Below are 1,003,921 nucleotides of genomic sequence, written 5' to 3' on the forward strand. Positions count from 1 at the left end.
GGCGTTCCAGGACTGTCTGCTTCGAAAACGGCCGGTCGTCAAGACGCGCCAGCACGGTCGCGAGTGACTGCCTGTGTGCGCTTTATCGGGGACAATGACAAAGAACGTGCTCGATAGTTTCCTCGTCACCGCAGGGGTGACACGCAGCACCATCCTCCCATCCGATGGGGAAGGCAAACGACTTAGTAAATGTGACGCCAAGTGACAATCGGTAAAGTACCGTTGTCTCGGGTTGGGATAGTCCAGGTGGAGGATGAATTTGCAGATAGAGGTCCAGTCGATGTAGACATGTGTGCTGGAAACTGGGTGTGTTCCACGACGATTGTAAGGCATCCTATGCAAGCCCTCGAATGCGCTGCTGCAGCTGTTCTTGGCAGCGGGATTGGTTCCTGCACACCGTCTTCATGAGCAGGTCAAGCAGCTTCATCGGCCTTTTCATTACGCATTATGCCACAGTAGCTAGGGAACCACTGAAATGTGACGTTGTGTCTTTGCTCGACGAGGCGATGAAGGAAATCTTGGATTTGTAGCACTGGTTGTTCGTAGGGTCCACGGCGTAAGGCGGAAAGCAAGCGCAGTCTAGAGCTGCCTTAGAATGGCTGAAAATGCTACAATTTTGAAAATTAAAAAAAATAAATTATGGGGTTTTACGTGCCAAAACCACTTTCTGATTATGAGGCACGCCGTAGTGGAGGACTCCGGAAATTTTGACCACCTGGGGTTCTTTAACGTGCACTTAAATCTAAGTACACGGGTGTTTTCGCATTTCGCCCCCATCGAAATGCGGCCGCTGTGGCCGGGATTCGATCCCGCGACCTCGTGCTCAGCAGCCTAATACCATAGCCACTGAGCAACCACGGCGGGTTACACTTTTGAGGTGGTTCCTCTCGATTTTTTCGTCATGCGCTACGAAGAGCAGCAAGCTACACGGCTGTCGATGTAGTCTGATGCGATGTGATCTGAGACCAATGAGCACAAGGTTGAAGAGTGTTGGGCTCAGCACACCGCTCGATGGTACTCCACAGTGCGTATAATGTTGAGAAGTTGGGCCGTCAACAATAGAGTTGACCACCGAGGCCAACCATTTCCAGAGCCTATAATAAATCCTCATGCAGTATGTTGTCATATATGCTCCTTTGATATCGACAAACATGACGACAGATAATGGCTTCACGCCTTTTGATGTTTAACGTACGTAACGAAATCGCTGACGTTGTCAATGGAGCACCGGTGACGTCGAAATCCAGCCATGGCGTCTCGGTATACTTCATAGCGTTCAAGGTACCATCCGAGTCTGGCGAGGATCATTCGTTCCATTACCTTCACAATGCAACTAGCGAGCGCGATCGGGCGGTATGAAGTAACTGAATGAAGTTATCGATGGACTAACTCCACTCACTCGAGAGGATAATTTCTCAAGTCATGATCTAGAATTTGCGAAAATTTCGCAGTAAAATTTGGTGCTCAGCAGAGGAGTCTCTGATTGAAGAAGTTTGATGAGAGATATTTTTTTTTCAAAGGGACACAACGTTCGTGGTTAGGAATATAGTTGAACATACACACCCTAGCAAAATTTTTTTCCCTATCCAAAAAGCAGCAAATTACATTACGCAGCCACATTCTGAAAGATTAATAATTAGCTGTATTCGTCTAGGAACCTGTATATTCACCTGCACATTCCAATTGCACATTGTTTTCGCTATCTTTACTTTGCACTTGAAAACTTGAATGACTCAGACACCTGCACTATGCAACTGTTGGACAATGGAAACAATGGATACCAGGGCCACTGCTCTTGGTCGCAGAAAAGAGAGAAAGGAAGAGAAAGAGAGATCGGATCTTCGGGCAGCGTTAGGAGGGAACTCTCCTCTGCACCCCTGACGGCATGTTTTAAAGCCATTAACACTGTTTTCCCGCTAATTATATTGTAACCTGCGTTTGACTGCGAGTGAGTGCGTTCGATGCCATAACTTATTCAAGGAAATCTGCCGATATTCGAAAAAGACTGCCATAAATTTCCTTGATTGACTCTCGGCGAAACGCGGGGACCGGAGAGAATGGGTATGTCACATCAGGCTCACTTAACGAAATGTTCTTAGTCAATTCACCTGTCACCGTCTAACAGCTTTTAAATATAACAGCGAGGCTTAGTGGCCAAAATGTTTTAACGACATAGCGCCGCTGACGCTAGCCAAGGTACGTTCTAGTCTGCAAGCTCTCCCCTTTCAAGGGCAGAGTACCTACAAAAATGCAATTTTCGCTCCATGCGGAAAGCTTTATGGGTGCTTACCAAAGGCACTCAGGAGAGAGTGGCTCTCATTAAAAGCATTTGATTAGATATAATTAGACACGTCATCAGAGCAGCAGGTTCGTTTCTTTATTTCGCGTAGCGCCAAGTAATACGAGGCTGCCGCGCCGTACATCCCAACTATTTGAACGACTGATCATCTTTAATGTCTGAAAGCAACATAACTGTTATATAAACAACTATATGACTTTAATAATTAAACAGGCGATAAAGCGGACTATGTTTTTTTACAAACAAAACGTTTGCGTCCACAACGTGCTAGACTAGAACAGCACGGTGCGCACACACTAGCGCCGCTGCAGTGAATGCCGAGTCCACGCAAAAGACGAAGCGTACCCTACCACAAATATCGAAATGATTCGATCAGACGACGAGAAAAGCTTTGACCTGTCGAACATGCGCAGATCGGGAAGTATTTCAGTGGACTGATTGCGTTTCTAAGTGCATCGCAAAGTATGCTCGCGTCCACAAGTTCAAGCTTGAGCATAATTAAATGTTCTACTAGTGAATGCTGATAGACTGCCTTGTGTGATGCAATATTCAGACTGCTAGTCTCGTTTTCAAGTTCAAATTTATTTCCTCGACACAAGAATTTATTCACCTGTGTTGCCACGCTGCATTCGGCGCGTACTTACATGTAGGAATGGAGGCAAGTTTCATGCGGATACTGCAACAGCTACTTACGAAATGTATTTCCCACGAGGCGTCGTTCATAGTCTTTATGTCGGTCACTTCTTAACTTCACATGGCTAAGTACATTTCCGTGAAATGTCTTTGTTTCATGGCGCGGCTAAAGCATCTGACAATCATGTTAGTGTGTAGACAAGTTAGGACACGCGATATGTAGTGAAAATCCTGCCCTGGTGACTCAGGTGTGTGGCGTTCTGTCGCTGAGCACGACCGCATTCTTTTTCGAACGAAAAAATCTCCGAAGAAAAAAAAAAAGATTGTGTGCCATGTTTTGAGAGCCCAGTATAAGTGCCCATGCTGGTCGAAGGCAATGCGGAGTATTGCAGCGTGTCTGCTGGGCCTTGCGTGGCTTTCGCTCGTAAAATACCATCAAGCCAACATTATCGAGCTGAAGGCACGATTAATGGTTAGGGTTCAGGCGTTGGCATTTTGTCGATAATTTCACATCGCTGTCACGCAATTCAGAACATCTCCACGCCAAGGAACCCACCAGTAGAGTATTTTCCAGATTTCCCTAGATAAAGTTTTTTTGTTAATTATCCGTAATAATCGAAATATTGTCTATTGGTACTTTTCTACAGATATGAACCTGCGGTCAATGCCAGCACAGTGACTGCCAATTGCGTGACTTAAATTAATTTTCCATAGCGCTTTAAACCCCACGTTCAGGCTGTGAGAGCGTTTAAGTCGAAATCGCATGACAATGTGAAACAGATAAGCTTAAAAGATGGACTGATTCAAAGGTTCAACGTTCCAAAGAAGCACTGTCCAGCGTTTCTTTTGCACGTGGAACCCACGAGAGAACCAATCTGAAATTTAGACTACTCTTACATTGAGAGAATCCCAGGTGGTCAAAACTAATACGGACACCTCCACCAAGACGTCTCTGACAGCCCCGGAGCTACGAAAGTCGTCGTAGTGGAAAGTTCCGTCTTAATTTTGACAACATGGAATTCTATGAGTCCAAATAATGCAAGCGTCCTTTTTTTGCATTTTGATCCCATGAAAAGTCCGCCACAGCAACTGAGAGTCGATCCCGCGACCTCCTGCTCGACAGCAAAACTTCATAGTGACTGAGCGACAACCAGTGAAGAAAGCTACGTCTTTACCAAATATATACAACATACTCGCTGTCGGATATTGTAATGCACTGCGGAATGTCGATGTTTCTACGCTGTGCGTATATTATACGCATATCTCCAAGTATAGTGCTTATGGTATCTTCGACTGGTCGCCTGTATGCCCCGAAGCAGAGTCGAGTAGATCGGGCGTTTGCCGAGCTCAAAGGTAGAAGACAAGCGCGCAAGCCGAATGGGCGACTCGCTCTCGGAGGATGAAATTGCCGATGCGAAACCACGTGACTACTGCCAACGTCCGTTGATTCGCCTATCCAAAGCTCCCGGCGCTGCCAGAAAAACCGGCGGATGTGCCGGCGGGACGAGCGTTCGTCGAGACGCCAGCATGCAGTGGCCTAGGTTGCCAAGGTTACGGTGGGCCGTCGCCAACAGCAGCGACGCGGCGCTGCGATAACGTTTCAATCTCGATGACTGCTCCGACGACAGGGCTCGGAGCACCTCAGAGCGCTCCAAGATGGAGGAGAGCAATCAAGAAGAACCAGCCGAACGCAGGGCGCGCACCCTCTTTCAACCAGCCGAAGACAACGCCGCTCGCGAGAGCGCTCCAGAGCGCTCAGAAACGACCAGCCGAAGATAGCATTACTGATTGCTGTCGGTTGTTACACGCCGTTTTTTGGTGAGAGCGACATGGGTGGCTTCCTGCGTGGTTGCCTGGTTTAATTTGCTCGTTCGATGCTGTGCTTTTTTTTTTGCTGCGCTTCCTTCCTTCACTCATGATTTGCAACACTTTTATAGGGCGCGGTCTGGTTAATCAGAGATATTCGTTGGGGATATATACACAACCCAAATTGCCCTTTGTAACCCCATTACATACTTCTAGGCGTCTTCATATTCATCTCGGCCTCACGCGAATATTTGGTATAACCAAAGTTTTTACTTCCTCAGCGTTTCCACAAGTCATTGCAATCTTCCTGACAGGTTTGTCTCCATCACTAACCGTGAAACATTCCGCGAGAATTTGTGCACTCACATATAATAAAGTTGTGTGTTAAGTATTGTATAGAATTTTTACAATCATTAACAATGTTCATTTGTTCCTGTTTATGCTTCAATGTTGTTGTACTTCCTCTCTCATCACTCAATGTTCCTGTTGGAACCTTTGGTGTCTAAATAAGTAAATAAATATCATGCGCTTCACAAAAATATCCAACAAGATGAACGGTGCGAGCTAAAATCCTTATTTCGCAAATATATATAGTAGCTTACGCTCGCAATCACCAGCACACCATTTAAAACCATCTGTGTGTCTCCCCCCCCCTTCCCCCCCAAAATGAGTGCGTTTAAAACGCGTTGTGTTACATAAGAAAATTACAAAACTGTCGCGTTGCCCAGTCCCGAGAAACGTCCGCAGGCGTTCTTGGCGGTATATTTTTTTTACCGATAATTTCGTACGCATTTACAACAATCGCAGAAATCCCTTCAGTATAATACAACCTCCAGCTCACAGCGTTCGATGGTGTCGCTTTCACAATATATTTTGCCCTCCGAGTCGGTATGGACGAGGAGGAGGAGTAGATTTTAATGAAGAGAAAGGAGGAGAGGTTGGCATGGAGAGCGTGCCTCTAGCCTGCTACTCCTCACTAGGGAAAGGGGAAGTGGGAAATACAGGGAAAGGTAGGTGGGGGTGATTATGTTATGGTACAACGAGATATTATATACACGTTGTCCAATATGCGGATGCGCACTGTAGACGCAATACACGTAAGAGTAATCTTGGCCACTCACTAAGCAATCTTGCGCAAAAATTTATTGCGCAAACACATTTCGCACTGACTGCACATTTCACAGGTTCTAGAGGCGATCGTCTAAACTAGTCTCACTTACAACGTTCAAAAGTGATCTTATGGCACGTTGGGCACAGTCAACACTCCTCCACGTGCCCAAAAGCTTTTCTTCTGAAAAGAGGCGGGAGTCCAAGCAGTCAACAGTAAATTTGAGTTTTCTTCGTTCGGCCGCATATTGAGGGCACACGCAAAGTACGTGAGCTATTGTCTCGGGAGTGTGACAGACGCTACAGTCAGGCTCCCGTGCTTACCCAATCTTGTGAAGGTATCGGTGGTATGAACGAGAGCGCGGCTTGCACTCACTGCGGTGGCGAGGAGACTACAGAACACGTACTTTCGCCACTGTCTTCGAGACAGCGCACACCGGCTGTCGCTAGCGGACGTGTTGGCACGCCTTGAAGGCAGCCCTCCTTCAGAACAGTCAGTCTTGGAATGCCGACATGAACTGTCGTCGCACCGTAAGTCGGTCAAGGCTTTGTTGGCCTTTTTACGCGGCAGTGACCTGTTAGAAAGACTGTAATGAGCCCGTTGTTTTTTCACGCCTTTCTCTTCGTTCTCTTCTTTCCGCCTTTACTTCCCCTTTTCCTTCCCCTAGTGCAGGATAGCAAACCGGAGGCTTTAACTCTGGTTAACCTACCTACTGTTCTCTCATTTGTTTCTCTCTCTCTTTCTCTCTCTTTGTCCAAACGGCGTGAGCAGCACAAATGGTGCTTGTAATAGAAGCAGCGTTAGAAATGTATTGCAAGCTGCGAAAACTTTTCCGCTTATCAATTAAAGCAGGATCGGTGCGTGCTGCGCTTCGTTCATTGTTTCTCAAACATTTTGAAGCAGTGGCTTATCATGTTCTGAGTCGGTTCATCGGTTCGGTCACTATATGATTGTTTATTTCTGCCTAATCCCTCGCATGTGTGCTGAGTTGCGGTATATATGTTTCTGCTGCGTACAAGGCTTAGAGCGTAGATGTCCTGTAGTTGTAGCTTGTAGCGAAGACGTGTCATCGCTAATCAGTCGCTTACTCTGTGGAAGGTCACGAAAGGTTCAGCTTTGTACATTTGTGAGCTGCCGGTGTAGTCGCCCTCACCCATGCTTCGGCGCATTGATTCAAGAGCGCGCCCATTCACTTATTGTTAATACGCTAGCAATAATGTGGGCGTAAGTTTGCGTCTGAGTTGCGTAAGATACGTGTGGATAACTTGCGAGAAAATTACCATAACAGGAGGTGGCGCCACTTCTTTTCTCACTGTATAACGTGCGGTACTTACCGACGTTCAGAAGTCGAAGTCCTTTTCTGGGAGCTTAGCGATACAACGTGGGGCCGGATGAGTGAATTTTTTATTCTATAGTAAAGAAATCTTGCAACACAGACTAGCAACACAGGCAGTCCTCATGTGGCGACGATTCATTAACTTGGTCGTAGAGATTCATTTCAAGTTTTAATAATACGCCAGTCATCATTTTCGTAGCCAACTACAGCACACACCTTCGCTCTACTCTGCCACATTTTGCAGCATGCACAGAGCGCATTGCGTTAGCGAAAAGCCATTTGCATTCCCGCCAGTTTTTCTTGCGCAGACGCAGGGCAGAAGTGGTAATGGCTTTGCATTCGTGCGCTTTCTCTGAGGCAACGTGTGGTGCGCCGCCGAAAGCGCCATGTCGTTCTTCTAGAGCAAACTGCTCCGCGAAAAGGATCTATAGAGCGAAGACGTATACTCAAGTCATGATAACGCCGTCGTCGCGGCATCTTGTGTTGCGTAGAAGACAAACGCAATGGAGAGACACTGACTTTCCGTATTCCGGAGTTTTCCATATCATGATGCGATGCCTTAATTTTTTAAAGAGTAGTTGTTGGCCCGTAACCAACAGCTACTCTTATATAGGCTATACTCATGAATAATATAATGGTCACAACATAATAAAGAAACACGCAGAAGCCTCGCTGACATCGATTAAGGGCGGAGCTCTGGCCATAGATGAAACAGGATACAACATAATGTGCCCCAAAAATGAGGTCGTTATCGGAGTATGTCTTGACTTCACGCGTGATTTGACGGGATCGCGTGCCAACGTTCTATCTGATTCATAGTACACACACACGCACGCTCGTACACGCACGCTCGGACGCCACTCGTTGACGTCATGCTCCTCCACTGACTGAATCGGTGATTGGGCCAGTGCTTTAAATCCGACCCTATTGGGTACCCAGGCAATTGGCAGCGCACATGCTCTGGGCCATGGAATAGGTGTCACGTCAGCTTGCTTCTCCGGCTTGCTGGAAGCACGGCACACTGCGTGGTGTCTCGCATAGGAACCGGATCAAGTTATATTGTGCTGAACGAAGGGACGACGGTTAATGTCCGGCAAAAGGTTAGACCTACACGAAACGAAGAGTGCAGTATGTGTACGTTAGTTTGTAGGAAACGGAAAAGATACCACCAGGCAACTCTCGGAAAGGCCTCGAAGAAGTCAACGCATAGAGCGATGCGAACAGGGAATTTCCAAGGGCAGAAAGAAGGAATGAGTTAAGTTAACTCAAAAAGTGGCATAAAGCGTTCCGTTATGTTTGAGTATACGTGCACTACAAATGTCGCTCTTTTCGGTAGCATCGCTCTTGTACTTTCTGTCGCAGGCAATGCGGAATATGTTTTCGCAATTTTCGCAAGGTGGAGAAGTCAAACCTTACACCATGATGTATACATTGAGGTGCATCATTTTAACAGCAAATCACAAACGGGCACTACGAATGAACAGCCAAGCGCGGAAGACAGGAGCCAGGGTAAGGCAAATAAAGCTTGTGGTTCTCTTAGAATTGAAGGGGAAATAGTCCCTTTAGTGCAATCCGCTGAAAGTTTCAGCAACCTCGAAAGGAACAGATAACATGGATGCCTAACAAACCCAAAGATGACCCCACAGAATGTTGCAATGTAGAGCTATAGAATGCATAAAAGGCTTACTGTGTCTGGAACCAAAACCTAGTTCCCCATTGCGCTCCATTGGATGTCCGGACTATCCAGGTAACGACAAAACGGCAGGCACCATTTGGGGCATATGGACGTTTGCGTAGATCGAAGGCTTGGAAGGGGCGCAAGCGACCGCGATCGCTCATGAGGAACGAAGTGCCATTTCTCCACTTCCGAAAGTGCAGGTGGTGCTGAGGTAGTAAGCAAACGCATGCCCACTTGGCCACAAGCAGAGAAACAAACAAAATATGGCCGATACGCAAGGCGAACTTTAATATGTCCAAGCGACGGGCTTTTCTTGTGGAATCATCTCTATTCTTCGTTGCTACTGTTCAGTCGCGGCTGAACAGTAGACATGCATCGCGGGGAAAAGAGCATCGCGTAGAGAAGAAACAACCAGTTGTTTTGGCTGAAAACGGTGGGTATAAAGCGAAATCCCATTGTGTTTGAAGCCGATTACCATCCGTTCACCTCACGCCTGAATTCTCTAGCGCCGAGAGTAGCACCCCTGCCTATTTTCTCTCCAATGTTGGGCTGGGTGTCAGTGGTGCAATCAGAAAGACTGATATGTATAATAAATGTTTAATAAAATAAATAACGGGGCTTAGTGGTCCTACCTGATGTTTGCTAAGACTAAAGCAAAATAAAAATTTTTATGATTCCCTGTCCACATTAAAACCAATCGGTATGGCAAAGGCTTAGGGATCGACACGCAGGTTCAGTTCTATGCCACGATAAACATCAATTTAGTTACCGATGACCGTGATTTCCTGGGCTTCCCTCGCATTCGCCACACTACCTTGCCCTCCCCACTCCCCCTTCTTTAAGACGATCGCGGGTAGGCCAAGCTTGTAGTTCATAATTGCCTTTCAGTGACGTTGCAGTCGGCTTCAATTGTAACAAAGAGGCTATATAACTGTATAATTGATGGACGTTGGGCTAGCTGGTGTTCCATTCAAAAGGGGAAACAGCGCGTAAGACGAGGACTAAGAAGATCGACACGCATGTGTTGTCGATCTTTCTAAGTCCTCATCATACGCGCTGTTTTCCCCTTCCATATAGGTGGGATAGTCGCACGCCTTCTTAACTTCTTTAAAAAGAAAGACTAATATTTACTGCTTTTTGTCAAATTGTATACGCGCACTGTAAACCGTAAGAGAAAAATATGTTCTAAAAAAATTGTTGGAAGTGTATAAGTACGTGAGAAGTACAGTTCGCGTTCTGTGGTGTTTTCCTTCTTGCAAAAGCAGTCATTCATTCTGAACATGGCTTCCGTGTGGGGGCCTTAAAGTCAAGCTTGTACGAAGTTGTTAATTTGGTCGGCATCTACTCTGTATTTTTTTTTCTTTTCTTTTTTCACGATTATTCCCCGACCATGCGAGGTCGTCACACTTTCGACTTCAACGAGAAGACACTTTAGTTGCCTGTTACTGCGCATGTGTGTGCGTGTGTGTACTGTGCATGAATTAAATATCTCATCTGACTCCCTTGTCATCTCTAGTAGTATGCTAAGCATATAGCATGGCCAACACCTGTCAGCGTCCCCCTCCCCCCCCCCCCCCCCAAAAAAAAAACGCCTCGTTCTATCTTCTTCTTCTCAGTACATTTCCTTCCGATGCAACAATTCGTGTGTTACGTGTTGCCACGACAGCACTTTCCTGTCATTTCTTTTTATTTACAAATACTGCATGCAACACTGCTGTACAAGCAGAGGAGGATGAGGATGAGGATGAGGATGAGTAGGAGGAGGAGGAGGAGGAGGAAAAGGAAATGAAGAGAGAAGGGAGGGATCTTAAGCAGAAATGCGGATGGTTGGCTACCTTACTCTGGGGGACGGAAAAAAAGGGAATTGAAAATAAGATAGAGAGAGGGAGGGAGAAGAAAGCCGCGGTGAGCTCGTGCACGCACGTGGAGGGCCTGAGCGAATCAAAGACGTTGACACAGGCCAGTCGCCCTCAAGAAAGACAAAAGCGCCTTCATAGTTTAGTGGGCCGACGAGCGATGGGGACGGTCTTCAAGTAGCACCGGCCAAGCAAAAGAGTATTACAAAAGATGAGTTCGCAAAGAACGCTCAAAGGCGTTAACATTAGTACATTCAACAACACAAGCAGGCAGGCGGTTGCATTGTTCGATTGCGTCGGGGAAAAATGAATTTTGGGACTGTTTAATTAAGGCATAATATGGCCTTATCAGTTTTGTGTGGTTTAATCTTCATGATCATTGTGGTGGAGAAAGTATCATTCAGGTGGAAATCCTGTTTTGTTGTGGTAAACAAAGTACAAGAATTTCAACCTGGTGATCTGCCTAAGTGGAGCGGCTCCAACTTATGCTGCCTTAGCATATCAGTAACAGATAACGTTTTCAATAATCAGATGAGATGAATCTGGCAGCATGACGGTGTATGCGCTTCACCTGTTCGATATTTTTGACATCGTACGTATTCCACATAACAGACGAATACTGTAGGACTGGTCGAACCAGAATGCGATAGACTTCAAGTTTTACGCTTGGCGGAGACCCTTTTAATTTCGTGCGTACGTCGCATAATTTTTTATTACTTTCTAGCATATGTCGTTAATATGCATATCCCATTTAAGATTGGTAGTAAATGTTAGACCTAGGTATTTAATGGATGTAGCAGGATTTATGCAATCATCGTCAATTTTGTAAACGTATTGCAATGGATGTTGTTTAGTTGTAATTGTCATTGATGCGGGTTTCTACAAATTAATTCTCATCGCCCTATGTTCGCACCAGTCCACGAGTTTACATCAATTAGTATTCAGTAGTTGCTGGCGGGAATAATTCTTAATGACCAAGTAAATAACGCAGTCACAGGCAAACAACTTCACAGTGATACCTTCATCTACATGTTGAGCAATATCTTTGATATATATGAGAAACAATAGGGTTCCGAAGACTGACCCTTGCGGTACACCGGACAAAACCTGTAAGCACTCAGACCCAATGCCATCACATTCTACAAATTGTCTGCGATTCCGTAGATATGCTTGCAACGAAATGACAAGATTGCCTGGCATCCCAATGTCGTTTAGTTTTCCAATAAGCAAGCTGTGGCGTTCACAATCAGATGCCTTAGATAAATCCAGGAAAACTGTGTCTATTTTTCGCGATTATCAATGTCCAGAGAAAAGTAATGAATTACTGATAGCAGCTGTGTTGTAGTCTATACATTCTTGCGGAAACCATGTTAAAATTTAACAAGGAAGTTGGTGGATTCAAGATGGTTGGATACATTGTGGGCTAATACGTGCTCAAGCAAGTTGCAACAAGGGAATATAAGCAAGACAGGTCGGTAATTTCTAGCATTAAACTTTTCACTTGACTTAGAGACAAGCAACTACCCAATTACTCGGCAGGCAACTTTGGTCAAGTGGCATCGAAAATGATATGAAGGTAGTAAAATATTATTCCAGCGTACCGATGAAGGAAAGCGTTAGAAATACCGTCGACGCCACTCCACTTTTTTTTTGTTCTGATATTAACTATGCCGTTGCGGCTCGAAACCAAACTCTGCATGCTAGGAGGACAAGGAAATGCGATAACATTGGGGTGATATGCCGTGGTAGAAGCCATTGTAGATGCCCTTTGACAAGCAATATTGAGTTCATTGGCAATATCTTCGAGATTTGAATTAAGATTACTATTAGTACGTAGTTGATCGACAGTCTGCTTACTACCAGACAAAATGCGCCAAAACTTGCCAGATGTGTCTCGTAAAAGAAACAAGGTTTTTTTGTTTACTGCGCATTTTATTGTGCAACTATTCGTCGAACGCTCACTTCCGAGTCATCAGTAACAGACGGCATGGGCAGTGCTACCGCAACCTCGTACAGTAGGTGAGAACTGGAGTTAGTCCGCGCACCTGTCACAAACAGTTCCCGGGGCATGCAGGGCAGCGTAGTTGTGCCGTTACGAAGGCGAGTTGGGAGAGGGAGAGATCTCGCACAGAAGAGACGAAGGGAAACGGCCGTTCGCGAACATCAGCTCGAAATGATCACTAGTCGTTTATATATACACTCGCACGCTCTTCCTCGCGCTGCTGGTTCACTCGGAGAACGCGCAGCAAGCCGTTAGAGGTCGACTTCCCAAATTTAATCCTTCGATCTGGTTCCACGCTTCGCGAGTCGACGTTCCCATGTCGTTGCGAGAGGCGCGCAATGTTTACACAAGCCTCGCATCGTAGGATGCAGAGAAATGTTGCGGGGAGAACGCCTCCGGAACAGGCCACCTTCTCCTGCCACTAGCTGCACAGTACCGCGAGGTGCATGACGTATACTATTGCACTCAGTATGAACTATACGAAGCGAGAGCGCGAGGCAATGCGGTCTCGCGTTGTAGCTCATACTGAGCGCCACAGTACTTCACTTCGGTTGGCCCTTGCAGTGATGCCACGTGAGAGAAGGAATGCAGTGTCTGTGGCGAGACCGCAACGAAAAGAAATTGCAGGGGAAGTAAACTCAGCACATCGGAAGAGACCTGTCGATCTCTTATGGCAGGGCGTGTTATTCGTCCCTGTCATTTTTGCGCTATGTTTTCACCTCTTAGCTATGAACCAACTTGCCCAAATCAAAGTCCTGCTCGAATGGCCATGGACATGCACGGGAGTTCCACGTGTATTTTGGTCATGCATTTATGTCCTTGGAAGATTTAATAACTCGAAAGAAGATTTACCTTATGATCTCATTTCTTTATGACTTTGCTTGTTGCTGGGTGCATGGTGGCGCGATTTCTTGTCATGCGAGAGAAGAAAGGAGAAACATTATTCAGTCCTTTAGCGAGGCCACACCTGTATCCCAACTATCAATGGCGGATGAGGGATGTTTGTTCTAATCCCCCAGTGAGGCAGTGTTTAAAGGATGTAAATGCGTCTCAATGTTTCATTTACCATAACTGGTACATTATATGCTGCGTTTATTTAGATACGATGATAAAATCTGCCATATCGTCTGTTTCACATCAGGAAAGCCAAAATTTGTAATGGCAATACTGTGCAAATAATAATGTCTGTTTTTAGGCAATTGAATGTTAGAGGGGGTGGACGTGAGCAAACATTGCCTAATTACATATTAGTCAGGTAATGAACCAGTATATGATAATTAACGTTAGAGATAATTACTTTTCTGGCCTTCGTAGCAATTGCTGAATTCAAGCCGATCAGTTTCAGAAGCATGTTATCATCGGCCACTTCTATAGGCATGTTCATAATCTAAATGTGCCTCTTCGTGAAACTAACAGTCATAACATCGCATGAAAAGTTGCATAAAGTGGACCCGCATAATTCTGCACAGGCAATAAACCACGAGACTACTTAACCTGCTGTCAAGAACATTCTTTCAGAAACAATGACGACGTCCTAATCAGCTTCCAAGCCTGCGACTGGTTATGTCGAAAAAGTGGAGAAAGTCATAATGATCGAAAGGACGGGAGATCAGCCGAAATATATCTGTCCCGAACCTTCATCTCTGCTTAAAACCAAGAGCAAGAGGATAAAAGATGACCCTGCATGCAAACTTTCCGCAGTGGCGGCCGACACTTTTTAAGCTCTTCGGAGTTCTCTAGAAGGAACGTCTGTTACTGTCAGTGGATTTAGGTGAGTGAGACATTCACATAGCAAGAATAACGGGCCTCCAAAGAAATAATAAAACAATGATAACCGAGCGCGTGTCATTGATTTTTTGAACTTTTTAATACATTTGTTACACCCTTTGGGATAGAAACATAAGAGGCTTGGAAGATCTGGTCTTTCTGGTCTTTCACTGTTTTCCACGGAGGACTGCGTGGGTTGCTTTTGCAGTATGACGCTAGAAGGATTCGCGTATCACGTAATCGAATAAGGGGTCTGCCCACGACGCTTTTTATCTTCATACTCGCAGCCGGCACACTTTCTCTGAGTCATTCACTTCGGCGTTGCAGCCTGCACGAGAGATAAGAAGAAGAAGAATGCTACAGTGTAGCATTTTTCTTGCCATCTTGCCGATTGCATAAAAATAAATATCTGCCTACAAAATTTCTTTTAGAGCGACGTACTGGAAATGAATACAAAACGCTCTAGACTTTCTCACGCGAAGCTTCTTGGAATGAGCCTATGTACAAGCTTATGGTCCCACCGTCGCTGCAAGAGTTTGAAAGGCAACAAATCCAAGTTTGGAAAGCTTCTAATGTGATTCGAATTCTATAGGAACGACACAGACTTTGAGGTATGTGTGACTATTGTTCGTATTTAGCCTCTTCGACGACAATTTGGGTTTTTTGAATATGGGCAACTTGGCATGTGCTAATTGGAATTTACCCGAAAAGACAACTTGGGGCCATTGGGTATGTGCAATTGGCCATGTGACACAAGGCATCTGCAAATTTTAGGACAATCCTCAAGAATCAGTAAACGCCACTGTGTAGGGAGCCGGATAGACTAGCACAACAAGAGGCAAGAAGTGGCAAGAAAAAATTAGAAATCAGTGATAAAGAAGCGACAAAAATCGACGCAGAAAGCAGCCGAGCGGGAAGAAAGAAGCGAACATTTTTGGACCAGAGCATTCACCGTCCGATTCAAGGCCTATCCCACAGAGTGGGTTGCGCCATTTCGCTAAGGAACAAGAACAAGAACAAGAACAAGAACAAGACGAGAGCACGCATTGTACGAGACGTATAGTGTCACAGAGAAGCAAAAAAAGAACAAAAATGTCGGCAATAGAAAATTGAAAAAGTCGGTTACACAGAAGTGAAGAATTTGGCAATGCGGCGTCTCGCTACATTGCTTGAATGCTAATCGCATTACCGTCCACATTCATCGTGGGATGGTTTGTGTCGGAATTTTTTTCGCAAGTTGAAACCGCCTTCTATTCCACTCCCAACTCTGACGTAATGCCCTTATATAGGCACAGGATCTTGTGAAATCCTGTGAACTCTGACATTGTTCGTGAAGACATTTCACTCTTTGACAATATGAGTCGTAGTCGCGCCTTGTGTCGCCTTCCAACCTTGCGAAACGTAGCTTCTACGGCCTACGTTATGAATATTGCAGCGTTCGTGTTGAGCTTTGAGGAATTTGAACTGCAATGGAATCAGCGCTTGAAGTTGCTGCACGAATACGAATAATTCTACGGAGAATTCATGCACAAACCCGTTTGCCATTTCTTTTGCTTGAATCTAAAAACACTCTAAAAACTGTTGCACCCTTTGGGGTGTACGTATATTTGCCACACAACGATAATCGTCATCTGTCTTGTCCGCATGCCCTTTCTTTAACACGGCGAGCCCGGTACTTTCCAGCAACGAACGGCATGCGCGTTATCAGCATGATATAGCATTCCCGACAGGAAAGTAACGAGCGCAGCGTTTTCAAGAAAGGAAATGCGGGCAAGACAGGTGACGATTATTGTTGTGTGGCACATATACACTCCAAAGGGTGTAAGCTTTTCTTAGAGTGTGTAATTATTTTCGCGGTTCATGAACAACACATGCTTAGGCTAACGACAGTAGGTGCAGAGATTGTGCCCTATGAAGGACAGAAAGAAAGCGAGTGAATGCAAAGAGAGAATAGGCAGGGAGATCAAGCAGACAGACGTCCCGTTTACTACCCTGCACCGATGTTGAGGGAAAGGGATAATTAAAAGGGAAAGGAGGGAATTAAAGAGTGAACAATACGTGCACACAGGACACACAGGAAGGCCATAAAGGGTCGCTGACCCGCATTGGTGGAGCAGTGACTGCGGCCTTGCGCTGCTAAGCCCGAAGTCGCGAGATCGAATCCCGGCCACTGCGGCCGCATTTCGATGGGGGCGAAATGCAATGACGCCCGTGTACCATGCGATGGGTGCACGTTAAATAACCCGGTGTGGTCAGAATTAATCCGGATTCCATATCGACGGCCTGCCTCATAATCATGATTTTGGCACGCGATACCTCAAAATTTATTTAATTTACGGGCCGCCGACGCCGATCTACTTCGGGAACTGGAGTAGAGCTCCCGAATAGCATCTTGCGCCTCGACGAATGTGGTCGCTGTTCAATATCTTTTGGTCTCAGATACGTTCGCCAGTCCAGCCGGTTTACCGTGCTCCTAAAAGCACAACACAAGGCTGTAGCTCTACTATAGGCGCGTGCCTGATTCCTACCCGGAAGCCTTCGTGCACCGATAGCCACGTGACAGATTCAGAGGCAACTGGTACGACCAGGTTGCCATTTCAAATGACAAAGTGCGTAATTTGCGTTGGCGAACAGAGCCACTTATTGGATGTCTCTGCTAGCCCATTCCGCAGCATTTGATTGCACCTCTGTCACACGTTTATGACCCGCAAAACTCGTTCTGAAGGTGTTGCGCCTGCGCACAGCGCAGGTATTTGGGATAACTCCACTGGCTCATACACGGCCTGGTTCATTTCACGTGCCTATTTGTGCACTTAGACAGACTGAGTATACGCAAAGTGTACATTACATCTCAGAGTAACTTACCCTCCTCTTTCCTGCCTCGGTGTCCTTCAGAATACAAAGGATATGTATTGCGATGGCAACAGAATTCAAAGAGATAGAGAGGGATAAACGTGATAAGGTGGCTAACCAGAAACAAGACGTGCAAGGTATAATATGTGCATCGGAACACTGATTGCAGCATAGCGAGCCCAACCATGCACGGCTGGCGCTAAGCAGGCCAAATTGCGCACTGATATAACAGGTGTGACTCTTGTATGCAACCTGTACAGTGTGCCGCACCTATAGTGTGAATATTTGACTGCGTGTGTGCCTACTTGTGTGCCTACTTGTGTGCGTGTCTATGTCATATGTTCGGTAGCTACACATGTCTGGGTGTTGCAAAGAATAATTCAACGGGGTCATTCATAAGCCATTCAATAAATGTATCTATATAAAGCGGTGTTATATTATACTACGTAAAATATCTTGTGTTTGGTTTAACAATTTATACTATCGCGTGAGATGTCTTTCTCCTTTCTTTTGTTCACACAAACAATGTTCTATTTCACGTCCGCAATAATTCGTGCATGGAAAATTTGTAGATTTTTTTGGTGTCTGCTTGAATTAACACGACAACAGCTATGTGTTGCCGGCTCATACAGTATAGAAGCGGTGAATGTGCTTTTAAAACCATATGTGCAGGTTTCGTCGCTGCCTCCTCCTTCAGCCAATTCAAATATTTGGCTGAAACTTAAAACCTGCTATATCTAATCTGTGAGCCATATTTCCAGGAAAGAATTGTAGGCAGCTTTTCTGCCAGGCGTCGTGCTATACTTGGGCAACATGAACCCTGATCCTGCAGTAGCATAGGAATTCCTCTGCCGAATTAATTTCATTGGATGTAACTTTTGGAATTACCTACCCACAAAAAGGTAGCATAAAAAAACGAAACTAAAGCCACTCCGGCCACTCAGATCAGGCCTTAAAGGTATGACTGTGGTGCCGAGGCCGAAAAAACTGAAAATAGCAAACGCTCATAAATCTCGTTTGCCACGAAGCATCGTTGAATTGGTGTGCTTCGACAAAGATCACGTAAGAAAGCATATTAGAGCCCATCCTGATATAGTGGGACAGCGCAGTGCTATTTATGTCTCTTAATAATCCTTAATACTCTAACATCTCTGTGTCCATCTTGGTCCGATGTCTTGAGCTTGAATTGACCAACTTCATTCGATGCCTTTTTTTGCACTGCATTCAGCCTTATCTCCATTCATCTCAAGACGCACATTCGTACAAGCGATGGCCCATGCGAGGGAATGTCGAAAAACACCATTAAATCATCGCCAGGGATGCCGGCAAAAACAAAGGAAGTGCGCTGGGGGAAAAAGAGAAGCCTGCCGAGCAAATGACACGTGGGCAGGCGATCTGATAACAATCTCCCGGAAGCGCAGCGGTGGTCTGGCGTTTCGAGGAGAGGCAACAGGGCGTAGCTCCTCGACTTATCGTTAATCATAGCTCCGCCGCAAGCGGCACTCCCTGCTTTACCTTTTGCATTGTTTTCTGGAGGTGCCCGCTACATTTCTTTCTTTTTTTTATCTTTGTTTCTGACGTTATCTTCAAGCGCTGCATTTAATGTTCGCCTTCATCCTCCTTCCCTCAGTGGCCACGCTTGCTATTTAGCTGCCCTAACGTCTGAACCATGCCGGCCTTAAGTCACTCTGGCAGAAATGAATGGACCCTGCCCTGCGTCTGCTGAAGAGGCTGCCCCGCGAAGTACATATTTGGATGTCTTACTTCGCGTATACCTTTAGCTACCGGCTAGGCCTGCCCTGCTGCGGGCGACAGAAGATTAGCGTGATCGAAGCGATCGTGACCTTTGATAGTGAAGACGGTGGTAATTTCCCCACTATGGCACGTACTCCAAACGTCGGATTGGCTCCTGTTGTGAGTACGTGCTGTAGTCATGGTTTTACTAATAGCTTTCGGCCCACACTTATCGGTTGTTACTATCCTAGCGACCACTGATGCTCGTAAAGACGAACAGTTGTGCATGTTAGTTTGTGGTATAAAAGCAAGGGTGCCTGCCCATTCACAGCGAACAAAGATATGCAGACAGAGGTAAGAAAACAGGCGCACAGCCAAGAGATGCATGCGTAATACCTCGCATTGAAAGTCAACGCGAATGCACGAAAAAAAATGGTATTGGAACGAAACAGCCGTGGTAAGCTGATCGCAATATATACGATAGCCAGCTGATTTCCTTGACATGCATCTGTCAGATCTTCTGTCTATGGGATTAGCGAGGCCCCAAAGGCTTTTTTTTTTTTTTCAAACTTGGGATTGGTTCTGCGGTTAGGGGAGAAGGAAGTGCTGAGTATGCGCTTACCTAAGCATGCAAGCAGGAATCCAGAAGAATTATGCAGCGGATTTCTGAACATTTGACGACCATGTACCGTGGATGTAGTCGTCATCAATGAATAGTTCAAAAGGAATAAAAACAGTCAACGCAGCTCTTACCGGAAGAAACAGGGAGAAGCCATCGCGTGTACATTGGGCAGTTAGGTCATCTGAAAGAGAAATCAGAACGTGTCCGTTCATACCGTGCGGAAGTAATCAAAAATAATACTTACAACAATTAGCAGAAACTATATTGTAACTCAAGTTTAATTATAGATGCGATAATGAATAATAACCAATGAAGTAATAATGAGCTAATAAAGAATGAAAGACGACAAGGTACGTAGGTTTCTAAGTTCGGAATAGAAGATTAACTCGAGATAGACTTCTCTAAGAGAACGCCACCCTTCGTCTGTTTGTCAGTTTAAGTCATGCTCTTTATGTGCGCCTTGTATGTTATCATACAACACGGTTTCTTACCGACTGTTGTTACTTTGTAGCATGCGCTAATATAAGTTTCATTCTTGGCTTTTCTTATTAACTTGCTCCTGTGCGATTAGCGGGATTTAGTTTTTTCTAGGATAACACGCCACTTTCTTCAAGTTCGAAATACTGCATTTGTTTCACTGCAGCGGGAATAGAGGTACGCGTTAGTACTTAAGTATGAGCAGCAAAATGGGCAAAAAGAATTAACAATACAATCGCTCAGCTGTGCTTACAACGTGAACAGCGCACCGTTCTTATCGAACTTGGGCAGACGCCGTCGCAACAGAAAATTCCCAGCAGCCCGTTGAGACGGGTTCTTTTGTCTGACGATGCACTCGGTGTAGCGCCTCATTTGAACAAAGCGCGGGCAAGATGAAAAGTTCATGAAAAAAATACCAGGCGCGAGCCTTTTTTTGTTCTGCCCACTCTCCCTCTTAGATTTGTGCAATTTAATTTCTCGAAAAGAAAGGTATCTGCCCCGTACAGGCAGGCGTTCAAGTTCTCGCAATCTTAATGTCTTGAGTTTGATTACAAATGAGAAAAATAATATCGTTGACGGTAATAACGCAAGCAAGCTCTTTGTAATACAGGCGCTGTCTTGCAGTTACTTCCGGTTTTTAATTACGGTCGAGTAATTTCTCTGCAATAGAAAGCTGACAATGTTGCGCAGTACATAAGAGGAGCCGCACCTTTAGCTTCTGTTATTTCCCAATGAATCTCACCATGTGGTGTCGAGCACACGCTCGTGCTGCTATGGCTGGGACGCATTAACTGTGAAGCGGAGGCTGCCGGAGTGACCAAATAGATTAGGGTATTACGTCGCATGGGCTGAAAACCATGTCGCGTGATCTGGACGACTATACCAGCCCCGGTGGCTCTTTAACCATAGCATTTTGCGGTTGAGAAGGAGGCCACGGGTGCGATTCCTGGCCGCAGCGGCCACATTTGGACAAAGGGGAATGCAACGACATTCTTGCAATTATATTTATGTACTCGGTAAATAACTCCAGCTCATCGTAACTAACCGGACGCTGTAAGAATACAGCGTCTCTCAAAGCCGTGGTGCTGGTGTTTGAAGTGAAACCCTTCGTTTCTTTTCAGCTTACGTCATTCATCTCGTCTGGCGTTTACACTGTGCGCGCATCCTTTTACTAACTGATTTCTGTGGCCTTGGCTTCTTCCGGACGTAATCTGATATGTCTTACTGTTTTACTTTTTTATTGTTTGCACTCTTTCTCGTGTTTCGGTTTTGTCTGCGCACACACACGAGGGAAACGAGCACCCGGGAAAGCTTCCCAAGCAAACGATTGCACATATTATAGGCGATGCCAATTAACGTCGCTCCTTGATTATTTACATAGCGTTGTTCGTGCCTGTGCACCTCCATGCCCACAGGGCAGAGTAGTTTCACATTAGAGAAGGTTTATGAATATACCGTGGCAATAACAGGATATTGATTGCTGCTGGTGTGCGTGTGTGTGTGCTTGCTAGACCCATCCATGTCTCGCTTCCGTGCGCTTGTAAATTTCGATAGATCATTCGCTAAATTGTTCGCAACCTACGGGAGTGCGTCTTCTACCGCCTTCTGGTGTAAATATATCCTATTTGTGGATATTTCGGCATCACCCTCTCTATTACTAAGCGGTTGTAAGTAGGTAGATGTCGGGGCTTAATAGAAGCACCAGCTACGTCCTCTGCTCCAACGCGTGTTAAAAGTAGAAGCAAACATTCAACTGAGAATTTAGCAAGGGCGACATGCAAACATCACAAAATAAATAAATTATAATCGAACAGTTCGCAAACTATCCCGCTCGCAAATCGAGTCCCGACACAGCTGCCGCAGCAGAACTCAAGTTCAGTACAACCCACTGCCTTAGTGCTTGCACAACTGTTGCGTTCCACAGATCGAGAGTCATCTCGACGCGGGAATAGGGTTCGTAACACTTTGCGTCGTGGCGGGAACGTGAATTTTCAATTGCCGCGTGAACGGCAGAGTGTGAAAAGTCGGTGGGCTCGGCGGGGACCCTGAAATCGAATGAAAGGACTCGCGTCTTTGGCCTCGCAACGGGGCTTCTCCGTCAAGGCAGCCGCATTCACTCAACGAAGCGTGCAAGTGCCAGGTAGGGAAGTGGGGAGGTGGGAAAGACTCTGCTTTGAATTTCAGATGTTCTACAGAGCCAGCACGGCCTCCTCGATGCTCACATATGACGCGCCTTTTACCTGTGCCAACGGAGCGAGTTTCACGTGCGCTGCTCCACACTGGAGGGGAAGGCAGTCAGATCACATGAAAATAGTGCGTGAGCAGTATTTCAGGGACGTTCAGTTTGATTGTTGACAAAAGTAAAAAAAGAAAAGAGACGGACAGCCCCCGTAAGGGAACAAGCCCATATAAACTCAAGAGCATGAAACAATGGCCACTTTGTCGTGAACAGTGTAGCGCAGCCAGAACGCTCAAGACGACTGAAATAAGCAGACTCATATGGTATCATTTAAGTCCAGGAGCATTCCGCTGAAACTATGCTTTAACGTGTGCTTTAAAGGTGGTCGAATGTATACTATGTTTATTAGTATACGCATCGAATACGAATAGTATAAGTATCCACTATTGAATGGAATACGAAATAGTCAAACGCAGGTGCATATGCTTAAAACAGGAATATTTAGTTCGGTATAGTTAGGTCACGCCTGTACTTGATAGTGCAAGAAATACAGATAAGTATCATGGATAAATGAGCAGTTTTAATCGCAAGATCAAATCTACCTGTACTTTAAAATACTGCGGGGATATGGACAACTGCAGAGCGTGATTGCGAATGAGCGTTCCAAGAAATAATGACTGATGTACGACTACCTTGCCGAAAAACACAAAGTAAATCATCGCTGGAAAAGATCAAAAATTGTGTAAAAAAAAAAGCTGCTGAAGGAATTGAGCGCCATAAGCACACGTAGGAATACCCGTTGCAAAGAAAACATTTCAGGTTCTAGAGTAAATTATAAAACTACCAAATAACTTGACTATAATAAAGGTAAGTGACCGACAACAAGCAAAATATCACAGGTTGTCACATCGGGCCCCACCACGAAACCGAAAACACAGGCTGCATTACCACTTTTGTTTCTGCATTGCATCGAGGACGTTTGCCATTTTTACAACCTTAAAAAAATTATGATATTTGGTTTAGCAGAGAGACAAGGCTCTAACACTTGGCTCTTTCGACATATATGTGGTTTGCTTTGAAAAGCAGAAAAGGCCGAATAGTTCAGTTTCAAACACGAATACGAAAACTTAGCATGCAGTATTCTATTCACATTTGAAACTTCTAGTATTCGTCCTCCATTAGCTTTTTTTTTTTGCTGCGCATTTTGACAGAGAGCTAAATATTGCATGCGTTTAATAAAACCCGTCTTAGTGACTTAGTTGTTATGACGTGCTGTTGATGAAGTAGACGTAACTGGCATAATTCTACGTGTATGTTGCAGCGGTATGTTTTGCGTGTGCGTGTGCGTGTGCGTGCGTGTGTGCGTGCGCGTAAAAGCAAGTGATGTGGAATGGTAATAAATTAATTGCCTCTGCGCTAATCCCAGCTTTCTATCTCCTGCCTCCACCACAACCACCGCCACCACCTAAAGGAGGCTTACAGCGGCCCAAAAAATTTTCATGAATGATTTCGCCAGATCTTTGAGAAAACCAACTCGCTTCCGCTCCATCTGCGAGGTCGTGGTGTGCACTTCCCGAAAGGGATCCTTCATATGTGAAGAGAACTCTCGCAATACTGAACCATACACCAAAAAGTTGTCGGGGTTCTCGATACATGTGAAGCTTTGCCGCGCGCTTTCAACAAGGCGTGATGCGAGTTTCGCTTGTTGCAATATATGCAGTCGCATGCCCATGTGCGCGCAAGCATATAATGCTACGCACACCCCGCTTTGACGAAAGTGTCGAGTCATGCATAAAGCACGTACAGCGAAACGCACCACTTGCTGCGTATGTCTGCTCGCGTTTCTTTTTCGATGTATTGCGCAAGAAAAGTGGAGTCTCCCACTGCGAATTTTGAGTCCACCTTCCCTTATTTTTACATTTCTTCGGTTGATTCTTTTTAACTTTTTATCACCGGCTTACTTATTTTCACGATGAAAAAACATTAAATGTTTGTGGCACACGGTTGTTTGCACTGACATCTAAATTGGGACCTATATTTTGTGCTATAGCTTCCTTTTTTGAACATTCAAGTGAAAGTTTGAGAATGATGTTGTTTGAGATGATTCATAAATATTTTTGCTTGAGAGGTGATAGACGCATGTTCTGTGGAACGCTTCTCAAATGGTCGAGATGTGTAAAAATGCAGATAAACCTACAGAAACTGAAATTTTGGCGAGTTTGTAAGAACTCATACTTGATTTAAATGTAACAACGTTTTATAACTTTCTTAAATTTCTTGGGGCGTTTGGAGCACGCTTTCAGAATGATCTACTTTGCTTTTGATTACTGTGTCGACTGATAAATCGGCATGTTTTCCCTAGAATAAACACTTAGCTTCAAGTAGCACTCGTCCTGTCTGGCTTTTCTTCGTGCGTCCACGTTTTTTACGCTTTAAGTCAACTATGAAATTGCAGTTGTGCATAATTTAGGTTTTTGGCTGAGATGTGCTGTATTATGTGGACGCTTTTAGCGTGGTCAGTCTACTACAGTGAGTTGGTAGTTTAACGGGAGAGAGGTGGCAATAGGTCCCTTTACGGTTCTTGCATGGGGAGGTGCGATCCAGCTCGTCAATCTTTTGGTATAGTTCGTAATCACGACAATTTAGCTTTTACAAACGCCTTCGTGTCATTGCAATGAGAAAATTATTATAAGACGCTGACATTCCGTAATATGCACGTATCTGAGAGTACACATACGTATACCCCTATGAGCTTTCGGTTATACCTGTTAACCAGTTTGGCACCTACACTACAGTATACAAATTAGCGGGTAGTATAGGGAGACTTACGGCATTAGATTCTGATGCGGATCAACAAGGTGCCTAGTGACTTGCTTCCGTAAACGTCGCAATGTTTAGTTTGTTCCTCGCTGGAGTTCCAGTTTCACATTTCAGTTGAAGTTGTCAATCTGGGTCGACCAGAGTGTACTCAGCATCCGTCGCACAACCTGCGTCACGGGCACCGCGTAACTTAGCAAAACGTTCCACTAAACACGTGTCTGCATGTGAGAGTCTGCGTGTCTGCATGTGAGACTCTGCACTATCACTGGCGATCACTTACTACCGAATAAATAAATTCAAACGTGGTTCGACGCAAGATGAAGCCCGTCCTGTGCATCCAGTGAAGATCAGCACGCCAGAAATGGTATCGAACATTTATTGAAGGTCATGGAAGACCGACAAGTGAAGGTACGCGAGATAGCTGGAATTGTAGGCATCTCAGCAATGAGAGTCACAATGTTCTTCATGGGAAATTTCAGATGAAGAAGGTCTGTGCCCGTTGGGTGCCGCGACTGCTGATGGCCGACCGAAGGCGCATGAGGGCAGACATCTCGAAGCAGTGTTTACCGGTGCTTGATCGCAGTCCGCGGGACTTCTGGCATCTATTTGTGACGGTTGACTAGACGTGGATACGTCATTACACTGCACAGCGAAAACAGCAGTCAAAGCAACGGACTTGGACTGCTGAAGCTGCTCCAAAAACGGCAAAGACTGTTTGTTCAGCCGGAAAGGGGATGGCGACTGTCTTTTAGGATGACGAGGAATAATCTTCCTAGACTAGTTACAAAAAATGGCAAAACGATAACAGGAGCATATTATGCAACACTCCCAGATCAACTGAAAAAAGAATTGCGCACAAAACAACCTGGGTTAGCACGGAAAAAAACTCCTCTTTCACCAAGACAATGCTCCGCCCCACAGATTGTGCTGCAGTGACCAAATTGCACGAGTTAGGCTCCGAGGTTGTGCCTCATCCACTTTATTCGTCCTGCGACTTTTTCCTCTTTCCATACCTGAAGGATTGGCTGGGTGGAAAGAAATTTTCTACAGATGAAGAGGTTATCTCAGTGGTAAACGACTACTTCAAAGGCCTCAAGCCATCCATTTTTTCTGAGGGGATAAAAAAAAATTGTAGCACCGCTAGAAGAAGTGTGTGGAGCCAGAAGGGAACTATGTTGAAAAGTAAAATATTGTTTTCTGCAAACATCCGTTTCTTTAATTACTTTTTACCACACTTATCAAACGACCATCTTATTTCAACATTTTCTCCCTTTATTTTCTTCATGATACATATGCCGATTTGCTCTTTTAGTGTTTTTCTACTTTGTTGACAATTTTTCGCAGCGTCTTCTATATTCATTGCTTTTTTGTTTCTTACTTTTGCTAGCTATGCCTTTCGGATAGCGGGTCATTTCTGTTGCCCAACTTCACTTAGTTCAAGTTTAGTAAAGAAACGAAGTAGTACAATAATGACAGAGTGATCGCGTTGGCTGTATGCTTCAAAGCTGCTTGTTGCTTGTTTAGGAGACGTAAGAGGTCATCACGAAATTTTCATGATTATTCTGGATAACTGCGGTTCCTTGACACGTGTATCAGACTATCCCTGTCCGGGCATTCTGACAAAACAGTAAACCCACTACATCGCAAAACAAATGTAAGCCCCTGCGTGTGAGTGGTGGATGGACCGCTTTTGCTTGTTGCCATTGCAGGGTTCGAGGTATCCCAGCGCTCAGAATGGCCAGATAAAGTTGACAAGTACGCCATTTCCTTGTTGAGCATGTTTATTGCTGCACTGTTTCGGGCGAATATAGAGCTCGTTGTAACGTTCCAAATACAATGCGCGCGTTACGACTCCGATGTGTGGGCTTGGTCGAACGAAGTTGTGAATAATTTTCCCCCGAAACAATCGCCATTTGAATGTTCACATCCAACTGGGCACATACGCCTCGGTCTGCAAGGTTCATTTTGACAGAAACGCTAATTAGGCTAAGTGAGATAAGCATGCGCTATGGGCGAAGGAACTGCTTCCCAGGAGGTGCGCTTGAACAGTTTCAACAATCCTGGCTTCTAGCGCCTTTTCGGTTGTGATGCATACTTTTGTTACGACGAAAACGGCGGCTCGGCTTCAGACGCCCAATCGCTGGCTGGATCGATCCGTTCACGCTCGATGCTGCTGAGCGTCTTCTTCACGCCGGCGGAAAAACACGTGCTTCATTTCATCTCTGCGAAAAGTGGGCGAAAATAGAAACGCGATCAATGCTCAACACGAGCTCCACCGCATTTTCTATTTGACGTCCGGGCCAGCCGTCCAATGAGTGAACAGGATGGTTCTTCTATTAAAGTTCCATCACAAACATCATGGCCAGAGCGCGGGACTCCTTTGACTCTAACATATGGCGAGGGACTATTTGATGAACGCCCACGACTAGCTTGCCGGTCTCTGACTCTCTTGGGGCTATTGTGTGATCGCGCATTGAATAAGCAGTGTACAGTTTCTACGACTGGCGGCAAAGAACAGTCGTGAGTTGTTACTAATTAAAAAGAACGGCGGAATAGCAACGTAATATATGAGCGCGACTCATTTCAGGGACGACAGCTTGACCAATACACTATAGGCGAGAAAAGGGATCAGATATTCCGAATACCAGCTTAATTCGTTTTATTGTAGGTTTAGCTAAATGCTCTAACCTGTGTTCTAGCTATATCCTGCCGCTCCATTGCGCCGTTGTCTTTATCGCACCGTAGCTCTCACTCTCACTGTATAGAGGAGAAGAAGAAGAGGAAACTTCGACGCCCACCGCCACTGGCGATCACACTGACGTCACTGCGGCAATGTGCAGTTGAGAGGTGGACGCGCTTACGATTAAGATTGCCGTCTCTGGCTGGTTTCGCAATTCCCTCCACATTCCATGCCACAACATTATATTTTCCTTTTATTCCTACTTTTTACTCACACTTCATAAACTGCTACTTCGTTTATGCTTACCAGGAGCGCGTATATTTTTGAAGTCTTATGTATACAACCTCGCGGCAGGTCTTTCTCGAAATAAGCATGGTATTCTTGCTTATCTAGGCTTTCGTAAGTTTCATTGTCATTCATCTTCAGACTGGTCATTTCTAACATCATTTTCTTTAACCCCCGTACCTATGCGTTTCTGCCTCTCGCTCTCTCTAACTTCGTCAAAGCTTACACAGCAGGGTTCAACTTCAAAAGTTCTTCCTTCGGAAAAACTTGTTTGCATTTGACTTGCCGCCTTCGCTATTAATGCGTTCAACGTTACCATTTGCTGTAAGCTTCTCTTACGAACAATCTTAGCGTGAGAACATTTTTATGAATACGGGCCCGTTTCTTTCACTTCTTGTTTATGCTTTTTTTTCTAGCTACTTCGGTTTCTAAGCTGTTTCAGTGTGCGCTTATTGTGTGTAGAGAGCTAAATTAATGCCATATGACCTGTCTAAAAGATAATGGCATTTCCCTAAAAGATTCTACGGCATCGCAATTTGTATTGACGAGACCGTTCATCATCCCATTTGTATATACTCATACAGAACGGGAATCTCGTAATTAAAGCCGCGCTTAAGGTAACTAAGAAAGGGCAAAGGGAAAATTAGAAAAAGAGAAAAAGATTTAATTATATGATGGGATTTTACGTGCCAAAACTATTTTTCATTATGAGGTGCGCCGTAGTGGAGGACTCCGGAAATTTCGTCCACCTGAGGTTCTTTAACGTGCACCTAAATCTAAGTACCCGGGTGTTTTCGCATTGCGCTCCCATTGAAATGCTGCCGCCGAGGCAGAACACACAAAAAATAAAGAAAACATAGAGAGAGAGAGAGAGAGAGAGAGAGAGAGAGAGAGAGAGGGGCAAGGTGCGCAGTTTAAATATCCGCTGATTCTATTAGAATTATCTGACGATATTGAAATTGTTGGCAATTTTTGTCGCCGGCTTTTCCCCAACACTTGATCGCGTAATGAATATACAGAAATGACACGAAGAAATGATTAACTAAGAACATCCGCGCACACATGTTCACAATGAAATGTTGTGGGGTTGACAAGACGTTTGGTTAGGTGAGTGCGCATAGATGTTCAGGTTAAGAAAACAAGTAACTGAAGAGATAAGGGATATGCAAAGTCAAAACTCTGCATTTGCTGCGATGTGAAAGACGAATGTTCTAGGAAATAGGCCGAGAAGAGGCTCTTATGGGCCCAAGGACATGACAACATTTGTCGTGTGGAACACACATAAAATTCAAAGAACGCAAGCGAGCTGTTTATGGAATGGAAGGAACGTTATAGAGCGAATTCGAGGCTATGAAGACAAGCATACATATGTTATCTGAGCAACCTCACTGAATATAATCTTCCCCTATTTTTTTCCTTTCTTACTTTTTCTGTATTTTCTTCGAGTTGCTTCATTTGCTTGCGTGCCGTCTGAACATTGCGTGATTATGAGGCCTACGAAAATGTACTCACGATGAGCGTGTTTTTATTATGATGGTAATTTCGCCTTCGCGCAGATGCGCTATTGCTCAAAAGTTGTAGAAAAAATGTTGTAGGTGCACACTGTACTTGTCTTTAGCGGGGGCGGGGGGGGGGGGCGGAGTGAAAGTGGGCAAATGTTTAAACACAAAAAAATGTTGACAAATAAAATACAATAGGGATTTCAGCGAACACGAATAAGTACGCCTAATAAAGGTTTCCTAGTTCAGACCACTGCAGTGCATGAATCTGGCGACATTCTGGAAGTGTTCTGCGTGAGCATCAGCGTCTTCCCGAAGCGACTCCAGCACGCCTACTGTCACGGGTCACATTCTTCTCGAAGTAGTAAAGGCAAGGCGCAGAAGACCAGGACTCAAGAAGAAGAACACAAACGATAGGACAGGCGCCGGTCCTGTCGTTTGTGTTCTTCTTCCTGAGTCCTGGTCTTCGAGCGCCTTGCCTTTACTACTTCAAGCATGAACCAACTAGCCGAAGCAAGAGTTTTACTTGAGCATATTCTTCTCGTTAGCTTCCCGTTTCCTTCGAAGGCAAAGCTACGACTGTAGGGCATGTAAGTTCCAACAGACGTAAAAAGTGTTTACAGCTGTGACATTCGTTGTTTTCTCGAGCTTCTTGCCGCCTTGAAGGAACGGTGTGGTCTTCGTGTGAGCCACGCTTGCTCAGATCACGCCTCAAACCACCGGCCGGCTATCCACAACTCGTGTACTGTCGCGTAATCACCACCGTAAAAAGGTGTTGGCCAAAGCCCGCCGCCAGCTTCTGGGCGGTAAACTATATGCCGGCGCAATTTCATTTCCAGATGGTGCATGACCCGCTGGTGCCGGAACAAGCCACGGTAATTGCGCCGCTGTCTATGTATCGCCGGTGCCGTTAAACCGCACAGTCTGACGCGTCCAGAAACCGGAAACGACACTGTTAGAGACATACACGGCGAAACAATCTGTCTTGCACCTTGAGCCTAAATTACCTCATCTCGTTATTGCTCCATTTTAGCTACACACTTTGCGGTTTCCTTCCACGTCACGTCGTGAGGTAATTCAATATTCCCAGCTTTACTACATCAATCGAAGTATATTTATCGAGTGTTATGGCGGCACTTGTCAAATATCATTAAGGAAATAAGGCATCCGAGAGAAATTAACAAATTTGTCGATAGAAGTTTGTGGAGGTGGTGGAAATCAATATTGTCGTTATTTGTTATCAATATTTAGCGAATTAACATTTGAATGATTTAATTGAAGGTCCGGCACTGTCGGTCAGAAGTGAGAAAGGGCTTCAGGAAGTAAAATCGAAGTCAGAAAATGCGGTAAACATGGCTAAAGTTTTTTAGTATGCACTAGGAATGGACCGTAAAATTAGGCATACACTGCATTTGTGCAGATGCAAGAGTTTATTAAGAGCAGCAAGGATAAAAAGAAAGAAGAAACGAGCAAAAGAAGCAACTGTATGCGCTATATTTGTACAGCCAGAGTGCGGACAGAGAGGCACTTCGTTAGTGTTCAGTATACAGGGTTCTTTTTTCTTTCTTTTTAGGTCTTTTTGTTACAGTGAAGACGTAATGGCTAGTTTCCAGCGAATCGATATCCGTAGACTGCAAACCGTGAGCCGACTCCGAAGATGGTGCAATACCGGGCCGACGTGCGGCGGAGGCGAAGTAGGCTTCAAGCACTCCACCGCCTTGCAAAAATAAGCGTAATATGTTGGCTCCAAATAGAAACCGTATCAGATATTAGGCTGACAAGAACCAACACTATACTTTGACCCGCGTCGGCCATGTCTACGTTCGCACCGCCCTCTCTTTGTCGGCGTTCCAAACGCTTGCGTATCTGCTTTCCTTTCCTTCCGCTCTCCTGTGGTGGCAGTCCCATCGTCCACGCCTATGTATATAAACACCTATGTTAAAAGTTCTGTGTCGTATGCTAAAAAGCTTCACTGGTCATCTACCTTCACAGAGTGGAATGGCTCGCGATATTTTGTTGTTTTAGTTTTTTAGGGACAATAAAGATTTCTTGGTGAAAGAGCTGTGGCCGTGAAACACCTGCCATCTTCGCATACGAGCTCTACGGCAACGCGGAAATAATTTACCGCTGCTTAGGCTACGCTGAACGTACTAACGAACAAAAAATTTTGTTAATTTGTAAATTAGTATGTTAAGTATCAGTAGGTGGCGTGATTGGCCTAAACGTTCAGTTTAAACCTTCTTCGCGTTTGTCGTCACGGCGCATTTGGCTCTATGATATATAGGCTGCCTTTGATGCGTGCTATGTGCTCTCTCTCCCTCTCCCCCTTCCCCATCTTTAATCTCCCCCATCCCTCTCCCATGTGTAGGGTAGCAAACCGGTTAAGCCAAACTGGTTAACCTCCCTACCTTTCCTTCTCCACTTTTTCCTTCCTTCCTTCCTTCCCGTGGCGCTCGCTGTGGATATTACTTGCATCTACCATTGAAATTCAATGATAAATATCTCGAATTATGTGCATTTATCAAGTTCTTTAAAAAATGAGGGTGTATTAAAATGTGACTGTATTGGTCATTTTAAGAACTGCATCTGAAGCACTAATAAAAAGATTCTGTTTATAGCAAAAGGATTAGACGAAAGATATCCCCTCTGTCACAAATTTCGGTCACAAATATGAAATTAACATATTTTTGTCAAGGTGCAGGAGGCTCTTTTGAAAGGAAGTAAAGGGGATAGAATGAATGTTTGTGAGTTTTATGATGAGTCATCATAATCAGAGTATTTAAATATACATATATTGTGCAGTCAGTCATGCTGCATTTCTTATAAATTGTGTTTAAGCTCCTACTCGAAATACATGCACAAGATAGTTATTGGCTGCAAGCATTGCCAAAAAGAAAAAAAATCTGTTGCAATTGCTAACCAACGCCCCACGTCAAGCGGCCCGTCAAAAATGGCGTAGTGTCTTCCCCAAAGAAGTCGCCTGTAGCGATATATATATATATATATATATATATATATATATATATATATATATATATATATATATATATATATATATATATATATATATATGTATATATATATATATATATATATATATATATATATATATATATATATATATATATATATATGCGAGAAGGAACGGCGTTAACCAAGGGGCCCAATTTTTAGTAATCAAATCATAAGCGGCCAACAAGCTATGGCACCACGGACAACACAGAGGAAATTACTTGTATACTTACTGATTGAATTAAAGAACTTATAAAAAATGGAAATGAAAATGGATGAAGAAACTACTTGCCGCATGTGGGGAAGGATCCCACGTCTTCGCATTACGTGTGCGATGCTCTACCAATTGAGCTACCACGGCGCCAATTTGCCATCCGCTTTCTTGGGTACTTATGTTTTACAACTCGAACTGACCCTTGGAGTGTTAGCCAGCGCCACCACTCACAAACCTTGGCGGCGGGTGTGGAACATCCTTTCTGCCGCAGGCGTCACGAGTACGTGATCTTTTTGGGTGAAGGCAACTGGTCAATAAGCCCACATATGCTATGTTAGAGCATCAATGTTGCCGGATTCGAGACCCTCGTTATGTAATAAACGAGAAGAAAGGGAGTTAATCGAGGGGCCCGATTTTTATTAATCATATCATGAGAAGTGAAAAATTATTTGGCACCAAGGAAAGTATAGAGGGAATTGCTTGTAGTTAATGACTGAATGATAGATATGATAAATAATGGTAATGAAAGTAGATCAATAGACAACTTTCCACAGGTGGGGAACGACACCACGTCTTCGCATTACGCGTGCGATGCTCTACCAATTGAGATACCGCGGCGCCGTTTTTGCGTCCACTTTCAGGGGGTATTTATGTGTTTCTACTAGAACTAACACTGGAAGTGTTAGCCAGTGCCACTATATACTCACAAACCTTAGCGGTGGATGTGAAACATACTTTACATACTTTCTGCCGCAGTCGTCATGAGTGAGTACGTGATCCTTATCGACGCCTGCGGTAGAGAGGACATCTGTGTGTGTGTGTGTGTATATATATATATATATATATATATATATATATATATATATATATATATATATATATATATATATATATATATATATATATATATATATATATATATATATATATATATATATATATATATATATATATACACACACAGATGTTACTACTTACACCGGCGCTCATTTGCGTTCATATTTTTTCTACTCCCACTTGTCGACATCAGCTCAAGCTCACATTCGCGCCCATTCGCCCGCTCCCCGGCACTCACTCACCTACAAACTAACGACCACTCAAACTCACCGGCCATTCGTACGTTAAACGGCAGTCAGGCTAGTTCATATTAACGTATACTTGCACTCATCGGCATTTATTCAACTTACACCCATGTTGCACCTCACATATTTCGACACTCCTTACACTCGTTCTCATGTCTGTGAAGTGATTGCGCAGTGAGCAACAGTTAGCGTTGCACTCGTGAGCGAGTACGCCCACCTATGACGCCGAGCTCTCCTTGCAGCCAAACTGACACAGGACGTAGACATGTATGCGCGAACGCAAAGCCGCTGATGGCTCAGTTTTGAGACCCTTGTATTGAGCATCCTTCTGGCAGGCCATCGCCGAATCAATGATGTCAGCTGCGATCACCATGGCCATGTGTGCACTCCCGAAAAAGAAGCCCCCTCAATCTCGTCCAATGGGTCGTCGACCATGCGCGCACGCGGAGGAGGCGATCCGTCCCCATCGTCACCGTGGACGAAGGAAAAAACGGGATGCCCCCTTTTTCTCACGTAGTTCATACCACCCTCCCAACGTAATCGAAACAAGGCTGCTGTGTGCCCCACAACTGCGCTCTTTTTCGCGAGCGCTGTCGCTGGCGGAAGAGCCGAAAAGAGAACAAAAGGCGTCAACATCGCACGAACGATACAAAGGGCTTCGCGCGTACTACCATTGCAGTTACTACTCAGCTTACTACTCAGCTACCATTGCAGCTACTCTCGCACTTGAACCATAAGTGGTTGCGCTGGCAATTCTAGAAGGATAAATCCAGTGTTGCAGTTACGCTCCTTATAACTTCCTCCCACGCCGGTCTTGCTACACGACGTGGAATGCGGCATTTGCTATCTGTATTACTTTCTCATTTACTTATTATTATTATTATTATTATTATTATTATTATTATTATTATTATTATTATTATTATTATTATTATTATTATTATTATTATTATTATTATTATTATTATTATTATTATTATTATTATTATTATTATTGATTTATTTGTCTGCTGTGTAGTATAGAGAAAGGATGTAGCCGTCGTACTCTCTATGTTATAGTCTCGCCACAGTAGCCAGTGTAGAATAGAACGGTATTAAAGTATGGTAGCGGTTTCGAGTACTTAGTTCACAAGACCCAGAATCAAATGTAGTTATTCGCAATCAGTGCAAATTACGCGCCTCTTAAGAGTTTCTATATACGCTTCCATAAACATAGGCTGCTGAAATGAAACCAGAATATGTAACTTCCCTTGTGCTTTCCCATTCCCCCATCACAATTAGCACGCACGAAGTTTGCATAATGCAGTAGCCGGATTGCTCCCGACCCGTTTTCATTAGATTGAAGTTAGTGCTAAGCTTGACCTTTGTAATCAGCCATTTTCTTAATGAAGAGCACTTATTCTATTCTTCGACGCTTTTCTTCGATGACTCGTGCCGATGTTATTGGCATTGGAAGCAAAAAGAGCCGCTTTCAAAGATGCAAATAGGCTGTAATTGGAAGTCTAGTAGACACGTTCTCATTAAAGACGCAGTGTTATTCTTGTTACCGACTGCCTTCTTAATCTTAAATTACTTCTTAATGAGGCCTTTTGAGCATTTCGGTCCTTTTTGTGTTCGCTCCGATAAAATAGCTTGTCGTGCAGAGACACGTCACAGCCTGCTCTCCAGAATCTGATGCACTCAAAATTAAAGCGTTAATAAGAACAAGAAACCAACTACGATATATTCGCGAATGCGAACAAGGGTAATGTAAGGCAAGCCATCGCGTTAGAGCACTTTGCCTAAGTCGACGAATCTGATAAGCAAAGTATTCATGCTTAAACTTTGCAATAACCAATCTTTACAACCTGCGATTCCTGTAACCGCGTCTATCTATAGGCGGGAACTGTTCGGCGACTTTCACATTTCCCAGAAGTGAGACTGCTCAAGCGAATCTTCATCCAGATGTCGATGGGCAAACCCTGCGTAACTGTTAAAAGACAATTTTCAAACGATATTCCGGCATATCGCGCATAAAATCCAACCATTGCGCGTGCAGATGCCCTAATTTTCCATACGAGGCATTTGTTTGGAGTGTCACTTCAGGCCGTTACTCGGAGGTTATTATATTAATAATAATTATTATGTAAACATATACAGACGTTCCAAGCAGATAGAAAAGCGAGCTAGCGATCGCCTCCTAAAAGGCACACCACGCCCACCTGTTTGAACAGGGAGAAAAACATGAGAAAAACATGAGAAAAACATGAGAAAGAAGATGATAAAACAAGGAAAGAAAAGTGGGGAAATAATACACCACAACACATCACACAGACACATGCAGAGTATACGAGCATTAGAGGAAGAGAGAGCCAAGTCCCGTGGTTGACAAGAACTCGTGCACAGATTTGTGAGCCTTATATCGAGTTGAAGCACGACCTTTTGGAAGCAAGATATTGATACAAGGCAGGAACCATCTTTAAAGTACTCGCGCAGGTTCGTGCGCCCTCCAAGAGGACAACGGCGTATTGTTGAAAAAGACGAAGACATAATGGCACGTGCATTCGCCTCACGCACTCGCATCGTATGCGACCGTTGTCAGGCCCCCCAGCTCGGTGGAATAATAAAGTTTTCAATCAATCAATCGGGGAATACAAGAAGAAGAAGAAGAAGAAGAAGAAGAAGAAGAAGAAGAAGAAGAAGAGCTAGAGCGACGCTCGAGAGAGAAAGAGAAGGCATTCCTATCCCCTGTTCGGAACGCGGCAGTCATCTCTTTATTTACTCCCCGGGCACAGGTTAGCCCAGAATAAATTGTTGTGTCTAGACTCCTTGAACTCTTCGTTACAACATCATTAAGCGCGGTTGTATAAAGATTAAGTTGTTGAAATTCGGAAGTTCACCGCACGACTATCGAAAGCAAAGCTACCAAATTAGGCAGCCTTATTATCTGGGAATTATACAAGTTGTGCCCGTATTGAAAGTCGTGTTTTTTTTTTTTGTTTTTGCAATGTATCTCCTAAGTGAACACACGAAGCTGCAGCGTCCATGTGTGCGTGTCTTCCTGGCCGCTGATAAACACGTTACTTACATCAGCTTCGACGGACGTTATTGAATTACGGTCTGGACACGCCGGTGGGTCATTAGTCGCCTTTTATCCACGAGGCCATCGCCGTATGTCCGAGACTCACTCTCTCTGTTGGACGCCGCCGATGGAGGACGCGGCCTTCTGTGCGGTTTACCTCATTTCATCGATATCGGTTGCCGCCCCACACGCAATCGCGGCTACAATGAGCCGGAAAACTGGTACCATCGCTGTTATGCAACGTATCTTCGTCGACCCGGAGTAAATTGCCCTTGGTTTTAATTGTCTTTGTTGTGTTCTCGTTTCTCTGTTCTTGTTCGCTGTACATACCTACGTTGAGGCGAAAGCTTAGGTATACTCACCTTAACATGTACGATGGACTCGGAAATAACTTGAGAAGCATCGCAACCGGTCTCCCAATAGCAAAGCCAGCATAGCGACATGTGGCGTAAGGCACGGGGCCACAGTAAGTAAATCTTTTTTCTCTGTGGCTTCGAATATTGTGCATCGTTTTATCAAGCGACCGGCTGATATTGTTCTGAATACCATATTGAAGCAAGAAGCAGCGTTATAATGCCTATTAACTCACATAACTAACAAATACAACACTTTAAGAACTTTCGCAACTACAGCTACCCAGCGAAGAGCGCGAGCGTATTCGCGCTTGAAAAAGAAAACAATATAAACTAAACACCGACACCCGGCCAGCAAACAGGGATTTCAAATTTACGCGGGAAACGGAGCATTTAGAAGTAAAAGTAGCGCGCTCATGCAACGTGCCAAGTTACAGCATCTGCTTGCATGTTTTGTACCACATATGAAACATTTGAAACACCTTCTCTACTAACTGAAGACGGGAGAAACCGCTGATTAAGAATTTGGGCTATGTCATGTTTCAGGACTCCACCCTTGTCGTGACCTCCGAAAGAAAGGGTTGTGAACGAAAAAATTGAGGGAGTTGTTTTCAATATTGGTGCGTGCGAAGGTTGTTTACGCTATCCGAGGTGTCACTGGCACTGCGCGTGCAATGTGTAACGTATAACGAACATTGGTATTATTTCGTACTTCAACAACTGCGTTTGGCGCAAGGTCCCAATGAAGAATTAAACCAGTGAACTAGGCGCATACGCAGATACAAGAAATGCACAGGACGATGCTGGTATTGCACTGGCCTTCGTCGCATCGCCCTGTGCACTTGTCCGTGTGTATGCGTCTAGTTCGCTGGTTAAATTAATTATTCCCAAGGTACGAAGTCGCCCAGCAGTTAGCTTTACTGCATGTTCCGGATGCGCCACACTGTTCTCTTGCGTGCACGAGTAGATGCAGCTGCATCAATGAAATATGACATTAAATTATCCGCTCACTGAACGAATGTACTGGTGAACAAGTCTTATATTTTGGTGTCTAGTAGGTTAGACTATGTATTACTTTGTCTAAGTAGCATATAAAGGCAGACAGCTATTGACACGCTATTATAGGACTAATTTTTACAATATTGCCGCGATAGAGGCGACCAGGACACGCAAGCTGTAGGCAACACGAAAAAAAAAATAATGATGTAGGTGTTCGGTCCCTACTCCGGTGTCATGTTTTACGGTGTCGCCCTGAACCTTCTGCGTTGTTCGTGCTTCCTGCGTTCGTGAACCATTCTATCTGGCACCGCTTCACCGCAACACTTATTGTGTTGTCAAAGTGTGTCGGTTATCGAGTGAGTTCATTTATTGAGGCATAGAGCTCCTTTATGAGCGACTCCAACAGGCGCTGTACTATTCTCATCGCAGTTTTGCGGGTTTTCAGCCCGCCGTTGACGCACCAACTGCATGCAGTAATATGCTGTCGAAAGAAGAGCCCTCTCACGCTCAGAATAACTCCCCCCTCTCTCTCACCCTCCCGTTCCATATCCTCCATTCGTGCATCCGTAATCCTGTTTCCGTCTGCTGCGTTTGTCATCGTTGTATAGTCAAGTTACCAAAGTTAGCAAGAAGCGGCATTTCGAGCAGAAATCCTGCGGCACAGCAAATCCCGCTGCAGCTCCGTTAATGTCCGCCTCCCGCGCGCTTGGTGAATAATCGGCGTACTCGTGTCAAACTCCTTTTTCAAATTTTTGCCATTTCTAATCCCGGGGAGAGGCCGCAAGCAACTCCGCACTGCTCGCTCTGCACAATATTAGCCAGACTGTGTACTAGAAATGCAGAGGCAGCAAGTAGGATACGGTGTGCCGACGTTATTGGTGTATGCACGGAAAACAAAAATTCCCAAAGCTTGAAAAGTGTGCGATCGTTCCGACACAGGCTTCGGAGTATGCATTCGGTGCGTGTGCAGTAAATGCCACACTTGAAGTGATACCGTTATATGATTGCTCACGGCTGTCCCTATAGCTCTATTCCTGTGATTGGTTTGTCAATTTGTTTGATAACTGAACCTTGCTCGAAGAACACTGATGTGCTGGGGCGTTTCATGCTCCTTCTTCACCCTTTATTTATCTCAATTCTCATTTGTTGTTTTTTAAGGGCACTCGAGGTGCATTTCTACCGTCGCCGTCATCGTGTTGTTCAAAAAAAATTAAATTATGGGGTATTACGTGCCAAAACCGCTTTCCCATTATGAGGCACGCCGTAGTGGAGGACTCCGGAAATTTCGACCACCTGGGGTTCCTTAACGTGCACCTAAATCTAAATACACGGGTGTTTTCGCATTTCGCCTCCATCGAAATGCAGCCGCCGTGGCTGGGATTCGATCCCACGACCTCGTGCTCAGCAGCCCAACACCATAGGCCACTGAGCAACCACGGCGGGTTTCGTGTTGTTCCGGATAAACTCCAAGGGCGATGACATGTTCGCCGCGCGCCATATGCTGTGTGTGCCAGTGAAAGCGTGCAAGGTCACGTGAGCAGACAACGGCGGCTAAATCCCACACGCGCAAGGAAGGAAAGTGGGGAAGAAGTGCGCCGTCTTCCGCCGCGTGCAAGGCACCGGGGGGAGGGGAAGGGCGGGGGAGTTCTATGCCAGCGCCTGCAGCGTATGACGCGGTCGCGCACGGAGCCTGTCCTTAAAGCGATCTGCAATGGGGACAGAGTGCGCGCAGTGGTGATAGCTTCGTGTGCGCTGTGCTTTCGCCGCTTAGTTCGCGTCGAAGCCAGAGGCAGCGCGAAGGACAATTAATCCGCTGCTTCCGCGCTTCCTCCCTGCAGCGCTTTGACAGCGGTTTCCGTGTTCATCGTGTGAGGTGTGTTCATGTTTGCTTGTGCGTGTGTAACACCATGCTTGTTAATTCAGTTAGTAACGAAATGTTTACAAGTTTATACGGCCAATAAAACTACAATCCTTATTTCAAATAGCTGTCTATTGATTTCATATCGTAATCGATGCTTCGCCCTTCGATCGAAACTGCGACGTTTTTGCTCTACTGTTCAAGCAGGTGGGCATGGTGTCCCATTGTGGGGACACTCGGTATCACGCTCGTTGTGGTGTTTCAGTATGCTTACATCGACATTAATAACGATGCCTTACGTTTCTCGAACTTTTGCTTATTCTATCTTGCAGCTAGTACGCGCAAGAAAGTTGCTTTGGGGTTCTTTATACGTAAAATTCATTGGACATTTGAAGTGAGTAATAGACTTGTTAGGCGCTACACCACGTATGTGTGCACAGCTCTATTTTCATTTTAGTCTGTGTCATATAGGCCCTCCTTCCGTCACCTTAATTTTTCCCCTTTAGCCATACGTAGGACATCCTACCGTTCATTACTCATTGCGCTGGCTACTCTTTCCATCCTTCACTTTCTCTCCACCTCTCTCCTCTCTCACCAACAGCTCTTGCAAGTTTTCTGTTTGTCGATGGCATTGTTGTACGCGCTACTCCCAGCTGCTTTCTGGCACTCTTCTCAGCGCCTTCCGCCATAGTAAATGTTTGTATTCTTGCCCTTTGATTCCGCCACTGCCCACTTTCTTCTCAGCCGAGAAAGCGTCAGCCATTAGGGGCAGTGCACCGCGGAGCTTGTTTTCCCGCCGTTCCCGAGGACAAACACTAAGGCGGGAATAGCCAACGTGGCCATCCGAGAGCACTCTGCTCTTGTGGTTCCCCATTATGGCGTCTCGCAGCTTAGGCAGCCCTAGCGGGATCAAAGAAGGGAGCAGACACTTCGTGGGTTATTCAGCACATGCGTTCGCGCGCATAAACGTATTAGCTGCAGGCTCCTGTATGCTTCAGCGAAGAAGTTCCGTGCAGCTTGGTGAAGAGCTCGTTGAAGCGAGGTACCTTGGCGCGTCTGCGTAGGCTAGGGCAATTCCGCTAGACGTGCCGAACACAACGCATGGCGTCACTATGTTGGGCATCAAAGTTCTTCTCGCGGGGTATTTCGGAACCAAAGTGTACCTAAAATAATCGAAAGCCACACTTTTTAACATTGTGATGAACAAAAATGGGCACAGCTAGTCTATTCATTGATGTAGCTTTATGCTCGAAAGTAATAGCATTAGCTAGCAGAGGCGTGGTAATAGAGGGTTCAGAAATAATTTGGACTACCTCGTATATTTTTTAAAGTGCACTCAAACCTCGCAAGTTCATACATTCCGTGCCTATCGCATTGCGGCCGTTGCGACCGGAAGTCGAACCCGTGACCTTATGCACATCCAAAAATCACCACAACAATTAGGCTGCCGGGCCGAGTACAGGTGTATTGTGCCACGTTTCCGAGAAAGCAAGAGACTCGTCGAAATGATACGTTTTTCTGAGTTTGGTTTCAGTTTTCTACAATTTGAAAAAAGTAGCTTATCTCACACAAAATAAATATGTGGCGCCCCTTCTTGGTTATAACGAGATATGATTACAATTAAGTCTCACGCTTTTCCGGTATCCTACTAACGGCATTCGACAACACCATCTCTTGCCATCTGTTGGGATATCGTCAAAACGGTCGCGCTGCAGAGCATGAGTCGCGGGATTAAATCCCGGCAACGGCGGCCGCGTTTCTATGCGGGCGAAATTGAAAAACAGCTGTGTGCGTAGATTTCGATTAAAGAACCGCGGCTTGTCGAAATTAATCGGGAGTGCCCCATTACGGCGTGCCTCATCGTCAGATCGTGGTTTTTGCAAGACCCCCATTCACAATCAAAACGGTTAAGCGCAAGTCTTATGGACTTTTTGTCCTTGTTGCCATCATACTATTTGTCACTCGTGTGGGTTAGTATTGAAGGGAAGTCACGTAACGTGGCTGAGCCTTCGTAAAATGAAAAGAAGACATACTTCGTGATAATGAGCAGCGCATTGCCTCCCCAGTCACGCATCAGTGTCGACTACTGGCTGGCGGAGGGGTTCAAAGGAGTTGCAAGCCAATAAAGCCACATTTGTTTCCTTGCGTTCACATGTAGTTAAAGGCATCGCCTTCGTTCGTTGACTATAGCCGACCTTTTTACTTTTCTAAATAAATCTGCATGTCAAGAAAGGCGCCAGGAGCAATGTGATCAGAACACTCCGATTGTGGAGGAAACTAAGAGCCCCAAATAGTACTCGAGGAACAGTTGGCAAATGTTGAGACTCAACTCGTAAAGGAAATGTCAGCGACACTGCACGTGACGCACTGGTCTCAAAAAAATGCACCGATAATGGTGAGGTAGTGCAGACGAAGGCATTCCCTCGAGAGACTGAGAAGAACCTTTATAATGTTAGTCCGACTCGTCTGTGGTGCACGGAAAGAATAGACTACCTTATCGCAGAGAGCGCCAGTAAAGAGACGACCGTCAGCGCCTCGCCTCGTTGCAACGCGCACATGGAACTTGGGCGAGTTCTCTGCTTCACTTGCTTTTGATCGCACGAGCCTGCTGTCGCGATCACTTGTCTCTTGTGGGACTAACGGCCGGACGTCTCTCAGTTTGCTTGCTTTTCCTGTGCATTACTTTCGCCTCCGGCGACGCCTACATTCTGTTTCAATTTTTTTAGATCGCGCACATACTTTTTTGCTTCGTATCGGCTCTCCTTCGCTTCTGCTGTTTAGACAGTGTACAGGAGGTGTAGTTTAGAAGAACTTGTTGTTGGGCGAGTGGGTAGATATAAGCGAACATTGTTTAACTGCGCGAACAAACGAACCACAAAGACAGCAAGGGACATGGACGGGCGCAGATCCATGTCCCTTGCTGTCTTTGTGGTTCGTTTGTTCGCGCAGTTACACAATGTTCGCTACAGGAGGTGACTGCTCTTCGCTGGGCGCGTTATTAGACGTGTGAGGGGCCGTTGAGGCGGGAAGCTGGCCGCTTAATTCTCGTCACATGGAGACATAAATATCTGGTTGCTTCATTATGCTGAGCGCATGGTTCCCCTATACAAACAGTGAGCCCTCGTGTAGCCAGTTTGCTCGCGGAATTGCCGCTCTACGAGCCCCTAAAACCGGGTGATCTCAATTAGAAATATCAACAATTTCTTTCTAGGTGGGTTACAGTGTAACATCTTCGTCTCCCCTTGAACCCTCTTCTCCCTCTAAGTTTCTTTTTTTTTCATTTCGGGAAATGGAGGTAAAAGTAGCGTCATAAAATTATCGATGTACCACGTGTAATGCACCACGCATGCTAAACACATGTACGACGTGTGTTAGCATGCTGCATGAATAATTTGCCTGCTCCCAGTTGACTGAGTGCAACCTTTCTAATGCGCAGCAGTTAGCGCTCGTACCGTACGCTAGGAAATAGCGTTGATAATTAGGTGGGCCACCAAACAAATTTCGCTTGTCCTGACTGCCGCAATATCAGCACAAGCAATATCCTCTTTCTTCTAACGTTTTCATTCTTGTGTTTCATCTTTCATCCTCTTACATCTTCGCAAGGAGGCCAACCGAACGTGTATCACGTTAGGCTCCCTGTCTTTTGTTGTCTTATCTCTATGTACAAACAGGAGAAGCCGAGGTAATCTAGTGGCCTTCACTTCCGCGCCTGTATCTCTCCATACTTCCCGAAACCATAGCTCGCCATCATTTAAACACAATACGACAACGCTACGTTTTTACCTGTTCTTTTGACTTTCGCCTTACCACAGCGTCTTATATTTCTTGCTTTCTTTTTCCAACTCCGTAACCCTTTCAACTTTCGCCGGTCTCATCTGTATTTTATCATTCAACAAAGAGGTCGAGTGTCAACCACTGAGGATGAGGCCCTTCTACGCTTACTTCCTGTCTTGCCGAAGGAAGGAGAAGCGAAGCTCTCCAGTTACAGTGTGGCCCAGGAAACGAATCTTCGTAACCCCTCTCTTAAACCACCGTTGTGCAGCTGAAGCGGAGGCACCAGTGTCAGAAGCTAGAGGCTCGGGAAACAGAGAACCATTTTTAAAAAGACGCTTGAGGTAGACATTTGAGAAAGATTTACGACGGTAATTCAAGTGTATCTGGCTCCAAAGACCCTCGGCTTCAGCAATGCGTTGCCGAAGTTATAACCCCTTTGTCTTACTTAACGTTCCTCAGTGTCGCCGTTATAGATATTTGTCGCCATGCCTCTTTCTTTTAGTGACGCTTCAAGTTTTTTTTTTTTGTCACCACAGTTCTTTTTTGCCTACCTAAGGGAAGTATTTAACCAATGACCTCAAGAGATTGGTGTTCCTAACTTTTTGCAATAAATGAAGCAGCGCATGAAGAATAAAATCAAAATGCAAGAAGTAAATTTTTCTCTCCACTTTTCATCTCGTTTGCATAGAATAAATATCGCAGAAACGTTGGATTGCTTCTCGCTGCTTTCTCCTTATCTAAAAAGGCTCATTACAGGCCCTCTCGCCTACGAAAGTGCCATACGCGATCTTCACGAATGTCACGTTTTCTTTTCGTCTTTATTTTTATACCGAACCCGTCAGACTTTCCGGTCGGTCATGATGATACTCTCAGTTGCCGGAGCGGCGTAACGACGTTGCGAAACGCTCGTGAATGTTCTCTTTCTTCTTTTATTCTTCGAGGGGAGTGGCTTTCCTTTTTTTTTTACCGCGGGTGCGTTTTTCTGCCTGCTACCATCTCCTTGTTTCTGTCAGTTACCACGTCCGAAAAGTAAATAATAAATTGTTGTCCAACTGCGCATGTGCGTCTTCACACACGTACGCAGATGCAACTGTTTCCTTATTTAACCCTAGTCATCGATGTTATCGCAAATGAATGCAACGTGAAATGTGCGTCCTATTTAAGCGCACCCTTTGATTTTTTTCTCGTAGAACGAACGAACGAATGAAAACAGAAACAAGCGAGCAAAAAAAAAAACGCCACATCCCGTGCATGCTGTTTTTTTTATTTTGTCGCCTGGGGACCATCATCATCGTCTGCACTTTAAATAAAGCTTATTTATCTCTCTCTCTCTCTCTCTCTCTCTCTCTGTCGCGCATTTTCTATGTTGCCAAAAAAAAAAAGACTCGTTGAATACACCACGCCAAAGCGGACAAGAAATGCGAACACTCTCTTAGCGTCAATACCAGTAGCGCGAGGGTGCGCGCGCCGACGGACAGTTTGTAGTTATTCCTTCCAGTATGCAACGAACCAGTCAGTTGTTGGTTCAGCGCCTGTCCTGTGCGTGTCCTGTGTTGCCGTTGTTTGTGCAGCTTTTACCACGAAGATCAATCGACTCGCGTAGTTTTGCACTATCTTAGCCATCGCGTCCTTCTACGCGCCGCCCAGCGCGTCCCGTACGTTGAGCTGTGATTTATGGGGCCACTATGCACGCCACAAGCTTCTAAGAAGCCCGCGAAATCGTTTAAAACTGGCGTTTCCCCACCATAACTCTGTTAGTTTCATTTCACGGTTCGACGAACAGAAGACGCATTCCGGTAGCGCGCACCCCACAGCACTCCTTTGAAAACCGTTCAATGCCTTAGCACATATTTTTACTCGGCAAGGAGCTGCCTGTAATGCATTTACTCGAGTACACACCCTGAGTGCGAGCTATGTGGACACAGTGATCTATAGCGCACCCAGGCAGAAGTGGCGGTCGTGGTTTGCGCCAGACCTCCCCTCCGAGTGCCTAGCCCGAGATGCTGCCTTGAGGGCAAAGTGCGGCATCTTTGTGTAACGACGTTCTACGCGTGGCGAGTACTGATTGTAAAGAATGTTTCTCAAATGTATTACTACATTAGACATCGCTTCCGAGCAGGCATTCCTTTCCCGGAGCATTTCATTTTCTTTTTCACAAATAGAGGAAGAGAAAGCAAGAAATAAAAAATAACCATAAAAGAAAACTTGGAGGACGCTTAAGCTTCACCTTTAAGAGTGGAACGCGATGGCGTTATCGGGCCCCGTTGACGCCGACACCGACACCAGATATTCTGCGACACGGGGGCCCGATAGCAAACAATAGTGGGCCGATCTCGGAGGCAGTGCAGGGCAGAGCATTCGCTCATACCCCCGTAAGGCAGAGGCTACAAGCAGTGACTCGTCAGTGGCTCGTGCCCCCGTGAGCAAGGAAAAATCGGTTGGTGTTTGAATTTCTGCGTCACAAAATTATGGTTTCTCGTTTGTTCAAATTATTTTCTCGTATATTCAGATTAGAATATGACGCTGCCACGTATGTAGCTTATGTGAAAGGCGGATTTTACGAACTTTCTAACGCATTGCACTTCAAAAATTGAATTATTTCAGTAAGAACTATGCGCCACGCGGAGAGCCGGCGTGGTTGTGGTCCGGTATGATGTTTTGACGGACGACGCCGCCGACACCGGATTTTCTGCGACTTGACGCCCATAAAACTATCGCCAAAGACAAAAAGTGGACAAAAACAACGGACCATTAAGACAATTACAGTTGCCGAGGGTATGCCTCATTACGTTCTGTTTGTAGCGGAAAAGTAAGTTCCCTCCTGAAAAAAAAAAAGAGCAGTAGAGAGATTGTGATTGCGCAGTTACCTGGTTCTACTGTGCTGTATATACGTGTTTTCTCTTCAATAAACTGCTACCTGCGATTTACCGCTCGTGTAGTCAGTTTCTTCGGCTTATTGCGTGTCGTTCGCGCTCCCCTACTTCAGCATTGAACAGTAAAAAAAATAAAAGTCGAAGCATCGATTGCGATAGCGAGTTATTGGATAGTCATAATAATTAAGGATAGTAGTTTTATCGGCGGTTCAATCTTGTAAGTACTTCCGTACCAACTAAATTATCAAACAAGGTGTCAGCGCGCGAAGGTAAACATGCACACATCACACTCCATGACCGTCAACACTCGCTGTCCAAACGCTGGCGTGAGGAAGCGTGGCAGCGGCAGCGAGCGACGTGACCTTGGTGCTGTCTGTCACTTCAACGCAAACTGAGCGGCGAGAACAAAGCACTCGCAAAGCTACGAGCCGTTGGCCCATGTAGACTCTGCCCCCAAAGCAGATTGCTTTCAAGATACAGCCTGCGCGATCGCGCGCGGCCGCGCCATACGCAGTTGCTGCCGAAGTGCAAGGCCCCCCCTGCTCCTGGCGCGCGACGGAAGACGGCGCGCTTCGTCCCCTTTTCCTCCCTTGCGCGCGCGAGATTGAACCGCGATGGTTGGCTGAGCCTCGCACCCTTTCACTCGCACATACAGCGTACGGCGCGCGGAAACGGTGTTATCGCCCTTTGACTTTATATCGAACATCACGGCGGCGACGACGACGACGACGACGGCAAAAGTGCGCATGGAGTGTTCATACAACTGCTATCGCAACAACGAGTAAGGCGACATGCACCGATCAGGTTTACGTAAAGCGATGCCTGGATAATCGAGAAGAGGCTGCCTTAGGTACAGCCGGACACGTTTAATCGACAAAGAATTAAAGGATGTCAGCTATAAACAACTTGGTGCGTAATTTTCAGTAATTCCTCTGGTATAGTCAGATGCCTTGAAAACAGCTAGCGCGTAAAAGGCTAGAGTATATGGTCCAAAATAGAAAGTACTGAAAGGGTGCTTCAATAAAAAAATCTGATGGAGACGTTAATATTTTCTATTTACCGTGTTTCCTACTTTTATCATATTTATTTCCTACTTATCACGTTGTTAAGGCCTGCTTTTAACAGTTTATAAAAGAAACCCTATACAACCAAGGCCATGACTACTTTTATAGCTGTTTTAGTTATAGCTATATTTTAAAGCTATATAAGATTTTGGCAGACATTCTGCGCGCTAGCACTTGTTCTCAGTCAACCGCGTATTTAGCTAAAGTGTACAAATGACCGAAGCTGTCTATGACTAGGGTTCCGTAAAATTTTAATGCGTGCGAGAAAAACTATCATCATCAGCGATTGCTCATTCCTCCCTAAGCAAGCGAAAAATCCAATGACTCATAGCCTCGTAAGGCCGAGGCTACAAGCGCTCAGCAAAGTGAAGCGAACAGTGCTTACATTCTCTCTAATCACGCACACAACATCGAGAACAGCATGTCGCAAACTGTGACAATGAATGGCTCAAACAGCCGTAAGCAAGCAAAACAAGCAATGGTTCATAGCTTCGTAAGGTTAAAGTCTACTCATAATCGCAAAGCCTTTAGCTCAATTGAAAATGACAGGGATGTGACTGAGACACAAGACGTTGACAGGGACGCGACTGCACACAGGTTAAAGCCGTTTGAGAACAGCACATGGACTCAGGAGCAGGAGTCGTTGCTATATGGGCAAAGGGCCCTGTCCATTTGTCCTCTTGATTCGTAAGAGGACAATGCCAGCGTCTGTGGGGATAGATGTCTGTGCCGTACAAAAGAGAGGCGCAATTATGATATCCACTTTGCATTTATCTTCAGGCAAACCTAAGTGTGATATCGAGAAGTTCATGACCCCCCATTTTTCACGGCTTAGCCGTGATGGCACCCTGTGATACCCCTGTGTTAATCGTTAGAGACTTCATTGTGGATATTCCAAAGCCAAATAAAAAAATGGTCCTCTCAGTTTGTGCTAGAAAAGTTTGGTTTGAAGTGCCACACCGAGCTGAGTCGCTCAACTACTCAACAACGTTCGTGTATAGATTTAACTTTCACATAGATTCTGGCTAAGGTTGTATCCAAACCAATCAGTGTATATCACCGTGATCAGAAGGATACCGTAGCTGCCATTACCAAATGATGAAAATAAATATATTTATGCTTGTCTAACCCTGTGTGATGGGCTACAGCTTCGCTGGTCATACACCTTCAGAGGTGGATGACCACCTTCAGAATGGCTCCTCAATTCTTTCACTAGAATTACTTCAGAGCACATGTTTTAAAGAAGCAGCCTTGAAGGCTCAGAGTTAATAGACCTTATGCCTCGCGGTAGCGTTAAATATAAACAAGAAAGCCGAGAACAGAATTCCCTTCCATATGGTCAAACACTGAAAAAAGAAAGTGTCAACCAAGTGACAATACCAAACGAGATAAGGTAGGCGTTACTGTGCTTGAAATACGGCACGAATAAGATGTGAAATAAGGGAATAAAGAGTATTAAAACACAGAAAGGGACAGAACAGAGAGATACAATCAATATTTAATCAATTATTCATTCGAACCATGTAACCATGTATACGCTCAGCTTGTCTTCTCTAGCGTCGACATTTGATTGAGCTATTCTTGTTGTAGAAAAGCAATCCTTACCGAAAGTTATGTGTAAACATTATTTTTACAGGAGTTCTAAACACACGAACATCGAAGTACGTCCTCTGTGTCACACAGAAATATCTATAATTCCACTTGTGTATAACCGGTATGAAAAAAAAAACGCACATATTTTACGCACCGTTTTGTTTCAACAGAATCGTAACGAAAGAAAACGTAGGCTCCACAACACAGCTAAAGTGTTTCGTAAGGTAACGTGTGCTAGACAGCGAATGAAACATCTGTCCTTGTGCTCAAATAAGCTTTCACATCCACAACGCTGTGTTAATAAATCTACTCTTCCCCGCCTCTCAATCACGTCGTTTTCATTTATTTGTTATCGAATTAGCTATAGTTTACCAATCATCATGTTGGGTTCCTTATGATGCCTGTACTTTGCAACTTAATGTATTGGCGTTGCATAAGTTCCAAATGCAGTGCACTTGGACTGTCGCGTGTGATATTCTGGTTAGTGCATCAGTTCTGCACTAATGTCGACTGCCTAGCCCCGCTCACAAACACCTGTGCTTAAGCAGGCCGGTTATTGAAATGTATGCGATAACGAAAAACGTCTATACGCATTTGTATTCAAGCCTGTCACCCCTGAGTTACTTCTAAATTACTGTTACGTGCTCTTCAATTACACTTCAACTAATTACATCGTGGTTGGCTCACGTACCTTCGTTTCGACACCAGCCGAGAATTCCAGCTATAGTAAACGGCGTCCAGCTCCCCGTCTTTTCGAGACAGGAATGTCCGCGAAAGTGAAGATAACTATACCAAACCATAAGGTTTTAACGCTAACCAGGCCATTGTATGGCCGATACGGGGACGCTAGGCATACGCACGCAATGTATACCGACACGTAAGCGAAGAGAAGTTGCGGAGCGAACGCGTGTGAGCGTAAAGCTGCTCCGAGAGGCGGAACGGGCGCGCTCTCTGCCCGATGGGGCCCCTGGGATTTGAAGGAAACGGAAGGATAGGGTTCTGAAGCAGGCATCGTTTCCCAAATCAGTCCCAGGTGAGAACACGCGGCGCAGGAGCAGGGGTCCCGGCGCTCTTGCTGCTGTCATTTAGCTTCCCCGGTGCACGTAATGCCAACCCGCTCGTACGCATCCGTTTTCTATAGTTCTCCTTTTATAGTGCTTTCTTTTTTTTTTCGTATTCATAAGAAAAGTTTTTCAGCAGGCTGGTCCCGTGAATGGGAGCCATCCATGAAGCGGCGTTCATCGTCGTGGCTGGTGCGTGCACCCGGGTTTCGTCACGAAGCACTCGCGCCGTTTTACGTGAAGACTTCCCCGCCTCAATCCACTTCGCAATCATCACTTTCGTTTTCTTATTTTTTTTTCGATTTGCTTGTGACTTGCTGGTATGCCATTGCAGTTTTTGGGGAAGTCGGGATCATTACTCTGATGTTGAGGGATGAAGAGAGAGATGCGTGGCGAAGCACGCGAGCAAGAGGTGGACATTGAACTGTCTGCTATGTGTGCGAGCGTGCGGGGTTGCGCATGCGTATGTATGCGTGTAACCTTCTTATTAGATGTGAAAGAATAAAAGTAAGGCCGCTGAAGGGCTGCTTCTTGCCAAGTCTCAGTTAAGAGATCACAATGAAATGAGATTAAAAAATTAGAAAGCGCTATCGGAACAATTAAGCTTAGTTATCGCGAACAAAGACGTTAAAGCGTGCAAGAGCAACACAAGTGTATGATATGTTTGTTTTTAGCTCAATAAAAAAAGGTTAACATGAATCTGACTCTCTATTGTACGCAAGTGTTTATGCCATTAGACTACAGAATCAGCAGCCATCGTCGGATGTTTTGGTGCGGCTCTTGCGAGAAAGAGAGGTAGTACACTCTTGCGAAGGAGGTTGTTTTAGGGAAATTGAAGGTAGCAAAGTGGAGGGTGCAAAGTACTTGCTGAAAAGAAAAGTTGAGACTGCATGATGAAAGATAGTTGGGAGCAAAATAATTCTATATAATATTGTTTTATTGTAACGTTCCAAAAGCCTAAACCGGCCGATGAGTCTGCATTTGGCGAATAGACTTGCACCATCGCGGAATATGTTTAGCAAATCTGTTTCGTACGTTGCTTAACCTGTTCATATCCGATTTCTATCCACGTGGAAATCCGTTTTTGTCTTTTTCATTATTAAGCCGAAAACGATTACGTATAAAGGTTGGTGTCACAAAGCTATGGGTGGTGGGAGTCTATATATCAAGCATTTAACCCTTTTTACGGCTGTTTCTTGAGAAAATATGTATTGTGTGGGCAATATACCGCCGGCATCATTGCCAACAACAAAAGATGAAAGTGTTGTAAACTTCAAGTGCCTTCATATAACGCGGCAGTCTAAGATGAAAAGAGCAGGTAACGAAACATCGTGTGAAGTTACGCATGTATCCGAAAAGAGAAAGAAAAATTTGTCCGCCCGACTTGCGGCACAACGCTACAAAGGCTACTCAGACGGGTTTCTCAGAAAGAAAGCTCCGCAAAAATCCGCCCTGGCCTGAAAAAAATTCTTGACCAGTACATTTTTTTTAGCGGCGAAGCTTTCATTCTGATAAACCCATGTGACTCCTGGATCACATGCCGAGATTAATCGCTCCCTTGTACCGGGGTGGCGCTTTAAGATCTATTGCAGGGATTCCATTTCTCGCTGTCTTTTACAAGTCGGGTGGGTAACAATTTTTGCCTTTCGTGGACTTTTCCTGTACCTTGCGGGCTTCCGCAGAACTGATTTGCTGCATATGTGCCTATTAGTGCTAACAAAATCGTTTTTCATTTGAACAAACTGGAGAAATGGGCTCTTTGTCTGCGCAAATGAAGTTTCTGCTGTGCGCATACACTCATCAGATGAAGCAACAATATTTCAACATTCGTAAGAGATCGATTGACCGTAAGAAATGACTATAAAAAGTTCTGTGCGAGCAAGATTACGTTAAGTCTTCGGAAGGTAATGAAAGTGCGGACAGAACACACGAACAAAATCGATGCAAACGAGTCAATGCCTGTTCTTTTGAAGTGTGTTTACTACAGGAGAATAGAGGACAAGCAGAGGTTGTCCTGTATTCTCTTGCAGAAATGAGGCAGAACTGCTCTTTTTCGTTATATTTGTTTTCTGTTTACCTCTTCTTCTAGGAGTATCTACAAGCTGCAACAGCTTCCTACCCTTTTGCAGCAACTTTCTTACCTCACTTGTGGTATTCACTCTCACAGTTCCAGTGCTAAAGATCTTCAGTATGCCTTCACCTGCTCTCTGTAGGCAGACAAATACTATATAGGTATGCAGTGTGGTTTTGCATGGGAACAAACAGGTCACTATCCAGTGTGCAGAAGTCCGAACTTTCGCACACTCAGAATCATCAAGGCGACAATTACTTGTTTCAGTCACAGGCCGCAATTAGTCATGTGCGTCCTTCATGAACTTTGTTTACGACTAAACACACCAGACCACCTAATAAGCCGTTTCATTTACGGAAACTTACTGAACAAATTGCCAAAGTAAAAATGTGACTTCTACGATAATCTTCGACTTCGAAATGTATAAAAATACATTTGCTTCTATCATGTTTATGAACAGCTACGCTGAACAAAGAGCAAGCTGAACAAACCTACCAAAGCAAGTGGTAGTTTCCTACGACAAAGGCATGCTTCCGTTCACCGAATTTTTATGAAGCATTCTTCTATGGTGCATTATGTCATCAAAAGATGACAGCATCAAAGCTCTTTATCGTAAATATTCTTCAATTGTGTACGGACTCTGGCTGCGTTGAGAAAAATAAATGCGTGCTTAATGTACTTCGAACCACAAATACCTTTGTTCCGTATGTGTTCTGTTAAGAGCAAAATTTTTATCATATCTAGAGCTCAGCAATCGCAATAAATATACGCTCACAAGGACCCCCTACTCCACGTAGAAATGTGCGCTTCCTTGACCTCAGTGCTCTCTACAGTAAAAACGGCCAAATCACAAACGCGTGCTCGTTTCCTGACAAATTGACGAACAACACTGCGATGGTCTTGACACGTAAAAGGACTTTTGTACAGTGCAAGGATATCAACCTTAAGTCATTACCTTCTTTCATTACAATTTGCACTGGTACAGCAATACATCTTTCTGGATCCTTTGTCTTCACTGGTAACTTCAACGTGCATCACCAGCTATGAACCACCAAGATTGACGGCAGCATAACGTATCGACGGAGCACTTGCTTTGACTTGACTGATTTCCAAGCACTTTGCTGTGTGCACAGACAGTGTTCCCTCTATCACGCTTTCTTTCTTTCTGTTCCCCCTCTCCCTTTCCCCAGTGTAGGGTAGCAAACTGGGCGCTCGTCTGGTTGACCTCCCTGCCTTTCCTCTCTTTGCTGTCTCTATCTCTCTGGAAAATACAGCGGGGCGATCATCCATGATGCTCTGTTGACGTGAGGTTTCTTACTTCAGCCTGCCTCTAAGCCTTTAGCAGCAGAACACGTTAGCGACTGAGCCAACGTGTTGAGTTCGTGAGGAGTTTCGAGCAGCTTGCTCGCTATATTTCGTCCCTCAGCTGTACAAGCTTAGCTCTCGCGCAAGTGTATCATATATGGCGCTTGCGGATTCTCGCATGCGCGTTTGCAACACCTTATATTTCCCGAAGGATCAGTTATAGCCCGCAAAGAAACTTCACGTCTCCTCATCGAATTCTTAAGAGAGACTGGTTTGATGGACATATGGTGAAACCCTTCAGCGGTATTGTGCGAGACGCTCGGGCGGAGCAATTGCCGGCCTTGTTCGCCAGTCTAAACCCGCCTGTTGCTACAATTCACCACCACCACCACCACGGATTCTCACACGGCGAGCGCAAACGGCGTCAGACGCGGCTTGTTGACGGCGTCGCGGTTCCTGGATCAGACGCTGAGATTACACGCTCCATTTTGCCGCTCTCGCGGTGGCGTTTAAAGATCCATTGCAGGGGGTTATTCCGTAAGTCTGCACATATGTAGACTGTACACTTCAAGGTGCATCATCATCATCAGCCTACTTCATGTCCACTGCAGGACGAAAGGCCACTCCCTGTCATCTCTAATTGCCTCTGCCCTGCGCCAACCGATTCCAACTTGCGTCTGCAAATTTCCTAATTTCATTACCCCAACTAGCTTTCTGTCATCCTGGACTGCACTTCCCTTCCCTTGGTACCAAATCTGTAACACTGATGGTCCACCGGTTATCTACCCTACTCATTACATAGCCTGCCCAGTTCCATTTCTTTCTCTTAATGCCAATTAGAATATCGGCTATCCCTCCTTGTTCTCTGATCCACACCACCCTCTTGTTGTCTCTCATCGTTAAGCCATAATTCTTCGTTCCATCGCTGGCTGGATAAAGCTCAATACCACCGGTATGGCAGAGAGAGAGAAGTGGTCCTTGTGGGGAAAGGAGCAAAGGGTCGCACTATCTTCTGCAAGCCTCTTCTCCTTTTCCCAGAAGAACCACTTCTCTGCCAGCCATCACCTACGGCTTTCAAGCTCTATCTATTGAACGCGTGCTGAAATGGGCAGTCCACTTAGTGGACACTTGCAGAATAGCTCCCTTAGTGCAAAGGAAATCAGCTTTTACGATACCATGCGTGAGAAGGTGGCCACTTCGTCCAGGTACATAAGGGTCTTGCTTCTGCCGTGTACACGGCACAGGTAAAAAAAAAGACTAACTGCAAAACAGCTGTACCCTCGAGCTGTATTCGGGTCTTAGGATGTTGTACAATTGGTCGCAAGCTGAGACAGGTCCCTGAACAAAGGATTAGACGGGGTACTTTCTACCTCAACATCTTCTGAGCAATTCATGCAGAACAGTAAGCGTGTAAGAATGGCGCTCACGTGGCTCGATATGCGCGTCGAAGCGACTTGGCCTCCTTGCAGGGTGCGAGGTAGCCCTCCCCACAACACCTACGCCATGAAAACGCAGCCACTGGAGCCGTTGGCGTGAACGAAACTACATTTGTTGCAATAATTACAAAACGGATTAAACTGCGCGCATGAAGGAATCGGTAACAACACTCGGCAAACGCCCGCTCTAGCTGAAATCACCACCGCGTGCTCGCCGATCATCCTGAGACCCGGCGGCGCGCGTGTCTCACGCATGCGCACTTGTCCCAATGGCCAGGAGCAGTCTCCCCTCTTATCTTTCTTGGCGATAGCTTATGAAGCCTATGCTTGCTTGGTGATTCACGGAACGTCATGCTAGCCGTCTGCAACGTTGTCATCGCACTATCGTCACGTGGTGGCGGCTGTTACTTCCTCATTACAATTAACAACCGGTTGCGTGTAGGCTATCCCAACAGCGTAAAATGCAATGACTCAACATAAAAGCCACAGCCAGCGGCTATCAAACAAGTCCTTGCCCGTGTTCACTAATTTCTCTTTCCCAAGTCTACCATCTTCCACGACTGGCCATCATCGCAGGCATTATCTACCGGTCTCGCCGATGGCATCATGAGTGGTGGGCGCACAAGCGTCAGCCAGTGAGGGAATCCTGTGGATCACGTGTTTGTGAATACCACTGCTAGGAAAAATTGACAGCATTCCTATGTCATAAATGTGCAAGACTCATATCCATTCAGAATCATCTTGAGGACCACTGTGCCCTAAAACTCAGCTACCATCCTTTCTTTTCTTCATCTTTAATTTCTGCAAGATGCCCTTTAGAGGATATGTTCTACACGTGCTGCTTGTATGACCTTCAAATTGGCAAATAGAAATTTTCAGCTTGACTGCTTGCTTGCTTTTTTCTACCACGGCTACCACCGCGCTGACACACTACGGGGAATTGCCCAAGAAGTGGGTGGTTAAAGGGAGGAGTAGGCGTGCATTTTAAAACAGAGAGCAAAGCAGTGTAAGATGGGAATTCTAAAGATAATACTGAAGTATACTAATGCTACATAGGCAGTTTTTCAGAAGAGGGTATGACCTACAAAATCCCATCAAATTTCGTGGTACTAAAATGCTTTCGAATACGATCAACATTATTGTGAAAGTACAATCTGGCGCACTATGGAGCAGCAGGCGTTCCCTCTCACCCACATTATTCCGTCGAGGCGTGTTTGTGACGTGGCACCGCAGTCAATGAACTCCATCGAGGCGCCCTTGTGACGTGGCATACGTCGCAGCCGATGTGAATTTACCTGCCGTTTCGCTGCTACAGACGACAGACGCCTGTTTTCTTGCTCAACGGGCCCTTCGAAGCTTTCGCATAAAAAAAATAAGAATAAAAGAAAACGCACGGACTCTTTTAGAGCACCTAGGACTGGCATCGGCTGGGACCAAGGTCCGATAATTCTGTATTCAGCAATGGTACCTTTGTCAGCCTTGTCGAGCCTGGTGATTAGTGCTGTCCTTTGTGCACTGAAACGGGGATAATCACGCAGGATGCGCGAAATTCTCTCTTTGCAACCACAAGCATCATGTTCTCCATTTCTGGTGATGCCGATGAGAAAAAAAATAGGCATCGTTATTTATTTATTTATTTATTTATTTATTTATTTATTTATTTATTTATTTATTTATTTATTTATTTATTTATTTGTACATACTGCAGCCCCGTAGAAGGGCTCTTGCAAGAACCGGTTAATGCAGTAGTAAAAGAAATAAAACGAGTTAGCCACACAACTATTTCAATATGAAGATCTTTAATATAATATTTCAACAGATAAGGCACTGTAGAAATGCATGATCATCACCAAAATAAACAATACCATGAAATGATAGATTAGTGAAAGAATGACACAGACAAAGAAAACTAAGGAGATTCAAAACAATTTTCTAAAACAGCAAATCGAAATACATTTATAAGAAGTGAACGAATGACGCCAGGTAAAAAATTCTTCAGTTCGACAGCGCGAGAAAATAAAATGTGCTTAAAAGTAACTGCACGAGCATAAAAAGGGACGAGATTAAGTTCAAGAGAGCTACGCGCAGAAGATGGCTTGACGAAAGAAGAGAAGGCTATGTTCGGCGAGCGATAAGGGCATATTTATTACATCGTGGAAACATATTAAGGATACCGTGTCTCAACGTTCGGAAAGCAATGTAACGTTTTGCTCAGGGAGTGCGCAGGAGCTGAAAATACTGACGAAAAATGGAGTGGACGACTTGCTTCTGGACTTTCTTTCTCAGTCTGATATTTTAGTCAGTCTATGAGGCTATCACACATCAGTGGCATAATCGAGAATGATCGGAACAAGAGTATTATACATCAAGGGGTTGTTGCCTTTGGAGCCTTCTGCGAAGTGCGACGCAAGCATAAAAGTTGCCTTGAGGCCATAGAACACGTCGAAACCGATGTCTGTCCGTTATGAGAGCTTATGAGTAAGTGTCACGCGAAGATGTTCAGATTGAAAAAACCCAGTCTAAAGATTATCCATTGAAAGGATGTGTCACAATTGCTGGCACCTCCTTTATTTTTTATTGGACAAAACCACTATTTCTTGAAATTATTGTTCGTTTGCAAATCTTGCGGAAGGCGCAAAAGGAGGCTAAAGAATCGTTCACTTAACGGAGAGTTACCTCCCGTCGTGGTAAGCCACGCTGAATAAAGAGCTTATGATGGGGATGCAGGGAACTAAGGCGCTGGTTTGCAATGTCTGCAAGAATTCTATTGGGTAAATGTAGGCTGGAGTGCAAGCGCGTGGAGCTTTACCTATGCATAGCAACACAATCAACACGGTCACCAGCAGATTGAACGGCTGCATCTGCTTAGTCATTTCCAACGACACCACAGATACTTCGCAACCATTCAGGGACGATGTCATGTCCCCTCTCAACTGTCCGGAGTCCGTGCAAGTTTGCCGCGGACATAAGGGAAATTTACACATGCACAATTACCCATGCAAGTGCACCGGTCGCCGCGGTAGCTTAAATTATAGCACCGCGCTTGTGTAATACGGAAGGTGTGGGTTCGGCGTTCTTTTTTTCAGAAATTTTTCTTTTCATTCACTTTCGTTTCGCTTTACCGTATCAATTCTACATTTCAATCAAACACAACGATTACCTTCCACTGATTTCATTGTCTATGACTTCGTGTGGTTGTGACTAAGAAGGAAAGAAAAAAAAAGGAAAGAAAAGTAAAAGTACGAATGGGTGCAAATGTGTATCTTGTCAGATAATCAGTAGAGCATTGAAGAGACAGCGCTTCTGAACCCACGCGATGTCTCGTCCATACTAGCTAGGCTGCACGCAGTCAGCCACATTTGCGTCAGCAGCCACAGAACAACGCAATGGGGAGCAGCAACAAAGCCATGCCACGTCTGATGATCGCTTCCACAAGGCTGCGTCCTGCTCTCACCGCGAGGCCCTGCCACTTCCGGCCCGGTGAGAGCGCCTCGGAACGAATCGCGCTCCGAATGCAGTAGCAGTTCGAGAAGGCGCGCGCATGTTCCAAATTTGTTAGCTTGTAACACGGGGCAGAAATACAAAAGGCCTATAGTGCGTCGCTTGTTTTGGATGTGGGGATTCAGTACAATGGAATTAATTGTGGCGTCTTTTAACTGTGCTCTTTGAGTCACATGGTCTGCGCTAACAAAGGTCGTTGATGCTTCCAGGGAAGCATCATGCATTTAACAAAAATCTAAACTACAGGAAAGATATATCTTATTTTGTTGCTTGTAATAGACAGTGGCTACACATGGAGGTGGGGGAGGAAGGGAGGGGCAAGGGGACAAGGAATAGAACTACATGTACTCACAATGCATTCGTGTACTCACATGTACTCATCTACTCAGAATTCCCAAGGTTAGTTCTAGTAGTAACACATAAATGTCCAAGAAAGTGAATAGGGAGACCGCGCTGCGGTAGCTTAATTGGTTAGAGCATCGCACGCCTTATGCGAAGACGTGGGATCGTTACCCACCTGCGGCAAGTTGTTTTTTTCATACACCTTCATTGCCATTAATTTATCATTTATTGAATTCAATTATTAGGTGTAAGTAATTTCCCCTATGTTTTTCTTAGTGTCCTTGTTCACTTCTCATGATATGATTAATAAAGATCGGGCCCCTCGGTTAACCCCCTTTCTTCACGTACTCACAATGGCACGTCGATGAATGAATAATGAACAGTCTTTATAAAAACGCTCACTTTCCGGTCAGCGCTCCATGTTTCATCTGTCGGAATCGCTTTCATAAATTTCCTTATGAAAGCAGTTGCAAGCGAAGTCATTCAAAGCTGAACCTAATTAAATTGTATATACGGGCCATGCTACTCTTGCAAGACCAGAGCATTTGAAAGCGGATAAAATTGGCAAGTTTCCCTTTATATTTATATTAGTCGCATATGACTTTCGTCGATTATATTTTTTCAGTTTGTTTAGGAAAGTCAGACTATGACAGACATTAATTGCTGAAACATGGCCCGTAACCTCCATGGGTAATTGTACTCTCTGATCCCTGGGGTTTTACCGAGGATGGCGTATGGTAACTCATAACGGGGTGATATTGAATGTAGAGAATATACGGAACTTGAGTTTATTCATTAATAAATACCTGAAGTAGTAGACCCACTTGGGGTAACTTCAAACGCTGCTGTCACTTTTCTTGTCTGCGTCTAAATCACTATGCTTTTTGTACTCAACATAAAAGCAACTACTGGTTTACCATAAGAATCCAGTTAAGATGAAGGCTTATGAAGCAGGCTACCGAAACTCATCTGAACGTACTCCTTGTGTTCGACTTATCTTATCCGATCTAAGGGAACAGAAATATACGCGGTGTGCGGTTAGGCCAAATCATCTGACATATTACACGTAAGTTAGCAAAATTTTGGAGAATATATACATTCACCTTATTATAAGCGAAGTGTATTTCCCCAAGCTTCCTACTTGGCTTTGCAGACATGCATACAGTCATTACAAGAACACGTGCAAGTTATGCTCAGCTATAAAAGCAAAGTAAGCAGCACAGCTCTTGTATTTGTACATAATTTCTTTTTCATACATCTCCCGTCCTCTGCAAGGTACGCGCATGAACAGGTTATCATTTTTATGTGCCCTCTAAACATTCTTTGTTTATAATATACACATTGGTGTAGCAGGTTCCACATACCATTCGTAGATTTCGTCCTGTTATACTGTATTACTTCAAGCGTGTCGGTCATGCAGAGTTATAGCAATAATGCAGACAGCTCCAGTCTTAGCTTCGTCGAAATTCATTTCACCTCCCATTTGAACAGCATGGCACGCAAATAAGAAATATCGAACTAATTTGTAGTGTTCCTTAAAAACATCATGACTGCACCACGTAAGAAAAGCAGGCTAGAGTCCATGAAACTTACCCGCCGTGGTTGCTCAGTGGCTATGGTGTTGGGCTGCTGAGCACGAGGTCGCGGGATCGAATCCCGGCCACGGCGGCCGCATTTCGATGGGGGCGAAATGCGAAAACACCCGTGTGCTTAGATTTAGGTGCACGTTAAAGAACCCCAGGTGGTCAAAATTTCCAGAGTCCTCCACTACGGCGTGCCTCATAATCAGAAAGTGGTTTTGGCACGTAAAACCCCAAATATTATTATCCATGAAACTTTCCTGGTCATCATCACATCTGTTGCATCTACCTGCAAGTTATTCTTTCTTTCTTTTTTTGCTTGAACTAACCATTTGCTCGCTTCTTTGCCAGAAGCTCAGCTCACGCATTTTACTTGCGCTCTTTTATTTGGCGAAAATAACGTTGACAGCTCCTGAAAATGGTCTTTAATGTGCTCACCGCCGTTGGTCAGCGGCGACCAAATTAATGCGACCCGCAATGGTCAGCAAGCTTTCGCGACGGTCATGAAATACATGTGGTTAACCCTCCTGTAATCACAGGAGCCACGCTCAGTGTGGTGTTAAGAGGGCACGCAGAAGTTGGCATACCTTCATTTTAGTCAAAGGTCTCCATAAACCATCCGGGAAGTGCGCAGTGAACTACTGCCCTGACGAAGACCAGCCGCCTTGCAGAAACGTTAACTCCAGCGGAATTCTTTGTTTCGCCAATGTTAACCACGCTGTGCTATTGGCGCCGTGCCATAAAACTATAACATAGAAAGTAGGTGAGGCGACCAAGATAAAAATAAAAGGATCACACAGCGTTGGGTTACAGCAGTACCGTAATACGTAAATTATACAAAAAAGTGCACCACACTACGACTGTTTCAATATAGGATATCAATGATTTCTCAGGCGATTATACAAAACCACGGTACATTCATGGTATATGGTACGGTAAAACTTTATTGAAGTCCTGCATGTCGTGAGTCATGGCCCGTCGTATTCCACCACGCACTTCCTGGAACGCCCAAATCAGAAGTCGACATGTGAAAGGAAGAAATCAATGTCTAAAGCAAAGGCAGCTTGGAAATGCTGGACGGATGACAACTCTTAATACTGACGCACCACACGTGCACGTGCAGAGCATTAGAGCTCTACGGACAGCGTGTCTGAAACCCGCACCTGCATTATTATTATTATTATTATTATTATTATTATTATTATTATTATTATTATTATTATTATTATTATTATTATTATTATTATTATTATTATTATTATTATTATTATTATTATTATTATTATTATTTTAAACATATATACACATGGCAGAAGAGGAAGAGCGAGGAACAGGCTGGCAACGGCCACTAGAAGGGGCACAACGCCTGCCTACTCTTCAGAAAGGAGCAGACAGAAGCATAGAAATAATGGCTTAGGTATCGGCAACCACACATAATTAGAATTGCTTTCGCGTTGTTCTCGCTCAGACTGAACGATTTTGTCAAAGCAAACCCGCATATATCTGTATACTGAAAGCCTCGCAAAAAGGAAACGTCGTGTCCATATGTACCTGAAAATTTTAATGGAATGCTCAACTGTGGTGTTATATATCTCTGACATTGCGAATTCAAAGTGCTCTTTCAAAGCGGTCGACAGACATACAAAGAAATAGCTCTCGCTGTTGACACACTGGCGCGCACATAGCTCCAGTTTACCATAGGCCTAGAGCATGTCAAACATTTGTCTCGCACAAACAGTGACGGGCGGGGCAAGCGACTTTACAAGTGTAAGAGTCGGGCGCCCAAGCAGCAGGTAAAGATCAGTCACGCCCGCAGAAAGCAGGCCAACCAGATGTACCTGGCAGTAGAGTTAAAAAAAACGGTATGTGTAGCTCGAAAACATAGTAAACTTGTCGCCCCAGTACCTTCGTGTAGTGTTAGCAGAGGCTGGCAGGGCTAATTATATTGCAGAGATCTTATCTTGCCTCTGCATTCAGATGAGAGAACCGAAATGAGATGGAGACCGCTGTGCGTACTAACCGTGTTCAAAGCTTTCATTTCAGGAATTGAATTGGTTCGTGTAGACAAACGGATCAAGGAGGTGGTCGGTCATTTTAGCAAATACTGCGAAAGCAGGGTGAAGTTTATTTGAGGGTCCACATTAGGCACTGTACTTTTCGCGACCGACTAAACATAGAACTCGCGAGTTCCTTCATATATCGTGTGAGCTGCTGAATATGATTAGCATTACCATTCCTTTATTTTCCTATGACATAGTCTGTAATATGAAACCTAGGCTACGCTAGCTCGGAACCCACGTAGGATTTGGGAATAATTCAATGCATGGTTGTTTCGAGGTTGTCCTCTTCTGCTACGTTGTATGCGACCTCTCTTCCATCACGCCCCTTGCACGACACTTGAACGTCCTTGGGTGCCCAGCCGGGGAATTCACTAATGAGGTGCTACCGTACACTTTTATCTTGACTACTTTTGATGCAAAAGCATCACATGACCCATTGAGCTAAAAATCCGGCCTTTCAAGCAGCAAAATGGTACCTGAATTCCCATTGGCTGCGACACCACGTCACGTGCCCACCTCGACTTAGCAGAGCGGGCGAAAGGGAACGCCTGCTGCTGCGCTGGTGCGCCAGGTATTGGGTGAGGTGAGAGGGCATCGCCGCCACGCCATATGGAAACATACGTTAGTATGTTACCCTATATGCTAGTAAAGCGATAAATCTTGTAAAGCGATAAAGAACAGCTGTGAAGGTTTTGTTGCCTGCTTGAATTACGTAATAGTGTGTGCGTCTCGTACGTTTCTTTACCTTCAGAAAGAAAAGGAGAAAGCAAATAAACTACAGCGAAATTGACTGAATGAATAATTTCTCAATACATGAATATGCATTACATTAAATATTGTTTAATGAAAGCGACAGCCCGAAGTACACCAAGGCAGAAGACCGGCAGCACTCCCCGGTCGCGGCAGGCTATGCTGCAAACAACGTGCAGAGTTTTTTCTCAGCGCGCCAAGGACAAGCCCTCACTGTGAGCCATAAATGTCCTCTGATCCCTTCGCTCCTCGACATCCTTTACCACCCTCTACCATCGCCTATCACGGGCGACCTCTACGCCATTAGTGGCATAACGTCACTGCAAACCGCTTCAGAATGATGGCCAGCAACAATTTAATACGTAAACCTCCTCTTCGATGCCCCGCCAACTGCTCATAGCTTTCTTTTTCATGCAATACCTTAAGTTCTGCTAGCGCCATTTGTTGCAGCTCAAAGAGCATTCCTTGTGATTAACATGACACGATGCGTGTACCTCTATTTGGGATACGTTATACCAGAACGAGTCCTCTGCATAATACACGTTCACGAGTGTGACGCGGGCTACCATATCACAAACGATTTTCGTCGCGTTACGTTTTTCTTGTCGTTAGAAAAGACGACACTTGTATGTCGACTTCATTGCCCTTAGTCTGTATTTGCAAGTGGCATACCTCGGGCAAACTGACGTTTTCGATACTCTCAAAGCATCCTGGACAGTTTTCACAACGCTGAAAATACATCGGGAGCATAACACTATGGTGGCAAAGCAAACTTCACAGTCGTAAATCTGATAATAACACAATAAGTCTTTATCGCAGTTCACAGCCAAGGCATAAAGCACACGCAACCGCAACAACTATGCTGCCCACTTTTGCCGCCGCGCGTGTCGCAATATGGAGGCATACTTTCATGCAATTATTATATAGACGGTTCGGTAAATGGAGTCCGCAGTGGACAGTGTTATCGCGCGTAGCTGTAAGGCATCAATCGAGTAGCACGACCTGCTGCATTTCTTTAGACAAAAAAATAATGCACCTACATACGCGATTCCATGCGTTACGAACACACCAAACAAATCGTGCCACAGCCCCAACTGATGTGCAGAAGGAAGGCGTTTCGAACTTGTTTACGAGCTTTCACAGGGCCCTGAACAATGTGCACTTGGTATAAAACACCGTTCCATACTGTAAAGACGTAAAAACATTTTTGTTAAAATTTATTTCTTTTAAATATTGTGCAGAGTCTCTCTGAAAAATGTTAAGATTTTGACCAGTGGATATTGCTATCTCGTGCTGTAATATATAAGTGTCCTTGTATCCTGCTAGCGAAAAACCAAACATTTTTCTGTTCAAGAGATCAAGTCAGAACAACCTAAGAACCAGAATATCCTCAAGGAACGGGATGGAGAGAGAGATTAAAGCATCTCTTAATTAAAAGTTGAAAAGGGCACATGGCTAAAGAGGGATATGCAACTATAGGGATGAAACAGCAGCTGGATTGAACCTATAGCGTGAGAAACGTCCCGACTTCAGGATGGACGGCTAGCCACGATGTTCCATTGCTCCGGTGGAAGCCATTGAAACGGCGACGCGAGCTTTACGTCGGCACTTCAAGATGGCACCAGCGCATGGCGGATATTTCAACCGGCAGGCAGTTATTGCCCTTCAATTCAAAAGCAACAAAGCATACTTTTCGCATCGACTACCACACGTTTCCGCCTCCTTGCACTCGGGGATGGGGCTGCTCGGGGCCGCTGTGAACTCCGAAGAGCGTGCCGTGACCCAGGTGGCGGGAAACGTTGCGGTCATAGCGCGTCTAGGCCAGGCTACTGCGCCGTACGAAATAGGAAGCCGGATAGAGAAAGATCGAATGGGTGGAGCGGGCGAGAAGCGGTGGCTAGATTACGAAAACGTGTCTCCGTTTTATGGCCGCCGTTTCAGCCAGCGCACTCCGGCCGGTCGACGTGTGCCATCAAACCTGTGGAGCGCGTCGGGAAACGTACACGAAGGCGCATGTCTGGGCGCTGATAAGAATCTTTATTTCTTTTTCGGCTGTCCAATTGTTGTTTCTCTTCACTGATGGCTTCCGTGGAGGTGCGTCATTCACGCGGCGGACACGCTCGCTCCTTCTTACCCCATGACTGAGCACCTGGCCGTTTCGTAAACAAACCAGTGCGTCGTATTCAACTTAGCACTTTCTTTTTTTGAAAAAGCTTCTAAGCTTCGCGTTTCTGTACGTAACGGAGTATTACGCATTCGCGATGCGAAATTTTGTGCCGTCCTCATTGCAAGGTACTATTTTGGAGTTTCCCTGCTAAATTATTAGTAATATGAAAAGTAGGCAACGTGAGGTAAAATTGGAAACAAACATCGAGGAACAACATCATATATACACACACACACACACACACACACACACACACACACACACACATATATATATATATATATATATATATATATATATATATATATATATATATATATGATGGTATAGACTTTTACCATCATCCTTTCTTTCCACGGAGCTAATGTAGCGCGAAGGCACAATTACGAAGAAGAGACACATATACACGTTACAGCTCTTTGTAATTGTACCTTCAGGCTATGTTTTATCGACAAGCAAGCACGAACTACCGCAACAAGTCCTACAGAATATTCATTTCTACGTTCATGGCTTCGCTCCCGTTGCTCACCATACTGGAAGTAATTTCTTCACTTCAGCATTTGATTGGAAAGACGTTTGGAAAGCCCCAGTGGATACTATTTCAGTGCCATTTTAGAAAATCACACCCGGTATTTTTTGTTTCTGTTCTCGTAGTGTTCTCCAAGCAGTCAATGTCAAGTTATCTGACTTTAATGACTGCACAGGAAACGCTAAATTGCTTTGAAGTTGAAGATGATACATAAACGGACGCGTATTTCGGAAAGATGGGGCTGCGGTTAGCATAAAAATCAGACGTTTTGCGAGAAAGCAGTTGCTAAACGGAAGCAATCCGAAAAAGATTGAAGCTCTCCCTATATCTTAAGGCCTATGTCTCGAATAAACAGTAAACACAATCCAATATCATCATATGAGATCCCGTATAAGAACCTGCACATCCCCGCACTGAACAATACGGCCATGTAGGATTATGGTATACGAGGTATATGTGGCATTTCAATTAACGATGATGGTGCTTTACAGAGCTTATTAAATTATCGAATGACTATGAACTTGTGTTTTTTTTAGGCAAGTGTCAATATTACATACGATTCAGGTTTACTCTGAGATCAAGCATAAACGTTTTATTCCTTACTAATACGCGTCATAACACCTTATTTAATATCACACGCGACATGTGACACATATACCACACTCGTGGCTTCAGAAAACTTGGGTGGACGAAAGAAGGTTGTGTTGCAGGCAAACGCCGCGCTTCTTTCCGTTTTGCGGCTTTATAAGTACGTGACAACGTTATCTAGGTGGTCTTACCCGGCTACGACAAAGTGAAGGATTTCTCTGGCATACCGGACGTTGTCGCACTAATAGCATCTCCGCCACGAGCGGGGTCTTCTTCGCGTGAAACGTGCGAACGTTGAATCACCACAACAGGCAATATAGCGTCGTGATTTCAGCACCGAGCCAGCACTGCTGAAAGGAACCCCGCGAGAAAAATTAGAATACGTGGTGCTCCATCTCCTCTACGTAATGCAGGATGCCACATGCGCAGTAGGCAATACAAACGCATACAAACAAGCTCTCTCGACCTGACATTTGTCGCGCGCTGCTCTATACACGCGTGCATACACCGCAACGTTTCGGTTATTGTGCCAGGCCGCCAAGCTGCGCGAAGCATGCAAATTAGGTGATGATGAAGAGGGATTGCTCGGCACGTAGGTTCGCACTAGTGCGTTGTTCTCGTTTTATTCCGTTGAGTCTCGAGCTACGAGAACAGAAACAAAAATGCTGGGCTAACGAGTTTGCATAAATTGCATTAGAAGAGGTTTGTGTAAGGCGGTATAGCTTGCACCTTTGGTAGAAAACTTGCAGTTTCAGTTCGCAGGTTAAAATAACATGGCATTCCACGGAGTCGCATGGCAGCGCTTCAACTTAAGATTTTACCTAGCTGAACTACAAAACAGTAGTGGATATTACACGTCATTAACTTACCGTATCGACTCTTGTAAGGGCTGTACTCACGTAGGTGCCGCACCCCCAACATGTCAGGGAAAATTTCAAAAAAATATATTTACGACGGAGAAGCAATCGCGTTCGTTGCCCCAATGGCGTGCGCACGCATTGGCAGATTTTCCCTTGCTGCGCACTTCCGCATGCCCCTGCTAGTTGGCTAGAGGTGCACGTTGACCTATGGTGCAATGGTATATTCGGGAATCCGGGATGTGCAGTTGTCGGCGGCACCATTTAGATCAAAAGGTTCGGTCCCTTGTACGTACCGCACCTCATCAAAATTGTAAAGAAGAGTGCTGCCCTTACACGAGTCTATATGGTACATGTCGTACAAAACACAATGAGTTCATGACCTTGATTAAATAGCGCAGTGTCATACGAAAACCACGATACGCTGTCAGCGTACACGGTGCTCAAGTGCTCACAAATCTGCTTAGTTCAGTGCCAGTTTCTTTTCTACGCGTGAGTACTGACGTATTTTTTTAGATTAGTGTACATTGCTTGTTTGTGCGTCTATAGGCTCGCGTTCTGCTCTCAGCTAACTCATTTATATCGCTTGTTGACACTGTTTACTAGCAAGAGAAAAATATTCAACTGTGTCTGTGCGTGTCTGTGCGTGTGTGGGTCCACAATCTATGAGCAGTCAACTTTGGTTTCCAGTTTTGTGTGGTGGGCTGTGGCATCGAGGCCACCTCGGATTCTGGAGGCAAACATCCTGAGGTTCCAAGGATACCTCATTGTTTGCGTTGCTTTCTGCCTTTTCTAACTGTGTCGAGTGTTTATGTTCGAGAACACACGCTAGACTCTTCTTTCTCCGACGTAATCAAATAAAGGGAGGAGTTATGAGGCTGTTCAATCTTCATGATGGTCAGTGTGCGCCTCTCGGTGGCTCTTATGCACTCTGTCTTTCCTCAAATTTATCTGGGAAGAAAAATGAAACGACACACTTATAAGAACAAAGAGGGGAAACACGGAAATCTTCACAGATATGGCAACACACACTTTAGAAATCGTGAAGGCTATGATTGTCCGAATGCGCTTCCTTTAAGCAAATGGTAAGCAAGGACAACCCAATAAAAATATTATAACGAAGCAAAACGTCCCTCAAGAGGTGTTAAGGCTTTGCATTCCACTCGAGCAAGAAAGATGAATTTTTTTTTTAGAGAAAAGGCAGAGCGCATGAGTCGACTGCGTGTCAGAAATTGAAACCATCTGACAGAAGGCATAGGTGCATGACTGACAACCCATGATAGAGATAGCGAAAGAGAGAAAGCACGGAGAAGATGGGCAGGGAGGCCAACCAGACAAGACCCTGGTTTGTTATCCTACCGGGAAGGTAAAGGAAATTGGGCACAAAAGGAAAATAAGAGGAGAGAGTGAACATTGCGCGGACGCGGGAGCATGTACAGGAGGATTATATAAAGGAGCCACCCAGGCCGGTGAACCTCAAGAAGGTGGTGGTGGTGGTGGTGGTAGTGGTGGTGGTGTTGCAGCAGGAGCGGTTAGCTTGGCGTATACGTAGCCGGCACTTATTCCACATGAGCCTTCTGTGAGTTGAGATCAGGGTTGTGCCACCAGGTATCGAAGAGCCCAGTGTCTCGCATGAAGGCAATCAGCAGTCGTTGCCCTCTCTTCCTTATTGTTGCGGGCTCGACCCGCCATGGTCTTTTTCGGACGTTATCCGCACCGTCAGTATACCGCACCTACCGGCGAAACGCACCCTTTCAACTGCCGAAGCAAAAGTTCTTGTGCTGGGATACATTAGCACTGCGTTTCAAAGCCTGTGTACAAAGATGGGTCGGTGTGCACACAAAGAGATAGCTGCGCAGCGGCATTCTGGATACCCTCTCTCAATGTCCCATAGTCCGGCCACCTGGATTGCATAGTTTTGTCTTCAACAGTACAAAGCGCCGCAATTACCGTGGCGTTGCGACAATTACGCGCCTATACCGCACGGGACGTTGTGGTGCTGACGTACTCAAGGTCATCGTTACAATTATTACACCGTGGCCTACCCCCAGAGATGTCTACAAGGCAATCTCTGGCACTGATTAAAGATCTAATGCAAGGGATTTAACATAACATTTTAATGGATCCCATCCCATGTAGGAATTGAAGGAAACGGTAAATCTGACGTTCTTTCACTTCGAGAACTCACTAGTGCAGGAATAGCTTTTTGCGCCAGCAACGGATGTGGCCACGGTTCAAGTATATTTGACTCACAAAATAGTCTCGAGTTCAGTCGGTTTAAAGTTCTCCACATTGGAATTCTCAAGCAAAGTTTAAAGGCTTGTGACACGCAAAAAAAAGCACCAAGGACAAGATCACTGGAGCTGCCGGGCATTAGAGGAAACAAGACCGGATGTAATTGTCTTGCTACGTTCACGTTAACCACGTTTCGCTAAAAATAAAGCTTGTCAGTTCCTTGTCTGGCATACTTTACTTCTTGTAGGCCACTTTGCCTTGTGTAGATTTGAAGTTTCGGATATGTTCAGATTATGTACTGCTCGAGGGAAAGTAGTCAGTGAGTCTGTTTCATTTAGTCAACTGTGGTCGTTAGGAACGTTTCAGCGGTTTGGCTGCAAAAAGTATATCAACGTGACTCGACGCCAAAGCTGTCTGTAGACAATTTACAGACTTCACGCAGAAACGTCGATGGACTTTTATGGAACGCTTAAACGAAATTCTGGGACTTATAATCTCAAGATTGAAATAATACATTTGAGATCATTGATTACATTTCCGAGATGTACGGTCATTATCACAACGGCTTAATCGCAAAGCGTCAGTCACATGTAATTTAACTTCGCAACATACATTTTGGTATACGTTAACTTAGTTTACATTCACTCCTTTGCCCTAGTTACTATCTCCTATTTTTCGCTAGGGCGGTTTGCACTGCCGTCAGTGCAACTTACGCTTGCATACAAAATAATCTTCTTTATATGCACGTAAATAACCACAAAATGAAAAAAAAAGATTAGCAGCCCTTCCACTCTGTGAAACACACCACAGCAGTGAAACTGCGGCGTGCCTTACCTCAGTCGACGCATCCATGTACGTATAGGTAAAGTGTACTAGAATATTGGGTAGTGGGCTGACTGAGCTCCATCCGCTGTCGCAGTTTACGTCTCGCCTGCTAGATGGCGCCACCACTGTATTCAATGTAAGCGGCCGCGCTTTGGCCGTGCGAAAGGTACGTGGTCGCCGCTGTAGAAACGGTCTAATTTCTTGAATGCTCGTTTCTCATATAAATAAAGAGCTTGGACAGTATGCTTGTTTGTCAGTAGTACTTCGTCTTTCTTTTCATGAGGGAAAAGTTTCTTTAATCACCATTTTTGTAACGCTGGCTTTGCTGAGCTTGCACTCGTATCGAAAACTCGCGTCTTGCGCCGAGTAAAAGGCTGTGGGGTTCCTCTCCATTGACAGCAAGTTTGGGTATATTTACTCAATAATAGCGTGACATAACAAATGAATCACTTACATTCTTGTCAAAGACAGCAGTTTTACTGCTGTCTTTGATTAGAACGTAAGTGATTTCGTGTAGCGTGTAGCGTAAGTGATTTCGTGATTTTCGTGTAGCGTAGACCATTAGGTTTCACTTTTGAAGCTGCGAAGCACTGTCGAACAGCTTCCTGCTGTCTGGGGGGCAGTTTTGAGATCTGTGCTTCTAATGCTTCTGCTTGAATGGCAGCATTTTTCCCTCTCATTTTAGCAAGTTCATTTTTCACATCTCCTAGGCGAACAACTAGCCTCTTGTTTCTTCTCGCTGCAGCTCGCAGTTTAAGCACAACAGATCGGCCGCTCTTTTTATCAGTTCTTTTGATCCTCGCTCGTCTGATCTGCAGTGCTCGTTTCAAGTAGCGGCAAGACACACACTGCGTACCTGCAAGAAAAGTGCATTGAATTGAGTTCCCACGGAGCCAAAAAATCAATGAACGCAACATAAAATGAGTTGCAAATTAGGCAAAATGGACAGCATAATTACCTCTTTCAGCGACCTGACCCAGGCAATTGCTGCTGAAGTACATTTGCTCGAGGGTCACTACGTGGGATTTAGGGTCCTTCGTAAAATACCTTTCTTCATAATCTTCAAGTCGCATTACTCCAGTGCAAACACTCATGGAATCAGTTGCTCTCAGCACATCTTCTGCTTCCCCGCTTGTTTGCAATGTGCTTTCTTTTAGCAGAATTCCTCTCACAAACACTTTGTAGTAACTGTGCGTCTGTGACTGAAAGAACATTACCACTTTTTCTGAGCACACCTCATTTCTTGATGTCAACACAGACGTGCAGTACACGACACCGTCGTGTCCAGGAAACCTGTGCTTGGTCCACTGCTCCGACGGTACCTGAAGACTGTCAAATAACAGCATGGGTTCCTGCTGACCCAGTGGGCATGAAAATTCTGCATCGGCGTCCGGCTCCACGCCTGCTTCCGTCGAGGAGGCTGCGCCTTGCTCAGCAATCGTTGCAGCGCTTGTGTAGGACACCGTCGTGTCACTGTTCGAGCACGGTCTACGCTTCGCCGGAGACGCGCAACTCTCTGACTTCCTTTTACGAGCAGGCCTCTCTTTCACAGCTTTTTTCGTCAAATACGCGGGTAGGTTTGGAAGAATGGTTGGCACAGCATCACTGCTAAGCAGTGGCTTACCACGTGGGATCCGCACTTCCTTGCCACCAATGATGTGTACATAGTCGCGAATTACGTAGCGCGGCTCAAAATGTAGTTCGCACACGGCACTTGTGTCTTCGAGAGGCTTGTCCGCTCGATGGAGGTTTTTTTCCCACAGTCTTCGAAGTGCTTCATCCTTGGGCACGCTGAATAACGACGGCTTTGGGGCACCTTTTACATGTACATAGCCCGTTTTACAGCCGGGCGCAAAACAGTGGTTCAAACGGCGTGGTGCCATTTCACACGCAATAGCGACGCACGCTATACTTCCCTACGATGATTTCTTAGAAACATTAGAATTGGTAATGTAAACTTCGGAAGACATGAAAGAAAGCACAGCGGAGGCAGCGGCGCGCAAAGCCAGGAAGGCAGCGGCGGAGGCAGCGGAGGTTTACATTGACGACGACGACAGCGCCTCCGCGCGGGTCCCCGGGAAAACATAAAAATGTTCACATTTCCGGCGACGCGGGAGCGCACGCCGCCACCGGAGAGTCAGCTCACTACCCAACGGTCTAGTACACTTTAGTATAGGTAGGATTCTTCTTCTGCTCCTTCTTCTTCTTCTTCTTCTTCTTATTATTATTATTATTATTATTATTATTATTATTATTATTATTATTATTATTATTATTATTATTATTATTATTATTATTGAAGGACACGGACAACGAATATATAGTTTGACTGTGGAGTGATTTCTTCTTATTCTTCTATAAAACAGTGACGTGTGCAAGTACTGCCGCATGGCAGACACGAATTCCACAATCTATACAACTTCACTGTTAACTACGTAATCACGAAAAGCAGGTCGTACTAGGCGCAATGTCAGAGTCTTCTTAGCAGCTAATTGTCACATAGTTTGCTTCGGGATAGCTTTAATAAGATAAGTCTTACAGCCGTTTTCTTCAACCATACTTCCTCCGTAGACAACCATGTATTTACAGCAGACGGGAATTCCGGAATGTTTACAACTTCACTGTGAGCTAACTAATTGCGGCAAGTAAATGAAACTCGGCGTAACGATAGCGTCATCTTAGTGGCCAATTTCAGACTAATATTATTCAAGACACCTGCTTTAGATTGAGAGCTGCAGAGCATTCGCGAGAAACTGGATACGAAAATTTTTTCTTGTAGACGCGACGCGTAGACGAAAGCACATCGACCACCGCCGGAGGGTAGCTATAACAGCTTCGCTGTAAAACTTGAGGCAGAGAGACGATCGAAAAATATACTGCACAACTGCAGCAGCTTCGCAACTAGATTGTTGTTCACCTTGGTCTCAAAACAGTGCACTAGTTGTTCGTCAGACATGTTTTGAAAGTGTTTTGAAAGAGAATGCATATCTTATGCATTCGCTCGTGTTCTCTATTAGCGGGCTCGAGATCACGCTCCTCTTGAACGCCAATGTATGCCCATACACGAGTTCGCGCCGTGCAAGAACAGTGCGTGTCCGTAAGCGTTCTGAGAACGTTCTCTTCTTGCTCCGTTTCAGACAAATGATGCTCCCTACGAATAGGTTAGGTAAAGGATAATATCTTCGCGCACACCGACGCGCGAAGTGTTTGTTTAGCAAATTGGATAAAAGGGAATGTTCTGCGAGTAGATGCAGTATCGCCGCACGTGAAGAACGGCATCAGCATCGTCAAAACTGAAACCCGGAACTTAAGTTAAAGTGAGCTAGCTATGGCGTAAAAGTGCTTCCTAAGTGCGCAGATCTGGGCAAAGTACGCGAAGATTGTGGCACCGAGCGCACAAGCTCGCTGTCTGCATAGTTCCACGAATTAGGAATTAACCTGCGGCACTGGCAAACGGAGCACAAACGGCGGAACGGTTGCTTTCCTACATCTGCGTTGTTATAACCACGCCGGCGCATTCGCCGGTGGCTACGTCCGCGTACTTCAACCCCGCCGCAGTCTCATTTTCCCAACAAACACAGTCTACCTCCTTGCCTTTGCCTCCAGGCAGAGCCGTGCACAGGTGCTACAAGCCTTTGCTGCGAGGAACCATTCGGGGAATATGATTTCGGTCATCCACGCGGTGTGATTGTGGTTTGGCGTGGTAGTTAGTGCCTGGGCATGGATTTGGAAGAAGACTGCAGTAACACGCGCAACGGCTATATAGCGCACGTGCATTGCATAGCGCGTAATTTGATTATGAGCGCCACGTAAGGTTAGCAGAATGCATAGGCCCTTTTCTAAGCGCCGCCAAGGAGGTCATAAGCCAATTTTTTTTTTCAGTTATTCTTATCTAGAACGTGCTCGAACATTGGATTGCTGGCTGGCTGCACACGATCTCCGCAGACCACGGCGCACTGGGAAGTTATCTGGTGGCACGTTTGCTCTGCGGAGCGTTTGCATCTATTCTTGAATACGGCCAGGGGCAAGAACAAAAGCTGGGAACTGACACAGAGTGTTACTTTGCCCACGCACGCTCAACTGCGCTCTGAGCATATTGAAGAGAAAAACCGAAATCTAGCAAGGAGTTTGCATGGCTTAGTTTAATGTCGGGCTTGTGCTAGGCGAGTGAAAGAGCGACGCAGGCGCGGAGATACAGTACCGTGCTTTCTGTTGTGTTCAGGGGCGTAGCCAGGGGGGGGGGCTTATGGGGCTTCAGCCCCCCCCGAAATTTTTTTGTGCTGTCCATGCGCCGCCGACCAAAGCGACCCCCGGCACAGGAAATCACTCTGGATTTTGTCAAGGGTGTCTTTCTGACGCTCGAAAAGACATTTAACCGCGGAGATTGCGAACTCGGGCTGGATTTCGTGGCAACGCCCATACACCGGGACTCACATAACGCCAAGCAGTCCCATCCGAGCACAAAGTTTCAAGGGCGCTTTGATGGTGAGCGGGCTCGCCGCGGCATCTCACTGAGGCCACGGAATCTATGGAGCGCATAGATATTAATTGCGAAACTTTATGGGTATAAATCTCATAAGCTTTTGATGTGAAAGGTGCATTGACATTTCCAAAGTTGTGCTTAAGATTTTCAGTTGCGGAACTTTGTGGGTTTAATGTTGTTATAAACATTTGACGTCAAAGTTCCATTGACTTTTCTAAAGTATTACGTCGGAACATACAACGAGACAAACCAAATCAACACACTAACAGACGAGTTGACAAAGCACACAGCGAGGTCCAATGAGACGAAGCATTGGGGTGGTTCATTTGTGCCGTCATGTAACATAAAAAAATATCAACATTTTTTAACCTACGCCAAAACATCCATGTCAAGACACTAAGGCCAGCCAGAGTAACTACGTTCTTATTTACTTTTTCTACTTTGACTTTTATTCGCGAGGACACATTGAGCCTCTTCATTTTTTTTTGTTCTCGCTACCCTACCCGCGGGCTGCCAGAACCAGCCAGAGCGCATACGTTTTCCTCGTATGGCCTCTACCACCGCGCGGTGAACTTCCGTGCGCGTTCGGTTTGCTCTGGCCGAGTGGATTTTCACCTGACAGAGTTTTGGACGCTTTCTGGCTAGCAGACGAGAAAAAAGAACAATGGTCGCTCGCCGCCATCACTGTGGGGACTCGAAGGATTGCACCTCGTTCCTTAAGCGGAACCTTTCCGGAAAGTCTTGTTTCGCCGGTGTACGATACTGAGCAGTATGCGTATGGTTCTGAGTGGACCAAGCGTCTCATGTTTTCTTCGGTATTCCTTCCGTAGCCCCATTAGGTGCCAGAAGTTGGCATTCAATTCTGGCCAACATACTTTCCTATGCGTTATTTTTTTTTTTCATTTCGGTGCCTCCGCCCCACCCATGTGATCGGGTATCACAATGAGGATGATGATTTCTTGTTTGCAATTGTGATCGGGGACGAACCTTGGTGCCACTACTACGAGCCTGAAACACGGCGGCAAAGCTTACAGTGGAAACATTCGAATTTACCATGCACAAAGAACGCAAATGCCATCATTTCCGCTGTGAAGGTGTTGTTGACTTTTTTTTTCGATCGTCAGGGTGCATTACTGATAGAATTTGCTAAATTTTGAGAGGCTATCAATTGTTTTCGATATTGTGAAACGCGAGAACGGCAGCGTGTCGCAATCAAGAACGAACAACGTGGAAAATTGACGAATGGGGTCATCTTGTTCCACGACAATGCCTGTCCCCACGTCGCTTATGTGGTTAATACAAAACTGGCAAAGTTCAAGTAGGAAACGCTGCAACATCCGCCATACAGCTCAGACGTGTCACCTTGCGACTTCTACATTTTGGGGCAGCCGAAAAAACAGCTCAAGGGAACCAGATACAGACTTTTTTAAGCAGCAACCCAAGGAGTTTTACAAGACGGGAATCACGTGACTCGTTAGTCAATGGGACAAATGTCTCAATTCTCATGAAGACTCCTTTACTTTAATTAAGTACCCCGTTGTTGGCTCACATTCATTTGACTTGCTCTCGTATATCTTGCAGAACTCCTGCTTTTTATACGTGCTCTCTGTCGCGACTATAACTTCGGTGCAATTACTCACGATACACGACAGGGGACAGCTACTCCTGCGTAATACATTGGAACAAACGACAGCGTCATTGAGATTTTTCACTGGCCATTGCATATATACAAGAATGTAAGCACGGTTCTTGAATGACAAAGTTTCTTTAACATATTTGTCCTCAACTTGTTCAGTTCATTGCCTTTTAATTTTTCATATCAGCGGAATGCACTGCTTTCCTGGTTTCGAACTGATATAGTTCTAAAGTTCGTGTGACATTTTCTTTACCTAATAAATAGACAAAAATATGGAAGCATTGATATCAGTTATATTGGGCAAAATTTTTGGCACATACGAGTATATTCTTTTATGAAAAAATACATATTTTATTGTTTTGACAGTGCGTAGCGTTCAAGAATTCGTTTGCAGCATCTTTGGCAATGACAATGCAGTTATTATTCATGTATTTGATCCCTGGACAAATTGTTTAAGAGGAAGCTTTAGCTCAGGCCCAATCCGACGCGGCGTATTCAAATACTTGTAAAACGCAGAAACGCTTTTCTGAGATAATCCCGCTTATCGCTTTTATTGAAATTGGTTGCATTTGAGAGAGAAAGTTAAATCCTAGTGTCTGTTGGAAACAGAACTTCGATTTAGAACCTGAATTTTGTTTAAAATATTTTGAAAAATTCGAAAGTTTGAAAAAATAGAAGCACGACGTTTACAAACTAATAGTTATGCATGAAGAACAGACATTGTGGTTCTGTAAACGGCATCTATTATAACAGTCAAAGCGGACAAGTTTGCTACGTCAATTTGTATCTTACGTGGATTGGTTACGTTGTGTACAAGGGTTCTGCAAAAGCCGTATTTCCACAAAACAAAATTTTTTTTTAGATTCATGTGTAACATATCTATTTTGTCCGCTGTAGATGTACTATTAGATGCAATTCACAGAATTGTGATATCATTTTGCATTGTTGAGTCACGGAGTTTTAAACTTGATAGTTTCGTTTTCTGAAAATGTTCGATTTTGGCCAATTTTTATTAAGTAAGTGACCACCTAAATGAAAAATTCGAAACCAGCAGTCACTAGAATTAAACTTTGTCTTTTAAATGCAAGAAACCTCCTCAAATTTGGTGAAGTGGTTGCAGGGAAAAATGGATTCCCCTTCTACATGTATTTAAATAGGAGCACCCGAGCTAAAGCTTCCTCTTAAGGAGGACGCCGAGCTGCAATGTGCCCCCCCCCCTCCCCCGCGAACAAGATTTCCGGCTACGCCACTGGCCCAGTGTATATATATATATATATATATATATATATATATATATATATATATATATATATATATATATATATATATATATATATATATATATATATATATATATATATATATATATACACGGGGCCAGTGGCGTAGCCCCCCCCGAACAAAATTTCTGGCTACGCCACTGGTTGTGTTGGAGCACGCTTGATACCGCTGACAAATATAATGTTGCGGCGTCACGTATTCGGAAGGTTGGAATCACAACGCTATTTAGACAGCCAGGCAACAATAGTCTATACCATAAAACAGCTGGAAAAAACGAAAGTTAGTAGAGATGTGAAGTTACGTTTAGTTAAATTACGCTATAACCAGATTTAGATGCCCACTCCTTCCTGGCGAGAAGTAGACTAAAAGATAATACAATCAAAGCTACACTACAGAAAACAAAAACTTCAAACGAGAAACAAAAGGTCAGACCGTGGTTGAGCATCACATCAAATGTTCTGCCACATTTTGGCGTGGGATGCGAAGAGTACTACGGCGTCTCTTTGTTTTGCTTTAACGTAACAAAAAGACACATAATTTAGAAGATTTCTATTAAGGTTTATTTATTACTCTGACTATTCAGCTGCTCAGGGCCGTTCGGTAGGTCGTGACTGTTGTTCGGACACAAGTCCGTAGAGACGCGCCCGCTAGTTGACATGCATGCAGGGGCGTAGCAACGGAGGGGCGGGGGGGGGGGGGGGGGGTTGGACTAGGTCTCTGGGTGCAAGGGGCCAGAGGGGGGGGGGGGGGGGTGTAGTCTGACCCCGGGTGCCAGACGACCTAGCTACGGCACTGCATGTATGTGCGGAGAACACAGGTAAACACACGCTTGTGATATCTGTTCTTAGACATTGCAGACACTGCAGATAATCGTTAGTTGATTAGTTATGAGGGATAAAAGTTAACTTCCAAAGGGAACGTATGTATTATGAAAGCCGCCGAGTTTGTCTGGTCTGCTATTTTATAATTTTGATCTTATGGCTTTATTAAATGTGCGTCTAAATCAAATAAAGTACATACGTGCTGCCGTCGTTTGTACGTGACCCCCGCGCCGCATAACGAAACCTGTGACTCTGAGCTGAGCGATAGAATGCTGTAACCATACAGCAATCGCTGCGGACGCTTACAAATACACATAGATCGTAGTGCGCCATCGCGACTACGCTGTCCCTTAATCACGCCACAATCATTATCCCAGGCAGAAGAAATACTTCTACTCGGTGACGAATTGTGTGAGCAAACTTGAGTAGGAACGACAGTGAGTAGCATTTAACATGAATATGAGGTGAGGTAATGGTTGCGAATTTGGGTGCACTTGAGCATGAAGCTGACTGAATGTCAGCCAGCCTGAGTGGATGTGATGAGTATGCGTGAAAGTGACGGTGAGTATCGGTGGAAATGGCTTATAAACGCTAGTGAGTGTTGGCGGCACATCAATAGGCGCTAGTATAGAATGTGAATAACGGCGAGTGTGAGTGCCTATGAGTGGGAGCGGAAGTATGCTTAAATGGGGCTTAACTGGAGAAACTGGAAGCAGCACGCCTACCTACCCCCTTAATTATATGCAAAAAGTAAATTTAGATTTAAAAAGAAATCATACATAGCCTGCAGAAAAATTGGGGAGCTACAGTATCATTGAGCATCCACTTATTCTGTCGATATTTGCGAATAGACTGTTCTGTTGATGCATTTTACTGCGACAACTGGGCGCCAATCGAACCTAGCTTCATTGCGTGCGCCCGTCAGTCCGCCCTTTCCATTACACCATCGTCGTTAGTGTGACGTCAGGCCACCTTTTCACGCTTAGCGTCATCTTCACCCTATGGCGAAATCACCGCTAGGGATTGGCTGCATTCCCTTGTTGTAATTTGAAGCTGTAAGCCGGACGCGCTTACAACTGGGTTATCGCGCAGGTTTGATGCTTAGCAAGTTTTGTATTTGTATCTGCGCCACGTAGACTGTGAGAGTAGTGTCGCCTGTCCACGTATTTGGGAGGATACATAGGCAATCCTGCTGCAGACGAAAAGGACGTTCTGCACTTGGGAAAGAGGTTGGTCTTCAGAGGATATCCATGCCCACTCTGAGAGTCTTTCTATCATAGCAAATACGTTTGCACTGAATCACTTACAACTACTGAATTTTCTTTCTGACATTTTTAAAAGTTTTCTTTTTGTGTATTTCTTACCCTTTTCGGACGTCTGGATTCTTAGCCTCTTGAGGGTTAACGAAACCTTTTGGTTAATCTACAGGTTTCTGCCCCACATGTTAATACCAGTAGAATGCAACGATTGTACACTTTTCTTTTCTAGCGTAGCAGTAAGGTGCAAGTGATCACTTGGTAGTGCATGCCGTTTGCCGTCCAACCGATTTATATCCTTTCCGTAAGTTTTATTCGCATGATGGGAGTGCCTTGTGACTAACTGGCCTAGATAAACGTACTCTTGTGGGATTTCTAGAGCCTAACTGCTTTTCACGTACTCTTGTTCTCTTGCCAGGTTATTGAAAATTGATATACCGTGTGTCTCAGTCAATGTTAGTTAAGGTGTTCAATGCAAAAAAAAGAATTAAGAAAAATAAGGGGGATTAAAAAATTACCGACGATTACGTTACTTCCTAATGCGAAATTTGAGCGCAGCAAATAAGCTGTTTCACGTTTTCGATAGATTGAGGCAAAGAAATCGAGCAACACATGTATGCGCTATCACAGAATTTTTTTTTATTTTTCGCACGTATTCCTTTAACAAAGACTCCACTAACAGTTCTTGACAGTCATGAAGGAAGCTTTGTGGTCGGAGAAATAGACTGATATATGTTCGACTTGGTACACCAATGCTTGATTCTCAAAGACGAGATCTATACAAGTGCCTCGCGAGGTTGTCACAGCCGTGGGACGCGTTACGAGCGAGAGGAACGGGATGTTCTCCCGCATAAGTGTTAGGAAATTGCTGTTTGTCTTTATGTCAACATTAAAGTCCCCCACTACTAACATCGCTGTGGATCGATGGACGGTTAATGCGAGTTGCAGGAAGTGCACGACGTCTTTCGTGAGTGCGGTAGCGGACTCACGAAAGCGGTATCAGTCGGTCGCTGCTAGCGCTGGGGGGATGAAAGGGGGGCGGAGCTGGTTACGAGGCCGACGATAACGCCGACGACGACGCGAAACCCAGGAACGGACGCCAAAGAGCCATTTGTGTAGCCAGCCCTCCTCCACAGTCTCTCCTCCTCCCTTCCATCATCCTCCCTCGCCCGGAGAGCCGACAGCGCGCATGCGCGGCGGCGGAGCAGATTCGTCGGCGAGCTGGTTACGAGGCCGTCGACAACGCCGACGACGACGCCGACGACGACGCGAAACCCAGGAACGGACGCCAAAGAGCCATTTGTGTAGCCAGCCCTCCTCCACAGTCTCTCCTCCTCCCTTCCATCATCCTCCCTCGCCCGGAGAGCCGACAGCGCGCATGCGCGGCGGCGGAGCAGCAGATTCGTCGGCGAGCTGGTTACGAGGCCGACGACAACGCCGACGACGACGACGACAACGCCGACGACGACGACGACGCGAAACCCAGGAACGGACGCCAAAGAGCTGCGCTCTAAAACGTTGTGCCAGATACGAGTTTAAGAGCTACGGTATTTGGTTGCAAGACGTCGCATAATGAAACACCGTATAGGCCTTAAAATCCTATCTTGCAACGTATTTTTTAAGCATTCTTTTGTTTAACAACTTGGTAACGTTAGCTGGAACACCCTATATACGAAGCTATTGCCTGGAAACGTCCGGTCGCAATGAATGTCATTAGCCCATGGGCTATCAGAAGAATCCAACAAACACTGACACCAAGGACAACATAGGGAAAATTACTTGTGCTTAATAAATGAAATAAAGAAACGATAAATTAGTGGAAATGAAAGAGGATGAAGAAACAACTTGCCGCAGGTGGGGAACGATCCCCCAACCTTCGCAGCTCGGGATCGTTCTCCACCTGCGACAAGTTTCTTTTTCATCCTCTTTCATCTGCATTAATTTATCGTTTCTTTATTTCACTTATTAGGCACAAGTTTTTTCACCTATGTTGGCTTGGGTGTCAGTGTTTGTTGGCTTCTTATGATATGACTAATGAAAATCGGGCCCCTCAGTTAACTCTCTTTCTTCTTGTTTAAGCCATGGGGGACGTATCTGAATTCACATAGCTAGAAATAGGTTACAGATTCTAATAAGTCCTGGCCCTCCAGTGCGCCCGCGACTGGGCCGGCAGGCTAGATATGTCACTTCCATCGTGGGTTTAGCCGGGTGTGCATTTTATCATGTTTTGCTGGACCCTACAAAAGTTCACTCACTCACTCACTCACTCACTCACTCACTCACTCACTCACTCACTCACTCACTCACTCACTCACTCACTCACTCACTCACTCACTCACTCACTCACTCACACTCACTCACTCACTCACTCACTCACTCACTCACTCACTCACTCACTCACTCACTCAGAGTCGCTATGAGGGGCGAATGATTTTTAGAAAGGAAATGGAAAGACGAACTGGTCAGCAGTCGATGTAAGAGAGGATTAGATTATTGGTAGAAGAAAAGCAGGGAAAACACTTATGGAACCGGGAGTCATTGCATATGTAAGTAATGGTACAGTGACAGAGGGTTTAAATACGAAAGATAGAGATATATGATAGGTAAAATGCTAGATAGCGATGGATGTAGTAAAACCTGATCAAATCAAACTGGCTAGGGGACGATTTGTCCCCGCTCCGTTTCAGAGTGGATGCCAATAATAATAATAATAATAATAATAATAATAATAATAATAATAATAATAATAATAATAATAATAATAATAATAATAATCGTCAAGTATAATCTGTGGCAGGTTCCTCGATTGCGTCAAGAAGTAGTATCAAACATAGCCGCGCCCATTTCTGTCTGGATTTCATTTCCCTCCTGCATTGCACATTCCTCGGCTGCCCCCTTATTGCCCTGTATCAGCTTATTGCGCTTGCCCACTTTGACACGGACGACCGGGTCAAAATAATGAGGAAGGAACGTAGGGGACCAGAAGCAAGGCGGCTTCGAAGAGTCACTTTGATTGCTCCCTTTCTCTCTTCCTCTGCCTATCTCGCAATCTACTCACGAAGCGCACTGACCGCGCTAATGTCACGATGCCTGGCAGCCAGACTCGCCGTATGTCTTCGGTTCCTTAGACCTACGGGAGTGCGTGCCACTTCCTAGGTAACCAGACAAGCTTGGCGAGGCGATGGTAGTCACCTGCAGTGAAATCCACTCTTACAGAAGAACTCGTTAGAACGCTTTGCAAGAATGTCAAAGTAGAGACATTTGTCTAATTTCTGAGGCTCATGAGCGCTGCTGCCACTGCTTAAGCGGCTTATGTGTAAACAAAAAGAAAAGCAATAAACGAAAAAAAAACCATCGGCAGTGATGTCCCTCACGAAGCTACTTTATTTTTAAATTTGTTTAAAGGAGACCCGAAGAAAGTGCAAGAGCTGCGCTTTGTCACTCATACAGCGCCATTATGTGGTCTATTAGTTGCGAGAGTGACAGAAAGTCGGCTTCTAGACATTGTTCTCTGCACGTCAGTTTACGAGTCCTTTAGTGACCTGTGTGTTCGTATATCTTGTAGTGGTCTATTAGATATGCAGAATGGGTGTCAAAGTGAAGGAAACAAACACGAGGAAAATAATCAAGCTTTGGGGGTTTTATGTGCCATAAACACGATATCCTAATGAGACACGCCGTAAATATAATCATGGATTATATCTGACAAGTTGGGGTACATTAACATTCACCTGAATGCAAATACTCTAGTGTTCCAGGATCGACCCCATAACCTCGAGCTCGGCAGTGAAACGCAACAGTTACAGATCTGTTATAGCGGGTAAAGTAAACCACGCCAGAGAATTAGGTGGTCTGGTGAGATTAGGAAATTCACAGACGTATTGGCATTGCTGGCTCACGAAAGGGAAGATGATTAGAGATCGCTAACAAAGGCCTTGTCCCTGTAGTACTGTTAAATTCGGCTGACGGTGATGAGCGGCCTATGTCGTTGCTCTTCCCCCATTGTCATTGGTAATACACCAGCTTGCCCCTAAAAAGAAAAAAAAACTTTTCTGATGAAGTTATCATTGTCACAGAAGGTAAACCATGGTAGTCAATTAATTCTGAATTAAGCACGGATGCAATGCTTGGCGATATTTTCCTCTTGTCATTCACTCCTAAGTAATACCAGAAACCTCTCTAGAGGGTCTCGTACTTGATTTCGCCACATGGGTGATCATAGGCACGCTCCGATATGTTATCTAGCCCATGGCCGTTTCAAAATCAAGGAGGGGGGCCGACAGATGGAGCAAAACACTGCGGTATAAAGGTTGCCAACAGGGATAAGGTGCCTCGAATAGGCTAACCTACGTTTCGATAGGTGGACCTATTTTCGTTCGTATTCCACATCCTGCAAGAGGGCTGCGCTCATTCACACTTATGCTCCGCAGGGAAAAAAAATAAAAAAGGAAGGAAAAGGCTAGTTTTGTTTGGCAGTCGGCAGAAACGTTAGGTAAATGAATGCTTCAATACCGCTCTTTACGACAAAAAACAAAAAAAATTAAATGGCGGCCGTTCTCAACTCCACTCGCCCAGCCTCTGATGCAGCATGCTTTCTCAAGCGCACACTGTCGAGACACTCCTGTGGAATTTCGTTCACTGTACCTCGCGGTGGAACTCTGTACGCCTTCTCTAGGACTCGCACAGGCAGGCACGTCGTCATCGCACTCAGTAAACTGCAGTACGCTATCTCGCAAATCCTTTTGATTTCGAACATAAAACTCCCTGAGAAAGTGTGTTTTTGGACGCAATCTCCCATGGGCCGAAACCCTCCACGAGAAATCCTACTTTCAGGTATACGCGTCGGTACCGTCGTCACATTAGCGGTGTTATTATGCGCGTGGCCTCGATATGGCCAGTCCATCGTTGTTAGTATTACGGCTCATATTACCTTCTGAAGCCACTGAGAGCCACGCTGTCATCGAAGTGACAAACTTTTTCTGGCTAGATTGTACATTGTGTTCAGGAAAATTGCGAACGCGTTTCTCGGACTTCCAAACACTTGAAGGATGTTCGCGGCCTGGCTGTAGTCAAGCTTCCGAGTGTTCGCTTCCGAATTGCACAAGCCCTTGTCAGGGAAAAAGAATAAGCCTACAATAATAGGGATATCCCAAGGTACGAATTCATTGTAACCCCAATTCTGAAGCGCCGTTAGGCGGCTGATGTAATTTACATGCTCTTAAATTTGATAATGCTTAGCAGTCTCCAATCCTTGGCTTACAGATGCCATTTTCACCAGCCTTTTTGCCGGTAGCCGCCAGTAATGAGGGAATTTTCCTTTCCTTCGCAAAATGAGTTAGAAGGCGGGTATTAGACAGATTGTACTTTAAAAAAATGAAAAGCTTTAAAAAATCTTTATGGGCAATCTATAGCGACAGCTTGCGTTTATGACCCGGTGGTAAATCAATATCACTCAGTGTTCACTCAGCCTTGTCCTTCAATTTGTCCGATATTCGTGCTTGATATTAAATTACGCAGTATCTGCTTTTGTACGAAAATTGAACGAAAATTATATATTGGCAATCTTGGCGTGTGATTAGCATTGTCTGTTGTTTCATGTGTGCGCTTTATTTAAAGCGCGCTTTTAAATTGATTGCGAGTGCTTGCGCAGTCACATTGTTCGGTGGCTCTGGTTTGAGGAGAGCACCGAATGACTAACGAGGCCATTAAGCCTGTTATTGTACTCATCTATCATTATTTTTGCCTGTTATGTTCCACTGTACCTTGCGGCACAACAAGCGAACACATTAGTGGAATAGGGTCATGCTCAGAAATACAAGCAATACTTTCAGAGATTTTCGACTAATAATAAATTACTTTGTGCATATTATACATCACTTAATAGCATTTATATGTTATTCGGAAAGAAATACAAACTGCAAACGATTAATATCCGCGTTTTACCCCGGTGTTGAGCAGGTGGCTAGAAAACATAGTTTCAGGCTAAACACTAAATTTTACTGCGAAGCGTTTATAGCGTCTTGTTCACACTTTGGTGTCCGTGTCTAACCGCTATCTTCTCGCTGCAAGCGACCTCCCCCATTACCATCGTCAATGTCATCAACTTCATCGATGCTATCATCATCAGTATCATACTCATAATCATAATCGCAGTCATCGTCGTCATCACAATGGCATGGTTGTTCAATTCTGGTCACACTTATCCAGTGTGAGCAGGCATGATTACTTTGTGCATTTTTAGTAACACAACCTAGAAAGCGTACCCAGTGGCCCCATGGGCACCATACCCTGTGGCCCATGTGCCGTAACTGCAGGGGCACATATCTAGTGGCTGCAGTTGCCCATACCGATGGGCAACTGGAAGCACCAAATGGCCCCAGTGGCAATTACACGCTGACTGCACTATCTTCAAACAAGTTAGAAACAAATGCGGAATAGTGGTGGCAAATTGCCAAGGAAAACATTGTCTTCAATAGTGAGTGCGCCGACGTACAGATCCCACTGAAGATTTACGTTACTCGACGCTATCACTGCCGAAATTCACTTCATGGCTAATCCCCCCCTCCTACCCTGTTGACACGTGCCACTAACACTCAGGACAACAACCACAGTAACAACAAATGTGCTGCACGTCTCTCATCCTACTGTCGTGCTGGGGCGCGCTTTTACAACGTCGAGCAGGTTGTCTTGCGATTCAACACGTTTCGATGCAGATTAAATCGTCCGCTTGATCTGAGAGGTCCGCCACGGTGGCTGAGGGACGTGTTCGTCACGGAGACCTGCCGCGCGTCTCTTGTCGTAATGTACCATTTTCTTTCTTTCTAGGCGCATGAGAGTTTCGCGTACACCGTACACACGGCGTGAGGTACGCATACATTTTTTTTTAAACAAATCTCACAAACTTTTGAGGTAATGAAAGATTAAAAATAAATACCACATATACCACTTATTTTTTATAGCCTTATCTCTAGTAATTTAGACTCTCATAGCAGACGCCTGCTAGAGTTTCATACTAAACTCGATTGAAAAAGCTTATGATATTTCTTCCGCGCAATAAGGAAATTAGATACGACACCAAGAAGTATGAGTGATAAAATGGCTTGTAATTTCGAGGCAGCATTGAGTTCACGTTTCCTAGGTGGAATAAGTTCTGCGAGTCCCTTTCCGAGGTGCCTTCTTTCAGGTGTGTATTTTATTTTCACAACAGGAATTATATCCCAAATGCCATTATCTTTTCTGGTTGAAAGCTGTCCTGCGTGCTCGAAAGGAAAAATGTCGCCGTGTTTCTTACCTTTTCCATTACATTTTGGCGACGTTTATGCGCTTGTTGAATATGTATGGCTTCAGCTCATACAAAAACGAAACTTCTTAACCAAAACATTGAGCATGACAGTTATTAACGGCACTAGATATTTCATTCTAAGTGCCAAATCACACCGCACCGTAATTGTGCGAACGCCGCTCGAGTGTGATACCGACCTTACGTGCCAGAAGTTTTTTTCAAAAATAAATCTGCAACTGCGACGCATCTGGCATGCAGCTTCATAAGAAATGTGAATGCCAAGACAAACTGTATTATCAAGGACACAAGGCCATAAACGATGCACGTGAAATAGAGGCTGCTTCGATGACGAAGATATAATGAGAATAAAACTGTGAAACATTGCAACAAGGGAGTGCATGTGCACAACGCAGAACCCCATGTGCTGCCCATAGAAATCGACCGAGGCATCATAATCTAGGTGTACACACAGTGAAAGAAACACAGATTAGATTGCAGACAGTAGAGGGGTACGAGTAGCCGCAGAGACAAACGGTTTGCAAATCCAACACGTATTTCTTCCACATCCGGTTCCCTCCACATTGAATATATATACCGGACTGCGTGGCTCGCCCACTGCGCATGTAGCACTTACGTCGGTGTGCCAGCGCCTACAGTTCTGGCGCTCGCTTTACGCGAAAACGAAGAATTTTGACAGATGGCGTGCGTTGAGATTAATCGGGATGTACTTGCGCCGATGGATAGGGCGCACAAGCTGAGAAACGGGTAACGTCGCCATTGTCTTCGTATTGCGTTTAATTTTGGGCCTTCTCCATCAAGCAACACTGAGGGCTGCTCCATAATATCTCTGCTACGCATGCATACGGCTCTCTGTGAAGGTCTTCTGCGGTACAGCCTTCCTGCACTTCAAGGCACTTCCCAAACCAAAAAAGCTCTCACATGTGGGCAAGCGAAGGTCTTGAGAGTGTGCCTCGGCCGTACCGAAAGTGCATGAACCCTTGCAGAAAGCAGACACCTATAGCTTCCAGTGCTAGTGCAGCAGGAGCTTCTTCGAGTATGCATGTGCTTTGCCGCCAGAGTGCCGAGTCATCCGCTTGTCTCAGACAGTTGTTCTGTGCTGTGGAGCTTTCTCCCGCTGAATTATCGAAGCCCTTCTATGCCGACAGAACCACGGTAGAAAATTACTTCATAGTCCATTGTCACTTCCGTGCCTGGGTTCAAGAGCAAGAGAAATACTCCTGGTCCAGTGCGGTCATATTTTAGTCCAGAGCACCTTAAAACCGGCTACAGGGCTCACCGTCATATTTACACTCTTGGCCCTTACCCCAACATCACCTGCCATTGGTGTCTGGATTCCGTCTGGGAGTGTTACCATCTCTGCCACTCTCAGTCACCGCACTTAAGCTACAGTCACTGAACTAGCTGCACTGCGGGCAGCTTTTATTTACCTCATAGAACAGACAGCTGAGTCGTGGGTCATCTTCACCAAATCAAGAGTGGCCCTGCAGTCCCTGAAGTCGCCGCGCTTGCAAGAACAACTCGTAATGGACATCAGACGCCTATGTAATAAGGCCTGCTAACTGCATCATAGCGTTGTGCTGCAGTCGTTACCAGCCCACTGTAGAACACAAGGAAACGTCCAGGCTGACCATGCTGCCGAAGCTGGAGACGACACTTTGCGAGAAATGGTCTAGATAATTTTCTTGAGAAAAGACGCGGCAGCACTAGTATCTGCACACGCTTGGCGTCTCCAGCGATCCCTCTGCACAGATGCCAGCTAGCATTACGGATCCCTATACAAGATAGATCCACCGTGCAACTTTTACAAGCCGCGAGGCCTCAACAGACAAGACCAAGCATACCTTCACCACATAGGACTCAACGTGGCCTACACAAACTACTTCAGGTGTAACATTCCACTCACGCACTCGCCAATGTGCTCTGAATGGAAAATCCCTGAAGACCTGCGACATGTTCTGTGCGACTGCTACCGCTACGCGTCAGACATTCTCTGAAGGCGTCACTGCACGTTGAACAGGACGCGAGCTTGGCACTACAGTACATTTCCCGCCCAAAGCAAAGCACCACCTGTGCGGTACGCGCCAAGAAGGCACTGCTGGCGTTCTTGGAGGCCACGAGCCTTAAGAAAACTTTGTAAATATATCTATAGTGTTTCTATGGTATAAAGGTTATAAACAGCGAAAAGGTGCCTCAGAAAGACTGGCCAACGTTTCGATAGGAGGACCTATCTCGCTCAAGTTTTTGTTGTATATTCAACAGTGCTTGTTCAGGCTTGAAGAGAGATTTAGCTTAGGCTCAAAAGCAATACTTTTACCTAGAATACCAAACTTGGTCTGGTGAAGTTGCATGTACTCCAGTTCCTTAACTAAATACGCAGTGGTAAGCAAGATAAGAAGGACGCTGCTTGCTTCAGGACGCGCAAGAGATGAATTGAATGCGGTGACTTTGCACTGGCTCTTCGATCATGCGCCCCGATTTTATACCCGCCCTCTTTCAGAGTGTGGCAAGCGTTTTCAGTGACCTGCTTCTCGAACATGAAAAGCAAATAATGAAAACAAGGCAGAGCGCTCGTTTACGCAGCGTTGACGAAGGATCGCTTGCTTCTATTCATCCGCGTTGAGTCTTACTGGTATCTTGCTTTCTAAACGTTCTCATTCTGTCAGCATCCGTGAGAAAAGAAGCGATACACTGCGCTTTACGGTAAAAATGGGCTGAGAACTTTTTACCAGCTGGAAACTTTGATTCGAAGACGACAAAAGTGTTCAAAAATGAGTTCAACTCATAAACGCATGAAAGGGTTGCTACTTAAAAAAAGGGTAATATTCTCACTCGATATTCATTGCTTCAAATTGTCAACTGAAGCTGCGCGTGGTGGGCGTCAGCTGTACACGTGCAACACGGTCTCGCAATCACCATTAAGCGTTGTTAGTAACATCAGACATGTGACCAGCCGCAGCGCTGCATCGGTAGCTCATTATGCGCAGATTCACCATTTCAGTAAGCAATAAAGTTTGCCAATTACCAACAGTAACCGGTGTTGTCGCAACGAAACGAATGGTCATGAGCAAGCGAGTGAGTGAGTGAGTGAGTGAGTGAGTGAGTGAGTGAGTGAGTGAGTGAGTGAGTGAGTGAGTGAGTGAGTGAGTGAGTGAGTGAGTGAGTGAGTGAGTGAGTGAGTGAGTGAGTGAGTGAGTGAGTGAGTGAGTGAGTGAGTGAGTGAGTGAGTGAGTGAGAGTGAGTGAGTGAGTGAGTGAGTGAGTGAGTGAGTGAGTGAGTGAGTGAGTGAGTGAGTGAGTGAGTGAGTGAGTGAGTGAGTGAGTGAGTGAGTGAGTGAGTGAGTGAGTGAGTGAGTGAGTGAGTGAGTGAGTGAGTGAGTGAGTGAGTGAGTGAGTGAGTGAGTGAGTGAGTGAGTGAGTGAGTGAGTGAGTGAGTGAGTGAGTGAGTGAGTGAGTGAGTGAGTGAGTGAGTGAGTGAGTGAGTGAGTGAGTGAGTATGCAGCGTACTGATGCGGCATAATGAATGATTCTATTTCATAGGTGTTTATTTTTCGTCTAGCCATTCGTATGATAACGTACGATAACGTATGATAACATTCGTATAACATTCGTATGATAACGTACGGACAGCTTCTAACGAAGCTGTCCGTACGTTATCATACGGACAGCTTCGTACGTTATCATACGGACAGCTAACGTACGGACAGCTTCTAGCGAAGCTGTCCGTACGTTATCAGAGGGGTATATTTAATGAGGAATGAAACCGAGAAAATGGAATCGCCACACTATGCCAGGTGAGTGAGTGAGTGGTCTACTTATGTGGCGTTCCACAAGGATTCTGTTCCGATGTTCTCCGTTAAAGCGTAAGCTGGTATGGGCTTATTTTACTAGCCGTCTGCGTTGGCGATGGTGTGCACCACCACCATCGCAGCTGGCGCCAGGAATAAGGAAAAAAGCAATGCCGGCTCTCCCGTAATCGAGAGTAGATGTAATCATGAAAATGACCGCCGGCAAAGCCGATTGGTTGGACATGATACTATTCACAATCTTAAAATGGGTGTAGTGCATGTTCGCACCAAACCACATCCCACCGTACCGCACCACACCATACTGTGGCACAGGTCCATATGGATGCAATACTTTCCTGTCACAGACAAAAGCCCACTGCAAGTCTCGCCTCGGTCAAACAGCCATCCGCGGTACGCCGGACTCTACCGGCTTGGAAGCTGCCGGACGCTACCAGCGCTTCCGTCGTGCTGGACGTAAGGAGCCTACATACAAGCGCTGTTTGCATGTAGGCTTCCTATCCGGACGCGCCACGTATCTCACGGACCGCTGGCGTTGAAAAGAGTACAGGCAACTCTCAGCTCGACAAGGAGGGAGGGAAATAGATAAGGAGAAGGCAGGGAGGTTAACCAGAATAACGTCCGGTTGGCTACCCTACACCGGGGGAATGGGAAAGGGGAAAACAAAGACCACAGGAAGAGAGAGGAGGGAAGGAAAGAAGGAAATTGCGGCGAGTTCGCTGACGCGTGTGGTCCTGCAGAAATTGCATTAAAAGTCACAGATGGTCGCACAAACCCGTCGTCCTTAAGAAACACAAAAGCGCCTTCACCGCTTTATGGGCCGACGGGCGATGGGGGCGGTGTTCCAGCAGCACCTGCACAGAAAGCGGCTGATTGTCCAGTTTTTGAAAAGCTTTGGCAAGTTCTTGTCTCTCAGGGGTGTATCGTGGACAGTGGCACAGCAGGTGGTCGATGTTTTCTTCGGTGCCACAGACCTCGCATGCTCCACTATCAGTCACTCCAATTAATGTAGAGTATGCCTTTGTGAAGGCCACTCCTAACCAAAGGCGACAGATGACAAGATGACACACAAGTGTATATACTGCCTTGCATCTGCCTCCTGAATGTCGCCATTGGAATTGACAAATGACAAACCAGAAGTTACAGCTTGAGTGATATTGGGAACAAACATTTATAAGAACTCGGACGCGATATTTTTTGCAACTTTAGGGTGATACCGGGCGTCGCTGAGGACATTGCTTCGTATAATAAACGTTTCTTTCTCTCTCTCTCTCTTGTTTGGCAAATAACTAGCGTATGTAAAGCGATCTTGACAGGTTAGCTGGATGATCTCGTATTGTTCTCTCAACTTCCCGCGTGTTCTCGCTTGAGTGCCCGGATAACGGCTCTGTCTTTTGGCTCAAGGTCACTTGAAGGTCGCCTACAACAGTAGTTAAAAGCATTTCATGCTTAATATATCCATTTACCCCCGGGATCAAACCCGGGGATGCAGCGGGGGCGTTAGCTACTCTACCACTGAGCCACGCCTGCGGCTTTATACAGCGAAGCTGTATATGTGCTAGGATCTGACGGATCCCGTCTGCGCGTGTACCAACAAATTTTTATACGTGGACCGGTCCCGAAGGTAGTGCAGTACCAGGGCGGAGGTGAAGCAGGCGATAAGCACTTCCCATACGTGGGACGATCGCGAAGATAGTGCAATACCAGGCAGGCCTGCGGCGGCGGTCCAGTTTGTCATTAAGGGGCCCACACACATAGCTTCGCTGGTCATCCTTCTTCCCAGACTGGAAGGGCATTGAGTTTTACAGCGAAGCTGTTTACCTCTACCGAATGGCGATACTTTCGTGGCGGCCCACAGAAAACTCGGCTCCATACACTGCACCGTGCAATCGTTTCCTTCCAAGAGAGGATACGTACTGCTGGCAAAGCCTCTCGGCTTTGCCAGAGTATTTTATCACATTCAAGAAGTATGCTAGTCTTAAGTAATACCCTTTGTACAGTAATTTCAAGAAACGGGGAAGAAAGCCGACCGGACGCTGCGGACGCCGAACTAAAACTGTCTAATGTCTTGTAATGGCACCGAGAGGCTCCATACACTGCATGTTACTTACGAATAGAAATTGTAAATTTTACAAAGAACAAAGAAGGAACAATGTATGCACGCGTGCTCATTTCATTCGTTAGACTAGAATAGGTTAAGTGGAAAGTAACACCTTCGCTGGCAGTCCACCTTCACAGAGGCGATTGGCCCATAACATTTTTTCCCGTAATACATGGGAGCAGAGTCTTCAGCAAAACCAGAAAGACATAGTGCTACAGATATTTAAGGTGACTGAAAACACAATGCTAGCTTGTAGCGGAAAGGCTCCCCGTACACGCGTCCTAGCACGCCAGGAAATAGACGATGTGAGATACGCGTCGGGTAGCGTCGACACGTGCGCACTTTGCATTGCAGTTGCATAATATTATTCCAGGTGGCATGCCATGTAGCAGTTTCACAGGTAGCGGTACAAGGTAGAAAGAGACGTCTCGAGGAAGAAGAAGAGTAAGGAGATGCATAGAAAATCCTAAAATGAATAACATGTATGGCACACCTGAACAAATCAAGCAGGCTAGGTGACAGTTTGTCACCGCCCCGTTTCGAAGGGGATGCCAATAATAATAATAATAATAATAATAATAATAATAATAATAATAATAATAATAATAATAATAATAATAATAATAATAATAATAATAATAATAATAATAATAATAATAATAAGCGTCATATCGTGCCACTTGTCACAACTTGACATGCACGCCGCATAGCGGTCATATGTGCAACTATTGCACTGCACTTGCCTTGTATTCCATCAAGTGTTCCCACACGTAGCAGTTGCATGTAGCAGTAGCATGTTGCATGTAGCTGGACCTGGCGAACTCAAGCAGACTAGGTAATTATTTGTCAACGCCTCGGTTCAAAGGGGAAGCAAATAAATCCTCATCCTCATTATCAACAAGAATGGTGCAGAATTAGGCTTGCTTCCCTGGTAGAACTCTGAACAAACACCGAGATCAAATTTAGTAAAAAATGGAGATAACGTCTGCCAAATGAGCACATGAAGTTTAATGTTTGCGGTTCAATTACACCACGTGTAAAACATTTCTTTAGCAAGTGCTCAAGAGCATTATATGCGGGCAAGTTTTCAGACAAACGAATCAAGTGTGTCGTTTAATTGCAGACAAAAGTTCTTGGTGCAGTTGCTCAAAATAAATTACTTAGCTGGAAATGAAGACGACTACCCTCACGCTCCCAAGTTCATCTGGCGACTAGGGGGCTGGCATAGATTCCTGCAGGTAAAAAAAAAAAAAGGCGAGGACATACGATAAAGTGGCCTGCCATGCATCTTGACATTACGCGGTCGGTGCGCTTTCTGCGCAGAGTGCGAAAGTTGGAGGGAGAGAAAGAAAGAAAAGGCGCAAGGAAAGTCACTATGCGAAGCCACCTTGCCTCTGGCTGCCATGTTTCCTCCTCATTATTTCGACCTGGTCATCCGTGTCGACAAGGGTAAACGCAGTAACCTTATGCGGGTCAATGCTATAGGGAGCCGACGAATGTGCGAGATGAAAGAGGAAGAAAATGCCGATGGGAATGGCCAACTTTGGCCCTCCTTGAGAGAACTGCGCGACCTGCCACAAGTGTACCTTTCTGGAAAAAGCTGGAGCCCTCTTAACGGTGCTGGTAGGAGACTTGGCAACGAGGATTCGAATGTAATCTCTTAGGACAAAGGAAATAGCGGCACTCTATTTGCTGCCGTACCTGCATTCCTTCATGAGAGTCTGCTTTCTTTCTACTTCTCACTCCGTCAGTATACAGTGGAAAAATCGTATTTCTTTGTTCTAGCTATACACCCTGTCTTTTTCACTTCATTTTACCTCTCTTCCTGTAGTCAAGGTGTTACTTTGGAGGATTGACCATCATCATAATCAGCCTACAATTATGTCTACTGCTGAACAAAGTTCTCTCCCAGCGATCACTAATTACTCCTGCCTTGCGCTAACTCATTCCAACTAGCCCCTGCAAATTTCCTAATCTTATCACCCCACAATGCTTTGCCTTTCTCGGATGCGCTTCCCTTCCCTTGGTATCCATTTTGTAACGCTAATGGTCCGCCGATTATCTGTCCTACGCCTTACGTGGCCTGCTCTGCTCTATTTTTCTCTTAATGTCAAATAGGATAGTGGACATTCCCATTTGTTCCCCGATCCACGCCGCTCTCTCTTAACGTTACGCCTAGTGATTATTCGTTCCAATACTCTTTTTGCGGAACTTAACTTGTTCTTGTACTTTTTTGTTAACTTCAATATTTCTGCCCCATATGGTAGCAGCGATAGAATGCAATGATTGGAAATTTCTGCTTCAGCGACAGTAAAAAGCTCCCGGTCATAATTTGGTAATGCTTTTCTTATGCATTCAAGCCTATTTCTACTCTTCTCTAAATTTCTTTCTCGTGAGTAGGGTACCCTGTAAGTAATTGACCTAGAAAAACGCAGTCTTACCCAAAATCTAGAGTCTGAGGGGTGATCATGAATTGTTGTTGCCTGGCCAGCCTATTGAACGTTCCCTTTGCCTTCATATTATTCTTGAACCCTGCTATTACACAGTCTCGGTCGAGGTCCTGAATCAATTGTTGCTGTTCATCCCCAGTGTTGATGATCAGGACAATGTCATCTGCAAACCGAAACGTTCCTGATGTATTCGCCTTTGATGCTCACTCCTAAACCTTCCCAGACTAATAGCTTAAATACTTCTTGTAAGCGTGCTGTGAATCACACTGCACAGGTTAAACAGCATCAAATATTCAGACAATAAACGATCGTACGCAGTGCGGTTAAGGGTGCTGGGTAGCAACGTGCCCAATAATAGCGGGAGCAGGCACAGCCTGCACGTTTACCTGTGTTTCCAGCACGTCAATGTCAGCGTGCAAACGCCCCTACTAGCATCTCCTAACGACAGCAAGATCGATATCCGTCAGCCCAGAACAGTCTACTGACAAATGTGTCTGAATAGCAACTCCGAAGAAGACAAAGTAATGCTCAATAGCCTGGCAAGAACAAGTTTAGAACAATAGCATAGAACAAGTATTCGTGATTGGCAGTCAGCCTCCGGATTGTACACAGGGGTCCCTGATTATGCGAATAAAATTTACAGATAAATAAAAATGTCTTGGGGCACGAAGGGTAGGCATTACCAAATTATGACCGGCAACTATGACGGTGCTTCAAAAAGAAAATTGCGTAGTCATTACATTCTACCAGTACTAATGTACGGGGCAAAAACTTGGAGATTAACAAAGAAACTTTAGACGAAATTAGAAACCGCGCAACAAGGGATGGAACGAAAACTGTTAGGCGTAACGTGAAGAGGAAATGATAGTGGCGATGTTGGGTTGTTCGTTGATCATATTGAAATGAGCGAGTTGTAGCGCGTACCGGGAACAATGTACTCGTTTAATGCCCATCTCACTGTCACACACGAGCCGCGGTAGCTCAATTGGTAGAACATCGCATGCAAAATGCGAAGGTTGTGGGTTCGGTTCCCACCTGCGGCAAGTTGTTCATCCCGTTATACTTAGAGGCACGGGAGATGCTTATTATTTTTTTCCTTATTATTGTCATTATCTTTATTTATCTATATAATATTTTTATTCTTCCTTTATATTTGCCCCACTCTAACGTATGTCACACACGAGCAGCGCTAATAGCAAAGACAGTCTTTACTTTTAACACTAAGCCATCTGATACTTCAGGCGCACCGCGATACAGATCACGTGGAATCATTAGGTTCTAACGAAGAAAAACTAAGCGCAGCTCCCTAACATGACCCGCTGTGTGTCCTCGCTTTTCATTTCAGAAAATCCCTACCCGACTGTCAAGTTAAAACTGCGATGGCTGCCGTCCTGCTACGTGACGCGGGGACGGTTTGCACTTGATACCAGCACTAGGTGGATCCAAGACTAAAAAAGCACAGTCTTTTAGCTAATTTCGTATTCACGTGTGCATATTTCAGTGTTCTTGCAGTATGTAAAGGAGGTACGTGCACTGAAAGTAAAACTTTGTGTCCGTTTTAAGGTTCCTTTAATTTCCTCGGTCTACATTAAAATTTGATACAAACGCTCCACGGAGGCGAAAATTCTATCAAGTGAGCTATCTCTGATATTCTGTCAGGGGAGGTTGTCTAAAGCATGCGCGTGTTAAAGCGTTCATGCATGTTGGAAAGAAAAGGAGAAAGTGTATCACTTTGGAAAAGAAATACCTTTTCTTCCCTTTTAAATCCTTAAATCCTTTTGGAAAAGAAAGCTTTGCTATAGTGTTTATGTCTTGTTACGCTTCACGCAACACGCTAAGTAATTACTCGTAGTAATTTATAATTACTCACACCGTGCAGCGGGTCTGCAACTCTTGCTCAACAAGAACGTGCCATTCCTATGCGCTTGTGCCAAATCGGGCCTGATACAGCACGACACCAACTCTCGCTTACTCGATGTTCACGAGCAAAGTCGTATTCTCCGAATAGTCTCTCGAAACAAGATTTTGCAGCAGTGCACATTCAGATAACTGAGTAAGGGCAGGGAGGTTAAGGATGTGAGAGAGTGAGGAAGGTGTCGTTTACCTTTCTGCTCAAGGATGGCCTTGTCCGGGTGAAAAACAACGCAGAGGTGGGGGAAGCAACTGCTGCCTCTTTCTCATTTTCCCGGCGCTACAGGTTTACCCCTTAATCGTGGAATTACCAAGAGAATGCGAATGACCGATACCCGGGAGTGTTACACACTTTGGCAAAAACTGGACGCTCAGTAAGCGCTCTTACGCACAACTAGCTCACTTTCCGATATATGTGAGGTTCCAATTGTTGTGCTGGTGCTTTCGTTTTTCACGTTTAGCGATGCGGGAATCTACTCGACCAACATTCGTTTTTATCAACTTCGTTAAACAAACACTCCGAGCACCTGTGTAAGCAGTTATTATTGTTAACCTAGCCTATTTCCAGAGATCCGCACTTATCTGAAACAGCGCAGGAAGAGAACGTCCTCAATACGCTTTGAAAAAATATTTTTACACGGCGCGAACTGTTGTACGGGTTCGCATTTCCGTGCACGATGATGGTGGTCTCGCTCGAGTACACTAACTGAGAACTCTAGCGAGTGCTTAAACGTGGCATACTTTTACCGCGGCTATGCGTAGAACTTTAAAAAAACATTTCTGACAAGCGGGTGTTCTGCCGTGCCGACGCCAAGATGAAGCGATGAACAAGTTTGTGAAGTTGCCATAATGGATAACTTTTATTCGTCTCTTCTCTAAATCAAGTTTTCTTTATCTTTTTGTAGTTATATATGAGTCTATAATTAAAATTACTTGGTAAAGTAGCATCAGTTGCACTAAGTGCAGTGTTACTCGCCAGGCAAAGACGAAGAAAAACAAAAATAAAGCTGAGAGAAAGAAATAAACTTAAACTTAAAAACTGCCTACCATAATGATTATTGTCCACGTAAAATACATGCAAAGGGGGCTGTGGCAGCAAAGTTGCGATAGTGGTCATCAGAAATATCGCCGTTGCCTAGGACTTCCGCGGAGCGCCTCAACAGCAGGAACCATTATATTGGCTCGAGACCATCCGATCACGACTTACATTAGCATCGACACGCTTAGGGCCCATGTTCGTCATGTTTCACGCATACAATCAAGCTCTTTTGCCTGCCTGCCAGAAAGACGACCGCAGGCGTCCTTCACCAACGAGGTCAGCATCCATCGTGCCTGTCTACCATCGGGCATCACACCCTCAGCACGTTCAACCTCAGCTTTGTGGTGTTTAGAACAACCTCAAGTGCGTCTCACGGTACCAGGAATGAGAAAGAAGACCGACCTGCCTACCTTGGCCCTGAAGCAAGCAGCACTGGATTGTTTGAACACTTTCTACTTTGACCGAGTCCACATATATACGGATGGCTCTTCCACTGAGACCAGCTCCACCGGCGCAGTGGTTATACCATCACGATCAATTAGCATCCAATACAAGATTTCTCACATGACAACATCGACCGGATCGGAGCTTGTTGCCCTCCGAGGTGCCGTTGATTACATTAGCAACCAACCCGCTAATCGGTGGGCGATATGCTGCGATGTCTTTTGTCATCTCTTCGTCGCGGGTCGTGTGAACAACTAGTGTCGGAGATACGAGAAATGCACCATTGTATGATAGCGAAAGGACACGACGTCGTGTTTCAGTGGCTGCCCGGCCATTGCGGTATCTCCGGCAACGACCTCGCTGACGAAGCTGCTAGGAAAGCCCACGAAGGAGCAACCCTTGTTTCTGTGCCTTTATCGCGGACCGACGCAGCCCAACACCTAAGCAAGGTAGCACACCGTATGACATTAGAGAAGTGGCATACACCTGAATTCACCCAAGAACGATTGCATTCCCTCGACCCCTCTATGCAACTGCGGCTGTTACCAGGACTTCAGCGAAATGAGACAATAATGCTGTGCCACTTACGCTTGGGCGTCGCATTCACCAATGCGTATACGTTTTTGATTGGAATGACTGATAGCGCCGACTGTAATGCCTGCGGTGCCGAGGAAACTATAGAACATCTACTATGCTACTGCCCATCTTTTCAAAACGAAAGACATGACCTCTGCACAGCTCTCAATCAGCTAGACAGAACACCGTTCACCTTGAAGAAGATCTTGGGACCATGGCCTCGCATATCGCAGCTACGAAAGGCCACAAAAGCTCTGCTGCGATATTTGAAGGCTACTGGACTGAGTCAGCGTCTGTGACCCGGACTGAGTGACCGAACGATATCCCCAGTGGACTTTCTCTTCTTCTTTTAATCTTTCAGTCCCCTTTTCCCTTTCCCCAGTGTAGGGTAGCCAACCGGGCTCAGTCCTGGTTAACCTCCCTACCTTTCCTTTATCATTTGCTCTCTCTCTCTTTATTTTTATATTATTCGTCACCTGATATTGTTTGATCAATCTCCGAAAAAGCTATAGCCGTTCTTGCGCGGGCTGCCTATAATAGTGTACGGGCAGTTTTTCGGTCTTACATGTTTTATTCGAATAGTGTTGATATACTTCCTCAAGTAACAGCACATACTTCTCTACAGACCAATATTAGGCGAAGCAAACATTCCTGCTGATTAATTTAACTCTAGCAATATATATATTCTCGAAAGTCGAAGTCTGTAGAAGTGAATGTGGCCTATATGGTGAGAAAACAGTCAGTAACTTAGCTGACACGATTTACATTTAGCAAAAGGTAGTTAAAGGTAACGTAGGCTAGACTATTACGTCGAGTCGGACTTTCTGTGTTTCACTGCAGATGTCAAAATCAAATTATGGAATTTCACGTGCCAAAACCACATTCTGATTATGAGGCACTCCACAGTGAAGGACTTCGGAATATTGTGAACCACCGGGGGCTCTTTAACGTGCATTTAAATCTAAGTACGCAGGCGTTTTCGCATTTCGCCCCCATCGAAATGCGGCCACCGTGGCCAGGATTTCGCCCCCTGACCTCCTGCTCAGCAGCCCAACACCGCACTGTAGCTGTAATTATCTGGTCATGTTCGCATGTTCTTTGCATGTGACAAGCCTTGAAACCTTACCGGAGAATTAAAGCCCGTCACTCACCTCACTTTTGTGAGATTTCTGACAATTCCTGACTCAAAATAGGCTGGTCCGTTGAGCCTTTCCGCCAACAGTTTTCACGTAATCTAATCCTCATAAACGCAAAGGCCTCTTTAGCAAGATTGTCTTACAATATATTCTTTCTTATAGTGCTAAAATTTATTACAGTCGCTTACAATATTTTTCAATTTTTATTGTGTTCTTACTCAACATTCGTGTAAAAAAGTAAAGTGTCTTTGGCCACTGACGGCGCTCAGGCTTTCATAAGCTTGAGTTGCCATATCTGCGATACTTTTTATCTGCCTCCTCTCCGTGTGTTCTGTATAATCAAATAAATCTTTTTATTTTTACTCCTACAGCAAATTGACAAAACCAGAGCGCGTGAAAGCTACCGAAAGGCACGCGCTGACCAATATGAAGATTGAAAACACCATAACCTCTCCCTTTATTTGATTACGTGGCAGGCGGAGCGTCCTAGCGTAGATCCTCAAACATAAGCCCTCGAGGCAGAGAAAGAAAAGCGGTGGAAGCTACGCAAACAATGAAGAATCACTGGGACCGGAGGACGTTTGCTTCCAGAATCCGGGGTGGCCTCGATACCGCAGCCCACGGCAGAAAACAAGCAACAAAATGCCACGGTTCAGAGAATGGATGGGCACACACGTAAAACGCACAACATGGAAAATAAAGAAACTATGGAACATGGCTTCTACGTCGTATTGTGTTTCCTAGCTTGTAGGTTGTGGGTGATTCAATGTTCCTCTCTTGCTGGAAGATAGTAACAGCGGCGTAAATGTGTCAGCAGCGACAAAAACGGCCATCGTGAATCCACAAATATGCGATGGACAGATATAGCGACAAACACGTAAGTACTTCTGCAGAAATATAAACAGCACACAACTGAACTCAGTAGTCCTGTGAGCAATTGGTTTTATTCTATACTTTCATAGGGTATTAAGGTTTCAGCGAGAACCTACGATATACAGTTTTAATTACGGGTGTGGACACCGCATCATGTTTTGTATGAGGTGCGAGTTAAAGACGTGTGGTATCCACTACTATAGTGTGCGGTTAAGCCGAGGGATATATAATTTGGGGCACCTGCCTGTGTGCTTGCGTGCAACCGAGACTGCAGGCTTTCGACCCCAGGTGCCAGTTACCTTCATGCGCTAACGGCAATTCTGGAGCGCAATCAATGCAACCCAACCAGAGTAAACGTTTGTTTCTCTCCGCATGTCCAGGTGCTCGATTCAATAAAGAAAATACACTACCAGACTAGCGCGAAACTCTGTGCAATGCGATTCCTCCCGAATATCAACTAATATACATGTTTCACGCTGTTTGTTCGCCTGCATGAAGAGGTCCGCTCGCACAATAACTCGTACGTCAGATCGTGTGCGCGCCTGTACGAAAGCGCACGACAACTGCCAGGGATGGGTATACTTTTTTTTACTTCTTTGTTTGTGTGTACAGTGCTTCGGGGATCGGACATTGCGTTGTAGAGATGGAGGACGGACCGGGCCCCACCTAATCTAATTTCCGGGTCGCTTTCGACAACGCTGGCTCCGAGCTGGAATCACATCACAGGATTGCCTGTTGTCGCGGCTCGACGTTCGCGCATTTCGCACGACCAGAGCCCCGCTCCGGCAGTGGATGTTATCACTGCGACAAGGTCCGGTGGCCTGGAGAAATACGTCCTCGTGTCGGAGCTGCAGGAGCGTGTTAATAACATCGCAGTGCTACAAATATCGCCTGGATAACGTTCATATTACGTGGTTATGAGAACGCGTACCTTTGGGCACTGCAGCCACGTAATCACCTTTCACGCGTTTTTTAAGCCACAGATTGTTGGGCGGGTCACGACACATATGTGACAGAAAATACCATATCTCACGCATATGAGTAAGCAGTAAAGCTTGTATGCCTGGATACACATAAAATCGGAACAGTAGGCACTCAGTACTTTAAGAAACGAGTTGATGGAGTTATAAGTCAACTGTATTTTTGATAATTTAAAGGGTGCTGTAATATAGCCTATTATTACTTAAGAAACCCCGTGTGACTCATGCCATAGTTCTATTTGATCGTTTACATGCGAATATAGAGGTTTCGATAAATGATCTTTTATTATTTAAGGAAAATGAGACATCCACCCATCCATAGCAATTGCTACAAAGGAAACCAATACGGGTTCTTTGAAAGAAATGCCTCGCAGTTGAAGAAAAATTCGTCCTGGTCCGGGACTCGAGCACGGGACCACCGTGTTTTCCGGGGCAGCGGCTCTAACATTTGAGCTAACCATACGGCTAGCAGATGGCAGGACGAAGTCGAATCTGTCAACAACTTGACACAAAGGCCAGAGTTTGACGTAATAGTCCTGCGAAAACCCGCAAGGTGGAGAGAAGTAATTAAGGAAAAATGAGACATCCACCCGTTCGTAGCACTTGATACAAATGGGTATTGCATTGCAGAAAATAGGAACAGCTACTACTTATTTGGGATTGCTTCAGTTTTGTAACTGTTTTCTCATGAGTCATCTTATTGGGGTGCTGAATTACCTGCGCTTTGTTTACGCAACACGCCTACATTTATGTAGCGTCATAAATTTCTCACTGATTCCCCTTGTTCCATGCGCAGCCTGTTCGGTCGCATCGCTTGTCATTGTCTTACTATTTTACTCAAATGACAATCGGAACTCCTTGGATAAATGTACAAGAAGCATCAAAGGTAAGAGAACAATGAGAACAGTTATGAGCGTAGAAAAGAAAGATTATGCTTGACATATCATTCAAATTCTGTTTTAGAAACTCCCCATCGTAGACACATCATCGTTGCCGTCGCTTCACAATGTGCCTCACTGGCTATAAAGAAACAGTGCCTTCCCTGGTTAAATGCCACCAAACAAAGCTGGCAACAAAGCCATTTTGGCATTTCATCGCTTGAAAGGGAAAATTGCCATCCGCCCGAATGTAGCTGGAAGCTTCAAAGGAAACCCATGGAGGTTTCTCAAGAATAAAGCTTCGCGGTTGAGGAAAAAAATCTTTCTGGTCCAGAATTGGAACCCGGGACCAACGCTCTAACGCTCTACCATCTGTGCTAACGAGAAGTTGACCCCAGGTCCGAATTGCGAACTTAAACATTTTTGTTTATCACTTACGAAGCTATGTGCTTTCCTTTTGGAGGGGGGGAGGGTGGACCCGTACGGCTTTCCTTTGTAGCTTCGTGCTACATTCGGCTAGATGACAATTTACTCTTTCATGATTCTTTATCCACGTTGCGGGATTCCCCAGAACTGATTTGCTATTTCTTGTCTTATCTTTCAAAAAATTTGCCCTATTGTCCAGCTACACCGCGGCCAGCCAGATTCCTACGCTGGCTGACACATATATCTCTATCTTTCCATTCTTATTTTTCTGTGTCTATACTCAGTCCTCCTTTATTTTCATCATAAACCTCTTCGTCGGCGCAACGGCAATGTTACTTTGCCGCAACACTTTCTTTTATTTAGAGAAAGCATCGTAATTTTGTGCAGGGCATGGATTATTGGAGCGACGCACCGTAAACGGCATCTCTCATTTGTTATAGCCCAGTAGGCATGAGGCCAGAATACTTACTGTAACTCAAGTATAAAATTTTGGCATATGAATGCGGACCTCGTCGCATAAGGAAAAACGTTTGTTGCGTAATTAGCGAAGATGACTCGTAAACTATGTCTCAGTACAAGCGCAGTGTCTGCTCAAACTGCTGAAATGTCTCTGGTAGCGGTGTTGGTGGCTTCTCGTGTACAGCTACAGGGCATGAGGGCGGTGGGAGAAGAGACGCGCATTCTCCCCTAGCGCTCCCACACAGCATCTAAACTTTCAGACGTGTGAAAGCTCTCGCGCGATAGCTCGCGACGGCGAGCCTCGTTACGACACGACGTTACGCAGGCGCGTCTTAAACTGAGCCAAGTTCTTTCGCATTGTCGACCATTTCCTATTCCCAATACCAGACTTCCGCACGTTACAGGAAAAAAAAATCAGTCAAATTTTATTAAGCACCCATGGCAATACACCGGAGGTTTTGAGCAGACTTGTGCGTAACTAGTTACATGTAATTAGTTACTTCTAATCGGTTACTCTTTCTGGTAATTTGGTAATTTAACTATTACTTTGTTTACTCGGTAACGCTTGCTGTAATCCAGTCACTTTTTTTTCAGCAACCGATTACATGTGACCAGTTTCATTATTGGTGAGACGAGTTGTAACAGGTGAAGCAGCTTTGGGATCCTGAATTTGGCGAGAAGTAGAGAAGAAAGCCTGAAGCCGATTACACTTACAACCAATTCATTCAAAAGTGTCATTGATTACAGTTACCAATTACTGTCCCACAAAGTAACTGAGGAATTCCTCATCAGTTACCAATTACTCCTAGGATATTTACCTGCTAACTTTTTTAGCATCACATAGATATATAAAAACAAAGCGCCCTCGTTTGGCACTTTCAGGGCTTTCTCGGCAGTACTTTTACGTTGGTTATGTGCCATAAGAACTGCTTTTAAAGAATGTCATCGGTAATTGTTCCTAATTTTTGTTGTCAAGACATCAGCTCGACATTTAAAGCTCGCTCGAGGAGGAAAGCGAGATGCTAAGAGAGGGAAGCTCGTCAATTTGGCTGATGTGCGCGATGAGGGGTAGGAGGGTGGCACCGGGTTTGCCGTGTCTGAACAAGCGCATTCGCGAAGCTGCTGCAAGGCAGGGCTTCAGGCGTTCTTTACTTCTCGCCAAATTCAAGTTCTCAAAGCTGCTTCGCCTGTTACAACTCGTCTCATCAATAATGAAACTCGTTACGCGTAATCGGTTGCTGAAATAAAGCGACTGAATTACAGTGAGCTTTACCGAGTAAACAACGTAATAGTTAAATTACCAAATTAACAGAAAGATTAATTAATTACATGCAGCTTGTTAGACGTACAAGTCTGCTCAAAGCCACCGGTGTACGACCATGGGTGCTTAATAAAATTTGACTAATTGATGCTTTTTACTCTTGTAAATGCTGCCTTAGAACTCATAGGTTTGTGAGAATGGCAATTGCATTGAAGGTATGTGTCATCTGACATTTAATTTAAGCGTTCGGCGGGCTAGCAACGCGACCCCCCCCCCCAACTTGATCACGCGTGAACACGCACCCGTTGTATCGGTGGCGAAAACCAGATCGCCAGCCACTAACCGCCCACAGCCGGGCGAAAAATCAACGGGCGAAAGATCAAAGAAAGCTGTTCACTTCAGAGGAGCGCCCACAGGTTCACCAAAAATATGTGACGACAACAGTTCGCGAATATCAGCCGTCCAAAATTAAATATAATACAGCGAACAAGCGGAAGCTTACTCTCGAGTGAGCGTGTCGGTAAAGGGGCTTGTGTGCGCCACAACAACAACAACAACAACAACAACAACACAGCAAAAAAGAGAGCACGTTAGACAGCGTTTGCCGCGTGAATGACATACTCTCTCGGAAGCCATAAAACAAAAGAAACCGCAATTGGACAGCCGAAAAAAAGAAATGCACGTTCTTAAGAGCGCCCAGACATGCGCCTTCGTGTACGGCTCTCGACGCGCTCTACAGGTTTGTTGGCGCGCGTCGACTGGTCGGAGTGCGCGGGGTGAAACGGCGCCCGCGTAAAAGGGAGACACGTTTTCGTAATCTAGCCGCCACTTCTCGCCGCTCCATCCGTTCGATCTTTTTCCATCCGGCTTCCTACTTCGTACCGCGCAGTAGCTTGGCCCTGGACGCGTATGTATATATAACCGCAACGTTTTCCGGCCACCTGTATAAAGGCACGCTCTTCAGCGCCCAGAGCGACACGGAAACCTCCGCAGTGCAAGGTGGCAGCAACGTGAGATTTCGATGTGAGAAGTATACTTTGTTGCTGCCGAAAGTAGAGAGAGAGAGAATGAAGAGGAAAGGCAGGGAGGTTAACCAGATATGAGTCTCCGGTTTGCTACCCTACACTGGGGATGGGGGATAGGGGTTAGAAAGATGACAGAGAGGAAAACGCTAAAAAAAAGGAACGCGCACACATGGAGACACACACACAAAAGGCGTTCCAGTTAAAGTCGTTCACACAGGCCGGTAGATCGCAAGAAGCGCAAAAGTGCTTGCACGGCCTTCTTCTGTGACGGTAGGTCCTTTCGATGTTGCAGAATTCTTTTTTCGGACAGCGGTTGGTCGTCCAGTTGGTCAAGTTCGTGGCTAAGGAATGCCCTCTGTGGACTGTACTGCGGGCAGGCGCACAAAATATGGCCAATTAAGTAAAGGCGCTCACTGCTTGCGCCTTGGAAAAAATCGGTCCTTTGCTTGTGAAATTGTGAAGCGTCGATGTGACGCGGCCGTGGTTATTTCTACGGCTTCCGCGGGGGTTGTGGAATGCCCTGACTTGCGTTCCGCTCCGCAATCGGCGCTTTTTCTCTCAATAGCTTCCCTTGAGATGATGTTCTTTCACTAAAGTTAGTATGATGCTCTCTAACTTTCTGACCTCTCAAACATTTAATTATAAGATCCTATTCAAATCTCTCTCTTTAACTTCCGGATGATGTTTCGAAGGTTTTTCTGACCAAAATACACGTCATTTATTGAAAAAAAAAGAAATCTGTCACTGACAAAGTGTTAGTTTTTTAAGGCAGCCGTATTCAAAGACACGTGAACATTTCTACACGGTATAACAAATATCCAGGGGTGAAATTTGTCGGTATCTTAAGAGAAACTGTCTACAATATTAAATGAAATAACATTCAGAAAACGACAGGTTTTTTCTTACAGTTATGATTATACCGCAAACGCATAAGCTGCGAATAAATAACATAGTGTACAACTGGCAAAAAAACCCCAAGAAACAAACAAAATGAGGAGAAGACTTGCATGCGCACCCGTGTTACGTAAACGAAGTTCATGTTCGCTAAGGAATAAAAACACCATTACACCTGTAGCACACGAATGTGATTGTTCTAGTTCATATCAAGCATGTATTGTACATAGAATTTGTAGATCACTTCAAATCAAAATTTGTAGCTCTCTCTCAGCAAGAAAATCTCGTAGGGCTGGGATGCAAACTAAGCGTCACAACAACGACGTCTGAACTCGTCATCGTTGTCGACCAGAATGAGCAAACACAAAGAGAACGCGCTTCGAATACCTTGAACCAGGTCATGTGTGCCTACTGCAATGGGCGGAGGACCGGTTCTCGTACATACACCATGAAAAGTGACACGTCTGTGATATCAAGAACAGCGAATTTGTTTACGGCCGCAATGAATGGCTGAGAGGCAAACGTAAGTTCTCGCACTAAAAGAAAGCTTTTTGCAGTCTGGTGAATGTCGAAGAGGAAGTCCACGCAGGCACACGTGGCTGGCTATCGCTTTTAGTCAGTTTGCTGCGGTGGTTGATCGCTAACAGCACGGTGGCCATCTGCAGTCGATACAGTGACAGGTCGAGGTGGTAGGAGCAAGGAAATTACAGAAGATCTTTAACTGGCAACGAAGAGCCGCCGATGGCCCGATGAGAAAAACCTGTGTACCTCTATTTTAGGTTCGTTCTGGCCATCAGAATTGGCTGCCTGCTTCCTGTTGTGTAGGTGGTGGCTTGACGTCTGCCACGTGCGTCCCTTCTTTTTACCGTGCCATAAAGACCCTGCTTGTTTTTTTGTTTTGTTTTTTAAATCTTTGTAACCTGATGTGCAGGACACACAACTGATTAAGAAAACTGGTACAATCAAATACAGCTGGGAAAGGTAAATTTGCGCCTGAATGGATTCTCCGTCATGTCACAGAATGCGCACAGCATGCAAACATGGCATCGCTCACACGGGGCAATATGTGTCATAGGGCTAGGCAATTAGGCTAGAAAAGATTGGAGAGAACTTATTAGCGAATGCGATGTCAGGGCATCCAGGCAAGTTCAGGGGTTGTGGAAGTGATCGGAGAGAGCTAGCTTAAGATGTAGGAGCAAGCAACGAAACATTGGATTAATTGCAAATATCATGTGTGTACTCAACTAGCGACTTGTATCATAAAATCATGCTAATGCAAATCCTGCTAAACACTTTGTACCATAATTGAAAGAACGCGCTAGTTTGGTAGTCGATGACAAGCTAAGAACAAAGTTATATGCGCGCTGTCCGAATTAAATGCAATTTGCATAGACGTGCCAGCCAGTGAGGCTTTCTAATTTGTGACCAAGTGATTTTGCTCATTTAGAGCGGTTATGTTCTACGCACGACTATGTGATATGTGTCGCAAACTTCATAGAGGATCATCATATGACTACTGAGCCAAAAGTAAAATTTTAGCTCGAAACATCGAGCTTTTCGTGGGCGGAGCTAGTTTCGTGGGCGAAGCTCGTTTGCAATTATTAGGTTGGCATCGACCGTATGTTTAGGCGAGCGTGAAAGATGCACACGTCATTGAGAAATCTGAAAGGCGTTTCTCATTGACGTGAATTTCATTTACTTCTGTTGCAGCCAATGATTATCCAGTGAAATAAGCATCGTAACACCCGTAAACACAGAAGCCTCAATTTAATTTCCATTCTCGCATTTCAAACGACAGCCCGGATTTGTGTCTTACATTGTCATTCAGCTTGGAAGCACTCTTCAAAAAGGGTACAATATTGTATAGGTATTCTCACTACAAGTTAGGAAGTTATGCTAAACATTTACTTTCATTTTTTGTTGTTGTTTAAAGGATTACTGAATACTCCAGAATGCAGTTGTTACTCAAAATATTTACGAATATTGCTGATTTCGCAAGTGGTGTGGGCGGTCAACTGTCCACGGGCAGATATGCGTTCCCTATACGTCGCTTTATGTGTGTGCTTATATACGGTGTGTTTTAGTTCCATGCTCAACGAAAAGTATTCGCGCGCCGGAGTACAAACAACCGACTCTATCTAGTTGTACTATAAACACGGGTGCCTGTACACTAGTTGAAAAGGACAGAGTTTCAGTATGCAATGGCGCAGATTTATAAAGCATTCCATTAAAAGTTCAGTTAGATACACAAAGCATGTTCCGTGCCGGTCTGATTGCGAGTACACAGAGACATGCGGGTTTGCTTTGCTAAAAAGGTACTGTAAGAGAGAAACTCTGCGAGAACAATTCCAGTTGGGCGTGGTTTCTGCGTTGTTGGTGTATAGCTGCGGATTTCTCGGACGCGATTTGCATAGCTGTTGTACTGGGCTCGTGTAACACGTCCAGAAGAATAATCGTCCATCGAATATACTTAATAAGTAATCTATGCCTTGCAACTGTAGCACAGAGTCTGTTGTCCCGAGAAAAACATGCGATCTTTTGAAGATGATTGTCTGAGATTAAACTGAGACCCCGTATTTAAGCAGCCGTCATGTGCTGCCTCTATTTATTCATGTTCCCGTGTGTTATTTATTTATTTATTTATTTATTTATTTATTTATTTATTTATTTATTTATTTATTTATTTATTTATTTATTTATTTATTTATTTATTTATTTACTTACTTATTTCACAATACTGCCGGCTTACATTTGGAAGCCCAGACAGGAGTGGTACAAACATAACGTGATTTCAAACTTTTTCCTCAAGCGGATAGAAAAGATATAAATAAGAAGACAGTTTAATCGGCAAGGCAAACATATGCAAATACAAAAAAGAAATACGATGATGCCGTCACATTACTAACAATAGGAAAGACGTAATAAAAGAGACATCAGAATATGTAACAAGCAAAAGATACAATGAATGCATGACATTACAAGCACGTCTGTACTGCAGATAAGAAGGAATCTGGAGTGGCTGAGTTGACCACGCTTTGCGGAAGGGCGTTCCATTCGCGAATTGTCTTGGGCAGGAAGGAAGAAAGATATGCGTTTGTTCTAGCACGCGGCAATAATATTGTTTGATTGTGCTTACCTCTGGTCAGTCGCGATTTATTAAATTGCATGCAGTTGTCAAATCTCATTTTAGTGTGGTTGTTAACTATGCTATACATTGTTTGTAGACGGTGCATTTTGCGACGAATTTCTAGTGTCTGGAGCCCAGATTGCAATCTTAAAGAGGTGACTGAAATGCGCCAATCATAAGCATTGTAGATCAATCTAAGAGCTTTTTTTTCTACTCTTTCGATAATGTCTATACCAGCCTTTGTGTGAGGGTCCCAGACTATATCGGCATACTCGAGTATTGGCCTAATAACTGTCTTATATGCAGTTAATTTGGCAGCACTAGTTCAGTTCTTTAAACGGTGCTTTAATAATCATAACTTCTTTGTTGCTGCTGCGGAAACATGCCGAACATGAGCGGTATAGCTCATCTTGGAATCAATCGTAATTCCAAGATATAAAAAAACAACATATACTTGTTTAATGTCCGTATTATTTATCATGTAGGTGCAAATTAGCTGATTTTTTTTACGTGTAATAACCATGTGCGCGCAATTCGAGATGTTTAGAGTCATATGCCACTGGATACACCAGTCGCGTATTGCTATTAGATAGTCAGTTAAGCTAGATTGGTCATCCACAGATTGAATGCTCAAATAAACAATACAGTCGTCCGCAAAAAAGCGGCACCACACGGAAAATTTGCAAGCCAGGTCATTTAGGTAGATAAGAAAAAGAAGTGGCCCTAAAACCGAGCCCTGTGGAACGCCCGAAAGTACAGAGGCGAGCGATGAATTCGAAGCACCTATGCTGACAAATTGTTTTCGATGCTTCAAGTACGAATCAAGCCAACGCAAAATTTGTTCGCTGCGTATGATGCTGCTTAGCTGTATCATCATTTTTTTTTGTGTGTGAAAACCGATCGAAGGCTTTCTCGAAATCTGAAAAAAAAAGAATGTCTACCTGCCCACCTTGCTCCAAGGTTGCCAGTACTTCGTCGGTCATATGAAGTAACTGCGTAGTGGTTGAAAAGCCACGCCTGAATCCGTGCTGACTCTCAATAAAAAAGTCATTATTTTCTAAAAAGGAACTTAAGTGCTTAGAAATAAAGTGTTCCATTACCTTAGAAGAGGTGCAGAGTAGGGAGATAGGTCTGTAATTTTCTACATTAAGCTTGTCTCTCTTTTTGTGGACTGGGACTACTTTGGCGACTTTCCGGTCGTTTGGCAGATCTCCTTCGTTTAAACTTACGTCAAATATTATGAACAGGTATTTCGCGGACCATTCAGCAAACCGATTAAGAAAAGCGTTAGGTATGTCGTCTGGACCTGCAGATTTTTTTAAATCTAAGTTTAGGAGTGATGAAAATATGCCTTCCTCAGATATGACAAGATCTGGAAGCTTGAGACTAACGCCGTGAGCATAATCTTTCTGGGTGGGTTCACGTAAAAATACTGGCGAAAACAAAACGTGCTAAAAGCTTCCGCGATGCTCTGAGTGTCGGTAACTTCGACATCATTCAATTTTACCTGGTCTACAAGGCTGTTCCGCTTCGATACATGCATCCAAAACTTCCTTGGGTTGTTTTTTAGAAAGTTGTGCACTCTGACATTAAAGAAATGGTATTTACTTAATTCGGATCTCATATTTGCTCGGAGTGACGCCAGAATAAAGTGGCTTGACCTATGTAACCATATTCTGCGCGCATTTCCTTTTTGCGCATGCCGAGTACCGTTGGTTACATTACTTGTGGGATGGTCAATAAAGACGGAGTCTGATGTCGTGAAATCTTGATTTCTGAAAACATTCACTGAAACTTGCCTTCCATTCTATATGCTCCCCAGTAATTGAAATGCATGCTTGCCTCTGTTTCTACCAAGCTTAGATAACTTGACTCCGCCCATCGTTTGAGAATTACTTTAAAATCGCCTCCAATTTCTTACCTACACCTTCGGTCATGACAAAAAGCAATGCCCATTGTGACCACGAGGTACTAAAAAAAAAGTTCGGAGAGTGCCCCATCTGGACTGCAGAACGGGTTTTGGAGTTGCTGCGTTGCTTCAAGGAACGACAAAAAGACACCGCTTTGATACGGAAGACGACATGGAACCGGGCTTAGTTACCACATCGAGGGAGATATTTAAGTTGGTGTCAAAACATAGCTTGATTCATGTTGCCCAGCCTTGGTAGAAACGATGGTACGCGTGCATTTTATTTACTGCGGAGCATACAGAAAGAGAAAAAAATTGCCGATCAGTACTTCTGAGAAATTTGACAGCATGGGCCTCAGCCTTTGTTGAGCAAACCACATATCTTATGTATAGTCTATACAGCATAAAGGGTCAGTCACCGTCAAGATGTAATTAACAATGTTTCTAAGCAAACTTTACCAACACTACGTTGAACGTGTCTTCTCCGCGCATGAGACGAGGCTCTGCCTTTTAGATTTCATGGCCATGGCAGAACTTTAATCTTCTTGGTGAGGGCACATATATGGACAAATAACTAGTAAGGAGCACACTAACTAGCAAGACATTTTGAAAGTGGGCCAGAAAACGTGGTAGGTAGAAAAAAGAACACGTGGTAGCGTATTCCGCTTGCTTATGCAACAAGTGCTAGATGTCACGGCACAAGAATACACCACCGAGATTCATGTTCTTTAAAAACCGGCTGCACAGTAGAATACAAAGAAAATGTTCAAATGAATTTCGCTAGCCAGCGTGACAAGTACGCGTCTTCCTAGTATTCTTACAAGCCACTCTAATACATTGAACAGTTCAGTACATAATCCGACCCGCTGTGGTTGCTCAGTGGCTATGGTGTTGGGATGCTGAGCACGAGGTCGCGCGATCGAATCCTGGCCACGGCGGCTTCATTTCGATGGCGCGAAATGCGAAAACACCCGTGTACTTAAATTTAGGTGCACGTTAAAGAACCCCAGTTGGTCGAAATTTCCGGAGTCCCCCACTACGGCGTGCCTCACAATTGTGTTTTCGCATGCGAAAGGCCAGAATTTATTTCACACTATGGACAGCATAAAAACAGTGCTTTTTCTGCGCAACTCGCGAATGGAATCATAGTTACTTCAGCAGTAGGGGTGAGACAGACTTTTTAATCACGTGTCTTGGCGAAGCTTCATTTTAGGCTGGCTTAGTGCCTCACAGGGGGCTTTCCTCGTGAGCCGCATTTTACAATGCCACCTGCCTAACCAGATAAATTGGATGAATAATTTGATCAATTGAAGTCATAGCATTGGATTGACACTGACAAAACAGATGACAGGACGTGCTCTGTAAACTGAATTTCGAGTAATCGTAAACCTATGCTTTTTGAATGCGCTCCGCAAATCATGCCCCCACCGGATGCCTGCAAATTATGTCCGCCTGGGCCAATAATTCATCTGTAGTAATGTAATTCGAGTAACATATGTAGGCCTATAAAAATTTGTTTGAAGTAAAAAAAAGAAAACATTTCATAGCCTGGAACCAAAAAGACGACATGAGAGTATTGAGCTATCCTAAGTTGTTCTTCTGTCGGCCTTTCTTACTGGATAAACAGGCGTGCTCCACAATCCAACGTCCAAGCTACTGGATTAGGCTTGTTCGCAGCTCATCGTAACAGAATATAACTGTTTTAGCAAAAGCGATGGACATAAAATAGGCCAACAGTGAGCGAGCATTTGCCATTTTGCCATTCGCATTTGCCATTTGCCATTTTCGGCCGGCTTACGCTGTTAGTTTCTTAGCCCCAACCGGATGACATGATAGATCTGATTGACCACTTGACATCCTGCCTAAAGCCTATGTGCCAACAAGGTTCAATTGGATATGAATGATGTGGGGCCTGTTCTTGTTGTTTAGCACTTAAACTTTATATGATAGCTTCACTTTTTAACGGAAACATTAAAATGTCACTTTAGAAAGTACTCCTTAATTGTATATTATAACGAAAAAAATTCTAAAAGTTTTTTTAGATTTCCAGTGATCTCGCTTTGCTGAGAGTGCGTCTCCTTAATGTGATAATTCGTTATGCTCAGTAATAAATGACTTCCATAACGACTGCCTTTCATAACGAAATCTATGAAAGGGGTCTACATGAAACACGAAGCGTCAAGCGTAAATTAAGTGAATTCTAAACTACACACATTACTCATCCTACGACGTTCTGTTGTGAGTAGTTGTACGTTTGCTTCCCATCTCTAGTTTGTTACTGTATCTTACTTGCAAAAAAGGGGACAATACATCATGCGTAAAAAAAATTCTCTCTGCTCTATTCGAAACATGATTGGCCCTTTGTATCCATTGAATTCGTGGCTTAAAGCGCGAAACTAAAAGACGCGACGATTGCTTCCACAGTGCTTGATGCACCATTCAAAACAAACCGCACACTACGGGCCCATTATGTCCGTCCCTGTGCGCTAGGCAAATTCACTGCAAACAAGCCCTCTTGAACCACGAGTGCATTCAGAGCGTAATTGATGTCGAGTAGGGCTCACCGGAACCGGAAGTGCTAGGGTTTCGCCGTGCGAAGCCGACCGCCGTTATAGAAGCAATAATCAGGCACTGCGTGGCTTTCTTGCTTAATCCCATCGCATTGTTCTGTAGCAGTCTACGCGAATGCTACTGCTGCGTGCGGTCTAGCACTAGAACTCACATTTGATCTGCACAGCGGAGCTTTGTACAAGTTTGTGAACGATTCATGGCTGCATATATTTATATAATATGGGCTTTTTTTATGGTGCCTTAAGGCAGTCGTACTTAGGTCAAAGGCAAGAAAGAAGAAACCAAGGTGACACGCCAGCTGTCTAACGGTTAAAACCATTACCTGGTCCTAGTGGACGGCCTTGAACTGTAGGTGACTAGCCTCACCGTCAGGCAAGCGTAAATTGAGCATCCTTATGAGGCCTTGACCTCACTCAATGATTAAGTTACGATTAGACTAATTCAGACTATTACTTGTTTAATTACGATAGTTCATGAGCATGCACACAGAGAACCTTAGGTTGGAAAATCCCTCAAAACAATGTAATCCCAGAATTTGGGCGTTATCATGTTAATTTTCAACATATATTCAGCACGTTCTTTGTAGCGCAAAAACGCAAAAATGGGAAAAAAACGGAGAGGACGGAGAGGAAAGGAAAGATGACTGCTACACTCACAACTGTTTATTCCAGAAGAGGTTATCCTATATATATATATATATATATATATATATATATATATATATATATATATATATATATATATATATATATATATATATATGAATACATGGCGATAGCTTTCAAATGGAATTACAAGCTGTCAATTGCAGAGAGTACCAGTTCAGTAGAAATTCTATTTGGTCGTGCATGGCTTGTAGGACAATGATCCTGTGATAAACTGCATTTCCAAATAAACAATGCGCTCTTTATGTCGGTCCTTCATACATGACTTTTTTTATCTGTGCAGTCCTACCAGGAAAACATGCCCATCATAAACACGTCTTGATTGGGAGCAATCAAATATCGAATATATGCAGATTCAAATCCGTCTTTTTCAGAACTTCTTGGTACCGCGTCACAAAATATTATTGCATTTTTACAACTGATAAAATGATAATCTGTCATTTTCAGTACTTCACAAAGACAATTAACATATAACTCAAAAAGGAATTTGCTTACGCTTCCTGGTTTTAACAGGTAGTCTTTCTATGGTAATTTGTGGAGAAAGTCGCCTTGTGCATGGAGAAGAGGCACTTCACAAATCCCGGGAGCAGAGGAAACGGAGCGATTAAAGGGACTTATGGAACGACTCGCAAGAATTAGGCCTCACGCTTGTCACAGACCCCGCCACTCCAACCAGAGTAGGCACGGCGCTAAACAGGGACACAACCCCATACCTAACTTTTACCAAGAATATTGAAAAGGCGACGTGGCACAACACACTGGAAGATTTGGGTAGTGACCACCGCATATTGGAGTTACACGTCAGAGAAGGGCCGAATAGACCCAAGGAACGACAGATCAAATTAGTAGACTGGGAACTATTTCGTAGGACGCGAGAGAAGACACATCAACGATCAATCGCAGACATAGAACAATGGACTAAGGAGCTCAGTGATGACGTCAAAGCTGCCACAAAAATAGCACCACCTGAATCTAACTTGGATAAATGCGACAGCAGACTTCTCTACATGTTGGAAGCTAAGCAGTCGCTTCAGAATAGACTTAGCGGTCAGAAGCATAACAGAAAGTTAAGAAAGCGCATAGCACTCCTCAACAAAAAAATAGAAGAACATGCTAAGCAATTGACCAAACAACAATGGGACGAGATATGTAATTCCATGGACGGACAATTAAGCACCGGCAAAACCTGGCACATGCTCAAGTTCCTGCTTGACCATGACAATAACAAGAAAAATCACATGCAAGCCATTAATAAGTTGATACACGCATATGAGGGTACAGAAGAGGAATTTCTCAATGAATTACAGCAGAAATACTTAAAACAGGCACCCCCTTGCATCTATCCTAGCTACAACGGGAATACAAACGCAAAATTAGACGAGGAACTCACGGAGGCAGAAATCCGCGCGGCCCTACAAAAGTTAAATACCAAATCCGCCCCTGGCCCGGACGGCATAACCAACAAGACTCTCAGGAACCTGGATGATGAATCGATAGCCAAACTAACAGAATACATAAATGAGTGTTGGGTAAAGGGAGAAGTGCCAGCTCAATGGAAGAAAGCGACGATAACGCTTATTCCAAAACCTGGTAGGAAGCTTGAGATAGACAACCTCAGACCAATCTCCCTAACATCCTGCGTCGGAAAATTAATGGAACATGTAATTTTAAACAGAGTAGACAACTTCTTAGAGGATAATAACATATACCCAGATACAATGATAGGATTTCGCAAAAATCTTTCGACACAAGATGCGATGCTCCAACTTAAGCATCAGATAATCGATTATAACACGCGCTCGACAAGGGCCATCTTGGGCCTTGATCTTAAAAAAGCTTTCGATAATGCCAACCACGCAACCATATTGGAAAACATCGAACGACTAGGACTAGGGCAACGGACGTATAACTACATCAAGAGCTTCCTATCAGATAGGAAAGCAGTCATCTCCGTCGGAGGGCTCAAGTCGCCCGAGATCGACATAGGGGGGGGGAGGCCGGCACGCCGCAAGGCGCTGTCATCTCGCCGATGCTGTTTAATCTCGTCTTGATGGGACTCCCAGAAAAATTAAATCACATAGAGTCCCTGAATCACACAATCTACGCGGACGATATTACTATCTGGACCTGTGATGGCAGTGACGGATCAATAGAACAACGACTCCAGACAGCAATTAACACAGTAGAGGAACACCTCAAAGGAACAGGCCTCACATGCTCTGCAGAGAAATCTGAACTTCTATTGTACCGCCCCACACTTAGAGGCAGGCCTCCCAAGGGATACGACAGAAACAAGGCTCATGAGGAAATCAAGCTACACACCAAGAACGGGCGGAATATCCCAATAGTCAACCAGCTCAAAGTGCTGGGCCTGGTAATCGAGAACAAAGGCACAAATAGGGAAACCGTAAAGAAGTTAGACACAAAGGTAACAAACACCATGAGATTAATCAAACGAATTACTAACAAGCACCAAGGTATGAAGGAAGAAAGTATCATACGGCTGATACAATCATTCGTAATCAGTCAGATCACATACATAGCAGCCTTCCACAATTGGTTTGCAGCTGAAAAGCGTAAAATTAACAACATGATAAAAAAGCATACAAACTAGCGCTAGGGGTTCCCATCAGTACGAGCACGGATCTCTTGCTAAAGTTAGGACTCCACAACACACTGGACGAACTCATAGAAGCACAACAAACATCTCAAGCAGAGCGACTAACCAAAACCAAAACGGGACGGCATATACTAAGCAAACTAGGAATGAATTATCACAATCTATACGGGGAGAAGAGGACGATAACGAGAGAAATTCGTGACAAACTCCTAGTACCAAATATACCCAAGAACATGCATCCAGGTTACAACGATGGCAGACGCAAGAGTAGAGCAGAGAAAATTATCCGAAGCTTTGGGTCAGACGACAGAGCAATCTTCGTAGACGCGGCTGAATACCCAGACAGAAATAGCTATGTAGCAGTAATCGTAGATCACACCCAAAAACCCCTTACAAGCGTATCAGTTAATACCAAACATTCCGAGACCGCAGAGGAAGTAGCCATTGCACTAGCATTGGTCTCCACGAATGCTCAGTACATCATTAGCGATTCTCAAGCGGCCATTACAAATTATGCAAAAGGTAGGATCTCTCCTGAGGCATGGCACATCATCAGAGTCAATGAAGCAAAGTTCTCCAATGCAGAGAAGAACGGCAGGCAATTGATCTGGTTCCCAGCGCATACGACTCCAGACATTCCCGCAGTCAACCTCAACGAGGTAGCACACCGCGAAGCTCGAGGTCTAACTCGCCGAGCTGAGCAAAGAGTGACTTCCATCGGTCAGGAGAACGCGGAGGATGAAATCTGGAGAGAAAAAGATATATTAACAAGATTTAGTGATATTACCAAATTCTATCAAAATCGGAGGCGGGTATTACCACCGCCTCACACTAAACTGAACAGAGCTGAGTCCGTTACTTGGAGGCGACTACAAACAGAAACTTATACGAGTCCCGTGCAACTAAAAACTTTCTACCCCGATATATACGAGAGCGATATGTGCAAGCTATGCAAGTCTGGTAGAGCCACCCTTCAACACATGTTGTGGGGATGTGAAATATACCAAAATAAAATGGCAGTCTCCCCAGATAATCTACGGGCGCGGTGGTCGGCCGTGCTGCTCAGCTCAGAACTCCAAGACCAACTTTGGGCCGTCCAGCGAGCCAAGGAAGCCGCACGGGAGCAGCAGCTCCCAGTGGCCATCTAGGCGGCCCCAGGCCCGGGCCTCCCAATCGCCGGATTCCAAATAAAGTTCTCTCACTCACTCACTCAAAAGAAAATGCACTTCGAAATATGCTACATAGTAAACCTCACAAAAGAGTATGTTCGTAACATCAAAATTAAAACATTAGATGGGGCATGACAATGGTTCGCAACTGCTTCCTGCCTATAAAGACGTACTATATAGTGCAGGCTCATCACTATTCCAGGACACATATTCAATGTCTACCCAGGATAGTTGCTACTTTTGTACAATTCTCTGACGGTTACCTGTAACGCTTACCTGTTTAAACTGGGTTGGGCAGAACAACGACTTGTAACCTTCTCCTGGAAACAAAGATGTACTGGCGATGGTTCACTGTGTCAAGACCTATAATCAGAGTTGCCACAGAGCATTTGCAAATTCTTTGCCATCCACTGCCCTCGAACGTATGAGACGAGATAAGCTTTATACACTTGTGTGTGTGCTGGCGAACTCACCTACGGGGCAGAAACCTGGAGGCTTACGAAAAGGGTTCTACTCAAATTGAGGACGACGCAACGAGCTATGGAAAGAAGAATGAAAGGTGTAACGTTAAGGGATAAGAAAAGAGCAGATTGGGTGAGGGAACAAACGCGAGTTAATGACATCTTAGTTGAAATCAAGAAAAAGAAATGGGCATGGGCAGGGCACGTAATGAGGAGGGAAGATAACCGATGGTCATTAAGGGTTACGGACTGGATTCCAAGGGAAGGGAAGCGTAGCAGAGAGCGGCAGAAAGTTAGGTGGCCGGATGAGATTAAGAAGTTTGCAGGCACGGCATGGCCACAATTAGTACATGACCGGGGTTGTTGGAGAAATATGGGAGAGGCCTTTGCCCTGCAGTGGGCGTAACCAGGCTGATGATGATGATGATGATGATGATGATGATGATAATAATAATAATAATAATGATGATGATGACGACGACGACGACGACGACCACGACGACGACGACGACGACGACGATGATGATGATGATGATGATGATGATGATGATGATGATGGCGGACTTGGCTTAGTGCATCTATATGTGAGACAGTTTTTAATTTCTTACTTTGACGGGACAGTTAACATAGTAATTCGTGAATTTAACCAAGTAAGATAATTCATGCAATACTTAGTCAATCTGCAGACGAGCATTAGGTCCCCCGGCTTCCCATAATGACTTTTCGTAATTGTATATGTTGGTGGGTGCACTTGACACGCACCCAGCTTTTTCAGAAAAAGAAATCCATGTTCATGCCACGGTGTCGACTTGTTTCTTCGTTCGATTCATTCCTTAAAGCACGCAGCTTGTCTGCATTTTCATCTGTGATCCGCATAACGAAGAGCATGCAAATGCAGCCATATTAATGTGTGAATTCTAAGAACGGATAGTATTCGAATATGGCATAGCCCGCATGTAATCCTAAAACAATCTGAATGCAAGATATCAGGAGACTTTCATTAGGACTGTAATATCGCTTCGAAGTGAATTATGCGCACACCAAGCACGAATTATGAATGAAAAAACAGCTTACAAAACAAACCGCCAAGTTGAACGTCACACTAATGAATTTTGGAGATCGTACCTATGGCATTTGTAATCCAATTGTTTGAGCAGAACATTGCAAGACTGCAAAAAGAAAAGGGCAGGCAATAAATTTCAGGGTATTGTGTGCTGAAAATATTCTAAATCAATATCATCCTCCACCCTTAGTTCTTAAATATGCTGCTATTTATTACATAGGATCAAGTATTCACAAAACCTTCGCTCATTGCATGGCACTTGGGCGTTCGCCAATCAATATAGCGATCGGCACGGTAACGAGATAAATGTTACGGCAGCGCCCAGTTATAGAATGCACTTACAAAAAAAGAAATATTTGTGAGTGCGGTTGCGAAACTGTTTCGCATATCCTCGCTGTAACTTATATGGTGTAATAGTTGCTACATTACACACCTATATTATTATCGCTCAGCCAGGTGAGTGTCATTTCTACACGACTTTTCGGTATTGCTTTCGTTTCGATCTACTCCCAGCCTAACCGGAAGAACTTGTGCTGGAACTACAAATTGCGCCTATTTTTCTCCCGAGGCGGTTTAAACCAACCGCGCTCACTCTGCCCAGCGAGTGCCATTGTAATGGATCCTTAATCGCCACGGGCTGAGCGGCCCATGGGAGCGATTAATCTCAATCTACGGTCCGGAAACAGCGACGCGTCGACAGGTCACGTCTGTCTTGGCTTACTCTCTCCGTACGAGAGGCAAAACGCACATAATACGAAACTGTTTCGCGAGTGTTCAGCGTGTGCCACAGATGGATGAACTGTGGCGAGCGGGCCGTCTGTTGCTCCTCACGGGCTTGTCGCAATGTATATCTCTGTGTCTATGGAGTTATGTTGCAAAACAGGTACAAGTAATGGCCACGCCGGTGAAACTTAGTGATTCATACATGCATCTTTTCAGCCCAAGCCAACATGGCTGACTGACGTGTGGCGAATCGATTTTAACCCATGGAATCCGTGTAAGATGCTCCCGAATCCAACTAGACGAGCCTCTTTGCATTTCGTTTTCATTTATATGCGAAAAGACTCGTCTACTCAGATCAATCAAGCAATCAACGGAACTTCAGTTTCAAGAACGCAAAAAAATATTTACATAAATATTTGGACCGATAGCCTAATACGAGTAAGAGCCGACACAGTGCCGTAAGTGCATATGGCATCAGAGGAAAGCACCCTCTCTACGTTGCTAACAAATCCTTGATGAAACTCGGCAGATCTTTCGAAATATTTTTGTTAATCCTTCCTACTGAGTTACGCTGGTTTGTTGCGGTAAAGTGGAACAAATTGCCGAAGGAGCAACGTACCAAATTCCTGGGCGTGAATTTGCAAGAGCCACAGCGTGAGACGTGGATGCAGCGATGTCACAATGACGAAAGCGACGTACGAAGCTTGCTCAAGGACGAAGGGTAACAAAAGGCCTACGCATGGTGAAGTGCGACACATAGCATGTCTAAATACATTAAAGGCTTCGACATCTCTTGGGAAACAGTGGCACATATACCTTTAGGAGTATTCGGCAAGAATAGGCACAGTCGTCCCAAAACAGGGTAGTCCAGGTATTATACACTTAAGGAAATCAAAGGAGCACGTTCCACATCCTGCACTATTCCATTAAAAGATATGTATGCTATTGAGAAACCTAAATGATCCCGAACGATATGGCCCCGTTTAGTGTTGTCATTAATTGTTTCATTACACTGAGTGGTACGACGCTCACTGGCACTACCTTGTTGGTCAAAAGAAGCGTACATGAACCAGACTCAGGGTAGCCTAAAAAAGCTTGGCTTTAAAGTTCTCTACCGGTGTTGGCAAGGCTAGGATCTACTGAGAAGCTTTGCTGTTCAGAAGCATGATTACAAGAATGATGCGCACACGCACACACGCACCTACCCACCTACCTACCCCCCCATCACCCCACACACACACGCGCGCGCGCGCGTGGGCTGTGCGCGTGTTTATGTGTTTAGTGCCTGCGCTGACAAGGTATCGCACTATGTAGCAAGCGCAAAAATGAAAAGGCCACTTATGGTGTAAGCCCAGTCATTCTAATTGTTCCTTTCTCTGTACTTTCTTTCGGTTAAATGTCACGCAGTGTTTATATTACCCGCTGCTTTCTCTTCCCCGTAGGTTTTCCTAAGTGTCCAACGCTAACATAACATTAATGTTTCTAACAGGGCTCAGGACTGAAACACTATTGAACTGCACGTAGAAAAGAAGAAAAAAAATCCTCAGAACGGCAAGGTGGGTAAAGTTGGACACATCCAGGAACAAATTGGTGATCGCTTCAAGACATAAGCGGGGGCATGGGCCAATTGAAACGATGGACGTAGCCTCGTGGCTGGCTCCCACTCACAGGATTAGTCTCACTCCACTCACAGGATCACAGGAGTCCCACTCAGCGAGGAACCTAAATAAATGCAACAAGAGCAGCGCCGGCTCCACCCCAGCATCGCGTAATTTCACCTGGGACTGATTCAGTTAACGATGCCTTCTTCAAAGCACTATCCTTTCGTTTTCACCAAATCCCAGGAGCCCCATCGTGGATACAGCTCGTTCCGCCCCTCGGAGCAGCGTTATGGTCGCACCCCTGCCCTACTCTGGAAATTGTGTATGCTTATGCGTTGTTAGCACCTTTCGTACATACCTTGCCATGCCGTATTTCGTGTAGAATGTTCTTGCTCGGATCTAGACCCTATAGTTTGATATAGTTACCATCTCTTTCGTGTGTATTCCTGGCTTTAAAAAACGAGAAACTGAAAGCTGGTGCGTGACCGGAGGTGTGTGTATGCCAACCTAGACGCAACTACTTGGAATGTCTGCGTCAAATGAATAGATTGGTTGAAGCATTTCTTTTATTGCTTCTCCTCACAATGCGGTGTAGAAGTAACACAGGGGAAGTTATGCCTGAAAGAACTTCGCTGACCAATTTGAAAGGGCTGGAAACGAATTGGGGCCGTACCTACAAAGAACATCTCGCGCTAGAATTGTTCTAAAGAGGAGTTGTCAGCCAATCGCGATGTCGGACATATCACTAGCGAATGCGGTGAGCCAATGGCAAGCAGCACCAACGAACGAAAAGTTTTGTGAATTCGGCCCTCGATCTCGAGCGGAACTCGGTTGAATCAGCACCCCCGGTTATTTTATCGCTCTTCCTTTACCCAGCCAGCACACAAACCTTATCCACTTGCCACAGTTCACATGTATTGTACCACTGTAAAAAGATACGGCTTTAATGTGTGCGACAAAAATAATTGCTTTTCCGGTTACCACAGTACTGCATTGTTCACGTGAAACGTCTTGAATTTCAGTCAGCGTAGGCGGTTCGCTTGCTGAAACGGCATCTAACATAAGATGTATGCAATAAAATATAATGAAAACATGCAATACTAATATCGCTTATGTCATTACAACCGTGTAACCCACGCATCTTACTTTTACATTGTTGTATAGAAAAAAGAAGCCATTACCCGATAACGAATGTGTAGTATGCAGAGATTGAGCCGTTGACCTGCCACCCATGATGCAATTACAGCTATATTTAGCCTTTTGCTCGGTGGTCAGAGAGGTTCAGCTCGGCAGTTGGTTTGTCTATCCGAGCGGGAAATGTGGCATCTGGGGGGGAGGGGAGGAAAGAGAAAAGAAGAAGGCAGGGAGGTTAACCAGAATAACGTCCGGTTGGCTACCCTACACCGGGGGAATGGGAAAGGGGAAAGCAAAGATCACAGGGAGAGAGAGGAGGGAAGGAAAGAAGGAAATTGCGGCAAGTTCGCTGACGCGTGTGGTTTTACAGAAATTGTCTAAATAGTCACAGGTGGTCGCACAAACCCGTCGTCCTTAAGAAACACAAAAGTCCCTTCACCGCTTTATGGGCCGACGGGCGATGGGGGCGGTGTTCCAGCAGCACCTGCACAGAAAGCGGCCGATTGTCCAGTTTTTGGAAAGCTTTGGCAAGCTCTTGTCTCTCTAGGGCATATCTTGGAAAGTGGCACAGCAGGTGGTCGATGTTTTCTTCGGTGCCACAGACCTCGCATGCTGCACTGTCAGTCACTCCAATTAATGTAGAGTATGCCTTTGTGAAGGCCACTCCTAACCAAAGGCGACAGAGAAGCGTAGCTTCACGTCGAGGAAGTCCGTGTGGAGGTCGGAGCTGCAGGGAGGGGTTTAGTCGATGTAGTCGAGTCAGTCGTAAGTTTTGCGAGTTCCACTCGGTCACTGTGAGGCTAGGGGCCAGGTGTCGAAGCTGCCTTGCAGCGTCAGTCCTCGAAAGCGGAATCGGAACGATGTGCTCTTCTTGATGAGCTGTGCGAGCAGCGTTATCGGCGGAATCATTGCCACTGATTCCACAGTGGCCAGGTACCCACTGAAAAACGACTTCATGGCCTTTCTGTTCGACATCATGGTGAAGTTTCACGACTTCGTATGTCAATTGGTCATGACATCCGTGTCGGAGAACCGACTGCATGCACTGTAATGCCGGTTTTGAATCACAAAACACAGCCCATTTTTTGGGTCTTTCCGAATCAATGAATTCCAGTGCTCGACGCAGGGCCGTTAGTTCTGCCGCCGTTGAGGTCGTGACATGCGATGTCTTGAACCGCAGTGTCATTCCTCGCGTTGGTATAACCACGGCACCACCTGAACTGCACGACGTAGTCGATCCGTCGGTATAGATGTTCACGTGGTTGCTGTACTTTTCATGGAGAAGAAGTAAGCTCAGCTGTTTTAGAGCAGGGGCCGGTAGATCAGCCTTCTTCTGTAGTCCTGGAATCATTATCTCAACTGGTGGACGGCTCAAACACCACGGAGGAAACGCTGGCTTGGCCGCAGGTGCGTACCCTGAGGCAAACGACGCCCGATGTGCACTGACAATAGCGCTAAATGTCGAGCAGGGCCTTGCAGCAGTGATGCTCGCCAAGTGGTGGGAAGGGGTCCTAGCATAATGCCTGAGATGCATACGCATTGTCTCAATGGCAATGTGCGTCGTGATCGGGTAATCCTGCGCTAGGGCAATGGCATCTGGAATGCTCACTATACCATAGAGGTATAATTCATCAAAGACAAACCTGAACACATTAGGAGTTATAAGCCTTATAATCGTGCAATTTCTCGCTCGGTTGTAGCACCCCCTCGTTCGACACGTAGGGCCCAGAAATGGCCTGAAGAGCCTCGGGCAGCAAGCCAGAGGGATGCCAATCCACGCCCGCCACCTTCAACCATGACGTGTTCACTAAGAATCGGGAGCGGGCACAGTTGCAAGGTTAGACTATAGTAGCCGTCCTAGCTATATCATAACTTAAACATGTAAGCTTTATAATGCTTGAAATAATGTGACTTCTGCAGTTCATTAGATAGTTTGTGTTCCCTACTACCCACACACTCAGCAGCACGCACAAGACGTTTCATGTACCCCCCTGCGGTTGCGTCCCCGAAACCTTCTACCCGATTTTGCAGTGCTGATGGGTTAAGTGAAGTCGCAACAATTCTTCCCGCAGGTCTTGAGATTCCTACCAAGTAAACGTGCTTATGTCACTGTCCGAGATTTCAATTCTCGGAAAAAGCGTAGGCACAAATTAAAAACCTAAAGGAAAAACGCTTAGACCTGTAACATGTGTTCTTAAGTAATTATTACGGGTGAACGAAAATTCAAAATTTATGTATACAAATACAACAGCCCTTGTCAGTCGATTTGAACGCAAAATCATCACAGCGTGGCATCCTGGGCATGGTGCCATCCCAGGAAACAATGCCGCGGACTTACACGCCTAACGGCCTACCAGTCAAACAGCCCCCCCCCCCCCCTTCTCCCACCTTTCCCTGTACTGCTGACTCCAGACTAAATAGCTTAGCCTGCAAAAATCACCTCTGTCTTCAGACACGTGCCATATTCCTCCGTGCTCTGTGGCCGTCCCTCCCGGGCTGACTAGGATATCTGAGGTGATGCCATGTAGGCTTCGCTTGGGTGTCGCCATAGCAGTTCAGGTCGCGAGAAAGTGGAAGAGAAACGGCAGTACCAGTGAACGCGTCAAGTCAACAGCTTCGCCCTCTGCCTTTGAGATGATGAGCCCGTGGACACATCTCACATACTGGACTTGCCCAGCTATAATGAATTCTATGCGTCATCGTGCCGCTCTAGCCAAAGTCCACCCGCAAGACGAAGACCGCCTACAGACATGGTCCAATGGAACTTCATATAACACGCTACTATCTGACATGTGGAAGGCCAGTTTGGGCTCCCTGCTTTTGGAAGGCGCGCGTGGTGGTATTCTTACCCTATCCCCTCGCAGGCCGTGAGGCCATCCACACCATAACGACGTTTTTTACAACTACTGCTGCTATGCGATCGGGGAATTCAGTGTTCGAAATTGTTCCAATATTAGTTCCTCCTCGAATTTTAGAGACTACGAACAACGCTTGGGACTCTGAGAAGTGAGAGCGAAGGCAACAATGATATCTCCGAGTGATTTTGCTGCAGGAAGGCCACGTTTATTGCACAGAGACTTCGGTATCTGGGCGAGTGTACAGGGCGGATAACTTCTCCAGAGTAATTTGCTCTCATTCAATAAGAACGAATTCCGGCCTTTTAGGAAACCTTCATACGAATTATTTCTCTCAATTCAGGCAGAGCAGTCGATTATTTGGCCAGTTTCACCACGTTTTCATTTCAGTTAAGCAATCTGATATGCTTTAGTATCAGGCACTTCTCGTTGAACGAACAGAACAACGTAAGGGCATCCCGTGAAAGACTGTTTTCTTGTTTCATTACCGCCAACGTCACGATCACCCAAATAGCTGAACGAAGTTGTTTAGGAATTACAGGAAACATAGTTGCGCCGACGCCCAGTAACGAACGGCATTAAATGGGTATAAAAACTAAGAAGCTTTCATTGTTTTAATTTTTTTTAAACAGACGGACTTCACACCAACAGTACATTTCATATTTCGCTTGGTTTAGAAATCAGAACATACTGAATAATCATTTTCCTTAATAATTTACAGTAGTCACAAGCTCTAATAATTAGACATTAAAAGATTATTTGGAATGCTTAGCAAATCACGCCGTTGAATGCGTCCAAACGTTAATGCGTGTAATGTCTGCCAACAAACACGAAACACCCATAAAAGGAGAACTCAAGCAGGTTACATAGCTGCTTTGTTTTAAGTGGTGAAATTATTACTTTCAAGTCACAGTATATTGAGAAAGCAAGTGCTAAAGGTAAAAAAATGAAGGTGAGAAATGGAAGTGTCAACATCCAGAATAATTCCTTGAAGCAACCCTTAATTTCTTTTTAACTTACTTGACCCTTATATTTTTTATGTTGTGAAATTTTACAGCATTTTATGGTTTACTTAGTAGCATCTCCAGATAACTTAGAAAGTTGTAATACGTGCCCAGCCACGTTTTAATGCTGTTATCTATTATATTTTACATCGTTCGCAAGCGTTCCTCCGTGCCGTTGACTGCTTTCTCTAGGTTATAGGACAGTCTAGGCCTATCGAAGAAGAAAACGCGTCCACAACTTTGTTTTTCGTTATTTTTAAGAAGCACTTAATGCACTGCGACAAATAAATGCTAATCGGTAGAGTTCTCTAAAGTAATCTTTCTGTGTTTTGCTTTGCTATCTTTCGGACAAAACACGCTAGCTTGGAAGCCATGCCCGCTAGGAATACGTGCGCGATCTATTCTCCACAGTGCATAGGGCTCGGCACACGTACAGCGTCGTTAACCCTAGTTTCTGGATCTGACCCTCAAGGCAGCGTCTCGGGCTAGGCAGTTGGGAGGGAAGTCTTGCGCAAACCATGACCATAGAGCCACGACCATCAGCTCTTCATGGGTGCGCTATAGATCACTGTGTCCACACAGCTCGCCCTTGGGCATGTACTTAAGTAAATGGATTACAGGCAGCTCCTAGCCGAGCAAAAGTGTGTCCTAAGGCATCGAGCAGTTTTCAAAGGAGTGCTCTGGGGTCTGCGCTATCGAAATGCATCTGCTGGTCATCGGACCGTGAAATGAAACTAACAGAGTTATGGTGGAGGAAGTCCAGTTTTAAACGATTTTGTTGGCTCCTTCGGAGATCGTGGCACGTAAAGTGGTTCCATAAATCACAGCGCGACGTAGGGGCTTCGCAGTGCAACGGGGTGTAGAAGGGCGTGATTGAAAATGATATATATATATATATATATATATATATATATATATATATATATATATATATATATATATATGTGTGTGTGTGTGTGTGTGTGTGTGTGTGTGTGTGTGTGTGTGTGTGTGTGTGTGTGTGTGTGTGTGTGTGTGTGTTGTTGTTGTTGTTGTTATTAATGCCACGTTGCTATGCACGAGCTGCACGCTGTATTTAGCACCAGTTTTTCTGGGCGTATACGCAAAGAAGAGTAAATTCAGCCTTTTCCTAGTTTCCATGTTTCCCTGTTGCTTGCTTGCTCGTTTGTTTACTTGGTTTACGTAGGATTAGAGTTTGTACATGTAAAATTCATACCTTTTTGGCCGTTATTTTTGCGCGGCTATCAAGCATTACGAGTGTATTAATGGTGAGGCGTAAATAAGGAAGTGGTTGTATCTGTGCAAGGGCATGCTCGCGTACATGCATGCTGGATATTCATTTCATCATTTACATTGGGACGCATTACCTAGAAGAAATAAGGGGACAGTAGTACGAAGAAGAACGCATTCGCGGAAAAAGGCCATGGAATTTAAAAAAAAAGAAAACAATTACGAGCGTCCAATGGCATCGTCGCTCCTCTTCACGCATAAATAATGTCGTCATTACAGATCGAAGAGCCTGATGCGTTGAAAGAGATGAAAAGTGGAGGAAAGAAAGCTTACAGTTTAATTATTGGCCTTATCGTACAGCTACTGTATTATTTCATGCACAATTTGGGAAAAAGCGATTCATTCACCTCATTCGTCAGGTACACTCGCTATATATAGTTCTGATGAGAGAAAAGCATGACGAGTTCAAAACATGAAGACATTGCCTCACGGAAGTGAGAATGAGATGTAAAATTGAAACTGACGAATACTAAAACCGTTGAAAGGAGTGCAGTTTCAGAAACATACCGTGGACGCAGATAGACTTGAACCACCGTCTTAAGTCTTTCTTGAATGTCCGCCTCAAATAAATTATTCGCAGTCGTTCTTTCATTCCCAACGCTCGAATTTCTCCGTCGCTATACTTTAAACGAGTGGCTAAGAAGCTTTGTCTCCGCGGCCAATTGTAACTGGATCGCTTTTCGTCTCCGTCACAAGAAAGAAGCAGAAAGAAAATGTAGGAAGAGATCATGCTTCCGCGGTGGACACTGAATGTCTTTTGTTAGAATACAGAATGCAGAGGAGCGCGCCAAAAGTTGAAATGGTTGCAGAGTAGGAGAAACTGCGAGATGTATAAAATTCTGGGACAATGCCGATGTCAAGAAGACAGGGGGTGGTTACATTGTGTTGGCGAGAAATGGTGTCAGAAAGTAGAGATAGGCGGGGAGGTGGCACAGTCACTACGTCACATCCAAAGTACTAGTTTACAGTTGAGTTATTCTGCTGACGCCACATTAGTATATGCAATGCAGTCGAATAAAAAGAGGACCATAAGTTCTTCAATAAATGCACGGAGTGTTTAGCGTCTGCGTCTTTACCAATGGTTTTTCAAGCGAAGTTTGCATTGCCTCCCTCGTGTCCGCGTCGGTGTTGGTGTTGTCGTATGAAAAAAAAAACCAAGCCGTGCAAAAATATCAACTGCTTGCAGTGGCTGCGCATTCGAACCACCAATCTCCGGGTTGCGAGAACACCACGCCAACCGATTCAGCCACTGTCGTTTTTTTTTTCATATTGCATGGAATTATGAGTAGTATCAAACCAATATTGTTACATTACATTTAAACATACATGACAAACAAATGCAGAGATGCTACAGCATTATGAATATTCATTGGACTTCAGCCACTGTCGGTACATCATGCACGTCCTCTAAAGTAGGGTTTTATATGCATGAAGAACTAGACGTAGCGGAAGGCACGAGCCAATCACAGGTGTCACGTCCTTACGGAGCAGGGAAAGGGTGTGATCGGAAAGGGTGCGATCCCAAGCTTCGCTTGCATGGGCCTAGCTTAATCAACATCACATAAACAGCGGAGTGGGTACAAAAGAAAACGACGTTGACGATACAGCACGGAGTCGTCTACATCACATTTAACACTCGTGTGCGCGCTGTGTGTAATGTTGGACACGAAACAGCCTTCGTTATTTTTTATCTGGACTAAACCCGCATTAGACTACAGAAACGTGCAGCAGAAAACTCCAATGGCCACAGCTTCGCCACAAACAGCCGATTTCACTCTGACGAATGCGTTCGGCGCGCGGAACCAATCAAGGACCCACATATCGCCGGGTGTTTGAACAGCTCTACAGACACTCGGGTAGGGCTAAATAGGAAATAAGGATTTAAGCTATCCCGCCCTCAAACGCGTGATCCTCTGGTCATCGGCAGAACTCTCTTTGAAGTGCAGCCTCTGATGGCTGCCATGAATTATTGGCGTTCTGGGGCGCTGCCACGGTGACCCGTTCCAAGCAGAGCTTTAATAGCTAACGCCAAGTATACTAAGCTTCCTGCACCCTGCAGGGAACTTAGTATAGACAAATCAATCAATCAATCAATCAATCAATCAATCAATCAATCAATCAATCAATCAATCTTGTTTAATTAATGTATAGAAAAAAACTAATTTATTAAGTTATATGAGGAGACCCCATGAGCACAAGGTTGGATGGACACCTTCTGTCAGGAAGTCATTAAAAATAATAAATGGGGAGTACACCAGTACGTAATAAAATTTGTTTCGGAGACGAAGCTGCTAATGAGCGGAGGTGGGCGGCCACCCTATTCCCTTATTGATTACGCATGTAACATACCTTCCTGTCTTGTATCTGGAGGCATCCGTGTACCTTATTTCTCCCTCCTTGGTGTCTTCGTTTAGCATTTTCGGAAGCGTGGTGACACTCGTTTTTATTCTCTCTTTGTAGTATACTGGAGGCATGTTTTTTTTAAGTAAAATAAATAAAATTCAGGAGTTTACAGAGTAGTTTGCATGACCATCAATAATTCGAATAGTGCGAAAGTATAGTTAAAGATAAGAGAAGCAGTCTTCATATTCGACGGCAAATTGGGGTTAAATGAAATTGTTCACTGAAATTATTAACTGAGGTGGTGAAATGTGTTCGTCCATTCAAACGAGAAATACTGTGGAGGCATGCGTTTCTCCTTGATTCCCAAAAGGTGCTTTTGAGAAGCGATCAAGAATTCCAGTTGTAGAAATGTGAGACGCTTTGCAGCGGAGCTGTCTATGGCTTCTCTCGGGAAAAACCGTGGTGGCGAACAGAAAACGCCTCATGGTAAAGCAAACCTTCTCGCGAATGACCTGTAGCTCTCAATCTAATGCATGTATCTTGGAAAAAATTTCTACTGAAATTGGCCGCTAAGACAACTCTACCAGTACGCCTAATTTCATTTACTTGTCATAATTAGTTAACAATGAAATTGTAAACGTTACAGAATGCCTATCTGCTGTCAAGACATGGGCATCTACGGAGGAAAGGTGGTTACAGAAAACGGCTGTAATTCTTATTTTATTGAAACTATCTCGAAGCAAACTATACGACTAGTAGCCGCTCAAACGACTCTAACATCACGGCGCGTTCCATTCACTTTTCACAATTATGTAGTACACGGTGAAGTTCTAATATTGTGGAATTCCCGTCTGCTGTAAATACATGGGCTCCTACGGAAGGCAAACAGACAGCCCCACACTTGTCCACTAAAGTAAGACTCTAGTCCTTGCAAGTTTCATTCAGTCAATTAACTATGAAGTATGCTCAATCGAAGCTCACAAACAAACGTGTTAACCCGCCGTAATTGCTCAGTGGCTATGGTGTTGGGCTGCTGAGCACGAGGTCGCGGGATCGAATCCCGGCCACGGCGGCCGCATTTCGATGGGGGCGAAATGCGAAAACATCCGTGTGCTTAGATTTAGGTGCACGTTAAAAAACCCCAGGTGGTCAAAATTTCCGGAGTCCTCCACTACGGCGTGCCTCATAATCAGAAAGTGGTTTTGGCACGTAAAACCCCAAATATTATTATTTTAACAAACGTGTTTTTTTTGCGTGCACTCCTTTGGACAGCGTCCCGGTCAACACACATCGTCGCTCGCATTGAGGATCGGTTTAACGGCCACCTGCGTCTAAACGGCGCTCCATCGCAGGTGCGTCGACAACGCCCGCGTCTTTAGAGCGTCGTTGTAAAAGCCCTTCCGCAATAACACTGTGTATGTATGACGTAGTGCGTGACGTAGTGCGCAACGTAGTGCGCACCTGATATTTCTTTGTATTACGCATAAATGACATATGCATAATTATAAGTTAGATACCAACAAAACTTTATACCAACATAATTTATACCACCTAAGCAGCTTCGCTGGTAAACAACCTTCACAGGGTGGAATGGCTCCTCAATTTTTTTCTACAAAGTTTATGAAACAAGTATAACCATTCTCTCCGTTTTGGAAGAATAACAACTAGATGCAGCGCTGGGAATTTCCTTGCATCAGTTTCGGCGGTTTGTCAAAGGCAAACGGGGAGCGCTGCTCGGGGAGCGAGGAAGCTTCAAGTAAAATCGAAGTGGTTAGGGTTAGCCCGGCCAGAGGAGTTCAATACCTAAATGCTGAACGTTTCCTTCTGCGTACGATGCGTTTAAGTTTTCTTAGGGCGTCCAAAATATTCACAACTTCCTGCGTTAGGTTGTCTCTATACCCTCTCAGTATACCGAGAATATTGATGTTTCTGCTGCTAAACTCTTAAGAAAACAATTGCGTGTTCGAAACTCGTTTAGGCGGGAGCCAACAACCGTTTGGTTTGTTGATATTGATGTTGATACCGTTTTAAAAAGAAATCCGTCTGGTCTCCGAGTTTTCCTATATGTAGAGCCCGACTGAGCACGTCTTCTTTGTGCGTTTGTGCCCATCAGAGTATACGAGCTCTTCATTGGAACCTGAAGGACTATCGAATATGGTATCGTACGAAAGAGAGCCTCGTAAGCGAGAATTGATAATAGTGCCTGTAACATCCTCAGAAACAATGACATCGGCTGTCATGCCTCAGATAAAAGACCGCACTTGTGTACCTCCGGGAGCCTCACTGTTTAGATAAAGTCAAGAACCACTGTACGTGAGGAATGTAAAGCATTCCCAGACGTCCCTCCGTGAACGTGAATGTGTAATATAAAGAAGTACGAATACGAATACGAATACGAATACGAATACGAATTGAAGTGACCAGTGAAAGCAAGGTCGGAAAATGGTGTCGATACTTCAGAAACAGCCGCACAAATGCGTACGAAGAACGGAGTGGCAGGCCCAGCATCCAGACCAATGAAACTGTCTAAGAACTGAACCGAGAGTTGCTCTCAGATCGTCGACTGAGAGTTAGTGGTCTGGCTGATCGATTTCCTCTTGTTTGGCGCAATGCAATTTACACGACTGTAACTGAAGAGCTCGGTTATCACAAAGTGTGCGCAAGGTGGGCACCAAAGAGGCTTACCGACCATCTCAAACGGCAACGAACGTCAAGTGGGCGAGCGTTTTTGGACCACTACCGACAAGGCACAGATGCGTAGTTTTCGTACATTGTTACAAGCGACAATACTTGTACCTACTACGCCAGTGCAGAAACAAAGCACAAGTCTCTGCACTGGTGCCACGCCTCTATGCCGAAACTGAAAACAATTCAAGCAATCTCCTTACCCGAGTGGGGGAATGATGGGTGTACGGTTTTCTGGGACGAAAAGAACGTTGTTCTTATTGAGTTCGTGGAAGTGAGGACCAAAGTTACGGCTGACGTGCACTGCGAAACGTTCACCAAACTGAGACGTGCTATCAAAAATGGACGGCGCCCGAAACTCGTCTGGAATCGCCACCCTCCATGACAACGCGCGCGCTCACATCGCTGCCCGAACGAAGCAGAAGATTAAAGCTTCTGGTATGGAACTTTTTGCTCACCCACAACTATACAGTCCCAACCATGCACAAAGTGACTATTTCCTCTTCTTTCACTTGAAACTGTGGCTTGGGGGACAATGGCTTGCAGACGAGAAACTCAAGACCGCCGTTGTCAAGTGGTTCAATTCCCAGGCGCAGGCGGCGAACTTCTATGCAGAGCGACTAAAGAAACTGGTGCACCGGTACGAAAAGCGCGTAAAAGTTCGGGGCGATTATGTAGAAAATTCAAGTAGGTTCATGCTAAACGAAATGCGCCAATAAACACTTCCACTACCCACTATATATATATATATATATATATATATATATATATATATATATATATATATATATATATATATATATATATATATATATATATACATATATGTATATATATATATAGGACGAAACGGTCCTTACTTTTTGAATAACCCTTGTATATTGGATACGAACGCGATGCCCAAAATTTCTATACACGAAAATGAACTCAATTTTCGATATATGTCTAGGGTCATATGGACGAGTCTATTATCGATATAGGATGAATGAGATATAGTACTCGCAAAGCGTGTGAACCAATATTTTCTACACTTGATGCCGCCAAATGCACCAGAGACGTGGAAGAACGCCAACCTATATTATATCATATGAAGAAGTCAAAGAATGAAGATTTAATGGCGAATTAGTTTGCCTTCAATATTGTACACATATTCATCAAAATAATGTCCAATAAAATCAGGGCAACGCTTGTCTTTATTCAACCGAGAGAAATGGTTAGCTTTAGGAATATATATTGAAGAGTCATATATCCAACAATGGTGCATTCAACAGATATTTCATCAGAGCCATGCCATCAATGAGGCAATCGAGAAATCTGCGGAGTATCATCAACCGGTCTACATGGCTTACACAGATTACGAAAAGGTGCTCAATTCATTGTAGATACGACCAGACACGGATGTATTGCATAGTTAAAGATTATTGGGAAGCGTACGTAAATATATTGGCAAATACCTATAAAAATTCAACAGCTAGGAAATAGGCAAATAAGCCCGTGAAGAAATGGGCAAGGCAGGAATACTCAGTCTCCGTAACGCTATTCACCGCCTGCTAAGACATGATCGAGCTATTAGAATGGGGATGATTAGGTGTTCGGACCAAAAAAGAACATCTCAGAAACTTGCAGCTTACAGATGACATTGTCCTGTTCGTGAACGCTGGATACGACTTACAGCAAATGATTCAGGAGTTCAGCCAACAAAGTGTAACCGTAGTTTTGAAGAATAATATGCAGAATTCTAAGGAAATGCGGCTACATAACGGGGTGAATTATTCAAGCTTTTCTAAAAGCTTATTTTTTTTTGCACAGTCCTTCTTTTTGTGCCTGTACAGAGAGAAAGTAACTGGTTTGACTTAAATGTTCCATAGGACATAGCAAGACACAGCACTCATGATGGACAATCAGCCTCTACAATATGCGCAAGAGTGCGTTCATCTTTAGGAGTATTAGCCAGAGCTGAAACAGATCATGAGAAGAAAATTGCCAAAATAATAAAAATGCGTTTGTGCGCATGCGACTGGCACTGCCTAGTCGTGACTGACAGCTTACAGCATTTATTTAATTGGAGTGACTGACAGTGGAGCATGCGAGGTCTGTGGCACGGAAGAAAACATCGACCACCTGCTGTGCCACTGTCCACGATACACCCCTGAGAGACAAGAACTTGCCAAAGCTTTTCAAAAACTGGACAATCGGCCGCTTTCTGTGCAGGTGTTGCTAGAACACCGCCCCCATCGCCCGTCGGCCCATAAAGCGGTGAAGGCACTTTTGTGCTTCTTAAGGACGACGGGCTTGTGCGACCATTCGTGACTATTAATGCAATTTCTGTAAGGCCACACACGTCAGTGAACTCACTGCAATTTCCTTCTTTCCTTCCCACCTCTCTCTCCCTGTTATCTTTGTTTTCCCCCTTTCCCGTTCCCCCGGTGTAGGGTAGCCAACCGGACGTGATTCTGGTTAACCTCTCTGCTTTCTTCTTATCTCTTTCCCCCCCATAGCATTTATTGAAAATAACAGAAGTGCCATCAATGCATTCCAACTCTACTGAGATGCGAGTTCGAAACTTTGAGGTTGAGAATGAAGCTTGTGAAGGAGTAAGGCACCGTACGACGACCGATGAAATGAAACGTAGTAGGCCTAAAATTTAAAAGACCGGATAACAGCAGTGTGGAGTAGAGAGCGAACATGGGCAGCCGATATCGTTGTTGAGGTTAAGAAATGGAGTTAAGCAGGCCATGTAATCCCTAGAGAAGATAACCGGTGACCCTTCAAAGCAGCAGAATGGGCTATAATCGCCTGGTCACCGACGGCAGATAACTAGGCAGCGGCATGAAATTAGGAGCGCTGCGACCCTTGGGCGGTGTCATCTAGCTGGCGCAGGAAAGGGGTAATTATAGATAGCGAGGAGAGGATTTAGTCTTCAAGTGCACATAAAATAGGATGTTGCTAATCGTGATGATGACGACGAATACCTCGTGCGACGCTCAAAAAAGCCTGGGCCACTTGTGGATGGCACATTGAAACATTTCAATCGGGCAAATGCTACTGTAAAAGTGGTTCGGTGGGACATACGTCTGCTCATCGACTCTGTTATTAGAAATAACTTCGCCTCACAAACCAGTGGCGACATGCCTTGACTGCTGGAGCAAGTATCAATGCCTTACAAGAGGCTTTAAGGTCGTGCGGATTTGGCGGAAGTTGGCAGTGCTAGCTTGGCATTGCGGCGACAAGCCCGCACTCGCCTATTCACCAACTGAGGTAGGTAGTCTCTGAATCCATCTTCGAGGACAGGTTTGTCAAAGCGTATTAGCACGATGAAGATTAAATAAAACATGAAACAACAAGGAACCTTCTTTTCCTTCTGGATAAACTCTAAATAAACCAAAACCTAACTTCGAAAATTCAGCCCATAACCGATGTTCCTCTAAAATGTCTCCCGAAAATGTAAAAAGGCAGTATAGGACTCACTTTCCAAATAGAATACCTCCGGTGGTCTGCTGAGCCCTATACAGCTCCTGATGCTCCTGCCAGGATGATGCCACTCTGGAGTCCCTTAATATGTGGAGCCTCCCTTTCCTCACCCTAACTCCACTTTTTTCTTCTTTTTTGGGAATACTTTTTTAACCTTTTTAGGATTTTTTTTTCTTACGGAAGAAACACCTTTGAATGCAGTTAAAAATACTTGTATGTGAGGCGAGAACATCCAAATGTACTACAACTGCATTTCCTCCTCCAGCCGATATTTCGACTAGCTTAAAGATAACTTAAATGGGCATTTAGCACAAAACGGTGCCTTTATGTTCGCATGATCTTGTGCTGAGCAAACTGAGACTTGGCAGATGAGCCGTCTCGCATCTTATGGCAGTCTGTAAAGCATTCGATATAACCAAGACTGTGACTTCAATTTATGCACCTGAACAAATGCAGCGGCGCGATTTTCTTGGAGTGTTTAGCCTCGTTGGAAGCACCATGCGCAAAGAGGTATTTTCGAGTGAGAGATAGCGACATGCTGACAAGTTTTTGCTGAAGGACCATGCATGACGCCTAAATAAAGATGTCTCTCGTCGAGGCGTCCTGTTTGAATGTGAGTTCAGATTCGGTATGTCACGATTTCGTGACAGCAGGCTAGAAGAAGTTAAGGCCGGATTCACCCTGAAGAGCAGAGAAAGAAAATGTAAAGCCAGCAGATTACAGAGACTACACAGAAAACTGTCCGGTTGTCTACTCTATAAAAGGTATAGGTAGTGGAAGGAGGTAGTGGAATAATGAGATACCGAGAGGAAGAGAATGTTCCGGGAACACACACGAGCACAAATAAAAGGTGACGTGACAAAAAGCGGCAGCATGCGCCCGCTTATTTTAAATGAAAAGAAAAAAAAGAAAAGAAGAACGTGCGAGACTTCTTTTGTCGTTTTTATTTTTCGAAACGCGCCCTGTCTGCGATTGTGACAAGTGCATCGGTCACCTTTTGTGTGAAGTCATCAAAATACGGAGCTTGCGCACATTTACCATAGTTGGATCTGAAACAGGAAGCCAAACCGAAGTAGTAAATGTAAATTAAATTTTTATGTTCCACTATCCACCACACATTTCCTTCGCCTTTTTTCGTTCATTTGTTTGCGCTCTGCGCACAGTTCTCCGTTCGTCGACGTTTTCCTGCATTAATCTGCTTCCCCCTGTATTCTTATGAAATAAACCGATTGTTAGAAGAACTTCATCGTTCAAGTTCGTGTCCAAGCTGCGCGCCTACTGTATATCTCTGCAGCGCTGTAACTCAATATTGAAGTGAAACAATAGCCATTTTCATGTATTAGCAGTGCTGAACAGTCGGCCTTTCTCTACTTATCAGATCCTGCCTTAGATAACTAAATCGCAGAATCACCAGAGTTACATTCAAGGAGATGCGGAACCACTGTTTATACTCGATTTCCATTAAAAGCGTATGCCTTTTTCGTAGCACCATTTTGAAGGTTAAAGAAGATGAACCTATGGTGCAAGAAAAGCAATGTATATTCGAACTTCATTTAAAAGGAAAGGTGTGATTTGTATTTGGACGCACTCACTGCCAGCTTATAACAAAATATTTATTGTTTTTTTTATAAACTTACAGTGTTACCACACCAATTGCGCGCATGTGGTTGTGCCATGTCAATCGAAGGTGCATGAGGAAGCCTGAAAAAGTATTGTCATATTGTCTCGCTGTAGTGACGGTGACAAGAACAGTATCGAAATTGTAAATCACGAAACTAACTTTTTATTGGGCGAAGTTGTGCCCACGAAGGCAAGTGACACTCCAAACACAACAACAGCAGCGAGCACAGTCGGCAGTCGTCGAAATCTAATCTGCGGATCAGACGCATCAGTTATCAATGCATGGCTCAATGAACATTCCAGTGTAATCGCAGGTGCTCGTGTAAGTTCCAGAATGTGGACCAGTGTTCTTGCAATGCACATAATTTGATTACACGAGCCTCAGCAACAACATAGACAACAGGAAAAAGAAACATCGCTAATATTCGAGAAACTACCCATACAGAAAGGGCGCATCTTGCGCTGAGCGATGACATTCAGCATATCTTAGCCAGTGAAACGCGATCCCCGGATGAAGTGGGACACAAAGGCCACAGCGAGTACTTAGTAGTAACTACTTTGCAAGTAATTAAGATGCCGGTATTGAGATTGAGGTTGATTCCAGGAAGAATCTAGTCCTTCGAGTAGCAGGAGTGACAGTTTGCTGTCCACGAAGCACTCTGCGTGTTCTGGTAGCTGTACCGCAATGGCGATCATTACTCACAATGCAGTAACATTTTTGGCACAGTAGGCATAGTCTGGGCATGCGTCCACTTGTATCGATCTATGAAAGGAGGGAAGGACAGATATTTTCTTTTTTTTTTGCTTTCAATATGCAGACAGCATTGACCTATAGTAAATCGCAAATACGTGGTCGTACTTCATGTCATACTTAGAACAATACCCTGTGCGCTCACTAATGTAGTACGCAGTTCCTTAGATCGCCCCTGTGTATTGAAGTCGTTTCCTGAATAGCTTTAACCCTACAAAATGCACGAATCGTTCGGCGCGGTATGCGGCACGAGTGAGGCTGAAGCAAGACGACATTAGTGAAAGCTTGCCCACGATGAGGTCTCATCTTCAGTCGATTAGCACCAAGTGTTGCTTGGCTAAATTGAGGTTGGCGTCAGAAACATGAAGCAGAATAGGAGACAGCACTCAATGCCAATTACTGTGCTGAATCCCGATTTGACGCCACTTGGCCGGATGCTAGCGCTCGCCAAGCTATTCCCGATCTCGTCGTCCGGCGACTACGGCTGGGATCCTCCCAGTTCCAATATACATCGCACTGTATGAAGGCAACAGACTACCAGTACTAGCAGATGGCAACTGCGCTCCCTTTGGTGAGATTGATGTGTGAGGCGGTCAACGGTCGCTACCACAAAGTGATCCCCAATCGCATTAGGTAGGCATCGCGTGCGGTGTGTCCGGGCTCGCTCTTTTATTAGCACTGGTTCTTTAATCCAGGTCCAATCGTGTGCTGAAAAAAATATTTAAAGAATCACACGCGCCACCTATGCACCTAAGCCAGTAAATAAAACTCAGCGAACTAGGCAAGAATGGTTATAAGCCATCTTATCTGAGCACTAGACAAAGCTTTGGAAACAATTGTTTAGTGTAAAAAAAAAATAAACGAACAAACAAAAAGCTATGCTCACACAGGACAGGCGGTCAAAAATTATTATAAATATCTGGTATCAAAACAGATATCTACATAGACAGAAATGAAAGGAGAATAAGGGCGAGTCTGGCAGCTACCCCAGGAAGTGGCACAACGCCTGCCTATATTGCACGATAGGGAAGAGATATAAACAAAAAAAACAAAGGTAGGAAGAAGGGAAGTGCTATAGAAGGATGTCATTACAGATCAGAATGACTCAAGTACAAGAACGACGAGAGATAAGATATAAATTATGCAACCTGAAAAGAATCACCGCATGTTGGTCTGATTCATGAATTAAATAAACATGCACTTAAATATTTAAAAACCTTCCAAGGTCTCGCCATTCACCGAGCAGCGACGTAAGTGCCATAAAAAAAGAAAAAAGAGAGAGAAGGAAAACGTGGCAAACAGGAATCTAAGCCGATTTGCAGTAGGGATGAAAAGAGGACGCGAAGAGCGTTAGAGCGTCGGGACGCACAACCTTTGGGATGCAAGCATTTATTAAGCCGTCGTGCGCGGCCGACCAAGAAGACGATAATCTCACAGAAGCGACATCTACCAGAGCAACGGGAAGCATATACAAGGCAATCTCCACACTTACTTTTCACTGCGAACGCGCAGGCACCCGGACACAACCAACTCCTATTCCAGTATTTTAAAACGTTGCTCCACTCAACACTCCATCTCAACTCAAGAAATTAAGTGACAGCCTCGCCCCTCGGCAGATGTGCTCACTTCGCTTCAGTGACGCACCCCTGGAAGAAACGTAGCATCTTCTTTGGTCAAGGAGTGGGGCTGGGCAAAACTCGGTTAGGTTAGGTTAGATTAGGTTAGGTTACGTTAGATTAGAAAGAGGTCAGTAAAGTAAGGAAGAGGTAACAAGAAAGTAAGGAAAAGGTCAAGAAAGTTTGCAAACATGTGCAAGGCAAATGAAACTGTAAAATGACAAACAGGAGTCATCAAAAAAAAAGGGGGAGAGAAGGAGAGACAGTTAATTGCATGTAAAGAAGGGAAACAAAGAAAACGGACCATGGAAATTTACAAGAATGAGAAGAAAGAAATTAGAAGGGAAAATCTGTCCGATAACACGAAGCGTAGTGTCTTGCTGTTTGAAGCTTGAGCCGTTTGCCTAAGGACAAAAACATTCTGGTGCAAATACTCGGAAATTGATGAGGAATGTGTATGCTGCAGCGAAAGTTCGGAGACAACTCAGCACATCCTAGCGGAATGCGAAGAGATTCCCCCAGTGAGAACCGTAGGCAACGTACACCTTCCAGAAGCACTTGGGTTTAAACTGGACGGAAGCGTCAGCCGGTCAGCAGTCGAGATAAGCTAGAGACTTTCCACTATTAGTGGGGAAAAAACAGGAAGGAGATTGATACGACCGGATCTCTTACAATCATGGCTAGCGGTACAAGGTATATTTTGAAGGAAAAAAAAATTGTGACATGTATGCAAAATGCTAGATAATGACATGTATAACATACCTGATTAAACCAAGCAGGTTAGGTGACTATTTTTACCGCCATTTTCAAAGGGGATGCCACTAAATTGTCATCATCATGGAGTGGAGGAAGCGCTTCGAGTCAATGATCGTTTAAGAATACCGGGGTCACTTTGAGTGTTGTATCTCCAGCGTGACAAAGGCGGCAAGCATTGGCCACGGATACGAGGTGGAAACTAACATTTGTAACATGCTGGGAGAGGTACTGCTCGAGTAGGTAGCGAACAGTGACAGAAACAGTGACAAACAGTGACGAAACAGTGACAGACTTTAGAGCACAACAATGCAACCTGCATAATGAAGCAAGCAGAGCTTTCGTTGCTCCTTATACTGAGCATTCATCCGCCGTTAAAAACATTAACAGGACCTCCCGCGTTTAATTCGTGGGCAGCGCAGCGTGCTCGCTTTTATGTTAAAGTGTCTAGAATGTGCAACCGAAGCTGCACAGACCGGAAGCCCCGAAAAAGAAACGCAAGGGAGCAATCTAAAACACTTAGCATTGCAGGAAGTCAAGGTAATCCACACGTGAAAGAAATAAGACAAGCAAGGCTTGGCCTCATTAGTCCCTCGAGGGATCCTTTGCGAAAACAGACCCACGCAATCACAGGCAAGTCAAGCGGAGGCGCCCGCGCTCCTGTTTGTCCAAGTTCTGCGTGTGCATTGCGAAGCTGGGCACAAAAGGTCGTGTCTTAGCTAGGATTCTCTGCGATGAGCTGCTTTCTCTTTTTCATTGCTAGAATGCCCCGCGTACCGCGACGAGAGACAATTTTTTTAGCACCAAATGGACATGATTTGCCACGAACCGTTAACGTTACCGAGCATCTTAGGTACAATGCCCAGCCCTTCAAAACAGCGACGGGTTTTGGATTTATTGTTCAAATACCTGACAGAAATTGGTCAAATAGGAAAGCTTTAAGAATTGCACACTTCCTATACAAAAGCCTAAATTTAGCCGCCATGTCGCCTGTAAGTATTAGTACGAGGTCCACTCGGACATTTCATATTTACTTTTATCCTTTTTTTCTCCCCCTCTTTTCTGGAATCTTTTAATCCCATTCCCCATCCCTATACAGAGTAGCATGCCAGCAGTTATATACGCGCCGGCAAAATTCTCTGTTTTTCTAATAAAGAGCTCTCTCTCTCTCTCTCTCTCTCTCTCTCTCTCTCTATTTTCCATGCACTGTATAGCCGACTCAGTCGAATATCTCAGCCTTTTTCGTGCCGGCCTCCGTCCACACTTCCACGCCACTTTCCGAAACCACTGATTTACGTGATCTAATGTTGATATTCCCTGTATACGAGTAGTCTCAAGGTTCAGTAACTGTTCGTTGACTGTTGGTTAGTTGAGCTTGTTTTTAATGCGATTAGCATTTTTTATGGCAACTTCGCCGAGTTTCCGGTATGCACGTTACCTTTTTCACGGGCCCACTGGTCCAAGTTGTCTACAATATAGGGCCACTAGGTACGTGTTGGCTGCTGTCTGGCGTAGCATACAAATTGTGTCACGTGATGTGGTGTCTAAACAGACAACTACGGCTTTGACTGTGCATATGTGCCCCTTCTTAGCAAACCCCCGGAATGAATGCGCCATTGTGGCACAAGAAGCACAGTTGCTGTTTTTTTTTTTGAAAAAGATAAACAGGAAAATTATCGTATATGGCGTAACATATTTACTGTTTTGTTTTCCGTTAGCTTTGTTTTCTGGTGGTTTCATCAAATTATACTGTTTATTGTTTTTCTGCTATTCTACAGAAAAATGAGAGTAACCTTTACTCCCCTCGTACGTGCAGTTTTCATATAGTAGAAAATAGTCAAATACTGGGCATGTGGTTGTACAGATGAACACACTACGTAGAACATAATATCTATGCAGCCATCATTACCACGCCTTTCAGAGTTCTTACATTGCTTTGAGACGTTAAACAGCATCGATTACTGCCACTTCATCATGCACTACCCCAGTTATCGCCATTTTTCTTGACCTTTATATTGACTTTTGACAAGTGTCTTTCAATTGTCTTCGGTACACGTCGTTCATAACATAGCCCTCGATAATCAGGCAAGATCTGCGACGCTGAACAATGTGACGTTAAACGCTAAGCTCGGCACGCTTAACGAAGTTCCAATATCCCGAAGAGACTCGCCTGAATACGTCATTTCGCCAAGCTCTTCATCAAGCTGCACAGAACTTCTCGACACACGCACACAGGCGCCTACCGCTAATACGCTTATGCGCGAGAACGCATGTGCTGAATAAGCCGACACAAAGTGTCTGCTCTCTCCTTTGATCACTAGCCTTCTAAGCTGCTAGACAGGCTAATGGGGCACCTTGTGAGCTGAGTGCTCTGGAATGGCCACCTTGGCTAGACTCGCGCCTCGGTGTTTGTTTTCGGGAACGGTGGCAAAACAAGCTCCAAGTTGCACTGCCTCTAGCGGCTGAACCTTTCTGCGCTGGACGAGAGTGGGCGATAGGAGAACGTCCAGCCAAGAATAAAGACGTTGTCTGCGCGGAAGACGCAGTGAACCTAAAGCTGCACGGGGGGATGCATATAAACCTGCAAAAGAAGGCCTGGTAGTGGCACGCATGCAACAGCGACGATGATGAACAGGAAGCCTGCTCGTATATCTCAGGTGACGTATAGGGGAGAGAGAGAGAGAGTGAGAGACCGGTTTGTCAGTGTGTAGGCCAGCTGGCGTATATAGACCGGTTCTACTGGCGCAAAGGGGACAAAGGTAATAAAGTTGGCAGATGAGGATGATGTGATGTGATAACTTTATTTGGAATCCGGCGATCGGGAGGCCCGGGCCTGGGGCCACCTAGATGGCCACTGGGAGCTGCTGCTCCCGTGCGGCTTCCTTGGCTCGCTGGACGGCCCAAAGTTGGTCTTGGAGTTCTGAGCTGAGCAGCACGGCCGACCACCGCGCCCGTAGATTTTCTGGGGAGACTGCCATTTTATTTTGGTATATTTCACATCCCCACAACATGTGTTGAAGGGTGGCTCTAACAGACTTGCATAGCTTGCACATATCGCTCTCGTATATATCGGGGTAGAAAGTTTTTAGTTGCACGGGACTCGTATAAGTTTCTGTTTGTAGTCGCCTCCAAGTAACGGACTCAGCTCTGTTCAGTTTAGTGTGAGGCGGTGGTAATACTCGCCTCCGATTTTGATAGAATTTGGTAATATCACTAAATCTTGTTAATATATCTTTTTCTCTCCAGATTTCCTCCTCCGCGTTCTCCTGACCGATGGAAGTCACTCTTTGCTCAGCTCGGCGAGTAAGACCTCGAGCTTCGCGGTGTGCTACCTCGTTGAGGTTGACTGCGGGAATGTCTGGAGTCGTATGCGCTGGGAACCAGAGCAATTGCCTGCCGTTCTTCTCTGCATCGGAGAACTTTGCTTCATTGACTCTCATGATGTGCCATGCCTCAGGAGAGATCCTACCTTTTGCATAATTTCTAATGGCCGCTTGAGAATCGCTTATGATGTACTGAGCATTCGTGGAGACCAATGCTAGTGCAATGGCTACCTCCTCTGCGGTCTCGGAATGTTTGGTATTAACTGATACGCTTGTAAGGGGTTTTTGGGTGTGATCTACGATTACTGCTACATAGCTATTTCTGTCTGGGTATTCAGCCGCGTCTACGAAGATTGCTCTGTCGTCTGACCCAAAGCTTCGGATAATTTTCTCTGCTCTACTCTTGCGTCTGCCGTCGTTGTAACCTGGATGCATGTTCTTGGGTATATTTGGTACCAGGAGTTTGTCACGAATTTCTCTCGTTATCGTCCTCTTTTCCCCGTATAGATTGTGATAATTCATTCCTAGTTTGCTTAGTATATGCCGTCCCGTTTTGGTTTTGGTTAGTCTCTCTGCTTGAGATGTTTGTTGTGCTTCTATGAGTTCGTCCAGTGTGTTGTGGAGTCCTAACTTTAGCAAGAGATCCGTGCTCGTACTGATGGGAATCCCTAGAGCTAGTTTGTATGCTTTTTTTATCATGTTGTTAATTTTACGCTTTTCAGCTGCAAACCAATTGTGGAAGGCTGCTATGTATGTGATCTGACTGATTACGAATGATTGTATAAGCCGTATGATACTTTCTTCCTTCATACCTTGGTGCTTGTTAGTAATTCTTTTGATTAATCTCATGGTGTTTGTTACCTTTGTGTCTAACTTCTTTACGGTTTCCTTATTTGTGCCTTTGTTCTCGATTACCAGACCCAGCACTTTGAGCTGGTTGACTATTGGGATATTCCGCCCGTTCTTGGTGTGTAGCTTGATTTCCTCATGAGCCTTGTTTCTGTCGTATCCTTTGGGAGGCCTGCCTCTAAGTGTGGGGCGGTACAATAGAAGTTCAGATTTCTCTGCAGAGCATGTGAGGCCTGTTCCTATGAGGTGTTCCTCTACTGTGTTAATTGCAGTCACTACACGAAATAAAATAAATAGCAAATGAACTGCGCACAAACGCGATCTAGCTCATACAAATTTTATCTCTGAGTCCACATGCCCAAAAAATTTAGCATGCGAAAAGCTCCAAAGCAAATTAGTTATGCACACATTGACAAAGTAACGGAAATGTCAGAAAAGCACAAGACCAATATGCAGACGAACAAACCAACAAAGCAGGCATCACTGATCACTTTCTTTTGTTCCGATTAAGCTCAAAGGAATGAACAATTCTGAGCCTGCACAGAAACAATTGCTTATTTCTCTAACTTTGAAACGATGCGGCATGTTCTCCGGACATGCTGCAATGATATGGTTCACTCGAAAAGCCCACACCGAAATTGTCACGTCTGTATTGCGCGTACATCGTCGCGCACCTAGAGCTAACTCTGCGAACGCCCGATGAGCTTGCGGCTCTGTGCTCCACCAAGATTAGTCATGCGACAAAGCCACGCAAAAGTGTCGCGCAAGGCTTACCCGAGCTCGCTTATTATTCACCGAGTGCTCTGGATAGAGACAGTAATGATGCCGCCATGGGAATAGCAACGCTACAAGTATAGATACTCTTGCGTTGCGTTTTGCTAACGTCCTTCAATGCAACTATACAACAGTCAGTGACATGCGCAACTGAAAGACGGTTAAGCAAGCGGGGAAATGAGTATAAATGAATGAAGAAAGGAGGTGTTCCGAAAACGGGAGGAGGAGGGAGAATAGTTTTTTGGCGACATCTCCATGCAAACAGTAAGTGAATCAGTGTTGCGCTCGAATGCTGTCAAGGCCCAGCCAATCTGATTTCATTTCCGGCTTCGGGAAGTTAGCAGTGGAAGCCAGCACAACTCGAATTAGCAATGATTAAAGCAAAACAAACGATAACCGTTTAATAACGATAAATGAGCGAAGTTAAATATAACGCTCGATTGTTTATGGTCGTGTGTGTGCCTGGGCCCTTCTTTGGGCGCAGATGTTTGCGATGTGTGTTTGCCGTGCTTGTGTGTGAAACTGTGTCACTGTTGATATAATAAAATAGAATGCCGAGTCTCTCGATCAACTCAACTTCCCGATTCAGCACTTCTGCTTTCATTTCCAGTTCTTTGCGAGTGCAGGTACTTGGCACAGTAGCAGTTTTTTTCTATGTCGCAAACGTTGATTTTGCACACGCGTTTCATTGCGGTCTGTCAGGGAAAGCACACGTATTTTTCAGGACATTTATATTTGCGAAGCTGCTTTTTATTTTGCTACTGCACGCTCAAACTTACTATCTCTCATAATGAGCAAAGGGTGCTTCCTAGTGCCAGGTGAGTCAATAAAAATAAAAATAAAAGAAGATAGGCGAAAGAAAACATGATGCAAAATCATCTTGGATGTAGAGCAGCCGTCACGGTGCACTCTCATATAAGGCTTTAGTGATTATTTGGTGTACTGTAGTGACGAAGTTAGCTAGATTACTCAGCCTGACTTAATATGTGCCTTTAACAACAACAACGACGACGACGACGACGACGACGACGACAACAACAACAAACCATTCCTCCCTTTACTGCGGTAGTGGTGCAATGCCAGAGGGGTAGGCTCATAAGAAATACTATGCCTATTTGAAAGACACAATTTCAAATGCGATGGTTATCTCAAAGCTAGTCCTAGAATATTGTGTGGTAACTTAATGTTTCACACTTTACTGGCAGGAATGGATTCATTCATGGCCTTATAAAAATTGTTCCATCACTTCTGAACTGCTGGCAATAAAGCATTTCTATACTGAACGTATATAGGGTGTTCCACGCAACTTAAGCTTTACAAATATGCAAATGTCATGTAGCTGGACAGAAACAAGATAATGTTCTTTGCCGTCGCTTGTAGATACTCATATTACTTTTTCGATTCCGCCTACTTACATAATTAGTCTTAATCAGCGCTGTAGTCTGTGTCCTTCTCTTCGTCCTGCTGCTTAGCGCTGTTTACTGCTTGTAGTCTTGATTAATTAATCAACTGCTCAAGTGTTATCATTACATGAAAAGTGTCAGTAAGAAAATTGTAGAGCAACATTAAAAACTCCAGATACACCTTTCTGTTGCTCAATACGTGCTACATAAAAGTGTTTTTCCAGACATGAAAGAAACCCGCGAATACACGCAAAATGCTTCGAGCGGCCGGTCGCGCTGCAGTATCGCGTGTATTGGTCGGCTTTTCTCATGCTTGAAAAAACACCTTTATGTACAACGCATTGAGCCACAGAAAGCTGTATCGGGAGTTTCTCATGTTGCTCTACAGTTTTCTCACTGAGACTTTTCATCTAATTACAATATTTGAGAAGTTCAGTTATCAATTAAGACTAATTGTGCAATTACGCAGAATTGAAGAAATAATCTGAGTGTCTGCAAGCGACGGCAAACAACATTGCCTTGGTTCTGTCCAACTACATGGCATTCGCATATTTTTAAAGAGAGAGAGAGATACATAAGTTATAAAGGAAAGGCAGGGAGGTTAACCAGGCTGAGCCCGGTAGGCTACCCTGCACTGGGGAAGCGGGAAATGGGATCGAAAGAGGAGAAGGAAGAAGGAATGTCACAGTTTCCACTTTTACGCACACAAGCGTAAACCCCTGAGCCAGTCACATACGGTCATACAGGCTGGTAGATTTCAAGAAACGCACCAGCGCCTTTGTGGCCTTGCGCATAGCAGATGCACGAGGCGAAGGGCCCAAGATCTTCTCCTCTGTGAAAGGACGGTCCTCTAAGTGCTCCAAAGCTGTACGAAGGGCACTCCTCTCGTCTTTGCGTGTAGGGCAGTCCCACAGGATATGTTTGGTCGTTTCTTCGACACCACATCTGCTGCAATTGGGACTGTCCGCCATTACGTTTAGGAATGAGTAGGCGTTTGTGAAATAAACTCCTGCTAGCAAGCGGCGCAGTAGCGTTTCTTCCCACGGTTATAACAAGGTAAAAGTTGCAATGTCATATGCTGGTCCATGGCATATAAGCGCTGGTTGGTGAACTCCGGTGTGTTACATTTTGCTACAGTAATAGTATGGGCAAGACTGCTGAGCTGCCGCGCTGCATCCGTTTTCGACAATGATATCGAGGTGCTTTCAAATACATCATGTGCCTCGTGGGCAGCTTTGTCGGCACTTTCATTGACATGAATGTTACAGTGCCCGCGTAGCAACTGAAATACAATGTCATGGGCTCCGTCCACCGCTTGATGGTAGCGTAATCATACCTCTGCTACCAATTGTTTACATGGGCTGTGGCACAGAGATGATAATTAAAAGTATTTGCGGGGCTGCCTTTGAATTACAGAATATAGCCCAGTGATTTGGTGGTTATTGCTGCACATGTGGCACTGCGCTACGAAGGGCGGAAAGTTCGGATCCCGTCGATATTGTGACGTGGCTGATCTTTTCTTGCAGGTTGACGTTGACGGAATGACTACCGCAACAGTAGAGCTGGTTAGAGTCGAAGAGTGATATGTATAAACGTGAATTCGATTGAAGTATGAACCATGCAGTAGATGTAGAGCGGCTTTATTCAGGGCACAAGTTGGCAAGCCGGACTTATTTCCAACTCCTCGAGTAACAAGCCTGGCTGCCGAAGACACCACCTAGACGAGGTGATCTTGCTGCAGGTGTGAAATCGGACGCAAGAGAGGATCGGTACGAGGGTACAACGCCCAAAAAAGTTGCACTTGGTCTACTTTCCCAGAGAGAAGCAAAGCGGTCGGTCTGGAGTCGGGAAAGGTGCCGAATATGATTGCTAAGGGTGCCTGTACTGATATATGTACTGATGGGATGCTCCTTGGTGATGGCAATTGTTGCGGCTGTTCAAGCGCATTGCGGTAGACCCAGACAAGTTTTAAGTGCTTGAGCTTGCATGCTCTCGAGCACTCTGAGATTTGTCCTCCGGGTACCTGACAGCACCACAGCACTGTAATGCAAGAAACCCATGAAGAACGCGTTGTACAGTTGAAGCATAGAATGCACCAACGGCCCACATGCGTTTCCAGCTAAAGTTTGGCTTAAGTTAAGTGGGAAACCTGGTATCTTGACCACGCACACAGTTACGTATGTCGGCTGAAGTGTGGAGCAGAGCAATATAGTTAGCTTGGATAGGGCGTAAGGGTAACAGTTGAATTTAGTAATCTTCCCAACAACTGTGAGAAAGTTACGTATTGCCCGCTCAGGGCACTTACACATTGGATGGCACCAATTATCTACGCGTGGATTAGCACCAAGAATAATAAGAAAGTTCAACTGGGCAACCTCTTCTCCCACCCTAATTTATTCTCTGTATTTTTCTGTGTCTCTCTTTCCAGAAGGCCAATACATGTCCGGAGTCCTGCGGTACTCTAAACACGAGTTTTCCTGAAGGATAAAACGTAGAACGGAGAGTATGGAGGACTTAGTCATCCCGCAGGAAAACTCTTTCAAGGAAGGGCTTCAGTTGTTCTTCAAGTTTCTAATATATACTGATATGTCAAGTGAACAGTGATGTTTAGCCGTACTTGTTAATAGCCACCAATCCTTTGGTGTAATAAAACTGGATGCACTTGTTGGGGCAGAGGCATCATACCTTTACTGCAGTCTGATGGCCTGGCTAATCAATTTTACCAGGGCTTGGGGTAAGTGAGATGCTTCCGCCGTATGTAGTTCGATGGCATACGGCAGTAACCCCTAAACAAACAAACAAAAAAGACACGAGACGCTTGGGAAAGCAAATGCCGGCACGACTTTGTAAGCCTCCTCCAGCTCCTTCTCTTCCTTTGAGCAATGGTTTGCCACCTCTCCAGTAACTATATGCATATCCAAATAGTCTTTCGAGTGCTCTTAAGCGCTCTCAAAAGGCCGATCTTGTTCATACGATCGAAAAGAAGAATTCCGGCCCCATTTGGAAGGTACCCTCCGGTAGCCGGACTTCAGATCAGAGCTTGAAAAGGCGCTCCCGCTATCGTCGTTGGGGCAGCAGAGAAATATGAGTGGTTTCGGGTCACGTGACCCCACTCATTACCGTGGTTACACTGGCAAAGAGGGACTCTTGTACCATTCACGGTGACGACGATTATCATTAGAGCGTAGTCTTGTATACTATAATTGTCATCCACGAACGCCATCTTGTTTGACATCAATACGCAGCCGCGTAATTGGAAGTTCCCCACAGTTTTCGCTTGCTTTCCTCTCACTGCTCTGAAAAAAAGCCGGCTGTTCGGTTGGGGCACGCTATCTACTGCCTTTGGCGAGAATGCCTCCGGAATAGGTCTGCTTTGATCCGGATGACCACTGAGGCCACCCGAAGATGTCACGAGTAATATGCTCCGAGTGACCAGCAAAAGGCACCCTTTCGTCCGAAGGCGAAGCTTCTATTGCGATAGCAAATTAGTAGAGATGCAGCTATACAAAGTAAGGATAGTAGTTTTATCGTCCGTATAAACTTGTAACCATTCGCTTACTAACTAAATTAACAAGCATGATGTCAGTGCGCACAAGCAAACATGAACACATGACGCTCGATAACCGCGGACACTCGCTGTCAAAACGCTGGCGTAAGGAAGCGCGGCAGCAGCAGCGAGCGAAGTGAGCTTCGTGCTGTCGCTTCAACGCAAACTGAGCGGAGAGAACGCAGCACGCGCAAAGGCGTCATGAGCCGTCGGCACAGCTAGACTCTGCCCCCAAGGCAGATCGCTTTCAAGGTACAGCTCGCGCGACCGCGCAATACCCTGTTGCTGCCAGAGAGCAACGCCGTCCCTCCCCCCCCCCTTTCCAACCCTTACCTCCGGTGCCTCGCGCGCGAAGGAAGACGGTGCGCTTCCTCTCCGCTTTCCTCCCTTGTGTACGCGCGAGACTGAGCCGCGATTGTCGGCTCCTCTCGCACATTTTCACTTTCACATACAGTATACGGTGCGCTGCGGCGTTCTTATCACCATTGGACATTATACGGAACGGCGACAGCGATGACGACAAAAATGCACCGGGAGTGTCGCTATACTAATTGTTATCGCAATAAAAAAAATATAAGTAATGGCTTGCTGGAAGTTCTCATGTTCCTCGTGTGCACTGCCGTAACTTCTTAATGCCTGGTTATTCGTGTTAGCTTCAAGTCCCTATTTCATTATCGGCATTAGTCTTTAGAAGCACTGAGTTCCTGGACTTCTTGGTGAGAACGCGTTCGCACTCAACGCAAGGTAGCGGCGGATGCGGAAGCCCGTAAATTGTTTAGGCTCTTCATTATACGGGTTGATTGGCATTATGACTATGCGCCTAGCTTGTGGCGTTCGGCATGATATCAGCCGTATGCATGAAGGAACGGCCCGCAATATACACAGTCATAAATAAGATATGCTTTGTTTTGCCACGACTGTCCGAGTGCTCGCATTGTGATGTCGAAGGTGGCCGCAATACTAATCAAATAATTTCTTTGCACTCGCCCTACAAATGAACCGCCGCATCGAGCTACAGGGATTTCTCACTAACTCGTTAACACTGCGTCTGCTCGAAAGGACTGCGGACAATGCACAAGGAAGTGTCACGCACACTTCTCAGATTCCTGTGAGACATAGGACTGCTTGACAGCCGGTGACGTATCTGGTGCGAAAAGAGACGTTCCGGCAGAGCAATTGCCGGACACATCTGCCAAGTTAAACCTGCCTAAAGCAGAATTACCACCGCCAGCAACACCCACAGTTTACGTTAATGCACATTAAACCTAGGTAAAGCAAATAAGCAAATGAGAACACCACGAGCGCAGCTATAATCAACGGCAATTAACTCCGAGTGCGCGGAGATTCTTTGTATAACAGCGATGGTATCAGTTTTCTGGGTCATTTAGTTCGTAGCGCATGTGCGGAGGTCCCCGATATCGAAGAAATTAGGTTGACCGAACAAAAGACCGCGTCCTCCACCAGCGTCGACGTCCAAAAAAGAGAGGGTCTCGTCCGCACGGCGATGACTTCACGGATAAAAGGCGGCTAATGACCTAACGGCGTGGCCCAACCGTAATTCAATACCGGCCGATATACGAAGCGGATGTAAGTAACGTGTTTATCCCCGGGCATCCGCAGGAAGGCACACACACACACAGGCCGCAGCTTCGTGTTCCCATTTAGGCGTTGCACGACTTTAACCAGTTGTGCGGTGCACGTCCGAGCGAAGGTGTTTACGTAGCAGTGACAGCGAACGCCTGTTATGAGAAAGTGGCACAGCCTAGCACAATGTTTACGCATTAAAATCTAGCCCTCGCGACAGCGCGTGTGGAATATATACAGCCTGTCCCAACTCTGAAGCGCAGAGTATTAAAGAAACGCCTATCATATTACAAGACCAATGTCAAATGCATAATGTTAACAGTTCACAGGTATTTCAACTCGAATGTGAACATAGCAATGTCATTTGTTTCCTTGCCCAAAATGCCCAATCTTCTTTTAAGCATCGGGGCACGATATCCGGGACATGGCGGTATGCATCGTTTGCGAGATGTTGGCCTCTCGGCGGACTGGAGGTGCGTTTCAGTGTACTCGCCGGCGGAGCCAATTCATGTCGCCGTGTGCGGGTCATTAGGACGCGTTTCGAGCGACCTTTGATGCCTAGATTGAATGTTGCGAAAACAAAACTCATGTTTTGCTGGCGAGATTGGTCGCCAGAGACTAAGTGTCCCACTATGGTGTTTGGCTTTGAATCTCCCTTATTTACATTGCTGAGTGAACTGGTCAGGTCCTTGTTATTGTTATTTCTTTCATTTCGAGTGCATCAGATCTTGCGCAGAAGCTGGGACGCCCTCATGCAGAAAATCTTGCAACGCGAGAAAAAACAATAGAGCATTTATGTAACACCCGCTGAAATGAGGGCCTTTAAAGAAATAAACTGAACTAGACTGAACAAACAGGGCCAGATGCGGAGCAGACATGATTAAGGACAAATTTTCAACATCAACAACGCTTTTTTCATAACAACGTATTTTCTCGCATAATTTATTAAAAAAACAATTCCTTCTGATTTTCATGGGCCCACACCTTTAGCACGCGTCCTTGACAAGAAGCAAACAAACAATAAGTGCTGTCTAGTTTCCGACGAAAGCACTCAACTATTTTTTACTAGCAAAAATGAGTAATTAGCTACATCACTGTAAAAATGGCATCAATTTTTGAAATCTATGCAAACAACGTGAGTCAATATTCTCAAGAGGAAACAAAATAAGAGGATGTGTGCATTAGACTTCTTTCTTCCAGTGTCATTGCTGCAACTTTTCGTGATGCTAATGTATGCAAACACGTTTGAGAGGGATGTAATCGGCATTGGTTGCTGTTACCAACCGGCAGCGTGTATTCACACACAAAAAAAGAGTTCTTACGTTAAAACTGTTCGCCAGAGTAGATGTCAGCCAATCTTTGTGTCTGACATATCATTAGTGAAGGCACCTACGAACGAGAAGCTTTATGAATTCTGTTCCTGATTGAGAAGCTGTCTAGAAACCATTAAAAGAATACTACATTTGAGCTGCCAGGCGAGGTAGTTATAACGAGTGTCCTTTATTACGATACCCTACATCCATCTCAAATGGTTAGTACAGCCCCCGAGCACGAAAGTAACACGAGTATGGTAGCTCGCACCAATGCGCCGCGTATCGCTCTTGCGACGTCGGTGTCTTTGCATTCACTGAGAGCTCTTCCGCCAGCCAGAACGCTCGGGCACAAGAGCGAAGCTGCGGGGATGCGTACCACGAGCGCTTCGGTTACGTCGAGGAAGGCACAAACTATGGGAACGGAGGGAAACCCCGTCTTTCCTTTGTCCGCGAAGACAATGGGGCCGGATCGCCTTTTCCCCATGCGCGCTTGGTCGACGGCCCATTGGAGGAGACGTAAGCGGCTATTTTCAGAAGAAGTACACGGGCAACGGAGGCAGCAGCTGCCGACACTGAGGCGGTTAAGGCCTCGAAGAAGGGTTCGGGGGATGGGAGCCTCTAAAACGCACTCATCAGCGTTGCATTCACGCGTTCACGTCGACGTCGCGGCAGTTTGGCTGCGAAATGGAGCTCGATATCAGTTCGTTACAGCGTGTTTATAAAGGAAAGCACGCGAGCGGAAAGGGCGCGCTGAAGGACGTGCCGGTTCTTTGTTGGGCACTCGCTTTAGCTTTCGTACTAAACACGACATGCAATGCGACTATTCCAGTTCGCTGCCTGTACCACATCCCTTCTTTATATATTCTTGTTAGGATCCACACGTTTTAATCAGTGCGATGCATCCAATAGTCGATCGCCTCTCACACACTGCAACGGTATTGGGAAAGCGGAATGACGATATCAAAGAGACGGTTAACTGTCTGATAGGCGCAAGCGTTGTGGTCACTGGCCACAACAAATAAAGACAGAAAAAGAAAACTGAAAAAATGTTGAAGGAACGTCGTTTCCTGGAGTTACGCGTTGTTTCATAACTACAGTATGTAACTGTAGTACAGCCATCATGTTCACATTATTGAGAATTTCGGGACACATCATCTTTTCATCTTAGAGAGAATTGTGAACACAATAAAAAGAACTGGGGAGGCGCTTAAGCTTAGCCTTTAAGAGTAGAACGCGATAACATTAAAGGGCCCCTGACTGCTTCTCATGCTGTCGTTTTTCACCACATCCTCAAACATACAAATGCATCTAGTCGTTTAAGTTGAATGAACCATCACACACATTTACTTTAGGCTCATTACCTCAATCCTAGTTAACATGCTCACAATTACCATGTACGCGTCAGTACGTTTCTCAAAGACACTTTACCGTAAGAACACAACCTGCTTATTGATACATCACACATACACACACATTTATTTGTCGACGTACAATGAACTACCTCAACACTCGTATTCACTTCAGTCTAATTAGGCTGTTATTAATTACCGTACTTTTAATTACCATGCACGGAACGGTGCATTTCTCTAAGACACTTTACTAAGTCAAAGACCACAAAACATTCACAGCGACACCTTCTAACACGTTTGGACCAACGAGCCTTCATGGTCGTCTCGCATTCCGAAGGTCCTGGGCTCAATTTACATCTAAACTCCAATTTTGTTTGCAGCTCAATTACTTTCCTTTGGTTACAGAAACCTTTCTGAGAAATTTGGCGTCAGTGCGAACATTCGTTAACCTGTTTATGAATATTATTAATTGTTTACTTCTATCGGGAATTTACGCTCACGTCCAACTTACGGCCAGTGAAGAGTCAAGGCACGAACAACACCCACGACGCCGGATACTTCGCGTAACGGACACTTAAAGCTATTGCTTTAAAACACACATCGCCATTTCCCTACCCAGTAAGTGTACTTCTTAAAAATTAAAAAGAATAGTGTACTGCACATGGCCGCCGAAATTTCGCTCTCTGTGAATGATGCACCCGTGTATCTGGCGCCTCATCGTCAATATATCGCCTGGGATAATGTAATCATTCTGTTATGTTAACTCTAAGTTTTGTTACGCTAACTTTAAAAGCTGTCTCATTCGTTCCAGCGGCTCTGTGTCTAAGCTATCACCAAGCTCTAGTAGTCGTGAGGTGTGCACGATAAAAAGGAATAAAACCGAGGGAAATGATTCCTCGCATTACAGAAGTTCCATTCTTATTGCGCGCTAACTACCGCATACGACCGTTTCTGCGAAGACCTTCATTCTCTACCCGAGGAGGCTATTTGTCCCATCCTCTTTTGAGTGCGCTCTCCTCTACATACCGTGAATACGACTAAAGAGAAACAAGACAAAGTTAAACTAGGTCACGAACAGACGCAGACATGCGTACAACGAATTAGAGTTAATATATACAGCACGAGAAAACGAAGTGATTTAGACTAAGGTTGACACAAATTCTTTTGCAGTGGATGCTCACAGTGGCGTTTCCGCCTCTGGGATGTGTCTGACTATGCGGTTTAATGGTTCGCACCGTACACCGTCAACAGCGCCTTGCAGCGTTTTCCGACACCAGCCTGCGCGCCTTCCGAGAATGAAAGTGGGACTCCACAGTTTATAACCCAGAAATGGGTCAGCACCTTTTACGGTGGTGTTTACGCGACAGCACAAAGTTACGGACGTCCAGCCGATGGTCTGAGGCACGGTCTCTGCAAGCAAGGCTAGTCCGCAGACACAACGATTCTTTTAGGACGACCACGCGCTGGAAAACGAGTTCAGCGGCCGTAAACCCGTTCTGTCCGTCTGGATCTACATGTGCTTCTACTCGCTTCGCTTCTCTATGAAAAAAAAAAAGTGCGGGCTCATAAGTACACGACCCACAATAATAGACGCGCAGGGATCGGCTCCTGAAGATGGTGTGTTCACGCATGGTCTCAGAATGTTAGAATAACCCATACGCAATGATCTCAATATCTCTCCCACTCTCTCCTACACTCGGAAATAGGGAGAGGTAGGGAGAGAGACGTCCTCGAAAGTTTTCTTTTACTGAAATTGAAAGAAAGGGACGTGTTCACCCTAAAATTGCGATGACTACTCTGTCATCAGAGAACAATAGCAACCGTAACCGAAAAATATGGTGCACTAAAACATGAAGAAACAGCGGCTTAGGGTAAAGAAATGTACAGCATGCATGCTTATACACACATGAACATACAGAAATAAAAGACGAGAACATGTTGACAGCGCACTAAGTTCCTATATATATATATATATATATATATATATATATATATATATATATATATATATATATATATATATATATATATATATATATATATATATATATATATATATATATATATATGTATATATATATGTGTGTGTGTGTGTGTGTATTGCAAGGCTGGCTGCGATTCAGTCTGCGAAACAGACGAGGAATAAACACTGACCACATATAGGGCGCACAAAGATAACGCAGCCAACAGTGAGCTTCAGCATAGAATACAAGGAAAACAAACAAACAAACAAACGAATATGACACGCCTAAAATGCTACAAGTGTACATAAATACAAAATAATGAAATTGGGTTGGAGTTACATAGTTGTTACTATTCGGTGCGGCATCTAGCACTCGCTATGCACTCCTGTGTTCTCTAAGACACATTCGAGCGCGCTCAATGATTTACGCCGCGGTGTCTTCGATGGTGAAGGGTCTAGCAACTTTGCGAGTGAGGACAGTCGGTGAGGATTAATTGTTCTTGTTCCATAGCTGCCGTCATTGGAGAGAGAGAGAGAGAGAGAGAGAGGGGGGGGGTATTTATTACGATGGAAAAGCTGAGAAGTCGGCTTGGATCAATGTTGTGACCTGCTACTCGGTTTTGGGGGAAGGGGAAAGCGTGTAGAAAGAACGAATAGAGAAGTCGTTGATTATGAGGATGAAGATGGTGGTGAAAACCTTGCACGCTCCAGGACCCTTCCAGGTCTCCTGTACAGTCCGGTCTCATACAAAAATTTGTTGAGAGCCTTCAGATTACCAGGCTGATGACGATGATCAGGTGAAGGTCCCGATAGAACATTTTTAGTTAATGATCCATTGACAAATTTGACAAGATGTCTGTCAGCGATTTTCTCAGTACATCAAATCGCGGGCAGATACACAAGGGGTGTTTTGTCGTCTCGGGAATACTGCAGGTAGCGTGTTTAGGGCACCCGGGGAACAGATCGCGAACATCCTCATCTAGTCTGGCCGTGGTTGTACGTCATAGTAGCTTGAGTCTCACGCCTCAAATGACAAGGGACCATTTTAAATGTAAGTGACATACCCTTTGACTAAACGGCTCCACAGTGTCGTATACCTTTCAGACATTTGAAGGATTGCTGCAGTTACACTTTCGTATTTCCGAAATCGTTATAGTGATTTTTCAGGGTTAGGGTGATTCGTTCTTTATAGGGTGAAAAAGTAGAACAGGATGATAGTATGACTATAGATTCCGTAAGTTTATTTTCTTGTAGTTAAAATTCCAGTAAACAACCGCTGTTTACATTTTGTGGCAAAATGTTGTTGTACGAACTCGCCCAACTTTCCATTCTATTGCCGACGAACTCTTTAAGCAAGCCAAAACAGCCCAGAAATACAATAATAATATGGCTGGCAAACGAAGAGTTGCTTTGTCAACGAATAGCGAAGATGAGGCTTTCAACGGTTTCGCTCAGCGATTGATTGGTTACCGTCACTTAACGTGGCAGGGAATAATAAATAAAGGTAAAAAGTGACTATAGGAGATGCGGCAAAGGGGACCTCCAGACTTATTTGCTACCCAATGCTCAGTATTGCCGCATTTTCGCGTTCTGCTTCATTTTAAAAAAATAATTATGGGGTTTTACGCGCCAAAACCACTTTCTGATTATGAGGCACGCTGTAGTGGAAGACTCCGGAAATTTCAACCACCTGGGCTTCTTTAACTTGCACCTAAATCTAAGTACACGGGTGTTTTCGCATTTTGCCCCCATCGAAATGCGGCCGCCGTGGCCGGGATTCGATCCCGCGACCTCGTGCTCAGCAGCCCAACACCACAGCCACTGAGCAACCACGGCGGGTGCTCTGCTTCATTTAAATGTGTGTTCTGCAGCGTGGGTACGAACCTACGACCTAGTATTCTACAGTGTTCATCACAGCCACAGAAACACCATAGCAGGCTTTACTTTATAATGTTTACAACGTTTTTACCTGTCTCAGAACTTTCAGAACTTTGAAACGCGCAAAGCGTACCATTAAGACAGGCATGCTGTATGGAAAACGAGGGTCTGTACTCACAAGAAATATTATAGGGGCTAGAATTCTTCGTGAGAGAGCACACAAGCCAATTGTGATACCGGACATATATTTAGCGCAAATGGACGGCCAATAGCAAGCAACACTTATGAACAAAAATCTTTCTGGATCCTTTACACCTTCTTAACGAAATAATTTGGCCCATATTCACCAAATTTATTGCGCCAGAACTGTTCGTAAGAAAAGAAAAAAAATTAAGCCAATCCTGATGCAGGACATATCATTAGCGAAGACGGGTGATAAATGACAAACAGCGCTTACGAACGAAACGAACGACACCCCTCCCTTAGATCAGTCTACATTTCCAAGGCTTTCAGTGTTCTTTAACTCGGAATTGTTCCCACGAGTCTATCCACTGCTTCACTTTGTTTGTTGTGGTCGCCCTGAAAGTTAGCTAGCGTCCATGTTCTATTTTTAGCTATCTGAGCGCCTTCCTCTGCCGTATTGAGCGCAACACTGGAAACCGGGTCCAAATGTGACCATCAAGAAACCTCGTGCCATCTTTTTAGAACATCTGAAATTCAAAACAGAGGCTTCCTCGCCTTCCCACTTCCCTGAACGACGCTCGATCGCTTCGTTGGCTGAATGATGCTGCCTTGTGGAAAAGCTCCACTGCGAGGCCAAAGATGCGAGCACCCTCTCATTTGATTTTTGGATCCCCGTCGTGCCCGCTGACTTTACGCGCACTGCAATTCGCGCACCAATTGAAAATTCGCGCTCCCGGCGTGCTGCGAATGTTACGAGCACCTTTCTTGCCTCTAACGCAATAGACATGCAGACAGAAGGGCAGTGGGTTCAACTAGACCAATGTTCTGGTACGACAGATGTGACACAACTCGTCTTTGTGACCGTCAGACTTGGTTTTGGTTTGGTGCCCATTCATATGGCTTAGCCTACTACACGGGATTGGCTGTGAATCGAGCGGCAGCAGGTAAGAAGAAGAAATCCTAAATGGAATTCGGTAAATTAAGAAGGAGATAGTAAATGAAGACTAATCGCTGTTATCAACTCTAAAGCAATGTTATAGGATAGCGGTTATCGATATTTCTTTGTTTCTATAGTGAGAAAGAAAGATTGCTGGAATTATCATGACTTCATGACTGAATTATCTCGTTGTTTCGCTTACAAAATTAAATATGGCCCCACGTACGTTCCTATTGCGCTACCTTAGGGTCGACACCCCAAGAGATAGTATAAGAGGAAGCATAATGCCAATTCCAAGTTGGTGAAGGCGACAATCTTTACGCGCTGAACCTACGACATTTTGTAAATAAATCTTCCATACTTTTTGGGTAATTGCAATAATAACTTTGAGGGAAAGGAGCCAAACCAGACCTTTGGGAATAAGAATTAGGCATTGCTATTTGGTAGCGCATTCTCGTAAAACAAACATCAAATTTGCTAGTTAAACACCATCTGCTGTGCCACGAGAATCTATGATGCTGAAATTGGCGTTATTTTATACACATGATTTGGCATATTCCTCACGAACAGGAAATTTTTTTGAAATCTTGGAGCGGTGATCTATGCCGAGCGTCGTAGAATTCTCAGCACCGTGACCTTGAGTGTTCGTGAACTGTTCGCGTATGATCTCTTCCGTCACTTCATCTTGAATGGCACTGGCGCTTTATTCTTCACTAAATATTCCGCTTAGTGCAGCAAGCATTCTTAGCTTGCTTTCCCTACTCCTGGCGTGCTGCTGATGTCTACTATATAGCACATGAAATATCACCCGTAGAACAAAAAGGGAAAAATGATGCAATGAAAATAACTGCACGCCCTACTAACAAAGCACAGAACGCACGAACTTCTACCTTACAGGGCCGGTATTTTGTAGCGATGCCTTTTCCGATTCTATGCTTTTTCGGCCTTTTCGCGCTTGACCAGTGGTCAGAGCGACGGTCAGCCGACATTATCAACGGGATCAGGCGGCCGTGTGTGGTGGACGATAAGAATAGCATAGAATAAGGCATAAGGCATCGCTACAAAATAGCGGCCCAGGATAAAATATTAAAGTTTCATGCTTAAAAATCATGTATCTGCGCCACCTATGGAATCGCGCGAGAGTTCATTCCAAGTTAGACATCCTGAATCCGAATTATACAGTGCCAGCGGGTTAAAATTGACTGCAGTTGCGAGGCCTCGCTTAGTGAAGCATTTCTTGTGGTTTCCGAAAGTGTAAACGTTGTGGCCTGTGGTGGCATTGCGACTCATTTATTTATTTATTTATTTATTTATTTATTTATTTATTTATTTATTTATTTATTTATTTATTTATTTATTTATTTATTTATTTATTTATTTATTTATTTATTTATTTATTTATTTCAATACTCTCAAAGCCCGCAGAGGATTACAAGTAGGAGTGGGATAACATGGCATGGCGTGTATGTGATAATGCCGTCAGCATTGTTAGCCTACTCAACCTTTAGAGATTTAAAGGTGCCTTCAGTTATATGGCGTGTCCCAGCATTGCTTGAACACTAATCCAACTGTCATCGAAAATTGAAAGCTAAAAGATGCAACAAAGACAGAAATGTACCTGTGCGTCTGCCTCCTTGAACGAACAAAATGTCAGAATATTATTTGTGGATCGTTCTTATTCCCTCATCTCTTCAAGTAAAAACCTTTTAAATATTCTTTGTTCCTGCTGCAGCTCATACATGTCAGAAATTAAACTAATAGAGTAAGTAAAAAAAAAAAGAAGGGAGAAAATATAACTTTTTGTATTCGGTTTCTGCCTTTTTACATCTTCGGTTTCTATGAGATTTCTCGTTTTATTTTTGTGCGCTCCAGCTGCTTTTTCACCACTCATTCGAATGTGCAATCAACGTAATGTTTGAGCAAGGCTACATATATAGCCACTAGCTTCGCGTATCCAGAGGGGCTAGCATTAGTAAAGAAAATAGTTGTGGCCGGCCCCTTAATTACCATGCAAAAACGTTTTGCGAGACATTCAGAGCGTCAAGCACACATCAATCGAACGGCGCAGTGACAGCCTTACGGCAGCCAACTTCTCTTAGTGCCACGAGGGCCGTGAACGTAATAATGCAAGTTCGCACAAAACAGAAAAAGAAAGGGAACAAATGCAGTAGTCCCCTCACCGGGCTTTTCAAAGCAAGTGTGCAGGCAATATGCTGATATAGCCACTATGTATTCATAAACGTTTTCTAAAATTCAAGCTACACTATGCTGCGCAGGCACGGCGCTGCACGGATGCAAACAACGCCGAGTAAATATTTCATGAGCGAGGTAGACGTTTGCGTGTCATACCGCATGTGCGATATTTTGCTTTCGAGACTTTCCAAGCCTGTCGATTATTGCGCGCACGCGCGCACAGAGAAGACACAAACAAAAAAAAACTATTATAGCACTAAAAATAGAATCACTAAGTATATGTCAGCAAGGCTAAACTACAGACAATCGTTCGTCATATTGTGCGCATATGGTGTAAACGAAGAAAGAAAAGAGCAACGACATGAACAAGAAAAGGAATGATATAAGCTCCAAAGGCTATGATAGACGCTGTACTGTGAACCATCTGTTCAGTCTTGACCATCCCTACTCGTATTTACGTGTGTTTTCACGTGCACCTAAATATGAGTAGGCAAGCCGACTTTGTATTTCGCCCCCATTGAAATCCACCCACGGCGGATGTGAATCGCACCCGCGACCTTTTGCCCAACCGCACAACGCCATGGAGCCACCGAGGCTCGGTGACCAATGCAGCTCGTGAAGCACCGTTTCCTGCCAGTGCAACATAAAACGCCAAGTTATTTAGTCACCGCGGCAGTCCCTCCTCTTCTTGAATAATGCGGCGCAGGCAATCAGCGTGAGCGCGCACTTTATACGACACGGCGAGTTTCACTGGCCAAAAAAAAAAAAAATTTTTTTTATTGAATAAATGCGCGGCTTCTTTTATGTGCTGCGTAAAATCGGCAGATTTCGAGCTCACGGAAATTATAGTCGGCGGCACATAAAAGTGGAAGTAACTGCAGAAGAGCGCGCGTGTTAATAAGGACAGGCGCAGGAGAAAAAAAATAATGAATAACTTGGTTTATTGCCGCCAGCGATGATATAGCGTTCTAATTTGTAATCCGACTCAAGATAAGATCGCGAGAATTCGAAGGCTGCGTGCGTGTGGCAGCTAGGTATCTTTTGATGAAATTAAATTGCAGGAACCTAAGAGAGAGACGGCAGAACAAGAAGGTTCATACTTGTAATTTTTTTTTTTTACTTGCGCTCCTCACCTTGCGCATGCTTTGTTCAAATGAGGCGCTACACCGAGTTTATCGTCAGACAAAGAAAGCCGCCTCGACGGGCTGCGACTAATTTTCTGTTGCGACGACGTCTGCCTAAGCTTGATAAGATGGAGGAACTGTTCTCGCTGTAAGAGCAGCAGAAAGATTTTGCTGTTCAATCGTTTTTCTTTTGTTTCTTTTTTATCAATTTATATGTTCTCTCACCAAGCACAACATGCACAACTCCACTGCAATACAACATATGCATCACTTTGAAATTTAAGGCCATCTCTCGAAGCGAGAATGTTCTAATGGCATGGGAGATAAAATTAAACAGAGGCGAAAACAAAACTATTTAACAGAGGCTACAGATTCATGACAGTAGTTAACAATGTGCGTTGAGCGATATCACACAGAGCGCAAATACCGTGTTCCTATTGCTCACAAGAAACATAATGGCTTCTCTGCCTGAAGTCCATATACAGTTAATTTTTCTTTAGTAAAGTAACATATGTATGAACGCCGTCTTCCTAAGCTCCAGTCGGCACAATTGATGGCAATTACCGTATGTCGTATCATGCCCTCGCTGACGCATGCGATCGACTGTTTCCTTGAAGCGTCGCTTTCTGATAAACTAGCATACAGCTGCGTTTTCGTTTCCCTTTGTTTGTGGTCGTACAAGCTTCATTGCTTTTTATCCCCACTGAACTGCGAATCGATGTCAAGTACGCTTGGTACATCATCGTCGAACCTTCAGAAACACACTGAAAAGTATTCGGCACTCCTGCTTGGGTACCGAAGTACACGCATAAAAGCACTCCCTTCTCCCGATTCTTTCAGCCCCGAACTTCTCCCGAGTTTGGAACATCTGTGGTGGTCTCACCGACTGAATAAAGATAAAATTGCCGAAACACATGGACACAGTATTCAGCTGTCTGTCTTAGAATGATATCAGTTTACGCCGACAATTTTTTTTCTAGGTCTCATTGTTTAACACCCAAACCACGGTGAACAATCGCACCTAGTTGCGATTCTTGTACGTAGAACGCAAATAGCTAGAAGGGTAGACGAGTAAAAGAGACAAGGCTGTCCTCTCTGCTTTTGTTGTTATGAACTGTAGCCACCTCGTGTTTCGCAGTGCAACGCAAGTAGCCGCTAAGCCACCATGGTGGATAACAAACAAGTGAGTGCAGAAAGTTTTGAGTATATAAACTCAGACTCAGACTATAGACGATCACTTCAGTCAGGCTTATCTTCGATTCGCGCGTAGCAGTACAGGCCGATTTAGCAGCTACGTATATGCACCGAGTAAGACATTAATGCGCGCATTCACGGGCAGCCTCTCCAGCAGGCGCATGGTTCGTTCTTTTCTGCCAGAGCCATTTAAGCCAGGCATGGGTCAGATGCTAGGGCCGTTCAAGAACAAGCATGACCGCAGTGAGAAAGAGGAAGAGTATACCAATAAACACAACTTCTAAAGCGCCCACGCCCACTCCCACGACAGAAATAGAAATCCAAATACGTATGACCGGTGCGTAGAAACCGGTGAGATGGTGAAATGGAGAGCGCAGCGCGCAGTGTAGCTATAATAAATGACAAGTCGTGGAGCTACGCCCTGGCGCGCCTTCTAAAATCGCCATGCTAACCCTGTGCTTCAGTGAGATCGTTATCACATCGCCTGCCCACGCGGCATGTGTTCGCCAGGATTCTCCTTATCTCCGTCTGCTTCATCTCTGTTTGAAGGCTTCGCTGGCGACGATTAACAGTTTTATTTTGTATTTTATTTTCGTCAAATCCTTTCGCTGCCATCACTTGTCCGAATGCGTGTTATCGGATAAAAGGAGTTACGACTACATTCAAGTAAATTGAACCATGGCACGATGTCGCTCGTATAAGGCGCAAAAGTACGTGCTACCAGCACGGATGACTGAGAAAATTTTACGGCGTTTCTTTCAGCGTATTTTATTGTGCTTGGTGGTCTGATTAGGCGAAAAGAAGGACATTATAGGGCCTCAACGATTTTTTTTAGCCCCACCCGTATACAAAATGACAGACACTGAAGCTTGAGAAATCATGGGTGAGGTTAAGTAATAAACTTTGTTTGAAACATAAGTATTATGAGGTGAACGCAAATGAAAGTAGACGAAAAGACAACTTGCCGCAGATGGGGACAAAACCCTTAATTACGAATTACGTGACATTTTTTTCTCAGTTATCTTTCTGTTCGTAAATAGCCCTTGTGGGGTCTGATCTGGGGTTCTCCTCCGTGCTCTTGGGACAAAGGAACGACAACACAGTAGTGCAAACAATCACAAGGGCATTTATTGCACCTTTCATACATCAATGCCTGCTAGCCGAGCTGCTATCCACAAAACATGCCGATGGGCGCACGACAAATCTAGAAGTCCGACTTACCGCGACCGCAGAGTGAGCGAATATGTTCGCCCCATGCTGTATCCCAACGCCTGGTCGTTCGCGTGTATAGTCACGCGAATCGTGGCGCGTTCGAAGGCGGCCACGCGAGACGGTCTCGCCGAAGCATCGGTCAGCGCGCGGCACGGCACGTCCGTCCCGCTTGCTTCCCGAACCCAAAGAGAGAGCGCCTTGTCTCTCCCGCACCCAAGTAACCGCGCAGCGGCGCGACGGTCGCGCCATCTCTCGCTCCACGCTTGTACCACTCCAACGCCGCAGCCCACGCGGCGACGCCGCACGGAGAAGGGGCTATGCGGGAAAACAAGCTATCAGGGGAGGCGCGAGGGTCGCGCATCCCCACACCCTCTGTTGATAATGCTGTACTTGTCTTAGCATGTGCGTACCGGCTCTTTGGTTCAAAATGTGTCCGCATTTCCGCATGTGTCCGCAAATGTGTCCGAGTTCAGTGATTTCCTGTGTATACTTAGGCACCTACTCTATACGCTGTATAGCAGTTTTTGCGTTCTATGATGACTTTACAAGCAGAAAAGCCGGTGAGGGATAGGAGCCCGCATTACAAAATAATGGTGCTCGATATATTCTTTTGTGAAATGTACTGTTATTTTTTCCATGTATAGGAAGTTATACATAGCCACACTTGCATATGTTTTTGTTGTTCTTCTTTATTGATATGTTAAATTGAATGAACCAAGTAACGGCCCGAGAGAGCTAATATAAAGAAGGCGGTGGAGGAAGATGACAATGGCTGCTAGAAGTGTAAAATGCATATAATAAATAAAAAAAGACAAAGCACTCAATGCGTAATGCACAGGATGTGTGTTCGGTCTCCCTTTGTGGCAAGTTATATTGATTTCCACATTCTTTTGTGTTGATATAATTAGTTCGACGTTTCATACAAACATCACAATTAACTTCTGTGCTTTCTGTGGGTTCATTGTCACTCTCTACATGTAATTGTGGCTGGGGGAGATGAAGAAGAAGTGGCTCTTGTGTGGAACCCCGTTTTCTACTGCTCTCATTTTGCGAGTATTTTTGTGTGTTTTCGGGAGGCGCCGCTTCCGAGACCTTCGGCGATGGAAGCGGAGTCAGCTAGACGTCCAGAGGAGACCGATGTCACAGCGTCGAGCGCTCCGAGGAAGCGCAATCACCTGATGAGCGACACAGGCAGCGAGGACACCTTGCTGTACTACTCTGCTTCAGAAGAAGATCTGTCGGATGACGGCGACTACCTGACCGTTGTGAGGCAAAAAGGAAAAAGGAGAATCGTCACTGCCTCCTCGTCTTCAACAAGGACGACGGCGGCAGCAAAGGCCCATGACACGGCTCATACCATCCTCTTCCTACCCGAGACGCCCACCGACAACCTGAATCGGCTGAACAGGCAAGCCACATCTGTAACACTAGAGGCTCTTGTTCCAAATGAGATCACGGATATGAGAGTTAACACCCGCAAGAACATTCTCGCAGTTGACGTCAAGAACAGAGCAGCATTGGATATCTTGAGTACAGTGAAAACGCTGGGCAAGATAAGTGTTCGCACGATAATACCACAGGACAGCAATACTATATCAGGTGTGATTTATGATGTCGATGAGTCAATCGACGACAACGATCTGCCTATTTTGGTCAAACCCGCCACAGCAGATGTATCTATTATTGAAATCCGTCGCCTAGGAATTTCACGCTGTGTGAGGATAACTTTCAAGGGAGGTATCTTGCCGTCCCACGTGAAAGTTGGATTTTTTCGTCATCCAGTGCGACCGTTTATTCCAAAACCGCTCCAGTGCCGTAATTGTTTGAAGATCGGGCATGTCAGCGGCATATGCAAAAATTCGACCGTGTGCGCAAGATGTTCTGAGCAGCACAGCGCTGATGCTTGCCGTGCGACTCACTTCAAGTGTGCCAATTGCTCTGGTCCTCATGAAGCATCCTCGAAAGACTGCCCGAGACACAAGACAGAGCGGAAAGTCCTACAACAAATGGTGAGAGACAACTCAACTCACAGAGAGACCGCCGCCAAAGTACGACGGCGTCGTGTCCGCCGTCACCGCAGACGATCCTCGTCTACTAGAAATACTGACACCGTCGCAAGACAGACGCTACTTCCTGATGCTAGTGCTCCCAAGGCGCTCACCCACACTAACAACACGGTGTCTGGAGACGCAGCGAATACCTCTACTGCAAACGACTGGCCTGCACTTCCGACATTAAGTCCTCCAGCCCAACGAAGGTCGACGGTGGACTACCGACGCACCGATGAGGGCACAGATCACGTGCGAGGTCAAGACAAACAAGTAGTCGCCATAATAAGATCTCTAATGAAAGTCATTCGCGTGTTGATGAATGACATGCAGACGCCATCGGCTCGAGGTGCACTACAAGTGCTGGACGGCCTGGATCCGGTTCTTGCGAGCCTCGAGTAGCAAGCACAATGGCTCTACCCCGTCAGCCGTTCTTCAGACAAGTCAAGGAAGCATCTATTATGCAATGGAATGCCCGTGGCCTGAAATCCCGCGTTTATTTTCGCCATTACGTTTTCACCAATCGATTCCCCATTGTTGTCGTCTGTGAACCGAAGCTGCAGAAACCCGTCCGGATCTCAGGCTATGAATCTCATGTGTCATCGACTTGTAATGACATTAGCAAAGTGATCGTCTACACATGGTGTGAACTGACTTACGTTGTCCATCCAGTGCGGCCACATGACAGTAATCAGTATGTGTGTTTGACTGTGAAAAAACAAAAACTTGCGTTCACTTTAGTGGGCGCTTACCTTTCTCCATCAAGTCATTTCGACAGGCAGAGACTGAGTGACATTATAGATGCGACACCTGGTCCATGGATTGTTGTTGGGGACTTCAACGCGCATCATTCACTTTGGGGAAGCAACAAGATAAATTCCAAAGGAAGAAACCAAAGGAAGTGACCACATTCCTACCTACCTGAAGATAAAAGGACTCACCAAATCCGTTCCATCAAATTTTAAACAAACAATAGATTGACCCGTGTTTAAATCCCGTATGGAAGACGCATGCCACAACGGCATTTCGTCGACACTAGAATTTGAGATCGTCAAGGCTATGCAGGATGCTATGCGTTCATTTCGGCCATTAGAGAAATACACAGATTTTGATTCGGAAATACAGAGCCTCCGTGCGATCCGCCGGCGAGCGGAGCGACGGTACAGACGGACCAAATCGTTCTACGACCTTAGAGAGGCCAGACGCATTCAAAAGAAAATTCAGCGTCGCCTTGCTGTACTGCAAAATCAACGCTGGAAATCGTTTTGTGAGTCTCTCGACCCGCGTAAACCTCTGTCGGTTTTCTGGAGAACAATTCGTGGACTTCGAACTGCTCCTCAACAGCGTCGTCCATTTAAGTCTCTAGCCCTACACCAAGGACGCCGAGAAGTCGAGGTAGCCGAAGATTACTGCGCAAGAATCGCGGGTCCGGCGCTCCCGTATTCACCTTGCGCATCTATTCCCATTGTGCCCCCTTGCTCCAGAGACCCTCGTATGGACGCTCCTTTCTCCATTGAAGAACTGGAGGCCGCACTTGCTGGGTGCAGGCAATCTTCGTCACCAGGACACGATGGCATCACATACTCTGCGCTTGCGAACCTTGGTCAAGAGGCCAGAGATGCCCTTCTTGGCCTGTACAACGCATCATGGCGTGACGGCCTGGTCCCTACAACGTGGAAATCCAGTCGGCTTGTTCCACTCCTCAAGGCTGGCAAATCCCCGTTGGAATTGTCATCTTACCGTCCAATAGCACTGGCCAGCTGTGTCGGCAAGGTAATGGAGAGAATGATCCTTACACGGTTAGAATGGTACCTGGAATTTTACAACGTCTATCCAGAGGTAATGGCTGGTTTTCGACGCGGCCGCTCGTCAATAGATAGCGTTATCGACCTTGTGACATACGTGCAACACCAGAAACATCTGAAACGAATCACTGCGGCCCTATTCCTTGATGTTAAAGGTGCGTACGACAATGTAGACCATCATGCAATTCTGACCGCCTTAGAAGCTGTAGGGATTGGTGGACACACCTTTCGCTGGATAGGCAACTACTTGAATGGCAGATCTTTCTTTATTTTGACTGAAGACGGACCAACGCAGCCTAGCTATACCAGTCGTGGTGTACCGCAAGGCGGAGTACTCAGCCCTACCCTTTTCAACCTGGTGCTCGTTGGTCTCGCTGATTCATTACCGCAAACCGTTCAGCTCTCCGTTTATGCAGACGACATTTGCATATGGGCCTCAGGCGTGACACGTGTACAAGTCCGCGCACGACTTCAGAAAGCCTCAACAGCTGTGTCAACATATCTAAGAAGACAAGGCCTGGAGCTTTCCGCTGAGAAATGTGCACTCGTTTCTTTTACTCGGAAAGCGATGGCCCCGTATGCATTGCGGATTAATGACCAAATTATACGATATAGACGAACGCACCGATTTCTTGGCGTCATCATTGATAGAGACTTGTCTTGGAGCCCTCACATCTCGTACATGACAAAGCGTTTGGCCGCCATTGTGGACCTTCTTGCGTTTCTCGGCGGTAAGTCATGGGGCGCAACAGTACCGTCAATGTTGCAACTATATAAAGCACTGTTCTTGGGCTTCCTGCGGTACAGCTTACCTGTACTCGGATATACTTGCACTACGAATATCCGCAAGCTCCAAAGCGTGCAAGCCCAAGCACTCAGGACTTGTCTCGGTCTCCCCAAAACTACGTCATCGATTGCGACAGTGGCCATAGCCAGAGACGCTCCTTTGACCGTTTACATGGATACAGATGTCCTGAGAGCACACATCCGACACCTGACTCGGATTCCCTCCCACCATCTTGCTTGCTTGCCAACAAAGAGGCCACTTTCAACTTTTGTCAAAACTATTGTAAGACATCAGTCCTACTTGCCATCGGAATTTACGCCCGCTACACGATTATCAGATCCATTGTGGTGTCTGCACCGGCCGCAAGTGGAACTGACAATTCCAGGAATCAGAAAGAAAGCTGGAGCGCCACTGCAAGCTTTGAAACAAGCAACCTTGGAGAACATTCACAACGTGCACAGATTCCGGCAACATGTGTACACAGATGGTTCAGTAAAACTGAACAGCTCTGCTGCTGCAGTCGTCATCCCTGCAACATCTGAGGAAATCAAAGTAAGAACTTCATGTGCGACCACGTCGACGGGTGCAGAACTCGCGGCGCTTCGTGCTGCACTTGTTTTCATTAAGCAGAAGCCACCGCAACAATGGACAGTCTTTAGTGACTCCAAGGCAGCCCTTCAGTGCGTACGAAGCCCAATGCGCCACGGACCCAGTGAACAACTGGCCTCAGAAATTCGGCACATATATCATCAAAGCCATGAAAAGGGACATAACATAATCTTTCAGTGGCTTCCAGGACATTGTAACATCAGCGGGAATGACCACGCCGACGAAGCCGCCCGATCTGCGCATGAAAGTGGTCAACGAGTCTTCATTCCGCTTTCGCGAATAGACGCCGCGGCTGGGCTGCGATTGATGTCCCGTGACTGTACTTTGCCCCTGTGGGACTCAAATGTTTTCGCCATGTGTCGGTTCCGTTCGTTGTCTCCGGACATACGGATGCACCTCCCGCCTGGGTTACCACGACGTGAACAGACCATGCTCTACCGTCTGTGGCTAGGCGTTGCCTTTACTAACTCATATGCTTTCCTCATTGGAATGGCCAACAGCCCCACGTGTGACACATGCAACATCGACGAGACGCTCTCACATATTATCTGTGTCTGCCCGCGTTATAGTGCTCAGAGACAAGTGATGTGCAGAGTACTGGGCCGCTATTTTGTAGCGATGCCTTATGCCTTATTCTATGCTATTCTTATCATCCGCCACACACGGCCCCCTGATCGCGTTGATAATGTGGGCCGACCGTCGCTCTGACCAGTGGCCAAGCGCGAAAAGCCTGAAAAGGCATAGAATCGGAAAAGACATCGCTACAAAATACCGGCCCTGGACCAGTTGGACAATCGTCCACTATCAGAACTCAAAGCTTTAGGTCAATGCTCCGAAAAAACATCCGCGTTAAAGGCCTTACTCGCGTTATTAAGGTTCCTGCGGTCTACGGGGCTTCACGACAGACTCTAAGAATGCCGCCCCCTACCGCTCTTTACTGTACGCGCTTTGTTCGTGCTTGTCTCTCTTTCTTTCTATCATCCTCTTCCGCTCTGTTTCTCTTTTTATCCCCTTTAACCCTTCCCCTTGCGCAGGGTAGCCAACCGGAACTACCTCTGGTTAACCTCCCTGCCTTTCTCTGCATTATCTTATCTCTCTCTCTCTAATTGTGGCTGACTTAAATACTATTCGTGTTTTTCAGCGGAGATTCTTGGAGCACACTTATTGAACGCTGCCTGATGAAATACACATGCATCTGTCATTTCAAGTATCTCTCCCAGCTTCGTAACCACCGTTACACCTTTCAGGGCTCCAACACAGTCGTACTTGTTATATTAAGTTTGGTTGCAAGGTTCATTTGTATTCTGTTTCAAAAGTAACGTCGAACAAAGTAGAATTTATAAGATCAAAATGCCTATAACCGTGGGGTCAAAGTTAATGCTATACATGCATACAGCGCAACACTTGGCGAAGCCGTTACGTGTATATGCTTTCTGAATATTCTCAGATGAAAGCTACTTTTTGATATAACTAAAACAACAACAAAAAAGCGTCAAAACCTGGGCATATTGTGTCGTGGTAGTACTAGTTCGTCAGCTTAGAAAAACAAATTTTACCGAGGTCTGCTTCCCAAAAGCTTCCCAAGGTCTGCGTAGCGAGTAAGAGCACGCTGTGAGTTGCATTAGTAGGAAAGACAATGTGCGTACTTGTAAATGGTGATCGATAATGTAAGTGCCCGCACTCTTGCTGACGCTAAAAATTTGTGACGTGTTAGCTTTGCACATATTTACTTAATTGTGATTTGTTGTTGAGAATGAAAAGCCTTGCTAAACTACTTTTCACATTCTTAAGCTATAGCTTGTTTTCAAATGACTCCCTAGAGTTTCAATACCCGCATGAGGCATCAGTGAAAGCATCAGTGAAAGTGAAGCTGGACATTCGCAGTTTTGCCTGTCACCTTAGTAACTAAACTGCACTCTGATGACTTCACAAGAAAGTTTAAAACAGGTACACTCGCGCACTTGCACGCAACGTTCATACATATTTATTCTGCACTGATTTTCTGACTTTCTCGAAAAAAAAATTAAAAAAAAGAACTCGCAGGTGTATCCACGTGCCACAATCATATCAACCACAACGTCTTGCAGGTAAAGTTGAAGAGGCAGGCGTTTATGCTTGTACGACACGATTACTCGTTCCTAATCCAAACTCAAACGCACTTCTCATGTCCGCTCAAGTATAGCTCCACGGCGTGTGCAGAAGTATGCGTGAGCAATTCATACGAGACACGTTTTAGAAGCGCCGGCTCCGTTTCCTCGGTGGCACCGTCTGGATTTACCTCGTCTAATTTGTGCGCTGCCTCTATTGAAACCAACTCTGAGCCCGCAGTACGGCGTGTGCGTCCGAGAGTGGTCGAGAGCTGATCTTTGTAGCAAGGAACTGGAACGAAGGCTTCCAGCGGGTACGCAGTGCTACTGCGACTCGCATTGGTTAACAGCCAACGACGAGGCACAGAAAGTAGTTGGGTCATGGACAAGGGCGTGCCTAATGTACATATACATATAGGCCGTGCCGCAGTTAATTCCAATTCGTGTTTCTCCACGACCGAGGAAAGGGCAAGAAAAAATGCTCCGGACTGCCTCAATCCGTCACAAAAGGATGTGGAGCCATCACACGTATACTATCCCGACACTCGTACGCGAGTACATACAGTTCTACGAAGCCACACACAAAGCCAAATATGTACCAAAACGTGATTCGTAGTACAGGACAAACACAAGCTTCGCACTCATTGCATGATCAGCGGCCACGTTGGCTCCCCAGTCGGTTGAAGTCGTGGAATGCATCGCTGAAATAAGTGTGCACGTGCCCATTTGTTAAATTGTGCACCTGGGTTCTGTCTGCACCACTATCAATTTCCTTTGTATGAGAAAAGATGCCCAGACACCATATGCAGATCGCAGATTACTCTCTTAGGCAACCTACAATTTGCGTCTGCTCGCCCGTTATGTATTCGCAATAAACCTAACCTTTCGTGAGTGGAGCAATGCCAATTGCTTGCTTCGTGCGAAAGCGTGACGCCTTCGCAACGAATTCCACCGGTGATAAACGTCTGACGGAGGCAGTCAAACACTATGTAATGGGCGAACAGAGACATCCCAAAAGTGGCTCTGTTATTCAGCGTAATTACGCTCTTCGTCAAACGGAATGACGACCCAATCATTGGCGTTGCCTGCGAGGCCGGGCCGTTGTTATTGAACGTTATTATTGGCTTCCGCGTCGCATCAGGGAGGGGTTGGGCTGGCGGGGCTCATAAGCCTGTTTCTGAGAATAAAATGTTTGCACCATGGTCGCATCCGTCGCTGGCGCGAAATGCTATTGTCACGCTACTGATGTTTTCTCATGTGGGCTACCCTATGTTACACCTTGTAAGTTCTGATGCGTGCACGCATGTGCATAATCCTCATGCGTGAATGCAGTACTCGCTATGAACTATGAAGTAGCAATCAAGTAAAGTAAACAAGAAACCGCGACGTATTGTGCATGATGTCTGTGGAGAGAGAACCAAATTGGCGCACCGACGTCAAACCCTCATCTGGTTCCATTTTCTCGCTCCCTCGACCTAAAGACGTGTATTTTGCGGACCAGTGATTACAGGTCTTGTGCCCTAATGATGCCAGTATAGTTAAGAAAATTCGCAGAACTTCGCAAGATCATCTGCTTGATTGTAAACGTTCGGGAAAAATGCGGTTGAAAGTTGCGAAATAATTTTGCAATGTCGTATTAAATAACTTTGAACCACAGCGGCCACGGTGGGACAAGGCTATTCATAGACTGATTTCAAGCGGCCATTTGAAGAAGACAGTCTAGAGCGCTTTGTGCTCATGCCTCAACAACAATATCCTTTTCCAGTTTGTCATTCCTGAAGAAATTTTAAACGGAATAATTTTCTTCAGTGATATAGTTGTTTCAACATAAAATAGGATTTTTTCTTTTCTTTTATCGGCCATGCAGGCTCCCACACTGGAATCAACGAGTAGAGTGGGACAGCGCTTTCACAATCTATGGAGAGAAAAGGCTCCATAGGCAGAGTACTTATTCGATTACGCGATAGGCGAATCCTGCTCGTCACATTACACAAGCACACCACGCACTCCTTCGTGAACAATAGTGAGATAAAAGAAAAATAATCACGGATAAATAATGATGGCTATGCGCAGCTCACATTTAACACGTCGTTCCAAGTCATAAGCCCCGCCCGCCTACCAACCCTCATACTTCTCATCCTGTTCGACCTGAAACGATTAGGACGAGAGCGTGAAACTGTAACGAGGAGAACAACAAAAAATAGCAGATGGGCGTGGCATATTGAGACTGATGATTTTTCTTCGTTCTAGAGGGCCGCCAGAAGCGCATAACGCTGTATTCCTGAATGCAAGTACATCACCTGTAAAGAAAAAGAGGAAACACGAAAAATCGTTGCCAAATTTTCCGGTTCATACGGCTTCACAGATTAATCATAAATGATTTGCGCAATGGCGGCTTGTGGAATGTACCACGTAGTGTAACCGCGTTCAGTACTGTAACTTCGGAACTTAATCACGATCATGTTGGCTCACGAAAGAGCCAGCGATAGAGAGAGAGAGAGAAAGCGCTTTATTAAAATACAACTAATTCTTCCAGCGTATATGTAAGCGTCTACATGCTACTCTGCATAGCGTACGGGATCGCGGACAGAAATTTCCTAGCCGGAAGAGGGTGCGAAATAAAGTAAGTAAGAAATTTGATCGTGGTATGTGCAGGTGAGACAGAGATAATGATGCTAGAGTTTTTCAATTAGGCCGACGTCTTCAACGAATGTAAAAAGAAATTTCGAAGCAAGCCACTGCTTTGTATATAGGAGAAAGCGTAGACATAGTACTCTTCTTAAATCTAGTGGTTCTTGGTAAACAGAGCCCATTCTACCGAAGTAACAAGACCTCTCATTTCTGTAACTTGGAAGCTTCCAACAAATTGTGTTCCGCCGTTTCTAACACACCACAGCATCCACAATACGCGTGGGGGGTCAGTCGAAAGCCGTACAGGTAGCTATTAGCGAATGCGGCGTTCAGACCAAATCAATTACACATAGTCCCAAAGTTACGGGGAAGCTGATGTGGCAGTCTTCATTTTAGGACGGCTTTATTGAGTGGAGTAAAGAATATTGAAGCAATATACTCCACAGGCGATTCCTTTCAGTAGTACAATATAATGACACCCTAACCCCTCTTTCCGTCTGTAGTGAAGCGAACTGCCCCCACGTATATTGTTAAGCTCTCTGTTTCCATGGTGAAAACGAGCGCAGAATGAACATGAGCGCACAGAAGAAACGCATGGATGAACGCTGACTCGCTGAACGCTGATGTATGCAAATGTTATCAGAAACCCACGATTAAAAAAAGAAATAAGTTCATTTTGCGCCACTTTTCCCCATTAAAGCAAACCAACTGACCTAACTGCCAACCTTGTATTTGCTTTCACACACGCATGTCCATATTTCAACCCGGCACTGGGGGAAGGGGGGGAAGGGTTGAAAAGAATAAAGAAAGCAAGAACAGTAATGTGTAGCGCCCCTTAGGAGGTGGCACATCGCGGCTGTAAGATCGATACTTTAGGTCCAGCAAACAGCAGCAATGCGCAGTGTCACCTTCTGAGCTTACGGCGCATGTGGCCTCGATTCAAGGACCTTTATCACTGCGATTGATCTCGAGTTCCGATGATCTAACCCCGTACGCTGTAGAAGACAAGTGGCCATCAGAGGAGTGCTTGGGATTGCTGAGCTAGTGATTCGACGGGTGGTCTATGACGTTCATGAAAGCACTACTCCTGCCCTCGTTTCGTTTCTTTCTTCTTTCCCTTCTTTCTAGCCTCCAATTTTACTTCATTCTTATTTCTTGAGAAAATAGAAAAGGCGTGTGACATAGCAAGACAACTGCATTTAAGTATGTTTATATGGTATACTCAAAACACAGTAAACTCAACGACCATATATACTGAATCACGTATTTAGAATATTTCCGCATGTGATCTGTCACTCAACTGTTCGTGAAAACTACTTTCCGTTGAGAAAATGACACAAATTTTTAACACCCGATTCTTTTATCATGCATGGTTTACACATAGAGACACTATAGGAGATAAATCCTGCCCTGTTCTAAATCAATCAATCAATCAATCAATCAAATGTATATTTCAATGAAACAGTACTGATACATAGAAGAATATGCAGAAGGTCCCAACGTCATATAGCGCAGGCGGGAGAAAGAACTAGTAAAAATTCCGCGTGGGCATTCACAAACTCATATACACTTACAGACCGCTTAATGCAACTTGGCATTCCCAATACTCTGGAAGAGATTTCAGAGGCCAAGGAGCGTTCATAGCTAACTCGCCTTACTACAACTATGGCAGGGAGACGCATCTTTCAGGAACTCGGATATCACCCCGATAGAGTAGCGGGGGCGTTCTATGACATTCCTCCGTCTATTCGTGAGAGAATTACGGTCGCGCCCATACCTAGGGACATACCCCCCGATTATAATCGCGGTAGAAGGTGGGCAAGGGCGGGCACCCTCCTTAGGCTAGTACCGAGTGATAAGTGACAGGTTAGTTTTGTGGATTCCACCTCTTGTAAGGGACGTCGGGCGTCCACAATCGTCACTGTCGATGGTCGTCAAGGAATCACCAATGCTGCTTCGATTCGAACCAGGGGCTCGGAAATTTGGGAACTAAGGGCTATTACGCTAGCCCTGCTGGATAGCTCACGGGATGTTATCTATAGCGATTCAAGGTCTGCAGTTAGAGCATTTGAAAAAGACACCTTTGCTAAACAGGCCCTCGGACTTCTATGGGGCAAGGAAATTATGCACCATGGATTCCCGCACATCAAGGTCAGATAGAGGATGCTCCTCCCGACCTCAGCGAACCGGCTCACGGGGCTGCGCGCGATCTTGTCCACCGAGCTACCCCCGACCAATCGGAAGCCGACTCCCCAGAGAACAGGGACACGCCCTCCACCTAAAACTAGATTACTAAACACTACTTTCTCAGCCACAGAACCTACTTCGTTCCACATCCGCGGCTCAATAGAGCTCAAGCCCTAACGCTCCGTATACTACAAACGAATACATATCCCAATCCGTCGCTCTTACATAAAATCTATCCGGATACTCACACCGACGGTACTTGCCGCGATGGTGGAGGAACGGGCACGTTAGAACACATGCTCTGGCCATGTGCCCGATCACGCTCTATTATCGATAACAGCTCGGCCAGATGGGAGGTGGTTCTCCGCAGCCCTCTTCTGGCTGACCAACTCTCGGCTGTCCAGCAAGCCCACGACGCGGCAGCGAGGCTTGGCCTTCCGGTTCCCACGTGGGAACGGTCCGCTTCGTGATGACTCACGATCTGCAGGACCTCGATAGTGTTTCACCATACCATACCATACTACATCATTCACAAACAGCCGTTTTCCATCCCCTCTTCCGTGCAACGTTTCTCTCTCTTCCGTTTATCTTCGTAACCACCCACCTACGCTGCGGTGCCGGTTCGGGCCTGTTTGCGACAGGTGCTCGTAGTAACCCTAATTCTCACGAGTGTTACAAAAGGCTGCGAGCGTTTCCTTGCCCACGCATGAGGACGATCTTGTGCTGAGGTCTGTGCGAATCGGTGTAGCGATCAACCGGGGGAAGAGCGAGCCAAAAACACGCCTACGCAAGAAGTACAGACAAAGACAGGACGTCTGTAATAGTTCAAATCCAACCATACTTGTAAACGTTACAAACAAAAAAAAGAAGTAACAGATTACAGTTGTTATTAGTTCACTCAAAATTGTAATGAGTACAATGACCGATTACTGCCCCAGGAAACAACCTAAATAATGGGGAAGAAGTAATCGATACTTTTTACGCTGCTCTCCTCTCAAACTTTACTAAGATTGCAAAAATCCAGTGAATCAAACGAGTCGGCCTGACTATTCTAGTGACTTCGCTGCAGCTCGTACGGCGTCTTTACATTCGTTAACAATGGCTTTTCAAATTCTTTGTCAGTCATCTTCCTTCGTTTTCTTGTCAAGACATCTGCCATGACACTTAAAGCGCGCTTGATGCGCGCGCTGGACGGAATAAGGGCGGTGTTGTAAGGTGCGACCAAATTACGCCTAACATTGTGATTACTCAGTGCCACGATGCTCGCGCCTGAGTCCTCCATGAAGCAGAGCTCTTCACTGTTGCCGCTGAAAGAGGAAGACGCTCCAGATAGGGCCAGCAAAAAAACTTAAAATTTGCAAATAGGCGATTCATTGGCATCAACGTCCGAAGCGAAGTGGCCATCGCTATCGAGCCATAAAAACGCCGTTTCAATTGTTTGGAAAACGTCTGATGGGATGGGCATCTTACGGGCGGCCTCCACGCTTTAGTCTGTTAGTCTTAAATGAATAACTGTAACGCAAGCCAGCCGACATTCACGTTCCTTGAAAAAGTGGCCAAATGACAAGCGTAAATTAAAATAAAATTCAATGTTATTAAGCCATTAAAAATGCTGTTCATGTGTTACAATCGGAAAAATAACTGTTTTGTCTTTTGTTTCCCATGTTTTCTTTTCATTATTTTTGATCATATTGATGCGTTGTACCATTTTACATAAGAACTGTTCTACGATTTACGAACGCCATTGACATATTTTACCAGTAGCTGTACATATCTATATTTGCCTACTCCCCACTTGGACTCATTGTGGTTCGCAGAAATAAATAAATAAATAAATAAATAAATAAATAAATAAATAAATAAATAAATAAATGTCACGTATCAAACTGAAAGAAAGATATGGGTTCAATTAATAGACTTCACTAAGCCAAGAAGAATTGAGCAGTAGCTCCTTCTGCCCATGGAGGTAACTAAAGAAATCTTGCAGAACAGAGCTAAAAAGTTATTATAACAGAAAAGCTCGAAGATCAAAGTTCTATGCGAGATGCGCAAATCTGCAAGCCCGCCATAGTAAGGTGATCGACCCTAATAATAACATGATGAAAAACAAAAACAAAAAAGCAACCTAACCTATTACGCGGACAGAGACGGAGTAGACGCACAGTAGCGTTGAACTCACAATTAAAGTTTTGTTGAAGACTTCGCAAAATATAGATTTTCAAATGATCAGAGAAAAAAAAACGATAACAAGCAAACTTAAGGCGAACAGTACACGTCCTACGTTGATATGGCTAAGCTACGTCCTGAGTGTGTATTGCGTAGCGTATACCTATTCTATGCTGTTTCTTCTTCGTTTTGTATTATTGTATTTTCCATTGCTTCAGTTACTTTTGTTTTGAATTATACCGTATATATCTACAATTTGTTGTTATCCCACGCTTTATGCAATGCGGTATCTGTAAATTTGTGTTTGCACGCGGGATTGGGTGCTCCAGAAAGGTATGTCTGCAGACTGTGTTCTCGTACTCTGTTTATTATTGATATATTTTGCTTATATCTGAGTGCTTTACGAACTGTTTATGCAAGGGTGCTGGGACATCTGTCAGGTTTTTTTGCTTTCACTTCAAGCCCTCTATTGATTTTAAAAGGAAATATTAAAACAAAGTGAAATTAAATGGTAGCGAGAAAGCCTTTAGAAGATATAGGCGCTTTCATTCAAGCTGAAATAGACAACAGGGTACCTCTACATGCTACACAGATAAGGAAGGAAGGAAGGAAAAAGTGGAGAAGGAAGGCAGGGAGGTTAACCAGTTTCGCTTAACCGGTTTGCTACCCTACACATGGGAGCGGGATGGGGGAGATGAAAGATGGGAGGAGAGAGAGAGAGAGAGCACATAACACAGCGAACACATCGTCAGTTACAGTCCGTCACTCTTGCGCAGTACGCGATATCACTGTCACAGCCGCTTGTCCAAGCCCGTATCCTTCATAAACCGAAGTAGTCCCTTCGTCGCCTTCAGCTGCGATGTCTTCTGTCGGCGATGTGTGAAAATGGTTGCAACTGACAATGGTCTATTGTCCAGGTGCGCTAGAACAGATGCCATGGACTGTCTCTGAACATTATATTCAGGACAGTCGCACAGAATGTGTTCCAGCGTCTCCTCGCAAAGACAGGCATTGCAGAGAGCGTTATCGGCCATTCCAATGCGAAACGAGTAGGATTTCGTGAAGGCCACCCCTAGCCATAAGCGATAAAGCAGGGTGGCCTCACTTCGGCGGAGTCCAGTTGGCATACAGAGACGCATCAATGAGGGCAGGTCGTGTTGATGATTGCTGCGGTTGGTCGGGCTGCTTGGTGTGCACCATAGAGAGAGCGTGATCTCCCGTGCAAGCACTTGAAGTCTGCTGGCTGCGTCGGACCGCGAATGTGGTATGGCCTCTTCCTGTGTGTCTTCAAGAGCTGTCCGAGCGGCTTTATCAGCGTCTTCATTTCCTATGACGCCGCAGTGACTTGGCAGCCACTGAAACGTCACGTGATGCCCTTTCTCATGTGATGTATGAAGCAGGCATCGAATATCGAGCACGAGCTGTTCGAATGGCCCGCGACGCAGAGCTGATAGCACAGATTGGAGGGCTGCCTTTGAGTCACTGAAAATTGACCATTGTCGAGGTGGTTCCCGATTGACGAAACTAAGAGCAGCGTGAAGAGCAGCTAGTTCCGCAGATGTAGATGTCGTTGGGTGGTCAGTTCTAAAGCTGATGGTAATACCTCTTGCTGGGACGACCACAGCACCGGACGAACACTGGATGTTTGTGGAACCATCTGTATAAATATGTGCACTCTCCGCGTACCTCTCGTGCAGAAGAAGCAGAGACAGTTGTTTGAGCACAGGCGACGACAGCTCAGACTTTTTCCCGATTCCTGGTACGCTGAGATGGACTGTGGGGCTGACAAGGCACCAAGGGGGTATCGGTGGCTTAGATGGAGCGGTGAAGCCCGAGGGAAGTTTGTCGTTGTACTTGACGATAGTTTTCGAGAATGATGCTTGGTGCCTCTCTGAAGGTAGTGTTGCAAGGTGGTGATAGGGGGCACGTGCAAAATGTCTGATATGCGTTCTCAGGGCTTCCACCGTGATGTGAGTTTGCATTGGATGGTCCCGAGCAATCGCAATAGTTGCCTCAGTTGACGTGCATCTGGGCAAACCAAGACAAACTCTGAGTGCTTGAGCTTGTGCTGCCTGCAGAACACGAATATTTGTCTTGCAGGTGTTGGTCAGTACAGGTAGACTGTATCTTAAGAAACCGAGAAAGAGAGCTCTGTAGAGTCTCAGCATTGCGTCTACTGACATCCCCCACGTCTTTCCTGTCAAGTATTTAAACAACTGAGAGGTTGCTGTCAGGCGCCGTTTCATGTAGGCCACGTGTGGGCTCCAACTGAGGTCTCGGTCGATAATTACGCCAAGAAATCTGTGGGTTCTGACATAGGATATGGTCCGCCCATTGATTGAGATGACATAAGGCGTCATTGGTTTGCGACTAAATGCTACTAGGGCGCATTTTTCTGGCGATATGCTCAGACCTTGTTCACACAAGTAGCTCGATGTCAAAGTAGCCGCTCTTTGAAGCCGTGCACGTACCTGAGGACGTGTGACTGCCGAAGTCCAGACACAAATGTCATCTGCGTATATTGAAATTTTGGTGGTAGTTGGCAAGTGTTCAGCAAGCCCAATAAGAGCGAGGTTGAATAGCGTCGGGCTAAGAGCACCGCCTTGAGGAACGCCCCTGCTGGTATAGCGTCGCGTAGTTGGGCCATCGTCGGTTAACACATAGAATGATCTTGCAGAAAGGTAACTTGCGATCCACAAAAATACTCGACCACCTAGGCCAACCGTCACAAGAGCGTCGAGAATTGCCTCATGTAATACGTTATCGTATGCCCCTTTCACATCTAAGAATAAAGCTGCAGATAAACGTTTACGGGACCTTTCGTGCTGGACATATGATACGAGATCAACTACATTGTCGATGGAAGAGCGGTCACGTCGGAAACCAGCCATGGAATTCGGATAAATCTTGTAGTATTCAAGGTACCATTCCAGGCGGCCAAGGATCATCCGTTCCATAATCTTTCCTACACAGCTGGCCAACGCTATGGGGCGGTAAGAGGCGAGCTCTAGCGGGGATTTGCCCTGCTTCAAGATTGGCACCAGGCGGCTCACTTTCCATTCGTCAGGAACATTTCCCTCCTGCCATGAGGTGTTGTAGAGACTCAATAGTGCTATCCGTGCGGATTCTCCGAGATAGCAGAAGGCTCGGTATGATATACCATCTGGGCCCGGAGATGATGAGCGCCTGCAGAGAGCTAGTGCTGCCTCGAGCTCCTCCATTGAGAAAGGAAGGTCCATGCGGCAATCACGGGAACGGGGGACGTCATCTCGGGCTGGAGGGTCTGGACGTGTCGCTTGGTCTGCCATCCGCGCACAAAAGTCTTCTGCGACATCGACGTCTTGCCGCCCTTGGAAAAGCGCGAGCGCCTTGAAGGGAAAACGCTGTTCCGGAAGGCAACGCAGACCTTGCACCGTTTTCCAAATATGAGATAGTGGCTGGCGGGGGTCGAGTGTCTTGCAAAACGTTGCCCAACGTTCTGACGCTAATCTATCCATTCGACGCTGAATCTTCTTTTGTATCCTCCTGGCTGCCCTAAGGTCATGGATTGATTTTGTACGCCGATATCGACGTTCCGCCCGGCGACGAAGTGCGCGAAGTCGCTCTAATTCTATGTCGAAGTCATTCCGCGTGTGAGAGATCGTCAGCATGCGAGTGGTGTTTCGCATCGTATTTTTAATTGTTTGTTCTAACCCAGAGGGTAGGCCCTCGCTGCAGGCATCTTCCATATCAGATTTGAACTTGGCCCATTGAATCGTCCGAATGGTATTCCGTGGGCCAGATCTAGACGACAACCCTTTGATGTTCAGATAGGTGGGAATGTGATCACTCCCATGTGTCTCAATATCTGGAAACCACTTCACACATCTGGCGAGAGAGTCGGAAACGAAAGCAAGGTCGAGGCAGCTGCCGTATGACACGCCTCGAAGAAAGGTCGGGCTACCATCGTTCAAGAGAGTAAGGCCATAGTTGTATGCGATGTTTGATAATCTTCGTCCTTTTGCATTTGTCTTTGTACTCCCCCATGCTGGATGGTGTGCATTGAAATCTCCAATGATGATCCATGGGGTGGGGCAAACACTCAAGATATCCGCTAATCTTCTAGTGTCGAAATTGCTGGAAGGCGATATATACACGCCTATGAGAGTAAACAAGAGTTTGTTCTTTTTAACTGTGATGCAAATGTACTGATTGTCGTCGTGGGGCGCAATTGGTTGCAAAACATAGGTGAGTTCACGACGAACAAAAACGATGATTTTGCTGCATGCACTATTTGTTGAGGACATGAAACATTCGTACCCTGACAGTCGGATTGGTTTCGACAAGTTGGGCTCACAAATGACAATGAGTGGAAACACATTGGTGTACACATACTGACGGAAATCTGAAATTCGTGATTTTAGCCCTCGGGCGTTCCACTGCATGACGGACGCTGCCTTGACTTCTTTTCGGAAGGATGGGGTATGGGTAGCCATCTTTCTAGTTGAGGGATTCAAGCACTGGGCTTAAGGCGTCCAGCACTTTGAGTGCGCTTCGAGCAGACGGTGTCCCCATCTCAACTAAAATCGTTCGAATAGCCTCCATGAGGGAACGTAGCACCGAGATGACTTGACCATCTGGTTTAGGCGAATCATCAATGGCCGGAGAAGGCTCCGGTGGGGCCGTGACCTTCTGAGGTTCCCTAGCAAGGGAGCGGCTCGGTAGCGCAGGCCATTCCTCTAAAGAAAGAGTCTTATCAGATTCTCTCGTGGAAGTGGTAGGCCCTTTCGCGGCGCGAGTAAGTGGTACCGTAGTGGAGCGGGTACTATCGATTCGCGCATGCGCCTTCTTTGAAGACGTACGATGGTGTCGACGTCGACGCCGACGCCGAACTACTTCGGCTGCCTCCCTGTGGGCCGAATTGTCTCTGGCCATTTGCTTAAGAACCGCGCGCTCCCTCTTGATGCGGGGACAGTCCTTCGACGAGGCTACGTGAGGGCCGCCACAGTTGGCGCACTTCAGAACTGTGGCACCACAGGTCTCTTCTGCATGAGGTTCAGCGCAACGGGGACACAGTAGCGAGTTGGGACACACGCCCTTGACGTGTCCCAGCCTGAAGCACTGATGGCATTGAAGCGGCTTCTGGATGAATGGTCGAACCGGATGTCGAAAATGTCCGACTTTAACGTGGGATGGTATGCAATCCCCCTTGAAAATTACTTTTACGCAGCGCGTATTCCCAAGACGGCGCACTTGCGTAATGATCGTGCCCTCGTTTGCCGGCTTGATGAGGCTAGGTAAATCATCATTGGGAATGGCAGTGTCAATGTCGTAAATTACACCAGCTATCGATGTGTCGTCGATCGGGATGAAGGGGCGCATTTTGATTCCGCCTAGCTCCGTGATTTCTTGAAGTGTTCCAAGCGCACTCGCGTTGTACACGTCTATGGCGAGTATATTCTTGCGTGGGTTTATTCTGATGTCTTTAATTTGATTCGGCACCGCACGTTCCAGAAAAATGGATAGGGCTTGCCTGTTCAGCAACCGTAGGTTGCTTGACGGTTCTTCCGGCATAAAGATGATGACGTGTGGCCAGCGCGCAGGCCTTGACTTCATAGTCGTAGTGCTCGCAGGAGTTGACGGCGCTGTGTTGGCGGTCTTTCTCTTCGCCCTCTTACTCCGAACGGGTATGAAGCCGTCGTCGGATGAGTCGTCTTCCGACATAGAGTACAGCTCGGTGTCCTCGGTGTCGCTGGTGGAGCCAACTCTCGCTTCATTGCGGTTGACAGCCGTGATGACTTCTGGCCAGGTGGGCCTCTGGCATTCTCCGCGTCCACGGCCGCAAGACGGGGAGGGGAGGCACCTCGAGAGGCGAAGATTTCACCAAAAAATCAGAGAGCACGGAAACAAGCGTTCCGACAAGAAGACACTTCGTCGTCTTCCTCCTACACAGATAAGAAGTATGAAGCGGAGTGATGGTGATTGTGCCAAATAAGAACAACGTCACTGCACTTTATAACCTGCCAATGGCTCAGCAAAAGGGTCTTAAATTTGTGGGTCCTTAAATTTATCGGTCCCTTACATTAGTTTTTCTATTGTTTCTTGTTTTCTTTCTGTATTAGAGAAACGCTATACAGGTTTCGCACGATCACGTACTGTGAGCGATCAGGCTCGACTCAGCAGTATCCATTAAAAAGAGATACGATTCCGCATTGCTCGGATAGCTCCTCGCTCGACCATCTTCAAGTTGTGCTCACGCATTTTCTCTTTTGTTTCAATGTCCTAGTACTCGTTGCTCTGTGACCGTGCGACCATGTGTATAGCCACAACCGCGGCACCACCTGCAGTTTGGGAAATCGAGGAATGGCACTTGGTTCCTCATGAGTGATCATGGCCGTTCACGTCCCACCGAGTCACCGATCCAAGCGGACGCACGTGAGTCCCAAATTGCACCATTTTGTCGTTACCTCGGTAGCTTGTGGTACCAGTGGAACGCAATAGGTAACCCATGCAGCACTGTTTTCCACATAGATGAACCACCGCTGGCTTCCGCGACTCTGCTTTCCGGCGTTTCTAGAGGTGCACTGTCCCTTTTCTGCACTTCTGTGCGGCCTGCTGCCTGGGCGCATACTTAATGTTGCGCGCCACTTTGGTAAAAGAAAGTATGCTTTCTTTCACAATTCCGATAGAGCGGCAAGGCTTAGATAAACCGAGGTATCTTGACTCCCGTTTCATGTGACTCCTTCATCTTTCTTAATTCGCTCTCGTACTCCTTGGTTAAAGTTATTCGCCGTCTTTATGCATTAAAGTAAGATTTACGTTTTTAACAAAGTAAATATTTCTTTAATCTGCACTCTCGCTGCGAAAAGAAAATTGTACATGAACCATGTTTCTGGAAACCCTTGCAGCACGTGCACATTCGAACGAGTTGTAACTCCTTCCGTTACTCTGTGTGATACGTCGGTTCATTCCGTCTTGTCATACTTGGTATTTTATTCTTTGCATCCATGTGTGTGTGTTGACTCGCTCATAGATGTTTGGAGACGTAAAAAGTGTTCTCCTTGCCGTTATCCGCATAATAAACGACTCACAACACTCGGCACTCTGTAGGTACCGCTACAGCCTTCTATAAACAATAGACGTACGTCATCGCTCCTTCAACACAGTGTTATCGAGCTTTGATGCCCACTACAGGATAAAGCACTGATTCAGTTGGCAGATGAAAGGTACGCGACTAAGCAGCAGCTAACCACTCCGCTAGCGGCTCGTCTGCGACATTCTTGTGTGTGACGCGATTCAGCAGCATTAGGCCACATCCCGCGTGTTCGCAGGAATTGTCCGTCGCCGTGTGATTCACGCTTTAATATCATCTTCAGACGACGTGTCACGGAGCTGCCATGAAATGGTCTCTGGCCAAAAGTGAGAGCCTTATTCTCTGTCCACCATTTTCTGGGATATCATGCTTAGTGCGCCATCGCAGGATGAGCAAAGAGACACGATGTCCTTCACTGCAGTGAAACCTCGCGCTTTGACATTTTGTTATATGAATTCAAAGAATAAACAAATAAATAAATAAATAAATAAATCGTGCCAGGTACAATGGGCCAACATTGCATGACTTTCCACATGCAATGTTGGTCTGCTGCTGCAATGAAAATTATTTCCTTCTGACTAGAGAAAAAGCAAAGAAATTAGTTGATGCGTGAGCTTCTGTACTCGTAACAATAAACTCAGTTTGCTGCCGAAATCAAATTTTCCCGTCCTACTTTTTCAAGCAAAATCTGCGCTGCTGCGCAAGGCATCGACCGTAGTTATATGGCACGAAATGCTTTCAACTAGAAGTTCTCGTCTGACTCACTTTCAAGCCACATAACACCGCTCACCTGGAGGAAAAAAATGGTATTCTTGTTGACACTGTGTCTTTAGCGAAGCTGAGAGCTTGCAGTGCAATTCCTACGTTGGCTACCCTCAATCGCAGTATTTCGTTTTCGTATATTTTAAAAGCTCTCTGTTATTCTTAAAAGCTGCTGAACGCTGAGGCGTAAATAGACTAAGAGCATTTCGCTAAATGAACCCACTGCGGCTTTCCCATTCTCACAGATCCTAGGCGAACTTCCACTGAGGTCACTTATGGCAGCCTTTACCAGCATTAGGGGACATTCTTGAATAAATTATACACGCGTGTCGGGCATCGAACGCACTAACTCACACTCAAACACAGGTTATATTAGAATTTGCGGGAGGACAGCGATAATGGTCTCAAAACTGCCGTCAAGGGGGCAGGAGAATGTTCCCTCCCGGTGTTTACCGAAGAGCTGGACTCTCTTTCAGAAAACTTGCGGCGACTAAGAGTATAGGTTTGCGGAACTCCGTTGTTTGCATAGATGTCTGAGTCATTGAAGTGCCTAAGCGAAGAGGATAGAAAGAAATAGTAATGTGCAGAAAGTAAATCTACGTTGTTCCTACACCAATACAGTTGAATAATCATCTCGCAAAGTAAAGCTGCTGAAATGAAAATTATTTCCTTCTGACTAGAGAAAAAAACAAAGAAATTAGTTGATGCGTTCGAGCTTCTGTACTCGTAACAATAAACTCAGTTTGCTGCCGAAATCAAATTTTCCCGTCCTACTTTTTCAAGCAAAATCTACGCTGCTGCGCACACCAACTTTATTGCGGGATTATCACACACATGTAAATGTAACGTGACAAATAAACCTCTCAAGATGGTTTAGGTCCACTTCAGTTGTCGTTATGACGCACGCAATACGTTTCTGTGACTTTGAAAATTTTGGATTATACAAGGTGCGCGCCCGTTTCAAAAGAATAGATTTTTCGTGGCAGCAAAATTTATTTACGTAACTTAAATCTGTAGGCTGGTTACTTGTAAATAACGCCAAATGCCGGTGCTACCGCGAAATCAGGTAAACGTGAACAAATTCGATTGAAGTAGAAGGCGTTGTTTTAATTTCGCTTTCGCCATTAAGCGTTATATTAGCCTGATTTCGGCTTTGAAGCTCAGTTTGGCTTACACCGTTGGCGATCTGTTAAGTCAGGGTTCGTGTGAAATCATTCTTTCGAGTTATTACTCGTAAGCACTACTTTAACTTATGCAGTGTGTTTCACGTACCTTTCAGTGCGTTTCGTTGCATTGTAGAGGGGATTAAGAAACGACCGATCCAAGTTATTACAACTTTTGCGTAATTGATCGAAGTTATTTAACTAATGAAGCAGAAAAAAAGAAAGAACACTCCAAAGAGAGCCACATGACGAGAAACCATATGTCGTTGGTTTCATTCAGCTCTGGTTAACAACTTCTTTTTTTTAAAATCCTTGGTTCAGGTTACGTGAAACACCCTGTATATTTCTGGTCACGTTTCTATTATCCACCGAAAGTGCCAGCGACCGGATACCAGACAGCAGACGAAGTTGAGTGCACTTAAAGCGAAAATAATGAAGGCATGCTCTTGTTCGACAGATCTGTGCCGCGCAGTATAACCAAAGCGGGCATGCGAAAGTTAGTCGCGTAAGGTAACACTTTTATTAGTGTCGTATAGGTTAGGCTGGCGCTTAAGCTGGTGACATGCCCATTCAGTTGTTGCTTTGTCCATTGTCTTCTTCAGGTGTCAACGTGCGCTTTGAATGCCTTTGTTTGCTCACGCCGAAGCCGAGAAGTGTCCACGAGTCCCGCAATGGTAGGCATAACAAACGACGTTCTGCGACGCTTTGCGACTGAGCACATCAAAAAATGGGACGAATTTGGCTATCGACGTGTACTTCGAAGCTGGATCTCGGCTCTGCCAATCGATGGGCATGAACAGAGACAAACTTCTGCTCGCCGATGGAAATCTAAAAAACGGCAACAATCCTTGTCGTGTCCTTCCTCAGTCCGCGTTTTCTTTGCGCTGTTTCTTTGGAAACCGAGAAGTCTGCAGACAATATCATGCAGGAGCTATCAGAAAGAAGGGCTGTCGTCACGCGAAGCAGCCAAATCGCGCGTGAAATCGAAACGCATCCGATAACGGCACAGCTGATCGGGAGCGCTCTGTTTTTGAGGCACTCCCCGTCGTTTTAACAACCCAGGCTGCGTGTGTGCGTGGTGAATGAGTGTTTTTTTTTTCTTCGTAGCATTCTCTGAGATAGTCCCTTCTTCACGCTGCAAAGGATTGAATTCTCAATCGCTTCCTTGCGATAGAGGAAGGACATCGCGGAGCTAACGGACATGCGGGGTAGAGAAACTATCGACACGAACAAAAGTCGCAGCCTTTTCTCGTGGGATCAATAGCCTAGTGTGCACAGCTGGGTGAAGTCTATACAGTAAATAGAAATGCTTAGCTGCAGCTGCGTGGCTACGACGTCGATGGCGTCAAGCGTGGAGACCCAGCGAACGCTAATCGAGGTCTTACAATGTGGTCACGTAAAGGATTGAAATAGTAGTGATTTCATGATGTGTTTGGCGTAAGTAGAACGAAGTTTTAAGTGCTACTATTATCTATGTACTTTTTTTATTCCCAAGAGTGCTTATGTGCCATTAGGAAGACATTATTGTTACATTCTTTTCGGTGCAAACAAGGTGAAGAAAATGATGATTGATGCGCCTGGATTGAGAGAATGACGAGATCACGGTGGCACGGTGGTTAAATTCGGTACACAAATAGAAGGAGAGATATCCATTTCATGAACAAACGCTCAAGGATATATTGGACTATGATAGTAGCGGGCACACATGAAGTCGTGACATTTAACGAGTAAATAACGGTTCGCCGGTCATTACAACTGTCACGCATCAGTTCAATAACCATCTTTGCAATCAGCGTTCATCCTTATTGTGTGCGCCCTTTGTCTATACATTATGTTGCACTGTAAGAATGCATGAACAGCCTTAACCACCAAGCAATCACCCAAAACCCTCTAAAAAAGATAACGCAGCGAGAATGTTCCAGTAGTGACTGTTCTGCAATATTTTGCAATAGCGTTGCAAAAACTGTTATGTGTTGTTATATAGTCATGCCAATGTCATTTCCAGAGAAAATATTTTGATAATTCACTTCGTCAAGGACATCAACCGGAAAGAACTTGACTCATCTTGTAATCAATGATTCATCATTCTTTATTGGTCTATTTCGCATCATCTGTCTATCCATTTCATTTCAACGCGAGATCTGTTAAGGCTTCTTTCTGGTGCACGCTATGCTTTCGGTACAAGCTATGTCAAAAAAATGGTAGTTTTCGAAATAATGACGTTGCAAGATGAAAATACATAATAAATATTAAAGAAAACAGGCCATCTTGGATATCAGCCATGCCATGTAGAGGTTGTCTGCAAGAGATATTCGAAACATCGCATTTTACGACGGAATACCCAAGGATCACTTTGTGAGTTGGGCGACACATTCTTCTTGGTTATTTTTTTTTTCGCCACCAGAAGCAGCTCCATTAAGCCGGCAGGTTGCGTAGAAGCGCACGCGTTATACACGCATTAGTTACCACCAAGAAAATTTTTCGATTTGTGAGATGTTTTGATCGCTGTTGTTTTGATCGGAAGCAAAACAAATGCATTTGCCCTCAATGCTATGAGCTAATGTACAGCTAAATTTCGCTTTCTAGAACTTTACAGAACCTAATCGAAGCATGGCACGGGAAATGGCATTATCTAGGCAATTTGGCAAATTGTGAGTGCTCAGTTACACGGCGTTTTCCTTAGCAGTCTAGAGAGTGGAGACAACAGAGGCATTTAACTCTTACTCAAGCTTCCCACGAAACACCACTTTCCGTTATTGAAGTACATCGGCTCATACATGATGAGACCCCGGAGTGAGGGTTATGACTGCCGTAACGTCCCATAAACGAATAATAAGGTGTTCTCTCTGATTAATACAAAATAAACAATCGCCCTACTCCTTTCGACGTATTCGTGATTACGCGAGGAGCGTTCGCGACTCAGACTTCTCCGCAATAGCGCAATTTGCATTCAGAAGCACGTTTTGATGGCTCATAGTACAAAAATTCTGCGTCCTCAGTGGTTGGTGGAAAAATGTACATGAGCTGAGACTAACATTAAACAGAGAGCAGGAGGGGCAAGTACAACTGAAAACAGCAACTCTATAGTTATTGTTAACCTCTGTACCAATCTCTATTATAACCTTGTCATTCACTGACTATCACTATCAATCATTCTTCATTCTTTAATCTGTCTTTAATCTGTATTCATATGACGTGATCATGCTTCGGAGGACACTCCGGCGGTCAGGTCTGCCGACACAAACTATCTCGTAAATCGGGTTGCATTAGGTAAACGGGGACACCAAGCAATAACGTCAAACTTCCGAGACTCGCGCCGGAACAAGCATTACTTCCCGCGCCATAACTGAACCCGGCAAAGCCGCAACCAGCCTGGAAGGTAACTAACGGAGCAAATAAACAAAAAATGGCTGTGCCTTAGCTAAGGTTAAGCCCAGAATGCGAAGCATACTAGCCTTTATTTTATTTGTTGAACCACTGTTTAGCCTGGTGAACTGCTGTTGCTTGGCTATATTTGGTTCGGCTAGACGAAGAATCAACTCATGCAGGCGAGCGCACGAGCTGAGACCCGGCTATGTAGCTACGCGGCCGCAAGCGAGCGCACGAGTTGAGCCTCCGCTTTTGCAGCCGTTATGACGTCATATGGTAGCTACGCGGCCGCGCGCGGCGCAGCAAGGAAGAGCGTGGTTGTGTGGCTAGTATGCTTCGCATAAAAGGATGCGTTGCCTCGGCGGACACGCGTTCTGCAGCAAAGCGGGGCGGGCGTGCCCGTCTGCACTGCGCCCAGAAGCGCGGACAATGCCTCGGGACGTGGGTGTAAATTATTCGATGCACGCCCCGTTCGCGCGCTCCCACTTCTTCGTACTGTTCTGTTTAAAGTGAAATTCACGCATCCTGCAGCCGCGTTTGATTGGATTCGAAACGCATGCGCACTCACAGTCGTTTCATTATTGAGACTGAGCCGCCCATTTTCTATCTTTTCAGATACTGCGGCACTCCTTTAGCGCATTGCTTGCCGGGCTTAGGCTGTATACCACCATTCAAAGAAATGCGTTGCCGCTAAACTAGCGGGTATACTCTGTTTCAATTTGGATGTGTTGCGTCGTTCTATGTAGATTCAATTATTATTATTATTATTATTATTATATGAAATTAGTAGCGGCAGTAAAGCGATCCACGCGAAGCACACTGCGTGCATTCAGATTTATGTTATGGCCGAGCGTGTCCATACAAAACTTTTACTATACTTTCGCGCACGTTATTTACGGTCGCAACCGCGGCCCTGTTTTTGTGCGTGCTTTCACCCTCTGTTATCAGTTAGAAGAACTCGAGTTAAGCAGGTGCGAACAGAACGGCTCTTTGCCATAGAAACGGAAACACAGTCAAGTGTGGTAAAGCTTCACGTGATGCGGCGAATCAAAAATGTTTCATGCGTACAAGATTGGTTGGAATTACGAAGGACATTGCCGTGTCTTTATATCGATGGAAGCAACAGTGCTCATTCGTATATCCATATAGAACAGTAGTTAATCATAATGGTGACGATCATTATGATAAGTTAGAACTCGCCCTGTGCACATGTCCTTGTTTCAAAGACAATGTGAGCGTGTGCAATTTGGCGGTCTGCAGAATGTGAGAAAGTAAGCCTAATTTTTACTGTGAAAAATTTGTTCGGCTTGCCTTTTTTTCTTCTTATTGCTGACTCGCTCTATCTAAAATCTTCTGTCTGATAAATGTCCGTCACTGGTGTCGGAAATATGAGGTGCTGTTACTCGCGCACGTGACTTTCCTTACCGTAATAAACACCATAAAGAGAGAGAGAGAGAGAGAGAAAGAAAATAAATCGGAGGCAATGGTTCGACAAAGAGACCTGACAATGGGCCCCGACGAAGACAATCGTTCCTGTGGAAATGTTCGCTACAGCAGGCGGTGTCCTCTTGCTGGACCCCTGTGGATCATTTCAATATAGTGACTCGCCTCACTTGTTCGAAAGTGTCGCATCTTGTCGTCGCTGGAAATGAGGCTAGAGCAAACGAAACATTCTCGAGCGTAGCACAATTCACTGTTCTAAAAAAAAACATTTCGGGGTTGGCATAGAGTGATTCGAACCTGAAATTTCGCGTCATTTTCATTAATTTCATTTGGTTACAATAAAGACCCCCTCACAGCTGGAGTGGACGTGGGGGAGGAGTGCTACATAAGAATTGGGCATTCGTAAGCACATATAGGAAATACAAGGTATTCATACAAGAATTGTGCCTAAAAGAAACAGCAATCACGTGAAGCCGTACTGTGATCTTTTAGGGGAAACGCTGTCTAATCGTTGAAGAGAGTTCGGCGGTTCCCACGTTCATGTGGGATTCGGAGTGAAGCAAAGCTTTAATGTTTGGACAAATAGTAAGGCAAATGTTAGCTCGCCAACTTTGCACAAACTAGCTCAGCAACGTGTTTGATTGCTCCGCTTGTCTGTTCGGCCACGTGCCCAGTGGCACATACGCTTTCTACCGTCATTAAATTAGCCTAATTTAGCGCGCTACGAAACCAGGAAACTCATTGCCTCCAAAAATGCTTGTAGTTTATTCATGTTGGAATGTTAATGTGTTAATATGTCCGCCTGTTGCATAATAAAGCGCCGATGTGTTGATTTAGTTAGTCCAAGAACATGAGACACGAACATAATCCCACATTAATACCTTCCTAAGCGAGTTGAACGAAACACATACGAGCTTAAAGAGAGTTTCATGTTCCATAATGAAACCTCGAAATACGTCGGTCATTGGCCACTTCATGCTGCTCTCAAAGTCCATGCAACTGAACACTGTCTAGCTACAGAGCACAAAGAATGCATTTGTACACTGTATAAGAGAAAGGCAATTTGTTTTTTTACATTTAACTGAACATACGGGAAGACGACGCCCTCGCATTTGACTCTTCCCATCGGCAGAGGTAATACAAGAAGTATGCCGAGTGATGCGCGGAGATCAATGGTAAAGTCACTTTGACGGGAAGCGAGCTTACTTGCAAAGGATAGGGAAAGAAATGTTAGCTGTTCCGCCCCACAGAGGAAAGCGCTTGCCGGAACAAAAACAACATATCTTCTGTTCAACAAAGCGCACAAGTCCTGCCTTAGGTGCTCCTTCGGCGGCAGTATAGGTGTGCAAGTTTAAACAGGGAGGAATGGTTAAGAAGCTTTCCTCGGGAAAAGAAAATAATTACAAATTCCGACGCTTGCCCTGCAGCCATTGGAGCAGTGAGGCGCAGCACGCTCCTACGACATACTGCTCGCCTTTGAATACACCAAGCCCGTCAACGATAACGCGCTAAGATATTCGTGAGCTAGGGCAGCTCACTGCACCCGCCCAGGGAAATGGTTTCGAAGGTGCAGTTAGATCCTTCCATGCTTCTCTGGTTAGCGTCAGAAATACTGCTTCTTAGCTCTTGCCGGAAAGCGGGAGGAAATATTCTTCGCCCCGCTTGAGCTCCGTTTCCTTCTCTCTTACCGATAAACATACGTAAAAGAAAGAGAATCCGCGGAAGAGGGGCAGGTGAAAAGTACGCTCTAGATGCATGTCTTTATTACCTGACGAAAATTTGAAAATCTACAGCGAAGCAACTGTTTGCACAGTAAGCAGTTTCTAAAGATCGGAAGCTGGAAATGAAGTGAGCTTTCATTTTATACTTCCGGTGCAACCCTCCTTGACGAAATGAAAGAGCAAAGAGTTATTGAAAGGAAAAGCTCAGAGGGTAGGCTCTAAGAGGATATTTCTCGCGATCTACCTCACGTTTTCTTGTGTTTGCGCTCGCTCCATCGCCTTCATCTCATCCGTTTGACTTGACGTAGTTATTACACTGATACTCCAGGCTCAGCTAATGGGATGGGTACGGACAGGGTAAATGTGGTGAAAAAAGTGGGAGGGTGGGGGTTGTGATGAATTTTACAATGAGCACCAGCTGTCCTTCAAGCTCGCCATAGGTGATGCAGTTGCGCACAGTTGTATGACACGATTTCATGCTATATGATGTCGCAATACAGTAAGTTGGTGAACGAACCGATGAGGTACGTCAGCGCCTTTTGCACATGTCAAGTACACAACATACTACGCAGAGTGATTAGGCACATGAGAGCTTCCTAATGATGTTAGTTCAAGTGCAGGATCCTTACCTGGTTTCTTCTGTTAAATCCGCAAAGGCCTCTTTAGAATTTTTCCAAAGGGTCCACGTGCATAACCCTTTGCCTTTTGCTTTCATTCGTTTAGCAAATATCTCATAAATGCATTCCCGTAGTGTGGCACCTTTTTTCACGGCGTCTTGACGGCGACAACAGTAACTACAGCAACGGCGATGGTACCAACAGCAACAACTACAATAATACGAGAAAGTAGAACTTGCAGTTATCGCAGTTATCGCGGGTAAGCTTCAATTGCACCCTTGATTTTGATCTAATCTGTTTGTAGTGTGACGTCTCAACACCACCAAAGGTGTTAATTGAACGTTTGCCGCGAGTCAAATCACCACTCATCCCTCGGCACTTGTCCAGCCGTCAAGACAGCATGTAAAGCGGCTGATGCAGGGTTTCGCGAAAGAATCTCAGCCCGTGCTTCACCTGGCAGACTGAGCAAAGCACTGGGGGGAAACGACGAATGAACCAGGTGTCGTCGGATGACTTCTTTCCACAGATTTCAAGCCAGTTTCTTCCAGGAGGAGTTACTGCGGGTTTTGGTGAGCATGGGCGTGGTATCGCAACGGAGTCGACGATGGTGATTTACTGCTGGACAGTCTTCAGATTCCCTAGTCGACTCGCCTTGCTAGAGAATACAACGGGATTAAGAGCAGATGCTTTTTGACAGTGAGGACAAAGGATCCGGATGTGAAATGAGACGTTGAACTTGCTCGTGTAGGGAGTGGGCTTCTGTACTGGAGCCGTGTAACTAAACTAAATAAACAATTTTCCTACATTTTCTACAACCTGACGTAGTAGTCGATGGGCTTGGCGGATTCCATACCCCACGTGCCCCCCTAGCCGCAACAGTAGCGACAACGCTAGTGTAGCATCGACGTTATATTTGTAGGTTTTACAGCCTAGCTGTTAGCCTCTCGGCGGTCGGCATTTTTCGTGTCCATCCATGAACAAAAATTATCATCCCCAGCAACGGCGCATGCCCCCCTAGGCAATGAAAAATGCCATCGTGCATCCCCCTCGTAATGTAGAGGCTATCAAGCACTCAGCAAATTTCACATCACTGAGAAAAGTGATGCGAACAGTGCACACATTCGTTGAAACCACGCATGCAACGTACAGAACAGCATGCGAATCATGAATAAAGCAATGCATACCTTCTGAGCAGTTTCAGTAGTGGTTTTGCACCAGGTTCGCTCGACATCCGCTTTCGGAAGGCCGATAGGATGAGTCATATTTCTTTATTTTTTAGAGGCTCCCTCACCAGGTTCGGGCTCTGCAAAGAAAGAAGCGCGGCCTTACACCACGTGGTGGCGATCGTGTTTGCGAAGTATGACAAAGCAGCGTGGTGCAAGAATTGTTAAATTTCAAATAGAAGGACGCGCGCCCTTCTTATCGAGGGAGCCGCGCCTTGAGGGAAAGTGTCGATGCGACACACGCAAACGGCTCTACCCAAGATGAACTCTTACCATCGTTCGCCGTGGCCACGTGGCTACGGTTATTCATGGAATTCGGAACGGATACAGCGCAGGGGAAAACAAAGAAGAAAAGAAATAGAGGCCGGGCTCGCCACGTCAACGTAATTGGATCCTTCGGCTGCGATATGGGACTAGGCAGGGAAGCAACGCCCCTTGCAGACGCTAGTCGAGACAAGAAGAGAAGGTAGTTCTATTCACAGTGATGCTCGCCTCCTGGTGGCATGGTAAGAGGACAGTCCAGTTTGTCTCCTCCAATACGGAACCGATTGGAAAAACAATTTCCGTAAAATTCTCGCTAGACGGCGCCTTACAATTTACAGTGAGTATTCATAATTTGCATTTGAGTCTAGGCAGGGGCCCTTTAAAGCAAGTAACTTTCCTTGGCGTAATTCGTTGCCCATATTCGTGGTACGTGGCGACCGGATTATTAAAACAAAGGCGCCGATGCAAACTGCAAGTACGCTGTCGTTGTGCGTCGCCGAACGCAAACTGTCATCGATTGTTGAGACCCACGTGCTGTCTGTCTATACAAGTGCTAGAGATGTGCTGGCTAACGGCTCTGTTCTTTAAAGAATAACGCAATGAAACAACAAATACTGCGTAAACTTCCTCACTACAACAATTATATATCGTCGAGCGCACCATTCCTTGAATAAAGTGAAGAGCTTCTTCCAAGCTTTCGGCTATAAGCTCACGTGAACAATCAACGCCAGTGGTTTCTTTCCACGGGTTTTTAAGATGATGCTTTAGCTCGGGCCCAACTCTAATGCCACCTATTCAAATGCATGTGACCCACAGAAACGATTTTCTGAAATAGTAACTGGGCCGATTTTAATAAAATTTGTTGTACTTCAGAAAAAAATGTTATATGCCAGCGACTGTTGGAAGCGGTATATCTGGAAGCGGAATATTGGTTGATGACGTAAAATGAGTAAAAAAAAACTTTCAACAATGGGTAACTTTGAAGAAGAAATGTACTAAATTAAAAAAAAAGTGTAGCCATACGCCAAAATAGACGTCGCATTTCTGTGAACGGTATCCGTTAGACCATACAAAGCGGAAAAATTTGATATGTCAACCTATACCTTACATGAATTTATGACATTGTTTACAGGGGTTTCGCACACCTTCTCCTCACACATTAGTGGCTTATTTGAGACCCATCAATAATGTTTAATTTTTTTTCCTCTTTAGAGGTACTATTAGATGCAAATCACCGAATCGCGATTTCGAGTTAGGGTTGTAAACTTCACAGTTCCGTTTTCTGAAAATGCGCGTGTTTTTCCAATCTTCCCTCAAGAATTGACGATGTAAATAAAAATTCTAAAATAACTGGGAACGTGATTTAAACATTTTGTTTTATATGCAACAAACCACATCAAATTTGGCACAGTGGTTACCGAGAAAAACGTTTTCTCCTTTCCCATGAATTTAGATGCGATTAGAGCTGCCGAGCTAAAGCCTCCTCTTAATCATCTTGATGGAAATGTACGCAGTTTTGCGCAATGTTCCGTAATGAATAGCACACTGATTGCACCACCAAGGTTGAACAACAATTTTAATGTCAACCGCCAACAAACAGCGCGAGCGATGAGCTGCCTTCAAAAAAATTAAATTATAGGGTTTTACATGCCAAAACCACTTTCTGATTATGAGGCACGCCGTAGTGGAGGATCCCGGAAATTTCGACCACCTGGGGATCTTTAACATGCACCTAAATCGAAATACACGGCTGTTTTCGCATTTCGCCCCCATCGAAATGCGGCCGCCATGGCCGGGATTCGATCTCGCGACCTCCGTGCTCAGCAGCCCAACACCATAGCCACTGAGCAACCACGGCGGGTGAGCTGCCTTCAAGGACGCCTACCTGCGGCAACAGATAGTGACTGTTGGTTTCCGCCTGCAGACATCCGGTGCATACATCCGCGGTTTTGGTGTTCTTTTGACCACGTTACTTTAACATTTTCAACCGCACCGACGAACGCAGTCGTAACCGATCAGCGCAAAGCACTTCAAGCTAAATGGGAGTTCGTGTCCAAGCAAAATGCTACAAGCCCGTGACTGTTCTTTTTTTTTTTTCAGCTGAGCTTCATGTCGTTGTCGTTCTCACTGACACGTAAAGAGATTATACAGGCATTCTCATCGTGCTTTCTTTTTGTGTCCTCTGGTGTTTTCGTTCATGCACGTTCGCCCTCGCTGTTTCTCTTTTGATTTCGTCTCACAGGCTCAGACAACCTGAAACTGGAATTGTACGGGAGTTTAAACCCAACGCTCGGTTGTATTAGGAACAGTTAGGACGCCTGGGACGCCACGTCTGCGAAACCTGCTTCGAGTTATATAAAGCAGGCAGGGCAAAAATGTTTGATTGCCCGCAGTCATTTGTTTCAGCAGCCAAAAAATACAATGTGTCCGTGTTTTTATTTTCCCTTTTACTCTTGAAACGAGTTCAATGCGTTGAGCGATTGCATAATGCCATCGTCCTTCTCTCTCTGCGGCTCGCTATGATGCCGTCTTTATCTTATTTCCTTTCCCATATTGATTTTTAAAAAATGAAATCCAAACAACGTGGGTGGAAACGCACGTTAATGCTAACTTCGTTTTCTCGGTCACTATAAAACGTGCTTTGACTATCCATGTAATAGCTTAGCACATATATAGCTGAAGTATGGTTAACAGTTTAAAATTGAAGAAAAGGTGATCTTGCGTAGAGAATTGTGGGTGATTCGTAGGCTTCGGTAAGAGACAGTCTGACGGAATGCCGCCAGTTTGCTTAACTTCTGCTCCAAAATTTTTCTGAGAAGCTGTATGATGTTTCGCACAAAGTTTTGTCTTTGAATACCAGAGTTCGAACTGCATTTGAAAAGTTGCTAGGTTGCTTTCCAACGCAGAGTGTAGAAATTGAAGATTACGAAGCTCTGCGAATCACGCTACATTATATATATATATATATATATATATATATATATATATATATATATATATATATATATATATATATATATATATATATATATATATATATATATATATATATATATACACAGTGAAAGCTCGTTAATTCGAACTTCAATAATTCGAATTTACGGATAATTCGAACTGTACGATTTGGTCCGGCCAAGCTCCACAGAAGTCTCTGTATAAAAAAGTCCGTTAATTCGAACGCGAGAAGGTTCCCTCACGGATAATTCGAACTACGCTCACCTGGCACACGGCCAGAGAAAAGCGCCTACTGCCTACACACAAGGCTGTATTGCCTCCGAAACGGAGAGAACGGCGAGAGAAGGCAAAATCGGAAAAAAATCTAACCGACGCGGGGTCAGCCAGAAGGCAGTGGCGGCTGCCGCCTCTCCGTTCTACGTAACCTCCAAGACTTCTTGCCCGTTGTAAATCTCGGAGGCTTTGCAAATCTTGTACAGCTGCTAATGTTGTGCGGAGATGGCACGGCAAGCGCCAAAACACAGCGAATCAAGTACGTCGCAGCTGCGCTTGCAATCAAGAGCCAACGAATCAGGGCCTTCGCCACCTTCACATGTTCGGCGTCTTTGTCTCGGCAGTCTTCACCGGTTGTGCACCTCTGTTTTCAGCTTAGGAGGTATCGGCCGTCGCGAATCATTGTGATAGTGTTAAGCCTCGGCTAACGTTCGTTTCGGTGGACATCGGCGGTGTGGCACAGTCGGACCCAGAGCTTCGACTTGAAGATGGCGTGTGCCGGCGGCACACGCCATCACTTTCTGACACGCCAAATTTCTGACATGCCCTACTGCTTCCAAATCGCAGTGTACTGTTGCTCTCCTTCACTTTCGTTAGTTCGAACTTTCGTTAATTCGAACTGAAGCGGCTTCCCCTTGCGGTTCGAATTAACGAGCTTTTACTGTATAGTAGTATATAGTAGTATCCTAGTAGAACCCTGGGAGTGTTAGCCAGCGCCACCACACACAGACCTTGGCGGCAGACGTGGAACGTCTTTTTTGCCGCAGGCGAAAGACTACTAGGACACATAAACACCCAAGAAAAGTGGATGGGAAAACGGCGCCGCGGTAGCTCAATTGGTAGAGCATCGCACGCGAAATGCGAAGGTTGTGGGTTCGGTTCCCACCTGCGGCAAGTTGTTTTTTCATCCACTTTAATTTCCATTACTTTATCGTTTCTTTATTTCATTTATTAAGCACAAGTAACTTCCGCTATGTTGTCCTTGGTGTCAGTGTTTGTTGGCTTCTTATGATATGACTAATAAAAATCGGGCCCCTCGGTTAACCCCCTTTCTTCTCGTTATATATATATATATATATATATATATATATATATATATATATATACAATTGTTTGCCTTTTACTGCGCTTTTTCGCATTAACATTGCTGAGAGGTGAACCTTTAATTTACACATACTGCCGTCAAACTGCGACGTCGCAGGAATGGGTACAGTAACAAGTACATACATACATACATATGAGAGATGATATAAAACTCATGTAAGTTGGCTACCATCATAAACGTACTGCGTACACATCACACATATAAAAGGTAAAGATACCGGAAGATTGCGATTCGGAAAGCATCATAGAAAAAACGAAACTTGCAGGTTGCATAACCACGTAGTTATGTTACGAACGCATCCTTTGAAAGCTGCCTCAAAGTGTGTTATACAGTTCTATTGTTGCTGGAAAAAAAGGAAAATTTACAACAGTTCAAATGCGATTTAAAAGGATCAATGTTCAGCGTCGCATATGATTGCAACCGCGCATCTGAAAATTTGCGCCGAAGCTAGTGGCGTCTCCTGATCTCGACACGTTCTGTAACTGTCCGCATTCCGAACAGATGGCGCAACGACCCCGGCTATGACGGATATCCAATTTTCCATCTTTGCAAGCGCTGTTTTGCTCTTCAAGGACGATGCGATTATTCCACAAGTTGCGGTCATCTTGCGTGCGTCCTCCCATGCTTCCCTGCATTACGTATTGTTGTTCACTTCCCCCTTTTCACAATGTATAAATACTTGTGTAATGGAGCCGCATTATAGCCAACCAGTTTAGAGCGGGAGAAGTGTTTGCATTAGCGGCAGTTCCACTACGAAGCAGCCCCGTTCAATAACATTCCTAGGACACAGTAAATTGCTTCAAGTTTCTGGCATTACACCTACGAATGGTTAAACGAGCCCGAACTAGAACAGAAAACCGCAAAGTCCAATTGTCTGTCCAACTGTCGAAAACAGCAACACCTTCAATTGGAAGATAACAGTTTGCGAAGGTAGGAAATTCGGATATTTGCCAGAACTGGCATAAAATCTTACGTTCCAACAATCGCCCGCACGTATGGTGTTGGTCCAAGAAAACGTGTTTTTCTGGTAAACCGGGCAGCTCAAGCTGCTAGTGTTCATTATAACAAATAGCTCGTTAGCTCGTTCCGGGTTCGTGGTTTGCTGCAACACACTCATCCTAATTCGACTGATACCGACACTGCCGCATACCACGCCAGGAGTTACAAGGACGAGGTTATATTTTAGCTCCTTCCCTTCACTCAACATAGAACAAAGAACTATGTATAATCTAGTTTTAATCAGTGCAGTGTTTCTTTCTTTTTTCTTGTCGGTAAGCGAAGAATGTTTTTTTTATTTATTTAGGAACAAATACCATGCCCATTTATCACACCTGGAAGAAGCTGCCTTTCTTATGTTCGGATCACTCGCGTCGCAAAGAATGGCAACAAAATTGCAGTGGAATGCTATGTGCATTAATAGTAGAGTGAAATGCTTCCCTAACGACGCCGGAACCAGCATTCACTTGTTCTTTGTTCAGTTTAGTTGCTCTCGTATGATGAGTTAGGTTCCACAGCGACGCTGTTCACGCAGACATCATTATCATCATCATATATCTCTCTCTCTAACACTGAAGGGCTGCCTTAAGGTACCGGTATTCCATTTATAATTTGCAGTATCATAATCAGGCGACGTTTTCTGAATCTTGCTTCGGTATACCGCCACACTGAAAACCTAGAAACGTGTCTGTGAAGAAAAAGAAGAGCTTTAAGGCACTGCAGTTGTTATGAAGAACTGCACGAGACTAGATATAACCCTTCAATTAAACGTACGGGACCTGTAAAAAGAAGAGCTGAATGCAAAGTCACACGGACTATGCGGAAAGAAACAATTAGAGAAGAGAAAAGGCATGGCCTCGGATGGCAGCGCCTTTTCAACTTCGCGCGCTGAGCTTAGGAGAAGTTGTCAGTGAAGACTAAATAACTGGCACGGACAACGTCGCTCCAGTGATAGGGGAGCTGGACTATTGTGTTGTTTCTTATTACGGCACCTCAATAAACTGTTAATTTCCTTTTCCAGAAGAATTGAATTGAATTCTGGGGTTTTACGTGCCAAAACCACGACTTGATTATGAGGCACACCGTAGTGGGGGGACTCCAGATTAAGTTGGACCATCAGGGGATCTTCAACATGACCCCAATGCACGGGACAGGAACCTTACCCAGAAGAAGGTAACCAGATGTTGTGTACTGAGTTTATCTAACGTTGCTTAATCACCGACTCGTAGAAAACCTGTTCGAATAAACATACGCGCACGCCACCCAGCTTTCGCACTTGGTCTTGTTGGTTTTATTTTAACCATAATTATTTTCTACAATAACTATGTTCCCGATTTTGTAGCCGTATACGTCTGTCCGGCTTCATGGCTAAATGTTTACATATGATCAGTGTGCTACATGATCCTAACGTCGGCAATTTACTATCAAGTATTCGTAAAGTAAAAATAAATGCGCCCGCTTTAAGAGACGCTTCGCTTTTTTTTTAATTCGCCGTAACATGAGCCGTAAGGGCTGTTTTCTTGTCTGCATTCATACCACCATTCTTCTACAGAGAGACCACGGCAGCAAGCCAAGACGCGCTCTTGGCGGTGAACCACCGTAACTTTCGGCCTAACGTATCCTTGCGGGAGAAACAGCTGGACAAGCTGCGGGAGCTTTCTGGCAGGCTTTCACTCCGCTGACTGTGTTTCTGCTTAAGTGCTGACTTGAGCATAAGCAATCCAGTAAGCTAGCAGATCTGTAGTTTTTCACTTATTACTTTTTTTTCGCAAGTCCAGTAAGCTTTCGAAAGTCCGAAGACTCCCTGGGGTTATCATACATGTTTTATGTGGCAATACATTTTTTTCCCTTTTCTGTGTGATTGTACGTTGAAGTCTTACGCCACGGTGTGTGCTCTTGTTTGTTCTACAAAGAGAAAATAAAGAAAGCAAACGCACTGACTCTGACCGCCGTTAATGGGGCGTTCTGCAGTTTGTGAGAGTGGGGAGCTTTGAAGCGCGAAAAAAACTAGCTAAACCCCACAAAGCCGTAAAAGAGGGCGTGAAATTTGGCCGCACAAAGGCATAGAAGCAGCAGCCACTGGCTTTGGCCGCGTCGCCAACCACGCGCGAACTTCAGAAGTCATTCGAAAATCCCGCTCTCCGGAGTTGTTTTTGTAGTCATCGTCGTCGTCATTGTTGTTGTTTTTGTCGTTGTCGTCGTCGTCGTAGTTGTTATCGTTGTTGTTGTTGTAGTCGTCGTCGTCGTCGTCGAAGGCGAGGAACAGCGGCATTTGCCGGGCCAATATGCGTAGCGTGTACCAGCGAAGTTTCGAGTATAATCACCGTCATAGCGATGAAACCGGCCGCCGAAGAACAAATGCGATCGATTTGCGAAGCATTTGTCTGTGCATCCCTCGCTTCTCTTGCTCCTTTTCAGCTGCGTTGCGTATTTTCTGCCTTGAAATTTTAGGAAGCATTCACTGTTCTTCTTCTTTTATTCTTCGTGTGGTTATGCTGTGCTTACAGAAGTGCATGGAGTTTAACTTTCGAGTTCCACGCCTCTTGGTTCGTGTTATTTACCCTAGCCGGGATGTCTTTTGATGCAGGTCCTTAGGTGCAAGCCTGAGATGCATGATACATTACAGTTCCCACTTAGATTCGCTGTGAAACGAGAGAAGAAAAAAAAAGCAGAAAATTTATATATGAATAAACGAATGTTATCGTTTTATTTTATTTCACATTATTTATATTGTATTTGTAATTACAAGATGATATTTTTAATGGAGGACAGAAACCTCTCCGGCTTGCCTCAGTTTCTAGAATGATGTTTTGATTAGGCAACCTGAAGCGGAATAAGAATACACTGTCTAGGTGTAGGTTAACATGAATACTTCAAAAATGCTTTATTTATGCATGCATTTAGCAGCGAACATTGCTGCAGGCGACGAAACCAGCCATTGGTGCCGCTGACCAAACGATGGAATTTTTTTTAATTTGTGTTTATTAAACTGAATAGCTAATTGGAGGGAACAGAGGGCACTCGATTTTGTATTTACTAAATTTGGGATTTAAAACAATCAAATAAAATTGAAGTGAAGACAAAACTAGTTGCTGCTGGGACTGGTACCGCATCCCCCTTCCCAGCTGTTTGTCCACTCTAACTGCTACGGCATGTATATCTATATGAGGTGCAATAACAAGCGTCGTCTTCAGAAGTGAGTCAGGTAAAAACATTCAAGAAAAATATCCTACTTTTTAAAACTACGGTGAGAGCAGAATTACCGGTACGTCATTGCAAACAGCCCTTTTAATAAAGCACACAATGCAAAGTGAGGAATTGATTTTTTTTTTTTTTTGGCCACTGTGTAGTCTCCGTGTTTCCAGTAACGTTCTGACACCAGAACAGTAAGCCAAAAGAAAAAGCTCTCATACACCCTCCCTCCCTTTCTTTCCCTCCTCCTGTATATTGTCCCTTGAGCAGAGAGGCGGGTGGGGTGAGGCGGAAGAAGTGAGCCCCTAACCGTAGATACAAATTCTGCGCAACCACATGAAAACTTGCCAGGGCCAAAAGACACGGTTAAGGAAGTCGCCTGTGCCAGACAGACCACCCCTATAACCCACCCCCTTCTCTGCTTTGTCTAGCAAGACAAATTTCTTTCTCGCTATAGCATTGTTCGAGTAGGCTTATTGGACTATGGGCGCCGCACGTGCGTAATTTACATCACAATGGAGGGCCCGCGGTGCCGTAGACACCCCACGCTAAAGTGCCTGTCGCCTCATAAGCAACGCTTCAATTAAGAATCTAGAAAACATCTTAGAGCAAAGAAATATGATGGGCGCCGGTCTTAATTGCTTGGTATTGTTCTTAGGAGAATGCAATGAAACGAATTTTAGTTCTGTTCGCTTCACAACACACACACACACAGAAAGAGAGAGAGAGAGAGTGTGTGTGTCTCTAAACAACTGATATATAGTCAGATTCTTCGCTGTCAGAGCGCAGTTGGCTTCCCGTTTAGGTGCTCTGTTCAGTAATCTGGATTCGTCATTTTTTGTTACGTGGGCCACCAGCGGAGGTAGCCTGGGCAGCCGTCAGGCGAAGTACGACTTGGTTTAATTTGTGCTTCGCTTTTTAATTGAATCATGCTGTGTACAGGGCACACTTCTGAAATTAGGCACCACAATGTACGTAACCAACTTCTTTACTTTCACTTCCTTTAATTTAATTTCTTTCTCTTTAAATGTATTTTGCAGTTAGATCTCATAAGTATACTTGCGGCTGCCCATGTCTTCTGTAACATGGTCGAAAGTTGTAATCATGTCGTAACAGTGAGAAAAGTTGCTGGGAGATGAGAAAACTTTATTAAATTTCGGTTCTGCGGTGCACGAGCCAACATGCCATGGTCGTGCAGCCGAGAGATTTGACATTAAATCTGTCTTGTTTACACGCGACATAAAATAATTCTGCGCATGTCATTTTACTCTTTCAATGAAAAAGACTTGTCTGAAACTCAAACGAAAAGTGACCATAATATCCAATGGAATTTACATCAACAGTGAGCATTTGTAGGGTTTCTACCGAGCCAACTCGATGTTTCTTATACTACACTATTCAATTTCTCTTCTTTGTCACCCGTCTCGCAGATACGCTTCAGTGAATGGATACTTCCTGTAGACGAAGGAAAAAAAATGAAGCTGTTGTCGTTTTTCTTGTAATTCATTTGTGCGTGAAGAACAGCGAACTTAACGCCAACGCATTCGTAGTAACGATAAGAGATCCTTGCGCTCAATACACCTTTTCCATTGCTTATCGTCCTACCTCCACGCGCTAGTATACATTAAGCTATACCAACGATGAGCATAAACAAACACAAATACAAAAAGAAATGACAAAGTATATAGATATGAATATTTTGCGCGTACCAAATGGCTGCTTTCACCAAATCAGTTGCACTGAAGTTCGCAATACTTGTGGACTTTGCGCGCTAAACACAGCGGAACTAACTGCGTCGCATGACCTTTAGTTCCCTTATAGAGACGAGGCAGTTCTGCAACATTGATAGTAGCACACAATAAACGCTTACAAAAGTGGGCATCTACAGCAGAGCAAAAACGAAAATTAAGAAGGCCACGAAACGTACTTCTTCTGTTAAATATCTCCAATCGCCGGTGACACTCGATATCTTTGAGACAAGTATGAGCCTGTAATTTGTGCCAGACAGCCTACGTATGCACGACGCGGAAATGATAATTTCGCATAGATTAAGCACTGCACTCAGTCAAACGCTACGCTGTGCATTTGTCACGCACCATAACCTTAGTATGATGGATTAGAACTATGCTACTAGTTTCCCTTATATTTTCTTACTTAGTTTAATTCTACCTATTATATGCAGGAAACGCTTCAGCACTTGCTTTCGAAGTGCCCCAACTTTTATCAGTTGTCGATGTGTACTGCTGAGCAAATTCCAGCAGTTTAAACTTTCTTAAGGAGCGCACGGCCATTTTTATTTCCTGCAGGTCATGATTCAACTCAAGATCGAGGCACGAAGTCTGCTCGGATTATATTCAAGTACCACAGAACTTGAGTCTCGTCTGTTGTCCTACTCCCTGTGCCATGCGACTATTTCACTTTTTACAGTGAAGCTGTATATGGCTAGTTGCCAGCGGATCGATGGCTGTAGACTAAAAACCGCGGACCGATCCCGAAGGTAGTGCAACACCGGGCCGACCCGCGATCTATATCATGGCTCCAAATACTCTTTTCTTCCTCTTGTTTCTCTCCTGTTCAATCGGGTGGGCGCAGTGTCCATTTCAGGAGACAATTCCTAATCTGCATCTATTTCCATCTGTGCACGTTTGATGTTTATATGTTTGCACTATATTATTGTATTAAAATTATTAGTAATGTATTTATTATGTTATACCTGCATCAAACGCTCTTTGTGTGAAGCGATGTAAATATTTTTATTATCCTAGTTCCTTCACTGTGATTATTGCTGCGACTGCTTTTTTTTTTTCCACTTTCGGTGGCCCCCAGCATTTCAGAAGAAAATGACATAAAATACGTCGAAAAATTGAGCGAGTTCAAGATTTTCTCGTAAAAGATCCTTGTCGATGTATCGCAAGGTTGTAGGTGGCGCTGCAATCCACCGATTTAGTTAACCCAAATGAATACGGTCGAGTAGTACAAGGTTGAGGAGCTTGAGGAAAAGGCACAAGTTGCAGTAACGGATAAGAAGTTGGACGTTAGTGTAGCTCCTTAAGTGAACATGGCTACTACAGCCATGTTCCCACTACAGCCCACTACAGCCCCAATTGAGGACGCAGACCTAATGAAACGCGTAGAGCAACACGTTGAACGCGCGGTCAAGGCGGCCATGGACGCCATCCTTCCTGCGATTTTTGAACGCTTCCAGCAGTTAGAGAACCGCATGACGGCACTCGAACAGAACCACAACACGCTAGCCGCACAGGTCGCACAAATCGCACAATACATCCCAAAATTAGCGCCCGTCCAGCCGGAGCAGACTCTCCCTCACCCCGCGGTCGTTCCTCAGGTGGCACCCGTCAGCGCAGCGGCGGTCCTCCGCCCATCCCGCCTGGACCTGGCCGTCCACACACTCCCCAACATTCAACATGGCTGTAACAACCAATAGCACCTATCACGTTTGGCAGTGGAACTGCCGCGGATTCAAAAAGAAGAAGGCCAACCTTCACCAGCATGTTAATAACACGGCACAGCAAGAATCATACAAACCTGATATCATAGCGCTACAAGAAGTCAACATGGAAGCCGGCCTCTCCTCTTACCGGGCTTTCCATTGCCGTAACAACTCCAAGAAAGTCACTACGCTCGTTCGCCGAGAACAGGTGACGGCGATCCACGACATCGAAACTTCTCCCCCCTCAGGCATCCCGCACGTTTTCGTGGAGATCATCCCAACGCGCACGTCAGATCCCAGCCTATTCATCCTCAACGTATACGTCGCCCCGCATGCAGACCCGAAGCTCGATGCGATTTTTCGCTCGGCCCTCAAAGTCAGCCGCGACTGCCCCCTGCTCATCGTTGGGGACTTCAACGCCGGTCATACTCTGTGGGGATACCTGGGCGACACCCGCAAGGGTAGACATCTAGCAGAAGCCGCGCAAGAGCTGGGCCTCACGCTAATCAACGATACTACCACCCGCACCAGAATCGGCAGCCGAGGTCAGGTAGACACTAACCCTGACCTGACGTTCGTCGTCCACTCGCAAGACTACGCATGGACGAACACCGGCGAAACTCTGGGAAGCGACCACTGCATCCTTCACACGGAAATCTATGCACGCGGCAAGCGTCGGCGGAAGCATCGCTTCTCGGTTACTAACTGGGACAAATTCCGCGAGTCCAGAAGAACGCGAGCCAATGAGGGGTCCATCGCCAATATCTCATCCTGGACGAGCCAACTACTGGCCGACGTGGAAGAGCATACGGAACATCTTGACCCGGAGGACGCCCCGGAAACCACCAACGTCGACAGCAGGCTGCTCCACATGTGGCAGGCAAGATCGAGCATGCTCCAGCGTTGGCAACAGCAGGGGAAAGATAACCAAGCCCTAAAAGAAAGAATCACTAGACTCGACGCAGAGATCTCCGATCACGCGACCGAGGTCACCCGGCAGCAATGGTACCAAATATGTGATCGCATGAGGGGACGCCTCAGCTCAGCCCGGACGTGGCACCTCCTACGCCACCTCCTGGATCCGGACACCACCAGGGTCGAAGGCAGAAGAAACATGGCCAAGTTAATCCACAGGCATGCTCAGGACCCGGGGACGTTCCTGGCAGCGATGCGAGACAAGTACATCGGCCCGCAACTCAAGACACCGTTACCTGCGGCCTACCAGGGCCGGCCGAACGCGCACATAGACGAAGACATTACGTTCGCTGAGGTGTCGGCAGCCGCCTACAAGCTGCGGACGAACTCGGCGCCGGGTGCGGACCGCGTTACCAACAAGATGCTACGCAACCTGGACGAGGCCGCAATGGAGAAGCTCACAGAGTTCATGAACGAATGCTGGAGGACGGGCGCCATCCCGGAAGAGTGGAAGACGTCAACGATCGTCTTTATACCAAAACCAGGCAAACCACTCAATGCGGACAACCTCAGGCCGATTTCACTGACATCATGCGTCGGCAAACTGATGGAGCACGTGGTCCTAGACCGTCTCAATGAACACGTAGAAGATGGGGACGAGTTACCCCACTCTATGTTTGGTTTCAGGCCACACCTGTCCTCCCAAGATGTGCTCCTTCAGGTAAAAAGGCAGGTGATGCAACCCGAAAGTCCGGCGGACGCTCGCCGATTCCGGTGCCTCCTGGGCCTCGACCTGAAGAAGGCCTTCGACAATGTCGCCCACGCAGCGGTGCTCGAGGGCCTGACCCAACTGGGTGTCGGAAACCGAGCGTACCAATACGTCCGAGACTTTCTCACCGACCGGAAGTGCCGGATCAAAGTCGGCGAACATGAAACTGAATTTATAGAGCTGGGGAGCCGAGGCACGCCGCAGGGATCAGTCATCTCCCCTTTTCTCTTTAACGCGGCGATGCGCGGGCTCCCGGAACAGCTGTGCTCTATCCCTGGGCTTCATCACAGCCTTTACGCTGACGACGTGACGTTATGGGCAGCGGCGGATGATCCACAAGCTCTTCAAGAGATCATGCAACGCGGCATCGACGTCGTACAAGCTTATGCGGAGTCAAGGGGCCTGGCGTGCTCACCGGAAAAATCCGAATACCTCCTGATCAAGCCCAGCAGGAGTAGCTGTCCCAGGGGATTACCACGGAGAAGGCGCTTCCTTGAGCTTAAAGTCGGAGAACTTATCATCCCGGAGCGCCCCAGTATCAAAATATTGGGGCTAGACTTTCAGAACACGCTGCGCTGCGGGCTCATGTTAAAGAAACTCCAGAGGGCGACCAACTACACACTACAGCTCATTCGCCGGGTGGCTAATCGGCACCACGGCATGGGCGAGGGCGATCTGCTTCGACTTGTGCAGGCATACATAACCAGCAGAACCATGTACTCGACACCATATGTCAAACTCACAGTCACAGATTTAGCCAAATTAAACACCATGATCCGACGAAGCACAAAGGCAGCCTTGGGCCTTCCGGACCACGCGGCCCCCGCAAGGCTAGAGGCCTTAGGCATGCATAACACGATCGAGGAGCTCTTGGACGCTCACCACACAGCCCAAGTCCGTCGTCTCTCGCTAACCCCGGCTGGCCGCACAGTCCTCCGGAAGCTCAGTGTCGAGGCTATCCCCGAAATTACAGAGTACGTTACGATTCCGCGAAAGGTGAGGGGGCATATTTATGCCCCACCTCTACCCCGCAACATGGACCCCGAGTTCCATCAGGGCCGTCGGCAGGCCCGTAGTGAAGCCATTTGGCGACGCTATGGCTCGCAAGATGGAGTGGTCTACACAGACGCAGCCAGACACCCTCGCGGCGACCTCATGACTGCGGTGGTAGCTGATCACAACGGAGGACTGCTGGAACATACAACAATCACGGCTGGCCGAGTGGTGGAAGCGGAGGAAACCGCGATTGCCATGGCCATGCATGCGGACGCAAATACCGTCATCAGCGACAGCAAGCAGGCCATCGGCAATTTCGTCCGTGGTAGAATTTGCAAACAGGCGTACCATGTCCTCACACGACGTCCCCTAAGCGGCTTGAAAACCCTCGTGTGGACCCCCGCTCACGCGGCTGTGCCCGGCAACGCGTCGGCTCACAGTTTGGCTCGAGATCTCGCGCGCCGAGCCTCGTCCGCGGATGCGGACGGCGTGAATGAGGAAGAGACACACGAGGAATTCTGCGAGACTTATTATGAAATAGCCCATCGGTATCGCTTGAGGCGTCGCGCGCTCCCACCACCAGCCAAGCAACTCGACAAAACGCAAGCGGTCGCGTTTCGGCGTCTTCAGACAAATACATACCCACACCCAAAATACATAAACAAAATCACAGGGGGCAGGGAAAGCGACAAATGTAGGCTCTGTTCAGAAACAGGAACACTCACACACATAATGTGGGAATGCACCTCGCTCCCGTTCTCTCATCCCCCCGTCAGCAGCGAGACTGACTGGACAGCCTGGCTCAGTTCCGGGGACGTCGACCGACAATTGGAACTGGTGGACTGGGCGGAAAAGGCCAAGCAGGCCCAGGGCCTTACTTGAGCCCTAACGCTCAGCCACGTCCCTCTTTACCCTTCCCCCTTTCAATAAAGTTTATCACCACCACCACCATGGCTATGAATTAAAATGGAAAGGCAACCATTACTATATAGCCCAATGAAGACCTAATTACTTGTACTAAGCTTGTTGTTTGATTGAACAAAGCACGATTGGTGCTCGGTTAGAGCCAGTTGCAATTTTTCTGCTACTTTGAACTTGATTTCGGTCGAGTGTTCCGTAAACACTTGAATGCTGCACGGAAGAGCTCTTGCGAAAGCGATATTGAAACAGTTCTATTTTAGACATGTAAGGTCTCTTCATAAGTAGCTTACCTGGAAGAAGTGTTGCCGCAAGCTGAGTAGATTGTCTATTTTCATTTAGAGGCTGCTCCTATGAACAACTACCACGCTAGCGTGCAGCAGGAACCATTGTAATGGACCTTTGATCAGTGCTAGGAGAGCAGCGCTAGGAAGTGGTTAATCGCAATTTGCGGTCCAGAACGAGGGACATGAAAGCTGACGACTTCTCTCGGAACGTTTGCTTTATATGTACGCGAGAAGCTGTAACAACGCTTTCCGAGCGTGGTCGAGCGTCTACGGATGTCCTTTAGAACGTACAATTCACCCACTTTACCAAACACATTAACTAGCTACCAACCACTGTAGTTAATACTGAAGATGCTGACTGCTGATATTGCGTGCCGTGATGCTATGTTGAATCAATAAGGCTACGCTTGACACGTCTGTACGAATACTTGGTCCTTTGAAAGCAATTTGTGGGTCGATGCTGCACGCATTGCGCGGTTGGCTGTTCCAACCTTCCGTCTTATGACATGACCGCGACAGTATAACGTTTACATGAACGCAACAGTATAACGTATCACATTTGTTAAAGCATCACGATAATGCTAGGCGACAACGTTTACATGCATGCGACTCATTCGCCTTCATCGCATAAAAGCTAGAAGCTGCATTCCGCCAGTGAGGGTGGAGGAAGGGGGGAGCAGAGAACACGGTGGCAGTTATCTTATTTTTCTTCTCGCCCTCTATGCGATACGCCACCGTTTGCATGCACCGCGTGAGATGACTTGCTCCCCTCTCGAACTACCTTTTCCTGTCGCTTTACTTCGATTCTCCTTCCTAGCGCGCTACTGCCGTTTGCATAGATGCGATGTGCAATAGAAATTGGATGCGACGGCGCCACTAGTGCTCGTGCAACGTCACTTTAGACAAAACCCAACTTTTGTTAAAGTTGGGAACGTAGAAGTTGAGAATGTAAAACTTGGAAAAGCGATACGTACACTTGCCAAATCCAGGGACGTTCCCGCGATTCCGAGCTCGCAGACGACGGTTACCCGTCTTGGTGCCGCCAGAAACTATATAGATGACTGAACTCGACCATAACGACAGATAATGACCACCATAGCCATAATTCAAGTGGTTAGCTGGGCTATCACGTCAGTGCAGCTGTGGCGTAGATAATGGCCCGTTTTGGCCCGAGATGCGTCAAACGAGTGGTTTTCAGTTAGTGTGGCCGCGGCATTAGCAGAATGCAGGGACCTCTTATGTCCATTGGACATTGGAATTGCCCTGGTGACAACACGAGGCAGCGCCAGCGGTGCTCTCCCGTCGGTTACCGGAATTGAAGTGATATATCACAAACAAAAAAGCGCTGCTGACGTAATACTTTTCAAAGCCTAGTGGGCTTGTCAGTGCGGTCTCTTTTGTAGTGTTTATATTGACGCTTTTCTGAACTTGTTCTAAATGACACCACAGCGATGCAGGGAAATTACGTCATGGTCACATTAGAATTCGACATTGAAGGCCGATTACCGGCCCCAACAAACTAGTAAAAAGCAAGTTTTCGTAGTAAAACAACAGAGCTCTTTCTTTCTGGTTGTTTCTTTGTCGTGCGTCATAACTTTATAAATGTTGTAGTCAGACTTTCCAGCAGGTGGTAACCGTTACTAAAAAAAATAACGGGCGTGCAAAGCCTTGAGCTGCAGCACCCTATTAATTCATCATCCAATCAATCAAAATTAGGCACGAGTGATAGCTGAACTTCCAGCTTTTTATTAGCGCCAAGTAACAACAGAGAATGACTAACTTCACCCGCAGCATTCGTAATCATTCTTGTGTCACAGCTTGTAAATGTTACATACAGAACAGATGTGAGTGCGGAGAAGCGCCAGCCAGCAAAATCAGCGTGTTATTATTTCGCCTGTATCATGGCACACGCAGCATACAGCAGTGGCTATGCCAGCACAAGAAGAAAAATGAAAACATGCTGAAACGAATCCTCAGACACATCCATGTAGACAAAAAAGCATTGTAACTCAACTAATATATACACTAGCTGTTGTCTGGACATACGCAGTCAAGACTAAAAACAAAGTGAAGGACATGGTATTGTTCTGACTAACTAGCGTTCCACAAATAGCATACAGATGGTGCACGAAATGCAATTAGCAAAACACGAATGTGGAAGTGAAACTACCTTTTGGCGTTTGTTTATACCTGAATAACAACTGCGTTTACTGTTTCAAACTTTTCAAAGTGTTGAACTAGTGACATACAGGTGGTAAAAACCCAGAGCAATCACCAAAGCGACAGAAGGTGCGCAAAAAGATTTGAGCGCACGTTAAGTAATCCCAGGAAGCCGATAGCATCACAAAGCCTTCTATTGCGGTATCTCTAATTCTTCCGCGACGTCAAACATAACCAGTCAGTCAATAGAGCAAATAAATCATATCTGCGCAAAATAAATCAGATGACAGTAAGAAGCACAACTCTGCAGGAACACAGAACAGACAATAACATGTGAAACACCAGATTTTGCACCAAGAACTGTGGCTCAATATCGGAATTTATGCTGTCGAGTGAAATGTGCTTACCTGTCGCTTTGGGGAAACGAAAGAACCTAGCGGTACTCCTTTGCCGCCCCGAGTTTAGACACCACAGACCAGCGCCAGGAATGTGATGGCCCGACTTCGGTATCCTGTCTGATGCAACGTTTCATACGTCTTCCGTTTTTCCAAAGGCCTTGTAAACCTTCTCGGCTTCACATTTTCGCATCTTCATGATTTGTACCGAGTAGGGCCACGCCAGCCTACGGCACACGTATCACGAAACTGGCGATCGAGGGTGGCAAGCCGACGGGAGAAGATAAGCGATAAGCGCTACATGAAGACCGGCAACCTGTATCAGCGACCTTCTTCGCCGCCAGTTCGGCCACGCAAAAGAAGAAAAAGACCGGTATGGGTATGGGTATGGGGTATGGGGTGTATTACGTTCAATACACTAATGGTATCTTCGACTGGTCGCCTGTATGCCCCGAAGCAGAGTCGAGTAGATCGGGCGTTTCCCGAGCTCAAAGGTAGAGGACAAGCGCGCAAGCCGAACGTGTGACTCGCTCTCGAAGGATGAAATTGCCGATGCGAAACCACGTGACTACTGCCAACGTCCGTTGATTCGCCTATCCAAAGCTCCCGGCGCTGCCAGAAAAACCGGCGGACGTGCCGGCGGGACGAGCGTTCGTCGAGACGCCAGCATGCAGTGGCCTAGGTTGCCAAGGTTACGGTGGGCCATCGCCAACAGCAGCGACGCGGCGCTGCGATAACGTTTCAATCTCGATGACTGCTCCGACGACAGGGATCGGAGCGCCTCAGAGCGCTCCAAGATGGAGGAGAGCAATCAAGAAGAACCAGCCGAACGCAGGGCGCGCTCCCTCTTTCAACCAGCCGAAGACAACGCCGCTCGCGAGGGCGCTCCAGAGCGCTCAGAAACGACCAGCCGAAGATAGCATAAAAGTTACAAACAGGCAGGTGTATTATACCCCTTCTAAAATCCTATACTGACCCCGTGAACTGCAGGCAGCGAACTAGCTACGGACGCCGAAACTGGATCTCCTTTCCCTAAACTTACCTTTAGCTTCTTTTCTCGCAGTTCTTTGAGTATTTGGTTCGTCACTATCACTACAATCTGGTAATGTGTGAATTATATATATCGGCGTTATGCACCTTTCATACATGTGTTTCCTTCCTCGTCGCATAAAAAGACATAGAAATCATGCATAGAAAGGCAGGGAGGTTAACCAGAGGTAGCTCCGGTAGGCTACCCTGCGTTGCATAACGAAATAAAAAATGCTTATCGGCAACGTACAACTGCTGTATTTGGCAGCTGAAAGGCGTCTATATGTTGACGTAGAGCATTAATGACTTGAACATAACAGTTTCACGTGCGGGGAATCGCTATTGAACGGGGAATGGTTCAGAGAAGCAAGGCTCGAAAGACGGGCAGCTTTTATGGGTTTCAGGCGCTAGTGTGCACAATAGTGCATGCCGCGATAATGCATCAAATGTAAACGCACTGATAGGAATTAGGATGCCTGAAATGTGTCGCAAGAATTTTAAAGTCCTCCTGATTTGAAATGCGCTTCAAGACTGAGTATGTGCCAGGTTTTTTAAGTGAAACTACTTATAAGCTAGACGTCTGGGAACTTGCTCACAGTAGAAGCCTATGCTGTCATGCAGCTGATTTATTACTTACGTTGCTCTTCGCATTGTTGAGAAGAAGACGAAGTGCCTTTCAGGCAGAACGCCGAGTCTTCCAGCTCTACTTATTTTGTGGATTTTTTAGACTTTGCCAGTGAACTGCTATTTCCTCCTTACCTGCGATGGAGATGGAGTCTCACGCGCGTCCGCCGGAGTCGGCAGTGCCCGCGGCGGCTGCCTCCAGGAAGCGCAACGGCACCGAGAGCGACACTGACAGCGACGACACCATGCAGTACTATGTCAGCGGTGAAGATTCTAGTGACGAAGCCTTCGAGCTGGTGCGGAGCCGTAAAGCAAAACGAAGGTTTCTCAGCGCATCCTCGAATTCGAGTGAGTCCACCGTGAGATCTTCGCGGAATACCGAGGAGCTCACCATCCTGTTCACGCCAGTTCTCGCTACAGACAACCTGAGACGCCTCAACAGGCAAGCCGTGTCTTCACATCTAGAGGCACTGGTTCCGAATGAAATCAAAGACATCAGAGTGAATACCCGTAAGAACGTCCTAGCGATTGACGTAGAACACGCGGCTGGGTTGGATTCTTTGCGCAATGTCACGGAACTTGACGGGATGAAAGTCCGCCCTCATATTCCGCTGGGCAAACAAATCAGTAGTGGCGTAATTTACGATGTTGATGAGACCATCGTCGACTCCGATCTGTCAATCTTAATCAAGCCAGCTACGGAAAACACCATCATCACAAACGCGTTTCGTCTCGGCACGTCGCGGTGTGTCAAAATCATATTTAAAGGCGAATCCCTACCTTCGCATGTAAAAGTGGGTCATTTCCGACACGCAGTTCGCCCCTTCATACCAAAACCACTGCAGTGCTGGAAGTGCATGAAGTTTGGGCATGTGAGTAGCGTGTGCAAGAACACTACCGTCTGTTCTCGCTGCACTGGGCCCCACACCACCAACACGTGCGAAGCCAGTGTGCTGAAGTGCACAAACTGCAGCGGCCCTCACGATGCCTCCTCGAAGGAATGCCCTTTTATTCGCAAGGAAATGGCAATATTGAAGAAAATGGTTAGAGACCACTCGTCTCACCGCGAAGCAGCTATATCTATTAGGCGGCGACAATCGCGTCGCCGACGTCGATCACGAACCTCCAAAGCCTCTGCAGAGCGCCAGCCACTTGCACTGCCACCCACTCTTCCACCCAGGCCCAACGCAGTCGGATCAAAGGACAAAGATGCAACCACCAGCCCTGCTGCTGACGCGTGGCCTGCACTCCCGAGGCTACATGCTGCTACTGAGCGAAATCAAACTTCTACGGCAAGGGACACTTCGACTGTTCCTGATAAACTGACGGACCAAGATCAACAAATTGTTGGCATGATCAGCTCTCTGGTGAGTGCTATTCGTGTTCTTCTGGACAAGATACAGACACCAACAGCTCGAAGTGCGTTGCAAGTGCTGGATGCCATCAATCCGGTGCTAGCGAGCCTTCAGAAGTCCAGTGCTTGAGAACTTCTACAGCAGAACCATGGCTCATCGACAGCAACAGCGATCGTTCCGGGATGATGTCAGAAGTGCCTCCATATTCCAATGGAATGCGAGAGGCCTAAGGTCACGTATTTCGGATTTTCGACAGTTCGTGTTTGACTACCACTTTCCTATACTGGTGATCTGTGAACCGAACTTATCCGCTTCCATAAGACTATCAGGATATGAACCTTTTGTTTCAACAACGTGTGTCCGTAGTAGTAAGGTTCTGGTTTACATTCGCAAGGACCTAACGTATTTTTCGCAACCCGTAGCGCCACACGACGGTAACCAATACGTCTGTGTTAGTGTGAAAAAGAAGAGACTGTCTTTTACTATTATTGGCGTCTACCTATCCCCAACAAGTCAGTTTGACAGCAAAAGACTAGAAGATATTATGGCTACTACTCCCGGTCCTTGGATAATAACTGGGGACTTCAACGCTCACCACCATATATGGGGAAGCTCCAGGATAAATTCGAGGGGCAGGTCACTAATATCCTTTGCATCAGGCCACAACCTGTGTCTTCTAAATGACGGAAGTCCGACATTTCTGCGACGAACAACGTACAGTAGCTGCCTTGACTTGACTTTGGTGTCACGTTGCCTGACTTCGAGCGTGCAGTGGTTCACAGATATTGAAACCCATGGAAGTGATCACATTCCGACCTATGTGAGAATCAATGGTCTAGACGCCACATTACCGGACGTATCTCGCCAAATCGATTGGTCAATCTTTCAAGATCGAGTAGAAGACATCTGCAAGAAACATATCGCACGCAGATTAGAAGATATAATTGCAGACGCAATGCAAGATTGCACGCGTTGCTTCACACATTCGAAAAAGCGTACAGAGAATGACATTGAATTGGAAAGGCTTCGTACAATACGTCGCCGTGCTGAAAGGAGGTACAGGCGCACAAAGTCAATTCTTGACCTCAGAGAAGCTCGGCGAATGCAAAAGAAGATAAGACGCCGAATTGATACGCTATCGGATCAAAGATGGAAATGCTTTTGCGAGTCACTAGACCCCCGCAAGCCATTGTCCCGTGTGTGGTGTACCTTACGGGGTCTTTGCTCAAGACCCCAGCAACGACACCCTTTTAACGACATTGCTCTCTATCAAAACCGCCGTGAGATAGACGTTGCAGAGGAATTTTGCGCGCAAATCACCGGCGGCACAGTTTTAGTCCCTGCGATGGCTTTAAGCGACATCCCCGGTCCACGAGATACCAGTATGGAGGCTCCCTTCTCTATGGAAGAGTTAGAAGCTGCTATGGCGCTCTGTAGGTGTTCGTCTTCACCAGGGCCCGATGGCATAACATATACTGCTTTGCGCCACCTAGGCCGAGAAGCACGAAGAGAACTCCTCAGCCTTTTTAATAGTTCATGGCAAGATGGTGTCGTCCCACAGGAGTGGAAACGCAGCCGCCTGGTACCGCTACTAAAAGCAGGAAAGTCGCCGCTCGAACTGGCATCGTATCGGCCTATAGCACTTGCTAGCTGCGTCGGGAAACTCATGGAACGCATGATCCTCATGCGTCTCGAATGGTACCTAGAACACCACAAGATTTACCCTGATTCTATGGCGGGATTTCGACGAGGCCGTTCATCGATTGACAGTGTCATCGATTTAGTGTCATCTGTAGAACGGCAAAAATCATGGAAACGATTATCAGTAGCGCTCTTTCTGGACGTGAAAGGCGCTTACGACGTTTCCCATCAACCCATTCTAGACGCACTTTTGACAATTGAACTAGGAGGGCGAGTATATCGATGGATCAGAAACTACTTGACACAAAGGTCCTTGTTCATACGTACGGAAGATGGTCCAACTACCGACCACTACATATGCCGAGGAGTTCCCCAAGGTGGCGTTCTAAGCCCTATTCTTTTCAACCTCGCGCTTCTTGGGCTGGCCGAATCCCAACCGGAAACAGTGAGTGTCTCAATCTATGCCGACGACATCTGCATCTGGTCATCAGCGGTCACTCGTCTGCAGGTTCGCGCAAGGCTGCAGAAAGCAGCAACACAGGCATCTCACTATCTTCACACACAAGGCCTTACCATCTCAACAGAAAAATGTGCGTTAGTCGCTTTTACACGAAAACCAATGTCTCGTTATCCAGTATGCATCAATGGCCAGCCTATCTCCTACAAGAGAAATCATCGGTTTTTGGGTGTCATTGTGGACCGGGACCTCTCTTGGAGCCCTCACGTTGCCCATTTGAAGAAGAAGCTCACCTCTATTGTTCATGTCTTCAAGTTTATCGCCGGGAAAACATGGGGATCGTCAGTGGGCTCCATGCTACAGTTATATAGAGCACTTTTTATCGGATTGCTACGTTACAGTTCTCCCGTGCTTGCTAAAACATGCAAGTCAAATCTTCGAGAACTACAGAGCGTGCAAGCACAGGCACTACGTGTTTGCCTAGGACTTCCGCGGAGCGCCTCAACAGCAGGAACCATTATAATGGCTCGAGACCATCCGATCACGACTTACATTAGCGTCGACACGCTTAGGGCCCATGTTCGTCATGTTTCACGCATACAATCAAGCTCTCTTGCCTGCCTGCCAGAACGACGACCGCAGGCGTCCTTCTCCAACGAGGTCAGCATCCATCGTGCCTGTCTACCATCGGGCTTCACACCCTCAGCACGTTCAACCTCAGCTTTGTGGTGTTTAGAACAACCTCAAGTGCGTCTCACGGTACCAGGAATAAGAAAGAAGACCGACCTGCCTACCTTGGCCCTGAAGCAAGCAGCTCTGGATTGTTTGAACACTTTCTACTTTGACCGAGTCCACATATATACGGATGGCTCTTCCACTCAGACCAGCTCCACCGGCGCAGTGGTTATACCATCACGATCAATTAGCATCCAATACAAGATTTCTCACATGACAACATCGACCGGATCGGAGCTTGTTGCCCTCCGAGGTGCCGTTGATTACATTAACAACGAACCCGCTAATCGGTGGGCAATATTCTGCGATTCGAAGGCGGCCTTACAATGTCTTCTGTCATCTCTTCGTCGCGGGTCGTGTGAACAACTAGTGTCGGAGATACGAGAAATGCACCATTGTATGATAGCGAAAGGACATGACGTCGTGTTTCGGTGGCTGCCCGGCCATTGCGGTCTCTCCGGCAACGACCTCGCTGACGAAGCGGCTAGGAAAGCCCACGAAGGAGCAACCCTTGTTTCTGTACCTTTATCGCGGACCGACGCAGCCCAACACCTAAGCAAGGTAGCACACCGTATGACATTAGAGAAGTGGCACACACCTGAATTCACCCAAGAACGATTGCATTCCCTCGACCCCTCTATGCAACTGCGGCTGTTACCAGGACTTCAGCGAAATGAGGCAACAATGCTGTGCCGCTTACGCTTGGGCGTCGCATTCACCAATACGTATATGTTTTTGATTGGAATGACTGATAGCGCTGACTGTAATGCCTGCGGTGCCGAGGAAACTATAGAACATCTACTGTGCTACTGCCCATCTTTTCAAAACGAAAGACATGACCTGTGCACAGCTCTCAATCAGCTAGACAGAACACCGTTCACCTTGAAGAAGATCTTGGGACCATGGCCTCGCATATCGCAGCTACAAAAGGTCACAAAAGCTCTGCTGCGATATTTGAAGGCTACTGGACTGAGTCAGCGTCTGTGACCCGGACTGAGTGACCGAACGATATCCCCAGTGGACTTTCTCTTCTTCTTTTAATCTTACAGTCCCCTTTTCCCTTCCCCCAGTGTAGGGTAGCCAACCCGGCTCAGTCCTGGTTAACCTCCCTACCTTTCCTTTATCATTTGCTCTCTCTCTTCGCATTGTTTTATGCCCAGCAAATATTTAGTGTGGCTGGACGGGTGCTTTGACTGTATTCCATTTCTAAGTATATTCTGCGTAAAGCACCAGGACTTATTAACGCCGCGGCGGCTGGAATCACTGCAAGCTTGACGAGGAAGTTTAGAAATCGGAAGAGAAACAGTTCTAAGGTAAGATAAAAAAATTGATGATGATGACTTGAAAGCAGCGCGTGTGGTTCCAGTTATTCTCTGTCCGAAATTATTTGATGTAACTAAATTGGTTACTGGAGTAATTATCGGCACTGAACACCGCATGCGCCGAAATTTCGAGATAGATTTATTTAGTGAAACAAGACGTGCGTTGCGGGAGGATCGATTCAATGAACGAGAAACGTTTCCAAGTAATGCTGTACCTGAACGTGAAAGCTAAGGCTTGAAACAACAAAGTTAGCTCCGAAGAAGGATCTAAATCGTCCCTCACTGTCGAACTCTGAAGTTCAAACACACGCATATAGCCACGAGACATCTCTGATGAAAACAGCATGGAACAACGCACTAAACACAGGGCTAACGTCCTCTGAAGCTCCGGTCACTCTTCAGCGCCTTGCGTTTAGCGGAAAGAGCCCGATGGTTACACCAAGGTTTCGGAGTCAGTAGATTCTCTACACGTTACTGAACTGCGGACCCGTTCCGTGTGGTGTGGAAGATAGCGATCCCTTACGCCCGCCTCAGCGACGAATGAACCGAAAAACCCACGCCTTCCGCGTCGTCAGTTTCAATGCACGAAAAACGCGCGCGCATGCAGGGGGCAAACTATCCCCGCAGCTTTACAGCGGTCTACGCAGCCCGTCGCTTGGTTCCATCGGCAGCAACACAGCGGAGGCTTTTACGGCAAGGGTTCGTAGCGCTTCGCCAGTTTACCGAAGCGTTTTCTACGACAAGACTGGGCGCATAAAACTCATTACTTGTTTGTTTGTCACTCTTGCCTTGAAATTTACATTGCCTTAGCTTCTGCGGGAGCGTTATGCGTACTGTGATGTAAAAAGGTGACGTTGATTTAAATGCAAGGAGGCAGCCGGTATCGACTGTTCCGGCTTCAGGTAGTCCGATAAAAGCAAAGAGCCTTTTGAAGTTATGGCTGCTATGCGAGGGAGCTGCGCAGCGCCTTTATTTATGGGTATTCCCGTTTCCCAGACCAACGTAGCTTTTCCTCTTCGAAGCGTCTTGCCGGGGAACTCATGCCACACTTCTCAAAGTTCCACTTTCGCGTCACGCGCTATGCTACCATAAAGAGCCGCATTAAGATGTATCCGGCTATTGCTGCTGATCTTGCATGATTTGATTGCATGACTTCGAGCCGTCACCTGAGGCCACCACATCAAGACCTGCCGGACTATTCTTTACTAAAGTTTCTTCTTCTTCTTCTTCTCTTGCATGATTTTAAAGCAGCAGCGTTCTGCATTTGCTCTCTCTCTCTCTCTCTCTCTCTATATATATATATATATATATATATATATATATATATATATATATATATATGCGTGTGTGTGTGTGTGTGTGTGTGTGTGTGTGTGTGTGTGTGTGTGTGTGTGTGTGTGTGTGTGTGTGTGTGTGTGTGTGTGTGTGTGTGTGCGCGCGCGCGCGCGCGCGATGGTAGACACTCGGAAAGAAGAAAAAGTCGCAGTATCGCCCGAAAGGCGAGGCATCGATTGCGATCGAAAATTAGCAGACAGCTACACGAAGTAAGGATAGTTGCTTTAACGGTCGTATCAACTAATGAACTTTCGCTTACCAACTCAATAAGAAGCATGTTTCATGCGCGCACAGGCTAACGAAAACACTTATCCCACTCGATGAGACAGCGCGCTGCCTCGCCGGTTTCCTCCCTCGCACGGGCGAGATTGATACGCCATCGTCGGTTCAGGCTCGCACGCTTTCGCTCGCACATACAGCATACGGCGCGCGGCGATACAGCATACAGCATCATGGTGACATACAGCATACGGCACATCATGGTGACACGGACGCCGACGGCGACGGCAGGATATCGCCTGGAGTGTCGATATAATTGCTATTGCAACAGAATGAACACCAACGAGAGTACATTTGTGGGGGTTCAGAACTGAGGTTTTACGCAGCCTAGTACATCTTAGCCCAATATTTACGCAATAACCTGAACAGGAAAACAAAGCATCCCAGAAAGGCCTGTCAGTGATTGCTTTTTTTTTTTTTTTATGGCTGTGTCAATGAACCTAGAGATCGTCGAAAATGACTGAATTGCAGGGAGAACTCGTGCTTTCCGGAAGCAAATTTCCTTTTATTTTCGCTTTAAGGGACTGTTTTTTTATCGATTAGTGATCGTTCCATCAAAACTGACCAGGCTGACTAACAGGAGTTGGTGGCGCCGCTGTGTCTCCTGTTCGCTTTAAGATTGTAACTTCGCAGCCACACCATGTCAGCGTGGTTCGTTCGCGTGGTCCACCTTTAATAATTTTGTCTACGTAATGAACATTTGGTTCGGCCGCACGGGAACATGGCCCGGGGGAATGTCGCAACAGTGAACCGGCTGCTCGCAGCCGTGGTTTAGCGACATTGAAGTTTTGACGTGATGAACATGGCATCTAGGTTTCATCCTTGGCCACGATGACTTGTTTCTATATATCCGAGTGGGAGAGTGCGAAAATCGCAGTGTGCTGAAGTGTCCGCGCACTTTATGGGCCGCAATGTGATAAGTTACACCTCGAATTTGACACCAGAACGTGCACGTACAACGGAATCGTATCGAATCCGTCGACACGCCACCGTATTGAGAACAAAAAGGGGGTCTTCGCATTTAGCAAATTAAACTCAACAACTTGAAGGACATTTAGACGATAACTTAAGATGGGCGCGCAATATTGAATGCTTTGAACGCATACCTTCGAATACTCCAGTTCTCAGTTCGTGATAGATGGAAAGAAAGAAAGAAAGAAAGGAAGAAAGAAAGAAAGAAAGAAAGAAAGAAGGAAAGAAAGGGTGAGAAGAGCGACATATCACTTGCATGCAAACAGTGAAATTCAAATTTCTGGAGGTCACGCTGCACGGCAATGCAAACAACGTTGAAAAGGGACGGTTGTGAAGCGGTCGTATACAATTTTCGCGAGAAGTGAGTGATAAACGCTTCAAACGCAAAAATGCCGTCCGCGCTTCGGGGGCGTGTGCGTTGTACTGTGGAAGTGAAGGTTCTCGAAAGACGGCTCGGACGGCGAAACACTGAAACGCGTGCGTGCGCGCACGGATCTGCACATAATGGGGGAAACGGTGCAGAATTTCACGCCTTGTTTCATGCATCTTGGTGGTTCTGTGTCGGCAGCCGAGCGCCCCAAGTTCGCGGGCGTCCTTTTCGAAATCAATGCGACATTGCCTCTCATCACAGACGAATGAGCATACTTGGAAGACACGCACCCTCAGAGCGCTCCGGGAGCGGACGTCCGGCTGTTTTCGCAAACATATCGGAAACTCAATCGGCTGAATCCACAAGAAAGAGGTTTGATGGGGAGCAGAGCATTCTTGTGTTGCCGTGCTTTTTGCCGCCCGGTGCGCCGCCCGGTGTGTGTGTGTTCGTGTGCGTGTGTGTGTGTTTGTGTTTGTGTGTGTTTGTGTGCGTGTTTGTGTGCGTGCGTGTGTGTGTGTGTGCGTGCGTGTGTGTGTGTGTGTGAGTGTGTGTGTGTGTGTGTGTGTGTGTGTGTGTGTGTGTGTGTGTGTGTGTGTGTGTGTGTGTGTGTTTGTGTGTGTTTATATTTAGGTACACGTTAAAGAACCCCAGCTGGTCGAAATTTCCGGAGTCTTCCACTACGGCGTGCCTCATAATCAGAAAGTGGTTTTGGCACGTAACACCCCATAATTTTATTTGAATTAACTTAGATATATATATATATATATATATATATATATATATATATATATATATATATATATATATATATATATATATATATATATATATATGTATATATATATATACATATATATATATATCTTTCACTACGAGGTGCAGGCGCATTGTGCAATGCAATGTCGCCAATGTCGCCAAATCGCTCCACTCACAGCCTTACCACCGTAAGTTCAAACAGTCGCACGAATGTCTTTGCCTCTCTTTGGAAAATGAAGTCTAGAGTGGGCTAGGATTTTCCGCAGACAATGCGCACTCTGTTTCATTTGTTCCGTGCAGGAGAGCAAAGGCTACGTAACCCGCGAGCGCAGATACTTACTCAGCGAGATGTAATGCCACAGTACGGAACCCGTTGGACGACTACATGGCCTTGAAGAATGGTCTTGTCGGCAAGTGTTTACACGGATGCTCCTCGGCAATTCACAGGGCGGTTTACTGCGTGGTTTTAGTTCGCTGAGAGACATAATTGCCGGAAAAAAGCGCATACACAAAGGAAATAAATGCACAGGAATGACAACACGGGCGCCTGTATGTGTTTACGCGTGTGTACCAGTCTGGCCGTGTTTCATTTACCTTTATTTGTTTGCTTTTTTGTGGCAGTAATGTCACTCAGCATGATGCAACTATGTCAAGAACAAGTTCTATTTTGCATTGTTTAATAACGTATTCATAAAGAATCTGTGATACTAAAATTAGACTTCGTTACTTGTTCAAAGAAAATGTGCGTGGGAAAATAAGACTATTGCAACGATGCCGTACGGACCATAAACTACATTTAGAAAGCACAAACAATTAACCGATTTGACAGTGACTCAATTCATACGTGTCGTTGGCACAGCCACAGCACCGCGGAGGACCCTCTCCGTAGTAGTGCTTCATCTTTCGGGAAAATGGCGTCCGCGGACTTGCTTGTGCGGTATAGCTCCAAGGTTCTCTTTTAAGCGAAAGGAATGAATATGTTGGCGTTGAACATGCTTAGAGCAGTGCGCAAGAAGCGAGTAAACATGCACGAATGTTATCTAATTAGGAAAATGACTGCACTTATTCTTGTCGTCGAGGGTATTGTGAACACATGGCCTCCGACATTTAAGCGCGCCAGCGTGCGCCAATCTCAGAGCTCATACTGTGCAAGCGGCTGTTACAAGGCCGATCAAGAGATGGCGCTAGCATTCCGTGCGACACGTTAGCCGAGTGTACCTAATGAATCCTCCGCTTCCGGCATTTGTACAACCCTCCTTCTCATCTGTCTCTCGACATAGCTTGAAGATGCGCGCGTTTTTGGCGTCGCAGCGATTATGGAACGAATTTTGTACCGCTGCTGTCACTACAGCTGATCTTGCCACGCAGTTGCGGTCTTAGTAGATGCCGCCGTCTACTGCGCTGCAGCTCTCGCCGCTAGCAGACGACAGGGCTTAAAGGGGCCCTGAACCGTTTTTTATCTAAATGGAGAAAGGCGCTTGAAGTGAAAGTAGGCTATTTCAGAAATAGCCTAACCCAAAAAGTACTTCAGTGCGTTCAGCACAAGTGGAATTATTGGCAATCAAACACGGCCTTCGCTGTGCTCCTGTTCCTTCTTCAATGCCTTGCATTGTCAAGGCTACGGCGCAGGGGGCGTGCCCACAACGCTCCGCCTTCTAAACGTCACCGTGGTGCGCAGTTCAAATTTCTTTTTAGATGCTAACGTAGACACCACGACTTCCGCCTTTGGTGCCTACGACGCGCCAAACATAAGCAAGACGCGGTTGTCCTCAGCGAGCCGCAGTGCGCTTAGCCAGTGCAATAGAGGCGACCCCCCGCGGTGGCCGCGGTATCTACGCCATGTAGCTGACCGCAGCTTGATGTCAGCTAACGGCCAATAGCAGCCGTCTAATGGCATGACGCAATAGTGCGTCCGATGATGAAATAAAGCGTCCAGAAGGGAGTGAGGACAGGGCCTTCTGTTGAAAAGAGAGCGTTTATAAGAAAGGTGACTTCGCGATCCGCTTGCGAGCTCCACGCACCACGTACGACAGCAAAGCTTGGCTGAGACGTTCGCAGCAGCATATGCTACACACGGACTATGTTATTTCACCAAGCCCGAGGGGCAGTTAGGGGCCCCTTGAAGATGTGTTCGGTCCTCCGATTGGTACAAGATGCAAGTAGCATCTACCGTGCTGCACGGGCTGACTGAAGCAGATGAGTTTAGGGACTTTTGCGTTTGAAATTAAAGATGCTCCAAAGAGACACACTAAGGCAGTTTGTAGAGACCGGAGAAGTATTCTTTCAAAAATCCATTTTCCTTCCTTTGACGGCATATATGCTGATTACTAGTGCAGCATATAGAGCCAAAGCTTATTTCTGTGGCTAATCAGTTGTGCGGAATATCTACTGGAAGCTTGGTGAAAGGAAAAATTTATCCAACCAGCAGTATATTCGGCGTAGTATTTTCGAGTTGTGCGGAATTTCTACTGGAAGCTTGGTGAAAGGAAAAATTTATCCAACCAGCAGTATATTCGGTGTAGTATTTTCGCGTGTGTATATTTCTTTAGCTTGAAGTTTCCTTTTTTTGTTTTTCTTCAAACGTTGCACTTTCCGAAGCCCTGCTGCTGGTAGATCAGTTCAACGTAATGATCTGCAAAGGTTTTATCTTATTAAGGCCATGGGGAAGCACGTAATAAGCAAGAGACCGGACACGTTCTGTCTTTGGTTCCTTTTGAAGATAACACAGTCCTTCTGGTACAGATAAACGAATAACGATGTGCACGGGCTGATGCCGTGAAAATATTGTCGTCTCGGCGAGCTGGCGTGGAAACATCGCGGTGGCGTCGCCACCCGTCCTGAGATTTTATGTCCTTTCTAGACAGCTAGATCTCCTAGGCGACAAGAGTGGTGATTTTGCTACTGCAAAAGTGCATTTTACTAATACAGCTTAACTAATTGTTCGCATAAGCGCGTCTTCAAAAATATGCTTAGGCAAAAATGAACAATAGTTAATCAGATTCTGAAGCGGTGAGTGACTTCCGAAACCTGGTATTCACAAAGTGGAATGAACGATAATGTATGTCACCATTCGCATCTTACGATTGTACTCATATTCCTCATGAGCAGAACTGCTTTCAAGTCAAAAATTGTGAATATAGCTTCCGTAGGACAGGTTGGATTTGTTACTGGAATGGAAGTGTAAGATAGCAGGTGGACAGAAGAAAGGAACAAGAGTTTTCATAGTGAACAATTACATCTTTTCTCTTCGCACTGCTTTTGTTCGAGTGAAATACTAGACTGCGTGCGTTGTGAAGCAGAAGAAGTGAGTCGAAGGGTTGCATTAAATGTATCCTGAAATGACGTCTGCGTAAGCCCGATAAGAACGAGGCGTTATTTTTAATGTTGATAACGGCAGCAAATCCAGCTCAATAGATGTTCTTTTCTTTTTCTTCTTTTCCTTTATGAGGTTTAGCGCACACGCATAGTGAATGGCAAATGAAAGAAAGCACACATCATGCATACAGACGCCTGGATTTAAATCAAATAACGGAAAAACTTTTTTATTCTCCCGAGGAGAAAATAAAGAAAGCTATAAGGTGAAAAGAAAGCGTAGAAGGCAGAAGGGCTAAAGAGCAATCTGGCTCATGAGTGCGTTGGTTCATTAACACTGTCGGAAAGTTTAATTTTCGTTTAATATCCACTGCAGGTTAATCTCGGGGGTGACAACAGTCCCGAGATATTATTTCGCAAAGTGTGGGGCGAATACGTGGGCGTCACCGTTACTGTTGTGCTTCAACAAATAAGGAGTATTTTGTTTAAAAAGTAAGTGGAACACAGCAATTTCCGGCGAGTTTGATGGCACATATCTCCAACTTGGTGTCATTACGTAAATTCATTCTAAGTGGACACGTCTTGCAAGCTCACCGGATACAATTCGTTAATTGCAATATGTGCCATATAGTACTTAATTAGTTATTCTAATTATTTGAATATGTGTGTCGATTTTGTCGTGCAACTAATGTCTGCCTCTAGATAATCCAGCCGAAGGACCAGAATTATGTTAGCTCCAGCGGGCGACTTTTAAAAGTTTCGGAAAGCTTAAAAGTGATCAACCGATGTGATATAAAAACCGAAATAATCTATCAATTGCTTCTGTGAATTTCTCTTCTATGAATGATACCTTTACACTATGCAAATATCATCCAAATGAGAAATAAGTCTGCCTGTTACTTATAAATTAGATACTTGTGTGGTGCATTTATGGCGGTGATATTCAACTTATCTTATCTTTTATTTTATTTTAACCTTTCAGTACCTTTGTATCTTCACTCCCTAGCGAACTGAGGTAATTTTTCCAGAGGTAATTTTTCAACTTGTTTCCTTCCGTTCATACGCGTTGCATGTTCCTATAGCTAATATTATTGCGTTTCTTTATGCAGGTAAGAAGTGCTAAGAGCGCAAGCCGCATTCATCATGTTTTGCTCACTCGCTCCTTTTTTGCCTCCCGGTTAGCAATAAACGCTATCGTATCCTCAACTGAGCGCTACGCACCACGGCAGCAAAGAGGAAGTTCTCCCAACGAGCCCTTGCGATACATGGAGCAAACACCAAGAACGAAATGATCGCTTTCTACCACACCAGGGCCGCAGGATGTGCATTGCGATGGTGGTTTGCATTCGTTGAACGTTTACCTCCCGGGCCTGAGAAGATTAGCGTCGGATGCACGTGCCTGCTCGTGCATGCACAGGGCTCAGGCCGTTACTTTCAGGCACTTACAGACGGGATCCTACCTCACCCCAAGAGTACTTAGTTGGATACACCCCAACTTCCCGCAGTCGTACTCCAAGTGAGCTCAGGTATGCTGCTCCTTCGACCGCATGCTCTGGCTGTGGCCGTACAACGCGGGCTCCGACTTTCAATACAAGTCCAAGTGGGACACCTTGCCGAAGAGCTCGGAATTCACGCACCAACTAAGGCCGACCAGAAGGCCCGCGACGTCGCGGAGAGTCATCACCTCCCTGTCCCGTCGTGGGCGGAGACACCAACTTGATTGGGGAGACTTCGGCTCTCCCCAATCAAGTTTTGCAGGACACTCTAATAAAGTTCTCGTCACTATCACTTTCCAGTCATTGATGTCCCATGTTCAGTTTCAGACACGTACGTTCATAGAGAAACAAGTGCTTCGACGCTGTTGCTTTCTTTCCGACACGAACACAGGCATCCGTACATGCCCGAATTTTGCACAATAAGAAAATCTGAAAGCCGAATGCAAATAAACCTGAACATCATGCCGAAGGTCGGATGCATTAACCTATGTGATCGCAGTTCGAGCAAAATAAATAAATTGGAGAGGGAGTGCCAGTACGGAGGAAACTTTCTACAGCGTAAACGGCTGGGCTGTGAGTGTTACTCCCTGCCAGGGCGGTAGACTTCAAATGTTAAAGTTACTGAAGTGTTGAGTTGATGCTCTTTATATTAGCTAAATTTGAGGAGCTGCTGATGTCAGGTAGGTGATGCCACTGTACGACAGTTCAACCTCGCAGCTTTGGAAAGCTACTGCTTTACTAGGAGGCCACTTTTGCGGGCAGAAAACCTCGTCAGCACGTCTGCGAGAACATTCGGAGGCGGATAGAAACGGGCATATATCAAGCGCACATTCATTTCTTGATGCTTAAAATTGGAGCGTCCACAAAATGAACAGTCTTCTCGAAGCTACATGTGAGGTGTTTCACTCACCGTGGTGTGGCACTGACACGACAATGTAAATTGTCCCGCGTTACCGACATCAGTGGACTGACAGCAGAGCACCGAGGAGCTCAACCCCAGTGACGGCCCTGTGTTCACCGTTTATTGCAACCAGTTTCAATCTGTGGCACATGCACTCCAGTGCAAGGCGCATAGAGAAACAGATTACGAATTCGAAGGCAAGCCAAGTTTCTTAACGCCGTTCGTAGCGCAGGACTAAATTTGGAAAACCGACCGCGAACCAGTCTCCTTTACAGTTGTGAGCGCGGCTCCATCGCAGGAGAGGCCATATACTGATCGCTGTAGGCACCCGTGGAAACGGCGAGTAATGTTTCTAAATGTGCCCTCGCAAAAAAAACCGTTATTAAACTCTCTCCGCGTCTTTCGTAACATTTACCCTACGTCCTTCACTGGCTGTCATAACCACCGAGAGGATTTTCCCAATTCTCACGACGTGTGGCACGCCATAGTAGCAACGGCATCGTTGATGATCGCTGGCGAAATGCATGAAACATGAAGCAGGGCATTTGGAAACGTACATCGAACAAACAAGTTGATAATTACACACCAATGAACGTCGTGGGTTGTCATTGCGATGTGCAGCCGTCATCACGTGATTCTTCGCGCAGAATATCTTCGGTACGATTTTCCTTTTGTTGTCTTGAACGCCAGGAACTCAATCATTGCATTATGCATACGTATAAACATTATGAGCGGATTATATAATCTTGAACGTATATCTCAGCATGCAGACGACCTGCTGTGTACGTTTCAGTGGCATGCGTTTTTTACAAATACTTTTTAGGTATATTAAGTTAGAATTTTCTTTTTCTTCGCCTAACCCTTTTACGTAAAGAAAACGACCTTCCGAGTTCCGCTCTGATACGCACCTAAGAGCACGAACACCAATGGATAATACGTACGCACTAGTTTAACTAAAATAAGCCATTTCTGTATGTATGTATGTATGTATGTATGTATGTATGTATGTATGTATGTATGTATGTATGTATGTATGTATGTATGTATGTATGTATGTATGTATGTATGTGTGTATGTATGTATGTATGTATGTATGTATGTATGTATGTATGTATGTATGTATGTATGTATGTATGTATCATAAACATAAGTAACCTTCAGGCACAATAACATTACCAAGCTTTGCCGCCGAAACAACTAGCATTAGGCGAAGGAAAGCTTGTTTGCAATTCCCAGTAACTAAAGGCAACTTAAGACAACTGAGAAAATGTCAAAACCCCTCGTACCAATGGAGCCTGCGAGACTACAGCTAAGTTTTCCTAAAGAACGCTTTTATACAGTGTTTTATTTAACTTGAGCCTAACATTAAAATAAATGCAAATTCCACGAAGCTGCACCAAATCAAGGTAACGTTGTTTGCCATCGCTTCGAGATACCCAGATTATTTTTTAAATTCTTCCTTGTTTAATAATTAGCCTTAATTATTTAATCAATTGCTCAGTTATTATAACGAGATTAAATGTGTCAATAAGGAAATTGTAGAGCACCGTGAAGAACTCCCTATACAGCTTTCTCTTGCTCAAGCATTTTATCATTTACATTTTTCATTTGACTGTAATATTTGAGACGTTGACTAAATAATTAGGACTAATTATATAATCAGGCGGTATTCAAAAAATGATCTAAATACCTGCAAGGGACGACAAGAACGTTACCTTGGTTCTTTCCAGCTACGTGGCATTTGAGTATATGTATATTTTTGCTCAAGGTACGTGAAACGCCCTGTATAATTGCAGATCAAATGCGTGATGCCATCATACCGAGAAAAGACATATTAAAATCACCATTTTCTTCTGAAACATTGTAGGCTCAGCGTAACCATGCAGAGTCAGACTGATGAACATCCCCACAAGTTTTCATCTAATGAAGTACTTGTCTGAAACAACTTTTTATGCAAAGTGTAGCAGAAGGTTTTGTGATGTATTGTGCAAAAGTAACAAAAATTGAAAGTACTGAAAATGTACTGAAAGCCACGACAAAAAAAAGAAAAAAAGAAAGCCCCCCCCCCCCCTCATGCTCAGATAATATGTCCCGAAAAACGTGCATGTAAAGGTATACGGTCAGTATGCTTTTACATACTGACCGGCAGTGCCAAATGTAAATTCAGAGGTCGACCTTTTCTTGCGAGTGCCTGTTAGGACTAATAAAAGATTATTCTTTTTCTTTGAAGTTAAGTCTCCAAACATCGGCAACGTTAACCAGTGTTCCTAATTAGGCATGTACAATTCGTATTCGTGAAATCCGACACGTGCACAATCACTAATTTATAAGAGCATTTGATTCATCTCAACGGTACTCGCAGTTTCTTCTTAGCAACGGCTAGATTCAGCACTACATCTTTTAGGAATAAAAGCTCTTCTTTTACGGCAACAATCCTTACAAAGCTTTTGATTGCGTTTGTACTTATGTTTAAACAGAAAAAAAGGGTCAACCGAATGTCGACGTTAAAAAAAAAACAAAGCCGACGTACATGGTGGTTCAAATGATTAGATGACTAAATGTTGATTATACGCCGCCACTACTTCTCTTTCTTCATTTTTCACGCTCATTATGCACTCATTTCGTATCTTATTCATATTACGATTAGCTTGCAATAGCGTTGACCTTGTCTTTTTTATCATCGACACTTGGCTGATCCTTCTCTTTTTTTTACAAACAGGTGAGGCTTGTCGATCCTGGAATTAACGCAGTCTGTGGTGGAATGTCTGATTTTCTACTATATGGGCGTCAAGTACGTCTCCAACTTTAACTTTAACAACTTTGCGACTAATATCGCTTCTTGTGGGCACCTCCAAATCCACAGTTTACACGCCATCACCTCGCGCGAGCCCTGCTTAGTCCAAGAGAACTCGCTCCATTTCCCAAAAGTGCGCCATACGGCTGCTTTACCTCAACCTATCTATCTATGGAGGTGTACCCTTTGCAGGGATATAGTACAATGTGGGTTATTTCTGACAATGATGGTTAAAAAAGAATTGTTGGGTTTTACGTACCCAAACCACGAAAAAATTATAAGTCCGTCGGAGTAGGGCACTCCTCAATAAATTTCACCTGCTGGAGACGTTTAACGTGCACCCAATGCGCGGTGCAAGGGAGTTTTTACATTTCGGCTCCATAGAAGTGCTACCGCCGGGGCCGGCATTTATTGCAGCATCCTTGGGCTTACCTGCGCCACGCCAATGTTACTACGCCACCACGGCTCGTCAGAAACATAGCGCTAATTACGGCCGTATCGTTTTTCAAACAGCATGAGACTAATCGTCGCTTCTTGTGGACCCCACCGAAACAGCTTTCTACACGTCATTGCCTCAGACGAGCCCTGCTTAGTCAAAGCGTACTCGCTTCATTTCCAAACATGTGCCGTAAGCTAGCTTTGCCTCGAGCGGACTCTATATACGGCAGTGCACTCTTTACAGGGATGTAGTGAAATGTGATTAGTTTTTGACTATGCTGGCGCCAGTTACTTCCAAGAGATTTTTTACCTACGGTTAGACCTTAGAGTTAGTATAATAACCATAGAGAAAAATCTGGGCGAAAGAAGTGGCAACCGTGAAAGCGCCGTCATGTTGCTACGACTCACTTTTGTAAAACTAAATATATTCAAGATGTTATAAAAAAAAGCATTCATACGCAGCACGTAGGTATATGGACGAAGTGTAGAGTTCATTCGGTATATTCTTCACGAAGAAGAAATGGCTATTTATGAACTTCTGACATAAAATTTACGGTGCATAAAAATATGTTTGCAGGCACCTGAACTAGGTGGCGCAACCATACTGAGGGAGGCTGGGAATCGCGTTGATTGCGTCTCTCGCTTGTACCGTATCTTGCTCAATCTACACCTGCGCGCTTGCACAGAGTAGCAGCATGGCGGCACCCTTGCGGTTGCCGATTACCAGACATTGTTGCTATGGGAAGCTTTTCCTCAAGAGTTGGTTGCGATAACTCTATGTGTAAGACTAATTATCGCTTATCGTGGGCACCGCCGAAAGCGCCTTTCTCGCACATTTACCTCGCGTCAGGCTCTGCTTTGTTTAAGCGAACTGATTTAATTTTCCAAGCGTGTACCATACGGCGTCTATGCATCAACATGTCTGTACATATGGGGGTGCACCCTTACAGCATATAATGCAATGTAATTTTCGATTATATTGGCGCTACTTATGTCTGTGCAATTACTTTATCTCAGACTAATTATGGCTTCTAATGGGCACCACTGAAGCCGCTTCGCAGGCACCATTGCCTCGCGCGAGCCCTGTTTAGGCGATTTCACTGTGGAGTGGACTTTGCCTCAACATGGCGCATGTATGAGACAGTGAACTTTTTACAGGTGTGAAATCAAGAGTCCGACGAAAACTCGTCTGGTCCGTATTGCGCGTAGTCGAGAGAGCCGAAAGTCAAAGTATGGGAGCCCAAACATCTTGGTTTCTTTTCTGTGAACGTTTTTGGTCGTCGTCCGTTTCACCCCAGACCATTAGTATATATATATATATATATATATATATATATATATATATATATATATATATATATATATATATATATATATATATATATATATATATATATATATATATATATATATATATATATATATGGATACACGCATGCACGCACGCCTACGCAGACCAAAACAAACAAACGCGCACGCACACACGCAGGTACGCAGGCTCGCACGCACACACGCATCCACACACACACAGCCACGCGTGTATACACACACAACACCACATATGTCTAAAAGCACTAAGGCTAGGCGCCTCTTCTGCTGCCATTATGATCACGTGAAACTATTATGTTAAGCTTACATCATACCTTTGAGCTAATAACACTAAGTGTGCGCCAATCCTACCCATCAGTCATGCGAGCTTGAGTCTCAAAATCTGAGCGCGTGATTCTTCAAGCTTAAATATTCGTTGATAATTCCATGAGCATGGGGATATGCCGGATATTTACACTCTGAGTTAGGCGGGGATTGTTTAAATTCAGGTACGTCCGACAAGCTGAAAGTGGTCGAGCACGTAGGTTTCAGTTAGCCAGCGTGCGTTTGACTAACAGGATCTAAATCCTGTTAGGACGACCCCAAATGAGCGTGAGTGATTGATTTTGCTGAATCGCAATTTGAGTGATCTGTAAACCAAACTCTTTCCAGTTGGTGAGCGTGAATGAGTCCTGCTTAGTTTTCCAACTATGGATTTAAAGGAATGATAAAGAATGCTTGGTGGTAAAAAACACAGTCATCTACAGCTAGTTTCCCTACATCCCTTGCGCTGATTTTCGGACTTTGCTCTCCATCAAAAAGTTTATCAGTCGATCCCTAATCAACGGATGAGTTAGTGTGTCAGTGCATTCGCTGAATCACTGCGGCAATTCATCAAGTTGGCGTACAAAGTTATCGCTGTACAAATTGAAGTTTTCCCACTATAAAAAGAGGGAAAACAAAAACAAAATGTAAAATAATGAACTGGCTTAATCTGAAAAAGATGGAATGATGTTGCCATTTTAGCATGAATTTAGAGAAGTGCAAATTACCTGCATGAGAGATCACTATATCTAGATAGCTGATTACGAATATTCACAAAATCCCTTTAATATTTTTTTCAGGGCAAACAATACCGCGAAATTTAAGTCAAGCAGATGTGGCAGTGATATCTGCTCAGCGAAAATCTTACACATTGATAAACTTTCAACAAATGCGCCTTTAAAATGTGCTATAAAATTGAATGATGTTTTATGTGCCCGAAAGTGTCCCTGTAAAAGCCCTGGAGGTGTTTAACGCCACGTGACGTGTTTAGCATACGAATGAGGAGTGATATTGGGAAAATTGACCTTTCTTTTAGGTCTCAATTAAGTGTACATAAACCTTATACGAATTTGCTGCTGCTTCGCAAGTGCAACGTGTCTTCTAGAATGGTCAATAATGTGAATTTAGGCGGAGAATTTAGGCTGCGAATCAGGCGGCAAACTTCCCACGTCACCAAGTTTGCGACGTGCCGGCAAGGTTTAGTCGCAGAGTTGATGTATTTACCGGTACGGGTGTAATTAGTGTAAGTGTAGTCGAAAATTAACCGCATTGCACCATAGACTGCACTATCTCTTGGATTGGCCCACTTGATTTCTCGGCTAAAAAAAAGAACCGTCAGTCACAGTCGACGTGAAAGACAACGACGTCGACATGCATGTGCCTGAATATTTAAAAAAAAGTGAATGAGTCAACTAGACGTGACTAAAGTGAATAAGTGTAAGAAAAAAAGGCAAGTTCTGACAATAGAATAAAAAAAAGTTATGAAAATAATGCAAAAATATCTTGCAATTAGGAAATAATGCACCTTCTTTAGTGTCCCTATTTCTATACATGAAAAGGCATATATACGTAATCTTCCGCAGTATTTACTCATGCGCTTTCTCCCGTGACACTGGCATGTGTGCTATTTGAAAATGGGGTAATGTTCATCGCGTTCGTGAAATTATCTACTCACCGCCTTCCTGCGTGAACAGCAAACTCATCAGTTGATTAGGGATCGACTGATAAACCTTTTGATAGATAGTAACGTCCGAAAATAAGCACATGGGATGTAGGAAACCTAGCTGTAGATGACTGTATTTTGACCACCAAGCATTCTTTACCATTCCTTTTAATCCATAGTTGGCAAACTAAACAGGAATCATTCACGCTCACCAACAGGAAACATTTTCATTTACAGATCGCTCGTATTGTGATTCAGCAAAATCAATCACTCACGCTCACTTGTAGTCGTACTAACAGGATTTAAATCCTGTTAGTCAAACGCATGCAGGCTAACTGAAAGCGATGTGCTCGCCCACTTTTAGCTGGTCTGGCGTACCTAAATTTAGACAATCACCACCTGTCTCAGAGTGATGAAATCACGCATATCCCGATGCTCATAAAATTATCAACGAATATTCAAGCTTCAAGAATCACGCACTCGGATTTCGAGACCCAAGTTCGCATCACTGATGGGTAGGATTGGTGCACACTTAGTGTTATTAGCTCAAAGTTATGATGTTAGCTTAACATAATAGTTTCACGTGAGCATAATGGCAGCAGAACAGGCGACTAGCCTTAGCGGTTGTAGATATATGTGGTGTTGTGTGTGTGTGTGTACACGTGTGGCTGTGCGTGTCTGCGTGCGTACCTGCGTACCTGCGTGTGTGCGTGCGGGTTTGTTTGTTTGTTTGTTTGTTTGTTTGTTTGTTTGTTTGTTTGTTTGTTTGTTTGTTTGTTTGTTTGTTTGCTTGCTTGCTTGCTTGCTTGTTTCTTTCTTTCTTTCTTTCTTTCTTTCTTTCTTTCTTTGAGCCTGCGTAGGCGTGTGTGTGCATGCGCTTATCCCTATATATACCCTTGTGACGGTCTGGGGTAAAACGGACGCCGACCAATAACATTAAAAGAAAAGAAACCAAGACGTTTCGGCTCCCATGCTATGACTTTCGGCTCTCTCGGCTATGAGCAATCCGGACCAGATGAGGTTTCGTCGGACTCTTGATTTTGCTCCTGTAGAGGGTTCACTGTCTTATACATACGCCATGGTCAGGCAAAGTCCACTCTACTGTGAAATGGCCTAAACAGGGCTCGCGCGAGGCAATGGCGCCTGCGAAGCGGCTTCAGTGGTGCGCATTAGTAGCCATAATTAGTCTGAGATAAAGTAATTGCACAGTCATAAGTAACGCCAATAAAATCAAATATTACATTGCATTGTACGCTGCAAGGGTACACCGCCATATGTACAGACATATCGATGCATAGCCGCCGTATGGTACACGCTTGGGAAATTAAATCAGTTCGCTTAAACAAAGCAGAGCCTCACGCGAGCCAAATGTGTGAGAAAGGCGCTTTCGGCGGGGCCCACGATAAGCGATAATTAGTCTTACATATAGAGTTATCGTAACTAACTCTTGAGGAAAACCTTCCTACAGCACCAATCCCAGGTAATCGGCAAGCGCAAGAGTGCCGCCTTGCTGCTACTCTGTGCAAGCGCGCAGGCGCAAATTTGGCAAGATACGGTTCAGGCAAGAGGCTCAATCAACGTGATTCCCAGCCTCCCTCAGTATGGTTGCGCCATCTAGTTCATGCACCATAAATTTTACATCAGAAGTTGATAAATAGCCATTTCATCTTCCTGAAGAATATACCGAATGAACTCTACACTTTGTCCATATACCTAAGTGCTGCGTATGAATGCGTATGTTTTGTAACATTTTGAATATATTTAGCTTCACAAAAGTGAGTCGTTGCAACATGGCGGCGCCTTTACAGTTGCCGCTTCTTTCGCCCAGATTTCCCTCTGTGGTTGTTATACTAACTCTAAGGTCTAACAGTAGGTAAAACAAATCTCATGGAAGTACCTAGCGCCAGCAAGGTCAAAAACTAATCACATTTCACTACACCCCTGTAAAGGGTGCACTGCCGTATATAGAGTCAGCTTGAGGCAAAGCTAGCTTACGGCACACGTTTGGAAATGAAGCGAGTACGCTTTGACTAAGCAGGGCTCGTCTAAGGCAATGATGTGTAGAAAGCTGTTTCGGTGGGGTCCACAAGAAGCGATGATTAGTCTCATGCTGTTTGAAAAACGGTACGGCCGTAATTAGCCCTACGTTTCTGACGAGCCGTGGTGGCGTAGTAACTTTGGCGTTGCGCGCGTAAGCCCAAGGATGCTGCAATAAATGCCGGCCCCGGCGACCGCACTTCTGTGGAGCCGAAATATAAAAACGCCCGTGCAACGTACGTGCATTGAGTGCACGTTAAACGTCTCCAGCTGGTCAAATTTATTCTGGAGTGCCCTACTCCGGCGTGCCTTATAATAGTTTCGTGTTTTGGGTGCGTGAAACCCAACAATTATTCTTTAACCATTATTGTAAGAAATAAGTGACATTGCACTATATCCCTGTAAAGTGTGCACCGCCATAGATAGATAGGTTTAGGCCATCGGACGCACCAGGCCAACTTGCACGTACTCAAATTTCTGGCATTTTTACTGATGTTTGCACACTCCTGCTATGCATTGCACGCTCAGTATTTGGGGGGTACCTCCAAACCGAGCTCAACAACAAGTGAAAATCCTTGTAGGGAGTCGGACGGGTGAATGAGGGGGGCGAGGGGGGGGGGGAGGTGTTGGGCTGAGGGCATGAAAATATGAGTGGTGAAGAGGGGCAGAGGCACTGAATGGCTCAGAGGAGAGGTGGTAACGCAGGCCGATTTGTTGGCGCAATAGATGGCAAACATCAGGCCGCGGCGGCAGTGTAGACCACGGAAGTAGGTTAAAGCAACTAGGAGAGAGCATGACGTCAGACAGCTACCCTCAGCAAGTCAACCTGCTTTGACCCCGCTCCTCTATTCCTTTAGAGCATATCTGCGTTTTGGCTCGTGCGAAGTAGACCCTCCAAAAGTTCTTGTAGCTTTCAAGACATCGCTTGGTTTGTGAGAACTGTTAGTTACGATCGTATCGAGTACGTAACCTTAGCTTAATCTTAGCTTACTCTTAGCTTAGCTTACTCTTAGCTTTACTCTTTCTCACAGACTGCGCTCGCTGGTCCGCTTGAAATTGTCGCTTGCCTCTCACGTGTGGAGGTCCTGTTTATCCTGAAGCTTTCCTTCTAATAAAACTGCGCCGTGAAATTTTCACATGACGCTCACTCCTAATCCTATTTCTCTATTTCTTCCTACATGGTGAAGTCAGCATGAGTGCCGGAGGTGGCGTAATGGACCGTCGCTCTGTCGGCTGCTGCAGCAAAGTGGTCCCCAATGTCTTAGAGCATCGAGTACGCGTGATCCTTACGTTAGGCCGAGCTGGCATTGTCAACGGTTGAGTTTTCCAATCACTATATTGCCCTGAAGCTGGTTAATTCTTTCTTTTCCTGAGTGTATCGTTTGCCCTTACGCGTGACCGGAAAATGTGCAACGTATAGGCATCTTGCTTCTTGCTCTAAATCATTGCTACAGGCGGTTATTCGCTAACTTTCATGCGGAACACTCTGGGAATATCTGTTCTCCTCGCTAAATCCATCAAAATTAATTTTGTTCGTCTGAAGATATTCAAGAAACAAACCAAAGCTCTAGGTATCGGCCGATTAAACCGCTGTTGATTGTACTCACTCATACTGAGTCACCAACAAGTCTACGTTAACCCAAGTGAATGCGTGTGGGCATTATTGCATTAATGTGACTTCAATTTTTTTTTCAAACAGGCGTGAGCCTAAGTGAATCAAGGTGGCAGAAATCGGACCTAAGTGTGAATAAATCGGAGCTTAAATGAGCCTGAGAAAGATCAATGATGATCTAACAAGCAATGTTCCCGGAGCCAACGTTTAGATAAACATCGTAGGGTAACTTGTTTCCTTGGCAGGGTCTTTATATTCACTGCATCTTACACCTAGCGGAGAAGAAAAATAAGGGTGTGCGTAAAATAGAAAAAGGGGAAACTGAAATGTACAAATGGCTTGTGAGAAAAAGAAATGATTAAAACAACACAAGCAGTTATTACTAATAAATGTTTTTGTAAAGATGTGTACAATTTCCTTCCAACTTGATTTCTTCGTTAATTTGGTTATTATATATATAAGGTCTATCTGCTTCTTTTCCCTCGCAACGTTCGACAAGACGTGTAGATCTAATGATAGCTCTCATTTGTTATTTGAGCTTTTGCGACTTAATTGGCAGCAGCGACGACGCATCTACTACAACGCTGAACGCCTGTCTGCATTTTTGCCGCAGATTCCCCTGTCCAGAAGCTGCAAATTGTGCCCCCCACCAGTTCGTTCTGCAAGCGTGTCCGGGGCGTGACGTGGCGTGACGTGACGGACATACGGCAGCGATTTTCCTGGTAAAGCACGACTGTGAGCTGAGCCAATCAACTGCGGCATCGGCGGCGACGTCACAGCGCCAAAGCTTCATAAACGAGTGCTTCGCGGGAGTTCGATTCACTTGGCAGCAGCGACGACGCATCTACTACAACGCTGAACGCCTGTCTGCATTTTTGCCGCAGATTCCCCTGTCCAGAAGCTGCAAGTTGTGCCCCCCACCAGTTCGTTCTGCAAGCGTGTCCGGGGCGTGACGTGGCGTGACGTGACGGACATACGGCAGCGATTTTCCTGGTAAAGCACGACTGTGAGCTGAGCCAATCAACTGCGGCATCGGCGGCGACGTCACAGCGCCAAAGCTTCATAAACGAGTGCTTCGCGGGAGTTCGATTCACTTGGCAGCAGCGACGACGCATCTACTACAACGCTGAACGCCTGTCTGCATTTTTGCCGCAGGTTGGTGTTTTAAGATACTATTGTACACTATTGCATACAATTTACCGTCGCTGCTGCCGGGTTTTATTGCTTTGTTTTATTTGCTTTTCTTTGCTTTGTTCTTTGCTTTGTGGAGTGCATATTTTGTATTGATAAAGTATGGCTAAGGAAATAGCTAAACTAAAAGAGGAAATGAAAGCTGAACTCGCTCAACTGAAACAGGAACTTAGGGATCAACTAAAGCAGTATCGTGAGGCATTGGAAAGGGACATGCGCAATGAGATTCGAGAAATGAAAATAGAGCACAAAAATCGAATTCAGAGCATTGAGTTTGGTCACGCCTCAGTTGAAGAACTGAAGACAAGACTGAATGCTGAAGAAACTGCAAGACGAAAACTAGAAAATGAAAACATAGTGCTTCAAGAAAGATGCAACGCCCTCGAACGCAGGGCCCGAGAACTTGAAAAACGCTTTGTGCACTCGGAGCAGTACTCGAGAAACAAAAATCTCGAAATACAAGGCGTCGTCAAAAAAGATAATGAGAATGTGCTGGACACCGTTCAGATGATCGGGAAAGTTATCAAAGAAGAAATTGTCGAGACTGACATTGAAATATGTCACCGTGTACCCACCCAACACCCAGAAAAATCAAATATCATTGTGCAGTTTAAATCCAGGACCAAGCGCGATGCTGTACTTAACAAGGCAAAGAGGGCACGTCTTTCTAACAAGGATATTGGAAATGATAACACTCACAAAATTTACGTGAACGAGCACCTATGCCCTACCCTAAAGCAACTACTCGGAAACGCTATAGGTAGAAAACGCGACCATGGATGGAAGTCCGTCTGGTCATATAATGGCAGGATATTCGCGAGGCAGTCTGACGACACACCCATTGTAAGAATACAGCATCACGAAGACCTTTCGATGATATGCTAAATGTTGTGTTACATCTTGTACTTTCTGTTCAAAATGGAATATTTTGAATTTGCACTACCACAAAACGTTCATCTACAAGATACCAAGCTTATCTCTGTTTTGCATTTCAATTCCCGTTCCGCTATTCACAAAAGTGACAGTATCTCTTGTCTTCTCGACCAATTTTCTTTCCGGTTCGACGTCATCATGATTTCTGAAACTTGGTTTCAAAATAGCTACGATGTCGTCGGCCTGGATGGATATACTTGTTTTTACTTAAACCGTCAGAATAGGCGAGGGGGTGGCGTTGCCCTTTATACTAAAAATAATTACCATTACGAACTGATACCAGAGTTTACATTCATAAGTCTTGACTGCGAGATGTTAACTGTCAAGGACAGGAAAAGGGTCTTATCAGTAATATACCGCCCTCCGAGCGGAAGTATTGAGAATTTCATTGATTGTTTTGGTAAGCTACTGGAGTTCTGTTCATTTAATAATGTTCATTTCGTCTGTGGAGGCGACTTCAACATAAATATTTTAGATAAAAATAAGCATGTGCAGGATTTAAACAATCTACTACTATCATTCGGCTTTACCAATCTGATCACTACACCAACGAGGGTTACTCAATCTACCTCATCTGCCCTTGACCTTCTTATTACAAATATAGAAACCTCAGTCTGCACCACGGGTACACTTTCTAATGATATTAGTGATCACTGCCCAGTCTTTATAGTGTACACATTAGATAACAATATCAAACAAAACACTGAATTAATTACCTACCAACACATTTCTAACGAAGCACTGGATTTATTCAGTCTAGCTGTAGGTACGCAAAACTGGGATTCCGTGTTAAAAGAAAAAAATGTTAACAAAGCGTATAACAAGTTTCTTGAACTATTTGTGCGCATCTACACTGCGCATTTCCCCTTCAAGCAAGTTAGGAAATCAAAAACGATACGAAAACCGTGGATTATGAATGAGCACATCAAAATGATAAAAAAGAAGAACCGCCTTTATCATGCGTTCTTACACTCCAGATCAGAAATTAAACTTAAGGAATTCAAAACCGAAAGAAATAAACTGAATAAAATACTAAGGCAGGCAAAAATAGATTACTATCAACGTCTGTTTTTTGAAATCGACAAGAAACGTCCGGATGCGGTTTGGAAAATAATAAACAACGTTTTAGGTCGTAAAACCAAAAGTAGTGTACCCAAGTCGATAAGCTACGCAAATTGCGAATTGATCGGTAAAGCACTGGCAGACCATTTCAATACCCATTTTGTAAATGCAAGCGTTACGCACAACCATGACTCCCAAGTCATACATTCGCTAGATAAATGTGTTTCAGCAACTATATTTATGGAGCCAACTGACGAACATGAGGTGTTTACAACAATAAAAAATCCTAATAACAGCAATGCATTGGATATTGACAATTTACAAATTAAGCCAATAAAATATGTCTTACATCACTTGCCATTTATCCGCACGTTGGTCCATATATTCAATCTAGCTATAGAATCGGCGACTTTCGCAGACGGCATGAAACGAGCTAAAGTATCTGTGCTATACAAACATGGCGATATAAATAATGTTTCTAATTATAGACCAATATCTGTCCTTCCCATTTTTTCCAAAGTGCTAGAAAAAATTATTGCTACGCGCCTAACAAAGTTTCTAGACAGATATAATGTAATAACAGACTCACAATTTGGTTTTAGAAAAGGTAGATCTACGGAAGCCGCCCTTTTATCCTTGAAAGAAAGTATTGTGCAAAGCATAGACAACGGAGAATTCGCCCTTGGGCTCTTCATCGATTTTAGCAAGGCATTTGATTCCATCAGTCATGACATTCTTAAATATAAACTATCAATATGTGGAGTACGCGGACATCCACTCGCTTTAATGGAATCATATCTCAGAAATAGAACTCAGTGTGTATGTATTAACAACGTCCTATCTTCTTTCTTGACACTTAAAAATGGAGTGCCGCAAGGGAGTGTTTTGGGCCCTCTATTATTTAACTTATATATCAATGACTTAGTAAATATAGATCCTACAGTTGATTTCTTTATATATGCGGATGATAGCACTATACTCTTCTGTGGAAAAGACGCAAACGAACTAATTATCAGATGTAATGCATTGCTAATGAAATTATCTGATTGGTCACATTCAAATGTGATCAGAATTAATCCCACTAAAACGAAAGCTATTCTTTTCAGAGCCAGAAACAAACCTTTTCAGTTGGAACATTCAATCACTTATTTAGGCAAACACATAGCACTAGTTAATGAACATAAAATACTTGGAGTAATATTTTCATGTCATTTGAGTTGGGATGCCCATTTTAATAACCTTAGAAACAAGTTTTCTGCAGTCGCCGGTGTACTATCTCGCTGTAGAGCTTACATGCCGACAAAAGCCAAGCTACAAATTTATCATGCATTGTTCACCTCGCAATTTAATTACTGCAGTTTAGTATGGGCAACGACAACGCGAACTAACATAAATAAAATAGTTACATTACAAAAGACACTTTTCCGACACATTGCTAATATTGAAGCCCGATCAACAACAAAAACATTATCGCAAACATACCAAATCATATGGGTAGATCGATACTACGAATATCGTCTTTTACAAATATTTTATTTTGCAAGAAAAGAATGGAGAGATTTTCTTACATCATTAGCGACCTTGCAGCACCATGACATACCTGTGCATTTAAGAAATCCTGAACCTTGGCTTGTACCGCGCTTTCGCACCGAGTATAAGTTGCAATCTATTAAACACAATTTGCCGAAAATGCTAAATAATCATGTTCACGCTAATAAATTCTCTCGTAAAGAGTTGAAGATGTATTTCGTTAACCTATAACACATATATTCATGTATAACGATGCATATAAATGTCTATGCTTTTTCTTGTTTGCCTATTTGTTTACTTGTATAAAAAAAAGGCATCTTTTTTTACATATCCATTCATAAGCATGTAACTCAGTTTTTTCAATTTTATGTTTAGTTTATGTTTAGTAAACTTCTGCTTACGTTTTTTGTACTAAAAAGTTATTGTTATCGCGTTGCCATGTATAACGCCTCCTGGGTCCAGTCAAGCTGCTGACGGCAGCTTTTAGCCCGCGAGGACGTTTCTAGTCTGTACTAGAAGAAGAATAAACTTGAACTTGAACTTGAACTTGAATTGCACAGGCTTAATACCCCCCACTGGATTTCTTTTCAATGCTTACTTTCTCTCAAATTTCTTTCTTCATTATCCAGCTTTCTAGAGCCTATCTCTGTTTACCCTCCGTCTTTTGAGAAAGCAAGGTCCGCCAGAATGACCATGTCTAAGCATACTTGAAGATCCTTTCCGTTTTCCTCACCCCTACATTTTGGAATAAGCGGCAGTAGAACCCCTTTCCCTCATTCCGTCACCAATACAAACCAAGACCCTGGCCCTTTTTGAACACTTTGACTTCCCTCGTTTATTTTACACGCAAGGTTTTTCTCCTTAGTCATCGAGTTACGGCCCTCACGACGGCAACACTCCTTACGCCGATGCGTTCGCTGCAGCGACAACTCTTGCCTGTCCGCGTTCGATCACTTCAAACTTCAATTCTCCTGTGATCCTCTCTTGTTTGAGTAAGATCAATTAAGTCTGAATAATGTGATCGCAAGTTTTATTGAGCCCGGGGAAACGTGCAATATTGAATTCGCATGTTTCCAAATAAATTTCAGTGCCACTGTACAAAAGCGGGCTCAGTGGGAACAAGCTAACAAATCACTTGTCCTTGAAGTACATAAAATGTGTGGGTTACCAAGTTAAGCAGTAAATTGTGGGAGCCTATATTTACGAAATAGGTTCTATATGGGCGTGCTTTCTTAGGCATGTTTCATGGGCCTAATTCATTCGTCTTGCGACGTAATTCTGGATCACGCACACATGCGTACTTCTTGCTATGATGTTTAAACTACTTAGTATTCCTTGCTGCAAAGAGAACAACGTTCTTTTCATCGAAGAATAACAATAACAAAATAACACTAACAAATGACTTCATTACGAAATTCTTGGGCTATAACACATTCCTGCACAACGTTTCTTAGTCGCCTAAACACCCCACTGCCTCATTTATCTCCGCAAGAGGCTCAATAAGCGCTGGAAGCTGCTTGAGATACCAGTGAAACCAGTGTTGACTTTATTATGAAATTTGAGCAAAATATTGCTTATCGTCTGTTTTTCATAGATGTTCGCGTATCTTCATGTAGCGAATCACGTAGCGAATCACGTAGCGATTCCTTTCCACATTTTCTTTTTTGTTTGTTTGTTTGCTTTTTTATTAAGTGAAGCAATCCTCGCCGTTTGACCCCGCTTTTCGGGGAATGGCTGCGGGCTGCTCTCTTACGCGATTGGTCGCCCCCCCCCCCCCCCTATTAGTGCAAACTATTGCCGGATATAGCGCGAAGTAAGGCGGACCGTGTCGGTCGATGTCTTCATAAGGGCTGACGAAACCTCCAAACAAATTTGCTTAATGCTGCAGTCGTCATTTTTTTCATTTCGTCGTCGTCGTCATTTCTTCCTTGCCATGCTGCTTGACCCGTTGCATCGTCGTCACTGCGTCATCGTCACGCTTTCGTCATTACGTCTTGGTTATCGTTACGTCACCGTCACGCCGCCCTAGTCAGTCTGTCGCCTTCATTTCATCGTCGTCAATCTTTCGATGCCATTTCATCGTCGTCGTTCGTTCGTAGTCTCTCCGGCGTCCCTTCGTCTGAAATCAATCTTCGTTATTCGATCAACGCCTTTGTCGTCATTCTGTCGTCATTACCCCACCGTCATCACGTTTCGTCGTTTTACTCACGCCGTCGACATCGTTCTGTCTCGTCGGGCTGGCATTGCCATTGCATCGCCGTCGTACGGTCGTCGTCCAGCCGTCATGGCCAAGCCAGCGTTGTCGTGCCATTGTTTCATCGCCATCATTCCGTCGTCCTCATTCCTTTGTTGTAATGACGTCGTCATCGCACAGTCCTCCTCGTCATTCTGTAATCCTAGTTTCGTCGTCTTTCCAGCGTCGTCATCCCGTTGCAGTCGTACCGCGTTGTCATCGCGCTGTCCTCGTGATCGTTCCGTAGTCGTAATGTCATCGTCATTCGTTAGTCTTCATTCCACTGAAACGTGATTCCTTCGTCAGCATGCGTGGGTCTCGCATGTTGGAACGTCACACGTTCGCGTTAAGTAGCGCACTTGCCAGGGAAAATCTGTCCGACTTGATTGTGTGCTGTGTACTTACATATAGTCGCTAAAGAACACCAGCGTTGCTGGTAAACACCAGCGAAATTAAGTTTCGCCTAAACGGATTCCCGCACCGCATCGGATCCGTATATTTTTTTTTCTTCACATGCTTCCTTTCTCTTTTGTTTAGCAGTTTAGTCTGCGCGTAGCTAATTAGCATGTTAATTATCTGCTAATTAACCCCTGCTAATGAATCAATTACGTGTTCTTGAAGTGTAAACGGCCCTTTATTAATGCCAATATTTTCACGCATTTTCCTTTGCACAAGTACCCCAACTTTATTATAAGCGCTAAGGTATGAGTAGTAACATCCATGCATATTGAGACTTCCACCAGAATAATGAAGAGCCCGTATGAGCTACCCTCTTCCACGATGCGGACGAACAATGCCAGTTGGTGTTCTGGAGCTGTCAGCCAGGCACACTAAAATAATACCAAACAGGCGGTGCTGACCGCAGTGACAGCCCGTACCACATGCTGATCCTCCATGCAGCCCTTTGCACTAATTGGAGAAACGGAAAGAAAAGGAGCAGGAATGAGAGTATAATAGTGCATGAGAATTTGTCATTTTAAGTAAAACACTTTTCGATCAAGTACAAGCACCAAATATTAATAACGTTACGTTCATGATTTCACCATACTGGGTTTCAGAACCGTAGATTCTTCGGGAATTAGCATAGTTCATGTTAAATACACTGACAAAAATTTAGATAGAGGCGCTACTCAGGGCAACCTATGCTTCGCTTTATAAGGCCTATTGCTCCCTGTTCTCGTGCAACAGCAGTGAGTAAATATTTGGGGTTAAGGGCGGACTTGTTAAGGCCTAAAAGGGTTCAGTGCGACACCTTTCACTGAATAGATTCGATTACTTCCAGCGAAAAAAAAATTTGATAAACCTGATAAGTAAGGAGACATTTTGAAACAATGCTCACTTTCCCCATTTCCCCTCGGCACATATTTTATTCTCTTTCCTTTTTTTTCATTTATGCCGGTGCCGTGCCGAAAGCAACTGCCTACTTTTTGCTCCTTTCCTTCTACTTTGCGTTGCCCACACATAGTAATTCTTTGAGGTTGGCATCTGACAAAGCTTCCCGAGAGCGGCAGATTACATGACGGGCAGGACGCGTTATAACCGCCACGGCTCTGTTTGCTGGAAAATTGGCGGGGTGTGCATATGTGTGTAGTCACTCGTTCCGAAGTAATCGTTATAAAACATCTCCCTATTTTCATGAACAAGCTCCCGAAGGCTTGCGCCTATGACGAATAACTACGACGAATTGTATTGTCTAATAATAATAAAATTCATTGATTGATTGATTGAAAGAGAAAGAAACTCCAAATCGGCAGGACAGAGATTTCGCGCTGCCTGTATCATGCAGTAAAATAGTATTTGGGCCGCGTGGTCTGGGCGGCGGTGTTTACAGATCCAGAACGTTTTCGTACCCTCTTCAAAAGTGTTGCAATTCCCTTTAAAGTTGCAAACCATTACGGCGAAAAAATTGGGTCTGCTCGCCCGTCTGTGTCAGCATACCTTCGATTGTTTCATCGACGAAAGAGTAACTATTTGCAACTGTAACTGTTCATTTTTATGGCAGTCCATTGATGGCGATAATAGTTGCTTGTATATATTTCGAGCTTTCTTTAATGAGACTTAAAGGGGCCACGCCCACTCGTTTCATATCTATCAGGCCAACGTCCTGCGCTGTTTGTTCCATTCGTTCCCAACAGATAATTGCATTTGTTTTAGGTTTTTGTCTAGATGCTTCGACGGCGAAGTACATTTTTTTTTCCATCAGCGTTATTAGCTGAACGTAGGAAATGTGTACATTAGAATTGAACCGATAGCCTCATGGCTATCGGTTCATTTCTATGGTTTATTTCAACAACATCGATATGTTAAGGGCAACAGGGCGCTGTTTCCGAAGTACAACCTCAATTTTTCGACGCTTAAGGCTTGACAAGAGCTGCTGCACTATGCACATGGCCTTCGAGATTCGACAGCGCGAGCTACTAGTCACGCGCGCAGCCCGAACTCGAAGGCCATAGATTACGAATGTATGTTTGTAGTATAGATGGCGCCACAAACTAAAGAGTAGCGATGTGCCACCTGGTCGCTGTATGAGCTCATAACAGGTATAAATCATTGAATTAGATTGACATTTAGTGTACGCTAGGTTTACTTCTACCTTGCGAACTCTCACATCTAGGTGGCGTCGTAATTGTTAGCGTTTTGCGTTAGCGTTCCGTTCGGTTTCGCTGTTCTAAAAGACTAGCTTTTTGTGCGCTCTGAAACGTAGGATAGCACTAACGTTGCGTCGCTCGCTAACATTAACGCAAGTATTTTACGCTATACCTAAACTATTAGTAAAGTTTTAAATTTGGGAGACGCAAGCATTAGGGCCCCGTTGCTTGCGTCCGCCTAATCTAAAGCTCTCTAATATGGACGAAACGGTATAACAGGAATTCTTACGTTAGCGGTACACGCGTGCTTAGCTCCTGCGTCAGGCTGCTTCGGAAGTCCGCTTCTGGAAGGGAGAGAGACATTTCTTATGATATAAAAGCTGGGAAGACTGCCTGAATCAAAGATTTGACCTCTGTATATAGTCGCCAAAATGGGAGTAAAAAGACACATAGGAAGGTGTTGATGACGAGGAAGAAAATTGTTGTTAATGAATCTTAAAAACGAGGGCTCTTTAATGTGTCAAATCTTCACCATTTTCTTCTGACCGTTACAAACATTAGTGCCGCAAGCGCTCGGCATGTTCCTACATATAAGTGTTCAAAGAAGCAATAATGTTTAGCTTTATAATTGTCCAGCGCTGCCCCACCGCCACCTGAGCGCCGAGCCCATGCTCCCTTAAGGGCTGCAGAAAATAGCGCCTTTTCCCCTTCACAATTAATCTCGCACCCCTCGTTGCTAATTTCGTGCGAAGCTCCAATAACCTTGTGAAAATTGTAACTATGCTTGACGGGGACAGTGGCACTACTGGTACAACGACAGCGAGATCAGGCCCATGAAGGCACGATAACCGCGATGATGGCGGCATGGAAAGCGTGACAATGAAGACGACTACCGGGCCACCGCGACGATGACGCGGTGACACCGACGGCGGTATGGGGACGACTATGGCACAATAACGACACGATGACATTGATGGCAATAACGGTGGAAACAGCGCAGTGGCGGCCGCGGCATGGCGAAGACACTTCGTTGCCTAACGAGCAATAACAGCAGAAAGCAGTCTATATACGCGAGGAACACTGAATATGATAACTGCGCGTACTGCATGGCGCAGCAGCCGTGCTGCGTTACATACAAGCTGAGTGCCGGCAGAACACTTCGTCAATAGGCTGCCGCCATTTTACTGGCACATTCGCCAGCATTGGGAACAAAGAATTTTACGCTGTCACTAATTAATCACAATAAGTACATGCGTAACGCCACATTCACAGGACGCGCTGGATCGCTGATTCATTCCGCAGACGAGCGTGACATGGCTGTGCTGCAACAAACCGTGCCACCAGCAGTTTGTCTGAGGCGTCCTTGTGTGCGGCTTGATTCGGCGGCCGTGCGGAACTTCATGCCGCATCGCTGGCATTGTGGCCGTCGTCGTATGGATCGGGTTACTAGTTTTCCTTACTTTCGGAGGACCTGGACTCTAGTACATTTTGAGCCAAGCTTTATACCTACTGCGAGTCTGGTTCAGCGCAATAATGTTTTCCCGTGCACGAAATCATGCAGACCCTTGACGATAAAGATGCAATTATAGCTGTGTGATTTTTGTGTTTCTCACACCCTTTTATGCACGTAAGCCTGTTAAGTGGCTCTCAAACCACCTCTCATAATTGAAAAGAAAATATCGCGCTACTGTCCAGGCCTTTCCGGTTTTCACACGTCGTGACGCCAACGCGGTGCAGACATGTCGGCGTCGGGCATGCCAAAAGGGGTAGCTGCCCATGCCGTCGTTTGACTCATCTACGTCAACGGCGTTGTCTTTAGGGAGGAACATGTTCTCATTGAGAACGAAGAGCACTGGGTTTATTTACAATATCTACATGAACAGTGGAGAGTGTTACGTTTCATCAGTCTAGCATGACCGAATTGAAGCCCACTGAGGAGCCGAAAAAGTCCGCTTAGGCTTAAACTCCCACTGTCCTCCCTAGATCCCTATGCCAGGAAAATCTGCCGCCCCACCTTAGTCAAATCTCAGCGTACAAAGTGGTCGAAGGACCCGAGTTTACGGCGAGGGTTCGCACAATCACTCCCGCACCTTTGTTCACTGAACACACAGAAAGAAGGGGAGCTTCGTAGATAGGGGGTTGCCACACTTGACTCAAACTGGCGCGTCAATGATCCAGCAGTTACCTGGAGCGCCCGTCAAACGACCGCTGCGGTTACCGGAGTCCGCGAGGAAACGCCGTAGAATACCCTTTTCCAGGAGCCTTGTGATGGCGACAATGAACCAGCAAACACTCGATCCGCCAAACGGGTCTCGCCTTGCTGTCGCCGAAGGTCTGTCCGAAAGGCACGTATTGTTAGCTTCACGAAACGAGTCGTCGCTGTGATGCAGGAAAGGCTAGAAGGTCACTATCCCCGCTGACCGGCCGTACCAGAGGTCACTCACGTGGCATCATTAGGTCAAAAGTTGACCATTGGTCCGTATACGAGAAACATAATATCTGATTCGTCTGCAAGCATGCCTATGCCATGCAGTTGCACGGCTGCTCATCCTTGTCGTTCTAGTCGCCCATCATGCGCAATAAGTTGAATTCACTTCGTGTGGCGTACTTTGCGCTACACGTGCGTCGGCGGCGCTATAGCGTGTGGCCAGAAAATTTGGAGGACGCTTAAAATTGGAACGCTATAGCATTCAAAGATCCTCGAGTGCTTCGCATGCTTCCCGGCAACTACAGCGTGTGCAACCGTATTGTTCACCGGGAAACGCTGGCGCCGAACGCTATGCATGAAGGCGGGCTGTCTGGTGGAAATGCGGCCTCTCGCGTGGGCCGCGATGCGGCGGAGGCGAACGCCATCTGGAGGTTTTGCAAGGAACCGGGCGAGCCGCTCCGTGGCCTCGAAGATCCGGAGCAAGCAAATTGCAAACGCCGTGGCCGATCTATGTATGGTTAAAACGCTGGAAATGAGTTTGAGTTTACGCGTAACATAATTACGTTTTCTCGTACAGTCAAATTACAATCCGATGCTTTCATGTCTGTAGATTGTACGTTACACGCACTTTACGATTTTCCTGTACGTTTTGCCTTGAGAATTATTCAGTTAGTTCAGCAACTTCTTTGCACAGCTACAAAAGGCCACAAAAGCTCTGCTGCGATATTTGAAGGCTACTGGACTGAGTCAGCGTCTGTGATCCGGACTGAGTGACCGAACGATATCCCCAGTGGACTTTCTCTTCTTCCTTTAATCTTTCCGTCCCCTTTTCCCTTTCCCCAGTGTAGGGTAGCCAACCGGGCTCAGTCCTGGTTAACCTCCCTACCTTTCCTTTATCATTTGCTCTCTCTCTTGCACTACATGGATGGTCGGCGTGGTTGGGTATACAAGGTTGGGTTTGCAAATGCAGCGATTTTTCCCGAAACAATGGTCGACGCTGGACGCCGGCGCCACTATTGTGAAAAGCAATGGATTTAGAGCCAACAACACGATGACACAAAGGACATGAAAGCAAGAAGAGCGTCGAAGTGAGTGCTCGTCCTGTCTCAATGTCATTCCCTTCCTGCGATGGTTTTTCTGGCGCTAAATTTATTACTGTTCGACAATCACCCTTTAGACCAACAGCAAGGGTCACTAAAGTTCTTGTGAATGAGTTTTTAAACTTACAATATTAGCAGTAGACTATTTATGTCTCGCTTTACAAATGCGCTGCAAGAACGTTCTGCCATTTTTCTGCCATTTCATTTTTTTTTATCAGTGTGCTGAAACGCTCCCTCTACATAATGGATACCATTGTGAACGAAAGTGCCTTTTTACCTTATCGAAGTACAGGTTTAAGAAGCATGACCACAGTGGAGGTTAACACAGAGCCTTTCCGCAGAGTAGTTTGCTCTAGAAAAACGAGATGGCGCTTTCGGTGGTTCGCCGCACGTTGCCTCAAGCGACAGTGCACGAACACGAAACGGTTACTGCTTCCACCCTGCTAGTGTGCGATCAGCAGTCAGAAATGCAACTGGGTGTTTGCTAACAGCACATTGTACTCCTTTCATGTTACAAACCAATGAACGCTAACGGGAAGACGTGTGCAGTAGTTGGCTGCAAAAATAGTCTGGCGTATTAAGGAATGATGGAATTACACGGAATGAACCTGTGTGACCAAACCCACGGACCGCTGCTATAGAAGTACTGCATCGCAAAGGGCTTGCATTGCCGACTCTTCGCGATGCACTGCTTTACTCGACTATAACAAACTTAACTCATCCACCAGCATTGTAACGCTAACTTCCAAGCAAAACTCTTCAACCCGGAGTGCCGGCAAGAGTAAGTACCACTTGCTACGCAGTTTCTTGCATGTTATCTAGTCACAGCCACCTAAACTTATATTTAAATTTACGTCAACTCTATCGATCACGTACAAATAATAAGTATACGAGTGCAACCTTGAATCAGTCCTCCGAAGCGTGGGTAATGGGCTGCACTGACAGCGCACGAATGTTCGAATCTGAACGTTTTGTGACGGTGCACAGAGTAAGCTAGGGACTAGCGATAACACGTCTTTACTGCAAGCTATTACAAAGTACAGAACGTCTATGCTCCAAGCCTTGTGCGCATCAAGAACAAATCTGTCGCAATTGAGCAAACTAGCCATTGATTAGGCAGTAAATAAACAATCGGATAGTGACTGCAACGAGTAACGTTACTGACTCAGATACATGGCAAGCCGCTGTTTGAAAATAAATGGTAAATAAAAAACCAAAGAGCGAAATACACTGATCCTGGTTCAACTCAGAAGCAGAATGTTTAGACAACTTGGAATACATTTATAGCCTCTCTTTTACTAAACCACTTGCACAAGTCGTAATGAGCTCCGAAACTGATTACGTGTTCTCTGAAGCTATCTCCCAGGCCTGGTGTCAAAAAAAACTGCCGTACGTTTCTTTGACATAAAGCCATCTGCAATACGCTAATTTCAAAACAGCTGTTCAGCGTAATTGCTTTCAAAAGAACCAGAAATTGGCACTTACTTGATAATCTTGACGAAATCGGTCACCAAAAGTATGAAGAGTATAGCGGCCTTCATGTTGACAGTTCTTATAGAAATGCAAGTTTAAAACACACCTATGGATCGGAAAAATGGTTTTACGATTGGTTTTTCTAACGTAATAAGAGTCACTATATAATGTGTCCGTCTTTATGTTGTTTTGCTCTACAGGCCTGCTTGGTTTCTTTTTCCTATGAAAAGAAATGCAAGGTAGTGAGCGCTCAGTCTCTTTGTGTTACCACACAATACGAATAAAACACAACAAATTCCTGTTTTAATGTTGACGTCATCGTAACATCTGTTGTCAGACGACAGCAGTTCAAATGAGAGACCAAGCACTTCGCTGGAGGTCCTTTTTTCGAATCGAGCTTATCGTTACAAAGCGAATGCCTGTCAATTATAAAAGTGTAGGGCAACATGAAAAATTGCTGATACAGCTTTGTTTTGCTCAATACGCGCTACATAAAAGTGTTTTTTCGAGCGTGAAAGAAGCCCGCGAATACGCGCAAAGTGCCTTGAGCGACCAGTAGTGCGGCAATAACCGTTTGCGTTGAATGGGAAGGGTGAGGAGCAAGGCGAAAGTTGATATATTCAGAGGACTTAGACAATGGCGCCTCCTTACGTGGCTGTTTTTTATGATGTACAATGCTAAGGATGGAAGGGGCGCTAGAAGGAATCAATATCGGGTTCAATCTCTCATACAGACAGGCGGGCACGATAGTAGAGTAGTAACTTCCAGGTTTGCTTTATACGGAAGACATTGTATAGCTTGCTGACAGGCAAAGAGATATGCAACGTCTGGCTAATGTCTGTCGACAGGGAGGTTAAATTTTAGGATGGAAACTTAGAGTTAACGAAAGCGGTTTTATCGGTGCCCTTGAGTACTTTTCGTCTATCGTGAAACTTTCCCGAAAGCTTCCTATAGGAACAGAAGATGGCACCAGAGGCACTGGCGTAAGTAGAAGGTGAGGAATCTACCGCACCAGATGGTCGGGCTGTGCGATCATGCAACACTTTCACGAAGAAGAAAGGTGCCTCCCCCACATTTATTCCAGCGTGTTTGTGAGTGAACACGCAAGGGTATAACGTTTGCCAAAATAATGTAATCTGCGATGCGTTTGTGTTTCGTTTGACTGTTTCTATTTGCACTTTGTCTAGTTAGTTAGTTGGATAAGTGAGTTATATCTAACTAGCTCAAAGCGTTAGTCATTATTTGATTAGTTGGAATGTACTTATGTTTGCTCATTTATTACAGTTAGGTACGTTATTAAAACATTTCTTGTTATTTTAGTGATTCGTTGAAAATTAGCCATTAGATTTTGTTGGTAGTTAGTTTAGTTAACTTTAGTAATTATTTCGTACAGTTAGTAATAAGGTTGCGAATTTCGTAATTAGTGTAGTAATCAGTTGGTTAACTTTGTTAGTTTGAAACGCAGGTCCTTTTACGCGCAATGACATAAAAGTGCGACGTGAACTTGCTCTGTAGTCGGCTTCTAACGATGGAGTAGTCCAAATGTACAATTAGGAATTGGGTAAGCATCAAATGCTCACGCATTTGAAAAGGAACTTTCCAGTAATGCCTCAGAAAGTTCGATGTTGATCATTTATTATCTCTAAAAAAATAGGATATGTAAGACATTCAGCAAAAAGTAGGCCTTGGCGTAAGCCACCGCCCCGCTTCAAAGGAGACGCTCATAGCATCAATTTATCATTCCATCTATCGGTTGTATGGCTAGATGCGTAATCACATGATCTCTTCAGTTTTTTTTTTTTTCACTAGACTTCAGGCAGGCGCCTGCAGAAATCCAGCGAGTTGTACGCATGGTGCTGTGCTCGCGCTCCAGAATTCAGTCCTGCGAAAGGACCGTACCCTTCAGACACTAATTATCGTCCGTAGCAATTCACTACTACTTCTGTAATGTTGTGATTCCTTAACACATTGTGCTCTTTGATGAGAAGTGAAATATGTCCGCCTTGTTGGGCGCTTCCCATGATTGTCGCATGCAGTTCGAAGCGCTTAGTCTGCGCTGCACATCATAACTTGACTTGCCCAACTTTTCTTTTATGTAATGTTTTATATGCTTCTTTTTTTCGTCGTGGGCAAAGCTTTTATTTCGCGTATTCTTTTGTTTTGTCTTGTTAAAGCCTTAATTTTATCTACCATTTAATAGCATGGTGTTTATTGTCAAGAACAACGATGCTGTGCATGATAACCGTTTGAGCACAGCCTGGTGCACGGTGTCTGTCTAGTGGCAATCCACCTCTGCAATGCAGAGCACGGTAAAAGACACGAGTACCTAAAACGCCACGTTTTTCTAAAAGAAACCGGTGAGAAAGCGCTCTCTTGTACCGAGCACCGGTGCCGTGACGAGGCGGATGGTGGCTGCTTGAGTCAGGCCTTATACGAAGAGCACTAAGTGAAGTCTTTGTTCACTATTCTCAGGCTAACTGGGAGTGGCCCCGACACCGTATACGCCTATCTGGTGGAAATATAGGCAATGCGTTACGTTTGATCTTCGCGTAAGGATAGTTATGTAAACGTGCATGAATTGTGCCGTTAGACACGCCCGTTATAAGCATGACTTTTTCATGGAAAAAACGAAATGTAACACGCACTTTAAATTTGCATTCAGCGGAGTCCATATCGTTAGTCACATACGCAGGCAGCGTTTTAAAATGTGTGGTTTTATTTAAGGCATCTGAAATTCTCAGTGCATGATGTCCAAAAGTACAGCTTCACTAGAAATTGGGAAGTGATTCCGCCAGGCCAGGTCAAGTCTGCTCTTTCCTTTGTTTTTTCTTTGTTTGTTTGTTTCTTTCTCTCTAGTTCTTTCTTTCCTTCTCTCTTTCTTTCCTTCTTTCTTTCTTTCTTTCTTTGTTTTACAAATGTCGTATCGTATTACCTGGCTTCAAGCCGGATCGCTTTCGCTTTCGAACTCTTTTTAGAGATGCCTTCAACGGAAACTTATGGAGGGCGTCACGTCAGTTTCCCGGCCCCGCATGACAACTTTCAATGTGGGTGCCAGCATAGTGCACTACGTTTTGCTGTAATAGATTACAGTGTCCGAAATCATAGCATGATCCGAGTGATCTATCCCGCGAATTCCAGTAGCGCCTTCAGAGTAATAACTGGAATTGGCCGCAAGAGGAGTAAGAAGCGTGACAGAAGGAGTCAGGTAAACACCTACGATTGTTGGGAATACATAAGCAAATCACTGAAAGTTCTTGTCCATTGCCTTGTGGGCACTCATTCCTTAACTGTCTTAAGCGAGAGTGTTTTTTCTATTCAGCGATATTTATGTTTCTCTAGGCAAGCAGCAACATTTTTTTTTTTTATCACTCAGCACTGTGAGCTACCATGCGATGAAGAGTTACATTATGCTCGGGTTCATTTCGATGGTTATTCAAATAGGTCAGCTTCCGCTAAGCTGCCTGTGGACTTCGTCTGAATGCAATAATGTTAAACAGATGCCTAAATTCTGCTACGGCAAAAGGCTGTTACTAGAACAACTAATATATGTACAGATATGGTGCTTGCGTAAATACGAAGTATTAGTCTATATAAATACCATAAAATGACGCTCGCGCTACTGTGTAGCCTTCTTTTTTTTTTCTTCTTGCGTACTAGCCAGTGTCGTCCCACCCCACTGCGCTCGTGTCCCACGAAAGCTTAGAGTATGACCTCCTGCATGTGAACTTTCTCAAGCTCTAGACGACAGCGCATATACCATGCACTTCGCGCACCTGCTAACTTCTTTTCTTCGATGTATACGCGCGTCGCAAATGGAACGTTCCCGCCCCGTGTTCGTGGTCGAGGCTTGCCTCGTCGCGCTAGAGCACAACTGCTCAAGCTAAGGGTTGGTTGCGTGAACGTGCACGATCGTTTATACAGACAAGGGCATGCGGAAAGTCCATTGTGTACGTCTTGTGGCTGCTACGAGACACTCCAGCACCTTATATTTGAGTGTCCCGCTTTCGGTGCGCAGCGCATGTCACTAGTGAGAAACTATCATCTCCTTGGCCTGCGGTGTGCGACACTCGAGGAATGTTTATACCCCAGTGGCTGTGCATCTACACGTGATCAGGCCAATCGTGCCCTACTAACCTTTATAGAACTAACTAACTTAGGTTCACGTTTGTAGCATGAACATTGAACACTCTGTAGTAGCGTGACCTTCAGTGACCGGCCCTACTGTATGTGATCAGTACTGTACCCTGATGCTTCTTCCTTCGAAGATGGGAGGTGGCGGGTTCAAACACCTTATAGTGTATATCGTGAACCGACTAACGGTGAAACGGTGATTACGTGCAGCATTACTTGGCGTCTCATCGTGGAGAACACAATTAGCCGCATAGCGAACTAGCCATGGATGTGGTTGATAATTGTGGAGGCTGTTCGACGCGGCGTCACTTTAATTCCGGCTGCAGAGTTCTACTTTAGTCTTTAGATTTGTCCTGTTGCAGTGGCCTGTTGCTCTCCTTTCCTCTTTCCTTTTTCCTCCCCTCCTTCCTATCTTCTATTTCTGTGTTGCTGTCACCTCCCTTCAGAAGAGTAGGCAGGCGTTGTGCACCTTACGGTGGCAGTTGCCAACCTGCTCCTCGCTTTCCCTTTCCTAATACCTGTGTATATGTGTATATGTGTTCAAAACAAATAATAATAATGTAAATTAAACATTTGCGGCCTTCCCCCTCATGCTCACTCGCGTGCTACTTTCGAGGCGGCTGTCGTACGTGCCGCAGATCTTATTGGCCACGTCGCTCACTACGTGGACCATGCGCATGTCGAGCACGTCGTCGACGTCGATCTCGAGCACGTCGCGCTTTTTTCAGAAGCTCGGCATATCGCGCACTTCGCGAAGCTTCCGCGTATCGCGTGTTTCGCCGATCTCGGACGTTTCGCTCATCTAACGGATTTTGCGGACGCCGCAAGACGTCGCCGCCACCAACGTCATCTTGCGGACGTTGACGGTGCTGTCGTGGCTGTGGAGGTGGCAGCGGATCCCGCGCTAGCGGTACAACTCCACTTGGTACCGGGGAGCCATCTAGCAGACAGACCATGTCGGTACGGTTCCTGGCGTACCGGCGACACCTACATTTGGTGCCGCACGATTGTCCCTCAAGTCTTCCGAAGCACTGCGGGAAGAAAAGAAAGCAATTAAGGAACCCGTCAAGATGTGAAGCAGTGCGCGAAGCAAGTCAGCAGACTACTTAATTCGAGAGGAGTAATTCAAGGAAGCTGGCCAAGATTGCGCCAACACTTTAACCAGCACGGATCTTGTGTCGGTACACGATATTGTCAGGCGTCGTAACGGTAATTTATTCAATGAATTTTCTCATTGCGGTCCAAACCGTCACTCCTACCGGTGGCTTAACAAAGTGCGCATTTATTTCGTTAGTAACACAGCCGAAATATATGTACAGTATATTAGCAAACTGCGTACACAGGTATGCATCCATGGCTCTTTTTGCTAGGCCGCAAGATCGGTCGCGCTCGAATTTTCCACCAGAGGCATTTATACCTGGCCTTCTTATTTACTTGTCATTTTGTGCACCATGAAGGGGCCCAATTCGGGCTCCCGAGAACGAACTACTAGAAAACCTCTTCCGGGAAATTCAGCTGCCAAAATCATGTGTACATTGTCAGGGTATCGGTTACTGCCTTCATTCAGTCTAAAGAATTGGTTTAATATTCCCAGAAGAAAAGTTACGCAGATCCCACGCTCTGTGGGAATCGATGTAAGCGGAGCCTTCTCCGCTGTTCGCGTTCACTGACGATATTTGGTGGTAATGTTGACGGCCCTGTGAAAACCGCGATGTGACGCTAACTTTTACCTTGCATGCACCACTTTTGCCCACGTTGTGCACATAACGCCCAGCGAGGCACGTTTTGCTCGAGGCGCTATATTGTGCGCCATTGTTCGTAGCCTGCGAGAGAATCAGCACTGTTCATTCCCTGACACGGGCGCATCACATTGTGACTGAAGTGTTTGATTCGCTGGACAGGCGCTTGCGTGTTGTCGACTTGGCGCTGCGGTGATGCTTTAGCGCGGCTTTGCATTTGCACGCCCGGTCTCAGTTGTCCACATGTACGAACTAGCACGGTGCTTGTTTTTTTCAAAAATAGCAGAAACGTGCCATATCGTACCTTGAATTACAATTTTTTACAGCTTGTCCGCAACTGTAGCCTTCTTTAGTAGTAGCGTTTCTTTTATTGAAGGCACCCCAAGCGAAGCATGCTTTCCAAGGGCAACTGTCCTTTCTCTCGCGATCATCCCATGTATGCAAGCTGCCACGAGCGAAGAGTGGCTATTATTCAGCCGATACCATACTGCCTTACCTTCTACAGCACGTCAGTGGAAAAGCAAGCGCTGCAGCTTCTGCGATGCTTGTACGGGGGCTAACGCGTAATTAAAACAGTCCAGAGGGCATTGTGTCGATTGCGAGGGAGTTCCAGAGGGCATTTTGACATTGACCAGAGAGCTCCCAAGGGCACTGTGACGATGTTCACGAAGTTCGCGCTGGAAATGCTCACAGAAGCCTCTACCGCATCACCATGGCTCCGATTCTGGTCGCGGTAATATAAGGAAAGTTTTTAAATTACGGGGTTTTACGTGCCAAAACCACTTTCTGATTATGAGGCACGCCGTAGGGGAGGGATCCGGAAATTTAAACCACCTGGGGTTCTTTAACGTGCACCTGAATCTCAGTATAAGGAAAGTTTTCTGGCAGCATAAACCATTTCGTACATTTAGTATTATATATAATATGCAGTAAAAGGAAACGTGGAGAGGAAAAGAACATAATTGTACGCACGAGAACGAAGAAAAGCGCTGGAAATAAATTTGGGCATTATTTTATTCGGCTCCATAATTTTTTCCCAGATAAGCATCCGACCTAACTCTACCATGGCGTGGCCAGATAAAGTAATATGGCAGTGTTGGTGGACTCGCTGAACTAGATAATAAACTAAGCAGTTCTGTGTCAAAGTGGTGCACCTGACCATTTTTATGGGCATTTTCTCGATTCATTTTAGCGATGATTTTAATATTTAGAAATTGATGTCAATACAGAAATTTCAATGCAGTGTGGCATAACGTAACAATCTTACATTATCGCTAAAATTTGTCTTTTCTTATTTTCTTGCAGAGTAATTGTTATGTTCAATAGTGCTGTACCCCACATCTGATATTGTAGCATGTCACATTTCCGACAAATCTAGCAGCCACGATACCCCTTGTCACATATGCCCCATTGAAACACAAACTCCTTTACTGTTCTCATCAAATGTAAAATTACAGTCACGGAAAAACCCATGTCACGCAAGCTTACGTCGTAGGTACAGGCGCCGGTATCCCATGTGGAATCCTCTGTAGGAACGCCGCTTCTGTAATTTCGAGTGATTAAAAAACCGTTAGCCATCCGATACGTTAACCGAGTAAAACGCAACAAAAAAATTTGTCTACATGAACGTTGCATGAAGCTGTGAAACAATGTTAAGAGCAAGCTGTCGGAAGCAACAAAGGACCCAAACTAGGAAACCTCAGAGCATGAATGGATCGAGCGCATAAGATTAGGTTTACATGGTTGAATTATCTAAATTAAGTAGTAAGCGTAAATAACTCTTAAGTCGGAAAGGCTCAGGAAGCATTCGCTCATGGAATACTAATAAAAAGCAGCAAGAAGGAGGCTAAATACTAACAGGGGCATGGTGAAGCAATCACGCAAGGACTGGGCAATATCATCGATAATTTCCCAATAATATAGCCTTCAAAAAGAGCCAAGTCTGATCTCTTCATCCCACGAGATTATAGTTGCACATCAAAGTCGCATCGCATTTCGTGAGTCACTTGTGCACTTTATATTCACTTCGCAACTCACAAAAATGACTACAGGGTTCTTTCCACAGGGTTATTCCCTGGGTTGTTTCCAGGGTTATCTATAGAGTACAATTTTCACGGGATGTTCAATCCGAAGTATTACGTCAAAAGTAAGCACCCCAAATAAGTACCCCGTCACAAAGCGATACGTATCCGGCATCAGCTTGCATGAAACAGCAGCATCCGAACGCCAGAGACTACACAGCAGAGACCCCGTCGTCCAGAGAATGGATACGGTAAAGTTATCGTAGCAACACTTGCCCATTGCGTCAACAACAGCAGATCAACCGGTTAAGTTTTAAGTGGGTGTTTCAAGTGGATCCGGCATGCCATTGTCTTCTGTCAGCATCGTCTCATGACCTTGACAGTGTGATGTCATCGGTCAGAACGAGAAACATATTGTGGACTTACTCCTGCTGTTTTGCCATACCAATGCACAGAACAATTCCAAAACGTTTTCGCCATGCTTCTTCATCCAGCGTAACCTTCGAACCTCTTCCTAAGCAATTTTTTTCGCACGCTTTACAAAAAGTAAATGTGCACTGGAGCATGAGCTATTGTGCTGTCGGGGATAATGCTGCTGTCGAGGACAATGCTGTAAAGTGGTCGCCAGCTATTCTGAGAAAATACCTTCTAGCTACTTTCGTACTGTCGTGACGGCATATCGATTTTTGTGAGGCAGCTTTGGAGGTCTGGTCTGCTCGGAAACAGTGACTTTGCTGCAGGAGATACTACTTCTAGAGGTAAAATGCGCAATAATTTTAGAATTTGCACATTTACTTCTTGCGAACATTCTCCTACCATTCCCAGGAAAAACAAAGAGTGACAAGAGGAATTGTAAGCTGAATTGTAGTATACCTGAAAAAAAAAAGGGCGGAATAACCGACTTTTGATACAGTTACGGCGACGATATCCAAGTGCGAAATCTAGGTAAGTTGGCAGCTTTTATTTTTTTCCCGAAGGACGAATCACTGATTGTGGTAGCAAGATGTAGCGTTGCGCCCGAACTACGCGTACGCTCTCCTAACTACACGTGGGCGCGGCATGTAGGCATGACACCACATACGAAGGTTGGGGGATCGTTCCCCACCCGCGGCAAGTTGTTTTTACATCCACTTTCATTTCCATTCATTTGTCGTTCTTTATTCCATTTATTAAGCACAAGTCATTACCTCTATGTTGTCCTTGGTGTCAGTGTTTGTTGGCTTCTCATGAAGTTGGATGTGGTTATACTAACCGGCGGTCAAAGTGGTGCCGGGCAAAGCCGGCCGCACCACGTAGCACAGCCAGACCGTAGCGTATACGAGTGCGAGCACGCACTTAAGCCGCTTCGAGCACAAAGCGAACGCTGCGAATACGCACTACAATCGCAATAGCAAGTCGTTATAGTATGGACAAACCTCGCGCAAATTACAACTTCCGTCAACCCTCTGAAGCTTGGTCTGCAAAAATTATTTTGTCTCGAATCGACAATATGTCGTAATCAGGAACAGTTGTCGTACAAACACGCTCTATGCATGCCATTCCATGTTATTCTTTCCTGAAGCGTGTTAAAAATAAATTACGGCGAAGTAACCTTTAAAATATTAAATCGTATCTTGAGTGTGTGCTTTTTTGTTTTTGTTTTTCTGCATAGGACGAAACTACCACGAACTTCACCTACCTTTTATCGAACCTTGAGTGAGGGAACGAGAAGGACCGAGAACCAAGGGGCCCGATTTTTTATTAATCCTATCATGAGAAGCCAACAAACAGCGACACCAAGGAATTATTGAATTGAATAGAATTTATTGATAGGAACGACAGAGAGGTCGACCTGAGCTAGTGCGCTCTAGTCTGCTACTCTGCACTGGGAAAACATAGGGGAAATATAGGGGAAATATACTTTTACGTACTAATTGAATTAAAGAAATGATAAATTATGGTAATGAAAGGGGATAAAAAAACAACTTGCCGCAGGTGGGGAACGACCCCACGTCTTCGCATTACGCGTGCAAACTCACTCACTCACCTGAGTGAGTGAGTGAGAGAACTTTATTTGGGAGGCAGAAATATATTTCGCGCGGAATCTTCGGCTAAGCAAACAGTAATATAACCGCGACAGACGGAAAAAAAAATATCGGGAACGCACCATTAACAAGTACCAATGTAAGGTATCTCGAGCGCGCTTGTGTGTAACGTTCAGGTTAAATGCGGCCTCGGTAACGGTCTTTAAAGAAAACCAAGCGGCACAAGTTTGTACTCACTCGCCAATAATACTGAAATCCACCGCCCAGGAAAGGCAGAATATTGCAACCTTCATCTTGGCTTAAGGTCCGAGGAATATAAGTTCACACTATACTTGGCTGGAAGGAATATTCAATTGTTAGATTTCACGGCTTTGTTCACATCTGGGGAGCGTCGTTGAATCCTCCGACACCACTGCTTGGATGTTCTTTTTTAAGCTGAAGTAGAAGAATGAAGAACAAAATGATCCTGCGCAGGCGGAATACAATCCAAACAAAGTAAATAAATCATCTTGAATCTGACATACATTTTATTGTGCATTGTGAAGAACTACACCGATGCAGCGATAGCTTGGATGTCCTTTTACGCCGTGTTCGATATCGCACTTTTTACTGCGTCTTTGTGAATTTCTGGTTGTTTCGAGGTATCTTGCAATACACAGTGACTATGAACCGAAGCGAGGTTCACATTACCTCGCTGATCGTCTGCTCGCCTATTCCGCCTACACCCAGTCCCTCGAGGGGCTAACTGATAATCGTCGCAACCTATATAACTACTAAATAAACGCAGACATGTTACCAAAACGCCGCAATGTTCGAAAAAAGCAGCGAGCATGACCGCCTACCATTTCCTACGACTACAGTCGGCGTCAAAAGCCTGCAGGATGAGGGTGAATCCTGCAATCCTGCAGGTTAGTGAATCCCTAACAATTCTAATCGCTATCAATGCCTCGCCTTTCGGGCGAAACTGCGACTGTGTTCGTCCTTGTTGTTGAAATCGCGAGTCGTAAGAATGTTCATTCAGTGTTGCGTTAATTGACCGCGTACACGCCGTAAGCTAGCCGTCTCCTCTACACATTTTCATGGTTAGGGGTTACATTGCTGCATGTAAAAAACTACAGTTCCTTCTCTGCAAGAAATCTTGCGTGTAAAATAACCATTCTTTTGGATCTTCATATGAGCACAACAAATAAATGCAACCGTGCAAATGTTGCCGGATCAATTTGCTGTCTTAACAACCGTGAAGGCACTGAAAACTACACGCTATAAAGATTTTGTTTGGCGCGCTTGTGCTGTTCACGCAGGGAAGGCCCACACACCAGCTTCGTCCTAGAGCCTCTATATTTAAATTCACTTGAATCGGTGACTACAGACTTGATACGAAACCTGATAGTGGCTTCATGGATGACATTTGTGATTGTTTATCGTCAGAGTGTTGAACTTGCTTTCACCTTTGCACATCCCTCTTGCTATGTCATCATCATCCCTCATCACACCTTTATGTCCCCGCTCCCGCTCCCCCTGTGCAGAGTAGCAGGCTACAGCGCCTTAGCTCAGGCCCAATTAAATTATCTCTCTCTCCTCTCTCGCTGAAAACTAAAAATAGTCGGGACCCCCCTTAGTCCGTCCTTATCTGAACACCCCCCGGCCTATAATACTATTATCCTTACTTCGTATAGGTGTCTAATAATTTGCTATTAAAATCGATGCTTCGCCTTGCGAATGAAACTACGATTTTTTTTCTCTTTTCATTTTTTGTTTTTTTTATGCGAAGCATATTACGAGAGCTCAACCCAGCTCCTCAGGCGCGGCGGTGTCGCCTTGAAATCACGTGACACCGTGACGTCACGACAGAGGAGAAGTGGCTTTCGCTCAACTCTTGCAAGATGGGCTGGGTGGGAATCGAACCAGGGTCTCCGAAGTGTGAGACGGAGACGCTACCACTGAGCCACGAGTACGATGCTTCAAAGCGGTACAAAAGCGCCTCTAGTGAATGCGGTGTTGACTTAGAAACGAGCTGTTTCTAAGGCTCAGGCGTGCGTCGCTTGCTCAGGCGCACATTTCGTTGCCGCGCCGAACGCTGCGTTGCTCGACGCTCACCGCGTCCAATGCGGGGCGTCCAAGGCGAAGCAGAGTAACGCATGAGTTGTTTCTTCGTCTAGCCGAACCAAATATAGCCAAGCAACAGCAGTTCACCAAGCTAAACAGTGGTTCAACAACTAAAATAAAGGCTAGTATGCTTCGCATCCTGGGCTTAACCTTACCTAAGCCACAGCCATTTTTTTTTACTTGAAGAGGCTCTGAACGATGCTAGACAGGAACACATCTACCGCAACGTGTGTCTGGAAGTAAGCAAGAAATCCTTCGCATTAAAGAACTATACTTGCTGCGATGTCGCTGGAAGATACACGGAATAGTTCGAGGCAAAAGGTTTCGGTAGCTGGGATCCTAACTAAAAGAAATACCGATGTGGGAGAAGGCGGGGTGCGACTTGCGGGCGCTGGTCGTGGCAGTGGGAGAGGGCCTCTGCTACAGAGAGGGCAGCTCGGTTTCTTACCAGCGTGGCCTCCTCAATATTTCCTTCGCTTTATCTCGGCTACTACTGCACCTGCCGTAAAAATTCTTGCGGTAAAAGGCACCGAGACGGCGCTCTACAGCTCAGAGTGCATAACAAGAAGTTTCGACGAGGCCTCGTGTGAGGATCTTTAGTAAGACTGCAAAGGTGGGGGGCTCCTTGGTCTTTCTCATCGACATTCCCAAGAAACAGCGCTGGCTACAGAGCCCAAAGAACGTCCAAATTTGACTTCGCAATGTCGAAGCTTTTTTTTTTTTTAGAATGACCCTGCTCAACACTTCTCTTGTTGCCCGTCCCTTCGTGGTCCTGCAACCAGCGCTGTTTTATGAGAATGCCTTTTTTTAAGTCATCTGGTGGCGCACAAAAACTTTGAATTCCTTGTAAGTGGTCTACTGGCTATATTAAAGGCAAATGGGTGCCATAGTTCATCTGTTATTTGCACGGAGAACTTTTTCTTACCAACGCAACGTGAACCCCCTTGAGTGTCCTCTTAAAGTGACACTAATGAGAAGCATCTAATCAGTGTATACGAGTGAAATGTCATTCAAAACACTCTTTTCGTGAATTTCCCGGTGGCAGGTTGATTATTAGAAGGGAAAAATGAAGGCCGAAGTTCCATTTTCCATGTTCGTTTGTGCGCGGAACGCTTGGGAGCAGTGCAATCACGACGCGCAAGCGGGAGAGTCACGTGGTATATATATATATATATATATATATATATATATATATATATATATATATATATATATATATATATATATATATATATATATATATATATATATATATATATATATATATATTTCGCACGCATCCGCAGTAGCTGAAAGACACTGATATATAATAGAAAGTTAGAAACTGTCTAATCGGACGTTTTGCAAACCACTCTACAACTTTATAATTGGAATCTTTTTCCTAGCTTTGTTGCTTCAGAAGGTGCTTAATAAATTTTGACTAATTACCTAAATAATCGAAATAAAAATACTGCGTGACACACTGCATACAAAAGTGAGCAACATGCATTTGGTCGCATCGTTTTTAGTCCATGAGCATATCTTTAAACTCTGGCCAAAGTTAGCCATACCACTTTGTATAAGTTAATGTTATAAGTTCACAAGCAAAAATTTATGAAAACAAGTCATGAAGAACAGTAGGTGAAATGAATTCATGTAAACAGGAAATACCAAGCACGTTTTTATTTAGAAAAACAGATAGAAAAACGTGAGTTCCGACTTTATTTCACTATGTACAATGGAAATATATGAAGAGTGAAGAGCTCAAATACTGCTGTATGTTATTTATCAAAATGATTCAAAAGGAACACATTGAAAACAGTATATTTTAAATAAAAGCCAGAACGCGAGCACAATGTTGTGTAACATACCACTTTTAGAAGATGCTACTTCTGCGAGGTAGTAATGATGAAGCGTATTTCTCATGGTGTCATCATGACTCTATAGATGTGACAAACACCCACACTTGGCCGACAAGAAGAGTGAACTTAGCCACTAGTTTAAGACAACATCAACTCAACAGTCTTCTTTACTTTGCCTTCATTACACAGCTGCAGAAAAAAATTACACATATTATCGCGATCGCAATCTATAAAGTGTGGGCACGTGACCATATTATCCCTGACGCAACGAAACTCCGTTTGTTCTTTGCGGCTTACAAATTTCTTGTCTTTATTTGGCTACAAAGCAAAGCATCCGACTTGAGCGCGTGCAAGGTGGTATAGGCTTACTTGCCTCCGGTATTACATAGGTGCGAGAAGTTAGGCAGTGAAAAGTTTTTAAAGTGCCAGCACGTGCTTAACTCGGAGTTGGACTGTTAACGTCTACACGGTCAGATACCAGAGTTAATAAAACGGTCAGCATAATTCTAAGCCGCCAGAACAGCTTAAGAAAGAAAAGGCCTTGAATGCTTCTCAAAGCCAGTAAGCACCAGCGTCAGTCATGTGCACTGGGCAACTCTCGACAACATCGACAGCCCTGGAGGTGTATATCGCATATGTCTTTTTGCATATCGTGGTAAGCATCTGGGTGTTCACGCCCTTCTTATTCTTCGAGAACCGAATCTTTCACAAGGCTAGAACATAACGAAAGTCCGGTGAAAAATGCAGGTAACCTCTACGCTGTAGCTTTCTTTTTTTTTCTTTTCCTAGCTTGAGTGGGTGAGATTTCGGTGAATAGCATGTGCAATATTGCACAGAGAACCAGGAGCATTCGTTCTGCTTTCTCGAACCAAACACAAAATCTATCAGTAATTGCTTCGGTGTCCGTGAATAAATTTAGCTCGCTGGGAGTAAACAAACAGCAAGCCTCGTAACTGACACCCATGCGTTCCATCAATTAGAGTGGGCAACAGGCGACTAATTGTTACTGCAGAGAAGCAGCTGTAATTATTCGATGTGATCGGTTAAGTTTACGCAATGCACTATCAGCATTGTAGGGCGACGAAAGGTAAGCAAGCTAGCGCTCACATAGCAACAATAAAGGAGGTCGCGAAACAAAAGCAAAACACAGTCGCCATTGTAAGCATCATATATACATATACTAGAAAGACACGTAAGGAAAAGTTGCGTGGGTGAAAGAAAGATGGCATTCATTGCACTCATGAGCATGAGGCAGATGATTATGTCCGGAATGTTTCATTCATCAAACACACATTCAAAATTTCTACATGCTGCGTGCTTTGTTTTTTCGGAATTGTGACTAGCCTTCTAGAGCCAACATGAGCGAAAGAGCAACTGAGGTGATACTTTACATACTGTCTCACTTCAAGAATTCTTTATCATGCATTCACAATGATTGCAAAAAAAAAAGGTTTCATTTGTGAAACAAGCGTTGCAATTTCATTTTCCTTAGTACTTTTAAAAGGTAGCGGCACACTAAATGAACGTGAAATGGCTGTTTCCAACCTTATGGCAATGTGGCATCTTTTCGCAATGTAAAAGCCATAAAGTATCGTGAAAAAAATATTTAAATTTCTAGTTACTCTAAAGTACTAATTTTGACGTTTGTAGCAGCTTGAAACACTGAAGCAATAATAATATGCCACCGACAACAGTTAACAAGCGGTATGCATGACGCCCGATTTCCGAACGTTAGCGTCTCCCAACAAACGCCTTCCTAGTGGCATGCATTTGTGTACGAATAGGGGGGGGGGGGGGGGGGGGGCTGACAGGGCAGTATTTTGCTAGAAATCCAACTTGCTGGAAACATATCAAACAAATTCATTGTCGGTTCGCACCACACTGACACCAGGCCATAGTGCTTTACCAAACGCGTCTCACTTGCCAACATGCAAAGCATTGTCACAATGGTGCTTGAGCGTCACACGGGAACACAAATGACACAAAATGAATATCAGCACGATGCGATAAACTGCGCCAGTCCCAGGCCATGCGCTGCAGATTTCAGGAGTCCCTCATCTCGAAGCACATGGTCCATCCGTCTAGAAGTGCTCACGACGAGGTAATTTCACGGCTCTGGTCAAGCGACCTAATTTCTTGCCAATGGCCCACAGTTGTCGCTGCCAGGCGAGAGTGAGGGGTCAGGTCCCGGTCCTCACATCCACGCTTCAGCGTTTCCTCCTGCCCTGATAGCGTGTGCGAACACTAGAACAACAGCTCGATGGCTGCAGTCCTGATATCTTGAATTTACGAATCACAGCATCGCTGTCACTTGATCCTGCGCTAGTATGTGACGTCAACCAACGTCAAAGAAACAGAGGAGGCTGTTTACTCACTGGTGAAACTCACAGATGGGTGTCCACTTCTCATTTGTTCGTGTGCTTTCTGGCCACTTTAGCGATCACTCTAAGTAACATATGAGACAAGCATCTCACGCAGCTTTGGCACAACAATCGTATCTGTGAAATACACTCTCAAGTGCACGTCGTCGAGTCTCTCTCTTCCTTTTCGATATGAAGAAGCAGCAAAAACAGTTCTTTTCGGTGGCGGCGTGTTAAGTAGTGATACAGCCCTGTATAGCACGAAAAGAAATATACTGGAATGTTTCCGTGCGTGGTGGACACTCATGGTCTGAGAGTTCAATGTTTCTTTCGTGTCAAAAACAGTCACAGGAGTTGATAGGTCATGATGGGCTCAAAATGTACAGCCACACGATGATATCTACACACAGCATCATTCGCACTGATGGTGCAGGTACAGTCCGTGCAACAAAGTGACTTCGCGCCATGGAAAGAGACCAGCGGTTCCGAGACACACATCCTCCACGCTACAGTGAACTGCGTTTTGCATCTTTCCAGCACACCACAGTTCCCCCGAAAATCGGACGACTTGCTCTCTGAACGACTTGCGATGTGTCTAAGCTTTCGAACTTAGGTACCAGCTGCTGTGGTGTAGGCACACAAATGGCACTTGATCGATCCAAGCAGCGACGTGCGTTCCATCATCCGCACGTATTTGAGCATCGGCAGTCTGGAGAGATCGTGAACGGTGGCGAGCCCTGCAATCAGTTCTCGCGGCTTCGTTGGCAGTGGCGCTGTCACCAGCAGCGCATTGGCTCTCTTAGGAACTGATATGCATCCTTGCGGCAAAGCGCAGAGGCCGCAGTGCCATTCTGCCTAGGATGTGCCATCATCTGGCCGATCCTCCGTTGAGGGCCCAGCGCCGTCGTTAGCACCGGGTTTCGGACAGTTGTAGTACGTCACGTTCAGGCTGACTCTCCTGTTTCGCTTTTTCTTCTCGAGGCTTACGATCACGTTTGAGACGTCCGTCACGAGCTGTGCGAACGAAGGCCGTCGCTTGGAGTCGTCCTGCCAGCACTGCAACATGATCTCGTACCTAAGAAAGATAATTGAGTCGGTTATAGAACAACGTGAGTGACAAGCGCCGATTGTACAAATTCTTTGTTAACACAGTTTCTAGGACATTGTTCTTCACTCTGACTTACAGTTCATCAGGGCAGTAGCTCGGCTGTTGCATCCGCCGTCCTTGCTTCAGGAAATTGACGATATCCCAGTTGTCCACTTCTGGATACGGCGTCACACCACGTGTCATGAGCTCCCACAAGAGCACACCATACGACCACTGCGTCAGAAAAAAGATTGGATACGGTCACTGTTCTGTGCGCGTCGCGAATGCACGGCCAGACTTTTCTTTCAAGAGGGAAGCGGGCCTCCCTTACTTTTATGGCTTTCTCTTTCACTGGCCCCCCGCGGACTCCAAGCTGTGCGCGAGAGAAAGGACCCCGCTCCCTCCGTTCGGTTCCTGAAAGAAACCCAGTGACGACGCTTCGGGGTGGTCGGCTGTTGTTTCCCGTGCCCGGGGGCGTCGACGGGGATGGAGACCACAGTTGGAAAAGCGCGGGACGGGCAGACTCGCCCCACCAGCCCTAGAGACCGGACCACTTTTTTACGGGGCTAAAACTGAACGTTTTGTGTATTTTTAACTTGCTTTTTTGACCTTCTCAGTGTAATTAAAGTTTGTTTTAAATGTTCAACTGCGTTCGACCCGTTATCTAGCTGGACAGCGGACGCTTTGATCCCGTCAAGTGCGATCCGCGAGGCCAGCATAGTAAAAAAGTGAAGTCGACTGCCATCGGCCGCCAAATCAACATCCGCTGCAGTGGAATACGTCGCACGGCAAGACCTCCGGTTTGACCATGACATCCGCCTACTGCAAGGACACGGCATCGCCTACAAGTTGAGCAGCTGACGGCACACAGGGCAACGACAAGGTGGGCTCGTTTCAAATTTCATCGCGCAGCTTATCAGGCTTCACGGCATACGTCCGCTTTGAGTGAGATACGTCGTGAAGCACGCACGCAAAAATGGATCAGGACAAGCTGACGCCTGAAACGTCTCAAATTATGACAGCTGAGCATGAAGCTTCCACGGCAAATATTCGACCACAAAGAGCAACTACGTTTTCCATGAAAGCTACAGAAACGTATGAAACGAGCCGCGAAGAGCACTGCCGGAGAATAGACGCTGCCTGGAAGAACGTGGAGACAGCTATTTTCAAAGTGTCATGTGCGAAAGAGGAAGACGTTAACAACGCCGCAACGCAGCTTCGCGCAAGCTATGAGTGCTACGAGCACGTCGCCGCCAGATACGCTACCTTCCTCGCCAAAACAAGCAGATCTGAAGCCCAGCAGGAATTAGAACTTCAAAAAGCAATCGACGCAGATCGTTATGTGACTGTAAGCGACAAATTACGTGAGGCTACAGAACGAGAACGCGACCGCTTACAAGAGGTAACGTCGCAGCACTCTCTATCGGCCCACTCAAGCGTTTCTTCGAGGTCACGACGATCGGGCTCGTCAACAATCAGCCTAGCCGCCGTACAAGCACGCGCACAAGCTGAAGCCGTCCGGGCCAGAGCAGAGTTTGGTCGCAGAGAGGCCGCGATGCGTATTGAGAAGGCAAGGATTGAGGCTGAATTGGATATTTTGCAGCATGAAAAAGAAGCGGCAGCTGCAAACGCACAGGCGAATGCGCTCGAGGCAGCCGTGGAGCAGGATGGCGGGGAGCGCATGCGCACGCTCCCTCCTGTGGACCGAACGCTGCAGACTAGGAGTTATATCGATGAGCAGCAAGCCCTACGCAACTCTGCGCTCGTGTTTACTGAGGTGGCTGCCACCAACTCTAGCGACGACGTAAACAATGTTCACACGTCGCCGAGGGCCAACACAGCTGCGAATAATTCGATGTGTCTGCGAGCTGATGAACGTCCACCTGACTACCATGCTGCCCCTAACAACCCAAGTTTTAAGCATGCTGGAGCGACGAGTCGTCCTATGGACTTACGAGTTGAACCGCAGCCGCTTGTGCACGCCCCGGCACACAACAGTTCAAGCTCAGAGCTAGCCGATGTCCTCAAATTCCTGTGCCGCAAGGACCTTGTTTCAAGCGGTCTTATCAAGTTTGATGATCGACCTGAGAACTTTCGCGCTTGGAAATCATCGTTTAAAGGTGTCGTCAGAGATCTAGGTCTTTCGGCCCAGGAAGAGCTGGACCTTCTCATCAAATGGCTCGGCCCTGAATCGTCAAATCAGGCTCGGAGATTGAAATCGGTGCACGTGGATGACTTTTCAACGGGCTTGAACGTTGTGTGGAAACGGCTCGACGACGTCTTCGGGCGCCCTGAGGCAATTGAGGATGCACTACTGAAGCGGCTGGAAGACTTCCCGAAGATAGCTTACCGGGAAAATACCAGACTCCAGGAACTTGGCGACCTCCTGCTAGAACTCGAGGCTGCGAAAACTGACCCGTATCTCGCCGGTCTTGGCTATTTGGATACCGCAAGAGGGGTCAACAAAATTGTTTCGAAGTTGCCATCTGGACTTCAAGAAAATTGGATGTCGGCGGGGTCGAAATACAAGAAAGATCACCACACTGCATTTCCACCCTTTTCTTTCTTTAGCAAATTTGTTAGAGATCAGGCCAGCATGAGGAACGACCCGAGTTTCATCTTGCATCCACAAAATGCCTCGTCTGAATTCAATCAAAGGAAGGAAGACAATGGTGCCAAGACCACGCGGCAAAGATCATCTGTGTCAGCGAGGAAAATAGAAGTGGATCCTGTTTTTGCCAAGATTAGTCAAGATGCCACTGCTAACGAACAGCAACCGGAATCGAGGACTTGAAAAGGTGGTGTCCATATCACAAGAAACCTCACCCTTTGGAAAGGTGTCGCGCCTTCCGTGAGAAAACCTTGGAAGAGCGGCAATCTTTCATAAAGAAGCAAGGGATCTGCCTACGATGCTGCTCATCCAAGAACCACATGCAGTGGCAATGTCAGGCCGTTGTGAGATGCCTCATATGCGACAGCGCCGACCACGCCACAGCGCTTCACCCAGCACCGCCAACCTCAGCGCCGTCAAGAGCTAGTGGGTCTGATGACAGTACGACAGATGACTCAGAAAGAAGAGTCACATCTAGGCGTACCGAAGTGGCAAACGCTGGCAGCAGCACAAAGTCGTGTGCTAAAATCTGCCTCGTAGAGGTGACCCATGAGACTCAGCCTGAGAAAACAGTCAGAGCGTACGCGATTCTTGACGACCAGAGTAATCGCTCGTTGGTTAGGCCAGAACTCCTCAACGATTTCGGAGTGAAGGGGACGCCTACGCAATACACGCTCCGCACTTGCTCCGGCAGTACTGAAGTGGTTGGAAGAGTCGCTCATGGTTTTTTCGTGCAGAGCATGTCAGGCGAAGTCAAGTTTCCTCTTCCACCTCTCCTCGAGTGCAAGGCAATTCCAGAAAACAGAGACGAAATTCCGACACCTGACGCTGCAAGGCACTACCCACACTTGAAGTCAGTAGCAAATCACATTCCGCCTCTTGAGGAGGCTGGAATACTGCTCCTCCTTGGCCGGGACATTCTAAGAGCTCACAAGGTTCGTCAGACAATCAACGGACCCCACGACGCGCCGTATGCTCAGAAGCTCGACCTCGGATGGGTCATTGTCGGCGATGTTTGCGTTGGTCGAACGCGGAAAACGGACAGCGTCAACGTGTTCAAGACCCATGTGCTGGACAGTGGGCGACCATCCCTTTTTGAGCCATGCCCAAGACATTTCTTTGTTAGGGAGGCGCCAATTCACTACTCTGCGGATAAGGTCTCAAAAGATTTACGATTGGCAGCAACATTGGATGACAACCTGGCCCCGAATCTTTTCGAGACAACAGAACTTGACAACCAGCGTGCTCTCTCCATGGAAGACAAGACATTCCTCAAGATAATGAGTAGTGAATTCGCCCAAGACAAATTAAATAATTGGGTCGCCCCTCTCCCCTTTCGCACACCGAGAAGTCGGCTTCCGAACAACAGAGAACAAGCTCTGTCTCGTCTGCTCTCGCTACGGCGTACCCTGCGAAAAAATCCTGAAACAAGGGAACGTTTCGTCAACTTCATGAACGAGCTCTTCATCAAGGGTCATGCGGAGGAAGCTCCACCACTTCACGTGGACGAAGAATGTTGGTATCTGCCCATATTCGGCGTTCACCACCCCCAGAAGCCTGATCAAATCCGAGTCGTGTTTGACTCCAGCGCTCAGTATGAAGGGGTATCTCTGAACAACGTTCTCCTGACCGGCCCCGACCTGACGAATAACCTTGTGGGGATTTTGATACGCTTCCGGCAAGAACCAGTTGCGGTTACAGCAGACGTCCAGCAAATGTTCTACAGTTTCATGGTTCGCGAGGACCATCAGAACTACCTGAGGTTCCTCTGGTTTAAGGGCAACGATATCTCCAGAGAAATCATAGAGTGCCGAATGAAGGTTCACGTTTTCGGCAACAGCCCATCGCCAGCTGTTTCAACGTATGGCCTTCGACGGACTGCCCAACAAGCTGCCCCACGATTTGGTGAAGATGCCAGGAAGTTCGTTGAAAGAGATTTCTACGTCGATGATGGGCTTAAGTCTCTTCCGAGCGAAGAAGATGCCATTAGTCTGCTGCAAAGAACGCAGAAAATGCTTGCAACAGCTAACATAAGGCTGCACAAGATAGCTTCGAATAGGCAGAATGTGCTGAATGCATTTCCTCGAGAGGACCACGCCCAGGGACTGAAGAACCTCGACTTCGGCACAGACGCGTCGCTTACGCAAAGAAGTCTCGGTCTACTGTGGGACATACGCGACGACAGCTTCGTCTTCAGGGCTCCTCGTCAGGACAGGCCAGATACGCGGCGAGGAGTGCTGTCGACCGTCAACAGCCTTTACGATCCACTAGGGTTTGTGGCTCCAATAACGGTTCAAGGCAAGTACCTTCTCCGTGACCTCGTGACGAAGGGTTATGACTGGGACACACCGCCTTCGGACGAGAAAAAGCAGAGATGGGACGAGTGGAAGAACTCTCTCCAGACACTACAGCACCTTCACGTGCGAAGAACGTATGCGCCAGTCTCGACGCTTGAAGCCGAAAGCAGGGACATTCATGTATTTTCAGACGCGTCCACAAGGGCCGTCGCAGCTGTGGCATACCTACGCGTGACTGACAAGCAAGGAAACAGACACGTCGGATTTGTGATGGGAAAGGCCAAGCTTGCTCCACAACCAGAACACACCATCCCAAGGCTTGAGTTGTGTGCAGCAGTGCTTGCTGTAGAGATGACCGATTCTATACTACGAGAATTGGACTTCCAGCCGAACTCGGTCACGTTCTACACGGATAGCAAAGTGGTCTTGGGTTACATATACAACGAAACAAGAAGGTTCTACGTGTATGTGGCCAACAGGGTGCAGCGGATACGTAGCAGCACGCAACCTGAACAATGGAAATACGTTCACACAGACGAAAATCCAGCAGACCACGCCACTAGAGCGATTCCAGCAGCACAGCTTAAAAGCACGAACTGGTTGTCCGGACCTGATTTTCTCTCACGACGAGAAGAGGAAGCACGGTCGTCGAGCTTCATCCTCTTAAATCCTGATGAAGACAAAGAAATACGCCCTGAAGTCTGCACTCTGGCGACGGAGGTGAACAGACGACAGCGACTCGGAGCTGAACGCTTTCATAGACTCTCGAACTGGAAATCTCTCACTCGTGCTGTAGCAAGTCTGATCCAGGTTGCCCATCGCGCAAAGAACGCATCACAAGGAGAGGTAGCTCCCGTTGAGGCGCTCTCCAAAGCCAGGCTCGTCATCATTCGCGCAGTACAGCAGGACGCATTTTATGAAGAGATATGTTGTATCCAGAGAGGAGAGCAGGTTCACAAGACAAGCTCGCTTCGAAGGCTTGACCCATTCTTAGACGCCAACGGCTTGATCCGCGTCGGCGGCCGCTTGAACAGAAGCGACCTTCCAGACGATGAGAAACACCCTCTCTTATTGCCGGGTCGGCACCATGTGGCGAAGCTTCTCGTGCGCCACCACCATGAATGCGTGCAACACCAGGGCCGACACTTCACAGAAGGAGCCGTACGAGCTGCTGGATATTGGATCGTCGGAGGTAAAAGGTGCATCTCATCCGTGCTGCAAGCATGCATTTCATGCAAGAAGCTGCGAGGGCGCTTTCACGACCAGAAGATGGCTGACCTTCCGGCAGACCGAATCAGCACAGATCCTCCTTTCACGAATGTTGGAATCGATGTTTTCGGTCCCTGGATGATTGTCTCTCGCCGAACGAGAGGTGGTGTTGCAAACAGCAAGCGCTGGGCAGTCATGTTCACTTGCTTAAGCATTCGCGCAGTGCACATTGAGCTGATCGAATCAATGGATACGTCGAGTTTCATTAATGCCTTCCGAAGGTACCTAGCAGTGCGAGGGCCCGTCAAGCTAATACGCTCTGACTGCGGGACCAATTTTATCGGAGCTTGCAGAGAACTTGGAATCAGCGCAGAGGGCATTCATCGCTCACAAATAGGCAAGTTCCTCAGCGGAAACGGCTGCAAATGGATATTCAATCCACCGCACGCGTCCCATATGGGCGGTGCGTGGGAGCGGATGATAGGCATTGCACGTCGCATTCTTGACTCAATGCTCATGCAGTCACGTCATCAACGACTCACGCATGACATTCTTGCAACCTTTTTGGCAGAAGTTGCGGCCATCATTAATGCTAGGCCCATAACTCCTACTTCGTCTGACCCCGAAGACTCCACAATCCTAACTCCGGCGACACTCTTAACCCAAAAACACGGAAGCGCATCTGTAACAACTGGGCAGTTAGATACAAGCAACCTCTACAAACGGCATTGGCGTCTCGTGCAAAACCTGGCTGACGAGTTCTGGAAGCGCTGGCGCACAACGTATGTCACTACTTTGCAACAACGCCGAAAATGGCAAGCAGCAAAACCCGACCTCAAAGAAGGCGACGTCGTTCTACTCAGGGATAAAGAAGCAACCCGCAACGACTGGCCCGTCGGAGTGATTACACGAAGCCTGCCCAGCGCAGATGGAAGGGTGCGCAAGGTCGAGCTGAAAACAGCCAAAGACGGGGTTGTGAAAACATTCTTCCGGCCAACTACAGAAGTTGTGCGTTTGCTGTGACCATGATATAGTGGTGGCGTCTTAACAACGGAAGACACCAGACGGGGAGTGTTCTGTGCGCGTCGCGAATGCACGGCCAGACTTTTCTTTCAAGAGGGAAGCGGGCCTCCCTTACTTTTATGGCTTTCTCTTTCACTGGCCCCCCGCGGACTCCAAGCTGTGCGCGAGAGAAAGGACCCCGCTCCCTCCGTTCGGTTCCTGAAAGAAACCCAGTGACGACGCTTCGGGGTGGTCGGCTGTTGTTTCCCGTGCCCGGGGGCGTCGACGGGGATGGAGACCACAGTTGGAAAAGCGCGGGACGGGCAGACTCGCCCCACCAGCCCTAGAGACCGGACCACTTTTTTACGGGGCTAAAACTGAACGTTTTGTGTATTTTTAACTTGCTTTTTTGACCTTCTCAGTGTAATTAAAGTTTGTTTTAAATGTTCAACTGCGTTCGACCCGTTATCTAGCTGGACAGCGGACGCTTTGATCCCGTCAAGTGCGATCCGCGAGGCCAGCATAGTCACCTTTAATGTGCCACGACTTAAAGGCGCCTCAATCATCATTAAGTACTGGTGGCTATTGCCCGGTACCATATCCAGCCGCGGGTAACCTTACCACATCCGTCTTGTGGTTGTAGATGCCCTTCTCCAAGCTTTCTGGTGCCATCCATTTCACGGGAAGCTTCGTCTTCTTGTTGTCACCACTGTAGTAGTCCTTCTCGTAGACGTCGCGTGATAGGCCAAAGTCGGCCACACGCACAATGAAATCCTCGCTAAGCCTGAAACGATGACTTACGTTTAGACCTTCGCTTAAAGGTCTCTCAGAGACAAGTGCAAACAAATTAGTACATGGCCACTTACATGCAGTTGCGAGCCGCCAGGTCTCTGTGCACGAACTTTGTATCAGCCAAATACTTCATGCCTTCAGCCACGTGGATACCAAACGTGATCAAGTCTTTCACAGTTGGGTTCTAGAAGAGCAATAAAAATTCACGTAGGTAAGTTAGCAGATGTAGCGAATTAATCAAGGAGTGTTCTGCAGTCTTTAACTACGAACATTGCATAATGATACGGAAGTCTCCATTTGGAATCGTGCAGTGCTTTAATAATTTGTATTCAAAACAGATGCCGTCTGATTGGTCACGCCAAAGCAGCATTAAACACCATGGATCACTTAAGGCTATGTTTTCTAGTTTGCACAATGACAACGTAGGCTGACCAGTGACGACAGGCAAAGTCACTATGTTTGATATCCTTACGTTTCTCTCGTCTCGAATGTAGGATAGCAGATCGCCGTACTTCATGTACGGTATGATGACCATCAAGCCGCCTGACTCATCAATGCTCAATCCAATGAGCGGCAGCACGTTCATGTGGTGGAAGTCCTTCATGATGAGTGCCTCCTCGAGGAAAGCCTGGCCGTCAGCCTCGACCCCGCGTGAATCTGCTGTGTCGAAGGGACAAAATGAATGAATAAATTATCCCGCCGACGGTACAACAAAATGAGAGTATATGTGTAGCGCAAACATGGAAACTGCTAGCAGTCACTTATAGGAAGTGCTTAAGGATCCCTTAAATTTGCAGCAACTTCTCTGAGCAGGTATATCTCAAGCGCCGCTGACATAGTTGGCGGCACTGTGTCTCGCTGTTTTACATCAAATATCCGTTCATTCTGCTTTACAATACAGTGTAAATGTTCGCCTACTTTTAGAACTTTCAACTTATAAAACACAAAGACATTCAAGATTCATTCAGTTATATTATCGCTTGTGCTTGTTTCTACGTTTTGTTTTCGCCGAGTGATCACTGTCATCAAGTCATCGCTGGGTGCAAGACATGCCTTCTCTACAGAATGAGCGACAACAATGCGTCCGTTATTTATAGATAAGTTGCCCTGCCTTCTAGAGTAGTGGCTAGTACTCGCGTGGCATTCTAGAATGTACATGTACAAGAACGTTCGCAACACACGTTTACCAATAGTTAAGGTTATATCTCGCAGACTAAGCAGTACCTGTGGTTCTTCACCGTCCCTACAACGTGATAACATATTGAACTAAAGTGCGCGTGTTCCTTTAACTGCGCGACATGCACTAGGCTACAATGTTGCAAACACTGGTACTAACATTCAGCGCGCTTGAGTTGCCTGACTAATACGACACCCTTGGTTCGGGTGCGGATATTCGCCCACATGCACAGCTCGCCTACTAAAGGCACCAAAATATTGCAGAGTGGTTCTGCGATGCGTAGATCTAAAGTTTACTGAATGTGAATAAAAAAAATTAAGGTTTCCGCAAAAACAGAGATACAAACGTACTCAAAAGTTACGTATGCAGTACAATAATTCCATGTGCCTGCTGTGTTATTCGTACACAATAGTGCGCGTGATTGGCGCGCATTTCTCGTGATTTTCGTAACGATAACGAAAAAGGAAACGTGCACAAAAACTTATGTAGTTACTGTATTAGACTTGGAAACGCTCCTGAGGCTAATTGTTATTTAAATTGCCCTAAGTGAGAGATTGGAGTACTCACTGTTGTGAAGAGTTTTGACGGCGACCTGCTGAACCTCACCCTTGCCTTCCAGCTCCAAGGTACCCCGGTAGACACAACCAAAGTGACCTGTCGGTTGAAACGGGCGATAGATGAGCAGCTCCACGTAATGCATTTCTTAAGACTAACAATGTGAACTTTTAGACTGGTATTACACATGGTCCCGAAAGTCAAACTAACATTAGGTTTATTAAAAATGCTATGCTAGATAAGCAAATGCTGCTTCCGCATATGCGCTGTGCGATTTGCCGGACACAACTTTCGCAAACAAGTAGAGTCAGGTTGAAACGGGCGATAGATGAGCAGCTCCACGTAATACATTTCTTAAGGCTAACAATATGAACTTTTACACTGGTATTACACAGGGTCCCGAAAGTCAAACACTCATTAGCTGTATTAAAAATGCTATGCTAGATACGCAAATGCTGCTTGCGCAGGTGCGCTGTGCGATTTGACGGATACAACTTTCGCAAACAAGTAGAGTCAGCAAGTGCATAACCAAAATCCTGATAAGATCAAGCCCCTTGTCCCATGTACAGTAAATCAAGTTTCACACACACGGGCTTTCTTATTCATCTTTAACTCACACCACTACACCCCTCAAAAGTGCAGTTTCGTATGGAGGACCGTTTTTATTAAGGGCACAGGTGACAGCACTAAGCCTTTTCCCACAACATATATCTGTGGGTGCAATTACAAAGTGAGGCCCTTCCCGCAATAATAAAACGAACTTTACCAAAAAGGTTATTACACCTGCCAACTTGAGGTAGACGGCGCCTTTATTTTCTCGGTTACTAATCAACGCTTTACTGAGGTGATTATGCAGATAGAGTTCCGACTGAGCTATTTGCCGGCGCTAGCTAATGTCGTGCTCCAAGGTTAGCGTTAAGTGGTTAAGTGGTTAGCGTAGCATACCTTGGCCAATGACCGGGCCCAAAATGAGGTGTTCTCTCTTGAAGAGCAGCTTTTCTGATTCGAGCATAAGTTTCGTCTCCTCGTCGATCTGGAAGGTGGAGCTTATGAGGGCCTGTCGAGCGTCGGCTTCACTGCCTTGCACGTAGCCTGTGGAAGCGGGAATGAAACAACAACGCCACTCTTACTCGGGAAGGTCGCCGTACGTGGAAAGCAAAGGCAGTTCACCGCGTAGCCCAAAAGAAACAAAATCCAAAGAGACAGGGTGCGTCATGCAGGCGAGTGCTGGAGAGAGTAGTGAGTCAGCTAAATTTCGCTCGTTTGTGAAGCGTAGCTACCTGCATACAAAGTACGCCATAATCGTTTTGTGGTCAAAAAGCTGCAGCTTCTTTCGAGACCCGCTGACTCAAGCACATGAAGGCCGGTCATCGCTACAACTTGATCATTTTGGTTAATGTGGTATGCCCTCTTTCTGTAATTCGATTCGATGTTTCTTTTCCATAGTCTACAAATTCTTATTTGTGCAAGTTTGTTTGTTGGCACCAATGCCTATTGGTGTGAAATTTACGCTGTTTTGTTTCCTGTGGTTATCGCCTTAGCTTTTGTCAGAAAAATAGCATTCTTGCGGACCTTAGATTTAAATTCCGACTAGAATACTGAGGACACCGTGGTTAATATGATATATAAGTACCTTACTACGCAGCCAGAGAAACTGAAGAATGGCAGCTGCATTGACAAGTTCTCCACATATCGTTGCCCCCTGCCCAAATAATGCAGTATCAGCTGTACACGGTACTGTTTACTAATGTCCGGCTGATAATATCGTTAATTTCAAGCAAGCTTTAAAAATTATCGTCGTCTTATCACACACTGACATACTATAAACAATTATATGTCATTTGGCATACTTTCTACTAAACTTCATTAGTTAATTCCAGTAATAAAAATCTTATCGAAGGTAGGTCATAGAACTCATTCTAAAACCTAGCAGCGCATGAGATGCAGCTGCCGCCGCTAAATGTACTTTGATGCATCTGTAAAGAAAGGGAGAAAGCACGGTTAGTAGGTTAGTTCCACGCATCCATGTACCACTCACGAAACTCAAAAACCTCGCATTTTGATGCCCCTTGTTAGCATTTACGTAAAGTTAATGCGATGTCTTCAACCGTTCCTTCAGACTTCCATGTTCCCTTGAGAATATCTGCTCGCTTGAACCGCTAGGACTTTCGCACATGAACCAAGAACGAAGGCAAGATTCCAATTTAAGTTCTCCTCGTCACGATGTCCAACCCTTATGCCTCCCTGAGGCCTAAAGCGCTAAACGAAACAATTTAAAGCATTTGGCCACAGCCACGGACCTCCTCGGTCATCACCTCTTCAACTGTCGCGCCTGCCACCGTCAAGTTACGTCAAGTTACAGGACCCTCGCGTCACTAAGCAACATAAATCAATCTACCAAAAACGACACACATATCTTGATTAATTGGAATATGTGGTAAAAAAACCAGCTCCTCCTCAGTGCGCGAGGTATGTGTGAAAGTACCAGCGGTTTAGGTTGCAACAGCTTTAACAAAGTTTAAGATAACTCCCCCCAGGCTGTTATCGATCAAGAATTTCTGCAATCTGTAGCAATAGCGGCATCATTTCCACCTAAATAGGCGGCATCGCCCCTGCATTCCAGCCCGCGTCCGTGTTAGCCATGCGCTCAGCTCCAGGACATGTCATGAAACCAGAAAGCCACGAGGGAAAAAAGAAAGGCGTATCGCCCGTGGGATGTGCTGGCGTTTTACCACCTCTTACCCTGAATTTGTGGCAGACTCGTAGGGGCGCCGTCGCCTGAAAATACGCACAAAAAAAAATGTCTGCTCGACCTGCTGAACAAGCCAATTGCACGGCGTGATGCAGCACAGCCGTGATGTCACTTATGCAGCTCTAATATAACAGGTCATGTCAAACAGTTGAATTTCGCTTGAACGAAACATTCAGAAGCCGCTACAGCTTTGGCCACTGCCATTCATTTGTCTATTTTGTCTTACCTTCTAGCAATGTCCATTTGTCTTCTTGTACAGAAGCTAAATTAACAAAAAAATGTAGTTCCGTTGTTTGACGTATCACATACACAACAAAAAAATGTAGTTCTGTTGTTTGACGTATCACATACACGACCTGATCGAAATTGGACCGATGCGGCCTGAATCGAACCCGCGACCTCGAAGTTTGCAGTGCAACGCCATAGCCACTAAACTACCGCGATAGGTGGTTAAATGTTTACAGTTTGTCATTTTTTTGTGAAAATAGCGCTAGAATTGGAGAGACGTCAGACCTTTGAGATATCGAAGGTTGAAACTACGCATTTGAGCGGCTCTGCCGATTGCTACGTTTACGTTCACCATCAGGTGCGGCCCGTGCTGATTTCGCAGTAAATTTGCTGCCATGAACGGCAGAGTGGGTTTTCCTTGTCACAGCACAACGTGTATTTGTGAGTTTCTTCATCTGTTTTACAATCGAAACCGTGTTAGGTGCCTTAGCTATTTTCTTTTTTCGGTGGCGTTCAGAAAAAGCGCTGCATGCCATCAGCTTCATTATCGGCCTATTTATGCAAGCTGTAGAATCGAGGTCTCAAGCGATCTCCAATCACCCTTTCGTCGCGTCAGCCGACTCCATTCTATAGACCTTCAATGTTTCTAGTTACACCGTATCCTCCACCGTCCTCGATTGCACTGGGTGGTTTTGTGGTTATCCTTGTTTGGTGACACTCGGTAAGGCTAGGCAGGCCTGTAATCTTCAGGCGCTTATCAAGGTTTACTTTCACATGGACTCAGCGTGACAAACATACCGTTACAGCTTCTTCGTTGAGCGGCATATCTCTTTTTTTTTTTCATTTCGCTTCCTAGCCACCCTTTCATTTCCCGCTACACCACTTTCTTAGATGAACAATCCTAAAGTGCTCACACATTCCGCAATGTCAACGATGTACTTCTTCAGCCCCAAAATAATCAGAGCTTTCACTTTCTAGCTCTTGTTGTACATCACCTCCTAATGCTGATTTCTTGCTTGTACGAAGACCACTTATGCTGAGCTGGAGCAAAGACGAGGAAATAAAGTAGGTCATCGTATCCGTGAATAAAATGCGTCTACTAAAGATTCTTTTCTAATAGAAGTCTTCACTAAACTATAGGTAGAATCCAAGTCTCTAGCTGGGTTCACAAGTAAGTTGCGCGCTCTCACACATCAGCTTTATATGTAGCATCAGCATAAATGTTCAAACGCGAACAATTCCGAAACTACTCCTATGCGTTGTTCCGTTTCCAGGCTCACATGCATTTATAACAGTGGCTTAACTCAGAACCCAAAGCGTACACGCTTGGGACAACTCCATGTTTAGAAACCGGCTACGCAGCGGTTACGCGACGCGGTTGCATGGAATTTTCGCGTGACAGGCATTCTCACCAGTTATGCTCTCGTTTGAACTTAGGTTGATCTAACTCTTGCCGACCTAACCGCTCCTCTCCTCGCTCGCCCCAAGCCCATTCTCCCACGTCCCTGACTTCTCCTTGATAACACTTTCGCTTCCACGTAACTGCACGTAATTTTCCACACGCGTCGCTATGCCATCGATGAAAAACGAAGTACTCTAGTAGGTGTGTGTATACTCACTGTTCGCTCCGACTCCTCTCGCGCCGTTCTCAACGTGGCGGTTGTCGAAGTCGACGAAGTAGCCCGGCTGCTGCGCCTTCTTGGCGTCGCGTCGCCGGTAGAAGAACACCCCCACACCGACGAGCACGAGTAGAAACACCACGACGACCACACCCGCGATGACGCCCGAGTTGACGCCGGACTGCTCTGACACCAGCTTGACGGCGCCCACCGGATAGCTCCGACCCGCGTACACGACCTGTCCACGGAGAATCAATCCCGACGCTTCAACTTGTTGTGTGCCCCCCCAGGCACTCCATTGCTTACATGAAAATAAACACGTACTGGCGGAAGAATCACGCAGCATAAACACCAAGTTCAATACATTTTTGGTCTTTTCGTTCGTATTGAAAATCACCGAAACAACATTCGCCGACTGAAAATTAGGTAAATGAGGTGGAAACCAAGATCGATACTTGCGAGAGTTTCCGCGTATTCGTGGTAAAGAGTATAGCACGAAAATACAAGGACGGCCGAAGACCGGACACCACAAGCATTGATTCACAACCGAAGCTTACCGTGCCTATTCTCAATAAATATCCCAACGCTATTTGTCGAAATAAAAAAGAAAGAAAAGAAAGTGAAGAGCAGCCACACAGGTGAACACTGAAAAATACGACATGCAGGCCGCTTTTGGCCTCACGTATTTTATCCTAATGAATTTTGCTGCAGAAAAACAATCAATGGTTATCCCTCGTCTTCCAGGACGGAATTGTAATTCGCCTAAACAAGTACGGGGGAGGGGAAGTATCTTCTATGTTTATTCAATCGAAAATCTTTGTCTTGTAGTCGTCCTGTTGGCTTCGTTTTGCTTATTTGCGTCATGCTGCGCTACTTAAGCGTACATTAAATATCCATCGCTAACAAACCGGTGAATTCCGTGCTAGCAGACGAAGGGGTTAAAGGACGAACAGCTTAAATTTTTCAACAATCCACTTTTGTTTTTAGAGCGTAACTTTTATGCTCTCGTTCCGGCGTCGGCGTAACCGAGCGAATGAGCACAGCGAAGGTTGAAGGAGCGAATGCGGAGCGCAGCGGGGGATGAAAGGCGCGAGGAGGAAAGCGGTGGAGGAGGGTGCAGCGGGACCATGAGGCAGAAAGCGGAGGGGTAGGGTATGGGGAAAGCAAAAGTAGAAAAGCGCAGTGCGGCGACGGTGGCTACGAGATGGCGCCAGAGTAGCGCGCGTCGTTAGGGAGGTCTGTCTGCGGCGGCTGCTGTGAATCGCGCCCACGCTTCACCCACGCGCTGTCCCTGGCGATCTACAGATTAGCGAGGCAGTCCAGCGACACTTGGCTCCGTTTGCAACGTGCCGCGCGAGACAGATTGTCCGCGCCAGCCAATATATCACGCAATGAAACCACGTATAGAACTGCAATGAAATTTCGCATTAGGGAGTATGGTAATCGGCGGCGAATTTTTTAGGCTTCCACTACTTTGCTTTCATCTTTAGCTTTCACTATTTCCACTATTTGAGCTTTCGACTTCTTAAGCTCATAACAATTTCAATACAGCTTGTTATGAGCATAAGAAAACTCAGCAGATTTTTTGCTGAATGTAAGAGCTACAAAAACAGAAAGCTTCTTATGCTCGCTAGTGGACAGGATGGCACTGACATCGCACCAAGGTGAAGTATAGGACTTCGTTTTTCGTTACTGTAAAACACATAAAAAATGTAAATCTGCAGCCCCGCAAACAGAAGCTCTGTTAACATGTACAATTCATATACTATAACATTAGTACTCTACACAAGGAATAAAGGCGAGGGCTTCATGAGTGTGACATCATTTAAGTTAAGATATATATTATTAATACTGTTTGGTTGCTTAAACAAGCAACTACGTCACCTTCGTGTTAAACTTTTGCAAATAATAAGCAGCCACGAGTTCTTTTAGCACATGCGCGAATAAGTGAACTAACCTCTTTCATAATCAGCATGGCTTCAAGCTATCCCAATGTCACCATCATTGGCAGCAGCTGTCTATTTATCTTCGTTTCAGGACGCAGGCCTCTCACAGTGATCTCTAGTTACCTGGACTGCCTCGTTTTAGCAGTTACAATCAGCGCCGTCACTTACCACTCGAAACTCGTGCTTTTTGTCAGCAACATAACACAAAACGCGTCAGCGACTTTTTGACGTAAAAATATTACCTGTGTAATGACATGCGCTATTTTCAAGCTTAATCAAGCATACTTGCGTACTTACATCGAGGGAGTGAGGCATGTTCTCGTCGAGTGTATCAGGCCTTAGTATGCACACGATGACACCGGAGCTGACTGTCGTGACATTACACGCATTGTCGACGCCATCGACTCGGACAGACACCTGATCGTTATCCATGAGAACTTCGAAGTGGTTTCCCTGAAAAGAATCAAGACAGTGTCAGACACAGATGCTGATTTAATTAACAGAGCAAGAAAAGACGACAAGGCAGTTCCTAACTTCGTTTCGAGCTCTCCAACGTGAAGAACTGTTTACACCAAGGAACTTCTTCGGCATATTCTACTCCATCTGTAGTCCTACATGTTTAGGATCAATAAATTCCAACCACATTAAGGAAAGACGTCCAAACCTTGTTAATGCAAACAGGAACATACTGTTATTTCATATAAAAAAGACAAACTGCAACGTCGCCAATGTATGCTAGTTGTGTTTCATAGGTGAACAGCTGAAACACGTTGTTCGTAAAAAAAGCTGGTACGAAGAACAGAGATGGCAAAAAATAAATTAGATACGCCTACAACTCGCAACGGCGCATAGCTAGAATGACACGGGAGATAAAGCGGTATGAATAAGCACTACCTACGCACGTGAGGGCGGGCACCACAACTACATAACTGATCCCTAAAACACGTGTGCTCTGAAAGAAATGTGTCATGAAGCAACGAAATGAAACAAATGTGTCATGAAGTAACGGAATGCCACCATGCTTCCATTTCCGTCATCTCTTTGTGTGTGTAGGTGCACTTGTGTGTCAACGGTTTTTTAGCATCTGGTGTAGGTAAATAGTTTATTAGTAGTTTATTAGTAGCCGATCTTCCCTCGCTGCAATCTCTTCCAAAAAAAAAAAAACTCCGTTGCTCTGAACGGAGACATATAGCTGGCATACTCACTGTGATCTGGACAGTGGGCTTGTCGGGGTTGATGCCGAATCCTTCTTCGGGAAAGCGGTCGAAACGTGGCGACGGCCTGTAGACGAAGTTGAAGTGCCCCTCCGATGCGTCTGTTCGATTGGGCAGGTGCAGACCGTCCATCTCGAATTTCACCTGCACCAGAATTGGAAGCAGGTGCGCCTCCAGCTGCCTGGCGCTGATCACGGTGGACTCCTTGAGCGACGCCACGGGACAAAACATCCTCGTGCCACTGCTCACTGCACGACAGACCTGTGCGAAACGATCGATGCTCATAAGAACGCACTTGTGATTTCCGTGATACTCGAAATATTTCAGAAAGAAGCACATCACCTTTCGTGCCTAGGTGGTTCACTGTCAAGGACTGACTCTTATTGCGCGAAGCGGCAAAGAAACGACACAAAGAGAGGGAACGTGAAGAAAACTTGCACTCAAGCTTTCTTCCGGTTCTTTCTCGACGTGTTATATGTCACCCGTCTCGAGCAATAAGTATGTCAGTCCTTAATTATAAAAGAAGCTTAAAGCAGCTTAAAGAGCGCGATCACAATACCGCGACACGAGGCTTTGAGCTGGTGTTGTAAGCTGTAGGGCAAATAACAGCGTTCAGTGACATTTATTCTTTATTTTCTTTTCACTTTCCTTCCTTTTAAACTGCAAATTAAGACACTTTTTTATTTTAATTCGAATCGATCTTTGGCTCGTTTCAGGCACTTTACGGCGAGCGGACGGGTTCCTGTCTCGCCTCGATTCAGAACTGTTTAATAAAAAAAAAAAAGAAATACATATGTCCAATGGCGGGTTCGACCCTCAGGCTACTAGCAGAGAAATAGCAACTACATTTTTTGTGATGGCTTGGCACGTGAGTCATGCTGCATTGCACCCGTGAAACCACGCACGCGCGCCTTAGTTTTCATTAACTTAACGACGAACCAATGAAACTGGCGAATTATTCAACTTTATCATTTTCTTTCACTTGAGTGACGTTGCATAGCAACAAGTTACTCATCAAAGCGAGAGCGGGTCAGTTTCTCCTATTCTTTGTCCAGCTTCGTCCAGCACCATCGGCAATGGCATGAAGACAGACGTGTGTGTGTGTGTGTGTGTGTGTGTGTGTGTGTGTGTGTGTGTGTGTGTGTGTGTGTGTGTGTGTGTGTGTGTGTGTGTGTGTGTGTGTGTGTGTGTGTGTGTGCGCGTGTGCGTGTGCGTGTGCGTGTGTGTGTGTGTGTGTGTGTGTGTGTGTGTGTGTGTGTGTGTGTCGTTCACTTTTTTGGTTGAACATAAAGTTCACTCAGTTTTCCTTTTGTTCTGTTTTTTTTTCTCGTCGTTGCTTTTACTTTCACAGAAAGCATTTATTCCTAATTACATTTTGAGGACAAACGGTACTGAAGTATGCAAGACAAGCTCGGCAGCTCCCCACAAGTGTGCTGGCCTCCGGGACAGCCTTAAATATTTACGATTTGAAAATATGAATCGCATCTCAATCTGTACAAGCTTTCAATCGCATCAATAAACGGAAACTGAAACTGAAAGTGCTTGCCTCGTGTTCAACCGTATTCCCAAGACTGCATGCACTTCTTTCTATCTGCTCTCTATCGTCTGATGCGTTCTCACTGTGATCTGGCACACACAAAGTGAACTTACTCAATCTGACGAGAACGCTTAGAAATGAAGTTAAAGATAGGACAAATCGTTACTCCTGCGTAAGGGAGCTACAAGCGATCCTTCTTTTTTGCATTGTTTAGGACGTCCGTTTCATAGAATCTGCATCTCACCTTTCTTATGTACTCCTGCCTCTTGTGGTCGAGAGAAGTCACCCGCGTCACCATCGTGGGCACGGCGACACTATCCAGGTGAGCACCCCTCACCACAACAGTAGAGTTCCCACTGCAAAGATCACGTCACGCATCACTCGTCTATGAGTATTCACATAAAATCTGTAATATCTTCAAAAAATGACGTCAAACGCACTCTTTCTTTTCTCAACTCTGCGTAAAGGCAGGCGAAATGCACACACAAGACAGTAGTCACCGCGCACAGATTTCGCTGTACTCACTTGAACGTGGCCGTCTTGGGCGAGATGTCATTGATCTCGGGATCTGGCCTGTAGGTGAACACCGAACTGAGGTTGTCCGCCGGAACGAAGGGAACTTCGACATCGTCGATGGCCAGAGTGACTTGCATATCTTTGTGCACATTTTCCGGAGACACAGCGCTCGTTGTGCATTGCAGCAGCGTTCTTTCGATCCTGCGTCGAAACAACGGCAAATTTGTCTATGGCATGCCGGCAAGCTCGTGCTCTGTTTCCCAACACCAGTGCTGCATTGGAGCGCAAGTTACAGCTGGGACGATTGATGTTTTATTTTTATTTTGGGGGGGGGGGCGAAATTGGCAAATTTGGCAACTATATATGGCGTCGCCGGCTCCTCCGCAAACGATAAATTGCCGGATGACCAAAACATGATAGCGTGCGGTGAAATGGAAAAAAAAAAAAGCGTTCCGGCAATAAGCACATTCCGCATAAACAATCAATATTTTCTGCACTTTCTGCAACTAAGCGCAAGTCATGCAGTCAGCCACGTCAATCAAGCGATACAAGGTGTCGAATCGGACGATCACGAGCGCGACCATGCGAATGCACGCGTCTCGGCGCTGTGCGTCCTTCCAGCGTCATGGCACAGTTCCCTCCGTCTCTAAAGCAAACTTTATCGCCGGAATATGCCCGGTAGCTCGCACTGTCTGCGATATTTTAAGACAGAACATTAATTCGTGATAAGTATGGCTAAGGGTTTAGGGGCGCTCGAATAGCGAAGTTTTTAAATCGAATCAAATACGAATATTCGAGAAAAACGACTTCCGAACAGTCATTCCAATATTGACTATTTTCTCGTTTCTAAACAAAGTGAAATATAAAGTGTGTGTGGTGTCGACGTGGAACAAAAGAAAGAACAAAAAGAAATAGAAAGCTTATTTACGTCATTTCAAACATGTATTGCCATTAACAACTTGACGCCAGTTCAACTTAGAAGCTTACAAGCGAGAAAAACTGATTTCAGTTGTCTCTTGTGCCATGACAATACTAGTGGTGAAGCACGGTATACAGCACGTCTAATGCTGTGTTCGTTGAAGGAGATAAGTGTGATACTATAGCGCCGAAGAATGTTTTAGATTGATCCACACATGGTGAGACTGACCAGGTAACAACGTGCTTTGGCTAAATCGAGAAACCGAATTCGTAGGCTGCCGAAGCGAGGGATTCACAAACTCGCTTTCGCTAAGGTTATCAACAACGTTCAAGCAAAGCAGTGTCGCTGGAGCCAATGTTTTTGATCGCCCCCTTCTCGATACGACGGCTACTCATGTCGAAAGGTTTCACTTCAATGGCACTGTTTGTTTGATCACTATTCCAAGCCTCCATCTTGATGTTTCCGTCACGTTTCGATCACTTTTACGGAGCAGGACTTATAATTCCGGTACGTTCGCTCGGAAAGCAGTGCTGCTGCACAAGCTGCGCGAGTTTCCTGCAGCAGAATAGTTGGAAGCCAATTGGCAGCGGTCATAATCACTCAAGACTCCAAAAAAGTGTGATTCCATGTATTCCAACAGAAAAGAAGAATGTTCGACAATTTCAAACAGTGATATCTCCAATCGAATACTAATCAAACAGCAAGGAGTATCCAATTTGTATTCAAATTTTCAAATATTCTTGCAGTTTTTTTCTTTCAAAGGGAAATAAGAAGTCGATTTAGGGAAGAGATAATAATTGCTCTGGGCGCATTAAAAAGTTGTTTCCACTCCATGAACGGCTCCAGCAAGCGCACTTAACTCTCCCCTCCCCTCCACCATTGTTTTAACTGGCAATAAATGAACTTTAGGAATTTATATGCTGTAAACCACTGCATGTCTTATTTTTTTTCTTTTTGTCGGCAGTCTTGGTGGTTGGCGCTAAGCAAATGCACTCAAGAAGTCGGTAAAGTTTTCAATAAAGCAAATCATAGTATGCTTATTTCCCCCACTAGCAGCGTTTGCCAACACTGCTACAAGCACGCGATGAGGCAAAACCTATATTCGGGTGCTTCGAACTTGAATAAGCACAACAAGCACCTGGCTTGTTGTTCGGTGGCATACTCACAGTACACTCGAACAAAAATAACACAGCTGAAAGCTTTGCAGTCTGATTATCGCATAAGCTCAGAAAGCCTAACCCAGGCCGCCGCGCGCATAGGAAGTTTCACAGAGATTGTTTTGTCTTCTGAATCATTCATCTTTTTTTTTTCTGTATGCAAAATGCAACACTAAGCTGCAAGAGTTCCGCTTGCACAATCATGTAGGTTAGCATTTCTCAATCAACTAGCCAGCTTCTAATCCCTACCTGTTTATCTTGCACGGGTTCTCGCCAATCATCACGGACTGCTGCGATCCGATGTTGAGGTTGGCTCCGTACACGGTTATGTTGGTTCCTCCGGCAACTGGCCCATAAGTTGGTAGCAAGCCTGTGAACGTTGCCACCTGGAAAGAGAAGGACAACTTAGCGCTGTGACAGTAGCTGCCACGGCAGCTTAGTGGCTACGGAGTCTCGCTACCGAGCTCAAGGTCACCGGTTCGATACCTGTCGCGGTGTCCGCATTTCCACGAGGTCGAAGTGCGAAAACGGTAGTGCGCTTAAATTTAGGTACACGTTAAAAAAAAAAAAAACACGCTGTCAAACTTAACGAAGAGTCCCCCCACTGCCAACTGCGTGCCTCACAGCCAGACCGTCGTTCGGGCACGTAAAACCCGAAAATTTAATTACCTGTGACAGTTCCTGTTCCAAGGTTCACGTACCACGTGACGCCTGCGGTTAAAAGGAGTGCTAGCCAAGGGGGCTCTAGCACTGCCAAGGCGAGATCGCGCACGCATACACGAATACCCCAGAAAGTGGATGGGAGGCTAGCCGCCGCCGGCGTAGCTCAATTGGTAGAGCATAGCACGCGCGTAATGCGGAGGATGTGGGTTCGGATCCCAGCGGCAGCGAGTTGTCCTTTCGGCCAGTTTCATTTTTCCCTTTACCTTCTTATTTCTACATTTCAATTGAGACGCAACGGTTCATTTCCCCACGTACTTTCCACGGCTTCATTTCCTGTTGGCTTTATATGGTTGCGACTGAAAAAAGAATCGAGTCTTCCCAGTTTCCCCTTCCTCTGTTTCAATAACGAACCCAAAAATACAAGCAGCGTCTCATTTATTGTTCGGTGTGCCCAGCCCACTTCTGTTCCCGAAACTGCTGTAACCATCATTCTCCTTTCTAATCATTTTGAGCGTAAATGTACTTCGGCTAAACAGAACTAGCCTTCAAGTATTCATAGCTGCACTCTACATCCAAGCCGCTCCAATATCTAGCCAAGTATCATTGCAACAGCAACAGGAGCATGTAGTAGTGCCTAACGTTCACATGTCGAGTGTGCCTGGTGGTATGATTGCGCCTGACATTAATTACAAAACTCTGTAACGTTTGTTAACTCTTCCTATCTGTTAAAATGGTTTGTTTGTTTGTCCGCCGGTGTTTTTTCCCGTGCTATTGCAAAGGTCCTTGTATATATGCCGAGCATCATAAAGAATAAGCCTTGCACTAACGGGTATAACTGTGAAAGCAGACGTTCTCAAGCTACAAATAGTAATAATAATAAAAAGAAGAAGTGTGCGTTTTATAGCGAGTCACCAGGCGATTTTTTTCGCAAAAGTAAGCAACTCACCTCATATTCGAAGCCGTTATCAATCGTGCGCTGGTCCTGGACGTCGTACTTCTTCGTGTCATCCCAATGCGAGTCATTTACGGATATCATAATATCCACTTTGGAGCCATACTGCCCTGGTGGAGTTTTGCACTGCACACTGCAAAAGTTAGGCAGGTGAATCGGTTAGCATGCAACGTTGATTTTGCAAGTGGGCAGTTAAACTTCTCGCGTTGAAATCCGAGTTCACAGAATATGATTATTGAGGAGAGTGAGTTAAATCAACTATGATGTACACAGCTTATTATCGCGGGAATGCTTAAAGGCATCCGCTCAATAAAGATAGATTATATTATGTAAACTAAATAAATTATATATATAGAGAGAGAGAGCTTTAGCGAGTTTTCTTTGCGAGTTTAGATTAGAATACAGAGGCGCTGGTGGCGTCATCTTGAGGCGCATGCTTTAATCAGAGAAAACGCAGCAATTCGCGTCCCAGATATTATTGCATTGACCAACCATACTTTACTTCCCTGCTGGTGTAAAACCTCGGCAACGACACAAAATAACACGTTACCTTTTTTTTTTTTCAATTTCCTGCCACTAGAACACCTATATAACCCAAAAATGTTTCTAACGCGTTGTGGTGCACAAAGCGCCTCAAAGTGTCGCTACCGGAGTCGTTGCTGCCATCCCCGTCTCCAGTAGCCCGACGTTCCGTGGAAAGTAATAGGTATAGTTTCAGCTTCTCCGTATACGTGTTACCGCTTATGGAATAGACGCATTCGGCGCTCTTTGGTCATCCCTGGCCCATGCGCCAATAAAACACATATATCAACACCAACACAGGCCGGGTTACCGATGCCGCACACCACAACAGCAATGCCGGTCGTGAGATATTCTGACGCTTTGTCCAATCGCAATGCGTCAGAAATGTTGTTTCTTTTTTGTTACGCGGGCGTTCTCGTCGATAAGAAAAAGGACTCGTGTTCACGATTACACCGCTGCCGCTTTTTTACACCAGTAGATAGGTATAACAACAATAACAATAACTGTAATAATAACTCCGAGTCCTCTGTGGTTAAGCTTTGCGCCACGAGATGACGCCACCAACGCAGCCGCTTCACTAGAAATGTTTAAGTTGTCTGTGAACGTGTCAGCGTTTGCGGAATACCGGGTTACCGAAACATTAGTAGCGGCATCTTGAGATGCGGAGTTTAACAAGAGAGCACGTAAACATAGCGTAAAGATGGGGGGGGGGGGGGGGGGGGTCGTTGGTAGTGACATAATCGTTAATGTGCAGTCCTTCAGTGATATTGATTTATACGAGAACACTCCCACGACATCCGAATTTTTCAGAAGCATTGTAGTCGGAACAACAATGTCGAAAAAAAGATAAAAACGTACACACGGAAGAAGACCACATGATGACGGTGGAACTACCAGGCTATATATGTATATATATATATATATATATATATATATATATATATATATATATATATATATATATATATATATATATATATATATGTGTGTGTGTGTGTGTGTGTGTGTGTGTGTGTGTGTGTGTGTGTGTGTGTGTGTGTAGCCTCGTCCCGGCCCCTTCTTCCTTCGCACCTTCAGGCACTTTAGTTGGACATAGCGTCACATGGTTTCGCTACCAGCGTTATTACTGTGGTCCATGATTCTGGTAACCATAAATAGTAGGAGGTTACGGGGTAGCTCGCACTCCCTATTCCCTAGTGCGGTTCTGCTTCGAGAAATGTGCCGTTGCGCTGGCTCCTAGACAGTTAATCGAAGTGCAGCCATCAAGCGAGTGTACTTACAGCGTGAAATTCCAGTGGACAAGGTCGCACGCGTGGTTGCCCACGGTGATCTCGATGCTGCTCGAAGGCTTGTGCTGGGGGTCACCGAAGTTGTCGCCCTGGAACGTGAGCAGGGTGCCGCCTGTCGTGGGACCCTTGGTTGGAGAGACCTGCAACCAATGCCGCAGGTGCTATTACAGCTGCGTTGGTACATTTTCTTCCGCCTTTCTTTGTTCAGCGCAACTGCGCAGCGTTCGGTATAGCGAACTTCTAAACAGATTAGATGTATGAATTCACTTATCCGTATCCTTTAATCACTTGACAGTTTAACGTTGTGTAGAAGCCATCGACTCGCTGTGCTTGTTGCAAATATTTCCCATTCATAATAAATCAATCGATCGTATGAAGTTATTTCTGTGGTTTTCTTTTTCTTTTTTGGCTTACTATCCATCGGTATGAAATTTCGGTGAGCAAGCAAAAGGTCGCTACTACGCTAGGGGCTAGGTCACAGTTAACATATATGATGCCTTGCGCTCATATATCATATATCATCATCATCAGCAGCAGCAGCAGCAGCAGCCTGGTTACGCCCACTGCAGGGCAAAGGCCTCTCCCATACTTCTCCAACAACCCCGGTCATGTACTAATTGTGGCCATGTTGTCCCTGCAAACTTCTTAATGTCACCCACCCACCTAACCTTCTACCGCCCCCTGCTACGCTTCCCTTCACTTGGAATCCAGTCCGTAACCCTTAATGACCATCGGTTATCTTCCCTCCTCATTAAATGCCCTGCCCGTGCCCATTTCCTTTTCTTGATTTCAACTAAGATGTCATTAACCCGCGTTTGTTCCCTCACCCAATCTGCTCTTTTCTTATCCCTTAACGTTACACCCATCATTCTTCTTTCCATAGCTCGTTGCGTCGTCCTCAATTTAAGCAGAACCCTTTTCGTAAGCCTGGTTAACGCAGACTAGTAAAAAGCAAGATGAGAAAGAAAGAAAGAAAGAAAGAAAGAAAGAAAGAAAGAAAGAAAGAAAGAAAGAAAGAAAGAAAGAATGAAAGAAAGAAAGAAAGAAAGAAAGAAAGAAAGAAAGAGAAGAAAGAAAGAAAGAAAGAAAGAAAAGAAAGAAAGAAAGAAAGGAAAGAAAGAAAGAAAGAGAAGCAATGATCACTAAAGTGAAAACCGAATAATAAGTTAACCGAATAAGTTAAACGATCAGTCGACCAGCCCTATAGTATGCAGCTCGTTAGTGCTATCAGTCCCGTGACGACGGTGTCACGCAGCCACCTAAACTTTCTTTTTTTAACACTGGCGACTGCTGACCCGGAACTGTGCAGCGCGGACAGGCCCGGAAGCGGGGATCGTGGCAACGCTTCCTTGCCGCGATGCGTCCCTCGTTATTATTTTTTTTTTCTTCAGGAACAGTGGCGTTTCGTGCCTACAGACCGCATCATTGCCGGCGCACGACTGTATACGTCATAACAAGACGCGCAAAAAAAAAAAAGAAGAAGCGTGCGTTGCTCGGCGGCGGTACAACAACCACCCGGACACGTTCTATCTTCTTTTTTTGTATCTTTTTTTTTCTTTCGCGGATATCCGCCGTATTCACGCTCGTCATCAACTGCGTACTTGACGTGACACGAGAATACGGAAACTCGTCGACACAGAAAGCTTCCCTAAGCAAGAAAACTCGCGAAACTTTATATATATATATATATATATATATATATATATATATATATATATATATATATATATATATATATATATATATATATATATATATGGCGCATGTTGTACATACATATGCATACATATATGGCGCACACGGGTTGTAATGCAATTAGTTGAGAAGATAGTTAGTGATTTTTCTGGTAATTAGTTGAACGCGTGTTTCAACTGCTTGTGCGAGTAACATCCGCCTCTCCAAATAATCGAAACTCGAGGACCAGACGAATTACGTTATCCGCAACAGGCTATCGTTATAAAAACATTCCCCAAAAGTTCGAGAACGTGATCACCGCGTATGTGACCCATGCACTCACGCTGTCCAGCTGTATGGGGCAGTGGCTGGGGTCGAACGTCTCGTTCTGCCGGCACTCGCCGTAGTGGGCGCACCGGTCTCCGCACCAGCCGCAGCGCAGCGGGTCCTGGTGGTTCCGCATGCACTGGGAGCACTTCTCGTAGATGCTGCAGGAACCGACGGGGAAGCGCACCACCTGCAAGGGCGGGACACGTCACGAGAGCACTTTTTTTTTTTCTTTGAGCATTTGACAAACTCGGTTTTGCTTCGTTTCTGCGATCCGCACATGTGTATCACGGGTCACCGCTGTGCAAAGAAAGCACACACAGAGAAAGCAAAGGTAAATCATATTGACCGCAAAAAAGACGGGGACAGAGGAAGAAAACACATAAACAGCACGGGAGGTAAGGTAAGGAGCAAAGGTAGTTTTAAAAAAAAAACTAAGATGCGTATATAGTAACCCTATTGAAAAGAGAGAAAAAGAAAAAAGGAAAGCCGTATGTCCCGTATCGAATAATCTCGCAAGAACATACGAGGGATGGGATATAAAAAGGCTCGCACGTTCCCATACATCATGTGGCGATCCCATTATGCGAAAATCGTGTGCGCCTGCCCCCCCCCCCCCCCCCCCCCCGTACGACACAAGGGAGCATATGGGTTCATGGGATTATTGGCTACGGGGCTTGTGAGCTTGTTTTCTTTTTTTTCGGTAGGAAATATTGAATTTCAAAGCCAATGTAAGTGAGCACGAGTGAAGATGGAGTGGGAGAAAAAGAATAAAACTCTTAATTACAATGCAGAGAGATTTACGGCACCATGTTAGCGCGGCGTGAACGAGCATAACGAACGTTCTCGGGTCATCTGGAGCGAATTCGTCCCGGAAATGACAGGTTTTAAAAAAACAATATAAATGCGTGCCAACGGTAGCTTTGAGTACAGCGTCCCGCTGCACGAGGTCGCGAGTTTGACTCCCGGAGCCGGCAGTTGCATTTCGATGGGCGTCGAAGTGCAAACTGTCGATGCATTTCGATATACGCGTCGTACTTATATACGGCACATAAGTACGTAAGTATACCTTGCACCTTTACTGAACATTCTTCCCTCGACCGATTCCAAGTCCCGAGTTCACCGAGTCAAAGACACTCGGATCGTGGCCACACCCGTCACTGGCTCGAAAAGCGATTCGTGCACTGGTGCAGTACTTGAAGTGCACGGGCTTAAGAGACCGTTTATACTCTCCTTGTGTATGGGCGTGTGTATACTGTCCTTGTGTTGCCCTGCAGTGGGCGTAACCAGGCTGATGATGATGATGATGATGATGATGATGATGATGATGATGATGATGATGATGATGATGATGTGTATGGAGTCCCTCCCACACGTACTCAGTGCTTACTCTCTCCCTTTCTTCCTCTTTCTATTCCCCTTTCCTCCACCCCTAGTGTAGGGTAGCAAACCGGATGCTGTTCTGGTTGACCTCCCTGCCTTTCCTACCCTTGTTTTCTCTCTCTCTCTCTCTCTTCTCTCGACAGGTATCGCACGTCGCTTTCCTTCTCGTGGCACTGACCGCTATAACAGCAGCGGGTGATGAGGCTGTGCTCATGTCATCCGCTATACCACCGTTACCTCGATAACCGAAACAAGACCAGGGCCATTGAGATTCCAACGCTGCGTCGCATCTGCGTGTGTTTTTATTTCGTTTTGTTAATATTTTGCGTATGCGGTTCTCTTCTGCACTAAAGAAGAATACTATGGAAGCAGACGTTGTGAAAATATTAAGTTTTCTCTCACAACACGCCTGTAATTAGGAAGTTTTAACTACGAAATTGTCTCAGCACGTGAAATGTGAAAGAAGCTTAAAGTGTGCACAATAATGCGAGGTACAGTTACTAAAAATGTTATTGCGTGAAATTATTAATACGAAGGATGTCTGATTCCGGGAGAGCAAGTAAACAGAAGTGCACGCGAAGTCGAAAGAAGAGGAATTTTCTTTTTTTGGACGACATTCTACAAGCATGTCGTATATCGGGTGTCCCAGCTAACGTCAGTCAAGCTATTCAACACAAAAAAAAAAGAAAAAAGCACGGTGCGAGATGCGACTTTAGGACATACGGTGTTCGATCGTCAGACCTCTCACGACCGAAGGCCATAAGCTTTATAACTGTATCTCGCACCATGCTTTCTACATCTTCGTTTCCGTTGAACAGCTTGGCTAACTTTAGCAGGGACACACGGTCTACAGCTCAGAATCCGAAGCCACAAATTCTGAGTTAAAAGAAAGTGTCAGTCACAGAGACATCAGGCAGTTTTTCCGACGCTATCTCCTGCTGTCCTCTATCCTTATCAGTTGCCACTCAGTCGCCGCTGTCCTTTTGAACTTCAGAGAAGCCTGCGAACATGCCGCCTTTATTTCTTCTCTCTTTTTTTTTGCACCTTGTGGACACAATTATCGTCGTCCCGCTCGCCCCAGATAAGACCACTTCGCCATTCACTTTTTTTCATGGCGTGAGCTTTACTTTTCTCTCTATTCGGTGTTTTTTACACGTCGCAAGCACCGCGAGGGCCCTATGTCAACGTCAAACAGCAGAAGTCGCTGGCGTTTGCGACATGTCAAGCCGCCCGTCAGTTGTTACATGCAATCAGTGTCCAGAGACTCGCTCACACCGTAGCACATGCGTGTCGACTGACATCATATGTGCGGAGATTTTTATACAAGTCGTTTCTCCTTTCTTATTTATGCCACCGCCGTTACGTTACTCCTGAATGATGATACAATGTGCTGAAGTCAATCTTAACTACTAGCCTTTGTAATTACGCATAAAATATTTTTTTTTATTCTTGTACGCCACAGAAAAGCACAATTGTATATAATGTAGGAGTATGTAGGGTACGAGAACGCTTCCAAAGTTCGCACAATCACAAAGATACACCATTTGAACCAACAGTTCAGCGATACGTTGTTGTTGTTTCCTTCGTTCTTGGCCAGCAACAAGCGCGCTTCTTTTTCCTCTCACAATTACTACAATGTGCGAGCATAAAGTACTACACGATTGTGAGCAACGGCCCTATTTTGTCTTTGTTTTCAAACTTCTAGGTCCGTATTAACAAAAAGCTCTTAAGCTGAAGTTGTTCGTAAGAGAGAAATTCCAGCCAAACCTGATGCTGGGAGGCATATTATTAGCGAAGGTGGCCGTACAATAGCAAAGAGCACTTACGAACGAAATGACTTGTGAATTTTACCCCTAGTATCTTATGTGGTCGATGTCTATGTCTTTCTTACGCGACCATGCCGTGATTATCCCAGACTAGACGAGCTTTCGTCATACCCTAAATTTTCGCGCTAATACACACGCTCACATTGTGGCAAAGATCGAGCTGTCGGTTTGTTTCTTTCTTTCTTTCTTTTTTCTGTTTTTCTTGTTGTTGTTTTTTTTCAGTGAAAGCTTCCGGGCAACGAAAGAAAAATTATTATACGACTCCACATACTTGGCCCTCTGTTCAGCATGTTCTACTTTACCTCACTCTTTTCTCTTTCGTTCATACTTTATTTCTTTCTTTTCTTTTCTCCTTTTTCTTTCTCCCTCAAAATGAAACACAATATGATATTGTTCGCAAGAAGCTGTCCATTGTGTACAGTGTACAATGCGGCAACAGGATAACATTCACTGAGAGAACGATCAACGCTTACAGACTACGTGAGTAAAGGGAAAGAGCGATCGAGAGAACAAAGTGTTGTAAGGGAGACAATGCACGCAACTTTGAGATAGAGAGAACTTTGGCTTGTTCATGAACAAAAGAGAAAAGGAACTAAAAAGACGACACGACAACCTGGCGAACGTGCTTACCGCATACTTATACAGACAATCCGCAATAGAAACGGCCAGGTCGCTGAAACCTATACTTTGAAAGCAGCGGATCTGTTTCGTCCGCTCAGAAATTCACTGCATCTAACTTGTAGTCCGTCTCGGAAATTACTTCACTGCCGTTCTTCAACAAAAAGGTCGTTTACAAGGATTTGCATTTGATGGTAGTTGGCTATTGCGAGGTCGCCGACGTTTCTTTCAATCACGACATGCGCCATGTGCGCGCGTAAGTGCTTCTTTCTTTCTTTCTTTCTTTCTTTCTTTCTTTCTTTCTTTCTTTCTTTCTTTCTTTCTTTCTTTCTGTCTGTCTTTCTTTCTTTCTTTCTTTCTTAGAAAGTAATTCTTGCACGGATGACTGCAAGTTCTGCCCGTTAGTGTACAGTTGAGAGATAAGAAGTTTCGAGTCGGTGTTTCGTGCGGTGGTACCTTGTGCCTTCGCTAATTGGCGAAAACAGAAAATATGGTGTACTTAAGTGCACTGCTAGCTGCTTAGTATACGCTGAATTACTGGCGGCGGTAGTAACAGACACCAGAAACGGGAAAATTTCGTTGCTATATTGAAAGCGACTCACGGTGCTTCAATCGGGAAGACGTGCACGTGCGCTTAGCGTTAGAAGCCCAGCGCTTACGTGAGCCTCAGCACGAGAAGTATAAGCGAAGGGAACAAACCAGTTCTGAATCTCAACTATACTAAACACTTCTCCTGTTGAATTTTCTCTTCGTTCATAAACTGTGACAGTGTGGCAATAAATGTTGACTTCGCCAGAACTATCTATTTGCGATTTTTTTTTCTTTAATGGTATAGAGCTTGGTTTCATCCAGGACAAGAAAAGACAGATAAATTTGTTTTCTCGTCTTACGCATTCGTTTGCCTTTTTTCTTCATTAAGCATGTGTATATTAGGCTTATCACAAATTTAACGTCCATTCATTCAAAACAGTTATTTCTCCTATGCTTTCCTTGACTCCTTGTCTGTTTAGTTCCGGTGGCTGTAAGTGAAATCCAAGCCCCCTCATGAAGTTCTCCCATTCTGATTATTGTTTTTCCAGTGACTTGTAAGACGCATCTGAAGGAACAACGAAACACTACTCAACGCTGGCGCCGCTGTTCAGACTCTCCATTGTAAAGCAAACATCATACAACAAACACTCGCTGAAAAAATATAATTGGCAAAAAGGTAAAGAAACGGCCGGGTGTACTGACCCTGTCGCCCACCAGGAAGTAACCGTACATTCCATTGCTGTCCACAGCCGTGCTCTTCCCTACGGGGGTACCTTCGCCGTTCGAGAGGTCCATCGAGAAGAGCAGCTTCGACGACTCTCCCTTCAACATGTACTGCAGAGAAAGGAACGTTAGACGGGTGGCCGCGTTAAACGTAGGCACAGTCAGTCTGACAACATTAGGAACCACGGGCCTTTCTTTTTAATTAAGTTGAGTATAAGTTGAATAAGTAGCGTAGTAGTGTTTCGGTGTCTGGCGGTCGCAAACTGCTCGGAAATTCAACGTTTTGCCTTATACTGCGGTTGGTAAACGTTTGACGCCGAACGTATTTGCGATGCGCAAATACAGCCGACCCGGCAAAATTTTTCAGCACTATGCCGCAATGGGGCACGGCAGATTTGGCATCATTGAAGAGCAAGCTCATAAATGATCGCTGAAGTGCACGCATAATGTGTTCGGCCAATACACACACTGTCCACATTTTCTAATTTTTTTTTAACGTGAGAGGCACTTGCTAGCGTCCAAAAGAGTGCGATTCAAAAGCGCGGCCTTCGCAAACTGCAGAAATATATACACTATTGTGACTCGGGATCGAAGACGAGAGACGGACTCTTGAAGGAGGATACCAGGAGTAGATGAAGAAGTTTCATAAAGTACGTACAATACCACAGGTAATATTAGGCAATAGCAGGTAATAGCATGCAGTGGCGCGGCCGAAGAGCGCACCAGACTGACCGGGCGACTGGTGGCGACTCTTTGTTAACAGTGGACTGGCTCTGCCGTGGACCTCTGCCTCGATGGTGGGTACATAGTGTGGCGCAATAATACGTAATAACGAACTGGACCTCTCTAATCGGCGGCTGTAAACTTAGGGTCTATGTAGTCTTTTATTTTTTCGTATTTTTGCAACGTTCACGATACCATTCGCAAGAGAAAAAAAAAAGATCGTAAGGTATAAACCAGGTCCCTTATCGCAACTTCTCCTAGAATTGGCCCGCGATATGATCTCTAGTTAGTACGTTTATTGTTCTACCACTCCCGCCATATATTCACTGCACGCGTTGATCGCCATAAAAAGAAATGTTATCTCCAAGACATCTACAGCCACGTTCTTTACTACGGCACAACGCACAACGACACCATTCGAACAACCTGCCGAGGCAGAACAAGAGAAAAGCTGAACAAATTAAAAGCTGCGCAATGTTCGCAAAAAAGGCATTTGAATAAATACTATTCTTTTTTTTTTAATAACGTGCACTGAATGTTTAACGGCTGCCACCAGATCCCGCTTTTCAGTTTGTTTTTCATTTTTCTTTCCTTCTTTCTTTCTTTCTTTCTTTATTTTTTCCCTTTCATTCATTCATTCATTCATTCATTCATTCTTTCTTTCTTTCTTCATCGTTATGCAAGAGCTGTCGTTGAAATCACCACGCAGATCATGCTTCCCTGTACAACTAGAAACTTGCACTGTGGGCTGCTCATAATGAGTCTTCTTGCCAGAATAACTCATGACTTTGACATCGCCCTGCGCTGCTAGCATGTAGGCACTAAATAACGGAAGAATAATCATCGCTGCGGTATAAGAGCCCTAAATACACTCAACCATTCCATTGCAGTATGCAAATGTGTATGTACGTCTCAGCCCATTTATTTAATTTAGCGTAGAGTGTTCCTTTATTGACCGTAAGTCTTTGGGACAGCAGTCTCTGAAATATAGCGCTATAGTTGTGGTCTTATAATCATGTAATAAACAGCCCATTTGAAGCTGTATCGCTGCATGGTACCTAAGTGCACTGCAGTAAAGCCGCATTTCACGGAGGAAGAAAACTTGGGAGAATGACCACCGAAGAGGGCCTGCTATCCCAGAATGGCCAGTATGTCAAGTGGCTAAAAATACAGAGAAAAGTGAAAGAAAAAGCGCGTAAGAAAAGAAGACCACATGAATAAAGCAAAATATTTCATCTGTGGACGGCAATTCGGCAACAAGGCATACGCACAGTCAGGGCGCATGGAACAGCAGCACCTAAATGTGTAACCTGTTAAACTGCAGAAATTGCAATCACATCAAAGAAAAGCAAGTTAATATCAGTCGACGCACGAAAGAAAGAAAGAAAGAAAGAAAGAAAGAAAGAAAGAAAGAAAGAAAGAAAGAAAGAAAGAAAGAAAGAAAGAAAGAAAGAAAGAAAGAAAGAAAGAAAGAAAGAAAGAAAGAAAGAAAGAAAGAAAGAAAGAAATGACTGCTTGCGTCTGTACATGTTCATCGTAACTCGTACATGTCCCTCACAAACACTATTCACAGGCACTGAACTAAGTATATGTTATCCGTTAGGTGTTGCCGTTGCACCCCAGAACCAAGAGAGAAAGATGGAATCTGTCTGTGGGTGGCACGAACATACAAATAAGACCCGACCGGATTCTACAGAAAGAAGTCCTCGCTGCTGAAGTAATAACGCAATCCGACGTAGAACGGGCAACGCTAAGCTAAACGCGCCATCTGGTGTACACGAGAGGAGAGTGCGCATGTCGTCATGGTAAAACACCTGTTCGCTAAACAACGAGCAGCAGCTCGCAGGTTACACCGACGACGTAAAAAAAGAAAAAAAGATCTGGAAGGTAGCTAAAGAATGCTTCTCATTCAAGTTCGTTATGGTGCGACAATCGAGCCTGGCACCACTGACCCTCTTGTCAACACAATCTTTGTACAAATACATCTACTCTTGTATCTTCATGCTCTTTTAAAAAGCGATGCCTCGACTACCTGTCTCAGGAAATTTCGTCCACCTGGCCAATCCCTACAAAACTATCCGACCATTCAAAGCACAGCCCGCCGTGGTTGCTTATTGGCTATGGTGTTGGGCTTCTAAGCACGAGGTCGCGGGATCGAATCCCGGCCACGGCGGCCGCATTCCGATGGGGGCGAAATGCGAAAACACCCGTGTATTTAGATTTAGGTGCACGCTAAAGAACTCCAGGTGGTCGGAATTTCCGGAGTCCCCCACTACAGCGTGCCTCATAATCAGAACGTGGTTTTGGCACGTAAAACCCCGTAATATAATTTAATTCAAAGCAAAGCATCTTCTGGGTATGTCCAATTCACGATTCAAGCTTAGCTGCTTTTATAAAGAGAAACCAACGTACGCTAATCGACCTCCAACTAGACACGGGGAAAACTGCGCTGTGAATCTTATAAAATACCCACTCGTCAGAACCAGAATGAACACCTGGCGCAAATCCTTGCGCACAACAGCCATCTTTCTGCCCTACGATAATAGGCCCTGTAAGCTAACCCACTGTAGGGAAGTCACTTTGCTCTGCAGTGATGCAGCCAACAAGCGAGAGCGCGTTGTAGATAGCGCCCCCCCCCCCCCCCCAAATAAAGCATTCATTCATTCATTCATTCATTCATTCATTCATTCATTCATTCATTCATTCATTCATTCATTCGCCGGTGTGCACAAGACATGCCAGCCTCTAATTTTCTTTGCACATACCTTGTATAGGAATCCCAGGTGATCGCCCACCCATATGACAGTGGTGCTATTCTGCTGCATAACGGTGACGGATGTCGCCAGTCTTTTGTCCAAGACGATGGCCGCTCTGCCGACGAGCGGAAGCAAGCCTTCGATGTAGTTGTTCACACCGGGAGAGCACAGGAAGTCATCGCTTGGCTCCTAATAGAGCAATGTAATGAGGCGGTTCAGCATTGCGCGTGTATACCGGGTGTTCAAAATTAAGCTTTATCGTTTCCTTAAAGTTAGGCACTGGGAGGCACGCGAAGCCCACCTGCGCAAATAGGTTCTGCGGCCATAGGGACACAAAGTGAGATGATAATTATCGCTGTCAGCGACCCAATTAACTACAATTGAATAATTAACTTTTTATTGACTGCAGTAAGTGTGTATGTTTGTATCGAAAAGTTAGAGGCGGTCGTGTTTCTACACAGCTTCACTTGGAAGAACTTTTCTACCATATCTGTGCTCCGAGATCTCTGACTCCAAATTTTAGTTGTCGTTCGCATGATTACGCGTGCAAGAGAGTGAGGATCGACACAAAGCCTTGATGTGACGCGGCTGTTCCGTACCGCCTTTAGTCTGACAATAGGGCGGAGACTCAGGCAAAGATGATAACTGTTCCCTGGACCAGATTACTGGTCCGATTTCTTACACAGAAGGATTTAGCGACCACAAGCTCCTTAATTTCTAAATTAATCTATCTTTAACTTTTACAGGTTCGGTGGCTAAAACTATTCGGGATTACAACCGTGATAATTACGATAGATTCAACACCAAACTAAAAGTTCTTTATAACGAATCTTTTGTGTCATTGTTTGCCTCCCGAACCCTGAATGAGAATCGGGTTCTTTTTAAGCAGAACAGCAGTTCGTTGACAAGTATGTGCCGCTAATCTCTATATCCAACCATAAATCTAACACTTGGTTTGCCAAACAACTTCGAACAGCATGAAATAAAAAGAAACATTTCTACAATAGTGCGAAACGTAAGAATTTTGCGTCCTACTGGGATAAATGCAAGTATTTCTTACAAGCTTACTGTAAAGCATTGGGCGCAGCCAAGAAGAAATATTATTCGCAGGACTTAGCCGCACTTATCAGAAATAATACAAAATAATTCTGGCAAACAATTACAATACATGACGCAAAATAAATTCCGCTTTCTGATGAAGATTATATGCGGTTGCTTTCAATGCATATTCCGCGTCTATTTTTATACAGGAAGATTGTTACAATGTGCAGTTTGATCCTAAACAACCCTCCCCTTTCATAGCTCCGATCACCATCACTGCCGAATGTATCGCGAACCTCATCACGAATCTTGAATTTTTTACTTCATCTGGCATTGATCACATCAACTCTAAAATCCTGAAGAACAGTGCTGATATTTCCAGTCGCTTTCTGTGTCTCCTCTTTAACCAATCTTTATCATCAGGTGAGCTGCCTAAGGACTATAAGGTTGGTAAGGCAGTTCCCCTATTTAAATGCGGTGACAAGCACTCGCCCCGTAATTATCGACCCATTTCACTAACATGCATATGCTGCAAATTACTTGAACATATTATAGCTTCTCATATCCACGGTCACCTTGAACCAAATAAGTTTTTTTTTTTTCTGTAACCAGCATGGCTTCACGTGACACTCAGTTATTTGAATTCACGACTGACTTTCACTTTAACATAACACTAACAATAAAACCGATTGCCTCTTTCTTGATTTCGCTAAGGCGTTCGATACTGTACCTCATTGCCGTTTGACTTCCAAATTGTCTGCCCTTTGTACTCATTCATTAACACTGCCTTGGCTACGTAACTCCTTGTCTTCGCGTCAGCAGTTTACACTGGTCAACAACATTTCGTCTAGCGTTTGCGACGTCACGTCCGGGAAGGAAGGAAGGAAGGAAGGAAAAAGTAGAGAAGGAAAGGTAGGGAGGTTAACCAGTTTAGCTTGACCGGTTTGCTACCCTACACATGGGAGAAGGATGGGGGAGATAAAAGATGGGGAAGGGGGAGAGGGAGAGAGAGCACATAGCACAGCACACACACATCGTCCGTTGGAGTCCATCAATCTGGCATGGTACGTGACATCACTCTCACAGCCGCTTGTCCAATCCCGTCTCTTTCAAAAACCGAAGTAGTCCTTTTGTCGTCCGGGGTCCCCCAATGCAGTATGCTAGGTCCATTACACTTTTTAATATACATCAACGACTTTCCCGCTAACCTTTCATCCTCAGTTAGGTTGTTCGCTGACGACTGCGTCATCTACCGCAACATTAAATGTTTCGATGATCATTCTACTCTCCAAAGTGACCTTGAACTAACCTATAGATGGTGCATAACTTGGCAGATGTCCCTTAACGCCTGCAAATGCAAGTTAATCTCGTTTAGTCGAAAGCGCACTAACTCAGTGTTCCACTATTCGATTAATAATACCGTAGTTTCGACAGCCCAATCGTACAAATATATCGGCGTTTACCTTTCGTCGAACTTATCCTGGCCAACACATGTGGCAGCTGTCTCATCCAAAGCTTCTCAATCTCTCGGGCTACCTGCGTAGAAACTTGCGCAACGCGCCTTCTAATGTACGAAAATTAGCATATCTTACTTATGTTCGCCGACAACTAGAGTGCGCTTCATCCACATGGTCACCATATCAACATTATCTCATCTGTGTGTTGGAAACCGTTCAGAATATGGCAGCCAGATTCACTTCCAGCAATCACGACTATCATTCAAGCATTACGCGAATAAAACAAGACCTTGATTTCAGTCATCGGAAGGTATCACCGCGTCATTGTTTTTTTGTGTCTGTTTCACCGGTACGTATATAGTAATAACATTCACTATTTGCCACTTCGTGCTCCCGTGCGCACATCTCGACGCATTCACAACGCACTTAGTTTCACGCGCATTCATGGTCAAACGCAGTCGTTTAACCCATCACCACTATACCTAGAGTTAATGCACATTGGAAATGCCTCCCGGATCGCATTGCATCCATCTCTAATCGTGAAACATCCTGTGATAACCTAAATTCGTTACGTGTTAATATCGTATAACGATGTTGCACTTTGCTATTTTTCCGTTATGTAATTAATGTTGCCCCCCTTACTCAATGCCATTCAATGGGCCTGTTAGGTATTGAGAATAAATAAATAAATATGCTTCTAGTTTGCCTCACGCGTTCATCATAATCATCGTCAGTCTAATTTATGTTCACTGCATGACAGAGGCGATCTGTCAGCGATATCCGCTCTTAGTCGTGTCTTGCATCAGCTGACTCCCTATGCCTGCGAATTTACTCATTTCTAGTACCCTGCCGACTTCAATTGTGTTTCCCTCTTCTTGACACACATTCTGTTCCTCGGTCTAATAGACCACCAATCATCTTCACCACGGATTACAAGGCCTTCCCAAATCCATCTCGTGCTCTTAATCTCAAATACGTCCGTTTTCAATTGCTATAGTCTACACCGCTGCCTTCCTGTCGCCTAACGTTATTGCTGTCATTTATCATTCCGTCCCTCGTTGCGTTGGCCTCAGCTTCTTCTCAGCCTTCCCTGTAATTGTTCCTGCCCCACTAGTTATAGTGGCGGTAGACTGCAATGAATGCACACTTTTTTCGTTTCAAGGACATCAGTATAAGCTGCCAGTCATGAGTTGGCAGTACCTGCCATATGCGCTCCAACCCATTTTTTGTTCATCTCGGAATTCCCTTCTCGTGATCCACGAGAACGCAATTCCCGTACAAATAGTTGCTTATATAAGATCGACCTCAAGGTCGGCATCCCTCGCCGCTTCGCAAACTCCGTCTACATAAGAGTTCTCTGTACACGGTCCTTATGTACATCGTGATCAAGTTCGTATACCGGCCATCGTTTCGGGGCGGTGAAAGTATCACTGCATATATGCACTTTTTTTTTGTTTTGTTTTGCCAGCCGCGCGAGCTTTGTAGCGGCCAGGATGCGCGCTCTGAATCGCACGTCTTCGTGTCAACTCGCGCGCAACATACGACGCTTTTTTTTGAACGCTACAAGCGCCAAGAACCGGCCAGTGGCGATTAAGCAATCGGACGTTTCACTTACGTAACGCGTGCACTTCAGCTCCGACTGGTCGTTGTGGAAGAGGCGCGACAGCTTGGCCTTGACCTTGCCCTCGTTGCAGTTCTCGATGGTCTCGCGGAACGCCTCCTCGACGCGTCCCATGTCGAAGAAGCACAGCGCCGAGCCCTGGCTCGGATCGTTGACGTCCATGCGGCCGCCGAAGGGGCTGCCGAAGGCCACGGCGAGCACCTTGGTCTCGTCGCCCGTGTTCGACATGCCCGAGGGCCCCAGCGACGCGCTGGTAGCGATGGTGTACCGCAGACCGGCGTCCTTGGGGCACTCGATGGGCATCTCCATGTAAGTGAGGAAGGTCTCGTCACTCTCGCACACACGCACCAGCCGCGTCTCGAAGGCCTCCAGGGAGGCGCCCTTGTTCTGCACGGTCACGAAGTAGGCGAATCCGTTGTGGCTGAAACCGTACACGTAGCTGATGCGGTACGACTTCTTCAGGCGCTCGACGACGTTCACGAACGACACCGCATTGCGCTTGAGCGCGCGGAGTTTGAACGAGTTGGACGATCCCAGGACCCTGGCGGACACGGCGTACGGGTGGTACTCCAGGGGCCTGTCGTCGTATCTGGACCCGACGAACAACACCGCCCCGTTTCGGGGGCCACCGAAGAAGGCGGCGGTGCTGTCTCTCGAGGCGACGTAGTTGACCGCCAGTTTCTTGTCCATCGTCCGGCTGATGTTCAAGTCGCTCAGCGGTTTGTGGAACGCGCAGATGCCCTGCGACGTGCTCCCGCAGGCCAACACCAACGCATTGGTGCCCAACTGGAGCAGGATTCGGTTGTCGTTGTCCGTGTCGGTCCTGCTGTGGTCGCACTCCAAGGGATCCGGACGGCACTGCGGGCTGTCACTTTCGGGACCCGTGCTGTAAGTAGCCTCGAGCGAGAAATTGTCCGCGGAGAGCTTGTAAAGAGCGTTTCGTCCGCCGACGATCACCGCGTGGCCTTTCCCGGGCGACGTAAAGTATATCACGTTTTGCAGGGGACCCCCCGGGGCCCGGAAGTCTCTGATGTCAGCAGTGCTTCCCGTGTAAGCGCATGCTAACAACGCCACGGCCCGAAGCAGCAACACCAATGACCATCTCGACCTCGCCGTACGATGTGCCATCGTTGAGCTGGTTCGACGAACGGCCGAGTGCTTTGCACCGTTCACGAAGGTCATAACCGGCCGTAGAAGGGTTCGAAATTGCGGGCCATCCCTGCGAAAGGCAAGAATAAAATTGTCAAAATGAGCACAATTGCGCGAGTCCTTCTCGCTCTTCACATTTCTTTATTACAATTCTCACCACAACGTTCGACGCGCATGCGCGCTATAGCGTTATTTCGGGTTTACACTGCGTGCGTTCGCACGCTCCGTTACCATGGCTGTGCTCTCCGGTGCCCACTCACTTTCACTATTCTTTATCACTCGCTATTGTCGCTCTATTGTCGTTGACTGGCTGGCCTCTAACCTATAACCTGAAAGCACTTTAGGAAGTCGCGCTAATAGAAAATGGAGCTGTTGCTGTAAACGTTAACACAATGTTCAGAGCGGACGTGCAACGTGGAATACTGTCGGTGCATCTCGAACATGCTGACATAGGCTGTACCACTTCAAGAAAGAAAGAAAGAACGAAAGAACATATTTTCGCATCATCTGTGGTCTCTATACTTTTGCTCGTGATTGTACGTACAGACATCTGGTTTCAGTATGCATTCCGTGCACTGTGCAGCAAATGACAAAATGACGACTACCTCGTCAAGGAGGCTATAAAATTGGCTAGGGAAGCAAGAGAGAGAGGGAAGAAGGAAAGTCAGGGAGGTTAACCAGACTGAGACCAGTTTGCTACACTACATGTGGGGAGGGTGAATGGGGAATGAAAGAGAGAGAGAAAAAACATGAGCCTATACCGCACTTTCACATGCACTAAGTTAGGTGTAGGATGTCTATAGTCGGGCACTCAAGTATGTTGCCTTCAGGTAGCGAAGAAGCACTCGAACTGCTTTCTGGGTTAATGAACTGTGAGGCCAGGATCCCAAGATCTTTGCTTCTGTAAATGGCCTGTTATCCTGTCTATTCAATGGAAGCAAGAGTACTCAAAAGCAACCTATGAGCTCAAAGTCAACAAGTTTGACGCAGCTTGAATGAATAACATGACAAAAAGAAAATAACGTACATGCAGATGCAACGTGACTCAGATATTGGAATCTCTCTGAAGCGAATTTTTCGTGAAGCGGTCAAGTAACTGCCATAAAACATAAATGCGACGCGCAAAATTGTCTTCATCGTCATCCCACGCGACGCGACACCTTGCGCAAATATTTATGCACCGCGGCAGGTCACAACTTTAATGTCACGCAATGTTCACGTCTATTACAACGTTTCACAAGCTATATGCGAAAGTACAAAAGAGAAGTTCACACGATCGACTGCACACAGTGAAACATCGACGCAGTGACGTCGCAAGGACGAGGCCAATTTGTCAAAATGCTTGTAGAGGTAAGAACTCTGAGGGGAGGCGTGCGCAGAGAGGAGTATGCGACACGGAAGACAGAGGTACAAGGTCGGTGATCCTTCGCGGGCGTCCTTCCTGTGTCTTTGGCCTCATGGAAACCGGCACGCTGTTCCGCAAGACAGCAGCGGCAACCACGGTGAGCAAAGTCTGCATGGAAGGGTTCGCTGAGAAAGCTTCGATTTTGAATGCGCCTTCCACGTAAGAGCTGAGTGAGTGAGTGAGTGAGTGAGTGAGTGAGTGAGTGAGTGAGTGAGTGAGTGAGTGAGTGAGTGAGTGAGTGAGTGAGTGAGTGAGTGAGTGAGTGAGTGAGTGAGTGAGTGAGTGAGTGAGTGAGTGAGTGAGTGAGTGAGTGAGTGTGAGTGAGTGTGAGTGAGTGAGTGAGTGAGTGAGTGAGTGAGTGAGTGAGTGAGTGAGTGAGTGAGTGAGTGAGTGAGTGAGTGAGTGAGTGAGTGAGTGAGTGAGTGAGTGAGTGAGTGAGTGAGTGAGTGAGTGAGTGAGTGAGCTTTACTGTGGAAAAATGGGACGCAGCTGCTGTTATACAAGGTCTGTCTTCGGTGGAGACAACATGGCCACGCAGCAAAGCGGCATCTCCGAAACCACGCCTCGCAACCACGATCACAACACGTGCTCGAAACACGCCGAAGGAAGCACTCGGAGCACGCGGCATCTGGGCGCCCCGCTATGCCACCGGAGGCCCAGATTCCGACGCTCCGTACGGTTCCGGCCGGGGTCATCGACTCGCGCTCAAGTGCAGCGGGAAAGCAACAAGTTACACAAAGCCCGCGGCACGCCTTCTCCTCCTCTTTTGTGGGACCCCGATAGTGAGGCCGACCTGGATGCTCGCCCGTATGCCGCCTCCTGTGCTATTCAGCGCGTGTTTGGGTAACGTCACGGGCCCGAGGGCGCGTCAAGTTCGCTGCAGCAGCAGCTCCACTCGATACTTGGCCTGGGCGGCGTAGATACATCTATATTCTGCAACGCTAGACTTTCGTTCCCCCTACCATTGGCGCGTACGTTCTCTTTAGTTAGTCACTCTCCCATCTGTCTGTTCCCCTTCTCCCTTCCCTCAGCGCAGGGTAGCCAACAGGAAGGACTCTTGACCGGTTAACATCCCTGCCTTCTTTTCGTCTGTCCCTGTCTCTAGTTAGTTAGTTAGTTAGTTAGTTGGTTAGTTAGTTAGTTAGTTAGTTAGTTAGTTAGTTAGTTAGTTAGTTAGTTAGTTAGTTAGTTAGTTAGTTAGTTAGTTAGTTAGTTAGTTAGTTAGTTAGTTAGTTAGTTAGTTAGTTAGTTAGTTAGTTAGTACAGACAGACAGACATAAAGTGTATGAGATAAAACAGATATCGATGATTCAAAATGGCAGGCATAACAACAGTAGAGGCCAACTAGGAACAGATTTTTCATTCGAGATCGTATGTCGACGTTTTTGCGCACGTGTAGTAAGCACCAAGGGCCAGGTTCTTTCACTGGACGTGTACTTAGCAAGTATCAGCCAGTGACGATGAGGTAACATGCACTTAGGCAGTACTACCACTGCATCGGTCCTAAGTATCAGTTTCTTTTCAAATCAGATGACACTGTGTACGCGTTGTTGTGCGTACTATACTAAAAAACCAAGTCCCATCATAAGGCGCCCAACGTTCCGAAAAAAAATACGCACAGCCGGTACACGGCAACTAGTAAAATGCCACCAAAACTCCAGCCGCGCAACCGAGCTTCCGATATTTCGGCCATTTTGACTTTTCTGTGCTCTTTCGCCCTTTCCCGGCAGAGCGGCATGTCATAGAAACACTGTTCTTCAACAACAACGATCTTATCTCTAACTCACTTACTTTCTCTATGTATCTCCCTCTTCGACAGCTGGCATTGGTCAAGAGAGTAAGGGGGTATAGCAGCTACGACTGACGGAACTCGAATCAAACTCATGGAGAAACGCAAAAGAATAACGAAGCGTGGGGGAAATATTCGGCTTTCCCGCCAATGTGCTTCAGTGAGCATCCCACGAAATGGCGTCTTTCATAGACCATGAGTTACATATCAATACTGTTCTTTCGTTTGATAAACATCAGCGTTGTTTCTCGTCTCAATCCATGCCATCATCTCCTGTTGCGTCTCTCCTTTCCTTGCACCGTTTTTTAACATGAAGCTCTATCAACTAGAGTACAGGTTGTACAATGATCATTAGTTAATCGCCCGTTTAACGAAGTCCACTGGACCTTGAGATTTAATTTCGTTAAATCAAGATTTTCCTTAAATATAATACACTCCAAATGCTCGTGCGACTGATGTTATACTACGTAGTCGAGAGCAAAATAGATGTCATTTTTGTCTGCGTAAACACTTGCCGTAGACAGCGAGCCCACTTGGAGCACGTCTTGTAGCGCTTTTTCATAGGAGCAGCAAACCTTCTAAATAGGTCACTGGTGTCCGCGACCAGACCTGAAGCATTGCGTACCCAGGCATATTAACCATATTTTTCCCGAAGGGTTCGTTAAATCGGGCGACACATTGAATTCTCTTCGTTGTTTGGAGGATTTTGAAGCATTACGCCTCATAACCTTCGTTGAACCGATTTTCCATAGATCGAAGGCTGACTGTGCTGCAGTGTCCCGTAACACCTCCACGCACCACCTCAACCCCAACGCCCCATACAGGAAAGTATATTACCAGCAACTTTTCATTGAGCCAGGCTTGGCAGTACTGCACACAACACGTGATTGAGAGCTGTTTTCGGATGCTGATAACTTATACGGCGCAACCACTTAGACCCTATCGCAAAGCCAGAAAGGATCGAGCTGGAGGGGAAGAAGGAGAGGTTGTGGGGGGGGGGGGGGGGGGGGTGGAGGGCTGTGGGGGGTGAAAGGTTCGCTCTTATGTTTGCAACAAAGCAGAGAAGGCGGAACGGGGGATGTGTGTTTTATAGCCGAACCGCTTCGGAGCCTGCTATGCGTTAATTCGGGCATGTATTGCCGCACAAAGCCAGGGCATTGCTTAGACCTTTCGCAAGAGCTGCCGTTTCACCGATGATTGATGCATGCTGTCACTGTTTTCGGGGGGGTTCAGGCCGTTTTTGTTCCGTCCGACGGGACTTAATTCTCTCCCAACTAAAGCTATTTTTCTTTCCCTTCTTTCAGAGAAGTGATTCGGCGCTTATTGCGGGATCAAAAGGACGCCTGTTCTCTGCGTGTTTCTGTTTAGCTGATCACCTCCCTTTCACCCGCCGAAACACATAACGTACCTCGGACTGGCGTGGCATAAACATAAATTGCGGCCCCCATTCGCGAAGCAGTTCCTAGGTTAGATCGATTCGCAAGAAGTAATGCCGGCCAACGGCGTCAGCTAACGTACTGTTTAGCGAGCGCGGCTGCCAATGAACAAACAGCTCTTCTAGACAAAAAGCTTTGCGATTTGACCTAGTCTTCGGAGGAAAAAAAAGAAAGTCAGTCAGTAAATCAGTCAGTGAATAAACTTCTGCGATTCCTTCGGGTCTGAATTCATTTTCTGCGACAGCATCAAGCATCTCGCTGTGGATACACACGCACCGTCTTCGTGAGAACAACTTATTTGCGACTCACTGAACGCTGTCCTCGTACTCTATATACAGTATCGGCTGATGCACAGTCGTTATAACGCCGTGGGACCTCGGGAGAAGATAACGACTTTGCATACGTGGGAAATCGTTTCGAAAACAAGGGGGTGCGTTTGCACTGGCGACAATGCAAGCAGTGCAAAGCAAGATTTGCAGAGAGCAAATCTTGAGAGCTCGCCGATGTTTGTGCTCTCACAGTCTAGAATCAGTTATGCCTTACTTTGGCCGGTTCATCGTCTACCACACATCAGAGGTCACGAACACTATACATTAGGAGAAGGACTGAAATGACACCGTCTTTGCTCGATGCCTAGGAAAAGCAGTACAGACGGGACTAGTGTGTTTGACCTATGACTTACCTGGCACGCAATGAATCGACGGCTGACACAGGCTCCTGAAGTTCTATACTTCAGCAGAACTGATAGTTGGACGAGTTGGTACGAATTCATAGTAAAATATTTAGCGCGCACAATTGGCAAGGACATACATAGTGAAGGGGGACACACGAGCGCTTACTCCCAACTGTTTTATTTTCGGAAAGATACAGAACATGTATATACCCCAGCTATCAGCGCTGAGCATGTACTTATCAACACTTAGCAACAGAAAGCTGTACCGGGAGTTTTCATGTTGCTGTACAATTATCTCACTGACACTGTTCATCGAATTATAACATTTAGAAGTAGATTAAGTAATGAATACTAATTACCTACTTCATTAAGACTAATTACGCACTACATTAGAGCTGGCCTCGTATTTCCGCTTTTTAATCGCTTGATAGTACGTTTTGTGTACTACCGAACGTGCTCTCTGCCTACAACAAGAGCAGCCATTTATATTGCCCTTTGAACACCGCGAATCACACTGCAGGCGCGTGGGGCTTAGTAACCCGATCTGTTTCGGCATAGTAGCTCGGGAACGCGCGTGGTGACACATTGAAATCTCCGCGGCGAAAAGCGTTTTTCCTTCTTTTTCCGAAGCTGAAAAGCGGCGCGCATACTCATATTGCCAGCACGTTTCGACACGATATTTTCCACCTCTCAACGGTAGAAAACAAACACGAAGCGGACCGCGAACACCTCTCTGCTCTTTCTTGTTCGTTCCCGCCAAAATTCCAGGAATACCACCGGAGTATCCGCTTCCCAAGTCGAGCATGACGTCATCGCAGAGGGCCAGATTTGTTCGTTCACCTCACTACCGGCGGCGCCACCGAGTTGGGGTTGCGCAGGTTGCACTTTTCAGCAGCACATCCTTTCTCGGCGATGACTGGAGGCTGCGCGATGACCAATCGAGGGTGCGCACCGGTGAGGAAAAGGGCGGACGCCGAAGATGACGTCATGTCCTAAGAATGAATCGTGCGTGATGCTTCTCAATGAAGTACGAAGGAGAAGGGGGAGGGTGAAGGGGGGGAGGCGCGCCAGCGGCCTTTTAACGGCAAGCCTCGCTGGCCGTCCTGTCCTCGCTTGCGCACGTGAAAAAGGAAACGGCGTGGAAAACCGGTTTTTGCTTGTTTCGCGGCGTGCGCCTAGCCGCAACAAAAAACGATGCAGAGCGGCGACGGAACGTGTAACTTGCGTCTGATCGTCAGACGGTCGGGTTCCGAATCCTCGCGCGAATGAGCAGTTTTCGCGGATGCCCTGATTGGCGAGGGCCAGAGTGCCGGCCAATCGCCAAGCTGATTCGCACCGTGAAACAGCTGGCGCGAATTTACGCAGCTTTTCGGTTGAAAGTGCTCTTTGCCAATGGCTGGCCGCCTAAGCTGATGATACGTTCATCATCGGCTTTGGCTGGAATTTTCACTTGCGAACGGTTTTAACGGAAGAGGTTTTTATGAATACGGGCCTAGCTTTTTTTTCCCCTTATATAATGACATTTAGGCATGAGTGTTTGCAGACATCTTAGAAATTTACAATACCTCCATATATATTTCAATATCCCTTTTGCCTACACCTAATCATAATCGTGCTGTAGGCACCATGTTGACATAAATAGTAAAAAAAGTGCTAATATATGTGTACCGCTTACGCATCTACCACCCCGGCCACCTGCCAGCTTTGCGAGCTCTGGTGGTGAGTCGGTGCTATTTGCATGCGAATGTACGGACACGCTGAAACGTTCTTGCAGAGATGCAGCCTTTACTTAGGCTTTCCGAGGAAGCGCAGTCCACTGCTTGTCTATTCATAGTCTACGCACGGTGCAGCAACCCACAGAAATCGACGGCATACCGCACACATTAATACCGTAGACAAACGTCTACAGACCTTCTGCACACGGCCTGCGCTGACGTCATCGCACTTCGCCATGCCCCCCAAGACACGCAATGCTATTCAGAGCACACTCCGGCAAGCGACTAATCGTATCGACAGGTTGCAAACAGTGGCGTAGCTAGGTCGTCTGGCACCCGGGGCCCATAGGTCTTCTGTCACCTCCCCCCTCTCCCCCCTATCGAGGTGTAGCCCGCGGAAAGAGGGGTGTCTTCAGACGTATATGACACCCCCCCCCCCCCCCTCACTGGCCCCTTGCACCTGGGGCCCAAGGCCCCCCCCCCCCCCCCCCCCCTGTTGCTACGCCACTGGTTGCAAATAAACGCGTCGCATTGAACGTGCCACGTCGCGTCGTACGTGCTCGGCCTATGCGAGGGCAGTCAGTACGGTGGAGGATCACTGGAGCTCCAATATGGCTGCAATACGGCGTACGTGAGGCCACATGCAAAGTATCAATAGATTGGATTCGTTGCAAAGGCGTGCAGCGAACACTGGCCCTTCCTTCGAGGTGATTGCCTTGTGCCGTTCCTACAGCACTGCGCCGTTTTAGCGAGGTAACGTGCATACGCGCGCGTTCCCTTTCGCTCCCAACGGTCGAAAAAAAAAAATACTCCGAAAGCCGTTGGCGTTGTCGCTACTCTTGCGTGCCACGGTGCTTCGAGGGCGGCACACTTGGCTGCGCGTTCCGCTCGACGCGGCGTTCGGCGGCAACAGGCTGAGCGGAAGCCGCGGGGCAGAAAGTCGGCGGAACCTCGCGATACGCGTCCGGCCGGAAGTGGAGCCCGCGCGGACGCTTGTATCTGCCGCACGCTACTCCGACGGAGTGGAGAAATATTTCGCGATCAATGTGCTACGTATACAGCTCCCGGCTGTCCCGACAGCCTCGTGATCTGCGAGCTCGCCGATAAGGGAAAAGACGTTTGCGCGAAACCAAACGAACGAAGAACCGGCGTACGGCTGGCCCAGATAAACTGCCGGATGGGAAGGTTGCACGCATTTCGCCAGCGAGGCAGATGGCAGCCACGCACGCCGGGTTTTTTTTTTTTTTTTCCTCCCTTTCAATATGGTGGCTAGAGGGGGTAGTGTGACGGGCGAGAGCGGAGGGGTGCACAAATTTGTGATGAAAGATGGCGGCCCCGGTAGACGGCGCTGGCTGCGCGGCAGGTGCCAGCGGCGCTGGCCGGTTTCGCGTTGGGCCGCATGTGTTTACTTTCATCTTGTTTTCAATAATTACAGGTCGCGTTAACAGGGCATGAACTAGTCATTTTGTTAGTTCGTTGAAACAGATGCGTTTGAAATTTTAAATGATGCTGCTTAACGTAAATAAAAACCACGTTTCTGATAGACGCAACTGGCATTTAGTTTATAATTGAATGTTTCCCAGCATTGACCGGTTTTGACATGTTTCACCAAATTCATCTGAATTAATCCACTAATCTGAGCGCATAGTCAAACTGTTCTGAGTGTTTTTTTTTCTCTGTGCGCTTTGTTTGGAGTGTAAACTGCTTAATATTTTCTCTTATAAGAAGCAATGGTTCGCGTGTAGCGTTTATTTTCACTCACAAAGGTTTTGTTCAGTGTTCAAATCATTTAAATCTAATTTTCTTTTTCCCTTTTGCTTGGAGAGCTTATATTTTAGAGTAGAAATTGCAATGCTATAGTCAGGTGTCTGTTACACCGAACATCTTCATTTATTATCTTTTAACTGTTTCTCTCCTTTATACACTATCCTTCACTTTATATGCACACTCAATGCACGTAAGGGAATTGTTGAAAAACATGTTTATTCATCACACATTTCTCTTCACATGTTTTTTTCATCACATTCGGGGGAGGTCAAATTACCTGCACCTCCTCAACTTCAAATGCTTCTGTCGCTCCCTTTGGGCAGTCCTGTCTTTATCTAAAGCCTTTGTCAAGAAGTGCATACGTGTGAGTATGTAAAACTGCGCTGTTTTTGCCGTCAGTTCCTTGCTGTGAACATCACAGCCAACTCGACCCAGTTTGATGCCTGCTAAGAACTGCATGAAATCATGAATGCTGAAGGAATACAGTTTTTCAGCAGAAAAAAAGAAAGTAAACGCATCCTCTAGGGTCTCTACCAGTTTGGCCAGATTTTTCACAAGGATACAACAATCCTCCCTTGTCAAAGTGGTTGACCAGTTCACTGTTTGGTTTCACTCCGGCTTCTGGTTTCTTTCTGGAAAGGGTAGAAATGCACTCAGTGCAGCAGCTTTTTCTGTTGAACTTTCTTGCAACATAGCCAGCAATGTAAAAAATAAGACGGCTATCGCTTTTCTCAATTACGTAGCTACTGTGGTCAGTGTTCAGACACTGCAGTGTAGACGTAGCCCCATCAAGATCCCCAATTTCTAACATATCTTCAATGATGTCTCGTATACGACTGGGCAAGATAATAACTTTTTGCTTACGGCGCTGTTCATACCGTTTAGGGCTTTTCATCCGCAGAAGCACACATTCTAATATCCATTCTTTCTCGTACAACATCCCAGATGTTGATTTTCTTGTAGCAGCCTGGAAGCAGGCCCTGACAGCCATTTGATGCTTTTCAAGCAAGCTTTTAATGCGGGCGCTAAGCACCTCATCGGCGATTTGTTGATTTGCCTGACGCATCGCTGCTAGGTCCCGTTCTGCATTCAGCAGTTTTTTCTGAGCAGTACGCAAGCTGCGGCGTGTGTTAGCATGCTTCTTCAGACGCTTGGATATTCCCCCGTTCCGCCGCTTTCATGAAAGTTGATTCTGCAGCAGTTTTCTCAGGTATTTGCAATGAATGCAGGGGCCTTTGCTTTCACATACGTAAGTGCACTTGATGGAAAAGTAACACCCAGCAAACGATATATATCGTCCTTGCTTCTCTGATTTCATGCCGCAGCCTCCACACAATACAAGTGCATGTGTGCTGTCGAGCACTGATTGCGCTTCCTCCGGCGAAGAAATAGTGCACTGTGAGCGCAGTTGGCCCCTGAGAAATACAGAGCAACACAATGATTCCGGTTGGTTGCTTTCCGACTTGAATTTCACTAACTTGGGCAGCAATAATGTGGTCAACCTGCTCGCCTTCGAGCGCACAGACTCCGAAGAAAACTGTCACGTTCACTTGGAAGCGTTACCTTATTCCATGTTGCATCAGGTAGGCGGAGATTATGACACACATGCTCAAGTTCCACGGCCTGCTGCTTATCTGAGGCAATGATATCTGGTATATCTGGCTCCTGGCGTAGCTGCGTGTGCGCTGCGGCGTCTTCTTGCTGGGCGTCTTGCCTATTGATTGCATTAAGCTTTTGCCGTTTTGCAACAGGTCCACGCTTCTCACATATATTTCTCTTTCCTTTTCATCGGAGCTTTCTTCGTAGAATACTTAGGTGCGTCAGGGAACACAGTAGGCACGGCGTCTTCTTTCAGACGCGGACGATCGCGAGGCAATTCTACAACCTCACCGTTGATGGTGTGCCGGTAGGTCCTTTCAACGAATCTTTCGCCGAAGTGCCGTTCACAAACCACGCTGTCGTTGGTAAGCTCTTTGTCAGCCCGTTTAATATTTCGGGCCCATTGCTCCCTTCGCAAGAGATTAGTTGGGGCTTTAAACACAGAAAACTTTTGCGAGGAAGATCGATACCAGCCTTTGCATCCAGGTACGAAACACGTACTTGAGCGGCTTGACGGCATGGTTCGCTAAATCCAACAGTCTCAATCTGAAGAGTCCATTCCTCGTGTGGCAACCCGACGACCGAACACTGCACACAAATTTCCCAGACAACGACAGAGGCGATAGGGAAGCGTCAACGCAGCCGGCGAAGCCTAGTCAGTGGCCGGCCGTCGCAAACGTGGCACCTGTGAATACAGCAGCGCCCCTAGCGGTGGATAAATTTTCACCGCGTTCCGCGCGCTCCTCCTCCACGGCGCGGATAAGGCGCCCGTCACACTACCCCCCTCTAGCCACCATACTTTCAACTTGCACGTTCCGTTGCTTCAGACGAGTGCAACCGCCGTATCCGACGGAAAGCTTTCGAGGATAAGGCTGTAATCGGCGCCTGTCAGTTGGTTAAGCCAGTGGAAGTGGTCGTGGCGAAAGAAGGGAAACGCATATCCCGTCGGCCGTCCCTTTCACGTCTCCTATATACAGGGTGTCCAGCGTCATTTTAGCCAAAGTATAAAAATGTGCGAATGCCACGTAGCTGGACAGAACCAAGGTAATATTGTCTGCCGTCGCTTGGAGAGACTCACATTATTTTTTGCTTTCCGCCTAATTACACACTTGATTTTAATTAATTGACTTATCAACTATATTTATATGAAAAGTGTCAATGAGAAAATTGTAGAGCAGCATGAAAAACTCCCGATACAGCTTTCTGTTGCTCCATACGCGCTACATTAAAGTGTCCTTCCGGGCGTGAGAGAAGCCCGCGAATACACGCAAAATTGCCGCGCGACTGGCCGCTCGAAGCACTTTACGCGTATTCGCGATAATATCAAGCTATAATATCATCCTCGCTCCACTGCATGATGAGGCTCGACATCAACACCTGGCGGATGAAACACGAAGGCTTATGAAAGGCTCCGAATAAATTTCATCTCCCAGTTGGCTTTCAAAGCGCACATACCTAAATCTCTACAAGGCTGATCGATTGAACATAGCTATAGGTGTCAGGCGATTATTTCGCAACCGCTTATCGATAAGGAACTTGTAACGAATAGTTGTATGCTGGTAATCCGTTCCTATACCGCTGCTGGGCACGAGGTCGCTGGTTCTATACCCGAAGCCTTTCCCAACGGAGTTTCTCATAGCCCTCTTTGCAGCTCGGATCGTTAAATCCCAACAGTAATAATTTTTAATTCATTCTTAGACAAACTTAAGAATTTAACGCCACGTCGAGTCGTCGACATCACGGAAACGCCAGTGTATTCGTTGATTGTAGCTATTTACTTCCATTAACTTAATCTATGTGCTTGCGTTCATCTTTCCGTTCGCACCATTCATTTGGGATCAGAGACCAACGTAATCACATCTTTTTTCGCGTCGACGCCGTGCGATCTAAATATTAGCTGGAAGGTTGTCATGGAAATTTAGGATGTGCTACCGCGAGTAGCTATGCGGCTATTCATAAGCCATTTCCTTATTTTCTCCTAATGCAGCTACAAAGCTGTCGGCAGCGTCTGTCATCACTGAGTTTGCAAGTGGAATCGTGATCCTTCAAGGCTGGCCAGGAAGTTCACTGTCATTATGATTGGCCGTTAACGATGGTCTCCATTAAGGGTGGGCAGGCATGCCCGAGCCAAGCAGCAATGTCCGGACGGGCAATGGGACAATGAGGATCGTGATCATAAAGAGGAAACCATCCGATCCAGGTGTCGGAAGACATGACTGACGAAAAAAAAGAAAACATTGCAGCACGAACTTCCTTTGCCTTTTTCACAACTTTACCCGTTTCCGCTGGGGCACTGAGTACGCTGCAGCAGACGGCGCAAACACAAAATAGGCCAGCAGGGTGAACTGCATAAGAAAAACTTTCTTGGGACATTAGACGTCCCAAGTGTTGTTTTTTTATTCGTGTAAGTGAAGCACATCACATACACGACGAGCCAAGAATAATGCTGTGGCATTAAAGAAGATGGAACAAATTTCATTGCCTGAAGGAACCGGAAGTGCTAAATGCGACAGACTGTACAGTAAAAACTAAGTAATTAAATTCTGGTGTTTTACATGCGTGTGCGACCCCAGGTCAATTATGACCATCTGTGGTTCTTTAACGTGCGCTTAATGCACGGTGCACGGGCGTTATTGCATTTCACCCCCATCGAAATGCAGCCGCTCCGGCCGGGATTCGATCCCGTGCCATCTGACTTAGTAGCTGCAGCGCCATAGTCACTATATACGCCACCACGACGGGTTAAGAAATTGTTGTTTACTTCGCACATGTCCCTCCTTTATGACGGACACTATTTTCTCATTATAGTCATTTCAACTTATTATAGATATATTTTTTACATCTTCTGACAAAATTGCTTGATTCATTGCTGCACACTAACTGAGATCGGTAAAGAGATCGACTTGCTGGCAAAGAATGAGGTCATTGGCATTCTTCAAGCCTCGGCTACCGATTCAAGAAAGGAAGGATAACTCGAGGTAAGCAACGTGTGTCAAGGAGAAAAAAACCGGTGTTTCGGTACGGAAGGCAATGAACTGGTGACTCAGGCGGGACACTAAGTAAGGTACACGTATTGCCCCGAAGCCTCACAACAACTCGAAAATTCCCGACCCTGCGGGCGTTCGCCTTTCCGAACGGCGACCATAAGATTAAAGAGGAAGGCTTCCGGACTCGCTGATCTCTTCCCACGAAAGAAACCACTGCTTAGAACGCAAAAAAAAAAAAGAGAGAAAGAACTATAAGCAGGTTAGTCTCTTACCCGTATACTATAGAGTGGGCTGCCCTTACCTTAGCCGGACGCTTCAAGCCGGCAAGTCGTGACGCCTTCCGTGCGCTTCACGTCCCATAGAAAGTAGCCCTCTGTCATTAGTGTGAGCCAGAAGCACGAAAACTTCAGATTCTTTCTTTCTTTTTTTCTTTCTTTCTTTCTTTCTTTCTTTCTTTCTTTCTTTCTTTCTTTCTTTCTTTCTTTCTTTCTTTCTTTTGTCACGCGATAGGAAAAGAGTCGCGCGATTACCGCCAAGAAAGTTCCGGCCATTATCTCAGCCCTTGAAACAGGACGCATCTCCGACTCGAACGCGTTCGCGACGCGAACTATCGTGCCCAAACCAGCGAGATTCCCTTGTTTTCTTTCGTCCAACGAGCGTACCGAGTAAAGGCTGCAGAGTGTGCGCGCCGAGATTTCTTGTTCTCCCTTTGTTTTTCTTTCGTCAAACACACGCAGTAGAAGCCGGATAGCACGTACTGCTCTCCGAGCTCCGCTGACGTCATATACCGCGCCGGTCGTCGCGTGCGCCGTCATAAACAATGGCATTGTTTCGTTTTGCGGTCCCAATCAAGGTGACGCGCTGCGTGACGACGTCGGGTTGGGAAACGTGAATAACGAGCTCTGCGAGCGATGCTCTCGACGGTGTCAGGAGAGAGAGAGAGAGAGAGAGAGAGAGAGAGAGAGAGAGAGAGAGAGAGAGAGAGAGAGAGAGGCGCTTTATTAGAACAATAGAGAATTTTGCCGGCGCGTATATAACCGCTGGCATGCTACTCTGTATAGGGATGGGGAATGTGGTTAAAAGATTCCAGAACAGAGTGGGAGAAAAAAAAGGATAAAAATAAATATGAAATGTCCCAGTGGACCTGATACTAGTGTTTACACGTGACATGGCGGGTTAATTTAGGCTTTTGTATAGGAAGGATGCAATTTTTAAAGTTTTCCTATTTGACCAATTTCTGTCAGGTATTTGAACAATAAATCCAAAACCCGTCGCTGTTTTGAAGGGCCGGGCATTGGACCTAAGATGCTCGGTAATGTTAACGGTTCGTGGCGAATCATGTCCATTTGGTGCTCAAAAAATTGTCTCTCGTCGCGGTACGCGGGGCATTCTAGTAATATGTGCTCAATTGTCTCTAAGTTGCGACAGTTATCACAGTATGGGTTAGTGGTAAGTCCTATGCGGTACAGAGAATTGTTCGTATATGCCACGTTCAGTCGAAGGCGATGGTACAATGTCTCTAAGTGTCGAGGAAGTGGTCGTGGAATTTTCGGTCTCATTTCTGGGTCAATGTAACGTAGGTGTCAGGGTCGTGCTTCTAAATACCCTATGCCAATGTGCTTTCCATCTACGCTCGTAAGTTCCACGTTGGCTCCTCCAGAGAACGCACAACGTCGATAAGAAAAGACACGGACGGGAGCGCCAATCCAGCGCTTTCGTGGGAGCCTTGACGCCATCGAGAATACGATATGGGTCAGTTCTATATCACTTGCAGTGCAGTGTGTGTATATATATAGTGACTTTTAAAGAGAATGGAAGAGATAAGCGCAGTGCCGTAACTGTCTCTCAGAGGAGGACACCTCAACAGCACTGCACAGGGAAAGAGGAGTGGGGAGAGAAAGATCAGGGAGAGAAGGAAAAGAAGGCGGAAAAAAAATAATAAGAAGGGTGCAGTTGCAGGGCAGAATTCCACATTTCCGGTCAGATAAACCACACACCGACTCGTTGTTGAAGGAGCCTCGCCCGGCAGACGGGAGATACGTCCGGCATCGCTGGGACTGTTGAGTGGCAGCCGCAATATACCTCCATGGCGGATTTAGTGTTGATGCTTGGGCTCCTTGATATAATTATTCAATCATGCCAGTTCCGAAGCTCCGATTAAAAATTCGGGAACGTTCTAGATAATATTGTGGGAAGGGTTAATCGACTAAGCTCCACCAGTCACCGACGAAATGAAACATGTCATCATCCATCCATCTTTTATAGCTGCTAAAGAGTAAAGAGTGACTAAAGTGACTAAACAGGCTGAAAAAGAATATATATATATATATATATATATATATATATATATATATATATATATATATATATATATAAAGGCGGTGATTGCAAATGCTGCTGCACTTCGGTTTTGCTTCTATACAACGATATTGCCCCTATTTTGTTGTTTTGGAAAACGCTATTTTATAGACTGTCATGTTATAGACGCAACACGCAGCAGACAACCGCACGTTGATTCGCCAATCGCTGCGTTTGAGTTTCGAAACGTGTGGGGTGGTCTGCCAGGAGTGTCACAACCTGCATCATTGAAGGGCTATGTCAGCGGCTTACCCAAGCTAGTCTATAGAGCCACCCTGCCCAAGCTATACAGCGAACTATCTGCACGACCAAGACTCCATTGAGAAAAATCATCTGCTCCGTTCTGGGCCCTCCTGACAGGTCACGGGGAGGAGAGGGAGAAAGAATGGCGGCTAACGGTGCTCGCGCCCTTTCCCTACCGGCTACTAAAAACAAGAGCACGCCAACGGTCATCAAGTGCACGTTTACACAGCTGTGGCCTCGTGGCCTGGGCAACGGCACACGTATACGTATGACGATTGCGCAGCAGACGTTCGAGGGAATATATGGGCATGCTGATTTTATACTTCTTTCTTTCGTTCCTTTCTTTTCTTTCTTTTGCAGTGCAGCGTTCCTTTTTGATCTAGTACTACTTGCTGTTGGGCTGATTGGCACATGTCGAGCAATAACGAATCCAGCCCCGAAAACATGATCGCAGAGACGGAAAAAGAAGGCTCTGTCTTTATTTCCTCCGCTACGTGTGAACGATCGTGCTTTCGGCGCTAAATTCAATATTCCTCCTTTTTGACAGCGACAAATTCTTACATGACTTAACCAGTTCCGAAAAAAAAAGTTTGATGTAAGTACACGTACTACGTTCGAGCCAAATGGTCACGCTGTTAGCGTTTGCGTATTGTTCCCAATGCTTGTGTACTATTTAGGTGTATACATAATGCTTTCTCCGTGACGCAAACTATATCAAACAACTTCTACCAATGAATGACCCTTCGGATTTTTAACTCGCGAAGAGGCGCCACTGCTCCGAAATGCAAATTAACGTTCTTACAGCCCTTTCCAGAGACTTCAATTATAATGCAACGCTCACGACTTGTGTCAGAAAAGGCAGAGTTTCATCTTTGTGAACAAGTAACTGGCCGACTGACGCCATTGTCTCAGCTGCACGGGGGACACTGATGCTGTTCTCTTACTTTTGTGCGTTGATTTTTGAACTTTTTTTTTTGCCTTCTGACAGTCCTTCTTCGCCCCTCTTCAGACCGAAACCTTCTGATGCATCCCACGGTTGATGTCAACGGTAAGCTCAAAGAGAAGGCTTTCTTTTTTTCTGTCCGATACCCCTGTGGCACTCGGTAGGGCACATTGTTTTTATTCGTCTTAAACAACGTGTCACGCAGTCATACACACACTGCCTTTTCTTTCCTATAAAAGTTTCCACATTGATGTTACATGTGCGCACTGGTCTGTAAAGTTATGGAGGCTTAATTTAATGAGAAGCCGGAGATGCTATAGCTTGTATAATGCACTGTCATGCTACTCCCATGTGCTGAGTGGAAAAAACATCCTACGCGTGCACAATGGTCACACGAACACGCAGACGTCACATATACCAAGCCATACACCCACCGTGTTACCCACCAAGCCGCACACATACGCACGCACAAACAAACCAACAAACAAACACTAAAGTTATCATTCACAAAGTTCAGTAAGACATGCAGCCGTAACTCATACTGTATACAAGCGTTCTTCTCCACGGGCCGAGAACGTACCGCGGCTCCACACTCGCGAGTCGTGGTGCAAGTTCAGCGCTGCCGTCCGAGTTTGTCTGTCTGACAAGTACGAGGACTTCAATTTGATAAACCAAGAGACCGCGGCACTTTGAGCTCCTGGACAAATGCCACGAGCGTGAGGAACGCGCCCTCCCTCCAACACGCGCACGCCTCCAGAGCTGTAGGGGCTGTCTTACGAAATGAAGTCAGTGGCGATGTGCGGCATTACGCACGCACATCCTACGAGGCCGTTCCAGTTAGCCAAGTTCGAGCTGCAACACGCTTATGGAATCCCTACGCTACTCCGACGCATCTCCACCGCACCGCGGAGAGGACATTCCAAATATAGAATTCTGTCGAGGAACCTGTATTAAGCACAAAGTGCTCAACGTCAAGCGAAAAACATACGCCAGCATGTGCGATGTCTGTAGCTATGCATGTGTACCGAGTACACACAAACACTTGCAGCTGCCTGGCCATATTTTCTTCAGCGCGAGTAAGTATAGCGCCCGTGGAACATTCTTATAGACGTTCTGGAAAGCTTATGTATTATGCACGTCAGCAACGCTGCAATGTCGTGCTTTCCCGATAGATTTATGTTCATTTTGTCATGGGTATAGTGAATGATGTAATTACTGAATAAACGTGACGCCGTTATGGACACACCTATGATAGCACGCAGTGTACTGCGAGCTGTTCGCAAGCGCCGTATACGCCAACGAAAGGACGCTGTTTACAATGTTTACCGCTACGTATTTGGAAAAGTGCAAGTCTTTGTACAGTCTTAACTTTCATAAGGGCGTGTCAATTAAGCAAGGGCAGGTGAACAAAAGGAAAATGTTGGTACGCGCCTCGCTTATTAAAGATAAGTCTCCGATTGTATACATTCTGTCCCCTTCACATTTCCTTTCTTCGCGCGTCTCTTTTGGGAGGCCCTATGAAATTCCAACATAAACTTTCACACGGGTGCATACAGTGAAAATTAAAGGGTCACTAAACAGAAAAAAAAAACAAGGCAAAAAACCATCCTTGACGATTATCCACGTCATACGGAGCATTTGTGAAAGGTATAATCGGCGCAAACGTTTGCGAAGAGGGGCGAGGGTGGTATGACTGCGATGGTGTGACGATCACGGGATGACGAAGCTATATAGAGTGACCTTGATGGTATGACGACGACGTGCGACGACGTCATGATCATGATCATGATATATCATGATCATGATATATCACGACGTTTTGTATAAGAACTCAGGTTTCTATAAGAACATCAGGTTTGTATAAGGTTTGGACGAGGGAACAAACGCGAGTGAATGACATCTTAGTTGAAATCAAGAAAAAGAAATGAGCATGCGCAAGACATGTAATGAGGAGGGAAGATAACCGATGGTCATTAAGGGTTACGGACTGGATTCCATATCATGATCATGATATAACGACGCTGGTATGGCAACGATGGTATGACGGGGATGACGGCGTGATAACAACGTGATGCCAACGCTGGAGTGACGGAGATAAGATGACGGTGCTAAAGTGATTACAGTGATACGAAGGCGACGGCGTGTCGACGATAGCAAGACGACAAAGGAGCGACAAAAGTGTAATCGCAATGACAAAAGTGTAAACGCAATCGACAGTTGGTTGACGACAGTGCAATCGATACGACAAAAAAATTGGCTGAGGCTTAGCTTGGTTAAGCCTAGTCAGATGCGAAGAATATTGGTGGCTAAACTTGGTAAGTAACTTGTCGCCGAGCCGCATACTGAGCACGTTGCTTGGCCAGACGTTCTTCCCGCTCTTCGTCAGTCTCTGTAGCACGCCGCAACCTTCGCTTCTCATTCCAACGAGCAGCTCTGTCTCCAGGAGGCATTTCACCTCGTGAGTGTCTAGCAGACGCAAGCGCAGCTGCTTATATACCGCCGCGACGCCACGAGCGACGGCGCGAGTTGGAGCCCCGTTTCTCCTCTGTCGTGACGTCACGGTGTCACGTGGTATTGAAGGCGACACCGCCGCGCCTGAGGAGCTGGGTTGAGCTCTCGTAATATGCTTCGCATAAAAAACTACACGACGGTGAAACGGCCACGACGACGACTTTGTGATGACGACACGACGTCGACAGTGGCATGCCGACGATCGAACGATTACGGTGGTATACGACGACGACGGCTCGAAGCTTACGGCGTGATGATGACGGCGATACGACAACGCAGCGTTAGAGCAACGGAGTAAAACAAGGACGGAAAGACGGCGATGACGTCACAACGAACGAACGGTCGCGATGTAGTGAAGGCGATGAAATGACGACGACGGAATGAAGGCGAGGGCATGACAAAACGACGGCATGTTTGTCCTCTCGGAGCTGCTCTCGCGTGCGTCACCTGTCGCTGCGCGGGCCGCCTTTAATTCGCGCTGTATACGCCCGGTGTCTGCGCTATGTCCGGCGGTCTTTTCGAGCAGCGCTATATACTATCTTCGGGATCGGCCAAAATCTTTTTTGGAGACAAAATTGGCGCGTCCTCGCGCGTTGCATTCCTCTGACCATGGTTCCCAATAGGCAAAGAAACGCTTCGCACTTTAAAAAATGAACTACGCTGTTAAAGTTACCATTCCACAATACCGAAAAAGCAAGAAAAGCAACCCTTACCGCGGGAAAGCGCTTGGTAAGTCAGAAAAGACGCAAACTCGAAAGACAGGTGGTGACGCCACCATAAAATTTCTGCACCGAATTGCCGTGACGTCATGGATTTTGAAGCGTCGTCTGCTCGAGGCCAGGTAAGTTACTGTCGGTAATCACTGTGAGTAATGAACTACATAGCATTTTAAAAGAGCCAGAGACCGAACTTATGAAGTTTGAAGAACGTTTATACTGAACCATAACGGCAGAATGGCGTTGTGGTTCAGTACGGGCCCCGGAGTTTCGGCCTACGGGCCCTGGAGTTCCAACGCGAAGTTAAAAAAATGAAGCTTTCACCGTCATTTCCCTTCTAATAATCAACCTTATTACCACGGAATCGGCGCAAACAGAATTCTTCCAAGGTGCTTCATCTATCTGCACTGACTCAGTGTTTAGCTTTAGTGCACGTCCCTTTGAAACACGAGAGAAGCGGGAGCCCTTTTGTAAAGTGCCTACTCGCTATAGATATTACTTTAAAGCGTAACTAATTGTCAAACACCTGAATTATCGATCCCCTCTACGATCGACAGCACTCGGTCGCGCCATTCAACCTGAGCGTTTAAACCGATGCTGCTCGGGCCCATGGTGAAAAAAGACCTCCCCCCCCCCCCCCCCCGTTTCATGTGCGAACGCCGAAACTTCCATTGATTTCAAAGATCATTACAAAAATCATCAGACAACGTGTACCGCTTGAACATACACACTTTCACCGAAACTGTTCACTACGATTTACAACGTAAGCATGACGTTCTTTCTTTCTTTTTTTTCTCGCACGATGGCTATGACACATCAGGCTAAACTCTCGCTTTCCAGAGTGATGCTTTGCTTCGAGCGCCCATGGCGCTTGCTGCTTTGGCTGCAACCACATCGCGCAACGAGAGATGGCCGAGCTTCGGGGCATTGTTTCGAGAAAGACACGTGGTGTTGCCGTGACGGCGAACCGATTGTTCCCGTTTGTCGGAGGTGATGTGACAGGCAAGGCGCGCAGTAACCCACGCGAGCTGCAGTAGCGGTTGAAGCGGTATATAGAAGCTGTATAGTAGAGCAAAATAAAGTCATCGCTGTGGGCGAGCCCACGTCCCTCTTTCTGCGTCACGTTCACGGCCTGCCACTATACGCCGTGTATTTCGTGTATTTGTTCGGGATTTTGTACAGTATATATTATCCATGACATGACCGGAGTAGTTGGAGAAGTATGGGAGAGGCCTTTACCCAACAGTGGACGTAACTAGGCTGATGATGATGATATTATCTATAACCGCGTGGCGTCGGCAAGTGACGGAAAGAAAGGTTATGAGCAGTTTGACGCTTGTTGGTCCGCCATATTTCGAAGGTTTCTAAACGTACCGCCATTTGCAGGTCAATTTCTCTCCTCCTCCTTTCGTACGCTACAAAAATCTTCGTGATAGAAACGGTCTGCCAACGGAAAAGGTATAACCGCCCGCCCGTTACAAGGATTTCGAGATAGTATGTCTATTTCTTCCTGAGAAGCCGTAACAGGCGTTCGGCACACGGGAGATTGCTGTTCACTGGCTTCGCCAAGATGACAATTGCCTCCGCAATGTCATTCGGTACCGTTAGAGGATTGGCCTTGTGCCGCAACTGACGTGGACGGCCAGAAATAGGACGCGGTCAACAGGCAAGCTTCAAAAAAATAGATGACGTTTCAACGAGGAACAAAAGTACGTATAAGCAAGATATGCGTGGTGATATTTAATACCCGGCAAAATGTGTCAACATATGCTCGTATTTTACCATTCTGTCTTGAAGAGATGTAAACTCGACTACGTACGCTTATATTATTCGGTGTCCTTTCTTATTTTGTACGCGCATGTGTCGCACATAATGTGAGCTGTAGGAGCAGCGTTATTTATTTGAAACCTCCTGGCGCAAGCAGTGACAGTCACAAGATGGAGCAGCTGCTTTCTGTACGCGCACAATGGTCAATTCTGCCGGAGTATAATATAGATGCTAAACAGCCAATTGCTACGGAACGTGAACCAAACTACATACGAAGCCTGGAAAACTGCATTATGAAAGTGAACATCCTTTTTACCCGCTTAGACTACATATTCCCGCTTAGATTGCACGTTTAGAATCCACATGTGTTTGACTGATGTCTGGCCTGGCTAGCGTCTACTCATCCAGTGCAGATTGTGGCGGCCGGGTTCTACCGCGTTGTCAGCAAACCGCGCTTCGCGGGGAAAACGTCGTTAGATAAGAGCAAAATATCGAGCTAAGCTGGCGCGTTTCACGTATAGGGAGTGGCGCGCGACATTGCCTCCTCGCGTTAATGTCGCCCGTGTTAATTGCGCGCAGTTACGGTAAGGCCTTCGTAACTGATGCAAACGCTTCCAACGTGTATGGCAATTCAGCACGATTAATTCAGTGGAGCCCGCAACACCGGACGTCACACAGCGCACACACCTGTTGGGCTGACTAAAGCGGCGCGGCAACTGTTGCCGTGGCGTGGATCGCTCACGTATATAGCGTACTGTAACGATAAAAGCTGACAAGAGAGCGAGAGAAGGTAGTTCTGTTGTTTCCCGCTATTGTGAAAACAGGAGTAGTCAGCGGACCAAAAGTACCACACGTTGAATGCGTGTCCACCGACAGGAGAACGGCAACGCAGCAGCGGCGAGATAAGGAGAACAAACACGAACAAGAGCGTATGAGAAAAAAAAAAGGACGAGCCGACAAGGCGTGTCGCCGAAAAGCCACACCGACTTCTTCGCAACTGTCTGCGTTCGCTGCGCGCGCAGGGCGACCCACCTGGCGTGGAATGCACTCACTCTCCGTCGATGTCGCCGGCAAGAGGGTAGATGTCACGGTCGGTCGCTGCTACCGCGGGACAACCACCAGATCGCGCACGCACACACACAAAACACTCGAAGAAGCAGGGAGACACTTCACGGAGACCGCCCCATCGCGGCACAATGCGGCTGCACACCGATCCCGAAGAGTGCCCAGGTTCACACCGATCGCACGGTGGGTAGAAAAATAAAACAACCGAAAAGGAAGCGTCGAAACACAACAGGACGACGCTTCGGGAGCAGACGCCCCCGCTCGGCCCAATAGCACAGTACCCTGCTCGAGTTTCTTGGCGCTTGTCTGACGGTTAGGTAAGGGCTTTTTCTTGCGTTGGTTACGGCGCTCCAAACCCGTCGAACAGAGGGCTGTGACTCTTGCTGCCTCGTCGTGGCTAAACGGATGTTGCCGTAATCGCGGCGTCCGTGTCGGCGGCGACGCGCGACGACGTCGGAAATCACGTGGCTACCGCTCTTTGGGACCGTCGTAGACGGCTGCTCGCTCAGCTCCGAGACGCGTGCTGCTGCAGCCGAGCGATGGCTCCTTCGTGTGCCTTGGCGTGCGCCGGAATGTGGGCGGATCTTGCTCTCTCTCTCTCTCCCTCTCCTTGTTGGAAGAAAACTCGTCGAGCAGGGGGGAGGGGGGGGGCGAGCGAGGGAGGGAGCCAGCCAACTTGTTCCTCTTCCCCTCGGCAAAGACAGCGCAGCGTCCCGTTTGCAGATGCCGCGCGAAGGCACGGCTTCGGAGTCGATGGCTGCCGCATTCGCACGCTGGTCGCAGCGTGAAAACGCAAGAACCAGGAAATTGTTGACAGTTGGCCATTTGGACATGGCAGGCTGCATACGCGCTTTTCTCTCTCTCTCTCTGTTTTCTCCTACAGAATCATAATTGACAATTAACAGCTCTCAATGAGGATAGCCTTGGTTGGAACTGGGCTCTCTCTACGAATAGCTTTAGGTGATATCACACTGAGTGCTCGTTGGGGTACCTTTCACTTCTGCGAGGTATCGCTCTGAGCGGTGTTTAGGGAATAGATGCGTTGCAAGCGTAGGTAACGGTGCAAGATAGAGATATAGAGGTTTTAAGAACGAAAGCACGGATAAAAAAAAATTATGAATAAAGCAAATATCAAGATCAGATCGGCTGAATATACTAGGCGGCGATAGATACAGGAAAACCCGCCGCGGTGGCTTAGCGGCTATGGTCTTTCGCAGCTAAGCACGAGGTCGCGTGATCGAATCCCGTCCTCGGCGGCCGCATTTCGATAGGGGCGAAAACGCCCGTGTCCTACGCATTGGGGGCACGTTACAGGTTCCCTGGTTGTCAAAATTCATCCAGAGTCACCACTACGGCATGCCTCATAATCAAATCGCTGTTTTGGCACGTAAAACCCCACAATTAAATTCAACGCAGGAAAACCTGATTAGATCAAGCAGGCTGTGTGACTATTTGTCCTCGCCCTGTTTCAAAGGGTATGTCAATAAATAACATCACCATATGTCTATTGCAAGACAATGGGGCCGGAGATATCATAGGGGAAGCTAGCTGTTGTGTTTAATTAAAGTGTAGAAATAATCAGGTAAAGGGAATATTAAAGTGCGCGAGAAGATAACTGGCTGCAGGTAGGGAAAATTTTGTTAGCTAATGTTATGGAGTGCTTGATCAGCTTCGTTTTCTGTACTGTAGAAGGAGAAATATATTGGGTTTCTACGATGCAAAGCATTCCTGTATGCACTCGTTTAAGCCAGCACCGTGAACACTTATGCGCTGTCACAAAAGCTGACACCTTACCTAGCTTGCTAAAAAGGAAAGGAAGAAAAATTTGTGTATTCGCATTCCTGAAACAAGAATACATCAAAGGACTCCGGGAAATATCAGCTGCATCATGCGTCAACTCCACGAAGTTATGTCACACCCATAATTATGAGCCTGCAGCCTGCAGGGTCTCCTCGAGGAACTCTTCATTGATTGTTTTTAGTGTCCCCACTGCAGTTTCCAAGTCATCGTCGACGTTGGCGTATACGCCATTTGCTTCTATGCGCGCCCCTTCTCCAAATTTACCAGCCTGGCCCTCTCGCTCAGCCAAATTAATTAGCAGGCTTCATTTGGCATCCGCAGAAGTTCGGCTTAACTGAATTAGCGGCTCGTGTTACGCAGATTTCTAACATGGGCCCTTCGGAAAACCAACGAAAAATTCACACACTCTTCCTCGTATCCGAAGAATCGACTTAACCGGGTTCGTGTTACGGGGTTTCTGCTTTATTTGGCTTGTACATGGTGACCAGGATGCCATTTCAGGGCACCAGACTTGGATCTAAGGAAATCCATAAGCTGGGGTGCAAACGGTTCGGAAAGCGAACGTACCATTCGTTTGAATTCGCGTGATTGGTCAGAATCGAGTTTTTCATGACGACAGCGCGATTTTGCCGAGCGAACCGTTCGCTTGGCCTCGCGGGATTGGTCACAATCGCGTTTTCGTCATGAAAAACTCGACTGTGACTAGTCACGCGAAGGCAAACGGACGGTTCGCAAAGCGAACCATTCGCAGCCCAGCTTCGCGATTCGCTGGTAGCCCTGGTCACGAACGTCAGCGCAAGGCACGTATTTCAACGTTAACCCAATATGCGATTTAATTAAAAACTAGGATGGGACTCTGTCTGCTAGCAGCAAAGTGTGTAAAGCTGGATTACTGGTAAACTTGAAGCACGAACGACATACAGGGACGACAGGATCGATACGCGCGAAACGAGCGCTGTCTTCCCTATTTTTCCTCTCACGTTTCAAGGCTTCAAGCCTTCAAGTTTACCAGCGATGGAGTGGCAACTATCCCGCTCTCAAGTTTTTTGCTAGATTGGTGCGCAAAAAATGGTCCGGCAGTTTTGGCTGGGGTGGCCTCAGGTGGCGGCTCGAAGTCCTTTATTCCCTTTATTTATAACCACTCATTTTTTTTGCACAGTCGGTAGGCAAAGAAAAAAAAAAGGATGAGCTCTTGCAGTTATTTGTATGTAATTTCATAAGAGCTAGTGATTACTAGCTTTAGTGATGGTGCTAGTACATGAACCAAACCGAAACTGCAACGCAATGTTAACTTAGTTATGAGCGAGCTTTGTAACTATTCTGTGCGAAATAAAATGCCTAATAAGTATATTTTAAAGCTGTAAAACTTCAACGTTAAAGTTAAGTATAGTTATAAACACGTGTAATTTTTGTTTTTATGTAAAACAATATTTAATGCGTAGAAACTGAACTTATAAAGAAGTCTGATTTGACTCTGTAAGAGGGGGACGCAATATTACAACTCAGTACAATGATGTATTAAAAAAACAATGATTATTGATTCTTTTTTCCACACTTAGCATAAAAAACAGCGCCGTAGGCCACCCTGGCATAATGGCCTCAATAGCGATGCGTTGCCGTAAACGCGATAAGTTGCATGTTTGCAGCGTAGTGACGGAAACAAAGTGGCCAAAGTGGTTTCTAAAGCGCCGTGTGTGTACGTTGGACCGTGTAGTACCATCTGTGGGATACCGATTTGTATGAGGTAGCACATTCGTCTGTCTTGGCTGTCGGAAACAGCCCGGTTTAATGATCGGGTTGTCAAAAATTATTCGAATAGAGACTTCGCGTCCTTGGCATGCCAAATGACGACTGCATATCAGGTGCACGGTGCTCGGCTAGCAGTAACCGATTATCTCTGCATGGATCCTTGATAGGCTAAAAGGTGAGTAACCGTTTTTATGACAGCAGGTGATTTGCTTTGGAATGTGTCTCGACATTGTTTATTTAGGCACATATTGAGGAGCTGTCACGAAGCAAACACCAAAACAACGAAATTTGCGCAATGCGTAGCTTTGGGCTGCTAGCAGGATGTTGCGTTGGTGTCAATATCTGTTCGCGCCACGGCGACCACGTTTTAAGCCAAATTGGTGCCTTTAGGCGGCACATTGGCACCTATTACGTTGATACCGTCAGCGTTCGGCCGAAGAAATGCGGTACAAGGTTACCATACATCAAAATAACACAGTGAAAATGCTTTCGTTTAACACCTGGTGAGTTTCGGCTTATTTCCTTAGCGGTGTTTTCGAACGCAGTGTCATGTGCTTTCGTTTAACAGCTGGTGAGTTTCCGCTTTCCGTTTATTTCCCGAGCAGCATTTTCGAAGAACGCAGTGCCAATACCGGCGCTGTCGCACTTGATGTTCTTCCATGGCGCACGAAGCATGTCCACAGGAAGGCGCTTTGCGCTAAACACGAATGCTGTGAATAAATGTTGCCCAACTTTCATGCCACCTTCTACATGCCAAGAATCTCTTCTCTGCTACCGTGTTTGGTTGTATTTTCAAAGCATTTTACTTTCATTTTAAGACGTATCAGACTGCATGCATTGATGTGACATTGACTGTTTCTTGTTTACACACCCATTAATTGCTTTTGTTGTTATAACACAGCGTTACTATTTATCCACTTGTATATCGCTAAGGTCAGGGAAATATTGCATTGACTGTTGTAGTTATATTTTGTTTGTTTGAGTGTTCGATATAAACTGTTGAGGCTGTCTGCCTCGATCGTTGTTAGACTTCGTCGAAGATTCCCAACGTTGGTACAGCCCAAGTCAACGCTGTTTAATGCAAAAAAAAAAACTTCATCTGTGCTCTCTTGATTGAAAGTGTCTCCATAGTGAGGTTAACTCCTAATGTTTATTGAGTAAACTACAGTTAAAATCCTTTTAACCAAGCTCTTGGGGCCTCAAAAGTTCTACATCATACAGGTCACTCTGTTGTAAAGTTCGTGTGCACGTTCAGGAAAAGAAAAGATTTAAGATGAATTCAAAAAATACTTGATGAAAGAAGTCACTAATATTTATCTGCACTCTTCATCCCACAAAATGTGCACCAGCAGCTGGCTTCGCGAAAATATTGTGCATTGAAACCCAGAAGTTACCCAAGGTACAGCTGCAAAGCATTGAACGTCTCACTTGCCAGTGTCGGGGTGTTGGTTTCTGAGGCTAGTTCGATGGCTGCTGCTGATCGGGAGTGCAAAGATGAAGGTTGTTGTGCATATATTTGCTGTTTTTGCCGGCAGGCCATGCTTGTGCCCCTCCTCAAAAGCTCATCCTTCTCTCTCAGCTTTTTTTCGTTTTCATTTTTGTGTTCAGTGGTGGTGATAGTGGTTCAGGGGTTATTTAGGACCGAGTAGGGACCCTGCTGCATGGTCTCTGTTCTGGTGTTGTCTGATTTATGCACACAGAAGTTGAGTGGCATCATTAAAGTGTGCGTTCATTGCAAAGCAACAAATCAATCATCAGGGACACCTAAATCCCTTCATTGTACCGCCAAGTTCATTGAAGTTGTCTTTGCTGCATAGGTGTTCACAATACGTCTGAAGGATAAACATTTACTTGGGACATTATACAGGTTATTTTGTTGCAGAGGCACTCGACTGTATTGACATGTGTTTTAGTTAGAATGAATTAGTCTGCATACTGTTGAGCATCTGTGCAGTGACATGTCTTACTTATGAGCAGAGCCACCATGGTCGAGGTCTTAGTGGCATAAAGCTTTTAATAAAGCTATTAATAAAGCTATAAATGGCTCTGGGCTTAAGGCATATGCGCATTTGTATGTAAGTTTGCCATTTCGAAGGTTGATTGCAGACACAGTCATTTCGAAAAGACTTTGAAAGATGCCAGTACACAACTTAGAAGCTGTAAATGTATGAACAAACCCCTTTGCAGAATTTGGTCTGTGAGTATTGTGCTCAAGGCCACATCTCTCAAGGTCTGATGCTGAACATGCATTTCTGAGGTGAAAGGGGTACTGCCACACATTTTCAAAGTTGCAACAACTCTGCCACGTGCTTCTCACAAGTGAAAAGATCATACTTATTAAGCTTGGGAAACATTTATAAGGCATCCTACTTGGTTGGTTAAGTTACTTGTCTCGAAATGCTGGACTTGGAATTATCAGCGCTGTTGCGACACAGTGAAATTTGCCAACATGGTGTAACAATGAGGCTAGGTATTATTGCTGTGCACGTTAGGAATCTTTAGGAAGTACTTGCATGTGGCAACTGCATCAATCAAAGGAACAGAGTGAGCCAGTATGCCATCGCATCAACTCTGTGTGTTCGTAAACCAAAACTGGCTCATAGAAACAAGTATCATAGTAAATTATTTATAGTGCACTGGCATTTGCCAGTATTGCTTCTGAGGTTAAGAGTGCTTGGACCTTCGTTTTAACACAAGAAAATGACAAGTCGGAAATGTCATATTGGCACCGTTCTAACGGCATTAAAAGTGATGCACACTCGTCTAACTGGCTTATGAGGATGAGATCATGCCACATAGCATTATGCACAGTTTGGAGAGATACTTTGACTGTATGCATGATATATACTGTCAAAATATACTGCATCAAATATTTCCGATTGTGGGCTGTCTAGGTTGTAGTGGAAAGGTCATCTTGGTACTAGGAACTTATTTGTCCTTTCTATTTTCTCCACCACTTTGCACCACCTGCACCTTCAAGATTTAGCCCATGGACGACGATCCCGCTATGTCGACGACGTCTAACGACTTTGACCTAAACGACGCACTGGCCAAGAGCCATTTCTACACTGGCCTCATATTGGCAATCAGCTCAAGCATCTTTATCGGCACCAGCTTCATTGTAAAGAAGAAGGGTCTCTTACGCATCAACAGCAAGGGCCAGACAAGAGCAGGTATTCAGCGTTCGTGGATTGGCCTGCAATTGCTTTTCTTGCATCAGTGTTTATTATGGCAGCAGTTCTTTTTCTGACTGGTCTTTTCTTCTGCAGGAGCTGGGGGCTATGGTTACCTCAAGGAATGGGTGTGGTGGGCCGGGCTCATCCTCAGTGAGTGCAATGCAAAATTAATCTGTTCCTTAGAATTTGGTTCACTTCTTCTACAGTGAATTGTTACGCACTAAATGCACACGTTTCAAGTGCTCTGTTCGTGTGTAACCAGTATCATTAAGTGTACTACCTCATTGCTCAGCCCAGTACACTTCCTGCAAAAGTGCACAGGTTGGAAAGATGTTAGATTGCATGCATCTGCTAGAAGCAAAATTTTTAGCCATATTTTTTGCCCCTTTCAAGCTGCTTATGAGTAACTCAAAAAGATATCGCCTTCAGTCGCAAATAATGATGGACTGTCAGTAAATCTGTCAAAGGTAAACAATTCCTTTTTTTCTTTTTGAGGCATTGCACACTCCACTGAACTAAATTCAAGGCAGTAGAAAAGTGTTTTGTACGTTTTTTAATCGGTACACATGAGTACAGAACAACTGAATATTGAATTAGTTCACGATCATTGATATAAAATTTTTTATAAATATAGCTGACTAACCAGCTCAAAGCACGTGATCATATTAGTCATTTCCTGCAAGCGTTATAGGGGAAAAAAAAAACAATTATTTCACCTTCGCTAATGGAACTTCAACACGTGCAACATTGTGTCAAACATTGCGATGCCTTCGCCAAAGTGGTCGTATGTAGCAATGGTCAGCACACTGAACTGAAGTGAAGCCGCATTAAGTAGGCAGGTGGTTTAGTTTACGTACAGCACAATGTAAGAGGTTCTTCTGTTGCCACTTTTGGACAGAACTGGCAAAAACAAGTCATGTATGCAAGTGTATACCCCTCAACTGAAGGTGATCTTTTGGTGAAGACACATAAACAAAGTGGAGTGGCAACAGCACTATTATGCTACTATAGCACACAAGAAGCACTGTGCCTCTAGCTTTCCACTTTATTTCAGAAGATTGGGCAGGTCGTACATAGCATTGTGCATAATTTCTCAGGATCGGGTAGTAAAACAGCTGTTACCATAGACATGAGTAAGATCTGGTTTGTTTTTACTTTATCTTCTCATAAACCTTTCTCTTTATCTGCTCATAAACCAACTGTGTGTTATCTAAGTTGCACTATGCCTATCTTTCAGTGGCTGTTGGAGAAGCTGCAAACTTTGCAGCTTATGCTTTCGCACCAGCATCGCTTGTCACACCACTGGGTGCCCTCAGTGTCTTAGTCAGGTGAGGCTGCTGCGTCTGTTTCGGTAAACTTGCAGAGCGAAAGCTCACTGAGTAAAACTAGACTTTGAAAGGTTACCGAATTCTTGTTTTGATGTGGAGCACATTCGGAAATTGTTTCCTTTTCCTGTTTATCAAATTCCTGATGAAATTGTGGCTAGTGTGTTCAAGGACTGAGTGTTTTGCTTCAATATGTAGACCAACTTACTTAGCCTGCCAGTGTGTGCCAGTTTGTGTACAGCTCAAAGTAGTCACTTATGCAAATGCTAGAGGCAAGTATTGAGTCCAACTTAAGCAACAGATAATTGCTCCAAAATGCCACTTTTCTAAGTGATGCATCTGCTTAAGCAAGTGAAGGGTGTAATCCTAAAGCAGGGTTGCCACTGCCAAAATAATAAACCAGCACTGAATGGCATCTTATGTCACGTGTGCAATCGGGAAATAGCGATTGCCCACTGATCACCTCAGAGATGACTGACACAGTTCAGGTCTTTTCGTGTACAGATGATATGTCTCTACTTGTCTTACTGGGAGATGTGCCATCATCAAGAAATGCGCTGTCTTCAGACACATTTCTTTCGCAATGACACTGCAATCCTTTGGTGTGGAACCAATACAGAACTTTTCAGGACTGTAACCTGTTACTCTGGCTGAACTTAATATTTACCTTTCTGACTTCTGTAATAACTGCATGCAGTTAGAAGATAAATTCACTGTGTGCTTCTGGAGAGAGAAGCACAAAGTAGGATTTACTGTGAGAACAAGGTATCCTTGTATGCAAGCAAAGTACTCCACGTACAGTTCTTGGTGCAGAAACATGTGAAACACTTTGGTCATAAAACTACTGAGTTAATGTTGAGGCTGCACTTAGCTAAGTTCCTTCTGTGCTTATATATTGGTTTGTTAGTATATAGTTGGGTGTGACATCTAATGGCAGTAAGCTCTTATGGAGAGGGGGTCACAGTGTGGAATAACAGTTGTGTCTGCTTGAGTGCAGTGCCATCCTGTCTTCCAAGTTCCTCAACGAACGACTGAACCTCATTGGGAAAGTTGCGTGCCTTCTCTGTGTGCTTGGCTCTACAGTGATCGTACTGCACAGCCCCAAAGAGGGCAATGTTGAGAGCATGGAAATGCTCGGCACCATGATTGTCGAACCTGGTGAGCCTTTGCTTTTTTTATCACTGGTTCACCACAAACTTCATCTGAATTGGCGAGACATCTTAGTCGGAGGCATTCTGACAACACCCCAGAGCCGGCCTGTTGTCACCGCGTGGTGCAGTTGTGTCGTGTCATCGTGTAGATACGGGCTGCACTGTGATTGTGCCATGGTGCTGCCAAAAACCGAGTGCATTAAGTGGTCGACAAACTGAGAGAGGTGAGATGAGAAGCAGAAGCAAAATCAAGTTGATTGTGAACAGTTGCAGAACAAAAGATGAAAGAAGGGCTGATTTGGCAACACGTAGCCAGCTTTTCACACTGCAGTCATGCTCTGACATTTGACTATTGCAGCAGGTTTGCTAGTTATGGGTATGATAAATTGTGACGACACTACTACTGCCTCCAATCTCAGTGATGCAACCGGCAGCCTGATTGACACTCCCCCCCCCCCGCCATCCCAAATCTGCACTACACTTGGTGCACATTTTGAACTGTTGTGTTAAAAAACAATCAGTTAGCCACGAAAATTATTTTCGGTGAAAGCAGTACAGTGTTAGAGTGAAAATGAGCAATAATGACTCCTACAATACAAATGATTATTTGTCACTTTTTTGAAGAATTGAGGATTTGTACTGTAATTATGGGCAGCTACTTAATGAAGCAAGAAAAGAAACAAAAAAATTTGAGGACACCTAAGCACTGTGAATGCAAAAGCATGAACGTCCAATTGAATGCTGCTGAGCGGTCTTTCGAGTTATGAACTCCTCGTGGGCAAGCGGGCACGTTGAGACGCTTGGCTCATTTTGTTTAGCCTTACCGAGAGGCAATTAGAACACAGGCGACAGCTTGCATGGACAAAGAACGCATGGAAAACACAGGCTTCTGAGAGTGACAGTTAAATGGCGTTGCGGCGATGCCCTCTCCCCTAGCGCTACTGCAGGTGTTCCCTTTCACCTGCTCTATTGCATCAAGGCACACTCGTGACATGGCATCACAGCCAATGGGAATTTGCCTGCCATTTCGCTGCTACAGGTGACAGACACCAGCTTTTTCGCTCAGTGGGCCATTTTATGCTTTAGCAGTAAAAATAAATGCAAGACACAAGATTTTCTTGTTAGGACTGTTAGGGGCCCCTATGAGTTCAAACTGTGATACAACACAAAGTTGTAAAACTAAAATACCCTGCAAGAGGGGCCACTTTTCAGCCAGTTGGTTCATGTCAGCATGGCGTAAAAAACAGTGGGGCGTTTGCATTACACGTGTGCTTTCTGCACAGTATATTAGTGTTTCATTCTGCTGTTTTATCTATACTGAAATGTCTTGCATACATCAAGGATGGCGACCTGTGTGAGACTTATGCAGAAGCATTCCATTTTCAACATTTCCATATCTCTGCGATAGCTTTATGCAATTTCAAATGAAGTGCAGATAAAAAGATTTTTTTTTTTGTATGCCAAATTACCTGTCCCTAAGTGTACTGGAATCCAGAGGCGATACTGATATGATGATAATGATGATGATCTTTTGGTTTCTTCTTCGAAATGGGGCAGTGACAAATAGTCCCTATCCTGCTTGAGCTAATCAGATATGCTATACATGCTTTTCATCCTAGCATTTTTGTGTACATGTACACCAGGTTGTATACATCTGCTCATATACACCAGGTTATCACACCAGCTGTGGTAATCGCTCATGTATTATTACTCTACTAGTGTGTACTCTACCACTTACGCTTTAGCTACTATCGGGAACATTTCATTGGAGAATCGAAGCCTGTCCGCTCAACATATGTCCACATTGTGGTGTTTTGAGGTTAGCACCAGCTTTGAGATATCCAACCCACCGTGGTTGCTCAATGGCTGCGGTGTTGGGCGGCTGAGCATGAGGTCGCGGGATCGAATCTCCGCCGCGGCGGTGGCATTACGATGGGGGCAAAATGCAAAAACACCCGTGTGCTTAGATTTAGGTGCACGTTAAATAACCCCAGGTGGTCGAAATTTCCGGAGTCCTCCACTACAGCGTGCCTCATAATCAGAAAGTGGTTTTGGCACATAAAACCCCATAATTTAATTTTTTTTTTTTTGAGATACCCATTCACAAATTTGCAGCAAACAGCATTGTCATTTTACTTTCTTAGAAGGTGTTCCTTATGGTGCAGAGCAAAATTGCATGGAGCACCTTTGTGTGTTATGGCAGATTTCGGGAACAAATACCTTGGAAACAGGCCTCGATACAGAGGGTACAGTAGAATCTCGTTGATACGATTCTGAATGATAGGTTGTTTGAGATAATACGTTTCCTTTCTTTCTTTTCCCAGCCAGGATCCCATATGAGCAGTTTATATTTATATGGTTATTGCGAGCGTGTTATCACCTGAAATTGGATAATACGATTGCAGAAGGGGGATTTTACTGGTATTTCTAAAACTCATAACTTTATATTCCAGCGTACTAGCTTAAATAACATTCCAACGACCCACGAACAATGTGTTGAACCCCAGCCACGCTGGAAGAGAAACACACCCTGTACGGCATCACACACTGACTGGTGGGGTGCCGCTGCTCATTAGAGTGAGGAAATGACAACTTATTTTTTACCTTATAGAATTTATGGATACTGAAAAGAAGAAAGTTCAGTACAAACTGACGAGCTATTTTGACGTTACTAAATAAAAGTGCATTGGCTACGTTTTGTGTGGTGTCGAGTGATGCTGCCCTGCATAATGTGTTATACGGAGCAGCATCATTTGGCACCACACGAACCTACCTTTGCTATTGAGTTCGTCACCGAGTTCGCCAATTTTCATACTTTTTGGAGCTTGCCTTAGATAATACAATTTTTGGATGATATGTTACATTTTCTAGTTTCTATGAAGATCATATCAACAAGATTCCACTGTAGTTTGCTTCAAGGTTCCTACTAATGGACAGGTCCTTAGCACTGACTGGCTTCTATTCTATAACTGCAATGTTTCCTGAAGTAATTAACTGGTTACTTAATTTGTGAATTTATGTTAAAGCGTTTAGAAGTGACTATTTATTTATTGAAACGTACAGGCCATTCAGCATTGTTTAAGGGGGACATCCGAAAGAGAAGGCTAGCATGGTAACAAAGTAAACATAGATTCTCCTAGCAGTACAAGCTATACACATGCTCCCAGAAAGAAACAGGATTTGTTAATGATGCAGTCGAATCGGGAATATAATTCCATAGTGACATGCAGTGCAGGAGTTCAGCTGAATTGAAAGCTTCTGTATGTCCTAAAATGCGTGAAAAACTAACATGATTATGCAAACATCTAGATTTGCGCAGTGGAGTGCTAAGTGGCAGGGGTGAAGGCCCTTCATATACACGTACTTGCATAACAAGCCCAGAAGCGAGACTAAGTGGAGATTTTCTAAAGGCGGGAGAACATTTTCTTTTTTCATATCAGACACACTGGATTGCCAGTTATAGTTGTTGGAGATAAACCTTACAGCTCTCTTTTGTATTGATTCTAATTTTGTGATCAGATAGTTCTGGAGTGGTGACCATATTGGAGAGGCAAATTCAAGTTGGGGGTGTACATAAGTTACATAAGCTAATTTATGGACATGAGCAGGCAACTTTTGCAGGTTCCGGTAGAGATAGCCAAGTGAGCAAGATGCTTTAGCACAGATGGAAGTAGTATGGTCAGACCAGGAAAGGTTTGGTGTCAAATGAATGCAAAGGTATCTGTACGACAGTTTCATACACAAGCATGTTATTTCAAAAGTAAAAGAACTTGGACTTAGCGTGTATACGGCTGAAAGTCATCATTTTGCATTTGGAGCAGTTAAGCATCATAAAAGGTTTTTCACATTACCTATTAGTAATATTATTAAGGTCCTGCTGAAGAAGGCGATTATCATCAGATGATTTTATTTCATGGTATATTTTACAATCATCTGCAAACAAATGCGCACAGGACGCTATATTAGTTGGCAAGTCATTAATATAAATAAGAAACAACAATGGGGCCGGGAACAATGCCTTATGGAACACCCAAGGTAACACAAGCAGATGACTATGAGTAATTAACACTATTTACATTATCATGCAATTCTGATGCCTGGTGGTGCAAGGGACATACTGCTGACGAGCCCTCCCATGAACGAGTTAAATTTCGCACCAAAGTTTAGTAGACTTAGTTGTCTGCTCTGATTGCAGCTAAATTGTCTCCTCACTTCTGTTGAAATGAGTGTTTCATTTTTTTTTTCTCCTTCCTTGCCACGCCGACATCCCCAGCGTTCATAGTGTATGTGATCTTTGTGGTGACGGCGGCCAGCATCCTGATGGTGATCTATGCGCCAAAGTACGGCACCTCCAACGTGGTGATCTACGTGGCCATCTGCTCGGTCATCGGCTCCCTCTCAGTCATGGGTTGCAAAGGCCTGGGCCTGGCGCTGCGCGAGACGTTTGCCGGCCACAATGAATTCACCTCCTGGGTCACTTGGGTCTGCCTCGTCGGCGTCGTAATCTGCATCTCGGTCCAGATGAACTATCTCAACAAGGTGAACTGGGCAACATATGATATTCTGGGCAAATCTGGGAAGAGCCTGTTTTCATTCCCAAAGTTATTGCTCTCTGTCTAGTTTCTGTGCTGCAATGTTGCAAATGTGGTTGCGAATCGCATCTTGATAGCTGCACATTCCTGAGACGCTACAGAGAGCAATGTGCCTGCGAGATTAGCAAAGCTTTTCACATGTGCCAACATGGTGATTCATGTGTAAGCGTGCCCTCTGTATCCCTAAACTGTAGCGAATTACACTACCTATCGAAAGTGTGACAGCCTATGGATAGCAGTGGCTTGTGATGAATTGGGGTTTTCATGTTTTCTGTGCATATTGCATTTTATATATATTGCAGTTCATATGCAATAAAGAATGTCAGCGCTGTGTCTGCTGTCTCCCCTCATGCTCTGTTTTCTGCGCCGTTTGATTCCCTTTGACATACATCAACCAGCCCAGTTCAGCACACTTCTGCTGCACTGCAAATTTGCACAGTGCGACACTGTGGGACAATGGCACAGTTCAGTCGAACCTTGATGTAGTGAACACGGATGTAGTGAAGTAAATCTGAAATTTGGTTGGCCACGTATTACTTCAGTGAGTACCTTACCGCTATAAGGAAACCGAAAATACAGGATTGAACGTAGTGTATAGCGAAGCAGATTTTCTTTGCACTCGGCTCAAAGTGGCATGCAAGCTAGCTGAAAGACCCTGGAACGCCTGTAAAACTAACTTTCATTCTTCTGTACATTAAATCATCAGAGACCAGCAAAAGTGTTGTAGTCACAGGCACGATCTATGATTAGTGGACAAGGCTCATCTCGGGCAAAAGCTCGGCTTGACTTGGTTTGTGGTGAATAAATGGGTAGTGAACGATACACATGCTTATGTTGAGGCAAAAGTTTTGAAATTGCATGGCTGCAATTGTACATTTCTTGGCACTGATTTTTGTTTGTTTCTTTATAGCAAGTGCTATATGTAATGGACATAACTTTGCTCTGAATGTGACTTCAATGTATGGAGGATAAACTGTGCTGTTATTACTCCCCCATAGAACCAAAGCATTGAAAATGACAGGCTTAAAAAGGAGCAAACTTCGCTATCAACTATAGAGGGGAAAATGAATTATTTAACATTGCAAGATAAAAAGGCAGCAATGTGACTTGGAAGTCGAGTGCCGGTCGATTACTTCCTTACGAGGTTAAGAGAATGCAGTGAAGACAAAGATAATGATGAATGGCCAGGTAAGGGAACAAGAATTCAAGATCGCCAGTCAGCCTCTAGAATCTGTGAAGGAGTGTATTTACCTAGGTCAATTAATCACAGGGAACCCTGATCATGAGAAGGACATTCATAGAAGAATAAGAATGGGTTGGATCGCATACAGCAAACATTGTCAGCTTCTAACTGGAAGCTTACCACTATCATTGAAAAGGAAGGTGTACAATCAGTGTATTTTACCAGTGCTCACATATGGGGCAGAGACTTGGAGTCTGACAAAGAAGTTTGAGAACAAGTTAAGGACCGCACAAAGAGCGATGGAATGAAGATTGCTAGGCATAACATTAAGAGACAGAAAGAGAGTGGTTTGGATCAGAGAGGAAATGGGTATAGCTGATGTTCTAATGTACATTAAGAGAAAAAAATAGAGCTGGGCAGGTCATGTAATGCTCCGGTTAGATAACCATTGAACTATTAGGATTACAGAATGGGTCCCAAGAGAAGGGAAACGCCGTCGAGGGTGGCAGAAGACTAGGTGTAGTGATGAAATTAGGAAATTTGTGGCCGCTTGTTGGCATCGGTTAGCGCAAGACAGGGGTAATTGGAGATCACAAGGAGAGGCCTTCGTCCTGCAGTGGACATGAAATAGGCTGATGATGATGATGACCTGCTGCACAGAGAAAATGACCAGCAGTCTTTTAAAATAACACAACGGGTGCTGAGGAAAGGAAAGCTTAGTTGCGAGCAGCAGAGCCTTAGATGGAGTGGTGGGATTACAATATTTGCAGAATTGTGCAATTGGTTCGGTCAGTCAGGGATATCTGAGAGTGGTCTTCATCTTGAAGCGATGACATATCTCCTCATTTTACCACACATTGTAGTGCGCTCTTAATAACTCAGTGAATATACTCTATATGAAATTCAGTTTTGTCATTGCCACCTTCGTTTCACTGCACTTTCAATCCTAGAGGGCATTACTCGAGGCGCTTGCTTTCTTCACAATACTCTGCTGCATCGTGCCCCATTGCATAGTGCTGTTGTAAAGCAGCAAACGTGTGAAACAAGTGAAGCAATACTGGCACCTGGTCACTGTATATGATGTGTGGCTGCTAAAAGTTGTGCAGATTTCCTTCAATTTCCTCCTTACTGAACTTTTAAATGTTTGCCTTCACATTATATTTGTTTATTTAATTCCACTGGGCAGTGGCATTACATGAGGACATGACAAATAGTATAAGTTAGGCAAGACGACTTGACTTATGTTTTTTTTTTATATTGTAGTCTTATAGCAGGAAGCCTCAGTGATAAGAATCTTATTGGTAGTTAGGGCAGTTCAATTCTTGGTTGAGCGAAGAAAGAAAACTGTTGCTGGAAATATAATGTCGTACTTGCAAGTGGGCACAGAGCATTTTGGATGGCTTTTGCATAAGATGCAGTATAGGATAAAATAGGAATAACTTAGAAATAGGAAAACGACGTGAAAAGCATGCCGATGCTGCTCTTTTTAGCACCCGCACATGGATTTGTGCCAAAACGCGTTTTAAGCATGCATATGCATCTTTTGGTAGACGCGATTGCAGTTTTCTGCAAAACCACACGATATGCATGCAAATGGTGCTTTTGGCAGAACGCGCACGTGGATTTCTACCAAACGACGTGAAAAGCATGCCGATGCTGCTCTTTTTAGCACCGTGCCGCCAAGTGCCGGCAAACGACGATTTAACGAGTCGTGACGCTGGCCAAGTGTCGACCCGGGGTTATACTCTACTCTGCACTAGCCCCGTTGGGCCCGTTTGTAGTGGGTCACGAGGCTTGTGCTTTTTGAGCGCACCCCGGGCCTGCTGGACGGCCCATAGTTGTGAGTCCTTGTCTGTAGACTGCAGTGCACTTTGAAGTTCTGGCAGGTAAGTCCTGGAGGTAGCTGCGGTCGGGAACCTGGCACAGTCCCACATGATGTGCAATTGGTCCGCCGGACCCGCTGCACAAACACCGCACAGCGCACTCGGATAGAGCTCTGGTTGAAGCACGTGCAGCATTGCGGGGGCGAGGAGTGACGCGGTCTGTATTTGTCTTAGGATTACGGCCTCCTCCCGACTGAGTGCCGGGTGGGGAGGCGGCATTGACCGTCGAGCTAAGCGGTAACACTTGGTTACTTCGGCATAACTAGTCAATCTGTCCTTGGTTTCAAAACCACACGGAACGATCACTCTCGGGGGCGCGGAAGGTAAGCGCTCGCGCCGCCGAATGGGCCGTCTCGTTGTGGTTCGGTGAGGATGCACACTCGCCGGCGTGTGCCGGGAACCACTTGATACGGACGGTGCTGCCGCGGTCTTGAAATTGGAGCTTGCCGATGATGGCGGCTGCCGGCGTGCATATTCGCCCCTTGGCAAAATTGCGCACGGCATTCCTCGAGTTGCTGAGCACGGTGCGACACTCGGCCTCGGTGATCGCCAGAGCGATGGCAACCTCCTCAGCGTCTGTGGCGTTCGTGCACCGCACGCTCGCTGCCGTTAGCCGCCGCAACGACCACTGCCGTGAAGCCTTCCCGCTTGTATTCCGCGGCGTCCACGTACCGGGCGTGCGGGTCTTGGGCGTGTTGTTCGGTGAGGGCCTGCTGCCGTTCTTGGTTGTATTCTGGGTGCATGTTCTTTGGGATGGGGTCCACGTAAATGTGGGCCCGCGCCTCATCTGTGGTCTCGCACGGTTGCCGGCTGGGAGCTTGGGGGTTGTAACCCAGGGACGTCAGTAAACTGCGCCCCGTCTTGGTGGTAGAGAGGCGCTCGAATTGCGTGGTGAGCTGCGCCTCGGCTATTTCTTCCTACTCTAGTTTTACTACCACAAATGTGCCTGGCTCTACCTTTTTCGTAAGTTTTCGGAAGTAACAAGCAAGATACAGTATGCTTGTTACTTCCGAAAACTTACGAAAAAGGTAGAGCCAGGCACATTTGTGGTAGTAAAACTAGAGCAGGAAGGTGAATTTCTTCTTTTAAAGCAGAAATGCTGATATTATATGGATAGTGTAGAATGAATGCTGTTGTGCGGTTTTGAACAGATTCAAATTAATATTATGTTCCATTGTATTTCTGCAAGCACAGTAATTGCTGAAGTGTGGCAATGATTACTTTAGGGCAGCTTGTTTTTTGCTTTGGGAGCATTTCAGCTGAGCTTACAGGCTTGATGCTTAGTGCCTCAAGGGCTATTTAATTCTTTAATTTTCTCTTTACAATCTATATTTTAATCTTCAATGTCTACCATATTTCATTTTTTATGGAGAGTAGTCCTAACTGCCTTTGAAATCTTATTTTCAGGCACTGGATGTCTTCAATACCTCCGTTGTCACTCCCATCTACTATGTATTCTTTACGACGTTTGTGCTAATTGCATCGGCAATCTTGTTCAAGGAATGGGGAAACATGAGCGGCGAAGATGTGCTTGGTAAGCCTTGATAAACCATTGTAGTACATATTTTTTTTTCATGTCTAAATATTGTGGTATGGTTCATGACTCAATGTGGACATTCCTTACTACTTAGTTTTCTCTTTTCGGTTTTTAGTGCACATGTGACTGCCCCGTGTTTTATCCACCTTTCAATAGCAATATGACTTTCGTGTCTTCTAATGAAAGCTCTTCATTCTCTGACCTGCCACTCTGCTTGCCTTAAGAGACTTGCAACAAGCTTTAGTGACATATGATTGTCAATACTGACAATGCAAGCAGGCGTACAGTGTTTGTGCCAATGTAATTTTTGCTGCTTTAGTAAGAGTAAACAATTTCAACAAGCTCAGAGAAACTCATAACCGCATACAATTTGTTCAGTCTTCTCAGCATGGTACGCTCATCGACAACTGCGGACAGTTCAAAAGTGAGAGGCAGAGTTGATGCTGATCTAGACTAGTAGCCTTGGAGGGGTCGTTGGTAAACTTTTTCTCACTGCGTAGCGACTCTCAGTGATTAGAGAGTGCTAACATGATGATGTAGAGCACTGTGTTCAGCTGCTAAAGTGTTTTTTGTTCTGAGCACGATGACACAGGTTCAACATTTGACTGTATTTGATAAAAAATGACATTCATTAATTTGTAAAGAGTTTAGCTTTTTTGTTTATTTTTCTGTGCATTGCTTTGCATTAAAATAAAAAGAAAGCAGGCTTCAGATGCTTTTGCATTTGGGCTGGTTGGTTTATGAGTTGAGCAAAAACACCCAATATAACAGGGCACAATTAAGGGACAGACAACAGCGCTGAACAAATAACCAAATGTTTATTCTTTCAAGCAGTATATATATGCATACCACTTTGCAAAGGAAAAACCTGAAAACATGTGAAGGGAGCATGTGTAGTAGTGAAAAAGAGGTAACCAATCTGACAAGACTGAAATTTCCTTTGGGAGGAGTGAAATTAAATGAAAACATACACAAGCAGTGCTACTCTTCTGGATTTGGAACGTTTAAGAGATTAATTGCATGTGCTCGTCATGATGGTTTGACGTTACGGCACAGTCTTTTAAAGATGGGCTCACGGCCAGATTTAATGCAATGCAATGACAGGTGGTTATCTCTTCCTTGCTTACTGATCATCGAGTGTTCGTCGTGCGCACAGTCATTCACAGTGAAATTGTTCTTTAGCACTGTTGTCTGTCCATTGTATGTCCCGCTGTTTCTGCTCAATTAAGAAAAACTTCAGTTCCATGGTCTTCTAAAAGTATTTGGTTCTTTTTTAAAGGAACGCCTGAGGGAAAAATAATTTGAGCTGTGTAAATTAATTACCCATGTCACCATACCAAAAATAGCCACCTTTACCTTGAAGGGTTCTTGAACTCCACCCCTCGGGCTTGGTGAAAAAGCATAGTCTGCAGATAGCAAATGCTGCTGTGAGCATCTCAGCCATTCTTTGCTGTCGTACGCAGCGAGTGGAGCTCGCAAGCGCTCTCTTCTCAATGGGAGCCTACTTGCCTACACCTCATTCTCTTCTGGACGCTTTATTTCTTAATAAAGTGTATTTCCATACGCAGCTGCTATTGGCCAATACCCGACATCAATCAAGAAGGGTGTTTGTATCACTGCACTTCTTACTGTCACCGTGTATATTTATTGACGAAGTTCACTAAGCAGGCTGAAGCAAGCAAAAATGTGCTTTAAAATTTCTATAATAATTGTATACTTATGGAAGAATCCAACAATTGTCTGCTCAGGTAAGCTCAGCTACGGCCGCCCACGTAGACATTAAACTTTGGTCACCCTGCTTATCGGTGTCACAGCCGGCGGGTCTCGCTAATTTCTACTTGTTTTGAACGCTCAGCTAGCCTCGAACCATGCAAAACTTGAGGTTGGACCACACTCATGCTTGCCAATGCACGCTCACTCCTGGCCACTCCTGGTTAAACGCCTTGGCAGGCTTCGTTTCGTGTTGATCTATTCATAGTGCTTCAAAATGAGCAAGTGGGATGTGGCTACTATCCATCGGTCAAGCTGGTAAAGGACAAAGCCGGTTTGCACCACGTAGCATGATCAGGCTGTAGCATGTGAGCGTGAGCATGCAGTGAAATCCTGTAGGGCACAAAGCAAACGCTGCTCTTACACGCTACAGTTGCATGTAGCTGCGATATTCTACGTAGCGTAGATACTGCGGCTGCCGCAGTGTGCCGCCACAAGTCCACTGGATAAGCGCACTACGGCTCGCTGAGGACAACTGCATTTGGCTTACGCTTGGCGCGTTGCAGATCCCAAAATTGAAAGTAGTGGCAGTAAAGACAACTACGTTAACATACAAAAGAACATTTAGAAGGCAGACCATTGTGTGCACGCCCCGCTCCGCTGTAGCCTTTTCAGTGCAAGGCATTGAAGAAGAAACGGGAGCGCAGTGAAGGTGTTTAATTTCCAATAGCTCCGCTTCTGCTGAACGCACTGAAGTACTTTTTGCGGCAAAGCACTTTTGAAATAACCTATTTTAACTTCAAATGCATTTCTGCGCTTCGATAGAAGGTGGTTCAGGGCCCCTTTAAGGTAAGCCAGAAAAGGCACTAAAGAATGGAATACTGGTGGTGAAATCTGCAGGAGTCTTAATTAATCCTGTATTGTATTCTAAAAGGGCAAGAAACTATACTTAACAAGTTTCAAGAACATTTACTGGGCTGCAATGGCCCAAAGATAAAAAAAATTTGAAATTCATAATGTGACACTGGCATACCGGTGTTGGGGTTTCAGTGCGAAATTGCAGAAAATAAATTTTTACCTTAATTTTGTCTTCTATCATGAAGCTCTTGCCATAAAATTAATGAAAGTAGAGTTTTGAAAAATGCTTTATCAACTAGTGTTTCAGCTTGTATATCACGTAACCTATCAATTGGTATTAGTGTTCCTCTGCATTGTCCGTTTAAGCCAGTGTTCAGATTGCAGCTTTGCCAGGGGGAAAAGATGTTGGGATTACAACAATGGACGAACAGCATCGTTCCTCTTGCAGGCAGCCTCACAGGCTTCATGACAGTGGTGTGTGCCATATTCCTGCTAAACGCCTTCAAGGACTGGGATGTGTCCCTCTCCAGCCTCCAGGGTCTGCTCCAAAGCACGCGCGAACAGCAGCAGCAGCGTGGCATGGGCGACGGCACTCTGCCGGACCTGACCACCGCTCTGCTAGACTCGCCGCCGGGCTCGTCGCACCGGTCGTCAACCCTAGTCTCTAGTGGGTACCAGCGCATCAGCTCCAAAGACGATCCACTCGCTGTCACTAGCATCCACTGACACCGGCCCCTCTTAGGCCTGAGTGATGAGCGCATTCTTCAGCTCGCAATTCGCGAAGCGCAGAAGAAAGTGGCCCAGAACAGACCTCTCTGAGAGAGAGATGACTTGCCGTGGTCACAGGGCACATTTGAGCAATACTGTGGTTATCCATCGGGGCAGCGGTGTCTTTAGTGAGAGCGCGATCAGCTTATCAGGAAGTGTTAAACCTTCTTATGTCCCAGACAGCGATAGGGAGCTCTCCAGGGAGAGCATTCAACTCTTGCCTGTAGTGAGTGCAGAGGATTAAGATGTTAAGAGGAATGCAACAATACCGGCAGAGCCATCTTGTGAACCACCACCATTATTGGCAAGAATGCCTCACGTGCAGCAGTGTAATGCCTGTATGCTTACCTCATGTTAAAGGTAAGATAGGTCAGCTGCTCTTATCAATTTCACCGGAGCAACTGATGCCAAGGTTAAAAAGATGTTTACATGTGGATAATCATATTGCAGATAACCATGGCACTGCTCCTGTTCAGCTTGCATGGTTAGCTACGCAATCATTAGTGAGCATCTGAGGCAATTTTGTAAGTTTGTTTTTTAGCTGGCAGACGTTGAGGGGTTAGTGATCTGCACTTTATGAGTGACCATGCATTTCTTAATGGACTAACTGCTGTGATGACAAAACTGACAAATACAGTGCAATTTTCCTCTTCAGCTAGATCAAACTGCACATAGCTTGTAGCCACCGTCTGGTTAGCACTGTGTGCGCATCCTGTCTCACTGATGACAAAAGGTGGTCATCCCTAGGTGGCACTGCTGGTACCGCATTTAGGTATGCTGGTATGCATTCTCTTTGATATCTTGTAAATCCTGTACCACATACCTGTGTCAAAAATTATAGCCGCTGTTGCTAGCGTACGCGGACACCGCTTCACTTGCACTGACCACTTCACTTACATTGACGACACTTGCACGTTCCGTAGCTTGCACTTTGCAAAGCGTTGAAGTGATTAAGCCCAAAACAGTTGTCTTCAAGAGAGATTCCTCACAATGGCTGTAAGTACACTTGAGCAGCAATGTAGTCATATCTTAAATGGAATATATAAATCATCCAGCAAGAGGTCAGCGATCTTGCGGGAGCGCGTTGGAAGAATAATAAGATTTGTAATGCTAGGCTATATTTCTGAAGTTTCAGTTAAGCCAGTGTTACTGGGAACAGGAGCTCAGTAAGCCAATAAAGCAAGAATGAAGATGGCAATGCTGCCTTTAAATTCCAGCTCTTCGTTAAGTCATCAATATTAGCAGCGTCTGTCAGGCACCAGTTCACAATTCATCAGGACATAATTAATGCAGTGCTAGGACACAACCACGAAAGAAGGCACACATAGACATACATCATAGTGTGGCTTTCTTTGTGGTTGTGTCTTAATGCTGTGTTAGTTAACGTTGAGCAAGCCCAACCGCATGTTTTTGTTGTGTATTCGTTAGAGCAGACTACCGTAGTTACTCGTGTAAGGTTCGCACTTTTTAAAAATTTATAAACAGGGTCTTGCACAAGGCCAGCTTATGGCTACTCAGTGAAGTCTCGAACTACACTTAGACTGCTGTGCAGAATTACGTGACCACTAGCGATAGATTGTAATTACTTTTATTTAGTTGTCCTCATTGCTTCTGCTGCCCTCGTCATGTGACGAGGTCACATCTTTGGTGCTTCCTCAAACCATCCATTACGGTTTCAGATTGCTGTCACCTTTAAGCTATTGACAGCAGTCTCGGGCAGAATTGCAAGCTGCGCATTTAAAATCCACACGTACGCTTCATGCAGTGATGCCCTTTTAGTGTGTCTGAAAGCACAATGTCAGCTAAACCTGCTTAACAGTGTGCTTCAGCCCACCCGGTACTATTGAAGCAATCTGGATTTATTATGTTGTATAATCGTGATTTGGAGGAATACCATGACGATGCCATCATTGGCACGACAGTAACTAGTGCCATTTAGTAGCGGCTTGCAGAAATTGGCATGTGCACGAGCCTGGCCTCCAAAATTGCAATGACGCACCGTAGCAGTCTTGGAGGTAATGCGTGCAGGTATGAATGTGATAGTTAGGAAAGCTATTTTTACGTTTCTTTTTTTTTGTATTTTTTGCCCTACAAAGTTGGGTTGCTGGCCTTACACGAGTAAATATGGTATGTTCCATAGGAAAGTTATCTGTGACTCAACCTGGTGACTTTTGTGGACGTCTCCTGCACAGAAGTGGTGCAGATATATAGATATACTGTGAAATTCGCGACAGACTGATGTAATCAGCGCTGTGCTTTAAGCATGAAATTTTAAATATTAGAGGTTTGCCCTTTGTCTTCTCCACTGACAGCACCTCTCTTTGTAGAAGAAATGCAAATAGTGTTTCACAATCTATCGATTTAAGTATGTGTAGTGTTTCTCTTTAGTGTGCTTTTAAGCACTGTTATCTGCAATGCATTTGTAAGGACTTTGCCAGTGCTGATTTATACAGTGTTGCTACTTTGAAGTGGAAGCAGGAGCATCCTCAGCATTACCCAACATTCTGAGACAAGCGACGGCTTTAGTGATTTCCGGGAAGTCTTGCTCGTCATCGAGTCAAGGATTTTGCCATATACTTAAAGATATCTTGTCTGTCTCTACCTTCTTTCACAAGCTAGCCCAAGTTGTCCGTATGAAGAGCCAACACTCCATAGTAAGGAAGCTGTTTTCCTTCCATCATAGCTTTGTTTTTCTCTCAAGAATCGCAGATGAGCCTATTGGAGTTAGTTTGTTGAGCTGGATTGGTTAATGCATTATGTATACAAGTGGTCAATTGTTAATTGTGCACTTTTGCTGACGTTTCTTTCCTTAAACGTCTTTCTTTCTCTCAGCGTGGCTCCACTGTAGGTACAAAATAGCAGTTTCCTAACCAAGTTTATGTTTGTTGGCCGATATTTATTATTCATTGCATGTGATGTATGCAATGCATGTTACAGTATGTGATCGAGTAGCAGACATTGGTAACAGACATTTTTCATTGTTCAGACTGAATAATTATTTAGCCAGTCTTTGAAGACTTTCATGATGTAAAACATAGCTAAGTCCTCCCAATAACCAGTTCAATACACTGTAAGTTTTTGCCTGTTTGTTTGGCACTGTGGACGCCAAATGAACTAGGTTCACTAGAGTGAGCATATAAGTTTCGGGGAGGCTTTAGTAAATTTTCAGCCATCAGTCCACAATGTCCCAATGTTGACGCAGAACTTTGTCTCAAGTTGTGCTAGGACTACCACTCTGTACTGTAGGTTGTGTCAAGTGGGAGAGCCCAGTGTAAATAGCTCTTCCAACTAAACCGCTGGATTGTCTGTGCTCAAACTTTGCATCGATGCAAGTTTTTATGGTGGCTTCCATTTATAAGTCTCTAGTGCCCATCGTCTGCTGGAATGCCTACTGAGAAAGCTAAGTTTCTGAGTGAAAGAAACAGTATCGCTATCTGTCCTATGGAGGTGAAATGCCTGCCTTGGAGCCAAAGAAATGCAAAGCTACTTCACTCACCTGGTGACAGATGGCACCAATTTTTGTTTTATTAAAAAAAATTCTTTTATCCAACACCGCAGCAGGCAGTGTACGTAAACTGCATCCAAGCATGGTAATAAGCAAAACCGTGAATTAATTTAGCTATTCATCAGCCAGCTGTTTAACTGGAAAAGTCGGTTGCTTCCTTATTAATGTAGTCTTACAGCAGAATCTTTTTCATATGTTTCGAAATGTATATAGCACTTGTATAATGAAGAGGTATTGTGTGGGAAATCCTATGGTCCACATGGATATCAGTGTTCTTTGTTGGATGATAACGTGATTCAGGAATATATCAGCAAGGCTCAACTAAGTCAATTATATTAATGCCAACTGTGTCTTGCAAGTGCCTAAAGTATACTTACAATTTCTTTTTTCCCGTGGTATTCCATTAATTTGTTTAGGTCGCTAAGTACGGTGGAACCCCGATTATAAGACTTTCTCGGGACCGCAAAAAAGCATCGTAAAATCCGGGCGTCATAAAATCCGAACATAAATTAGGCCTATAAATATACTACTTATTTCATGCAGTGGATTTATGAGAAACTTCAATATAAACTAATAACATACTCTGCAGGGCTTGGAAACCCAAATTACAAAAAAAAAAGTAAATGCAATAATAATTAATGCGGCAGTACACGTACCAATCACGCCTTATTCAAACAAGCCTTTACCGCACTCCACTGCCCACTGCCACGATTCCCGGCAGCCGGCGCGAACTTTAAAAAAAGTCGATAAGTTTCTTTTGGACCTTGTTTGATCTGTGAACCAAGAGCTTTTGCTCGAGTTTGGCAACGTCCAAAAGGAGGTGCTCTGTGGCGTTATGTGAACGGATGAAGTTCCAGATGCCATCTATGTGCCGTAGCACCTCGGCGAACGTGGTAGGCACAGGCACGGCATCTGTGGCGTTGTCGTTGTCCTCGTCCCATGTCGCAGCGGTGTCGGCACTCGGAGTGCCGGCACTAGGCAGTGTCGGCACTAGGCAGTGTCGGCACTAGGCAAAGCCTCCTCGATGGTGTTATCCAGCAACACCTCGCCGCAGAAGGCAACGTTGTCGGCCTCCACATACTCAGCGAAGGTCGTGGTGAGGTTTAAACCCTCGAAATCTTCGTCGGCGAAGCCTGCATCAGCCTCGAGAGCATCGAGGTTGTTGCATCCCCAGCAGAGGAGGCAGTCTCTCTCTTAAAGCCACAGTGCTTGAACGCGTTAGCGATTGTGCTTCACAGCACTGCGTTCCACGAACTGGTAATAAAATGCATGGCGTCAAGCACAGTGATCTTTTTTTCCAACTCGCTGCGCTCCATAGCTGCCAGCTGACGCTGCACTAACCGCTTCCGGTACCCTTGCTTGATGCACTTAATTATGCCGGCATCCAGCGGCTGCAGCCAGCTTGTTCAGTTGGCAGAAAAAAAATAACCTTTATATTCCTCAGGCTGGATGTATCGGGTGGGTGGCATGGTGCGTTGTCCACGAAAAGCAATATTTTCCTCGCCTTAGCACCAATTTTGTTATCCAGCTGCTGCAAAAAAATTGCTGAAGAGCGAAGACGCCATCCACGCCTTTTTGTTGAAGTTGTAGCTGCACGGCAGCGTCTTCAAGTTCTTAAAGCACTGTGGCTTTGCAAACTTTCCAACAACGAGCATGGGCAGCCTCTAGGAACCGTCCTCGTTAGCACAGTATAGTGCCGTCACATGCTCTTTACTACACTTGCCACCATGACAGCTGTCACCCTTAAACGCAAGGGTTTGCTTGGGCTGCATATGGTAAAAAATACCACTCTCGGCGGCGTTGAAAACGTTGCCGGGCTTGCATGCAACAATCATCTCCGGCAGCGACTCCATCCACTCGTTCACCGTCGAAACGTCCACGGGCTTGCTTTCTCTGCAGGAGCGGCTGTACACAATCCTGTTTCGTTTTTTAAAGTGATCCAGCAACCCGTTCGATGCCTGAAAGTCGTGGATGCCCAGATGCATTGCCACAAGGTCCGCCTTTTCTTTTAGAATGGCGCCATGAACGTTGATTGCAGAGCTCCGTGCTTGACGCAGCCACTTCACGAGGACTTTTTCTAACTTCTCATGCTGTCCTTCTTTTGCTGCTTTCCGCTTCACCCCGAACTTGTTGGCATTCTGCAATATCACCGCTTTGTTTGCCAGGATCTCCTTAAGCAAAGATTCAGCTATCTTAAGGTCCCGGGCAATACTGACTTTTTTGGCTCCACGCCGCTTTTCGCTTCCTCGATAATATTCAGCTTAACGCTGAGCAACAAAACTGTCCGCTTTTGAGACATCGTGCATCAGATTGCTCCACACAACTCAAGACCTCCGCTGAACGCTGGTCGCTAGGATTACGACGAAAAACACGTACGATAAACCTAGGCCTCTCCGTGCTACCTTGTCGACGATCTGCTGCTGGGAAACTGGAAGGAGAGAAACGCTTCCCCGACGCGACGAGTGGTGACGCTGCTGAGAAGAGAGGGAGAAAGTGATGGTCGAGAAGAAAAGGCGCTATTTCACCACAGCGGGCGTCGCGGGTGGCTGCTGGGGGGGAACACTTTCCCAATGCGACGAGAAGTGACGACACCGAGAAAATAGGGTGAAAGTGATTGTGGAGAAGAAAAGGCGCTATTTCAGCACAGCGAGTGTCAGGTACTCTGCATGCGAAGAAACAGAGTGAGGAAAGAGACCTGCTTCACTTTTCTTTCATCCACCGTTCCATCCTGCGCTTCACGAGGGTCGTCGTATAATGCGGGCCAGGCGTAAAATTGTGTTGGGTAACCGGGGTTTTTAATGCATTGCTTCTATGTGGACTTTGTCGGGACTGCGCTAATCCGTCGTAAAACCCGAGTCGTCGCAAAACCGGGGGATGTATAACCGGGGTTCCACTGTGCAGTTTTGTCAGCTTGATGTCTTTCATGTACAGCAAGCCACAGTTTGTATTTCATATTTTCTAGTGTACTGCCCTGCTTTGAATGTTTTCTGTGATGATGTATTTTTATGCAGTTAGTCAAGAGTTGGTGCTTTACTTAAATATGGCTGAATAGTGTCGCTGTTTTCCTTCATGAGGTCCTTACTTGATTTCTAGAATGTTTTAATCTGACCCTTATGTGTATTCATGGTCATCTTTTAAGTGAGCAACTGCTGTAGATACGTTTCTTGCCGTGCAGACCATGGTACACATGCCAGATGAGAGGGTGCAGAAATATAATTTTACAGCTATATTTCTGCACCCTCTCATCTGGCATGTGAGGGTGCAGAAATATAGCTGTAAAATAGAGGTTATACTAATAGTTATATTTGCTTGACTACTTATAAAAGCCCAAATTTCTGTGCATCTTTGTAGACTAGTTGCAAGGTGTTTTTAAAAGCATGTTTGAGTGCCTACTATTGTGCAGCATTCGATTGCAGTGTACTGTACAGTAAGGTTCATTCCTAAATGGAACACCCTAGAAGCGTAAAGAGTTGTGCTGGTTCAATGTTGCTATAACTTCAGAAAAGTGGATAAGATCAGGTATAAGGCACACAGGCATAAGGCTTGTGCATGAAAGATAGTTCCCAGGATCATGTCATATCTGAACTGCAATCAGTAGCAGAATACTCAGTGTTTTGCTTCGGAATGTGCCGTACTGTACAAATGCGTGCCGAACTGCATTGTCTTTTTCATTCATTTGTATAGTTTTGCACACGAAATGTCAATTTCAGTTTATTTAGTGCACCATGTTTTAAGAGGTTACACATTGTGTCACCATGAAAAGTTGGGAATGTAAAGAATTCAGGATGACTGCGGCGACATGTCTGCATTTCGATGCCGCTTTGTGTTAGCTTCATCCATTTTGATCACACTGAAAACTTCTTGGTCATGTTTCTCTGTACCAGCCACACAGGAAGACTTTACAGGAGCGCTGACTTGCCTATTGCACAATGCATTTGATGAGAGCAGGAAACATCTCAATAACAATGCGTGCCTGGTTACACTCCTTGCTAGTTATCTGCAACAGTTGGCCTACTCCAGCTCTTGCCAGTGTTGCCAACATGCTATAAGAGGGTACAGAAAGTGTTGCATGGCTGATGCTAGACGCCTGTGCCAAATGTCAACACCACTGTGTCGATGCCCTACAAGTGCCTATCTGCACCTCCTTAAAGCAATTGGCTTACTTCTGCACTTGCAGATATGCCATTGTTGCAAACATTGTCATCAGAGGATTCAGGTGCCATGTTGCAGTGACCGATTTTTCATGCCACTGGCAAATGTCAACACCACTCATATGCTGCATGCTTGAAACATTCCTTGTTAGTTAGTAGAAATTAGCTCTTTTGGTCGGCAGTTCGCCTCTTTTCAGACTTGAAGGTGTTACCAACATTACCAGCATTGTAGGAGGGTACAGGGTGAGTCAGCACTCCTGTTGATCTTGCTGTGTGGCACTGGTCTCCATGAGTAAGTGCTCCACTAAGTCAAACTCCCCAAAGACAGCCAGACACAGAAACGCACTGTTTTGTCCAAGTGTGTGACATGTTGGCTGAATAGGTATGGAAGTGACAATGTAGAGGTTATGCTAGGAGAATGCCAGCAAACTTTAGAGTAGGAAAAAATCAAGAGGCAGACATAGACAAAGAGACAGGAAGGTGGAAGGTCTCTTTGTCTATGTCTGCCTCTCGATTTTTTCCTACTCTAAAGTTTGCTGGCATTCTCCTAGCATAACCATGTACCAACTAGCCCAACAAGCCACTCTCATGACGATGTAGAGGTGTGAAATGTTTGTATAATTATTGTAATGGGTCGTAGTTCTTAAGATATTTTTTCTTCTCCCTTTTCTGGGTGCAAGGTGCTTGTAATGAGAGTGGAATGTTGCATAAGCATTATACACAGAGAACATAAATATAATTTTGGCATGATTTCAGCTTGAGGTTGGTCATTTCTGATGCCCATAGATAGCTAGTATCCAACCACAGCAGCAACAAAATTGCATATCATGTAACTATAGCTGCCTATCATACAATTGGTCATGCGACTTCGCTGTCATGGCAGCTGCCCAGCCAGCCGAAATTCCCACTCTTTGCATAACTGTGTAGCCTTTGCAAACAGGTTTCATTTTTTTTTTTGAATTCCTAAAGTATGCTTAAGGGGTGTCTTGAAGTTATCCTCATTCGGAGAGTTCATTTTTTTGTGCACGAAGGTACTGAACTTAAAGCTGTTTTTCTTCAGTGTGCTTCAGTGAACCGTAATGCTTGTCTTTATTAAAGCTTTTTGGTTGTGTTTACAATTGACTGTTAATGCGTTTTCTAGTTCGACAGAAATATCTGCAACTGCCTCTAGTGTTGCAGACGCTGTTACAAATTCTAAGCATTGTGAATAGGTTGTTGTTTGCTGCCTGTGGGCAAAGTGCGCACCTTAGAGTGTACTGATGTGTACAGTGTGTACCATGAAAAATAACAGACAGCGTGCCGTGTGCAATTAAGAAATTTTGTGCAGTGTGCACTCGGTTATTGAAAAAAAAAAAAGCACAATTCTCACTCAGCCTGCGCATGCAACCTAAATTTGTAGTGTACGGGCTTCAGCCTTCATTCGTGGGACACATACTTTAAAGGATTGTTTCGTTACTTTAATCAAGCAAAAAAAAGAAAAACAGATTAGTATATGTGAAATGTGTATTTGAATCGCTCCTAGAATAGTCAAACAGGTAGGGCGGTGTGGGGGCCCATCAATTTTGTTGCGTTGGTAATGAAACACCCAAAATATTGCACATTGCAAATTATTGCTATGTCCTATGCAGGAAGCGTTATGTGATGCGACAAGTGTTCCTCAGTGTAAAAGTTTGTAACCTGCACCAGAACCTCCAGTATTGCAACTCTTAAGTATGCTACCCTTCCTAGCTTTTCTTGGCTCTTATGAGCAGTCATCCACAAATATGCTCCGCACAATGGGCAACTTGCGATACTATAGCATGACGGCTGAACAGTACTTAAGCTTTTGCGTCAAAGGGACAAGGTGCATCATAATAATGCTGGTAATGTGCGGATGCCTGAAAAACCCAAATGTTTATGGCAAAGCTCTGTGATCCTGTTTCAATTCTTTTCTGTTTTCTTTTGTATGGCTCCCCCATGTCCCGTAAACATCTCAAACTGAAAACACTAGTATGTTTACACGAGTCCAAGCAGTCTGGTTCGAAGATCAAACAATTTCTTTTTCTGGCCGACGTGCTTGTATCTTGATGACTTCATTGTCACTCTATTTTTCTCTGTCTCTTTCAGCTGTAAAGGCTATAGCAATCGAGGTAGTACAAACTGACTTTTTTTGGAAAACTCTACATTCTGTCTGTGTTACGAACTTCCAAGCAGGGTGACCAGTTTAATTTGCGACAATAGGCAGATGGCTTTCTCAAAACAAGTCTGAGCTTGCAGTGTTGGCTCTCTTACAATAACCCAAAGCAAGTGAAGTTTTTCAACGCGCAAGCATTTCTGCGCCTACCCAATGAGGAAACCCATCCACCCGACCATTCGTCCGTCCGTCACATAATATAAATTGCTATAAAGAGACCTTCGTGCTGCCTTTTGCTTCAACGCGAACTAAGCTGCGAGAACACAGTGCACACAAAGCTATGAGCACTCGGTGCACTCTGTCCCCATCGCACATCACTTTCAAGATGTAAGTCAGCGGCATGTGGCGTTGCCACATGCCGCTGCCGCCGGAGTTTGGGCGATCACGGTTGATAATGGTTCAATGTGGATGGATGAGGCGCTAAAGAGCAGTAATGGCTTATAATGATTGAAACGTCATCAGCGAACCTGGTGCCGCCACCTGCAATAGTTTGCTTGCGTCATTAATTCACCTTGTGCCGCTGTCTGCAGCAGTTTGGTTTGTGTCGCCGCAGCGCTGTCGTTTCTCCTGGTTGAATCAAGTTTCGTAACATTGATAATGACACCAAGCTGCATGGAGATGAGCAAGTGGCACAGTGCTGACGCATACCTGGACAACTCCCAGAGGAGTTTCTGCATGGACTTTACTTCAAAGTAAATGCTTGAAAGGCCTACATAATACATACCATGTTCGCCTTAATCTAAGCCAACCCCCAAGTTCTGTCATACTTATCCTATAAGTCATCTGCTCAGGTACAAATAAATATAATGCTTTGTATGTATATTACTATACATGCTTGGATTTGTTGAAACCATTGAGGGAAAATGGCAAAAACTGGACCCGTATTCACACAACTTCTCTTAATTCTGTGATTAGCCATTGCCACCATGCCATCCCACTGTCACACCGATTGCCCAGTGCCGAACTACTGGCCAATCAGTAACACTTCACAGGAGAAGTTTTGTGAAGTCGAATCCATGTTGTCATCATTGATTACAATTTCTGTGCTAATTAACATAAGTGTCATGTGATATTCTTAGCTTTTTCTTGTTTCCGATTAGAGTTGTGGCACCTACGTAAAATGCACTGTTCTTGGCCACCTCACAATTTCACCGTGCAGAAATGTTCACAGAGGTGAAAATGAACATTAGCATACCCTCCCTTTGTTTTTAACAAAAATGTACAAACATAAGTGAGTCAAATGTGCTCTGAAATATAGGACTCCGAACAAAAACGCCCTAATCTGCTTATATATCAATGGGAACTGGTCATCCTGCTTGCTTGGGAAGTATTCTCGGCTGCTTACTTTCAAGCATACAATCACTCTCGCGAGATTTCACCTGACTAACACCGGACATGATAGTGCCCACAGGTAACAAGCATTTCTGGCACGGAGCCAGGCACGCTTAGCACAGTGTCATGAATGTGGTGTTGCCCATAGACGCTGATGCATCTGTTGCTAGTGACACAAAATCTCACAAAAGCGATTGTATCTCTGAAAGTCAATGGCTGAGAATATTGCCCCTGCCTAGCCAAGTTTACTGTGCCCCCTTACACGGCATACGATTTACAAGGTTGTGAAATATTCCTTTACTGCAGCATCTGTTGACCGAATGGCATTTCCCAAACCATAGTGTACAGAGGCAATTGGTTTTGAACGACTTGTGTGACAATGTTACTTTTTAGGAACACTAAAATTTTGCCACTTGTACATCGTCTTTTGTACTGAGCATTGCAACAGCCACTGCAGTAACCAGGAGAATTACGTTTTTTAATCCAGCAATGATTCTGTTGATGTGTTGTGTCTGTGTGTTTGATGAAGTTCAAGAGAGCAGGCTTTTACTGGTTAGCTCTAAAGAGTGTAGAAGAGACATCAGTTTTAATTGTTTTCATCTTTAATGCAGCATACACACATGGCCTTCAGCTACAAATTGCAGTACAAGATCTGCCAAAGTGTGCTAGTTACCATATATGTACATACATAACGTACCTACTGGTAACGGTGCTCGTAGTTACGTACGGTTTTCAGTAAACAAAGTTTTGTCTGGTGTTGTTCATGCATTTAGTATTATTAACCTGCCCTCTCTTGCCTGTTATCGTGAGTGCAGTGTGCCAGGAAGAGCTTTTGATTATATAGAATTTCTTAAAATTATCATAAAGGAGCCAGTTTGTTTCAGTTCTATGTCAAATCGCTTTATGCGGTAGAGTTAGTGTACCCACTTTGTTCACTGTAGTGTAGACACATTGTTTGCAATGTGGACACATAAGTTTACGTTCGTCAAAATTGTTTCTTGTGCCCCGTTACTTTGGAATTGCTCATTGGTGCACATTTGAGGTCACTGTTGCTACCATCTAGTAGTTACAATATTGTACATACGATCCAGCTTTATGCTAACACCAGCATTAGGTTAGAAGAAACATAGTGTCTGTCCCAAAACTTCCCCAAATTTTTTTTTATAAATCATTTAATCAATAACAGTTTACAATCTTTTCAGAACTTTTCAAAGTATTCTCCCCCTGCTTCGATGCACCATTGCCAATGCTTCATCAATCATTGAAGGCACCCTGGAAGCCGTCAGTGGGCACCTCCTTCAGTGAGGTCATTGCAGCTTTTTTTACCATTTCCAGCATGCCATGCCAAGTTTCTTTCAGGGTTCTGTTGACCCTTGGGAACAAAAAGAAGTCTGGTGGTGCCAGATCAGGGCTGTGCCACAGCTGGGGCAGCGTCGCCGCACCCATTTTGGCCAGCAACTCGGAGACAGTGAGAGCGGTGTGGCATCACGCATTGTCGTGGTGCAAGATCCAATTGTCGCGAATTTCTTTTCGGACGCGTCGAACCCTGTTGCGCAACCGTTCGAGCACTTCACAGTAAAACCCTTGTTGACTGTTTTTTCATGCGGCACAAAGGCACTGTGAACCACACCTATGCTGTATCAAAAAACACAATAGGCATTGCCTTGATTCGCGATTAGCTCATCATTGCTTTTTTTTCAGGCGAGGAGACTCCGTGGTGTGCCAATAGCTGCTCTGACACTTTGATTCGTGATCGTACTCAAAAATCCACGTCTCGTCCCCTGTGATCATTCTGTCCAAAAATGTTGGGTCTGTTTTGTAGCCTTCATGCAATTCCTGGCACTTCAACAAACACCCCTCCTTCATCTCACTCATCAGGACTTTTGGCACCATTTTTGTGCAGACTTTTCTCACTTGAAGATCCTCTGTTCAAATGCAATGAACGATTGTTTTGGGTATTCCACACTACTCTCCGGTCATTCGAACACTTAATCGCCGGTCCTTGTCCAAAACTTGACGCACTTTTTACAAGGAGTTCTCCATTTGTGATGTCGACGGGCAACCCGAGTGGTTGTCATTGATGGACTCCCGACCTCCCCAGAACCTCTTATGCCACATGAAAGTTTGGCTTTGTTTCATCGTGTTGTCACCGCAGGCTTTCCAAGGCATTTCAAGCGTCTCCGCTCCCTTTTTACTCAGTTTCACACAAAACTTGATAGCATAACGCTGCTCCAAAGACTGGTCCATTTTTTTTTTTTTTACTCGGCGAGGGTGCAGTAGATACATCTCTGTGGTGTATAACCTGCCTCAACAACTCCCCGCAAGCAACTGAGACAGGTCTCGTCTCGAAGCTTAGATCCTCCACAAACTTTTCTGCCCAAAGCCCCGCCCCGCCAGGCGGCATTGCCGACTACAAGAATCACTCCGGGAAGTTTTGGAACAGACCCCGTACATTTGCAACAGAATCCTTTATCACTACTCTTAGCAATGTATCAATGCTGTTATTGTTGATGAAATGTTTAGGCAACCTGCACTTGCCTAACCAGAGCAACTACTGAGGCTCTGTATGGTAGCTAGTAGAAACGTGCAAATATTAAAAACTTTTGGATAATGAATTGAATAGTGACTATTCATAAATGCGAATATTTTTCTAATACTTTTTGAATACTTCAAGACAGCTGCACCCAATTAAACATAACATTAGAGCTAAAGTATTGTATGCTTTTGCCCCCGCGGGTACGATATCGACATAAAACACGAGGACTTGTGTAGTGGAGCAGGCTACGTCGCTCAGGTAGCCATGCTTTATAGGGTATACAGCGATCATTCGTGCCGTCTGAAAAGTCCTTCACTTGCAAAGAGACTGCCTGTTTGCTCCTAATGCTCCATTTGTTCTTTTAATAAACAATGCCTCATAACATGTTATGTAATGACATAAAGTTAACTTTAAGAATACTACAATGTGAACATTATTTCATATTAATTGTGATAATGGCTGTTCATTATTCGATAACTATTCAATTCTGGTAGTATTCAATTCGTGTTCGATTCGGTCTCGAAAATCGCTATTCACACACCCCCAGTAGCTAGTACTATTGTGATGTGGAGTGCAACACCACAAAAAAATCTGACATGTGCAGGAATTCTTTGTTATGCTGCATAACTTTATGACATTGACTCTTCTCTCACTTCAACCGTGAGAAACATTGAATTTTTTATGTCTCCACTTCTTAAATGAAATTAAGAGGAACCTACTTAAAGAATTGTGCTATTCCCGTAACATGCACACTTTGGTCGGCGATCCTGGACTGCACTGCTTGGGAAATAAGTACCACTGAGTAAATGCTTTGCTTCATGTTCACTACCTACACAGTCCTGTGTGCGTGTCAATACATCCTGTGATGACAAACATAGTGATAGGCCCTGAACACAATTGTATACATATTACAGGGATGTTTAAAAATTCTTGCGGTGTTTCTTGAGCAATCCAAATACAGTATCTGCCTTTGCAAGTTTGTTTTGTGCATGAATGTGCCAGATGTGATGCAAAAAGAAGTGCTTAATGTACAGTACAATCCATTTTTGAAGGGAATACATAGTTTGTATTCAAGATCCATAACCTGAATGTGCAGTCAACATTATAAAACATTTCCGAGGCCTTATGTCATAACAGAGCTGCAATAATGCCCGAAATACCAATTTGATATTTCCTTTAACAGTGAACCGCACTGTACAACTTGCAGTAGAGTATGTCTTGTGATTGTTGTTTAATAAATGCCATTAGACAGGTTTGATTGAAACTTTACCATATTAAACTTATTCAAAAGTTGAATGAAACTGCACCTGTAAAATAATTTTTGGTTGTGCTTGCAGTCACCGTAGTTTCCCACAGTAACGGTACCACGCTAGTGTATGGTGTCAATAATGATTGTCTTAATGGAAGCACAAGACAAAACATACTTCATTAAGAAAAGCGAACTGTGGCATAGTCAGTATGCTGACCTTGACTGTTTGAAAAACTGATTTGGACAGCCATAAATCATTCATCAAACAGTAATTTGCACGGAACAGCATAAAACTTTATATTTTCGAGTCTTAAGTCAAATGTTGCAAAATTCGAGGGCATGCAAAATTTAGGCAATATATATGGACACTATACTGAAAACTGTAAATTTGTTTTGCCAGCTAGTTCTGCTGGCTACACGCAAGCTGATGCATCCTTCGGACAATAAGTGATGCATGAAGAACACATGTGACTGAAGTGACACGCACAACGCTGAACATACTGCATTGTTTTGAAAAGGCAGTTATCGTGAAAAAGAAATAAGATGAGAAGCAGTTCTTGCGGCCCAAGTGAGCCATACAGCACAATCTCAAAATCGCAGTCAAGTTGCCTGGAATATATCCAAAGTCCCCGATTTGTGAAAAATTTCAGCCACATAATTTTAGGGAGTTATATAGTTTTTCAATTTCACCAGGCTCGTGTCAACATTTCAAGATACCTATAATGGCATTGAGAACTATTCTTGTTGAAATGGGACTTCTAGGTAGGTAGGAAAGTAGCTGGAATTGGGATTTATTTCTTTCGTCTGTAGAAGCACACGAGCTTCATGGTGTAAACAAGGCTATGAATTCGTGCAAGCTTCAACACAGCAACCCTCAATGCAAATGGAGTCGATGACATAGTGTTATCTGTGCTGTTCGCCTTGACAGAGACCACACCAGAAAAGCTTGATATGCCTGCTTCAAAGCTTCTGTCTGGATTATAGATCTAGTGCTCAGACCTTGATGCTTTCACATAGGCTTCAATTTGTGACTAGCATGAATTTGGCCAGACTTTTGCTTGCGTTTTGCATTGTAATCAAGATATTAAACGGTGGCAGCATTCTCTGTCAGTCACTTTCGCCAGGATTTTGCATGACTTGGCGCTAGACGTATGACCGTCTGTGACTAATGGCATTTGTGGCACTGGGCTAGGGATACTGTCACCTTTGGGCACCAAGATGTACGTTGCCAAGTCATGTAAAAACTTGCAAAAGTGATCGTATCTCCAAAAGTGATCAGTCGGGGAATGTGACCACAGAAGCTTTGTGCACACACATATTCTCTGCCCGAAATTCTTACTCCATCAGAGCAAGAACAATGGTGCTACATTCCGTCGATAAAGCTGCCAAGCTCAGTCTGAAAAGAACTTGGCATTAACACAGTGTCCATCCAAACATCACATGAACAATTTTTCTAAGGGCAAAAGAAAATTATTTAATGGTGCAGAAATTTTGCAAGTTTGTCTTAAGCAGTGAATTGGGAAAGTGCTAAAAACTGAGCAGCCATATGGCGAAAATGCATCTAAAGCATCTTCACTTTGTAGTTTGCCGGAAATGACTGCTTGAATTTCACACATAGTCAAACCTCGTAATGAAATGAGATACAACGAAATAAGTGAAATTACCCTTGAAATGCACATAGAGATTCATATTGCAGTACCTACAATAATGGATATAACAAAATAATTTTGGCTCCCCCCTTCAACTTAGTTGTAGCAGAGTATTGCTGTAGTCATCTTTAACGATTCTTGTCAAAAGAGCGTGCCACTGCCTTGTTTCCAGGTTGAATGCAAACTGAACAGAGACGTTGTCGACCATTGGGAAGAAAGCACTGTGTAAGAGAAGTGCCGACTGACATCTCATCTCACCCGAACGGCAAATTTGTACATATTAAACATGGCATCCATGATCAAAGAAATCACTTTGGCATGTCTCATCCTCCTATATTTACGTACACCTATTGTTTTCCCTCCAGAGAAATTGCAAAGGAAAGTTGTGTTGCCTGATATAAAAAGTGTTGTTAAAGGAGGACACAAATCTCACAGAAAAAATTTAAGAAAAGGAACAAATTGTCTTGAGATTCATATTTTCAATATCTATAGGGAACAAGCACTGGAACCGGAAATGCTACAGGAGTTTGAATGTCAAAATATGTTGACAGCATCCAGTAGGGACGCCACAAAAATGACTGAACTCTCGAACACTAGCAGACCTGTTAATGACGCCTGTTTTAACACTTGCTAAAGCCGGATGTGTCCAGCCATACTTTGTTCGTGATCATGTGCAATCTGAGAAGCACATGCGCTGACGCATTTTGGATACGCATGCCCCGAAATGACAGTGAATGTGCTGGTGCGAAATCTCAGCTCTGTTAGAGAGTTGCTGTTGGCATGCAAAGTTGAAGCAACTGGTTGCCTATTGCTCTTTGTGCACTAGTTTGCACAGCAGTAATGGAAAGTTTCCTTATGAATTACCTTTATTTTTTATTTATTTCTACAGATTCCTACAGTGCCCTTATGGACATTATTGTAGCAGGAAGTACAGAATTAAGTACAATAAAAATATAATGTGGAATACACTGTAGGTGCTTGACAGCACTATACGGCAAATAAACTAAAGACAACAGTCGCTTCAACCTTTCTCAGCATTGCAAATATAATCTCGCAATAAATAAAGAAAGGGCGTAAAAGGTGCAATAATTTTTCCCAGTAAGCAGTTCCAGTAGAGTACGGGAAAAGATTAGTACTTGAGTAAGTTAATGCAGCAGTTATACTCTCGTACTATATAAGAGCGTGGTCTACGTCTGAGAACACGTAGGTGGGCACATTGAAATGCTTGTCCTCATCGGTACCTGTGTTGTTTAGTAGGTTGTGAAATAATGGCAGCCTTAAGAACTTGCGCCTTTCCGAACCTTATTATGAATAAGGGCTCTCAAATGCATAGTCAAGTGATTGTGATGAGATTTATGCCAGGCTACCAGACAATATGGCGTAGAACTGTAGAGAACCAAGGGGTCACAACGGCGGACCAGGTCAAGAGGGAGGACCAGCATAGTATGCTTCTGGAACCTGACTGCGCGTGCCGCGCCCGTGCATCGAGCATGCGCCACCTATTTTTATTCGCTTCATGTTTCGCAGCCGGCTTCAAGGTGCCGCCTGAAAGGGCCGAGTTAGCATCCCCACATTACACCATTCATGTGTGCTGCAGGACCTCCCACCCAGACGCAACGTCGAAGTGCACACAAAGACAAGGTGGAGATGAGGCTGCCTTAGTGACATGCAGATCGGCACCTACGCTGGCGACATCTGCGAGGAGCTCCTTGGGAAGCATCTCGAGTTAGGCCAGTTTGAGGCGTCTAACAAGACGACCTCTTCACAACTATTCAAAAGGATGGTGGCAGACTTTGGCGTATTGTGGAGGACGCGGCACGGCCCATCATAAGAGGGTGTAAGAGGCGCCTTTATAGCATCTCATCTGAGAAAAACTTGGGTCGAAGACACAAGGTCGGGATCCACAAAGATGCCGTGGTCCGGAGATTGAGGTGGGACGGGGTGCAGTTGCTGAATGCAGTCCTGTAGGCATTGGTGGTACTGCAGCGGTTGGGGCGAGGGGGCCGAAGTAACAAACAGGTTTTCCAGGAAGCCGCAGGGGTGCACCGTAGATGAGTTCGGCCACTGAACAACCAAAGTCGGGACGAAGGACGGCGCGTAGGCCGAGAAGCGCCATAGGAAGGTGGTCAATCCAGTGCTCTCGATCAAGTTGTGCAGCGAGGGCAGCCTTGAGCTGGGGATGGAGCCACTCAACCATGCTGTTGGCACAGGGATGATATGCAGTGGTATGACACTGCTTAGTACCAAGCAGCCAGTTGAGAAAAGTGAACAGTGCACAGTCAAATTGCCATCTACAATCAGTTGTAACAATGCTGAGGCAGCCGAAGCAGGAAACCCATGCTGAAACGAAGGCTTTTCCGACCATTCCCGCAGTGATGTCCAGGATGGGCACGGCTTTGTGCCAACAGGTGAAATGGTCAATCATTGTTAGAATGTACCAGCAGTCGTGAGAGGGAGGAAGTGGTCCAACCAAATCAATACGTACTTGGCCAAAGCGACAGCCAGCTGGTATTAAAAAGTGCGAGGGGGTCTTCAAGTGGTGAGTAAATTAGGCAGTCTGGCAAGCGAGGCACGAGCGGGCACTGGCAAACCGGTGTTAATGCTCGACCAGACTTGTCACTGTGTAATGAGGTGTTGCGTGGCCTGGATGCTGGTATGGCAGATATTGTGAAGCGATAGAAAAACTGGGTGACGAAAGGCAGCCGGAATGAAGGGGCGAGGTGCAGCTGCTGACATGTCGAACCAGAGTGAGCCAGTCACAAATGGGTGAGGAACGAGTTGCAGATGGAGGCAACGGGGGTGGTCACGCAGTGCTTGCAACTCAGGGTCTTCCATCTGCATCCGGACTAGACATTCCCAGTCCACAGAAGACTTGTAAGTGCCGAGTGAGGTGATGCATGAAAGTGCGTGAGCCGCCTTGTTGTCGGTGCCTTTGATGTGCCAGATATCTGTTGTGAACTCCGATATATGAGCCAGTTGACAAAGTTCATGTGCAACATACTTGGGAGAGTTCGTATGGAAGATGAACCCTCTGTATGAACTTGTACAGAAAACCAAGGGCTTATGATCGGTTACAACATAAAGTGGCTGGCCCTGCGAGCCACTGGAGTAGATGGTGGAGTAGATGACGAGCAGCTCATGGCCAAAAACACTGCAGCGAGTCTCAGCAGGTTGGAGCTTCCAAGAGAAGAAGCCCAGTGGGTGAGACTCTGAGTCGATTTTTTGTTAGAAAACGGTACTGATGACCACACTGGAAGCATCAACCATGATGCAAGTAGGCACATTAGTCCTTGGGTGGATGAGAAGCACCGAATTGGCGACTGCATGTTTAGCAGCCCTGAAAGCAGCTTGAGCTTAGGAAGACCAGGAAATTGCAGCTGAGGAGCCCTTGGTCATGTGAAGGAGGTCAGTCAGCGGGTGCAGAAGCTCAGCGCAGTGCATAATAAAGCATCGGAAGATATTCACTAGGCTCAGGAACTCGCACAGCTTGCGTAGGCTAGTGGGTGCTGGGAATTCTTTCGTGACCTGGGCATGAGAGGGCAACAGACGAATTCCCAGTGCCAAGATGTGGTGGCCCAGGAACTTATGCTCAGAAAACCCAAAGACGCATTTCAGGTAGCTGACAACCAGGCCAAATTGTTGAAGGCATTGGAAGAGTTCCCGGAGGTGATGCTCATGATCCTGTAAATTGGGACTCGCAACGAGGACATCATCGATGTAGGCAAATACAGCTGGGAGGCCGCGCATTACCTCGGCAAAAAATCCTTGGAACTTTTGAGCTGCGTTGCATAGCCCAAAGGACATGTGCACATACTCAAACAGCCCGAAGGCTGTAGTAATGGCCGTCTTCGGGATATTGGCAGCCCCATCGGGATTTGGTGGTACGCCTTGATAAGGTCCACTTTATTAAAGATCTTGCATCCTTCTAAGTGGCCTGTGAAATCTTGGATGTGTAGAAGGGGATAGCTATCATGGACCATGTATGCATTTTACACAGACTCTTTCTTGGACACAAGGTAAAGTGGGGAGGCCCAAGTGCTGGATGAAGGACAAGTAATGCCCAGCTGAAGTATTTGATCGAACTCCCATTAGCAATCGCCAGGCACTCACCGAAGAGGCGGTGTGAACGAGCTGGGAGTGGTGGAACACGCGTAACGACTCTGCTTGGGTAGCTGATTTAATTTGCAGGGCCTCGCAAGCTCGGGAAAGTCTTCCGAGGATTTTAGCGGACGGGTATGGTGGGATCAGCATGCAGATGCCATTGGGAACAGAAGCTGACAGAACACTTGGGATGGAGAGGCGCATCTTGCTGTCAATCATGCAATGGCGGCGTATGCTGGCGTCACATGGTGACACCTCATTTACACCACCACTGTGAAACACCCGGTAGCTGCCAGGGCGGTATTTCTGCTGTTCAGTAGCAGTTGCCTTTCACGCTGTGTCATGCTATGTCACCCCTGTGTATTGTTACAAGACCGTCTGAGGAGCTCAAGCGCAACGCTAACCTTTGCTATCGCTATCAATGCTTTACTTTTCGGGTGAAACTGCAGCCTCTTGTGTTCTGGCCTTCCAGAAAGTTGCTTGTGTGGCCTCATGCCACAGTCCTCTGCCAACGCAACAGGCCTTCAATACCTCCCTTCCCCCGCATTCCAGGGTTTGTCTTTTACACAAAGAAGATGAAAACACAGTGTGGTCATCTGTATTGTTTTTATTTACAACAAATATAATTAATTTTTATTGCATTCACGTCTCTACAGACTCCTTCCTGTGGTCTCCTTTTGCCTGTGCTAGTCTTTTTCCTTCTCGTTTCCTTCGGAGGAGTCGCTGCTGCTGCTTCTTGCGCTTCTTGGCCTCCACTTCATCGGGATCGAGACCCTGTAGAAGGAGCTTTTTTCGCCAGTTGATCAACTTGCGTTCCTCAAAGTCCTGCTCGTCCAGGCGAATCTCGGCCTCTCGCAGGGCCACCGACACTTGTGTCAGTATTTTCAGTACTTCCGATTCTGTTGAGAGGATAAGACAAAAGAAACAAGTCATTATTAGTCACAAGATACATTATTTGTCACAAGTCAACCAGAAAGAAAACAGTGAAGTTCTTTGTATACCCATAGTATCTTAGAAAGGGCTAGATTGGCCCAGAGAAGTATTTTTGTGCATGCATGGTGGCAAAGTAGCTGGAAGCCGCTGGGATGGACATTAATTTTTCATGTGCCTAACTGCGTGTAATTCAATGCTCACAAACAACCTCCATGGTCCTATGTTATATGCAGTAGTACATAGCCACAGTGACAACTGTGGCATATCATCAAGCCCTCTGTACCATAAAATGTAACTTTTAATACACCTGTGATAACAATGTGAAGGCCTTTTTGATTATTCTGTGGGAACATAACACTATATCCTCTCAAGCCATGGAAGAGTACATAGCATCTGCCTGTACAGAAGAATGCATTTCACCTTGTTACAAGTAATTCTGGCCTGACCTTATCAATAAACAAATGTTCTGCTATAGCTAAAAGCTAATGTGAAGTTAATTTTGCTACCTGTCATTGTCGTTAGTCAACAGCACATAACAGTTACTGCTGAAGAATGCATTTCACCTTGCTACCAGCAACTATGACCCGACTATATCTATAAACAAAGCTTCAATCTAGCTGAGCAAGCAGTTCCTTAGTGTGTGGGTCAGGTGAGGTGGTAATGTCAACATTGATTCAATGTAGTTGACGTTGTGAATACAATCCACCCCAAAAACCGCATTTCCCCACTTCTAACACAGCCTCAACACAAGTACAATAAGAGGGCAATGTGCAGGTTGGATGTATAGCACCTAGGGAACGTAAAGTGGCTTTTCAGCAATCTTTTCTGTAGCACTTCCAAGTCATGATTATACTCTGATTCATGCATAGCAGGCAACGCTGCGGTAGCTATGCAAGTAGCGCTGCCATAGAGGCCTTGCTTCTCATACTTTGAAGCGCAGTCGTTTTTAAATTGCAACGTTTCCGAGGAAATAAGTATGTCGTATATTCCAACTACTATTTGTGGACAGAAGTTTACATCAAATCACACAATACTTGCAGATATTTCTGCTCCTAGTAGGCGACATGCTACGTTTTGATCGCAGCACAAGTGATGTGTTGTGGCTGCTGGATGCCACAAACATGTTACTCTGCTTGTATGGCGACAAACAGGTTTAGTTCTCTGACACTTTTCATGTAATAAATATGTAGCGTGTTGTTGTTTTTTTTTTTCTGTATAAGGACTATACTAAATTTTACTTCGAATTACACGGTGATTCCCAAATATCTTTCTTTCATATGTGACGCACTACTGTTTCATCGCAGATGCGAAACAGTCAGAGAAGTCTCTCTTCTAGCCTTTGTAGCATTGCATCATATGTATGAAACGGAGTACAGCAAAGCTCCCAACTTTCGAAAAATTGCCCTGCTTCAGAACACCTGTAAGTCAGAACTAGGGCTCCAAATACTATTGGTAGCGTTACATGTAGTGCTAGCTTGAAAATGAGGACGTGTGACAGGGGCCATTCTGCAAGTCACCAATATTGCCAATCTTTATGGATGGACACATCAGTCAGTCTAGCTGAATAACGGGTAGGCGAAACCTTGCTCTCACCCTTTGTAGGCTGAAGTGCAAGCTTAGTCTTGATAAGTGCCTCGATGGCTTCCACAAGGCGAACATCGTGCTGAGTTACGAGAGTGATGGCCTTTCCCCCACGGCCAGCACGTGCTGTACGGCCCACACGATGCACATAGTCTTTAGGTGCTGAAGGCACATTGTGGTTGAGCACCAGTTCCACGGATGGAATGTCCAAACCTGCAGGCAAGTTGTTAGGTTGCATTCCAATTTTGCAATTCCTAGCATTTGAATGCTGTATTTTTAAAGGGGCCCAGCGGCACTTTTCAAACATGCTGAATAAACACAGTGTAGTCAATAGACAGTACTGTCATAAACAACTTATCCTAGTACTATTGTTCTTGTACTCGCAGCAAGAAGCACATGCATGTAGCTTCATTCCAAAAAGCAGATGGTTTTCCCTTCAACTTCTAGAGTCACTTTTCTTGAACATTCTTGCACACTTGTAAACACAATGGTGGTTTACTGTATCTCTTTAGATGTCACAACTAGGTAGTGTCCTGAACAAAAGAATAAAAACTAATTTCACCACTCATTGGGAAGTGACACCACCTGGTAAGAGAAAATGACACCACTGTATCAAAACATATTTCCAACACTAAATATTCCTACATACTTCTAAACACAATGTCTTGTCTCATGTCTCTTTAGACACCGCAGTTAACAAGCATATCCAACAAGAGCAAAAAGGGGGAATAAATTCATCACTAATTAGGTGGTGGCAACATCAAGTGACAGAACAAAACTATGCTGGTACTATGGCCTTTGAAAATGGACGGCACAGCGAAGCCCCATTGCGCTAGACATACTGAACCAATCATGAAAGCAGTTGGAGTTCTATTTTAAATATGGTCAACGCAAAGAACCTGAGTAATCTAAGTTATATGGTTAATGCTAGGAACAGAAAAAGAAGTACAAGCCCAGTGAGGGTACCTCTGCTGGCAACATCGGTGGCTACAAGCACACGAGTTGTATTCGACTTGAATGTGTTCAGTGAAGCAAGCCGTTCTCTCTGTGGCATCTGAGAATGCAGGGGTGCATTTGGAAAGCCAAGAGACTTCAAGGCGATTGAAAGTACCTGGCACCCTCTGAAATGCATAAAAAGAACCAGTATCACTTAATGCTCACAAATATGTCCGATATCATTTGCTTGAAACACTGCTACTAATCTTAAAGGGGCCCTGAACCACCTCTCGGGCTTGGTGAAATAACATAGTCTGTGAGTAGCATACGCTGCTGTGAACATCTCAGCCAAGTTTTGCTGTCGTACATGTTGAGCTCGCAAGCGGATCACGAAGTCACCTTTCTCTCAAATGCTCTCTTTTCAACAGAAGGCCCTGTCCTCACTTTCTTTTGGCCACTTTATTTCGTTATTCCCTTAGACAGCTGCTATTGGCCAATAGGTGACACTGAGCTGCGGTCGGCTACGTGGCGTAGATACTGCGGCCACCGTGGGGCACCGCCACGCGTCCATTGGCTAAGCGTATTGCAGCTCGCTAAAAACAACCGCATTTGGCTCATGTTTAGCACGTCGTAGGCTCCAAAGGCAGAAGTCGTGGCGTCTATGTTAGCATCCAAAATGAAATTTGAACTGTGCACCACGGGGACAATTAGAAGGTGGACGTTGTGAGCTCACCCCACTGCGCCTTAGCCTTCGCAGTGCAAGGCATTGAAGAAGGAACGGGAGCACAATTGAGGCTGTGTTTAATTGCCAATAACTCCGCTTCTGCTGAACGTATTGAAGTGCTTTTTGTGACAAAGTATTACTTAAATAGGCTATTTTCACTTCGAATGCCTTTCTTCACTTCGATAAATAGTAGTTCACGGCCCCTTTAACAGCAGGAGTTTGAGCGGAGCAGGATACAGATTTCATACGATAATGCAACAGAGCATGCGGCAAGCAAAATGAATCCAGCATAAGCATAATGAAGTGATTTGATAAAGTTTTCGTCATTCTGAGAGATCCTACAATCAATCCAAAGCAATTTGTTTAACCATCCCAACACTAGGATTGTTTTATCTAATTAAATCACACTGAGAAGCCTGTGCTTGAACATGTTGTTTATGTATTTAAACAGAACTAATGGAACGAGAACACCTGATGACATCATCTAAACAAACTGAACACACTCAGTTGCTTGGCTGCATATTGACAATTTACTAACATAGAGTAAACATGAAGCTTTAATGACATGTTCTACTTCTATCGCTCTGAAGTAGCATTTCAATAATTTGGGTAGGATAAACTCTCCAGCGCTTATTGAAGTCTTTCTCTCTTTCAGCAGCTCGCCTGAAACATGCATTCCAAGGGAAGGAAATTAAGAGAAGGAAATTGAGCGCTCAAATATTCTCAGAATAACAGGAAGTTGTTATTAAGGACCACTAACGCAGAATGTCAGTGCCACTGTTAATCGCAGTAAGGGTTTGTTCTCATGACTTGCTGCTACAACTTGTCACTGCGATAGCTTGTTGCTATGGCAACGATGCATGGCCCAGAACGATGCACAGAAACAGCCTGCATAGTTTATGGTGGCACCAAGTTTTTAAATGGATGAAGTCTTATTATATCTTTTAAAGCGAACTGCTTTCTCTGGCCCTATTGCCCATTTTCGTGGTCGGAGGTTGGGCATTGCGCCGACGCATAGAGTGCATGCCCTCAGATGCAGGAGTTGCTGGTCGCATTCATTTCCAAGCGCTAAATCTTGTAGCTATGTTCTCCACGAAATAATGCTATGGTACAACAAGCACAACCTAAATATCCTCACTGCGACAAAAATATGCCATCAAGTGCACCATTTCATCAGTAAAGCGAGCAGCTTTTTTGAAGCATTTGGCTATTCACTTACGTTGGCAATCATGATCAATAGCTTCTGCAGTAATTTCATTTCTAAACTAGCTGCAACCAATGTATGATTCTCACAGAACAAACATGTTAATTTAGGACTACATGGCATAGTACTACATAAGTGGCATAGTCAGTACGCCTTCTTATTTCACTGTAGCCGAGTCACGTTGTTTACAGGACGTATGCATGCATTATTCTTCTGTTGAACTTTCTTTTGGGTACCATAATACCGGCTGTTGCCCATTGGTGCCTCTGTGGGATCCCTTTGGTTGTGATCACACTGTCCGCAATATCAAAAGCAAAACTCAGCTATGTGGTAATGACAATGTTAGCTCCAAAAACTTATGCTTGCACTACAATAATTCATCAGCACTGCTAGTGCACTGGTGTAAATGCTAGAGAAATTTATTTAGGCAACCTCCATGCAGGCACCCAAAGCATCCATAGAGATTAGCGGGACGTTACTTCGCCCCTGTCGGGCAAAGAAACAATGGAAGAATCAGAAAATAAATTTACGTATGACTTGTAAAGATGGCTGCTCCTTACAATTTTCTTTTCATTTAGTCTAATAAAGATGTTTACTCACTCACTTATCAGACAAGTACAGAATATATATTAGTGAGTGTGTACACTGGATGTGCACGATGAAGAGTATAACCAACTCTATGTAATCCATGCCCACTCGATATTTTGCAACAATGGCAGCTCCTTTGATGACGTATCACATATATCTATATATATATATATATATATATATATATATATATATATATGTTCACTAACGTTGTGTTATTACATCATCTTTCTTTTGCCAATTCCTAAATGTGAGCAGCAATTATGAGGCTCTTTTTTCTCTCACCCAAACTTCGGTTTGAGTACGATTTCTTCAGTGGTTGCAAAGGGCTTGTAACACATCTAAATGGGACATCCAACTGTCACTGAATCCACCTTATTGGTACCAAGATGCGAAAAACTAAAACAGGCTCTTTTTGGTATGAATCTAGCTAGAGCAAGCACACTATTGTCACGTGGTAGTGAAGTTAAAGAACACAGTAGCAGTACTGTGAAAGACAAAACTAGCTTTTATTGGGCGAACCTGTGCCCACAAAACAGGCTACACTTAAAGCGCAACGATGGCGGCGAACACGCTCGGCGATCGTCGAAAATCTGATCAGCGGGTCAAGCGCATCGGCTTTTATAGAGCAGTCATCGAATGTTCCAGACTAATCGTTCAAAACCGCATGCCTTCCAAAAAGTTCTACACCATTCGCGTCAAGTGATGCAATCAGATAACATAACGTTCAGCGACAACAGACAGCAGATAGAAGCATCGATAACGTTCCAGAAACTTCGGTACATACAGGCGCGTCCCACGCTGTGCAATTACTTTTGTTAGGCTGCGAAACATGGTTGCCCGATAAAGAAAAGTATACGTGTCAATACCCCCCTCTTAAAAAGCATCGACCCGATGCTGCAAAGAAACGAAGGTAATGAACAAAAGCACTCGTAGCAAAGAAAAGAACAAAAATGGCGAAGTTTGTCAGCGTCCGTAAAAGGGTTTAAGGCGCACCACGTGGACCACTTCAGATCGTGCGCGGCGCCGCTGTGAATGCGAAATGCCGTCTGGCACGACCTCATAGTCCAGAGCGCCAATGCGTCGGATGACCTTGTAGGGTCCGAAATAGCGTCGGAGTAGTTTCTCACTGAGCCCTCGTCGGCGTATCGGGGTCCATACCCAAACACGGTCGCCGGGCTGGTACTCGACGAAGCGTCGTCGGAGGTTGTAGTATCGGCTGTCGGTCCTCTGTTGGTCCTTGATCCGCAGGCGGGCGAGCTGTCGGGCTTCTTCGGCGCGCTGGAGATAGCTAGCGACGTCAACATTCTCTTCGTCAATGACGTGGGGCAGCATGGCGTCGAGCATCGTCGTCGGGTTCCTGCCGTAAACCAGCTTAAACGGCGTGATCTGTGTTGTTTCTTGCACCGCCGTGTTGTAAGCGAAGGTTACATACGGCAGGACCGCGTCCCACGTCTTGTGCTCAACGTCGACGTACATCGCTAGCATGTCGGCGAGGGTCTTATTCAGGCGCTCCGTGAGACCATTCGCTTGCGGATGGTAGGCAGTTGTCCTCCTGTGGCTTGTCTGGCTATATTGCAGTATGGCTTGGGTGAGCTCTGCTGTAAAAGCCGTTCCTCTGTCGGTAATGAGGACTTTTGGGGCGCCATGTCGCAGCAGGATGTTCTCGACGAAAAATTTCACCACCTCGGCTGCGCTGCCTTTCGGTAGAGCTTTTGTTTCAGCGAAGCGGGTGAGATAGTCCGTCGCCACGACGATCCACTTATTCCCGGATGTTGACGTCGGAAACGGCCCCAACAAATCCATCCCAATCTGCTCGAATGGTCGACGAGGAGGTTCGATCGGTTGTAGTAACCCTGCTGGCCTTGTCGGTGGTGTCTTGCGTCGTTGACAGTCTCGGCATGTCTTAACGTAACGGGCGACGTCGGCGGTCAGACGCGGCCAGTAATACCTTTCCTGTATTCTCGACAGCGTCCGGGAGAATCCGAGGTGCCCAGCGGTTGGATCGTCGTGTAAGGCGTGCAGTACTTCTGGACGCAGCGCCGACGGAACAACAAGAAGGTAGTTGGCGCGGACTGGTGAAAAGTTTTTCTTCACGAGTAGGTTGTTTTGAAGCGTGAACGAAGATAGTCCACGCTTAAATGCCCTAGTGACAACGTCGGTGTGCCCTTCCAAATACTCGACAAGGGCTTTTAGCTCCGGGTCCCCTCGTTGTTGATCAGCGAAGTCTTCCGCGCTTATTATTCCAAGGAAGGCGTCGTCATCCTCGTTATCTTGCGGCGGCGGGTCAATGGGGGCGTGTGATAGGCAATCGGCATCTGAGTGTTTTCGTCCGGACTTGTATGTTACAGTAATGTCGTATTCTTGTAGTCTGAGGCTCCACCGTGCCAGCCGTCCTGAAGGGTCCTTTAAGTTAGCTAGCCAACACAACGCGTGATGGTCGCTGACCACTCTGAATGGCCTGCCATATAGGTAGGGGCGAAATTTCGCTGTAGCCCAAACGATGGCGAGGCATTCCTTTTCCGTTGTGGAATAATTGCCTTCCGCTTTTGACAACGACCGGCTAGCGTAAGCTATCACGTGTTCATGTCCATCTTTTCTCTGGACTAGGACGGCACCGAGGCCTAGGCTACTAGCGTCAGTGTGAATTTCGGTATCGGCGTGCTCGTCGAAGTGCGCAAGTACGGGCGGAGTCTGCATGCGTCGTTTGAGTTCTTCAAATGCGTCGGCCTGCGGCGTTTCCCAATTGAACTCAATGTCACATTTAGTTAGCTGTGTCAGCGGCTCAGCGATGCGTGAAAAGTCCTTGACAAATCGCCTGTAGTAAGCACACATGCCAAGAAATCTACGCACTGCCTTCTTGTCGGTGGGCTGCGGGAACTTTGCGATGGCAGCTGTCTTCTGCGGGTCGGGGCGGACTCCAGACTTGCTGATGACGTGGCCTAGGAACAGAAGCTCATCGTAGGCGAAGCGGCACTTTTCTGGCTTCAGAGTGAGCCCTGATGACTTGATGGCCTCGAGTACTGTTGCAAGCCGCCTAAGGTGATCGTTGAAATTTTCGGCGAAGACGACGACGTCATCCAAGTAAACGAGACAGGTCTGCCACTTCAATCCTGCTAAAACCGTGTCCATGACGCGCTGGAACGTTGCAGGTGCCGAGCACAGTCCAAATGGCATAACCTTGAACTCGTAGAGGCCGTCTGGGGTGATGAAGGCGGTCTTTTCGCGATCTCTTTCGTCGACTTCTATTTGCCAATAGCCAGACTTGAGGTCCATCGACGAGAAGTATTTAGCGTTGCAGAGCCGATCCAATGCGTCGTCTATCCGTGGGAGGGGGTATACATCCTTCTTCGTGATCTTGTTCAGTCGACGATAATCGACACAGAAACGTAGGCTTCCGTCCTTTTTCTTTACCAGGACAACAGGGGATGCCCACGGGCTTTTCGACGGCTGGATGATGTCGTCGCGCAGCATTTCGTCGACTTGTTCTCTTATAGCTTCACGTTCCCGCGTCGAAACTCGGTAAGGGCTCTGGCGTAGTGGTCGAGCGCATTCTTCGGTTATTATGCGATGCTTTGCGACTGGTGTTTGTCGAATCCTCGATGACGTCGAAAAGCAGCTTTTGTATCGTCGAAGCAGACTTCTGAGCTGTTGCTGCTTAATCACGGGGAGACTTGGACTTATGTCGAAGTCTGGCTCGGGAACTACAGTCGTCGGGGTAGATGCGACAGAATCCGAGAGGACAAAAGCATCGCTGGTTTCCACAATTTCCTCGATGTATGCGATGGTCGTGCCCTTGATGTGCTTGAACTCCTTGCTGAAGTTTGTCAGCAACACTTTCGTGTTTCCTCCGTGCAGTCGAGCGATCCCTCTTGTGACGCAAATTTCACGGTCGAGCAGAAGACGTTGGTCGCCTTCGATGACGCCTTCTACGTCAGCGGGTGTTTCGGTGCCGACCAAAATAACAATGCTGGAGTGAGGCGGGATGCTCACTTGATCTTCGAGCACACTCAAGGCATGGTGACTACAAGGGCTCTCCGGCGGTATCGCTTTATCTTCCGACAGCGTTATTGACTGTGACTTCAGGTCGATGATTGCGCCGTGTTGGTTCAGGAAGTCCATACCGAGAATGACGTCTCGTGAACACTGTTGGAGGATAACGAAAGTGGCAGGGTAAGTTCGGTCATGAATGGTTATTCTTGCCGTGCAGATTCCAGTCGGCGTGATGAGGTGTCCTCCTGCGGTGCGAATTTGAGGGCCTTCCCATGCAGTCTTAACCTTCTTCAGCTGGGCGGCGATGTGTCCACTCATGACGGAGTAATCAGCCCCTGTGTCCACTAAGGCGGTAACCGCGTGTCCGTCGAGAAGCACGTCGAGGTCGGTGGTTCTTTGTCTGGCGTTGCAGTTGGGTCTTGGCGTCGGATCACGGCTGTGTCGTGTTAAACTGAAGCTTGAACGTCGCGTCGTCAAGTCGTCTTTCGTCGGTGTAGTTTTGGCTTCCTGACTTCGTCGGGACGGCGGCGTGTCGTCATTAGATCGTCGAGATGGTTGCTTCGTCGTCTTCGTCGGCGGCGGAGGATCTTCGTCAGTTCGACGAACAGCAACCGCACCTCCATCGGTTGCTGCTTTTAGTTTTCTGGATATGGGCTGACGGACCGGCCGCGGGCTGGGCCAGTGTATGATCGGCGCTGCGGCGACAGGTAGCGGCCTGGTGACGGCGAACGGGAAGCTCGTCGATGGCTCCACTGAGTGGCGGCGAGGTAGTCGGCGATATCGCGAGGTCGTTCGCCAATCTGTGGCCGCGGCGCGTTAACGGCGAAACCTCGCAGTCCCATCTCCCGGTATGGGCATCGGCGGTACACATGGCCGGCTTCCCCGCAGTGGTAGCAGAGCGGGCGGTGGTCAGGAGCGCGCCAAACGTCTGTCTTCCTCGGGTAGGTGCGCTGGGCGACGGGTGGTCATGCTGGCGGCGGCGACGGACGACGAAACTGCGGCGTGACAGGGCCCTGGCGCGGTCGCGGAGGGGGGCCTTGACGGCGTGCGACGGCGGCGTAGGTCATTGCTTGCGGCTCGGGCTGCGGCGATTCAGGGGCTACTCCAAGTTGTTGTTGGAGTTCCTCACGCACGACATCGGCAATCAAAGCCACCTGAGGCTGTGATGATGGGAACAGCTTTTGTAGCTCCTCCCGCACGACAGCTCGGATAGTCTCGCGCAGGTCGTCGGTGGCCAGTGACTGAAGTCCGGCGTAGTTTGTCGCGTTCGTGCGGCGGTCGAATTGCCGGTTTCGCATCTCGAGTGTCTTCTCGATGCTGGTTGCCTCGCGAAGGAACTCTTCTACGGTCTTCGGTGGGATTTGTACCATTGCGCCGAAAAGTTCTTCCTTCACACCACGCATGAGAAGGCGGACTTTCTTCTCCTCGGGCATATCCGGGTCGGCGTGGCGGAAGAGACGCTTCATTTCCTCCGTGAAGATGGCAACGTTCTCGTTCGGTAGTTGCACTCGGGCGTCCAGCATGGCTTCGGCCCTTTCCTTGCGCACGACGCTTGTAAAGGTGCGCATGAAGCCGGTACGGAACAGGTCCCATGTTGTCAATGTTGACTCCCTGTTCTCGAACCACGTTCTGGCGGCGTCTTCTAGGGCGAAGTATACGTGCCGCAACTTGTCGTCGGAGTCCCAGTTGTTGAAAGTCGCGATTCGCTCGTACGTCTCCAGCCAGTATTCCGGGTCCTCAGTTGCTGCTCCATGGAAAGTTGCTGTAGGATAACGGGGGACACTGGGGCAGCCATTGGGGTTGTCTTGATCACTATCTTCTTTGTTGTTTCAGGCAGAAGTCCGTGTTCTGGGGGCAGTCTTTGCAGTCTGCGGCTAGCACGCTGGTCTTCGGCGATGTTAGTTTTGTCCTCGGGCTTTGGGCTTGGATCGCGACTTTGCGGGGGCGTTCGGTACATGAACGCACTAGCACCTCCACCAGATGTCACGTGGTAGTGACGTTAAAGAACACAGTAGCAGTACTGTGAAAGACAAAACTAGCTTTTATTGGGCAAACCTGTGCCCACAAAACAGGCTACACTTAAAGCGCAACGATGGCGGCGAACACGCTCGGCGATCGTCGAAAATCTGATCAGCGGGTCAAGCACGTCGGCTTTTATAGAGCAGTCATCGAATGTTCCAGACTAATCGTTCGGACCCGCATGCCTTCCAAAAAGTTCTACACCATTCGCGTCAAGTGATGCAATCAGATAACATAACGTTCAGCGACAACAGACAGCAGATAGAAGCATCGATAACGTTCCAGAAACTTCGGTACATACAGGCGCGTCCCACGCTGTGCGATTACTTTTGTTAGGCTGCGAAACATGGTTGCCCGATAAAGAAAAGTATACGTGTCACTATTAAGCTGAAAGTTTGAGAATGTTAAAAATCTCAAACTAGACAAGGACAAAAAGGCACACAACACACATATAAATTTTACCTAGTAAATCTTCGTGCACATCTGAAATAACACGTTAACTCTATAAAGAGAAGCAAAGAAATGTCTGTAAGACCACGTCATAGTACACGTCATCAATCATCGCCATAATCTTATTAAACATATATTTTGTGCACTTTACAGTGACTATCTTTAAGGCCCCTATACAGCCACGTCACATCAACTTCATAGAACTCTTCACTCCACTGCGAAGTCACTAACACTGGCATGGTGCTCTTTGGCCATAAATGGCCCTTGCGCCAATAAACAACACACATTAATTCATTCAAATGTCTATAAGACAGCAGGATGCATACTTGCAAGTGCCTGTGAAGATAATGACGGAGCCTTTAGGCATGGAGTCGAGAAACCTCTTCAGAATGTGCACCAGGTAAGCTTCTCGTACAGAAACTGGCATCAGGACATAACGCTGGTCAAGTTCTTCGACTGTAACCACGTCAGAGGGAGCCATGTAGAAGAAAGGATCTGTCATGGCAACATTGCGAAGTTCTTCTAAGGTGGCTGTAATGGTGGCGCTGAACAACAATGTTTGCCTTTTCTTGGGCAGTGCAGCAAATATGGTCTTAAGCTGCGTAATACAAAATAAAGCAAGAGATAAGAGACACAAAGCTTCATACCATAAGATTTGACAACACAACCACTTGCATGACTTAAGCCATTAGAGCATGTTGGTGTGCAATGTATCAGCACTTTACCTAGCCCTTCTGGCCATTTGTAATGCATTCATAACCTAAAAAATGGATATGTGTATGACAGCCACAAGCTACTCTTTAATTACTTCACTGAAGGGCTAGAAGCCATGTTTTCTTTCCATCGTGCACATTGATAGTTTCAAGGCTTCATACAGGAATCATTTTCACAGCATTAAATAATACCATGCATTTAGAAGCCTCAGTAAGGTCAAAGCATTGGGATCCTTGCAAGGTGCACAAACCTGTTCATTGAAATGACCTTCAAGCAGCCTGTCTGCTTCATCCAACACCAGGAAACGAATTCTCTTGAGAGTGAACGTGTTGCAGCTTTCCAGGTGGTCAGCTAATCGGCCTGGTGTGGCCACAACAACATGGGGACTCTCGGCCAGGATCTGTCCCTGCGTCACCATGTCCATGCCTCCGACAATGACACATTCCTGGAATAGAAAAAAAAAATAAAATATATATGCTCGCGTGCTCTGTTTTCAGCTGTGGCTAGCATTGGTTTAGGATGAAAGAAAGCAGTGTTGCACCGCACTTGCATCTCTTGTACGTTTCTTACCTTCAAGCCAACTGCTTTGCCGACAACCTTGAATTGGTCGCAGATCTGGAATGCTAGTTCACGAGTTGGAGTCAGAACAAGTGCGAAGATCCCGTACGGATCTTCGAAAAGCTTTTGAAGAATCGGCAGCGCAAAGGCAAGCGTTTTTCCGCTGCCAGTTTTTGCGCATCCTATGCAGTCCTTCCCGCTCAAAATGACAGGAATGCAGTTCTCCTGGATTGGTGAAGGTTTGCTGATACCTGAGAAGTTGTAGGTGAGCGAATGGAAGTAATGGAACGATTACATCGGAAGGGAAATAAATACTTGAAACTGTGAGCACATCCGCTGCCCTTCGTGCTAAGATGACAATCGACTACGGCATACGAACAGTTCTGAAGCTGTTTAATGTTAAAGATAAACGTCGCGTGTTCTGAAGATTAAACTAAACGACAGGCGACATTTGGGAGCGTATTTCGAGCATCGGCACCATGTAAGCATTACTTTAGCTGCCAAGATGACTAAAGACCGGCAGTTTAACGACATCTACTACTAGAGTATCACGAACAAGTATACCTAATGTCTCGAGCTGGTCGATTATCCACTTGTTAAGTTTGAGGTCTGCAAAATTCGCAGTTTTCGGGTGTTTGACAGTGGACATCGTGCCATCGTTACTGGGAGCGGCCATGTTGAAAGAGGCATAGACGTGGACAAATGTTACAAGATCATGCCGAGACTGCGCTAAAGCTAGAGCAACCTACATGGGTATGTCTAGTGCTGCCACCTGCAACCGACGCACATTTCCGTTGTTTGTTGCCATGCGTCACCCCTGCACGCTCTCCGCGGCACGCTGCGACCAACGACGCTGCCCGTTGTGGAAAGGGGGAGTGGTAAGGGGAACGGCTGCAGCGCAAGCAAGTCTGGTCAAGTTGCAGTGCACTTTCGGCGGCGACGATCAGTGTCATGAGCGAGGGCACGTTAGCTGGTGACAAGAAAGCTAACAGAGACCCTATTTGTTTGCTTGCCCCTCACCTGCACAGCAGCCTCCAAGAGCTAGCCGCCCTGCGGACCAGGTTTGTGCTTTGTTCTGGTCTGCGCTAGCGGACACTCGAACATCGTTTTTCGGAATTCGCGGGAGCCGCCGCTGGTCTGGGCATGACTCATACACCACCTTGGAGACCACCACCAGCGGACGAGACGGCTTGCCTCAGTTACTGTTGTGCAGCTACTGCGGCGTTTGCCATCGTGTGGCTCCTAGCTTTGTCTTGTCTATTGGTCTAACTTCGTGCACGTATTCTTGTTCGCCCAAAGAACTTATACCGCTTATACTGGAAGAATATGGCAAGAAAACTGGTCGAGGTTTCTGACGATTCCGCTTCATCGTCGAGCAGTGCCAACAGTGGCGGTACGTATTGTCATCAATTTGCATGCACGCTTTATTCTCCGATCACACGCACTGCAACATAGCCGCACCCCTCGGATCGCGCCGCGCTTTCTCCAGCACCTGGGCCGAAATGTCGGTGCACCTGCAGCGTTGTTTGTTTATTATGCATTATCGCTGCTTGCATTTTAATTCTTGTGCCATTTGCTTGTGCATGCACCTCGAAAAGAAGCAAGAACGCCCGCTTGATCTGCATCATTTTACCGCTTTGTTTACTGCCCCGCGCCTCTTTAACCCCTTGGCACGCTGCGTGCCGCGACCTGTTGCAACCGCGCATTGTGCACGGGTGGAAAGCCGGACATCTCGCGTGATGAACCTGGCGCCGGCTGCAACGTGAGTCAGTTCATTTCGGAGTTCACGCAGTTCATGCACCTTTTACTCCGGCGGCGCGTTATTTCACGGTCGGTCGAGTTCCTCTCGGGTGCGAGGGGGCGGGAAGTGAGGGTAACGGGCGAATTCGGAGGGCCGCCGCAGCCCGCTTTCGCGGACATGATGCAACATGCCCTTCCGTATATTCGTTCGATTGCGTATTAACGAACAATCGGGCCCTGCGTATTCCTGGAAGCGCAGGCGCCGCTGCCGCCTGTACTCCCGACCACCGCGTTATCCTTCATTTTATTTTTTTTCTCAGCATTGCTTGCGGCGATGTTTGATTGCGCGGCGGGAGTAGAGGAGGTGGTTTCTTTGTTTACTTTTGTTTTCTTTGCTTTCGGCGACGTGAGAGGAGTCATCGGAGCACGTGCTTTCTTTTTCTGTGGGGATGCGCTTGGTGCATGGATCCCTTGTCGAGGCCTTTGAAGATTTTTGGTTGGTTTTTGCTCCGAAGGGTAGACGGGTGGGGTGAGGTGGGGGGGAGGGTGAGACCTGTTTGTGCTACAGCGGCCGTTGTGGGAGGGGGTCAGGTGAGGTAAAGGTCTTGGTGCGACGCAAGCTCCGAGTTTGTGATATATCGCCGTGAACAGGTGGTCGAATTTGCTGGAGGCGTTATCGTTTTGGGCACTGCCGTTGTTTCTGCTACCCTTTGGCCTACGTCTACGTACAGTCAATTCCTTCCTGTCCACTTTGGACTGACATTCCCTGCAGACATCATTAGCTCAAATGTGATAATCCAATGTGCCATAATGCTCCTTGACATAAGAAATGTTTCACCCCCTCCCCCCCTTATTTTCAAATGTTCAACCACTTTCCAAGGCAATTAAATTCATTGTAGGAGTGCGAAGAAGTTTACACGTGTTCAAAAGTGAACGTGAATAGTGTTAACACTGTGGTTTTTAGAAAAGATGGTGTTAATGTCAGTAAAAACGCATGTGGTTGTGCGGGGGAGAGGAGAGGGAGGGTTAATATCTTGCTTTTGTTCATTTAGTGCATTCCCTTTTGCGACAAAAGTAATGATCACATTTTTGTGTTAACCTGCAGATGCAAGATCGAATAAGTTCTTTGCTTTTGTTTCGTCATGTTAATGTGCTGCTCATTATGCTTGCAACAAGCGAGCCAAGACTAGTATTCTCTCAAGTGCACCCCCCCCCCCCCCTGCATTGTTTACTCAGAAAGGAAGCTGTGAAACACATTCCAAAAGCCAAGGTTTTGTGGAAAGAGAGCAGGTTGTGGCAGTGATTCAGAGTCACGTTAGTGGTGATGAGCTTTCCATTGGCACTTCCACGAAAGGCGCCTGTCGCACTCGTATCCGTCGCATGGCATTGTGGAGTAAGTGTTTTGCAACACGAGCGCATGTCAAAAGGGCTGCAACTCTCTTGTGCCACTTTTTCCTGTAGTCTCTGCACATAGGTAGGGTTTGCTTTTGGGGGTGTGGTTTTCAGCTGACCTTTTGCCCCTTTGCTGCCTTCGTTAAAGCCCTGCAAGTTCTTGTTCATCTTTATTTCTATGTTTGGGCATCTTTTTGGTTTCCCATGAGTTGGCATTGAATAGTCGTTATTTGATGTTAAATAATTGTTGCATGGAAAGGCCGGATTGAATATTATTATTATTTACAAGGAATTCTGCTTAGCAGAGCAGTTGCTTATGTGATGGAATCTCATGCAAAAGTGTGTTGTGACAATTCAATAAGGCTTTCAGAATACTTAGGTATAGAACTGGGTTGAGGTTACTTGAGAGCATTTAGCAAGTGGGGCTGTGAAATGGGAAGCCCTAGGGGCTGTAAGAACCGTTTAATGCGGGGATGGCCAGCAGGCTTGCTCAAAGAAGCACAAAAAAAGAGTGCACTATGCTGTTCAGGTGCCTCAGCATAACCTGGGAATTCCAAGCCTTAATTCCTTTGTATGTTCTCACTGCCTTGCTGTAAATGACTGGTTTAGTTTCAAAGAACTTGTAATTTCATCAAAACTGTCTGCATTTTTTATTTGTGAAAACTAGCACAGTCATTCACATATTTATGCTTTATTGTACTCTGACTGCCTGACCATGGCCACAAGTATATTCAAATAGGGCTGCACTTCAACCGCTTCTTGTCTGTGCCAATAGTCTGCCTTCCGTATCTTGGCTAGCAAATCGACCTGTTTTGTGACACTTGCGAGTGTCAGGGTTGCCAATAACAGTTTCAGTGAATTACGGTTTTGATTCCTGGTTGTTCTAGTGACTGGCTTATGTGTGTGCGTCAGTGCTGCATATGTATTCAGATTTGCAACTTCAGTAAGATATTTCTTGCATAGTCTGTAGAAATACGCATGCATTATTATAAGATTATGAGAGATTTTTCTAGGTTCTCAACTGAAAAGCCCCGATACTTAAACTCGGTTTATTGTCAAGAGAGATGTAATGTATTACAGTAGTATTGCCTTTTGTTTTTCTGCTACACAAATTTAGTAACCTGGGCCCTTTAAAGTGCCCTGCTCGTCTCTTTTTTGTTATGCATTGATAATACTTATGTAGGTGTAGATGACTTGGCTATGCATAGGAGCATATGTCTTGAAGATGAGACATTTGTGCAAAGGATGTCTGATGGCCTTCTTGGTAATTGCAGATGCCAACGGAGGCAGATCAACTCCCACTGGCACACAACGACCATTTCTGCTGCCTCTGCAGACACAGATGAGCATTCCCCTCCCGCTGCTACGCAACACACCCACGCACGAGGAGACACGGGAGGAAGGCAGAGTGCTTCTCAGCTCTTTTGTGGACTACCAGGTGGCACAGCAAGGAGCCATGGACGCCGGAGCTGGCGGCGAGTCCATCGGGGACATGGTGTACAGTCACACCATCGACGAAGAAGACATTGGCACTCCGCACAGCCGCACCGAGGCCGAGGCCCTCCACCCCGTCTACCGCAACATGGGTCGTGAGCTGCGTGCTCTTGCCGACCGTTTTTCACAGAGCAGGGAACGCATACGTGTTCGACAGGAAGCTGACTCGCTGGACATCTCGAGCCTGACCCGAGATAACCTCATGACACTGATGCTCGAGCTCTTCGAAGACGGGTTCAGCCGTGAGAGACTCGTCACGTTTTTCTTCTTCTGCAGCGACCTCATCCTCAAGTCTGTCCGGTGCTCTGTGGGAGGGCTGCGATGGCAAGTGGTTGCCTGGGTGTGGGCTTTCCTGCGTGACCGCGTCTGCTGCTGGGTGCTCCAGCATGGTGGATGGGAAGCCGTGCTCACAAGCTACCTGCCCAAGTTGGCCATCACAGCCGCAGGCTTTGCTGTGTGCGTGGGTGTTCTATTTTACATTTGGAAGAACTGGTGAGCAGAGGAGCTGGCTCTTGAAAGCCTTTGGACATGTTATGCTCATTCTGCTGATGACACACAACTTTTCTTTTTGTTTCTTGCAGTTCTCGAATTGCTCATCTTTTGTCAAAACTGGCAGGAGATTTTTGTCGTACATTCAAACTGTCGGGAATGTGCCGTCGTTGATTGTTGCCACGGCTGTTATCGCATGCTGCCCCGTGGGCATAAACATTGACAAAGCGTTGGTGGACAGGCAGTCTTCCTTGTGCATCTCATCATTTGTTCTTTTGCACTGCCATGTTGACGTTCCTTGCATTAAGGAATGTTGTTATGCAGTCATTATTTATGTAGACACTTTGCCTGTTAGCATCGATACGCTGGCTGGTTTTGTCTCCCATTGAACTATGCTTCTGTGCCTTGGGCTGTGATAATGATATAGGTCCGGAGGCAAGATGGTTGCCTTTTCATAGGCCACTTCAAGAGTCACCCATGCTACTCTGGCTGATTTAATCAAAGCATCTACTGAAAATTGGTGCTGGAAAGAGAACTTTAGAACCCTGTCTGTTTCTGACTGAGGTGACCTACATTTTGACATTGAAGTGGGACAAAATTAGTGGTAATTTAATGTGTTGCACATCGTTTAAGTAGACACTGTTAAACTCTGAACAAGTGTGGCAAACAAACACCTCAGTTCATCAGAAGCAGCTTAGTCTTTCGTTCTTGCTTTTGTGCATCTCAGAATCTGATTTCTTTATCAAAAGTTTCAAGTAGTTGGAACTACCCTCAAAGTGTGACATGGGTGATGTACTGATGTGTGCCATTCCGGAAATTCCTTTTGTCCAAGGTTGGCAAGCGTGGTTCCTGGCCTTGTATGGCCCTTGTGTTGCTCACTGGACAAACCAGTACTTCCAGTGTTTGGTCCTTGTGTATTTGTCAGGTGTAATATATAAGATGCATCTTGTGCAGCATCATTATTATTATTTTTTTGTTCAGATCTCATGTTTTGCCACATTATTTGTAGCTATTCCTGTGTGTGCGCATTTTCTTGACACTGTCAGACTTGCAAAGCAGCAGACAGTGGTATCAATAACTGACTGAGGGTTCTCTCTTTTTGTAAAATGCATAGAACAGTGTTCAAGTTTTCTAGCTCTTTTGCTAACTCGCATCCCTCTTAATTGCGTGTTCTTACTAATTGCTTTGATTCATTGTGAAGGTAGATTTGTCAGTTTTTTACATACCTTCATTCTTGGCTCTTCTACAAGCATGTGTTGTACCAGGATATCTTCATTTTTCATTGCCTACCTTGTAGGCATTAATTTAAGTATTATTGCTCACATGCATTTCTGCATGTAGCATTCTTGGGGAAGGCTTATTTGACAGGGTTTCCCGCAGTGCAAATTGCCAGCAATAATGCAGGACACAGTTGTGCAGCTGTTGGTGTTGTGTGGCCATCTTTGGCGACATACTTTTCTTGTCTGAATTATCCCTTGATTATCTTTTAGGACTTAGCGTCTGCAGAAATCTAGCATCCACCAAGCACGTCAGTTCAGCATGCATATAAAGTATCCCACTTGCCTTGCCAATAATATGCCATTTTTCTAGTTGCGCACAATACAGTCTAAGTCAGGTTGTGGCCAAACCAATTTGCTCCAACAAAGCAGGTTTCTCAGCATGGGAACGAATTTTGCAATATGCATGCCTTGTCTAAGATGGGCTTGCAGACTAATCAGTGCCCCAGACATCTAAAGCTATTCCGATGTGCCCTTATATGCAAAAAGACAAGGAAACAAGAATTCCAGCTTGATTGTGGGGCTTAAGCTTTCACCTGAGTTATCTGTTTGTGACCTGGCCTTAACTAAGTACAAGCAACCACTGCATCAAAGTGCATTTACTGCCTGTAAGGGGCCAGAAGTCTTTTTACTGCAACAAAATTGGCGCAATGAAGCTGCTTGAGAGACAATCAGATTGCTGGCTGCAATTGAATTAGTCAAGCTAGTAGAGGTGATTGATTGAAGTGATCTACAGTTATGGATTGATCTCTGTGCAGTGTTTTGTTGGTTTCTTTGTGGTTTGACATCTGTTTGTAATGAGCTGCTATAACATCTGGGTGAATTGCAACAGTCACTTCTCTATGCCTGCAATGGGCTCAGTTCATTGCCTATCAATTCTTGCATACTGTTCTTTTTTCTTTTTTTTTCTAAAGAATGACGTTTTTCATTTGGCAGTGTTGCGAAGTTGAAAGAACAGTACTGTGCCTTCATCCATTTTTGAGCATTGCGTTAAATCTGTTGTTTTAAGTGTATGCTGCCCAGAGTTATGAGATTGGCTGTTTTCAACACTCCTTCTCAGCTCCGTATTATGCATTATTAAGAGGTCACACAGCTGCTCATTTTGAAAGAACGCTCGGGCTCTTGGAGATTGTTTCATGATGTAGGCCTTTCGTTACTTGCAACAGAAGCTTGCTAAAACATTAAGTGTTTCACACTGTCTTCATGTAATGTATTTTTATTTGTTTGCTTGAACACTCTTGTGGCTTAATTTACTTTTGTTTAGCTGTGATATGCAAAAGCGCTATCACTTCTAAACTTAGACTTGTAAACATTTTTGTTTACTCCTTTGGTTTTTGTAAGTTTTGCCCGAGCGCGGTGCTCCTAATGTACTTATCTCGTGCAGTAACTTTTGTGCTTAGCAAGCCCTTCTATATACACCTATGATTTTCCGGAACAAGTGTCTCTGTGGAAGCCTCGTTTATGTTCTCTTCGATCTTTCTTTTTTGCATGCATCCTTAACATGTTTTATATTTGGCAGCCTAAAGTAAAGGTCTTAATTGCGAATGTTTTTTTCATTTTATGAACATCTTCGATTCTCACAGCGGGTGAGAATGTGTTTTTAGCAGCACTGGAAATTCGTACTGCATTTGCTGAGTTGGTGTTGCGAGTGTTCCGAAGCCTTGCTAAATGAACAAGCAATATGTGTGCTGGTTGCGATAATAGTGTCGGTAACATCACCAAGTTCATGTACCATCTCATTTTTACTGACTGGAAAGGTTAGGTGCCTCTTGGATATGCGTACTGGTCATTTTCGCCCTTCCATTATCGGCAGATCGAATTATGAGACACTCATTTGAAGGGATACTAAAGGCAAACATTATGTAAATCTAAGGTGATCAAGTAGAGCCCTAAAATATGGAAAGCATCCCTTAACCAAGTAGAAAACATTAATGTAAAACACGATTTCATGCCACTACTGTCAAAACATTGTACCAGGTCTGAGTAGTTACAGACACTATTTGCAAACAGTAAAGTAACAAAATATTTATTTCATTTAAACTAAAAAGAAAATGCAGCTTGGTTAATTTTATTTTTCTTAGAAAATTGTCGATGCTATTCATTGAAAGCATTTTGTCAGTGCTCCCTGTTGAAGTACAGCACCCTATCTTTGTGGTCTACTTGCAGCCAGTGATGGCAATCAGCAGAGCATAAGCTTTGAGGTCGGAGACGCTTTCTCTGCGCTCCCGATCTTGTTTCCCGAGCAGCATTCTGGCAATGCCTCTACCTTTCCTTGCATCAATCACAGTAACGCAGGAAGTCTTTAGCTAGCTTGCTAGCTTACAGCGTTTTCATGCGATGAGCTTGTGATGGATCTAGTTTTCTTCTCAGAAATAGCCTTTTCAGTGTTTGTGCTTGCTGCATAGACATCTGAAGTATGCATTTCCACTTGGAACCACAAACACTGAAAAGGCTGTCTTTGAGTAGCAAAGAACTTTCATTGCATGAGAACAGTGCAAGATAGCTAAAGACTTGGTGTGCTACTGTGACTCACCCAAGAAATGCCTTTGTTAAACCTTTGTTATGCCACCTTCTTTCTGGCACTTTTTGTTTTGGTGCCTTCTTGCCATAAAAAAATATTTTGTGGCAATGTAACTTAATTTAGTGTAGTAATGTTGCGCTGTCTACTTTTTACCAGCCTGTGGGTCTTAAGTGGTTTTAAGCTCCTATTACATTTGTAAATTTTGTCATGACCTGATGACCTTGACCATGTGTTCTAGCTGCACTTTAAGCTAGAGTTTGAAAATTTGTTACTAACAGTAGTAGTAGTAGTAGTACAGTTGCTGGCTGATTATTTGGACTTCTCTAAGGAACTGTCATCTTCTTCACAAAACCTATGCATATAAGGTGGCTAAATTTCATATGCCATATGATGCGTTGCTTAATTTTTTGGACGTGAGCTGTGTTTGCGATGACACCAGGATGGTGTCCATAAATGAAGTTGGTGTGATTTAAGCTACTGCTGATACCCTTGCTTTCATTGGTGATGCACTTTTTCAGCTATGTGTGTGTTGTGCAGCCACTGTGAATACATCTCGTCACATTGACTCTGCACCTGAATGTCAAGAGAGCTTTAGAGTAGGGGATGCAAGTGAGTTGCGTATCCATGAACCCAAAGTCTGCTTAGGTTAGCCGAGGCCCAAGTGGCTGGCTTGTACAAGCAGAATGCAAGACCTTTGCCTCCCATAAACTAAAGGTCTCTAATATCTTCAGTCGCCAACACGGGACAGAGCAGCACTGGTTAGGCCTAACAGCCTAGGCATTGTTAAGCAGCACGACCATGACACAATGTCACCGCTGGCTGATGGCGTGGTGGTGGCAAGTTGTGATGGGAAGCTTGCCTTTGTGTTTACCCGAATGCTTCATCAGTGATCAGGCTTGAGATCATGTGCATGGTTTTGTACCGAAGACAATACTAAATGTGGCATTTGGCTTCATGTGTGACCGGCCTGTAGCTGCTGTGTGCGTGCCTGCCAAGTTTGTGTGCTTACTGGAAAGAAAGGGGTTAACTCGGGTGTAGGCAGAAAAATTGGAAGTGAATTTGAGCAAAACAACCTAAACTGCGGTTAAGCAGGTAGAGCTGCACGATGGGCGAACGTGAAACGCTTTCACAGCTTTCACCGTTGCAAAATTTCAAGCAGACATAATTTTACTGAAGCAGAAAGCTGAGCAAATATGAATGCATTTTCTGCGTGGCTGGTGCTTCAAGAACAAAATTTTTTCTCGAAATTATCTTTTTCTGACCATCGCGCGGGCCCATCCACGTCCTAAATATCTGTTGACAACTGTACAGCACTAGCAGTATTTCAATATCTATTACATTTACAAATCTATAACATTTTATTTCTTTTAATATACATAATGTAAACCATTCAGAATGGCCAAGTATTCGTTTTCAATTCTGACAGATGTGTTCCCTATGCATTAACTTTCCGTATGCAAGCCAGCTTTGTCAGGGATTACATTTGGACAGCAAAAATTAAGGTAGTTGCTTTGCGAGGAACTTGCAGAATGCTCTATGTATACGTTTATCAATTCTGTTTAATTGGTGGGACATTACTTTCGTGGGACATTCACTGGAAGTTGCTGCATCAACTTTATTTTCTGCTGCAACTGAGATGAATTCTTGGCAACACACTGTGGATATACTGTGTAACCTCCATGTTGTGTATGCAATTACATGTTTTTAAGAGCTTGTACGTGTACACTGTTGCGAGTATCGTCTGCCGGTAGTCTGGTGCATGAGCTGGGTTTTCGAGACGCAGTGGCCCACTGCTGGATGCTGCTACACTGCCAATTTTCATGTGTGGTGCATAGTTTTGATAACCTGTGTGAGGCCTTCTTTGGATGATGCCAAATGTTATTTTTTATATCCTCTTTAGTGTCTTCACAAATAAACAAACTTTTTGGCATCCGACTGGTGTGTCACTGACTCTCTAGCACTGCCTTGTAGTCTTGGGCCAGATTACTAGAGCATCTGATTGTTGTTTGCAATTTACGGGCACATTGGCTACGGTCTCATTGTGATGTTTGCCGCTGTATCGGCCATTCCTTAAGTGATGGTTTGTCAGAAAGGGAAATTTTGAGCGCAATTTAGCTCCGATTATCATGTCTCTATGCAAGGCAGTTAGGACAACCATGTTTATTCATTTGACTCCTCAGTTTGTTTGTTATTTGTACAATTAATGGCCATTTCTTTGTAGCTGTTAGGTATGCAGCAGAAGCCCTTGGTGCATATAGATCAAAGGAACATTTCAGCATTGTCCTTGGTCTTTCATACTGAGCAGTTACTGAAACACAATTATATGCACTTTCTCCATAAGAAAGATGCGTTACTTGCATTTGGGTTCATGCATACCAAAAGATAGGATAGTGCTATCTCTTGCTTGGATATTGCAGTTCACCTTTGACAAAAATAGTGCTAGTACACAGAAAAAGATGCCAATATATGCAGTTGGGAGCAGAAAAGGTACATCTGGGCGATACATAATAATGACCAAAGATAAAAACTACGTCTTTGATTCCAATATGACCATATACCCAAGTTTACTTGTCATTACTTTGGAGGCATAAGATCTTGATTAGTGTAGAAATATAGTGACTGTAAATTGCATCCGCTAAATTTCGTCTTTTTTATGCATACATAGTGATGGTAGCGGCCTTTCTTATCTCTAAATTGATTCTTTAATGCACTTGCCCTGCTGTTTTGTGCCATTAGCACCAATTGCTTGCATGATAAGAATGTGTATGCCGGCCTGAGTTGGAAAGGAGTGTAGAAGAACATTCAGGACATTTCAGTTCCCACATAGGGGCTTTCTTCGCAATGAATGTTCAAGCAAAGTTATGAATGGACAAGGTCACTCTTATTGTGGGAAACTTGTGCAGAAAGCAGTAACACAACTCTGCTGTCTTATAGATTTTTTTTACCATGGTCACTGCGATCAATGTTGTTTCCAACTCTTCAACAACTCTTCAACAAGCATCTGAATTTGCATCTGTCCCTGGGCAATCTATACTGAATGGCAATTGCCATTCAGTATAGTTGAAACATGGAATGTGAATGGACTTATCTACAGCTGCTCTTCACTGCAGCTTTTCTTTTTCTGAAGCTCTGTTTATTAGTACAACACTATGTAATGCACTGTGGCTAGGTTTCTTTAATTGGCTATATTTATCCACGTATGCGTACACAATTTCCTCATCTATGCTTTTATAAGGTCGCACAGAAGTAATGTCGTGCTGCTGTGTGAACACACAAGCAGAAGTTCTTTAACATACTTTCTGGTAGAGCAGATGGCTACCATTCTTTTCATGTTGCCGTATCACCGTCACATGGTGGGTAGGAACTGCTCTTAGATGAATGGTAACGATACCGCATCACATCAATGTGACACACCCCAGTTTACATTTAGCATATTATCGTATGCCACTGTGGAAATGCTTTATGTAAACTTAAACTGGTGCTGACATTGCTTTCAGCTCTGTGCGTTGGTGCAAGGGTTTGAGAGCCCTGTGTTCGCCAACACACAATCGCGTCTTCTTCATGCCATGTGCCAACCTTTTGCATGAATGGACTGGAGCGGTATTCTCGAGCTGTCATATTCAGGGATACCATCACTTTCATGAGATTTTGCTCAGCTTGGCACAGGAAGTCGTAGCACAGCACAGTATATGGTCGACAGCGATACTGGCACTTTGCGAAGCTCTTTGCACTGTGCCTGTTGGCAGCATACTTCAACATATCTTATGCAACACAATATCATATGAAAGTGATCATATCCCCAAAAGGGATAGCTCAACAATACCACCCCAGGTTACAAATACACTCCTATAGTTGGGACAGAAAAGCAAGCCTCGTGCAGTGGAACTGTTGAAACCGTGATCACTATTTGAAAAACTTGTTTAGGACTCCTTTTCTCCATTCTGCCATCCAGAGAAAACAAAAACCTTCATTGGTAATTAAGCACTATGGCTAGCTCTGCCCCTGTCAATAGGGTGTGTTAAAATAAAGATCCCTTACTAAGCAAACAATTTTCTAAGGGTGACAGCTCTGTCTCAAAGTATCATTGTCTGGTGTGTAATGCAGTACATGCCCATAGAAAGTTATTGCATTTACACAGGTGTGGTGTTTGATGCAGGAGCTACTGAGCCATGCAGTACTGTTATATTTATGTGAGCACAGCTATAGATATCATTATTTCGCAAAAATATGTTTGTCATCCTCTGTGGATGACTCGTCACTGATGTCATAGGAATGGTAATGTCAGTGAGAGAGAAAGCCTGCGGTTCCAGAGGGATTGGCAACAAATGATATGTGATTGCTATCTGACAATCTGTCTCATGAATTTCAGATCCAGCCATGCAATTTCAGCCCACGATGAAAACAAAATGTGTTACTTTGTATGACAACATTTAGCAGAAAATTAACAGAATGATTTGTCTTGTGCATTGATGTTGGCTTTCAACAGCAGTTGTGCCACTGGATTCTATCATAGCTGTAATATTGTGGTACACTAGGTAACTGACCTGTGCTGCATAGTGCAATGGGTGTGGTCATAGTTACTGTCTATATTAAAACTGGCTGCAATGCCATAGTGTTGTCATATCACCATGTTTTGCAGTCTTCCTGGAAGTTGGTAGGCAGTTAATTGCTGAAAACCCAAATTCCCATAAAGTTCATTTCATTTATCTTCGAAAGAAAGCATCAAATTGGTGGACGTACATATCGCAAAGCGGGCACGAAAAGTATGATGAGAAAACCGGTTGAGCATAATTACATGGGAATGTGATGTGCATTCACTATGCAGCAAGTTTCTTAAGTGTGGTGCAGTCCCCAATCTGCATTATGAAGCCTGAATTTAGCCACTCTTAGAAATGCTGATGAACAGAGAAACACAGCAATGCATTCTTTTCATTTTTGACTTGTTTGCATTTGAACTTAAGCCAAATGTACGTTCAGAATTTTCAGATATGTCGTGAGCAGGCAAGTATAGCTCTTATGTGGCACTTCTGCATTTGCAGCGGGCAACCTGTGCCCAGTGAAACATGGAGCTCAGTGCAAGCCATTGCCAAGGAGCTCGCTGCCACTTGGGACGAGGATGTAAAATGGGAGGCGGTAGCTGACCTCTTTCGCTTCTTGCGAAATGCTTTCGCTGGTTCCCCCGAAAATGCAGCCACTGCAACCAGGTACGTTCTTATCCATTGCATTTAAGCAGCTAACTCTTTGGTTTATATACAGGGGCACTAGTGGTGCTGCTAATGACTACAAGACCCTCACTGCAAAACCTGCAAATCAGAATTCCAGCATGGTGAAAACTCATTCACCATGGCAGCATGGACTATCCTTCAGATCAATATTAGATGCAGCGCTGGCTTTTTTTTTTTTTACTGCAAGGTAATCACATGTGCCTTGTGCGATTATGTTCACTCATGCTTGTCACTGTTGCACATAATCTCCACATCCACATTAAACATGCTCGTACACCGCTGTATGTCTTGAAGACAGACCCTGCTGCGATGATGAAGGAGTTTTCACTGAAGTTGACATAAAGGATCAATTCTAGTCAGTAAGTCTGGATGTATCCTGGGACCCTATCTTGTAGCGAGACTTTTTTCAATGCTGATGCCTTTTTGCATTCGTGAGTGGGGACCTGAGTGGTGACCACTCACAAATGCCAAAAACACAGAAAGGCATAAGTATTGAAAAAAGGCATTGCTAAGAAATATCATACCTGCTTTGTGTGGGTTTTTTTCTTCATATTGGCTGACTCTCCTTGGGACAAACATAAAGGGACTGTGAAAACATGTTTATCTTATCAGTATTTAATCCTAGCAGAAGTGTATATAAGTATAAGCTATAACCTGTTCAGCTCTGCAGACTCTCCTGACCATGTAATACCCAGCACATCTTATTTAACTGTGCAGCCAATTCTCCCCTTTAAACGTAGTTAGAATTGGACACTATAGTTAAAACTAAATTTATGGATAAACACCAAGGCATTGTAGCTAGATTTTTTGTTGGATCCTTGTGCATTTAGTTCAAATCCTGACTTTTAGGTTGTCTATGGGTTGATATGGTGATGGTTGCATTAAAGGCATCAAGGGAGTCTACTTTAGGGTGCTATAATATGGCATATCTTCATGTTAAATGCCAGTCCGATACCATATATGCCATGTCATTTGTTTCAGGAATGATCTGCTAATGCAAAGCCTAAAGACTCTGGTAAAGGGCCTCTGTGAGCTTCATATCAAGGATGCATCCCATGCTGGTTTGTAATCTTCAGCTTTATTCCTGTGGCAGTTTTGGTAACTGCAATAGCTCTTGTATATCCTCGTCAGACCTCATGGTCACCGCTGTGCACATTGGCATTTGTTATTTTAAAAATTGAAATGATAATCATGGGTGAACAAAATGTTTCTGTAATTGGAAGCCAGTACATAAGGCACTATTTATCAGTATACTTTATTCATCTTGTTGCCAATGATTTTCAAGAAAATTGATACCACTCCATGTGAGACCATGGTGTCATTAATAACTATGAAAAATCATAAGTCATTCCACTCTGTGAAGGTGGTTGACCAGCAAAGCTGTTTAGCACATGACACGGAGGTGACACACAATTTTGAACAATGGTACAAACTAATTCATTGTCTTGATGGGTGGTCATTGTGACGAAAGGCACGCACACTCATTTATTGCCTTGATCGGTGGTCATTATTTCACTCGCGACTGCAATCACATTCTTTCATAATGTCAAATTGATGCACGTACGCCGCTGGGCGGTCGGTTGGGCCGGATCAGTATGGCATCGCTAGGGATATGTCTGCAACACGGAATGTGTAAACCGCTCCCTTTTTGGTACCGACACATACACGTTGAAATCACTGAAAATGACCATAGGGGTAGTGTCATCACAGCTAATACATGCAAACTGAGTAGCCATGAACCTTACAGAAATGCAAGTCATTGCATTTTTTGCTTGCTTACAGGGATATGAGCCTTACGGGGATGTGAGCCTTACGGGGGTATGAGCCTTACGGGGGTATGAGCCATTGCTCACGGGGTTATGAGCCATTGATGATGACAGTTTTTGACATGCTGTTCTATATGTTGTATGCGTGACTGGAAAGAATTTAAGCACTTTTCGCTTCACTTTGCTGAGTGCTTGTAGCCTCTGCCATATGGAGCTATGAGCCATTGCATTTTTTGCTTGCTTATGGGAGCATGAATGCTTTAGGGGGGTTTGAGCCATTGATGATGATAGTTTTTGTTCATGGAGAACAAAAATGCACGGAACGCTAGTCATATACGGCTTCACTGTAAAACACTCATGTAGTGTGCCCAACATGCCAAAAAGTTACACTGCAGTCTGGAACGAGATTGTATACCCAATGAAGGCCACACAACATTATGCTTTATCTGTGTCTTTAGGCAAACATTAGAGAGAGGGTTCTACCTGAACAAAACATGAGAGACGTAACTTTGTCCATGCACATGGACATGCTGCAGTCAAGATGTACCTGTGCAAGTTGACCAAATGAAGGGTTTTTCAGGCTCATAATAGACTAGTTGCGCTGTGTCACTAACTCTCTTTAGGTCTAAATAGGATAAGCATGTGGTAGCACAATTCAAAACGGTAACATGAATCCAAAGAAAACATCTTGGAGATATTGTAGGCAAAACTGGAGGAATTGCAACTTCCAATCTAGAATTGATATTTGTATTAGCTTTTCTTGTCTTGCACATAATTAGCTTTGTAGCATATAGTTTCTTCATAAAAGTGTCTACACATATAAAAGCTTGTTCTTACAAGTCATACGTTTTGGAGCAGCCTGAATGGTAATCTTTCTTTTTGCTGCTTTCTGTGTACTTCGTTATAAAGGCACATGATAGTCGTGATTGCTTCATCAGAATTGAGGGCGCAAGTCGGGTCACTGCGGCTTTCCATCTAAGATTGAGATTTTTACTTGCATTTCTTTGTTTTGCATATAGTTAGCTCTATATCATTTACTTCTTCCAAACTGTCTGCACATATAAATGCTTGATGCTAAAAGTGATACTATTGAAGCACTGATCATAAAGGTGCATGCATGATAGTCATTGTTGTTTGGTGAAATAACATTTTTAAAGGAATTGGACATAATAATCATGAAACAATAGACATCACCGAAAGGTGAGACCTAATTGTTTGGTTTTTGCAGTCTTAGCCTTATTTCCCTTTTTTTGAAATTCTGACATACCTGCTTATTTGAGGAAGTTTGTGTATCCTTTTTAAAAAAAACATGTTTATTTTTTTTTAAAATAAATACTGGCATCTAAAGCATTGAAGTTATGGTAGCCTGTCTTTTTTCCTCAAAACTTTACGTTTTCCAAATATGATACATGCAGTCCGTGTGCTATTTTTTAAAAATAAATACTGGCATCTAAAAGCATTGCAGTTATGGTAGCCTGTCTTTTTTCCTCAAAGCTTTACGTTTTCCAAATATTATACATGCAGTCCGTGTGCACAAGTTCCCATTAAAGGCCAAGGCCACAGCTTGCCAGCATTAAATGTGGCTTTTTCGCAGCTTGTCCACAGCGAACTGGTGATGATTTTCTACTCTGATCTCACTTGCCCAAAATTGTATTGATCGGTGCTTGCCAAAGCAGACACATTTCAAAAGCATATGTGTCAGCCATTCACAAGACACGAGGTCAATGTGTTTCTGCCAAGATGAGTGGAAGAATAGTTCAGTCAGCAACATTCATATTTAGCGTGACTCTCCGACCAAATCAAGCCTCGGAAATGGTTCCCTAAAGTTACTGACCAAGGTTTAAAGATAATGAAATATGAGGAAAGCTGTTTACTCTCAAAGCTCATTAACTAACTTTGATTGATAAGCTTAGTTATCAGCACCCATGTAACAATGTCATTGCTTGTTCTCGCATCTTATTTTTTTCTTTTCAGAGTGTGTGGTTGGGCTTAGATGCAGTTTACAGTGCCTGGGTAACCTTGTGTGTAGTCACCAGTCCAGTGAGAACCTTGTGTGGGAATTGCTGATGGCCCAGGAATCCCAAATGTAAGAATGGCTGTTTGTGCTTACCTGTGGTCAATTGTTTGTCCATTCAAAGCAAAATAGGATGTGTGGTTGGCATGGAAATAACATATTAACTCGTGGCCATTCAGTTTGTGTGGTCCCGATACTGGCGCGTCACAACCTTTGCTGTCTGTCCCATGTCATAACAGCAAAATGTGTTTTTGACCCACCAATGAGTTGTGCACCTTGCAACCTAAGGGAGATGACGTAGCCAGACAGCCAATCAGAAGCTACAGTATTCTTATGATGCAGTGATTTTTTTCAGAGATATTGCTTGAACACTATAGAAGCACCTGCATGGCTGCACAGGGACAACACCCACGATGGTTTATTAGTGACCCATGCTGCACTGAAAGTGTTAATAACTGTGGGCTTTTATTCTTAACAGCATTTTGCAAAATGCACTTTTCTGAACAGCTTCTGTTAGCCAGTAAAGCATCATCAGAACCTGCAAATTTGTTGATGAGGTTTAAGCAGCTATTTTTTACTTGCAGTAATATTAACAGGGTGTCTACCAACAGGGAAAACCGGGAATTCTCAGAGATCTTGAGTAGTCTGGAAAAAATCAGGGAATTTGTGCCTCTATCAGGGAAAACTATCTGTAATTTTATTGAAAGGGTTGAAAGTCGCGGTAATGCTGGCTCGAGTAACAGACAGGAATCGTAATGATTCGTCTTTGACGCCCTGTCGTCGGCTGGAGGAGTTGCCAGTGTACAGTCAACGACCGACTTTCCGGATTCCCGATAATTTGGATGGCTTCGCGGCACCACCAATGTATCAGAACGTCCGAAATTTCGGACGCGAGAACTTTTCGCCGACAGATTTTCCGGACGTTTTGCCGTGACCGCAGGTCCGAAACTGCATTAATGAAAGCCATCACCGCTGCCATTTTGATTACCTCGTCGCCTCGAACCGGCGTTCTCGCAAGCAGATCCACTGGTAGCGCTAGGCCTAGGTGCTTCGTCGTTCGCTGTGAAGCTTCTTGCCGTTGGGTGCCGTGTTTTTTTATTGAAAGAGTTCGCTGCTGTCAGCAATGGCACGAACTCCGCCTCTATGGTCCTCGCGATTGGCTTAGAAGCTTGGAAAGCACGGTGCGTTGCATAATGCCGGTTCCTGAAAGTCAGCTTCGCCTTTATACAGAAATGTTACGTGGTGAAGCATACGCAAACGTATTGCAGTGAAGCATAACAAGCTTTGAAAGGGGCTATTGCCACGGGACACAGTATGTATTCCTTAATTATACACGCGTGTATCCGGTATTTCCTGTCACAGTACGAGCATCGATATGCCTAATACGTGTACGGAAAGGCCTTCAGAACGTTTTCGAATGTGCATGTGGCGGTTTGAGCCCCTAAGGGCAGTAAATGACATGCATTTATTTTTTCCAACTGACCGATCTTTCGGACGTTTTCGCGGCCCCTAGGAAGTTCGAAAAATCGGGCGTGGATTGTGGAACTGACGAAGATATTTCAAATGGGCCGTGGGGCGAACGAGTTGCAGAAGGAGGACAAGAACAAAAAGGACCTACGCATTGTGGAATGAACGGGAAAGGAAGCTTGCTGCCGCTGTTTTGAAGGAGCTTGAGCTCAAAAAACAAAGTGTTGGCTGATGCCTAGATGCAGGTGTCCCTCATCCAAACCAAAATGAACTCTTTAAAGCCGTGAAACACAACACTGAGGCGTTGTGCGCGGGCTGAGAGTATATCAAAACAGTTGAGGTTGACTTACGAGCTGTCAAGAGAGAATCTAAATTGTGACAAAGTTCGGGCCTCATACCAATGAGCTTGCTATCAGTTGATATGAATGGCTCATATTCGAAAATATTTGCTTCTTTATGCATCTACTTTTTATTCGTGTTTGAGAATGTCCGACTCCATTTGCAATTTTTTTAATACACTTGCTGTGCATTTTACTAACCCCTCCTTTCTATTCTCTTTTTGAATAACATAAGAACACTACTTCTTAGTATTCAAATTGTATTAAGTCGTTTTTTTTTTTCCATATGCTTACTAGAGAGTGACAGCATCGGGCGATATGGTTTCAGCCCATCTTGACATAAAACATAGTTCTGCATCACTCAGGGAATTTTGCAAAGTTACTCAGGGAAAACCTGGAAAACTCGGGGAATTTGGAAATGTCAACTTGGCAGACACCCTAAATATATTACCTCACTTTTTCTTTAGCATTTCGCAAACACATCAAAGTTGTAGTACTTCTTTTTAGGCATCACATCATAGAATGTACGGGGCCATACATGTTTAGCAAGGAATATTATTCAAGCCAGCACAGCTTCGACATTGCCACAGTTTTGCGGGGAAAATGTGGCTGATGCCACACTCTAGGCAGGCTTCTATTGTTAAAAGATAAGTCTGTAGACTTTCCATATAAACTGGTGCTAGTTATTAATTATTATTATTAATTAATATTAATTTGCTATCTCTCCTACCAGTGAATGGCCTTGTACAATCTCATTTATTTATTTATTCACTACCCACAGGCGCCAAAAGGCATTACAGTGGGGGGAAAGGTTTAACAGAACAGGTATAAATTTTCACAAAATATTTTTTTTTTACCCGACGTGAGAAAAAACAACAAAAGTTCAACAGAACTTACAGAATTTTCAAAACACGGTAACTTATACATGGGCAAATTCAATCTAAAGGTAAAAAGAAATGGGCTAGTTGAGTCACTTCAACAGGGCAAAAAATACATCATTTGACACGACGTTGACGACACTGGCAGGTAACCTATTCCATTCCTGTATAGTTCTTGGAAAAAATGTCTTCTTATACAGTTCTGTCTTGCATGGAACTTCTCGTACCTTTAGCGCATGATCCACGCGTTGTGATCGGTAATGAGGCGGCATTATGTATTTGTCCCTTTCTATACCAATTGTACCGTAGAATATGGCATGGAAAAGTTTCAGTCGCAGCCTTCTGCGTCGTACCTCCAAGGTATCCCATTTAAACTCTTCCTTAGCACTCGTAACGCTGAAATTAACTTTGTATTGACCTGACACGTACCGCACACCTAAATTCTGTACCCTCTCAAGTTTATTAATGTCACGTGCCGTCGGAGGGTCCCAAACTACACAGCCGTACTCAAGGACGGACTTTACGTACGTCTTGTACAGCAGCTCTCGTGTAGACGTGCTGAATGCTCTGGAGTTCCTACGAAGAAAACCTAACATTTTCCCTGCCTTAGCGGTTACATAGTTAACCTGTTTCTGCCATGATAATTCTGGGGTGTACCAAACACCCAGGTATTTAAACTGTGTTACTTTAGCTATTAAATTGTTATTCAAGGTGTAAGAGAAATTTATAGGGTTCTTCTTTCGAGTAAATGTCATGTTGACTGTTTTGGTTAGGTTTATCTGCATGCGCCACTTAGTGCACCATTCACTAATTAGATTGAGGTCTTCCTGAATCAGACTGGCATCATCCATGTTGTTAGTCACCCTATATAACAAGCAGTCATCTGCAAAAAGCCTTAGCTGCGAAGTAAGGCCTTCGCCAATATCATTTATATACAATAAAAAAAGTAAAGGCCCCAGGACGGAGCCCTGGGGTACACCGGATGTAACTGCTTGCGGGCGCGACTGAACCCCGTTTACGACCACGACCTGCCGGCGCAGGGTAAGATATTAAGCCTTCTGGTAAAGCCTTCTGTTCTGCGTAGTAACATGCTAACTGAGTTAGCCGACTAGGTGCAAGAAGATGACTGGAATCAGGAAACATACTGGGGGGCGCAGTGAAGAGCAGGCTAGCTAAGCAATGCAAAACAAAAAAGCAAAGGACACATAGTGACGCTGCCTTAATGTTCATGCAGTAGCTCCTTGTTGTTATGGCACCTGCTCAGATCCAGTTAATTTTTTATTGGGACAGATGAACTATGCTGCGTTCTAAAGGAGTCACAGACTAGACTTAGCAAGCTTCGAGAACTTCTGCTCGGACACAATTGCCTAAATTCGAGAACGTACTTCAAAATCCGAGGTGCTCACTGACATACTGATGTTAGGGGTTCAGCGTGAAACTTATGAAATGGAATTTCGATCTTTGTTTTCTCTTTTGATAATCAACCTACTACCTAAGAGGCAAGCACATGCATGCGATATTCAAGTGACGTGAAAGGCACTCTGTCGCGGTGCGGGGCAACCACATCGATGTGCCATCACGACATGAAGTAGCAACAAAGTTTCATAATTATGCATTGAATTAAAAAATTACAGATGGGCTGCAAGATAAATGTTTTACTGTATCTAGTTTTAACCCTTTGAGCATCATGATGTACTGGTACATTTCCACGTTTCTGTCCTGCCACATTCATTTTGACATTCATTTTGTCTGATATGAATGTAAGGACCACACATAAAGAGCATTCGCCATTGTGCATGTCATTTTTCTATTTGTGCACAGCCAAGGATAAGCCCTTGTGTTCGTTTTTTAATATCCTAGAAAACAAAAACTACACTGGGGGTTCATCACCTCCAAGAATGTATGACACTGAAAGGGTTAATATACCGTCATCACCAGCAAAAAAAAAGCTTTCCACCTCGCCAGCATTAAATGTGGTGATGCCATCTGGTAAATACAAACAAAAACAATTTCGCCGCTCTCGGTGGAATCTGAGGCCTAACAGCACGTAAACACACAGCTGATCACAATAATCACGACAAAAGGTCATACAATATGTTGTCTTCAGCATGAGTTGGGACTAAGCGAAGGCTGATTTTACTGTTTGTCTTGCTGTCCAACAAGGAGCCAGTAGCGAGAGCAAAATCAGATCAAAGTGGCATACTTGGGTAGTTGTTAGGCAATCATGAGTAACTGGTGGAATGCCATGCAGACTTCCATGAGAAAAGTTAAATTTTTTGGGCTGGCCAGAAACTTGGGCCTCGACCTCGAGCGCGCCTTCGATAATATAAGGCACTCCACCATCCTTCAGCGCATCTCCTTGCTCAACCTTGGAGAACGCACTTACAACTACGTAAGTGACTTTCTATCCAATCGGAAGGCCTTCCTGTCGGTCGGAGACATTCGATCGGAGGAACTCTCCCTCGGCAGCACGGGCACACCACAAGGCTCTGTCATTTCCCCAATACTGTTTAATCTGGTTATGATTGGATTAGCCCAAGAACTACAAAAACTCGACGGCATTGAACACACCATATACGCCGATGACATTACAATCTGGGCTGCAAAGGGCAGTGACGGCCAAATCGAAACTGCCCTACAAGACGCCATTGACGTCGTAGAAAATTATCTTGAAGGCACGGGACTCCGCTGTTCCCCTGAAAAGTCGGAGCTTCTCCTATACCGCCCCACACTCCGTGGACGCCCCCCGCGGGGCTCCACAACTAAACGCCAATACGAGGAAATAGAGCTCAACCTGAGCGATGGCAGACCTATACCCGTGGTCCCTTGCATCCGCGTTCTTGGTATGACCATAGAAGCCAACGGAGCTAACTCTACGGCTATCTCAAAGATCCTTCGACAGACCGCCAATACATCCAGACTGCTGAAACGAGTGACCAACCGGCGAGGGGGTATGAAGGAAGACAGCCTCATCCGCCTTGTCCAATCTTTTATCGTCTGTCAGATTACTTATGTTGCGCCCTTTCTCAACTGGTACAAAGCTGAGAAGTCTAAACTGGACATCATCATTAGAGGAGCCTATAAGCAGGCCTTAGGACTACCCAACCACACCAGCACGGAACTTCTACTACAATTAGGTATCCACAACACGCTAGACGAGTTAATCGAGGCCCAACGTCGATCTCAACTAGAGAGGCTTACTCTCACGGAAACGGGTCGCAGCATTCTAAACAAGCTTAATATAACCTACCACCGTCAACATGGAGATAAACACCCAATACCACGCGACATTCAGCAATGGATACACGCCGACCCTATTCCGAGAAACATGCACCCAGACTACAACAAAGAACGCAGGAAGGCACGAGCTACTTCCCTCATCAAAGCTTACGCCAACACCGCGGGCGTCACCTTCGTCGACGCAGCTGAGTACCAAGATGGACGGCGCTTTGCGGCGGTTACCACAGCGGGCGGCTTGCTCCGACATGCTGCCAGCATCATTACCAAAAATGCCGAGACGGCCGAGGAAGTGGCCATCGCCCTGGCCACTCTTGACCCAGCCTGTCACACCATAGTGAGCGATTCTCGCGCAGCAGTCAACAACTACATCAAAGGTCGCATTTCCCATCAATCACTCCGCATCTTACGACAAGCCCCGCATTCGTCTGAAAATCAGATCACCCTCGTCTGGATCCCAGCACACGCCGGCGTTGTCCACCCGCACCTCACCAACCTCAACGAGGTTACACACTCCGTAGCACGAGGACTAGTCAACCGTGCCGGAGACGGTGCAGGTGCACCCGCAGGACGCGACCGCCTTACAAGATACAACGACCTTGTAAAGTCATTTTACCTCGCAAGAAGAACCTTCCCCACCCCTCACTGCAAGTTAAACAGGGCACAGGCAACCACCCTTCGCCTGTTACAGACGAATACATACCCCTCCCTCACACGCTATCACACTATATATCCCGACATCTACCCGAGCCAGACGTGCAAGGTCTGTAAAACTGAATCGGCAACACTCCCCCACATGCTATGGGAGTGCAAACACCAATACCAAGACCTTAATCCCGTGACCCTCTCGTCGACATGTCACGCCGCCCTGCGCAGCTCCCACCTCGACGACCAACTCTGGGCGACCCAGCAGGCCTACGAAGCGGCGAAGAGGCAAGACCTCGACGTCCCATCGTGGGAGGCCTAGGCCCAGCCGACAAAACTGCTGGTGCTTATTAAAGTTCACTCTCTCTCTCTCTCTGGCCAGAAACTGGTGACTTCACAAGTGACGGCAACAGATCACCCTCCGCGGCAACCAGTTTGTTGTTCGTTGCTGTCACTTGAAATTCGCATGCGTGTGGTCGCGCATTTACAATAATATTAATGAGTTCTGAAAGAGTACTTTATCAGTCTAAGCATGTTTAGTGTTTCCCGCCGGTGTCTGTGTCAGTTACCTAATATACCTACATATGTCGTAAAATTGTGGCTAACAGCCACACAAATATTTTCCACAGTGATTAGCCCGATGTTCTGGCCTTGCTGTTGCCTCTATTAGTGCAACATGCTCTCTCAGCCGTTTGCTTATGGTGCTCCTGGTTCTGCCAATATGGCATCTGTTGTCTGATGCTGCTTTCACGGGCTTCTCATGCGTTCCCTTATGTTCTTATGTGTTCACATCTTCTGGCACAGGTGCCCTGTCCTTCTTAGAAGTCCTGACGTCAAGGTGCGGCAGTACTGCAGTATGGTTTTATACAACTGCCTTTCACCAGCACACGTGGAGAGTGTATTAAAATCAACTGGTTCTGTGGGCACGATAGAGAGCCTTGCGGACATGCTGGTCAACACCGAGTCTGAATGGAGGTGGGTTCATTACCAAAACGAAAATCGGCACGATGATTCCTTTATGCATGGACAATTGTTCACATAGCTTTAACGAGCACACACTGCAAATCCGTATTGTAGTGAGTACCTAAATTTTGTGGATGCCGTAGAATTCGCTGAATACTGGCCCTGCAAATAACTTGGGTGACTGAGTTTTCCGGCTGATGCAGCATACAGCCACCTTACAAAATGTAATTTCTTCAAATTATTTTGAAAATTGAGAACGAGAATCCCAAAATCAAGCTAAACAAAAAAAGGAATGTTGCTTACTGTATGCACTCATAATAGCACTTGTCAATATATTGTCACGTGGTAGTGACGGTGAAGAAAGAACACAGTAAAAGTACTGTGAAAGACAAAACTAGCTTTTATTGGGCGAACCTGTGCCCACAAAACAGGCTACACTTAAAGCACAACGATAGCGGCGAACACAGTCGGTGATCGTCGAAAATCTGATCAGCGGGTCAAGCGCGTCGGCTTTTATAGAGCAGTCGTCGAATGTTCCAGACTAATCGTTCGGACCCGTGTGCCTTCCACAAAGTTCTACACCATTCGCGTTACGCGATGAAATCAGATAACACAAGGTTCGGCGACAACAGACAGCCGGGTAGAAGCATCGATAACTTTCCAGAAACATCGGATACATTCAGGCGCGTCCCTCGCTGTGCGATTACAGTTGTTAAGCGGCAAAACGTGGTCGCCCGATAAAGATAAGTACACGTGTCAATACCCCCCTCTTAAAAAGCATCGACCCGATGCTGCAAACAAACGAAGGTAATAAACAAAAGCACTCGTAGCAAAGAAAAGAACAAAAATGACGAAGTTCGGCAGCGTCCGTAAAAGGGTTTAAGGCGCACCACGTGGACCACTTCAGATCGTGCGCAGCGCCGCTGTGAATGCGAAATGCCGTCTGGCACGACCTCATAGTCCAGAGCGCCAATACGTCGGATGACCTTGTAGGGTCCGAAATAGCGTCGGAGTAGTTTCTCACTGAGTCCTCGTCAGCGTATCGGGGTCCAGACCCAAACACGGTCGCCAGGCTGGTACTCGACAAAGCGTCGTCGGAGGTTGTAGTGTCGACTGTCGGTCCTCTGTTGGTTCTTGATCCGTAGGCGGGCGAGCTGTCGGGCTTCTTAGGCGCGCTGGAGATAGCTAGCGACGTCAACATTCTCTTCGTCAGTGACGTGGGGCAGCATGGCGTCGAGCGTCGTCGTCGGGTTCCTGCCGTAAACCAGCTTAAACGGCGTGATCCGTGTTGTTTCTTGCACCGCCGTGTTGTAAGCAAATGTTACGTACGGCAGGACGGCATCCCAGGTCTTGTGTTCGACGTCGACGTACATCGCTAGCATGTCGGCGAGGGTCTTATTCAGCCGCTCCGTAAGACCACTTGTCTGCGGGTGGTAGGCCGTGGTCCTCCTGTGCCTTGTCTGACTGTATTTCAGAATGGCTTGGGTGATCTCCACTGTAAAGACCGTTCCTCTGTCGGTGATGAGGACTTCTGGGGCGCCATGTCGAAGCAGGATGTTTTCGACAAAAAATTTCGCCACTTCTGCTGCGCTACCTTTCGGCAGTGCTTTAGTTTCAGCGAAGCGGGTGAGGTAGTCTGTCGCCACGACGATCCACTTATTTCCGGTTGTTGATGTCGGAAAGGGTCCCAGCAAGTCCATCCCAATCTGCTGGAATGGTCGGCAAGGAGGCTCGATTGGCTGTAGTAATCCGGCTGGCCTTGTCGGCGGTGTCTTACGTCGCTGACAGTCTCGGCATGTTCTGACATAATGGGCGACGTTGGCGGTCAGGCGCGGCCAATAATACTTTTGTTGTATCCTCGAGAGTGCCGGGAAAAACCGAGGTGTCCAGCGGTCGGATCGTCATGTAGGGCGTGCAATAATTCTGGACGAAGTCCTGACGGGACAACAAGAAGGTAGTTCGCGCGGACTGGTGAAAAGTTCTTCTTCACGAGGAGATTGTTTTGAAGCGTGAAGGAAGATAGTCCGCGCTTAAATGCCCTGGGGACAACGTCGGTGTGCCCTTCCAAATATTCCACCAGGCCTTTTAGCTCCGGGTCTGCCCGTTGCTGTTCAGCGAAGTCTTCCGCGCTTATCATGCCAAGGAAGGCGTCGTCATCTTCGTCATCTTGCGGCGGCGGGTCAATGGGGGCACGTGATAGGCAATCGGCATCGGAGTGTTTTCGTTCGGACTTGTAGGTTACAGTGATGTCGTATTCTTGTAGTCTGAGGCTCCACCGCGCCAGTCGTCCTGAAGGATCCTTTATACTCGCTAGCCAACACAACGCGTGATGGTCACTGACGACTTTGAATGGCCTGCCATAAAGATAAGGGCGAAATTTAGCTGTAGCCCAAACGATGGCAAGGCATTCCTTTTCGGTCGTAGAATAGTTGCCTTCCGCTTTTGACAGCGACCGGCTAGCGTAAGATATCACCTGTTCGACTCCGTTTTTCCTCTGGACTAGAATGGCACCGAGGCCTAGGCTACTGGCGTCAGTATGGATTTCTGTATCGGCGTACTCGTCGAAGTGCGCAAGTACCGGCGGCGACTGCATGCGTCGTTTGAGTTCTTCAAATGCGTCGGCCTGCGGCGTTTCCCACTTGAACTCAACATCACATTTAGTTAGACGTGTCAACGGCTCGGCGATGCGTGAAAAGTCCTTGACAAAGCGCCTGTAGTAGGCACACATGCCAAGGAATCTACGCACTGCCTTCTTGTCGGTGGGCTGCGGGAACTTTGCGACGGCAGCTGTTTTCTGCGGGTCAGGGCGTACTCCAGATTTACTGATGACGTGGCCTAGGAACAGAAGCTCGTCGTAAGCGAAGCGGCATTTTTCTGGCTTCAGAGTGAGCCCTGATGACTTGATGGCCTTTAGTACTGTGGCAAGCCGCCTAAGGTGATCGTCGAAATTTCCGGCGAATACAACGGCGTCATCCAAGTAAACGAGACAGGTCTGCCATTTCAATCCCGCTAAAACCGTGTCCATCACGCGCTGGAACGTTGCAGGCGCCGAGCACAGTCCAAATGGCATAACCTTGAACTCGTAGAGGCCGTCTGGGGTGATGAAGGCGGTCTTTTCGCGATCTCTTTCGTCGACTTCTATTTGCCAATAGCCAGACTTGAGGTCCATCGAGGAGAAGTACTTAGCGTTGCAGAGCCGATCCAATGCATCGTCTATTCGTGGAAGGGGGTATACGTCCTTCTTCGTGATCTTGTTCAGACGACGATAATCGACGCAGAAACGCAGGGTTCCATCCTTTTTCTTCACCAGGACAACAGGGGATGCCCACGGGCTTTTCGACGGCTGGATGATGTCGTCGCGCAGCATTTCGTCGACTTGTTGTCTTATAGCTTCGCGTTCTCGCGGCGAAACTCGGTAAGAGCTCTGGCGGAGTGGTCGAGCGCACTCCTTGGTGATTATGCGATGCTTGGCGACTGGTGTTTGTTGAATCCTCGATGACGTCGAAAAGCAGCCTTTGTATCGTCGGAGCAGACTTCTGAGCTGCTGTCGCTTAATCACGGGGAGACTTGGATTAATGTCGTAGTCTGGTTCGGGAACCATGGTCGTCGGGGTAGATGCGGCGGAATCGGAGAGGATAAACGCATTACTGGTTTCCACAATTTCCTCAATGTACGCGATCGTCGTGCCCTTGTTGATGTGCTTGAACTCCAGGCTGAAGTTTGTCAGCAACACTTCAGTTTTCCCTCCATGCAGTCGAGCGATCCCTCTTGCGACGCAAATTTCACGGTCTAGCAGGAGACGTTGGTCGCCTTCGATGACACCTTCAATGTCAGCGGGTATTTCTGTGCCGACCAAAATAACAATGCTGGAGCGGGGCGGAATGCTCACTTGGTCTTCGAGCACACTCAAGGCGTGGTGACTACGAGGGCTCTCCAGCGGTATCGCTTTATCTTCCGACAGCGTTATTGACTTCGACTTCAGGTCGATGACTGCGCCGTGTTGGTTCAGGAAGTCCATACCGAGAATGACGTCTCGAGAACACTATTGGAGGATAACGAAGGTGGCAGGGTAAGTCCGGTCATGAATGGTTATCCTTGCCGTGCAGATTCCAGTCGGCGTAATCAGGTGACCTCCAGTGGTGCGAATTTGAGGGCCTTCCCATGCAGTCTTAACGTTCTTCAACTGGGCGGCGATGTGTCCACTCATGACGGAGTAATCAGCCCCTGTGTCCACTAAGGCGGTAACCGCGTGGCCGTCGAGAAGCACATCGAGGTCGGTGGTTCTTTGTCTGGCGTTGCAGTTAGGTCTTGGCGTCGGATCACGGCTGCGTCGTGGTGAACTGAAGCTGGAACGTCGCGTCGTCTTTCGTCGGTGTAGTCTTCGCTTGCTGACTTCGTCGGGACGGCGGCGTGTCTTCATTAGGTCGTCGAGATGGTTTCTTCAGCGTATTCGTCGGCGGCGGAGGATCTTCGTCAGTTCGACGAACAGCAACCGCACCTCCATCGGTTGCTGCTTTTAGTTTTCCGGATATGGGCTCGCTGACCGGCCCCGGGCTGGGCCAGTGTATGGTCGGCGCTGCGGCGACAGGTAGCAGCCTGGTGATGGCGAACGCGACGGTCGTCGAGAGCTCCATTGAGTAGCGGCGAGGTAGTCGGCGATGTCACGTGGGCGCTCTCCAAGCTGTGGACGCAGCGCGTTGACGGCGAAACCTCGCAGTCCCATCTCTCGGTATGGGCATCGTCGGTAGACGTGACCTGCTTCTCCGCAGTGGTAGCAGAGCGGGCGGTGGTCAGGAGCGCGCCAAACGTCTGTCTTCCTCGGGTACCTGCGCTCGGCGACGGGTGGGCGTGCTGGCGGCGGCGGTGGTGGTCGACGGAATTGCGGCGTTACGGGGCCCTGGCGCGGTCGTGGAAGGGGACCTTGGCGGCGGGCGACGGCGGCGTAGCTCATCGCTTGCGGCTGAGGCTGCGGCGGTTCTGGTTGCACCTCAGGAACTCCAAGCGATCGGTGCACCTCTTCTTTTACGATGTCGGCGATCGAGGCCACTTGAGGCTGCGACGAAGGCAAGACCTTGCGCAGTTCTTCGCGCACAATGGCCCTGATGGTCTCGCGCAGATCGTCCGTGGCCAGCGATTGAATTCCTGCGTAGTGGGTAGAGCTTGTACGGCGGTTGAATTGCTGGTTCCGCATTTCGAGTGTCTTCTTGATGTTCGTCGCCTCACGAAGAAACTCTTCGACGGTCTTCGGTGGGCTTCTTACCATCCCAGCGAAAAGTTCCTCCTTTACACCACGCATCAGTAGGCGGACTTTCTTCTCCTCGGCCATATCCGGGTTGGCGTGGCGGAACAAACGGCTCATTTCTTCCGTAAAAATGGCAACGTTCTCGTTTGGTAGCTGCACTCGGGCGTCCAGCATAGCTTCGGCCCTTTCCTTGCGCACGACGCTTGTAAAGGTGCGTAGGAAGCCGCTACGGAACAGGTCCCACGTTGTCAAGGTCGATTCCCTGTTCTCAAACCAAGTTCTGGCGGTGTCTTCTAAGGCGAAGTAGACATGCCGCAGCTTCTCGTCGGAGTCCCAGTTGTTGAATGTTGCGATTCGTTCGTAGGTCTCCAGCCATGATTCCGGGTCTTCAGTCGCTGCTCCATGGAAGGTTGGTGGGTCCCGAGGTTGTTGTAGGATAACAGGGGACGCTGGGGCAGCCATTGGGGTTGTCTTGACCACGATCTTCTTTGTCGTCTCAGGTAGAAGTCCGTGCTCTGGGGGCAGTCCTTGCAGTCTGCGGCTAGCACGTTGGTCTTGGGCGATGTTGGTTCTGTCCTCGGGCTTCGGGCTTGGATCGCGGCTTTGCGGGGGCGTTCGGTACATGAACGCACGAGCACCTCCACCAGATGTCACGTGGTAGTGACGGTGAAGAAAGAACACAGTAAAAGTACTGTGAAAGACAAAACTAGCTTTTATTGGGCGAACCTGTGCCCACAAAACAGGCTACACTTAAAGCACAACGATAGCGGCGAACACAGTCGGCGATCGTCGAAAATCTGATCAGCGGGTCAAGCGCGTCGGCTTTTATAGAGCAGTCGTCGAATGTTCCAGACTAATCGTTCGGACCTGTGTGCCTTCCACAAAGTTCTACACCATTCGCGTTACGCGATGAAATCAGATAACACAAGGTTCGGCGACAATAGACAGCCGGGTAGAAGCATCGATAACTTTCCAGAAACATCGGATACATTCAGGCGCGTCCCTCGCTGTGCGATTACAGTTGTTAAGCGGCAAAACGTGGTCGCCCGATAAAGATAAGTACACGTGTCAATATACACAGGCACCCTAATAGCAAATACGGATTGTTTTTGACTGTCCCTGTCTTATAAATGTTCTCCCATCAGTGAGCCGTCCAAGGCTCCATTTTTGTGCCCTGAGAGGGCAAAACATTTTAATCAACTGAACTTCAACATGTGTTGAAAAACATAGCAGGCCTGCAGGAATTTCGAGATTTGTTTCAAAGGGCCCATGAACCACCCTGAGTTTGCGAACTTGGTATATATAGTGGCAACTGCGTGTCATGGTGCTGTAACACTAGCAAAGTTACAGGCGTTTGATGAATGACTGCGTAACCGCTACAATTTCTCTCTCCCCCCTTTGCCATCGTCCTCGCAGGTGCTCTGTCCTCTCATTCACCTACTCTCACTAACTCCATGCAGTGCAGTGATATCAGTTAGTCGCATCAACATGCCAGAAGAAAGGCTTCTCCATTGTTTGTGCCTAATTGCCCAAAGCACGACACCAATTGAATGAAAACTTGATGGAAGATACAGTGGTGCATAATGCATGAGTCATCCTCGCCTTCAACAACCAGGGCTGGAAGTGCTGTGCGAATTGCGTCATCTTGTGCCAAATCTCCGAGCTGTGCCAGCTTGTGCCAAAGCACTAACTTCGAATGAGATTGAAAAATTTTGCAGGATGTTCGTGTTCAGTGACAACCACACAACCATGTGTTAATTGGCTGCTAGCATTTAGCCTTAGAAGCCAAACCAAAGTAATCCGTTTCAGCGTCGCCATTTTTTGGAGTGTGACTTGTGTTTGGTCGTGCATTGTAACTGGACTGCCGGGAAATTAAAATCCTTTGTGCCATACAGTGCATTACGAATGTTTTATACAAGTCTTGCACGTTTGCGTAATGTGCGGACCAGGTATACATGATTTCAACTCGCGCTCTCTTTATGGGGCAGTTGGGAAATAAAGCTGTCCTCTCAGCTGAATGAATAAGTTGTATGGTCTGTCATCATACATTTTAGGGCACGCTTGTGTGCCCTAAATCTGCATCAATTAATGGCGAACACCATGCGTGTAACATTAAAATATATTTTGCACGGGCACCACGTCCGGTTATCGGGATGGTAGCGTGGCACGTTGACAAACGTGCTGCTTGCTTTCACGAAACTTCTTCACCAGAAATATCCAATGGCAACTACAATCATCACTCATATTTGCACTCCGAGTGCTCTATATTCTGCACAACCACACCATACAAAATTGGGCTTTTGCGGCTACAGAACGTGAACCGAGAATGTAAATTTTCTGCTTTAGTCTGCCGTAGGGGCTGAATGGCAGTTGTGAAGGGTTGGGGAATACGCGAACGACAGAAATTGCGTTCACAGTAATGATGTTCATGACACAACTTGTGCATATTGAGTCCGAAAATTTTAAGAAACTATTGCTTGGCATTCAAAATATCGGTTGCTGTTTTACACTGATATTATGGGGCAGCCCTAATAATCGAGGTTATGCAACATATTGGTCGGTGATGCTGATCAGAAAGCCACTGAATACTTTCCTTCCCTTTATTCTTTTCATAAATGTCAGAGTTCTGTTATTTTTTTCTTCTCACCAAATCATGTGGAATACTGGCAAAAATGCAATGACCAACAAAGTAACTTCACATTTATTCTTGGTAGTCTGCTATGCCAAGTGAATGTCACCAAGAATTTAAAATATAACTGAGAGCATGACACAAACAGTGTTCACTGTATGTTGATGGGGTTTGTTCATGGTTGTTACAGATAGTGTGTCTTGTTCAGCGTGGATGAATTCATCTAATTAGCTTACTCTTACCTAACCGACGAGATGTCAATGAAAAAGTTGTGGATAATGTTGAAACGTGAGTGATAACGAGATTTGAAGCAACCTAGGATTTGAATTATCCAATATTGTTATCCAATAAATGAGGTAATTGATGTTAGCTAATTAAACTTAAAAATTTTGTTGCTTGTGCACAACGAAAAAAGAACTCTTGACTAGCATTAACAGAAGCATATCAACATACAATTGGTGCTGTTCGCATGAATCTCTTGGTTTCATTTCTTTTCTCGGCCACATTTAGTAGGCACGTCTGGTATGTAACTTAATAGTGGTTTCTAAGGAACGAATATGGGTTTACTTTGTCCGGTGTATGACATTTCCTTCCTTTAGCGAACTTTCCTCCACCTTGCGGGCTTCCGTAGAACTGATTCGCCATAACCTAACAGTGTTCTGCACAGTCTAATAAAGAATATCTTTTCTTGATTTTTATCTGTACTTCAGTCATGTCGAGCCTTATAGTATGCTCCAAAATGCGCACCTTCTGCTCCAAAATGAACATTTCCTGCTGCAAACCTGCTGCAATGTGCCAAAGTTGCTGCTCCCAGAGCTGCTCCAAAGCTCCCTTGGCCGCTCCCATCCCTCAAAACACACAGCCAGCTCTTGTCATGCTGGTCTATGGTCCCTCATCAACCGACTAGTCAACAGCTTTTAGCCTGGTTACGGTTATGCGCTTGACCCTGCTGGGGTCACACCGTGCGAAGAAGGGACCGGAAAAGTCAGGAGGGGCACAGGTTTTTTTTTTTTTGTATTGTTGGATTCTCTGTGGTACGTAACGCTGCCATGTTTGTCAACGGTGATCCTTGAGGTATTCTGTGCACTGTAGGTGTGTCTATGTAAAATGTGCTCGAGATGCCAGAGGTGGCTTGGGGCCCTTTAATTAACCAAACTCTGTAATGATCTGATTTTAATTCCTTACAAGTTGCATTTTACACTCTTTATGTTTTGATCCAGCCTCTTCATATTGGAGCGGCTACTTCAGCATGATGACTTGGTGACAGTCTTCCAAAAGTTGTCTGCTCGCTGCAGGTATGTGGCATGTCTGGAAACAGCATATTTAGCAAAGTTGTGTGCAACTGAGTAAGGACGACAATGTGTTTTATGTGGGTGTTACTGCTGTACTGATGTTTAATTAAAGGTGAGAAGCAACAGATAAACAGCCTAGCAGCAGCAAACAGCCCGAGCTCTCTTGCCAATCACAGCACTTGTTGTCGTCCCCGAGCTGCTATCGGAAACACGACGCGCATCTGCTTTATTGCACTGTGTTTAATAAAGCATTACAATAATTTTAGTTCTGGCTCTTCAAAAAGCGCAGCGCAACTGAGACAAAGAAACACAAAATCACATCACAAGTGCTGGCCTTTTTATCTGCAACTCTTCAGTGCAGTGAGCCTTTCTTCACATAAAGTGCTGCCCTTGCAGGACTAGAGGAAAACATCACGTAGATTCGTTGCCTGGGTGCTACAGAAACAGGGCCCATATTTCGGGATGATTCCTGAAAGAAATTAATGGACACTACATTAACCACATGTGTCTGTTTCCATCAACTAGGTCACTTTCATTGCCGAACGTCAACTTGTTCCAAGCACAGGATAACTCACAGAACCACTCTTTATGCCAGTAAGCAGACTGATTCGGGAAAAGAAAATGCTATACCTAAATGATAAATAATGAGAGTATGTTTCGTGGTTTGCATACTGTGGTCAAATGTTTCCTCATTCTTGCTGCCTCTCATTTCACTGACAAGAGCAGCACGAGTGTTGACTTGGTTAGGTTTAGGTGCACGTTAAAGAACCCCAGTTAGTCTAAATTTCCGGAGTCCTCCACTACGGCATGCCTCATAATCAGAAAGTGGTTCTGGCACGTAAAACCCCATAATTTAATTTTTTAAGTGCTGACTTGCAACACCATCTGGTAAGCAACTCTATTTATTCACATCCTTTGTCCTCATGGTCACCCTCGTAGCCCTCTATTCTGCTACTTCTCTGTCCCCCAGCACACACTTACAGGCTAGAGAAGTTAACTTCAAACTGCTCGTGCTGCCATCTCTTAAATTAATTTTCTCTTCCTCTCAATTTACCACCCAGTACAAACTGGCTGACAGAAGTAAATCAGTGAGTACCACAAAGAGCCGTGTCTTATGTTCAGAAGCGACAGTGTTGTTATATTATTTCAGTGCTATGCGTTACAAATTGTTTCAGGTGCGTACTGCTGGATATTGCTGCTGACGACCTTATGAAGAAACAAGGTGAAGATGCACCAATTCCAATCTCCTTACCTTTCTTAGAGCATGCTCAAAGTCAGCTGTTGGAGAGGGTATGGACCATGACGAAATGCTTGGAAGCAGCAGCTGCTGGTGACCCGGTAACCCTTATATATATTTTGGAAACACTTATTGTTTCTCTGTGCCACCTGCAATGTTGAGATTCCAGATGTTACTCAGGAGAAAGCTAAATCTTCATTTTGCATGTGTAAATGCACTCAGGGCAATTCACGTTGGGGAACGAGTTGCACCTGCCAATTTGAGTTGTTGGAAACTGTTTGAACTGTGATGGCTGTTTGTTGCAGCCATCAAAAAAAGGCAATAATAATAATAACAAAAATTGCACCAAGAGCACAGAAAGCACACTTAATGAGACATGCACTATATAGTGTTTGGTTTCTTACGCAAATACTCCACTTCAAATTCAATTCTCTTATATATTCTTTGAAACATGAAGAGAAGCTTTCTTAAAGTGGTTAATTAAAGGCTATTCAAGAAAGTGTGATGCATAAGGGTGTCTTTATTTTCATCCTATGCAGTGTGTAACCTCAAGCAATGTTTATGCCGTACAGAGTTCACAACTTATGGTGAAATGCAAACAGTAGTTAAGCATATGAACACTGAGACGTCGATGCAGCGATGTGACAACCTTTGACGCTGGTCGAGGGAAGAAGGGTGAGGATAGGCGTATGCAGAGGGAACTGTGACAAATATGTACATGCATTTAAGGCTTTTATTATTACCACTTGTGTAACGATGGGATACACCCCTTCTGAGGAAACGGCCAAGAATGGGCACATAGCCAGGGGCCCAAGTACTATGGGGAAGGCCAAACTTATAAAATCAAGGAAGCCATTCAATACCATGCACTATTCCATTAAGAGGTTTTTGTGCTTTAGAGATAACTGAGGTGACATCATATATGCAGTTTTTATGGAATGATATTCTTTTATTACGCAGAACAGAGGTGTGCTTATTTGCACTGCTTTGTCGCAGCACTTATATAGGCCAGTTTTCAGGAGCTTGCATCAAACGTGTACATAATGTTTGTAATGTATCCACAAATATATCCAGCAAGATACCGACCAAGTGAAGGCTTTTCTTTAATAAGCACGAGACCTGTCACAGTGGCTCAGTAACTATGGTGTTATGCTAGTGGGCATGAGGTTGTGGGTTCAATTCCTAGCCACTGCATTGCAAGGACACTTGTGCACTTAAAGGGACACTAAAGGCAAATACTAAGACAACGTGGACTGTACCATCCCAGAAACCTCGCAATGCTTCTTTCATGCCAAGAAAAGACTTAGTTTACTACGAGAAAATGGCATCTGAAGGGCCAAAATGCCTTTTTGTAAATTCACAGCTCCCACCACCCAAAGGCGGGAGTGGTGACGTTGCATATGCCATCATCACTCTTTGCTGCCTACTGATGGTGAGCAAAATGGCGCCCGGCAGACGGCGGTACCGAGCCAAGACAGAGTGGTGCATTCATTGCTGCAGCTGCTTTTTGGTCAAGTGATGTGGACCGTTCGGGCATCCCGCGACCTCACATGGAAGTTGAATTCTCTGCTGCTTGCAGTTTGTGCGAGTTTCGCGAGCTAGCAAATCCAGCGCAGCACTACACGATCAGGAAAGTACTGAAACGCAAAAGCTTGGGCGGCGCAAGGTCGAGCGAAAATGAAACTTTTCTATCGCCCGCCTCATTGTCAGGGGTAATTTCAATTAGTTCTTTTTTCTAAAGATGAAATAGAACCGGATAAGTAGCATTTTGTTTCGTCTTCTAATACAATACAATGATGTTTTTTGCAACGAGTGGTTGAGCACTAGCTACAGAATTTAACTGAGGAGTGCTTTCATCATCGGGCAAGTGCTTGAATGTCCCAGGGGAGTCTCTAATCATGTCCTGCATTTACCTAAATTTCTCGATTATTAAGGCTCTTTTCATGATAACATTGACGTCTTAGAGATTCTTGAGCACTAATCCATCACTTTAGCTTGACTTAGTATGTGCCTTTAGTGTCCCTTTAAGACTTGGATAATTTTGACCCATGTGGTCAAAATGAATTCAGAGCTACGTGCAACGGTGGCTCTCACAGCCTATGAGTTGCTTTGTAATGCTAACCCCATAACCTGATGTTGATTTCTGGACAAGCATGGGTGGGCATTGTAGCACGCCACCTCTCTTGTAGCACTTTGCCCATCATTGCTGGTGTGATGGAAGCAAACAGCAGCACTTCCTTTGTCAGCTTTGCAGCGAATTACAAAAGTTGTGAAACACACGAGCTGTAGTCAAAAGAGCAATTTGTATGTGCGACTTAGGAATATTGGTCGACTCCCGTCTAACTTTCGAAGAACACGTTTCCAGCATTGTAATGCACCCTGCAGAAAGTTAGGTCTCATGTCAAGAATGGCAAAAATATTTAAGAATGTCAGCTGCATTGTTCTCTTGTATTCTTCTTTTGTGTGCTCGAAGTTAAAGTTTAGTTTGTTGTATGAAACTATATTAACTTGACCAATGTGGCAAAAATTTAATGTCTTCAGTGACATTTCGTTTGTATCCTGTACGATAGATTTCTGGGAAGCCGTGTATTTTAGGCCTATGAGTGCGTACTGCGCATGTTTGATATTATAACCCCTAGAAATAAGACGAAAATATTGTGATTAATTATTTTTGTATAAACTAATTTACAATCACTTCTCCTGTCTGCAGTTAGTGTCACCTGTAGCGTACTGCGTGCCTCACCCAAACTTGCGTAATCCCAGCATTTTCCATGTGAATTCAGCTCACACCTCCAACACTATAACACGTCTTGTAGCACAAAAAAATACCTTGTGCCATAATCTTGATATTTTCAGCTCTTGTATTTGCTCTTTATCTGACTTTTTTCTTTGATTTCATTCAACTTTTGTTGCATCTTGCACTTCAGGTTTTCTGTTTTGTGTTCTGTTTCTGTTCTTTGTGTAACATAAGCGTGCCTGTATTAAGGCTTAGAGCTTTTCTTGCGCACTTTCAGAAATAAATGAAATGAAGTTAACTGAAATTATTGTAATTAACATACCTGCCCTGCACTTGTGCCTTTTTCATATAGAGACAGAGAGCCAGGTATGCTGGTATGCCCTCCTTGTCAGTGGTGGCAAAAAAAAGGGGATTCTATGTTACACACTGACCTGGAAATTTACTACTCAACACATTCTTCATAAGTCTTTCTTATTAGTGTTCTCTGTGTGGTCACCTGTGGTGCTAGCTTGCAGGCTCAATGAGTGCTAAACATTGCTGATCCCACCTTTAAGTTATTTGCAGCCGAAAAGTTAAATATAGTCCTGAAAATATTGCATTGTCCTGCAAGCCCAGGTGTGTGCTTCTCTGCATATCAGTGTATTGTGCAATTTGTATAAAACATGTACCACACTAAAAACACAACAAAAGGCTATATTTTACCTAAATAGGCATTTATACAAGGTACATTAGCTTTAATTGCTGCTCTCTTCGTACTCTTTATCTTTTGCAGGAAATTTCAGAGATTTGTAAGCTGTTGAAAGTCTTGTGCTTGGCCTCTGCAAGTGAGGAATTCAAGGGTTCTTTTGCTGATAGTTCAGAGCTTCTTGCAACTGCATTGGGTGCGTCAATGTTTTGGCTGCATCCTGTACAGTGTTGTTGTATTGTTGATGTTCCCTTAATATGTCGTAGGCGTATGTTCACTTTATTATCTTTGTATTGGTTATTGCTAGCGGTAGCCTTTGTATGAGAAGCCAAAGTCAGTGCTAAAGTCTGCCTCTCCACTTATATTTCAACAGAAAAAAAAAAACTTATTTAGTAACTCTTCTGGAACTTGAACCTGAGTCCTCTGTGACTATAAACCTGCAATATACCTGGGGACTGCTGCAGTATCTGTATGCCTTTGCAGTCAAACTAATGAGTAATATTGATATATAACAGTGATTGACATCTTCTCTCTCCACCAGTTTGACTACTTGCCTTATACCATCATGATGAATGTTGGATGGCAGGTCTCATTTTATTGGGTTGACGGGCATGGATCCAGGGCGGGTCCGGATGTCCTGACTCCCCTTTTAAATTTAGCGTGCACAGCATTAGAGTATGGCATGTGAGAAGCCCACGAAATCCTTCTTCCCAGCTGTTACTGTTGTTTTGCTTTGGAGAGACAAGAAAGATGTAATGATTACTGAAGAGAACCCACCAACATGTAAAGATTACCTGCTGCGGTTACTCAGTGGCTATGGTGTTGGGCTGCTGAGCATGAGGTCGCGGGATCGAATCCTGGCCACGGCGGCCGTATGTCGATGGGGGTGAAATGCGAAAACACCTGTGTACTTAGATTTAGGCGCACGTTAAAGAACCCCAGGTGGTTGAAATTTCCGCAGTCCTCCATGCCTCATAATCAGAAAGTGGCTTTGGCATGTCAAACCCCATAAATTAATTTTTTTTAACATGTAAAGATTTCATCATTTGTCATCATCAATCACTATCTCAAAGTCTGAGCCCTTCCCTCCCTTACTTGAAGGGAGGGAAGGGATTATCTCTGTGGGTCAGTGCATAAATTCGGGCCATTTGTATAACATTTTTTTTTTCTGGTTAGTAGTGACTATGTCCACTGCCTTGCTTAATGTGAACTGCACAATAGAAAACGGACAATCACCACACATTTTATTTATTTGTTTATTATCGATTGGAAATGTTTGCAACAAGCACTATATGTTCAGAATTATACAGCGCAGATGACAATATGTCACCACTTCGTTGTACTGTGAGCAACTCTGCCGTTTGGAGGAAGCCACTAAACAGGAATGCCTGAATCAATGCCATGAAATTCCTGAGTTGGCACCTTGGTGTCATTCTTCAGTTTCACCGTGCATGCCTCACAGGGCAAGAGTTATCAAATTAGCTGTAGAGGACTTTCACAGGGATATCTCCCAATCCAGCCTTCTCATCAGATGTCGCCCCTCCAGGCTTGTACTTGTTTCAGTCTCTGTCAAATGCATTCCACAGGAGAGTCTTGCACGGCAAAGAACAGTTCCCGAATTTTTTCAGTGGCTTCTTTATGGCTGATCCAGCAGTCTTTTTATGATTGATATCGAAGACCTGCCCACATATTGAGGAAGCATTGTGAACAATTGGAAGAGCATATGGTCTGATGAGTTGGTGCTTGTTTTTGATGAAATGAATCAGAAGGAGAATTATCTGCCAACTCAAAATAGAAACGTGCATTTCTTTAGAAAACTAAAGGTACAGTTCGGCTCCTTTTCTTGTACTTTCAGAGGTATTGAAGACAGTTCATCTTCTTGGTAAATCAAGCCAGAATGCATTTACACCTGCCCCGCACCTGGATGACTTCACTGCTGTTGAGAAGGGAACCTTGGAGTTGACTGGTCACCACAGCTTTGGCTTCAAGCGGGATCTTGTTCAACTCATTGGCAACATGTGTCATCAGAACAGGAAACATCAAGACATGGTAATTAAGCCATCTGAGCAAGCAGAGCTAATCTTGTTTTGCAGCACACTAGACGTTTATTCAATCCTATAATGAAGTTGTGGCTTCATCAGGTGTACTTTGATTCTCTCATGCTGGATTAATACCTTTTCTTACCAAGTTTGTCTTTCGTTGTCTATTTTTCTGAGTCCTTGTCACCTCTCTTTGCTTTATGCATTGCTAAGCGAGTCTGCTTAGTAAGACTTTTTCAACATTGCATCTCTTAATTGTTTCATATTAACATCTTGTAATGCTGTCACTCCACTACAGATAAGAAACTTGGATGGAATTCCCCTCATACTGGATGTTTGCAATTTAGATGCCAAAAATCCTTGTATCCTTTCATTCAAAGTATTTGAGCGAATGTTCTTTTGGATTTACCACCAGCCCATGACATCTTGGAAGCACTTGCTTTCTTTAGAAGTGTCTTGGCCATAAGCTGGTTACGGACATGGGTGTGTGTCTACAGAAATTTTGTTGTGTGCAAATCTGCCACTAAATGTCCATTCTAAGGCACTCCTGCCTTTGTTGATCGCCTTAAATAACAGCGACAAATTGGGCAATCGAGCAGAATGGAACACATTAAAGCAGCAAAAATTAATAAGCATGTTTGCATCAGATTTCTCACTAACTATGGAGAGTTATAGGGGCTCTGATACACTTCTTGAACATAGTAAAAGAATGTTGCCAACCTGTCATAGAGGCTGCTGATAACACATCAGCCAAGTATTACTGCACTGTATGCAGCAAGAAATTTTCAATTTCCTGTCAAAGATAGCAAAATGTCACTTGCTCTCGTTTCCGTAATGTCGTCATGCAGCGTCGTTGAAAACAACTGGATCCACCAATGCTATTGGCAGATTTCGGTATCGCAGGAGCGTTCCTAGTTATACATAATTGCTGGTATTGAGTTAAATAAAGGGAAAATATTAATGTCTGCGATGTCGAAAAGACAGAAAAATGATTTCATCTTTGCACTGTGCCTAGCTGTGTCTGCTACGCACAGCCTCCGAGATGGCAGCGGCATGCTGCATAGCGTAGTCTTATCGCGGCCACCACGGGGTTCCGTGATGAGCGCTTTGACGGCCATAACAATCAACTTCTGGCTGAGGCTTTGCCTTCTTGGCTTCTCCACTGTGTATCTTCCAGCGTGCTACCTGATACGAACAGAGAGGGAAAGCTAGGTATCAGCGCGACAGCTCCACTTATATTTGAGGGATTCGGAAAATATTTTTGGCATGAAATTCATGATACGATGTTCTTTAATAGTGACGCCATTTTATGATTTGTTAGAGAAGTGTTTCAGCACCCCTTTAACACTGTTTAACAGACTTTAATGTTTGGTTTGAGTGTACGTGAAAGTTGTGAGTGATTGATCAACAGTTAAGTGCACTCTCTACCTTCTGCTCTGCTTGGGGAACTGTTCAGAATCTCAATAAAATGCAATGTGTATACAATAATCAATCTTTAATGACAGTTTAGCTTTACTTTAGTCTAAAGAATGCTATAGTGCTTTCAGGTTTATGTTAATGCATCTTGTCTCTACAACTTTTGAAAATACCCACAGAGTATGCGAATTTCAGATGGGGCTGGTTGATGTATTGTGAGGTGTGCAAAGGGCACTTGGAAGTTACAAAGAAACATGAAACACTTCAAGCCTTTCACTTATGCTCAACTCCAACTGAATTTTATTTGCACACTTTGTCATTTTATGTCAAAGGCTCTTCATCAAGCCACATGCAAAGCCTTCATGTTTTACCACACTGTCTAATGGCCTTGGGTCGCTTCGTGGACCATTGGTCTGATTTGTAGGACCTCCTAACTTCTTTCAAGAAGTGGGAGATCACTGTGCCTTGATATGAGGTCTCAGCTCTTGGGTGCATTGGGACAAGATCAGAGATTTGTGCATGATCTGTATGCATGATTTGAATAATTGCATCCACAGCCGTACTGTTTATCCTTGACGTTTTTGTTGTCAGTCATAATACAGCATGTCATCTTGGCCATCAGGAACCTCATGGAAGCAAACCCAGAGAACCAGGCTGTTGTGGGAAGTCTGGTTCAGCAGGGTGTGGTCACTGATTCTCCTCTGATAAAAGAAATGGGCATCAACATTGAATAAATGTAGTTGGATAGCAGCCACTTCCATGTGGATCCTGGATCCATACTGGTTATCGGCTGTGTCCGCAAATACTGCCAAAGGTTTTTTTAAGAGCATGCAGGTGGCAGCAAAGAATCTGTTTCCTTCATAACGCTTTATTAATCCTGGTGGACCTAGGAAGTGCACTAATTGCCAGTAATAGATTCCTTAGGTGAATAATGCTTACTAATTAACTTTTTAATTGTCTTTAAGTGGGCCGTGAACCACTTTTTATTGAAGTGAAGAAAGGCATCTGAAGTGAATATGGGCTGTTTCAGAAATACTGTGCCGCAAAAAGCACTTCAATGCGTTCAGCAGAAGTGGTGTCGTTGGCAATTAAACACGGCCTTCGCTGTGCTCCCGTTCCTTCTTAAATGCCTTTCACTGCGAAGGCTACGGCGCAGTGGGGCGAGCCCACAACATTCCGCCTTCTAAATGTCACTGTGGCGCACAGTTCAAATTTCATTTTGGATGCTAACATAGATGCCACGACTTCTGCCTTAGGAACCTACGACGCGCTAAACATGAGCCAAATGCGGTTGTCCTCGGAGAGCTGCAATACGCTTACCCAATTGACGCGTGGCGGCGCCCCGCGGCGGCCGCAGTATCTACTCTATGTAGCCGACCGCAGCTCGATGTTAGCTATTGGCCAATAGCAGCTGTCTAAGGGAATAACGAAATAAAGTGGCCAGAAGGGAGTGAGGATGAAAAGAGAGCGTTTTAGAGAAAGGTGACTTCAGGATCCACTTGTGAGCTCCACACACCGCGTTCGACAGCAAAGCTTGTCTGAGATGTTCACAGCAGTGTATGCTACTGGCGGACTATGTTATTTCACCAAGCCCAAGGAGTGGTTCAGGGCCCCTTTAAGGGTCACGTTGTGGCTATTAAATATGTGTCTGCAAACTTCACACTAGCTGCTTTCACAACTGCAGCATATGGAACTGTGTCCGCAGGACCAGAAGCAGCACTTGTCACGAAATAACTGTCTTGAAGTATATGGCAAATGGATTGGCATTTGGCTTAAAATTTTCCCCTAAGAACCTTTGTTAAGTGCTTTGGTACAATGCCATTTGGAACACCAATGTATTTTACTGCAGATCTTAAGGATGGATGTCTTGAAGGTATAGTGGACTTTCGTTAATTTGATGCTGACGAGACCGGCGAAATTGATTTAATTATTTGGGGTGTCAAAATAAAATAATGCTGAAATATACACCAACACACACTGCTGATTTGCCCAATTTTAACACGCCCCTAAATGAAGTGCACACCTCACTTTCTATGTGTCTAAAGTAGAAAGCTAAAGTAGAAATCACAGTAGAGATCCTAACAAATTAGAAATCTTACGCCAACCAGTTTCGTAGCTTAAAGAGAAAGTCCCAGTTTCGGCAAAAAGGGGAAGTATCGGTAGTTATAGCAAATTAGTAGACAGCTATACGAAGTAAGGATAGCAGTTTTATCTGCCGTGTAAACTTGTAAACATTCGCAATTACTACCTAAAATAACAAGCATAGCGTCACGCGTGCACAAGCAAGCATGAACACATCCTACTCGATCACCGCGCACACTCGCTGTCAAAACGCCGGAGTGAGAATGCGCGGCAGCAGCGGCGAGCGAACTGACCTTCGTGCTGTCTCTCGCTTCAAACGCCATCTAAGCAGCGAGAACACAGCGCACACAAAGCTATCAACACTGGGCGCACTCTGTCCCCATCGCAGATCACTTTCAAGAAAGGACCCGCGCGGCCGCGCCATACACAGCCGTCGCCGGAGTAGAACGCCTGCCCCCTTCCTCGTAAGACGCCACGCCTCCTTCCCGTTTTCCTCCCTTGCGCGCGCGAGATTGAGCAACCATCGTCGGCTCACATTCGCACGCTTTCACTCGCGCATAAAGCATACGGCGCACGGCGACGATGTTATCGCCCTTTGACTTTGTACAGAACATCACGGCGACGGCGACGGCAGAACTACCCCTGGAGTGACCATATAATTGTCACAATACAAAGAAAAACGAGCGAGTGTCTGATAGGTAGTGCACAATGGCGACTGATATTTTTGAAGTCAGCTTCTCCTTACTACTTTTAAAGTTGGCTGCGCCGCAATAAAAGTGTGCTATGCGGTAAAGCATACGAACGTTGTGAAGGCGATTTTGGGTTCGGGTCCGATTGCACCCCATAAAAAGATTTCAGCACGATCTTTCCGAAAAATATAAAAAGCGCGCGTTAGAATCGGGTAAATACAGCGATCACACATTGTGAGCGGTAGGTAATGCTTAAAATATTCCTAGGACAGGTCAAAAACAGGCGTTTTCGACGTGATATTATTGCGGGTGTTCAACGCATTGTGTGTTCTACGCACGTGTGTTCAACGCTAACACGCTGCCACTAAAGCGGTTGCTCGTTCAGCCTCCATGGGAGTCAGGCGCGTGTGTGCCGACTGGTAAAGTTCGAATTATCCGTCAAATGTAAATTCTTGTATCGAAATAACGATAGTCAGCTTAGGTAGTACGAATCCATTGCTGTTGGCAGCACGGAACTCACTGGAAAAAGCAAGGACATGTTCGTGTACCTCCTTCATATGTTGTAGTGCTTGCGTCTGTTCCTTGCGCTTCCGTCTATTTTGTGCTGTATATAGCCATGAATAACGCTTTGCTGATTAAACATATCACTTATCACAACTGCAGTGCGTTTAGGAATGCTTGGCATTCTTTGCCTAAACACCTGGTATACATTTAATAGTACGATTGAATCCACCATGTTCCTGAAACTATTCTTAACCTCTTGTGCTTATGTCTCGCAGCAGAGTTTGAATGGATTCTCGTGGTTGCGCAGAGAAGCACAGTATTGTACTCGCAGAGTGGAACGCGCCAATTTAGGACTAACTAGCACCCATACATTCGTTTCCACCATCTCTAGTTCATGTGATATTGGTGTAATTTTGGCTCACACACTTTGAGTTCACATCACCTTTAGTGTTCAAGCTCGTAGCAGCGTTACATCGCACTCTAGAGTAATTGCATAAATTTAGTGTTTGGCTTCAAAGTCTTTTTTGGCGCGTTTCACTGCGTTATCGCAGTACCTACACCATGGAGGAGTAGAAAAGTGATTGGAGACCTTGAAAGGCAGCTTGTGCGATGCATCTCACTTAGGATGGAGGTGCCTAAACCAGAAAGGGAAGGTGAAAGGAAAGAATAGGGTAGTACTTAGCAGCATACACTAGTATCTGGCTAATGTTTCCTTGTGAAAACATCTTTTCCTGGAAGGCGATTGCAACAACAGCACACGGTGACAGCAATATTAAATTATGGGGTTTTACGTGCCAAAACCACTTTTTGATTATGATGCACGCCGTAGTGGAGGACTCCGGAAATTTTGACCACCTGGAGTTCTTTAACGTTCACCTAAATCTAAGTAAACGGGTGATTTCGCATTTCGACCCCATCGGAATGCGGCCGCCGTGGCCGGGATTCCATCCCGCGACCTCGTGCTCAGCAGCCCAACATCATAGCCACTGAGCAACTACGGCGGGTACGGTGACAGCAATATACTGAGAAAAAAAAAATGTGCAGGACAGTGTCCTGACCTGTGTGTGTGTCTGTGTGTTGCCTTCTCATTTGTGCTGGTGTCATAATGAACCTCAACCATGTTGTTAAAGTTTAATTACACTTTGTTAGGGTCCCTTGAAGTGTACAAATTTCTTTTCCAGAACTGTCTGTCTTAGAAGCAGTGGCGTAGCGAGGAATATTTTGGGGGGATGGAGGGGGGGGGGGCGGCACTTCCCGGTGTGCTCCCTTTCCCCTTAGCTACGCCTTTGCTTAGAAGCATTTCAAATATTTAACTTCCTTGTGGCCATTTCGTTGCTGTCTTAAAGGTACATGCTTCATTCGTGGCCATTTGACTGTTAAGATGTTAGAATTGGAATAGAATTGTTACATTTCTCAGCACTGTGTTACCTCCATTTGTATAGAGGGCTTCTTTGCGTTGTTGTGCTGAGGCAAAGCCAAAGTTCTGTTCACAGGATGGTTGGGCTTTTCTGAGCACATTTGCGCGTTGCAGGAAGCCACCCTTAGAATTTGAGGATAATGCTAGGCGAGTCGTCGAAAACGGCTTGATTCTGTACATTTCTTCGGGCTACGGCACTATTTCTGAAATATCTACCCGATTTACTTCCAATAATAATCGTTTACGTCCAATGCCGAAGACTAACTACGGATTGAGACGTTCTTGTTTCTTGTTACTTTGCCCACGACAATGCACAGAATAAATAATTGAATTAGATGTTATATGAGGTCTCCCTACTTCAATCTTTGACTATAGGACTACCTCCTGTATATACCATGTACATGTAATGTATTTTATGCATAATAAAAACGATTTTGGTAATTGAAAATTAGGTGCGTTGAGGCGTATAACTTCATGATAATTGACTGGCTTCTGCAATCAAACCTACGCTTGGGGTATAATATTGTAATGCAACTTATTACACCTTTGGGTGTTGCGATTGATTTATGCTTAGTGACTGACTTTCGATTTAGTATTATTATTATTTGTTTTATTTCTTTGTCATTATTTGCTAGTGTCGCAACACACACTTCCGAAAGTTCCGAAGTTTCTACTCAAAGCTCGTAGTTTTGTCTTAGCTGCTTTTAATTGTACTACTGGGTTCTTAGGGATTTTTTTCCTACCCCATCCACTGGAATTCGAGCTCGCGTCACTGCAACAATGAGCGCTTGGGAGCCCAGGCGCGCTAGAGTTACTGTATATGGTTCCGTTTAGGGAGCCCGAGTTGCGCCCGGGTCCGCCATCCTGGGCTCCAAAAGTGTGCGGCGACGCATTTGGGCGGCCGGCGGCTGATCGCTCTACCCGCTTCTCCGACGCAGCTCTTTTGGGTCCCAAACTCTAGAGTTACTGTATAGGAAGGCATATACAGTTAACCCTAAAGACGTGCCAACCAATGCGCAATCGCGCGACAATGACGCTTGGTTTTGCGCCCTATACACACAGACTCTGAAAGCATGCTGCAGTGGCATGTGTGCAAGTATTTCGGAGGCCATAGGAATCAATACTGTAGTCAACGAGGACGACATTGTGCACATCGGATTAAAGTTTTTCTTTAGACGATGGTGGTGTATCTGTGTGCATTTGTTTCTTTGTCTTTACGGTCGCGAAAGCAGCATTCGGCGGCACAAACGAAGCGTACTTGAAAGAGATGACGATGAGCCTCAAGAATGGCACATGCCCAGAATGGAGGATATATAATCGGGGGATTAGCGCAAAACAACGTTGAAAGCATGGAAGGAACCACCAGCTATCAACTACCTACAACGGCGTCTAAGCAACAATGCCCCGTATAGTTCTGTACATGGTAATTCGCACAATTCACGCCGGCCGCGTGTGTGGTGCACTGGAAATATGCAGGAAAAAAAAATATCGTGTACAAGTATTGTCGATTGCAGTGCATCAATTCGCTCGGTATATTAGTTGTAGAAGTTATGCCCTCCGAGGTGGCTGGTCTCCAGTCGGGACCTTAAATGTCATTGTGTTGTGTCCTGCAAGTTTAATGTTTCATGCTATACCAAAGGGAAAACCAAACCGGTTTAAGTATTCTTTTCGAGTATTTCATTCTACACGTGCTTGCTTTCATTTAACACATCGTATTCGTCAACCGTTCGCTCTGAAGAACGCTCCTGCTCCCTTGTGGCTTCGTTTACCTGAGCGCCCGCAACCCTTCCTTGAGTTTCGTGGCACCAAATGAATATCCTTAACGCTTACTGGTCAAATCGCTAAATTGGCCAGAATATGTGAAATTCTCTGGGGCCAGTGATTCGACCGTGTTTGTTCTGCATAATCAAACAATAAACCAAGACCAGGTACCTTCAGGGTTATAGCAGGCTGATAGGACTATCTAGAACATATAGACTGCCAATAAATTAGCGCACGATAGTCGATGACTTCATAGTAGAGGTGGAAAACCTAAGTTCTTTGCAACAGGCCAGGTTACACTGTAACGTGGGCGAATCGCGCAGAGGGCTAGCCTGTTGGCCCGACTGTGCTTCAGCAGCCGCAAGTACTCAGTGCCTGCTCAGGAATAGTAGGAGCCACTTTCAGTGGACAAATCGACAAAACAGATCAAACGCCAAACAAACTAACTAAAGAAGGCAAACCTTCAAAAAATTTTCTCGCGTTATTTGGCATTTGTTTTTTCCTAGTAAGAAAACATTCTGCAAATATTTACTCACGGCATGTGAGTGTCATCGTGAGCATGTGCTTGCGAAATGCTGTTTTTAACAAAAATCCCCGACAAATAACGCGAGAAATAATTGAAGCGGAGGAGATTACGCCCGCTGAAGACATGTGCATCAGCATGCTCTCAATTCGGTTTCCTCAATGGACAGCTGCGATCAGGTTCGCTCCAGTCGTTTTCATGTTTTTCTTTCGGTGTCAAGCATGCATGGAGGAAGGAAAACGATAGAATGGTGCATTACGTCCCGCAGCCAGCCTTGCGAAGCGAACGCTCCGTGAAGCAACAATGGCGGCCCAACACGTCACCTCTTGCGTCGAGATCACGGATGAAATTCGAGATTCGCCGAGACGTTTGGCTACCGGTAGTTTTTATTCGGTGCGCGGTCGGCTGGCAGCTGCCAGCTGCTCAGGTGATTCCTCCATGGCTTCTCAGCTGCTCTACCTGTACCTCTAGTCACATTTTTTCTCTGGATGCTTGTTCCGCTTCGATCGTTTCCTGCAAGGCACGTGTTCCGCACTTTGGGCGAGTTGTGAGAAGGTCACAATCCAACGTCAGCGCATTTAGGCTACAGGTGCACTTCGGCCGAAGTAAACAAACCGTTGTGAGCGGTAAGAAGCGCTATGTATTCGTCATATTTTTGACCGAGGCCTTGCCCGTGTGTACTTTGCCATGTTATGCCAGCTTTATTGATTTGCATTGCCGCTGGATGAGTGGCGTCTTACGCATGAGGGTTTGCATGCATGCGATTGATCGCATTGCGGGAGCGGAGTTATCCTTGCAGGCCAAATGCGGTGGAGCTTATTGCCTCAATGACGCTGACTCCCGCAAGAAACGGTGAGTTGCATTTGCCACCTACGTACTATGCTGTTTTTTTCGTGAAACACGGTGCGTTGTCAATTTATCTGCTCCCAAGAAAAGCAGCAGCAACTGCAAACAGCGCTTGTTCCAGCTCTTGGAGTTTGAGAGCCATATACGGCCGGGTCATGCGGTCTCCGCTATGTTCCCAAGCACTGACCCTACTTCGAACACTGCGTTCTGCGAACACGAACAAGCGGTAGGTCATCGGGTGCGCATACGATCTTATTACAAAAAAAGTATGGGGTTTTACGTGTCAAAACCACGATCTCATTATGAGACACGCCGTAGTGGGGGACTCCGGAATAATTTGGACCGCCCGGAGTTCTTTAACGTGCACCTAAATCTAAGTACACGGGTGCTTTCGCATTTCGCCCCCGTCGAAATGCGGCTGCCGTGGTCGGGATTCGATCTCCCGATCTCGTGCTAACCAGCCCAACACCACAGCCACTAAGCAACCATGGCGGGTAAAACATAACATATATCGGCGAACTAGAGAGAAAGGTGCGCTCCAACTCGTAAACAAAACTTTTCTTTATCCTTCGCAAGAGAACTGACCAGTTTACGAAACAATTTTTAGCCTCCCTTTATAAGATTACAACGAAGGCGCAAAATAAAACAACGGATGAAGGAAGGCGATATGGGACAACCACGTATACGCGCTTAATCATGTACGACCAACTCGCCCACCCGCACGTGCTCAGCTCCCTTTATAACTGAAGGATATGCGTGCTTAGCTTCTGAAATGACAACAGACATTACTCTGCAATTTACTGCAACACGAACTGCAGCGCACACTTACCGCAAAAGCAGTGTAGCACAGCAGTGTAGCAACGCCGCGTACCTTTCGGAGAAGCCTACAACAATTGCCCTCAACATCCGACAGGCTTGATAGGCATTCTCTCTGATGCGGCTCGCCGAACGGACACGCATAGCGCAACACCGCGATTCGATGCCACAATCCAGAAACTTGAGCGCGGCATTAAGCGAAAGTGCCGCGGTGGTAGTCATGTTTTTGTTTATTTGAAGAGTTTCAAATGGTTTCGAATGTTTATCGAAAAAAAAAATAAAAGAAATCAACCGGGAGTACTAAAACCTACCGCGCGCTCTGACGTTTTTGCCACTTGTTGGGCCGCCACATCGGCTTCAATCGCGTTGCGGCATGCTCCTTCTTATATTATTTCCTTTCTACCCTAACGCTTCTTCCTTCGAAGATGGGAGGCGGTGGGTTCAAACACCTTATAGTGTATGTTGTGAACCGACTAACGGTGAAACGGTGATTACGTGCAGCTTTACTTGGCGTCTCATCGTGGAGAACACAATTAGCCGCATAGCGAACTAGCCATGGATGTGGTTGATAATTGTGGAGGCTGTTCGACGCGGCGTCACTTTAATTCCGGCTGCAGAGTTCTACTTTAGTCTTTAGATTTGTCCTGTTGCAGTGTCCTGTTGCTCTCCTTCCCTCTTTCCTTTTTCTTCCCCTCCTTCCTATCTTCTATTTCTGTGTTGCTGTCACCTCCGCTCAGAAGAGTAGGCAGGCGTTGTGCCCTCTCCGGTGGCAGTTGCCAGCTTGCTCCTCGCTTTCCCTTTCCTAATACCTGTGTATATGTGTTCGAAACAAATAATAATAATAATAATGGTATCAAGGCCGTCGTGGTTTCCATGGTATGCCGTGCAGGTTACCATAATTTTTGCCATTGCGCGAATAGAGATGCAAAAAAAAAAAAAGAGGGAGGGGGGGGAGGTCACGCCGTTCTCTTTCAGTGGCGACTGCAGGGGCCGTTGCGGAAAGAACAAAACGGACACAGCCATTCGTCTTGTCCGTTATGACGCTTACAAGTTAAATGGAGAACAAATGACTTCGAGTTTCAGCTTTTTATTCCCTTTACCTCTATATGATTTCCATCAGGCTCACCATATGTCAAACTGAAATGCACCTTTTTGTGTTATTTATAGTGACTCGCGGTGAAGTTGGCAAACGGCTAAACCTTTCGCATCGTTTTGCACTGCCATACGACAGTCCTGCTTGTGAATCAGGTGGACGCTGTGATACTTGCTCAGTTTCATGTGCCAAGACAAGCACTCACACGCACCATTCCGGGCAACTGCCCACACATGCTTTTTAAATGATTGTACAGACTCCCGTAGCCTCGGTCTTCTGACAACTTAATTCCACTCGCTGCGTCCGTATTTGGATGGGAGAGAAATGCATAACACTCGTGCTTTTAGATTCACGCTTTACAGAACCCAGAGTGGTCAAAATTAAACAGAAGCCCTGCACTACGCGGCGTCTCTTGCCTTATGAGACTTTGCTTTGTGAGACGTGAAACCTCATAAATCAATCAAGTTTGCTCTGCAGGCTTCATAGCTCTGTTTCGTTCGTTAATGGCAGCGTTACGTGTCTTCCAGGCAGACTACGACCAAGCCTATGTACAGGTTATCTCTCCTTTACTGTCTGCCTACTCTTTTCTTTTGCCCATTGCTCGGATTTTAACCCCATTTCCTCTGTCCTCCTTCCCAAGTTGGTCAAACGAAATGACTCACTAGTTAACCTCTTGCACCTCCTTATACATCTTCTCTCCTTTTCTCGCTATTTCGCAGGCTGAATGCTCCCATTTGAGGGTGCGACGTAGTAAGCCCCCCGCCTGTCCGCTTCTTTATTTACTTTTAATGTCCTCGAGAAGCAAATCAAATGAGCATTGAAACTTCTCTCTTGGTGGGCCGCGAAAGTTCGCGGGTCGCTCCTCTCTAAAGAACATGGGGATGAGACATACGCGGTACCCACGTATACATATATATAAAATGAAGTCGAGGGGGTTGAATGGAATGACCGTGGGCGGTTTTTTATACGCCCTTGATGGCGCACGGGGTCGACCTGCCGTGCAGGAAGTGTACACGCTCGTGCGGGGGGTGGCAGGAACCAACCGCACGGCGACGTCTACGACTTCGTTCGCGAGTAAAGGAGGGAAGGGGGGGGGGGAGATGTTTCGATGCCATGTTCCCGCCCCGTATACGCCACCGGAATTTCTAATGCGCGAATGCTGCCCTAGCACACATACGACGACGATGCGCAGTTCCTACGGAGCATGCGCAGTGGATGGAGCCAGGCAGTGCACCGAAGTAACATATATATAGAGCGCCTATATAGTCGGTATACTATATACGTCTATAAGACGTGTATCGCTGGCTTGATCTCTCGGCTCCGTCTGCTGCTGCTGCTGCTGCTGAGCAGACGAAACAGTCGAGGCGTCCCGGCTCTTCTTCGCAGGTTTCGCAGCCGCCGTTCTTGTAGACAAACGCGTTTTGTCATCTTGCGGCGTGGTAATAATGAGGGAGGAGCTGGCGTACGTGCTTGTACGTGTAGCCTGTATATATGCGAGTCTTCGCGACGGGCGGAGGAGGACGCGCTGTTGTATGTATGAGACGGCGCCGGCGCGGCGAAGTTCTTTTCTCATCATATTCTTCTTCTGCTGCTGCTCTTGTTTCTGCGTGGGGGTTGCGGACGACAGCCCCGGAAGTGTGCGTGCGGCTGCTGCTGCGTGGCAGGTGGGCACGAGAAGCGTCAGGCCCGAGAAAAAAAAAGTTAGAAAAATATGGCCCGCTCTGCAAGGAGGTCGTCGCGTGGAGCGCGCTAATGATTATAAACACGAGTCGGGCCCTGTGTGGTGTGGCTCCGGCGAACATGTATGCCTGGCCGTCCGCCTGCCGACGTCTGTTTCGTTGCGCGGTACTCGCGCTTCGCGAGTTGGGAGGCCGTGCGATGAAGGTTCCCGAATATAAAATGTGACGTCACATACGGTATTCGTTCTTTCAAGTCTTCTTTGTTTATTGTGGGGAGTGAGCAATTGCGAGGTACCTTTCGTGGGTTCGTTACAGTATGTGTGCTCGACCAGAAGAACAGTGCGTGCATGTAAGGGTGACGTGGTTGTTCATATATCTGGCGGAGAAGTAACAAAACAGAAAGACAGGGAAAACAAGACAAGCCTCAGCGTACAATTAGTTCTTCTACCACGAGGAAAGCTAATGCGAGCCCTAACAACTGCTCATATTATTATATAACTGCCGGGGGAAATTCGGGTGAAACTGTCCTCCCAGTTTATTCGGAAAGCTATATACATAGGCGCCACTCACCAAGCGGGGAACCGATCCTTTTATTGCCTTGTGGTCTCAGTTCGTGGACCTTATAACCTACTGGAAGCTTACGAATTTGCGCCTGTCTGGCTCACCGTAGTTCTCGTCTTATTCTCGGCGACGTTACCCTTCCAGCAAGGAAGCTCCGTTCCGTATTATAGGCTAAGCAAGAGCACAGACGGCGGGAATTTATCGGGTCTGTCAAGCGACCTTAACTACGCCAAAAGAATCGCACCTTTTCGGGCTGAACTGCCCTTGAGTACACGGGTTGTTTGGAGCTATGTCGTGTACGTGACGTCCATGTCCGACTCTCCCCTCGTTATATTTTTTCCCCCGTCAGCTTTATATTGATAATATCTTTTGTTCTATCTTTTTTGTTGTTCCTCGCACGACGTGCGCGTGCCTGACAATGCCATTCGAGGTATGCCTGCTACTCAGAAATGTTGTCTGGCTTTAATGAGATCGGCCATCTACGAGCTCACATTAGAGCAAGGTGAATAGGCAGGATGGAAGCTGAACAGCCACGTACATATTCACAGTGTTCACCTGTGTGCCCGACACCGAGGAGAGGAAAGACTGAACGGTCTCTGACGTCAACTGGCAATGAAAACGTGCGTCCTTTAACATAAGGCTTCCTTGATTCGAAGAACGGCCAGAGCCCGTGGAAGCGACAATAATGCCGCCATGGGAAGCACCACTGGCCATACGGAGGCAACAACGCCCTATCTCCTGACGAAACACGGAACCTAGAAAAATACTTTATAAGAAATTGGGACTAAGAACCGCAGCACGCTATTGACATCTCCACGCACGCTGCAATCAGAAATGGTATAGCCAGCATGGCTTGGGTTAGCATATCGACACTCCAACACAATGGCTATCGCACATGTCAGCTTCCCGGGGGTGCAACCGTGCACGCAAAACTCTTAGCCATATGGGGAGCGGTCAGCACCCTTCCCATTTACATGGGAAGCATTGTAGAGCAGCGTGTGCGAAATATCGGATCCTTAGGGACTCGTACGAAGCGGTAGCCGAATTAACGGTGCCTACGACAGACGATGCTGTGGCTAACGACATTAGAAGGAAACTAAAGAGAATGCAGGACGATGGGACTAATGTTGAAATCCTATAGACAACCGTGCACACCGGCACGGATGGGGGAAACGCAGCCACTCACACACTTGAGACGCAAGCGAGTCCATAGGATTGGTTACAGGTACGGCACCTCACACTCCAGTTCGTCGCCAAACCCAGGCTACCAAAATCCATACTGGAAGGTATGGGCCGAATGTTCTCCTGGCAGAGCACTGATGCCTTACATTCGCACGCAAATAAAACCAGACAGCAAACAGATACTATTAGAAGCTACACCATGTTCACCTGTTTGACGACAACGGCTGGCTTAGTCGCACGGAAGAGGTTTTCTTGAACAAGGTTATGGCCGACACTGCATACACACCGCACATACTTGACAAATGGCAACAAACCAGAGAAGCTACGACTGCGGACACTTATACCCGGTGCACACATTGTCAGGAGCCATGCAGAACAGACTTGCGACACCTCATTTGGAGCTGCACAGATTTTTCGCAAAGGAGATCCAACATTCAACACTTACTGCACAAACATTAGAACTCGGGGAAATCGAATACAACCTAACCCTGAAACGCAGAAAGCCACCGCGACATGTGGCAGACAAAGTGGCCTGTTTCTAGTAGTGTAGGAGGGGTCGGCCAGTCCATGCAAGAGCGATTGAACTGACCATGCACACAGTAATACCAGAGTCTGCATAAAGGGCAAGATCGAGGACAAGGCTCAGGTGAAGATGTGCCTCAGCCAACAATCCGGCAACCTAGATTTCTTTGCCACCTAATCCCCAACAGCGGCCGAGAGTCGTCCTCTTCCTTAAAATAGAGGTTTCGTTCATTCGTTCGAGGAAACGAAGGAAAAGGTTTTTACTGCAGCAAAGGAAACAGGCCAATATCCTAAGGTCTAGGCACAAAATAATGCAAGCATTTTTTTTCTCCTTATGATAAAAAAGAAAGGCATGCAGGCAGTTCTTGCTCTAAAGAAGCCTGTATATGACACCATTACCGAACAAGTCTTCGACACTCAGAAACGAAGTAAGCCAACGTTCTAGTATTAAGGTGCACAAGTAAGCATGCACTACTACGCGTGAGAGAGCTTGAGGTCATCGAGCCTTTACGTTATGAAACAACCCGACCGGAAGTATAGTAGTTAGGCAATACAAATAAAGCCTGTATACACCGAAGAAAGCAACAAGTTTTGGCACAAGGGGCGTTCTGGCGTTGTGGGCACGTGTCGTGTTTTAATTAAATGATCATCATCATCATCATGATCGTCATCTTTAATAGAGGACCGCAGTACTGAGCTTCAACAAGCAACACGCCAACACCGTGACCGAAATGAGAAGCATCCTTTGCAGCGAACAACCGTTCGCGAAAGCCATCCATATTTATTTTCGTTTAAATAAAAAGGAACGGTACCACGGCGATCTAACCGAGTGCCTGTTGTGGCACCCATCTTCTCCGCCTCACCATGGTCGACCCTTCTCCGAAGATCTTCAAAGTAAAACGCATTACATTAGGAACGAGATAGGCTGACAGCAACATTATTTTACGCCAACGAATTCTTCCCGCAAGGCTGTTTCGTTGGCCCGCTTTGTAGCGGCTTCCTCTTTTACGCGACAGCGCACGAGACCACGCGGGCGTGTAACGGATTACAGGTGGGACGCCGCCATAGGGTAACGTGTCACTCGAAGCACCGCGCTGGGTGACGCGTCTCTTCGAGGGCCGTTCCTGCTCTCCCGTCTCCAAGGGACTTGTGCGGCGGGAAGGGAAGGCCCGGGGAGCCCAAGGCGCCTGCCTGACCGGGCGGGGGAGGAAGGTCGAGCACCGAAGGGGCCACCGTTGACGGCGCCCGCTCGCCGCCGCCGCCGCCACCACCGCGTGGGCCGCTCGTGCCCGGCGTCATCGTCATCGTTGTCGACCCCCCTCCCCCTCCCCCTCTACTCCGGCGAGAAGAGAGCGAGCAGCCTGCACGACGGCCTGCCGGGCGCATTCTCGCGTGTGTACGCAGGAGAGACGCATTTGCATCTTTATGTCCTCGACTGGATCTCTCTGCGTTGTGGGACCCTGTCCCAAGAGGAGACTGGCTTCCTCGACCGCTCTTATGGGAGCGCGGGCTCTTGCTTCGCGCTTGTACGTGCCGGCGGCATTTTTGTTTTCTTGTCTCGTGTCTGTTTCTTTCGGTTGTCGACTCAAGCAGGCAGAGATGACAAGGGCGACGAGAATCGAGTCGGCGAATATTTCGAGCCCGCCCTTAAGACTAGTGTCCGTGCTGAAGGCCGAGTCCTATACTTGGGCGCATTGCTGATGTCTTATTTCTGTTCCTCGTTTTTGGCCCTCTCTTTTTTTTTTTGCATTCGCTTCAACAACCGAAGAACGTCAGCAGCAAACTTATTGGCGGTAGTGCACGTTCGACACCCCCTTACCTCCCGGAGCGTTTAGTGCATTTAGTTACTGCGACAGTAAACTGGAAACAAGATAAAAATGCACCGCAAGGTATGCGTAGTTGCAGAAGGCTAGAATTTACAGTCAAAGCCCTTGCTTGCTTTTCTAGCGGCAGTGGCTAGTTTATCTAGTCCATTTGTCAAGATGAATAGGACACAGTTGTTTGCTTGCCGCAGGCATACCAAATGTTGAAAAGGCATGTCGGCATTATCTATAGTGATACGTGATCAACATCGGCCACTTTTATCACTGGAGCACGTTTGGCCCCAGACGGGGCTAGAAGCGGACTCTCGGGCGGACTGAATAGCCTCCATTCGTTCCCAGATAGCAAGTTTAGAGATTCTATTGCAACTGCTTACCTGCGTCAAAAAAGGAGAAAAAACTGTCTACCATTGCCTCCTCGGGTCAACTATCAGCCGTTACCTTTTAGGTCGTTACCTATCTGTTTGTCATTTCTCTTCCCCTAACGGCATCCAGCACCGATGGCGTGCATGCTGAATGGGATCTGTTGCGTTCCTTTGTGTATGCGTTCGTGTGCGTATGCTGCATAAGGCTTTCAAGGTAAAACTTCAGCGCACCGGAGCCTCTCGCGATTGCATGCGGAACTTCGTGCCCGAGATCGGGTATATCGTAAATAAGCGATACGCGGACGGCGATGGCTTGTCGCTTGCGCGGCGAGGAAACTGGCCGGGACCCAAGGTATGCCGGAGGGATTGTCAAGCGCGTCTTTTAAGCTCGTGGCGCGACTATGCATGCCTCTTGGAACGTTTATCCCTCGCGTAACTTGGTAGGTCAAAAGAGCAGCACGATGGTTTCTAGCTCTCGTATACCGGGCGCTTGTTGATCCTAGCAACTTTACTGCGGCTGGATGTATCCCGGATGTATCACTCACTAGAGAAATTAATCGACCGGGACGCGAGCGTATGTATTTCGACAACGCGCTGTGCATATATAGTCCACATTCGTCAGATAGATAGATAGATAGATAGATAGATAGATAGATAGATAGATAGATAGATAGATAGATAGATAGATAGATAGATAGATAGATAGATAGATAGATAGATAGATAGATAGATAGATAGATAGATAGATAGATAGATAGATATCTATCTATCTATCTATCTAATTCTTAAGCGATAACAACGATGTTACAATTCTTAAAGGGTTCCTCACCTGCAGGTATGCCCATTGCAAACAAACATGCGTAGCGTATACTTTACGGGCTGACGATCATCTCCGCAATGTATCACGGCGCTGCAAGCCGCCCCCCTCTCACCCTACCCCTGAGAACAGCTGATACTTCAATGGCGTGAGTCCTACCTATCGAGGAAGTTAGGGGCTCCCAGCCAGAGAGTCCTGGTCACACGCACAAATTCCTCTTCGCAGTGCAATTTGCGTCATTCACCGTGGCTAATCATCCAATGCGGATGGCGCATAGCCGCCGCTGTACATGTGTCATGGCGCAAAAAAGGAAGAGGAAGCAAAGGTACTGTAGAAACTCCCTATTGAGACTCGTCAGATGATTCGTAAGCATTCTTCCCAGTCGCTCATATATATATATATATATATATATATATATATATATATATATATATATATATATATATTCAAGGATAACGAACTTACTCAAGCAACATCCGCCTTACCTAAACTGCTAATAACCATTATCCTGTTCTGTGAACGTCCGTGATCGAATGTCTATGCTCTCGCTCCCTCTCTCTTTCTATATATATATATTAGCTTCGTCCCACCCATATACTCCAGAGTGGGGTACTGAACCTGATTTCCTGTTTTTGTTATCTTCCCTGCTCTTTTTGTTTCTTTCGATTCTCTCTGCATCTTCGGAATGAGATAACAGAAACAGCTTAGTTTAAAAAAAAAAAGCGCATATATATTTTCTATATCCCATATGTACAAGTCTGTACGGCTTGTGGGCATGACTGGGCAATCTAGACAAATAGAAACTTTATTCAAACTACTTAACTTTGAATACCTTGCCATCATCGCTTCTGAATTTCATCACGGCGGCTTTCTTTAAGAAATACATAATCACGTCATTACAAACCTGAATATATATTGTTGGCACTCATGTATATATTGCACATGCTTTGTACCTTATTTAAAAAAATTGTTTAGTGCTCTGAGCTATGAATTCAAGTATTTTGCATGAATGTGAAGTGCGAATTTTGAATGTCAAAGTGTTATACTATCGCTCAGTTTATGAAGTTGTACTTGCTTTCTATGGCTGTAACTTTGTTGACGTAACGTTATTGTTGGAACATGCAGTTTACACTTCTGTTGCCTTAAACCCAACCTGTAACGGCCTCGTGGCCAACAGTATCGTGAAGTAAAAAAAAAATGCTTGCAATGTACATTTATCACAACAATGGTGTAATAATGCAAAGAATACATATGAGGCAGAGGTATTACTGCAGTCAGTATAAGTATGACATTATAAAGACTGAATGAAATATATTGGCACGGGGCCTGAAAACTCCACGCATGTAATGTGTATAGACAATAGATCTCCTGTGTCGTCATATTGTGAGCAACTATATGTTTATTTTACGTTAAGGTTAGTATTCGCGATTCCACCCAAGCTGGCGTGAAAGGTTCGTTGAAGAGCTACACATACCCAGTGACACATACATGACCCAAATTGGCCCAACGGTTGCTTTCGAAAGCGGTTCCCTAAGCACAGCACCCCGATTCTCTGTCCATTAGACCATGGACTACCTGGTGACCTAAGTCAGAGGGAATTTTGTGCTATATAGTATTCTGCCGCATGGCGTCGAGATTACTTCACTTGCGCCTTTTCCTTTTGGTCGCAATGTTTATCAGCAACGTAATGTCGCCGTGTCTCACTGATGAAGTCGACCTGCTAAAAATACGCACAAAGGCGCCGGATACAAAACCCTGCTGTTCTCTCCACAAGACAGCTGGTAATGCTAGAGCTTATCGGCGTCTTAAGTTTCATTCTCCACGCCAAATATGGAAAAAAAAGCTTCACTTACTAGCTTAAGAAGAACGCTTACGACTCTCAGCACGTACAGGGAGTGCAGACAAACATTTTTTTTTCTTTCTTCTTTTTTTTTCTGTGTGTGTAGACGCCCAAGCACGGGCCGAGTTGGAGGTCGCTTTCGTTCTTAAACCTGTACGCCCTAGGGATTTCAAATTTTGCTAAAGGAGCCTTCGTCACCACCGTCGGAATGATGTGACGAAGACTTCTAAGTGCCGATTCAGACGATATGAGCTGATGAATAAAAGATGTCCGCAGCTATAGTAGACCCGCGGTGGGCGCTTCGCTCGTAAAAGCGACGCGCCAGAATCGCGGCAGGCACGCAGCCAGAATCTTGTTTATTCAAGAGGCGCGGGGCCCGGCAGACGGCTTTACGGCAAAACGCGACTCGAAGGGCGCGCATGATAGTGCGAAACAAAAGGGTTCCCTAACTTAAACGTCCTTCATTTTAAGAATTAAGAATCAGACGTAATATTGGGTTTCCGGGTGGGTATAGTCTCTGCAAGCCTGCGCCACACAATGGGCTCTTATCGCACGTTTCATCTGCCGGCAGCGCGCCGTACGCTTTTCTTCGCTCGGCCCTTCTTTTTGCATGCCGTTCGCGACTCCCTATGGGATTGCGGGCTGGCGGATGTGATTCGCGTACGGTTGGAAGGAATTGGAAAGGTAATCTTTGTCGCATTGCACGTGACAGGGTTGCCGCTTTACTGAGGTCGTTTTTTTTTCTTTCTTTATTGAGAAGAAAATTAATAAAAGTAGTCTTTGTCGTCGTATGCTGACAGCGGCTACTCCGTTTCACTCGGTTATCGATTATTACGAGAGAAAATTATAATAAAACGCTGCCAACGCAAACATGAGCATATACCCAGCATTTAGTAGGCATCGCCAGCCCCGCCGGCATAAGAGGACGGACGGATGGACGGACGGACGGACGGACGGACGGATGGAGGGACAGATGGAGGGACAGACTGACAGACTCGACAAAACACAGATAGACAGACAGACTTAAAACGTCTTACGTTCCCAAATAGAAATTTTGTACACTTGTCACTATTTTAATAAAAGAGAAGAAAATGTAGCGAGCTAAGAGTGGTAGTCTTCCGAGAAAAAGTTGCATTTGAAACAGAGTCCGCCGACATTGATGCTGGCACACGAATGATACATTGATTCACAGTTCCGCACGGTGCCCTGGTGCAGCCAACCTTAATCATGTATGCCGTTGTTTCCAAAGGAGCGTTTAAGTGCGCTCACTGCTTCGTGGTGCACTGTGCTTGGCGGCCATGGATTGAACTCATTGGACGATGGGGGTTAAGTCATCGTAGGCGTCAATTGTGGGGAATGGCAAATAACTAATTCGGACACTGCGTGCGTTATAGTGTAAACCAACGTTGTGCATAAAGAGCAATGGCGCTATAGTGAAAATAATAATATTTAAACCTCGTCGCACACATTTTGAAGCCTTTCGATTGGATCTGTGCTGTGAATTTGCATAGAATATAATAAAAGTACATTAGCAAAACGAGTTTGAAGGTAGATGGTTCGAAGTTTGCTTTGTCTGTCAGTGTGCCATCATATTTGAGTTGGCTTATTTCATTCTTCTGTGCAGTGTTTTACATTCGCCATATTTAAAAAAATATATATATGACTTGATAGGTCGTTCCCGAGTATGCTAGACATAAAACAGTTGATTTTCTCACCTCTGACGTTCCTGTCGAGAGTTCTCGCATGGAGTCCACGTTCTGTAAACTTGACCAAAGTCACCAAAGAACTCAAAATTTTTAAGATACCTTCGGGAGCAGTACGCGCTTTCGTTGACTCTCAAGTTAAAAGAAACGTGGCCGAACTGAAAATCCAATGGACAGAATGAGTTGGCACCTACACGGGATAAAGAAGGAAGCGAGAATATTTGGACTGACGTATATAGGACGCGCTTCGGCGTGTGTGTTATCTTATAAAAGTTGGAGCATCGTAGTAGGCATTTTGATTACGAACGTTTGTGGCAATCTAGCCGACTCTGAGCTTCGCAAGTGCGGGATTCGAACCTGGTGCTCCATTCTTTGCGCATTTCACGTGTCTGACTACATGCGTGCAGAGTATAGCCGGTTGAACTGGCCGCGTTGCCTCGGCAGCTATGGCAGCCTACTGGGGAGTGCGAGGTTGCGCGTTCGATACCGGGCCGCGATGGCCTATTTCGACAAGGGTAAACTGCAAAAGGGCTCGTGTGCAAAAGTTACGCGCACGTCGAAGTACTTGGGTTGTTCAAAATTAATTGGACGTCCCTGATAAACCACTCCGCAGTTTGAGGTCCTTAAGTTGGAATTTAGCTTAAATAAGTGGGAGTAGCAGTTTATTTTTCCCAAAGTGCTGGTTGTATGTGTGAGCGTCATATTTGTGATATATTTGTGTTACTCATTCTCTTAGTCAACAGTCGGAGGCCTCGTACTTTATTGACCCCGCGCTTTCGAGGTGAAAGAAAAACTTTGTAGAACTCGTCTATCGACTGCTGCTGATATCACTGCGTGCGGATCTGAGTTAAGGCTCTTCTGAAGCCTCGTCGTCGTCATGGGCATTATAGCATTGCCGTAGTCATCATCACCACGGGAACTGTCATGCGTCATCATCATGTCCATCATGATGACCATCATGGGCATCGTCATCGTCATCGTAATCGCCATGATAGGAGGCCTACCCAGCGTCATCATGTCATGTTACTGCTCCGTCACATACTGTGCGTGTGCGTGAGATAGCCTTGTGGCGCTATCTGTGAGGTCCTAACATCGCTTGGCGGGCAGCAGCTCAGAACGAACAAAATGGGTATAGAGATGACAAATAAATTCGCATAGAAAATACTGTCTGATCTTAGAGCTTTCGACGATGAACGCACGACATAAAGTGTAGAGGTCCCTTGAAACGTCTGTGCCGTATACGTGCATGCACAGGCGGGCAGTGTACAGCTTGAAAAAGGAAACCGTTGATTAATGCTAGCAAGTATTCAGTTCAATTCAACTTTATTTCTTCCTTGATTAAAAGGAGGTAGCAGCCGCATAAAAGCTACTGCATTGTGCAGCTTGACGGAGGTGCCCGCCCGCTTCTTTGGCAGCAGTCGACAGCTCGACATCGAAATAGGTGCTTCGGCCAGGCATCTAATTACTAATAATGCGCGCATACACGAGGTAAATTACACTGATATTTCTAGCGCATAAAAATTTATATACATACGCTTGGGTTATAAATGAGTACAAATAAATAAATAAATACACTGTACACGCATCAACAAAACCGTACAGCTTATACACATTACCCGTGCTCAGAGAGCGTACAACCGGTTTGACGTTCGGTCATTTGAATTGAAAAAGAAGAGAGGAGGGTGTAAGGGAATAAATGCGAAACTGGACAATGCACTAGCATACACATGCTAGCAATGTAGACGAGCCACACCGGTTGTTGCGAAATGGGCGGCGCGTTTCAAAAGAGCGAAATGCCTCGGAGGCGAAGTAGAAGCGTGAGGCGAGGATTAATTTGTCAGCGAAGAGTGATAAATTAATTGAGGAAGAGCGAGGAGGAGGAACGGAGATGATCATCAGTGCAAGTAGGGGAAAGACAAGGGGGAAGGCCGTGTCGTAAGGGCGGCAGCCCCAAGCGTCAAGCGTCGACATGTGAGCCAAGGAAGCCCGCCATTTATCTCGAAGCCTTTTTTTCTTTTTCTTCCCGCAGAACTGAATTCACGGGTGAACGAGTCAAACGGTGGGGGATATAGCCACCGGAGGGGGGGGGGGGGTAGTTTACAACATAAAACGATTAAGGCGCTTAAATCACTTTATTCTCGCTCCTCCTTCCTCCGCCTCTCCACCCCCTCTCTCTCTCTCTCTATCCTTAGAAGTACGTTCCCACGATGTCAAGACACACGGGAATGGCCTTTAGCCGTGGCCATCTAATTTGATCGAGCCCTGATGAGGATGACTATACTAGTAGAAGATAGCAGTCACGCGTTGCACATCAGAGGGGGCAAAAATGTGGTGACGGCGGCCTAAGTGCTTCGTTGCGGTGAGGAAATCGTCGACGAGATGACCACGATTAATGTATGTAGAGCCTTTCGGGCATTTCGTAAATGTTTCGTGCCTGCACGTACACTCTTCGAATTGCGAGGTAGGTGGTCACTTTTTCGGAGCAGTAGTTGTTGTGGCTTCTTTCCGTTCTCGATGCGCACGACATGCCAAAAAAACGATCGTCATCACGCAGACAAGGATGTCCTGACAACAACAAAATGTCTTGAAACTTATTGTGCGCAACAAACAGGGACGAAGAATAGAAGAAACACAAGGACGAGCGCTTTCTAACAACTGGTTTTATTTTTGAAGAACCACCTGCTTATACACCCACAGATCTGCGCGATCTAGTCAAACAGAGCACACCTATAGCGCATATAATACACACAGATCTGCGCGATCAAGTCAAGAGAGCACATTTACAGTGCATATACCACTTGTGATAAAATGATAAAAAATAAAATGGTTAACAAAATGTCATAATTGAAAAATAAGAAGGTACGAAGAATGTTCAGGTACCCTTCCCCAACATGGTTGTCGTTGTCTTTAGGTCATCTAATGCTACTTCGGGGTGGTTCATAATAGATTCCCTGAATGGCCCTTTGTAATACTTTTGTTCTCCCAATCCACTGTCATCTGTGGCAAATGGCTATGTATTCTGGTTGCTTTCCCATCTCAGTTATTGACTCCTCACGCCGGATGTGGCTTGCAAATTTGCGACAGAGTACGCGATGAACAAGATAGTAAGACCACCACCAGGCGGCCTTGTCGTGGTCTTGCTGTCTCATTTTAACTTTCCTGTTCTCTGGCACCATTACGAAGCCATGGCAAACGAGCTAGACCAACAATACGTGTCGTGTGATGGGAGTCCTGCACGGTACACGTCTCCTAGATGGCCTCTTTCTTACGGCAATTTGCTTAGTCGGAACAGGAACTGTATATAATGTTCGTGTAATGTCTGCGGACAATTCTAAGGACAAATAACCCTCTGGTCCTTACACCCTGTAGATCTACAGTTTACGAAGTATGGGTCCACATACACCCACATGTGCATAGGTGTCATAGTGAACTTATATGAGCATATGGCCTCAAATCATAACTGTTGTGAGCTGGGCGTCTGTATGTGTTATGTAGTATATGCCCACAAGGGGAACTTGTACCAATCCGCAGACTCAAAGTAGTATTTTGGAGTTGTGCAGGGGTTTATAGACTGTCTAAATATTTGATCACGTTAATATCAGCATTGCTAACACTGCGAGGTCTACGCAGAGCCCGTCAAATTGTTTAAAGAATAACCCCGAAAAAATGTGGCGCTACCTAAATGATCCTGACAAGAAAGTTGACTAGATGACGGTTAATGGCCACATAATACTGAATCAACATGGCCACGTTCACGAGTATAAATATTTAGGGGTTACTATCACTAGTAATACGTCATGGTTCAGTCACATAATTAAAATTTGTGCGACCGCCTAAGAAAAGCTTGTGTTTCTTCGACAAAAACTAATAGCTGCCCCATCTCATACGAAAATGATCGCCTATAATAGACTAGTGATGCCCCCAACAAGAACACGCGATCGTGTTTTGAGATCCGTATAAAAGAAAAAGAAACAAGAAATAGAGAAAAGGATATTTGTAAACTTGAAATGATACAAAGAAAGGCACCAACCTCTCCTTAAATGCATTTAATAAAAGAAAGATCTAGATGAAAGGCAGTTCGTTTCATTTTCAACTCCTATCGTCGTAAGGATTCACTGACTGAACTAGTGACTTACAACAACATTTTCTCATTTGATAAGATGAGAGCTGTCGCTAGACTAGTATTCTTCTTTTCATTGCTCTCTAATCAAAATAATTTAATACCAGCCCCAACTCATACTTACGCCTCCGTTTATCCCGACCAAGACCAAGATGGAACGCTCATAATCTTGAGGTAGCACTGCATTTAGCTCTCGATACGCTTTTTCAGCGTTCGTTTTTTCCTCGCACTTTCCCCCAATGGAAAGCGTTGCCTGAAAGTCTGCTAATGATTGATGATGTGAAAGCACTTGAAAGTGTGTGATTGAACCATTTTGCGTTGTATTGACGTTGTATTTTAACGTCTTACTAAAATAGTGTTTTCGCTATGGTTATCACTTTTTTTCTTCACATGTCCTTGAAATTTTCTTGCGGGATGTGCTTTTGTATCTTGTCGTACGTCCACCTGCCTGATCCTTGAACTGCAGTTTATCTTGAACAAAAATACACGAACAAATAATAAACAAAACTTTTGCTTCTGACGCCACGCCGGAACCGGATTCACTGTCTGCCCTAGAGCTCTATCTTTGGTCTTGTGCGTCCCTCCTAACAGCACGCCTGCGAAAGCTTAACCCGTGGAAAACGGCGCCATCCACGCATTTAGTTTTGGACGCGTTCGCATTACGTAGCCTTAACCACGGTCTTAAGAAGCGAAATCTATAATCAGTCACCGCAATGAACTCTTAACGTTTGTTCCTTTCCTTGCCCGGTTGCTTAGCTAGGTTGTTAACTGTCTTCTTCGCTCTTCTTTGGCACTCAAGCCTCCTCCCCACTCCCTCCTCCTATTCTTCGCTCATCACACTTGTATTGTTGCTGCGCGACTCTGGGCTACCTCTTCATCAGTCTGCTTCATATGCGAGTCGTCTGGTTACCGTAATTGAGCTCACGTGTGAGAATTATCTTGTTAAAACTATAGCATCATTTTAAAGAAATAGCGGGAGGGGGGGAGGGGGGAGCTCGGGGCCGCCCCGCCGGCACTATACCCGAGAAAAAAAAAAGAAAAAAATTCCACTAATTGCTCAATTCTTCCGCAGCTCGTACGCGCGCATCAAACGCTTAGCGAATTGAGAGCATGATCGACGCAACCTTAGGCCAGTTCACACGGTATTCGCGAGGCGGAAATCGCGGCCGAAACGCGGCGTTCACGTAGTATCCTCTCTCGGTTCTTGCACTTCGCCCGCGGGCGGGCCAGCCTTGTTAGAGTAGCCGAAAGAGGCGCCCCCTTTTTTCTTCCACGACGCCTCGGTCGTGCTCGGTAATTTGTCTCTCGGCCTCACGAGAAGCGGAGTGGGCCCACCGATCGAACTAAGGGAATAAACGCGGAAAGGAGATTTGGCTGCCGGTCGTGTATGCCTGCAACTATAGTTTGATCCCTAGATTCTCTCTCTCTCTCTCTTGACATGCGTGGCGCGTCCCCTTCCCCCCGAGTGCTATGCATGTCGCATCGAAGATCGCGGCCGCATGCATGCCTGTCTTATTGGGCGGATCACGAACGGCTGGGCTCGGGAAAAGCAATCGCAACTTGTCGCGAGAAATCTCCCTTCGCCGCATTTCGAAACAGAGCGCCTGCGTGTATAGCCTCGCCAAAGTGGCTGGGCAAACGGCAACCACAGACCCAACACGCATCTCTGGGCAGCTTCGGTCCGGTTGAGACGCTTCCGAGTAATTACATAGCCACGATCAGTGTCATTTGACTCGGCTCACTGGCGCCTCGGTGCGTGCATTGCAGGAGAGTTATCGACAGTGATGCCGGAGACTGTCGTGTCGTTAATTGGCCCTCACCTGGCAGTGGTATATAGTGTTTGCTGGACGGCGCAAGGACAGCGAGGGTGATTCCTATCGGGAGCGGTGTAATGAGAGGGTAAATTGAGATGCACTCCGATAAGGTCGATTCGCACCATGTTTATTCAACGTTGGGAAGATGTGGGAGGCGTGGATAACGTGCTTGTGAAGATGCCGGATTAATGGACTGCTGCGCGATCACGGGTACATCGCGCGGGCCTGTGATGAGTTGCAGGCATGAGGTGAGTCCTGCACTTAGCATTCGTTGGTGAAGGGATGGCGCTGATTTTTGCTGGAGTATACAAATATATAGCACCCACATGGAGGTAGTTTGTAGCCGTAACCTTAGAGACAGGGGCAAAGAAAGAGTAGTTGCGGTTGAATATACCCTTGGCGGGAAGTCTGTGAAGGTATGAAAAGAACACAGATTAAAAAAATAGAAATGGGTTTCCCGGCGTACCAAAATCGTAAATGCTGAAATTGGCACGGGAATGACAGCTACAGATGGCATTCACTGTCTTATCCTGCTTTGCACATCTATTGCGCTGAATAGGGTTGCACGAGCTAGAAGTAGTGGAACACTGTTGGAAGCTATAGCAAGAATTACAGCTGAGCAAGTTGGTTATAAGCTTCACCCGTTTGGTCTCTAATCCATTCCATCATTTCCCTCTATCTCAACCTTATGTTTCTCATTTTTCGTTCCATATGGCTCGCTGCATGGTCCTTTGCTTTTCCTCAAGCCTATTGCTAATCCTCCATGTTTCAACCCCACTCGATTGTAATGATTGTGCACTTTTGTTTTCGGGAAATCTGCACGTCATGACCTAGGAGGATGCACCTAGCATATGCTCACCAATCCAATATTACTCGTCTGGAAACCATGTTGTCGTGCCCACGTTTTCTGTTACTATATTTGACATATATAGATAAATATACTCTTGGAAAGCTTCTCGAGGCTGCCTATCTATCACAAGTTCTTGCTCTCTTTCCAGGCTATTGAGCACTATCTTAGCCTTGCGTATATGAATTCGCGAATCTACCCCCAGACCTTGCCAGTTCAAGTCCTCGACCATTTGTTTAGGGCATCTCCAGCGTTGCTCAACAGGACAACGTCATCTGCAAACAGCAGGTTGCGGAGATCTTCCCCGATGATACTTTTTTCAAACGAAAGCAGTACAAATCATTGAAGAAATTGTCTCACCTTGCCTAACACCTTTCTGAAAAGAAAATTGTGGTAGCTGTGGGATACCTGAACATATTTCCAAAGATACTCATGTAGACGTTTTCTGCTTCTTTTCTACGCAATGGTTCTATGACGACTGGCACCCCTTTTGAATCGAATAATTTTTGGGGGTTTGTGAATGCCACTCAGACTTTCCCGCAGGCTCTTCGATTACATGCGATATATTGTTGAATATCTTTTTGTGAAGCCAACCTGTTCTCTGACGAGGCTTAGTAGGGGGCTAGTTGGGACGCCAGTAATTATATAGGCCTTATATATTTGAAGCGCGAGAGCAAGTCAGTGACAGGATGAAATGCACGGACTTGCACTATGGGCTGACTAGGATGTTTAACTTCACTTATTGAACCTGAAATTGTTGTCGTCGGAATTTCACCCACTAGTTTAATTCTATTCTGATGATCCTATTTCTAGGTCTCTTATTTGCTCCCGAGCAATAGCCTGGATTCTTATGCTTTTCACCACTGCGCTACTATGTTTGAGCTATTGTCCATTGAAGAGGATCTCTCTTGGCATACGAAAAGTCCGAATTCAGATTTATTTTCGTTAAGATGTCACAATACCGATGTGCGGAAACTGTTTGTGCTCATAGCCTTGTTCATATAAGCGTCAGAAGGAACTGTACCACCGAGTTGCACTAAGTATGCTTCGGAATGTACAACACCGCTCCGTGGGGCAGCTTTCCGCAAAGCACAGTTTTCTACAAATATTGCAAGAATTAATTCTTTGGATAGTGTCCGTGAGGAGTCAATATGTTAAGTCAATCAAACACTCGTAGTAAATAATGTACGCGGGTGATCTTAGAAAATAAGGCCTCGTTCTCATCAGCCCCTCAGAGGACTCAACTAAGCCGCTGCATCGTCTTAAAACATCACTGTGCCTCAGCGTACAGTGCCATCCACTGCTGTGTAGAGCGCGCAAGGGGTCCGCTTTGTTCTGGCGACGGTTACTGGGCCCGAGATAGCGCGCCCAGGAGCATGCGCGGCCTAATAAACATGCAAACTTGCGCTTGTTGCATTTGACAGGAGGTGGTGTTCGTAAGCGCCTTTGTTATCTCGAACAGTCCGTGAGCGCGCTTCATTTGTTGCGAAAGCACCGGCCCGCGTTAACAACCCATACGCTTCATTCTGTGACGTTTGCCGTGCAGCAAGTGCCCTCAGATTGAGTGCAGATTAGGGTAAACAAAGGCGCTTTACGACGTCGCCACTCGTCAAAAGCAGTTCTGCGTGTCTGTTAGGCCGCACAGGCTCCTGGGCACACAGAGTTTCCTACAAAAATTACTAGAGGGAACTCTGGCGCTAGTGTCTACGGGAGCTGCATTGGGAGCAGTTGTCCCAGCATGAGAATTAGGGGAAGTACATGGATTTGCCTAAACGTCGTTCTTTTGGCTTCAAACGGCTTTGTGACTTTGTAAGCTCGTCATTTTCAACAGTGTATTGCGTAATAAATAATTAAATAAACATCATTAAAATTGCCCGACGGCACGATTCGAACACAGGGACTCTAGCACAGAAGCCTGATACTGAAACCATTAAGCCACGGACGCATGTATCGACGAGCGAATGAAACGCCCTTATGAATTTATCGCGGGCATGCCAGTGCCTTGAGACGCTTGGCGCGTTTCGATTTGGCCTTCTGGACAAGCTCAATCGTTGCAATTAATAGCAATTGTACGCGTTGCCGGCGTCTTCTGCACTTCGAAGAATATAGATTGCGCTGAAATATACGACAATAAGATTTATATAGCGTAATATACAAAGCCACAAGAACGTCTGAATCCACAAGCACGAAGATCAGACAAATCCATGTACTGCCCATCATTCCCATGGTAGGACAACGACTGCAGCGCCACAGTTCCCTCTACTAATTTTGGTAGGAAACTCTATGCCTGGACACACTATCTCGGACCCAGCAATTGCCGCGAGGTGTCCCTGCAGATCAAAGCCGGCCGCTCGCGCGCTCTACACAGCAGTGGACGGCACTGTACGTGCCATTATTTTAATGATCACGCAAGGTTTCGATGCGCGAATTTTGCCTTCGGTCATCGAGCAACAAGCGAAATCAAAATAATCAAATGAAATCAAGTCATTTTATTGTATTAGTGTGCATAAAGTTAGACATACTATGAATACGCAGAAGAGGGTCCCAAAATTCAAAATTGCGACAGGATCCTCGACAGCAATTACAATAAAAATTAAACAAGTAGCCTAAAAAATAACTTAGCGAACAAATGTGCACTGTTCAAGTAGCTTAAGGACAAGATTATTAAACATTGTTATGCTACACAAACGAATAAAGTGAAATATACGTAAAACAATGGAAAGCTCAAGAACAAAAATAGTACAAATGACTAGCAATGTGGGACAAATTTATGTTTAATAAAAAAAAGAAAGCCTTAATAAACAATTTAGAAGGGGGAAACGATGGCAAGGATTGTAATGCACCTGGTAAACTATTCCACAGTTTAATTGCCTTAAAAGCCGAATTCATAATTTTTTATAATTATTGACAGTTATTGGCAGCGAATGTAGCACGGTTATTATTATTAAGTAAATTACTATCAGTGTATACACATTAAAGTTTATTCATAAGTACCCTATAAAAGATGAGCGTGAAATTATATTTAAATAAAGATTCTGTACAGACAACACTTTGCAAGTACGTCGTCGGGAATTAGGATCAGAAAAGTGCAGATTATTAGTGGTGACGCGAATAGCCTGATTCCGAATGCGCTGTATCGGAGACACGCGACGTTTGTAAGTGTTTCCACAATTAATAATTTCATAACTGACATGACTGCGAACAAAGCCAGGTGGGTGTACGGTGGACAGGACTGTGACATGCATACACGAAAGCTTTTTTTCTACTTCGTGCGATTTCCCCTGCTCTGTTTCGTCATAATCCAGAACGCATGATCCAGAACCTTGCCTCGTCGTTAACACCAGCGACCGTGCTAACACGTGTGCTACCCGTATCTTAGCTGGTTCGCGGTTCACCTCCCTTCCTCGTTGAAGTCGTCACGGCAGCGCCACCTTCGGCGTTTACGTCACAGGAGTTACCTATATATTATCAACCACACGGCTACAGCTTCAGTGGGTCCGGCGGAACAGACAGCGTCATGATGGTACGAAACTCTTTCTTCTACTTCGTGCAGGTCAGTCCCAGCTACAACACTTTTCGTAGTGATCGTCGAGGCCTTCTGGTCCTGCCGCGCCCACAGCAGTGCATTGCAACTGCATATGATGTGTTTTCTGTGCACGTTCGTTCGATTTGCTGATGTGGAGCCTAAGCTATAGCAGAGTCCTTCCTTCCAGAGTCCTGCCAAAACATGGAAGGACTCTGGCTATAGGCTCTACAACAACAGAAATATTGAAGGAATTGCTAGCAGAGCAAAATAAGCTAGTTGAAGAAGAATTAAATGACCGCCCTTTGGGAGCAGCAAATTACTTTGAAAAAAAAAAAACTGATGTCTAATCTTACTTTGCGCTTAGTTGAATTCGAAAAACAGACTGCCCAAGTCGAATCGCGCGAAAAGACAATTAGCATATTGAAAGCCAAGGCTAGCGATCTGGAAGATCGTAGCTGACTGTCTAACCTGGTTGTTCTTGCAATCCAGGGAAGTCCTAATGAGAGCGACTTGAATTTCAAGGAACTAGTTTTGAGTGACCTTTTCACAACAAGGCTACAGGTATACATTCGTCTCGGTGGATAGAATGCACCGCTAAGGCAGACCAGGCAAATATAGGCCAATTATTGTTGATTTTCAGCTCTATAATGAGAAGCAAGCAGTGTCTAAGGAGGTTCATAAACTAAAAGGGGAAAAAATGTTCACTCAGCCTGATTACTCTCGGGATACATTGCAGAAAAGAGGGAACTGTTATGGGCAAGGGACGTAAGTGAAAAACAGGAAAAGAAAGTTTCACTTATAAAAGACAAACTGCGAATAAACGGTGAGCTCTTCATGTGGGACGACAGTGCACAAGCTAGGGCAACGGTGCCTTCCCGTCACAGTATTTCCAGGAATGACTGACCTATATGTTGCTCTAATAATCAATTTCGACTCTTTGACACAACTGCATGTAACGTCGTGAACAAACCTACCCAACTTGAAGCTGTTCTGTTAGGTCCCCGTGTTGTTGCTAAAAGGCAGACCTGGCTTCATGACGACATTGATGACGCTGATGTACTCCCGCCCTCATATCAGGTTTTTCGCCGTTACCGACTTACTAGAGGCGGCGGTGTTGCTCGTGTGATAAAACATGACATCCGAGGGTATTTCTTAAATCAAACGGATAATCACGAGAGCATTGCTATGAAATTGTTGTTATCGTGACGCGCGTTTTCATTGTCTTCAGTTTATCGTACTCCGGATGCGCACCCTTGAGGCTAGCAGGATCTACGCGATCATTTGCAAACATTTTCTTATAAAAATATTGCTTTCATTGTTGGCGATTTCAATTTACCCGCTGTTGACCGGAATCGCCCGTTCTCAAGTATACAGATAGATGCGCAGATGCCGGTATTTTGCTTGATATCGTGTTAAACCGGGATGTGCAGCAAATAGTAACTTTGCCTACGCGGGTTTGTGACGTATGCTCTTCAATCCTTGGCGTTGTTTTCTTAACTAGGACCAATTAAGAAGTTAATGTATCTGTAAATCGCGGTATTTCTGAACATGCTATGGTGTCTTTCGCGTGTATTCTTGACACGCCTTGCATGACAGCCCCTGAAAAAAATTCTGCAAATACATTTCTGTCGTGCCAAGTATGAGAATGTCCTAGGTCATCTTGATCTTAAGCTAAGCAGCTTTCAATATGTGAATAATCTTTAGGATCAATTTACAAATACGTAATTAGTGTCTTGATAGTTTTATACCGAATAAAACCTAAAAAAACAAGAAGATTGGACCGCTGGATAACGAGAGAAGTCTTGCACCGCAAAAAAAGAAACTGAAGCGAATAAAAAAAAAAGAAAAAAAAACGTGTGACCACTCATTGTTAAAACGGCTCAAACAATCAAACAACGCTTGATGAAACATTGGTGCGTTTAAAACGTCACTATTTTTCAACATACTCTGCCAAATTTTTTGTGAGACTTTCCCCAAACGTTCTGAGCCTTTTCAAGCCAGAAGAGAAACACTGTTGACGAAATAGAGCTCAGTGGTACGCAAATTGCCCACAAAGATGTCGTCACGGATCATTTTTATGTATATTTTATCACTACTCTTTCTGTCCACTATGAAATATTTTCTCGCACGCCCGCATTCTGTTTTGATGGTGTTGACATTGTATTACTCCCAGGCCTTGTTTCGATGCTGCTTTACTTGAAAACTAAATCATCACCGAGCTCCGATGGTCAGCTCCCAACGCGCTCTTCCGTCGTTACGCTGAAATGCTTGCTCCGTTTCTTAGCGTCATTTTTCACGCATCCACATCATCGGCAGATATACCGGGTAACTGGTGGGCGGCACATGTTGTGCCTATACATACAGACAAAAAAAAATAAAGAAAATAAAGGAGACGCTGCGGTGCTAGCAAATTATCGTTCGGTGTGTCTTACTTCTTCCTGCTGTAAGCTACTTTAACTAATCGTTGCTAACTACATAATCATTTTTTTGAAGGACAGCGGTATTCGTTCCCCTTTTCAGCATGGTTTCATGAAAGGCTTTTCTACGGTCACACAGCTAACCGCAGTAATTCAGTTTTGCAAGTTTGATTGATAAATTTGAACAAACCGACGTAATTTTCTTGGAACTTCGAAAAGCGTTTGATCTTGTTTTACACTGCAAATTCATTCTTAAACTATAGAGTACATTCACCTTTTCTCTTTCATTATAAGCTGGATTTCTGCCTATTTAGAAACCGCGTCCCACCATTTTCCGATAATGACCACTGCTCGCGTCATATTCCGGTAATTTCCAGGGTACCACCGTTTCTGTTCCTGCTTTAGATTAATGATATTGCTAATGTTATTGAAGGGCTAATACAAACTTGCTTATTTGCAGACGACTGCATTTTCTGTAACGAGATTGTTTGTAGAGATCATCAGGAACGTTAACCTTAACAACATTTGCTCGTGGTGTCAAATATGGGACATGAGGTTTAATAATGAAGGAACAGTTCACACGAAGATTACCAGCAAGATAAACAAAAGGATGTTGCTTTACAGTCTTCCTACTCGTCCTCTTGTTGAAGTTAATGAATGTAAGTACTTGGGTTTTACAATAACTGACAACCTAAGTTGGAATTCTCATGTCTCCAACATACAGGGTGTCCCACGTAACTTGTGCCGAAATTTAAAAATACGCGAGTGTCACGTGGCTGAACAGAACCGAAAAGCGCCTTCGCGACTAGTCGCGAGACGCGTTTTCGTGTTCTGCGGGCTTTCTTTAACGCTTGTGGAAAAAAAAAAAACTTTTATGTGGTACATAGTGAGCAACAAAAATATGGATTGGGAATTTTTCACAATGGCTTACAATGTTCCGATTGATACTTTTGCTCTCGTTGTAACACTTCAGAAGCTAATTAATTACTAATAACTAATAACATAATTAAGCGAGATACAAAAAAAAATGATAGTCTGACTTGCTCCAAGCGACGAAAAACAACATTAGCTCGGTCCTGTTCAGCTACATGGCACTCGCATATTATTATTTTTTTAAATTTTGGTACAAGTTTAGATTATTGATCAGAACCTCGTCATGTCATCGTCGTCTCACTTTCTACTCCGACCCAGTGGCCCAAGTTGCCTAATAGCTTGTACGAATATAGGCATGTGCTCGGTAGTCCTAATGCCGTCGTAGTCGTTGCATTGTCATGATTCCAGCTTTGTCATGAGAGAGAGAGAGAGAGAGAGAATAATGCAGAGAAAGGCAGGGAGGTTAACCAGAGGTAGTTCCGGTTGGCTACCCGGCACAGGGGGAAGGGTTCTTGACGTGCCGCCGTCATCAGACCATCGTCCACATATAGGCGTCATGCAGTGGTTCTCAATCCGCCGTCGTGATTCCTTCGTGATCGTGCCGTCATCGTCCCTCCAGCTTCGTCATGCGACTCTCGTCGTACCATCGTCGTACCCGCCATCGTCGCCATACAGGCTTCGTTAATACAGTCGTCGTACGTTTGTCGTCATCTCACTGTCCCTGTACCGCTGTCATACCATCATCATCGACGCGTCATGCGTACCGTTGACGACGCGTCGACTGTATGCCGCGTCATCGTCAAATAGTTGTCATGAATTCGTTGTCCTCTCGATGCTATCTATCGTCGTCGTTCCAAATTTCGACATTCGGCTCTCGTCGTGCCGTCATCATCACGCCATCGCCGTTACACGGTCTTTGTCATACCGGCTCCATCGGTCTATCGAATTCATTCTTTCTTCATGGTTCTGCCGTAACCATGCTATCGTCACTCAATCGTGATTGTGCCTCCGTTGCCATGCCAAGATCGTCATTGCGTCAACGTCAGACAGTCGCTTTCATGCGTTTGTTGCGATGCGGTCCTTGTCATGCCGTTGTGGTAGTATCGTCGTTGTCATTCGACCTTCGTAAACTGGTTGTGGACGCACCGTCGTCGTCATGCGTTTGGCGTCATCCCATTTTCCTCAGGTCGTCGTCGTCACGCTGTCCTCTGTATACCATCGTCATCGGTAAAGAATCGTCGTGTCATTGTTGTCATGTCATGGTCTTCATACCGCCTTTGACAATCCTTTGATATCACTCCTTCATCGTTCCATTGTCGTTCGGCGCCGTGCAGTCGACGTCACGCCCCCGTGCTCATGGGCGACCTTGGCAAGCGAGTGCCATAGCAAATCCGCGTGTAGTAAAAACAACGAAAGATTCGAAATTGCCAGTACAGATGTTAGATGAACGTGGCGTCAGAAATACGGTGTGTCACTAAATTACTCGAATGCTAATCGCACGACCGTCGACACTCGTCGCGAGATGAGTTCTGCTGTAATATTCTTTCTTGTTTTCAAGAACAATCAGCGGCAAGCAAGCGTTCGTTTTGTATATTTAATCATCTCGTTCTGTTTACGGAAAAAATAAGCTTTCCCCGACTGCCTCCGCTTTCATCTTCTTGCGTCAAACAGCGGCTCGTCGCTCAGGTTGCGCGTCGCAGAAAGAGCTGCAACTACCGTGCAAAGCGGGGAAGTTGTGCGGAGAAGCCAGCCGTCCGCTTTTTTTTTCCTCGCGCTAGCGTCGAGCCGGTAGCGCCTACAGCCCCATCCCAAGGGCTCCTGCGCGTCGGGGGCGAGAGGGTGTCGGCTACGGACCAATGGGACGTCCCGCACGCTAGCGGCGTCGTTCACGACTGGTCCGCGCACCGAGGAAAGGGAACTTCGCGTATGGAAGGCGAAACGTACAAGCTAAGAAGCGAAAGGAGGTGGCGGTGGAGGGGAGGGGGGAAGCACACATTCAATCGAGGCAAGGGATAAAACGCGAGCACACACACACACGCACACAAACCACTCTCGTATTTTCTTTCCTTCTTTTTTTTCTCTCTCTTTCCCCCCCCCCCCCTCTTCTTTCTACGTTCTTACCTCTTTGCCGCTTGTGCGAGGCCACCGGTGAGGGGATTAGACCAGCCAGCCACCTGAGCGAGTCGCGCACAGCGTGGCGACAGCGCAATGCGTCCTCGCGCGCTGCTCGTCGCCGGTTCCAAACGGATGAGGATGTGCAGTGCTTAAAACCGCGTGGGACGCAGATACCGCTTGCCGTTCTGCGACACGTGTGCTGTTTGTGCGGATCGTGCATCGTGTGCCGCTCGGAAGTGCTCGTGCGATGGAGCTTCGCCGCTACATTTTTTTTTTTTTAAACCCTGAGTGCGGAAGAAGTCTACGCGTCGTCCTGGTGAGCGTGGCCGTACAATCTCCTCGAGCTGATTCGTGGCCTAGTTTTACGTGCGCAAGCGTCATATAGCTCAATTTGCGGTGCTGCTGCTAAGCTCATTCTCACATTAAAAGAGGGCCCTCATCGGATACGAGAACCGATGTTATCGGTTTCTCGCGAGAAGTGGTCCGACGGATACGTGAGGACAACACCTCTCGCAGAAGCGTTTCGTTTGCTTGTGACTCGGTTCACAAAACTGTCGCGATAAACCGCAGAGAGGTCGCTTGTTTCTTGTTCTCGCATCTCGGGTGTACCCAGTGCGTTCGAAAAGCACCCGTTGTCCCGTAAAAGGGAAACCGGAAGTGGCGCTCCGTTACCGGCCCTGCGGAGCGGCTACAGTATCGTCGCCTCCGCCCACGAAGTAAGGAAAAAAAGAAGAAAAAGAAAAAGAAAAGGGAGAGCGCCAGGAAGACGACTATACTGCCCACGTCTCGGTGACTCAGCGAGTGCCTGCAGTGTGGCGTCGCCGTAGCACTGCGATGAGACGCGGGCATTCGGGCCTTCTTCGGGCGGTGGAGTGACATGCCTGTCTCGAGTGTCGATGGACGGCTCTAGGTTCAGGCTGTTCGAGCCTGGGCCATGCCGCCGCCATCAACGTAGGTCAGGGACATGGTCCGAGGAATCGCTGGAGCCCACGGCACGCAGTGGACTCGTCACGCCAAGATCACGTTCATCCTCTTGGCTCTTCTCGATAACGCAAGGTGAGAAACATTCGCTCTTTTTTCTCTTTTTTTCGCAGCTCTCTTATGGCTACATGCGTATGTGTATCACTTTCCTTACAGTGCCGTTATAATATCGCTAGACCTTACCTCATGAAACCTGTGAAATGACGCGGAATCTAGGATCATGAATCAGTTAACGAGAGTGCGAATCGGCTTTGCACTTGAAACAGCCCTACTTCATGGACATGTTTGTTGGACATCTTGAGGCTAGTTGGTTCGAGTTATCAATTAGCACCTCCGGGAACATAAGTACAACGTAGCATGCACCGTATCAAGACATAATTAGTCTTGAAATGCAGGGATTGTGGATGGGTGAAAATGTTCGAAACGACAACGAGTTGCCGCAGAACACCACTCAACATTTAGAAGCTGAAGATTTGAATAATGAACCGAAATCCTCCGTTGGTGTAAGTAACTTGTCCGCGTGCTCTAACAGGCGATGACAGCCAAGGATGCCGATATTTGTTTTATTGTGTGTGCTGCTGCTACAGTTGAGCAAGGGCCATTTACTAAGGTCAACAAAACCAGCGATACGACATCCAAAAGGCTTACCAATTCACAAGCATTCTCGCGTTCACCGCCAATCACGAAGCATTCTGCTATATAGTTGCACTGGAGCAGTACTGCGCATTCAAGCCTTGAGTGGTTGACTGCAGTCAGCCAATCAGGCTCGAACATCCGGAATCCAGTGTGATTCTAGTCTGATGCACCATGTTGCTCTGTTTCGTTACAGAGAAGTGGCAAGAAACTACTGGACGCTCAGGCAAATATAAATGCAAAGAACCGCTTGACAGCTGTTGCATGCTAATACTGTAAGTTACAAGAGGTGAGGTACCGAGTCATTGAAGAACGAACGAAACCTCAAGTTGACAACAGAAAACTTGTGATGTGTATCTCCTTACAAACACCGAAGAAGACATCCTGAAGCGATGAACACAAGGGAATCGCTTATTCCATAGATTTTCTTGCGGGTATTACCCTGAACTTCTTCCTTACGATATACATCTGTAAGAACTGATACTCTGGGCTCATTTTCTTTTCTGAAAAGGAAAAGAAAGAAAATCAGCAAGAGAGAAGAACGTGGGAAAAGACGGTAGCAACAAATTCGAAAAACACCTAAGAAAAACAACTTTAGTAGCTGTTCAAACCTGACTCGCTTTTTTTTCCCCTCCCTTACAATAATAAATAGCAAAAGGCAGAGCCGATAGACACGCTTTCAGCGCGAGCCTCCCGCAACCCGGTCAAGCCATCGTGCTTTAGCGGGCTGTTATTTATGGTTATTGCCCCCGACCACGTCTCTAGGTCACGTCATCACCCGATACACAAATCCAATAAACGCCACAGACGCACACGCCTGCGTTGCTACGCGTTGTTACGCGTTGCCACGCGTAACAACCTGTTCTCTGCCATATCAAACAAACGGCCTCTCTCTCTCTCTCTTCTTTCTTTCTTTCTTTCTTTCTGCTTCTGCGCCCGCCTTTTATTATTGGGGGCAGCCACTATGCGCTCCCTTAGCAGCAGTGCATGGGCGACCTTAAGAAAACTTTGTGATCTATATTTGGTCGGCTGAAAGGATAGTGAGTTTTTGTATAATTTCGCTGCAACATTCCTGTGACACCGAATAATGAAAGAACAGAATAGAGGAAAAAGTATGGATGCGGCTTGTGGCGTCAGCTGTCAGGTGAACTTAAACCAAAGGCTAGCCAGCTTTGGAAGTTGTTAGAGGAAAAACGGCACCGAAGACTAGCAATCAAATGTAGTTTTTTGTCAAAGGTTCATACGCATATGTTCGGCTCGTGTACTGCGGCCACTGTGGAAGTTTCGTTGCCCTAGAGCTGCAGAGATTCACAGGGACAAAACTTCTTGCTCTCTGCAACTTCGTAACGTCATACGTACTGTGGAGCACTGAAGGAGAGGGCAGGTTTTGGGTAGCGGTGGAGTTGCAACAGGTGGGTTTAGCCTGCATGGCGTGCTTGGCCGGCAATTCTTACACCTCAGCACCTCTCACGCTGTTAGTATATATGTCTCACCAAATGGATATTTCAGCAAACGGTCATCTACTCAGTGTCTCGGAAGAAGGCAATCAAGAGGCCAAGAAATCTTCCTGATCCCTCCGGGCTCTTTAGGATTGAAGCGAATTATAATGAATTGAAAGCTCACGTGGATGCACTGGCCCCTGCTATGTAGACTTTGAAGCACCGTCTTGCCTTCCACGTCAAACTGCAGCAATAACCAGACGAAGTGTTTCCATTTCACCATCTCACCATATAAGGCAAAAAGCGGAGATCGTCCCGCCTGATCTAACAAGTCTTGTGGCTCCAGTAATGCTTTCGGTACCTTTGAAAAGGGTTGTACTTGCTAGAGGTATCCTGCCTAGCTGCGGGAGTACACTCATTCATGTGACATGTTCTTGACAAAGTCTGCTGAGGAGGTGATTTATTAGTGGAGTATTATATTTATTAGTGTTCATGCTCCTTGACATATCAAGTGACCTAATGCTTCGTGACCACATCCATGGTCCCTCAGTGTTAAAACAAGGTTTAACTCTACGTCATTGCCATATCCGCGTTACTTGGCGAAATTATTTAGTGCAATTAAAACATGCTGCAAAAGCGAACGTAAGGCTGTAATGTAAAACAACTGGAATGGAAGAATGCAGGAAAGCTGCACGAGATGTTTTACTACGCAGAATAGCAATTCCTTACGGGGAAACCGAGCTTGAGCGTAATACCGTTCATGTACAGCTGTTGTGTAGCGCTCAGTGAATGAGCATCACATTATAGAGTCAACCCGCCGTGGTGGCCTTAGCAGCAATGGTGTGCACGAAGTCGCGGGATCGAATCCCGGCATCTGCGGCCGCATTTCGATGGGGGCGAAATGCAAAAATGTCTGTGCCTCGCGGATTGGGTGCAACTTAAAGAACCCCACATGGTGAAAATTATTCCGGAGGTCAGCACTACGGCGTTTCTCCTAATTACATCGTGGTCCCGGCACGTAAAACACAAGAATATAATTTAATATCAACTATAGAATCAGCTAAATGTTGTCGTGTTGTTACCACCGGCATCCCATCGTCATCACAATGACGCAGTAGCCGTTGGCATGCCATCGTCATATCATGACATCGTAGTCATTACCAAGTCATAGCCGTAGTGCCGCCATCTTCCTTACCTTCGTTGTCATCGAGAAGTCATTGTGCTAGTATTGTCAAGCCATGGTCTTCGTCTCCCCATTTATTCTGGTGTAAATGTGCGTGTGCACTGCACCGGTGCAGTGCACGGACATGTTCCTTCGCTTGCGTTCGAATAAAACGAACGAAAAATAATTGCTCATAGTTAACTGCTTCATGATGGTGAAAACATGCTTACTGATAGAGAAGGGGGGAAAAGAGTTGGGGGTCCCTATGTGTTTGCCCGGGGCTCCTATGACGTCTTCGGAATGACTTACAGAAACGCGTCTAAGCCTGCACCTTGCGTTCTTTAATTTTGCACTCTATATGCAAGGGCTAACTGCCTCTTAAAAGCTCCACTTCCGCACATTACGTCCATTCACTTTTCTAGTAATGATTAACGATAGACCACCGCCATCGAGGAACGGCACGCAGTATAGCTACTAGACAGATGATATTATCTGCCCCGTTCTGCGAAGGCAAGTGCCGAACCAATGGGTTATGGCGATTAAAGACCAAGAAGCGACTCGTCGTCCCGACATTATAACTGTCCCATTACATGACCATTGAATTTCGTAATAGCTTCGCCGAGGTCACGGTCTAATTTAATCACGTTTATTTCTTTCCTTTCCACCGCGTGCGACTATAATCGCCCTTGCTTGATTACCGCCAAGATTTCAGCGATCGTCGTTTAGTCGCGACAGAAGGGCCCGCGTACGCACCGGTATTCATTACCGCGATCAGGCCTCGGATACCGTGCTGTTTTTAACGTGCCTTCGCGTTCATTTCTCACCTATGGGTGGTCACGTTTGTGCGAGCGACCTTCTTCCCACAGCTTCGATGGCGACTCAAGAATTTATGGTTGCTTCTCTCTCTCTCTCTTTTTTTTGTCCGCTTGTTTTCTCGAATGTGCTTGCGTGATGTGGCGGCGAGCGAGTCTGAGCCCGTATATGCTACAGCTACAGTTTACGTTAACCGGTTGGTGCCGTTTAGGCTTCGCTTGAAACTTGCCTTCCAGGCTTGATGCATCCTGCATGTAGCTGCGCTATAGCTCGGGCTGCCGGCGGCTGCGCATGGTATTTTAGGTGACGAGTCAAGTACAAGTCGAGTAATATCTTGTTTTCTTTACTAGGCTTTGCAATCGTATGGAGCCGACTGGTGATTATACTGCACGCCACGAACTGTGCGCCGGCCTTGCTTGCCTGACGGGTGTCTTCGGTCGTTTAATACTCTTTTTCAAAAACAAGAAAACACTTGGAGAATGCGATGACGCTGATGCATGTTTCGCTCTTACGTATCCTCCTAGAAATAACCTGCGTATTTTTTTTTTCTCTTCTATCTCAAAAAACAAAATGTAGTAAAAGCTAGTACCCTTTTTCATTAATCAAAGTTTTCGCCTGTCATTTTTTGCGCCTAAAGGCAGTTGCTATATTGAGCAACGTCGTCTTTGCAACCCCTATATCCCCCACCCCATTGCAGGGTAGCAAACCGGAGACTCTCTTCTGGTTAACCTCCCCGCCTTTCCTCTCTCTTGAGCAACATCTCGCCAATCGCTACTGCAAGTCGACATCTTGAAATGGGGACCTCGATTGAAATGTAGATATCAACACTTCCCGCGCAGCCACTTCATTTCAGTTAGAGTGAACATCAATGGTAATGAAGGCATGTTGTCGAACACTTAGTTATAGTTAGCTGCAATCAAGGAGAAGGAGGAGGAAATAAAGAGAGAAGGCAGGGATGTTAACCAGAAATGTACCTGGTTGGCTACCCTACTCTGGGGGACGGGAGAGAGGAAATAGAAAGATAAGACAGAGAGAGGGAGGGAGGTGAGGGGGAGGGAAGCCGCGGTGAGCTCGCGCACGCACGCAGAGGGCCTGAGTGAGTCGAAGACGTTCACACAGGCCAGTCGTCCTCAAGAAAGACAAAAGTGCCTTCATAGCTTTGTCAAATGTACTAAATGAATGATGGACAAATAAGGAAGCAAACAGTTTGAGGTGCAGCTCATGCCTACCGCAAGTCAGAGCTCCGAGCTCATGCACGAGAAACAGTTCGTGCACAGATGTATAGGTGCGTCGGGGCAACGAATGATTTTTCAACTTTTTCAATCAGTCGCGTAGCCGCCGGCTGTACACTGCGTCGCATCCATGCGTACCATGCTTAACATGCCGATCGGTTAGTTAGTTAGCAAAGCGCACCGATTGATTGTTACCTTAATTAATTGTCGTTATCGCAGTTACGATGATATTGCGTGTTCTCTTCTTGACTAGAAATTTGACATTTCAGCAAGCGGAAAATTATAATGACATTGCGCGCATGGTACTATTCATTTACTGACCTGACTCACTGCGATGTGCTGCAATAGGTCTGATTGCCAATTTGCGCAGAAAAAGTTACGTTCGGTTCGTGACATGGCTATATTCAAGTGATCGAGGGCTTTAGCTCAGACGTCTCCGTTAATTAAACCGCGTAAATATGATAAATGCCCCTCGTTGCTAACGATAAGTTGCACGAAACGAAATATAATTACATACAGCGCATGAATCGAGACTAACCTGACTTGCTCAAACGAGTACCGACACTTTCTTAGGGAAGCCGGTACTCCAACCAAGTTTTGTTGGCGCAGCAAAGATTGTAGGTATGTAATAACAGAAAGAGAACTAATTATTTATGCCGGTAAGATAAATTTACATATACTTCTGTAGCATGAAAGCTGGTATCCTTGAAGAAACTCTCTGTTCTGCTGTTCTATAGAAACGTTTATGTGGAGAGGTTGGTGTAAAGAGCACCTCGGCTACTCTAGTTCTGTACGTTATGCAGCAAAATATAATGAAATAAATGATAACGCCGAAATAAATAACCAAATAAACATTAAAATGAAATAAAATATATGACAACATCGCAACGGAGAGTTCACCGACGTCTGTCCATGCCGTTACCTGCGTAATATATACACTTTGTAGCCCTTATACATTGTTGCGAAAACCCTTCATGCAATAAATAAGGGTAGGTGCGAACACTCGCTTCCGCACAAGTTCCGTCCACAGGACAAAGCATAAACGCGTTCCTTTAAATATACCGAGCAGCACTATACTTATCAAAAACGCTTTTCGAACTGTGTCATCTAATCAAGTCATTTAAAAATATGTTTGCCTTTTGCTGCAGCTGACTTGCTGACCACAGTCCAAGTAAGTTTGGCATTCTAAAGGGGCGCTTGTCCAAACTTCATAGTTTTTTTTTTCTCGCTAAACTGCTTCTTTCCTCAGCGTATTTTGAGAACTCAAGAAAAACGCGGTAAACGTTCTCAATTTCAAGAGCAACCCAGCACTAGGGAGAAGTAGAGTTGGGTATTCCGTACAGAGAGAGAGAGAGAGAGAGAGAAAGGCAAAGGAAAGACAGGGAGGTTAACCAGAGATTATCTCCGGTTGGCTACCCTGTACTGGGGGAGGGGAAAGGGGAAGCGATAGGTGAGAGGGATTTAAAAAAAAAAAACTACACACGCACGCACGTACACACAAACTGTTTCTGTGGGCACTGTCACGCAGCCCGCAAAGGCGTTCCTACTGTGATGCAGTGCACCGTACAATCCTGAGTCACACAGTGAAGTCACAATCTGTCAGAAAGTCCAGTGTCTTTTAAATACCGCAGCAGCGCCTTCATAGCCGATCGCGCTGATGTTCGCGTAGGCCAGTGTCCAAGGATCTTGTTTTCTGACAGTGGGCGCTTGTCCAGTTTGTCTAGGGTGGCTGAGAGGACTGCTCTTTGCTGGTTGAAACGAGAGCACTCACAAAGAAGGTGCGCGATTGTTTCATTGCACCCGCAGAAGTCACAAAGTGGGTTGTCGGACATTCCAATAAGGAAGGAGTACGCATTTGAAAATGCGGTATTCCGTACAGGAAGCAAAACCGCATATGTGCCGCTTCCGATCGAAGCCTTTGAGTTGATGTATCTGTGTTTCAGGGGAGATTGCTGCCAAGTTGAATTCTTTTACAGCGAAGAGCTGTTAAGGGCCAGTTCCCCCAGGGTCGTGTCCGCGTGGAGACACAAAATCGAGAAGGCTGTGCATTGCCGGGCAGACCCGCGGTGGATGTGAAGCAGGCGTTAAGCACTCCCCAAACGTGGCCCGTTCCCTATGCAATAGCGGGCCGACCCGGGACGGAGGTGCAGTTCGCCATTAAGGGGTCCACATATACTGCTTCGCTGGTCGTCCTTCTTCACATAGTGGAAGGGCACTGAGTGTTTTGCGGTTCAGTTTAACATAACAATGCGTGTATCGCTTTAAAAACCGTTTCTTCTGGAGTAGCACTTACCAACACGTGAATTATGACCTCTCGCGAATGCTAACAATATTTAAAGAATAAGTAACATATTTTTGATCAACCATCCGTGACAACCGGATTTTGTCATGGCCAATTATTTTTGTGACATTGTGCGTTTATGGTCTGACCTATTTACTGACCCGGTTCATTGCGGTGTGCTGCAATAGGTCTGATTGCTAATATGCGTAGAAGAGGTTGCTTTCGGCTCATGACATTGTTATAACTAAGTGATCGAGGGCTCTAGCTTAGATGCCCCTGTTAATTAATCTGCGTTAAAAGGATGAATTCCCCTCGTTGGTAATAAGTTGCATGAAAAAAGAAAGCATTACATACAACGCGTAAATCGAGACTAACCCGACCTGCTTTACCGAGTATCGACACTGTCTAAAGGAAAGCAGTATTCAAACCCATTGGGGATTATTTTAACACAAACTAACGTTATCGGTAGGCGTTGCTTATAGCTGCATGGCCTCAGAAGAGTAGCCAAGCTAAAACCACGAGTTGAAGGAATACAACGTCCCGAGATATATTCCAGATTCTTAGAGCCTTACGGCTCAGTAGAAGGTATATGAAGTATACCCACAAAACTGACTACACTTTTTTGACGTATCACAGCGTCGGGCAGGCAGCCGTGATGCCCACCGCTCTGCATTAAAGACAAGTTTTTTTTCTTCATATTTAAAGTATGGTATAAGAAATGACCCGCTTCTACGCTTATCCGGTAATTAGGGAACGTCTTTCACAACCGCACAGCGCAGTTTGCTTGTCAAGAGAGATGTCGATACAGAGACATTAAAAACGCCCATCGCTCCAAGTCACGCCCTTTTGTCGGCTTCGCTAACTAAAACGCGCGTCGCTTCGTCGCAGGCGTGTACTGTACACTGCGACGCAATTTTGTTTCTTGCGTGTGTGTGTTTGTGTGTGTACCTATACCACATGTCCTCACTCTATAGTACAGCAGCGGCTAGACGTCTGTACCATTCCGCGAAGACTTTCCCACGGGCGCGCTTTATACACAGGGCCTGTGATTATCACTGATGACGTACCTATACGAAACGCTGTCCTCGCGGGTGGGGGGGGGGCAGTGGAGAGGGGGTGGAGAGGGGGGGGGGGGGGGGGTAGTCGTCGCCAATTAGCTCCGTGATGCGGCGCCACTCGCGGAAAATGTGGAAGTAAAGCGGAATAGACGGCCCCGAAAAAATGTACGGCTACCTAAAAAAATAAAAGCAAAAGAGAGGTACGGCGACTCACTTTTCCGCGGGTTCGGAAGCGGCGCGCGCACGGTGAGCGTATACGCTTGGCAGCCGTAATTGTTAGCCGCTCCGCGCGGGGCAATCAATGAAGCGCCTTTTAATAGCCTGTCATTAGGGCCGGCCTTCCAGCGGCACGCACCACTGCATGCGGACGTCTCCTCGAACACCATACGCGAGGGTTACTCGTCGAGGCGGTATAGCCGAGGTATAGCCATTAGGGACGTTTAGCGTGTCCGGTATCCGAGAAAGCGCGGGCGGTTTTCCGGTTTAGCGGGGGCGTAAAGGTGAGCGACCCGATCGGTGGCGCCAGCTGGTGGCGCAAAGCTCAACCACACAACCACAGAGCTAATTACTGTATTCTGCTTAGCTGCTGGGGTAAATATTCGACAGTGGCGTAATCGTGTTCACAATTACGCCGCTGCAAAAAATTTGCACGAGTGGCGAAGCAGGATATGGTGAGTTACTGCAGTTTTAGCTATGCGTTTGTTTGGTTGAGCTCTACAACACCAGGCGGCTTCACCGCTCACGTTTACGCCCCGACCATCCGGTAACCCGCCCAAACCGCTCCCGTTTACCGGATTAGCGTACAAGCTAAACGTTTCGATAGCCGCAAGACGCTACATAAGACGAAGGAACCGGAGCGAACGACTTCATTTCGGAACGCGCGCAATCGTTGGGACGGAGGAAGAATCGTCGACGGTTATATATGTACAGTCGACCAAAAAAGTTTACGGACCACGGGATCTCAGAAAATTCAAAATATACGAGCAGCCTTTAAAAGCAGCCAGTGAAATTGTGCATGACAATGCTGTTCGCATGCGCCACAAAAGGCTGGAAATGGGAATACCAAGCTGTGTCTTGAGACTGAGGAGATATTCAGCTTTTTGTCAGATCTCTTGGTCCGTAATCTTCTTTGGTCGACTGTACACACGCGCGAAGTGCCACTACCGTATTCTTCCCCCTTTTCGTTCGTTCGTATAAGAAAAACGGCCGAGCGGAGTTTCGCAAATATTTCGCAAAGTTGAAAAAAAGGTTAACTGCGCGCCCAATTTGTAGCCACCTGCCGGATCTCTTAGGGAGCATTAGAGGTGCGTAATAACGCCGTGACGATGTCAAATCGAGCCGCCATTACATGCCGGCAGCTGCCTGGCCGTCCACTTGAATAGCACTTACTGTATACATGCACTAAATTGTCGAATCGTGCCACTCAGCCAAAAAAAAAAAAAAACGCCACCCAGAACGTCGGAGCTATTTGTATAATGTCTTAGAATAGCGTAATTACATAATAACCGCGTAAAATGACCCATTTCGTAACCGACATGTCGTAAAGCTGCACTTGACCGTAGATCGTCGACATTGTTAGAGCCTGTTGTTAGAGCACGGTGGGGCCTTGGCGAAAAGTAGGCAAAGTCCATCCCTAAAGGGACATTGAATAGGAGCACTGAATCCGTTTATACTGATATTAAAAGCTATATTTTTGTTAATTTTCCAGGAAGAAATTGATTAAATAAGAGAGAAAACTTATGCCAAACTTTCATTCCATGCCTTTCGCGCCGATGCTATATAGAGTCGCTGCGCCATTGTGACGTCGCTAATTTCGAAGTATTTTCTCGTATTTTTGTCGCGTCAGAGTAAAGTGTTCTCGAAAATTTCCAAGTTCACTCTTTTTGTTCCTTTAGAATACAATGTAGTCCAGTTTTATACTTAGAAAACTATTACTAGGCACCGAGCGGACATCGTCGAAATCTAGGGGTGTGGCAATAGTAATGCCTGGAGACCGAATTGAATGCGAATTGAATCGGGCCAGAAGTGAATGGAATCGAATATCGAATACTTTTGAAATAGTTTCCGAATAACGAGAAGTAATTTTCACGATTGATGTAATAACGGTATTTGCATCCTTCTAGTATTCGTGAGTTTAGGAACATCCTGGGATTACATGGCGCATTATCAAGCGTCGTTTATCAAAAATGCAGTTTGTTCGCATATACACAGGACCTTTCGGAGCGTGCGAATGATTCCTGTAACGTAGCATGTTGCCCTTACGTAACCTTCTGCACTACGTAAATTCTCAACGTTTTATGCGTATGTTAATTATGCTCCGCTGAGATGAAAAGTATCGTACTTTTTTTTGCTCCACTTTTACATGTTTGATTGCGCACAGTTGACATTTTAACGTATTCGAAAACTCTATTCGAAAAAAAATATATATATATATTCGCGTTTACGAATAGAGACTATTCGATTCGAAGACTGAATCGAATAGGACACTATTCGATTCGTCATTCGGAGGTTTCGAATATTCGCACACTTCTGTAACGAAATCCATGGCGTCACGGCAAGATGTGGCGGGAACTTCGAGGTGGCGTTGCCACCTAATTTTCATTTTAACTCCTTTCTGGCTTATCAAAACGCCTCTTACCGTAGGAGTGTCTTTTTTTAGTATTGTAGGAGGATAATTTACAAAAACAGCTAACCTTATTTTATTGTCTTCGGTGTGTGTTGGTAAGCAGACGACAAAACCTTCAGTATAAATGGCGTGTATATATGGACCAGCAGTTCAATGCAGTTCCAGCATGTTGTTGTCAGGCGCAACTTCATTGTATCTTACTGCAGCTTACACTAAGCTACAGCGGTTATCCGCCGATAAGGCTGCTCGCACAGCGCATCAAGACGAGCACAACGTTCCAATTTCGCTTTCGAGGACAAACGCAGCAAGGCAGCTTCGACATCCGGCACGCAGTCTCTAACTGACCGAGAGGAACTCGCCGAACTTACGACTTACACGGCGGCATCGATTAAACCCCTCCCTGTAACTCCGACCTCCACTCGGACTTCCTCGACGTGAAGCTACGCTTCTCTGTCGCCTTTGGTTAGGAGTTGCCTTCACAAAGGCATACTCTGCATTAATTGGAGTAACTGACAGTGCAGCGTGTGAGGTCTGCGGTACCGAAGAAAATATCGACCACCTGCTGTGCCACTGTCCACGATATGCCCCAGAGAGACAAGAACTTGCCAAAGCTTTCCAAAAACTGGGCAATGGGCCGCTTTCTGTGTAGGTGCTGCTGGAACACCGCCCCCGTCGCCCGTAAAGCGGTGAAGGCGCTTTTGTGCTTCTCAAGACGACGGGCTTATGCGACCATCTGTGGCTCTTAATGCAATTTCTGTAAGACCACACGCGTCAGCGAACTCACCGCAATCTTGTTCTTTCCTTCCCTCCTCTCTCTCCCTGTGATCTTTGTTTTCCCCTTTCTCATTCCCCCGATGTAGGGTAGATAACCGGACGTTATTCTGGTTGACCTCCCTGCCTTCTGCTTTTCTCTTTCCTCTTTTCCTACAGCCGCTATGTTTCGGTGTGACGCGTGCACATGGCGCAACTATAATAAGTGTACTAGGCCATGCTATAAGTGTAACTGCAGTGCTTTCACTTTTTTTTTTCTTTGTAAGGAAAGCGATGGTTTGGCAGATGTTGCAGCTAGAACAGAACTCGGTCGGGAAAGACAGCACGAAGCACAGACTCGAAGTGTTGCCACTTACTTTATTTTGTGCATGGTACAACGTGGACAACTTTTAAAAAAAACTCTGACCGCACACTAACCAACGTCTATGATTTGGTTCGTTATGGCCTGCGTCTTCGTTTGACCTGTTTACCCCTGCCGAATAACGCCACACTTCACGATATATATATATATATACATATAAATTTATAGGACCCTCCAGCTGTCCCATGCATACATACATACACACACATATGTATACGTATGTATATATGTAGGCATGGGACACCTGCAGAGTTCTATAAACTTATAGGATATTACAATAGCCTATAAATTTATAGGACCCTCCAGCTGGCACCGGTTTTCTGGGGGGGAGTTGGAGTGTTTGACAAGTGAATTGTATTGTTAAGTGCAAAAAAAGAACAAACATGCATAAGTTCGATGAATGGTTCACGTTCTTTATATCAGAAAACGTAAAGAATACGTTCCTACAGTATACTATGCTACAAAACACTTCTTTCTTTACTAACTGTAATGTCAAAATTGGCTGACGGGAAGTCCTCTGGGATCACGAACGCGCTGCTGCCACATCGCGGATGCAAAAGGTGTGTTTATATATATATATATATATATATATATATATATATATATATATATATATATATATATATATATATATATATATATATATATATATATATATATATATATATATATATATATATATATATATATATATATATATATATATATATATATATATATATGTATATGTATATATGTATATATATATATATATATGTATGTATATATATATATATATATATATATATATATATATGTATATATATATATATATATGTATATATGTATATATAGCGAGAGAGAGCATGCGGTGTGAAGCTTCGTTTCGAAAGGGACCTATAATGTTGAGAGAGAGAGAAATAACTTTTATTTATATAGCCGGCAGATTCGTGGGGGGGCCAACCCCGCCTAGATGGCGGCCAGAAGCCCTTGAGCTCTAGCGGCATCCTCGGCCTGCTGGACAGCCAAAAGTTGGTCTTCGGGGGCCGAGCTGGACAACACGGTCTCCCACTGCTTCCGATCCTGAATTTTTCGGCCCTGTCGTGGCGCCCGAGGGCAGGCCCAGATAATGTGATCCAGGTCCGCCCTTTCTTGACAAAGTTTACAATTGGCCGAATATTGGTCTGGGTAATAATGATTGTAAGACACCGGGTTCGGATATGTATTTGTTTGAAGGAGGCGCCATGCCACCGCCTGCTGCTTATTAAGTGATGGGTGTGCGGGCGGAAAACGCACCCTTCCCAATCTGTAATGATTAGTAATATCCCTGTAGCCAACCATCCGGTCCCCTGTCAGCCCCAACCGCGGCGCCCCGGTGGCTCGGTTTGCGAGTCCTCGAGCCACGGTGTCGGCCGCCTCATTGCCGGGGAGAGAGGAGTGCGCAGGCGCCCAGATGATATGGACAACCCGCTCACCGCGAAAGTTTGCCAGGATACGTTGTGATTCCGGCGAGATGCGTCCCATTGCGTAATTTAAAATGGCGGTTTTAGAATCACTGACTATTATCGTGGCCAGTGTGGAAGCCATTGCGAGAGCCCTATAATGTTGAGATTTTTTTTTTATGCATGCCAGAACTGCAGCGGAATTTTCTGTACTGTTCGGCAAGAGGGGTACTTTTAACCTCGCAAAACCTCTAACCGCAAACATTTGGTGTCTGGTATTAATTTGAAACGCGCAGTTTAACAAAAATCACGGCTCATTTCATGAACAATATATATGAGGTGGAGTATATTATACACATCATACGCTGATTGACACAGGCTATCGCTTCAACGTGGTTTGCCTCGAAATAATGTAGCCTTAGTTGTTTCAAACCTTCTTGAGAGATGTTTCGTAAACTGGCGGCATCGAGATCGATTAGATTCCATACAAAGAAGACTGCTTTCAATAAGTGATCATTCCGCCCCTCGAGGCCAGATGCGACATGTCGTGTTTGATACCTATGCTGCAAGCATTCCCGGCGCTCCCAGATAACTGTGATACCCAATGAATGTACCTATATATGTATACATACCTTTGCGATATTGTAGCGATGATTATTCTACGCCTGCAGCAGTAGGCGACGGGGCAATCGTCGAAACTTTCAACAAAAGCCCGCGCCTTTACTTCACTTCATTATTCAAAAGACTAGCGCAAATAACAGGGACACAGACGGAGGAAGCGACAGATGACAGATGTCACACCAACTAGCCCAGCTTTCTGCCTTGATCGCTTTGGTTTTACTACACTGCCTGTGCTGTCTTCGGGAAGGGACACTTCACGACCGCGTCCAAATCGGTGGCCACCTCGCGTCCAGGAACGCGCGCTCATGGCGGCCGTCACGACGTTTCTTCGGGCGACCATTTGTGTCCGATTTGTGCAACAGTTTCGCGTGAAGCAATAACCATCGGCGTGGCTGTGACGGAACCGGCAAATCGGCAGATGTAGTAACAATCGCCTCGGGCGATCAAGACACCTTGTCTCGCGTACACATACATATAGCGGGTAGCCGCGCCCAGTGTATGCGACACCTTCGAGAACGCTCGCGGTGGTACATAAGCGGCGGCGGCACCGATTTTCGTGGGCAATGGGTCAGTGTAATTGTTAGAGAAACGTGCACCCCTCGCCAGTTCGCATATCACCTGCAGCCGGCGCACACATACAAGCGCGGCGGCAGAGGGAACGCCGTGTGTCTGCGCGCGTTTGCGTGTATACCTCATATGCGTTCGTAACGCGTCGGTCGTGAGGAAGCCGAGAGAGAGAGAAAAAAAGAAAGAACGGCTATTACGGGTCTTGCCTTGTTATTAACTCGCCGCTAATTTTTTTTTCTTTTTTTTTTACGAGATCTTCCACGGCAGGAGACCGAAGGAAGTGGCCGGTCACGACGACGGTCCCTCGCGCGCCCACACAGACACACCCGAACGCAGACAGACGCTGTACACGTGTGGCGCTGTCAGCTCCCCTTATGCGGCGCGCAAACGCCTCACGACTCCCATTTGTCTATCCGTCCCGTGGCATTATAAACATTCGGAGAGTCTCCGCCCGGGCTCGTCATGTAGGCACTTCACGGCGACTGTCTTTCTCGCCTGTCGATGTGAAAACTTTGACCTGAGGTAATTATTGCTCGGCGGAACTGTCGGCCGACGTTGGGACAGCGCAGCCGTCGCCCGCGTATCTGCGGGGCTCGGGAACGGGAGCCGCTGCGCATACGTTAGTCGCGTGGAATGTCTCGTCCGCTGCGTCTGCCATATCTAGTCATCGTGTGGCGGATGGAACGGTTCTTCTATAAGGGAGCCGGGTTTGAAATGGGGTGCGTAAAATTTGATAGATGGGTTTCTGGCTGCGCGCCACCTTCGTGTACAGCGCTAATTACGCTTTGCTAAGTTGCTACCTAACTGTCGCTCGCAGCTAAGGTGTATCCTCTGTACGCTTCTCCTCTCGCATTATTATCATCATAGCACGGGTGCTTTCGAAGCGCGAAGCCGTCGAACCTGTAGTGCATGTACGGAAGTGAACACCTCCGGAGAGCAGGTCGTGTGAAATAATGAAATGGGATTATGCAGCTATAGCTCACTCCGGAATTTCGACAGCGGTGTCGTTTGGAAGGCTAAGCCCACTTCTGGCCCCCGTTGGAACGCGAGATAGCGTGCTCTTATCTTCAGCTCACAACGCGCGTAAGTATACACTCTAAAAACAGTTTGCACCCTTTGGGGTGTATATTTGTCCCACAACAATAATCGTCATCTGTCTTGCCCGCGTTTCCTTTCTTTAACGCTGCGAGCCCGGTACTTCCCAGTCACGAACGGCGTGCGCGTTATCAGTGTGACGCAGCATTCTCGACAGGAAAGTAGCGAGCGCCGAGTTTTCAGGAAAGGAAACGCAAGCAAGGCAGATGACGGTTATTGTTGTGGGACAAATATACACCCCAAAGGGTGCAAACTGTTTTTAGAGTGTAGCCACCGTCAGGATGATGTCGTTTTCGCGCAGCACGGAGAACCGCTTTCACGGTGTTGCTTCGTAATTCTGGAACGGCGCGCAGCGTTGAATTTAAATAACATGTGCAACTACAGGCGTAAATCCGGGGACATTGAAGATTGTCAGGCTGAGGAAGTCGCCGTGGATGTGTATGAAATGTTGCTTCGTTCTCGGCGTGCCTGCAGGGCATCCGCCGACTGTGCCTGAGGCAGGGTTACCTTGCGCTTGCGTGGCGTGTACAAATCTTCTTCACACTTAACTCGGACATGCAGGAAATTCGTGGAGGTGTCTTGGGAAAGAGACGCACGTTCTAAGAAGCTTGCAATAACATTTCTATCTCTCTCTCCCCTCTTTCTTTCTTTTCTTTCCTTCTATCTGTTTTTGAAACGAGGCTGGACGTATAGCGTAGCACTTTCTTTTTCCTGATTTCGGGCGATTTGGCGCAAAGAATATGCAGCAACAAAAATTGCACGGAACTGTCACCAAAAAACGCTTGCTTCGACAGCAGGCTTTAGGAACCTGCTCGAGGATTGTTCCTATAGGTGGTGGCCACGAGGTAGTAGTGTTGACGTAGCTGATGATGACACTAGGATTAGATGACCAACACGATGCGTTACGAATGCGCCGAGCTGGACTCGCTTGCTGGGGTCACGTAGGCACAGCATTAACGAGCGCCATGTACGATCACAATGGCGTGCGGAAGCTTTCGTGTGATAAGGTGCATTTTACTGGAGGTAGGTTTCATGACTCTGTATTGTAAAGAAAAAAGAAAGAAAGAAAGAAAGAAAGAAACGCGGCGGAGGCTTAGTTGTATCGGTGCTCAGGAAGTGGCACAGAAGTTTTTTTTTTTTTTCACATATATGCTATTCTTCCGGCATAACGACATTAGGTTAAGAAACAATTCACTGTGTGAATAGGAAGCACTTTGGGATGTCTGATCGTGTGCTTGCGTGGACGGGAAGGACGAATTTTGCTAACCCATGAGTACAAACACAAGCGGCTTAGGAGATCTTCAAATGTAAAAAAAAAGTCGGTTGAAAATACCCCAGAAATTAGCTCCTGGCAACAGCATTGGTATAGGTATGTTGTGCATGGGCAGTGCTTTGGTTATCGTGCACTTGCCTGTCAGTTTGTAGAATCCTCTTCCAATTAAAACATTTCGTGCACACCCGAATCGCTTTCAAAGCTGCGTCTTGTTGCAAGTTTTCCTGCGCGTTGCAAACCACAATGATTCGTGTTCTGCATGCCTGCGCTGATGCAACGCCTAGCCATGCCAGGAGTCACAAAAGGTACAACTACGTGTGGCCGCTGAAAAGTTGCTCATCAGCATCACGTGTTTCGCTGTTATTGTTAGTGTATTGTGTTATGGTGTTGTACGTCAGCAGCTGCGCTAACATTCAGTATCTCCGCGCCAGCAGAAAGGTCACTTTACTGACCATTTATGTGAATTATTGGAAGATTTCAACGAACACTTTTCTTTTTCATGTCCCGAGAGTGAAGTTTGATGTCTGTAATTTGTTATTCTATTTTCAGTTTTATGCTAATACTAGTGCTCCTCTATGAGACAGAAGATGCGAATAATGTCACCATGTTACGTGAAATACGAAGGTTATATTTTTCTTTTTCCAGCACTGTCATCTTGAAAACACACACACACCCGGCGAAAGTCGTCAACCTGTTGCATGCAAGGTCCCTGCATGCAAAGGGACCTTGCAAGGGGTCCCTGCATGCAAGGGGACAGAGCAGGTCGTTTATGCGTTTGCCAGTTTTTTTCTAAGACCGATGCTGGGACTCATCGGAATGATGCTATGTTCTCTAAATATCCGTGATTGAGTTGCTCGACTTCCGCAACACAAAATACAAGCTTGGCGGCGTGCTTTATACTATACCACAGACACGCAGCCTAACACGAAGCACTCGTACATGGTAAATATATCGTAAGGCGGCGCGAAGACCTTGCATCTTCCTAACTACGAGGCTGTCATGCGCGCTGCGCATCCTACTCATCTTGTGATAAGCAAGTAGTGATGGTCCCGTGCATGGTTATTTAACGATTTGCACTGCAGGTTATGACGCGATAATAGTGATCAGAAAAATGGTAACCGTACGCGGATGGCTCGGCCCTCACACATCTTTTTTCATCCCCTTCTCGGCCTTCAGACAGACAGACAGACGCAGCGTTGATGGAGAGAGCGACCTGTTATGCTTGGACAGAGAAATCAGCGTAAAGGCTGCCTGCTTGCACCAAACGGTAGCGGCTAGAGCTGTGCCCGTAAACGCGCTCGCCGGGGCAATTACAGATGCGAAAGCTGTAATGTGTACGTATGCAGCGAGCGCATAGGGCTTCGCTGGTTCTATAATCCCAGCCTTCCCCAGTCAGTGCGCCAGAGTGATGGCCTGAGCATGGTCAGATCGCAGGCGGCCCCTGGACTGAACAGAAGCAAGCAGTTAACGCTATACGAACGAGAGAAAAGAAAGAGCGGGTCAGGGCCAGAGCACGTTCATCTTCTTAGACGAAAACTGTGACCGCCACTCCTATTCACTTCTTCCTCCCTGATCCAACTCTCCTGTGCGCCTTCTTTGTTCTACGACGGTCTTTGGCCGTGAGAAAAACGCTGATTGAGATGGAAGGAACGGCCGTCTGCTAAGCGTGGCAGGAGACGGTGCGTCCGGCGCGGGATTAAAAGCGCGCGGCGGTTGCTTATAAGTTTGTTTTGGGCGCGTACCCCGTCACAATAGAATGCATGTCCTGATTGCGCCGGCCGCTCACGAAGATAAATGGTCACGTAAATGGGCGGAGCGAGAGAGTGGGAACACTGCAAACAAACAATGTACAAAGGAGAGAAGAAGAAAAGAAAAATACCTAAATGGAGAACACTTCCAGAGAACACGGCTTCGTGGCTGACCTCCGCGACTGTTGAAGTGAACGTCTTCTGTCGGGAAGCTCGTTCAGAAACAGGAAGAAAAGAAAACTGCGAAGATGCTTTGAGGCTAACAAAACATTTGCTCTTTCTCGCTGCATCCCCTTTAGTCCATACTGCTGTTATCGACAAGGCGGCTGTATACGCATATTAATTAAATCGAACCACGTTTCGGAGACCGATGCTTTGCCGATAAGAGAGAGAACAGGTTCGCCACACTTGGCCCGCAGCAGCGTTTTCTTGCTCGCCGATTACGTTGGCTTGGCCAAATGGCCTCCACCCGGTTCAAGACGTTCGAACGCTAAGCGTAATGTTTTCTCATTGATTTAAGCGGTTTTGCGGACAGCGAGAGAGGAAGGATGGTGTCTGTAATGAGAAGTGGAGGAGTTCGCCTCACTGGCAGACGTGGCATGCCTCTTCAAATGTAGGGTGAAGATTAAACCATGCACGCACGCACAGCCAACGCTGACACATGTGTACGGAAGATTTAGTCTACAAAGTTTCTCTGGAAGTCTAGGAGCAGTTTTGCTCCAAGCGCCACGTTAGGGGCTTCTTTTTCCTTTCTTTTTCTTTTTTCCATTTGACGTCTGCTCTACCAGACGCATTCCTGGTTAACGTTCCTTCCCTCTGCCTTTCTTTCCTCCTTCTCCTTGCCTTACGAAAATTGCTAGAGGGCGCCAGTGTATATGGCAGCTGCAAGCATGACGGTTCAGGCCAGTATGAGAATGATGCGCAGGATTTGCCTAAACTTTGTCCTTCTGTCTTCGTACGGCTTCGTGACTCGTTTTCAACGAAATATTGCCTTATAAACGCAAATATACCTAGTAATTATGCGTGCGTGCGCGGACTAATGACCTTGCTGCGTTGAGAAAAATATAGATGCTTATAAATTTTGAAAAGGGAAAGCTTAAGAAATAGCGACGCGAGATGTTTGAAGCCGCAAGCTCGAAGACGAGACAAATCCGTCTACTAACCGTTATTTCCGTGGTGGATGAACGGTCGCTCCCTCTAGCGATATTTGTAGGAAACTCTGCAGAGTCTCCGGTTCGTTCCCGCGGTAGCCCAAGATGGGAGTTCAAGTGGCAACAATAGCAGAGGTCCATAGATGTGAGATAATTAAGGGCCTTGACTGCCGGTAGTTTTTCGCTTCATTGTGTTACATAGGCAACGCAGATCCAGCAACATGTCCGTTATAACGTGTGAAGAGCGAGGAAAACGATCGAAGAAGAGTATAAAAATGGACAGGAACGTGTGTAAGAACCGTACATTTGAGACAAAACGGAGTACGAGAAAGGGCGCCTTTGTTGGGTGGATGATGCCGACGTCACCGTTAATGCTTTTTTCTTTAGTTATTTTGTGTACACCCCTGTTTAATGCCAATTGGCCCTGACGGTAAAGAAAGAAATCATAAATTAATTAAATCACTAATTTCGTAGCAGGATACTTCCTCGCACAAGATTAGATGTTATGCTGTACTTCACCGAATCTACCATTTGTCACTGCGTTGGATGCGGTGGTCTAGTACAGTGCGCATGCAGGGGTAAGTTTCTATTTGTAAATTGACGCTGGAGAATTTGTGGGCGTTGGTGATATAGTCGCGTTGCCTCCCCATAAAGAGCATAACAGGGCGATGTCCCTTCTGTTCGGATGAAATCGTCTGCAACAGATCTCCCCGGTCTTTGACAGCCCTCATTAATATGACATATGAGCGCATTGCAACATATAAGGTTTTATCTGCAGACAGGTATATCTTGTGCCAAATCTTCTTGTTGCGGTGTCTGTCCGGCCATCACAGATAAAGCTAGAAGTTTAACCTGCGGATAAGAAGGCATATCGCATGTTGCTTGCGTACTCGTGCAGTTTCATCTTCTCTATGTATGCTAATGTATGCTGTGTCGCGCTTGATTTATTGCCTATGTAAGCAGCTTTTGTACCCACCCCTGCAATGCTTCGCAATGAGACGGCACTACATCTAAATAAAACTAAAGAAAAAGTTATAGCCAACGCACAGAGTTATTACGAACGTCGAGACAACCAGTTTAGTTTTTACGACCGACTGTTAATTTAGATTGCGCATTTTAATTGTCTCTTCGTGGACAAAAATGCTACTAAAAATGAAGAAAAGTGAGATTCCAGCAGACAACTGGAATTCCACTGTCGGCTGCACTTAACTGCACGAGGATGTAGATACCATCGCCATATATCTATTCCAGCAGCAGCCGATCTTGACTGCATCCTACTACCATTACCATATGTCTGTTTACAGACTAGTTCCTAGAAGACGAAGCCAAGGAAGGAAGAGCTTGGCATCGACGTTCAGTGCTTCGGCTATCTAAACCAGCACGAAACTATGCTGTATAAATTTAGATATTTAGCTGCTGGTCGCGAACTTCGAGTTTCGTGAGTACTTAAGCAACTCAGAGAAACAGTGAGAGAGAGAGAGAGGGAGGGGAGGGGGGAGGGAGGGAGATCGGTCAGAGAGATATTTTGGAGAGGTGGAGGAGCTATATTCTTCAGCCCTTTAAGGACCACAGCTCAGCGGCAGGACAAAGTGCAAGCAACAGATGTGGGCGTCCCTGTCGAGAGACGGAGAGAGAGGTTGCAAAAGGATAGACAGTTGGGCGAGTTGGTACGGTAACATGATTTTGGCTTCTAGCGCGAAGTGAAACACGGACACAGAAAGGAGCAGACAGGACGAGCGCTAGAGAGAGAGGTTGACGGGATTTATTATCTAGGAAGTGGAGAAGTTACTGGTTGGAATTCAGGTAGGGTGGAAAGTAGGGCTTGGCGGTAACTCATGACCCATGGTACAGCGCGATGACGACAAGGCGTACAGGAGACGGACTTCGCCCATGTGGCGTCTACTCCTATCCGTCTTGTTGTACTCCCTCTGTAGCTATGGCCAAGTTGCTAGAGCCGGCTACTGCAATACCTTTAAGCTACCAGAACAAAGTCACTACCATGCGATGGAAGAAATAAAGTTTGTAACCCTGTTAGAAGAACCCCACATGCCCGATAACTGCAGCTACTGCAAGGCTAATCCCACCAGTAGCCTACAACCACTCAACTCAACTCAACTCAACTCAACTCAACTCAACTCAACTCCTATGTCCAATAACACCATATGATAGAGGAGGACATAGGGTTTTTTCTTGGGGGGGGGGGGGGAGGGATTCCATATGTTTTATGTGGTATTATCGGTAATGGGTGTTACGGGGCATATGTGCTTTCTTTTTTTATATCACCACAAGTATATCAAGTATATCACCACAACAAACAATGCCAGCTACGCAGTCTATGTGCGCTCATTATAAAGAAGCGGCGTGCAATAAGGGCTGCAATGCGGCGGTTGTGGTCGAAGGGCCCCTAAGACGGCATGGAGGCAACCGCATACGAAAACATGGAGGAGTAAAAACCGTGTCAACAACTGGTATTTACTGAAGGACATTTTTTGTGTGTGCACTCATGACGCCCTTTTTGACCACGAGGATTGTGTTGCAGCTCATACTGCAAGCCGACGCCGACACCGACGCTGACGCTGGACTTTATGTGACACGGTGTCTTAATCGCGTTAAAACGTGGTGGTCGTACGGTAAGGCGCAGCCAGTGCAGCTTTCATTTCACGAAGGCGGATCTACTGTTTATGATTAAATTTCGTTTTTTTTTCTTTTTGCCTGCATTCCCCGTTTTGGGCACTTTCGCGCCTCGATGTATATATGCCGTGCTCGCGGAACGAAACGCCATCAATTTAAACCCAAGGAAATAAATACGTGTATACTTTCGTTTTCCACGTCTCTATAGTTAGTGTTACATAGGCGTAATTTTCGCTCTTGTGTGCAGATCAGAGTCCATCCCCCCTTTAGATACTGGGGCACGAATTCGCGAAGCTTCCCATTCGTAATTGCTCTTCGTCGTCGGGAGGCTGTCTGTTCTATGATATGTCCAGCATTAAGATTGGCTGAAATTTGCTCTTACAAATGTAAAAGTAGTTTGGAAAGACAGGTCCAGATGAATAGCGGCATGAGAGCGCACTCTCAGTAATTACGCTTATTGGTTGTTCTATTTAAACTTAGCCTTTGGGTTTCTATCTGTGAGTACTCTTACCACATCAGCAATTTCTAGGCACCTCGCCTTGGTAATGGGCAATACAAGTATTCCTCTGTGCATAACCGCGTGCCATGGACAGCCGATGCGGTTCCAGAAAATGAGTTTCGTGTCACTTTCTGTCCGGTACTTGGGGGTCGGCACGTGGCCTTTTTGGATAGCATTCCTCGTGGGATGGGTTTTGGACGTGTACACTCTTAGGCAAAGGTACACCCTTTGGGGCGTACATCTGCCACCCAACAATAAACGTCATCTTCCTCGCTTGCGTTTCCTTTCTCGAAAACGCCGCGCCCGCCACTTTCCTGTCGGGAATGCTAAGTCGTGCTGATAACGCGCATGCCGTTCGTTACTGGGAAGTACCGGGCTCGCAGCGTTAAGGAAAGGAAATGCGGTCAAGGGGGACGACGTTTATTGTTGTGTGGCAAGATACAACCCATAGGGTGTAATTTTGTTTAAGGGTGTACAGGGCGCCGGCCGCCCGGTTATATGGCCAGTAAAACAGGTCCTCCACTCTCTTAATGGCAGCTGGCCGACTAGCGAGTCTCGCGCTACCGACGTGCGAATGCGGGTTGCAAGCCTGCGTCGAGCTTGCGTCGAGCGCCACCACAGCGGGCGGCCGCTCAGTCGGGGCAATATCTTTTACGACCCTCTCAAGCCCTCCTTTAATCCCCATTGAACATCTGTCGTTCGGAAATCCGGATTCGCCGTCGTATGAGGGCGGAATTTTCCGGGGCTCTGCTAAGCGCTCGTGTTGGACGTTAATCTAATGATAAGATAATAAAGTACGAACGTCCAGTTTAGCGAACTGCTGCACTCGCATCGGCCGCGTGCATTTTGAGGCGCTTGAGCGAAGCTTGGAATTCTTCAAATCGGTGCAACAGATATCCAGAAGACGTTTTTTTCTTTCTTCTTCGTCAACTCGTTATTCGAGATGGTGGGGAGTCGAGGATCGTAACGGATTAGGGGGTGCGTTGAAATTAGGAAATGTGCAGACATATTCGGCCTTCGTAAGACAGGGCAATTGCAAATCGCAGGGAGCGGTGTATGTCCTTTCAGTGTGCAATACGCAGGCTGTTGCCGCTGCCGATGGAACTCGTACAGAAAACGGCTACGCATGCGTCTGGCACACCAAAACGATTGGTGTGATCTACCAAACTCTGATCGTCTCTATAGGCGCAAGGTCCCGGACTGCTGTTCTGACTAGGAGATGCTGGTTCAAACGGCTGCACGCTTATTGCGATAAAAAAAAAAAAACATAGGCGCGTGAAGGACGTCAGCGTCGGCAACGGCGTTTCAAAACCTGCGCTAAGGAGGCCAGTCGCACGTGCACGTAGGGTGCGGAGGCAGTTGCATCCCCTGTCGGCAATGATTCAAGTCGCCCCCGAAACTGTTTCGCCTAATCAAATAACTTCGAGGCCAAATCAAGCGTCGTCAACGCTGACGCTTCGATTTGCGTACAGCTCGTCGCGGCTGCCTCCACTTCACGCGGCAGCAAACGAGGGGAGGGGAGGGGGGGGCATGATTTACTACGCTCCCGGCAAACCGTATTTATAGGCGTCGGCGAAAACCATCGTCGCCCGTCTGCGTTCTGTGGTGGTGGGTAGGCGGGACGTCGTTCTCGGGGGTCGGCGAGGCGCTTATCGCCCTGGACGCATCTCCGCAGCAGAGGCCGCGGGTGAGTTATGCCGGTGTTGAGCGAGGCCGTATGCGCGACGCGCGCGCTCATCGCTCATGAAGCAAGTCAGCGCCCAATTCAGATGCGATACGGGGGCCTGCATGCCCGGGCCGCGGCAGAAAAGAAGAGACACGTACGACGACGGCGACGAATCGAGGTTGGACTCTCGAGCGGCTGCGCGGGCGAAGTGCGAGCCGAGCTGCGGGCGGTCGGTCGGTCGCGCGGCGGCGGTCTGGTATGGACGACGTCATCCTCGCTGCGAATCTCGGCGTGCATCTGGTCCCGCCCACGACGTGGCGGCGTTTGAAAGATCGCGCGTTCGCCGCCGTCGTCGTCGCCGTCTGCGGTGGCACCAACGGCTTAGCCTGTCCTTTAGCCGCGAGGAGGCTAATATATAATAAACGTGCAGCGGCATATACGGTGCATACGGGTTCGCTGCGTTCGGACGGACTCCTGCTTCGCATGGCGTAGCTATAGCTATCAGTGACGACTCGCATATTCTCAGACGGGTCTTGACTGAGAACTCTTCCTCGGCTCCATAGCTATCAGTGACGACTCGCATATTCTCAGACGGGTCTTGACTGAGAACTCTTCCTTGGCTCCATGGATGTAGGATGGAAAGAGCGAACACGAGACTGTGTCACGGTAGGTTTTACTTCCTTCCCCCGCACTCTTCGGAAAAGACGACGAGTCCGACAGCAACGCGTGAGTGTAGCAGCAACGCAAACGTTGCAATACACGACTGGAGCCTGGAGAAAGAAATGTGAATATAGTGCTCGGCAAAGCAGCCGAACACGTGTGCATTGATTAATGCTCACCAGGAAAGAAGAAGCAAACTGGGCAGAATGAGCGCAGGGTCACATGCTGGGCAAGACTTCTGGAGACACGATGCAGAGACAGAGCAAAGGGGACAGCTTCGTGAAAAGCTGGCGTGCCTATAGGCTGACTGTGTGACGTCATGTTTCATCTAGTTGATTTGTTTCCTCCTTACTGGACTCCGCCGAGTAAGGAGCCTTCATGCAAGCTTACATGAAGGTACCACCACCACCCTATAAACGACTAACGTTGCCTGAAAGTACACTATACGTATCAATTGGAGATTCAATACTTCCAGTAGAGGTTGAGATTTCTCTAGTTCACCTGAAAATAACGTTGATTTGACTGTCAAAAGTCCCCTTTTTTACGTTGAAAAGATGTTATGTAAATGTCTCTGCTGGATATTCGTTACAGTTCTTTATATTAGTGCAAGGCTGAACTGCACTATAACCGCGCTACCAAGATGAAATTTTTGTACATTTTGTGTGGGAATAGTTTAGCAAGTTCTACCCATGTCATCCTGGGCTGCCTCATTTGTGGTTTTACCGTGGGCTGCCAAAGCCAAGCGGCCTAGAGATCTTTGGTTAACTTCCAACCCCGACAAGATATCCGATTTTAAGCGCAGAATGTTAGTGCTGACACCATTACTCCTTTCAAGATTCCACGCACCTCCTCATGTTTATTGTACAGCTCCGAAACGCCCTATGTTTAATTATTGCTGCATTCCGCGTGGCCATTACCTTCAAATAACCTTGTTGGGTGTTTGAGTAAGTCTTTCCTTCGTTTACGTGTACGTCTAGGTATTTGTATTGTTTGACCATGGGATATGACTTGCTGTTGAATTGATGCCGCGTAATTGCTCGTCTCTTCATAAAAATAGTGCAATTCCCGATTTCTCTGTGCTAAGCTCAAGGCCTAGATTTGTCGCTGCGTTGCCACACACAATCGCAAGTCTCTGTATATCTCTCGCCTGCCGAGTAGAGCACAGCGCCGCTTCTCGTTTGAAAAATGCACTCAGCTTAAGTGACGTTCCTGTAAGATTGCTAAGAAAAGTCGCGCTTGATACGTGGAAGCACATTCGTTCAATACATTCCAGTAGACAATGAAAGCACCTGGTTAATAAAAAAATATTCTATCAGGAATAGCTGTGGGATGTCGCTAAACGGCATGCAACCATTTAAGTCAAAATCCCAGCCATGGCGGCTGCATTTAGATGAGGGCGAAATGCAAAAACACCCTCGTACTTAGATTTAGGTGCTCGTTAAACAACTTGAGGTGGCCAAAATTAATCTGGAGTCCCCCACTACGGCGTGCCTCATAATCATATTGTGGTTTTGGCAGGCAAAACCCCATGATTTAATTAATTCAACCTTTACCTTTAGTCTATATAGGCCGGTGATAGAAGGAAGTGTGAGGCGCTACCTAGTGTCTTTGGACGAGATAGTATTGACTATAGGAACGTTCTAGAATAAGTTGGTGAGCATGCGACTGTGAGAAGCTCTCCTACTCGTCTATGTCCTGCTACTTGTTAACACTCTCTATAATAATCGTACCCAACTGCTAGCAAGCTTATTATACCTTTCCGTTTTTTTATCGATTGTAATGAACAAAAGATATAAACATCTCTCCGTTAAGAAAAGAGATTCTACTTTCGACAACATTGTTTTGAACGACGCTGGATAAGCATCGCATGTACGAATAAATGTTTTGCAATCATTGCAACCTATTTTTTATCTATAGCTTCTTGTCCGCGGCCCGGCGTTAGTACAAGTATTTTTTGCTTTACTTTCTCTGGCCATTTGTTATGCCGCTTTTTCCTCATCTGTACATTATCATCACCGTACGCGTGCATTTCTTCTTCATCGCCTGTGTCCTGATGAATCGGAACTGGAACTTGTCACACTTCTAAAGGCAGGGAACAGAACCACAGCATGGCATGGCCAATGAGGTATACGTAACTTCCTAACTTGAATTTAAGGGCAGGCAAAAAAAAAAAGAACAACAAGCTGGGATTTTGACGTATGCCCTACATAAAAAGGCCTTTAATTTTCTGCTTGATTGGATTCAGTGATATAGAAAATGAAGCAACGCGAATGTCTTTGAACGGACACTCTCAAACTGATACACCAAATGACAGCATAGCACTGAAGTAATGCAAGCTTCTGTGTGATTGACTGCTTCGTTCTAGCTCAAAATGCTATTCACGCAGTTCTTTTGTTTGTTTTGTTTTCTTATAGAACATATTTCAGCATTCAAACTGAAATTACACTTCTTATTGTTTATAGTCAAAAGTCCATAAAGGCTTTTTTTTTCTTCTTTCTCGTTTTTGCGCTAGCCCCCCCCCCCCCCCCCCCCCCCCCCCCACTCCGTACGTGACAAATGATGTCAGCAAAACAAAAGCCGTTGCGGTGTGCCCCATTTCAGCCTGGTCAGTCTCACCTCAGGCGTGGCGGTCAAAAGTAGGGCATATCATATGCCCAAGTCACGTTGCCGGTTATAGTGACCTGGGCGTTTTGGACACTCGTCGTTTAGAAGAGATATGTCCGTTCCAGCTTTTCCCTCAAACTCTTCGGTGCTGGCGATTTTGTAAGCGGGCGGTGTCGCTTTCCATCACTGCTTGAGAAAACTGGATAGATTACTTAGGGAGGAGGAAAGAGAAAAGAAGAAGGCAGGGAGGTTAACCAGAATAACGTCCGGTTGGCTACCCTACACCGGGGGAATGGGAAAGGGGAAAGCAAAGATCACAGGGAGAGAGAGGAGGGAAGGAAAGAAGGAAATTGCGGCAAGTTCGCTGTCGCGTGTGGTTTTACAGAGATTGCCTTAATAGCCATAGGTGGTCGCACAAACCCATCGTCCTTAAGAAACACAAAAGCGCCTTCACCGCTTTATGGGCCGACGGGCGATGGGGGCGGTGTTCCAGCAGCACCTGCACAGAAAGCGGCCGATTGTCCAGTTTTTGGAAAGCTTTGGCAAGTTCTTGTCTCTCTAGGGCATAACTTGGACAGTGGCACAGCAGGTGGTCGATGTTTTCTTCGGTGCCACAGACCTCGCATGCTGCACTGTCAGTCACTCCAATTAATGCAGAGTATGCCTTAGCGGACAGAAAATAGTCGTGGGCTTCACGCCATGCGCATGACCGATATTAGATGCTCTGACGAGCAGGGAGTGCAAATCTTAACCGCTGACCCGAGGAAGTGGCACGAACAGCCAAAGAACTTAGCATGAGTCTTGCTTGACCAGCTGTGAGCAAGAGGTCGCCGGTTCAGTTCCTACCGCAGCGGGCGCATTACAATGAAGGTGGTATGAAAAAAAAAAGCATGCTCGCATGTCATGCATTGAGGTGCACGTTAAAGAACTGAAGGTGGTCGAAATTAATCACGAATCCCTCAACAAGGCACGCCTCATAACGAGATCCTTGTTTCGGCACGTAAAAAAGCTCATAATTTAATTAATTTAAATAAATTGACCGGCTGTGCGTAGCCGAAGAAAGATATGTGCGCGCTCAAACGTATCCCCTTTGGTAGCTTTTGTTGCCACGTACATTTCTTCATTGTGATCAGTACTAAGCCGTTGATATACGCGGCTTCTTTGGAATGCACACTTAAAGGCCTTGTTCAAAAGCTGTACGTACCACCGCTACCCGCACCGGCAGAGCTGACGCCGTAAAGCTTTAGGATTCTTGCCGGGAATTTCTTGGAGTGTAAAGCTGTTAACGGTGAAAGTGAGGGTTCTTCTGAAATTTCAGAGCTTCGGGTGTGCCACTTATCGAGAGCTCGCGGGCTTCATTCCCAACTGCGGAAGTAGCGTTCCTATAGGGGTGTAGTCCCAAAACGCCCGCGTTTGCTGAATTTAGAGGCACCTTAACGAATGCCATGTCGACATAAAATACCCCGGAGCCACTCAATAAAGGATTGACCGATAAATGAATCATTTATGGGACTGACATACTGATTAGTTAACCGTTCATCTTCAGAGCGCCGGGTACAAAAGTCGAACCTCATTGGATTGGCCGAAATTGATTGCGAACGCGCAATCAATGGCCCGGTAACTTTTCAAGAGAAGCGCATTATTGTTCATTTCCTAACGCCAGAGCGGTATATATCAGGGAGAACGCCGCCTCTAGCTGTATTCGAATGGACAGCTTACGATATACGTTCAGGTCAACGATCATGCCGACATCCTGTTCACCGCACAGCCGAAGAAAGACCTCAGAATCGAGGCCGCCTTCCACTTCGTAAAGAATAGGCGCTACTTTCTTATAGCTTTCTTTTTGAAGGAATTAAGACATAGTGCGTATGCGATCTGACGGCACCTCCACATTTGCCGACGCCGATGCGAACGTTCTCGTCCAACGCTTTGCTGCGTCGGGACGAGCGCTGGGAAAGAGCAGAAGGGAAAGGGGCTACACAACGCTCTCCGGACACGCGCACGCCTCCAGCCACAGAAGTGAGACGAACCTAGAAGGAAAGCTGGGGTCAGTGGCGAGGACACGGCGAGTTGATTATTAAATAAGGAAGGCACGCAATTAACGCCGCGCCGTTTTCAGTCCCCTCTGTGAAGAACAACGTAAATAACAGATAAGCGAAAGGAAAGAAGGAGACCCGATAAGCGGAGGAGAACCGGCTTTACATGTGCAGTCCCATTCGGAGCCTCGGGCGAGGGGTGGAAAGGGGCGGTCACTCGGCGAGGAGTCGAATGGGCAAGGCGTATCTGCGACACACACACACACACACACACACACACACACACACACACACACACACACACACACACACACACACACACACACACACACACACACACACACACACACATGCGCGCGCGCGTCCGCAAACGTACAAACTCGCAAGCCCTCTCTCGCACAGAGACAAACAAAACAAACACACAAACACACAAGCGAATGCGTGAGCAAACACGCACACACGAAAACATACTGCGAGGCCGTCTTTGCGAAAGCAGCGCCAGTGGGGAAATGATTAATGACGACACGGTCTCGCTTACCAAGGTTGCACGTATACCCTCCAGTGTACAGATACTTTCTCTCTCTCCTACTCTTTTTTTTTTTTCGTAGTGCACGCGAAGTAGCAGGGTCCATGTTATTCCTCTCCTATCCCCTCGCCGCATCTCACTCTCTTGTTCACCCTGTGTTCACATAGCGAGATAAGGGCGCTGGCTCCGCGGTGGTCTGTTTATATGTGCGCATACACGGCCTCGTATAAGCTTCTCGAAAGCGCGCACGCGCGTTTCCCAAATCCGCAAACGAGGACGTAGCACGTCGTCCATCTCCGCAACTTCTTCCGTCTTCCGCGGGGGCATTCGGCGAGCAATCGCAGGCGAGCGAAATCGGAGTGCACCCGCGGGCACGGGAGTGACCGTGCCCGATCCAAAGGTGATGGGACGGGGCTAGTGTCCTCACTTCAGCCCCCGTGGGACGAAGAAATCGGAAGCGTGGTCAACACCGAGGCAGGGTCGATAGTGCGTATACGTGTGACCCGGCCTTTTGGGGGATAAAAAATGCAGGCGCCCGTTTGCGAAAGTTAGCTGGAATCTATACACACGGCGGGCCTCGGTGGACAGGGTTGTAATACAAGCTGTTGCTTCCGCATCGTTGCCCAAGTCGAATGGCCTGCGGTGCGGCTTGTCACCTTGGTGCCAGTCCCTACTTCACCTTCCCAGGGGGCCTACTGAGCCGCATGGTTCTGCACTTGAAAGTATATACTGGCGTAAGTGATGACCGAGGGATCGCTATCTGAACGGGTGTATCTTGTTTGTAAGCGCAAACCGAATACGCGGAGAAGGCGTCACGCAGAGAGTCGGGGTGTGAAGTCATCGTTCCGATCCAACCACGCGGGTCCGAAACCCCACGGCGACAGCAGCACAGTGATGGCATTATACACGGAGCGGAATAAGAGGGACGGAAACTGTTGTAAATGAATATACAGGCTGTACCACCTGTCATACACCAAGATTTAAAAATTTGCAAATTCTACCTACCTGGACAGGACCAAGGTAATGTTGTTTGCCGTCGCTTGGATCGAGATGCTCAGATTATTTTTTTGCACCCCGGGTAATTACATAATTAGAAACATTAAAAACTCTTGATACAGCTTTGTGTTGCTCAATACATGCTACAGCAAATTGTTTTTCCGAGCGTGAAAAAAACCCACGAATACACGCTAAGTGCCTCGAGCGGCCAGTCGCGCGGCTATTTTGCGTGTAGTCGCGGGATTGTGTCATGCTCGGGAATACACTTTTATGTAGCGCGTATTGAGAAGCAGAAAGCTGTATCGGGAGCGTTTCATGTCGCTCTACAATTTTGTCGTTGGCACTTTTCAACTAATTATAATATTTGAGAAACTGATTAATTAATTTATTCAGACCAACTATGCAATTAGGCGGAATGCAAAAGTAATCTGAGTATTTCCAAGCGACGGCAAACAACATAACCTTGGTTCTGTCTACTTTCCAGCTACGTGGCACCTGCACATATTTAAATCTTGGTATATGACATTTGGGACGCTCTGTATGTAACGATTCTTTGCGTCGCCGATTTGGAAGCATTAGAACGGTTTGAGAAGACTCCAAACACAAGCAACGCTATTACTGCTGCCCCCTTGATTAACCGGCTCTCATACACATGCTCTCATTCGAACGCTGTAGTGCCGCACACTTGAGCCCTGCCACACTGTTTTTTTTTTATTTATTTAATTGAGCATATGACAGGAGACATCCAGTTGCTTGTTTTTTTGCTACTCGAGCCAGGTCTTGCCATGCTCTTCCAACACCGTGAGCGGCGTGCCCAACAAGTAGGCAGGAACAAGTTGTGCTCAAAAGAATGCGTAAAAGCTTCTGGTGTTCATATTCCTCCGTCACCATGACGGATAGGCTGGCTACCTTAACTGCAATTCATTATAGCTTCAGGGATGCTAGTTAGTGAACTGAAGGAAAACAAGCCGAGATCGTGACCTTACTGCTCGGTTGACGAAGCACTGCCGGACGCGCTCCTTGAACTACATGGCTAGGTCTACTCCTGCAAAGACGTTGACGAAGATGAAGACGATGAAAGGCGCTTCTGGTAGCCTAATGGCAGCTCTTTTGTCTCGCGTGGCCACCAGGTGCCCCTCACCAAGCTTGCAGCTGAGAGCCGTGACAGGCAGGCCACCGAGGACGCAGATCGACTCAGCCCGACGTAAGCACCGCCCGCTGCGATGCAAACATGCCACGGCAGGGGGCGCTGTAGCGGCGGTAACTTCCGGTTGATTTATGGCGCGTCCCCGGGGCCTCGACAGGGAACAAATAAAGAGAAAATCGCTCCGATAGTATACGCGCCGCAGAGCCACCCCGCCCAACTGGACGAGGGAATAGAGGCTGCGCGCATCAAACCCCATATTGCGCTGTAATGTGCAAACTGCGAGTTCGCTTTACGATGCCGATTGTAGGTTTTGTTGTAAGAGTAACGTGGTTCCCGGCAGTCTATCTCTCTCTCTCTCTCTGTTAACAGTAGGCGACTGGTAGGCTCCGCCCATTCGCTTCGAAACCTATCATCAAGGTCCGCGAGCAACGCGGCAATTCATCACGGAAGAAGAGGAAGCAGGACGTGTCTCAAGGCCTGCCGTCTTCTGCGTAGGCGGAGGCAGGATCCCGATGCGCACAGGGCAGACCAGCGTGAACCGCCGCGCAGAACTCGAGAACGACCCCTGGACGAAGGACGGCAAAGAGATGCTGCCAAGGAACGGCTCGCATGCGCTGCACGCTTCGCCCCGGATCTCGGTTTCCGTAAACCCCAATTAGCGGCTGCGCAGCGTCCGACGAAGCGGAGCGAGCCTAATTTGCTTAGACACACACGCCGCACACGCCCCGAAGCGGATGCCCGCCCACGCCTCCCGTGAAGCACGGGCGAAAAGGCGAAGGCAGAGGGGGGGAACGGACAGCGTCCTGGCACGAGAATTCCTCGCCGGACGAAACGCTGGAAACCCCAGGGGAGCGGTGACCGAGCTTCGTCGCAAACCTGTCTCGAGGCGTTTTGCTCGTGAGATCGATGCTTGTCATCGCTCGCGGTGTAATGCTCAATTTTAAATGTTGTCGCACATTCGGTGGCCCGGACATGACTGATGGCATGACGTAGATGCATGGATCGCCACACCGCCTTTTGGGTTTTGCGCTTTATCGACCCCTTTTTAGTGCCAATGCCCAATTCCGTTCCGTTACTAGGAACGAAAGTCCGCTCCCGACTGGAGCAGCAAGGGAACTACACCATGCCTCCGACTCACAGCAATGCTGAAACGGACAATTCTGGCGGTCTCTTGTGGTGAAGACCACTCAAGTTGGACGTAGCTCAGTCTATTCGTGTGTGTGCGTGTGTGTCTGTGTGATATATATATATATATATATATATATATATATATATATATATATATATATATATATATATATATATATATATATATATATATATATATATATAAATATCCAAACAAACAAGCAAATAGGGCAATAAACTGTGCAGCCTTGAGATCTGAGTATTTTTGGCGAGCTTTTCAGCTGTTTCGAGATAGCTGAGTATATTCGGTCTCTTCTATCTGTCCCCTTGAATTCCTGAGCACACCAATCAACAGTTGCTACATTTCGTCCAAACCGAGACATCGTCTTTATGTTTTCTTCCTTCTATAGCAATTGTGTTACCTTCTTATCCTTCAAACCTCACCCCAAATTCTTTACTCCCTCCAAGCATCCCTCATATCGAACCACTTCCATTAGTTTAGTACGAATCCTGACAAGAAACTGTAACAGCTTTTCTTTACCAGTTTTACTCTAATCCCCTCCTGTAATGGCCCGTTGCTGGGTTGACATAATCACGAAATAAGTAAATAAATAAATGCAAATTGAAGCGAGAAACAGAGAAGGAATAAAACCTCATCTAAAAGGCTTGCAGTAACCCCTTTGATATCTCGTTTGGCTTTCAGACCACGGATTAAGACCTGGAGGTTTACGACGTTGGAATGGCGCGTCGATTGCTATCGAAATGCGCGCGCAAGTGGGATGCGTCTCGGAGCTGATTGTAGGCCGTTTAGCCGAATCCAGAGCTACCCACACGGGTCGCGGCAATCCACAGCGGGTCAGGCCGCCCCTGTCAGGGCAGTCTGGCTGCTCCGAATGCACTGGCGCAAGAACAAAAAAAGAAGCAACAACAACGGAACAATAGCTGAACCAATGACTCGCTCCTTCCAATACTCCAACACGGCATGCAAGCACGCACATACGCACGAGTAGGTGCATCGCCACGTACACAGACGCGCATTTTCTTGCTTTGCCTTTGGCAGGCTGGCGGCACTTAATGCTCCGAACGCGGACGGGGTGGGAGATAACTGGCAAAAGCTCGGAATAGGCGCGCCAGCGGCTACGCGTCTGTCGTCACGCATGCTGAGCCCGTCGCCTTTAGCGAGTCGCCACGTGTCCGATAAACGTCGAGCCCGGCAGCTCACTTTGGTGGGCGATATAGGTGGACTAGGGGGCGTCTCCACCTTCTCGGTCGTGCGTGTACGTAGTACGTGCCAGCGTACGCTACCGAGCCAGCGACGAGGCGGTTTTGCCACGTCGTAGAATCGATACGAAGGTGGACGTGCGGGGCTTCGCCGATGACGATGCACGGATGGAGGAACGCTGGTGAGGATGGTGCGCGTGTGGGGGGGCTTGCCTTCAAAATCGGGAGTGCATTATGGGCTCGCCGTGTCGACAGAGCTCGTGCGTGGCGAACACGGACGGTTAGCGAGCGCGCGCGCATCGTTTTGCGCCGTGTTATAACGAAGAAAGGAGGCGGCTGTCGACCGGCTTCTCCGCGCCCGCCATTTTCCCCGATAGATCGACCTCCGAGTTGTGCAGGAATCGGAGTGTAAAGTGATATAATTTGCTTGCGTGCGGCGTACGCAGTGGGCGACTTCTCTCGCTTTTCTTTTTTGTTTACAGTCGTAATACGTGCATATCAATGCGATCGGTCCCCACTCAGGGCGGACTCGAAAGGAGGCGATAAGACGGTCTATAGCTGTGCAGTACTTTGCGGCGACACAGCCTCGTTTCTTTTGCGCTTGTAGAGCGTTCTTCCTTTTTTTTCTGCTCTCCTTATTTTCCGGACGTTTCCAGACGAAGTCTGGTTTAGTCAGAGTTCCAGCACGCAGACGGCTGCTCAGTAGTATATTGGAACCGCGCTGGTTACTGGCGTATCTTATCCGTCGCTCGACTTGGCAGTCGGTAGCACTTGCTGGCCTTCGGATAGGCGTGTGTTTGAGAGCGGCCGCTGGGTGCAGGTGTTGAGACAGGAACGTCGCTCCTTTTTGTTTGTGCATAAACGGCCCAAGCGTTGCTTCTCTTTACCTGTACATGAAATGCACTAACGAAACGTCAGTCTTGAGAGCGGGGCGAGCTTTGATCTCGGAATCGAGAGTTCGACATCTTCATATTAAGCTGAACTGAGAATATGTTTCCGTCAAATTTACACGGTGACTCGGTACTTTCTGGTACTTTCTACAAATCCGGGCTAAAACGAGTATGTTCTTGTTGTGGCTGCCTATAAGAGAGAGAGAGAGAGAGAGAGATAGGGGAAAGACAAGCAGAGGGATCAACGAGAACCATATCCAGTTTGCGATCCTATGCGGGGGGAAGTTGGTTAAAGCATGAAAAGAAAAAATGAAAGGAGAGATAGGCGGTGAGGGCCTGTACATTCGGAGGTGCCCATTTAGATCAAAGTCTACCATAGGAACCGCAGCAACCTACGTGTCGCTTCCTGAGCTTGCAGCACACGTTACCAATGTCCGAGGCCACTGTCCTTCGAACATTATGCAAAAAAGGTGAGGCGTGCAGACAGGACACAAGAGAACAGAAGTGGACAACACGAACGCCGCTTCGTACACTTCTCTTGTGTCTTGTGTGCACGCCTCACCTTTTTTTGCATAATGAATCCTTACCAACTATATCTCAGCTTTCTGTCGTTCTAAAATGTCCTTCGGACGATATGCTGATGGCCGCATGACCGTTCTATCTTTCGAGGTAGTTAGTGCTGTGAAGTATTGCGTTCTTTAATGCGACTGTACATAGTAGGATTCCTGCGCTCAGCCTCCCGCTTTGAAGCTTAGACTGCGGCGAGAGATGTGTTTGTTAATGTGTAGAAACTCGGGAAGTGTTGCCACCCTTGTTCTATTACTTCCTCAGGTGACAACTCCCGTCACGCTGAAAGTGCCCTACATTTTTGTATGCTTTTGACAATAGTGTCCTCTTGTCCTTAGCCGTTCAGGTTATCCTAAGAATGATTTCCTTGATTTCCTAATGATCTTTTTCCCACATCAACTTAAGTTTACTATGTCCTATTCTCAGCCGGCGTTTCTGGTTTTGCGACATTCGTCAATCGTTCCCTTCCATATTTTGCTCGACCACGATTCACATCGTCTTCGCAACAAGGATCAGTCCTAATCGCTTTCTTTATTTTTCATATGTTTTTCTCGCGTGTATCTCCTTAATACATGCTATAACTACTGCCAACTTTATGCTTGAAGCTAGATTTTATTGTCCCCAGCTCAGACCTTTTAAAGCGAATAAATTTTGCTCCTGTTCAGTTGTTCGTTTTCGTGTCCGGTGGTCGGAGGTTGATGGCAGGAGGATGATGTTACACCAGCCGAAACAAAGGTGCGCCTGTAGAGGGCGAATGCTGTCGCGAAACCGAGCTCAAAGAAATTTTATTCTCCCGTCGGCAACTTGCAACAGCTGTATCTACACAAGTTCATACCTTGAACACAACGTACCGTCCGCGCAGTGCAAAACACTCGATGTATATGTACTTCGGGTGCACTTCAAACAAACAAATGAGCAAGCAAACAAACTGGCAGTTTCGCCCTTATCACTGACCGTGACAACAAGGTTTAGCGTTGCGCATGAAGTTCCTGGGCGGTGTTCTAAGTACACGAGGGTGCGACAGTACTGTCTAATACGGGAGTGGCGACATACAATGGTACGCCAAAAATTTCTGGCAACCCAGCCCCGCCATGTTCGAAATTCGCACAGGCGCCACTACACCGCCCGTAAAGAGCGACACCAGCGAAATTACATCACTTTGAGATCCAGAACATAAAATTGTTTTTGCCCTTCCTAATAGTCTGAGAAGATTTAAAGATTATGAGGAACAATTTAGTCAAGAAGATAAAACCTTTTTGAGAAATTATTGCGGTTGAGTGGAATACAAATAGATGCATGTATACGGGTGGCGGCGAGGTCAAAAATTAAATTGCTGCCACAGTAAGAGCGAGAAAACAGCGTCATGGACTCCTTCGAAGGCCCACGTCTTCGGTATTGTTGTCCCTACGGGGAATGGTCCCGAGACCGTCGTCCACGTGACGTCCTCAATAGTTGGCCTTTCTGAGGTGTACTGCGTTCAGCACATGGGAGGCCTCAACTTCCAAGTCACCGTCAAGCGCATGGCTTCCATGACTTTAATCGTCGACGCTGGCTGCCTCGTCATCAGTGGCGAGCGTTGTCCTGTCGTTTCCGTTGGCCCGCAGGTCACCAACGTAACCTGCCTCTTTTAAAGCGAAAGCTTTACTGGCCGCGAACTTGCGATTTCGCCGTGGCGGTGCTCCGAGGAGGCACATGACGTCACACCGCGTTCCTCGCCACACCGCGCTCCTCGTCGTTGCGCTCGCCTCCGCTCGCTTCGCCAGCTGCGTCGCATGCCTGATAACATGTCGGAGGATTGAAAAGGAGAGCTCGCATGCGCCGCGACCACAGTTGAGGCGGCAGTATGGACGGCGACAGTTCTGATAAGCAGGAGGAGTCCTGGAATCGACATCGAAACGAGATAAAGTGGAAACGAATCGCCCAGGAAACAGACGAACAGCGCGCCGAACGACTGGCTAAACGCCGCAACAAAGCTAGACAACCAGACTAACCTGTACTTGCAATAAAGATTAACCAAGTCTACCCATTCTATGCCTTAGCTTTCGCTACGTATATCCTGGCATCGCCGAGCTAAGCCACTGCCAATTTTTTGCCGTCCTTCGTTCCGAACGAAGTCCTCGTCCAAGGACTATACCATCATACGGCTAGGTTCTGTCTGTCAACGCTGGTCTTATGAGTGGACGACGTGGCGTGCTCACGAGCACACGCTTCGGTCGTATGGAAATGAGTACCACAACCCGGGTCCCCAATTATCTGCGAGTCTCTGGTCATCGTGTTACGTTTGACTACCGCGGCTTGCAACGCGTGTGTCGTCGGTGCGGCTCCAGCGACCACTACCGTGCACAGTGCCCCACAGCGTTCTGTGGCCGTTGTGGTGTCCATGGCCACGAAAGCGATGGATGCGACCGTCCTTGTCGGCGTTGCGGGGATGGCCACCCTACGGTCGCGTGCTCTGTGCGGCCTTCATACTCGGACGGTGCTGCTGGAGCCTATACCGCCTTACCGCCGGCGTCAACTGCGGTTGCAACTGCGCGCGACGCCGTAACCAACGAAATTGAACTCACACCGCATCAACCAGCGTCGACAAATGAAAAAACAAGAGGCATGTAACTCGGGAATTCCCAACGCGCCATGTTCGCCGGCCTCCTCTACTGAAAAAGAAGACCCTGACGTGGCGGATCGCAACACGCGATGTTCGCTGGCCTTCCAAACAGCGAAGGACACGTATGCTGTGGCCGAAAGCGCCTCCACTCCCGCTGCTGCCATCAATCCTCCTGATCGCATGCAGCAAGGTTTTAAACACAGATAAAACACCTGACCCGGCGATTACTACAGTCGATACACCCACGAAATCTGCTGTGGCTTCATCCGCCTCAATTGCATCGCCTACAATGACGCAACCGTTACATCTGAATTGAGCCCCCGGCTGCCGAAATTGAATTATGGGGTTTTACATGCCAAAACCACTTTCTGATTATGAGGCACACCGTAGTGGAGGACTCCGGAAATTTCGACCACCTGGGGTTCTTTAACGTGCACCTAAATCTAAGTACACGGGCCTTTTCGCATTTCGCCCCCATCGAAATGCGGCCGCCGTGGCCGGGATTCGATCCCGCGACCTCGTGCTCAGCAGCCTAACACCCACTGAGCAACCACGGCGGGTACGGCTGCCGAAATTGTCGGCGATGATGAAATAAATCCCGCGGCCCTACCGCTACCGACATCACCCTCATCAGGAAACACCTTCAGCCTCGGAGTTGATAGCAGCGTAGGACTCTCGCCAAGCCTGGATGAACTAGACATAGAAATTGCGGCCCCGTGAGGCGTAAAGCGTGCCCATGCGTCAGCCTCTGGCTCGGACGGCGGCCCGGATCGCCGTGCCGAGTTACAGCGGCCCCCAAAAAAACCTCGGCCTTCTTTGACATGCAGGGTCGAAGAAATGACGTGTGCATTGCATAACCCCTGGACTTGCTCCCGGGGCGCCGACTTCAACACGACCAGGTCAGTTTGGTGATACTACTAATTAAATATGCCTGACACCCTAAAATTATTTCATTAAACGCCAAAGGGTTCCGAAGTCCTCTAAACAAACCGAAATTATCAGCGTGGTGCGCGCAAAAAATTGTGGCATACTGTGTTTGCAAGAAACAAATTTTTTCACCATTGGACATGTTCTTACTTTCAAACGCATTTTCAACCTAGTCTCTTTCTTCTCCTTCGCGACATCATGCTCTAGTGGAGTTGGTATTATTATTTTTAACAGAGCTCTCTTGCGAGATCATCATGTCTTTTATGATGGGACAGGGTGGATATTGGTATTTGATTGTGTACTATCTTCATTTAGGTTACGGATTTTGTGCATATATAGGCCCGCGCAGGCCATTAAGTCCAATTGTTTTTTTTTTCGTGACCTGGACGTGTATTTCCTAGATGGTCGTCACGTGGTGCTTGTTGGGGATTCTAACTGCGTCTTAGCTACGTCTTAGCGCAGAAGGAAGCGAGAGAGAGAGAGAGATAGAGAGAGAAATATCCGCGGCGAGGCGCGCGTTGTGACGTCATCTGCCTTCTCGGAGTACCGCCCCGGCGAAATCGCAAGTTCGCGGCCAGTAAAGCTTTCGCTTTTAAAAAAAGGAGGAGGTTGGAGACAGCGACCTGCAGTTGACGCTGCTGCGTGTTACGTGTCAGGCGTGTCCACCTTCTCATACCAATGCCCGGGTCTTCCATGCTGTCGTCCCTGCGAGGAGTGGTCCTGGGACCGTTGACGACGCAGTGTCCTCTATAGCTAGCCTCTCTCAGGTATACTGCGTTCAGCACGTGGAAAGCCTGAGCATTCAAGTGATTGTAAAGAACACTATTGTCATGGCTCTAATGGTCGATTCTGGTGGCCTGGTCGTCGGGTGCGGGTGTGTTACTGTCTTTACCGCAATATGGAACAGATCTTGAAGCGCACCGACCCACAGGTAAAGAGCAAGTTTTCTGTAGAAGCGATGCAGACAGCGCTTTCACAGAAAAGCAAACAGGACAGTGCTTCGCTGTAACCAGATGTCATCTGTAACCCTCTGTCTGTGTGTCGGGGCGCTTCAAGATCTGTTCACTACTTCAGCCAACTAGGCCGTCTCGTTATAGTGTTACCCTTATATATAACCCGCCTTACCGTTTTTCCTTTGAAACGAAGTTTGTACCCAAGTCCCGTCAGCATACACCAATGTACTGCCAGTAAAGATTGTGGTCTCGCAAGCGGATGACACAAGGTGCTGACAAGCACCTACTTTTTCCATTTGGAGATGAGCACCATGAACCTAGTCCCCAAATATATAACTCCGAATATACGCATGGTTTCAGTGACATTTTACTATGGCGGCTTACAACGTGTGCATCGTTGGTACGGCACCAGCAATCATTATAGCGCGCAGTACGCAGCACCATGCCACTGTTTGAAGGCACTGGGTCGCCCTGGACATAGCTGCATATTTAGCCGACTGACACCTTTTGGCTTTTCGTCAAGTTTCATCGCCCTTATTGGAAATTCTCACATTGTACATTTTTTTATGGGCGTGATAGTGCAGAATTTCCCGTTATCGGTGGCGTACCCCCAAAGGGCTGCCCTCTATCGCCGGTACTTTTTGTGCTTAGCCCCGAGCAATTCGTGCGTATAATGTACTCGGTGACGCTCATGTGCAAGACCTACAATTACCACGTAGTGGTGTTGTAAAAGTAACAGGCTTGGCCGGCAGCATCGCATTGTATCTCACAAATAAAGGCAGGTTCGCCGCACTGTCTTTCCACTTCTGGAGCGACTCTGTTATGTGAACCACTGTCGGTTCTTTTAGATGGACTGTTGTTCCTAGGGCGTTGACGAAGACTGGACACTGCAGCGAGTTTTAAGTTGTAGATAGTTCAGCAAATCCATAACATAGATGCTTAGGACTCGTCATTGATCACAGCCTATCTTGGTCGAAGCACATCAGTGCACTGCGGATTAAATTATCTAGTTTTATACATGTTCTTCATGTTGTAGCTGGACTAAGACTGGGCCCCTCTGAACAAAGTCTTTTGCAGATATATCAAGTGTTGTCTGTGGGCTACTTACGATACAGCCTGTGCTTTTCAATATACGTTCAACTTGTCTCCGTTCGGTGGAAAGACTTCAGACCCAAGCTCTGCGAGCATGCCTAGGCCTGCCACGGTGTACATCATCGTTCGGCACCATAGAGGAATCACGGACCTATCCAAGTGAAGTTTACATGTCATGTGAGCCACTTCGAGTTCACCGCCAACTGTTGGCTCTACAGACACACTACAAGTTGTCTTCAATTGAAGCATAATGCCTAATTAAGCTACACCTACTGAAGACGTCTCATTACTCACAGGCATTCCTCAGGCTTCGCACCTATATAGAGTCTCTTTGAAGTGCCTCGTGGACACTGCATAGACCACAGGTGCGCCTTCACATTCCTATAGGATTTCAAAGAAGTCGCGTATCCCTTCCACTGGCCTTAACAACCAATTTTGGTCCATTTGGCTGGGCTATACGATGGCTCTGTGCACATATACACAGACGGATCCGTTACATCATACACCTCTACCGCCACCTTTGTGATCCCTCAGCTGGACACAACCTGCCAATACAAATTGAACCACAAATCGCCGTCAACAGCTGCAGAACTTGTTACAACACGGTAAGCTGTCTGTTTTGTCTCCTACCTGACGCCACGTACATGTACTGAAGTACTAATGTACTTTCTGACACAAAATCCGCGCTGCAAGCCATCGATTCTCCCTCGAGGAGATGCCAGTATTACATGCTAGCATTACACGTCCTACAAGTATTTGATCTTGCTCAGAGGAAAGGACACTCAGTTACCTTCCAATGGGCACCTGGTCACTGTGGCTTGGCTGGCAACGAGCTAGCTGATGCAGAAGCAAGAACCGCTATCTCCAAAGCCGCCAACATAAAAATTCCACACTCGCGAAGCGATGTAAACTCCGTTGACTGCGCTCATGCGAGGTTGCACAGCACATTGGGCTCAACCAGACCATCGGTACGGGCGCCTGCGGGACGTAGACTCTGGCAGGACTTGTCGCCTAAAGTCAAGCGATGCCATGCAAGCATGCTTCGTCGGATTCCCCAGGGCGTCGCCTTCACTCGCCGCTATACACATCTTATCGGCCGTGCGGACAGCCCGAACTGTGCACCCTGCCAAGTGCCTGGAACTCTCCAACATCTGTTTTGCCACTGTCCTCACTACGCATCACAGCGGAAGACGCTGGTTCCTGCGATAGCAGACACTGGCAGGCAAACATTGTCGGAAAGTACTATTTTATCTGCAATCTGTGATCGTACAGTAGCACCAAAAGCCAGAAGGGCTGCTATGGACTACTTGAAGACCACCGGAGAAGACACAAGGATTTGAGGAAAGCACTATGTTAATGTATATATACATCCATTTTTCCTGTCCTCGTCATCAACTTTATTCACTCTTTTCTGTTCCCTTTCCTTTTGCCCTTGTGCAGAGTAACCAGCCAGAGCATGCATGGGTTGAGAGCTCAGGCCGACCTCTCTGCCTTTCTAATAAATTAATTATCTGTCCCTCTCCTACAATTTAATTAAATACTTTACTAAATGATTATTCAAACAACATTTCACTCTATTTTCTTTTGTACAAGTGCTTTTTTTTGTTACATAGCCAGATATTAACGCGAGCAAGTTGTTCTAGTTTTCCTTAATGTGTAACTGTGTTTGAGCGTTACAGAGTTAAGGCATGCCGTCGGGGGCATGGGCCATATTTACCAGACAACACCAACAACAACAACAAATTTAAGCTGCGTGCGTGTGTGTGTGTGTGTGTGTTTGTGTTTGTGTGTGTGTGTGTGTGTGTGTGTGTGTGTGTGTGTGTGTGTGTGTGTGTGTGTGTGTGTGTGTGTGTGTGTGTGTGTGTGTGTGTGTGTGTGTGTGAGAGAGAGAGAGAGAGTAAGCATGTTTATCCACTGAACTTTTGCTCCACAGGTCTGGTCTGGTTATATCGCCCTTGTGCCCTTTTTTGCAATGAGAGTGAATCTCTAAAACACTTCTGTTTTGACGTCCCGCCGTTTCGTTAGTCAACGAAAAAGGTTTTTAGAAGAACCGTTACAAACGCTTGGCTTGAATTTGACTCTTCCTGTAACTCTTTTCTTTGGGGCTACCGTACTGGGTTACAGTCAAAGGAACGTTTCTGAAGCACTCTGCATGCATCTTTCTGCGCGAGACAAAACGAATTGCACGTTAGAATTTTTCAAAACACTTGTACTGTTCACAAAATTCACAAATTATTCAGATAAATGATAATTCATACGTGTAACAGTAGACACCTTAAATCCTATTTGCAAGATACTTTTTTTCAAATTTTACCCTAATTTATTAAAAAATATGGCTAACAGTTCCTTCACCGCCCTATTCATGGCCGATCTCCCAGAGCGAGTTGCGCCATTTCACTGGGGATCAAGAACATCAATAAACGTTCGGAGAGGCGTTCTCATCCCAGAATGCCTCGAGCTCGGGCCGCGTCCTAGGCCCTCGCAATTAGCTGCGAGATACTTTCGTGCACGGAAGCGTTTTCTTCCCCGACAACACCCATTCTTCACGCACTTCTTTTCAAACCCCTGCGCAGGCTTAGCGCGGCGTTGGCCCCGGCGCTCATCTGCCAGCGGATCCGCGGACTAACCGCGGCGCAACGCCGGTTCTGCGCCACGCGCCCCGACGTCATGGTGGCCGTCGGAGAGGGCGCCCTGCTCGGACTGGCCGAGTGCCGCCGCCAGTTCCGTCACCGACGCTGGAACTGCTCGGACACGGGCGCCTACGAGTCCGGCTTCGGACAGCTCTTCACTGTCGGTCTGTATCGGCGAATCGAGCGTGCTCATTTCGCTCAACGAATTAATCACGTTAGAGAGCGATACCGGACCGGCGCAGCATCGCCGGGTCTGCCATATAACTCGTCAAATAGCAGGGGACAATTTTAATAGATATATATTAATTTTACTATTGTTTTAAGGCCCCTATACAGCCAGGTTCCATCGTTATAGCCAACCACGACGCCATTGATCATTACTTGCGTCACTGACTCCATTAAAACATTGCTTGGCGCTCTTTGGCCATGAGTGGCCCTTGCGCCATAAAACCCCACATATCATCATCATCATCATCATCATCATCATCATCATCATCATCATCATCATCAGGGGAGCGGGACGCCTTCGGTCCCCGGAAAGCGGGATCACCGTCTTTGTGCTACTGCAGTGGACGATTTGAACAATGGTTTCAGTCTAACGCCGATGTAGGTTCCTTCAACATGTATGACCCGGTAATGTGCTCTTTCAATATCTGTCCTTCTTGCAGGCTGTGATGGAACCTTCTAGGTGTGTGTCGCAGTAGAGGAGTGCAGGTGTAGATGTTTTGCGTTTTGTTTGTTTGTTTGTAGCGCTCTTATTGTAGTACATAGATTCCCTTTTCAGAGGCTAAATATTGTACAGATTAAATGAGGACAGTGATACGAGATGAATATTGAGGATTCGAGTGTGTGAGGCGGCCTTCATGACTGTATAGGCATACTTACTCCCTGTCTCTGAGCTGCAACATGTCGAAAGTCCTGCGGCCATTTACTTGAGAAGCCCGGTTGATCTGCAAAATCATATATTGGGTGCGGATGGCATGTGAGGGCTGCAACATTTCTGTAATGATGGAATGACAGTTCTGTAGCAAAAAACAAAAGAACAAGGATGAAAAATACGTGATGGACCAGACAGGATGACAGCTCATTGTTTCCCGTCTTCTCCGCGTTGTCCATTTCCTCGCGCTGTTTTTTGCATCACGAAGCCGTATCAACAAGCTCAACTTCAGGTTACATGAAGTATGGCAGCCAGTCGTGAAGTCGGGGTCAGGCGGCGCCGGCGGCTGCTTGCTCTTCGTGTCCAGAAACTTTCTCAGCGACGCGGTCACTTTTTTGAAGACTCCAAAATAGTGGGCGGATAAACCGTCGGGCGTGACGCTGCTCGTGCTAAAACAAGGGACGGTCGTGCCCCCCAGACAAAGCCACCGCCTCCCGCGATGTATATAAAAGCTGTACAACGTGGCCGACCGTAGGGGGCGCATCGCGTCTCGAATAACAACCACACGCACCACCCACGCATGCCAGGGAACTGCACGAAGGAACCGGCTACCCTTCTGGCTTTAGTCTTTGGTTCTTTCTTTTTATGTTTCACTGAAACCGAAATCTGCTGTGCGAGCACAGCGAGTGCTTGTCGTGCATTTCGGGCGTTCACGCGTCTGGGCCACAGTCACTGCTAGTTCACGCTCTCTCTCTCTCTCTATCTCTCTCCCTCTCTCTCTCTCGCTCTCTCTAATGAAAACAGGGCGCCGGCCGTTTTCGTAGCTTAAGCTGGCGTCATCCATGGTAAGAGATTAAGGCACAAAACCACCCGTAGCAACGTACGTGGAAATGAATTAGCAACCATCGCCCTTTCTGCCACCCTTCTAAATTTCTGGGAATCGTCTATCTATAAGAACGGAGATGGCAAAGTTCTTATGGGATCCGGAATACATGCTTATGAATTAAGGACAACGAGTATTTATTTTATAACCCTGTTGTTCGCAGCAAGGCATGTCTCTGCCGAATATTTACCTTTGATGCTTATGAACGATTTTTTTTAATGTTGTAATAGGACTGTCTTTTTTTTTTTGGTGCGTGCCTGCACCCTCACAGCACAAAGTAATTAACATGCAAGAGCACAAAACAGTGAGCCATAAAATCGGTGATGGTATTACACGTGTGATATCAACTTCTTCGGCGATTCGTAAGAGTCGTTTGAAATTCACCGGCAATATTGCGCCGCGTTTGCTATCAAGACTTGCCGAGTGTGCTTTAGATTACACAAAACCATTGCGTTCTGAATAGTGACACCACGAAACTGGCCGAGCAGTCTGTGCAACCAGTTTAGGTCCTGGAGTTTTACCTGCCAAAACCACGATCTTATTATGAGGCACGTCATATAGTGGAGGACTCTGGAACAATTTTGACCATCTGTGTTTAACATGCACCCAAAGCCCGGTACTTACACGACCGTTTCTGCATCTCGTATAAGTAAATGTATAAGTAAATTTACAGTTTTCATTGTAAGGGTGTTACTAAGGTATGCGAAAAATACGTCACCCTATACCATACGACCGGGAAACAATTAGCCACGTGAAAAATACGCTACCCTTAAAAGGGCAAGAAGTTTTTGGTATGGCGGGTATAATTACGTCATACATTGGTCAAAGCAATGCAGAGAGCCACGGGTCGAGAATAGGATGCGGCAGCCCCTCTCCATTTCGTGGCCTCGCAGCGCCGCAAGCGCTCCAGAACAATGCACGCACCACTTAAGGTTGTCCCGCCTTCAGTGTTTTTACCGGCGTTTGCTGGCGTTGCGTCTCTCGGCGTCGCGTCGCATGAATTGTGCCAGGGAGAGCGTACAGCCACGCGAGCGGCACACGGACTGCAGCGCTTACTGATCTGCGCTCATCGAGTCGCTTTCGGCGGCGACGGTGAGCGCTGCAGCTGCTGGTGCCTCTCGAGCGCGCCACCCTCAGCGTCGACGCTGAGCGACGCCGGGTGACGAAACGCCAGCAAACGCCGGGAGAACGCCGAATGTGGGGCGGCCTTTTAGGCGGGATCATACGCGAAAGCGGCGCCGGCGCGGCGTTTAGCGTTGGCGTCGCCAGGGCACGCGCGCGCGGTCCGGCCCTCTTCATCGTCGACGCGCGTATGATCTTTGCACCTTTGCATGTGCGTGTCCCTCCTTCTCACTCTCTCTCTGTGGGTCACACTTTGCTGTCTTACTATACGGCAGCTCTAACGTATACAACGCCCGAGGAAGACGCGCGCGCTGTACGGCAGCGCCACGCGGCCATGCGTGAACACCAATTGCGTCGCGGCGCAGATGAAAAAGATGAACGCCGCGAGCCTTCTTCGAGTGGGAGGCGCCCGCGGCGCATGTATGCAGCGTGCGAGGAGCGAGTCCTGCGTTGCCTCCCATATTTCTTTTCCTTCCTTTTTTTTTTCCTTGCGCGACTATAGGCGCATAAATACCTCGTTTGGGCGAATGTAAACACGCGCGCGCGCGCCCTTCCCGTCTTACGCGCGGGCCGACAGGTCGTATTTCCACCGGGTCCCGTCGAGCGAAGAAATAGGCCGGTGAGCGCCCCCCTTCCTTCTCTTTTCGCCCACTAATAACGCTGCCGACGTCCCACCGTTGATGGACCTCGAGCAAAGAAGGCTTTCTTTTTTTTCTTCTTCTACGAGCAACAGTGCAGTAAGCGAGATTTCCGCGCATACACCGAGCCTGTGGAGAGCGGGAGCCTTGCAGAAGAAGAGTGCAGCGGGCTCCAACATGGGTCACGACCGGTTGGGTGAACGTCCGTGCTCTCTCACCCAACGAGAATAAAACGTCGCTCAGACTGTCCGTGAAGCAGCTGTTCAAACGCTGCGCTTGTTAACGTCTAAGACTCGTTCCTGTAGTGGAGCGCGACGGCGATTTCCGTGATTTTAAGTGACACGGTCATCTGTTCCGGTGCCTATAGGCATGCCAATGAATTACCGACGGTCCATGTCAGCCGAAGCGTGGGTGACTCAGGATGAGTCGTAACGTTAGGAATCGAAACGCGTGAATGCTTGGAGAGCTGCTTCAGTCTAGACGGGTGGCTATCCCAGCAACCTTTAGGACACATGAAAACCATACCAGTTGGTGATGAGTCGCTAAGGAAGTGCCCTGCAAAACGAAAATGCACACACACACAGGCACGCACGCACACACGCACCGACAGACTCACACACAGAGGTAGAGGAGGCAAGCACATTTAGCGAGTGTTTATTTACGATTGCTGAAGTGCCGAATTCGTCAAACAATGCTCCACACGAGCGTGAAGTGACATGTCTAGAGGTGTGAGTTTGGTGTGACGAATAGGGCGTCACTTCTCTGCCAACACTTCCCTTTGACTGAAATCAGTAAACGCAATTGCGCCTCATGCCATCTTTGCTAGCCTTTCAGAAGTTAACTATAATCTGGCATGCCCTCTCTTCGAAGCTTGGTGACCGTGTGGTTACAGTTTTCAAAATTAACGCGGACAAATGAACAGATTAATGTTTCCAACAGCGCAACAGCTGTTCGATTTCTAGAGAAACGAGAACGAAATTGTTGACCCTGAAGCCTCCCTTTAATACAAGTCTTTACGCCTTCGAGCGAGCACCAAGGACTGTCTGTGGGCCATTTCTGGTGCTCTGAAGTAACTGGGATTAAAACTTTCGCAGTGTAATGTATTGGAGCGCGGGAAGCTTCCCGTGTATGGTCCCTATGGGCCAGACTTGTGAATCCTGGGAACATTTGCTGCTTTTATCTTCATTGGGGTCTGTGGTTTGTGACTGATATTGTGATCTTGCATTTTCCTTGCCTTTTGTCATTCGCTCACATCAAGCTGGGCCTCCGCTATCGCCGGGATCGTCCACCCGGAGGGACGGATGATAAGAAATGATGAAAATCACATGAAAAAAATGCTTCCAAAGTATGATCGCGGTTGTACTCAGACAAACGCGATTATTAAAGCGTTGCGCGGGTATAATACATGCCCCGACACTTTAATTTGCACAAACATCCGCACCAGTAGCGCGAATGTTTTTCGAAGAAGTCGGGTTGGGGTGGGGGGGAAGGGGATGATTGCTGAAACACTGCGCTCCGAAACATGACGCTGAAATAGGTGCGGGACAGCAGTATATAGGACGGGAGACAAGCGCTTGCGGGAATGTTTACGAGCAAGCAGCTCCTCTGCTCTGTGTGTGTGTACATTGCGTGTGTTCTGGTGTATGCAGGAAGCAGGGAAGCGGCTTTCGTGTACGCCATAAGCTCGGCCGCAGTCACGTACGCGGTGACCAGGGCGTGCACCCGGGGCCAGCTGGCACGCTGCGGCTGCGACCGCACGCCGCACCAAGAGCCCCAGCTGCGCACTCACTACGCGCACCGGCTCATCAGCCCCGTCGTAGAGGCACCGCCTGCCGAGCCGGTCACCTTGTGAGTGAGCGCCATAGGCCGCGTGGATTCTTTACGGTACCGTTTATAGTGTCCCTGTGCATCCTCCCACACGCAATCAGGGCTGGCTCTCCCCCTCTTTTATTCTTTCTATTCACCTTTCCCCACCCCCCAGCGTAGGGTAGTAAACCAGGTGCTCGTCTGGTTGACCTCCCTGCCTTTCCTGTCCTTGCTCTCTCTATCTTACTGTATCGAATTATTCATTGTATAAACGTGGAAATGTAGCAGGGATATTCAGTGCTGTTGACTGCTACGTGCCGGCAACAGCGACGAACAGGTGCTGTTGGTGAATAGGGGCTGTCAAGCTGTTCATGCCCTCGCGTCATGTACTGATGCAAATAATCATCATTGTCATTGTCATTGCCATACGGAATAGGGAGGCTAAAAGCAGAGCAGCAGTGTCAAAAGGTTGTGCTTGAGGACATATACACTCTATTGTAGCTGAATGGAAAACTTGTCGCGCGATGCATCGATAATTGCTGGAGAATACTAAATGTTCGTTCGCATGTAGCACCTATCGGAGAAACCATACTTTTGTGTGTGTGCGTTCTCGATACGTATATACAGCGCTCCACGATTGTAATGATTTATGATGCGACCGCTTGGCCATCTGACGCATCTTGTTGCTCTGTCAATTGTACGCACTTCTCGCGGTTGCGGAAGTGAACGCCCAAGTAGCACACGAAAGCTTTCCTTCGACCAGCTCAGAGTCGACTGACAAAACAATAAACTTTTGTGAGAATGAAAGATATCGCAGCACGATATAGCTTGGCAGAGAATGCAGGGACACTTGCCCACTTGCATTGCCGTCTTTTATTCACTGGCAATGATGCGTTCCTTACGAACAACTGCCGAGTCACTGGGTCCAATATTAGTGATGACCCAGGTCTTGCGAGCTCAAGGCAGGTGAGAACACTCACCATTACTATCTACAGTTTGGCAGCCCCAGAAACTCGCAAGAAGGCACAACAGCAGCTGTGGTCACACGATCAATGAATCTAGACATATCTAAAAAGAGCGTATACTGGAAATTCTTGAGCTAAATAGGCTCTATCTCGCATTTAAGGGACCGAGATTCTCATTCCGAACTGCAAGCTCAGGTCAGAACATGAGATTTCTTTCCTCTTATTTTACTCAGGCAAATAGCGTTTACTAATCTTTACTCCCAAATTTGGGAGATTACGTCAACTTTGCTGCAAACCCAGACCGTTCACTGACTTTCCTACGCAAAACGCTGCCCAATACGCTGGTCAACAGACGCAACATTTCGGAGAAGCATGACGCCGCTTGACAGCTGCGCGTGACGCCTCGTATAAGCTTGAATGACTGGTACACTAAGCAGAAACTTAACTGTGCATGCATTACTTTGGCACCTTCAATGCGCAGGTCGGCTTACTGTTTTCGAATACAGCATTGCAAGAGTGCTTTGAAAATCACTCTAACATTAGACTCGAGGTATGTGTAATATGCACAGCATTTCAAAGAAAAACCTTATAGTAATAAAGGGAAATGAGACATCCACCCAAACGTATAGCTAAGTGCTACAAAGGAAACCCATACGGGTCCCTCGAAAGAAAAGCTTCGCAGTTGAAGAAAAATTCGTCGTGGACCAGGATGAATTTTTCTTCAACTTCGAAGCTTTTGTCTCGAGGAAGCCGTATGGGTTTCCTTAGTAGCACTTAGCTACGTTTGGATAGATGTCTTTTCCCTTTATTAATTATTTTCTCCCCCTTGCAGTTTTCCGCAGAACTACTACGCCAAAAACCTTAGATGTACTCTCGATAGCGACGAAGAAAAAAAGAAAGCGTTGTTAAGTCTGCTAAGGACAGCTTAAGCACTGACAAGCGTTCTTTTTGAGCCATCTAACGAGAGGTTACCCGTGAGACTATCCTTTTGATGTTCCAGCGTGCGTCTACCGCAGGCCCTCCACTCAACATGCGTAGACTCAGTACTCAATCTCAATTTTTCTCTCTGCTACATTTACCACCGCCTAGGCAAGTATGCAACGCCTTTACGCCACAGGGATTTTCCGTATCACCAGTAATAGATAAATGACTAGGCATTACTTACAACAAATATTTTTGTTGTCAGCGCCCTGTTGTTCTAGAAAGTCCCCTTGATGAAACTTTCGTTCCAAGTTAAAGTTACCTTGTTCGCTTTACCTCACTTTAACTCGCCACCTTTCTATGAACGCGTTGCCTTATCTTGACATTAGCTGCAACTCATAACGGATAAACGAAGTAAGGAAACACAGGAAACCGGCGGCATGGGGGCGCTAAGCTTTCAACCACTCATTATGCAACCTGTGGATAGCATTTATACGAAGCGGAATCCATTTTTGTAAGCGCTACCTTACAACTGTGATCAGACATTAGGTGCACGCAGGGCAGAAGCAGAATCAACGGTAAGTAATGCTGTTAGGCTGCCTAGTTGGTTTATAGATTTGTGAAACCCGTTACAAAAAATGGCAGCTCAAAATAGACCGGAACGCAGAGTATGTGTGGGTATTGCGTCTGTACCCTTTGCTCCGCGTTTTTGGTTACGTGCTCCATGCTTTGAGATTGCAAAATGTTAGAGGTTGTCATGTTTCACCATGCAGCACGAACATGTGCCTTTCTGATATTACACATGTTCACATGTTTGTGCAACCTGGTCAGCATGGACAACATGATGCAACATGGACCTTTTTGAAAGACGACATGTTTGTGAAACACGGTAACCTCGAACGTGAGTCTTTTTGCGAAACATGGTAACACGTTTTACAAATGATCGTGTCACCATATTTCACATGCCAACAAGTTTGTGCGACATGGTAACCTCTAACCTTTGCGAAATTTCGCAACACGTTTGCTAATAAACATGGTAACCCCTCTCTCAGCAAGTGTCCTTGCGAAAGGCGGTAGCGCGTTTCTCGTGTTACCACGTTGCACACGTAAAACGCGTTAACCTCTAACCTTGGTTAGATACGCTAATTAACATGTTCGTGAAACACGGTATAACCTCTGACACGTGTCCGTGTGAAACGTTACGTCATTTTTGTTTTAGCACGTTTCGCAACGCGGTCGAACGTTTCGCATAGCCAGAATTCTCGTGGCGATCGCATGCTTTGTTTCGCCGCTGCCTCGCCGGCGCAGTGCCCGCGGAGCCCAGTTCGTGCGGGACTCGTGGTCGACGCCTCAGCCCGGAGGAGCCGACGGTACCGGGCGCGCCGGCCTGACCGCCGACGAGCTGCTGTCGATGTCCACGCTGTCGGCCGGAGACCCGAGCTGGAAGTGGGGCGGGTGCAGCGCACACGTCAAGCGCGGCATGCGCCTGGCGCGCAGGTTCCTCGACTCGCGGGAGGTGGAGACCGACGAGCGGGCCCTCATGAACCTGCACAACAACCGGGCCGGAAGAAAGGTGAGCTCCGCAGTGCTCTTCCAGTTCACCTTTACGTGAATCGAGTCGAACGTGTGTATACGAACGAGGCTGGCTTGGGCGCGACAGTTGGATTACGTGTGGGGCGAACGCGGCCTTTCGTGCATATGTCTGTGTAGCCTGGCCCAGTATATGTGTCTCTGGCCTGCACTGTTAGCTGACGCTGTTTGACCCGGTGTAGGTTTGACACAGACGCGCTTCCCCACTTCCGAAGGTGCCCAATATGGGATGCGAGTGCCATTTATCTTTGGAATGCTGACGTTGGTCCAGGGGAAAAAAAGCTGTGCTTAAACAGTAGGGCAACTATAGCAAAGTCGGTCATTCACTGTACCACTTTGTTTTTTGTTCCTTCTTTTCAGAAACGACTTTGCTTAGTGTGGGTTGTTTCAATTGAAGTTCTTCGGTTCATGATTGGCATGAGTCGCATGGTCATTCGTTCAAAGTTAAGATGATGTCACCGTCTGGAATAGGCGTAATGTTAAGAGATGGGAAGAAAGATGTTCGGATCAGAAAGCAAACAGGGATAGCCGATATTCTAATTGGCATTAATAGAGAAAGATGGAGCTGGGCAGGCCATGTAATGTGTAGGATGGACTTCAGGTAGACCACTAGAGTTACAGAATGGGTGCCAAGAGAAGGGATACGCAGTCGAGGATGGTAGAGAACTAGGTGAGGTGAGAAAATCAGGAAATTTGCAGGCGCATGTTCGAATCTGTTGGCGCAGGACAGGGGTAATTGGAGATCGCAGGGAAGAGGCCTTCGTCCCGCAGTGGACGTAAATAGGCAGCAGCTGCTGCTGCTGCTGACGATGATAAAAAAAAAAACATGCATATTGCCTCATCGCAGACCTGAGTGATCTGAGTCCATAGTCTGCGTTTCCCATGGAGACCATTCAGCGCCCCCTTTCCCGTACTACCGTTACGCGGAAGTTCGATGTCTCTCCGAAAGACACCGGGTCCTATGGTGTCCTCTTCTTCCTGGAGCTAGTGCAGAATGCACTGAGCGCATCAGCGGCAGCAGCTGCTGCTCCTGCAGGCGTTTCGCTGGTGCCCCGCCATTCGTGGACGCTGCAGAGATGTTGACCTCGGGTTCCACGCCGTGGCAGCAGCGGCGGCGGCGCCGAAAACAAGGGGGACATTTCAGCGTCTCCCGTCGGCTCCCTCACCCTTTTATTATTATCCCGGGCACAAATTCTCTCTCCCATGGGCGTCGACTGCTTGCCGCCCGTGGGCCCCATTGTGAGGTCGGCCAGGGTCGCATGCCGCGGCGATGCGATAGCCGCGCCAAACTGCCGCGGGAGGCAGTGTTGCGCCTTTGTGTGCACCCTTGTTCTTTATCATCGCTTCTTTCACCGCGGATACCCTCCTCCCCCCCCCCACCCCCTCTTTCTCGCCGCTTTGAAGTGCGACTACTCTGCTCGTCGCTTGCTCCTTGAACTTTCTGTTCTTTTCTCTTTTTTTGCATAGGATTATGTTTGTCATACTTTCTCGAAGGCCTTCTTCTTACCCTTTGTGCCCGGTGCAGGCGCACAGAATCCTACGGCCACGCGAAGCCGCACGTCGGACCGGACCTTTCGGCCGAACTCTTGCTTCCCACACACACGCACATAGCGCACGCCGGCCAACCGCATTCTGCGTGGGGGACAGAAAAACGTCGGGCCTTAACCGCATACGGATAGGTCGTAAAGCCAGGGCCATATACATGCGGCTTTCGCATCGTCCTCCTCCTTCGTCGTACGCGCGTGAGAATCGGCCGTAATACGTATTCCGCTTAGGAATGATCCAGTGCGCTGTGTGCTGCCTGCAGTTGGAGTCCCTCTATACGCGACGCGGTTGCCTCAGCCACCCCGTCGACGACGTCAGGCCGATCCGTGCATTTCGCTCGACGTCGTCTCTTTCTCCGCCCCTGCTGTCGGGCTCCTATAAAGACGACGCTAAACTGGAGCCTTCCATCACTCGCCAGTGAATGGGCCGCGGCATAAATGCCTCCTAGCACGCGCCTGCTTCCTTTATCCTATATCGGTATATCGGTGACGCGTAGGCAGTAAAGTGATTGTTTGTCTCGTCGATCTTTGCGGAAGGTATTTTTGGCGACAGCATGGAACAGGCGAAAAAAAAAAAAAGAAGCCCCGTTGAATCCGTGGCTCACTCAACGGACAAATGGCCGCCGAGTTGATTGCAATCTCCGAACGTCGATCCCTGAGACGCGGATCTGTGAAGCGCCATCCCGCATCCGCCTAAGGGACAGCGGTGAATATGTATTACTGCGTAGCTTGTATATATATTTTTCTTTTTTGATGTTTAAAGCTGGTGAAGGGCACGGATTTCCTCTTTGAGAAGTATTCCGCAAAAATGCTAATGCTTCTGACTTTTATACGCCGCACGTAGAGAACTGATATCCATCCGGAAATACTGCTTCTCTGTGGCCGCGCAGCTTTGGAGCTGCGACTTGTTGCCTATTCAGCTTCATAAACTGGCCAGAGGCAATTTTTTTCTTCGCCTCTATATGTTTGAGTGCGTCCAAATGGAATAGGATATGGTGTGACCTGTCCAGTGTCATCGTCAGCTGGACCACACTCGCACTATGCGTCGCTGTTGGCAACCCAACGCATATCGTGGTAGATTTAGAAAGCAAACAAACACACACACACGCAAAAATAAAGGAAAGCGAGGGAACTGAGGTAAAGAAAGCCTCAGAGGTCGACAAGAGGTGACCGGGGTTGTCTGCCTTCCAGGAAAGGAACGAGTTGAACGGACACCACGACGTGAATAGAAAGGAAAATGAAGCAGATCCGGTACCGCCATGAGAACGTCTACTGCTTACTGGTATACCTGCAAGCAGTACGACAACCTTCCGGCAGTATACAGTCGGATAATTCTCTGTTTCATACCCCCCTTTCACCGAGGACCACACTGAAGTATGTGGCTGAAACCGGCCGGCGTTTGAACGTACCGCTGGCGGCCAAATTTATTAGAGATTAAGGGTGGGAGAAAGGCGGACCGTAAACACCACTCGTGCAAGAGGCGATGAGGTGAGGCCGTATGCTGAGGGCTCGGGGATGGTGCAGGTGAAGGGGCTGGGAGAATGCGGAGTAACTTGCCGTTCATAAGGCGTAGAACTGTGCTATGAGAAAGTTTTAGCACGTTCGTGTACATAGTATGGCAGGGCAGGCATGCACAACACGTATACTCGAGACGAAAAAAGAAAGACAACGCGAACGCCGTCACAGTTGTCCTTCTCGTTCTTCTGCTGTCCGTGTTTTGTACGCCTGGCTGTGTCAGATAAGACAATTCTAATCCTTGGTCTCAATTACTCGATAAGGTGAGCTTTAGTTGTACGAGAAAACAAAAGACGTGATTAGATAATTACCACAAATAGGCTAATTAATTATTTAAATCCTTACATTGTGGCACATATTTAAGCCAGTGAAGTACAGCTGGTGAGTTCGCAAGGCGTATCCACTTGGAATGGATTCTCAAGGCTGCACCAGTTTGGGGATATTAATTTTCAAAGTGTCCGGCGAAATGCATTGGCTTTCCAGTTACTTTTTTAAGAAGCCACTGCTTTACGCGTTGAAGCATAACACAAACTGGAACACCAATGCATTTCGGCGGACACATTGAAAATGAATATCTTGGAACTGGTGCTGTCCAAAAAATTCGTTCCAAGTGGATATGCCGTGCCGTAAAATAATTAAATAAAACGTTTGGGTAATTATGTTAATTATTTAATTAGACATTTTGATTTCTCGTAGAAGTAATGGCCGCCTCATCAAGTAATCTAGATCAAGGGTTATAGTTGTGCCATCTACCACAGGCATCTTTTTAAATAATTTTGGACCTTTTAAAGAAAGAAAGACACCCGGTATACTTGTGAGGATTACGGGAGCTGATGGGTAAACGTATTACATATCGCTACATCCTATGCTGTATTGTGACGTTGACTTCAGTAAGGGCACTGAAAAAAAAAAGGAAGCTGTTATTTTGATGCCAAACCGCGTGCTACTTGGGTCCTGCCGTACAGACGTTGGGACTAACGCAATCACTAATATGCATGGTGGCTTCTTTCTGCTTATAATGACGTGAACATCACGAGACAGAAGAATAACTCCTAGTTCTTTGTGGTAGAACAATGTTTTGCCTCAGGTTGTGGCTGTCGGAGCTGCTCCTGTCGTCCACGTCTCTGGTATACTTACGGTATTTCGTGAACTGCTACTCGTGCGCATATTTGCAAAAAACTTTGTGTGATACTATTCGGTGGCAAAAAGGCATTCATCGGCACTCGCCATTCTCGGGTTTCCCAAGTTTTCGCCTTGCAAGCCCGAAGTTGTTTAGGTCTGTCGTTATGCTTGCCGACTTGTCGTTGTTGCCTGACTCATCTGGATCCCCTAGGGTAGTTTTGCACGGTGGTTTTGCGTGAGCGCTTCTGGCTTCCCCTTTACTTTGACTCAACTATTTGTTTATTGTTTCCCCCAACCCTCCCCTTATAGGTTGTCACTCAATTTACTCAGTTGTTTGTTTACGTGCGATATCTACTGCACCCGACCAAGTTGCCTTTAGGACGTGTCACTTAAACATATCGCTTAAAATGTGGTCGCCTGGCGAGTCATCGCAATATTTTTAAAACAGCTTGTGTGTTGCTTGGTGTCGCGATTCAGCACGCTTTCCTGCAATACTCCTGTGCCATCCACGGACGTGACACTGACGATGGGCAAGCAAACACAGTGGTGTATTCCTCGGGTTTAACGTCTCAAAGCGGCAAAGCACGTGAAGTTGTGCGGCACGCCGAAGCGAAGGGATGCGAATTCATGTTAACTATTTGCTTTCTTTTTTCTATCGTGATCTGTTCCTAGTTTTTTTTTACCGATGTGACATAAACAGACGTGATATGTCCACTTTGTAATTATTATGAAAGCTTGTTTTCAAGCAAAAATTAGGCATGGTTCTTGAATATGCGCTTAGATGTTAATACACGAAGATTTTCGCATGTCACCCCCATCGGAATGCAGTCGTGCTGAGTCACCGTTGTCGGTTATAGGCCCTGCTGCTGCTCGAATATGAGAACCATAGAAGGTGCAATGTTTTACACACTGTAACCTACGTTATATGGATTCTTCAGGCCGGTTTTGTCATTGCCAGTGTGGGTGAATTGGTGTAGCTTCTTCGGTGTTTGTAGTGCAGGGTAAACACAACTACAAAAGATGGGAAAACCACTACATAAATTTCCTAAGGTTGCATTTCGTCCTTCTGCTGTCGTTGCCCTAGAATCCTCGAGTGTCATGTACCAATTGAGACGACCAAATTTCCACCACTCCATTGTCTCACTCTTGGCAAGAGCCACATGCCCCGCACGGACAACTTTTAAGTTTTCCTTTGTTGATTATCATCACTTATCTTTCGTTTTTCTTGCCTTTATTATTATTATTATTATTTATTTATTTTTTTTACTGGATCTTGATCGCAAAAACATCACCCGAAGTCTCGATTCGCCGCACATAATTGCGATCTCCAACTTCGGTCATCACTCCACGGCATCGCGGCATCTCTGTCGTCGTTTAATTTAATCTTGAAAGAATTCTGACGTTAGCCTAACAACCCGGACAAACTACACCACAACCACATTTCAAGGAAAGGAAATAACAGGTAACTCCTTATGTGCCAGGGAGACACCACAGCCATGTCGAAATACATCGTACGGTTGAACGAGCCGACTTTCCTGACCGGAGCGGAAGGTCAAAAAAGAAATAAAAGGGGAGAGTCCGTTTCATTTATTTGAAGTCAGTAAGCCAGAATCGGCCGTCATTTAGCGACAGGATAATCGGAGAAAATCTCTTCGAAAGACCCGAAATAGATGTCCCGAACAAACCGCGGGCACCAAGCTCCACGCGAAGCATCGAAATCAACCGCGCTCTTTTTATCTGCGCTCGCAAACCCTGCCCCATGCCCTATCACCGCGCGGCTTAGCAGGGAGAACGTTACACGAAACGGACTCCCAAGACAAGCCCCGGCCGCGTACATTCTTGGGCATTACACGCGTAGGTATATGTATTCTACATCCGTAGTTTCTCGAGCACGCCCCAAGACGGCGCGCGGTAGCCCGATAAGCGGCCCCAGCGCGGACATAAATTCTCCCGGTGGTCTCGCTCTTCTGTACGCCGCCCGGCGCTGCCGGTCGCCAGAACGGGCCCGAATCGGACGTCCCACGCGCGGAGGCGCTCGCGGAACCAATGTGGCGGTGGCCGTCGGGACACACCCTTCCTAGGATCCGTCAGATGGGCGGCCGAACCAATTAAGCGCGCGCCGAAACGATACTCCGTCGTCATGCCTTTTTCCCCTGCCGAAGAAGAAGCGATGGAGCAGCGATGGGGGTGGGGGGGGGGGGGGCGACTCGAATGCCCACACCGCAACCGAGCTCTCTTCCTCGTCCACGCCATCGATCACGGCTGTTGTACCTCTCGGCTGGAGGTATGTCGGAGCGGGCGCCCATGCGGCTGGCTGGCGGGCCAACTTTGATGACCTGCAGCCCGACAAGGCTTGTTTTCTCTCTCCGGTCGATCCGGCATGTATATAGCATGGGTGTACGCACGTGCGGGCACCCCCTCCGTCGCACGCGGCGTGCATGGCTAAGTCGGCAAGTCGGTGTCTCCCGGCGTCTTGTTTGCACAAGCGATAATCGGGAGCGCGCGTGGTTCGTGTGCGGGCCTTCCTTGGAGCCGCCGATGCTTCTGTTTCGAAAGGCCGCGCTACCGGTGGGAGTCGGGCGTGGAGATTGCGTGTGGCGAACGGATGCCGGACGTGGAATGGCGCCACGCTATTCGCGGGGCGACCGCGCCTCCGCGCTCGGCGCGATGCTCATCGCTCTTTGTTTGTTCAACGTCCTTGTATCCCTCCGGACCCGCGTGCGATAGCACCGCACTGTATAGTGTGAATGGAGCGCGTTTTAGGTTTTCATATTTTTAAACGTGACGCGGAGACTTTCAGTCGTACCTCCTGCTGGGATATTGTTCTACTTTTCTTTCTTGTATTAACGCCTGACGTTGCGAAATCGCATGATCGATACTCAGTTTCGTTATATTGTGGCATTGGAGTAGAAATTACAGCTGGCGACAGGTCAGTCAGGAGGGGGATCACACGAATACACGTGCCCTTAAGTGGCATCGCTGTCTCTCTTTGTGAAAGCGCCGCCTATTCTCAATTTCCCATAGTATGAAACTTAGCTTCGAGAGCCCGTGCTCTGCCATCGTAAAGGTTCGAGATGTCCCATAACCTATACAACAATGTCAATGGCCATGCGGTGTCCGTTTGATAGCCCGTTGCCTTCACTGCGCAGAATACTGTACCTTCGCGCATACCTTCTAGCTCGCACCGCACGCACAAGAAAGTCACTACATTCATCATACGAAGTGCAATCCTTTCTGGAATGATTCACCTTACCCCACGAAGCACTAGAAGAATCATACTAGGCCCTCATGTGGCACGTCCAGGAACTTTTGGACCAAACGTGGCACAACCACCCAAGACCCCCGTAGAGTCTCGGATTAGGAGCTGTGTTGGATATAGCTTACGAGCTCTCGCTTCACCACAGGAAGTCGCACAGGGCTGCTGAAATAATTGGCACAAGTGCCACGTAAACCAGCAATAGCTGGCCCGTTAACAACGACGACCACATGCATGGGAATAATGGAAGCACGACGATGGTGCGACCGTTTGTACGTCGCTTACCCAGGACCAAATTCATGGGTCTGGACATGTAGAGTGTTTTTTTCTGGGGACTGCATTGAAGAAACAAAAGTTATAAGGATAAACGTGGTAACGGTAGCTGAAACATTTGCACCCAAAGGCTGGACGACATGACAGACAAGAAAGCACGTGATAACATGGTGAGCCCGCATACACCGCAGACTCCTGCACTTGACTCCCTGTTCCTTCTCCGAGCTCACAAGAATTGCCTTCGACACGGCACACGTGCTCTTATCGCCCCGGTTGCCCTCTCCCTCCCCCAGAACCTCACAGGGAAGAGGCACTTCCACTGAGGAGTATTCGCGCGAGGATCGTACTCACCTTTGCTGTCACGTGCAAGTGGGAAGGACTCCATCGAGGTTGACGCCGTCTACTCCAGCTTTACGACACTGACACAAGACGATTTTATGTACCACACATGCCGCGGACTTGCCCAAGCCCAATGCATATCTGAGAGCTCTTGGTCAGAGGGTATGGCCTGTGCTGTGACCGGCCCCCTGGCTTCTTCCCGTAGCCTCAAGAGGACTCTCACCAAAATTATGTCGAATTTCCCACATGATATGGGGCTCTACCCGTTCTTATATCGTTTCTTCGTACTATGCCTCAACGCATCCTTATTGGAATTTTAAAAAAGAGTGAGAAGGAAACTCGTCGGAATGGAGCAGAGTTCACTAAAGAGGAATATCAGGCTTTCTCAACATGACTCAGAACAGCTGTAGAGGCCTGGGGCACTCGTCATTGAATCCCACCACCATGGTTGTCGACATCCGAAACGGGTGCCGGCGACATAAAATTCCCGACTATGTGAGACAGCACTATCGGTTGTCTGTGCGTAAAAACGAAATAAAGAAAAAGACTCTCGTTATCGTGGGCTTGCGCAAGGTGACAGTCGATAATGACGATAGCTTCATAGCCCCGCTATATCAGCGCCGTAAACTGTGGAATGCTCGATAAGTAATAATGTGCTCATAAAATGCGACAAACGAGGATGTCCACGCAACAGGCTAAACGGCGTTCGACGAATTCCTTAGATGCTATCTTTCAACTGTAACCATCGAAGCGCGAACATTGCAGTGGGAAAGGCCTGCGCAAAGTCAGCGCAAGTACAGCGCAAGTACGCCTCAACGCGAAACGAAAGAGCCAGAAAAGCAGGTGCAAAGAGAAAAACATAATAATCCAGAGAAAGTTATATACGGCCCTGAGTGGACGATCATAATTTAAGCTGCTCGAGAAGGTATACAACGCGCACGCATGGGTCAACTGTAGAAAGCGCAAACTCGTGATTATCTTCTCATTATTGCCGCTTATCTTCCCACGGAGCTCCTCTTGCATTGCTCTGAAGACCCGTGGGCTTGCTTCTTCGGCGTCGCATAAATCGCCCACCGAACCGAAGGGCCAGCGATATTTATATGCAGCACGCCTTGTCGTTAATACCGCACGCGCAAGCAGCGTCTCCGCCCGGCAGATTAAACGAGAGGGCGCAATTTTGACGCTGCGTGAATAAAAAGACGCCCATGCCCGAAGACCGCAGGAGGAGGGAAGGGTGTGTGCACTCTTTCCGGCCTGCCTGCGTACAAGACCTCTTCATTTTCCTTCGTAACCGCCGTGCAAAAGCTGTTCAGCCTACACGAGGATGCGAAACAGAGGAGTACACTTGTTTAACGCTGTCCTGCCGTGCACTTATCGGATCTTCTAATGAACCCGTTGTGTAATATGTCATTTCACCGTATACCCTGGAGGTGCGTGGTTCAGTGCTTCACCGCGCTCTGAAATTCGAGCCTTCGTTTGAGGTGGGGTGTTACGTGAATGTAAATGTATACAGTCCGTTCAACTCGTAAGGTTCGCACGCGAGTGGACTCCGCAATGGGTCTAGGCATCCGTTTCTGCAGCAACAGTATTGGTGCAACTGACGCTATTTACTTTCAGCAAGCCTCCAGAATCCGCCGAGCAGCTTCTACCCGCAAGTGCAGTTGGAGGCACACGGATTTACACGTAGTGTAAATCCGCGTGCTTGCGTGTTTTCGTTATGATTGTATTGCGCTTCGACGACGTTCAATGCTCTCTCGAGCTAAATTATTAAACTGGAGGGAGAGAAAGAGCGAAGGATTGAAAGAAAGGTGGTCAAGGTGAAACGTAGTCCGGCCCTGTCGCGGCTAACGCGCAATTTGGAAAGAGGCGTAGGGCATGATAATCAGCTAAGAAGGAACAAAGCGATCCCCAATGTGCGCGGACTGGCAAAGGAGCGTTCCCTGACGTATTCAAACCATGTCGTAAAATTTAGCCTTCTTCAAGAAGTGGAATAGCAGCCGCATCTAAGCGCCTATTTGAATTTCTCAGCCAGGGTCCTAGAATTATTGTGCCACAACGCGAGTGCCTCACGTGGTGCTATTGGGCCATGTGACGCATTTCCTTAACGACCACCTCGTTTTGGGACACGATTGGTTTAACTTGTTAAGCGCCAAACCGAAATAACCGCGCCACCCATCATGTGATTTGATTATCGTATCAAGAAAATATATTTTTTTTTAAATCTCAGCGCCCTTCCACCCTGTGTGGAAGGATGACCAGCGAATTGCACCTCCGCCGCGGGTAGGCCCGGCATAGCCCTATCTTCGGAATCTAGCTGTGGAAGAAGACGATGTTGCTGGAGCCAATCCTGATGATAGTTCTGTGTTTACGCACGGCCACGGTCCTGGGGGAAGTAGCTCTTAACAGCTTCGCTGTAAAAAATAAACTTCTAGCAGACTTCCATTATAGATCAACATGTCTTAACAGGTTCGAATTGCGTTCGAACAACCGACTGCGCGGCGCGTCTTTAGACGAATCTGACGGTTTCGTGGCCAGTGGGCATATTACGTATACCATCGGCGTCATGACAAAGCACATATCCAGGGGGCCCAAATTGTTTTATACTCGGCAACTGTACCAGGAGGTCACCCTACAGCCCAGAGCTTCGGGATTTCCTCCGGCATATTTTGTTGCCATGTATATTTCTATGAGGAAATGAATGAATGTTTATTCTTAAAGAAGAAAAAAATAGAATAACACGGCAGCCAGGAGGATGTTGTTTATTAGGGAACATGCCCAGAGGCTCAAGTTGTCTATACTCGGCAAGACAACATCCGCGAAGTTGAGAGAAGAGGCAAGCAAAGCTCCAGTTTAATACTTTTCGGTACATCCTTGTTCATACAACACCCTTGTTCATACAAGGGTGTTGCTCATATTTACACTGTCGTCGGCAATCGAAACAGATAGGGCGAGACAGCTACCTTCAGCCTCTACAATAGTAAACCGTAAAATAGTTTTTTTTTTTTTAAACGAAGCTTCCTTTGCCTCTTCACCCCATTTTTGCGGGGTCTGGCTACACTGTCCTAACAAAAACTTGGCTCATGAGCCAGTACACATGTGTCGCTGGGTGTATGACCGAACAGACAACTTGTGTCCCCCACTGGGCATGCGCGCGTATAGACAACTCGGGACACTGGCTTTGTGCAATTGGGCATGCAGTCACTGGGTATCCAAACATTCTTGGCAAATTTTCCAGAATGGATATGTACCAGGGTGTAGGTGTCCGAGTAGACAAGCAAGAGCAAGAGACGAGCTGTGAAGTCGGCGATAGAAAAATGAAGAAGTCGGCATAAGGAGAACCGAAGAAGTCGACAACAGAAGCAGCCGAGTGGGAAAAAATGAAGTTAAGGGACCTAAAATGGGGCCAGAACATGCTTTTAGCGAAGACCCTTGAGCTAACCAGAAGCGAAGGTTGGCGGAAATAGTATATATTAAAGTTTCGCTAGTTCACACATATGTGAGGGATACGCGCCGATTTTCTTTTTTTTTTCAGTTTTGTCTTATACAGGACACCTCTTTCACGTGATAAGTGGTGTTCAGATGTAGCAATTGTTGAAAGCTATTGCAAGGCTATAGGTACGCCTGCATAGTAAGCAAACACTTCGCCTCTTTCGCGATCTTTCTTGGAAACAGGCTTGAATTCAAGCCGCAGCCAGCGCTCTGCAGTGTTCGCGCTTAAAATGTGCAAGACTTCATGTTCCTCCGACGATTAGAAGTCACTTTTCTTTGGGGGCGGTTAAAGAGGAGTACTTAGTTGGTTAAAAATAAATTGATTGCAATTTTGTTTCCTTCTTAAATTGTTGTCGATACGATCTCCAGGAACGCTGCTTTACGCATCATGCGCGTTTTTTTTTTTCCCCTGCGTTTTAGAACTTCGTTCTTAGGTGCACGAGGCATTCTGCGTAACCTTTCGTTCGCCCGCCTCATACCAGCCACCCAAATTCATTACAGTTCGGGAGCCTCAAGTTTTCGTCCACTCTTATCACCCTCTGGAGATCTTCGGGGAGCCCTGTTTATAACCAGAGCTCTCCCGCTCGCTGTCAGGGAGGGGTGCGTTGGCAGACGCCTATATATTACGGATTCCGCAGCCTTTGAGCACAATTTCCGTGAGACCGGCAAACTCTTTGTAGGGTTGGCTCGCTTTCGCTCATAATAATAAATACATCGAAGAACCGCCTACAGATGCTCACGGTTCTCAAGCGATTGCCCGCGCTTCAATGCACCGCCCTCCTCTCTTTCTTTTAATAGGCAGCAATTATGTAGACTGCGACGTCGAGGGGCTTTGTTGCTGAGCTCGCGGAAACCAGCCGCGGTTCACCCGCGGGCAATAAGCAGCCGTCCGCATTTGCCCGTTCTCCTTAAGCGAAGGCAGCGTCGATTTATGGATGCGAACTGAACGCAATAAATACGGCGACCACCGGTGCGAAGCAGCAACCGTAAATCTTGCCCGGGACCCCCGTCTATGTAGTCTAGCGCGGGTGATAAAGTTATCTCGAAACCGCGCGAGACGGGCACACGAAAGAAAGGCTCGTGGAGTTTGTGGAGGACGCGACAGGTGGCGCCACCGGTATGAAATATGGCGGACACCGGGTGTATTGGAAAAGCGGCGTGAAATGGAGGGGGCCCCTCCGCGTATAACCCTCGGTTTTACTATTGCCGTCGCCGGAATGGGATATAACGCTGGCCGCCCTTTGGCGGCATTCTTGACAGAGGCTTTCGGCTTCGCGGACCCGAAAAAAAAAAAAAAAGGAGATGAATGTCGACAGGTCACGTATTCGCTTCCGCCAGCGCTCACTTCCCGGGGCAATCACGGCTGCGACGGAATGCGCGGGAATGCACTAATCGAGCCTAATGCCAAGCTGTCAAGTTGGTCTTCGAAGAGAGCGCAGACCGTGCAAGCCGCTGCGCAGGGTCAGTTCACCTTGTGTTCACCTTGTGTATAAAGTGGAGAGCAGCTCTGTTCGGGAACCAACGACATGTCAAGTCTATTGATCGTTGTTCGGCGGGAACTGTGAAGGCTATGTCTTTCTTTTCCTTGTTTTGTTTTCTGTGGGATTAAGAGGAGGCAGCGACGCATTAGAGTGGCGGCTGATTACACCTTTCTATTGAAAAAAAAAACAAGAGGAAATGGTACATTGCTGTCAACAAGCTTAACAGACAGTTTCAAAGTGGATTGCAATAATCCACTCGCAACGAACGCACGCACTTGGAGGTCAAACTAGTACCTTGAAGGTAAGCACTTTTTCGCTGACCTTATACTTCGACCACTGACTCAAACGCTTTCTGTCAAATGGAAATGACCTTTCACGTTCCTCTAATGTTAGATGACAGTCTCATCACCTTTCTCTCCAAAACCGCGGCAGGTGTTGCATTTGTTTCCAGTGACCGTTCTTTCTTGGGATGCTCTTTATGGTCCTGCCAGACCCTCCCCCACTTAAGCGAATGAGCCATGCTGGCAAAATAATTCATTCATTCATTCATTCATTCATTCATTCATTCATTCATTCATTCATTCATTCATTCATTCATTCATTCATTCACTTTTCACCTACACCTTTCTGAAATTTGAAATTCATATTTTTAAAAAGTAATATCGAAAGCTTGCTTCACATTAAAGAAGGACCTCAATTCCTCGCCATTCTTTCGCCATATAATAATACGGTGAAACACATAAACATATTGTGAAACATATAGTGGAAAAACATAAGCATGTTTTTGAAAACATCTTTTCTTCTTTCTCCTACCTACCTCTAGAATGTATCCATACTGTTCCACCCCCCTACGCACAGTCGCATGTCAGTAGTCGTACGCTGCAAAAAAAAAAAAAAAATGGACAGAAATCTTCTTTCAATAAAACCTTCTCTTCCTCTCTCTCTGGCTCTCCACAGACCCGCCGTCGTGGTAAGCACTCGTCTAATGTGTTAAGTATTGTTAAGTTTTCTTACACCTTTGTTAAGTACCAATTATACTACAATGACAAATCCTGGCAGATCAGATTCGCGCGAGGTGGAGGAAGTATCATGAAAGGAAGAGTTATGAAAGACAAATAACCTCTCAAAATGGTGACAACTTTTCCTTATTATGAAACTTCCACCACCTTGCTGATTTCTCCAGAAGTGATCTGCACAAAGCCAGTGTCCCTTCCCTCTGCTTGGAGTTGTCGATTAATTCATCCTCGCAATGCGATTGACTGCTAGTGTGCTGGATAGCTCAGGAGGCTCCGGAAAGGCGTTGGTCTAGAGTTCGATCCCCGGACCAGGACGTGTTTTTCTTCAACTGCGAAGCTATATTGCCGAGTAAACCCGTATTGTGTTTCTTTTGTTGCTTCGTACGGGGGGAGAGGGGGGGAGTTAATGACAACTTTCCGTTTCACAACCCTAAAATCCTGACCTACACGCAATTTACCTTGTATCCGTAACACATCGCCGGGCTTCCCGTCACCGAACTCGGGTCTTTCCCTGCTAATGATCGTTTCAGTCGTGACCTTGCATTTCGACTGAAGATACCGCATACAACTCTCTCTCTCTCTCTTTCTTTTTTCTTTTTCATTTCTTTTTTTTTCTCCCGTCTGTCGGCAGCAGTGCCGAAAATCATGCGCCGGTTTCGTCTGACTTGGTCGGACTGCGACTTGGCTTGGCCGTCTGACTTGGCCAGTCTGACTTCGTCAGCCTGCGACAGCAGTTGGTGGTCCTCGCCTCAAAAAAGAAAAAAAGAAAATTCAGCGCCTCTCTCTCTATTTGCCGGCGTCCGAGCACGCATTCTTGCAGCACGCCGAGGCCCAAATTCTATGCCACCCCAAGCCTCCACCCTTTTTATTTCACTTGGCTTCCAACAACAACCACCTCGACGGCCATCCCGCGGGCTCGTCGGATCGCTCATCTTGCTCGGCGGGGAGTACCTTTTTTTTAATTTTTTTCCTGTGCGGAGGACACGGCGGACTTCTTCCTCGGGGGGGCCACCGCCGCCGTAGTATTGCCCACGCATCGCCATCAACTCGTGCTCGCTGGGCCGCGCCGACGAACGCGTGCGTGGTGCGTGCGCTCGTGGATGAGTAACGCCGCCCCGCCGCCGCCCGAGTCACGGGCGAGCTCTGTGTGTACACGCCTCTCCTTTACGGCCACCTCTCATCTTCGTTACCCTTTCTTTCTTTCTTTCTTTCTTTCTTTCTTTCTTTCTTTCTTTCTTTCTTTCTTTCTTTCTTTCTTTCCTTCTTTCTTTAGTTTACTTTTTCCCCCTCCTTTCTCCATTGTTCAACGAGTAATGTATTTCACGAACGCACTTGACTGCAGGGCAGACTGACATCTGCGACGTCTTTCGGCGTTTTTTTGGTAGCTGGAGGATAACAAACGACGAGGGGGCCGCTGAGAAACGTAGATGGAGGCATCAAGATGGACGATGGGGTTTTCTGGGCTGGGTAACTAACGTCTTGGAGCTAACTTAAACGTGTTCGTTTTGCGGGACGTGCGGGCAGGACGAGATCACTAACGCGTTCGGGGCTGACTTATTATTCTAGGAGCTCCCTTTTACGCATCCGTTTAGGAGCTGTCGTACCCGAAACCACGCTGGTCACGTGTCTTCGAGAATGGAGTACTCTTCTTTTTTTTATTGTTATGGGGTTTTATGTGCCAAAACCACTTTCTGATTATGAGGCACGCCGTAGTGGAGGACTCCGGAAATTTGGACCACCTGGGGTTCTTTAACGTGCACCTAAATCTAAGTACACGGGTGTTTTCGCATTTCGCCCCCATCGAAATGCGGCCGCCGTGGCCGGGATTCGATCCCGCGACCTCGTGCTGGAGTACTCTTCTCCCACCTATTCGCGACGACGGCGTTCGCCACTTTACGCTGGTCCCGTCGAAGCTGTTGAGTTCTGCTGACAGAGTACAATAGTCCTTGGTGCGGTTGTTTCGAATTCCCGTTACCAACATTATGGTACCAGCATCGACCACACCCTAGAATTTAGACAAATAACGTAGAGCATTGCAACTAGTTTTACCAGGCTATCCTAAAGCCACGCTTATTTTAACAGACTATAGACTTCTGCGACCATCGCGTTATATTGTGCACCCTGTAATGAAGGACTGTGCACCAACTTCTGATCTCTCGTAGAAAATTAATGCCATGTCAAGATTATGCAGCTGCGTCTGTGTTCATACGGACAACATTCTAAGAGGCTAATTATCTCACGGGAGTGACGACCGACCCGACGGTCAGCTCCGTGTCGCAGAGCGCAGTTCACAAAGTAGCGACGACATGCGCATGCCCACAGAGTATACTATCGTACGAGCATACGGAGCTAGGCTTTTCTGGTGAGCTTCACACAGTAAGCTGCTTATCTGCTTCAGACCAAAAGCGAGATGCGCACAGCTGCTGCTGCGCTCACAGTGATTATACAATAGGCAGTCGCAAACAATATATTTGCTGGTAATTAAACGACAAAGGTCGTGACGGATGCATTGAAATAACCTAGCAGACGGTGCTCGAACATTAGGACGCTCTGCGCGCGTTCGCCTAAATCTCGCTATACTTTTCCAAGCGCACTTCGTGACATGGCGTTAATATTCAATCTTACAACAATCTTAATAATAAGGTTGGTAATATATTGGAGAGTTTGTATACGTCACTGCTCAGTCAACTTCACGCAAGCAAAGTCAGACTAACCGTCTTCTCGTGCCGATTAGGACGTTTCGCCACGTGAAACGAAGATGGTCACTTGTCACGTTCGCATATACAAACGTCATTTTTGTTCCTCGGCGACCACGCTCGCCACATTGACTCGTTTCAGGCCGTCAAGTTCACCCTGCTGACGGAGTGCAAGTGTCACGGCGTCTCCGGCTCCTGCTCGCTGAAGACCTGCTGGAAGCGGCTACCCCCGTTCAGCCACGTCGGCGACTACCTGGTCGAGCGGTACCGGCGCGCCAAGCGGACGCTGCCTTACTACGGTCGCTCCCGAGCGGCGCTGGACCCGAACCGGCGCAGACCGGTGCACCTGAAGCTGCACGAGAAGCACTTGCGACCGCCAACGGCGACGGCGACTCCGCCGGGCAGCAAGAATAAGAAGAAGAAGAAAAAGAAGGCGTCCTCTTCGAACAGGCGGGCCTCGTCATCGTCGGCGAGCGTCTTCTTCGCGGACGAGCCGCCGGACTCGTACGAGCTGCCCTGGGCCGACGTCGTGGTCCGGCCCAAGCCGCGCGACCTGGTGTTCCTGGAGGACTCGCCCAACTACTGCGTGCGCGACCTGGAGCGTGGCTCGGCCGGCACCGCGGGCCGCTTCTGCAACCGGACCTCGACGGGCCCGGACAGCTGCCGCTTCCTGTGCTGCGGTCGTGGCTTCGAGACGCACTACCGAACCAGGACTCAGCAGTGCCACTGCAAGTTCCACTGGTGCTGCTTCGTGCGGTGTCAGACGTGCGCGGAGAAAGTGCGCGAGAACGTCTGCAAGTGACGCACACTCCGTGCCGTTGTATCGTGAACGATAGAAACCACAAGCTTGTGGCCGGTGCCGGCTGTATACATCGAGCTGATAGAGGAGGAGCTGCTTTTACCTGCACTGCCTGATGCAAGCAAGTAGCAAAACATGCAGGCCAGCCCGCATATCGTGCAGTCAGCGTAGTATACGACTCTGCTATCTTGTAGGCATGACCAGGCACTACAGTGAGAAATGCGACATGCCATCGTTTGAAACTAGAGGGTTTTGTACAGTGAAGGCCTGCTTTCGGTGACGTGAAGTCGCGTTTGCAGTGGGTTCAGTTTTTATCTGTGCTCTCGAGGAATTGGGAACGCTGGGCTTTGTGTATGCGCCATATGTATGTTCAGGATCGTTTTCTTTTTTTTCCTGAGGCATCACTCGCTTGACTCGGCTGTAGCTGCGTTCAGACCTACGATCTCTACTTCCCAACATTCCCATGTCAGCTGTCCCGGTGTTTTGGTGCACAACCCTCGATCTACGTGAATGTAGGTATAACGCGGCTATTGGTTTTCCAGTTCCGTCCAGGGACACTGATAAGCCATCTGTGGGCGAGATTATCGTAGATATTTAAGAACTTAGTAGTCTACATTTACCACTGTAGAGCCGCTCGGAGTGACGGCTCTGAACGGTGTCACGTAGAGAGGTAATAATAACACCTATGGGTAGTCGTCGCACTCATATGTGAGAGCTCCAATATTTTAGGCATTTCGTTTAATTGTTTTCTTGCTACGCATTGCAGAAAAGACGCATCGCCTGCGAGCCTTTTCTGCCCCTTCTGCCATTTTCACTACTTGAATGACGCTGGGAACTCACTTCAGCTCTGCACGAGTATGATTGCTCTAGTGGTATAGGCCATTCCAGTCTAGTTACACGTTCTGTGCAGGCAGCGACGTAGTGTACTTACTGGGATGTCGCCGATGTGCGTAGCCGTCATTCTATTACAGAAGAGCCATTTTAGATGTGATATTTGTTGTGTTTACTTTGTCTGCCGCAAGTGGCAATGGCTGACAGACGAGGCGGCAATTTCGAAGCTCTTTTGCACCACTCAACGACGGTCTCCCCAATTGAACTAAGGGGTTAAGTAAACGTTTCTTAATTGACTCCTCATTGCGCTGTTTGCATCTTTAGTCGTGCGTTACTGCCGCGGTGTCAGAGGCGGGCGCAGCGTCGTGTTCTGCAAGGACATTTTGGCATTTTGCGCTGGAAATTAGGGTCACAAGATACGCTGTGGACATGTGACGACCACGATCACCATGGAGCGCCGTTCTTATGCTTCGAAAGTCCTGGCGAAGGCCACGTATAGCTAGGAAAATGCAGTTCTTAACACCACAACTCAGACGTCATATTTTCACGCTTACGTGTGCGATAACAAAAATAAGCGCTACGGCTTTACTGTTCCTTCTAAAAATCTTCTTTTCTTTTTTTGCAGAATGATCCATGAAACTAAAGCGTTTAGAGCTCTGCAGTGTACTATAGCTATTATACAGTTAATATATTCAAGATACTTATCCTTATTGTTCATTAGAATATAACTTACCCCATTGTACAAAGATACTGTTGTTTGAAGCTCTGTGTAAGGTCATCGTGTGACCACCACGGTTAAATAAACATGCTTTCTGGCCTCTCGTTGGTGAGATTTGACGATCGGTAGATAGTAATTGAAACGACGATCGTCGGCTCCAGGCGCCGAAGCAGGAGGAAGCTTAAAATACGCTTTATATGTTGTTGTAAACGTAGGCCGGTGGAAACTGTCGCCAGCATCGCTTTATTCTCCTGGTCACATCGACACCAGTGCAGGTGATAAAACATCTTCAGGGGTAAATGAAATGTATAGTGAAAGCACAGCTGAATCGTCACGCATCTTGCACTTTTTCTATAAGTCGTAGCATCCGCATGAAACATTCACGTAGTGCTGCGAACGGTTTCTTTCTTTTTATCTCTATTTCTCTCTCTCTCTCTCTTTAGAATTTCGCAGTGTGAATTTTGCTTGTCATGTGGTGACATTTTGCCAAAGGTTGCCTGAACGTCGGCAACACTTTGATGATCAAGAAACCAATTTGTACAGTCAGAGTATAGCCAAACTCACTTACTGCCAACAGCAAATGTTTTAATATTTCTTAATATAACTGATATTATGGAGAACTGAACGCATGTGGGCTCTCCACGGTCTCTCGCTGGTGGAGCTTTTTTTTTTCACATGTGAAGGCAATACATGTCGCTGATTAATGTCTCATGTCGACATCGGGGGCTCTCGCTCTCAGTTAATGTGACGAGCGGTGCAGAGCGCTTTCTTTCTACAAAAAAAAAAAAAGCTACTGGAAAGAATTTTGGCCCAGATGTTTACGGGGTGCCTGCAAGTATATATGGCGGCTCCTGAAAGCGCGGGGATGGTGGGTTTATCGCGTGGATTTACCTCAACTTTGTCCTTCGGGCTTGAGACGACTGTGCGGCTTTGCAAAATCATATCTTTTCTTCTTTTTTTTTTTCGAGCAAATATTGCGTTATATATTGAAGAATTCGCGATGAATGCGTATTTGCGCCGAAACTTGCCGCTCGCATCACGTTACAAAAAAAAAGTGTGCCTTGTTGGAAATTTAGAAATATAAAGCGTAGTGAATGAAGGCAAAAAGATATAAAGCAGGAAGCTACAAGCCCGAAGGTTGGACAAATTCCGTATCCTACCCGCAGTTGCCGTGGTTCCCGAACCATCGCAGTGTGTCACCTCCCTGCAATAAATTGCGTAGAAAACAGTGCGTTACACGAGGTGTCTGAGCAGCACCATCGCACAAGTGACCTCTAGCGTTATGGGAGCGTAACGAATAAGACAAGGCGTTCCCGCAGTGCGACGCTCACCCTGTGCGTTTTGCCCTGATGTTTGCATCGCAACTGGCAATCAAAACCAAACTGAAAAGAAAGGAGGGGGACCCCGTATAAGCCACCGGGACATGTGTATACGCTGAACGTGCCTCGGTGCATTATGTTGTTCAAACGCATGATGGTGTGAGCGGGAAATGTTAGCGACAAAGCCAAAAGCAGTCAATTCAGTTATTCGTCCTTCTCGGTATGCCCGTGCGTGAACTGGCACTCTGCGAACTTCGTTTAGCTGAAAAGTTAGAAGACGGCTTTGTTCGAACAATATCTTTAATAATGTTCAATAAATGACAGCCATTGAGGCCAACTCGTATGCTAGTACACCAGAGTATGTCGACGGAGAAGGTTATAAGCAAAAAAAATTACATTTTTTTATAACCTCCTTGATGTCGACAATTCGTTACCACCTTATACGAGACGTGAAACGCACTTCTCTTGCTCGTGATGTGAGATGTGGCTTTGAGAACGTCATATAGATATATATATAAACTCGCGGACAACTTTCTGTTGCAATTAGTGTGAAAGAAAGCGACATGAGGGGCGCGCAACTTCCACACATGTGTTATTGCGCCGAGCATTCCTGCAGCGTTTGGCAGTGCTTTCGGTTTGTTGAGCAAAATACTGAATTAGCGTCTATCTTCCAAATGCAACTGTTTCGGATGAGAATGTGGAGGAAAAATGTGGTAAAAAAGTTCTGACTTAGCACTCAGTGGTGTCCTTTGCATTATTGCCATCGCTGTTGCAAATTAGGCTGTTATGTTGTTTTTTGTTTTATTTGTTGTTTGTTCTTGCGCTACAACTAACGCTGAAGAGACCGGTGGGGCTTCTTTCAGGACCATTCTTCTAAGGGCTTTGGCTCGCTAAAGCTTTCCCTTCATTTGGGTAGAAACTTGGCCCGCGACTTGTCCTAGGCGAGCAGCGAGCTCCTGGCCTCTCTCTATGACCAAGAAGGCCTCACTCTGTAGAAGGTAAGAAAGCGTGGTTCAATAAATGCGAGAAGACGTACGTTTTGGCCATCAAGACTTCGCAAACTACTCTTTAACATATCAGGAGCCATTGCTGCGCACGGGCTGTGGTAAGTACCAACGACTGACTACCTGTACTTTGCTTCATGTCTCACAAAGACGGGAAGTGTTTTGGCCTGGGAACGTTTTCCACACGCAACACGCACATCAGATGTGGAGTGTATATAGACAAAGTACGCACGGAAAAAGGACCTACGTCTCTTAAAACTGAAATTCTGGGATTTTAGGCGTCAGAATCCCTATCTGATTATGGGGCACGTCGTAGTGTGGGACTCTATAGACTGATTTTGACCAACCGGTGTTCTTTAACGTGAACCTAAATGTAACTATACGGAGGTAGGTGTCTTGCTAAGAGATGGAGAGCGAGAGAGAGAAAAAAAAAACTTTTATTGTTAACTAGAGACGCCAGCTATAGCGATAGGCTACTACATATGTAAGGGGTAATTAGATATGAAAGAGACTGAGTGAAATAAAACACCGCGCATACATGCACTCACACAAACAGTCGCTCGATGAGCACACAAGTTATGTACGCAGTTTCTTTACAGAGGTACGTATTTCGCAAGAATGCTATGAAGGACCTTAGTGGCGACCAAAGAATGGTCAGGGCGCCGACACGGTCGAAAAACGTCCCGCACTCCAATAGGCGTGTTGTATAGAATGCTTAAAGTGTTCTTTAAGACAATCAATATCGCAAAAACATCTGCGAACACATATTACGTGTTTACAGTCTTCGTCAACAGCATAAGTAGGTATGCTTCTTACTTGCGTCCCTTGAGAATGTGTCGTCCCCAAGTATTCGTCATAAAAATGCGTTCAACGAAATCAGTTATCTAGCTGTAACGGCTCAAAACGCCTTTTGTTCCGAATTACCTAGCATGCATTGAAGCGAAGATTTAATGCTAACGCACATACAACGCGACCCGTTTCCTGGAGAAGGAGGCTATAGATAACAGGCGTGCGTTTCCTGGAAGAAGCATTTTTTTTTTCGCCCTTAATAACCATTCTTCTCGTGCTAGCTCGTATCGAGATGAGACGCAATGTCTTCCACCCTACAGTCCGCCATTACTGAAAGAGGCGATGGGTTCCGGTTATGTGAGCATGAAAACAACAAACAACTCCGAAAGACATGGTGTTTGAGTGCTACATAGCCATTAGCCACAAATCGCAAGTAAGTACGGATGGCACGGTGAGTAACAGGCGTTGCGGAAAGGAGGCGCACAGCCGGAACCTTCTGTTCATATAAGTAGTCCACGCGATGCAATAAGAGCGACTATATTTATGGCGGTATCGATTAGGTAATTAACCGGGGGCGCTCTTTCGATGGCTGTAAGCAAGTATCTCGAGCCGTTTATGGCTGGTTGGCACGAAAGCCCGCTATGCAGCATCCTGACCGAGCTTGAGTCTCACGGAAAGAAGGGCGATCCTGCGCTTAATTTGATGAGCGTTCCTAATAAGCGACGCAGTCGGCGTTGTTTTGTACTTCTGTGTGTTAAGTAATGACATCTGCGAGCGCTATTATGCTGATCCACGGATGGTTTCTGCAGCGTTTAGAATAAGGCGAGTCAAGCGCCCACGGCAGAGTTAGCGAATGCTGATAACACTGTACAAGGATTTGAGGGTGTGCCATGACCTAACCGGTCGGCGTTGCCTTTGCCGAACTCGAGGTGTTCTTGGGGAGTGTTTCTTGCAGAGAACTTCATAATATCCTTCGCTAGCTGATATTCCTTTTTATTTATTTGCTTACTTACTTGAGTTACCTTCAGTTACAAAGAGAGTATTATTGGTAGGTATGCTTCATACATATGCATATGCATACATATGGGGAAAACATATGCAGCAAATGCTTTCTTAACGTCCTGCAGTAACAATGTTGGCAATGTTAACAACGCAAGCCCCGCGGCGATCCGCATGGACCACCCGGTCTTCCCGCGTCCGCAGGGCCCGCGTATCACTGGCGCGGCAGGCTTCCTGTAGCGGCCGCAAGTGTCGAACGCTGCTTCCCCGGTGCGAACAAGAAAGGCACTCCCCCATTACAAGCCGCGCCGCACGTTTGTCAATATGTCACCCCCTGCTGGGCGGAGAGTATGCAACAGCGCCTCCACACTCGTTAATTCTAGCCGGCTGCACCACCGGCTAAATGCCACGAAAGAGCTTTAGGCTGTAGAAAGACCACTGCTGATGGCTACCAAAAAAAAAAATAATAAAGAGAAAGAGAAAGAAAGAAAGAACAGAAAAGGAAAAGAAAGAAAGAAAAGAAATCGGCAGAGCCGACCTCACGATTACTATCGACTGTAATGCGCTTAACATTGAAGCAATGCAGCGAAACAACGTATTACTACCGTCGAAACGCCTTGTGTACATACGGGCGTGCACTGCAGCTTGGCTCCTCTCTCACGCTTCCTTGCGAACACACTGCGCCACATAGCGGCACCGCTGCGAAGCCGTGCGCGTTCCCTCCGAACTGCGTGGTGCGCCGGTGCCTATAGCTGAGAAACGCACCACGTGGAAGCCGGGTTTTTTCGCTTCTTTCTGGCCACAATACCCTCAGTATTCGTGGCGGAGCTATAGTTAGTTCGCGTGAGAGACGTTCACTAAAAATCGGCGCATAGCAGTGCATTTGTGGCGCTGCTTGATAACACGTCAGGCCGCTGTCACCGAGGAAAGCATGTGAAGGGGGCCTCGATTCTGCCTGCGGGACGTGGTTAATTTCAATGGTGTTGTCTACTGGTACACGTCGCCTGGTCGAAATCTGCCGTCGCAATATAGGCTGATCAAAGTTCACCCGCGTTCATCTCCGGCTGCACTGCTGCTAACGCACACTCAACTCCCCACTGCCCACGCAACAACGCCATCCATCGGCGCAAAAGTGAAGTCCACGCTCGGCGTTGGTTAAATTCTACCGAGCATGGGAGACATTAAAAACGTGTATATATATATATATATATTGGTGTGGCACGTTCCCATTGGAATTACCTAGTTACCCAAGTTGGGGTCAAAGAGGTTCATTGAAGAGCAGCACAGACCGCACAGCACAGTGTAACAGAACGGACAACTGCGCTAGTTGGTTTACTAGTTGGACAACTGGGCTAATTGGCTTGTTGACTCACAATTAAAAAGCAAAGGAAAAAAATCGTGTGAACACGATGAAATCGAGCTTTCCTAACCAGATCGACAAACTAGAACAACCAGGCTATCTTCAAAATGTCATTAAATCTGTTTGTGCTAACACTTTGAAAGAACTGAAGACCAAAGAAGACAGTCAGAGCGCCCAAGAAGATCGTAGTAAAATGAATAAAATAACCGTCGTCCCGTATGTATACGTAGAACGTCGCACGAATTAAAACATATAGGCACTAGGTATAAGGTTGAGGTTCTTTTTTTTTTTCAAAAACAAACTTCAGTCAATTTGTTCGCGTATTCGCAGGAAGCCATCGCAATACAGTATTAAGCACACCAGAAGAATTTTTATATTGTGCGATGGGCATTGTGCATACGATCTCGTTATGTGTGGTAAAATTGACGTATACTATAGGCCAGTCTGGGCGCTGCGTCAACGTGCGACTAAGAGAAAACCTTCATTCGCAGCGACGCATCTAGCCGCCCACCAAAGGGAATGTGGTTGCAATCCTGTTTTGAAAGACACCCGCATTCTCTACACGAGCAACAACCAGCTAACCCGTGAAATGGCACAGAAATACCACATAAAGAAAAGAGGAGATAACTGCTTCAGCCACCCTTCGATCTTGCTACATGATAAGGAATTTGAGTTTCTTAATAGTTAGACTTTCTTTAATTTTAACGTTGCCGTTGAAAGCATTAGCCCGTGATCCTTGACACGCATGCGTAGGCCCCCTACTCCTTTTTTGCGCCCATATATTTGTTTCCTCCCAATAAAATTTTCCATTTGTGCGTAAGCACCTTGTCCTGTTTGCTCTCATAGTACTCGTCTTTGTGCGCTTTTGTTTCAAGATACACACTGCTTCAAGTCAGCGTCAAAGAGGTTCGTTGAAGAGCGGCGTATGCGCACACAATTCCACCTACAGATAGATAGATAGATAGATAGATAGATAGATAGATAGATAGATAGATAGATAGATAGATAGATAGATAGATAGATAGATAGATAGATAGATAGATAGATAGATAGATAGATAGATAGATAGATAGATAGATAGATAGATAGATAGATAGATAGATAGATAGATAGATAGATAGATAGATAGATAGATAGATAGATAGATAGATAGATAGATAGATAGATAGATAGATAGATAGATAGATAGATAGATAGATAGATAGATAGATAGATAGATAGATAGATAGATAGATAGATAGACCTGGCTCCCGGAAAGTGTGTGAATGTAGCCAGCGAGAAATATCTGGTAAACAAACTGAAATGAATTAATTTGAAAGTACCCTGAATATACTATCATATAAAACAGACGTAGTGCTGAAAGACCGTACGGTGAACGAAGGAGCGCAGACATAATTTCACATGATTAACTGTATGTAAGTGGCTACAGCGCAGAAACGAAGGGCTAATAGCAGGGACAGACCCAAGTGCTTGTGTCTGTCCCTATTGTTGGTCCTTGAGCTATTTGCGCGCTGAAGTTGCTTTCACTATGGATTACCTACCAGCCTGTTCCGTATATCTTGATTGTGTCTATTCAGTATTAATCTTGCCCGTATATCTTAACTAATGAGGACATACATACATACATACATACATACATACATACATACATACATACATACATACATACATACATACATACATACATACATACATACATACATACATACATACATACATACATACATACATACATACATACATACATACATACATACATACATACATACATACATACATACATACATACATACATACATACATACATACGAAGCACAGTTTGAGACAGAGAAAGGGGTTCATACGTTTTTCGACACCCCCTTTTTTGTTTTGCCGGTGCAGAAACGTTTGCAGTGACGTACAACTAACCAGCACACCTTATTTCTAAAAAAGTTATAGTCATACACCTAGCAGATCCAATTTTAGTCCCTGGATAAGCACGCACCTGAATATTTCTTACGACACCAAGTGCGTGCTTAAAGAAATGCACTTTATTCATACCAAGTTTCAAATACATACAGCTTACAGTTCTGGATTGACATGCTGTCGATTACCTCGAAGTTTCAAAACGCGAGCTCTGCGGTCAGCACTTCTGTTGGCCAGGTGGGGTGTGTGCTTGAAATTCCGTTTGATACTGCAGCTGCAACGTCCTGGACGCTGGAGCGAATTGTTACATTATTTTGTACGGCGAACAGAAAGTCCTGGGTCACATAAGTCAGAGAAAAAAATGACACATCGTTTTAATCTGAGTAATTATTAGCACCATACGTTAGATTGGGGATGCACTAGCGAGTTCTTGCACAGTGGAGCCTGATAAGCGTATGATCACACCATAGTGTGGCCATGTACAAATTTTTATTCGATGTTGCTCTGGTTAGGGTTGCGTCACTGCTGGTGACGCAACCATAAGAGGCTAGGTTGAACTGTAACACACGAAGATAAAATTTCGACCTATTCAACTTCCGCAGCCATGGCCTTCGCCAGACGTTTGCAAGGAAAGCATTATTTGCTCTGCCGAATTCCTTAGTTTCGTGCAGCCTATAGTCTCAGAGAATTGACAGTGTACATATGTTAGAATTTTAACATTTTTTTTTTCAACCACGTGCTTAATTTCACGTTGAGACCTCCATATGTTTGTTTCTCGTTTTTAATGCCAGTCAGAATTTTTTTTCGCGTACATTCCACCACTTAGCGCTCAAATATAAGTTAGGAGGAGCAGCAGAAATCGCACACTTCCAACCTATACCCCGCTGACCCAACAGCTACATCCAATCTAATCTACTTAGCTGCTTGAGTAAAGACAAACGGCAGCAACAATCGACGCCGTATAGTGCTCTATTTGCTTTCTTTTGTCGGGTACACATAATACAATGCAAAAACATCGCTAACGTACTTTGTTGACGAATAAAGTGTCGCGAGATGTCGCTAACAGCGCTACCGCCGCCTCATGTTCTGGTGTTTCGCAAGCGCCGAAAGTGGGCGGACAGGCTCTCCAATACAATTCTGATTCAGCCATAACCTTGCGTCACGCAACTTTTGAAAGTGCTCCTTAGCGATGGTGCGATATCTTGCTGCACGCGGCATTTTTTCGCCTCTTCGAGCGGCCCCGAAGAAAGGACGCAGCCTAAAAGTGTTTCCACCGTAATAAAAGGTAAGGGTGCAATTTGCCTTACATCTGATGACATATTTGAGTGGTCGTTAAGAAACGCTATGACAACGCCTTGATGGCCTTGTAAAAGAGCAGTAAAGCTGTAATACGCCGACAAACAACTTTAATGACGTTATTGCGTACGGGTTGGTTAACACTACAGGAATACGCCTAGTTGCGGTTAAAGCTGTATTGCTTTGTTTAACTTATACCTTTGAAGCTTCGCAGACGTGCTCGTAAATAAGGAGTTGAATAAGGGAGAAGAAATTAACGGTAACTTCTGAACTATCACTGATGATGGCTGGCTCTTTTTTTTTTTTTTACTGAGCACGTAAAACAAAAATGAGACACATGAAGCAACGTGCATGTCGAAGCAATTATTCGCCCGCGAAAAATAAAATGTAGACACGGCCTACGAATTTATTTGGAAGATTGTGGTCGCGATGCAGGGAATATAGCATAGCGGTCATCACATGTAGGTAGCAAAAGGCTTAGCTCTTTTTAATCGCGGTGAGTAGCCCGCAAAGACAAGAAGCTATAGCATTTCAGCTGATCTGTTATCTATAATGCGCAGAGGGAGCGTACTGCTGAAAGGTTCGGTTTCTAAAAGCCGTAGGATGACGCTAGGCATAGTCGGTAATCTCCACTGAAACGTATGGATTCATGCTCTCCGGCGTGACGTCACGTTTCAGAACGCGCAAGCTTGTCGAGGTGTCGGAAACATGTCTAGGTAGCAGAAGTGTTCTGGCAGAAAAAGGTAATATGATCATTCGAATTACTAGTGTTTTATTAGAACCACCTCAGCAAAACTGATGTGTAACACGCGCACATGCAAGCATTGGTGGGCATTAATTTTTTTTTAATGGAAATTTATGTAAATACAGTTCCTTCCTTTTCCTTCCTTTTTCCACACATAGAAAATGAATATTAGATTATTTTCGCCTCGGAAACAAACCACAGACGAAAAGCTACGGAAGTGTAGCTTGAGTAGGCGTAGTTATATTACGTAAACTAGAGACCAATTTGCATATACTAAAATACAAGACCGAGTTATATTGTGACACACTTTGACACATTTTGATAGTTCCAACAGATAAAACGTAAACACGTCCCGCAACTGGAATTACCGAGTGGCTGGGTGATGATCGAATTTTGAATTCTGACTCGCCCCTATCAATCTTGCGATGGCGAGTCGTTTGATATTTCAATTGCTCTTCGCCGCTCCATTTGGTGGGTTGACTCACTGCCGAGCGATCGAGACGTCATACAGGTGTGTAGCATCGTCAGTACTTTTTAAAATAATTTCTCTTCTCTATTACTTACAGTTCTGCTTTGGACAGCTGTGCATTCGTTTTCAGGTGTTTACTTCGGTGTTTTTTCAGAGGATAAGATCAGTAAAGTACTTACGTCAGCAAGTCGAAATAGCGATTCCATGGTAGCTTACAGCAAAGAACACAGGAAACACATGCACGAAAAGAAAAAAAAAGTAATGCAGATGAACCGACAACATTTCATCCATATTGCACATTTTATTATGTACATTTCATCTTTTTTCTAATGTGTCTTTTTTTTTCTGCGCCGTAAGCCATACCATGGATGCAGATGACAAGCCCTGTAAACACCGCGTAGTTTTATTTAAGTTTTCATTTAACTCGGAAGGGACATAAGCTATCAGCACGAACACAATACGTGCACGTGATGGTAGCTTCAATCTACCAGACTCTGCGCTTTTCGTCTATTTTATTCAGAATACCACGGCGCAACCACAATGAGGACGCTTGGCGATTACCCCAACAACGCCCTTATTCTATAGATATGTTTACGACTTACCAACATCACTAAAAGCTTCCCTGTCGAGAATACCTCGCTAACTCCCCACCCCCCTTCCTATGGAGCTGAATTGTTCTCCGTGCAGCCATGTCCGTAACCTTTCAGGAAACCCTGGTACCCCATATCATGGCCATACCCTGTCAGCAGCTTATTTTCTATTCTGAGCGGGGGGGAGGGGGTATCCTGTAGAATCCACCTAGTGGGCTGTCCATTTCGGCCGCTGCTGATTGGGTAGGGCCGCTCGTCTCCTCCTCTCTCGTACAGCTGCATCCAATCAGCAGCGGCAAAAATGGACAGTCCACTAGGTGGGCACCCCCTCCTACCCCCCCCCCCCCCCGTACTCGTAATTGCGCTTAACGAATACTGTAAACCCCCTTATAAGGAACTCATGGGCATAGGAAATGTACTTCGTTATGAACGGTATTTTGTTAAAAGTGGAGAAGCTTTGAAAGAGCCGTAGCAAGACGGGACGTCCGCTCCAACAGCGCGGGAATTTGCTAAACGTTATAATAAAATGACCAACCCTTCCCCTACCGGAAAAGGGGGGGTAAGCGAAGCTTGTCCTGCGTGCACCTGACCTTCGTCACAGGTAACGCTGCCGGATTTCTTCGGCCTCCCGCTCCCTCAGCTCGAGATCTTCTCGTTCCTGTCGGATTTCCAGGGCTCGGGCGGAACGGCTGGATAGGCGCGCCGACGGCGAGCCTTTTCACGGGCGAGTTCCCGCCGCCGCTCGTCGAACGCTGCCCGTTCCTCGGGGGAACGCACAACACGTGGCGTCCCGTCCGTTTTCCGAGGCTGAACTGAACGGAAACGAAAGCGGTGCAGCGCGCGCAATACTTTTCTCCCCGGCGAAGACTTTCATCTACATAAGTGTGGAGACATTTACGTTGTATATTGTATGTACCATATGTTCCTTACGTCATAGTCTTCCTGTGGAAACGTTGCGTGATAAGTCCTGGTGCTTGTGTGAAAAGACTATTTGATATGTAACCTTGAACCCTGTACGACGTACGATGGAACCACTCAAGAGATGAGGAGTAGCCGGTGCCTTAAATTTTGCGCCAACATCTCCTTATATCATATCAATAAAAAAAAAAAGCCGAACGGCTCGGCCTTTATATAGTTGCGGAATCCTTGCTAATGACTCACGCTCCAGCGCCGGCGCAGCTGTAAACTCCCCAAACCGCCCTTTCCCGCATGTGCTCTGCTCTGGGAGCAACTGTGTTTTTGTGTGACCACTACGACGCCACATGTGAGGCAATGGAAGCTACGCTTGATTAAAACAAAGCAACGCTCTATTCGTGACTAAAATAAACATCAGGGGGCGCTGCGAAGTCTGGGCATGGGTACACCGTGCGGCATAAAGGATGTACCGAGGTTCCAGCGTCCCCGGCACGGCACTGTCCCTGATTATTTTCTTGCGGTGTGACATTAGTTTGCGCTCTTCTGTGGAAGATGGGCGGGTGGTTGACGCTTAGCGCATCACTTTAGTACGTATAGGAGAGGTACCGTGGGTAACGAGGCTGAAGATGTCGCGCTATGTTGTGCTAACCTCCGGCGTGACGTACAGCGTACCCGCACCAGATTCTGCTGAAGATCCACGACGTATTCCGGGACCCGTTGTTTGCGGAGGCGAAGTGTACCCACGCAGTGCCGGACTGTCGGAAAAGTGCAAGCACGTTTCTGCGCATGGTTATACTGCGGTCAGTTTTACAAACACGGTATTAAGGAAGGACAGGACGTGGACGGACGTAGCGCAATGAACCACGAACGTTCACCAACTAGCCCCCTTCATTGCTTTACTAAACGTTTCTGCTGCGCAGGTTCACAGATTGAGGCGCGGGTAGGATATATAGCCCGGTTTTCGAGCGCCCGAGACGAAGGCGGGCGCGTCACGCCGGCGATTCGCCAGAATTTGCCGAGAATTCGCTACTTGTGCAGTTCGCCCGCCCGTTTAACGTGGCCACCTGCGGCGCGGCAATGAGCTCGGTCAGCGGCTGCTGCGAGTGCACGTAAAGCCCCTGATTAAGTGCACGTGCATAAGTACGCAACGAGAGAGCGCTTTCTCGTTTGGCGACGCCTCGAATTATGCGCGCCTTTTTCTTCGTTCTAAATCTGCGGGCGAATCTAAAAAAAAAAAGCGAGCTTCGCACTTTGTCGTGCGACCTAGTTTGGCATGCGCGACGAGTCTTTTCGGCGAAGCTTTCCCGCTGCTTTCGCCGTCCTGAAAACCTCTGCTACCTATTTTACATTCAAGATGATTTTACACAAGGTGTTCGCCGCATGTATCCAATGTAACAACTTCGTTCAAAGAAAGATCAACTGCCGTGGATATGTCTGCATCGTAAGGCGCATTACCGCGCCGGCTATAGAGTGAAACCAGGCGTTGCAACACACATGCGGTGCACTTTATCGCGATGGCCAACAATTTCAGCGCAAGCTATCTAAAGTTCGCCTCTGCGCTTTACTGCGAATTTCGTACAACTAACAGGTTCGCGTTCCCTTCACAGTTGAAGAACAGACCGATGCTCGACTGAAAAGAAAAGTTGCCTCGAGAAAGATGACGAAAACACAAAACCATTGTCGTTTTGCGATGCGGATATTCGCATTTCATGTAACTCTTCGGCTCCAATATCTTGGCGCAGGGTGAAATGGGCCCAGGAAACAGACTTGTTTTTCTATCTGACTGCTGAACACTGCGAAAGCACCAAAATTGCTTGGCCGTACGTAAGAGTGTCGAACCGAAAGCTTTATCGTTCCAGTTTTTGTTCCTTTCAGCGAAGACAGTTCAGTTCCGGTTGAATTCCGCAGCGAAAAAAAATAATGGTTCAAACTGGTTCAAACCGGTTCAAGTTCATTTGCATAACGGGAGAATAATTACAGGAGAACAGCATTAATTTGTTTTGTAACAAACGTCGACGCTGCTGCTAAGCTGCATGGAAATCTTACGCGAGTTCATCAGGCCGCGCGCAGTTAATAAATAAAAAATAATTAAACAGATCTCACACCAATTCTGTAATCTATGTAAAACGAAGTTTTATTGAGAGATCGAGTGAAGAAAATTTATTGAGGAAATCTATTGAAAAATTACCTTCTGTCTCCAGGTTGCTACGAATTAAAGAAACGTAAAGAGTGGTACTGTGTATACTGCACCGAGCAATCGTATGCAGATTTACAACTTCCCACTTTCTTCATATTAAGCAAAGTCCGTCGCCCACTGAAATTCAAATAATCCGGCTTAAAAAGCGTGCACTGCGTTCAAAACTCCATAGAGTTGCAAATAGATCGATATTTCGTACAGTACGATTCCGTTATGGCGAGGGGTACCGACTGTATTCGAATTTGGGGGTTCTAAACTGGGCCGTAGGTATTACCTCATAAAATGAAGCTCGTAAAGCAGCTTCAAGTTTAGTTGTGAACTCTTCATTCCTAACAAACAGCAAGTTTCTTAAATATCTCCTTACTCGCGTTATTGTTCTTGAGTATATGTTTTGATATCAATTATTGTTGTTTTCCTGATAGACTATACTACTGCCTGCGGTGGACGCATTCTGCTTTGTATTCGTCCATCTAAGCCAAGCGGCTATCAGTATGGACTTTTTTTTTTTCAACGCTCTTCTGCTTTACTGCAATAATGTTTGACGCCAGAAAGAAAATGGAAAGTCGGGCTCGCCACACGATAGCTGAAAATGAATCGTAGTAATGCGTCATCAGCTGTTCTTCAATCTAGCCAAATGCTGTTTGAACGCGGTAAATGGGAACAGAGCGGCTCAGTGTTGCTGAAGTTTACGCAGAGAGAAATTAAGTCTACGTTCTTAAGAAGGCCATGATAGCGTAACTTCCCACACCGATTCAAATAATGCGCCCGTTCTAACGTCTCTTCAAGGTGGCGCCAGACGGCGCCGCTATGCAGAAACCTGTCTTTCATCGACAAAAAAGAAGAAAAAATCGCGTCGGCATGGAAGCGCCAAAATAACGACATTGCCTCAGAGATACAGAGTATTACTCATCTCCTAGTAAACGGCCTCCAAGATTAAAAATCAATACAGGTTTCCCAACGCTGAAAGTCTCGGGGGCCTTTGAACGTGTGGGACTGGGGTGTGTTGAGTACGCGCACGCTCTCCCCAGAGCGCGCGCGCGTACTTTAGTTGGGCCATGCGAAGCGCATGATGGTTTCCTAGGCAGTCGCCAGCTGGCGGCACTATATCAACATCTATGACCTCTGTAGAGAGCTTTCATACGCGACTGGTCTCTGTCTGTGTAAAGCCTGTTTCACATGATGCGATTTTCGTCGCACCGGAAGTGCGATTTCCGTCGTTTGCGATGAAAATCGCAGTCGCAGTGCCGACCCCCCGATTTTCGGCTGCGACCAACCGGTTGGTCGCACAGTCGCACCGTCGCACCGATCGCTGCGATTTTCCGTCGAAATTGCGTGGAGAGCTGTCAACGGAGCTATTTCGCCGGTTTGTTTTGATGGAGTCTCGCACGACAAGTGCAATCGCGGAGACGTGGATCGTCGAATTAGGTACGTGCGCGAATTAAGGGAGAATAAAAAACTTGTACAGATTGCATTCTCCTATTACTATGCGTTTGTTGACACGCTACACAGCAAATGAAGTGCATTTTCACGTTTGCTTCGTGCGCCTTTGCGAGTTGTCAGTCCTAGGAGGTGTTCGATCCCCAGCAGACGACGAGGTCGTCACAATTTTCTTTTGTTGAGTAGCATGCAAAAATCGCGCTTACGGAGCAGCTTGAATTATTTCAACCTCGGCAAGGGCAAATGACAAGACAGCAAAGTACCCGAAGTTTCTACGTTGTGCTGAACGCGGTACCGTTCAGTTGCATTTTCTTGTCGGTTTTCAAGCATGAATTTCCCGATGCATCTTCAAAGCTTATCTTGCCTCTTATTAAATATGACAGAGCAAAAGTGTAGGCTATCGTAATGAATTTGCTACGGTAGCATTAAATCCGTGGCTTGAATAAAATATTACATGCACGTTAAGTTGCACCTCTTCTCTGGAGATCTTTTTTTTTCTTGCACAGAAACCAGTAAACATAGACTATGTTGCGGACTTTGTATCCTTACTGCATCTGTATGAACACTTGCTCTGCAAGGTAATTAACTGTACAGCTAGCAGATTAATTAAATTGCTTGCTATATTGGCAAAGTGACAACGTACCCTCCAGCACAATTATGTAGAACTCGTGCAACAATGCGAAAAGCAGGCAAACGGCCTGTTCTTGTGGGGATAAAACAGTATAAAACGACACGCTGAAGAAAAGTAAATCATAACTGTGCAGTGAAGTCAGCCAGTACAAGCAGTTCTTGCACATTCACAGCGGATCAAGTGTGCAGAAACATTCATGCCTTACATGTTTCTAGTAAGTTTCTAATAAGTTTGTGATCACATATATTAGTGTGTAAATCCATATAACGATATCCGCTGCGATTATTATCTTTATAAGTAATGAAATACCATGCTACTTGCAAGAACATATATCACCCGAGGATTTCAGAACAAATTTCTGCATTTCAACTATACACAATATGTGGCTTATTCAATAAAAGACCATAAACTGGGCTTTTTTGCAATGACAAACTTATACCAAACTTTACTTACATACAGGCAAGAAAAAAAATTATAGACAGAAATATTGTTCTTCAATTTGTTCACCTGCCACTGTGGCTATAGCATTCTGCTATAGCATTCTAACACAAGGCGAGGGGTTGATTTGCCAGCCATGGAAGTCGCATTTCGATGGGAGTCGTAGGTGAGAAAAAAAGCTCTTGCACTTAGATTTAGTTCATCACCTTTTATTGAACCCTTACACTACAAAATACTATTGCATAGGGGGGCATGCTTATGCAAAATCTAACACCAATAGAAAGCAAAGGGCAGAATTGTAAAACAACCATCTTTCGTGATAATTCGAAAGTGTAAATATTCATTGCATCGATATGTATTGTTCAACAGCACTGCACAAATAAGCATGATCAGGTATAGCAAGTACTCTGTCAGGAAGCTGGTTCTACAGATGTACAAAAGGCATGAATGCTTATACTACGTCGCACACATAGCACAAAGAAAACCTTTTTCAAGAGTTGTCCCTTCTGGCAGATATGAGTGGGCCATAAGCAGCAGAAACTTTATTGCAGGACATTGTGTAATACCGCTTATGAAAGAATGAAGAGAGTGAAAAGGCTTTTAACAGCAGTACCTCATGCTGCTCTAATAAGAGGAACGATGAGCAAAAGCATTTCTGGTAGAGCACTTAAACAGTAACTTTCTGAAAGACAGAAAATTCCAGGTGAGAGTTGGAGGTACATTTGACCCACATGCACCAACAACACGGGCATACTACAAGAAACTCTACAGCCTATGGTGTATTACAGTCCATGGGAAAGCTACCTTATACAGAAATCAAGAATGATGCAACAAGCCCTCGACAACACTGCAGACTTTCTTGGCCAGTCTGGCCTCTCGCTTTCTGATAAGTCGGCTCATATCAACGTCGGAAAAAAAAAGACTAGAATCAAGAACTACCCCAGATTGCACATTGTGATCCTCATAGCTGGACAAATATGCCCGCAAGTCAACATCCACAAATCCTCAGCTAGTGTAAGCCCATGACGGCAGAGCCAGCACGTGGGTGAAACAATTATGCAGTGCCTGGACGCAACTTCCACATCTGGTGAAAAGAATAATCTCGAAATAATGGGGGTGGACGAGTGGATACTATAGAAAATCGCAGATGCTGTGCTTGTGTCCAAGGTATCGTACGGTATGAATTACCAGCAGTACACAAAAAGACAACTAATTGAATACAGGCATCGGGTAGTAATAACAGGTCTTTCCAGCTGTACCATGCTTGAAGACCTCTATGAGAAAGTAACGAACAAGCACCTAGACGGAGTAGAGTTGCAGCCTGCAGCACAAATTCTTTGTCTCAAGAGCTCAGAACCTCGTCCCGAGATACTATGCCAGCTAGCATATGAGATGCAAAGACAACTACCTCTCCCTTCAGAAACACAACGTCGGGAGTACCTGAACTTGAAACACAACAGGCCCATACCGTGGAATATGGGGGCAAACAATTAGGCCAGAAGACTATATGCAACTGCAAAACACACAGAGGAGGTTGCTAATCATGAAGATGCAAGCAAACATAAGGCACATATAGTACACTGATCTGGCAATAGCAGTGTAACAGTAGTATGACACTACATAAACTAAACCCCATATAAGTGAGTACCATTCCAAGTCATCCTATACCTAGAAAAGCTGAACTGAAAGCAATCAAAGCAGCACTTGTAGTGCAGATTACACCCTGCACAACACCCTGCATGGATTCACCAGAAACTGTCTGTGCCTGCACATCACACAAGATTGTCAGGAAAATCAGGTGATTGACACGCGACTTGCAAGCACATGGCCAGAAATTAAATTACAGGATACGTAGCCATGCAGATATTCCAGGACACAAGCAGGCTTATAAGCCCGACATAACTGAAAACTAGATGAGTTTGTGTGTATTCATTATTAACTAAAGTGCAACAGATAGACAACAGACAAGAACGAAGCGCTCTGTGTGTTCATTTCGTTCCTGTCCATCACATTTCTGTTGCAATATAGTTAATGAATTCACGAGGCTGCACAGAAGAATGATACCTCTGCCCCAGGGCCCGATTTCACATCCAAATCCATGCCTGTGTGCGCGCGCACACACAAATGTTGCAAGAGTGCATAGCGTGAAGCAGTATCAACAGGATGACACTAGATATGGATGAGGACTAACTTTCAACTGAGGTTCATTTGTAAAAATGTGGCGAGTCATATAAATTACCAGAAAAAAAAGGACGATGAGCAGGACGAGAACAAGGTGAAAGCAGGAGCCAACATTTCGACAAGTGGACTTGTCTTCTTCAAGGTCCACGTGTGGAAACGTTGGCTCCTACTTTCACCTTGTTCTCATGTTGCTCATCATCTTGAGTTTCCATCTCCTGCCTTCCCCGAGTTTTCCTCACAAAAAGAAAGACATCTTTGAAGGATAGATAAAAATTGGTGCTTGATGCAGCCAAACATAAATAAAAATGCTACAGAAAGAAAATAGAGAAAAATTCCAAGTGCAGGAAAAAATCATTGCAATTGCCAATCCTGCCTGCCAGCACCTTTCAGGAAACACTGTTGTTATTCCAATAGACAGACTGACCGCTTGCTTATGCAAGCACATTCTTCCAGTTCCATGCCATTGGGAAAAAAATGAGTTTCCTGGAAGGTAGCCACATGCACACTTGGTGATCACAATGTTTTTTTCCCTGGACTTGTATATCTATATGTATTTTCTCCCTTTCCTGCTTTTATGTTTGGTTTCATCAAGCACTAGTCTTTATCAGGTTTTATTGCTGTACTACTTCGTGGTAACCTTTATAGATCACTGCATTTTCACAATAGACCTTTTAATTAGAAGTTAGCATACCCTGTTCTTACTGCTTCACACTGTACATTCTTGCTACATTGGCCAAATAAAAAATTTTGTAAGGTATCATGAGGGCCATTAAAGTGACTTGTTGCAGTCTAAAAAAAAAACGAATAGCCTGGCTGCAAATGGCACCAGAGAACACATAGGACAAACAAGAAAACCGATATGATTTAACAACGAAAAGTTTAATGTACACACCGAGTAAATGCTCGCTGACAAGCAATAGACTGAACATACACAAAAAGGAGAAGCAAAAATTCATGTGCGTTTCCTGACAGGAAATGCATCCATTTCTAACGGAGGCTGTGCTGACAAGATTAACCCAGCATTTTTAGATCTACAGCTGCCGTAACTTCTCTAGGCAGCCGATCTGCACAGAATGCTAGCTTCTTCCTCTACAATGCACATTCAGATGTGGAGAGTGCATCGTAGAGGAAGAAGCTAGCATTCTGTGGAGATCGGCTGCCTAGAGAAATTATGGATGCTGTAGATGCAAATACACTGGGAGAATCTTGTGTCAGCATGGTCGCTATTACACTTTCAGAGATGGATGAGTTTCCTGTTGGGATCTGTATTGACACACATCAGATCTTGCTTCTGCTTTTTGTGTAAATTCGATTTATTGCTTATCAAACAGCATTTACTCGGCATGTTAAATAAACTTTCATTTGTTAATACACCTCATGACTGTCTCGGTCTCTAGCAGAAAGGTGTTCATTCTTTTTACAGTGAAGCTGTATATGCCTATGTGAAACACTCATGGTCCAATCCCAAAAACCCTAGTGTAGGCGTATGAGCCATTGTTTAAGGGGGTGTGAGCCATTGCATTCGTCTTGCATGATGGACGGAGACATTTATTGTTGGGTAGACATAGAAATGCTTATGCATTTCAAACATACATTTATCTGCGTATTATTGCAGGGAAGGGACACAGAGGGGGATGGGGTTAAGACAAGATCATGATGTCATTATTATCTCACAGCAAAGGTGTGGTGGGCCATTGGCTAGACCGATAGTGACGTCGTTTCTCTCTAGCAGCAGAGCACGCGTGCAGCAGTCTCTTTCAGACTTCCCAATAGGTTCGAAAATGTGTCCCTGTATTTAATTAAATGAAATGTGCAGCCCCGGTGTGTCACTTCGTAACTACAGTGCATAACTGAGTCATAAACATTATGATTAACGCATTACAAAACACAAGTGCATAACAGAATTCAGAAAGACTTTGATGCACCCGCTGGATTAACACAATGAACCACTCATTGCACTTTTTATGATGGTGATCTTGCAAAGTGCAATGTGTGGCATTCCAAATAAACAATGTGATAAACCCAAGCCAAACATGTGCATAACCTCATTAAGAAACACAGACATAACCAATAATATAGAAAGACTTGAATAAACCATTGGAATTAACCCAGTGATAAACACTGGGGCTGCACATTTCAGCTTCGCTGGTTTACAGTCTGTACAGGGTGCATGGGCAGTAACTTTTTCTGTTATTGTTTGTCAAGTATTGTATAATGTTGTGCCAGTAAAACACGTTGGGCTAGTTGGTGCAATGTATTGGTACTGCTTTTTTTGCTGGTTTTTTTCTTAATGTTGTGCCCTTCTTCCTTATGTAACAACTTTCTTATTCCCCCTTGCATAATACTCCAACCTTGCAGCCTGCGAGGTATATAAATAAGTACATAAGCACGTCATTCATTCATCTGCATACACCTCGCACCATTCCTTGCTCAACAAACGTCACCCGCCGTGGTTGCTCAGTGGCTATGGTGTTAGGCTGCTGAGCACGAGGTCGCGGGATCGAATCCCGGCCACGGCGGCCGCATTTCGATGGGGGCGAAATGCGAAAACACCCGTGTACGTAGATTTAGGTGCACGTTAAAGAACCCCAGGTGGTCAAAATTTTCGGAGTCCCCCACTACGGCGTGCCTCATAATCAGAAAGTGGTTTTGGCACGTAAAACCCCAAATATTATTATTATTATGCTCAACAAACGTCACTGTGTTGATGTCTCGCAGCGTGCATCTACATTAACTGCCATTTGCGTTTCGGTATGGTTTGTGAACAGTGTAATGCATAAAGATTACATGACATAAAGGTTGTGACCTATGCGGTGCATAAGCAAACCTTGCAAAAGATGACATGTTGGATTGTTGAAAATAAGACAAATTGTATATATCGCAGTTACTTTAACAGCATTTAATTGACCACTTGACAGAAACCTCACTTTGCATAGATTCCAACACCTACACTGAATCTGCAGTTTTCTTTTTTGCTTATTAATGCATGGGCCATGGTATTACTGCATGGCCACATGGTAGATTTGAAAACAAAGTGAAATAAATTAGTTTGTTGCAATATAACAATATGTGTAGATCACTGCGATTGTAACACGAGAACTTAATACAAACATGCACACTATAGGATGCAGACAAATGCTCAGGACAATCTCCAGAATGTTTGCATCCTGATACTTATGAAAGTGAATGGTTTCATTCCATGGCTGTCAATGAGAGGGAGAGAAAACTTTATTGTGTTCGTGGAACAAAAACGCATTGATATGCTTAGACATATAGTCATTGCTTAACACTTTCGAAATGAATAATTATAGCTTGCTATCGACATTGGAGCAGCCTTTCGGCAGCAAGAAAAGGAATCAGTTTTTACAGCTCTGAACATTGAATTGCAGGAAATGCAAGCAGGCATAAAATTCTGCCAATATAATCTGTTTAGGAATACGAAATTGGAATAAACATTGAAGCTTGCACTTGTACTTTCTCTGGCTAAGCAATCTAGTTTGAAATGACTCCCATAAGCATGTCATAACAATGTTGACCTAATACAGGTTAAATGCATGACTAGCTTAAGAAATCTGGATGATTGCTATAAATTACAGTGAAGAAACTATAATATCTAATAACATTAATAATATAATAATAATATTTATTTCCACAAAACAGGCTAACCGTGAGAGGCGTGCGAGGCTCAGCAGAAAGCTGAAAAATTCTACAGCAAGTGCGCCTGCCGTGGGCCTACGATCCTGCATTATGAATAGCGCGTATTGATATGGTCTTCTTGTTAGAAGTTCCGAGTATACTACCAGCGCGAGACTCGGGACAACAAAGTGGACGAGAAGCGTGTCTTTTAGAATGCTATATTACAACGTACAGGTTTCTACAAAAGCGACGGTAACTGCTCGAAACATTTAATGCGTCGGCTTTTGCGCCTTTAGAAATATTTAGAGAAGGCTCCCATATATATATATTCGCAGCGCAAGCACGGCGATGGACGAACCAGGCTAGCGCTAAGGTTGGATTTCACAACACAGTTTTCATTCCACGTCCTAATCACACTGATAGTTTGAGGCTTCGTTCAGGGGCACACGCGGGCGTTGGGGTTGGTGCTTCTTGTTGCGTTTGGCGTAAGAATATGGCTAGGAGCAGGCACCACATATGCGCAATGACAGGCAATATACACGCATCCTTTCTCCAGAAGCTGACGCCGAGCACGGGTAGCGCGAGGATCTTGTTGGGCTGACACGACAACTTCATGGCAGCCGAATTCCGAATACTGCATATACGGTGAGGGTAGCTATATGAACTTGTCGATAGGTCATCTTGTAGACTGTTGAAGCGCAGGCAGAACGAAACGGTCATAGAATGTAGATAAGACAACACACAACGCTGAACCATAGAATAAAGAATCGCTGGCTGAACCACCTGCGAACAGCTGTTTACGTGCGCGATGTCGCACTGAACTAACAAAACCGCCGTCGCGCACCCCAAGACAAATCTTAACTAACGTTCTTAAATTAGTAAACGCACATATTATTTGCTTCTAATCAAGAGAAGTCAATAATATTATAGTGTAAACGTTTTATTCACTAAAATAAAAGAATTATGCACCGTGTGTCACGAAACCTGGCAGTAAGCAACCCTGGGCGTCGCACCAGTCGCATTGTTGAAATCGCAATCATGTGAAATGAGCCCTCTAAAAATCGCATTGCGACGCGTGCGACAGCACCGATTTTCGTCGTTGCAGTCGCAGCATGTGAAACAGGCATAACTCTAGAGATGGGGGACTGAAAGGGAGGAGGGGTGGCCTGTTCTTTATTTCGGTCCTGTTTCAAACACCGCAACTAAGCGCCGAGTAGCACTTGTTACCAATGTTAATTGGTTTCGTAGGCATTGCTTGTTCCGCAAATGTTCTCACGCCATTATTATTATTATTATTATTATTATTATTATTATTATTATTATTATTATTAATATTATTATTATTATTATTGTTGTTGTTGTACCGCAGTTCGCAGTCTGTATGCCACTTACGTTACTTTCACCACGATGCTTCTCCGTCGTGCAGAAAAGATTGACTTCTTATGCAGGATAAGTTCTTGGAAGCTTTGGTCTTTACAGTTTTATGTTTCTAGCGCGAAAATACAGAAAAGGAAAAACCAGTGAAATGACAGAGAAGACACAAAGGTCGGTGCTACACTCACAATTGTTTATTTCGTTGCAAGACGTGCCACGTATTTGCAATGCAAACGTCCGATCACGAGGGGTGACAGAGCACAGAAGACGCCATCAACGACAAGAACTTATCGTTCGCATTTCGACGTCATATAAAGAAATTTGAGGTTTGGCTGGCTTATTCTTGACCACTGATACGAATGTGAAAAAAAGCATTCTAACAGCTTTCGCGAAGTTTTATGTTTGATTTTGCCCAGGATCCTCTCATCAGAAAACCGCGGTTCACAGAGGCAAGATCGGCAATGCGCTGAAAGGTGCGGGCCCATATCCTTCTCCAAACTGTTTCCGTGTCCTTTCATTTGGTCGTTGACGCAACGGCCATTTTGCCTGACACTGATTCTACCACAGCTTAGTGGAATTTGATATACCTCTCCTGTGGAACACTCCGCATAGCGGTTGACGTGCTTCACTGCGCACCCTTGCATAGCGAATCCCATGACACTGGGGCAGAGGCAGGCAAGTTTGTCTTGGGATGGAAATAAAAGAAAGGTACAGCTACCGCGTACCTGTTCCCCACGGCACCTTGTTAAGGTTGTGGCTAATCTTGTATGGCACAACATGTGATCTTTCTAGAGCATTTTGCTCGACAATTTCGCGAATAAAATTCCTTACGCGAAAGGAATACTAAATTTTAACACACTGCCAATGCAGTGCGTGTTCCAGTGCGTGTCCCAAGATGAACATTTATAGTTTACGCTGATGCTGCGGCATCCCAACATGTATTTACTCGACCACACTGATACGTACGTATGCGTGCTTGTCTTCCTTTGAAGAACGGCGGCTGAGGGGCCTCTGCACATGAGGGTGGGCTGCAGACCATTAGGTAAGACGAGGAGATAATTAAAACTGCTAGCAGTCACAAACAGGTGTCATCAAATGCGGATACACGGATAGGTGTGCTGGCACATGTCTTTGATGCTGATGTTGTTCAGACAGGTACTTTTGATCCTACTCGGGGTAAATCTGCGCTTACTTTTTCGGGCGTAATTGAAGCAGCACGAGGCATGACGGAACAATCAACGGACAAAACGTGCTTGGCAATGATCGTGTTAAACTAGGTTGAACATGCATTAACTCATGTGCGCTTACAATTGCAAGTGAGATGGAAACATTCTGGGCGACGTGTTTGGAGCCTCGTTTCATAGCTTTGAGAGGAAAGCTGGATGAAAAGGAAGACGAAGAGGAATAAACTTTATTTGCAAAAAGAAAGAACGATACAAAGAAAGAAAGAAAGAAGAGAACGCCAGCTGTAGTCGTCTTCTCTCTTGCTCCTTGCACAAGCGAGGGCCTCGCCAGCATTGCAAAAGAGGGGTGAGGTAACTAAGAAAAACGATCTCAGCTTTTCCGGTGTTTCACTAAACAAGGAGCTGGGTGCAAGCATCCGTGGCGGAACTCATGTGCTGGGTTAGAAAAAAGACATGGGCAAGATTATAACGCAGGCGTGCTCTTTATTCGCATCCCGCGCAACATATCTCGAGTCTCAGGCTCCGGTCAGCGATTCTGTACGACATCTTGCTCCTATAGGAACTATGGGCTCAGCGCAGCAGCGTATTTGAGGCTCACCTATTGTTTGAAGCTTTGTTACTTTCACAGAAACTGTAGCAGTAAGCAAAATGCTACAAGACCTGACAAAGGCTCCCGCTTCTGTTGCCATTCAGCAATATTGTAGGTGGTTGTAATTCGACGTAACATCAAGTTGATCACCTCGCATCAGATCAATCTAACAGGGCAACGTGGAAGTAAAGATGCTATATACAAATGAACCGCAAATTATCGAGAATTTTGAAGAAGCAATTACCAAGATCAAATCAAGAGAGTAATAGCGGTAAGTATTTTAAGAAAGTCGCAGTTACGGCTGAAAGGTGAAGCATCGATTGCGACAGCAAATTAGTAGACAGCTATACGAAGTAAGTAAGGATAGTAGTTTTATCGGCCGTGTAAACTTGGAAACATTCGCTTCTTAAATGAATTAACAAGCATGATGTCATCGCGCGCAAGCTAATATGAACACATCACACTCAATGTGCGCGGACACTCGCTGTCAAAACGCCGGTATGAACACGCGCGGAAGCGGCAGCAACCGAAGTGACATTCGTGCGGTCTATCGCTTCAAAGCAAGAGCGGCGAGAACAAAGCACGCACAAAGGTATGAGCTATCTGCAGATACCCTTCAAGATACGGCGACCGCGCGCGGCCTTGCAAAGTACGCACTTGTTGGCGGAGCCGAAGCCGTCTCCACCCTCCCTCCCCTCCCGCTTTCCTTCACACATGGCGTCCTCCATACAGGCGCGCGAGATTTAGCCGCGATCGTCAGTGCCCCTTCGCCTGGTCGCGAAATGCGCAGTACCTGGCGGAGCACCACGCCGCCCCCTCCCTCCCTCCTATTCCCCCATGGCCATTCGCGCGACGAAAATTGGAGGACGCTTAAGCTTCGCCTTCAAGAGTGGAACGCGATAGCGTTCCCGTCGACCCGCCAATGGGTGTAAGACAATGGGCTACAGGGTAGCCATCACTTACGAGGCGCCCCGCATCAGACGCGGTGAGCGTCGAGCCATATGGTCGAGCAACGCGGCGTTCGGCGCAGCAACGAAACGTGCGCCTGAGCAAGCGGAGCGAACCAAAGAACTCGGTATCCCGGAGGGGGAAATGATGCACGCCAGCCAAACGCCGTGATCGGCATGGGCAGAGAGATAGAGAGATAGTGATCTAAAGAAAGGAAGGATGCTTGATTCTACAGAGGGAGCAAGGCGAAGCGTTGTCAGGGGAGAGAGTCCGAAACGCGACAGCTCCAATGCGCGCGTGGCGCGCCATCTGTCGGGGCAGCGCCGTACATGGAGAGGAGGGGGTCTTCTGTGTTTGCCGCAAGATGGCTCTCCGTGTGCAGAAAGCGCAGAAGAAATGCAGCGAAACGCACTTCGCTACTCGTGTAATTGCGACTTCTGTAAGTTACATGTTCATAATTACCAATATACACCACAGTATAACTTTCCACGGCTCGTTTCGAAGGCAACACCGCATTCACTAGAGGCGCGTTTGTACCTTCTGGAAGCATCGAAATACGACAGGTAGTAAACCGGTTTTTATTTTTCCGCGACATAAGCGATCCTTTCTTGCGCACGGTGTGTCAAGTGAGGCTAAGGAGCGCGTTACCTGGCTATGTAGTCTGCACAGACAATATGAGCGGTCCTGTTTGTGGATTTCTTAAAGAAGTTATTTTAAGTGTACGGTTTCTGTCCGTTAGATTTTCAAATGAGTACCTTTTTTCAGTGAAACGTAAAACATTGTACAAAGATGTATGCGATGTAGTTCTCCCTGTGCCAATGTACAGGGCCATATACAGTGGAGGTCAAGGGCAAGACGTGCTTAAGCGGGTGAAAAGAATGCAAGTAACGCCAGAGACCAAGTCTTTCTTTTTTAAGGTTCACACGGGTACGTTGAATGTCAAAACCTTTTTAGAAGATCGTGGGTTTTTCTTACCCTGGGGCTCGGATTGCTTGATCTGTAAGAAACCAGAAACTATAGATCATGTATTTCTAGATTGTTGGGCGGGTGTCTTCTTTTGGGATGTACTTCAGAGGACTATCAAAAAGGACTTTCCTTTAGATCCACAGGGTATTAGATATTTATCTATAGAAAACGATGACGGACTGCCATTCGACCTTATTATGCTAGTTGGCCTTCACTGTCTATGGCGCGCCCGTATGGCGGGGTATCACTGCGATCCGGATGCTCGGCCTGCACGAATGCTTTTCCGAGAATGCATGTCGAGATTTGTGGAAATTCAGAAAGCACAAGATTGTGTACCTGCGTGGCTGTCAAGGGTGGAACCCTTGACCGCGCTCAAAGAATTCTAAAATAGTCAGCCCTATAAGGCTGACACTTGGTGCTGAAAACTTGCAAATTTGTCTTGTTTTTTAAATTTCATTTGTTCTTTGATATCGAAATACAAAACAGGCAATAAATAAAAAAAAATCGTGGCTGAGTGGTAGCGTCTCCGTCTCACACTCCGGAGACCCTGGTTCGATTCCCACCCAGCCCATCTTGGAAGTTGCTTTTTATTTATGGAGTGCCTGCCGTGATTTATCGCTCACGGTCAACGCCGCAAAACGCCGACGCCGACACCCGACGCCGACACCGACGCCGACGACACCGGCTTTTCTGCGACACGAGCTCCTTAACGCTATCGCGTTAAAAGACGGCGCGTTTGCTCTCCTAATGCCCCTTAAAGGGGCCCTGAACCACCCCTCGGGCTTGGTGAAGTAACATAGTCCGCGGGTAGCATACGCTGTTGTCAACTTATCAGCCAAGTTCTGCTGTCGTACGTGATCCGTGGAGCTCGCAAGCGGAGCGCGAAGTCACCTTTCTCTCAAACGCTCTCGTTTCAAAAACCTCATGATCCTCGCTCTTTTCTGTCTGCTTTATTTCGTCATAAAGCACACTCCAATACGCGGCTGCTATTGGTCGCTCCACACCGCACCGCGGCCGCCGCGATGTGCCGCCACGAGTCCAGCGGCTAAGCGCACTGCGGCTCTCTCAGGACAGCCGCGTTTGGCTTACGTTTAGCGCTGCATAGGCACGAAATCGGAAATTTTAACTGCGCGCCACGGTGACGTCTCCGCCGTAGCCCTTGCAGTGCAAGGCGTTGGAGGAGGAAGGAGAGCACAGCCGAGGCCGTGTTTGATTGCTGATAACTCCGCTTCTGCTGAACGCATTGAAGTACTTTTTTGCGGCAAAGTGGTTCTGAAATAGCCCATCTTCACTTCAAATGTCTTTCTCCACTTCGATAAATAGTGGTTGAGTGCCCCTTTGAACTTCGTAAAGTAGCGACACTCTCCTCCTCCGCCTTGACTCATCCTTGTTTCTCCTCTATTTCACGCGCCCTCCTCGACCGTGACGCCGCCTACACTGCTCGAGTGTAGCAACGGCGCTAACACGCGCTCCTCGCCACTCCGTAGACGCTTCTCGAGCAAAAATGGCGCTGATGCACGGCGCAAAGGCCCACGTGATGCTATTAGGCCAATAGTGACGGGGCGTCGGCCAGAGGGCGCGAGCAGGAGGTGGCATTCTTCAAAGCGTGGCACTACTTTACGAAGTTTAAGGGGCTTTATGCTCTCCTCTCCGCTTTCTTCCTTCGCGCGCGCCATATTGAGTGGCGATCGTCGGCTTCCCTCGCGTGCTTTTGGTCACACATGCAGCGTACGATGCGCGGCGACGGTGTTTTCGCCCTTGAACATTATGCAGAACATCACGGCGACGCCGACGACAAAGATTGGTGGTGGAGGCGGTGAAATCGAGTGCTCCCTACGAGGACAGATTAACATGGCAGAGTTCCCGAGCAGCCTCGAGACCACGACATTCGCGAACGAGATGCTTCATTGTAAGAAAGGCGCCCTTATTTCACGTCCCGCATGTCGTGCTGACGGTACCCAAGTTGTGTTGCGTACCGCGGCGACTTGCACGTGTTCGTCATTTGGCGAGTGAGCCTTCTTCAAAGGCTGCACCACCTCTCGCCCCATCAATGAGGACTCGCCCTCCACGTGATAGTCCTTTGGGAAGCTGGCGTGGTTTTAGCTCCAACGGTTTACAGAACACCCCGGTAATGGCTTCACTGCAATACAATTATGCAATGCGGTGAAGATTACGCGTGATTTATAGTGGTTAAGGAAACAGATAATTTACTAAGCGCAAACGTGTCATTATTTATTGTGCCTTGGTTGCGACGCCAGGACACGAAAGGGCAACGGCAACAACAAAACTGGAACCCAGACTGATCCGTGGGTTGGTGACTTGCCGAGGCCGAAACCATAGCTGGTTCTATGTTTGATCCACCGTTGGGACCCACCGTTGCCCCTCGGATGCCCTGTAGATACTGCGCCGCCTACTTTATTACAATTTCAGAAGCTCTCCGAAAGTCTACGTTTGCCTGTTTTATTATTATTTTTTTTTAATTTTCGGATGCTAGATAAGCACATCGCAATATTAATGCGTATTGTGGAGAAGCTTACGAAAGCATATCCGCCATTAACCCATATATACCCTTGTTGACCCTCTGCCTTGTAACTCGAGCGAAATGCACGTCTCCTGTGGGTCTTCCGGGGAGATCAAGCGATTACCTGAGCGAACTTTACGCATTCTCGTCGCGGCGGGAATATGGCCACCTAAACTCCGTAGTTGATCTGTCTCCACGGCGGTAGTATCGTCGTGGCCTGCTGGCGTAAACGTGGGCTGCTTTATCTTGATGACACCTTTCTCAATTCTTAAGTGCAGTTGTAAAAGAGAAGAAGAAGAAACAAACGACAAAATCTGTGAAAGGCAAAATAACGCATAAAGTATACCAAAGGGACATGCGATCAACTATGATCACATGTGTGCACATTATTGTGAAAAATATGAAGCGTATACATATCCACATGAACTTTATTTACAAAATACAATATGGTGCTACGCCTTGCATAAGAAATGTACATAAAATTGAAACAAAGAAAGCATTATGAGTGGGAACGATTGGCAGAAAGTTCACGGTGAGAAAAGTGCACAAAATTGCCCTTCCGAGCTCTGAGAAACAGGCTTTACATTTATAGTCATCTGCATGTAAAAGTGTCGCACATTCGTCACGAAGCTGAACATTTCGCGCGCTCGTAACTTCATTGCGAAGATCTTGCATCCGAAATTGGTACAGCATTCATCAAAAGTGTATCGGACACCCCACGTGAGACCAGAACTATAGGTCCTATAACTCACTTGTATTCTGCGGCTGCTGTGAAAGTCCTCATCAGGGTTTCGGGGTTTCGGGGTGTGGCTTTACATTGCGGAAAGAAGGCTATTCCTGAGGCCTCTTGATACAAAAATCTTGGCGCATATTAGGTTCGTACACGCTTCTGTAACCATGGACATCACATCACTATGAGGTACCGCAGTCGTTCTTTAACGTTAAAATAAATACCATCAAAACTTCCCTGGAAGAAAGCATCAAGTACTGTGCCTGAGCCACGGAATTATTCTGTCATTTGGAACTCTCGTTCTTTACAGTTGACTCTGAGAGCTACTGAAAGAGTTCTTAGCCGCACTGCTGGGTTCACCTTGGCTGTGAAACTTAAACAATGTTGTTTCAACTATTCTGAAGGAGCTATTTACTGTCGTATTCATAGTCAACAGATTATTTCTGCTCTTTCTATTCCATGTTTATTTTTTTTTTCAGTGGACACTGTTTATTCAAATATTGGCCATTTCTGGCTAATTATGGCATTTTATTGCCTTCATTGGTGACGTTCAGCGGGGAAGCCAGTGCATGAGGAATACGGTTTTTCAAGCTGTCGATCGTTTTGAAGCTCCGTGTACAAGTTTTGCTATGAAACAATCAATAAGTTACTTAGATACGGCTCTGATCGCACGCGGAGAGGCGGTGGTGTTCGCACTTCCGATGTACGCTGTACATTAGGCCACGCTTCACCATGTGGGTGATCCACGCCACCTCACCAGGCTTACAGACAGCATATAAAATGGATTTCTTCACGGCGGTGGAAAACGCTACATCAGCTACAAGTGGAAGCATCAGCTCCGAACTCCAGCAAAAGGTCATTCAACTAAACTGAAGCACCAAAATCTTCAGTGACAGGAGGTCAAGGGGGCGTTTTCATATAAAATAAATGAATCTAGATGAGAAGTTAGTTTCGACTTTCGGGTTACCTATTTCTAGAAGAAACATGAATCGTCTATATCCAAATGTGTAACGGTCAGTGTCACCTATACTAAGAAAAAAAAGGTGCAACATTCCCGTCACCTGTCACCTTGCAACAGACATGTTATAATGGCGGGCCCGTCAAAAACTCAACCCATCGGGCTGTCGTTCTACCACTGAATACGAGGCCGCCGGTTCGTTCCCTGTCCGCGGCGGTGGCATTTCGGTGACACGAAATGCAAGAAGAAAAAATAAACTCAAGTACTTACATTTACGTACACATTAAAGAACCCCAAGTAGTCGGAATGAATCCGAAGGGCAGCCCTTCCCTACAACGTCTGTCCTAGCCCCCTTGTTTCTGTCGGGTGTTAACCTCCATTAATGAATGAACGAATGAATGAAGAAATTAATAAATTGGTCAATCAATCAATCGCTGACATTATTTCCTGCAGAACGAAAATGACTGGCACGTCTGATGATTCAGTACGATCTACAATAGTGAATCGGTGTCGTTTGGGATCGATGAGGACTTGCCAAGAGCATTCTGTGGATTCTCCTGAAGTAAGCACCTAATTAAATTTGCAGGTACATCAAGCCCAGCTTGATTAGCTGACTGCACTGTCAAAAATTGTGTGATTACACTACATATCCGTTTAGCTTTCCTACGGTGTCGGCGACAGAATAACTAGCACTAGACCACTTCTCAAAAAGCACATATGCAGTTGTTCAAAAGTTCTGCTATCGTGATTTTTTTTATTTTCTTCCTTCTTTTGGAGTGGAGGGGAGGCGTCTGCGGTTATTGTGCCAAGCACGAAGTAACACTAGTCTTCCTAACAGCATGAAACCGTTCACACTCCTGCGAAATATTTATATTTTGTCTGTACACAAACTACAAATGCTTGTTGCCGAATGCTGGCTAACTTGAATGTCTGTAACTACTCAGAAGCGAAAACTGATGCTGCTGGCTATGCGTGGTTGCTCTTTACGCCAGAGATGTGGAATCAAATGTACGAGCATCGCTAGCTGAGTAGCCTACTAGAAATTTTCTAAATTAAGTTAGACTATTTCCCTCTTGAAGCCAACTCAAGCATTGCAAAGCTTTTCTCCGTCATAGCAAATAGCTATCAAAAATGTTCAGCAAGTTCCAAATTACTTTTTGGTCGCGACATAGATGTTACAGATAACACAAATTTGAATATTACGTGGCTTTTTGTTTCACTTTACGTTAAGCGTGACTCCTTGACATTGCCCCCTGGCCATGAATATTCGTGCGCAGTACCTCTTTACCGTTTTTAAAAACCTTTCAAACAAGTCAGAGACACATGTCCCATGACTAGTTGGACTCTTGCATATCCGTATAGGGATCTTGGTCCAGTGTTTGCACACACTTTGAACTGCTGTATATGCGACGACTGCTCTCAAGTTTTTGTAATCTATCAAGAGCGTAAGTAGACATGATAATACATCACAGGCGTGTTCATATGGGCAAATCAATCAAAAACATGGTATCATGAATCAGCTCGCCCAACAACACGACTTCTCAAGGGGTAGTGTGCCCGTAGTAAACTTTTTAACATTACTGGGAGCACATATGAAACAAAAACGTACACTGTAGTACTTTAGAACTACAAAATACAAACAGCAGCACGAACGTTACACCATGCATGTAGTGCAAGTTTAAAACACAATAAATAATCTACAGGATTATATCGGATGAATCGGGGCGTATTTTTTTTTTTTCATCAGTGAGAAACTGAAGCACATTTTCACGGGAACGACAGATGGACACGATGAAAACCGATGCGCTCAACTTCTAGTAATAATAATATTTTTCAAGGTGTCATTCATGAGACAAACATGCAGACAACATTCTGCGGGAGAAAAAAAAAAAGACAGACGTCATAGTGACGCGAGAAGAGGTGAAGTCTTGGCAAACAATGGCTTCGCTTCACTCGTGAGTCTTAGCACGACAATTTGAGTGATCGCAGTACAAAAGACACGTCCTTCACAGGGATAATTTCACGACCTCGACGGGCAGCTGAAGCCTTCTCCGATACCTTCGCAGCGACGTTACCTGGGTTCGATCAGGGAGCTCGTGATTGGCTGCATCGATAAACCAAGGTTATCGGTGGTTGGCGCCAGGCCACACGCCGCAAAAGCAAATAGTCTCATTGACACTTTTCATTTCTGCAGCAGAAACATAGCGACGTAATGACTGCTTGTCCGTATTTTCTCTTCAGCTCCCGAAACGTCCTTCCTTAAGTAGCGAGAGTCATGAGTTTGTAATTGCCACTTGCTGGCGAAAGTAGTGATGGTTGCGGTATTGCTCCTAGTTGGTTTAACCTTGCAAGCTTGACCGGCGATTTGTCCGCCTGAGCGCTGCCAACACCAACTGAGTCGATTCACCAGGTGTACGTCGAGCCGTCCAATGTCGCGGGAGAAAGCGAGCAAAAGACGTGCAATTCTTCTGCTCGTATCCTTAAGACATGCGGTTTTCCACAAAAGGAAGCATCCCTCCGAAACTTCCGTCTTCCGTGCAGAGAGACGTATCCTCTACAGCTACAATGACTTTCACGTGTAAACCCGCTTTGGTCAGACGCGCACCACCAGGTGTACTCATGTTAACAGCGAGCAAAAAAATACAAGATGTGTGCAACATGTTGCGGACCTCGTGTCTGCTGACGCTACAGAAGTGCTTCGGTCCCTCGGTGAAAGTTCACTACCTCCGGTGAAAGTGAGTGAGCCCCGCACAGAAATGTTTTGAGTCACTCGGTGCCACTGGTTCCCTCTCAGCGTCAGCATTCGTGCCAGAGGTGCACGGGCAGCCCGCTATTTGCAGGTCTGCGCGTCGATGACGCTGACGCAGGTCTTGCACTCCACGTAGCAGCACCAGTGGAACTTGCACTTGCATCGTTCGCGCAGCTTTAGCTTGTGGCTGTTGTAACCCCGGCCACAGCACATGAGACCGCAGCCGTCTGTGAACGACGAGGTCTTGTTGCATCGCCGTCCCATGGTGCCCAGGGATCCTGCATAAACATTGTCGTTGATGATGGTCATGTTGCTTTTGCAAAGTATGAACTCACAGTGTCTAACAAAGTTGTGGCGTAAGAGAGAACGCTTATCTCTCTAGCGACCTCAAATCAGCACTTAAGTGATAAAAGTCAATGGCGAAGCTGAAAGAAACATGGCAGCTGAAGCTGATGTAAACGCAGTTGTTATTGACAGCATTCTGTTAGCAGTAAATGGCAGATATTTGGCGGCCTGACTCCTTACTTAATTTGTGCATTTAGGAGGTGATCAAGAGCCACACCTGAGTTTGGAGAACCAGCGTTTCTACTAGTCTTCATTATCGGAAAATGGACACTGGGCTTCTCCGTGGCATTTTTTCGCGATTTAGGAAACACAGATGGACACATACTCGTACAATAACTTTCAATATCGGGTGTTCCCATTGTACACACTGAGAATCTACCACTGCATTCAATGTACAAACCGTTGTTGGCAAGCAATCCAGTTTGACAAAATACCGTTTCTCACGGTGGCGAGAAAGTACAGCACTTCGCAGAGCACTTACATCTGCCTGGACACTGGGCACAAAAGCTTGCCAATATAATGTCATTGCCAGTAGAAGGGGTGAAATCGTTATAACGCCGCAAGCCTCTTAACATGTCAACAACTGGTAGTCGGCACTTACTGCACTGGTTGGTCAACGTCAAGGGTCCATCAAAAAGCACCAAATAGTGGTAGCATGTACGTGCTGTCCGTGTCGGCAAAAATCATGTATAGGCGTGCACGAATGCTTCGCCTTCTAGCTTTGCGTGCCGACAGGAGAGACCCGCACTCACCGAGCGTCTCGTTGTACACGCAGTAGTCCGGCGACTCGTGCAGGTACACGAGGTCCTCGAGCGTGGGCACGTTGAATTTGCGATGGCGCACCTGCAGCTTGCCGCGCCGGTTCAGCTTGACCTCGGTGGCGCTGTCGTACTTGTCCTTGAGGTGGTCGCCCACCTCGCGGAAGGGTGCCAGCTGCTTCCAGCAAGTCACCAGCGAGCACGACCCGGACACGCCGTGGCACTTGCACGTCAGGCGCATCTTACGGATCACCGCCTGCATTGCGATTCAGTAAAGTGGCAATGGTGCATGTCCCAGTCCGCATTCAACGTAAGTTGTGTCCCTAAGCACGATAAATGAATTGGTAGGCTAATTAAGCGGCCTGTGGTTCAACTTTAACTGAATTACATATTGGCAAGGAGAGAATAGGGGTTCCTGTATGTCTAAAAGTTTGAGTTGCGACACCGCCTTTAAGAACGGTTCTGCCTTGTCTTGAATATGACGGCGGTGGGATTTCTCACATGTCTGAAAGTCCTCTGTCCTCACACAGCACAGCTAGCTATCACAAATAGTGATATGCTTATTCACAGCAATGTTTCTCTTGATAAACCCTCATCAGCCCTTATAGCGTTATAAGAAAACGTCCAAATTACCTCAAAATGTACTCATTGATAGTAACAGGCAAGCTACAGTTACATTTCTGCGGGACTTGCAGTACAAACGCCTGATTCCTACCACAAGCAACTGATATATTAAAAGCACATTCTGAAAGTCGTTTCTTTTAGCAAGATCTCTATTTCTGTATTGCTTTCTTTGCTTTTAAAGACCGACCGTGCTAGAAAAGAAGTTCCTAAAGAGACTTTTCAGTTTTCTCTAATCGGACGAACTTATCATTGGTTTTCGCCTCTGACTGACTCCAAGTGTTCGTATTATCAGAAAACTGAGGCGACCGCAGCGTGCAAAGTGCGTAGTCACCAACTGCTAAACAATGCTATGCACCGGTGCTTAAACGGTGTTCTTTGCGCAGATCCATAAACAACGTGGCAACACGTTAGATCAACAGCTTTCTTAAAGGTGTTGACCTAATTTGTTGAATATGAAGAAAGAGGGAAAGGGTGAGCACTGCGAGCAGACAGGAAGGTGCATAACACGACTAGACGGTCACCAGTTGCTCCTATGTTCTGTGACATAAACCGGATTGGCGTTTCTGAAAACTGCTTCAGAAGAAGAAAACAAGACACAGTTTCAAGAGAATCAGTTAATCGCTAACATAATTCAGTGGAGCGTGAAGGGCTACAGGTTCTGTCATGTTTCTATGTGTGAAACTTTGAATTTAACTGAGGCCTCTTTCACTGGAATGACCATAGCTGCTGCTGAGCTGAAACGAGAACTCGGGCCATCGGTATAAATATGCGCGCGGTCTCCGTATGCCTGGCGATCTAACAGCAGGGTGAGCGGTTTCAGCTGGTGTCACATTATCTTAACGGCACTACCTGAAGCTAGGTATATAACCACGAATTGGGAGATACGTTCGAGGCTAGGCACCTCAGCGGAGGTGAAAGTTTTGCATCCTGCATATAATTTCATTGTATACAGTTTCGATGAGGGTTGATGAGTGATGAGAATGTAGCTCGACCTCTATGTGCCGGCAGGGAAGCCAACAGACGGTAACGAAGTGTTAAAAAGTGGTGAATCAGACCTCTGAGAGAGCGACAGCTACATGCGTTTGTACTCAAACGGTTTCTGGTAATGGCACCTGTTACTGATCGTGCGGCGCACCGAGGTAGCTACGTACAAGTACGTAGCACTTGACCCTGCACACTCTTCAGTGTCGAATACTGGTCTTACATGTATTTCATGACACATGGCAGACTATGAATGCTGAAGTATCAAAAATAGTACCCCGATGTGCGCTTCTATCGCGGATCACACATGTGTACCGCTTGTGTACTGTAACCGAAATCCTTCGCACCACAAACAATGGAGAATTAATGTGAAGCTGTGGCCTAACATAAGCACAGTTTCACGGCCGATAGGAATCGGCTGGGCTATATAGGCATGCATGCAAGTCAATCAACGGGCGATTTCAGGTATGCAAGCTGAGGCCTTTTTTAGGAGATAGGGTGCCGTCAGAGCTGCCGGCCACTGAATCCTTGCCTGCATTTGACGGCAATCCAATATGCTCGTTGAACAGAGATGAACACATTGGGCGTCCTCATACAGCATACCGCCTTTTTTTTCGACCCTTGAGAATTAGTTGGCATAAATTTACATTTCCAGCTCGGTTGCATACTCATAAGTTGTCCTGCATGCGCCATGCAGCAAGTGGCAATTCAGGGTACTTCGCAAACGGAGAATTCGGCATGCCCCTCGAAAACCGCCCTTACACGGGAGTGAACGGTCACGAACAGCTAATATCCTCACGCCTCTATTCACAGATTCTATAGATGGCCTGTTCCGCGCCGTGTAATCTGTCTCTCTCGCTATCTCTCTGTGGAATGGTACGTGTGAAAAAAGAAGAAGAAGAAGAGAAAGAGCGATAAACAGTGCGCGAAGACAGCCTGTCCACGTGACAGATCGGCAACGACATGCCGGGATGAGCATTGTTCGCCGCCTCTCCGGCGTCTTGTAGAGCCGACGCCTTCTGCAGCCGCGCGGAGCGCGTAAAGCGTCGGCGGCGAGCGCCCTCTGGAGCTCGCCGAACGATATAATGGCGTGCTCCCGAATAGTCCATTTACGTTGGCTAGGCCGCAGTTTCTCACGGCTCCCGACGCCGCTGCCGCCGCGGCAGCTTTCCGCGCGCTGCCGGCCTCCGCGCAGCGGCGGCGGCGTGCGTGATGGATGGCGGCGGAGCGCAAGCGGGGCAGTCGATTATCAGTCGCTGCCATCACGGGCGGCTTCGTGAGACGCGGCCGGCGAGTTGCACAGCAAAGAGCGGCAGGACTAGTTTGTCATATCTGAACGAGAGCTCGGAGTAATGTTTCCGACGCGCGCTCGGAAGCCGTTTCGAAGGACCTCGGCCGCTCGGAAGTATTCGAAGGACCGACCGAGAAAGTTGCGGCGCGATTGCAGGGTTGATTCGCGAGCGAGAAAAGAGCGCGCCTTGCGGCCAAAATATTTCTTTGTCAATTTTGTTGTTTCGGTCTGGCTTTCCTTTTTTTTTTTTTTTTCAGCGCTGGACCATGATGTTAATCGGAGCTTTGTTTTTGAAATGCGCCTCGTAAATGTCGCACGTGAGTGTAGGTGCGTTAGGCAAATAATGGTTTCCGGGTTTACCTGGCAGCTGATGCTGTACAAAAATTTTTTAAAAAATGAGAAATAGATTTCAAAGAAAGAGATCTAAAGCGATTATTAACCACTTACTGTCTCATTTGTGACACAGCATGAAATCACTCGGCTCCATGCGAATCTTGATAGGCGTGCATAATGTCAACGGGCTATGCATCGAGGGCCCTAGCGCATAAATAAAGGAAAAAAGTAAGAATTTCGTTCACACATTACCAGGAAAATAGTCCGCTCTTGTTTGAGCACACATTTGCTATTGATAAGGCGGGAATAACCTTAATCGCATGGTAACATCGCGTTCCCTTCTGTTGGGCATAACATACGTGAATACAATGAAAGTGCGATCGCGTTTTCTTTTGGAGTGGGCTTCAATTTCACGTCCGAGACGCGATGCTGGAATCAAGGGGAAATTTACAAGTTCAAAAAAAAAAAAAGAGCGACCTATTGCACTGAAATGCCTTACACTTCGTATTTACTTCATTGCGCTGCCCGCAGAATGAATGAGTGACATTGTCACGGTCATATCCTGACTAAGCAAGACCAAGTGGCATCTATTCATGTTGCAGTTCAACGCACCGCCCGCCGATGCATTCGTCGTGAAAACTGCAGGTAATGGAGGGTGGGTCATTGGATTAAAATATGTAGCTTAATTATGGTTCACACAATGGAGCCCTTCTGAAGTTCACTCAAGAGAAACATTTAAATATCGGGGTCGTTTAATGTCGCAGGGCAAGCATTCAAATCGAAAAAAAACAAGACACAAAATTGTGCGGGCAGATGCCACGAAAAAATACTTGGGACTGTTTCTTCGCGCGTCTCGCTATTAAAGGCGTACTGACACACATCTTGGAATAGATGGTGTCCAAATCCACGCCTTACAGGTGGTCGCCTCTGAGTAACCGAAATCGATATCGAAGGCTACGCTCTTGCTAACTGCACGTGCCAGAAGCAATGGCGGAGCCAGAAACACGTCTTAGACGCGACGTATTGGACACCACCTATTTCTCGAAGCTCTGCCACACTCTTTTCGCACGTAAAAGGATTTCACTTGGAAAGTATAAATCTCCAGAAGCACTTATAAGACGTATTAATTTGGTACTAAAGTTGGCCTTGAAACAGCGGACCGTACATTATCGACGTTATTCTGACGTCATAACGCAGCGAAATTCGCTGACGTGGTGTTCCAGGAGGTGAGACATGGTGAAGTTGTTCATACAGAGAAGTGCTGGCGGCAGTTCTGACTGCGCTCGCGTATATCAGCCGCAGAGATTGCTGGAACGTAGCGAGCCAAAGTGTCATGACGTCATGAATAATGTGACCAGATACCACGGACGCCAAAGCGGGACGGAAAGGGAGGTACGGTGAGGGGGCGTCGCAGCTAGAAAGGAGATTCTACATTTATTTGTTCCAAGTTTTGTTTGCGTCAACGCGAACTCTTTTCCAAGTTATTCAGCAAAGTTTCACTTGCCTTTCGGTATTATTCCACGTGCTTCAAACACCTCGTGCGTAACAAGCAAGACGGCATGAAGCGCTTTGGCTTGTGCGGTTCCTTAGCTAGCGCATCGGGAAGTTTTATTGCGTGCTGGACCGACAAAACGTACGAGCCGTAAGCGGTCATGCGTTCTAGGGGAAAGGTGCGAACAGTTCGCTTTCCGAATCGTTATAAAATCGCCGGTGCTGCTGCCTCATTGCCGAAACTGTTGCGCTTTGCCGGCTGCCTCTCGAGTATTTTTTTTTTTGAACGTGACGTCACCACACCCGAGAAATCGAACTGCCGAATCGAACCACCGGGCAGGTTACTTCAGGGCGACTCGGAGTCCGGAGAAACCAAAGCGGCACAAAAGCCCCATCCCCCACGTAAGCCGTGGGTCAGCGGGACTGCGGCGGTAAAAGCGGTGCGAGTCTCTCCCTAAATCGAGATGTCTGGTGACCTTAGTCGGGAGTCATCCGCACCCTGGGAGCCGAATCCGAAACTGATTCGGTAGACACGAGTATTACAGCAAGATATTTAGGACGCTCTGACGTTTGCCAGCATTTTTTCTATCATTTTAGAGGCTTGAACCTCATGAAAGAAAGAAAGAAAGAAAGAAAGAAAGAAAGAAAGAAAGAAAGAAAGAAAGAAAGAAAGAAAGAAAGAAAGAAAGAAAGAAAGAAAGAAAGGAGGGGGCAAGTAGAAAACACCCTCTCGGTACTCCTTTAACAGTGCCCCTGCCGATCAGACCAAGCTCGCCCGCATATACCCGTGCACGCACGCCAGTCCTCCGCCAACGGGTTCCTCTAAGTGGCGCGTGATTCCTCCGCTTCTGTTGCATCACACGGCCTGGGCGCGCCGCACCCGTAACGACGTCGCCCAAGGCCCAGCGCGCTCAGGGGAGGGTTACGCGGCGATGGGGGCTCGTCCAGCCCTTTCACCGGCGCAACAGCGCCCGCCGTCACCGCTCGACCCCGACCCCGGTGCGCTCTTGAGCCGCTGCGCCCCGTCCGAACTGCTGACGCGATGGCCTGCTGACAACGGTTCATTAGCGTGCCAAGCACGGATCGAGAGCTTTTTAGAACGTGCGCTTGACGCTCCTGCACCACTACGACGGGCCTCCCTGGTTCCTCCCGTCCTTTTTCTTTTGTTCTTTTTCTGAATCGTTTCCCTCATTTTTTTTAAACAGCATAAAGGAAAAAAGAAACACGGAGAACGAAAAGGCGCGAGTGGCGAGACCCGAATAATGGCAGCCTCGTCGAGTGCTACCGTGCTCGCTCGTTGCTGCAAGCGTTCTCGGCGCGCCAGACGCGAGTGCGTGCTCGACGCTCGAGCTATATATGCAAATGCTCACCAGCCCGGAGAACGCGGATGGCGGATCGGGAATCGCGACTGAGAATGGGTTTAGAGAAGAGCGCTGCGCAATTGTCATAGTTGGTTGGGCGCTCAAGTATCCGTGGACGAGGGAGCGCAGAAGAACCCGCAGCCCGTGTGTGAGGACCTGAGTGGCCTGTCGGAGATTTCCGTGCTCGAGTGCTGACTGTCGACAGGGACCGGCGAACGAAAAAGGGGGGAGCGAAAGCCAGGAGCGATTCGCGAACGTTGTCGCCGCTTCCATGAAAAACGGGAAGCGATTTCAGAGTGACAATACCCGCCGTTCTATCTCCGCGAATGCACGAAACGTCAAAAGCTAAGCATAAGCTCGATCTACTTGGCGCACGAGGCCGCGTCTTTTCAGACCTTGTTGCTGCCCAAGTGTTTGAAGTGATCAACAGCAGTGGTCAAACGAGAGAATTAAGCCGCATTGATTGATTGATTGATTGATTGATTGATTGATTGATTGATTGATTGATTGATTGATTGATTGATTGATTGATTGGGTTTAACGTCCCAGGGCAACACTCGCCCTATGCGAGACGACGTGCTGGAGGACTCCGGACTAACTTTGGTCACCTGCGGTTCTTTGACGCGCACCTATTCCTTCGTTTTCTTTTTCATCTTGCGTTTCGCCATCATAAATGCAGCATCAGCTGCGGGGAGCCAACCGGCTACCTATTGGACAGCAGCAGAACGCCATCGCCACTTAGCCAGCATGCGGCGGGTGCCTAAACCAGATGCCGACTATTCGACGAAAAGACTTGCCTTCGTCAGTTCCTTGAACAAGACAGGTCTCCTTCTGGAAACCTTGTTTCCAGGCTGAAGTCGGTACGGCCGATAGGGGAATGAGGGTAGGTTCACGGTAGGTTCATGGTAGGTAATGCTCATGGTAGGTTTCAGTCTAGAGTCTCACTCGTTCGTCTACCATTCATCACTTCACTTCGTATACAACTTCTTGTGATCGCTTTGTCTTGTTTGAATTATCTGTGTTACGTGGGTATCGCGGTGCCTGAACTTGACGTATACATTGTCCAACGAAAGACTGCGTACTCGTGCGTACGCACAAAACCAAACGAAAACGATGAAGAAAACTTGAAGGACAGGTGCACCGGTTTCGGTTCTGCGCTTCATTAAACGTTTAGCGATCGGATGCTGGCAAAGAGGAAATGTCTACGAGATTCTTAGCCTCCTTTTCATCTCGGCGTGCGGGGAGCCATTTGTTAGGCACGCCGTCCGAGGCGTGTCGAGAAGTTCGAGTCCTTCGCACATGCGCGTCCTCGAATCCGGGCACGTCAGCTATACGACGAGCAAACAAAACAAAAAATCTACCAAAAGAAAGAAGAAGAATGGACGGAAGGACCCACGGGTCAAGGCATTACCCCAATCGGTGCGTATTCATGAGGCGCACCCGTATTATACCCACAACAAGGCAGATCGTCGTATTTCAGTTTTACACACTGTCGTCGACGATGGAACGAGAGTGTCCGAAGCTGGCGGCGAGATACTGAGCAAGAGCTGAAATAACAAATAAAAAAAGGTAAAAAAAAACGCAAAAATACGAGAAGCCTCCCCGGGACAGCCCTGTCCTCCGGCTGCGTTGTTATGCAGATATGCGGGCCACAAAGTTGTATATATATACCGCGCTGCCACTTTCAAAAACAGAGAAAACTAAAACCGAGGAACGCCAGTTCCGAGTAGTGGCACTGCCTGCAGTGCGTATGTGTATAAAGGCAACAGAAGCTGCAGCAGTACAGTAAGGGCGAGATGCTGGCAGGCAACTAACGCGTGTGCCCTCCCGAAGCGTCATTTTTTTGTCCCACCATGAATCACGGCGTGCCGTGTGTGTCCCTCCTCGCAGTGCGCCTCTCTCGCTCTCGTACAACTCGCTCTAGCCCCAGGAGGAGGAGGCGTGCGCGCGCTAGACGGGCCCTGTTGCCGCTGCAGCGCACCGCGGAGTCGTTGAACTCACGACGACGACGGAGGCATTTGCAGCAAAGAAGAAACGGCGCGGCGCCTCCTGGTTCGGGGTCTACGGAGCGAGCCAGGCGCTCCTGGACGACAGTAGACCTCGTATACCCTTCGGTCTGTCACCTGCTCTCAGGGGGAGGGGGAGGGAGGGGGGGGGGAGGAAACAGACCGTAGACATTTCGCGGCTCGGGCCGGGGCGAGCGAATCTAGACACTCCACCGCATGTAAAAGTAACTCGCCGATACGCACCGCCTCTCTTTCTATCATTTAGTTTCTCTCTTTCTTTTCGTCTTTCTTTCTTTCTTTCTCTATTCCTGCCAACTCGTGAAGATTCACGCGCGCGCCCCGGCGTGGCCGTGAAATGTTTAAACACGCCTCTTTGTCGCCTCTGGGTCGACGTTGATTGGGCGATCCGACTCGGTTGATTGATGGGTCTGTCCGTTCTGTGTGCATACGGAGCGGCGGACGTATGCGAGAAGGGGTGTGAATACGGGCGCAAGCGCGTGTGTCGTTTGAGAACGAAAAAAAAAGGAGTGATAAATAAAATGGGTGAAGGATTGCTTCTGCGCGTATACCTATCCCAATCAACTGACGGGCTGCCTGGCTAGCCAGATGGGAGATAACTACGGGAGACCAAAGCTGTGACTCTACAAACCACTCCTCTTGGTATGCCTTTTATGTATATATATATATATGAAGGTATATGACAGCGTGCCTGTAACGGTGTACAATATAATAACAGTGTACCGGTTAGCGAGCAGGTGCACTCTTACCACGCATGGAGAAGTCGACAAGTAACAAAAAGGAAATACGCAGACGCAAGACAACATTAATTGGAATCTGAATAACGTGAATCTTGTTTGCGTTAGCGAGGTAGCAGCAGTAGGGGATGACACGAGCACATTCTCGTCACCTGCAGCTGTTAGCTGTCTGTGTCAGGAGGATGAAGGCGATGTATTGATGCTTGTCGAGGGTAAAAAAAACGTTGACGAGATGTATATGTACACACATAAGGAGCGACACGTCTATATATACGTGTAAGGCTTCCACACCCCTTGTGTTGCACTGACAACATACCCACCCTGGGGAGGGCGGGGGGGGGGGGGGGGGGGGGGGTCAGAAACTGCATGAGGACACATCCCCAGCCCCAGACGTACAGTCACAAGCGTTACGACATTGAACACGGGAGCGCGTAAAAGCACGTCTCGCACGGCACGTGCAGATCACTCTGATGGCGAGCAGCTAAAGGGTAGACCACATGGAGCCCGGGGTAGGCGTCTCAGTAAGCGTTAAACGTGAGAGTAAGCGTCATCGACTCCGTACGCGTGTGATGAAAGGAAAGACGAGCCATCTACAAGGAGCGCACAGGGAACGCTTGATTGCGCTTAGCACATATACTCCTATAAATCACCTCCGAGGGAAGCGTTCGTGTTTAAGTGTGAGGAGATACTTTATTCCTAACTTGCGCAAAAGAGGCAATCGCGATCGAGAACTCTGATCCCGATCGGGCTCGATCGCGATTCAATGTACCCCGCCTTATGACACCTCTACAAAACTTTGAGCACTTGCCTGTTACGGCAGCATTGGGCGTCACATTTGTAGCCACCTCGGCCTGCAAGCATCTCGTCACGTGCTTATTCTCATTAGGTGGTGCTTGCATTTCGCCGGCCAAAGTGCAGGCCGGTTCTCAACGCAGCCGACCAGCGTTCCGTTACTGACAGCGTCGATCGCCTTAGCGCGACAAGGAACCAGCGGTGAGTACCGGCACCTTAGCACCATTCCGAAACCACCACAATGTGCTTCAAAATCCGCGCCGAACGTTTACGTGCCGGCCACAGGCGTGCCCCTTGCTTCCGTCTTGTACACACAAATTAACGCACAAAAATCAAGCACTGCGTGATGCGCGCGCGATCTGTGCGTCTGCTCTTTCTAGGACTAGTGCGCACGGCCTCGCAGACGCTTGACGCGTAGCTGCAGGCGCGTTCAATTAGCGGCGTGTGGTTAGGCCTGAACAGAAGGGGAGCTGAACAGACGGTGAAATCGGCACGGACAGAGGCATCGTAAAGTCTTGGAAACGAGAAAGGAATGCAGTGACTCGTGCGTACTGGGCTATATTTTTTACGGTTTGTGCGGCGCTCGCAATAGCTTCAAGGCGAAAAAGACGAAGGAAGCTGTTCGCTTTAAAGTGATGCGGTTAGTGAACCTTACCACCCGCGGCTGGAATGCGCAAGGCATGCTGGGAGAACAACAGGGGCCAGTGAGGCTGACATTGTGCCCACAAAGCGACTATCGGGTGGCTTCCAGGTCAGAACAGACCTGCTGTACGTGGAGGTGTCGATTGAGCGCCACCGATGTAACGTAAATGTATAGTCGGATACAACTTTAGAAAAAAGGGGGCGTTTACTCCTCCGAGGCGGGTGCACACGAGCATCCACCAATGGGCGCGCACTCTGGACCGACGTCATGCGCCGGACGGCCGGTGACTTCGCCGCTTCGGTCATCTGGGCGGGGCCTCCCCTTTTTTCTAAAGTTGTATCCGACTATAGATGCATGAAAAACTGGGGTGTATACTTTAGGTGGGAAGACTGCAGGCTGTAATTTAGGTGAACGTCCGGGTATGTGTTGCGAAACTGAGTGACAAGAAACTAGCAGGTGACGATGGCATACGTAGGGACAAAGAGAAGTCTAATTGACTGTTAAGTTTTAGCAGAATGTGTCGAAGTAACAGGGATTAACAATTGGCTCCAAATGTATTACGAAATGAAAGAGCGCCGAAGCCTCGATGGTTTGCTATACGTAGAACGTGTGGCTCAGACGGGTAAATTTTCGAACTGCATGTATCTCCGTTTCAACATCCTTCATTGTGTTTCGAGCTGTATCCGGAGTCCTTTAATGCACATCGTTTTAGGAAATTCAGCGACATCAAAAGGACAATTAAAATAACAAACCATATTGTTCACATCGCGGGTCTATTAATCTAACATCTTTACTTAAATAAAAGTTATCGAATTTCTGTTTTAATGTCCGGTGGATCGCACTCCCTTTTTCCTGACGTTTCTCAGACCCACGATTAGCTCATTTGTCAGGGGCTTTAGCTCTTGTAGGCGCGCCGCCTTTCCCGACATTGTTGTTGATGATGGCGGCACATACGCATCAGGAAGATCTGCCACATATCGATAGATGAAACAGATTAGCAAGAAATCTGAAAGGCCATCTAATCGCTGAGGTGCAAGCTTCAAGAGAGAGAGAGAAAAAAAGCATGACGGCACCGCGCACTGTAGGAAGTGGTAAAAGCGAAGCTTTCACGAGCCGGAAAAGCAAAATATGCGCATTACGACGTGAGGCCCGGCGCGCGACGTAGATTTCAGTGGCGATCACGCGTCTCTCAGCCACCGCGATGGACCTTGCGGAGCAAGCGGATGTTTCATTCAACATTAAAACGTGCTGAATCATGTGACAAGAAGTGCTGCGCACATTACAAGAACCCGCCACAGAGGTGCACAGTTCGATGAGAGACGCGCAGCAAAAGTTCGACTACGAAAACGAGTCCCGTAACTTCTCTCTTCATCGTGCAGACAAAAGATTCGAGCGCTCCTCCCGCTTTATTTTTTTTTTACAAGTAAATCGTTCCCATGCGCGACATGAACGCACTAAGCTTCTCACAGCGCTGGCCTGCACGAAAGAAATTCGTAACGGCGTTTTATTTCGTCGCTTTAGGCGCGAGATTGTAGCCTCTAATGGTTCGAGCATCGGGCTCCTGCGCTGGACAACCGGGTTCGAAACCAGCCATTTGTTGGTTACATATTGCTACACGCGTGTGATATAATAATAATATTTGGGGTTTTACGTGCCAAAACCACTTTCTGATTATGAGGCACGCCGTAGTGGAGGATTCCGGAAATTTTGACCACCTGGGGTTCTTTAACGTGCACCTAAATCTAAGCACACGGGTGTTTTCGCATTTCGCCCCCATCGAAATGCGGCCGCCGTGGCCGGGATTCGATCCCGCGACCTCGTGCTCAGCAGCCAAACACCATAGCCACTGAGCAACCACGGCGGGTCACGCGTTTGATATACACAATGTTACGCGAAGGACGAGTCAGTAGGACGAGCAACTATTTACAGGTTATATCTGCAACAGCGGTTGCAGCGCTGACCGGTTAGATTCACAGCGCGAGCCCCGTTCGTCCTTCCTCCTCTTTTCTCGAGTGATGGCGCCCACTCGCCTCGTTCAAACAGTCAGATATCACACGCGTGAAGCAATATATAAAAGTACATATCAATTGGCACGATTTTCAAGTGTTGCTAAAACACGGAGTTCTGACGTCGGTGTGCGCATGCGCAGTCGATCGCGGTTAGTTTTGTCTCCAAAGTTCATGAACAGGCTAAGAAATTAAGCTTCGCTTAAAAAGAATTATCCACTCCGGCGCCTATGCTGGAATCAATGTGAAGTGGAGCGTTAGTGAAACGCTTAGTTAAACACTATGCAACTAAATTCGTAGCGTGGAACTGTGTTCATTTTTGGTATTATGCAGTGCGTAATCTCATGCAATGTTTGCACACCATACCATTCACAAGTTATGCCGAAATCAAGCTCCAAATCAGTTGGACGCACAATGTGAGATCACTGCGCAGCGATGTCACGTGGACGAAGGCGACGTATGGTGGTTGTCGAGGGAAGAAAGGTGTAGAGAAATGTATGACGCACAGTATACGACACTTGCTTAAGTACATTTAAGGATTCCATCCCTCTTTTGTGCATAGGTCGGCAAACTCACTCATAAGTCGGCTCACTCAGACTCCGACTGACCCACGAGTCCGAGTGAGCCGGCTAACCAGAATTCTGCTGGTGAGTCTGATTCCGAGTGATCTCGGCTGAGGAGAATTTTGGTGGGGCTGAGTCTGAGTGACGCCCAAGCAAAAGATACGTATCTTGTGAGTGAGTCTCAGTGAGTTCTGTTTGTTTTCCGACCTACGCTTGTCACAGTGGCACATGCTCATTCTGAAGGATCGCCCCAGAATGCTCGTAAATACACCATGGCATATCGAAAGGCTAAACCCAGGACAATAAAATAAATAAGCCATTGAAATAATAGCCTGCTACATCAAGAGGTCGATGCGCTTTAGAGATACTACCTGAGCATTAATATGTACAAGTTTTATGATGTTATGATTTCTTTATGAAGAAAATAGGTATGCTCGCTGACAATATATAGCGGGCGTCCCAAATATCATGCACCAACATAGGAAAATTTGCACATGTCCCGTAGCTGGACAGTATCAAGGTGATGTTGCTTGCCGTCGATCAGAGATGCTCAGATTATTTTTTTTTCATACGGCCTAATTACATAGTTAGTCATAATTAACTTCTTAAATATTATAATTAGATTAGAAGTGTCAATGAGAAAATTGTACAGTAACGTGAGAAACTCCCGATGCAGCTTTCGGTAGCTCGATACGCGCTAGGCAAAAGTGTTTTTTCTGAGCGTGAAAGAATCCCGCGAATACACGCAAGGTGCCTCGAGCGGCCAGTCTATAGCGCGGCGGCAGCGTCCGCAGTTAACTGTTAACTGCCGACGCTGCTGCTGCTGACTTTTAGGCGCGAGCTTGTCGTGTGCGCACGTACCCTCCGACCGGCCTCGTTGTTGTGCAGGTTCATGAGCTTCCGGCCCTGGGCCAGCGACCCGCGCGGGTGGTTCTGCTCGCGCTCCCGCACGTCGACGAATCCCTCGGTGAAGCGGTAGCCGTAGGCCACGTTGTCGCCGCACCCGCCCCAGATCCAGTCGCGGTGCAGGTTGTCGGGCCGCAGCTCGCCCGAGCAGCCGCAGCTGCCCAGCTGCCCGTCGCGGCAGGCGCGGGACACCGCGTGCACCACGCCGGCCGCCGCCACTGCGTGCGCGAACGCCGCCTCCCGGCTCGCTGCGAAGAGGGAGCAAGCACACGAGGCATGAAGGAAGGAAGGAAAAAGTGGAGAAGGAAAGGCACGGAGGTTAACCAGTTTAGCTCTACCGGTTTGTTACCCTACACATGGGAGCGGGATTTGGGGAGGGGGGAGCGATGAAAGATGGGGAGGAGAGAGAGCACATAGCACAGCACACACATCGTCAGTCACAGTCAGTAACACAACACAAGCACGGGTCAAGCGGGGAACACAAACACAGTCGAATACATGCAAGTACGAACGGGTCGTCGTGTACAAGGATACGCATACTCTGCAAATATCGTTGTATTCGAGCAATGCGAGGGCGAATACATAAAAGGATGAAAATTTGAGAACGCAAATAGCGCGTGCAATCAGCGTTACTTCAGCGTACAGTGCATCGAGTTTAACTGCGACGCGTTATAGACGAGATAGAGAAAAAAAGAGAGAGAAACAGAAATTAAAGGCAGGCAGGTTAAACAGGACTGAGCCCTATTGGCTACCCTGCGCTGGGGAAAGGGCAACGATGAGGAATCGATTAAGAGGAGGAAAGAGAGTCTAGTGACGAGGACGCCGACGTAGGGAAATGTCCCAGAGCTGCATCGCAGACGGTAGCTTAGTCCTGCAGCCTTTAGAAATCGCAGCATCGTTTTTTTTTTTTTTGTGACCGTTTGCAGCTGTGATATACGAGACCACGGTCCCATCACCTTTTCCAAAGAAAACGGTCTTCCGTCTAAGTTTGGAGTGGTGCGGAGGACAAGTCTTTCATTTTAGGTCTTTCATATTTAGAGCGCAGCTCTCAGGCGCCCTTTCCTTGTACAATCGCTCAATAAAAGTTTTAATGCAACCCATCCATCCTGCGGCTAGCGTCGGCGTCGGCACTGTCCGTCGTAACCGAGCGACCGAGCACAGCCCATGATGAAAGCGAACGTGGAGAGCAGCGGGAGATGAAAGACGACGATAACGAAGAGAGCGCGAGGAGGAACACGGAGGAGGAAGCTTTGGCGAAAAGCTTAGGGCCGCGCAAGAAGGACTTTGCGGCGACGATGGCTACGAGATGGCGCCAGTGTAGCACGCGTCGTCTGTATAGAAACAACGCCCCGTATGAGCGGAGGTCTGTCAGCAGGGGCTGCTGTGAATCATGCCCACAGGTCACACACACGATGCCTCTCGTCATCTCCCGATTAGCGAGGCAATCGCGCCAAATTTCGCTCCGTTTGCAACGTGCCGCACGCGATGGATTGTCCACGCCAGCCGATATATCGCGAAATGAAAACACGTATAGAGCTGCGCTCAGATTTCGCATTAGAGAGCCCCGTAATCGAGCGCATTAATTTTGACTCCCTGTGGCTTTTTAACGTGCATCTAAATCTGTGCAAACTCAGTGTATGCACCTAAATCGGTGTATGTGCCTTTGCGAACCGTTTCCAATAACGGAAATAGAGGTAAAACCCACGACCTAGTGCTCAACGTCAGAACAGCATGAACTGAGCCTTAATATTTATTCGTATGACTGATTCGCCCAAAGGGCATTGCAATACGAAGGCAAGTTAGCCGCAGTAATGGTATATATCAACGCCCCCAACATATTTGACCCAGTCTTCTCACAATCGTAAAGCTAGCTTTTCCGCGAAGCAGTCTTTCCTAAACTAATGGTAGTGTAGTCATTTTAGCAATCTGCGCGTACACGAGTACTTTGCTTGTCTTATAACGTAGAAAAACGTTATAAAACGTTAATCGAGATCATACGCAAGAGACGAGCCCCGGAATGTGCGGCTAGCAAAATTCACTTTCATTTGAACCAAACGATGGCCAAATACGCAATGCAGAGAAGCCTACTCCTCCGTAGATCATTCAGGCATCCAGGGTGCGCACAGATCATCGATGGGACGATCGGTCAGGCCTCCGTAACACGCCACGCGGTTCCGGCTGGCGTGGCGGCGGCGGCGGCCACGGTGCCCACAAAACGTCAGGGGCCTCCGTCTAAAAGAACCCAAGAGGGAGCACCCCTCCTTCCCCCCCAACCCTCCCGGGCGGGTGCACCTCCGCGCGCTCCTTCTCTCCAATCGAATGGGACATGCCGCATCTTCGTGATGCCCGCTCCGCACGGATGCGCGGCGTCCAGGTGGAGAAGGGCTCACCCGATCGAGTGATGCAGCGGCGACGGCGTGCCCTTGGAAGCAAACCGGCGTGGCCAACCGTTCGTGACGTCGGATTACACGCGCGAGGAGCTCGTGGCCGGGCGATAGAGCGGGGAAGTCAGCCGTGCATGCCGCCCGTATTCTGTTTTCTCGGTCCCTTTTCTTTTTTATCGTTATTATCGTTATTCTATTCGCGAACTCGCGGCATCGCGAAAAGTGAATGCTTCGACGTCCCGCGGTGCGCCCGTCTCGAGCCCCGGCGTAAAGCGCCTTAATCCCTTTGCTGAGCTTGAAGGAGGAACCCGCTTCTCCTGTTGAGGCTGCACCCTTCGCGGCAGCTGCTGTATATACACCGGCGGCGGCGGCAGCTCGGCCTTGCTCTAAGCGCCATGCGCACAAACATGCATGCGCGCGCGAGACATCGACTAGCGCGATCGTCGTGAGCGTACGCTTTGTACGTATACGCTGTATATAAACCCCGATGACACGACCGCGCGCGCGGTCTGTTGTGACACGTCAATGTTTGGCCGCGGAGTTGGGTCGCACGCAAGATTTGTATGAAGCTGAATGTCGATATAGGGGCGGGATCTCCCCAACTTGCGCAATTGGAGGGGTGGATCTTTTTTTTTTTTTTTTGATAGTGTGCGTCGTCGCGGCGTCGCACGCATGATGAAACGTTGTTGTTTTGAGCCCAGTCGATAAGCAGTAGATAACGTCGTCAACGTACTCGCGTTCTTGGATCACTGTCGACCGGTCCTTTGTGGATATGATGGAGGATGTCGCCTGACACTTTCATTCAACCCATTTCTGGTGTGCATCAATGTACCGTTGTTATCGTTTAAGAGTGAAACATTATTATAATCATCGATTCACTTTCTAGATGGCTCTTACCGGTATTGATGTGTAAGACAAGTGCTCCTGTGTATGCTTCTCTCCTGTTTTTTACGTATGACACTGCTGCTCAATTTGCGCTTTGTTAGTGTGGTAAGACCACAGCTTTTTTTGCAATGCTTCAGTCTTCAGATAAAATTATAGAATTCATTAATTAGCTAACCAACATTGTGGACCGCAATTAACGCTCTCTCCTCCACATTTCCGCTTTTTCGGTGTTAACCGATATCCCATGCTTTGCCACGCCAACCTTTTCGATCGATCTATGAATGTAAAATATCGATCTGCTGTCGATGCAGCTCGTATACCCATTATCAGCAGAACTTTCTTAAAAATTCTAAGGCGGGGTCAGAACTCTGCCCCCAACATTTCTCGTGAATTCTACTATCCGTTCATTGTATATATCTTTCTTTTTCTTATATAAGCATATCTGTGTCAATAAGATAGTTCATTTATGGGCGTTATACGAAGCCTGTAAACTCCTACAATGTTAATTCATCGGTGTCCGCCAGTACGAGCCCGACATGTCTAAAGGTGGCTTCCCCACATTAACCAGCGTTGTGGGAAGAAGTCTGCTTGTGCCATGCCTTCAGGTTGATTACGTTTCTTTCCTTGTCATTTTTCTTTCTTTCCTTGTTTTTCTTTGCAGTCACTTTATTGGAACTGTTTGTTTATGTACACCACTAAAAAATTTACCAAAGAAAATAACAAGGGTAATCGCAAATAAGTAAAGCTAAGGACACAGAAATCGCCGTCGAAGCCCCATCGGCTTCTATGCTGATTCTCAGATCATCAAGAGATGGTTCTCTCTCTCTCTGTGTTTCGGGGGACAAGTGAATAGATTAAGCGAACAGGCTTCCTTCATTGCACTATCTCTAAAGCCTGCAAAAAGGAAAAAGTAACATGAAGTCCGCAAAGGCGAAGGAACGGCCGACAGGAGAGGACGAAAGCAATCGCAGGCTAAAAAGATGCGCCGTTATTCCTTATGACGCAAGCGACGGTGTGGTTTAAAAAAGAAATTTGCGAAGCACTACGGAGTAGATGTCTTCTTTTCGCCCAACAAATTGGCTGGAATGTGCGCCAAGGTGAACGAAAAACAAGGCAACCTGCTAAAGGGTTCCCGAAATGGGTGCGGCAAAAAGCACGTGCATTAATTCTGTCGACTACGAAGTTGGCACCGTAGACCAGGTGTCGTTATCTCGCGGGAAAAAAGATACATAAGCAAAAGTGAAAAGAATGAACGAGCGTAAGCGTTCGGCTAGCAGAAAACAAGTTCTCACGTAGCGGTTCACCGCCGGAACTGTTTTTTTTTTGTTTTGTTTTGTTTTGTTCACTCGGCCTTCAGATACACAATTGTTCTATCGAGGCGAGAGTGCAGCATGCGCGCGGAATAACTCATGCCTTTCATATCAGACAAAAAGAAAGGGGGTGGGGGCTGGGGAAGGGTAACGTTAAGTGAGTCAGCTATCAATACGGCTCTGGGATAAAGAATTTGAATATTTGGTCAGCACGTGGCGGCAGCCTGAGATAGAGGGCATGGTACGCATGAATTTTCATAGTGCGCTTTAATGTTTGCAAATGTTTCGCGAATTTTATTGTGACGTGTTTTAACTAAGCGCTGTTCCTTTTCTTTCATTGTGCGTTTCCGAATAAAAATCAGTTGATAGTCTGTGCATGTCCAATGTACTTTCCTTAACCCTTTAAGCAGCAGCTCAACGATATTGTCGATCTTTAAAAAATGCATCTGCAAGCACTATACACAGCCAAATATTAGTCTGTTCCTTTCAATATACCTTAATTTATGTGCCTGCTCAACAGTGGTGATCACAAAAATGGCGACTGCGGGCAGCAGCAGATGTTTCGGTGAAAAAATCGAAGACCTCGTCGGTATTCTCTTAGTGGACATGGTGGTCATATTATCGTTAATGGAATTTTTTGTTTTCCTTTAAGAAAGCTATTCTTTCTTTTTCTCCATTGAGGTGTATCCCGAGAGCAACGCATTTACTTTGTCAAAGCGGGTACCAAACACGAGTTTTGGACCATAAATTTCCTTCTAACCAACTAGTCAACAACATTTTTGACCCGCTGTATCTCACTTAGTCGTCAGAGAAACCCCTCCATATTTCATTTGGCATGTATTGGAACAATATCAGAAAAAAATAAAGCAATAAAAACATTCTAGGTAAGGTCTTTCTTACTCCTATCTTGCCAGTTAATGGGTAAAGTCCTTCGTCCAAGTGCGAGTGCTGCGTAAACATTAATATAAACGCCTACCAGCTCGCTCACTTTCCGATCTAAATGAGTAATAACCAACCATTTTCTGGCAAATAAATGAAAATAGTTATGAAAGCGTAACTAACCAGTGTAAAGTGATTAAGCGTTACTCTTTAGCACCTCTAACGTTTGACTTCGCGCATTCACGTTATGAAACCTTCGCTAATGACTTATGCGCTAAAAAACGCCGCCTCCCCTTGATTACATGCAGGCACTTGATAGCAACACAGCCTCTGTTCACCTAGTCAGGTCTCGCACATAATCTTCAGGCGCGCGATCACTGATATGCACTAAGCTTCAACGTGGGTGTCCTTGGCGGCCCGCTAAGGAACTTTGCTATCCCGCGTTGCCTTCGCCATAGTAAATACAAAACCTCTACGGCGCCCACGGCGATTAAGTCATCGGATCTCACAAAATGCAAGTCCTTGAATGTGCCAGACTGAATAATACTGAATAATGCGCTGTGTTACAGTCACGATAGCGCATTTATCTCCCATCAACGCATATGCTTACTCGAGTCGTCCGCATTAGGCATTTTCTTACTTTTTTCTTCTTTCTTCGTTTGTGATATCTACGCAGCGTAATGCGCGCGTCCGATCGCTCCATTTCTGATGACCCTATAATTTTCGTCGGATTTACCGTCTTTGAGATACCGTCAGATACCGTCTTTCGTGATATCGTCGACGCCGGAATTAGCCCAGCTTTAGCCTGCGGAGCAACGTTAGCCCATGCACATACATAGCACACCGAGAATATACCTCCGTAATATGTTGTCGACACCAACAGACACGGACACAAGAAAAGGAATTGAGACACCTAAACCGCTTCGCTTGTCCTCCAAAATTTCCGTTCTTGTCGTATTGTCACTTGGCGCTAAAGGCCAATTCAACACGACCGTAACCAATTTGCCCGAATTGACACCCTTATCGGAGAATAATGTCGTCCGCACGAGACCCCCGGTCGAGTTTGTCCCAGCGCGACGGCCCGGTATTCCTTTCTTTCTTTCTTCCTTTCTTCCTTTCTTTCTTTCCTTCCTTCTTTCTTTCTTTCTTTCTTTCTTTTTTTTCTTTCTGCGTGGTCTTCCATTCTTCATTTCTTGCTTTCTTTCTTCCTTCAGCCGGCATTTAATAGACGGTGCAGAGGAGTAGAGGCTGGCCACTGATTGGGAGGTGGGTGTTCGGGATCGAAGAGTGCCTAGACAGACGCAGGCGGTGCGGTGTAAATGCAAGAGAGGGGGGGAGGGGAGGGGGAGGGCATGCGCATGCGTCGGGCCACCGTGATTAAGCGCCGTGTCCCGCGCCCGCCGCGGCGCCTCGAAGGAAGGCGTGAGCGGTCCAGCCTCGCTGTGGGCACCGGACCGCATCGATCACGAAGCCTCCAATGAAGAGGGGAGGAACTGGAGGCGGCGGGGGGACTTCGACGGCCAACGAGTCTGTAGTATAACATGGCGTTGGTGGTTGCCTCGGTCGCCGCTTCGCGTCGGACACGACACGGCCTGGCTCACGTCCACATTCCGCAAACGACAGCCGCGGGAGTAGCGGCCACGCCACGATCCGCACGCGACGTGAGAATATTCCACGCCGGGACGGATGTTAGGACGGAGCACGCGAGGAGCATCGCGAGGGACCTTCGTACACGTGTAGCTGTTGTACACCAAAGACAAGGGGCGGTATCGTGACACACGGCCTTGGCAACTTTTGTTTTCTTTTATGTATATATACATATTTGTCCTTCTTTCTTTGTTTCTTTCATTCCCTCTCTATCTCTATGCACTGTTCATATTGAAAGCGGTTCATGGCCACAGTTCCCGAGATATGACATAGCTTTCATCGAATACATCCGGTATAACTTCTTTAGGTTCAGTGTTTAAGGCTATCTATACTGCCACACGTAGATAGACGGAAGAAAGTGTATTTGCAAGCTATTTACAAAGTATCGAGCAGCCGCCAGTATGGTGGATAGCTTAGCCTAGAAAGCCTGCGCCGTCGCCTTCGCCACACTGCTGATTGTCTTCGTTGTCGTTCTCCTCATAGAACCGAGACATGCGTTTCGCATCGGGCATATAAGCTTACATTGAAGCACTTCATAGGTCCTATGCTTCAGGAAGGGGGAACGAAGGGGATAATTCACACGTATCCTGGTTGCAATCTACAAGTGAGAGAAAGCGGGGAATGCTTTATAAGGCGGTACAAAAACTCTACCAGACCTATCGGCATGCTGTGCATGCTTGAGAATTTTATATAGCAGAGTTATAAAACGCCGCAAAAGCGCTGTTGTGATTTTTGAAAGCTAGCGGATTGAGTGACCGTCTGTGATCCGGAATGAGTGACCGTCAGTGATAGAGAGCGGTAAACTGTTACCTCGTCGGCGATATTTACAGTGCACTTTCTCTTCTTCTCCTAATTTTTCCCTCCTCTTTTCCCTTTCCCCCATTGTAAAGTAGCGAACCAGTGTTAGTCCTGGTTAACCTCCCTGCATTTCATTTATCATCCTCTCTCTCTCTCTCTCACTCTATTCCAAGGCAACCTCATCTCTACGAACGTCAAACAGTTTTGCCAGAGTAACTTAATAACGTTTTCTTAATAAAAAAGTTATTTAAGGGCTCTAACTTAAAGTTCTTTCGAAACTCACACAATCGAATCAGCGACACGAACGGAGTGGAACATTGTACGAATCAGAGAGGATTTGCTAGGCGGTTAGCCACGCGCTTTGAACTGGCGTCGCTTGTAGGTTCTTGCTGACTTGAGAGACACATGGAAGAAACCAGTAACAGTGTGGCCACAATGTTCGACATTGCCGAGGTTCAAGTAACCCATCAATCGTAAAGCGGGTAACCCTGCCCCCGGTTGCGCTGCGCAACAGCGAAAAAAAAAAAAAGAAGGACGCGCCGTAAAACAAGCCGAGGAACGCGTCTCGGGCTCCGCCTAATCAATTTGGAGGAAGCCAGCAGTAGCCAGCAGCAACCGGAACGGTTTTTTGTTTTTGTTTTTTTTCTCCACCACCTCGCCACTGGCAGAGGTCGGTGATGAATTCGTTCCGAGAAGAATTTTGATGGGATTGTTTCAATAAGAGCGGCTCAGTCGTGTAGGCGCGAGATGCGGGCGTGGCATCGCCGCCGCGCTCCGCCGCCACGCAGAGAAGCCATAGCTCGGAAACCGGTTTGCTGCGCTCCGGTCGGTAATTAGTCAAATCGTCACGAAGCTAAAACGCCGTTGGTATCCCCACATACCAGGCGCCATGGGTTCTGCTATGCCTCGCTAAAAGTGTGCAGTGCCGGCGACGCTGTGTAGACTCGTGCGACTGCCCAACAGGAAGCATGCTTGTTCGCTACACAAGGTCGGGTCCGGGTAGCGTAACGTAGATCTGACGCAACAAAACCTCGTATAGAACAGAAGTGGTGTACAATCAATATTGGTACCTGGTAGAAAGAGAAAGTGCAAGGGAGAATGTGACTGGAGCGGAGTGGGCGCCTAATTCTAAATGGTTACGGACGATCGCCAAGGTATGCGCGTATACATGCGCATGTGTGGGCGTTTTCTCGAAGATGAGCATGACTGAATGCCATTTTGTGTCATGCTGTTAGCCTGCGATACACGTCGCCATTTGCACCAAAAACACGCGAACAGCCTGGAGAGGCTCGGCAGCCCCCGATCGGCTTCACGTAGGTTCCAAACTGGCTCTTCCTTGGCTACGTGCATAGTCGATACATCGGTCCCGCCAACTCCCGCACAGCGCTGCACGCTTTTACCTTGATATGCGCGAGTATTTAACGGCCGACGCGCATGCGGGCATAGGGCAGTTCGTTTAAGGACGAGGCACCCATCCCCCCACTTTCTCTCCTTCATCGTTCTGTCCTGTTCCTACGGAGTCATATTTTTCTTAATGCTCGCTCCTGAGCCCGCGTAGAGGTAATCAAATAGGTTTCAGGGGCGAGGCGGCAGCTCCGGCCAATGGAAACTCCGGGAACTTAGTTTGCGAGTGAGCGCGCGAAGAGGGAGGAGAATTATTTGTTGCGACACGGCCAGGCGTCGCCAGCCAGACTTGTTACGTTTCTGTGTCTCTTGCTTTTTCGTTTGTTTGCTACTTTCGCGCGCCGACGTTAATCGCCTCTAATTTGTGCGAGCTTCCTTCTCGCTCGATCGAGAGCAGCCGTGTCGTCCTGCGAGGAGCTTGCTCGCCTGTCTGTGGCGCTACAAAACCTTGAGTTGGTACAGCTGCTGTTGAATATTTATTTAGTTTTATTTATTTAACACATACTGCAATCCGAAGACCAAGCAGGGGAGGAACATAGTGAACGAAACTTTACAATTTCTACAACACAGTATATCTATAACAGGCATATAGAGCGCTTCTTTGGCTGTTGCAGCCGTTTTCTTGGTAGGTCGTAGGTAGGTACGTCGGTGGTCGGATTCGGAAAGGAAAAGATTCGTTCACTCTCTTTTACTCTCTCTCTCTCTCTCTCTCTCTCTCTCTCTCTAGCTGCCTCTCTTGCTCTCTTGTTCACTCTTTCGTTCGCTCGCTCACTCACTCGTGCGTTCGTCCGGGCCGTTCGCTTACATTAGTTTCTGCACATTTTTTTACAGCAAATCTGTTGGGGGCTACTTTCCCCAGGATCGTGTCCGCGTGTTAACACAAAACTATCATCATCACGGTTGGCTCCAGCGTCGTTTCACAGCTTGCTCATTGGCGCCCCTCGGCGCTACCACGTGACCGCGCCATTGCTCTAGCGTTCGTTGGCGTCATTAATTCATTAAGAACGATTGATTAATAAACACAAAGACGTAACCAATTTCACAGTGAATTACAGCGAAGTTGTATTTCACTGCTCGTTTCCCCGGGATCGTGTCCGTGTGCAGGCACAAAACTCCCCATGCGTGGGCCGATCCCGAAGATGTACAATGCCGGGCCGACCCGCAGCGGAGGTGCAGTTCGCCCATTAAGGGGCCCACGTACACAGCTTCGCTGCAGTCATCCTTCTTCACAGAGTGGAAGGGCACTGGGCTTTTCACCCGCCGCGGTGACTCACTGGCTATGCATTGTGATGCTGAGCGTTACGTCGTGTGTTCGACTCCCTGATGTGGCGGACGCATTCCGGTGCGGAATCCACGCAAGAACGTTCGTGTACCCAGCATCGGGTGTATGTTAAAGAGTCCCGAGTGGTCAAAACTGCCGGAGTCAAGCACTGTCGTCTTTCATCACCCCATTTTGTTCCTTTGAGGGGTTGAACACAATCAGCCAATCAGTCAGCTCCTCTTTCTGCCGTGGGAGTTGAGTGAAAGACTGTGATCGCTGTGAGTCGCCTCAGAGCACGTGCGCGGACAGTCTTTCCCATCTTATTTTCCATTCAACTCTGGCCATGTTCACGAGGCTTTTTTTGCAAGGTGAGCACTGTTTCCCAATGACAGGCCCCATTTGCTAATATACGCAACGTCAGGACTTATTGGCACTCTGGCTAGTGTGGGAACTCTTACTGAAACAGCAGTTCAGTGCTCGCTGTGTCAGTGCAGGCTGATTGGCACCACTGTGCTGGTCAAGATGTCGTTCTATGTAGGGCATATTGCTGGGCCTTGCGTTGTCTGCAGTCCGAGCAACGTGGTGGCTTTGGCAGAGCATTGTCTGCAGTCCGAGCAACGTGTAGGCTTTGGCAGAAAAAAAATATTCCTTCTTCACCCCATGGCGACGTCACGTGAAGCTGATTAAGGAAAGGTGGCCTGAAGACACGATCTCCTCGATGACGACCGTGGTCGTCGATCGTCATTGTGGTAGAATCGACGGACGGAGGACGGAAAGAGGCAATTGTTCCGAGCACTTAATTGACGTCGCAATGAAAAATGCTAATGATAAAGATATGAGGATGATAAGTTCGAGTGAAGCCACGAGAACGGCTGCCGATGGGAAACGGATGGCTTACTGATTGTAGGCGACTCGTCACGGCTTCTATATCTTTAGGCTGCAGTTTTAGACCTTTCACCACAAATTTCTACTTATCACATGAGGCGATGTTTTTAGATTCACATTTTCTGTTTTCTTTCTTTCTTTGCCGTAATGGACATCGGCAAGAAGAATACCAACGGTTGAAGAAGCGTATTTTCTTTTTCGCATCGTTTAGAAGTGATCATAGTCTCACGGTTCATGCAAGCTCGCAATATCGCTCAGGCGAACGAAAAAGAAAAAATACGCTTTATCAGCGTTTGCAAAGGCGCGGCGAGACTTCTGCTCAAGCTTTCCGTGCTAAGAGGCACAACCACGCCACTCCTCCCACCGTACATCGTTCATTGTTCGATCACTCGAGAGAATGTGAGCGGTGCAACCTCAATCCCCACCGTTTCGCAACCACCCATCGACAGCTTGAGCAGTACGAGACAGGGGAGTGTTAAGCACCTCCCTACCCCCCCCCCCCCCCTCTTTCGTTAATGCGTGCATAATTAACGACCCCTGATGTGAACCAGCGTGCCAACGCGCTCGGCAACCGCGCTGATCTCGCCGTGAGTGCACGTTGCGTGAACCGCATAAACCACGCATTTCGTTCGCCCCGCCATCTGTCGGCCGCAACGAGCTACGCACGCCACCACGCAACGTGCTGCACCTACGTACAGTATGGCTCCTCCCTCGCGGTTCGTCGCACGGCGGGTAAGCTCGGCACTCGCGCTTGTGGGTGCGAAAAAAAAAAGAGAAGCGTGTTAGAACGGGTGGGGGTGTCTGTTTAATGCGCGTGATCCACTGTAATGGCCGACGCTGCCACCTTCCGGTCTGGCGGGCAGGTAATAGCGCTGACCACGTCAGCGGCTCGACCAGTGGGTTTCCCAGCCACACCGGTCTGCTGGCATACCATCTTCTTTCTTTCTTTCTTTCTTTCGTTTAGCTATTACGCTATTACAAATCGCTGAATAGGAGAGAGCACATTACACTGTGCGCTTCGCGGTCCCTCCAGTTGGCTGCTGCAGTCGAGCGTTTCACGCTAATCGCCCACAGCGTGCTGTGTTGTTGGCTGTGCACGAACTCCAAGGAGGCGAAGTGTCGTACGGCGTGCGGCCTTTGCCCTCTGGCGTCTCGGGGGAACAGCGAACCGGCAGGGTGTATAGTGATCGTTTTGAGGGTGAAGTTGAGAGTATGACGGAAGCCCGTCTGGTCGGGATGATGCATACTTAAAAGGAAGAGGTCTGGACACCGACCAAAAATGGTTTAAAAGAGTTATTTACGTTTCGGCTCCCCCACGGGAGCCTTGTTCACAATGAGGGTTTTGAGGGTGCAGCGACATACAGGACAGGAGAGTGTGAGTAAGAAGAGAGAAAGGAAAACATGGCGAGGTTGACTGGAGAATGTCCCCAGTTGGCTACCCCGTACTGGGAGAATGAGAAATGGCTAGAAAAGATTGGAGTAAAGTAAACAGGAAAAGAATGAAACAAGAAAATCGTTAAGGCTGCTTGTGCGAGCGCTGTCACGCATGCAGACTGTCGAAACTCTATACATATCGTCAGAGCACAAAAGTTACAGCTCCTTCATGGCGCATTTTTCACTCACTCTCACTCACGCAGACGTCGTCCTCTTGATTTAATCTTTCTGTATGAGTTGCGGGGAAAGAAATGACAGAGTGAAGGACGCGATTGTTTCCTCCAGTACATACGCTGGTGTATAGGCAACACTTCTCCATAACGGTGTACACCCGTGAGCAAAAGTATACGGACCAAGGATCGCACGATAAAACTCATTTTCTCCTCTGTCTGTGAATGCCACTTGAAAATAAAGACTGCAGTTCAAACTTGGCGTCACAAATTTTCTATTGCACTCGTAAGTTTCTGTTTATGTGTGTTAATTACGAAGAAACTCCCCCTCTTTCTTTTTTCTTTTTGCGACCCTGTGGTCCGTATACTTTTGCTCACGGGTGTACGTTTTCAACGCGAAAGACACACGGATGTGCACTTTTCCGGAAAAGTGCTTTGGAAATACATTTCAGACAGCCGGGGAAGTGAATGCTCGTCAAATTGGGCGCCAAACGGATTTATGCGGCCTTTTTGCTAGAACTTCAGGTCGGAATATTAGCTGTAGTATCCTTAATTTTCTTTCAGTAATAGATAAACCATTTACATTTTAACCTCATCAACAAATTGCAATCAAATGAACATCGTTCAAAAAAAGAAAAAAATTGCGAATCCAATGCAATGTGTGCGAATCGGTATTATGCGAAGCATTGTGCATGTATAGCTAGCTGGCTATCCAGCCCCGTTTGGAGTTCTTCGAAGAGTTACTAGATGGACGAAAGTGAGCCGGCGCTGAAGGGAGTGCAGTCTCACACAACATCTCGAATCGCTGTAGCTGCCAGGAGGCATGAATGGGAGAAACTCACACGCTCCCGCTCGTGATGCAAGGGAAAGCGAGCGGTGAGTCCGTGGCCAAGCGGAAACAAAAAATGCCACTAACTATAAGCGGACGCTGAGAACACATAATTTTACCAGGTCAAGCAACCAAATGTAGTCATATCCGGCAACGTCTACCGTCTACTTCGAAATGTTACTTGCTGTACTTTTATCGGAACTTTGCACGTTCTCATCATCGACTCAGAAGGCAATGAATGCACCATCGTGCTTTCTGAGAACGTCTGGTTTGCGCGAGCGGCTTTGACTCAATGACTGTCTGTGCACGTCTCTATACCCTCTCTCTCTCTCTCACTTCTCTTTTTTCCCCTTCTCCCTACCATGAGCGTAGGGTAGTGAACCAGACTCGTGACTGGTTAACATCCCTGCCTTCCTTGTATGCCTCTCTCTCTCTCTTGCACTATCTTGGCTCAGTTATAGATAATTTTATACTTCTTTGGTTGTTTGATTTACGGACAGAAAGAAAGAAAGAAAGAAAGAAAGAAAGAAAGAAAGAAAGAAAGAAAGAAAGAAAGAAAGAAAGAAAGAAAGAAAGAGAGAAAGAGAGAAAGAAAGAAAGAAAGAAAGAAAGAAAGAAAGAAAGAAAGAAAGAAAGAAAGAAAGAAAGAAAGAAAGAACTCACGTATGTTGAGCACGGGTCCGAACACGCTGGTGTCGGCGACCGTGGAGCAGTTCCACCGGCGGTGCCTGAACTGGTGCTGGCACTCGCCGATGCCCATCCGTGCGCCGCGGCCCACGTGGGGCATGTGGTCCTCGTACAGGTGGCACAGCTTGGTCTGGCCTCGGGAGAGGCCCAGCTGCAGTTGGCCGCACAGCAGATGCGCTCCGAGCACGTACATCTGCGGGTTCTGCAGCACGTCGATTCCTTGCAGACCCATGTTGCTGCGTGAGACAGGGACGAAGAAGGCGCTTCCGTTAGCCGGCGGGCATGCTATTATTACAAAATGGAGGGACGAGACCTGCCTGGCCATGTGGCGCCATCACGCTGCACCGGGTGACAGTGGTGACGCACGAAAACGTACGCACATCAAGCACAAGTACACATGCAGGAACAGGTACATATAGTCACCTGTTCTACACCTGTGCTAGACACTCTGTAGCCGAGCACCGTGTCTCGGTTAAATGCAAAGATTGACTTCGTTACGCGCCAAGCACAACTACTGCGCTGCTCCGAGGTCCACGTACAGGTTGTAACTCAACGGAACTATAGCACGTAAATTTTAAGTGTATTTTGTAGTAGCATTTTAACATTGGCCGACCTCGCTGTTTTCCCCTATCGTCTTGTTCTTCCTCAGAGTAGCACTTGAAGCTACAATGCGCGCACGTGCGCATGCGTGAAACGAAATTCAAGCCATCGCACGCATTGCAATGTCGTGAACGCGTCACTTATAGATTGTGCAAGAAGTTAATGGGCGACATTTAGCCGAATGCGGTATGATTACGTACGGTCACGCTTCTCAGTGTCGCCTGGCTTTTAAGGGTTGCATTTCTGGCCGGTGCTGTACGAATGGTCATTATTACTCCTGCGCATCGCATCAGAGATCACGCTGAAACTGAAGACTCCGTGACATGGCACTCGCACAATATGGCCCGTCTATTTAAGAGGAAGCCCCAATTCCGGTGAGCCACCTTGCACCGTTCCAGCAGGGCAGTCAGTGTGGAAGTTGCCCTCTCTGCCGCTGCGGGCAGGCAACCACTGAAGCACGATGTCATGGTATAATATGCAGGCCTTGGTTCGTAGTGAGCCGATATGTGAAATAAGCTGGAGTTTTACTTGGGGACACTTCAGGGAGTGAAGAAATTGAGCAAGGTATACCAAAAAGCTAACAGCTTTCCACGAATAGGTAAAAAACACAAGCCCTGCTAAATGTTCGGAAATGTAGGCTAAGTATGCCTTGTGCGGGCATGCAGAATATCCATGCGCCACAAATATTTAGCTTCAACGTAGACGTTAAAGTCTACGTTAAAGGCACCAGATCACGACGCTTAAAGTTACGGTAACCTCCAGTGGTTGAACAAACTGCGCTAAAAACTGTCTCGCAAGTTCTTACGTGGTCACCTTGGTGGTGCCGATCAGAGTGAAACGAACTGTCACAGAAGTACCTTTCAAGCGGTTCACTAGGTGCTCCTTTTGTCTGCCAGCTACAGAAAACTATGCACATTTCGCCGGCTTCATGTAAAGTACACAGATTTCACTCAGCTTGCCTGTGTTTTGAAATCCTCCCAATAACGTCTCCACCAATAGCTGACGAACAATGCAAGCCTCAGCCTGGAGTCAACGTTTCTCAGGAGCACTCGCGCTCTCCCGCGAACGGAGACAAGACGCCTTGCCAGAACGACGGCTCGACCCTGAGGCTTCCCTCGTTCGGACACGTTTCGTAACTTCAAGCCTCCATCGCGCGAATCCTTTGTCTTTCTTCTTTTTTTTTTTTTTGGATGGCCAATTATACTTCGTGTTACAAGAAACAGACGCGAAGGGAAGCTGAACAAGAAGAAATCTCACAGGAAGATATGGAGAGAGAGAGAGAGAGAGAGGAGGGGGGGGGGCGGGTCTTTATAAAGTGAAAGGATTTATGTGGTTGGAGACCTTTAGTCCCGGGCCCCAAAATATATGGAGGCTTGGAGTTATCCACAGTTCTCGAACACGGAATGTCGATGGAGCCAACCTTTTCCACGATGGGACTACATTTTCGTCAGGGCTGCGACTGCTTTACTGTTGTTTATATGGCACAATTCCTGCCCCGACTAAGACAAGTTTTCTTGTCGAGTACGTTGGCTCCAGACACAGTCCTAGTTCGACCACTGGCTGACCACCGCGAAAGGTGAGACACGCTTCCACTCAACCGTGAGAGCACAGTGCCGTATCCGAAGGGCACGCCTTGAGAGCTTTCTCATCTTGTACGTTTCGCACAAACCGAACTATATATACATTCTACAGCGTAGTCTTCATCTCCCCCCGTCGTGCGTTCCCGCAGCGAGTGAACTCGGCTTCTTATGCATACAGTCCGGGTGACCGAGTAATTATACATTCTGGGCACACACACACGTACAGCGAGCTGCACCATGCATATCTTTACGCGCGCTCGCGCGCTCCGAACTCGCACACGAGGAATCCACGCACGGCCGCGCGGTGCGAGGAAGTAGATATGCGCAGAAGTCGATCGAGTGCGATGGTCGGCGCCCGAGACAAGGCGAGCTAATTAATGAGGCGAGTCGCTCGCGAGAAGAGACCCATTAAGTGCGGGCAATTACGCGCCTGGGCGCCGCTGTTGGCTCTGCGCAGGCGTGTATGAGCGCGCGCGAAAGAGTAGGTGACCGTGGCGGTGGCCACCGGCAGCGCTCCATCATCACACTTGCGCCCGTCGCGGCGACGTAGACCATACGTCCGGCGTGGCCCCTTATCGGGACCGGTCATCGCGACCGCTGCTGTTAGATAAGGAGACACGCCGTCTCTAGTTCACCGGTAAGAGCCTTAAGGCCGTGTTGACTCACTACATATGGGGAACATTTTTTCGCCCCAATGATGGGACAGCCGTGAACGACACTGAGTCGAGGCCCGTATTCGCAGAAAGCTTCTTGCGCAGGATATTTGTGCAAGGCCCTTGATTAAAAATATACGATATGCTCAGGCGGAACAATTGTTGCTTGTGGGAAAGAAAGCTCTTCATCGCGCCATAAAGTTCCAACGCCGGAGGTGCTTTCGTATTCTGACCCCAACGAAATTCCACCTTCACACTGACGCTGTTGAGCCGAGGCTATACCTTGTCCTGATAGTTTAGAATAACTTCTTGCTGGGCTAGTTGGTGCATTGCTTTGAGGAGCCAAGTCGGGCATTAAAAAAAGACAACCACAGGAAAAGGCGACGGAGATGGAAAGAGGGCAATTTCCGTCTCCGTTGCCTCTTCCTGTGGTTGTTTTTTTTTTTTAATGCGCAACTTGGTTCTTCAAATTTTGTCCTGAGCGCATACACAAGCTGAATGCTGTAGCCCCTGGGCAACCCACGAGAGCGAAATTGATACTGTGACATCTCCGACAGGTCGTTGCCCGACGCGTTAGGGATGCATGAAATGAGACTGCAACTACAAGCTTAGAGCAACGTTTTACAACTAGCACAGCGTGATCCAACATGGCTGTATAATGAAGCTCAATTGCTGCAGTTAGCCTCGTTTGACTTCGCCACACTGCCTTAAATCAATATATTTGCCAGCCCTTGCGCATCTGCCAGAGAATTCCGGAACGAACAGTCCGGTGGTGCTATTAAAATAGCTTTTATCAGTTTCCGAGCGTGTAATTAGTAATTATTATTTGTTTGTGGTTTTTATGTTGCCATGCGAAAAAGTGTTCGTTTCTTCTATGTTGTACTCCGGGGAGCTGGGAACTAGTCAAGCTGACTTGTCAGCTTTTTTTCCCGCACTCCCTCACTTAATGAGTGAAATAAAGATTATTATTATTATTATTATTATTATTATTATTATTATTATTATTATTATTATTATTATTATTATTATTATTATTATTATTAATTGTAGAATACATGTGACGTCTTCCTCACGAAGCCGCAGAAGTAGAGTGAGGGGCAACGGTCAGAGGCAGTTCCCGTGCTCAAAGCATGAAGAAAAGTGGGGACATCGCTCTCCGCCGCGACCAACAAAACAGGCTGCGGCAGGGACATATGTCACGTTCCCGCGTGCACGCCGGCGCAAGTTCTCGGTCGTGTGGCCACTCGTTATTTGGGAAAGAACCAAAGTAGAGGGGAGGGGGGAGATGCTTTTGTAAAGCCATTCTCTCGCGAGTGCTCGTCGGAGGACGACGTGCGCTCTGGAGCAGGGGCGCCCACCCCTCTCAAGTCAAGTACTTTCCAACAGAAGTGCCTTGTTAGTGGGGGAAGAGCACTCTGTGTCGAGGGCCATTCACTACTCTGCTATGTACTACACGGGGCTATCGGCATCGTTCCGCAATACCGAGCAGGCCAATCGTTGACAAAAGAGCACTTCTCTGTCTGTTTTCATTGTCATTCTAAAAATGTTCAGCGAACGACTTGACATTGCACGGGAAAAAAAGTGGCAAGGAGGAGGGGGGGGGGGCAGCATGACGCTGCTAAGCCCTATGTTGCGCGATCATGCAAAAGTGCCCGTTTGCCGTGCATTGGGTGCACGGCGAAGAATTCCAAGTGCTCATAGTTATTCCTAAGTGCCCAACTACGGCGTGCCTCATAATCAGATCTGGGATTTAGTACGTAAAGCCGCAGAATTTTTTTTTCTCTTAAAGCGGGAGGGAGTAGGGGGGTGCATCTGTTCACGCCCGCTTTTACTGCACGAATCACTGTTACTGGGAGTACTCAAACAGTAACATTTCCGAATAAATTCGAATGCGATTATTCCAGGAAAATGACCTTCGAATAAATGTTGAACTGAATACCGAATACTTTCTTATATCGACGCAAAATTAGGTCTATAAAGGTTTGCGTGGATTCAACCTTGTAATAAACGGCGTATTTACGTTCTTTTACAGATGCGTGAAATACCGTTCGCAACTTATCGCCCCGTCAATTACGTGTGTGTATATTCGAAATATCAAAAATTCGCACACGCTGAATTGCTAGTCAGAGTTATGACCACTGAGAACCAACGCATGTGACTCGGTTACTCTGAAGTGGTGGTACACTGTACACGCACGCTTAAGCTCGTATGATTTTGTTGCTGGTTTTTGGAATGTATGCAAATTACGTCAGACTGTCATCTCCGTGTCAGCGGTCCGGTGCTTAGTGGCGTTGAAGCAGAGTGTTTGCAGTAATGCTACTTGGAGCAATGTTGCGTGCGTGCATGTGAAGCGTGTTTTTACGCAATTGTAATGTAAATATCAACAGGCCAAACTACCAGAGTACCGGTCACGGTAAAAAAGAAAGAGAAAGAAAAAAAAGAGGGGGGCACGATAATGTCACAGCATGGTATATTGTCTTATGCAATGGCGGATCAATAAGTATTTCACAACGCAATGTTTTTTTTTTTTTTCTCGCGGGCGTACTGCTTCATCAATAAAGACGTGAAAGCGAATGCGACGAATGAACGGCAAAACGATTTATCACAGTCAATCAACCTTAAACACAACACGGAGACGCGACTTCCGGTAAATTATCATAACAAAACAAATCAGACTCGCGGGCGCTGTAGGAATATCAACGTCGTGCGCGGACGCGTGTTTGTACGATCCCGCGGCGAACCCGGAAGAAGAATCTCCGCGCGGTCTTATCGCATGTCTACGCGGACTTCACTGAGCTATTCACGACGACAGTGCCAACACCGCGGAGGCACTTAATCGCCGGAGCCGCAAGAATAACTCATCGCTCTCGCAAACCGGGCGGTTTGGCCGGACCACGTCGTTCATAATGCAAAAGAAACCGTGAGCGAGCGCCCTCGCGGTGTTTGTTCTCGCTCGCCAGCGCATATACGGTGGTCGCAGGAACGCGACGCGGGCCTGCCTACAGTATAGCCGCCTCGGGTCCATATCTCTTGCAGTGCGCGGGCGTGCACAAACACGCACACACACACGCATGCTTCGAACCAGTGATGGGAGGTTCGCGAACCTCGCGACCACCGACTCATGTATGCAAGCATCGGTCTCGGTGTAGGAACGCAGGCAGGCGAGGAGGGACTAGACGGCGAACAGTTCCGTCGCCGCTGCCACAAAGAAAGCCGATGGAGCGCGCCTGCGCAAACAACTTTGACGGCTTCTCATCCATCGTTTGTCGAGCCCGGCTGCGTGCAATGCCGCTCGATAGGGTCGGTGGCGGCTTCCCTTCTCTCAGCCACTCCACTTCCACTCTTCCGAGGGACCCGCGGTCGTCGTCGGAACGTGCAACGTCGAGCACGTTTGAGGGTTGCGAAGCGCGTTCGACGCTAGGACGCCGGCATGTCGCGTCGGCAAGCCTCCGCCGACACCGCCGAGAGCGCTGGTCGGCGGCGAGAGAACGAACGAGGGTCCTGAAGGTCTCTCTTCCCCCGTCATTCCGCGAAGTCTCGCCGAATCTCGCGCATGCCTTGCGCGCCGACCTCGCCCCATTGGCAAACACCGGCGAAGAATTGGCGTAGGGACGTTGTGCGCATGCGCGTGGTGTAGTGTGCAACCGACGACGCCATAGCTTGAGTACAGTGCCAAGTTTTGCGGGAAAGCGAGTTAAAGAAGGTGGTGTGGTACGCAGGCTTCAACGGAGTAGTATACACCAGTTGTGATGCCCAGATGCGGAATGCTGAATCGAGAGCTAAGTGTCTCAAGTGCTCCCGTTTTGACCCAGCCGTGGAGCGACGAGGGGTTGGACTTTGCACCCTCCGTACTATGCGCGAGACGGGTAATCAGATAGTTAAGTGGCTTCTGTGCTTCTAACATAACCGTTTTATTAAGGGTGCCGCTAAACGTGTGGATATCACCACGATAAGAGGCTCCTATAAGACATCGACTTCCATGTGTGAGTGATCAAATGCTATATAGTCGACGACGAACCGTCGCGAGCGTCCTTTTCGGTGCCGCGATCTTATAGCAACGTTAAACCGCGGGTAAACCCCGGGTTAACGTCGCTGTAAAATTGTGGCGCCGAAAGAGGCGCTCGGTTAAAACTCAGTTAAAGACTTGTCTTTTGGAACGTGTCTGGCCATGGTTATACACAGTGCCTCCTAGAGAACAGTCTTTTCTGGTGAATCTGTACGCTTACGTGTGCCTTAGGCGTGGCGAATTAATCAATACTATCGCTCAGCGTTTACCCAGCGTATGATTAATGGTTGCATGTTAGAAGTATCCTTCAATGCTAGTACGTTTCTTTTCTTTTCTCTTTTCTTTTGTTTTACTCCGCCTGCGTTGTGTAGCCGCTAAGTTTCCGTAAACACAGTTTGGCCTGCCCACGCAAATTTCAGTCTTTAAATTGCAATGTGTGTCAAGGTTTCTTGTATTTTTTCGTCTACAGATTGCCTCTACAAACGCGCACGCCCCGTAGCCATATCTATAGTACCTCAATGGTTGTGTGCTGCGCGGTACAGATTCTACGAGCATCACACAACACTACAAGCTAACCCGCAGAACATATGCACCCCCACACAAGTCTCTACCTAGAGAGCAGGAGCGATTCCTCCGAGCTCTACAGGTTAATACATTCCCGCACCCAACCAGAAATCACCTCATGGACCCTATACACAATTCTCTCCGCAATGCCGCTTCTGCGCAGAGCCCGGGTCCCTCAGGCACATAGTAGGGGGTTGCAGAGCGGCACCATTGAATCCTCCGAACCCTTGCCCCACTAACGAGCTTTGGGAGAGAGCCTTGGCCAGCTCCGACCTCGAGGATCAGCAACGGCTGATTTGCGAGGGCCCAGGACGCGGCCCGAGCTCAAGGCATTCTGGAATGAGGACGCCTCTCCAAAGCTGCATTCACCCAGTAAAAATGTTTATTCTGTTCTACTCTCTACGAGCCCACTTTTCTAAATGCAGGCAATGTACAATACGAAAAGAGCGAAAGCAACCAAAAATTCGCAACGGCGGCTCTCGTACAGCTGTTTCTTCGCATTTGCATGTTCTACGTTCAAGGACGGGCTGCATAATTTCTCTTCAGACTCTTTTCGGCTCTGTTTCTCTGGCAGCAAACCGCCGTCGTCTGCTCCTAAACCATGCGTCAACATGAGTTGCAAGTCCCATCCTTCAACAGCTTTGTTCCCACAGAATGTTCCTTGGGCCTGTAAACAAATATAGGCAAAAAGAGGAGAGTCGTCTCGCATCACATACAGCCGGCTTTTCTTGTCGTTTTCTTCGTCTTCGGTATACGACCGACCGGTTTCAACTCTATGGCACGTTGCCTCCCGTGAGTAAGTCATCTGGGTCTAGCTCACAGTCCCTCCACACGTGTTTCGCCCGTCTCTTCTTCGTCTACCGCTCAGGTTTATAGGTTTTCAACAGGTATTGTGAAGCTCCAAAGAAGTAGACGGCCGAACGTTTCCGAGAGGTGCGAATTTACGGCGTGTTCGTGTTCGCGCAACGGCACCGACAGAAGTAGTCCAACCTCACCCCCCCCCCACCCCCCCAATGTGCGTGAGTCAGGAGGGAGGCTCCAACGCGGCCGGTGACAAGATGAACGACCGGACACAAAGATGTTCACCGCCACGCACACCTATAGTGCCCCAAAGAAGCGCCGCGTGCGACCGATAAATTAGGGTCTCTCTCTCTCTCTCTCTCTCTCTCTCTCTCATGCAGACACGACTACGGAGAGTGGCTTAGCGGCGTTTAAGCTGGAGCTGGCTTCAGCCAATCGGCAGCCGATGTTCGCGAGGTCATTCGCACGTGACCGCGGCGCATGAGAAAGGCGTGCTCCCTCACAAAAATTATTTGGGCAGTCTGTAAATTGTGTGTTAACTTGCCTACAAATTGATGTCTGCAAATTTGCCGATCGACAGCTTCCGGAGTTGTGATCTTGCGCTTTTCTTCCGTTTGTGCATATATACGGCACCGTTCATAACCCGATGGAACACAGCAGACAAAAGAAAATGCATTTATTAAGTACTTTTGTCTTGAACAGCAGTAAAACCTTGTTATAACGAATTCGAAGGGGGAGCCACAATTACTTCGTTATATCAATTACTTCTTTATATCAATTATTGCTTGTACTGCACTATTAACCTCTATTTTGGATTTCCAGAAGAATTTCACTTCGTTACGCTTATTAGATCGTTATGTCCCGTTTCGTTATAACGAGGCTTGACAGATTATATATAGTTTTCATAGCCTTAAGGACGAGTCTATAGGGAGGCAGATCAGTCTGAGAGAGAAAAGGAAGGTAGAAGGCGGGGTAGTTAACCAGAAAAGCATGAGGTACGCTACCCTATACGCTGGTGGAGAAGAATATAAAGATTATAAGAGCATGTAGACAATCAATGCACTGTCAAAACTTCTTCTTGTGCGGGCGTGCCAGTTACTGCATCGGATGCAATTCTTAGAGAGTGTTCCTCAGCCTCCAACCATCATCACCATAAACGAGTTATTGCCGTTAAACCACCAAGATTACTAGCCTGTTAACTTTGATGTTGTTGTCGTTGTTGTTGTTTGGCAGTCTGACCAATAGACTGCCGGAACCAAACGTGCAACCCGAAACATTCAGCCGAGGCGGGCTGGCCAATTACCGCACCGTCGTCACTCGGTCTTGTGAACTACGCTCCCGCATAACTGGCCGACTGTGGTCGTAGCTTTCAAACCACTGCACGACTCCATTGAGAAAGTATTCGGTATGCCTTACGTCCGCACTTCTCGTCGTCCAGTATTCGATCTGCTTTTTTTATTATTTTTTTTCCCTCTGAAGCGCGCACCTCTTCAGCCACGGATTCGTCGCATTCAAGGCTCCCGCAGAGGTATAGAAAGAAGAGAAAAGGGCAGTCTGGCCAATATATAGAGACGTCCTTTGCTGGCTTGTCCTATACGTGAACCGGCACTGTCGTGCAGGAGGAGAAGCAACCACAGAAGCCAAGCGAGAAGCAGCAGCAGCAACAAAAGCACCAGTGGGGCATAGAAAGTGAGCGACGCGACGCTCTCTTACACCCTCCCCAAGTCAGCCAACTATAGAGCCCCGCGACTGCGTACGAGAAAGAAAAAGAAAAAAAGTAGATACGTCGTTTATGGGACGGCCGCAGAAGTAGACGGGAACGCACAAAAGGGACGCCCCATGAGCCCGCTCTAGCAAGCGACGACAACGAGGACGACGACGGGCCATTGTGGCAACAAGTTTCTGAAAATCATGACTCCCCTCAATGGAAGTGCCGACGAGGAAGGGAGCCCCTGGTTACGGCCCGTCTCGGCGGGAAGCTCCCTTTCCACACCTCCTTCTGAGCCGCTGTCGATGCCGATACTGCTTTCGTAGGCTCTATAGACAAGCGGGGTGAGCCTCCGGAACTGATCATCTCTCTTTCTTTTTCTTTAGAGAGAAGCGCTTCGCCGGTGCTGCTGTGGCGAACGTCTAGCGTAAAAAGAAGCAGCCATGCCGAGTGAAGGGAGGGAAGGGGATGCAAGGTTCGGTGCAGTATAGCTCAAGACTATACGTGCAGTCAGCCACGAAAGTCTACGGCACAGGAATTCCAGGGCAAGGTTGAGCTTTCTGGAAAATTGGAAGCCATATGACGCTTCCAGTTTATTAAATGGCTGTCTAGGCTGCAACAGTGAAACAACGAGACACACATCTCGCGGGAATTCGTGTTTTTTTTTTTCGAAATTTCCGTGTTCCGCAAACTTGTGTGAGACCACCGTGCGTGATATGTGGGCTTTCGCTACTGTGGCACTTCTACAAGCGGGAATCGTTTCTCAAAGCAGTAGCCTTATTTAGCGGTCTTTGACCGTGAATATTTCTCATGTACTCCGAATGCTCGCTGCACCGAACTGAGCTTCAGAATCACTCTCAACGGCGCTCGCGAGTTCGCGTTATTTGAAACTACAACTACTACAGAGAACGCGTTTCCTTTCCTCCTCGCCTTGTACGCCCGTGCAAGACGTGCGCGAATGGATTTCATTGTCCAAACGATTCATTGTCTTTTGGCTTCTTAGTGTGGGAGCCGTACCGTGCCGCATTGGCTCGAGAGGCTCTGTCCTACGCTGCACCTATCATGTTCCACGCAGTCGCATGGATGAAACTGATAGTGAGCGCACTTTTCGGGTATCGAGGATCCTATAGGGTTCAACTTTGCCGTCTCAGTATCTCCCTGCTTCTCTCCTGCGCGCCTGAGCAACAAGTGAACTACCATGTTGAAGAAGGCAGGTAGCACCTCTTCGCTCCAGTGCCGGCTATGCGAAGGTTGGACATCACATCGGTTATTTCATCAACCACTTCACAGCCCTTCACCATCATCGATGTCTGCTCTTCGGTGCGCTGCATCGAAATGATTAGAGCTGCTTAAACGCATGCGAACTGACCTCTCACTTGGTTCACAGGATTCGAAGGTGGTCAACGCCGCGTCTACTCGTTACGCTTTTCAAAGCGCGGTAACGCGGATTTAGTGTGCTTGCTAGATTGAGAAATGCGGGCAGGACGAATGACACCGCCACCACTCCCGTTCTTGGTCGTTTCCAATCTGAACGCTGCGCGCCCTTTTCTCGCCACTGCACGCTATACGTGACGACGATTAGGGGTGTATCCCAGCGGGCGTCCGCGGCTTGCTGCGCGGCTCGCAGGGCTATTCCTCTCGCGTCGTCTCCCGCGGCTAGTGAACCAGCGAGCTTCGCGCGCACTGTGCACGACGGTCCATTGTCGCTCGTGATCGCACGCAGCCGTGGGAGGACAAGCTGGCATGGGGGGGGGGGGGGGGGGGAGGTCTGCTGCATTCTGGTGGGTGTTCACGGTTCATAGGTCACCAGCTGCGGTTAGCCCGAGAACATGCGAAAGAATGGAAGACAGCGGGAAAGAAGACCTAATTCGACGGGACCCGATCGGCGGCGCGCTCCTTTTATGCCTGCGCAGTCGAGGGTGACCAGGGGCCTCAACTCGAGCGCGGTGCACGACGAGGTCCCTCCCCCCCCCCCCCTGAGTGCTCTTCCCCATCCCCCTTCTGCCTCCTCTGCCCTGACGGCCGCTTTCCGCCAGAGGGAGGGATATCGGTCGGTGCCTGAATATCGGTCCCTCCCACCGAGAGTCGTGTCTTCTTTCACGCGCCCACACCGCTTGGCTGGCAGAACAAGGAAATAGCCGCGGCGCTGTTGGCTACCTCGTAACGCGGGATGAGAAACAAAGGAACACGAAACCCGAGAAAGAAACACGCCTGTTATACCATAGGTGCGGGCAGCCGGTCGCTCTTTACACGTGAGGTCGGCACCTTCAGAAGAAGTCGATGGCCGCATTTACATGCTCTGGAGGGCCATTGCATTCCAGGGGAAAAAAAAAAGAAGACAAAAAGGTAAACGAACTGGTGTGACGGCCTGTTGTTACCTTCCGTGTTGAGCAGATGTTCGCCCGGGCCGGACCTGGCTGTTGTACGCGACGGGGATATGCCGACATTTGAGCGACGGGAGCAGCGTTAGAAAAGCGGGTTTTCTTGTTTTTTCTTTAACGCTGAGCAGGCTTGCTCCTGCCAGAAAAGCCTGTTGTGTGTCCGTTTACGAAAATTGTTTTTCCTTACGAAGGCTTTCTTCTGAACTACGGCAGTGTCGTCAGGAAGACAGCACGTCGTGGGCGCTTTGATCTGTTTCCATTGAAGCATTGCCGTGTTAACAGGCCTGAGACGTTTTATACTGCGAAGATTGTGAGTCCCGTGTGCCAGTGCAAGTTAGCTGGTGAACAGTTGTTATCAAGAAAAATAACACAGCAGTGAGATGTTCCGTTTTCGCGCTGTATTTCTTTAACCGTGACACAACATCTGTTTGGACAAAACTCAGGCTGTGTTAAACGTTTCTCCGGCCAACCGACAATGGTTATCGGTCAAGAAAGGTACTTCTCAATCTAAATACGTGTTCACTAAAACAGTTAAATAGGTGACGTGAGCAGCGTCTTGTATATTAGCGTACACGAAGGACATTCTTGCAGAATGCCGAATCCTGAAGCTATTACTATCTGTGAACAAACTTTGCACATGAAGATTTACTCTCTATTCGTTTTCCTCTAAAGATTATATAACTCTCGTGACTGGAAATTGTACGAAAGACATACCAAACCTTATGTGGCTTGTATAATTGGCACCGTTTAAGAGATACATTTAACATGCGACAAGGTATGCATTGGGAAGCAAGGACTATGGCGTAAAAGATCGAGCTTTGAGCACTACCTCTCAATTAGAAATTTGCTTGCACATTTGCGATGCACTGCTCTGAGCGTCCTAATACCCCGCAATTCGCCCCTCACTCGCCGTTGCACGCAACTAAGGGACGACTAGCGCTGGTAACCCAAGTGCATCATCCCCAATCTCAACATATGCTAAAGGAGTAGCTAAAGTGCGAACTTCAACGAATATTTCTAACAGAAAGAGGACAAAGAGATGAATGGTAGAGAGGTTAACCAGATTAACTGTCCGGTTGGCTACTGTGAACTCGCAGATTGGAACAGGGTAAATAAAAGATGAGGAGAAACGAAGAGGAGATGCGGAAACTACCCGCACAAACACGTGGAAGACAGCTGACAGTGACTGCAGTTTTTTATTCAGTCTCGATGCTGAGGAAAGAGGGAACACCCAGTGGCGCTTTTATAGAAACTAGGGCTAACGTTAGCTGGGCACTCAGGGTCCACAAGTTCTCCTTTCCGCAAGAGGACGGTTGTCAAAGCTTGTAGAGCGCGGTGCAGAACACTTTTCTTTCCGCACTGAAACAAGGACAATCGCACGAAAGGTGCGCAAGCGGCTGTTTGCTGCCGAATCATCTACTTCATACGGGCACGCTGCACACATCAACCGCGCTCGGAACGTCTCATCTAAGAGCTTCAGCAAGCTGAGCGAGTTTAACTACAGTATACATAGATTCGGCTTCTGGGTTGTTGTCAAGCGGTACCCTATAGTGACAGCGTAAAAATCGTACGCTTCAAAAAAGAAGAAGAAGAAGAAGAAGAAGAAAAAAAGCAAAAGAAATGGTGGCTATGGTGTTAGGCTGCTGAGCAAGAGGTCGCGGGATCGAATCCCGGCCACGGCGGCCGCATTTCGATGGGGGCGAAATGCGAAAACACCCGTGTACTTAGATTTAGGTGCACGTTAAAGAACCCCAGGTATATAGTCGAAATTTCCGGAGCCCTCCGCTACGGCGTGCCTCATAATCAGAAAGTGGGTTTTGGAACGTAAAACCCCATAATAAAGAAAAAGAAAGAAAGGAAGCACGCAGGAACAACTATAGTGGCCACAGGGTGTTGTCACCGCGTGTATGTGTGCTAGAGCGCTGCTACGCCAGAAAAGGTATGATTAGAACCGGCAGTAAAAAAGGAGATGGCAGGCTCCTCGCATAATAATTATTCAGTTTTCGCGTCTTTAGGCGCGTTATTGCTTGTGGAACATTGCTTTGCTGTGCGCCCTGTGACAACAGTGTCGGATTTACAACGATGCTCTATGTCTTGTCTCTCCCATATGGTTGCATCCGTTTCTCGCCTCTTGCACCTGTCGTCATCGTGGTTTGTCTTGCTTATCTCTTTCTCCCTTCTGCTTTCCTTTCCCCAGCACAGAGAGAGAGAGAGAGAGAAAGCTCAATGCTAGAAAAGTGGAGAGGTCAGCCTGAAGGACACAGACCGCATTAGCTGGCTAGAGGGATGGGCGTCGGACCCGACCCCGTTGACTTTATTATTATTATTAAACGTTTCTCTGTCTCTCATGAGCCCAGTAATCTCGCTGAATCGTGAGCACTTATCGACACGCTCAGTTAGATTTCTTTATACAATTCGTGGACACTGAAAAATTACGATATAGCGCCGAATTGGACATTTCGTGACCGCTGACTGGTCCACGAGGCGGCTATATTATAGTCGCTCTATATATATATGATTAACTCGAAACGCTAACACGGCCGAATTTCCCGATTCGGCGAAATTCGGCAGCGCCCGCAATAGACCTCCCCTGCGGCGCGGGAGTGTATATTCGTCTTCGAGCTTACTAAACAGTCGGGAACCCCGAGCAAGTACAGCCGTCAAGAAAGTTTTCTGCAAACGGGACCTAATGAGCTGGATTGCTCGTCGTCGTCGTCGTCGAAAACGGCAGTGCTCGCGCGCATCCGGCTTAAGAGTGTCGGCTTTCTATTCTCCACCGCCATCGCAAGGACCGTAATGACTCTGTAAGGACGCCGAGGGTGCTGCTTGGGCCACGAGCACAACGAGAAAAACACACACACTGTGTGGGAACCACGCGGCAAAGCTCTCTTCACAATGGCTTTCAGCGGGGTTCTTTCTTGCAGTCGTCTGCTTAGCGCGCGGTTGGCAGCGTAGCAGAAGGCAGGCAAGCGCCGATTGTCCCTCCGCCGGCCCCGTACACATATACCGTAAGTGGCACCCTGCTATATACTCAGTGTGCAGACGAGGCAGGACGAAGGCGATGATCAACGGACCCCGTGGCTGCAGCGCATGGAAGCGGCCACGCCTCCAACCTCGTTTGCAGCGCCGTTTTCGTTTCTTTGTTTGTTTTCTTTTCACTGGCTAACGCTACAGTTCTCGCTGGTCCTCGTGGGCGTCGACGTTTCCTTTCTTTGCGTTCCAGGAAAAGAACGCTTTGTTTCCATCTCTGGAACTAAGCTCCAGGAGACGTGGCATCATGGGCGGTGTTGCCAAGGTCTCGGACAAGGTCGCCCTTGCGCTCAATGTGAGAAGGCTCTGCAAATCTTAGTGATTGAATCCCTGCGTGAACGAGAGAAGTCCCAGCATCCACAGAGCCAACGTTTCGTCTAGTTGCTTCCTTAGTTATTCGCTAACTGGTGATTCTTGCGACCCCGTATAAGGCTCTTGCCTGGATTTACACAAATCTTGTTTTTCTGGCGCAGCTGTGTCCATCCTACGCTAGTTAGTAACGAAGGAGAGAACTTTGCACTGAGATGGCTGCGAGCCACGAAATCCGCGGTGACGCTACATTCCCTAGGTAATGGTTGGCAAAGTGCCCGGCAATGCACGTAAAAGCGTCAAAAAATTACGCTACGGAAGTGGAGCCGACAAGTTGAGAGAAACTTGCCAAGAATCGTATGTGCTATGCAAGGAGGGATGTTTCTTTTTTTTTTTTCAAACGGAAGGACGCAGATTATATATCTGCGTCCTTCCTTTCGTTCGCGCGCTCATTCCTCGAGTCACATGATTGCTTTTCTCTTGAAATAACTATTCAGCACGGATAACCTCGCGCGGTCACTCAGTCACTCGCGACCACCCTCGCATGAAGCGCCTGAGCCGTTTTATATAGGCAGTCTTTGGATATGCGATACCAAACGCACTGCCCTTGCAGTAAAAGGCCTCAACCAGCGTCAGTTGACGCACTTTAGTATTGCCAAAAATGTTTGCTCGTAAAGAAAGGGCGGCTGCTTGCGGGGCCCACTTATGAAGGCTACGATCCACAAAAACAATGTACTGACTACGAAGCTCACTTCTGCTTCAATGCACTATTTCATTCACTAAACTTAATGGAATATAATTACAAGTAGAACTTACACCAGGCCAGATCTGTGCATCAACTTAAGCAAAGAAGAAATCGACTGACTAAATGCTGCCAAAATCGAATATGCACCTAAAAGGCATTTCAGACTGAATATTCTTAATCGTAAAGGTATTCGCGGTGAAATGAGTCCGTAAAACCTGTGCAGGGTGGCCTCGAAACTCGGATGCTGAACATTAAAATACACATAATTGCCAACGGCGTATAACGAGTCGTTCACGCTTGCTTAGTCCCGCCCGCGTGTCCTACAGACTTGATAAAGTAGTTTCCGTCGCTATAGTCGTTCTATTGCGTCGATGGACAATCGAAGCAGCGATCGGAGCAGCGATGGAATGCACTTAAAGGCCCTTTGAGCGGACGTCAGAGGTGAGTACAGGCGGGTGCCCAACAGTACGTGTGGTGAAGGATTCATCAATCATAAACAGCTATTGTTCACGCTACGCCTGCATCAAAGTTCGGCATGACAGCGAGTTATTATTCCTGTCGTTTCATTTTTTTTTTTTTTTACTGAAGTCAAACGATGGGAGAGTTGACTGCTACTCCACCGTGATGTGTAAAAAATGACGACGAACAAATTAGTTTTAGCGAGGGTTCGTTGTGGCCTTGTGCCGCTGTTAGACGCCGCACAATGAGAATGAGTCCAACTATTCCAATTTATATTCAGAATCGGAATCAGAATCGGTTTCATTTTCCTCAAGGAAAGGAAAAATGGACCCCAGACAAAAAGTAATTGACAAAAAAAATGTACTTGAGGCAGACAGACAAAAGGCAGACAAAAAAAATTGTAATTGAGGCAGCCTACAGAATGCCTTTAGGTATTTTCTTCCTTCAAGATTGCAGATTTTCTTTTGAGAGTCTGGGGACGTGTAGCCTTACACTTTGTCTGAGCTTATGTCTATACAGACTTTCTGCAATCTAAGCCGTTCGGAAGTCTCTGGACCACAGTGTACGGCTGGAATAAAGGAGATAAGCTAGCTAAATACTATCATAGAAATCGCATACAGGGCATTAGGAAGGCAACTGTATAAGTCTGTAAGAAGGCAAAGTATAGTCTGCCAAATGCCTCTAGACAATATATAGACTGGCTCTATCCTTTTGTTCTAGTATTCTGAGCTATCGTAAAGTGATGTATTCGCATCACTGCGTTATGGACCAACTATATGCACGTTCGCGAAAAAAACAGCTCCGCGGGCAGGCATTTTCGCCCACAAAGATAAAGCTGCCAATGATAGCTCGAGCGCAACACCGGGAATACCAGCACTCATGAATTCTAATCAATCTTACTTATTTCACAGTTTCCCTTCGCAATTCAAGTGACACAGTTGAAGTACCACCACCCGTGGTTTCATATCTCGTTTTCTACCTCTTCAAGTTTTTGACAGCTCTGCGAATATGTTCTCTCATTCTTCCTTTCGTGTTGTGCAAAAATTGTCTCTCGACATGCAATCTGACATTGCAAACTGTGACACTACAACCAGTGATTTTACGACGAAGAGCTTTGTCTTTTGCCGAGCAAGTCGACGCGATATTCGTTCCCACGTGGCTTCTCGCGAACTCCTTGCGAGCTCCGGTCACACTGAACGCGGCACTGGCGACGTCACGAACGCAGTGACGTCACGTCGCCAAAGAACAGAAACGACGAGCGCAAATCCTCGCTGAAGTCTTGGAGAAGCAAGCGGTATTTGTCGCCTTGAGTGTTTGCGATAACGCCGTGGAGGAAAATCAGGAAGTTGCGTGTTGTGTGCCATGGGTTGCTTCAAATTCGGGGCACTCTTAAGCTTCGCCTTTAAGAGTGGAACTCGACAGCATCCAAAGATTCCCGACTTGTTCTCACGCTTCTCGGCAACTGCAGCTTCTGTAACCCTAATGTTTGCCGGGAAACGCTGACGGCGAACGCTATGCACGAAGGCGAGCGGGCGAGCTTTCTGGTAGAAACGCCGCCTCTTGCGTAGGCCACGGATGCGCGGAGGCGAGCGCCATCTGGGTGGGGTCGTTGCAAGTAACCGAGCGAAGTGCACCGCTCTATGAATGGTAGAAACGCTGGAAAAGGGGTTTGTGTTTGAGTTTCCCGGAAACAGAATTACGTTTTCTGGTATATTCAAATTACACTCCGACGCTATCATGTCTCTAGCTCGTGCTTAGGTTGTACCTTGTTTTTTTTTTTTTCTGGCGCATCTTACTTTAAGGAATTCCATTAGTTCAGTAGCCCCTCTGTCCGACGCGGAGGGCCTGCGTGGTTCTGGTTCGGAATGATTTTTGGCGAAATGACTTCCGACGCATGATGCCGACACCGGATTATATGCGACACGAGGCCCTTAACCGGGAGGCACATCCGGCAGAGTGCAGCACGTATAAGTGAGGTGGTCAACGGATTTCTCGGTAATTGCCGAACAGAAAAAATCAACAGTAGCCGCCGACTATAGACGGTTCTTCGCCGTTGCATTTGTGAATCGTGTCGGAGGCACTATCTACAGTGTCTGCAAGCCTGTTCTGTGTTTTTCTGTTCTTTGTCTTAAAAACAATGGGGGAAGTGAGATTAAATATGGTGTTTAATTTTATGAGCGCCTGGTCCAAGCTCTACTCATCACTTACCCTTATTCCTAACTGGAACTCACATGGGCAGTTGGCCGAGATTGCAGAGTTTAGCGAGAACGAAGTGTGCGTATCGTGTTTTCTTTTTTTTTTCGAAATTTTCTTCGCTCTCTTTTTTATTGTTCTTGCGTAAGGAATCTGGTATTTTTGGATAGCCGGCTGTGACGTAGCCTACCTTCCCATGCTTCTACACCTAAATTTATAGAGAGTGGTACGTGAGAGGGCGGTGAAAAAATTTTCTTGAAGCTTCCAGTTGTTTACTAAGTACAGCCGACCCGACACAACCAACTTATGCCGAGCAGACTGAATCAACTTGCGTCGTAAAAGTGGGTTGACTCAGCCCGACCCGTTATCGTTTTGTTGGGCACGCCAGGCTAAAATCTAAATATTTCCCACAAACCAAATTTACTTCTTTTCGAGCACATTTAGATACCCTGAGTGCATAAGGGGCATCCACGTCGCGTGTTACCTAGATTTCTTTTAGCGTGTGGTGGTCCGTCATAAAATGCACCACAGTTCCATGTGCCAGCTGCGGTGGAGGTTCCTGTGACCAATGACAGAGGACTCCCTCACCTGACGTCAACGGAATATCAGCGGCGAGCGACGGCTCACTACTGCCCTAAACATGCTTACAGATGCCACTGCACGTTTCTAAACACTGGAGGCGACGTGGCAAAAGTCGTGCGCAGAGTATGGACTATGCGTTTGAAGTCCCAAAGCTGCACGATTGAATACTAGAGGCGCCGTAGTGAAATCTCCGGCTTATCTTTCACCGCATACGGTTCGTATAACGAGCACCAACTCTTCGGCAGGTGAGCGCTTTTACATTCCGCCCCTATCCAAATGCGGCAGGATGCGGTAGCCACTTATACACTGGCGTTATAAGTCCTGCATGAAGTCACTGTAAAGTAACTCACGTGTCAGCCAGCTCAGCATGCGGTCTGCGATCACGCGCCTCGAACGAAAGCCTCTGAATGTGCGCAGTATATATATATATATATATATATATATATATATATATATATATATATATATATATATATATACTCACGGCGGGAGGCCGCGGTGTTTCGGCTGTTCGGCCCCCGTACAGGTGGACCTGTGCGTGTGTGATGGAGAACGCGGGTGGTTCCCAAGTGACAGAAGGTCAGCAGCGCAGCGCCTGGCATGCGTGCCCTGACTTTTTTGCCTTCGCGAGCGTTTTGCTTACGTTTCGGCGTGCACACGTGCATCGCACGCCTGCCGGCGTGTCTTCTCGAGTCACGATGACGTTTGCGAGTACATACGGTCGAAGTGAAAGTGCTTTTGGCCCTGAATTTCTCAGAAGGGCGCGAGAAAGTCGGACGCTTTTCGCCTCGTCTTTCCTCGGCGTCGGAGGGATGCTTAGAGGTATACCGCACAGCCGCGCCCATAAAATTAGCTAGTTTTTCAGGTTTGAGCTCTGTTATAGTTCCGCACTTTTAATATTTTAGCCTGAAAAGATTTAAGATAAAAGGCATGCGTGCGCTGTCTGTGTTTTGTTTCCTGAGATTTGTGTGAGGATCGTTATTCCCAATGTCCTGAGGGATAATTTTGTCAAGAATGTGAGAAACGGTATGATAAAATTTAGTGATTGAATGGTGTATGGCCCGCGTATACCGGATGTCGTATAGCATTGCGTGACGTATAACATGCATATACCTAAATATATATACGGTACTCCATGGCGATGTCGATGACGACGGCAAAAATTCGCTTCGAGTGTCCGCACAATCGCCATCGCAAAAGCCGGAGGACACCTAAGCACTTGTATGAGTTGTGAATGCGAAAGCATTCACAACTCATACACTCATACACGTTCGAATTATGGAATTATCGCGGGCAAGCGAGCACGTTGATACACTTGGCGCGTTTTGATTGGGCCTAACCGAGGCGCATCCTCACCCTCCGAGAGCGAGGGTGAGGATGACGTGGCGTCGTGGTGATGCCCTCTCCCTTCGCACAATACCGCGGCAGCATGACGAAGTGTCGCAGCCAGTCGGAAGTTTCTCTGCTATATAAGCCGCCGGCTTTTTTGCTCAATGGGTCATTGGACGCTTTCGCTTCAATGAAACGCTCGTGTACCGTGGTGGCCACGTAAAAAAAACCGCAAGTGGTCGAAATTAATCCGTTGCCCTCCTCTACAGTGTCCCTCATAGCTTACTGTAAAGTTTGGGCATGCTACAACCCACAACAAAATGTACCTTTACGAACGCTTTAGGCTTAGGAAAATTAATTGCTCAATCATTTCAGCGTATGCTAACAGGTTGTCTGCCTATGAGCCGTAGGCCTATAGGCACGCAGTTTGCAAGGCAGACCGCATGCGCGCCAGCATGAAGGAGCAGTACGTATGAACAGTGTGAACATCTCCACACGATCGCCACGATTTCGGTTATGCCATTTAGGCGTTATTAAGGTATCAGGCACAAGGCTGGACACAATTTAAGGAGTGCGGGAATATGCTATTCGCTGTCTAACATGTACAGTTCTCTAGAAGTTTGCGCAGGTGATATTTTTTTTTTTTGGGGGGGGGGGGGGGGGAGGGGCTTCCTGCGGTACAGCTTACCTGTAATAGGAAATACTTGCACTACGAATATTCGCAAACTCCAGAGCGTGCAAGCCCAAGCACTTAGGACTTGTCTCGGTCTTCCCAAAACAACGTCATCGATTGCGACAGTGCCCATAGCCAGAGACACTCCTTTGACAGTATACATTGATACAGATGTCCTGAGAGCGCACATCCGACACCTGACTCGGATTCCCTCACACCATCTGACTTACTTGCCAGCAAAAAGGCCACTTTCAACTTTTGCTAAAACTATTGCAAGGCATCAGTCGTACTTGCCATCAGAATTTACGCCCGCTACACGATTGTCAGAACCATTGTGGTGTCTGCACCAGCCGCAAGTTTAACTGACAATTCCAGGAATCATAAAGAAAGCTGGAGCGCCATTGCAAGCTTTGAAACAAGCAACTTTGGAGCACATTCACAACGTGCACAGATTCCGGCAACATGTATACACAGATGGTTCAGTAAAACTCAACAGCTCTGCTGCTGCAGTCATCATGCCGGCACAATCTGAGGAAATCAAATTACGAACTTCATGTGTGACCACATCGAAGGGTGCAGAACTCGAGGCGCTCCATGCTGCACTTGATTTCATTAAGCAGAAGCCACCGCAACAATGGACAGTCTTTAGTGACTCCAAGGCAGCCCTTCAGTGCATACGAAGCCCAATGCGCCACGGACCGAATGAACAACTGGCCTCAGAAATTCGGCACATATATCATCAAAGCTATGACAAGGGACATGACATAATCTTTCAGTGGCTTCCAGGACATAGTAACATCAGCGGGAATGACCAAGCCGACGAAGCCGCCCGATCTGCACATGAAAGTGGTCAACGAGTCGTCATTCCGCTTTCGCGAACAGACGCTGCGGCTGAGCTGCGATTGATGTCCCGTGAGTGTACTTTGCCCCTGTGGGACTCAAATGTTTTCACCATGTGTCGGTTGCGTTCATTGTCTCCGGACATACGGATGCACCTCCCGCCTGGATTACCACGACGTGAACAGACCATGCTCTACCGTCTGTGGCTAGGCGTTGCCTTTACAAACGCCTACGCTTTCCTCATAGGAATGGCCAACAGCCCCACGTGCGACACATGTGACATCGACGAGACACTCGCACACATTATCTGTGTCTGCCCGCGATACAGTGCTGAGAGACAAGTGATGTGCAGAGTACTGGACCAGTTGGACAATCGTCCACTTTGAGAACTAAAAGCTTTAGGCCAATGCTCCGAAAGACCATCCGCGTTGAAGGCCTTACTTGCGCTGGTAAGGTTCTTGCGGTCTACGGGGCTTCACGACAGACTCTAAGAATGCCGGCCCTTACCGCTCTGTAGTGTACGCGCTTTGTTCGTGCTTGTCTCCCTTTCTATCTGCCCCTTCTACACTGTTTCTCTTTTTATCCCTCTTAACCCTTCCCCCTGCACAGGGTAGCCAACCGGAACTACCTCTGGTTAACCTCCCTGCCTTTCTCTGCATTATTTTCTCTCTCTCTCTCTTTTCTTTTTTTTTCTTATTCGTGTTGCTAAACTGAATTGCATCGAGTGGCTTATAAATTCACATATACGTCGAGTAGAATGCATTCCCTCTTAATGAGAGCGGCTCGCGTGACGTTAGGAATTAGCGTGTAAAACAAAGTGAATTCATTCATTTTTCTCTTTCAAAGCTCACGCAACTCGGCGAAGGTGACGACTGTCTGAGTGCAACCTGATGAAGCGAGCCTGTACGCATGTGTGGACACAAGCGCAGGCTTCAGCGTGCTCGGCTTTACCAACTCGCGGTATTACGCGCCGGAACAACGCTCAAGACTTACGACAAAAAAAAGAAAAAGAAATACGACGCTGTAGCTACGCCATCACCAAGGCGGCAAGAGCTGAAGAGACCTCGGCACTCTCCTATACGAAGCAGTAAGACTCACAAGCGGCGGTAACCGCGGGCTTCTGATCTCGAGATACACGCTCTATGGCAGGCTCTGCCCCACTTCTGTCCCCATTCTCCACATCATTGGGCTTGAAGGAACCGGAAAATAAATTTTTCAAAAACGAATAGGAGCTAAGCGCTCGTGTCCACACCCAGCGTGTCACGCCTCCTTCAAGATAAAGGCGGCAGGACGTCGTCCGCTGGGGTCTGGAAGCCGCGGCGTGGGCACCGAAGACAAAGGGGACGCTCGGGGAGATTCCCGCAAGCCTCTCGTCGTGTACGAAGACGAGAGGTTAAGGGGTCTTCCTGTGCGCACGCACGCGCAAGCTACGCGGCTTCGTTTGAGGCGCGATGTGAAGAAGGACGCAGATATAGAGGTCGGGCCTGCAATGTGTTACACGAGATTGGCTTTTGCCGAGCGTCCGCTGGGTCAAGTGGGCGGATGTGAGCTTTTCTTTTCTTTGGCGACGGGCGGGGCACTTACCACAAGCACGCCCGTGGGCCTCTCGTTAAGAAGCGGGTGCTCGGCGGCACGTCATTCTATAATGTGGCCAAGAATGCTAGCTGACATCTCTTGCGCTCTCTCTCTCTCTCTCTCTCTCTCTCTCTCTCTCTCTCATTCTGTTGCTTTACGGATGCTCTCGAGCGACTTGATGAGCCTGTCGCCTTAATCATTCACGCCGGAACTTGCAGCTGCGACGTGCGAAGTAACTTCAGACTGGCATCCATGGGCCAATTTATGCTCCGGCGGACTTTCGTCACTTGGCTCGACGCGCTGATCGCGGCGTGCGTCGGCGGCTTGCTTGCTCGAAGCGAGCGGCGCGCTGTGTGGCTACGTTCCGGTGTTCTATAGGCCTGCAATAAACTAGAAGATCGTTTGTGCGAAACTTGTGGGCATCGCATGGATCCAGGAATAATAGCATCAGCCCCCCGATTGAGAACGCCGATATATAGTCTAAGGTAGTCACTAAAGGCAATACATTGTTTGTCAGGCCCCTATATACCAGAGCAACCAAGTTCGCAAAGGAGCTCTCATATGTATATAGACACCGTAAGAAATCAAGGGACATATTTTGTAACATGACCTCGTTGCACAATATGAAAGGAGGGCTAGCGATATGCTAAGTCTAAGTTCATCACACGGTATCTACCGTAGAAGCACGTAGTGAAAATGTGTTTTATCATATGACGTGAACCGACTGGTGGCAATGACGTTCCTCGAATAACATTGGTCAGCGGACGGCCTTTCGATAGCGAGTCTTGTTGTGAAACAGGAACGAGTATTTCATTTGCTACGCGTGCCCCCTGTTGTTTCGTTTTCTTTCATGCCGTCAAATTTGTAAATCAAAGAACATATTGCGCAAATACGTGCTCATCTGACGTAACACGCAGTTCTAACGCTTTCCCGACTGTGGAGATGTGAAATATAATTTCATATTTGACATGAGGTCATTCTGACGACTCTATACCGGTTGCCTTGCCCGTGGTAAAAGCTCGGTAATCCTCCATGCGTTCAACCTATATGCGGGCGGTTGCGTGTGACGTGGAGTCACCACGAAACGCCCTCATTCCCACACTGACTATAATATACCGCCGCTTTCTCCCTTTCTTTCTTTAACGTGCTTGTCTTCATAGGCGGTCTTCCACCACGGCGCAAGCGGGTATACGTTCCCGCACACAGTACCGCAGGCGGGATCGCCGCCGACATATTTGGCTCCCTCGTAAACATTCCCGTCGGCTGCGTACACGACGCGCCGCGCGAAGGATTAATGACTCTTGTCTGGCCACAGTTTACACGACCGCTGAACAGCGAGACGGGGCAAGCCGCGGTGCCGGCACGGCATGCCTTCGCAGGCCGAGACATGACAGTACGTACGCGTACACGCATATACCCCTCAGCGTGTGTAACGCTGCGCCAGCGCCGACGACGGTGCTCTCACTTCCGCGGTAGCGCGGCTGCAGCGACACGCGCACTGGAAGAAGCGGCTACAGGCGCCCTGCATGGGAGAGGAATCGGGCTCGATGTCGTCGACCCCCCTCGCGCTGCACGTCGCACGCACGCACGTCTTGGGGCAGTCAGGCTGGCGGCCTGCCTGCAGGATTGTCGCTGGTATATACACAGCCGCGCGCGCGTGTGTGTGTGTGTGTATGGCGACATGCCGGCGCTGCAACGGCGCGCGCCGTTACACGCCCGCGCTCTGTGCGCGTGTATTAATGCCGTGGTTCCGTCCATCACGAAGTGTCACGGGGAAGGCTGTCGCACGCGCGCGCGACGCCGCGGCACGGCCGACGAGGCGTCGGCGTTCGTTTGCCGAGAGAAGTTGGTGCCTTTTGTTCGGCCTTTCTGCGCCCCCGCCGCTGCTGCCCGCCTGTGTACGCGACGCTTCCGATGCCGACGCGGCGGGCGAGCGAGTTGCGGAGGCGAATGCGGCCGACGCCGGAGAGCGGGACATCTGCGCCCTGCCTGCCACCTCCGTGCCGTCAGTGTACTCCGCGCGGTACGCCGCCGCTCCCGCTACCGCGGACAGCTGCCCCCTGTGTCCGGTAGTAAAAGTCATCGACAACCCCCCCCACGCCCACCCCCTCTAGTATACGCTGGTGTAACAGAGGAGAGAGAGAAGGGAGGAAGCGGGAATAGGGGAAGGGCAGCCACCGAGCGAGAAAAGGGGCTCAATCCTGAGGAAATAGCGTGGCTTGTCCTTCAAAGAAGCGTCCGTTCCGCGGACCCTGCCACGCCCAAGTGAGCTGGCAACCGCTCTGGTGAAATAAAGGTGCAAAGGTGCGCGTCATTAACCTCGCAGATTAGCCGGCGCGCGAAGCCCGCCTTCGTCGTCGTCGTCGTCGTCGTCGTTGTTGTTGTTGTTGTTGTTGTTGTTGTTGTTGTTGTTGTTGTTGACCTGAGTGCCTATGTTCCATTTTGCAGATACCCAGTCATGGCCACTCTTGTGGTTACCGCAAAAGGAAACAGTTTTGGGTATACTAACGTTTCTGACGTTGTCCAATGGTGTAAAAAAATAAGTTGATCAAGAACGGTCTGTTAATAAATAACGGAAGCAGACGAAAAGATAGGGCTCACCAACGTATTCGTTTCGTTTCAATAAGACAGTTCGGGGCTTCGGTGCAAACGTTTCTGCGACTGAACTCAAGGACAGAGGCTCAAGAAAAAAAGGAGCACGACAACGCCGTGCCTTCAAACTCTCACTGTCTTGCATTTTCGTTGCGGAGAAGATATATGCTCCTGTTTTATATTTTGGGAAAAACGAATGATCAACAATACAGCAGTTACCGTCGTTGCTATACATTTTAGGAGTGGAACAATGCGCAGTCTATGGCAAGCGCGGGTTGCTTTTTCTTGTCAATAGCCCTTTTTCTTGACTCCCAAGTCTACGTTTCAATATAACATGTTGTTTCGGAGAAAATAGCATAGCATGGAAGAAGCTTGGACCAAGCACTTGTTTATTTGGCGAGCTCAGATGCGTTAGGGGCCTCAGGTTGATCTCTATTCGTCGTACATAATATAATCCTGAGCAGAACCCCTTCTATAACATAATTCTGGTAATAATATGTCCTGCATGCTCACGTGAGGCTTATCTCGAAATACCTCGGCGCAGGCCATTATTCACAAGTCGCCAGTTTCCCTTCCCGATTCGCCAAAGAGCGCATACCAACTTCATTATGTAGAGTACATATCGTATCGGTTTTCTGCTGTAGACCTGGAAGCTGCCCGCAAAAAGAATAATGCGAATAGCACTCGCTTACGAGCGAGAAAAGTTTGTTCCGTAATCTCTGGTGAATAATAGAAGGAACTCGTCGGGACAGGCGGCTTGCCATCTACGAATTACTCCGCGCACTAGTGATAGGTCGTGTAGCATGGAAGGCGAAGATGCGAAATGGAAGGACAGTGGTGCAGTTTGTTCTCGATATATATAAGAGCAGAGGTGAAGTCCCATTCCTTCGAGACGCCCGGGGAAAATATGATATCGCCCTTCTGCGTTCGTACTGCTTTCTTGTTCACAAAAGAGCGGAGGTATAAGGCCGAACTCTTTCGAGACGTCCCGAAAAAAGAAAAAAAAAACATAATCGGGCATTTCACTACTGCGTTTGCATTGATTAAGAAGAAAAAGTACACGCCTGCGCAGATCAACCTGATACTTCTCCGTGAATGCAAGAGTGAGATTCTCAACAAAACAAATGGTGAGGGGGGTGGGGGAAATAAAACATTTACTGATAGATTAGCCAAAGAAGCACAATTTTGTATATTTATATTTCGAAACAATCGAGAATCTAACCATTGCAACGAAGACAGCGAAGACAGCCATTGCAACGAAGAGAACTTGCGAAGACAGCCTGTAGGTCGATCGATAACAGTTAATTTCGAAGCACGCAGAACCACGAGCACGAGCGCTTCGCCCCGAGTGATTTCACGTTTAGCCGCGCACCCCAAGTTCCCGGAGAAAGTATACGTATAGCCGAAAAAAATTGGCCCCGCGAGGCGTCCTCCGTACGCTGCAAACCCGCGACACCCGTAATCTGAAACCATCGCTCTCGTTAGCGATATCTTTCGGATCAAAGCGCCAGCTAGTGGCCACCGTTGGCAACACAGAGTCGCCCCGGTCAGACACCGATGCCGCTTCTCTATTTAGGCGACATCTCCAGATGCTCAAAAAAACGGTGTCGGCTCCACCGTCTCCCCAGAACCAGAGCCCTGGGCAACGCTAATCGAAGCCAGCTATCGACCCCTCAGTGATCAAGCGCGATGAAGAACGGAGATTACGACGGGCTCACAAGCCTCGGAGCGATGATCCCGTCGCTGAAAGCGCGTTGACTCGAAAGAAATGGACTCGCGCTACGACCTCGTTTATAGCTCGGTGAGCAATTATAGTGGTCGCGCTGTGCGTTTAATATTTTTCATTTAGTTTTGCATTTCGCTACGAGAAAAGCTACGCAGAAGCGTTGCGTACGTAGCCGCAAGCGCACAAGTCGTAACTCATACTCTTTGTCCTATACGTCCACTGCGCATGCGCAGTGGTCGTGAGAAACCTGCCCGCACGAGGTTGTTGGCCGACCGATTTTGTTGTTTGTGTATACGAGCTCAGAAGTCTCAAAGGTTGCCGACTTAATTGCGTAGAGTGTAACACGTGGTCAAAGTATATGCCGTCTATAGGAGACTTTTTTGTGTATGAGCGAAAAGGGGTTTGTTTTAAAAACACTGTTACAAAAGCATAGCTAAATTCCAACGGTCGTCGAACGAGAGGTGTATAGCTGGAGTCAAGGTTTCGACAAGGGCCTCCAGTGACTCCCCTTACAAATAATTGTTATGGGGATTCTGTTATATATTTTTAGTTAGTTTTGTTTTCTCAAATTGAGTTCTTCTTGTGATGCGATAGAATCTACCGTAAAATTTTTGTTTGGGCGACATTCCTCGTTTGCAACAAAATGGTCGTTCGAGGTGGTTGGCTGATTTGAATCCTAAAAAAAAAAAAACGCCTTTCAAGCGCAACAAAAGAGAGCACACGAAGGCACGACAGGACAAATTGCCTTACTCTTTTCTTGCTTCGTTATACTGTCTTTCGTTGCGCTTAAAAACGTTTTCGAGATTCCCTGTTCGACCACTCTTGATGACTTCAAGTCTCCATGCTACTGTGTATGTCAGTTTTTCCCGAATAGCGCAATTGCGTCACATCCGCAAAATTGATATTGAAGAAGTTGATATTACTTGCGCGATAACTGGTAGTGTGATGCTAGCCAATTAACATAGCTTCACTTATTCACCAACATCCTAGTTCCACCATCAAAGTGCACGCCACCATGCGGGATGCTGTGTGCGACAATGTTCGGATGTCTCATAGCCTGTAAGCGATACTTCTAACCGTCACTAAATGTACAGAGACAAGGCATGTCCAACAAGACAAAGCATGTTCTATATTGGATAGCTCATACCCCTTCCTCCCGAATACTTTGTTTAGCGCAAAGACAGACACAAGAAAGACGACAGGACAAGGCGCTACTCTCAACTGAGTGGAGAGTAGCGCCTTGTCCTCTCGTCTTTCTTGTGTGTGTCTTTTTGCGCTAAACAAAGTATTCATGGATTCGCACCAACTAGCCCGCCAACGCATTGTGCTGAACTACCCTTCCTCCTGCTTAGTTTCGAAGCCCAACGCCGGGTCATCCGGCGGGCTCGAGACATATTACGGTTAGCAGAGAACCCGGACTAATTGGGCTCCTCCCAGCGAGCACTACCACCACCCAACCAATATAAAGTAAGCTTTTTTTTAAATTTTTTTCCCTCTGTCTCTACTGCGTAGGGGGTAGCGAACCGACCTCATGTCCGGTCGACCTGCCTGCCTTTCTATCTCTATTCTCTCTCTCCTCTCTCCGGATTGGATATTCGGGTCCACCGGCATTCGCACTCGCGACCCTTGCTGCACAGTGTTCGGTAGGCTTCAGTCAGTACCGCTGTTCCGGCTTCGCGTCACCGGCTATACGCGTGTTATGTGCCCACGTATGCGTGCCTCCGTGCCGTTGACCTCCGGCGAGTGCCATTGCTCCTTTTCTCTTTCTGTTTTCCCGATCTGCGAGCATGTGTCGTCCATCCGCTCGCGCAGCTGCTGAAAACGAACAAGAGAGCAAGCACGAGCGCCTTCCCCTCCCCCTCGGACGGCATTAAACGTCCTCCGCAGAAATATTGAATTTGCGCCGTTCTTCAACCTCCCCGCGCCGCTCGTATAAACGGCGTCGATGCCACTTCCACCGCCACCGTGCACGGGCACTGTCGACGTCTCCACACCCACCGGCGCGGCATCGGTCGAGCGTGCGTGTGTATATTTAAACGCAGAAGGAGGTGGTAAGGAACAGGAAAGAAAGAAGGCGAAGCAGGACCTGTATAAACACTCTGTTCGTTACACTCTGCGTCTCATACAAAGGTGCGAGAAGACTGTTAGCTCGCACCTTTCCCTCTCTTCGCATGCATATATATCTATTCCTCTGGGAACTTCACGTTTTCTTTCTTTTTCTCTCTATCTCTCTTTCTCTTTTCCTGTCGTCTGCTGCGTTCAACGTGCGTGCAGACGACGACGATGACGCAGTGCTGGATAGCCTGCAGCACGCAGCCAACCAGCCAGCGTTGAATGGCGTTGTACCGCGGAATGCCGAAGGAGCTGCGGGAGCAGCTCACGACCCTTGGTGGAAGGCAGGTTCTCTTCTAAATGGCCGCTCCTCTACCCCCTCCACTGAGAATAAACAAACATCGCTGCCTCGAGTCGTAAATCAAAAAGGTCCGGGGCCCGGGAGAGGGCGTCCCGAGGGCTGGCAGGGGTGTACGCGGCGCGTTTTGGGAAGGTGCGAGGCGCCTGCAGGCTCCTCGAGCGAGCGAGCGAGCGAGCGAGCGGGACCGGCAAACGTTTTCCATGAGCGCGCGCGCGCGCACCGGGCCAACAACGGCAGCGGTCCCGTGCCTCCCGACAGCCAAGAAGCCAGCCAGCAGGCAGCCAGCCGTTCCAATTGCCTGGGAGCAGATTGTGTACTTCGGAAGCAGGGGCGCAATGGCTACGGCTGCGGCTTTGGCCGCGTCGGCCACTTCTCGATATAGCGCCAGCCGTGGCGAACAAATGCCGCGTCAAGCAGAACTTGGAGTTGCGGGCCTAATTATAATCACCGATCCTGTCTGATGAGAAAATTACGACTTGAACCCCGTCGCGAAGGGCGAGGGTGCGTGGCGGGAACGTATTGGGCTCCGGGGGGGGGGGGGGGGGTGATTGGTTGAGGTAGAAGGTCGAGACGGGGGCGAAACGAGCGAGAGTGTGAAAAACAAATATGTTGCGCCTTGTTGCCGGTTATGGTTACCTGGTTACCTGCGTGTTGCCAGTCGGAGAAGAATGAATGGCTACACGACCTCAGGGGCATGCTTGGTATGTCGCCTGCGTATTGCGTCAGAGGCTCTCAGACAGAAGGTATGCGTCTCCCTGTCTTGAGGTTTCAGACCTGGAATGCGCACACGCTCTTCGGCAGGGTCTAGTGGGGGGGGGGAGGGGGAGGGGCTGCCTAACCCTTTCCCCTGTTCCTGCCTGATTGGAGGGAAGTCGCCCTAAGACATCTTGAAAATTGGCCCTGGGAAATAGATATGGAGTATTTTTTTTTTCAACTTGCACTAATGAGAAGACAAGTATAGCCTCCCTGAAATTCTAAAGTTTCTGTTTTGTATAGGACAGTTTAATGGAGATAAATTTCACAATAACTATGAGTTTACATGTGTTTAGTCTATGTATCTACATGCTAAAATTCAACGAGATACAGCAATGGGGACCTGACTTCTTGAAAAGTGATGACGAGTCGCTTCCCATACGATCAACGTCATTCTATAAATAAGTGGCGTTACATCTGCTTAGTGAACACGTGTCGACCACATGCGCTGACGGTACTTGTACAGTTTCTTAACGCACCAGTGAACTCCATCAAACAAGTCCACCCCTTTTGTATCGCACGAATTAACAGCAACCACCAGCGCGATCAATCGTTATACGGGTTTCTGAATCTACGTACAATGCAAGCTTTAATTTTCCTCAGAGGATCAGCACAAACACTTTTTTGGGCGATTGCACTCTCTTTTTTGGGGTTGCACTGTCATAGCCAAAGTGACAGGACCTCAGCGGTCGTATAAGCGGAAACACATGCTCCAGCCAGTGCAACAGATACAGTGGCACATCGTGGACAAAAAGAAAGAGAGAGAGAATAGTCAGCGACGTAAACAAGGTCATTATTGTCCACCAAATGATCTCTCGGGGCTGTAGGCGTGAAATCTACAGCAATCCACGCGGGTCACGCAAAACGCACCGCTTGAGAAACAACGAACACACAAAAAATGATGCGAACATTGCGTGAACTGTACTGTACACCGTGGAGGCGGTACAGGCGGTGAAATTACACAGGCGAAAAAGAGGAGAACGAAACAGAACGAGTGCTAATATGCAGGTTGAACACCGCAAAGCCTATATTCGTTCTCGACAAAGAAAGCTGTAGTTTAGAAAGAGAGTAGGAGTGGGCGTGTAGGTACAGCACGGGGTCAGCGGGGTTACACCCACATATTTCTTTTTTCCTTCTCGGTTTCAGGTCAAACACGACCAACATTAGCCGCTCTAGACGCCGAGGGGGTCGTCTAAAAACAAAAGAACAGCTCGCGAGGGTCAAGCCAGTTTGCGAGGTTAGAGCCCTATCTCGAATTTGCACTCTTCCCTCATCTCCACTCCACGTGACCTCGGCAGGGCCACGCGAAGAAACGAGCACCTCGTGGTAAGACAAACCAGACGGGGACACAAGGCAGGTGGGGGGGTCTAGCGAGAGAGGTCGATCCTGTCCCAAGCCGTGCTTGTGTAATAACGACCGTGTTCTGGGCAACAACGCCTGCGTGCTCTACATACGTGCAGAAGACGACATGTGGGAAGAAGCAGACGATAAAAGAAAATCTGGAAGAAAACTGGAGGAAGGAGCGTGCAGACGACGAGTTTGCGGGCGAGAAGGCGTGCGTGTGTGTGCGCGCGGTACGCGTGCAGGTTAAGAGGAAGGAGGCGAGTCTTTACTACGGGATATATATTCACGCGCCCGCACGCTCTGGCGGACCCTTGACCCCCCTCCCCCACCCACCTACCCCTGTTGGACTGATGACCCTTCGGATCGTCATAGTCGTCCGCGTGTTCCCCGAGCTCATCGCGTGCCCGCGCACCGCCCCGAACAAGCATCGATTGGCGCGCGGGCGCCCTAATGTTCGTCTCTCGCCCGCCGATGGCGTGCAACATGCCACCTGCCCCGCGAGCCCGTCATTTGTCATCGCGCCCCGAGCCCGGTGTTGGCGACGACGGAGGCGCCGTTCCCGCATGCATGCATGGCGCTGTAGCCGCAGCAGCAGCAGCAGGGGCGTGTGTCTCTGGCGTGCGTGCGTGTTTGCGCGCGTACGTGATGTGCGACGTGGGCCTTCTTTTGCCAGGAAACGTTGCGCGCGAGAGCGTAGGCTTTTGTAGTGTAGAGGCGCGAGCAGGGGTGGTCTCAACGGCGAGCGCACGCGTTGATCCCTTTTGTCCGTTCGCTGCTGCTGCTCCTCCTCAATTTTGCATGCTCTCGCCGAAGTCCTCCTGGCGCGCGAGCTCGTGACCCGCTCCGTGGCAGTTTGCGTAGGGTTGCCGCTCCGCGGCCCGTTGTGTACGACGCCCCGGTGTGGTGTCCGCAAGATGGATGGGGATGCTCTTGAGCGCGTTTGTCGAAGGCGCCCAAGTGTCACGTGGGAGTGGATACGAGTGCGGATTCGCTGCCGTGGTCTCGCTTTAGAAAAAAATGAAAAGATAAGCATCGTTATCGTCTAGATTCCACTGAATGTGGAGTGCATGATTCAGTGTGCGTTGTATATTCGCGGGTGGAACAGTTTCGAGCCCGGATATGGCAGGGTATTGGCGGCAAGCTATTAAAGTTCTTTGTCTGTCTGTTCTTATAAAGAATCTCCCTCCTCTCTCTCTCTCTCCCTGTCATCTTTGTTTTCCCCTTTCCCATTCCCCCGGTGTTAGGTAGCCAACCGGAGGTTATTCTGGTTAACCTCCCTGCCTTCTGCTTTTCTCTTTCCTTCCTATAAAGAATCTACGCAATGAAGTTCTTGCTACTATGGGGAGATTCCGTTAACACAGAAAATAATGCTTCTATATGTGCACGTAATCATAAAGAAATGTGAAAGTTTTGCGCAAGCCACTGTGCACATTAAGAAACCGTTACCGCAAGGAACCCGACTTCGTATCTTCTGCTCGATGCCGCCTCTGCTTGATCGTCCGCAGGGCTCCCAAAATGACTCTACCGTACTTGCGCAAGCGACTCATCCGAATGACCCTTTTACGTCTGGCGAGCATCTGACTTCGGTGCGTTTGTTTTCGAAGAGCCGAGGCAACAGCGGGGTATCTTTGTGGCACATGAAAGGGTGCCAACCGCCAGTCGTTCGGAGACCCGCACGTATCCACAAGTCGGCTATATTGGGCTCTGCCGAGCGCTTTACAGCCTGCAACCACATGGTGTGCGCCGCACTCGTGAACCCACACACGTATAAACCGGGCAAGACATCCCCCTCTCTATATCGAGGGGGGCGAAATAAGGCATCGAACTGGAATTCTGCAGTCATCTTGCTTCAAGCAACCTCTAGTAGCGTTGTTGAGGAGCCGTTCAGTCGCCCATCTCATCCCCGTCTCTTAATATGACACTACAAACAAAATTCTACACCAGTTTAGACCAAGAATACATTTCTTTAATAACTCCATGTTCTCTAATTTTGTGGTTAGATGTTTGATTATTGTGAAAGAAGACAAAGTTTCATATTTCGAATTTCGTTTCAACGCAGCAGCAGCGCCGACACGTGATTGTGACGTCACTCGTTTCAAAATGTATTCTCCTATACCTGTCGTTGTTTGGCTCGCTGTAATAGGCTCTTGAAACTTGATTAATGCAGTCTTTGGCTATTTTAGTCCATATCCGACGATAAACGAAACTTAATCAGGTTTGAGAAGAGGCCGTCAGAATCCATGACGTCACAGCGTGCGGTTGCGGGCACTTCAAGGCGGCGTCGCCACGTGTCTTCCCCTTTCTCGTTTTTCTTTCTTTATTATTTCTTTTTTGTGTGTATGGTTTCGTCATCCTCATCGTCATCAGCCTAGTTACGCCTACTGCAGGGCAAAGGCCTCTCCCATACTTCTCCAACTACCCCGGTCATGTACTAATTGTGGCCATGTCGCCCTGCAAACTTCTTAATCTCATCCGCCCACCTAACTTTCTGCCGCCCCCTGCTACGCTTCCCTTTCCTCGGAATCCAGTCCGTAACCCTTAATGACCATCGGTTAACTTCCCTCCCTGTATGGTTTATACCAAATCTTTTCTTACGGTGAGAGTGGGTTTTCGGTATTGCAGAAGGGTAATTTACTGACGCAGGTAAAGTTATTTTTTTCTCTCTTAAGTGTTACGTTAAACGCTTCTACAGGTATGAAACCTCAAAGGTATATGTAGTGCCAAGGATTTGCAACGCTGCGGATGCGGGCGTATGAAAAAATAAATAAAATAAAACGTTGTTGCATCTCCAGGCAACGCCCCCTCACCTCAATTTTATCATGATGATGACTATTTGGATAATTACTAAAGTCTGCACGGTGACCTATCTAAGGTCGTCTATGAAAGAGCGTACTAAGGAGAAATAATATTAACCCAACCTTAAGCCAGCATTCGAGCGGCTATAGGCTGAAGTGGTAAGTGAACTGTTGCCTTTTCTTGTACACTCGCTACGCTTCGGTGACACTTTACGGCCAGTGGATCACTTGAGCACACAAAGTGCATACAAGTATTCTTTAAAACGTACTTTGATCGTCCTTCAGACATCACTGAAATGCAAGTGTTTCTCAACAAAGGGGTCATATAGCAAGTCTGACATTTCGAAGGTATGTGATATCTTCAGTTGAGAGGTGTCCGGTGTCCTGCTGTCGGAGATGCCGAAGTAACGCCTCTGAATGAGGAACGCTTGACACATCTGAGAAAGAGATGGTTTAAACAAAGCTGAAGATGTCAACCCTGCTACAGGCAGGACTTCCAACTTCAGTTGCGGTGAATAAAGGTAAAATCAGACATCCACCCGTTCGTAGCAATTGCTAGAAAGGAAACCCATACGGGTTCCTCGTTCTGCGGGTGGATGTCTGATTTTCCCTTTGTTCATTACTTCTCTCCACCTTGCGGGTTTCCGCAGAACTACTACGTCATTCACTTGCGGTGTTCAGTGTGTGTGCGTGTGCGCGTGTCGACACACAAACACACACGCGCGCGCGCGCGCGCGATGGCAACACTTTCATCGTTTCATGTGCATCCGCAATTACAGACACAATGCAAACTTTGCAGACGTCCTCTGCTTAAAACATGTCCTGTAGCGCGGAAACCGCGGACGGGTCCCAGTGCCCGTCGTCCTAGTATGCAAGGGAGGGAGAACGTAAGTCTCTAAGAAGATGCACAAACCACCAGCAACAAAAGCGACGGCCTAAAGGTGCCTCGTTCCGGCAAGGTGGAAGAAGCTTTTTTTCACGTCTACGGCGCATGCGTGTACTCGGAATGATCTAAAGCTCCGGGGTCTTTTAGAAGAAGGAACGACGGGGAAAGCGAGAGGGGTCGGCCGGAGTGTCCGCGGGCTCCATGGAGCCTCCGTCTTCCTCGGCCTTTCGATCTTTCCGCGGACACCTTCTTCGTTATGCCGGCCACTTTTCCCTCCCTGACCGCTTCTTCTTTCTCAGGTGCCATGCAGCAAGCGACGACGAAGACGAAGGCTCCCCTTTCTTCCTCGCCAACTAGTGCCGCCGGCGGGGCCGTCGCCACCGTTTTGTGCGCTGTCTTTCGCGCCTCCTCCTTTCTTTCTCTCCTCCTCAGCCTCCTCCCGCCTGCCTGTTCCTGCGGCACAAACTCCGCACTCGAGGGTATACCGGTAGCCGCCCATTTTTTCGCCTCGCGGATAGCCAAGCTGCCGCCGCCGCCGCCTTACACGCATCCATCCACATACACACGCACACGCAGCGCCAAGTAGACGCGTTCTCGGCGTGGTGCGCGTTACATGCAAGGTCGTGTCGGAATGCCTTGCCCCTCCTGTTTAAGGGCCGGGAGACATCAAACGGACGCGCCGTTCGGCTTTTCGCGTTCGTTTGTCGACTACCAGGGGGGCGCGGCTGCTGCTCCTGCCTTGTAAGCCTGTATGGCCCTGTGTGAGTGTGTGTGTGTGTGTGTGTGGGGGTGATGCCGAGATGTATACCTGAGCGCTGGCAGACGCGGAGCGTACGGGAAGGACGCGCGGCTCTGCCTCTGTAGAGCTATGCCGCCGACGAGGCCGTCACCTCCGTTTCGAGCAGGTTTCGCGAGTCTTTTGTTGCGCGGGTGGTGCGAGCATCTTCTTGCAAGCGTCGTCGTCGTGAGAATGATGACGTCTGTGATGACAGCCCGCGCGGTGTCGCTCGACTCGGGTATAGATCTGAGAGGTGCCGGAACGAGATATGCGCCGAAGGCGCTCCTGGACCGTGAAGTCGTCGTCTCGTGAACGGCGTCTGTCGCTTAGTGTCGCGTGTTGGGGAGGCGGTTGCGGACGATCAGAGCATGCGTCGAAATTAAAGGACGGGGGAGGGGGGGGGGAGGCAGTCGTTCTGTGCATATGACATCGATTGATGTGCACGTCGGTGTAATTGAGAGTTGCGGAAAGACAAGGACGAAATGAAAACGAGCGAAAGAGAAAATATGGCAAAGTCTGACGCACTATGTCGTTCATGAACGATAAGAAAGAGATTCAAAGAGCCCGATTGTTGTTAGACACAACCGCATACGGCCAGTAGAAAATGAAACCAAGGAAAGCATAGGGGAAATTAATTGTGGTTTCAATCCAAATGTAAAAATCGACCGAGCTACGGTGGTAGCAGTTCTCCTGTCCACTTTCTTCGGTATTTGTTACGGGCACTTAATCCGGCCTTGGAAGTGTTATCCAGCGCCATACGTTGCTTGTTTTGCGTGTTCTAATTTCTTATTCGTAATTTGCGGACGCTTACCAGCAGTTACCGAAGCGTAATCAGGAACTGCCTGCTGGCGCAACGCGATGCATCGCTGCGCATGAGGCGAGAACACACGCTTGTTGTCCAAGAGCGAGAAAGCATATAAAATGTGGATCCTGGGCATCCATCCATCTTTTTAAATGTTTGTAAAGGTATTTCCACATTACAGAAAGCAGGAAGAAGTGATCTTTTCCCCTCGTTATTCAAAAAAGAATGAACTACTTTCTCTGCCGTACTTAAAATGTAATGTTCGATATGATGTTCGTGCCTTAAAAAGAAAAAGGAAACACGCAGCATCCATGCGCCGTAGCGGAGAGCGGCGAGACCGCTTTTGCATTTTTTTCAACCCCCTTCTGTCATCAAACGGCCACAGCGAGCACAAATCTCAACGTGCTCTTTCACTGAATTGGCAATGGGGAAAATTTTTACACATTGTCTGTCAAAACCTTCTTCGGCTACTTAAGCCCGCTGCCGTAACTTCGGCCGCAAGCCCGCCTGATATACCAGGCGGGCTTACGGTATTCCGTGCCTGCTATCCCGGTATACCGGGATAACAGGCACGCAAGCGCCACTATCTCTCGCGATATCTGGGCATCATCAGGGGTCACTGGAGTATACCCAAACATCTTCAGAGCCCCCCCTCCCCCCCCCCCCCCCCAACACGCGGTCGAGCGACTGTATTGTTCACAGGTGCCGCGGCTTTTCGAAGAATTTCGCGAAATGATCCGCACCTCTCATGTCAAATGGCTGCACGGCGTTTACTGATTGAAGTCTATATATACTGTCTAGGATTACGCAAACATGAATTAAACATTATTTGCGTGGTACCGTTGACGCAGCTTGCAGGTCAGCCAGGTCGTCTTTCATCAATGTTTGAGTCGTCATTCGCGCTTGAGAGAGAGAGAGAGAGAGAGAGCAAAGAGAGGAAAGGCAGGGAGGTCAACCAGACGAGCGTCTGGTTTGCTACCCTACACTGGGGGAAGGGGAACAGAAAGAGGAAAGCGAGAGAGAGGGAACACTGTGTGTGCACGCAGCAAAGCGCCTGGAAACTGGTCAAGTCTAAGCAAGTGCTCCGCCGATACGTTAGGCTGCCGTCATTCTGCTGTCTGAAGCTATATAACCTTGGTGCTTCCCCATAGCTGGTGAGGCACGTTGAAGTCACCAGTGAAGACCAAGGAGCCGGTGGGCGTCAGCAGTACGTTGCAATGCATGGCGGTATATCGTTAAGCTAAACCCCAGCAAAAGCGTGGCAGTTTGGGCGAGTTGGTATGTCATGACTGTTTTAGGCTTGTAGCGCAGCTCAGAAAAAGTAAAAAAGGGGGGAGATAGGGGTTACACGATTACCCTATTACCCTTATACCTCCTTCCTTTTTTGCTCTTTCTGAGCTGCGCTACAAGCCTAAAACAGTCTAAACCCCAGCCTCTTTGACTTGAATGAACGCTGATGCCTCTGTGAAAAGTCGCGCTTGCAGTGCCTACAAGAGTGCCGCATATACGAGCACGTATAGTATACATACAACTTCAACAGCCACGCATCGCTTGCGTATACGTGAATGCGCCCCCATGGAGCGTCCATTTGCGTGCCCTTAATGTTTCGGCCAATGAGGAAAAGAAATGTCCGACACGCGCGCTCACTGGAGAAACAACAGGAAGAGCTCACTCACATCCACGTTCCCAGGGACATGGCGGCGGGTGGCAGGCCCGCCATGGCCAGCGCGAGCAGCACCATGCAGCCGCGGGCCATCGCCGACGCGGACGGCACAGACGCCGTGGAGGCGGCGGCGGCGGCAGCGCCCGGCATCACGCGTTGTTTCACATCTTCCGCCGTGCCGTGCCTCCGTTCCCGCGGTGGTGCACCGTTGCCTGATGGAGATCCTGCGATGGGATAAAGAGACGAAGCGGCGTGAGCTGCAACAGTCGTTTTTTTAGCAGGGAAGAAGTTTGGGCGTGTTGGTGGGATACATTCAGACTGGGATACATAGCGCAAAAAATGTCACAGAGACAAGCAGAACACAGGACGAGCGCTAAGACTTAGCGCTCGTCCTGTGTTCTGCTCGTCTCTGGGTCATTTTTTGCGCTATGTATCCCAGTCTGAACAGTCGTTTTTTATTTATTTGTTTGTTTGTTGTTGTTGTTGTTGTTGTTGTTGTTGTTGTTGTTGTTGTTGTTGTTGTTGCTGCTGCTGTTGTTGTTGTTGTTTCGTTAGCCGCGTGGAGATTGGAGAGGGTTTGTGAAGCCCACGCGTCTAGAGAACGTCGAGAAAAGGGTGCACACCAAGGTGTCGGGTACGGCAAGGAAGAGCAGGAATAAACTTTATTAGTAGAAATGAGCTGACGGTAAAATCGTCCGAGGTGGGCGGCAAGTCCGAGGTGGTCGGGTACGGCAAGTTGGACAAATTTGATCGGATTGCATTATGGCCGATACGTTGCGAAAAAAAAGAAGGGAAAAGAAAAGAGTAAGGAAGGACGCCAGCTCGGACAAGAAATGGACGAAGTTGTTTTATTTATTTAACACTCTGACTCTCATAGTGCGTAGTGGCACGGGAAGCGGGGGGGGGGGGGGGGGTTAGTTTTATTTTCTGTGAGTTCTTTTTCCTCATTTTACACCACTTTAACGAATGTCATTGTGCATTCCTGCGATACTATGGTGTAGTGAGCAGGGCGTAGACTTATTTTTTTTTACATATTTACATAGTTTACATATTAAATTTTACATTTCAAATTCGTTTTTAAGCCCACCAGAATTGTGTCACTGTGAGTTAGGTAAACGCACGCTTTGGAGAGCCAGTGGCACGCTAAAATTTCAAGAAGTGACAAGAGCTTGGAACTTTGCATTTTGTGCAAATTTAAGATCAGAGTGCAAAAATACGCTTCAGTGTGGAGCGCGCGTCCCATATTGAATGTTCGCAAGGAAAGAGAAAAGCAGAAGGTAGGGAGGTTAACCAGAATAACGTGCGGTTGGCTACCCTACACCGGAGGAATGCGAAAGGGGGAAACAAAGATGACAGGGAGAGAGAGGAGGGAAGGAAAGAAGGAAATTAGCGGTGAGTTCGCTGACGCGTGTGGTCTAATAGTAAATGCACTAATAGTCACAGACGTTCACACGAGCCCGTCGAATTGTATCTGAGCTCTGAAACTACACCCTCAGGATAAAATTTAAAGCCAGAACTGGAGACGCAGCTTTATGAGAGACGCCACCGATTTAGCATGGCCCCGCTTCGTGTTGACTACACTGCAGCTAAGGAACAGCAGCCTTTTTTTTTTTTTTTACCTAACATCAAATACAATGTTTACGTCAGTGCTCAAAGCCACATCGGAATTTTCCGCCAAGCTTGGCCGTGAGGCACGTACTCTTTTTGTCTTATACTTCCATTACAAAATTTAATGATCTTGTGCGATGTGCGAACGCGATTCTGATGAAGCCGTACTGAGAGATCTCTTACGGGAATTCACTTATTGCGCCGATAAACTATTTTTCAAGAAGCTAGCTTTGGTAACACAGTGGAGGGTAATTTCGGTTGGTTTATGCTTCCATATTTTTTTTTTTTTTACTCTGCACGAATAACCGGACTGACTGGTGATGCTGCGGCTGCAAGGTGTCTTGAAAAATAAAGGAGTAAGGATCTAATACTATTAGGAATTACTAACCAAAGAGAGCCTCAAATATTCAGAAGAGCTGGCTTTCAGTGCTTCGTAATTGCCGAGCAATTTTCCAGTGAGATCAATAAATACGTAAAAAAAATTACTAGTAGTTCCTAGAGGACGTGATGCACCTTGAAAGTGTAGGTAGGAAAGTATGTGTTCTACTTCGCATCACCTGACTGCGCAATATCTGGAAGAGTACAGAAAACTGCGAGCGCAACAACGAAACCAGTAGCCTCGCGGTTGCTCACTTAACACAAAGCACCGATTAAAGTTTGATCGTAACCCACGACATACCGAGTAGCTTGACAGGTGTGTGACTAGGTTAACATGTCCAGCGATTATAAATATGCGAAGTGGGCAGTGGCGTAGCTAGGTCATGTGGCACCCGGGGCCCTTAGGTCTTCTGTCAGCCCCCCCCCCCCCCCCCACTGGGTGTAGCCAGCGGAAAGAGGGGTGTCTTCAGACGTATATGACACCCCCCCCCCTCCCTCACTGGCCCCTTGCACCCGGGGCCCACGGCCCCCCGCCCCCCCCCTGTTGCTACGCCACTGGAAGTGGGACTGAAGATGTCATCCCATAGCAAAGTTCCCCCGTCGTATTAAAAGCGAGAATCATTTGTTTTTTTTCACCATTTTTCAACTCTATCTTGGCGAACCAGGGTGCCACTTGAGAAAGAATTGATTGCCAAAATAAGGTGAAGACTGACTTAGCATTCTGCATTGCAGCCTGCCCTGAAAAAAAAAAGAAAAGGTAAACTATTTCATTTATTTCTTTATTTCTGTTAACCTCACGGCCAGAGGCATTATTGAGGGGAGCAGTACGTACTCCGAAGTGCGTGATTGCGGGGTTTGTTAGATTCCTGTTACTATAAAAATAGCTAAAACAGTACAAACGTAGAAATAACTAACAATGTGGGATAGCATAATACGTATAAACCTGAAACGAAGATGGATGCTCATTTTTGATTGGTTACCTGTTAATACAGCTTTATACAAGTCTATGCGAAACTGTTGGCGACTAATAGTCGACGTGGGAAGAAAAAAAAGAAAGCTGAAATATAATCAAAATGAAGCCAGGGGATAAGGAATACGTATGTATACCGCTACACAAGGCAAGCGTCCTTTGTCATGCTGCAATTTGCTACGCGTCCGCGTTATAAAGCAAAATATTTTAAGCACCCTTCACTGTCACTATCGCACTGATAGGGTCGAGTCATTGGCCCCAAGATCAAACACCGTCAGCTGTCGATGCACACTACAGACATGTAACGCCACTATATACAGATATATAGCGCAACTGACCGCGGTCCATACTCCGGACTTACGTCAGGTGCACTTCACTCCTCAGAGAGGCAGGACGCCTGTCGAGCGTGCTTCTGAACGACACTTTGTAATGTGGTGAACGCGATTAAATCATGGATTCAGGATATCAAATAGGTCCTACGTAATGGTAGCGTGCTTCTGTCACGTTTACCACTAAATCGTCAGGGATCTTTTTTTTATTCTCTCGTTGACAACTCCTCTGAGTTCTGGAATGATGTGCTTCCCTTTCCAGTCGGTGAGCGCTAGTTTATCCGCTGTTTCACTTTCAAACAAGTAAGCATGATTGGGCACCCACTGAAACACAATCTCGCGGTGGTATATAGGCTACTCCAGTATGGGTAACCAGACTGCCTAAGCTCCGGAGTTTTCACAATGGTTTTACTGCGTGACATTTTGTGCCCCAATAGCGCGTGCAGCGGTGACGTTAAATCTATTCACATTACATGTTTCTTAGTCGATTTACTCGAGTCAATAAACTTTTGCATGCAAAATGACGTGAAGTTCCGCAGCGGCCGTTGTTGAATTTGAATGATAAGACATCAACACACGATGTGCTGCAAATTAAGGATTGAAAAACAGCTGGTCAGTCGAACACCCGACAATTTAAAAAAAAAAGATTAAATTATGTGATTTTCCGTGCCAAAACTACGATTTTATTATGAGGCATGCCGTAGTAGGGTTATGGGTTAATTTTCACCACCTGGGGTTTTCTAAAGTGCGCCTAAATCTGACTGCACGAAGGTTACCGCATTTTGCCCCCCATCGAAACGCGGCCGCCGGATTCGAACGCATGGCCTCGAGCTGAACATCAAAGTCGCAGTTTTACGAGAGTCACGAATTTTTCAATTTATTTTCGAACGGAGTCACTTGAGTTCGCTACGCATCATCGCAGTGCCCACCATTTTTCGTCACTTCCACTTGTTGCACGATATTGTCTTCAGTAAAATTTTGGTGCGGAGGTGCAAAGCGACGTAATAGAAAATTTGTCCTCATTGGATGTACGGTGTCGCATTTAGATGCAGTGTCTCTTTCTAGCTGCTAAGTGAGGGAGCCAGTTCGCGCAGCATTGGTAACGAGGGTCCTAAAATTTAACGATGTAAAAACGGCACAAATCTTAAGAAGAAAGTGCCTGGAGCTTCCCTAGCTGTCGCGTCTGAGCGAGATGTCACAGGACAGGGGCAACATTTCTCACTTACTTTTAAAACTATTTCTGCGCGTTTATGCTCACTTTGCACCGGCAAACGAAAATCACATAGCCATTGAATAGTTCGACCACTTCCACACGACCAGCGAAGCAGAGCGTGATGTCGCTTAAAATTTTCTGAATGACAAAACCATTGACTCCTCATCAGACCTAAAGTTGTAATTAGGGATATAGAACTTGGCGTCTACGCGAAACCACAATGAAATTACCTCCTGATGACGGCTTTTAGCCCCATGAGCGGATTTCCACAGCGCTCATGGGGTTAACTGACCAATTGATCCTGAAATACAATTATAAAGACGTTCTTTGAATCGTATACCTATATCTGGTCGACGTTATTGCGAAACGTGGCAAGTTCCTCTTTTTTTTTCGTTCTCGTCTTGCGGTTTGAACGTCCATGTTGTTGTTCTACCCGCATCCATGTAAACTGTGTTCAGTGCATGGTGAAGACAAGAAACAGCTACATCGCAGCAATTTTATGCGCGTTTTCTTTCTTTTTCTAAAAGGTTATTTTGTGCATCCATCGCGGTGCATTTTCATGCACTTCGAATGAAGCTACCATCATACCATATTTTTCCTATGATAAGCATGCCCAAAATTCCTACTGTGAAAAAACAAATGAATATGTATGCAACCAAGTACTTTGTTTTGAACATGTCGCCAAGTGTGCGGTTGAAGCGCGTACGCTCCAACAGCACACACGGCGACATGTTGACTACGAATGTCGCAACGGCTAACACAAACGGAGACGCCGTTCTTCCATTCGTCACGTACGCCTCTATAATACACGTATATACTTCTACGCGAGCTACAACTCTGTTTTTGCCATTCTTCCTGTTGTACGGACGAGGGCTTCGCTCCCATACCGACCCGACGCTTCCCAGTGTGCACGCCGGTGTCTTTGGCGGCCAGACACGCGGAAGACTGTGGCCAGCTGTTTAGCTCCTTTGCGACCGCGGCTCAAGAGTCGCCAAAGGCATGACACTGCAGGGACCTGCCTAAGCAACTTCTCCAATGGACTCCCTATTGATCTCGCCTCACAGCACTCGCTTTTCACTGGAAGTTGCTGCGCGCCATGATGGTCCCTACGCCGATTCGTATACCTCAGCTACCCTGTCCATCAAGTCTTCAAACCTTTGGCACAATCGCACGACCTGAGAGACATCATGGACGCAACGCGGTCCGTGTCAGCCGACCTAAGCCGTGTTGCAACCGGCTCATTCTACGTACGCCACAAGTCACCAGGATGGCTCGAATTTTCTCCAAAGGGGATATATTGTAACGAAGCAGAAGATGCGCTTCTACATGGCCTTTCGCTGTGCGCAAAGTCGGAGCTCGTGCTTGGCCGAGCTGGGTTTCCCGTTGGTGTCCCGTGGCCTAAGTAAATCGCCTTGCGACGTAATTATCGAAAACAGGTACTCTGATTCAGTGATAAAGTATGAGCGTTTCCTGCAGTAAGAAAGGTTATCTAGAGATTTAAAAAAGTAACTTTCAGATATTGGTAATGGATTTAGAGCTCGAAAGTCAAACACAAATGTCAAATTACCACAGATTTCTGGTCTCTAATAAATACGAGAGACGGCGTTGTCTGCAAAGTCTAACCTCTGCAGAGTGTAGTAACTGCCATAACTATTGCTCTAACTATTAACTTGTTGTAGTCAATCATCCCGATTTCGCGGTACATCGACTGTGAGCTCATAAATCAAAACGGGGTGCTTCTGCGAAAAAAAAAAAAGAGAAAGCCGATATCACGTCTGTCTGCCTGAAAACAAAGTAAGGGTGCATCAGGAACTCTCGTTTTGAAAACAAAACTTTGAACACCGATTTTACTATGATGCTGAAGACTTCAAGCAATTCAGGTGGCCTCAAGGACTCAGGTGAACCAATTCCAAAGTTCGGTTTCGCAGGATGCCCAAAGAAATGGCCCGCTGCTTTTCTTTAGTCAGAAGGCGTAAATCACGAAAAGGTATACAAATACATAAAGACAATTGATGTGAACAAATTATTACATTTTTGGATGTTGTCACCACAAAAGTAACCCTCCACTAAAATAGCCTTCTTCTATTAGAAAGATTCAGGTCATACCAGGCTTAAGCATCCAGATGCCCCAATTCGGACGAGTTAAGACGCACGCAAACCTAAATTTACATTATCGCCTCGAAAACGAGATATTCTAGACTTCTTCCACACATCTCTTCCCAACTCGCATTCGGAGCACTTTCGATTAAATAAAACGTGGATAACAACAGTGTCACCACTTCATTGTTTTCCTGGTTCTTTCTCTTACAGTAGCGCTGCTCGAGCGTCATCAATAAGACCAGATCTTATCTCTCCTGAAGAAAAGAGGCCGCGTTTCGCCGATCGCGCTGTCAATTGAACAAAAGCAAGACCCACACACGAAAAAAGAAGAGTGGCAAGAAAGACTCTCTGGCTGAGGGGCATATAGGCAGTTCCAACCTACCTGCGCGCATGTTTTGAATTCGAAGCAAAACAAACGACCGCGCACACTTACGTATACGCTGTAACCTGCAGTGATGAATGATCATCGCTGCAAGGCTCCCAGTTGGGAATCTATGCCGCTTTCTGGGTAAGCGATGAGTGCTCTCGTTCTCGATCACTTTTGGATCGCTACACTATAAGCGAAGCACTGCGGGCGCCGCCGACTGTATCCAGAAAATCCAGTTCCATAATTGTACAGTGAGGGAAAACCAAAGCAGTCCGCGCTGCTTATCTGCCGCGGGCGACCTTGTAACTTTGACAACTCGCATGCGTCTTCGAAATGAAAGTTCGCCGTGCACTTGGGCCAAGTGCGTGTCGAACTGCTTCGATTGGCCTTTCGCTCGGCAGAAAAAAAAAAACGCGAATGATGTTCAGTTCAGAACGGTTGCTTGGTTCGAGGACAAGAACGATGGAAGTATATATTTTTGCCCAGCATAGCTTACCTTGTGGATAGCTCTTTGTGAAATTGCGAGCCACTAACGTGGTAAGGGTCAGTGTGGCGTAAAAAAAAGTGAATCATTTTGAATGAATTCTGGGGGTTTTACGTGCCAAAACCACCATTTGATTATGAGGGACGCCTTACTGCCTGCCTTTCACTGCCAACGAAATGTGGCTGCAACACCATAGCCGCCAAGCGAACGAATAATTTTGTACCTCGCGTCCCAGTTATTATCTGTTGTGTACACTTGCCTTAAGGAAGGGCTTACATTTGACAGAAGGGGTTGTCGTAACGAGTGGCAGCAACAGCTTCGTTAATTTGGTCATCACCCGCCGCGGTTGTTCAGTGGCTATGATGTTGGGCTGCTGAGCACGAGGTCGCTGGATCGAATCTCGGCCACGGCGGCCGCATTTCGATGGGGGCGAAAACACCCGTGTACTTAGGTTTAGGTGCACGTTAAAGAACCCCAGGTGGTCTAAAGTTCCGGAGTCCCCCACTACGGCGTGCCTCATAATCAGAAAGTGGTTTTGGCACGTAAAACCCCATAATTAAAAAAAAAAATTCATTCAGTCTTTTTTCCCATGGCCTGCGCTATAAACAAGGTCGGTTAGTCTGCGAACTCTTTCATCGTGCAGCTCTGCTACCCTCGAACAAAACGTCACGCTTCCACAATGTCACGCTTCCACAGAACGACATGACAAGGAAAAGAACATCACTTACCACTGTCGTACTACGTTAGTCGTAATCGCTATTCGATCAGATGGACGACTGGAGCCAAAATGTCGGCTCGGTATCACGATAATGTTGACAACTTCGAAAGCAATCATCATCACCCATGAGGCGGTCTCGGCCTTACTCCCGAAACCACTGCGCAATGCTTCGGCGAAATCCCGCACAAAACACAAAAGAACCTTCTACGCTATCTGTGCGCGTTCATTTACTGGCGGTCTCAGCAAGCTTTTAACAATTACTCGAAATTAACTGAAGGACACCAACCATGCAAACGCGTTCGTATAGGTAGAAACCGATTGGCCACGATCTATAGACTTACCCCGAACCATGAAGTACGACACTCCAGCAAGGTCTATTCCCTCTTCCTTCCGTTTCGCGAAGGTGAGGATGGAGCCGACAGCGATGTGTCGTGAATGTCAGCGGTTGACGCTGTCACAAAGCGGTTGCCAGAGACGAAATAAAAAATAAAAAAAGAAGAGAAACCAGGAACTGTCAGACGAAAGGTGAAGCGACGGGGCCACGTCAACGGGACGGAGCCGAGGAGGTTCGCGGCGTCATCCTCCGGTGCAAACGCGCGCACAAAATGAAACAAGCCGCGGCAGCGGCACCACAAGCACACACGCGCACTTTCGAAGCCAGGAACACGCGTAAAAAAAATAATGATAATAAAAAACGAGCGCACCACAGTCGTCGTCAATTCCGAGACGTCGAAGTCAGGGACAGTGCCGCCAACACCACCGTCGGCGCTCCCCGAATTCCAGGTAGACAGGTAACCTGGACCTTGAACGAGTCACTTTTCTCTTCATCGTGCGTGTCAGTGCGTTTATGTCGTACCTCTTGTGCGTGTGTCCAAGCCTTCTCCGGCTATCTCCGGTATGAAGCAACACGAGGTGTAGCTGCCACCGTCTCGGTGGTCAACAAGACCGACGACGTGTTCGATGTCCTAAACACGGGCGTCGATCGCTGCTGCCGAGACAGCCGACAAGGATGGACGACTACGCGGTCGCAGAAGAGCAGCAGCTTTGGGTGCGCTCGTCTGCAGGCCGACGAGGAGACGAAGCCGTCGAACGTCGTCGGTTGCGACCACCACCACGACAACCAGTTAGTATAGTTGCCAACGCCGAAACTTCTCGACACATCCAGTCTGGCTGGCTTGCTGGAGGAAAAATAACGCGCCCGGAGACCGGTGGTGCTTGCGGCGTGCACCGGCCGAAGCGGCTGGTGGCTGTAGTGGTGGTGATGGTGGTGGCGGCGGCGGTCGGGCGCAGCGCCCCCCCCCCCCTTCCCGTTCCCTCATTCATAGCGGCCGCGCTCTCTCTCCACGCGACGCGGCTGATCAATCAGCGCCCGCGCGACCGCTGACGTCGCGCCTCGCGCCCCTCTCCGATTGGTCCCCCGGGGGTCGCGAAAGGTGCGCGCCCGGCGTGCTTTTCGGACGCACCGGTTCCTTCTTCGGTTGTGCGGAGAAGTTTTCGTTTTTCCCAAAGTTTACGGTGTCGCGCGCTGGCTTCTTTGGGTCCTTTTGGGGACGCTTGTAGACGAGCACCGGCTTCAAGTGACCTGTCTGACGGCAGCTATAGTGTTGGCACAGATTTTTAAACAAATGTTTTCGATGAACCGCTTTCTCATCAAGGGGCATTTTCGTTTGTTAGTTTCATTTGCGAAGATTGGCGTTAAGTGCCAGTCATTTGTCCTAGCGAGTACTTACTATATTTTACGATGAGCTTCGGGGAAAAAAGAAAGTTATGCTCCCGTAGCTCAAGCCTACATCGAAAAGTAAACAACGATGCCCTGTCACGAAGAAAACAAAGTATCTAAAAGCAGTGAAAAAACACGACGGTGTTTTGGTTTTTCTGCGCACAGCAATGATTGGTTACGGTGCATTCCAATTCACCTGTTTTGGAACGCCGCAAAGGCAAACAGTTGTCCGTGTCGTCCAACCAGACAAACACGATGAACGCCACTTCATTATAACATTCTGAAGAGCGATTACTATGGTTGTTTCTTGCAGTGATTTCATTCAGCCTTGTTCTTTCCTGTTATTGGCTTTTGTAGTTCCTTAGTCTAATCTGTTTTTTTTAGCACTATACTCGAAGGCTTTATAGTTTGAGTGCTTGCACGTTGCTTTCCCCGCCAGCCAATTTTGAAGGTTTAATTGTCTAAATATAGCATACTGCCGAGGCAGTCTCGAAAAGAGAGAAAAGACGCAGAAGAATATGAGCTTTCCTTCATTACTTCCACAGTGCAGTTATTATCCTGTACCCACCACTAAGCTGGTGCAACTTCTGTTGATACCCTGCACATAATTTCTCCCCGAAAGCGATTCAACGGGAGTATTCCACAACAGACCCGACTTCCTCTATAGAGCCGAGGCCAGGATCACCTCCTTTTGCCACAGAAACGAGATATTCAGAACACATTGCTTCGATTCGTCTTGGCGCGATCCGTCCGCTTGAGGACGCTATATACGCGACCACCGAGTTACCGGTTAATTACACTCCGGGCGAACGGGCTGGAAGTTAGCTTCCCGGGCACGACATCGTGCCGACTAACTCGCCTGATGCCGAAATAATGCGTGCGCGCGTACACAGTCTCTCTTTCGGAGCTTACGCTGGGCACCGACGGGGACTCGTTGCGCCATCCTGTGTGTACGTTTCGCTTTGTTTGTTTACAGGACTGTTTCCGCTACAGCATGCACTACAGGCACCGGCGAACGCCTTTCTCGAAGGCATACAGGCCGGGCCGGATGATTTAGGCCCTCTTCGTGCGCTTCGCCTGACAAGCCTCGCTCGCCTTATCTTATTGGCCCGCGGAGGGCGCTCAAAGTGCGCCGCCGTCTTGTCTACACTCTACGCGTTGTCCCGACTCGGTCTGCCTCGCCCTCTATCTCGCCTTCTCACTCGGTCTGCCTCAACGTTACTGGTCTGCCTCACCCTCTCTATCTAGCCTTCCCCCTCTCTCTCTTTCTTTCTCTCTCTCTCTCTCTCGAGTTCACGAACAAATTAGTGCTCGCTCGCCTCTGGCGCGCGACAGTGCATTTGCAGGGTTCGCCGTTTCAGTACCCAGGAGACTGTTTCTTTTGTTGGTGTTGATTCCGCTTTCTCCGCTTTCTTTTCCTTATTTCTTTCGTCGGTTTTCTTTACGTTCGAGCTTTGTCTAGAAGTTCGTGACTTGCCGCCCGACGGGAGTGTGGAGAAGGCCACCGTGCACGGCGCGGTCAAACTTTCGTTTTAATGAAGCGTATACGCGGTGGCGATCAGCCCGCGATTCGCGCTTCTATCAGACCTCGAGTGCTTGTGCGTGCGCGCGCGTTCTCGCTTTGCCTTCTTCGCTTGAGAGCGGCTCTCGAATGCGGCGGCATTAGCTGCACGACTTGTGAATTGGGCAGGCGGTGCGTCGGGCTCATCACGGCATCGCAGCAGACGTTACAGTCTGGTAAAATAGCCATAGATGCCGGGCCTTCTTGCCTTTAATGCAAGCAGACAGTGTATCAGAAAAAATGAAAGATCCCTTATTCACCACCGAACTGTTGCGAACTGTTACGACGGAATTGTTGGCGAAATCACTTTCCAGTAAATGGGTATGTTCGACATATATCATTAGCGAAGACGGTAGGTCAATGGCAAACAGCTGCTTATGATCGAAAGCTTTTACAGCGAAGCTGTTTATGCGAACCCTATGCCGCCGTTGTCGGACTTCGCATAAAAAGGGGTCACGTGACCTACGGGAGAGGGAAATAAGAGCTCAACAGGGGGAAAGGGGTTGGATAGACACCTTTCCCCCTGTGAGAATGCTATCTATACGCGAAGTTTATACGGTTGTCGCACGGTGAATTTTCGACGATCGAGCCAGATCGGCATCGGATTTATTTACAATTGATTCCACCTCGTCGCGAAAGAAACAACTGTAATGCTGGCGGTTTGCGGCCAACGAGCAGTGCGCAGCGAATGACTCACGGTACTACAGGAGCGCGTGGTGTTACGACTTTGCACCGCTGCACCACGATTACGACTTTGTGGTCCCGTAGCGCTCGTCACCCGTTTCGTGACAGAGCGTTGGTAGCGAAGACTCCGAGCCAGGCGTCGATGAGAATAACAAAAGGGACTTTATACACTATATACAGGTCATTATACAGGACATGAACGGGTCGGCACTGGGGCCGAGATCTCACAGCGAACGCGACTGTTCCCGCACGGCGACGTCCGGCGAAAACGAGTGACATATCTCAACCCAGTCGAGAGCGGCACTGTGCTCCCGGTGGGTCGGCGGATCCGGTTTTTCAGGCGGCGCGTCGCGGCTTTTATAATCCCCGAGGAACCATTGTCACTCAAACGGCCCAATACAAAGTCAGCACTCGGCGGTCGTCCGAGAGGTCCAACCAGCGACCGCGCTGGCCACCCGGTTCAAAGTTCGCGCGCGCGGTGACCCCTAGGCAATAGGAGATGCGGCGCCGGGCTGTCTGGCACTTGCTGACACGTTTGAACACGTTGCCCGCCGATGCTTCTCCGCAGGACACCGCTGCCTGACAGCTCAGCCTCCTGACTTGTCACGGGAGAATTTGGGCGCTCGCAGGATAAATTCTGCATCTTGCAGATTCTGAATCCGGGCTTGTGGTAATGGCACAACAGTGGCTGTCGGGGCTTCTTGCGCCAGCAACTAGTGCCGGCAGCCACGTCGATTGTCAAACCAATCCTACCAATCGTCTAAACGATTGCAGCGCCCGCATCTCTAGTAGTGGGCCTTGCGGCCAATTTACGGAGCTTTGGAATAATGGTTCCGCACATTAAGCGGCGGAGCAACTTGCAAGCGAAAGAAAGCACGGCAAAACATAAACAGAAACTTCACGCGCAAAAAAAGAAAGAAAGAAAGAACGAAACTTAATTTGCAGAAAGGAATTCGTTGCCCTTAAAACGGCGGGGTAACGCCGTGTGGTCGGGCCCCTATTCCAAGGTACCGCTGGCCCTCGCCTTCCTTTCTGCCCTCTGAACCAGCCTTAGCTGGTCCCCGAGGGCCAGCGGGGACCAGGGGTTGCGTTGTATGCCTTCTCTTATAGTAAGGCGATGGCTATCTCTTCGGTTTCTATGATGGTTGCTAGGGAAACCGATGCACAGGCCGTGATTTTACCTTTACCGTTTGCAACTGCCACCACATTCTTTGCGTTGGCCCGATATGGTGAAGCATTAGTGTCCAAGTACTTTGTTGCTTTGTCTATACGTATTCTGCCCCAGCCTTTCTCCTTCCTGCGTGTAATGTCGAATCCATGCTTCGTGGTATTGGTGATACCCCATGCAAATATCTGATCTGGCAGAGTGGTACCTTAGTGTTTTGGTGTACTTGTATGCATTCTCCAAGGCCGACTCTTTGAAGAAGAGCTCTGCCGCCTGTCGTTTGCGCCAGCCGACTCCTCTGCGCTATAAGTTGGGCCTCAGCCAGCTCATGAAATGTATTGTGGAGGCCGAGTGATAGAAGCTTCTCAGTTGAAGTGTTGCGTGTCAGCCTCGGGGCTGTCTTATATGCCGTCCTTATTATTTTATCAGGCTTTTCTTCCTCCTCCCTATTCATGGCATGCTAAGGTAGTACATTAGTCTGCTAATGACCAAGCTCTTCAACAGTCTGAGGGTGTCTTTTTCCCCCATTCCTGTCCGATTATGAGCCACACGGCCTATCATCCGATTAGTCGGTTGCGTTGTTTTCCTGATCGTGTTTAAAGTGTGGAGACATCTCACATTCGATTGCAGACCCATCCCCAACACGCTTACTATTGACCTCTCACGAATAATTTTCCCTTGCAGCCTGATCTCGAGTTTGAGTCTCGGGTCAGTTCTTTGTTTCTTGTTTTTTTTTGTGTGTGTGTGTGAGAGAGAGAGAGACGAATGAGCTCTGATTTCGCCGCCGAGCATTGGAGTCCTCTTTGTTGGGTGTATTTTTCTATTGTATTGGCTGCCCGTTGAAGCTTCTCTTACTTCGTTCCCAAGTTGCCCTTGGTTATCCAGATTGTTATATCATCCGCTTATAAGAATGACGGATGTCGGGAATTTCTTGGAGTTTTTTAGCTGGTCCAACCATGGCTATCTTCAGTGTAGGCGAGATTACCGCACCTTGTGGCGTTCCTTTGTTAGGAGGATGGATGACTTGAAATTCATCCTACTTTGATAACTCCTGTTCTCTGGTAGGAAGCCTCGGATGTATTGGTACGTCCTTTGACCACAGCTGGTCTCTGCTAGTCCATCCAGTATCCCTTCGCGACTTACCTTGTCAAATGCCACTTTTATGTCGACAGCCATGATAATGCGTTCTCCTGACTTGGGGACATTGGCTAACACTTCCTCTTTTAAAATCAGGAGTATGTCCTGTGTTGAAAGATGTGGTCTGAAGCCAAACATGGTGTCTGGCATCAAGTTGTTTTCCTCAAGATGACGTTGGAGTCTAGTGTTCACTAATCTTTCGAACACCTTTCCTAGACATGATGTAAGAGAGATGGGCCTAAGGTTTTCCGAGCCCCCCACTACAGCATGCCTCATAAGCAGATCTTGGTTTTGGCACATGAGTCTACCTGATCTAATTTCTTTTTAATTTTTTTCAATTCAGAAATAATAATTTGACGCCTACTGATCACTTTCTTGCTATACTATCTTCAGTGGTCATCTACGCCGAGAAGCCATGAGTTCTAGGGCCAATAAAGCAGGCGAAATTACAAGCGAGCAAGGAGATGGGTATACGAATTCTGAAGCATCTGATAGAGTCAATGCGCGTCATTATGGAGCCGCTGGAGCCGCTTTTCGCAACTCGTTACACACACACACACACACACACACACACACACACACACACACGCATATATATATATATATATATATATATATATATATATTGTTCAACTGCCAGACTTCGTCTAGTCCAATCCAACTTCTTCGTTCCCTTCACCGTAACTATATATATATATATATATATATATATATATATATATATATATATATATATATATATATATATATATATATATATATATATATATATATATATATATATTTTTAGATCTCACGAAGCCTCTCTTGGCATCTGTGCTGCACCCTCATGGAGGAAGCCCAATCACTATCTCTTTCTTTGCGCATTTGCCTGAAAATTTACTTGAACTACGTACAATGACCGCAGCAAGGACCTGGAACCCGGTGGTGGATTCCCAGGTGACATTTCCGAATGTTTATCAACAGAATGCTGAGCTTGTCTTCCCCATTGCGCATCCGTCTTCTACGTCATCATCTTCTACGTCACCCCCAACACGCCTTTACGACCTCATTCCCCCTCCCCTGTGCAGAGTAGCAGCCTATATAGAGCACGCTGGCTCAGGCCGTGACCTCTCTGCCTTCTTTCAAATAAATTATCTCTCTCTATGTCTTCCCCAGTGTTCCCTGCCGCTTAGTCGAAGCGCTTGTGTGCCTGAACTTCAGTGCGAGGAGGTGCGTTTGCGTTGATTGTGTGCAATGTTTTACTTCGGCGTCAGGGGTTGAAGCGACGTTTCATGATTAGCGGAGAGAGACTTGTAGGAGGAGGCGCAGAGGAATGCGCGCGCATGTATGCTGTTGCACGCGAGCGCAACCAGACGCCTTCATTTCGCCAATTGCTCAGACGATGAAACGACGGAAGTTGCATACGATGGGATTCACTCCATTAACGCGACACTCCACTCGACAATTATGCAAGAGATGAAGGGTAAGAAACTGTCCCACATTTGTTAGATTGAGAGCCAGTGTTCTTCAGTAAGACCATGCAACAAAACTACATAGAATTTAAAAATCTATACGAAGAGACTAGGAGTATGCTGATTGCTGCGTCACCTATAGATAACAAAAACAACTATAAGACTCTGCTTTCACAGCACCGCAAAAAAAAAAATTAAAGCAGAAATGCATAAATAATTTCGAATCAATCCTTTTCTTCATCAAGATTTTTCATATTGAGTACTCTGTAGGGCATCTACGGGACTTCTTGTCATATCAGAACGTCGTGCTTTTTTTCCGTTCACCACCCTGTGTAAGCGCCTTTAATAAGAACGTCCCGAAGAAATGTAGTTCCTGGGTTTTACATGCCAAAGCCTCGATATGAGTATAAGTCACGCCGTAATGGAGGACTCCAGATTAATTCTGAGTGCGTGGAGTCCTTTAACATGCACTTAAATCTAAGTACACGAGCGTTTCTGCATTTCACTCTCATATAAATGCGGCCGCCGTGGCCGAGATTCAACTCGAGACCTCGAGCCCAGCAACGCAACGTCATAGTCACTATAGGTGTATGCTACCGTGCATGGCGGGTCTGGAAACGCACTTCCTACTTAAAAAAAAAAATAAGTTCTCTCTACGCTCTTTCCGAGCTATTTCTCCTACACCATCGCAAAGTAGGAAACCAAACGCATTCATCTGGTTAACCTCCATGCCTGTCCTCTTTCTCTCCCAGTGAAAACCTTTTACCCGGCGATACATGACGGTACATCGAAGCGAAGTTTTATTTTCTGGCTCACTGGTGGCACTCCAATCAATCAATCAATCAATCAATCAATCAATCAATCAATCAATCAATCAATCAATCAATCAATCAATCAATCAAGGCCGCACTCAAAGCATGTCCGGAGTTTCAAGTGGAGCCTGTGCCGTAACTTGCAGCGCCTGCGTGCTCGTCATTTGGGACGTGTGCGCGAATTTCACGCGTGACGATGACCGCCATCTTTCTTTGGCGCCCCATATATTGCGCGCGCTGAGTGCACTCTTCGAAGACATTTGGAATTTTGGCTTAGCGCCTACAGGCGAGAACAATAGAAGGCACGGGAACACACATGCACGGCGGATCCAATGGCGTGTACCAACAAGTCTGCGTTAAACCAACGTTTTGGGTTACAACACTGGAAGACACAAATGTAGCTCCGTTCGCTCTGCGATCCCTTGTACATTGTAATGCGCATTGGCTTAAATCGCTTTTTATAACTGACTCTAAAGGAATTATACGTAAGGTAGTCATCGCAGATATAAAGCTTGATCCATCCGGAAATGGATGCAAGTGGTTTAAGCAAATTCTTGCGGTAAGTTTTACTAAAAATGAAAATTAACAATAATTTTACCTCGGCAGTCGTGTCACCCCAGGCGACGACAAGTGCCCGTGAAGTGAGTTTCGAATACAGCAAGTTGGACAAAGTATCACGACGTAGCATCAACATGCCAGCTTACCACGCGATGTTGCACCTTCATCTATGCGTTTAGTCACAGTATATATATCCCTTTTACTACAAGGAACATAATGAATGAATAAGTGAATGCAACTTTATTTGAAACGGCTTGAAGAGCCACCTCCAGCTTTTAACCGGTGTACTTCAACAAGGTATCAGCATTTTTTTTTCGGCATTAGTAACATGCCAGTCGGTAATAAGAACCGACTTGAAAAGCGATTATGTCCCCGATCTGTTTTCGGATCTCAACAGGATATACAGGAGAGAGTAGCAGCTGCGACACTAAACAAGTTATCTCTCAAGCGTAGCCTCGGTGTCCACCTGAGGATAGAGGGAGGCTCTTATGCAGCCCGATGCGATCCCGTAAGCCGAGGGGCGCGAAGGTGCATAGCCCTCTCTGAGCGGAGTGTATACGTGCCTCGATCGGTGGCGTGGCACTCGCGCAGTCCGTCATTAGGCCTATTAAGGACTCGCGGAGATAACCGAGTTTGTTCTTCGCTGGCTCCTCGCAGAAACACGCCGACGAATGCACAACGCACGCGAACAGAGGCACACGTACACGTACACACACGCACACACAAGCTCACACAATGGCAGACACATGCACAGCGGGCCTCGCATCCAGCGTCCACTGTCCGTGCCACCTTCTCTCCCCAGTTCCTCTCTCTCCCTCTCTCTCTCTCCCGACGCAGCACTTCTGCAGTGGACGCCGCGTGCCCTGCCACACTTAATACCGTGCAATGTTGTCAAAGCTGTTAATGGCGTTAACCGTGCAACGGGGCACGAGTTCGCGGATCCATTCGCGCTTAATTCTTTCTGGTTCGTGATTGGTTTGATGTCGTGGAAATCACTTCGGGCGGAGGGAGGTCGTGGTTGTGGCTCAGGCGGACGACAAGCAGACGTGTTTTCTAGCGATTTGCAGTATCTCGTGATCCTGGTACTGCTGCGCTCGTTGTCAGACACCCGCGCGTGTCCAGCTCTATTACACTCGATTTCTCGATATTATGGTTTAATGCGATGGCATGGCGTAAATCTTTTCACGTCTCATTTTCGTGCACCGTTGATGTCAGGGTTCCAAATCTGGGTATGTATACGGCACATAGCGGTACAAGTTTCAAGCGAAATGCGGGTTTTCGAGTCGGCGCTTGCATCCGCGTGCTTCTCATCGTTCTTCGCTGGCAATCTCCGAGGCGAACGACAACTCAAGTTTGCCATATCATCATCCTCGGAACCGGTACAGGGCATGTTGGGTTTCGTCAGTGACCAGCGTTCCGGAGATCCGCTAACTGCGTCCAAAACACGAGCAATATCAGAAATGAAAGACACCGCTTCTTGCACAGCGTCCACAACACTGTACGGTTGTTAGCGCGTCGGCGTACAGAGCGTGGCGCACAGCCGCTAATGGAAGTCCCGTCCAACACCTGCGGCGCGCCGCCGCCGCCGCGGACTACCCTCTTCACTCCACCGTGCTTGTATGTTTGTGCGTGCTTGTGTGTGTGTGCGTGTGTGTGCGTGTCGGCCCGCGGCGCTGCCCTTCCAAGAGGCGGCGCCAATTGGGCCACAGGTGAGACACAAAGGGCGCCATTGTGGGGCCAAGCGCCTCGCCTGGCTCGAGGAGTCCGCCAGAGATGCGGACAGCTTTTGCGCGCACGCACGCATACAGGGCGGCCCTGTATAGTCTTTATACAGCGCGCGAAGCCTCGCAAAAGAGGCGGTGCCGCTCGTTTGTGAAGTGTGCAACACTCGCCCCCACTTCGCCTCAGCCGTGGCGCTATAAAGCCGTGGCTGTCTGCCGCCACGAGAGGTCTTATCTCACGGCGGCCCGCTCCGCAAAGCGTTAACGGAGTTGCGCGGACGCGAACTATAGAAGGCCATATTTCCGCTGCTTGGCTCTCTCTCTCTCTCTCTCTCTCTCTCTCTCTATATATATATATATATATATATATATATATATATATATATATATATATATATATATAGAGAGAGAGAGAGAGAGAGAGAGTGTATTATATATATATATATATATATATATATATATATATATATATATATATATATATATATATATATATATACGTACTGCACTCCTGCCTCTCTCTCTCGCTCTCTCTCTCTCTCTCTCTCTCTCTATATATATATATATATATATATATATATATATATATATATATATATATATATATATATATATATATATGTACTGCACTCCTCCCTCGTGCTTTCTTGGTGCTGAGCTGTGAAAGGCATGTCATTAGTATCTTAGGCTGCATCGTTTCGTTCCACAGAGCTCAGGCCCGTAGCTGTTCGTTTTGTGCGCAGTGTGCAAGTGCTACGGAAAACGTTTGGGGCTATAGGGACTCGCTACAGGCGTGTACGTCACACCCAGAAAAACAAACTTTGTGCGGGGATGGCGTCGTCTTTTACCGTTTTCGCTACCGCTTGCTGTTGCGCCTACTTGTTCAAACTCCGTTTCCGCTATATTCAGGATATACCCTGAAAATAGCGGAAACGGAGTTACAGCTGTCACAGATCAGAGGGAAATGTATTTGAAATGATGTCTCAAGGCCTTTTTAGAGGTCGTGAGGGAAATGGCTTGGCACAGTTTACTAATGAAGGGATGGCAGAGAGGATATAACAAAGAAGATAACTATTTCTCTCTCTTACTATATATAAGAGTTGCCGTATATTTGGCACCCGGCGCCGCACACCGGCACTGTTATGGGACGAAGTTGGGAACGTAACGAAGAAAAGCAAACTAAAGAAAAGTCACCGAACCGCGGAAATATTAATTTTACACATAACTACAGTACGAAAACAAAACGTGTCAGCCCGGACACATCTGTCGTCCGTCGCTCTCGTTGTTGAACTGTTTCAGTGACAGACGTATACTCGTTGAGAGAGGCAGTGAGGCAACTTGCAAGTGTTTGCAACTCCATCGCTGAACACCCACCGAATTACAGGGCTAGTACAAGCGGCCCTGGCCCGGCCAGATGCCTGGCTTTTCGGGGACGCGTTGCTTGGGAGGGGTTTTGCAGGGACCGCTAGGCGGCTGCGCGAAAACTAAAACAAGCGAAACACGCGCCACATGACTCTTTGAACACCAGCGCTGAATGGGGCCACCTCGCGACCCCATCGCTGCCATATTTCCTAGTTTCCCAAACTTTCATACAAGATGCTGGTCATGTACTGTGTGCATGGTTTCGTATTTTATCAAACGCCTCCTTTCTGTAATGCCATTGCGCCCTAAAAATGTCATCATTAAAGAATAAAGAATAAATTGACTAATAAGTTGAATGACTAAGTTGAAAGGAAGTGATGAGCAGTAGTCGAACAAGAAGTGTCACTGGAGCCAAAGTTTCGACTAAGGGACTTTTCTTTTTTCGACAAGGCAGCAACCGCTTTCCTTAGCAGCGTTTTTACTTAGGCAATAACTCACGCACCCCGAACCCTCGATGAGGGAGGACCAGGAGAATAAGCCTGCGCGTACAGTGTGGGGCAACTGATGTCAATGCATAGCAGAACAAGGAAGGTAGCTCGAGCCAACGTTTCGAAAAGAGGACTTGTCGAAAGATCGAGGTGAGATGTCAACGGTACGAAGTGTAAGATTTTACCGTTCATCATCGGGTTCACGCGAGCTATACTGAGCGTAAAGGTGAGAAAGAAAGGCAGAAAATACGAGGAAGCTATATACTAATAATATTGACGATTATGATGTCAACATGAAGGGAGCTCATGAGCACTGGTAAACTGAAGATCGTAATCACAGAGGGAGAGATTAAACAATGGAGAATAAAGACAGGGAGATTAACCGCAGGACATCTGCATGACTACCGTGCTCTGGGTATAGAAATGAGGGTTGGTGTCACAGGCGTGTTCACCTATATAATGCTACTTCTCGAAAAGTCTATAACGGTTTTCGTCGCATAGCGACCACGTCCTCAGGTAGGGTCACGCCCTCCAGCTGAGCGCTTCACTAAGCAACGGCCGGTTTATATAGTTCAGTCGCACCAAGGAGACCCGGGCTCTGTGACTCTGTCTCTGTTTCAAGTAGTTAGGAACCTGTTAACAGCGGTGAACTACGGCACGTGGCATACCACCGTGCTGTAAGCCGCAGCTTGAGAAGCTGTATTGGCTCAATGAGATCCGGGGTGCCACGCACTCTGAATGATGGGTCTAGCGGAGCCGACGACCTCCGTCGTGACGCTTAGTTTGCCGTCAATGCTGTATTTCTGCAGACGGAAAACAGTGCAGAGATGAAGCTTTATTCCCAACGCGCAATGTCGTTGGAACGCCCTTCTTTTGCGATAATGAGAGAGAAGTGATGAACCGTCAAGGTAGGAAAGATGGCCACAAGAGGTCTACCTTGCTTCGCTGCGCGGATGGAAAGAGAAAAACAAATCTGAAAAAAACAAGAAGACAGAAAAGAATTGGCAGAGAAACGTAAATCGGTGTGCTAAAATCAAACTCGACGCGCGTTACGTAGGCGCGTGTAACGCATGAACTGATCTATCACGTTAGTACGTTTCTTCTTCTTAGGCATCCGCTGTGGCCACTCTTCGGATACCTTGATTTTAACAATGCACGGCACCCCCCCCCCACCACACCCTCCACCCCTTCAGGCTTCGCACATAGAACTTGCCTCTCGGTAATGAAGCAAAGGCAAATTCAAAGCAGCTGTGCTATTCTTTGTCAAAACCCTGCAAGTGTCACAGGTGAGGCTGTGGCACCATTGCAACGAGAGAACGATTGGGCCTGTGATAAAAGCGACAGCGATCCACTCGCGATACACAGCAGAGCTTACTTCCCACAGTAAGTACATGCATAATACTTAGCTTAAAGCCAGGGGCCTGGGAATGCAGGCGAGTGTTCGCGAAAGTTTTTGACTATTAGTAGGCTAATGGGCCTCGCGTACTACCAGGCAAGGTTAAACTGCGGCGTTCGTTTTTGAAAGCGGGGTCACAGGCGTATAGACGCATCTCCCGTTGGCCTCTCTCGCGAGCAGATCGGACGCCGTCGTTTTTGCGATGAGAATACTTGACAATACCCGTACAGCTCGACCACTTCTGCACCTAACACTGTTTGACAACACACTGTACGGATAGTTACAGATGGAGAAGAGCACAACGGTGTTTTTTTCAACATTACCAACATTTCTTAAACGTTGACTGTGGCATATAACGCAAATCAACTCATTGAGCTTGATTACTCGAAGAAACGGGCTTTACTTACACTGGAACTCAAACTACATAATAGAAAATTAACTAAATTTTACGAAACAACTTTTCAAATTAATTAATTTAGCGCACATATTGTAATATACGAATTTAACCCAAAGATCTCGCGACGCACGTCCACGTGGGACGAATTTCGAAACTAGCACCAGTTTTGAGACAAGCGCTGTCAAACTTTCATTAAGAGGGCACTGTTGTTCCGCTTACTTTTTTACCAAAAAAAAAAACCTTGTTATACACTGAAGCTGAAAAATTACTGGTCCACCGATGCGTTTTATCGCAAACTGTGGAATCGTATATCTCGAAACTAGTGCCATGCTCGGAGTTCGTTCTAAATAGATATGACGTTCGAAGTGACCGGCTACAATTCGTGAATTGCAACAGGCGCTGTCAGGTAATTTGTTATATATTAACGAAATTTTGTTAATTAGTTAACTATTCATTTTGATGTCCCGTGCAAGTAATATCCACCTCTAAAGGTAATCTGGGTCAGGAAGTTTTATTTTGCTAAATGGTACGGGTGATTTTTACAAATTCAGTTAACGATAACAAAAAAAAGCATAAAGAAATACCACTCCGTATATGTGCTCGAAGAACGGAAGGAGAGTTGGCGACTCCTCCATGTGGCGAGTAAACGCTTGCCTCAGGAGTACTTGTACACCTTCCGAAAAAGTGCGTTCGCTGAGAGTATACGTATGCCCATATGAGATTAAAATAACTCTCAAAATGGGGGTCAAGTATAGGATAAGCGTTTCCTTTCGTTTAAAAGAGTGGCTAGCACTCTATCCCTTTGTCCATATAGAGTCCGTGGGCACCCACTAGAAAAAAAAAACTGCAAAATGCGGTCTGATGTCCCTTAACCTATCATTTGCGCACCTTAACGGGATGACGGCACTCTTTGTCACGCCATCCTATTGTGGTCAACAGATCTAGCCCGGTCAAAGACCGCGCGAACTCAGATAACTTGTCCTTTATTTCCGTATTATTAAAGAACTCTAATTTAAAAAAAAAATGGCCAGATGCGTCTAATGCGACTCCCGCGAAACGCGTGGGACGAACAAGAGTGCGATTTTTTTTTTTTTTCCAGTAAGCTATAGTGCGAAAAGTAGGAGGATCCCCACCAACACCACGCAGCAGGATTTGAGCGGCAGCGCTAACGACATCCGCCTCTGAGTTAAACAAAAAAAAAAGGATGCAAGAAGTGCGAAGTGGAGATGCTGCTCCGGGTGGAAATAAAGCAGGGCGTTGTTCGGTTTGAATGAGCCCTTCTTTTTTGAGCCGTTTCCTCTCTCTCTCTCGCTCTCTCTCTCTCTCTCTCTCTCGTCTTTTAAACGACCTATCTCGCCAGAATCCACGCCTGCGAGGTCCTCGATGCAGCAGAGCTTCTTTTAAGCGGCGCCGAACTCAGCAAGTGCGTGCATTGCACCTACGCGCGACCCGTCGCGTGGGAGTGTGAATGCGCGAATTGAGCCAATACTCACGCCAGGTGTAGCGTCGGCCCGACACCTGACACTGCGAACGTGCTTAGCCTGTAAGAAGTGAAAAAAAAAGGAAAGAAAGAAAGTGAGATGAATCCTGCCCGAGTAGGAGGCAGGGAGCTTTGACTCGCGACTTGTCTTTTCTCTGCATTTTTCTTCATTTCATCGCCGCTCCCATTGTGCTGTGTACGCCCTGCTGCATTTTGTTGTCGCTGTTTTTTGTGCTTTATTATTTCTTCAAGTTATCGCTTATGTTGCCGGGACGTTGAACTGATCTTTTTCTCTTGCGCCTGTTGCTGCCTCGTTTCATGAAATTTAGAGAAGTACCAGTAGCATTGCACGTCATCTCCGTTCCATTTCTGTTTAGCTATGGTGGGCTGCACATATTTCTAGCAAAAACAATTGAGTAAGGTTGCGTTGCACTTGGTTAGCAAATTTTTCAAATGTTTCCGTGATGAAAATGTCTGATACAAATGTATGATCCGATTCGCCCTCTGCGAATTTCTACAGCCAAGTGAGCAAGTCTCGATCGACCATTACAACAGCGAACTTGATGCGCCAAGTCTTTTAGAACATTCGTTTGAGAAATTTCCTGTTCAAGCAACTCGTCTGATTACGCGCGCTTCACTGTGTCACTGTTCAATTTCGTGACCACGTGGATTAGAGACGTATCCGCAGTTTGCTCTGAACGTCTTTGTTCTCGCTGCAAACGTTACTTTTAATTCTGCTTTTAAAGCTCGCCGAAAGCTGCCCGCATAGCACGCTTCTACTCCTTGACAATTTTTAATCGAAGAGGCTGATATTACTCGCAGGAGATAGAGGTACGTACACTCCAGTAATCAACAAATCTTTACTAAAGATTTTTGAATTTATGACTTCAGGGCACCTGTGACGATTGGTAAAATGAAGCAAGTGAGATCTCAAGGCACGTCAGCTTGGAACGAATTGTAAACCAGCGCCAGTTTCGATGTCAGCGCCTCAAACTTGCGGCAATAGACGTCATTTTTCCACATACATTTCTTTTCTTTTTTTTCGCATAGCGCATGTTTTTTTTTCTTTAAACATTCCAAGACAAGTTTAACTTGGAACATCTATGTCTTTCATCGCACAATTCGGAGAACATATCTCGATATTAGTGCCAGCCTCAGAGTTCCTTCTGAGCGCCGAGTGCTTCTGACGTCTTGCTAACCCACCGGCCCTGATTCAACATTTGCAATACGTGCTTTGAAGCAGTCAGCTAAAAATTCATTTAGTAAGATTTGGTTGCTTAGTTGATTATGGACTGTCTCTTCCGGGGATCCATCTTAAGGTGCAGAATCGTGACATATCTACCGCAGGTGAATTTGAAAATTCAGACTATTCCTTTCGTTATCCTTGCGCAAAATCTTTATTATGTTCAGCCAACTAGCCCATTGTCGCAATTTTGTTAATTCTGTACAGAGAGAGAGAGAAATAAACTTTATTTTGAGACCAGGCTTCATGAGCCCAAAGGTGGGTGGCCTCCTCAGTCCAGGTAGCCATGGCTCGCTGCCGCCGCCCGAGCCCTGTTCACCAACCGCAGCTGGCTGTCAGGGTCTTGCGTCACCAGCAGAGCCTCCCACTGGTCTTCCAATTCTTCTTCCGAGTCCGCCTCTTTCTGCATGTTATCGCCTGATGGCGATGATGATGGTTGTGCTTCTCGATTATTCTTGCATCCAAGCACCATATGGCGCAAGGTGTTGGGCGTGTCCGGCGGGCAGAACTTGCAGTCTCGCCCGTAGATGCCCGGGTACATGGCGTGCAGCGGTGTTCCGTGTGGGTACGTTCCAGCCTGTAGTCTTCTCCAGGTTACCGCTTGGTCCCTACTCATCGTCTTATGCGCGGGCGGGTAGCGACGCCTCTGCTTCCTGTAGTGCGCCAAGATATCCGAGTACTTCTTGGATATGCGTTCTTCATCCTCTTCACAGTCGTCGGTACGCGTTCTCTGCGCGTCGGAGATGGCTCGGCGTGCATGATCTCGAGCCGCGGCGTGCGCCGCCTGGTTCCCCGTGAGAGACTCGTGCCCCGGTGTCCAGAGGATTTGTGCTGCTTCTATCTTGGTGGTGTTCAAGACCTGAAGCGCTGCCTTTCCAATCCTTCCGTTCATATACCTTCGGCATGCTTCTTGCGAGTCCGTCACCACGGTAACCATGGCCTTCTTGCACGTTGCGATGGCCAGGGCTATGCCCACCTCTTCCGCTGTGCTCGCGTCCTTGGCACGTATGGATGTGGCTGTAAGTTGTTCGCCCTTCTCGTCGACCACGCTGATTGCGAATCGGTCGTTGGTACTGTACGCAGCTGCATCTGTATATCTAACGTTTTCTTCTTTGCTGTTGGTGCGTTCGAGTATGCGCTTGAGCGCCTGTGTTCTCGCCTGTCTCCTTTCCTTGTCGTACTCGGGATGCATGTTTCTGGGAATGGTACTTATGTGTAGCTTGTCTCTGATCTCGTGTGGGATACGCTGAGGTAGGTGCCTTTCATCCTCGACTTGGTAGCCCAGATCTTGCAGCAGGGCTCTTCCCGTCCTTGTCAGCTTTAGTCTCTCCAGTTGGTTGACGTTGTGCGCCTCCACGAGCTCTTCCCACGTGTTGTGGACTCCCATTTTGAGTAATTTCGCTGTGGACGTGGAGGGGGACAGACCCAAGGCAATTTTGTATGATTTTCTGATGAGGGCGTTTACTTTGTCTCGTTGACTGTTCTTCATGTCAACGTATGGGGTCCCGTACGTGACGATGCTCGTGAGCAGCGCTTGTATCATTTTCGTGCAGTCTTCTTCCTTGAGTCCGTGGCTTTTGCTCGTCACTCTTTTGATAAGGTGGGTTATTTGTTGCACTGTTCTTTGAATTTTTTCCAACTCTGCTCCCCCGGCCCCGTCCTTTTGAATCAGGAGTCCGAGGATGCGGAGCGTCGTAACCTGTGGAATCATGATGCCTCCCACCTTTACTACCGGGTCTGGTATCTGCTGCGGTTGTCGGCCTCTTGTGCGCTTCCTTAGCACCAAGAGCTCCGATTTTTCAGGTGCGCACGTCAGTCCACATGCTTCCAGGTACTTTTCCGTAGTGTCAACCGCTTCTTGCAGAGCGTCTTGCTGTTGACCTGTCGACCCTCCCGTAGTCCAGATGGTGAGGTCGTCAGCATATATTGCGTGACCAATCCCTTCTATTTGCTTCAGTTGCTTGGGTAGTGTGCTCATCGCCAGATTGAATAGCATCGGCGAAATGACGGAGCCTTGTGGCGTTCCCTTTCGCGGTATGTCGAATTTCTCAGAGCGTAAGTTGCCTATCCCCACTGTGGCTGTGCGTTCTTTCAGAAAAGCTTTGATGTAATTATATACTTTTTCACCGCAGTTATATACGTTGAGGTGCTGCAGTATGGCTTCTTGTGACACGTTGTCGAAAGCCCCTTTCACGTCAAGTGCGAGGATGGCTCTTTTGCTGTGCGTGTCCAGCTTGTCGATGACTTTTTCCTTGATTTGCAGCAACACGTCTTGCGCGGACAGGTGAGCTCGAAATCCGAACATAGTGCTTGGGACGTGTTCGTTGTCTTCGAGATAGTCGATCATGCGGTTGTGCACCATGTGCTCGTAGAGTTTTCCAGCACACGAGGTTAGGGATATAGGTCGAAGGTTCTGCACGCTGATGGGCTTGTTGGGTTTAGGTATCATGGTTACCTCGGCATGTTTCCATTCCGGTGGTACTTTACCTTGTTGCCAGCACTCGTTGATGTATTTTAAGAGCGCGTCTACAGAGGGTCCGTCAAGGTTCCGGAGTGTCTTGTTGTTTATTCTGTCGTACCCCGGCGCCGTGTTGCGGGTGAGCTTGCTCAAGGCCCTCTCGATTTCTGCTTCTGTGAAGGGCCGATCCAGTTCCATATTTGGCTTGCCTCGATACTCGTCGAAGTGCGAATCTACAGTTATGTTTCGCTCAGTACCGAGGAACTTCTCCTTCACTTCTCTGATAATGTCTTCCTCTTTCCCCGGGTGGTTGTGTATGAGTCGCTGCATTTTCTGTTTTGTGGCGTTCTTGTTCTCCTTCTTTGATAGGAGAGTCTTGAGCACCGCCCAAGTGCGCTTGCTGCTTAAGGTACCTTGAAGCTTGTTGCATGTTTCGCGCCAGTTCTTTCTTTCAAGTTGTTCAGAGTACTCTTGCGTTTCCTTGATCAGCTTAGAGATTCGAATATTGAGTTTCCGGTTGCACTTGTTACGCTGCCAGCGTTTGGCGAGACCCCTCCGCGCCTCCCACAGGTGGAGTAAGTGCGGGTCGACCACGGGGGTGATTTGCGACAGCTGGATTGTCCTCGTATGCTTCTCGGCTCTTTCCACGACTCCTCTGATCCATATTGTTATGTCGTCTATCGTCGCATTAATGGCACTCTCATCTTTGCGAAAGGCCTGCCAGTCCGTGATCTTGGCTTTTCCTATCTTCATCGTTGCTTTGTGGTGCGGAATGATCGTTTGCACTATAAAATGGTCGCTACCAAGATTCTCGTCCATGCAGCTCCACTCATACTGTTTGAGTCCGTGTACGAATGTGAGGTCGGGGCTGGTGTTTCTAGATACACTGTTGCCGATGCGCGTGGGTGTCTGTGGGTCGTTGAGTAGCGTGAGGAGGTGTTGTTGGGCTACGTTGTGCACGTCTTCTCCTTTTTTCTTTGAGGCCGCATAACCCCAGGCCACATGGGGAGCATTAAAATCTCCAACGACTATCAGCCCGTTACCCTTGCTCAGCTTCTTCACCTCTCTCATAAGCTTGTCTAGATCCTTTAGGTGGTCCTTTGGTGGGCTGTACACGTTTAACACAAAGAGGCTTTGCTGCTGTTTTTTCTCGGGTACGATTTCGACGAGGGTGTGTTCGATGCGGTGTTGGATGTCGTGTCGTTGAGCGTTGATGGCTTTCTTGGTCAGGATTGCTGTCCTCGTTTTACCGTCAGTGACGTGAGTGAGGTAACCACTGACCTTGAAGTCTTCTGCTTCGGTTTCTTGTAAGGCTATAATGTCTGGGTCAAACTGCTTGCAGAATTGTACAAGGTTGCTTCTCTTACTTCGAATAGAATGACAGTTCCATTGCCAAATTTTGAGCCGTGGGTGTTGCTTGTAGTCATCTTCCTCTTTAGATTGCCTCGCCATCTTGTTCGCTTAGGGTCTGCATCATCTTGGCTTCTCGCGCAGGGTACTTAGGTTTCTTGCGAGCATTATCTCTTTCTTCTAGCATGTGAATGCGTTGACTGAAACTTTCTCCGGATTGTGTCATTTTGGTCTGTAGAGCCTGAATCTGGTTCTCTATTTCGTTCTTGAGAGATTGGAAGCCAGTCTGTATCATCTGTGTTACCGTGTTTTGCATAACCTGCGTTACTGTGGACAGTGTGGTTTCCACCATGATGGTCACGTTGGCGTTGATGCGGTCTTCAAGTGTCTTGAGGTCGTTCTGGGTTATCACCGCTTGGTTCGACAGTGTGGATGGCTCTGGTCTGTTGACTTGTTGACTTGTTGTTGATGACTCTGTTGGTGATGGTGGTGGGGGTGGGGATGAAGGCCGCGGTAGGGGTGTTTGCGATTGCTGGGTCTGTTCTCTCCGTAGTTGTTCTATTTCTCGCATCAGGTACTCGAGCTGTTTTTCTGTGCTGGCTTCCTTCTCTTGTGTCTTCTTCTTTTGCTGTTCTAGCTCTCGCTTCAATTCATCGTTCTGTTTTCGGAGAATCATTATCGTGTCTTCGTACCTCGAGTGTCTTGTGGTTTGAACGCCATTATTTTCTTTCGACGTATGAATGTTCCCTCTGACGACGTTGGCCCAGCTTACCTTGCGCTGTGTGTTGTCGTGTTCCACGCCCGTTGCCGTTGTCCGGGGAACGCTCTGTTGTCTTTCCCTTGATCGCGATCCCGACTTGGATCTGGATCTTTTTGTCTGCTCGGCCTCATTCGGTGACTGTGGCGATGGTGACATGGTCATCATGTGCTCGTTGTCGTTGTTAGGTACCATGCTGGCCTGGTACCAGAAGCGTCTCTGTCTCGATCTTGACCGCTCCCTGACTCTCAACGGTGGCGGGGCTGGTTTCAGCTTCCTTCGACAGTCTCTACCCGCCGTTTCATGGGGCATTCCGCAGAGCTTACATTTCGGTTCGCATTGGTGGTTATTTGGATCAGCGTTGTTTTCTCCGCAGTTGTCACATAGCTCATCGTTTGGATTAGGGCAGACGTCTTGTCTGTGTCCTATCTCCCCGCAAGATCTGCAGTACTGCACTGACTTTCGGTAGGGTCTGCAGCGGGTAAGCGTACATCCAACTTTAACGTAGAACGGAACGTGCGGGCCCTCGAAGGTGATCACTGCCGACGTCGATCTTCCCAGCATTCTAGCGTATAGGATTTTGCACTTGTTGGTTGTTGCTAGTAGATCTACTAGCTGCTCGTCGGTGGTGCCTTCCTCTATTCCGTGAACAACGCCACGTACAGTGCCCGGAATTGGCTTGAGGTAAGGTGTGACTTCGTATGTTGCGTGTCCTATTTCGATGCTTGTTATTTCTGCTAGTTTAAGTGCGTAATCCTCTTCTTCGGTACTTGCCAGAATTAAGTTTTGTTGCCACTGTGTCTGTATGATCACCTTGGCGTAGAGCTCCTGGGGTGTGACTCCGCATGCTTGGGCTAATCCTCTTGCTATCACTCCGTCTTTCCAGTTTGACACTTTCACACCGGCTTTAGGTCTGTAAACAATCTTGTAATGGTTTTCTGGTAGCGGTGGGGTCGTTGGCAAGCGAGGCCGTGGCTTGCTTGCGTTGTTGTGGCCCCATGGCTTTTGAGGGGCTTGCCGTTTTCCATCATTCGTGTTCTGTCCCGTGCTGGGTTCGCATGAGAACTCCTTCTGCGTCTTCGAAGTTGCGATGGATTCTTTCTTCTTCTGTTGTCGCGCTAGTAGCATCACCCATGGTCCTGTCTGGCGTAGTGTTTTTCCGCTGTTGCTGTCGAACGTCGGCTCCGTGTCGTTCATTTCTGCTTCATTATTTGTTATTCCTGTTATGCAGTTCGTTCGGTCAACTTCCATAATGCTAGGTTGCCGCTGCGTTTGAAGAGGGAAAAAACATTTAAAAAAGCCGTTGTCGGGCGGCCCGGCGTGCACGTGGATCTCGAGGCACGAGGCGCGAGGAGCGGAGCCTCAGGCAGCAGGGCTCGGCGATCGCGAGTAGGCTTAGCTGGGCACGGCCGTCACCTTGCAAGTTTCAGGATTAGTACTTGCGTGAAGAAGAAACTCACGGCGGTGTGCGTGGTCTCTCTGAATGGCGCTTCTTGAGCTGAGTCGAATGCTGCGGACAGTCAAGCGTTGCGAGGGGGCGATCCGCAGGAATTGCAAACTGAATCGGGAGCACACGTAGAGCAAGTCTGCTCGGTTTGCCCTCTTCTTCGTCTCACTCATTCTGTACAGATAAAAAAAAAATATGCGGAAACTCCACTGGAGTTTCTTTCGGAAGCTGACCGAAAGCTGCCCACATAGGATGCTTCTACTCCTTGAGCACTCTCACTCGACTTATGCGTAAGCATTGTGCCGCTTAATCATCTCCACACAGCCCGGTCTCATTATAAACCTTATCAAACTTGATCCGACCGGCATAAATCCTTATAAACCATCATCGGTCGTCCGAGTTGATGCGACCCTTCCCTTGGCAACCCTTATCAGTCGTTATCAATTCTATCGAAATAGATCCGATCCTTATGAACCACTGTCTATCCTTATCAATCTTATCGGACATGATCCGACCATTATCAACCCTTATCGGTTGTTGCCAACCTTATCGGACTTGACCCGACCCTTATCGGTCTTTATCAACCTTATCATGATTGCTCCGACCATTATAAGCCCTTACCGCTATTTAGCACATTATCCATCAGCGTCGAACAATTATCAACTATGATAGCACTTGTATAGCCCCTCATCCCACCTTATCATCCTCATCAACTGATTGCGCAAGGAGGCCCCAGACGGAAAAGGCTGCTCCCGTGGAAGAGTGGCCCGGCGCTCGCAAGCTCTCAATCTTCTAGAGAGCCTCCACGCTTGATGCTCCCATCGAAGCCCGCTTCTGTTGGTGAGGCTTCAATAGCGGACTGCCAAATGATTCCGGTGCTGCGATCCATTGTGAATGTCATCAGGGCTATGCTGACAAGCATTGACACCCCATGTGCTCGAAGTGGGCTACAAGTGCTCGACGCGCTCAGCCCCGCCCTAGCAAGCCTTGAGTGAAGCCATGACTGACAACCACCAGTAATTTCGTAAGGAGGTCAGAAAAGCGTCGATACTTCAGCGGAACGCGAGAGGTCTAAGATCTCGCATCGCCGATTTTCGTCAATTTGTTCTCACTCATCGATTTCCAATCATTGTCATCTGTGAACCAAGATTATCACATCCAATAAGAATATCCGGCTACGAGACAATATTCTCATCAAGCGACAGCAAAAGCAGCGAGGTCGTCGTGTTTATTCGCCGTGAACTCACTTACATGCTCCAACCGGTGCAACCTCGTGACCACAATCAGCATGTGTGCATGACTGTTAAAAATACGAAAGTCACCTTTGCACTCTTGGGGGTGTACCTTCCTCCATCAAGTCGATTTGACACCAAAAGACTAGATGACATCTTAAAAACACAACCTGGTCCATGGATTATCACCGGGGACTTCAACGCACACCAGACCATTTGGGGAAGCTCGAAGGTTAACGCAATGGGACGACGACTAGCTTCATTAGTTTCCAACAATGGTCTCTAAATGCTGAATGACGCGAGTCCAACGTTTCTGCAGGGAATAACGTACAGCAGCTGCCTCGACTTGACTTTCGTCTCCCATCGCCTCGCCGCACATGTTAAGTGGTTTTTGGACATTGAAAAGCACGGAAGCGACCACATCCCTACTTACCTCAAGATTAAAGGGATGTCTAACACGTATACGTCCACCACGATACGAAGAATAGATTGGACTGTCTTTAAATCCCAGATTGAGGAGGCCTGTCACGAAGGCCACTGTTGTGGACTTAATTCAACAAGCTACCAAGAAGACGGCACGCAAAATCACGTGCGCCTGGCTGTCTATTACCCAAGAAAGTAATATATCCGCTGCCAAAAAGAGCCATAAGGGCTATCGATGATGTCCCAACAGATAAACACCGAGTCCTTCTTTCTACGTGGGCGAATTGTAAGTGTATTTAACATGTACGAACTGAGGCAATTTCTCGCATATCGAAAAACATTGCGGGTAGCGACCGAACACTATTACAATATATGTCGCCAGCAAAAATAATTATATTTCGCTCGACGCGGTTCCCGGAACAATGACCTGTGCAATACCCGCGGACAAACTACAGCAAACAAAGATTATCCTGCACTCTTCCAGCGCTACTAAACAAAATGCTGACCGCGAACACTCGATCGAAAAGGCACCACGGTTTAAAAAATTAATTGACGCTTTCTCAGTATCACGAAGAAAGATATCAGTGTTCTCGTTGATTTCTTTGCTACCTAACTCGGTAACCACGCCTTTCACTCATTCTTTGTGTATCGATCATATCAATTGCCTGCTATCTTCGTCTTAACTATCAGGCTCTCGTACACACCGCTGTCATCTGATTTTAAGAACAGTTAGTCGAAGGCGAGTCAAGCTGACAAGTACAGCTTATTTCCTTTAGCTCACCCGCTTCTTGTACTTACGTTCATTTGAGTTTGAATGAGCTCTGATTTGATCCAGTGCAATTTGTCACTCCCAAACCGCAACGCACCGGCGCTGTTTTGATTTTTGAACAGTTGTGATAACAATTCTGTCATTAAAGGAGGGCACATATATATATATATATATATATATATATATATATATATATATATATATATATATATATATATATATATATATATATATATATATATATATATAGATAGATAGATAGATAGATAGATAGATAGATAGATAGATAGATAGATAGATAGATAGATAGATAGATAGATAGATAGATAGATAGATAGATAGATAGATAGATAGATAGATAGATAGATAGATAGATAGATAGATAGATAGATAGATAGATAGATAGATAGATAGATAGATAGATAGATAGATACGCACACACACACACGCTAGTTTACTGACAAGCTGGAGAGGTTAGCCTCGCTGATGACGGGGTGTGCTCCTCCAGGTGTTTGATAATTATGGTGCACACAGTGATAACACCAACAAATAAACAACACGTCCCAAAGTACGCGGTGATGGAGGAAATGTGCCGCCGATGTGGGGCATCAAATTATTTACAAGCGGAATCAAATTGCGAGGGCAAGATGAAGTCGTCCGCCACCCATTGAATAATGCTCAGGCACAATACCTCCAGGGTGTATGTCTTTTTATTCGTCGCGCTGACTCTAAATATTGTGCAGTTTTAGCAAAGAAAATGAATACCTAATACATGGAAGTAAATTTCGCTGCAATCACGTGTCTAGCAAAGGAAAACGCACTCCATGGCGAGGAAGGAGAAGATGGAGTCATATTAATATGAAATATAGGAGCATAAGTTAGGATCGGATGACGTACGAAAAGGATAACCGGAGATCGCTTGCAGAGGCCTTTGCCCTATAGCGCGATTGAATGGATGGATGAAAAATGGGGTGAATTTGGGGTGTTGGTACATACTTGAAAAGGTGGCAGCGCACAAAGCATGCACGAACGGAGACGAGATAAGGACGAGCGCTCGTCCTTGTCTCGTCTCCGTCAGTGTTGGATGATAATCGCCTGGGAAAGATTGACGAAGCACTGAAAAGTGGCTGCAGCATGAAATCAATTAGAAAAAAACTTGGCATAGGACAAGCCAAGATGTACGCACTGAAATATAAACAGGATGTCATCAGCAATTTCGATCATATAATAAAAGCAGCAGTAGTATTCAATACTGACGTGTACAGTACCCAGAGCAGCGCCGCTACCTTAATTCGAAGTACTGATGAACAGGATACAGAGGCTCCTTCTATAACTAGAGAAGTGGAGAGGGGGCTTGCGACACACGACCCAGGGAAAAGCAACAAGAGAAGATCGAATAACAGTCGATTTAATCAAAGATTGGCGAGATGTTATGCTTCAAAGGCTTGTGGCCCCCTTGTGGTCCCCGCTTGCCGTAAGAGAATGGAACCAACTTCACCCATCTATCACAAAAACTAAATCGTTCTCGGAATTCGCTAATAAAATTGAAGGCAACAAAAACTAGATTTTTTAAATTGTTTATAGTATCAATATTGTTAAACACTAGAGTGATGTTCACTGTCTGTATTCATGTAACCAGTATATGTTGTTGTAATGCGTTACTGTAACCTCTCATTTCCAATTTTGTTTACATATTTGATTGTTTTGTAAACGTTTCACATATTGTATTGCCCTCCAGCTATGCTCTCAGCTGAGAGCAGCAATATTGAAAATAAATAAATAAATAAATAAATAAATAAATAAATAAATAAATAAATAAATAAATAAATACACAGTGCCTCAGGGCGTCAAGTGTACCACAGAGCTGGATGATTGCCGTCATTATACTAATTAATAAAAAGGTAGATGTTCAAGAATTGAAGAACTATGGGCACATCAGCTTACTTTCAGTATTGTATAAAATACTTACCAAGATAATTCTCAATGTAATCAGGGCAACACTTCAATCAACCAAGAGAACAAGCTGTCTTTAGGAAGCGATATTCTACAATCGATCACATCCATGTTATCAATCAGGTAATTGAGAAATTTGCGTACAATCATCCTCTCTATATGGCCTTAATATGTTATGAAAATGAATTTTATTGATTACGGATATCGGCACTCAGAGACATTGGCTAATCAAGGAGTACAGGAGGCATACGTAAATTTCGGGAAATATCTACCAATATTCCTCTGCTACCTTGGCGCTTCACAAGAAAAGTAGAAAGTTACCTATCAAGAAAGGCATCAGGCATGGAGCCAGTCTCCCGAATGCTATTCACTGCATGGTTAGAAGAATTATTCAGGCTTAGGAATTAGAATCAACGGCAAATATCTCAGCAACCTTCGCTTTACAGATGACATTGTCCACTTCAGCAACACTGGGGCGAATTACAGCAGATGATTGAGGGCCTTAACCAAGAAATTGTAAGAGTGTGTTCAAGATTAATATGCAGAAGACAAATACAATGTTCAGTAGCCCGGTATAAGGGAACAACAATTCAGGATCACCAGTTACCCTCTATAGAGTTTGCGCAGGAGTATGCTTATATAGGTCACTTACTCACAGGGGACCCTGATGATGAGAAGGAAATTTACGGGAAAATGTAAATGAGTTGGAGTGGCATACGGCAGACATTACCAAATCCTGACTGGGAGCTTACCACTCTGGTTGAAAAGAAACGTGTACAACCATTGCATTCTACCGGTGCCTACATATAGGGTAGAAACTTGGAGCTTAATTAAGAAGGTCGAGAACAAGTTAAGGACCGCGCAAAGAGCGATGGAACGAACAATGTTATAGGCGTAACGTTAAGAGACAGGAAGAGAGTGGTGTGGGATCAGAGAGAAAACGGTGATAGCCGATATTCTAGTCGACATTAAGAAAAGAAATCGCAGTCGAGGACGACAGAAAAGTAGGTGGGGTGATGAAATGACGAAATCTGCAAGTTGGAATCAGCAAACGCAAGACAGGGGTAATTGGATATCGCAGGGAGAGGCCTTCATCCTGCACTGGACATATAAGTAGGCTGATGATGGGAATTATGAAGGTAACCGTATTTACACATGTAACACCCGCACTTCTCTGTTGTATTCCGAACTTTGACTGGGTACGGCTCTTACGTGGTATTCGAGATTATAACTACCTGTTAAAACAGTAGGCAACATTGCGAACGATGCACGGAATAACGAAAACACTGGCTACACGCTACACATTTACTGACTTAAGATTCCGAACCCCTGATGATGTTCCACCTCACTCTTCATCCCTCCCGTTTTCGATCTGATACCGCATGCACCGGAGCTTACTACCGCATCGGCACACGACCAAAGATATTCGTCCACAATGCACTCCATGATGTTACATATTCCAGCAACATTAAAGCTTTTAGCGACGGTACCAACAGATTCGCCGTTGGGTTCAAAATAGAATCTTTTGGTAAACTTTTTTTTTACATTTTTGTATCCGGAGTACAGGGGTGCGGGCCTTACACGATGGCGGATCTGAATGAGCTCTGTCAAGATTGGTCGAGTGGGCGCCTGCGGAGTGCGCGAACTGCGGTATGCCCTGAGGCATTTACCCTCGAATTAAAAAAAAAAAGAAACTGCGGACTGTTTCACGCTTATAGTGCATGGAACAGGCCCCGCGGAATGGCGATGCGTGGTGTTAGTATGTGTGTGTCTGTGTGTGCGCGCGCGTGGGTGTGTGTGATGGCGACCAAATCGGACTCTAGAAAAGTGTGAGACAACACGAATAGGTGAAGCCAGCGCACAGAGATACACACAGTACCGGCGCCGGTGGTGTGTGAAAGAGAATATCGGATGGTCAACCAAGCAAGGCGTCCGGTTTACCACCCTGCACGATAGTCAAGACAGGCTTCAGGTGCGGGCCATGATGAGTGCTTGTGGAGGGGGACGCGGAGTATGGTCGGCAAACTACGGTATACTGTGCATGCGACCGCCTCCGGCCCACATCTGGCTGACACTTTCTCCTTACTTCCTTCTCTTCCCTACCATATACCTGCTGACACGGCGTTCGCGTCTTTGAGACCTTTGAGCTTAGCGGCTATGGCGTTGCGTTGCGTCGCTAAGCACGAGGTCGAAGGTTCGACTCCTGACCACGGCGGCCGAATTTCGATGGGGGCGAAATGAAAAAAAAAAGGACGTCCATGGGCTTAGAATTAAGTGCGCGTTTAAAAACCGCAGTTGGTCAAAATTAATCCCGAGTTCACCGCTATACGGCCTGCCTCATAATCGTATTGATACATGCGTATTGCGTGTTTCCTGTGGACGATGCACGCAGGCGCCCCGACGAAGACGACGAACGCGCTCATCCTCTCGAGCTGTCGGCTGAACTGGCCAGCGCTCCAGTTATCCTTTGTAAATATACTTTGTAAATGGTCTCCAGTTCTTAATCTTTCGTTCACCCGCCGTGGTTGCTCAGTGGCTATGGTGTTGGGCTGCTGAGCACGAGGTCGCGGGATCGAATCCCGGCCACGGCGGCCGCATTTCGATGGGGGCGAAATGCGAAAACACCCGTGTACTTAGATTTAGGCGCACGTTAAAGAACCACAGGTGGTCGAAATTTCCGGAGTCCTCCACTACGGCGTGCCTCATAATCAGAAAGTGGTTTTGGCACGTAAAACCCCATAATAAAAAAATAATAATCTTTCGTCCGCGTAACAGTATTGTTGTTATGGCGTGTAATACCCCAGAAGTTATTTATGTAAAACTTTTGTGCGGTTGCGTCAAACGTGCTTATCTCTCTTTCTGTGTGTCTCAAGCTTCCTTGTAAATGAATGGCTTGTGGGTACTCACCAGCTTCAAGTGCACAGAGGAAACGTGTGGCTTAGCGGAATAACTAAGGTAACTGTACAGTATTAGATAACTGGTTATATATTTACGAATGTCAGCCGCCGGTAATTACGCGTTGGAAAAAACAATGCACTGTTATATCCACTGCATCTTATAGGAGGTCCCATAAATATAGGAGATACCATTGCATTCTTTGACTTCGGGACCTCCTTCGGTATATTAACGTCCTGTAATCGTTCTGATCATCATAATAAAGCGGATTCTGATTCTGATAAAAAAGAAAGATGTGTACTCAGGAAGGGGAGGAACACTCAAATCACAACGAACAGCAGCGAACACAAATCGTCGGTCATCGAATCTGCACCCACAGGTCAGGTCTGCCGGCTATTTGGACGCGCGCAAACGAACATCACTGAATAATCGCCATCGCTCGCGTAAATTGGAGGAACGAGCGTGCAAGAGTACTCGGGTCACGCGCGCAGTCCGATTGTACGAGTCTTTCTCTATGTAACTGACGACAACAGTCAAGAGAATTTAGGATACAGTACAGGCGCGTTTTCGCGCCGAGCAATAAGTGGATAACAATCATAATGCGGTGAAAAAAGATCTCCGTCAAACATAAAAAATAAAAAAACGAGAACAAAGAAACAACCAGGCAACGCGAGCGGAAAACTCGCGCTTACATAAGTTTTTTTTTTTTTTTTGCTGTCATCACTGCAACAGCGGGCTTGCGGCCTTTGCTCTTTCCTTTCGCGTAAGGAAATCACAGTCCTTGAGGTGAGTGCAAGAGGTAAAACATAAATAAGACTCGCGTCGGCGACGCCAGTAAAAAACAAAAAAGCAAAAAGAAAGAAAGGAGGGCGGGGGGGGGGGGGGGGGTAGGCGCCGTGCGAAGTCAGCGTTGACGTGATCGCTCACGCCACTTTCGGCGCTGTATTCTGTAGACGTGCGTGATGTCTCCTCATTCCTTTCACGACTTTGCGGCGGGAGAGTTGTATTCTGGCGATCGAACAGAAGCGCCAACCAACGCGTGGTTGGCGCTTCTTCACGCCTTGGCCCTCGCGAACGGGTTGAAAGATCGTGCGTGTCCGCACGCAATCCACTTAAGAGCCCCTAAAGTTGACTGGCTGGGAAAAAAAAAAAAAGACATTCGTTTACGCCGTCTTTCACGTCCTACCTAGCGCAGCGCATTGTCGGTGACCGTGGTGCGCACGCGAAAAATCGCCGCATATTTTACGATGTCTTGGAAGGGGGAGGGCTTTGCGTGATAATCTGACGTAAAGCAGCCAACTTGCCTGCTCGAAACACTTTTTCTTTTCTATTTCTTTACGCACCTTATCAATAAATATCGACGACCACTCGCGTAGTCAGGTACCGCTGACTGCTTGCTGCATCGCGCATTGGCGCATTTCGTCAGTAATGCGAGGTGCGGGGAGGGGATTCAGTGAAGACGGAAGGGATGGCGAGGACCGCGAAACGGGCGGGCAAGACGTGAGAAAGAACGAGTAGTTTCGAAAACCAATCTACTATACCGTGTGCAATAAATGAAGCTGTCAGCACTTACTGCACAGCGTGTATACGTGGAAGCCCCGGGACTGGGCGCGAACGCGCGAAGTTCGCGCCGCCCGTGTGCCGAATTCTGCTCATTACCCATTATGGCTCGACGTCGTCGCTTTGGGGCGCCGCTCCCTTCGCTTCGAAGGAGCTGGGCATCCACAACAGGATCGTAAACACGACGGCATGAAGGCACGGCGACGTTTATATATATATATATATATATATATATATATATATATATATGTAATGCACGTGCGACCTCGTGTCACGAGAGCAAAGTTCTAAGAGCCCGGCTATTAAAACCGGCGGGGCGAAATTTAACGGTGTGCGTTGTTGCGCTCTTTCTCGCTCGCTCGTTCGCAGGGAAAAGCGGTGGGACTCTCGCTCGGACCATTGTGCGCCCCCTTTTTGGGGGGTTCACAAGTCACGTGATGTCGCACGTGCGTGTGCGTACATACGCGTACGCGCCCGCATGGACAGCGACCCCCCCCCCCCCCCAATCCCCCTCGGCTTTAGTAAGGAAAAAAAATGAGAGAGGCAGTTAGTTGTGTGTTTTTTTTTTTTCTCGCGTCGCAGATATGCGTGGACTTGCATATGCCGGTGGCCAAAACAACCGCTGGCCCTGTTGTAAAATAAGAGGGACTCCTCCAGACCCCTACGGTGTCGCGGCCTCGCAATAAACGGCCGAAGGGTGTGGGTGAACGCTTCGACGCGATGCCGTAAACGCTGTTGCTCTCGGCGTTCGACGCATCGCCGCCAACCACCGCGGGACCACGAGATGCTGTCCCGCGCAACATCTGCGGCGGCGTTTCTTTGACCCGAAACCGCGCACCACCGGTGGTGTTCCTCGGCGGGCGTGTGACGCCAACTTCGAGGGCGCGCTGTGGCGCGGCTCGCGGGTTCCAGGGGTGCGCGCATATTATATAGCCCGCGAGAGCAGAACGCCACGCCGTGGTAGTCGCCGAGCAGCCGTCGCCAAATGTCCCCTTCCGCGCGCGCGAGGGTCGGTCGAGATCGGCGAGTCTGGGACACGCAGACCCGCTGTCTCCTTATACCCGCCTAGGGGGAAGCGACGCCCCACTTTTCTTTTTATTTTCATTTTATAGGTATACATATACATCTCGAGTAGCAACAGAGCGCAGTTTCGTAAAACCGTCCTCTTCTTCTTTTTTTCTTCCTTGGGCTGTCGCGGGGCGATTAAAGCCGGGCTCGTAAACGTTTTTACGGTTCCGCTATACGGGCACAGCCACAGAGGCGGGAGGGTGGCCGGGGGGGTAGGGGGGGGGGGCTCCTGCGTGGTCTGGTTCGTATTAGCAGGCTGTGCGGCGGACCACCGCCGTTGTTGCGGGTTTTATATATACGCCAGCCATCTTGGAGGAAACGTTTCCACCCAAACCAACCCTCCCCGCTCGTCCGCGACGATGCTGCCGGTCACTTCTTGCCGGTTGCGCGCGCACCGGTGGTGCTGATTTATGCCTGCGCCACTTATCAGCCTTACAGGCCGTTTGTAAGGCTCGCCATTAACGAACCGGCAAGGCCGAAGCAGCTGCTGTATCTGGATATATATATATATATATACACGTTCGGGCGGTGCGTTATAATGCCAGGACGTACGGCCGCAAAGTTGCTCGGGAAGGTGTCCGAGCGGTTAATCCGAAGCTGCGGCGCACGGACGGAAGATACGAAGCGGCGGCGCACGGACCTCGCGTGCCGCACCGGAAGATACGTTGCGGGAACGTTGAGGGGCTAAACTGCACGAAACTGTCCTTTTGACCCGCGACATTCCTGTCCCACCGACGCCTTGCCGCGCTCTCTGTCAGGAAGTGACGTAAACGGCACCATTTAGGGTTCCTTTTCGCCGATGTAAGTCGGCGTAAATCGGGATAAGCAGAGAGGTCGTATAAGTCGATAGCCTTTTACGAAACGTTATATACTTCGTGTTTGCCTTGCCGCTTGGTGTGTTCTAAAAAAAAAAAGCGGAGTTTAGACGGGGCGTTCTCGTAAAACTGCACTCCAGTGGTTGAAACTCGGTGACGAAGGAAAAACGGGAGTAAATACGTGAAAATGAAGCACGCGGCGCCTGGCAGACATTCTTTCGTCGACGGGAATATATAGCACCTGAAGTAAGACTGCTTGCCATGGCTGATAACAAACACCGGTCGCAGTAATAAGCGAAGTCAAATTATTGCCTACCGGGAGCACCTTATGCCGTTAACGTTAGCGGTCATCTCCACCAGCGGCGTGCGGTTCAGGTGCCCGATAAGAGCGAAACTTTCTCTTGTCCGTTTCTTTTCTTCATAATAAAGATAAGAGCGGGTGAACGAGTCGTATCTCTGCCGTCGCTACGGACGCTTGTCGACAAGCTCGCCGCTGCAATGAATGGCACCCTTAAAGCAGAGGGACGATAGCCGCGGTAGTAAGTTCATCTGAAATGTCAAGATCAATGGTCTGGTATTATCAGCGGGGCCAAAGATAACGTAACGAGCATTAAAGGCTGGAAACGTGAGCCACATAGCGAACTACTCCGCGATGCCGAGAGTGCGTTCTAATCGTCGAACATCGAAGATATAAAAGCACACCCACGTAGGCACTTAATGAGCGAGAAACACAGGAGCCTACACAGCTGCAAAGAAGCTTTCAAGGCAAAAAAAGAAGTTGTCCCAGACATCCCGCGGAATGATCGTCTTTGCGACTCCCATATTTGGCGCTGATCACTGGAGCAGTTCGCTGTTTGGAAGCACGATCAGCTCGGCAGCTTGTAAATTGCTCAAGAAAAAAAAAAAAAGATCGGCGTCAAAGGAGGACACCGCGTGCGTCGTCTGCAAGCTTGGCCGCTTACAACGAACCGAACTTGGCGATGTTTTGACACGCTCACACGTAAGTACACTGATCCTCGCGTAAACCCTCGCGCTAAAGCGAGGGTTTCTGACGCTCATGCTAAAGGATAAGTCAATAACTCAGGCCACGAAGGATGTAAAATCAGGCTACAAAGGTGCCTAACAAGAACATGGCCGAGGAAGCCCATGCAGTGGTTTCACAGTATCAACCAAAACATCTGCATTTGATAAGCAACTTATAATGAAACTCAGTTGCAAGCGTCGAACTGCACCCCTGGGAGACTGCGGATTAGACTTGAGAATCAGGGTGAAATGCGAAAAAACCCGTGTACTTAAATTTAGGTGCACGTTAAAGAACCCCAGGTGGTCGAAATTTCCGGAGTCACCCACTACGGCGTGCCTCATAATCAGAAAGTAGTTTTGGCGCGTAAAATCCCATAATTTAGACTTTAGAATCAAAAGCTGCCCGGCATCCCATAATAGTTAACTAAAGGAAGTAAGGGAACCCTGTTTCACCAAGTGCATTTCTATGGGACATTTAGGAATTTATTATTATTAATATTACTTCAAGTGAAAAAAGAGAAATCGGTGGATCTGGTGCATATATGTGAATATGTGATAAGCGAAGCTTTCTTTGATGTTCGCTGAAATGTCTTCGCTTCAGTTTTCCTTGTTCTTTACTACTATTTGGATCAACGCTCCTCGCTCAATGGACGTTCCGAGCCCATTTTGTTCTCCTAAATTTGTCCACGCTCCGCTGTTTCTGTTGCCTATTCTTTCTTCACGTATTTGTAGCTGACTTGAGGTTGCTGTCTTTAGCGTATAGTACGTACCCACAAGTGGACATTGGCCTAACTGACTCCTTTAAGTTTCTGTTGCTGACTTCATCACTCCTACGTAGCTAAACGCTTTGCTTGCTCAATGCATGATGATGATGATGATCCGCTCGTATGGCGCGTACCCACTAAGGGGCATAGCCCAAGAATCGGGTGGCAGGAGGTAGCTTAAGATAACTCGAATTTGAAAAGGAGAAACGGAAATTCAGAGGGAAGAAGTATTTTAATGACTGGAAAATGTAGAGAGGTTGGCCTGATAATGGAGCTTCTGGCCTGCTACTCTACGTAAGGGAAGGGGAAGCGGGGAAGAAAAAAGGTCACAATGGGGGATGATAATGGGAGGAATGAGGTGAAGGACACGTTACACAACAGGCATGAGTCCAGGCCCGTGTCACCTAGGAAACGTGAAAGAGCACGCGTTGTCTCTGTCGTCTGCCAACTCTGTGGCCATGCGCCTAGCAAGAGGCCCTCCGACAGTGGTCCATTGTGTAAATGTCTCAAGGTATCTGCCATTGTCAGTCTTTCGGGCGCATACTCAGGGCACACCACGAGCACATGGTCAATAGTCTCTACAGCGCCACACACTGAACAGTCCGGGGAGTCTGTCCGTCCAATAATGTGCAAATATTCGGCGCGTGAAGGTGACGCCTAATCACAGTCTGTGTATCAGGCATGTATGAGGGCGTGGAATTCCACGCAGAATAGGAAATTTCATATCGGGATCCAGCCTTTTAAGGCAGACGTGACGAGCGTCTGGCTGGGCCCAGTATCTTCTCGTCGCACTCCTCATTAATTCCGACAGAAGGCATGTGATGTCCGGTCTGGAGAATGGCACTACAGTTCGCAGGCCATTGCTGAGGGCGCGCCTTGCTGCAGCATCGGCCATCTTATTACCGTTGAGCCCACAGTGTTCCGGGGTCCATTGGAACACTATGCGGTGGTGTTTTTCTTGAGCGCATGAAAGAAGCTCGGTGATCTGCAGTGCCAGAACCTTATATGCAGTGTGGCGCAGGAAGCATTACAAAATTTGCAACGCGGGTTTTTAGTCCGTGAAAATGCACCACTCTTGAGGTCTTTCCCCGCAGATGTGGCGAATCGCTTCCCGAATAGCCACAAGCTCTGCAGCGTTTGATGTAGAATTATGATCTAGCATGAAACCTCGAGTCATCTGTTGGGCTGGTATCACCACAGCTGCTGTCGATGCCTTTGGTGACGCGGAGCCGTCTGTGTAAACATGAACATATGTCTGGTATTCTGACCAGATCTACGCGAGAGCAAGTTGTAGTCCACTGACGGGAACCAATGATTTCTTTAGTATGCCGGGGACATGTACGCATACGAAAGGTTGAACCATCAGCCACGGTGGTTTGTCGGGGTTATATGGAAGGGCATAGCGTGATGTTATGTGCGGTAGATGGCAGCGGAGTGCACTTGTGAAACTGCTGTCCGGCCGCTCATGTTTTTATCCCCACTCGGCTGCTTTTGTCGCCGACTTCTTCGCTGCTTGCCTCTTGTTCCGCTGGTCTATTCGAGCACCTACGGGGTGGCACATACCTATCATCGGGCACTGACTCAAAATGTTCGCGTGCATAGTGGTACCATACCAAGTTGCACACGTCGAGCGACCTAATTTATCTATTCGGGCACATACACATATATCCAGTGACCCAAGTTATTGTACGCTCGGTAAGACAGCAGCACAGCCAACAACCCGTAGCCAGAATCCGCAAAATTAGCCGACGTAGAGGCGGGATGAGCTTCGCTTTAAGTATAACGTAAATGAAAATGAATGAAATATCTACAAAGGTTCCACACCTACCTCGGTTCTCCACAAGAAAAGTAGAAAGTTACCTATCAAGAAAGGGGTCAGGCAAGGATACACAGTCTCTCCAATGCTATTCACTGCATGCTTTGACGAAGTATTGAAGCTAATAAACCAGGAAGCCTTAGGAGTGAGGATCAATGGCAGATATATCAGCAACCTTCGGTTTGCAGATGACATTGTCCTGTTCAGCAACACAGGGGACGAATTACAACAAATGATTGAGGACCTTAAAAGAGATAGTGTAAGAGTGGGGTTGAGGAATAATATGCAGAAGACAAAGAATAATGTTCAACAGCCTGGCAAGGAAACAAGAGCTCAGGATCGCAAATCAGCCTCTTGAGTCTGTGAAAGAATACGTTTATCTAATTACTCACAGGGGACCCTGATCATGAGAAGGAAATTCGCAGAAAAATAGAAAGGGGTTGGAGTGCACACGGCAGGCATTGCCAAATCCTGACTGGGAGCTTACAACTGTCATTGAAAACGACGGTGTACATTCACTGCATCCTACCAGTGCTAACATATGGAGCAGAAACTTGGAGGTTGACAAAGACGCTCGAGAACAAGTTAAGGACCGCGCAAAGAGCGATGGAACGAAAAAGACTAGGCGTAACATTGAGAGACAGGAAGAGAGCGGTGGTTGATCAGAGAGCAAACGGGGATAGCGGATATTCTAACTGACATTAAGAGAAAAAAAAATCGAGCTGTGCAGGCCATGCAATGCGTAGGATGGACGCGGACCATCTGAGTTACAGAATGGGTGCCACGAGAAGGAAAGTACAGTTGAGGATGGCAGAAAACTAGGTGGGGCAAGAAAATTTGGAAATTTGCAGGCGCAAGTTGGTATCGGTTGGCGCAAGACAGGGGTAAATGGAAATCACAGGGAAGAAGCCTTCGTCTTGCAGTGGGCATAAATATTATTATTACTATTATTATGATGATGATGGTGGTGGTGGTGGTGGTGGTGGTGGTGGTCACAGTAAAGGAAGAAATAGGAAAGATGGTGGAAGAAGAAAGGAAAGAGAGGAGAGGAAGACGACAAACAACTGAGGAGCGCTGGAAGTGCACTGACTAAGCTAGAGCTTGTAAAAAGCCCAGAACAGTCACCGGTCAACGCAGCGGCGGAAGCAAACTGAAACTCACGAAACAGCAAAAGCAAAGGTAACTAATTATCTCTGCGAACAGTGACAAAGAATTGAAAGTCAATGTCGATAGTGCTGCCATCTTTTCTTGCAGGCGTTCAACCGAGAGTACACTTAAAATACCATTTATTACACACTTAACGCTCTTGCGAATCCGCTAAAAATTAGCTGAGAGTATTTTCGTGCGGACTTCGATGAAAGACAAGTTATATAATGGTCATTGTCGCCGCTAGAAAGAACTAACTTAGGTATGTTAGTTGCAGCGTGTTGAGCACGCTAGATTTAACTGAAAGCCCGCTGCGTGCGACAATCTTCAGAGACTGCCCTTTGGTGCGTGTTTAGTTCGCAAAGAGCATTCGTCAAGGCTAGCTTCTCGGCTACTTGAGTATGTGTGTGGAGAAGCCAACTTCACGCATTCAAATCTTGTTTTACTGGTGGTGCCTATGTACGTGTGTAACAAAGTCTTCGAAAGGAACAGTCACTATAAGTAAATAAATTCCGTTATTTCGAGAGTTTATTTCTTAATAGTGCCTGCTGCGTGCCTTTGTGGTGGTACATTTTTGTTCTGCATCGGTGTCATCTGACTTGCGCGCTTATCATAGCCTACTGCAAGAACGAATTGTTCAGGGTACAAGCAGACAACTATGAGAAAATCCGTAATTTTTCCAGCTCTTCGCATATCGATTAGGCGGCCGATAACCCGTTGATATTTAAACCTTCAGTCGTTCATTTAAAACGTCGCGTGAGTCAGGCTAATAAGTCTTTCAGGTATGTTACCTCGCATTTTCTCTCTGGTACACTCACACCACACGATAAATTAAGGTCGGAAAGTGTATAAGTCACTTAAAATATTTTATGCTTTTGACTGTGTGTGCGTGCGTGCGTGTGTGTGTATTGCATGCTTACCATAATATTACTATTACTGTATAACATTTCAAGCTATGAATATGCCCCCGATTTTTTTAACAATTGCGAGTTGGTGGATTTCGGTTATTTGGGAACTCCTCGCATGTCCAGTTTTATCGGCTGAATACTATGGTTTATTATTCCTTGATATGAAGCTGCAATTATTCTCGAGTTATGGCGTATCCAGCACCCTAATGTGAGACTGAGCCCTCGAAGCGAATATCATATTATTCCATCGTAATTCAATTTCGGCATAGCAAGCAGGGGTTGTTTGTTTCCATTCTCGAGTCTAATGGTCTAAAGCTCGAGTAGTTTACGAATAACCAGTAATAAAATGGTAATATAAGGTGGGATGAGCTGATAAGGGAACTTGTAACAACAAAAACGAAAAAAGAAAAAAATTACCGACGATTACGTTACTTCCTTATGCGAAATTTGAGCGCAGCAAATAAGCTGTTTCACCTTTTAGATAGATTGAGGCAAAGAAATCGAGCAACACATGTATGCGCTATCACTGGCAGATAATTTCGCAGTGGCGAACGGCAGCGGCAATTTCGGCTCGGGCGGTGCACATATACAGATCCGCCGCCACCGATCTGGCTCTCTGATTGCCACCGCACAGGGCGAACGGCAGCGGCAATTTCGGCTCGGGCGGTGCACATATACAGATCCGCCGCCACCGATCTGGCTCTCTGATTGCCACCGCACAGGGGTTGCATTGAAGGAGGAGCGAAGAAAGGAATTAAGTTCGAGCCGGCGCTTTGACAACCGGAGACTCGCAGGAAGAAGGGGGAGGGGGGCGGCGTGTGCACCCAGCGGCAAACGATGGGGGCAGAAGCGCGCGCAGCAAGCGGACAACACGATAAAGGGAGGAGGGAAGAGATAGCAGCGACTGACTGATGCCGCTGACGCCGATAGTGAGTCAACCCCAGCTGCGGAGTTGGTTTCAGGGACAACGCCGCCGATGCCGACACAAACAATATGATACCCTCGCTTCCGCAGCGCTAAGAACCAGGTCTAGCCGTGGGAAGGTGGTCACGTATTCGTCGACGTGCCGGGGCCTACGTGAAATAACCGGCGCGTCGGCAACTGAAGAGCACCCTATCCGCCACACAAGAACAGGGGGGGGGGGGGGGGGGACCCTTTCCTCCTCTTTCTGCATGGCGGCGACGGTGTTCTATGCAGTCACGTTATCTTGACTCTCTAGCGGCGTCAGCGGCATCCAGCGGTATCAGTCGGTCGCTGCTAGCGCTGGGGGGATGAAAGGGGGGCGGAGCTGGTTACGAGGCCGACGACAACGCCGACGACGACGCGAAACCCAGGAACGGACGCCAAAGAGCTGCGCTCTAAAAAAAAACTGGCACTTGTTATAACCAAAGTGCTTCTGCAGCAGGCAATGATATTTTGATACGGTGCTCAACGACATGGGCTGCTATTGTGGGACATTGTCAAATTCTTGCATTTTGCTGACTCCGCCTTCCTGTTACCTCCGATTGGCTCGAAACGCCAACAAGCCCAAATTTGACATTGTCCAGGAAAATACCTATGAGGTAAAGTTTCAATGTTCCGGCACTTTTCCCGATTAAAGAGCCGGTTCAGTGTTAAAATACATATTATAATTGCCCTCGTCCTATCACGGAAAGATTCGAAGGGCATTCAGTTTGGTGTAGTCGCTGTTCGACTCGAACTCAATGTGGTTTTGAAGACGAGTACACACGTAATATTCATTGAGCAGCTTTTTAAGCTGTCGGAGAGAGCAAATCTGGGGACGTCTGCTCCACGTACAGAATGCCACCAAGGCTCCCGCTCCGGTTCAGTCCACTCTTTAACGTGCAGATGGCGCCACCATCCTTAAACGTAGACGCCAACTTTAAAGAAATCAACGGCGCAGGGTTTGCCAAGCGAACGGATCTTCAAGGCTATGCCATTGCGCCTTTATTTTTCTGTTGGGCCTTACGAAAATGCCTCATGATGGCGCCACCATGCAGACAAGAAGTTTTTGTGCGGAAGGTTTAGTTTTACAGTTCGTAAGAAGTTTGGATGGGTTCGGTTTCTTCCTTCAGGACTGCGTAGTATTGTCGCGTTTTAAGAGAAAGATTTACCTTGGAGTAAATTTTGATTTCCCTATTCAAGTTCATGTAAAAAGCTGTTGTGCTATCAATACACATCCGCTAAACTGATTTGAATGGGGTATGCTGCATTTTTATGTATTTATTCAATTTACCCTGCAGGCTCGGATGAGCGTTGGGTGTGTGTGTGGGGGGGTTACAGACAGAGAAATGACAATAATAAAGGCAGAAAAGGAAGTGCGTAGTAGGCGAAACAAATAAATTTGTGCATTGGAAGGAAAAAAATAACTGTAGTAAACATTGAAAAAAATACAAGGTGAAGTGAATACAATACAACACAAAGTCGTAAAACAATATGAAGGTGAATACAATACAAAGTCGTAAAACATAGTCAACACAACATGTGAAGTTGCAATATTTCACAAAATTTGGCAGGATCATCTAATGAAACAATATCATATGGAAGGTTATTCCATAATGGCGCGCGGCAATGCAGAGTTATTGAATGACTATGTGAGACCAAAAATGCGCCTGAGACTGAGATGATTATAAAGTCGAGTAGATGCACGAGAAGGAATTTCAAGCGACAAACGGCTGGACCACGAGTTATAGATGTATGAAAAAGGCGTAGAAGGGCAACAGAGCGGCTGGAATCCAAGTTAGAAAGGGGAACATCACGTTTAATTTCGGTAATGCTAGATTGACGACTGTACTTAAAAGTTATAAAGCGGGCAGCACGATTTTGGATGGATCTCTATTTGCCTCTTAGGTATTGTTGGTGAGGAGACCAGATCGATGAAGCATATTCCAGTTGAGGGCGTACAAAAGTTTGGTAGGCCTGTTGACGGATGGTGGATGGGGAAAGGTGCAGATGACGACGTAAAAACCCTAAAGTTATTTTAGCTTGAGCCCATATATTCTCAATGTGCGAGCTCCAGGCACGAATAGTACAAAAATAAACACCAACATATTTGTAAGTAGAGCTACGAGGAACTTCAGACTGGCAGATTTTGTAAGGAAACTCAACAGCTGATTTACTAATAATGAAGGAGAGTACGCAGCACCTAAATGAGTTAAGTGACATTTGCCAACGGTCGCGCCACTGATTAACTAGGTGAATGTCATTTAGTAAAGTTAGATGGTCATCATGACAGTTAATCGTTCTGTAGATTCCGTTCTGTAGATTCTGTAGAATCACCCGCGAAAAGACGTATGCAGGAGGAAATGTTGCTGGGCAAATCATTGATAAAAATTAGGAAAAGAAAAGGACCTAATACACTACCCTTGGGTGCGCCTGACGTTACAACTGATGTGGTGGAGCCAAAGTTATTCCCAGATACGAATTGCTACCGATTAGATAAGAAATTGCGGAGCCAAGATAATGTTAATCATTCAATCCTAAGAGCAGTTAATTTAACTATTAGTGACAGTGAACAACTGTGTCAAAGGCTGTTGCATAGTCAAGAAAGGCGCCGTCAATAATTTTGCTATTATTCATGTCACAATGTAAATCTGACGTAAATTCCAATACGTAAATTCAGTTCAATACGTAAATTCCAATTCCAATAATATTCCAATACCAGTTATGCTAGAGAGAGGTGTGCATTTACGTACGCCGTACAACTTTAACACACTATGATTCACAATAGCGCATGTTTAAACATTAGTTTACATGGGCCCGTTAGACAGCGGAAGTGATTTACCACGCATGTTCAGTCACAGATAGGCGTATAATCAAGCTCGTTCGCAAAGCTTGTTCGAGCTACCGGCACTTGCCGCACAAATTGCGTACAATACACACGCGCTCGTCTACCATGCACTGAGTGCGCATGAAAAGAACCCCAAGATGGTCAAAATTAATCCGGGGTCGCCCACTATACAGGCGTGCCTCATAATTGTACGGAGGTTTTGGCACGCGTAGGGTCCCGGAATGGCAACGAAAGACCCAAAAGATGGCTGCTCCCAAAATACACCGTGAAGTTTCGTCTATAGTTCATGACATTTATTCTTGCCGTCGCAGAGACCTCGTGCAACGTTTTCTGAAGTTATAATAACCCATACAGATTGCCTTCCATTAGGATACATACCAGCAGCAAGGCCTTCATTGCCCTCGTGGTGTCTCCAACAGCCTCAGGTGCGCCTAAGTATTCCGGGTGTAAAGAAAAAGGCCAATCAGCCAAAACTAGCTCTGAAACAGATGACGCTGCTATCAATCAATTGAGACATACGAGGACCGAATACACATCTATACCGATGGTTAGGCCTCACCTACCAGCTCTTCAAGTGCCGTTGACATTCTGGCAACGAAAACCACAGTGAAATTCAAACTGTCAGACATGACAACATCAACGGCGGCAGAGCAGAGCCGACGACGTTCCCCACGTATGGGGAACGTCGTCTCACTTGTGGAGTGTGAGGTATTGGCGTTGTGAGCCCGCAAAATCGGCCCGAAAACTTACATGACAATGAGCGTTCGGGGAGGCCGCGTGCGTCGTAGACTGACCACAGGGGCATCTCACATTTAGTGCTGTGACGGGACAAATGTCTGAACCGGTGTGGGGGCTATGTGGAAAAATAGTGTAAGGTACACAGAATGGTACGCATATATGTAGTTACCTGTATGTGCCTCATTTTGGCTAATAAAAAATACGGGCAGAAACTTCCTGATTCGCCTTCGCACTCGCAACCACCAGGGCGAATAATTCGCAATATAAGAAACTCCGAGGGATCGAGAAAGATCGACTCGCCACACAAGGATACCGATAAAATGCTCGCCCATGACGGGCTCCGAGGCCTATGTTGTTCGTGGGTGAACTCCTGCGAACAGTCAGTCAGTCAGTCTGTCTGTCTATCTGTTCTCTCTGCCTTCTTTTGTGCGTAGGATAGTCAAAAAGTGCGCTTTTCCGGTTGGCTACCCTCCATACGTTCATCACTTCATATTCCCTCTCTTGATCTCTGTGTGGGCGTGTGGGCGTACCTGTGTGCGTGCGTGTATGCGTGCGCGTGTGTGTGTGCGTTAGGCACTGAATCTTCAAAAATAGCAAAGAAGGCATTCCGGCTTACGAAGCACCGCAGCTGCAGTCGGGCTGATGCCGACTTCGATCGCCCAAAGGAAAATTCTAAGAGCCGCTGCTCCGCGCGCTTGCAGCAATCAATGTATGTGCACGCAGCCGCCGGAGTTCGTCCACAGAGCGGCGGAGGAGGCAAAAAGATCGGCCGCCGAGGAAGAGACGTGGGCGCGCGGATGAGCAGAGAGAGAGGGGGAGGAGGGGGAGGGCCGAATTAATGGCGACCGGGGAATTAGTGGATCCCAGCGCGCGCTCGTTCGGCTCGCTCGCAAGAGGATGCAAGCCCCAAGAGCCGGCGGTGTGCCGGCGGCAGGCTCGTATTTGCGCGGCGCTCCCCCCCAAAAATTTATAAAGCGCGTTTCATTTCGTAATGAACGAAGCCTCCTCGCAGCAGGATAGAAGCGGCCCGCAACGACGACGGCGGCAGCGGCAGCGTCAGCAACGGAAAGAAAACGCCAGGCCACGCGCTGTAAGCGTGGGCGCTCGCTGTGCGCAGCTAATGCACTAATGGACGCGTCGCCCCGGACCAGGTGCCTGCCTGCCTGCCTGTCTGCCAGCGGGCAGCTCAGCTGCAGCGGAGCCCGCTCAGCGGCCCGCGCCCGTGGCCTGGACGAAAACAAGAGTGCGGAGCCTATAGCCCACTTCCTCCCCCGGGGTCCCCCCCACCCCCCTCGACGCGGTAAGCTGCAACAGCGGTGCAGCAGGGATGCGAAACTATATCGGCTATGGCGCTCGCATCCTTATCTGGTCGACGCGCGCGCGTGGACAAGGGAGCGAAATGAAAGGAGATAACATCTCAGGCGTGTGCCGCCGGCATCGTGGACTATGGAAACCGGTCCTCTTCCTTTCTTCTTGTTTTCTTTTTCTCCTTCTTTTTTTTTTTAACGTTGCATGTTGCTTTCGTGTTGTTGCAGAGCTGTACATACGTGCACACATGCCTGGGACATGGTTATAGAAACAGAGAGGACCAGTCAAACAATCGGCATCTCCGTACACGAAATTGTATTCAAAGAAGCGATGGAGTTAAAGAACTAACCAACACGGAGAGCGAAAAGTGCGAGGGTATACAGAGAAAAAGAAAGAAGTCAGGACAACCGCAGATAACCTCTTGCACGCGGGAACGAGAGTTATTCAGTAATCTTGTTTCGCGTCTGCTAGTTTTGAAATGAAGCGGCTCGAGAGATGCACCGCACTCGTGAGCGAGGGGAAGTCTCGCTTCCATATTCCCGTTGTTTTCAGCGACATGTACCGGGCCACCCAATTCGCTCTGTGCAACAGCAGCGGCCGGCGGCGTCCGTGAGCAGTCGTTCCGCAGTGGATGAACTTTGAAGCGCCCGGCTCTGGATTTGAAGGCAAAGGCGAGAGGCCGTGGCCGCGACAGTGACGAGCGCGAGCCTGGGTCCTATATACGGCGTCTATTAAGTGCTCCCATATAATCCCCTACCGCTGTTCTCTTATTAGACAGTTTTAGTTACACGTACGTAGAGGCTTTGCGTACGTAGAGCTTCTACGTGTGAGCAGTGCGCATGCGTGGAACGTAGCGGGCGCGCGCGCGTCTCACGGACGTACGTGAGATTCAATTCTTTGCGTGCGTTTCTTGCGTACGTAGACAGCTTCGCGCGGGAGTTCCGCATGATCACGAACAAGCGATAGCGGGCCGCGCGCGCGCAGACGGCTCGCATCGAAACACGGCGACAGGATTGAATTGGCTACCGCCGTCTTCACATTGCCCCATAGATGGAGCTACGGGGTCCCTCTTGGCGTGCGTCGCGTACGTGTAGCTAAAAGTGTTTCAGATGGCGTGCACGTGAGGTACGTAAGCTTTTCACGTTTGCGTACGTGAAGCCTCTACGTACGTGTAACTAAAACTGTCTATTATCCATAGGGTCACCATAATCTATCTTCTGTGGTGAAACAACACATATCCCGTGAAGTGAATGTTGATCCTTTTCAGGTATCTCGTTGCGATATAAGTTTATTTGCCTAGTTTTCTTTTGTTTTGTGCATGTTTGTGAGTGAGTGCGCGGACCCCTGCGTAATGTTTGTCATTGCGTGTCGTCGCCACACAGCCATCGTGCCGTCCTCGTCGTCATTATTAGCTCACTCCAGCGTCGTGATCCCACCGTTGTCACCCTACAGTCACCGGGCCTTCGTCTACATGCACAGGATCCGCATGGCTAAGTGGTAAAACTAAACGAGGCATTTCCCGTTTAAAATGTGTCCAACTTGTTCGTGTGCTCCATACTTGCAAACGTTTGATTAAACAAAGGAACGCGCCTGTCAAACACCAGTGAAAGTGTCGTTTGACCGATTCCTACAGCGCGTATAAGCCACATATCCATATATATATATATATATATATATATATATATTTTGCTGGGTTCCTACCTAGCAGACAGACGGGGACCACCGCATGCGTGTAGGTAGCACAGTTGCTTAGTCATTATTCCTACAAGGCCACATTAGCGCTCAAGTGGAGTTCGGCGTTGTTTGTGAAGGCGGTTATAGATGTAAGGGTCATGTAGTGTGGTCAAAAGGGACGCGTGCTTCGACACCAAGACGGCGGCGGAGAGTTGTAGCCTTCGGGGGGGGGGGGGGGGGGAGGGAGAGGTGGAGCCGCGGTGTGCGAAGGGGGCTGACTGTGAGTCGGGGCTTCGCGCCAGTTGGTTCGCGGAAGCAGTGCCGTGGCTTAGAAGTCAACCCCTCACTGCTGAACCGCACCATGCCGATCGAGACATTCCGCGAACGGACCAGATGCCCCAACCGGGCGTGGAAGTGGTTTCCTCGGGGAAGTGTGCCTTGCGAGGTTGTGAGACAAGAGACCCGTTGCACTGCAAAGGATGTGTGGCAACGGCCATGACGTGTTGGAACTTCGGCTAGCCCCGCTGTGTTGCACACTATAGGTACGTGCAGGGCCGTTGGAATGGGATTTGGTGGAGATTGGGCTAAGAGAAAGGAGATCAAAATTGTAACGTCATTGTAACGTTTGATTCATAGTCTGATGTCTGTGTAAATACTTTCCCTTCTATTGCTTTCCTATTGTACTTTAATAAACACCTAATCCCCTTGCAATCAGCGTCGCATCCTTGCCTACTGTAATGTGACTTCGCGACATCCACATCTACAAGTTGCCCTCACCAACAACGAGGCGAACATCAAATGGGCATGTTCAGGTCGTTTTTTTGTTTTTTCAACAAATACTTCGAAGGCTTATTTGTGTGTATCTTAAGTGAGCAAAAGAAGACGGAAACAAAATAAGGAGGAAACGCTTCTTATTTCACTGATCGCGTTATGCATAGTTCGTATTAAACAGTGGCGTTACCATGCTTGTTCGTGCGTGCAACCATCCGCCCTTTCCTTTTTTTTTTGTGCAGCCGTAAGCATGCGCACATTATACGAGTTCGGTGTGATTCAAGCCTTCTCTCAGTTCCGACCTCCTTTGAAGCTCGGAGATGCCATTGAGACAAAATACATTTCCGACATCGCGACGATTCTTCGTTTATCATTCTTTTTCGTCGTCTCGATGTGCCGTCTTTCATTTGAAGCGTGAGCTCGCAGGGCCGCCCGAAAAAGGAAAAAAAAAAGAAGGAACTGGAACTTGAGAAGGCGACGCAGCGGGAAAACACGCATTCGCTTTTAAGGAACTTCAGTGCCCGAAGGACTCATTAATCGAGACACGTCCCAGCAGCGGGTTCTCCGAATCCGAATCGTCCCGGTCGGGTGACTTCCTCCCCTTTTTTTTTTCCTCCCCACTCCTTCCCTACTACTGACATGATTCCGTCGCCGTGGGGCGCCTCCAACACGTGCTTATTCACAAAGGAGCGAAAACGCTTTTGCTCGCATCGACGGAGTCCTTTCGTAAGCGATGAAACAAAAGGTCGAGGCGTCCTACGTGCATTCTCGGAAATGGGGTCTGTATGGCTGACGCTTGGTACGTTTATCGTTGTTTTGTTTTCTCCCCTCGCGAGCATGGAATTCACGACTCAGGGAAAGAATAGACAGATGAATGCATCTGCGTACCACAGACGTGATATACGAAGCACCATGTATATGCCTTCTCGTTCGGAATGGGTTCGGAGTACCTTCTCGTTCATTTTGCAAGGGCAAGTAGTACTCGTTACAGTGCCTAAAAGAACGGGCGCGTTATTTCATTTGAACGAGACCGAGGCAGACGATCGTCCATGCATCATAACCGGACGCAGTTGGTCAAAGTACGGCATGCTCCGTTTCACATGATCAGCAGATGGACTTTGCTTCCGTCTTGCTGAAATTTACTTGTTGATTTCCCACCCGGCTCTTTCTAAAAAGAAAGAAGGGTCTATCTGAAAAAGCACTGGCACGCATCTTGTTCTTCCGACAAAACTGACGGCAGAACCGCATTTGCAAGCCCCATTTTAAATAGAAAACGCAGCATTTACCACGCGCTCACGACGTTCAACGACATCCAGAGAGGTGTGCGTGCGTGTGTGCGTGTGTGCGTGTGTGCGTGCGCGTGTGTGTATGCGCGTGTGTGTGTGTGTGTGTGTGTGTGTGTGTGTGTGTGTGTGTGTGTGTGTGTGTGTGTGAGAGAGAGAGAGAGAGATAGATAGAGAGAGAGAGACTAATAAGAACAGAAACAAGTTCTCGGTGTACTCTACACTATGAAAGCTGTGCCGGTGCATTTGTGGGGGTGACAATGAATGATCAAAAGTGCTGCAGACACCACAAATATTCCACAAAGGAAAGTGTACAAATCAGAACGCGAACAAGCTAGGACTACTAGAGCGTGTTATTTTGTTTCCGCATCCACGCACTTGGCGTGATGTCCTCACTTCCACTTGTACGCTTATAGTGTGAGATGGTGGTGGTAGTAAAAATATTTTCTTCCCTCAGCCTCCCCTCTTGGCAGTTACTATCTCAAGAAAAAGAGAAAAGGGACGGGGTTTTAAGGAAGGGGTGTGGTTAAGTGTAGGTGAGCAACAATGCTTGTTTGAGGCAGTCCTGTTTTTTTTTTGTGTGTGTGTGTGTGTGCTCTGGTTTCCTGTTTGGCCTTATCAAGTGCTGCAAACTTGCGTTCCGTATAGCGACAGTCTGAGGCCTGCACCTTGCTTGGTAGGAGGACAGTAGTGGCATGGAATCGTACTTTCATTTTGTTACTTGTCAGAGGTGTTATGATTTCCCGTTACTGTTTCATTCGTGCACAATAGCGCATTTCCCTGTAATCACTGTAGTACAAGGAACGCCTACAGGTGAGGATAAACATTTCGACGAATCAGATGGGAGACAACGGGCAGATGAACAATGGCCGCATGTTATCTGACTCCGAGTTAAGACTAATATGGCCCTCGTCCAGCTGTGGGATGCGCACAGTCATCAAGCACCCGGCGCCCGCATCCAGCGTTGCACCTAACTACCGAGGCGGCGCGTACATTTATATCGGTTTCCAGAAGCCGGTGGGCCCCAAAGTGTTGCTGTTTCTTCAACAGACTCGGTGCTAATTGACACCAGAAAAGAGGGACGGGACGCGCGAAGGCAGCCGACGAAAAGAAAGAGAGAGAGAGACATCATGCCGTTGGGAAACTCGAAGCCTGCGCGTTGCCTAATGGAAAAGCAGTGTCAGCGCGCATGCAGAGAGAAGAGCCATCGAGTCAGCACAGCAGGGCTCGTCTCGGCTTGGCTTCACGCCGCGCGCCCGAAGTGCGGGACCGTCCGGCCCGTCGTCGTCGTGCGTAGCGGCTCGTGCGTCCTCCGTCAACCCCCCCCCCCCCCCACCCCGCCTCCCACCCCTTTCCCCCGTACGTGGCGGCTTCCTATTCTGTCCGCTGTTATTTATTACCGCCCCGACGTCGCCGTACACGGAGAGGTCGCGAGCTTTTCCTGCCGCGAGTCGCGCTCGCGGCTTGCATACCAGGTGCCGTCGCGCTCGCCAAAAAGTTTCGTCAGTGAGAGACGCCCCCCCCCCCCCTCCCCCCTCCCCCCTGCGAATAGCGTGCCGAGTGCGGAACGTACTCGGCGATGAATCTCACCTGAAGCGCGGGCAAATTCCCGTTCCGTGTTCACCTTTCCTCGGGAACGAAAAGCAGGCGGAACCCTTTCTCTGCGTCTCGGCTTCGTTTCGTTTGATTTGGCCTTTGGTTCTCCCGCTTTCTAAAAAAGAGCATTCGTAATGAAACGTAGGGTTGCACTAAACATGATCTAACTCTGAACATAAGTCACCGTGGGAGATTATTCCTAGAAGTTAGTCGTTTTCTTGATTTCTGTGTCAGTCTCTGTTTCCGCGTCAGTTTCTGTTCTTTCTGAAACTGCGGCTCCGGCGAGTTGGTAACGCTTTTCATTCTGATAGAAAACAGCGCTGCTCGGGGTGCGTGGGCTCCTATCTATCCGTCCTGGCTTTGACGTGTGCTGTCTTATGTCAAAACTGTTCTTTTTGCATCAGATTCTCCACAAAACTTGGGAAGAAGTGTCAATCCGGGTGCTGTACTACGAGCTCGCGCGCCTTAGTAAAGGAATGCATGACATTCTGTTGCTGGAAGCGTGGCAGGATTTTCATATTTAGTTGTGTAGGGGACTAGATCAGAGAGAGAGAGAGAGAGATGCATAGAAAGGCAGGGAGGTTAACCAGACGTAGTTCCGGTTGGCTGCCCTGCTCGGGGGGAAGGGTTAAGGGGGATAAAACGAGAAATAGAGTGGAAGGGGGACATAGCAAGAAAGAGAGACGAGCACGAACAAACCGCGTGCACTATAAAGCGGTAGTGGGCGGCGTTCTTAAATTCTATCGTGAAGCCCCGTAGACCACAGGAACCTTAATAACGATGGCTGAATAAGTTGACAGTGATTCATGTGCTACAGCCTATCGTCCCCTATGGCAAGCAGCAGCAGCAGCTTACTTAACACCGCCAGAGGACGTAGCCTCTCTCTCCGAGATCTCCGTCCGATTAGACCTAGGAGTCTACGCGTCTACGAAACCCGCCGCATGTGCCTGCAAGGTGGTCCTAATCATCATCGCATCATCTAATCATCTGCCACCTTAATCTGCGTCTCCGTTCCCGTGGCACTGATGTCATCTGCCCTAATAAATCACCAGTAATTTTTTTAAAGCGTCAGCGCGTTAAACATGGCCTGTCAAGGTATAAGTGAACCAGAAATTGAGCGCTTGACATTTCCGCTGAGACACAGGAGCATGCATGTAGACGTATACTTCTACCCCAAACAGACATATCTGCTTTTAAATGAGATTTCTCTCTCTCTCTCTCTATCTCTCTCTCGCTCGCTAGCTCGCTCGCTCTCGCTCTCTCTGCATGGCCTGTCTTTCTCTACTTCTTACTCTACATCAACGAAAATACCGGAATCTACCCGTCAGTATTTTGGCAGTCTGCAGACGGGCGGAAAGCGCGCATCTATCTGCAGGTATCTTCGTTAAAAAGCATGAGATGATTTTGTAAGTAAACCGCGAAGCATTTCTGGCAGACTACTGCGAAAATGCGGAACTTAAAAGAACATTCCTATTTGTCGTTCTAAGTTTACTTCTTGGCAGTACAGCTGCCGCAACCGTTATACAGCCGGTAGGCACTTTTCTCGAACTTAAAAAAACGCACAACATTCGTCATGCATCTTACGACGGGAGCGAGTACTTTAACGATCAGTCTTATTCGAGTATTCCATGTTTATCAATGCTACAAATTTCGCACATTCGTGCTCGGGCACTTAATTATTATTGCTCGGAAGCGGACAGGCGCCGCGGCCTACGCGTATATATACGAGCTTGGCAAAGTGTGCGCGCAGCTGGCCGGGGTTGCGATCGCGAACTGCGCGACGATCGCCGAGTGCCCTGCATTCAACTCGGGCAGAATTCGCGCTCGACGCCATGGTGGGCCGTCATTATGTCGTCAGTGGGCGACACTGATTGCCGGGCTCCGGGGCAGCCACGCTGTGCTCTCCTTCCTCCGGAGTTAACTCTGCCCAAGGCGCTTCGCCGATCGTTGTTCGCTTGTCGTAGCCATCAACCGTGTAGAACCAGGGGAGCTGGCGAATGACACGTGCGAATTGTGATTTGGAGACATCCCTTGCCCCGCGCCGCATGCGGCAGAGCGTGTATGTACTGAACGCCGCTTTGACTGGCGCACCGAGTGTCATCCCTGACTGCGCGCCGAAATATCCTTTGTACAATGCCCCAAACACAGTTTCACATCAAGAAAAATTGGTACATGTCCACCTTTATCTTTGGCCATGGAGAGTACGGTTAGGCATGGAATGTTTATTCAAATTGTTTAGGTTAAGCTCAAGAATTATTGTAATTACATGATTAGTAATTGCTTTGTCGAACCTTTGAGATTTCACTCAGGAATTGTAGGAAATTAAGCCTCGCAGTGCCTAGAAAAAGGGGTTCATGAAAAGCAAACCATGTTCCGACTTCATGGGTATAGCTGCTTGAGAGAGAGCCAACGAACGCGATCTCATTCGTCGTCCTCCTCGGCGTTCCTGTTCCAACCACCTACCCCGCGCGCAGCAGTTAGCTAAAGCTTTGATTCCAGGGTGTACAGGTGTCGAACGGTTCGCTTAACGGTACGTCCACCCAGTAGTCTCAAGGCGCAGTAGCTTGCCTTGCCGTCGCTTTCTCTGTGGAGTTCCTCTATTGCAACGGTGGGCCACAGTTCCCGGTGCTTTCTGGACTCAAGTAGGAGGACGAGGTCGCATTATCTTAATTCTGTCGAACGAGGTCGCTGGCTTGGGGCTGTGCATTGTTCTTAACTCCAGACGGTATTCTTTGGACCAAAGCTTCCAGAAAGTTCTTCGCGTTCTTTCTTGTTGTTCTCTCACGGGCAGTATCTAGCGCTTTGAATCTCCGTTACCCTCAAAAATGGAACTATGGTTCTCGCGTTAAGCTTGCCGAGCTTATCTCAGTTATTTTGAGGCATCGAACTCGGCATATAGGCTATATGATGCTTGAAAAAATTTTGCTCAGGCAGACCCGGGAAACGCACGTACATAGACAGTAGCACACGATATGCGAACTCCACAAGTATCCGGCGATTTGGCGTAATGACCCACAAAAATTAACAACTCGAAGTAGAGACGAGCAAAAGTGTCGTGGTGTTACGCTGCACGATTCACAGCAAACCCGTCAAGTCTATAAGAGGAGGAAAATAATTCACACTGGCATGAGGAAGTACAGGAACCTGTGTATTACGCGGGAAATCACATGAACATATGCGCACGCATTTGACTTTACATCCGGGAGAAATATTATAAGTAATCTCTTCCGAGGCAATCCCGAAGAGGACTGAAGACATTATGCACTATAATGTACAGATAGTCGCGTGAGGATATCTTGGCGCACTGCATAGACCTACCACCGTGACGTGTACCAGCGGAAGGCGTAAGCGCGAACAGTAGCACTGATGGCGCTACTGTATCCCGTAGGTGTTTTCTCTGTCTGGACTTAGCACATTGTTAGGCAGGCTTAGCACAGTGTACGCCAAGCGAAGGGAAGCGCAGTTTAAAGGCGGGAGAAAATGAGGCCGAGTGATGAAATTAGGAAATTTGCAAGCGCAAGCTGGAATCAGTTAGTGCAAGGCCGGAGTAATTGGAGATCGCTGGGAGAGACCTTCGTAACGCAGGGAACTTTTAAAAAAATGGGCTGATGACGATGACGATGACGAAAGCGGGCTGGCGGAGGGCCCCCAGGCTAACAGTGCAGCGCTGGTAGCGATGTCCGATGACGGCGTGTATACTGTGCCGGAACGGAGCACTGCATAACGAAGGACTTTCACATTATTAGGAGGTGTTCACGACGCTAGTTGGTTATATTTCACTTTACATATATTAGCGAAATAAGCAGACTACTCGCATGGAAGAAGGCGGGGCCACCGTTGATTTTATTCGGTATATTTGCAGGCCGAAGTCTGACACACACACGCAGATACGTATGCTCTTATGGTATTCACGCGCCCATCGCGGTAACGCGCGAAGCAAGTGGTACTCATTGGCGAGAAGATAAGCACGCGTATCGTCCAAGACAGACATGCATCGTCAAAGAGAGACGGATTGCGTTTGTAAAAAATGATCCATCGTTTCATCTTTTCGACAATGAATACCAGTTGCTTGGCACCCTGCTGTGTGCTGCTGCCACGCGCATCCATTTCTGTGTGAATGTGCCAGGCTTCGGCGTGTATATCGCGGCTTGCGTGTCCATGTGGCGGCCACATGTGCACAGCGTTGTCTGCCATTTATACCCAATATTCTCTACACTGCAGCTCGTTCCAAAAGAAAGCGCCAAGTTTGGCGGCTATGCTTGCTAAACACTTCAAAATAGCAAGGACCATATTATCGTATGCGACGGAAGGGATCGGCGTGTTTCTCGATATTCAGAATCACAGAAAGCGATCTGTGCCTTGCTTTGCATTATGTAGGCATACGAATAAACAGTTAGCAAGAATAAAGCGATGCAGCTGGGCCTTTCAAAAGAGTCGGTGTGTATGAGAGAGAGAAATAAGAAATGTGTGCGTGCGTCTGTGTGTAACGTGCGTGTGTGTGTGTGTGTGTGTGTGTGTTTGTGTGTGTGTGTGTGTGTGTGTGTGTGTGTGTGTGTGTGTGTGTGTGTGTGTGTGTGTGTGTGTGTGTGTGTGTGTGTGTGTGTGTGTGTGTGTGTGTGTGTGGCACACATGAAATGACGTTATATTTGAATGTATACCTCATGCAAGATGCTTAAGCAGTTAGGTTCAGCGGACTAATGTTTCATGCAAGTCTCTTATTAATACAACTTACAGAGGATTCATTAGCTATAATCACGTCTAGTGCGGTCATGTTAACACTCGTTGAAAGAATTAATGTTGTTTTATAAAATTTTATAAGGTGGATGAATCCACTTGTAGTCAGGCACATGACTTACACGAAATTCGATTCAGCAGCGGGTTGAAACAAGTATAGGCCATCATTTCGGACAAAGTATACCGACTGTTTTGAAATAACTGCACTCTCAAGTAGTACTGTGCGCACGAAATGACTCAGGCGAAATAGGCATCTTGCCTTTCTTAATAGGCGCAGACGAGAGTGGATGATCTACGATTTTGGTGAAGCAGCGCACTTGGAATGCAGGTTGTCTGTATTGACGATAGAGACGCTGAAACCCGACGGCGACTGATATGCTGGATACTGGGCCAAATTGTAGCGGAAACCTTCCGATCATCCCAGTGGAGAGAGAGAGAGAGAGAGAGAGATGAAGAGGAAAGGCAGGGAGGTTAAGCAAATATTTGTCTCCGGTTTGCTACCCTACACTGGAGTTGGAAGATAGGGGTTAGAAAGAGGACAGAGAGGAAAGGGTTAAAAATACGTACGCACAGGGACACACGCATGAAGTGCATTCCATTTAGAGAGGTTGAAAAAGGCCTGTAGGTTGCAAGAAGCGCAGTAATTTCAGTCAAATCACCTGACTAGGCATATATAACCGATCAATCGAAGACAGCCAACGTGCGACTGCGTCAGCGATTACAGCTACCTGCATTTCCTTTTCTTTTTTTTGCCCGGCATTTCAATGAGATGGAAACCCAACAGCAAACATTGATGCTCCTCGATTCTCTCGAAAATATTCCTATGGAGACATTCTTCTTTTTCTTTTTCTCATCGCACTGAGCCCTTCGTGTACATCTTGCTAGCGCCCGTACAGACGATACTCGTGGTTGTCGTTGCATAACCTCGTTCGTGTGTCAGGAAATGCTCAGCTGTCCGTCGGCGCGCGCGTCCACTCTTCCTTGTTTACCTCGTTCCTCGTTTTTACGCGTCTTGTCCAAAAGGAACCGATACCGACTCGCCGCCCAGTTACTATTCCGGAATTGCTGATCTCAGCGCGCGTGCACCTAGTCCGTCCATCCAATAAACGGTTCGCGGATCGGAATCCGGGATCGAAACCGACAATGGGTCACACACACGGAGAGAGGCGTCGCCGGGGAAAACAAAAAAAAAACCGGCGCTGCACCGTGCCATATGCACCAGTTCTTGCGACCATAACTTTCCCCCGCCGGCAAGGTGGATGGTAGGAAAAAGTGGGGTGCTGGAAGGGGGGGGGGGGGCGACGCGACTGCGAAGCGGCGCGAGAACAGGCTCTGGCAGGCGACAGCAATCGGATGGAGCGCACGACAGAGGGGGGGGGGGGAAGCAACGGGCAGGGAGGGAGGGAGGGGATAGCTGTCCCCCGAAGCGGAAGGATCCAGGGGAATCCCGGGAGAGGCTGGCGACTAGGGCCCACCGCCCGCGCCGCTGGCTTTCCCTGCAGGCGTCAGCGGCGATCTCCTCCCGCGTGCCTGCTTGCCTGCCCGCTCTCGCTGGCTGCTCGCCTCCCGGCCACCATTCATCAATGTCAAGCGTCGGAGCGGGGCGCCGCCGGAGCCGATCAGCGTCGCGAAAGAAGCGGGGTGGTGGGGGGGGGGGGGGGGGGCTGTGCGCCGGCAAGCCGGCCAGCCGCACCGCAGGTGCAGCAGGCACTCCTCGCCGTCGCAGAGGCGCCGAATGCGCTTGCAAAGTGCACCGCGCAGTGAGCGTGTCTCTCTGTGCGGCGGCGTGCGTGCGTTGGGCCGTGTTTGTAGCCCGGACGTACGCACCGCTCTCGCGATGCTTGCTGGCTCCCCTCGCGCTGGTTGTGCTGCGCAACGGTGCGTCCGAGAGCTCGCCCTGATGACGGTGGCTGCAGCCATCGGTCTCCCGACTTCGCCGAGCGAATCGCGGGTATGGGAGCACGTGTCGAGGACACATGGAGTTTCCGAGGCCTGCCGCGGAGGTTTAGGCGCGGGCCTACTTCCGTGTCGAAAATGTTTTCGTTTGTTTGTTTGTTTGTTTGTTTGTTTGTTTGTTTGTTTGTTTGTCTGTTTGTTTGTTTACGAGGTTATCATACTGGCATCTTGGAAGCAGACTCGCATGGGATTAGCCTAAGTACGTGTCGAGGCCACAAGGAGCGATTGAGGCGTGGCGAGGACGTAAAGACCCGGATGTGTTTCAGCGTCGTCACGAGTATGTTTCGCTTGACTCAGCCTTCCTTCTTCGGGGTTTTCGTTTTCTTCCACTACCGTTATGTGCGCTATGAGCGCCTTGAGCTAGCAGTGGCATAGTTCGTCCGTCCGTCTGTCTAATGTGTGTGTTGTATTTAACCGTTTTCCCGCCTGCCTGGGTCAATGGGTAGTCCCTCGTCGAATTGGCCGACCTCTCCTCCTTTCTGTTCATTAAAATCTACTCCTCCTCCTCCTCCCTCGTCGAAGGGTTCGCGCATCGGGATGCTGTGCTGAGATAACAGCTTTCGAATCCAACCAACGGGCTAACTTGGGTCACTAGAGTATGTGCCAATTCGTACATACATGCCCTTCTTCAACGAGCCTCTATCGCGCTGTTACGGGCTGGTACCAGTTGTTACGGGGACGGGGTTTCGGCGGCCTTCAACAGCGTCTGCTTGGAGTTCGAGCCGGGTTGACCATTGGAGATGGTCCGGCAGGGAAGATGAGGTGATGTACAAAACACTAATAGAAGTGTAATACGTCACTGCGGGTGAGCAGTGCGCTCCAAGACAAAAAAAAAAAAGGCAGATACAGAAACGTTCGGCGTGCGTGCTCCTGCACGCAATGGCAGAGAAGATCTGTCCGTGGCGTCTCGTTGGCCTTCTTGTACCCTACACCATCCGGGCAAACCTCATTATCTCTCGCTCCCTAGTAGAGGGCCTTGTCGGCACGCTGGTCAGCCCACACAGAGGCATACGGAGAGAAACCACTCTCTGGCGTAGAGGTGGTGAGTGTAGGTCATCTCCGGTCAGCTCACGCAGAGGAATTCGAAGAGGTACCTCCCCCTAGCGTAGATGTGGAGAACGGATAACAGAGGAGAGGAGGATTTGCACTGGCTTTTAATCCCGTCGCACACACCCGACGGCAAGTCTTTTCACCCTGACGAGCGTGACGATTAGGTACGTCGTGTCTCGGGCGTTTGGCATCCGTTCCATTCGTTGCCGCACAAAGTGAACCGTAACTACGCCGACACGGGTCACTGTAGGTGTGGGACTTGGTAGGCACGGCTGTTAGAAGAAACTCTTTGACGCCGACTTGGAGCACTGGGTATGTGCCAATCAGCCTGTGCTGCTCTTCAATGTACTTGTTTCTTATTTTCGAAAGGGCGAAACTTCAACTTTACAGACTCGCAATGCTTTACTAGAATTGTTGTCAACCATGGGATTCGACTCTCGTCTGTATATACTGCTCCTACTGTGTGCCTAAGCAACGTGTTGTGGCGGGTTAATTCTCCTTTTTACTGCTTCTATTTTCCCCTTTTCTTTCTCCACTTCAAGGCGCTGCCTTTATTTTGTTTTTTGTTTTTTCAAGAGACAATCGCTAACCTTCTTTTCCTTGTGCATTTGTGGTGCCTTAATATGTTTAAATGATTAACAATTATCCCACCGGTTTTTGGTCTGGGTGTATGTGTTCTTTGGCCTAATACGTGGTTGCTTATGTGGGCTTTGCATCTGTGAAAGTTGGTCTCGTCGAGATTTTCCGGCTTGGTTTCTTCGCGCCTCTTCTCCAACCATGAACGGCTAGTTACGGAGCATTCTGTCTTCTTAGCTAAGGGAGGCATAACATGGAATCGCCGATCGTGTACACACCGGTAAGCAGAGTACGCACGCTTCGTTCCCTCCAAAATGTTTTGTTATCTACACTTCGCTGTATACCATGCTAAATTTTCGGATCTCCCTCTAAGCTATCGAGTCATAAAGACCGTATCAGTGGAGGACAGTAAACGCCACCGCCATATTGAAAACGCTGGACCCTTTCCCTTTCTATTTCTCTCTTGCACATTTCTCGCAACGCAACGGGTTGAACAGCGCAGTTTAAATGCTCCTGCTCGTTCTTTCTTCGATACGAAAAACTGTTTGATTACGAAGTTTTCTTTTTCTGTGGATACCAAAGTAACCTCCATTATCCGCATGATGAATGGAGGTTACTTTGCCTATATCCATATAGGCAAAGGCATATATAGGCATATATAGCTGGATGGCTATATATCTAAAACTTTAAATGTTGTTCAACCCCAGCAGGCTTGTTTGTCCATCGTAAAACCCGCATTATTTATCTAGGGGCATCGGCCACCACCGGTTGAATGCGCGCGCGCGCATAGGCAAAATCACGGGCCCCGTCGATGCGGTGTACGCGCGTGAATAAAAGGACGCGGCAAGTAATGAGCGTACACAGCACAGGGAACCATCTCTCATTAGGATGCGGCCAGAAACTCTTCGTTTTTGTTGCGCCCGACCCACAGTGCTGCCGATCGCTCGCTTCGCCCTCGGCGCGCCATTGATGGGGGGAACCCACGTCGGCGTTCTCCCAATCAGGCCGTTGCCGCCTCCCCAATCTTTATCCCGAGCTCCCCTTTGCTCGGCCGAAGGCATATGAAGTGCAGCTCGCTGCGGCGGCCGTTGCAGCGGCACCTTCAATTGGCGGCGCACGTGGCGAGAGAAGAAAGTATAACAGTGCGCTAACGCACGCACGCATTCAAATCCACAGACACGTATTTGCTGCAGAAAGCTGCCGGACGGACACGTGTGTTCCTCCCGCCCGCGGTCCATGAAGCAAATGGACCTGAGAACAAACGCCAAGAACCTGTTCTTTCCTTCCTTCTCTCTTGCTTCCTTTCTTTCGCTCTCTCACTCTCTCTCTCCCTCTGTCTCGATAAATTCTCAACGGTTATAATGAATCTGCGGTGCCCTGGAGAGACACGTGCGCCATGCTGTGCGCATGCGCGAACGCAAGGCCGCAACAGGAGCACTGTTTATACTACGCTTTCCCGAATACCCCCCCCCCCCTTTCTCCCACCGCCCGGCCCGGCTTTTTAATTAAGACGGCTGGAAATTAAAGGAAAGGGAAGAGAAAGGAGAAGACGGAAGAGGAGAAGGAAGAGGAGAGGACACGAGCTTGTACTTTGGTCGCCATGTTCGCGAACTTCCAGCGGTTCCTTTTATTCCCTTTTTTTTTTCTTTTGACCTCGAGCGCCGTCGTATATTCATCAAGCCGAAGACTGCGCGCGAATGTGCTATATGTACTTACGTGTAGCGAAACGCATAGCGTGCAGCGTGCGAGACGGAATGAAGGCCTTTGTCGCCGTTATTTCTCAGCAAGCTCCCACTGTTGAGCCTCCCTATACCCCACCGCCGTCGCTTTTCACCCACCGCACTTCGCGGCAATTGTCCGTCCGTCGGACGAGAGAAATCATCGGAACCTCATCGTCATCCTCGTCCCCGTTACCCCATGTTTCCAGCCCCCACGCTGCGCAATTGCTTTTTTTTTCCTGCTTACTGTTTTTTTTTTTTCAGTTCGCAGTTAGGCTTTCGTATCTTCTTGTCGTCGTCGTCGTCGTTCAATTTTAATTCGTGTTCCTCGCTGCCGCTAAATTATCTTCCGTGGGTGTCGTTCTGTGTTGGACAGTATTTCGTCCGAGTGTTGTCCTTCGGCCTCTCAAGCGCTCCCTCCTCCCTCCCCCTCCCCGCTCATCCGCACTATACAGCCATTCGTTCGCCTGAGTGCAATCTTCCCGAACGTTTCCCGTGAACTGCAGGGTGGGCGGCGTTCGCGCGGAAGATGAAAAATACGCCCGGTTGAAGGGAGAGACCGTTTCGTCCTTCAGTTTTCTTTGTTTCTCTTTTTTGTTTTCTGAATCATAAAAAGACAAAAGACGCACATTCGCGAGATGAAAGTGGGACGCTGGGAAGGCTAGCTGGCTGGGACCGGTGAAGGCTGAAAACGGAAGCTCAATCTAAGATACCTTCTTTCTTTCTGTTTCACTGTTGGTTTGAAACGCGCAATAATTATGAAGGCGAAAAAAGAAAAAAAAAGGAAATCGACGGTGATCAAAGAGACTGCCTGACGATGCGTTCCCTGACGTTGAAGGCTTTGTCGAGCCCGATAATTGTGCGGCCGACGTACACGGGTGGCAAACAGCGATTCTTCTAAGAGCTTTCTTTTTTGACGTTTTGCTGCGGTAACTGGACTAGATTGCGACACGTGCTCGAAATAGCTAGGAGAATTCGCTGATCTGAACGTTACTGACGTGGCAGGTCGAGGAAGACCACGATTTGAGATGCAATCAGGAGAAGCACTGGCTAACAACTGTGATTTTATTAAAACCGAGCAGACTGCTAAACACCGTCGCAGTGTAAAAGAAGACACAGAACAATGCTTAGCCTCAACCAGAAGCGACCAGCACAGTCGTTCACGCTTAACGCACAGACTTCGCGCGAACCATAAACTGAAACAATCGCAGGATAGCACGGGGCAAGCTCTATTTCTATCCTGATCATATATCCCGTCGTAAATTTATATTAAACGCTGTGTCTACATCAGCAATGAAGAATTGACAATTCCGCCAACGTTTTACGCTTTCGAGTATTTTTCTTGTGGCACGCATTTCCCGAGGTTCCATAACAGTCAAATTTGTGTCAGCTCCGCTGTAAAGCTTGAAAGTTATGCGACGAAACTTGCCCCCATGGGGCGAGTTTTGTGGTGTTCGCCCTAACGGTCCGGTTTGAGTCTCGTCTGATTTGGCACCGCCAAAATCGAGCCACAAGTGGACGAGGCGAGGCGCGGTGGCAATAGTAGCGCAGCGAGAGAGTTCCCGGATTAGGGCTGCCTGGCCATCCGGGTTTAGCACGGCAACTCGGGATCGAATATGGCTTGTGGCCATGGCTTGTAACCAGGGTGACAGCTTGACGCCACTCATGGCTGTGGCTATGAGAGACGCTGGCCAGCAAGGTATAACACTCCACGGGTTAGATGATGTGCACACACATAAATACCCGAGAATTTGTTAAGGGGAATAGCCGCCGCGTAAGCCCAGTCGGTAGTGCAACGCTCGCATAATACGGAGGTTCTGGGTTCGGCTCCCGCCGGCAGCAAGTGGATTTGTTCGTCCACTTACATTTCCGTTGAGTTTATACTTTCTACACTTCAAGGAAAAACGACAAGTAACTTCTCATCTGCTTTCCTTGGCTTCATCCCTTTCATATCTGACGACTTCATATGGTTGTGACGAACAAAAATCGGGCCCAACTGCTGCCCCCTCTTCTCGTTAACGGTCGTTGGGTAATTTCATTTATTTATTGCACGAATACAGTTTGTTTCATCTCCAGAAAGTTAGCTTTATTGTCAAAACATCGGTTACCTTATCACATACGCACTGTGAACGAAGGCAAGACGGTGGAAAACTTCACTAAAGAGAAAAATCAACTTAAATCAGCTGCCGCACCATCAGCGTCTGAATATGACAGATAGATGAGCGCTGTCTAGCGGGACACCCTGTGGTTGCGGGTTTGTCGCGAGTGATTGCAATGCGGTCGGGTTTCCCCTTAGGGTAGACTCCACCACCACAACCCGCGCGAATGCCTCGATGAAGAAAGAGAGAGGGAAGGCTCGAAAGACAGCAAGAGTAACTATAAACCTTGCACGCGGCGAAGAGTTTCAGCAGTGCAAGAGAGAGCGCAAGAAGAGCCAAGAGTTCAGATAATCACAGTGCATTTGGTCGTCTTTCTATATAGGATGAATGTTGAATGTTCTATAGGATGAATGGATGAATGAATGTTCTATAGTTTGATGTTTAATGGCACAAGGGTCGAGTGTGGCGCCATGCTAGTGTTAATGTGTTCGTAGTGGTCTAATGGGATCTGTGAAGTTAGTGTGACGTGGCTGTAAAGGGGCCTAAAGACGTTGGTGCAAATGGCATAAAATGCATGCGTAATAAAATTATGGCAGGGATGAATGACGTGTACTATGAACACCAAAATGCATTGGGAAAAATAATCCAATACACAAAATATGTGACATGCTAAAATTGTCTAAGAGCACTACTGCCTCGCCAGAGCCCTCGAAACACAAGGGACGAGAGGCATGTGCTATACGAAACAACTATCGCAGCGCTATCCTCTGGAGAGAGGAGGTGCTACGAACGTATGGGGCTAATCACATGTAACACAACATCTTTCAGGAAACCTAGGACTGCGTTGGTGTCAAAGAGCGGTTCTGGGCCGAGTAACATTACAGGATGAAGGGAAATGTACTGCCGGTATGCTAAAGGAAAATGTTTCTTTCTCTCTGATTCGGCTTTCCGACACTCCAGGAGGACGTGGAGGACGGTCAGCCTCTCCCCGCATCTTCCACAGGTTGGAGGCTCATTTCCAGTGAGTAAAAAATTATGGGTGCCAAATGTGTGTCCTATTCTTAGACGACAGAATATGACATCTGTTTGGCGTGATTTTGTTGCAGAAGGCCAGGACCCTAATTGTGGCTTTATTACGGGCAGCTTATTATTTGTTTCCATGTCCCACGAGCGTTGCCAGTAGTTTCGCAGTTTCCTGCGCAAGAAGGGCCTCAGATCTGAGACAGGAACTGCAGTGGTAGGAATAACAGAATACGATGCAATTGATGTGGCCATCTGGTCCGCCGTCTTTCTGTACAGCTTCTATAGGTGTCTATGCTGTTTCTACAGTGGGGCACTCAAGGAAGTTGCCTTTCGTTACTGCAGAAGTGCTCGCGTGGATTTCTGGACTGATGAGGAGGGAAGCTTTCTGTCTTCTCAGGAATTGGGAGTCCGTTGGGAAGACAAAAAACCGTCCTGGGAGCAGTATACAGGTTCATTTGTGCGTTGACTTGACTTAATCTACTATATATCTACTACTATAGCTACAAGCCCATTGTGAATGCGTATGGGTCTTGGTACAAAGGCACAGATTGGTAGTCTTTGAGGGGTTACAAAAAAAAAGAAAAGAAAAAGGTGTCCGACAGTGATAAGCGACACTCCTTTTGTATTTTAGACAGTGTGTTTTGACGTAAAGAAATGAACATAAAGGTAGCAGGCGCTCTGGTAAGTGGCCTCCCTAAAGAGCACAACGACCACCTCCCTAAATAGGGAGGTGTGGACACCGCCGTCGATGTTAGTCCCAATTGTTCAAATGGACTCGTGGACTACATTATCACTCTTTTTCTTTGTACGGGTGACAGGACTTTACATGTAGAAAATCATATTTTTTTTATGTTGAAGGACAAGCTATCTACTCAAACAAATTAGGGGAGAGCGCGATGAGATAGGCAGGGCATGGAAAATGATGACAAATAACTTCTGAATAAAATGAATAGGATAACAAACAGTAGGCAGGCCTACGATTTCCCTACACAACTCGCCATATGTATATGTTTTGTCAACTATGTGTAAATAGGTCCATAGATGCACACGTGATTATGTGTTGAGTCAGCGACTCGCAATATAAACGTGCTCAAATGCTAGTCGTGGCTGTCCACTTCAGCAGCTGCGGACTTGTTAGTTTAGTCAGAACGCGTCATCGTGTTCCCATGAAAGAAGAAAGAAATTTCAGCACGTTGAAATACACTTAATTAGTATCGGATGAGAGTTTACTTTTTTTGTCTATTCTTTGTGGAGAACCGCGAGTAAGCGATTTCCTAGCATGTTCGAAAACTGCGTTGTACAACCGTGATATATATGATATGGCACCATGCAACCCACACACCATTCCATATGAAGGAAAATTAGAACAGCTCCATTTCACGCCACGTAAAATACACTTGCATCAAAAAATGCAACGAAACAGTATTTGAGTTAAAATTAATTATAGTAATGAACTAATGAATATTTAGTTTCATGTTCCATCCGTCTCTGAAGTTATGCTCCAGCTTGCCAGAAAATCTAATATGGGGATTGCTTCTAGTTGCCCGCGCTAAAATCATCATTAGGAGATATTAAACTCGGCGTAACAAAAAAAAATATGGTAATTCCGGCTTTCTGGGGATCAGTTAAGCTAATCCTTTAATGACGAGACATAAATAGCCGAAGGAAATGTTGCTTCTTCATCCTAATGTGCAAAATACACCACCGATAAACATATTCAACCGAAGGACATATATTTTGCGGGGACTTCTTACTCCAGGCAGAACACTGGGATTAAGCTATTGCTTCGACCCAAGCCACCTGTGGTTTTGTTGTTTAGAACTTGCACAGATAGTTCCCGTCACACTTGAATTACAAGCGTACATTGCATTTTCTTTAAGTTCCCTGTACGATACCACTGCAGCGGATGACCTTGCGTCGGTCTGTCTCCTATCACTATGATTTTTTGTTGTTGTGGCCCCAAAACACGGGAATGCGAGCCGCATGCCTAACTGCATTCCCTCCCCTTTGTTCCTGATCTAATCGAACAAAATAACACTTACTGCCTGCCGTTCAGTGGCAGCTGAGCACATTTAACCAGAAACTCCATGCTCAATAAAGTCAATACGGAAAGCCAGCAAGAAATTTGTAGGACGCTGAATCATCGCCTTCAAGAGTGGAACGCGATAGCATTCAAACATCCCTGACTGCTTCTCACGCTTCCCGGCAACTGCAGCTCACGTAACCGTAATGTTTACCGGGAAACACTGGCGACGAACGCTAAGCACGAAGGCGAGCTTTCTGGTAGAAACGCGGACTCTAGCGTAGCCCGCGACGCGGCGGAAGTGAGCGCCATCTGGAGGTGTTGCAAAGAACCGGGCGCACCGCTTAATGGCCTTTAAAATTTGCGCGCACCGGCGTACGCTAATCTCGGAGGTCATTGCCACTCTATGTATGGTAGAAACATTGAAAAAGGGGTATGTGTTTTTTTAGTTTCCGCGTAACAGAATTATCTTTTTTCGTATGTTAAAATTACAATCCGACGCTATCATGCCTGTAGGTTGTGTGAAAGGCGTACTTAACGATTTTTTTGACATACCTTATCTTGCGAAATTCAATTGGTTCAGTAACTTCCTTGAGCTACATGGAGTGCCTGCGTGGTTGGGTATGCGTGGTCCGATGTGGTTTTTGCCGGAACGATGGTCGACACTGGACGTGGGACGTCGATGCTTGATTTTTTTTTTTTTGCGATACTGGCGTTAAGACACGAAATTTTGGTGTTGTCTGTAGGCACACCCATCCCTGAAGCGTTTGAGAACTGCATGAGTATAACAGAGAATTTATACAATGTGGACACATCCTTCAAAAATAAGTGTTTTCACGTCCTCTCCCCCGCTTCCCCCCCCCCTTTTTTTGTCTGTTTTGTCGTGAATGCTTGGCTACTTATATCTTCTACTCAAGGGATTTCTTCCTCGGTGTCTCATACGCTCGCGCAGCACGAAAGTTTCGTAAGTTTACGATGCTCTTTCCGTACTTATTTACGACGCAAACGTGGCACGAGTGACGTTGTGCCCCACAATAGATCTCTCGTCTAAGCGTATTATATAATCCCATTGCGTTCGCTGCAGCTAGACCTCTCCACGGCGCAGTTGGCCTCGCGCACCGGTTTAAGACATTTCGTAACACAGCCATTCTGAGCACGCCAATCTTTATTTTCGGTTTCAACCGACTGTCGCCGTAGTTATTTAGAAATATGGCGCTCGTGTCACAACAGCTTTTGCGGACTGCGCTCGCACGGCTACGTACAAAGGAAGTTATGTAAATTTATGTGAATCTGTCGTGGTTTGGCGGTGTTGTCACAGAATTTACGTTCAGCGCCAACAGCGCTGTGAGTGAGCGTGTCGGCGTGATGAAAAATTATTTTCGTCGCCGCGCGGCGCCAGGCGCGTATCTGGCTCAAGTGTTTCTGAGAGACCGTTGCCAATTCACTAAACCTCGACACCCACCCTTTATTTCTTCTTATCTTCCAGCCGCCACGTGCCTCGTTAGCGGTCCTTTGTACTACAAGCATGCAACGCGTGGGACACACTTGTGAGTAAACATAATACCTGATGCGAATCTCTATATAGAGAGACGCCGTCTCATTAATTCCGTGCAGTGTTGCCAATGCTGCTGAATCTGTTTGGTGAAAGAGTTTGGGTACGGGCTATGTTGGTATTCCATTGTTTGAAACATCACTTCGTCGTTCTTTTGGCCCCCGTCTATCTACGCGCTGTAAGTGATGTTCGAAATGAAGAGTGACGGCGAAGCGGGAAGGACTGTATGTGCCGCAATGTGATGGTGCTTTACGCCTCATCTTATGCAACGTGTCACGTGGTTTGTGAAAGCACTCTGCGACGATCCGCGCTACACAGAGTATAGCGCTGTCGACAGCAAATTTTATTTTCACCGTTTGTACCTGCATGCGCGTGTTATATCATATCTTGATCATCATCGTGCGTGTGCCGCTTGTTATAGCGGAACCAGCTTGCACATTTATGAACTTGCTTCAGGTCATGACGTCATACAGACCTTACAGACCTCTTTCTGTCCGTCTCGCTAGGCTTAATGTATAGACTCACTGCTGTCTGTTCTCGTCTTTTACATCTGTATGCCCTTATATGTCTCGAACTTCCCAGAACCTCGTTTGTTCACCTTAGAAGGTTTCACGCTTGATCTTTTATTAACCCGCAACGTTTGTTCTTATCTTAAATTAATATTTCTGTTCATTGCTAGAACATCAAAATGAACAGCTGTGGGTACTCTAAGGTCAAGAAATCTGTTTTTGTTACTTTCATTTCAATAAGACACAAAAAAAATGAAGCAGACAGAAACCAGAAAAAAGGCTTGTTCTTTGTTCATAGCTATAGGCACTTTGCAAGATTGCAAGCGATTGCTAAATATTAAGCAGATGCATATAATATGCTTGAATTAAAAAGACGTAAAGCATACATGATTAACTCAAGCAGGCTTGGTGACTATTCGTCACCGCCCTGTTCCAAAGGGGATACCAATAAATCATCATCATTGTCGTCGTCGTCGTCGTCATCATCATCATCATCATCATCAGCGTCACCGACACCGGCCGCTATACAGGAATGCGAAGAAAATTAGGTGAAATTCCAAAGGACAACGACCCATGCATTCATGACTCGTCTGCGTATCACACACCGAACCTTGCCAACTATACCCGCCGCGGTTGCTTAATGGCTATGGTGTCGGGCTGCTAAGCACGAGCTCGTGGGATCGAATCCCGGCCACGGCGGCCGCATTTAGATGGGGGATGAATGCGAAGACACCCTTGTATTTAGATTTAGGTGCGCGTTGAAGAACCCCAGGTGGTCCAAATTTCCGCAGCCCCCCCCCCCCCCCCACCTTCTACGGTGTGCCTCATAATTAGAAATTGGTTTTGGCACGAAAAACACCATAATTTAATTTTAACTTTCCCAACTTTGAGCGATGTTCACTGTCCCCTTGTCGAGATTGCGAGCATGCCCAAGTCATGCGGAGCACGATTTCAAATTTTGAACGCTACTCTTGCCTCGTGATGCGCTATCTGGGGCTGTCGCGGCGAATACGGATCGCGTCTCGGCCATTTTGCTTCCACCCCGTGCTTCAAGCTGTGTGTTCTAGCTTCCATATCTCTGACGTCAACTATGAAAAAGAACTTCAGGGGAAGATGCCTACTACCCTTGTTTCTTCACCGAGACACGTAGTTGATACACTGGGGAGGGGCTAGACTCGTAGCGTGTGCCACACTGCACGGAACAGCAGCAAGTCGGCTGAGACCACGCGCTCTCTCAAGCTGCGTGTACGCGGCGGCGCCGTCGGCGGCCAGTTGTCTACCTCGAAATTTCGCAGTTTTGCGGTTGCTACAAATTAACGGGACGTGTTTCGCTTAGGTTTCATTAGAGACGAAGTTGCTTCCCTTAATTAGCCCCTTTCGCATAAGCAAAGGTCTTGCGCGGCCTAACACGCCAAGTTTGCAAGGTTCGTTTAATTTTTACGAGGTATATACGCGCGCGCGTGTATCAACGGCCGGGGTATATACGGTGCTCGGAAGCGGTAAAAACCAACGCACCCAAATGTATCGCTTACACGTCACGAACCCAAAAGGAGGATAAATTTTTCGTAGCTGCCTAGCCGACGGGAAATCGTGACCGGGCTCCTTCTCGAGCACCCGCGAGTTCGAGAAAATTAATGCGCGAGCAGTAGGTGTAGGAAGAACATAATACTAAAGCTATATTCTGACAGGTATTGCTGAGTATTGGGCGAGTTGCGCCTGTTCCCCGAAGTTAACCGTTAATTCGTCAATTGATTGATTGTAATGGCAGATGTCAGCAAAAGAATAGTACCACACGCCAAAAGATTTACGTTGATTTTTGACTGGCTTTAACGCAGCGAAGCAGAACTTTTGAGTATTAGAGGCGTGGGGCCTCGCATTAATTTCGACCAGCAGATGTTTTCCAGTAAGAAGGTAAATGAAGTACGTTAGTTCTTTTTGTTGAAGTACGTTTTGTGTAGTCGTTGTTGAGTCGTCAGAGGTCTGACGACCTAACACCGCAATCTTGCACTAAGATGTTTCTTTCTTTTTTTTTCGTTTAGCAGCTTGGCTAGATGTTATCTGGAACACACGGTATACGACCGCCATTCTAATTCCCAAGACCTGGCGCGTACCGCAGACTTCCCGTCAAAGTATTTGGGAAATCTCTTCCTCGTCATGCGCACGCAGTTCCACCAACCGGCAAGAAAGTCGCGTGAAAGCCGCTGCCGGCCTTCACTTACAGCCACCGCCAATAGTTTGCGGCATGCGAGTTTCTGGTTTACTCAAGCTTCCGTGTGCAAATGTAGCATACACGTAGGTTATTGCCGAAGGAGGTCCCAAAGTCACACTGTCTGAGGCGGAAAGTGGGGATGGCCTTGCTCCTATTCGAGAGCGTTCAAAGAACATACAGTTCTTTATAATAAGCCGCAAGAAGAAAATTTGAAACGGGAAAATGCAAATAACGATCGAGTATACAAAATGCGTTATCTACCTATGTTCAATTAGTGTGGCGGTTAAGCGAACGAAGTTAGCACTACGAACAACGACAATAGAGTAATACCCTACCCAGGCAAGAGCTTATGGAAGCAGCAAGCGTTTTAATTCGGTCAGACCACACTAAGCATGCAGAAAAAAAAATCGCATTACAACAACTAACAACAAACACTAACAACAATTTGTTGTGGCTAACAACAAATGCATCAGAATACTCGTAGGCAGATCAAGCAAAGAGGGCTAAAGAGAAAAATAACATAAAGCGTTACTTTTAAATAGACATGGCAAAAACAAGAAATAATAAACGAATAAAGGAACAGTCATGTGTTATCGGTTGACAACAAAAATTCATTCAGGCCAGAAAAGAACGCACAATGAGAGAGATATAAGCTCTAATGGTATGCTGGAAATGTTAGCCTGGCTGATCACCTGGCATACTAGTCCAGGTGGTGGCTGATAATTACGGTATACACAGTGAGGAACACAAGTTAATGTATATTGTGGCAATGAATTCCAAAAATAGTATGGTTCCGAGAAGAGTTGTCGTTTTTACCATAGATTGCGGTTCCGCGAAAAAAAGCCGAATTTCGGCTAGTTTTGTTACATACATCCAGTGACAGTGCAATACTTCGCTGGCCAATACTACGTTGCAATACTGCTTTAAGGAAGTTGTGCGCTCCCGTCCAGCTGCTCTTAAGGGCAGCTTTTACCCACAGCCTTCTTCATATTTTTGAAGGAAGTGAAATATATTGCAGTGTATTGTATTGCACTGTATTATATTGCATTGCATTGTACTGTATTGTATTGCACTGTATTGTATTGTATATTGTATTGTATTGTATTGTATTGTATTGTATTGTATTGTACTGTACTGTATTGTACCCGCCGTGGTTGCTCAGTGGCTATGGTGTTAGGCTGCTGAGCACGAGGCCGCGGGATCGAATCCCGGCCACGGCGGCCGCATTTCGATGGGAGCGAAATGCGAAAAAACACCCGTGTACTTAGATTTAGGTGCATGTTAAAGAACCCCAGGTGGTCGAAATTTCCGGAGTCCTCCACTACGGCGTGCCTCATAATCAGGAAGTGGTTTTGGCACGTAAAACCCCATAATTTATTTTTTTAATTTTTGTATTGTATTGTATTGTACACCAGGACATGTAACAGATCGGTTTCCCAGGCGGCGTACTCAGGATAAGAATAATAAGCTTTTTCCTCATAATGCGCGCCCTCTGCGCTTTTGACGCCGACTGCACGCGTGCAAAGATAAAGTACAACGGAGGAAATTCTCTGGAGCGCGTCACGCACAAATGGCTCTTCGCTGAACGTGCAAAAGCATCGAACGTCAATATTTGCCCCCTTGAGAAAGGGATAAGTAGTACGGAGGCATGCAGGTTAATCTGAAAAGGAAAAAAAGAAACATGTTTTTCTATCCTCCAAGGGGTAGAGGGAACTTAGCGAGGGAGAGAGACAAGCATCAGATAAATCGACGCGCAAAACTCTAAGGAGGCACGACGTCCATGTCACAGTCGATCGCGCAGGACCGTATAGAGCGCAGGAAAAAAGAAAGTGCTATATATAGCCGCGTTTAGCGCATATGCTTTAATAAGGATCTTACGATTAGGGGCGCATGGAGGCACACGTTCCGCTTACGCGCACGAGGCGCTTGTATACCACTAAAACCCAAGCAAACTTAGGGTACTTGGGGGCGTAAGCCCGTGGCGTCTCATAACCCAAAGCTGTCTAATATCTCTTGTTCTGGAAGGATTTGCACGCAGGAATGGTGGTATTTGGATGATACCGCACTGTATAGAAACGAAGGTAAAGTGTCCGGAAGCAGATTCTAACTTGGCGTGCTCGCGCGCTTGCAGGCCCATCGATTGACTATCCAACTTACACAAACTGCGCGTTCCGACTTTTTCAAGTCAAGAAGCACTGACCAAATGTTCACGAGCCCATATACGTATACGCACTGACGGCGAAGACGCAGCGAAAGGCTAAAAAAAAGGCACCGCAGTTAGTTATCTACACATTTTGGTGAAGGACTATTGGAGGGGAGAAGGAAGGCAGCAGAGGGAAGAGGTGGAGGAGAGTTCGGCCTTGTTTCTTGGCAACTTCGGTTTCTGCCCCCCTCACTGAAACGCCCGAAAACAACGCGACGGCGCAAGAGATAAGGTCATACGAGCTGCGTACAAACCCCGCTCCCCGCCACATCTACCCGCCGCTCTAGCGTCCGCCACGTACCACGTACAAACAAGGCAGATACGCGGGTGTGGGGGGCGGGGATGGGAGGGGGGGGGGGCGTAGCGGCGGCGAGTTTGCTGGAAGGGGCTTCACACGCAGGCGCAAACGCCGCGGCACCACCCCAAAAGCCCCGGTGCCTGTATCGCTGCAGCCGCGGACGCGAGCTCGTAGCGCGGCGTCGCGTGATGCGGGCACAAGGCTCTACCCGGGGCTGCAACGGCGCGGCGGGTGCGTGAAGCGTGTCGTTTGCCGCCCACGACTTTTCTTCCTTTGCGAGCCCGCTTGGCCGCCGCAGTACAGGCGTTCCCTTCTCGCGTGCCCGGTGCCTGCGTAAAAAAAAAAAAAGGCGTAAATAAATAAAAGAGAGGGGGAAAAGGGAAACCCGCCCGGGGCCGCGCGAGAGACAGGCAAACCCTTTGGCGAGATCGCGCGCGCGATAATAAATCGCGTCCGGCGAAATTAACGAGCGGTTTTCGCCTTCTCTGTTTTCTTCGACGCCTCCTCCTCCTCCCTCCCCCTCCTCTTTTTTTTCCTCCCCCGCCAATGGCGCGGGTGCCCGAGAGCTCTTCGCTCTGTGTGTGCATGCGTGTGTGTGCGTGTGTTGCCGGGGTGGTGCCTTGTCTTTAGTGCGTGTTTTTCTATATTTGTGTTTGCCTTTTGGACCGGCCAGGGCTGCAGCGGCAGCACGGCACCGCGGCCGTCGCGGGGACCCGACAATTAAAGGAGCCCGCGCATCGATTGCACGACGACACGAACGGGCGCTGTGTAGCTGCTCGCTTGGGGAGGAAGCGGCCCCATAGTGGGCCGCGGGGAGACGGAAACCGTCGGTGGGTTGGCTGTGCCTGCCGCCGATGCCGTCGTTGTGTGTGTGTGTGTGGCTGTGGGGTACTGTATCTACTTCGTCGTCGTCGAGACTGCGCGGTATCGCTCCCCCTGCTTTGCTGCCTTGGGTGATGCGCGGGGGACGGTGTGCGCGGGCAATTTATAACTCGTTACTGGAGGCGTACGTGTACCTCAGAGAGAGAGGGGGGAGAGAGGGAGAGAGAGACAAGGAGAAAGACTGATGGCTTTTCATCGGAACCGCGAAGACGTTACCGGCGAAAGCCTCCGCTGCATCACTGTCTCGGGCGATGCTCGGCGGCGATGCCTTTCGGTCAGTTATTGAACTAACAACTGTTCGCCGATCCCACGTCACGCACTGCATTACTTTGTAATTGTTTTGTTTTTGAATTTTTTATTTGCTGCAGACTTCCTTCCGTATAGCCTGTGTGACGAAGCCACCAACCTACTATCTGTAAATCGGTAGAGCCCCCTTCCCACCCCTATGCTAGTCTCGCTCTGTCTCTCTCTCTCTTATTAAGGCGAAAGCCTTAAGTGGCTCGTTGCAATGGCTTATACCCGAAAAAAATCGGTGTATGGTCCAGTGAAGCAAAAAAATATTATCATCGGGAATGGCTTATACCCCCGTAAGGAAGCAAGGAGGCAGTGACTGAATATGAATGAAGAAACGAAAGAAAGAAAGAAATAACGAAAGGACCATTCGATAGTACATTAGGCGCTCGCATGTGTCGTAGGGGGGCCCGACCTACAGCGCCATTCGGTTACTTGACACTGCGGCTCACTTCGTGCTCCTATGGTATTGCTCTACAGCTCTTAACGTGTTCAATTTGGTTAAGAGCTGTAGAGCAATACCGTAGAGCGCCTCTGAGTTTGCGGTACTGCGTGTCGTATATTCATTTAGCCTTGCGTATATATACTGCCGTAATTTCGTTCGCCCGCGGCGCTTTCCCGAAATAGGGCGCGTCGCCATGGCCTCAACGTTTCGAGAGAGTAAGCTGTCACTCTACTTATTCGGACGTGCTGCTGCCGGGCCGAAGCTTCTTCGCGTTATGCAAAACAGAAGTGAGGCGTGCAGACGGGACACATTAGTAGAGAAGTGGACAACACGAACGGCGTTCGTGTTGTCCACTTCTCTACTCTTGTGTCCTGTCTGCACGCCTCACTTCTATTTTGCATAATGAATCCTTACCAACTAGCTCAGCTTTCTCTCGTTCTAAGCTTCTTCGCGTGCGTCCTGCTGCGCGCACTCTCCGCGCGGTGAAGATCGAGGTTGGGCGAGGGGGATCACTGCACTTAATTAGACGCCGCCGCCTTCGTCAGGCGCTCACAGCGCGTGCTCGCGACACTTGCCATTCACGGAGAATGGCAGTCGTTCATGCATTGAGAAAAAGGTGTGAGACTTTCTTTTTCGTTTCTTACTCAGGTATATTTTCTGGCCATGCCCGCATACTCCCTGTGGATATCTCGGCGCCTCCGAATTTCCTCCAGATATGCCGAGAATGATCGGGTGTGCAGTTTTGAGTTGATCATTTAATCCGGATATCAGATAGCCTCAACTTTCTGCCGGAAAGTGAAATGTAGCAAATGTATGCTGCTATTGAGCTTAACCGACGTATTACTTCATAAGAGTACAATTATGTACTAGCTCGTAAACTTCCAAAGCTAACTTGTGTTTGCGCTTGTGAGCCTGCATGCGCGCCATCTTAAATTATTTTTAAATGACGCAAGAAAGCAGCATCTGTCTACTTCTGCTTTCCTGTATATAAAGAAAAAAACGTAGGTTGGTCGGGTACGTATTATTTGACGTGCTTTAGAACCAAGCACGTACGTCACGCTTCCACGTATGCTTGGCGTTCCTCTCGAGTCGTTCGTAGTACCAAACGCACCTAACGTTGTCTATCACCGCACGGATCCGCCGTCTCGGTCCATCAGTCAACCGAGTAGCCGGACGCTAGTTCATGCGTACAACGTTTGCGATATGAATGGAAGCACTCGCGACACGTTCAGCAGAACAAGGTAACAACTGCTGCAGTGTACAAGCGAAAGGTTAGGGCAAAGGAAAGGGGGTGGGTGGGGTGACGCGGGCGGAAGGTCGCTGTCTGCAAGTGGACCGTGAAAAATACGCGGGACGTGCTCTTTTTCTCAAGTTGCCGATGCTGGGACCCGGGTTCACGTGTTTGCCGAGGCGCAGAGTCTGGACTCGTTCAGAATACGTGCTCAGGCAAAAGATATGAGGGTGCACCTTGTACACGACGCCGCCGCCATGACGGCAGGATGAATCGGCAGTCGCTGCATTTTGCGGCACTGATCAATCACGAAGATTAAAGTGACTACGCCGCCCTCCCCCAGCAGTCGCAGGAGAAACCGGAAAATTATTTTCCTGGAGTACTTTCTTCTTCTCGGATTTTCAAACAATGTTCGTAGCGATTGAGATTAAGGCTAAGAAATGGCGATCAACGTGCATCTCGTTAGATTTAAAACGTGTTTTACAAATTTGATTCATTTAACATTCGTTAAGTATTCCTCTTTAATTATGTGTTCGATCTGTTCTCCTATAACTCTCTGTTGTTTATTTCTATTCATGCATGCAATTTCTTTTTCTTGCTTTTGCTAAATCGTCCTCTGATTTATATTTTTTAAATTATTATGTACTATATAACTGAACTGCTTTTTTTCTAGCGACACGTAAAGCAATGTTCTTCTGAACAATCCGATCTCTGGTTTCGCTCACGCCAATCCGCCGGTAGCCACTGAAACGTGAGCTTTTCTGCAGCACTTATGTGCGTAGGAAGAAGCCAGCAGTCAAGGAGGAGAAGAATGATTTCGTTGACTATGGCTTTCAGAACTCAGCACACTGACATCATATTCATGTATGTGTCGCATGCAACGTAGTTGATGGTCACGGCACTGCGCTGTCTTGTTCTATGTCGTTGGGCGACCACTGGAAGACTACTGATGCGGTCTCGTTGCAGCAACTACAGTATCACGCAATGCAGTGGAAGGGCAAGAGAAGCATCCGCCTAGCGCCTTTACCCTGAAGCCAACGTTGCCACCCTTGTCCTCGTCAAGGAAACCTTGTCGAAACATTGCATCCAAGTTAAATACTCCCTTGTGCGCCCGCTGTTGTGCAGTTCGTGTCTCCCCGTTTTGTTGTGACCCTTTTACCTTGCTTCGACATTCCCACATAACCTCCGTGGTTGCTTAGGAGCTTAGGTTGCGGAATCAAGTACCGGCCGCGGTGGCCGCATTTCGACGGGGGCGAAATGCAGAAACTTACATGTATCATGCGTTGTGCGCACGTTAAAGAGTGTCAGGTGGTCAGAATTAATCAGGATCCCCCGCTACGGCGTGCCTCATAAGCCGATAGTGTTTTTCGCACGCAAAACCGAAAATTATTAAAAAGAATAGAAAAAGAATAATTCACGCATGTGTGGCACAAAGAGCACAAGAGCGGACAGTGGTTGCACCCTTGTTGTCTGGTATTTTGCGCTGCAATTTTTACACGTGTGTTGCCCGATGTTGTGCCGGTCTCTGTTCTAATTTGTGCGTTTGTATAGCTTGTCAGCAGTAAACGCGTCGCTGGTGTTTTTCCAACGGGCGTGGGTGGGCCTTTCGTTTTATCGGCCTCCTCTTCCTTCGTCCCTTCGCGTTTCGGCTTCTTGCTGCGCGACGACTATACTGCCGATGTGCCCACGTTGAGAAAAGCTGAGAGAACAGGTGGCGTGGAAGACGAACATAGTGCACGATGTATGCATAGCGCCGCATGTATCACTCCGTAGCAGTGGCGTTATAGAATATTAGGCTGACGAAGCAATGATGGCAAGCTGGTAAGCTGAGAGACAGGGACCTCGCCCTAGTATATGCTGGCAGGCCGCGCAGTACTCGTAGGGGACACCATTATCAGCCTATATTTATCTTCACTTCAGGAAGAAGGCTTCTCACAGCGATCTCCAAGGGAGTCGTGAGGGAGGTGGCGGCCGAATACTGCATCAGGGAGGCCAATTCCTGTTTTGATGAGGGAGTGTATTTGTCGAAGCATAGTGGGCTTTAATTCCTATGATTTAATTTCGCCTGGACTGGTATAGCCCCACTCGCTCTCGGCATTTTCATTCTTTTTTTGCCGACGTTAGGTGCCACTCCAAGCCTGAAAGATATGGTGGACTGACCAAGGATTCGAGCTTACGACCTTCAGATTAGAGGCCCGCTGTTCTACCTCAGCTCCACGCTACACATATACAACGGCAAAGGAACAGTGGCGCTTTATATGCTTCTGTCATTGCCCGCTTCGTGAGTAACAAAATTTAGTGTTTCCTGTCACAGCTGCCGTAGCTAATATAGTTCTCAAATCGCAGGCTTCCCAATGTAAACGTGTCGCTAGTAACGTGACGCCACACAAAGAGCGTAGAGTACTCGTAGCGACCAGGAGGGTTGTCGCGCGTCAGCCTCTTCGTCTACACTTGAAACAATGCGCAACCTATTGACAAACATTGTCTGAAATCGACTACCTTTTCTCACGCGATATATAAGTACAACTCGATGTTCCACACACACATTTCCAGGGACACGTCAATAGTACTACACTTTTGATGTTGTCTGCGGACTGCACTGCGACGCGTATCCATGTCATTCGCAAAAAAAAATAATAATAATAATAACAATCGCCCAACAACCATGAAACCAGATAGGTAACAACCAGCTCGTCAAGTTTTCACGTTAAGTTTCGGTCGCGTTCTTAACATCACCCTTCTGAGTCTCACGCGCTTTCAATGCAGCTCACGCAAGACTGGTATTGCAGGCTGCTTGCCTTGACCTCCACTTGCCGACAGCAAGAATTGCAGCCATAAGAGAGCGCGGGCATGTCAGTAAAGTTCGCTATCGCTCACGCGCCTGTTTCGTGGCATCAGTTCAAAGAACACTCGGTGTTAGATATGCACAGATGCATAGCTTTAAATGTGAGTTATTAAAAGAGCGCGCGGAGATACGTGCTGCTGTCACGCTTCCATGTAGCGGCTGTTCATATATGGCGCAGCGAGCAGGTTCGCCAACACTCTCGACGATAAGGCCTGCTATCTCAACAGTTGGCTGCGCTGCCGTTTACTCTACTGAACGGTGTCCTTAAGGTATAGCGCTTGCAATCCTGGTAACGCCGGTCTGTTTAGAAGACGACGGTAAATGCCGCAGCATATCGCTCCATAAAAGTCGTTGAAGTCCCTGTTGACTTATCGCGCACAGCTTGAGATGGCGAAATGCCCGCGCGCGCTGGGATATGGTTACGGCGTCAGCTGCGATGTCTTGGTTGCTGGATTGAGTCAATAAATTGTGAGCCATGTAACGCTTCTTGGAACACGCTGTCCGAGATGCGAGATGCCCAAATCTGTCGACCGCATCCGAAAGAACCCAATATAAGCGGTGCCACCGTTGAAATGATGCGAGTTTTATTATTAGGGAATGCGACGGCGCGCTGGCCTGCGCAGTGTGAACATAATAAACGCGCTCCTGATTCGCCCGCTTGAAATTTTCGGCAAGAGCCGATATCCTCCGCGGACAACGCAATGCGCCAAGGCTGCAGGGACACGGGCGGCGCGCAAATTAAAGGCAACTGCATGCACAGCGCGGCTTATATTTTCTTCTTTTTTTTCCTTTTTCCTTTTTCACTCTCATTTATCGAACTTCTTAGCGAGGCGGGCTTTCACGCACCTGCGAGAACTTCGTTATCCGTCCAGGCGCTACAGCGCGGCTTGTTGATCGGACCGAGCTTCCTCGACCGTGCAAGAGGCCGAATTGAGTTCGATTTTCAAGACGTACGCTCCTCGGCGCTATCTTACTTGCTTTCCCTAATTTCTTTTTTCTCTTCTTTTGGTCCTTAATTCCGCGTGCCGCACGTGGTGCGAGCTTCTGCTAATGAATTGCCGCTTGAGCGGCGAACAATTAGCGATTTTTTTCTCCCTCTCTCTCTCTCTCTCTCTTTCGTTCTCCGTCTCCACGTGGGGCCAAACGGCACTCGCGTGATTTACGCTCCGCTAGCTCTGCGCACCTTCTGGCTGCTTCCCGGGCGCCATGCGCCCTACAGCCGATGCGGCCCCTAATTTATCCGGCAAAGCATGGCGCCCGGAGAAGCGCCCGCATTCTGGGTTGCGGACAGGTATTTCAACGAACACTGCTTCCCATTAGGGAGTAGTTTCGGCTTGTCCGTAAACGTGGTGCCCTTTGCGGAATGTCAGGTTTCCGGAGACGTAAACGTGGGCGACCGGGTTGGTGGCGCCATCTGGTGGCACTGAGTTTAAATAGGGAGCGCACGAGTTGCGTTGTATGAAGTATTCGAGATAATTTCCAACAGAATCAAGGCAACACTTATCTGCAATGAGCAGTGAGAACGGGAAGGGGTACTCTGCAACGGATCAGTTCCGTGCCATCGTTCAGGTTATTATTATTATTATTATTATTATTATTATTATTATTATTATTATTATTATTATTATTATTATTATTGAAAGCATATATGCACTTCACAGGAAAGTGAAATCAAGGAGCAGGCTGGCAAATGGCACCGGAAGGGGCAGAACGTCAGCCTGCCCTTCATAAAGAAGGAGACGGAGACATAGAAATGAAAGATAGGAAGGACGGGTGGGGCATGTTGAAGAGGAAAGAAAGAACAAAATGACAAATCTCAAAGAGTAAAGCAGAACACACAAAGTACAGGTCACACACAATAGGGCCGGTCGCTGCAGGTCGCGCTACTAAAGAATGCTAAAATAATTGTGTTTGTGGTCTTGCCATTTGAAAACAAATATAAGCTGCAAACGTGAACCTAAGTTAGTTACTTCTAGAAAAATCAAGGAGAGCGCGATTAGCCTGATCGCGTCGAGATGCACAGCCACTGGGGATTAAACATTCGTCGTGTGTCGTACACCGAAGGACAAGGAGATGATAGTCCCTCACTAGCGACTTGCGCTGCGCATGGAAAGCGGGACACTCTAATATCAGGTACTGAAGTGTCTCGCAGCAAGCGAAAGATACACAGGATATACCGGCCACATGTCCTTGTCGGTATAACCGGTTGGACGCGTTCACACAGCCAACCCTTGGCTTGAGTAGTTATGCTCTAACGCGATGAGGCAAGCCTAGACCACGAACACGGGGTGGCAACGTTCTATTGACGACTTGCTGGTCAGGTAATTGTGAAACCTCTGGAGTAAAATGAACCTCTCTATATGGCTTCCATAGATTATGAAAAAGCATTTGATTTAGCAGAAATATCAGCACTCATGGAAGCCTTGCGTGATCAAGGAGTACATGAGGCACACCTGAATAACTTGGGAAATATCTACAAAGATTCCGCAGCTACCCTGCTTCTCCACAAGGAACATCGACAATTACATATCAAAAAAGCGGCCAGGCAAGGAGGCACAATCTCACCAATGCTAATCATTGCTTGCCTAGAAATGTTCAAGCTGTTAGACTCGGAAGGCTTAGGAGTGATGATCAATGGCGAATATCTCAACAACCTTCGGTTTGCAGATGACATTGTCGTGTTCGCAAATACTGAAGATGAATTGCCACAAACGATTCAGGATCCTAACCGAGCAATTGTAATAGTAGGGTTGAAAATGAATGTGCAGGAAACAAAGGTAACGTTCAATATCCAGGCAAGGGAACAAGAATTCATGATCGCCAGCCAACCTCGAGTCTGTGCAGGGGTACGTTTATCTAGTAGACGCACAGGGTACCGTGATCATAAAAAGGAAATTTACGGAAGAATAAAAATGGGTTGAAGCGCACACTATATACACACATTACCAAATTCTGACTGGGAGCTTACCACCGTGATTGAAAAGGAAAGTGTACAACCATTGCATTCTACCGGCAATAACATACGGGGAACAAAACTAGAGGTTAACAAAGAAGCTCGGGGAAAGGTTAAGGGTCACGCAAGGAGCAATGGAACGAAAAATGTTTGGCGTAACGCTAAGAGACAAGAAGAGAGCGGTGCGGATGAGAGAGCAAATGGGGATATATGATATTCTAGCTGACATTAAAGAGGCCCTGACCTATTTTTTTATCGTAGTCGAGAAATGGACTTCAAGTTAAAGTAGGCTATTTCAGAAATACTTTACCGCAAAAAGTAATTCAGTGCGTTCACCATAAGCGAACCTATAGGCAATCAAACATATACCGTTCGCCGGTGCTTCCCCTCCTTCAATGACTTGCACTGTGACGGCTACGCGTGCGAGCGCTGTGTGCCCTCAACGCTCCGCCAACTGAACGTCACCGTGGCGCGCATTTGGAATTTGATTTCGGGTGGTCACGCCGACGCCACTATTTCCGATCTTGGCGCCTACGACGCGCCAAACGCGCTTGTCCTCAGTGATCCGTGGTACGCACAGCCAGCGGCCTCGTCGCGGCACCCCGCGGCTGCCGCGCTATCTACGCTACGTAGCACATCACGCGTACACGCAACTGTATTGCATATGCGCAGCGTTTGCTTTGTGCAGGACATGGCTCGAGTGCGCGCTCGTGCTCATACGCTCGAGTTAGGCCGTCCTACGTTGTGGGGACCGGCTTTGTCCTGCACCAGCTTCACGGACGGTTAGTATAGCCACACCGAACTTGCGCATTTCGATGCGCTGTGAATAGCTCAATACGAAGCGAAGCCTGCCAAGGCGTCTAACCAGGAGCGGCCAGGAATGATATTACGCGCTGGCACACGTGCGTGTGTTGTGACCTTAAGTTTCGCATTGTTCGAGGCTGTTCGAGTGTTCAAACCTAGCCGAAATTAGCGCGATACCCGACGGCTACGATACCGATAAGCAGGGGTAGCCAATGTTAAATTTCTACGCGGGCAGCCGCGACCGAGCGTGAGCAGACGATAATGGACTTCCTCCGGAAGTACGTAATTGTTATCGAAATTGGAAAGCAGATGTTCGCTTACGTCAGTCTGTTTATTAAACTGCGTCAGTAAATGTACACAGAACCCGCAGGAAATAGCACACTGATCCAAACAATCTTCTCGATTGATGTCTGCTATTGGCCAATAGGAACCGCGTGTGGGAATCTGCTATATTACGAAGTAATTAAAGCGTCCAGAGATGAGTGAGGAGTAGGCTTCTGATGAAAAGAGCGGGTTTGAGCGACAGGTGTCTTCGCGCTCCTCTTGCGAGCTCCGGGCAATGCGCACGACTTCAAAACTTGTCTGAGACGTTCACAGCAGCGTGTGCTATCCGCGGACTGTTTTTTTTTTCTTTTTACCAAGCCTGAGGGGTGCTTCAGGATCCCTTTACGAGAAAAAGAAAATGAACCTGGGTAGGCCATGTATGGCGTATAGAGCAGATATCCGGTGGACCATTAGAGTCACAGAATGGGTACCAATGGAAAGAAAGCACAATCGAGGACCGCAGGAAATTAGGGTGAGGGGGTGAAATTAGGAAATTTGTAGGCGCTAGTTGGGGCAGTCCTGGGGCAGTGAACATTAGAAGAAGAAGAAGGTGATGATAATGACATCGGTTGGCGGAGAGGTGTACGCCGCAACTACGCTCGTAGCGATGTCGTGTGACACTTGGTCTAACCACAACCGCTTAGACATGATTTATTGCGATCGCAATTATATGGACACTACAGGCGCATATTTGCCGTTGCCTTCACCGTAATGTTTGGTATAAAGTCCAAGGGTGATAATACCGTCGCCTCGCTCCCTGCACTGTATATATGTGCGAGTGAAAGCGTGCCAGGGGAGTCGACGATCGCGGCTGAATCTGGCCCGCGCGTTAGGGAGGGGAGCGGGGAGGAAGCGCGCCGTCCTCTGTCACGCGCGAGGCACCCAACGTTGCTAGGCGCTGTGGGGAGGGCTGGGGGCGAGGCGGCGTTGTACTCCGACTGCAACTGCGTATGCGGCCGTATCTTGAGAGCGATATGCGGTGGGGCAGTCTAGGTGCATCGACGGATCGTACCTTTGTGCGTGCTGTGTTCTTGGTGCTCATCTTGCGTTGAAGCGATAGACAGCCCGAAGATCACTTCGCTCGCTGCTGCTGCCGCTCTTGCTCACGCCAGTGTTCCGACAGCGAGTGTCCACGGTCATCGAGTGTGAGGTGTTCATGTTTGCTGTGCGTGCTGACGCCACGCTTGTTAATTGAATTAGCAAGCGAATGTTAACAAGTTGATACGGCCGATAAAATTGCTATCATTACTTCGTATGGCCGTCTGCCAATTTGCTCTCACAATCACTGCTTCGCCTTTGTGGCGAAACGGCCTTTTCTGTGCTACGTGAGTGTTCTTTAAAGAAAGAAAAATTAAAGGTCATGTGCTGAGGATTACGCCGCTGCCATAAATTTACATCACCGGCTCAGTATACATTTTGTTGTTGCGATAATAGCTCTCTGCCTGCCTGGTTGACCTCTGCCCCACCAGATGATGCCACCAACACTACTCAAGCTAAGGGTTGCAAGCTAAGGTATACCTACTCAAGCTAAGGTATACCTGTCTACAACAATGCTGACAGGAAGTTCGTATGGGATATTCTGAAGCACTAAGGCATAGAAAACGATTTCGTGGAGCTGCTGAGGGAGATATATAGAGACAACCACGTAAAGATTGTATGGGAAGGCCGAAATTGTAAAGAAATGGTGGAGAGTCACTGAGGACTGAAGCAAGCGTGCCCTCTGTCTCCGCTGTTAATTGTTCGCGCTTGATGTAAGGCCATAGAAAGACGACTGGAAAACGGTCAATTACGATTTGATTTATCATACACGCGTAATCAATAAATGGTGCAATAAAAGGTCCGCGCACTGATTTTTACGGACGACATAGTGCTACTAGCGAACAATGCAAGAGATTTACAGACACTCGCCAATATGTGTGGAAGCGCAACGACAAATCTAGGCCTTAAATTTAGCGCAGAGAAATTGGAAATTATTATCTTTATATAATGAAGAGACTAGTAACTATGTGGTGTCGATTCAACAGCAAGTCATACCCATAGTCAAGCAATGTAAATACCTCGGCGTTTCATAAACGAAGAAAATTCAGACTTACTCAAACAGCCACCAAAATAACTTTCAAAATACCAAATACCAATAACTCTCAAAACACCAAATAACTAACAAAATAACGCGGGGAATAACACCAAATAAGGAAGCGGAATGCAGGGATAGTGAAACATAAAGCACTTTGGGGTAACAATAATTATGAAGTGGTGCGTGGGATCTGGAAAGGAGTCATGGTGCCAGCGCCAACGTTCAAAAATGCCAATCTGTGCCTGAAATCGGATATATTGTCGGGGTTGGAAGATAACCACAAATTGGTAGGCCAGTTGGCTTTGGGAGCCCACGGTAAAACCACAAACGAGGCAGTGCAAGGGGTCATGGGTTGGGCTTCATTCAAAGTCAATGAAGCGCAGAGCAAAATTTGTTTTGGAGAAAGACTCACAAGCATGGATCAAAAGAAATGGGCAACTAAAGTGCACAAGTATCTGTAACTAAAAAGCGTGGACACAGAATCGAGGAAGAAGTCAAGAAAGTTGGCAACCAAGTAAACGGTAATTGAAAGTGTAGATCGACAACCAGGAGTAACCAGAAAGAAAGTGAGAGAAACAGAAACAGCGAATGGGATGCAAAGAATGGAAACGAAAAATACCATGGACGCAAGAATGAGAAAAAAGAAACCAGAAAGGAAAATTCGTGCGATAACACGAAGGGAAGTGCCTTGCTATTTGAGGCTCGAGCAGGCTGCCTAAGGACAAAAACATCCGCAGCAAATATTCTCAATTAGATGAGGCATGTGTGCGCTGCGGGAAACATCCGGAGACCACTGAGCACATCCTCATGGAATGCGAAGGGATTCAGCCAGAGAGAACGGTACGCAACGTACACCTCCCAGAATCGTTTGGATTCAAAGTGGACGGAAGCATCAACCAGTGAGCAGTCGAAATAAGCAAGAGACGGTTAGAGTACTGGTGGTGGGAAAAAGCAGGGAAGAGATATCGATACGATCGGTTGATGTACTGGCATAGGTAGCGGTACAAGGTATATTTAGAGAACATGTTAAGGGAAAAAAAGGTGATTAAGGAGATGTATAGATAAATGCTAGGATGAAGAACATGTATAGCATACCTGATTAAATCAAGCAGGCTACATAACTTTTTGTCACCGCCCCGTTTCAAACGCGATGTCAATAGAGACTTTAGCTTGTCTGCTATTCCGGCAAACGGGGGTGGTTTGGGCGGATTGCCGGATTTGCGTGGGCGTAAACGTGAGCGTCCAGAGCGGTGCAGCCGCCTGGTGGCGTAGAGTTCAATCAGACCAACACAGAGCTAAGAGAGAGAGAGAGAGAGAATGAAGAGGAAAGGCAGGGAGGTTAACCAGATATGAGTCTCCGGTTTGCTACCCTACACTGGGGATGGGGGATAGGGGTTAGAAAGATGACAGAGAGGAAAACGCAAAAAAAAGAAAACGAACGCGCACACATGGAGACACACACACAAAAGGCGTTCCAGTTAAAGTCGTTCACACAGGCCGGTAGATCGCAAGAAGCGCAAAAGCGCTTGCACGGCCTTCCTCTGTGACGGCAGGTCCTTTCGATGTTGCAGGATTCTTTTTTCTGATAGCGGTTGGTCGTCCAGTTGGTCAAGTTCCTGGCTGAGGCATGCCCTCTGTGGACTGTACTGCGGGCAGGTGCACAAAATATGGCCAGTTGATTCTTCATGGCCGCAGTGGTCACAGGTTGGGGTGTCGGTCATCCCTATGCGGAAGGCATAGGCTTTAGTAAAGGCAACGCCCAACCAAAGTCGATATAAAAGCGTGGCGTCTCTACGGCGAAGCTGTGATGGTGCTCGAAGACTTAATGTTGGGTCAAGTGAGTACAGTCGCGGATTTCTTAAATGTGGCTCATTCCATTGCGACGCGGTGCACTGCCGAGCAAGTGGGCGGAGCTTCCGTGCCGCGTCAGTTCTAGAAAGAGGAATTGGGACGTGGTGCTCCTCAGTATGGGCTGAGCGGGCAGCGTGATCCGCCCGTTCATTGCCGACAATCCCGCAGCGATTCCAATTCAAGGCACTTGCCCTCTCTCAAAAGAGATCGGAGATTGACGTGGCAGAGGATTTCTGCGAACACAGAGCTAAAACTGCAGTAACCCACTATATCCTGCTTTGCTGCTGGTGCAAATTTTTGACAGCGGCGTAATTGTAACCATGATTACGCCGCCGTCAAAAATTTACGCTAGAAGCTAAGCAGTATATAGTAATTAGCTTTGTGTTTGTGTGGTTGAGCATTGCGCCACCAATCTGGCCGCTCACGTTTACGCCCCCGCTAAACCGACAAACCGCCCGCATTTGTCAGAATAGCGGACGCACTAAAATTCCCTAATATATCATCATCATCATCATCTCGCGTTTCGCTCTCCGGTAGCCCGGTAATCTGCGAGCGGTAAGATAGCGGGCATGCTAAAGCTCCGTGGTTATAGCTTATCCGCTAGTGTGTTACCGTCTACAGAATACCCGCTTATCGAAGAGGTGTACGGCATAAAGAAAGCAACGCATAAAGCATGAAGGCCAAAAGTTAGCAGTGACACCCCGTGGCCGGATAATTGGTCGATCTTCGAAGGACGTCGGCACCTTGTATGCAAGTGCCTTGTCAAGGAACGCTCTTGGTTCTTCGCAAAAATTGCTGCTTTCCAATTGAGTTCGGTTTATGGTTTGTTGGTTCAGTTCTGGTTCGGCACCCTGCTTCTGAGTGCGTTTAGTGATTATCATATGGTCCCTTGCACGACTACACCAATCGCTGCTTCCAGCATGTCCCTCAGACAATGTCGGTAAAGCGTTTGACCAACCGAACAAACAAGCACCGATTACCCAAGTACAGTGTCCCTGTGCACCTTTCAGAATGAGTGAATAGCGGGCCGCAAAAAAAGAGGAAAGAAAGAAAGAAAGAAAGAAAGAAAGAAAGAAAGAAAGAAAGAAAGAAAGAAAGAAAGAAAGAAAGAAAGAAAAAACAAATAAAGACATGTCGCGTTAACCAAACTTCATTAAGCGCAAGCGAAAGATCTGAAGTATTTTTCCGCCCTACACGTATACGTGCTGACCTGCTGGTTAGACAAAATAGTATACATAAAATAAAAGACCATTACATGAGCACAAGTATAGGTATACCGTCGGGACGTGGTGGGGTATATGGGTACCTTGTGCAAACCTGTAACTTGACGCCGGGCATTCAATATATAAGAAAAAAATAACAAAACGCGCAACTTCTGTATAGTCTGCGGTACATCCAGCCGTCTGGTGTAGCGCGCAAAAGTACAAGCTGTTTCTTTTTCCAGTGGCCAAAATTTTAGCAGTTGGCGCACAATTTAATGCTACGCAGAGTGCAATATCGTGTATTACGTGGCCTGATTACTGCAGGTTTGGTTACACAACGAATAACTGTAACAACAACAATGAGGAATCGGTGACATTAGCAGCGAACTATAGATGTGCTGTTCTCATCAACGGAAGAGCCGTGTTTCTGGTATGGCGTGTCTGTATATAGTGTTGCTGCGCAGCCTGTTTTTCACTTTAAGGGCTGCACGGAGTGTAGCGGTTCGTGCCACTTCCAACGGCCAGGTATACTCCGGTGTAGGTGCGTGATGTTTTATGACGGGACAATAAACCCGCCGTAGCACGTCAGGTTGTTTGGCTCATGCGACCTGGCGCAGCTCCCTCTTACAATCGTGCCCCACGGTTCGGGTTCGATTCCCGATGCTGCCATCTAGGAAAAAATTTTCGTTTTGTTGTTTTCGTTATATCGTGAAGCTTTTTCACGCATGTATACGACCCTAGTGTGAGACAGTCGCTCCACTCAATAATTTTTCTTTTGTTTTTCTTGGTAACGAATATGTTGTCCTCTCCGAATGCGTGTGTGTGATCCACGTATGCACTGAGAAAACCACACCGGGTGCACCGAACTGTGCTTACAAACAGCATTTACACTAGATAGATCGTAAAAAATTAATTCATTTAATCTATAATCCCAGTACCGGGTATTCTGTTCAAATGCGAGGCTGTGCAAGACGTACGAAACGCGACAGATGTCCCCAGCGTCGGTCTTCGATGCCGTCTCCCGCGTATTCACGAATTCCAAGGTCGATTTGGAATTCTACACATGGACTCCACTATAAGTATAGCAAGGCGTGCCCTCGCGAATGATATAAGGAAAACGCAGATCCCACGCACTATTAAAATCTATGTTAATGCGCATTGGTGAATCCGCCAATGCAAGTGTAAGTGTGAAGAGACCATCAGTCACCTTCTGTGCCACTGTTCTCGCTTCGATAATCAACATGAGACTCTCCAATGTGCCTTAAATAGACTGGATGACAGGCCATTTACGGAAGCGAAGATCTTGGGAGCCTGGCCTCACAGTTCAAAAGCCCAGAAAGCAGTTCGAGCGCTTTTTCGCTACCTGAGAGCAACAGACTTGAGTGCCCGACTATAGACATCCTACATCTAAGTTCTCTCTCTCTTTCACTCCCAGTTCCCCTCCCCACGTGTAGGGTAGCAAACTGGACTCAGTCTGGTTAACCTCCCTTTCTTTCTGTCTTCATCTCTCTCTCTCTCTCTTTCTATGTTAATGCGAATCATTTGCCGTGTAGAACGCACGTGATCTCTTTACCGTTTCAATTTATGTGTAATTGCAACTTCCGCCCTTCGGCCTGTCTAAAGGGCCGTCAGAAGCAGACTGACGCATACACTGTTAGCGCCCGGTCTTATACAAGACGACTGTAACGCGAACTTTCTTTTTGGCAAGTGCCAAAAGGCATTACCACATCGAGTACAACACGCTACACATCACCGGAACGAGAAAGAGGAATCACGCGTGGTTGAATCGGGCGCATCACCCGCTGACTACGAGAGATAACGCTTGACGTCACTCTCAAACAGCTTCCTCGACTGGTTTCATACGACGCACAACCCGACAGAGAGCTGCGTCCACTACCGCTGCGCGCCGAGGCTCAATTCGGGCCGCCATGGTATCTAGTTCCGACGCTGTCGCCCCGCCTCTGTTCTCCACTACCCGTGTATAGCGAACTCATCGTAAAGTTTCGTTATTCGCCAGTTCGTATATACCGAATTACTCGGTAGAGCGAACTATATTTAGCGAACTGTATACTGCGGAGCGCTACTCCAAACTGGTTTAGCCGAGCCTTGCGTAATCGAGCCCCCTTCGTTGAAAAGAACCTGCTTCTCGCGATGCTTTTTTTTTTTTCATTCCGCGCGCCCGAGCGTTGTTCGTCCCGAGTATCCGCAGGGCTCCCGCTGTAGCGACGTGCATCCAGTCAACGTCGGGGCGATGCCACGCGGGAGGACGAAGAAAGAGCAAGCGAGCTTTATGCCAAAGGCCTGCTGCTACGCGCTCGCCGTGAGCGCACTATGGAGTGTGGCAGCTTCAGCCTTCCAACCGCGAGGGAAAAACTCATTAGCTTCCGGGCTCTTTAATATCGCAGCATTGGACGTCAGCAGGCGTTGCCGTGCTCGGGTGTGCTGAGCGGCTGGGAAGCGTTGTGGGCAGGGATGGCGGCGAGCTGTGTGTGTGTGTGTAGGGGGGGGGGGGGAGGGATAAGGTGGTCCGAGACGACGGCGCGGCTGGCTGCTGTATAGCTGCAGCGACCGGGGGGGGGGAGGGATTTATACCGCCTGCTGTCTGAAGCATGCACGCGAGCATCACGACGCAGCAGCAACAACAGCAGCAGCAGCAGCAGCAGCCGCGGCTGCGACTGGTTCTCTCGTGGCTTGCGCCACGAACGCAACCGGCGTGTGGCGCCAGTCCAACTCGGATTTTTTCGCTCGCTACAAAGTTTCAGCCGGGCGGTGCAGAGGCACCGCTTCCCCGAAAATAAATAAATAAAACATGTACGCGTGCGTGTGACGAAAGGGACGAGAGAGTATAATCCTCTCGAAAGGGGCTGCGTCGGGGTCGTCAAACTTGCGTTACCTGCGGGCGCGCCTGGATCGTGCCACGATCTTTATTCAATGTCTTATTGTTTCTTCGTCAAGCCGCTGTAAGGTTGTGTTAATCCGAGGCAGTTTTTGCCTGGCACGTGTGTGCATGTGTGTGTGGCATCTAGCCGCGTGCCACTTATCCGAATGAGCGGTGCGGGAAAGAGTGACGTTGGTAAAACGCGTGAGGTTTACAAACACACGCAGTTAAGCATCAATATATATGCTCAATGTGCGTATTTTTCCTTTGTCGGCCTACATGGTTCTAGTTTTCCCTCGGTATCTGCACTAATTGTCGGTGCACTGCAGAACATCTCTTCTATTTATGGCGCCCAAACGCAAGGTCTCGTATAGCGGTACCACGCAATTCCACCCTCCCCCACTCCCCTCCTTTTTTTTTCCGGTAATGGATCGACGGCTACTCGAAGTTCCCACGCCGTATGCAACCACGGCAAAAATGTCATAGTCACTTAGTCCCGCACGCTATGCTTTATACACCTACTGCCAGATGGCAATTTTAGTCTTTATTTGGCGGCGTGCACGTCTTTCGTTTGCTTTGCACGCTTTGCAAAGTGAAGAGAATGCAGCCAACGCTTGAAAGGAAATGCCCGTCGCAAATCCTCACTCGACGCGCTGAGCGTACGCTTTTTATGTGCAATGTCTTTGGTGTATAGTTTATTGATTCCCAATCCCGAGCTGACTCGGCTGACCGGCCTGCAAGCCAAGCAGCCAGCAGACTGACGCGCTTACTGCCTGGCACAATTCGCTCGGCTTCTCGTTCCAAAATCGATACTAGAGGTGGCGAGGGAGAGAAAGAAAGGAGGAGGATTAAACGCTCGCGCGAAAGCAGGGGCCTCGAGAGAAGGGAGAGGTTGGTCAGGAAGGACGAGAGAGAGGGAGATGGATGCACAGTGTGGGAAACTGCGGTACGCTCCTTATATAGCATACAGCCTGCAACGTGGAAAGGTGCGGGGGATATGTCGGCTAATTCCTTGCGAAAAGCTATCCTGACCGTTCTGAAGGAAATTTGTGTGGGCCATTCGCTACTAAGTCTACGGAAGGAATCTCTGTGATAGTATGCGTGCTTAGGACCTTACAGTTATTGTAGACTGTTGTCTAAATGCACTTTTGAACCAACCGTTAAAAAAAAAAAATGTGGAGCCATAAGTCAACCAGAAGGAACAGCTTCGCTGCAGTTGCGTTCAGCAGACCGGTTCTAAATTTTGAATATTTACGAAAGTAGAAGTTCGTAGAAAGGCTATGCGGACTCTCAGACGCCTACATATACAGCTCGGGAGCTGCATGTTTTTTATAAGGAGTCGGCGTCTGAATTCTCAAGCCGTTGTAAGCAATTGAAAGAGCTAGCAAAGGATCGGTGCCTTGGTTAACGTGTTATTATTTGCCTGCGCAATCTAATCTGTCCATTCACATGAGTGGACAACGCAGAAGCGCCGGTCGGCTTATTCGCGCTTCTGGGCCCGTGTTCGCAAAAACGTTTCTTATACGCTAGAATAGTTCGTAAGAGCTAATTCAAGCCAATCCTTTTGCTAAACATACTATTAGCGGATGCGGCCGGCCAACGGAAAGGTGTACTTAGCAAAGAAAGGCTCTGTGAGCTCGGTCGCTGACATGTGAAAGTATCTGAGTATGTGTTGGTGGGCTAGTTGGTTAAGCATGATTACAAAAACGGCGCCGAATAAAACAACACACGAAGAAGGGGGACACGAGACAGCACGTAGGCGCACTGACAACATTAGTTGAGTTGTTAGTGCGCCTACGTGCTGTCTCGTGTTTCCCTTCTTCGTGTGTTGTTTTATTCGGCGCCGTTTTTGTAATCATGTGAAAGTATGTTTATTTGCCATTGGATGCTCATGGGCCAAGTGGTAGTTTGGTCGACGCTGCTCACTTTATTGAGGCAGAGCGTGTTGCTCGCGGGCAAGTGTTCGCGCTGGCTCACACTCAATATTTATCTATTTATTTTATTTGTACGTACTGCAGCCCGATCGGGCTATTGCAGAAGTGTGTGGGAAAGGCAGAGAAATGAAAATAGGAAGTAATACAGGCAATACGAACAATACAAACAAACACAAACCAAAACGTTTCAATGGCCGCCAACAATAAGTTTGAAGGAAGAGAATGAGTAGGACCAGGCAAAGAATTCCAGTACTCGATTACGCGGGGAAATAAACTGTATTTAAATGTATCCGTACGGGCGAAATAAGAACGAACGAGGCGGTGGAATAGCAGCTCGTCCCGCAGCTCCCTATATTTGCGAGGGGCCTGGTAGAATCCCCGCCCTTAATGGCGTTGGTTCACTCACTAGAGAGCTTTAGATTAGGAGACGCAAGCAGCCTGCGTACGCAAGAACTGGGGGCCATGGTACTGCGCATGCGCAGACACCTACGTCCGGGTCTGCGCATGTGCACCACCGTCGCCATAGTTTTTGCGTACGCAAGTCGCTTGCGTTTCCTACCCTAAATCTATCCAATATACGTGGGGCAGCGCGCTTGTACACCCCCTTTTTGGAAGTGCCATAGAGTAGCGTATACCGCTCTAAGAACAAACAATAACTCTGCTTTCTATGTCACGCCAGAACTTCAGCGCTGATGTGGTGCATACGCCAATATAACGGCCGGAATCGAAGAAGAAGAAGAAGAAGAAACTTTATTAAAGAATAGTCGGGCAGTTTTTGTTGTGGTGGCCTCAGGTGGCGGCTCGAAGTCCTTGGATTCGGGCGGCATCTTCGGCTTGCCGGACGGCCCAGAGCTGTTCTGCCAGCTCTGAACTTTTCAGAGCCGCCTCCTGCAGCAGCGGCGACGCCTACGGAGAAGGTCCCCGGCGGCTCCCGCATCCGGGGGCGGCTTCGGGAAGCGAGCTCGAGCCTTCCCGTACTCTGGCAACGGCCGCGATTATGGACGCGTCGCGAACGGAGCTGGTTTGGTTACCGCTGTGGCCGACACGTTCCCAGAGCATGTGTCGCAGCGTTGCTCTCTGTACGGAATTGAAAAGTTTCTTTTTGCACCTGGGCCACTTTGACGCAACAAAAGTTGTGGAGAGAACGTCACGGAGAGCCGGTGGGGAAAGCTCGTAGCGTCGACTTTCGTTTTCGCGGCTTTCCTGGCTTATGAAACCTCGATTCTTTCATGGCAAAACTCGACTTCTTGCTATTGCAGAATCGCAGAACAGGTCAACATAAAGTATTTCTCTTTGGCGACCCGTTAAGCAAACAGTTTAGGGCGCGCAACGTGGAAAAGCGCCCTGTTGTATATCTTAACTGTATCCATTCAGGATACATTTACGCGGATTTGCATTTATCTGTACTGTAGGTGAATGCGTCCAGGTTGCGTTCACTAGTTGTATGGTAAGTGCATTCATCCAGGATACATTTACCTCGACTTGCATTTACCTGTATGATAAGTGAATACGTCCAGGATACTTTTACTAGTTGTATGGTATGAATGTATCCGTAGCAGTTGCAAAAGAGAATCACAGTCTTAATGTTTGTGGCTGATAGCTAAACGTGGTAGGGTTATGACTCTATATTAATGTATGCGTGGTACGTATACACGTACAGTATACGTGCACACGTACCAAATACCACGTACGCACATATATGTGGCACATGTGCGTACGTGGTACGTGGTACGTGTGTGTATGTGGTACGCACACACTGCCAGCTTCACCAACTGTGCTGCTAATGCTACGGAACATTTAGCCATGGCCTCTTGTATAGAGCGGTGCACCCGCTGAATACTTCGGAAGCCTAGTTTTAGGGCCACCTGTATCGAAATTATATTTTTAGCTCAATTGTTTATACATGAACGCAGTATATATCATATTGAAGCAATCAGAGAAGGCTACTGGGCTGGTAATTGTTCTCGTTTTTACATTAATAGCGCGTTTACAAAGCACAAAAGCCGACGACGTGCACATCTGGTGATTAGCGGGCCATGCATGGCCTCCGAGATTTTCAGCCCTCTGCATGCGCAGGGTAATCTCAAAGGTCACGCCGAGGAGCCGTGCTGGTTCCTAGGAGGATATAAAATAAATGATAGAGTGGAAGCCACCCATACGGTACCCATACAGGACAATGAAGACGCCGGCGGCCTTTTTAAGGTGGGCGGGAAACCGGTCGCGTAGAATATATCGTGCGCTTTTGCAGCCATTTTTTTTTTGTCATTTCCTTAATTTTACTGAAATTTGGGGGTGGAACAACTTGAAATTTCGACGTAGGCTAACTTGAAATTGGGGGGTGGGCATACTTCAATTTAGGCGTGTGCCAAGTTGAAGTTTGGGGGAGGGCCTACTTCGGTTTGCGGATGGGCCAAACTGGAATTTTGCGATGGCGAGAATGGTTCAATCCAACCCGCAGGACTGAACCATGCTCGCTGCAAAAGGGCTGCACGCATACGAAGGGAATGCAGAGGCACCTTTGTCCAGGAAAGATCACCGCGCTCTGCAGTCGCTGCACACAATTAGGAGACGGCCGAGCTTCCTGCCCACCCCAATATGGCGGTGCTGGCTTCACTTTAAGAGCGGCCCCTCGATCCACTCCAGCAATATTTCTTTATAAGTATCCTCCGAGGCTGCTTCTCAGCATTCTGGGTGCTGCGTCATTCCTAGTAAAGTATAATGGCGCTGCGTTTTAAGCGATTTCGGCATATGAAAAAAAAAAAATAGGTTTGTTATTGCGAGCTTTTCGTGGCGCGCCCATATTACATTCTAATGTCGAGTACTGGATATTGTGCGAACAATGCTTTATATGTATACTATATGTAAGTAGGCTTTTTACGCGTATAGTTTGTTGGTGTTTTACGCCACAGGTTTTGTCAATGGCGGGTTGGATTTTCAGCCAACACATATTCGGCATGTTCTTTGCCAGCGCCCGCAGTACAGTGTGCAGAGACAATCACTTTCCGTCGCACTGTACCAGTTGGACGACCAGTCTCTGTCGGAAGAAATACTGTTGCAACATCGACGCCACTTAGCATCGCATCAGAAGGCCGTGCAAGCATTAGTGCGCTTAGTGAGATCGACTGGCCTGTGTGAACGCCTGTGATTGAAACGACTGTTCCTGTTCCTCTTCTTTTACAGCGAAGCTGTATGCTTCTACCATCCAAGGAAATTTTGGTGTCGTTGGCGTGGTAAGCAAGAAACTCCCCATACGTGGGCCGATGCCGAAGATAGTGCTATGCCGGGCCGAATCCGCGTCGATGAAGCAGGCGTTAAGCACTCCCCATCCAGGGGGTGGGGGGGTGGGGGGGGGGGGAGGGCGATCCCGAAGATAATGCAATGCCGGGCCGACCCGCGGCGGAGGTGCAGTGTGCCATTAAGGAACCCACATACACAGCTTCACTGGTCATCCTTCTTCACAGAGTGGAAGGGCATTGAGTTTCTTTCTCTCTATTTGCCCTCTTTCCAACCCTTATATCCTCCCCACCCCATTGCAGGGTCGCAAACTGGAAACTCGCCTCTGGTTAACCTCCCTGTCTGCCCTCTCTTCTTTATAAGTTAGTTGTGTGGAGATGTACGTATACCAATTTTATTCCTGAAGTTGATGAACTTTATCAACTTTGATTCGTAAAAGACGGCGATGCTCCATAAGCGAGTTGTCGCACTCTTTGGGAGTATGAAGGGTCTGTGAAGCCTCGGTATAACGAAACAAAATATAACTAAATAATGGATATAACGAAGTAAAATTGCCCTTGAAAACCACATTAGGATTCATATAGCAGTACATGTAATAATGTATATGTCGTAGTAGTAGATATAACTAATTCGGGCTCACCCGCCGTGGTTGCTCAGTGGCTATGGTGTTGGGCTGCTGAGCACAAGGTCGCGGGATCGCATCCCGGCTACGGTGGCCGCATTTCGATGGGGGCGAAATGCGAAAACACCCGTGTACGTAGATTTAGGTGCACGTTTAAGAACCCCAGGTGGTCGAAACTTCCGGAGTCCTCCACTACGGCGTGCCTCATAATCAGAAAGTGGTTTTGGCACGTAAAACCCCATAACTTTTTTTTTTAATTCTGGCTCCCCCTCGTTATCACGAGGTTTTAGTTGACAAGGAAATTTATTCACCCGTAGGCACGCTTACAACTGTGGTATGAGCGTAAAGTACATTATAATGTATAGCACATGTAATACATCATACTTGATGTAAACAAAACATATTAGCAAAGGAAATAATAAATGGTGTCTGCTTAACACTGGCCTTGCCACACCCCCAACAACAAAACTTCATTACAGCGCCACGCAAAAGCATTATTGTCAGCCTCGAATTCATGAAAGACACCCGGGGCCCATACAAATACAAAGATTCAGCTCAGGCAAACAGAATGGAGCATTGTTCTGGCTGTAGAATTACTTTGCCTCGGGAGACTGTTATGTACCGCGTATACCAGCGGCGAAGAAACTCAGCTTCACCGAGTTTGAACAACTGTTCTTCAAGATGACCCCATACTATCACCCGTATAGTTTCCGCATTCTGAGGTACACTGCTCTATTTGACTGCCGAGATCGTTCTGCAGCGTTGCGAAAGCACCACAAGACGTAGCTAGCGCTGTAGTAGACGAGACACGCAAACCGATCTCGGCGGTGTGGTGCCCGCACGATGGCTATTCCAAACATTCTTGCAACTACCTTCCAGAAGCTGCGTGCTACGACGCACTCCTTTACTACATCCGCGTTAGTCTCTGTTTGTGCGCAATGCATGCATTTATCATTCGCTACCATGTGCCAGCGTTCAAGCCTGTCTCTTGTATATAGGTAGAATGCCCCACTGATATTGACAATGAAAATCCTTCACTTGAGAGGGAAAATCAGGGGAAAGCACGGCTGTCCATGTTTGTGTAGTAGCTGTCCGTGGAGGCACAGCTGTTTCACACAACATTTCACAAGGCCTAGAAACTGGTGTCGCACGCCATTTTATAATTCCTAGTTGTGCAAGCTGGCTTTGCAAGCGCGCAGCCGCCGCATACTGCGGTGCTGGCGTTACCGCTGTCGGTATCAAGTTGGCGCTGTAGTCTGCTTCACAAGCGTTCAACGGTAATGGCCCAGCCAATAAAGGAGTAGTGGCCTACCTGGGTACTCATCATCATCAAGTAGATCACATGTACTCTTGGTGCACAACAGCCTACCAAATGTAACTATGTCCGGCAAGCTCCATCCTCCGCTGGATTTTGGAAGACGCAAAAATTGCTGCGCTATGAATTGCGACTTGTTTAGCCAGAACCATGAGAAAATAAGTGAGTTTACTACGCGTACTGTTGGTGATGGCGGGACGGCTACTACTGCAGCAAACCACAGTTTACTGCACAATACGTTCTTAATAAAGAAAGCCCTTTCTGCCAGCGGTAGTGGCGACGCAGTCACTGCTTCTTCTGGACTTTAATGGAGCTGGCAATGTCTCGCCATGTGGGAGGTGAAACACCGCTTGTACAAAATGTAATGCAGAGTATTTGCATATGCTCGGTCTGTTTAATGTCCCATGGCAGAGTTATCTCAGCGCGACCTACATTTAGTGCTTCACATTTCCTCATATTTATTTTGCGCCCTGACATTGAAGCATATTGATTAAAAATACGAAATACCTCTACATGACTGTCCCCATCCCGTAAAAACGAAGTGATGTCATCCGCATACGCTGATACTTTTATGCACCCCGTTGCCGGCATAGGAAGACCTCTTAAGAGCGGGCTCTCGCTAAAACGGCTTAACAACGGGTCAATCACAAGCACAAACAATATGGGTGACAAAGGACAGCCCTGCCGCACTGCCCATGTCACATCAAATCTAGGTGTCGAAATGCTGTTAAGTAGTAGCTCAGCTGTTGTTCTCGAATACAACATCCGCAGGATGCCTACAAACTCTTCAGGGGAGTTATAGCATCGTGAAACCTCAAATAAGTACTGGTGTTCTAAGCGGTCGAACGCTTTGGCTTGGTCCAAGCTCACTAATACTCCTGATGCCTCACGCGCTGTTGTGTATTGTATGATATCACGTGTTAAGTTGAGAGACGAAAATATACTCCGACCAGGCACGGAACACGTTTGATGTACATTGACTATTTCCGGTAATAAAAATTGGAGGACGCTTAAGCTTCGCCTTCAAGAGTGGAACGCGACAGCGTTCCCGTCGACCCGCCAAGGGGTGTGAGACAATGGGCTACGGCGCAGCGACTACGCGCCCCGCATCGGGCGCGGTGAGCGTCGAGCAACGCAGCGTTCGGCGCGGCAACGAAATGTGCGCCTGAGCAAGCGACGCACGCCTGAGCCTTAGAAACAGCTCGTTTCTAAGGCAACACCGCGTTCACTAGAGGCGCTTTTGTACCGCTTTGAAGCATCGAACTCGTGGCTGAGTGGTAGAGTCTCCGTCTCACACTCCGGAGACCCTGGTTCGATTCCCACCCAGCCCATCTTGCAAGTTGTTTTTTTATTCATGAAGTGCCTGCTGGGATTTATCGCTCACGGTCAACGCCGCGGACGCCGACGACACCGGCTTTTCTGCGACACGAGCTCCTTAACGCTGTCGCGTTAATATCTTCATGCTATTTACAAGAAGGGTTGTCAATATTTTATAGCCTGTATTGAGCAGCGTTATAGGCCTCCAGGATGAGGGTTCTGTAAGTTTGGGGTCTGGCTTTGGCAAGAGCATTACGCGACCTCGATTAAACGATTTAGGAATACCTTCCCGTGCAAGAATGCCGTTAAGGAGCGATACTAAGGCAGTGCCTACTGCCTCCCAACAAGACCTGTAAAATTCGACTGGTAAGCCATCTGGACCGGGCTGTTGATCCGCTGTTCATAGATCGTATAACATCGAAAACTTATTGCAGATTTGTTGGAGGTAATAAATTCTGGCCTTCTGTACCTTCCACTTGAGGTAGGATAGCGCGAAAATTTGAAATTTCTTCACCCAAGAGTCGTGCATCGTAAATCATTTCCGATGAAAATGCGTCTGAGAACCAGTTCCAAAAAATTCTTTCGATAGTTATGCGAGCTGACAAGGAAATTTATCCACCCGTAGGCACACTTACAACGGTGGTATGAATGTAAAGTACAATATAAGGTACAGCACATGTAATACATCATACTTGATGTAAACAAAACAGATTAGCAAATAATGTGGTGTCTGCTTGACACTGGCTTTGCCACACACTAGAACAACAACAAAACATCATTACAGCGTCCACGCTAACGCATTATTGTCAAGCATCGAATTTATGAAAGATACCCGAGGCAAATACCAATACACACTCTCAACTCAGGCAAACAGAATTGAGCATTTTTCTGGCTGTAGAAAGACTTTGCCTCGGGGACGGTTTGGTACCGCGTAGACCAGTGGCGAAGAAACTCGGCTTCACAGAGTTTAAACACCTCTTTCGCAGGGGAGAGATTTTTACGCAGACTGCGTTGCTGGAGCCTCATTACTACCACAGTACACAAACTTCTAGCTGACTTCCAGTCCGGAGCTGGTGGGACCCGATATGAGAAACAGAATATACAAATTGGGAAGAAAAAGAACCACAGATTAAATATGTTATATAATTGTGGTGTGTGTACGCAAAAGAACTGTTATTTTATAATCGGTCGTAATTACGCTTCAACGGGAAAAATTTACAACTCGGACGCCGGTTGCGTTGCTGAGTTACCGTGCACGCCACGCCTCACGCCGCCGCACGCAAGCGGCTCGCGCCTGTGCTCATGCGAAACACCGCACGCGTATCACACAGGTGCGGAACTTTCCGTTCACACTTCTTGTGCGGACCCAAAGCGCGAACCGAAATTTATGTGCAACCGAAGAGGCTTAAAAATAATTAAAAATTAGAACATCCTTGTATGGGATGTGCAGTTTCTCCCACCAGCACGCAAGTGCGGTGTGACGAGCGACGTTTGAGCGCATGCCGTCCTGAGATTGAAGTACAGTCCTCGCCCCTTAAAGTGACAGCAAAGAGATAAAAGTGATTTTAACTGTCAATAAATTACCCCTCAACAATACCACGAGAAGGCGCCGCTTGGCAAGCCAGAGAAGACGGAAAAATTGAAACGCTGCAGGTGGTGAGGCCGCCTTGAAATTTCCGCACCTTATGACTATGACGTCACGGATCTTGACACCGTCTGCACGGCCCTAGGTAAATATTGTACCGAGCCACGCAGCCTGCGGACGAAGAAGACGTTTCCTTTCGTTTAGAAACGCTGGCGCATACACCCACTATAAGATGTTGCACAGCAGACGACAAAGAGGACGATCTGTTCCCCGGCCCGCCATCTTTGTTGTTGTGGTTCCACTCGCTGTTGCACTGTGCGGATATTGTAGAGAAACCATTTTTTTCGCATCTCCCCGTAACAACTTTGGAGTAGGTGAGGGGTAGAACTCATCCTCTTTCTCGTTTGCTATGCAGCGTCTTAGTTGGTATGCGCCAGCGAGTTTGTAAAGGAAAAGAAACGTCTTCTTCGTCCGCAGTTTAAGTGGCTCGTAACAATATTTACCAATAAAAGATGAACTACATTGTATTCTAAGAGAACCGAAGACTGCACACAGGAAGTTTTTTTTTTTAAATACGTTTACTGATCTGCCAACGGTCGAAATCTAAAAAAAAAAAAAACATATTCTCGCAATCCATGACGTCACGCTAACTTGCCAGTCCTGTGGTTTCGGCGCGAAATTCAGAAATTAAAATTTGACCATCCTGTTCTCTTCTAATAATAAAACTATTGTTTCCACAAAATCGACGAAAATACCCTTCTTCGAGAATACGTTTAATCAATCTGACCAGTTTCGGCATTCCTCTTTAGTGTCACTTGTGAGCCTGTGACAGCAAGCGGGGAGGAGAATCTGTCACAGCGAATACGTTCGAACATCACAAGTTACCCGCCGTGGTTGCTCAGTGGCTATGGTGTTGGGCTGCTGAGCACGAGGTCGCGGGATCGAATCCCGGCCACGGCGGCCGCATTTCGATGGGGGTGAAATGCGAAAACACCCGTGTACTTAGATTTAGGTGCACGTTAAAGAACCCCAGGTGGCCAAAATTTCCGGAGTCCCGCACTACGGCGTGCCTCATAATCAGAAAGTGGTTTTGGCACGTAAAACCCCATAAAAAAAAAACATCACAAGTTCGCCATAAAATAAGGTGGGGAAGAGTCAGGCAAGAAGGTGAGGGGCCAAGAGAAATCCCACGCCGCATCCCAGAGACTGCGTGTGAATCAGCTGAGAGAATGAGTGAGTGAGTGAGTGAGTGAGTGAGTGAGTGAGTGAGTGAGTGAGTGAGTGAGTGAGTGAGTGAGTGAGTGAATAAACATTATTGTAGGTCCGGCGAGGACGCGAACTCGTCGCGCACCCGGCTAATCCCACGTCGGGACCGGCAGGTCTAGCCCACCAGACCGGTCGCGGGCACGCCGGACGGCCAGGATTTGCTTTTCTAGAGCGGGGCTACGCAAAAGCGAGTCCCACTCCTCCTTGATGAACTTGGGGTATGTCGACCCGAACTCCCAGAGCATGTGAGGTAGAGTGGAGGTCTGGCCGCAGGGAGAAAACGATGGCGCCCAACGAAAAGGACGGACCGCAACCACGATTATTCGGCGCCGTTTGATTCCCATATGCACTGGTCGCGCAATCCTCGCGCGAAGCCATAGAGATGGGCTTCAGCGTTGAGCGGAAGGAGTGGCTCAACGACCTGCGTGGAGCTGGTGTGTGAGAAGAAGGAAAAGAAACGAAGACTATACAGTGCCGGCAAGAAGACTTCTTTTTGCGTCGCCGCATCTGCAGACGGGGCGAAAGTGCGAGGACAAGGAACTGACACTGTGTTGCTCAATGGAAGAGGCCTGTCGGCGGCATGACTGTCGTCTTGGGGCGACTTCCGGCTTGGTGTGTTCTGCTGCCTGTTCGTGTCTTGTTCTTTTTTTTTTTTTTCTCTCGGGACAAGAAGAAAAACGAATCGAGGAGTCGCCCACGTCGCGATGGTGTAGTATCCGCAAGCTCTTCTGTGAATGCCGTGATTCGCTGTGTGCAAGATTATTTTCGTTCTCTTTTAGAGCGCAGCTCTTTGGCGTCCGTTCCTGGGTTTCGCGTCGGCGTTGTCGTCGGCCTCGTAACCAGCTCCGCCCCCCTTTCATCCCACCAGCGCTAGCAGCGACCGACTGATACCGCTGGATGCCGCTGACGCCGAGAGTCAAGATAACGTGACTGCATAGAACACCGTCGCCGCCATGCAGAAAGAGGAGGAAAGGGTCCCCCCCCCCCCTGTTCTTGTGTGGCGGATAGGGTGCTCTTCAGTTGCCGACGCGCCGGTTATTTCACGTAGGCCCCGGCACGTCGACGAATACGTGACCACCTTCCCACGGCTAGACCTGGTTCTTAGCGCTGCGGAAGCGAGGGTATCATATTGTTTGTGTCGGCATCGGCGGCGTTCTCCCTGAAACCAACTCCGCAGCTGGGGTTGGCTCACTATCGGCGTCAGCGGCATCAGTCAGTCGCTGCTATCTCTTCCCTCCTCCCTTTATCGTGTTGTCCGCTTGCTGCGCGCGCTTCTGCCCCCATCGTTTGCCGCTGGGTGTACACGCCGCCCCCCTCCCCCCTCTTCCTGCGAGTCTCCGGTTGTCAAAGCGCCGGCTCGAACTTAATTCCTTTCTTCGCTCCTCCTCCAATGCAACCCCTATGCGGTGGCAATCAGAGAGCCAGATCGGTGGCGGCGGATCTGTATATGTGCACCGCCCGAGCCGAAATTGCCGCTGCCGTTCGCCCTGTGCGGTGGCAATCAGAGAGCCAGATCGGTGGCGGCGGATCTGTATATGTGCACCGCCCGAGCCGAAATTGCCGCTGCCGTTCGCCACTGCGAAATTATCTGTCAGTTCTTTCTGAGCCATGAGCGAGACGACCGATGGAAGTCCTCCGTCTGCTGCTGCTGCTGCTGCTGCTAAACGAGCTGCCAGAGCAGAGGCCCAGCGCCGTCGCCGTCAGAATCCAGAGGTGCGTGCCGCCGAAGCAGAAGCTTACCGTCGCCGCCGTCGAGATGATCCAGGAGTACGCGTCGCCGAAGCAGAGGCTAAGCGCATACATGTGTTGCTCGATTTCTTTGCCTCAATCTATCGAAAAGGTGAAACAGCTTATTTGCTGCGCTCAAATTTCGCATTAGGAAGTAACGTAATCGTCGGTAATTTTTTTGTTCGGGTTTTTCATCTGGTGACTGCGTAGATACTGACTGTTGTGGTAGCGCACACTGCAATCGGTCGTTCGTTCGCGTGCCACCTATATGCAGCGTGCTCTGGCTATGCATATTGTATAGCAAGCTATGTATGAGTGACAGTGATGCTCTGTCTTCCCGATATTCCTTGCTTCCAGATTTTTTTTTTTTTGCTCTTTCTTTCTGATTCTACGTTTCTAATTCGCCGGAGTTTATTATTGATGCTTAGTGAAGCCGGCCCTTCAGAGGCCTATATATATATATATATATATATATATATATATATATATATATATATATATATATATATATATATATATATATAGACATATTTATGCGCGCACCTGCGCAATGAGAGTCCTCAAGCACAGAGATGAACGCTCAAAGGCATGTGCGTGTGAGGTGGCGTGAAAGGGCATGAGACACACCGGCAAAGCTTTCCGACAACGCTGTGGGGGAGGTGGGGGCTGGTTGGCTTTGGAGTTGAGGCGGAGGAGGAGAGGGCCGCCGCCGCCAGAATTCCCGTGGGCTCCCTCTGTCCCCGCCGTGATCCCCCGGCTCACATCTCTTCTTCGTCCGCCGTCTCCCTCTCTTCGCTGCTTTCATTGTTTTCTGCGCCGGGTCCGCCCTCTCTCTCTGCTTTTTATTGCCCCCTTAGCAGTGCCCTCGCTCGCTCGCATCTCCCTTCTTTCGCTTCGTGCAGCTTCCGACTCGCTGAATTTTCAGCAACGTCTATTTTGTCTGCGCACAAAAGTATCTGCATTCATCCTTCACTGGCTTTCTTTCTTTCTTTCTTTCTTTCTTTCTTTCTTTCTTTCTTTCTTTCTTTCTTTCTTTCTTTCTTGAGCAACAGGAAAGGAAAAGAGAAACAAAACTTTCGTTCTGGCTAGGCACCATAAAAATTCGTTCGAAAGCTGTGTCAAAAAGGAACAAATAACGTGGAATGGCTTGAACAAAACTTAAGTTCGGAGCACGACGGATGCATGGTTATCAAGCTGTCATTCGAACTAGTAAAGGAACATCTGGTTAAGAACTACAGAAAAATAAAACGTCTACCAAGTAAAAAATATGTGCGAATGCATCGCAGAAGAACAGAAGTTCGTTTGAACAAGATCGAAGGGCGTTTAATCCTCTTTCGTTCCGATGCTTGTAACGTCAGCCTGCAGTCCTCCGCGAAGTATACGCGCAAGCCGCCCGTGCGTTGATCTAGATAACATGCTCCCACTAGTATTCCGTGACGTCAACGGGACTCCCGTGGGGCAGTGGTTAGAACAGTGGTTAGTGGTAGAAAGTCCCTTTCGGGAGATATGGACTCCCCTTCTCCTCAGCGGCATTTTGCGTGGGATGACAGTCGGGTCGAAGTAAGGCACTGCGAATGGGCCCGCACCTCTGCTAATGATCGGCAGAAAGGCAGTCGCCATTAAAATTCGCCGGCGGTTTTAAACCCCGGCTGCTACACGGTGACCGCGTGGGAACGTTGCACCATTTGCTGGGCAACTTACACTAGACTACTTGTCACTTTCAGGCAGCCAAACGTGATAATCGAAGCTACGCAAGGCATAGAGTGTGCCAACAATTATGATATACTCGGACGATTTCTTATATATCATTGCGGAGGCCGAACAAGGTTCGGTGCTGTATGGAACGAAAAGCTAACGAGGTCTTCGATGGTTGTCTTTCAATGCTAGCTATCTACTCACCACACAATATTTGATATCAATGTGCGACCGTCGTCGTGGTAGAAAATTCATTCGAGCCTGCCATACCTGCAGACGGACGACTTTCATCTGACATTGAGAAAGCGGCCCACGTGACCGTTTAATCATGCACTCCAAGATCACGTGCACGCACTTCCCGGTGTCAGTAAGTCTCGGTGCCTCAAAGACACAGTAGCTTCTCAGTGCACGTAAGGTGGGCAGCATATTTTTTTAATGTCACCCCCCCCCCCCCCTCCCCATCGCTCTCCCTCCATTTTAATGGTAACAACATTTTAACCGATCACAAGCAGGAGGTCTATATGCGTATAGTGCCATCCTTCGATGACTATAAGACGCGTAGAGCGATTGACTGGTTACATTCAAAAGAATGTACTTAGCCTATACAAAGCACATTAATGCTTTGCTACGAAGTCTAATAGGAGTCCATAGACAGCCTCCGTAATTATAACTTGCTATTCCTATTGACTAATGTGCACAGACTTTCCACAATCGACTCATTTGGAAATCAATTAACCACGGCGAGAAAGAGGAAAAAAAACGCACTTTTAAACGACTTTCGTGTACAGGGATTCTCTGCATATTTTACATAGCCACAAGGGCAATCCCATAAGAAAGCCAAATTGCTCATTTGAATTGGGTATAGGTGACCTCAAATCATTTACATAAGATACATAAGCCTTCGCGAAAACTACAACGCTACGCTGCCGTTCTGCGTTCTATCTGCTCCTTTTACGCGTATATATACAAGAGAGCGAGAGATACCTCATATCTCGACAAGCCCGCCGTTCCATTAAACGCATCGGCTTAAGAGATTGCCGTGCTCAATTCGACCAATCAATATCTCCAACTAAGCCTGCGTTTTAGCGAACACTATACGCCAACGTTAGCTTAGCTATCTTGGACCGGCGGCGACTCATACATATATATATATATATATATATATGTATATATATATATATATATATATATATATATATATATATATATATATATATATATATATATAGAGAGAGAGAGAGGGATATATATATATATATATATATATATATATATATATATATATATATATATATATATATAGAGAGAGAGAGAGAGAGAGAGAGAGAGAGAGAGAGAGAGAGTTGTGTGTTTTGTGTGCTACCTCTCCCCAATTCCTCGTTGTGTAGAGTAAGTTAAATGGGTCCCGTCAACCAACCAGACCAGAATAAGCGTTCCTCTTCGCTGACCCTCCATCGCCCTCTACGTGACGGCGACTCACTGGAAGCCTGGCGGAAGGTTTAGCAGTGCACAACGTATACGTATTTTTTCCTTAATTACAAAAGTGGCTTTCCAATGTCGACGTAGTCATTATTGCAAAGAGCGTGTCCAGGCGCGGGCAAGAGCAATTGGAACACTGTGTCCGAACTAGATCCCATGTTCCAATTACTTTCGTCCGCACCTCTACAAGCGCAGTTTGCTCGTATTACGAGATGTAAAATGTGGACGTGGCTCTTGTCGTGAAGTCATGCGCTAGAGCCAAGCCCCGTCATGCGCAGCTAGCAGCTCGTTTTCATTTCAGCGATGAACTATCTGGTGCAGCCATTAGTTGGGCAAATGCGCAGTGCACAGACGCGCGCTTCCGAATTCTTAAAAATGATTTTTCGGCGGACAGTGTTTCCATCGTTACTTTTCTTTGTGCTTCGAAATTTGTCGAATGGCCATCCATCTGACGGGCTGCAGTGTAACACTGTCGCCCGCCGGTCCCCCTTTTTTTTTCTTCTTTTTCTTCCTTTTCGCTCTCTTGCTTGATGACCCGCAGACGGGACGTCGGCAATCATTAATACCATACCGCCTTTTCCGTGTATACGTGTCCTTCCTATGAATAAACTGCGCCAGCTGATAGCCAGCGCCTCTGTCGCTGTTCGCCATCATAGAGTCCCGTATAGTTCGCGCTGTTTTATGTCGGAGTGTTGCTCAACCAACTGGCCTCCAACCTCGCGCTCTCGTACCACGTTCTTTCTTTTTTTTTTTTCGGCTCTGAAACCGACAGCTTGCTCTAGTTTACGATTGGCTGACTCCCGAGCTTCGTTCGCTTCAGCGCTCGGAGTTGGTGGGACAGTGCGCAGTGCCCAAGTTAGATTAGGTTAGGTTAGGTTACGTTAGGTTAGACAAGTATCGGTGCCGAATAAAAGAACAGCGCGCGCTATCTCTGAACAGAGGGGCATGGCCCGGCGCCCGCGTTGCGTCGACCTTCGGTTCCCCGGACCGACTCCTCGTTCCTGTTGCATCGGCGATTTTCGGCAGGACCCCGCGTCGCGCTTTCTTTCCTTTCTCCTTTCTTTCTTTCTGGACTGGGCATCGCCGCGCCCCTGGAAGCTGGTAGATACAGCAAATGGGCGCGGTCGGTCAGGCGGCCTGTGGAACGCCCCTGCCGACGAAGCCTCCCTCGGACCCGATAAGGGAGCGGTCGCCGCCGTCGTCGCAGAGTCGCCGCACGGCGACAAAGGCTCGGGATGGCCCGGTATCGAAGACCGGCACACTCTAAAACAAAATTACACCCACTGGGTTGTATCTTGCCACACAACGATAATCGTCATCCGTCTTGCCCGCGTTTCCTTTCTTTAACGCTGCGAGCCCGGTACTTCCCAGTCACGAACGGCATGCGCGTTATCAGTGTGACGCAGCATTCTCGACAGGAAAGTAGCAAGCGCCGAGTTTTCCGGAAAGGAAACGCAAACAAGGCAGATGACGATTATCGTTGTTGGACAAATATACTCCCCAAAGGGTGCAACCGTTTTAAGAGTGAAGAGTGCAGTGCGCAGAAGACAAAGGCGGGGGAAAACAATGCCCCACCCCACGGCTTTAGTGTGTTGAATTCGGTTTATATGCCGTAGCTACTCGTTAGGTCGTTGCGGGAAGGGCGATGATGCTTACAACAGGAACATAGGGGAAATTACTTGTGCTTAATAAATGAATTTATTAAGCACAAGTAATTTCGCCTATGTTGTCCTCGTTGTCAGTGTTTGTTGGCTTCTTATGATATGATCCATTACATTAGTCGTTCGAAATGAAAAGACGTTACTGAGTGTAGCTGAGGAAAAGATATTTCGAAAGACGGTGGCCAGATGGTGCTTGCTGTTGTTCCATCAGCAAACAGCCAGAGATGGAAAAAAGCTGTATTTAAATGGCAGCTGGCGAAAATCAAAGTTGAATATGATAAAGGGACACTAAAGAGGAAAATAATATAAGCCGTGACATTAACATACTCTACTACAATGCCAAAAAAAAAAGAAGCCATGTCCTTACCATGAAAGCAGGCTTGGTTCTCCGGTAAAGCAGCGAAAACAAAACGCAGGTGGCGACCCCGCCGTGAACTTCCCGCACCAGCATGCTATGACGTCATAGATTGGGACGGCGTCCGCTCAGGACTAGCAGGGGAAAGCGCTCCGAAGCGCTAACAAGGAGTGCGACTCACTGCCTCCTTATCTCAAGTTCTTCTTCGCTGCAATATGCCTTGTGATCCTGCCAAACTCCTGCAACTAAGCAGTTTTCTTTTTCTAGTGTATTTTGGCGTGATATAGCTAGAGTTGTTCGTTTTCGGGTAAAAAACGTAGAGCATGTTTCAGGAGAATCGGGTTAAACCTTATCTCTCCCCGAATGTATCTTCCCAGTAGCGATCTGCCCTATCATGTGCTGAAGGTCCGCCGTTCTCTCAGGACGCCCTGCGCAATATAATTTATGCAAGCAAACGGGCGCATTCTTACACCCTGCAGCTTGGAGTACACATATTGCTTTCTTGCACTGCACTTTTTTATCCCCACTTTCTCGACAGGTCGCCGTGAGTTCACACGTGTACTACCCCCCCCCTCCCCACAAAAAATGGGGGGGGGGTGTCCAAAGGGAAGAGGCAAACATGTTTGAGGCTGACCACACTGCGAGCACATGGCTGCCAGTCAGGGAGTAAAGAACTTGGGACGAAAAAAAAAAGCAAAGAAAATGGCCCTGCGCCTACAGCAGATTAGCCTTCGGGTATGTGCACCCGCTTCCATGGCTTTCATGCGAAAGGAAGGGGTGACGAATCGGTGGGGGAGGGAGAGAGCGACGAAGATGTTTCTTGCACGGGTTTTTTACTAGCGAGCGCCCCCAACGCCTACTATCACTTTTCTTCAGCCAGCCCCCGCCACGGTTGAGACTCTGACACATGGTGCGATTTTGGGTGCGATCGGTCGTACGACCATTCGCACCGGCAGCCGCACTCAACAGGTTCTCAACCAAATCCCCCGCACGCGGCGCCGAATCGCACGCCGCGCATGCGACCAACTTGCTGAATATTCTCGTGCGACCGCCGCATCGGTCGGGCGACCGCAGCCAATGACAGCGCAGGTAGCGCGAACGTCACGGCCACGTCATAGACCCGACGGGGCGGAGCCGGCGAGCGAGCGCCTCGCCGCTCCGATCATGTCTGTTTTTTTTCTCCCTGGTCGAAACGAGGGCCTCTTGCGCCGCTGACGGCAGTACATAAATAAGCAGCAATTTGTTTCTGACACGAATTAACTTATCGAATTAAGTGGCCTCGAAAGAGTGCATGTTATAAAACGTTGTGCGATATAGTAAATCGTTGGCGTGATTTCTAATCGGGCGCGGTCAGCGCAGACGCGCCAGCAATCGTCTATACGAAGCGGCTCGCCTGACTGGCGTGTTTACTCATCGCTACTAACGGCACCGAGAAAACTAACAGTATTTTCACTTAAGAGAAACATAAATGTTCAGGCATTGATTGTGCTGATCAATTTAGGCGCTTTATTACGAGCTGGGGACGCATCGGCATAGGCCCTCGGCCTCGGATAGACGGCCGGCTAGCTAGGCCTACACGGTCTCCGAGCGATCGCAAGCTCGCCTGGCAGCTCGTTCGCTTCCGTCGGCGCCAATGAAATCAAATGTGCTGCAATTTAAGCGTGAGATAACTTTGTACATGTTGTGGCGCTTCGTTATACGAGCTGCAAGCGATCGTGTCACAAGCGCTACCGGTGTCGGTTTCGATGGCCGAGCGAGCTATGCCTACCGGCTCCTATAGCCATCGGCGGCTGTCAACGAAGCCGTTACTGCTAACGAGGCCTTGCGGAAACACGTCTACAGTGCTTCCATAGGCGTGTTTATATTGTCATCGTTTGTTTCAAACAAGAGAGCTGTGCAAATACGATTGCTTTCACTGTCTGTTCGAAGTTATGCAGCATTCCGAACTTCCACGCAGGGGCGCCGGTTCTGGGCGGAGCTAACCGCCGCTCGCTCATTCGTACCATGTGTCCCGAATCGCCGCATGCGGCAAGTCGCACACGACGCGCCGTACGACAGATCGCACGGAAAATCGCACCATGTGTCTCCCGCATTACACCGTGAGTTAGACGCGCTCGTCGGTCGGCCTTGTTGAAAGCCATGTAGCGTTCTGCATCCCCCGTGCTTCACGCAGCCTGTGACAACCCCTTTGGACTGCCCACAAAAGAAAGGAAAGAGGCCACTGCACTCAAAATTCTGTTTAGACAGGAACAGTAAGATTTCGAGAATGGTGGCATTGCTCCGATTTGAAGGACTTCAAAAGAGGTTCACGTTTTAGTGTGTGTGTGTGTGTGGGCGGGGGGGGGGGGGGGTGAACTATACACTGTGACCAGGATGCGATATTTATTTATTTATTCATTTCAACAGTCTCAACGCCATTGCGGCGTTATAGAGAGGAGTCGTGTTACATGTTCAAAATGGCTGTCTTGAATGATGCATGCTCAGGGTTGCTGGCGATGGAGGCAGGAAGGTTATTCCATTCGTATGATGTCTTCAGCACGTAGGAATGGAAGTACATGTTGGTCTGGCAGAACGGCACTTGAACTTATGCACTTGAAGTTATGGTCGACGCGGGATGAAAGGTAACAAGTTGGCGAGAACAATGTGCGTTTCAGTTCAGGATTCGTAAAGAAGATTTTATGAAAGAAACATAAGCGGGCCTGCTTCCTTATGACAGAAAGCTTAGGAAGGTATACAGAAATCTTTATTGAAGTAATACTGGTGGTGTGAGAATAATTAGAAACAATGAACTGAGCTGAACGATTTTGGATTACTTCTAGTGCGTTTGCAAGTGTAGAGGAGCAAGGATCTCAGATTGAAGAAGCGTACTCGAGTTTCAACTTGACTAAAGCTTTATAAAGAAGTTTTAAGGAAACAGGAGCCCAATCAAAGTTACGTCGCAAAAAACCAAGAGTGCGATTCGCACTGTTAATGACGTAGTTAATATGAGTATTCCATTATAAATTGTTATCTATGTGGATACCCGGGTATTTGTAAGCAAATACCTAGGTGTAACTGAAAATTAGCTCTTCGGGAAATCCTCATTATTCTGCATTTGTTAACGTTCAATTTCATGGACCAGAGTGAACACCAAGAAGTAATGCTGTCAAGATCAGATTGAAGTTGAGAAGAATCATAAGGGCTAGATATTACGCGGTAAAGGACACAATCATCGGCAAATAGCATGATTGTTGATGTAATACAGGTGAGAAGTTCATTAATGTAAATTAGAAACAGGGGTCCGAGAACGGAGCCTTGAGGTACACCGGATGTGACAGAACAATTGCGCGAGTTATGGCCGTTAGCAGTGCTATAGCAATCTATTAGTGATAGGAGGTTGGTCTCTTAAGTTTTCCTATATAGTTTATCTCTGCAAATTCGAAGCACTGCTAACAAAGAACTCACCAGCCACCTGGAGAAAAGGAACTTGCAGTGAAGTGAATCATGCATCTGATTGGTTTAGAGTGCGAACTCTAACCAATTAGACGTATGATCGCCATCGTCACTTGCCAAATTACCAGGGGCGACTGGTGAGTGCAAAGCCATTATCGCGAGCATAAGGCTCCACTATACACAGCACGGGAAAATTCATCGTGGAAATGGGAAGAAAACGAAAAACACCGTATGACTGGTGTAAACAGCACGAAGATCTCAAGATCGCAACGAAAGACAATGAAGCCAACCGCGCGTTGGTGTGTAAATATTGCAACCCCGAGGTGGTCCCTGATCCAGCGAAGAAGCCCTACGACCGAATTCGCGAGCATCTAGCGTCATCTCGTCACAGGAAGTTCAAGATGTCGACCCACAAAGCTGCAAGGGCGTAAAAGTCTCAGCAGACGTTCTTTGATATGACCTGTAGACAACTTGCGAAAGAAACTGAATCGGGCGGCGTAATCCATGATTTCGTTCGTCCCCCAGCGCACAGTGCAATCAGTATGCACCAGGCGGACTGACCTCCGGGGGGCTTCGTACGCAAATACTACAAGGCCGCGAGGACCATGCCAACTGGACCAAGACTTCCGCTGAAATACCTGTAAGAAGCCTTTGACAAAGACGTGGTGAAAATCCGTGGTGATATGCGAGACGTGAAAGTGAGTGTCGTCGTGGACGAATCCCCAGACATCACTGGAGTGCGTACCATCAACGCTCTCCTGTGCTACAATAGCCAAAAAAAACGTGAAGAAGCAGGTTGTTTTCGTCGACGTCGACAGAGTAAATGCTTCGAACAGCTTCACGGTGGCCAGCATAGTCAGCAAGGCTCTCCTGACTGTAGGCAAGACGCGGAAAGACATTGCGGCTGTAGCCACTGCAGACTCGGCAGAGTATAGACGCGAAAAATGGTGCGAGAAATCTGTCAAGCTGAAAAGATCCAAACCTTGCATGTGGAAGATTTAGCGCACCTGATTCTTGTGAATGTTGACCATGCCATTTCTATACCATGCATGTGAACAGTTCGATCCGTAGTGATCAAGTTTGGAGCCTTACTTAAGCATGCTAACGGGCTCTACCAAAAGTACAGAGAAATGTGTGCTTCTAATGGCCTCTTTGGACTTGATATTGATGATGGCAAAGCTTCTACAAATCGCTTGTGGTTGTCATAGAATTGTGAAGCTCGTTAACGGAATTTGCTGAAAGCTCGCATGATAGCAGTAAAGCGGAAAACTATTCGACTGATACTTTCTGAAAAGGAAGTTGTTTATGCGAAGGCAATCCTGAAGAGAGACACACTCGGCCCGCTTTTAGACCCCCAGAAAGCGCTTGGAAGTGGAAAGCTTTTGATGCCCAGCTTTGATCGCCTGGTAAACGTCAAGCTGCAGCAGAATGTCAGCGAGCTTTCAACGATGATTGGTAAAAGCGATCAGGCCCGAGCTGTTTTGTCTGTGTTACCCAAGAGCTGCGCCACATTAGTAAAAGCATGTTGTGAAGAGTTCTGCACGAACCTCGCCACAGAAATGGCACTGCACTGTTGAACGGAACGTCTCAGACATAGACGAAAACCAGCTAACTTTGTGGAAGTTGGGAGCCGTGCTGGATCAATTTCAGAAGCGTCTGTTGGGGCAGTCGTTTGATGACTGCCGACCTCTGTTCATGTCCGTAACTGACGATGTTGGTTCACTTCACGACGAGTTCAACCAGTACCTGCTGGAAGCAATTAAGCCCCACAAACACAGCTGTCGAACTCATTGAGTATTGGCATGGCTCTAACGCTCGCTACCCCAGGCTGGCAAATGCTGCACTGACACTGTTGTGCCTGGCTAATGGAAGCTGGGATGTCGACGGAACTTTCTCCCAGCTGAAATACGTTCAACGACTGGCCAGCTCTAGAATGAAGACCGACATGTTGCGCATGCAGATGATAATGTACGTAACAATATGGGTGTGTAAAAAAATCTATGACCAGCTTTTCGTCAATAAAATGTTTAATTTCTTAGAAGTTGTCAACGCTCTTTACTGTCACCATTACTGATTCATTTCCAAATAAACGCCAAATTTCGGAGAGTATTTGCTAGAAAACCGTGATGTCTCCCCCCCCCCCTCCGCCTCATTAGCAGCTTGAAACAAACACCAATTTTAACGCATTAGAGGTAATAAGATCGTGATACCTTCTGGTAAAATAAACTGAGTGTATTGCTTAGTACATCTGTAGATTTAACCGAAAAGAAACCGCATTTCGGAATGGTTTCGCAAAAAAGCCGATTCCTTCCCGATTATCAGTTTGAAAAATAGCTCCCGATTTCTTACGCCCCGATTTTATAAAAATATAAAACCCGAAAACGAACAACCCTAAATATATCGAATACTGTTCTGTCCTTAAGTCGTTGATGGTACATAGATGGGAGGATTCGGGTTTCCGGCGTCGAATTGTGGTGTGAGTAATCTGGTTTCCGTTCGTAGGCCGTCACAGACCGAGCAGAGAGAGAGAGAGGAGGGGGAGAGAAAGGGAAATCAGATGCGAAATGCAGGGAGGTAAACCGGAAGCTAAATATCCAGTTTGCTACCTTGCACTGGGGAAGGAGAAACAGAAAGATAAAGAAGAAAAGCACAAGGAGAGAGAGAGAGAGAGAGAGAGAGAGAGAGAGAGAAGTTTTGCCTCAACATTTGAAATATACACGCGGCTCTGCTGTCGCTGCTGTTCTGTATATTATTACAATAGCACATGTGTGCATGCATATACGAAGTGTACACAGTGATTGACTCAATGGCTAATCTTGACTCTATAGCTTTTCTGTTCAAAGAAATATATTACGCACTTCAACAGTTAGGTGATGTCAGCTCTCCGAGCGTTCTACTTCGAGCGGTATACAGCAATTTATCGACCAAGAGAAGAACTTATGCACTAAATAAGCAACTGTGCCCTTAAATTCTTAGTACTGAGAAATCACAACGATGCCACAATATCGTTTACCCCACCCCATCTACCTAACTTATTACGAAGTGCTAAAGCATTGCACTGTGTATACCGCCCCGCTCAGCCTTATTATATTTCTTAGCGAGAGAATACCAAGCAAGTACTGAGAAATCACAATGATGCCACAATATCGTTCACCCCACCGCCTCTCCCTAACTTATTACGAGGTGCTAACGCATTGCACTATACCGCCCCGCTCAGCCTTATTATATTTCTTAGCGAGAGAATACCAAGCAAGTACTGAGAAATCACAATGATGCCACAATATCGTTTACCCACCCCCTCTACCTAACTTATTACGAAGTGCTAAAGCATTGCACTATGTATACCGCCCCGCTCAGCCTTATTATATTTGTTAGCGAGAGAATACCAAGCAAGTACTGAGAAATCACAATGATGCCACAATATCGTTCACCCCACCGCCTCTCCCTAACTTATTACGAGGTGCTAACGCATTGCACTATACCACCCCGCTCAGCCTTATTACATTTGTTTGCGAGAGAATACCAAGCAACGCCCAAGAATGCGAGGACGTGCGGAACCAGCGGAAGCAAGAGTGACAGAGGTTTAATTACTCGCTGTTTAAAGCGCTTCTACACGTCAGAAGAGTGAACAACAACGCCAAACATTGCTGACTACTATGAGCTTTCTTTGCTTGAGCTCACTGACTTGAGTGAAGTGGAAACTCCTTCAGAAACCTGGAACCCGTAAGAACACAACATGGGAGTGTTGTTAACTTGCTGCCAGCAAGTTAACAACAACGACGCAGTAAGCAGGTGAGACGTGTGTCTAACCCCATTAACCACGTTATATTAGCTTTGAGAGACACGAATCGAGTGCATTAAATTAAGTTTGCCATAACAGCCGAAGATGTACCTGAAGCCGGACGAGTTGCTAAGTAACGCGGAGGTCGCAAAATCAGCGCGAGTATAGCGACATAAGCCGGGAGAAAGAAGTCGCGGTTCTGCGCCGTTTCGCCTAAAGTTCCTAATACCAGCCAAGTTTGTCGTAACCCGCAATCAGCATTTTTGATTACATCTCTCGCCTAATGGAAAGCAGTGGGCCACATGAATTCATCACACTGACATCCTACAAAATACGCATTTTTTTTTTGCGCTAACGCCACCGCGCTGAATTGTTTCATCATCATCATCCTCATCATCATCATCATCATCATATTTTATGTCCACTGCAGGACGAATGCCTCTCCCTGCGATCTCCAATTATCACTTTCCTGCGCCAACCGATTTCAACTAGCACCCGCGAATTTTTTTCATTTTATCGCCCCACCTAGTCTTCTGTCGTCCGCGACTGCGCTTCCCTTCTCTTGGCACCCATTTTGTAACCCTAATGGTCCACCGGTTATCGAACCTGCGCATTACATGACCTGCCCAGCTCCATCATTTTCTCTTAATGTCAATTAGAATATCGGCTACCCCTGTTTGCTCTCTGATCCAAACCGCTCTCTTCCTGTCTCTTAACATTACGCCTAACATTCTTCGTTCCATCGCTCTTTGCGCGGCCCTTAACTTGTTTTCGAGCTTCTTTGTCAACCTCCAAGTCCCTGCTCCATATGTCAGCACCAGTAAAATGCACTTTGTACACCTTTCTTTTCAATGATAACGGTAAGCTTCCAGTCAGGAGCTGACAATGCCTGCCGTATGCGCTCCAACCCATTTTTATTCTGCGAATTTCCTTCTCATGATCAGTGTTCCCGGTGAGTAATTGGCCTAGGTAAGCGCACTCCTTCACGGTCTAGAGGCTGACTGGCGATCCTGAACTCTTGTTCCCTTGCCCGGCTATCCATCATTATCTTTGTCTTCTGCATATTAATTTTCAACCCCACTCTTACACTCTCTCTGTAAAAGTCCTCAATCATTTGTTGTAACTCGTCCCCAGTGTTGCTGAACAGGACAATATCATCTGCAAACCGAAGGTTGCTGAGATATTCGCCGTCGGCCCTGAATTGTTTACAAGCGACGAAACTGCTTTCTCGAGGGGTGTAAGCAACGCAGATGATTTGGACAGCCGTTCACGTTGCTATGCCGACTACACTAAAGAACTGAGAACAAGTTTCATCGCCATTCGCGCTGCTACTTCAAACGAAAGCAAACTATGTTACCCTACAAATTTCGTTTCCAAAACGGCACTCTTGGTGTTATCGCGCTTTCGTACCCCCTAGAAGGAGCTCTTTCAAAAAACACCGCTACGGGCACGTGTGAAGTGCTCTCCAGATGAAACAGAAAGAAAGAAGTGACCGTTACTTCCCAAGCAAACGCGTAGGAAGCGCTTCGGCTGAGCCATCGGCGGTGAATGCACAGAAAACAGATACGACGCCGGCAGCTATCGGGCAGCGCGGGCGACCAGATTGGAGCCGCCGATACGAGGCGCGCCCTCGGTAGGATCCACGCGCGAGCTTTCTCCTGCTCAATGGCACCTGAGTGGCAAACCCATCGAAGGCGCCGTCGTCGTCTTCGCACGTGTCACGGAGAACAAGCCGCCGCTGCTTTGAATCATGGCGCGCAGCTTTGGGCCCGCTTCGAGTACGGCACGCATCAAACAGCCCGCCGCCGCCGCCTGGGGTACCTCCTTTGTCTACGCGCGCTGCAAAGTGCGGCACGTCGAACGACGACGTCCAGAGAGAGAGAGAGGGAGAGAGAGATGTCGCGTAGACAATGAGAGAGCAATCGGCCGTTCACTCTGGAGCACCGTGCTCTGGAGGCAAACGGGAGCCGTAGAGTTGATGGGGAGGAGAAGGACTCGGAAAAGCCGTTGGCTGAACCGGCGACGAGCGGCGGCCATCGTCGTGTGGCCTGACCAAACACGACAACAAAACGCCATCGCTGCCCACTCGCTGCAGCAAAGCGCGTTCCGTGGCTCATCTGTTTCCGTCACCGAGGCCCGAAGAAAAAGAGAAAGACACAGCGAGTGGGGGGGGAGGGGGGGGCTTCCGCGCGTGCTCCGAGGGGGGAGGGCCGCGGAGAAGAACCGGCTTTCTCGTTTTTCGGCCGCTTTTCTCTCCTTTGAGAGCCGAAAGAAACCGGCGCTCTAGGCCAGGAGACACTCGGAAAAGCGGGAGCGCGTTGCCGCTCTCGTACTGCTGCCCGATCGACGACGCCCTCTCCAAAAACGAGCCAAAAAAGTGCTCGAGGTGGGGGTGTCGGTGCCGTCCCTAAATTGCAGCCCTTCCTTTCCCTTCCGGGCCCTTGCCTTCCACAAGCTTTTTTCTTTTCTTTCCTCCTTCAGAGATACGGGGCACCAACTACCTCGGTGCGACTTCAAACTTTTTCGCCTGTTCCTTCAAGAAAACAAGAAAAAAATCAAGAGAAAGAGCAGCGAAGGAGCTCGAGCCACGGTACTCCCCTCTTTTGACGGAAAAGAAAATGCCGGAGGGGAACGGCACAAAGGCGGCAACGTTGTTTGAAGGCTGCCGGTAGTTGTACGATTTACGATCGGTGCCTGCTAGCACCTCATGTTCTTCGCCATTTTGCTACGCCACGCGTTCGCGAGCTGAGCTCTTTTTCTTTTTTTCGAGGCTTCGAAATGAGTCTAGAGTTTAGTGATTGGCTATAGTCCCGGCCGCTTGAGGCCTCAGCGCTTCTCCCATTTTTTTTCGCTGGTAGTCGTTCCCGACTTCGCCATCAAACTGGTTCAGACGGTGACCCAGAGAGTACGGTACGCTTCAGAGGCACCCTGGACTATTTGTCTATTTCTTATGCGTTTCCGTGATATGACTGACACCATTACGGCATGCCACGTATACGTCGAAAACCATCTGCGAATCTGTGAAATGGACCACTCGTCGGATCCCTCGCGGTCACCAGCGAGTCTCGGCAACGACGACTGCAACGACGAGCGAAAGTGGTGCTGCGACGCTCCCGCTGCAAGCGCCTGTGCGTGTCCGACGGTCGTTAACTTCAACCGGGACGGTGTCGGCCGCGGAGACGGCTGCTCGCTGCTGGAGAGTTGTGTCGCCTCGCGCCACCACTGGCCGGCAAGCGCGCGTTTCCGATGGTGCGCGCAGCAGTTCGCGTTCGGCGCGAGCGGATTCGGATTTCGCGCTTTCGATCCGCCGACGCGCTCCCCCGCCGCCGTGGCGCGCTTTTTTCCACGCCAGAAAGCGAAAAAGCGCGCCAGAACGGCGTCCAACGAGGGCAGCCCGGAGCGGATCACGTGGACCCCGCCTCGTGACGCGCGGGGCGTGCCGGGAAGGAGGCGCCTGTCGGCGTGCACCCCTGCGAGCTGGCGCCGCCGCCCGCAGCAGACGAACTCGGCAAGCGGCGGCCGGTCGCGACGAGCAGCAGTAGCGGCGGCGGCCTCGGCGGCCGACAGCGATTCGTGCTCGCCCATGGAGACGGCGGGCTCGCACAGTCAGCCGCACATATCGCGGCTCTACCCGGAGATCCTGGCGCTCATCTTCAGCTACCTGGACGTGCGGGACAAGGGCCGCGTGTCGCAAGTGTGCTCCGCGTGGCGCGAGGCCGCGTACCACAAGTCCGTGTGGCGGGGCGTCGAGGCGAAGCTCCACCTGCGACGCGCCAACCCGTCTTTGTTCCCGAGCCTGGTGCGGCGCGGCATCCGGCGCGTTCAGGTGCTCAGCCTGCGGCGCTCGCTGCGCGACGTGATCCAGGGCGTGCCGAACCTCGAGGCGCTCAACATGATCGGCTGCTTCAACCTGACCGACGCGTGGTTGAGCCACGCCTTCGTCCAGGACGTGCACTCGCTGAGCGAGCTCAACCTGAGCATGTGCAAGCAGATCACCGACAACAGCCTCGGTCGCATCGTGCAGCACCTGAAGGGCCTCGAGCGGCTCGACCTGGGCGGCTGCTCGAACGTCACCAACACCGGCCTGCTTCTCATCGCCTGGGGCCTGCAGAACCTGCGCTCCCTCAACCTGCGAAGCTGTCGCGGCGTCTCGGACCCTGGCATCGGCCACTTGGCGGGCATGACTCCCGACGCCGCCATCGGCACGCTCAGGCTAGAGTCGCTGTGCCTGCAGGACTGTCAGAAGCTCACCGACGAAGCGCTGAGGTTTATCAGCATCGGTCTCGACGGCCTGCGATGCCTGAACCTGAGCTTCTGCGCCAGCGTAACGGACGCCGGCCTGAAGCACGCCGCTCGCATGGCGCGCCTGAGGGAGCTGAACCTGCGGTCGTGCGACAACATCTCCGACCTGGGCTTGGCGTACCTCGCCGAAGGCGGGTCGAGGATCAGCACGCTCGACGTCAGCTTCTGCGACAAGGTGGGCGACCAGGGTCTGCTGCACGCCTCGCAAGGCTTGTTCCAGCTGCGCAGCCTCAGCCTGAACGCGTGTCCCGTCAGCGACGACGGCATCGGGCGCGTGGCTCGGTCCCTGGGCGACTTGCAGACGCTACACCTGGGCCAGTGCGGACGCGTCACCGACAAGGGTTTGAGCCTGATCGCGGACCACCTCAAGCAGCTACGGTGCATCGACCTCTACGGCTGCACGAAGATCACCACCGTTGGGCTCGAAAAGCTGATGCAGCTGCCCAACCTCGGCGTTCTCAACCTCGGCCTCTGGCAACACCAGCTACACCAACAACAGAGCCCACCACAACAGCGGCACATCCGGTGACGCGCCCGCACAGTGCCTCCTCGTGTGTGATGCTGTTTTTTTGCTTGCTCAAAGTGATGACGACAACGACCGTCGCCTTCTTCGCTGTGCGCGGGAGGGTACTCTGTGACGGCGGTTAGGTTTTTTTCTGTCTTGCTCAAAACGTGAACGCTGTGAACAGAATGCGCGGGATCAGAAATGGATTAAAAAGGGGCGTGCCATCGCTGCAGCTCCGTCGTCCAGAAGCAGCGATGTTCGGGACCGACCCACCATCCGTTATTGTAAGTACTACGACGCGTCAAAGAACCCGCCACAAACCGCGAGCTTAGCACGTATATAGGCGCCGTGTACAGGACTGGTCCAAAAATTCTTCCTGCTCGTGCCACAAGGAGACGTTCGCTCCGACTTTTGAACTTGTAAATGCTGTGTACATATAGCTCTTTCTCTTGTACATGTTGCCCTGTAAATAAGTTATCCGAGAGAGACAAGCTGTACATACCAGTCAATGAATCGCAGCGCTAGTAAAGTTTGTTTTCAGAAAGAAAAAAAAAGCCATTGTAGCAACCGTGTCGTTTCTTTCGCCGCAAGGCTCTAGTTAACGAAATCTTGTCACGTGACAATACCTGCTTGGTCCTCGAACGCATGCCCTTCGACACCTGCAGCATAAGCTTACTTATCCCGTTTTGACTGACTCGTGTTGGAAAAGTGCGTGCTATTCGAAACACCAATGCTGCCTGCGTCGCAAATTTTCCTACCGCGTTGTGATAACAGCATGGAGGAAGGAAAAAGCTGGAGGTAGTATATCGCAACGCGATTGAAGCCAAACCTGGTGGCCCAGCACGTGATCTCGCATCAAAATGCGCGGTTGGTTTTAGTGTTCCAGCTCTACAGGCAGAGCCTCGGCAGGGCTGTTGAACAAGCGCGCACCGCATAAAAACGCATAGCTACTGGGAACCGAACATCTCGGCAAATCTCAATTCTGGCTCCGTGATCTCGACGCAAGAGGTTGGGCCACCACTGTGGCTTCACGTAGGGTTCGCTTGCCAAGGCTGGCTGCGTGGCGTAATGTTACCTGCTATATTGTTTTTTTTTCCTTCCTCCATAGATAGCAGGTAACGCGAGGGTTGGTAAAACACCAACACACTTCTGCCGATGGCCGCAGTCGTGTCAAATAGGTAATACATCTTGCACAAAACTATACAGCACTTCTCGTGAACGTGTAATCGCGTGAAAGGTTTGCGAGCGAACTTCGCGCTGTTGAACAGCTCGACCGGATTCCCCTATATCTGCTGCTCTTGCTTCTTAATTGGCAAAGCAACAATTTCTTCATTCCGTACTTGTCTCGCGCTCGCCGTCTCCACAGAATCTCGATATCAAGTCTGTGGCAGGAAGCTGCGAGAAAATGCGTACAGTGCCGAGAAAACGAAAAGAAAAAGGAAGGAGTTTGGCAGCCTGCGGAACGGAAAGAAAAAAAAAGAAACTACTCGTCCAAGTGTTTCGCTACCGAGAAAGCCGGGTATTTCCGCGCCTGCCCCGATGGTCAACACGTACACGAGAGGGCCTTGGAAACAGCTCGCGCCGATGACAATGGTCTCGGCGATCTCTCGCGGCCAGCTCGACTGGAGGCCTTGGCCTGGAACGATTTCGCAAGCCCTTTTTTTTTTCCCCTTGCGCTCATTGCAAGGGGCCGCTGCCGTTACCGCTGTTCTCTGAGACGCCAGCTAGAGGCCATCACTGTCTTCTGCACCCGTTGCTGCACGCTCATTAAACCCAACCGCCTCTGCGAAAAAAAAAAGGGCTCCGGCGTTGGTTGCCTCTCGTTCGTCGTCGTTCCAATTGGCACTGTCGACGACGCGCGAGGAGTCTTGCGAGAAAACGACTTCGAGCACAAGTTTCCTAAGTGTTGATTGTTCTTTGGCAGCGACGTCACGCGGGTGAGGAGCTCCGAAAGAGGGAGACAAAATTATACGTGAAAGCCTAAGAGGTTAACCAGGTCAACCTTCTGGTTAGCTACAGCTGCCCTGGAGGGAAGAGAGTCATGATAGAAAAAAGACAAGGAGCGAAGAGAGTAACATAATCTGTGCGCACAAACACGATGAAAACGCCCGAAAAGAATTAGTCTTTCATAGTCTCGATATTCAGAGAAGAAGAAAAGGAAAACAACACTAGCGATTTGGGCTGACATCGGCGGGGACCAAGGTCCAAGCATTCTACTTTCCTCAACGGGATGGTTGACGACTTCGTAGAGCGTGGCGCTGAACACTGTCTTTTGTGTATGCACTGAGAATCGATGTCTAGGTCTTTGTGCTATGGCCTGCAGAATCTTCTAACAACGTCGCGCGTTGAGGGTGCAAAAGTGATGGTGGTGGGTGGTAACAACTTTATTTGGTCAACAGAAACGATTTGGTTAACTTTAGTGGGCTTCCAGGGTGCGTGAGGTGGCCGTCCGATCAGTTCCTCTAGTGCCACCTGTTATGGTCGTGCAAAAGTGAAATCGCCTTCCGTGGACATTCTCGAGTACGGCATCTCTGCGTAACCGTGCGTGGTCCAGCTGTCCACCCGCTTCGAATCGCGTCTCGCAAATTCGTAGGCTTGTGTTGAGTGCGTTTTTTCGATGTTTGTTGCTGTGAATTCATGGCATCGCGCTTAGGCCTTGGGCAAGACCACGGACCTTTAAGAATCTGGCTTATAATACTCCAGGGTTCGGTGTGACGTGGGGCGTCCGATGACATTAGACGCGCCATATTGCTAAGACCCGGTGCTAAAGAGCTGCGGAATGGGTGCCAAGGGAAGGGAATTGCAGTCGAGGAAGGCAGAAAATTAGGTTGTGTGAATAAATTGCGAAATTTGCGCGCGCAAGTGGGAATAAGCAAGTACAAGACAGGGGTAATTGGAGATCTCTGGAAAAGGCCTTCGCCCTGCAGGGGATGTAAAAATCGTTTGATGATGATGATCGATGCTAAGGTGGGTAAGCCATACGCAAAAGATACTAACATGGCATTTGTGACCGGGACATGCGCTAGATAATTACTATCGTCCAAATTTGATGACATTGTCCAGTTGTTTCACGATCTGCCTCGAGATACCGCATCTAGCACGGCTTACACGAAAGCACCACGGGAACGGCACCTTCAGTCAGCAGTTGTGCTTTATGTAGATTTGGATTTTTCTATGTGCAGACAGTGCGTTAGACTGAAGGCATGTATTTGTTTAAAGGATACTGAAGAAACAGTACTCAATCAGTTCAGATTTGTAACATGTTTTTTTAACGGTATATGCGTTCATTTGACTAACTTGTTTATGACTAGGGGATAAAATTAATGCCTAGCGTCCCCCCCCCCACCTTGTTCCTTCAAGTACTTGACGCATTCTACGTTTTTACGTCATTGTGTGGTCATGGATTTCAATGTATTTCTTCGCGTTTGAGCACTTTCGGCAGAGGAAGTCGTTCTCGAAACTTGGGAGATTCAGTGTTTGATTCATTCGGAAAGCAGTGCATAGTCTTTATTTCCAGGCAGATAGTGGAAGCACACCAGACGACGCTCTATCAAAATTCAGTTTTCGAATGAACTGGAAAGCAGCGAACTGACGCTTACGTTTATTCCCGAAGGATCTTGCGCGGATTCCACGGCGCATGCGCAGCGTCATTTTGGGACCGAAGAACAACAAAGTAGCAGTACGAGACTGACCATTGTTATCCTGCGCCGAGCAAGCTAAATGAAATGTAAATTCTGGGGTCTTATGTGCCAAAAACCGTCATCTGATTGCGAGCCACATCAAAGCGGGGTAGGGCTGACCATCTGGAGTTCTTTATATACACCTAAGCCTAAGCACACGGCTGTTTCTTTGCTTTTCGCCCCCATCGATATGCAGGCGCACCGCCGCCAGGTTCGAGCCCTCGACTTAGAGCTCGGCAACCCAACGACATTGCCACTAGGCTATACCGCAAGCTGTCCATGCAAGCTGTCCATGCAGGCTGTCCAGCCTGTGCACACGCGAGTCCGCAAACCGGAAGAAAATCGAATGCAACACGGCGCGCACCACAACATACCTTAAATGCGTACCACTCGCGTTGTCTACAAGATCCCATCTGACGTATGAAAAGAAGTAGCAAGACATGTGAAGAGTTTATGTATACGTGACGCGTGGCGTAGATTAACGGCAAACTGCGTGAAAACCGGAACTTGGCGGAAAAGGAGGAGGGGTATCGCTTGCTGCAGGCAGACTTAGACCTTGCAAAAGTTGGCTGGAATCGCTCAGCCCGACACGCCACCTATCAAATGCGATACACGGTCTGAAACAATCAGCAATGTACAACTAACAGCACCTGGTTTCAAAAACAAGTCGGCTCGGAACTAATTGGTCTCACCAGGCACAGATGGAAATGTTGCGCTGCCTTGTAAAGAGGACTGTACCTCTCCCCACGTGATCATTAATGTTAGCGCTATCGGAATAGGCAAACCTCCGCACGAGCGTGACATTGTAGAAGCACATAAGAAATCGTGACCACGAATGATCTATGAGCGCGCCGTCGTTGTTTTCGACTGGATAATAATGTAATTATTTTAGACAGATCGGTCGGTCTGATGCTATTCTCTGTTTTCTATTGTCTCAAACGGTGTTGTGCATGTGCTATTTTCCTTGCGTATTTCCCTTCGAGAATACGGTTAGTTGCAAGTACAGCGCTCGGTCCCGTTAACTTCTTGTTCCCTTGTCTAAGTGTATCTTCGCTCTTCAGCCATGAAATTGTAGCAGTTCACCCAGCAAGAAAACCACGCTCAATAATCGTGACGTCACAACGTACTAGTGCGGAATCTTCACGGTGGTGTTGCAACGTGCCTTTCGTGTTTGCGTCTTTCATAGCTTACTACTCCTGCTGTCAGGGTAAGATCGGCTGTAGTTTTGCTATGTCGGAGGCATAATGTACTAATGAAATCTAACTAGCATTCCTTTTATTCGTATCTTTAAGGGAACACTAAAATATCGGCATTAAATCAGTTTAGATTAGTCAAGTATTCTTCGAAAGCTGGGCAGGCTAAGGTTCCCCTCTCTGAATTCGCGCCCAAACCGTTCGCCGCCTGTAAGTCAACGTGACGTCATGTATTTCAACGTATGTTCAACGTTCCCGAAGTTTTTATGGAGCAGAACGCTTTCAAAACTTCCTATATATATATAAGTGAGAAGTGATCTTTGTGTATAGGTAAACTGTCAACTGTTCCCGAGCACGGGGCCGCATTTCGATGGGGTGCGAAATGCGAAAACACCGCGTACTTAGATTTAGGTGCACGTTAAGGAACCTCAGGTGTTCCAAATTTCCTGAGTCCCCCACTATGGCCTGCCTCATAATCAAATCATGCTTTTGACACGTGAAACCTCATAATTTAACTTAGCTGTTCCCAAGCAAGCACTGTAAACATTTATGACGTTACAGGCAAGTAGTGCGAGAACTTATATCTTTTCATTTTTGGTTCATTTCCGGTTTACCGAGTGTACACTCGTAAACCAGAAATCTGCACACTCGATTGTCACTCGAAAGAAAACTTTTTTTTTCTTTCCGTGGCTCGGAAGTCATTTCAGACGGTGAACCTTTTTCCACGTCGAGCCACCTAGCCAAGTATAAACCCATATTTTTTTTTTTTCTCAGCGCGCCTATAACTCATCCATGTTGTACTTATCCAGCGCCTACACTCAAACAACCCGAGCCTTTATTCGCGGCTTCGTTCTAAACATAGTTTCTCGGAGTCATCGATTAACGTCATACGCCGCGTCCCCCTCGCGTGGTTCCAGGCGGACGGTTTGCAAGCCGGAGGAACGAACGGCCGCTGGCTTTATAAAACGCTTGCATAGCAAGTACTACCGACCCGACATCCTTCCAGGCTTTCTTCGCACTGAGCCCGCGCCAAGCTGGCAAACCAAGTTTAAAGAGTAAACGAGTTGGCAGCCGAGGCGGGGAGCGTTATAGCAGTCGCCTTATCCCAGGACTGACCGAACGCGAGACTTCCTCGTCGTCGTCGTCGTCCTGCTGCCTGTACGGTTTTGTCGAGGCCGTGGCGAAATGCCGTAATGCGACGGCGCCCCACTTACCCGCCCGGGCCCTCGCTCTATCTCGAAGAGACGGACCTCCCCGCTTCTTTTTATCGCGGGCGTTATCGCGGTTGCTGCTGGCCGCCCGGCACCCAGTAAAACCGCGGACTTCGTGTGCCTCCTTATCGTGAGGCGGCTCGAGTTCTTTATTTTTTATCGAGGGTGGCGAGCCACTTGGGGGCGTCCCGGGTATACGCTGCCGTTGTCGCAATCTTGTGGGGGAAAAAAATGAAGAAGAAGAAACGGTTTGGCGGACTTCTGTCGCTGTCCAACGGTCCAAGCTTGTACGGGGAATTCGGAGCAGCTTCTCGGTAGCGATAAGCGCGGCTACCACGTGCCGCTCATAAGTTTGTTTAAACGAAGGAGCATAGATAAACGGCGCTTCATCCGTCCCTCCCATTGCGCTGCTGTTTCTCGATATGAAGCGAGTGTCATATCGGCGCGGCCTGGGAGCTCGAGCTCGGAGCGTGTACTCTTGGGTCGCCCATAGTCGTATGCAAGGAAAGTTCGGAAAATGCTAAAGAGCTTCGCCTTAAAGCAGTGCGCCGGCGTAGGACTTCCAGTGCAATGCGGTTGATTTTCATGCTCTCTTCGTAATGTGGCTGGAAAACGTTTTTGCGTTTTGTTTGTTCTTATGTAGCGCGCAAAAGCTTATTTGCGTAAGATCAGTATCAAACCACGAAAACCATCTTGAGCTCATCCTGTTTGAGGTTGAAGGAGGAATGCACATTGTGGTAGCTTACTGTCCTTCTTGAGTCGCTGGATGCATGCTTGTAGACCTCTAAAGTGTCTGAAACAGTCCAAGAAGTCAAAGATAGTTTGCGTCGATGAGGTGAATACAGGCGATCTTACACATATATGGTGGCTACGCAAGCATGCAGATTTTTATTGAACATATTGCGAACTACGGTATGGATGGCAAAATTGAAAATGTTCACTTCATATCCACGCAGAGCACGATATAAGTTCAGGAACCTGAAGAGTGCAGTGCGACTTTAGCACGTATAAAGCGACGGATATGTACAGGTATGGCCTGTGAAGCATATTGCGAGGACGGCCAATACTTTATTCGGTACTTCTGACCCGCAAACTTTCGGCAGTTCGTGCACAGCACTCTCCGCGCGTGGAAAGAAATTTATGGTCCTACGGTGATAAATTAGCGTAGAGCACAGCTGTAATGCCGGTTTTTGTACGGCGCTATAGACAGCCAGTTCCGTTAGATGTACTACGTGACGTTCCCGTCTGTCGTAGCGGCAGTTTCGAGTAGTTTTTCACGTGTGAAAACTTTTAATAAGCGTTGTTCTTCAACGCTGCGCGAACAACCCTACACGGCTGAAGGCACACCGTCGGTTCGTGTAGCCGGAACTGCAAGTTAAGGATGTGTTTTACGCGACGGTGTAATGACCAAACATCATCGTCCGATATTTATGGCGGGTCGTAACGTATATAATTGCATCCGGTTTGAATGTTTCTCAACTAGTGATGCTTCTCGTTCGTCGTAAAGAACCACTGTCTTCGTGTTTCCTTACAAAGATACATCCGATCGAGACATTAAAAATACTCTTAAGACCTTCTAAATATACTTGTGATTCCACTACAAATTCCCTAAGCACACTTTTTACCAAAGGAATAAGATCAAATCTTGTCAAGCGACAATCTTAGATAACGCCAGTATATCGAGCTTTCTCTTTTCAACGTAAAAAGGGCAAGTGGCCCATGTTTCGTGGGGTAACGTATATGATTACGTCCACAGCACAATGTCTGATGAATGCATCCAAAGGCACCCCACATGCTTTGTTAAACAAATGTACTGGGAAGGTTGTATGACGAGACATATCATCGTAGCATATCTTGTTATCGAAGGCAATAGTTCTAAAAAAAAAATCTTCCGTGGCATGAAATCGCTGATGCCACAGCGTAGAAATACGTCTGGATATCCACTTCCGCTGAAAAAATTCGCAATTCGCCCATGCATAGCAACACTGCACCGAAGTCCACTAACCATTCTTTTCGTGGTGACGTTCGGCACCGAGAGAGTAGTTATGAACGTGTATAGTTGTATAGTATTGTAATGAACTTGTATTCAGTATAGCTATATGCGCGCTGAAGACTCAGAAGCTGTGTAAGCGTGTGCGAAGGGTCTGAAGTTGATCTATCCAGTAACTTAAACAGCTAGTGTAGGTTACGCCAAACAAGTCAGCAACACGATTTAGGCCATGTTTCCAGCCCCGGGCTGTATATTAGGACATGCACAGTGTAGGTTTAAATGCCCGAGCTTTTCTTTTCATGAACCTTCACGAGATTTCCCTAGTCCTTGATTCACTGTTGTAAAAGCTATTGCGATGAGATGTGTGGACGTTTACGTTCTCATAGCGCTAGTATTCTGCCTTTACCGTTTACCTCTGTAGCTTCGCGCTATAAGCTTACAAAACTGCAACGGAAAGTTGCGGACAAAGACAGAAATCCGTCTGTCATCAGAAAAGGGTTGGGCTAGTGGACACTTGAAACAACCTACAACACATTTACTGTGTACTTCACTGTTCCTTGGCGCATATTCTTCGCCGAGCATGAGCGAAGCGCATTGGCTAGGGCATCTCGTGTTCAGGTCGCATATAGCTGACATTGGCATGCATCACATGTAATCATTTACGTGTTGGTTGTTCCTTTTTACCAGTTCCTTTACCTGGGCGAAGTTCGCTTGAGCGACATTTATGTAACTCCTGCAAACTTATGTTACGTCTGCAAAATCTACAGAACTGGGGTACCCTATAGATATAGGCAACATATGAACCTCTGCGTTCCACCTTATGGAACATGCACACATGTAACAGCGGCGTTGCAGTGTTCGGTTATTTCAATACTTACAGGCAGTGCGCCAGCGTAAAATGTTGTATACATTTGACGACGCTCTCGCGCGAGTATCTTGACTAGCCCATTTTTTGCATGTCCACCTTAATTTTCGAAAAAGTTCTCGTACTCCCCCTGTAGAGCAGGCTTGCACTACGCATGACGAAGCGAATCAAAACTTACGTGCTACATCGGGGAGTAGAACAACAACTCTCTTACTCTCTCTCGCAGATGCACTCATCTGGGGGACAAGCGTTTACTTTTTCCAAAAGGTAAAATGGTGGCGCAAAATGAGTTGTCTAAACACCCTTTACTTCTAGTTTGTATGCGGTAAAAAACTTTTGCGCGTCACGGCATCCACGGTGATCCGCGTATGTTTCCTGGGTCCATGAGCATAAACACGGTCGGTCCTGTGTCATTTCACTATCGGAGATAAGCTAGGGGATCTATATCAGTTGGTGAAAAGCTAACTTGGACACTTACGTCCGACTCAAGGAAAATGTGTCTACATGTGCCAGCCAGGTATGCGTACGTACGCTCATGCCCGTGACGTCTCTCGGCGGATGCGAACGTCTTTCAATATCGGCGTCCCTCGGAAACGGATGTTTCGTAAGCGCGGAAGCAGAGATGGCAGGTGACGTGTAGCTCTGCGGCCGCAGGTCACAGCTGAATTGTTGTAGGCTGTCACGTATACCTAGCATCATCGCTTCTATCGCCGACACCGAGTGTTCCGACTTGTTCGCTTACGAGCAATTGTTGAGGATGTCGCACGAGAGTGCAGGTGTCCGTCCTCGTAATCGGGTAGCGTTTATCATCTTCCGAGACGGGGCAATTACGGTATACGATTGTTACGAGTGGTATTATTATCATTCCGCGCATCTCATCTGTCGACCGTCGGCGGCCAGTGTCGGGTCGTTGTCCTCGGCGCTAGGCGCGAGGAACGGGTCGGCAGTCCTGAAACCGCAGTGACCCGAATCACCTGCGCTCCGGGCAGGTGGTACCGCGAAGAGCAAACCCCTTTTTTCACCTGCGGCATCTTTTACGGCGTATACGCGAATACGGACGAGGCTTAGGGCAGCAAAGCGGACACACGTAAGCGCACTTCTCTCTCCGGAGCTCTCGGGCATCCTGCTGCAAGAGCATAAAGAAAAAAACAACAACAAGAAAGCGTTATCTGAGAGCAGCTGCTGGGTTTTAAGGCCTTTCCTCATTTCCCTCCCTCCCTCCCTCTCTCTCTCTCTCTCTCTCTCTCTCTCTCTCTCAAGCGCGACACTTAAAAGTGCAGTGAATGTACAGCGGGATATCCGAGGCGACAGGACAAACCCTAGTGGTGGCGGCTAAGGAGGATGTGGCATCTTCTGTTGCCGGATGCGAGGTCATGTGCTCGATCCGCTGTAGCTTTCCCGGCCGTGTTTTCAGTTGGGGGGTGGAATGCAATGACGCTTCTGTGTACCGTATAGATTTCTGCACGTGTTATTAACGCCAGGTGGTCAAAATTAATCCGGCGTCATTCACCGCGAAGTATATCTCGCGTCCTTCGTGTTTCCTTGGGACGTTAGACACAATCAATCAACCACTCAATCAATCAATCAATCGATCGATCGATCAATCAATCCAACAATCAATCAATCAATCGATTCAGCAAACACAGAGAAAAGTGAATTCCTTTCCCACCAGCTCATGGTGTTTTGTCCAGATGTCTCTCTGAACAAACGCCTGACACGGTGCGAATTATTCACACTGCGTGTGAATAATTTTGATGAATATAAAATTTGATATAACGCTCGCATCACGAAAGAAAAAAGAAATAAACGTTGAAATACATGTGAATATAGGAATTCAGACAGAAAATTAGGGTACAATTATTAGAAATAATATTCAGACACACGCATGTTGTTAAAGCTGAGTTGAGCTCAATCCAGTTTTGTTAACGAAATCTTGACAGGAATTTGTGCATATTGGATACATAGCAGGAGGTGCCGTGGTGCTACAAAGCCGCGTGAGGAATGTCCTATATTGATGAGTACGTTGTGATAGCCATCTGCACGCGTCCAGACTGACTGATCACATATAGAAAGAATGTGCTAATTTATCGAATTCTCCTATATCCAGAGTTCTTTAAGTACACGCCTGGAAACACTTGCCCAGCAGGCCGTTAACTTATACCTAAATTAGCTCGTGAGAACTTCGTAATCAACTCATCGAATCGTCTCTGCGTTGTAGCGCTTCCAGCATGTGGAGCCGTCATCTTAGCACACGTATTAGACCTCTGCAGATATACAAACAGCATAAGACATTTGACAGGAAGCATCGTCTACCGCGGTTCAACTATACAACTCATCAGCTGACCTGTCATTTCTACAAGACTGGCTTCCTCTAAAGTTAACATTAAGTTTCGTACCTCCTTGTCAGGCTGTCATGCTTCGGCGTGTTCTCCCCGACGGGTTCACTGAAATACTCGTGCGGAACTTTTCCATTAGCATACTCTACTCCTTTTGTTTCAGCCTAGGTAAACGAGCAGACGCATGCAGTTCGCGCTGCCTCTACATTTGTTCGTATTTTTTTTCGTGCACTTTGTTTAAAGGCGGCATAATTCATTTCCTAGTTGCGCGATAGCGACGCGATATGAAAGCCCTCTCGAACAGCGCGACGGGGAAGTGGCTTGTCAGGTCGTGTTCAGCGATTTCGCCGCACGCGGGATACAAGCAATCAGTTTGAAACTTTCTCGCGCTCGCTAAGGCGAAGGCCCCTCGTTGGCTCGAGAACACTTGCTCGCGTCGTAAACGTCATTTTATTTTTCTCTCTCCCGACACCGGCTGCTCCTGGCTCTAGCGCGCCTTAATGAAGGCAGAACAACTTGCCTGTTTACTTGTTGGCTATATAATGTCGCTGCCGACGACAGCGCCATAACCGCGTAGTGGCCGGGACGTGTGTTATACGACGCCCGCGATATCACAAACTAAATGTATGTCGTGCCGTAGTTTTGGTGAACAAAAGTACAAACACTGCTAGACAAGTGAGTTCGTACCAACCTAACTCCGTGTACTGGGCAGACGATACTCAGATATCGTCTGCCCAGAAAGGCAGACGATGCTCGAATCACAGCAATGGCGCCGAGGACGGTCGTCAGATCTGAACGGGCGGGTGATCAAGTCCGTCGGCAATTTATGCGTATATCACCCGACATACCAGAATCTAGGGTAATCACTGGATCTCGCGTACACCGACAATGTGCAGCAATGTTCGGGTGGCTCCCGCCATCTGGTTAGACAAGTATCTCGTTGTACAATTAGGTGACAATTAACTTTCAAGGAAATTTCGGATACAGAATCGATGCGTCTAACGTCGAGCGGGAACTTCATTAAATTGATGTGGCGACGAAAAAAAAAAAACGGCCTTCGGCAAAAAAAGATACATAAGACAATGCACACGTGACAATATATTGAGTAACATTCCAGAACGGCAGCGTTGGATACAAGAATATCCGGATTGCAAAGCGAACAACAACGAAGCTGTATGGGATAGTGGTATATGCGTAGAAATACACGAGCCCGCCTCACGAATTAGAAAAAGAAAAGAGACATAAACGAGAAAGCTACCCAAGCACTATTTTGAAAGAACACGTGTCTGCGTCCCCATTGGCAACCGACGGCGCTGACGCCTACACGGGCGACGCGTATATAGGCCCGGGACGCGGAACCCTGGAATAGTACCGCGTACTGCCGCAACGCGCTGACGTAGGAAACGTCCTTTCCACCTGCTGACAACGCCCGAAAACATCTTGTGTAAGCGGACGCTGCCGAGAAAAAGCTGTTGTGTAAACTTGACTTGGTATTTGCGAAAGTACTGCATGTGCCTGAAGTACTATAGCGCCAAACAAACGACACACGAAGAGACACGGACGAGCGCTTACGTTTTGTTGGGCTAGTTGGTGCATGTTACTGAAGCACTATAGCGCCAAACAGACGACACAAGAAGAGACACGGACGAGTCTCGTCTTGTGTCGTCTGTTTGGCGCTACAGTACTTCAGTAACATGCACCAACTAGCCCAACAAAAAGTTCTGGAATGCTGCATGTGGCAGTTAGCCTTATAGTGCGTTCTCGGAGGTTTGAAAAGTGTGCGCGCTTTATAGGCCAAAACGTAAGCTGCGGCTCGATGTTTACGCTTCTACTTATGTACGGCTATAATTGTCGCGAGAAAGAGGGAAGAGAAAAAGGCGAAGCCCCCGTCCTATTGCGCATAAAAGCGTTCGTCTATAGGAATAGCGCCAGCCTACAACTAGACCACTGGTTGGTTGTTCGTCCTCATGATCTTCGCATTGTTCTTAACCCGTACGGATACGTTCGCGAGAACTATTTTATTGCTGCAATGACGTTCCCTTCGCCCTATGGCGCTACTCGGTTATCATGGAGCAATTAATAGTTTGTGGGTACGCGCCGGCTGGAAAGTAGTTGTGTTCGTCTATAGGAATAACGCCAGCTTGCAACTAGACCACTGGTTGGTTGTTCGTCCTCATGATCTTCGCATTGTTCTTAACCCGTACGGGTACGTTCGCGAGAACTGCGTTATTGCTGCAGTGACTTTCGCTCTGCCCTGTGGCATACTCGGTTATCATTGAGCAATGAATAGTTTGTGGGTACGCCGGCTGGAAAATAGTTGTCAACATCATCAACCAATTAGTTAATAATGGCTACGCTGTTTTCTAACGCATCTCTGTTAAGCAGATGCATGGCAGCACAGCTAGCACAAGGCAGCTATAATTGGAGATCGCTGGGAGAGGCCTTCGTCCTGCAGTGGACATGAAAGTAGGCTGATAACGATGTCAACACAAAACGCTTGTGCAGAACCTACGCGCGTTTGTGTTTTTTTTTCTTATTTGTAATCTGCAACAAAAGATGTTATCTAGAAAACCACTTGGTTGGTTTTCCACCCATTTTTGCTAATTTCGTCTCCTACGTACCTCGTTAACGCGAACGCATTATACGCCCCATGAAGCGGAAAATCCAGCGTCCGTTGTTATCAGCCGATCGTACGAAAACTCACGTGACCAAGTGGTGACGTCACGTTCCCGGCGCTGAACATGCTGCGGCTCGCACTGCGAAGTCCCACGGTGAACAGCCACTGCGTCTGACCTGGCCCACTCTCAAAATTGGTTTAAATTGGAATAAAGTGGATTAAGATGTATTGAGATTGGTGCAAATTAGAGCAAGGTAGAAGGTGGAGTTGTAATTTAAGATGATAACTTCGACAAGTCCTAATGCTTTCGCCTTCAAATCACGTAAGGGTACTTACGTGATTGTCACTCTTTTCGCTGCTGGAACAGAGTGCATTTTTCGGAGTTGCCGTTAATGCCGTGTTTTCTAAGTCGTACGAGCACCACGCTCGAACCTGTCGTAGCGTTATTGTCTTGTTTCGTCCGTGATAACAACGTGATCTAAGTAGCAGGCGACGTCCGGCAGCTCGTGTAGCACCATGGTCCATGACGACCTGGAACAATGCCTATACGCGCACGCCATACGCCTTGTTGCAAGCGCCGTTACGTAAACAATCGCAGGTGTGCAATGATAGCGAGCTGCTCTTGCTCTTGCTGGTCCAACTCGAGCTGCAAGTACGCCTTGGACAGGTCCGAAAGGAAAAAGACGGATGTGCCTTATAACATTGCTAAAAATGTTCTCTGTCAGAGGAAGACTGTACTGGTCAACCTGAACTGAAGGGTTTACCGTGGTGCGGTGGCCACCACATAGTTGGAACTCCTTGCCGTGACTCTTTGGCGCGATCACCAGTGGTGCCGCCCAAGTACTGTGCGGTACCCGGTAAATGGCTCCAGCTTCTTATAAGTTCCCCAGTTCCTGGTAGACTTCTTCGCGCAACGCCTATGGCACTGGTCGAGCCTAACTGAAGAAAGGACAAGCGCTCTCTTTAACAGCAAAGCTTTCCCTTTTGATCACTCCGTAACCTCGTAACCTGGCTCGAACACTTCGCGATATTTGTCAGTGAAAGACTTTTTCGGTGCCGTCACCTGCTTCACTTCGTGCCATCTGTACGTGCAGCTGGAAGCGTTCGATGAAGGTGTCGAAAGCACCGCTGTCGCGATCCAACTCTGGTAACTTGCCTACAGTGGATGCCATCTGAAGGTCTTGACGTTGGATCCCATCCTCGTCACCAGAGTGTTGCACCGTTACATCTCAGAAGAAACGGAGACGCGGATTTCGTTGAACAGTTTATTCGTTCTACTAACGATGCCGTGTATATAGAGCGTCTCCCGAGCAGGCGGGAGCAGCGCCTAGCGACAAGAGACCTAACGCACTAAACGAATATAACCGCAGCGTCCGCAAAATGGGCAAAAATGGGCAAGGATATATAGCACATGTAAAATTCAAGTACGTACATATACAAGTACCACGTATACGGATTTTTCGCAGCAGCAAGCACGTTAAAGGCGAGTCACTCCGGCGACGGAATTTTTCCTCCTGCACGAAATCTGAAGACAACGTGGGAAACAGCAGAGACGATGGGACAAATGACACGAACAGAATAGTTGCGCTATAAACTGACTCTCATTTGGAGTCATGCAGTATACTCGTGTAAGGCAGGTGGAACGAAAACGCAAAGCCTTCTTTAAGTTGCTCGGCAGGCCGGCAACATATATAGAAGGCGCGTTGCATATACGTATGTGCACCGGGTCTTTTTGGGCGTTTCGTTTCCCGTGCTCTCCACAGTCCGCCTTTTGAGACTGCTGGCCTGGCCGAACAACTTGTAGATAGCCCAGTGTTGTTCTGCGTCACCTGCATTTTATAATGCACTAAACCGAATAATAAAAGACCGGTATAACGTAGAACGTAAACCTCCTGCGGCCAGCACAGCTGGGAACTCTCCTGCTGAGAACACTGATTGTCGTTTGGAAGGATGTAACTAGTTTCGTTAAAGGGACTCTAAATAGCAGCACTAAGCCAATTAGGATTGTGAAACGTTGCTCTCACAAGTTAATTTTCACTAATTCGGCGGGAAATGTTGATAACTAGCGAAGGAGATGAGATCCAGACTTCCCTTTTCTTAATTACGCCTAAGAACATAGACGCCGACACGCCTGTTCATTGGCGTAACAGATTTCAGAGCATGTCCTGGTATTCGGAGCATTTCTTGCGCGAAAAGTGCTCTAAACTTGCCGTGTCGATTATCTGGTCACATTACAGTGCAATGCAGTCCTCCTCCGTCGTCAAACAAACATGGGTGGCCGCTGTATTATTGCATGAAGTCACGGCGCTTTGGCGCGGAACTTATAGAGTGACGTCGCCTCTGATATTTCGTTTCAGTGAATTTGCTCTCGTACTAAGCCTCCTCTCGATTTCGTAGTGACCATTTTAGTGCTGCAGAAGCGTACTATACTAGTAATGTGGAAAGTCGGGCTAGTGGGCGATTAATGATTAAACCTTGCTGGTGAACCAGCGCACTGACACGGAAACAGTGAAGACACACAAGAGCAGCGAGTGTCATCTTTTCTTGAGTGTCTTCACTGTTTCCGTGTCAGTGCGCTGGTTCACCAGCAAACGTACTATACTAGTACAGGTGAACTATTGGTGTAAATGAGGCGAAACAATGTGAACAAACCACAGGGCAAGAGAGAGCGTCGCAACATCAACTTAGGCGTTGGAGCCACCGGCGTGAAGGCTTTTGCAAAAACCACATTACATCGGCTGAGTTTTCTTTTTTCTTTTTTTAACCACTAGCAGACCGTCACACTCGCACGTTAAGATATCGAAGTCGACAACGGATAAAGGTTTATTGGCAATGAACCAACTGTAAGGAATACGTTTGCTGTAAACACACACACACACACACACACACACACATATATATATATATATATATATATATATATATATATATATATATATATATATATATATATATATATATATATATATATATATATATATATCCGGACATGTATAAAGTTCAGTTTTCGCAAAGCCCTTCATACAGGCGGCTAAGCCGTCGCACTTGATGTGACATTCATTTTTGTCTTGACCCTTCTTCACATCGTTTCACGTTATGTGCACTAAATCTAAGTACTGACGAATTATATATAGCAGAGACGAGCACAGCTAGCATAACTAACGTTCCCCCTCTGGTGTCTCTTTAACGTTTCAACTTCTCAATAATGTGCAAAAGTTTCGTAGGATCGAGCCCTGCGTTCTGAAAACTGTATACAACATTGACTTTAGCTGGCAATCGGGAGCGGGGCAGAGGTGATCGGCAAAGATAAAGGCTGGTTTGGAGGTTAAAGCAGCGAACACTGTTTGGTCATGATCTCATAACTCGCGCTCGGGCATTACGTAAACATCCGCTGTGCAGCCCCTATCACATCGCGCCGTTAGTATAACCGAACTGTTTGATTCTGGTGTCCCAGTGTGCAGCTATCTGGCGCCCAGGAATGGGGTTTATTGACTGAATGTTTATCTACTAGTTACCGTTGAGTTGACTCGGACTGCATGGCGAAGGGCTTATTTGGCTCCTATAATGTGGCAGCGCATGACTTCTTGCTTGGACGCGGTCGTCCTTCAGCATGCAACTTCGGCAGGTCGTTTTGCGCACCGTTCTTGGTGAAGGCTGCCATTACTGTGAGCGTAGTGGCCCATCAATCTTTCCAGATGCGAGGCGCGGACAATAATAAGCGCAGGGCCACACGCCAGAACCTCCAATTATGCCAAGTCCATCAGCGGCGACTGCAGCGATGCCGTCTCCGTAGCGCGCCCTGGGAGGCCCTAGCGGGTGATTTCGCTGTGGTCTACAGCCGTAGGAAAACGTAGCGCTGTGCTACAGTATCAGTCCCAATCTTGTTTTTGCCTCGCTCGCGGGGATGTGCCAATTTCTCCGAAACAACGGCTGCGAAAATGAGTCGCCGGAGAAACCCTTGGCACGATGATGTTCGCTGCGCGACGGCCGTGCGCGGTACAAAAGCTAAACGTCCAATTTTGTTCCCACCAAGTTTGTGTCGTGGTGTGGTTGTTCCGTGTCGTTTGCGAAACGGCTTCGTTAGAGCGCATGCGAGATTGACGTGTGCCGCAGATACGCATATCGAAATCTCCTCTAACTAATTCATCGAGTGTTGTGCGCGAACCAGGCGGTGAGCAAGCTTACGAAGGTCTCATCTCTGGAACGCGGTGTATAGGAAAAGTTGTGACCATGTCGCAGCGACCTTTGCACAGAAGGCCGTAAGGAACTCGATCGGCTTGTTTACGCCTTCCTGAGCGTCGCAGCTGCCCGATTAATCAATGTCTTCGTAAAGAACGTCCTCCTACACATGAAGTGAGATGCTCGTGTCGCCAATTTGAACTTTAAAACGCAGAAAAATCGACGAGACGTTTTCTTCATACGAAGTTCAAGTGCGCCTTTATAAGGATTGTTTACGTCAGGAAGTAGCAAGCCCTCCATATAGCGGGGATGACATCTACGGCTTTCGTTGAACTTCTCCTTATCTGCCGCTCATTTATAAACATGGTCAGGATGATTGTCTTGTTGGCACATCGATGTCGTCTACGTCACCATCGAATTTCGGGGGCCGGACCAGGTGCAACCAAGAGTAATTGTGCGTTGTCATCGTTGAGGTCTTCTCACGTCGATGCCCTGACGCTCGCACTTGGTGAATATAGACAAACTCGTTCACGTTGTGGAGCTCAGGTCTTGGTATGCTTGAACAACTCCAACGAACGGCCAGAACAGACGAAATTCTCTCACTCCTACCGATAAAATTACATTCGTGTTGTGCGGAGAACACGTTACGTATATGATACTCCTGTATTGAGAGTTTAGCGCTTAAATGTGCAGCGAATGGGCGATTCCTTCATAACCTGCTTCCAGAATTGCGGAGAGCTGAGTGACACTCTTAAACTTTCCAGAAGCCAGTTTTCGCTGTGGGACGAAGGCATGCCGTGGTTGATCCATCAATATGAAATACTTGAATTCCATCGCGAAAACAGTGCAGACTGTACATATACGGCCGTTCCCAATAGTCTACAGGCATGCTCCCGTGATTTTAACGTTGGTGAGTGGTTGATGTTTGTCTTCCATATCCGCGCTTTGGTACTTCGGGAATGAGCATGAGAACAATTACGTCTTTATAAGAGCTCGGAGTGGCTGTTTGCAAAGCAGCGCCGATACTTTGCGAAGAGCGTCAATCTTACGTGTGCAAAATATCGACCCTGTGCAAATTATTGAATGCGGGGTGTATGAGAAATTTCAATGCTGAATATTCAGCAAAAGCAAGGCCACCATTGAGTAAACAGCGCGCTTCTTCTACTTGAATCCGCACTTTCTTCCAGGCTCCGCAGACAGTCGTTCAAACGCATATCTTGATTTCGTCCCTCGTCCGCCGAACAACTTTATTGCGCTAAAATCACATGACACGACCACGTCGGTCCCAAACGTCCCTGTAGCGACATAAATTTGCGTCCGCGACAACTGTCTCGTAACTCGTATACATAAAGCTTTCACTCGACGCCCATCACATTCCACCTGCGTATGCTCCGAGTACACGGGCGAGTTAAAAGCCACAATTAGCGTTTTTGACGTCTTTCGACCACGTCAAGTACTCTGGCTCCTTGCATCAGCGGAAACAACATCAACAGCGACAACTCAACCACCTTTGGCTGGAAACGCAGAAGTACAACAGAAGTAGAAGTACAGAAAGCAGCAGAAGTATATAGCAGACGACTGAGTGTATACCGCAGGCAGAAGAGCAGAAGAGATGGTTCGCTCCAGGAAGTGATGTCTGCCGATGCCGATGTGACTGCTCCGCATCCCTTTCCTCCCCGTTGTTCAGCACGGCAGGTACATGACAGCCAGGCTCGCCGTCGGTCTAAGTTACGGCTTCCCTGGTCGTGGGGGGCTCCCGGCAGCTGCCATCCGCGCGATGTTTTATGTCTCCATGCGAGTATATATTCGACGCACATACTAGTCCCGAGCAACGGCGACACGCACAAACACACACACACATACCCGTCATTCCTTCTCTGCACTCTCACCGACGCCTCGGTCGTTGCATGAATCGGTGGCAAAGACAGCAGCAACAAGAGCAGCAAAGGCAGCGCGTCTGTCGAGAGAGAGACCCCTTTGTCTCGGAACTGTCGAACATGTCAGGCCGTTTCTGAGAGGCAGGAATTCGGAGCCGCCCCCGTATAGCTTGTCGCGAGCGGCTGGCGCGACCGTATACCATTTTCTTGGGAAACGCGCCGTTTAAGGATTTCGAATGTAGCATTGCGAAACCGCCCTCGTTCTTTGATCGCCTTCCTTAATCCTTTTGTTTGTTGTTTCTTTCCTGTTTTCCTGCATACATATGTCGCCGGCGACAGTATAGTGTGTCAACCTAAACGCTCTCGTTTTCTTCTCTCTTTTTCTTGCATTTTCTTGTTCTCGTGGGAAAGTGCCCGAGAAAGTGCGCAGTGAAGTGCGTTTGTTCTTGTTTCATTTGTTTTTGTTTCGTCCTTTCACGGCGTCGGTCGTGGAGAGTTCGTCCACGCCATGTGCGTTCTCCGTCCGCTTGATCTTCGGTGTCTATGCGAAGGGGTGATTTTAAGAGAACATGTGGGGGCAGTTCACAGGAGTGGACACACTGACTTACAAATCTACACCGAATCGCTGCTTGAAGCCGGATTAAGCTTTGCCTTTCATCCCTGTCCGAGGTACACCTGAGAAACGCTTGCTGATTTCTCACAGCTTTATTGTGCGCAGATTCTACTGGTGTTCATCTTTTATTCCCTTACACCATACCCCTAAGTTGAGTGTGCCATCCGGCCAATTGATCTTATTAATATATTTGCCTCTCAACTCTTGTTTTGTCTCTCTCTCTCTCTCTGTCTCTGCAGAAGATTTCCAAGGATCACTTAGATCCCATGTCCAAACCCTCTGTAAATTATCCTGTAGGCTACATCCTCCACTACGAGCGCCTTTGTGCGCTAGAAATCGTTCCACACCAGCGAAGGTATCCGATATCCCCGAAAACCATTGCACTTGCCGCTAATGAAGCCGAAATTACGCTAAATGTGCTCGAATGCCAAACACTGCAGCAGCATGCGTTCCTTAGCCTTCACGACAGGGACATAACGCGCACGTATGCCTTTAAAGAAAAGAAATGCGTGCAAGATTAACGAAATTTATCGGCCTCTCGCAGAACTACTTTCTAGAGGCTGTTCAACGCACTTTCAGAATGTATTCCTGGGGCCCTTAAATGGCGGTTTCTACAAAACAAGAGCGTGAACGCTGAAGTATTCTATGAAATTTATTTTATTCATGTTCATTTCAGGCGGCGTAGGGGGGAAGGAGGGAGCGTTAATTCCTAGAGGAGTAAGTAAAAGCCAAAGTTCACGTTTTTTGTTGTAGAAAATAAAATAAAGAAATTTGGTCACTAATAATGGTGACGGCTGCTCGTTTTCACATAACGGTAATAACAATGAGAAAAAAGATGGCAGATACGATGTAACGTCACAGGTTCGGAAAATATAGGACGGAGTTATAGCAGAAAGTAAGTGAAGCTCGAGTACAGCCCTACAGACGAACTGCGTGGTATATGCAAAGACAAAAGGTAAGGACATGTAGGTTGCACCGCACACGTTAGTGCTCTCACCTGACACGTATGGCGCGTACACTGAGTTCTGAACGCACACACGAGATTGCGATGCGGTCCGAGACGAACAGGCGTACAGATGAAGACGAAGACCCACAGACAACGTAATGCACGAACAGAGCAATCAAAAACCGGGCTTCATCACATATGGCGCCTCAGCATGAATACCGCGCGCATTTCACACAACAAGCGCGCTATAATGTTTGCGAATGTATGCGAATGAAGAGCACATAAATACAAACAATGGAAGGGGGTTGCGTTTGCATAATTGTACCTGATGCAGTATACCTACAGAACACGTTTAACATTCCAGTTTATTCAAATAACTGTCAAATTCAAATAAAGTTCGTCCTGCGGCGTTTCGCCGTGCCGTTTTTGATGGCCAAGAGGCAAACAATTTTACGAGCGTGAAAATGCCGGTCTTGAATCTCCCGCACGAACCTTTCTCGTATTTCGCCCAATCTGGACCAAAAAAGACAAGGAAAAGAGTTCTCGAAACTCGCTCGGTTGACTTTGCCGTTCGTATAGAATGAAATGTAGTATTTGTTACGCCTAAACGCTGAACGAGGCCGGAGCAGACAAAATCTGTGACGTCATGGCGAGCTAGTGCGATAACTTCAAGACGGCGTCGCTAGTTGTCCTTTAGTTTCTGCTTCTCTTCCGGGCCCACTGTCCGAGTCTCCTATCACTTAGAGAGCGGGCTTTCATTTTTCTTTTGCTTTTATTGCAGAAATCATATTTACTAATACAGTTTAACTTGATACGTAGCAGACTGCGCGTAAACGGAAATCTAGGTAACAGGAGAAACTGTTTCATTAATACAAAGGTTCGTATAAGCGAATAACACAAAAATCAAGACGAACTCATTTAGCTGGAGTGCGTCGAGTGCTTTAGCTTTATTGCAATGAACGAGAGAGAGAGAGAGGGTGGGGCTGTATAGTTATGTACGTGTTCACAGCTATGCCCGAAAGCTTACCCAAGGACTCCGCGAAGCCCTTATTGCGTTCAAAATATTAGTGCTGTATATATATGTTCAACTACAGCCCTTTCCGTCAGGTCCAAAAGGGTAACACGACTGAAACACAATATCTGGGTTATTGTCGCTATAGGATAGTACCCTTATCTTCGACAGTCTACCCATGGCAGGCGACACTTCGTGTAATTCTTCCTCACGTTCGAGCACTGCCGCTCCTGTTTCATGCGGCACACCACGGCCGAATGATGTGATCAGTTTCGGCTCCAGTTTTATTTCAGCCGGGGCTCGTCGCAGTAAAGAGGCTTTCCGTTATACCGAAGTTGTGCCTTTGGGCGCGGCCAACCCAAGTCGGTATATACTCGTTCCCTTTATCCGGAATTTCCGTTTAAGCGAGTTTAGTGTATCCGGCATCCCCTACATTCCTCTTCAGTAATGGTGGCTCCTTCAAAAAAAAAATGGCTGTGGCTTAGGTAAGGTTAAGCCCAGGATGCGAAGCATACTAGCCTTTATTTTAGTTGTTGAACCACTGTTTAGCTTGGTGAACTGCTGTTGTTTGGCAATATTTGGTTCGGCTAGACGAAGAAACAACTCATGCGTTACTCTGCTTCGCTTTGGACGCCCCGCATTGGACGCGGTGAGCGTCGAGCAACCCAGCGTTCGGCGCGGCAACGAAATGTGTGCCTGAGCAAGCGACGCACGCCTGAGCCTTAGAAACAGCTCGTTTCTAAGGCAACACCGCATTCACTAGAGGCGCTTTTGTACCGCTTTGAAGCATCGTACTCGTGGCTCAGTGGTAGCGTCTCCGTCTCACACTCCGGAGACCCTGGTTCGATTCCCACCCAGCCCATCTTGCAAGAGTTGAGCCAAATCCACTTCTCCTCTGTCGTGACGTCACGGTGTCACGTGGTTTCAAGGCGACACCGCCGCGCCTGAGGAGCTGGGTTGAGCTCTCGTAATATGCTTCGCATAAAAAAAAAAAAAACTGATCCCTTCATCACGCCTGCAGCCGCGAGCGCGAGTCACACAATGCAAATCGTTTCGTCTCAGTTTGCGCACGTACACTGTGTGTATACGCGCACTACTTAAACGTTCACTTCGCTCTCGAGATATGCAACGCGAGTTTTAAAAATGACGCCCGGGGTATCATCGCGGCGATAAAGGCTTTGCTCGAGCACCAACGCGTGCCTTCCCGCGCGTTCATTTTTCTCCGCTGTATACTGAAGAGGGAGTACGCCAGCAAACAAATAAACTCATCTCTGCGAGAACCGGGATAAAGTTTACGTTTATCTCGCCGTCTCCCTTCTTCCCTCGTATATGCGGGAGGGAGCGCGGATGAAAAATGGTGACCGCGTTGTATAAATTCACCTCGGGCTATATAACTCCGCCGGGAACGCGCTAGGACCGCTGTTGGGTTCGCGTAATATATGAATTTCACTTTGGCGGTTGGCGACTGTGTGCACCGCGTACGTATAGATACGTTGCCTCCGCGACGCGTGGCATTCGAATTTCAATTCATCATTGTCTTTACGAATCTGTAGCTATATGGTCGAGATCGCTTGTGCTTTCGATGGAGCCGTGGTGTCTCTCTGGCAAACGTTCCGGACTGCCGCACTGACATATGGCTCGACACGCATATGTATCTTCGATCAGGACCGAATGAAAATTAAGGAAGTGATGATGATAATGAGTAGCGCCATTACTAGCCTTGTATGGCATCCACGCGTCGCATGCATACAAGCAAAGTAAAGACTGCACGGTGTATACCGCGCGCGTCTGCAAATACCTTATCGGATAGATTTGAAAGAAATGTGGGATTCCGGGTGCGAATAGTAGCATATACTGATTATACGCTACATAAAACTGTTAGACATCAGGGATTGCGCTATAAACGCCAATGCGATCTTTAATTAACAGATGTTCACTAAATAGGAATTTTAATAACTGTGTGGGCCATCTCGTAAATGCGAAGTTGAATCGAGGCTACTGCTCATAAAGAGCAACCGTTTGCTGGGTGTTCGTGCAAATGAAGCGCGAATTGGCCTGTTTTCGACACAGTGCAGTCAGCCGTACGTATGGTGTTCTGAGGCAAAATACGACTTCATTTCTTTTAAAGCCAGGTAAGGTTTGCTGGAAGATCCGAGTCACCGATTGCTGCTTTTCTTGCGCAATATTCTACTCACCGCCTCGCCGCCACACTTCTCAAAAACTAAATGCAATGAAAGTTTGCAGTGCGCAAGCAATATTTGTCCTTATAGTGTGGTCTCAGAGTAGTTTCGGCGCGAAAAATTGCGCGCTAAATGCGCTAAAAGCTCCAACCAGGTGGATCAGAAATAAGCCGGAAAAAAAAAAAGAAGAAATTATTATTGTTATTTCTTTTTTCATACGGAAACTGGAAAAAGAGTCGCATTGCCGACCGTATACGTTACAGCGTCGCCGGAAGTAACCCGGAAGCGAGACTCGGCCTGACCTGAACTGACTGCTCGCCGCTTCACGCGTGTAGTGGCTTCAGCCGCATGCGGCTGTACTTTCGAGACGTTTCCGCAAAAATACACGCGAAAAAAAAAAATGTCATCGAGTTAAATTTAAGCGTCCTGCGTGTGAATCTGAGGACGGCGTCATATCTGCCTTATCGTGCAGCTTTCCGGCACACCGTTAACGGTATCTGTCGTCTCTTGCCGAGTAATCTGAAACTTCTTAATTGAAGATGAATGTTTGCTGCATGGCTGCGACGGAGCCGGAAGAATTCAACCAGCTCTCGCGGCAAGATTAGCGTTTACGCGTTTGCTGCGGTTACGGCAGAGTCCTATATAGGGCTTTGCGGCAATTACTTTTGCGACGCCCTACACTAATCGTACGTAAATTATCGATCACAAATGAGATTTCGTTAAATTTGAGTTTTACAGGAAAAATTTGTCTCAAATGCACACGTCATATGTGGTCTCCTCTGCTAGTCTTGGTACAGTCTCGGCGTGATCTGTTCACATTGCCTTGCGCCACTTCCGGTAAAAAAGAGGCGATTGCATGTAACAACGCCGCCTCCAAGAATTCCAACTGTCCAATCTCAGAGCACATTAAAGAAAGAAAAAAAGGAAACAACGAAAGAAAAGAAAATCTTAGAGATCCTGAGCCCAGAGAATTTATACATTTCCCGTAATTTTTGAGTCACATAAACTCTGTAAATTTACGTTATACTTTACCGCCAGCGTCACATCATCGTAAACCACGCAAGGTTTGATTCGTCCAGCTGTACTTGTATTTAAAAAAAAAGAAGAAAGAAAAACGATAACGCAGTGGCACAACAGTATGCGCCTCCCGAAGTAAGAATTATACAAGGTACATGAAGTTGTTTACTTCATTTATTTACGTCTCGAGCTGAGGCAAACGAACTTGCGGCGGATACGTACGGACATCGCGGTACCGCCGCGCAATAAAACGCATAACTCCGTCAGCTCCCCTACAAGTTCGACGCGAATGGATCACGTATATTCGCGAAGGCCCCATCACTATCGCAGATATTTCACGTGCCTGAGAAATAAGCCTCACGCGGCATCTGGGCTGCGAACGATCGGTTCAATAAATTTAAATGTCCGCCATCGAAGCGATCGTATTTCACAAGCGCCAAGCGCCGTCATAAAACAAACAGACACGCAAAAAAAGCAAAAAAAAAGTTGCGAGTCGCTTTTCGGCGTCCTCTTGGAAGACGTTCACGTTTAAGAGTTCACAGAGATGTACCCCTCCTCCCTGCGTTATACAGGCAGTGCGAGAGACCTAGAGGCAGTACGTACACCACACCAACTTTGAAAAAACGCAGTCGCCGTATATAGTAAGGAGATCGCGATAATGATTTTGATATTATCCCATTGTTGTCATTGTTTCCAATACGAGTTAACGGACTTTTTTCTTTTTTTAACTCGGAAAGAACCGGTGTGGCTTTATTGTTCGTAAATTTGCTGTAAGCAAAAGGCCCACGAGTAGCATATATCGTTTCGGGGATATTGAGAGATTTGTTAGCGGTGACAGCAGTCAGCGCAATTTCTTTCTTTTGCGTTGCTTATTTATCGGTGATAAGCAGTTGTGAGCTGCGAAGGTTGCGCGCTTAAAGTGCAGCGTGTTCACTTCTCAACAGAGATTGCTTCGTCAGTTAATTTGTCAGGTGTATTTTTGGAGCCATTAGCACCTTTTGCGTAATTTGCTCGTGCCATTTTTGCGGGTTCGATGGCACTCTAGAGCACCCTTCTGTGTCACTGCCCGTCCTCTGAAACTCAACGACGTACTTTTCGAGCGAAACTCAACCTGCTAGACGACAGAGCGCTCTCAGAAGATCCTCGTGCCTATGCGTTCTTGCATGCAAAAGCCCGCAAAAGCCCTTATGCGTTTCCTGAAAAACACTGGACTGTATGAATGCTTGTAACAGGGGAGATTCCTCTGCGACTGACTATGAATGACTGACTATTATTTTTCTTTTCTCTCCTTATCTGTTATTCCCTTTTCCTCCCTCCCCAAGTGTAGGGTAGCCAAGCGGGCATGTCCTTGGTTAACCTCCCTACCTTTCCCTCTTCGTTTCTCTCTGTCTCTCTCTTGCTCGTATGCCGCGTGCACGGTGACGCGTACATGCAAAACGGGAATCTTTTTTTTTTTTTGGGGGGGGGGGGTGAAAAACTGAGCTCGCGATTAACCCGCCTCCAGATAACCACACACACGCAGCCGGAGCCAATTGCTTCATTACGTGCCGTCGGGCGCCACCACACAGCAAGCTCGATGTCAGTGTCCGGTCGGCGTCCTTTTGCAGCGTGCACAGATAAAAAGGGGGCCTTGGGCACCCCCCGTTTGCAGGGTTGCAGGAAGAACGCGCTCAGCGGCAGCGACGGCGGCGTAGGCCATGCAGCTGACCGTCACTAGATCGCCGACTCGCTGCAAAACCGGCGACGCACAAAAACACGCCGCCGATGCTTCCAAAGGGGGCCAGGAAACGGCCAACGCCGTCGCATACAAGACCCTGCTGCTGCCTCTGCAAGGGGCTGAGCAGCAGCAGCGGGGCGGCCTTCGCCTGTTCCGTAACTCGGGCGTTGGTTATTTACGACCCCCGGACGGCGGCGCGGGCGACAGAGACGTCGGTGGCAGCGGTATACGCGCAGAGCGGCGGCCAATTCCACTTGCCCCGCTGCACAGCCGAGCGCGAGGCTGGAGCGTGTTCAGCGCGCGGCCGGACGTGGGGAGCAACAGTATACACACTACAGCGCCGTAGACGATACGGCAGTGGTCGGCGCCTTGAGTCGCTCGCGGCGCGAGTAGGAGACGCGTTGCACGGCTTTATGCGAGGAAACGAAGAAAAAAAGAAATAAAGATTGGTCCGAAAGGCTTCGTGCCTTGATGCGGCGCCGCAGGGCTGTAGGTAAGGAGTCGCTTTAATGTAGACAGAATCTCGCGTATCATTCGGCACGCTGGGTCGCGGAGTAATTATTCCTTTTTTTTTTTCCTACCCTCGGGACGTCGACGTCGTTTAATATTTGGTTTACTCTGCATGCCTTAGAGACGTCGAGATAACAAACACTGCAGCGACTCCATTTCTAAGAGGTATGCAGCCTGAAGAAATAACCGAAGTAATCGACGTTTTATCAAGCGGTTATTGGAATCGAACACAATAGGAAAATCATTTGCCAGATTTATATCTTTTATTTCCTTATTTTTTCTTCCTTTATTTTTGTGGGCGACTGCTGGTTTGGGACGTGGAACGGTATAGGTGAAGGTATGGGGGCTGTAGGCCGATCTTGCATATGTCTAAACAAGAAAATAGTTTTGTGAAAATTTTGTAGACTAGCTAACTCTTGTAGAACATGTAGACTAAGTGACCGACAGTGGCTGAAGAAGGGAAGTCTCGGCATTTGTAGAAACAACGTTTCGGCAAAGGGACTCGCGTTCGTGGAATCCTCAGTCGTCAATCGATCGTCAATCCAAACACTTGACGCTGTTTCGTCGGAGAAAGCGAACGATTGCGTTTTGCGCGGGGTTACCCCTCGGCGTTCTGCCCACAGCGCGGTCTGTGGAGTGAAGTGCCGCGTTCCATCTCCCGCCGTGGTAGCGGCTTAGCTATAGTGGCTGTGGCGTTTTAGTGCTGAGCACGGAGAGTGATTGAGCGCACCTAGTGCAGTGCTGTATAGATAGTGCCCACTTGCCCACGCGCTCCTATCACCTCTAGCGTGCCAACTGGGAGGTAAGAAAGTAATGCTCATTACATGAACTCGAGGTAAAGATGATGGTTCAAACGTGTACGTGCTAAAAGGGCCTGCAAAACCTGATGACGTGCGCACCCTCATACAAACCCCCTGGGCCTTGAGAAATAGAGAGAGAGAGCATGTGCGTGCGTGTGTGTGTGTGTGTGTGTGTGTGTGTGTGTGTGTGTGTGTGTGTGTGTGTGTGTTTGTGTGTGTGTGTGTGCGCGCGCGCGTGTTTCCCAGACATTCCAAAAATCTTTGGATTCCCGTTAGATATAGCCGGGGGCCATCACTACGGTTCCACTCACAACCTCGGTGTCGCTTTGGAACGCTGAAAGCCACGTATCAATCAATAGAGCAAGTCAGTAAACTGCAGCAGCCACTTGTCATGCTGAAAGCCGTGAAAGCATGGCAGGCTAACTTGTTCACAGAGGCACCCCGTTCACAGTTGGCGTAGTTAGATATACCGAAAGTTGGCACCGGCGATTAAATCTACTTCGCGTGTTACGCCCGATAGAATTCGTTTGACATTGCAACAGAACACTGTTGTTATCAGTGCATCTAATAGACTCACAATGTGTCACCTAGAGCTCTCTCTAGCAGTGCGCGAGACTTCACGTACCACTGCAGAGAAAGAACAAGAACAACTTAACAGGAACAGCCCAACCTAGGAACAAGGACGCAACACAGGGACATACAACCACGCTGTTCTCTGTTTCTTTCTCACGCATTGTTCCTTCTCACATTTCTGCTCGACTCGTGAACCAACCAGCCCACATACGTACGCTCCTTCAACAAAAAACGAGGCTCGACGGCGGTGTGGACCACGCAATTGGGCGGCAAGATACACTGTAACCGATACACTGTACACTGTACACTGTAACCGATACAAAGAAACGAGTGTTTTCAGAGCCGTTATAACCTGGTTTCACGCGTTCAAGCATTTTTTTCTCTCTCTCGCCACAACGGACTCGGCTACTGCGACTCCCATGCGAACGTAGACAAAAATAGAATTCAAGTTCCGGAGAGGCTTCGGCACGCAAGTCTGGCGCATTCTTACGGCGGTCCCACCCAATATATGCATTCGTTCCCACACGCACAAACAGCCCGTCGTTGCCCAGCAATGGGTGTGTTCTCCTCGCGGGGTGCCTGTGGAGGTCGTGTAAGACCTACGCAAAAGGAGCATCGACCAAGTCGTGATGCACGAGCATCCACGGCCACTTGACTCCGGGATTCCTCCTCGCAGAGTTTTTTTGCATCGGTGGAACGGGGCCGAAGAAAGTAACGAGCGGATGAATAGGAAAGGCGAGACGAAGCAGGCAAGCAGCAGCAAGCAGCAGCTCTCCTATACGGCAACACCATCGCCGCCGTACGCATCACGCACGTGCGGGCAGATCTTCTGGCTCGGCCAAAGCTGGGGAAGTCTCTCTACGAACGCCGGCGCAAAAAGCGAATAGGCGTCACGGCGCCTTTTGCGTGCACAATCGGTTGCACGCCGTGGACCGCCCAAACGACAACGCCGCACGCGAAGGCGCACGAGGCGCCCCCCATCGGCGACGCACGAACGGCGATGCGCGCGCGCGCTGCGCCGAGCGAGTGAGCCACTTTGCCTTCTGGGCGAATCTACAGCGTGTCGTCTGCGTTAAAGACAGAAGAAAATAAAGTGCTCCGCGCGCACGGTGGTTGTCTTGGAGTGCAATAAAAAGCGGCATCCGTCTTGGCGACGCCCCTTGGGCCACGCTTTGTGTTTCGTTTGCCGTTGCACGGTTAGGGGAGGCCAATCAATCGAGGTGCGCCGGTTTAACTAATGCCGTGGACTACGGTTAAGGCAACGTTCTTAGACATACTTCAGTTTCGCAGCTCCGCTCGGGAGATGGCCGAAGTGGTGGTCACGCGAACTAGCGGCGCTGCGATCGCGTCTTTCGTCACTTTTTGTTTCGTTTCTGATAGCAGTTGCGTCATTTCTGGTAGTTTCTGTTTTATATTTTGAGAAGTAGTTATTTCACAGTTCTTAATTTTGAACCTCTTTGTGAAATATTGTGATATCTGAGCTATGTATTGTTAGTGCGTTTCTGGTAAGGTACTTGAAACTTGACTTCTGCTTTCACTTCTGGTTTCATATTTGTTGCGCTGCACCGTCAGTCGCTATCCTTCTCCGTTTTGTAGGTGTTGTGTGATGTGTCGCGATTTGCTCTCTTGAAAAGCTTCTTGAAGAAGCGTTTCCGCATCTCATGACAGCAAGAAGTTCCCTATGCCGTGCTGTTTTGCCCCCGGCTGCACGAGCGGCCTTAGACACGATGCCGCTGGTCACCATTTTTTCGCACCGCCGCAAGACGCTGGAGAGTTTAAAAGTTGGGAGCGCATGCTACACCGAAAAGACAAACGCCTCACAAACAAATCAAAAGTTTGTGAACGCCACTTTGAGGACGACGACATTTTGAAATACTACAAGCATGTTGTGGGTAACAAGGAAATAATGATTCCTCGCGGGAAATGGATGCTTGCTCCCGGCGCACTTCCTCGGCTCTTTCCTGGGCTGCCTGAGCACATCTCAAAGCCAAAAAATGTGAAGCGAAAGCGACGTCCACCAAAAGAACGAGCGCAAGTGCCGGCAACTACATCGGGTGAAGCTTGCAGTGACAGCGCTTCAACTTCAAACCTGCTGTTGGGCTTGGAAGAAGGAACTTCAGAAATATGCGCTACACATTTTGCGCTCAACGATCTCACGAACGTGACACTGCCTTCTGCGCTCTGGAAGTTCGAAATTGTTGAGGACGACGCAACACAGAAGCGATGTGGAGTATTTTATATGAGGCAACTGGTAGCCGGGCATCTGCGAGTAATGAAAACTGTTGTGCTTGAAGAGGATGGCACTTAAACGGCTACAGCAAAATTCACAAGAGGCTATTTCGAGCTGCGACTAGCATTGCAAGTGTGGAAAGAATCCTGAGAGAAGCAGAGAGCTTGAACATGTGTGCGGGCGTGAAAGCAGCCCAGCGTGACACGGCGACATCAGATAATATGCATCACATGTAGTGCAATGTACTTACAAAGCAACTAGTCTGCGCGCGTTGTCTTCGTCTACAGAGGAAACTTCGACTGAGCATTAAGGCTCCGAGCGCAACGCTCAAGCGATATCAGAAACTACGCAATGTGAAGAAGAGGCTGCTTAGGGCGGCTGCTGCGCATCAAAAGCAAAAGAAGGAAATTTTGGCTCTGAAGAAAAGGCTTTCTGAAATGCCCGATAACAGAATCGAGGAAGCGTTAGCCGAACTTCCGCCTTTGCAGCGACTTGCATTTATGACATCGTTTAAACAGTTGAAAGCAAAGTCTCCGTGTGGCGCGCGGTACAATGCGGACTGGCTTCTAAATTGTTTAATGCTGAGGATAGCGAGCCCTCGAGCATATAAGCTTCTGTCTGACATGAAGATGCTGCCCTTGCCCTCCCTGAGCCGTCTCACACAAATACTGAAAGGAATACCATGCTTCAATCCTCTCTGTATGGAAGCTATTGGAAAACAGCTGGGCAACAGAGCAGATGGGAAGAAATTCGGCACACTGATTTTGGATGAAATTAAGTTACGCCAGGCGTACGATTTCAACAAGTCAACCTTCAAACTTGATGGTTTTGTGGACTACGGCGGTATTTCAAATGAAGGAACTGACCAACTTGCAGATCATGCGCTCGTGCTGATGTTCGTACCACTTCTGGAGAGCTGGGTGCAACCGATTGCCACCTTTGCCACGAAAGGTGCTGCGCCTGGCAAGATTTTAGCAGAGCTGGTGTTGCAAGCACGTAATGCAATTGCATAAACATGGTGCTATGGTGATCGCCGTAGTCAGTGACGGGGCTGGGAACAATCGCTCGATGTGGCAGCAGATGGGAATCAGCGGCGGCGTAACCTCACCTTCTCACAAGATTCCACATCCATGACTGCCTGAGAGCGCGTACCTTTATTTCCAGTGTGATGTGCCACATGCCCTGAAGTGTGTACGCAACCATTTGCTGAAGCACAAATATGGACAGGTGAGCTAGCAGGTTATTTCATATATAACCTGTGTTGATTGGCGTCGATAACTCGCTGACAGAGCAGGTGCAAGCAGCCAGAAAGAGGGCAAAATTGCTTTGAGCAAAAGTAGTTCAAAATTACTTTTTTGTGCACAAAGTAAATAAAAAGTGTCACTGTGTTTGTTGTTTGTTTTGTTCGTCAAAAAGAAAATGAATTAAGCTTTGACATGAATATGTTCATAGTATTTAACTTCGTCCTTGTCACTGCTCACAGATCACTTCCAACTCATTTGCACGTCCCATAATATCCGCAGACAACTATAAAAAATACATGTGTCAATTAAATTTATTAGGCGAAGCGTTGACGGGGGTGGATCAATTCACCACAGCGTTGTCTCAAGCGACTGCTGGGCGTGATGCGTTAATGTCCCTACGTCTGCACAGGCGCTCGCCGTCTTTAATGAATACACATCTTAAGAATAAGCAGCAAAAAACAAAGCCCCCGCTGAAGGGAGCACCGTGGCGCTTTTATAGGGAAAAAGTTGGTTGAAAAGCGGAATCGCAGTGCACGACCTCTCATTTGCGGTGTAGTTGCAGCTTCTAAAGACTATCTAGACATGTCATTCAAAGGTCCTTGGCATAAAATACTGTTCGGGCAGCCAAAACACAGTCGTCGAAGAGGGAACGGCACAGGCCAGTTGGGGAAAACGACCCACCGCAGAGATGACATCGCAGGAGTAGACGATGCGCGCTGCGTGAGAGATATGTCACTGCAGCGCCGATAGTGCACAGACACCGTGAAGTCCCCGTCACTTACGCGCGGCAGGTTTGTCACAAAACTCATACTGCGTATCTAAACTACATTTACCGACGGATAAGCGTTTACAGGCCTGTTGGTGCAAACGACGCGTCGCAGCAGGAGCAGACGACGCGCGGCGCATGACGAAAGACGCGACTGCAGCGCCGGTAGTTTCAGTGACACCCGTTTCGGCCACGTCGGCCAATGGGCTCGCATAGGGAGCTGCGAAACTGAAGTATGTCTAAGAACGTTGGGTTAAGGTGAGTAAACTTCGGTTCTAGCGCGGGTGGCCCGTTTTGCACGCTTGCGCAGCAACTCGGCATTGGCTGACGGTGGACTTCCGACTGGTGCTGGACCAAAAGTACGTATATTTGTGTCATTCAATTTGACTTTGTGTTTGATTCTGTATGATTAATTCGCAAGGAATGGAGGTATCTGGTACATGTCTGCACGACAAGCAGCAGTTTGTAGGTTTCTGAGAGGTCAACACTGCTTTGCAATTTTGATGGCACGACGTGTAGACACTGGCAGGTTCCTTTCGCGCTCTCTTGGAGCCTGCAAAAGGGGCTGTCAAAGCACGGGGGTAGAAATAAAAATGTGATTTGACATTGTGTCACATGATTTAAGCCGATATAATACGGAATCAAATGTCGTATAAATTGTAGGTGCCGAATAATGCTATACGTAGAACGAGGGGCAGTTGTGTACTTTCGTTAGGCGGCCTTTTTTTTTCCCCCCGTTTCTTTTTGTGTGGTGCGGAACGGTATACCTGCGGAACTAACTGTTTTCTTTGCGTTCCCGGCTAGTGCAAAGTTATTTGCCCAGGCAAAACGGCGTGATCGACACGTTGAAATCAGAGGTAGGCCGCAGTCACAACCCCTCCCCTTTTGTAGGATACCAAACTGGACGTGTGTCTGGTTGACCTTCCTACATTTCCTGCCTTCCTCCTCCTCCACTGCCCAGGCAATTAAAGCACCTTTGATATATAAAAACTCTTTCGTACACTGTGCGTCCATTGTGCAGGAAATGCCCATCGACGTCGTGCATTTTGGTCAGCCCAAACTTTGAAGGCGAACTGTTGTCTGACGCCCTTCCGATCCGACGCGCAAGCGTTTCAATGAACCAGACGACAAATCAACTTTCACCGCAGGCCGCCTCGACCCGACTTCGTCTGGTATGTAAACATAGTAGTTTATGTGACAAATACGTGTTCGAGTAGTACTTTTACTCTATTTAACTAAAAAGTTTCGCCACTGGAGCGAGAGCCACAAGCTGTGAGATGCGCTTGGTCGAACCAGAACAGACGACGGTACGATATCTAGGAACAGACGGAGTAGGGACGCGTGGACTGGCATGTTTACCTTCCTGATTAGCCAACTTCCCTTGCTACAAGTACTGTCTTACTGTAAAACAGAGCCAAGCACAACGCTTGTCCTCAGCAAAGCCTTTTTCCGCCAGCATTACTGGTTTCTCCAGTGCGGCTGTCCGGCTTTACTAGCTGCCTTCTTTCGTTTTCTAGCTGGGCCCGCTGTCACGTTTGTTGCCGCTTTCCAACCTCGCCGCTCCCATTGCTGAGTAGGCAAGGCGCTCGTTAACTCCTCGCAGCACTCCACCAAGCATCGTTACACTAGCGCAGATGATTATCCTTGCCCTCCCCACCCTCGTCCCTATTCCCTAATGAACCACCGCAGTGGGTGATCTTCTAAGCCTAGAATACCGACTGAGTTGTTCAGCCGCCGCGTTTGAAAGCTCAAGCGTGTGGGCGCGGCGAAGAGCTTACCTTTTACCGTTTTAGACCGAATTTGTTTTTTTTTTTCGGGAACGCTCGAGCTTGAGAAGAAATGCGAGGGCGTGAGACGCGCAAGCTCACAAAAGTTCGTCGCCCGCCCGTGGCCGAGACCCAGCAGGGAGTCTCGACGAATCCCCCCCCCCCCCTTCCCTCGCTCCAGCCATCGGGTCGACGTGTCAGCGTGGTGCCAGGAGAGCGGGGAATGAGGAGTTGAAGGGAGAGAACATGTGAGCATCCCCAAGGTACCTGTCTCGAGCTCGTCTTTCTTTCGTCGGTTCTTTCGTTCTTTTTTTTCCCTCGTTCCTTTTCATCCTTTCTTTCCCTGCTTTATTTAACTCAAGGAAGGTGAAGAGACGCGGCGCCGACGGACGGAGCCTTCTTCGCTCAGCGGGTGAAGAAGACGTCTTCATGAAAGCACCTAGCGTGACACAAGGGCACGCTGCTGCGAGCACGCCTCCCCTCCCACCCCCCTCAGCCCTCCTCTCAACTCTGGCCTGAAAGAAGGTCCTGCCGGCCTGATGCCTTTCCCAGACACACAGTCATTGTGCGTTCGCCGTATTGTTGCGCTGGCGCCAGCGCCCCCCCTTCGGACTCCCCGTCCCTCTGTGCTGTTGTCACTGGCTTCTTATCCTGTGCTGGGCAGTTGGCGCGCGCTTTCGTAAGATCACGTTTTAAAGGTCTCAGGTAGCGCACTGACCCACGGTGGCTTCACCTTCCGACACTCGCGCTGTCGGCCGTAACTATCGGTCTTGCGAATTGAATACGTGCGAGGCAGAGAAGCGCGCCGCGCTCGCGGTAGCTTAATTCATAACCCTCGTGTATACAGGCTGCGAAATACCCGAACCAGAGTGCGCATGTGCAGAACGCGCAGGAGAACTTCTGGAGTGTTCAGCGCGAAAGCTTGCTTTAGCGAGCTTTGAGGGCTTTGCGTGGGCTTTCGCGGATAGCGTAACAAGGAGGCGGTGCTCAGGCAGCACCGCTTCGATTCGAAGCACAACCTTTGCACCTTGCACGTGCGCCGTGACGGCGAGAAATGAATAGTTGAATGAACTTTCGATTTATTTGCATCACTGTGAGGGCAAAGTGCTAAATATTTCGCTGTTGTTGAGATCTACAAGGCGGCGCAACCGAATTTATCGTTGGAAAGGCGGAGTCCAGTGTGAAATGCTTCCTCGCAACCGTTTTGCGCGCTCGTGCGTAAACTCCCGAAAAGCTCTAACAAAACGGCCTGCTGCTTTTGCACACTTGGCCGCACCGCGATGGTGCGAATTTGGTGCCAAGCATAGCAAGCAGCACGGAAGCTTGACACGCCTTGCCCCTCCCTCCCTCTTTCTCCTCTCCCTCTCTCTCTCTCTCTCTCTCTCTATCTATCTATCTATCTATCTATCTATCTATCTATCTATCTATCTATCTATCTATCTATCTATCTATCTATCTATCTGTCTGTCTCTATCTATCTATCTATCTATCTATCTATCTATCTATCTATCTATCTATCTATCTATCTGTGCTCAATGTCAACAGTGGCCATATCGGCATAGCGTACTGCTGCTTCAGCGCGAACCTCAGAGCCAGCCGCCATTATGTAAGTGTGTCAGCGGACTAGTGTTCATGTGCCGAAACTCTGAAGTGACTCGCACTCTTTCTTTGCCGAACTGGAAAGACCGGGGTTGCAGGAGATCACAGATTTTACTTGAGATTAGACGACGACGAGGGCCTCACGTTACAAATTGAAGTTATCTTGTGGATCACTTAACGGGAGATACGGAATAATGTGTTCGTTGGACGTCATAGTCTCCAAGATTCCGAAAAAAATAAAAAAGTGCCCGTCCACGCGATCTGTCTGAGAAAGTCAAGTGAATGGAAACAAATAAAAAAAAGATAAAATTACTTCGGCGCGGAGGGTGCTGTCATAAGAATGTATAGCGCACCTGAGTTTCTCTCTAGAGTGTCCTTCCGAGAATACCTCTAACCTCCTTCGTGCTACACTATTAACGGCTTGTATTAATAAAAAAAAGTAAGTTCTTACGCTAGAACTAACTGTTTGTAATAGCTGATAACAGCCAATCACGATGCTGGACGTATATTAACGAAGGCGGCCGGACAAGCGGCACTACGAACGGAAATCTCTCTCTCTCTCTTCTTTTTTTCTTTTGCATTCAACACGAGATGGGTCTTTGACATCCGCAGTTTAGACTTACGTACTTGTTTTTTCATTGGAGGAACAACTCTCTTGTGCGAAAAAAAAGAAGAAAAATAAAAGAACCAGTAGGACGCAAGCCAAGTGAAGATTGAGCAGTCACATATTGCAATGTGTTAAAGCGAATGCAGCGCAGTGTATTTAAGAGCCTTGGTTACGCAACGATTGGTTGGTTGGTGCTTGGTTGTTGGTTGAGTGAGTGAGTGAGCGAGCGAGCTTAGAATCGACATGCACACTAGTGTGCTCAACATTTCAGGGACAAAGTAGTACTTCGCGAGCGATGAAGTTCGCCCATTTCACACATAACGGCGGGCCCCTAATTAGGATACTGTCGCACCATCTGCAGGCCGTAGCACAATCGTTCTTTCGAACGATATAACTCGAGGCATGTTGGTAGCGATTCACGGTGACACGCAGCACGATGCAAGGACGCCCTCACAACCGTAGGACGCTTTCACCGTGACTGTTAACTTCATTCTTGTCTCTCTGTTCGCGCCTTTAAGGCGTTCATTATAAGTCTTTTTTTTTTTTCAACATAACTATCCCGCGCGTCGCCATCACTCTGTTGAGGACAAGAACGACCCCGCAACACCACCCACTAGCGCAGCCGCGGGAGCTCCCGCACGCAGCCCGGCTCTTCATCCACCAAGGAGGTTCCGCTGCCGTACGTAGGGCAAGGAGACCGAGAGAAATAGCCGCCCAGGCCAAAGAGCTGCGGAAGAGGGGTGGCGAGCGCGGGGCCTATCCAGGGAGGAAGTGGGAGAGGGGGGGGGGTGATGCGAAACACTGAAAAGAGTGTCCGAAACGCGATGGGGGCCCCCGGCCGTGGCGGCGGGGAGCGCGATAGAGAGCGACCCGTTTTTCTGCTGCCGCTGCATGCCGGCTGCTTCGGCAGCCGCTTCCTGCTCCCTTCTTTTCGTCCGGCGCACGGCGGCGAGCTCCCAGCGTCGCCTCCTCGCCCCAACTCCTCTCACCGCTCTTTCACTGCGACCGGGCGTCTATCTTCTTTCGACAGCTTGCTCTATACGGGCGCTGTTCGTCTTCGCTCACTCTCGTCACGTCCGTTCATTCAGCGATGCCTCTCCTATCTATCGCCGGGCTCTCCTACTAACTCCCCTTTCTCCTTTCCCTCCTCCCTTCGCTCCTCCTTTCCACCCTACGATGGCTTGTTGCTGTTGCTGCTGCCGCTCCTGCTTCTGTTGCTGCTGCCGCTCCTGCTCTTGCGGGCTTCCTCGGAACGGAGACGCCACTGCGCGGGGCTGTTTAAGCCACGGGCAGTCCCAGTTATACCCCCGCTACGAGTACGGAGTATCGCAGCTTTTGGCCCTAACCGACCGTGTCGTTTCTCTGGCGTTCGAACGCGGCCCGGCCCTGCAGGCCGCCTTATCATTAGGGTCGTTCTACTTCGAGATAAATAACAGCGGCTCATTTCTATTTCCCGACCCCGCCGCCGCCGCAGCAGCAGCAGCAGCGGTGCTCAAAGGCTCTTCCCTTCCTCGCCGTTCCACGCCGAAAGTTTGCCGCCTCAAGGCGACCTCGTTACTGCTATTACACGGGGGGCTAAAGGTTGCAGAAGATAAAAGTAAACGAAACATAGCTCCTCTTTCTGGTTTCTTCATATATATATTTTTTCTCTTCTTGGGCCTGTGAGGCAGGAGGAGGCCGGTGTGGTTCGAGGTGAAGCAGATCGCTGTAGATACCAGTGGTAGGACAACAACGCTCTGCCGGAGTTTTGGGATCATAGTCTGCGCGGACAAGAGTGCCGAATAGTTTAGAAACAGGGGAAGAATAGGTGATGGCTGTTCCAGCATTCTACAGGACTTTCACGTAGAATCACCCATGCCGAATACATTCGGTCGTCAGTACATCTGACCGCTAACTGGTGGGTACCTTCGTATAAAGAATTCGACTTGCTTTCTTTTTTTTTTATTTGTCGTTCTGTCTCTCTGCGATTTGCACAGATACCTTGCATTTGAATGGTTCTTCGCACTGAGTTGCGACCCACATAATCAACCCTATCATTTATAAATAGTTGCAACACGGTTTCTTTCAGCGTACAGACGCAGCTTGAGGACGACCAGGAGTACTTGGGCCAAAGCAGTCCGCATTCCTTGGCGCTGTGCTCACGATTTTGGAACCATCGTGTAGCGTTGCCAGCGTGATTTCAGGTTTTGTGGCCTGCCTTTGGAAATGCGTCGTATGCACGGATGAGCCGTTAATTGGCGTTTATCCATGTCCCGGAAGCGTGTCTTGGTTATTCGAGGTCTACCTCCCAACCTCTAATAATGTTTCTTTATTCTTTCTCCATTTATTAGGGGCCTGATGCTGTATAGCATTTTTCGAGGGATAGAAGGTTTCGCCTACACTGAAGGAGGAGGAAATAAAGAGAGAAGGCAGGGATGTCAACCAGAAATGCGTCTGGTTGGCTAACCTACTCTGGGGGGCGCGAGAGAGGGAATAGAAAGATGACGTAGAGAGAGGGGAGGGAAGCTGCGGTGAGCTCGCGCACGCACACGGAGGGCCTGACTGAGTCAAAGGCGTTCACATAGGCCAGCCGCCCTAAAGAAAGACAAAAGTGCCTTCACAGTTTTGTGGGCCGACGAGCGATGGGGACAGTCTTCAAGCAGCACCTGCACAGACAAAGGCCGATGGTCCAATCGTCGCAATGCGATAGATAATATTTGTCTTTCCGCCTGAAATCGATGACATTGGCACAATAAATGTTCGGTGTTCTCTTCGACTCCGCAGACGTCGCATGCAGCACTGTCGGTCAGTCCAATCAAAGTAGTGTACGCCTTCGTGAAAGCTACACCCAGCCACAGCCGGTACAGAAGCGATGTCTCACGTCGGTGAAGCCCGGGTGGAAGTCCGAGTTGGAGCGAAGGGTTCAGTTCGTGCGACCTGGTGCGCCTTATATTTTGGGTGTTCTACTCTGCTAAAGATAGCCGGGTGACGAAGCTACCTTGCAGCGTCTGTCGTGGAAAGAGGAATGCGAACGCTGTGTTGTTCTTGACGTGACTATCGGGGAGCTTTGTCTTCTTGATCATTTACACTGGTTCCGCAATGGCCATGTAGCCACTGGAAAATAACTTCGTGGCCTTTCTGTTTGACATCGTGGTGAAGTTTGACAGTTTTGTATGTTAGCTGTTCGCGAGCTCCCCATCGGGCAACTGACTGCATGCTGTGTAAAGCCGGTCTCGAGTCGGTAAACACGGTCCACGCATCGGGGCTCTCCGTGTCAATAAACTTAAGCGCACTGCGCAGAGCCGCGAGTTCGGCAGCCGTGGACTTCGTCACATGTGGCGTCCAGAACCACAGTGTTATTCCTCTCGTCGGTATAAACACAGTACCGCCAGAACTGGTCGATGTAGTCAGTCCGCCACTATAGATGTGTACGTGGCTACTGTATCTCTCGTACAGCAGGAGTAAGCTTAATTGTTTTAGTCTAGAACCACAGTGTTATTCCTCTCGTCGGTATAAACACAGTACCACCAGAACTGGTCGATGTAGTCATTCCGTCAGTATAGATGCGTACGTGGCTACTGTATCTCTCGTACAGCAGGAGTAAGCTCAATTGTTCTAGTCTAGAACCACAGTGTTATTCCTCTCGTCGGTATAAACACAGTACCGCCAGAACTGGTCGATGTAGTGAGTCCGTCAGTATAGACGCGTACGTGGCAACTGTATCTCTCGTACAACAGGAGTAAGCTAAATTGTTTTAGTACAGACGGTGGAAGATCTCACTTTTTCTCGAGTCCTCGAATTCGGGGGTGTACTTCAGGAAGGCAAAAACACCATGGAGGAGACCTCAACCTTGCGGCACGTGTGTATATACCTCGATGTAAGCGAGGCACGATATGAACTGACAGTTGTGCTAAATGACGTGCGGGGTCTTTCCAGGATGAGTGCGCCGAGGTGGTGGCAGGATGTTCGGGCAATGTGCCTGACACGTGCACGCATTGTCTCGACGGTAATGTGCGTCGTGATTGAATAATCTTGAGCAATGGCAATAGTTTCAGCCGTTGACGCACTGCGTGGTAATCCTCTGAGCTTGGGCTTGAATGCTCTGAATGGTACGCAAATGCGTTTTGCAGGTGTTGGATATAACAGGTAGGCTGTACCGGAGGAACTCAACAAACAACACCCTGTACAGCTGTAACATGGATTGCGTGGACACCACCCAACTTTTTTCCTGCAAGGAACCTGAGCAGATGACAAATAGCGATAAGTCGCTTTTTCATGTGGTTCATGTGAGGAGTCCAGGACAGGTCTCTGTCAATCACAACCCCAAAGAACCTGTCATTTCTGCTGGAGGAAAGCACTTGTTCGTTGATTTATGTGCCTTGTGCAGACATTGGCTTTCGGGTAAATGCCACCAATGCACACTTTTGCCACGTCGCCTCCAGTTCTTGTTTGCGAACGTAGCACGATGTCGATGAGGCCGCCTTCTGAAGCCAAGCGCGAAGCTGATGCCGTGTCACCGCCGACGTTCAGATACAGATGTCGCCGGCGTAGATGGAGAGTCGAACGGTGTTTGACAGTACTTCGAGTAGTCCAGTAACGGCTAGATTAAGAAGCGTTGGTCTTAGCAACCCCGCCCTGAGGGACTCCGCGACTACTGTAATATTGGGCTTTCGGGCCGTCCCCGATGAGCACGTAGAATGATCACATCTGTAGGTAGCTACGAACGCCGAGACACTTCTTGCCACCAGCCTACACCTAAAGAATACGCTGCTCTAATGGAGCTGCTAAAGCGTTTGCCGTGAGCATATGTGAAAGCCAGTACGAGGCGTTTATTCATGGTACAGGACCCCCACAATTTGATAATCTCGTCGCGAGCGGGGCTGCCATCCCGTTGGTCTTCCTACTCAAACCGCTGGCTTACACCGCCATTCAAGTGCGAAGTGTTGCCAATATTAGCACTAGTACAGAAAACTAAACCAAAGTGACACGCGAATAATGCTTGATGTCTTGAACGACACAGGGAAGACTAAAATTCGCAGGGATGTCTCCATCGCAGTCTTTCCTTCATCACAAGAATGGTTGAGCTGCTTTCGTATGGGCGTTGCCTTCCCAAGAGAACGAAGCCTGTTCCTTACACTGGCCACAAGGGGAGCACGAATTTCCACGTTCAGGTGAATATTCATCGAAGCCAGTACTTGCGACTCGGAACTTTCGTAATCGGAGGCTCGGAACTTTCGTAATCGGAGGCTAGCTAGAACTGCCATGGAACCATCCGCTAGTGTTGACGCGTGCGTACTTCGATGTCTCTTCAAGCATCGAGGCCTGAGGAGACAAGAAAAAGCCAGCGCTATTTTTTTTCTTTGATTCTTTCTTTTGTCTCCTTTCGAGCCTTACAACGCAAGTGTGAGCCTCGCAATCTCTCTTTCAGCTTCTTCCACTGCTCACTTGAAAAGCGCTTCGCTGCGCGGTTCTCCCCTGGCAAAATAACAGTTCTACGACGCGAAGCGGACACAGAAATCCGGCAGCGTCGCGGTAGGGTGCATCTCGCGTCCTGCGACCTCGTGTCGCGCGCTTGCTCATTTCTGCAGCCGCGAGCGCCTACTGTATACCACTCGCAGCTTGCCTAACTCTCAGTTCTGTCACCAGAGGTTCCCGGGTTGGAAAGAAACCCGAAGCAAAGCAAGAAAGCAAAACTAAAATGCAGACCGCCGGCCCCGATGTTGGCCAACGCGCAGAGACGCCTGCATCAGCCGGGGTGAGCCCAATATCTCTGCTTCCCCCCCTCCCCCTCCCACCAGCCTCGTCCCCCAGCCCTGCTCCCCGACTGCCTCGGGCGCCAGCAGAAGCAGCAACACAGAGCGGTCTGAGAGGGAAATAAAACTAAAGCGAGAGAAGATAAAAAGGTAGCGTTGGGTCTGGTGAAACCCGGGGAGGAGTATAAGGGTGGTTGGTTGGCAGGGGAGTATCAGAGGTGGTAGTGGAGTAGGAGGTGGGGCGAAGGAGGGGGGGGGGGGCGAGAGGGGGTGGCTTGCATTGAGGTGCGCGGTCCGAGGCGGGGGCTGTTTTGACCGGCGGCATTTCTCCGGTCGCTGCGGCGGGCCCCGTTTTTGGATGACGGGCATTCCTCGATGCGTGCGCGCCCGCGCCTGGCTTGGCTCGGCTCGGCTTGCCCCCACGCTGAACCTGCCCGCTGGGCTGGAAAAGAATGCCTCCTCCGCCGTCTGTGCCAGCCAGCTCCCCGGCCGACCTGCCGCGCCGAGTCGTGCCCCCGCTGTGTGCTTCTGCTGCTGCCGCTGCTTGCTATTGTTGCTGCTGTTGCTGCTGGCGCGTACAAGTGCGTCCAGACATGACGCAGCTGCGGAGTTCCGTGTCTGCCTGAGCAACGCGCTGGATCGCTGGCCGCGTTCCGGAGGCGCATGCGCGGTTCGCTGATGACTCGGCATAGAGTTTCCTACAAAAATTACTAGAGGGAACTCTGGCGCTGCAGTCGTTGTCCTACCAAGGGAATGATGGGAAGTACATGGATTTGTCTGATCTTCGTGCTTGTGGATTCAGACGTTCTTGTGGCTTTGTATATTACTCTATATAAATCTTATTGTCGTATATATATACAGTTCCCGGCGGACGGCTGCAGGTGAGGAAGCGGCAATTCCATTCCGAGTCATTCCTCTTGAGAAACTCTGAGTAGTGACGCGTCCGCCAGATAGAATCGAGTCGTAAGCGTGTGCGCTTGTTTCTTTGGAATGCGGTGCGCGGACGGGGCGAATGGTCTGTCACAGACGAGGCGTTAAAACCGACACACGCTTGCAGCGCCGCACTAGCGGCCTCAGTGTTTCTCCAAGATCCTCCCATGATCTTGTGTATTCTTCCAGACGTCTCTCGCAAGTATAGTCTGGAGTTGTTCAGCTGCTTCGGGCCTAACTTGGCGATGGAGGCAAGAATAAAGGCACGGAATATCTCCTTGTGCGCGCAACTTTGATTGGATGGGTAGAAATAAAATCATTATTTGTGAAAGAACGCCCCTGAAAGGGAATTCGAGAAGGACGAGTACATCGCGTCGTATCGACGTATGACTTCATCTCACCCGGCCTCTCGGCATTGTCTAAAAAGCGTTCGGGGATGTCTGCTGCACCTACTGAAAAAATTGTTCACTTTGTCGCCTCGCGAGAAAAAAAAACTGAAGCGATGACTTCCTTTCACAAACAGTGTATTCTTGAATACATAAGCATCCCATATGGGTAACAGCGCGAACAGACTACCACAAGAAAGGAGACACGTAGACACAAGCGCTGACTAACGACTGCTTTTATTGGCAAGGATAGTATATGTGCCAGAATGAAGCAAGGGAAATGAAGGGGAAAAACACGTGAAGGGTGATAGCGTGTCAACAACGCAAGCGCAGTACAGCCAAGCATGCGCAACATAACGCAAACAATTATTTTCTTTTTCTTTGCAATCAGAACCCCCCGACAGCTGCACCCAGAAGATCAAATTCAGCATTAAAGAGATCAAGGGAAGGAGTGCTAAAGCACTTGCTGCCTAATTTGCTAATGTGGTAGGCTTCTGAAGTGATGCACGCGATCTTGTCACTGGTCTTTTCTAGAATCATCGTCTCTTTCAACCGGGCCACACAATCCGTATACTTGCTAACGTGCGCTACTAAATGTGAGTGTTTAACATCTTGTATTTTTTTTAGTGTGTTCCCCTAAATGGTCAAAAAAAAAAAACGTTGATGGAGTAAGCATACAAAGCATCCAAGGTGCACTTGCTTCCAATTATATATATTTAGTGTGGCTAAGTTAAAAAGAAAACTATCTTGTTTGACTTGTTTCTGCCACAAAAAAGCTTCTTGCAGTTTGGGCACGACGGCCACCGAAAGAGGCTTGCTACAGTAATCGCCCTCTCGGACTTTTTACGGGCGCGAGACCTTTTTGAAATATTTGTGATGACGCGCCCTTCACCTTACTCAGAATTTGCAAAGCTCTTCTATACCACACATGGAGGAGTACAAGAACGTTCGGGCACCATGTTTTGGGTGAGCGTTAGAAAAAAAAAAAAAAAACTCTAGGTGGTCGAGATTAATCGGGAGTCCTCTTCCACAACGCTGTCCCTCATCATTCCCACTTTGCTGTTTCGGGAGGTTAAACCGCGGTTCTTAATTTGTATAGCGCCTTCGACACACCCCTGGCTTTGCATGATTTTGGAATAGGGTATACGTACACTTCTGGCGAAAGCACACATGCTATAATGCATGTGTGCATTTACACACCAAGCACCACACCATTTAATGCACGTGCATTTACAAATCCCTTCCCTTTCTGTTTCCCTTTCCCCTTGTGCGGAGCAGCAGGCTATATATAGACTCGCTCGACAAGGCGGATCTCTCCGTTTTAAAGTTCGAATGAATTGTCTCCGCCTCACACTTGGGGCACATACTGCATAGCGACTCGTCGTGGGCCAACTTTACGTATACGCGCTTACCCTACATATTGTGGTTGGTGATTAATGGGCTGGCCTTTCGACTTTCCGCACTGTAACAGGCACCTGTGTCGATTACAGCACAGTGTAGTGTAGCGCGGTGCACGGGGACCCCATAACTTCAGTCGCATTTTGTTCTGAACGTCCATTTTTAATCGTCTTTGCTCCGCACTTCGTGTGCGACGCGGCGATGATAAGAGCTACCCGAGAAGTGAGTCCTAACATCCCCGTAGGGGTTGATGCTTATTTGTCTTTCTCTGCAGGCCATGCGTTTTCTTTGTTTCTTGCCGCCTTTTCATCGTCAACGCAGACGACGTAAAAAAAAAATCACTCAATAAAAGTATTTTTTTCTCTCTACCCCCCCCCCCTCTCTTCACATGAAGGGTAGCAAACTGGACAAAGTTTAGTTAACCTACCGGCCATTTGTTCCTTCCCTCTCCCTCTTTCTTTCGCTCTTCACGTTATAGAGTGGCTTAGGCCGCCTTGTAACCAGCGCTACCACGGGGCGAGCACGGAGAGCAATCGTGCTGCCCTGAAGGAAGGAAATAAACTATTAAAAAAAAAACCATCAGCTATAGAAAGGAGAAGTAAGTCACGCAGTCGGCCTTGGCAAGCCAACTCTCCGTGTAGTCGTTCCCTTCACTTTCCCCCCGCGATAAGTCAGCCCGGCTAGCCGGAAAATGCTGGCTTCAATTGAGTTTTGCTCCACGGTCGCTGTATATGGTGTTGCAGGCGCAGACATTCATGACAGGAAAGGGGGAAAATCTGCATGCATACGATCAGTGCGCAGAATATACCTAAAACACACTATACACTATCCATTATGCACATGTACATGTGTATCGCGCTCGTAGATTTAGAATGAGAAGAGCCCAGACTATGATGGGTAAAATATAAAACGCGACGATCGTTGTTGACGACGTTGTTTTTCGGATATCTATTTCACCTTTCTTTCTTTCTTTCTTTCTCTCTTTCTTTCTTTCTTTCTTTCTTTCTTTCTTTCTTTCGTTCTTTTCTTTTTTTTTATGATTAAGGCGAGCGAAAGGAGTCCGTCTTCATTCCAATCTAATAGCACGAATTGTCTTCCCCATGTAGATGGCGCTCCTCTATCCACCGCTTGCTTCGCAGCAACCCACGCATGTGATAGCGAACCGGGTCCACGCCCCGTTCCCTCGTCTGTGCCTCTATCTGCGAGTCTCAGAGGAAGAGTAAACGTACGAACGGAACGAGATTTTTTCGCCCACTTGAGTCTGACGGTGGCTGGTAGGTCGTGGTTGTTTACGTGCGAGGCGTTACGAACGCAAGCATGCAATGACAGAGTCGCGTCACCAGACATTACGTGTATCTTTTTGAACCAGAGTTACACCTTGACTATACGGGACACCGTAATAGATGACTCCAAAATAATGTTGACCAGTCGGAATTTCTTCACGTACATACCTATTTCAGCGGGATCGATAGACTGACTGACTGACTGACTGACTGACTGACTGACTGACTGACTGACTGACTGACTGATTGATTGATTGATTGATTGATTGATTGATTGATTGATTGATTGATTGATTGATTGATTGATTGATTTGTAATTTCCCATGCAGAGAAGACAAGGAATATGAGAGAATCGGTGAAGGAGGGCTCCGCATTAATTTTGACCACCTGGCGTGTACTGCACGGCACGTCGGCACGCGATCGATTTCGCGCCTCGCTGCCATTGGAGTGCGGTTGTAGCGAGTAGGAGTCGAGCCCGTGACCTTTGACTCAGCGTCAGAACGCCACCAACCACTGAGCTACCGCTACTGGTGCAGTATATAAGAACGCCAGCCGAACCGCTGGAATATAACCGAGCGCATGACAGAAGTCAATTTCGGGGACGATGGGCGATCAGCTGCAACTGTGTGACAGTTACACAACGCTATTCCACTATGCGGAACTGCGTTAACTCGTATTTCTGTCGACATTTCTGTCGAATCACGTTTCAAAGCTTAAGGGAAAGCGTCAGTCCGCTCACTATAGAGCGTTATTCCTGTTCCTTTCATAAGTGATCGTTATAAAACAAAGTGCGCGCTGTTCGGAGCGCGTCAACGCGATTTTCCCCCTGCATTCGAACGCTGGTTAACCTTTCCTCGTTTGCACAGCTATAAGGTCGCTTCGGTTCTCGGAAACTCCGCCGCTTACTCGGCTTGCTCTTTAAATGTTTCCTTATGCGTCACCGTCTGCCAATGACGAAAGTGAATCCAGTACTTCCGCTCAACTAACGCGCTTAGCCCTGCAAACTTCGCTGTAAGCCTCTAGCTCGTCATCTCTAGGGGACACTGTATGAAGTTCAAGTGCACGGCCTTTCATTGGACTCATTCCCAATGCACCTTGCGCTTAAGTCAGTGTACGTGTATGTATGTATGTATGTATGTATGTATGTATGTATGTATGTATGTATGTATGTATGTATGTATGTATGTATGTATGTATGTATGTATGTATGTATGTATGTGTACCAAAGTGTGTATGTATGTGTGTGTGTGTGTGTTCTGTCTGCCTGTCTGTCTGTGTGTGTATGAGCGCGGGCGTGCGCCCTCTATCTATTGCGCTGAGTCTCGTTCCAGCCAAACTAGCGCGAGCTTCTTGCTGGCTACAAAACTTCACATCTCCCAGGACGCCTTTACGAGCATCTTCCACGCACGCCTACGTCTCCGCGCCACCCGACCGCGCTTCTCCAATACCTCCACGCACCAGTTTCGTTGATGTTCATCGGGACCGGCGAGCCGTGCTGGCATGCCGCAGGAACTGCGTTAATTCGAAGTTCCTTTCGGTGGGCGTGCGTCACAAAGGCATGCCACGGCCGGCCGGCCGGTTCGTATTCTTCAAGGTGCTCGCGCGCGCGCTCGTACATCGGCTCCTCGCAAAAAAAAAAGAGAAAGAAAGAAAGAAAAAGAGCGGCGGCATCGCAGGCACACACTGGCCCGCTCTACCCCCCCACCCCCTGCTCTTTCCGTGCGAGCCAACGAGGACGTTGGGGAGGCAGCCCAGAGCCGCGGTGTTGGGTCCTTTCCTTCGTCCCTCCACCGCCTCCCCGTTCGACCCGCGGCAGCTTTCTCTGTGACAGGTGTTTCCGGTCGCTGCGGCGGGGCGCTTCTCGCTGTCGGGCTGCTAGCTCGCCGGCGCGGACGCCTGATACCTACGTGCACTGGACCCCTATATGCTGCGTAAGCCGCAGGGCTCGTCGACGGGATACCGTGTTTTGTCCCGTATCGCGCGCACTTGTGTTTCGAGAGGCTTATAGGAACGGATGACGGGAGACCAAAGTACGGCGCTTGTGACAGGAGAATATTCAGCCCGCTGTATACGACGGGCTGTCAGGAAAAAAAAAAAAAAAACTGCAGATCCTCGATAGAGAAGATCGCTCTCGTTGGCCGAACGAAACTCTCGGGTTCGCGCGGCTGGCAGAAACTTCCCAAATATGGGCTCTGAGCGCGTTTGTAGGCTTCCTCGAAGAAGTGACGATCTCGGAAAATATTTAGGGAGCCCTTGAATCAGCGGAGGGTATTATTATTGGTTCTAGCCTTTCTATCTTTTTTAACGCATTGCAAACAACTTGTGGTGTATATAGCTGTGTAGGGGTGACTTGTGAACTGCCAGCAAGCCCTCAAGTGCTTTTAATATCGATATGGCTTTCTTCAACACACGGTGTTTGTTTTTCTGTTTTATCGCACGTCGGAGCAAAAGAGTAACCGGCGCCTCTTCGAGCCACCAACATCTTACACACACACACACACACACACACACACACACACACACACGCACACACACACACACACACACACACACGTGGTGTGTATATATATATATATATATATATATAAAGAAATTTGTTACATTGTTTCTTTGTGACGAATGATCTCATCTTGGGTGGGTCTGCGAAACCAGAACGACCACCGCTACGTACCCTCGCAGGTGCGGATTTTACGCACTGGCGTCTTTCGCAAGAAGAAAAGATCGCAGACACTTTCGACGACTACAGTAGAAAAATAAAAGAAAAGGAAAAGGAAAGGCCAGAGCGAAAAAACGAATTACTTCCTCGGAGCGTCTGTGAAAGTGAAGCAACAGACGGCGGAGTCAGGTGCACGCGGTGGCACCGGAAGCGCTCCCTTGCCTCTCCGATCTCATCGGCCCGGCCCGTCGCGCATGGCTTGAATGCAGGATGCAGGCAAACGGCGCAAGGCATCGTGGCACCCGCAGTGGTCCTGAGAATGTCTCGATACCGGGGCCTGTCCTTTGGTGGAGGCCATTCATTATGGAGAGCCGGAAAACACGATAATTATGCGTAAAAAGAAAAGAACCCCGGCGTAGTAATTTCACCTGCAGTAAAAACTCCACTTATAGTGACCTCAAGCTCCGGTGCAGGTCTAATTCTCCAATCCCCCCACCCACCTTTTTTTTTTAATTGTTATTTTTTTTTGGGGGGGGGGGTAGAAGTTGTGGAGCCTTGATACACGCCACGGTTCACGATGCGGATGTTGCGTCAGCATTAATTATAGACTAGATCGAATCACACGGCTTCTGTTGGTCGCTTCAAGGATTACCCGTGGACGCTCACACGTCCACCCCTAACCATAGTGGACCTTTAGCGACACTCGTTCGCCTTACGACTACATCTCGGCTTGCATGTTGTGTCAGATGTCGTTAGGAGTTGCTTTCACGAAAGATTATTCAGCACTCATTGGAATGGCTGACAATTCTTTAAGCGATGTCTGCTGCTGCAGAGACAACATCAACCAGTTGTTGTGCACCGCCCTCCTGAATATGAACTTACAGAGAGACAATCTATCTACAATGCATTAAGACGACAGGAGTGTCGCGAACAATCAGTATAGATATGCTATACTCGAACGCCGACGCCGCTGTTCGTCCACCATCAAGGCAGCGATGACGGGTTTGCGTGTCTTAAATTTCTTATATTCTGGGGTTTCACGTGCCACAATGGCGGTGTGATTATGGGTCACGCCGTAGCAGGGAGTTCCAGAATAATCTTGAACAGCTGGGGGGCTCTGTAACGTGCACTCCAATGCACGGTACGCGAACGCATTTTTTGCATTCCACCACCATCGGAATCCGGCCACCACGACAGGGTTCGCACCCGCGACCTCGTGCCCGGCAACGCAACGCAATATACGCCGCACTGAACGACACCGACGGGTTTTTTGTGCTTCTTGAGAACCAGTGGCTTGCGTGAACGGTCTTCGACTGCGTTGCGCTGCCGACGTGCCGTACGCTTACCGCGTATTCCCTTTCTCTCTCTCTACTCTCTCTCTCTCTCTCTCTCTCTCTCTCGTACTTCTATTATCCTATTCCGCTCCCCCCAGCGAAGGGTAGCCAACCCTTCGCTAGAGAGGGACTTTTTTTTTTTCTTCTGGTTGACGACACAACATCCCGACCTTGTATTTGACGACGATGACCCGCTCCTCAAACCTTACCATCCCTCCTGCGTTTGCCTCTTCGGCAGACTGATCCGCATTCTCACGCGTCTGCTCCCTTTCCCGCGGTTTTTTTTTTCAGGTGAGAAAGCTTGTCCTTCTGTCGTGTTACCCTCCCTTGCCGACTTCCCCCTTCTCCCCCTCCTCTGGTGCGCACGCTAGCAAACCAGGCATTCTCATTGGTTATTCTACCTGGCAGCAGTCCACAATGCACAGGTATGCTCGAGCGCGTACGAATGTGATAACTGAGGAAAATTAAGAGGAAGCTTTAGCTCGGGTGCCCCTATCTAAATACATGTAAAAGGAGAATTCGTTTTTCTCGGCAACCACTGCACCAAATTTGACGGGGTTTGCTGCATTTAAAAGAAAAACTTAAAATCTAGTGACTGTTGGTTTCGAATTTTTGAGTTAGGTCGTCAATTTTTTATTAAAAATTGGCAAAAATTGAAAATTTTCAAAAAACGAAACTATGAAGTTTACAACTCTGTAACGCAATTACTAAAAACGATAATACAATTCTGTGAATTGAATGTAATAGTACATCTAAAGCGGACAAAATTGATATGTTGCACTTGAATATAAAAAAATTTAATCATAGAGAAATACAACTTTTGCAAAACCGTTGTAACCAACGTAACAAATTCACGTAAGATGTAAAATGACATACTGCATTTGTCCGCTTTGAATGATCTAATGGATGCCGTTTACAGAACCGCGATATCAGTTCTTGATGCAGAGCTATGAATTTGTAAACTTGGTGCTTCTATTTTTTTCAAACGGTCAAATATTTGAAAATCGTTTTAAGAAAATTCAAGCCGTAAATAGAAATTCCGCTTCCAACAGTCACTAGAATTTAACTTTCTCTTTCAAATGCAACAAATTTCATCAAAATCGGTCCAGGGGTTATCTCATAAAAACGTTTTTGCGTTTTTACATGTATTTGAATAGGCCGCGTCGGAGTTGGGCCCGAGCTAAAGCTTCCTCTTAAGGTCTACGCAGACCATCCTACGATACCGCCAAGACTGTAGTTCCTCCTCAACATTAAATGTCGCGCAACTCCCAGTGCTCCATCTCACGCCGCCTGCCGGCAGCAGCAGGTCGCGCAGTCGACTCTCGTCACTCTCCGGACCACCGCCTGCCGACGCCTCTCATTTCAGCAACGTTATAGCGTGCCACGCCAGTCTCCTGTCCTGGCGCCCTGCCTGCCTACCTGCCTGCCTGCGTGCCTGGGTTGTCGGCGTGATGGTTTGCCTCCCCCTCACTTGGACCCCTGCTGGTCGCTTCGGTGCCTCGCATAGAAGCGAAGCTCGCGAACGACAGCGCCATTGGACCTGAGGCAATTCCGCGCAGAGGGCTACTCACATCCTTGCATGATCCAATTTCGCTCAGTGGTCCTGGGTGTGGATCCTAGATAACGTATCAAGCTGTAGTCATACGATGGACGTGGTAGCTTACGTGTGACTACCGATGACAGTGTGGATCGGGAAACAGCCGGGTAATCGTGATACAGAAAGTAAGAAATCTTGAGAAGAGTGACTGTTGAGAGCTCTACATGAAAGGGAAGAAGAAGACAATAAACGAAAGCTACAGCGTAATATTATAATTTATTATATGGGTCAATGAACTGCGCTTCTGCAGCAGAACGGACACTATATATAACCGTGAAGGGAAGCTTGGTTTCAATGGCAAGAAAGTCTCAAGATCAGCAGGCGCTTGCAACGCAGCTCTGAAGTATTCGCGGTAGTCTGCCGTGACGAAATGGATTTTGGATGCGTTTATTGGGGTCTAGTATAGTACTAGAAAGTATAGTACCGGAATTACAGAGAAGGCCAATCATCCATCGTCGGCTCTGAAGCAACTGACGCTCCTATTACTGCACCAGACGTATCAGGACCGCAATTTATGCGGTCATGATACATCTGGTGCGTCTGATACGTCTGATATACCGGCGGTTATGCCTCACCTATATACCAGCTAAACTGCCGCATTCGTCGTTCCATCTAAGCAGGTTAGAGTTAGATTCAAATTGTCACGGATGACCACATCTACGTCGGCAGAACTTGCAGCTGGACTCTGCCGCCGCCAAGCTGCCCTGCTTTGTCGAATATGGCTAGGGGTGGCGTTCACCAAGTCTTTCGCTTTCCGAATCGGATGGGCCGAGGACGCCTCGTATGATGCAGCCCTCCATGCCGCTATGACGTAAGTCAGCGAAGCGCCGACAGAGAAATTGGTCGTATTTTGCGACTCTAAGGCAGCTCTTCACAGTATCAAGTCTGCATTACATCACAAGACCTACGAAGAAGATGATATCTGACATCAGGGAAGTGCACCAACATGCTCTGGAAAGAGGGCACCACATTATATTTCAATGGATTCCTCCTCACTGTGGCATCGTCGGGAACAACCTAGCTGACAAGGCTGCCCGGTCTGCCCACGAAGGTACCCAGACGCGCCCAACACCTTTGGCGAGGTCGGACGCTGCCAGGGAACTTCGCCTACTTGCACGCAAAAAGTCATAAGATTTCTGGAGTTCAAGTGCCTTCAATTGCCGATTGCATAAACTGGGCCCGACGCTACGGCTACAACTGCCATCTAGCCTTGCCCTCGGCGAAACAACCTTGCTGTGCCGCTTGTGGCTGGGAGTGGCGTTCACAAACGCCTACTCCTATCGTATGGGAGCGGCCGAGAGCCCGACGTGCGCCTCCTGCAAGATCGAGGAAACCACCGAGCACCTATTGTGTACCTCCTCGCTACGACGTACAGCGCCTCTCTCTGCGGGCAACTTTAAACCGACTGAACTCAAGACCGTTCGCCGAATCGAAGATACTCGGACCATGTCCACACCCGTCACTGGCACGAAAAACGATTCGTGCACTATAGTACACTACTTGAAGTGCACCGGCTTAAGAGACCGTTTATAGTGTCTCTGTGCATCCTCCCACACGCACTCAGTGCTTACTCTCTCCCGTTTTCCTCTTTCTATCCCCCTTTCTCCCACCCCCAGTGTAGGGTAGCAAACCGGGTGCTTCTCTGGTTGACCTGCCTGCCTTTCCTGTCCTTGCTCTCTCTCTCTCTATCTCCACTATTATATGTGAACAACATTGTGATGTTCGGTATTACTGACTACTGTTACAGAGTGCTCGGAAATTTAAAGGGGTGGAGACATCAAAATTTTTGTTCATGCGTTTGTTGATTCAAACGTTGCGTCATGCTTCAAGGAGCACGATACACACAGCGGGATTCATATATATCCGATAAATAATTTAATAATCGCATTATTATACCGAGCGATTTCGGTTTCGGTTTCTGGGCTCCGGGGGATGCTATGACGTCACAGAGGAGGAAACGCAACATGGCTTGGTCACGTGGGCCACAAAAAATAGTGAAGTAAAACTATGCTGCGTCGTCTGCTCGCGCATACGCGTGCTCTGCCAGCAGAGGTCAACTGGCGATTCGAAGTGCATGTCGCGATTATTATAGTTATTGCGAAGAGCGACAACAACGGTAAGAAAATATTGAGGCTTGTGAGAGTCGGCGATTCATTCCGAAGCGCCTTTAGCGTTAGCTTCGAAGTGAACCGGAAAAGGCCTAGCCACGATATCGGCGGCGCCGAACGATCAGAGGCGGTGAAGCTGCCGTCGGTGCACAGAGTGACCACTCCTCGGACGCTGATTCGCCGCTTCGCCGTACGGCTGCCACACAAATGGGTCCCGGGCCCGTGCTCTCTACGGGTAGGAAATCTCGCCGTTCGCAAGCAAAACCGCCGTCGCACGGGGGGCCCCCGAACGGCAAACGTCGTGCGGCGAGTTTCCGTGCCGGTAACGTGGACGGGCCTTCACATTGAGAAAGGCCAAGCGAAGGACAGACCGCTCCGAGCTGCCGAACTATGCGACTATGCGGGGAGAGAAGCGGACAACACGAACGCCGCATATCCTGGTCCCTTTCGGAGTCAGCCGGCTACTGTTTTACGCTCAAACGTGCAAAGGCCCGTCGGCACGGCAACTCGCCGCACGCAGTTTGCCATTCGCGGGCCACCGTGCGGCGTTCGTGTTGTCCACTTCTCTCCTCCTGTGTCCGTGTCTGCACGCCTTACCCCTTCTTTGCATTATATATGCCTGTAGCTCGGTCATAGTGGAGGCTATGCTCGGTCGCTCGGCTCAGCAGGCTCCGTAATCGGCATTTCATCGCTACTCATCATACGTCACGTTTTTGTGCTGGTGTGCTATGACGTCAATATTTTCGTTCCTCCTCTGTGACGTAGTAGCTGCCGCGCTAGCGATGGGTCTCGACTACGAGAAGGAGTTTTTAATGACTTTTTGGAGCTGAATTAAAATTATTTTGAACTGTTTGCAGCGTCCGATACCTCGTTCGGGGTGTCTTCGCATACCGAAGCAGTCTACAACATGCTTTTTATAGCCTCAAAATTTGGTGTCCCAACCCCTTTAAGGTTTTGTGAGATCCCGTGCTCCGTAAATGGTTGTGGTTGACTGTATCAGTCGTAGCTGACAATTTGTCTTTCACAATAGGAAAGTCTGCGAGGAGACTAGTGGAGGAGACAAAGAAAGGAAAGGAAAGAAAGAAGAAAGGAAGCAGAGTAAAAAAAAAACAAAATATGTTGTGGCCAGGTCTTTCTTCTCTCTGTCACTTGAGGCATTAACAATGCCTTAACTAACACGCACCCGGAATAAAACCGGTTTTAAGACGCTTCAAAAGAGTCCCGATTTGCTCGCATTGTGATAGCGCGACGGCTGTTTCTCACTACGGGGGCACTCCGTGAAAAGAAAACTTTGAGCCCCCGCAACGACCGATGTAATATATCTCTGCAACGAGGCCTGGCTCCTCAAACGACGCAATAAAACGTCGCCTACTCCTAAGGATATATTGCGTCGCGAGAGATAACAGCGAGTACGCCCTAATAAAGAGCGCACGTGGCGCTAGTAATTTACCGAAAGGGTTTTACACACTCGTTGTGACACGTGGAGGCCTTGTGAGTACAGCATGTGACCTGCCGGTCGAGTACATCGGGGAATAAAATTATTCGCGTACACCTGTAAACAAGCCAACGATGCTTCGACACGTAAACTTGCAATTATGATAGCCCTGGCGTTTATTAAAAGAAAAGACAAAAAAAGGCATGTTTGCACGAACACTGGGGAACATTAAGTTAGGCGGTATCAGAGTCCTTCCATGTTTTTCTGGTCACGAAACTCCGCCGTCACGCTATGGGAGAGGTTCATATGCTGACCAAAGGTGCCGCGACGCGGCGCCACTGTGCCACAGAGGGCATCGTTCGCGTACCGGAATGCGTGCGCAGTGCGAGGCGAGCCGACTTTTCGGGTGCGTTCTGTGCATGTGCTGTGCTATTTTTCGAGTGTTGGGCTGTTTGGTTGAAGTGGTGGGGTGGGACAACGATGCCGAACACGTGTTGCGTGCCTGGGTGCCGTTCCGGCTACAAGGACACGACCGAAAAGGTGTCGCTGTTCTGTTTACCTAATAACAAGGAGCAGCGCGAGAAATGGAAGCGGGCCGTACCGCGGCAGGAAAGTGGCGGTTTTAATTTCGAATCGAAGTATACACGTGTGTGCGCGAAACACTTTGACGCCTCGGACATCGTCACTGCGTACAATTTCAACATCAACGGCGACGACCTGTCCCTGGAGCGTGAGAAGCCGACGCTGAACACATTTGCTTTATGCTTTGTTGCAACCTCAATTTGTGTTATACCAGAATAGAGTAGTTCACAGCAATAGCGCCCTTACCCCGACCATCTATGAAAGGTATAGCATTAGGATTCCTTTAAATGCAAGTGTTAAAACAGAATAATATGCATTGTTTTATTTTCCATTGTCCTTTAGTCTTGGCTAATGATGGGCTACAATTCTTCAATTGCACGTACTTTTAAGTCTATAAGCTGCTATGAGTAAGAAGGTTATTAGCACACTGTTAGCTACATTTGTATTGTGATTTGCTGTGCAAGTTTTGTCTGCATGTTTAAGTAACAGTTGAAGAAGTAGAAAGGTGGTATCTCTAACAAGCCATTTAAAAAAAATTGCTGTATTTGTGATGTGGCTACTTGTGTTCGTTTGAGAGTTCTTTAGCCGTGTGTTATGAAATGCTTATGCTTTACACTTTCTTGTTTATAGAAACAATCAACGACTATGCATTCTGTACTTATTGCCATTCGTTTGCTGGTGTTTGTTTCCTGCCTCCCAATGCATACCTCTCACGTTTGATCTTATTTCTTTATGCGTATTATATCAGTGTCATGCTTTTAACAAACTTCTTGCATTGTGAATGGTGGACCATTTGTGACCGGACGCCTCCGTGCTATCTGTATTTGGCTCCGCTTATTTTACATGATAAATAAATGATCGTGCTTGTATTTTGTTTTTGCACCAACACGTTTTATTTATTTTCTTCATCGAACTATAAAGTTTTTTTTTCATTTTTCAACCATGATAAGAATATCAGGACCGGTGATTGCAACATTTTAACATATTGTAAATAGTTGCGAATTAAGAACCAAAATACCTAGTCTCGTCGTTTCTGCATCGAAACCACGAGCAGTGTGAATAAGTGCTGGGCTTACTGACGCTTCTAAACGACTGCTTGCTAAGGCAATTGCCTAATTACAGCTAGTTTCAACTGTGCAGGTCCTAACACTTCAGGTTCGCCTTAATCCGGTGTTAAAAGCCGCACCGAAGGCATTTAGCAGGATGCGTTGTTGGGCAAGTTGGTTCATTGTAATAAGAAACATTGGTTGCGCTTTCTAGACAATCACATGTAAGAAGACAGGACAGGTCTGTCTGTCTGTCCTGTCTTCTTACATGTGATTGTCTAGGAAGACATTTAGTAGCGAAGTTCGTCTTGCATTAATTCTACCTAAATCTTATTCAGAAATGACATCGCTTTGCAAGAAATCTTAAGCGCATGGAGCAGCTCAGTTCCCTTTTCTTTGTCATTAAGTATTCTACGGTAGCAGCCCTTTGCAATAGCAATTTCATTCTTTTGATCTCGTTATAAGATACTGCCCACAGAGTCCTCCTATGCCACAGTTTAACAGAAACTGAACAGCTGTGCTCGGCGAACAATCTGGCGCTATGCGCAACGGAGAATTGGCGCTTACTCCTCTGGTGATAAATGGGACCACTCGCGTTTTGTTGCGAACGCGCAGTGTTTAATTTAAGGCAAATATTAAAAAGCGGAGCCCACCGAAGCGTTGAGGCGAACGACGATGACGAAGAAATCCGGACCGGGACCGCCCGGCCGTGTAGAGCGGACGCACTTCGACGGGGGCGAAATGCAAAACACCCGTTTATTTAAATTTAGGTGCATTTTAAAGGATCCCAGGTGGTCAAAACTAATCCTGAGTCCCCCACTACGGCGTGCCTCATAATCGTATCGCGTTCTGGCTCTTAAAATTCCAGATCTTCTTCTTTTTGGTCTGAGACCGCCGCAAGCTCCATGTTATGAGCGGCTTTTTTTTCGTCCCGTGCCCTCATATCATCGCAGAAGACACGCTCAGGCAGTAATTTAATTATATTCAATGTTAAAAACAGTTACGTGAAACTAAAGCGATCGTTGAGGAAGTTGAGAAAGCTAGAATACCGAGGCTGCCCCACACACAACCACAGCGGTAGCGGCGTTCGCATGCCCTCTCATGCACGGTTGCGCCTCTAGCGGCGAGCGCTGGCGCTATATGAAACGGAGGCGGCAGTTTCGTGACCAGAAAAAACATGGAAAGACTCTGGCGGTATCAACAAGTTTCGCTGCTAAAAGGCAAACTGTAAGCCTGATGTACCCGCACGAGCTTGCCGCGACGTCACAAATGATTTTGAGAGCGTTTGTGGGCGCCTAGTTTATTGTTCATGGAAAAGATGCATCGAGGACTACAGAAACCAAAGCGCCAACTTGTCACCTTTCGACTTTTCAGCGCCAAAACGGCTTTGCAAATACGAGAAACTAGGTTGAAATTACTGACGTCACACTCACGTACCGCAACTCAGTTGTCAGCGTTAAATTTAAGAAAGGAAACTATAGCCATAATTTTCCGCGTAGCATTCCTTACTTACTGCCACATCTAATCATTTTACGCAATAGGTTAACGGCATAAACTTAGTAGTGTTGTTCTTTACAGTATTCTCTAAAATCAACCTAAGACCAGACCGAATACAGCACAGGATTTCGTTCTGTCTCCTACCTAATCTTCGTCTTGCTTTGCGCAATTGCCTTTCAAAGACAATGCACTTGCTTCGTCAACAACAGACATAGTTGATGGCGTTTGTCGGCTTCTTCTCGTTGAGAATTCGGAAAAGACGCGCCGCTCCTTCGCATAGATTGGGCAATGGGGTCGTTAGACCCACGCATACACACTCAAGATCAGCGCACTCAGGTGTAGCGTCCTATAGCGCGTGAGGAGTACGTGCAAGGATGCCACTTGCGGTAGTGGGCGTGCCTGCGCATGTTTGTTCTGAGAGTTACGAGCGAAAAATGCGCGAGAGATTTTGCAACGAGAAACGCAACAGGAGGGACCGTGCTACGACCACGACTTGTCCAGGCACTGCTGACAGCAGAGCGACCAGCGAAAACAGTGACGGGAAACCAAGAGCAAAACATCGTAGTACGGGAAAAGAAGGACTACGCTCTAACGCAGGAGGCGGCCAGCATTGCTTTGGCTCTGGGCGCCCGATAGAGCGAGGAATGTAGATAGGAAAGAAAGTCGGGGTGAGCGAAGAGGTTACGAAAGAGAGGAACGGGCGCCTATCTCTGGGCGGGCAGCGAGCGCGCTATAGCTGTGGAGGGAGTGCGACGCCGAAAGAAGCGACGGCCGAGGGATAAAGGATTCTTATGTGTTTTTTCCTCCGTTGAGCCCTTCTCAAATCCCTCCGGAGCCCCAAGGGTGGGGAAAGGAAGGGAGCCTGGTCGGAAAGCTACGGCGGCAGTGGCGGGCGCAGCGCACCGCCGAGGCTTGCGCCTTCCCCCTCCTCCCCTTCTTACTGCTGCTGTCGGAAGGGAGGGGCTGGCCGGAGGCCCCGGCAATTTATCATGGAGGCTTACTCCGTTTTGTACGGCGCCGCGCAGGAAGCCGCTATGGGGAGGGGGAGCCCCGGTCTACTGCTGGCGGGAGGGGAAGGTGGGGGGGGGGGGGCTAGGGCTCCAGCGTGTGTGCGCGCTCCTCGCTGGCGAACTCGGGGCTGTGGGGATGCGTTGCGCCGGGCAGGGTTCGCGCGCTCCCCCCCACCCCCCAGCGCTCTCTGTCGTCCCACATTCTCCTCAACCTTCCCGGCTTTGAGGAGCAGCCTCTCCCTAGGCTGACCCTCCTTGCGGAGGGTACGGCAACGACTGGGGCCGCTGCTCGGCCTTCCTCAGCTCGAAGCCGTTTCCGAATGGGAGGTGGAGGGCTGGTAGGGGGGGGGGGGGTCCCGAGAACTATCACAGCGCGGTTTTGGGAAGGGGACGAAGGGGGGCGAAAGAGGGAAAGAAGGAACGAATAGTTTGGGTGTGGTAATGAAATAAAGGGGAAAAGAATTTCGGCGTGCTACTGGGAAGGGGGCCACGTCCGAAAAAAACACATATACGCATAAAAATTTGTACGTGTGCGCGTAAACGCGCGATGCAGGAGGGGGGGGGGGTGAGATGGCGTAAAGCCGTCGGTGGCGGGAGCTTCCCGGGCGCCAGAGTCCAAACATGCGATACGAACGAACCGAACACAAACATCGAGAGGAGGGAGCCCTGCGGGTGTTTCCTAGAGAATAGCAGGCAAACACTGCTTGGCAGCTTTGCTTTGCTTCGTTGTTGTATTTTTCTCACTTCCGGTCTTACCCTGCATGTCTGCTTACCTTTGTTTTGTAGTTTAATTTCTTTTTAGTGGAATTATTCGTTAATATCTGCGTTTCCTCCTGCACCGTACGCTGCCCGTCAATGACGTCTGGCAGCCAAATGCAGCGGAAGGCGTTGGCTGCATATGTCAAGGGATTTCTTTCGTTATTTTTTTAACCTATCCGTGCGTCTGCAGTTCGACGTTACGAAGCTGTACATCTCACTGCCATTTAAGTGACGGAAGAAATAAGTGGGAAGAGCAATTAAAGACATGGCTTGCCTATGCTATACATGTCTCGTTTTTTGTTAAAGGTGTCCTGCACGTTAAAGAAAGGAAACAAGCATCAAAGCAAATTGGGATCATGATGTAGGTTATCTAGCTTTCCTAGCTAAATAAGGTTCTGACACAGAGGCCGAATGTGCGACCGAGCTAAATTCGATTCCACGTACAGTGTCACCAACAAGGCGATTCGGGGCTTTCGTCTAGAAATCTTAGATATTGATGCACATACAGTAAAGAAAACGTACAGTAAAAAAGAGGATTATGTAAAACTGCATGATTTCGGAGTTTTATTGATGATATCGGTCGCCAAGTAATCACACTGCCGAGCGAAACTGTCAAACATGTTTAGTATAGAAGCGCAAATTTGCCTGCACTACAAGCGCTGAACAATACGTTAACAAACTGTCTCATTTCAAAAGTCATCTGTAAAAGAGGAGTTTCGATATATATTTCTGCTAGAATATCTTGAGCAGCCTCTCTTCCTGACAACTAATAAATTTTTCCTATGTTGTTACTCAATACTCGCATGTGAGTGCTTCCTACACGGTACGCAACTTGTTCAGCGAACTCAGCCGGTGACAGGAATTCGCAATCACCCAACCCGCTATCACGAATGAAAATATGTTCTTCTGGATCACGAATGAGTTCCAGTCACCAGCTTCTTCATTGCTGCTCAATGGCATCACAAACGACTTTTCGGAAGATCTATACACGACGTCGAAGTGGGCCTGCGCCATTAACCATGCTGCAGGATTGGGCATCTAGCTTTTCGTAACCCTCAGAACTTTCCTCATCCTCCGTATATATATACCCCTGATATGTATATTTTCCTGCCCGGAAGAGCGGCCTACGCAACTTTGGCTCAAGCCGACCTCTCGGCCTTTGTCAATGTAAATTCCTTGAGGCATTTCTTCGTCACCGTTACCCATCACAACCACGTCGGACAAGCGGAGACTTGCGTGGTCAGCAAGGGTGATTTATGACGCGGGATTTGTCGTCCCGTGTGCACTGCGGTGTCTTCGCAATCAGCGCTATAGCATGCGTGGTTGACAGTTCGTCTTCAATTTAACGGCAGACGGAGAAAGAGGAGGAGGAGGAGGAGGAGGAGGAGGAGGAGGAGGAGAGGAATAAACATTTATTGATGAGGCAAAAAAGAAAATGGCGGAAGGGAGCGCTGCAGGGTGGGTCCCTATTCCAAGACTCCAGTGGCCATCGAGACCCGCCCAGCTTGGTCCAAGAGGCCTTTCTGGGCCTCGAGGTCAGCAAGAGCGAGGATGGCCTCCCAGGGCTCCCTTAGCAAGGTGAGTACCAAAGGCGAATTAATGGCATGAGGTCTTTTGGCGCACTCCCATGTTACGTGAGGCAATGAAGGCCATGACCCGCACCACGGGCAAGAGTTAGTGTACTTGTAAAGAGGAGGCGATCGAGGCTCAGTGGCCGGCAGAAAAGACATTGCCTACATGATACCGCGCAGCGGAGACCCACCTCCAAGCTGACGGTGCCCGGGGAACGCAGTTGAAATAATACAAAGCATTCCTACCTGGACACAACGAACGTGTCGGTTGCTCTCTGTACGCTGCATGAACGCTAACATTACAATCGTTACCGCCACTTGCTTGTATCGCGTCGTTGGGTGTGTAAAACCCTTTCCGCACCAATAAGCTCGAGGTAACGAACCGTTCCTCACCTTCCCCGTTCGTGCCGCATCCCCGACGCTCCGGCCTGCTTTGTCTTAGTCCTTCTTAGGCCTCTCCGACGGGTGTCCTTCGACATCAGACGAAGCGGCTTTGTGAAAAGTTCGTTCTCTTTGTGCGTTAGTGCCTGCCATATGAACGCATCCTCTGTTACAAAAATTGCAGCTTGCAACTTCCGCACACCGACTTGCAGTTTGTAGACTCCGAAAGCCGCACCCCGTTTCCCCATCTAACACCTCTTAATTAAAAGATCGTTTTGGAAGCATGTCCAGCGGATAAGTATACTTGTAGGCCGATTGCCGCGATTGTGTGGCACGACGGATAAGACCATGCTGTAAAACGCAATGAACCAGTGGTCGTGAGGATGGCATGCGAGGTAGCGACGTTGAATGGATGCAACAACCGGTCATTAAGGGTAGCTCTCATCACATTTGGTTTTCGAGCGGACTTACAAGTAATAGCACTTCCCACTGTCTGGTCGGCTACACGGGAGGTTTGACCCACACTGCAGAGACGGAGGCCTTGTAGGGCAGAAGAAAGCCTTAACGCAAGCATGCGATAAAGTAGTTACCAGTGCCCCAAACAGGCCCCGAGTTTCCACGAATTCGTGCTTTGACATTGACGTCTTGCATCGCCCCGTTCGTCACGAAGCGCGAGCCGAATTGTGGCCCCCTTGTTTTCACGGATGTAGTAGGGGGGGCGGACTTTCATGCGCAGCTGACAGACGTCCGGCGCCTCGTAAATTAAGCTCCCAAAGACGCCAACCATCGCACGCATTCCATCCACGGCGGCCACGACTCGACGGCAGCAACAGCAGAGACTTGGCGCATGGACCGCACATTTCTTTTCCGTCCAGGAGACAGGTTGCTGCTGCAGGGCAAGCGAAAGCAAGACGGATGCCCGCGTCCCCAAGTGGGCCAACAATGCAAAGCGCGCCGTAGCCGTGGCGCCCGCCCGCCCGGCCGGCGAATCCGACATGATGGAAGGCTCGCGCGCGCCGCATTATGGGGCGCCGTGGCGCGCGACACGGGCTCGCTCGCGGGACCGGGTGTCTCGGCGAAAGTCTCCCGCCGAGTCCCGTGGCAGCAGCTCGGCGCAGGGCGTCTTGCGGGTCTACACTGAAGCGCCGAGCGAGCCAAGTCCACCGGGAAGCCGCCGCCGCCGCCGCGCCCTGGGCGTTTCGGAGAAATCGGCCCTCGGCTTCCCCACCCTCGCTCTCTGTTTCACGTGAGCGCGCGCCAAAGTATGTATACATACCTACAAGTAATCCTCCGCCGCGTTGTCTACACGCGTGCCGTACGAGAATCGCGCGCACCCGGGAATCGGACCGCTGTCCCTCGCTTTCAAGAGAAACCTGTTCTACTGCGCGCGCGCGCGCGCATCGTTTTGTTCATATGCCTCCTCCTCGGAGACGCTATGCCGTTGTTGGTATCCGTTGCGCCGGTCTTTCTTCCGAGACAACGTCACCGCGCAGGACTCTCGCTCTTTCTCGCGTTCGTTTGTTGCGCTGCTCGTTCTTTCTTTCTCTCTTTGGCTTTCTCTGTCTGCAGTGTATAGCTTGCCGCGTGCCGCGATCCATTGAGCAGTGAGGGCAGCGCCGCCGCCGCGCTGAGGAACTCGACACCCCAACAAGATGGCCTGGATACGCTTCGCTGGTTTCCGGGGGGGCCTGGCCTGGTCTGGCTTGGCTAGCTGCCTCTCGCCCTCTCTCGCGCGAGCTGGCGTTATTGCGCCCGTCGCGTGCTACTCGATACCATTTTCCCTCATTCCTTTCGCTTTCTGCTTCCCACCCCCCCAGGCCGAGTCATGCACTCTTCTTTCTTTTTCCTATTCTTTCTTTCTTTCTTTCCTTTGTTCTTTCTTTCTTTCTTTCTTTCTTTCTTTCTTTCTTTCTTCCGAGCACGGCATTCGTACACGTACACGCGAGCGTGGAATCATCCTTTGCGCCGACGCAACGGCGGAAACGCGTTTCTTCAGTTTCGCGAGCGACGACTGATTTCGCGCCCAATTTCTCTCTGATTCTCACTGTTGCATTGAATATATATATATTTTTTTAACCCGTGACACGGAGAGGAATACTGGGCGGTATAGGCGTCGTCTCTTTTGCGTCATAAAGCGGGTGGTGCCGCCCGTATAACCTGCCGGGCTAGTTGCGACTGCATGTCACTACTCCCTGCCTTGACTGGCAAACGTCAGAGCTCAGGCACTCGCGGTCGCATGTCAAATGTGCAGCGACAAGACTGCACCGAAAAGCTTGCGCGCTCACGTTACGCTTCGCGCTCATACAGCTGAACCTCGATATAGCGAAGTCGTTCGCTATATCCGAAATTTGTTACAGATGCGCGCGATAGAGGTAGCGCTGGCGGCGTGCTATTTATTTTTTTTTTTGCCCGCAGGTAATAAACAGCCTCATTCATTCTGAAGGGAATCATGCTATATTATATCGCATATATAATCTTTGCTTCCTGTACATAGACGGTGCAAGGAACCGAACCATGTATTTTTGTGCATAACGTGTTTCATATGAACCACAGAATGTACTTGCAGCATCCCTAGCGTTTCGACGTTGATCTGCTATATAAATCACCCATTTTGAGATGCGTGCATATCAATTTCGCTTCGCTATAGCCGATGCGTTCTGAGAACCTGTAGTTTCGTTTTTGTCGTAGCAGTAGAACGTTGGAGGAAAGAAAGTACGACCAATGACGTTTTCGATCTAGTTCGTTAATTAACATTACTGATTTATATCAGTGTTGGTTGTGTGAAGGTGCGATATTTTTAGTACTATATTTCGGGCGACTCGGTGCCAGAAATTATACAGCCATGTCGAGAGAAACTAAGTTAAATCAAATTTAAGTTATAGCTTGACTGGATTGCTCTCGTTTATGTTGTGCCAGTTCTTACTGGCGTTGTTGCAAGGGAGTTTTGCTTCCCTTATACATTTGTCAAGCTCCTCAACCTTTTTCACGGCAACCTGCATTCTGTTTCTCGTATACCAGTCATGTCGCGGCATTAGTGAGTCATTTTCTGCAAAGCAAGACAATTCCCTTATTTTTATTTCTCCATTGTCCTTAGAAGTGCTATGGTATCGAATAAGTTTACCTTTATTTATTGTGTATTACGCGATGATGTATTCATGCGATTAAACTTGAATGTGTAAAGTGATACATGTGTAAATAGCAGACAGACTTCACCTTTGAGTTTAAGGTCGACGACCTACGACTGTGCTTTGTGTTAACGTTGTGATTTAATGTTACTTAGTCGTCTTTCCGGGAACAAGTTCCCCAATAAAGAGTTCGATGAGCTCACACTTTTGACAACGTTTGCTTCTACACCATCACCACAACGTCACATTATGTCACTGTCCTTCAAATGACGATCACGTAGCCTCTGCGTGTGACACTCAGCAATGAGTCGATTACATGGCACAGGATGGGATCCTAGCAGCGGAAGTTCTGCAGGGAGTAAGCAAGTACACCTGGGCTTCAACTCGGAGATTGCTGCGGTCTTCGCTGTCGCAAATGTTTTTGTAGGGATGGCGCATTTATTGACCATATATAGTTTTCCGTTTTACTGCGAGAGCGACTTAAGAGCTCGAAACCGGGTTTTCTTTGTCCATCCTTTCCGTTACATGTTATGCTCTCATGTCGACAGCACCATGCAATTCATGCTGAGCTTCGCCCTCCACCACATGGCCAAGATAAACTAAGCATTGCCCACCTGCCGTACTGGATATCGAACCTATGCCCTTATGGCAATGCGTAGTTGGGAGCCAGGCGCAGGTTTTTTGTGCTGGACGCAGACACCGAAGGGGTGAAGTCTGTGCACGCATTTCGGCGGTCACAGCAGGCAGTGCTGCACATAGCGGACCATGACAACGTGCGCATCGCAAAGTAGGTGTTCTGGAGAGGATCGGTGCTGTTCGCTGTGACAGCCTGTCCCTGTCGCAACAGCTCGGTTCACTGATGAGTTGGGAATCGGTGAAGTGCGCTGACCTTTTCTTCCCCACTCTGTTTACTTTCTTTTTCGTGTCTCTTTTCCTTTTCCCCTGCAGTTGGGTAGCCAGCCGAGCGTTCTTTGATTAACCTCCCTGCCGTTCTTTCCCGAACACACACACACACACACACACACACACACACACACTCTCTCTCTCTCTCTCTCTTGAGCCCAATCTGGTAGGAGTGACCACCAGGCACTCATTATCTGAATATTTAGAAGTTGCTGACACATGAAGAAATACTAAATATACTATAAAGCCTGACGCACAACCGAGACTACGAGATTTCACTCGAGCGACAACGCCACTCAACCACTAAAGTCATCCAGACCCCCAGTCACACACACATGCACACAACGACCGAAAAACGTATACAACACTCGAATAGTCGGCGCGAAGTACTTTAAACTTTTGACGCGTCCCTATATGCACGCAAGATCTCGCGTCGCTTGCACTCCTTGCTGCATAGCCCCGGACATCCTCGAAGCTTGCCCACTGACCGGCTGCAGCACTCCAGGCCCGCGGTCCACTCGAAAAAACACCGTCCGCACCACTCGCCGCAACGAAGCACGACCCCGCCGCACGGGTGCCTGCGTACAGACACGCAGCCAGCCACCACCAGACAGTTCTCCGCTCTCGGTCCGCTCATGCATATGCGCGCGTTCGGCCCCCGCCGGGCATACACACCGCATACGCACACCCAGGACGGCCCAGATCGGCATCTATAGTTGGCCCCTGCGGAGGGGAAGCCGCAGCATCACGGCGACGAGCGCAATCGATGCTTTCCAACGCTCGGCGGTCTTGCATCCCGCGCGTTTTTCCACGCAAACCACGAGCGAGCGCGAGCGTCCGTGTGCCACTACAGACGCGGGGCCCCGGGCACCGTGCATAGGGAGGGCTGGGAAGCAGTACTTGGCGGCTATTAATTTATGCCTTATGGACTCGCGCACGGGATGCGTGACCCAGCGCGGCCGCCGCCACGGATGGCTGACCGCGGCACGCAGGCAAGCAGACGGACAGCGTCAGGAGAGAGAGAGAGAGAGAGAGAAAGAGAGAGAGAGATCGTGGTGTGGCGGCGCCGACGGCGTGACGCGCCTCTGGAGACGCCGCGCCGCGTTCGGCACCACCGCCGCCGCTGCTGCTGCCTTGCCACCTTGTCCCTCGCACGCAGCACAGCGAGATCCCCTCCGTCCGAGCTCTTCCCTCCCGCTTTCGTTACGTCCTCGAGGGGGGCAACCTCTCCCGTCTCCACCTTCCGTGCCGTCATTATACACGCACCGCAGAGCGAGCTATCTCGGATAAGATCCGCAGCGTCCGTCGACGACGACACGCGCTGGAAGAATCACGCGACGTCGACCGAGAGACATGGATATGAGGAACAATGTCATTTCCTCTGCCACTGGAGGCGCGAGTGTCGCTGAGAAAAAAAAAATTTGGTTGCGTCGCGTCGCGCGTCCGTGAAGATTACGATCCTGTCGCTACAGCTCCTGCCCGCAGCAGACTCCCCTCGTCACGAGGATATGTTCCGCCCGATCCGAAATGTCAGTCGGGAGTCGCCGACTGTCATGCAGCGCGCGCAGCCGATTGAGCAGAGATCGATTACCTGTAATGTGACCGCACTCGATTTGAAGAGCAATGACCATCCTTATCCTACACATCATCACAATTAGGCGGCCGCGGCATTTAGTATGCAGACAGGATCGTAGACTACAGACCTCACCATTCATCAGCACAGGAGGCTCAAGAGGCACTAACGTGTGTGCGTGTGCGTGCGTGCGCGTGTGTGTGTTGTGTTTTTTTTTTCTCTTAAAGATATAAGGTCCATTGTGAAAGCCTTTGACTACGTGACATTTTCCTTGTGAAAGGGCATTTTGCATGTTCTCACTCAAGTCTCTTGGGTTACACAGTATAGGAGGCTGACTGCAGATGCTACGTTCACATGAACCCGATAAAGTCGGGTCGAGTAGGCTTGTCGGGTCCAAAACCGATCGTAGGATTTAAAATACCCTATAAGGGCGTCAGCGTGTCGTTGACGCACGAGCACCAAGGCGAGTTCGCTCAACGAACGTGACAGGGCTTGTTTGACTACTTTTACCCGCTTGGAGAAGATGCGCGTAAACGCAGGCGGGTCGGGCCGGGCTTGGTCAACTCGACTTCTGACTCGACCCGTTCGCGCCCAGCTCAAGTAAACCAAGATATAGAGACGTCCCAGAGTCAGCTGTGGTGCCCATGCAGGCGAGTAGCTTCGTTCGGCTTTGAGAAGGCTTGCACTTGGGCTATTTAATCCTCTCTTTCGCTACGCCGCCGCGGTGGCTTAGCGGATGTGGCGCCGCGTTGCTAAGCGCGAAGTCGCCAGACCGAATGTCGGCCGCGGAGTCCGCATTTCGACGAGGGCGAAATACAAAGACGCATATGTGTCCCGCGCATCGGGGGAACGTTAAAGATCCCCTGGCAGTCTAAACTAAACCGGAGTGCCACACTAGCTACGGCGTGCCTCACAATCAAATCGTGTTTTTGGCACACAAAACCCCAGGGTTCATTCATTCATTCATTCCCTTTCTCTCGTATGCTCACGCATACGGCCGCGTGAGAAGCGACGTTCGCAGCATCTGCGCTGGGGCCGTGTCCCATCTCGACTGCGTAATAACCCGCGTATGTATGCGCGCACCTACGCGAGCACGCGGGCGACCGCGCGGGATTCGGTGCGGACGTTCCCGCCTTGGGCGCCCTTGGAGCTCGGGGTGCGGGGGTGGGCTCGCGCCCGGCGTTGCGGCAAGCGTGGGCGTGGTAGCGTGGCGTGACGTGTGCGCCCACCGCCCGCTCGCCCAGCAGCGGTCGCCCTAACGCGAGTCGCTCGGCCAAGCGCCGCTTGACCTCCCCCGGCCAGTCGCCAGATGGGAAACGCAAACAGCCGGCGTGGAGGCGAGCGCGCTTGGCGTGTGAGCGGCTACTCGCTTGCCCCTCACATGCGTGCTCGGAAACGCGGCTACGCACCGCTACAGAGCGGTAGCTGCGGGAAAATCGCGCGTGCAGCACGTCACTATGTGACACGCCATGTGAAAGCGCCGTCCCACGTGTGTCGCCTTGGGAAAGCAGGACAAGTCGTTCGGAGGTCACTCTCACTGGACATTGTTGGGAGATTGTTCTTGGTGTTGTTGGGAACAAAAGAAAAAAAAAGAGGGGTGGGTAGCAGTGTTGGAGAACACAGCCTTAAATCTTACTAGATGTTTATGGGACTGCTTTTGCGTCATTGTAATCGCTAGTAATTTGTTAAAGTTGCACACGTTCAAAGTTGCGCCAATCAAAAGCAGGCCCGCATTTCAAAGAGTTTCGTAAGGCGCTGTGGTTGCTTTGCCTGTTGTTTTGCTATTTCCTCATTCGGTGAGCCAATGACAGAACGCAATCGTGCAAGAAGTTTTTTGGATGCAGATGCGCCACACTTGGGCCACGTGCTCTCAGCACATCTTATTCCCATCCATGCAGGGGTCTTCAAATTTTAACGCCTGAAGCAATGTCTTGTAACGCGCCATCATCGGCGAACTCTCCTCTCGTGCACGAAGCCTTCGCTCCCTCACATGAAGCAGTCCTCCTACGCCCATCCGCGACCCGCCATGGTTGCTCAGTGGCTATGGTGTTGGGCTGCTGAGCACGAGGTCGCGGGATCGAATCCCGGCCATGGCGGCCGCATTTCGATGGGGGCGAAATGCGAAAACATCCGTGTACTTAGATTTAGGTGCACGTTAAAGAACCCCAGCTGGTCGAAATTTCCGGAGTCCTCCACTACGGCATGCCTCATAATTATAAAGTGGTTTTGGCACGTAAAACCCCATAATTTATATATTTTTTACGCCCATCCGCGCAGGAAACAACAACGGCGATCCCTACAGCGTTTTCTCTTCAGAAGCACGCAACGCCGAGACACAATTCCGCAAAACGAGCAGTCGTGCCACCCACACGCGAGCAGTACATACGTCGTGCCACATCTGCCAGCCTGAGGGATCTACTATAATGCCTCGCCTCCCCTCTCCCCTCCCCCCCCCCCGTTCCCCGCAATTCTCCTCGAGTATATGTCCAGCGTTTCAGCCCTGCAGCGGCACACGGTGGCGTTCACAACACGGTCAGACCAAAGGCAACGCATACCATGACGGGCTTTCGTAAGCGCGACGGGAAAAGGGATGCCTGCAGCCGCCTCTGGCCTAATTCTCCCTCTACAGCAGGCGGGGAACGGAGGAAGCGACGGGAGAGGAGGGTTTGAATGAGGCAAAGGGCGACGCCACGAGGGCGAGCGTTCGGTGTGCCACGTGTCGGTGCAGGCGCACGGGGTCCAAGCCCCGAGGCTTAAGTCCCCGGCGGAAACATGTGCGCAGTGCCAGCGGTGCCGCCGCCCATCGCGTCACGCGTTTAGCGCGGTGTGGGGAGAGCGCCCAGTCGCATCATGCAGCTCCCATCCGCGGCTCCCTCGGCCGTGCTCACACTTTCATTCCGTCTCTCGCTGGACCGTGCCAGGCTCGGAAAAACAAAAAGCGAAAGTGTTATGAAGCAATTGGATTTTTTTACTGAATGTCCTCAGTCTTACATAAGACGGCACCCAGCTGTCCGCCGTGTTACGGGGTCATCTATCTATCTATCTATCTATCTATCTATCTATCTATCTATCTATCTATCTATCTATCTATCTATCTATCTATCTATCTATCTATCTATCTATCTATCTATCTATCTATCTATCTATCTATCTATCTATCTATCTATCTATCTATCTATCTATCTATCTATCTATCTATCTATCTGCCCCCTATCTATCTATCTATCTATCTATCTATCTATCTATCTATCTATCTATCTATCTATCTATCTATCTATCTATCTATCTATCTATCTATCTAATCTCGTGACACTGTGAACTGACGAAAACGTGCAGTAGTATCGGCTGTTCAGTGTCATGCTGGCAGGCAAACTGGGTACGGCTGTACATGGACTGGTACCCCCTTAATTTCGAAGTTTACGGGGCACAGGACTCAGAAAGGAAAAAAAAAAAACTCGGTGCCCTTCCACTCCATGAAGAAGGATGACCAGCGAAGCTGCACCTCCGCCATGGTTCGTCCCGGCATTGCACTATCTTCGAGATCGGCCCACGTATGGGGACTTTTTTTTGCTTACGACACGAAAATTTTCTTGGACGCTGGAGGTATACAGTTTGGCTGCAAAAACGAAGAAAGAATGAAAACTGAGAAGCGGAAGAAACAAGATAAACGAAAACTTTGGAATTTTCTCGCGGCTAACGCACCTGCCTTCCAATTGAAAGCAGCAGTTGACACTTCCCCGTACCAGTAACACACTGCTAAGAGGAATTCCAGGCTGAGTGTACGAAACAACGAACAAATTTCCCTTTATTCGCGAAATACCGCGATTTCCAAGTTTTCTCAGCGAGCTGCAACCCAATTTTACGGCTGACCAACACGCCGCGCGTTGGGTCTTATGGCCGGGTCTGTCGTCGTCGCAGCGCATGCACTTGTCCTTGCCGTTTTTTTCCAGGGCCCGTTATTCGCAAATAAACGCCACGCGCTAGACGCGTTCCTAACCTTAGCCAACTCGTATTGTTGTGTACGTACGGCAAACAGCAATTTCGAGCGACAAAAAGCTTTGGGGAATAACTCGGCCCCAAGGTTCTAACGAACGATTGTGAATTCGTCTCCCGGGCTTCCAGGAGAGGCAGAGGGAGAGCGTGGCCGTGGCTCCACGCCAGCGAGCGAGCGAGGTCGCGCCGCAGCGGGCGAGCGGTCGGATCGCCGCGGCACTTCCTGTGAGCGCGCCTCCGTGCTTCCGCCCTCGCACAGGGTGGGGGGGGAGGGGAGGGGGAGGGGGGCGTCCCGCCGCAGGCCTCGACCGTCAGGCCGGGTAGGCGTGGGAGCCGGCGCGCGGCGCGGCGTGGCATTCTCCGGCCGTGTCCACGCTTCACCGAGCAAGCCCGCCGGCGCGAGCACACGCACGTCCTGGCGACCCCGGTGTGCAGCCATCCGTCGGAGTCCCCGAGCCCGTGGCGCGAGCGGCACGCAGCAGTCACTCCGGGGCCTCGCGAGCGCGCAAACACTCGGTTGCACGCGGGCGCACGGCGGTTGCTGCTTTGATTCGGAGAAAAAAAAAGAAAAAAAGTTGGAGCGAGTGTCAGCGGCAGTGCGAAGGGCGAAGCTCTGACTCTGGGTGAAATACTCATGGGACGTTGGGGCTGCAGCCGTGGGTTATCACCTGCCGGTTAGCGGTGAGAGATGCGAGACTCGGGCATCGCATACGAGTCGAAATGAAAATAGCGGGGTCGGACGACAGTTCATACAGGAACCGCATAGCGTTTTTTTTTTTTTTTTGAAACTCTGAAATCTGGAACTCCACGACAAAAAACTTCGTGGACTCCTCGTATGTCGCCCACGTTTGTGATGTAAGCGCGACGTCCACGTCTACACTTTCGATTTTAAGGTAGATTCGAAAGGCTATTGTTAATTGTCAAGCTTGCCATGTCTCTTCGCTTTCAAGGTTCATTATACGACTTCGCTCCCGCCCGTCCTCTGAGTGTGCATGCCGGAACCTGTGGGCCGGCTTCTCTTAAGTCGATAGATTATCAATTGACGGCGTGTGGACTTGTGGCTTTAGCATGTCAGCTACCATCTATAGACTGCCTCAGCCTTCTGCTCAGCGAGAGAAAGAGGGTGAAAAAAAAGAGAACGGAAGGCAGGAAGTTCAACGAGAACGACCTGTGTCTGAACTGTGCTGACCCACCGCACGCTCGATTTGCTATCCTACACATGGAGAAACGGCGAAGAAAGTAGTACAGCGGAAAGAAGTCAAGAGAAAAGAGATGATGCCGCTTCACCTTGCAGTGCACAAGGAAAAGTAAAGTCTATCGATTCCGACGTACCAAAAATAAAACAGACTTGTTAACGACCTTAGTGAATAGAATGTAAGTTTATATTAGCTAGAAAGGCAAGTGTATACAACAAGGCAGAGTGGCTTACAATAAACACATAGGCGGTTCGTATACACTCTCCCTAGCTTTTCGTCTTCGCTCGTCTCTCTCTCTCTCTCTCTGCAAGTTCATTTTTGTAAAAGCCTGGCTATAGGTGCTCTTCTCAGAGTTCGGACTCCTGTCTGCATAACGTATTAATTACCCTTTACGAAATACCGGAGACCTAGATGCAAGTAACATCTCCAATGGCGCTACACTGTGACGTTCAAATCAATCAAAGCGCATGAAACTGTTATTGCAACGATGGTATATGTGTTACTTAGCTAGCCACTGATGTAAACACGTCGGAAACAACACAATAATTAAATTAACGCAAACTCTGGAGTTTCACGTGCCATGAGCACGATCCGATTATGAGGCAAGCCATAGTGGCGAACTGTGGGTTAAATTTGACCACGTGTGGTTCTCATGTGCAGGTAAATATAAGTACGCGAGCGTGTTTTTTTTTTTTTTTGCATTTCGCCTCTATCGAAATGCGGCCGCCGCGGCTGGAGTCGAACCAGCGACCTGTAGCTCAGCAGCGCAACGCCATAAGCAATGCAATCATGTGCATTTGCAGCGACTCTTTTCTCCATCTTAAGATAATCATGAAACACAAAAAGCTTTTCTAGCCCGGTGTGGTTTAACAGATGGCCGCAAGATGTCGCTACCAACGCTCCGGCTGTCATTCACGTCTACTACATGTGTTCGGGCCGTTACTCCGCAAACTGGAATACCTTATAAGGCCTGCTCAAACTCTCTTTTTGATGCTGCAGCGAGCAAAAGGAATTTGATAACTCGCTGCAGCAAGTGGGTTTTCATGTTCGAAACTGATGGCGCCGCCAAGCGTCGACGTGTCTGCCGCTGCGCGGGCTCCGACCCCTCACTGGATGCGCAGTGTAGGCCGCGAGTTCGGGTGGGCTGCTTCAATGGGGCTCCAATTTGTAACCTTCCCTCCGTCCCTTCCTCCTTTTTCTTTCTTTCTGTCGCGGTTCCGCCCCTCAATCCTGGCGTCGGTGGCAGCTCGTCGCCTCACTTGTGCGGTCCGCGACAGAAAGGGATGAAGCGGAAGCCTCCAGTGCGGGCCGCACTCAAAGCGACCGCACTCGCCGGCTGCATCCTGATTGAATCTTCCTGTCCCAAACCTCGACCCTCCCCCTCCCCCCCCCCCACTTTCTACCCCTCATTTCTGCGCATTCAAGTTGTTTTCCGTGGAGAAGTTGAGTTATGTACGCTTCCCATGCGCTCTGCATGTATATCTGGGATTGCGCCATCTCCATTTCCATCCTGAAGTTGCAGGTTGCGAACTAGAGACATGGGCACAATCTTAAATGTTTTTGTTTATGGCCGTTGACTCGAGCCCAATGGCCGACAGTACGTGCTCCATGCACGTGCAAGTGTAGCCTACCTCAAAATTTTATCGGAAGCTCTCTGCGCTTTGTCAGGTTTATGAAACTACTCACGAGTTCAGCATTCCACCGGGAGGTTGCGTAAGCATGGCGAAGTGGTCGGCAGCGTCTACTAAAGTAAAGCAATGAAGGGGGTTAGTTGGTGGACGTTCATGATTATATTGCGCTTAGTGTTATACACTGATGATTTTAAGTGAAGGATAGGACGTCTACGTATGTAGCGCAACGAACGACCTCGTCCTGTCCTTTACTTAAATTCGTCAGTGTAACAATAAGCGCAATATAATCATGAATATCTACTAAAGCGAAAAACTTCTCGGCGAACCAGCTAATTGAGGTGCGTCAACTAGGAGAAGTGTCGCTATTTCGGGCAAATATTTGTGCCTCGTCCCTGCCATTTCTATAGGATGCTGATCGCGTGATGCTAAACTATGTCCCTTTCCACTTGTTGTTCATTGCTTAGTGATCGAAGGGGAACGTTTTGTTGCGTCATCTGGCCACGAAGAGCTGGGTCAACGGTGTTTTTTGGGCCACCTCATTGGCGGGACGTGACACCACCCGTTTTGCTGGTTATAGGGATCTACGGAAGAGAGACGGCATTTAAGCGGACATGCTGGGTGTTTCGAGTATGCTCTTACAACACGTAAGGCATTCCCATAATGACGTAGATGTACGCTTCGATGCAGTGATGTATTAACTGCTCAGACATGTAACCTGCTACCGTTATGGCCCCAGTATATATAATCATGTAAATATGCGTGCTTTAATGCCCCTTGTACAAATGTAAATAAAGCCATCAATGTAACTTCAACCTCCCGATCTCAACTCGTCATCAGCAAGCAACTGTCGGTATTGGAGACGGACGACAGCGTTGGTCCGCTAAGCTAATGTATAGCGTCGACTTGTAAACTTCCGCTATAGCGCAGGCCAGCTACCACGTTTTCAGGCGCTCTCGCGGCAAAAGCAAGCCACCCTTTGACGGGACGCTCGACTCCGAAAAACGAATTCCACCAGTAATCCTAACGCCGTCGTAAAGGCTTCATTTGCTTCGTAGTGCCATATCTTTCGAGAAGCAGAGCTCGGCCCTCTCTGAAACTAGCTCCTCACTAGCTTGGGGTGACCCGCCGTGCATGACGTATAAGTGGCTTTGGTGTTGCGCTGTGAAGCCCACAGGGGCGCGGGATAGAATACCGGCCGCGGCGGCTGCATTTCGATGAGGGTGAAATGCAAGGATGCCCGTGTGCCGTGCATTTGGGGCAGGCTGAAGAACGCCAGGTGGTCGGAAGTAATCCGGAGTCCCAATACTTAGAATCACATCGTAGTTTTGGCACATAAAACCCCAGAATTTGATCTTTGTGTGCTACGAGGCCTGCAGAAGGACCCGGCGGTAGTTCTGTGCTATTCGCGCGGTGAATCCGAAGCGTTTGGCAAGGACCGCAAATGGCAATCCCAGCGATAAATGAAACCATCCGCCCCATAGCTCTCATATTCTTATTACAAATGGAAGTATTGGATATAGGGTCTGGGACACATATGTTAAAAAAAAGGGGGCGGGGGGGGGATTGACGACGGCTGCGATGCGGGCTTGTTGGCTGACCTTGTCAAAAACCAGTTATGGCGAAAGAAAAAAAGAGAGGGGGGGGGGGGGGGGGTACACGATTATACACACCCTGAATACACAAGCACAACGCTAATTTTGAACAACAGTTGTGCTACTACAGTGAAACTGTTGTAGTAGCACAAAACTGTTGTAAAGAGCAACTCCACCTACGGGTACACAGCCGCCACTGTTAGCCATTATTGCGACTCGGGGTAGAAGACAAGAGACGGACTCTAGGAGCAGACGAAGAAGGGATGAAAAGTTTTATACAATATGTACATGTAGCAGGTGATAGCTTACAAGTAGCGGTGCCGAAGAGCGCACCAGATTGACTGGGCAGCTGGTGGCGACTCTCTGTTCTAACAATGGGCCGCCTCTGCCTTAAATCCCTTTGGGTGTCCCATCGTCGCCAGGACGAGGCAGGGCCGGTGCTGACGTCAACCGCGTCGCTTTCCTCTTTCGTCGAAGGAGTAGTCCAAGCTGCACAAACCGGTATCCGCGGCAAGGGGTCAGCAGTTCTGTGGAATTCTGAAGGCTGCCAGTGGATTTCCCGTGGTGCTGTGTGCCCCCGGACTCCTCAGTTCAACCTACGGAAAGGGTTCGGCAGTTTTCTAGAACTGTGGAGGTTGTCACCAAGGGCGACCACCTCAGAAGAACGAGGTGGGCAGGGGAAGCGCCCGTTGCCTCGATGTAGGCACGCAGGGTGGCACAACACCATAGAATTCGACAACGGTTATCCTTTCTCAGTTTGTGGCTGGCCCACGCTACTGAGCAGTTTTCGGGGCAGTTTCCCGCTTCTTACTTTCTTCGCACCATTGACAACACCCGTAAGGGCCAGATGACAGTCCTGACTCGAAAAAGAGAAATAAAGATATGATAGAAAACAACAACAAGAAAAAAAAACACATACAGCAAGCGAATGCATTGCTGGAGCCTCGCATCACAGCTCCCGATAACAAGAAACGGTCATCTTGATGATTTTCCGGAACCGCAGGTAAGCGCCGTTAACGCGAGGGGAAAATATATATAGTACACCCACACGTCGAAAACCGCCAGGTGCATGCATACCGTGTCACTGCTGTAGACATGCCGCGGCAACGTGAGACGGTGGCATACAATTCGTGACATTGAACGCTTCCCATGCTTTCTTTTTTTCATTCTCATCTTTCTTTATAAAAAAAGAAGGCGTTTAATGCTCTCCAATCATATTACGCGCCAAGCTCATTTATCTTTTCCGTGCCGCGAGGCTCCATTCTTTGGTCCATTTTTCATTTCTACGTGAATCATTCAAGGAAAGGAACACAATAAACCGAGCTTCACCCTGGGTATAGGACGCGTCTCATCTCTTTTGTTGCTTTCCTCACTCTTTTTCCTCACCACCTTCTTCTCCATCATCCCGGAGCATCATCCCGCGGGCGCTCAGCGCAGCGAAGATGGACAGGGCTGTGGAGGATCAAATTTGCGGTCTCTCGCTCCAACGTCCGTTCCGGGAGAAGCGTCATCTTCAGCTCTCTCCGGCATGCTTCGTTTCTATTTTTGTTCTATCCTTCATTTTTTTGACATTTTTATCGCTTATTCCTTTTTTCTAGCGCTCATAAAGTTTCTCGTTTCCTGGGAGGCAGCGCGCGGCAGACGGAAGAAAGAAAGGAACAAGGCAAAAGAAAAAGAAGAGATGGAGCGATATGGAGAAGACTCAAAAAAAAAGAGAGAGCCAGGAAACAAAAGGAGTTGGGAACCGAAGGGTGGGAAGGGAACGCCGAGAAGTGGATACGGAGGGGGAAGTGGGGCGGTATTGCATTGTGAGCCACGTTTCTACTACTCGTCGTATTTCCCTCGCCCCCCCCCCCTTCCCCTTCTCAACCCCTCCCCCCCCCACGCTCTTCCTGTCGATTGAGGCGCGCTTCGATCGATGCTGCGGCTCGTCCTCCCCATCCCTTGTCTCTTTCTCCCTATATTGCTTCCTTTTCTTCCCCACCTCGCAGTACCGTTATTTCCGGACTACAGTCCACTGATTGTGGACGTGCCGCGATGTTCCGCGTGATCTACGCTTTGTCCAGCAAACACACGCGGACGTTCCCTTTATTTTCCATTTCATTTGGTCGTATGCAGTGAAGCCTTGATGAAGGAGGTATTGGTGGGCTCGTTCATTTGCCATTGTTTTAGAAGCAGCGCACTGTACGAACACTGAATTACTGTAGCCTTGTAAATTTATGGAGAGGATATACGTTAGGCAAATGACACATGGCTGACTAGCAGGTGTACCGTGCAGTAACCATGAATCAATGAATGAAACCGTTGTTTACTAACACAGACGAACATGAACCTTGCAGGAATGCTCGTAAATCTTGAATGCTAATTGAGCGCATGGGGTTGGTTGTTTGTTTGTTTGTTTGTTTGTTTGTTTGTTTGTTTGTTTGTTTGTTTGTTTGTTTGTTTGTTTGTTTGTTTGTTTGTTTGTTTGTTCGTTCGTTCGTTCGTTCCACGCGCCGTGGTTGCTTAGTGGCTATGGCGTTGGGCCGCTAAGCACGAGGTCCCGGGATCGAATCCCGGCCATGGCGGCCGCATTTCGATGGGGGCGAAAACACTCGTGTGCCTAAATTTAGGCGCACGTTAAAGAAACCCAGGTGGTTCAAATTATCCCGGAGTCCACCCACCACGGCGTGCCTCATAATCAGATCGTGGCCTTGGCACGTAAAACGCCATATATTTTTTTCGTTCGTTTGTTCTTATATGTGTCTAAATCGGATTGCAGAACATCATTCTAAGCTCTCAGGCCCAATGAGATTCTGAATGTGTCGACATTTTCTAAGTTCACACCAACACTGCGTGCGATTGATGTTGCGCTAGTTACATGGGTGTGTCAATAGGGTCTGGGCAACGATTACTGTCTCGGGATTCAAGCATGTAATTCACGACGTATATGAAGCGAAAATAAAATGAAATACGGGAAATGCGTTTTGTAACGATTTATTCCACGTTCTACTCTTCCTGCCCTTTTAAGCAACGTCAGATGCCGCCACTTCGCCCATACCACGGGAGTCCACCCTTTGGCACGAACGGTTTGTAAGAAGGAAAGGTGAAAAGGATCGTTACAAAATACGGCCCTTGGGCCAGTGTTTTGTAACGTCATTTGAGCGGCCGCCGCTGTGTCGTACTGAGTGGCCGGTCTTGACTGTCGTCAGGACCGGCCACTGAGAGCCAGAGGCGATAAGGTAGGAAGAATGGGAAATAAAATGGCTTGTTACAAGATACCATCTTTCGTTGCCGAAAAACCAGCTCCTGAGACTACAGCAGCGCGTGCGAATGCCTCTGTTGATAGCGCTCGGCCGTCGTGTACCTACACCGCTGGATATTCCGTACGTTTCACGCAACATGCAGATATATAGGTTTGCGGTAGCCACGGACCACCCGCAAGAGCTTTGGTCTATACTTCCCTGGGTTGTGCTATAAACACACAGATAAGAAAGGGAGGCACGGATAACGCTCGTCCGTGTGTTTATTGGAGAAGTGTGAACCACTACCGGTATGAACCAGTACCAACCCGCCCAGCTTTACGTCCTTCCGCAATTTTGTTTCATCTATAACGGCTACGTGGAACATGATGCCTGCAATATGAGTGGCATATTTTCTACCTGCAAGTGACACACGCGGAATTATATCACACCGTGTGCGGGCTGTAGCACGTAAACTCTGTCTGTCCTTCCCCGGTATACACTCGCACAGGCTCGTCGGAACGGTGAGCGTTCGTTCGAGGAGGACGCAACGTTGGCAAGCCAGCGCGTTCCCCTGAAAGAGTGGCTTCCCCTCGCGGCGCCGTCGTCCGTTGAAGTGCGCGAAGGGAGAGCGCGCGGACGTTGGCGGGCGACGCAGCGTCCCGAGGCGGCGTTGTGCGGTGAAGCGCGCCGCCCTGGGGAGAAAGGGGATGGAAGGGAAGCGGAGGGGGTCATCCTCGCCTTCTCCCGCTGTTCGTGCTGCTGCTTCCGCTGCTGCTGCCGTCACACTGCTCTTCCTATATACCATCCGCCCTTGCCATCCTTTCGGCTCCTTGAGCCCTCCCCGCAGTTTGTCTCGTGCTTGTCCTTTCTCTCGTCCTCTCCGCTCTCGGATTCGCAGACGTGTCTACTCTTTTTGACAGGAAAGCGAGAAAGCAGAAAGTTCTTTTTTTTTTTTGCTCAGCGACTCCTCTTCGTCCCGTCTCCGTTTGTCGTCCTCCTGCCACGGTCGACGTTGTTTGTTCGGTTTCCTTCTCTGTCCATTCTTTACTTTTTTTATGTTTCGATCCTTTGACGCTATCTCCCAAAGTTCTTTTTTTTTTTGCTCATTAATTCTTACGTTTGAAAGCAGAGCTTGCAGTACCAACGACGTTGATTGCTCATGGACGGGGAACCCGTCGGTCACAATTAGGACGTCAAACTTTCCCGCAGAACCCGTGCTACCGCTGTGCCGAAATAACCATCTCGTTACTATTTTATTTTAACCCGAGACAGCTGGGGAACGCTTGCGGCTCCAGAAGACATACGGCTCGGTATAATTCTTCCTGGGTATAAGCCTCCTGACAAATTAACTAAGTTAATTCTGATGTTTTACGTGCTAGGACGACGATCTCATTATGAGGCGCACCAAAAGTGGGGCACCCCTCATTACTTGTGACCACCAGGTGTTCTTTGCCGTGCACCTAAATCTAAGTACTCAAGCGTTTATTTTCTTTTTTGCATTTCCCCCCTCCCCTCCTCGAAATGCGGCCACCGTGGCGAGCTCAAATCCATTCAGCGGTGCAATCCCATAGCTGCGAAGTTACTGCGGTAGTTAAATATGTCCAACCGCGCTGATGCTGAACTGAAAGTCAGGTACAGTAAAGTGGAAAGTTTGGCTAGTTGGTGAGTGATCATCATACCTTGCTGGTGAAGCAGCGCACTGACACGGATACAGTGAAGACAAACAGGAAAAGACGACACTCGTGTTTTCCTCTCGTCTTTTCCTGTTTGTCTTCACTGTATCCGTGTCAGTGCGCTCCTTCACCAGCAAGGTATGATGAAAGTCAGGTAGTTGCCAAGGGCGCGCCTGCATTTGAGTGGCTGGACATGCTTCGGGAACCGCAGACGTGACACACAAAGTAATACAACGGTCGGTTCTTTCCTTTTCCCCCACAACGGGCTTCTGCGACAGCTGTCTTAGCATTTCTAGCATCACTGAAAATCAAATATGCGAAACAAAATTTAACATTTTCCTGACCGTACTTCGCATAGTGGCGGCAGATATAAGAATTTTCGCGATTATTACAAGTACCATGATGTCCCCCCCCCCCCCCGCAAAAGAAAAGAAAGAAATCGTAGGTGATGAACTTTCAACTAAATGATTTAACGGGAACGTTGTCAATAGCATGTTTGACTAATAACCGAGTACAAGTATAATCTCTCACTGTGGGGCCTATATAGCCCCAGTTCCAAGAAATACAAACTCGGAATTCTGCAGTAAGAGGCATTGTTGTTTCCGTCTAGAAGTCGTTACGTCCTGCATTTTTTTCACCCGGTGCCGAAATGTGGGCTTGTGTTGCTCAAGAAACTGCTGCGCATCCGCGAATGTTTCGGAGGAGACGCGTATAGAACAGAGCTTCAGTTGCGAAATGGTAATTAACGAACATCGGCCGTTGAATCTTACCCTCCCGAGACAGTTTATTTCGCCAGCGCACATTTTCAAAGGCGTGCGCACGCGTGATGATGCATGAAAACGCATACAGAATGACAATGAAAGCACCTGATACAGAGAAGCGATTAGAATTACGAAAGGAGCGGCTCAAGATTCTCGAACTGTCGTCGGAATTTTTTCGTAGCGGTGTATATGTGCTGAGCGTTCGCATAGTGACCGAGAGAGAACTGCAAGGATCTCGGCGTAACAAGCATGTCGTAATTAGGACGGCATTACTTCCAGTGAATTATTTGGTCCACTACCTCTGCACATCATCTACAACGAGCTGCGCCTTCTTTCGCCGTAATTAATGAGCGACGCAGCGCATTTATTTAGTTCATACTTTTAACGTACATTCGTGAACTGTGATTCGGATTTAATCAGCAGACGGCTAGTCATGGACCAGTACTCGTATAGTCGTATAATAATAATAATAATAATAATAATAATAATAATAATAATAATAATAATAATAATAATAATAATAATAATAATAATAATAATAATAATAATAATAATAATAATAATAATAATAATTGTAATAATAATTATAATAATAATAAAGTTTGTGTGAAATCACTGCGCCGTTTGTATGTAACTATACCTCTAAATATTCATTATTAAATATTAATCTTCGTTTTTGGGTGAGAGTAAAAAAAAGGTTATTCACAAAAAGGCAGAGTGTTCGACCTTCGCTACAGCTTGCTCTTGCCTGCTACTTAACAATGCGGAAATGGGACGGGGAGGAGAAGGGCTGACAAATTATAACGATTATTATTATTATTATTTTGGCAGTAGGTGTGATGACAAGTGCGCAACGCTGTGACATCTCTAAAGCCGTGCGTCTATAGCCCAGTGGCTTGTGTAAAAGCTATAGCGGTATTTGTAATCAAGGCAGCGCTGCCATGAATTAAGCCAAGGACCCAAAAGAAACTCGTATCACAGCGGCCACTTATATCGACGCTTGCGATTGATGTTTCTGTCGTTCTTGCGCGTACGCGGGACAAACGCTAAATATGTGATCAGGCCTCTCTGGCAACTGACAGTGTCCACAATTTGGGCTAGTGTCACTGCAACCTATCAGGTGTCTGCAGCACGTGCTGGGTGAGACACCAAGGCCAATCCGGCACACCATGCTTGTCTGCCTTCGTTTGAGTTTGTGAGGCATCCGGGGGAGGGGGGGGGGGGGAGGGATTTCATTTTTGGGTCCCACTTATGCACTGCTGTGGCCAAACACAACACAGCTTTTGTCTCCCTAACGTGCAGGGAACTGTCGCGGAAGTGAAGTGAAGGCCACTGTGTCTAACGTGCACAATACACAATCCACGCGCGTCATTACACTATTGTTAAGACGCTTCTACGTACACGCACTTGTCCTTTGTCCCACAAACTGTCTCGGCCGCAGACGAAGAAGGATGAACGAAGGGTTAACAAAGACGCTGATTTCACCGCACACAAGCTATAGTTAGTCATGAGCGTCTCTGTTTCCGTTGTCTCATGCTTTTGAAAAACGACTGTGCCTTTATAAACGGTGGCGATATCGTTCGAAGACTGTAAAAAGACGCGACATGTAGACGTTCTTGTGTCTCTTAAAGAAGAAAAGAAAACAGAAGAAGAAAGAAACCTTGCACGCCTGACCTATTGGACGCACTGACGGCCTTGGACTGTTCAACTCAATTTATGTTAGTTTATTTTCTATCGCGCAGCATGATATCCTGGCTCTTGCACAGCTTGCCAATGTGCAGGAAACCATCAACAACTCGTGCAGAATCAGTCTACACTAGAACAGCGTGATACAATCAAAGCATGACGTCTAGTGCAAGATGTCCGCATGAAATGTTTTTATTTATTTATTTATTTATTTATTTATTTATTTATTTATTTATTTATTTATTTATTTACGAGGTATACTTGAATACATGAAAGTGTACCGACAATTCTGAGCTCGGTCGCAGAAAGACTCGAAACAGGGTGCGCTTTGACTTCTTCCGCAAAGTGTGCCCAAAAATAAAGATGCGTGAATAAATTATGGAAGGCAGCGAGACGGCAAGCTTTGTACGCTTTTCAATTCAGTTCAGTTTAATTCAATTTATTTCGCCATCACGTCAATATACATGATAGCCGAGGAGCTCCCGGTAAACGCTATCTCTCGATAGTCATGGACACCTATGACGCAGCCGCCTGAAATCAGGCAAAATATAAATAAAATGAACATTCACATGCTGTGGCGCTGCTTGGCGTTGGCCGGTGATGGTTCTCGAGGTGAACAGTGGTGGCAGCGAATGCTGCACAGTGAAGTGCTGGCGGACCAACTCAGGGCTGTCCAGAGGGCCCGTGTGATAGCAGAGGGGCTCGGCCTCTCTGTACCGACGTGGGAGCGGCCCGCATCAGTCCCAGACTGATCCCTCAGGACCTAAATAAAGTTCTTCATACCATACCATACAGAGAGTTACACATTCACACAGCAACGATACAAAGCTCAGCATGATATAAGCAGAAATGCATGATTAGTAAGCAAAATTAAATTGAGGTAGAGTCCGTGATGTGTTTCGCGGAAAAAGAAAAAGAAAGAAACGAAAAGATGACGTAAATATACACACCAGTGGCAAGAAATGATGGAATAATAGTACCCACATATGTCGCTTAACACTGTAATTGAAAAGCAATTAAACATTTAGCCAGTAATCGCAAACATCTCGGTAAGTAAAATATTCGCCAATTCTTTTGTAAGTCTTTGTCTAGATTCTTTTAGTTTCAATAACAATGTTGTTTGTGCACAAATTGTTCAGAAGCCGTGGTAAATTATTTTCTAGTAAGTGCCTTCCATATTGTTCTTTGTGTGTTAGAAGTAACCATTTATCAGTTTGTCGAGTTGCGTATAGGCCTGTTCACGTGTTGATGAGTTAGAATGTTGTCAAAATAAAGATGCGTATTTTTTTTTTCGCGCTTCGAGGCAATGGATAGGTGATCATCATACAATTTTAGAACGGGAAGTACTTTATATTTTAGAAAACGCTCTTTGGTATGATGCAAGCTAGGAACATTTGCGACAAGTCTAAGAAAATTATTTTGCAAAATAAGTAACTTTGCTAAGTTTTCCTCTGACGCGTTTCCCCAAATTTGATGGCAATAGATAAGTAAAGGCTGAAAAAGTGAGTTGCACAATTACATCATGGTGCTACAGGGAAGGGTATACTGACCGCGGGAAAGGACACCAATGATTTCAGATAGTAGTTTGGTGGGGACGTGAATGACGCGATCATTCCAGTCGTTAATATCGACATCCAGACTCCTAAACGTAGGAACAATATCTGATGAAGTAAAAAGCTGAAATAGATTTCTTTGTCCAGTCGAATGGTTTCATCTCTTGCTCTGAGCATAACAACTTTCGTTTTTGCAACATTTACACGCAAACCATCGTTTCTCAGTCCATTCGTATATTTCTTTAAGTGCGGGATTCGCAGTGCCCACTATGGCGTCTAAATCATTTCCGGCGAAAGAATATGCTCGCGTCATCGGCGTAGATTATGAATTTTGCAGGCGATGTGCGTATTATGTCATTAATAAAAATATTGCTCAAATTAAGATTCCTGCCCCCTCCCCCCTTGTCATGCAGAACTCGCGTAGGAGCATCGTCACGAACACCTCCTTCGCCGGCCCTCCCGCTTACCTACCGTACTTCGCCAGTCTACCCTCAAGGTAGATATTTTGCTTATTTATTTGAAATACGTTACAGGGTCCCGTGAGGGACATAGGGCGCGGGGGTTATCACATAAGACTTCCCACACAAGAGAGCGAGTGAGCGAGAGAGATATATAGAGAGAAGGAGAGAGATAAACAGAAGAAAGGAAAGGCAAGGTTAACCAGACGCACGTCCAGTTTGCTACCCTGCACTGTGGTAAAGGAATATAGGGATGCAAAGAGACAGAGAGAGATAGCGCAGTTTCGCGCACACTTGAAGGTGCGCACCCAGCCTATAAACGGCTGTCGGTGTACAATATAACTAAGGCGCAGACACTACATGAGTAATAGACGTGATTCGTAAGAGAGAGATATATATATATAGGAAGGCAGGAATGGTAACCAGTCAAGGGTCTCGTTAGCTACGCTACGCTGGGGGTTGGGAGAAGGGGAAGGGAGAGAAGGGGAAGGGAGAGAAGGGGAAAGAAGGTGTAGATACGTGTGCGGACAGTACTCGAGTTAATGCCGCTGGCGCAGCAAACCAGACGTTCTGAGAAAGCACAAAAGTGCCTTCACTGCCTTCTGAGCCCATGATCGGTGGGGACGGTGCTCTAGTACTGCCTGTTCGCTCAGAGAGCGATCATCTAATATCCTCAATGTGTTGGACAAAGATTGTCTTTGTGCTTCAAATTGAGGACGTAGTTCGTAAAAGTTCGTATATCCTAATGTTACGTATATAAGAAATAACAATAATGGTTACTAATGGATGGACCAGCTAGTACGCGTTGCCTGTAGGGCCCGCGCGAGCTTTTAGAAGAGCTGCGGGCCGGTTCGTCTATATATACTATAAGCCACGGGCTCGTGTCCCCGGCCGGCCGAAACATCGAGCCGAGGACAGCCGCGGCTCGAATCGCCAGCGGCGACCCCGTCGACGACGTCGTGCTCGCTTTCCCCTCCGGCGCGCCCACATCGGGGGATTACGTCTTCGTTAACGCTTAATTGAATTCATTAAAGCGGCAGCCACCGTTCCGCGGATTAGGAGCTTACCGCCGCTATAAGGAAGGGGGGGGGGAGGGGGGGGCGATACGTCCGACGCGGTCGTTCGCCCCCACCTGACCAGCCATATAAGACTGGCTGATACATCAATACACCGCTTGAGAAATTGCATGGGTATACGCGCTTTCAGAGCTGCTCATAGAAGCACGCGGGGGAAGAAGTGAGGGTAGCAGAGAGATTAGGATGTGTTCTCTCGATCCTCTACTGTAAGCGCGGCGGGAGGCGTAGATAGCGCGCATGCGCAAGTGGCAAAGCCGGACGAATATAGCATGCAAGGCCGACCAAGCACAAGTGGCGACATATCCTTCTAAAACGCACATGTGTGTGTGTGTAAACAGGTGCTTTGCGTATTCGATAATTCGGTTGTTTACGTCCCTACCCGCCAAATGAGTTTGAATGAGAATGTATACGCTTCGGTTACTATGTTTTACTTAAAAGAGGAATCCGGCAGTTGTACACAGGCGTTGCCTGAGTCAGCTCGAATGGCTACGGGTGAAGGGGGCTTGTGGTGGTGGTGCTAATCAGGGTCGCATTTAACGTGGGCGGTGAGACGCCGCTATTCCGAAATAATCGATATATAACGATCGAAGGGATGGGCTTGACGAACGATGGCTTCGCGATGGTCTGTATAGAAATTTCGAGACCGCTGTTATCTGAAGCCGCGCAGTTTTTAGATTTCAATTTCCCTCCTACTGCGGTATATCATTATTTAATACAATCCCGAATTTCGCGGTTTCGTGAATCAAGGAGTTAAAGATTACGTTTTAGGCTCTTTCGACTTTACAAAGATCAACGAGAACTGGAAAATCGCCTTGCTCTAACTTCAATTCAGAAGTGAGCGCAGAAGATTAGTAATTATCGCAAGGGTTACCTCGACAAGACTGTAGTCGCGTTAGCCCCACCTATTTAGGGTGGGGGAGGGGGGAGGGGAGGGTTGCGCATTTAAACGAGCGACCTTACATGTGACGCATCCCATGCTAGGTTGCCGTGCTGCTCTTATCGCAGCCCTCTTATCACCGTGACCTGTTATCAGAAGGGAGCGTACTGTCAGTTTTGTGCACCTATGAATTAGAGGCCATCTTGATGCATTTACCTCGGTTTACACACACATAGACGCATTTACACACACACACACACACACACACACACATATATATATATATATATATATATATATATATATATATATATATATATATATATATATATATATATATATATATATATATATAAATTTTTGAGGCAACGTGTTTAACCACAACGACAACGTCCTTGGGTCACATGACTCTTTTTGGAAGAGCACCCATCAACAGTCAACCGTATAAATCATTCATGCTGGTGTCGTTGCTGCCAAAACTTTTACGCCAACAAGCAAGTTACAACGCACACGCTCATGGTTGTAGAGGTGTCTCTCTGTAGGCACTTGCCTGGCTGAGCGTGCCTCGCTGAGCGGGATTGGCTGGCTAGGTGGAAGTGCCTGAAGGCAGCCTGCATCATACGATGTTTACACCAACGCAGCTGTCGTCATTCTTACGTCACGGGAGACGAGACGTCAGACACTGTCCGCCCTAGGATGGACAGCGCAAACCTTCTGTTCGAGCGCGCTCGGGTCTGGAGTGCACCCACCAATATTAGAACGCGTACTTTTGGAAAGTATAAACAACACTCCACCGAACTGTTTAACGCCCGTGACCAAAGAGAACCTTCAGCTGTTGAGGAAAACGTGCAATGCGAATTTAGTTGAGATTTACAAGCTGGAAAGTATGCCGAAGTTGCCCTTCAATGAAACTTGACGAATCTGAAACGAGAAGCATTATGAGAAATTCTTGCTGCCTTGGAAATAGTGATGCTTAACAAGCACGCTTAATAAGCATCACTAGACCACATGCCTTTTATCCTTTATACCTTGAGCTATGCAAAATGTGATATACTTGATTTTATTTTCCTTTTTATTTAATTGCAACGACTGTTCCGCATTCGGTAGCGAAGAGCTGAATAGCTCTGCCTATCTTCTTCCCTAATTTGTTAATTTGCTGAGAAGCCTGGAACACACCGTACTCGTTGTCATTATTCCCCATCATCCCCATCAATCTTCCCCGTCAGTTATATCAATTAAAATCAGCCAATGAACGTATACTGAAAGCAGTTCAGTCTTTAAGTTCTTTCTGTAACAAGGCAACTCTCAAAGACAATATTCCCGAGTCCCGTCACTGGTGAGACAGTTTATATTTGCATAGAAATGCAAATGCGCCGTGGCAAACACATAGTTATGCTTTGCCGTTCGTACACTTCCGTGCCCTCTTGCCGACTTCTAGTATCTCTTCTGCAAAATTCGTGTGCTTCCCGTCAGATTAGCAGGCAGCCCTGGCGCCCACACTGCAGCTCCGTATGTCTTCATTCCCGATGAAAACTTCTCCCCGTTTCACGCGTCCACGGTTCGACAGGATAACAGAAGAACCATGCCCAAAACTCGGAACGCGCCTTTAGCCGACAGAGCGCGACAGCTAGGGGAACGCTCTATTTGATATGGGCTCCTCTAAGTGTCTGGCTATTCTTTCGTTTTCCATCGTTCTCTTCCGCTCCTCCTTTCTCATTTGCTGGCAGTCGGTGCATAAGTACACAAAGACGCGTCTTGGTACACGGCGCTTCGTGTCCCTCTCTGTCGTTCCTTTTTCTCCCTCTTGTGTCCCGTGCGTCCCGGACACTTCTTCCCGTACGTGGAACTCGAAATAACGCCCCTGCCTGGCACAGCTACTCTAAGCAAGGGTTAAAGGATGGGGGAACGAAGGGATGGGCGATGCCTGTACATGAGGAAGCAGTGCGGGTACCGTGAGAGAGAGAGAGGGGGATGACAGGGAGGTAGAGGAGGTGGTTGGAGCGCAGGACCGTGCCGTGCGTCGGACGAGGCGCATGCGCTCAGGTAGACGCGTGGACAAATATTTACTCAAGAGCGGCGCCTCTGTTTACACAATAAATCGATGTGTTATCATTAGCGGAGCAGGAATTCCTCCCCCCCCACCTCCCCGCGCCCTGTCCCTTCGCCGATCCCGTTTCCCAGCGCTCTTCTTCGTTTCCCCACTTCCTCCTTTCCCTCTGTCCACACCGAAGACGACGTCGACAACGACGCGAGCGGCGAGGCGCCAACGCGAAGGGCGGAAATTCGGGAAAGAGGGAGCAGCGCGGCCGGTGAGGGCTGCGCGGGAAGAGGGGGAGAGAGTTGTCGAGAACGTGCTCCCGCGCTTTCAGAAAAGCTTGTCCCAATGCCGTGTTATTTCTATTCGTTCCTTCTTATTTGCGTTTTCTATCTTTCGTTCCTTCGCAACGTTCCCTAGGCTAAAACGATCGGGAACCGCTTTCGGGAGTTCGCAGCAGCGGAATCGCATACATTCGCCGGGTCCCGATTTGGAGTGCGTCACGCCGAGTACACTCGAGAGAGAGAGAGAGAAAACAAGGGTAGGAAAGGCAGGGAGGTCAACCAGAACAGCATCCGGTTTGCTACCCTACACTGGGGGAGGGGAAAGGGGAATAGAAAGCGGAAGAAAGGGAGAGAGTAAACACTGAGTTCGTGTGGGAGGGACACCAAAAACAAGGACACTATAGACGGTCTGTTAAGCCCGTGCACTTCAAGTACTGCACTAGTGCACGAATCGCTTTTCGAGCCAGCGAAGGGTGTGGCCACGGTCCGAGTATCTTTGACTCGGTGAAAGGTCTCGAGTCCAGTCTGTGTAAAGTTGCCCGCAGAGAGAGGCGTTGGACATCGTAGCGAGGGCAGGTACACAATAGGTGCTCGATGGTCTCGTCGCACCCACAGGAGTCGCACATCGGGCTCTCGGCCATTCCCATACGGTAGGAATATGCGTTCGTAAACGCCACTCCCAGCCACAAGCGACACAACAAGGTTGCTTCGCCGCGGGAAAGGCTAGATGGCGGTTGTAGCCGTAGCGTGGGGTCCAGTTTACGTAATCTGCAATTGAAGCCACTTGAAATCCAGAGGTCTTGGGACTTCTTGCGCGCAAGTCGGCGAAGTTCTCTGGCAGCGTCCGACCTCGCCAAAGGTGTTGGACGCGTCTTGGTACACTCGAATACGGCGTCTGTGATACGGTGGTGCCATCTTTGGCATCACTAGCACGAGCACTAGCTGTAGCCAAAGTATAAAAAAACAAAGGTGTTTGCAACTTCTAAAAAAAGAAAACGCGACTTGGAAAATACGAATCCGGTGCTTCAGAGATCCCCTTCCTGCGCCGCAGTTGAACTCAGCTGAGCTCGCATCTTCCCCCAGCCCGCAAGTGTATCGCGCTGACGCCTAGTGAAGTGGAGTAAGGGTCCTCTGCTCTCAGCAGAATTGATTCTCTTCTTAGGTTAGATAAAGAAATACAAGATAATAGAAGAACACAGAAAGAATATCTTTGCTGGGATGCGAGTTTTTCCTCATCCTTTATTTATTTATTTATCCGTGTATCTATTTATTTATTTATATTTGTTTAGGTTTTTCCTATCACAGTTCCCTCGCGAGCGGAATGCACATTATATAAGAAAAAATATCATGAACTCTTCCACTATATGAAGGTGAATGACCAACGAAGATGTTTAGTATACGACACAGAGGTGAGTGAGTGAGTGAGTGAATAAACTTTTATTTGGTCCAGCAAAACGCGATAATACGCGGTGACATCAAGCCAAATCAAGTTTATTCATTACAAACAAACGGTCACATTTTTGTTTTACAGACGAGGGAATTTTTAATTTTTACAGACATAGAATTTTTAACAACTGGTATGGACTGATTTACCGTGATTTTTATGTACATTCGCGTGAATGACGGGACCGCCACTCCGACGAGCCGGAGGAAACTAGACGCGCCTGACGATAAGACGGGACCGCCACCACGGGAGAGTGAAAGGAAAGTGGAAGGAAAGGAAAGGAGATACGCAAGCGCTTGGAACGCCGACAAAGAAAGGACAGTGGAACGCAGACAGTGCCGACGCGGGTCTGTTCTTATCAGCTAAATATCTGATGCGGGTTGTATTTGGAACCCAGATATCAAGCTTATTTTTGAAACTTTGGGGAGTGCTTGAAGCCGGCATCATTTTCGCCGCGGGTCGGCCCGGTAATGCGATCTCTTCGGGATCGACCCACGGTTTTTGGTTTACGGACATCGATCCGCTGGAAGCTAGCCATATACAGCTTCGCTGTAAAAGTGCATATAGAAATGTTTGACACAAAAGCTTTATTGTTCATCTGCATTCTAAGTTTTCTCAGGAGAACCTTAGAACCAGGAACAAGAGGTGCAAGACCAGTATTAAAGTGGACCCCTAGACTTATAACCAAGTTTCTTGGGAACTTATCTCGCCAAAGGACAAGCATCGGGTTCTGAACACACTGTTTTCACTCCAGAGTGACACTGCAGTGGCAAGTTATACAGCTGACGTCATGCACTCGATAGCACGGTTATAACGCGAACGCGCCGGTGCCCTGTGCCGCTTTGTGCCTCCCAACTTCAACGCGTCGCGAGCCCTATAGACTCCACCACAGTCTCGGCGTTCAAAGTACGTAGCCTCGATACAGTTTTCACTTCACCGTCTCGGTATTACACAAGACGCAATAAGTGTCCAGCCATAAGCCTTCCGGGACATGAGGTATAGATTCGGTGGCTTAAGGGCTATCAACCCGCCAAGTGGCGCCGGCGTCCCGCTTCAAGAATGAGCGTGCTGTCGCATTCACTGTCAGGACCCGTGGCCCGAGTGCCTGAAGTTCATATATAGGAAGGGCTGGCGGAACGCCGAGCGCCGTGGTGTCGGAAACACTCTATCCGCATGCGTCAAGCTAATGAACTCTCAGGACGGGTTAGTCTAGGGATGGACGGGGCGCGGTGGCCATGATAGAAGATCGCACGCTAGAAAACTTCCACGGTCATCGTCTGCAGCTGCTGAGTATAGTGTGTTCTGATGTAGCGGCAGTTGAATCGGAATTAATTTCCTAACGGTGTTCGTAAATGTATAAGCTTGAAGTTCGCCTCTCCCCTGCCTGCAAGGTCGCAAGTCGGCCTTAATTTATTTCTATATATATATATCTGTTCCTCATAATTTTACCCGTTCGCAGCCAAAGAGACACTTTGTAATGTCGTGCATTATTCATCGCTCTATACAATGGTCGTCTTTCTTCTTCTTTTTCTTTTTTTTTCAGTCATGGGACAGGTAGCTACTGTTTTGGCAATGCGCACTATGACTGGACGTTGGCTATAGTTGTCGACACATCGCGTTCTGAATACGCATATAGTATATTTCTGCAGTAGTTGCTTTTGTCTTAATGTCTTTGGCGAGCCGTTTCAAGGTATCGCGCATAGTTAAATTGCACTTATATGAACTGATCGCTGAGACTGAGCTCGTGCCAATTGCAATGAAAGCACGTGCCTTCTGCGTTGACGATGCGCCGGCGCGCAATGCTCAGCGCGCGGAGCCACGGAAGCACAAGGAATGGGAAACCCATACACATTGAAAGGGCGGAGTACCGGCGAACGGGGTACTTTTGGGAGGAAACGCGCACATTTCCAGGAAGAAAAAAGAAATTGTCTCCGGGGCAACAGCTGCCCACGTGCGGCTTTCTTTCTTTTTTTTGTTCTTTTTGTACCAAGCACGGCGAAGAGCCGAGCGCAGAACGCACGAGGGCGCGGTATAGCGGGGGTTCGAGGCTCTGAAGCCCGAGGCTTTCTCCTCCCTCGGCGTCGTCGGGTTTCCTCTCGCGTACATTGTTTCGACCCTGCGTCCGGGATGCGTCTATTTTAGCGCCAGCCCCCGCGAGCCTGGTTCGTCGGCCTCCAACGTGGAACTCGTGCGTGCGCTATAGCGTGCGTGCGTGGGTTGTGCGTGTTCTGTTTCCATGTGTGTGTACGCGCGTATTTGTACGCTTACGCGGGTCTGTGCGCACGGGTGATTACATTCTTGCGCACTTAAATGTAGTGCGTGTGTGCGTGCGTGTGTGCGCGATGTATTGTATGCACTCGCATCACCCCTACGAGAGGCCGTAGTGGTGTATATAGGTGCTCTGGGTGGCATGATGCACGCGTCAGGCTTGATCTCAAGCTCGCGCGATGTCCCACGTACGTCACCCGGCTGGGAAGGCGTGGTGCCATTCCGTTCTCCTCCTTCAGTTCTCCTTTGATTTTCGCGGGACCTGCTTGTTCACCGGAATTTGTTGCTGGTATCAGTGATATGCCACCGCGGGCCGAGAGAAACCCCGACATGAGCATAGAAACCTAGAATCGTTGTTGGCCTCCAACAATTGTTCCTCTTTGCACCTTACCAAAGTGCGTAGTGGAAGAGTGTGTTTATGATCTGAGAGAGAGAGAGAGAGAGAGAGAGCTTGGCGCACTGCACGATGCATTGACAGACGGAGGGATAGGTGCAGGGAAGGGTTACATAGATGAAAGGCGAGAAAAAAGAAAGAAAGAAAAAAAAAGCAGGAGTTACTACAAGCGGTCACACAGACCGGTGGACCGCAAGAAAACGCAGTAATGCTCACGATGAGTCCTGTTGATGTTGCGGAATCGTGTCTTCCGACAGACGCCGGTCTTCCGACAGGTTTAACAGAGCAAAAGAGTCACGCTGTCCGCAGACTGCAATTGTACACCGCGGGCCCCTGACACAGAATATGACGGATATAATCGTTTCCTTGTCACCACCCTATAGTGTGGGGTACTTTCGTACTTTCGGCGCGGTGTTGTACTGGTGTCTCGTTTCTTATACGGCCGCCTATACCACGTAGTCCCTTGCCTCTGTTTATGTGCTTTTAAGGACCATTGCTGTGCCAGTTAGGATTGTTTGGTTTGTTGGTACTCAAGTCACCTCGCTCAAACCACCAATGGCGATATGCCACCAATTCGGCTGTAGCAGGAAAAAAGAACAAACGAACTAAAAAGGAATTTTGTGAACTAAATAGAATTCGTTAAAGAAATATGATTGTGTACATTAATGCATAATCATAGTAAAACAGCTTAATACACTAAACTGTGATATTATAACTATTAAGGATTAATTAAAGAAGAGATGCTACGAATACCGTTAGTCAATTATGGTAAGAGCGAGCAAGAAAATTTGAAAATTAGTGTGGCAGTCTCTTTGTTTTGCTTATAACGTTAAATATGGCCTCACACACGCTTGTCGGTACACCAAGCTTGTACCGACATCCCTAGGGAGAGAGTATCACGGGAAGCGCAAGGCCCCGCGCAAATTGGCAAAGGGGACCCACCAAAATTAATTGCCATTTAACTATGTATCTGCGGCTCCAAGACGTGAATGTTCTATAACTTTATGTTTACTGCAATAACAACGACGAGGGGAATGAGCCTAATCGTGCAGATACCTGTGGGAATAAAGAGTAAGCAGTCGTATCGGGCAAACGACCGTCTGGTAAATGAAACTTCAAAATTTTTTAAGGCCTGTATTACATTCCGAAGCATGCAACGCTTTGAACTGCTGTTGAGGCTAATCTGCCGTTTCTCAAGTCGGTGAGCATTGCAGTGAAGTATGTACCAGCCAAAGGAATGCCACCCACTTTGTGTTCGCGAGCTGGGTGACAGCAGGTGAGCTTCACCACGATGCACCTAGGACGCAAGCAATAGGTCGCCCGGCCTCGCCCGATTGTAAAAAACACGTACCTTTCGATTTGAGACTGGGTGACTAGAGAAAGAATTACTTCGAATGGTCCGATTGATAGGTCATTTATTCAGGGTGTCCTAGCTAACGTTAGCCAAGCTCTTAAAGAATAAAATATAGAATATACGAGGACGCAACCAATGGTATTCTGTCAGCAGTGACGTACCGCGCCAGGATGGATTTCTTTTTTTTTTTGTTATTTTCATAATAGAACTATCGATAACTAAATAAGATCAATTTTAAACCCAATAATTAGTGAATTGAGGGCGCGAATTCTGATAGAAAGGTTGTTTACAGTGTGCTATGTGTTTATTAATATTTTTTTTTCGAGTTACAAACACAACGCGTGGAACGTGAAAATAGCCTCATGATTACGCGTCCGCGCGCCGCGCCACCAGCGGTGCCAGGCGTAAACTTGGAAACACTTACTCTGCTCAATCATGGCTTCCGAGATTCGCGCGCGCCGGCTGCGCGAAACTCGAAGGCCATGACTCAATGCCTGGCTCGGCCGCGAAGTGGCGAGGCATCGGTTTTGGCGTTGGTCACCGCGAATTGAGAGCTGCCTGCTTATGCGTGAAGCGAGAAGCCGATTTCAGTGCGCAGCGGCATTGAAGTGGACGGCAAGGACATCGAGAAGAGTTGATTCTTCGTAGTTACGCCTGGGACCGCTGGCGCGGATGCCGTAATCATCTGGATATTTTTCACATCTCGCGTGTCTTCTCTACAACGCGAAAAAAAAAAAAAGTAGTTACGCGAGACAGAGCACACTGAAAACAACCGAATCGGGTGTTTTCAAACACAGTTATTACTTTTCTATCAATATTTGCACCCTCAATTCAGGGATTAAAGGTTTCGTAAATTATTATAATTTAATTATAGATAGTTCAATTTTGGACAAAGGAATTCTCCCATTGCGCTACGTCACTGTTGCCAGAATACCGTTTTGCGTCCTCGTATATCCTATATTTTTATTTTTAAGAGCGTGGATAACGCTAGCTGGGTCATTCCGTTTAAGAAACTGTGCTCTTCTTTGGTTCTTCTTTGGATGGTTTGGTTGTTTTTAATTGGTCTTCGGGCGGCGGTCACTACAGAAACCCATTGACGTCGTAGTCGCAGGCGAAGGAAGGCCTACATTGAGCTTTACAGCGTGATATAGCGAAACTATATAGTGCTGTGCAGTGTCCTGTAGTGACATATGTGGTGTCTTTGTCACATCCACTCCTAAAGGCTTGGTGTTTGTCCCGTTATTTCAGTAGAGGTTGGATGGATGGATGGATGGATGGATGGATACAACCTTCTTGTACGTCCGGCAAGATTTACCGCGACCCGGGCTCAGGTCTCCCACGGGGGAACGTCAAGGCGCTGCCTCAACGTTGTACATAAAACAAATGAAAGATCGTTTTATTCCGAGCACAAAAAAAATCAGTAGCGATTTAGCCGGTGTTGCCAGATGAATGCGTTGGCATGACGTCGCGCACCTTCTTCGAGGTCCCGGATCTACGATTTTAAACCGAGTTCCCCCAATGCAAAGCGTTTGTTTCAGGAGCTCACTGGACACACGTCCTGCCTCTTCGATGAGCAAAGTGCAGCTGACGGTGGTTGATCGGTTGACCGTATTGCGTGCTGTATATAGGGTGTGGCTGCGGTCAGTGTATTCGCCGTATGTTTTGCGGCACGCTCGGCGCGGTCGTACTATTAGTGCCTGCGGTCAGTGCGGACCCTGTTCTAGGCTTTTATACACCAGCACATGACACGCAGTGGTTATATCGAGAAGAAATGGGCCAGCGTTGACAGTTTAAAGGGAAGCTGAAAGGTTTTACAGAAAAAATGAGTGAACATCTGTACATAATAGTTTTCAACCCTCCGAATTCGAATATCGCATCGAAATTGAGCGAAAGAAAGCGCAAATATATTTTATTTCGACGAAAAGTGCATCAGCGGACACGCCCAGCTCGCGCGTCTCGTTTCCGCCTGTGATTGGTCGGTGCGCCTCATGACGTCAACTCTAGTAACCGACCGCTGCCGCTACACATGAAGCGTGGTGCAGGTAGTGTGGTGCTGTTTTTCTGAGACGGTAATGGAAAATTTAGCGAGACTGTGTTTTTCTGAGGAGTTCGGCGTTACTCCCTACATGTACGATCCGATTGCGAAGAGCCGGCCTCTCGAAGAAGCAAACGATGCTGGTGCGAGCAGTGCTTTCGACGCAAACGAAAGCAAAGTCTTGGGATCTCCTCGTGTTGGAAATGCTCTTTGGTGAGTATGATTCTTGCAAAGCGATGTAGTGATCTCGCCGATCTTTCGCCGATCTAGTGAGCTCGTTTCCGGTCAAACAACGTTAGTGTTGTGTTCCTGCATGCCTCCTCGTGGAACGTAAGCGGGGATGCGATCGTCGGCATTTCGTTCTCCGCATTGGCAAAGCAAAATATGAAGCAAGAAAGGGAGCAAATGGAGATGGTTGCTCCAGCCGGCCGTCCATTGACCTGAGTGACGATGATTTTAAGTCCATTGCCAGCACGTGTACAAAATGAGTGGTATTAATACGCATGTCCTCAAAATAGATGCTAAGACGTTCTCACATACTCCTTTCTTATGATCTGTTCCTGTGGATAAATATATGTTAGCGTTATTCTAACAAAACGTTGCTCCGACTTTCCCCGGTCTTTTGTTGTTTTTTCGTGAGCGATGCGCAAACTACTGACATAATTATTGATTCACCTGTTTATTCCAGTTTCTACGAAACTGAAGCTGGCGAGCAAAATGTACCGCCGCATCGCCGGTTTAGCAGCCTCGCACAAGCGGTATGCCAGGAGTAGTAAATAACATAAGAAATATTCGCGACACATGCTTACAAATACACACGATTAAGTTCAATAACAACGGGAAAACGCATAACATTATAACGGTACTTTCGGTAACACTTGTTCATATTTATTTGTGGACATTTACGGATTAAGGTAGCTTTAGTATTGTATGTTTAAACGTTGCAAAACAACAGTTAGTTCTGAGTTGGGGCAACAGGAAGGCGTCTAGGATTCTGGCCAAATGAAGTGTTTCTTTTTACGCGTTTAAGTGTTTTTTTACGCGTTTAAGTGTTTAAAGAGATACTACGAGAATGGATCATCTTTGGCGATTGTCTTTTGATGGTAACGCTTTAGAAGCACTCGGTCCTCTCTCTCTTTACATATACAAACGCACATATTGTAAGATCTAACATTCAACGTTTAAATATACTACGAGAGTGTATCATTTTTGGCAATTGTCTTTTGATGGTAACGCTTCAGAAGCACTCGGTCCTCTCTCTCTATTTTTGCATATACAAACGCGTACATAATAAGATGGAGCATACGACATCCTATCTACACACGAAGGAGGAGGAGGAAGTAAACTTTATTACTCTAGAAAGAGTAATTCAGCGGTCGTGCCGGATGTCTGGATCTTCTATTGGTTGATGAAGATCTCCGGCCTGCATGGTTGGCGCCCCTATTCCAGGGCACCAATGAGACAGCGAGCTACGGCGCAGGCAAGCACCGCGGGGCGCAATTTCTCGCCGCACCATGCGTTTGCCTCCCAAATGAAGACGCCCTGACTCAGTGCCCAACTTCCTTCAGGTGCACAACGCGTGTAGAAGCTCGGCGTGAGCCGACAGCATCGCCTTCCGATGTACACAGCCCGCCCCCGCCTTGGCTCCAGGACTGCCATCGCGCTGCAGGCGAGCTGCAGTTTACTTTGATCCGCGGAGCAAATCCGATCGAATAAGCTCCTCGCCAGGACTGCAACTGCTGCGAGGCAGTCTCGATTATTAATGACGCTGTCGATAGACTTCACAAAGTAAGCCGTGAGTGAGTGGCGCCAGCGCGTTCGCGAAGCGTACAGCCCGAAGAACCGCCGAAGTCGGGTTCCGAGGCCGCGGGGCCTCCGTGAATAAACAAGGCGAAGGGGGAGAGAAGGAGCGGGAGAGGAGGGGCAGCGAACCGAAGGCAACGCACCACCACGCAGGCGGCGCCACGAGCGCCGAGCGCGCATTAAAGTTTAAGAGGAAGCTTTAGCTCGGGTGCTCCTATCCAAATACATGTAAAAGGAGAATTCGTTTTTCTCGGCAACCACTGCACCAAATTTGACTGGGTTCGCTGCATTTAAAAGAAAAACTTAAAATCTAGTGTCTGTTGGTTTCGAATTTTTGAGTTAGGTCGTCAATTTTTTATAAAAAATTGACGTAAATTGCAAATTTTCAGAAAACGAAACTATCAAGTTTACAACTCTGTAACTCAATAAGAAAAAATGATATCGCAATTCTGTGAATTGTATCTGATAGCACATCTAAAGCGGACAAAATTGATATGTTACACATGAACCTCAAAAAAATGTATTAATATGTATTTACAACTTTTGCAGAACCCTCGTAAACAATGTAACAAATTCACGTAAGATGTAAAATTACATATAATATCTGTCCGCTTTGAATGATCTAATGGATGCCGTTTACAGAACCGCGATATCTGTTCTTGATGCAGAGCTATTAGTTTGTAAACTTCATGCTTCTATTTTTTTCAAACTTCTGAATTTTTGAAAATCTTTCTAACAAAATTCCAGCCCTAAATCAAAATTCTGCTTCCAACAGTCACTAGAATTTATCTTACTCTCTCAAATGCAACAGATTTCATCAAAATCGGTCCAGGGGTTATCTCAGAAAAACGTTTTTGCGTTTTACATGTGTTTGAATAGGCCGCGTCGGAGTTGGGCCCGAGCTAAAGCTTCCTCTTAACGCGGGAAGCTCGTCATTTATTAAAAAAAGCGAAGCTGAAATTTACGCGAATTTACTCGAGCTTTTTTTGTGTGTTCCTTTGTTTTTTCTGGTGGCTCCTTCCTTCCCTCCGTCCGCAACCAGCATGCCGCCACAGAGTCGCTGTAGGCATGCGTGGCCGAGTAGGTGGCTTCGGCACGGCAGCGCGTTTACACACACACACACACACACGTACGCACAACACGCACACAAACCTACGCCCACATCGGAGAACGATTGCTTCAACGCGGCACGTACGATGCATGGCAGATTCGCACGCGAGCTAAGACGTTCTTGATATTTCTCAAGTAAGCAGACGGGGGATGGGGGGGGGAGGGAAGGGGGAGGTAAGATCCAGAGAGAGCTTCTGTTTTTTGTCTAGAACCGCGCGCAATAGTAAAGATGGTATACTGAATCGTGACTTCAAACACATTGTTAGCGAAGGCGGTCGATCATAGCAAAAACCACTACGAAAGAATAATTTATGAATTCTTACCCAGCTTCAAGTATATCGCGTTGTCTTTCTATGCACATCCAGTCCATAAATAAGGAAGAAAGCACCTAAATTTGCATTAAAGAGGCCGTAAGGGCTCGGCATCTCTGCCGAACGAAAGAAGAAAAGCTTGTTGGATGGAAATGTGGGCACGTTGGTTTTGCGTCTTTAGGTAAGAGGCGAGAAGACGACGACGCACAGATGGACCGACACACGCAAAGCGGAAGACAGGCTACACACACGAGACCAGTCTTGCTTCTTACTCTTTGCTTCCCTGCATTTCCCTTTTTGCTACTGGCTTCGTTTAACTGCAAACATGTCAGTTACAGTAAGAACCGGTTGTCACTGACAGGCGTTACTCTCTAATATCGTTTTAGCTGTTTCGATTGGAAGTGACTGCCTAACTGCTTTCTTGCCTGGCGAGTGGACAAATCGGCTCTTGATAGCAAAAATGTTGCTAGCGAAGGCAACCGAATAAAAATTTTGGCCCGCGAGGCGCATATACTCGGAACAGCTCGCACAGTAGATAGGTTCGCAGGGACATCAGCGCCAGTAATATTGCGATACCCGTCTTATCAGAACTAACGAAGTCATTGCTGCAATGCGAAAATTGTAAAACGTCACTCACTGACCGTCTTGTACGTAGTTCTCTTCTAGAAGAACAGTTAAGACCTCACCAAGATTCTCTTATTTATCTTTTTTCTGCATTGTTTACATTTATGAATTTAGCTTCTAGCTAAGCCTGCATCCACCGCACGAAAGGCACACAACTTCGTGCACCAGCATGGCGCACAAACGATAACAGAGACCGGTATCGACCCGTGTCCTTAAAGGAATCAATTAAGGAAACGCAAGCCATTTGATCAATGGAGGAAACTTGAGAGGTGCGCCTTAGGTGCCTCCCCCTCTCCCCCCTTTTTTTCACCTCCTTATTCGATTGGAGGCCTCTACAGCAACGCATATGTTTTGCGTGTCTTTTCGGCGTCATGGAGGCACTCCTCTGCATGGCACTTTGTAAAACAATTTTATGAATCATTGATAACATTGGCGGTCGCAACTGCGAATCGTTGTGGCGAGTCGGTAGGAATGAAACGCCATAAATCTCCCCGCGAAAACTTCCGTCGAAAGTCCGTCGAAACACACCCTGCTTCCCGTGCCTTTCCCCGGCTCCCTTTCCCGCAGGTACAAACGTAACGTTAAAAAAAAAACACTTTACCATTCGGGATTCTGCACTTTGGGGTCGGACTCGTCCAAGTTTACACAGCTGCGGGGAAAGCGAAGCTTTTCTCCAAGCAAGCCCGGAGATAAAAGGGTCTCTCTCTCTCCCGCGAGGAGAATATCACGTTGCACGTTCGATCCTACCGAACGAACCTCTACCCGCGCTTCCATCCCTAGCTGAGTGTCCGTCTCCTCCCAGCGCTGAGCGCGATCGTACGCGCGCGCATTCGCGTGCATGTGCTCGCATAACGGCTCTTTGCAGCTGACAAGCCGACGCCGATGCCTCGTCGCCCCGTCGCATGCCTCCCTCGCTCTCTATCTCCCCAGGGGTGCACCCTCTCCTCCTGGCTTCGAGCGGCGGATAATCCGCTGGGCGAGCGAGCGGCCTTCCCTCGAGTCGGCGTGGTTGCGCTCCGCGGGAGAGAGTGGGAAAAGAGCGCCCTCCTCTCGCCTCGCGGCGACCCAGAGAGACCCGCTCGTCGGCAAAGTATTCCCAACCAAGGGCAGGCCGACCCCACTGCCCAGCCGGAGGGGAGCACGGCCAAAGAAGGGCCGCACGTCGCGCCGCGTCGCGCCGCGCCGGATGAAACGACTTTCCTCTTCCCAGATTATCCTTCTCGTTCTTCTAGATTTCTTCTTTTCCACGCTTCTTCTTGTCTTTCTCGATTCTTCTTGCCCAGGCTCCCCCCTTCCTGCCTTTCGCGACCTGCTCTTTCTCCGTTCCGCGAGCGAGCAGGCGGGCTCTTCAGCGTCAGCTTTTTCGTCCACAAGTGCTCTTTCTGTCGCTCCTTCTCCGTGACGCTCTCACGCTCGCTCTCCCCAGCGGCTCTCGACGGTGGATTCTTTTCCGTCCTATGTGTGCGTGTGTGTGTGTGTGTGTGTGTACACGCGGCTGCTGCCTGCTGCTAGCCGCTCCAGCTGGCGTTTCCCCCTTCTGTCGCTTTTGCTCGCTGCCCCGGTCTTTCTTTCTTTGCGCCGGCTATTCTTTTTCGTTCTTTCTCGGAGGTCGGACTGTTTGGGTGCACGCGACAGTCGGCTTCTGCAACTGCCTCGGTCTCTCTTTCTCTCTGCATCTCGCTCTTATTCTAATGTGTAGGTAGGTACCTGTAGTCCGCCGCTTCGTCTTGCCGGTGCTCGTTTCTTCTCTTTCCCGCCTGCTTTGCATTCGGTTTGCTCTACTGTTCGTAAGTTCAACGCCGCTTCTTCCTGTTGCACTGCACAGAAATCGTCGCCCCGACCCTTTCTCTCCACTGTCCTCGCGCGCGCTTTGTTTTTTGTTGGGTATTCCCCGTAACCTGTGGCCGGGAACAATTCATTGCGGCCTCTGTACCAACATCTCAACTCGCCTGGCTCTTCCGCTCCACTTGAGATCGCGCTGATGGTTATTTAAAAACTTTGAGTTCTCTCTTTATCTCGCAATATGAAATGCTCAAATTCTTGCAAACTACTTATCCGGACGGACAATTAAATCTATATTTCTTAATGATTACTACCAAATTTCGTTGGGCTCCCTTGCTAACTTATTCGGCCATTGAAAGAGAAAGTTCGGCCATTAAAAACTTCCACTGTTGAAGTGTTGCTGCTCTAACTACTGGGGCTTCTGAGCAACGAAAGTTCTACGGGGTGGTAAGCATTGCCTAACTACTAGGCGCGCACCTCCAGCAGCAGTGTGGTCCCTGCTAGAGAGTTTAGAGAAAGTCTGCGTACGTTTTTTCTGTGAAGTTTATTGTCTATAAACCGCCTATAGACAGGCAAAAAAAAAAAGTAAAGCTTTACATTGCTTGTCGAATGATGCCTACAAAATTATTGCGAGCGAACCATTCGAAACTCTATAATCACCTTTCAACGACCGGAAAGTGCCACGACTTTTCCGTTTGTCAGCCCAGCGTCGCCAACACCGGTCGCTAGGGGCGCTAAGATATTGGGATGCCATTCCACACGACGGCGACTCAGACTTCATCGCTATGAGACTGAGACGATCGTCTCCCTGCTATGCACCGCGTTTTTCCTAACTCGACTTCACGAATGTTATTCCTCTGATATCGATCGGAAACATGCCTAGTGACATGCGGAGCATGCATGCATGGATATTTTAGCATCTCGGACACCATTGCCTCGTAATAAGCGATCGGGAGTGTATCGGCGAACGTGCATCGCGTGGTTTCTGTATTTTGCTTCCAACACCCGCTAGGCTGTGTTGTGGCGCTGCTGTCAGCGCCAAGGTGCCAATGTACCACAGCTGACCAAATAAAACAGACTTCTTGAAGACCCAAGACAGTGCACAGGCTTTTACAGACTGGCCCGATCATGGCGCTCCCATACTACATCCGTGACCCCTGCATGCGTGAAGTGTTCGCTTCCTCCCTTATTTTTTCTCTCTTCGTCCCCCTTTCCTCGCATGTATGATGATGCTTCCAGTAGGAATCAACTTTCAAGCGATAAGCAGCGCTCGTCCCGTATTCTTTCCTTGTCCTAGTCTGTTTGCGCGCTGCTTAGAATGGAAAATCGGATCTTTGGTTAATCTCCATGCATTTTACCACTTTCCCTTATACCTCGTTTTTTTTGAAGCAGGCTTGACATGAGCATTACTGGCACTAATACAGTCTCATAATCCACCAAGAGCTGGTGGGACGAACCGGCAATACGGCCGTGTCCCATCTGTAGTGGTTGCCCTACTGTACCCTTTCGACGTGTGACCGGTAACAAGCGCAAGGTTACTCTCCCGCCATGCATCTGTTCCTGCTTTATCATTGCACTTGTTTTGTTGTTGTTTTTCACCCATGAAAATTACAGAAAGAAGAAAGTAAGGAACATTCATGAGGCGTCCAGCTTTTCTTTAGTATTCGTTTCAGCTTTGTGGAAAAGGCGCAACCTTAGTGGGATCAGACGATGAGGATGCAATGTATACTACGCTACCTACTTCACTACAAGCGCTTGATCAATAATCTCGTCCGACGCTGCGCATAGATTCAAAACGAGCGCGATACTTCTGACATGACTTCTGGATGTGACAATGGAAGACCTATGGTTGGCATGATTTTTCACGCGAATGCGGGCACCTCACTCCGCGCCACAGCACAGTGCCGAGAGGCAGAGCACGCCTCACAGATTTCGCTCCACTGCAGTGGCATATTTTCGTTATACTTGAAGAATACCCAAGTACACTTTTCTTCTAATGACAACAGGCAAACAGCGACGAATAAAACATGGGTAGCTAACCACCGGAAAGCGCTGTCCCCGGATTAAGAGCGAGTTTGGCCACCTTCACTTCTTCATCCGAGTTTAAAGTACTTGCTGTGACAGTTACCAGCGCTAACAAGACTAACCACAAGACTAAGTATGTCTGAGCACATGCATCCGCAATTAGTTTGCGCGCGTCTGCGCGCGCTTGTTTGCTGGATGTCCACGAAGAGGGTGGGCTCTGGAGCACGTACGCACGGGTAACACACACACACACACACACACACACACACACACACACACACACACACACACACACACACACACACACACACACACACACGTACACGCGGATGCGCATTGCTGAGCATGCACTACCTCCAGCCTCAAAAACAAAGCGCACCTCGGCCCTGAAGTCTTTGAGTGACAGCTCGCGAGGTGAGGGTACCCCCCCTATTCAAACCTCCTCTTCCTCCTCTCTCCTTTCGAACAGCTCCAGACGCCCTCTCTCCTCTGCGAGCTTTCCAACTGCTACCCACTGCCGCGCCGCTCCGCAAACGCACATTTTGGACGCCTCCTTCGGTATTTGTCTCTTGCCTTCTTTCGTTCTCCTTTCGCCTCGGGATCACCGCTCCGCGTGTCGTGTTTCTCTCGGGCTGCATATTTTGTTTTCTTTTTTCTCCGCTCTTCTCTCGCTCTCTCCCCTTTATACGTTATTATTCTTTCTTCTCTCCCTCATCCCGCACCGCTGCAGCGACTGATGCCGGTTCCCTCGTTCGTCCGTTCCTTCTTTTGCCCCGGCGTCTCCCAGGGAGCCTCCACTCAATTCTTTCTTTTCTCTCCGAGAATTGCCTCCTTCCACCATATCTCGCGGCCCCTTTCTCGCCATCCCGTCTCCTTTGCTTCGACGTCTCCTGCTTTCCTTTACGCCCCCCAACCTACCCCTCCTTTCGACGTCTCAGGCTGCTCCTTTTGTCTTTCGCCCGTTACCCTCACGCCCTCTTCTCTCCTTATCCGCTTCGCTCGCCCCTAGAGGGAACGCCGCTCTGTGACGCATTTCTCTCTTTGTTTTCCTTTTCCCCACACATCTCGTTCTTTCCTTTCTTTCCTTTTCCCTCCCTCTTTCTTTTTTTTATCTCGACGTGTTTGCAGTTTCGTGGCGCCCGCCCTTTCTCGGCGTCCGTAATCCCCAGTGGGGCTCTCCGGGTCTGTCCCATTTCGTTTTTCTCTCTCTCTTTCTATTCCCCCCCTCGTCGTCTTCATTTTGATCCTTTCTGTAGTGTCTGCGTTTCATCATCGCTCCACGTCCGAATTCGTTCGCTTCTTCTCGCCTGATTCGTTCCTCTTTCTGGTCCCCTCCTCCCATCTCCACCTTCTCTTCCCGATCTTCCCGATCTTCCTTTATTTGATATTCTTCTGGACGTTGCTTTGCCTGTGCTTGCGCAGCAGCCGAGCTACGGGCAAGTTTCTCCTTTCATGAGCCGCCAGTATTTGTTTCTTGCTCGTTTGCGTGTTTTTGTCTGGCGGCGATTTTTGTTTTAGACATCGTCTTCCTGTCCAAGCCTCGGGTCTATTTCGTGTGCGATACTACGGGCTGCATTTTATGTGTATGTGCGTGCGTTTTTCACCTGCCTAGACTTTTGTATCCCATGTGCTCACTCAAGACCATCTCCCTTTTTCCCCCTCCCTTCCTCTGGAGAGTCATGTGACGTTAGGTCTATCTTACATCATCCTAGTTTTCGACCCAAGTGGGTCTGGGTTCCAGAAGGGACGTGCTTCTTCGTGGAAGTCTGCCGCCGTCTGCCGTACGTAAAACTCGATCCGAGCGAGCATAAATTACCAAGCTATCAGGACGAGTTTGCGTCAAACCAAGCGTACAGCCTCCCGGACCGCGCTAATTCGATTTATTTGAGGAATCAGCGTTTTTTTTCCCTCGTATGGTAAGTTGTTTTGAAGCGCGAACCATCTTCTTCTTTTGTTTATTACCGCTGACTCTACGCGTGTGCCAAGCTATTAAGTGCTACATGTTTGATCAGCCGTATTTGGGTTTCAGGCGCGTCGTGCGTCAATGCGGCAGTATATAGATTACGCGTTAACCTGACAGTTATAGACAAATGTAATCGGCTTCACCGACGATGGTTTTTCATAATTAACGATATGGAAATCTAGATATGAAAAGTTTTCCTGAACACTATTCATATAGCAGCCGGGGAAATAATGCAACAATTGCAAGTTAACTTGATAAACAATAACAAAATTACACAAAATGCAAGACGCCTATGGCCATGCGTTGTTTAGGCATTTTTTTTTTCGTTAAACCAACCAAATAAAAGTATATTTCGCGGACACCAAATAACTTACGAACTTACGGTTTCGCACCACGGGATTGCAGCAGCGACTTAGTGAGAGAACTGGCCAATGACGATGCAGAGGCCTGACGTCATGGAATAGAGAGTGATGTTATACTCTCACAGGATGCTAAACTACACCTTGAGTAGTCGCGCATTTATGCGGTTCTCGCGCTACCCGAAGTGCTCCTTGCTTACATAGTGAAGTAGCTACTACATTTGTTAAATAGATAGATAGATAGATAGATAGATAGATAGATAGATAGATAGATAGATAGATAGATAGATAGATAGATAGATAGATAGATAGATAGATAGATAGATAGATAGATAGATAGATAGATAGATAGATAGATAGATAGATAGATAGATAGATAGATAGATAGATAGATAGATAGAGAGAGTACTTTTTTTTCTGAAAAGGCAGGGAGATCAGCCTCAACTACTACGGCCATCCCGAAGTTTTGTATTCGCCATTCAAGATGTATGGTCTTAACACGTCATCCTTATCGCTGTATGTTATTTTGCTGTGTATATTTCCCCCTGTTAACCTCCTCCTGCTATAGCGCTTATAGGGCTGTAGTGTGTACAAATGAATAAATAAATAAACCTGCTCTGCGCAAGAGAAGTGAGGAAAGGCAGGAAGGTTATAACCAGATGCACGTCCTGTTTGCTACCCTGCACTGGAGAAAGGGGATATAAGGACTGAATGAGAGAAGGGGGACGAGAAAGGACCTGGCCTGTTATGTGCAAGAGAAGCCGGACGGCACACCAAAAAAGCGATGAAGTTGAAGGGAAAGGTGTATATGTATACGAGTATATATATAGTTCCAGTTAAAAAAGGCGACACAATTTTCTGTCGTACGACAGAAGTTCCTGACGTTTCTGTAGTTGCGACATACATTTCTGACGTATACGACAGAAATTCTGATGTCGCAACAGAAACATTCTGTCACGAAGACCAAGTGTTTTGAAGTCGCAACAGAAACGTTCTGTCACGACAACAAGAGTTCTGAAGTCGCAACAACTTTCTACGCGACAGCGATTTTGACGTCGCAATAGGAACTCTCTGTCAAGACGACAGACACTCTCTGTTGTTGCTATAGAAATGTGCCACTTTCTATCGCAGTGATACAAGTTCTGACGCCGCCTACAGAAGCGCTTTCCGTGGCGACACTTTAAAATTGTATGTCAGTTTCACATCGGTGGTGTACATTGTACTTTTATCTTGCGCAGTATTCAATGGTGAGTTCTCTGAATCCGGCAATGCTGATAGCAACACAGCAGTGTTAAAGTCGACGTGGCCAATTGTCTTAATTATGCCGTGATGACGAGGCACCAGCAATGGCCTACCGGCCTCCTCAAAATCGGCCGCGGATCACAATCATAGCATCTGCGGGAACGGCTGCGTATCCATTTTGTTTTGTTTGGTAGAGATGCGGCACACAGGCCTGTGGACTTGCACGTGCCCTTACGCTGACACATTAGTTAACTTCCCAGAAATATTGCATAAGCTTTTGCGAAGCGAAAAAGAAGTTTTGGGTTGTTCCACAAAGTTGCGTGAAAAGCTGTCTCGCTCGGGTGTCAGTATTTTGGCACAGCGCTGCCGTGAGAAACCTGTATGCTGTCTAAATGAAAACTCGCCCACGAATGTTTACGCAGCTGTTTTGCACTGAACAAACGAATTATATGTGGGCTTATATATGTGTGGGCTTATATATATATGTGGGCTTATATGTGGGCGAGAGACAGCTGTAAAAATCAGCAGTAACAACCTTAACAGTGTCCCCGGGCACCGTTGTCTGTTTCTGAATTTCTGAACTGATATAGATATTGCAAAGAAAAATCGATGTTCCACCACTACACGATGTGCTTGTCGATGGTAACAGCACTTTTGCTCTTCTGGAGGGGCACAAGTTGACGCGGCGGAGTGGAAGCGCACCTTTTCTCTCAACATACAAATGTGAACAACAACGCAGGCAGAGATTATTACTGTTGACATGGCCAAAATGTGCACGTACAGTCACGTTCGGCGCGGTGCAGTCATTCTTTTAACCCTTTTGAGGACCTCTCCTGGGCCTCCACGCAGTGGCGTAGCTAGGTCGTCTGGCACCCGGGGCCGATAGGTCTTCTGTCACCCCCCCCCCCCCCCCGGGTGTAGTCGAGGAAGGCGCGGATATCGACAATTTCCGGGTTTCAGCACCAGTACAGCCGCCTTGGACACCGCGCACCTCCCCCGGGTCCCCCTCTCCTTCGCTTTCTTTCCCAGTGGTCGCGAATGCAGCAGGTATTGGCGGCGAGGAGTTACGGAGTCGCCATCTATCGGAAGCGCCTTGCTGGCGTAGTATGAGGGATCAAGCGGCGCGCTCCTTATAGGTTTTGCTATCAGCGCTCACTGAACGCACCACCCGGGTGCTCTCCCAAAAATTTCTGTAAGTACTTTCGAAACGAGAGAAGTTTTTTACTGTCTGAATAATAATTTTGGGCAAACTGAAAGCACAGAATTGTTTGCAGACGCTATCTCTTTACCGAATACGTACAGTGGACGCCACTGTGTGCGGTCGCCGCGATTTAGTCCCCCGACCTGGCTTCTTGTGTGAAAGGTAGGCAAACGCCGAGACGAAACTATGTGAAATATCTTCTTATAGTGTTTGTATATCTAAATGGAGCGTAATAAAATGAAGCCTCAATGCAGCCATCGCACAGCTTCGCAGCGACCGACTGCGCGTCTGCATGCTTGTCCGCGCACTGTTTCGCTTTCGCCGCATGCGCGTTTTCACACCATGCCATGAGCTTTAGGCTGCAGAATATGAGCATTTGACAGTATACAAGCAACCAATGTTGCGTGGGCGCTATCAGAGCTGTTCAAAAATAATTTCATTGTAGAGACTTCGATGCCTACGGGGACTGATGTGCCGGACGTCGCGACGATTCAATCATCTTTTTTTTTCTAAATTCTTGGACGTTTCAATATTATTTCTCGAATTTAGTCGCACTATATGTTTATCGGTGTTCTCAGCGTGCGATTTCCCGCTGCTTCTTTTTTTGCAATCCAGTGCATTAATTCATAACACAAACATGACCATATGCCATGCGTTCTTTTTTTGTGCTTCTTTACTGTTCCCTATCCACTCCAGTGAACTTGCCAGTATCTATAGCATTGACAAGTTCATAGACAAAACCGTCATGACATTAGTCGGGCAGCGGACTCGGGCGAGCATCTGAGTGCGCTTTTTTGGAACATTGCAGACCCGGGTCGGAAGCAGAAATCTTCCTCGCGTCTGTGCTTGCTGCATACCCGAGTTGTAGCCGATGACTGTTTGCCGGTTTTATGTTTCGCGAGCCAAGCTTCACGCAGCTTCTTGTCCTGCGGCTACGTATGAATAAGGCTGACACCGGGCTCCGTTGCGTACGTCCGGCAGTGCGGCACCGAGCAGTAGCCTACCCTGTTGCGCACCTTTGAAGCCACTACCTATTCTAGTGCTTTCAATCATTGTAAAGGAGACACTCGAAGCGAGAAAATCCCGCCAATAAATGAGGACCGCAGCGTACGAGGGAACTTAAACTTTCCTTTTCAGCTCGCTTCGCCGCTCCCGAAGCAGCCGACGCGGCCGCTATGTCCACGTGATCCCTAATAGCACGTCACGCCGACGGTGGCGCCAGCTTCTCCAGTGGTGGAGCTCGAGGCCAATACACGCTGTTTTTTTCTGCGCCACATAACACAGTGTGCTGCACTGATAACTTGTGATAAGCGCATGTGCACATCTTCTGTCAGACTGTAAGGCTTTGCAACCAAAACAAATGCGGCATCGTGGCAAATACGGCTCACGTCACAAGTAAAAAAAAATTATAAAGTTTTAATCACCAATTTTAGCGGCAACATTGCATTTGCAAAATTGAAGGCCGACATTCATATCTTGCCCAATAACAACTTCACAAAAATCGTCGTAGGTACTACGGCCCGCAGTATTTTGGCTGTTGGCAGCCCTGAACGAAAACGAAATTTAAATTGTGTTTCAGTGACGCTGATCTCCCTACAATATTAGAAGAACGGAAAACGCCACCTGCCTCCCTGCTGCGCGGGCGCCAATGTTATGACATTTACGACTTCTCTTTATTGTGATCAATAAAGACTTTTTTATTTGCTGCTATACGGACGAACGTGATTATCCTAGCCTCGGTACCACCAAAAGATTGGGAACAGAATAGAGCACGCTTCGCGTCGATTCTTGGCGTCACCATAAAAAAAAAGAACCTCGATGAAGGCCGTGCCAGCGAAACCTATTTCATATTTCTTTCGCGACTGCCATACTAGGCGCCGCCCGCACTGCCAAAGTACTGTAGGATGTAGCACCCAAAACGATTTTGTTTAAGAAGTTTTTGTTGAGGTAATAATATGACTTTGAATCCTCGATTCTTGAATTGAAGTGCTTCCTCTATAAGTACTAATTAGGGGATTATTAAGGATATGGTTATTACTTACCTGCCATATTTTTCACGCTACCGAGATCCTAGTAATCACAGACACATAACTTCATAGAATATCCGGAAATATCCGGAAATATCCTTACAAAATTCATGTTTTTTTAAAATTATGTGCAGCTGACACAGACACTGTACTTATGACATGAAGTCACGCAATAACAACAGTTTTCTGAAACTTTCGAGGGTAAGAAGGAAAGCGTGAAACATAACGGCAGGTTTCGCAGCGGCTTCTCGGAGCGAGCAGGAGAGGGTAAGTAAAAGCGAGCTGAACATCACGGCGCCCGCGACTATATACAGCCTGTCGAGTCATACGTCGCGAAACTCTTCGGCAGCACCCAGTCTGAAGACGATCCAGAGAATCCCATTAGCGACTTTTGACGGCCGCACTTATCGCTCGTCTCAACGAACGCAACTTCGCTCTCAACGAACGCTTCGCCGTAAACGAGAGCGCCGGGCGCGCTCGTTGAACGCCCTCTTAGTGCTGTCTTTGTTCGTCTTCGCTGCGCGTTCTGAACGGAAGAGGGACCCAAGAGCCTCAACGCCTTACTGTATGTTTAGCGACTCCTGCTCCCAGCATGAACGCACGGCACACCCCACATGAAGCATTCCGTTAGGGCGAATAGTTTAGCGACCATTTAGGGAATGAAATTTTTTTAGCCCGCACATTCGTGTAATTGTTTCATTGGGTGTTGATAGAGCTGCAGCCGACAATTCTGCGGCGCAACGCATCGGGTACATGAGCTCGGGCTACTGGATACCGGAGCATTCTTTGCCATTTGCGCCCAGTCAAGCCGGCGGCAAAAGGGGTGTCTTCAGGCGTATGACACCCCCCCTCCCTCCCGCTGGCCCCTTGCACCCGGGGCCCACGGCCCCCCGGCCCCCCCTGTTGCTACGCCACTGCCTCCACGGTCTGACATACGGTAAATCGGTACAGGGAGCATATAGTGTCAATTAGGTCCTTATACAGTTTTTTGTCTAGCGATATACTGCATTGAAAACCGCACATGGAACATTCTGTACGCAAACACGACTTCACGTAGATAACCTTTAACGGCACCATGCATTGCTTCACACGAGCATACAACAAATCCTGGTAGGTGACGACATAAAAGCACTTGCATGAGTGTGCGAAGGAACGCATCATTCTGATCGCGAAGGTACATGAAGTGCAACACAACTTGTCGCACAAATGAATATGCCAATCCAAGGCCCCATTTCTCTACGGCCAAGGACAAGTTTGTGCGGCTGGCTCTTTCCAAAGTCGACGCCCATGTGAAAACGACGAGGACACGGTGGATTTTTTGGGATGTTGATCCGCGAAGCACACAGCACATTCATGACATACCATATCTTGGAGGTAAGAAACAGGTTTCAAGCTGTGGCATGCGAGAACATTGACAGCTGTCGCTCTTGCCACGCGTCAGCCTTTGCCTTTGCTCTCGCCACTTGTTCATTCCAGTATACGGCTCAGGGTCGCGATAAGAGTCGAGAGGCACGCCTAGATACGTTGTTGTAGTGGTTGACCACCGAAGTCGAGCGAAGTCATCTGGTGGTTCATCCCACTCACCATGCCAAAACCCCAAACACTTCTCCCAGTTTATTCGCACACCGGTGCATGTGCAGAAGGTTTTAACAACCGTCACGGCCTCACAAATTCTATTTCTATTTGAAGAGAATATGGCGATCGCATCGACATGCGCTAATATTTTCGCATGTGTTGACTGCAACCTCCCATAAAAAAAACTTATTTCTTTAAACTACAGACTAATACATTGTGAGTTAAATAATGGATGTATAACAAAAGTATTTTTGTCCCGTGGTCTATTAACGGCTTCTTATGCAAGAAATCTGAAACGATACAGCACGCGCTTCTAGATTGCTGGGATCCCATCTTTTTCTGGGATGGGCTACAAAGGACGTTAAAGAAAGAGTTACCTTTAGATCCACATGGAATAAGAGTCTTGCCGGTAGTAATAGAGGGTTTTCCGTATGACGCTATAATTCTCCTGGGCCTCCACAGTTTGTGGAAAGCTGGAACGCAGTTGATCAATGCTGATGCCAATTAGCGACTTACACACGATCACTTTCTTGAAACTGTAGTACGGTTCAGGGATCTCTATCGGGCTCTCCCTGAACAGCGAACATAAACTGACATGCTAGATTAACTGGCAGCATAGAAAAAAAAATTTAATGAGTCGTGCGAGCAAAATCTTTGTTGACGTGTTTTATCGTCTGTGTATTGTTTGTGTACAATGTCACAAGCTGGCACTAAAGAAAAAAGAATCAGCGTGGTGCAGCGGTAAGGTACTGGGTGCGGAGGTCGCAAATTCGAATCCTCGGCGGAAAAGTTTTATTTTCCTTACTTATCGTGGGAGGCCTAGGCCCAGCCGACTAAACTGCTGGTGCTTATTAAAGTTCACTCTCTCCCTCTCTTACTTATAACTTTTTACTTCCTTGCACTAACAAATTTACAGAGCCATAAACAGGTCTGTGTCAATTTTTAATTAAATATTGATCAAGAGCTACAGAACGTCCGAGTACAGGACGTCACACTGCAGACAACAGAACGTCAGAAACAGAACGTCACAAAATACACAGACTGAATTCTCCTCTTGTGCTTTTGAACAGGGGCGGTATCTATCAATAGTAGTTGTATTAGTAATAGCAGTACAGCAGAAGTATTAGTAGTAATAGCCGTGATAGTAGTACAAGAAGGAGGAGGAGGAGGAGAATATTGTGTTTTTCAGACTCCCGCAATAGTGGACATGAACCATATGCGGCTCATACCCACTATGCACATGGACTGCTGTCGATAGTAAAAAAAAAAGAAAAAAAAAGAAGAACGCTATAGATTCTTTTCTTTCTTTGGCTATCAACAGCAGTCTCTGGTGGGTCATCTTCGTTTCTATATTCAACGACATCAGGCGTTACGAGATGTCGCGAAGAATGAAACCGACGGAAAAACCGACAGGTGGCTTGTTCGGCGTGCATACATATATATATATATATATATATATATATATATATATATATATATATATATATATATATATATATATATATATCGTCGCCTCGTGCAAGCACGCTGTCTATAGCGTGTGGCTCGGCATCGTTGAAGACGAGTCGGTGAACAAGGAACCCAGCGATGATGAGGGCAGCAGCAACACACGTATAGGCGCAGGTGTGCGACAGCGTCGTCCTCGTATAGTCGTCGCGCGTAAGTGGCTTCGACGTGGCTCGTTGCCAGCGAGACCGCGTGGCCCGCCGCGCGACCGAGGCGCTTGACGCTCGCGTGCGCTGCGCCGATTCATGCACGAGTCGCCGGGCGACGTACGGGAGTCGTCCGCGAGGCAAAAACCGTTAGCCTGAAATATTAATCGGCGCGAGCTCGGGGACGTCCCACGTGATCCATCGAAGTGTACGCTCCTCTGCGCCGTGGCACGCACCGGTTGGTCCCCCCTCCCCCCCCCCCTCCCCACCTCCCTAAACCAGTGGAGGAGGGGGAGGGGGGTGGGGAGGCGACGCGAGGACCGAAGTACAGTGTACTAGAATCTAGTTCACTGTAACCGAAGCACGCGACGTGCAGGAGCGATGTCACGCGAGTTGCATGTATACCAGTCAGTCATCGTTAAGAAGCGCGTGGAGACGTGAAAAATGTATCGCACCGCTTCGTGCCCTTCCTCGCTTTTCTCTTCTTCTTTGTTTCTTCCCTTCGCTCGCATTGAATAAATAAATTTGCGCGTCGTGAAACTGTATAAGTAAATTTCCTGCAGACGATCCAAAATTTTATTGTACTTTCAAGCTCTTCCGAATGACCGCGACGGTGCCTCTGTGCATGCGAGCAACTCTCACTGTTGCAAACTCACTGTTGCAAACTCACTGTTGCAACTGTCAGTCTCGCAGTGTAGATTTACGTTGCGGATCACGGAGTGTGTAGAGTTGTACTTTGATTGTCCTCTTTTTTTAAAATTTCCATTCAATTTTTATCTAGAGTATTCCAGTCTGACGTGCCACGCAGCGTTTTTCGTAAGTTCATTCTAGCATGGATGCATGGTCAGTTGGGATGCTCGCATCGAAAGGGATATTTCAAAGTTGGAAAACATTCAGGGGAAAGCTGTAAGATTTATATTCGGGAAGCATAAAACGTATAATTCGTCATCTTCACTCGTGCAACAACGTGGTACTTCCACATTGCAGGCCCGTCTGAAAGTTGCTCGCCTAGCTTTTGTGTGCAAGATTCTTTCAAGGAACGTAAACGTTATTCCAGCTGCCTGATTATAACGAGAACAAGAATAACGAGATTAACGAGAATAACGAGAACAAGGCGAGTTCACGGATAGCTATTAGCTCCTACAGTTGCACCCATTGAAGGGCTTATGCACAAAATTCCAATCAGTAACAATTCCCCACGTCTGTTGCCAACTGCACTTTTTCGCCAGCTGAAGTGTTTGACTGAGGAAATCTTGTCAGGGATAGAAACACTTCTCTTGTAGGTCTGTTTCAATATTTACTCTTTCTTTTTGTATTTTTGTGTGGCTACTTCTTATGCTCGACTTTGTTGCAAATGTTGATGTACTTGTTTAATTCTACTGTAGACTGCTTATTTTTGATGTTTGCAGACTTAATACGTTGGGGCTTGCTTAAATTTTCACGCTCATTATTGCATCCAGTTGGCACTTATTTAGGCAAACCTGCTCTCGTGCTGTGTATAGACCTATTGCGTACCTGCCCCCGCTACGATGTCCAACGCCTCTCTCTCTGCGGGCAACTTTACGCCGACTGGACTCGAGACCGTTCACCGAGTCAAAGATACTCGGACCGTGGCCACACCCGTCACTGGCTCGAAAAGCGATTCGTGCAATAGTGCAGTACTTGAAGTGCACGGGCTTAAGAGACCGTTTATAGTGTCCTTGTGTGTGGTGTCCCTCCCACACGTACTCAGTGCTTACTCTATCCCTTTCTTCCTCTTTATATTCCCCTTTCCCCCACCCCCAGTGTAGGGTAGCAAACCGGATGCTGTTCTGGTTCCTACCCTTGTTTTCTCTCTCTCTCTCTCTCCAGCTTGGGCCAGATCTATGGCTCACTGTATTTGTAAATTAAGTAAGTGAATTACTATGTAGCCACTAGCAAAGGATCCGGACAACACAGAATCTGTCAAGCCCAACGCAACCCGCAGAACGAGCTGGCACCAAACCGTATACATACGTATATAGAGGTGCTACGTGCATGAAGATCTTGCGGGGTTGAAGTGCGCATGCGCCGAACGTAGATAGCTCCGTCGCGCCCCGCGTACGTGAAGAAGGGCTCTGCGAGCTGCTCGCGCGAGATCTCGTAACAGCTGAGAGCCGTTCAAAGATGGCATCCGACCGTGCCCGACGGCGCGTCTGGGGCTTCGCGTTTGCGCTTTTCGAAGTCGGACGAAGTCGACTTAACTTCGCGAAGTGCGAGACTTGGATCCTTTTGACACGACTATACTGGAGGAAATGGGTTGAATCGCAGACATTGTCAGCTCCTGACTGGAAGCTTACCGTTATCATTGAAAAGGAAGGTGTACAATCAGTGCATTTTATCAGTGCTGACATGTGGGGCAGAGACTTGGAGATTGGCAAAGAAGCTTGAGAACAAGTTAAGGATCGCGCAAAGAGCGATGGAACGAATATTGCTATGCATAACGTTAAGAGACAGAAAGAGAGCGGTTTGGATCACACAGCAAACGGGTATAGACGATATTCTAACTGACATCAAGAGAAAAAAATGGAGCTGGGCAGGTCATGTAATGCTTCGGTTAGATAACCGTTGGACTAATAGGGTTACAGAATGGATGCCAAGGGAAAGGAAACGCAGTCGAGGACTGCAGAAGACTAGGCGGAGCGATGAAATCAGGAAATTCGCGGGCGCTAGTTGGAATCGGTTGGCAAAGGACAGGGGTAATTGGGGATTGCAGGAGGAAGCCTTCGTCCTGCAGGGGACATGAAACAGGCTGCTGCTGCTGCTTCTGCTGCTGGTGGTGGTAGTGGTGCACGGTGGTGGTGGTGGTGGTGGTGGTGGTGCTGCTGCTGCTGGTGCTGCTGATGATGATGACTGGAAGAGGGCTCAAGTGGACATGCTGAAGCAATGACCTAAACGTGTGCGAGGCCTACACCCACAGATTGTTGCATATACGCGAAACTACATGCGTCCCACGCATGAGGCGCGTAGCCGTAGAACTCTCACGTTTGCGTGTGCAGAGCTTCTCCGTACGCGTAACTACAATTGTCTACAATGCGGCCGCCGTAAACTGTGCTTGGCAGACTGGGGAACGAGCGGGCTCGACGGCGGGCGCCGACCGCGGGGCTGGTGCAAAGAGCGGTGGCTCAACAGCTAGACCAATTGCCACACGCCGTACTTGTGCATTTCTTCGGCTTGGTGCACGGATTCAGAGAGGCAGGGTGTGCTTGACTGTCAGAAAGGTGTTCGCCATCCGTGCGTTTGCAAGGCATACCACTGTGGGGGTCATATCACCTCTACGCGATATCGCTTACGTTAACGTGATGCAGACGTTAGCGCATTCCCGGAAATGCGACCTACGGTGGGGTTCAGCTGTTTATACCAACGAGGGATTCCAAGTGTGAACATGAAGACCCTCTGTGCGGTCACTTGTTATCAGAACGAACAACAACAAGGCCACAGTTGCTGTTTCCATGCTGATCTACGAACGAAGGTGGGAGCGATCTGTGGCCTACCAGAACCAACGATTGTCGTGGTTGTGCCGTGGGAGAGATCACTGCCAAGTGTGAGACTAATGAACAACTTCTGGGAAAAACTGTGCCCAAGCTCAAGACCAATCAACAGCTGTTGGGAAAGGCTACTGCCAGACTCTGGACCAATGGACAATTTCTGGAAAAGGAGAACTGTCGGTTGATTGGACATTACTATGCACCGTAGTACGATATGATATTTAAAGAAAGGATCCAAGTTTTGTGGACACAAGGAGAACAAAGATCCGGCCAATTTCCACTGCTTGTCTGTAAATGTCTTCTAAATGTAGCACAACACAAGCAGGTTGCGAATAGGATTCTCGGAGCGTAAACTGAATTACGTGCAAGACCACTGCTGGAACCTCAGTGCTGACACCCGTTATTGCAATCGCACCGCTGACACGAGTTGTTGCAAATGGGTCGCAAGCCCGAAGGGTAGCGTTGGCCTGGCGGCCTGGGGCACAACTGGAAGCATCCGAAGGTCCTGGCAAAGCATGAGTCGACTGCTAACAGAACAACTTGTTTATTCTAGCATCGCAAAAGAGCGGCCGGTCAGGTCGACCGAAGAGGAGAGACGGGAGAGCACGTTACTCAACAGAAGAAATCGGAGCCTCTCTCTTGGCGTCCGGGGGCAGCTGCTTTTATACTCTCGGAGTTGAGGGCAAGAGGGAACGTCACGGGACGAGGCCACGTGACAGCGGGGGATGGACAAGCTGAGAGACATGTTTAGACGAGTGTAGTGACGCATCAGCCGGACCGGCGCCGGTCAGACCTCCTCGCTTCACACTTGGGGAGCTCCTCTCCCCGGCTGCCGCGCTTTGACAAGCGTGGGCACACACACACATACGCACACAGGAAGACACGTGGCACTGAAACATGCCTGGACGCGCTTGGCGGGGATGCGTTGCGGCAGCTCCGAACGGGCCAAAATGTCCGCCGCTTTGAACGAAGCCCCGGCGTCCGTTGCATCCGCGCCGGCTATACCGCGCATCGTAGGCGAAACGTAACACCACCTAATAACAGTCACGCCAAGCTTCACGAATTTAAGTGTCTCTATAATGTGTAAATTAAAGAAATCACCAAAGAGTAATTCTGAATTATGTACCAAATTGTTCTTTCCTTAATGAAGCATTCATAGAGACATTACAATCCGCTTGACATTGTACTCTGTTACGTCACAACTAGGAGGAGGCGTTAGAGTTGACGTCACAAGCTGGTGGAAACACGGTGAGACCCGTTCGCCATGACGGCACTCTGCGGCGGTGGCATGCATAAATATCGAAAATAATTTTTCAGGTGAAACACTTCTGCAGGCCGTCTCCTTCCTTCTCATCTCCTCCTTCATAACTCTGGTAGTGTGCAATAACCTGAAGACAGCATGAGTCGTGCACCTTCTCACATTGGACTGACCACTAACATTCACTGTAGTTTTGCATCGTCACCTCACTTCTCCCTCTTCGTTTCCCTGTTTCTCCCTATCCCTTAATTCTAGTTGTGGAGCCGCAGGCCAGAGACAAGCTTCTCAGGCTGACCTGCCCAACTTTTCCTATCATTAAACTTTTCTCTCCGTCTCTTCTCTTCTTCGGGCACCATTCAAATTTAACACCGCGACGCTGCCACCTCATCATTTGGAGAGTTCCCAATAGCATAGCGAGTTCCAAGCGATGCAGCCACTTTACTACATAGGCAGTAAAAAAAAAAATAAATGAGAATACTACACGCGTAAACGTCGAGATTCCTAAATTTACTGCGCAGATGCACAGGCGCTGAGAAATGGTGGCAATTTCATGCTAGAAATCGCCGCGCGTGCCGCGCGCCAGGAGAGAGGCAATCTTCATGTACAAACAAGCCGGATGGACGCCGTAGCCAGTCGCAAGCGCAAAGTGCGTTCGTATATATATATGTATAAACCATCCGCGGGCCCCTTCTTGCCTTGCGCTTGCCAACGCGTGCTGTATGCGCTATTCATTTCGCGGGGGTCCCGCCCGGCGTAAGCGTTTCGGAACGCCGAATGGCCTCGCGCCCGTCTTCAAACCCGGCGACCCCGTGAGGGCAGCAGAATGAGATTCGGGACCGGAATGCGGAAACTAATTGTAAATAATTCTGCGCAATAATAAAGGTCTCGACGAGAGAGGAGAAGAAGTAAAGTGGTGGCGAATGTTCCTTCGACCCTGCAGTGGTATAGAAGCTCGGCGCGCCCGAACAGAAAGAGAACCGTGGTGGGTTGCGGGTCGCGGGGAAGGTGGGGAGAGCGGGAGGTAATGTAAGGCGAAGAAAAGAAAGAAGGTAACGTAACAGCAAAAAGGACACGCGAAGAAGAGTGGAGTCGTGGAAACAAGTGTAGAAACCTGGAATGCCGGGCCGGGAATAACTTCTGTGCGGGAGAAAGACCGGGACATGGGGAAAGGAACTATCGGACGAAGAAAGAAAACAAAAAGTGACGATGTACTAGGGCACAATAAAAGCAAGAGAAACGTTGAAAATGACGAGGACATAATAGGGAAGAGAAGAATGAAGAGCAGGGAAAAGCGGGACGAATTTAGTACGCAGCGAAGTCCCAGGCGGAGTAGCCAATGCAAGAACTAATCAAAACGTGCGCGCAACTTCTTTCAAGATAAGATTGCGTGAGGGGGAGGGGGAGGGGGGAGGGGAGAACGGCGCTAAGAGGAAACAGATCATGGACTTGCCAGTAAGGTGTCTGCGTATGCTTGTATCGCTCTCTCTCTCTCTCTCTCTCTGTATGTTCGCGTGCATGTTTACATATGTCTGTGTGCATATTCTATATGTGTGCGCTGTCCATTTGTGTGGGCACGATTACATGATGACGTGATGTGTGTGTGCATGATTACAGCGCGTGCGTGTCGTCCAACCGGAATGCCACGCCTGTGCGGTCTTCGAGAAAAACAGTTCGATAAACCATAGCCTCAAAGATCGGGCGGCGCGGTTTGCCTGCGTCACAATCTCTGAGGCTATGGGTAAACTAGGAGGAACATCGAGCCGCGCCTGATCTAGGAGCGGTCAGTTCTATGGAGAAAAAAAGGAAGACATTTCAGAAAGTCTTGTTCTCATATCATGCGTCGTCGGGAGTTGCGTATGTCTGCCGTTGCAATTTAGAAACGCCTCTTAAGGAAAAACGCGAACAGAAACTGCTGTAACCGCTGTTGTGTATTCTGTGACGTTGCGGCCTTTTGTTGCCTTGTCTCTTCGCGCATCCATATGTCTATATGACTATTAGTGCAATTACAATTAGACCACACGCGTCAGCGAACTCACCGCTAATTATCTTCTTTCTTTCCCTCCTCATCTCTCCCTGTCATCTTTGTTTTTCCTTTTTCCTTTCCCTCGGTGTAGGGTAGCCAACCAGACATTATTCTGGTTAACCTCCCTTCCCTTCTGTTTTTCTCTTTTCTTCCTTCTTTCCGAGCGTCTCGAACTGCGAACAGTGCCAGACGCATGAAACGCTGGAACACATATGTGACCATCCAGCATATAAGTTTGAGCGAAGGACGTAGGGTATTTCCCTAGGCAACGTTGGCAGGCTACCACTGTCGGAGGACCCTGTATTCTCGGCTCATGTCCTGACTCTGCAACTTCCATGCGGACAGCTAAAGCGCTGTTGAAGTTTCTGCATGACATTAAGCTGGAGCGAGCAACTCTATAGCAGGGCCATCATCTAATGTACGTAAGCACTCAACACTTCCCACATTATCATCCACCCTGGCACTTTAACTCCCCTTCCCTCTTCCCTAGTGCAGGTTAGCAGACTGGAGCGCACAAGCTCAGGTCGACTTCTCTGTCTTTCGTATCCCTAAAATCCCTCTCTCATACGTCTCGAACACGTTGCTGGCAGACGTTCGAGCTACCGTATATCTGGGAAAAAACTTACTTTCTACCGGTCTTCCCACGTAACTTGAGCCGAAGTTTAAAAATGTGCAAAAGCCGCGTAGCTGGACACAACCAACGTAATGTTCTTGGTCGTCGCTCGGAGATACTCAGACTATTCTTTGCATGCCACCTAATTACACGATTAATTAATTAATCAACTTCTCGAATATTATAATTAGTTGAAAAGTGTCAATGAGAAAATTTTAGCGCTACTTGAAAAACTTCCGATCCAGACTTGTATTGCTCAATACATTGTACGGAAAAGCGTTTTTCCAAGCATGAGCTCGTGAATACACGCAAAGCGCCGCGAGTGGCCAGACACGCGATAATTTTTTGGGTACTCGCATGCATCTTTCATGCTTGGAAAAACACTTTTATGTACCACGTATTGAGCAGCATAAAGTTGGGTCGGGAGTTTGTCATGTCGTTCTACTATTGTTTCATTTACATTTTAAAATTTAAATATGTTATTTGAGAAGTTGAAAAATTAATTAACACTAATTATGTAATCAGGCTGGATGCAAAATGCGGTTCGAGTATCTCCAAGCGACGACCAACAACATTACCTTGGTCCTGCGCAACTACGTGGCACTTGCATATATTTGAAGTTTGGCACAGGTTATGCGGGACAACCGGTATATATATACGTAGAGCTCTTGAATTAGTTGCAACGGCCACTTACGGTTTTCTCTGTCGCCGTGGAGAGAGAGAGAGAGAGAGAGCGGGCTCATGTGTGTGTGCGTGTTTCATTCAATTGACCTCAAATCAATCTCATGTCGCGAGAATGCGGCAGCGCGGTGGTGACGTAGTGGCTGCGTTATATTGCGAAGCGGCTACAGAAGTACTTGAAAAAGGGCAGCATCACACCAAGACCACTATCTCCATCTGTGTAGCGGTCGCCTTCCGTTACCTTTGTCTCTTTACACTCTCAAACTCAATGTGTGATAGGCGCGTCTGCGCCAATTTCCACTTACTGAAGAGACATACACACTTGCTTCCACACCTAAAGGCACCTTGAATACTCTGTGTTGCATACATCTTTGACATTATGCTTTGCCCCTGCATAGAGTTAATACACATTGTTTAAATAGCCAGAGATCGCCTCCGTGGCGGCGATGGCGTTAACGACACGTTGTTCGAAAGCAGCTGAGGAAGAAGGGCAGTCTATCCGTCAGTTTACATGGCTTGAAAATTCGCAATGGCGCATTTTCCTCCTGCGGCGCATCTCTGGCGGTATAAAAGGGCGACAGCGAAGTACGCCTATGTATAGTTTGGAAGCGGTTTATACAATCGACACGATTGTGCAACAATCGGCGTTCCAGACATTGCGTATACCATCGTCCCGCCTCGCCTTCTGTGTAGCCATCGTGTGAAGCAGTGCCAATGGTCTAAAAGCGCATCCGGCAGATACTTCCCTCACATCGTGGCCATGCAAGGAGGTGGCGGGGGGGGGGGGAGGTTAAAATGCGTATCGTGTGATGGTGGTCGCCCGCATTTCATAAACACGAGCGCGCGCGCACAAGCACACACGAGCACACACAACTGAAGAGAAGGTCCCGCGAGTTCTTTACGACTGCCCTCGCGTCCGCGTATACGTACAGCGTTGCGAGGTTGTTACGCATCGCGCTGTGTACGGACGAGCTGCGGACGCGACCGAGGACGACATAAAATTACGGATAGAAAGCAAACGAGTTGGAAAGGATCGAAATAGAGAGAGAGAGAGAGATAGCCGTTCACAACGTGCGTCCTCGACGAGCAGCAGCCAGCAGCAACAGCAAGCAGCTGTGTACAGCAAACGCGCAGAGAGAGAGAGAGAGTGTGTGTGTGTGGGGGGGGGGGGGGGGGGCTGCCGGCGCGCATGGCCATGAACGCGTTCACACAACCACGGACGAGCGGCCGACCGACCAGCAGCCGGTCGGCTTTACATGTGTGTGCGACGGCTGCGACGCGTTTGCTCGGTGGCGGCGCGCGCAGTTTGCGTTTGCCCGGTTTGCGTTTGCCCGCACGCCGCGAAACCCTGCCGAAGATTCTCTCCCTCGCCTTCACACGTTGCTCCCACTATACTCCACTGCCTTCCACGTCCTTTTCTACCCCCCTTTCCCCTCCTCCCTTCTTTCATCTTTCGTCTCCTCGGTGCCAGCAGCGAGCAGTCGCGAGGTGCGCTGTGTGTGTGTGTGTGTGTGTGTGTGTGAACTCATGCGCGCGGACACGCGGCGCAAGCCCTGGGAGATCCCTATGCAAATTTGCGCAGCGGCTGGGGAAGGAAAAGAAAAAGAAGAGGCAGAAATAAAGGAGCATGGGAGCAACGGATGCAAAGCGGCGGGCTTTTCGGATGTGCAGCAAGCGACCAAGTAAGCAGACAGGCAAGCAAGCAGGCAGGCAGGGCTGTCTCTCTCTTTCTTTATCTTTTTCCCCCACTCTCTCGCGCGCTCCAGCGTCAACGAAGAAGGAGCTATCCGCGCGCAGAACGTACGGGGATGCTCTTGGGCATACACGTCGCGCTGTGGGCGACGTCGTTCATTACTCCGGCTCACGAAAAAAAGAAAAAGAAAAGAAAGAAGAAAGAGAAAGAAAGAAAGCGTGCAGCAATCCTGGAAGCTGGAGCTGCGCCACCTCCGGAGTCTGGGCAGAACAAACACCGTATTCAAAAAAAAAAAAAAGAAAAGAAAGAAGATAAATAGTTATGTTGTCAGAGGAGATGGAAGCTAACAGCGACGTTGGTCATATAGTTAGTGAAGGTGGCCGGCCAATGGCAAACAGCTCTTGCGAGCGAAAAGCTTTGTGAAGTTGGCCCCGGTGCAGCCATGCATGGGGCCAAATCTGAGCGACGACAGCTTGTGATTTCCTATGAGCTGAGCCCAACCAATATGGCGGAAGATGCGACGCTGGTGATGGCGCTGGCTCATAGCAGTCAACGAAATGAAGCCATTACGTTTCCTGAGGATCGAGTTGCAGATCACGAGAAATCGTCCAGACTCCCCTGAGCCAATGCTTTTTTGCCGTATTCAACTATTTGAACATCGTTGCGCTCCGAACACTTGGAAAACCTGACACTCGCTCTACAAGGGCTGGGAAATTATAGAAGTGGTAGGTTTCTGTAAACTTCAGTAGGCTCTAATCTTGACCTGGCACAGTGGCTTAACAATAGACTAAGATTTGAAGCGGGATTATATACGATGCCGTTTATATTATGCAGGTGGTCAACGTTAAACCGAAGGCCCCCGCCCTGTATAATGTATCTCGTAGCGCTGGAATATATAACTTTGGAACGTGAGACACCATCGATGTATGGCCCAATCGATCTATAACTCATTCAATTAATCATTAATCAATCACACAGATTGAAAAGCGTTGAATTATTTCAATGAGCTCTTGCATACTCCTTTTTACACTGCAAAAACAAAAACACGGATGGACGGATGGACAGACGGACGGACGTGAACGGAGGGACGGAAACATTCAAGGGAAAGAAATAAAGAAGTAACGAAAGAAAGAAAGAAAGAGAGAAAGAAAGAAAGAGAGAAACAAAGAAAGAGAGAAAGAGAGAAACAAAGAAAGAAAGAAAGAGAGAAAGAAAGAAAGAAAATGAACTCACATTTCCGGCCCTGCATGCCAAAGGGGATGTCCAGCGAAGCTGTTGAAATCCACCACTATACAACTGCTGAAGGGAGTATGCAGTGCTTTATGGCTTTAGAGTAATGGTAGCAATGCTATCTTAGAGTTGTGGGTAGTAATGGGAGTAATGATAACTTTGAAAGCACGTCTCCGCCCATAGCGCTGCTGCAACAACATTGAAATCAGTTGCTAGGCTGGTTATTTTATAAAGGAAAAGCTAGGAACGTCACACCCCACGTTGCAAGCTGCCGTCGCCGCGGCAGCTTGCCCAACAGTAATTTTTACCGAGAAACGTACTCAGGGAGCGCTACGTACTTCGCGATGTTATCAGGAGTGCCTTATCATCAATTATGTGGTTCGGATGCTTGTTTTGTGCTTGTTCTTTATTAAGACGTACGGTGTTTTGTATGCTGTACGCGCGATTGCAAAGAATGTGCGCACTGTTCGTTTCACTTTGCTGGGTGCCTGTAGCCCCTGCCTTACGGGGTTATGACCCACTAGTCTGCTTTGTATTGCCGCCTGGTTAGGCCCACCATCGTTTTCTGTCAACGTTATGCGCCACGAAGAAATACCGGGATCCTATAGCCATAGACAGCTTCGCTGTAAAAATTTAACGCCCGTTGTTTTTCCTAAATGGGGCGCCTTTCCCATTCATGGGAGGTTGTAAATATTGGGTATCGTAAAATAATAAAGAAAACTGGTGTCATTATAAGCAACACCAATGGTATTTGTCGCATGCCGTAGCATGCATGCCGCGAGAAGAAAACATAGGTGTGCTAGTCCGCAGTTAATTGGCCGTGCTCGCAGCAGTCATCTCATATGTTTCGGGCAATCTGGCGTGCTTCGTCCCCGGCCAATGAGTAAATGCTGTTATACCAATGGCTAGTTTTGTGAACGCGGCAGCGAGTTCGCGCCGCTTTTGTTCAAAAGAACTGTTTGGCAGCGGAGGTCCGCACCAGCTAACGATGTGATCGACGTCGTGATTGGCCAGGATCTGTCTTTACGAGCCGCTACGCCGATTCACACTGCTTCGTGGGTACGGGCCCTGGGCCTGAATTATAAACGAAACATCTCGAGCGATCAAGTATATACAGTTAGCAAGGACAGCGACCGGCCTGTAATGTGAGAGAGCACTAAACAGCCAGCAGCGTGCGCAAGCAAGCACTCGTGAAGACCGTATATGCGTAAATAAACAGCGTTTTCTTCACTGCAGGGGCTCATTGCGTTGTTGGATTACGTATACGTAGGTAGTTCACAGGATCTAAATGTGCGTGAAGGAATATTTTCACTCGACTGAGTTCGTCAATTATCATCCGCCATTTACAACCAGTCGATCCCGTTGGTAAAGTGGCCGGAGCGCACGACGAAGTGCGAGAAGAAATAGCATTGGCATGTGATATCACCACCACCACCACCACCACCACCACCACCACCATCATCATCATCATCATCATCATCATAATCTGATGACGACGACGATGATGATGGTGTGGTGATGATGATGATGATGATGATGATGGTGGTGGTGGTGGTGGTGGTGGTGGTGTACATCATCATAATCTGATGACGACGACGATGATGATGGTGGTGATGATTATGATGATGTGATATAGTTAAGCACATGATATATAGTGGAGCATGTGATATAGTTAAGTACATTATCTCGCCCCGATGAATACAGGGCGGACATAACGCAGGCAGTCGATTTTATTCATTTCTTATCGTCCACAATTTACGAGCGGCTGATTCTGCATGATAAGGAAATAGCATTTGGATTGACTTGTTACATTTTTTTTAATGTGAAGCTTTATTAAATAAAACATGAATTATGTACAAGATACTGTCTGGACCGATAGCTGCCAATGGTATAGTGGCCGGTCTACTACAAAAATCACAAGCAATTCAGCCGCAGAGCGTGACGGGCTGGAGAACAATTGAGGTGTATACAACGTTATATTATACAACTGTAATAGAACATGTTTACGAAATACACACAAAGAATCCAAGAGAAAAATATGACAAAAAAAAATTCACATAAGAGTTGAAGACAGAGTTTCATTACACTTGTAATGCAGCTTGGTGGTCATCTTGAAATTTCTCGCTGCTTTAACGTCTATCGGTAGTTCATTCCATATTTTGACACCACTGAACTCGATCAGGCGTTCACCATATACAATATTACGTTTGGGCCGGTTAAAATTGCAACAGGATACCTACCTCCTACTACGAGAAGGTAAAACGAAGACGCTATATCCCGGCCCAGCTGGGTTGGGCCAACGAAAAGCGGTAAAAAATTGTCAGTCTAAAGTGTAGCGATTCCTTTCACCTGATTCTATTCCTTTCGCATCAGTCACCGCTCAAGACAGGTAACAACCTATAGACGGAATGCCGCTCGGTTTCAGCGTGAAATGGAAAAAAGAAGAATTGGAATAGAATCGTTAAATTACACCGGCCCAGCTCGATACAGCTTTCCACAGCACTGCACGCATTTCCCATTTCCTCTTTCCAACCCCGCCGTTCTCGTTCTATACGGGCTGTCCGTCGTCATTACAGCTGCAGCGGGCCCTGCTGCTGCTGCTGCTGCTGCGCCTCCACGAGAACGCGCGCGGAGGGTCTGCCTGCCTCCCTCCGGCGTCTTCATGAATCAATTGCCGCCTCGAGCGCAGTTGGACAGCACGTCCCTCCCCCCCTACACCCTCCCCCGAGGGAGCGGACGCGGGGCAACCGCTTCCGCTGAGAAAGCCCGCGGGCGGCGCTTCGAGCGCCCACATTTCGCGGTAAGCATTCGGAGACATTGGAGCTGGAGATAAACGATATACATTTATTATTCTTTATTTTTATTTAATTTATTTCTGACGGAGCTTCCAATGTTTGTCATTGCCGAAATATACCACGAAGGTGGTGCATGCATGGACTGTCGTTGCTACATGGAGGACTCGGGGCAAATAAATAAATAAATAAATAAATAAATAAATAAATAAATAAATAAGCCGTCCACAGATAGAGCTAACTGAACATTCACCAAATTTTCGCAAGTGCAGCAGCGTATTAAGGGCATTCTTCTGTAACGCATATTATATCTTTAACTTATCGCATGAATGACGGGCGGCTGTATCATCTGTAGTGTCTACCGTTTCAGAGAACTACTGATCGACTCTTTCACTGATGACTGTCTGATATACATAAGTGATTCGAGATAGCTACGGCCTAGTTAATTTGGGTAAAGATGGATACTAACTGACTCAAAGAGCGAACAAGGCAAGTTTGGAGAGCTCTTCCTACGCCACATGAATGCCCCTCCCCTCCCCCCCCTCCCCACCCGCCACCCGTCCCTGAAAAAAAGTGGCACCCATGATATACCACGATCGTACAGGGCTACCGACGCTGAAGTTTCGGGACAACATTAAATATTCCACATTCCATGGTAATATTCGACCTATTACCTCAAAATTAATGAATATAGAGCTTTAAAGGTGCCCTTTATCGGTTTAAATTGACGCAAACAGTTTCCAGCAGAACGTACTTACACGCACAGAAATGGACGAAGACACCACGCTGTACATGCGACACACCACATAGGACGTACCAGCGTGTATCGTCGTCCGTTTTCTTCCGTGTTCTGCTGGAAACCGTTCGTCAAGTCAAGTCAAGTTAAATTTATTTCCAAAACTCCGAGTCGGAGTTTCTTGGGCGAAAAGATGTCGCACACATCTTGAGAATGCCCAAGTACCCATAATGCATAGGGGCTGTGTGCATCCAACGAGCTCAGGAAAACACTATTCTGAAATTTGAACTGAGTTTGTGTTTCTCTTAAGAGTCCCTTCAAGGAATCCGTGCAAGGTCCCGATATGCGCTTGCCACGTATGAAGAAGCACTCTTTTGAAGGAATGGCTACCTGCATGTTCACACCAATGGTTCAGTCACGCCTACAAGCTCCGTTTCCGCAGTGGGGATTCCAGCAGGATCCGTCAAAATACAGCGGAAAACCTCACGTGTGACATCAGTGACAGCTGCTCAACTGGAAGCCCTTCATGCCGCTTTTCATTTCATTCAGGAGGAGCCACTCCATCCGTGGTCAATCTTCTGCAGACTTTTACGCGATGAATTGCAAGCAAATAATTAATTACTTGTAACCTGTTACATTTCCTGATAATTTTATAATTTAATGATTACATATTCTACTTTGTAACGCTCGCAGTAATTCAATTACCGCTTTCTCCCACCAATTGCGTGTAATTGTATTACTTTACTGACGAGACAAGCTGTAACAGGTGACGCTGCTTTCGAAACCTTAAATTTGCGGGAGCTATACAGTGGAGCGCCCTGGAGAGGTCGTGCCCCACAGCTGCCTCGCGGATGCGCATGTTCACGCTGGCGAATCCTGGAGCACAACATTTCAAACCCTGTACAACATGTTGGCGAACGAATTGAACCGGTACTGCTACTTCTCGAAAGCGACGGTCACTTAACGTTAATGCCCGGAAATCACACGCAGACAGTTTTTACCGCTTTTCAGTGGCCCACCTGGAAGCGTATTCTAAAGGTCCCGGTGACAATGAAGCACTGCGCTTCACAGAGGGCCCGGATGCCGAGTAACGACAATTTCAGTGTGCGCACGATGTCCGTACGCTACAACGCGGCCCTGCCCCTCAGCGCTCACATCGCGCCGACTTTAAACGTCGCTTCTGTTGTCTTCACGACAAAAACAACAGAAGACGCGATCTATTAAATTTACGAAAAGCAAATGTTAGTAAAGATAAGCAATGTAGGAAGGGTTGCGGAGGACGCACTCGATGTACCGCAGGACAGCCCGTTCTGTTTACGGTATCAGTTCGATGTTATAGAAAGTTCGGAAGAAAGTAACGTAGAGATAATCGATTACTTTAGTGGAGCAGTGATTGGTAACTGCAATCAGTTACATTTTTGAATGAAGCAAATGGTAATTGCGATCGGTTACTTTCTTTAAGTACCGCATGAAAGCCAAGGCAGCCCTCCAGCGTTTTACTCGCAGCATTGCGTCATGAATCGCATGAGCAGCTCCTCGCAGAGATAAGACAGGTCCACCATCGAGGATTTGACGAAGGACACGATATAACATATCAGTGGTTGCCTACTCACTGCGTCATCCACGGAAATGATCATGCGCACGCAGATGCCCCATCTACCCATGACGGCGTTAACTTCGTTGCCATTCTCCTTTCGAGAGCCGACGCAGCGAAAAGACTCCGCACGCTTGCGCGTAGCCAAACATTGGATCAATGGAATTCATCCTGCTCTACAAGCGCAAGCCTTTATACCGTAGCTGGCCCCTAATTTACAGCTTCGTATTTCGTCCGGAAGATATTAGGCTTGAAAAGCTTGCTGCCCTTAATACGCAATGCCTCCAGATCTCAAGTGTACCAGAGAGAGAGAGAGAGAGAGATAGCAAAGAGAGGAAAGGCAGAAAAGTCAACCAGACGAGCGTCCGGTTTGCTACCCTACACTGGGGGAAGGGAAAGGAGGAACAGAAAGAAAGAAAGCGGGATAGAGGGAACACTGTCTGTGCACGCAGCAAAGTGCTTGGAAATCAGTCAAGTCAAAGCAAGTGCTCCGTCGATACGTTAGGCTGCCGTCAATCTTGTTATGTCAATCTTGAAGTGTACCAGAGAGCTGGAAGAATGGCAACACTATAGTAGTTTATAACGAAAGACACGCTAAAGAATTTCATAATTTTAGGCCCATTTGCTTGTACTAGCATTGCATAAAATATTCACCAAGATAATTTCCAATAGTATCAGGGCAGCACTTGACTCCATTCAACAAAGAGAACAGGCTGGCTTCAGGAAGGGATATTCTACGATGGATCTCGTCCATGTGATCAATCACGTAATCGAGAAATCGGCGGAGTACAATCAACATATATATATGGCTTTCATAGCTCATGAAAGGGCATTTGATTCAGTAGAGATACCAGCAGTCATGGAGGCATTGCCTAATCAAGGAGTACAGGAAGCACACGTGAATATCTATGGAATTATCTACAGAGATTACACATCTACCTTGCTTCTTCACAAAAGAAGTAGAAAATTACCTCTCAAGAAAGGGGTCAGGCAACAAGACAAAATATCTCCAATACTATTCCCAGCATGCTTAGAAGCATTCAATTTATTATACTCCGCAGGCTTAGGGGTGAGGATCAAAGGCGATCAACGATGTTTGCAAATGACAACATCTTGCTCAGCAACACTGATGAACTGCAACAAGTGATGAAGGATCTTAAACGAGAGAGTGTAGGAATGAGCTTGAAGATTAGTTTGCAGAAGACAAAGGTAATATGCTCAATAGCCTGGCAAGGGAACAATAATTCCTGATCGCCAGTCAGCCTCTAGAGTCTGCACAGGAGTTCGTTTGTCTAGGTTAATTAGTCCTAGGGAACTCTGATCATGACAAGGAAATTTGCAGAAGAATAAAGATGGGTTGGAATTCATACGGCAAGCTTTACCAAATCCTGGTTGGGAGCTTACCGCTGTCGTTGAAAAAAAGAAGTGTACAATTATTGCATTCTACTGGTGGGGAAGAAACTTGGAGGTTAATAAAGAAGCAAAGAGCGATGGAACAAAAAAATGTTAGGCGTAACGTTCAGAGGCAGGAAAGTAGCAGTGTAGATCAGAGAGCTTACCGGGGTGTCTGATATTCTAGTTGACATTAAGAGGAAAAAAATGAAGCTGGGCAGACCACGTAATGAGTGGGGCAGATAACCGGTAGACCATTAGAGTTACAAAATGGGTGTCAAAGGAAGGAAAGCGCAGTCGAGGATGGCAGGATATTAAGTAGGGGGTTGAAATGAGGAAATTTGCAGGCACAAGTTAGAATCAGCTATAGCACAAGACAGGGGTAATTGGAGATCGCTGAGAGAGGCCTTCGTCCTGGGGGCAGTGGACATGAAAAGATGATGATGATGATGATGATGATGATGATGATGATGATGATGATGATGATTCCATACGGCCTCTCACGACGTGACTGCCCCCTTCTAGCCCGTCTATGGCTTGGAGTAGCAATTTTAAAATGCGCACTCCGTTATCATTGGAATGGCCACCAGAGCACTTTGTGGCTTCTGCGGGCGTAGCGAAACAATCGTGCCCAATTGTCTGCGAGTGCCCTCGTTTGAACCCGCGAGGAGCGCAGTGCTGTCGGCCACGCTAGACGAGCTGTACAAGCGACCACTTACGCAAAGTGAAATTCTGGGACAGTGACCCGCACGGACGTCAGCGGGAACCGCTATGAAGGCGCTGCTGCGTTTCTTGACAGATACAAGACCGTGTGACGAAGTTCGACTGAGCAGTGTGTGATGTTCAGTGTATTAGTTTGACCTTTGCACTCTATATGTAACGCCCTCGCACACTGTGTGACAGAGTATTAGGAGACAGTTGTGCAATGGGTACTTTTTCTTTTCTTTAGTTTTCTCTCATCTTTCGCAACTGTTTTCCCCTTGCCTAGTCAGGGTAGGCAGCTGGATATATTCGCTGGTTAACCTCCGTGTCTTTACACTGCTTTTATTTCTCTCTCTCTCTCTCTCTCTTTTATTGTAGCTCCTCTCCTCTGTACCCAGTACTTCGCACTGAACCCCTGGTGGATTTCCAAATAAATAAATAAATAAATAAATAGGCAGGTAGGTAAGTAGGTAAGTAAGCAAATGAATAAATAAATAATGTGGAAGAATAGATGTTGAGCGAGCAAGTAGTGAAGAACTTGAACAAAATTTAAGTTCTTTAGAGAGTTAGAAATATTTGCCGAAGTATAAGCAAGATTTGAAAGAACGTTGCATGCACAGTGCTGCGGCTGGCTTTATTTATGTCCGAAGTCGCAGTCAGTCATGAACTGTGTGACATTTACGAGGACGAACGAATTGGGAAGGACACGGACAGGCACGAACTTGTAGCTGCTCTATGTTTGTCAGATACAGCCAGATACGTTGAATTCCGGCGGAGGAACATTGGAATAAAAGGTCCGATGTGCAAGGTCTGTTAGAAAAGTATGCGACCTTTGGCCGAAGAAAATAAACTGGCATAACTGGAGCGTTGGAAACCTAATCACCCTCAAAGTAGTCTCCTTCGGACTCCACACACTTCTCCCAGCGGGACTGCCATTGTTGGAAGCATTCCGAGAAGGCCTCTTTCGGAATGGAGTTTAGCTTAGCTGTCGTTGCAGCCACAATGTGCTCTCTTGTACGAAATCACGCTCCTTTCAATGGCCTCTTGATTTTGGGAAACAGCTAGAAGTCGCAGGGGGCCATATCAGGAGAGTAAGGAGCCTGTTGAACAACAGGAGTCTAGTTTTTCGCCAAAAAAGGTCTGAATCAAGTGCGAGGAATGTGCAGGAGCATTGTCGTGATGGATGCTCCAATTTCCGGTTGACCACAACTCCGGTCTCTTGCGCCGCAGAGCATCACGTAGACGACGTACGACATCCCTGCAGTACTCTTTGGTGATTGTTTGACCCTGTGGTGCGTACTCGGGGTGTACCACGCCGCGGGAGTCAAAGAAAGCAGTCAGCATCACTTTGACGTTGCTGCGCACTTGGCGGGCCTTCTTTGGTCTTTGTGACGTGGAATGCTGCCACTGTGACGACTGGGATTTGGTTTCCGGGTCGTACCCGTACACCCAAGACTCGTCACCAGTGATTATGGTGTTCATTAAGTCGGGATCACTGTTTGTGGAATCCAGCATGTCCTGTGAGACTTCAACGCGAAGCTGCTTTTGCTCCAGCGTGAGCAGCTTCGGCGCGAATTTCGCCGCAACTCTGTTCATGGCCAAATTTTTGTCATAATGGAATGTGCAGAAAAGGCGCTGATGCCCACCTCTACCGCAATTTCTCGGATAGTCACGCTACGGTCCCGCATTACCACAGCGTTCACTTCGGCAATGACCACGTCATTTTGGCATGTTGATGGCCGACCAGAGCGTGGCTCGCTTTCCACCGATGTGCAGCCGTCTTTAAACCGGTTGTACCACTCCTTAATCTGTGTGCTGCTCATAGCATAGTCACCGAAAGCCGTATGAATCTTCCGAACGGTTTCCACTTGGCTGTCGCCCAGTTTCTGGCAAAAATTGATGCAGTAGCACTGCTCCAGTCGTTCCGCCATTTTCCTTGCAACAAAAAACCGACGAGAGCAAAGCGCGCTACCCCAGTCAAACGCTGCATCCCAGCGACTGACGCTATCCGCAAGCGGGAAAAAATCCGCGCATGCGCACAAAGGTTTAAGGTCGGCTGATGCAAGTGCACTTGTTTCATATCCATCAGGTCGGATACTTTTCTAACAAACCTCGTAGATGAAAGGGGACGGCTTCCGACAGAGATAAAATCTGTTGAAAGTTTGTGCCCTGTCCATGTCTGTCCCCTCGTTCGTCCATGTTTATGTTGCTCTGAATCTTACCATCAGCATAATCAACAAGTATTGTTCAACAAGCCGGAAAAGAAGTTTTATTAAACTATGAATCTTTGTCAGCTAAAACGAGAGTTTTTGCTGAAGGACATATAGAGGGAATCGTCACTGAAACACGTGGTATAGAAGAGCTGCTCTTTGTGTAAAGACATCACCGCATTTGAGGCCAGGCTTCAGCGGCACTTGCTTTTCTATTGTAACGTATTTCGCACTATTAAATACAACGAATGTCTACCGAAAAGACCAAACAAATTGCGATCAGCACCACTAAACGCGAGGGGTCGAATTGACAAAGGTTTGCTTTCGTAAATGCTCCTCACCATTGGGTTGTCGCCTTCGTTAATAATATGTTCAGCATCAGCTTTGGCTGGGATCTGCTCTTGCAAAGAATTCTAGCGTAAGAAGGTTTTTGTGAATCAGGGCTGACCCACAGCATATGAAGTACCGTAGGAAACGTTCTGACCAGAGTGATCTAGCTGTAGCCCAAATCGACATGCTTCTGTAACGTGCAAGTATGCTTCTGCACGATCGCCATCCGAAGGGGTTTAAGTAGTCTGAGAGGCACCCGAACGAATGCCGCTTTTGTTCCTTGCATGGGCTCAGCCTACGGCGCGCAGAACCGGAGTTCGAAAGACCTCGGGCGTAAACTTCGTGCAGGCAACGGCGACGCGGTCCTCGCCCGTATACAGCCTGATCTGCGAGAACGAAGCTGTTTTGCGGCTATACAGCTCTCGGCACGAAACACGGGGTCCGTAAAACAGTGCCTATAGTCGCAGGCCACCGCCGCGCACGGCTCGCGGTTCGGCTCCGGGGTTTCGCGGCTGCAAGTCATGCCGGCGCGTTCGATGCCTCTTACTGCTTTCCTAGTCTCGGCTCGAAGCGTGAGTAAAAGCTCGAGGGCTTTCCGAACGCCCATCGCAGTTCGAAGTCGCAGAGCCTGGATAAGGCTATAGCACTCGCCGTGGCCCTTGAACTTGCGCCCCATATATTGTCTGCTCTGCCTCCTTTATTTTTCTTCGAATCGTATCACGTTTTGACCGCGATTTCGCCTTGAAATTTTGTGAGACACATGACAATGCGCGTGTGGAACTGCACGGATGGAATCGCGCGAACAGTGTTATGGGATACGTGACTACACGTGCGAATTCCGGCACAGGGAAGCCAGATACATCGAACTTGAAAGAACGCACTGGAATAGGTCGTAGCTTTGGCCGCGAGTTCCCGCTTTGAGACATAGAGACAGAGAAACATCATTTGTATTACAGTGGACGTATCTTCATCATAGGGTGAAACTATTTAGTTGTTTTACATCTTTGTTTGCGCGCAGCGCTTATTGAACGCAAGTGTTTCGATGTGTCTGGGAATATGAGTACGTCTACGTCCGAACTTCGACAGGGAGTGTCGAAACGCACGCGTTCAAAATTAAAGAAAGGGAGCTAGCTCTCGAAGACTTTTCCAGAGAACTAAGGAAATAAAATAAATATGAAATGAACTACCGAAATTTCACCCCCACCATGTTATCGCGCAGTTTCATTTCCCCATGACGGTTGCGCAAAACGACCAGTTTCTTTCTTCCCTGTTTTGCTTCACCGACGACGGCTGGAAGTGACAAGGCTCGAGACCCACGTCGAAAGTGCAAGCTTTGGCAAAGTTGTTCAGGTGTCCGCGTGCTCGGCTAATAATGACCTGTCACGGCTCCCAGGGCTGAAATGCCGTGGCCCGCCAGACATGTGCGGCTTTTGGCACGGTGGCGAACAACCCTGGAGCGCCTAAAAAACGGCTTGTCGTGTCTACGCGACAGCGGGCCAAACGAGTGGTGGGCCACTGACACATTGTAGCCGAAATTACGGTAACTCTCCGGCCTCACTCTTGCTTCATGTTGCTCGGTTGTTTGTCACCGGTTCGAAGTATTGCCGATTCCCTTTCGCTGTCCTTACATTGTGCTCCCCATGGGTAGGGTAGCCAATCGCAGAAAGTCTAGTTAGCCACCCTGCCTTCGTTTTTCCCGTGTCTCTATCTCTTCGGGCGGCGAGGTCCTGCGACAAAGCGTAAGGGAAATGCCTCCGAAAAGACGTGCGACCAACGCATAGCTATAGATGAAAACAAAACTAAACAAAAGAGTGCTCAGATCGTAAGTGCCTGGAAGACGGGGAACGGAAAGCAGTGGGGGAAAAAAAGAGAAGGAAACACTGAGCAAACCAAAGAATGAAAAGAGTGTGGCGTTACCATGAAAAAGACCTCGGGAGAAAGAAGGGGAAGGTGGGGAAGGAGCGTGCAGGCGGGAGCACTGGGCGCGCGGTGGGAGCGGCGCGAGCGAAAGTCTAATGAATCTGACGTCACATGCTGCGGGCGTGTCACGTGATTCGAGCCTCGTGCCGCCGTTGGCAAAGAGGAGGGGCCCGCTTGCTCCAGCTTTCTCCCTCTTTATCCTCCTCCGCTTTCCCTCCCTCCCGTTTCTTTCCCTACTTCGTTACACTTTCCGCTTTTACCGCAGCCAGCCTCCCCCCCCCCTCGCGTCGATGTAATCAACAGGGCCAAAAGAAAAATTCTCCCCATTTGCTCCTCCTCCCTGCAGGATCTCGGGCCTTTCCGTTTCCCTACGTTTGTGTCGCGTTCGTGTGGGTAGTACAAGCGGGGGCCGAAGAAGGAGAAGCAAGATTCCCCCCCCATTCAACCTCTAGGCTTCCCTTCGACGTTCTAGGCTTTCTCTCTCGTACCTCTGAGCCTCGTTGGCAGATCCTCTTCTCCATTCCCTTATTTCTGCGCTCCTAGCTAAAGCAGGAGACGAAGGAAATGAAGAAATGAAGCGTAAAAGAAAAACACTGGTCGTATGTTTCAGGGCTGTTCTTTTTTCACAAGCCGGTGTGCCCTAGAAAGGCGGAGAAGAAATGGAGGGGAGATGCCAACGCCGAAAGCAAGCTTCCAATGAGAGCGGGAGAGAGACATGCTTCGAGGCGAGGTTAGAAGAAAGTGCGTCGCCGAGTCCAGCACGGGCGGCCTGGTAAAAGTCCAGAAGGAATTCAAAACAACTGCCGTACACGTATTACAGCGCGTGGTGATGGGAAAGGCTCAGGGAGACGTGAGAAGAGAGGCGGAGGGGAGGGAGGAAAGGGAAAGGAGCGCACTAACTTACAAGCACGTAGGCGTGCGTACGTTCGTGCGTGCACTCACTCGGTGTGGTTCTGCTAGCGTCGTGCTTCTTGCATCGGCCGACTCGTCAGCTTCTTTTTGATGGGGAGCGGCCGTAGGGAAGTAGGCAGGGAGGTGGGGAAATGGGGGAATGGGCGTCTTTTTCTTTTCCCAGCCTCTTCGTTCCTTCTTCATTCAGTGCATCCTTTCTTTCTCGTCTTTCTTTCTCTCTTTGTTCCTCCTGCTCGGGCTCTCTTATCTTTCGGCCCTCGTTCTCCCACGGCAAACTGCGCTGCACTCAGCTCTGGTCTGTTCTTGTTTCGATGACCGCCTCTCACGGAGAGGGGGAGAGAGAGAGGGAGAGCAAGAAGCAGGCTCGTTCTCTCTCTTTCCTTTTCGTTCCCGAGTCGGGTGGCGGGCTTGACGCTATAGTTATTTTTGTTTTTTTTTTGCTCTTTCTCGCTCTTTGTGCTTGCGTCGGCGGGCGCGTGTTTACTTTATCGATGCTTTCCAGGGCTCGCGCCGGACGGACGCTTTGATCTCTCTTTCCTCAGACTTCGCTCCTTCTTTGTTTTAGTTTCGCCGAGAAGTGAAATACAGAAATTTCTAACGATATAAAGGAGGACGAACGGGAGATGAACCGCGGCGCCATATAGGACACGTGTTAACGCACGGACAGGCACGAATGAGCGCAAAAACTAAATGTCGAAATACAGCAAAGCGTAAAGGTTCCCGCAGAATTTGGCGAAGGCGAGAAAGCGGAGTGGGCACCTGCGTGCGTTGTTCGAACGTGCCATGGTGCAAAAAATTGATATCGACAATAAAGTAAAGAACGAGTTAGGAGGGGCTTGGGGCCAATTGAATAAGAAGTAAGATGGAAAAAAGAAAATGGAACAAGAAGTCCGTGAAACTGGGATAAAACCTAACTGTGAAAAAGTTCAGTCAAACCAGCGGAAGGCGCCGATTTATTGGGTTAAATTGGGCTTACACTTCCCGATTGTCTCTTTCTTCTTTCTTATATTCGAACCCTATACATCCCACTGATACGATCGTCGTGCGTTCAACGTATTTGTGTGTGTGTGTGTGTGTGTGTGTGTGTGTGTGTGTGTGTGTGTGTGTGTGTGTGTGTGTGTGTGTGTGTGTGTGTGTGTGTGTGTGTGTGTGTGTGTGTGTGTGTGTGTGTGTGTGTGTGTGTGTGTGTGTGTGTGTGTGTGTGTGTGTGTGCGTGCGTGTTTCTAAAAAAATTATTGGGTTTTACGTGCCAAAACCACTTTCTGATTATGAGGCACGCCGTAGTGGAGGACTCCGGAAATTTTGACTACCTGGGGTTCTTTAACGTGCACCTAAATCTAAGTAAACGGGTGTTTTAGCCCCCATCGAAATGCGGCCGCCATGGCCGGGATTCGATCCCGCGACCTCGTGCTCAGCAGCCCAACACCATAGCCACTGAGCAACCACGGCGGGTTGTGTGTGTTTCTGTGCGTGTACGCGTGTGCGTGCGTGTGTGTGTGCGTGTGTGCGTGTGTGTGTGTGTGTGTGTGTGTGTGTGCGTGCGTGCGTGCGTGCGTGCGTGCGTGCGCGTGTGTGTGTTGCTTGTGTTCTTTGCTTAAGCTTATTATTTTCAACCAGTTCTCGCTGGGTCACTCGCTCCTTTGTCTTGGAAGCGTGGAAACTGACAGAATATGTCAGCATTGCTCGAACGGAAGCAATTACATATGACTGATGAGTTCGGTCTTTGTGAAAAGGGCTAATTATTGGCGCACCTTTGTCGTTGTCACCTTCTTGGCGATTTGCCGAATGCGCAGCAGACATGTCTCACAAGGCACACCTAATTTGTTGCTTGGGCCTTTGACATGTCGTTCAAGAGTTGTCTGCGCAGTCTTGAATACTATTGAAAGATGTACAAAGTTATACTAAGCGAGTGTGTTCACACAACAAGCCTTTTTCAGCTGACCTAACTATACTCCTTAGTGAATGTTGCATGCCCTTTATTACCTGTTGCTTTAGGTGCCGTCATGTTATTCTTCTACTTTTTTTTGGTTCACCCTTAATATGTTGTTTTCCGTTCTGAAACTGTTTTGTTAGGGATATAAAGAAATAAAAAAGTGGCCACAAGTTACAGTTTCGGCACCGCGTCCGAACGCGCGATAATGATAAGTGGCAAGGGCGCAGTGAGCTTGAGCTCTGCGCATGCGTATTACCGCGGGCACTACTCCTCTAAGGTCATATCTGTTGGATGTGAGCCACTTTTGTTAGCTTCTTGAAAAACTAAAATAACAGGATATTTTTCCTAAAATTTCCCGCCTCCCCCCTGGTTTAGTCTCCAGCGTTATTGTACCGTTACATCATGTTCTATAATATCCAGCGTTATTATAGTTACGTCTCTCCTCACGTCGTCGGCGGTATGTCCCCATCCTCCTCAGAACTATCACAGCGAGAATGTTATTTTTCATTTCATCCTCGTTCGCTCCCTTCTTCCTGCATGGCCCGCGGTTCTTGAAAGCCCGGGAAACGTGCGGCCCGCGCAGCTGTCGATCGATATGTAGCACCAAAAACAAATAGCAAGCCGTGTTTAGCCCCAGTCGAAGCCGATGCTCTCATTTCCCCGAGAAACGTTAATTCACCGCACGCGAAGGCGCCGTGGCTTCCTAATATGGCGCCTACCAGGCCTGTCGACGTCTTTTCCTGTGTCATTTAACGCATCGGATAACGATATAACTCTCAAAATGATAACTATAGACAGAGGAAAAGAAAGAGAGAAGAGAAAACGGCTTCAGTTCATTGTTTTCATTTAAAATAACTCTGAATGCATTTCTTCTTAATAAGTGATCTCGATCTGCGTTTCCTTGTGTGTATTACTCTGTATTTTTTCCCGTTCTGTATTCCTGTATCATGCACAAATATATCTGCAGCTGATCATTATAGCGATTTATGTTGTTATTTTGATGCGAAACAATGAAGTGGGTCGTTGAGCGAAAGAAGCCGGCGTCTGTAGCAGGGAAACGGTACCTAAATTCCCATTGGCTGCGACGGCACGTCACGTGGGGGCCTCGAACGGAGCAGAGCGGGCGAAAAGGAACATCTGAAAAGGAAATCGCAGTCGAGGATGGCAGAATGATAGGCGGTAGGATGAAATTACTGGAACTAGGAAATCAGGAAAAGTTGCAGTTGGCTGACTTAGCGGGGGAGGGTAATTTATTATCACTGGGAGATGCCTTCGTTCCTGCAGCGTCCACAACACGTGTCGACGATCGTGCCGGTGATGGTGAAACTGTGATTTTTCGCGCAGAACTTACGTAAACGGGGAGAGCTTTCGCGAGAACTACACCTTGAATCTCAGCGCTCCTGCGTTGGTACTGCAGGTTCGAAAGAGTGCTAAGCATTGGCCTTCGCCGTAGCACGCGCGGGTCAACAAGTACAGAGAGAGAGAGAGAGAGAGAAGTGTCACAGGAACGACACTCGTGGCACGAGAGGAAAACGTCTATCTAAGCGCGAATGAAGACGTTGGCCGTGAAGCGACCGGGTTTGGCTACATCTTAGCCATCGTGTGGCACACTGCAGCACAGGGAAGGCTTCGTCGCCCGTGCACTACGTGGTACCGAAAGAAGGAGAAAAGCAGAGAGAAACAAGCAACAAAGACAACCGGAGTTTAGAGCTCGGCCTCGTGTCGGCCCTGCTGGCGTACGGCGTTCCGCAGGAACGAGCCTACTTCGTGGGATGGACGACGAACCCCGGCCGCCCCTCCTGCAGCGGCCAAAGCTGGCCCGGAATGCGAGGAATGCGGGCTCTGTCGTCTAGCCTTTTACGAGCTTTCTTAACGGGCGAGGAAGCTGGGGCACGTTTTTTTTCCCTTTTACCCTCATCTCCTCCCCCTTCCGTTATACATCTGCTGGCTGTATATAGGGTAAAGCTTTGAGCTCGCGCTTGCATTGTTTCTCATTTCCGAAAAAAGAAAATTACTCGGCTTTTCTTGTTTTCCAACATTTTTTCCCCACAGCTTCGCTTACAATGTTTCGTTTTATTATGTGCCCCTTATTTGTACGTTCTAGGTTCTAGCACCCCTTCTTCTCATGACAGGCCACCTATTCTCTCTCCACCTCCCCCCTGCCCAACTGCAGCTTTCACTGGAGTTTCCAAGTTTCGCACGCGTAGAAAACGAAGCAAGAACAAGTATAGATAGATAGTGATACACAGAAAGAAAGAGAAAGAGAGAAAAGAACAAGCAAGACAAAGGCACCGAAGAGTTCCCCCGCTCCCCCACCGCTCCCCTCGCAGTACAGTCTAGAGCGCGCGCGCGCTACGCTCCTCCTTACCCGAGTGCCGGACTCCCTCCACCCTTGTCCCCCATTTTCATTTCCCTCGACATGTCGCGGGAAGGAGATTTCTTCTATATTTCACAACCTTCCGCCGCGGACGCCCGAACGCTACGCGCTCGCTCTTTGTCTCAACGTTTTCTTTCTCCTCTTCGCCGATCCCCTCATTCCTCGCATCCTTCGTTTTTTTTGGCGATGAATGCGTTTTTCGGGCCGAATTTCCCATGCCTGTGGCGCCCTCCTGCGGGGTTTCCACGAACTCAAGCCTGCCCCCCCTTTTTTTTACAAGAGTAAGAAATACAAAACGGAGAAACGGCAAAAGATCAGAAGCAAACCACAAAAAATAAAAAGGCCATAAGCGGCCTGCTTTGAGACAACACTAAAAGAAAAAAAGGAAATGTTTCTAGAGGGAGGTTTCTGAAGGATAAGGAAGAGGGGAGGCGGCGGGATGCTGGCGGAATGGGGAGGGGGCAGGAACGCGGGGAAGCCGCATCGACGCGCGGAGAATTTGTGCCCCCTCGTCTCCCCACACGTCCCCCTCATCCACGCCGCATCTTCCTTACGTAGCTACAGCCTTCCCCACCGCGCGCTCTCCTCCTCGGCTCCCGCCGCCCCTCCCCTAGCTCCCTCTGTGCTTCGCCCCTTTCCCTTCTTTCTTCCTTTTTCTCTTGCGCGAGTCTTCGCTTTACTCCCTTTTGTGCGTATTTCACGAGCGGCGCCCCCGCTTTGTCGCGTCCTTCTTTCTCTCCCGGTTTATCTCCTCGGACGTCTCCTCCGTGCAATTTTTCTTTTCCTTTGCCGGCCTTCCCGCCCGCACCGCGTCGCTGCTTTCGGGAGTGCACACGACGGCGCCTTTTATTTTGCCGTTTCCGCAGCACAGCCGGGCGCGGCGGCCGCCTCTTTTTTTTCCCCCGTTTTCCTCCGCTTTTCTTTGTGTGTGTGTGTATGTGTGTGTGCGTGTGCGCGCGCTCTTTGTGCACTGCCACTGGCGCTGCGTGTTTTTGTTGCCCAGCGCCGTTCCCCCTCCCTCCCCTTGCGTGCCGCTCCCCCTCCCCTTCGATGGCCTGGGCACGCTTGACTGGACTCCGGGGCTCCGGCCCACCGCCCTTGCTCCGCATCGCCGCGTGCTCGCCGGCGACTAGACTTCTCTTTTCTTTTTCTGTCTTTCTTTTTTGTTTGTTTCCTCGCGTGCTTGCGACCGAAAGGAGCGAAGTCCCCAGCGTGAGCGCGGGGCGAGGCATTGCGGTGCGCTTGCCTTCAAGGCGGGACAGAAGTGTTTTGGAGCGAAGTTCGACTGCGAGACGGAATATGCAAGAACGTCGGCCTCTTTCTGCACGTGAGGATGCCGGCTCTAGGCAGGACATTATGTTGAAGCGATAAGATAACAGACCCGTTCGTTTGTCTGTCTTTTACCTAAATGGGACTGGGTCCGAGGGAAACGGGCAGTAACTTAGCCCAACGACCACGTTCTCCAAGTTACGTTTTGTTTGGTGTACTTCCCTGAATTCATGTGTGTTTGCGTAGCTATTAAGCTAGATGCGTATGTGTTTGTGTGTCACCTTAAAAGGAGGAAGGAAACGTTCGACTTGCGACCCAGCTTGTTTGGTTAGGGCTGGTTGGAGTACGGGTATACATTATAGTGCTCAGTTAGCTTGCCAAGGAGTTTTATACAATGCTCGCTGTGCCATTACACAGGGATTGCTGCACCGCGTGAGCACTTTCTTTTAGTTCTCTTGGCTGTACACGTCATCTTCGCATGGCAAGAGCTGGTTGTGCGGCTACGACGTCTGTTATCGTTGGCCATCCTTATCAGATAGCCTAGGTAACGTGCGAACGAATCCATGTACAGTCTAGCGCGTTTTGAACGTTATCGCGAGAGCGTCGACCAACAGCAAGGACAGCGCCACGGCCCAGAATCCTCTTCCGACGAGAGGGAGGTGTCAGGGCAGCTTCCCTCGTTCTTTTTGCTGTTACTTAAAGGGACACTAAAGGGAAACAATAAATCAGTTTAGACTAATAAAGCATTGTTTGAGAACCCTGCAGGCAGTCATTTCAAGAAAATAGTTTGAATATTAGATGAGAAAATGAAGGTCCAAGTATCAGTATTTGAATTTCGCGCCGAAACGCCAGTGCCGGTACGTCAGCGTGACGTCAGGGATTCCAAAGTTTGTTTTCGCATTTGGGCCGCGTTGGCTGAATAAAGGTTCCCGAAACTTGGCATGTTTAATATTTGGTTCCTTTAGAACACAATGTAGTCAATCTGTACCGCTATGTATAATTAGTAGGTCCTAGAAGATGCCATCAAAATCCATGACGTCACAGCCCCCAGGTGCGGGAACTTAAGTAGGCGTCGCCACCCGTATTTCGTTCTTGCGCTTTTTCTGGCTTACCAAACGTCTTATTGTTGTAAGAGTGCTGTTTTTGGTGTTGTAGAACGGTGATTTACTGATGCAGAAGAAATCACTTTTCACTTTAGTGTCCCTTTAAGCTGCAGTCCCTCCCTTCCGAGGAAGGTGCTTTTTTATTTTATTTTAATTAATATTAAACCCGTTATTATTACTATTATGTTGCTTTAGGGAGACGGCAGTGATGGTCTTGTGCGCAACGTATTCTTCGGTATTATCAGGAACAGGACGCTCTTAAACGGCATCTGGCGTATGTAATGTTGTTGCTGACGAGCCAGAAAAGATGGCTCACCCCAAACAGTCGTCGCGAGGGTTATTGTTGTAGCACGGAACACCCCAACGAGAGAGAGAAGAATGGGAAATCTTGGTTGTTCACCGTTCCGAAACGGGCCGCTAGGCACCCGGTATTGCTATAGGCCAGTCGACGCTCGTCGCGATAACCTTCAAATCGCGCTATAGACTGTACTATCCATCATCGCCATGGTGGCGGAACGATCGCAGCGCCAGAGTTCCCTCTAGCGATTCTAGGAAACTCTGCAGTGGCCCGATATACTCAAACGAAGGGTTCGACTTCCCGTTTCACTGCAGCGCACTGACAACGGCGCTACACGGCTTCTGTAAACGGCCTTCACAGCTGCCGTTGTGAAACGGATGTCGCTGAGGTACGTAGCCACCTGTTTCTATGCGCATGTGCCCACACGCAGGGCAAGGCGCGCTCGTACGCTTCACATTCGTACACATCCGCATACACATTGGCGCTGCTCGGCTTTCACTTACCATGAACGTGACCTGCACAAAAAAAAAGAAAAAATAGCGCCCTGCTCTATAGGTGAGCCGTCGGCAACACAACTTCGCCGACGCTCGCGCGAATACACACGCTCGAGACTACTGACTCTGACGTGAAGTATACGTTAAGTAAATTATACGTGCTTTCGCGCTGACAACGTGGACTTGTTTCCTCGTGCTCGGGACAGGGGCAGATCCTGTCACGTTTACCTGCTACTCCATCTTTCTTGGCGTACGTGAATATTTTTTTCCCCATGAACCGTGAGGAACACACATGCTTAAGGCTCGGTAACAAGGCCACTCGAAGCAGCAATAGGTGGCTTTATTTTTCTCTCGTTTTTTAAATCTTACTTATCCTTGAATCGACCCTAGTCATCACAGCCGACGTTAGCCCGGTGCGCGCTGAAAGTTTTGAAAGGAACTTCATAATTTCGCGAAACGATGAATGTACGAAGCTGAGAAACCACTAACAATGCCGCGAATGCTCAGCTACAAGGAAAATTGTGCGCATGATATGCACAGCAGAAAGCGGCCGTAAGGAACCAGCAGACGACAAGCCGAGGAAAACAATAGGAAAGATGCCGTCTTCTTGCTTTTGCAATTCATACAGGTACGTACAAGAGCATATTTCAATATTTCAATGTTGGACCAATTGGTATGGTCAATAAAAAGAAAGGAAAACAGCACACAGGAACAGTGAACCATCTTTCTTCTTCCTTTTTTTTCCTTTTCTCTGTGTTTTCAAGAGCTGCAAGGTAACAGCGCTTACGAAATACGTTTGCAGTGTGACCGAGTTATACTCGAACAGGTAGTGCGATAAAAATAGTCCGATAATATCAGTTTGTCCGAAATAGCCAAACGCCCTTATAACAAATTTAAACAAACTGATGGGATGCATTCATTACGTGCAGATTTCAACCTGTAGTGAAGGAAAGAAGACAGGAAAGAGTGCACTTTTTGGAAGGGAAATTGCTATGTACGTCGGAGTGCCTAAGGCTGTTTCTGAGCGTCAGTAAATATGACGACTCGATAGGAGCGCGCTTCGATATCATTCTGGCGCGCTTTCTAGCAGTCTAACACTATTGCTTGATAAAAAAAAAATAAGGAAGAAGGAAAGAATACCAAGAACGTTTAAAAGAAAATGCCCAGCAAGTGGCTTTACTGCGACGTCAGCGGACGCCCGAGTTCGATGCGTACAACGGGCACTTCGTTATGAGCGAGTTATCTTACGCGAGTCTCGGTCAGTATAGTTTCGCGTATTCGATATAGCGAATAGTTCGCTTCAACAGGGTTCACTATATTCCGTTTCGGCTCCAGTAGCAATAAGGGAGGCTCTACATTATCGGAATGTTTAGGCGAAAAACGTAGGATATTCTGCGTCCAGTCGGTCAAGTCACGAGTAACGCGCGCACCACACAGACGCGGATGCGAACGCACCTCTACGCAAGGATGCCGTCCCCCCCCTTTCCCCCCCCCCCAGCTCTCGTAGATGCGGGTCTCTTCTTTGGTCTGTCAGCCCAGGCCTGACTAGCCATGCCCCACGTGTACTCGCAGCCGCCGCCGTTCATCGTCAGAGGAACGAGAGGGGGGGGGGGGGGGGGAGGGCGTTCCCATGCGGCACCAGCAAGACGGATCGTATAGTTTCTCCCCAAGGTTGCCGAGTCGCGGCGGGGCTCCGCTGGCATCCCGTTGGCCGCTCGCCAGGCTCGCCGGGGGCTTGCGAAACGGAGGAGCTCATTTCTCTGCGAGCCAGCCACGGACAGTCGGGCAAAAGGGCCGCGCGGAAGAGAAGGAGGCGGCGATCCGACAAGGCGTCTGTCTGTACACGGCTGCGCTTCGTGTACGGCTGTGGCGGCTTCGTCGCCGGCGGCGCCCGTGCAAGGCGCCTGGCTGCGACAGGCTTGCGCGTCGGACACCGTTGTCGGAGGGACACTCTGCTCTGAACAACTGCGTTTCGTATGCTCCCACTCGCGGATCGCTTTCTGTGGCAATGAAACAAAAGCTGCGAGAGACCAAAGCGCGCGCTAGCGTGCGAGAGGGTTTCTGGAAATAGTCCCACATTCTCGGCAGCGTTCGCTTAAGCTGGGGAAAGCGAAGACGCAGGCATCTTGTTTACAGCAGCGAAATAAGACAACGTATGCAGCGCTAGAGGGGTGGGGGTAGGAGTGGGGGTTTGTTTATTTCTCGAGTGTTCTCTTTCGCGCTTGGGCAAATGCGAAACCGTTGAAGCTGTACGCCGGTTCCACTATCCGCTCCAATAACCCGCAAGCACTGCCAAACGCTGCCGGACTACTTGGCGCCGTAACACATGTGCCCGATTGATTTGCCCTCAATTCTTTCGTTTTTCACCATTGCCACAGAAAGTTGCCTTCGAGTATAGTATAGGCAACGCTGCTGAAGCTAAGCAAGTAGTGCGTCAAGTCCACTCCTGAACTTGCACTCCTGAAGTGAGTAATAAGTTAGCCCGTGGTCCCGGAATGTGCCTTGGCTCTCTATTTAAAGACACAACGCGACCCACCGAGATGCTCGCGTACTAGTTACCCGTAAACACAGCCTTGGAATCGCATGGCGCGAAGACCGTACCGTGCAAAGATGACCACAAGAAAAACGGAAGCATGAAGTGATTAAACAAACGTGTATTCCAGACAAAGGCAAGTCGTGTTGTCGGAACGTTGGCTCCAGAGTCGTTCCTTTTTCGACTTCTTGGTTAACTACCGGTGGCGTCATAAACGCTGACAGCTGCCGTTTCTCCGAGGACGATGCTGTAGAATCGTGTTTACACAGCACTAGAGCCGCACTTAAGGGACAGCAAAGAGTTGGATTAAGATTAGTCGGCACTGTAGCCACAATGGCTCACTGGATGTGGCGTTCTTCTGCTGAGCTCGAGGTATCGGGTTCGATTCCCGATCACGGTAGTCGCATTTCGACGGGCGCCGATGCAGAAAGAAAAAACTGTTGCGTATACTTGGAGATTTAAGCACACGTTCAAGAACGCCGGGAGGGTAGAAATTAATGCGGCAGTCATTATCAGCCCGCGCGCTTTTTTGGGACGTTAGAATTTAAAACAAAGTACATTGATCTTTCTACTGTGAAATAGAAACGTTTCCATGTTTCGTACGAATCCTTACTTTAAATGGGCAGTAATGTCCGTGTGTAAGGTTGAGCCGTTTTTCCCACGACGCATTTATAACAGCTCGCCCAAATGTCAGCTCCCATGGGCTAGCGATGTGTCCGATGTTCGCGCGCCTTTGCGAACGCAGTCTACGCTCGTTACAACGGGCCCGCGCACAACAGACTTTCGGATATAACGCACCATATCACAGCCTTAGTATGTTATACCTATTTTATTAATGCAACGAAGTTCGCTTTTAACGGACCGCGCTACAACTGACTATCGGCTACAGCGGAGGAAATTAGCGTCAATTTTTGTCAAAATCGGGCGTATAGAACGGACTTTTGCCGCGTCCACACGGGCTGGCAACTGACTTGCGAAGGTCAGCTGACCATCGCGGCTCAATGTCTTGCGCGCGAGGGAGGGAGGAAAGCGGGGCGGAAGCGCGCCGTCTTTGGCGCGCGAGGCACAGGGCGGAGGCGAGGGAAAGAGGGTGGGCGGGGGTTCTACTCCGGTGGCTGCTGTTAACGGTGAGGCCGCACGGGTTCCGTATCTTGAAAGCGATCTGCGATGTGGACAAAGTGCGCCCAGCGCCGGCAGCTTCGTGTGTGCTGTGCTTTCGACGTTTAGTTCGCTTTGAAGCGAGAGAGAGCACGAAGGTCAATTCGGTCGCTGCTGCTGCCTCGCTTATCTTGTTTAATTTGCTATCGCAACGACACTTCGCCTTTCGGGCGAAACTGCGACTTGTTGGGTCTTTTTTTTTTTTACTTTGGACGTTCGTCACTCACTCTTTGTAAAAAAGTTGTTAGACATCGCGCTGAAAGTTTCGGAAGTGAGGCGTTTCGGATATTATGGACTTCAGATAAAACGGATGTTTTTTGTCGAATTATCAGGGTCCGTTCTAAGGGGAGTCGAGTGTATTTATTATAGAATGGTTTGACAGTCTGGCACGGTGACAGTGGCACAATGTGACAGTCTTGGCACGTTGGTATTCTATAAGCGCATGCGTGCGCGCGTGCGTGCGCGCGCGTGTCTGTGTGTTTCATGCGTGTTTTCCACATGTTTTATGTTTATAGACACAGCTCCAAATTGACTTTCGGTTAAGCCCTCTAGAGAAACACAAGTTGCATTAGCCAGAAATTATAGAACTCGCCAGCTGCTACCAGTTTTGCTGCTTAGTTAGAGCGTCTGAAAACTAAATTTTACTGCTGACCACAATAAGGAAGCTATATACATGAACTCGACGCATTGGGCACGTTCATTATATTTGAACACATCGAGAACATGTTCCTGCTGCAAGCTATGCCACAAAAGACTTCTTTTTTTTCCTCAGCTAACCTGGTTTTCAAATATGCATGACTGGAATCTTTCTGGGGTTATGAACACGCGGCTGCCACATTGTGGTTTAAAAAGTCCATACTGCATTCGATACAACCTGAGACGCCGAGAATCTTACTGCGCGTATTGCTGTTCCGCTATCACTCTTCGGGGCTAACTCACATAGGGCCCTCTGCTTCGGGCGGTCGCGATGTGAGAAGAACTGGTATAAAACACGGAGACGTTAGACAAATATTTATTTTACTGCTTCAAACACTGCAAATATTTCACATTTCTTGCAAATATATGTTATCAATATTTTCAAGAAAGGTTGAGCAATTACGGTGGTTGCAGAAATTGGCATGTAGTATACTGCGATGGCTGGATGGTGAGATTTAGAAAATAAGCATTTTTTTTTATCAGAATCTACGAGAGAGTATCTATTGCTTCGTATTTCGTACATGTTATCGTATTGGTGAAATTATGCTGTCATTGGCGTCTGAAAGCGTTCGTATCGTCTTTTGTTGAAATAAACTTTTTTTCTAAACAACGTGCCAAGCGCGATAGTGTTTCTTGACTAAGATCTATCGTTACAATGTCAGCTTGTCGTCGTGACTAGTGTTTGAAACGAGCAGGAAATAGTCACTAGCATGTACGTGTAACCTGTTTCTGTTACGAAGAGGAGTAGTCGAACGAGGATTTCTCTCCTTCGAACTTACGGCTTGTTTGCTACCGTTAAAGTATTTTTGTATAAATAAACTTCCGTTTTACAGTGCATTTATGCTTGCAGCTGCTACGAGTACTCGTCGGGGGAAACCCGCGCCAGAAATTAAAACACAGTGTGAAGGCCAGTTTCCTCGCCGGTGCTCAACGAGCTCCATCTTAGTGCGAAATGGATAGACTAGCAATGATTCTGCTACCACACTAGCCTAACGTCTAGAGAACCGCACACTCTTTATGTTTTCTCCCTTTTCCGTTTGCGATTACAAGCTTATTAGCCAATGCAACGCCTTTTTACTCATGTTGTATTATGTTCCAGGAGTACGGTTAGCTTATGTAACTGCTTGTGCTTTATTATTGCACAACGAGGAACGAGCTTATCAGTACATGTACCAAAGGGATAGAGAGAGAAAGCTCCTTATTGGAAAGGAGAAAATTCCGCGGGCGTATGCAAGGCAGGAAGGTCGATATAGCGTGACACAATGCAGACTATGCCACTGCAGTGCCGTCTGTTTCGGCGCGCCGTCGTGCGTCTGGAAAGCAGACGACACAACAGTGACACACGCTGCCACACGTGAGCCTGACTACCGAAACAGGTTGGTCCCTCCGAGGATCGGGGCGCCAGCTCACCGGCAGTTCAACATCCGCCACCTGAGGACGCGCCTTCAGAGAGCAGTTTCAGTAGCATAATTCTGTTGCATCACGAAAGAACGAAGTCGTAGGTGAGATACACAGGCAGAGCGTTGTGTATCTGGTCCTCTTCGTCGCTTCGCGCTGCAACAAAATTATGTTACCGTACCAACTCGACTATCAATCCTATGTTCAGGGTGTCCCAGATAACTTTAGCCAGAGTTTAAAAATGTGTATGCGAACGCCACGTAGCTGGACAGAACCAAGGTAATGTTGTTTGCCGTCGCTTGGAGATACTCAAATTATTCTTTTTCCATTCCGTCTAATCAGATAATTAGTCTCAATTAATAAATGAACTTCTCAAATATTACAATTAGATGAAAAGTGTCAATGAGAAAATTGTAGAACGACATGAAAAACTCCCGATGTGGCTTTATGTTGCTCAATACGTGCTACATAAGTGTTTTTCCGAGCGTGAAAGGAGCCCGCATATGCACGCGAAATTGCCGCGCGATTGGCGGCGCCAGCAATGACGTCGTTGCATTCCGTCTCAACCGAGCGCGCGCGCAGCAGTTTCTCTCCGGCTCCGAAATGGGAAGGCCAAGCGTCATACGTATACTCCTGAGGAGCAGGCAGCTTTCGATCAGCAACGCCGCGAGCAGAACCGAGAACGAACTCGCCTCGCCGTGCCGATACTGCATCACGGGCACAAGTACAGGATCGTGCAGCCGAGAGCAAGCAGCAACTGGGTATACCGAGGATCCGGCAGCCTACCAAGCCGTCGTTTAATGAACCGTCGGGATTAACCCAGTGATAAGCGCCCGAGTCGCACGTTTCAGCTTCGTTGGTTAACCATTTGTAGGGAGGACTCGGGCAGTGATTTTTTTTTTTTTTTGTAGGGCTCGTGCTGCAAATCACAACGCTTTGTGCCTGCAGGAAACGAATTTCTTTTCTCTCACTGATGTTCTTGCTCTCAAAAATCGTTTTAATCTGGATAGTAATTTTTGTTTCCCGACTGCTCGCGTTACAGGCGTAGGCATTATTGTAGCTACTTAATCGGGCCATCTTGCCAGACCCTGATGTGTTTTACGATGGTGCAGCAAGGCCATTGGCTTTAGACTGCTTGTATTCTTCTTTTAGGTGAAGTTTCCTGCGTATGTGGACCACCGCAAGCCGCAAAGTTTAAGTATCTTTATCGAGACCCGCATGTGAATTTTCTTTACGGTCGTGCCGTAATCCTGGTCGGGAACAATTTAACTGCGGATTATACACGCGCAAACTCAAGGTCCGGGCTGGGGGTCGGCGTGATTGGAACTCTCATGACCTGTGTGGCCGTTCCCGGCACTTTTCATTGCTAGAACGCTCGCAATTTGGTGCGCGGAAACCACTTTGTTTGGACATGTGGATGCCGTGACTGAAGTAGCTAGAATTATGTTGCCCCCCTGCCCTTTCTTTTGTACTTAAGCAACCATGTAAATGGAGGCGACAGCAAGCTTGTTCGTGTTCACTATTATTAACGGAATTTAGAGTACTGAGAATACACTGCAAATGTACGACTATACCTTACAGGCGATCGGCTACGGGGAAAGTGGATCCTCTTTAGGCTCGACCAACTACGTCCCGGCGCACTGTAAAATAATTTACACCCTTAAAAGTGAAAAAGGGTGCAAATGTGTCTATAACTCACACCCTTAGGGTGTCCGTTGCATTAATGACGCCCTAAGGGTGTGAGTTATAGACACATTTACACCCTTTTTCGCTTTTTGGGGTACAAAATATTCTACAGTGCACTGGCCTGTTACTTCAGAGGTGCTCCGTCAGCAGCGCAAGTGCTCATCCAAATAGTTGAGCGTGGGTCTGACATTTGTATACGAGGCCTCGCGTGGGCCGTTGGTTATCAATCATCGAGAATTCGTGACACAGGGGCGCACGGATTCTTCAAAATTGGCTCGGCGCTTGCAGGGTGCTGGTGTTATCGGGCGTGCTCTGGAGTTTCGTGTTTAGTATGTCACGACAAAGAAGAAAAAAAAAATGAAGCGAATTGAGTGGACGGGTGGAATTTTTCCAGTTGGCCTAGCTGGACACCTCCCTTCATTTCTTCCCGTCCACTTTGTTGTGCTAAACCTTCGGTCACGGTGAGATGGATGCATTTAGAATTCCAGAAGTGTGTTCGGTGAAACCTTGTATAGCGCAGCTGAATATTTTCTTTTCTTATCTTCTTAAAGACCAAATGAAACATCTTCATTCGGTTGAAGTGTTCATAAATGAGTAGTGTAGGGGCGAAATGCCAATGCCAATCCCTGACGTATCGCAAACGCGAAATGAGCCTGTATTGTGTTATGTGTTCCATTGTAGCAATTTTGGCGAGGCCGCAGAGCTAGTAATTTACCTTATTTTCTCATTAACAGCCTTTAAATAGGGCCTCAGCAGACGATTCGTGCACTTGGTGGTTAGCATGCATGTATGACTCAAATCCCAGGCCGTCTACAGCCTCCGAGATTCCCAGCGCTCCCCATCACGGAGGTCATGCGGGGGAAAGATATGCGCATGCTTCTTAACGTTCCGAGTATGCGTCGTAGGCTGCAGCGAGCGCGGTAATGGTAGGATTTTTCTTTTTATTTAGTTTCGGAATCAAAAGCGCACGTTTAAGCGACGTTTTTCTGATGCATCCACAAATACTCAAGACGCAAAATGACTAAGCCTTCAGATAAGCCTTCTTGCACGAAGGTTGATCTGTACCTAGAATCTAAAACGTAGTGTCTCCTTTTTTTTTTCTTTTTCTTTTTTTTTACGTGGTCCAAGCTTCCCTTGCAGTTGGTCTACTGCTGGCCTCGTGTTCACTTCCGCATGATTTGTTCCCCTTCCAGCGAATACCACACGCCATTACATGCCCGATAGCAGCATTTCGCGTTCAGGCAATTGAGAAATTGTGTTCCTAGTGGTCTTTTAGCAAGATGCCCGTTAAATCCGCTCATTGTACAGGGTGACCACTATTTAAGTTTCCCGGAATGTTTCAAAGATAACCTAGTACAGACAACATAATTCCAGTCTTTGAGCTAGTTTATTTGGAGAGGCGGACATTATTTGCACGAGAAAATGAAACCCATACTGAACTAATTACCAAAATTTCTCTAATTATCTTCTTAACGAATTACTTTGCCGCACGTAGTGCAAGTTACGAATAGTAGCCTGTTAGCTTGCAAAGCGTACCCACTTGGAATTAATCTCTAGAATGACACCAGTTTAGAGATATACGCCCCCGAACTCGTCCTGAAAATGCGCTGTTTCTCCACTTCGTTAGCGAAACGCTACTTTTATGCATTGTAAGACAAAAGTAACTGGAACGCCCATGTGTTTCGTCCCGCCACTTTGGGAAATAATATCTCGAAACTGGTGTCATCCTGAAGATTAATTTCAACTCGATACATCTCGCTAACTCACTGGCTACTATTTGTAAATTACAAGATGTGCCGTAAAGTAAATAATCAGGAAGTTAATTAGTAAGATTTCGTTGATTATTTCAAAGTGTGTTTCGATTTCTTGTGCTAGTAATGCCCGCCTCTTCGAATAATCCAGAGGCGACTTGCACGAACGTTTAATAGCGAAAATAATAACGAATTTAAGAACACGTTTTTAAATGTTCCCTAGACAACGCTTAGTCCGCACAAGAGCGCGTTCCTAAATTCGTTATTATTTTCGTTATTGAATGTTCGTGCGGGAATTACGCTATCTGCCACAGATGATAAAACTTAAGAATGATCACCCCGTATGTTTTCAAGCCGCTGCGATGATTATGTTGTCCTTGAGTGAGTGAGTGAGTGAGTGAGTGAGTGAGTGAGTGAGTGAGTGAGTGAGTGAGTGAGTGAGTGAGTGAGTGAGTGAGTGAGTGAGTGAGCTATTTATTTATTTATTTTAGTACCCTAAGGGCCCGTTATGGCATTACATAGAGGGGGGGGGATGCAGAAAGTCAAACGTAAGTGCAAAGTGTACAATGTAACTAATATAGGAAAACATCAGATACAACAAAAATGATATAAGCGTAGAACAGAAACAAAGAAAAAAATACAGAAAAATACACGGATTTTATATCACATCTGGTAGCGTGAAAAACGCAAACGAACTCAAAACGCAATATAGGCGCTCAGTCCCCATCATAATACGAGTTCAACACTACAGTCCAATGAAATAGGTTAACAACCTACAAAAATAGAAATGAGATGAAACGAACAAGAAATAGGTTATACAGTACTAAGCACATGAAAACACTGTTAAATAAATATTCAAGCATATATGGGTTATGACAGTTCGTACACTCTAAAAATGCTAACAGTGGTGCGTGCAATGATGATGATTTCGTACGCGAGACAATGTTTGAAGGTAAGGAGTTCCATTCGGCAATAAATAAGACTAGCTGTGAATTTCGATAAGCGTTAGTCCTGGCAAATATAGGTTATGTTTACTTGAAGGGCAAACCGGTCGGTCGGACACAAACAGCGCGTTATGGCCAGCTACTGAGCATTTGGATGAACAAAGGAAAAGGAATGGAACAACAATAATGGCACTTAAGAGAGAAAAGCTGGCGCGTACGAATAGAAAAAATAAAGAAAAACAAGAACTGGAAGCACTTCTCGCAGTTGTCATTCTCTCTCAGAAAATCCACAATGTGCTTTACGGCCTGACGAGCAGAGCTTTTCGGCCACAAGTTTACAGTAACGCTCTTAGAAAGTGGTCGGTGGTTGGTGTACAGTGCCAACGACGCCGACACTGAGTCTGACTGTCTCTCTCGCGAATGTAGAGGGACAAATCACGTAATCAAGCTTCAGATGTCCAGCGGTTTCCGCGCAGCTAAAGCATGATGTCACAATACCCTGCACTGTGATCCAAAAGAATTGCGTCTTCGTCTGGCCCACTGAGTCTACATCAGACCTCGGGAGCAGGGCCCCGATTTCGTTCACGCTGTAGTAGTGAAGAGCTGAGTTATAAACCGCCCGAAATCTATCTGGTCTTCAGATATACATGCGCCGATAATTCCGATCAGAATTCCAACTATTCTGTGGAGAGTGTGGAAAAGAGTAAAGCTTCCACTCGACGTCTCGTATCAGCGGTTTGCACAACAGGAACAGTGTACGCGTCCGCATTTCTTGCACACGTTGCTTCAGGCGCGTTTCGCCTATCATGCAGCCGTGCTCACTGGCGCTGTTAGGAGGCAGCGTTTCGCCGCGAGGCTCGACCTCCTCGCCTGGCAAGGGCCTCTGGCAAAGCGTCACGCGATCCAGTGCATTCCTCAGGTGCAGGGAGGCACGCCAAGTTTTCGAGGAAAGTAACCAAGAAGAAAAAAATCCAAACGAGAAGAGACGCAAGAGGGAGAGACTGAAGAAGAAGAAGAAAAAAAAGAAAGTTATTGCCCCGAAGGCGCTGAGCCTTTTGCGTTGTGCGTTGCCGCCGCCTTCCTTATTTTACTTCCCCCCTTTTTTTTTTTCTCAGTGGGCCGTCAAGATCTGTCAGAAACAGAAATTAAACAGGCGCCGCCGCCACCGCGCCGCCAGCCTGTGCTTGCGAGGAGGAGAGGGAGGTCGGCAGAACGAGGCGGCCCGGGTCGCCATGGCAACGCGCGTCGTTTTAGCCGGTCGACAAGGGGGAGGGGTGGGAGTATGGAGAGGACCGCGCAGCTCTGAACGATAGATGAGGGATGACGGGAAAGTATAATTACAGAAAAAAAATAAAAATAAAGTGTGGATACAACACGAGGACGGACGCTGGTTGGGTTCCGGCACCTGTTGGACGCGGCCGATCGACTCTCCAGCGCAGGAGAAACGCGTATGCTAGCTTAGACTCTAAGCGCGTGATCTTACTGCGGCTCGAATTGATAGCAGCGGCTATTCGGTTTCAGTTTATTTCAGTTTCACTTTCCCTTGTTTGTTACATTCATTTTATACTCATTTTGAAAACAGACAAGTATAAGACAAAGGATAGATAGAATAAACTTTATTCCAACGGATAAGGTGAATATCCGCCTCCAACTCATCCTGTGAAGGTGGATGTACAGAGAAGCTGGTGCGGATGTTAGACGACGTTGCACAAGCACCACCACCACAATCGACGTACCTCACGCGCGCACACAGGTGTGTGGTAGTGCAGCGTACATCCTCATTCTTCTAGGCCGTCCGTCAAGCGCAACTGCCTTATTGAACTAAATTAAGGTTTAAAAGTTAACTGCGTGAGAAAATGCGTAAAGTACGTCTTACATACAACCTATAGACACGATAGCATCGGGCTGTAATTCGAATATTCGAGAAAACACAATTGTGTTGCGCGAAACCTCAAACACGAACCCCTTTGCCAGCTGCCGTTTTATTTGGTGAGCACGCCGCGAAAAATCCCGACCCAACTAGAGGCTACCAGCTTCGCTGTAAAAGAGAGAGAGAGAAAGAAAAGGTGGACCAAAGGTGCTTGTCCGCATCTGAATAGGTCCATGTCCTCAATATTTGGTACACTCTAGCAACAACGGTAACATAACACCATCGTGTCACAATATTATGAAATTTGATTGAATAGAAATTTTGATGCGCTCTAGCACAATCAGTTTGCATATCTCGACAAGAAATATCTCGAAGCGAAATCGGGACGACGTTCCATCGAGCTTGCGTTGAGCGACAGCCGAAACCACATATGCTGTAGCTGCGTTATACGGCTCCGTCCTACGAGGAGAAAGTTGGCAAAAGTCCAAATTCGGCCTTTAGTTGAGGACGACACGAACATTCGGAACGACTACCTTTCATTGAGAACTACGCTGGCTGTTCGAATGACTTTGGATCAGCTATGCTGAAACGACATCGGTAGTTCGCGATCCATACGTCCTTGCTTTTTCACTACGAACAAGGCAGTCTAGCACTTGCTGCAGTAGGATCTGCGTATCCGAGGAGCACAGTCAGCATATGCGAGTACCTTAGCAAGTATCTGTAAAGAATGTGCACTTCGTGTTACTGCGGCTTGCAGTGATATCTGATGAAAACATCTGAGGAAGCTGCAGCGTACGTCTGTCACCATCCGCGGGGCGAACGGGGGGAGGGGGTGACAGTGACGGGGGACAATGGGGATAGTGCCCTGCAGTTTCTGTGACAGCTCGCCTTGTCGTGAATTTTACACCGTCTATACACAGGTCTATTTAATTGTTCGTACTTAAGAAAGGACTGCTTTGCATTGTAAAGAAACCAAATAAAAAAAAATCAGAGCCATTCCACTATGTAAATGTGTATGACCAGCGGAGCTGTATATAACTTTAAAGAAAAGAAAATAAAAGAACAAAACAATATTGTAGAAGTATGCACTTTTTAATGTTTATTTGTATTAACGTTTATCTCGTGGCCAAAGTAATTATTGCTTTATGGTCGCTGTGATAGACGGCCATGGGCTGTGTGACGACACTGGAGATGTTCTCAGCGAACGTTAGGTCTATGCACGACCGATGGTGCATCGTGGAGACGTTGGCCTTGGCGTAACATTGGAGACCGAAGCTTCCGAGGAGAAACGCCAAGGACCACTTTCCGTCGGGGCGAGGCACATCGACGTTAAAGTCACGTCGGTGACAATGACGATGGGATTGGGCCCATCCGGATGATCCACCCAAATGAGTCGTTCATAAATTCTTAAAGGTCCCACTTTGACGTTCCGGGATGAACGTATGCGGTGGCGACAACGATTCCGTACCCAATCTGTACAGTGACAGCACCAGCTTGAACCACCGGAAACTGCCTTCGCCGGCAACTCAGACCAGTCTTTCTATCCAGGGTGAGAGTGAAGGTACGCAACTCAATGGGCACCCAATCGGCCATGATCTTGATATCCCGTCACCGAGCAGCATGCGCGAGGGGCTTTGCTTTGACCATGAGCCCGACAGCCCAGTACGTGGGCACATCAATTTCACCCAAATGCGCACTGCATCGCGCGCGTCGCCTTCCCTGTACTCGATCTCTCGAAGTACACCGACGGTGTACATCGACGGTGTACACCGAATGGTGTACACCGAAGTACACCATTCACGAGTTTGCTTCCTACCCGCCGCCGTCTTAGAGGATACTATATGGCATCCCGCTGCTGAGCTCGAAGTCGTAGGTTCGAACCCCACCGCGGCGGTCGCATTTCGATCGGGGAGAAACGCAAAAGAAAGCCCTATTGCATTTTGGCTTAGGTGCACTTTAAAGAATTACAGGTGGTCAAACTGGATCCGCAGTCCCCCACTACCGGGTGATTGGTAGGGGGGGGGAGTCGGGCTCTCTCAGAGCGCGATTCTGGCACGTAAAAAAACAAAAAAACCCGGAATTAACTTCTTAAAGCGAAGCCTCGTTTGGGTCCCTTTTCCGGATTTCTGGCGCCCGTCGTCGTTTCCGCGCCGGATATATATTTGTGGATAGTGTTACGGTGAGGTGAAGAAAAGAACGACGGCTGCTGCGAAGACGCCGAAAAGTCAAACGCAGTCTGACTAGGCTCTCTTTCGTCTGCGTGAACGCTCTGTATATGGATGCGTAAATAAATCCTACAAATACTTTTATACGCGCATAACGTTTGGTGGTAACATTGCGTAATATAGACAAGTTGGGCCCCTGGGTGCATGTCGGATGCTGTCATGCCGCGTAGACAAAAAAACGGCCACAAACAAATTGCTGCTTACTGCTGCCTATAGTAGACAACTATGGTCCATGGACCTGCAGTGCCGATAATGGGCCACACCCTCGCAACGAACCTGCCACTGTGACTAAAGGAGTGTGAAGCATTAAATGACAACTTCGGGACTGGGTACGCCCCACTAAGTACGTGTGCCCATTGTAGGCCAGTCGCACAGAACGCATGTGGCACAAGGTGCACGAAGACTGAAACGTATTGAAGCGGAGCTTTGCTTGGTCTCCTTCCCTGGGTTCGGCATTCGTCGACGTTCTACAGTAAGTCACGTGGTCGTCGAGAACAGCTTCGCTATAGCATACGCGTGCATTATCAGTATCTAGAGTTTAGTATACTGGGTGCGTGGTCGCGGGACTGAAGCGCATTGTAATTGCCGATGAAACGAAAGCCAAGAAGAGGCGCTCCGACTGAACAGGGCGCGTAAAGGTTACGCCGGGAAACACGAAGTTTACTGTGTATTGGAGTCTCGGTATATATGCGTGTTACTCAAAATTGAAATCACTTGGAAGTCGGCGCTTGTCGTCGTCGTTCTTTTGGTGGCTCCTGTCTATTTACGCGCTGTGCAAGTGGTGTTCGCCACGGAATACCAACTAGCTCGTACCCAAACCCTGAAGCAAAAAAAAAAAGAGAGAAAAAATGAACTGCCGCGGGCCGGGACAGCTGAAACGGAAGGCAGCGCACTGTCACGGTGCAGCGACTTTCGAAACCTGCAGGCCACGGCACCTGCCCCGTATAGACGCGGTACTCTGCATACGCACACGCAGTCGGGAAGCGCTGGGCCGGATATATCGGATCAGTGGCCACGCTTGTGCCGGCCGTGACGGCCCAAGTGCATCCTGCCGCATGAAGCGATAGCAGCGGCAGCAGCAGCAGCAGTAGCCTCGGCGTGTACACGCGCGTACTCGCTTATCCTTTGGGACTGCATAAGCGGTCAGCTGCATCACCAGCTGCGAAGGTATGCATACAGATAGCAACTTTATTGCCCGCAAGAATTACAGTATCTTCCTTTCACCTGCCCTAAACTCCTAATAGGCTTATCGAGCCCCGCGGTGAAACAAACTAAAACAGCGCGACCCCCCGGACGTGGACAAAAACGCCACAGAACGCAAGACAGACAACTGCTATGAATCGCTACCGCGTGAGAGAAAGATAAGACGAAATCCGGCGTATATATACTTGGGTACGCGGGTAACCACGGCAGGCAAGCGGCCGCGGACATAAACATGTCCGAGCAAGGTGTAAGCCTGATAGGCTGGGAGGATTTGCTGCGGGAGCTATAGCGGCCCCGGAAACCCTGTATGTATATCGCTGCGGCGTTGCATATATTCGAGGCGGCGCGCGCGCGCGGGCATTGATCTCGACGGGGTTGGCTTGGTACGCAGTTGGTGTGGATGAGGATTCCTGCGGTGGTCACATGCGAACGACCGTGTAGCGATATATATATGCACGTATGCGGAATGAATATAACCCCAATTATCGAGAGAAATAATGCCGAGGCTTGGAATCGTCACTTCGTCGTTCTCGTGTGCGGAAGAGGCGTCTTGCGACGCCGCGAAACATCGCTCTCACCTGAGAAATCCGTTTCCCGCATTTTAGTATAGTTAATCGCGATCAAACCTTCTTGGACATTTTTCAAACCTTTTTCGCGTAGTTACGCGTGACCAGGTTTAATTCGTGTAATTGCTACACAATTCTAACGTCTTTCGAGAAGGTTGCTCAGTTCCAAGTGGTAAGTCGTTCCGACGGGACCTTCTAGCTGCATACCTTTCTCACTTTCTAGTAAAGCGCCATTCCTTACGCAATGGCGACCGATCGCACCTGAACGAATCCGCTGTGCTGAGTTGTAGCTGAGTGAACGGCTATACGGCGTTGCGCTGTCGCGCGAGTACCAGGTCGCGGGATCGACTCCCGGCCGCTCCCTTAATGGGCGGGATGTGTAAGAAAGCACTCGCGTACCTTGCGTTGGATGCGCGTTAAAAAACTCCTGGCTGTCGAGATTACATCGGAACATTCCGCTGTACGACGTCCCTCTTAGGCACTGCGCAACTTCGTTAACGTTAAACCCCACAATTCATACATTTGATTTAATTACTTACACGCATCCCAACGGGACGCGTATAGTGAGCCCACGCTGTCGGTGTCATTGCTAAAGAGGGAGGTCGCGCCGCCCATGTACAGAAATCCGAGAAACGCCGAAACCTTTCATAAATGTTGTCGCGTCTAGACCTACGAGCTCGCTTGCGTGCGCGCGCGCGTCGTCGCCCGGCCGAGTCGCAAAGACCGCGCGGCGAGGCTGGCGCAGCGCCCGCGACAGAAGCGCCACTTGTCTCCTCGCCCAAAGCAGCGTGTGTAGGTAGCCCGCGCTGGTGCTCAGCCACCGTTGCCTGACCCGCTTTGGCGCGTCGGCAAAGCGCTGCTGCTGCTGGGGCTGGTGCACAGTCACCGGCGGCGCCGCCGCCACGCTCGGGCTGGCGCAAGGTGTTTCCTCAGCGCCTCGAGCCGGAGGAGAGCGAACCGTGACCTCGGCGAGAAAGTGCCAGGAGGCGGTCATGCCACGCTGAGCGCCGGTCGCCACCGTTGCCACCGCTTGCTGCTGCTGCTTGCTCCCGTGCGCACGCGCTCTCTCTCTCTCTCCATTTAAATGCGTGCAGTGTTTGCGAATGCAGCAGAGCTGGCTTCTGTCAAGCGAGGACGCCGTCTTGAATTTCCGGTCACATCTATCTATCTATCTATCTATCTATCTATCTATCTATCTATCTATCTATCTATCTATCTATCTATCTATCTATCTATCTATCTATCTATCTATCTATCTATCTATCTATCTATCTATCTATCTATCTATCTATGTCTGTCTGTCTGTCTGTCTGTCTGTCTGTCTGTCTGTCTTTCTATCTATCTATCTATCTATCTATCTATCTATCTATCTATCTATCTATCTATCTATCTATCTATCTATCTATCTATCTATCTATCTATCTATCTATCTATCTATCTATCTATCTATCTATCTATCTATGTCTGTATAACAATCACTCCTTTAATCGATCGATATATCTGCTGCATTCTGTCTATTACTATTGGCAAGCTTGCAAACGGCGCTGTTAAATCAGAGGACAGCTAGAACTTTCGGACACAAGCAATGGGGATCACTTGAGCGCTGATGTCGCGCGCTATATTGTACGTTTACACGCAATTGCGGGTGACGTTAAGCTGGGTCGTTCGTTTTATGTTTCCCCCACATTGCCCCTGCCCCACGATACACAGTTGTAACTAGGAGAGCTGGCCTTCCGATTATGGCGTCACACTCCGAGACTTTAGTGTATAGACCTGCAGAAACTTCTTTTACTCGCAACGAAAGCAGCAGATTCGACCCTTAGCTGCACTCTTCTAGCGAGACAACAGAGCGACGTTGCTGCTAAAGCTGTTCCTTGAGCGCTGCACGCTCTCGTCGGTTGCTCCACGCCTCGGTGCAGCGACGGGCCCGTACACTTCCACTGCGCGCGAGTCATGGTTGCCACGCAGGACAACTGTGTACGCTTATAACTCGGGAAAAGGTTAAAGCTCAAAGACACCCTTCACCGAGTTTTGATGAGCGGGGACACAGCCTCCGAGCGTCGTGCAAGGGTGTACGACCTCGCGCGCCGGCGTCTGTTAACAAAAATTTAAAAAAAGAGAGGGGGGGGGAGGGGGAACGTTCTTTGGCGGGTTTACGATTTTGTATGCAGAGCGCACGGTACATTTATGCTAGCTCAGGACAGAAGGGTCGTTCACGTTGCCTCGCCAAACCAGCAAGTTTAGGGACTCATGCTATCAGGCAGGTGAACGAGCTACAATATCCTTGTGCATCCTATAAAAAGGAAAAAAAAATAGACAGTTACACCCTTTGGTGCTTATCTTCTATTATGGCCATTGTCGCACTCAATGCATACGCTTCTTTTATTTAACAGTTTTCGTTTGCTGCTTTCCTATAAGGAATGCTACGCGACGCTGATACGCGCATGATGTTCGTGACATTAACATATCGGTTAGTGTTACACAACGGAATGCACGCGTGATAGGTGATGATCGTTGTTAAAAGAACAATATAAGCTCCAAAGGGTGCCCATTTTTTTTGTCCACGAGTGCAACGCGGTGGTGGCAACTTGTTTATGGTGCAGCAACTTCATTACCTAGTCCTGTGTTTGATTCTTTAGTGAGTTCGTTTACTCTCTGTTTGCAAATCGTGGTGATGAACTCCTTCGAAGGGTACGAGAACTTCTCCGAAAAATCGAAGCTAACTATATCGCGCAGGCAGTAACTACCTCAAACGGAGAGCTGCGAACACTCCATTTGTTGTTAGGACGTGCTGTGTTGTGTGCCAGCGAAACGGAACCGGCGCGTGAGGAAGAAGAAGCAAGATGACGGGGGCGAAGCCGTAGCCAGCATTGTGAGCAGCCCCGTTTTCACAAATCGCGACGCGACGGTGCCTGTCATTCCTCCCCCGACCCCTCGACCCCTCCCAACGCGCTACCGCGCCTTTGCCCCGCTGCACTGGAGGTTCCTGTTTTCGTTTCTCGGAAAGGTCTCGCCAAAACATCCCAGGCGGCAACGAGAAGTCGAAGGAAAACAAAAGTCTCTGGGCAGCACACACACGAAAACACACAAAAGAGAGAGAGAGAAAAGAAAGGCGAGAGTTGGACGAGCTGGCCAGCCTAAGGAGTGGAAGTTGCGCTGATATTCCACTTCTTTTTTGTCTTCTTTTCTTGGAATGAGAAAACAAAAAGAGCATAGCTGGGGGGGGGGGGGGCGTGCAGGCTCTTGCGCACAAGGCCACGACGGTATGGGCGAGAAAGCAGGCTCGATGTGTGTGTGCCTACGCCGCGCAACAAGCCCCGGATTACATCGAAAGGCGCGCTCGAGAAAAAAAAAATGAAAAGAGAGAGAGGGAGTGCGGTGTACACGGAGATTGAGGAGGAGTAGGAGGGAGAGTTGAGTCAGTGCAGCGGCGACTCGGCCGGCATCAACGAGCAACCAACAGATCAGCAGCAGTGCCAGGCCGAAAACTTCCCGGCAAAAAGAAAAGCTAGTGTCTAGTTTCCGTTTGACGCGCGGGAGAGCGGGCGAGAGGCTGTTGCTGCGAAGGGCAGCGGGCGCCGGCACGTCAGAAGGAACAGCGGAGAGAGAGAGAGAGAGAGAGAAAAGAGCATCGGCGCAAGGGGCCGTTCCGAGTTTCCTCCCTAATGATAGGTCCGCTAACAACGCCTGCCTCGCGCGTTCCCGCCGGTCCAGGACTGGGCCCCTTCCCCCCTCTGGCCAACAGCACCGTGGCAGCAGCCGTTGGCCTGGCCTGCAGCGCCCGCCAACAGATCCCGCTGCAACAGGCCCACTGCTGGAAGCCGTTGCGTGCTGCGTCTTTCGGCCCCCGACGTGGCCTCTTCGCCTTTCCGAGGGTCCGGAGTTCTTGACTCGTGCCGCGCCCTATGTGTTCTATACGTTCCACTCGGGAACTCTCCTTCGCGCAGCCATCGCGAAGCGCTCATTTGTTTGACCGCCACCGCCGCTTTGGCAGTGGCGAGAAGCGTTTTGCGACTCGTAACAGGAACGAGGGAGTGAGGAGCAAAATGCAGGGGGAAAGTGGTTAGGGGTGAGGAGGAGGGGGGGAGGGGGGCGTTGCAGTTTGCTCCGTCTCCGTGTGCTCCCAGCGTGTGGGCTTTCCTGCTGGTTACAGGTATCACTTCTTTGATTTTTTTTTCTCTCTCTCTATCTCTTTTGTCGGCTGCCCTGGAACTGCCGGACATAACAGAGTGTGCTGCAGGTGTGTAGGTCAGTGCGCATTCTAGAGCGATTTCCAGCGGTTGCGCGCGGGAAGCGGCCCGCTGGAACTGTGCGGTGGCAATATTAGCGCGCGGCAATTTCGCGAAAGCGGTAGTGTAGACACCAGTCGAAAGTTGTGCTGCTGATAGTAAAGTAGCATGCGGTGCACTTGAATGTTAATCAAGAATCTTGTATTGTATCCGTAGGACACTGTAGTGCATGTGCATATTTCTTTTGTATCTGGCTGTCTTGTGTGACCGTATATGTAACATCCCTCCCTGTTATGACCCTCAACTGAGGGGTGACAGTATATCTAAATAAATAAAAAAATAAAGAATGAACGAAAGGAGTGCTTTCTTGTTATGGGAGGCGTATCGGGAGTAGGTCTTCCAGCGTATTACAAAAGTTTGCGTGCGTGGCTGTGTTGCCTGTACAGCAGTAACCCACTCATAGGTACATTCTAAGACATTCTGAAACACATTTAGTGTTGTTACTTATATTTAGAGGTTACGTAGGTGTTCCACGCATTATATTCAAGGTTGCAGATTGGCCCACTAGCTCTTATAATACATTTATACATTTTCCTCGCTATAATGTATGTACTTAGTATACGAAAACGCACGGTAAGAACGAGGTGGTCTGAAAGTTATGTTTAGGAAACAACGTAGGATATATGCTTGGGCGTAATCATTGCACACTTTGGCACGGAGAGGGTTCCTTAAATTTCAGTAAGGTTGGTCCCTTGAATGAGCAGGGCGACATTTTGATCATTGTTCTCCCTTTTCCTAATGCTCACTTACCGGTTGTATCCATTGTGTACTATAGTTTAGCGATGCCTGAAACAGAATACTATGTACCTTAAAAAAAAAAAACGAATTTCTCACGTCTTTTTTTTTTTTTTCTAGCCCAGGCAGCGCTCAACCTCGCTTAGTTCCACCGTGAATATATATATAAAGCATTTCATTTCGTTTAATCCTCACCCCTCCCCTCGCGCCTCCCCGCCACCGCCTATTTTTTTTTTGTGTGTGTGTGTGTGACGAATCAAAACATTTAAAAAGTCGTTACTATTTCTGTTTTGCCTGGCAGTGAACAGCAATGAGCTTACGTCGGAAGGTTTTGGAGCCGGAATGAGTTTTCTTCCAATTAAATTGATATAAATTGATTTCCTCGTGGGTAATAAGATGGAGCACATCTGCTTTTAGTTCATCTTATGAAAAAAAAAGGAGAATAAAGAAGAAGTGGTAATGGCCATTCAATCTCCTTTTCGGACCGGCTTGTAGGTGCCCAAAGTTTAAATATAAAGCCTACGTTTTAGCGCAAAAGAAAACGTTGGTAACTCTGCCACTTCGCCCTCTGCGGGACCTCCGACGGTAGGCCTAAAAACAAGCTTTTTTTTTTCTGCTCATACGAAGTTGCTGTGTGGCCCAGGAACTTTAGGAACCTTATTTTTTTAATGGTCGAAGGCTTTTATCCTTTTTTTTGTGTTGCACTTGAACTGAAAGCAAACTTAAAGGGACAGTATAAACAAGATTAAGTTGGGCTGGATTACTAAACTACGCTTCTCGCAACAACAGAATGGCTACTGTTGATGTTACAAAAGGGAAATAAAGGAAAAACAAAAACAAAACGGAAAGGCAGCAGGTGACGCCACCGTGAAGCTTCCACATGAAGTCACCATGGCGTCGTTATAGATATTGAAGTAGTCTGCGCCGCTTTAGTTACTCGTTTACTCGTAAAAAAAAAATGGCTTTATTTGATTCTAAAGCAACAAAAGATTTGGCCTAGTGAGCTTCGAGAACTTTTCCTGCTAGAAAGTTAAGCAAGGGACGTATGGAGTTTGCTAACGTCAGTAATAGGCACCCTCAATCCTACAAACGAATCGCAAATAGAGTTTAGCAAGAACGCCATATCAGCATAAACTGATTTAGTGTCGCTATTTAGGGTCATTTTAATAATGGTTTGTATCACCGCATGTTAGTAACAACTAATTAACTATCGGGACTCGCCGTGGGCGCTCGGTGCCTTCGGCGTTGCGCTGCTGAGCTCGATTGTCGCGGGTTCGATTCCAGTTGCGGCGATCGTAATCCGACGGGGAAGGAATTAAAAAAACAAACAAACAAGAACGCTCGTGCATACATTGAATTGGGTACGTGTTAAGATACCCACGGGTGGTAAAGAGTTAATCCGGAACCCCTCCAATGCGGCGTCCCTCAAAGCCGACAGTGCAGTTTCGGGCCGTTAAACTCCACAATTTCTAAAGAATTGGCGTGCGAGCCAGCATTTTCCGGGCCAATGCTGCACCGCTCATTGCTGCAGCTTGCTTTCCTCTTCACATCCTGTCTCTGTTAATCCCCCAAACCCCTTCCCCAGTGTGGAGTAGCAGGCTAGAGTATACTTCACTCAGGCCGACCTCTCCCTCTTTCTGCCTTTAAGTATTATCTCTCGCTGTGCTCTCGTGCGATGTCACTGCAGCTGTCTTGAATGGAACTGCTCGTGACAGAGGCGACAAACAGTCCCCTTACTGCCCCGTCTTCGATGACGTCACTGTCTTCCAGTGAAACGGCGCTACGCGGCGCGGTACCTCACCTGCTAAGTCAGTGCTTCCTGGTATACGCGAGGTAGGTTTCTTAGCGCGTAGCTACAGTTAACGTATATTTAAAGCAACGTATCGGTGCGAGGGAACGCTTGCGTACAGAAAACGTACTGCACGCTTTCGCTGGTGCGCTCACTATAGCATAGTTGCGACGTATTCTGACACATTCGCCGCAAAGCCTGCCTATGTTATGCACTGACGCTCAAGCAAAGTTGGTCAGTAGTCTCAGTTCACTGCTTGTGGAGAATTGAGAACGAGTTCTAGACTCCGCTGAAAGCGTTTACCTCGTGGCACCCATCACAACGGGCATTCCGGACGAGGGAGAAAAATGTTGGCCTCCTGTGATCCCAGCTCCGTAAGTCGAAAGCAGCAGGTGCCCGTCCGCCGCCCATGGTATATGTATGTTTTTCTTTCTGTAAGTTTTCCTTGTCGGTGTTCACTGTTGTCTTTCTAAGCAATCTACTAATGCCGTTTACTAAAATTATAACGAACTTAGTTATTGTCCAGTACTCCTCCCGTCAGTTTCGTTTCTTTCTTTGTGTGGGTGTACTCAAGTTCGCGCTGTAAATTAAGCTAAACATCCAGAAAGGCCCGTATGAACAATGTGAAGAGAAGGCAAGCTGTCATGATTTCCACAGCTGCACTTCCGAGTAAACAGCATGCTTAGATCATCCCCCATTTGTTTATTCTGCTTACCGATTCGTATATTATGTATCGAAAAGCCGAAGATTAATGGCAACGTAGGAAAAAAGAAAAGACAATGAAAGAAGACTGTCGATAGAGCGAAACTGGGCGCACGTAACATGTCTTACTCATGACAGGTTGGCCTATACCAATCATTAACGAACGCAAGAAGAGGGAATGCGTGTGCAGCTGCTTATTCTTTTCAGGGTTGATTAGTTAGCTGCCATGCTGGCAGTCGTTCGAATGTGTTACACTTTGTTAGTGAACTGTCATGCACTCGGCGTCGTGTGCAGGCAAACTAGCAGGAAGTCGATTAGAGCTTCGCCCTCATTGCCTCAGTACAACGTGAGAGACGGAACAGAAAATTGCTAAAAAGAAAGAAGTAAAAACAAAAAAAAGGAACGGCAGATATTGTAAGGAACGTCAGGAACAAGCACAACACGGGGGTTTAGATGTGCTTGCTGTACCTTCTCAATGAACTGACGAGTGAGTCACTGAAGTGTCAGCTCGAATTCATACAATTAAAATGCGATAAAAATGTTTCAAGTAGACATGTGAAAAAAAGAAAAGAAAACCCCCATAGAACTCGTCATTCCGGCCCTGCGAAAGTGGACGTCCTGAGAAGCTGTCGAAAACCCCCACTACAACTGCCGAGGGGATATGGTATGCTTTATGGCTTTAGAGTAAAGGTAGTACTGTTATTTTAGAGCAACGGTAGAAATGGAAGTAATGGTAACTTTGACAGCACGCCGCCGCCCATATAGCGGTGCTGCAACAACGTTGAAATCAGTTGCTAGGCGGGTAATTTTGTGCAGGAAAGGCTAAGGACGTCACACCCCACGTCGCAAGCTGGCGTCACCGCGGCAACATGACCAACAGTAATAGACAGTTTTAGTTACACGTACGTAGAGGCTTCACGTACGCAAACCTGAAAAGCCTACGTACCTTACGTGCACGCCATCTGAAACGCTTTTAGCTACACGTACGCGACGCACGCCAAGAGGGACCCCGTAGCCCCATCTATCGGGAAATGTGAACACAGCGGTAGCCAATTCAATCCTGTTGCCGTGTTTCGATACGAGCCGTCTGCGCGCGCGCGGACCGCTATCGCTTGTTCGTGATCTTGCGGAACGCCCGCGCGAAGCTGTCTACGTGCGCAAGAAACGCACGCAAAGGATTGAATCTCACGTACGTCCGTGAGACGCGCGCGCGCCCGCTACGTTCTGCGCATGCGCACTGCTCACACGTAGACGCTCTACGTACGCAAAGCCTCTACGTACGTGTAACTAAAACTGTCTAATCTTTACCGGAAAACGCACGCGGATAGCGCTACGTGCTTCACGCTGCTCTCACGAGCGCCTTATCATCAATTACGTGGCTCGGATGCTTCTTCTGTGCTTCTTCTCTAATGAAACTTATGCTGTTGTGTTAGTGGTATGCGTGATCCCTGTATGTGCCATTCGCTTCACTTTGCTGAGTGTTTGTAGCCCCTGCCTTACGGGGCTATGAGCCATCGCATCTTTTGCTTGCACAGGGAGGATGAGTGCTGTCAGGATTGGGGGCTCAATCCCATCGTTCGTGGTCCTTTGCCAAGATTGGAGTACGGCATGAATTCGAAGGTAGCTGGCCCATGCCGTCGTCCAACTTATTTACGCTGAGATCGTTGATGAAGTGAAGAACTGTTTCTCATCGAGAACGAGGAAAAAGGGTTTATTTACAGAAATTAAATCAGTCTAACATGACTGCTTGAGAAAAAGGAGTATCAGTCCAACATGACTGCATGAGAGAAGTGACTCAGTCTAACATGACTGCTCAAGAGAAGTGTGTCCAGCATTCGCACAACAACAGTTTTTATACACTCGGTCCGCCGGCCAAACGAGGCGGAGACTGTTCGTTTACTCATCACCACCTCGCCGCTGCTCCGCAGATCAGTTTACATACACAAAGGCACACACATTCCGATGCCCAAACGACGGCGTTGGAGAGGTGCCGTTCCGGGAAGTATCGGTGCCAATCGTGGGTCGCTCGTTGTTTTGCGCCACGCCGAAGCGTGAGAAGCACCAAAATACGTCGTTCCCGCGGCAGCTTGTCCATGCGTGTCAAATCAGCTCCGCGTTGGGGAACTCCGGAACCATTGTTCACACACCGAACTAGTTCCGTCACAATGTCGATGGGGCTGGAGGAAGGAGGTGGTTTTCAGCACAAAGGCCGCTTCTTCGAACGCCTCCTAGCTGCAGCGACGGTGAGGGGGAGATGCGCGTCGTGTCGCCCTGTCGTAATTGGGTGGCAATTTTGCCTTGTCGCTCGCCATTCTTAACAGTGCTTAGTGCTTACGGGGGTATGAGCCATTGATGATGATACGTTTCTGTCGACCGACGCCAAAGAATCCTGGGATCCTAGCCACATACAGCTTCCCTGTAAAACAAAGAATAATGGCAAGCAAAGGTACTGAAGAAGTGGGCTTGTTGGCAGGCTATCTTCTGGTTTGTTGTAGCGTTAGCACTGCTGCACGGATATAGAAGTTACATGGGGTGTATGCAAAGCGCGGTGTATTGTCTTGTGCGCCTTCTACATGTTGTCGTGTCTGCGCTGCAACAAGTTATAAGATGTATGGAAGAATAAGTTTTATAGGTAATTTGTTCTTTGTTGATGTTTTGGGGGAATCTGGCAGAAGGATGAATTTCGACCTGACATTCACCTCTATGCGAGGGTAGAAATCTTGTCACGGACAATTAGACGACAAGGCTTTCACATAGGAAGAGATTCTGCTACTTCTGGCTGCGATGCACAAAGCCACAAAAGCACTGTAGCCCATTTGACCATTTGTGATTGACTGAACGAGGAACACCTGCGCACCTTGAAGTACAACCACAATATATATATATATATATATATATATATATATATATATATATATATATATATATATATATATATATATATATATATATATATATATATATATATATATATGTGTGTGTGTGTGTGTGTGTGTGTGTGTGTGTGTGTGTGTCGCTATAGTGCAACCTGTCACAACGAAGATTCCAGCGTAGAATTCCCCAACTGCGGCAAAAATTGGAGACACTGGTCTCTTGAAAGTGCTGTCTCCGTCCTTTGCTGCTAAAAGAACAAAAAAGGCAGAGGGAGAACCAAAATTGAAAAGCAAGAGCGGGGGGGGCGTGATGGCGGCATCGAGGGGAAAGTTATGAAAGCGTGGGCTGGGAGCGCCGCGCTGCTGGATTCGGTGGCCCTTTTAAAGGTAGGAATAAGCGGACGGGCAGGACAGGTACGGCTCCAGTGACGAAAACAAGAGCGATCAGGTGGCAGCAGCACACGTGCCGTCGGCCCCGAAAGGAAGGAAAGTGGGGAGGGAACGGGCATCGACGTCTCGCGGCGCGGTCCGTTGCATTCAACGCCCCCACGCACCCACGCACGCACGCACGAACAACACCACGCGCCACAGCGCTCGTCTCCGGCGCTTCGCATCCAGAGGAGAGCACTCTCCTTCGACCTGAAAAGATAGTGTCATCCCAACCTCCCCTCCTGCCTCCCCCATTTCCCTCTCGAGCCCACTTCTTCCCCTTCACCCTCCCGCCGAGCTTCCTCATTATGTGAAGCCCCCTCTCCACCCCTTCCCCACTTGCGCCCCCCCCCAGCCCCTTTTACCATCGCCGTCGTTGTCGCGTCGGCTGTCGTTCACCATCCCCTCATCCTCGCAAACCCCTCCTCGCCCCCCTTTCTTTTTCTCTCTCTTCAGGCCTGCGTGTAGTACGCGTGTGTGCGCGTCCCGCTAGTCGTCGTCTAGCGGCATACAAGCAGCGTCGTCGGTGGCGGCGGATCAGCCTACCCACACGCACGCGCTGGCTCCGGGGCTCCTCAAGTTTCGGAGCGACCGCGTCGCATGGCGAGCCGGCGCGGTGAGGCTCAAATTTCGGCCCGTTTCTCGTACTCCGTCGTCGTCGTCGGCGTCCTTTCAGTTCTATTCTCCCCCTCCCTCCTCTCCCCAGCGCCCTTTATCTCACTCACTCTCTTTCTCTCTCTCTATCCATCCCTCTTGGCGACGTCGTCTTTGTATTTCCTTTTCTTCGTGGTGTTTTGTCCTACGGGTGCGCTGCTTTAGGATGAAACAGTATCCAGCTTCTCAGTTTCTGGCGCCTTTGATTTTATTTTTCATCTTGCTATATAGAGCTACATTTCGCCCCCCCCCCTTTCTTTGTCTTTTTCAGACAAGTTTTCGTCGTCATATGGGTTCAATTTCGGTCGACCCGCAGTCAAGCTACAGTTCACGTAAAGAAGAAGTAAAAAAAAAAACCTTCGCATCGTCACCCCCTCCTCTACCCCCTCCTTCTGCCTGTTCAAAGAGAGGAAACTTAGTTTCGCATGTTTAACCCCCGTGAGCCCCGTGTGCATGTTCTTGTGCCCTGGAGAAATGAGGTGTGACGCAACTACGAAGCACGTTCTCAACGAGGCACGTGTTTGTACTTAGTTCTGCATGACCCAGTTTTTGGCGTTCTTGTGTCTGAAGAAGCTGCCTCCCCCCACCCTCCCCAATAAAGAAAGAAGAAAAAAAAGGAGACTTTAACGCATGCACAGCTGCAGTGCAGGGTTCCTCAAACAAAAAGAAATTAAAAAAAAAACGGATTTTGCTACCCAGCTGCAATGCTGCGTCACTAAGGTTCCGACGATGATCCGCCCAGCGACATGGTTCCGTAATTTTATCGTTGGGTGGGAATATCTGTTACGTGTTGCATCTTTCGTACTGACTGAAGAAGCCCTACTCATCTCTTATGCCTTTAATATCATAAACAAACTTTTAATAAGGGTAATAATAAACTGATAAAAAGAATAATAATAAACAGTTGTGCCAGAACTGCTGTTCATTTGTGGAGAGTTAACGAAAGCAATTAGCGTAGCATTGAGGGCAGTGCATCCTATGTTGAGATCTCTTCCTGAATTTAATCTATTTAATTGTTATCGGTAATCATTTGCACATCCTTAATTTTAATTTATCACACTGCATATTCGTTCTCTTTTGTTAGCCAGTGCGTTTACGAGCACTGTCCTCTCTTCTACGCCATCGGAGATGAAGTGCTGTCCTCGTATTGCCCGGGAGTCAATGTATGACGTCACCCTCACGATTACACGGCCAAGGCTGGCATCAAGATTATGCTGCTGGGAGAAGGGCTTAATTCTGCATTCTCGTTGTGAGCGGCGTCAAAGTGTTCGATCACATGGAACACCATGGTTATGGGAGGCGGCGCGGGGGGGTGGGGAGGGGGCGGACAGGGCAGGAGCTAATATTGGAGGTTGGTCGCACTCCTTTTCAGCCGCCCATGCAGACAGCCCAACATGAATGTTAAGACAGCAGTTCAACCTCCTCAGCTTGTATTTATTCCACTAATTAGTAATAGTTAACGGCGGTACAGCTTAACGTTGTGTGCGGCCGTGCATCTAAACGAAAACAACGCACCACGCTGCTCCGCCATTCCTTCTCTTTATTTCGTCATTAATCACGTATACCCACCGCCAACTTTCACCCGCCTGCGAACGGACTACAGACGGGCACGTTCAGCAGTATGTGTCTCCCTTCTCTTCCTTCAAACAACCTTCCCCTCCACCCCTGCTCTAGCCTCGGTGTCCAACTTCCTGCAGCGCAACCTCTACGACGGCCGGCTTCAGCGCTTCAAGCAAAAACGACCGCCAAGCCACCGCACGTCAATGTTTGAGACAGTAGCGACATCTAGAGTCACTCAGGAGAACCAAAGTAACTGACGCACAGCCTTCGAGACCCCGCAGCACCGCCAATCTCGGAGGTTACTGCCGCCGTTTTTGCGCGCCACACCTCGTGGGAACCATGAACCTTGTCCCTTCACTACGGTGGTTCTCACGCTACCGGAGCGGCAGTCGCCCTTCAAGACAAATCGGAGGCCTGTGAGAAAAAAATCCGGCCTCGATTGCCAGAACAAGCAGAACGCCACCACCCACTATCGCCAACACAAATCAACGCGACGTGTAGAGGACAGTGGGACCACTACAGGTCAGATGCACACTTCGAAGCGGGCGAGTGGTTTGATGGTCTTCATTTTCAGTAGAAAACTATAAACGAAAGGAGAAACATTTCAGCTTAACACGCAGCCATTGGTGGTACTACATGTAATAAGTTTCAAACGTTATCTTTGAGGCAAGCTTGGCTGCCAACTTAAGAGCGACTTCATTTTCCAACCAGGCGGATGCCCCTTGTTCGACTTACCTCCAAATCTTCGCAAAGGTGCGTACACTTATTTTCTAGGTATTCGTTAACTGCTGAGTTATAGACTTTCTCGGCTGTCTATATTACATAGTAAATGGCGACTATTATCCCTGGCTGATTTAATGAATATATTGATAGAATTATTTATTTATTTATTTATTTATTTGTTTGTTTATGTGGTTTCAACATTGACGAGCAACACCGAAGCCCTAAGCCTTTATATTTGGCACTCCGGGGTTTTTAACATCCACGCGCATCTAAGTACACGAGCGCATTTGCATTTCACTTTCACCCCAGTCTGGACGCCGCTGCCAGTTGTCTAGCCCGCGAACTTAGCAGCATGAGAGCATAAACTCTCAGAACTTGTTAGTTGACATGTTTACTCTCCCCTCGCTATCCCTTAACCCCGCAGCTTCAAGGAGGCCAGCGTAACCTAAGCCCACAACCGGGTAGATATCTTCACATTCTAAAAAAAGAAGAAAGAAAAAAAGTTCAATCGTTTACCGATAGCTTTACTGCAACAAGCACCTGCTTCTTCTTCCTTGATGTAGCTCGCTTTATAATTACGCCTTGTATAAGGCATCCTGACCACGCTTCGTTGCTGTACAACTAGATGGCGCTTTCGGCGGTTCGCCATACGCTGCCTGAAGCGAGAGCGCGCGAATGCGAAACGAATAGCGCTGCTACTGCTACCGTGCGGTCAGGTGTCTGAAATGCAACTGGGGTGATCGCCGATGCACTTTGCTCCATTCACGCCGCAAACTGTGGAACGGCAGAGGGAAGACGGGTGCAGTAGTTGGCTGAAAAAAAAAAAAAACATAGCGACTGGCATACCAGAGAATGGAATAAATCTGTGTGGCCAACCAAGTCCACGGACCGCTGCTACAACTGCCAGTGTTGCCGTCCCTTCGAGATGTACAGACTTTTCCCGGGGATAAAATTGACTTATGACCCGCCGTGGTTTCTCAGTGGCTGTGGTGTTGGGCTGCTGAGCACGAGGTCGTGGAAACGAATCCCGGCCACGGCGGCCGCATTTAGATGGAGGCGAAATGCGAAAGCACCCGTGTACTTGGATTTAGGTGCACGTTAAAGAACCCTAGGTGGTCGAAATTTCCGGAGTCCTCCACTACGGTATGCCTCATAATCAGAAAGTGGTTTTGGCACGTAAAACCCCACAATTTAGAAAACTGACACATGCACTCGCGTTGAATCGCTAGCTTCCAAGGAAAGGACTTTGAACCCGCAGTGTCAGCGAAAGTGAGCTCCACTCGTTACACCATGACAAAGGGAGTGGCGCCGATTCATGGCGTAGATTGTTTCTCGCGTGTTATCTGTACCCACGTCTGCCGCACTTCACACTGCGAACCTATACGCAATCTGTCGTCCACGTATCAAGGATGAGTGAATGGACGCACTCTAGGATCAATGCGCCGAAGTGTGGGCGATGGCCTGCACCGACAGCACACTACTTTTCGACGCTGAACGTTACGTGTGGTCCACAGAGTAAGCGAGTGACTAGCGATAACACGTCTTTGCTAAAGCTATATACATTACAAAGTACAAAACATTTACGTTCCCAGCCTTGTGGGCAGCAAGAACAACTGCAACGCAACTGAGCCCACCCGGGAGTGATTAGGCGGAAAATAAACAGATTGGCACCCCACCGAGGTCTGAGTCAGAAGCATGACAAGTCGCTGCTTCAAAGGGCCAAATAAAGAACGAAATGCAAATAACACCGAGTGCGATTAAGTTCAGGACTTGAATGTTTGAATCGCTTGGAATACATTTCTAGCTCCGCTTTTAGAACAAACACCGCGTATACGCTGCTTGCGCCGTTTGGACAAGGCGTGATGAGCGCCGAAAGCACTTACATGCCCTCTGAAGCTGTGGCCAACGCTTTGTGTTACCCACCCTGTCATCGTCCACGATATATCCGCCGAAACAGGTTTGCCGAGCTACACCGCCATCATGCATATTCGTTGCCTCCGTGTTGGAGGCAACGAGGCAGATGAGGCAAGCAATGGACGCGACGACACGTGACCAAACATGGCGGCACCCACGGGATTGCCATGAAAAACGTCTATACCTTACTGGTGAGCCTCATTGTTCGTTTCCTCCTCTGCGAGTCAACATTTTTCCTGTGCGAACACTTGAACAGTCTCGCAGCCCATTTACTTTCTTTCATATCTGAGCAGCCGCGCTGCTTGTGCCATTTAGCGCTGCTGATCTTAACAAGAACACACAATGCTGTCACTGCAATTAATAACCGTATTCTACTTGGCTGCTGGTGACAATTACAATAGGGTAGTAGAAACGTAAGAATTAACACCTAGTGCCTATACTTAGCTTTGGTTAACAGCAACGCTCATGCCACACAAGAACGTTGTAAAGCACTGGTTAAAAAAAATGGCTGTGGCTTAGCTAAGGTTACGCCCAGGATGCGAAGCATACTAGCCTTTATTTTAACGCGACAGCGTTAAGGAGCTCGTGTCGCAGAAAAGCCGGTGTCGTCGGTGTCGGTGTCTGCGGTGTTGCACTTCATGAATAAATCGTTGTCGCGCCGAACGCTGCGTTGCTCGATGCTCACCGCGTCCGATGCGGGGGGCGACGCCGCGAGCGACGGCGCGAGTTGGAGCCCCGTTTCTCCTCTGTCGTGGCATCACGGTGTCACGTGGTATTGAAGGCGACACCGCCGCGCCTGAGGAGCTGGGTTGAGCTCTAGTAATATGCTTCGCATAAAATTGTTTGGTTAAAGCGTCACATGATGTTACTAGCGTGGTTATTGCGATCAACGTAGTTACAGCATTCCGCAAATGTAGCACTTATGGAAAAGTTAGAACTCTCTAATAAAAAATCACCACCCAAGCAATCCGTACAGATGGTTAAACAGCGAAGCTGAAATGTGCGGTGTTTATCACTGGGTTAATTCCAACGGTTCATTAAACGACGGCTTGGTGGGCTGCCAAATCCTCGGTACGCAGCTGCTGCTTGCGCTCGGCTGCACGAGCCTGTTCTTGTGCCCGGGCTGCAGCATCGGCACGGCGTAGACGAGCTCGTTCCCGGTTCTGCTCGCGGCGTCGCTGATAGAAAGCTGCCTGCTCCTCAGGAGTACGTATGACGCGTGGCCTACCCATTTCGGAGCCGGAGAGAAACTGCTGCGCGCGCGCTTGGTTGCGACGGAGGGCAACGACGCCACTGCTGGCGCAAGCTAGTCCAACACCACCTAGATGGCACAAGGCCTTTTCACTCCGATCCACGACGTCATGTTACCTGGCCCGACTGCCATAAAATTTAATGGGGATGCTCCCGAGTAGGCAACAGTGGTTTTGACGTCAACGCTTTCATCACACCAGCTTTGTGAATGGAAATTTCGAGCCAGGTAGCGTGACTTGTGGATCGGAGTAAAGAGGCCTTGTGATATATCTAGCTGGTGTTGGCTAATGGCGCGCTTCTCTTTCTCTCTCTCTCTCTCTCTCTCTATTTCGCGCATGCGCATGTGGTTGCGCCTGAGAAGTTTTCGGCTTACAGGAGACCGACAGACGGACGGACGAATCGGCTAGCCATATACAGCTTTGCTGTAAAAAAAATCCTCGCGTTCCGTACGACTATTGACGGTTGCCTCTAACTGAAATGCAGCCGTCAACAATCGTACATTTTTGTCTTGTGTTCGAGTTCAACTATGACACCGCGCTCCGCTTGTCATATCACTGTATCACTAACGGGTGCTGCAATCACCATTGTGAGGCTTAGGAGCACACACACACACACACACACACACACACACACACACACTATATATATATATATATATATATATATATATATATATATATATATATATATATATATATATATATATATATATATATATATATATATAAAGAAAAAAGAAGAGAATGACAAAGTGCGCGAAGTAAGCTTTACCCAACAAGAACTCTTACTGTGGTGAAGCAAGCTTTCAAGAGCGCTTAACACTGAGCTACGCACGCACGCAGGGCTAACTGCATGATACGCAGTGTGCATGCGCGTGTGTGTGTGTATGAAAAATAGTAGCTGCCACATATATGCGGAATTCACATCTTTACAAAGAGCCCATCATTCGCTGTAATTGAGATTGTTCGCAATCAACCAGAACGGAATTCCAGCTTATATTCGGCGTCTAAAGAGTTCTCTCAATCTACTTTGATAGTGCGTTCTCTCGCGCGACGTGGACAAACGAAACAAATTGTCAGTGGAGGATGCCATATCTTGGGTAATGAGTAGGACAAACATTGCTAGAAATTGGTCAGAGGTGATCGAGAACAATGATTGGTGAGGACAAAAGAAAACAAACAAGACGCATCGTCTACAGGGTACTATCAAAGTATATTGAAAAGTCGTGTTGCTCATCAGAGCGTAGAAGCCTAAATTTTGCGAAACGCTACCTATCACGAATGAGATACTACAACGTTTACTAGCTTTATTCCTCAGCATACTCGAACCCTCTGTACTATGAGAGCGAATTAAAAGACTGACACACGTTCCCCTCCGTGCAAGCCAATAGGGCCAGGAAGGTGATAGGCTGCGGTGAAGGTCGCTCTTGTGACGTCATAGAAATCGGGGGAGCAATTGAATCCGAGCGGTCCATATGTTTTGTTGACGCCTGGATAACAGCTACGACATCGTAACAAAGTAGAGCCTTCGAACATTCGAGTGTGGTCGGTGCAGTCACCGCCACCCATGCTTCGGCGCATCGATTCAAGTATTCGCCCGTGTTACAGTGTTACATTGACGTCACACTTTTTGATATTTTCTTATATCGATACACACCTTTGGGACTCGCAAATCGTCGGTAAATTTAGCACAACTGCTTCCTCCAACGTATCTCACTTCGATCTTCGTCTTTACAAAAAAACTTGTCTTCTTTAACTTTGAAATTTCGTTCGCGTTTCGCGCTGCGCTCATGTTTTGGGTGCCGAATCAGGGTTCGTTGCCTTCGGTACTCTCAATCTTGTAAGTCTACCCTCAGTCGAAACCGGCTATTTGCGCTCCACGATGCCCTTCTCTTTACCCGTGGCACGAAGACTTGCAACGTTCCCACTCAGCTAGCGCCAGCCGCTGATTCAGTGGAGGTCACAGAACCTTCAACTTGGCATCGCTATCCGCTCTGTTTTTAGGATCGCGTGCCGCGGTTGCTCTTAGCAGGAACAATGGCGACCATAAATGATGTCGAGGCCACCACAGTAATGGTGGAAGAGAATTAGTGTCTATGCGTGTGTGTGCGCGCGTGCGTGCGTGTATGTGTGCGTGCAGGCTCGTGTGATTGGGGTGGAAGGGGGGTTGTGGGCTGAGAAGGAGGCGAGGGGGCTGCCGCGCCTCCTACTACCGCGACGTTATAGTAGCTGCGAACTCCGTGATAAGGCAGTGCGCTGGTGTTTGCGCAGCGATGCCAACGACCGACCGCGCTTCCAGTCGTCTACTTATTTGCCAGCTCCTCGCTGCTCGGAGTAGTTATACACGCATAGTCCTTGGAAGCATGCAGTGCGCTCGGCCGGTGTACGTGCTATGCGCTCGCCACCTCGCGCTGGAGGTGATGCGACCCAGCATAAATTACGGCGGTGCACTTTCGGCACAGTAACACCGGTGCTGCGGCCACGATAAGGACCGGGAGCATGGGCTTCCTGGCGTCGGGAGCGCCAGCTGGGGAGCCTATGCTTGCGAGCGCTAGAAAGGTAGGCTCCCTTATAGTGTACATGCTACATTCCTCCACCTTCACACTATGTGCGCGTGTTTTCAAATCCACACGGCAATGGAATTGCCCCTATTTCGGAATCCCCAGTCGCAAACGGTTGCGTTATGCAACAGGCCCTCATATAGTAAACGTACAAAGTACCCTTCATGACTTCGCTTAACTGGATTAAGTGACTTCACTTCACTTAACTGTTAAGTCATGGCATGACTTAACATGTGAGAAGAACCGAATAGAGTAAAAACACCATGAGAGGATAAAAAGGAATAAAAAGCAGAACATAGCAACACCACTGGCGGTAAAGGTTGGAGATTTGACGTTGGTGAAAAGAGGACTGTCAAACTCGGGCTCTGTTCACATATGTGCCGCAGGAATGGGCATGTGCCACGGTAACGCAATGGCAATGGAAGTCTTGAAATTAATTTAAGATATCCCTTGTGAAATATCTCTGCATATTCTTGGTTGTAGCTACGGTAAAAAAAATCAGACCGTAGCACAAATGGGAGAAAAGAAAGAATGAACTCTTCATTGGGCGACATTGTGGCTAGAAGGACTAGTTATACTCAAACGCTATGCTAGTGGCGAGAAAGAGAGCCGGCGATCGTAGAAAATCTGATCTGCGAGTCGACGCGGTCGACTCGCAGATCAGAGAAGATCAGATCAGATCAGATCAGATCAGATCAGATCAGAGAAGATGCCAGAGTAGTCGCCTCATTGGTGCTTGCGCGCCTTCCGAGAACGAGCGTACAACACTATTCGCGTTGTGTATGCAGTCTGATGGACAACAGGCAGAATCGGGTAGAGCAACCGAGAATATCATGATACATGGGCGGGCGCGAGGGGAACGTGCGACATCCTAGCCAGTGACCGGAATAAGATATCCAAGGACGCCTGTCAATATTCACCTAAGCAACGTTCATCCTTTGACAAGCTTTCTGAATCAACACTTCTAGTAGCAGAGAAGGCTAACAGCGACAGGTTGTGCTAGTGCTAGTGCATCCGCTAGCGCGGCTACCTCACTAGCTCTATAACACGCTTCGCGTAATTTATTTTCCAACATTACGTTGGACCTACGTGTCCTTTTCTTTCTTTCCTTTAACTGTCCTTTTCCAACAGCTTAACTGATGGCCATGATCTTGGGTGACGGGTCTCAAGCGAAGTAAAGACTTACGTCTACCTTTCCAATGCATGTACAGAAAACTTCCTACCTGATTAAAGAAAAGATAATAAGTAAAGCGAATAAAAGGGAATGAGGATGTAGAAAAGCATCCCACAGAGACCAAAACACCATCGTTCCTAATTTTAAACGATCGTACTAAATGCACCAAATATTAGGGTGTTTTCAAACGGCGTGATTCACTTGCTATCTTCGCACCTTCGTGTGTTATCAGAGCAGTAACCTACGTGGCGTCCATCGCCATAAACATCCCGATGCATAACACAACCCTTTACAAAGGGAACAGTCTGTCCTGCCGTAATGCCGCCCCCCCCCCTCTACACTCACACCCACCCGAATGATAGAAAATAAAAATAAAATATAAGCGATAATCTTTGCGCGATATTCGACCTCCCTGTCACGTGCCAAATAGTCGTATATAACGGAGATGTTTCAAAAAACTTGCTTCTTCTGCTGCTTGCGGAAAACAGAAAATAGGGCTCGCTTTGTTCGCATAGAGATGTTGTCGGAGCCGTCGGGGCCTGATTCATGGTGGCGCCAGCTCCCCACATGTGCGGGGGACGTCTGTGCGCTTTTGGCGGCGAACAGTTGCTATACACTCTGTCGAGCTTACGCTGTTTCGTCTACGCGATGGCCGAAAAAGCCTCTGATTTACGGGTAAGCAAATCATCATCTTAGAACATGCACAACCTTGGCGCTCGCGTGCTGGTCTTTGTTCCTTCAGAGGCCCTATTTACTCATGGCCTAAAAACCTCATCGCCTCAGCCAACTTGGCCGTCACCTCGCCTCCCCCTCCCTGCTCCCCGTCCCCCCCTTTTCTTTTGTTCTTTACTTCTGTTCGCACTCGTGGAGTCAGTGCGACGGTGTATAAACGTTTCACATCGGCTCTTGCGATCATAATAGCGTGCAGTGCGGAATATAAGCGGGAGAGGGAAATTCGCTTTTTATTTCTCTCTCTATTATTTTCTCTGTCTTCAGGCGCGACGCCCTACAAGCGTTTTTACATTAGTTCTTGTTACCACATAGCTCAACCGTGAAATTAAGCAGGGAAGGGAAGCGATACTCCTCTTCCTTTTTTTTTTCATTCAGCGTTGTCGATGCCACCCGCGCGCGCCGCCCGAGTTTCGCTCGGAGTTGTACACAAACTCCGCGCGACCCGCACCGCGCGTGCGTAGTCCGTACTGCAAGCGAGGCTGCAGTGCGCCGTCGCGTGGTTCTCATCCGCGAAAGAAAAGAGGTCTGCTGTGTTCAGTTCACCCTCCTCTCCTGGGCGCCGAAAACAGCCGCGGAAGAACGTAGAAGAACCAGCACGCTCTTTCTGAGCGTACGTATGCCAGGCATGACACACGGGCCCCTCTTTGTTTCGTCAGCGAGGCTGCTAGGGGTCGCAGCGTAAACAGTCGCAACTCATGGCAAGACCACAACCCCCTCCACCCCAACTTTCGTCGTCCTCTTTAGCATCGGGTGCGGTGGACTCCTTTTGTTTCTGGGGCGCTTGGCGAACGCGAACGTGCAAGTATATCGACGTCGTGTTCGCGGCTAGCGCGCATTTTTTTTTCCCATGCCCGCCCAGCAGATGTCGGGCTTAGCGCGACCGCGCCTCGTGGCTTTTTCCAAACATCGCTGCCGCCTCTGCTCACTTCCGCCTCCTGGAGCCACGTAGTCTAATCAACCGTAGGGGGCGCCACCATCAGCCGCCGGGTTCGACTACAGACCCGCGAGTGTTTCGGTGTGCGGGCCCGTCCATCTTCTGCAGACCGCAGTACACAGCAATGTACAGTAGAATCTCGATAAACGGAAATCGGTTAAACGGAATCAACGCTTAAACGGAACAAACGCCTCGCAGTTGGTTGGTTTTGTATTAAGGCAATGTAAAAAAAATCCCGTTAATCGGAACTCGAATTTTCAGACCACCGCATAAACGGAACCGAAAATAGACTCGAAACCACAACTTGACGTTCACGCAGAGCCCCATCGTGGTACGCATCACTGTCTCCCCTTCTTTCTCGCACACTGTAACCGCATCGCTTGCTCTCTGTCACGGTGCGCTTGCTGTTGTTAGGCTTCAGCCTTACATCCTCTGTTTAGCGTCGTCTGCGACATTTCGTCGCCAAGTGTTGTAGCAGACATCAGCATTGTAGCTGATGTCTGTCCCCCCCGATGAAAGCGAAGACGACTATGAAGAAGTCGAACACGAGACTGCCGACTCTGATCCTGTGGTGACACCTGCGCAGGCGGAACCGGCAGTCCAAATGCTGAAGAGTTTCTTCCAACGAGAAGAAGGTTCTGAACTGTTTTTGAGCAGCCTGTCTAGTATGAGTGGTGCCATTCAAAGAAAACGGTTGCGAGAGCTCAAACAAGCAAACATAAAGTCCTTTATAACAAGCCAATAAATCGCAGTTCCCACTGATTTCCGCGGAATAAGTGGACTATTGAGATTTTTTTTTATTTTAGTAGCGCTCTGAAAAAAAGTTCATTGCTTACCGCTTTTGTGCAATACAGTTTGTGCCCATAGCGTACCGTCCTCTTTAATACCTAGATTTTGCATCTGAGATCCGCTTCAGCGGAGACTGCCAATTGCGCGCACGCCTGCCTCGTCGGGACCAAGCAGTCCGGAACGGATTGCGAAATCTTGAACATTCTCTCTCTAAACGAAACTCCTGATAAACGGAACATGTTTTCCCGGTCCCTTGAGGTTCCGTTTAACGAGAGTCCACTGTACTAGACGCTCATATACCGTGGTCGAAGAAAAAGAAAAAGAAATTGTTTGTGGCTGGAAGCACTCACGTCCACTTATTTTGCTAAAGGCGTGATTTGGAGAACATGATGCATAAACAAAGAGAGAGAAAGGTGAGAGAAATTCCACCAAGCTGATTGATTGATTAAACTAAATTATAGGGTTTTGCGTGCCAAAACCACGGTTTGATTATGAGGCGCGCCGTAGTCGGGGACCCCGGAAATTTGGAACACTTGGGGTTCTTTAACGTGCACCTAAATTTAAGCACACAGGTGTTTTCGCATTTCGCCCGCATCGAAATGCCCCCGCCGTGGCCGGGATTCGATCCCGCGACCTCCTGATTAGCAGCCCAACACCATAGCCATTGTTGCGACGCCTGTTTCTCGAAGCTCGACCGGCGTTACTTATGGGTAGCGTGGCGTTGTCGGCGGGCTGTAGGCGTCCGGTAGACCATGGCGACCAGGCAAGGACGAGACGATTTCTAGTGCGAAACTTGCACTATTTATTCAGTGGCTGGTGAAGGATAAGAAGAAGAGAATGAATGATGTCAAAAAGTACATTGCGGGGGCGCCTAAAAGGACACTAAAGTGAAAAATGATTTCTTCTGCATCAGTAAATTACCGTTCTACAACACCAAAAACACCACTCTTACAACGATAAGATGTTTGGCAATCCAGAAAAAGCGCGAGAACGAAATACGGGTGGCGACGCATACTTAAGTTCCCGCAGCTGAGGGCTGTGACGTCTTGGATTTTGATGGCATCTTCTAGGGCCATCAGTTCTAGCGCGAGGCTTGCCTCGTCGCGCTAGAGCACAACTGCTCAAACTGAGGGTTGGTTGCATGAACGTGCACGAACGTTTATACAGACAAGGGCGTGTGGCAAGTCCATCGTGAACGTCTTGTGGCTGCTACGAGACACTTCAGCACCTTATATTCGAGTGTCCCGCTTTAAGTACGCAGCACATGTCGCTAGTGAGAAACTATCATCTCCTTGGCCTGCGGTGTGCGACACTCGAGGAATGCTTATACCCCAGTGGTTGTGCATCTAAACGTGATCAGACCCATCGCGCCCTACTAACCTTTCTAGAGTTAACAAACTTAGGTTCATGTTTGTAGCATGAACATTGAACATTCTGTAGTAGCATGACCTTCAGTGACCGGCCCTACTGTGTGTGATCAGTACTGTACCCTAACGCTTCTTCCTTCGAAGATGGGAGGTGGCGGGTTCAAACACCTTGTAGTGTATATTGTGAACCGACTACCGGTGAAACCGTGATTGCGTGCAGCTGTATTCGGCGTCTCATCGTGGAGCGCACAATTAGCCGCATAGCGAACTAGCCATGGATGTGATTGATAACTGTGGAGGCTGTTCGACGCGGCGCCACTTTAATTCCGGCTGCAGAGTCGAAACTCGGCTGACCAACGTGCGTAGGGTACTGTGTTCTACTTTAGTCTTTAGATTTGTCCTGTTGCTCTTCCTTTCCTTTCTCCTCCCCTCCTTCCTATCTGCCATTTATTTGTTGCTGTCACCTCCCTTCAGAAGAGTAGGCAGGCGTTGTGCCCCTTCCGGTGGCAGTTGCCAGTCTGCTCATCGCTTTCCCTTTCCTGTTAGCTGTGTATATGTGTATACGTGTTCAAAACAAATAATAATAGTAATAATAATAATAACTGAAATGCGACCGCCGCTGCCTTGATTCGGCCTCGCCGCCTCGTGCTTAACAGCATAGCGCACAATAGGCTTGAGACAACAGCTTCATCAACCGGTGGGAACATCAAGTACAACCACTAGTTGGGCAGCTGGCCTATAGTTTCGGTATCTGGAAAATAGCGTCACCATGTTTCTGGTGGCCAACTTAAAATTAAGTACATTTTGCATATTTGGCTCCATCTTTGTAACCCACGAATAATTAAAGTATTGTCACGGGATTATGTGCAGAATAAATTTGTTTCTTCATATTTTTGTTCTTTTTGACATACTTGTCTTTCTTTTTTACTTGGTCGCTTCATTCGTAGCGCAACGGGCGTTATCGCTTCGGTGGCCATTCTGTTCTGCTGTTGTTGGAGCTCTCCGCGCACGTGCACGTCTCTGCCATCTACTGTGTGCTGCATAAATTTGGTTTTTCTATCGGCCAGTGTTCCAGCAATGTAAGGAAAACAGACGAAAGGCCAGAAGGCGTTCTTCGCAGCTCTATGCTGGTCCAACAAAGGGGGGGATAGCAAAACCACTTTTCTCGCACTTCCATGAAACCGGTAGTTCAGCACGCTTTTTATACAGTCGGTCTGTATGTAGCGAATAGCCGCTGACCTTATGGAAACGGCTATGTACACGACGACAGGAAGGGTCTTCCCTACCTACGTTTGTCCGGTGTGTAAATGCACTGAGGCTACCGGTTGACAGCAGCTTCCGAGTCGGGTGAATGCTAGCTAACCCGCTGACGGCAATTGTTCTTCGGTATATCTCGGCGACTGCTGTTCGTTATCTGGAAGAATAAATAAAGAATAAGAGAACTGATACTTTCTCTTTGCTGAGGTTGTTTGAATGTTTGCTCCACGGACGAAGGGGTCAGGTGAGAGAACACCGTGTGCTTGCCGGTTGTTCTTGGTTACGTATGGCAAGCCACCTGCAGTTTCGCGAGGAGCGGATGTCAATTGAAGGAGCGCTGCGTAGGCGCAAAAAAGTACTGCAAACGCGGTTTCCTCTGCGTCGTCTGCTACTCCACCGGGCGCATTCTACGTTGCGAAACGATTTTTGTGTGTTTCTATGTGTGTGTGTGTGTGTCGTTAGAAAACAGCCTGCTTGTCTGCTCTACTTTATCATACATTCATCTGCGATGTGCGATGTTCGCGGTTGTTAACTGAGAACTAAACAGCCGAGCAGGTTTTGCTGAGAGCGAGCGAACTTACCTTCGTTACAAGTCGCGCCGCCGCGCATTCCACAATGTGCTTACGTCGACGCTTAGTGGGCCACGCACTCCGGTGTTAACTTGCCGCAAAGTTTTGTTTCCCATGTGCAACACAAATTCTTCTAGAGTACGAAATGCTCATAGATAGTTGACCAGTGCCTTAGCATTTTCGGAAACTAGTCTTCCTGCAATAGGCATTCGGCAGAATGAGGAAGGCGAGGAGTAAATAAAAGGTTCATGAAACTAATACCTCAGTGCCTTATTACAGCGATGCTGTCGATGTCTAGGATCACGGGATTTCTTCGTGGCGTGACGCCGACAGAAAACTATCATCAACAATGGCTCATACCCCTCCAAATACAATGGCTCGTACTCGCGTAAGGCAAGAGGCTAGAAGCACTCAGCAAAGTGAAGCCAACAGTGCATCCAGTCTTTGGAATCCCGCATACAACATAAAGAACAGCATAGGTTCCTAGAAAGAACAAGCTCAAGACAAGCATTCGAACCACATAGTTGATGATAAGACGCTGGTGGACCTCCATGCAATGCCAAGCACGTACCGATCCCCGCATAGGATTCTGGGTAAAGATTACTGTTGCGCACGCTGCTGCAGCGACGGCAGCTTGACTGTAGCATACGAAGCAGGGAGTGACGTAACTACACTTTCGCATGTGAAACAATAACTCGCCTAGCACGTGGTTCGTGCTGTGACATTGCTATGGGAAGGCCACGTATGACGAGGACATTAGAAGAGCAGCGTGCATAGGAGGCGCGGCGATTTTATCTTCTCACGTGTTCCCCTCTTCGTAGTTGCACGAAGTAGCGGCGCAAGCCAAATCGCAGGCCGTCGAAACGTCTCAGGAGAATAATTAGGTAAACTGCATGTTAATTTTGCCAGGTGAATAATTTCAACCTACGTCGCAATGGGTAACGTCCGTTCTACTTGTCCTTTACAGCTTCGCTGTCCACCTACTTCACAGCGTGGATTGGAGACGACTTTTTGTACACTTGAATAAAAAAATCATGAATTAGGATAAATTAGCTGTCGGAAATTGATCCGTATTTTCTGGCAGCTGTTGAAAAAGCAGCCGTACCAAAGCTGTTATTTCAATATAGTAGCAGTTGAAATAAGAATTTGGCTTGTTAAATTGTTGGACCATGTTTTAGCATTACCTCAACAATAAAAATAAGAGACTTTACCTATATGAATTGAAAGCACTGTTTTTAGCATTAACTACACAATAAAAATAAAAGACTTACTTTCCATGAATTGAAAGCACTGTATTGTAGAAACAGTACTGAATCTTTTTCTAGCGATTCTGTTGCGCGTAAGCATATAGCTTGTTACCTCCATTTATTTCTTATTTTTTGTCTTTTTGCAGGCCACGAAACCAGCACGGACAACTCCACCTCCGCTGAATCTCTGTGCCGTGTGTCTGGCTGTGCTACATGTGCTGTCTTCAGCCTTTCAACCGGTCTTGCTCACTGATAACCTTTTTGTATAAATAATCACAACTAACTCTTCCGACAAACGATTTGCTTTTGTAACCTTGTCACAACGTAACCTTGTCACAATTGTAAGAAGCTTTGTTACGTAACTGATGCACCTATATACTGTGCATATTGTACTGTAGATACGAGATACTCAGCTCTATAATATTGTTTTGTGCATTTAAGCTCTTGCTGTGCAAAATTTGCTAATAAAGACGCCAAATAAAAACCAATTTCATAAAAGCCAATTTCAGCAATCCGTTTATCCAGCGCATAAATCAGTGTGAACACATGCTTTATCATGGCGACTGATGTACAAGTGACGAACCAAAGATTTCCAGAAAAGGACGTGGACATGGCGGCGCCGACATTTAATGGGCTATAGGCTTACCTTTTTTTTTCACAAAAAACAATTTCAGCGACCCGATCATTCAGTGGGTAAGTACGTGGAAACACTTGCATTAGCATGGAGACTGATGTATAAGCCACGAACCGAAGATTTCCAGAGAAGTGCGTGGACATGGCGGCACAGAAATTTTACTGGGCTATAGACTTACCATTTCTTTCACAAAAAACAATTTCAGCGACCCGATCATTCAGCGGGTAAGAACGTGGAAACACTTGCATTAGCATGGAGTCTGATGTATAAGCCACGAACCAAAGTTTTCCAGAGAAGTGCGTGGGCATGGCGGCGCCGAAATTTTACTGGGCTATAGGCTTACCATTTTTTTCACAAAAGCCAATTTCAGCAATCCGTTTATTCAGCGCGTAACTCAGTGGAAACACTTGCATTAGTATGGAGAATGATGTACATGGCCTGAATCAGAGCTTTCCAGAAAAGTGGGTGGACATGGCTGCCCGTATATTTTACTGGGCTATAGGCTTACCATTTTTTTTTCACAAAATCCAATTTCTACAGTGCCTTTATTCAGCGCGTAAATCTGTGGAAACACTTGCATTAGCATGGAGACTGATCTATATGGACCGAATCAGAGTTTTCCAGAGAAGTGGGCGGACATGACTGCCCGTATATTTTACTGGGCTATAGGCTTACCATTTTTTTTTTCACAAAATCCAATTTCCGCAGTCCGTTTATTCAGTGCGTAAATTTCTGTAAACACTTGCATTAGTATGAAGAATGATGTACATGGCCCGAATCAGAGTTTTCCAGAGAAGTGGGCGGACATGACTGCCCGTATACTTTACTGGGCTATAGGCTTACAATTTTTTTTCACAAAATCCAATTTCCGCGGTACCTTTATTCAGCGCGTAAATCAGTGTAAACACATGCATTAGCATGGAGACTGATGTACATGGCCCGAATCAGAGTTTTCCAGAGAAGTGGGCGGATATGATTGCCCGTATATTTTACTGGGCTATAGGCTTACCATTTTTTTCACAAAATCCAATTTCCGCAGTCCGTTTATTCAGTGCGTAAATTTCTGTATACACTTGCATTAGCACGGAGACTGATGTATATAGCCCGAAACAGATTTTGCAGAGAAGTGGGCGGACATGGCTGCGCGTATATTTCACTTGGCGTACCAAATGGCTTACCATTTTTTTTTCACAAAATCCAATTTCCGCAGTTCATTTATTCAGCGCGTAAATCAGTGGAAACACTTGCATTAGCATGGAGACTGATGTACATGGCCTGAATCAGTGTTTTCCAGAGAAGTGGGCAGACATGACTGCCCGTATATTTTACTGGGCTATAGGCTTACCATTTTTTTTTCACAAAATCCAATTTCCGCAGTCCGTTTATTCAGTGCGTAAATTTCTGTAAACACTTGCATTAGTATGAAGAATGATGTACATGGCCTGAATCAGAGTTTTCCAGAGAAGTGGGCGGATATGACTGCCCGTATATTTTACTGGGCTATAGGCTTACCATTTTTTCCCGAAATCCAATTTCTGCAGTCTCTTTATTCAGCGCGTAAATCAGTGGAAACACTTGCATTAGTATGGAGACTGATGTACATGGCCTGAATCAGAGTCTTCCAGAGAAGTGGGCGGACATGGCTGCCCGTATATTTTACTGGGCTATAGGCTTACCATTTTTTTTTCACAAAATCCAATTTACACATTTCCTTTATTCAGCGCGTAAATCAGTGGAAACACTTGCATTAGCACGGAGACTGATGTACATGGCCCGAATCAGAGTTTTCCAGAGAAGTGGGCGGACATCGCTGCCCGTATATTTTACTGGGCTATAGGCTTACCATTTTTTTTTCACAAAATCCAATTTGCGCAGTTCCTTTATTCAGCGCGTAAATCAGCGGAAACACTTGCATTATCATGGAGAATGATGTACATGGCCTGAATCAGAGCTTTCCAGAAAAGTGGGTGGACATGGCTGCGCGTATATTTTACTGGGCTATAGGCTTACCATTTTTTCCCGAAATCCAATTTCTGCAGTCTCTTTATTCAGCGCGTAAATCAGTGGAAACACTTGCATTAGTATGGAGACTGATGTACATGGCCTGAATCAGAGTCTTCCAGAGAAGTGGGCGGACATGGCTGCCCGTATATTTTACTGTGCTATAGGCTTACCATTTTTTTTTCACAAAATCCAATTTACACATTTCCTTTATTCAGCGCGTAAATCAGTGGAAACACTTGCATTAGCACGGAGACTGATGTACATGGCCCGAATCAGAGTTTTCCAGAGAAGTGGGCGGACATCGCTGCCCGTATATTTTACTGGGCTATAGGCTTACCATTTTTTTTCACAAAATCCAATTTGCGCAGTTCCTTTATTCAGCGCGTAAATCAGCGGAAACACTTGCATTATCATGGAGAATGATGTACATGGCCTGAATCAGAGCTTTCCAGAAAAGTGGGTGGACATGGCTGCGCGTATATTTTACTGGGCTATAGGCTTACCATTTTTTCCCGAAATCCAATTTCTGCAGTCTCTTTATTCAGTGCGTAAATCAGTGGAAACACTTGCATTAGCACGGAGACTGATGTACATGGGCCGAATCAGAGTTTTCCAGAGAAGTGGGCGGAAATGGCTGCCCGTATATTTTACTGGGCTATAGGCTTGCCATTTTTTTTTCACAAAATCCAATTTCCGCAGTTCCTTTATTCAGCGCGTAAATCAGTGGAAACACTTGCATTACCATGGAGACTGATGTACATGGCCCGAATCAGTGTTTTCCAGAGAAGTGGGCAGACATGGCTGCCTGTATATTTTACTGGGCTATAGGCTTACTATTTTTTTTCACCAGATCCAATTTCCGCAGTCCGTTTATTCAGTGCGTAAATTTCTGTAAACACTTGCATTAGCACGGAGACTGATGTACATGGCCCGAATCAGAGTTTTCCAGAGAAGTGGGCGGACATGGCTGCCCGTATATTTTACTGGGCTATAGGCTTACGATTTTTTTTCACAAAATCCAATTTCCGCAGTTCCTTTATTCAGCGCGTAAATCAGTGGAAACACTTGCATTAGCATGGAGACTGATGTACATGGCCCGAATCAGTGTTTTCCAGAGAAGTGGGCGGACATCGCTGCCCGTATATTTTACTGGGCTATAGGCTTACCATTTTTTTTTCACAAAATCCAATTTGCGCAGTTCCTTTATTCAGCGCGTAAATCAGCGGAAACACTTGCATTATCATGGAGAATGATGTACATGGCCTGAATCAGAGCTTTCCAGAAAAGTGGGTGGACATGGCTGCGCGTATATTTTACTGGGCTATAGGCTTACCATTTTTTCCCGAAATCCAATTTCTGCAGTCTCTTTATTCAGCGCGTAAATCAGTGGAAACACTTGCATTAGTATGGAGACTGATGTACATGGCCTGAATCAGAGTCTTCCAGAGAAGTGGGCGGACATGGCTGCCCGTATATTTTACTGTGCTATAGGCTTACCATTTTTTTTTCACAAAATCCAATTTACACATTTCCTTTATTCAGCGCGTAAATCAGTGGAAACACTTGCATTAGCACGGAGACTGATGTACATGGCCCGAATCAGAGTTTTCCAGAGAAGTGGGCGGACATCGCTGCCCGTATATTTTACTGGGCTATAGGCTTACCATTTTTTTTCACAAAATCCAATTTGCGCAGTTCCTTTATTCAGCGCGTAAATCAGCGGAAACACTTGCATTATCATGGAGAATGATGTACATGGCCTGAATCAGAGCTTTCCAGAAAAGTGGGTGGACATGGCTGCGCGTATATTTTACTGGGCTATAGGCTTACCATTTTTTCCCGAAATCCAATTTCTGCAGTCTCTTTATTCAGTGCGTAAATCAGTGGAAACACTTGCATTAGCACGGAGACTGATGTACATGGGCCGAATCAGGGTTTTCCAGAGAAGTGGGCGGAAATGGCTGCCCGTATATTTTACTGGGCTATAGGCTTGCCATTTTTTTTTCACAAAATCCAATTTCCGCAGTTCCTTTATTCAGCGCGTAAATCAGTGGAAACACTTGCATTACCATGGAGACTGATGTACATGGCCCGAATCAGTGTTTTCCAGAGAAGTGGGCAGACATGGCTGCCTGTATATTTTACTGGGCTATAGGCTTACTATTTTTTTTCACCAGATCCAATTTCCGCAGTCCGTTTATTCAGTGCGTAAATTTCTGTAAACACTTGCATTAGCACGGAGACTGATGTACATGGCCCGAATCAGAGTTTTCCAGAGAAGTGGGCGGACATGGCTGCCCGTATATTTTACTGGGCTATAGGCTTACGATTTTTTTTCACAAAATCCAATTTCCGCAGTTCCTTTATTCAGCGCGTAAATCAGTGGAAACACTTGCATTAGCATGGAGACTGATGTACATGGCCCGAATCAGTGTTTTCCAGAGAAGTGGGCGGATATGACTGCCCGTATATTTTACTGGGCTATAGGCTTACCATTTTTTTTCACAAAATCCAATTTCCGCAGTCCGTTTATTCAGTGCGTAAATTTCTGTATACACTTGCATTAGCACGGAGACTGATGTATATAGCCCGAATCAGATTTTGCAGAAAAGTGGGTGGACATGGCTGCCCGTATATTTTACTGGGCTATAGGCTTACCATTTTTTTCACAAAATCCAATTTCAGCAGTTCATTTATTCAGCGCGTAAATCAGTGGAAGCACTTGCATTAGCATGGAGACTGATGTACATGGCCCGAATCAGTGTTTTCCAGAGAAGTGGGCGGATATGACTGCCCGTATATTTTACTGGGCTATAGTCTTACCATTTTTTTTCCACAAAATCCAATTTCCGCAGTCCGTTTATTCAGTGCGTAAATTTCTGTATACACTTGCATTAGCACGGAGACTGATTTATATAGCCCGAATCAGATTTTGCAGAGAAGTGGGCGGACATGGCTGCGCGTATATTTTACTTGGCGTACCAAATGGCTTACCATTTTTTTTCACAAAATCCAATTTCCGCAGTCCCTTTATTCTGCGCGTAAATCAGCGGAAAGACTTGCATTAGCGTGGAGACTGATGTACATGGCCTGAATCAGAGCTTTCCAGAAAAGTGGGTGGACATGGCTGCGCGTATATTTTACTGGGCTATAGGCTTACCATTTTTTTTTACAAAATCCAATTTCCACATTTCCTTTTTTCAGCCTGTAAATCAGTGGAAACACTTGCATTAGCATGGAGACTGATGTACATGGCCCGAATCAGTGTTTTCCAGAGAAGTGGGCAGACATGGCTGCCTGTATATTTTACTGGGCTATAGGCCGACTATTTTTTTTCACCAGATCCAATTTCCGCAGTCCGTTTATTCAGTGCGTAAATTTCTGTAAACACTTGCATTAGCACGGAGACTGATGTACATGGCCCGAATCAGAGTTTTCCAGAGAAGTGGGCGGACATGGCTGCCCGTATATTTTACTGGGCTATAGGCTTACCATTTTTTTTTTCACAAAATCAAATTTCCGCAGTTCCTTTATTCAGCGCGTAAATCAGCGGAAACACTTGCATTAGCATTGAGAATGATGTACATGGCCTGAATCAGAGCTTTCCAGAAAAGTGGGTGGACATGGCTGCGCGTATATTTTACTGGGCTATAGGCTTACCATTTTTTTTACAAAATCAAATTTCCACATTTCCTTTATTCAGCGCGTAAATCAGTGGAAACACTTGCATTAGCATGGAGACTGATGTACATGGCCCGAATCAGTGTTTTCCAGAGAAGTGGGCAGACATGGCTGCCTGTATATTTTACTGGGCTATAGGCTTACCATTTTTTTTCACAAAATCCAATTTCCGCAGTTCCTTTATTCAGCGCGTAAATCAGCGGAAACACTTGCATTAGCATGGAGAATGATGTACATGGCCTGAATCAGAGCTTTCCAGAAAAGTGGGTGGACATGGCTGCGCGTATATTTTACTGGGCTATAGGCTTACCATTTTTTTCCCGAAATCCAATTTCCGCAGTTCATTTATTCAGGGCGTAAATCAGTGGAAACACTTGCATTAGTATGGAGAATGATGTACATGGCCTGAATCAGAGCTTTCCAGAAAAGTGGGTGGACATGGCTGCGCGTATATTTTACTGGGCTATAGGCTTACCATTTCTTTTCACAAAATCCAATTTCCGCAGTTCATTTATTCAGCGCGTAAATCAGTGGAAACACTTGCATTAGTATGGAGAATGATGTACATGGCCCGAATCAGAGTTTTCCTGAGAAGTGGGCGGACATGGCTACCCGTATATTTTACTGCGCTATAGGCTTACCATTTTTTTTCACAAAATCCAATTTCCGCGGTAACTTCATTCTGTGCGTAAATCTGTGTACACACTTGCATTAGCACGGAGACTGATGTACATGGCCCGAATCAGAGTCTTCCAGAGAAGTGGGCGGACATGGCTGCCCGTATATTTTACTGGGCTATAGGCTTACCTTTTCTTTTTTTCACAAAATCCAATTTCCGCGGTACCTTTATTCAGCGCGTAAATCAGTGTAAACGCATGCATTAGCATGGAGACTTATGTACATGGCCCGAAACAGAGTTTTCCAGAGAAGTGGGTGGACATGGCTGACCGTATATTTTACTAGGCTATAGGCTTACCGTTTTTTTACATGAAATCCAATTTCCGCAGTCTCTTTATTCAGCGCGTAAATCAGTGGAAACACTTGCATTAGTACGGAGAATGATGTACATGGCCTGAATCAGAGCTTTCCAGAGAAGTGGGCGGACATGGCTGCCCGTATATCTTACTGGGCTATAGGCTTACCATTTTTTTTTCACAAAATACGATTTCCGCAGTCCCTTTTCTCAACGCGTAAATCAGTGGAAGCACGTGCATTAGCACGGAGACTGATCTATATGGACCGAATCAGAGTTTTCCAGAGAAGTGGGCGGACATGACTGCCCGTATATTTTACTGGGCTATAGGCTTACCATTTTTTTCCACAAAATCCAATTTCCGCAGTCCATTTATTCAGTGCGTAAATTTCTGTAAACACTTGCATTAGCACAGAGACTTATGTACATGGCCCGAATCAGAGTTTTGCAGAGAAGTGGGCGGACATGACTGCCCGTATATTTTTCTGGGCTATAGGCTTACCATTTTTTTCCCGAAATCCAATTTCTGCAGTCTCTTTATTCAGCGCGTAAATCAGTGGAAACACTTGCATTAGTATGGAGACTGATGTACATGACCTGAATCAGAGTCTTCCAGAGAAGTGGGCGGACATGGCTGCCCGTATATTTTACTGGGCTATAGACCAGAACACGCTAGTCTCGCACCCAGACTAACCGAACGCATACTCTCGCACCCGGGTTGCCCGGTCGACCGGCGCTATTTTGTACTGGGCTGCCAAAGTGTGTTCGCCGGCGACCAGTAGACATGGCAAGCGCCAGCTCTAGGGCTCCAAAGTGCGGAAATGTGCCCGTTCACACGGATCCAAAGTAGAAGAAGTCATCTGGGCATCATTTCGTCGTGTTTGGATGCCAAAACAACCAGCGCAAAAGGAGCAGGTTGCTTAGCGCTGTTTGCGAAGAGCACAACACACGTAGGGAATCGTGCCGGTGCGGTGTTTTCAGCCTGCGCCGATTTCCATCCGCAACGAAGAATGCCAAGCTGCGCCACCGGTGGATAGCTGCAGTGAATAGGAAGAACTACCAACCCAGTGAAAATGCATGAGTGAGTATTCGATCTGTGTATATTTTGGTGCCACGTTCAACTTTGCGCCCTACAAACGTAATACGCAGGTTTGCTCCGAGCACTTTTGGGCAACAAGCCTACAGAGCAGAATCCCGCGCCGGTGCTTCGCCTTGGCTATAACAAAAAGGTCAGCCTTTTCGTGTTTTCATTCAGGCAGAGCTCCCGACGGTTAAGCGGAACAGTTGAGTTCGCGGTTAGCAATACTTGCAGCTGGTGCACGGAATGACCATTAAGCGTGAACGACAAGTTGTAGGCCTTGCTGGTGAGCGTTATTGCTAATGAAAGTAAACCGAAGTCTGCTCGTCACGTAGCATGCGTCCACAAAAACGTAAACGACGACTACTCGTCGCCGAAGGTGTTCTTGCAGCGCACCTACCTTTACGAGCTGGTGTTGCAGGTGTCATTCGTAACGAATTCATTTGAGCCTCCTGAGCTCTAAACTGCGTGTGGGCTGTTATGCGGGGCGAAGCGCAAGATATTTCCGTTCATATGGCGAGGAAAATAAGGTCCTTAATTATTCTTGATTTTTGTAACAAATTTTGATCGTTCTCACTAGTTTTTTTTTTACTGTTTTCTTTTCTAAGGGAGCGCCAACAATCCGATGGCCTCGCACAAGCGAAACAGGTCTGGTACCAGGTAGCTGCAGTTGGTGGGGCTAATTTCTTGGAATGCAGGTGCGGTTGTTGTCTTGTACCAAAGGGGTCCTGATGATGCAGCTTTAAGTAGGGATGGTAATTTTACGTGCCCTGTCATGGTTCGTGCAACTGTACAACACCTGCATCTGTCATGCTCGCCCTGTTATACGGGCTTTGACTGCACATAAAGTTGAACATTATAACTACTGTAGTACCTCATTTTCCAATGAGTGCAGGTTTAGCATCATATGCTGCTTGTTCGAGTGCTGTAGGCTTTTGTTCTGAATGTTGTGCTCTTAAGTGGTTGCACGATACAATTGGCCTGGTGTATTTTCTATTTCATTTTGAGAGGACTTTATATCTTCGCAAAAGTGATGGCATGGGAAAGAACTACAGCCCTTCTTACTATAACATCTATTTTGTTTTCAGTGTGCAGGTGGTGAAGGGCAGGCGTCTGCTAACCAGGCAGTCAAACGACCTCGCCAGTTGGTTGCCAAGCGCGGCCAACCCAGTAGAGACCATTACAAACAAGACCAAACTGAAAGTGCAGATGACAGTGTTCTGCGTGCTTTAATAATATATGGCACGAACACAGTGCTGTAAATTCCTTCACAGGTTACGTGCCAAAAAGCTCACAGGTGTTCTAGCATATAGCGCGCGGTTTGTAGAAACGTAATAGCGTACCTACCCGATGTATTCGCTTCTGCAGTCTGCACAGCACTCAGTGTGTCCATTGTGGACTTGCACGAGGTCTTGAAGTTTGATTAAATCCAGACAGCGAAAATGACAGGTTAGAAAAAACGTGAAACACGCCTTCCGCCCAGCTAAAAAGCCCAAGTTTCGCTTTCGCGCCGGGTCGCATCTCTCGGCGTGGCAGCCCAGGCCTGCTACTTCGCGGCGCTTGGGATAGATGGCGCGACCGGCGCTCATCAATATGGCGGCGCCCTTTGAATTCACGGTGGTCTGGTGTATAGGCTTACCATTTTTAACGCGATAGCGTTAAGGAGCTCGTGTCGCAGAAAAGCCGGTGTCATCGGCGTGGGCGTCCGCGGCGTTGACCGTGAGCGATAAATCACGGCAGGCGCTTCATAAATAAAAAGCAACTTCCAAGATTGGCCCGGTGGGAATCGAACCAGGGTCTCCGGAGTGTGAGACCGAGACGCTACCACTCAGCCACGAGTTCGATGCTTCAAAGCGGTACAAACGCGCCTCTAGTGAATGCGGTGTTGCCTTCGAAACGAGCCGTGGAAAGTTATACTGCGGTGTATATCGGTAATTATGAACATGTAACGTACAGAAGTCGCAATTACACGAGTTGCGAAGTGCGTTTCCGCTGCATTTCTTCTGCGCTTTCCGCACACGCAGAGCCATCTTGCGGCAAACACAGAAGACCCCCTCCTCTCCATGTAGGGCGCTGCCTCGACAGATGGCGCGCCACGCGCGCATTGGAGCTGTGGAAGGACCGGTGCGAGGGAGTCGTTGCCCGGACTCTCTGTCCCCTGACAACGCTTCGCCTTGCTCCCTCCGCAGAATCAAGCGTCCTTCCTTTTTTTAGATCGCTATCTGTCTATCTCTCTGCCCGTGCCGATCACGACGTTTGGCTGGCGTGCATCATTTCCCCCTCCGAGATACCGAGTTCTTCGGTTCGTTCCGCTTGCTCAGACGCACGTTTCGTTGCTGCGCCTAACGCCGCGTTGCTCGACCATATGGCTCGACGCTCACCGCGTCCGATGCGGGGCGCCTCGTAAGTGATGGCTGCCCTGTAGCCCATTGTCTTACACCCCTTGGCGGGTCGACGGGAACGCTGTCGTGTTCCACTCTTGAAGGCGAAGCTTAAGCGTCCTCCAATTTTTTTACTGGGCTATAGGCTTACCATTTTTTTCACAAAATCCAATTTCCGCAGTTACTTTATTCAGCGCGTAAATCAGTGGAAACACTTGCATTAGTATGGAGAATGATGTATATGGCCCGAATCAGAGTTTTCCGGAGAAGTGGGCGGACATGGCTGCCTGTATATTTTACTGGGCTATAGGCTTACCATTTTTTTCACAAAATCCAATTTCCGCAGTCTCTTTATTCAGCGCGTAAATCAGTGGAAACACTTGCATTAGTATGGAGAATGATGTGCATGGCCTGAATCAGAGCTTTCCAGAAAAGTAGGTGGACATGGCTGCGCGTATATGTTACTGGGCTATAAGCTTACCATTTTTTTTCACAATATGCAATTTCCGCAGTCTCTTTATTCAGCGTGTAAATCAGTGGAAACTCTTGCATTAGTATGGAGAATGATGTAGATGGCCTGAATCAGAGCTTTCCAGAAAAGTAGGTGGACATGGCTGCGCGTATATGTTACTGGGCTGTAAGCTTACCATTTTTTTTCACAATATGCAATTTCCGCAGTCTCTTTATTCAGCGTGTAAATCAGTGGAAACTCTTGCATTAGTATGGAGAATGATGTAGATGGCCTGAATCAGAGCTTTCCAGAAAAGTAGGTGGACATGGCTGCGCGTATATTTTACTGGGCTATAGGCTTACCATTTTTTTCACAAAATCCAATTTCCGCAGTCTCTTTATTCAGCGCGTAAATCAGTGGAAACACTTGCATTAGTATGGAGAATGATGTAGATGGCCTGAATCAGAGCTTTCCAGAAAAGTAGGTGGACATGGCTGCGCGTATATTTTACTGGGCTATAGGCTTACCATTTTTTTCACAAAATCCAATTTCCGCAGTCTCTTTATTCAGCGCGTAAATCAGTGGAAACACTTGCATTAGTATGGAGAATGATGTAGATGGCCTGAATCAGAGCTTTCCAGAAAAGTAGGTGGACATGGCTGCGCGTATATTTTACTGGGCTATAGGCTTACCATTTTTTTTCACAAAATCCAATTTCCGCAGTCTCTTTATTCAGCGCGTAAATCAGTGGAAACACTTGCATTAGTATGGAGACTGATGTACATGGTCTGAATCAGAGCTTTCCAGAAAAGTAGGTAGACATGGCTGCGCGTATATTTTACTGGGCTATAGGCTTACCATTTTTTTCACAAAATCCAATTTCCGCAGTCTCTTTATTCAGCGCGTAAATCAGTGGAAACACTTGCATTAGTATGGAGACTGATGCACGTGGCCTGAATCAGAGCTTTCCAGAAACGTAGGTGGACATGGCTGCGCGTATATTTTACTGGGTTATAGGCTTACCATTTTTTTTTCACAATATCCAATTTCCGCCTTCGGGTTATTGAGTGCGTTAATCAGTGGAAACACTTGCATTAGCATGGAGAATGATGTACATGGCCTGAATGAGAGGTTTCCAGAGAAGTGGGCGGACATGGCTGCGCCGATGTGTTACCGGGCATTAGGCTTGACTTCTTTTTTCACAAAATGCAATTTCCGTAGTACATTTATTCAGCGCGTAAATCAGCAGAAGCACTTACATTAGCACGGAGACTGATCTGTATGCCGCGAACCCGAGTTATCCAGCGAGGTAATAGATACAACGAAGTAATTTTGACTCCCGCTTAAAACTTCTTTATAATGAGGCTCTACTATATTGCGGTTTGGTCGGATGGCGATATTATAAATGAAAAAGAACCGCTTTCACGGAATGTGGTTTACCATGGTAATGACATTAAAACAGAAAGCACTAAGTCACCAGATGCACATGGAGTGTCATGTTGGTTTAATGAAATAAGTGCGATACTACGGCACAGCGCAATATTTACAGGACTGCGAACATGACTACATTGGCCAAACACTAAATTGCTTTACCATAGCCGAGACAAGCAAAATTGAGCATAGGCTGCCTAGAGGCCTGGCATTCCTGCTGAATGCTTGGAAATCATGAAGCGTAACTTATCTCTCCAGTAGTGTGCTCAGGAACTGAGGCCTCGACAGAACGGCCGTGATTCTCGTGCAGCACTGTCAGTGGGAACAGTCATCATTTGCATTGATCTCTCTACTTCGAGGCCCACATAAGCTTCGTCACTTCTCATATTCGAAGAGAAAAGAATCATTCGACAATTTTGAACAGGGAATTCTCCAAATACAATATGGATTGAGCAGCATAATGTATCCGATTCGTATCTGAAATTTCACCAACAGTAAAGCCCTTATATAACGAAGTTGAAGGGGAGCCATAATTACTTTGGTTGTGTCCGTTACTTATCTGTATTAATTAAGGCATGTACTGTACTATGAATCTCTATGGGGATTTCAAATAAAGCTTCACTTCCTTTATTGTACCCATTATTTCTTTACACGCCATCTCGTTATAACAATGTTTGTATGCCGGTTGTTCAACCAACGTCTCTGAACGTGCGTTCCTTTCCGCGAGACAATGGCGATCGTGGTGGACGCATCTTTCTAGTGCTCTCCAGTCCAGGCGAGCAGCTGGCGCCGACTGACTTTGATTTCGACCTTCGCCAGGTTTTACGAGATGCGCCGTGCCTCGCCAGTATAGGATGCGTCACTCTAAAGGCTGGGAGAAGCCCCCTTCGCAAATACATCACGTGCCTTCCCGACGCTGCTAGCCGCCTCGGGCTTTCTCCGTTCCTGTTCCAATCAGTCCTGGATTAACGTATGACGAATGCCTCTGGGAGCAGCTGAGGGCCGGTCTGACTCGCAAGAGTTATGGCGAAGGGAGGAGTAGCATTAGTGGCGTTAGGGCCTCCAAGTTGGGCTATCCCTCCTTCCGTTCGCTGGGGCTACAGCTAGCGTGCGTCTGCGGCAGCTCGCAAACAGGCATTGATCACGAAACCCTCCACCGCGGCTTCTACACAGGGTGGCATTGTTTGTCCGTCTGCCCGCTGTGCCTCAAGAAAGCGCCGGCTGCGCTGTTCAGGCAAGTCATGTCATTCCGAAGACGGTAATGAAACGTTCACACCGTGATGTACACAGTGTGCTACAGGCGCGACGAATTGGAAAAGCATATCGAAAAAGCACGCCAACGTTATCTGCCTTCTGTGGCATAAAAAAAAGGCTTCGTTGTCAGAGGATCAGCTCCTTATTGCATTTATGGCATGGACAAATTGAATGTTCGGTTGCTAGAACAGTAAACTGTTGTTGTTTTTCTAGCTCAGGGCGTCGAAGATGTGGTACGGCAGCGACGTGCAGATCTCGCTGGCAAGCGCAGCATATTAGCCTAGCTAACAGGGGCCCAAACCTTATGAGCTAATTGGATTTTATGTAAATCAATTGTTCACAGCTCAATCGCAAGAATGTTTGCTAAACGTTTCCCTCGCTGAATTGATCTGAGCAATGACAGTCGTGCTTTGAGCATCACCTATGCCTACTGCATGGATGATGCGACAAGGACCTATGGGGTGATGCGTGCCAATGTCCTTTACACGACTGGGGTGCTTCTAGCCTGCCCTGACTGGCGATCGACAAGGTACGCATCGAGAAGCTCTGTCAGCCTGCGACGACTGACGGTGCGAGAGGGCCGAACAAAATTAATTTATATTCTGGGGTATTACGTGCCAAACCCACGATGCGATTATGAGGCACGCCGTAGTGGAGGATTCCGGATTAATTTTGGCCATCTGGGGCTCGTTAACGTGTACCCCATGCATGGTACACGGGCGTTTTTGTTTTCGTTTTTCTTCTTTTTTAGCATTTCACCCCATTGATATGCAGCCACCGAGGCCGAGATTTGACGACAGAGAGCTAGTTGTAGCACTTGAAGGGCACAGACACAGAAGAAGAACAAAGGAAACACACACGCAGCGATCCGTGAGTGTCTCCCTTGTTCTTTTTTTGTGCCTGTGTTCTTTAGCGCTACAATTAGTTCCATGTCAATCAATTCCTACAAGCCTACATTGCCGGTCGAGGCGGGATTTGATCCCGCGCCCTCGAGCGTAGCAGTGCAACGCCAAAGCCACTATAGCCACCACATTGGGTCCAGCAATGATTGCCGATGACAAGCTATCTAGACGTTTCCAACGAAATTTTTTTACTGTGTAACGAATAACATCCCATCGGGAAATAGGATTTCATTTAATTCACTAAAATGATGTACCGTCAACTAATCTGTACGCGCATAAATTTATCTCAGTGCTGCAGACTCTCTTGAAGGGAAGCAAGGTTGGTTGGAAGACCTTCTGCACATCTTCTGTTGAGTCCTCGTAAATGAATAGTAACTACATTTAGGCTTTGTGTAGTCAGTAATGCCATACTTCTTGTACATTTCGAATGGCAGGCGCAAACCACACGTACAATTTAGTTATTGGATGGCGTCATGGTGAGTAAGAAAAAAAGAAATTGTTAGTATTACCCGAAGGTGAATCATTGAAAGCGACAGCATGGTTTAGTGTTGCGCTGAAGGCGTCTCAGGAGGCTGGCGTGATGAGCGTGCCGGTAGTGCTGCAGGTGTCGCTCCTAGATGGCGCGCCAGATGGGATTACCGGAAAATACACAGACGCTGCTCGACGCCCTCGGCGCATCTCGGGGCGAATGCGTAGTGAACTTGGTTGCAGCCAGCGCCTCTGGCGGCGGCGGCACGAAATACCGACCTTGAGCCACTGTTCGTTTTCACTCCACAACGCATTACACCGGCTAAGCCGCATATTCAGAAATGTATCACAACTTGAATCCCTGTTACGGTTGGCGTCTGGCACCTCGTGCAGAAAGGACTTTTCTCTCACCCGACCTTCTTCGTCGAAGTGAGGCGTGACTTCTGCGATGGTTGGCGTCCCGCGCCACGTGCAAAAAATACTTTTTTCTCACCGACCTTCACAGACCTTGCCTCGTCGAAATGAAGCGTGACTTCCTAATTTGCCATGACCATTTCGAGTGTCTGCCGGTCTGTCGGAAGCCCCGCAGTGTTTACAGGCCTCTTTCGTGTGTGTGTGTGTGCGACTTTAGAGGGACCCTTTCCTCGAACGGCCAAAGTCTACAGGAGAACTTACACGAACCAGCAACGCGCAAAAGAGGCGGACAAGCGTCTAAAATTTCAGGAGGCGGGACGGCCTCCTCCTTTCAGCAGGCTTTCTGTGCCGGTCACGTGACGTCGACGGAAGCAAGAGCCCTCCTCCTTGCAGCAAGCTTTCTGTGCCGGTCACGTGACGTCGACAAGAGCAAGATCCCTCCCACGATTGTAGAGAGCCTATTTAAGGGGCTCCGAAATGTACTTTTGATCACTTCATGCTCTTCTCATTTTCTTTCACCATCTTTTGAATAAACCGTGCAAGTTTCGCACTAGAAATCGTCTCGCCCTTGCTTGGTCGCCATGGTCTACCGGATGCCTGCAGCCCGCCAACAACGCCACGCTACCCCACAGTAATGTCGGTCGAGCTTCGACAGGCAGGCGTCGCTACAACTAGGGAGCAGTACGATACGCTACCCTGGAGCACGCAACAGCCCATGCTTGACTTGACATAAATGACGCCTGGCGCAAACGCGCCCAAGACGCTAATTGCGTTTCCTTGGGTGCGTTCACCGCAGGCGTCGTTTAAATCAAGTCAAGCGTGAGCTTCAAGTTAAGATGCATTTGTTGAATGTGGGGGTATGTCCCAGTTTCACCTTGGCTGAGCATGAAGGTCAGATTTACGGAACCAGGCGTTTTCTGGAGTTTGCACCTGGAGTAGGAGAGCTACATCGCTCTAAAAACTACCACTTAACCATCACTGGTGCAACACGGCTCGTCCAACGTCTTGTCAAACATAGTAGCGCATCATGTGCGCCAATACTATTCAGTCTGGAGTGAACTGGCGTAACATTGGATAAGGAGAGGGATCATGTGACTGGCTGCTCAGTTTCCATGCTTTTTTTCGGTTGCCACTACTGGACAAAATTGACAAGAAGTATTCGCTTCCACGGATGGGGACATCGTGACTGGACGGGCCAACAGGCGGAATTCATAGGTGTACCCAATTAAGGTACACTATTCCTGCCGCTCTTATTGTTTTGGACTCCTTTCTTCTTCTTTCTCTTTCAATCATTCACAGAACAGAAAAATGCAAGTTAATTTTTTCAATCAAGTGCCGTAGTTCAATGACAACTATAACAACCATTACTGCATATCGCGTGTGGGTGTGTGGTCCGCGTGGCCCAACGGATAAGGCGTCTGATTCCGGATCAGAAGATTGCAGGTTCGAGTCCTGTCGCGGACGGTTCTCTTCTTTTTCTACCCTTGATGGAGCCCGTCATCCATTCTCATCAAATTAATCTTTGCATTCATATTCTTACATTTAAATACGCTGGATTTTTCTTGCCCTCATCGTTATTTTCTTTTGGCAACGTGAGCACGGGTATCACCCTCGCAGTTAACTGGCGTCGGAGGAAGAAATGGGTCGCTTCGAAAGAACGTTCGAGTTGTGGCGATCTATACACTAGCTGAACAGCAGCGGCGGCGGTCATCCATTCAATTTTGGAAATCACAATAGTTATCGGAGGCAAATGTTTAAAGGACAACTCTTACGATTTGCTTGGGCGCGTGAACCCTAACTAAATGTGTACATTATTCGTGACAGTTTCATGCTATGCATCCAGCGTGGCACCTGAATGTTGTGTAGGTAGTGGTGGTGGTAACAACTTTATTACAGTTCTGTTCAGGCAAGATCTGGCACGTCCGAGTCACAGAATGTCCTTCACGAGGAGCGACCCTATCGGCACGAGTACTTGTCATCTTTGATCTGGCGTTAGTTTTGCCAAAAACCAACTTTTAGGATCGGCCTCCGCACTCAGGAACACTGCCTTATAAAATATTTATACTGGCCACATTGTGCCTGCCGCTAATGACGTCAGGACGAGAGCAGCAACGCCGCTATCGACATCTGGCGAGACTTTGCTTAAGCCAAGCGCACAAGCTCTTTTGCCGTAAGCGATTGCATGCATTCGTCTTACCTGCTAACCGATAAAGTTTCGAAGTAACGTAAACTTCGCAACGCAACCTTCTTCTTTCTTTTTTTTTGTATAGAACAGTCGCGAGCCACAAGAACGTTTAAAATTCACTTCAGTTGAACACACTCTCCCAAGATGTCGCTCTTAGTGCTGCTATAATGGCGCGTGTCATCTCCATACCGTCACCACTGACGTAAAAAAAAAAATTTTCAGGTCCTGTATTGATGTTCCTTATTGAAGTGAAGCTTCTTTTGCCATTTCCTCTCACATTGCAGGTACTGGCTAGCAGGCTACTGGTGTCCTTACGAATAGACGACCACTTGGACCGCTGGGTGTGTGCCCATTCATGGCTAATCCATCAGAATAAGTATTTGCCACTAGGCATGTGGGCCCAAATAGACAAGCAGACCAAGAGGCAAGACGTGAAGTTGGTAAAAAATGCGCTGGATCTTCCAACCTTGTATCAATGGTCGACTTGCAACATGAACATTACTCCTTGCATCTGGATGAATGCCGCTCGAGTCAATGCAAGGTTACGTTGCCCCAGCTTCCGATGGAAAGTCCCACCCCTAATTTTATCGCGGAATTTTGATCACGGAATTTTGATCCTTCTTTGACCATTTAAACTGATCATTTCCTTCTTTCTTGCCGCCACTTCACATCCTTGAGCAACCTTTTCGCGGAAGGAAGGAAGGAAATCAACTTTATTCGAGGTCCTGCAACGACGGAACCGGGAGGTTGAACTCCCTCTCCGTCATCTCGCCTTGTCGATGACTGTTCCAAAATAATATCATTTGGAGCTGTGCAGTTTAGCCATAGCCACAGGGCAATTTGTAATGCGCTCCGTACGTTTATAGAAGTATGAAGCTGGTTACGTTATTAAGGGCTTTTATCTCCCTGCTGGGATTTAACCACATGTCCTTTTAAGGAATATACTGTGAAAAAATAGGCTATATTCTATAATTAAATAGGTTTATTATCTTGCTTTTTCAAAGTACTTTTAATTTATAAATCTTCTTTTAAGATTCTCGTTTGTGAGGTCAGTCTCCCTCGTGGGTATGTGCCGTGTTGAAAAAGGAAGGAACATGAACATCAATTAGTGAAGAAGAAGTCGCTAACAGAAGCAGCCGAGCGGGAAGAAAGACGCGAAGTGAACAACATCGTAATCATCATTATCAGCAACGAATCATGCTCTCAGCGCGGAAGAGACGGTGGCCATAAAGCAGAGTCGAACGGAACAATAACGTCTTCGTTGCCCTGCCCGGCGGGGCGCAGAACACGAGTATACTTGCCGGCTCGTAAACGCCAAGCGGAACGACGACGCTTGGCGGCCATCGGCAGCGAGGAACGTTGCGATTATAGAAGTTAGAAGGACGAGGTTCTGACAGCGTTGAACGTCTCGATAGTCTATTTCGTCTATTTCTCGTCTATTTCTCGACGCACGCACCGCTTCCCGTTGTTGTGCCAAGCGAGCAACACCAGTCAGCAGTTGAACAGACTCGAGAAGGTGCGTGGGTCTAAAAATTAATCTGCAGAAAACTAAAGTAATGGTTAACAGTCTCGGAAGAGAACAGCAATTTACAATAGGCAACGAGACACTGGAAGTGGTAAGGGAATACATCTACTTAGGGCAGGTAGTGTCGGCGGATCAAGATCATGAGACGGAAATAACCAGAAGAATAAGAATGGGCTGGGGTGCGTTTGGCAGGCATTCTCAGATCATGAACAGCAGGTTGCCATTATCCCTCGAGAGAAAAGTGTATAATAGCTGCGTCTTACCAGTACTCACCTACGGTATAGAAACCTGGAGGCTTGCGAAAAGGGTTCTACTTAAATTGAGGACGACGCAACGAGCTATGGAAAGAAGAATGATGGGTGTAACGTTAAGGGATAAGAAAAGAGCAGATTGGCTGAGGGAACAAATGCGGGTGAATGACATCTTAGTTCGAATGAAGAGAAAGAAATGGGCATGGGCAGGACATGTAATGAGGAGGGAGGATAACCGATGGTCATTAAGGGTAACGGACTGGATTCCAAGGGAAGGGAAGCGTAGCAGGGGGCGGCAGAAAGTTAGGTGGGCGGATGAGATTAAAAAGTTTGCAGGGATGACATGGCCACAATTAGTACATGACCGGGGTTGTTGGAGAAGTATGGGAGAGGCCTTTGCCCTGCAGTGGGCTTAACCAGGCTTATGATGATGATGATGATGATGATGATGATGATGATGAGAAGGTGCGGGGCACGAGTGCAGTCGGCGCATCATCTACAGTCACGTGACCCACGGCACGGGGCCCGCGCGACCGTGTGAAATGGCCCATGTTGAAGTCGCATCGTTAATTACAAGCACTGCCGTTATTGACGATACATGCCGCAAAGTGTGTTTTATGAGGGATGGAAGTGATGCGTAGTGATGTGCAGCGCAAAACAACGGAGACGTGCGTCGAATCTGATAAGTTTATCGTACATTCGCGTCGTGTCGACATATGGACGCGGCCCTCACAGCGAAATATTTGCGCCATTGCGTTACATTTGCGTGGCCCCGCTAAATTTGCTTGCAATTGTATTGCACAATGCGTCATCTTGCGCGAACATTCGCGTCATTAGCTTTGCGCTTGCGTAGCCTCTGCTTTAATATTTTGGTAAACATTAAAGAAAGCTTCGGTTATCACTGATTCCCGCATATATTGGGGATGCGTAGATCGTTGCGCATCGGTTTTTATATCGAAGCGAAATATATTACCCGTGACAGGAGGGCACACCAAAAATTTTAAACAACTACTTTGCTGGCTCGACTGAGAAGTCACCGGTGCGTTTCGTTAATAAATGCTGAAGAAAACAAACGGAACCATTTGCAATTCAGCAGCTGCATGTTACCGTACAGAATCGTGTAATGGCGGCACTTTTTCTTTGCAGTTTTGACGAGCTCCGGCCCTCACGCGGGGCCGAACCTTTTGGTCAAAATGGTGCCGGCCAAGCTCGCGACTTGTACGCACACCGGGGCCTCGCCGTCTGGACTCACCGAGTAAAGAAAACAGCGTCAATTTCCCAACTCTTCAGCCATAACTGTTTGAAGCAGTACTACTACGGCCTACGCAGATGTGAGCTGCCGGCATAAAGCGACACGACGGCTCCCATGAAAGTAGTATAAAATTCTTTTCTTCAGCAGCAGGGTACGCACCGTAGTTTAAGAACACTTAGGAGAATACATCCCGTCATGTAGCGTATGAGCGAATGTGACTACTGCAGAGGCCAGTAGCACAGCTCGATTAGCTCGCAAACGCGAAGCCTATTCGGTGTCTGCAAAGTTCGTTCACGATACGTATTTTCGTTTTTTTTTTCCAGTAGCAATCGGCTGAGAAGGGCACCGTCTAAGAAGCGAACTCTGCTTACGTTCTCACAAATGCGGTAGCTAGCAGGGTCACAGTGACACGAGGCCGCGCTCCCGTACGACGCCTAATATGGAATCCCATTTGGTCGATGCCGGTTCAAAAGGCCAGTGACGCTCAACCAGCTGGACCTGGAGACTGCGGGCCAAGGCAACGGGGGTCCGAGTGAAAAGATGGCGTTTCCTCCAGACCGTGCCGTCTTTCGCAGATAGGTGCGCGCGTTCGGCCGTGAACCGAGGCCCAGCGTCGAGAAACGACGTCTGCTTCGCGCTCGCGTACTACGCGGAAAAGAGCAGCTGTTCGTCGCAGACGACAAGTCTCCGAAAAGCCGTCTGGCCCGCACGCGTTGAGGCGAGCCAGCTTGGCTAAACAAAGCGGGCCCGCCATTTCGCGGAGCACGGGAACGTCCCGTCCTCGTTGCCGATCGAGTGCGCAGGAAGCTCTGGGCCACTGTCCTTATATATATATATAACTGCAAGCGCTCGCGCAGGCTGGAGCTGCAGCCAGCCGATAAGGTGCGGCCTATCCCCATTGACAGCGCGTGCGTAAAGCTTCCGTCCAACGCCATATTGCCGGCACTTCTTGAGGTTTTTCGCCAATGCACACCCTTCGGGCGCAATGCGTACGCACGGGAAGACGTCGTCAAAAAGCAAAAGCGCTGATGAGAATATTGATATTCAAAACGGATCGTATGCAACGTGAAGCGCTTGCGATTGGACGTGTGCTGCGAGCTTGTCTACCAAGTTTGAAGTGTTTTGGCAAAATGAGTTGGAATGAGTTGGAACGACTAGATGTTTCTCGGTATCAGTGTGTCGTCACGTAGTGGGATGACTTCTTTCATTGTATTTCACATGCAGTGTTCTACGCCTTTATTTTTCACGCGGCTGGGTAAGAGATTTTTTTTATTTATTTTGTACATACTGCAGCCAAACATTTGGCTATAATATCCTCATTCAAGTACTTCAAGTATGCTGAAGTAGTTGATGTTTTCGTAACTCGCGTTAATGTTGAGAGTTCTCGCATGCAGTCTACATTCTATATATACCTGACAAAACTAACTGAAGAATTGAAAATGTCTCATTCATTCTGCAGCTGCGCGTTTTCGTGATTCTGAGTATACAAGAAGTGCGGTGAAATTAAATTTTCGGAATTAACTGGCGCCTTGGGGAGATGCGCTTAGTTTCAAGGCTGCGTTGAGCATATAATGCCCATTCTGTCGACATTGGGGACTTCTGCAATGTCCTTATAGCTTTAACTTGTCTGTAAACATATCACAGCTTACGTTATACTGGAGCACGGGGGGAATAGACGTGCGCAGCAACGATGGTGGCGCCATCTTGCTATGGTGGTGTCACCGAGAGGACAAGCTGTAATTGCAACGACCATGTAGTACCTTTCTTGTGGTGCAAAGCTGCCAGGCAGCAATACCCTTTTGTGTAAAGTGGATTTATTATTCTTCGCTCCCGTTTTTTTTTTCGAAAACAAATAACGTGACAAAAAATGCTTCTAGTGCGTTGTTTTGAAAGGTTTCACAAGGTGGCGCTACCATTGCTGACGTTGACGTCTTCGGTGTTAAGGTATTTTACCGTGTGTTTTAGATAACGTTAGCCAAGCTGGCCAACGAAAAAAAAAAAGAAACACGGCGAAAGATACAATTATAATACCCACAGTGTTTAGTCGTCAGAAGTCTAACGACCGAACACGGTAGGTCTTAAAATCGTATCGTGTACCGTGTTTCTTTTCTTTAAGTTGTTGTTGAAGAGCATGGCTAAGGTTAGCTGGGACACCCGATGTAAGCAACAATGTGTTACCGGACAAATTCAAAATCTATTTGACGCACGTGCTAGGGTACGCATGTGGAGACTACGTGCTTCGCGCTGTGGAGTAAGAATAACCTAATTAGTAGGTAGATGAATAAAAGGTTCCAACTATAGCTGTCATCTACCTACAAAGTGTCATTCGCCTTTCTGGCGGCGATTTACGTGCAGTGAAACTAGCAGTGATATCAGTATACGAAATTCAAACTTAAGAAACAAGAATATGCGGTAACAGCGGTTTGCGATTGGTCAACAAATTCGTTACCATCACGACAGCTATCCCGTGTGGCCTGTACTCTGGCCACCACAGGTACGGAGCCAGACAGTATGAAAGAGAACGCAGACTTTACGTTCCCCACTTTTTATTGCCCACGGTAGTACACTGACTGCGGGTAAAAGTCGCTATACGAAGCTGATTCTTCGACTCCATATCAGCTAATGTCAACCAACGAGGTCAAAATTCGGGCATCTGCATCAACCCCCTTCACCCTCTTCCATTCTAGCCGGGAAATTCGCCTTTCGTGTTCCTTGTTGGACCACCTTGTCGTCCTCCAAAAGACTGACAACTTCAAATTCTCCGACAATAGCACCATATCGCTTTGAAATTTTTCGCGAACGTTTCGAGCGATTTTCGTAACGAATGCTATTCTTGCACAGCTCGGTGACATTTATCTACCCGACTCTCGGTTGGATAAGACCGGATGTCCCTTACACCACGCTGCAAAAATTTCGCGAGGCAAGTATGCGGCCATCGCAGATGAACCCCGGAATCGGCGAAGCCAACGTCTTCGCCCCTCATAAACGACAAGACGCAGGTGGCCTCGCGTTACGGGCTGTTTAGCGCCGACACTCCGTGGGGTTCTGTGCAAGTGAAATGTTTGTAAAAAGAACACGAGCACGTCGTTTGACAAGGCACATCCTCTAAAGGCTGCGGCTTTATTAGGCGCCGTGTTATTGCAACGCTCGTCGCCAGCACCCACACACAAAAAGACAAAAAAAAAACATGCAATTGGGAAATTTTCCAGAGGGTTCGTCGAACAGTCGGCGAGTACTGAAACTGAAGCCGGCCGCCGCAGTTGAAGCTTGTGCGGGCCGCGCATCGGCGCCGAAGAGGTCGCTGTGCATTGCAACATATGCGGTAATCGTTCATAACATCGAGGGTGCGCCAGTCGTCGACGTAATTATTATTCTCCGTATATAGGCTTACGTTATAAGCCTGCAGTCTTTATGGCACGTGTTTAGTGAGCCACGTTGCCTTCATTCGTGGTTTCATGTAGATTAGTGGGCCTTCACCCACATTCCAACTGCACCTCGTATGTGTGCACATGTTTCCACAGTATTTCATATTTACAGTGCGCAAGGCCTGTCTCTACTTCCCGCATACATGTCAGTGTCTCTGTGGGGGTCGGCTTAACGTGCATCATAAAGTGCGACCCCACAAACATCCAGATTGCAAATGAGCGTAACTGCTGACGCTTTGACGAAAATGTGTTTTCAAAATTCAGGTAACCGCATTAGACATCTGCAGAGCCCACAGTATAGAATAAGCAGTTGATATCGCAGTCTATTCCAGAGGCCTTCGACTGTTGACAGTGTGAGAACTGGAGCGCCAACTGCTGCGCTGACTCGCAGTCAATTGGCGTTCGAACAAACCGCAGAAAGCAAGAAAACGAAAGAACAAGATCTTTGTCCTGTGCACTTGCTATGTTCCCGTCAGTTTCCGCGTGGTTAATCACGAAGCATACAGTTCTAAACGCAATCTAGTCGAGGTTTTCCGATTAGCTTGTTGTGGTACCGCGGAGAAGATAGTTGTTTGTTGTGATCGCCAGCAGTACTAGGAGGAAACGTGCAGCACCCTCCAATTCATCAACAGGTAATAAAGAGCAATCGAACGAAAAGTACAGTGCTTGCAGGGCAATATTTGACTTTATATATGCGTATGTGTACTGAACTCATGCACAAAACTTAGCGATTCATACACTGTTGAATTGTACTGAACTCATGCACAAAAGTTTGCGATTCATGCCCTGTTGGACTGTATAGTTCTTATTCATCTGGTGTTCTAATGAGTACCATATTTCGTGACGTTATTCTCCCTTTTTGCGCATATTCGTTTCCTTTGATAAGCGACAAGGAGTAGCCGACGCCGCCACAAATGCGCCAGCCTCTCCTATTATTCATTTCAGTAAAACAAAGGTACAAGAGCTCGTATGCTATGATAGAAGATACATGTGTGTAAACAGTAAAGAATTTCTAATGCATTCTCCACAACAATTTTTCATATGAATGAAATAGTAAGTGCAAGAATTAAATCGACAGTTGCTGGCATGTGGATGTAGACGCTGCGTGGGTGGATAGCAGCAGTAACATGTCGGCGCATGCTGTGAAATAGACGAAAGCGTCTACTAGCTCCCGAACGGGCACGTCAGTAAAACTCGTCGAACCTGGAAAAGTAGTGCAGTTTTCTCAGTATTCTCATCATCAAAGATTTCACACCCTTCACCACCTTCTGAAGAATCTGCTGCCAAGTCATTTTTAACAAGGAGACATTTAAGCACGTCACAAAATAAGCAAGGTGCTGCCTTACCTGAATCAAATTCTGCTGGAAGTTGTGGACTCGTTGAAGGAGTTAAGTAGGCGGAATGGTGTAACGTCCCGAACCTGATTTCTCGAAGTTGCAGGCTTGTTTATAATGTACACATCCAGGGATTGTTAATCACGCTCTGCTTGTTGCATTCAGAAAGTCCACTGGGCAACGAAAAACGCCTCGCACTACTACAGTTTTGCGTTTAGTAAGCAGGTACCAAGTCTTCACTAAGCTTTCCGGCGTCGACACACGAAAACACACACTCCGAGTTTCGTTTCACAACACTTCAATGCCACAAAATTTCCCGGACAACACTCTGCGTATGACCCGAGAGCCCAAAATCTTTGCAAATCCGAACGTTTTCTCACATGAAAGGTTATTGATGTCGTGGTGCGTGGCGCTGTTCACAAAATCGTACAAAAGAGCAACGGCACCAGGTCGTCAAAAAGACGCTTCGGCAAAACGTGGTTATCCTCGCACTGCCGAAAGCACGCTCCGACGGACTCGGCGTGGCCACAACTCACTCACTATCCCTTTGCCTCGATTTCGCGGGGGTGACGTCGATGTTCACAGATTAATCCGCTCGGTCGACATTCGAAGGTCGGGCCGTTGAAGGAAACGACGAAGTTCGTAGTCTAAACCAGTCGGTCGACCCAAGTTTCGTTCGGGCAGTCTCGACGAACGGTACAGCACCTACCACGCGTCGAACACCGGTGAATCTCTCAGTCGAGTCGGACACTCGCAAGCGATCCAAGCAGCTGGGATGACCAGCTCAACGCCTCTGGGATCCAACTATTCGCCTCGGTGTCGGCGAATGTAGGCGTGCGCTTTCACCAGCTCGTAACGACGGTTTTGTTTCTCGGTCGACGTAGACGAAGATGCCACTCTGGGAAGAGCGCTGCTGCTGCTGCTGCTGCTGCTTGGTTCTCAGAACCGGGCGCTCCCCCCCGATTTGAGAGTTTGGCGCGGGGGAGGCGGGCGTCCTCCGACGGTAGGCGGGGTTATCCGCGGAACGCGCGCTCATGATAGCAGCGCGATTGAAAGAAGAGAATAACAGTATTGGCAAGGGAGGAGGCTGGGGAAAGTCGAGGAGGGGGAAGCTGTATTACGAAGAGCGATGAGGCAGCTTTGGCCCGTGCTTCCAACATTACGCTCCAGCACGCGGTTCCTTGTTACGAGACGCTGGGAACACGACGACGACATTGCTCGCGGGTTGGACAGGAGGTCTTGCCTCGGGCCTTGGATCTCCATTCAGATCCGCGTAGGACGCGGAGACGCACACATCTATCTACCGGTCGCACAGACGATTTGAATAAAGCTTGTCGCATTTGAAAGAATACAGGTTCTACCGACTATTCGAGGCAGCTATTGATCATTTATTTAGCCCGTCGACTGTATCGTTCGAAGAATTACCGAAAATGAAATAAAGAAAGGCACCCAAAAAGAAACGATACGTCGAGGTTGCAGTACTGCGATGAATAACTTGCCTGCTTATGCTTTTCGTGACAGAATATGTACAAAGCAAGCTTCTAATGCACATCGCATTTTGTGAAAATTTAGCGCTTCCGTCAATTTGTTTTCTTTAGTTTTCCTTACTTCGCAAGACGTGCGAGTGATGATGCAGCACCACTTGTTCTATAGTGAAAAAATAAATGTTGCATTCGTTTCGAACGGCAGCGGTCGGAGCGTCTAAAGCCGAGAATTGAGAATGACACCTCGTACACCGTTCTCATATGTAACACTAAATTGCGAAATGACCTTCTGTGGAACTTACGTAAGAAGATATTTATTTGAACACCAAGGTTTCAGCCATGGCAGATCTCCGCCACGCCCTCTCGAAGCAAAGTAATAAACAGCAGAACTGTGCTGGCGATGAAACGATTTGCTTTTAATGCCCTCATTTTTTTTTCTCAGACATAGCATATGCACTCTCCTCGGGAACAGTCAGCACGCGACAGAGCTGTTGGAGAGTGAAATAGAAAGCGATAGCGAGTGACAGAGCGATAGAGAGAGGGAGAGAGACAGATATACATACACACACAGCGTCGGGCGCCAATCACACACAGAAAAAAAAAAAAAACACGCGCATCTCGCCACACCTTCTGCGGCGAAACTCACATGCGTACACAGCAAGCGAACATGAAAGGTGCAGTCGAGGGAGCGACTTCCACTGCTGCACCGGGTGTCATTGGTGTACTAACACTGAGGAGTTCGGGGAAGGAAAAAAAAAGGTATTGCTGTCGGCACGCCCGTTCCGTGCAATGACTGGGGCGCGCTCTAGATGTAATGTACTCAAACGGCTGAGATCGTTAGTTCTCATTAGGCGCTCGCTCTTTTTCTTCCATTTTGTGTGCGTTTTCACGTTTTCATGCATCGCAGGACAACACGTCCGTCACTCCTGCTACTGACAGTGTCACGTAACGTCCTGCTGCCACCACAAGAATACAAAAAAAGAGAGAAAAAGGTCTTTAAGTGTTGCCCATGTACATCCAACAAAAACGTCTCTAAACCTGCTCGACGTCTAATCTCTGGCCGTACGTGCAAGAAAATTTTGACAGAAGGTGATCGGGAGAAGCAGTTACGCTTGCAGGGACTTCAAATGCGCCGAAGAGCTACGTTCACTTACACTCCCTCTCGCAAGTCGTTGGCGGCACTGTGGAAGCTGCAGGACTCCTTAGCCAATGAGAAGGCCGAACGCCCCTCGAGATGTGTTCATCCGCGCAGCGTCGTCTGCTCGGTGGCTGCTGAATTCGAGGTACACGACGTGCATGCGCAAATATCCTAACACGTGTCGTATCGCTGTAACAAACACTTGCGCCAAGCGAAAAGAGAACACTCTAATCCTGTCACTGATCAGACATTTACGCCCGGAACTATATTACGCTGCGGAAAGATATTTCCTGTGTACGCATCGTACCTCCGGCAGCGCTGCAAACGACTTGTGAGATGGAGTGTAGAAGCGTGGCGGCCTACCGTGGAAAGCAGCTCACAAGTAGAACCAACTCACTGCAGCCTACAGAATTTTTGCTCGGTAAAAGGAACCCAATATGATTTTTTTCTAGTGATACAAGAAGAGACATAGGAAAACATGCCGTTACGTGCGTCTCCCTGTCTCTTCTGTCCCTGTTTCTTTCCTTAATTTCGCAAGCGTTAGCTGAAGTAGGCTATAGTTTCGTAGTTTCGCATACACTGTGACGTTGACGTCCCATTCGGAGCGTCCTTAGAGTTAACGTTCTCTCCTTCCTACCAATGCCAGTAAAAGAACAGCCACGTAAACTGAAAAACAACGACAACGTCAACAAAATTTTCGCTAAGAACGTGCTTATAAATGAGGCCTTGTCGAAAGGTTTCAAAATCACGATGCCTTCATGGAAAGGTGGCTCACCCATCAGCGCGCTGTCACTTCAGGCCACCACTGCAATTTGGTAGAATTTATTTTTTCATTTACTAGAAATTGTCGTGGCGTAAGTTTTTTTCCTATGACCAACTTCGTTTTGGCTACGTGCAAGCTTGAACACCAACGCTTATGTGCACGTACACACACTATACCGCTCTGGAGTTCCACGGCTCGCAGAGAGCCCACTCTTAACCCACGGAAATCCTTACCCATGTCAATACACTCACATGACACGACCATCCAATACATATCGTTTGGCTTACCTTCAGTACACTCTAGAATAATTCACGCTATTACTTGAGTCGCGCGTAAATAGTGAAGGAAACGGATGAAATTGTTTATGTGCTAAGGCAGCTCTTCTTGAAAAACATATACACCTCAACAGCTTCAATTCTTGCATGGGACAAGTCTTAAGCCCGAAGAGGGGAATGAAAATGAGACAATCTCTCAAAGCCCTCTTTTTGAGCCCCCAAATACAACCACCATCACATTATCTTCACAAACATGATGATAAAGCAGTAAGTGACAACCTCATGAGGTATAGTGTACGACATCATTTTCGAGTCTTGGTTTTAGTTTGGAGATGTTCGCTTGTGATTCAACGATCGACCAAACGTGTCAGTACCAACATTGGAACTCTGAAACGCCCATAAGCTGTTACTGACCTGTCAGGTGATGTGTACGATTAGACGACATTGACAACTTTATCTATACTATTTAATGCATTACCTCCAAAAGGTCACTTACGAAAACTATTTTTTTTTCAAAGAGACAACCGATTTGCAATTTACATTCTTACTGTGCGATGAGCTTTTGTATCGCTCGAGATGACACTGCTGTGAAATTTTTGCATACGGCAGATATATTGATAGAAGTTAGCTGTCGTCACGTGTTTTCATAACGCTATAGTGTGATCAGATTTAGACAATGTGTATGTCGTTTTAATATGTGCGCCACTAAAGTTAAAAAAGAAGCAAATTCTGGCTTAATGCGTCCATTGCATTGCTGCAACGTTTCTGAGGCGACCGCCTTTTGTGTGGGCAGATCCCAGAAAGCACCGACGCATGGAGAATAATTTTAGACTATCAAAATTCGTGAGCGCCTCTCTGTAATGGCGGGTGATCCTAAAGCGCTAATGTTAGAATACAAATATATGAAGCGGCGATACAAATATAAAAAAAGTCAAAATAAATTTATACTCGTCGCATACATACGCGAAAGGGTACACTCTTAATGCCTCCAAGTGAACTTTGTGCGTGTTTCCTGCTATTACATTGAATTTCTTTCAATTCGTCTTTCTTTCGTCTTCACTGAGACAAGATGCATGCTCTCTTGTGCATGAAGGGGCCTAAGGTAATTACGATGTGCGCGGTGCTTTTTCAAGATAGACAGATTTAGCACAGTGGAGACGTGCTAGCTGAAAGGACACCTGGGTACCGGAAGGCGTAGAAGCGAGGACAACGATACTAACGACATCTTGTGAAGTTTTGTTTGACAGAATCGCGTTGTAATTCGATTGAGGTGACCAACTGCTATATGCTCAACAGCTGGCGTAAACTCGTCCACGTAGACAAAAATGACGAAAGTATGTTTGTAAATTATGTTTTCCGAACAGGAGAGTTTTGCGACCCACGAATACTTCCAGCGCGTTATGGTTGACCGCTGTGTGTCGCAAGATGTCGCCAGCAGAGCTGCCTCCGGTTAGCTTCCTGTTTCGCGGTATCGTCTCTGCTAGTACGTCTCCTCTGTTCTGAAACCCTCTGTCAGCTGTCGTGGTCAGTTCTTCGGTGCGACGTTCCCCACTGTTCTAAGGTGCGGGCTGCGAAATACAGTGAATAATTTGGAACATTTACGTCACCAAGGGAATGCTTCGCCCCGTGCGTTTGCCGCTTTATGACGACAATCTGTCGCTAACTATAGGTGACGTTACTTTTGACGTGACAGAGTCCGAGGCTTTACATTCGCTTAGCACACTCTCGCTTTGCTTCAATACATGCTGAAGCAGAGCCTTGTAAATGACGCACTCCATCTATCTATACACACCAGACACTCTTCCAGACTATACGATCGCTCACAGGATACATACGCGAACGGGGTGACGTCGTCTTAGCCTATGTATATAGTGGCAGCCTTGTCGTTCTCAGCCGAACCCCAACGGGTCAGTCTCGTCCACGCTTGCAGACACGCTTACAAAAAGAGAACTGCGATAAAGCACGTCAGTTTGTTTTGCCTAAATGCGTTGGCAGTGTTTGGGACACATCTGCGCTTGAGCACGCAAGAACCACCAGAAAGCATTTCGTGAACCAAGGCGCGTCGACAACCTGTGCGGAGAGCTCATCTCTCAGCAGCAGCCTGCCTCCAGAAGCGTTGTCAACCTATTTCCAAGCTCGCATCGGTTTCTTTTCTTTTCTTTTCTTGTTGATTCTGCACCTGTGTTCTTTTCCTGTTTGGCTCACAGAACTCATCATAAAGTATGCCCAGCCTGACAGCCAAGCGAACGGGATTCTTTTCCACGCCAATCAAAAGTACAAGGCCATCAGGTACGCGAGAAGAGATTCGAGAAAGCATCGTAAGAAACGTCACATGACTGTTTTCCGCAACGGAATCGCGTTTTGAAACGTAGCGCTCCTATTCTTTGTTTATATGTACAGCTACGGGCTGAAGGATTACAGACAGTGCAACTATTAAGGCCCA

At 47.1% G+C, this 1,003,921-nt stretch overlaps 9 protein-coding genes, 5 long non-coding RNA genes, 3 other non-coding genes and 4 pseudogenes across 31 annotated transcripts in view; 12 read left to right on the plus strand and 9 right to left on the minus strand.

Moving 5' to 3' along the window:
* The window catches only part of LOC135920245 (protein eva-1 homolog C-like), a 671,604-nt gene extending 452,884 nt beyond the window's left edge, over positions 1-218,720 (minus strand). Inside the window, exons 1-3 of the mRNA XM_065454419.2 lie at positions 218,495-218,720; positions 199,768-199,886; positions 19,826-19,875 (exon numbers count right to left, since the gene is read on the minus strand). Coding sequence (XP_065310491.2) covers positions 19,826-19,859 — 34 coding nt within the window. The 5' untranslated portion in view covers positions 19,860-19,875; positions 199,768-199,886; positions 218,495-218,720. The remainder of the gene's footprint in view (positions 1-19,825; positions 19,876-199,767; positions 199,887-218,494) is intronic.
* LOC135920246 (U2 spliceosomal RNA) lies at positions 31,270-31,449 on the minus strand (annotated as a pseudogene).
* On the plus strand, positions 96,928-97,000 carry TRNAL-CAA (transfer RNA leucine (anticodon CAA)). Its single transcript has one exon. It is a non-coding gene; the product is annotated as a tRNA-Leu (tRNA).
* Positions 204,120-204,192, plus strand: TRNAS-CGA (transfer RNA serine (anticodon CGA)). Its single transcript has one exon. It is a non-coding gene; the product is annotated as a tRNA-Ser (tRNA).
* Positions 218,721-252,860: 34,140 nt separating the features above from the next.
* Positions 252,861-259,927, minus strand: LOC135920217 (uncharacterized). The gene is made up of 3 exons (XR_010570194.2): positions 259,793-259,927; positions 255,069-255,123; positions 252,861-253,100 (listed from the first exon to the last, which is right to left on the minus strand). It is a non-coding gene; the product is annotated as an uncharacterized lncRNA (long non-coding RNA).
* A 1,620-nt stretch (positions 259,928-261,547) lies between these two features.
* LOC135920223 (uncharacterized) lies at positions 261,548-270,056 on the minus strand. Its single transcript, XR_010570195.1, has 3 exons — positions 269,933-270,056; positions 267,139-267,193; positions 261,548-264,942 (listed from the first exon to the last, which is right to left on the minus strand). It is a non-coding gene; the product is annotated as an uncharacterized lncRNA (long non-coding RNA).
* A 3,392-nt stretch (positions 270,057-273,448) lies between these two features.
* LOC135920212 (hepatocyte growth factor receptor-like) lies at positions 273,449-317,908 on the minus strand. Of its 4 annotated transcripts, none has more exons than XM_070538751.1 (20): positions 316,721-317,908; positions 312,617-312,796; positions 309,108-309,239; positions 304,064-304,237; positions 302,038-302,186; positions 300,230-300,368; positions 298,870-299,006; positions 296,554-296,745; positions 296,273-296,384; positions 294,483-294,752; positions 293,575-293,730; positions 291,332-291,569; positions 289,475-289,510; positions 287,678-287,824; positions 286,745-286,831; positions 285,473-285,657; positions 285,075-285,184; positions 284,830-284,992; positions 277,187-277,323; positions 273,449-277,077 (listed from the first exon to the last, which is right to left on the minus strand). In XM_070538751.1, exons 1-20 carry the CDS (start codon positions 317,906-317,908, stop codon positions 276,858-276,860), a joined length of 4,152 nt encoding a protein of 1,383 aa, XP_070394852.1. In that variant the 3' UTR covers positions 273,449-276,857. The 4 variants fall into 4 exon arrangements, with proteins under 4 accessions (XP_070394852.1, XP_070394851.1, XP_070394854.1 ...); XM_070538750.1 differs by having other exon boundaries at positions 285,473-285,660; XM_070538753.1 differs by lacking the exon at positions 289,475-289,510.
* A 9,078-nt stretch (positions 317,909-326,986) lies between these two features.
* LOC135901503 (uncharacterized) lies at positions 326,987-333,334 on the minus strand (annotated as a pseudogene).
* A 10,934-nt stretch (positions 333,335-344,268) lies between these two features.
* On the plus strand, positions 344,269-379,510 carry LOC139060034 (magnesium transporter NIPA2-like). 6 transcript variants are annotated; one of them, XM_070538756.1, is made up of 11 exons: positions 344,269-344,573; positions 347,379-347,571; positions 347,668-347,724; positions 348,812-348,902; positions 349,897-350,057; positions 354,324-354,589; positions 359,116-359,242; positions 362,262-362,480; positions 365,197-365,235; positions 372,344-372,366; positions 379,349-379,510. In XM_070538756.1, exons 2-11 carry the CDS (start codon positions 347,388-347,390, stop codon positions 379,403-379,405), a joined length of 1,224 nt encoding a protein of 407 aa, XP_070394857.1. In that variant the 5' UTR covers positions 344,269-344,573; positions 347,379-347,387; the 3' UTR covers positions 379,406-379,510. The 6 variants fall into 6 exon arrangements, with proteins under 6 accessions (XP_070394857.1, XP_070394855.1, XP_070394858.1 ...); XM_070538757.1 differs by having other exon boundaries at positions 344,270-344,573; positions 365,201-365,235; XM_070538754.1 differs by lacking the exons at positions 372,344-372,366; positions 379,349-379,510 and having other exon boundaries at positions 365,201-366,514.
* LOC139060035 (uncharacterized) lies at positions 369,344-371,355 on the plus strand. The gene is made up of 2 exons (XR_011514582.1): positions 369,344-370,641; positions 370,840-371,355. It is a non-coding gene; the product is annotated as an uncharacterized lncRNA (long non-coding RNA).
* Positions 379,511-383,868: 4,358 nt separating the features above from the next.
* Positions 383,869-397,699, minus strand: LOC139060036 (probable ATP-dependent RNA helicase DDX49). The gene is made up of 7 exons (XM_070538760.1): positions 397,542-397,699; positions 396,990-397,228; positions 396,670-396,864; positions 396,032-396,303; positions 386,758-386,912; positions 385,804-386,004; positions 383,869-384,176 (listed from the first exon to the last, which is right to left on the minus strand). The coding sequence occupies exons 1-7, from the start codon at positions 397,651-397,653 to the stop codon at positions 383,920-383,922; spliced, it is 1,431 nt and encodes a 476-aa protein (XP_070394861.1). The 5' UTR covers positions 397,654-397,699; the 3' UTR covers positions 383,869-383,919.
* Positions 397,700-397,783: 84 nt separating this feature from the next.
* On the plus strand, positions 397,784-444,840 carry LOC139060037 (ataxin-10). 2 transcript variants are annotated; one of them, XM_070538762.1, is made up of 11 exons: positions 397,784-398,038; positions 410,930-411,094; positions 412,097-412,176; positions 414,856-414,967; positions 422,265-422,435; positions 431,515-431,589; positions 432,762-432,924; positions 436,333-436,384; positions 438,101-438,294; positions 438,583-438,646; positions 440,292-444,840. In XM_070538762.1, the coding sequence occupies exons 1-11, from the start codon at positions 397,929-397,931 to the stop codon at positions 440,432-440,434; spliced, it is 1,329 nt and encodes a 442-aa protein (XP_070394863.1). In that variant the 5' UTR covers positions 397,784-397,928; the 3' UTR covers positions 440,435-444,840. The 2 variants fall into 2 exon arrangements, with proteins under 2 accessions (XP_070394863.1, XP_070394862.1); XM_070538761.1 differs by having other exon boundaries at positions 397,793-398,038; positions 436,333-436,441.
* LOC139060038 (apoptosis regulator BAX-like) lies at positions 398,035-407,825 on the plus strand. Of its 2 annotated transcripts, none has more exons than XM_070538763.1 (2): positions 398,035-398,370; positions 401,384-407,825. In XM_070538763.1, exons 1-2 carry the CDS (start codon positions 398,304-398,306, stop codon positions 402,097-402,099), a joined length of 783 nt encoding a protein of 260 aa, XP_070394864.1. In that variant the 5' UTR covers positions 398,035-398,303; the 3' UTR covers positions 402,100-407,825. The 2 variants fall into 2 exon arrangements, with proteins under 2 accessions (XP_070394864.1, XP_070394865.1); XM_070538764.1 differs by lacking the exon at positions 398,035-398,370 and adding an exon at positions 399,060-399,213.
* A 25,243-nt stretch (positions 444,841-470,083) lies between the features above and the next one.
* LOC139060039 (protein Wnt-2-like) lies at positions 470,084-549,625 on the plus strand. Of its 5 annotated transcripts, none has more exons than XM_070538770.1 (5): positions 470,084-470,224; positions 521,584-521,804; positions 526,810-527,008; positions 530,161-530,425; positions 547,316-549,625. In XM_070538770.1, exons 2-5 carry the CDS (start codon positions 521,678-521,680, stop codon positions 547,973-547,975), a joined length of 1,251 nt encoding a protein of 416 aa, XP_070394871.1. In that variant the 5' UTR covers positions 470,084-470,224; positions 521,584-521,677; the 3' UTR covers positions 547,976-549,625. The 5 variants fall into 5 exon arrangements, with proteins under 5 accessions (XP_070394871.1, XP_070394870.1, XP_070394867.1 ...); XM_070538769.1 differs by having other exon boundaries at positions 470,118-470,254; XM_070538766.1 differs by lacking the exon at positions 470,084-470,224 and adding an exon at positions 475,693-476,688.
* Positions 549,626-557,976: 8,351 nt separating this feature from the next.
* On the plus strand, positions 557,977-956,720 carry LOC135897038 (uncharacterized). The gene is made up of 4 exons (XR_011514583.1): positions 557,977-558,182; positions 868,046-868,128; positions 911,112-911,335; positions 956,370-956,720. It is a non-coding gene; the product is annotated as an uncharacterized lncRNA (long non-coding RNA).
* On the minus strand, positions 579,425-662,063 carry LOC139060041 (protein Wnt-5b-like). The gene is made up of 6 exons (XM_070538772.1): positions 661,168-662,063; positions 652,673-652,883; positions 612,856-613,115; positions 598,262-598,554; positions 584,549-584,810; positions 579,425-583,729 (listed from the first exon to the last, which is right to left on the minus strand). The coding sequence occupies exons 1-6, from the start codon at positions 661,175-661,177 to the stop codon at positions 583,533-583,535; spliced, it is 1,233 nt and encodes a 410-aa protein (XP_070394873.1). The 5' UTR covers positions 661,178-662,063; the 3' UTR covers positions 579,425-583,532.
* On the plus strand, positions 780,077-782,043 carry Ppa (Partner of paired). Its single transcript, XM_070538771.1, has one exon. The coding sequence runs from the start codon at positions 780,266-780,268 to the stop codon at positions 781,511-781,513; it is 1,248 nt and encodes a 415-aa protein (XP_070394872.1). The 5' UTR covers positions 780,077-780,265; the 3' UTR covers positions 781,514-782,043.
* Positions 874,139-874,307, plus strand: LOC135897050 (U2 spliceosomal RNA; annotated as a pseudogene).
* On the minus strand, positions 916,835-917,682 carry LOC135897032 (histone-lysine N-methyltransferase SETMAR-like; annotated as a pseudogene).
* Positions 956,721-985,903: 29,183 nt separating the features above from the next.
* Positions 985,904-993,847, plus strand: LOC135897039 (uncharacterized). Its single transcript, XR_010562882.1, has 3 exons — positions 985,904-986,042; positions 990,316-990,372; positions 992,954-993,847. It is a non-coding gene; the product is annotated as an uncharacterized lncRNA (long non-coding RNA).
* Positions 989,238-989,310, plus strand: TRNAR-CCG (transfer RNA arginine (anticodon CCG)). The gene has a single exon. It is a non-coding gene; the product is annotated as a tRNA-Arg (tRNA).
* Positions 993,848-1,003,921: the final 10,074 nt, after the last annotated feature.

The sequence above is a fragment of the Dermacentor albipictus genome, chromosome 5 (genome assembly GCF_038994185.2).
Source record: "Dermacentor albipictus isolate Rhodes 1998 colony chromosome 5, USDA_Dalb.pri_finalv2, whole genome shotgun sequence".
NCBI classification, from domain to species: Eukaryota; Metazoa; Arthropoda; class Arachnida; order Ixodida; family Ixodidae; genus Dermacentor; species Dermacentor albipictus.

Bases quoted from the DNA above. Each gene is read 5' to 3' on its own strand.
- LOC139060037 (XM_070538761.1), top strand. From the start codon at position 397,929: ATGAGCGAGGGCACGTTAGCTGGTGACAAGAAAGCTAACAGAGACCCT. The intron at 412,177-414,855 runs GTTTGTAATCTT...TTTTCTTTTCAG, and splicing joins CAAGGATGCATCCCATGCTG to AGTGTGTGGTTGGGCTTAGA. The intron at 436,442-438,100 runs GTGCGTCAATGT...TTGTACTTTCAG, and splicing joins GCTTCTTGCAACTGCATTGG to AGGTATTGAAGACAGTTCAT.
- LOC139060034 (XM_070538754.1), top strand. From the start codon at position 347,388: ATGGACGACGATCCCGCTATGTCGACGACGTCTAACGACTTTGACCTA. The intron at 347,572-347,667 runs GTATTCAGCGTT...TTTCTTCTGCAG, and splicing joins CAAGGGCCAGACAAGAGCAG to GAGCTGGGGGCTATGGTTAC. The intron at 347,725-348,811 runs GTGAGTGCAATG...CCTATCTTTCAG, and splicing joins GTGGGCCGGGCTCATCCTCA to TGGCTGTTGGAGAAGCTGCA.
- Ppa (XM_070538771.1), top strand. From the start codon at position 780,266: ATGGAGACGGCGGGCTCGCACAGTCAGCCGCACATATCGCGGCTCTAC.
- LOC135920212 (XM_070538750.1), bottom strand. From the start codon at position 317,908: ATGACCTTCGTGAACGGTGCAAAGCACTCGGCCGTTCGTCGAACCAGC. The intron at 284,993-285,074 runs GTAAGTGGCCAT...TCATCGTTTCAG, and splicing joins CTGGCGGCTCGCAACTGCAT to GCTTAGCGAGGATTTCATTG. The intron at 277,324-284,829 runs GTAAGGTTACCC...TTTCTGACGCAG, and splicing joins ACAACCACAAGACGGATGTG to TGGTCGTATGGTGTGCTCTT.
- LOC139060039 (XM_070538766.1), top strand. From the start codon at position 476,597: ATGGTCCGAGGAATCGCTGGAGCCCACGGCACGCAGTGGACTCGTCAC. The intron at 527,009-530,160 runs GTGAGTGAGCGC...TCGCCGGCGCAG, and splicing joins CCTGCCGAGCCGGTCACCTT to TGCCCGCGGAGCCCAGTTCG. The intron at 530,426-547,315 runs GTGAGCTCCGCA...GACTCGTTTCAG, and splicing joins ACAACCGGGCCGGAAGAAAG to GCCGTCAAGTTCACCCTGCT.
- LOC139060038 (XM_070538763.1), top strand. From the start codon at position 398,304: ATGGCAAGAAAACTGGTCGAGGTTTCTGACGATTCCGCTTCATCGTCG. The intron at 398,371-401,383 runs GTACGTATTGTC...TGGTAATTGCAG, and splicing joins GAGCAGTGCCAACAGTGGCG to ATGCCAACGGAGGCAGATCA.
- LOC139060041 (XM_070538772.1), bottom strand. The intron at 613,116-652,672 runs GTGAGTGAGCTC...TGTCTCACGCAG, and splicing joins ATGTCCCTGGGAACGTGGAT to CAACATGGGTCTGCAAGGAA. The intron at 583,730-584,548 runs GTGAGTGCGGGT...ATGTTTATGCAG, and splicing joins CGTGTACAACGAGACGCTCG to GATCCCTGGGCACCATGGGA.
- LOC139060036 (XM_070538760.1), bottom strand. From the start codon at position 397,653: ATGGCCGCTCCCAGTAACGATGGCACGATGTCCACTGTCAAACACCCG. The intron at 396,304-396,669 runs GTTTGTGCACCT...TGTATTACGCAG, and splicing joins AAGGTCATTTCAATGAACAG to CTTAAGACCATATTTGCTGC. The intron at 384,177-385,803 runs GTGAGAGCAAGG...TCCTCTCAACAG, and splicing joins TGCACTTCAGCCTACAAAGG to AATCGGAAGTACTGAAAATA.